The 1,036,200-nt window shown below is 42.5% G+C and overlaps 6 protein-coding genes across 8 annotated transcripts; 3 read left to right on the plus strand and 3 right to left on the minus strand.

The window, feature by feature from the left end:
* Window positions 1-14,719: 14,719 nt before the first annotated feature.
* On the minus strand, window positions 14,720-43,039 carry SPDL1 (spindle apparatus coiled-coil protein 1). Of its 2 annotated transcripts, none has more exons than XM_056856931.1 (11): window positions 38,160-38,331; window positions 35,411-35,587; window positions 34,736-34,930; window positions 34,060-34,209; window positions 32,709-32,807; window positions 31,526-31,636; window positions 30,791-30,931; window positions 29,139-29,248; window positions 27,242-27,429; window positions 18,964-19,276; window positions 14,720-14,873 (listed from the first exon to the last, which is right to left on the minus strand). In XM_056856931.1, the coding sequence occupies exons 1-11, from the start codon at window positions 38,319-38,321 to the stop codon at window positions 14,720-14,722; spliced, it is 1,800 nt and encodes a 599-aa protein (XP_056712909.1). In that variant the 5' UTR covers window positions 38,322-38,331. The 2 variants fall into 2 exon arrangements, with proteins under 2 accessions (XP_056712909.1, XP_056712901.1); XM_056856923.1 differs by lacking the exon at window positions 14,720-14,873 and adding an exon at window positions 42,799-43,039 and having other exon boundaries at window positions 18,751-19,276; window positions 38,160-38,345.
* A 103,862-nt stretch (window positions 43,040-146,901) lies between these two features.
* On the plus strand, window positions 146,902-737,020 carry SLIT3 (slit guidance ligand 3). Its single transcript, XM_056847932.1, has 36 exons — window positions 146,902-147,086; window positions 177,190-177,261; window positions 177,690-177,761; window positions 201,977-202,048; window positions 428,617-428,688; window positions 475,635-475,706; window positions 504,182-504,253; window positions 516,101-516,264; window positions 525,071-525,212; window positions 540,766-540,837; window positions 543,104-543,175; window positions 551,588-551,659; window positions 561,763-561,906; window positions 565,321-565,484; window positions 578,170-578,320; window positions 579,368-579,442; window positions 586,798-586,941; window positions 588,661-588,804; window positions 592,827-592,990; window positions 594,700-594,832; window positions 610,392-610,460; window positions 611,437-611,508; window positions 611,675-611,746; window positions 617,716-617,787; window positions 625,185-625,348; window positions 639,513-639,637; window positions 647,841-647,938; window positions 664,606-664,745; window positions 676,793-676,886; window positions 686,402-686,539; window positions 710,105-710,345; window positions 713,350-713,480; window positions 732,159-732,313; window positions 734,133-734,418; window positions 734,772-734,980; window positions 736,203-737,020. The coding sequence occupies exons 1-36, from the start codon at window positions 146,902-146,904 to the stop codon at window positions 736,439-736,441; spliced, it is 4,563 nt and encodes a 1,520-aa protein (XP_056703910.1). The 3' UTR covers window positions 736,442-737,020.
* Window positions 737,021-754,820: 17,800 nt separating this feature from the next.
* Window positions 754,821-768,847, plus strand: PANK3 (pantothenate kinase 3). Of its 2 annotated transcripts, XM_056862413.1 has the most exons (7): window positions 754,821-754,867; window positions 759,375-759,727; window positions 761,312-761,565; window positions 762,510-762,686; window positions 765,441-765,564; window positions 767,155-767,280; window positions 768,637-768,847. In XM_056862413.1, exons 1-7 carry the CDS (start codon window positions 754,840-754,842, stop codon window positions 768,685-768,687), a joined length of 1,113 nt encoding a protein of 370 aa, XP_056718391.1. In that variant the 5' UTR covers window positions 754,821-754,839; the 3' UTR covers window positions 768,688-768,847. The 2 variants fall into 2 exon arrangements, with proteins under 2 accessions (XP_056718391.1, XP_056718398.1); XM_056862420.1 differs by lacking the exons at window positions 754,821-754,867; window positions 759,375-759,727 and having other exon boundaries at window positions 761,465-761,565; window positions 762,515-762,686.
* A 40,951-nt stretch (window positions 768,848-809,798) lies between these two features.
* LOC130488749 (rho GTPase-activating protein 7-like) lies at window positions 809,799-901,459 on the plus strand. Its single transcript, XM_056862391.1, has 14 exons — window positions 809,799-810,010; window positions 876,487-876,558; window positions 880,090-880,171; window positions 881,845-881,908; window positions 883,980-885,358; window positions 886,340-886,510; window positions 888,264-888,423; window positions 889,303-889,501; window positions 889,976-890,192; window positions 894,127-894,241; window positions 898,045-898,254; window positions 899,769-899,986; window positions 900,490-900,663; window positions 901,340-901,459. The coding sequence occupies exons 1-14, from the start codon at window positions 809,896-809,898 to the stop codon at window positions 901,431-901,433; spliced, it is 3,270 nt and encodes a 1,089-aa protein (XP_056718369.1). The 5' UTR covers window positions 809,799-809,895; the 3' UTR covers window positions 901,434-901,459.
* Window positions 901,460-910,010: 8,551 nt separating this feature from the next.
* On the minus strand, window positions 910,011-933,627 carry RARS1 (arginyl-tRNA synthetase 1). The gene is made up of 15 exons (XM_056862402.1): window positions 933,565-933,627; window positions 931,239-931,373; window positions 928,780-928,974; window positions 925,311-925,422; window positions 923,430-923,530; window positions 922,355-922,476; window positions 921,223-921,343; window positions 919,959-920,088; window positions 919,548-919,652; window positions 917,242-917,420; window positions 916,746-916,855; window positions 915,469-915,574; window positions 911,216-911,388; window positions 910,510-910,757; window positions 910,011-910,147 (listed from the first exon to the last, which is right to left on the minus strand). Exons 1-15 carry the CDS (start codon window positions 933,607-933,609, stop codon window positions 910,038-910,040), a joined length of 1,992 nt encoding a protein of 663 aa, XP_056718380.1. The 5' UTR covers window positions 933,610-933,627; the 3' UTR covers window positions 910,011-910,037.
* Window positions 933,628-939,154: 5,527 nt separating this feature from the next.
* Window positions 939,155-1,033,434, minus strand: WWC1 (WW and C2 domain containing 1). Its single transcript, XM_056862432.1, has 23 exons — window positions 1,033,316-1,033,434; window positions 984,142-984,251; window positions 979,998-980,201; window positions 978,968-979,044; window positions 977,738-977,817; window positions 976,912-977,041; window positions 976,465-976,611; window positions 975,598-975,671; window positions 970,875-971,117; window positions 967,453-967,542; window positions 964,561-965,096; window positions 960,991-961,099; window positions 959,934-960,014; window positions 956,949-957,035; window positions 953,937-954,129; window positions 953,066-953,218; window positions 952,702-952,802; window positions 950,267-950,417; window positions 947,996-948,160; window positions 942,219-942,311; window positions 941,237-941,467; window positions 939,847-939,968; window positions 939,155-939,363 (listed from the first exon to the last, which is right to left on the minus strand). The coding sequence occupies exons 1-23, from the start codon at window positions 1,033,432-1,033,434 to the stop codon at window positions 939,297-939,299; spliced, it is 3,363 nt and encodes a 1,120-aa protein (XP_056718410.1). The 3' UTR covers window positions 939,155-939,296.
* Window positions 1,033,435-1,036,200: the final 2,766 nt, after the last annotated feature.

Here is a 1,036,200-nt window from a genome sequence, read left to right on the forward strand (position 1 = left end):
TTGACCATAAAAATGTACAAAAAATATTGCATCAATATGAATCACGCTTTATATATCTTTTCAAAACTTTAACGCCCCACGGTCTAAATACGGATATGGACTTATCCTGTTTTCTTTTTAAAAGCTTTCACAATATCTTTCAACCGTTTTCTGAAAATTCTGGTATGACAATCTTTGCTGGGGGATATGGAAAGTCTACAATAAAATATTAATACTAAGTTTTTAATAATAAAAAACTTTTTAAAAAAATACTGAGTAAAAAAGATGCTTAAAAATCTGTATACATATAAGGAACATCGCCCCTTTAAGACAACACGGACACAACCAGAAGCAGCTGTCCCATGTGTGGGATATTTAGTAAGGGAAGCCCAATGTATTATTTCACAATACAGAATCTTCTTCCTTGGAAACGTTCTTTACTCAAGGCGACTGCGAAATATCTCTGAGACATGCAAGTTCTGTTTTTAATTTTTGCTATTATAGGAGTTTTAACATTGATTGTATTAAATAATTGTTGTATAAATTGCTGAATTAATTGTAAGAAATATTATACACATGCAATTTATTATTATTTCAGGCTGATGAAGCCTCAGTTGGTGAAACGCAATTTAATACCTGGGATTTGCGTCCCTATATGCGGTCCTGAACAATCTTTTCCTGTGGGTCCCACTAGACGCCTGACGTTACCCTTTTAAGGGATCCATGTTGACTTCGATACTACGAGTGGAATTGAAGATATTACCGTGCTTCTGAAGGCTTGTTTAGTCTGCACACGGCTTATTATCGTTTGTACCTACCACTTTCATTAGCGTGTTGTGGGACAATATAGTTAAATTTGTCCACTGTATATAGTTGTATATATTTTGTTCAGCACCTTTGTGTGTCTGTCCACATATTGCATGTTATTAGATAGTTAGTTAGGTAGTTCCTTAGCTATTGTCATTATTGTAAATACACTTGTGTTTGCTTAAGACACCGTATGTGCTGTTGATTTGGTTGAACCTCCAGATACTACCTGGAGATCTCCTGCTATTACAGCTGATCTCCAGCCAATATAGATCAGTTCCCCTGGAGAAAATGGCCACTTTGGCCATTGGACTCTATGGCACTGAAGTCCCCCCCACAAACCCCACCCTCCTCAGGCTCCACCCCAAAAACCTCCTGCCCATGGCAAAGAGGGACCTGGCAAACCTAGAGAAATTCTATAATCCTCATTAGTTTAAATCTTACTAAACAGTGATCCATCAATGACAAATGAACTATGTTGAGCTTGTCTACTATCAGATCACAAAATCCTGCTCAGAACAGAATACTAAATGCAGAGTGTGCCTTCTGTATGTAGCCTGTTAAGTGCATGGTTAAGAATTATGCTCTCTATTCTTCTTCCAATTATCTTAATTGCCTTGGTAGCAGAGGCAGGCTTACCTTAGAGTTCCCTGTCTATATTGAGTGCTTAATTCAGGCTGGGGCATTTTAACCAGCCTACACTGCAAAAAGCACCCCAATTACATCATAGCTTTAAAAAATAGCCAATGAAAGGTGCAAGTTTGTAATGCGTTAATATGAAATTGGACCAATTTCTATCATATACATACAGAAACCGAACAATTATATAGAAATAATTTCTAGGGTCTGTGAATGAGCCCTACTGTTAATTGTCACAGACTCCCAATACCTTATCTATGCTCTTTTTCCTTCAGCTAAAAAAGGCTAGAGATGCAAATTTATAGAAAACAAACCTACAAATTAGCACCTCCTTACCTATATGTCTGCAGCAACATAAAATAAATATTCTAAAGTGTTGGGGCTATTTAGAACCTAGTATCTAGGACATGTAATTCTTTTATCCTCTTCTTCACTTTAATTGCCATACAATCTGAAATATTCACATTCAAAAACAGAACGGATGTATTATTATTATTATTTATTAGACTTATAACCCAGCCAGCCAGCCAGCTCAGAGCAGGTAACATCATTTTAAAAATACAACAATATACAATATAAATATACAATAAAATCCATAATAAAACCATCAATAAAATTCTAAAAACCTAACATGATGGTGCACAAGCCTAAAACTTTTGTTATAAAAAAGAATATGTAGAATATCCAGTGGCACAGATTTGGTAGAACTGCAAATTTCAACATATTTTAATAAGTTAGTTTTACCACTACAGATACAAGGGAGGATTACACTTTGTGGTCACTTCAATGGGGGCCTTAAAGCTATTTCCTACTGATTTTGGCATTAAAATAAACCAACTGTCAGGAATCAGACATAGGAACGTACATGCAGAGTTAGTCCTGCAATCTGTTACTCATTGTATATGGGTTAAAAAAAGAGTTATCAAAGTTCAAAATACAATTGGCATCAACAGAATGACAATAATTTCTTTGCTCACTGGGAGGTACCTTAAAAAAAGAACAAAATTCTAGCATGTTGACATCAGACTAACTGACAAAGGAAGTGGTTTTGTAGGCTTGATGTTTCTAACTGAGTAAGTGGAAATTTATTTTAGATGTTCCCAGATAATTTGAAATGATAGACACCGTTAAAATATATTTTGCAGATGATCAATTGTAGAAGCTTAAGAGAAAATCCCTATAAAAACTGTGCTAGTTAACTGGTTTCAGTTGGATAGCTGTGCTAGTTTCTTCTAACAAAAGTAATGAAAAGTATATTACAGGACTTCCCAAGACTGAGAAATTCAACCTACGCTTTTGTGGATGAGAGAATCTTCTTCATCAGCACCAAATGTTATCCTGGGTTGGCAAGTCTATAGACATTGTAATATAGAAATGGGACAGCTAGATATCTTCTTGATCCATCTGATAATGTACACTTTAGTCCACAAAAACATGTATCACAGTTTGATATTCTTTAAGATGCCATAAGACTCTTGGTTAAGTGACAAAGGTATGAAGCAAAGACTATTTTATACATTATGCTCAAAGGCTCCTCTCCAGACAGGTAGACCTTAACCTGCTAAATACAGAACATTTCCAAATGTAAACCCTCAACACTAGGATTGCCAATAGGGCTGCCAACCTCCAAGTAGTGGCTGGAGATCTCTCGCTATTACCACTGATCTCCAGGCAATAGAAATCAGATCACCTGGAGAAAATGGTCATTTGAAAGGTGTCCTCTATGGCATTATACCCCAGTGAAGTCCCTCCCCTCCCCAAACCCCACCCTCCTCAGGCTCCACCCCCCAAAATCGCCAGGTATTGCCCAACCCAGAGCTAGCAACCCCAGTTGCCAACCTCCAGGTTGTGGCTGGAGATCTCCCGCTATTACAACTGATCTCCAGACCATGCAGATAAGTTCACCTGGAGAAAATGGCTGCTTTGGAAGATTGACTCTATGACATTATACCCCATTTAAGTCCCTCCCCTCCTTAAACTCCACTCTCTTCTGGCTCCACCCCCAAAATCTCCAGGTATTTCCCAACCCAGAGTTGGCAACCCTACTCATGTCAACATCAAATTAACAGGTTTTTATGCAAGGTAAGTTTTATGCAAGGAAACCATTTGCGTGTCTATGTATAACATTAAACTATAAACAGCCATGCTTCCTAGAAGTATCCATGAAAACAGTGGTGCAATAAAAAAAAAGTCTGAGTTCTAGCATACAGCCAGTGCTTGGACTTGCTATGCTCACTGTGAACGTTGGGGGAGAGGGTCTGGCTATGTTCTTTCCCTGGGTCCAGAAGCTAGCTTATACGTTGATGTCAAGACTCTAACTGATTTACATTGTAACTATGGAAGAGCAGTGATAAGAAAGGCCTGTGTGAGTCCTGTTACGCCCAAATTACAGCCAATGCACAACTTTCCACTGCTCCAAATTCTTTTATCGAATGGCACTTTACATTCTAAAACTCATCTCAGAAATAAATATGATCGAATACTATTTCAATCTATTCTACGACAGCAAGATCAAAACTAAGTGTTAAATACCTGAAGGAAACTTTATTTGTTAAGGTTAAGATTTCAGCTCCCCTCTATCACAACTAATTATTTCAGCTGCAGTTAGGGTTGCCAACCTCCAGGTAGTAGCTGGAGATCTCCTGCTGTTACAACTGATCTCCAGCCGATAGAGATCAATTCACCTGGAGAAAAAGGCCGCTTTGGCAATTGGACTCCATGGCATTGGAATCCGTCCCCTCCCCAAACCCCGGCCTCCTCAGGCTCTGCCCCCAAAATCTCCCACCACTGTCAAAGAGGGACCTGGCAACCCTAGCTGCTGTTCATTTATTCAGCTGAAATAGCAGTGAAAAATCTGGTAAGGAGCACTGCCAATTTCTTCCCTTCACACTGATATGTCTTGTCCCCATTTTTATTATTTCTCTCTCTATGGGGATGGAGACAAGTATCACATGGACCAGGCTTCACGCAACTGGGCGCTCACGAATTTGGCCTGCTGCACACTTTAGGTGGCATCCTTGTCGAATTTAAGAACTATAGCTCTTGTGATCCATGTTTGCCTTATTGTACTTTAACATTCCCAAAAGTAGAGATGCTCACAGGAATAACAGAATGATCCAAGTTGCAGGGTCTTAATTTTGTTTCAAGTTCATTTTGGTAGAATGAGCTTATTATTCAAACAAAAACTTCTGAACTACTTTGTGAATTAAAAGTAAAGAATATATATTATAAGGTTATCCCAAGTCAGTATAAGCCTTTCAAACCAAACCCGGCAGTCTGGTTTAAAACTCATGAAATCTCAGTAGCTGTTGGGCAATAACAAAATAAAACCATCTTGTCATAAGCTTCTAATTTTGTTGTTTGAAAACCATAAAAGTGAAATCAGTGCAGCTTGCCAGTGCTGGGCAATAATCAAGGCAGCACATCAGTCATGTAACAGGAATGAAATGTTTTACATTTAAAAATATTTTACCAAATAACCCAAAATATTGGCCAGAAAACTTTCACAGGATGCTTCAATTATGCCCAAACAAGGGACTGTGTTTCTTTGGTTACTTCACTGGCATGGGATCTGCAGCTGCACCACGGTCTCATGGCACTGGGGTAACACGAGAGGCTCTGCACCACAGGAAAAGATACCACTGAACTATGGCTCATTTCCATACTATAAACTCTTGGGAAACTGGATTAATACTGGAATGGGGAAAGAGCCACAGTGTGGGACCTTCTTACATGGTACCAAGCTTCCTGTTTGGCAGGGGAAGCCGCAGTGTGGAATGCTAACATGGGCCCATGCCCAGCAGAGTAATCTGAGTACTAGGCTTCACATGCTTTTCAGGCAGAGGTTTTTTTACTTGTTCTCAAGCAGAAGTCAATATCCCCGTTCATTACTTTTGCAAAAGTAACCATTAAGTCTACTGGTAGACCTGAAATATTTTGTAATGTTACCATTTAAAGGAAAATACAGGAAAGAAAAGGGTTTTGCTTAACAGTATTCTTCCTAGATATCACATCATTAGATGCATCATTTCATACAACTTATAACCTATCAAAATGTGTACATTGCCTGCCTGCCATTATCTCAATTTACACAGGTTTCAAACGGAGGTAAATGATAGCATTTATGTTTAGTCGTTTAGAGATGGAATTTTCTCTTGGAAGGCTCCCCACCTCTCTGCATCATGCATCCATGCTGACATTTTGGAGTAAAAAAATTGATTGTGTTAGCACAAAAATTACCCCTGCAATCTCAGCCAAGGAGGACTCACTACAACAGGCAGATTAAACAGGTTTAGTGGTCACAAAATTACAATTAGATACACGTATTCCATGTCCAAGCACCAAGGCCTACGGAGTGGGTTTCTGAAAATTAAGGTGCTGCATTTCTTGCAGCAAATCGAGCAGGCGAGACTTCAAGTTGCATGATTCCATTGCCTCACACAAACAAGTTTTCAAAGTGCCAGTTTAGTTACCCCATCACAAAGACTTTCCATGGTTCGAATTTGAAAGTTAGCATCAAGCTAATGATGACGCTTATTTCTCGTCAGGCTTCTGGGTTACTTTTGTGCAACTCAGCTAATAGGTCATGGAGGCAAGCTACAGCATCCAAACCTGCTTTGAAATACATGGATTCAGAACAGGCCTAACAAAACAATGCAAAACGGCTAGCCCGTTTATCCACAGACCTATCAATACATTTCTCTTCAGGCGTTTCATTAATTTGACCCAGGAACTGGAAGAGTCCAAAGAGGAGACTGTAGGATACGTACCCACTCCGATTTTCTTATCAGTTTTCTGCCAAGGCGTCATTGCCAACAAGTTCTGCAGGCTGTGGAAGCTGTGGTTAAGAAGAACCGTGGATTGGGATTGCAGGAAGAATCGATAAAAATCCTAGTTGTGTTCAGAGATGGAGACTGAAGAGTCATAGCAGGTCCGGCTGTTCTTGCACTATCTTTGCTTTCACACAAGCCCTCAGCTTCCTTCCTCTTTCTCTACACCCTCCCTTCAAGAAGACTCTTCTGCTAGATGAAAGTAATACTTACATGTGGAGGAGGGGCAACAGAAAATGTGTGCCTGACTCACAGGAACAGCGACAGTAAAATAAAAACAGAATAGGTGTGCAGTGGGAGTCTCCCCGCATGCTCTACAGTGAGTAAATTGCCCAGCTCAGGTACCACGGACCATGAGGGAAATAGGAGGAAGAGCAAAGGCAGCAGCAAAAAGTTTGCACACAATCAGAGAGAGGCAAAACCTCAAACTGGAGTTAAAAACAAACAAATCCTTTATAAAGTATAACATGTGTTACATTTATACCCCATCTCAGAACTTAATTTGTGTGCATGTAAAGTGCCATCAAGTCATCAAGGCAACTCATTAGGGCTTTCAAGGCAAGAGACTAACAGATAGGGTTGCCAGGTCCCTCTTTGCCACTGGTGGGAGGTTTTAGGGGTGGAGCCAGAGGAGGGCGGGGTTTGGGGAGGGGAGGGACTTCAATGCCATAGAGTCCAATTGCCAAAGGTGAACTGATCTCTATCGGCTGGAGATCAGTTGTAACAGCAGGAGATCTCCAGCTAGTACCTAAGAAGAACCAGTACTAAGCCAATATATACTCAATAGAATTCAATGAACAACAATTTGTGTATTTCAACAATTATACAATACAAACATTGTAACAGTAATGTGAATGTGCAAACAAAAGTTTTAACAACACCATAAGCAAAGACCACACAAAACAACAACTCAAAACAACAGCAGTCCACAAGGGAGGACGGAGAAGTCCACTACCAAGGGGCTTGTAAGCCTCAAACAATGAACAGTCTCAGTTGGACCACAAATTGCAAATCCAGGTATCAAATGTTTGAAATATGCAAGAACGTGGCACAAAGTGCCCAGCGAAGCTCAGAGCAGAGCCCGGAAACGCCTTCCAAATGTATAGCGTTTTCACCAATATACATTGGCTTCTTCAGCCTAAAATAAAAAAATTATAAAGTGTGCGATAGTCTCATGGTATCAAAAATTAATTTACAACTTGTCAAATGATAAGATTAGGTTTTTAAACTCAACATGGTCTCATAGCCACTGGAAAAGTGTATAAAGGTAAGTTCACACATTGTCAGTTACAACAGTGATTGTAACCCATTAAAATCAAATTAACAAGTTGACAGTAGTAATACAGCCCACAGGATATAGATTATACATTACCAGCATTAAATCTCTTTGGCAGTCACAGTGGTACCAGCAAAATTCATGTAGCTCAGTCTTTAACGTTTGCCACTGTTTCCAGATAAGGGCAAGTAATGAATTAATTAGACAGACCATGTGTTAAAGGAATGTTGCTAGAGTATGTTGTGACATACCTGGAGATTTGAGGTGTGGAGCTTAAAGAAGGCGGGGTTTGGGGAGGAGAGGGACTTCAATGCCATAGAGTCCCTTTTCCAAACTGGCAATTTTCTCCAAGTGAACTGTCACCTGAAGATCAGTTGTAATAACAGATCTCCAGCCACCACCTGGAGGTTGGCAACCCTACTAACAGAGGTGGTTTGCCATTGCCTTCCTCTGTATAGCAACCCTGGTATTCCTTGGTAGTCTCCCATCCAAGTACTAACAGGGCTGACCATGGTTAGCTTTTGAGATCTGACGAGATCAGGCCAGGGTCAATACTTGATTTACCTGGTGTTCATCAGGAAAAACATATTTAAAAATAACTCAAATATTACACTAATGGCCTTCCTGCTGTATGGCTATTACCTACCTGGTGCCACTCCTTCTCTCAAAAATGGCTTTTCTGGAAGGGCAGAGGCGGCTGCAAAAGGGAAAAGGAGAAGAACCCCAGTTCATAAGTAGACCTCTGCTTGAAGTTTGTTGAAATCCTCATACCCCAGGGACCATCCATTCCCATGTGGGCATTCGTATAAGGCCGACAGGGCTTTTCATCCTGTTCTACCTTTTTAGTGTGGTGAAGTCATTAGGATATGGAATGAGATTTTCCTGCAGTGACACTTCATTGAGCTCCATGCCAGATTTATTCATGCTCATCACTGCAGCACACACAGTTCGCCTTCCCTGCTATAATCCCTACCCCACACTAGCAGTATTATCTTAATTCAGTAAGTGTCACCTGTCAGACCCAGAGGGCTGAGCCTTGCCCAGAGTTTCCTCCATGAATGAGAGAGATGCTGCCCCAGGCCATTCGCTTCCCTCCCAACTGGGGGAATCTCTGAGGAGCATGCCGTCTTTTCTGAGCGCTGCACAGCAAAGACAGTGTTGCACTAGTCCATGAAGGTGGCTGAGCTGGAGGAAAGTCATGTTCAAGCAGGGGGCCAAGCATTACTGCTGCCCGGTATCCAGCAGCCATGCTGACGTGCCACACCTACCCAGAGAGCAGCAGAAGATAAAGATCCTGACGCAGGGTGGTGAGCAGGATCCCGGCTGCTGGCCCTGGCCCCTCTTAGCTGTTGCGGAGGCAAGCATCAGGCTGCAGTACCTGGACTTCAAGCAGCAGTGGCCACTTACCTTCTGTGCACAGTACTTGGGACTTTGGCTGCTGTGACATGCAGCCCAACTCCACTCTTCTGGACCACTACTACAGCATCCCCAAGCACCTCAACCAGGCCACCTATGCCAGTCACCTGGAAGACCACTTGCGTCAGGGGAGCTGGGGTTTGGCTGGTACCTCATCCACATCTCCAAGCTTTAGAGATGGTTCTAATAAATTATCTAAGTCTTCACCCGACAAGCCTCCATGGCACAATCAGTCAGCCATGCTGGGGAATTTGGATGTCAAAGCTTTAGAACCTAGCCTCATTTTCCTGTTGCTGAGGTAATGTTGCACTGTCTTTTTTTCTTCTTCTTCCTCGTAACCCAAAAGTGTGGGGAAAGGAAAACTCTGTACCTCACCCCCCCTGTGCACCAATAGCACCTCATATCTGTGCAGTTTACCGTTTGTGCAATTTGCCCATCCTTTCCGTAACAGTTTTTCATTAGGAACATGTCCAGGTTCGGAAAAGCAGATGGTTCTGTTCTGTATATTCAGTGCCACAGTCAACCTGCTAGGACAAAATAGGTGTGCCAGTACCATGGGAATGCTAGAGATGTCCTAGTTTTCCTGTCATGCATTCTTTTTGCAGGAGCTGCCTGGTTATGTAAGTGGAAGGTAACTGTCCTGCGCATGTGCACCCTTTGTGGCCTAGCTGTTCTTATTTTGAATTAAAAAACAAAACAATAAAAGCTGCACAATCCAATGTAAAATATAAGGTGTAATGTACATAGTCACCAATAAACTTCCCATATTATGTTTGTACAAGTGGGGAGCCCATGAAACTTACAGGGGGGGGGAATCATATATCTCCTTTGAGTCCAGCCACAGTGGCTCCCAGAGTCTGCCACAGCCAGGCCTGGAGCAGCTCCCTGAGTCCATCATGGCCAAGCCCAGAACAGCTCCCTGAGCCCACTATGGCCAACTCTGCAGAATCAAGGTAAGTGCATTGTCTACGCATGCGCAGACAACACTCTGTACCCCTCAGTATATAGTTTTCAGATATTTCTGGAAACCCGGGGAGTCCCCCAAGTTTGCAGAAGAATCTGTTCTTAGTCAGTGTGGCCCTGCTCTGTGGATTTAGATATCTGCAGATTGGCCCTGACTTTACTCTTAGATGTCTAGATGTTTGTATATATGATCTGCAAATTGTTTCAACAAAAATACTGGGAACGTTTGATAAACATCTGGCAACCCTAATATGTAAGCCTTTCCATATGGCTTAGTTTGCAGAAGAACTTGTGGAAGAGATGTGGGGACTGAGATTTGTACTACTGTAAATAGGATGTATGACTCTATGTATGATGAACAGGGGTGCCCAGATCCATACAACTCTACTTGTTGTTTTCTTGTATGTGGGTTCCTCCAGCAAGTGTTGCTACTGGAGAGTGGGAGGGTCAAAAAGGAATTTGTGATATGGTTTATATCTGTTCAGAATAAAAGCCTCAATGATTCGGCATGCCAAAGGCTTTCTGTTGCACTAGGTTTTTTGTCCCCTGGTCTATATCACATGCTAGGAAACAGGTGGGGGGAGGTCCTTTTGATTTGTTTAAGGAGAGTGTTAAAGATTACACTTGAATATTGCTTACTTCATAAGGGCAGAAATGACCTTTCAGCTGAACAGTGCATTAGAAATGCTGAATGAGGAAGATGGACTTTGTTTTTTTGTCAAAAAATTCCAGCTTCCCCTTTGAAAGTGCAGCTAGTGCTTATAAAGCCAGCACACAGGAAAAAGGTCTCTAAGAAACACTAACAGAAATAATTAGCTACTGTAGAAGCCTGGGGATTTGAAAATGAATGTCTTCAGTCCCCATCTACGGTAGCTTGCAGTTGCCAAGAAACAAAGTTGGGAATTTGCAAAAAAGATCAGATAAAAGTTTAAAATATATATAAATAAGGCTCAAGAGCTGAGTGAAAAAGTTTGCAATTTTACTGTTAGAAGAGGATTTATGTGTTTGAGAACAACTTGAATTTTCATGGAATTAAATAGCTGAGTGCAATATTGACTATTTAACAAACACTATATGCTTAAAATGAAGACCTTTGAAAGATTTTTGTTTGCATGCAAGAAATTGATAGCTGTGGAGTAAATAGGATTGCCAGGTCCATCTTTGCCACCAGTGGGAGGTTTTGGGGGCGGAGTCTGAGGAGGGTGGGGTTTGGGGAGGGGAGGGACTTCAATGTCATAGGGTCCAATTGCCAAAGTGACCATTTTCTCCAGGTAAACTGATCTCTATCAGCTGGAGATCAGTTGTAATACCAGGAGATCTCCAGCTAGTACCTGGAAGTTGGCAACTCTAGGAATAAAATATATTTCAGAGCTGAAGAAATTCAGCACACCCATCTACTTTGCAACCTGCAGTTTCTGATCAGAGATGAAATTATTTGTGAGATTAAGGACTAGATATGCTATTTTATGAAAGGCTTAACCTTGGTCACATTCACTATTTTTGCTGCCTGTTGATCTGAACAGCGTAGGCCAAAGAGCTGAAAAGTGTAGCGCATACTCTACGCAGAAGAAATGTAGTCAACGAAAATATATTAACAGTGCAGAGTCACTCCTAAATCCATTGAAAGCAATTGCACTGTATGACTATTTGCCTACAGAGGTGAATGTAGTAAACGTGGAACGCAGCATGTAGTATGCTACATATTAAAAACATTTGTCATTATTGTAAAAGTAACCAAAATGAAGAAGAGTTGGTTTTTACACCCTGCGTGGGGCTGAGAGAGTTCAGAGAGAACTGTGACTAGCCCAAGGTCACCCAGCAGGCTTCATGTGTAGGAGTGGGGAAACAAACCCGGTTCTCCAGATTAGAGTCCGCCACTCTTAACCACTGCGCCACGCTGGCTCTTGTGATGCAAATAATCTAAACTGAGTTGAATGCAGTTGATCAGAGACAATGTGGAGAAATGGCAGAATCAAACAGAATTTATAAGATTAGATAATACTACTGCCATTGCATGGAATAACTGTTCTACTTAGCCATGATGCCTGGGTTAATATTTTGATAATATATAAGGCTATAACCCTTTAAATTTTAACCAAAATAGTTACCATCTAACAAATGGTTAGTTAGGAATCAGTTAAGGGAAAGTCATCAGAATTGTATTATATGAAGTTCTGAAGGAAATTATGCCAATTCTTAGGGCCTTGGTGCCTGAGAGAACCTTAAATCTGGTCAAACAACTTTTTGTAACGGGGAAGACAAGATACTCACTTCTGGCTTGCCTGGTCCAAATTACCTAGTACCTCTAGTTTTTCACCCCTGCTGCTGTAGTTCCATTTATGTTCCATGTTAAGCTCAAGACAAAGCAGATCATAGGAAGTAGGTACATTTGTCACTGTGGTGAGAAATATGCAACTGTGCCAGCTGCAAATGTGCAATTTTAAACCCGTCGAGAGAGAAGTCATCTGAAAGGAATTTTCCAGCTTAGATTTCATGGTTCCCTGACCCTCTGCAGGTGTTAGCCGCCACCACACTGGACTACTCCTCAAGGAAATCGCCTAAGGCCTGTTAGTTAGCTCACAAGATTCATCTGTAAATCTGGGGGGGGGGGGACTCACACTCACCCCAGAAAGTGCCAAGGATACTGCCCAATGATTGGTTGACGAGGTCAGCAATTTTCTGTAAGTGTAGCTAGAGAAGAATCCTTCTCCCTTTACCCTTTCCCTCCTATGCCTCCTTGCTCCCAAGAAGATATTTGTATTATGCTCTGCAAACTCTTGGTCTTAAAAACCACCTGCACTGTGTTAGGACTCCAGCAAGACAGCTATCCAGCTTTGTTATTTTTTGTGCTTTTCACTGCCACTGAACCATATGCCTTGTTTTTAATATCTTTTCTTAAAGGTCTTCAATAAAGCCTTCTTTTGCTTTATGGTGTGCGTTACTTAGGAAGTCACTGGGACCAAATCCAAGTAAACTTGGTCCCATTACTGCACCAAGGCAGGGTCAGCCTTGACACTCCCCTCCCCGACAAGTAAAAGAGAGAATTTCAGATGAACAGCCAGAGAAGATGGTATGGCCAATTTGCCAATGCATTTTTATGCTTCCTTAGGTTTTGGCCACTGCCACTAATAGAAGACAGTTCCATTCTGTTCCTTTCCATTCAGCTTAGTATGCAGATTTTGTGGAAGAAATGTGGGGAGTGGTCCTTTTAGAAAACTCCCTTTGATTTGTGGTCACTGCCTCCTGTGCAGGGTAAGGCAAAATCTACTCCACCCCCCCCCCCCACTGCTCCTTAGAGGACTCTTTGCAGTGCTGTGGGGACTGCGTGTAAAGCACCGCGAAGTCATAGCTGACTTATGGAGTCTCCAACAGGGGGCTGTCAAGGCAAGTGAAAAGCAGAGGTGGTTTGCCATTGCCTTCCTCTGCAGAGCCTTCCTTGGTGGTCTCCCTTCCCAGCACCACTACAAAATTGCTGCCCCAGGAGGCAGAGCCAACCACACGCATACACACAAGAGGGTGGGAGGATATGGAATATAAACACAAAGAAAATGACGATGAACAATGGTGTTGAAGGATGAAACACAGAAAATGACCAAGGGGAGGATAATACAAACTCACATAGAAGGCTGCCATGCCCCTTTATTCATATGAAGGCAGAAGGCAGTCAGTCGCAGGATGTGGAATGCTATAGTACAGCCCAATCTCATCAGATCTCAGAAGCTACCCAGAGTCTGCACTTGGATGGGAGACCACCAAGGAAGACTTTGCAGAGGAAGGCAATGCAAGCCACCTCTGCGTCATCTCTTGCCGTGAAAACCCGTTGCTGGGGTCGCTGTCAGTCAGCTGCGACTTGACTGCACCTCACACACACAGTCAGTTACTGGTCCTGCCTTCACAATAGCCCCACGTACTTTCATGAAGCACATGACAGGCACCTGAGGAAGTGTAGGGCATTGTGTTGGGGAACCCTGATCTAGGGTTTATTAATTGTGATCTGTACAAACGATTATTCTCCCCCCCCCCCCGCCACACACACATTGACACAGCTGTTACTGCTCCCCCACTCCCAGTGTCTTGTGCCTCTTATTCTGAGGGGAATGGGGGTACAAAAGAGTTGGGCAGAACACTTGCCTCATTGCGATTGGTGGGATTTAAAATGTTTTGTTTGGGTGGAATCCTGTTGTAGTATCTCAGAAACATTTGGTTAACTTCCAGAATGTTCTACATTTTAACCTTCAATTTAAAATAAAAAAGGTTTTATTAAATAAAGCAAGTGAAAAACTGAGCACAATAATTTGAAAGGTTTATTTAAATTTGAACATCTGACAAAGTGTTGGACACATTAGTATACAGAGAGGCATCAACACATATGAAGACACCTTTGGTTGGGCTGCCAGATCTAGATATTATCCCCCCAATAATTAATCTATTAATGTAAGTGTACAGCCCCATTAGAGAGTATTTCACAGATATGTGACATTATGATAAATACATCTTTTTAATGATTTCTGAAACCATTCTAATATCTATGTTAATCAAATCACTGGCATGTTTATCTTCTTACAGATACATATTTGGGGAATGCTATACAATCTAAACAGCATGTTTCAACTGAAACAAGCCGTTTTTTTAGGAATTTTAGTTTTCTGCAGTTCTATCCTGCTGAAAATACCATTACAGATTGCTTAATACCTGTAGGACAGTCTATACAGGCAGAGGATTTAAATGCAAGGCACCGAAGAACCAAGCCAAATTTTCTATTCCAATGCTTTGCCCTACAATCAAAACAGTAACTCCCTGAGGAATACAATTACTGTTGAGCGCACTGAGTTTCAGGAGGTTCTTTGGAAGACATATGTATCACCGGGTATGTTTTCTTTTGGCTTTTCTTCTCCTGTTTACTTGTATCTTCAGCTGCACCAGCATAGTTTTCTTCTGACTTTATCCCAGGTTCAGATGTCAACCTACAGGCAAAGCAACCACTCTAACTTCACTTTTAAATTAAATACTGTCACCTTTGATACTTTGTCTGCTACTCAAAACAAATTATTCATTGCCATAAAGTCACATTTCCACTTAAAAAAACTAATTGCAATCAATTATAAAGTTGAGTATTTACGTATCTCAAGCCATGCCCAAAATGCGGAAAAGCAGACACACATACTCCAAAGAAATTAAACTGCTTTATGTATAAGGTACAAAGGCTGAATGTTTATGCTTTCCACTAGATGTGCAAACTCCTTGATGCAAGTAACTTACCGGAACTTTGAAGATTTGACCAATACACCTGCACTACTATTTCTTGGCAGGTAAGAATCTAGGCTAACGGACAAGAAACATCTTGTAAAGTGAAAAGAAGTGTGACTCATTGATGGCGTCTGTTGATACGCTACAAATTGACTAACAAATGTGGACAGACAAGCGAGTAATTCGTGGCCTAGTAACTTCTGTGGATTATTTACATGTTAGATAAAACGTGTGGAAGTATAAGGAAGTCTGGCCATAGGCTCCAACTTAGATTCCTAAGTGTGAATTTTGTGCTCCAAGTTCCAACTACATATGGGACAAACTAAAGGCTAGAATGCAGTGACAGAATAAAGGAATTCGGTTCTTTTTCTACTAAAGTCACTGCAGCAGGGCAGGCCTCACTGCGCTTGAAAGAACAAGGACTGAAGTGCTACCAAGATCCTTTGGTTCCAGTGTGCCTTGTTATATAAGCGGTGTGACTAAATTGTATTGCCCACCCACTATATAGCCAATGTATTGTTCTCAGGCTCACCACATGTGAACATCCAGCAATATAGGGCCTTCTTCCACACAGTATGATCCCACGCTACAATACGAACATGATCACTGCAGGGTTTTCCCCACCCAACGTTGTTGAAGCAGGTTGCCAAATGGTGAAAAGAGATCTACACAACTGGTCCAATCCACACAGCAAAATTACAGTATTAATTCATATTCCCCTTGTAGCATGAAATCACACACCATGGGGAAGCACTCACAATGTATAATATTTTTATTTAAGAATCTACACTGAATAGAGACATGTCATGGAAAATGTGTAACTAATTTTGTTCATAATTAATAAACTATACTACACATAGTATGCTATTGAAAAGGAGAACGTTCTAAGTTTTAACTCAATCTACTAATCTTGCCATATCTCACATAGAAAGGTCTTTACTAGCATGTGTTACCTGAGATCATTTAAAACTACATGCAAATTGTGTGCCATACCACTGAGTCATGGGCCTGTTAGCGCAGCTCGCACACCTAGTTACATTTTATACCTACCTAGAACAGTTACGCTACTATGTACAGTCCCAATATTTAGTAGGAAATATGGCCCAAAAATGCCATAGCCAAGTGTGTGGCAAGTTGCATTCCTACTGTGCTTCCAACATGTCTTTCTTTTCCCCTAATTCTTTCTTCTGTCACTTGGGACCTGGTCCTGTTTCATACGTACTTCAAGTATGTCATGTGCATTTCCAGGTGTGAACTGTACTTGTAGTTTACCATTTCTGCATGCCTACATGTGTTCCTGGCCCTTTGCTTCCAGAGCAGCATGAAGTGTGTTGGCTGCTAGGAAAGGTAGGGATTGGATTAATGTCTGGTTATATCACAAAATCATAATGAAAGCTAAAGGAAAAGCTGTACTGTTGTGTTACGCCATTCCTGGGGGGGGGGGGGAGAGACTTCTATGATGAAAGATTCCTGGCTCCCCTAACACAACCTATTACATTTCTTCTGGCCAGCTCACACAATGCTCTCCCATTCAGCCCAGCAAAGCTTTTAAGGAAGAAAAGGTGGACAGACACAGACTCTGAGGTATGAGGCATTACAGGAATTTAATTGTAATAGCTGATGCATTTAACACTACATTAAGACAATCCATACTAATATTTAATTGGCAAAATCGGTTAGTGCTATTCAAGTCACTTGCCTTACCACTCTTTAGAAGCACCATTTTAAAACTTAATCTAGGTTCTTGCAGGTCCAATTTCTTCTCCCAAAATTCCAGAATTCTTAAGCACTATTATTGAACCTTCATGTGCAAACGTATTATCTTGCCTCCCTGCAAAATTCTTACTCCACAATGCAAAACCAAGAAAACCAAGCTTAAGAGTGTGTAAAAGATGTTATGGTACATAAGACCTAGTTAAATGCAAATTCCAATGATATACAGGAGTAAATGCAGAAGCATACCAAGTCCTCCTAAAAAGCAACTAGTGGAATGGCTACGTGTAGGGCTTCTCTGTTAATTTTACATGCAGATTTGCCACATGCTTGCAAAAGGAATCACCCTGAACTCAGCAAACAGCATCAACTTGACCATCAGCCCCCCCTCATTCTTTCCAAAACTACCATATCAAGCTTAGACATCCTTCTCCTTTCACCCCCCACTCTACTGCACTCTTCTCTGAACTGAGGTTCCTCCAATTTCATAAGTCTCCTTCATATTCAAATGAAACAGCTGACTCCTCCAACCATTCCACCCACTCACCTTGCACCTACCTGCTTCAACTCTCTGAGCAGCTCCAGGGCTTTACCTAGAGCAGTTTACGATTCCAATTGCATACCGGTTGTGCAGTTTAGGAAGCACAGCTAGATTAAACACTATGTTTACATTTCAATGATTTTCCCTATAACCTTCAGGGGTAAAAACTTCAATCTTGCCAATACTGAGGAATAGGGTCTTTAAAAAATATAAACTGCCCAGGACAATCAGGACTCCAGTCACCCAATTTAAATGGATGCTTTCTTGTCTCTGAATGTGTAGCGGTTGTTACAACTACCCAACTTACCACTGAACACTAACATCAGGATTATACTTTTCACTGTACATCCGATAGCTATGTCTCTGTTAATTCTAGCACTGTTCTGAGAGTACTGATGAAAGCTTTCACCTAACCAAGGAAAACCCTTTCAAAGTAGTGCAGCCTGAAAAAACTTAACTATTCCATAATATGCCCCATGTCTAATGCACAAGATGGAAAAGGAAAGCCCAAAAGGTAGGCTTTTCACTGACTTAGTGAAACAGTTAATCCACTGAGAACCTGCACACCAAATTTTCCACCTTGTCATCCTATAAAAATCAACTTCCATTTCTAGTTCCCATCAGCCACGCATTTTCTCTGCAAAGCCATTTTTGTCACTACATACTCTTCCCATTGTCAAAAGCTAGTAATATCAAGACTAGTTAAAAGGAAGCAACATGTCTACAAAAACATGCACTGACTTATGAAAGAATTATGTCCACAATGTTATCTACACTGCCATACTATCCGCTGCTGGTAGGGGGGGGAATACAACATTGAAGAAGTCTGAGCAGTTTGCCTTTGCACTATCAATGAAAGCTACTTAATGCATCTGACCAGGTCAAAGCTGCTTCTCCAGCAGCTTTGGTAGACAAACCTCTACTGATGGAAGAATGGTCATCTTCAGAAGCTATTATAAAAATAGTTATTTAAAAATGCTTCAGTTCTCAAGTAAAAAAAGGAGTTAATATGCTAAACACTAAATATTTTAACAGCTGTTAAGAAAATCTCAGCCACCATGTTCCCCCTCTAGTTCAACATTAGAGTTGTCACTATGTGCCACATGCACTTCCTATTCTAATCTAAGTGCACATTAACTATGGAAGCTCAAGTGGCTTTTTTTGCAATTCTATAAAAAACTAGCAGTAATTTGATATACGCCAGTCATGCTGTACCTTGCAATGTACACCAGTTTAAAAACTGAGCAGAAAGATCTGAATACATACAATGGCTAATACAGATGGTAAATACAGCTTGAAGCACTAGTTCATTACTACAGCCATTTAAACAGCGAAAACTGTCCATGATTTAAGAGTCCTTCTCATTCAGTTATTTTTTAATCTTTTTAGAGGATTTTGAAAATGTCAGAGAGGGCAGCTGGAACTGAGGGATTGCACTGCATGCAACACTGAGAAAGTAAATGAAGAAGTGGATAGCGTAGTTCATGCAGCAAAAGAAAAGAGATGCAGGTCTGTGCCAATTGCCTTGTGCATGCATATTAGAAGACACTGACCTGGTAACGGGGAAAGGTGAAGTATTACTCCCATCTTTCTTTCTTATATTTTTTCTGTCAGATTCTTCCTCCTTGATTTTAGCTCTCTTCTTTTCAGGCTGATCAGTTTTCTGACACATTGCTGAAGGTAGAACCATGTTCATTGGTGCAGCTTGAAGAGAGGTTTTCACAGAGGCTTCATTTATTTTTATCTCTTCATAGGTTTGAGACAGCGAATAAGCAGTTTCATGCGCAGAGGTCCTCGTGGTACTTAAATGATCAGAAGCCATGTTCCCTGGAGCCTTTTTAAAACTGATGGGATTTTTCATTAACTCTAGTGCTGCATAAGAAGAGGGGGAAAGAACACAATAATTCTTAAGGTTAAATAAGTATGGTTGCTTAACTAATTAGCCTTGACTGCATTAATTCAGATCTCTTAAGGAAGACTTTTTGTATGACACTGTGGGAAACCATTGTGAAACTGAAGCCCAGAATGACCTGCCAGAGCCCTTACACAACTCTGTTCCTAGAAGGAAGGCCTCACAGTGAACCTTTTCTTAATTTACCCAGGGCAACTGCAAGTTTTCAGGATGTTTCAAAATTCCCAGGTCAGTAAAGCATTTCCCGTGTTTACGTATACATGGCCAAGCATGATCAGAAAAGCAGCAGCAGAAGAAGAGCTGGGCTTTATACCCTGCTTTTTCTCTACCTTTAAGGAGTCTCAACGTGGCTTACATTCGCCTTCCCTTCCCCTCCTCACAACAGACACCTTGTGAGGTAGGTGGGGCTGAGAGTTCAGAGAGAACTGTGACTAGCCCAAGGTCACCCAGCAGGCTTTATGTGTAGGAGTGGGGAAACAATCCCAGTTCACCAGATTAGTCCGCCACTTAGGTAGAGGAGTGGGGAATCAAACCCAGTTCTTCTGATTAGAGTCCGCCGCTCTTAACCACTACACCATGCTCGCTCTCTTCCTGTTATGCTTTCCATACACTACCATGAAGTGTCCCTATCAGTGATTTTGCTCTATGCTTCCAAAAGAAAAGGTATGTTTAAAACAATTCTCTACACAGCACCCGCTGCTGGATTTGGACTATGGAGCAATGACCAGCTGTATTCTTCTTTATGTCAACTTGGATTACCATTGGCAAATCATGAAAGCATGGAATAGGAACAAAACATATTCTATATACAGTAACTAGTTACATTCCTGTTAGCTACATAATCAGCTATTGTACATGATTCCTTTGAAGGCTCTTACTCAAACATATGCGCTGAATTGCTATGCTGATGTTTGCTCCATTCATACCACAGTTGTTTTATAAACAGTCCTCTTTGTGTAAAACTGATTTATGTAAAAAAGATCCAAAGGACTTGAAAAAGAGGCTCGGAACAGTATTTTGAGTATTCATTAAGGTGAAAACAGAGTTGAACTTACCTGTAACTGCTGTTCGTCAAGATGTCTTCTGTGCAGGCACACATTGGGACTGCGCTTGCGCAGGCCAACCTCGGAAAGGATTCTTATAGCTTCTTAAAATCGATAGGGGGCGCCGAGACGCCATTGCGCATGCGTCCGCCTTCCCGCCCTATGATGTGGCGTAACGGCGCCCCCTCTCCCAGTTCAGTTCTTTGCCCACTCGAAGAGGCTACTATAATCAAAAAACAATTAATAAGTTCAATAGATGAGAGCTCTCCGAGGGGCAGGAGGGTGGGATGTGTGCCTGCACAGAAGACATCTTGACGAACAGCAGTTACAGGTAAGTGCAACTCTGTTTTCGTCTGCGGTCTTCTGTGCAGTCCCACATTGGGAGATTATATAGCAAGCCACTCACCTGGAGGCGGGGAAGAGCTCTCAGCCAAATAACGACTGTAATACTGCTTTCCCCACAGCTGCATCTTGTCGTGCATCTACATCGATTGCATAATGCTTAGCAAAAGTCTCCGATGAGGACCAGGTAGCGGCTCGACAGATGTCCTTGATGGGGACCCTCTTGCGAAAAGCAGCTGAGGATGACTGGGCCCTAGTGGAATGCGCCCTTAAGGATTTGGGACACTTCTTACCAGCCCTTAAGTAACAGTGGCGTATTGTCTGCACTATCCACCTAGACAAGGATTGGGAAGAAGCAGCCTCTCCTTTCTTCGGACCAGCAAAACATACAAACAAGGAATCTGACTTGCGAATCTGTCTTGTACGATTCAAATAATACAATAAAGCCCGTTTAACATCTAAGGAATGAAGAGTTTTTTCTGGTACAGATTGTGGATCTGGGAAAAAAACAGGTAAACATAAATCTTGCCCCAAGTGGAAGTCCGACACCACCTTGGGCGTAAATTCAAGACTGGTGCGTAACACTACTTTAGAAGGGAAAAATTGAACAAAAGGAGGGCGACACTTTAGCGCTGCAATCTCACTAACCCTCCGTGTAGATGTGATAGCTACTAAGAAACACACCTTGTAAGACAACCATGACAGGGGAACCTTTCCCAAGGGCTCAAAAGGTGGAAGCATCAACTGAACTAAAACTAAGGACAGTGACCATTGTGAAATAGGGTCATGCCTGACTGGGAACATATTTGCTAGACCTTTCAAAAATAATTTAGAGGTAGGATGAGAAAAAAGAGAATATCCATCCACTCCTACATGAAAAGCAGACAGAGCTGCTAGATGAGTTTTAACCGACGAAAAACTCAAGCCCCCTGTCTTAAGGGACAATAAATAATCTAATACCATCGGCAGAGGACATGACGACGGGAAACATTTCGAGGACCTAATCCATTTAGAGAAACGTTCCCATTTAAAAGCATATGAAACTCTCGTAGATGGCTTCCTTGAATTTAAAACTACTTCCAAAACTTGATCAGACAACTTCATTGAGGGGGGTTCAGCAACCAGGCTGTCAGCTGAAGAGTGCCCGGGTCTGGATGACGTATCCTGCCCACTGACAGTAGGTCTGATGCTGTCTGCAGGCGCCTGAAATTGCCCTGGGCAAGATTCTTCAATTCTGTAAACCAAATCTGTCTGGCCCAATATGGGGTTATTAAAATACAATGAGCTTTGTAAACCTGAATCCGAGCCAGTGTCTTGGTAATTAATGGGGTAGGTGGGAAGGCATAAAACAGGGCTCCCACCCAGGGTTTCTGGAAAGCATCCCCCAGGGACCATGGGTCGTGACCCGCTCGGGAACAAAAAAGAGGTGCCTTTTTGTTTTGGGACGTGGCAAACAGATCTATCTCGGGGAACCCCCACTCCTGAAAAATGGGTAGAATGTAATCCCATTTGAGAGACCATTCGTGATGGTAGGAAAACATTCTGCTCAGGGAATCTGCTTCGATGTTCTGTATTCCTTGAATATGGATGGCTTGAAGAGACACGTTGTGTAGGATTGCCCATTTCCAAATGCTTTCTGCTTCCTTGCACAGAGTGAGGGAGACTGTACCCCCTTGTCTGTTTAGGTAAAACATTGCGGTGGTGTTGTCTGTCTGGATGAGCACCGCTCTGTTGTACAGGATTTCTGCAAAAGAGATAAGAGCATAACGAATAGCTCATAGCTCTAAAACGTTAATATGAAGGGAAAATTCTCGAGGAGACCATAATCCCTGGACCGTTAATCCTTGACAATGTGCACCCCACCCAATTAAAGAAGCATCTGATGTGAGAACCACCTTAGGCATAAACACCCCAAAAGAAACACCAGAAACCAAGTTATGCATTTGGGACCACCATTGCAAGGTACGTAGTACAGGTCTAGGGACTGAAAACCTGGTTTGTTGAGACTGGGTCAGAGGGCTGAATTTCCTGACAAACCAATTTTGGAGGGGCCTCATGTGTAGTCTGGCGGTTTTAATAACTGCTGTAGTTGATGCCATCAGTCCCAAAAGTGTCTGAATACGCAAGGCCGACTGATGCCTCATATTTAAAAAGGAACGTACTACACCCAATAATTTGTGGGCTCTATCAGCGGGCAAGGTTGCTTTACCTAGAATAGAGTCTAGAGAAGTGCCAATGAATTTAGCTGTTTGAGACGGGACAAGGGCTGATTTCTTAAAATTAACCATAAGGCCCAAAGAATTCAGGCAGTCCAGGATGAGTTCCCTCTGAGAGATCAGCTGGTCTATGGAAGGAGCTGTCACTAACCAATCATCCAAATAAGGAAAAATCACACAACCCTTGGTACGGAGGTGAGCTACCACCACGGCCATACATTTGGTGAAGACACGAGGAGCTGTGGATAACCCAAAAGGTAACACTGCATATTGGAACACCTTGCCCCCTACTACAAAACGTAGGTACTTTCGATGTTCTTCTTTAATTGAAATGTGGAAATAAGCATCCTTCAAATCAATAACAATATACCACCAACCAATTTTTAATAACTGTAAAACATTGCAAATAGTTAACATGTTGAACTTTTTATACTGTAAACATTTATTAAAACCTTTCAAATCAAGAATGGGGCGCAAACCGCCATCTTTTTTGTCAACTACAAACAAACGAGAATAAAAACCTTCAAAGGAAGTTACAACAGGTTGCACTGCACATTTAAGCACTAACTCTTCTAGGGCAGTTTGTAAGGCTGGAGACAATGTTGGACCACTGTCAAATGGGGGGTGATCTAGACTAGGTAGAAATTGAAATTCTAACGAATACCCGTGTAAAACAAGTTGCAACACCCAAGCATCAGAGGTTATGTTCACCCAGGCCGAGAAAAAGGAAGACAAACGATCACCAAATATGCAGGGACAACTGTCCCTAATCTGGAACAGTCAGAAAGATGGTTTGGGACCTTGTCCTCTCGGGGATTGAGACCTCGGGGCAGTGGGCCTGGACCTAGGAAATCTCCGTCTGTTCTGGTGCTGGAAAGATTGGAACACTCGTTGTTGTCCATAAGAATTGGGTGGTGGAGGAGGCGGTCTCTGGAACCTTGGTTGGTAGGTAGTATTTCTATAGCCATAGCGTGGTCTGTGAAAACTGCCAGGAACTTGAACAGATACCCCCATGTACCTGGCATCTTGTTTCTAGTTTTTAAGCTGGCTGAGGGTGTCATTGGTGGTCGCAGCGAAGAGGCCCTTGCCATCAAAGGGTAGATCTTCAATGGTACTTCTGACGTCTTGGGATAAAGCCGTAGATCGGAGCCAGGCAAATCTGCGTAGGGAGACTGAGGCGGCCATGCCTCTAGCAGCTGACTCTGAGGCATGTCTGCCAGCGTTCATTTGATGTCTAGCCAATTGAGTCCCTTCAGATATTACCAACTTGGCTAGCGACCTTTGTTCATCTGGCAGGTCCTGCAGGTAAACAGACATCTTCTCCCAGAGGAAAAGATGATAGGCTGACATGATAGCTTGGTAGTTTCCAATACGAAAGCCAAGTGCGTCTGCAGAATAAGTTTTCCTGCTAAGTACATCTATACGCTTACTGTCCTTGTCAGATGGTGAGGAATGGCTGCCTAGACGTTTGTTTTGTGATTCAGCCACAATCACTGAAGAAGGGACTGGATGTGAAAATAAAAACTCACATCCTGTAGGAAGAACTTTATACATGCTATCTACTTTCCTGGAGGTTGATGGAGTAGAGGAAGGGTTTTCCCAAACTTTCTTAGCTACGTCCATAAAATCCTCTAACACTGGGAAGGCAGTGGAAGTAGAGGCTTGAGGAAAAAGAGGAGACAATATTTTCTCCTTTGGTTTAGGTGCTAGGGATTTAGCGTCCAAACCTAAGGCTTTGGCTGCTCTGGTCATTTGTTCTGAAAAGCTGGTAATTTCTTCACCCGAGGGACCCGGGAGGTGATCTCCAGAGGCTAGATCTGGACTGGCTTCAGAGGGATCCTCTAATCCCAGCTCAGAACGAACTGACTGAGAGTCTTGGTCTAATTCAGAAGCACCCAAAGATAAGTGGTGATCCAATAGGGGTAGTCCCTCTTGTGAAAGTACTGGTTGAGACTGTTCAGTAGGCCAAGATGGAGGCTGTTGAGTCAGGTGGGGTTGGGGACCCCAGGGTGGATAAGGATACCCTTGCCAAGGGGCTGTTTGAATTGGCCCATACCACTGAGGGGGCCACCACTGAGGCATTACAGGGGGTATGGACTGCTTCTGAGACCCCACTAGATTCGATGCTGGAATCTGATGTTCGCTGGGAACAGACTGCAGGGAGCCATGTATCTCTTTCAAAAACAAATCAGGTAAGTCATTGTCCGAATCCGAAGATTCCTTTTCAAAATGAGGGGAGGGAGTGCGGAGGGGAGGGGGAGTACGATCGTCCTCCCTAACACTCGGATCCCCAGGCGCTTTGGAACCAGTGACTCTCGGTTCCTTAGATTTCTTATTTAAGTGCTTGGTTTTGGCACGCGCCTTCTTAGGGGGCGGTTCAGTAGTACCCTTAGTTTTCTCACTCGGAACCGGCGAACGAGGGCGGGATTTTGAGGCGGACGCTAGCGTCGGTTCCGACCGCACGGATCCGATCGATTCCGATTGCGTCATTTGGTCTCGCTCGGCCGATGACTTCGAGGCCGGCATTTGAGAACCCGACAAGATCTTCTCATAGAGCCAAGCTTTTAAACGGGAAGCTCTATCGGCCCGTGCCTTTGGGGTAAATTGCAGGCAAATTTTACAGGCAGTTACATTATGGGATTCACCCAAGCAGAGCACGCAAAGCGAATGCTCATCCGTTTTAGACATTTTTGTGTCGCATTGCAAGCATTTTTTAAATAAAGCCGCTTGCGCCATGACTCCTCTCCTTTTCTCAATGTTCTCTCTCTTTTTTTTTTTTTTTTTTTTTTACAGATAATTCTAACCGTGAGCTGCGAAGCGAAGGACGTCCTTTCTTTCCGGCGGCAAAGAACGAACTGGGAGAGGGGGCGCCGTTACGCCACGTCATAGGGCGGGAAGGCGGACGCATGCGCAATGGCGTCTCGGCGCCCCCTATCGAAGCTATAAGAATCCTTTCCGAGGTTGGCCTGCGCAAGCGCAGTCCCAATGTGGGACTGCACAGAAGACCGCAGACGAACAAAAAAAATTCCTGACAGCAAATACATCTCATATTACTGAACCATGATAGAGCAGTTGTAGTTGAGACCTTATACAAACCCATCTGAGCTAACTTTATATAGATTATGGGTTCATGCAGGCTACTTCTCATGGTTGCTACAACTTTTTTTCACAGATACAATATTGTTTACTGATCCTTTTTAAGCAACTATGTTCCCATTCACTGTACGCATCCTTTAAGTTTCTGAACTTTATTTCCCTGCAAATCATACAAAACACAAAGAGGAACATCACCCAAGGATGCGATAAAAACCATTGTCCCTGATCTCCTCTAGAGATAATGGTTATCTCCTCCAGAATTTCTAAAGAACTAGTAAGGAAGGAAAAGTGAATTGGTTAAAAATTTGATTACAAATTTATTAAAAATGTATACCGTAAGATGCCTTGACCTCTGTAAGGAAGAAAGACGTTTGCCTTAGCAAACAACGAAGCAGGAAACAATGTTATTACCAATAGTTCAAGTGAATCTAAAGCAGAAAAGAACATGTCCCACAAAACCCCAGTAACAGAAGAGTAGGCATAGGTACTTGCATGGAAAAGTGAATGATCCACATCTCATCTCTTAAGCTTTAACAATGCATAACAGAGCAGACACCAATTATTTCTGAAACAAATAAATCAGAACTCTCACCATTTCCAAGCCCATTTCTACATTTTGGACACCACTGCATTTCTTCTGCTATCATTAGGCACGTGACAGTCAGTGAACGTTCCAAGTCCTGCCGTCCCCTTCCCATAGCTGGTCTGGTGGCAGCTGCAGCAAGGGACGACCTCTCTGCAGGGCCACCATTGTTCTCCAGTAAAAAGAAACTGAAATGGCTTTGGCGGTAAGGAATAAAGCCAGCAGCATAAGCTCATTATAAACAGATTCTAAATTTTGGGGAAGTTTGAACTGAGCATGTGGGAGAAGGAGAGTTGTCACTGTGAGCCACCCATTTAAAACTCCATCATCGCTTGTGACACTCATTTTTAGCAATCAGGCCCATATTGTAGTATAATCCATACTTCGCTCTTATTAGTTTCAATGTCTGTTTTAATGAAGGGAGATACCTAGCAGTTAAAATGCTGCTCTGATTATTCTATAAAAAGTTCTCTTATTGATTCAGTGCTCTGAATTGTGAAAGTAATTTCAATTATTGTTGGTATAAGGAATGTCCCGGGATTGTTCTTCTACATACTCATGTGGTTTCTTCCAACTCAAGGCACTCTTGAACATTTACAATGATGAATTCTATTCCAGTTGGGGAATTTAAACATTTACCTCCAGGTTCATACTTGATTCTCAATTCATCCAGGAGTACTCGCAAATTTATACTGTCACTTTGACAAGCCTCAAGCTCTCTTTCAGTTGCAAAAAGCTTCCGCTCCATCTCCAAAACCCGCTGACTTTCAAACAAAGCTTTCATCCGCTGTAAAGACAATTCACTTTTCAAACTTTCTATCTCCTTACTGCCAAATAAAAAAGAAAAGAAAGCGTGAATGAGTGAGTACTGGATAACTTAGAATCACTTCAGAACTCAGTACCTTTATCGCCCAAAACAGTGCTCGGCAAACCGCGGCTCGTGAGCCGGATGTGGCTCTTAGGACCCTTGAGTGCAGCTCTCGAGGAGGAGGAGGAGGCGCGCTGCGGCTCCTCCCTGCAGGTGGAGGTGGCGAGCGGCCGGCGAGCAGGCGGGCGGCTGTCGCCTCACCTTTTCCCGCCCTGGCTCGCGGCCCTCCGCCAGGGGGCGGAGGTGCGGGGTCGCGGCCTGGGCAGGCCGGGCCAGCTGGCCGGAGGAAGGACTGAGGAAGCACGCCCCCTGGAGCTGGAGGGTGAGGAGCCGCGGGGAGTTGGCTGCGGCTGAGGTAGGCAAAGGCAAAACCCTCCGCAGCTCCACATGAGGAACAACTGCCCTTTTCCCGTCGCCTGGTCAAGTTCACTTTTTGTCCCCCCCACCCCGCCCCCTAACAGAGTCTGGTCATCTTCAAGCTAAACGAACCCTTCCCAAGGAAGGAGCTTTCCCGATCTGCTGGAACGGTTTCGGTGCCACATGTCAACAGCATCGAAACCCCTTTGTTCGCTATGTGACCCTCCTATTAATTGTAGTCTCCCCCTCCTTTATGCCGCCTTCTCTTTTTGGAGCGCTTTTGCACAGCGCTGCCCTGTCTGCACCTCGCTTTGGTGAGTCGGCCGTTCCCCAGCTGGGATCTGCAGCGGCTCAGCCTTTTCCCTGCCCCCGCCATCTTGCGCCGCCTCCCTCCGTCTGCCTCCCGGTGTTTCGGGTCCCCTGGAGATCTTTCCCAAAGTGTACACAACAACCATGCACGCGGGAGGCTTCCTCTTGGTGACATGACAGTGCGCAATTGGCCGGGCTTCGGCTTGCGCTTCTCAGCCGCCCTCTGCCGGCCAGTCCTCAGAGAATGGATGGACTCTATAAAGGAATCCACGGCCCTCAGTTTGCAAGATCTGAGCAAGGCTGTTAAGGACAGGACACTTTGGAGGACATTGATTCATAGGGTCGCCATGAGTCGGAACGACTTGACGGCATTTCACACACGCACACACACACACACACTCACAGATGCACATTTCCCCCCATCCAAACTCTCAAAACTCTGCAGGGGGGCTTAATTTTGAGTTTGGAGGACGCGCATGGGGGAAGAGGTACATCTACGGAACGGCAAAGTTTAATTTTAAGAAATTTGGCTCTCAAAAGAAATCTCAATCGTTGTACTGTCGATATTTGGCTCTGTTGACTAATGAGATTGCCGACCACTGGCCTAAAAGATGCTCAAGTGTTATTTGGGACTGAACTCACTGTTCAACTTTAGTGCTAGTGAATAAATCTTCTCTCTCTCAATTACCCTACCAGTAAATGTTAAGGTAGGATAAATAAAAGCTAGAATCTAAAACAGGATTAGACTTCAACCATGAAATAACCCTTGACAATAGAAGAACGGCCAGGTTTGAACAGTATGATATTAGACTAGGGGATGCTAAATTCACTTTTCCATCACCTGGATAAAAATGATACTTTATTAATCTGGTGTGGGGGAAGGGGTTAAAGAAACCTCAAAATCAGTCTTAAAAATAAAACCCTAAATTGCACATAAGCTACAGAGGGGGGGGGGGGGGAATTACCTTGGCCATGCTCTTTAACACCACAGTTAACACTTACTCAGAGTTCTCAAGCTTCATCTGCAGTAAATCTCTGTAATAGCCATCTCCAAATTTTGTGCACTCAGAAGCGTTATAAAGCATCAGTTCTTTTGTGTTTTCAGATACCTGCTGGAGAACAGTAATAAAAACTGAACGCCACTGTTTGCATTTGACATTTTTAGTGTTCCAAGGTTCAACATTAATGACCAGTAAAAATGAGGAGACAGATAGTAAACAGTACATAAAAAATGCTCCTCATTCAAATTCATTAAATACTGTCATTATGTTCTTCATGGTAAAAAACAAAAAACATGGGAGGAAAGTTGCTTCATTCATAGTTACCACAGCCTTGAAGGGGGGAAATGGCTTATATTTTAATATCTGCCTAGAGATACAGAAATATAGACCGGTGTTTGACCTCTGGACATAGCTAGAGAGGAATCCCAGTCCCTTGAGCGCTTCAGTACATGGTACTGAATCGGGGTGAGAGGAGAGACACTCTTCTCTGATGTGGGGTGGTAACTCCAAATGACTTCCAACAATACATGATGGTGTTGCAATCTTTCCTTGACTACTGAAAGGGTCCTTTGGAATGTGCCTTTGCATAATCTTCAGAAGGAGCTCAGGATGAAGCAGTGCGATCAGACGTTCACTTGTCAACACTAAGAGAGGTATCAAAAGGTGGTCCATTCCACCCTCAAATACACACTGGTGTACCCATCTCACCTGCCTGGGACAGAACTTAGGTTTTTCTTTGTTTTCCCCAGGCCATGGTGACTTCACCATCTTTTTCTGCTGCTTAGGAACTGAGGAATCAAGGACTCCCTTGAAGGGTATCAACAAAACTGGTGGGTTTGATGTTGAGGGACTGGGCAGTGTTGAAATGGGTCAGACACCCCTTTTGATGTCAAAAGAGTCTGTTTACAAAGAAGGTAGCACAATGGTTTTCTCTGTTCCTCTACGCTCAGCAGGTGCATTTTAAACAATGTTCACAGATCTCAGCATTGTCCAAACATTGGCCTTGCCCAAACATGAGACAGTGATTGTGCCCATCTATGAAAGGGAGTTTCCTGCCACACTCCCAGTAGTTCTTAAAGGATGTGGTTTTGGCTATGAAATGAAGGCAAAAAGATGGAGAAGGGCTGGGAAGCTTCAAGGAGAACTTCTCAGTGCTGGTAGGAGACATTAAATGGTGAAATAAATGTCTTTGAAACAACTCTGAAGAGATAAACTGATCAATTCCAAAACAGCACCTCTGATGCTGTGGACAAAAAGAAAGCAGGCACCAAACTGATCAATTCCAAAACAGCACCTCTGATGCTGTGGACAAAAAGAAAGCAAGCACCAGACACACAGCTCCTCCTCCTGGAGAACGTATAGTCAGCATCTGGTGGGGAAGGGATTTTTGTGCTTAGTTTGTGGCTCTAACTGAGTAGTAATCTTGTTTTCTAGACAGAGCTGCCCATCTGTGAGGAGTAAGGAAGTGTGCACAGAAGTGGTCTAACTCTTTGTGTAGAAATTCACTTAAGCTTGATGTCAACTCAAGAGCTTTCAGACTAGTTATAAGCCCTGGAACATATTATTTTTTCCCAAAAGGAACAGTACAATACTACATATTTCTATGCGAAATTAAACTGGACACAAACAAACTTTTATTGTCAAAGCACATACTTTAGATTTCTCCAGCTGCTGCACTTTCATGATAAGTTCTTCTATTTCACCATTCTTTTGTTGAAGCATGTTCTGCAAACGTTCCACCTGGTCATGCTCTCCCTGTGGACCCTTCATCCGAAGCAGTGTAGCCATCTGTAGCTACAAGTCAAATCAGATTTTGGATCAGCCCATACAAAGATCATTATAATCTACATTCATACAACTCAAGTATTTGAAATTATACAGGATAACCAGGATCTAGAGAACCTCCACTCCTAAGTATCATAGTAAAGACCTGCTTTGCCTGCTAGTAACCAGTTTATACAAAACCTTTATTTGCATTACTCAAAACATCCATACTAGCCTGAAATATTAATTACAATCAAGTTACTTAAATGCCACTGGAAATTCGAGATTCCACAGACATATGCATGCTGAAGAAAGGGTAAAAAGTCTATGAAGCCTATAGTCTATGAAGTAGTTCATAGAATTAGTATATAAATATTTCAGTACACCATACAGAATGTTTAAGCACATTTTCTGGCTCAGAAATGTTAATTCGTTTAATTACAGACAAAACCCCTAGAAGCTAGCCTAACTGCCTGGATTGATATTTCTGCCTGGATTGAGAATTGTATGCTATTCACATACAAGAAATATAAATGCTGTGTCAATAGGGCTAAAATAAACATGCTCAATTCCTATCCTGTGCCCATTTGTCTTCTGCCTAAAGAAATTCTGGATTAATCATACCTTCATTCTTTGCAGATGTTCTCTAATGAAAGTATGCTGTTTTTGTAGTAACTGATATTTTACTTTTGCACTGATCAGCTGACGCTCAATTTCCGCTCTCCTGTCCTCCACCTTTAATATAAGAAGTAACATGGGGAAAATGGTTGCACATATCATTGACACCTTTCTGCGTTAACTTGACATCTGCAGTCAGGGTGCAAGACAGACAATTAACCTTTCCAGCCAGCTTATATATAGTTACCCTTTGCCCTTGTATTAACCAGTGTTCCATTCACATTAAGCGTGGCAAGGTATTTATAAGTTATTATTATTAATAGCTGCTTTCCTGAGTAGTACCAAAGCTACCAGCGGCTAAACAACCTGGTCTTTCATTTTTTTAAGTGCATTTGTATTTGTTTACCCATGCCCAGTTAGTGATTTTATAGGGTTTTCTCCTAGAGTTGTCAAAAAATTTCCACTTTTACCATAGGATTTTTTTTTGTACAGTCAAAGATGGAAGAAACACAGGAAAAAGAAGTTAGAGCAATTCATCCAAGATGAACATGGGCCCACCCTTCAGACAAAACACCATTCTTTCCTCTCTGCGTGTTACATTTAAGTATGCTTTAAGCAAACGCTTGAAGGTGCTTGCAGATGGCACTTCCTGAAACATCAAGACAGGGAGTTGCATCTGGAGCTACCTCAAAGAAGAGCTACATCCTTGCCTTGCAGTTTTGGTGGTAGGCTAGTTAGCTTTACCACTGCTTTGCTACCCGTACTTATCCTCTTAATCTATTGTGACTAGAATCTGTTTTCTGGAGGACGTGCACTGTTTCTTCAAGACATGCAGGAGCTTGACACACCAACTCGGTAGCCACATTACGCCAAAGCACGTCCATGTGCAACCACCTTAAGAGGCTCCAAGCTTCCACAATATACCAGCAATCCCCAAAGCATTTCAACAACAGTAGAATGTTGCTTTGAACAAATATTTTAACTGACATTGTGCCAAGAGGTAAGACGCGGTATAAATATTTTAATAAATAAAACAATAACAATACTTGCATGAACCTTGGAAACTAAAGCTCAGAACACTTCAGTTCTGAAGCAACCAAATGTAAAGAGTCTTCACAACTGGAAATACCATTACTACACAGTGGGTTTGGTACAAATCTTTCCTGTCAACCTCAATAAAAACCAGTACCTCCGCAAACAAAGAACTGCCTTTACTGGAAGGATCCAAGGCCTGTTGCAGTGCATGATCTAATTGAACCTGAAGATCTTTATTCACCTCACGAGCTTTCTAAATGTGAGAGGGGAAAACAACATTACATAAAGTTACATCTTCACATGTAAATACATTAGTATCTTAACACTTCATAATCCATATGGCTTTTCTTTTCTTCATTCTACCATACTGTTTGTCAGTCACAAATGCAACCTATCCACCATCACCATCTTACGTGGAAAAAACACAGGACCGCCCTGTTTTCATTCAGTGAAGTATAAGGTAAACTGCAATTCAAGGACAGAGTCCAAGACAATAGGCAAAGGACTCTAGTCCTTATCCATGTATACTAAGAAGCAATAGATAGGCCTCCTTTTGGTTGTCTGAATTTGTGTCCACAATGGTGATCACCAATGATAACCCCTACTCTAAAGTGCAGGACAACTTTCAGAAATCCAGATGTAGAGATTCTAAAAGAAAAAAAGATATGTTGCAGTCTCAATAGGTGCCACCTGGTGACCTGCATGTGGTCCTGAAAACCTTCAAATTGGCCCAGATTAGGTTGTTCATCTTGTACCCCATTTAACAGTAGTTAGCCAATGTAACTGTTCAGGAGTTCAAAAGAGCAGCACAGGCTTGCAAACACCCATTCCAGAGCAACCAATTATTCCTGGCCCCAATAATATATAACAAGTGCGCAAACTTGCGCTGTTGCTAAGGCACATGTTCAAGAAGCCTGACTGACTGTATTGGGGAGGTTAGAGTGGGATAAAGCCGGTATTCTGTAGCCTGAGTTAGACTATATCTGCTGCAACAGATCTCTTTCCTAATAGTTCTCAGGCTACACAGGCTTCTGGAGAGGACATCTGCTGGGCAACTGGCTACATGAAGTCAATTAGCAGAAGGATTCACTTCTGTTACAAACCTACGTAGCTTACTAACAACACAGAGTACATGGGTTTATGGAATGGGGAATACCAACTGTTGGATTCCACTGCAACTTGCTTCCAAAAACTACTGCTCATATGCTACCAAGTGGGTTCTGAAGAAGTATTCAATCAAGTATTAAGGCATTTTAAATTCCAGCATTGCATCCAAGTCAAAATATTCCAGTTTGTGCCAGAGAATGCTGCAACATTAACAATGTAATTCTATGTTGTTACTCCAGTATAAATCCATTAAAATGCATTGGATTTAACTGTGCATAGGACTGCACTGAAAGTCAGATACATGCATAAAATAATAAAGTTCTATTACTTTTAAGACAAAAGTGGATGGCATTATATTCATCTGTCACACCTTGCAGCAAGCAAACAATATACATCACCTCTAATGCATTACAGTAAGAAACAAGATCTTTTTCTTTTTCTTCTTTCTCTTCTTCAAGACGTGAGACACGATTATTGAGATTGCTGTTTACAAGTTCTAGTTGCTCTTTGCTATTCTGCAGATCATGTAACCTGTCCTCAAGTTCTCCCTGTTGCAAAATTATGAACCGAGTTAGTACTTCTGCACACCAAGAAGTTATATCCTCAGACATACTAGTGTCCCCAAATCATCTATACTCCACTTTTCATACAAGACTGGCTCCCAAGCTAACGTCACTATAAAACTACACGGTAAGAACACACTGGTGCATGGCAGTTGTTGATACTGTCCAGGTTCCATGCAACTACATGGAGATTCCAGTTACATGGGATACAGGAGCTGGCTAATGGCTGCAGTGCCAGTTCACAGAATCAGCCCTTTAATTCTTCCGTAGTCAGAACTCACCAAACCAGACACACACACAGTGACTGAAGCCCAAAATAGAGTTAGGACTGGCATTTAGGCTGCATTGCTTTCAATGGTACTCAAGGACATCAACTACTAAACTGCAGTGTGACCCAGTTTTTGCAGTAGAGTTGGTTTCCCTAGGTATACTTACCCTACAAGCATGCAAGCATTCCAAACAGACTAATTCTTTTTATTAACTACTTTATCCACACTAATTTTCTGCATACCTTTGAGTTTTCAAGAGCTATTAGCTCAAGTTGTAGACTGAGAACTTCTGAAGACATGGTCTCATGAACACGCTCTGACATTACACGCAGTTCTTCTGATTTCGAAGCAATGACCTCCTTAAGATGGTCTACTTTGTGCTTCAGCTGCTTCTCACTAAGCAGACTTTCATCTAGCTCGGATTTCAGTTTTTCCACCTTAGAAACAGCACATTTATTATCCAGAGAATGTAGTAACTTGTATTTTGATCCCCTGAAACATGTCTCTCTGCAATTTACAACTAATGTTCCATCTAGCTTCAACACCCCATTAGTACATGCTGACAGAAGACAAACCAAACCCTCCTCCCGCCCTCATTTCCCAACTCAACCACTTATGAATTACAGCTGATTTTTAAGAATGTAGAAAACAGCTGCATGTGCCATTTGAAGAAAATATATTGTTTAGTATCCAAAACAACCAAGAAAAACTCCAATTATGCTGTCATTCTACTCCACGCTGTCTAATCAAGCTTAATAACTAACTATGTTATCACTTAGCTAGAAGAAGCTATTCTAACTCAAAAAGCTTTGTCAAATGAATTGTCTAGAACTTTTTAAAAGAATATCTAGCAAGTAATTATACGTTGCAGACATCAGTCACAGACAATGCATACCACACATTGGTATACCCCAGACCTTATTCTTAAGTTCATTTATTTCTTGTCCATGCAGCCTTTCCAGTTGTTCACGAAGTGTATCTAGCTGTTTATTCTGTAGCTGCTTCAGAGTATCATATTCAGCATTTAGACTTCCCAGCATTCTATTCTTTAGTTCTACTTCTCTCTGGAGAGTATATTTTTCTTGTTCAGACTTCTGAAAAAGAAATTTCATACTATTAAGCAGACCACAATCCATGGTGCAGTGCGACTAGATCCACATGCACACTGATACTTTCAACTTTCTCTCAATAGTGTGCACACACAAAGCAAGCATATGACATTCTTTTAAAATTCACTAGTCTTCAAATATTATTTGCAGTGAAGACCAGAGGTTTTAAGAAGGAGTCCCACTAAACATACATGAAAGAGGCCAACATTGACAGTTCAGGAGAATAGAAAAGGATTTACACTCACTGGAGTCTTCTGGGATAACTTCTTACAACGACTGTCCTCAAAGACTTGTCAAATGATATTCTGTCTGGTACATGGGAAAGTTCCCTGTCCCAATTGTGTACATAAGAGTACTATGTCATTGGGTCAAGGATCCAAAGAGGACTGCATGTGCAATCAATCTTTTATGGATTTAGATAATGAGAAACTTTGAAGGAGTTATGAACGGTATCCACAAGGTACAGTAAATTAATCACGCATAAATATATTACAGAACTATAAAAACTTCTGCCCATAGGCAGGAGTAGAGAAACAATCTTTAGACCAAAGGTACACAAAGGATGAGTATGCCTTCCAGAATGGAGCAACAAGAGCTAGGAAAAGCAAACTTGACCTTCAGCATGGCCCGTGAGCATTTAGCCTTGAGTGGGAACTACAACCCACTCATTTGGATCAGATGCCACAAGCATTCAGGATATCCGCAAGCACTCAAGGCTACCTAACACTGTTATACAAGTATACATAAAATGCCCCAAACAAATGAGTTCATAGGTACTTGCACTATGGGTTCAGGACACACGCCTACCAACCCCCCCCCCCAATGCACACTGAACAATGTGTGAAGCAGCCATAAGATCATTAAGAACTTCACCATATGGTTGATGACTGGGAAAAGGAAAGCCACACTGACTAGGAGAAATGTGAATCAAGACAGAGAAGCCATGTGGGGTAAAATCTAGGATGACTGATGATATGCAGGGGACCATGAACACTCAGTATAGTCTTTTTCCAAGTTCAGATGTGCATGAACAACTGTAGAAAGTCTCATTATGGCAAACACTACGACTAATTCTCAAGGCAATTTTCACAGCTATCCAACATGTCAGCATATTAGAAAATTCAGGCTTAACTATGCAAAACATCATGATCAATATGTCAGTTACCAAAGTGGGTGACATACGTGGCCAATTCTAAAAGCAATAAAGCAAGGCCACCTGCAGACAAGTAATGTCTTCCTCCAACCAGCAATTTAACAAAATCTCAACATTACTGCCAGTCTACTACACAAACCACTATCATGTAATAACTCCTTTTAGTTTTTTAGAGGCAGACATGAAGATTTGGGGAAGGGAGAAGACACACATTATAAGGATTCAAACAACTTCAAAGGTAATGGAGCAGGAACTAGGATTGTAGTAATTCCCCTGTGACCCCCTCAAGAATTTGATCTGGAAGAGGAAAGAGCCCCTAATAATTTATGTGTGTGTTAAGTGCCGTCAAGTTGCTTCCGACTCATGGCAACCCTATGAATCAGTGTCCTCCAAAATGTCCAATCTTTGACAGCCTTGCTCAGATCTTGCAAATTGAGGGTGGTGGCTTCCTTTGAGTCAATCCATCTCTTGTTGAGTCTTCCTCTTTTCCTGCTGCCCTCAACGTTTCCTAGCATGGCTATATTTTCTAATGACTCTTGCCTTCTCATAATGTGACCAAAATATGTTAGCCTCAGTTTAGTAATTTTAGCTTCTAAGGTCAGTTCAGGCCTGATTTGATCTATAACCCACTGATTTGTTTTTTTGGCAGTCTACGGTATCTGTAACACTCTCCTCCAACACATTTCAAAGGAATCTACTTTCTTCCTATCAGCTTTCTTCAATGTCCAGCTTTCACACACATACATAGTAACAGGGAATACGATGGCATGAATTAACTTAATCTTGGTGACCAGTGACACATCCTTACACTTCAGAATCTTTCCTAGCTCCTTCATGGCTGCCCTTCCCTTGTCGTATCCTACAATAAGAAGTGCGGGAAACTAGTATTGGGAGATGTATGACGATTTCTTTTCACTCAAACTCTCACGCATAGGACAGAGAGAAAGAGGTAAAAATATTCATTGCTTTCATTCTACAGAGCAAGTTGAAAGCTAGATCAGCAGCTTCCTGTTCACCTTGTCCCAAACCTCTACCTTGGCAATCGTGCTACAGTGGTCAAACACTGAGGATTACAATGAGGCATATAGAAAGCGCAGAACTGAAAGTTCAGCAGTATCATACTACACTGGGGGGAGGAAGAGGAATATCCTAATTATTTTTCCCACCCCCTACTTCATTGAGGCTCATCAAGGGCCACTAACTTTTAAACACTGCTTTATAACAGAACGCCATAAAATTGTTAACAGTTTAGGCCAAAGGGCCATCCTGCACATTAGATGTTTTATGTAATACATTTATTAAATGTAACAATTACAGCTATGCTATTCTTGCTTCCACATCACTAAATAGGCTGGAATCTGTCTAGCTCAAAGCATATTTCTACAAATGGTTTTTAAAGTTTACCTCTGTTAAGGTGACAATTTCATTTTGCAATTCGTCTAGCCGATTCTGCAACACATTCTGCCCCTCCATCAGTTCTAAACCATATTGTGCTGCCTTTCTTCTTTCCTCTTCAGCCTCTTTCAGCTGGCTACGGAGACGCGATATTATCTCCTCGGTCTCCATTCCTTTTAACCCTTACAATCACGTCTGTAAATGAGAAGAAAACAAAGTCTGCTGCATTCTCAACTTTTACTGATAAAAGTTTTGTCTACGTTCATCACAAAAATAAACTACAGAGGGTACATGCACCTCATTTTTTCCCCTCGCAGATTTTAAAAACTGAACAAAATGTCAACCACTGAAGGCTGGTTCCATCTTCAGAACAGAACCAATTCATGAATACTTCTGCAAGTGGCTCCTCTTGGTTTCCCTAGCAAAGACAAACTAACATTTGGGGACGTACTTATGTACAGAGAAGAGAGGATTTAAATTAAAGCAATCTGAAGCCATGAAAAAGGGGAGACTTTTTTTAAAGTCAGGTTGCTATTGACATACGGGATGGTCTTACACAATAGTGCATACTAGATTAATCTAACCACTAAATTACAATATTATGCAACATAATGCTAAATGTTTATGTAGAAGTAAATTTTACAGAGCTCAGTGACTCCTACTACCTAGTTATGCTTTGGACAGTAGTCTTTCAACTATAAGCCACAGCAGTTTCAGCTAATATACAAACGAAGCAAGTAGCCATAATAAAAAATAAAATTTATACACAGACTTGCAGCATTTATTGTGTATAGCCAAAGGCTGTTATAACCTATCAAAGACCATAAATCATAAATATCATTAGAATAACCAGAACTAAAAATGCTTATATTAAAATCATTTCACCCTCAGATACAACTTTCACCCTATTTTCTTGGCTGCCAAGGCAAACCATTACACTCTGAATGAAATGAGTGAGTCAGAATCGGGGGGAAGAAAAATCAGCTGATTTGCTTCTGCAAAAGACCCACAGGTACTTGTGTGGGCGTCTCATTTTCCATTCCTCTACTATTTCTTCTTTCCCATTCCTGAAACTTCCCATAACTTCACCCCTTTTCCTGCTTCCTTCTCTTTCCCCCACCCACTAGTCAACCAACCTTTATCTGCACCCGTCTTCAGCTTTCCCTCCTTCCCTCCCACTGGTACCCTCTACCTGGGAAAACTACAGTTCAGTTATGTGGGGCTGGTCAGGCTACACCCAGCTTCATGGTGTGGGACTGCAAGGACTTGCAGGGCCACCTTACTTTCCCCATTCCCCCTACACTATTTCTTCTTTTTCTCCTCTAGGCAGCTCCTCTGTATCTTCAACTTTCCCTGTTTGATTCCATCTCTCCTTTCCACCCAATAACCAACCTACCTTTTATCTGCCCCCCATCACCAGTTGTATTTATTTACTTCATTTATACCCCACCTTCCTCCACAATGTGGACCCAAAGCAGCTTACATCATTCTCCTCTCCTCCATTTTATCCTCACAACAACCCTTTAAATCAGAGTGAGAATGTATAACCAGCCCCAGGTCATCCTGTGAACTTCCACAGCATAGTGGTGATTAGGTCTTCCAGATCCTAGTCTAAAATTTTAACTACTGTACCACTCTGGCTTTTGTGGGGTGGCTACTGTTGAACAGTAGCAAGTAGCTGGGCCTGGATGAGTTAAGTAAGTCGCCCAGTGGTTGTTGGTGGGCTTGGTCCCAATAAGTCCTCCCTCAAAGGCCAAAACAGCCCTAGAAAGGCCCTGCCCCATGCCTGCCTTTTACTGACAGAAACCACGGTTTGAAGGCTGGCAATACTGTTGTGGTTGCCTAGTAATAGCTACTGAGAGCATTTATTTCCAAAAAACCCATTTCTGCTTCTTTAATGGGGGGGGGGGGTTAACCCTGAATGATTTTTTTTCATTAGATTCCAGATTTTTCTGCAAACCTGGGATGGTTTTCAGGTTTTTCGGAAGGCCTGTCTTGTCTATTCATGGCTCCAGTCTCTAGAGTTAAGAATCCACCGATTTGGCCATGTTGAGAATTAGATATATTGATAGGATAAAAAAATTGAAGTGCTCAAAACTGAATTCTTATGCCTGTAGAATAAATAAAAAAGTTAAAACATCCATTAAAGCCCAGTTTTAATTATTCCTGGGTGCTTGGACAGCTACAGCCAGATTATAGTGGCCAACTAAGTAGCCACTCATTGACTTCCTACATAAGGAAGTGCTGAAGATGAGTCACAAGCTTTGTCTGGATCTCTGCATAAGGCCAGAAAAACAGGGCGAATCTCTGAGTGGCAAGACCAATAATTTAACACTTTCTGGGAGACACTGAATGAAAGATTAGCACAATTAATTTCCCATGAAAGGACAAAGTATATAACAAACTTGCAAACAACTATATATTTCCAGTATTGACAGAAAAAAGATAACTAGCATTTTTTGTCAACAGTACTATTAATCCTTCCCCATGATTAGCTAATGTTTAAGAAATATGAATAATTCTGTCATTTCACAAATTACAGCAATCATAGATCTCTTAAAATCCACATTCAAGAATTTAGACTTGTTCTTTAGAATGTTTATGAGAATTTTCACAATGGTGAGAATTTCCATATTCTTGACTGAAGAGAGACATTGACCGTATGATAACAAAAATGTAAGGATCTCTGCTGCTTTCAGATCATACAATTTCAGATCATATGAAACCCATACCGTATATACCCGTGTATAAGCCGACCCGCGTATAAGCCGAGGTGCCTAATTTCTCCCCAAAAATGGGGAAAAATTAGGCACCCGCGTATAAGCCGAGGGTCGGCTTATAACCCCTCCCCCCCAGCAGGCTTATCTGGTGTGCAGGCAGGAGGCGGCGCCCCCCCCCCGCGGCCCAGGAGGCCCTCCCAGGCCGGTGCCGGCCGGGGGGAACCGCGCGTGCCCGGCGGCGATGGCGGCGTGGCCCTACAGCAGCCGCAGAAGGCCCTCCCAGGCCGGTCCTGGCCGGGGGGGAACCGCGCCCGCCCGGCGGGGGCGGCGGCGCGGCCCTCCAGTGGCCGCAGGAGGCCCTCCCAGGCCGGTGCTGGCCGGGGGGAGCCGGGCGCGCCCCAGTGGCGATGGCGCCGCATCCCTGCAGCAGCCGCAAGAGGCCCTCCCAGGCCGGTCCTGGCCGGGGGGAACCGCGTGCGCCCGGCGGGGGTGGCAGCGCGGCCTGGGAGGGCCGCTGCAGGGCTGCGCCGCCACCCCCGCGGGGTGCGCGCGGTTCCCCCCGGCCAGGACCGGCTTGGGAGGGCCTCCTGCGGCCGCTGCAGGGATGCGGTGCCATCGCCACTGGGCGCGCCCGGCTCCTCCTGGCCGACACCGGCCTGGGAGGGCCTCCTGCGGCCGCTGGAGGGCTGCGCCACCGCCGGGCGCGCACGGCTCCCCCCAGCCAGGAGTACCAGTGCCGGCCGGGAGGAGCCGGGCGCGCCCAGCGGCAATGGCGGCGCAGCCCTGCAGTGGCCGCAGGAGGCCCCCCCAGGGCGCTCCTGGCCGGGGGGAGCCGCGCAGGCCCGGGGGCAATGGCGGCGGCGGTAAGTTCCCCCTCCCTCCTCCTCCTCCCTCCCCTCCCCTACCGTATTGACCCGCGTATAAGCCGAGGCCGGCTTTTTCAGCCCTTTTTTTGGGCTGAAAAACTCGGCTTATACGCGAGTATATACGGTAGTTTTGCCCTGCAAAATAGGTTAGACAAAACTTAGTCTACAGAGCTCAGGAAATTTCAACTATAGCATACACACATCTCTGAACAAATAGGGTTGGGATCTAGTGAACTGCACAACAACTCAGACAGCCAACCATTATACTGAGCTGTCAAAAAATATGACTAAGGGCATCCACAAGAATCTCATCTCCTACTTACCCACTGGAACCAAATGCAAAGCTTTCTAAGAATCTTCACAGAACTATTCCATACATGACAATGCATTAATTGCCAGCAAGTGATAATACAGAAATGGTTCAAAAGTTTTAAATTTATTCTATAGAGTGAAATCTATAGAGTCTGAATTGTGAATTCTATAGAGTCTGAAACTTGGAATATACGAACACTAACAATGAATGCTCACATTCTTTAGTAATGAAGAAATCAGCTGACATGTTAGTTACAGACAGAAGTGAATGTAAGCACCTTTATCCTCTTTCATTTGATTAGACAAGATAGATTTACAGTGCAAACCTAAGCAGAGTTACACTCAGGTCCACTGAAGTCAATGGTCTTAGAATGGAGTAACACTGATTATAATTCAACTGTTAGTACTACAATTTACATCTGAACCTATTGGCAATGTCCATTCATTTCAAAATATAAACAGAATACATTGAATAGTACATTTCACTTTTTTTTTGAATCCTGAAGTTGTACTAAAGAAGAGTGATTAGCATTCAAAATGAAGAATTTTACAGCATTGTTTTAACAACTCAGTATAGCCAACGTAACTGCAGGCCTGAGCTGGAAAAAATGTTGAAAGTGGAGATAAAAAGATTCTGTTGTAGACATCCACTATCATTAACAACTATTTTACAGAATAAATGCCAGAAAGCTATAAAAATCCAATCCTAAATTTTGTTGCAGAGAAAAAAAATAATTACTAGCAACTCACCTTCAAGGCCATGCCATCTTATATTTTTCCACCAACTTCAAAATTCACGTTGCTATTTAACTAATAAGCCATCTGCTTGTTTCTGCTGTGAATCCTTCAGCTTGTTCTATCACCCTTACTGCTGCCTCCCAGAATAGGTAAAAATCACATGGCAGGACAATTGAAATGCAAATCCTTTTCAAATCTCTTTAAAGCAGCTGTTCACTATTTCCATGGCTGCCAAGCCTGCAAGGCTGTCAAAGAACAGTAGCTCTCTGTAACCAAGGCCAACATCATTCTAGTCTCTCTTTCACTTCAAACATACCAAGATACAGTAATAATTAAGCAAGTTCTCCATCACTTACTCAGCTCTAATGAATTCTAGGGCCCTGTACGTTAACTCCTTGATCATTTTGTGCCCTAACTACTCTTAAATAAAGTTTGGTGGTGAAAAATTGTAAAGGGACACCTTTATCCTAAATCCTAAAGGATTTTTAGTCCAGCAGATGATAACCTATGCTGGAGATCTGTCGAAGACCACCTTAACCTATTTTCACCTCTAGAAAACCTACTATATTGATTAGCTATGAGGTATGAAGTACCCCATATAAAGGGATTGAAAATGACTCCCATTTGTTGGCTGAAATGAATCACAGTTCTGACACAAAAGATGTGTGTATTAACTGCTGCAAAATTGCTTCCAACTTATGGTGACCCTATGAATTACTGATCTCCAAAATGTCCTATCAACAGCTTTGGCTCAGGTCTTGCAAACTGAGAGTCGTGACATACTTGGTTGAGTCAATCCATCTCAGAGTCTTTCTGTTTTCCTGCCGCCTTCAACTTTTCCTAGCATTTGTGTCTTTTCCAGTGAGTCTTTTCTCATAATGTGATCAAAGTACCCTAGCCTCAGTTTGATCATCTTAGCTTCTACAGAGAGAGTTCAGGCTTGATTTGAAACTTGGAGAGATCCAAGATTTGTGATTCATTTGTGATGTTCCCTTTTGCTTGCAAGTCAGAACCAGGATACTCAGGTTCCTGCTCTTAGGTTCACACAACACAACTCTTAGGTTCACACAACACAAACAAGTGTGTGCACAACAGCATCCATTTATTAGGGAGAAGATACAGGGGTGGGAACAATTGGTTTCAGGACAAGGGAGCTCATGCGGTCTACAATTTTAACTAACAAACAAAACTAATGTACAGGTATTCCACCCCATGAGACTATACCCACATACGCAGGGAGGAAATAAATTGTTCCGTTGTAATGCATACAATAAATACACCACATGTTTTAGTGATAATTGGGTTATGTTACAATACAGATGTAAATAAGCATCAGTGCATTTGTCTGGAAACCACAGCCTAATAGACCACTGCTGCCATCATTCCTCTTAATTTGGCAGGAGTGGAACACAATGGCAACTCCAGAGAAGTTGGGCCTATGCTAGCTGGGCAAAGTGCAGAACTTTTCTTGTTCCATAATAAAATGTACATTGCAGACAAGGAGGTCCCTTGGTCTCTGGCTGTTAAGGTGGTCCAAGGGACTAGGTAGTCAAGCAATACCCTGATTCACACTTTAACCTTTTGTTTTGTTTGACCCTTGCCCCCAAACCTCTACTCCTCTCCTGAAACAAACCCTCGCCTCGCTTTCTGCTCTGCCTCCCGTCAACTGTCTACTGGATCTTGTTCCCTGCCACGCAGATGGGGTGGGGTTGTCTCAAGTGGGGTGGGGGTGGGGCCTGCCCATCCGCACCCAAGATGGTGCAGCAGCGACTGCATGCCGGGCTGCCACCCTGTGGCAACTGTGAAGGAGGTGGAGGGATTGGGGTGCGTTCCCTATTATCGTGGGGTGGGGGAAGGAGGGGAGGGGGAGTGTCCCAGGAGGAAGGGAGGGGCCGTAGCTCAGTGGCAAAGCATCTATTTGGCATGCAGAAGGTCCCAGGTTCAATCCCTAGCATCTCCAGTTAAAGGGACTGGGCAGGGGTGATGTGAAAGACCCCTGCCTGAGACCCTGGAGAGCCACTGCCAGTCTGAGTAGACAATACGGACTTCGATGGACCAAGGGTCTGGTTCAGTATAAGGCTGCTTCACCTGGCAATGCTGTGGCAAGGGTCGGTTTGCGACACTACTTGTCACCAGTATCTCAGTATGATTAGTCTGACCACCCCAAGCTCTTCTAAGCTGAACAAGGAATGATGTGATTCATGGGGAATGCCTCTTTGGGCCAAGGATGGGGAACCACATGCATGGAAGCTTTCACTTCTCCAGCAGGTTTACCAGAAAGACTGGGTGGGGGGGGGGACAATTTCTTCCTGACAATACTTGTTTTCAGGAGTTATAATCCAGCACTCAGGAACAACTGCAGACCTCCCTATCTCTCGGCTGAGGAGAAGCTGAGGGAAAAGGAAGTTAGACAGGTAGCTAGAAATTGAGGCATAAAGACACACGAGTAGGGACTTCATCAGGAATCAGTATTTTATAAGTCATTCCTGGCTCTATCAATCCTGCAGTGCTTCCAGAAAGGCAAAGGGTTAGAGAACTGAGATTATCTTTCTGTATGTGCAAGAAACAAGCCTTATCACCAGCAATTAAATAATCTTGTATAGCAGGACTGAGCAAAAGTCCTGCCCAATACCTTGGAAAGTCACTGCCAGTAGACACTATAGTATTATTCTTTGTTTCCAAAATCTGGTTCCAGCCCTTATAGACTCTTTCTATACACTATATCCAATGTATCTAGCAATGAAATCATGTGAGTTACTACTGTTTTGAGCAAAGTAGAACAAGCCTCTGATAGCATTCATTCAATAAAATTAAACACAATACAAATCTATTAAGAGTAGCAGGAGAACCACAAGACAAAGATTAAGACTTCTTACCTTGATGAAAGGATATCAGAAGTGTAAATTGCACTTGTAGCCTATGGGGGGAAAATAGAGCTTTTATTAAATAATGATATTCTTAGACATTCTTCTGTTCCTAGCAAAAACACTGGCAGCAGCACAAAAACAAGTAACCCCCTCTTCCTCAACAAAGGCAGATATATATTCCTTCTCAACCACTGTGGTTAGAAACCCGGGTTCAAATCCCCTCTATGCCAAGAAAACTCAGTGGGTGACCTTGGGCCAATCATTCACTCTCAGCCTAAACAGCCCCACAAAGTTGTTTGTTAGGCTAAAATGGAGAAGATAACAATGTTTTAAGCTGCTTTGGGTCCCTCTTAGTGAGAAAAGCAAGATATAAATATCTAAATAAAATAATTAAATAAACCAACTGTAGCAGAAAAGAAGCTTAAGTTTATAAGGCCATCAGCTTCAGCACCTGTTCAGAGAGCAAGCATCTCTGGAATCATAGCTCAGAATTAGAGGAGCTGCTTTATATGTAGAGAATCCCAGGTTCAATCCCCACCACTTCAGTTTTAAAAATCAGAAGCAGGATGGATTAGATTTAAATCATGATTTAAAAGACAATTTAAATTACTTGGCAGTATGTCTAGATTTAAATAATTGTTTTCTATTTAAGGACTTGTGGAGAATTCTGTTCAAATGGTTTCACTTTCACTGCTTGCTCCTCCCTCCTCATACTTAGCTCCTTGTGCAGATCTATTCCATTCCAAACAAACTTCTGTTTATTGAACTTCTTGAAACTTAGCACTTAAATAGGTAAGGTGTTGATTCTGTGTAAATAGATTTGCAAAGGAACAAAGGGATTAAGGTCTTTTTCTCAACTCTATATGTTTATTTTTGCTGTGAACAGTCCTGTCTCTGCAGACACAAACTCAGTTTTGAGAACCGTAAAACCAAGCATATAGCGTGGCTCATTGGTAGAGCATCTGCAGGTCCCAGGTTCAATCCTCGGCATCGCCACTTAAAGGGACTAGGCAAGTAGGTGATGTGAAAAACCCCTGCCTGAGACCCTGGAGAGCCGCTGCCAGTCTGAGTAGACTATACTGACTTTGATGGACCAAGGGTCTGATTCAGTAGAAGGCAGCTTCATGTGTTCACGTGTAGACAGAAAAATTGCCCAAAATAATCTTACAGAAACCTCTGGAAGAGCATGACATTGTGACTGGGTGACTGGAATTCATTTACCAAAAAATTAAAACATTGCATGAATATATAGCCTCATGCTACATAATTAAAAATTAATCCTTATTTCATTATAGTCCTTATTTTGAACTATAATGTATCTTAAATAGAAAACTATATTTACATAGATTTTTCCTCAAAAAGCATTTTTAAGAAAATCCAATTTAATTAAAAATCCAATTAAAAAATAAAAGCATAACTGATTTTTATCTACCCTAATCAAAAGTAAGTGATGTGAAAAACCTTTTCCTAGGACCCTGGAGAGTTGTTGCCAGTCATATTAGACAATATTAACTTTGATACACCAATGGTCTCACACAATATATACAAGACAGCAATGTGTGCTAAAATGCAAACATGTACTGTCTGGGTCAAAAAGGGCAAGAGTACTGTCTGGAAATGTCTGGCATGTTAATAAACATCAATGATACTGAAAACTGTGGTACCATTTTTTCTGGCAGGGGGACAGAACAAGTCTTCAAGTAGGCTGTGGAAAATAGTATTGAATCAGCAGAGATTCATTAGGGAGCATAGGGATGAATACGAAACAAGTAGGGTTGACATAATGGTCAACTGAGAAATGAAATGTCAGTTAACTACCTATTCTATGACACAGCAAAATACTCCCAGATACCACTTTTAAGATTAAAAAAAAAAGCTACAGCAACCAGGGACAAACCTAGCAGCATAGCCTCTTGCTGAGACCACTTTTCTGTCTAATGCTGCAAGCGATCTCTAGAGAAGTCATACGTTGTCATGTGTTGAATGGGTGCAAAGACCCTTCCCCCTTTTAAGAATTACAGGTCCTTTCCTTCCCCTTTTACACCAAGACAGCCCTGACCTGGATGGCCCAGGCTGGAATAGAATCATAAAGTTGGAAGGGACCATACAGGCCATCTAGTCAGACCCCCTGCTTAATGCAGGATCAGTCCCGACAAGTGTTTTTCCAGCCTCTGCTTAAAGACTGCCAGTGAGCCTGATCAGGCTAGCCTGATCTTGTCAGACTTGGAAACTGGACAGGGTTGGCCCTAGTTAGTACTTGGAGGGCACACCACCGAGGAAGCCCAGGGTCGCTACACAGGAGCAAGCGATGGCAAAGCACCTCATTGCCTTGAAAACTGTACAGGGTCGTCATACTTCGGCTGTGACTTGGCAGCACTTTCCTCCACCATAAACCAAGAAATGAAACAACTCCCTACTGCTCAGTAGTGAAGGGGCAGGGGCGTCAGATAGAGTTGCCAACCTCCAGGTACTAGCTGGAGATCTCCTGCTATTACTTTTTTATATATTTTTTATTTTTATAACATTAAACAAAACAAACAAATACAATAATAATAATAATAATAAAAAGTAAGAAATAAAAAGAAAATACAAAAGAGTATCAATCATATGCTCTTATTAATACATTCATAGTTACAAAATTGTAAAATTCAAAAAACAAAAAATACCCTTTTGACCCACCACCCACCTTAAAAAGTGACCCATCACCAGACTTCCGAAGAAGGGTCTTAACAGTTTTAAAAAATTTCCATTAACAATATAATAAAAAAGTAATAAAACTTGTTTCTATAACTCACTAACTAAAATAGTAAAATCCATTTTTGCCCGTTTAATGATCTCCTGCTATTGCAACCGCTCTCCAGCCGATAAAGATCAGTTCACCTGGACATGATGGCATTGAGGTCCCTCCCCTCTCCAAATCCCTCCCTCCTCAAGCTCCGCCCCCAAAACCTCCCGCTGGTTGCGAAGAGGGACCTGGCAACCCTCGCGTCATCAGAACAAGCCTCAACACAGAGCAGGCCAGTCACGTGACCGACAACGATCCTAAGATGGTCTCAGAAGCAAGCACCTTTTTATCAAACGGCGCTTCCTCCCGGGAAAAGGCTCCCAAGATTGCAGCCTTCGCACCCAAGAGGGGGGGGGGAAGAGAAAGCTTCAAAAATGCACGCCAGGCAAAAAGGAAGTTAAAAGGATAACGCAATCGGCGCTTAACAGCCACTCACGTCTCCCTCGCGGCGCCTCCCGCCCGACCGGCGCGCTGACCGTTTAAATTTCGCCCTCAACCCCGCGCGACGCGTTCTAAACATCGCGAGACCTAACTCTTCCCGACGGGGAATCTGCGCTCAGCTCCTGGCGGGCGGCTTTGGGCTTCGCGTGACGCGTGTTCCGTAACGGCTGCCGGCGACGCCGTTCTCTGTTCCCGCCGCGCGGGTTCCTTTTCCCGCTGCAAAGGCCTGAAAGGAAAGGGGCCCACCGCGCCTCAAGAGGACTGTAGTGCGCGGAAGGTTATGCGGCAGCACAACGTCTCACAGGGCATTCCTAAGATAATTCTGAGTGGGTCGCCGTGTTTGTCTGTCTGCAGTAGTAGATAAGAGCAAGAGTCCAGTAGCACCTTAAAGACGAACAACAATATTTTCTGGGAGGGTGTGAGCTTTCGTGAGCCATAGCTCACTTCTTCAGATACCATACTCCTACCCTACCAGAAAATATTGTTAGTCTTGAAGGTGCTACTGGACTCTGGCCCTTTTCTACTACTGCATTCCTAAGGAGAGTTATGAAATGGGCTTAGACCGGAGTAACGCTTCTTAGGGATGCACTGTTAGCTTCGCAGGGGCCACGAGATTCTTGCTTCTGTTGGAAAGAGATAATTGGCGTCGGGCGGCCAGGGGAGCCCCTTTGCCCTTCGTGCAGGCGGCCGCCCTGGGAGATGCCCGCATTGCACACGAAGGGGCTAAAAGTAAAACGCCCGCGCCTGCATTTCCTGCCAAAAAACAATGTGCCTTGTGTGGAAAGTGAGCGGCTGTGAAGTGCGAGCGCGTGGCTATTGGGGGTTTGCAGGCACGAGTACAGCACTGAAGGGCCGGCAGCGTTCCAATCGACGGACCCAGCCTCCAGTCTCCGAGCGCCGCCGTTGCTCCGCGTGGATGTGATTGGTGCGCCGAGAGGGGACTAGAGCGGCGCCGTTTTCAAACGGCTTGCTTTATAACGCTTATTGTGTTTATCATGTCATGAGACGACAAGAGTCACTGGAAAAGACAGTCATGCTAGGGAAAGGGCAGCAGGAAAAGAGGAAGACCCAACAAGAGATGGATGGACTCGATAAAGGAAGCCACAGCCTTCAGTTTGCAAGATCTGAGCAAGGCTGTCCAAGATAGGACATTTTGGAGGACTTTCATTCATAGGGCCGCCATGAGTCGGAGGCACTTAACACACACACACACACACACATTGTGTTTAAACTAAAAACACTTGCCTAGTTCTTTTTTGTTTTGATTGTCGAGCTTTAAGCAACAGTATAGGTTAGCAGTCGCTTTCCCCTTTTACTTGAGACCAAACGATGAACCAGTTTCTACCTTGCCTTCGGTTTTGTTGTTGATGATGATGATGATGAAGTGGGGAGGGGCTGTGGCTCAGCGTGTAGAGCATCTGCTTGGCATGCAGAAGGCCCCAGGTTCAATCCCTGGCATCTCCAGTTAAAGCACTGGTTCCCAACCGGGGGTCCGTGGACCCAGGTCCACGAGAACTAAATTAAGGTCCGCGAAACAAAGTTATAAACCCATAATAAATTAATATTTTCAATTAAAAGTTCTCTATTATAAAAATATATATTCAAATATTATTCTAAGTTTAATGTTTAACAGTTATGATTAAAGTTTATTTTCAAATTCTCTGAATTTTTATTTTGAACCTTGGGGTCCCTGCACCGAACAAAAAAGTCCTAGTGGTCCCTGGTCAAAAAAAGGTTGGGAACCACTGAGTTAAAGGGACTAGTCAAGTAGGTGATGTGAAAGACCTCTCTCTGCCTGAGTCCCTAGAGAGCTGCTGCCAGTCTGGGTAGACAATACTGACTTGGATGGACCAAGGGTCTGATTTAGTAGAAGGCAGTTTCATGTACTTACTATCTCTTCCCCCTTTCTTCTGAGTACCGATTTATTTTTTGTTCTTTAAAAACCTATTTACTTCATCCTTATAAAAATGACTGCTCTTGATTGTAACAAAATATAATGGTTTACTAGAAGGATAAGCGATCCTGTGTCAACCAAGACCAGGTATTGGCTAGGAATAGCCAGTATGTTAATATCGCACCAATAGTAATGTATTTGCAGGCTCAATTCTGATAGCTTGTTCACACCTGTAAATCCTTTCAGATTCAGTCAAAGTCTTTAGAACAATCCTAAGCAGGTCTCCTTGGAAGTGTTCCACTTTATTCCATAGGGCCTACTCATAGGAAAGTATTAGGACTGCAGCCCATCTTCCTGTATAAGTCCACGCAGCAACTTTGCTAAGCCTAGCAGCTGTCCCTAAGGGTGTCCTCAAACAAATTAGAAGTTTGTGTTTTGTTTTTTTAACAGAAGTGGATCTGGGTTCCCAGCACTCAACCCAAGTTCCGTGCAACTGCACTGCAACTGTGTGGATAACTGCTTTCAAAAAATAAACCAAAACATATTTGGGCTTGGAATACACGCACATCATTTTCTCAGCTGAAAGAGTGGGGATGGGGGGAGCTTTTTCCCTGATTTTGCTGCGCCACATGCAGCAAAAATAGGGAAATAAGCCCCAGGCACTGTTTTGGCGAGGAGGGGGCAACTCTCTCCCCCCCCAATCATGGTTTGAGCCCAAACAGGTTCTGCTTTATTTTTAATAGCCATTCCTCACAACTGTTGTGTATAGGGTTGCCAGCCTCCAGGTACTAGCTGGATATCTCCTGCTATTACAACTGATCTCCAGCCGACAGAGATCAGTTCACCTGGAGAAAATGGCCGCTTTGGCAGTTGGACTCTATGGCATTGAAGTCCCTCCCCAAACCCCGCCCTCCTCGGGCTCCGCCCCAAAAACCTCCCACCGGTTGCAAAGTGGGACCTGGCAACCCTAGTTGTGTGGCTGCAGAAAATCCAGAAAAACTCTCATAAAAAGCAAACATCTAGTTTGGACCTCAGACATCATATATTGAAGTGCTTTTTCTGTCATTGCTCCCACTGCCTGAAGAATCTTAGAGATTTGGGGAAGACTTGCTCTATCTATATTTGCCCTGAGGATTGGAATTTGTTCTGTATAGAACTGGTTGGCTTATTTTCTCCCTTTTTTACTATGTTGTGGTTATTGTGTATGTTATTGATGTTAACATACAACTTATGTATGTTATTGAATCTGAAAAACTAAATGGCCTGGGGCTAGGGTATCTGAAGGAATATGTTCTTGTATATATGTGAACACATGAAGTCAGAAGATAATGCCAATTACCAGTTTTGCACAATAACCATTATTAGTGGCAACTGAGGTTCTTGGGGACCTTTTGAGGGTGGAAAGGAGCTCAACCCCCTCCCAAGGCTTCACCCACAAAATCTCCAGGAATTTCCCAACCCAGAGTTGGCAACCCTAGCTTTGATCCAAAGACCACCACCCCAACCCTGCTTGCGTAGAAGAAGCTTGATTTAATATGGAGGTATTTCTACCCCCCCCCCCCAATCTGCAGCTCAGTTTTCAGGAGCATGCAGGTAGCTGCAATATGGGGAGTGTGGAAACATGGCAGCACTCACTCAAAACCAGAACTGAATTTGGATCAAAAGCCTTGTTTCTGATCCATGTTTAAACTGCCAGAAGATATACAATTCTAATGTTGGAATAAATTTGATATTTGACTCTAACCCTTCTTTTACCAGTGATTACTGAATAGTAAATACTGGTCTCCAATGTCCCATGGCAATTGTACAGTTTAAAATAGGAGCTGATATTTAATTCTATATAGCTTACATAAATTGACAGTGAGATATTTACAGGAAGAGGTAAGTGCTGAATTTTGTAAAATAACAGTGTAATTCTTGGCAATGTTGGTTAAACTAACAAGAAATGTATGGAAGAATTCCAGCAGACCTTCTTCTCACTAAGTGGTATTTTCTGAGCTCCTTTTTCCTGTCAAATGCATTTAAACACCAGCAATTTGTCACCTTATCTAGACCTTTTAGTATTTATGTAGTCGCAGTATGTGATCTGTTAATTAACTAAGCTATAGGATTGAAAAGGCTGGGCACTCCTTGTTTACCCATATGCGCTATTTCAGATTTTTTTTTTTAATCCAGTCTGTTTAGAGGTATTGTTGCACCACCAGTAAATGCATAACAATGAATTCCTGCTATACTGGGTAAAACAGACATCAAGCTTGTATGAAATTAAACATTGCGTTTTTTGGGGGGGGTTTGCCATCAAGTCGCAGCTGACTTATGGCAACCCCATAGGGTTTTCAAGGCAAGAGACGTTCAGAGGTAATTTGTCATTGCCTGCCTCTGAATAGCGATCCTGGAATTCCTTGGTGGTCTCCCATCCAAATATTCACCAGTGCTGACCTGCTTAGCTTTCGAGATCTGATGAGATCAGGCTAGCCTGGGCTTTCCAGGTTTGTTTTGGAAAAAAGAGAGGTGTTCCATTTTATTCAGTGGCCAGCAAAAGACAGGAAGCTGCGATCTTCTCATAATCAAATCAGAATTTAATTATGGGGGCCGAAAGTCATTCGGAGGAGGCGTGATCCCTACACCAGCATCTGTGCCACTTGCACCGTGCAAACTGGTATGGATGCCAACATAGGGACACTTATGTTGGCCCCCCTGGACTGGGGCAGCAGTACGCCCCTTGGACGCCAATGCAAGTCCCTGCACCAGTGTTCCAGGGGGCAGAGCTGCCATTAGGCAGCTTCCTAACCCCTTTCAGCCCGGGGAATACCTCCTAACTCAATGGCATTGCTGCATCACCTTTTTTGTTGACGCAGTATTGCTGTTTGCAATAGGGACTTTCCCTCATTTTCAATTTATTTTTGATTTTTACACCTTTTCTTGCCCCACAGCTGCCGCAAAACCTCTGTGGAGGTGATGCTGTGGCCACGCTATCCCCAGCCGCTCTGGCTTTCAGGACTGGGCTGATAATATAGCATTTTAACAGCATTTAAAAAGAAATACAACTATCTTAACAAGGCCAATTTTTACAGAATGGAGCTTATGGTTTAAGAATATGCTTCTACATGAGTCCTTAAATCTGATTCTAGTACTCATCCTTATCCCTTCAATCAAAAGTTAGATAAACTACGTACATGCATAGACAGCCAAAATTTCCTATGTTTAAATCACTTATGCCAAGAAATTTTCAAAATAATTTGAATTTTACCAATGGAACTGAAATGTTGTTTGCTTCCATTTTATTTAATTAGACATTTGATGGTAATTTATTATTCAATCTTTCTTAATATATACTTTTTTCCCCAAAAAGGACTTGGGTTTTCAGTGAGCACTGCTTATTACAGAGCATACATTTCAATGCTTAATGCATACTCTTATGTCTTCATGTTACTTTTCTCCACACAGTTTTAGGCACTAACCAATATCAAGTTGTCTGGAAGCATCTGCTGAACTCTACCTAGAGTAGTAATAGTGCAGGCCAGATGTAGATCCCAAAGCATTTTATCTGTCCCTAAAGGCTCTACCAATAGGGTTCCTAACTGCCTGGTTAGGGCAGGCAATCTGCTGCCCATTGCTTCCCTTGCCCACCGATTCTCAGCTGGTCAATGGGCAGAAGCAGGTGGGGGATGGGAGAAGGACAATGACATCTACACAATGACATCACATCTGGTTTGTTCAGGGCGGCCCCAACCGAGGTGCCGGAGAAAGAAGCAGCCCTGGACAACCACCCCAAGGTGGGGAGTAATGGGGGCAAAACAGGCTGACAAGCCAGGAAGCTCATTTGCTTCAGGCAAGCCTCCGCCCTGCCCCATCCTCCCACCTCATTGCCAAACAGCTGATCGAGAAAAACAGCTGATCAGCGGCAAGGCTCTGGGATGAGCTGGGAGGGCAGCTGCAGGGGGAAAACAAGGTGACTCATGGCAGTAGCCACTCTGGAAGCCTTAGGAGCCAGCCCAGCCCTGGATTCTCCTCCTGGGGAGACCCAAGCTGGGCGCTTACCTGCCACCAAAGGAAGATGCCTGGAGGGAGCTCCACTTGCTGCTCAGGCAGCAGGGCCCACTCCAGCCCTCCATGTGGCTCCCAATGCCAGCAGTTTATGTGGAAGCGTAATCCCAGAGCCTTGCAGCTGATCAGTTGTTTTTCCCGACCAGCTGTTTGGCAGCTGTCAGGCTGCTATCTCGGTTTCAGTATTGTTTCTGTGTTGGTACTGTACTGTCTAGCCTCAAGGCCGACCACACATACCAAGGCCTGGGAACACTGCTCCTGAGAAAGTTGACTCTGTCTGTGTATGCTAATGTTGTATAATCTCCCGCCATTTACTGCCTTATATTTTCGTTCGGCTAGTGAGACTCTCATAGCTGCCATAGTTCCCTGTATGCACTGTATTGCCTTTTTGACCAGTAAAAGCCATCTGATTGGATTCTATACGACTCTGTGGTGATTTCTGGTTCGAAGGGTCAGGAGCTTATATTATGGCAGCTATCCATCTCCTTCTTTATTGTACTACTAGTCAGGCTGGAGCCCAGGAGGGTTCGCCTGCCGCTTGGATGGGAGCTGAGAAGCTCTCCGAGTGACCTATTATCCTGGATTCCTCTCGGAAGGATCCCACCCTGTTACAGGACATAGTCGCTGAACTCTTCAGGACTACCCTAGAGGTTTGCCGCTTGAGGGGACTGGTACAGGAACAGTGGCAATCTCTTAAAGGGACTCTCTGGATGTTGACGTCGGAGGATACTGATACTCGTTTAGATCTTCAAGACTTGGATCAATTACTGGACGATGCCCGGTTGGCAACTGAGGATTTACAAATACTAACTGGACTTTTGGATAATCTTATTTCTCGAGAAACTCTTTCCTCTAGTTCTACCATGGCGGGAGCCCCGCCGGAGGGTTTTTCCCTGATCCCGGATGCAGCCAGTTGTCAGGCTGAGGCCAAGCGAGTCGCTATTAGCACCGCTCTTCTCCTTGTGGAATGTACAAAGGACACCCCGGTAGCCACCTTGGCTCAAGTTTTGACCTCGACTTTTGGAGCCGAGGCACCTGCACTGGCGGTTCGAGTACAACCTCTGCTGGGCGGGGAACCCGACCCCATACTCTCACTCCTGGAGACGGAACTTTTGCCGCGCATTACGGCGGAGGCTGCCCTAAGACTTGAGAATGCCAAAGTTCTTGCGGATCAGAAAGCCGCCGAAGCGGCTAAGGTCGCAAGAGAGAGAGAAGCTGCTGAAGCAGCCAGGGCGGCTGCAGCAAGAGCTAGGGATCGGGCGAACATGGACACGCGCCCCAAGGACAATGTACAAGGGCTATCAGGTCTGTCTTTTTCCCCGGCGTTTGTCCCGTCGCGTGCGACCCAACGCGCACGCCGTTTGGCTGACCGACGTCGAGACTCAGGAGAGTCTGAAGACGAGGATCTATATGGGGATAGCTCTCAATGGGCCACAAGCTTCCGGACCAGTAAACCTCATCTTACTGGTGGCCCAAGTGAGGAGGTTCACCTCTTACGAGCCCAGAATCGGGAGCTCTCCGACCGTGTTGATCAACTCCAGGAACTAATGGAACGTATGCTTCAGGAGAACAGGCAATTACAACAAACCCTGATAGCCCAGAGACAGCCCGTTCCGATACCGGGTCAGGGGGTACCCATACAGCCACCCCAACCACCCGCTAATGTGCCTGCTCCACCCTTGCCTCCTGGAGCTCCTGTTGTTCCTCCGCCCAGACCACCCGTGCAACCGGGCCAACCTGCGCCCGGCCCTTGGAAGCAACTCAAATTGAGGACTACATACGACGGATCTCTCGAGACTTTGCCTTGTTTCTTGCATCAAGTGGACAGTTATATGCGAGAACAAGGACAACTTTTCCCCACGGAAGATAGCCGGGTGCGTTATGTAGCTTCCCTTCTGACAGGTAAAGCGGCTGACTGGATGGTCCTCCAGTTTGACACCCGCTCTCGTGCTATTCGTTCCCTCAACAACTTCATGACTGCCCTGAGGAGGAGGTTTGAGGACCCCTTCCTGGGGGAAAGAGCCAAAACGGAACTCTTACAATTAAAACAAGGCTCTGCTACAGTTCGAGAATTTGCCGATGAATTTCAACGACTGGCAAGTAAAATTGTAGGTTGGCCCGAGACCACCCTGATCCATCATTTCAGGGAAGCCTTGCATCCTGACGTTCTGAACTGGTCTTACATGCGGGGCGATCCCGATACCCTCGAAGACTGGATCCTATTGGCCGAGGAAGTGGAAAGCCGCCGACGCTTTATTTCTCTCGTCCGTCAAAAGCACAAGGAAAAAGGCACCCAAAAGCCTCAACCCAAGGCACCACTGCTCGTCCCACGAAATCCTCCACGCCCGCCCCAGGAACGTGAAGCCCGATTTCAGAGGGGTGCCTGTCTTACTTGCGGAGAAATGGGCCACTTTGCAGCCGTTTGCCCGCACCGTCATGAATTATTTCGTCCCAGCACGACAACCCGCGCCAGAGGTCGTCCACCACGCAGAGGCACCGCGGCTACCCGCAGCGCAGCTCCGGGAAGACCCACACCCTCTGCACTCCATGCCGGGGACCCAGCCTCCCTGCCTTCTACCAACGACCCCGCCGGGTCTCGGATTACAAGTGCCCCATTGGGGGACAACTTTCCCTCTTCGGATGAGGAAAATCCTTGGAATTCTCCAGCCTTAAACCTGGAATCTCCCCTCGACTTGTCAAAAAACGGCTCCGGTCTGTGGTGAATGGAGCGTCTCCACAGACCTCTCAGGATCCTCCTATCAAACCGAATGCTCCTACCAAAATCAAAGAAGTGGACTCCACCGTCTACGTGGATGCAGTATTACAACACCTTAACGGTGGCCCACAACTACCTGTCAAAGCACTAATTGATTCCGGTTGCTGTCGCACTCTCATAAGCGAAGCCACTTTTGCTGCACTCAGAGCCGACTCTGAGGCTTTACCCGCCCCTGTCCAATTTGCCCAAATGGACGGAAGCCATTTCCAGGGGGGTCCAGTTGATCACCGCACCATAGGGGTGGCAATGGGAATTGGCTCCCATTGGGAGCAAATAGACTTCACTATAGCCCCTATCCGTTTTGAAGTGGTCTTGGGTATTAACTGGATTAAGGGACACAGTCCCAGCATTAACTGGGAAACAAACACTATCTCCTTCGCCAGTCCTATGTGCGATCAGCACCGGCAGAACTTTGCGCTGTTATACCCACCCGTCCCAGCATTGGCCTCCGATGTCCCAACGCTTCCAGTCCTACCTAACGTCTATCGAGACTTCGTGGATGTCTTCGACCTTAAAGAATGTGACACCTTACCCCCCCACCGAGCCTCGGACTGTACAATTGAGGTAGTCAAGGACTGCACATTAACCAAAAGCAAAATTTACCCTATGAGCGCTTCCGAGCGCACTGTTCTCCGGGACTTCCTTGACAAAAACCTCGCCAGAGGGTTCATTCGCCCATCGAATGCCCCGAACTCGGCCCCCGCATTTTTTGTCCGAAAAAAGGAGGGCGACCTTCGTTTATGCATTGACTTCCGAAAACTCAATGCGGTTACCCAAACCAACGCCTATCCTATCCCATTAATTTCTGATATTTTGGGACAGTTACAGGAGGGCCGGATATTCTCCAAACTAGACTTGGTGGAAGCCTACTACCGAGTCCGCATCCGCGAAGGAGATGAGCACCTCACTGCCTTCTCTAGCTGTTTCGGTATGTATGAATTCCTCGTGATGCCGTTCGGATTAAAAGGGGCCCCGGGGGTCTTCATGCAACTCATCAACGAAATCCTTCATGACTTGCTATATCGCGGGGTGGTGGTTTATTTAGACGACATTCTTATTTATTCAAAAACCATGGAAGAGCATGTCACTTTAGTCCAAGAAGTTCTGCAACGCCTGCGCAACCACCAACTCTTTGCCAAACTGGCTAAATGCGAATTTCATCAAAGCCAGCTCACATTCTTAGGATACATAATCTCCCACCAAGGTCTTCGCATGGACCCTGTCAAAGTCCAAGCCGTTCTCGATTGGACTCCCCCCACCAACCGCAAGCAAGTGCAACAGTTTTTGGGGTTTGCAAACTTTTATCGAGGATTCATTCCTAACTTCGCCCAAGTGGCCCTACCTATTACTGATTTACTAAAAACCAAAGGGAAAGCAAACACGGCTACCTTACCTTCCGCAAAAATCCTGTGGACTGATCAATGCCAAGCTGCGTTTGTAGCTCTCAAACGCCTCTTCACATCCGAACCCGTATTACGGCACCCGGACCCAAACCAAATGTTTGTTGTGCAAGTCGATGCCTCCGATGTAGCTATGGGAGGGGCCCTTCTTCAAAAAGGTCCGGATGGCCTTCTTCACCCCTGCGCTTACTTTTCGAGGAAATTTGCGCACGCACAATTGAACTGGCCCATTTGGGAAAAAGAGGCAGCGGCCGTTCACCATGCCCTAACTCTCTGGAGGCAATTCTTAGAGGGGTCCAATATCCCCTTCGAGGTTTGGACCGATCACAAGAATCTAGCTGCCCTCACAGGGTCCCATAAACTATCAGCGAAACAACAACGTTGGGCTGAATTCTTCGCTCAGTTTCGTTTCGTCCTAAAGCATGTTCCTGGGAAGCAAAACGTTCTCGCAGATGCCCTCTCCCGGTTGCCACAATACCCGGTAAAACTCGAGAGACCGACTGACTCTCTGTTCACCCCTACGCAAAGGGGAGCCCTTCCTGTACTGGCCGTGCAAACTCGATCTCAGCGACAGCATCCCAGATCCAGTTCTCCAGCACCTCCAACCCGAGCGGCTACCCAACCGCCCTCGCAACAGCAACGAACCGACGATCCCGATCCTCCAACCCCACCGGCTGCCCTACCGCCTACGACCTGCGCACCACCGCACGTAAGCTCTACCCCCATAACTACTCCTAAAACTACTATAGCCGGGGGGGGGGTCCCGCCAGGATTCCCATCTCCGAATCCTTTTTAAATACCCTTCGGGACCACTGCCTTTCTGAACGCTCCACTCACACCCTACCCCCTGGGGTAATGGAACAGGGGGGCTCATGGTACAAAGACTCTAAATTGTACGTACCCAAGGCACTTCGAAAGGACGTTTTACACTTAGCTCATGGAGTAAAAACAGCTGGACACTTTGGATTCCTAAAAACTCTCCACTTATTGCGCCGACAATTTTGGTGGGGGGGAATGCGTTCCGATGTTGACTCTTTTATTCGCAGCTGCCCTGTTTGCGCCACAATGAAACGCTCACAAGGCAAACCCCCGGGGCTACTGCAACCTCTAGAAACACCCAACAGACCATGGGAAGTAATTGCTATGGACTTTATGACTGATCTCCCTCTCAGCGGGGGAAAAACTGTATTATGGGTTATTACCGACTTGTTTTCTAAGCAAATCCATTTGATTCCATGCGCAGGAATTCCCTCTGCTCAAAAAATGGCCCGCCTCTTCGTGACACATATCTTCAAATTACATTCGTTTCCGCGCAAAATAATCTGTGACCGCGGCAGTGGCTTTGTTTCCAAGTTTTGGAAAGCATTTCTCAAGTTGGTGGGGGTGGAACAGGGATTGTCTACTGCATACCATCCCCAAACCGATGGTCAAACTGAACGTGTAAATGCTGTCCTTGAATGTTATTTACGCTGTTATGTTAACTACCACCAAGATAACTGGGTAGAAATGTTGCCTTTTGCAGAATATGCCTACAATAATGCTGTACATCAATCTACAGGTTTTAGCCCATTCTATGCAGTGTATGGGCAAGAGTTTGGTCCTGTTACTCCCACAAGCACTGTGGAGGGGGAGGGAGATCCTGACATTGCTTCCTGGGCACACACCCTCCGTACCACTTGGCCTTGGCTCATTAACAATCTCGACCGAGCCAAGCGCAAATACAAAGCACAAGCTGATAAACATCGTTCCCCCGGGGGCGAACTGCGAGTGGGTAAATTGGTCTATCTTTCCACCAAAAACCTACGTTCCACCCGTCCGTGCCTTAAACTCAATGCTAAATTCATTGGCCCATTCCCGATCACACGGGTCATAAATCCTGTCACGGTGGAATTAGCTCTCCCGAAAACCCTGAGGCGTGTGCATCCCGTTTTCCACATTAGCCTCCTGAAGCCCCATACGGCCTCTCCACGATGGCATCCCGATCCGCCCCCCGAACAGCCCATTATGGTGGGGGGGGAAGAGCACTTCGAAGTCTCCAAAATCCTTGACTCCCGTGTTCACCATGGAAACCTACAGTATTTGGTCCGGTGGAAGCACTTCCCCCCTGCCTACGACGAATGGGTTCGTGCACGAGATGTCTCCGCCCCCAAACTAATCGATGCCTTTCACACTGCCTACCCGGACAGACCATCCCCCTTACCGACTGGGAGGGGGCCTTAAGGGGAGCAGGATGTCAGGCTGCTATCTCGGTTTCAGTATTGTTTCTGTGTTGGTACTGTACTGTCTAGCCTCAAGGCCGACCACACATACCAAGGCCTGGGAACACTGCTCCTGAGAAAGTTGACTCTGTCTGTGTATGCTAATGTTGTATAATCTCCCGCCATTTACTGCCTTATATTTTCGTTCGGCTAGTGAGACTCTCATAGCTGCCATAGTTCCCTGTATGCATTGTATTGCCTTTTTGACCAGTAAAAGCCATCTGATTGGATTCTATACGACTCTGTGGTGATTTCTGGTTCGAAGGGTCAGGAGCTTATAGCAGCGAGGCAGAAGGACAGGGCAACTCGCCTGAAGCCAATGGGCTTCCTGGCTTGTCAGCCTGTTTTGCCGCTGTTGCTTACCACTTTGGGGTGGTCATCCGGGGCTGCTTCTTTCTCCGGCACCCCAGTTGGGGCCGCCCTGAACAAACCGGATGTGACATCATTAGGTAGATTAGGCCATTGCAGCCCCAACCCCACCTCCCTGAACCTCCCGCCAGTTGCAAGGAGGGACCTGGCAACCCTATCTACCAAAGATGTAATAAATTTCCCATATAAATAGGGAAATGTTGTAAGCTATTTAAAAAAACAAACACCTTTGATATATTTTAATGTTACATTTTGGAGGACATTGGTCTAAAACACATGGTCACTTAGCCCAGTTCCACCCAGGATCAAATGAACCCGCATTACCTGGAATGAGCAGGGACTAAACTGTGTGCAAATGGATCCATGTAAACAGAAAATGTGGGTTCCTGCTGAGTAAGCCCCCCCCCCAGCTCCTGGTGATTGGTCCTTTCGAATTGACTAATGGAGGCTCCCCCCCACCCGCTTGTAATTTTAAAAGCATTTTAAGAACTAAAAAACAAAAAACGGAGCTACCTGAAAGGGGGGGGGGGGAATCCAAGCCTCGTTTTAAAAAAGACTTTCTTTTTCTCAGAAAAAGCTCCGAAGTAGCAGCAGGCAGGAAACAGTTGAATCCCTGCAGCTTCAAACGCTGCTTCACGATTGGCTGTGAGTGATGCCAGTCATCTGTGTTTCCTCTATTTATGTTTCTGTTTCTCCCAGAAGAGGAATGGGAAAATGCGGGTTCATTTCGCTTCGATACAGGGCTGAAAGAAGAGTAAATAAGGTACCGTCCGTTTGTGAAGATTTGATCCTGGGTGAAACTGGGAGGGAACTGGGCTGGAACGGGGCTGGAACTGGGGTAAGTGACCATGCGTTTTAGACCATTGATGCATAGGGTCGCCATGAGTCGGAAGCGACTTGATGGCACTTACACACACATACACACACACACACGCACACACACAATGTTACATCTCTGGGTTTTTCTACATACAAGCCCAGCTGTGACTGAACTTCAATGTTCTGTAACTATATTAGCTCCTACATAAAAGGGTTGTCCTTCTTAAACCCATTCTGGCTCCCGTGGCACAGCAAAGAGAAAATACCTGAAAGCATTATGGCTGCTGAAACACAGGCACTGTAAGTAGCCAATACCAAAACAACTGCCAGAACTACAGCCAACCCTACCAGAAACACAGAAAGCAAAAACACAGGAGCCGAAACCATCCTTCTCTTTGTGGCTGTCCTGTTGTGCTGTTTTTGTGATCGGAAGAGAGGGGTGACCGGAGACAGGGCTGTCCCCAGACCTACGCTGCAGCCCCACACAGAGAAATGATCTGAGTTGTTGAACTGCTCTTGCCAGACTCACCTCACTGGGAGCCGCCATGCTGGAAGTGGTGCTACCGGTGACACAGGACCCAGCACTGCTGATGCCCTCGTCTTCGGAGCTGCCACAGGGGGCAGGAACAGGGAAGGAACCAAGTCGAGACTCCATGTCCCGAATCGACTGACCCAGGCAGGAGTTGGCTACAGCAACAGAGCATCGCTGGCTGGTGATATCAGCTGGTGACCGACAGGAGCCAGCTCTAAAATAGAGGGAAGAATCTTCTAGGGCTGGTTTAGGCTGCCCCAAGGTAGCCAGTCCTGGTGGGTAGGAGGGGAGCCACAGGGAGTAGATATGACCTGGCCATGCCAGATTATGGCTTGCAGGGAGAGGGCATAAAAGAGGGAGGGGGCCATGAGGGTGATAAGGTGGCTCCACCTAGGAGGATGGCGATTGGTTCAAGCAGAGACAAAAGGGGATGGTGGCATAACTTGGTGGTAGGGTATAAAAGAAAGGGTCCAAGACTGGGCCGAGGAGGAAGGGAGGAGACACTGAACCTGGCAAAAGGGATGAGTGCTCCTAGGATGCTGGGGAGAGATTGGAGGTGCTATAACCCTTGACCTCCCTTCCCATTTCTGAGGCCAGTGTAGACCTTTACTAGCAGGTGTGATGGAGGAGGGCGAAAAAACTCCACAAGCTGAGGAGGGCACCCACGGGGGTTAGGTACTTTATTGTACGCATGATTATAAAGACACCACAACTGTCAAATGCTCTCATCCAAAGATAACCAGATGTGGAAGTTCTGTTCCTAGAACTTGAGTGACAATGTAACTGTAATGCCGTAGTGCATAGCGTGGTGTTTTTGACAACTCTGTTCCTTTAATCTGGGCCATATAGACTGCCCTACTCTACTCCAGGACTTTGTGTGGCCAGGAACAGGGAGAATGGAACATGCCGCTGCAGTTCTACACAGAGAAATGACCTGAGTTGTTACACTGTGCTCCTGTTTAAAACAATGCTATCTCCTTATTCTGATGCCTAGCATTAAGGACACATCAAAATCTAATACTGAGTCCATATCCTATCTGTGTCTTCCATTCCCTGTATACAAGTCCTAGTATAAACACCCATCTGAGTAGAGTTAATATGCTATAAAGCGTTTGACATTGTTTGACATGGCCTGCTTATCCCTGTAAGTCTATAATATAACTTTGTGTTGCAAAGAATGTTACTAGGACCATTAGCTCTCTTTCCCAGCTAGAATCCAGTTTCCAAGGTTCTTATGATGATGTCCTCTTCTTTCTAATGCATATATTCACAAATCATTCCCACCTTTGTGTACTGACTGTCAGGAGAAAGGCATGGTATACAAACGTCCAAACTGAATAAATAGTGGTTGAAAAATATTCCTAGTGTTTTTCTCAAATGCCTAAAATGCACGGTACAGTAGAATAAAGGACAACAATTCAATCAGTCTAAATAAATGGATGCCTAAGGAAAAGGGGAAAGGGATAAGATTAGACAATGAAGCTAGAGAGACATTGAATCAAACTACTTCAGTTAATAAGAAAGGGTATATGAAAATAGATATGTAGTGTGAAGGACCATACTATATAAATGCTGAGGGGACACTGAGCTTTTTAATTTACATTAACTTAAGTTGAATATAATCACCATTTAGACTGGCATACAATTATGTTCATTGTTTCCCCCCCAAAAAAATAATTCTGACATGTGTACAGCAGAATAACAACTAATAATTTATCAAAAATCATGACAAGCAGTGCTTTTTTATTTCACACCAGTTCCTTTCCCCGCCCAAAGCTCTATCTAGGAAACAGGTTCTTGGCTAAATGATGACCGCCTAGTAGTCTGAACATTACTTTTTATATTATCAGCTTGAAGCTGTTTCCTGTAAACAAAAACTTAATGTAAAAGTTTTTTTTAAAAAGGGATTGAGAATATAATAACCTCAGACTTATGAAGACTCAGTCCATAAAGAAACAAATAAACTAAACCAGGTTAGATCACATATCTGGATAATCCAGTCTGAGTCTGTTGAGTCTATTCAAGAAAAGGGTAAACACAGATTTTGTAGGATAATGATCAGAAAATGCTACTTATAGCTACTTAGTAGCGACTGAGGAATACTGGTTAGAATGTAGGACTATGGGTGAAAACGCACGGGCGCTTGAGCCTCCTTTCTTCCCTGTTCCAGCCAGGATTCAGCCAGGATCGAACGCACGTGCGTTCGATCCTGGCTGAATCCTGGCTGGAACAGGGAAGAAAGGAGGCTCAAGCGCCCGTGCGTTTTCGCCCTATGACTACAGAGAACCAAATCACCGCTCGGCCATAGAACTGGACCAGTCCCTCTATCTCTTCCTGGCCTTCACAAAAGTTGCTGTGAGGGCCAAATGTCCATTGCCTTAAACTCCTTGAAGGGTGGGATTAAAACCTAATAAAACAAAACGTAGTATAGCAGAAAGGCTTTTAAAGCCAATAGACGTGAACAGCGAGAAATAGAGTTCAAAGATGACTTTTGTGGCTGGCAATCAGCAAAGTACACTGAGCAAAATGTTCAAAGAGCGGAGAACTGAGGGAAGAGTGCTCCCTCCCCCTCAGTCACGGGATAGCTGTTGCTATCTGAGAGGAGGGGGAGCGCTCTTGGTGGAGCCAACAATTCTAGAAGCTTGTAATATCTCTGTGGCGGCCCTGCGCATGCGCAGTCCCATGAGTGCCTGCTAGGGTTGCCAGGTCCCTCTTCGTCATCGGCGGGAGGCTTTTAGGGCGGAGCCTGAGAAGGGCGGGGTTTGGGGAGGGGAAGGACTTCAATGCCATAGAGCCCAATGGCCAAAGTGGCCCTTTTCTCCAGGGGAACTGATCTCTATCGGCTGGAGATCAGTTGTAATAGCAGGAGAGCTCCAGCTACCACCTGGAGGTTGGCAACCCTAGTGCCTGCACAGAAGGCCGCTCGGTGAGCAATGCAACTTTGTTTTTATGTTTGCTTCAGCATTATTTGTTTCCTGTTTCAACAGCACTGTCCTTTTATACCATTGTATTCCTGCGTCAAAATTTGTCTTTACCAAGCCAGACTGTAAAAGCAGTTTTGTCCAGTCAATTGTTAACCTCTCTTCTCTGTAATGAATATTCTCCTTTGCTTCCCTGAATACTAGAAAGTTCAGGGTCAGTTTCATTTGAAGGAGTCAAGACTGAATTGTTTCGGTGTCTTAAAAAAAACTTTCATTTTTCAAAGGTTGAGGTTATAAAGGACAGAAAGCCACACCAACAAAAAGATTCAGTAGGTAGGGTTGCCAGGTCCCTCTTCGCCACTGGCGGGAGGTTTTTGGGGGTGGAGCGTGAGGAGGGCGGGGTTTGGGGAAGGGAGGGATTGCAATGCCATAGAGTCAATTGCCAAAGCAGCCATTTTCTCCCGATGAATTGATCTCTATCAGCTGGAGATCAGTTGTAATAGCAGATCTCCAGCTAGTATCTGGAGGTTGGCAACCCTATCAGTAGGCTTCAGGGACACCAATAGGTGTGCAAACATTTTGCCCCAGGTACTCAGAAATATTCAGTTTCTCCATGCTCACAATTCTAAGTTTGATTTTAAGGTTCACAGTTACATATATCTGGCCAGCCTAACAGTTAATCAGCTTGAATTAGTCCTGCATCAGTTTATCCTGCCCTGAATAACTATAATGAATAGGGACTTCATCAGGAACCAGCATTTTATAAGTCATCCATTCCTCCTTCAGTGCTTTCAGAAAGGCAAAGGGCTATAGCTCTGAGATGCCCTTTCGGTATTTGCAAGAAACCAGCCTTATCATCAGCAATTAAAGAATCTTGTGTAGCAAGGCTGAGCGAGACCCCTGCTCAATACCTTGGAAAGTCACTGCCAGCAGACACTATAGGGTATTCTCATTTTCCAAAATCTGCTTCCAATCCTTAGAGACTCTCTATATACTATATGCAACAGTGGAAGAAGCAGAAATATATTTAGCCTGGTCATTACAAAAATACAGGTCATTGGAAACCTGTATGTACCTGTTGAAATTTCAATATTAGTATTTTAAAAAATAGAAGTGTTCTAAAGTTTGATGTGGATAAAACAGTTAAATGGATATACTGTATTGCACAAGATAAGCACACTTAAATTATGCCTCTTTGCCTCTTGGAAATGTTGAAGCAGCTGCATAAAATGTAGTTATATTACATATTTCTAAAATTCCTTACAGTAGTTTATGGATATTTTAAATATATGTGGATCACTCAGTAGGTAGAATGAAGTTGAAATCACTCCTTTCTCAATGTGTAATTGGCTGCTTTCACTAAGGCTGCAATACTAAAGGGGGGGCAAAGCTCCTTGGGAGCTGGCGTGACCCCATGCTGACATAAGTGCCCATTTATCCTGGGATAATGGGCACTTATGCCGTCCCGGGGGCAAACACACTGGGAGGGAATTCCCGGAAGGGAAAGCCCATGCTGTCATGGGGGGGGGGCATTCCTGGGGGGCGGAGCTGCCTTTGGACAGCTTCCTAACCCCTTAGGACCCAGGAACGCCCCCTTGAGCTGTGGGAGCCATTCTGCACAGTAACTTGCTATCCTTCCTGACCATTTTCCTGACACATAATACACTCAAGTGCTACTCAGCAATACAAACATTGTGCACCCATCCTGCATACCAGTGACCATCTGGAGAAGAAGAAAATTTAACCTTACGTGATCATGATTGATAAATGGGTGCAAATGCATAAATACAACTGACAGTGTATTTTCCAAGTTGCTTCCTGGTTATAAGATGTATTTTTATGAATACCATCACTGGCCTCTATTATTTTAACCTGATAAATTTGAATATTCATTACCTCATGCGAGGCTTTCCGCCATCCTGTAAATATGGTTAGGGCGATCTCAGATTGATACACAGCCTTGAATGCTACAAAACCATGTAAATGTTATGTTACTAGCACCATCTTGTGGCCATTGGCCTAAAATATCTGTATGAAATCAATCTCTCTCTCTCTCTATATATATATATGTGTGTGTGTGTGTGTGTGTGTGTGTGTGTGTGTGTGTATAAAAACACTGAGGCAGAGTTCGTTAAAATGCCATTTTAAATACAGTATATTTACAGGACCGCTATATCTTCAAAAGTGGTTTCTTGCCTCTCACTGATCTAGACTCTACATCCACAGTTAGGCTCCATGATTTCCCCCCTATTATCTGGATCTTGTCACCATTAGGCTTCCATAGTACAGGAAGGAAAGCAGTTAGAGATGACACCTCCTACAGGTGCCATGTGTTAAAGTGGTGAAGGAAGCCTTTGTGGTCTCCATACATAGATTCAAGTTCTCCCTCTTCATCCCTTCATTCTCCTTGCAATTGGTGCAAGAGGTGAAGAGGGGTAAGAGTGTATCTGTTTGCCTGAGGTTGTGTGGTTTCTGAGCTGATTGGGATGTGTCTCTGTGAAAATCTAGCATTTGGTGAGCGCAGTAGAGCACATAGTTCTGCTGGGAGGGGCTTCTGCTTTAGTGAGGTGAATCAGCTGCCTGCTATTGTCTGACTCCTGGGGGAGAAGCCACAGCTCTCAGATGTAAAGCAGAGCTCATTAGAGGGCTGACTCTTTAAGAGGCACTCAGGATGCCTGTGGGGCTTGTGACCGGTGCTTCGAACAGGGTTTCCAACAGGGGAGTTGAGCTTGGGAGGCCAGTGAGGGGGAGCAGGAGAGAATCCCTCTTATCTGAGTTTCCTGAGAAAGGATAATCAACTCCACATCATGACAGGGTTGTGTGTTGCTGTATCCTTCAGTTCAGGTGAGCACCCTGTTTCGCTCTAAAATACCTTTAAATGACTAAGTCAGATATAAAGGTAGAAAGCCAGCAGGGGACTGTAGATTATCCAGTATTTTCAGGGAGTACCGCATGTATGATTGTCTACCCACTGGGTGGAAATCATGGGTGCGTGCTCAATGCATGGAGCTCTTGGCTCTCAGGGAGCCGGTTTGTTCTCTTGAGGTTAGGATTGCTGATCTAGAGAAGCTAAGGCAGAGAGAAGTTTGGGGCAAGACCTGCAGGGACTTACCAGAACAGCCCCATTCCTGTGCTAACAGCTTTTCTGCTGTTGTGGAGAGTGAGAATCTTGAGGTTGGAAGGCGCCAGTCTGAGGAGGAGGCATGTGATCCCTTAGACTCGAGGGACCTCTTCCATGGGTATCAGACCAATATCCTCTTGTACCAAGGATACCTCTCTGGGATTGGGGGGAGATGGACTTTTGGTAGTGTATGATTCGATTATTAGGAGTGTAGAAAGAGGGGTCTGTGACAGGCATTTTGGCCACACGGTGACTTTCCTGCTTGGAGTGAAGTTTGTGGACATCATGCGCTGTCTAGATAAGCTGATAGATAGTGCTGGGGAGGAGTCAGCAGTCGTAGTGCCCGTTGGCACCTGTGACATTGGGAAATGTAATTGTGTGGTCCTAGTGGAAACAAATTAGGTTACTAGGCAGAAAGTTGAAGTCCAGGACCTCAAAGGTAGCATTCTTAGAATTGCTACCAGTTCCACACGCAGGGCCAGGTAGACAGGCACAGGAGTCAATGCATGGATGAGAAAGTGGTGCCGGTTTACATTTGTTAGGCACTGGGGAACTTTTTGGGACAAGCCAAACCTGTACAAAAGAGATTACCTTCATTTGAACCAAAAGGGAACTAGGCTATTGGCAATTAATATCAAAAAGGTGGCAGAGCATTTTTTAAACCAATACTGACAGGAGCTGGGGAGCCACTGGCTTGGGACAAATCAGTCCAAAGATACAACTGTGTAAACACTCAGGGTAATATTGATAGGGGCATAATAGAAGTTGGGAGTGAGGGTAGGATGGCGAAGGGGGGCCATATGTGGTGACAAAAGGGGTGAGGGAGGCGAGGGTTGCTGGCAAGGGGAACCAGTTATAGGTATCTATATGCCAATGCTAGAAGTCTCTGAGCCAAGATGGGGGAGCTGGAAGTGCTTGGTGGTAAATGACAAATTAGATATATTGTGTATCTCAGAAACATGGTGGAATGGGGAAAATCTATGAGATACAGTCATTCCTGGGTAAAGGCTATATAGGCAGGGTAGGGAAGGATGGGTTAAGGGAGGTGTTGTGTGTTACATCTAAGAGGGAACAGTATCAAATAAGCCAGAAATCGTTAGGGGAATGAACTCCCCAACAGAAATGATATGGGTGGAAATACTGGACGGACCCTAAGGGTTACTTAAAAGCCAACCTGATTAAACCGTTGAGGCTGATCTTGAGATGGAGAAGGAAATCAGGGAGGTGACTAAAGCAGATAATGCTATGATACTGAGAGACATCAACTACCATCACATTGACTGGGTAAACATGTGCTTGAGTCCTGCTGTAGAAATGAGATTCCTAGACATCTTAAATGACTGTGCAGTGGAACAGTTGGTCACAGAACCAACAAGAGGGGTCATGATCTTAGACTTGGTTCTGAGTGAGGCTCAAGACCTGATGAGAGATGTAGAAATTGTTGCACCAATTGTAAACAGTGACCACAATGCTGTTAAGTTCAGCACAGAAAAGATATCGCTACTGTGGTGCACTCCCTAGTAATATCTACATTAGAAACTCAATGTGCTCTTGAAGACAGCCCATTTGGTGCAAAACGCAGGGACCATATCGTCCTAGTCTTGTTCTACCTACAGTGGCTTCCAATTTGCTTCAGGGATCAATTCAAGCTGCTGGTATTGACCTTATTACTATTATCATGCCAATAAAAATGACTGAAATTGAACTGGTATTGACCTTTAAAGCCCTGTATAGCCTGGGACCTTAAGGGCCGCCTTCTCCCATATGAACCTACCATATGAACCTACCCACTTGCTCCATCATCCTTGGAAGCACTTTGCCCCGGCCATCTGAGGCTAGATGCATAGCGACCTGAGAAAGGGCCTTCTCCATCATGGTGCCAAAACCTTGGAACTTCCTCCCCAGGGAGACTCATTGGTCCCCCTCTATCAGTGCCTTTTGCTATCAAATGAAGACTTGTTTCGTCTGGCATACTCCCAATAACAGATTTTGGGCCTCCTTCTGGTGGTGTTTATGTGTTCTTAATTGAATTTTCTATTTTAAATTGTATTTTAATTGTTTGAATGTTTATATTTTCACTGCCTTGTGGACCCTGATTGGGTGGAAAGGCATCATAAAATGTTTTCAATGATTAATAAATAAATACTAATTTGCAGAAATCCCCCCTCCACACTGAGAAACCATCCAAGGAAACTGGATAAATGTGCCTGTGGCTGCTTTACCTGGTCCCCTGATATTAAAGCATCTTTCAACTAACAAAACTTGAAGTGGTAATATTTATTCATGCATGACTTAATTACAGCATTTATATACCATGTTTCTGTCAAGGTGCATAAGGCAGTTAGCAGTTTAAACAATACAGCAGTATGTAGTAAAAACTGCTATTTGTTGCTTAGGCCATTTGCATGAGATTCCTGGCATGAGTTCTTTCTCTCTTTCTCTCTTGCCTGTTCCTCAGGGCACTCACGTTCTTTAGTAGGTCCAAGTAAAGTGGAGGAAGGGCGACTCTCTCAGGCTGTCAGTGGTCTCTCCAGGAGCTGATAGCATAAGCTCCCTGGCCTGGGCTCCTCTTCCTCAGGGCATACACTCTTTAATAACTCTCAGCCCTTTCTTCAATATTTTAACTTGGCACTTGTGAGGAAAGGAATTAGGCTCTAGCTGTACACGAGTCTCTATAGTGAGGATTTTATCCATTATCAAGTGTCTTGACACTGTATGTTCAAACTGGTAAATATCTTACGCATGCTATTTTCATTTTTTGCTTGCAGAAATTTGATTTTTAACTTATTACATATGTATCCTGCCCTTCCTCTAAGGCTCTCAGGACGGCATTCATGGGATTATTCATTTTTTACCTCATAGCAATCCTGTGAGGTTGGTTGAGCAGTTCATCGGCTCAATGAAAAACAGCCTGACCAATACATATTGATGTAGAATTGTCTCATTATATTCAAGGTGCTTTCCTCTTAGGTACATATGAATACGATTATTGCAAAACATTTATACATGTTGTTATCATTAGAGTAATTATTATAGCATGTGTTCCTCTATTTTGATTTCCTTAAAATAAGTTTCAAAATAATGGACCCAGCCCAGCCTACGTTAAACACTTTTAAGTCCCCTGTTTTCAAAGGGAGAGATCTAAGGACAGGCATAATATTCTTATTAATATGGGGCTTAAAAGTGTTTTGTTTGGACTGGACTGGACCCAAAGCTATCCAGATGTAAGGCATAAGGCAATCTGGAAAACAAAAGTGAAAAGGAGGGACGCTGTCAGTTTGATTCCAGGATGTTTGCCAGAAGCAAAATACCTCTGAAAAGAACTTAATAAATTATTTTACCAAAGTATTAGATAAAGACATGATCTGTTCTTACTTCCATGCAACTACCATTCTTTTGATTTCACTGGAAATGATGCATATCATAAAGAACAACACTTACAAGTTTTTTTTAAGTGGATTAAATTAATAGTATTATTAAACAAGTCTAAGTTTATACATGATTTACAGTGTTCCGTCTTGTTTCATATGATTGCTTCCTTTCCCTCATATAAAATACATTTTTAAAAAGAGGATATAAATAGAGAGCAGATGGTGTACATGAAAGGTAAAATTAAATATATTCTGGTTACTATGATCCAATGCAATGTCTAACCAACATGAAGAGTGGAACTAGCTGCAAAAGTCAAACAAGATATCTAAAGTTTCATGACGAAGAAGAAATATATTGGTACTGACATTGTTGGTATTATTTCGAAAGCATCAGCAAAATGCTTCTCACTAAACCTCCACACATAAAATAAGACTATAGCTGTCCTCAAAAAGAGACATTCTATTTTTAATAATGTGTGCATAGACAAAGAGGGAAACAGGAAGAAGAAATGGCATAAGTTTAAACATTCAAAAGTTAGTTCTTGTAGGTTATCCGGGCTGTGTAACCGTGGTCTTGGAATTTTCTTTCCTGACGTTTCGCCAGCAACTGTGGCAGGCATCTTCAGAGTAGTAACACTGAAGGACAGTGTCTCTCAGTGTCAAGGGTGTAGGAAGAGTAATATATAGTCAGAAAGGGTTGGGTTTGAGCTGAGTATTGTCCTGCAAAAGTATTGTCCTGTAAGTATCAAGATAATGTGCTAATGAGGGTATGGTATGTTAATATGGAACCATTGTATCCTGAAGTGATCTGTTAATGTGTGTAATCCAAAGCTAATCTGTATGGCTATTGTTGAATGTTGTCTTTGTCTGGAGGTTTTTCAGGGCAGGAAGCCAAGCCTTATTCATTCTTAAACTCTCCTCTTTTCTGTTAAAGTTGTGCTGATGTTTATGAATTTCAATGGCTTCTCTGTGCAATCTGACAAAATAGTTGGTAGAATTGTCCAGTCTTTCAGTGTCTTGGAATAAGACCCTGTGTCCTGTTTGTGTCAGTCCATGTTCAGCCACTGCTGATTTCTCAGGTTGGCCAAGTCTGCAGTATCTTTCATGTTCTTTTATCCTTGTTTGTATGCTGCGTTTTGTGGTCCCGATGTAAACTTCTCCACAGCTGCAAGGTATACGATATACTCCTGCAGAGGTGAGGGGGTCTCTTTTGTCTTTTGCTGATCGTAGCATTTGTTGTATTTTACGATCAGCAAAAGACAAAAGAAAGAAAATTCCAAGACCACGGTTACACAGCCCGGATAACCTACAAGAACCAATGAACTCTGACCGTGAAAGCCTTCGACAATATTCAAAAGTTAGTTGGTATGCTTTTGATTAAAATATAAATTATGCTTTTCCTGTAGGAATTATCCTGGGGGACAGGAAAAGGAACCCACCTATGCAAAACAAAGGTTTCAAAGCCATTACGGTACCTTTATTACTCAGCTCCCTTTGGGTACTTACTTGTATCCGCAAATCAGCCAACTACTAATGTGCCTGCCATTTGGGAAAGGCCTCAATAGACAGGCCTCTGGTACTATTCTATTCTGTGTAGCAACAAAAGAACAGAGGTTGGAGTTTAGCACCCTTTGGGATGCTGGAAATCAACCATGAATGCCACTTTCCGGAAATAGAATGGACCTCTGAGATATAAATACCTTTTACACATACATAAGAACATAAGAAGAGCCCCGCTGGATCAGACCAGTGGTCTATCTAGTCCAGCATTCTTTGGCCATCCGGGGCACAGAGGCTGAAGCCTTCCCCTGATGTTGACTCCTGGCAATAGGATTCAGAGGTTTACTGCTTCTGAACATCGCGGTTCCCTTTAGTCATCATGGCTAGCCACTCATAAACCTATCCTCCACGAATCTGTCTAATCCTCTTTTAAAGCTTTCTATGCCCGTGGCCATCACTGCATCCTGTGGTAGCAAATTCCACATTTTAATCACTCGCTATGTAAACAAGTATTTCCTTTTGACCATTGAATTTACTTCCATCAGTTTTATTGGATGTTCTAGTATTGGGAAATGGAGAAAAAGCTCTTTATCAACTTTCTCCACCTCTTGCATAATTTTATAAATCTGTATCTTTTTGAGATACAATGACCAGAACTGCACACAGTATTCTAAATGAGGCCCCACCATAGATCTATACAGGGGCATTATAATATTGGATGTTTTATATTTAATTCATTTCCTAATAATCACAGCACAGAGCTTGCCTTTTTTCACTGCAGCAGATCACTGGGTTGACACTTTCATTGAGCTATCTACTATGATCCCAAGATCTTTTTCTCTATCAATTTCAACAAGTTCAGACTCCATTAACGTATACTTGCAGTTGGGGTGTTTTTGTTTGTTTTGGTTCCAATGTGCATCACTTTACACTTACCAGCATTGAACTTTTTCTGCCACATTGTTGCCCACTCACCTAGTTTGTGGAGATCCTCCTGGAGTTCTTCACAGTCTTCCTTGGTTTTAACCATCCTGAATAATTTTGTGTCATCTGCAAACTTGGCCACTACACAACTCACCCCTAGTAACAAATCATTTATGAACAAATTAAATAGTACATCCCCCAATACTGATCCTTGGGGGACCCTACTACTTACTTCCCTCCATTGTGAGAACTGTCCATTTTTTCCTACTCTTTGCTTCCCGTTATTTAACCAATTTTTAATTCATAAGAGAACCTGTCCTCTTACCCTATGACTGCTAAATTTACTCAGGAGTCTTTGGTGAGATACCTTGTCAAAACCTTTTGAAATTCCAAGTGTATAATGTCTACTGGATCAACGTTTCTATATGCTTGTTCACTTTCTCAAAGAAATGCCCAGGTCCAGGAGCACCCCCAAGCTACAAAACTGCTCCTTCAAGGGGTGTGCAACCCAACCTATGATAGGGGACAACCCATTTCCCTTCCCCCCACCAGTAGTACATCTGTTTTGTCTAGTTTCAGTTTCAGTTTTTTAGCCCTCGTCAATTCCAAAACTGCCTCCAGGCGCCTGTTCTCAGTTTCGACAGCCTCCCTAGGATCTGCTGGTAACATGAGATAGAACTGAGTGTCAGCTACAAATTGGTGGCAGTTCAGCCCAAATCTCTTGATGACCTCTCCCAGCAGCTGAATACATGTTGAAAAGCAAGCATGGGGGACAAGATGGAACCTTGGGGAAACCCAAAGGGCGAAACAGCAGTTCCCCCAGCCTTGAGGTAGGACCAGAAACACCACAGAACTGTGCCTCCCAGTCCTAAATGGCTATCCAGAGGAATACCATGATAGAAAGTATCCAAAGTCACTGAGAGGTCCAGGAGAATTAACAAGGTCACACTCCACTGTCCATCTCCTGGCACATGTTGTCCACCAGGGCGACCAAGGCCATTTCAGTCCCATAACCAGGCCTGAAACCAGACTAGAATGAATCTAAACAATCTGCTTTATTCAGGAATCTCTGAAATTGTCCAGCATTAGATGGCTTTGAGGTTGACCAAGTCAAGGAGTTTGTTTACCTTGGCATTCTGTTTTCCCATAACCTAAATTGGAATGCCCATCAAAAAGCAGTGTCCAACAAAATTAAACCTGGGGTTGGTGCTATTGTCAATTTTTTTCACACCAAAGGTGGCAAATATATTCCAGGGGCTATTCAGGTTTTTAACCTGAAAATTACCCGTATTATCCTCTTTGGTGTTGCCATCTGGATTACAGTCATCAATGAATCTATAGATCGTCCACTGCTTCAGTTCTTACGAAAACTCCTAAATGCCCCTCGATGTGTTGCTGGCGTTACTCTTCGTTCCGAGTTTGGCCAAATGTCACTTGAAGCTAGGGCATGATTGGTCGCCTTTAAACTACACCTTAAACTGTGCTTTAGCACTGAGGGGTTCCTAGCTTCTCTGAAGCATGACCCTTTTAAATCCTCATGGCAAAAAATCTTAGATGAGAAACTGGCGTTGTTGGGCTTCTCGCAGGATATGTTATCAGATCTTGGGAAAACTGAAGCTTTTGCCAAAATTAAAAAGCGCATTAAAGAGCTCGATTATAACAGCACTACTTTTCGTGCTCGTCGTGTCTGTTCATCCCAGTTCTTCGGAATACCCCCTCCACGTGGTCTGCCTGCCTATACATATTATCTAACAACTCCTCGTCTCTGTAGAGCTTTCTGCTTGGCTAGACTGAATGCTAACCCTTCTATGGTAATGCAGGGCAGAATTCTGAATATACCATACTCAGACAGGATCTGCCCTTGCTCTTCTGGCTCTATTGACTCATTAGCCCATGCCCTTTTGGAATGCCGCTTTTACGAGTAGCTTCGATCGCACTATATTTCCCCCCTTTTAATATACAAATCCAATGCCTCTGTGACTGACATAATGCCTTTTTTACTAAGTGATAGGGGCCCCAAGGCTACATTGTCAGTGGCAAGATTTGTTTCAGTCCTTATATCCCTCCAACACTAGATATATGCTGCTCAAGATCAATTGATCAAGGAGCTTCTAAGGGATAAAAGGAAAGGAAATTGTCCAGCCACCACTTGTTCAATTGATCACAAGTGGTATATTTGAGACTGAATGGTAGTTATTCAACTCTCCTGGGTCCAGAGTAGGGGTTTTTTTGTTTTTGTTTTTAGGAGTGGATGCACCACTGCCCACTTCAAGGCAGGAGCAACCACTCCGTCTCTCAAGGAGGCATTTACTGTCTCCTGGATCCAGTCCGCCACCCCACTCCCCACCCGGCCAAATTTACACAGATGTGTTGCCACACTCAACATTTAGGGAGGACTGCAGAACAATTCAATACATTCGTGCCACAGGAAGTTAGATACTTTCCACCTAGATATAATTAACATTTGTCAGAAAAGGGCAGGGTAAAAATCAAATAAATAAATTAGAGACCAAAGCAGAGTTTGTCGGGCACACCAAGACAGCAACATTTATTATGATGATTTAAAATTGGGATTGTTCACTCACAGAAGGTGAAGAACACATTACTTCGAAGAGGTTGTATACGTGCATCCGGTCATGAGAGGCCAATAAATGCATATTTGAAAAATTATACCATTTTCAAGCCATTACAGGACTTTCAGCAATGGTTGAGTAGAAGCATATGAAGCACTATACTACATGTAACTAGCTAGGGGTTGCCATGGTTTTCTTTCTCATAGGATTCTGTAGGCCCTTGATTCACCACTCCACCTGGCCTCTAAGGACAGAACACAGTCTGGATTGATTTTATGCCAGCCAACGCATTAGGTTTGGAATAATAATTGACATGAGGGAAATTCAACAAGTACATCAAAATATTCAGATCACAAGACTGTTTTGTCTGTCTTTGCAATACTTTTGTTTAGTCTTTATTGAGTTAGTGAAGTGAATTCTCCATTTTTTTAAAAGTATAAAGCATAAAAAAGAACAACTGTTCAATGTTGTTCGTGGCAGACTCTTCAAAGTCCTCCTGATTTCTAAGCATGACCTTGTTTTGGCCAGCAATCAGTTTAAATTGCAGTTTAGAAAAGGGGGGAAAAACCATCTAAAGGAACCATGTTCAATATGCCATTTGCAAAATGGGGGGGGGGAGATGGATGCATTCTATTTTACAATATTTTAATTATATTTTTAATTAAAGATATTCTATCACCTTTTATCCAATCCCTCCTTGAAGGAACTTAGAATACCATACAAGGTTCTCTTTTCCTCCAGTCATCCTCACATCCAGAGCCAGTGTGGTGTAGTGGTTAGGAATGGTGGACTCTAATCTGGAGAAAAAGATGATTGTAAACTGGTTTGATACTTCCTTAAGCAGTAGAGAAAGTTGGCATATAAAAACCAACTCTTCTTCTTCTGAATAGTTAGTTTTTGCCAAAAAATACATTGAAAATACTTAATATGGCCAAACGCCATCTTCAACATTAGTTTCTGGAACACAGGGGAAAGTACTGGTTAGAAGCAGTGGATTATAATCTGGATAACAGGGTTTGATTTCCCATTCCTCCACATGAGCATAATCTGGTGAACTGGGTTTGTTTCCCCACTCCTCAACACGAAGCCTGCTGGGTGACCTTGGGCTAGTCACAGTTCTCTCTGAACTCTCTCAGGCCCACCCCTACCTCACAAGGTCTATTGTGTGGAGAGGAAGGGAAGGCATAAGAACATAAGAAAAGCCCTGCTGGGTCAGACCAAGGCCCATCAAGTCCAGCAGTCTGCTCACACAGTGGCAATTGTAATCTGGTTTGATACTCCTTAAAGGTAAAGAAAATTGGGGTATAAAAACCAACCCTCCTTCTTCACAACTGTAAAATAGGGTATAGCAAGAGAGCATGTGACTAGCTCAGGGTCATCTAATGAGGCTTGCAATTAAATAGAAATTTGAACATGGCTCTCAAGAGATGGATCGACTATAAAGGAAGCCACGGCCCTCGATTTGCAAGATCTGAGCAAGGCTGTTAAGGATAGGACACTTTGGAGGACATTGATTCATAGGGTCGCCATGAGTCGGAAACAACTTGACGGCACTTAACACACACACTCCCTACTCCTAGTCCAATGATCTAACCACTACTGGTTATCACACCACACCAAGAGGTATCATTATCCTTTACTCCTGTTGTCTGAATTCATTGAGGTCTTATTTTGTTTACAAGCAAATATAATGGGCAGCATGGAATGTTTAAAGGGCAATCTTCTTGGAGGGAATTGTCTGTTTCTTGCCATTTTCAAAGTATTTTGAGACCAGGCCTTCAGATCTGGGCATGATGGTTTGCATTCTATAATATCTGCTAACAAATTGGAGCTTAGGAAACAGAATTTTCCTGCCCCCTCCCAATGAGGCCCCTCCTTTGAATCTTTGTTTCTGAGGTTAGGGAACCCCCATGAATGTCATCGGGGCAAACTGGTGCGTCTGCAGTGAGAGGCAGGTATAGGAAAAACAGAAGTGTTTTTCTGTTGTCAGAAACAGGTGATACAAATCAATACTGATGGATATTAATGTGCTATCCTAAGCAGGTCAATTCAGGATCCTATTTAGTTCTATTCAAAAGGGCTTACTCCCAGGAAGGTATCCTTAAGATCCTATTTAGTTCTATTCAAAAGGGCTTACTCCCAGGAAGGTATCCTTAAGATTTCACAGTCAGTCAGTTTTCTAGGTGATTCGAATGTAGTGCCTAGAAATAAAAGGGACTGTCTTAAGCTTGGGACTCTGGCAGCGAGGCCTAACACCTTAGTGTGTCACAAGGGTAGTGAGTGACCTGACAATCCAATAAGGTCTCAGCTGCTCTTCTATAACAGCTGCCAACACATTGCTCAATAGGGAATAAGTTGCTGTAGAATTCCCCGCCCCCAGGATGTGGTGATGGCTGCCAACTTGGAAGGCTTTAAGAGAGGACTGAACATGTTCATGGAAGATAGGGCTATCCATGGCTATTATTCAAAATGAATACTAGTCACGATGCATACCTATTCTCTCCAGTATCAGAGGAGCATGCCTATTATATTAGGTGCTGTGGGACACAGGCAGGATGCTGCTGCAGTCGTCTTCTTTGTGGGCTTCCTAGAGGCCCCTGGTTGGTCACTGTGTGAACAGACTGCTGGACTTGATGGGCCTTGATCTGATCCAGCATGGTTTTTCTTATGTTCTTATGCTATAGACCAGCTAGAAGCCCTGCTAAAGCCTGCTGAGCTACCAGATTGTTCCTTTTACAAAGCAATTCCATAGTTAGATTATTTACAACACACAGTTGCAGAAGACAATGATGGAAAAGAACGAAATAATCTCCCCTGGAGAGGGAATGCCACAATTTTGGTGCCACGGCCGAGAAGGCCCTGTCCCAAGTTGCCACTCATCTACCTTCAGATGGCAGGAGCACCCAAAGCAGGACCTCCAAAGATGACTATAGTGGCCAGGAAGGTTCATACGAGACTGGGCAGTCTGCTCTCACAGCAGGGGTACCTTTTCATGTCTCCATGTGAAAGCTGCACAAGTGCTTAAGTGCTAAGTTGCATGAGACAACCACGTGATAGGTGGGGCTCAATACATAGTGGCAATGGTTATTTCATTCTAAGCTGGTGTACTCAGGATAAAGAGGAAGTGGTATCAATGGCCAGAAGTAGCGTTCTGCCCTCGTAATTATTATCAGCAATTGAGGTAGGCCTTGGCAGCCATCAGCCACAAGAGAGCATCATAGTTATTCACATCTTTCCCAGATCATCATCCTTTTTTACTTGGGTATCTTTTCTGTATATCATTCTTTGATCAAAAGCACAGGATCTTGGAAGACATCCACACAAGTTATTGGAACAGGATGCTGCAGCACATTCTTGTCACTGTGGGTTGCTTCATTGTTCTTTTGAGCCAAAAGCCTGCTCCAATTTTTTCACACTTTTATGCAATACTATGTGAAGCCCTGCCAACGCAACTTGTATTCTCCTCTTCTGTGAGCCAGGATTCCTGATTGCTCTCATCCCCTGATGTTAAGCAGGCTTGCGCATGCACAGTCTAATGGAGTGGACTTCACACAGCACTTTCATCTTTGAACGCTAATTTATTTCGACAGCTCTGTCACCTAGTAAATATGGAATTTGTTTCCACTTTCACATGGTGGTTCTGTCACAGACGAGTTACGGGTAAGTATTTAACACGAGCGACCATAACTGAGTTCTGTATGTGGTTTAGGATAAAAGTGGATGAGTGCAGTACCAATTTTCTTTTTTCTGTTAAATATGAACAACCTATGCTTAAACGTTGCCACATCACTTAGACTTCCCTTTAGTATCCCCCCTCCCGCCATCTTGGCACTGTAGATTCCTAATATCAGTGTTTAGCATATGTTTTCTATTTAGTTCTATATCAAAGGAGTTTCTGGTGCAAAGGCTAAGGTATCTGCTCTATATTCAGTAACCTGTCTTGCATTTATGGGCAGAAAAGGATTTGCCCAGCTCAGTACCTGCATAAGCTCTTGAAGATCATTTCTACTCGTTTAAGGAAATCGTTGTAGTTATGCTTTGGGGCTTTCCACTTTGTACTATGTTAGAACCAGAGCACTCTCAATATCCCTGCTCATATCAGGAGCTTTGGTCAAAGCCATTCGTGGGCAGATTGTGCACCAGGGGGGAAAAATCAGATCCTTATTTCAGGGAGGGCATAATTATTGGTAATCTAGGTTATTTGGGTCCAAACTACTGGTTTGGTATCTGGATTTGTTTTTGTTTTTTCAGGATTCTGATATTACAAGTGGGATTCTGCAAGGAAATTAGCTTCCTCCTGCTGTAGCTTCCTCCCCTCTCTCCCTTCTCACTTTGTCTCTCTTTCACTCTCACTCATTTTCCCTTCCTCAATACCTGTCTTTCTCTTGTTATGTGTCCCCTACCTCCTGCTGTCACTCTTTCTCTCTCTTTCTTTCTGCATCCTCAGTGGCTCCTGAAACACACACACACATTCTCTCATCCCCCAGTGCCCATCAACACACACACACTCCATTGTTAATTTCTCTGTCTTTGTCCCTCTGGTCTCACACACATACACGCATACTCTGTCTTTAATTTTCTTTCTCCATCCCTCTCTCTCATAGGGGCATTCTTCACGGTAGATTTTGCTTCTGTTTTGCCACGGACTAAAGAAAAACACGATTTAAATGTTTTTTTCATGGCCGCGATTTATCCCCATCAATTATCTGTAGTTTTGGTTTTTCATGGGAACAAAGCACGCTGTATTTGACAACGGTTTGGTCTGTCCCTTTTGCAGGAGCCCTCCCCTTCCAACAGGCTCATTGTTTATTCCTGCCCCCAGCTCCGCCCCAACTCCTCCCAGCAGAATACCTTGTGCGGTTCACCAGCCCCAGCGCAAAAAACAAGCACGTCCCTCTGGTCTCCTCCATTTTTCTTCCACCCTCGCTCTGTTCTGCTTTGGGAACAGTCAGATTCCAAATTGGGGGGGGGGGGAGGCAGCGCTTTCCTCAAAGCTTCCCTCTATTTTCTATAGGTGTGGAACCCATTGCCCTTTAATGATAGACAGGATTGGGGGGGCAGGGAATCCATGTGCCCATAGAAGTGTTTAGCTGAAAGTGGGAAAGGGGGGTGGGGGGAGAGGAAAGAAGGCCCCTGGATTGCGCGCTGGCCATGATCCAGCCACAGTGCATCGAGAGAGAGGAGGGAGATAAGAGAAGGCTGGCTGCCCCTCTTCAGAAAAGTGATGGGAGGGAGTTTTGACTTGGGTTTTCCGCTCTCAGGATGCACATTTTCCCCATCCGATTACTCAAAAATCCCCCCTCCCCTTTGGGGCAGAAGGGCCAACAGCTCCATCTCTTGAAGATCCCCCCCCCCCACTGCCCTAGACTGAGCTGCCACCACCACCACCCCCAGCGCGCGAGGAGCACATGGCGTGTCCCCGCCAGTCTCCCCCTGGAGCTGTCCGTCCAACGTCCCCCTGGGCTTGGAGGTGTGGGTCCAGCTCCAAGACCCATCCTGGGCGAGGGGCGGGGAAGGCGTGCGGGGACGGAGGGAGACAAGTGCCAGGATTCTAGGCAGGCAGGCAGGCAGCCAAAGGGGCGGTATTTGCAGGAGCCCTCCCCTTCCAACAGGCTCATTGTTTATTCCTGCCCCCAGCTCCGCCCCAACTCCTCCCAGCAGAATACCTTGTGCGGTTCACCAGCCCCAGCGCAAAAAACAAGCACGTCCCTCTGGTCTCCTCCATTTTTCTTCCACCCTCGCTCTGTTCTGCTTTGGGAACAGTCAGATTCCAAATTGGGGGGGGGGGAGGCAGCGCTTTCCTCAAAGCTTCCCTCTATTTTCTATAGGTGTGGAACCCATTGCCCTTTAATGATAGACAGGATTGGGGGGGCAGGGAATCCATGTGCCCATAGAAGTGTTTAGCTGAAAGTGGGAAAGGGGGGTGGGGGGAGAGGAAAGAAGGCCCCTGGATTGCGCGCTGGACATGATCCAGCCACATTGCATCGTGAAAGACAGGAGGGCTCCTAGCTTGCGTGCCAGCCCCGATCCAGCCAGTGTGCATGGCGAGGGGGGGAGAGGAAAGAAGGCCCCTGGATTGCGCCCTGGCCATGATCCGGCTACATTGCATCGTGAAAGACAGGAGGGCTCCTAGCTTGCGTGCCAGCCCCGATCCAGCCAGTGTGCATGGCGAGGGGGGGGAGAGGAAAGAAGGCCCCTGGATTGCGCGCTGGCCATGATCTGGCCACATTGCATCGTGAAAGACAGGAGGGCTCCTAGCTTGCGTGCCAGCCCCGATCCAGCCAGTGTGCATGGCGAGGGGGGGAGAGGAAAGAAGGCCCCTGGATTACGCGCTGGCCATGATCCGGCCACATTGCATCATGAGAGACAGGAGGGCTCCTAGCTTGTGTGCCAGCCCCGATCCAGCCAGTGTGCATGGCGAGGGGGGGAGAGGAAAGAAGGCCCCTGGATTGCGCGCTGGCCATTATCCAGCCACAGTGCATCGAGAGAGAGGAGGGAGATAAGAGAAGGCTGGCTGCCCCTCTTCAGAAAAGTGATGGGAGGGAGTTTTGACTTGGGTTTTCCGCTCTCAGGATGCACATTTTCCCCATCCGATTACTCAAAAATCCCCCCTCCCCTTTGGGGCAGAAGGGCCAACAGCCCCATCTCTTGAAGATCCCCCCCCACTGCCCTAGACTGAGCTGCCACCACCACCACCCCCAGCGCGCGAGGAGCACATGGCGTGTCCCCGCCAGTCTCCCCCTGGAGCTGTCCGTCCAACGTCCCCCTGGGCTTGGAGGTGTGGGTCCAGCTCCAAGACCCATCCTGGGCGAGGGGCGGGGAAGGCGTGCGGGGACGGAGGGAGACAAGTGCCAGGATTCTAGGCAGGCAGGCAGGCAGCCAAAGGGGCGGTATTCTTGTCCGAGCGCAAAACTCCCCCAGCCAATCACCGTTCTTGGGGTAGGAGAAAGGAGACGTCCCGGGGAGCGAAGCAAACATTTTTTCATGGGCATCCGCGCAAGAAAACACATGTCCACAAGAAAGATCATTTCAAAAGTGGTTTGGATTGCCTCTCTTTTAACCCGGCTTATTTTGCTAAGGGGGGGAAACCACGGATCTGCAGTGAATAACCAAAATTTGACTCCAATGCAAATCAGCATCGAAACAGCAGCAAATCTCCGTGAAGAATACCCCATACACATACACAGCCACTACTCCAACTCCTCCTCCAACTTCTGCCTCTGCTGTGAGAAGGGTGATGAGGCCTGCTGATAGCTGCATTCTGTGTGCATGTGCAGACAGCCTTATTGTGTTTTTTGGCAAGTTTACCCCCCCTCTTTCATTTTTGTTTGAAGTTCTCATATTTTTTCTGCAAATTGGGAGGGTCCCCCAAGTTTGTTGAAAAATTCTATGCAAGACCCAATCTGTAGTTTTAAGTATCCGTAGACTGCCCCTCATCAGTATATATGGATTTGGGTCCATTACTTCCTATAGGAAATATTTCCAGTAAGCTGCAATGTCTGTTTTTAAAGCAAATGATATGAAGGTCACAGTACAGCTGGTGCTGCCTGTCCACTTAAGAACCCCAAGTTCCCCCAGACATCCTCCATTGTTTCCTATGAGGGAGGGATTCCATGCTTTCTCCAGGACAAAGAATAGCCAAAGACACAAGAACAAGCAAAGCAACCAGTGATCAAAAGCTTCCAAATGCAAACAGAACTAATAAGCCCAACAGAATCAATGCAGAAGCAGGGAATCTCAGCAGAACCACGGGCCAATGTGGCAAGCTTAACACAACCAAGAAGTGAGCTATGGCTCAGGAAAACTCATACCCTGCCAGAAATTTTGTTAGTCTTTAAGGTGCTACTGCATTCTTGCTTTTTTCTACAACCAATGTCAAAATAGAGAATCCAAGCCAATCACAAACCAGAGAATCCAGTCAAATTGACTTAACTAAGGAACACTTTCATAAGCACAACAAATGTAAAAACTAAGTATCCCAAGCATTCAAAATCCTATTTAGTTCTATTCAAAAGGGCTTACTCCCAGTTTAGGCAAGGAACACTGTTGCAAGACCAACAAAACCAATTTCAAGCCACAGAATCCAAGCCAATACCAAGGCCGGGGAGAGCGGGGTAGTAAATTGAAATAATAAATAAATAAGACCTGGCAAGAAGACGATGATAACAGGCACACTGTAAAATGGAAGAAGTACTGTCCTGGGAGCCTTAAAATGCTGGTCCCTGATATTCCTGGATACTCCCAAATATTTCCAGAATTTTTGTGAACCATGTTCCAGTATCCCAAAGAATCCCAAATATCATCTGAATCTCAAATACCATCTGATATAGCTAATTCAGGTAAATGCAAGAGTAGATTCATGAGAGGGCAAGGCACAAAAAGAATCCTGGGGCACTAAAAATAACAACACCCTTTCTTACTTGATTCATACCTGCTAGCCTATTAAAAAAGCTCTCTCAACCTATACAGACCAACAGCCCATTCCTGAAGGAGAGTAGTTAGATGGTGTCCGGAGGTGGTGCAGCTGAGCTGCCTGCAGAGCAGCTTGCTGCCAGTGCAGCAAGCAGAAAAAAGAAAAAGTACTTCTCTGAAAAAACAAACTGTGGAACTCCCCATAGAGTACCATGGGGTCGCACCATAATTTTGCAGGCATAACTGAACGCCCGCAAAATGGTGTGTTCCTGGCCCAAAATGGCTTAGAAAGCTGCCTAAAGGCAGCTCCTCCCTGAAAATGCCCCGGGAATGCCCTCCTGGATGCCTCCTGGATATATGCTGGAAAAACACCGCTGGGAGGCAGTGCCAGAGCCTAAGCCCTACGCTGCTGCTGGCATCCAGGGGGGCTGGCATAAGTTGCCCTACGCCAGCATCCATGCCAGTTTTCACAGCACAAGGGCACTCCAGCTCCTATGCTGCTCCACACACCCCTTCAGGAATGGGCTGCAGGAGTCCTTACATGTACCATGGCAGGCCCATTCCTCTGAATGGAAAACCTCCCACAGTTATGGCACCCAACAGCTTGCTCTTCACTTGGATCCTGTGTTGAGCTTCGCTCCCTTGTCAATGTGAATCTGATCCTGCATTTGCGTGAATAGATAGCATATTTGTGCCTTTTTGTTGCAGACACACAGTCTTTTCACTAAAGCTGGGGGGGATTTGTTGGAATGTCTGTTGGATAGCTTTAGCTGTATGTATTTATAGAGAGTGCAAGCTGCCCTGGGAAAGAGAGAGAGTGAGAAAGAAAGAGAGGAAGAAAGGAAGGTTGTTCTGCATAGCAAGACAATCTCTCCATATATGTCAATGCAAGCTTTTCATTATTTTTAGAAGACCAATTTTTAAAAATGTTACAGAGTTGATTTACATGATGTAGTTTTATGTGAGAATGAAGATTAGAAACAAACATAGAGCTGGAAGGGATCATCTAGTCCAACCCCCTACACAGTGCAGGAAATTCACTTCCCTCCCACTCCCCACAGTGACCCCTGCTCTATGCCCAGAGGAAGGAAGAAACCTCCAGAATCCCTAGCCAATCTGGCCTGGAGGAAAATTCCTTCTTGACCCCAAAGTGGTAATCAGCATTACCCTGGGCTTATAAAAAAGGGCAACGAGAGCCAAGCACTGACTCATCCCTTCCTGCCCTCCCTCTCATGATCTGCCTAAATTTACAGAATCAGCATTGCAGTCAGATGGCCATCTAGCCTCTGCTTAAAAACCTCCAAAGAAGGAGAGCCCACCACCTCACGAGGGAGCCTGTTCCACTGGGGAACCGCTCCAACTGTTAGGAAGTTCTTTGTAATGTTTAGCTGAAAACTTTTTTGATTTAATTTCAGCATACTGGTTCTGGTCCGACCTTCTGGGGCAACAGAAAACAACTCAGCTCCATGACATTCCTTGAAATACTTGAATTTGAAAGCATTAATTTAAGAGCATGTAAAATATGGGGGAGTTCTATCAGATATCAGCATAACTACAACATTTCTGTTAGTTTCAGGGCTGGCTGAGATGTTATCATAGAGCCACTTTCTGTCCTCATAAAAAGTCATATCCACATGTGTAAAATAATCACCAACCCAACTGAAACTTTACCATCTTGGCACTGATTTGCACTGCTAATATATATCTACAAACAAATGGAGCAAACTAGGCAGTTCACATGGTTACAGTGAACCAAACAGTAAACACAATGACATTGTAGCCATCTTTGTGGTCACAGCTACTGGGAAAAGTGTAGCTTTTATCATGGGAATGGCCTCCAGCTCTTTGATATATGGCCCCATTTCACACTGATCTTCCTAGAATAATGTACTCAAGCGATTGTGCGGAGGGACTGGTCACTGCACTAGGAACAAACCCGCAGAAGCTCCAAAGCTGTATTCAAACGATGTACCACAGCTGACCGTGAGCCCCACTGCACTAGTAGGGCAACCATGTCTTATAAGTCTCATAGTGCTATTATATGCAGAGTTACTCCAGACTAAGCTCATGGATATCAGTGGGCTTTGACTGAAGTAACTCTGCATAGGATTGCACTGTTAATGCTCCACCCTGCTTCTCAATTCAAACTGCATCCCAGTGTGCTGTGATTTTTGCCCACATCTTCTCTGTAGAATTCAGGTGCAGTTGCTAGTGGCCTATCCACCTCTCCTCCCAAGCATGATGATGATGAAGATGATGATGAAGAAGTTGGTTTTTATATGCTGGCTTTCTCTGCCACTTAAGGAAGAATCAAACCGGCTTATAATCACCTTCCCTTCCCCTCCCCACAATAGACGCCCTGTGAGGTAGGTGGGGCTGAGAGAGTTCTGAGAGAACTGTGACAAGCCCAAGGTCACTCAGCTCATGTGTAGGAGTGGGAAACCAACCCGGTTCACCAGAATACAGTCCGCCGCTCATGTGGAGGAGAGGGGAATCAAACCCTGTTCTCCAGATTAGAATCCACCACTCCTAACCACTATATCACACTGGCAGGTTTGTGTACAGCCTGCCCTCCAGAGGAAACATGAGGCTGGATCATGCATTGTATTTGTTGTATTCATACTCCTGAAAATACTTCAGTTGCTCATGGAAAGCCAAGTTTAACTGATGAAATGTTAGTAACGTACATAGCACAATGGAAGTCAAGGATGTTCTGATTAATGACTGGATGCGTCTATTGTTGGGAATTCAACTGTTTTGTTTTCTGTTGTACCACTCAGATTTCTCCTTGATCCATGAATTGTTATAATTTCTAAGTAAAGCATAATTAAAAGGAATGTAGACCTCCATGTTGTATAATTGAAAAATATGTTTATAGAATAAATCAATAACAGTCTGCTTTGCAAAAGCAGCTTTGAACTGTCTAATTGGATTAGCGGCAGATGGTGGCTTTTCCAATTGTCTTGGCTCAGAGCAGCTGATTGCTTAAATGCACCCCCCCCAAAAAAAAAAACTACTTTTATTTAAAATGAATATTACTTAATCTGGGAATCTCTTTTCTCATCTGCCTGTGGTGCATTGTGTAATTTGAGTATTTCATAACTGTGTTTCACTTGCTTAAAAACAGCGATGTGTTGACAGACCCTTTTTCCCCTTCGGTACAATGTGTTCCCTTGCAACAGTATTCCTGTTTAAAAGCTTGTTTCTTCCATGGGAATTTTAACTCGCTCTTCGTATTGTCCTGCTGTACTTTGTTCAGACGTTTCCATTTCTATTTTGCTCGGTTCGGATCTATGAATTACAGAGCTGTGCTGTGATATTAAAACAGCCATATTTTAATTTTAGAATTTCAGAAACTAACACCTGTTTGGTGATACGTGTATACAAAATCACATCCCCTATTTTTGTGTATGTGTGTGTAAAATCCTTGAACTGTGTCAGTGTTGCAATGTGCTCTTGTCAGGTACAAAATTGCACCTGTGCCCCCTTGACCTCATACCTCAGGGCTGATCAGACTAGCGCATGCTGGTTCCTCTCCAGCAGTGAACAGACAAGGATCCTTTAAATGAAATAAAGCTTTATTGAAGTCACTTATGCACCCTAAACTAATCTCATTCATACTTCACACTCATCTCCACACTCTGCTGGTCTGGATCTTCTCCTTTGTAGGGATGGCGACATCATGGTGCCTCTGATCTCCTTTGCTCTTTCTTCACCTCCTTCCTGCCCTTCCCCCTTGCTCTTCAGAAAATAAACCCTCCCCCCTTTAACATTCTTGGTGTGTCAGGTCTTCCCGGCTTAGGGTTGGCAACCTCCAAGTACTAGCTGGAGATCTCCTGCTGTTACAACTGATCTCCAGTCGATAGGAATCAGTTCACCTGGAGAAAATGGCTGCTTTGCTAATTGGACTCTATGGCATCCAACTCCCTCCCCTCCCCAAACCCCGCCCTCCTCAGGCTCTGCCCCAAAAACCTCCCGCCGGTGGCGAAGAGGGATCTGGCAACCCTATCCCGGCTCCTCTCTTCCTTCTACCCTCTTGGTCTCCTTACAGCCACACACTTGTTGAAGCAGAGCTAGCACTGGAAATGCTAGCACTGGAAACGCCAACCATGCCTCCTTCTCCACCCCCTGGATGGGGAAGCCCAGAGACAGTGTGTGAGGACCCCACCCCCTCCTCTCACCGAGACCTCTCAGACAGTAAGCCCTCCTATTCTTTTAGACTTAGTTGTTTTAATAGGCACCCGTCTCTAGCCTAAGTGCCAGGGGATGTGAAATTTGGGGAGTCTCAATAAGGCACATGGGATTAGCCATGGCATTGGAAAGTCCCAGGTACGAAGGAAGAGTGTTGCTGCAAGGAAAGCAGAATAAGTGCAATCTCCCCTAGCTCAGTGGCATGTCATTTCCCAAGTTTCAACAACTGGAGACATCACCCAATATCCTGCCGTACCCCAGAGGTGTCTGCCCAGCCCAAGGATGTTGCTCTTTCATTAAACAACTCCCAGTTCATCTTTTTCCTTTCTTTTCCTTTTAATTAATGACAGTCAAGTTATTAATTTGCCCTGTTTCGGGAGTTGTCTTGTCTCAGCCAGACTTTTGTGTTCGTGCAAATCTGGCTCACTTCAACCTAATTAAAGTATGCTAATCGTGTTGCCTCAGCCAGGCTCTTTGTACCCAGGCAGATATGGCTCACAATAGCCTACTCAAGGTATTGCCCCCAATTTTTGCAACAGACGTTTGATAGCAGTTAACTTCAAATCAGCCCGTGAGATTTCAACTTGCTATCTTGACCCAATCCAAAGTCGGAATGGTCAAACCCCCACCTATCCTGGGGATCTTCTGTAAATAAAAGAAGGGCCCCATGCTCCAGCAAATGGTTCTTCATGTTTCTGGTCCAGATCTCTGCCGGTCAGAACTCTAGTTTCCTTCTGAGAACCCCTGCTGCACTCTACAGGCTTTTCCCTGGACTTCACCAGACCTCAAGCCCTGGATTTAAGGTCTCTTCCCTAAAACTTCCCAATTTCCTCCCTTCTTCCTTTTATAAGTGTGTTCTCTTGTTGGTGTGTGTGTGTGTGTGTGTGTGATTACTTTTTTTTAGTAAAGTATTTTTTATAGGCCATTACAAAACTTCCTTACATAAATACAGAAAACTTAAAATGATATATATATATAAAAAGAATGTGTGATTACTTATGGAATCAGTTCTCAGGTGCTTAGTGTAGGTTCTGTACATTTTTTAAAAAAATTGTATACCGTAAAGTTATTACTCCCTCCCTCTCTTTCGTAATAGTTTCATTTTTGGGTAGCCGTACCGAGATCCACCCTGGTATACAGAGGCTACTAAGTCTCATGTTATTCCTTTCCAGAACCCTTTTAAAACCAATTTCCCCTTCTCTGGGTCCAGTTTGTGTAATAGGTGCACTGCGCAGGGAATGCAGAAATGGGAGGAACCTCCTCTCAGTCCTTCCTGGCTCCTCTCTTCCTCCTGTTATTATTTATGGACATTATTTAATCACTGCAATAAATAAATACAGTGTGATGAAATACTAAAATTATGCAGAAAAAGAAGGATTGGATGAGTATTCTTACTAGTGATATCACACAAGCACTAGCCAATACAGCCTATGACAGAAATGCAAAAAGGGTTCACATTTCAGTTCAGTAGAGCTAGTTGTGCTTCTATGGACTTTGTTTTTCAGCTTTCAGAAGGAATCCCTTGAACTTCTACAAAAGCCTGAAAAAACAGGTATAAATGCAAAAGGAGTGCTACAGAGAACAAAGAAAAGTGTGCCATCCACCACTAAACTTCCACTGCTTTAAAAACAACAACCATTATTTGTGCTACTGTTCAGATCTTATCTCTGCACTGTTTTCAGTCTGCTGGATTATGCTGTCATATAAATGCCTTATTTCAGTGCCCTGCTCTTGATATCCAGCGATCGATCGATCGATAGATAGATAGATAGTTTATTTGCGGCCCTTGGCCAGATAAAACAAGATACATGGACTAAAATGGTCTTACCGACAAAAATTTACAGTCCGAGTCTTAAGCCATTTAAAAAAATAAAAATAATAACATAAATAATATCCAAGTTACATCTGCCATTTGGACTAAGAGACTACTCATTGCAGCCGTACAAAATTTTGCTACCTGAGAGGTGACTGAGGGATTATCTCCTTGTAGGATATCCAGCTGTATTTTCATCCTGAATTGCATTTACTCAACACTTGCAGTCTTGGCTCATCTCTAGTTCAAGTGCAGTCTCTGACAGTTTGTAGGTGTTTTGGCTGGTAGATCTGGTAAAACAAAATATCCCTAATGAATAGACCTATTAAAGCACGTCAGGCTTGGATCTTTCGAAGATGGCCAGGTGGCAGGCCTAGCCCAGCTCTTGTTCCCTGTTTTTTACGGGCATTGCTTCAGATAACAGTTTGGCATAAGTACTCAACCACCTGGCTTTAAATCATGCCATGTTTGCCTTTTCTGAATTGGATGCTTTCCAGTTCACCATTGTGTGTATTTCCTACCCTAATACAAGTATGGACAATTAGCATTTCATTGCATTTTGTTTCTGTCATTTGTATTGTGAATTATCATGCTGATCCATGCTCAGATATGCTACCTTAATCGCGAAGATGGACATGTTTTCCACACTTCTCATTAACATTGCTCCATCTCTGTGTAGTATTATATCAGTAATTATCATTTCAAAAGGAACTGTCAAGAGTTTGGCATGGTTTGAATGACTATACTTTGCTCTTGCAGTCTGTCTATCTAGGTTTTAATGCACAGTCTCCCTGTGACAGAGAGCATCCAGATTGTTTAGTTTTGGTGAAATTCTTAACGTCTTCCTTGCAAGGAACATGAGCCAAACAATGGGCTTGATTCAACCAATGTTCCTACTAGTGAACAAAGGGGTCCCCTTTGGCCACCTAAGAAGTCTATGCTGCAGATCAAGGGACCTACACGGATAAAAGCAATGTGAATTGGGCAAGATCACCTGAACACAAAGCCACTTGGCTAGATTAAGATTGTGCATATCGATATACCGAACCAAAAATAAACCCAAAATTAGCTGTTTCGGCAATATTTGGGTTTCAGCTAGACCGAATACCAAAACCTGGGCATTTGCTCAAAGCCAAATAGATGAACCAAATAGATGGTTCGGATATTCGCCTTTGTTCAGATGCACAGCTCTGTGCTTTCTCCCATTTTTCTGTCTTTAACTGGCTTTGTTAGGACCCCAACACCTTTTGAGGTACAGATAATGTAATCGGAGCCAACTTGGTCTGACCAACCATCACCTTTCAGTGGTTTAATCTGGATCGAGCATAAGGGTTATTTAAAAGACAGGCTCGCCCAGTCCCATCCCAGCTTAAAAGAACCAGCTTTGACAGCTGCTCACACCACCAGGTTTCCAAAGGAGTCTGTGGATGAGCAGACTCCTCCAGAACAGCCCCCATGGTCGAGACTTTGCCCCCCATAAAAACCTGCTATCACCCCCCATGAAAACCTGCTTTCAAAAAGTTCACCCCAAGTAGCGCCTTCATTTCCCCGCACCGTGACCATCTCTTGAGATCAGATTTTTATTACTATAATAAAGGACCGATCACAGGATGTCGTTTGCCACCAAAATAAATGTTTTCCGTGCCATATTTTTTCTGCATTTAAGCCTTTCCCCTCAGTTTGGAAGCTAATTTGCATGGACATCATGCTATACGCCTCAGATACGAAGGGAGCCCCAGACTTTGAGGTGTCAGCCTGCCAATCGGCTCTTTCCACCAGTCCTCGGCAACACTGAACTTCTGAACCTGAAACCCGATGGACAGCTTGGCTCACAAATACCTGGAGGATGGGGACGACCCCTTTGCTGGCCCATAAAATTGGACCCCTTGTCCCAAAGTTCACCAAACTTCGGTGACCGTCTAAGGAGAGTCTCTTGCAGCCATGCTGCAAATTTGGTGACTCTATCTCAAAAAATGCCCCCACAGGAGCTGCGAAAAAAATTCCATGGAGTATAATGGCCCCATTTTTTTCAGTAAACCCGGAAATAAGCTGAATACCCATATTTACTGGTATGGGTATTCGGCTTATTCCGGGTTTACCGAAAAAATCAGGCCCAATAAATCTAAACCCGAAATTTAGTGATTTTTTGTTTTTATTTTTGCAGGCTAAATTCTACCCTGCATCTTAGCAGTGGGTCTACTGGGACACCTTGATTTCTGACCTTCAGTTTGTTAGCTTGGGGCTTATGAATAAAATATTATTAATTGTACTATTAGCATTAACATGATAATTTATGTGGTAAATCACTTTGAAAACTGAAAAATACTATGTTCTTCCTTGTTTGGCATTTATCATTGCCCATGAGATAAGTAAGACATTCAAAATGGGGCCCCATTGCTGCAATCTTATGCACTCTTACTTCGTAGAAAGTCCAATTTGGTCCACTGGAACCAAGTAACTATGCTGTGGATCAGACTGTAATAAGAATTGTAATTAGAACTGAAAAGATGAAGAACAACATGTACCTTGTTTATACCTGTTTCCTTAACAACTGAGATACTTACTGCTGCTCAAGTAATTTGTCTGTCAAGAAAGAGAGTTAATCTTGCAAACCTGCATTATTTCAGCTGGAATATGCACTATTTTTTAAATGTATATTTCCATTATTCTCCCCATTTGTTTTGTACTTTACAAGATTAAAACATTTCAGCATCTCATCTTTCCTGTTTTTCGTCATTTTTTTCCATACACACATTTTGCAATAGGAAAGGGCACAACTTCAAAGAGAAATGCTTACTTGCAGGCCATAACAGTATCAATCTATGTATGATTGAGCTAGTACAGAAATAGCTATAATGGCTTGTTCTCAGCTCAAGAGCAGGAAGTGGTTTGCCAGTTGCTGAAGCAAAATGTTAAGAGACTTTTTATTTAAAAACCCCTTTTCAACCTCCTATAAACAAAGTGGTTTGTTTATTTTTTAGTAAGGTTGTCTGGTCTTTTACTTTGCTAAGTGTAGCTGTACATGCCAGCGTGAGTTGCCTATTTTTGCCCACAGATCTCAAGAGAAACTCCCAGATTTCATGACCTTGAACTGTATCACAGTTTAAACCATTTCCATCTGCCTAAATTCTACTAGATAGAAACCTTTAAACATATTTTTTTAATCAAGACAGATGTACTCTACCTACCATGATAACTTCAGCAATGGTCCTCTGGAAGTTGGCAATCGTTTAACCAATTGTTTACAATAGTGGGGAGAATCAAGGCCCCAGTGGTGAGTCCGTATGGATGAGCAAGCTGGTTTATCTGAAACACACTTCATACTGTGGCCAAAATTGCTCATGCATTTTTAAGCCTTTTACAATCACTCAGAAATCTTTCCTCACAGCTAATGGCTATTACCACTCTCCTCAAGATGGAGAGTTTTATACTTCCTGCTACCATTGTCACATAGGGTTGCCATATCTAGGTCGGGAAATTCCTGGAGGCTTGGGTGTGGAGCCTGGAGGGGAAGGGTTTGGTGAGGGAAGGGGGCTCAGTGGAGTACAATACCATAGAATCCATCCTCTAAAGAAGCCATTTTATCCAGGGGAACTGATCTCTGTAGTCTGGAATCATAGAATCACAGAGTTGGAATGGACCACCAGAGTCATCTAGTCCAACCCCCTGCACAATGCAGGAAATTCACAACTACCTCCCCCCACCCCCAGTGACTCATACTCCATGCCCAGAAGATGGCCAAGATGTCCTCCTTCTCATGATCTGCCTAAGGTAATAGAATCAGCATTGCTGACAGATGGCGATCTAGCCTCTGCTTAAAAACCTCCAGGGAAGGAGAGCTTACCACCCTCTGAAGAAGCCTGTTCCACTGAGGAACCACTCCAACTTTTAGAAAATTCTTTTAAATGTCTAGACAGAAACTCTTTTGATTTAATTTCAACCCGATGGTTCTGGTCCGACCTTCTGGGGCAACAGAAAACAACTCGGCACCACCCTCTATATGACAGGCCTTCAAGTACTTGAAGATGATTATCATATCACCTCTCGGTCTTCTCCTCTTCACGTTAAACGTACCCAGCTCCTTCAACCTTTCCTCATAGGACTTGGTCTCCTGACCCCTCACCATCTTTGTTGCCCTCCTCTGGACATGTTCCAGCTTGTCTACATCCTTCTTATATTGCTCTGCCCAACTTAATTTCAACTGGATATCAGTTGTAATTCCAGGAGAACTCCAGGCTCCAACTGGCAGTTCGCAACCCTATTCCCACATGATGCCATGCTGCATCTGTTTACAAAGAAATGCTTCCATACTGGGAGGACAGGTTCAAGTGTAAGAAAACTCTAAATGTATACAACTTTATAGAAAAAAAATGTGAATGGGAAAATTAAAATATGCCAGGGGACATCCTCGGATAGCACAGCCTTGTTATCTGCCACTATTCCTCCTCCTGGCTTACTCAACAGTCCTTTGTCCAGGTTTCAGGCTGCCTGAGAAACTTGGACTGAGCAGGCTAAGGTTCAAGTCCCTGATCTCTCATATACCAAAACAACTGGAAGTCTAGCTAATAAAGCTGTGGCCAGTTGATTCACCCAAATGTGTTATGTTTCCTCCCCTATTTTTTGTCCACTAGTGCTGAGAGCACAAATCCTGCATCATTCTGAACATGCAAAAACTTTGGTTAGTTACAAATTGCATATACAGCTCTGTGTGACAGGTTTATAAAATTATCCATGGGGTAAGGAAAGTGTATAGAGAGAAATGTTTGTTCCTTTCTCATAATACTATAATTTGGGGGCACCCAATGAAGTTTACGGGCAATAAATTCAGGACAGACAAAAGGAAGTACTTTGATCAACAAGTAATTCAATTGTGGGATTCACTGCTGCTACAGTATATAGTGATGGCCACAAGCATAGATATCTTTAATAAGGTATTAGATTCATATGATCAATAGCTACTAACCCTAGCAACTTTTACTTTCAGAGATAGGAAACTTCTGAATACCAGTACCAGGTGGCAACATCATAGGAAGGCCTTGGCATCTGTGCCCTGTTTGTTGGCCCTTCGGGGCAACCGGCTGGCCACTGTGTGAAATATTATGCTGAACTAGATGGATGGTCAACATTTTCATTGAGCTATCACTAGAACCCCAAGATCATTTTCAATCTTGGACGCAGCCAGTTCAGACCCAATCAGCATATAAAAAGGTGAGGATTTTTTAGTTCCGATGTGCATCACCTTACAATCAGCCATTCAGTTACATTTGCTACATTGTTGCCCACTCACCCAATCCAGAAGAGACCCTCACCCAATCCAGAGAGACCCTCTTTTAGCTCTTAACAATCCATCCAGAGTAACTTGGTATAATCTACAAACTTGGCCACTGCACTGCACACCCTCAATTCTAGATCATTTAGATACCAGTTTTCCCATGATGAATCCTTGTGGGACCCCGCTGATTAGCTCCATCACTTTTGAGAACTATCCATTAATTCCTACTCTCTGCTTCCTGTTATTTAACCAGTCCTTAATCTGTAAATGGATTCATCCAGCTGCTTTAATGTCAGCACACACTCTTTAAAAAAAAAGATGGACAGTAAACTTAAGTTTTAAAGAATAAGCACATAGATGTTGATGGCTAATGATGACAGAAAAACATTGGTGCCCTTACAAAGTCATGGAAGGGATGACTGGCTATTTTGAGTATTTCAAGAAAACATACGCTCATGACTAGGAAAGGAACCAACCAGGCATACTGCAAAGAAATATTTTGTATTTGTTCTTGGGAATTTTCTTAAGAATGAACTACATTGGTATCTGAAGAAGTGAGCTGCGACTCATGAAGCTCATGACCTGCCAGCAATGTTGTTAGTCTTTCAGGTGCTCCTGGACTCTTGCTCTTTTCTAGAACTACATTTTGTTTGGGTCTAATGCTTGAGAGCAGTGGTTCTTATACTTCTAAATCTCCTTGTAAACCTACACAACCTTTTGGGACCCACAGTTGGCTGCTGCTGTAATTAATGCAGAAGGCAAGGGACATAGATTATGCTCCCTGTGCCATAGGTGACTGGGAAAAAAGCAAGCCCTAAGCAACTTGGCAGCACTGCAGGTTTGGGCTTGGCTTGGACATGGCCACTGGCAGTGCAATGGGCATAATTGCTTCTGCACCACTGCTGGCAAGAAGGAAGCCAAGCCTCTGGGAATGAAAGCTGCCTACGGGTGGAGGAAGAAAGGAGTAGGGAGGGGCACAGTTATGTCCTCTCTGCTCTTTTCCTCCAGAGCTGGAAGGATAAGGAGCCAAAAATGGATCATAAACCCAGCCCAGTTTGAGAACCACTGCATATAAACCACTGTTCTTGCTCAGCTCAAACCATCACGAAAATGTGGCCATTTCTCTGCCTTGTTGTCAGTGTTTCATAAATGTTACAAAATTGTGCCTCTCTTTTGTTCTGACACACACACACACACACACACACACACACACACACACACACACACACACACAGTCATCAACCTAGAAAACTCATTGGTTTATAGGGTTGCAACCTCCAGGTAGTGGCTGGCGATCTACTGCTATTACAGCTGATCTCCAGGCAACAGAGATCAGTTCACCTGAAGAAAATGGCTGCTTTGGGAGGTAGTCTCTATTTCATTATACCCCATTGAAGTCCCTCCCCTCCCCAAACCCTCTCTCCTTAGGCTCTACCCCCCCCACACAAAGTCTCCAGGTATTTCCCAACCCAGAGCTGGCAACCCTATTGGTGTATCACTTAGCTCCAGCATCTTCTGTCCCACTCCTATAATCATCATGCTTTGGCCTTAGAAGTCCAGAAACACTTCTTCCTGACCCCAAGACATTTTCTCCATCCTGAGGTAACAGAGTCCGCTCACATACCCACCCATCCTTTTCAGTCCGAACCCAAGTGCTAGCTGACAGTTTATACCATCAACAATAAGACGTGAAGAATTCTTAACATCCACTAACCATTCAGAATTTCATCATATCAGTTTCATAAACATGTTGCTGATGATGTCTTCTTTCCCCCCCACAACTGTAGTTTGCATCTGTACCCAGCTGACATTACCTCCATTGCTACAATTTTATGTGAATAGACATTGCCAGTTTTTCTGGTACATTATATGCTCTGCTGTATTACAGTGTACTAGTATGTAAGTTATATGAGATGTTCTCAGTTGTGGTCATGCAGTTCCTGTATTTTAAGGCTGGTATTAATATATATTGAAACCACACTGTTACATACCATGACTCTTATTTCGTGTTCTATGCTGCAACCACTCACATTATGCAAACCCCCTACCATGCAATTTGGAATACATCTTTTATAACCAGGTCTCTCTATTGCATTTCCAGAGACTGTTACCAGGTGAAGCTTATGCTGAAAATTTTTAACTGACTATAAAACTTGTGTGGTGCTCTCTGCACTAGCCAAGGCACATCTTAGGGTCATTAAAAGCATACCATGTGAATATTTTAACTCTTTAAAACCAAGACATAAAGCACTATCGAAAACAACTGCAATTGCTGGCAGATAATTGCTGCTGCTGGCAGATTTAATTTGCCATCTGATACATTTTGTAAATCCCAATGGGAAAAAAATATTGATTCATACTTTGGTTCGCTGATGTCTCTGAAATGAAGTCTACAAGTATTCACACTTGTTTCAAATGTGACACACAGGACACATGAAGCTTTCATAAATTGAATCAAACCATTGGTCCGTCAAGGTTAATATTGTCTATTCAGATTCTCCAGGGTTTCAGGAGGAGGTCTTTCATAGTATCTATTACCTGATCCTTTAACTGGAGATGCCAGGGATTGAACCTGGGACCTTCTGCATGCCAAGCAAATGCTCCACCACTGAGCCATGCTTCTCCCTCTTGTGTTCTGTAAGACACACACGTGTATCTCCATTTTATCTTACAGGGGATAACTATTTTAATTTGTGGCAGAAAAAAAATAGCAATGCTTTGGTGCCTTAATCCTTAAGACACCCCCCGCACACACACACCCAGTTTGTGTTTTATCTTAGTTGCAGCAAAGGAAGTATTTATCAATGCAGGAAGGGTCATCACTACAAAGTTTAGTTTATTAGATTTATATCCCGCCCTCCCCTGGCAGAGCCAGGCTCAGGGAGGCTTCACAACATAATAAATATACAACACGGTTAGCATTAAAATGTTAAAACATAATTTAAAATCCTAGTCTTATTTCTGATGATTTATAGATGGCATCCTGTAGGCTGAACTGATCCTAATAAGTAGATAGGTCCAAGAAGATAATAAGGTTACCGACAGCAGCCAAGAAGTCACAGGTCAATGGGTAAAAAGCAGGGCCATAACTAGGGGGGCAAGTAGCTTTGCCAGGCCCCTCTTTGCCACCGGTGGGAGGTTTTTGGGGTGGAGCCTGAGGAGGGTGGGGTTTGGGGAGGGGAGGGACTTCAATGCCATAGAGTCCAATTGCCAAAGCGGTCATTTTCTCCAGCAGAACTGATCTCTGTCAGCTGGAGATCAGTGGTAATAGCAGGAGATCTCCAGCTACTACCTAGAGGTTAGCAATCAAAAATCAACACCTCTGCACCATTACCTAAAGTTAGAAAATTAGTATAGAAACAGGCTGATAACAATGTGTAATGACAACAGTATATTGTATGTAACAATGTGCTGACAAGCCAATTGTATATGTATAACAAAGTATTTCTCAGTCCTGGTAAAGTAACAATCAATCCGAGGTCGATGTCTTCAAGTGAAGAAGGGTAGAAAGGGATACGATCGTTTCAATTCTTCCTCAGTCCCGTTTATATATTGATGTCAAAATGTACTCATTTCAATATAAGCTTCTGTAGCTTCAAAATGTTTCTTTAGACTTTTAAGCATCACCCTTTTAGGGACAAAATAGCAACCATGTGTATTTTTTAGCTTATCTATATCTATTCCAACGTCAGGATATCCATTGAAAAAAGGTTGCACAGACAAATTTACAGTTTCCATGTTCCCAAATGGGATACTGTAAATTTGTCTGTGCAACCTTTTTTCAATGGATATCCTGACGTTGGAATAGATATAGATAAGCTAAAAAATACACATTGTTGCTATTTTGTCCCTAAAAGGGTGATGCTTAAAAGTCTAAAGAAACATTTTGAAGCTACAGAAGCTTATATTGAAATGAGTACATTTTGACATCAATATATAAATGGGACTGAGGAAGAATTGAAACGATCGTATCCCTTTCTAACCTTCTTCACTTGAAGACATCGACCTCGGATTGATTGTTACTGTACCAGGACTGAGAAATATTTTGTTATACATATACAATTGGCTTGTCAGCACGTTGTTTTATACCCAGGACTGAGAAACACTTTGTTGTATATATGCAATTGGCTTGGTAGCACGTTGTTACATTCAATATACTGTTGTCATTACACATTGTTATCAGCCTGTTTCTGTACTACCTAGAGGTTGGCAACCCTAGGGGCAAGGGGGCCAGCTACCACCTCTGTGGCATGCAGATGTTCAGGACCCTCTGTTCTGGGTAGGAGAGGCAATTCTGCCACCCTCTCTGCATGCCACAGAGGTGGCTGCTACCCCCTCCCCCCCCCCCCAGCTACGGCCCTGGAAAAGGAAAAAAACCAGGGGCAGGAAGGAGCCAAGGTAAGAAAGGAAGGGAAAGGAAAGGGAGGGAGGGAGGAAAGGAAAGAAAGAAGGGAAAGGAAGGAAGGAAAACGGGAGGCCAGCTGATATACATGACCATTGCTGTCCTCAACCATGTGCATGGAGGAACATCTGTGTCTTACAAGCTCTATGGAATTGGACTAAGTCCCACAGGACATGGGTCTCACTAGACAGAGAATTCTACCAGGCTAGGGCCAGGGCAGAAAAGGCCTTGGCCCTGGTTGAGGACAGCTGGATAGTTGTGAGGCCAGGGATCACCAAGAAGTTGCTCTCTGAGGGGTATACTGGGAGAGGCGGTCCCTTAGATATGGTGGTCCCAGACCATTTAGGGCTTGAAGGTAAGTGTTAAAGCCTTGACCTTGATCTGGTGCTTGATCTGGAGCCAGTGCAGCTGGCGGAGCACAGGTTGTATGTGGGCTCTCAGTGGGGTTCCTGTAAGGACCTGTGCTGCCACATTCTGGGAAATTAATATTCAGTCCTAATCCACAATGAGCTATGATCACATCTGTTTCATTCCATTTGATAGAGACTCATGTGGTGATGGAAAGTGCCATCAAGTCACAGCCGATTTACGGCGACCCCGTCGTGTTTTCAAGGCATGAGATGGTTGGAGGTGGTTTGCCATTGCCTGCCTCTGCGTGGACTGAGGAAGTTCTGAGAGAACTGTGACTGGCCCAAGGTCACCCAGCTGGCTTCATGTGAAGGAGTGGGGAATCGAACCCGGTTTTCCAGATTAGAGTCCGCCGCTCTTAACCATGACACCACACTGGCTCTTTACAGAGACTCCTATTGTAAAAGATCCAGGTATGAGTCTCTGTAGAGAGCCAGTGTGGTGTCGTGGTTAAGTACAAATGAGGAGAGGTAAACCTGCTATAAATCCTATTGTAAAAGATCCAGGTATAATTTATAGCAGGTCTACCCCTCCTCATTTGTACTTTTGGTTATAAAGGTGACTACAAAATGATTGTATTACTCTGTGTACTTGATGAAGTGAGGTCAACTTATGAAAGCTTATGCTTTACTTAGTCTTTAAGATGCCACAAGACTCTTGCTTCTTTTTACTGGAAAATTGGGCAATTCATCATTCAAGTACAACCCTAATTTCCCTCCTCCTCTCCCCCTTTGTTTGGCACCACGCCAACATCTTCACAAGTAGATGCTATGGATTTTTTTTGGCACTAACACCAAAAAGGTCATGCCCATTGTTTCTGCGCCAGCTCTGCTGTTGGGCTGACCACAAGACAACCAACCGACAGGGTTAGAATCCGACTGGCTTAGATAGTGGGAACTTTTGACTTGAAAAGAGCCTGCAACATGGATGTGGGATGCTGAACAGAGCTGGTTTCATAGTTCAAGGCTTATTACCCCACTGCCAATGAACCAATCTACGAATGATGCAAAGTGCTTTTGTTCCTGGTTGTGACTGGCCCACTAAAAACTTTTAGCTTTATTTCTGTGCTGATCCTGAGTAAACATCCTCCCACAGATCAAAACACCGAGAGGATGCCAATCCTTTGTACGACAGTTGCATTGAATTAGCCAGTCCCTAATTATGGTTGAACAGAATTAGCCTTCTCATAAGGGCTATGTGGATGGGGGGCAGGGGAAGCCTCTCATCCAGCCTGCCATGGCCTACCACAACTTCGGTTGTTTAGCTGAACCACTAGTTCACTTGCCAGTGGCCAAGGAACCACAACGGGAGTCATCGTTAGTTCTCAGGCTAATCAGACCCAGACATTTTTGAATCAAGGAAAGCTGAACAGGAGGCCCAAAAAGAATGGCATTTGCACAATGGCTAGAAATTAAGCTTCTATTTACATAAGGTTCATAATAGGTACTTTATTTGTTTCCCTCTCCACCTTTGAGAGAAATGTGCTCATTCAGTTGCGATTATACAGATTTGCTCCACTGGAAACGTCCTTTAATTCCAAATTGGCATTCAATCCCTGCTTTTCTTTCCATTTCTTATCCCCGCTGAACCAAATGGAAGGTGCCAGAGATCTTGCACTGGATGCTCTAGTCCAGGGGTGTCAAACTCAGTTGTTATTAGGGTTGCCAACCTCCAGGTACTAGCTGGAGATCTCCTGCTATTACAACTGATCTCCAGCCGATAGAGATCAGTTCACCTGGAGAAAATGGCCGCTTTGACCATTGGACTCTATGGCATTGAAGGCCCTTTCCTCCCCAAACCCCGTCCTCCTCAGGCTCCGCCCCCAAACCTCCCGCTGGTGGCAAAGAGGGACCAGGTAATCCTAATTGTTACGAGGGCCGGATATGGCATAAATGTCACTTGGTCAGGCCGGGCCATGCCTCTCCAGCCCAAATCGAGAGTCGGGAGGGTGGCTGCCTCGGCTACTTATGGGCGGGATAAGAGCTCTCAAGGAGATGGATTTGCCCCCCCCCCCCGGGCCTTATGTTTGATACCTGTGCTCTAGTCGCAGGGTCTGGGAACTGTATTCCCTATGGCTCTTTGACAGTTTACAAACAAAGATAACGGTTGGATTGGGTTTGCCTGCCCTGCAGTACCCTTACCACGGATGGCACAGGGTCATATTGCGGCTTCCAATGCAGTGGATATGTCCGCATGAGGTGATTGCTCCAGCTTGGTTTCTTAAACACCAGTTTTCCCCTGTGCAGCATCATGTGCCTGTTGTTGCTGTGCCAGTTTCAGGCCAGTTTTTCTCCGTGTTTTCTCAAACCACCTTTGTGCCGATATTTCCAAGAAAAACACATCCAGATTGTTTTCAGTGGAGACTGGGCAGTTTGCTTTGTTCCCTAATTTCCTGCTCCATATAGCAACATCCCTTTTACTGGCCATCCCCTTGTCTCCTGAGCAGTCTCCATTCTTCCTTCATTTTTAAAAAAGGCATTAGTGTTTACATGTGCTTCCTAAACCACGATGATAGTCAGCGTGGTGTAGTGATTAAGAGTGGTGGTTTGGAGCGGTGGACTCTAATCTGGAGAACCGAGTTTGATTACCCACTCCTCCACATGAGCTGTGGAGGCTAATCTGGTACATTTCAGATGTGCAGCACCCTGAACTGGGGTGCAGTATGCAGACAGACCATGTTTAATTCACCTCTGTTTAGCCTGGCCTATCAAGAATGATATGACCCCATGTGCTGTTATTAGTCCTGAAAAGGGGGGAAAATGCGTATCCTTATCTTTTTGAGACAATATCCACCAATGCAATCCTGACATGATGCGGTACAAGTCGACAAAAAGATTTACTACCTGATTTTGTACAAATTGTCCCATGTAGCCAAATCTTCCACATGTTTACTCTGAGGTAAATCCTACTGAATGAAATGGCACTTAAGTGAAAGTCAGGTTGTAACCTTGAACTACAATCCTAAATAGAGTTACACCCTTCTAATTTCATTGATGTCAATGGACTTAGAAGAGTGTCACTGTGCTTAGGTTAACACTGTTAGATTGATATCCCAGTTCCCAACAGTGAGAAATTGGAAATGTTTAATCATATCAGTGAAACAACTCTTGCAATGACATACTATCATATTTTATACAACACATCACCTGATTTAGCTTTAGTAGTAATTCAAATAGACCAAACTTTTTTTTTAAGTTCAACATAAGGGTAGTGGTAGTGATGTGGTAGGCTGAATGTTGTTACTCAGAAGTTTTATGCTTATGACGTACATGAGCTTCATCCAACGAATGGAAGACCCTTGACACATACCAGGTCTTTGACAGAGTCCATTTAGAGAGTTTGGCATTGTTCCCAAGCAAACAGCCTTATGAGCACGGAAGGGCTTGTGTTGCAGGCGCACAAAGTGAGAGCATTCAATCTGAGAAACCTCTTAGATCAGATTCCAAGAGAGGAACTGCCAACAGTGCTTATGGAGAGGGGACAGAAAATTCATACTGTTTGCTTTCAGTTGGTCAAACTTCAACTGAGATAAGTACAATATTCTCTATTCACATGGCACGGCTAATCTATCAGGTATAGCTCGGCAAAAACTGGAAGTAAAACATGTAGGCCAAGGAAGTAGCTCTGTGACGGGAAGCCAAAAACAATCACTGAGATAGTCAGAATCAATGCATAAATATGGATATGGCTTATTGTTCAGCTGGCTAAGCCTACTCGCTCTCTAGCTTGTCTTCCCTGGTTTGCAATATACCATGATCTCTGTCTCTTACTTCAGCACTTCAATTTTGGATTGCTTCATAGATTACAAGAACCCATCCCTTACTCTTTGGCCAACTGCTGGATCCTGCTTAGATACTGAGAACCTACCAGTACTCAATTCAAATTAAGGAGTCTATAATGTTTCATCCCTTTATTGTAACCCCTGGTATGTAACATCTGTAATGGCATCTCTCTATAATGCTCTGAAATGACCTGTATTATTCTGCCTCCTGGACTTCTTTAGCATTCCCTAATGGTTTTTGCTGCTCTTGCCTTAGACTGCTTAGTTTAACCCCAAAGGATGGCTTAGTTGTATCTGGTAGAATGAAAGAATGGTCAGCGTGTGAGGCAAATGAGGATCTTTTACTTGAAATAAAATGGCTGTTTTTACTTAAACAGAAATATAATTTATTAAGAAGTATACAAGCTTAATGATAATTCACAGTGGGTAGCCGTGTTAGTCTGTCTGCAGTAGTAGAAAAGAGCAAGACTCCAGTAGCACCTTAAAGACTAACAAAAATATTTTCTGGTAGGGTATGAGCTTCTGAAGAAGTGAGCTGTGGCTCGCGAAAGCTCCTACCCTACCAGAAAATATTTTTGTTAGTCTTTAAGGTGCTACTGGACTCTTGCCCTTTTCTACTACAAGCTTAATGGTTTCAGTGTGGTTCAATAGTGTAATGGTTTCATTAAGGCTACTAGCTTCCCACTTGCAAGATAGGTGCTGGTCTTCTTTTTTTAAAGTTCCCTAAATGGACTGTAACAGACAGAATAGGTCCCGCCTCTCCCTAACAGAGAGCCCAATGAGAGCTGATGGAGTGTTGGGGAGAGACAGTTGGAAAACAGTAGTTGGGAGAGCAGTTGGGAGTTGGCAGCTAGGGAGTTGAGAGGGAAAGGGATATGTCTGATTAAATAAAACTGTGCAGAAGAGTTGCTTAGAGCTGGCTGAAAAGAGTCAATTAGTAACAAAGGATCCCCATTGAGGGAATAGGGGAACAGTGCATAGAAGAGTGTGGATTTGAACCTGATCAGGAGCCAACTGGCCATTAAACCTTGCTGGCCATCAGGACAATTCCTGGAGGGCATCGGACCTGAAGGGCAGTTGGCAGGCTAAAGAGGTCATCAGTCATGGCAGCCAGCAGAAGCTTCTACAAAGAAATAGAGTGCAAGGAGAGAAAAAGAGGCCAGCAAGGGCTGGAGAGATAGGGTTGCCAACATCCAGGTACTAGCTATTACAACTGATCTCCAGCTGATAGAGATCAGTTCCCCTGGAGAAAATGGCTGCTTTGGCAATTTGACTCCATGGCATTGAAGCCCCTCCCCAAACCCTGCCCTCAGGCTCCGCCCAAAAAAAACCCTCCCACTGGTGGTGAAGGGGGACCTGAAAACCCTAATGATAACAGGTGTCTCTTTGCTCATCCTTCCCTTTCCCCCTCCCTTTCCTCTAATCTCATAAAAATGAGGAATATGATTTAATGTCATTACATCTGAGAAAAAGAGCTCTGACTCATGAAAGGAAAGAGTCTACATAGCATAGATTCAATAGCTGAAAGCCTCCTAGTTCAAACAAAACTACATTTCCCATTCCCAGCAGCCCCAGGAACAGACCTGCTAGTTCCAGGCAGGTGATTTGAGTCTGATAGGCATTTGTGCAGTAGTGAATGGATGAGATGTCTCATATGTTGAATGAATTGCTTGGGCCTGCTGTAAGTAAATAGACAAGACTTAAGAGATGGGGTGGGGAGCGTCCTCAGACAAACACAAACTTAGCTGTCAAGGTGCTAATATCATAGGTAAGAGACCAATACAGCCCAGGGTAGAACTACTAATAGATATTCCACCTAGTGGGATCTCTAATTAGAAATTGATTACCGGTATACATCCTATACACATGCCTGGGCTGATATAAAGTTATCTATCTATATATGGTCATACATTTATTTAATACTATTTATTAAATAATGCATTATGAGTTTTTATTTGACCACCGATGAAGGCCTGTAGGCCAAAATGCATATGTTCTCTGTGGTTTAGGTCTATCAACCTTATGACTTGCCATTGTGCCTTGTTTTATAATTTATAATGTTTTTAACTGAGATATAAGCACCTTAAAATAAAAATATTTTTCTATTATATAATTTTACCTTTCCCACCCAACCTTGGGTACCCAGCTTATGGTTCTTTAGGCTGGATTTCTTTCCCCCCTTTTTCTTGTTCAGTAGGGTTGCCAGGTCCCTCTTCACCACCAGCGGGAGGTTTTTTGGGTGGAGCCTGAGGAGGGTGAGGTTTGGGGAGGGACTTCAATGCCATAGAGTCCAATTGCCAAAGTGGCCATTTTCTCCAGGTGAACTGATCTCTATCGGCTGGAGATCAGTTTTAATAGCAGGAGATCTCCAGCTAGTACCTAGAGGTTGGCAACCCTATTGTTCAGTGATACGGCAAAGGAAACTCAGGTACATTTTCTACTGCTATGGCCTCCGTCTCTGTTGACTTCCTTGTTACATACCCCAAACTGGTAATAATTCCAGAGAACTAGTTACCGGTATGTTGGTGTGTTGCAGCAAAGATAAATAGGGAACATGGTATTTTAAAGACGAACAAGTTTTATTCTAGCAAAAGCTTTCGGGATCTAGACAGAACTCATTTTGTTCCAAAAACTCCGGTCTTGATACTTGATTAGGGTATAATTAAAGGAACCTTCATTTGAAGTCATAATTCTGATAATTGGGGCATAGACCTTGCAGAGAGTCACCCAATACATTGGGGACTAATTTCTCTACTGGGCAGCTATTTTGTAAATTCATTCATCTTTTTAAGGCTTCCTCCTAGGGCCAGAATGTATTGATTTGCAGCATAATTGTCCCTCAAAAAGAATGCTCTTGTGTTTCAGCGTCAAAGCTACACTCATGTTTTCCCTATACAAACTCAGAACAGTGTTTATGTATCTTGTCGTTCATCAATGTATACCTATATTTCTTTGAGTACTTTTATGATTTCAATGTGCAAGGGTGAAAAGGTGGAAAAAATGGTTGCTGTATTTTGGGTGTACAAGCACATCCACTTTTAAATTGTTGGAAAATGTGTGGAAAGTATCTGCGGGTGCCTACATAGCATAATTTTATTACTATTTTCAGAAGTTATTAAAATAGCTTCATACTTGGACCTTGATAAGGATTAAACCACACATAATGCTGGAGTTCTGAACTAACTACTCACAACCCAACATAAATACAAATCCAGGAACTACTGCTGCAGGGCAGAACCATTTCATCCATCTGTGACATTTAATAAAAGACCGAAAGGTTGCCATAATTACACACATACATTAAAAACAGACTCTACTGTGAAGGTTCTGAGTTGGAAACCTTATGCAGATTTGATGCTGTTAAGTTTAGGTTCAACAGAGTGGCTAGCTTGCTGGAGAAAGCAGTTGACCTTCTTTACACTTTCGATTACATTTACTCTTTTAGCTGGTTCTTGTTGTAATGTGTGCTTGGTAATGTAACATCTTACACCTATGTCTCAGAAAGCTTGGCCTTCTAGCTTCACTTTGTAATATCCACCCCTGTATTAAATATACTAAGTATAAAACAGACTTTGGGGTGGGGAGACTCAGCTTCACATCCACACTTTGCACTAGCCCACCAGGTGATTTGGACTAGTCGCCATTTGTAAGTCTAACATTCCTCTCAGGATTGTTGTGAGAATAAAATAAAGGCAAAGAGAACCATGTATGACAGGGGTCCCCAACGTGGTGACTGGAATACTGGGAGTTGAAGCCAAAATACGCATTTTATCGATTTACAAGTGGCAATCAGGTAACTTAGGAGCCCCGTGGCGCAGAGTGTTAAGCTGCAGTACTGCAGTCAAAAGCTCTGCTCACGACCTGAGTAGCCGGCTCAAGGTTGACTCAGCCTTCCAACTTTCCTAGGTCGGTAAAATGAGTACCCAGCTTGCTGGGGGTAAAGGGAAGATGACTGGGGAAGGCACTGGCAAACCACCCCGCAAACAAAGTCTGCCTTGGAAAGTTTAAGAATGAATAAGGCTTGGCTTCCTGTCCTGAAAACCTCCAGACTAACAAAGACTACAGCCCACAATAACCATGCAGATTAGCCTTAGATTCCACAGGATACAATGGTTCCACATTAACATACCACACCCTCATTAGCACATTATCTTGATACTTACAGGACAATGATTTGTACATTACCTTTAATACTTTGCAGGACAATGACTCAGCTCAAACCCAACCCCCCTTCTGACTATATATTACTCTTCCTACACACTTGACACTGAGAGACACTGTCCTTCAGTGTTACTCCTCTGAAGATGCCTGCCACAGCTGCGGGCGAAATGTCAGGAAAGAAAATACCAAGACCACAGTTACACAGCCCGGATAACCTACAAGAACCAACAGCACAAATACTTTGACTGCAATCCAGGGAGTGCAGCATAAAATCAGAACAAAGTGTTAGAAACAGAAAATAATGAGGAATCAATCTTGCCTTACTTGTATTGAATTATATCCTATTCTAAATAGGGCAACTCCCTTGGGAAACGTTTCACCATAAGACACCCATTCAAGGGTGTAACTGCTCAGTTTTTGATTGTTGTGAAAATCCTCAAGAAACCACACATGAATCAATGTGTAAAAATCCATCAAGGCATGTCAACACCTCAGCGAGGATTTAACCAACACAGCTCAAAAAAATTCCCTGTCTGTAAGTACAGGAACTATTTTCATACCCTCTAATTGGTACGCCACTTCCCCTTCGCACAGCCACCTAGCAAGCCTCAGCTTTTTTGGCACAAGTCAGTTTGACATATGATATTTTACTCATTTTAAAAGATGTCTGGAATCCTTTCAAGGAATATCCTGGGCTCCTTTCAGAGCCACATTTCTTGCTCGAAGCAGCTGGTTTCTGACCTCTCTTGTGCTGTTTAACTATATAGCATTCGATTTTGTTGTGTCATTGCCATATCATACCTAGAGAAGGCCATCTAGTGGATCAGAGTGTGAAACAAATTTGTATCCCTTTGTTAGGGATCTTCCTAAGCCCTGTGAGCTGAGTTGCTGAATGATTGCCAGAATTACACAATATATAGCTGGTCAATGTGTTCTTGTAGGTAGAGGAAGTGTTCAAAATTTAATCATTTGGTGTATCACTAAAAGTGAGAGTATGCATTTTTTTAAAAAAAAATTTGGATCCACACCACAGTAATGCTAAGACTAGACTACTGTAATGTGCTGTAGATTGGCCTCCCCTCAAAATCAGCTCTGAAACTCCAACTACTCCAGAATGCCACGGCTCAGCTATTAACCAGAACTAGATGGAGCATGAATATTACCCCAATTCTGCAGATGTTCCATTGTCTGCCCATCTGTTACCAGACTCATCTTAAGGTATTGGCTTTCACATACAATGGCCTTGGCCCCTCTTATTTGTGATCTGCCTATCCCCCTATATTCTGCCACGACAACCTAGCTCAAGTCATCAGGTGCTTCTGCAGGTGCCAACCTACATATGGGCAAAACCAGCAACTGCCCGTAAACGTGCTTTCTTCATTGTGGCTCCTGCCACGTGGAACAGTTTGCCTGAGAAGGTCAGGAAACTCCCACTCTCCTGGCTTTCTGCAAACTATGCAAAACTAAACCATTCAAAAGGGCTTTTCTGCGCAGGAAATAGGCTGGCACTGTACACAGTCATTTTACAAACTTACTTGGATAAATGAGTAGGGACTATGGTCTTCGCTGCTGTGTATAGCTTATTGTAAGCAAGATCCTATTTATGTAATTTCTGTACGACTGAATGTGTCATGTGAATACTTATTCTATGCTTCAGTTCTTTCTGGTGGTTCCAGACTTCTGCAGTCCTAATGCATTGGTTATTGAATGTCCCATTTTGTCGACTGTACTGACTTCCTATGTGTCCCTTGAGTCCCTGTGAGAAAGGTGGATTGTAAATAACATAAAAAATAAGCAACTTCCTTCTCATTTTGCCTGATACTGCTTCTGAAACTGACAATGCCATTTAGCTATGGTATCAGATAGCTGTGGACAGAGGAAATCCTCCATGTATTTGTCTCATTCTTTTTAAAAAACCTTCAAACTTAGGAGCCAGCACATCTTATGACAGTGAATTCCATAAGCAAAATATGTGTTGTGTGGGAAAGAGTACTTCCTCTAATTTGTCCAAAGGCTGATAATAATAAGTTTTGTGGGGTGAGTCTCAGTTCTGGTATGATAGAGAATATTTCTCTCCACATCACTGATAATCTTATGAAGCCCTGTCACATCCTGCCCTACTTATCCCCCTCCCCTCAAAATTCTGAGCACAAATGTGTTTGCCTTTCTTCATAGGGAAGGTACTTTATCTCCTACTCCAATATTCTTAGGGTTGCCGGGTCCCTCTTCGCCACTGGAGGGAGGTTTTGGGGGTGGAGCCTGAGGAGGGTGGGGTTTGGGGAGGGACTTCAATGCCATAGAGTCCAATAGCCTAAGCAGCCATTTTCTCCAGGTGAACTGATCTCTATCGGCTGGAGATCAGTTGTAATAGCAGAAGATCTCCAGCTAGTACCTGGTAGTTGGCAACCCTAAATATTCTTGCATGTATTGGTTATGCTCGTTTGACTGAGGAAACAAGATGGCTCTGTGAAATGCATGGAAGCAACATGGCAGCAAGGCATTCAGCTACAACAAACAAAAAGGAAATTGAACAACAGGTGAGATAGGTCTCTCAAAAGAAAGTAGGCAATATGTTTATAAACGGACGTGGTGCTCATTGCTAACCACAACATCAGTTTATATGCATTTAAAACATTATTTCATCAAATGATGTACTATTTGTATTAATTATGTTTCTTTAAAATGTCTCCATCCTGCCTGAACAGCAAGCCAAATGCTACAAAATTGCAACGTAACCATGAGAAGTGCTTAGACTCATGAAACATGAACCCTGGAAGGATACGGTCACTTAATATTATGTCTCTATTTCTCACTCAGCTCTCATTTATTAAGTATCACAGAGATATTACTTCTAAAACAAACTTTGTTAGTGTCGTTCGTGTCACCAGTTCAAATATCATCCCTTCCACAAACTCTTCATTTGTCCTGAGAGAGTCTCTTTCAGACTTCTGTCTGCAGTCTGTGGATAATAATACTGGCCATCTTTACTGGACTGCTGTGAGGATTACAGCTAGTGAACATGTGTGAACTACTCTGAACAATAAAAACAAAATACATACTAAATATTATTAATCCTGCCTTGCAGTTATGTGCTTTAATATGCAATGTCTAATGCATCAGTACTGTAGGGGAGGGTCTATGGATCTGTAGCGGAGTACATGGTCAGCATGCACAAGTCCCAGCTTCCATCTCTAGCATACATTTTAAAAGAATTCTGTAATAGGATATGTGAAAGACCTCTACCTGCCCCTCCATACTAAATACATCCTAGCACCAGCAGCCTATCTCCACTATTTAGAGATAAATAATTATAGAAGGGCCTTTACCCTGGCCAGATGTGCAGCCTTACCATCTGCTTTGCTTGAGGGAAAATATAAGAAGACACCCTGGGAAGAGAGATTCTGCCCCTGCAAATCAGGGGACTTAGAAACTGTTGAGCATGCCCTCCTGAACTGCAATTTCTATACATTACCCCATTCGAAGTTTACTGAGCCCCTCTTATCGAGATTGAGACCTGACAGGGCAGGTGAAAGGTTTGAGATGCTCCTACAAGGGGGTAATCCTTCAACCACTCTTCAGGTAGCAAAATTTTGTTTAGCAGCAATGAAAATTCGTCGCCTTAGAACAGTGCAATTGACAGATGTGTCCCAGCTGTAATTCCTTTTTAAATGTTTTTAAAATGTTTTAAGACCCGGACTGTAATTCTTTGATTGTAAGAATCTATTAGTCCATGCTTTCTGTTTTATCATGTTTTGACTGGCTAAGTGCCGCAAATAAATTATCTAATTATCTAATCTGACCTCTACCTGAGATCCTGTAGAACTGCTGCAAGTCAGACTACACAATACCAAACTTGACAGATCAGTGATCTGAACTCAGAATGAGGCAACTTTGTGTATACACAAGAACAGAATGTATCCTGACTACATATGCAGAGGATGTAGATGTTACAGTGAATGAAGGGGAATGGCAGCAACCAAGGAAATTCAGGTAAAGTATAAATGGGACCTCATTTTGCTCACTCAGCAAGCTATTCTGATGTTCAATGAGACATAAACTTGCATCTACATACAAGTATCACATAAGAACATAAGAAAAGCCATGCTGGATCAGACCAAGGTCCATCAAGTCCAGCAGTCTGTTCACACGGTGGCCATTCCCAACCAGGTGCCTCTAGGAAGTCCACAGACAAGACAACTGCTGTAGCATTGACCTGCTTGTGTTCCACAGCACCTAATATAATAGGCATGCTCCTCTGATCCTGGAGAGAATATACTTTTCTTTGTATTCATACTATCAATGTTTTTTTTACATTATGTGACACTTCGCAGTAATGCAGATTTATCTGTGGACACTGGTGTTGTAGAGTCCACCATTCCCCATGGCTACGTGCCAAACAAATCCAATTTGTGAGACTTGATGAGTGGGGCAGTCAAATGCATTTAGAACTCACTGACAAGACTCTATTGCAAGGTGATTCCATTCCATGGTATGTGTGTTGTGGAGGGGGCAGAGAAAACAATTTTGTGCCTGACTTAAAATACACAGCTGAAAAAACATGCCAACTACATTAATATTCCATGTCCTTCAACAACTGTTGTTTGCACATTTGTACTCTGAAGTGTTGGCATGTAAGCAACTTGCTTGGCATATGAAAGTGATTAAAAGAGCAACTGGCATCCCCTGTGCAAGTTCATCATCCGATGACTGTAAAATAAGTGATGACTTGCACTTGAGAAACAACCACCACAGGTCAAACGCTTCCATCGCATCTCATCACATTCTGAGCATAATGCACTTTCAGTGGAAACACTTCAGATCTACAACTGCAAGTGGAGAACAACTGAGTGATGAATGAGCAAGAGTTAAACAGTCCTTAACTAGGATTCAACGTAGTTGGACTGTACCCATTTCAAATGTTTACTTACCCCCATCATTACTATATAAAGACAATAATAGGGTTACTGGACTTGGATATATCTCTGGTACATGGGGAAATAATATACAAAGTGAAAAAGGGAATAATGTCAAAAGACAACATGGTCAAACTAACTTCAGATTTCCTCTGACAGGAAAGTAAGATTAATGCAGGAAACTGTTAGAGCCCCCCCCCACAGGTTACTGGGAATGGGGGGGGGGGCAGGACGGCTGGCCTTCTGAATTTAAATGCAGATGTCAAATCCTTGAACAGACTGCTTTGCGTAAATATTAGAGATACCCTTGAGAAAACCATTGCATTAAACCGAACCACTGGAGAAAACCTCTCTGACTAAATGACATTGATTTCTGGCTTTTCTGACTGAAAAGTATGCGGCGTCACAAGGCATAAGGAGCAAAACTTATAAAGTTTAGACAACTGGCCAGCCAAAAGAACACATCTGTTTCCCTTGCAAATGCAATGGTACAAACGATGGCTTTGCACCATTGCAACAAAAGACAAATATGATTGGAAAGGCAGACCTACACAATAGCACTTCATTCTCCAAACGTCTGGCACACAGGTCCAAAGGAATTTTAAGAGGAAAGGAATCTTAGAAAGCAGTTCTGTGAGACTGGCGTTGCCTGCTTTCTTCTGTACCCTCCAAACTACCATTCTGCAGTCATTTTATGACACAGAAGAGGCATACCGTGTCTATGGCTACTGTTCCTCTTGTGCTGGGGCTGAGTTCCTTCCAATACAAGAACATCAGTTCTGTTCTAGCACTAGAGTTGGGACAATTAAGCTAAATCTGATGTGCTCAGGCAGGGGGAGGGCCAGACCTGGGTTCTTAAAGACCTAAGAAGGACAACCGTACATGCTCATGAGCTCTTTGTAATTAAATTATTTCCTTACCGAAATGAAATGAATAGGATGCCTTTAAAAATAACCATATTCAAGCCTAGTCAAGAATATTCTTGTTAATTTGTATCTATAGTAGTATTAATGTGCATGTTCCTTCCTAACAAAAGCAAAAGGATCCCTACTCCGTGTTTAACACTAGAGAATGTTGGGTAAAATGTGGAAGAGATGGGTGGGGAAAGGCAAGGGTATGAATGTGAGCAACTGTAGTGATATGTATGTAGACTTCGGTTTCAGCTGTGGGAGAATCTAGGAATTTGTTTACTTCATTCATTTATACCTTACTTTTCTCCCCAATGGAGACCCAAAGCACCTTACATCAGTCTCCTTTCCTCCATTTTATCCTCACAATAACCCTGTGAGGTAGGTTAGGCGGCTGGAAGTATGCAAGCTGCCATCTTCTCCAGGGCAGCTGATCTCTGTAACCTGGAGATTAGTTGTAATTCTAGGAGAACTTCAGTCCCTAGCTAGAGAATGGCAACCCTAATTGTATGACTGGCCCACGGTCAGCCAGAAAGCTTAATGTAGATTGGGGTTTCGATTCTGGGTCTCCCAAATCCTAGTCCAGTACTTTAACCATAACATTAGGCTGTCACGGAATAAGGAAGGAGTTTGTGGAAAAGGTGTGTTCTGTGCTTGTGATGCTCGTAAAAACTACAACGGGAACTCAGCAACAATCCATGTGCTTGACACTGGCTGATATAATTTATGTACAATGGAGACCACCCACATTTTTACAATCTGTTTTAACGGTAGATTGAATTTAAGTTTCATCCCCACAAGGTAAGCATCATGAACCAAGCTTCATATAGCTTTTATTCTAGACATTATTTGACTCTGACTCTTGCATGAAAAAATGGTTGGCTCAGAAGCACAAGACATTCATCTGTTTCTTTTTAGCCATTGTTTTAAAGTGCCTTAAATATTCATAGGAAATTGGTTCTTTTGCTTTATATCCTTATTTGTCCTTCAGTGGAAGTCATTAATATTGTTATTTTGTATGTGTGAACGTGAGCTTGAATGAAAATGTGATTTCTCTTTCACGTCCTATAAGAACATTTTGGCCCTCAAAGCAAGCTGTCACTTGACATTAGACTAACTTAAAGCTCATGTCAAGCAACTGATGTGGCATCTGGGATAACAGCCAGCAGTAAAATCTCTAGTTTGCTTCCACCCCTGAGTGTCTTGAAGGGCTGGACAAATAAATTTGTAATCCCTGTGTACTGAAGAAATACCTTGCAAGTGAAGTAATCCCATTTTGTTTGAAGAAGGCTGCTCCTGAAATCAGTACAGCTTAACTGGCCCAATTGAGCAGGTAAAGCTTCGAGAAATTTTGAAGACTTTCTGCCTTTTCCTGGAAATAGTGGGTTTTAAGGGGAAATTAAAATATACGCACTAGCTGCTTGGGAATGAAATCTAAGGCTACATAATACTTTAGGAGTGATAACATGATATCGCTGTGAAATACTTCACATATGAGGCATGGGGGATTTGCACATCCTCTTTTCATGCTTCCAGAGTATTGTGCAAACGGGGAACTTGTGCATCCCTGTACCTGTAAATCCCTGTACCTCATCCACCCAACAGGGCATCTTGGCCATCTTCTGGGCATGGAGTAGGGGTCACTGGGGGTGGGTGGGTGTTAGGTAGTTGTGAATTTCCTGCATTGTGCAGGGGGTTGGACTAGATGAGCCTGGTGGTATCTTCCAACTCTATGATTCTATGAACAAATAGACTGTGGGGTCCAAAAGGTTTTTTTTTTTTTTTAAGGGAATATGGGCTTGCAGCATTGAAAATCATTAGGTGACATCACTAGCCAGATATCTTGCCCTATACTTAGGACTGTAGCATGAGATGTAAACATAGAAAATACCTGATAATCTGTCTATAGTTAGGGAAAGATGTAAGAGGGCTGCTACTGCAATGTCAAGCAGGGTTACCCCCTCTAAGCATGAATTCAATGGGCTTAGAAGGGTGTAACTCTGGTTACGATGATACAGCACATCTACGTTCAATTTGCATCCATTCCATGAGAGCTTTTCTGGAACACTTCCATCTCTTTGCTTTATGTCCATATTGTCAGGATAGCTTCATAGGCTGCTACCGTTGGGTTGGTGAGTAATGTCCCATTTTTAATGTCAAAGCAAATGATGACAATGTAGATGTCTAAAAAGGGTATAGAGCACATTCCACACAAGGGTTAAAAGAGTAAAGGCACATTCTCTTTAAGATAGCAGAAACCATTGCACTTGTGTTCTGCAGCAAGTCCGGAGTTGCTGATTGTAGGGAGAGAGCCCTAAACCTATGCATTAGGAAGAATTTTCTAGACATTAGGAAGAATTTTCTAACAGTTAGAGTGGTTCCTCAGTGGAACAGTCTTCCTTGGGAGGTGGTGAGCTCTCCTTCCCTGGAGATTTTTAAGCAGAGGTTAGATGGCCATCTGTCAGCAATGCTGATTCTATGACCTTAGGCAGTTCATGAGAGGGAGGGCATCTTGGTCATCTTCTGGGCATGGAGTAGGGGTCACTGGGGGTGTAGGGGGGAGGAAGTTGTGAAATTCCTGCATTGTGCAGGGGGTTGGACTAGATTACCCTGGTGGTCCCTTCAGTTTCTATGATTCTATGTACTTATTCATGCATAGGACATTTATACATCTTCAGAAGTAAAGCTCGCCTTTGAGATCCTGCCTCCGATACCACATGTATTCATTCTGCTGGAATGGCCGTGTGTAAAGCGCTGCAGAAACGGGGTGGACTGCAGGTGGGTGAGCAGGATAGCAAGTTTTATTTCTCCCTACCTTCACTCTGTAGGAATACGATATAGTTCTAAAATAGAAATTGAATGACATTTGGGCAAAAAGACAAGATGCAGTTTTTCTCCTTTCATTTGGGTTGTTGTGTACAATGATTGCCTTACTAAAGTTTCTTTGGAGCTTTGTTATTTTAACACACACACCCTTTCACACTAGCTCTGTTCACATATTACAGTGAATGCATGTACATCCTGCCTGTACATGCATGCTTCCTTTTGTAAAAAAACAGCCAATGCTCATTCACTTTATGAATGAAAATAAGCACCAGTACCTGGATAATGTGGGGTTTGTATCACATATTAAGCTGTACATGTGTTAAATATCACATGAGAATTATTCAACACACATACAAAGTACAATCAAATGTATGCTGTACATGGATTGTACATGCATTCACTGTAACTTGTAAACAGGGCTACTATGATATGGGGAGAAGGTAGAGACAGGGCTGCTGAGAGCCACCATGGCCCCCCCAGACAGATTCCACCTGTCCCCCTATGACCCTGATCCAAACCATGTGTCTAATTTTTAAATTTAATACTTGTATACACATATGTGTACCAATATAGGGCATACTTCTTATATCTGATGAAGTGGGCTGTAGTTCACAAAAATGTCATATCACAATAAATCTTTAGTAAGTAAATTAGTAAGAAATCTGTTTAAATTTACCCTTGTGCCTTTACCTACCACAAAAACAGGGGCAAACGGGGCTATGTAGTGGTGCTGTGTGAGAAGTACTGGGATCATTGGGATTGACTTCTAAAAAGATTATGTCATGTGTCACATAACATGAAGCTTAATGTCTACAGTAGCAAAGTAGCATTTATTTACAAAGGGATATTAGATGTCCCACTAATTCAACAACCTACTGCCTGAACAGCGTTTAAAATGTAATTACATGTAATTAAGGAGGGGGAGAGAAGGAGTTCTAATTTCTGTTCCATATGTGTGACCACTAAAACAGACTAACATTCCAATACCGTGCATGTACAGAGGAGGAGAAATATTAACTCCCTCCACCACTTCAGTTCATAATATTAACAAGGGTTAAGGCTGCTATACTATTTTAAGTAAGTTGTCAATTGCCCTGACCTGACTATTCAGTTATTCAGTGCTATGAACAGCCTACTTTGAGAAGGGGGAAGTTGCTTTATGACTGACACAAGGACCAGCCAGTCAGCACTATGAAAATCCGGCTTTCCCTCATAAAGGGCGAAAACGCATGGTCACTTTATCCTCCTTTAATCCCTGTTTCAGCTAGGATTCAGCCTGGATCGAATGCATGCGTTTCGCCTAACATGCGTTCGATCCTGGCTAAAACAGGGATTAAAGGAGGATAAAGCGACCATGCGTTTTCAACCAAAGAAAACAAAATCAAAAGACTCTTCCTTGTCTAGGATAAAAGGCTGTACGTAGATTGTAAATGTGGTGACTGCAGTAGAGCTTCTGTAGCACATCTATTTAACCTGCTTATTGCATTTAACGACTTTTAACAGAAGTTGCAGATGGGAGTATGGTTACTCTGTCTAGAACAGACCGACTTGAGTGATACCACTTCAGAAGAATATATAGAATATACATTCCAGATACCTGCTGGAAATGTGGGAAAAAATCTTAGAATGAAAAGACAACCTGAGAGCACAATAATGTAATCAAGTTCATACCATGTACGTATGGCCTGAAGAATGTCTTCTGATATCCAGACGTTATTGCTTAAACATTCTCAAGTTTATTCTCAATAAAATAGTCCATGAAGCACAACACTTTGATGGACTTACTCAGGCTGGGCTAGTACAAGCGTTCAGTAAGCTACAAGGTGCATATAAACACAATTCAGAAGGTTCACATTATAAAAGGATGAAACGATTAAATTTTTAAAAATTAAGTTAAAAGTTAAAATATCAATATATCTATCATAAGAATTAGATCAGGATCCTCAGAAACCAATCAGTCAAGGGGGTTTCAGGACTTGCTCATGTTTTAGTGTCCATGAGATAAATTTTGCTACTATTTCTGTATTCCTCTTGTCCAACTGTAAAGGAGATTTAACAGATCCTAATCTGCAAAGCGGGCAGGCAAGGTGGCCATAAGCAAAGCTAACATATTAGCTCTTTGCTGAACATACATCTTGTGGTGGCGGGGGAAGAAAATGTGTAATGGATTCTACAACCTGAGCTCCATAGGGACAAAACCTTCGCTCTTGGGGGATTCCCTGAATCTATCAGTTAGCTCTGATAAAGGGAGCACTTTAAAATGGGCTAAGGAAAATAGTGTATGATAAGCAGGGAACCGGAGATAAAATAACTGTTTATCGTAAGAAAATGGAAACGAAAGCACAAACCCCAGATAACTAGGTGAGCAGACTCACTTAACATCCACTACAAGCATTTGTCACTCCAGCTCCTAAAGCCTTTCTATCAGTATTGCACAGGCTTTCTTTAACCCCGGCACCAATCAATAATCAATCAAGTTTTATTTCGATACAATAAAAATCAAAGTTAGGCTAAAATAATAAAAGTAATAACCATCCTGGTTATTAATGTATATCTCCTTTCTGTTGGCACTAAACATCTGATCCAGGAAATATGGACCGCACTCGAACAGTATCTGGATCTGCTCCTTACATCCTACTCAAATGCATCAGTGACAGTTGCAGGAGACCTTAATGCCAGACCTGCCCCTTCAGATGAATCACTACCTAAATCTAATGCCTCAAGCAAAAGACCCTCAAAATACCCTTCCTCCTAGAATCTCAAAGGCTTCCAAGTCTAACCGGAAGGGCCACCACCTACTCCAGCTCACATTCAGACTCAACCCCGGCACCAATCAATTAGTCATTGAGAAACACAGTGTAACCCAGCAGAACCCTGGCTACATAGATCTCTATTGAAGAGATGGAGGGGGGATTCAAATCAATAAATGACAGCACCCTTGTGGCTAGGTAAACAAATGTGAAATTGCTTCAAACGAGGGGGAAAGGTTAACAAATAGTTATCATAAAAACAACATTACAACAAGAAGTAAAAATAAATCATAATGGCCATGACCATAGCACAATTGAAGGGGACAGGATTTTCAGTGGCCTTCAGGAAGAGCACTCAGAACAATGGCATATAGCAAACAGTGTGTCCAGTAAATACACAGAAAAGAGAAAGTCCAAAATGTTAACTTGAAGTGCAGGGCTTCTTCTTCCCCATCTGCTCTCTGTGTCTCTTTTTACCGCTGCTCTAGATATTTCTCTCGCTTGGGCCTGCAAAGAAATTTGCAGTTCCCTCAGTCAAACTCTGGGCCTTCACTCTCCTGCTGCAGGCCAGACTGACTCAGGGTGGTGGTGGTGGAGCTCTTGCAGTTGGTAATCTGTGAGCAACCTTATGCCCATGCTCAGTTAGCTCCTGCTCCCTAGGCCCTAAGGTCCAAACTTTCCAATAGAAATAAAATGCAAATATGAAAAGGACACAGGTTACAACAGATCAGCAATTTTCTTCTTTATCCTTTGGCTCCAAGAGCTGGAATAGGAGTCAGATTGGAGCCAGCACACCATAGTTGGAAGGGAGTTGGATAAGATAAGAGACAACCTAAACTTAATTCTGTGGTTGAAGTTTGGTTCTTACCTGCCTCGGGTCACAAAGTCGATGAGGCTACACACCTAGGGGCTGAAGAAAGAGGAGGCAGAAAGGCGGCTGGGATGCATATAACAGAAGGTTTCAAGCTTGAATCCATATTGGGGCTTCATGTACTGTAATAGCTGAGCCATAACTTTTATTTTAAACATTTGTAAGGGCAAAGGAATATAATGCCCACCATGGGGAAAAAGAACCTCCAAATAGCTTCAAGAACAGTAGCAAGCAGACAGGCCTAGTTGAGTCGTGCAAGTTGGGAGGTATCAAGTCACCCAGGCCTAGGGTTGCCAATCTCCAGATAGGACCTGGAGATCTCCCAGAATTACAGCTGAACTCCAGACGATCTGTCCCCCTGGAGAAAATGGCTATTTAGGAGGGTGGACTCTTGGACTCTATAGCATTATATTCAGCCCTTCTCTGACTACAGCACAAAATCTTCAGCAATTTGCCAACCTGGAGGTGGCAACCCTACAGGCCTGGCCCCAAGGTACCCTCCCTTAAAGCAATATATCTATCCTCCCTTAAAGGCCAAATGGAAACAGCTCTGCCCCTCCCCCTTGCTTTTACTGACACAAACAAGCCTGGAGACTGTAGTTGCCTAGCAACAGCCACTGATGCTTAAATGTACAGGTGCTCATTTTATCATTTTTGAGTTTTTTAAAAAACCCAAATTTATTTATTTTTAGATTTTACATTTTTTTTCTGCAAACCTGGGCCCCTTTCAGGTTTGTAGAAGTTCTGCTTTGCCAGTTCACAGTTCCAGTCCCCAGATTTAAGTAGTCAAAGATTTGGCGGACTTCACTATTAGTATATAGATGGTGATGATTAGCTGCTTTGCATTTTAATCATGTGGCAAAGTATAAAATGAAAAAAAAGGAAAGAATAAAGGAATAATGTCCCACACATTTTGTACTTATTATAGTATGGCAATGAGATTCATGTCTCGCAGCAGCATAGATATACAATAGGAGCTAGAGCAGTGTGCTGGTCAAAAGAATGAGTGAGGATATCACTTCTGCCACCTTCTTTCTCGGTGGCTTTTGAAAACCACTCGTTTTCCATCTACAACATGGGTGTAATAATACCAGCCTACATAACAATGCTGTTGAAAAGATTGTAATGTGTCTGAAATGCTTTGAGCATTGAAAATGCTCTATAAATGTTAAATATTACTATAAGTAGTAAGCACATGCATCTGTAACAATAGGAATGAACCCATCCTACCCTCCAAACAAATCTAATAGCAGCAATGCACCATGCACCATGCAGTTCTGAAAAACTGAAGTCCAGCGGCTATTCATGGAATTCAGCATAGCACAGAGTAGGACCACAAGCCAAAGAAAATATTTTCTCAGACTTTTGGACCCCATCATAATGTTGCAAATAATACCATGGACTCGGAAGTGCATTAAATGGGATCTCTAACTATTTGTTTTCCAGGCGTGAAAGTGACACTATCCAGCATTCATGAGAGCCAAATGTGGTTCCACTCAAACCAAGGTAAGTTTCTTTTGCCTCGAGTCAAGTCATTGTTTTTCATTTGAAGAATTTAATGTTCGGGTCCTTGAAATGCTGCTACAGCTGAATGAGCTTTATGTGAGCTAACTATTGCTTGCTATCAAATATTGGACATATATACATAGGGGTCATGATGTTGGCTATACTGAATGCAAACATTAGCAGATTACAAATTATCATGGTGGGTGATGTGAACGTAGTGTTTCCCCCCCTCTTCAGCAGAATAAAAGCAAAAGCCTTTTTTCAAACATTCTGAGGGAGAATAATGAATGCAGACATGTGAGAGAAGGATGGTGGTAAAAAGGTCAGCCCCATGCCAATGCACAGTCATTGGAACTCCAGTATAGTTAAATTGTGGAACTCCCTGCCCCAGGATGTGGTGATGGCTGCCAACTTGGAAGGCTTTAAGAGGGAGTAGACATGTCCATGGAGGAGAGGGCTATTCATGGCTACTAGTAAAAATGAATACTAGACATGATGCATACCTATTCTCTCCAGGATCAGAGGAGCATGCCAAATATATTAGGTGCTTTGGAACACAGGCAGGGTAATGCTGCTGCAGTTGTCTTGTTTGTGGGCTTCCTAGAGGCACCTGGTTGGCCACTGTGTGAACAGACTGCTGGACTTGATGGACCTTGGTCAGATGCAGCAGGGCCTTTCTTACGTTCTTATGTTCAGTACAGAGCCTATGCACCAAGAAGAGCACACACATTGGGCTCTCTGTACGCAGCTGGGGACCCTGGAAAAGCAGGATTCCCGGTGGCATGGAGAAAGCCATATGTAATTACATCTGTGTGTACTTAAGCTTTTTGTAGGTGTTCCGACGAACTTTGATAGGTGATGGATGGAGTTTGCTACTGTGATCCTATTTCCCTTACCACACGTGTTCATTTTTTTTGCCCCGATCAAATAGCTAGAAAGACCTACCACTGACATAAAATGCTGATTGAACTACAAAGTGAGAGTGCAACTCTGTCACACTTTCAGTGTATATGTATATAATTAATTGTTTTCTGAAGCCATTCCGAGACGCTGAATTTTCTAAACTTATAACTAAGACTCCTAACTAATGTATAGCAAATAAAGCACGACTTTCCTTGTTACATTTGTTCCTATCTTTGTCTCAACACAGAGTTTTAATCTAAGAAAACTAATCCCATCTGGTAGAAAACCACAGCTATCCCTGAGGGTTAAAAAGTATGCAATCAGACATGACAAGCATTGCAAGGAACATGAGGTTCAATAGAGGTTATCAGGGAAAGGAGGAAAGGTACTTATTAAAAGTCGAATTGCCATACATAATTGTATGAAAGATTCAATCACTATCTTGACAACCAATCTTGAAAAAGCAAGGGTCATTTCAAAAGAATCTGTCAAGGGAAAAGTATGAGAAGTGTGTGTCCAAAGTATATCCAGTCAATCTTCTTGTTGAGACACTGAATGTCTTTCCTCCATATGAGGAAAACATTACATCACCCCAAAATCTCAGGGTAATAAAGTGTAGTGTTCCTTCCAGCCCCTAAGAATCAATCCAAGCATTTTTCTGTTCTCCCACCGTGGCACACTGCCTAGGCATCAGAAGTTTTAATGTCTCTCTAAAAAGGGAAGCAGCTCCTTTTAGGGTGGCTTTTGACTTTATATTTTGTACTCAGGTCCAGAAACCCAAATACAAAGTGCACTGCATTGCTACTAGCAGTTGTAGTTTTACTAGGAGTTAAACTATTCATATTAGTTATAATATTTACAAACTACAGAAGTAAACCCAGAGACAACTTGTGCCCTCAAAGCATATAGTAGTCTACAAAATAAATATTGGAACAAGTGAGAAACCCGCAAGACTCACGGGAGGGATCACATTTTTTTTCACCCCTTCCCCTTTCCCTTTACAAGACCACTCATTCTCTGGGTCATCCGCTTGCTTGTCAGTCCTCCTGCTGGTAGTGCCACCACCTCCCCTCCTCCTTCCAAAATGTCTCCTACACAAGCCCTCTATCTAGCCACAACCAGTGCTAATCTTGCATCGGGATGGGTGTCCCATTGTCCAAGGTGGCAGCTGGTTCCCCTGGCCTTCCTGAACATATTGGCAATTTGGGGTGTGTGTGGCAGGAGTAGGGAACCAAAGGCTGCATGGCATGTCAGTGCTGCTTCTGGCTCTAACTTTCTGACAAAGGCAGGAGGGACAGCAGCAGAATGGACCGAAGGGTGACAGACCCATGGCAGAAACTCTGGTAGAGATGTCAGGTTTCTTTCCTCCCATTAAAACATATATTGCTACAGCTCAGCACTTCCTTAATCTGGCTGCCACCTTCTTTTCCTATAGCTTTCTTTTCACCTCCCTTCCATTGCAACATGGTGGCTGAGATTTTGTGATGGAACATTGAAAAATCTCTATTTTCTTAATTTTATGGATTTAAAATCTCCATTGCCTTAAAAAAAAAGCTTTCAGAGTTTTTTGCAAACTGAAGGCTATCCTTGGACTGTAGAAAAATCTCTGTTGTCCTTTTTGTGTGTGTCTATATGTGGTTCCAGTCTCCAGATTTTGTTACGGGGAATGCTGGGGTCTCCAACTTTTAATGGGGGAATTAGTCAGTTTGGAGACAAATTTAGAACACTAACGAGAGGCTTTAGCGGGGTCTATTACTGTGTATACACAAGGATGAGCAAGCCTTAGGGGGGACAAACCCAGAGAGAGATTGAAGTCAAATCAGGATGCACTTTATTTAGGGGAAGGAAAGGGGTACAAAACCAACAGAATGCAGTGAAATACAATACACACACACACACACAAGAATCCTATAGGGATAGCACAAAAAGAACTCAATAGCTACCTATCCGATGAAGGTCTTCAGCGATAGAGGCTGCTTATGAGGAGGAAGGGCTGCTTCACGAACCAGTGCATTACAGCCAGGAGGCCATGAAGAGAATCACGGGGCATTCTGATGGATCCAAAGCCAGAAGCAACTGACATGTGCCAGGCAGCCAGTATTTATGGCTGAATCCTGCCCTGGGGCTGTCTGTCTCACAGGGCAAGTGAACAGTGGGGCACAAAGGTAATAATGCTTCAGGATTGGAGAAAGATTGAGTGGTGAAAGGGTGGGGGCCAGGGTGATCGGAATATGAGGGGATTATTGATGACTGTCAATCACTCAGCGATTGTGTTATTGACAGCTGGCAGGAACTGGGAGCAGAGAGGGGAAGGAGAAGATGGGATTAGCCTGTCCTGAGAAGGAATGTAAGGTGTGGAAGGGAAAAACGCTATTGTTCTGAGTCTGAAGTCATCAGGCAGATCTTGATATGCTGGCTGTGTCTTTGGCTATGCAATGGTGTCCAGGAAGACAGCTGTTCCAGGGGCGAGTCGCTAGCAGGGAGGTTCAGGAGCAGATTTTGGAGTTCTCTGTTCTGCTCCTGCATTCAGATCCCAGATGGAGTTCAGGTCCACTTCCTTTCTCTGGGTCCAGGTGCTGTGTGCCGTTCTCAAGTCTTTGCTGGCTCAGTACAGCGATGTCCGGTGGGGTGTCTGGGGCGCTCCTGTGCTTTGGAGTGTAGTGTATGTCTCGCTATGCCTCCCCTGCCATTTAGCAACAGTCCCAATGTACAGACATGCGACTCCAAGGGTGTCCATATTACAGGGGGTACAAAAGGGTATCGTTACAATTTAAGCATTTGCAGCTGGGGCCATGTTGAAAATTAGATACAATGACATGATATATCGTAGACAAATGCATAGGAAAATAAAATCTGAGAGAAGGCCAAACTAAAGAAAGCAGATCCAAAAGAGTGTGGGGGAAAAGGAAGATGCACCAATTATCTATTGCTGGTCTGTGAAAATCAGAATACAGGCATGAAATAAGTCAGATGAAGACACAAGAGAAAAACTACACTGGTTAGCTGAGTTCAGCTCAATTACACATGCCTTAAAAGCATTCATACATTCAAGACATTTCTTGAGGAAGATACGGGAAAGGTAACAATTCAATAATAGTAGTAGTTTCATTGTGGTGGCCACAGTCAGTCTTTGGTATTTTAGCATGTAAAGTATTCAGTTTGTGTATTTAGTGTGAAACATGTTATGGCCAACATATTGAAACTGCTTGAAATCATGGAGGGTGAAATTTTGGATTTGGCTGTCAGTAGGCCAAGTAAGGAGGGCAGCAGGGTGGCACAACGAAACAGGTGTTCAAAGTGCATAACCCATGCTGCTGTACCACACTGGGAAGAACTCATTAGTGGGCAAATTAGAGGATTAATGAGTGGGCCAAGTCATTGCGATGATGGGCCTTGCTATTTAGCTACATGCCATCAGCAGATGAAGCATCACTAGGTGACCTCGTGGTTTGATACTTCTCCTTATCTTAGCTGAAGACTAAAGGCCAGCATCTAGTTTGCAGTCACACCTTTGCAAGTATCTCAGCTATAGGTGACAGACCCTGTTCCTGCCATTCGAGCAAGAGATGACCACTGGGATTGTTTCTTGCACATACTCAGGCTGCTTTGTTATTATTACCTTTCCCCCCTACAGGCACAGAATGCTTTGCTTTCACTGCTGTGTAACCACAATCAGCCCACACACATCTGGGATTTTAGAGAAGAGCCTCCAGGTCACAAAGCACAATTTGAAGGCCAGCCTGGGCCCTGGCACCTCTTAATTTAGAAATTAAGTACCGCTTATGCTTATCACATCCTGCTGCTTAAACCTCAGACCTTACAGATACTTCACTGCCTTCACCTATGTAAATATCCAGAGTGTGAGGAAAGCAAACTTAACTTGCAAACCAGATGAACCCAGGTACATTACCTTTATCCTTAAATACACAAGTAGACGCTGACTTAGCTTACATTTAAACAGGAAGATGTGATTAGTCTTTAATATTTTAAGTGTTTGTTTAACTTTAGTTTCCCACTTCATTACCTCGGCTGTAAAGCTACTGAAATGCAATTATCTGAACAGGCAAGGACAGGAAAAAAATCTTAAACATGCTAATTACTGGTCAAGATTTGGAATGAAGACAATCAGTTATTATTGAGTAATTCAGTAGAGCCCAGTTTTTAATGGGACTTGCTTCAAAAAATTAACTCTTTGTTTCACCTGAAAGAAATGAAATATATGAATGCACCAAAGAGGAGTTTTAAAAACAGCCAAATTTAGAGGCAAGGAAGAATACACATCTTGGCACAAGCCCTCAGGCAGCAATCGAACATGTGGTACAATGTGACTCATGACCATCTTGCATTAAGGATATCAAATATGGCTCGCTGCCTTGGTGTGACAAATAAAAATGCTATTTCATAAGGTCTGTCAGTGGACAACTATCTTGAACTGTTTTAAAAAGCATTTAACCAATTCTTAATATGGATGAGGGCACGACCCCTTCGGAATGACATCCAAATTGATTCTCTCTTCAGGTCTGAAGCCAGACTTTCTTGCAAGGCAATGGGAATATACAGGTGGGTTCCAAAGGAAGCCCAGTGTTTCAATGATCATATAATAAAAATTTACCCATACAAACTGTGGCAAGTCTTTGCCACATCCAGGACCCCCCCCTTTTTTTTCAAATATGACAGGTCTGTTCATAGGTTTTCATGGCCAGAAGAAATGTGGCAAAATGAATAGGGTTAGTATATTTTGTAAGCCGTTTTGGACATGTTCTCTGGAGAGGTAGCATAATTTTAAAAACAATTAATAATGATGTCTACCCAATTAAGTTTACAATTGGGTTGAGATAAATCTCTACTATTTAGAAAGACTCGTTCTGGTATTTTAATTTTCATGGGACATGCCCCCTTCAGATTACCGTAGGTTTCGTTTACAGTTCTTTTCTAAAAACTGGATTTGGTTTCAGTAACTTAAAAGTATTCCTTTTGGCTGTTCAGTTGGGGGAGGGGGAGCTTGTTTGTTTGTGTCATTGATTTTAATGGGAAATGCATTTTAACTGCATCCGCTCCCTCACTCGCAGTGCATCCAACTGGAATGCATTTCTCAGGGATCGTACCTCTCAAGGATGCTACCTGCCAAATTTAATACAAATAGGAGGAAATCTCCCTGGTAGTTAGAATGGGTATGATTTCTGGTATCTGTCTGCAATGTGGCAAGTAGGATCTTGGTGCAGATCATGTACAAGGAATTATTTGACAACCCAAGAAAGAAGGTAGCGTGGCACAGTGGGTAAAAATAACATAAATAAATAAGTGGTGGACCTGGCAGAGTGGTGCAGGAGGGGAATCCCATCCTTTTTGCTCCTTACCGCCTTCTTTTGCTTTTCTTGCCTATTCTTTCCCTTTTTTGTTTCCCCTGCCCAATCCCCATCCCTGCCTTTACCTCTTGAGCCCTGTCACTGTCCCCGCTGCCTTTCCCACAAGCAGATTAGCCACCCGTTGCCTCTTTCACCGGCTCGCATCCTCACCAAGTCATCCATTATCTGGGCTGCCCATCCTCTTGCTCACCATCCAGGCTGCCTGCATCCCTGCACTGCCTCTGCCTGCCTGGCTTATACAGTAGTAGCTCCTCTTCCCTTCAACCGCCTCTCCTTCCCTCCTTTACCCCCTACTGACCTGAAGATTCAGCTGCCTGCTCCATGTCTTCAAATCAGGGGCTCCAAATAAAGTTTTTTTACAGGCTTCCCCCCTTTTTTGTATTTTTCTGCAAATCTGGGGGTTCCCCTAATCGTGTAGAAAGCTCTTCCTTCTTTGTACATTGCAGTCTCAAGATTTAATGACCCATGTCTGAGGCTACGTTGAGAATCAGATATAACAAGTGGGAAATCCACAAAGACTTGCGGGATCTCTTCATTTCCCCCTGTATTCCCTTCCACACACTATTTCCTCTTTCGGCAGCTCCCAAAACCATCTTCCCCTTCCCTGCTTCCTTCCCTGCTTCCCCCCTCACCAGCCAACCTTTATTTTTATCTCCCATCCCACTCTTCAACTTTATTATTTATTTACTTCATTGATACCCCACCTTTCCCCCCAATGGAGACCCAAAGCGGCTGACATCATTCTCTCCCACATTTCATGCTCACAACAACCCTGTTAGGTAAATGAAGCTGAGAGTGGGCGACTGGCTCAAGGCCACACAGCAAGTTTCCATGGCAGAGTGGGGATCTGAACCTGGGTCTCCCAAATCCTAGTCTGATGTTCTAACCACTGCACTGCACTGGCTCTCAAGTTGTGTGGCCTCACGTTTTTCTGACAGCCACTACTGCAGCTGGGTGAGTTGTGCAAATTGTATGGTAACAAGTTGCCCCGTGGCTGCTGCAGGGCTGGGCCACTGGGTCCTCCCTCCAGGACAGGAGGGAGCAGGGATGGACCGGGAGGCCAAAATAGACCTGGAAAGAGCCCTGGCCTTTCTCCATGCCTTTTGTTGACAGAAACCAAGGCATTCTTGCCCAGCAGCTCCCACAATGGACACTGAGATCTCAAAGGGCATTCATTTCTTCAAGGTAAAGAGGCTACTACTTTTATAATGGGGGGGGGCGTTAACCAGGTTTTTTTTACATATATTTCAGATTTTTCTGAAAACCTGGAGCTATTCTCACATTTGTAGGGAGATCTGTCTTGTCTGTTCATGGATACAGACTCAGATTTAAATATCCACAGACGGGGCCACATCAAGAATCAGGTATCTTGACATGAAGGGACTCATGAGGTTCATGGGGGAGGGGGTAGCAAGAGAGTATCCATCTTGAAAGAATTTTCCAGCCTGAACTAGTTTCTGCCTCTCGCAGGTGCAGAGCGCACTCCCCCATAGCAGTCTCTCGCAAGGACATGTTCCCAGGCAGACTTGATTGGAACATGCGATTCAGCTGAGAATTTCACTTGGGAAGGGGGCAGTTCGCTCATTCCCTGGAGGATTCCATTAAAGCAGCCCTATGATAGGTTAAGGGGGGGGGTCAGCAGATTAGGGCCAGCTTTTTCCCATAAGAGTAGCTAGCAACAAGAATAGGGTTTCTCCCCGTTTTCCCCTTCCCTCTACCTGCTGCCAGAAATACACTTGTAGTAAGCTTTGGAAACTTTACACCTCAAGAACCAACAGCTCTGTGTCATTCAGTAAGCAGTCAGCAAGGCAGCTTTGTTATTTTCTATGCATCCTGTCATCACTGAACTGGATGCCTTGTTTTAATAGCTTTTTCTAAATGTTCTCTAATAAAGCTCTCTTTTTAGTTCTTTACTGTGTGAGTTTATTGGTGCCAAACCCAGGTGAGCTTGGTTACGTTATCGCCCCATTGCAGGCCTGTTGTGATGGGGGGAAATCCCATCCATCCTCCCTTTTGCTCACTCACCCTCAGCTCTTTGGAACCAAACACCACCATCAGGTTGGGCTCTCACTCCTCCCCACAAGCAAAGTCAAGGGGAGGGGAATTCCCACTTGCTCCCTCACCCTTCCCCCATTCTACTTGCCTGCCACCCTGCCTGCCTACTCATCAGACCTCCTCAGCCCAGCTATGCCCACCCTCCCCCCGACACTCAACCCCCTCTACACACCCATCTAGCCTTTGTTCACTGGGCCCCGTCTCTGCTGCTCTGCCTCACCTCCTTTCCTGCCACTGCTCTGCCTGTGCGCCTGGTCATCTCTCTCCCCTGCCCCCATCTTCCTCCCCCCCCTGCCCTCTCGGCAGAGGCTCCTGATCCTTTTCTCCCATATGCTAACCTACAATGGCATGCCCACCTGGCTGAAGCAATGGGGGGGGAGGGCAGCATCCCTAGCAGCTCCTGGTCCTCCCTGTCCACAGTGGTGGGGCTGCTGTTGGCAGTGGGTGACCACGTGTACACACTGGGGTGATTTGTTCTCTCCTCCCATCTCATGGTGAGTGTACTTTGTTTGCACATGTGTTCCTGTTTGGGGGTGTGTGTGAACCCTCTTCCTTCACTGCTTTTGAAATTAGATTTATCTACAAGCCTGGGGGTCTCCTAGTTTTTGAAGAAATATCTATTTTCCGTCAACATGGCCCTGTTCCACAGATTTAAGTATCTGCAGATGGGACCATGTTGACTATCAGATAAATAGATAAGGCACCAAGTTTAGCAGGAACACAGAGCCATCTCAGTACCGGACATTCAAAGAACAGGTGAGAACACAGCTTACCGAGGCAGCCTTTTTTGCCGCACTCTTAGAGTTCACAAGTTATGAACTTGCCCCTACATATGTTTGATATAGCTTAGGAATGGGATCAGAGGGCTGGACCGTCTCTTCCCTACACACATTGTGACAGTCCCATGACATCAGTGCATGAGTTTGTCTTTTTTCTTTCCACAGAAGTATTTTGTGTAGATCAGTGATTTTGTTACTTTGTATTACTGAATGCAGTTGTTGGGGCTGCAATTCAAGGGAGGGAAAAACAAAAAGAGGGGCTTTTTAACCTTTTCTTCCTGTGTCATTTTCTTGACAAAAATCAAACTGCTCTTAACCCTGTTCAGGAAAATTTCCTTTAAAATTCCCGGTACAGCCTACTTCTCTTCCTCTGTACCTAGAGTGGTAGTTTATCAATTATCTCAAACTACCACCACCCCATACCAGATCTGAAGATTTCCAGCTGAAATGCATTTCCCAGTGTAAGTTTTTGCTGTATTTTATTCTTGGCTCATGGGAGCTTCCTGACCAAAATGAAGAAAGGTAGGAGAAAGTTTCCCTATTAAAATTAAAAGCAAAACACATTTCCAGCTATAACTTTTTGGTTTCCTAACTAATTGGGCTGAAATTCTTAGGGATGCTACCCACAGCCCAAGCAATCTGCTCTTCCAGATTTCAGATGCCAAATAGTATCTATTTAGAAGCAATAAAAATTGGGGCTTTGCAAGGCATCAGGGGCAGGTATTTTACAACCCCAAAAGGCAGGAAAGTGGCATGGTAGAGGCACAAAGGCTTGCATCTGGGAGCTCAACTGCTCACTATTATTGTGCAATGTGAATAAGCACAGCAATACACACTCACACGTACACAATGAATATTATATTCGGAAGACTATACCGGAACTGACTTTAAAGGGAGGGAATGGGGAGGAACATCGACAATATGATGTGCTGAATAATGAACTGTGAATAGTGACATATGAGTGGGAGACTGAAAGGGCTTGCAGGCACTTTTCATTTTTCTCTCCCCCACTATTTCCTTTTTCCTTTCCCTGAAAGCCCCCAAAGCCTCTCCCCCTTTCCTGCTTCCTTCTCTGCTCCTGATCCACCAGTAAACCTATTTTTATCTTTCCCCATCTTTAGCTTTCCCTCCCCCAGGCAGCCTCTCTCTGGGGGGGGGGGGGAAGGCTCAGTTGCAAAGTGCTGGCTGTCAGGCTGGGCTAGGGTTGCCAACCTCCAGGTACCAGCTGGAGATCTTTTGCTATTACAACTGATCTGCAGCCAATAGAGATCAGTTCATCTGGAGAAAATGGCCACTTTGGCCATTGGACTGTATGGCATTGAAGTCCCTCCCCTCCCCAAATCCCACCCTCCCCAGGCTCCACCCCAAAAAACTCCCACCAGTGGTGAAGAGGGACCTGGCAACCCTAGGCTGGGCCCAGTTCCGTGTTGCCGGCCACTGGGCCCAGTTCTGTGGTGGGGAACCTGCAGGGGCTTAAGAGGGAACCTCATTTCCCCCTGCATATACCCCTCCTTGCACTATTACCTCTTTCCCTCCTCCTGGTAGCAGCTCCAATTACCTCACTTTTCCCTGCTTCCTTCTCTCCTTCCCACCCACCAACCAATCTACCTTTTCATTGCCCTCATCTTTTGTTTATTTTATTGACGTTAGTCCTACTTTCTCACTTGGACTCAAGGCGGATTTCACAGAGGGAGTCAACTGCCACATCACACATTAAATGATACAGAAATTACATAGTAGAATCCTAGATCAGTTCCTAATGATGTATCCAAGTCACGTTGTGAATAATTTAGAACAGTGCAACCCCCAGAAGGTCAGACCAGAACCAACGGGTTGAAATTAAATGAAACGAGTTTCCGTCTAGACATTAGGAAGAATTTTCTAACAGTTAGAGCAGTTCCTCAGTGGAACAGGCTTCCTCAGGAGGTAGTAAGTGTTCCTTCCCTGGAGGATTTTAAGCAGAGGCTAGATGGCCATCTGTCAGCAATGCTGATTCTATGACCCTAGGCAGTTCATGAGAGGGAGGGCATCTTGGCCATCTTCTGGGCATGGAGTAGGGGTCACTGGGTGTGTGTGGGGGAAGTAGTTGTGAAACTCCTGCATTGTGCAGGGGGTTGGACTAGATGACCCTGGCGGTCCCTTCCAACTCTGTGAGTCTATGATTCTAACTCTATTGCCTGTGTAGAAAATCCCTGTCAAATAATTCAGTTTTGCATAGTTTGTGGAAAGCCAGGAGAGTGGGAGCCTTCCTGACCTTTTCAGGCAGGCCATTCCATAAAGTGGGGACCACAACGGAGAAGGCACTTTTATGGACAGTTGTTGATTTTGCATATATGCAGGTTGACTCCTGCAAAAGACCCTGCTCCAATGAGCGAAGCTGTGGTGGCGGCATGTAGGGGGAGAGGCGGTCTCACAGGTGTGAGGGTCCAATACCTTAAATTGAGGCTAATAACTGAAGGGCAGCCAGTGATGTGCCTGCAAGATGGGACTAATGTGTGTGCTTCATCTAGCTCCCGAGCTGTGGTATTGTGCACCAACTGGAATTTCTGAATTGGTTTTGAGGGGAGACCAATGTACGGTGTATTACAGTAGTCTAGTCTCAATGTTACTGTGGCATGGATCCAGGTGGCCCGATCAGCTGTATCTTCACCTATATTATTTTATTTAATTCCTGTATACCCTACCTTTCTCCATAATGAGGGCCCAAGTCAGCTTACATCATTCTCCTCCCCTCTATTTTATCCTCACAACAATCCTGTGAGGTCAGCTAGGCTGAGAATGTGTAACTGCCCAAGGTCACCTAGTGAGCTTCCATGGCAGAGTGGAGATTCAAACCTGGCTCTCCCAGATCCTAGTCTGAAACTTTAACCACTACACCACATTGGCTTTCTGGGGCGTGGGTGTGTGCTGTTGAACAGTAGTAAGCAGCCAGTCATGGGTGAGTCATGCAAGTCGGGTGGTAGCAAGTGGTCTGGTGCTTGCTGCTGGGCCTGGACTCAATGAGTCCTCTCTCAAAAGCCAAAACAGCCCTGGCAAAGGCCCTTCCACCTCTCCCTGCCCTTTATTGACAGAAACAAGGCAATACTGTTGAGGTTGCTAGCAACAGCCAATGAGGACATTCATATCTTAAAGCTACAGGCACTGCTTTCTAGGCAGTGTGGTTTGCCCTGTGTGGGCTGCATGTGCACATATTCAGTGCACAGGCTAACCTCCAATGGGCAAATACTGCCCCTAGGGCCATTTTGGGATGGGGAAATGGCATAGGAAAAAAGGCTGAAGAATCTCTTCCCTTTAGCAGCAATCCCAAGGCAAACCTGTCCAAGGGGCTTCAGAATTGAGCCGCTATCTTGCTGCAAGTCACATGGTCCTACTGAGGAAGAATTAGCCTTGTTTCTGCAAAGGGAAGTCCTGCCTCACCAACCATTTGAAGACCTGTGAGAGGATTAGCAAGCATGTGGATAAGGGTGACCCAGTAGACATTATCTACTTGGACTTCCCTTTAAAAAAAAAAAAAAATCTCAAAAAGGACTCCTGAATTAACAGGCCACACCCCCTTGTTACAAACTGGTTAAACAATAAGGAGGACAATTATTGAATGTCCATGAACCTACTCCAAAAGAGGCAGGAGTGATTAGGTTTTTCTCCCTCCTCTGGATTTATTTGGTGATTGAGGAACTTGGGGAACTCGCAACGGACTTTGTCATTGACTATTGTGACTTGTATTAAGTGATATACTTTTTGACTTGTGACTTGTACATGCGAATCTACATTGTTATATGCAAAGAAGGGAAACTTCAATTACTTGTGCGGGTATCTCATTTTCCCCTTCCTATTTCCTTTTCCTTAAAGTTCCCATAGCCTCTCCCTTTTCCCTGCTTCCTACTCTCCTTCCCACCCTTTCAGCCTGTCCCCCGTTCTTCAGCTTTCCCTCCCCCTGACATCCTCTCTCTGAGAAAACTTTGGCTGAGTTGTGCAGTGCCAGCCACAGGGCCAGGCCAGTTATATGATGCCAGCCAGGCCTAGTTGCATTGGAGGGAAATCTGCAACGGCTTATTTTCCCCTGAATCCCCTCCCTGCACTATTTCCTTTTTCCCCTCTTCCTGGCAGCCTCTGTATCCTCTACTTTCCCTGGTGAAAGATGGCAAGTTGTCCAAACATAGCCTCTAAACTACTATTCCTTACCAGATTTTGATAATTTTCGCACCCACACTGGCAGTGAAATTCAGGAAGAGAAGATAGATTTGAAGACAAAATATTAGAAGTCTCCTGACATGAGGCGAGGCATGCAATTTATGTAATATAAAAAGCATCAGCAGGGACAAAGTATGCTTGGTCATGATCTTATAATGTTGATTAGGTTGCCACATGAGGCTGCACTTGTGTTTAAACTACCAAAGATAAACTTTGTTTCCATTCCATTAATTCACACATTCACTTAGCGTTGCACTTTAACTGACATATCTAATTATTACAAGCAAAACAGGTACTGGAATGCATTCATTGTATGCAAGATTTAAGCAACATTTAGGCCAAAATAGTTTTGTGCACCATATTTTCAATTATTTTGGCCAATAGAAACGTCCATGGTGAATGTGCTAACTCTGGATTACGCATTCAGGGTACCAATACCAGATGGAAGTGAGTGGGAAGAGATTGAACAACATCTCTAAAAAATATGGTCTACTGTTTTTTACTCCAGGGTAGGTTATCATGCAAACAACAAAAACAAGATGCTTCCCTCTTGTGGGTAGAGGATCAGCTGAAATTAAGCCACATAAATAGGGATGGAGTTATTTCCAGACAACCACACTTACCATGCAATCTTAAGTAGAGTTACATCCTTCTAAATTCTAGAAGTCAGTGGACTTAGGCGGGTGTAACTCTGTTTAGGATTGCACTTTTAGATAACGTCTAAATCTGTAAACCAGCCTAATGGCTTTAAAAGGTTAAAAAATACGAATCTGATCTTTAGTGGTCATTTCCATCATGAATAAATATGTTGTGGTAAATTCTTTTGTATAGCTGGAAACTATGAAATGAAGCAGTGCCTTAAATTGGAATCTAACCTGAGTAGTAATGCACTAGACATGTACACTTAAAAAGCTTGTGCATGCCTCTGGTCAATTTGTTCTGTGTAAGCAATTGTAATCAGCCAGCGCTGGAGGATTTACCTCCTTGGATTGAGAAATCCAATACAGACTTCCACACTTCAAAGAGAATTCACTTTTTTTTTAGGCATAAAAAACTTCAAAGGATTATATGCTTATTTTAATATGCAAACCTGAGACCAAAAAGAGATTAGCGTACTTAATGATAGTATGCAGGAGCTGGGCTTTTATGACAGCTATTGAAGAACTGAACCTGCTTTTATAACAACACACTGAAATTGCTGTCAGTACACTGAAGCCTGTGAATGTCTCAACATATGGTTTAAGATATGATGGAGATCTAGGAAGAACAAGAAGCACAAGTTTCCTTCTTCCTCCCTGCCCAAAATCTCTGTCATGTCAGAAGCCACTCCTAAGGTGACACTCCTTTTTATTGTTTTAGGATGTGAAATACTAAAAACAACGCTGCTAGCCTTTGGGTGTGGGTTAGACTCATAGATCGTTACCAAGAAAGGCAGTACCTGTACAAGAGGGTAGACAATTTCTTGAGCAAGGTGAAAATGCAGTGAGTTGTTGAGCACAAAATACAAGTGTGCCCCCATTAAGAGTAAAGGGGACATGTGAAGAATTAATCAAACATGGGACTCATTTAAAAAACTAGAAATGACAGCCAAATCACATTCATTGCCTATATTAAAACCCCTATTACCCTTGCCTTCCTTTTACCACCCATGCAACCATTGTCTAACTTCAGATTATTTTTATTTTTATTTATGTCATTTATAGTCCGCCTTTCTCACTTGGCCTCAAGGTTGATTACACAGAGTGAGCCAATGCAATCGACAAGGTTTATATTAATATAATATTCATATATTTATATTAAGTAAACACTATAATAGGATTAGGATTGTAGAATTAAATGAGGAATCTAAAAAAACAGTACTGAAGCAAAGGTCCTAACATGACGCATTAAATGATACAAAAATTACATAGTGGGATCTTAGTTTCAGCAAGCTAAACACAGTAGTATAAACCACAGTCTCTTAATTTATCTTTGTGAATCTTTTAGTACAATGCAACTATATTGCCTGCATAGAATAGCTCTCTTGAATAAGCCTGCGGGGCCCAGTCTCACCTGGGACCTGTTTGGTGGTCCTGTACTGGGCGAGGAAAGGGGTGATGTCTGCTGGCCCGGCTGGGCTCGGTGGCGTGGCTGAACAAACGCCCAGGGAGGCCTCATTTGTCCTGTTTCCAGCTCCTGGGCCAAACAGGCTCACCCTGACCTGGCCGTGGGTGGGTCCGACTAGCAGACCTTACCGGAAGGGGTTTTCCCCCTGGCTCCGCCCTGCCAGAATATGAGCTCCTACCGCACTGCCGAGGCCTCATTTGGCCTTGTGGTTTTTCCCAACCCTCCCATCCCATCCCTTCTTGCAGACCATTACATCGGGTTACATAGGGTTACATATGCACTTTATGGCTTGTATTTGCTTTCTCTCTTGTCTCAACTGCATTGGGCGGTATCAACATGGGGACGGATCCATTTTGGGGGGAGAGTGGCCCGTGTACCTTGCCAAACACTGGCCAACTTTGTTAAGTTCCACCCCCATACCTACCAGCTTCTGTTTGCATTGGAATAGGGCATTCTTCCAACATCCTGCTCCAGGTAAAGATTTCTCCCAGCTGCTACCTCCCCAGCACCCCACAGTTAACATTCTAGCATCCACAGAGAAGCCATACAACAGTCCAGGGCATAAGCATGGTGTGCTGAGGTTACAGATGTTCAACAGGTATTGTTCTATGTCAGACACGGCTCCTGGCTTCCAGGTAAGTAAGTGGTGTTGCTCGCTCTCTCTCCACTGGGGGGGGGATTTTTCCACTTGTTGCATCTAGTATCTGGGCCCCAGCTCTGCACCCCAGATGAACAGCCACAGGCCAAGAGCCCTGGTGTTCCTGCTCTTCAGCTTAAGCCTCTGGTGCAAGCTAGTTTTTAAATGTTGAGTCCAGGCCTACCTGTAAGAGGAAGCAAAGGGGGTGGGGTAAACAACATCAGATGGCCAGATCAAAGAAGCAAAAGCATCCCAGCTGTTGGCCCTTCTGCCTCTGAGTTAATCAGGACTTTGTGAAAATCCTTTGTAAAATCCTTGGAAAGGGATATGTTTTCGCTTATGTTACTTTGTAAAGTACCGCATGCATCTGAATGACTATATAAATAACACTAACAGGAAATTATTTATTCTCTTTTGCTGATACAAAATGCTGAAAGGTATTAGTACATAGATTCCAGGAGAAGGAAAGCTTTAGCAAGTGCAGCTTCTTCCCCACAGTAGCCTCTTGTAGGCAACCAATAACAACTAGGGGTGAGCCCAAAGGTTTAGAGATGAACTTCTGGGGCTTGAAATAGAAACCTAGGTCACGTGTATGAAACTTTGAATGACAATCCTTCTTGCTGATCACTCCCCCCCCTTTTTGCTTCCTTTTTGCTATCCCTCACCCCTATGTTAAAGGAAAATATGGCCTAACTCTATTTTTGCTTCAGAGGCACGCCCTTTTAACAACCGTGAAATGTCCCGAAGCAAAATGTTCAATTGAGTCCCGCTTTTCTTCTCACTGCAGCCTGTGCTAATAACGTTTAGTTGCAATAAACAAATATTCACACAACCTTTTTTAAAAAAATCTAGTTTTTAAGACCAGAATTTAATATAGCAGCACAATGTCATGATTTTATATCTTGCACATTGAAGGAAAAAATTGATTGACTTGCCAAACACAGAGCTCCCTCTGTTTTTGGAGTCGTCTTTTTATGGGGCATGGCTGTGGTTCCATTTCAGACTGTCTGCTTTGCAAACAGAAGGTCCCAGGTTCAATCCATTTAAAAGGATATGGTACTAGGCCATGTGAAACACCTTGGTCCAAGATCCTGGAGAGCTAGTGGCAGTATGATCAGACAATACTGACCTTGACAAACCAGTAGTCTGACTTGGTATAAGGCACGTTCATGTGTTTCATCAAAATATCATGTTTCATCAAGAGATATAAATATCAAATCCAAAGTTAAAGAACATATTGACTCATAATGAGCAACTATAGTCAGGCTATAGCAAATGTTATGTCTTTTTCCTACTTTTCTTGGAGCAGGTTCAGAAGGTCATAAAAAAATGATATTTCTGGCCAAACGTGTAATTCTAGGGGGAGAATAGACAACGATTAGTCTTGTCTGCAACGAGTTATCCATAACATATTTTGGCCGGTATTGATGTTGACATCAATTGTTCTGACACTGTCATGTAGCCAAATCTCTTTGGCTATGTGGCATCATTTTGATGCTGAACCAAAGTGGGGCAATACTTTCTGCACTCATTATGGCATGTTTCAGTGTAAAATATAGCTCAAAAGAGTACGGTTAGGTGGATCGGTGAGACAAGCATTTTGGCTCTTTTCAGATTCCATCCCCCAAGGGGTTCCTGTAGTCAAAGGCTTCAAAGGGGGGGGGGCAGAATTAAGGCAGATTCTGGTTCAGCTTTATTGACAACACAGAATCTGAAGATACCTAATCTTGCCATCATAGTGTGTAACTGACTCAACCATAGAGTTTTCTTAATTTGGAATGCAGCTGGCAATACGTTTCATGGATTTTCTTCTTGCTTCTATTCACAGGGAACTTTGCCCTGTCAGACATTTGTTCTGCCTCCAACTCTCCGTCTAAAAGTCCATCCTGTGCATAAGGATCCTACATGCCTATATTATATTTATCAGGAACACCTTCCAGTGTGAGAGTCAGCGTGGTGTAGTGGTTAAGAGCGGTGGTTTGGAGCCGTGGACTCTGATCCGGAGAACCGAGTTTGATTTCTCACTCTGCCACATGAGCAGTGGAGGCTCATCTGGTGAACTGGATTCTTCCTTAAGTGGTAGAGAAAGGCGGCATATAAAAACCAACTCTTCTTCCATTTTCACCTATTCTGCAAGTTATCCTTTCTTCTAGACTCAGCTGACCTGGCCACTGATCCATGCTTCTGTTACCTACAGACTGGATTACTGTACCATGCTGTATATGGGGCTGCCTTTGAAGACAAATTTAAAAGTTCCAACTACGGCAAAACACAGCTGCCTGAGTTATGACTGAAGTCAGTCATGACATATTACGGCAGCTTTTAAACAGCTGCCCTGGATTCAAGGTGCAAGTTCATATCTTTAAAGCCCTTCCTGACCTAGGGCCAACATCTGCAGGACTGCCTCTTGCGGGATGAACTTCTTGCTCTTGCTTTATGAACTTCAGTACCAACTATTCTCTGTGCCTCAGTTCCTACTTGGGTTATGCTCAGTATGAATGGCACATGTTTGTTCTTACATGCCTTTTGTGTTTGTTTTTTTTAATCATTGCACCTATTTTGAGGAATGGGCTCCCAGAAGCGTGCACAAGGCACTAAAAAGTCTGCCATGCAGGGTTGTTCTAATGGGCCTTTCCTCACAGATTTTACAGGCAATCAGTAGGTAATAATACAGTCCCTGGCTGATTCTGTGCTGCTATTTCACTGCAAGCCTAAGCAGAGTTACACCATTTCCTGCCCACTGACCTCAATTGAGTTAGAAGGGAGCAACTGCTTAGTACTGAACTATCATGGCTACTAATATAAGTGGATTCTAGACATGATGCATACCTATTCTCTCCAGGATCAGAGGAGCATGCCTATTATATTAGGTGCTTTGGAACACAAGCAGGGTAATGCTGCTGCAGTTGTCTTGTTTGTGGGCTTCCTAGAGGCACCTGGTTGGCCACTGTGTGAACAGACTGCTGGATTTGATGGAACTTTGGTCTGATCCAGCATGGCCTTTCTTATGTTCTTATGAGTATTTCTTACTTTTGTTTCTACTGCTTTTCCTATATAGTAGTTTCCCAGATTTTACTGTATCTGGTTTTAATTTGATTATGAGTTTAAGCTGCCTTGGGCTGACATGGAAAGGTGGGATAAGAATCTTTAAAAGTAAATAGCATTTATGAACTGACACGTACATGCACTAGTTAATATGAAGTTCAAGACACATAGCACACTTTTTGACATTTTAACTAACTTGTTGGAGCAGGAACAAGTTATTTTTTGGGAGGGAGGGAGAGTTGGGAAGCCCTATGCTGGCCTTGGGCACATGAGCTTTTGCCCGGCTGAATTCCAAAGGTGTCCCCAGCCACACGAGGCTAAAAACATAAAGTCATGACAGCCGGAAAAGCAACTACCTCCTGGAAAAGTTAGGACTGGTTGAACATGTAAAGCATTGCTACCACCAGAGGGTAGCACAAGAGTAGGAAAAAAGGAATAAAAAGTGATTTCCTTACAAGTTCTGAAATTTGAGAATTCTGTATAAAAGCCTAACATGTTGGGTGGCTTTCCCCAGTGCAGCTAACTATAAATGTGCGTCTGGAGAATCTTAGCAGTGTGAGAAAGTGGAACATGGGAAAATAAGCATCCAGTCAGAGGGAACATGTGGGGAAGGCTTTGCCTGTCCTCAGTATAGGTGGGTTTTTTATATATGTCTTGAATGCTGTGTGCTACAGCCAGCATCCACCTCTTTCTTGCTTTTGGACTTAGGCCAGGGATTCTGGTCTAAGAATGGTAAGTGGGTTTTGATGGAACAAAGAAAGAGGACATACTAAAGACACTAATGAAGAATGGACTGAAATGACTGTTCCTAGGCTCAACCGGTGTTCAGACAGATGCAATGAAAGACATCTTTTAAAAAGTCATACAATTAACTTGCGCTTGACAAATGATCGACTTTAATGATCTGGATGTGTTATTTCATAAAATCAATTATTTTTCTTTAATACGGCAAGCACACAAATGGACTCCGGAAGAATAGCTGAAATACCATTTATAATTATTTTTCTGTTCTTTGTAAATCCAATAGCTGTAGTCTTTGCTTTCTGACTTTCTGACCTTCAAACAAGTCACTACCAACATGGGGATTGCATGAACACAAAAGTCACTGGGTTTTTTTTAAAGTCAGCTGCCTTTTGACACTTAGAAATAGCCACAAACTTTTTTTTCCAGAAATGCCAAAGCATTTAGAATTTTCAGTTGTCAAAGAACATGAATATAACTTATGTCTTTACACAATTTATATGCTGCTTCTCCAGAGGCCTGTTTGAATTGGTTCATAACTAAACAATACCACAAAACTAAACAAGCCATTAAACTTGAGGAGAAAAGGAATGGACACAATAGTAAACAAAACTTGTAACATGGGCTCACACATTCAGAACAGGGTCCCGGGTTCCTCCTACAATCCCCAGGTCTGAGGTAGCCAATAAGTTATATAATTTATGAAAGCAATGTATAATAATATTTTGTCCGTGAAAAGAATGGGTTAATTTATAAGTCATGAAGGGGTGTCCTCATTCCATGGAAGACCTATTATGCAAAAATAATGACTGAGGTGATGAGGTAGTTAGTGCTTGGTGTTTATTCAAAACATCCTCACGCATACTATCTTCTTGTAAATTCTACCTACTTGGAAAAAACTAGATTTTAGCCAATGAAAAGTTGAATTTTTCAATGGGAGGAAGAGGACCAGAAAAAGACTTTGCTCTCTAGGTGGTGTTATTTAGTTTGGCAACTGGTCAGCCTCCAATACTGTTCCAATAAGGACTACCATGGTTTTCTTTGCTCTCAACAGCCGAGTGTTCTGTTTGGTATTAGAGAAACAACTGATAAACTTGTGTGTGTGTTTAAGCGCCATCAAGTCACTTCCGAATCATGGTGACCCCATGAATCAATGTCCTCCAAACCATTCTATTGTTAACAGCCTTGCTCTGGTCTTAAAAATTGAGCGCTGTGGCTTCTGACTGGTTTTTATATTCCCATGGGAGGCTGCCATTGTTTTCACCTTCTGCATCCCATAATGCCATGGGCGTCAGATGTCAATTCTGCCCTGTAGCCCAATGCCTCCTAAGTCTGCCAGAATCTCCAAACAGACAAAAAGGCCTCGAGATCATGGCTTGAAATGTCCCCCAACCTTTCCACACTTGCCTTTTAAATAAACATCGAACCCAACGAAGATTTCTGGAGTACTGAAAAGTGTTTTGTGGCATGTTGGTTATCTTAAGAAATGATATCACATAGATTTTATGCTTGGTATCCTCTTGTAAGGAAGTCACTATTATTATCCCTGTTTTACAGAATAAGGACTGAGGCTGATAGTTTATAATTTACCTAAATCCTTTAACAACTTTATCCCCATGTCGAGTTAGGCCTAATTCAGACATACCATTTAAAAGTGCTTTTCAGACTTTCTCCTGCTGTTGTTGAGCACATGCGAACAACAGAAAGGCAATTCTATGTGCCTGCATGCTTCTGACATATGAAAAAGGATGGCCGTTCTAAGTGTACGACTGCCAGATTTCTGAATCAATAGATGGTATGCAGGAAGATCAGTTTACATTGCATTTCAACCTTCCTGCGCTTTACAATGTACGCATTATTTCACTCTTAGAGGTACCTAAATCCAAACGAAATCTGTTAGGTGCACCTACCTCTGCTCAGAATTGGGCTGCCTGGTGGCAGTCTTATCCATAGTTCCTTTACAGTGGGAAATAATTCCAAGTAAACATGTGATGAGACCAGGCTGCATGTCCATTTATCTCTCGGTTGAGATTTGTAAACGTAACGTCTGGCTCATAGCTTTTCATTACTATTCCCCAAGAATGCTCCAAACATACTGCATATGCTTAGAGGCATTCTTCTGCAGAAACTGGCATCCAGTTATAGGGCAGCCAGCTCTAGGTTGGGAAATCCCTGGCAATCTGGGGGTGAAATCTGGGGTGGAGAAAGGCCTCGGCTGGGTATAATACGTTAGAGTCTGCCCTCCACAAGATATTTTCTCCAAGGGAACTGATCTTGATCTGGAGATCAAGTGTAATTCTGGGAGTTTCGTGTGATTTGTAATCCAACTATTGAGTATTAAATTAATCAATACTCTTGGCTGTTGAAGGCTGGCTACTTCAACCTGGCTGGAAAACGTGTGATGCCCTTCCGATAAGGACCTAGTCTGTTTAATGGCAAACCCCCAGAGAGTAGGAGTTGCACTGGCAAGAGGCAGACACTGTTTTTCAGACGAAACTGTATAGCCAAACCGCCACATCTCAGATCCTAGGGCTCGAATTTAGAGTATTTTTGTCGAAGAGGTAGAGGAAATACCTCTTACCTCCACAGAGATGACAGAGGTAGGGGACACCTGCTTAGGGTTGCCAAGCTCCAGGTAATAGCTGGAGATCTCCTGCTATTACAACCGATCTCCAGCCAATAGAGATCCGCTCACCTGGAGAAAATGGCAATCGGACTCTATGGCATTGAAGTTCCTCCCCCCCCCAACCCCCCCCCTCTCAGGCTCAAGTCTGCCAGGTTGTGTTTGGAGGGGCCAGTAGCGGAGAGGCACTCTGCTCATGCTCCAAAGCCCTCTCTTTCCCCATCCCATCCCCCGAGCTAGGACCGCGCCTCGGATCCCACTGGGCTCCTGCCCTGGCGCGCGCCGCCGGCCCTTTCGGCGCTCCCGAAACTTTCGCCCGACCGTCCCCTCGCCAAAGTTCCCCGAAGTTGGATGACGTCGGCCGCGCGGCGGCCAATGGGAAGCGGAGGTGCTATTTTGGGGTGGGGTGGGGGGCGGCGGCTCCGGGGTCCGCCCGCTTCGGCTTGCCTAGTCCATGGAGAGGCGGCCGGCTGCGAGCGCCCCGGGATCCTCCTGCCCAGCGCCTTGGCTCCCGGGACTTGGGTGCCGCCGCCGCCGCCTCCCCCTTGGGGCTATGCCGGGTCGCCCGGGAAGCTCTTGACGGGCCGAGTGGGCTCCTGGGCTGCTCCTGCCCCCCTTTCCTCCCGTCCGCTTACCTGGGCTGAGCGCAGCGGAGCCGAGAAGGGCAGGTGGGGGAGGAGGAGGCGGAGGCGGGGATCGGGCCGCTTTCCCCCCCGCGCCCAGACCCGTCCGGGGAGCCGAGGGCCATGCCCGCCTCCGCATCGCGCTCCGTCCGGCTGTGCTGAGGACGCTGCCGCCCCTGCGACTTGGGCTTCTCCCCGCACTGGTGTCCGGAGGCGAGGCGAGGCGAGGCGAGGATGCGGGCGGGGGGCTGGGACCCGCGGCGCCTGTGCTTGGTGCTGGGGCTCTGGAGCGCCGCCACCCTCTGGCTGCCGGCCCGAGGCTGCCCGGGCAAGTGTACCTGCTCCGGACCCAACGTGGACTGCCACGGGCTGGGCTTCAGGACGGCGCCGCGGGGCATCCCCCGGAACGCCGAGCGACTGTGAGTACCGGGCGGGGAGGAGGAGGAGGCGGCGGCAGAGGCGGCCTGGGAGGAGGAAGAGGGGCTCCCCTTGCAGCCGGCGGGGGCAGCGACGGGGTCCTGGCTGGCCAGGCTGCAGCAGGCTGCAGGGCGGCGAAGTCCAACCCCGGGCCCTGGGGACGGGTCACCCCGGGGAGAGACCACACCGCCCTGGGGTCGGGAGCGCGGCGAGCAGAGTCCGCGGGGCCGGCCACGCCGGCCTGGCCGTTGTGGGCAGCGAGGGGAGCGACAGACACCCTCCCTCTCCCCCCCTCCCTCCCCGGTGCAACAAATATGCTCGGCATTTGGACTCCGCGGGGTTCGCTCTTGCCTCTCTCGGCCCTCCGCGCCGGCTTGGTCCCCTTGGCATCGGCGGGCTGCCTCCCGGCGAGGCTCTTGGCTGCCAGGGATGGAGCCCAGGGGCGGACTGGCCCGCTGGGTCGGCTGGCCCGGGGGCGAGTGGGCCCCCTTAAACGTTGGACGACATGGCAAAAAATGTTAATGGCCCTTTAGTAGCTGGAAAATATAACAGAAGTTTCAATACTGTTGTTGTGTGCAACTCAAATTGTAATTGTACCTTTCCCCCCCCATTTGTGTATTTTTTTTTAAATTTTTTATTTCTTATAAAATTAGCCTTATAGTTGTGAGTGGGGCCCCTTTGTCTCGTGGCAACCCATATTTTTAGACCCAGTCTGCCACTGATAGAGCCTGCACATTTTGGGGGCCTCTCCGGGATAACAGTAAGCACGGCAGAGTCTCCCAGTTTTGGGCAGCCTGCGTGGCTAATCCGGAACTGTTTGGACAAGGGCTTCTTCTGCTGTCTTCCTCCCCATGAGCTCACTAGGCAACCAGATTGAGACATGTGAGTGTTTTTTTTTTTTGGGGGGGGTATGCCAAGCAGCTCCCAGGCAGATTTGGGGAAGCTATAGGGCCAATAGCTATGGGGCCAGTCACACTACTTGCTTCGGAACTGAAGCGTAAAGGGGTACGTCAAGTAAGTAATGCTTTCCCTGCGTCTTGCTGAAGATGTTCCGAAAGAATTTTTCTCATCCTTTTGTGTCCAATATGTCACTGAGTGAGCTGCTGAAGGTAGCCGTGTAGCCTAGTATTATGTGGGAGTTTCTGCAAACACGACAGTCTTGTGGCCGCGTTTAATACGCACAGATTTATTTGGGATCAGCTTGGACTCGAACCCACTGCATCAGGTGTGTGATACTTAGATGGAACACTTTTACACGGGGCATGTGTTTGGGTTCAGAGTGGAAAATGGCCACATTGGACTCAAAAGCTCATGAAATTCTGGGAGCGGCAGTGGGGATATTCGAAATAGAAATCAGCTGTCCATGCTGGTCCGTTGTAACAAAATTCGCAAGGTCAATAAAGTACTCGGTTTGTTCGGCTTTTCAACAAAATCTTTATTAGGACCACCAGCGTGTTATAGTGGTTAAGAGCGGCAGACTGTAATCTGGAGAACCGAGTTTGATTCCCCACTCCTCCACATGAAGCCTTCTGGGTGACCTTGGGCCAGTCACAGGTCTCTCAGAACTCTCTCAGCCCACCCAGAGGCAGGCAATGGCAAACCCCCTCTGAATGTTTCATGCCTTGAAAACCCTACGGGGTCACCATAAGTCAGCTGTGACTAGACGGTACTTTCTACCACCACTGCCATGTTTGTATGCTGCGCTGTGAATAGCAATTGGGCCTAAGAGTTATTTTGTTGATCCCATGGATGACATTCCTGGAAGAACTTTCCATTGGGAATCATCTGGATTTACTTCCATGTGCATAGGCTGAGGATTGTGGTCTAAGTTAACACAATAGGTTCACCCAGCAGGAACAGGCATTTTGAGCCATGCAACTCAAAACACACAGCACGCTCCATTACACTGCCAGAGATGTGCGGAGCTGAACACTTGAACCCCCGCCCCTTCCCTACAGTTTGGCTGTTTGGAGCCAGCAGTAACAGAACTGAAGTGTACATCAAGTAGGTTTTATTTACATGGCAGTGGCTGAGATTTTAAAAGCTTAACCTTGATTTATAAATATTGTGTGTGTGTATGTGGGTGCGGGGAGTAGACTAGCAGACATAACAAAGCTTCACTCACCTTGTGTTTGAGTTTCTCCAATAATTATCCTTCTGCTCTGGAAAGAAAAAAATGGAATTCGTGTTAGAGGTATTCCTTCGAATGCAGAAGCTTTGGGGTAGTAAATGCTAAGCTTAAAAGCAAAAGGAAGATGTGGTAGGTTTGTAAGGCTCTTAAAAATATAGTTCATATGGAAAATTGTTGCCCCCACACTAGTAGTGCTGGTATGATAATAACAACTGGGCAGCTTACTAGCCTGAACCTGCATAGATCTGCACAACTTAGATAATAGATTAAGACCATCTAAAGAAAAATTAACTGTTTGACATTCTGGCCTGTACCCTTATCTGGACATCCAATATCTGGACTGATTCGAAAACCAGATGGCATACAGGCATTAATCACAGCCCCTTAGCAGTGGCATTGATGGTCCAATGTACACAAAATTATTAAAATTACATTCAGGCTACATGTAGAAAGTGTATGTAAAACAAATGAATTTTGTATTTAGACTTGGGTCCCATCCCCAAGATATCTCATTCTGTATGTGTAAAAATTCCAAAATATTCCAAAATACAGAAAGATCTGAAATACGGACCACCAAGCAGTCCGGATAAGGGATACTCAACCTGTACTAGTAGTATGCCCAGATGAAGACATGCTGGCCATTTTCACATAGATTCTCCGCCCCAAGCTCAGTGCTGTTGGAAAGTGGGTTTTTCTTTCCTGCTTCCCCTCAGCATTGTGGTGCATTTGTGTACCTCCTGGAGTTTCCCCAGCTTTTCTCCAATCTTTCTCAAATCTTCTTTCTTTTGAAGTTTTGGGAAAGATTGTAGTAAAGCCTTGATAGCTGCTGTGTGTTTGGGAAAACCTGGATGCTCCTGCCCATCTGGCAGCTCTTTCCCTTCACCATGCCCCTACGGTGGCCATTTCTTCCCCATGTTACCAGGGGGCTTTTATTTACAAAATGGCAATAAATTGTTGCTATAGTAATGTAATAACAATATGTATAACAAATTCTCTGAATTTCCAGCTTTCGTTTAAAAAAATAAATAAATATCTAGCCCTTTACATTGCAGAGATATAAGGGGAAAGGCATATATGTGCAACTGAAGGGGCATTATAACATTTTATCACTACAACACTCTATTTCCAATTTTTAAAAAAAATTAAGGGGAAAAACCTTTGGCCCAGGGGAGAGGAGGGTGGCTGCTGCTGAGGAATTGAGGCAGGGAAACCTCAGGGTTGCTGCACTGCTGCTGTGCTGTATACTGCATAGTAACTACTGCTGAGGCCCTAATCTACATCAAGTTTAAGAGACCTCACGGCATTACCAAAAATTGTGTATTACTCTAACAGTACTTAAAAAATATAGAGCCCCCTCATAATCTGAGGCCCTAAACTTTTGTTTACTTAGCTTGTATATAAATCTGTCTCTGAGTAGGATGGGCTTCTTACCAGCCATTGGCTTTCCCACCTCACACTCATTCTGGTACCATCTGCAAAGTCCACTGTGACACTAATAGCTCCTGCCAAAAACCTTTATTCTGCAAGAATGGGAAGGAAACATCTTGTAGGGGATGCTTAGTAAACAGCTCTTCAGAAGGCTGAGAAGCACTTTGAGGGTTTGCAGTGCTGGGCAGTTCCCAACTGTTTTCTCCCCATGACAATGCTGCTTGCCGCAATTGGGCACAGATTGGCTCAAAGTAATAACATCCTTCCCAGGCCCTTCCTGCTTCACGGTCCCCCTCTCCCCCGTCTGCCAACTAGACCAGCTGTCTGATTATATATTGGTGTCTTGGAGAAAGTTCTGCATGCCCAGTGGCAGGACAAGCTTCGCCCTGCATTTATGCCCCCTAATGGTGACATGTCTGGAACAGCGGCAATTTGGCCAGCGCTTTAGCCAAACTAGATGCACTTGTGGAATAATGTAGAGAAACAAAGGAGACTATACAGTGAGTGTACTTCTTTAAAGACCATGTGCATCCGATTGTGTTACAGACACAGTAAACTCAACTGGCTTGCAGTGTTTATCTTGATAGGCATGATGGTCCTATATTCCATAACACACGTAATTTGCTGGCCAGCGTGGTGTAGGGGTTAAGAGCGGTGGACTCTAATCTGGTGAACCGGGTTGGTTTCCCCACTCCTACACGTGAAGCCAGCTGGGTGACATTGGGCTAGTCACAGCTCTCTCCAAACTGTCTCAGCCCCACCTACCTCAAAAGGTGCTTGTTGTGAGGAGAGGAAGGGAAGGCTATTGCAAGCTGGTTTGAGACTCCTTAAAAGGTAGAGAAAGTTGGCATGTACAAACCAATTCTCCTCCTCCTTCTTCTTCCGGATTGTAGTCCTATGTGGAGTTAGGATGCTTTGAATTCCTGTTCAATCCAATGCATCACCTAATCAGTTTTCATTCAGCATTTAGTGGGCTAAAGAAACCAGCCGAACAGCCACCAGTGATACTTCCTTACTTCTCAGTAAACATGTTTAGGCTTGGGTTGTAAAAAGCTGACATTTCTACCCCACAAAAAAATCTCCTCTTCTCTGGGCCACTTGGCCCACCCACAGAAAGGACAATTCAATTTGCCACTGTGAGGCACGAGAAGATAGATCAGCATATTCTGCGCAAACTCCTACACTGTCCAAGAAAGTAGAGTGTGTTCACTAACAAAATGGGCATGACTTTTATTGCACTAACTTAATATGAGCCAGCTTGTTCCTTCTTCTGTTAATACATATAAATGTGTGTTTTAGAAATCACATTTAAATACCACGAGTATCACTATAATTCTGTTTTCCATAGCTAAAGCAGGAATTTGGGACCTGACCTGGCTAGCCCCAGGCTAGCCTGATCTCGTCAGATCTTGGAAGCTAAGCAGGGTCAGCCCAGGCTAGTATTTTGAAGGGAGACCTCCACGGAATACCAGGGTTGTGACGCGGAGGCAGGCAATGGCAAACCACCTCTGAATGTCTCTTGCCTTGAAACCCCTACAGTGTTACCATACGTCAGCTGTGACTTGATGGGGGGGGGGAAGCAGGAATTATAAATATATTTCAGATTTAGACTTGTCTGTGTATAACTACATGATACATATTATTACATCCAGACTCTTAAACCTACAATTTGGCTTGTTTCTTATCATAAAAGAAATCCGTTCTTGCTCAGAATTAAAGCTGGATTTGTCTGGAATCCTGTGCATGCTTATTTGGGAGCGAGTCTCCTTGAATTCAGTGAGATTTAACTTTGAGGTAAACATGTAGTAGAGTCAGGCTGTTAGCCTCTTTACTGTATATGGCTGTAGGGTTGATGCTCTTGGACCAGAGCATTTGTGTGGGCTCAGAACGAACTTTGATAGCTCCAAAACAAATTTCCAAACATTGTTTAGAAATAGGACAAAGCTTAGGCCCACGTGGTGTAGTGGTTAAGAGCTATGGTTTGGAGCGGTGGACTCTGATCTGGAGAACCGGGTTTGATTCCCCACTCCTCATGTGGCGGATGCTAATCTGGTGGACTGGATTTGTTTCCCCACTCCTCCACATGAAGCCAGCTGGGTGACCTAGGGCAAGTCACAGCTTTATTAGAGCTCTCTCAGCCCCACCTACCTCACAGGGTGTCTGTTGTGGGGAGGGGAAGGGAAGGTGATTGTAAGCCGGTTTGAGTCTCCCTTAAGTGGCAGAGAAAGTTGGCGTATAAAAACCAACACTACTTCTTCATGACTATTTATGGACATTGCGCAGCCTCTTGGAGAGATTTCATACTTAAATTACTGAGATGGTTTTGAAAGGTGAAATGAATGTTTTAAAAGAGTTTTCAATTCACATCCTGAAATCTTGTTGTGTAAACGTGTTTTTCAGCTTTAGCGTTTCCATTTTGGTCTGTTGGAATTGTGCTCAATGTCTGTTTCTCCCTCACTTCCATGTAAAAAAGGAAGTTTGTAAGCAAATGGTAGAACTGAGATTTGGGGGTGTCAGCTAACAGCTTATTTAAACATGATTGAAATTTAATTTTGTGAAATTAGACAGATTTGATGGCATGTTTTAAGTCACAGGCATGCTTGCCAAGGGGTAAGTCCCACAGCACTCAGAGAGAGGGACTGATCAGAAGGTTGTGCTGAGATTGCTATTGACTGATGAAGAACTGCCTGCTATGTCTGCTGTTTCCCTGTCTTGACTTTCAAATCAAGAACAGCAAAAAATAAGCTGCTTGCATTGCCATAGTAGCTGCAGCATTATATTAAGAAACAACATTTGTTAGTGGCAGTTAAATCTTATAAAGGATCTTGCCAAAATTGAATTATGTTCTAATTGGATAGGACACACTTATTTGCCTATGGAGAGTTCAGCAGGTTTTTTATTTTATACAGACTGAAATTATTTCATGATTGAGCTTCTAGTCCCAGTGTTTGTGGAATTAGAGTTATTAACCAAGCCCAGTGCTGCAACATAGCTGAAGTGGTTTTGCCTGGTCCAGTATAGTTAAGAAAATGAGCTATGATCTGGGAGATCTCAGCTGTGCCACAGGCGGCATTAGGAAAGTCTCTCTCTCAGCCTCGGTTGCCAATGTGCAATAGGGGATAATAACACTGGCTGATTTTACAGGGATGTTGTTAGGATATGAACCTTTGAACACCGAAAGCACTATATAAATGCTCAGTGTTACTCTTATATCTGTGCTCATCTGTAGTTGATAGGAGGGCTGTCTTCTTAGTCTGCAAAAGGGAACAACGATAATTTGCATCCCAAAATTGGTATGAAGTCAAACGAGCTAAAGATTGCAAAGCAGTATTAACGTTAAAAGTGCTAGATAAATGATGATCAAGCGAAAAAGTTTTTTTTAAAGTTTATAAGGTGGGGGAAAGTTTCTTTATTGGGATATGGACACCAGATGCATTCTTTCAAAACACCCCATGTGGTGGGAGAAGAAGCTGCCATAGCTTCTCTTATCTGTTCCCTCCCAGTCTTTTCATTGCTCTTAATCTGAGTACAACACATCTGGAGTCCTGCTTGCCACAGCACATGTAGGCCTGAGACGGGCAAGAGAACCAAGGAGAGAATGAAGGGTAGAACTCTAGCGGCCTCATCTCCAACTGCATTTGGATTTAAATGTATCCACCCACTGGGAAGCAAGGGGGCATTTCATGTTGGGGACCACACTATTATGCAGTGGGTATGATGGCCCACCTTGTTGGTAGGCATAGGTTTCCAGAAACACCAAAAATAGTCTATTCCGTCGCCATAGAACTACAAACAAACAAATATCCCCTCCACAAATCCAAAATCTAAAATGAATGCTGTCTTTGGAGTAAACTTCATGTGGTTCTCTTTGAAAGAAAGCTGCTGGTGATTATTGTGAAATATAGTAATTGGCAATGAGTGAGGATTTCTGCATTTTACATTACATGGCCTACTTTCAGGCTCGCCTCTAAATGTCTGTTGTAATTCTTACCAAGCTCTGGTGATGTTAGCAATGTTGCACGTAAGCCTAAACAAACAATGTAGAAATTCCTCAGTGATGCATCTTTCTAGCATTAGGACGACTAAATACAGAGGGCATAAACGGTGGTTAAAACAAAAAAAAAATACTTATGATTCACTTAGTAAACACACAGAGGGCCTACCCTCTGCATTACAAACCCCCCTGCAGAAATTGTCCTTCTCATCTTGAACAGGAAAGTCAGTTGAAAAAGAATCCAGATTTCAAGTCTCTATTTTTTACGATTCCCCCCCCCCCCCCGCTCCAGGATGTTCTCAAATACCTTTCACATGACAGGTTCTGTAGTTGCAAAACTAGAGCATGTATGGTCTTCATTTTCTTAGCTGGATTAAGATGTACTACTATTCATTAAATGCTTCCTGTTCACAGAGTGTGGTGACTTTAAAAGCATCCTTAGCAGTGGAGAACAGCTTAGTCTAACAGTCTATTAAAATAAGGTAAACAGGTAGTACTGCTAATGAATAATGAAAGGAGCTGTTAAGAGCTTCCAGGGGTGTAGTTACTCTTAAGGAGGCACTAATTATTGTGGGTTGCGCTGACTGGCTTATAAAGGCTTGCATAAATTTAATGCCAATGCAATGCATCTGTCTTTGATTCTCTCGCTGAAATGTTGAAGGGTCACTTTGTATTCTGGCACAATACGGGCATGCTACTTCTAGCCCAGCTGTGGGTTTCCGGGTAAAATTGAAACATGCAGTCTCTTTAAAATAATGTTTACTGGTTTTCCCTTGCTGCTGAAAGCAGAATAGCTCTCTACCGAACAATTCCCAGGGCATTTTTGGCAAGTGACCGGCAAGTGATTTAATAACTCTTACGCTATGAAGGAGCACCCTTTCCTTTAACTGCTTGCTTGAATTCGGACAGGTGAATCCGCATGGGAACTCACTGACCCAAGAGAGAGGGAGCCCCAGATAGCAAGTCTCAGCAGGTCTACTCCGAGTCCTGCTCAAGACTGTTCAATGGGGCTTACTCCCAGGACAGGGTTCTGTCCTGGCATTGTTAAACTACCTGAAATTAGGAGAGGGGCTGTGGGTCAGTGGCAAAACATCTCTTTGCCATTCAGAATGCCCCAGGTTCAGTGCCCAGCATTTCCAGTTAAAAGAATCTGGCAGAAGATTATGTGAAAGACCCCTACCTGAGACCCTGGAGAGCTGCTGCCGGTCTGAGTAGGCAGTACTGGCTGTGAGGGGCTGTGGCTCAGTGGTAGAGCATCTTCCTGGCATGCAGAAGGTCCCAGGTTCAATCCCCCCCATCTCCAGTTCAAGTGAAAGACCTCTGCCTGAAACCCTAGAGAGCTGTTGCTGGTCTGAGTAGACAATACTGACTTTGATGGGTCTATTTCAGTATAAGGCAGCTTCATGTGTGTTCATGTGATAGAAAACATTTTGGGGGCTTTGAACTGATATGCCATCTCTGGGACCTCACACAAAGAGCACGGAATGAAGTTGTGGGTGCCTGCACTGTTGGGAATGGCTACACATTTGCTGTAACATCCCTTTCTTCAAAACTGTGGAAGGATATCAAAACTTTGGCTTTAAATGTTGCATGAGTAGTCCCCCCCTTATTCTAGCCTCTTGCCTCATCTCTGTTTCTTGCCGTTGTGATTTCTGCCAGCTATTGTTCCATATGAGCTATTCCATGAAAATAAGTGGGGACCCGCCAAACAAATTGTGGGAGCAGCTATCCAGAGTAGTGTAGTGGTTAAGAGTGGTGGTTTGGAGCAGTGGATTCTGATCTGGAGAACCGGGTTTGATTCCCCACTCCTCCGCATGAGCAGCAGACGCTAATCTGGTGTACGTGGTGTACCGGGTTGGTTTCCCCACTCCAACACATGAAGCCAGCTGGTAGACCTTGGGCTAGTCAGAGCTCTCTCAGCCCCACCTACCTCACAGGGTGTCCATTGTGGGGAAGGGAAGGGAAGGTGATTGTAACCTGGTTTGATTCTCCCTTAAGTGGTAGAGAAAGTTGGCATATAAAAACCAAGTCTTCTTCATCATCATCCCATTCCCCCCACCTTTGCTTCCTCCTCTCCCCCCTTCTCTCAGTCTCACTCTTTCTCCCTCCTGCCATCCCTTTTCTTACTCTCTCTTCTGCTCCATGCCTGTCACTTTCTCTCTCTTTCTGCCCCCTATCACCCTCCCGGTCTCCCACCTGCCTCCTCTCCCCCTCCCACAGCACTAGCAGTGGTGGTGGCACTCCTAGTCACCCAGCTGCTTCCCCTCCCCCACTCCCCAAGCAGCAATGGTGACAGCGGCTCTCCTTGAATTACAGTGGATCTCCCAACTACAGAGATCAGTCCCCCTTAGGGTTGCCAGCTCCAGGGTGGGAAATTCATGGAGGTTCGGAGGGGGAGCCTTGGGGGGGGGGGCAAAGGTTTGGGGAGGGAAGCGACCTCAGCAGGATATAATGGCATGCAGCACACCTTCTGAAGCAGCAATTTTCTCCAGGGGAACTGATCTCTGTCATCTGCAGATCAGTTGTAATTCTGGGTGTCCAGCCCTCACCTAGAGGTTGGCAGTGCCAGTTCCCCAAGAGGAAATTGATGTTTTGGAGGGTGGAGTCGATGGCATTATACCCTTCTGAGGTCTCTCCACTCCTCAAACCTCACCCTCCCCAGGCTCCACTCCTCAGATCTCCAGGAATTTCCCAACCTGGAGTTGGCAACACTATATCATTTGCACCCATGAGCCAACCTACCTTTATCTGCTGCTCTGTCTTAAGTTTTCCATCTCCTCCCTCCCTGCAGCCTCTACCTTGGAAAACAGTCTTTCTCCACAGCTTACATTAGTCCCCTCTCCTCCTTTTTTATCCACACAACAACCCTGTGAGGTTGGAAATATGTGACTGCTCCAAAATCACCCAGTGAGCTTGCACAGCAAGATGGGGATTTGATCCTACCTGTCTTCCTGAAGCTCTAACCATTACACCTCACTGCCTATCATAGGGTGGGTGCTGTTGAACAGTAGCAAGCAGCCAGGCCTAGTTGAGTCAGGCAAATCAGGTGGTATCAAGTTGCTGCCAGGCCTAAGGTTGCCAGCCTCCAGGTGGGACCTGGAGATCTCCCAGAATTACAACTGAACACCAGTCAACAGAGAGGGGTCCCCCTGGAGAAAATGACTACTTTGGAAGATGGACTCTATGGCATTATACCCTGCTGAGGCCTCTTCCCTCCCCTCCTCAAACCCTGCCCTCCTCAAATTTCACCACTAAATCAATTTCCCAACTTGGAGCTGGCCAAAATAGGCCTGGAAAGGGCCCTCCCCCTGCCTTTTACTGACAGAACCAAACCTGGAATCTGTGGTTGCCTAGGACTAACTGCTGAGGGAATCTGTTGCTTAAAGCTATAGGCGCTCCATTTATCATTCTCTCTGTCTCTCTGTCTCTCTGTCTCTCTGTCTCTCTGTCTCTCTGTCTCTCTGTCTCTCTGTCTCTGTCTCTCTGTCTCTCTGTCTCTGTCTCTCTGTCTCTGTCTCTGTGTGTGTCTCTCTCTCTCTCTGTCTCTGTCTCTGTCTCTGTCTCTCTCTCTCTCTCTCTCTCTCACACACACACACACACACACAGGCCTATTAACCTATTCCAACAATGGCATGGAAGCTCATGTTGTCATATACCTCTGTCAATTGTGTGTGAATAGTGGGAGCATGTGTGCAGTCTAATCAGGTAGATCTTTCTGATTTGATGGTCCATTGTAGGTCCTTATTGGGTGGGAAAGGTGTATGTGATTGACCCTGCCTGTGTAATTCTGGTACTCCCATACACGTTGCTGTGTAAGACTATGTTACGGACAAGCAGCTATTACTGGGATGTGTGTATGCGAGAGCGGGGGAAGAGAGAGAGCATGATTTCATTTGTCCTCCTCCTGACACTAGTACTGGAGAGCCAGCGTGGTGTAGTGGTTAAGAGCTGTGGTTTGGAGTGGTGAACTGTAATCTGGAGAACTGGGTTTGATTCCCCACTCCTCCTCCACATGAGTGGCAGACGCTAATCTGGTGAACCAGGTTGGTTTCCTCACTCCTTCACATGAAGCCAGCTGGGTGACTTTGGGCCAGTCACAGCTCTCTTGGAGCTCTCTCAGTCCCACCTACCTCACAGTATGTCTGTTGTGGGGAGGGGAAGGGAAGGTGATTGTAAGCCACTTTGATTCTTCCTTAAGTGTTAGAGAAAGTTGGCATATAAAAAACAACTCCTCTGCCTCCTCCTTCATCTTCTATGAAATGATGGCAGGACTGTGCCAAACTACCTAGAGGTCATTTTTTCATTCACCATAGACAACCAAGGTTGCTAAAACTGTTACCGGTGGCCTCAAAGGAATCAGACGTATAGCTGACCCATTTAGCTTGCCTGTATTGATACATTGGCAAGGCATAACGTGAGCTAAGATCTAAGACTTCTAGTGATTTTAAAGTTCAGTGCAGTATATGGTCAATTTTTGTTTTTTTTACAAAGGAAGGCAAGGATTACAGAACATTCTGGTAATATTTCTCTCTGGTATTATTTCTGCATTCCTTTAACTGCAGTAATTCAGATGTAAAAGGTTTTTTTTTAACTTTCTGTTGCTCTCAAGTGAATGTCCTCATATCCTTTGTAGTCTGTGTTTGTAACATTTGCTTTTGAAGTTCACTGGGCCCGGAATGTACGTTGACTTTAGCCAGCAGAACCTTTCTGCGTTGCCTCTTTTGTATATTACAAAACAGTAGAAAGGATTTAACACCACTAAAAACAAGGAGAAAGTACAGGTTCTGAGCATGTAACTTCTGAACAGTTGGGCTCAGTCATGCTGACCATGGAGCTTTTATGAGGTTTGGAGTTTTATGTTACATAAATGCTTAAATGCATTCTTGGATGGAGTGAATGAAGTTCTCCTGGCTCTTTGGGAACATTTTGCGTTACAGCCTGCTTTCCTATTATTGCAGGGGGCTGCTGGTTAAGCTTCAGTGTCTCCAAACAATTTGCTACACCAGATCTTGGTGGTTATTTGCTTGCAGTTTTGTTTTTTTGGCTAAACAACACAATCAACTTGTACTTGAAATCACAATTGTATCAATGAAACTAAGTTTGGGTGAAGGCAAAGGTCCCCTGTGCAAGCACTGGGTCATTCCTGACCCATGGGGTGACTTCACATCCCGACGTTTACTAGGCAGACTTTGTTTGCGGGGTGGTTTGCCAGTGCCTTCCCCAGTCATCTTCCCTTTACCCCCAGCAAGAAGGATGGCAGGCTGAGTCAACCTTGAGCCGGCTACCTGAAACCGACTTCCGTCGGGATTGAACTCAGGTCTTGAGCAGAGCTTTTGACTGCAGTACTGCAGCTTACCACTGCCGAAGTTTGGGAAGGGGTATTGAAATGAGAGAGATGATTTGTTGAACAGGCAAATGCTGTGAAATGGGCAAAGGGTAAGGCGCACAAATCTGCTTTCTTGGGTTGAGTGTGGAAATGGGCCTGGGGCCTGTGGATGTAGGCCACTGGTTTCCATATCGAGACCCTCAAGAGTTACACCTCTGAGGTGCATCCCCATAGTCATGGTATAGTCATGTCAAGCAAGGAAGCAAAGAAGTGATGCGTGGAAATGGAATGACCTCAGCAAAAAATTGTGCTAACTTATAAGAATAACTTATGTTCTGCTGTTTCAACCTTGTAGAGGTGTGGAACAGGTCACCAATGAAGGTGCCACAAGAAGGTCTTGGTAAGAGTGATTCCAAAGCGTGTTACATATTAAGGCCATTATTGGGCCTGTTTTAGTTAGGAGGCAGCAGGTATGAGAGGAGGAGGAAAGGAAGCTGAGAAAGAGCCTGTTAGATTGACAGCGCAAAAATTTGTGTGCCCACGGCCATGTGATGGTTGCTGGATGCAAAGGTAAAGAATTGGCCTCTTTCTGTTTCCTTCACAGTTCTTTGTAGGTCCCTCTGCTATCAGTACCAGCTACCAGTAGTTGTCCATTCCCTTCTCCCTAGACTATGCCAGTATGCTAACATACAAATGTGCCTTTGAACTTTCTGGGCTGCCATGAGAAAGAGCTAGAGCAGGAGTGTCAAACATAAGGCCTGGGGCCGGATGCGGCCCCATGAGAATTCTTAACCAGCCCGCTAGCCAGCCGAGGCAGCCACTAGGGTTGCCAGGTCCTCCTTTGCCACTGGCGGGAGGTTTGGGGGGCAGGGTTTGGGGAGGGGAGGGACTTCAATGCCATAGAGTCCAGTTGCCAAAGTGGCCATTTTCTCCAGGGGAACTGATCTCTATCGGCTGGAGATCAGTTGTAATAGCGGAAGATCTCCAGCTACTACCGGTACCTGGAGGTTGGCAACCCTAGCAGTCCCCCGCCCCCATCCTGAGGTGTCAATTATCATACTGTTGAATAAAAGAAAATACTGTAAGAGTGTTATTGTTTTAAGCAAGTTTGTATTTTCAGTTAAAAAATAAAGTAATAAAAAATATCATTAATTGGCTTTGCCTGTGTCTTCTATGAAGCTTGCATCTCTGGTACCTGGCATTAAATTTTATGGTACACATGGCCCGACCTGACCAAGTGACATTTTATGTCGTATTCAGCCCTTGTAACAGATGAGTTGGGCACTTCTGCGCTAGAGTGGGTTTAAGTCCCTTTTCTTGATGCATATTTATTACATAAAATGTAAAGATGTGATCTAATATGTGATATAGCTAGGTCCATTGTTTATTCTGAGCACGTTCACCGTTTTGAATGAAAAAATTGAAAATGCCAAAACCAGACCCAGGATCATAATGGAGATGCTGCTCATGCGCTTCCTTAACTTTTTCCCAATAGGCAAATTACTGAAATGTTGTCAGGACATTCTCAAAAGGGCGAGCCAGCTGATAAGCCAACAGGTAAACAGATTCCCTTGGCAAGTGTCATTGTGAAATGGGAGGCTTATCCACAATGTAGAGACAATGGCATGTGCTACTACTAGCGAGATTAAAAATTAAGTATCTCCACAGGCTGAGACGCATATAAAATGCTTCCTGGTCTGGTTAGGCTGTTGATGACGGCTTCTGATCTCCTAACAGCTTCTCAATTGAAGTTGATAAAACACATGCATTCTTCATAACTGGTATAATTCAGAAAAATACCTATCTCATACGAAAGTAAGGGAATTCCTGGTTTGCATTACAGCAGTAAAAGCCCGAATCCAGTCATTCGGTGACTTGGTAACAGTTTTAAAGCATGGCAAATACATTACCTAATCATATGGATGTAATTAGCTCAGTAGATATTACATCCTAATGTAGATATTACACTCTCTGCCACAGTATTTCAGATGTGTGAGATTTTGTAGGGGCATTTCCCTCCCTAGCAAATTCAACTTTCTTTACGTGGTACATTATTCTAGTAGTTCAAGACTCTGGCTCACAGTCAAGAGCTAACCTTGATACAGGCCCAGTACTGGTTGCCAGAACTGGGATTCATCTGCTGTTGGTTTTCAGAATATAGTAGTTGGTATGGGTTAGCAGCTATAAACTGGTGAGGATAATATTGGGGGTACAGCAGTCCACATGAGACAAAGAAGGGCAGGAATCAAAGGCAAGAAAAGTAGGGTCAAGCAGGTGTTGGCTGATAAAAGGAAATCTGCTCTGACTTGCCTGTCCTATTTCCTCACTGAGGTATCCAGGCCTGAGACTGTCTGATTGCGAAGAGAACATTTATAGGAGCACCAGCCAATCAGAAAGCATCAGAGCCAGGAAAATCCCATAAGGAACAGGGAAAGATGAGGAAGTTATATATATGTAAACTTAAGAAAACACACCCTGAATTTCTATTTTACAGCTTCACAGTTTAGTCCTCTATAAAATAGCTAGACTGTCATCGTAGAAAGTTGTCCTTTCCCACCCTTGATTATATGATTTTCCATTTTATTTACAGTTCGTAACCGAAGTTATATTACTTTCAAGGCAGAAGCACATAGACATGAAAGACTTATGGTTGCCAATCTCCAGGTGGGGCCTGGAGTTCTGAGGGTAGATTCTGTGGTATATCTGTGGTATAAGGTGAAATCCTTTTCCAAGCTCTACCGATACCACTAGGATTGCCAACTCTGAGTTGGGAAATTCCTGGAGATTTGGGGGTGGAGCATAGAGAGGGTGGGATTTGGGGAGGGACCTCAGCGGGGTATAATGCTACAGAGCACACACTCCAAATAGGGTTGCTGACCTCCAGGTACTAGCTGGAGATCTCCTGCTATTACAGCTGATCTCCAGCCGATAGAGATCAGTTCACCTGGAGAAAATGGCCGCTTTGGCAATTGGACTCTATGGCATTGAAGTCCCTCCTCTCCCCAAACCCTGTCCTCTTCAGGCTTCACCCCAAAATCCTCCCGCTGGTGGCGAAGAGGGACCTGGCAACCTTAACTCCAAATGAGCCATCTTCTTCAGCAGGACTGATTTATGTAGTCTGGAGGGTGACAACCTTAGATATCACCCTTGAATTGCCAGGAATTTCCAGAGTTGATAACCCTAGAGGGACTGAGCATCTAGTTTGTGGGGACTGGGTGCTGATTTTCCCCTTCCCTTGTAGTTTTGCTGGTTACGAGCAGGAGTTGCAAGGGGTAAGACTGGAGAGGAGCATGATCCTTTCTCTTTGTACTGACTTGGCCGGAAGATGGACACCTCTTCCCTTGTTATTGAGACTGATCACTTCCAGGGGCTTGATCACACATGCTCGTTCATTCAAAAGACAGCTTGTCAATCTGTCCTAACCTTTCAGTGCATGCTATTTCTATGTTATTTTTCACTGCAAATGAGAAGGACCAAAAATAAGTAAGACCGGAGTCGATACGTTTCCCACATCCTGTCTCATGAAGAACATAGATGAATGATGGGGGGGAAAACAAAAACGAGAAACCTGCTGGAAGAGGTTTCTTCAGTTGCATAACAGGACCAGTTACATTGGACCCATTTATATGGCAACAAATTTAGTTTTAAGCAGAATTAGATTCGCTTTCTGGTTGTTGGTTAGCATAGAGGAAAAATGATTGGTTTAAAGAGAAATCTGGTCAGGGCTGTAAACTGAAGCATTTGTTGACACAATTAATGCCAAGGGTTACTTCCTCTGTGGCTGTGGTATAGCCTACCACGTGGGAAAAGAACTAAGACAGGGTAGTTAATTGTGGGTTTTCTTTTTCACTTCAGCAACTCAAACCCTTGAAATCTTTCCTCCACGTATGAAAATCCGCCACAGTTTTCTACTGCATCATCAAAGTGGTTGTAACATCCTGATCTCTGGTAGCGTGAATAGCCAAGTTGGCAGACCGGTCCCAGATCTTGTTTCTTGATCCTCTCTTTTTGCCATGTAAAGATTATATAATTCCTTTTCACAATCGGGTTTGTTTTGTTTTTTTATTTGACAAGCTGCCTCTGTAAGCAAGCTAATAGCTTCGTCCTGACAGTACAGGTCTAGCCCTTGGGTATCCATTGAAGAACTTAAAGCTGATGATTTTATCTTTGCCCAAATGGGACAATCAATTAGAATGTTGGAAATTTAATGCCATGCCGCTGGTAGTTTTAGATTGTCATTCATATACAAGTAAGCTACCGTAACACTTCTGTTCTAACATGGACATATTACGCTAATGTTTCTAGTCTAAGGATTAATTTGGCACTTTTGAAAATCATAGTCAGATGCCATAGATGTCCAGATGCATTTCTAGAGAACACTGGACATTCCTTTACTACAGATGGTCAAGAGGAAGGGTGTTCACTACTTGCTAAAGAGATCCTTGATAAAGGGATTTGGAATTTTTATACTGAGTATAGGATTTCCAGATTGCAATCTGGAGATCCCCCCCCCTTTGTATTTAAGCTTCCTGCAGAACTGGGGGTATGAGTTAGCTGTGGCTTCTTCCAAGTATTTTTCTCTCGTCTGCTGTTTTCTCATCAGCTGAGCAGCCTCAGTGGAGCCCTGTTTTCAGTAGGAGGCAGGCAAAGGGGGTATTACTATCCTGTATCCCAGCTCTGCTACTCTTGACCTGGATGGCCCAGGCTAGCCCAATCTTGTCAGATCTCAGAAGCTAAGCAGAGTCGGCCCTGGATAGTATTTGGATGGGAGGCCACCAGGGAAGTCCAGGACTGCTACACAGAGGCAGGCAATGGCAAACCACCTAGGAATGTCTCTTGCTTTGAAAACCATAGGGCTAGGGTCCCCAACATGGTGCCTGTGAGCGCCATAGTGCCCACTGACACCTTTTCTGGTGCCCACCAACTGTTTCTAGAAAGTGAATTGGGACCAGGTGGGGCTAATGCCCAATGTGGCTTCTGACGAGGCACTAGACATTTGATTCGTAGAAAGTGGATGGGACCAGGTGGGGCTAATGCCCAGTGTTGCTTCTGATGAGGCACTGGACTTTTGATTCTCTGGGCAGATTAAAAAAATGTTTGTTCAGCAGCAGCTGCCAACACAGCTCAAGGACCTTCATAGTATGAGCGAAAGTAAGCTATGGCTGCCACTTAGGGTTGCCAGCCTCCAGGTACTAGCTGGAGATCTCCTGCTATTACAACTGATCTCTAGCCGATAGAGATTAATTCACCTGGAGAAAATGGCCACTTTGGCAGTTGGATTCTATGGCATTGAAGTCCCTCCCCTCCCCAAACCCCGCCCTCTTCAGGCTTTACCCCAAAAACCTGCTGGTGGTGAGGAGGGCCCTGGCAATCCTACCTCTGCTCGCTAGCTGGCTCTGCCTCCTGTGACAGCCAGTTTGTGGCTGCGTCTACCATGCTGTGTCAGAAAGGTGCCTGCAGGCTCAAACAGGTTGGGGACCCCTGCTGTACAGGGTTGTCATACGTTGGCTGCAACTAAGACACCACTTTCCACCACCACCACCATCCCAACTCTGCAGAAAATGTAAAGGTATGGGGGTGAATCTCTGGATTGCATCTTGGCTATCCTAGCTGACCGAACCTTCAAATATGTTTGTTGATTTGCTGGACAACAATGCCAAAAATAATACAGGTTTTTGAGTTCAGAAACTTGCTTTATTTGATTGAAAACAACAGGACCCCAGATTGGCGGCTGGTGTTGATGCCACTGGTTCCACGGCACACATCTCATGTAAACTTCCTTTCAAAACTAGGCATTTTGCCATCCCCGTGGAGGTCTTTGAAATCAACTGGTGTCCGCTGCCAGGGTTCTGACTGCCTCAAGCTCCCAGATGGAACTATCAGCTTTCTAGAAACTTGAGTTTAAAAGCAAAATAAAGCTCGAGACACTCTCCCAGGGCAACATATAAAACATTGCTGCAGTTGGTAGTGTGGTGTTGGTGTTCTTCAGGATTTTGTATCCCAAACCATTGACTCACCTCGGAATAAAATATAATGCACTTAAAAAAAAAAGTTCAGTCTTGAATGACAGGAGATAGGGCCACCATGGAAGTTTCAGGAAATAGCTATCAAGTGATTAGAAAGGTTGGAACAAAAGAGATGCTGTTACCCATTGCCAAGCCCTCAGAAAGAATGGTTGAAAGCAGAACGCTTAATATGGCTTAATGGCACAAATATGTTGAAACACCAACATAATAAAATAAGTACAAGTGGGGATTAAAAAAAAACCAAATGGGAAAATATTAACATGAGAATGCATCTGGATGGATGGGTGGGAGCTGAAAAGTGTCCTCATGTTCTCCTGGCAAACACAATGACAGCTCTGGTTCTTATTAGGGCAATTTAGAAGTCAACAAACTGCTGACCTTAATTAAGAAACTTTTCCTAATCTACAATCCTCTTTCTTCAGCAGTTCCCTTGCTAAATCTTCTTAGGAGATTGGAAAATCAGTGTCTGGAATGCTCAGACCGTCGGGAAGCTGGGAGTTGTTTTTTTTCACTGTCACCTTAGTAATGACTAGTAGTAACAGTGAAAGTACTGAATGATAAAGGAGACTTTAAAAATAGAAACTGGTGTTGATCATACAACTGTCTGCAATGATAGAAGTAAAAGTATTTACTTCTATTTTTTGTTTGCTGTTTTTCCAGGCGAAACATGTTCGATTGCCACACATCAACTTGGCAAATTACCCTATATTATGCAGGCTGAAAGCATAGGAACCCTATGACATGGCAAAGGCAGCAGCTTGGTTCCTGAAAGGCAAGGGTCTTGAAATTAAAAAGGGAGCTTTATGCAGGGCAGAACCCGCTTTTTATCATGAATGGGGGAAATGATCCAGCCAAGGAAAAGGTGCAGGAATTCTTCCTGAGCAGAAGTCTTGTTAACATAGTCAAATTGATTGTCAGACACAGGATATTGCAGGATGTTGGACAGTATGCCAAGGATTAAAATTATAAGATTTCTAAGAGTAGACCCATAGTCTGATATTGTGGTTCTACAAACAAAATTCTGGCTCATGATAAAGAGCAGTAGTAATGCGTAGCTCGCTTGAGTGCAGTGTTTTGCAGCCCATCAGATAAACTCGATTTTATTTTGTTTGGTAAATATCTTCAGGCTGATATTTTTGATAATGTTTTGGTGCTGTTCTCTTTGAAAGAGAAATGTTGCAGAGTTTCTCTAATGGTAGCTGAGAAGATAAAACGCTTAAACTAGTTGGGCAGAAGGCTGCTGAGCAAGCGCGTGGACTGCTTTCTGCTGAAAATAATTGGATCGGGTTCAGTGTCATAAAAAAGCAGTTTATGGCAGGGTTGTGTAGCTCAGAACTGAAGCTGTTAGAAAAGGAGAATACACAAGCCACTGTTATGTAATTGTAGATAGAGTGTTGGAACTAGTAGACACGGGCAGAAATGTGAATTTTCTGGAAATGCTGATGCCATGTGGGGAGGGGAGTTTTGTTTTTCAGTTTTCTCTTCAGGATAACACAGAAAAACCGGAACAAATGCAGTATTTTCTTATCAACCCGGACCTTATTCTGCTACTCTAATAACATAAATTATATATTCATAACTTTATCAGCATTCTGAGCATTTCTCAGCATAAAATTGCATTATTTTGGCATGTTCATGTAACTTAAATGTGTAGATGTCTTAGAGCGCATTCCTGAGCCTGAAGGGTGAAAGCCCTTAGGAGGCTAGGAAGGCGCTGCGCTGGCATTCGGGAGCCCCCGCCGGCATCTGAGCCACTTACACCAGCGTTAGTGGCCCAAATGCCGGTGGGAAAGCCCGGATGCTGGTTGCCGGGCGCTGCCATGGCAGCGCCACCCTGGGATGCCAAGAGGGCCTTCCACCGGCGTCCCACCAGCGTCAAAGCCAGTGCCGGCTTCCCAGGAGGCGTTCCCGGGCCTTCAACGCCGAGCTGGGGGAGGAGCCGCCTTTAGACGGCCTCCAAAGCCCTTTTGGGCCCAGAACGCCCCTTTTTATTTTTGAGAGATACACCAACCTTTTAGGTGACGTATCTCCTGTGCAACCCTATGAAGGGTTGAACAGATTTTTTACACAATTCCAAAGTGGCCGTTTTCTCCCGGGGAACTGATCTCTGTCGCCTGGAGATCAGTTGTAATACCGGGAGATCTCCAGCTACTACCTGTAGGCTGGCAACCCTATATGCACCACACAGACCAGGGTAGGTAAATAGGGATGGGTAGCTCTCTCCCAACATTTTCACTAACTCTTATCAGCCCTTCCCACCCCTGTTTTTGTGTTTATATGTGTTTATGTGTTTTGTAGAATACATAGTATAATAGTATAAGTTGGCCTGATATTGGCCCTGGCATCTGGAGACCATGGTGTCCCAAGTATTCACCTGGCCAGTGAGAAAGGCTCTCTGTCTTGTAGAAACCATGCAATTTGTCATTCATCTGAAAATCAGAGCAAGAGCTTTTTAAAAAGCTTTTTAAAAAAGGAGAAACAAATTATGCCATAAGAATTGAAATAGGATAAAACTGGCAATTTTGAAATGTGTCTTGTTAAAACAATAGGAGGTAATGAGTGGGATAAAACCTTTTGAATTGTTCAGTAACAGATAAAGAATGACAAATGAAATGTGCTTTTTTTTGGTAGTATTAAATTCCCCACATTATCCCACTCCTTGAGCCTCCATTAACTGGTGTTGAAATGTGTGTGTGTGTGTGTGTGTGTAAAGTGCCTTCAAGTCACAGCCGACTTACGGCGACCCCTTTTGGGGTTTTCATGGCAAGAGACTAACAGAGGTGGTTTGCCAGTGCCTTCCTTTGCACAGCAACCCTGGACTTCCTTGGTGGTCTCCCATCCAAATACTAACCACGGCTGACCCTGTTTAGCTTCTGAGATCTGACGAGATCAGGCTAGCCTGGGCCATCCAGGTCAGGGCAGTGTTGAAATAGGAAACTTAATAGTGCCATCCTAACAACACTGTCTTGGGAGTAAGCTCTACTGAGCAGGTTTCAGTAGGATTTTGCGTAGGACTACTCTGTTACAATGAAATCCTGAGCAGAGTTAATCCCATCCAAGCCCATGGTTTCAGCGTGTTTAGACTGAGGGTTGCCAAGTTTGGCTTGGGGAATTCCAGGAGGTTTATGGGCAGTGCCCCGGTGGGGGGGAGTGGAATTTGGGAAAGGAAGGGAGCTCGGTGGAATTTGGCATCTGAAGCTGCCATTTCCTCAGGGGAACTGATCTCTGTAGTTTGGAGATTAGTTGTAATTCCAGGAGAACTCCAGACCCAACTTTGAAGGTGGTATAGGGTTGCCAACCTCTAGGTACTAGCTGGAGATCTCCTGCTATTCCAACTGATCTCCAGCCAATAGAGATCAGTTCCCCTGGAGAAAATGGCCGCTTTGGCAATTGGACTCTATGGCATTGAAGTCCCTCTCTTCCCCAAACACCGTCCTCCTCAGGCTCTGCCCCAAAAACCTCCCGCCGGTGGTGAAGAGAGACCTGGCAACCCTAAGGTGGCAACTTGCTTAGCCTGAAGCAGCTCTGCATAGGATTGTAGTGCAGCAATATTCCAGTGACTGGCAGACGTTAATGTAATGAGTCTTGCAGAGAGAGAGAGAGAGAGTGGTTAAGCAATTCGAATTTGTTTTTGTATCAGGACTGGCCTGTATGCTTGTAACATTCCTTTTTGTAGAAAGTTATAATGATTTTTTTTAAATCCTCCTACGTTTTAACAAAATATGCTTCATATTAAATGGCTATGGGTGCTTATGGGCAAAGCTTTCTACAAAGTAACAGCTTAGCTCTGAACTAACTTGATTGGTGTTTATATAAAGTAGGCATTCCCTGCCATTGTAGTCTGTGTTTATAGTTCTATGTGAAATCATTGCATTCCATTATTGTTTTCTCTCGCCACCCCCATCCACAATTGCGTGTATACCTATGTTCAAGAACTTCTCCTTGGCCTGGCTGCACAATGTTCCATGTGAAAATAAAACCCCATTGAAAGTAGCCAACTTTTTTTGTTTGCAAAAAATATATATATTTTAAAAAACCCACAAAATTATAGTTGTGGCCCAGTGCTGTAAGTTCAGTTTTCTAGCTGCCATTGGGGAACACCCTGAAATAGTTTGAACCTCCCTGAAGAAATAAAAAAATGTCTGTGCTAATTGTAATGTAAACTATAGGTGTTATAAATCTTGCGAGATCAGACAGCGAGAGAAGGTTACTGGTGGTGGAATTAATTTAGCCAAAATGAAAATGGGGGGGGGGGTTGTGTGCTTTCTAGAGATGTGCTAGCGATTTCATTTTCAGGAAAGGAACATCTTTCTCTGACAAAGAATGCCAGCTTTTTGCAAAGCTGCCATACATCCCAGGAACAGCCTTGCAACCTCCTGCTTCTTTCTACAGTAAAAATGTATACTAATTGCCAAAGGACAGCAATAGCTCTCACTCTTCAGTACTTCAGAAGTTCACTCTTCAGAACATGTTGCTACATGTACTGTAACTTGGGGTTGTCTTCCCCCCCCTCTCACCTTGGTATCTGGGGGCAAAAAAATAGCAGGGCAGGTGGTCTGGAAACCCTGTCAAGAGAGCGAAGTGTGCCATTAATTGTGCCATTGTATGCAGAGTCACGCCAGTCTAAGTTAGGGTTGCCAGGTCCCTCTTCACTGCCAGTGGGAGGTTTTAGGGGTCGAGCCTGAGGAGGGCGGGGTTTGGGGAGGGGAGGGACTTTAATGCCATAGAATCCAATTGCCAAAGCAGCCATTTTCTCCAGATGCTGATCTCTATCGGCTGGAGAGCAGCTGTAATAGCAGGAGATCTCCAGCTAATACCTCGAGGTTGGCAACCCTAGTCTAAGTCCATTGATTTCATTAGGATTAGACTTGAGTGACTCTGCATAGGATTGCCTTGTAAAATACTAAACAAAAGTAAATCGGAGTGTATGATCAAAGACAAGCACTGAAGCCTCTTGTGGTAGCTTGAGTCAACAGCTAATAGCGATATTTTGGAACAGGCAGAAAACCCAAGAGTGTGCATGTAAAACTGCTGTGTTTATCCTATCAGCTCAACGCTTCAATGCATTGTCAACATTGTATTCCAGATCTAATTACTGTGGTAAAACGTATCGTGCTCTGAGAAAAGGATCTCTGGTTATTGCTGGGCTTATTTCAGTTTTGGAAAATGCTGATTATCAGGGTTTCCATTCTTTGGATGTGTGTTTGGGTAGTAAGGGCACTGTATAAAGGAATTTGTGTGAAGCAAACATTTAGTAGCACCCAAAGTAAAACTGATCAGGACTAAATTAAACTAGAAGGGAACACACAAAATTCAAAAACGGTGAAGTAGTAGTTTAGTACTAGTGTTGTTTGGGCTTACTTAATATAGAAAAGGGGTATAATAGAGGAGAATTATCAGAAAGAGCTAACATAGATAGTAAATGTTGCATGACCCATTTCATTTAATGGATTTTGGGGCCATGGGTCACCCAGTTTTTGAAACCGTGTGATCCTTCTTAGTTGATAGGTGCTGGGTGCAAAATCCTAATTTCTGTTTTAATTAGCCATCTGAGGATGGTTTTGTTGGCTATAGCTCATGTTACTATAGATAGGGCAACAGTAACCCCATATATGTAAAAAATGATTAGTGAGCCATTATGTACAGTACAGTTTGAGGAAAAATTACGAGATGCTTTGGTCCAAGTGACTGAGGATGGAAACAGATGTCTTCATACTTCTCATCATATACACACCATCATATACATATACTTTGTGCTTCTTGAAAATAAATTTTGCTTTAGGTTCCATGTGAACCATGGGTTGGATCTAGCCAGCTTTTTTTACTTAATCTTCACCTAATTTCCCCATCTTTTGTCCATGCTGGTCCCATGACCCCCAGCGTAGCTTTCTAGATGGCCAGTGGGGACCCCATCCCCCCTTTTTCACCAGTGGGAAAGCTGGTTAGATCCAGTCTCAAGTCCTCAGCATTAGCTATTCAAGTTGTGCACTGTTATGACCAAGTACTTACTCATACAATACTGAGTTGGCATTGGAAGGTTGCCTGCCAGGTAAATCAAAGTTATCTGATGGAGCTGTGGTAATGGTCACATTCTACAACTGCAGAATATCTCTTCTTAATCACTTAGCTTTAAAATAAACAAACTACAACTTTTTCATATCCTTGAAAAGATAACAGACAGACTAGCTTAGTACCACCTGTGGGTTATTTTCGTGAGCAGTTGCGAGGGACAGTTTTATCACTATGGGATTCAATCAGGCAATGTTTATGCTTAAATGTGTATCTCTTGTTTTCTTAGCCTGACACACGTTTAATTCAATATATTCATCATTAGGACTTTGGCCTTGGGAAAGAAATTTCCCTTCTACTACTAAACACACATTATGATAAGTAACATCACCAACTCACACTTCATCACTGTTGGTTTTTTTTTTTTTATTCTACACTAGCTGCAGTGTTTGTAGTTCTTCTCATTGTTACTGTGTATTGTTTCTAATACTTTAAAAACTCTTTTGCTATCAAATACAATTCTTGTATTTGTGTTAACATCTTGGTATCATCCTTGGCCTTGCATCTTTACATGATTTTTGCAGGTGTTTGGGGGGCAACTGTGTTTGCTTTTAGTTTCTTCCCATATGTTTCTCACAAATGTAACCATGAGAGGGAAACAACGAGATGTGTACACTTGGTCTATGCTGTCTGATGTTATTGCTTAACATTTGACAGTGCTGTGCTCTTCAGTGTTACCACTGTCGCAGATCATCTCTGTCAATAGGTTTAGATCGCAAGAGCTCTGTGTAGGATTGTAGTCTAATATTGCAATTGTAAACAGAATTAAAATCTTTTAAATTTATTTATGTCAGTTGGCTTAGAAGGACATAACTCTGCCTAGGCTTGCACCCGACTCCTGTACAAATGTGCAAGACATTGTAAAATGCTTGTCACACTGTGATATTTATGGGGTAGTAGAAAAGAGCTAGAGTCCAGTAGCACTTTAAAAACTAACAAAAGTTTCTGGCGTTCATGAGTAACAGCTCACTTCTTCAGATACAGCTAAAATGTAAGTCCATCTGTCCTTAAGTAGAGGAGAGTGAATTCAGACACCCAATGGCAATAGCAGGTAAATGACAATAGCAGGCGAGATGGATTAGGTGTGATATGCAGAGGGGTAGTAGGCTTAGAGAAATCAGCATTGGTAATGAGACAGGAATCTTAGGTCTCTATTCAGTCCAGGAGAATGCATTGTTTTGAGCTTAATTATTAGTTGAAATTCAGCAGTCTCTCTAATCTCCCTTTGCAATCCCTTTGTAAGAGAACTGCTACTCTTCATTTGGCAACTGAAGGTCCTGGGTGTCTGAATTCACTCTTCTCTACTCAAGGACAGATGGACTCGTGTTCTAGCTCTCTCTGAAGAAGTGAACTGTGACTCACGAAAGCTCCTACCCTGCCAGAAATTGTGGTAGCCTTTAAGGCGCTACCGGACTCTTGCTGTTTTCTACTGCTACAGACAGACTAACATGATCTATTTATGGGGTGTTAACTGCCAAACCTAGGTGTGGGACCCATATTTCTTTGTTTACTCATTTATTTAGAAAATCAGTATGCTGCCTTGAGGCAGCTCACAACTAAATAGAAACAGTAGAACAATGCTTAGAATGTTAGCTTTTCCTCTAGAAAGGAATCTTTCCTTCTGAAGTTTCTGTCGGATGTATTCTTTACTGAGCGATGCTCGTTTTTCAGAACTGCCCGTTTGCCATGCTGCCTACATCAGTGAGCCGATTGCTGCAGCTTTCCTTTGCTCTTATTGCACAGCTCGCTCGGTGCTTCTCAAGCTGCCTTTGCGTCTGCTACTTGCAAACAAGAAAATCAAACTTTACACTAAAATGGAGAATGGTTTTTTAAAAAAATACACCTCTAAAGGGAGTATTCGTATTTCACAGAAAATAAAATATGATTGCTCGGTAACACTGTGTGTAATAGCATATATTACCATTTCGTGGAAAATAGGCTGGCTTCATGCTGTGCGGTCCTGTGGCCATGTTTTACTCTCTGCAGATGTGACAATACAGGGTGTTTCCAACAAAAGGCAGCCCTGTATGGGCAGTTAGGGCTGCAATTCTAATTTTAACACCCCCCAAGGTATACCAAATGAGAAAGGTCACATTAGTGATTCTGTTCTACGGCAGATTCACCTTTAAAATCTGTGAGGCGATGAGGTCCATGTTGTTGAGAGGACTGTAGCCAGCGGAGGGCAGTGCTGAGCATTTCTCTAGGCCTTTGGTTACAAAGTTTTTTCTGAGAAGGCCCAGATAGGGGGTTGTCAAGTGATGGAGACCCAAGCTGTTTATACGTGAGCCCATTTATGTCATCGTGAGGAAAGTGCCAGAGTGACCAGTTAGACCTTGTGACTGACATATCGCAATCAAAGAATATGGACCGTTTCTGCCACTGAAGCGAAGTGGGCCCGGCCTGGATAGGAGACAGTCTAGGAGCCATATGTAAGCTGCTCTGAGTTCCTTAGGAACAAAGTGGCTGCATGTGTAAAATAAATGTGTAATCAAAACATCTGTGTCTGTACTTGTATTTCTGGTGGCCGTTCTTTTCCCCTTTTGGGTCTTTCAAAGGACCTTCTTCCTGCACTAGAACCGCAGGTAGTAAATCAAGTGTAGACGGTCAATATTCTGCAACAGCAGTGTTATTTGATTAGGGAGGGCTATTTTTTTTAATCTGGAAAGGGTGACTAAATGTGTAGAGGCTTAGGGGATCCGGGGGCCTGAGTTGGGAGATATTGTGAATCGAACCGAGAGGGAAAGAAGAAGAGTTTTTTTTTTTAATATGCCAATTTTATCTACCTTTTTAGGAGAATCAAACCAGTTTACAATCTCCTTCCCCTCCCCTCCCCACAACAGACACCTTGTGAGGTAGGTGAGGCTGAGAGAGCTCTTAGAGAGCTGTGACTTGCCCAAGGTCACCCAGCTGGCTTCATGTGTCGGAGTGGGGAAACCAATCCGGTTCACCAGATTAGAGTCTGCCGCTTATGTGGAGGAGTGGGGAATCAAACCTGGTTCTCCAGATTAGAGTCCACTGCTCGTAACCACTACACTATCTTGAGGGTTGAGTCTACTGGAGATAATAGTTTATTTAAGGAGGCCAAAAACAGCAAGCTACAATGGTTAACTGGCAGCTATAAGGAGAATTTGTGATGGTTTTTTCAGTTGCACCCCTTTTTCTGTGTTTCATACAAGTGAGAGTATTTGTGTGGAATGAAATAGGTTATGATCTGGAAAACCTAGGACATTGGAGAGAGCATTGTTCTTTCACCTCAGACCATGTTTCTCAACAGTCTGGGACAGGGATGCCAGCCTCCAGGTGGGACCTGGGGACCCCCCCCCCCCCGGAATTACAGCTTATCTCCAGACTACAGTGATCAGTTCCCCTGGAGAAAATGGATGCTTTGGAGGGTGGAGTATTTGGCATTGTACCCCACCTAGGCCCCTAGCCTCCACAGGCTCTACCTGGATCTCGCAACCTTACCCTTCCATCCCCTGCTGGTGGTGAGGGGGGATCTGGCAACCTTAGCAGGGGTTAGGGTTGCCAGCTCCGGGCTGGGAAATACCTGGATATTTTTTTTTTAGGGGGAAGCCTGAGGAGGGTGGGGTTTGGGGAGGGACTTCAGTGCCATAGACTCCAATTGCCAAAGCGGCCATTTTCTCCAGGTGAACTGATCTCTATTGGCTGGAGATCAGTTGTAATAGCAGGAGATCTCCAGCTAGTACCTGGAGGTTGGCAACTCTAGCTGGGATAAGGTGGGGGAAACTCTGTGTACTCTACAGGATTATCTAGTTTAGCATGAAGATGTTGCGGTTCCAGGTAGCTTCCTGTTGTACTATCGTACACTGTGTTGGGCCAGACCTGGTGAGGCCCCCTATTATTACCGCCACCTGTGCTTAGACTATGCTGGAAATTTTCAAGAATTATATAAAAGGGTTTTCTGAGGGAAGACTTGGGAATGCAGGAAGATTATGGCCTATGGAGTCAGGAAGCTGTTTTGGTGGACTGACAGGGCAGAATTTCTGGGGGAAAGAGATGTAACAAGTGACAAAGGTAAAACCATAGGGCAATACCTAGAGTTAATTGACATAACTTCTGGGTTTTCTCTGGAAGTGATGTCACAGCACAGATGACACTGAGGGTTTTTTGTTTTGTTATGTTTTTTTCCTGGCACTGCCATGTGGTAGGGTGGAAGGCAACAATGGATGCCAGTGGGAGACCTTCCATCACAATGCGAGGCTTGGAAGCCTATCTCCTCACCCTGATATATACCTTCTTCCCATGGATATCTTAGTAAGGAGGCATAGAATCATGGAGTTGGAGGGGACCACCAGGGTCATCTAATCCAACCCCCTGCACAATGCAGGAAATTCACAACTACCTTTCCCCCCACCCCCAGTGACCCCTACTCCATGCCCAGAAAATGGCCAATATGACCTCCCTCTCATCATCTGCTTAAGGTCATAGAATCAGCATTGCTGACAGATGGCCATCTAACCTCTTCTTAAAAACCTCCAGGGAAGGAGAGCTTACCACCTCCCAAGGAAGCCTGTTCCACTGAGGAACCGCCTCTAACTGTTAGAACATTCTTCCTAATGTCTAGATGGAAACTGCTTGATTTTTCTTCGGCTCCTTAAGGCTCTTCTCTGTAGAATGCAAAGAACTGGAGCTAGTTTTGTGTGACTATAACATTCTGTTTTGGCCCAGTTCTGTAACAGTTGTCCCCTTCCTCCTCCACTTGTGTCATTTCCTAAGGTTTGTACAGATAATGACCTTAATTTAAAATACCAACAGCAGAATAATCCATTTATAATTGTTAAGGGAAAGATTGACAGAGCTGGCTGTGTTATTGCAAAAAAGGAAAGTGCAGGGTAGCTCTAGTTGTGGTACCGCCTCCAGCATGCTAGTGTCATTAATCAGGATCCATTTAGTCTTGTCTGATTGACACACCAATTGTTATAAAAAATGTTAAACAGTTTTGCTGGTAGGAATAAATTTAGCCCTGGCTTAAGTTCCTCTATGGATCCTCTACAAAAAAAGGGCAATATTCTGTTTTGTACAGAAAAGTGATGTTCTTAAATTATCTCTTGAAAAGCTGAGAAGCCTGGCAAGTGCTATCTCAAACATTAATTTGCTTTTTCCTTTGCAGAGACTTAGACAGAAACAACATTACAAGGATTACAAAGGTGGATTTTGCTGGGCTTAAGAATCTTCGTGTTTTGTGAGTATAATTTGCCCTGTACCATTATTCCTGTTCTGTTGGTTTCCAATAACTGCCATTAGCAAAGCATTTTACTGTGTCCCGTATGCTTCCAGCAGATGTCAAGCTATGTGGCATGTATACCTATTGTATCTTTACTTGAAAGGTATATTTTTCAAATTGGCGTGATACTATTTGATCATATCTTCTAGAATCTGTCTCCCCAAACAACTGTACGATGCCCCCTGCCACTTCCTTCAAGTCCTTCCTCAATACTCAGCTTTTCTGTGAAGGTGTTTGTACAGTCCCTTAGGCCAAATACAATGTACCACTAACATGCTTTTCAGCCCTTCTCCTGCAGTTGGTTGGTAGGTATGAACACAAGAAGCTGCCTTATACTGAATCTGAGCATTGCTGCACATATATTATACCAATTGTCTTTTTCATAGGCATTTGGAAGAAAATCAAGTTAGCGTGATAGAACGTGGAGCATTTCAAGATCTAAAGCAACTTGAACGGCTGTAAGTATTCTCTTGGGATAAACCAGTTTCCCTAGTTTTTTGTTTTTTTTTTAATGAAGCTATCTCGAAGTGATTGTGAGGAGGGGGTATGGTGAAATGGCAGGATGGCAGTTATATTTGGCAGCTGGCTGTGTCTTGGGAAAGCTTTTGAAAAGTGGGCTTCAGCTGGAGGTCATGTGAATTCAAGTACTGACCCAGCACAGTTTTGTGATTTCTGTTTTATGTTAAAAAAAAGCCTCTTGGATCCATAACTTATTCCCAAGCTATGATTTCTTTTTATTTATGGTTTTGAAACCTCCTCAGAAGCAGGGAGGCTCAGATCTCTTTGGGAACTTTGGAGAGCCCTCATGTTACAAGAACTAGCACATGGTAAACAAAGATGTACCGGTACTTTGGTTTTCCTGTCTGACCCCAGCAACTTTTTCACCATGAAGTGTGAGAAAGTTTTTATTAGTTATTAATTTCTCCCTAGCTTCTTAACTGTGTCATGAAAACAGGATGCAAGGCCCCTTTGCAGAATAAAGATCAGCAGAAGGTCTAGATGATGAAACCAAGGAATCGGGCAAGGTAGATGACTACAGGTTGCAAACTGAAAGATTAATTGTGGCTGGAAGCCTTCATATATGAGAAGCAATTGCTGTTCAAGCTCTTCAGCCATGATCATTGCCTTGCCTTCTAGGTATCTTACCTTCCAGATATATTTTTCTGCTTTATTCCTATATCCTCTAGCTAGTTACTAATGGTGCATTCCTAAGGAGAGTTACTCCAGTCTAAGCCCATTCATTTCAGTGGGCTTAGACTGGAGTAACTCTCCTTAGGAATGCACTGTAACTATCATTGCTTCCTCCCCACCTCCATCCCACTGGGATTTGTCCTTATTCTATTTGAGCTCTATCTAATGTTCTGTCAACCTGTATTTTCTTGCAAGGGCAGATTTTTGTTTGTTCGTTTTAACTTGTGGCTTAGAATGCAGCCATCGTTAAGGTGTTATCCCTCTAACTTCTTTCTTTCCTTTCTATATTGTTTTGCCACAGTGATTTGCTTCGGACCAACACCCTGCGTTTTATTTGTCATAAATCTCAAGTCATGGCTCCTGAGTTAGAATAATAAAACAGGAGCCGTATGTCACGTTAAAGGCTAACAAAATGTATTCCATTATAAGATTTCATGAAGCATCATGTTGTGTTATCAAATACATTGAAGTGTACATCTATCAGGTTCATACTTTTCTATTCACAACTGAAGGGCAGCCGGGGGAAGGGAGTTACGCTGTAAAGGAAGACTGGTTAAAACCAGATCCAATAAAAAAGAGTAACTAATTCACTCAGAGCGGTTGAATTTGACTGCCAACTGTTGCAAAGGAAGAATCCAACATGAAATCAATGAATAGGTACTTTGCATATTTCACCCATTACAATTTTCAGTTAGTTCATCCATATCTCTGTATCTTCCTGTTTTTATCAGCTTATTTTGCATTAAATTTTATGTTAACCATACTTTTTCTGACTGTCAACAGATGGTAAAGGCCCTCACCGACGCTGAGGGAACTGAACGGTCTTTTATTGGATCTTGTTTTAAACTAGCATCTCTTTGTAGCATGTCCCCCATCTGCCTTACCTTTCTGGTTGTGAACGGAAAGACATCGATGCAAATACACTGGAATGCATCTGATGACCAGAAACCTTGTGCTGTGTAACGAATGACCAATGATATTGTTCCTCGCATCTGTCTTTAATACCAGGAAAATAGCTATGTAAACCGGGCTCTGATTATGTTTTTAATCAGATTAGTTGTGCATTATGTTTTGCATCTTGATATGGTGACAAGGAAGGCTTTCCTGGGTCAACTTATTTACCTGCCTTTTTAAGTCTCTTGACAAAGCCTCCCCCCCTTGTGCTGTGCTAATCTGCTGGTTCTCACATAGATCTTCTTCTTCCTTAGCACTTCATTCAAACAGCAATTAGCATCTTTGGCAGCTGTGAAGTTCAGTCACCAAATGTCCTACCATGGCTCATGGAAAAGGGAGCCAGTCACTTGTATGCTGCCCTGTTAATTGGACTAGCTTTTGATGATCGCTAGTAACCATTGAACAAGTTTCAGAGGTGATGAGTGATGAAAAAGGAATCAGGATTCAGTGTAGCATCTGGCTGATAGTACTAGTTGGCCTGCAAGGGGCTTGCTTGGCTTGCTGACCACAAACCACAGTTGCCCAAGGCTGGACAACTAGGAAAGAGGCTGTGGCTCAGTGGTAGAGCCTCTGCTTGGCATGCAGAAGGTCCCGGGTTCAACCCCCGGCATCTCCAGTTAAAGGGACTAGGCAAGTAGGTGATGCGAAAGACCTCTGCCCAAGATCCTGGAGAGACTCTGCCGGTCTGAGTAGACAGCACTGACTTTGATGGACCGAGGGTCTGATCCAGTATAAGGCGGCTTCATGTGGACTGGTTGTATGTGCAGGAGCTCGAAGCAAAAATTCTCCATCACTTCAAGTATTTCCAAGTTGTGGAAAGTGTGACATAATCTGTCCTAGGTTGAATTGCAATTCGTTTGACTAATACATGCTGCAATGAATTGAATTCTAAACACTAGGCCAAATTTTAAAAACTGGATTTTATTCATACAATTTCCTTTTTACTCTTGTTGAAAATGTTTAATTACGCTTGGATTTTGATCTCTTATATTAGCAGAAAAAATATTATTAGCCTGTGCTAATAAAGCAGCTGTTATGACAGCTAGATTTTCTCTGGCCAAATAGTCATTAATAATGCAATAAAATACCATTGGAAATAATACTTGCTTCATTTGTGGTTATTCCAAAGGCATAAAGCCTTAATGCCAAATGAATGTTGTTTAAATGGTATTTCACTTGCCAGGACATCAAAGTAGAGCTAAAACTACAGACTAAAAATATGGACATTTTCCTTTGAAATTTATTGCATGCTATGATTCTTGCGTGTAAATTCTTAACATATGAAAAGGTCTATAGATTGTGTTCAGGCCAAAAACACACTTGTTGACAGCTTTCAAGTGACTTTGCTTTGAAGATTTACACTTCCTAAAAAACTGTAACTTAGATTGAGCGTTTGGATGCACATACGTTCCTCAACCATAATGTATTGATTTGGTTTAACAGACAGCAAGGTACTTGGGTAGTTGAATTACTAAGTGCAAATAAAATGTGGCCTTGGAAAGGGTTCCACCACAGGAGACTTGCTGTTCAGCCTGTGGTGGTATTGGCCGCTCTAAAATGAGTTGACATATTTAGTTGAAACAAAGATGACCCCCTAAAAAGAGAGAGAGAGAGAGAGAGAAGGCTATGCATAAAACCAGATGACTTTGAATTTAACATGACACCCCCCTCAAAAAGAGGCAAGCCAGCCGACCAGAGGTGTCTTCTTCTGGCCAACCTCTATCTTCCTGACCAACCTCTATCTGCAAGCTTTGGAGGGCTTTGTTGTCACGGCAACCGTAGCCTCTGTGATTGTCTCTTTGCCTCTCTACCAGCCCGGTCGATCCAGATCCAGAAAATATAAAGAAAGAGAGACAACTCAGTTGCATAGGCGGTTTCCAGACCCTTCCATAGCTGATGGAGAGGCTGGCCTTTCTTCCCCTCCACACTTTCTGGCCAAGCATACAGACAGCTCAGTTGCATAGGCTGTTTCCAGACCCTTCCATAGCTGATGGAAAGGCTGGCCTTTCTTCCCCTCCACACTTTCTGGCCAAGCAAAAGTGTGCCCCATAACTCACAGCGCTTTCACACATACCAAATAATGCACTTTCAATCCACTTTCAGTGTACTTTCACAATTGTTTACAAGTGGATTTTGCTCTTTCACACAGTAAAATCCAGATCCAAAGTGCGTTGAAAGTGGATTGAAAGTGCATTATTTGGCATGTGTGAAAGCATCCTCAGTCACATGGGTGGCTTCCAGGCTTCTCTCCAGCTGATGGTGAGCCTAGCCTTTCCTCTCCTCCACTTCTTCTGGCAGAGCAAAAGTTCCAACATGTACAATTCTCCAGTGTATTATTTAATTTATTTATGTCCAGCTTTTGTCCCCCATGGGGACCCAAAGCAGCTTACAGTGTTGTTCTCCATTTTCCTGAGAACAACCTTGTGAGGTTGGTCAGGCAGGGAGAGTGTGTGTGGGGATCATCCAGCAAGTTTCCATGGCAGAGTGGGGATTCGAATCGGGGTCTCTCAGATCCTAGTCTGGCACTTTAATCATTACACCACACTGGCATAAATTGATCTTATTAGACATCTGATTTACAAGCTTCAGGTCAATGCTGTTGGTTGTCTTGAACAGTTTTTAGCAGTGAGGAAGTACGTACTGCTCGGTATGGGGGGACTCTACTAGAGATGGACAGTGCCTTTATTATGTGTTTCTCTTCTCCTGTAAAAAAGGAGGGAATAGTGAAACAAGGAAGGAGATAGATTTGGTCTACATCAAAGTATATTTTCCTTGTTCAGAAGGAATGTATAAAATTCTTTTCAAATAGTTTCCCATTTAGTCACTAACAAGATTGATGAATTGGAGTAAATAAATGTTAGTTCAGCTGTTTCATGTTAATTTCCATTTAGGTCATGTTGGGTTTCTGCTTGAAAATAACCACCCTTCTAAGGTTTAAGTGTCCTAATGGACAATGTTGACCAAGAGTAACTGCAGTTGGAGGAACTGTAGTATAGTGACCTTAAATTTTTTTGGATCATATTGGATGGACTAAGTACTAATTATTCTATCTCTTCTTCCTCTGTGGGAGTTCTTTTGAAATACCACATAAATTTTCTTTAAATTACATATCTGATGCCAAGTTGGAAGGTATAGTCGTGCACCTCAATTGAACTAGCATGTTTTGCTTTTTAATTTATGTTCTAAACTTGTTTAATGACTTATTTTGTGGTTAACAACATTTGGTTATAAAAAATATAACTTTCTGTTCCCAGGAACATAAATGTTGCCTAAACGACAGAGGAACAAAAGGAGAAACCAAGATGGGGATCCATTGCTTAGCTTTAGAAGATTTGAGGCTGTTACTAATGAGGCTTCCCAGCCAATATCAACAACTGCAGCCTTTAACTTAGATCGGTGGTTTATTAGTATGAAAGTTAGTCTGTATGCATGATAGAGAATCCAAGCTACTCAGCACTATGGAACTTGTAACTCTTTACCATTTTTTGTAACTCTGTGATTTCTGAATTGAAACACACTCTTTGGACAGAACTATTGGTATGCTGATATGATTGACAGAACAGCAATACTAGCTCTATTCATATCATAGCATGTCTGTCCTCAGTAAGCAATAACTAACTGCAAACTACTTTGCAATGTGGAACCTTTTTGATCTTTCTCTTCATTGATGAGAGTGGACTTTGCTGCTTCCTAAACACTTAAAAAGTTGGCGCCTCTTATGCAAAGGAAGCCATTAGTGGCTCTGTCAACAGGTCTTCACAGGAGGAAGCCAAACTCAGGAAAAGGGCAGCTTGGAAGACTACAAAGCTCATATTCTGAGAAATTATTTTGGTCTGCATGGGTGCATCTGAACAGGCCTGAAAAACACAGAAGCTTATTTTAACTAATAGAATAATAAGCCATCCTGATTTCATCAAAAACATTTGCATAGTAGGTCACTGACCCATAAGAACTCCAGGAACAACAAGCAAGGGTCATGTTTAAATAGACCAGAGGGTTTAAAGCTACAATTCCAGAGCTTCTAAAGCAAGGATTAGAACAGTGGATGGAGAAATAGTGCTTTGGAGGAAACACAGAAGTAACTTTGTTGAAACAATACATTTAATATGGTACTGTATATTTAAACTGGTATTAGTTCTGTGACATGGATAATATAAATATTTGTACTCCAGGAGATTTATGCACTGGTGCATACACAATCCAGTTTGTTTGCTGCCACTTCTGGCTTGGGGGTCAGATAACATGGAGGAGGCAGAAGCATGATATACTAGGCAGTCAGTGAACTTATACAAATGAAGTGATGTTCCAGTGGTGCATAATTGGAGTATTCTAATTTCCTGAGGGTTGAGAAGGACATGGTTGAAATGAACGTTATGAGCTTGGCATCTGATCGAGAGGTTTTCCTAAGCTTAATGGGCATGAACATCAAAGAGGTGGTCCTTTACATTAGCATGAAAGAACGGCAGAAACTCATCCGAATGTAATACCAATAATATATTAGCTTTGGGCTACATTATAATTCTGACCCATCCAGTCTTACTTACCAAATGCTTACAGATTTTAAATTTTCTAATTGGCTATTTTATATTGAGAGAAAAAATTAGATCGGTTGGTCTATCTCTCGATTCTCATGCTCTTGGCCACAGATGCATTCCAAATGATAAAACATAGACTTCTGGAGACTGAACACCAAAATCTTAATAGTGCTGCAAATAAAACTTGCTCCCCCACTTAGCCTGGGGATCTCTTTGGAAGGAGGTCAACTAGCCCAATATTTCTTTGCTCTGCAAGCCCTGCAGCAACACACAGAGCCTTTTCCCTCTCGGGAGTCAGTGTCTTGCCATCTGCAATTCTGTATAGGAGAATTCAAAATCTACCTTATTCTGTTTGGACCTGCTGCTGTGGGAGAAGATGTATTGAGACTGTCTCACACATGGTATTTTACTGTCTGTGCTATGCAGAAACTCAATCCAAATTTTTAACTTCCATATTGGCAAACAAGGGAGGACTCTGATTCTGCTATGGTGTCCTTTCTCCTGAATAATAGTTCTTCCAGTATACTGGTGAAAGTGGCCAATTTCTTGCAGAGTGTTATAAAAGTGTGTTTTTGTAAAACTCAGAGATGAGGGCTGTTCTATAACTAGGGTTGCCAGGTCCTTCTTCACCACTGGCGGGAGGTTTTTGGGGCAGAGCCTCAGGAGGGCAGGGTTTGTAGAGGGGAGGGACTTCAATGCCACAGAGTCCAATTGCTAAAGCGGCCATTTTCTCCAGGTTAACTGATCTCTATCGGTTGGAGATCAGTTGTAATAGCAGGAGATCTCCAGCTAATAGCTGGAGGTTGGTAACCCTATCTATAACTAATAGTTTGACTTATGCAATATTTTTATTGCTTCAGCAGCCAGTGATGCAGAATAGGACCTAGAAAGTGTGGATACTATGGCAATGTAAAACTCCATTAGACAGTCTGAATAGATAGCAAGAAGCTGTTCTGTGGTAGCCATTTTTGATAATAGTCATCCATTTACTGCAACATCTAATTTGCCTTTATAGTGGTTATATCATCCAGGATACAAGTTAAAGACCCTCCACTTGGAGACATGCTTACCCACACAACTGAACTGCTTAGCTCACTATCTTAGGCTCTTGAAAATATCAGAAAGCATGTATTTTAAAAAGTTAGTAAGTTGATGCTTACCAATGAGTTTTTTGATATTCTAACTTTTCTCCCACATCATATCATAAAAGTCCCTTAGCTGTAGAAATAGATGGTTTAACTATCTGATAGTGCCAATATATACAAACTGTGGTTATGTGAATTGGCCTGAAGCATCTGTTAAAGAGAGTTTAATATAAATTTCCAGTGCATTATATTCCCCAGGCACATTTCCTGCTCTGTTCGCATGGCAGGGCCACTCCTTCAAGTGGTGATAATAATAATCACCACCTGTCATGGTTGGCTTCCATATTTCATGTTGGAACAGAAACAATACTGGGAGGGGTTCTATACAATACTTCAATTTCTCAAGAAATCTTCACTCAAGAATTGGTTTCCTGATGAGGTAAAGGCTAATGTTGGCTGAACATTTTTCATTTCATTTTATTTTTCCCACTGTGTAGCACACACATGAATAATAAATCAATTGTTTGTCTATAGGTAACAACAGTTTAACCTTGAAATACAATTTTTAAAGATAGTCGCTGCATTTAGACATCAGAGACAATTCCGATTTGTATGTAAAGCAAATGAGTCACTAACCTCTTTGGGTTCATATGCTCAAACTCCCCCCCCCCCACATGCTGCACACAGGGTGGACACTGAAAAGTTGTACAACCCAGTTTGCGGTGATATCCAAACGGTGCAAAATGACAAACTCTGGTTTGCTTCTTGTTTATAAACCAGGTTACTAAACCATTTCAATCTACTGGACATTACAATCAACTGTTGTAATGATGTCTTCTGTCTATGTACTGCACAGAAGGAAAGGAAGAAGAGAGAACATGGAGAGACTGTGAGGATTTTAAGAGCTTGTTCTTATAGGCAAATGAATGTTTGTTTGTGATGTCTCAATTCAATGGCTGGCTTCAGTTTTGTACCTCTGAAGCTGTGTGGAAGAACACCTGGATCCTTAAAGTGTGAATTATTGTTGTGGCTAATCTCTTTCATTGACTCCATCCGTAGTCAACAGCACTGCATTATATATTGGGTACCTAGTTGAGAGAAAATAATAGACCTGACCATTAGAAACTGCACTGAAGCAACTAAAACAACTCAATATTAAGAAGCTGTAGAATGACAGCGCTTATTGCCCCAAGTAGAGGCTTCATTTCTCCCCACTGAGACCATCTCTTGAAATCAGATTTTTGATGACTATAATAAAGGATTGTTCACAGGATGCCATTCACCACCAAAATAAATGTTTTATGTGCCTTATTTTTCTTGCATTTAAGCCATTCCTCAGTCTGGAAGCTAATTTGCATGGACATCATGCTCTGTGCCCCAGATATGAAGGGAGTCCCAGACTTGGAGGTGCCAGCCTGCCAATCAGCTCTTTTCGCCAGTCCTCAGCAATGCTGAACTTCTGAACCTGAAAACCGATGGACAGCTCAGCTCACAAATTCCTGGAGGATGTGGGGGGGGGTGACCCCTTGTGGGCCCATAAAATTGGACCCCCTGTCCCAAAGTTCACCAAACTTTGGTGACCGCCTAAGGAGAGTCCCTTGCAGCCACACTGCAAATTTGGTGACTCTACCTCCACAAATGCCCCCATAGGAACTTTGAAAAAATCCCCATAGACTACAATGGACCTGAATATTTTGGTAAACCCAGAAATAAAGCTGAAATAGCCCTTTACCAGTATGGGTATTTGGCTTATTCCAGGTTTACAAAAAAAAAATTGGCCTCAATAAACCGAAACCTGAAATTTACCAAAAAAGGTAGGGGGAATGGGATGATGAAGAAGAAGAGTTGGTTTTTATATGCTGACTTTCTCTACCACTTAAGGGAGACTCAAACCGGCTTACAATCACCTCCCCTTCTCCCCCCCCCCCACAACAGACACCCTGTGCGGTAGGTGAGACTGAGAGAGTGTGACTTGCCCAAGGTCACCCAGCTGGCTTCGTGTGTAGGAATGGGGAAACAAATCCAGTTCACCAGATTAGCCTCCGCCGCTCATGTGGAGGAGTGGGGAATCAAACCCGGTTCTCCAGATCAGACTCCATTGCTCCAAACCACCACTCTTAACCACTACACCACGCTGGCTCTACAAGCCAGTTATAGCATGATGCAACCCATGTCATTTTCTCTTTAATATATTATTAATATATTATTTCTGTTAAAAGGTTTTAGCATTTAAAGCCTAGGGAGCAAATGGTCACAGAGCATGGACAGTTAGTAGAGTTGCTCCTGTATTGCCCACTGCAAGAGCACCTCCCCTCAAACAGTCTGGCCTGCAGTAGGAGAGAGAAGGCCTAGAGCTTGACTGAGGGAACTGCTAATTTCTTTGCAGGCATGTGATGGACCTAACCAGGGAGAAATTGCATACTAGATTTTCCCTTTTAGGATATATTATAAAGCAAGGGTTTGTCAAGCTGGGAGTTAGCCTGACCTACAGCACTGAGGGGGAGGGGGCCCAAAGCGGGGGATACCCCATCCCCAGCAAGGGCCTGGCAACCCTAATAGTAATTATGATTCAGTTATACCTGTGGTTGTAAAGTTATTGGGTTTATGATAAACATTTGTTACATTGAAAAACTGCAATCCCTTGAATATTTTCTTTTTGAAGCCATTGGTTACAATTATATATTCCTGTTTTCATACCTAAAAATACAAAAGGGTATAGGCATACCATTGTGCTGTTGTCTTAATGATGAGCAAATGCCTTAAATTAGCTCATTGTTCTTTCATCGACTACTCTAATTCCCACCTAACGAATTTTGGTTAGGTTCTACTTTTTTTTGTTCATTCTCGTCCGCGTTCCAGACACTAAGAATTGTCTTAACAATGATGAGCAAATGCCTTAAATTAGCTTATTGTTCACACACAGACAACTCTAATTCCCACCTTACCCCATTTTGGCTAGCTTGTACTTTGATTTGTTAATTCTTCTCCAAGTTCCAGACGCTAAGAATTGCCACAACTGCTCCCAGATTCGGATGAAAACTAGAACTGGGTGTTACTCAGTAGCCTGAGGCTAGGATTGGATGCTATAAAAGTTCGCCCAAGTACAATCTTGGTAGCAGTATGCAACATTACTAGGTAGTTTGTGGCTTGTATGGAATTGCTGCCTACTCAGTTGGAAGAAGTATTAAGCCTTTGGTTTGACTAAGCCTGGTATAAATACCGAGAAGCTGGCCTTCTGCCTTTTATCTCTTCCTCTGAGCAGTGTATTCCACTTGCTATACTTCAGGTTCCTGATTCTCAACCTCAGGGACCCTGAGTCAGAGAAAGATCTTCTAGGACTAGATCCAGCCCATAGAGGAGGTCTTTGTATTTTCTAATTTTTTTGGCCTGGGGGGGTGGGGCAATGATTTAATCAGTTGGCAATGAAACTTTGATTTGCGTGCAATAAAACGGAATGCTCAATACTGAACACTTTGTTTTCCCTTGGTAGAAGTAAAGTTCAGGGCTTTTTTCTTCATTAGTCATACACAAATCTGGGTTTTTGTTTAGTTTAAGAAGACTGGAATTTTTTTTTAAGGAATTGTTAACAACCCTGCTAATAAAACACCTGGAAGATATAAAATAATCATTGAACATAATTAACAGGCTGGTCACTTTATTATTGTTCTAAGTGAACATCTGTCTTGCAGTTGGAGATACAAATGGAATTTTGATATAGTTCTGAAAGTCTATTTTGCTTGAATTTATTCAAACATATTTTTAAATTAAAGGAAGAGGTCTAAATGTGGGTGAAGAGAGACATAGGAAAACTATAATATGGATTTCATTTTAGAAGAAAATAAATAGAACCTTTAAAAGAGGGATAATTTTTTTTTAAAAAAGAGGAGTTAATTGGTTACCTGATCAGTACAAACATATTCTGCATTCCTTTGTATCTTTTGTTACAGATTTCCAATACAAAGTGCTAAAAGTGATATTTAGATTATTCATGTCCATTGAACTACATGTGTGTTAAATGTGTTCTTAATATTGTGCCGTATGTGCTCGTATAACATCTGATATATGAAGTGCGTATAGTACGTTTGAATTATTGCTCAGGCTTCACCCCAAAAACCTCCCCTCCAGTGGCAAAGAGGGACCTGGCAACCCTAAGGATGTGGCTTGGAGGAAGATAGGTACTGAATTTTTAGCTATGAGACTTTGGAGGGGATGGAAGCAGGAGGACAAAATTCCCAGGGTTTGGATCAGTCTGAAGGACTACAGTAGAATACCTAATCTCCATGTGGGGCCTGGAGTTCTCCCAGAATTACAGCTGACCTCCAGACTACAGAGATCAGTTCCCCTGGAGGAAACTACTATTTTAGAGGGTGGACTCACAGCCCTCTGATCTCTTTCGCTTCCCCAAACTCTTCCCTGCTCAGGTACCACCCCCAAATATTCAGGAACTTCTGGTAAGCCTAGGTCACTAATGGGAGCCATGCAAGCTGCTTCTATTTTTGCCACAACTGGTTAATATGCTGCCCCCATGGTCCTCATTTTCTCCCTTCTTCTGTTGCCCTGTTCATAGGTTACAGTGAACGCATGTACAATCCATGTACAACATACACTTGGTTGATCTTTGTACATGAGTAGTTCTCATGTCACATACAGCTGAATGTATGATTTAAATCTCACATGTATCCAGGTTCTGGCCTCTAGTTTCATTTGTAACATGAATATAGGTTGGCTCTTTCTTACACACAGATGGACCCACACGCAGGATGTGCATGGGTTCTCTGTAACATGTGAATAAGACTTGTGTGGTAATAAAATCTCGCTAACAAACATAAAGCCCTCTCTAGCAGCCGAGTTGCTGCAACACCTTGCAGCTGTTACCCCACTACTAGATGATCCTGGTGGTCCCTACCAACTCTATGATTCTATGATACTTTGGTACTTGCAGCCTTGGTGTTGCTGTCTTAAACTGGAGGTTCCACAGCTAGTTTTGCCTGCTCCACTTCCACAAAAGCTCCACACTATCAGTGGTGGAGGGAGGGCAGACGCAGAGCTGAGCAGCCATTGTGGCTGATCCCTTTTCCAAAATGCCTTATACGGGTACGAAGAGCCAGCCAACCAGTTGCTGCTGTGCTCTGTGTACTGTTTTGGGTGTGAAAAGGATGGGGCAGGGAGAGCCAAGCTTTGCTGGGCCTAACCAGCCTCTCCATGTTTCAGTGTTATCTGCTCCAGGCACCACCCAGCAGTACATGTCTTGGAATCCTGCTATTGAGAGGCTGTTAAGCAAGTCACTAAATTATCTAAATGCCTTTTTACTATTGCACAGATCAAGTACAAGTGGATAATTCACAGTGGGTAGCCGTGTTAGTCTGTCTGCAGTAGTAGAAAAGAGCAAGAGTCCAGTAGCACCTTAAAGACTAACAAAAATATTTTCTGGCAGGGTATGAGCTTTCTGAAGAAGTGAGCTGTGGCTCACGAAAGCTCATACCCTGCTAGAAAATATTTTTGTTAGTCTTTAAGGTGCTACTGGACTCTTGCTCTTTTCTACAAGTACAAGTGGTTAGCGTTACTGCGTGTGATCTGTGCATGTGTAAATTCCACATATGTTCTTGATGAATGAGTTTGCTCCAGAACTGGAACCAGTGTCACAAAAAGAGCCAAGCTTAGACAAGAAAACCTCTCATCCTCTGCTCCATAAACCTATGTTAGGCAAGTGCTGCAGGCATAGGTTCTAACACCTGTCCAGAGAACCTTGTTCCAAATCTGGACTCAGACCACCACAGGTCTCTGTGACAAACTGATGGGATTTCTGGACAGGATAGACAGCTTTAAAGAGGATTAGGCAGATTTGTGGAGGATAGGTCTGTCAGTGGCTTCTAGCCACCGTGATTAAAGGAAACCTCTAAGCTCAGAGGCAATCAGCCTCTGAATAATAGTGCCAGAAGGCAACATCAGGCCTCTGTGCCCTGTTGTTGGACTTCCAGAGGAACTGGTTGGCCACTTTGTGAGACAGGATGCTGGACTAGATGGACCACTGGTCTGATCCAGCTGGGCTCTTCTTAGGTTCTTATGATAGGTATTTCCATTCCTATGTACCAAATTATTTAATCTGTCTCCTACCGGTTACATTTTACCCGCCTGGGTAATATTGGTCCCATGAAGAAAGCATGCTAGTCCTTATAAATAAACCAAATCATGAGGTAGTTGGAAATGTTTCCGTTTATTGCAAATATGTACATATCTCTATGTATACAGGTACCACAGCCTGTTGCAAATTGTGTAAACCAGAAATAAGTAAAATCTGATCTTTACAAACCTGTTTCTTCTCAAATATTTCTTAGGTGGTAAACAATTATTAGCCTATTCATATTCCCAAAATGTGATTTGTTTTCATATGATTTTTAGGTGATGGAGTCCCAGAGGGAATCTTTGTCTGGTGGGCCTGTGGTTGCTCCTGACATCCCTGGTTAGGTCTTCCACAAAACTCTTTGGTTGAAACTTGCTATGAAAATGTCAGTGCTGAGCAGATTAATAGGCTACTTCATGAGCTGGACTGATTCATTGTAAATCTAATACAAAGAAGCCAAAACAGTAATTTTTAGAACTGTAGTACGGGTTGGTCTCAGGTAGTCCAAGAGGTTATGATGAAAAGAACAGGGCAAAATAGTGAAGAATATCAACTTAGAACTTATCTTGTTCTACATTTTGATGCAGCTATACTAGGTAGGAAAAATCAAATGCATAATTATAGGATGGGGGCGACTTGTCTTAGCAGTAGTGTATGCAGTGGACTTGCCAGCCCAGATCAAGATGGGGGAGGATGGCTGCCTCGCAGGCCAGATGAGCCCTCAAGGGGCCGGATCCAGCCCCCTGCCCTTATGTTTAACACCCATGCCTTAGACAATGTTTGTTCAGATTGTTTTCCAGTTCTTTAATCCTAGTCCTACTGCATTGTTTAATTCCAGGGGTGGAGAACCTTTTTTCCGCCAAGGGCCATTTGGATATTTATAACATCATTCACTGGCCATACAAAATTATCAACTTAAAAATTAGCCGACCAAGCCCCAAGCAGGCAGCTGCCCCAGATTACCCCCCTAGTGCGGGCAAGCAGGCAGGCATCCAACTGGTGGTGTTCTCGCCCACCTGGTGGTACAGGATGGTCTGTTGCACCAGCCGGGCGTAGCCATCCAGCCGCACGCCAAAGTTTCTCCTGCTCCACATGGTCGGGGCCGGATTCTACAGCTGCCTCCTGCTACCTCCATTGGCAGGGGTGAAATGAGGACACACTGGCTAATAACCCGCCCCCGCGCATTCTGGCCCTGCCCCCTTTAACCCCTCCATTGTCGCCACTTCTGCCCCCAGCCCTCTTGTAGAACAGAGGGAATACGTTTCTCCATGGCCCGGGTGGGAAAGAGTTAACACAGTTTCTTGGGCAGGCCTAGCAGCTCCATAGCTAACAACTCTTCTGCAAGGGGGAAAAATGTTCCTTTTCTTGGCAAAACAAACTCACATCCACCTTGAATAGAGGGGGCAGATTGCCAGTCTTAGATCCTAGAGATCTGTCAGGACCCACGAAGGGCCAGAACAAATGATTTTGCAGGCCTTAAACTGCCCCCGGGCCTGACGTTCCCCACCCCTGGTTTATTGGATGTCTTTTGCTGTTTGTTTGATTTTTTTTTAAATTGTAATCTACTTTAGCAAGAAAGGTGGGCTATAAATGAAGTAAATAAGTAAATACTGGTAGTTGCCTGTGCATAGCAGAGAACATTTGTGTGCCTAGCAATATCTTCCCTTAACAATTTTGCTTGAGCATATTAGTAACATCAATGTTTCAGAAATGAAATTGATAGGTGAATAAGTAACATTGTGTATGATGACACAAAAGCCTAAAGAAACACTAGTCACTTGTGCTTATCCTCTTACCACTTCTCTGAACATGTGAACCAGCTTTTAGTATGCCACTCAAACTTGGTGGTGGAAAGAGCTCTCAAGTCACAGCCAGCTTGTGGTGACCTCATAGGGCTTTCAAGGCAAGAGATGAACACAGGTAGGTTGCCATTGCCTGCCTCTGCATAGCAACCCTGGATTTCTTGGTGGTCTCCCATCCAACTACTACCCAGGGCTGACTATTATTAGCTTTAGATATCGGACAAGAGTGGGCTTGCCTGAGCCATCCAGGTTAGGGACACTGAAACTAATATCTTCAAAAATAATTGATTAGAATTTTGTGTTTAATTTGTGCTATTTTTCTTTAGAAGTCTGTGGTGCTGTGGTGCTGTGTGTTTATCTGGGTAGATGGGGTATCATCGGCAGTAGGGTAACGGTGCCAGTAGGGTAACAGGGTGCCAAAGACAAATGGAACTCTTGGCCTATGTAGTACCATAGTCTGGGGAATAGAGGGTACCTCAGTTTACACCATCAAGTCACTTTAACTATAAACATGAAAAAAGATGCTAAGGAAAGATACTATTCTTTAGTTTGTGGTATTTTTCTATCCATGAAAAGTTCTGCATTCAGTAGCTAAATGCATCTGACCTGGATGTCAAGGATATATAGGTTTCTAGTATGAAAAGCAAGTAGAAAATTGAGTATATTCTGTATATGTGACAATGTTCAATGTAATGTATGAAGCATTCATTGTTTTCACACTTTAATGGATCCTTGTTGGTAAAGTGTATACAGAAGCCGGGGCTCCTTTGCCTCAGGCTGGTAGTCTCTGCTGATTTGTTCCCAAGCACCGTAAACTTTCTTATTAGTTTGATGAACCCAGACATAGTTATATGCTGACACAGCTTCCTGGTGGAGAAGGTTGTACCCTGACTACTAGACATCTTGAGATGCGGGAGATATACTTGCACTTATCCCATTCTTGCCAAACTTCAGTCATTAAGGAGGAATCAGTCCTGTAATTTAATTTATTGAGAATGATTCATAGTGCAAATTGGGTGTAAATGAACTTAAACATTCCTGGGGCAATAAAAATGAATAATTTCAAAACCCAGATTGTCTAGTGCTAGACACAAAAAGAAGACATGTATGTTCCCATCCTACGATCTTGGTGCTGGTGCGGTACCCGTGCTGCTAGTTAGTATCCTATTAGCCCAGCTGAGAGTATGTATGGGGAAAAATTCCTTCCCTGGAAGAAGCACTGGGGTGTGACCAGACAGTTGTTGCACTGCTAATGTAAAGCATCTGCACTGTGCGACAGTTTTGTTCATCCAGCAAGGATGTGTAATGAGTGTCAACTGCCTTGCTTCTTGTGCCACAAGAGCAGTAACATTCTTATGCAAAACAGATCCATTTCAAGACCTCAATGGCAAATAAACTGAAATCACTTTCAGAGGCAACTGCCGGTGGCATTAACTATAACAATAAAACATTAAAATGTAAACAGGGACCAAGGAGATGCTTGTTCTACATTCACTGTCATTATGAAAGTAGACAACACATGGAACATAAAAGCTAGGTTTAACAAGCTCTGAATGCAGTTTCAGTTTCCTATGTGTGCATAGTATCTTGTAGATTTGAAGATATTCCTGCAAATGACACTTTTAGGATCACTAGTATGGGCCAAATATCCATTAAACCCTAACTAGATGTGAAATGCACAGAAAACAAAGAGAGGGAGTAGAAAACAGAGGGTAGCAGGAAAAGAGGAAGACCCAACAAGAGATGGATTGACTCAATAAAGGAAGCCACAGCCTTCAGTTTGCAAGATCTGAGCAAGGCTGTCAAAGATAGGACATTTTGGAGGACTTTCATTCATAGAGTCGCCATGAGTCGGAAGCGACTTGTCGGCACTTAACACACACACACAGATGTGAAATGGTAAAGCTCCCTCATATTCCTGGCATAACTGGCCCTGAAATTGGGAGCCAGTCATTCCTCCATATTTCTGGGTATCTCTGTGAGCCAAGGCTTTATAGCACCTAGAGTATCAGGTCACACTTCCTCTGAACATCCAGGGCTTGCTGGTAAAAATGATCTACCTGGAAAATGTATTTTGAAGGATTTGTTTATTTTAAATGTGACTAATATTGTTCATGATTAATATGCTATATTATGTATGATGATAATACACTATTGAAGAGTTCAGTGTTTTCTATGTAATAAAGCTTAACCTATCCAAATATTGTGGCTGTGACAAATAATCCACTTCTTATTACATTTTTTAAAAATTCAAATTCTATTTTTTCCTACTTCTCAGATGGCAAAAACTAAAACACCTATGCAAAGGCAGCACGCAAGGAAACATCTTGAATCTCTTTCTCTCTAGTATTTGGTATATTAGTAGAAAACTAATGCATTTATAAATTCTATAAATATGCCAAACAGTGCAATTTTATATGCAAAGTTATCAGTAAAGCAGTAAAATGTGGTTAGATTTGATAAAAAAGTATTGCATATGTTTGAGTTGTTCCCAGAATTTCCCAAGGGCTCCCCCACATTTTAACTCTCCCCCCTCCCCCCCCAAATAAAATCCCCTGCCTTTCCTCTCACGACGTCAACATTTCTGGACATTTTACACCTCTAGTTCTACTCCCTCTCTTTGTTTTCTGTGCATTTCAACAAACATTTTAGGGAGTTTTCAACACAAGGAAGCGTTCATCTCGAGCAGGTCTTCTAAAGAGGCAGAATAGAAATTCTCTGAACAAATAACATTCCATAAAGGTGGAATCCCCCCTTCTTCAGGATGATGTGGTATATTCAATGCTTCCTTAAGACAGGTGATGTTCACCCCAGCCTTGAAAAAAGGTGATGGTACATCCACTGCTAAAGAAATCTATTATGGACTTAAGAGATTTGATTAACTATTCTGTCTCAAATGTACTATTCTTGAACAAAGCAATTCAACTAATGGTGTTGGACAATCTTCCTGGATGAATCTGATTGTTTGGATCCTTTCCAATATTGTTTAAGGCCTGAACTGGCCTTTGTTGCACTGGTGGATAACGTGTACTGGGAGAAAGAGGAAGTCTGACCCTGTTGATTCTCCTGGAGTATTCAGCAGCTTTAGATAATCATCAATCATGGTATTCTTCTGAACCACATTTTGGGGTTGGGAATTGGCACTGGGAGGCACCATTTTGTGATGGTCTCAGTCTGACTTGGAAGGTAGGTTTCAGAAGGCCATCCTGGGAAACTGGTGCTCAGCCCTATGGCCTATAGAGTCCTGCAAAAGTTCCATCTTGTCCTCCATGTTTTTTGACATTGATGTGAAACTGCTTGGTGAGGTTATCTAGTAATTTGGGCTGGGTTGTCCCCAATATGTGGTCAATTCTCAGCCCCTTCTTGCACTTCCAGAAGATCCTGTAGAAACCATGTTTGGGAATGTGGAAGCAGTTGTGGTATGGATGAGGGCTAATAAGTTGAAGCTTAATACTGACAACACAGCGGTGCTGTTGGTAAGCAGAAGGACTGACCCTGATATTGAGATGTCTCCTGTTCTGGATGAAGTTCCACTACCCCTACAGAAGCAGGTTCACAGTTTGGGGGTTTGGTTAGACCAGAGTCTCTTGTTGGATATGTAGGTGGCGGCAGTGGCCAGGAGTGCCTTTTACCAGCTTTGGCTGGTGAGCCAGCTGTGGCCTTCCTTGGGCAAAAAAGCCTAGCAGTGCATTAGTAACATCTAGATTTTATTACTTCAATGCTGTTTAGTAGGGCTGCCATTGAAGTGTCTGGAAATTACAGTTTATACAGAATGCTTTGTCAAGAGTGCTGGCTTCCAATTTGCTTCTGGGCCTAATTCAAGGTGCTGGTATTGACTTTCAAAGCGCTGTATGTCTTGGGACCTGCATAGCTTAAGGACTGTTTATCCTATATCCGTGTTGGCGAACCTATGGCATGCGTAGCCCTCTCTGTGAGCACGCTCGGGTAAGTGGCTCACTGCGGTTGTGTGAGAGGGCCAGGCACACGGCAACAGTGTCCGCCCCCTCCCGAGCCTCGCGTCCTTCAAAGGCCTCCCTGGTCTGCGTCTGGGCCCCTCCCTCTCTCAGCTGAGCTGCGGCCACGGCTCAGCTCTTCCTGGGCGCGTGCTCGCCTCTCGGCTCTGCCCCGCTCTTCCAGGGTGGTGGCTGAGCAGAGGACGAGTCCTGGAGAGATTTGTAGCCTGCTTGGATGAAATTAGGCTGTTTATGAATGAAAAAGGGCAAGAATATCCGCAGCTCACTGATATGGCCTGGCTTACCAACCTCATGTTTTTTACAGATTTTACACAACACTTCAATGCACTGAACAAACAACTACAAGGTGTAGGGAAAACAGCAGAAAGAATGTTTTGTGATATCAAAACATTTGAGAGAAAACTGCAGCTGAAATATTTTCCAAATCTAAAAATGCATTTAGAAAATTCTACAACATTTGCAAACAATCCTACAAGCCATCAGGAAATCTACAAGGAATTTTCTAGCATTGTAGCAGCTGCAAAGATGAATTTTAGTAACAGATTTTTACAGTTCCGTAAGAGGGAGACAACCCTGTGTTTTCTTACTTCTCCAGATAAAGCCAAATTTGAAGAACTTGATCTTTCCTGCCTACACTGGTTAGATTTAGAAAATCTGGAAATGGAGCTAATAGAATTTCAAGAAATCTCTATCTGGAAAAATAAATTCCATGACCTGCGTGAAACACTTGAGAAGATAGAAGGGATACCAAAGGACAGCACAGTTAGTTCTGAAAATGAAATCCTTAAAGTGTGGAATTCTCTGCCAAATAATTTTAAGTCAATGAAAGCACTTGGGATTGCTTTCCTTACTTTGTTTGGATCATCTTATGCTTGTGAGCAGCTGTTTTCAGCTTTGAATTATATCATATCTGACACCAGAAACAGGCTAACAGATGATCTGAGTGCTGCATGTGTTGCTCTCAAACTTACAAAGTATGAGCCAATGTCCTCAAAGATGTCACAAAAATGGTGAATTACATCATGGCTCGTGCTCTGAATTGTCGACAGTTTCAAGCACTTCTTGAGGAGGTTCAGGCTGAGCAGAGGACGAGTCCTGGAGAGATGCATGCCAAATACAAACTTTTACCTTTCAATAAAAAGTTGTTTGTATCATTGAAAGCTCTATTATTGTGTTTTTCTTTTAACGCAAAATATGTGAATGTATGAGTTGTTTTTTCTAAACTAAAACCTCAGTATTCAGGTTAAATTGCCGCATTGGCACTTGGCGATAAATAAGTGGGTTTGGGGTTGCAGTTTGGGCACTCGGCCTCTAAAAGGTTCGCCATCACTGTCCTATATGAACCTAGCAGACCATTATGAACATATTCAGGGACCCTGCTTTGGGTGTCCACCTCATCTCAGGCTCGATGGGTGTCACTGAGATAAGGCCTTCTCAATCGTGGCACTTCTCTATCATGGTCTTTTCTCAGCGGGTGTTCTTTTCTCATTTGGTGTTCCCTTTCTGACCCTCCTTGTAACACACGCACACGTTTCTTAAAGTCATTTTTTTTATTGTTTGCCACATTGAAGGCCCTAATTGTTTGCCGCATTGCCACAATGAAGGCCTTGATTCAGTGAAAAGGCTGGATAAAAATGTTTATAATTTACAATGTTCTGAGGTCTTTTCTGTCAGTATTCTCATGGGGAGAGGAATCTCCTCCTCCCTGGACTTCAGTGGAGCAGCTCCCTTCATGAACTGCCTTCAGACTGGCTGTAGTCAGGCTGCTGGGGCTTAGCTTGCTCCACAGCTATTCTGCCTTCCCTGGTCTACAGCTTCCTCTGCTCTCAGGCACCTTCCACCTCCTGGGGGAATTCTTTGCTGTGAGTATCTAGATTTCAGCTCTGTCCTTGTTTTCTGAAATCCCTCAGAGCTCTTCCTCTGTCTCCTCTTGGCTGACTAAGCTCATTCTACACATACATTGAAGGGGGATTGAAAAATCTAACTTTTGCTTGGATCTTCTCAAAGATTGCTGAAGGAGCCAATAGGATTGCTATGTTGTCCCTGCTGTCTGATTGGTTCTTCTCTAACCAGGCTAAGGGACCAACACGACAGCTGTATTTTCCCTCCTTCTTCTCGAATTGGTTAGTTTTACAAACTCTGAATTTGCGCGATTGTTCAGCTTTCTACAACACATAAAAGACCTTAAGTTCATTCTAACACATATACGTTCCTATTTACAATTATATATACAAATACATATATGGGTTTTTTTAAAAAAAATTCTTCACACACTTCTTTACAGAATGATCTTGTCTGGGCATCAGAATGGCTGACAGAACAGAAAGGAATGTGGAAAAGTCATTCTGTGAATGGATTGTAGGAGACACACTCATGTTTCATTTCACACATAAAATAACTAGCAATTGTGCCCATTAACTGAATTTCACACACTTACTGTTTTATATACACATATACACAAAATGCAGCTGTATACAATAAACAGGCCTTTAACTAATCATGTGACTTGAGCAAACTTCATAAACAAAGACTGTTACGCTCAAATTTACCCAATAATAAGTCTTAGCACACTTCTGAAGAAAGCAGTGTTGGCACAGCTGCTAAATTCTACATCTCTGTTGAAATGCATAGAGAGGGATTTGAGGCTGAAGTACCAAAGTATTCTTGTGTTTTTGTTTAGTTTTAAAGATGCTAGTGCCCACTCTAGTCCATCCTTTCTCTGTCACACTCTTATGCCAAAGTTTACTTACTGGGATTTAATTTAACTTCCCTTGTGTTGAATTGTGTAGAGGCTGCAGCTGTGGCATGGTATCTTACTTGAAGGATCCCATCCTGTACATGGAATAAGCACTCAAATCCTTTCTGACTGAAAGAGAAAGTGATGGGGCGATGGTTGTTGTAGAATTCTGGACTTCCTTAAGGCCTTGTGTAAAGAGAGAATGAATGTGGCTTTCAGGCATTGAATGCCACATGATAATTACTCAACACGCATATAAAGAAAAATAAAATGTAAAATGTACATGGATTATCCATGCTTTCACTATAAACTGGGAGCAGGCTTACTGTCTGTCTTCCTAGCCTTTTGTCTACTTTCCCCCCACTCACCATTTTGTGTTTCTGTCCTAGCTGTTGCTGCTGGGGTTGCCTAGGCCAAGGCTTCTTTTTCCCTTTGAGAATGAGTGAAATGGAAGACAAGGTTTTGTTATTTAAAACATCTCTATGGTGCCTTTCTACCCAAATAGGGTCCCCAAGTAGGGTTGCCAACCTCCAGGTACTAGCTGGAGATCTCCTGCTATTACAACTGATCTCCAGGGAAATCCATGATGAGATGGTACCTGTAGATTTTCTTTCCTGGAAGAAACAGCAGCTCCAAGGATGGTGCTTTGCCCTGGGAATCAGCAATGGCAGGAGGACTGATTCAAGACTCCTGGTAAACTCCTTTTATTTAAAAAGAAGTATCAGTCAGGGAGATCTCTCTTCATCTCATTTTATTTCATCTTTCCATTCTCCAGGATTTTATTGTTTTGCAGGGGTTCTCTCAGAACTTTCTCAGCCCCATCTACCTCACAGGGTGCCTGTTTTGGGGAGAGGAAGGGAAGGCAATTTAAGCCACTTTGAGACTCCTTAAAGGGTGGGGTTGCCAGGTCCCTCTTCGCCACCAGCGGGAGGTTTTTGGGGCGGAGCCTGAGGAGGGCGGGGTTTGGGGAGAGGAGGGACTTCAATGCCATAGAGTCCAATTGCCAAAGCGGCCATTTTTCTCCAGGGGAACTGCTCTCTATTGGCTGGAGATCAGTTGTAATAGCAGAACTGAGGAAGAATTGGGCTTTGTGCTCCGAAACGATCGTTTTCTCCTTCAATAGCCTGCTGTGCTGCAAAGAAAGAAATACACCTTAAAAGGACATTTTTAAGTGAACTTTGCTTCAATACTTACTTGTTAAAGGAATTAATTGTGAACTTACCTGTTGAAATATCCTGTAAATAAGAAAAAATACACTTGTTTGTTGGCAATATATGGTGTTGGTGGTTACATTACCACATACTGTAAAGGTTTAGCCAGAATATATTTGGCATCATTTATGGCTGGATTCCTGTACTGAATTTCTCATCTTTTGGTAATTGTACAGAGGTGTCTGATTTTTCCTTCATTACCTGGAGGTTGGCAACCCTATTAAAGGTTTTTTTTTTTTTTTGCTTTTGTTTCCTGACGTGGGCCTTTTATGCACCGGTTGTTTCCATGGCGATCACCCCCACCAAGGTAGAGAAAAGTGGGGTATTAAAACAAACTCTTCTTCTTCTAGCCTCCTTTTGTTGTATTGGTGGTACTCCTCTGTGGTGTTGTTGACGTGCCTGAAGGGGCCTACTGGGTCGTCAGGCATCTGATTTCTTATTAAAGAAAATGGTTTGAACATAACATTGATGCTTGAGTCGATGCCATTTGTCTGAAACCACTTTTCAGAGTTTTATGATCATTCTGTTTTGATAACCAATGTATGTCAGTCCCTCTTTAGCAATGCATCTTTTTACGTTTATTTGCATCATAATGAGACGAATACATGTTAAAAGTAATACCTCTTCTTAGCATACCTGGCCACTATAATTTAAGGGACTGAAGTGTTTCTTGATTGCATAAGATTGGCTTGGGGATCATCCTCTCATCCATTTGGGCCCTTTAAAATTTGAATTGGATTCAAAAGTACATAACTTTCCTGAAAGAACAAAAAAACTGAAGATGTAAACTTTCTCTCTCGGTCTGTGTGTGTGTGTGAGAGAGAGAGAGGGAGAGAAGCAATGAAAAGCAACACATCATTAGTCCTTGTGTGTAATGTAGTATTTTTTTTTAAAAAAAAAATAGATTCTATGATTCTTGCAGCCCTTTTTGTTAAAAAAAATGTAATGTATGTAAAAAAAGCCTTACGGGTACTGCATGTTCCAATCTGTTGAACCACCCATATTTGGCTTCAAAGAAAGTTTTACGAAGAATCTTTGTTAACTTTGACTTTTCTTTATTTAGGCGTCTGAACAGAAATAAACTTCAAGTTCTTCCAGAGCTCCTTTTCCAGAATACACTGAAGCTAACCAGACTGTAAGTATAGTTTTTATTTTTGGCGTAGCATATGTGCTTTGTTTGGTTCTGAAGCCAGTAATTTCGGCTGTGAGGTTTGGGTATGATGCTTTCCTCAAGTGGAGTTTGAGATGTGTCTTGGTTTATTGTACTAGCTCTGTGCTGAGCAACAAATCTGAGAAATGTTTTTCTTGTCATCTTACCAGTGTGTGTAGGTTTATTGAGAAACTGAAGGAATAGAGAAGGAAGAGCTTGCAACTCGGTGTGATTCATACAGGAGGAACTTGAATTGGTGTCTGTTAAGGCACTGACTAGGCTATAGTTGAACTGTGATGGCTGCTTTGAACAAAATCATAGTTCAAATAATAAGTTTCTTTTGTCTCTTGATGTCTGAAGGAAAGTTAGGATGTTTGCCATTTCCTCATGGATCTTTTAGTAACTACTTGGACTTAAAGTAAGCTCGGTTGTGCCACTGAACAGACAATGCCTTCATATCCATAAAATATATAGTTAGGATGACTGTGGATTATGTTTGTATGAAGGCAAACTACTTTGCAATCCTATGCAGCGCTGCTCCAGTCTAAGCCTACTGAAATGAATGAATTTAAACCCTTTACAACTTTAGCATACTAAAAGAATTCACTCATATTGCATAGATCTTACAAATGTTTTTCCCCAATTTTTTTTAAATGTCAGTTTATATAAATAGCTACATAGGACACATTGCCAGTTTTTAATCTTAGTGTTCTTTTGCAGTCAGACAGAACATGAGACGCTGTAAGAAATTACACTGAAAATGTTTTTGATAACCTGGAAGCCAAGGTTATATTAGTGGATGCCAGGACCCCCCTTTCTTTTTCCTGCTGAGTTCCCAATCAATAGCAAATATGTTTAAGGGTGAGAAGTATTCTAAGACTGCTGAACTTTTTGTACAAGTAGGTAACTTCATATTTGCAAACAATGCACAATTAGTTTTGTAAACTAATAGTTTTGCTGCACAAGAGTGACAAGTCAAAATGTGGTCCTGTCTCTTCTGAAAAAAAGTTTTGTGAATTCAGCAGAAGTCCGATCATCATGGATGTGCCATAATCTGTCCTTTCAGTGGCTCTTTAATTAAGGTATTCAGCTTTCCACATGAAGCTGAATGCAAACATGGTGTTGTGCTCTTGATAAAGTGTCAAGAAAACATACAGAACCACGCAGGAGGCGGGTTGCATCCTTTGACTGTGTAAATAAAACAATCCAAAGAAACGCTGCTCAGAGTTTTGATAACTGGACAGCTCCCAGAAAGTCAAAGTTAAAAGGAAAGACACAATCAAACTGCAGTACCCTTCAATTACAGAATATGCCTGCAACTTGTATAATTATTTACATGCTCCCTTTGTGACATCTGTTTGACATTACTGGTAGGGAATATACAGGAGAATCAACCTTGGGATGGAATGTGAAGCATTCAGTTAAATGAGTTTGATGCATACATTATTTTAGCCTTGCCTGCCAGGAGGAGGAGTCTTAAGTTCATGTGTTTCATGTTTACCTTTTCTTCTGGGGTCATTTCATTGAGGTTTTATGATGCATTACTTATAGAACAGTATCCCCCACCCCCACAATATAAAAGGGAAAAGCAAAATGGGTCATGGGGGAATGACAAAGCAAACAGAGAGAAGGGGATGGAGGCTTTCCTGTCATATCCAGAGCATTCTTGCAATCTCTTCCCAAGGATGCTATTTAAACGCAGGCCTCCAGGAAGCATGACCAGATTTTTTTTCTGGAAATCCATCTGTGGAGATCACAGACTTATTCTCTTGATTCTAAAAAAAGCCTGAATTTAGGTAGTTGTAGCCAAATCAGTTTCATTCACACCATTGTCAGAAAGTGCTTTTAAAAATAAGCATTCAAATTATCAGATCATTGTACATGTAAGGAAGAAATTACTCGGCTAGTCAGGATGCGCTGGTAACCCGGGTGATCAAAGCAAAGTCAATATATTAAAGTTTCCATTTAGCTAATGAATAACACACTTAATGTATATATTCAGAGAACTATGACTTACATTTTAGCCCACAAGCCCTGCAGATACTCCTAGACTGCCATACAGCTGTAATGAGCTGTCTTCGCTTCCCAGGCGCACCCCAACGTGAGCGTGCAAGCTTGTTTTTGCATTTCGGGGGAGGGGGCAGAGAGGCTGGCGATCAGCAGTGTTCTAGATTTCCACTTCATTGGAAGTGGCAGCGTCCAGGGTGTCAGCCAGTGCGGCCTGCATCTGATTACGGTACATGCTGGCAGGATCTCTGCATGGGTTTATCATGCACTGGCACTGGGTTCAGCTCCAGCGGCAGCAGGGCATTTAGAGGGTTTCAGTTGAGGGCCTCTTATGAGGCATCCCGAAAGTTGGTAGAATTGCACCAGACCAATGGTAGAAAAAACAATATACCCGCATGTTAAACAAAGGAACAAGGAAAACAACAACTTGATAGCTGATTTAACAACTTGGCTTTATTTGCCACTATATATTCTCACACAAGCACCACATAAGCAACTCAATAAGCAGCAGTGGAGTTCGTACAACTTGTAAAAGCTATATGCTCTCAAGAGCAGTTGCACTTCAATTACAGAAAAGGGAATGTAAAACAGGTTATAGTCTGTAGCAGTCTGTTGCTTGACGTGTGGAAGTTTCTGTTCTTGGGATGACTTGAGGAATCAGCGCTGAGAGATATGCAGACGGCAGCGTTGAGACAGCTTGGAGAACCCAAACTGCGCAGCTAGCTTAGTGCATCTGTTTCACACACCCACATGGGGTTAATGCTTCATCAGTTCGTCTCCAACCATAATCTGAACATTATAATTAAACAGGGGCGCTGCTAGCATGCCCTCGGAGAAGCATGTAATGATGCCAATGACGGTGTCAACATCATGCTCCACGTCGGTTTCAAGCAAGTTATATAATGCCTCGATTCCAAACTGCAAGGGGCGAGTTTTGATTCCAAATTGCAAGGGGTGAATTCGGTTTTCAAGACTCCTTGGAGTTGGCTTATCCATTTTTAAAGCCACACATTTTAGTGACCATTAAAGGTGTGCACAAAAAAAAGAGGTAGATTTGGAGTTGGGTTTCCTTGAAAACTTGAACTGGATTCTTTAATATCAGATTTAAAGCTAGTTGTATTGAGAAATCAATGCAATAGTTGTTTCCAGTGCTTGCGGGGGGAGGGGGAGGGGTGTTTGTAGGTATAGCTCCCTGCCAGTTGGGGTGAAGTTCTCACAGATGGTAGCACTACCCTCAGGGGATCTCCTCTTCACAAATTTTTATCAGATAGGAGAAAGCACTTCTAATCAACAGGCAGTTAAAATTCTCACTCGCAGAGTGAGCATGGGTAAGGATGAACTGGCATGTGACTGAGTTTTCTCCTTCTTTCCCAGGATCCTCAAGTCAAAGCTGGTGGTATAAGTATGGGGAACAGTGGTGGAAGGAGGTAGACCCATACATTGCTGTGCCCGAGTAATTTCAGAATTTATTTGCCAAGAAAGGTTTATTCCTTGCTAAACCTTGCAGAGAAAATATGCTTCAAGAAGTGAAGCTCAGCAAGTAGCGTTGCCTGGATGTTTTCCTCAGTGGGACAAATATCAGCTCAGTGGAGCTGTTCCTGGGGGAAAAATAGCATGGGAGGAAGTATTAACCCCACCCTCATTTCACAATCCCGATCTTAATCAGGAGCCCATACACCAATGAACAAAATTTTTAAAAAAGAAACATTTTGGAACTTTCATTGTAGAACTCACAGCATTATGTGGGTTACCACACTTTGTATTCCCAGCAATGTATTGAGTTTGAAAATGTTATAAAAAATACTGTTCGCACTTTCTATGTATTCCCACCGATGTATTAAGAGTTTGAAAACGTTATAAAAAATACTGTTCACACTTTGTTTGGCCCCTTTAGCTGTGAAGATGTCTTCCAACCATTTATTAGCTGTGGTATCCAAAAACCCTTTTAAAGCAATGTTTTTTTATAACATTTTCAAACTCTTAATACATCGCTGGGAATACAAAGTGCGGTAACCCCCTATGTCTTGTCTGGCTCTAAACTTTGATTAGTGTCTGGAACTTGAAGAAAAAGCAGACAAAAATGTTTAATTTTTGTGTGTGTAGTTTGTTTAACTGTTCGATGAAAGGTTCTCTTTCACAAAGCATGCACAGTTTGACATAAAAATGAAAACTTACAAAAATATGGATCAGTTCTAGATCATATCTTATTCAGGACCTCAGTAAAAGGTCTGAAACAGCTCATTGTGTCTCTGCCTAAGCCCACCTTCATCTGAATTCTTATATTCTAATAGAGAAGTCAGCCAAAACTTTGGATACTTAAATCCGATGACTGGAGCTGTGAATGGGCATGACAGATATTTCTACAAACCTGAAAAGGGCCCCAGGTTTGCAGAAAAATCTGGAATCTTAAAAAAAAAAATACTTTGTATGGTTAAAAAAAACAGAACATGATAAACAGAGTGCATGTAGCTTTAAGCATTGTATTCCCTTGGTGGCTGTTGCTAGGCAACCACACTGTTCCTAGGCTTGGTTCTGTCAGTAAAACAAGAGGGAGGGGCAGAGCCCTTTCCAGGCCTGTTTTGGCTTTTGAGGGAGGGCACCTTGGGGCTAGGCCTAACTATGGCTGCAAGAGGTGAATTCTTGGAGATTTTGTGGTAGAGTCTGAGGAGGGCAGGGTTTGGGGAAGGAAGAGGCCTCAGCTGAACATAATGCCAAAGAGTCCACCCTCCAAAGCAGCCATTTTTTCCAGGGGGACAGAACTCTGTCATCTGGAGTTCATTTGTAATTCCAGGGGGGGTCGCCAGGTAGCACCTGGATGTTGGCAATCCTATCCCTGCAACCTCTGGGTGACTTGATACCACCCCACTTAGATGACTCAAGTATGCCTGTCTGTTTGCTACTGTTCAACAACAGCCACCCTATGAGAGCCAGTGTAAGATCTAGGAGACCCAAGTTCAAATCACCACCTTGCTGAGGAAGCTTATTAGGTGTTTTTGGTCCAGTCACATACTTTCAGCCTAATCTACTTCATGGGGTTGTTGTGTGGATAAAAAGGAGGATCGGAGACTAAATGTAAGCTGCTTTGGTCCCCACTATGGAGAAAGACTGTAAGTTTCTAAGGTAGACGCTGCGGGGAGATGGAAAACCTAAGACAGAGGGGCAGAAAAAGTTAGGTTGGCTGTTGGATGGGAAGGAGATAGGGTTGCCAACTGCATATTGGGAAATTCCAGGAGATTTGAGGGGTGGAGCCAGGAATTGGTGGAGTTTGAGGAAGAAGGGGGGACTGCAGAAGACTATAATGCCATAGAGTTCACCCTCCAAAGCAGCTATTTCCTCCATGGCGACTAGGCTTGCCAATCTCCAAGTGAGGGCTGGAGATCACTTGGAATTACAACTGATCTCCAGATGACAGAGCTCAGTTTCCCTGGAAATAATGGCTGCTTTGGAGAGTGGAGTCTATGGCATTATACCATTTCTTCCCCAGACCTCACCCTCCCAAGTCTGTACGTCTAAATCTGCAGGAATTTCCCAACCTGGAGCTGGCAATCCTAAGGGGAACTGATCTCTGTAGTTGGGAGATCTGTTGGGATTCTGGGAGAGCCATTGCCATGGCTCCTTCTGTTGGGGGGGAGGAAGCAAGTGGGAGACCAGGAGGGTGATGGGAAGCGGAAAGAGAGAGTGATGGGGTGGGGGCAGAAAGAGACTGAAAGTGACAGGCATGGAGGTGAGAGAGTAAGAAAAGGGGTGGTGGCAGAGAGTGAGAGACTGAGAGAAGTAGAGGGAGAGGGGAGGATGCAAAGGGGAGGGGAGGATAGAATAGCTGCTGCCACAAGTTTCTTGAGGGTCCCCACTTGTATAGCTGAAAGTAATACTGGTTTACCCTGAAGATTTGTCATAAAGATTACTAAAATACATATGAAGTGAGTTCTTGGCGGTGCAATCCTAAAACGCCTTTTCTGGGACTAAGCTCCACTGAATAGAGAAGGATTCTGAGTAGACCTGTTTAGGATTGCAATCTTAAAACCATAAAAATAGTTATCTACATTTTTAATTAAAACAGCAAAAGGGAGAAAAACTCAAAATTCAGTAAGTAATAAAAAAGGGACATACAGACCTATCTATAGAGTAGAAACAAAAATATAACGGGTGGCAGATCTGCACATAAGTTTCTGTAAATGATTTCCAAATATCTAAAACTTAAGTCCGTATGCAATTGTTGTCTAGATGCCATGCATTCAAATATTGATAAAGCGGTAAGATCCTTAGAGCATTGGTTTATAGGAGGTGGGCATCTATCTCTCTAGTGTTGCAGTACAAATCTTTTAGTTGTAGTAAGGGCATGCAGAATCCGTTTTGTTGACCATCAGTTTGCCTTCGAGAGACCAGCATAGGGTTTAAAAGTACATAAGCGTCTTCAAAAATCAATGAACATTCTAATACAGAATTGATATGAGTAAATAACTTCCTCCCAGAAATGAGTAAATAACTTCCTCCCAGAAAAAGTTATGTAAAAGTACATAAGCGTCTTCAAAAATCAATGAACATTCTAATGCAGAATTGATATGAGTAATTAACTTCCTCCCAGAAAAAGCTCAAATTGTATATTTTAGAAAATGAATTGGTTTTTATAACCCACTTTCCTCTACTGTAAGATGTCTCAAAGTGGGTTACAATCTGCTTCCCTTCCCTGCCCGCAACAGGCACCTTGTGAAGAAAGTGGGCCTGTGAGAGTTCTGAGAGAACTGTGACTAGCCCAAGGTCACCCAGCAGGCTTCATGTGGAGGAGCGGGGAATCAAACTCAGTTCTCCAGATTAGAGTCCGCTGCTCTTAACCACTACACCACGCTGGCACTCCATTTAAGGGATGCATCCTGTGAGTTATAACACCGACAATTAGACACTTTACTCAGTACTTTACTGAAGAGTCACTGCGGTGTCATGTATCCTAAGCATAACTTTTTGCCGAATAAGTTGTGGTGTGTGTAACATAACAGTACTCTTGAACGATTTGAAAAACTGTAAATGGTTGTGAACATATGAAATTAGGGTATTTCTCATCTCAGAGCCCAAATAGTTTAAGGCTTTCTAGATCAATACCTATCCCCTTGAAACAAGACTTGAAGTTAATGGGTTCAAATGCAAACAAGGAGCTCTGTGGGAGAAAACTAGTCCTGTGTGACCAGCGACATGTGAGAATATAAATTAAAGGTCTTCTCTAGTATTAGAGCAGGAGCTACTAGCTCACTAGTTATTAAGGACTGCCAGGGCAAAAGGAACGTGGCCATAGTAAGCAGGGGTTGCTATGGTGTTGGTTCAAAAAGGAATTGTGGCTTTACTGTGTACAGATCCCAGCAGGTCTGTTCAGAACATGGTAAATAATTACAAGGAACACCAGGTCTCCTAGGGGCACTTTCAGGTTGGAAAGGATGTTCGCTAGGTCAGAGGTGAAGACTACAGACTGCGGAGAGGCTCTCGGACCATTTATCAAGCCAGAGCTATTTTTATTGCTTGCACCGAGCTCTGACTCTAAACGGCATAATTTGAACGGAATCATGTCTGGAGAAGTGTCTTTGGTTGCAAATCCTATGGCACCTTTCTGTTCAGTCTTTTCCAGAGCAAGGCAAAAAAGGGCTCTGCTTATTTTCTTGAAGTATGAAAGGAACGTTAACAAATGATCTGCACTGAGTAGGATACAAATGAGGGGATGTCAGAAAGTGAGTAATTGAGGTTCCATCCTGGATTTCCAGTCTCCCCTGTGTGAAGTTAGCTACTCAAAACTAATATGTGCAGATGTTTCCCCTTTGCTTCTAATATGGCAAAAGGGTAAGAGAAGCAGCGGCGAGTGTGAACGCAGAATCGTATGTTTCAGAGATGTTAGTAGGTTTCTTTCCCTGATGATTAGGGCATGCTATGATGATTCTGGCAAAGCTTTTTATGGTTTAAGAAATGTTTTCATAATACTCCTTGAGAGATTAATTGTAATACACTTAAGAGATAAAACATGATTTTCTCTTTTTGCCTTCCAAGAAGGTTGCCAGATTAGTGGGTAAAAATTTCTTTTGAAGGACATGGGGTTAGGTAAAACTAGATTGTATCGTTTTTGAGAGTCAGCGAGGTTAAATCTAGCTTTAAATCTCAATTCAGGGCCATTTTATACATTACTCACCAGCAAATTCAGGTTTGCCAGTCAGTAGAAAGTCACAGCTAATCCTGGCTGTCTGAAAAGTGGACACTATGAGACTTATATTTTCAAATATCTTTTTTGTCACATTCATACTTCACAGTTGTAGACGTACTTAAAACAAATCTTAGGTGAAATTTTTAAAAGTCGTGTGTGATGGTTCTCACATAAATTGGTGTTCTGGTAGCCAAGTCAGATTTCTGTTTGCTGCTGACTCTGCCATTCCCCCGAAATCTGTGACATCACAACTATGGAGGAGCTTGAGTGCCTGAGTGGCCCAATACAACTATAGGAACAACTCACTCGGTTCCTAGCTGAAGGGGGCCAGAGTCTCATTCCGGGATGCTGTACCTCCAGAGGAGTATCACAACTCTTGCAAGAATAAATAGATGATTGTGTGTTGAGTGCCGTCTGTAGATCCCTGACTATGTTGCTCCTTGGGTAGCCTTGACAATACCTGTAAATCAGTCTTATTTATTTCACAGCTGCTGAAGGGAAATAATATCATATACATTGTCACAAGTTTCTTCAAAAAATATCAGAAAAGATACAAACTTAATAACTAATTAATGAATGAGGGATCCGTGATCCATGTTTTGCACTTAAGAGCAATGTGATAGCTCAGATTTTGTTGTTTCCAGGTTTTACACATATTTGGGGAGCTTCACTAAAGTAGGAGCCCCATGGCACAGAGTGGTAAGCTCCAGTACTGCAGTCAAAGCTCTGTTCATGACCGGAGTTCGATCCTGACGGAAGTTGGTTTCAGGTAGCTGGCTCAAGGTTGACTCAGCCTTCCATCCTTCCAAGGTCGGTAAAATGAGTACTAAGGCTGTTGATTAAAAAAAATTTTTTGGTAAAATTTGGGTTTCTGGTTTATTGGCCATTCCCCCCCCCCCGGGAAACCCCGAATACTGAATTTCCTATACCGGTAAAGGTAGGAATTCGGGTTTAAATTTGGGTTTCCTGAAAAATTCAGCCATTTAAACCGTATGGGGGCTTTTTGTGGCTTTCCATGGCTCCTGGGGGGTATTTTTGCAGGTAGAGGTCCCAAATTTTCAGGGTAACTAGAAGGGACTCTCCTTGCAAGAACCCCCAAGTTTGGTAAAGATTGGGTCAGGGGGTCCAGAGTTATAGGGTCTGGAAGGGGTTGCCATATCCTCATCTATTGAAATGCATTGGCAAAGTGCCTGTGTTCAGATGCTTTAGTGTGATTTTTGCAATGTATCTCAATGGAGAAGCCAGGCTTTAAACGGTGGGAAAGTTCGCCCCATGCCTCCATAGAGATACAATGTATCCAGATCAACTTAAAAAGAACAGTAAGCATCAACAAGTATGACTCTTAGAAATGTTGATCAGCTTTAGATTTTGAAAAGTTTTACACATTTTGATCAATCGATAGTTTCTGCATTCAAACATTACATAGTTCCAAGTAATAATAAAAGTTGTTTTTTATATGCTGATTTTCTCTACCTTTCAGGTAGAATCAAACCAGCTTACAGTTCCCTTCCTCTCCCCACAACAGACACCTTGGTGCTGAGAGAGTTCTGAGAGAACTGTGACTAGCCCAAGGTCATCCAGCTGGCTTCATGTGGAGGAGTGGGGAATCAAACCCAATTTTCCAGATTAAACTCTACCATTCTTAACCACTATATCACGCTGGCTCTTTTAAGTATTTTAATAATGTGGGAAACGGAGTGAGGGAGAGAATGAAGGGGCTGTTTAGACAAAAAACTGTAGTGGAAAACAGGATATATGTTATGTGACGTCTCAGTGCTACATCTGTATTTGTTAAACCTCACTAATTTATGCAAGGAGAGAACACAATTAATTGTGCTAGGGAAACACCCTAGTTTGCATCAGTAGTGTTTTTGTCCTAAATGTAATGATTCTAAAGCAGTTTCATATGTTAATTTTCTTTCTCAAAGAGAACCTACAGTGAGAATTACCTACAATAATGGACACATTTTAAAATATAGACAGAAATGAATTTCTGCCTACTGACCTTTGGCATGCTGCATAACTTCGTTTTTGTGATAAGCAGTTGGACAAAACGATTTGCCGAATGCCCCTGTTGTCCAAAGCAAAGCAAAAAAGTGGGGGTGGTGCGAAGTGTTTTAACTTTGATTAAAAGTGGTGGTTTGCTGTTTTAACTTTGATTAACGGCCCATCCCTGAGAATTGGGCCGAAAGTCTTCTGGAGGCGGCGTGACCTCGCCGCCAGCGTAAGTGCATGTACTTGCACGATTACACACATTTACGCTGGCAGCAAGGCCTGTCCCGCTGGCGGCCGAGCGCTGCGGGACTGTGCCTCACCCCTCCATCGGTGTGGCCTCTCTGTGGCACTGGCCACAGCATGGAGAGGTCGCACCAATGCAGGGGAGTGTTCTGGCTGCCGGCGGCGAAAACGGCATTGCTGTGCCTGCTTTTGAGTAGGCGCAGCCTTGCTGTTTTCAATGGGGCGACAGGCCCCATTAAAAAAAAAAAAGCCGGAAGACGGCTTTTTTTTTGTTTTCCATCGTACGCGAAAAGGCTTAGGAAGAAGCACCTCTTCCCCGCCGTCTCCGCACGCCGTATTTTCAGGAACGGGCTGTAAGATTCTGGATGTGCAGTGAAACTATAGTTTATCCTATGAAGCTAACTAGAGGAGGCGAACAGAGAGGCATCTGCCGGAGCGGCTGCATACCTTGCAAACCAAGAGGGTGAACGGTTAAGGAAATGGCTTTAGCCATGTTTACAGATACACTATTTCACTGTGGTTAAAGCAAAACATTGTTTCAAACCCACTTAAAATCATTATATAACATTTGTGACAGCTTAACTATGGCTGGGGGGAAAACTACGTTATGTCTGTAGGGCTTTAGTTTTTTTATAGACATTTTATATTGACAGCCATTCAAATCGCTAGTGCATGGGAATGGACAAGTGGCTGTTACTGTTTTCAAAATGTTTACCAAACTGCCAGTACCTGGAATCTTCTGCTAAAATCAACCAGTACCAGCACAGGAATCCAGTGCTTCTATTTCAAATGGCTTAGACTCCATGAACATTGTTAATTCCGCATATAAGCAGATGTTCCTAGGGGAGGTATATACTCATCTTCGATTTTCACATGTCCTGTTACACGTGTGAACATTTAATGACCTAAGAAGCGAACAGTCGATGATCTGCCAACTACTCTAAGTCTGTCTGCCTTGTCTGCAACTTGTGATTAACTGTGTTAAGGATCAGTTTGGTAGTGTGGAAAGCAGACATTGTGTTTTCTATCCCCAATCTATTTTGCCTGATACAAATGAGGTCTGGAATCCTAAAGGGGACAAAAATAGTATGGTCATCACTTCTGCTTTTACTGGGACATTGGATAATGGAGTAGGTCAGTTTGACCAAACTCGTAAATGTAGCTAATAACAGCTGGGGTTTATTACGGATGACTGCTTCTTTGTCCTGTTTTATATGCTGCCCCTCCTTTGTGGATAGTTTTAAGTGAGACACATGTCAGTATGAATATGGCCCCACTTTCCAGTTTGAGCTACCCACACGAAATAAAGCTGAAAGGTATGGAAGCTACATCCCTTTTGCTGCCTCTCACTCTATGCCCTTGGAACCACTGGCTTATGTTTTGGCCTTGGGTTGAAAAACTGCGATGCTGTGCAGTGACCCACGGAATAGTAATACAGGATCTGTGACTAAAGTGGCAAGGAGCCACTATAAGCTTGGAAGGAACACTGAGACCTGCATACATACCAGAAATAAAGTGCATGACGAGGAATAATACAGATATCTGGACTGAGGAATTAGCAAATCTCCAGTAGTCAAACCAAGCATTTAACATCAATACCCATTAACCTGTGAGATACCTATTATCCTCCACTAAAGTAGTGGTTATCTCTAGAGTTCCCAAATGGTGGGAGGGTTGGGGGGTGCAGTGTCACTGGAGAAAGTTTTTTTTTTTAAGGCTGCCTCGTGTACTTGCTGGAAGTTCTTACCAGAAGTGACAAGAGGTAGTTTTAGGGATTGCTGGAGCTTCCGGCGATTCCTAGAGTTACCCTTTGTCACTAGGGCTGTTGAAAAAAAAATTCAGCAAAATTCGGCCCGTTTTTTATTCAGGAAATGCCGAAGTCATTTAGGGATTCATGGGATTTGGCTTGAAATTCGGCGTTCCTGAATAAATTCGGCCGAATAATGCCATTTAAAGCACATTCACTGCTTTCAGCGGCTCCTGGGGGGGGGCATTTTTAAAGGTAAAGGTGCCAAACTTTCAGGGTAGCTTGGAGGGACCCTACTTGCAAGAACCCCCAGGTTTGGTGCAGATTGGGCCAGGGGGTCCCGAGTTATGGGGTCTGGAAGGGGTCCCCCATCCTCCCATTGGAATGAATAGGAGTTGGCAAACCTTAATGTGCATCTAAAGAGCAGCAAATCCAAGGCAAAACCTCCCATTGTTTCTGGGGCAGCCAGAGAGAGACTCATCGACCCACACTGACCTCCAAGTGAAGGTGGCAACCAGTGAAAATAGCAACAATCACACTCGCAAAGAGGAGATCAAGCTGTCCCCCCATTAGGACAGGTCACCTCCCCTTTGGCTCCCCCCCACACACAGTAGAAGCCAGTCCATGGCTTCTAAGAGCCGATGTAACTACGCCAAAAGTGCATCCCGCTCAAAGCGTAAGTAAACAGCGTAACTAGCATGGGTAACGTATCTTTTCATTTCAACACAGCCAAAGTGCATCTTATAATGCTACTAGCGTAAGGGCGACCTGCGCAAATTGTGTATCTTCAGGATTGATAGATTTCATGCTGCTGGATTCAAATCTTCCACAGCAACAATCACACTCTACAAGAGGAGATCAGCCCCCCCCCAAGGACAGGTAACCCCCCCAAATCACACTTGCAAAGAGGAGATCAAGCCCCCCCCAGCAGAACAGCCCTCCCCCCAATGAGAAGATGCAAATTCCAAACGAAGGAGAAGAACGGGCCAGCGAGAGAGAGACTCACTCACTGACATGGGATGTACTAAAATGAATGACAGGCTAGCCCATTAGAAACAACAGGAGTGGCTGCACCGCCCATTGGAAACAATAGGAGCCAGCCAGAGAGAGACTCACTGACCCACAGTTAACTCCACACGAAGTTGGCAACTGGTGAAAACAGCAGAAAGCACAGTCCCACACAGAGGCAATCAAGCCCAACCCCCAGCAGAACAGGTAAATCCACCCCCCTTTGGTTTCCCCTCTCTCACACACACACAGAATCTGCTGTTTTAATCTAATGCTTCCGTTTTTAAAGAAGACATTGTTTGCGTGTTGACCCCCCCGCATCCACTTTGAAAATAAATATTGGACCTGAGCTGGCATTGAAATTCAAAATGTGTTCTATGTTTAATGTAACAACTGCATTACAGACAAACATTCATGCAGAAAGACAAGTGGTCAGCCTTCCTTTGCATGGAATTTGTATACCTGGGGTGTTTTTTTTTGGGGGGGGGGTTGCTATCAAGTCGCAGCCAACTTAAGATGACCCTGAACAGTTTTCAAGGCAAGAGATGTTCAGAGGTGGTTTTTTATTGCCTGCTTCTTTGTAGAATACCTTGGTATTCCTTGGAGGTCTCCCACCAAAATACTGACCAGGGCCAACCCTGCTCAGCTTCTGAGATTTGACATGATCGGGCAATCCTGGGCTATCCAGGTCAGGACATACCAGTTATCGGTCAATTAACAGAGTTGAGTTTTGAAAACACTATCGTAGAAGTGAGTTACTGTCCAATGACATTGTTTCAAACAAGATGACTGTGCAAGATGTTGGGTTTTATGTTGGTATAAAAATGTTATACTCACATAACAAGCACCAAGAGACATGCCACATTTAAACACCAATGACTGCTTTGTCCCTCAATAAATCCATCTTTTTTAAAAAAGATTTCTAATTGCTCTGTCCCTCATTCCTTTGTATTTCCATGGAAACTTCTGATGACAGTATTAGTACATGCTGTGGTTTTGTGATTGGCTTAACTGATGGGAAAATTTTGTATGAAGCAGCACAAAATGCTTGCCAGTAGGTTATGATTGAATTAAAGTCTTGTTAACAAGCTAAATGGGTAAATATGGTGGTTTCTCATTAAACAATTACACTGCAAAAATCCATGAAAGACATTCCTGTTTTTGAAAAAATGACAGACTGCTAAATAAACGTAGCTGTGAAAAGTGTAGCTATTTTAAAATCTAGATGAATTGGCAAGCTAATGTACTTACCTAAGACTTGTTACAGTAAAGTTATAGGTATATGTGTGACTTCTCAGTATATCAGTATATGTGTGACTGGCACATTTAAGAGTTTAATTTGTGTTTCTTAATAGTGTGTGAATATATTGCTGCATAAAACTCCATAAAAAGAATAAATTATTTTCTAAAATAAAGTGGCATTCTGTCATGTGATCTAAGTGCTGCTTAACCAGAACAGACAGCATTTCTTCCTGAGATGCTGATCTGGTAATCCAAGTTTGACTAATCCAAATAAATAAAGGGTTGATTTTTAAAACTCTTGTGAATTGGCTTCTCTGCCATGGTTTAAACTGAACTGTGAATTACCTTGGTTAGTTTTATTTATTTATTTACAAAATTTATGTCCCGCCATTCTGCTCTCACAAGGGACACCAAGGCGGCTAACAAATTCAAACATACACAATAAAACGACATTTTAAAATCATTTTAAACCAACCCCCCACAAACAACACATATGATTAAAACAATTTAAAATGGAGCTCAAATATATACAAAGACATAAAAACAACAATTAGAACCAAACAAAACAATCTTCCCTCGCTGGAAGAAGACAGCAACACGACGGGGCAGTTGAATCTCCCTGGGGAGAGAGTTCCATAGGACCATAAAGGGGATGGTTCTGTGGCTAGACCACCTTTCCTAGTACAAGTTTGTGTACCAGTTCTTAAGCTGTTCTGCAAATGTTAACTCCGCTCCATCCACCACCAGTGGATTCAAACTTTCCTGAGGAGCAGTGCCCCCAACCAACATTACTTCTGTCTTGACTGGATTCAGCTTCACCATGTTCTGTCTTTGTACTTAACTGTGGACTCAAAAACATTGGTTCACAGCCAGGATAGATTCATCTGGAGGCTTAGGTGGTGATATTGATGACACCAACCACAAAGCTTTGGGGCAGTCTCCTTCAGTAGCCTGATGTAAATATTCAAGAGTGTGGGTGACACCCTGAGGCACCCTGGAAGACAGGGCCCATCCTATTGATTCTGCTTTCCCAGTGGAAACTCTTTGTGTCTTAGACAAAAAAGATCCAAACTGCTGAAGAGCTGTTGCTGTAATATCAACTCTGTAGTCCAGCTGTTGAGCAAGGACAGAATGGTCAGCTGTATCAAACGCCAGTGAAAGATCTAACTTAAATTAAGCATGCCATATGAAATCAAACTAACAGGTCCCTCTAACGGCAGCTTAAGACTTTGACGGGAAACCCTACGGGCATTTCCAGCAGCAAATCCATAAATTTGTTCCTGACGGCCAGCCCCTACCAACATTTGGGCCATCACATTCTGCTGAAAATTCTGGTTCTTTTTAAGGGCAGCCAAAGTTAGAGTGTGTTACAATAGTCCAATTGTGAGGCTATAAAAGCATGAGCTAGTGAGGTTTGGTTAGCTCGGTCTAGGAAAGGAGAAAGCTAGCAAACCAGATACAGCTAGTAGAAGGCAGCCCACCAACCTGCTGTTCAAATAACAAGGCTGTGACCACCATACACATCTTCAGACTTCAGTATTGCTTCAGTTTAACATTGCCATGTCTGGTCTTATTCTTTCCTACTTGGGTGAGAAGTAGCTGGGGTTTTTTTGGGGGGGGGGTTTCTCAGGTTTTGAAATAACCATAATTTCAGATAGAGAGTTCCCTTGACAGTACAGGGCAGCAATGGAAAGGAAGAAAGAGCTGCATCCTTCCCCTTAATGTCTCTTACAAGGTCGGAGCGCTGCAAAAGGTGTGTCAAGTGGAAAGGTGCCATGATTGACAATCTGGGAATACAGCAAATAGCTTCAGTGTGGCTGGGTAACTGAAACAGACAAGGTAAGCAGCAGGAGAATTTCAGCTATGTCGTGGGAAATGGCCTTGGCTAGCTCTCTGATTAGCAGCAGAGTGCAAATCTCTTGGGTCACCGCCAAGGTTCAGGAGAGCAACGCACTGCTGGGATGTCAAATTGCTGCCATATTTCATTCAGAGGGAAAAAAAGGGCAGACTGTTTGATTAGACTTATTGATGTTAGGGGCATGCCATCATTATATAGCCCTTTTTAAAATATTTGCAGGGATTACTCAACAATTGTGAGCAAATAAGCCTCTTTCCATTCGAGAAACCAGGAACGTTGCCTTTTTCTTAATTTAAACGTTGCTACATGGGTACTGCTTTGGGATCTTATAAAAATGGGAAGGAGGTTGTGTGAGAGCCAGGGTGTTCTTGGTACAGAACTGTGAGATCCCTTTTAAAAGAACAGCCATTAACATATGCATATAATATAAATGACTTTGGTGAGAATAAATGAGATTACACATCTATTTGCAAGAAAAACAGATTATTAAACTAAAATAGTTACGGTTATGATAACACTTTCCATACAAGAATTCAAAATGGCCATTTTGCTATGTTACCAAGGGGCAACAGAGCCAACTGAGTGTGAAGGTGACGCTTTCTGGTCAGTTGGGCATAATGTAGTGATGTCACAATATGTTTTATAGACAATCAGATCTGGGTATGTGATGGCAGCACCTGAGGATGAATGAATTCAATTTAGATTGAGAGCAATCGCCATCAAAAATAGCCAAGTGAGAGTGTGCTTCATTTTGAAAACATTCACAAAAATGAGTTCTTTAAGGTATATTGATTTGTTATGAGCCTGGTGGCGCAGAGTGGTAAGCTGCAGTACTGCAGTCCAAAATCTCCTCACGACCTGAGTTCAATCCCGACGGAAGTTGGTTTTAGGTAGGTGGCTCAAGGTTGACTCAGCCTTCCATCCTTCCGAGGTCAGTAAAATGAGTACCCAGCTTGCTGGGGGTAAAGGGAAGATGACTGGGGAAGGCCCTGGCAAACCACCCCGTAAACAAAAGTCTGCCTTGGAAACGTCGGGATGTGATGTCACCCCATGGGTCAGGAATGACCCGGTGCTTGCATAGGGACCTTTACCTTTTATATTGATTTGTAATGCATGATTCAAAATAATTGCAAAATGAGAACTAGTTCACCTCTGAATGATGGGCACTTCTCTGCTAGTTGTACCTCTTGCTCTTCTCCACGATCTTCTATAACATCGCCGTAGTTTTTTTTCTTCCCCTTGATGTCATCAAGCATCATCTTTAAGGACAGCATCTTCAGCTGTTTTGTTCCTTGACAGCCAATTTTTATTTCAAACATCAGAATCTTCAGGGAAGTAGTTCCATGCTGCTTTGTCACTCCATCAAGACACTCTGTGTAAAGAACTCACACTGAGACATTGTCAGTATACTGTAGTTCTGGTAAAAATATGTTTGCTTAGCTTCTGTTGTCACTATGGCTGTTGCTTGCCTGACAGGTTTTTTCTTTCTTTCTAAACGTGCTAGCGGGCAAAGGAACAAGTAGTTTATGTGGACCCCATTTAAATACAGAACAGATTGGACAATAAATACAAACTTAAGATGATCAATGGCTAGCTGCCCAATGCAAGCGCTATAGCACAGTAAAGTATCGTATGCCTTACCCCTTGTCTCCAGCTGTACCCCACATGTAAAACAGTGTTTTATAGCCCCTGACTTTCCACTTCTATGAAGGAAAAACCATTTATGCTACAAGTGTACATCTCATGTACATTCATTATAGATGACTGTGTACATGCAATACATGTGTGTTTTCCTATATGGAAGTGATATCTTTACATATCATCATATGTAAAGTGGCCTGTAGCTAGCACAATGGACTATACGAATGCAGTGCCAGAACTACTATGTGCTTGTCATTGGTGGTGGTGGTGAGGATCTGTTTCCATTTGAATCTGTTTCCCCCCGCATTTCATCTCCTTTTGCCATAATGGTAGTTACTTTGTTTTGTGCACTGCAATCTGTCTTCTCAGAAGGAGAACTTACTGTTGTTGCATACTTGTTAATGCCATCTTTGCAATGTAATGCTGAGCTCATTCTAAATATTACATGCTTAATCTTCTAATGTGTCGGTTTAAAGACAGGAAGAGATGGTTGCAAACGCATGGCCGGCTAAATATCTGTTTCTATTAAAAAAAACATTTGGGGATTTTATAAAATGCAAGAATTTTGCTTTTCATTGTTGATCTTGAGTTGTATCCTACATAAATTTAGGTACTGGAAGTGGGGAACAAATGTACACATAATACATGCTCCTAACAGGAACATTACAAGGAATTTATCGAAGTAAACATGATATAGTGGGAACTAGTCAGTGGGAACTGATTTTATGGTTCCAATGGCGACTCGGGGCTTATCTTCATATTCTTATGTCATAAAGTTACATGCCATCCATGTAGAACTGCTTTTCTCTAGGGCTCCAATGCAGAGAATTAAGTTGTGGTACTTAAGTAACAACTCACTTTCCCCAGTGATTTCAGTGGGATTTAAGCACAGCTAACCCTGGATCTAGATGTTTATGGGAGAATGACAGTACAATCCTAAACAGACATACCCTTCTAAGTCCATTAACGTCAGTGGGTTTAGAAGGTGTAACTCTGTTTAGGATTGCAATGCAAGAAAGATATCACAAGGCACAAAGATTGGCTTTTCTCAGCTGCCACTGCTGAGATGTCTGTTGTATGAACCAGTACAGCTCAAATTCCTTTAATATTTTTGAATTTGCAAATTAACTTGTAATTCCATTTTGAATTCCAAAGTAGACGGCTAACAAAAGTTATACCCTTCTAAGACCATCCTAAGCAGAGTTACACTGCTTAGTCAATGCTTTTGGAAGAATGTAACTCTGTTTATGATTTCACTGTTAACTCTTTAACACTGGTCTGATGAGACAACAGAATAAACAGCATTAAATGACAAATCAAATCTTGCAGCTAATGATATTTTACTGATAGCCTGCAGTTAATGAGAGTGGATTTGGATTACATGATATTTTTTTCAGGAAATACACCCAAAGTGACACGCACAATTTCATGCGGTTAATCTAAAAAGTGTATTTTGTGGTAAAAGGTCAAATGAGGTTAATCTTTACTTAAATAAGATTAAGTCTTTACAGCATTAAGAGTCACATTCTCAACAAAACTATGGAGATGAGCTGTCCGAGTATGGGACTTCTTTTCTTTTGAACAATCAGTTAACTGGCTGAGCTTATCAGGAATTTATTCTCATCATTGAGGAAGTAAAAAAAACCTGTTCCGGGGGATGAACAGGTCTACTCTTTAAACTTTAAGTAATACACTCTGTTTTCTTCCTACAAAATTAGGCTTTTCTGCACCTAAAACTAAACTAAGAAATGATATCACAGGGGATGGTAAATGGGAAACAAATGGCAAACGAATTACTAGAGATTTTAGTCTGCCAGGGACTGACAGTGGAGGCAGATGAGGGTAAAACCAGCTATCGAAGAGTGAACAAGTAAATGGCCAAGTGACAAAGCATAGCATCTTCCATATTGTGTCAGCTACCTAACTCAGCAGGAAATAGGATGGTAGATTTCCACCTTGTTCTATAAAGGTGCTGACTTTGAGCTGGATCCTCATCTAAACATCATCAGTTAGATGCAGGCCTAGATCCAGTCCTGCATTCCACTGTTGATGCCTAGTTCCAGCCAATTTTAGAACAAGATTTTAAACCTCTTCAAGCAACAAATAGTATTGCTGTCAGGGGAGGCTGAAAGAAAAAATCTCAAATGGAGCCAAAGGGGTAGAGTGATTGGATGGTCCTACTAGTGCCTGGGAGACCCCGAGTTGAATCCCCAGTCTGCACCTGGAAGCTTGCTGTGTGACCTTGGGCCAGTCACTCTCTCTCTCTCTCTCTCTCTCTGCATAACCTACCTCAGAAGGTTGTTGTGAGCATAAAATGATGGAGGAGAGAACATTATTTTAAGCCCCTGGGTGTCTCCATTGGGAAGAAAAGTAGGGTATACTTAGCTACATAAATAAATGTTTGCCCTCCTGCTCCCTTAACACCCTCAGCACTCAGTCTGCTAGAAGACAGTGGTTACAATTGAATTGGTATATCCAAGGTATATGCTTACCTTCAAATTAATTTTGGAGAGGAGAAGAATTGTATTAAAGCAATACACTGAATTTGTAAGTTGGCTCACGGTCAAACATTACAAGACATTTGGAATGAAAGCAGAAAAAAGATTGCGCCTAATGAATGTGTAAAGGGTTAATGTGTGAAAAACTGGTTGTCCGTGACAATACTGAAATCAGAGAATGAACGCTCTATACAAGTTACAGCGGCACTTATGGGGACTACTTTTCTGTGGGCCGTCTTATGACAGCAGCAAAGTTTAAATGCCCACAGCCAGAGTTGACTGCATCCATCTATCCCAGAAAACTGGTCACAGAGTAAGCAGCTTTTCTGTGGTTATTCTTACATTGCTGCTCGAATGGGGTGTTGGCTCCATGGGAAGGACCCACATAATCAGTCCCGCTTTCAAACGTTATAGCTGAACTATGGAATAGTAGCTCCCACTGCATTGTTGTTAAGGAGAAACGGAGACTACAGCTTGTATCTTGAAATACAGCACAGCAAACGAGTGTTTTTGTTCACAATGCCGGGAACATACAAAGGAGGGAGGAAAATACTACTTCTTAAGCACTGAGAACAAGGCTGCTACATGTTGAAGTCTGAACAGCTTGTGGGTTGATTTGGGGTAGATATTATTTGGTGTTGATGTAATCCTTCATCTGAATGGTAATTTTGCTGTACAAATTATTTTGACATTTAAATGCTGCACTAAGATTGCATACTTTTCCTTCTCTAATGACAGCATGGAAAGTAGCTTTTTTTCTTGGTTATTCATCTGCTTTCTCTTTTGACAACTTGCCCCGCAATTAATACATGCTTCTGTGACTATTTTTTCCCCAGATTTGCCTTTGGAGGTACAAAAAGAAAGCAACACAAACAATTGATGTGTCCCTTTTTTCTTACGACTTTCCCCTCATTCTTTTGATACAGCCTGTTCTGCTTCTGACATGGCTTCAATCAATTTTGATCTGCATGTGTGTGTGTGTGTGTGTGTGTGTGTGTGTGTGTGTTGTGGACTTCTCCATAGCAACTCATTTTCTATTGACACACTAATGCGAGCTGCTTTTGCAGTGTATCAGAAGCCATTAAAACCTTCGAAAGGAGTAAAGCATGGTGCCTAAGAGATTTCACTTCAGGCATCACTTTACACAGTAATTTGCATACGCCCAACCCACAAATAAAACTGATAAAGTGGGTGACATGATTTTTGAAATTCCAATGGAAAATTATAATTGTGCATACTAAGTTGCATTGTGATATTTTGCAAAGCTGAGAGCCAGTGTGGTATTACTGGTTAAGAGTATTGGACTACTATCTGGGAGACCCAGGTTCAAATCCCCACTCATGCTATGGAAACTCGCTGGAAGACCTTGGGCCAGTCATACTCTCTTAGCCTAACCTACCTCACAGGTTTGTTATGAGGATAAAATGGTGGAGAGGAGAATGATGTAAGCTGCTTTGGGTGACCATTGGGGAAAAAGGTGGGGTCTCAGTTGTGTGTGTGTGTGTTAAGTGCCATCAAGTCACTTCCAACTCATGGCGACCCTATGAATCAATGTCCTCCAAAATGCCCTATCTTTGATAGCCTTGATCAGGCCTTGCAGATTGAGGGCTGTGGCTTCCTTTATTGAGTCAATCCATATCTTGTTGGGTCTTCCTCTTTTCCTGCTGCCCTCAACTTTTCCTAGCATGACTGTCTTTTCTAGTGATTCTTGCCTTTTCATAATGTGACCAAAATACGATAACCTCAGTTTAGTAAGTTTAGTTAGTTTAGTCAGGGTATCAGTTAATTAAATATATAAGGGAGATATTTTTCATCTTTCCTGCCTCCTTGATAACAGATGCACTACTTATAATGGTATTCATAATTTTACATAGAATTGTGTTGCTGGGAACACCATTGTGTTGTTGTGTACACCAGATTCCATTTTAATATCTCATCTTCAGGGAAGATATCAAATTGTAATTAATTTTGCATGTTTCATCTCCCAGTTCAAAATCGGTAGATTGCTTTAAAAAAAAGTTTTAAAAACCATACAATATGTCAAGAATCATTATAAGCTTTCAGAGGACCTCAGAATTCATTAGAATATGGTTTGAAAACCAGTCATCTACCCACTGGGCAAACTGGCAATGTTTGTTAGATGAATATGGGAATACCTGAATTCAGGCATGAGTTTCTCTTTAATGTTTTCTTTTGAACTGGTAGTTAGAGAGATGTGAGTAGGGGACAGGTAGGATAGATTCACACAGTGACACTGAAATGTTGGCTAACTCTATGTCACCCCCCCCCCACCCAAGAGCTACACCTTTCGGCATCCTCAAAGATCTTCAGTGGCTTCAGAGAATTCATCACTGTTGATATCAGATTGGAGACTCAATCAAGGCATGTATCCTCCCAGGTCCTTTCAAGTGGAAGTATTGGCAGCTTGAGAGCTCTGGGGGCACATTAATCAAGCCTCTTTTGTGTAGTTAAGAGCTGTGGACTGTAATCTGGAGAACAGTGTTTGATTCCCCACTCCTCCACATGAAGCCTGCTGGGTGACCTTGGGCCAGCCACAGTTCTCTCAGAACTCTCCCAGCTACTTCACAAGGTGCATGTTATGGGGAAAGGAAGGGATTGTGATTGTAAGCCACTTTGAGACTAAGTGGGGTGCAAAAACCAGCTCATCTTCTTCTCACACTTGTAGCTATAAGTAATAACCTGAAATTCCTTCTCTGTTTACTTTGTGCATTTTCTGCTCCATTCTTGGACAACACAATCACCTATTCTTTAAATAATGCCTAAATAATACAGCTGAACACTAGGATTGTGCAAAGTAAAATGGCTTTGATTGCCACAAATAAATTGCTACTGTATTGTTGCATGGAGTTGCTAGTTTTCCTGTATTGTACTGTAATGTACCCCCATTTTGCTTCTCCCTTTTCTATTTTGTAGCTTGGTTAGGTCAATAAGGTTACTTTCTGGTTAAGTTGTCTTACTATTTCCTCTTTCCTTCCCTGGAAGATATATTGTGCTAGACTGGGAACTGTGTGTATGCTAGATTCAAATGATCCTAACCCTGGAAACTGTGTTCCAGTTCTTCATGTGCAGAGGATGTTATTCACCTGCCTAGCCTGAAATGTTGTCTGATTTGGGAACAACTGTTTTCCCCCCACGCACATATTGCTTTGATCAGTAATTTTTTTTACTGCATTAACTGTGAAGACTTTCAGAAGTTTTGCTGAATGCTGAAATTTTTTGTGTTTTTCAAATTCTATACAATTTTTCCTTCACTGGCTGTGGGATCTCTCTGTAGTTGATAAAGGAACTTCATTTGTCAATAAATGATTCCTTTTTAAATTTTGGGTTTTGAAACTGTACTACAGGAGAAATAAGCCCTCTTGTGGTGTTATGTTGAAGAATCAAGATTAGAAATTTTTTAAAGTTCCAATTAAATGACTGTATAATAGAATTTCTCACCTTTTACATTTGCGTAGTTTTGCTGTTATTTTTGAAGGCATCAGTTGTCATCCAAGTTTATGAATCCAAAAGATAAGGCCGTTGATAGATATGCAAACTTCAGCGGATTTATACAGTAGACCCTTGCCATTCATACATTCGTGACTTGTGATTTCACTTGAGTAGTTAATATTCCAAAATATTTTCATTCAGAAAATGCATGACTCATCTGAGATTTCTGCCATAGAGCCAAGCAGCCCATTACTAAAATGGACCACAGATATCACACCCATTCTGCAGTCACACCATGGGTAACCAATCAGTTGCTGGTTCAGTTCAAAGTATTGATCATCACCTACATCTTGGAACCACCATCTGGAGGACTGCCTCTCCCACTGTGCTCTTCCATAACAGCTTTGTTCATCATCAGAGCAAAGCCCTCTAAGGGTGCCACCCTGCAAATGGGCAAGATCAGCACTGCCCAAACCACCTGCATACTCTTTTGTGGCACACACCTTCTGGAATGGCCTGCCTGAGAAGGTTAATAAGGCTCCCACACTTCTATCATTTCATTGAATGTGCAAAACAAATGTTCAAGAACATATTTTTTATAAAGGGATTAGAATTTCAACTTAATGGAACAGTGTAGGAGGGCACTTTTTATAAGGAAGTAGGATTGTAGTCTATTGCAATGTTTATTGCGTGTATCTTCTTGCTTTTACTGCATGGATTTCTCCCCTTATAATCCACTTTCTACATTGTTGATAGTATGTCAAGCCTTAGACAGTTTTCTGTTCGCATTATTTTCTAATTATGTAATTCTAGCCCTATTGCAGGTCTCATGCTGTCTGATTGCATTTTAAAAAACCTTTTGTAATTTGCCTTGAGTCTCAGTGAGAAAGGCAGTTTATAAATGAATTAAGTAAATGAATGTCTGCTTCATGTACCTGGATGTGGTACAATTTCTAGGGTACAAGTAATACCAGCACAGAAACTCAGGAGGCTGAAAAGCCCATAAAGAGGAGAGCCAAAACAGAGCAAGGGATGAGACAAAAATGTATAATCTGGGCAGAAAAAGACGGTCTTGCTTTTCTGCCTTATTATTTTATTTATTTATTATACATAATATCCCGGCCTCATTCCCGGCAAGCTGGGGATCATGGTTGGTTCTGTACTGAAGTCAGGTAAGACCTCAAGAGTCATACTTGGGGAGGGGGGCAGCAATCCCTGGCAAATCCCCTTCCTTTGTCCTTACATCTGCCATTGTTGCCATTGATTCTGCTGCCCGTACCCCCCAAAACTTGAGTCGATAATGCTCCTTCATTTGTTGTTCTCCAGACATCTTTAAACTCAGCATGGCTGTAAGACTTACTGTCGAAGACTTATCTGCTCCCGCTCATTCGTGGGGACAGTGTGTGTGTGTGTGTGTGTGTGAGAGAGAGAGAGAGAGAGACACACACAGAGAGAGAGAGAGAGGTGTCAGTGGCAGTGGATGCAGGCAATGAAGACAAGGGAAACGGCTGACACAGCGACCTCAGACACCCTGTTCCTTGTTGAACCACCACTGCTTACAGATAATCACTTAAGTGTACACTTCAATGCCGAGATCGAACAAAATTACAAGCTTGGTATGGCCAAGAAGGCATAGCTTCCTTTGGGGACTTCTGTAGCACTCTTCTTTTTTCGTGGTTATTTTTCTCCGGGGTCCTTAGATTAGGCTGAAAGTACAGGCCCCGAAGAAGGAAGGGACCATGTGTATAGTAACAGTGATTTTTTTTAAAAAAAAAGGTTAAAATGATCAAATTGGTTTCAGCTTCACCATCATATCAATACTAATTTATACATGCATAGTTAATAGACAAGACGAACACTTAGTTAATAGACAAGATGAAGGGGAGATTTACTCAGGAAATTCTTTGTATTAAAAAATATTTGCCTTCATATATGATATTGCACTCGCTTTTTCTTGTCCTATAATTAATTGCACAAAATTATATTAATTTACATTTGTGATAATTATTTGTGTAAGGATAATGTTTCCTTATAATGAACTTGTAAGGATGGTCTGGAACTGTCGTCCTTGCGGGACCACCTCTCCTGATACTCCCCTTGAGGAGCTCTTCGCTCAGCTGGAGAAAATCTACTGGTGATCCTGGCCCGAAAAGCATCCAGCTGTCCTCGACCAGGGCCTTCTTGGCTCTGGCCCCGGCCTGATGGAACGCTCTACCCAATAAGTTTCAGGCCCTGCAGGACTTGAAGCAATTCCTCACGGCCTGTAAAACGGAGCTGTTTTGCTAGGCATATGATTGAGGACCCCGACCGTTTCCATCTGGCTCGCCTCCCCTCCTCTTCCTCCTGCCCCACCTCTGTTGCTCTTCCAGCTATTGTTCTGTTTGTTGTACTGTTTACTATCTGTCAGTAGGCTATTATTGCTGCTATGATCGAAGGCGTCTGGATTTTATTATTGTTAATAATTGTATTGTACACTAAGGTTGTTTTTAAATTGTTTTAAATGGTTTTAAATTGTTTTAAACTGCTCTGAGCATGACCTGGTCAGGAAGAGTGGCCTAAAAATCCAGTAAAATAAATAAATAAACTTGCACAGATACTGTATGTATTCCTGAAATATGTGACAAATATACACTTCCAAGTGCGGATATGAATGAATAGATTATATTTGCCTTCAGCTAAACTCTGTGGGTTTTAGTAAATCACCAAATTCTTTAAAAAATAAAATAAGCCAAAGGCCACTGAATTACAGGACTGTTAACAAATTTCGAATGTTATCTGCTTTGTCTCTACTCAGAGAGTTCCTGTTACTGATGACTCCAAATAAAAACCTTCCGTTCTGTAACAAAAGGATTAGTGTGGGCTTACATGACCACCGTTCTTTGATGCTGCCTTTTGAGATGGTATTATAATTACATTTTCTGGAGTCGCTGTCTTTGGTTCCCGCAGATATTTCATAGTGGGGAAAAACTGATGTAAGAAAACCTGAAAATGCAGAAAATTGACCCCCGTTTCGTACATGTTGTGGCAAATGTTGCTGCAATCAGAATGTATACTTTTTGGGGGGAACTAATAAGTTTGCAGGTAAGGAATGGAAATTATAAATGGATAATGAATGTCTAATCAAAAATGATTAATCCTGTATACCACTTGAGTGGCTCTGAATACCCAGCCAGACAGCAAAAGTGCAATTAGTGGCTGGGGGAGGGGGGAGGATGGTATGAAAGGATCTCTATAGGAAGCTTGAACGCTGGCATGCTGCCTCCGAAGTTGCTCATCAAAGAATTGTGGGGTTTTCTCTCTTTTTTTTCCACTCCATGTGCATATATGTTAAGAATATAGTAATTAAGATGGCGACACCAGTGTTTATTCTCCTGAAGCAGCCACAGCAACAAATCTAAAAACTGAAGTGAAGCTTCCAAGACAAGCTAACATTATTTATAATGATATGTCAAAGTTCTTCAAAATGCTGCTTTCTTAAATATAATGTGCAACATGGAGGGAGAGGTTAGTCAAGGAAAAGCTGAAATATTAGTGTTCTGAATTCTTGCTCAATTTTGTTATCAGGTTTCCAAAAAAGAGGTACAAAAAAGAGAAAGATTTTTGTTGCTTTGAGGTCTAGAGTGGGTTATTAAACAATACTGTAGGGAAAGTCTTCACTAATCAGTAACCTTAAGCAAGACTGGTTGGAGGTCTTATGTTTTCAGCTTGCATAGAGCCTGTTTAAGATTAACGTTACTAAGACTGCACTACACATTTACTTGGGAATATTAGGGTTGCCAGCACTGGCTTGGGACATTTATGCAGATTTGGGGGTAGAGCATGGACATGGTGGGGTTGGGGAGGGCAGGGACCTCAGTAGGGTATAATCTCATATAATCAACTCTGCAAAGCAGCCATTTTCTTCAGCGGAACCGACTTCTATAGTCTGGAGATCAATTGTAATTTTGGGAGATCTCCCAGCCCCACCTAAAGATTTGCGACTCTAGGAATAAGCCTCATTGAATAAATTGGGATTTACTGCTGAGTAAATGTAAAAAGGATTGCACCATGCCTAAAATACCACACCACATAGATGTCCAGTGAATGAAGCTTTTATTGTGGGAGGGGGGTATTTTATTTATTTATCAAATTATATCCCGCCTTTCTGCCCTTACAAGGTTCACCAAGGCAGCTATCAATTTAAACATACATGATTAAATACATTGAGCAACCATTAAAATAACCCCCTCCCAAATATTCCTCATGAAAACAACTTTTAAAAGAGTTGAAAGCAGAGGTAAAATACATATAAAACAATTGAAATACATACATACATACAAATCATAAAACATTGGTTAGGAAGAAGGGATAATTGAGGGAATGCCGAACAAAACAAAAAGGTCTTCACCTGCTGGCGGAAAATGACATTTCTGAGCACTATCCAGTGAAGCAAATTGATGTGCCTATTTCACAAATGGGAAACTGATGTGAGAGTACTGCTTAAGTAAAGTGGACTTGGACTAATTCAGAGATTCTTCCCAGGGAGCTTGCAGTGTCCTGTCAGGTGTTCTAGAAATCTTGGGGGGGCATTCAGAAATTTTGGCGGCAAATGAAGGATGTTAGGGATTCTTGCAGTTCCTTCTTTGCCCCACCAGTAGTGACTTCTGACAGCAAGTTGAAGAGAGTTATGTTTAGTAAACCTTGCCCTGAGGACAAAATCCCAGATTTCTCACAAGGTTGTTAATAATGTAGCACACAGCAAATAGGAATGAAACCCAACGTTAAGAAGCTGGCTGATGGCTATCAAGCCCAAGGTCTCATTGAAAGTATGCCTGAGATCTGTGTATTGTTTCTGTTTCTAAATATAGCTATATAAATAAAATTGCCTTGTCTGGAGTGCTGTTTTATGTCTCGGTTTTTTTTAATGAGTCTGGGTGGATATTGGCTGATAATGTTGTTGGCTTGGTGGGTGGCAGTGGATTGAATATTAAGAACTACTAGACTAGGGTGTGTCAAGTGTCCTTACCTACAAGGAGGCATTCTAACCTTGCCTAAGGAAGGTCACAGAAATGGAGCAGTGACCATGATTTGGAGAGATAAGGAGAGGGAAAGAAAATGATAGAGGGGTAGTTTGACAAAGACAGAAGGAGAGGGGGAAAAGCACACAAGACCATCATCATCATTATTATTTATTAGATTTAATCGGTTTGTAAAGTGGGAGACTTGTGTGAATCACCAAAGCAACCAAACCAAGTTATCCATTTCCCAAATGTGCAGAAAAATATAACTGTGAAAACTAAAATTAAAAGGATCAAATTGCCAGATGATGCTTAAGTATGTTCCGGGAAGCACAATATGCCAAGAGCTGTTAAGAATTCAAGGAGGGAAGGGGGAAATAGACCTCCTCAAACTCCTGAGGGCAAATGGAATCCTGAGACATTTGGCTGTGTCTATGATAGGGGTCATTTTCAAATTTGTTGTCTTTGTGATTCCTTGTGGGTTCCATGTGTGTCCTTCTAACAGAAAACCCCATGGTTGAGGTCCTATTACAAAGGCAGTGAACAGGATCTAGGGTTGCCAGCCTCCAGGTGGGGCCTGGAGATCGCCCAGAATTCTAATGGATCTCAAGACTACAGGGGCCAGTTCCCCTACAGGAAATGGCTGCTTTGGAGGGTGGTCTCTATGGAATTATATGCTGCTGAGGTCTTTCCCTTCCCCAAACCCCGCCCTCCCAAGGCTCCCCCCCCCAAATCTCCTGAGCTCCTAAGAGATTTTGCCATCATGCAGAAAGAGTTTTCTTAATAATTTTTTGTGATTGCTTGCAAGCATCCAGCTTGTTCCTGGTAAAATCGTAGCCAAGTACCCACATGGATTTCCTGATGATGATTTCCGGAAGTTTTTCATATGTACAAAATGTATTTTAAAAAAATAAAAACATGCAATGCATTCTCAACATGTGAATTTTCATGTAGAAATCTGAACCTTAAATGTTGGCATTTGATGTTTGATTATGAAGTTTATATACAATGGATCTTTCTTTCTTTCTTTCTTTCTTTCTTTCTTTCTTTCTTTCTTTCTTTCTTTCTTTCTTTCTTTCTTTCTTTCTTCCTTCCTTCCTTCCTTCCTTCCTTCCTTCCTTCCTTCCTTCCTTCCTTCCTTCCTTCCTTCCTTCCTTCCTTCCTTCCTTCCTTCTCCTTCCTTCCTTCCTTCCTTCCTTCCTTCCCTGCATTGAGTAGAGACATTGATATTACCTGATTTTTAAAAATGATTTTGGAAAAAAAATACTGTCAAAAATAAGGGTTTTTTCCCCAAGACAAGAGAAGTATACCCCAAGACAAGAGAAGAACTTAAAAACTGTTTCGGTAGGTTTTTCTCTCTTTAGCTTCCCGTTAAGGAACAGATAGACAGATAAATAAGACTCATATGTTTAAGTAATATTAATTTTTCATTTCTGACTTTGCTCAATTGTTCTCTTTCTTGATGCCGCTCAAGCACCAGTCCAAATTACCCCAATTTTCCAGGCTTCAGTTGGCTTGTGGAATGTGCACAAGTCAGATGGCAAATCTTCCCAAAGCGACTTTTCTGTATGTAATTTCAATGGCAACTTTTAAGGGACTCCTCAGAATGTGTTAGTGAGTATCAGATTAGAATGAAAAGAAAGGGGTGGGATGGTCAAATCACTTACAATTGATTAAAATGAAAATAACAGAGATGTTAGTGTCTTTCTAAAATGCTGACTCTTCCAGACGAAAAGATCTAGTTTATTTAACACATTCAAATCTCTCAAGATCCTGGCTTGACCCTCAGCAGTTAGTGGAAATGTGAAATAGCAATGCTCAGTGTCTTTTAGAAACTGGTTTGCAGCTTTAATTTCTCCACTTGATTGATTGGTATGGGAAGAATGCACCTGGTAAAAATTCCCTGCCTGGAAACCCAGAGGAAGTCACGTTGTCAATTTGCTTCTTGCCAAGAGGAGGTAGGTAACAGACAGCTTAATCGTCATATGAGTGTTGATTTTGAATAGCAGCCCTAGGTATTTTTCCCCCTCTTAGAAGGGGATACCGCGTCATTGAAGCCAGATGTATGTATAATGGTGCGTTTCAAAAGGTATGCCAGGGATCAGATTGATAACCATTGCCTTGCTTCTGTTTTGTGCTGAGGATCCAAGGCACCTTGATTCTTCTCTATCTTGTATGAATAGACAAGTTTGTTTCCATGGTTTCTGGAAAAGGCTCCACTCACTGCAGAATCAGGGAGCCTTATCAATAAACTGTGTTCCATTGTTAAGACGTAAGTAGAACATGAAATTTCCAGTCACACAGCTCTTCTCAAGAAAAACTATTCTGCAAGGTAACTATCATGATAGACCATTTTTCCCCATGGTTTTTGAGCTTGGAAAAAGCAGGGATTCTATTCTAACCTAGGGTGTGAAGTTTCTTCATACAATGTGGTACACATAGTCTACGCTCTGATAATGTAATTGTACCATTTAAGAGTGTATGCTTATAGGCAAAGCTTTACAGATAGAAAGTGGGAAACCTCCCAAAAATATTCTTTCAGGCTTGTAGAGCCTTGTTTTAATTTCAGTGGTTGCAGTAATCACAGTTGAAGCAACAACCACAAAGGCAGCCTAAGTTCAGAATGTGAGATGATGACTTGAGCCTTCTGTTTTTGCAGTTTTAAGAATGTAATACAATCTGAGCACAAAATTAGACTTCTGACAAAAAAAAAGAACAGAAAAGAAATAGGCTTTGTTATGAAGTATTCTGTCAAACATAATCCTTCATATTCATAGAACAGAATCTGATTGTTCGAAAATGAAATATCTTAAAACACAAAATATGGTTTTGGTCCAGAATTTGAAAAAGCGATGAAGGCCAAAACAATGATCACATTCAGAAACTGGTGGAAACGCAGCATCCGCCATGTATCAGACCAGTGACATATAGTCTTAGGGCAGGTTTAGTTAGTCAGTGCATATATTGACTTACTTGCCATAAGTATTTTATTTTATTTACTTCATTTATATCTGAGTTGATTATTTAACCTCAAAGCAGTTGCATAAGCCAACTGAACACTTAAGGGAGTATGGCCCAGTCCTGCGATACCGTATCTCCTTCTCCCTTAAAATTCTCCTTAATGAGTAAACTCACGTCTTTTTTTTCCTTACTACTGGTGGCAGCTCTGGAAAAATTGCAATTTCTTTCCCTTTGTACTTCAGGGGATCTCGTCTTTGTTTTGTCAATATTTCCTCTTTTGTTTTTTATCCGCTAATTTTATTAAAATTTCTCTTGGAATGTTTTATGTGCTGCATAAACCTAACTGACATGGTAAATTTCTCTTATATCTATAGAATTATCTTCTATCTCCATGTAATTTAGCAAGAGATGAGTCATATCTTCCTCTAGGCTGTCCTTCTCCAAATCTTCTGGAATTCCTTGAAAACGAAGATTGCATTCCCTCGGTTGCATCTCATTTAGAGCCAGCCTGGTTTCTGTTTCTGCTTTCCATGATTGTTGAACTGAAAGTGTTTTCTCGAACACTTTATCTTTAATCTTTTTTATTTCTTTTGTATTTTCTAGTATTTCTTTAGTATTTTTGTCTAATTTTTGTTTTATATCCGAGAAACCCGTATTTAATTCTTGTTTGACTATTTTCATCTCTGACTGAACGTTCTGCATATCCACCCTAACTGATGTACATTCTTTTGTTAATATTTCTCATTCTCTGTTCACTTTATCCATTTTTTATTCATTTGATCCACATTAACATTTAGTATTTCTTCAGTTCCTGATGACTGTGATGTTTAATGCCACCAGTTGGTTTGCGAGTTTCTCTAATGTTTTCTCTATATTGCTTTTCATCTCTCTATTGACTATTGCTCAACCACAATAAGGACTTGAAAAACTAATGGAAGTTATACAACACTATGGTGGCCTGGCTGGATATAAACTCAACAAAGCAAAGACAAACATTTTCTTAGAAAATATGTCCAAGGAAGAAGAAACTGATATTGTTAAGAAGACGGGCTGTACAATAACCATGGAACCAAAAATTTTTTTGGGGATTTTTATCCCAAAAAAGAGTATGGACATATATAAATATAATTACGGAACAGTGTGGGCCAAAATAAAAAAGGATCTACAAAAATGGGCTAAATTAAAGATCTCAAGGCTGGGCAAGATTGCAATTATAAAAATGAATGTTCTTCCATGACTAAATTTTTTTGATTTCAAATGATCCCCATCAAAATCAGTGACAAAATGACTAGCAGCTGGCAGCAGAAAATCAACAAGTTTGTATGGGGGGGGGGAAGACCACGGATTAAATTCAAAATCATGAAAGATGAAAAAAGAAGAGGGGGACTATCATTGCCAAACTTAAAAATTCATCATCAGGCAGCAACTTTAGTATGGTTAATGGATTGGATAGTGCATCCAAATGATAAAAATTTGAAGGTAGAATTAGCTGAACTTCAGTGCGGTTCTCATTACATACTTTGGGGGAGGGGTACTTGAAGCAGATCTACTCACCCGGTGGGTGAAAATATGATAAAGACGTGGCAGAAACTCAAATCAAGATTAAGTTCTACTCCCTCATTAATGATGGCTCTTTTTAATGCTTACGGAACCAAGGCGGAAAAATCCAAGTTTGGAAAAATTAAGTATTGTGATTTAATAAATGAGCACGGAAAACCCAAAACTCTTCAAGTTATGCAGGAAATATATCCCAAGCTATCCTGGCTCACATTTTTTCAGTTAACATCAAGACTAAAAAAAGATTGTATAATACAAGGAAAAATAAAGGAAGAAACAGACTAAAAAATTGATAAGCAAACCAAGAGAACATCTTCTAGGCAAAATTTACAAGCTGCTAGTGAAGTACGATACAGAACTAGAACAGGTTAAGGTATGTCAAATTAAGTGGATGGATAATTTTAATGAAAATTTATCTATAGAGGAATGGGAACACCTCTTTCAGAAAGGCCTTAAATTTACCCTTTCTCAAGATATTCAGGAAAACTGGCATAAAATGTTCCACAGATGGTACATAACACCTAGTGACATTCAAAATATGAATAAATTATCATCAGGGCTATGTTGGAAATGTCAGCAATCTAGAGGCACCTTTTACCACTGCTGGTGGTCATGTGAAAAGGTTCAAAAATTTTGGAAAAAATTCATAAAAACATCGAAAATATTTTGGAGTAACACATAGACTATGATTCAAAACTATTTCTTTTAAATAAAGTCCTGGATACTGTGAATAAGGATCAACAAGATATGATAAAGTACCTGATAACCACAGCAAGGATGACATTGGCAGCTATTTGGAGAACAAAAAAACATACCAGATATCCAAATATGGATTGGAAAATCTTTGGAATATATAATGGTGGCCCAACTAACAGAATACTTGAAGGATAAAACAAAAGAATATCACAAAGAGAAATGGAAACCTTTTTATAAGTTTATTAACAGAAGTTGAATTACAAGACAGGCCGAGTTACATATATATAATTACAAATACAAAGCAAATAGAATAACCTGGAATATTGTATTACTGCATTAAATACATATAGATTCAGTCACAAACAAATAATTATTCTATTTTAGGAATAACATAAGTTTAATTAAGATTAAAAAGTAATATTTCATAACCGATAGAGGGGGTAGAAAGGTATCAGAATGATATTGTTATACATAGTTTTCTTCTTATTATTTCCCTTTCTTTTTCCTTTCTGTATCCTTAGATATGAAACATAATAAAAAATAAAAGCAGTTGCATAAGCAGTTCCTTCCCACTGTAATCATGTGCTGATTTCAATCATCTTGTTATGAAAGTCAATAATATACGTATCTCAATGACACGTGCAATGAGCATGCAGAGCAATGGCTGAGAGCCATTCACCAGCATGGCCAGAGGAAGCTACTTCTTGTAGAGGTTCTAGATGATCCCATTCATTTTCACTTCTTTGGAAACCCATTATGAAGAGAAATGCTGTCTGTAACTTTATTGTAACCAGGCCTGCTAGAACTATTGCTGGTGGTTCCTTATTTGCTTATAGCTTGTGGGCTTTATTCTTTCCCTGTTATGCCAAATGTGTGTGTGAACGGACACTGTCTACATAGTGACCTCTGAATGCAGATTCAGACAGGACTTCAGGATGCCCCCTGTCTTCTACTATTCTTCAAAATGGCACATTTCATAAGGGTGCTTTCATAAAGGGAATTTAATTTTAGTCTATTGCACTGTTTATTATATATATTATCTTGGTTTCTGCTACCTTGTCTTCTACTTTTGTAATTCACTGTTCTGCACTCTTTTTAGTCTGCATTGTCTTCTAATTTTGTAATCCTATTCTGTTTTGTTCGTTGGATGTCTTACTTGTGCTGTCTGATTGCATTGTTGTTATATTTTGTAATCCACCTTGAGTCTCAACAAGAAAGGTAGGCTATAAATGAAGCAAGCAAGTAAATAAATGTTAATATATTATTAACCAGAACATCAGGTGATGAACATCAGGTGATGATGCATGTATAAAAGAGCTCCCAGAAATCATATGTCACTTCATAGTATTTCAGATACAATACTGTCCAATGGAAGAAGTGTACATCCTCAGCTGTAAGTCATCAGGTTCTGACTTAATTGCCATTATCCAAATTGGTCCCACTGTCAGGCCTGTCAAGTGTTACAAGTTGCCTTCATATTTAGAACCCTACATGTATTCTGGGGCAGTTATCTGGGACTGTTTCTACCTGTTATATACATGGATCCCTTTCTAGAGCAATGCTTTTAGAAAGAGACACAGAGAGATACTTAAATAAGAAAACCTTTATTTCCTAACAAGATTCGGTGCTAGAAAATTGAATTGCAAGGGAAAGCAAAAGCATAAAACAATGTTGAGATACAGTAATGCAATGCTGCCCTTGGTTGTTGCCTAATGGGGAGTTCCTTTTTTTTGCTGTCAAGTCACATCTGATTTATGGCAACCCCTGGTGGGGTTTTCAAGGCAAGAGACAAGTTTGGAGGAGGTTTGCCATTGGCTGCCTCCATGTCACGACCCTGGTATTCCTTGGCTGTCTCCCATCCAGATACTTAACAGGGTCAAGGCTGAGAGTGTGTGACTGGCCCGAGGTCACCCAGCAAATTTCCATGACAGAGGGGGGATTCGAACCTGGGTTTCCCAGATCCTAGTCTGACACTTTAACCATTATACCATGCTGGCTCTCTAATGAGGAGGTCTAAGAGGAAATAAAAGGAGAAAATAAAACCGAGTGTTGCAGGTCCTGAACAGAAGAGAACAATTCACTGGGGTCTGGGAGACAAGAAGAAGCTGGCCTGAGATTGAAATTCCTGGGGCAGTGTTAAAACCCAAAGCTAAAACCATGTATGAAGCTGGGCTTCCAGTTGGAGAGTGAAAGTCTGGGACCAGAAAGAGAAGAGTCAATTATACAATCAAAATGAATGAAACAAACTGCAAATAAACAGTTATTGTAGAGGAGGAACTGAAGTATTTTTTCACACAACACATAGTTAAATTGTGGAACTCCCTGCCCCAGGATGTGGTGATGGCTGCCAGCTTGGAGGGCTTTAAGAGGGGAGTGGACGTGTTCATGATTACCATTTTCTTTTAATATCGTGAATATTGTTACATTCTGGGAGGTCATGTCAAGGAAAATTTTTTTTTTAAATAAAGATAGCGACTGTACTCCCAAATCAATAATCAAACTCTCCCTGAACTAAAAGGAAATTAAAACAATTATTTTTAAGCCTCTCACCCTCAGAGGCAGCAAGAGGGAAGGAGAGAGTATGAGAGAGAAAGTCTGCCTTAGTCTCTACCTGGCCTGGGGTGTGTTGGCTCTTTCAGTATTAAAGGGCAATTATTTCCTGTGGGTGGCAGACCTGGATTCCAGAGGTCACCCTTGGTAAATAATGGTCCTTTAAAATTTAAAGTCCCATCCCCAGGCAGCAGGAGTGGAGAGGGAGGGGGAGAGAGAAAGCCCCTGGCCAGGTTCACAGAGCATAAAATGTAAAGGGCCACTGTATCAGGTGCCCCCACCCCAAGGCAGGATGAGTGGAGAAGAAAGAAGCTTGCCCCAGCCCCCAGCTGGTCCACTGCCCAACAGCCCTTTATAATGGCTACTGTGTCAATAGGTGGTAGACCTGGCTGCAGCCTGGAACCCAGATGTGCCCACAGGAAATAATGACATGTTACAGTTTAAAGGGCCAGTGTGCCACAGACCAGCTGAAAAGTACTTCCTCCTCTTGAACTGCTCCTGCCTCCTCAATACAATTTCTCATTCTGATATTATCAGCAGAAATGTCAGAAATGGGAATAGTTGGGTGGATAGGGATGCCAACCTCCAGGTACTAACTGGAGATCTCCTGCTATTACAACTGACCTCCAGCCAATAGAGATAAGTTCACCTGGAGAAAATGGCTGCTTGGGCAATTAGACTCTATGGCATTGAAGTCCTTCCCCAAACCCCGCCCTCCTCAGGCTCCACCCCAAAAATCTCCCACCAGTGGCAAAGAGGGACTTGGCAACCCTATTGGAAGGAGACCTTTCACAGTATCAGATATTGCTGATCCAATCCAATATTTTCAATATCGGATATCAGGTAAGCAACCTATAGCTGCACACCTCTAATCTATTCCTGTCCATCAATGCTATGACTTCATATCTAATTGTATTATTAAACTGGATAAGCAAAAAAAATGCTATCAACTACTTAGCAGAGTTTTTCAGTCACTTTATTTCAGGAAGTTTATTTTAACTGATTTCTCAGTAAAAGTATTTAACTTGCACACTTTGTTTTATGAGAAAGTACCATATCAGCACAATGTTCTAGATAGTAGGCTTTTAGTGGAGGCTGGTTTTATTTAATGGTGTATACTGATTTGACAAAATAGCCTCTCAAATCCTTTCGCCGCCAAATTATACTACTTGTTCCTTAGCAGTTCGTTATGTTACTAGCATCACACGCTCCTAGACTTTAAAAAAATGCAAAAATTCATAGTCATCAGTTCTGAACTCATAATATGTTTTGACCTCTTCGTCTAGGCATATTTGTTGGAAACAGCTGTATGTAGTAAACTTTCTTCAGAAAGACTGATATTTCTGCCTTCTCCATAAAAGAGAATCTTGATGGATAAGCCTCAATGAAAACTGGCGTTTGCTACTTGTTTCTGTTACATTTTAAAAGTACAGAGTGCTTTACAGTTTTATTGTTTTTGTTCTTGGGAAGCTGAGGCTGTGAGAACATAATCCAGTAAATTCACGGTTTATCTGACTGATCCCAGGCTCCTTGCACTGACTCCAGTTCTACCCAGTCTCGGAGTTAAGTCACATTGTTTATTTCTGCACCAGCAGTTTTCATGGGATATATTCTAGGAAAAGTTGATAAAGTCCCTAATGGAGTTACTTTTAGTTGTGTTCCATTTGTGGCTGAAGGAACGTTAACTTCTCTTTAAATAAGAAGAAGTAACTTCTCTGCGCTGTTCCATCCAGTGTCTAAGCAAATATTACATGGAGCACTGTCCTCTGTTAATAGGAGTCAATTTGCTAACAGTGCCGGGAGTGGCTTGGTTTCAAACTACACACTAGTGGAGCTTAGTCACAAATACTTCTCCAGTTCTCTGAAGCTTTGAACTTCACATATTTAAAGAGTGAGAGGAGAACTTTCCGATAGGAGGAAGAGGCAGAAAGAAGAATAGCTACGCTGTCTTGAGGGAGACATGATAGAGGTATATAAAATTATGCATGGTTTGGAGAGAGTGGACAGGGAGAAGTTTTTCTCCCTCTCCCATAATACTAGAACGCGGGGTCATCTGCTAAAGCTGGAGGGCGAGAGATTCAAAACAGATAAAAGGAAGTATTTTTTCACACAATGCATAGTTAAATTGTGGGACTCCCTGCCCCAAAATGTGGTGATGGCTGCCAACTTGGAAGCCTTTAAGAGGGGAGTGGACATGTTCATGGAGGAAAGGGGTATTCATGACTACTAGTTAAAATGGATACTGGTCATGATGCATACCTATTATCTCCAGGATCAGAGGAGCATGCCTATTATCTTAGGTGCTGTGGAACACAGGCAGGATGGTGCTGCTGCAGTCGTTTTGTTTGGGGGCTTCCTAGAGGCACCTGGTTGGTCACTGTGTGAACAGACTGCTGGACTTGATGGGCCTTGGTCTGATCCAGCAGGGATTTTCTTATATTCTTATTTTTTTCTGAGAAGAAGCTCCATGGTGCACATGAGCTCTTAATCTTATCTCATTCTTATGTTGGTATCAAGGTTACACATCCTATAGAATTTTTGCATCTAGGATCAGGAAAGCAAACGGATGGATTTGGAACCCTTCCTAGGGGTTCAGTTGGTGGGTCCAATCCTTCCTCCAGAAAAGTTTTCTGGTGAGAAAAGTTGGGAATACCTTTGAACTATGTAGTGAGAAAACTGAACAATTTATGCATGAGCCAGGAATATAATCCAGGAATATTGTTAGGCTCTTATTTTCTTGACTATTTGCATTGGGTAGCAGCAACAGTGCCACACAGGAGTGGCCTAGCAGTGTTGCAGTAGTATTGTCACCAGGGGAATGAGGAGGGATTCACATGCATGACCTTTGCATATACAGTGCCTCAAATCTCAAAGTTAGGGGTTTGTTTTTGCGTGAATGCAAACAAAGAACAATATCTCAGGTGGAATCTTGGGAGAGGACAGAGGGTGATGATAACTGATTTTAACCTTTATGGAATGTATCAAATACAGAAGAGAAAAAAAGCACGGAAACTTGAAAAAGATTATAAAGGCAATGCAATGTACTTGATTTGGGGGAATATGGTATACTAAAAATAACTAGATAAATGCAAAATCTCAGAAAATTTGAGGACTAAGCTCTCAGTAGGCAAAGAAAATAATTCCTAGTGGGAGCTGTTCCTTTTAAACCTAGAAGTTTCCTTCTATGTCTAATCCCAGAGTTGGAAACCCTCCCTTGTGTATGTTCAAGAGTGCAGTGCTACCAGAGAAAGAGAGAGGTAGGGGGAAGGTGGCTGAGATTGGGAGGAGGGGTAGGGCATATGGGTTTTCTTTGAGCTTGGAAAGGGCTGGAGCAAAGAGCAGGGAAGTTGTGGAGAGCAAGGACGCAGAAGTTGCTTCAGTGTCTGAACATGCAGTACAAATGTAGTTTTAGAGTTCCCAAGTGAAAAGGGAACAAGAATTTCAGGACAAGAATTTCCTTATTGCAGTAAAGGGATGGTGGAAAAGGCCTGTCTCATTTCCTGAAGTAGTGGACAGACAGTCTGGAATGATTTGCTGGCCAAGGGATTCTTCATTTATACACTTTTTACCTGGACATTTACTATCGGAGTCCAACGCCACTGGCAGCAAATTAATTTGGCTCCATCTTGCTATTGAGTCAAAGTGTGTGGATTCTTTTAGTTGTTAGAGAATTTTGGATCCATGCTGTGAATGGAGAATTATTAGGATCTGCACTCCCATTGGAAAAATTATTGGAGCAACGATTAGGAACCAAACTGTCCCTGGAAGGTAGTGAATCTCACCTGACTTTCTTAAACCATCTAATTTATTTCCTCGAAAGGCATAGTGTTAAGACACCTCTGAGCATTCCAAAGAATAATTGTGGCAAACTTTATTCCATTTGTTCTGGGATTTATTATTATGAATCGATGGTTTCTGAATCAATGGCTTTATTCTGGACACAAAGCCATTGATTCATAAGTTATTTATCTTAAGGCTGAAGCAGTAGGTTTGCTGGAACAGTGAAAAAAAATGCTTGTTTGTAGATTTACACAAAAACCTAAAAGCAAACTCCCAGCCCTATTGAGTCAAATCATCCTGAATCATGATTTAAAGTTAAAATTTGCAATGAATGGTGGATGGGTGGGCATGATCATCTTTCTATTCTTTACTTCCCCTCTCAGGCATGCAGAAGGTCCCAGGTTCAATCCCTGGCATCTCCAGTTAAAGGGACTAGGCAAGTAGGTGATATGAAAGACCTCTGCCTGAGACCCTGGAGTGCTGCTGCCGGTTTGAGTAGACAATACTGACTTTGATAGACCAAGGGTCTGATTCAGTATAAGGCAGCTTCATGTGTTCATGGTGAAGATGGAGGGAAGTTTCCTCTTATTCTTGTCACCATTCCTCAGATCAACAGCATCCTTTGCAGTGGTGGTAAGGATCAAGGGGAGACTCCTGTCATCACCACTACTCCATTCTGGGCAGGGCCCCAAGTGGTGGCTGGACCCAAGTGGTGATTTACACTAGCTATGGGAACATACTAGGATCAAGCATGTGATAGTTGTTGTACAGTCCTATACGTTAAGTCCCAGTGAGTTCAATGGAATTTACTTCCAAGTACATACTTCAGCATTTGAAGAAGTGGACTGTAGTCCATGAAAGCTTTTGTTGGAATAATGATGTGTTAGTCTTTAAGGTGCTGGCTAGACTCCTATTTTTGCTACAGCAGACTAACATACCCTCTGGAATTACTATGATGTATGGATAGGATTACAGCCTTAATCACATTTAGTTTTCCCCATTTTTAATATAATGCCATCTATACACTAGTATATCAGATCTCAGAAGCTAAGCAGGGTAGGCTCTGATTAGTACTGGGATGGGACCATCTTCAAGTACTTGGGCTGTCATATAGAGGATGGTGCCGAGTTGTTTTCTGTTGCCCCAGAAGGTTGGACCAGAACCAACGGGTTGAAATTAAATCAAAAGAGTTTCCATTTAAACATTAGGAAGAAATTTCTAACAGAGCGGTTCCTTAGTGGAATAGGCTTCCGAGGGAGGTAGTAAGTGTTCCTTCCCTGGAGGTTTTTAAGTAGAGGCTAAATGACCATCTGTCAGCAATGCTGATTCTATGACCTTAGGCAGTTCATGAGAGAGAGGGCATCTTGGCCTCTTCTGGGCCTGGAGTAGGGGTTACTGGGGTGTGTGTGAGGGAGGTAGTTGTGAATTTCCTGCATTGTGCAGGAAGTTGGACTACATAAACTTAGTAGTCCCTTCCAACTCTATGATTCTATGGGAGATCACCAAGGGGTAGCCATAAGTTGTTTGCAACTTGACGGCACTTGAAAACTTTCTTTCTTTCTTTCTTTCTTTCTTTCTTTCTTTCTTTCTTTCTTTCTTTCTTTCTTTCTTTCTTTCTTTCTTTCTTTCTTTCTTTCTTTCTTTCTTTCTTTCTTTCTTTCTTTCTTTCTTTCAAAATCTTTCCTCAGCTACTTTCCCACATTATGTGCTTCAAATTGTGTACAGGCTTTATGAATGCTTGTAGTGTAACCTGTGGTAAATGTGTCGATTAAAATACACAAAAAAAATCATTTTAAATTTACAAGTCTGCTTTCTGTTACAAAGGTGCATGTTTGGCAAGACTCCACAAGCTGATTGATTAACTTCACAGCCAGTATTGGCAGTTCAGTGGAATCTTTTTACAAGGCATGGTGAATGAAGCATTTTATGCTCTGGGTGATGACGCCATGAAAGTCCTAACCTTTTGAAATAATCATTTGTAACACTACAAACCGACATAATATTAACTGGAAGTACTTAACCTAGAAGAAGAAATAATTTCTTTAAAGTATGTTGGCTATAAGGTAAGAGACTTAAAAACTTTGGGTATGGGGTGCTTAAACAGTTCTTTTTTTAGTTTCAGAGGATAGCTGTGTTGGTCTACAGTAGAATGGCTACATTCCAATCCAGTAGCACCTTATTGGGCCAGCGTCGTGTAATGGTTAAGAGTGGAGGACTCTAATCTGGAGAACCAAGTTTGATCCCCCACTCCTCCTCATGAATTCTACTGAGTGACCTTGGGCCAGTCACAGTTCTCTCAGAACTCTCTCAGTCCCACCTACCTCACAAGGTGTCTATTGTAGGGAGGGGAAGTGAAGACGATTGTAAGCCACTTTGAGACTCCTTAATGTTAGAGAAATGCGGGATATAAAAAACAACTCTACTTCGAAATCATAGGGAGTTTTGACTCTTGAAAGCTCATAACCCCCCCCCCCCCATATCTTTTTGGTCTCTAAGGTGCTACTGGACTGGAATCTAGTATTTCTTTGTTATCTCACCCCAGGTGGTTAGGAAGCCAACCAAGCCCTCTTATGATGAGAAGCCATGTAAACATCTTGAGTTGTAAGCTGTAATTGCTTGTTCCCTGTGTTGTTCAGTCAACAAGCTTGGGAAAAGGAGAAGGCTATTTCTGGCAATTCCAGGCTATAATTTCTAGGGTTAACTGCTGCTATAAGCTCTTTCTTGCTTTGATGCATAACTAGATATTTCCCTAAAATATAGCTTGAGGTTTAAAATACTGGCACACAGTATCATTCTCATGGCTGAACTTCCAAAATGTTACTATCCTTGCATCTGGTGGTACAAATAACTTGTGTCAGTATACTACTGTTGGTTAGTAAAAAGTAATGAATGAATTTTGAATGTTATTCCTGAATTAGTTTTACTAAGTGATGCTAGAATACGACTCAGGATTGCTAAACTGTTATCTACTCTTTTAATTAAAGAAATAGAGACCTGTGTAATTTTGCTGAAAAGTTTTAATTTTCACATATGTAGCATTCAGACTGTTTAGGACATTTCCACATCATTTGCTCTCAGTTTGATGCTGTTGGGAGGTGGGTTGTTTTACTCCCCCCCCCTTCAGCATTATGGAGCGATTGTGCACCTCCTGGAGTTTGGGTAAGACCTGCAAAACCTGGATAGCTGTTGTATGTCTCCTGCCCCTGTCTCCACAGTCAAGGCTGGTTCCAGGTTTTCATGGGCCCTGGACAACAGAGTATAACCAGGCTCCTTTTCTCCTCTTTAAGCAGAGCCAGCACTAACGCAGAGGCTAACTCAAATTTGCCATTGAGCTCCCCCCCCCACACAGCATCCTCTCCCAGCTCAACTCATTCCTTCTCCTATTTCTTGGCTCCATAACCCACCTGAGAGAGATCTGTGACCTTGACCTGCGACCTTAAAGAACTGCTGCCAGTCTGAGTAGACAGTACTGACCTTGATGGACCAAGGGCCTAATTCAGTATAAAGCAGCTTCATGTGACCTGCTTTGGGAGCTGACTCGTAGTATGAGAGGCAACCTTGTTGAGCCTGTGGACAGTTTTGGGATTTTAAGAACGTTGAGTGGGCACCGCCACCACTGCACAAAGACTGTCATGGAAACAGGAGCCAATCACAAAAACTTGGAAGGTTCCTGTTATGAATAGCACTGTTTCCAAATCACTGCCCCCTGTAGAAACAAAGGTAAATGCCTCCTGCGATTTTCAAGGAATCACCCCCTGCAATGATGAGGTAGAAGAAAGCTTGGGAGGGCAGGCAAATAGCCGAAAAAATAAATAAACAAATAAAGCCTGCTTCTACTGAATAATAAAGATACTAATTTGAGATTATATAGAAAGATTACTGAGAGAGCTGGACTTTTTCAGGATTATTTATTGTGTTCATGATGGAAATGGTATGTTGACATTATATAATTTCTTTTCAGTGTTGACATAATTTAATATTTGTTGGTAAGTATAACAGCTTTTTGAGAGCCAGCGTAGTGTAGTGGTTAGGAGCAGTGGACTCTAATCTGGAGAGTTGGGTTTGATTCCCGACTCCTTCTCATGAGCGGTGGAGTCTGATCTGGTGAACCAGGTTTGTTTCCTTACTCCTACACATGAAGCCATCTGGTAACCTTGGGCTAACCACAGTTCTCTCTGAACTCTCTCAGCCCCACCTACCTCACAAGGTGTCTGTTGAGGGGAGAGGAAGGCAAGGCAATTGTAAGCCGGTTTGAGACTCCTTAAAGGCAGAGAAAATGGGGGTATACAAACCAACTCTTCTTCTTCTCTATGGTTGCATACTGCTGAAAGTGTCATTGTTTCCCATTTAGGGACTGTTACAGTGGCATATACCATGGAGTATCTGAGCTCTAGCTTGAGCAAGTATTTTGTTTCACTCATCAAAGAAAACTAGCATGGTGGCACTTTTTACTTGTGAGAGCAATTTAACAGTTAACAGTTGATACTGTTTGCTATTCTCAAATAAAGGCTAGGTGGGTTTCCTATTTGAAAGGTTCATCAGACACCTGTAGATGTAATGTACTTGACATAGCAAGAGCTGAAAAAAGTCCTGAGGGTGCCCTTGACATAATTATGTAGAAGGAGATGACAACAGATTACATTATTTAGTCATCTATACGTTATCATTCTACAGTTGTGAGTTTCAAGACTTTGTTTTAAAATATTGCAAAGTGAGAATTAGTTGTGATCTTGACCAACCCTTACAGGTGCACATTTGCCAAGATAGTTTAACTGCAAAGGTGGTAGGGGGTTGGCATATACAGGGAAGGGCCCATGGCCAGAAACTGACTGTATCCATTTTCTCCAGTAAATACTCGTTTCCTCAAGGCTGGAGTTCTCTAGCCAGGCTTTCAGAGCCAAACCAAGGGGGATGGGGGAACCTTAAAACTCTGCCTTCTTGTAAATGATTCTCTCCTGTGACTGCCCCTCAGCTCCTACAATAGTGTTAAAAGGGAAGCCCAATGCTGGAAAAACCATGATCCCTCATAACATTTCATTCTTGCCCCTTTGAGATCTCTCTGCATAGAGCCAGTGATAGTTTCCAAGGTTTTCCTTGTTTCTGTGTCTTTCCTTCTAGTTGATCCTGATCCTGGTATTACTTTGGCTGTGGCTAAATTTCTGTCAGGAGTGACTTCTATGCCAGGATGGAAATGTGTGTGTGTGTTAAGTCACTTCTGACTTATGGCGACCCTATGAATTAATGACCTCCAAAATGTACCATTGTTAACAGTGTTGCTCAGGCCTTGAAAACTGAGGGGCATGGCTTTCTTGATTGAGTTAATCCATCCCATTTTGGGTCTTCCTCTTTTCCTGCTGCCTTCAACTTTTTCCTGAAAGGATGATTATAGCAAAAAAGAACAGCACAGTGGCCAAAGAATAGAATATCAATGACAATGCAAAAATCATACATATATACACCAACATGTATTGTATAAGCACAACCCTACACCAGCTGTGCCAATATGTAAGTCCTGAGAAATGAAACACGCTAGCAAGCATGTCAAAGGACAAACAGTAGAAGGTAATGTACATATCTTCAACCAATGATGGATAAGCAAACTTTGATAGTGCGAAGAAATAAAGGAACAATGTCCAAGGAAGGACATAAAGGAACGAATGTCCAATAATAGATGCAAAAGGGTAAGTCCGGCTTCTCAATCCCTTTCGAGCCGCAAGCTTTCTTCATTAGTTGCTTTAAGAGGTGAAATCAACACACATAGTGTCTACATGTTCTGATGGTGAGGTAAATTCTCATATAGGATATTTAGCACTTAATGCCACAAACTATTTTAACAGAGGTACTTCTAGTAACCATTCTGCCAGTCACTGACTCGAGTGTATACCATTTTCCCCAACAGTAGCCTATTGTTCAGAATACAGGTTGTGCATCAAAACAATCAAATGTTGTGACATAGCCATTTCTTCTAAAAACAATTCTAGCTTTTCATGATCCACGAGGTTAAAATATTTGCTGTAATCTATTAAACACAAACTGGTTTTCTTTGGAAATTCCCTCATGTGGTCCGGTAACCAATGTAAATTTGCAATATGATCTCTAGTGCCTCTTCCTTTTTTGGATTCAGCTTGAACATCTGGCTTCACAGAATCATATGATTCTATGATTTCTAGGGTAAAAATCTTTGTTGTAAGATTTTTGAGTATCACGTTATTCATGTGAGAAATTAACGCAATAGTCTGATAGTTGCTGCAGTCTTCGTTGCGCCTTTTTTCTGAGTTGAAATGTAGATAGAGCATTTCCTATCTGTGGGCCATTGTTTTCCATATTTGTTGGCATATTCTTGTTCAGATTTTGAGGGACTCCATTTCTGTGACTTGAAATAGCTCTATTGATATCCCTTCTACTCCTGATGATTTGTTTCTCCCAATTGCGTTGAGTGTGGCATTCACTTTATAAAATTTCAGGTTCTTCAAAAAGATTTTTCTTTCACCATAGAGGATGGTATTTGTAAGCATGGTTCTATCCAAGACTTCTAAATAAAGAATAGCATTTAGTTTTGTCTTTAATCAATAAACTTTCTGGGTATTAGAACAGATACACCTTTTGTAGTATTAATATTAGTACACTAGTATTGCTTGTAGAGTAAGATGTTTGTATATGTGTTAATGCAAGTAAAAGAGAAGAAGAAGAAGAGTTGGTTTTGGTTTTTATATGCCGACTTTCTCTACCACTTAAGGGAGACTCAAACCAGCTTACAATCACCTTCCCTTCCCCTCCTCTCCCCTGTGAGGTAGGTGGGGCTGAGAGAGTGTGACTTGTCCAAGGTTACCCAGCTGGCTTCGTGTGTAAGAATGGGGAAACAAATCCAGTTCACCAGATTAGTTCCGCCGGTCATATGGAGGAGTGGGGAATCAAACCCAGTTCTCCAGATCAGACTACTACTCCAAACCACTGCTCTTAACCACTCCATAAACAATTTGTATTTGCTATATTAATATACATTTTACCTTCCTGTTGTGCTGTAAGTACCTAGATACCACAAACCATTTCATTGTCACACTCCTGTATCCTCACAGGTGGTGGATGAAGGGAGGAATTTTATGAGCTCTTTCTGCCCTTCCATTCTACCCCACAGCGTGGCCTCCACCCACTGTTTGTTCTTTCCAATGGCGTTAATGCAGCATGGCCAATGACTTTTAAAAAGATTGTTAGTGGGTCTTCACTGTTTGGGCTTGTCACCAAAGGCATAATTTAATGGTCGCTAATGTATATTATCCAGATTACCTGTCTGAAATATGCACGGAGCTGACGTGTGGCCATTTATCATACATAAGAGTTAAGTACTAATCCAGATCAGGAACAAATCCAAAAGTCTATCTGGCTGTCCAGCTTCTCTCCAAGCTGCTGTGGAATGAAGAAAGAATTTTGGAGGGGGTGAGGGGTTGCAAACTATTAAATCATTTACTTAGAACTGAAAACTGTGTGCTTTAGTTCACTGTAAAAACATTAGAGGTGCCAAAGGAATTTATGACAGCTGGATTAGATAAGTGGGGTTGACACAAAGTAAAATTTATCTATTGCTGTAGTGTCTGTGAAGCAGTCGGCAAAGTTTCCATAGCTGAAAAAAAAGATATTTCTTCAATAATGTTTATGTGTATTCACATTTGGTTTACTAAGCCTTAAAGCTACGTGACTAGCAGGTGCAGGTTAAGCCAGAATGTTTCAACAGACACATTCTTCAATATTGTGCACTGCAAAGGGAAAGTCTCATGAGCAAGTGTTAAGTGATTTGCATAGTATTTGATGTGTTTACTTTGCATTTTATTTACTTAACTGAAAGTGTTTATATTCTGCAACTTCCACATGTTCAGGACAACTCAACCAAATTCCTATAAAAGACATGACGGCAATAACAGTTGACCACAAACAACATAAACCATAAAAATCAGTGCTGATAAGGGCGGCAGACAAAGCCGATGTCTAGGAAAACAAACCTGGAAAAAGCCCTCCGATAGTTTTACAGGCCTTTCCAAACATAGTTTCAGGAGGGTAGCTGTGTTGGTCTGCAGTGGAAGAGCTAGATTCGAGTCCAGTTTCATCTTAGAGACTAACAAGATTTTTGGAGTAGAAGCTTTCAAGAATCAAAGCACCTTTGCAAAAGCCTCTGAAGGAGGATATCTCCACCCTTTTTACACAAGGCTGTTCCAGAGGAAGAGAGTGGGCAGTGAATAGGGTTGCCAGCTCCACATTGGAAAATACCTGGAGATTTTTGGGGCAGAGCCTGAGGATGGCAGGGTTTGAGGAGGGGAGGGACTTCAATGCCTTGAAGTCCAATTGCCAAAGCGACCATCTTCTCCAGGTGAACTGACCTCTATCTGATGGATATCAGTTGTAATAGCAGGAGATTTCCAGCTAGTACCTGGAGGTTGGCAACTCTAGCAGTGAAAAGGAATATGCTCTCACAGCAGATGTGCAGACTTCTTTGGGGGAGGCACAGGTAGTGCTGCTGAGTTGACCTAAGGTGACACAAAGGTTCTTATTAGGAGAGGTGGTCCTCTCCTAATAAGAAAGGAAGGGCTATAAATGTAGTCATCATGTTAGGAATTAGAAGGCCTGTCTGTCACCTGCAGCCATCTGAGGTTAACCTGACCAGTTGTTTATTACTAGCACCATATACTGAAACGTCTGCTTCTGTAACTTGTACTTCTCCTGGCTAAGATAGAATCAGGAGGAGGAGTTGGTTTTATATGCCAACTTTCTCTACCACTTAAGGGAGACTCAGACTGGCTTACAATCACCTTCCCTTCCCCTCCCCACAACAGAAACCCTGTGAGGTAGGTGGGGCTGAGAGAGCTCTAAGGCCAAAGTCACCCAGCTGACTTCATGTGTAGGAGTGGGAAACCAACCCGGTTCACCAGATTAGCGTCCGCCACTCATGTGGAGGAATGGGGAATCGACCCCAGTTCTCCAGATTAGAGTCCACTGCTCCTAACCACCAATCTTAATCTCTACACCATGCTGGCTCTCCATAAGATAGGCTTAAAAAGAAAATTGGTTTTAACCGTCAAGAAGTACCTTGAGTTCGTAGGACATACTTTGGTAGTAGCTGGCTGACCGGTCAGCCCATGGTGGAGAACTTTACTAAGAAATGTATTTATTATTGATGTATTTAGAATGTGGCTATGCTGCCTCTTCAGGGAGCAGGTTCAGGGAACAGACAGTTTACAACATAAAACGTAATAAAAACATGACACAATAAAAATTGTAAACATTTTTTAAAAAGCCAACCGGAGACTCATAAATCAGTTCTCAGACTAAAAGCAGGCTTTAAAAATTATGTCAAAAGATAACCCTTTAATTAAAATCTGCTTGCTCCTCTCTGCATTCGTTATCAACACAGAGAAGTATTTGTTCCCTCCTTGCAGTCTGAGGCAGCCGCCATTAATTCCTCACAGCAGGAATTAGGGACTGGGAAGTGTGATCATCCCTAGACTCAGTGCTTGCCCAAGGAGCAAAGTAAATATGCCTCTTCTTCCTTTTAAATAAAAATGGGATTCATATTAAATTTCGTTGGCCGTGTGGAAATGCCTTGAAGGCGGCATATGGCACATTGGCGGTAGATCATGGATCTTCGTAAAGCCTACAGATTTGACGAACTGTTCTTTGGAAGCAAAAAAATATCAGCTTTTTTTGCTCTCTTCCCTTCCAATATACAGAATGTATTTTATATAAACAAAGCCTGGAAAGCAAATAACATACCATCAGATGTTTAAAAGAAAGTCAAATTGGATTAATAAGACTAGAAAAAGGGAGAACATCCTTTCAGAGGGAGTTTCATCATTATGGCAAATATATTATCGTTGGCACAGTTCAGATGTCTGCAAACTCTCTTCCCTCCATCCTTTTCATTGTTGCACTTGAATCCTCCTTTCCTTAAACCAGTGGTTCCCAAACGTTTTGGGCTACCACCCTCCTTGGTTCCACAAACTCAACCCCAGCACCCCCTACCCTATCCTATAAAAAGCATTATTCAAAATAGGGGTTTGCATGACTCACTAAAGAAGATAACAATAAAATTTCAAAACAGTAATTGCACATCTATTCAAAATCAAATTACCGTATATACCCGTGTATAAGCCGACCCGCGTATAAGCCGAGGTGCCTAATTTCTCCCCAAAAATGGGGAAAAATTAGGCACCCGCATATAAGCCGAGGGTCGGCTTATAACCCCTCCCCCCCAGCAGGCTTACCTGGTGCGCAGGCAGGCGGCGGGGCCCCCCTCCGCGGCCCAGGAGGCCCCACAGGCCACTCATAGGCCGCTCCAGGCCTGGCAAAGGCGGCGGCGGGGTGCCCCCCCCACGGCCCAGGAGGCCCTCCAGGGCGCTCCTGGCCGGGGGGAGCCACGCGCGCCAGGCAGGGGCGGCGGCGCAGCCCTGCAACGGCCACAGGAGGCCCTCCCAGGCCGGGGGGAACCGCGCGCGCCTGGCGGAGGCACGGCCCTGCAGCAACCGCAGGAGGCCCTCCCAGGCCAGGGGGAACTGTGCGTGCCCAGCGGGGGCGGCGGCGCGGCCTTGCAGCGGCCGCAGGAGGCCCTCCCAGGCCGGTGCTGGCCAGAAGGAGCCGGGCGCGCCCGGCGGCGATGGCAGCGTGGCCCTGCAGCGGCTGCAGGAGCCCCCCCAGGGCACTCCTGGCCGGGGGGAACCGCGTGGGCCCGGCGGCAGTAAGTTCCCCCCTCCCTCCTCCTCCCTCCCCTACCCTACCGTATTGACCCGCGTATAAGCCGAGGCCGGCTTTTTCAGCCCTTTTTTTGGGCTGAAAAACTCGGCTTATACGCGAGTATATACGGTAAAACATTTTAGATGAAATTTATTCAACAAAACTGATGAACTTGATCCAGTGGTACCAGCTCTTGAAAGTCCGGGAAAAAAATTCTGATTGTTTCCACCAAATTTGCCAGCATGATGCCACAGCTTGATCTATTGTAAATTAGTGAACAACACCGTTGAAGGGGCCCACCTCTAGCGCCCCCTGCTGCCCTCTTGCCTCTTAGTTCCCACCTAGGTAATCCCACCTCCTGCCAGGAGGTGGTACTGCCCACTTTGGGAATCACTGCCTTAAACCATAGTTTGCTTTGGTGCCTGAATCAGGCAAAATAAAGCTAGTGCTTGCCTCATGGTTTTTAATGGATTTTAGAATCATGATGTAGACATAGTCCTTCCTAGTGCTGAACGTAGTTTGCCTGATTTGGATGTATGGTCATACCAGGGAAAAGCATTAGCGGTAGCACATGGGAGGGAGAAGAGTGTTAGCGAGTTTGCAGTGTATATCCCACGTTCCAAATCACATCTCAACCAGGCCACTGGAGGTGTCACAAGAAAATGTATGAATGTAGCAGGACTTTGATCTTGTTGGAATGGCAACTTAAACATACTTTGTGACCTGTGTGTGACATTTGTTTGCAAATGGAAGCATAAACTTGAGCAAGGTGTGTGGAAAAGTATGCCAAGTAATTGATGTTCTCACTTTTGGTGGGGTATGGAGAAGGTAAGATACCGCAGGAGAAGCTCCTGCTGTTTCTTACCTTAGCCAAACCTCAATACTAATGAGATAAGCCCCCCCCCCCAGTCATTTGAGACATGCGGGAGATTTAAGGGAAAGACTCCAGCATTGTGCTGGAGACTATAAGTAGCAGCAGCAGAAAGCTCAGTGCCTCTCTCCCAAGCCATCTGGCAAGCATAGAGGATGCTGGAAGACAGACAGGGGTCTTATCTCAATTGTGCTGAAGTTTGATTGAGATATGGGAAAAAACACACGAGAGGCAACTGCTGTGTCTTGCTTACTCTGAATCACAGCACAATTGGGAACTTACAGGGAAGTTATGCGTACTGCTGAGGCATCCTTTCGGGAACTAGAGGCATTTCTCCCCACAAGCTGGCCAGTGTGATTTGTTGACACCCAAGTATTGATATTTTTCTGCCACTCAGTTCAAGTGATAAGCTTAAAGGTAGATTAATTAGATAGGAAGAAATATATAGCTTAGACTAGTGGAATATCCAAATCATGCTGAGTGGTGGCTGTCAAGCTTAAAAAAAGAGACAACCTCCAAGGTATCTGAAGAAGTGAGCTGTGGCTCACGAAAGCTCCTACCCTGCCAGAAAATATTTTTGTTAGTCTTTAAGGTGCTAATGGACTCTTGCTCTTTTCTACTTCCAAGGATAGCATAATTGTTTAACTTTTTAGTATACAAGAATCAAGTGGCTGTTGAAAGGAAACCTGGGATATAAAAGGTACAGAAAAGCCAGCAACATCCTTGATTTCTAATATCTCCCAAACAGTGAGCTAGTAGATTTCTGACTACATAAAGTTTTCCTTTCACGTGGTTTTACTTTTTGGCAAGGTACTGTGCTGATGGAAGTTATGAAATTAGTATCTTTCAAGTACCAATTTAGTAACCAGAGAAGCCACAATACCCATTTGTTTCCGGCATGCACAAATGCAGGTCTGGTCTTGCTGAGTCTTAATTGACTTACGCTCAAAGGTGATATAGTCAAAGTCATAAATAAACTTCACACGTATACATTTTACAGTTCCAGGATGGCTTTTGTGAACCATTGTCAGGTATCTTTGAATGGTTGCTTTGTAAATAAAAGGTTTGTGGTGCTGTAGTTTTTACTTATTGAGAAAACAGTGGTCGGTGAAGAAATGTGTCATCAGAATTGAAACTTAATATAATCTAATAAAACATGCAATTGGAAAGTCTGACTGGCTGTTTCACACCACTGTTGACCTGGTACCTTCAAGCACTGTTCTCTTATCGGTGGGTCAAGTATTTTCAGGACATAAATGTATGTTCTATGCAACACAAAAACTTTGGATAGAAAATCTTCTATATTGTAATACGAACGTTCACTGTATTTGCGCAATACATTACTATTTCTGACATTAGCCAATTGTGTCCTCTGGCTTGGTATGATGAATTATTATTGTTTTTTGCTAAGGAGTAGATTGGAATGGTGGAGAAAAGGGGATAGGAATGTAATAGGGTCCACCCATAGGCATTGGTTGTGACGTCTGAGTCACTGGATTGTTAGCCTCCCTTTTCCCCTGTAACTGGATAAGGAAAGCAATCTGTTTCTCTTCAAAGCTGTACCGTCGATCTAGACAGATGCCCAGATGTTTTCCATGCAGATGATGTAGACCAGGTGTGCTTTACACATGAGTCACATCCTCATTGACCCATAATAAAGTCAGTCCATAGAGCAATCATTAGCCTATGCAGACTGCAAAGCTCCCTGCCCCAGCATCTTCTGTTATTATTTATATTATTTATGTTAGTTTTATTATTTATGTACCACTATTATACTGATATTATATGCCAGTATTCGTGGCACATTGCAGAATACAAAGAGCTTGGGGGGGGAGCAGGGAGGAGATGGAGAGATGGTAAAGAAGAATGCATGTGGGCATGAGTAGGTGTTAGGATTCCTACAACCTATATAAGAACATAAGAAAGGCCCTGCTGGATCAGACCAAGGTCCATCAAGTCCAGCAGTCTGTTCACACAGTGGCCAACCAGGTGCCTCTAGGAAGCCACAAACAAGACGACTGCAGCAGCACCATCCTGCCTGTGTTCCACAGCACCTAATATAATAGGCACGCTCCTCTGATACTAGAGAGAATAGGTATGCAGCATGACTATTATCCATTCTAACTAATAGCTATGAATACCCCTTTCCTCTATGACTATGTCCACTCCCCTCTTAAAGCCCCCCCCTCTCAGGATATCTATCTATCATCTATCATCTATCATCTGTCATCTATCATCTATCTATATCTCCTTTGAGTGAATAGATAGTCACAAGGAGTCCACTTACATATATAAGCAGCTATGCGTCTGGCTGGCAGTACTTCTTAATAAAGTGCAAATCTGGCACCCCAGTGTGCATATTGTGCAAATTATTATGCATCTTGTGCAAATTATTAGTTATTCAAATTGAGATTACTAATTGCTTCAATGCCTACCAGTTGCTATATGCCTGCTCTTGGCAATTTTCATGCAACTTGAGGATCTGTCTTTTTACCTGATAGCTTGACAGACATATTCTCATTCTTTGTTCTCTGACACAGCAGAGGTTGTTGGACAGAGATGTAGCAAGTGAGGCTTTCTGCATTGGCCAGAACAATGCACCTTTTGCTTCCTGCAACTAAAATGCAATCCTGCGTACAGAGATTCTATTCTAAACTTGTTGACTAGAGTAAGTCACCATAGGATTGCACTGCTAGAGACATTTAAAAAAATGAAAGCTGGGCATCTGAGGCAGCTAATGACCAAAACTGGCACCAAACAACATGTCCATAACACCAGAAACTTGAGCCATATGGTAACCTCACACTTCCAAGGATAAATCAGTTTTTAAAAAATGAGAACATTTAGTTATGAGGTTTCATATGCAGTTTGTCTCTGGTATTTCTTGACTGTGCTTTGGTTTGCTGACATTTAATTTAAGGGCTTAGCAGTTGAGGAAATACATAAGTTTAAGTTTGTTGGTCTACTTGATGGTTGGTTAACATTGAAGTTTGCTTTTGTTGCTTTCTTTCTGTGTTTTAACTGTGCCTGTATGCGTGCAACAAGAGAGCACCAGAGATGAATCATGGTGGATGGAGATGTTATGCACAAGGAACACAGAAAGGAAATTGATGTACTGATGTTAGTAGGATACGGAAGTGCTTTTCATTGGGAGTTGTCCTCTCTTGCTTGTATTCATATTAAGTATTTAGGACATTGTTACTCACATGAGAGCCAGCATGGTGTAGTGGTTAAGAGCGCGGACTCTAATCTGGAGAACCGGGTTTGATTCCCCACTTCTCCACATGAGTGGCAGACTCTAATTTGGTGAACCGAGTCGGTTTCCCCACTCTTACACATGAAGACAGCTGGGTGATCTTGGAAAGTCACAGCTCTCCTAGAGCTCTCTCAGCCTCACCTACCTCACAGGGTGTCTGTTGTGGGAGAGGAAGGGAAGGAGATTGTAAACTGGTTTGATTTTCCTTAAAAAATGGTATTGAAAATCGGTATATAAAAACCAACTCCTCTTCTTAAAACCCTTCATGACCTGGGGCCCACATACTGCATGACAGCTTCGTTCCTGCCAGCAGAGCCTGTTGACAGTACCCATCTTGTCTAAAGCATGAGCTGCCATGTTCCGGGCTTGGGCATTTTCACTGGTTGTCCCATGCCTGAAGAACAACCTCCTGGAAGAGGTTAGGGGGCTCCTACCCTCCTGAGTTTTTGTCAAGGCTGTACATCGCTTTTGTGGCACCTTAAGCTTGAGCAAAGGGAGAAGAGCTGCTGGTGAGGCAACAAAGTGTTTCTAGAATCACATTAATGTGAACACATGAAGCTGCCTTATACTGAATCAGACCATCTCAGTATTGTCTACTCAGTAAAAAAGTGTTTTTACCTGACATCAAGAAGAAATTCCCCCTTAGCATGCGTGGTGGCAATCTTGTGGATTTCTTGGCTTCCATAGCAGGTAGGAGTCAGGAATCAAGGTTGCAAGAGGTCGTGAAACAAAGCAGCTGAGCAGAGTAGAGTCAGAGTAGCTGGGAAACTCTGCTCTCACTGCTCCTTGTGCATAGTGGTCTGCAGTCAGAAGAGCAAGAGGGAAATCTACTAGCAATGGGCAGCCCATTCCTACGATGGCGGCCGGGAGTGGTGCTGCCACACCACCTCCCCAGAGGTTTCCTGACTGCTGAAAATAAATGTAACTTCTGTAAAAAAAATTAAAAAAATAGGAAAATGCCCCCATAGACCAAAAAAGATGCTGACGTTGCGCCGCTTTGGGAAGGGGCGTTCCCAGGGCGAAAGGGGTCAGGAAGTTGCCGAAAGGCTAGTTCCGCCCCCAAGAAAGCCTCCCAGGACACTGGCACCACTGGACCGCTTCCAGGGGGCAGCGCCTGCACCTGAGGTCCGAGCTGCTGTGTGGCATCCTGGCACCTGAATGGATGCCACCCATGACAGCGCAAGTGCCCCTTATCATGGGTTAAATGGGCACTTACACCAGCATTGGGTCATGCCAGTTTCTAAGGCGCTTTGCCTCCCCTGTTTCAGGATGTAAGCCTTAAAGTCCAACTAGTTTTCCATATCTGATGAAGGGAGCAGTGACTCTCGAAAGCTTATGCCCTGGAAATCTTTTTAAAATTATTTTGCTTAATAAAAAACACACAACATACTAACATACCCATACATACAGTATATCAAATCTTCCAAAGGGTGCCGTTTTCTAACAGCCTTAATAACAGCTGAGCAATAACATGACATTCTTCAAAGACTGTGTTATGAAAAGTTTGTTTGCTTAAAATCATCCTTAACTAATACATATAGAGGCAATCTTGTCAGCCTTTAAGGTGCTACTGGACTCGAATCTTGCTCATTTGTGCATGATACAGACTGTGTTTGCTTTGTCTCTGCCTTTCCTTGTCCTGCTCCCAGCTTGAAAGCAACTGCTTCTGACAGTGGTGTAGCTGAGTTGGTTTATTCAACATTATTGTTTTGACAAGCCACACTTTAATCTCCCCAGTTCTTTGGTTGTGAAAACCTATAATCTGAACTGTACAGGGTGCTCTGTTAGGGTCGCTTGGGTGTAGAGAATCTTGCTTCAGTGAACAAATTAGTTTCTTCCAGTATCATGGATCTATGACTAGTTTCCACTTGCTTGATGGGAAACTTATTTTGGAAACCACAAAAAGCTGTTCTCTGTTGCTCAAAGATTTTATCATAAGTGTAAATAATATCAGCTGCAATATTAAGCAAGACCTACTTCAGCGTTTAGTCACCGAGGGAACTGATTTGACCTTTTAATCCAAACAAAGCAAATTGATGGTATTATTGAAATAGTCACAATTAACATATTGAGTGTATTAGAAGGTAGCAAATTACAGTGCTTGCAGCTAATACTAGATAGAGATCAGCCTATCTTACATTAACATCATTTTATTTAATTCCCTTTAAAGAATGTGATTTAGCAATTTAACGGTAAGTATAGATGATAAAAAGTCAATTTTAGAGAAGCATGCCAATTAAATTGAGACATGAAGCAGTAGTTTTTAAAAATCTACTTATTTGTCCGGAGGGTCTCTTTCCTCATTGTGATGATGGATGAGTATATTGCTGTTATCAGTCTGAATACTTTGGTTTTTATGGCTTTTCATAGGAGAAGTGTTGTATCTTAGATCAACAGACAAAACTGCACATAGTACAGATGCAATCTAGCAAGAGAACAGTGGGAACATGCCATCTTTTATAAAGGTTACACACATAACTCCTCAAGTGTAGGTATGGCCTCATTACACAGGGTTGATGCCGTGTAAAATTCCTACTAGTTCTACAGCTCTCGTGCAAGCAAAAACCCAAGAGAAAGACTGCAGTAGCTACTTGCACTGACAGACTTGCTTTAACTCTACATGTGTTTCGGCTTTTATATGCCGACTTTCTCTGCCACTTAAGGGAGACTCAAACCAGCTTACAATCACCTTCCCTTCCCCTCCCCACAACAGACACCTTGTGAGGTAGGTGGGGCTGAGAGAGTGTGACTTGCCCAGGGTCACCCAGCTGGCTTCGTGTGTAGGATCAGGGACACAAATCCAGTTCGCCAGATTAGCTTCTGCCGCTCCTGTGGAGGAATGGGGAATCAAACCCGGTTCTCCAGATCAGACTCCACCGCTCCAAACCACCGCTCTTAACCACGACACCAAATGAGTGCTATAATACTCAGGGAGGAAAGTGTTACGTGTTGCACAAGATCTTGAACAAGCAGAACTGTGCTAAGCCCATCTATGTTTCCTCCTGCGCATCACTGGATCCGAGCCACAGTCTTCCAAATTCCAGTCTATTCCAGTCTATTCATATATATCCTGCACAGTTGGCTTTTGAGATTTCCTTTTATGCAGTAATGGGTTACTGTCATAAATGAACTCTTGCACTTGATTGACTCTGAAGTACTGTTTTAAGTTTCTTAAAGTCCCCATGTTGGCCACTCGTCTGGCCTGTTGGTGTTGGCCCCAGTAAGTGTGCTTTTGATGACAGGAAAAGTTATTCAGATTGTAATATTTTGATAATTATGGAAGATGTATTTGCGGTATAAGAGCAGCTGGAATATTTTGAATGGAAAACTGGACAAACAATATTTTGGGGAAGTTTAATACCTGTGCCTGGTCGCATGTCATGTTCGCCGGTGGAGAGCCGGGAGCTGATTTCAACAAACTGTTCATCATCTAATTCGTTTCTCTTTGGAAGGCTGTTTCACAATATTCCTTCCTAAAAGTGAAGTACAGCAGACTTGGCTTTTTGTACATGCACATTTTCACACAGCCCGATTGCATTCTAGTTCCTTCCCCTTTTTTTCTGCACCACTGCTTTGGTTGGGAGGCAGTTAATTGTTGAGAGGCAGTGTGGTGTAATGATTAGAGTGTCACCAGGCTCGAATCCCAACTCTGCCATGGCAGTTTGCTAGGCGATCTTTGGCCAGTCACACACCCTTGGCTTAACCTACCTCACAGGGTTGTTGGGAAGATAAAATAGAGGAGAGGGGAAGAAAGCTTAATCCACTTTGAGTTCCCACGGGAAGAAAAGTGGGATGTAAATGAAGCAAATAAAAATGCTAGACAGTTAATTTAGTCATAAATCATGCAAATCATTCCTAATTCTTTTAAAATTAAAGAATCCTACAGTTTAGTGTTCATCTAAGAGCGATGCTAATGGCTGCCATTCTGCTCAGATCAGCAGTGTTTTCATGCATGTAGAGTTCTGGAAAAAAACCGTGCAAACCTGTTGGGCGGATATTCACGTTGTTTGGTGTCAATCCGAGAAGGCTGGGCAATCAGTTTATGTCTGATCTTCATAGTCAATTTTACCGAAACTGCTCTTTGATTGGGGAAATTAGCATGAGCAGCGGCACTAATGTATTTATATAGCGGAATCACCCAATGTATACCAGGGGTTGTTTTCAGTGAATCACAGAATAACGACAGACCAAGGATTTCCAGATTAAAAGTGTTTATATATTCATTCATTCAGTGTTGCAAATACATACATACAAGAAACTAAGAATAAAAAGGAGGTAGGACTAGAGACGTTTCTCAAGTGAGAGGATGTCGTTGATTGGGTAATACTTTACCGATATAGAAGTGGAGATGTCCAAAATCCGTGGCTTATAGGTACAAAATAAAATATAGCGGGGGATGGGAGAGGGATGTACTGGAATCTTGAGCCAGCCAAGTCACCGGAGGGTGTGTGTGTGGAGCTCCGCAAAAGTCAACACACACGGGAAAAGGAGGGAGAGGTAGGACAGAACCAAACTGCCTTGTCGGGGAGGGCAAAATATACCCTTCTCTGGGGGTGGGGTGGGGGTTGAGATTCCCCAGATGGCTCCTATCTAAAACAATAGGGATCAAAGACTTTGGCTACAGAGATTGGGCAGAGTGTCAATTTGTAAACTAAGTTGGCACCAATGATTTGCTCATCCCCGGGATGGCTTGGCTCGATCTTCTCATGTTCACAATGCCTCAGGAGAGTGTGAATCTCTACACTCCAGGGATGCGGCAGAGGAGTTCTTCCTAGCTGTTAATGCAGATTGCGGCGGATGTTTTTCTCACAGGATACTGGGGGGGTTGGCAGGAGAGGGTGACGTGATGCTCTTGCTTCGGTGTTATGACTTCCCTTGGATCAGGAGACAATCAGGATCATGGCTTCCCTTTGGCTGGTTCTGCAGGGGTGACCCGGTCTCTTGTCCTGGACAGCCTGGTAATGCAGCAGAGCGCTAGCCCAGTGCGGCGGGCTATTAACGCTTAGACAGTACAGTGAGTCTCTCAGGTAGTTGCCAAGACCAGGGCGGGAGGTAAGGCAGCGCATGTGGCAACATCAAACAAGGTATAAGCTCAGATGTCAGACCCATTGAACACAACATTTACAGCATCCCTCTATAATACTTGAAAGGCAAAAGCAACCTGGGTTGCTTACAACTGACATAGTGATAAAAGGGTCAGTAGTATTCTTTTTGGTGCCTCAAAGGCCAAATAAGGGCATTGGTTAAGGTCCACAATGAATGCTGTTTCTTCATAGTAGAAGGATGTGTCTTTTTATGTCTTATGTAAGGCCTGGAGTAACGAACATCTGTCATGCCCTGAAGGTAGAAATGCAGTAGTCTGTCCTTCACATGCACTGTCTTAGAAAGAGATGCTGTGGTTTTCTGCATAACATTCTAGTTATATCACGGAAGCCATAGCTAACAGATGGGGAGTGGGCTCGCCTATCTGGATCGGAAAGGGTAATTATCTGTGGTATGCTTCAGGAATGCCAGTTCTGCCAATAAAGACTGGAAGCCGTAAGACTGGCTTTGTGTTTTCCAATAGAGTGTGATCTATTAGACCAACCCTGACAGTGTTTGGCCTTCCCTGCTGTGCACAGATTGACTCCATATAGATGGCTAATTAAACTTTTAAGTCAGTAAACAGATATGAGAAGCCTCCTCTTTGAAGACAAGAAGATCACAAGAACAATATCCTGTTGATTGGGTTTACCTCAGTTAAAACTCAGTATGGCAGCTCCATAGCTATGAATTCTGTTAATTTTAAACACTCTTCCAATATTTGCAGCAGATGACTTTTTTGGGTGTGATGAGTCAATAACGTGAATATGTTCTTGTTTCCTGTTATTTTATTATCTGTTAACTTTCTTTAATAAATGATGCAGTTTGCTTGATAGCATAACACTTACTTTCATATATTAGCTGAACTCTAGTTTATGCTGCTGAATGTGGAGCAGCTGAATCTAATTCTTTGCATGCTGTCAAACCTGCCACATTTAAAATAATTATTTATGTTTAAAAGGAGTTATAACAGCAATGTGCTTTTTTATTTTTGCACTTCATTTATCCTAAAATAACATGAAGGAATTTCAGGATTTATTTTTTTATTGTGGCAGATAGTGGATTTTCCTTTGACATAAAGAGCATATAATTTTTCATGGGAAGCTGCAGCAGGAGTAGATAAGTGCCTAGATTGGGAACAGCATTAAACTAGGGCTATCCTCATAAATATGAATACTTGAAAGTACATTCAAATCAGAAGTTCAGTTGGTTAATTTTTTTTATTAAATCTGCATAAATCTGTATATAGAAAAATGCTCCTAACGGAAAATAACGTATTCTGGTTTGGATCCAAAGGGTCCATTCCATTCTGGTGAGAGGCTCCATTGTGAAAGGAAACTTTGGTTCCAATTCTTTGTCTTTGGATGAACATTATGTCTTAACAGCAGGCGTCCTCTTAGAAGAGGCATTTCCCATTCTCATTCACACCAAAAGGAATGTCTCTTCTAAAATGGCGCCTGCCGTCTGCAATCTGTACAACTGCCTATGTTTTTTTAAAGCCCACCCATTTAATTGGGGGCACATTTTTCTGTCAATTAAAGTGTCTCTGATTAATTGACTTAAGTTTTGCAGTCTTATTCCCGAGGTAATACATTTAGAGCTGGAGTTTACAATTGCGCACAAGATACTTGGAGGCAGCCAGGGTTTTTACAAGCATAGGGCACGATCCAAAGAACTACAGAGCTTGTTCCATGCATCCAAGTGTGTCTTGCAGTTCAACAACATCAGCTCTGCCAAGCTGCCGGGCAAGCTGCTTGTGACACTGAGGGCAGTTTCAGAAACAATTTCTGTTACGGCATTTGTGATTAGCAGTTCAGAGGAAATTTTTCAAAACGTGCATAAGCCTAAACAGCGGGGGTTACCGCACTTTGTATTCCCAGCGATGTAAAGAGTTTGAAAATGTTGTAAAAAACATCGCTTTAAAAGGGTTTTTGGATACCATGGCTTATAAATGGTTGGAAGACATCTTCACAGCTAAAGGGGCCAAACAAAGTGCGAACAGTATTTTTTATAACGTTTTCAAACTCTTAATACATCGGTGGGAATACAAGTGCGGTAACCCCCAGCATTTTGCATCCTGGCCTTAGTATTTAACAGACATATACCGGTAATTGTCTCAAATATATGTTTGATAGAAGACTTACGTCCGCCAATATTTGGCAGAGGAAATTAAGGAGGTGTATGCTATACTATATAAATATAATATGAAGGTGTGCGACCAAAGCTTCTTTTGTTACGTCTGGTGGCACACCTTACTAGAAACATTTTGACATGCTGGTTGCAAAATAAGTATCTCTTGACTACCTAAAAGCATGCCGTTTTAAGAAAAAAAGAGGTTTACTAATTTATATACATTTATTTTCCATAACCAGGCAGATATACCAAAGTAGCTGGGGCTGTACACTTTCACTATCTTACAACAGCCCATTAGAACATTAACATATTTCAGATTTAAAGTGGACATGACCAGAACTGTGGAATGGGTTAGTTGCCAAAAGAGCCCTGCACCAACCAAATAACTGCAACTGCAGGCAAGAGATGGTCTTAGATAAATGGTCAAAAAATATGTGCTGAGAACTTAGATAAAAATATTCTTAAATAGGCATCATAGGTAGGCATAAAAAGGTAAAGGTAGTCCCCTGTACGAGCACTAGGTCATTACTGACCCATAGGGTGACGTCGCTTCCAGATGTTTACTGGGCAGACTATATTTCCGGGTGGTTTGCAATTGCCTTCCCCAGTCATCTACACTTTATCCCCAGCAAGCTGGGTACTCATTTTACCGACCTCGGAAGGATGGACGGCTGAGTCAACCTTGAGCCTTCTACCTGAAACTGACTTTTGTCAAGATCGAACTCAGGTCATGAACAGAGCAGATGAGGTAGGCACATCAACCTTAATTTACAACAGGCACGGATATCCTCATGAAAGCATTTCTTCACAAGTCAGTGTTTTCTTGGGACAGTCTTTTCAGTTGTAGTGTCGAGTCTTTCCCTGTCTCATAGCATGTTATCATGCAGACTGGGTTCCTGGACTGTTTTACCAGTCAACAGAAACGTCCCCCTGGACAACCAGATCTATTTTTGACAAATAGTTGTAGTTGGGAGCAAAAAGGCAATGCTCGGGTTAGAAAATTGCATTTGTGTGAGTGACACTTGGATGACCTTCGCTTATTTGATTGTAGCCTGGACATTCTTTGTGGTTTCATTGTGGCCTAATGGCTGCTGTTGCTCCGTGACAAGTAACAGCTCGGGACCAGGCTTGAGATTATTCTTCCAAGCAACTGGACAGGTTTGTGTGTGTATGTGTGTGTGTAGGTGGAGTGGGGGGTTGGTTTCTTCCAGCTACTCAATACAATACAATACAATACAATACCTTTATTGGCATCTTCGGGAGCTTCCTTTAGTCTTGGCCCCATGAGCTACTCAAATATTGTTTTTCTTACTGGTAACCAGCTAAAGGCAAACATGAAGTCCACCGGCATGAGAAGACTTAGTCTGTCTGGGTCAACATCTGTAAAATATAGTGAAAGCTATATTTCTGTTTGATTATACAGGATGTAGTTAGCATCTGCATCAGTCTGAATTCATGTGTATTAGGGTGTGTTTATCTTCAGGATTCATTGTGGTTTTGTTAGTTTGGAAAGCCTGTAGAAAAGAGAACAAATACTACTGGAATTGCTATCTTTAAGACTTCCTCCAAATTAATTTTTTTTTACCTAAAGTAAATTATTATTTTTTTACCTAAAGGAAGATGTTAGATGTTAATTATACATTACTTAATCCATTAACAGTAATATGGTTATAATAAATACAATCATGGTATCTGTCTTCAGTGCTTTACCCATCACTGTTTGGGAAATGCGAACAGCTTCTGTAGTTTTTATAGCTTTCTTTTCATAGAAGGAAGTGTGTGTGTTTATGCATGAGAATACATGCCTGTGTGTCTGTCTTGGTATTCCTTCATAATCAGAAGAAATGAGATTAGCAGAAATAAGATTTAAATATCTGTGATCCAGCTCCAAAAGTAGGATTCAGCTTTGGGGCAAGTGTCTGGGACAATTTTTTTTCTCCTGTAAGCAATTAATACTATTAATAGTGCATCGGAGTATATGCATGATTTCTGCAATAAAATTTTCACTTCACAGCCATGCTGCAATCTGTATTTTCTGTTGGATCCAAGAATAAACTAGATCCCCAAATTCTTTAACTGCTTTTTTACCCCCAGAAGGCCGCACGGGTGTTTGACAGTTCAGACTAGATAGCTGATAACCAGGCAGTATCTATACTTCAGACTGATTGCCAAATAGATTTTGAACGGGCACAGATCAAAGTCGTTCACTCAAGTGAGCTAATCAGGAAATGAAATAAAAAGACGTGAAACTCCTAAAGTCAAGGTATGTTATAATGAAAAAGTTTTTTTGTGATTAAGGTGATGAAGCGGTTCACAGAGACCTAGTGAAAGAAGCTAGACTTTGGGGGTGCCGTTAACAGTGAGGCTGAGAGAGCGGATTTCGGAAATTGTTCATGTCACATACTAATCTGAAAGCCGTTATCTGGCGAAGGCAGTGACATGAGCAGTGGGGACTTCCTCACTGGCACGTGAGTGTATGTTCCATATGGCTAAAACCTTAATTTGCGATGCATCTAATGCATCTAGCTCTGAAATCATCAATGCGGGGAAAGATGGTTACAACATGGAAATAGTGCTGATTGCTAGAGCTCAAGTAGAAGATCCCACTTGGTATTTGTATACAATGTGCTGTTAAATACAGCTGGCATTTTTCCAAGCATAGATCTGCTCCTGGTTGCCGTTGGACTCCCCACCCCCTCCCCCTGGTTCAATGACTACTAATGTGTGTGAAGGGGAAACTCCCACTCCCTTGCATTCCATAAGAAGTGTGACTTGGCTTTTTGTCTGCTGGAATGTTGGCTGCTATTAGGAGGTAGACTTAATGTTGAAGGCATGGGGCAAGAGCAATTAACTATGCCCTATTTTTTTACTAGTGATCTGGAATAAATTTCAGGGTGTATTAAATACCTGTTAATGCTCTTGACACTGTCGTTAATGAATGAGGACAAAGCATCTTAATAGGAAGACAAAGACGAACATGTTCACGCAGGTATTTGTGAATTTAGGCATTGTTCATGGAATCTTGGCATGGAATATAAGAACTTGCCTTGCACGGAATGACAGGTTCTTTTTGAGCACTGATAGAGGTGTTTACTATGCCGTTGCTCAATCAGAACTTGCACTGTGGCTGTTTCCGTGGTCAGCAGAGGACTATGACCAGTCTGAGGAAGAATCGTGAGGAGAAATCATGCAACCTGGTTCTGAGTCCTTAAATCTTTCTTTGTTAAGCATTGCAGTTCTACCTTAATGCTGGTAGAATTTTTTTATTTTTTATTTTTTACTGACGGCCCATGCTTGCGTATGAACTCAGTGGCAGGGTGACAACATGCAGAAGGTGGTACTTGATACGGAACACTTCACTGCAGTAAAAACGTGAGATTTAAACTTGCTTGTTTCACCAAACACTCCAGGAAAAGTCAGCTAAAATGTAAACAGTATTTCATTTTAAAGTAATGGATAGAAGGACATGAAGACAAAATGCCTTTTCAGCCACTATTGTGTTGTCACTTGGATAGCAAACTGATGGCTAGTGGAAACATTAGTAAATGGCTTCATGCTGAATGGCCATACACACGGAGCAGGTAGCATCTGATGCAGCGTATCCACAGAAATAGCCACCATGTCCTGGCAGCAATTCAGGGGGGTGCTGTAACTGAAAAAATGAACTGCCTGGCACTATATGAAATTGCTGGTGTGTGTGTGTGTGTGTGTGTATACTGTAATCTTATACAGTATACATGTTGTCTTAGCATGTGCCAGGTTAGGCTCTCTAAGGGGCTGGGTTCCTGAGGCTAATGAGGATGCCATGGATAGAACAATACCAAAGATCTGAATTGGCTCAAATGCAAAAGATGGAACTGAAGAACAATAAGATCAATGACTCATTCAAACATACCTTTGCCTTTTATGGTATATTTTAATCAGTTGTGCCCATTAAAAGCTCCTGGAGGCATTTATTGTTACCTTGTGTCTTTCTGGATATACAGTATTCTTCAAACAAACTGTAGGGGTTCATGTCAGATCAGTGGATATAATAATCCTACACACTGACACGTGACAAAATAAAAGAAGTATCTCCATTAAGGCAACAAATCTTACAGCATTTGGGGAAAGGAATTACACTAGATCTGTTGTGTAGAAACAGAGTTAAGAACTCGTTAGCTAAAAGAATCTGTAAAGCAAAAAGGTAGTGGTTAAAACAAGTTGAGGGCTTTTTTTTTAAAATGGGAAGAGTCAAGAGTTTATACAGTGACATTTTCTGAAGCCCTATAAAGCCTAATAGAGACACACTGTACAAGGACTAAGTGAAACAAAGTCCCAAACACAAGCAGTGTAGCAAATGCTAAAATTAAATGCCATTTGTGCTTCCATTTGGGAAGGTTCTTCCTTTACGAATCCCTCCATGGAGCCCCATCTTGGCATGCAGTCCTGGCTAGCTTACAACTATAAAGTGCTGAAGAGAAGTGAGCAGAGGGTGGGAAAGAAGGCGGAAATATGTAGCACTGGAAATTTTCAAAGAACAGCTTTGAAGAAGGATCATAATAGTTCTGATGCTGTGTGGGCTTGAGGAATTTCAATAATGGTTCAGAATTTACAGTATACACCCCATGCAAGACCAGCTCTTGGAGCTGATAAATCTGCCATATGCCTGCAATTCTTTATTTTTTTTTGCCCAGATCAGGGTCACTAATGCATAAGATCAATGCTGCAAAACATAGCTTATTGTTAGAAATACAGTTAAACTTCTCTGTGGCTTTCACGGAACAAATGGTGCTTATGTGTTAACTTTGCTGTGATTTGTATAAGCAGGAGGGTAGACTATGCCTGAAGAAATATGCCTCAGAAATTATAGAAAATGTAACTGTGAATATTAAAACAAAGAATGGATTGAACTTTTTCTTCACATGACGTGCTATGGGGGAGCTGTTGCATGAAAGATAAATGTTTGGCACAAATAATTGATACCCAGTTTATCATAACCTAAGAAAAATGTGTTAATTTCCTCAAGCTAAAAATATTTATATGTTGACAATTTAAATACTTGGAAAGCAGAGAATTAGAAAACTGAAGTTTCTAATGAAGCTTTTAACTGTGTCATACAACCTTACAGTATTTTATGGGATTTGCAAACAGCCGACTAGGTTATTTTGCCAGTACAGTGTAGTGGAGGGCAGCCCATCCCTAAAGGGGGTGTAGATCCATGGCTGTTGGGAGTGGCAGAGCTGCGTTGCCTCCTCTGAGGCTTCCATGGAGAAAAAAAAAGGTTTTAAAAATTAAAAAGGGAGAAATGGGGAGAATTCTCCATTGAAAACAGTGAGGTTGCACCACCCAAAAAGGTGGCGCAGTCCTGCTGCCACTCAAGAGGGCATTCCCGGGGCGAAAATGGTTAGGAAACTGCCCAAAGGCATCTCCACCCCAGGAATACCTCGGGAATGCCCCCCTCCCATGCCCGCACAGCCGTTCTCTTACAGGATTTTGTTCCCAAACTGGCTGTGTTGGCAGCGGGGGACGGTGTAGCTCCATCGCTCCCAGATGCTGGCATCTTTGCCCCCACGCTGGCACGTCTGCCATTTTATCCTGTCACGCTGGCTGCTATGGAGATTCCCCCCCCTCCGGATTGCAGCCTAAGAGTGGAAGACCCAGGTTCAAATTCCACTTGTGCCATGGAAGTTTGCTGGGTAACCTTGGGCCAGTCACATTCTTTCAGCCTAACCTACTTCACAGGGTGGTTATGAGGATAAAATGGAGGAGAGGAGAATGATGTAAGTCTCTTGGGTCCCCATTAGGGTTGCCAACCTCCAGGTACTAGCTGGAGATCTCCTGCTATTACAACTGATCTCCAACCTATAGACAGCCGTTCACTTGGAGAAAATGGCTGCTTTGGCAATTGGACTCTTATGGTATTGACGTCCCCCCCTCCCCAAACCCTGCCCTTCTCAGGTTCTGCCCAAAAAACCTCCCACCAGTGGCAAAGAGGGACCTGTCAACCCTAGTCCTCACTGGGGAGAAAGGCAGGGTATAAATGAATTAATAAATAAAATGTATTATTCCAAATGCAATTATTGAATGCTGTTACTAGAACAAAATGCCTTCTGACCTCTGTTCTGATAAGTGCCAATGGCCTTCCTTCCTTTCTCTGTTGAATTTCTTCTGTAAGTGGCCACTTACCTTTACTGAAGTGGCTTGGCATGTTCTACATCTCTGAAATATAACTGATGTTTGCAGATTAACTGAACTAATGTCCTGCTTTCTGGCAAACAGAAGAACAGCTCTGTGTGAGTAAAGTGCCGTCAAGCCGCAGCCGACTTCTGGCGACCCCAGGAAAGGGCTTTCAAGGCAAGTAATGAAGCAGAGGTGGTTTACCACCGCCTTCCTCTGCAGAGCCTTCCTTGGTGGTCTCCCTTCCAAGTACTGACCTTGCTTAGCTTTTGAGATCTGACGAGATCGGGCTAAACCAGGATATCTTCCCTCCTGAACAACTGCTACTCAAAAATAATATAAAAGGGGATGATCAGAAAATGAAATGCTGGTTGCCCTTGTTCTGGAAGGCAAGACATCAGAATTTAGTAGTCTGTCATTCCAAAACTAAAAAGCCCTGTTTGCAGAGACCGACTTTGTCTGCCTTTCTAGCATTGCATCATTTGGTCGTAATAGGAATAATTGACAGTGCTTTCCTGAAGATGACAAAGGGAACATAAGAAATGGATGTGCAGCTGTTTGGAACTCTTCATGTGATTTTTTTTTTTTACGTAGTTATGGAAAATTGCAGTAAAGTATTTTATGTGCCCTTTCAATCAAACATCCCAAATCCCATTGCTGTTTCTTCTTAGCTGGGCTCCTCTGAAAATGGACCCAGCTTTTTTGACATTTCTCTTACCAAGAAGCAAACCATGCAGGCCTAGTGGAGGGCAAAGGCTGCGGCTAATCATCATGCCAGGAAAGTCAGAGGAGGCCTAGTGTCTGCACACTGCAGCAAGCAGAACATTTGCATCTTGGCCAGCGACGTCTGTACCTGCATATAGATTGTGAACAGTTGCGATATATCATGCTGTCATCCCAAACTGTCAACAAGGAAACTACAGTCAGATTTACCGTGATAAAAGTTCAATGCTTTTAACTTCAATAATTTTAACCCTTCATATGGAGACCAGATTTATCTGTAAATAATTTATGTGTGACTGCATCTACGGAAATGTGCTTGCCTTTCCCCGTTTGCATAAAGGTAATTGAGCATTATCTGCCCCTCGAATGTTGACCGTTGTGTTTCCACCAGTCATTTACTGAACACTATTGTTAAGAGGTTATATTAAGAGAAATGTGATGGCACCTTTTCCTTAACTGATCAAAATGGGACAATATTCTGCAACATGGTAGATGAACATTTAGAGAGGCACTGAAAGGCATGAGAAGGGAACAGATAAATTTGCATTTGGTATTTGCATTTGGGTCACATGGTAGCTGGAGAGCCAGTGGTATTCTAGGTATGGTAGAACTGTTTTTTTTATTTTTTATTGATTGAAGTACTTATACCCCACCATTCCTCTTGACTCAAGAAATTCTAGAACTATTTTATAAAAATGGTTTAAGTAGCGAAAGTCAAACTTTACTAGGCTGTGAACTTTTGCAAGTGCTGTGAGATGGTGACTATTTTGCTTTGGAGACAGAAGAGGAAAAGAATTGCTATAATATTCATTAGTGGACAAAAAAGCCATTTTGTATCATTGCTTTTCATAGTACTGTTACAGCTCATTCCTGAAATGCACCGGCGTCCCAACCCAAAGGCCTTAGGAGGCCGACGAAGGCCTCTGCCGGCGCAGGGGCCTACACCGCCAGCACCTGGAAGGCGCACGCCAGCATGAGTGGCCCCAGCGCCAGCATGCAGGCCCGGCTGCTGGTCCCCAGCAGCAGCTGCGGCAGCGCTGGGCCCGGACGCCGCCGCAGCCTCCCGCTGGCCTCTGGCCTCCAGTGTTCCAGTGCCGGCCAGGGGGCGGGGCCAACTTTAGTCGGCCTCCTGAGCCGAAATGGATCAGGAACGCCCCCTTTTTTGGGCGAGATTTCCTGTGCAACCCTATGAGGGTTGCTCTTTTTTTTTGTGTCGGGTAGTTTGCCTCCTAAGCCCGGCGCAGGCATTCCTTTCAGGAATGGGCTGTTAGGATTTGAGTCCACACCAGCAACCTGAAGGATGTCATACTGGGATTGAACCTTCATGCTACTACAGAAGCAGATCAGAGTGTGAACTACAGGATAGCTAGCCAGAACTGTAGAAATCTATTTGATGTCAAGAGGCAGAGTGACAATGGGCTAAAACTTGGGGTTGGATCCATGCTGGGATTGAACCTGCTACTACAAGAGCTGATCAGAGTGTGAACTACATGGTAGCCAGCCAGAAATGTATTTGATGTCAAGAGGCAGAATGACAATGGTCTGAGACATGGGGTTGGATTCATGAATCTGTTCCATTGATGGCTGATCTTTACTCTGGCAAAAGATCTCTTCTCCTGATGCAGGAGAAAGGGTGTCTTGCATCAGGGGAAAGTGAAAGAAGTTAAATTGAAAGAAGTTAACAGGTTTTGTGGAATAAATCCATGTGATCCAACTAGATTGCTAGAAAAACTTCCAGATTATCCTTGATCTCTGGCTCAAACAATTTAGGGACTTTGATAATATTGTTTTTTCTGGCACTTGTTAAAAACTGTCCCCATTTTATGGACTACCCTGCCTTACTCTTAGTTTGCTTTTGCCTTACTGCTCCCAAGTCCCTGATCTCTGATTGACCTGAACTCCGTCACTGTCTAAATACTGTGCTTCATCTGTTCAGCATAGTGCTCTTTTTCTCTTACACCCATTGTGTATTCCTGCACTTTGCTGCAGAAATATGTTGGCTAATTCTAAATATAGCGCAGATCAGATAGGAGTAATGCCCAAGTAACTGCTAAATTATAAAATGCATGCTTTTCAGAAAAGAATTTAGATTAGACAGGATTTGTATGAGACATCTGAATGTTTTTGAAGTGATCAAACAAGCTCCTCAAGCAAACCAGAAAGCAGATTTCGTATTTCAAAGGAAAGCCTAGCATGACTTAGATGCTAACAGATGAGTTCTGTTTAACATACACAGAGCTCATCCCAGTCATAATGCTAGTTGCAGTTCCTGAACTATCCCACATGCTCTGCATGATGTAATTCCCTGTTATTTAATTCATTTAAGTAATTACATGTTTTCCTGAAAATATGGTGATATGCTTGTTAAAAAAATCCCATATGTAAAAAGGCCATCAAGTTTAATTCAATTGGAAGAACGCAGCACATAATCACAGGAGAGCCTCTTAAAAAAACAAAACAGAAAATAGAGCAGTCTACAGTGCAGTCTTATGCAGAGTTTCTCCAGTTTGAATGGGTTTAAACTGGAGTAACTCTCCTTAGGACTTCAGTGCTAGTTTTGTTTCTCTGCAGACACTGGTACATCCTGGGAAGCACAGAAGAAACGTGGGGGCCTAAGGATTATTTAAGGCTTCTTATAAGTCATTTGCATTCATAAGAATAGAGAATAGCACTGAAGGCCTGAATTGCTCCTCATCCCAAAGGAGGAGGTCAATAATGTGAGTCAGATAGGGTTGCCAGGTCCCTCTTCACCACCAGTGTGAGGATTTTGGGGGTGGAACCTGAGGAAGGCAGGATTTGGGGAGGGGAGGAACTTCAATTCCATGGAGTCCAATTGCCAAAGCTGCCATTTTCTCCAGGTAAACTGATCTCTATCGCCTGGAGATCAGCTGTAATAGCAGGAGATCTCCAGCTAGTATCTGGAGGTTGGCAACTCAAAGTCAGTTGTAACGGGCACAGTTTGCAATGTGTTCCAAGCATCAGATAGTTCTTTGAACAAAATAATGACGCGCATGCCTATTTTGTGAAGTAAACGTACTTTAGTATCTTATGGAGTGGTTGCATCCTTTCATAAATTTGAGGGTACTTTCCTTCCATATCTCTTTCTGGGCTAGTAAATATAAGTTGATTGCTTTGGACATTTTTAGAATATTGTGAAGATAAATGTATTCAGATTTTGGTATTATGGTGGGTACAGACAATAATATGCTGGCATCATATGTGCAAAGGAGGCAACATTTATTTCCTGCTCGCACTGGATTTACTGTGCAGTGCAGCCTTGTTCCTCTAGTGGACACAACAGAAATACAGCAGCATCACGCTCCTGAGGAGGAAAAATAACTCTGTGTTCAAAGAGGATAGATATACCTACCCACAAAGCATACTTGTAGACAGATATCTCTCCCTTGTAAGCAAGATGGCTGCAAACAATGGATTAGCCCACAATAGAGTAAGTGGATGCTTCTTTCCCCAAAGTAGAGCCTGTCTGACAGCCCAAGGCTAGCCGGCAGTGGAAGACTGGCCCACTAATTCCAGGAAGAGTAGAGTATCTCTTTTATGGGAGGAGTCACTCTCCAGATCCACAGTGGACTCCCCTTCTTGTAGCCTGGTCTCCTAGGTGCACAGTGGACATAGTCCACCAAAGAAGAGCTGAGTGCCTGGCCAGCAATAAGCGTTTGGGTAGCTGTAGTAGAATATAGTACTATTATTTTCTCAGTAGCTAACAGATGGGATGTAAAGTCTGTGCAGATTTTTAAAATGAAAAAAATTAAACTGCTATTTTTACTATGTGTTATTAATTGGGTTTAAAATAAAATTCCCACATCCATATTTCATCCGTGATCTAAACAGCATTTCAGCATTAATATTTGTTTTAAGTCCGAACAGCATTAATTTTGGGTTGAGTAAGTAAGATACGTTGGTTATGACATTTTAATACAGGAGGTTTCCTAGATTCTTGTACTGTATACAAGGAAACGTAAGTCCAACTAACAGCTTAACTTCAACATCCTTCTTAGCAGAACCTACTTGAGAAAGAGACTTCCTAAAAAAAAAAAAAAAAAAAAAAAAGCTATTGTAGAATATGTTGTCGTTGCAATTACATTTGTAACTGGAGAGGCACTGTGGGGAAGTGGTAGAGCCTTTGCTTTGCATGTAAAAGGTCCCAGGTTCAATCCCTGGCATTTCCAGTTAAAAGGGCCAGGCAGTAGGTGATATGAGAGACTTCTGCCTGAGACCCTGGAGAGCTGTTGCTAGTCTGAGTAAACAATATTGACCTTGATGGACCAAGGGACTGATTCAGGATAAGGTGGCTTTGTGTGAACATATTTGTTGAATGATAAAATGGTAGGGATTGTAGGGATTGAAGAGCCCCATGGTGCAGAGTGGTAAACTGCAGTATTGCAGTCCAAACTCTGCACACGACCTGAGTTCAATCCCAACGGAAGTTGGTTTCAGGTAGCCGGCTCAAGGTTGACTTAGCCTTCCATCCTTCCGAGGTCGGTAAAATGAGTACCCAGTTTGCTGGGGGTAAAGGGAAGATGACTGGGGAAGGCACTGGCAAACCACCCCGTAAACATAGTCTGCCTAGTAAACGTTGGGATGTGACATCACCCCATGGGTCAGGAATGACCTGATGCATGCACAGAGGACCTTTACCTTTTTTTCCTTTTTAGGGATTGTAACAGGGATATCAAAACTGGGATAGTACCTGAAGTACCAATCCTAAACCCCAACAAATGTTTGACAAATTTTCTCTGAGATTATTTAAGTCCAAGGAAGAATAAATTCAGCTGATCTGCGTTCTAAAACATAACGTGCTCATGTTAAAATCAATTTCTGAGTAAAAATCATGTCTAAGCAAAGCTGCAACTATGAGAAAGCTATTTTATTTACTGAAGCACATGGAACAAGAAATCTCAAGCTTCAGTTTTTCACAGTTCACAGAAACAGATTTTCCAGTACCCAGTCAAGGATATATTTTCCAACATGCCCGGAATTTCTTTTACATCATCATTTGCTGTAAGTCAATAGGAATTAGTGTGTTGCAAATTAAGTATGCGACTTTAGGCCAAATATGCTTTTTAAAATAAGATTTTTAAAATTTAAGATTATTCTTGGCACTCAGTATATCTGCTTGCCTAGTTACTGCTATTTTCTGTAGAAGCACTCTTTTTTCCTGTATATTCAGTTCATTTTAGTTTTAAAAAACTTGATTCAAAATCTTCATACTATGGTTGCCAGCTCTGGGTTGGGAAAGACCTGGGGATTTTGGGGGTGGAACCTGGGGAGGGAGGGGTCAGTCACGTTAGTCACAATGAATAATGAAGGCATAATAACAATAAAACCCTATACAAAACCAACTGACAAGGGGGCTTTACTACATTAAGACTCACATCACCCCCTTCATTTAAAAAACAACTTACCTTATGGTCAATTGTTAAGATTAAAACGAAATGCAACACATCCTAAAGATTATGAGGAAGCGTCACTTTCATTGCGATCGTCCTTAAGAGCAAGAGGATATGCTCCCCACATAATTAACGCAGCTAAAAGGAGAGTCGACACAAGGGAACACCGTGATTTATTTAATACACAGAAGAATCAGGAAGCCAGGCTAACTACTGCTTTAGAATTTAAGAACCTATCTAGCAGAATAAAAAAAAAAATCATTAACATTGGCACATTGTGCAAGAAATTCCAGGATGTTCTATTCCTTCTTTAATTGGGTATAAATGGACTGTCTCCTTAAGAGATCTGTTAGTGCACATGGCTACCAGAGAAGCCCAACCCACCATGGGGATCAGAGGCCATTTCCGATGCGGCACATGCACGATGTGTAAATATGCTTTACCGGTTAAAAGTTTTACTTGTCAGAAAACAGGCTTTCATTTCGAATTAAAATCCTTCACAAATTGCAACTCCATTAATGTTATTTATGTCCTGATTTGCCCTTGTAATTCCATCTATATTGGAAAAACCACTCGACCACTCAAAGTTAGGATTGGGGAACACCGTTCCCAAATAAGGAATAATGTAACAGAAGCTCCAGTGGTTGATCACTTTAAAATTAAAAAGCATTCAGATGAAGATATTAGATTTTTTGCAATCTGGAAGTTGAAAACAAGAAAATATGAAAAAGTAAATGTAGATAAAATTCTGTCAGCAGGAGGCGTGCTTCATCCACCTGTTTAACTCCTTATCTCCAAATGGACTCAATGCCACAAATGACTTACCCTGCTTCTTATAAGACAAGTACTAACAGAATCAATCCATAAACAATTGGTTTCTAAAAATGAAGAATGTTCTTTAAATTTGGACTGCTTAGCTATTTAATTAGAACAAGGGTGGATTTTCTTTACGCAGAAATGCCAAGATGATAGAAATCGGGTTTCATTGAGGATACCATTGAAAGAGAAAGGATCCTTAAAATAAGGTATAAGAAATTAAATTAAAACAAAGCTATGTTTATTTTGGTTCTTGTAGGTTATCCGGACTGTGTAACTGGTCTTACACAGCCCGGATAACCTACAAGAACCAATGAACTCTGACCGTGAAAGCCTTCAACAATATTATGTTTATTTGGTTATATTGATGATTTAGTTTACTAGTAATATGATATATGATTTACAGAAAAACCGGCAACATATTTTTCAAGAGTTATAAAATTCAGCTCACGTTCTAAATATTTTCTATCTCTGTGCATTTGGGTGGCTGAAGAAAACATTAAAACAGGATTTCTTCACCGGGAGCCTGTCCTGCCCAACGGAATTTCTCAAAAGAGATTTTAACAGAACTGTTATATTGAATATTGAGCTGTGACTTAAATTGTATTGCATGTAAAATTAAGTGGCTGACTTGTATAAACAGAAAGAAATTTTGCAAGAAATGGTTCTAAATATATGAAGAAATATACTTTAATTTTCTTTTGTAAATACATAGAAGATTTATACCTTGTCTAAATATGTGTGTTTTTGTACTTTATAATTGAATTGCCAAAAGCTGTTTTTCTTTGGATAACTTTTTCTGCAGCTTATTGTTTGTTTTGTTGATAATAACCCACCTGGAGGTTGGCACATTATTGAAGGTTTTTGTTTAGTTCTCAATGCTTTCTTTTGGAACAGCGTTTCTAGCTGTAACTGTTTTGGCTTTCCATCCAACTGACATGACATTCCTAGGGACTGTTTTTTATGGCTGTTCTTATTCTCCCCATCTTATCACCACTAGCTGTTCATTTTCCAAAGTTACTTTAATATATTTGCAGCCTCAGCAGAACATTGTTAACACTTGATGCCACGTTTAGCTTATAGAGGCAATAAGACAGCTTTTAGAGCTCATATACCAGCAAATGTTTAGGATCAGAGTATTAAAAAGTGTACTTGAGGATTGCACACATATATTCGTAATTACTTTTGTATATCTTGATTGAAATCCTCGCTGGGTAACTGTTGTCAACCCAGGGTTGCAAGGTCCCTCTTCCCCAGCGGCGGGAGGTTTTTGGGGCGAAGCATGAGGAGGGCTGGGTTTGGGGAGGGGAGGGACTTCAATGCCATAGAGTTCAATTGCCACAGCGGCCATTTTCTCCAGGTGAACTGATCTCTATCAGCTGGAGATTAGTTGTAATAGTAGGAGATCTCCAGCTAGTACCTGGAGGTTGGCAACCCTATGTCAACCATAAGTTAAAATTTGCAATGTTTACAACTCGGTAAAGTGCTGCGTCAGATGACCAAATGTAATCAAAAGCAAGTGCAGCGGCCTTCCTCTTTTGAAAACATTAATAGTTACTATAAGGATTAGAGTAATTCACAAGCTGTTACTAGATAAGTTGAAACTCTTTTAAGGTAGAACTGCTTAGAATCCATACCAGGTGTATTTTGGTAAATACCTTGGAACGCTGTCATGATACTACTTATAGTATGACAAGAAGGATTTAAGTGCTTACAGCTTAACCTATTAGTTTTAATTTCCAAGGCTCATGGGTAGTCTTTGGGAAATGAACATTTGATGAAAGCTCTTGCAAAGATCCAAACACTCATGATTGCCCTACAATTAGTCAATGAGAGCTGGTTAAAAATGTGGAATGTGTCAAGCAACTTGCTGCAGAAGATTGATGAGAGAGCTCTGTAAACAGTGGAGCCTTCCTGCTTTTCCCACTCCATAGGAAGTACCATTTTTTAATATTCTAGAAAAGCAGGCTCTGAAAATTCTATAAACATCGGGAGGGGAAAAATAGAACTCCAAAGTTTGCAGTGACCAACTTTGGAGTGTGAAAATATTATTGTCTACTTGATAATAGGATAATTTTGTCATAAGTATATTTTTCTCTTTATGTGGTCTGTATTTATTTATTTACTTAATTTATAGTCTACCATTCTTGCTGAGAACCTAAGTGGATCTTGCAAGAAGAAAACAAGGCAAGAAGAACAATATAAATCCTACAACCGACAGTGAATAAAACTAGGTTATAAATTTAATAGGCTACTGTCTGAGAATTATGCAACCCAATCCTGTGTATGTTTACTCCGAACTAATTCCTGCTAAATGAAATTGGTCTTACTCCCAGTTAAGGGTAGCAGTCTCCAGGTGGGGCCTAGATATCTCCTGTAATTACAGCTCATCTCCAGACTACAGAGTTCAGCTCCCCTGGAAAAAATGCTTTAGAAGGTGAAGTCTATGGCATTGTACTTCACTGCGGTCCCTGACCTGCCCAGGCTCCATCCCCAAATCTCCAGGAGTTTCCCAACCAGGAGCTGGCAAACCAGGAGCTGGCAAACTCCACCCACCCCCCGCAACCCTAGATCATGTGCATAGGATTGCATCCTTAGCTATTACTATTTAATTGACTAACAAAGCAAACCTTTTGGTTTAACCACTGGCATTCAATTTGTACATCCGTTTGGTTGCAATGCAATTTTGCTACTGAACTTTAAAATGTTGGAATGAAACTTGGAACGCATGTGCATGACAGAATCCTTTGTACCAGGCTCAAATACCAGCTAGCCTTCCACACCTGTTTTCAAAAGGGAGTAGATAATGCAAATTACAGTGCATTGTGATGTCTGCCTTGAAGCACTGACATATAAGATCGAAAGCTACTTTACGTGATCAGGATAATTCTGAACATTTCAACTCCCAACTTGGCCCTTCACTCAGACACCTGTTGTCTAGAGATCTGGGAGTAAGTGAGGCCATCCAACCAGTACTTTACCAGTAGGATTATTTTAAACAAGGAAATAAATACATGTAATTCTAAGTTATTTTTCCAGTAGAACAGAGCTTGGGAATGTGGTGATATTTGTCACCAGCTGAAGTGCCATCTGTAAGATTAATTGTGCTAGTCCTAAACTCTAAGCAATTTTCAGCCAGTCCAAAAGCACACATTTTTAACTCTTAAGCTCATTCTGGCCTAGGTTTATTAGTGGAAAGCTACTTGAGTGTTTTGGTAACTTGATAAAGGCCCTCTCTTTTCCTTACTCATATCCAAACTGAAATTTCTGTGGTGTTTGAAGATCTTTCCAATATGCTTGTGCTTTGGCCCCTTGAGCACTGTGTGATATTTATTTCTGGAGTCAATTTTATTTTAACAGCCTGTTGAATGTTTGAATGTGGTACTTACAGACATCCTGTCACCCTGTAAGGTTGGGGTGCACAACATTCGTCACATACAGCCCGACAGAGCCACATTGTGCAGCCAGTGCCTGGACCCCCCCACACACACACACACCTGAAACCCCATCACACTTCTTGCAAGGAGTTTCCTGATGGGGTGGGGATAGACCAAAATGTCAGTGCTCAGCTGAGAGTTGGCATTCTGGTCCTTCCCTCGTTCCCCTCCAAAATGTGTTGCTGTGTGCCTGCTGGGACCCAGCAAAATGTTTCTGTTGGGGGGGGTTGGGGGGTATCAAAATGTCGAGAGGAAGCATTCTGACCCCTTGGCTAACGTCTCACTGGAATGTGGCAAGAACTTTTTCTTGTAGGGGGGGTGCACAATGCCACCCCTCAGTAGCGCACTTGTGTCTTTGCCCCACAAGAAGTTTCTCATTGTATTTCAGACACGTGCACTTGCAGCTCCCTGGGTGCAACAGAAGTGCTTGCAAATGTAAGAAATATCTCTGTTGGTGCCCAGGTTGTTTGCAAATGCAGTGGAGAATTTGAGGGGGGGGGGGAGTTCAGCACCCACAGAAAGCTAAGAAGTGGTGTTCTAAGCCCCCCTCCCCAAAATTACATCTCAGTCTAGATGCTTTCTATCTATGCTACGGTGGTTTAGTGGAATGCACTCTCAGGTGTACATTCCAATGGGGATGGGAATATGCTTTTTGATATGTATCCAAATATACATTCCATCAAAGCTGTGGGAGACACCACCTGCATCTGATGTTGCTGGTTCCTAGCCAGCAAGTGATAAAGACATGCAACCCTATTTCCACAGGCAGATCTTTTTACCTGGATAAGAGCACCTGGGTCCATGGCTCTAGGGACAGCGGCAGTAGCTGTACTGCAGCCGAGAAACACTGTGATCCAGCCAAGAGAGTATTGTAGTTAGAAGCCTGCCTGTTTGCAGAGACCAATTCCTTCCCCCCACCATGGTCTTTTGCACCACGATGAACATTCTGTTTAGGAGGATATTATAATGGGGATTAATTTGCTCAGCAGTTATACTTCCTTAGGCCAAGTGCCTCCCCCAATCTTTTCAACTGTGAAAGGATAGTCTTTTACACATTTTTGGGGTCAAGTAGGGTTGCCCCTCTTTGGACAACCTCCCCCTTTAGCTCCCATGCTGAACAGAAACAAAGAACAGTCTGCTTGTTTTCTCGAAGACCAAGTGCTTGTGCCTTTGTGCAGCTGTCCACTGCTGAAGTTCAAAAGAAACGTGATGGCCCCATATGTGTCTAGCATTCAGCTTCCATAGTTTTGCATTGATTTTGAGGGAGCCAGAAGTCTGGTATAAGAACCCCAAGGTGTGTGTGTGTGTGTGTTAAGTGCCGTCAAGTCGCTTCCGACTCATGGTGACCCTATGAATCAATGCCCTCCAAAATGTCATAAGAACATAAGAAAGGCCCTGCTGGATCAGACCAAGGCCCATCTAGTCCAGCAGTCTGTTCACACAGTGGCCAACCAGGTGCCTCCAGGAAGCCACAAACAAGACGAGTGCAGCAGCACCATCCTACCTGTGTTCCACTGCACCCAAAATAATAGGCATGCTCCTCTGATACTAGAGAGAATAGGTATGCAGCATGACCAGTATCCATTCTAACTAATAGCCATGAATACCCCTCTCCTCCATGAATATGTCCCCTCCCCTTAAAGGCCTCCAAGCTGGCAGCCATCACCACATCCTGGGGCAGGGAGTTCCACAATTTAACTATGTGTTGTGTGAAAAATACTTCCTTTTATCTGTTTTGAATCTCTCGCCCTCCAGCTTTAGCAGATGATCCCGTGTTCTAGTATTATGGGAGAGGGAGAAAAACGTCTCCCTGTCCACTCTCCAAACCATGCATAATTTTATAGACCTCTATCATGTCTCCCTTTAGCCACCTTCTTTCCAAGCTAAACAGCCCTAAGCGCCCTAACTGCTCCCCATAGGACAGTTGCTCTAGCCCCTAATCATTTTGGTTGCTCTTTTCTGCACCTTCTCAAGCTCTGTAATATCCTTTTTTAGGTGTGGTGACCAGACCTGTACACAGTATTCCAAGTGTGGTCTCACCATAGATTTGTACAAGGGCAGTATGATATCAGCAGTTTTATTCTCTATTCCTTGTCTAATTATGGCAAGCATGGAATTTGCCTTTTTTACAGCAGCCTTTTTTACTGGGTTGACATCTTCATTGAGCTATCCACCACCACCCCAAGATCCCTTTCTTGGTCTGTCGCTGCCAGCACAGATCCCATCAGTGTATATGTGAAGCTGGGATTTTTTGCCCCAATATTCTACACTTGCTCACATTGAATCTCATTTGCCATTTTAATGCCCATTCTTCCAGTACGCAGAGATCCTTCTGGAGCTCTTCACAGTCTGATTTTGTTTTAACCACCCTAAATAATTTGGTGTCATCTGCAAACTTGGCTACTTCACTGTTTAACCCCAACTCCAGGTCATTGTTGAACAGGTTGAAAAGCACCAGTCCCAACACAGATCCCTGAGGCACCCCACTGCTCACATCCCGCCATTGTGAGAACTGACCATTGATTCCTATCTTTGACAGCCTTGCTCAGGTCTTGCAAATTGAGGGCTGTGGCTTCCTTTATTGAGTCAATCCATCTCTTTTTGGGTATTCCTCTTTTCCTGCTGCCCTCAGCTTTTTCTAGCATGACTGTCTTTTCTAGTGACTCTTGTCTTCTCATAATGTGACCAAAATACGATAGCCTCAGTTTAGTCATTTTAGCTTCTAGAGTCAGTTCAGGCTTGATTTGATCTATAACCCACTGATTTGTTTTTTTGGCAGTCCATGGTATCTGTAACACTCTCCTCCAACACCACATTTCAAAGTAGTCTACTTTCTTCCTGTCAGCTTTCTTCATTGTCCAGCTTTCACACCCATACATAGTAATAGGGAATACAATGGCATGAATTAACCAAATCAAGGTATTCCTGCCTATTTCAGAGGTCTCTTCCCACTCATCATGAACCCACTTCTACCCCTTTTCTGGGTCCATTTTGGCATTAATTACATTGACACACGAGTATCATATATACTCGCGTATAAGCCGAGTTTTTCAGCCCAAAAAAAGGGCTGAAAAAGCCGGCCTCGGCTTATACGCGGGTCAATACGGTAGAGGGGGGAGGGAGGGGGGAGGGAGGAGGGAGGGGGGAACTTACCGCCGCCATTTTTTCTCTGCCGGGAGCGGCCTCTAAAGGCCCTCTGCGGCCACGGGGAGGGCGCTCCGCCGCCCCCGCCGGCTTCTCCCGGCCGGGAGAGGCCTTCAGAGGCCCCCTGCGGCCGCGGGGAGGGCGCTCCGCCCCCCCGCCGGCTTCTCCCAGCCGGGAGAGGCCTCTAAATGCCCTCTGCGGCCGCAGGGAGGGCACTCCGCCGCCCCCACCGGCTTCTCCCGGCCGGGAGAGGCCTTCAGAGGCCCCCTGCGGCCGCGGGGAGGCTGCTCCGCCGCCCCCGCCGGGCCGCACCACTTCCCGCCGCCAGGAGCGGCCTGGGGGGGCCTCCTGCAGCTGCAGGAAGGCCACCCCCGCCGGATCCGCCGCTTTTGCCATCAGGAGCCCAGAAGGTAAGTCTGCGCGGGGGGGGAGGGGTTATAAGCCGACCCTCGGCTTATACGCGGGTGCCTAATTTTTCCCCATTTTTGGGGAGAAATTAGGCACCTCGGCTTATAAGCGGGTCGGCTTATACATGGGTATATACGGTAACTGTGCCAGTGAAGGAATGATTGCCTGTTGTTAAGTATGAACAACCCATGCAAATTTTGGTTGCTGTTCAGAGTAGATTTTGCTTGGGATGAGAGAGCTGAAACTTCTGCTTATTCATAAACCAGGACAAAGGGAAGTGTGAATAGGTCTAGTTGGTAAAGCATGTAAGAGTATTCATAATTTCAGTTGTAAGATAACTATCAGGTGTGGGAGGATAGTTGTATCAGATGGTGCAAAGGAATTTTCCCTGTAATACAATTGGTAAAATCCCAATCCCACCAAACCGAGAGGACATTCTTACCAAGCTGATGGTGGGTGAAAATCCAGTGGAATTTTGTAAGGCATTCCTTTGGTTTTACTGCTTATGGGCTATACTGGAAAAGCCATGTGATTGTTTTGTAAGGAAAATTGGATGTTACTTTTACCTTTCCTTTGATTATTTTGAGCCTAGATGTTTTTATCTTCATAAAACTACAAGCCTTCGCTCACCAGTCCCCACTCAACAAATATTCTACCATCTCCAAACAGTTGTGGAAGCTAGTGGCACTTGTTGCAAATACTATAATTTACCAAGCACTCAATCCTTAACGTCAGCAGTCAAAAATGAGTAAAAACCAAACTTATGAAAGCCAGGATATCAAGGCAAATAGCAAAGTGTTTCAAGTATGGATTTGTCCCTGGAAGAAGATTAAGTACTAAAATCAGTTCAAAAAGATGCCAATATTTAACAGAAGTGCTTGGGAAATGCCTAGAAATTCACTGTGTGTGGTATATACTTGGAAGGTGAGAACCCTGTAGTGGCTTGATGGAGGCATTCAATGTGATGGGGGGGACAAACGGACGGACCCAAAACAAATATCTTAGTTGCTCATGTCTGTTCTTGAAACAAGCAGTGTTCATGTATTAAGGCCTGAAAGTGTGCTCTGTTTCTTAATAGCGACTACTTACGCCTAAAATACATTTCAGTATTCTTTCATTGCCACCATGAACTTCCCTACTTGCATTTCAACGTACAGTATAAATTCTAATATGAAGGATGACTTGTGAGTGTGGAATGTATGGGAGGATTTAAATATGTTGGAGGATTTAAATTGCGCATTCATACTGTGAATTCTATTGCACTTGGGACTGGCTGTGAGAACTGAAAAATGGAAATGTTTGACCTCAGTCTACTATTGCACAAACTGTTGTGTGCATAGTTGCATATGGTACTCGGATGTGTGTGTAGGTGCAAGGTGAGTTTGTTGTAATTGGTTTGAATTAGAATTCATGTCGGAGAGGAATATATGGACTTGCCATACCTGGTTCATGTTTCACAATGTCCAGAGTAGACCATGGTAATAAACTCATAATGGTGCTGCGATATAAGACTCATCTAGGAAACTTGTATGACTCCTTCCCTTGAGAACCAATACCCTCTTAGTGGCTTTTCCTGCCACTACAAGATACTTGAATCAGTGAAGTTATGATTCAGAAGCAGAATTTTATGGATGACATTTGCCAAAGATTCACTGCCATACATGTGTACCACAGATTTGCTACCTGCATTAGGGATTCCCACAGTTTGGCTATTGATGATGCCAATGGATCACCAAGAGCACACTTATATAGCATTCCAGCATCTGCATTAGTATCTTATATCTTATAGTGTTCCAACACACTATTCAGGGTGCTGTAAACTTGTAAAGAGCTTGGATGCTATACATAATCTCTTCTGCTATGTTCTTTCTTGGAATGCCTTCCATCTGAAGATCCAACCCAATCCAAGCTTGAGTGTTTTCTGGACGTGCTATAAGATGTTCTTAGACATTTTTTATCTGGAGCATATTTTATGGCTTCAGATGAAGAAGAGATTCCATTCGTAGCATTTTCTGTACTTGATGTGTGTTTAATTGTCTCTTATGGTAGAATTGGGAAGCAGTCGTGTAACTAGCAGAAGTTATGCTTAGTATTAAAAATCATAGTGGCTATCACCAGTGGAAAAATCCTGAAAGAACTGCGTAGATCCTTTCTATTTGTCAGTTGTCACTGATATACTCTAAATTATACTTACCTTAGTTACACAATCTACTCTGACATTTCTCATGCTATGGGAGAAGGAGTCCAAACTAACAGCCAGTGGGGCGATGGATTTACCAGAACAGCTAGGTAAATCTAAGGGATCCTGGAAATCAGAATAAGGTAAACGGGCGACAGGCAAAAGGAATGGAAAAGGATGACAAATGGTGTACATCATACTCTTCCAGGCTGTAGTAGCTATGGTGTGTGTGTGTGTGTGTGTTAAGTGCTGTCAAGTCGCTTCAGACTCATGGCGACCCTATGAATCAACGTCCTCCAAAATGTCTTATCTTTGACAGCCTTGCTCAGATCTTGCAAACTGAGGTCTGTGGCTTCCTTTATTGAGTCCATTCATCTCCTGTTGGGTCTTCCTCTTTTCCTGCTGCCCTCAACTTTTCTTATCATGATTGTCTTCTCCAGTGACTCTTGTCTTCTCATAATGTGACCAAAATACGATAGCCTCAGTTTAGTCATTTTAGCTTCTAGGGTCAGTTCAGGCTTGATTTGATCTATAACCCACTGGTTTATTTATTTTTTGGCAGTCCACGGTATCTGTAACACTTTCCTCCAACACCATATTTCAAAAGAATCTACTTTCTGTGGCATGGTAGGCTTTAGTATAAAAGAACTGCTGATACTAATTCAAAATCCTCAGGGAGCTCCTAGTGTGTTAGTGTTTATGTATCAGCAGAAAGGAATGGGGTCCAACTTAGTTAATGTAATCAACTAGTAAGTACAATCTAGACCTGAGAAATGATAGCATTAATTGTTGTGTTGATTCCTAAACACTTCTCTTTTAGGATCTTGGCTCTTCAAGCCTGTTAACCTGGTGTTGCAGCCATTTGGAGATTTTGTCTCCCATAATGAACAGTGACTGCCTTAGGCATATCCTAAGCAAGGAGATCTCCGTGCCTTCCCTTAAAGAACAGAAGGTAGCAATTGATCGGACAAAGCACAGAAAGGTTGTTAGGTTGTTATCTCAGCAGTGTGATTTGTGAATGACACTTAATAAGGAGAGCTGGCACTGCGGGAGAAATCTCAGCGTGATGCAACAGAATCTCATTGAACACTGATCTTCCCCTTACTTGATCATTGTTAAGATGCTGATTAGGCTGGTGTGCTGAGTCCACAATGTTTTGTGACTGTTCCCTGACTTCCTCTCACAAACACCTCTCTTGTATATGAGACTTCTTGCTCTGTCACTCTGTCATAAGCAACTGCGTAGACAATTGTCCGGCTGTACCTTCGTCGTCGTGATATTTACAGGCAGCCAGAAAATTGAATGTTTTTTGGTCCTGATGAGCTCATACTGTAGGCTTAAAGGGGGAAGCAATGAGCAGTTTTAATGCTCATTTAATTGGCTTTGGTGAATTAAGGGGGGTAGCCTGAAAATGTCTGCAGCTTTCATATAAATCTGCTGAACACCTCTTGACCCCTGTGTAATAATAAATAAAATGCATTGTGGCTGTCTGAGACAGATCAGCTACAGTGGAAGATATGAAGACATTTCACTAGAACATCTGGCATTCATTGCTTTTCCTCAGGGAGGAAAGGAGGAATCAAAAGCCTTTTGGCCAGAATTTCATTTACTGCTTTTCATATTGCCATATGGGTTTTTTAAAAAAGTGTACTGTCCTAAGATGGAATTGTTTGAAGTTGGAGAAAGATGTTGCTTTTTTTCCATAAATTGAGTATAATTTACATATTTAAAAGGAGAAAAGAAATTCCTCCCCAGCAAAATGTTCTATTATAAGGGGCGAGACATGTGCTATAGGAGATACATCACTCAGCCTTTTTGTCTTGGCCTGTGGATGTGTATGGAAGCTGCAGTACATTAAGATTAAAGGTATGCTGTTTGGGTGTGTGCATGTGTGTGCATTAGTCAACCTCCTTCCTTTCATGACAGATCCCCCCTCATCTTTGGAATCATGTTTGTGATTTTTGAGGGCAAAGTATCCCCCAAATCCAAAATCTCCTAGATTTATGTCCACCAACACTGAAATTGCCACAAACATTTGTACAAATCTCTTAAGGAATTACAATCTTCAAGGAGGCAATCCTCCAAAGTAAAACATCTTGAGGTTTGGATTCCCCCCCGCATTGGTGACCACATGCAAACTGAACATTGCCCAGTGGGGAAAAAATCAAGTACATAATTGTAAAGCTATGTTTAATAAGAAAAAACTACTTGTAGCTAACAGATAGTACTGAACTTGAGGCTTCTCTGTGAATGCCAATTTAGGTCACTTAACTGTGGTCATAGAATGTGAAGGTAGTATCAGGCTATAAATGTAGACTGGTCCCAATCCCCACAAATGTTCCCTGTTAGAAATGCCAATGCCCCTGCCCCTTCCAAAGGTTTTATAATTTTTTAAAAAGATACAGCTAAATAGTAAACATAGTGTGGCCAACGCCTGCCTGGCCATGAGCTCGGTTTAGTCTGGAAGTAAGTGGATTAAAGAAAGCATGGATGGGTTTGTGTATCATAGGACTCAAGTAGGGTGACCAACTCCCTTGGTCTATAAAGACTTCTGTAACCTTGTAAGTTGCTCTGGCCATGGAGCTGTCTCAATCTCTGCATACCCTTGAGAGGGACCACTGGAAGAACTATTTGAGCTGCTTGTGATGGTGCAGGAGCTGTGCTGGAACAAGAGAGTTGGCAACCCCAGGCACTGGAGGACATAATGAACAGACGGGATAGAAGAGGACAGATAGGGAAACAGGGATCTGTGGACTAAGAAAAGCTTAGGACCTGGGAGATAAGGTGAAATGAAAACTGGAACAACAAAGTCGGAAGTAGATTAGTATGAATGATGGTGAGCCCTCCCCTGTGATATTGGCTGAAGTTCTATGATGTCACAAAATGAGGGGCTGCAGCTCAGTGATAGAACATCTTCTTGGCATGCAGAAGATCCTAGATTCAATCCTTGCAGCTCCAGTTTAAAAAAGCATCAGGTAATAGGTGATGGAGCTCCGTGGCGCAGAGTGTTAAGCTGCAGTACTGCAGTCAAAAGCTCTGCTCACGACCTGAGTTCGATCCCGACGGAAGTCGGTTTCAGGTAGCCGGCTCAAGGTTGACTTCCATCCTTCCGAGGTTGGTGAAATGAGTACCCAGCTTGCTGGGGGTAAAGGGAAGATGACTGGGGAAGGCACTGGCAAACCACCCTGCAAACAAAGTCTGCCTAGGAAACGTTGGGATGTGACGTCACCCCATGGGTTAGGAATGACCCGGTGCTTGCACAGGGGACCTTTACTTTTAATAGGTGATGAGAAGGACTTCTGCTAGAGACCCTGGAGAGCTGCTGCCAATCTGAGTAGACAATACTGACCTTGATGGACCAATGGTCTGAGCCAAGAAAAGGCAGCTTCATCATCATCATCTGTGTTGTCAGAAGAACTTGAGCTTTGCAAAAAAATAAATAAAAGAAAGATGTACTGTTTGTATAGTTGGCAGAAAGTGTGTAGACAGGAGTGGGTGCCTAAATTTCAGATATGTTCTCTGCTTCCTCAGAGGCATTTGCATCTGGTGACTGAATATTTAGGGGAAATGGAACATAAACAACTGATCTGCACATGTGTGTTCTTCTACTATAGAAGAGGAGATGAAAGCAGAAATAAACAGAAGTAGATATAGTATACAAAAGTTTGTAAGTGAAAAGCTTATTTAAATACACTTTATAGTTTACAATCCTCATGAGCAAAACAGAATGTGGTTGCTAATGAGAGCCAGCATGGCAGAGTGGTTAAGAGCAGCAGACTCTAATCTGGCAAACTGGGTTTGTTTCCCCACTCCTCCACATGAAGCCTCCACATGACCTTGGGCTACTCACAGTTCTCTCCGAACTCTCTCAGCTTCAACTACCTCACAAGGTGTCTGTTGTGGGGAGGGGAAGGGAAGGCGATTGTAAGCCGCCTTGAGACTCCTTAAAGGTAGAAAAAAGCAGGGTATAACAACCAACTCTGCTTCTTCTTTTAAAACTTCTAACAAAAAGTTGATATTTTATTCATATTTATTTTGCATATTAGAATTTTAATCACATATTGCTGCTAACACATGCAAAAAAAGTGTTAATGTTAGTTTGTTTTCATTATTGGTGGATAAAATGTATTGCTTGGTTATCCTTATGCTACTTCAGTGTGTTTCAACTCCATTGAATAGGAGTGTCATTCACGTTTGAAGCTAATCAGTCAAAAGGTATCCTGTTGTGAATTCATTTCCTCTGTAAAGCCTGTCTACTTATTTTAACTAGCTGATTGATTAAAACAGATATGGGTATAACTTGTACTTTAAGGTAAGAGAATCACATTACTCAGTACTTTTATAATAGATCTTTAGACCAATTTGAGTCTAAGCCATGTAGGGTGACTTGATTTCTGGCAATTAAAATCTCTGGCTGACAGAATTAATATTCTAAGATGTTCGGAAGGAACTGTTGTGAATGGAGAGCAGTATTGTCAATGGCGTACTTCCGTGTCAAACATCTGAGCAGGCTTCTTTCTTACTTGTTAAATACTGGCCTGTATAACTGAGACACAGAAGATTTCTGTCAAAACTGCATTTGGAGCAACTGCATAGATGTTTTCTATAAGAGTGCCACTAGGAAAACATTCTTTCATGATGGTCACAGCTAAGCTTCTCAAGAACTGAGAGGTAAGTACTGAAGTACATTTTATATGCAATGCATTTTCTCCATATTATTGCAAAAGTTTTTTTGATACGTTAAGGACTCTATTGAAACCTTTTTTGTGGGAATAGGTTTCTTTTGATACTGTTGAATGGTTGAGACAGTACATTGTTTTCTTTCAGCACCCAATTTACAATGTGATGGCAACTGACGTGACAGGGCTGACGTGCCATTGGCACCCTTGTTGGGAATGGGCTGACTTGGAAAGCAAAATAAGGGATGGAAGCTGGATAGAGAACTAGGCCTATTTCACTTTATTTTGCTTTTGGATAGCCCTGCATCTCTTATCGGCCCCCTCATCTATTGGTTATATGCATTCATTTGTGTTAACACATTTCATTGTACGCGCTATGTGTACATGCTGTGTGTGTGTTGCCCCAATACAATTATGAAATTTCTTCTAATTCTTGGTATATGTGCTGCTGAAGAGAGGATGACATTTCTTGTAATTCTTAGAAAGCAGCCTGTATTCAAAGAGTTTTGTGTACATTGTTTCTCTTATTCATACGACAACCAAATGAGGTACCTTAGTATTATGCCTTCTAAATTGCAGAGGGAGCGTTCCGAGGCTTAAATATAGTGATTTTTCTATTGCCACATGGAGACTTCATGACAGCAGTGATAGTCGAATGGGACATTTCCTTGTTTTCATCCCAGCTGCTTAGTCATACAGCAAAATAGTCCTCTGTATTTAGATACAGGTCTTCTGTTATCTAATTGGGACTGAAATTGAGCCAAAATGGTTGGGACAATAGAAATGAAGTGGGGACAGATCAAATGACTAGGGAGAGCCATTTTTCTAAGCAGATGTATTTGTAAAGAGCCAAGGACTACCAATTTCAATTTCAAATTCCTTTATTGGCATAGTACAATCTGCAGTATATAAAAGGATAAAAGTTAGAGTAAAATAAAGTTAATATAAATCATTCCTTAATGTTGTGATTCTACCTTCGACTAGATTCCCATTGGCTGACTACTATCGTCAGAAATTTTGCTACGTTTTCGGTTATCTCAGGATCCTTATCAGCTAAGAGTTTGTAAAGTATTTTCGTATTATTTGAGGAGAAGTTCAAAACTAAAGGTTTTATGAGGTTTCCTCTTGGGGAATCATAAAGATGGCAGTCCAAAAGAATATGAGACAGGGAGTCAGGACATCCTACCAACGGTACATAACATGTAAAACAGGCAACAGCTATTCAACCATGCATTAGGCTGAGTGTTATCTTTTGAAGGGCAAACACTGACTACCTTGTCGCTGTGGAATATGGAATCCTTGTTAGCACTTTGGGCATATGAGTGTTACATACTCCACAGAAAAGCATCATCTGGGGAGAATAAGTAAGGGATTATTAGTGTTGCAGTAATTCTTTTTACGAAGACCCACAGCTCATGTGGACTGCTAGTTCTTGAAGTACCCACTCTCAGCTAATAAATGAGTAGACTTTGTAACAAGACTGATGCCAAAGAGACTGGTGTACTTTTTATCCACACTTGTTCCTTAGACCTGCTATCCATTCTTTTATATCTATACTGTTTTATATTAAAAACCACAAAAAGGATGCAATGCTTTGGATCTACTTTATTATTCTCTAGGAGGATAATCCTCTTAATGGATTTTCCCCATTTTCTGGTGGGAAAAGTCTGGCGAGAAAGGTAACTGGATAGTTTTGTTGCCTTCTTAGATCCTAGCTTGACTTACAGTGCATTCCTAAGGAGAGTTACTCCAGTCTAAGCCAGTTGAAATGAATGGGCTTAGACTGGAGTAACTCTCCTTAGGAATGCACTGTTAGTCTCCCCAAAATGGACATCTGTAACACTCATACCAATGATAGGGGGTAACTGCCAGTTGCCTATTAGCGTTGTATTGCTTGGAGGAGTAGGTCACAATACAGATTGTCTTGGTTTCTCTTAGTTTAGATTGATATTTTTGGTGATATTTCTAGCTGAATTTTCCAGACACAGGAGATGGGATAGTTTGAATCATCTTTTATGTATGAGCAAAGTTTAATGTCATAACCTGGTGTGTTTGGCTGTAGCCAGTCTTAAGTAGTAATGCAGATACTGTGTTGTAGCTTCATTCCCTCCCACATCTTTTCTAATACAGTTGGCTCTTCAGTTATGAACTGAAACACTCGGAAACATACCAGGCTAAATTCTGGGAATCGCAGGATTTTGTGGTGTTAATAGCAGATAAAACATCTGTTTCAGTTTTTGTTTAATTGGCTTTGGTTTTTCATATTGCTTTTTGCCGAAATAAATTAATTCTCTATTTTCAGTACATAGAGGTAAGTTTACAATAATATATCTGTAATATAATGATTGTTGTCTAAATTGTTAGCCTGAGTTCAGGGATTCATATCTCAATAATGTTACTTTTAAAAGGAGATTTGAGATATAGGCTCACTTCAGACAAGACATTAAACATGGCTTTTACTAATGATATTTAGAACACACACCATTTTTTGAGCTTCCAAGTGTTGAATAGCCGAACCATAGTTTATTGTAGCTTCTTTGTGTTCATTTCTTTTCTTCTCAGCACTTTCCCCCAAGTTCACTTCTGTCTGCATTGGGCAACAACTTCTGGAAGTATGGTTAACCAATTCAGATATCAGTGATTAGCATAAATGATGGTTTACAGATCCACACAGCTTCTGATTTCTGGTTTAGTATGATGCCTGGATTTATTGTTTGTTTATTTACAATGTTCGTATCCCACTTTTCTGCATAATCAGGAGGGCCACCATGATGGCAGCTTGTATTGACAAGCGGTGGTTTGTAGTTGGTTGGTAAACCACTATTCAGCTTTGTTAACAGTGAGTTGACATATTGTTTGAACTCGGCCATTGATTTATTGATTCAGAAAAGAACAACAGGAACATTCATGTTCCTCTGGAATAACCAAATGTTGTATTCTGATGTGAAAGATGGACCATTTATCAGCTTCCCTTCCCTCTGGATATTATACTTTCTGAAAGGTTTTATAGCTGGGGATGTATTCAAAAGGGCACACTGGGTGCATGATAGTCACAAACAACTGGCATTGCTTCAGCACATTAAAAAATTGAAACTAGGAATCCCAAATGTTGCATGGAGGAAAGCTGTTCAGAGTCACTTTAGTGTTTATGTGTAGTTTGAAAGGCTATTTTTGTTAGCTAAAAGTTAAAATTGATACAAAAATGTAAAGAGGAAATACTTTACTGCTCTTGCATTTTGCTCTTACATTTCTGAGACGTGATGATGGGAAAAGAAGCAATGCAGATGTGCCTTACAGTCTTTTGCTCCTTATCCTTTACAACCATTTCTTAGGACTTTTTCATTTTATGTTTCAGTCTCTCTGCACTATAATTCATAAAAGGTTCAAAAGTTTTCTGTGGGGACTGTTTCTTGTTAGCAACATTCAATACTTATTGAAGATTAGCTATAAAGATCCCGTTATACTTTTGAAGTTGTGCTAGGGACATTAGGATTGCTGATGGTTGTATCTGGAATCCTTAGGAATAGTACCATACAGAGGACTTGAGAAGGCAAATGGGATAGGTGAAGTCCTTTCCCGATTTTGAAATATCATTTGGACTTCCTGTTTCTGTAAAATTGAGTAGACATTGGGAGCAATCCTAAACAGGCCTACTCAGAAATTAGCCCCTGTTCTTTTGGTTGCAGCTAGTGCATTTCTGGAGGTTTGAAACCATTCTAATCCAATTATGACAGTTAGACAATTAAAGCCAAACATCAAGGACAGCCAAGGCTCTTTAGGCACCCGTTATTGAAGGGGTGGGTGAGGATAGCTTTAGGAAAAGAAGGCATTGGCCAAGTAGGATTGCCAGCTCTGGGTTGGGAAATACCTAGAGATTTTGGGGGTGAAGCCTGAGGAGAGGGTGGGGTTTGGAGAGGGGAGGGATTTCAGTGCCATAGAGTCCAATTGCCAAAGTGGCCATTTTCTCCAGGGGAACTGATCTCTATCAACTGGAGATCAGTTCTAATAGCGGGAGATCGCCAGCTAGTACCTGGAGGTCGGCACCCCTATGGCCAAGGGAAGAGACTGTAGAGTACTAGTGGTGTTTGTTTTAGGGGACCCAGGTTCAAATCCCCACTTGGCTTGCTGAGTGACCTTGGGCTGAGTGACAATGTCCTTCAGTGTTACTCCTCTGAAGATGCCTGCCACAGCTGCTGGCGAAACGTCAGGAAAGAAAATACCAAGACCACGGTTACACAGCCCGGATAACCTACAAGAACCAATGAACTCAGACCGTGAAAGCCTTCAACAATATTTTAATTTCCATAAATCATATTTCATTAAAAAATCAGTCTTGAGGCTCTCCATTTAGTTTTTTATGGCAGTGTTTTGACTGATGCTGCTTTTTTTTTTGCAGGTGTATTATTATACCAGCCTCTGAGCGCATGATGCATACCTATTCTCTTCAGGATCAGTTGAGCATGCCTATTATATTAAGTGCTTTGGAACACAGGCAGGACAATGCTGCTGCAGTTGTCTTGTTTGTGGGCTTCCTAGAGGCACCGTCGGCCACTGTGTGAACAGACTGCTAGACTTGATGGACCTTGGTCTGATCCAGCATGGCTTTTCTTATGTTCTTATGTTCTTAAAGGATATGTCCCTCTTTTCCTGCACTGTAGCCCAAAGGCTGCCAACTTTGTAATCCTTGCTCTAGCAGTGTGCCTCTAGCTTAATATCAGTGGTACGCCAGTATTGCTCTGCTTGAACAAACCCACTATCTTTTATTTATGCCCTGCTGGTGAAACGGAATTTTATTTATTTATGTATTTATTTCTTTTTATATACTGCCCTCACTCCCTGGAAGCAGCCGGGCTCAGGACGGCTTACAACATATTAACTACAATAGTACAATAAAATCTCATACAATCAGCAATAAAACTAGGGTTGCCAGGTCCCTCTTCGCCACCGGCGGGAGATTTTTGGGGCGGAGCCTGAAAAGGGCGGGGTTTGGGAAGGGGAGGGATTTCAGTGTCATAGAGTCCAATGGCCAAAGTGGCCATTTTTCTCCAGGTGATCTGATCTCTATCGGCTGGAGATCAGTTGAATTAGCAGGAGATCTCCTGCTACTACCTGGCAGTTGGCAACCCTAAATAAAACATATCAATAAGTCAATAATTCCAATCCCTTAAAGCTGCCATAAAATTGTAAATTTGACAGATGGTGCTTGTTTTGAAGTACAAGGGCCACTGCAAGACCTGTGGACAGTCAATGCCCCCCACACCTCGATTAATAGAATCAAAGAGTGGGGTGGGGAGCCGGGAGGCCAGCAATTATGGAAAATCGAGGCAGTCCTCAACCATAGGCCTGGTGGAACAACTCCATTTTGCAGGTCCTCCTGTGGAAAGCGTTAAGGTTCCACAGGGCCCTGGTCTCATCCGAAAGGGAGTTCCACCACTCCTGGAGCCAGGACAGAGAAAGTCCTGGCTCTGGTCAAGGACAGCCTAGCACTATTTGGGCCTCTCTTTAGTGATCCTATCTTTCTGTAGCAGGTATAACTCAAGGATGGGATTGTACTGTAAAATGCATATCAAGAGTATTTTGACCTGTGATTATATCCTTTTAGTGGCTGTATCTGTTTTCAGGTGAGACAGCCATCAGTGGAGTCTTACTGTGGATGGGATTACTACACCAAGAAAAGATGAAAGATTACTTGCAGAATTAACAGAACCTGTTTGGAGTAATGCAGTTATACCACTATTTTAGTTAAGTTTCTGATAATATTTGTTTTCCTCCAAAGCAGTTGCTGTTGTGAAAAGGCTTACTACTTTGTTATGTTTGGGTTTAATGGCAAAAAGCAGCCTGAATAGCCCAGCTTAGTACTTGGATGAGTTAGTACTTGGATGGGAGATCACCAAAGAAAACTGTGGTTGCTATGCAGAGGAAGGCAATGGCAAACCACTTGTGTTTGTCCCTTGCCTGGAATGCCCAATGGACGAGGTCACTAGGAGTCAGTTGCAACTCTATGGCACATTCTTCTTTTTCTTTAAGAGAAAAAGCTGGGGGGGGGGGGAAATAGAACTTAGTAAGGATATTTTAAAGAAATAGCCTGTATCCTAGACTTCACAGTTGCCCTTCTCTGTAGCTTTTCATGGTAGGTTTTAAAAATTTGTATAATGCTAAGAAAGCAAGTGATAATAAACATGGCCTTTGAACATTTTCTTCCCATTGTTAATGATGTGATGACATTGTGAGTAATCTATGTAGCCCGTCTGACCCGTCTGACCAGAGTCCTGATTCATGTACTGAAACTTTGAAAATTAACGGGTAACTTGGAAATGAAGTATTGGCTCCTTAGTACCATGAGCTGAAGGAAGCTCACGGCCTCCCCTCACCAAACACCCTGAAAATCTGTAATAGTAGGGAGAATCAGCAAAAATGGTCCCCTCCACTGCCAATGAAAGTGCAGTTATGGTAGCATAAGTGCTGTCACACCAGCAGAATAGCATCTTTGGCTCCAACCCAGTTGGTTCATTCCTTATAACACAGAAAAGTTTCCAAGCATTAAAAATGTAACTTTTAAAAAGAAATGCACCATACATCAGAATATTTTGAATTTCTTATTTTACTTGGAAATGTTTTAATACTTAATAATAATAACAAATTATACTGAGAGTAGTGACAAAAGTTGAAAAGCAGTACTTCCAACAAGCTGCTTTGCGAACTATTTATTGTGTCTCCTGTCTGTGTTCTAGAGCTTTTGATTTGTGTTTCGTTCATTGATGTAGCTGGTATGAGACAGCATAGAGTCTGAGAAATATTTTTCAAAAGATTTAACGCAGCTGTTCCTGCAGTAGAGAGAAACTGTGGGTCAGAAGACAGCAGAATATTGCCTTCCCTAGGGTACAGGAATGGGCAATTTATCCCACACATTAAAGTTTGTGACATAAATATATTATCAGGTGGAAGAACGCAGATTAAATGTGTTCTTAATTGTGTGGAATGTGCATACCATTAACGACACAGCTGTCAACCTTGCTGGAAGAAAAGCACATATGTACTGCACAGGCTCAGAAATTGTTATCCTTCAATGAAAACAACTTGAGTGAAGTCTAGAAAGCAATCTTGATCAGAGGACTTGGGAATCGTGAGGGCTGATCTATACAAATGAATTTGATTTGATTGGCACTTTGCTTTCATTGCTTCATCTTTTTCTGTCACACTTTCCAGGTATACACTGTACATGAACAGTCACACGCTGCTGCTTCTTTCCTGAGGTATCTCCTCCAGTGCATAGAGAACGGGACACTCAGACACAATAATATATGTAGTGTTTGAAGGATCAAAGTTGTACACAGGAGAGTGTGAGTGTGTTCTTACAAAAAACTGGAGCAGGGAAAAGCATCCTATTTGGCAATTCTGGACACTTTTTTCTCAAAATGAACAAAGGCGTTCAGAGTACGCACAATACTGATCTAGGCAGCAAGAGGCAATGCTGATATAAATTGGCTTCATTTGCTTTCACTGTAGCCAAATCTGCTGAGTTATATAGTGTCATGATATTATCACAATCAATAGATGATCCCCAAACGGCCAAGAAAGGAAACCTGACTGAGGGATAATGCCACAGCCTTATCAGGAAACTGTGACTATAAACAGGCATTGCAAAAGTTAGCGTAGGTTCTTAGGTTCAAGGTTATTGCATATAGCCAAAGGCTGTTACAAAAATTAGGCTAAAAACTCTATAAGTTCATATGACAACCTTTGATACATTTTAGTACCAAATTCCATTTACATTTTACTACCAAATTAAAACTCGAGGAAGAAAGGGGGGAAGGCTTCTCTAGATTACTGAAATTTATGAAAGTCTTGAACATAAGACATTCAAAGTTATCTAAAACTTAACTAATAAAACCCACAACCACTCATAACTTGAAATCATAGCCTTTAGCGCTTGACTGAATAGAGCTCACTTTTGTGACTAGAGAATCTCACATCTTACCATGTCAACCACTTATAGATGGGATATGCAGTTCAGTTCTGATCCCTTATAATAGTTTGGGTCAGCCTAGCCTGAATTTTCTTTGCCACTAGAGCAAAGAGGGCGACTTTATGTGACACGGCCGGCTCCATGTCTGAGAGGAGAATACAAAAGTTAGCAATTACAGAGATATTGGGGATGGGGCGTGATTTCATACTCCCTGAAAACTGACAAATAATTTAAGCAGCCCTACTTTAAATTAACAGTCCTATTAAGAATTATGTGAGGTGCAGCAATATTATATTGCAGATAAAATCTGAGGATTATTTATTTACTTCATTTATATCCCATATTTCTCCTCATTGGGGACCTAAAGCCATTTACATTGTTCTCTTCTACTTCATTTTATCCTCACAACAGTCCAGTGACGTAGGTTAGGCTGAAATTATATGACTGGGCTACGGTCACCCAGGAAGCTTCCATGACAGAGTAGATATTGGAACCTGGCCCTTGCAGAACCTGGCTGAACACTCAAATATTCTACATTGGATCTAGTTAGGAGTAGATATTATTTTCTTCTGACTTTTCCTGACTGGGTGGGCAATTGTGTGCATTGATGAAGAATGCTCACAAACAATTCTGTCCTTTCCTAGGAGTACAAAATGCTTTCATAATCCCCCCCACTGACTCCAACAATCCCTCACTGAATCTCATCCCTATTTAGTTTTTGATGCAGATGTAGCTGCAGTGGTGGCAGGGAAAGGATGGAGATTTCGTCCCTTTTTCCCATCCTTGCCCCTTGACCTGTCAAGCAGTATTCTGCTTGGGATGCTGCTGTGTCAGCATTCCAAGTAGCAGGGAGAAGGAGCAGAAAGGTCTGTTCTTACAGCAGCCAGGTAACAAGGAGAATGCTATTTAACTATGCAAATTTGTCTTATTTGATGGTCTATGACTGCAAATAAATTATTGATTGAAGGAGAATGGGTGGCAGGGGGAGCCATAGTAGAACTAATAGGGGAATGATTCAAAATACAAATGTATTCTACAAGCATATTAACATTTATATTTGGAATGAAGTGGTTACAACTTTAGATAGCTGCAAGATACTGACTCGCATAAGACCACCAAGTAAATTCGTGGCAAAAGCCTGCATCAAGCTAGTTCTGTGAATTTAAGAAGCCCTTGCTTTTATTAAAGCCACATAAGCAGTTTCTTATGTCCCAGCTTGGTAGCTGCAGCTGGCTAGAAAACCAAACAATGTTCTTAATGAGAATACAATTTTATGAAAGCTTCCAGCAGTTTAGTAATGTTATGACTTGCATTTTAAAAATCCTAATATGAAAATAAAGCAAGGAAGTTAAGAGCGGTTGAGCATACAAAGTAAGTTTCTCAGTTAAGGATTTCCCTGGAATAGGAAATGATCTGTTTCTTCATTAAGAAATTACTGATTGCGGTCAGCTGTTGTAATAGCTCTTCAGACATTTTAAATCCACCACCTTCATGTAAAGCTCAACATTTCAATAATGGACCTCTGGTGGGATGATGTGGCCGTAATTGAGATGCTGTACCAGCTGGATTCCAGATGAAGAATGCCTTTGAAAACTTAATCGCAATCACGTTGTACATTAAATACTTATCTGTCTGGGATGCTGAAGAGTGCAGGAAATAAAGTTGTCAAGAAAAGCGGGAGTTTACACAGCACGGGAAATGCACACCTAGTACAGTCTTAGAGTGTGGTTATTCAAATGAGATCAAAGATCCATGCAACATCCTGCTTATTTTAACTTGTATTTCCTATAGTACTTTCTAAGCATTCTAAGATGGTTTATTATGTTAATGGATAGGAAGGTGTTGAGGAAGACTTCCGCATTGCTACTGGTGATATAAGACAACAGTATAGGAAATACTTTTAAAAAAACAGTGACATCTGTGTTTATTATTCCTTCAACATTTGATATAATTTCTAGATGAAAGTCAGCAGCAGAAAGAGTTTGGTCTACCTAAGCAGACCTGTCAAGCAGTATTATTTTGCAATTTATTTGACATAATGTATGTGTTGACTGGGGTGGCACTCCTCTTAGCATGGTGGAAAAGCAGGTTCCCCCCCCCCCCCACACACACACACTGATAATGTGGTCCATTAGCTGAAGTCTCCCTGTGAACTACCAGTCATGTCAAGTTCGGTCAGTCAGGGTCTCTCCACCCCACCCCAGTTTTTTGAGGAAGAGAAGGTACATGAACTCAGACTGTAATTGACATACAATTTGGCTCTATCCCTCCTGACAGAGGTGGGCGGGAGGGATGGGGGTTTGCTGGCAGTTAGCGTGGTGTGGGAGTTGGTAGGCATTTCCGAACCAATGTGTACAGGCTTACAACATGGTGGGGCAGGCAAAGGCTTATTTAAAAAAACAGCACTCTACCCTCTGCCCCACTAGAATTAATGACTGGGTTTTAACCTTTAGCCTTCTTGTTACATGTTTAACAATTTAATTTTAAAAGACCATGAAATCTCTTGGATTTCTTACCACCTCTTATTTTAAATTTGTATACTCTACATTGGTTTTATACTGATGTCCTTTCCAGACATTACAATTGTGTGTACTACGATCCCACCAACTGCATGTAATAGGAGTGCATAATCCTTTTGATACATGTGGTCACCATGTAGTGTTAGCAGGGGTAATGTGTGTAGAGCATCATGAATGTGATGCTGAACAATCCAGTGGTGCATATCAAAGCTTGTATGTGCATGGTAAATATATGTTCCTGTTCACACATGTGCTCCTGTTCACACAATTTGGTGACCACACTTAACAGGAGGACCATGGGTAGCACATGCCCCTGTTATGCACTATTGGTTGGTTCCCCATATGTGTGAGCTTATCATGTAAAAAGAATTTAGCAACATTTGAAAGTTACTCATCCTTCCTAAAATATTGCCTTTATAATATTATCATTTTGTTTGCAGAATGGGAACAGATGTTCCTTGAAAGTGTACTTAGAAACATCACTATAATATTGGGCAAACTGCACAGCGGAAAGGGTTGAATGGCTTCTTTAGTGGCGTAATTTGGTAGCTGAATGTGCCATGTTTAGAATGAGGATTGTGTGTCAGTTGAGCGATGCCATCTAGCCTTTTGGTTAAAAACCCTTGTAAGTACTATGTTGCAACTTTTCTTACCTGTGTAAAGCAAACTTGGCATGTGCATGCATCATATTAAAAATTCCGTATCTGGGCACCACATATACACATTCATCTGTTAAGCACATTTTAAAGTTATTTCTAAGTTATATCTGTTTACATGTTTAACTTTAACATACTAGGCTTGCAAGCCTCTAGGTGGGGCCTGGACATTTTCTGGAATTATAACCGATCTCCAGACTACAAAGATCAGTTCTCCTAGAGAAAATGGCTGCTTTCGAGAGTGGACTGTATGGCATTATATCCTGCTGAGGTCCCCCCACTGACCAAATCCCACCCAGGCTGTACCCCTAAATCTCCAGGAAGTTCCAAACCCAGAGTTGGCATTGGCAACCCTATAACACACCTCCAAAAAGGGGGCACAAACAGTTACAATAAGAAAATGGCTAAACTTCACTGTGTTTCATGTTTGTCTAAAGCATGTACTTTTCATTTGTTGTGGAATCAAACAATGGAGAAAGAAATAAGCCTGTATTTCTAATTGTTGCAGTAGATTCTAAGAAAAGGATTCCAGAGGATCTGCAATTAGCTCCGCTGGCAATACTGTGAAGTTCAGCCAGAACACCTTTATCCTATAGATTTTTGTGTCACAAAAACGCCTTTTCAGGTATTGCATGATTACATCCATGTGTACTGGGAAACTCCCAACTGCGCATAGATCCTTCTGATACGCGTGGTCACCATGTTGTCTGAATGGCGGCAACTTGCAAATTTTGTATGCAAATACATCTTTGGTATGTGCAAACCGATCACTGGATTTTTCAAGGTTCTGGTTCATGCATACTGAAGATACTCATGAAAAATACACATGTTCCCCTGTTCAGGCAACATGGTGGCTGCAGACTGGGGGCATCATGGGTAGCGCCTGCTTCCTGTGTGCTTCCTGGGCTTCCAGTACATGTGGCTGTACTGTCTGAAAAGGGCTAAAGCAAAGGATGGACCATTACTGTGCTTACCACCCAACAGAACATTTTAAAAATATCTTAAACACACACATAAAAAAGACCAAACAACATTGGCAATTTTTAAATCATGTTAGCAGCTTTATCATTTGTGATGTTGGGTAAAATGTAGCTCTTGTCAGAGTACAGGGGAAACTAAGCTAAACCATTTATATGCAGTGACATGTAATAAAAGGGTAATTATTTTGATTGTTGTAAATCGGCTTTTCCTTTCTAAACACATGACTAGTAATGTCTCTGTTTTCCGAACTACAAATGTTTTATTGGAAAAGTGTAACTTTACATTGGATAAATGCATAGAATTCAAAGATGACCCAATTATTTTTCTGTCTTTGGAATGTCTTGCTTGCTTCTGAATCATTTTAATTGTGTATGTGTATGTGTACAGAAAAACTTATAATGTAAATTCACAGTGGGTAGCCGTGTTAGTCTGTCTGCAGTAGTAGAAAAGAGCAAGAGTCCAGTAGCACCTTAAAGACTAACAAAAATATTTTCTGGCAGGGTATGAGCTTTCATGAGCCACAGTCATATTAAGTAAGATCAAACTATAGGGATTCTGTAGCGCTAGATGCTGTCAGAAGCCCCATCATATACCTACACAGTGGTAGGTAAGCAGTTTTCTGTGATACAGTTCAAAACCATATGAAGCAACCACATGGGTATGGTGAATTATGTCACTGTTTCCAAACTTGGTGCCTGGGAGGAAGGCTAATGATCACCTTAACACCTGAACAAAACCTTTATGGTTTGCCCTGCTCAACTTGTTGCTTCAGTAACACAGACTCCTGAGCATGGTAAGAGAAATGATACCGAAAAATGGTTATCACCCCACTCTGTGTATGTGTGTGTGAGTGAGTGCATGGGCAGCAATCCCAAGATGTTATGAATCTTATCAGTACATAGCAAACTAGAGGAAATAAGAAGTACAAGAAACTCTTAATTTATTAATGTATTAATTTAATTTTGTTTTTACGAACATTGTACCCCACCTTTCTATCCCCATAAGATCTACCAAGGTAGCTGAAAAATTTAAAAGATACATAATAAAATCACATCTTAATACCATTAAAACGTGTAAAAACACATCATTAAAACATTTAAAATCAGAGCTAAAATTCATACAATAACATAAAAGCAACAATCAGAACATTGGGCAGGAAGGAGGAATAAATGAGAGAATACAAAACAAAACAAAAAAGTCTTCACCCACTGCTGGAAAATGAAGGGGACAGATGGGTCTCCCTGGGTGAAAGTGCTAGAGTTTTGGTGCCATGACCTAGAAGGGCGTCTCTCAGGTTGTCACCTGCCTAATCTCTGAAGGCGGGGGCACCCCAAGCAAGGCCTTAGAAAATCACTGCAGTGGTTGGGTAGGTTCTTAAAAGAGTAGGCAGTCCCTGGGTTTTTTTGGGGGGGGGGGCTAAAATTCAATTATCCTTAACTCTATGACCTTTGTCCAGGTAACACATGGGTCTGGAGACAGAGGGAACATACTGCGTTTCCGTGCATACCACCACCATCAACCCTGAGGGACTGAGAAATGTGGCCTGGGCACATAGGCGAATCTCCCATTCTAAACTGGAGCCAATGATGCCTCCCTTGGCACTAGAGAGAGTTGCATGCTACAATGCAGCTACATCAGAGTGACAGAAGCCTTATGGGACCATTCAGGGGTGGTACAGCTGTGAAACACACGGCAGCCTTCCCTGGCCTCTCAGCCCCAATTGGGTGAAAGTGTGTGTGTGTGTTAAGTGCCGTCAAGTCGCTTCGACTCATGGCGACCCTATGAATGAAAGTCCTCCAAAATGTCCTATCTTTGACAGCCTTGCTCAGATCTTGCAAATTGAAGGCTGTGGCTTCCTTTATTGAGTCAATCCATCTCTTGTTGGGTCTTCCTCTTTTCCTGCTGCCCTCAACTTTTCCTAGCATGACTGTCTTTTCCAGTGAATCTTGTTGTCTCATGACGTGACCAAAATACGATAGCCTCAGTAGGAGAAGGAAAACAGGCATAGTCTTTGGGCCATGCCAGAGGTAAACCAGGGTTGTGCCAGACTTAGATGGGCTATTTGCATGCCTGCAGTCCCAGGCAGAGGAGGATCAACTGCGGGATGCTCTCAGCTGGAGCAGTTGCTCAGAGTGAAGAGCATGCCAGAGCAGTTCATTTAGCACCAGTGAAGGTTAGGGTTGACATGAACCCTCCCTCCCATTCTGAGGCCAGTTGGAAACAGCAGAGTTGAGCCTAGTCAGCCTCATGGCCAAGAGGGTGGTGGGACATTCATGCCTGCTCCAACCAGGTGAGATGCATGCCACCACTGTGGTGGGGGCCTCGACTCCAACCCCTCACAACATGAATGCATTTTGTGGTGCTCTTCATATAGAACTCCCCACCCCAACAAAGACACTATCAGGAGGTAAGGTGCCTGCCACTTTCCACCCCTAGTATACAGCCCCTTCATTTCCTCATACTTGCTGAATTTTTTTTTCTCAGTTACTGTATGATATTTATAGCAGCTCCGTCAATTCCGGGCAGAAGGATAGGAGCTGGTGAGATTTCAAGCCTTGGTCCTTTGCTTCCTTTAGCTCAAGTGGTGTGTGCTGCACGCTCTGCCACTTTCTACCATCCCCTTGTCTCAGGCCCTCTTGCCCTTATTCCTCCTCCTCCTCCCCCCCCCCCCAAGGCAGGCTTCCGACGTAACAGCAGTCAGGTTGGTTTCCCGGAGTTAAGGATAACAGAACAAGCAGGAAAAGTTGCCATGGAGAATTGTGGCATCTCCTTCTTTTAGAAGATTTAGAAGGAGAGGCTGGGTAAACATCTGCCAGGAGTTGTTTAAATGTTGTAAATTTCTATAGGCGTTTGGTGGCCTTGGAGATGCTTGGCAGTGCTGCGGTTCACTTCTAAGACGCCTTGAACGGAATTTGTGTTATGAACTCCCATGTTTTATCAGCGAAGCATCCTAATTTAAATGACAATATTATTCTGAGCACCATGCATACGAAGTCTTGCTTGGAAGGCGTATGCTTCTGGAAACATATCAAAAGATAGCACACCACTGAAAAGAGATGCTGTTGTTCATTCTCATTTTTCAGACTGGAGGACTATTCCCTTGCCCTCCATTGCTCTGCCTTCCACAATTGCTTTTTTTAAAGAATCAGCATAGTAAAGAGTATGAGATAATGTCCATGAAGTTTATTATACTTTTAAATTCTATCATATGAAACCTATTTAAGCAACCATTGTACTTGTGTCCACTGTCATCAAATGCTCGAAGAGCGGTGCCTGTGTTTTGATACTGGGGCAGAAAAAATGCCTATAGCCGCAGTCATATGAATACTTGGGAGGAAGTCCCTGTGAAATTTATGGGATTTACTTCTGAGTCCTGACCTGGATGGCCCAGGCTAGCCTGATCTCGTCAGATCTCAGAAGCTAAACAGGGTCAGCCCTGGTTAGTATTTGGATGGGAGACCACCAAGGAATACCAGGGTTGCTGTGCAGAGGAGGGCACTGGCAAACCACCTCTGTTAGTCTCTTGCCATGAAAACCCCAAAAGGTGTCGCCATAAGTCGGCTGCGACTTGACAGCACTTACACACACACAAAAATGCCTACATTAACTGCTCAACCCTGCCTTCCCCATGCATCTCCCTCCAACCCTCCCAGAATCTAAAATGGGTTTTTTTCCCGCACACAAACCTCTTCTAAGCTAGGAGGGTGACTCAACTCTTTCAAACCTTGATGGGCACTTGGCCAGAGACATTTCCCATCACTTTGGGACCTTTGAAAAAATATGAACAGTCATTAAGACACACTGCTTTTATCATATGGGATAGCATGGCCCAGAGTAATCAGAATCTGTCCTGCAAGTACAATGGTTGCTTAAATCGGTTTAATCAATCTGAACCTAAAACACTAACTGCCATCTAGCTCTGGCATCCTGGCTACTTATACAAGCTGTCTGTTTCCTAGAAAAAAAATATGAACAGGTTAATAAGTCATAAAAATAGAAGGTGATTGATCACTAAGTATTCAAGCATTACTAAGGCATTTCCCTATCACCGTAAAGGTAAATGTGCTTTGATCTGACTTAGAGGCATTCCTTTTTGCAATTTTAATTCAACCTTTCCTTATTAGCAATGGATGAATGTCCCACCCTCAGGCACATTCTTGGTCTGCTGAAGATAATTGCTCTAGCTTCTTCCTTAAATCTTTCTGGCTATGCACAACCTAAGTTAAAATTCTTTAAACCTTGATTTCTTAGGCCAGTGTTCATACCTAGCAAAAGCCATAAGAGTGAATTTTTTACATGCTCAAGAGACACAGGACACACAAAAAAATGTTGGTACCCCTGCAATCCATAAAGGTATATGCTGGTTGACTGGCATTTAACCTCATTATATACCTTCCCAACTTTTCAATTGCATTGTGATACTGCAGACACATTCAAGCAATCAAGTGACATTTTTCTCTCTGTCCCAAAAAGCTCACCCAACAGGGTACAAATACAAGTTTACAGAATCACTTGCTGCTATTTCTCCAACTCTTTGCTAAACAAATGAGCAAACTTCTTAATATCAAATGCCACCCCCAAAATGCAGGTTTCTTCATGAACTGCTTCTCTTCTATGTAGTGTTTGTTTTATTTACGAATGTATAAGTAGAACATCCTTCTTAAATTGTGGTGCCCAAAACTGAACACAATACTCTAGGTGAGGTCTAACCAGAGCAGAGTAAAGCAATACCATCACTTCACGTGATCTGGACACTCTACTTTTGTTGATACAGTCCAAGATGCATTTGCCTTTTTAGCTACTGCATCACACTGCTGACTCATGTTCAGTGTTCGGTCTACTAAGACCCCAAGATCCTTTTCGCACACACTACTGCTAAGACAAGTCGCCCCCATCCTATAATTATGCATTTGATTTTTCCTGCCTAAATACAGAATTTCACATTTCTCTTTGTTGAAGTGCATTTTATTAGTTTTAGTCCAATTCTCCATCCTGTCAGGATCATCCTGTATCCTTGCTCTGTCTTCTACCATATTCTACCATAGTCACTGCTCTCCAAGTGGATGAGGAACCCTTAACAAGCTCTCTTTGGGTGCGATCTGTCAACCAGTTACAGACCCACCTAACAGTAATAGGATCTAAACCACATTTTCCCAATTTGTCAACAAGAATATTATGTGGAACCTTATCAGAAGCCTTACTGAAATCAAGATAAACTGTGTCTGCAGCATTCCCCTGCATCAGAGCTTTGACTCTCGGAAGCTGATACCCCCAAAATCTTGCTGGTCTAAGGTGCTAACGAACTCAAATCTAGCTGGTCTACTGCAGACCAACAGGGCTACCTTCTGAAGCTGCCTTCAAATTGCCACTCTTCTTCACCTAACTCACCTCATAAATTGCCTGTAAGGATAAGATGGGGGAGGGGGACTATTTACAACACTAAGCTGCCAGAAGGAAGGGCGGGTTAAATATATTGTGTGGATGTTGCAGTCAAAGGAACCACTTGTGCTTCTAGAGAGGTGCTGTTGCCAGGTCATATAAAATTAAACAGACCAGGCATATTCACAGGGAGAGAGAGGCTATTGGCTGTGGCTAATAGCTGTGTTATGCTTGGGAATATCACCAAATCCAGATAAAGTATGTTTTTGGCTATCACTTGCTGAGGGAAAACAGCATGTCATGTCCTCGTGTTCTGCTCAAAGGTATCTTGAAGGCATCTGGATGGCCACAAGTTGATTGAGTTGATGGATCATTGTTCTGATCTGGCAGCTCTTATGTCTTGTAATATTTGTTTAAATTATCTGGAAGCTCTTATAATTAGGATCTGTATCCTTTTAAAGCTTTAAATGTAGCTAAAATGTTTTTCTAATCCCCTGCATAGCTGTAAGATAGTTAGGGTTGCCAACCTCCAGGTACTAGCTGGAGATTTCCTGCTATTACCACTGATCTCTAGCCGATAGAGATCAGTTCACCTGGAGAAAATGGCCACTGACAATTGGACTCTATGGCACTGAAGTCTCTCCCCTCCCCAAACCCCACACTCCTGAGGCTCCACCCCAAAATTCTCCAGGTATTTCCCAACCCGGAGCTGGCAACCCTAAAGATAGTAAGGGCAGGGCGGTCTATGGCACTGAAGTCTCTCCCCTCCCCAAACCCCACACTCCTGAGGCTCCACCCCAAAATTCTCCAGGTATTTCCCAACCCGGAGCTGGCAACCCTAAAGATAGTAAGGGCAGGGCGGTCAATGAAGGGGCATAGCAGAAATAAATAATTCTGAGTCCATATTTAAAAAACTGTAGGCTTGAATAGATCACATAGCTTCTCTCGATTCATTGAACTGTAACTCCACTTATGTCCAAGATAAGCCATATCTCAGGATGAGGATAAATTGAGATACAGCATGGGTGGAGGAGTTCTAGGAACGTTTAGCAAAAAGTGAGGAAAAGGCAGCTGTTTGTTTATCTTTGCTCACTTTTCAGCCAAGTTTTTCAGCTCCTGGCTCTTCAGGACTTGAATTGCTTTTGAATTCCCAATGTTTATCTACACACCAGGCACTCAACCACACTGGCTGCCCTGCCAAAAAGACTTCAGCATTTTTGCGAATGGACCACCCTGCCGGTGGGTGAGGTGTGTAATTCAGTCTCAAAGAAAAGATGCTGTGCAGAGGCTGCTTATTATGCTGAAGTGTGTGTGGTTTTCTGGGAGGCAGGCATTACTTGGCAGTCCACAAAAAAATAAGCTGCTTTGGACTGGGAAAGGCCAGGATGACTTAAATCCATGGTAAAAGGTCTGCAGTTCATCTCTGCCCTTAAGTGTTTGTGTTAAGAGTGATGTGGCACCAGGAGGTCTTGCCTGCCTCCAAAGTTTATCTTCTAGGGTTCGATACCTCTAAGCATTGTAATGACTGCTAGGAATGATTGTCATTTCTTATTTATAAAGAGAAAGTAAAAGGTAGGAGCATTTCATACTTACAGCATGTAATATCCCACCAGCAACAAAGGTCCCTCCAAAATTCTAAGAAAGCTGCAACAGCATTATTTTTCATTGAATCTTGTTCCTGCATTCTGAAGTAATAGCCCCAGGAAGGCTGTACCTCATGCTTTGTCAATGAATGTGTAAATCAGAATTTCCTCCTTCACAGCTCCTGAGTTTATGGCTATATAGATTAAAGTGCATTCTCCCTGGGATTGCATGGCCTACTCCAGGGGTGTCAAACATACGGCCCACAGGCCGGATCCGGCCCCCGGAGGGCTTTTATCCAGCCCCCAGAGCTGAGGCAGCAAGTCTCCCTTTCCCCTCTCCCCTGGCCTTTCCCGGGGCCTGTGCATGGCCGGGGAGGGAATGGGGAAGTCTTAAGCCCATTTGCACCGGGCCGCAGGGCCGCATGCTCGGCTGTGTATGGTGGGGGGACCTTCGGCCCAGTCGTTCTGGGCCACGGGGCTCCTTGAGCGATTTGGTGTGGGAGGGGGAGTTTTGGCCTGGTCATGCAGGCGAGTGGAGGAAGCGCCCAGGGGGGCGCTGGCCAGCTCTGGGCGCTGAGGCAGGCCCTGGCGGTGCCCCACTGCTGCTGCACCTCAGTGCCTCCAGGAGGCACCCGGCAGAGCCGGAGTGTGCCGGGCGAGCCACCGCTTCTGGGCGCCCGAAGCCTGGCGGGAGATGAAGAGGTGGGAAAACATGCAAGGTAAGCGGCAGGGCAGGCTCCCCGCAGTCCCCTTCCTGCCTCCCTCCCTGCCCCCCTCCCCGCCCACAACTTTCACACTCCCAGGCCAGGCCATTTCCAAAGCCCTGGCGGTTTTGCTTTGCCTTCGGTGCTGGAAGCGGCGATCCCCAGTCAAACGACAGGGGTTTCCTTCCCTGCTCACCTGCTGCCACGGCTGCATGGGAGGTGGGGCGCTGGGCCAATCCTGTGCAGGCTTACATGGGAGTAAGTCCCATTGAAAGTGCTTGGAAACATGCCTGTGTCTAGGCAGGGTGCACACTGAAGGGCTGAAGGACTTCTCCGTCGGAGAGCCCACCTGGGGGGGTGATTTAGAAGATGGTAGGCAAATAGGTGATGTGAAAGACCTCTGGTGAGCCGCTGCCATTCTGAGTAGACAATACTGACTTTGATGGACCAAGGATCTGATTCACTATATGGCAGCTTCATGTGTTCAGGATCCCCCCTCCCGCTCTCTGCCTTGTTCCCCCCCGCTCTCTCAGCCTCTGGGCTTTCCTGGGCCAGAACAGCCTGGGAGCCCAGTAACATCCTTCCCCCTGCCTCGCTCTCCGCCTCATTCCCTCGCCCTCTTTCTGGGCTTCCCCGGGCCAGAACAGCCTGGTTGCCCAGCAGGATGCTTTCCCTTCTTTCTGGGCTTCCTGGGCCACTCCGGCCCTCGAGTCCAGTTAGCTGCCTTTCCCTTTCTCTCTCTCTCTCTCTGGCTCTCCCTCCCCCCTCTCCCTCTCTCTCTCTCTCCCTCTCTCCCTCTCTCCCTCTCTCTCTCTTTCTCTCTCTCTCTCTCCCTCTCCCTCACTCTCTCTCCCTCTCCCTTCATCTCCTGTTTCACTCTTTCTGTCTATTTCTCCCTTTTTATTTCTCTTTCTTCCTGGCCATTTATTCATGGTCAATTTTGATGCTCACTCAAAGCTCTTTTTTAAAATACAACTTTAAAAATGCCTATTCACGGTCCCAATGCAAAAGGAGAAATTCCACCCCCGCCACTCGCCTGCTCCTTTGTTCCTGTTTGCATAGTCATTAGCATGTGCATAGCTAACACGCTACTATTGTTTTGCATGGTTCCTTGAGGAGGATTCTTCGCGGCAAACGCCAAAGATTGCGTTAAGTGGGTCTGTGCCGGATTCGCAGTTGCTTCCGAAATGATGGTTAAGCATGTAAAATTCAAAAAAATATGCAGAACGAGCTGCTAATTACCATGAATAAATGGCCCCTGTCTTTCTGGAATGGGAGAGGGCTGCTGGCTCACCAGTTAAGTCTGGCAGTCCTCCTCTAGTCCAAATCTGGGCTGGTGAGTTTGCTGCAGGCTTGCTAGCCAAGGGAGCAACGCCACCCCCCCTCCAGTCCAGATCTGGGATGGTGAATTTGTTGCGGGCTCGTCAGCCAAGGCAGCCTTCCCCCCAGTCCAGATTTGGGTTGGTGAGCCCACTGCAGACTTGCCAGCCAAGCCAGCCAGCCACCCCCCTGGTTTAATTTTTCTTAAAAACTTAATTCCAGCTACTAGATACAAATTTTACAGAAGACACATGCAAAGTCAATTAATATTATTTTTTTTATTTAAAATACAACCATACTTAAAACAATAAAACTGTTAAGTAAAAGGAAATACTGTAAGAATGTTATTGTTGTAAGCTTGTTTGTTTTTTAAGTTAAAAAAATATCATTAATTGACTTTGCCCGTACCTTCTATAAAGTTTGTATCTCCTGTATCTGGCATTACATTTTATGGCATTTATTTATTTATTTACACATCGCCCTGCACAACCAAGTGACATTTATGTCATATCCGGCCCTCCTAACAAATGAGTTCGAGACCCCTGGCCTACTCAATAGGTTTTTGCAAGAAGCTAAGTCAAAATGAGCCAATTTGTGTAGCATTACCTAGTGGGCAGAGAACATATAATTAGCCCACTCTTTCAGGTGCCTTTGTCTTCGCAAGCTGTGGAGATTGGACAAATGTTGGCTTATCTAAAAAATCTAAATGTATGTATGTATGTATGTATGTATGTATGTATGTATGTATGTATGTATGTTTTTATTTATTTTGATTGATATCCCACCCTATATCCTGGCCAAGTGACTGGTTTATACAAGGCCCAGCTTCAAACGTTTTTTGGTTTCAGTCAGGATCCAGTAACACTGAGGTTCCAACCAACCTTCCTGCACATTAGGACCCTTCTAGCTGTATATTATCATCTACTTTGTACACACCGCCTGTCACTACTACCGATTGGATGGTTTACTGAGGTGCTTGGATCGGCCCCGCCGGGGTCAGCCACGGCCCTGGCGGAGCACTGAGAAGATGATCGAACTTGACTACTCATCACAAAATACTCAGGAAGACTATTGTTCCTATTACTTGCATGGCAGAATACTGATCATTGTATGTTTTGATTAGGCATGCTAGTAAAAAGCAGATTCAGATTCTGCACACTTGGGGACGAGAGCAGCACAATAGGCAGGTGATGGTATGGAATCCATTGCGGTGCTTCAGTTAAGTACTTGGAGTTACGGACTGGTATGTTGAGCTTTGAAGTCATTCTTAATTGTTTATGAGGATAAACTTTTAGATTCAGTATTATTATGTGTTGTTGGGACATATTTGAGATGTTTAAGGCTCTAGTAATATGCATACGTGTTTGGAAGTTAGTCCTATTTCAGTGGATAGGATTTACTCCTTATGAAGTCAGGATTGTGTGTGTAAAGTGCCGTCAAGTCGCAGCCGACTTATGGTGACCCCTTTTGGGGTTTTCATGACAAGAGACTAACAGAGGTGGTTTGCCAATGCCTTCCTCAAAGTCAGGATTAGGTGTGTGCAATTGAAAAATGATCATTTTAATTCTGTATCGTAATTTGAGAAAAGGCAGGACTATTCTCGTTAAATATCAGGAGTGTTTTTAATTGTATAGGAAAGTTGTTTTGAGAAAAATTCTGTTTTCATTAATGGTGGACTGAACGTCTGCCCATTATATATTGAGTGGCTGTTTTTACTAGGATTGCCAGGCCCCTCTTTGCCACCGGCGGGAGGTTTTTGGGGCAGAGCCTGAGGAGAGTGGGGTTTGGGGAGAAGAGGGACTTAAATGCCATAGAATCCAATTGGCAACCCTAGTTTTTACACTAAATGGTACTACAATTTCAGCAAACCTAGTCCTCACCCTTACTGAAGATTCCTCAGTTTGCAAGTGACCTGGACAAAGCGGTCAGATTTTATAGCTTCCTGAAGGCATCCCAGCCAGGTGTCTTCCCATTGTATCCCATGGGGGAAAATGGTGGCTATCCAGAGCAGCTATTTTTTTTAACTAAATACCATCCCCAAAAATGAAACAGTAAATTAATAATGGTAATAACAGTTAATATCAGTTAAAACAGTATATTAATAACAATAACGCAACTCCCCCTTCCCCTACACCAGGGGTGGAGAACGTCAGCCCCGGGGGCCATTGAAGGCCTGTAAAATCATTTGGTCTGGCCCGTTGTGGGTCCTGGCAGATCTCTAGCTCAGAAGGATCTAAGACTGGTGATCTGTCCTCTCCCACGGACAAGAATAGCCTCTATTCAAGGCAGATGTGTTTGTTTTGCCAGAAAGGAACCTTTTTTCCCCTTGCAGAAAAGTCATTAGCTATGGAGCTGCTAGGACCGCCCAAGAAACTGTGTTAACCCTTTCCCACCCAGGCTGTGGAGAAACATATTCCCTCTGTACTACAAGAGGGCTGGGGGCGGAAGTGGCAACAATAGAGGGGTTAAAGGGGGCAGGGGCAGAATGCGTGTGTGTGTGGGGGGGTTCTTAGCCAGTGTGTCTTCATTTCACCCCTTCATGCAGAAGCCAGCTGTAGAAGCCAGCTGTGCAATCCGGCCCCAACCATGCGGAGCAGGAGCAACTCCTGTGTGTGGCTGGACGGCTACACCTGGTTGGTGCAACAGACCATCCTGTGCCACCAGGTGGGCGAGTGCGCCACTGGTTGGATGCCTGCCTGCTTGCCCACGCATGGGGGGGGGGTCATCTGGGGCAGCTGCCTGCTTGGGGCTTGGTCAGCTAATTTTTAAGTTGATAATTTTGTATGGCCCGCGAATGATGTTATAAATGTTCAAATGGCCCTTGGTGGAAAAAAGATTCCCCACCCCTGCCCTACACCCTAGAAAACACAAGTGTGTTCCCTTTGTAACTACCCCCTGAGAAAAAGGAAAAACTAGCTACGAGTAATGATCAAAACGAATCAAACCAGTCTGTAGTCCAGGTGAGGGTGTAAGCGTAGAGGAGTCCAAGTTCCAGACCCAGATCTGCGTACTTACTCCAAGCAAGATCCAGACAAAGCCTCCAAAGTAATCTAAGGCTTTTTTACAGCCAGCAGCTCATGAGGAGCAGTGGGAAAGAAACTGCAGCGCAGGATAGTTTGATTGGCCAAGGGCAGCTCTTCTAATCCCTGCCTGGGATCAGGCTGGTTAGGAGGCCTGCCTCTCTTTTTCCCTCCCTCCTGTTTTGCCAGGAGCAAAAGCAAACTGCAGGCAGAGAACAGATTTTCAGATGACAACTATCGTAGTTAGGAAGCTACTGGGAAGCCTTTGGCTGGGTCGGATATTGCCAACCTGATATGATAATGGAAAACCTGGGCATTTTATTGAGTTATTAATATCCTACACCCTTTTAGTTAGGTTTAAGGTTTGTTGTTATTCACACTTAGTTAATTGTATGTTTAATGGAAACCAATGAAATAGGAGATTGGGAATAGCAGCCCTCGCCTTACTGCAGCTGACTATGAGTACTTCCCATTTCTATTAACTAAAAGTAAACAGTATAAGCTACAATGCGTGCACGGTAAGTATTTAATTGTCAAAGGCTCAAGACTTAGGAGAAAAACCAATAAGAACTTCTTACCTGGGAATATCTCATTGCATTATAATTAAACAGAGGCATAGCTATGTAATGCCAAACCAATAAATTCAGAGATCACTGTACTGTGGGTCTTGCTCTGCCTTTCTGTGTCCCAGACAAACTGTGGTGTTGGTTCAGAAGACAGCTTGAGCAAATCCAGGCATGAAAAAGGGGCTGGGTAAAGATATTCTCTCCCCCGCCCCCAGCTTTTTGTGATAGTTAAGAGGGGGGGAGGCAAAACAAATAGTAGCTATAACAACTAATGTACTTGATTTGCCTAATTAGCAAACTGTGTGCATAACAAGCAAATTATTTGGGCTCACTGAATATGGCAACCCAACTTCTCTTTTCCCACCAGACCCAGATTTCTCCTATATCTCCAATGTATATGCACATTCACCTATCCTGACTTCCATCTTTACTGCTTTACTGTTTCCCTTCACAAAGCAGTTCTTCCTTTTCAGTAGCCCCACTGTGTATGATGCTATTACCAAGAACCCTCTTCCTAGATGTGGACTGTCTGATCCGACTCCATCTTGAGTACATTCACCTTGGGAGCCATTTTAGAAGCTAGCAATGAAAACATAGGGTTGCCAGCTCCAGATTGGGAAATACCTGAAGTTTTTTGGGGTGGAGCCTGAGAAAGGAGGGGTTTCGAGAGATGAGGGACTTCAATGCCATAGAGTACAACTGCCAAAGCAGCCATTTTCTCCAGGTGAACTGATCACTGTCATCTCGAGATCAGTTGTAATAGCAGGAGATCTCCAGCCACCACATGGAGGTTGGCAACCATATGAGAACATGGCTCTCCTTAGGCTATTCTAATAAGTGGCCAAAATCTTGGTTGGGAAACTGATTCACTGATGGGATATCTGCATGCCTACCCATCACCATGAAAGTTCACAAAGCTGGGCACCCAGTCTATCAATGCAATTTTGCCAGTAAATGCAAGCGCTCCTGCATGCGAAAGATAATTACTATCAAACAGCCAGATGGGCTTGATTACCTTTTAGTGAATTTGCCTTAATGTCTTCACCCTGCCATCCCTCTTGTCTAACCAGGATATTCCCCTGCCTGGATGCAACCACTTTTTTTCCTCTTCTGGGAAGTCCCCCCCCCCCACTCAGTCAGATCAGGAAATCCATAGAGGCTCATCCTGGACTCACCCTGTAGCCCTGGACTTTACAATTATTTCTTTGATAGTCTATTGTGCTGGCTCCTATAATTGTCACTGCTCTGCCAGCCAAAGTTTGGTGGTCACCTCATTCCCTCTGTTTGCTCAAAAGATGCCAACTCTGTTTTTTGGGGGGCGGGGGGGAGGGACTCTGAGATATTTCCTAGCCACTTAGAAATGACCCTCTGGTGCCTTTCCCTTTTCAGAGGTTCCAAATCTTTTTGAGTCATGGAGCACTTTTCAGGAGAGAAATTCGTCACGGAGCACTAATTTCCACCTAGCACCTATATACTAAACCGAATGACAGTAGTATTTTTCTTTCCAGTCTCTTCACGGAGCACTAGGAGATGTTTTGTGGAGCACCAAGTGCTCCATGGAGCACAGTTTGGGAACCTCTGCTCTAGATTATTGAAACAGACAATGTACGCTACCCAGCTCAGGAGAGTCCTTCTCTCCCACTGGACTAAGTCATTTCATTCCTTGTATCTTAAAAACTCTTCTTTCACCTTTCTCTCACACTCCTCCTGCCATTCCCTGGCATAGAATTCTCACTGAACCAGTGGCTTGGTTGTTTTTCACTTTCTCTTTCTCACCTCACATTTAACTCTTAATACACATGTCCTTCTTAACACAACCATTTTACTGTTCTGATGCTTAAGTACCTTTAAGTTCCTGTATCCTTATATTTCCCTATAAAGCAGGGGTGGGGAACCTCCGGCCCGCGGGCCGGATCAATCATTTTGTCCGGCCCCCAGCCCGCCTGCCATGGCCGGGAGCTCCACGGCCCACCTGCCGAGGCCGGGGAGCTCCACGGAGCTAGCTGTCGCTAGCCAGGCCCTCATCTCAGCACTTCGGGCTTCACTGGGAAGCCGGAGCGTGTGCACACAAAGCTGAAGGTTGATTGGGTGATTGTGGGGGTGTTTCCTCCAAGTCTCCCTGCTTCCTGTTCCTTGCGAGAGAGAGAAAACATGTGCCTGGCCAGCTCTCTCGGCAGCCCAACTTTGTTTCCTTGGCCCCCTCCCCTTCGCCCGTGCTTTTTCCAGGCGAGTGAGTGGCTTACCTCGAGTTCTTGCTGCAGTGAAGCCCCTGCCTCCATTTCCCCCCCCCCCGCTGCCTGTGCACTTGCCCCACCACGGCCTCGAGTTCTTGGGGCAGCAGAGCCCCCTGCCTCCATCCCTCCCACCGCCTGCGTGCTTGCCGTGCCACTTGCTGAGGGTACCTGCCCAGCCCTCCCTCTGCTTGAGCCCCTGGCCCGCGCGCTTGCTGTGCCGCTGCCGAAGGGTCCCCCGCCAGCCCTCCCCGTTCTCCATTCCCCCGGCCTGCACGCTTGCTGCGCAGCCCTTCCCGTGCTTGTGTGTGTGTGCGGAGATCCCCGGGCTGCTGGTGAGTGCTTGTGTGTGTGGGGGGGGAGAAGCCTCCCACCCTCTCTTTCCTTCCTTCCTTTTTTTCTTTCTTTCCTTCCTTCCTTCTTACTTTCCTCCCTTCCCTCCTTCCTTCCTTCATTCCTTCTTCCCTTCTTTCTTTCTTCCCTTCCTTCCCTTCTTTTCTTTCCTTCCTTCCCTCCCCTCCCCCTTCCTTCCTTCCTTCCTTCCTTCCTTCCTTCCTTCCTCCCCTCCCCTCTTTCTTTCTTTCTTTCTTTCTTTTTTTCTTTCTTTCTTTCTTTCTTTCTTTCTTTCTTTCTTTCTTTCTTTCTTTCTTTCTTTCTTTCTTTCTTTCTTTCTTTCTTTCTTTCTTTCTTTCTTTCTTTCTTTCTTTCTTTCTTTCTTTCTTTCTTTCTTGCAAACCTCCAGGTGGTGGCTGGAGATCTTGCAACCCTAGCCTCTTTCTCCCCCTCCCCCACACCGGGAGATCTATGCCTGGTATGGCCCTGAACGATGTTATAAATGTGAAAATGGCCCTCGGCAGAAAAAAGGTTCCCCACCCCTGCTATAAAGTTTGTTTTGGAAAAGATTTGGTTTCATGGTTACTGGTAGCCTATTAGAGGCACTTTGAGCTTGCTTGCACACTATCCAGGTAAAGATTCCCAAACCACAAGTTCTATCAAGGTAAAGATTCCCAAACCACGTGTCAGTTTTCCAAGCTAGACAGGCTGCAGAAGTGGGGTTTCTCCTGGCACTAGGCATACCAGGTGCCCGCCAATGGTGGGCAAACTCCTGGTAATTCTTTCCAGTGATCACCATCACTCATCTGGTCAGTGGACCGAAAAAGGCTGACAAAATGGGGATAGTGGCAGCGGCTGTGTCATGACATCACTTCTGGTGCGACCTGGAAGTGCCGACATTGCACAAGGGCAACGGTGTGCTCACCCAGAAACTCTAGTTTCCATAGAGTTTCTGGGCAAGTGCTAGAGCAATGCCGCCACTTCCAGGTCACACTGGAAGTGACATCATCGTGTGGCAACAAAGATCGCTGCCATCCCCACAGTAAGTACCTGCCTCCCCTCCATCTCCTGCTGGCAACCCAGGCTGACACTGAGCTTAAATTCCCTCAAATTGGTTGCAGTTCTGGGTGAACATCACTAACCCAAGTTAGAGAGTCCACACATGAAAGGGAGCTCATGGAGTAACAATGCCCTCTACCTATTCCTGACTTTTCATTTGCTGCCTCTGCATTGTGGGATAGATTGTCAGAAAGCATCAACATTATTGGCCTTTTGGAAGGTCTGTAAGACTGCCCTTTAACAGTGTTGTTGTTGGTTTTTAAATAGGGGCCCTTGAAGCCAACTTGTATTGTTTTTGCTATCAGGTGGTTTTACACACACACAAACACACACACTCTTGCTTTTTTAAAAATTGTGCTGTGTGGACTATGGTTATTTTTGTAAGATGCCTTTGATTATATAGGAAAGGGAAGCAAGAAAAAGAGGATAGAAAGGAGGATAGAAATAGAGCCAGTGTGTCGTAGTGGTTAGGAGTGGCGGACTTTAATCTGGAGAACCAGTTTGATTCCCTTCTTCTCCACATAAAGCCTGCTGGGTGACCTTAGGCTAGTCACAGTTTTCTCAGAACTCTCTCAGCCCCACCTGCCTCACAAGGTGCCTGTTTTGGGGAGGGGGAAGGGAAGGTGAATGTAAGCCGCTTTGAGGCTCCTTATGGTAGCGAAAAACGGGGTATAAAAACCAACTCTTCTTCTAAATACATAAATACCAATCAATACAGTTACTGTTGTAAACCACCCAATTTGAATGTATATCACTGTTTAGGAACTAGATTGATAACAGTGCCAAATTTTAGTCTATTAAATGCTGTCAAATACCTTGCTTATCTTATAGGGTCAAATGTGTCTGCATGCTTGATCGTATAAACATTTACTTGGAAGCAGCTGTATATAGAAAATCTGGCTCTCCTAGCATACTTCAACTGAGTAAGCTTTTAAAGTTGTTCTCTTTTCCATAATAAGGCTTTTAATAAAGTACTGAAGGACTTGAATTTTATCTGTTTTTATCCGTTTAATATCTGATAAGCTTTCCGTTTAAGAGCTGCATATATAATCAATTTTTTTAAATAAAATGATGAGCAAGGAGCTTGCTTCACCCTTTCTTTACATTGCATGGATGATGAAGTGCCTCTGCAAATGGTGTGCTTCTCCTCTCAAGGTTCCCCTCGAGCCAGCATGGTGTAGTGATTAAGAGTGGTGGTTTGGAGCAGTGGACTCTGAGCTGGTGAACCAGGTTGGTTTCCCCACTCCTACACATGAAGCATGCTGGGTGACCTTGGGCTAATCACACACGATCAGCCCCACCTACCTCACAGGGTGTCTGTTGTGGGGAGGGGTGATTGTAAGCCGGTTTGATTCTTCCTTAAGTGGTAGAGAAAGTCGGCATATAAAAACCAACTCTTCTTCTTTTTCCTTTGTACAAGTGCAAATAAAAATCAAATAAATTAACGTTTTAATACTGGTCTTACCAGGAGGATGGTCTTGCAAGTAGACTTGGTATGGTGTATTTGGTTTGGTGCCGTATCTATTCTGTTAAGATAAGAATAGCTTTTAAGAGCAAATCTTTAAAGTAACATCAATCAGCAAAAGTAATTTCTATATCTTGGCCAAGAAATAAGAAAACTTTAAAAGCTTTTTAATTTTCTTAGAGGAATTATAATATTTTACTGGTCTCTTCTGATAAATTACCTATTTGCATTGAAGATAGTTCATGGTTTTTAAAGATTTCCTGCAGTAGAGTGTTATTGGCTGGAGGGGAGGAAACAAATGTTTTCTTTCAAAATTAGCCAAACAAATTATCCAAGAATTTTTATTTAGTTATTTTCAGAAGTGAACATCAGGCAAGCAATTAAATACAGTGATGAACCACTAATTATCTCTCTCAATATTATTGTACCATCTTTTATAACTGGCTACCATTATACCGTAATTAGAGTTGATTTGTCTTTGTTATCAGCCTCTGGGACTTGACCTTAGCGCTGGAAACAAGGGACTTATCTTTAAATTGCTATTGCATTTAAGTCACTAAGAAAGCAAAACTCTGCTTTGGTTATCATTGCTGGTAAAACTCCCCCCCCCCATTTTCTGGACAAGTGTTTTGCAGATGTGTTTTGCCAGTATTAGGCAGAAGGGCAGTTAAGTAGTTAGCATCACTGTAAATTATTGCTGCCTTTCTGTGTAAATAAATAAATGCAAAATTTGCATTTTATTAAGTTATAGTTAGTCACATAGAAGAAGGGCTGATTCATTCTCTACTTTTCCTTTGGCTTATCTTGCTTAGCCCATTGCCTACTCTCCATTGTTCCCTCAACTTGCCTTTGGGCTCTTTATTGCATTCAATAGCTTTTTGGGACCTCTTTCTTGTTCCCTTCTCTGACATCTTAATCTAAGCCAAGTTAATAACTTTCCTATCTGTGACAGAGAATGGACTGCATGTTGTTTATGTTTCTCAACTGAACATTCTGGGTCATCAAGGAGCTCGACCAGTCAACATCAGACATCTCCCTGGTGACGTTGCCCAATTGCCCCTATTCTTCAGGATTCACTCCAAGGCCTCCATCTGTCTAATTTGGGAAGCCTAACTATGTATTTTGCCCTGACCTGGATGGCCCTAGGCTAGCCTGATCTTGTCAGATCTCAGAAGCTAAGCAGGGTACTATTTGGATGGGAGACCTCCATAGAATACCAAGGGTGTGATGTGGAGGCTGTCAATTGCAAACCATCTCTGAACGTCTCTTGCCTTGACAACCATACCGGGTTGCCATAAATCAGCTTTGACTTGACAGCAAAAAAAAATCCCTATGTGTTTTAAGATGTAGGTGAGAAATTTCACACCATGTACAGGCACAAGATAGTACAACTTATTTTTTTGGCCTTTTTAACTATGAGTCCCAGAACCAGCGTGGTGTAGTGGTTAAGAGCGGTGGTTTGGAGTGGTGGAGCCTGATCTGGAGAACTGGGTTTGATTCCCCACTCCTCCACATGAGCAGCAGACACTAATCTGGTGAACTGGATTTGTTTCCCTACTCCTACACATGAAGCCAGCTGGGTGACCTTGGGCTAGTCACGCTCTCTCAGCCTCACCTACCTCAAAGGTAATTCACAGTGGGTAGCCGTGTTAGTCTGTTTGCAGTAGTCAAAAAGGGCAAGAGTCCAGTGGCACCTTAAAGACTAACAAAAATATTTTCTGGTAGGGTATGAGCTTTCGTGAGCCACAGCTCACTTTTTCAGATACTTCAGGTATCTGAAGAAGTGAGCTGTGGCTCACGAAAGCTCATACCCTACCAGAAAATATTTTTGTTAGTCTTTAAGGTGCTACTGGACTCTTGCCCTTTTTGACTACCTCAAAGGGTATCTGTTGTGGGTAGGGGAAGGGAAGGTGATTGTAAGCCGGTTTGATTCTTCCTTAAGTGGTAGAGAAAGTCGGCATATAAAAACCAACTCTTCTTCTTCTTTCTAACTACATTGACCAGAATTTGTTTCAAGTCTGTTGCCACTCAGTAAAGTCCTGAGGCATGGTTTGACTGCAAGTATTCAGGTTTTTATTGGCAAGTGCTAGTTGCCTGGAGATCTTTAAGTTAGTTAAAAAGGTTTTCCCAAACTCAACGCATCATTACAGGTAAGGGTGGGACCCAAATGAGTGCAGTTAAATTGACTGTAGGCTTTTAATTAGGTTGACCTTTAGATCAGTAAATCACAAGATTGACTTTCAAGACATTGCTGTCTTAGCTTGGTATATTCCACAAACAGCTTCTTCCAAATGGTGTTACAGGGCTCGTAAATGCCTAGCAGGAAGTAATTTTAACATTTGGCTTTTCGTTCCAGATTTTGAAAGCCAAGCCACTTCTTGTTTTGTTCACATCAGTCATTTTCTTTTTGTCCTTTACACTTTAAAAAGTTATTTCACTAGTATGAAAAAGCAATAGTCACTATCTAAAATATGACATTCAGATCAAATACACAATTTTCGTACCTACAGTGTTACATCTGCAGATAAATATTTAGAGGGATAGGTAATAAACACAGGAGGGTACTGACATAACGCAGTTATGTGGTGTATCAGGACTAACTGGGAGCGTGAACAGCAAGGTTGCCTGCTTTCATCTTTTCTCTCTAATAGTGCTTTTAAAAACAGCTGGATGTACAGACATTAGGAGATCATGTCTGTCTCCACGCTATAAAAACCTTCTCTGAAAACTGAAGAGTTCTTAGTGGCAAAAGTGTAGGCTTTGCTTTCTTTCTGGTCAGTGGTAAGCATGGGGTTGTTAACCAGTAGATATTGCGCAACTGTGCATTTTTTACATGGCTGGTTTAAATTAAATTATAGAATCATAGTTGGAAGGGACCACCAGGGTCATCTAGTCCAACCCCCTGCACAATGCAGGAAATTCACCAGTACCTCCCCCCACACCCTCAGTGACCCCTACTCCATGCCCAGAAGATGGCCAAGATGTCCTCCCTCTCATCAACTGCTTAAGGTCATAGAATCAGTTAACATTAGTTAAACTTCTGAGTCAACTGAGAGTGGACACAACACATTAAGGAATCCCCTTTCTGAATTCCTGGGAAAATACTGTAGATGCAGAAAGATTTTGATTTTGGTGTCATTTAGGAGCACAATTAACAAGATCTCTGTCTCTTTCTATCTCTCTTTCTATCTATTTGTTATTGTGAGTAACAATACTGCAATTGCTGTACCACTTAATATAGATGAAATTAAAGTTCTTCACATTGACTGTACAGTTAGATGTTAATTGCTGCTGTTGACTACTATCTAGCAGTGGACTTCTAGAGCCTGGCTTAGTATCTACTTTACACAAAGTTTGTCTGAAGGTTCAAAAAGAAACACAAGTAGCCGTGTAACTTTCAAACTGCCATCCCAGATAAAATTGCAAATAGACTTTGACACTAAAATGACTTGTGGGAATGGTTTGAAATTGCAGTCCTTTCTGGTTTGAAGTTGATTACCTGAGGTCAGCAGCATGACTGTGTAAAAAAAAATGTGTCGAAACTCCACCTGATATTTGTTTAGCTCTCTTGCTCCCCGTCTTTGAGTTCCAGCACATTCCTGGAGTGAATGCTTACAGAAGTCCCCTCATGTTTACATTCTCATTTTGACTAGAAATTGCAGAAATGAGCCTCTGCGGTGTCCAAAGCGAGCCATTCCCCCCCTAGTCTCAGGTGAGCAACTTCAAGTGTAATGAGACATGAAACATTTTGCTGTGTTTTTACAATGAGCGTCTCTTGATCAGACCACATGAAATAGGTTGAACACGGTATCTTGTTTTCTTTAAAGAGGAAGGGAATTCTCGGCTTCCTGCTGAAATAAGGGATGGTGTGTTTGTTTCCCTGCCATTGACTATGAAAACATTGTTTCTGTGACTCCTGAAAAAGAGTTGCCAGTAGCTAATGGCACAGATCAGACTTCAGTGCTGGAAATAAGGGGAACCGGTGGCTGAAGATTTTGTGAGGTCTTGTCCCGATACAAGTGTGAGTGTGTGGAGCCAGGTATGGCAAGGTGTTAAAATGAGGTTATGACTATGGAGAGAGAAAAGAGGAGGCTGACTGAGGAGGGCAGAGTTTTAATAACCAGAATGGAAGGTGTTCAGAGGATAGCTGGGTGAATGGCTGTACAATCCTACACAGAGTGACACACCCATTATCATCGATGGAGTAGTTGTTGATCGCTGATAATGGGTCCACGCAAGATGAATTGTGTGCAGAATGGATAAAACAATTTGTGATTAGATTTCCAGCCTGTCTTTCCATTTCTATGTGCAAGGTGCGATGGGGCAGTGTTGTTAATATGTTTTTTCTCTGTGTAAAACAAATAGCTTCACTCAGAGTTTCAAAATAGAAAATAAAACATTTCAAATACATTTTATTTAACATTTTCCCCTGAACAGAGATAGAAAAACTGATGGATAGAAAAATACAGTTTACAGTTGGGAGTTTATGTTTGTAGAAGAGGAGGACCCACAAGGAGTCGCTGGGAAGCAGAAATCCCGTTTCCTGGCACTTGCTTCCTTGCCTCTTCTTCTGACTCTGTTTCTCCCCTTCCGATCCCACCCAAAGGTCTCGCCCCTCCCCCACCTGTTGTTTATTTCCCCCTCCCCAACCAATTTTTAACTTATTTGTGTTGTGTCTTGTGTTTTATATTCAGCACACGATCTTGGCCAGGTCTTCGTTCTGTTTGTTTTTTGCTACTTACATTGAGCGGTATCCACTTCCACTAGGTTCCCCCCCCCCAACGTTTGATATTTCCATACAAACCTGAAGGTTTCTCCAGGTTTGTAGAAAGGTTCTCTACCCTTCGGGGGCCTTTTCTGTAGATTTTGATCCAAGTGGTGGGGCCACCCTTTGCTATTGCATATATGCTGTCTCTAAACTAAGTGTTCTGTTTTTGAAGAATTTATTTATTTGAGCATTGTTCCCACCAATTCATCTGTGTTTCCCAAAACTTGTCAAAGTTCCTGAGTTTGTTCCCCTTATAATGGTCTGTTTTTCAAAATGGGACAATCTGGAACTTTTGTGCTGTTGTCTCAGGTGGGTTTCTAGAGTTTCTCTTGACCCTGATGTCCCTGCTTTTGTGTTTGCTGTTCGAAAGCACCAGGGAGAAATGACAAGGTTGCTGAAGGCTTTGTACTTTTTTTTTCTCAGTAAAGACTTGGTGGTTGGAAAGGAATTCCCATCTAGAAGCTAATTAGGGACAGATAAGTTTATTTGGTCTCACCATCTTTGGGGAATATATTAAGACTACTGAGGTTTCAGTGCTTCTAGAACAATTTACAGCTAAAGTTATTTGGCTTGTCATGGTACTCCCCAGGGTTTAGTGAAACACAACAGAAACCTACTTGTTTCTCCATTCAAATGGTGAACTCTGAAATTTTACTTCAAAAATGCATCTTTTAGATATTTAAGGCTCATGATTTATCCTTTGTTATCTTTTGCAAAGAAATCTATAACTGTGTGAAAAGGCCTTTTATTTGTGTGATCTCCATGATTAGAAGTCACAAATTCTTTAGTACATGTAACAGAAATGTTTTAACAGTTTTGCTTTTCTTCCAGTTTTCAGCATATTGGATCTGACCTGTCCATAATGTGTGCCAGATCCCAGATTTAACTATACTTCACTTACTTCTTTTTTAAAATGCTTTCTCCTCCCAGAATAAAATAGTTATAAATAACAAATAGTTATATGAAACTGTGAATTTGCTTTTTATAGTACATATAGTTATAAGGGAAAACATGGTATAACTTAAAGAATCATAGCCATGGGGGTGGGGGAGGAACTTCCACCAAAATTGATTATCAGATATATTCTCACTATTAATATTCTCCTAATTTTAAAGTTTTTTATTAAATATGACACGCAACCACTAAGTATTAATGCTAATTCATGTAAAACAAAGAGCATCAAAATGTACTAGCCTTTTTATAGTTGGGACACAGCTAAATACTTGTATACAACTTGGGGTTTTCTTCTTTGTTTGTAAGAATTTATTAGCCCATGTTTTCTGTTTTATCTTGTTTTATCTGGCTAAGGGCCGTAATAAATTATCTATCTATCTATCTATCTATCTATCTATCTATCTATCTATCTATCTATCTATCTATCTATCTATCTATCTATCTATCTATCTATCTATCTATCTTGTGGTTTTCTTCTCTTTGACCATGCCACATCACAAAGATTGCCTTTGCATGCACCAGGAGGGTGTGGGGGAGTGAAGCACTGCTGGTCCAACTTCTCTCTGGACACATGAAGCTAATAGCCTTTTTCTCTGGATTGTAGCCATCCCTCAGAAGAGAAAACACTTGAAAAAACTATATGCCTGTGAAACTGCGTTCACTGAAGTCAACAATAAGCTATAACTTCAGCAGTGCCTGTATGCCGGGTTTGAACACTGTTTTTTACAGGTTTATAACTGAATACCATTGGCCACTGAAAAACATTTTGCCTCAAGTTCTAGGAAGGATCCTATAAATCTTAATGAACACAGTCAGTACTTTTAACAGAAAGAAGTACAGAAAAAATAGTCATATTTGTGGTATGTATTTGGTTTAATGTTTCTGTCATCAACATTCCTGTACCGTGCCTTTCAAAATTAGTCTAATCTGGTTTGTTGAGTATGTTATCCTGGATAAATAAAACAAAGTGAAACAAATTAATTATCAGCTAATCAGTTGCATTTAATTAACATTTTTGTCTTTCTAAACATTATGGTAATTTAGGAAATTTAGCATTGCTTAGCATTCTTAGAGCTACTTTATTTGCTTTCCTACTGAGATCCTCGCACAAAGGGTGAAAAAAGGAATACTAAGAAAGATGGTACAAATGCTGTTTTTCCCCTTGGATGCATAAACATGGGAACTTGCACCAGTAGCAGGATATTTTTGTTTTAAATTGTGCAGAATTGTTATATCCTTCTACTGTAAAGTAGCCCTTAGCTTCAGTAACTTGATTCAGGTCATCAGGAGCCTTACATACGGAGGGATCTAGAGGAAGAGAAGTTGGTATTTTTGACTGGAACACTTATAGTACCATCCTCAGCAAAATTACACCCTTTTGTCCATTGATTTCAGTGGACTTGGAAGGTTGTAATTCTGCTTGGGACGTAAGGTTGCCAACCTCCACGTACTAGCTGGAGATCTCCTGCTATTACAATTGACCTCCAGCCAATACAGACCAGTTCACTTGGAGAAAATGGCCACTTTGGCAATTGGACTCTATGGCATTGAAGTTCCTCCCCTCCCCAAACCCCACTCTCCTCAGGCTCTGCCCCAAAAACCTCCCGCCAGTTGCAAAGAGGGACCTGGCAACCCTATTGGGACGACACAATCTATCATTAAAATATTAGAATGCTTTTGGTATGATCAATTTAGATGTTCAGAGTAAAAGTGAAAAATGAAATATTTAGCATATAAAGCTATTAGAAACCTAGAGGAGATATTTAGAGGTATACATTTAAATGTATATTTAGAGGTAAAATTATTTAAATGTATAAATGAAACTTGTGAGGTTGTTGAGTTTTATTAGAAACAAAGACAATTGAAAAGTGTGTGTAGAACGGGTAGACACAAAAATGTTCTTCATGTACTGACTACAACAATTGTGTAGTAGTCCTACCAATTGTATTAATGGATTATTCTATGGACTAATGTCCATGTTGATGAAGACATCAGATGGTAAACTTTGGCTTATGGTTTCCAGAAGTTGAAACAACTGCCACTGAAAGATAATTAGGGTATGTTAGTCTACCCATATGCCTTTTGAAGAGGAAGACTCACATGTGAGCTTTTTATCACAAGAGGAGGTAATGAATCAGTGGGATCTGCTTTAAATAGAGTAACGTGACAGAGGTCACACAGCGAATAACCATAGATGCAAGGAGTACCACAGTCACTTGATGTCAGTAAATAAATATCCCTAATGATTCATTTGTTATTCTAGACCAGGGGTGGGGAACCTTTTTCCTGCCAAGGGCCATTTGCACATTTATAACATCATTTGGGGGGCCATACCAGGTGTAGATACCAGGTATCTGGCTAGGGGCCATACCAGGTCCCCCACCTGGAGGTTGGCAACCCCAGGGGAGGCCACGCAGAGAAGGCCTGGAGGGTGCCCCTGGTCCTACCCCCCCAGGTGGGAGGGCAGCCAGCAGTTGGCTTGAGCATACGAGGCGCCAGGGGGGTGCAGCCCGTGGTCGATCAGCAAGGGAGGAAGGAAGGAAAACAGAGAAAGAGGAAAAGGGAGAGAGGGAGAAAGAAATGGAAAGAGGGGAGAAAGAAAAGGACGGAGGGAGACAGAAAGAAAGAGATAGAAAGAGAGGGAGAGAGAAAAGCCTTCCCCCACACACACACACCCGACGGCCCCACGCGACCTGGCCCCAGGCTCCATGCCCTCCCCCCGCAGAGTACACAAAAGGCCCCCCAAAGCCCGATTGGCTCTTGCGTGCATGCTCTGCCGCCGGTGCGGGCCTCTTTTCCCTCCCTCCCTCTCGCTGCTCAACAGCTGACAGGCAGCAAGAGGGGCTTACAGTGTGCCCCGGCATTCCTGCACACTGCGGCTATAGGGGGCAGCCTTGGGGGAAGCGTCCCTCCCCCTCCTCTCGCCGACCAACAGCCGTCAGTTGGCGAGAGGAGGTCCAAAGGGTGCCGCAGTGCCCCTGCAAGCTGTGGCCCCAGGAACACCCTCAGGGAGGGCCGCCCTGTGCTGCGCCTCTGCGGCGGGACCCCAGAGCTCCCAAGGGCTACAAAAAATTTCCTCGGGAGCCGCATACGCCCCCCGGGCCTGAGGTTCCCCATCCCTGTTCTAGACCTTGCATGAAGTTAGAATTCCAGACATTTTCCCATGCTGCCAATGGGTGCCAACAGAGATTAATCTAATGTAACAGGATAGCTATAGTTGACATAGAGAAAATGAGACATGAATATGGGAATGGGGTCTTGTCAGTGGTCAGGAAAGTGAATAGTGGGTAGACTATGCTGATCTACTACATTTTATTTATGAGCAAATTAGTTTCAGGGTCCCTGCACTGTGTTAAGGAAGGGAGGTACCCCAGAACAGACATGCACCGCACTACTAAAAACTCCCTCCTGGACTGTGTCCTCTTTTTAAGCTGTTCTGCTTTGGGGTTTTGTGTTTATCAATGAAAATGAAAACATTGTTTCATTTATGGAATGTGAACCAGCGTCAGTATTTATTCTTGTTATATCTGGCAAGAGTTCTTCAAAGTTCTCTCTTGCTGCTGCCTGATTTTCCATGTCCATAGTTTACTTTGATTGATTTTTTTGAAAGCACAGTAAGGCCTGAGACCAGGGGAAGTAATTCATTTCCTCAGGATGACAGTGTGAGACAAGAAATGTACAGTGAGTTGTCACTCCTTGTTCCTTTGTCTTGTTTTGCCATCTAATCTATCTTTTTTTATTCTGATAAAAAGTTAGCAAATTAATTAGCACGTACCTCTTCATGCAGTATACCATTGTACAGTGTACCATTGTACATGGTCACAGCTGAATCAGTAAAATTCAGTTTAACTTCAAAATACAATGCAGAATTGAGTTACAAAGATGCTTAGACCTGATCTATGGACGGTTCGTTCTGGTCATTTAGAAAATAACAAGTAAAGAACCCTCAAAGCATTGTGGGGGTATCTAATTTTCCCCACTATTTCCCCTTTCCCTTTCTTGAAAGCTTCCGTAGCCTCTCCTCTTTTTCTGCTTGCTTCTCTTCTTTCCACCTACCAGCCAACCTACCTTTATCTTCTCCCTGTCTTCAGTTTTCCCTTCTTGCCTCCCTCTGGAGCCTGTCCATGGGAAAACTATGACTGAGAAGCATGCTGCCAATTGCCTGGCTGGACCGAGCCCAATTGTGTAGTGCCAGCCAGCATGGGCCCAGTTGCATGATGCCAACTAGGCTGGTTCCAGTTGCACAGTGGGAAACATGCAACGACTTGTGGGGGGTACCTAACTTCCCCTGTATAACCTCCCACAATCTATTTTCTCTTTCCCTCCTCTTGCCAGCCCTATATCCCCAGCTTTTCCTGATTCTTTCTCCCTGTCTGATCCACCAACCAACCAACCTACCTTTTATTTGCCCCCTATCTTCAGCTATATTTTTGTTTATTTATTTAATTTATACCCCACCTTTCTCTACGTTGGGGCTCAAAAATAGCTTACATCATTCTCATCTCCATTTTATCCTCACAACAATCCTGTAATGTAGGTTAGACTGAGAGTGTGTGACTAGTCCAAAGTCACCCAGTGAGCTTCCTAATCTAAAAAACTATAACCACTACACCACTCTGGCATTTGTAGTATGGCTGCTGTTAAACAGTAGCAAGTAGCCAATCCTGCATTAGTCATGCAAGTTGCATGACTAATTAGTGGTCCTGGTGGTTGCTGCCATGCGTGGCCCTGATAAGCCCTCCCCAACAAGCCAAAAAAGCCATAGAAAGAGCCTGCCCCCTTCCCCTGCCTTATATTGATAGAAACTGGGAACTGAAGGCTGGCAATACAGTTGCAGTTTCCTTGCAACAGCCACTGAAGGCATTTGTTTCTTAAAGCTACAGGTGCCGCTTCTATCACCAATGTATATGATGATGATGATGATATCAGAAAATCAAGGGCTTTTCTCAGGTTTGTAAAGAGATCTGTCTTGGCTGTCCATGGCCCCAATCTCTGGATATAGGCACCCACAAATGGAGCCATGTTGAGAATTAGCTATATTGATACTATACACTATTATAACAGAAGTGTGTCAAGATCATCAGTCACAGTCACATGAGCCTTCTGGGAGCTGGCATGGCATCTTGCAATTTGAGCCACTGCATGAAAACTGCAGGCCTAATGAGGGACAAGTAGCTTTACCAGTTGTTAGCCTTACTCCCTTCTCATCAACTGTTGTGATTGGTCACTGGCCTTTTGTATCTCCATATGCATTTTCTTTTTCACTGTTAACAGACTGCACAATAAAGCATGTACCATGTACAATTTCTAACTACTAGCCTTGCCCATTCTCATTCCTGCATTATGCTCTGGCCATGTATGCTTTTTCAGTTCCAGTGAAAAATGAGCGCCTGTATGCAAATGGGTATTTAGGCGTTACTTGATTATAACTTTTGGCATATCATCAAACCAGCCGCTAAATAATAAACTACTGACAGAGTAACAGCCTTATCTTTACCAGACAGCAGATAGATTAAATGATAGTCATGAGAACATACAGGAAAGTGTGAAATCAATGGAGTAATAAGGGAAGATCTTATAGAAGAATATAAATCACAACTCAATAAAAAATGAGTGTTTCTATCTTTGCCTGGCCACATACGCATACTCTCTGTTCGACTGAACTATCTAAGAATCTGCCAAACTAAGGTTGTGCATGTTGATATACCCGAGCCTAAAATAAACTTGAAATTAGCTGTTTCAGCAATATTCGGGTTTCAGGTCAACCAAATACGAAAACCTGGGAATCTGTCCGAAGCTGAATAGGCAATTCCCGAAAAGCCGAATATCTATACGGCTTTTTCGGCTTTTGGCTATTCGCCTTTGCTCAGATGCACAGCTCTGTGCTTTCTCTCATTTTTCTATCTTTGACTGGTTTTGAGGTAGGGGGTGGTGTAATCAGAGCCAACTTGGTCTGACCAAACTATCCATCACCATTCAGTAGGTTGATCTGGATCAGGATAGTCTGGAGGCAGAAGGGTAATGTAAGAGACGGGGCTCACCCAGTCCCATCCGGAGGGGTATACCCTCCAACTAAAAAATGCCAGCTTCTACAGCTGCTTACCAGGCTTCTGAAGAAGACTCCTCACCTACGTGAGCAATCTCCTTCACGAGAGCTGCCCTGGTCATTACTTCAGCTGGGTTTCTGTGAGTGAAAGGGTGGGGGAGGAAAAATAGTCCTTTACAGGGCTGTTTTGGCCTTTGAGGGAGGACTCATTGGGCCAGGCCTGACTAGGGTTGCCAGCTCTAGGTTGGGAAATTCCTGAAGATTTTTTTTGGGGGGGGGAGTTTGGGGAAAGGAGGGTTTGGGCAAGGCAGAGAGCTCAATGCATAGAGCCCACTCTCCAGTCATTTTCTCCAGGGGGGGGAGATCTCTGTTGTCAGGAGATCAGTTGTAATTCCAGGAGATCTCCAGGTTCTACCTGAAGGTTGGCAACAGTAGGTTTGGCAGCAACCACTGAGTGACTTGATACCACCTGATTTGCATGACTCAGCTAGGCCCAGCTGCTTGCTACTATTCAACAGTAGCCACCCTATGAAAACCAGAGTGGTGTGGCAATTAGAGCTTCAGAGTAGGGTCTGAGAGACCCAAGTTCCAATTCCCACCTTGCTATGGAGACTCATAGGGTGGCTTTGGACCAGTTACATACTTTCAGCCTAACCTACCTCACAGGGTTGTTGTGAGGATAAAAAGAAGAAGAGAATAATGCAGGCTGCTTTGGTCCCCACTGTGGAAAAGCTGGAAAAGCTACCTATGGTTGTTTTTGTTGAAAAGGTGGGGGACTATTACATATGTAATGTCTGTAAAATGCCAGCTTCTGATTGGTTTCTGTGGAGAGGCCTTCCTCCAGTGCATGGTAAGTTGTTTTTAAGTAAGTGTAATGTGGTTATAGATCTTAATATGAATGTCAGCAAAACACAGATACCAAAATGATCTAGAGCAACTGCCCTATGAGGAGTGGTTAAAACATTTTGGGCTGTTTAGCTTAGAAAGAAGGTGATTAAGGGGAGACATGATAGAGGTGTATAAAATTATGCATGGTATGGAGAGAGTGGACAGGGAGAAGCGTTTCTCCTTCTCTTATAATACTAGAATGTGGGGTCATCTGAAGCTGGAGGGTGAGTGTTTCAAACAGATAAAAGGAAGTATTTCTTAGCACAACACATAGATTGTGGAACTCCCTGCCCCAAGATGTGGTGATGGCTGCCAACTTGGAAGGCTTTAAGAGGGGAGTGGACATGTTCATGGAGGATAGGGTTATCCATGGCTACTAGTCAAAATGAATATTAGTCATGATGTATACCTATTCTCTATAGTATCAAAGGAGCATCCTTATTATATTAGGAACACAGGCAGGATGCTACTGCAGTTGTCTTGTTTGTGGACTTCCTAGAGACACCTGGTTGGCCACTGTGTGAACAGACTGCTGGACTTGATGCGCCTTGGTCTGATCCAGCATGGCTTTTCTTATGCTCTTATGTTCATCTGCTAGGACAGTGGGCTGTTTGTTCATTACAACAAAACTGCTTTGCATTATAAATATATTAATATATATCTTGAAGGGGGGAAATCCTCTTGAGTACCATTAAGGTGCATAGGACTGTACTGCCTAAACTGTCCATCTGCATTATTTTCAGTTATCCCTGGTTGCCTGTTCAGAAGTGTTTGTGGTAAGTGGACGTGTGCCAATGTGTTAAATAAAACTGAGTGAGCACACACATCACTAAGACTCCATTAAAGTCATCTTCTCTTAACTGTTGCTAAGAGAGCACCCGCTGAAGGCCCTTGTTACAGAAGAGGAATGTAAATTTCAGTAGCAGAGTTTTCAGAATTTGTGTCTGCTTGGGCAGAGTAATTGATTAATAATGGGCTTTAAAAATGAAATAGCAGTGGTTCTCTTTAGCGAACATAGAATCATAGAATCATATAGTATGGGGATTCATTTCACAGCAGCAGGACCCCAATTTTTTTAAAAAATATATGTTTAGCTTGTCTTGACCTGGATAGCCCAGGCTAGCCTGATGTTGTCAGATCTTGGAAGCTAAGCAGAGTCGGCCATGGTTAGTATTTGGATGAGAGACTACCAAGGAACACCAGGGTTGTGATGCAGAGCCAGGCAGTGGCAAACCATCTCTGAATGTCTCTTGCTTTGAAAATCTTATGGGGTTGCCATAAGTCAGCTGTGCCTTGATTAGCAAAAAAGAAAAAAAAATAGCTTATTTCAGGTTTATTCTCCATTATGAAATATACTTCTAAGGTGAATAAATAATTTAAGGAGTGGTATTTTGGGGTTATGGGAGTCTTCCTAACTAGTGTACATATTTATGGGGTAGAAAAGAGCAAGAGTCCAGTAGCACCTTAAAGACTAACAAAATTTCTGGCAGGGTATGAGCTTTCATGAGCCACAGCTCACTTCTTCAGATACAGCTGGAATGTGATTCCATCTATCCTTAAGTAGAGAAGAGTGACTATGACACACAATGGCAATGTAAATGTTAAAAGCAAGTAAATGACATTAGCAGGCGTGATTGGATTAGGTGTGATATGCAGTGGGGTATTAGGTGTGGAGAAACTAGCATTGGTAATGAGACAGGAATTTCAGATCTCTATTCAGTCCTGGAGAATGCATATAGTCTTGAGCTTCATTATCAGTTGTAATTCAGCAGTCTCTCTAATCTCCCTTTGAAATCCCTTTGTAAGAGAACTGCTACTCTTAAATCAGCAACTGAATGTCCTGGAAGATTAAAAGGTTATTTATGGGGTGTAGCCCAGGATTAATATCATATTGCTATGTTGGAAAAGGTTGTGGCACTAATATGAAAGGTCCCTGTCATAGTATAAATTTGATCTGTTTCAAACAGTGGGTCAGATCCTACAGATGAACCACTCTGCTAACATCAGCTCTTTGCTGTGGCACAAAGAGCTTTCCTCTGATGCAAGAGGCTCCTATTTATATTAAAGATTGTTTCTGGGGGCAGAAGGAAAAGGAATATTACTTAGCTTCTTTTGCTGTATGAAGCTCAAGCAGGACAGCCAGCGTGGTGTAGTGATTAAAGTGTCCAGCAAGGATCTGGGAAACCCAGTTTCTAATCCCCACTCTGCCATTGAAACTTGCTGCGAAACATGGCCCAGTCACACACTCTCAGCCTCGACCCTGGCAAGTATTTGGACAGGAGACATCCAAGGAAAACCAGGGGCGTGACACGGAGGCAGGCAAAGGCAAACCACATCTGAAGGCCTCTTACCTTGAAAACCCTACAGATCCGCCAAAAGTCAGCTGTGACTTGATAGCAAAAAAAAAAAAAAAAAGAAGATCAAGCAATCATCACTTAGATGTGGTGGACTCCTCATTATGAATTAAATGTGTATTGTCATTTTTTCATATATTTAAAAAAAACACCCAGAAACTTTTATATTGTTCACTTGTTTTGGGGGGTTATCCCCTGTTACTTGTTCCTTAGGTCAGAGGTTCCAAACTGTGCTCTGTAGAGCACCTGGTGCTCCGCAAAACATCTCCTAGTGCTCCACGAAGAGATTGGAAAGAAAAATACTAATGTCATTCAGTTAAGTATATAGGTGCTAGGTAAAAATTAGTGCTCCATGACAAATTTCTCTCCTGAAAAGTGCTCCGTGATTCAAAACGTTTGGGAACCTCTGCCTTAGTGTATGTGATCATTCATTTCCCTACTTTTAAATTGCTTTACTATTTTATGGACTTTATTGCATATTATATTGTGTTTCAGACAGCTAGTAGATCTCCCTCCACTGTCAGTCTTCTAGCAGTGGCTGGATGAACACTCGTCAGAGATACTTAGGCTGATCCTGCATTGAGAAGGGGGTGGACTAGATGGCCTGTATGACCCCTTCCAACTCTATGATTCTATGATCTTGCTATGTTCCACTGCAAAATAGTAGTGAGGCACTCTATAAATTAAATGTTTGTTATATTAAAAATAGCATCTCATGGTAATATTTGTGTGGAAGTAGACAATGTTGTTGAGGAATAAATGTACCATTGAGGCTATTTATTCTGTGTATTTTTGTTAGTTTGTTTCCTTCATTTTGTTTGGAGTACTGTTGGTAACTGGATGTCAATACTAACACAAAGGCCGTATTTGTGAAAATACATTATTTAAGAGGTGATCCCATGCATCTGAAGTGCACCCCATCAATTTAAGAAAGCTAAATGTAGGATGCCTAGGGTCGAGCAGGACTCGTAAGAAAAGGCATAAAGATTCCCCTAAATAAATAAATGTCTCCATCTCTTTTTACAAGCCAATGTACTAAATAACGTAGGGAATGTTTGACGGAAGACTGTTGATTGCTTCCTTTTAGCTTCCCCATCTGTCTTGGCTTTATCACTTTTGTTAAAAGGCTTGCTCTCATTAGTGAAAGCATTAGTGTCAGTACTAATGTTAATATAGGTTGAACTTGTAAAAACAAGCGTCTTGTGCTGTTGGTTAAAATTGGGACTTGTAATATGGAGCCACCTGCTGGATGATTCTTAGCCGTCGCTGTGATTTTATGTTTGCCAAGAAATGTCTGTTACACTTTATGCTGCAAATGAGAAATGTAGAAGATTTAAAAATAAATAGGATAATGAAAGAAGATTTGTTACTTGTTAACCCTGAACCTGCCCTGGATGGTCCAGGCTAGCCTGATCTCAGAAGCTAAGCAGGGTTAGCTATGGTTAGTACTTGGATGGGAGAGTATCAAGGGTTGCTCTACAGAGGCAGGCAGTGGCAAACCACCTCCAAGTGCCTCTTGCCTTGAAAACTCTATGGGGTTGTCATAAGTCAGCTGTGTCTTGACAGCACTTTTCACCGCCCAACACTGAATCCATGTGTCCCGCATTCTTGTTCCTTACCAGAAGTTCCTTAATGTTGCATATGAAAAGGCACCCAATGTGTCAAACCTACCTTTTGTGGTGTTAAAATTAATTTTGAATGGAGTGTGCGAGTATGATACATTCTGCCCATTAAAAGTAACAATAAATCTCCCCCCCTTTTTTTTCTTTGCATGCCATAGGTCCTCTCAGGTTCCACTCTGTTAAAGGATCTCAAGTAGCAGTGCTGGACTGGACCTACAGGGAAAGAACTAGTCAGGGTACATATAGAAGTGTCCAAGATAGAATGATGTTCTGCCTCTGTATACCGCAGCTTGGTCATGGGGCATTCAGAGTTAATAATAATCAGCAGTCACGTTGCCAAACATTGATTTTACTGGATTGGAATAGGATTTGAAAGAGAAAAAAGACAGTTGATAAAGGATAACCAGGTGCTACTGTGAATTCTGCGCCCTGCTCCCCAGGTGTGAGGGATTTCTTATTTCCTTTGATAACGTGGGCAGCTCTGCAGAGATGACTTTTTAATGCAGAGAGCTTTAATGGCCACTTCAGTGAATTGGAAAGCCTGCCAAGCAGGAGCTATGTGTGTGTATGTGAGTGCTATCAAAACTGCAGACTGTACATTGGCTTGGATAATAGATTTGTCATATCCTTGACTTTATAATCTGGAAACATGCTTAATGTTTTGGCACTCGTTCTTCATTTTGAATTTCTTTTATTTATTTTTTAAAAAATCATCTTAATTGCAAATTACACTAGCAATCTGCACAGCCCGAAAACAAGTCATAGTGCCTTATTAGGTCTTTCTTACAGCTTTACTCCTGAGCTGTTTGAAACCTCTGCAAAACAAGACTGCATGTAACATACAAAAGAAAACTGGGAACCTAATTAAACTATTCTGTAAAACCATGCCTTGTTTCCGCTACAGGTTTTTAAATGGAATATTTCCTAATGAGCTCACTGAAGGAAATACTCTGGAAACAATCTTTATGGGAAGCCGGGCTCGTTTTCTCTGAGGTCATGTGGTAACATTACTTATGGAAACTATTTAAAACTTGAATTATGTTGCAGTTTATCTCAAACATTCTAGTTTTTAGGTCAGAATATTATTAGTACTGGGCTCCTCAGTTTATTTCGGAAAATAACACCAGCTTGATTTAGCCATATTTTGAGTAATCCCAGCCCATAAAATGGCCAGAGGATACTTATACTAGAAGACAAGTGAGGATTATCAGCTCAACATCTAACATTGCAGTATTAAATATTCCATATTACAAAAGCATTCCTCAATGTTTTGGGAAAAGGTTAATTTAATAAACCTGAAATTATGTATCATGATTTTAGACTGGTATGCATAATCCATTAATTGTTTGTCTTTTTTATTTTGTGTATGTGTGTGTCTTTGTGTTTGTCATAAAAGATTGTTGAAAAAGAAGGGTTCACATGTCAAAAAGAGACTGCCAAATAACTTAAAATAATTAAAACCACTGGTTCACTTTGTAAAATAATGAAAACTCTTTTAACATGGAAAAGTAGCAGCATTCATTTTGCAGTTTAAATGTTTTAAAAAATGGAAGACTGGGGTCATTTGTGATAGTTTGAATACAGAGTAAGCAAGACTGATTCAAAATGTAGAACTGAGTACTGAAAGAAGGGTTGCCAGATCCGGGCTGGAAAATACCTGGAGATTTTGGGGGTGGAATCTGAGGAGGGCGGGGTTTGGAGAGGGGATGAACTTCAGTGTCAGAGTTCAATTGCCAAAGCGGCCATTTTCTCCAGGGGAACTGATTTCTATTGCCTGGACATCAGTTGTAATAGTGGGGGATCTCCAGCCACCACCTGGAGGTTGGCAACTCTTACTGAAAAGGCAACCCAGTTAACAATTCAGCATCCATCTCAACTCACCAGTTGAATCAGGACAAATCTTGAATGTGATGTCCTAAGGTTGGTTTGACAACTCATTTGTTCCTAAAGCAAATATATCTTCCTATGTCTGTAGGACGCGAACCTATGAGGAAAGCCTTATGAAAGAATGGGAACTGAAATGATATAATTAACACCACATAATGGCTTTATTTATTCCCTAGCACACTTTGGTTCTGAAGCACATCTTCTAGTAACCAAAAATTACAGAAGCCCATATATTATTATTTGGAATTTTTCTTTTACTTGTAGAATTGTGTTGAACACTTCAGCTGCTCTGTTTGGACTGACAAAGTCCAAGTCTCTGCTAAGTGCTGATCTTTTAGAAATAACAAAAATGAATATCATTGTAGCAAGAAGTTTCCCCAGATCTTTCATTTTGCTTTTTTTATATTTAAATATTTTAATATGTAATGCAATGAAAATCAAGTACATTATTTCAAATTATAACTACACAGATTGTTTGAAACGTCCCAATCCTGTTTCCTGTTTTCATTTAGTAGCGTCTCATAGCAACGAGTAATTATACTATTACTCAAGAGGCTACTTAGTTAAAAATGAATTGTTTTATTTAAATAAGCATTCCATAGAATATACGTTACATTTTGCAAAACCTAAAGATCTACCTTCATAGGCCTTGACAAGAATATAAGCAAATCTGTGCAAAAACCATTAAAAAACCAGCTTCAGAAAAATACCCCCTTACTGTTCTTTCTTTGACATTTATCATTCCTGAAACCTTGAGGTCAGGCACTGGGTTGCTATTATGTAGCATCTGCATGAGCACTTACATTATTTTTGGTAGATTTCCCCATAGCAGTTTGTGGAACCCTCAGACTGGTTCTTAGAAGAAACAATGGGAGCTTTTACATGAGGACTGTTTTTTTTTCACAATTACATTTCAAGAAAGCAAATAACCAAGCTAACATCTTTTTAAAATCAAGAGAATGTTGAAAGTTTGAAAGCTTGAAATGTTTCATAGGAGAAGGTGCTCAAGGTAACAATCTTTTTAACGCCTCCAAACTGTGTGTAGATGGAACACTCCTCTTAATTCCAGCCTCATGTACTCCTCCTTGGTATAGATGTTACACCCAAACCATGGTTTGGCTATATGAGAATGAGCCTAGGGGAGCCATCGCCTTGCATGCTCCATCCTTCTCCTGTTCCTTCTCCTAGCCCCCAGGCATCAAAATAATATTGATTACTTGAAAGTTGATAAGTCAAGGTTTACCATTACATCCAAAACATTAAATTTACGACTTAGGCTTGCCTATCTAACTAGGACTGAAAAGTTTATCCTGCAACTTTCCCTCATACTCCTAAATGTTACATTTCTTACTTTTAGTTGTTGCTCTAAAGGAGGAGTCCATAACATTCCATTTCATGAGAAAGTAGTTTAGCAGAATTAGGAAAAGATAAAAAAAGAATTATATACAATACTTTCAAAATTTCTTCTTTTTGTTTGTTTATTTTTTTTCCTTGCCACCCAGAATATATTGTATTAAACTCACTAATACATTAAAAACTGCCTGTTAAAAATAATATTGGATGTTTTCAACATTTCTTGTCCTGTCTTCTTATCTTCATTTTTTCTCTTCTTATTACACTAACTGAGTTATGACCCAAATTAGATTGTGATAAACATAATAACACAGTGAGACATATCTATATTTGTAAAGTTGCAAGTGGATATTTACAATATGATTTAAGATATGACAGTATATATATTACTGTATATTACTATAAGCTCTAATATCATTTTAAGATAAACATAATGAAATCAATAATATTGATAGAACAGCTTCATCTTTATCCCATTTATAGCCTGCGCTAGAGTCACTGAGGAACCTGTGTCAGCATACCCCCAAACCAACTCGTCTCTCAACCGTACCGGTTCTACATAATCACCCCAGGCTTCCCCAGGTTCCATGGTGGTGAAGAGGCACTCACGGTTAGCCACAGCCACTCACTCCTCTTTCACTTTAGGGGTTGCTGGTGCTTTTGGAGTGGGTTTGGAGGTCTCTGCTTGTAACTGGGGATTTGCAGCCCTTAAGTGGCCTGTACATCCGCAGTTAAAGCACTTCCTGACCTGGAGCAAGTTCCAATTAGCTGATTCAGAAGCCCCTTCCCTTTGGGGTTGAGAGTCCACCTTCCCAGCCCTCTGGACCCTTTCCCTTCCCTTCCTTGCTGGGAAGTCCTCCAGTCCAGCCCCTCCCCATTCAGCACTAGCTGATACGCAAGTTCTGAGGCTTCAGCAGCATTCTTGGGCCTTTTGTGCTTTACCAGACATTTCAGCTCCTTGGGAAGTTTGGAATAAAATTGGTTTAGCACCATTAACTGGAATAAAGATACAGATTTCCTTCGTTCACATACTTAGGAGTATTAGGATATTAGTCCCCTGCTTTTGCTTCTTCCACCCACGTTTAACCTAATCTTTATGTCCATTTCCCTTGTCCATTGACAAAGCCAGACACCTGTTTGGTGGATTTCATGAGTGGCTACCATAAACCTGCACATTACTGTGGTTTGGACTGAATGAATACATTTGTATGCAGCCTTGGTCTTTTTTTATGTATATATAAGGAATGAATGCATTCATTTAAGATCAGAAGACAGAATAATAGTGTGAGGAAGATTGTAATGTTGATTAAAACCTCTAATTCTATGTGGTTTGTTGATTTTATCAATTGTCACAAATTGCTGACTTACCAAATAATGACAAAAATTACTGGAGGTTACATAATGTGGTCACTAGTCTCTCTATTTTTTTGGGGGGAATTGCTTTAAAATATTCATAACACGATGTAATTTCTGGCTTCCCAATTATTATAACTCCATACAAATCTCTGTTTCAGTCATCCCTTGCCGTACTGGCAATTTGTTTGTAATTTTACACTCAGCATAATATTAAACTTTTGACTTCATCCATTGATAGTTTCTGCTTTTTAACAGCCTCTTTTTCCATAGTTAATTACATATCAGAATAACTAACTATGTAAAGTTGAAGTGTTTACTGTTCTCCAAAGTACTTGCAAGTCAGCTTTTTGTTAAAACATAATGACTTTATTTCTCAAAGAAAAAGAACAAAAGGGCAGATGCAGATTTCCCATGCTTTCTGTTTTTGTGCCTGGCGGAAAACAGTAACTGACAAATTTGTGGTTTAATCAGGTCCAGTAGCAATATTTCTACCAATTTCTGTTAGACTAAATTGGTGTCCTAATATTTATGATCTGAAAAAGTCTCTATTTAGAACTGTGTTTTGGCCATACCACACTCAATATGGCAGAAGTAATTATTTGCAACTGATTGACTGCTGGGAGGTTGCAAATTCAGTGTTCTAGTATCAGCTAACAAAATCACTTCTAATACTATGTCCCCAAGATATGCTGAACAACCTGTGAATGAAGGAAATCTGTATCTGACTCCCAAATGCATAGGAAAGTGTGTGAGTTCTTAAAATCTGGATGGGAGAGATATGATGCTGCTTAGAGTACTATGATATTTAGGGTTGCCTGCTCCGGGTTGGGAAATATCTGGAGATTTTGGGGATGGAGCCTGAGGAGGGCGGGGTTTGGGGAGGGGAGGGATTTCAGCAGGGTATAATGCCCTAGTGTCCACCTTACAAAGCAGCCATTTTCTCCAGGTGAACTGATCTCTCTCACCTGGAGATCAGTTGTAATAGCAGGAGATCTCCAGCTACCACATGGAAGTTGGCAACCCTAATGAAATTTGAGTTTCTCCTGTTAGAAGTTAACAGAAGAAAACTATCCACTTGTATACCTGTGTTCCTTTATTGGTATCTGGGAAGAGTAGCAACTACTGTGCGTCTCCTAAGTATCCACTCTGTTTTTCTATTTTGGTTAGTGCTTTTGTGAACCTTTGACAGTAGGACTGTTTTTAAAGTTCTTTCTTCTTCAAGATTTCAAGGTCTGATAAAATATATCTATTTTAATCTGATTATATAAGTGTGATTCATTGTAAAGGGTATGGTTTGTACCCTTCAATCAGCATAGAAGGGTATATGTAAATATGTTTAGGATTGCATTGCAAAATCTGTTTGTGCCTTTAAAGGCTTGAAATTTCCTGTTTTCAGTTCCTGATGTACTTCTGCAGTTTGCTCAGTTCAGTACAAGTGTAAAACTGATCAAAGAATTCCTTGAATACAGCAGTTTCATGTAAACTCAAACAGCATTAAAATCTGCTACCAAACAGGAATACATTTCTTAGTAAAAATGCAGCAGTTCGTTGCTCTATGATCTGTAAAGGGTTCTATTCTGTTGTCGTCTTCCTATCCCCATTCTCCAACAGCTGGTATCCATTTCCCACAACTGATAAGATAGCAAACATACTCCTCATACATTTTATTTTGCAAATCAGATTTATTTGCTTCCTTGAGGTTTGCATGTAGCTGATTTGATTTCCTTTTCTAACAAATCCTTAGATAACTTTGTCAGATATGCACACATTAATTCCTTGCGGATTGTATGTAGTTGTCCAGTTGTCTCTGCCAGGATACGAATGTAGCATGGAGCTCTCTTTGTAGAATCCCCAGCTTAATTGGCTCTTCATAAATAATGATTTTCTCCATAAAGTCTAATTTTTTAGCTGGATCCAAGCCATGTAATTGGTACAGAATGCTGCATTTCCAGCAATACAGAGACAGAGTAGTTAAGAATATCTTTTATTGCACAGAGTTTGGTAGATATGAGCTCGTTCGGCTTTTTTCTGTTCCACTGACATTCAACACAACCTAAAGGTTTATATTTATACACAAAGATACATGTTTTAATGACATGGGGAAGGAGCGAATTGCAGTTAAATTTGTGTTTCAAAACACAATAGATGATGGTTAGTTGACAAAATGCATTAATCCATATGTTTTGCATTTCATATAGAGAAATAGATATGTTAGAAGTGTAAATGTTTTATCACTGGTACTTCATATCTATGTCATCTGGATCATTCTCATGTTGGAGTTATTCCAGAACAGTAGCTATGCTATTGTATTTCATGAAGTAATAGTAGCAATTGTTAATAGCTATGAACATGTACATTCTTAGGAAACTTTCCAATAATCCAAGAAGATAGATCATTATTTTTTATTCCAATGGGGAAAGGTGAACTGAGGAGGAGACAAGTGACTGACCTGAGGCAACCTAATGAATTTGAGATTGAAGTAAGCCTTGAACTGGAGACTTCTTGGCTGAGTCTCCACAATCTGTGGTACATATGGTCCCAGAACCTGAGTTACTGTAGTGCTTTTGAGATCACAGATTATCCAAACATGCTGCAGTTAGCCTCTAATGCACAACAGTGTTGTCTTCACTAGGAGTATGTATGTTCCAGAGTGCAGCAGATTGGAAATGGCCAGGTACACTCATATGGCATCCATGAAGTTGAGTTGTCGTGGATAATGATGGCCATCTGGAATGGAAAATGTGAAGCACCAGACTGTGATATGATGCTGAAAAAAGTAGGCAGATTGAGACGAGTTAAGGAACAGACGAAATGGCTAGAAAAGGCATGGGGTTAAGGATTTGGTCTGAGTAAGGGCAGTCAAGCTGGTGTGCGGAAAGGGCCTGTGACTCAGGAAAAGAGCCCAAGTATTTCGGTCTCATCTTCTTACAAAAACTCTCGGGGAGCACTTGTTGGAAAAGGCAAAAACTGCTGCCAGTTTCAGTAGTCAGTATTGTTCTCTATGGAGCAAGGTCTAAGTAGGTGTAAGGCATCTCCATATGTATTCTTACCTCTGTTGTCCAGTTTTGTGAATTTCCCTTTAATTTTTCAAAATCTGATAAGAGTCATATAGCCCGAAATGCTCTTTCCTTTCTTTTGCTTAGCTGCTATTACCAACCTACCAAATTCAGAATGGGCATCTAAAGTATGACGTTCTCCAATAAAATATGATGGGGGAAAACTATACAGGAATTATGATGCGGCTTTATTTTTAATAGGGTGTTTGTAAGACCTTGTGGCACAGAGCGGTAAGCTGCAGTACTGCAGTCCAAGCTCTGCTCATGACCTGAGTTCGATCCCGACGGAAGTCGGTTTCAGGTAGCCAGCTCAAGGTAGACTCAGCTTTCCATCCTTCCAAGGTCGGTAAAATGAGTACCCAGCTTACTGGGGGTAAAGGGAAGATGACTGGGGAAGGCACTGACAAACCACCCCGTAAACAAAGTATGCCTTGTAAATGTCGGCATGTGGCGTCACCCCATGGGTCAGGAATGACCCGGTGCTTGCACAGGGGACCTTTACCTTTAAGACCTTGTGAAGGCTATTACATTAATATGGGACTTAATTATGAAAATTAAGGTGGAAATGAGGTGGACCCATGTTTTTATTTCAGTTTGAGCATATCCCTAGTTTGAAAGTGCATGGTTTCTTGCAGTTGTAACTCGGACAAAACAGCAATGGCAAACATGGAAATGTATCGATTCTGTTTTGAAAAATCCCCAAAAGTTAAGCACTTCATGAAGAGTCACTGAGAAGAAACCTGATCTTGTTCAGGAGACCACACAGAGCTCCCATAAAAAGAAACTGTCCAGCCCAGCCCTTCTGAACCTGTGAGTTATGTCCTATAAAAGGTCCCATGGAAGCTCAATTGTAGGGAAATTGGAGGTTTCTATTTAAACCTTCAGTTACAAACACTTGCATTAGAAGAGTTCCAGCTGAAGAAACAAGCAGCATACCCTTGAGTATTGTTACCCTTCGTTTAATATTCACAGCGTGCTCCCTAGGTAAAAAGCAAGCCAATTACAATTTTGAGAGTATCAGATTAAAAAGTACAAAGTGACTTCAACGGGGAAAATCCTGTGAAGGAAGTGCAGAGGTTAAGCACAAAATAAAAGAAGACCAGAGGCAAAACAAAGCTTTAAATGTAATGTAACAAGAAAAAAAGTTGTTTTATGAACTGCCACCTCAACCCTCCCCCCACGCACACTTTAAATTGGTGCTAAATGCTGTTTGTAATTGTTTCTATGGGTTCTTTTATGTTGTGTTCTTGCAGGCTCAGGTGAAGGTGGTCCTCATTCTATGAATTCTTCATTTTCATGGGTAGTGTAGTCAAATGAATGATTTGGCCTGTAATGGGCTATAAACATTTTGCTTTTCATTTTGTGCACCATTCGGCATCATGCAGCAACATATTGGTTATTTCTTGATATCCGTGACCAGTGAACTCCATGCCATTGTAAAGAGTTCTATTCATTGCACAGGGGCATGTTTGACTCAATTAGTTCCTTATGATAGTGACTTTGATACTACTGTGGGTTGTAGGGCTAGCCAGACAATGTCTACTAAGCCTGAATATATAAAAACCAACTACTACTCCTCTCTTCCTCCTCCTCCTCCTCCTCCTTCAGAACTGATAAAATCAGGCTCTACCCTGCTGCCTTCCCTCTGCCCCTCCAAATAGGAATCAGTAAAGGGAAGTATTAGAGGTCATTAGGCAGCCTCCATGTGATTTCCCCCCTGCCTCATTTCCCTTCTTTTCTCCACACAAGAAGTTGAATGTCAGTATGCAGCAAACTCGGCCCTATCTGAAGAGTCAGTGGGCCTCAGTGACGCTTTGGCTGGGGGAGAGGAGCACCCAAGAAACTAACACTAATCCCCAGCTGATACAGACTATGGCCATTGGATGGTTAACTTCTCTACAATTACAGTTCTAAGGGGGGGGATCCCTTACTTTCCATGTTTTGCCAATTTAATGACTCCTTTAATGTAGCTCAATTAATAGTGTTTGTCAATCTAATCCAACACAGCTGTTTCCAAACATAAGAGGCTAGTAATACTTCTATCATCACGAGAGTCTTACTATATCCTTACTCTTTCTTTCTACCCATCTCAGGAAGTTCAGTACATATTGTCTTCATTAGTGGCTTGATTACAGCTGTGGCCCTTCAACTCCCACCACTGCCGCCCCTCCCCCTCCCCCTCCCCGCCATTTTCAGTCTGGTTCATCCTCTATTGCTGTTCCAGTAATGCTTGGCCCAGAAGGCAGTGCAACGTACAGGGTAGATTTAAAGATCATAGAAAAGTCTTGGACAGGGCTGTAGGGGAGGCCGTTAAAAGATTAGATGGTAAATTTACTTAACAGAAAATAGTCTACTGGGACCAAACTTCATATCCTGTTGTGGGATAATATATTTCCTTCTGTGCTCTGGAATGAATCTGTCATCTGAAGTCTAATAATGAGAGGCAGAGGATTTAAATCTTTGACCCTCCTCTATATAATTTAATAAAGATAAATTTCTCCTTATCTTGTTTAGGACCTGATATTGGATTGCTTGCTTGTACTATCCTGAGAAATTCAGTGCAGGGTTTTGTCATTTAAACACAGTGTGATAGAAACACTGTTAGGCATAATGTTTTCTTTTTTCTGTATATTGAAAAAGAATGTCATGAATGCAAGGCTTTGGTTTAAGGGTTCTTTTTAAGGGAATAGTTTCCAAAATACTTAGCTAAAGCGAAATCTGAAATGCATCAGCCTTGCAGTCAAACCCTAATGTATCCTTTGTATCCCTTCGAGTGCTGAGATCTGTGCAGGTTGGATTATAAAATTAGAATGTTAAACTTGGTGTTTCATTTGGAGTGGCACATGAGATTCAGGCCACAGCACTGTGACCATTCACAGCTACACCAAAGGGGCCAGAATTGGTCCTTGTGTGTGTGTGTTAAGTGCCATCAAGTCGCTTCCAACTCATGGCGACCCTATGAATGAAAGTCCTCCAAAATGTCCTATCTTTGACAGCCTTGCTCAGATCTTGCAAATTGAAGGCTGTGGCTTCCTTTATTGAGTCAATCCATCTCTTGTTGGGTCTTCCTCTTTTCCTGCTGGCCTCAACCTTTCCTAGCATGACTGTCTTTTCCAGTGGCTCTTGTCGTCTCATGACGTGACTAAAATACGATAGCCTCAGTTTAGTCATTTTAGCTTCTAGGGTCAGTTCAGGCTTGATTTGATCTATAACCCACTGATTTGTTTTTTTGGCAGTCCACGGAATCCGTAACACTCTCCTCCAACACCACATTTCAAAGGAATCTATTTTCTTCCTATCAGCTTTCTTCACTGTCCAGCTTTCACACCCATACATAGTAATAGGGAATATGATGGCATGAATTAATCTAGTCTTGGTGGCCAGTGACACATCCTTACACTTCAAAATCTTTTCTAGCTCCTTCATGGCTGCCCTTCCCAGTCTCAATCTCCTTCTGATTTCTTGGCTGCAGTCTCCCTTTTGGTTGATGGTGGAGCCAAGGAATAGAAAGTGTTGAACAATTTCAATTTCCTCATTGTCAACCTTAAAGTTGTGTAATTCTCCTGTACTTTTGTTTTCTTGATGTTCAGCTGTAGTCCTGCTTTGGCACTTTCTCTTCATCTGCGTGGCTTCTATGCAGTCCCACATTGGGACTGCGCAGGCGCAGGCCAGCCACGGATAAGATTTGTCAGCTTCTAGCAAAATCTAGAGAGAGTGCTTCCCCTCCCCTTGGGGCATGCAATCTTCAGCGGTCACATGACCCAAGGGGGAGGGAGCACTCTTCCCTCCAGTTCTCTTTCTGCCGCCACGGAGAGAGAACGTGTTAGCTTCGTCTCTAGACATGGAGTCCAAGAAAGCTCCACTTTTCAAAAAATGTACCTCTTGTGGTACTAAGATGGCGAAGACTGATCCTCACCTTGAATGTCTCCTTCGTTTGGGAGAAGGCCACATTCCTGCAACTTGCAAAAGTTGCTCCAAACTCACCAACAAGGCCCTGAGGGTTCAGTCGACTCACCTGCTCTCTCACCTCTACAAAGAGTCTCTGCGTCCGCAGGGTCAATCTTCTGAGCCTGGTACTTCGACCGGTAAGCCACAGCCCGAAGCGGGACCCCCAACAAAAAAATCCAAGAGGGGTGGCCCTTCTAAGAAGCCCTCGTCGGTCATTGTTCGTCCGGCAAAGTTTACAGCTCTGGATTCCCAAGATGGCCACGGCTGCAGCTCTTCGCGCCATGCTTTCCACTCCAGATCACCTCGGCGCTGATCGGCTTCACGTTCACCGAAGTCTCTTCGACGCCGATCACCCTCGATGTCTCCTCGACGCCGATCTCAGGCCAAGTCGTCTCATCCCTCAGCGTTGCTTGCCTCTGATGTAGCTGCGCAGCAGCCCATTGCTATCGAGGATTCACCTCCTCATTCCCTGGCTACCCCCTCAGTTCCATGTCCGAGCAGGGCCCAGGAAGACTCTGCTGAGTTCAAACAGCACCTCCTTCATCTGTACAAAGATGTGCCTCTGGTGCTTACAAGGTCCCCACAGCCTGACGATAAGGGGCTTCAGTCAGAATCTGCAGAGCTCCAGGAAGGTGCCGTTCAGCCACCCACTCCTGTGAGCACCCAATGAGACTCTCAACGGTCAGTCGAAAAGACCCAAGTAGAATCGCTGAAAGGTTTGTCCCATCTTGAACCTGGTCAACGGCCTCGGCGTTGATCAACTTTTCGATGCCATTCTCGAAGTCCGGCTTCGTCCAGATCCAGTCGGCGTCGGTCTACTTCACGCTGTCGCCGCCCTACCTGTCGGAGCCGATCCTCTTCTCGACGTTGTTCCGCCCGTCGGAGTCAATCCGCCTCCCGCAGACACCGGTCATCCTCTCGTCGGAGCCGATCTACTCGTCGCAGCCGTTCTTCTCGTCGGAGCCAATCCCGTCGTCGGAGCCGATCCTTACGTCGGAGCCGTTCGTCTCGTCGGAGCCGATGCTATTGTCGAAGCCGATCCGTTCATCATCGGCGTCGATCTACTTCTTGCCGCTCCCAATCTCGCCGGTCTTCATCCAAACAGTTAATCACCGGACATAGCCGTTCACTGTCATTCGGAGGCACCATTCCTCCTCTAGGAGCTGGTCTCCCTCCCGTCGGCGCCGGGATGTTTCTCGACGCCGATACCCGACTCCCTCAGTTTACTCAGGTTCTTTGGTCGACCGTCGTCATCACCGTCGCTCCCGTTCACGTTCGCCTTCCAGAGGCTCTCGTCGGCGTCGACACACGCCATCTCGCCATCCTGATGACCGATCCAAAGATTCCGTCCGTCCAAGGCAAGCGCCGCTTCGCAAGCCTCCTCTATCCAGGTCTCCTTCCATGTCAAGGGACACTGATCATTCCGAGTATGACACCTCCTTCTCTCCTGGTTCGGATGACAAATCCCGCACTTAAGTTCCCTCACCCGAGGACACTGTCAGGGACTCTAAACCGGTTTCTCCTACAGGAGATGTTCGCTTATACGTGGAACAACTAATCCGCATGGCGAAGGCTCTTAAAATTGATTTTAAACCAGAAGATTCCTGTCCGATACATGATATTATGGATATCCTCCATAGCCCTGATGTAGGCCCTGTGGCCCTCCCCATGATAAAAAGCATTCTCGAAGTGGTCCATACCAACTGGGCTAAGCCTGCCTCAGTCCCCTCGTCCACCAAAAGAGTAGAGAATCTCTGTAAGATTCGCAGGGAAGGTGGAGAGTTCCTTTATCAGCACCCCCCACCTAATTCCATCATAGTGGAGGCCTTGCCTGGTAAATATAGGTCAGGAGCACATTCCTCTCTGCAGGATAGAGAGGGTCGTAAACTGGATACCCTTGCTAGAAAAATGTACACTTCTAGTGCGGTAGGCCTCTGCATTTCCACCTTTCTTGCTGTCATGGCCAGATATCAATACTCCCTTTGGGATCGCGTATCCCCTCAAATTTTCGTCCTTCCTGATGACCAGCGTCCTTCGGCGGTAGCCATTCAGTCAGAAGGCATGTCTTTAGCAAGACAGCAGCTCACGGCGGCACGCCACGTAGCGGATTCGTCCAGTAACGCCATTGTGTCCGCCATAGTTATTCGCAGACATGCTTGGCTACGTCAATCTGCGCTCCCCTATGATACTAGATCACGTATCGAGGACCTTCTGTTTGAAGGGACGTCCTTATTCAGCGACCAAACGGATACCTTCCTGGATCGCTTGAAAAAGAATAAAACAAATGCAAAGTCCCTAGGGATTACCCCTCAGGCGCCCGACTTTAAGCAGCGTTACTTTGGCCGGCAAGCCAACCAGCCTTCCTGCCCATACCGTTTTCAGGGTTCTTTTACACAACCATCATTTCGCCCATCCTTTCCTCGCACTCAAAACGAAAGGAAGTTCCAAAACAAACCTAGGGTCCGCAAAGGCCCCAGAGGGTCTCCGGCCCGTTTTAACAAGCCAAAACAGGCATGACTAGATGCGTCCGTTTGTTATCTTGATTGCCTGTCTGCTTTCTTCCATGCTTGGTTTTCAATTACCAACGATGTCTGGGTTCTGAAAATAATAAATGTCGGTTACTTCATAGAGTTTGATATGTTACCTCCATATAGATGGTTGGGCCACTCTCCAACACCATCTATAATTGGTTCCTCCGGGCATTTAGGCTCAATGTAGATCCCCAGCACAAATGCCTATCTATCCCCAGATACGTCATTTCCTCCCTACAATGGTGGGCACATGATGTCAATATCCTCTCAGGCGTTCCCTTTCATTGTCCTTCCCCTGAGAGGCACCTGTTCACAGATGCTTCCTTTTCTGGATGGGGGGCTCATTGTGGTAACCTTACGTCATGGTGTACTTGGTCGCACCTAGAATCCCGGTTGCACATAGGGCTGTTGATTCGGTTCGGCCCGAACTGAAAATCAACCGAATTTCCCCTGATTCGGTGGTTTTTAGTTCGGGAGGAACCAAACTCAAAACTGGCGGGCAACCGGGGGGGCCGAATTCAGCGAGTTTGGGAGTTCGTGAATAAATCCGGCAAATTCGGGGCCGTCAGTAAGCAGCATAACCGTCAGTAAGCAGCATTCTCCTCCCCCGGCCAATCGGTGGCCAAGCTGGGTCTTCTTCTGGCCAATCAGTCAGGATTGAGTACTGGAGGAATCAGCTGATGTGTGGCCTGGCCAGGGAGAGAGAGAGAGAGAGCGAAATCCTTGTGTGTGTGGGGGGGGTGCTTGTGCACATTTGCTCCTTTCTGTGGCTGCAGGGGGGCGTATTTTTTGGGGTACAGACACAAAACTTTCAGTGGAGCTTCAGATGAAGCTTCTTAAGATACCCCCCAAGTTTTGTAAACATTGGGTCAGGGGGTCCCGAGATATGGGCTCCCCCCTTTTCTTTCCATGGCTGCAGGGGGCGCGGTTTTGGGGGTACAGACCCCAAACTTCCAGTGGAGCTTCAGATGAAGCTTCTTAAGATACCCCCCAAGTTTTGTAAACATTGGGTCAGGGGGTCTCGAGATATGGGCTCTCCCCCTTTTCCCTCCCCCCTTTTTCCATTTATGTGGCTGCAGGGGGCGCTTTTTTGGGGATATAGCCCCCAAACCTTTAGCATAGCTTCAGACAATTATTCTTAAGATACCACCCAAGTTTTGTAAAGATGGGTTCAGTGGGGGCAGAAATATCGCCTCCCCCCTTTTATTTTTCCGTGGCTGCAGGGGGCGCATTTTTGGGGGTGCAGATCCCAAACTTTGAGCGGAGTTTCAGACCAGTGTTCTTAAGAGACCACCCAAGTTTTGTGAACATTGGGTCAGGGGGTCCCAAGATATGGGCTTTCCCCTTTCCCCTTTCCCCTATTGGGATGAATGGATCAGCCGATCCTGTGTGCATCTTCTCCAGAGCAAAACGTCCCGTGCCTAATTGGAATCATCTTGGATTACAAGTCCTCCCCTCCTGATGGAACAGAAGACAGCCACAGTAAGACCCCTTTGGGGGCTTTAATCTATAATTTTTCTCCTGTGTATGTGTGCGTGTGTGTGTGGGGGGGGAAGCAGAGTCTGTGTGTGTGGGGGGAGGGAGCAGTTTCTGTGGGTGGGGGGGAAGCCAAAGGGGGCTTTTGTCGGTTCTGCCTGGGGTGTGTGTTCCCCCTCGAGTCTCTCGCTGTCTGGTTTGAGGGGGGAGGTTTCAGTTGTGTGTCTTCTGGTTTTCCCTGTTTCAAAGGTGTTGTTTTACAAGGTTGTGTTGCTTTGCAAACTGTTGTCGGGGCTGGGAGCTTTGTGCGTGGGCGGCAAGCTCTGCTGAGAGATGCACATTAAGGGTGGGGGGGACCCCTTTCAGGGCCCATATCTCAGCCCCCCCTGACCCAATCTTTACAAAACTTGGGGAGTCTTTCAATAAACGTCCTTTGAAGCTCTGCTGAAAGTTTGGAACCTCTAACCCCCAAAATGCCCCCCCAGAGCCGCGGAAAGGTGCGATTGTGTTTTTAATGGCTTTATTCGGCCGAATTTTTTTTCCGAACTTTGAATTCCCACCGAATTGAACGGATCCGAAGTGGGGGAGTTCAGACTTCGGCATATCCTGAATCTAAATGGGCTGAATTCGGCCGAATTCGAATATACCGAATTTTTTAAAATTCAACAGCCCTAGTTGCACATAAATTTATTAGAATTTCGTGCCATCCGCCTCGCTCTGTCTTCATTCACAGGGCACCTGGACGGACATCACATTCAGATCGCTACAGACAGCTCTAATGCCCAGTATTATATAAACAAGCAGGGCGGCACAGCATCCGTTTCGCTCTCCAAAGAGGCCAGCGACATTTGGGAATGGGCCATAACTCACCACGCTACTCTCGTAGCGATTCACATTGCAGGCAAGAGCAACACATTAGCAGATGCTCTGAGTCGCCTTCCCAATCAAACGCACGAGCTCACTTTAAGCAACGACTGTCTCCACCAAATATTCCGACAGTGGGGTTTCCCGCAAATAGACCTCTTTGCCACCCACCTCAACTCCATGTGTCACAGGTTTTATTCGAGGGCGGGAGCCAGCCCGGGCTCACTGGGGGATGCCTTTCAAGCAATTTGGAACGGGGCTCTCTTTTATCTCTTTCCCCCATTCCCTCTACTTCACAAGGTCCTGGCAAAATTGAACCACGACAAGACAGATGCCATCATTGTCACTCTGTTTTGGCCCAGGAGGTCGTGGTTTGCAGTGCTCATGTCACTTGCGCAAGGGAACTACATCCTTCTTCCGAAGGATCCCTCCTGACCTACAACTCGCTGCCTGGAGGGTGCGGCCCCAGGGCAGTGGTCTGACAGGGTAGCTAAGGTTTTACTACACTCCTTGAAGTCCTCCACACGGCGATCCTATGGGGCTAAATGGAGACATTTTTTCTAATTGGGCTAAGGTCAAAGATGTTTCGCCAATTACTTGCCCACTATCTTCTGTGTTTGATTATCTGTTAACCCTCAAAGATGAAGGTTTAATTCATCCATAAGTTTATTTAGTTGCTATTTCAGCTTTTCATCTGGATATCGATTCCTTTTCAGTTTTTTCTCATCCCCTTTCCAAAAAGTTTTTGAGAGGTCTCACTAATTTATATCCTCCCGTCACTCCTCCCGTTCCTCAGTGGAGTCTCTCCTTAGTCCTCTCACAGCTCATGAGACCTCCGTTTGAGTCGTTAGCCACCTGTGAACTGGCTCTACTTTCATTTAAGGTGGCCTTTTTGGTCGCAATCACCGCGGCAAGGAGGGTAAGCGACCTATCGGCGCTCTCACATTCTCCTCCTTATACCAAGTTCCACTCGGATAGGGTGGTACTGAAGCCAAAGATAGCCTTTTTACCTAAGGTCGTATCGGCCTTACACCTTACACAAGACATTGTCCTCCCTGTTTTTTCCCCTCACCCACCATCAGACGCTGATAGAGTGCTACACTCCCTCGATGCCCGAAGAGCCCTTTTTTATATACATTAAGAGGTCTCAGAACTTTCGTAAGGACGATAACCTTTTTGTTTTCTTCGGGGGACACCGTAAAGATCGTCATGCTTCTCCTCAAACCCTCTCGAGATGGATCACGTCAACCATTAAAGTGGCCTATGATCTTGCTCACCAAGAATGCCCTCCTATGATCAGAGCGCATTCTACCAGAGCGTACGCGGCTTCCATCACCTTTTCTTCCAAGATCGATCTCCGGGACATCTGTAAGGCTGCCACCTGGTCCACGCCCTCCACGTTTATGAAACACTATGGTATGGATGTGGACTCAGCAAGAGATGCAGCTGTGGGACGTGCCGTACTGCAGTCTTTATTTTGGTGACTGACCCACACCCAGCGTCCTGGTAAGCGAGCTTGCTACTCTCCCAATGTGGGACTGCATAGAAGCCACGCAGATGAAAAACAGAGTTTCACTTACCTGTAACTGTTGTTCATCTGGTGGATCTTCTATGCAGGCACACATCCCTCCCTCCTTCCCTGCTGTGGGACCTTTCCGCTAGACCAGTGGTTGGTTCCGTAGCGGCAGATTGGAGAACTGGAAGGAAGAGTGCTCCCTCCTCCTTGGGTCATGTGACAGGTGGGCGGGAAGATTGCATGCCCCAAGGGGAGGGGGAGCACTCTCTCTAGATTTTGCTAGAAGCTGATAAATCTTATCCGTGGCTGGCCTGCTCCTGCGCAGTCCCAATGTGTGCCTGCATAGAAGATCCACCAGATGAACAACAGTTACAGGTAAGTGAAACTCTGTTTTTTTTACTTTCAGCAGTAGTTGTTTCAAATCTTCACTATTTTCTGCCAATAATGTAGTTTCATCAGCATATCTCAAATTATTAATATTCCTCCCTCCAATTTTCACTCCACCTTCATCTAAATCTAATCCAGCTTTCCTAATTATATGTTCTGCATATAGATTGAAGAGAAAGGGAGATAAAATACATCTTTGTCTGACACCTTTGCCAATTGGAAACCATTCCATTTCTCCATATTCTTTTCTAACTCTGGTCTCTTGTCCAGAGTACAGGTTGTGCATCAAAACGATCAGATGTAGTGGCACACCCATTTTCTTTAAAACCAGCCATAGCATTTCATGATCCACCCAGTCAAAAGCTTTGCTGTAATCTATGAAACACAAGCTGATTTTCTTCTGAAATTCTCTCGTATGCTCCAGTAACCAGCGTATATTTGCAATATGATCTCTAGTGCCTCTTCCTTTTCTGAAACCAGCTTGAACATCAGGCATTTCTCGTTCCATATATGGTAACAGCCGTTGCTGTAAGATTTTGAGCATCACTTTACTTGCATGAGAAATTAATGTGATGGTCCGATAGTTGTTGCAATCTTTGATGTCTCCTTTCTTGGGAATTGGAATGTAAATGGATCATTTCCAGTCTGTGGGCCATTGTTTTGTTTTCCAGTTCTCTCTGAACTCTCTCAGCCCCACCTGCCTCACAAGGTGTCTGTTGTGGGGAGAGGAAGGGAAGGGGATTGTAAACTGGTTTGATTCTCCTTTAAAAGGTAGAGAAAGTCGGCATGTAAAAACCAACTCCTCTTCTTCTTATGGTCTTAAAGCATCTATTTTATTTTACCTTTGTACTGGTGGTGACACTAGGTGTATATGGCTGATCCCAAAGCCCTGGAGACCCTATACCAGATCTGTGAGTTAATAGGGAGAGCTAACTTCATAGCTATAAATAGCTATATAACTACCTGAGAAGACACTGTTGTGTTACCTTTATTAGAATACATTTCCAATTATTAGAAATGTACAAACCTAGATTATGTGCTAGTCTGTTTCCAAGGGATCAGCCTTGTCAATCTTAGGACAGTAACTGGGAGGAAAAAACAAACAAACAAAAAACCCTCTTAATTAAAATCACACTTTTCTTTTGAGATAAAGTGCTTGCAAGTTATTCCACTCAGAACTTTGTTTAGTCACCAAAACCTATTTGTGCTTGTTTTTAATGTTTTCATGTATGGGTGTTACTGTTTTCTTATAATGTTCAGTTTGGTCCACACAATGTGTTGATATGCACAGTAAGTCCACACATTAAGAGACTTGCCAGTTTATGGTAAATTGTGAAGAGCTGTGCTGGTCTATGACTGTTTTTAATATTGATTGATTGATTGACTTGCCAGTTTTATTACTGCTTCTCAATAGGAAGTATACACAGACAGCAAACTGAACTGTCGTGATAGTATAGGGTTGCTGGTATCGTACTTCCATACTTCTTTGAGACCTCTCTGGATAGGAAGAATATAAAGTTGACAGAGGTTTTAAAGTGGTATTACTGCTTTAACAGCATTGATCCCTCAGGCTATCCAGTAACTTTTGGAGGGGGAGCACTTGCTGATCAAACAGAACTCCAATGGCTTGGCTTGACAGAGTCTTAGAAATTGCTTCACACGCTTTCCCCAAGGGTGCTTGAAGTGATTGTAGCCCAGAGGTGCTGGGAATAACAGAGGTGGTTTAACATTTAAGCTCTATGTCCCGGATTTTAATGAATCACCAGGACTGGAAGAACTGGGTAATTCTTCAATCTATATAGATTAGATGAGAAAAGGGAAAGAATGAGTGGTGTGCTATTGAATGTGTGCTACAAAAAAAATTGAGAAAAGAATGGAGCATAAACTTTGGTCCTAAAATCACTATGTCTAGTACTTAAGTAAGTGGCCTCCATGTGAATTAGTAAAGCTGCACTGTGGGTCCACCCACAGACTAGGTGGAGTTTTTTCCTCTTCAGGGGATTTCCCAGGCATGCAGGAAAAAAATGTACTTGTAAATGAAGAAGAAAACACCCCCCCAAAAAAACAGACTTACGAGAGTACATATGGTCCAGAGAGCAAATGAGAATCCACTAAATGAAAGGTAGGAAGAGAAATTATCCTCCTCAAGACCCCAAGAGCTAATAAAATCATGGAAATGGTTGGGGGATAGAGTAGGATTTCCAAATTATTCTCCCTCTCACGATCCATTCCCCCCCAGCATATTTAATATGGAATCCTGAACACTTTGACTTGGATCCAATAAAGCTTTTCCACGGATAGAAGCATTTTTGTCCATAAAGCACAACTTTTCAGTCTCCCACTGCACCCCAAAATATCTTCCTGAAATGCCGCTACATTGGGGCAGCCACCTTGAAATAGCATTTTTGGTGGCATTTTGGGGGTGCCAGTGGGAAGGGAGAGATGTTGTTCTCCACAGATGGAAATCATTCCCTTGATGGCAATACTCTGTTGGAAGCAGCCCATAGTACTAACGGGTTGGATTCTCCAGCAGATGGTGGCAGATCTTTCTCTTTTTTCCCTTCCCCTAGGAGTTCCCTGTGATCCTCAAAAAGTGATGCCAAATGTGAAATCCCTGTGGGCAGAAATCTAGCAACATGGGCAGCTACACTGAGGAGACAAAAATGGCAGTTTTCAAGATTCTTTTGGTAGGAAAGTGAGACTTACCAGAGTTGACTACAGTTGCCATCTCTATCTGCTTACTTGATAAGTGGTATCACAAATAAATTCTTGTCATTATGAGTTATTTAAAAGTTTATTTAGAAGCATGCTGCGTGGAACAGTTTAGATGTATTTATGTGTTTTTTTTTTTTTTTGCCTACCTCACTTCTAGGGAAGAATAAAGTCCAAGTTGAGAAAAAGTATCCCTTCAGGGCAGTTGTACCATTAGGGGCTTACACTGACGAGGTAGGATGTGCCCCTTTCTACCCGTAATGTATGAGGCAGGCAGCACACAATTTGTCTATCTACTATAAAACTGTATGAAGGGAAATGGAGTTTTCCACAGCTCCTTGCAGTGTTTGTGTGTGTGTGTGTTTTAATAGTGCACTAATATGCTAATGATGTAAAAGGTTCCACAATTAAACATTCATTATAGTATTTATGCACAAAATATCCAATCACATACAGTATATCAACATCATGTAATACAGTTTAGCAAACAGTGCAGCCGCACCACATACCCTCACAATTGAGGAAAATAACACACGACAACGCCCTGAATATTGAAGGAAACAAGCACTGGGAAGAACGTGCTCAATTAAAAGTCCTCTGTGATTTCAGTCCCGTTCTTAAAGGCGAAATAACGATGGTTCTGTGCTTTAACTGTAACCCAAATTCCAAAAAGATAGAGATGAACTGTAATGTGACTCCCCGTTAGAAATAAACTTCCTACCGGGAGGTTTTTCTTTCTTCTGTTCAAAATGCGGCGGCGTGGATCCTACTTGCCGCTTGAAATGAAGAACTTGACAGCACTGACCGGCTGGAGTAGCTGGTCAAATGGAGCGCGGCTCCTTACTGAAAAGGATGCACTTGGCTTCGTGGACCAGCTGGAATCACTGGTCAAAGTGGGACGCAGCCCTACTGGAACGACAAGATCCCAGTTTTATCTTGTTTCGATACTTCCTCAGATAGTATTATACATTTTATCTACAAAAATAAAAAGGTTGGATAATATATGATTCCTCAAAATTGTTATCAAAATTGCCAATTATTTTTCTGTGGAATAAATTCATTTTACACTTACCCAACCACATGGAATGTGACTCATATGTCCATTAACCAAAAGTCCCCAGAATACCGCTGCAATATAGATAATTTTTCAGATACAGGCATATTCAATGTAAACTGTTTCACAACTGGATATAAGGTAAGTATTCTGCAAAAACTTACTAATTTTCTGTAGCATTATCCCAAAATGGAACATCCTTATTACCATGACAGGGAATTTAATTAATAATCAGGTGCTATTTCACTCACAATTGATTATATCCTCCTTAATAATGGTTTAGAGGAGTCTTGGTAGATGAGGGAACTGCGTGCATGGTCCTGTGGTTGTTTCTGTGGCATTCCCTGAAAGGAAAAACAAATTGGCACTTGGTTGCAGTCACCATTCAGATCATCATCAGGAAGCAATTACCCGTAATGCCATTTTTGACATGATTAAATAATGAAAGTAGTCTGGACAGTCTTTTAAAAAAACACACCATGATTTTTATAATTCATGTAATACTTCCAGCCAAGGTGTCCCTGACACAATTGCATTCTCTAAATATGGGAAATTGCCATGTTGGCATGGAGAAACTTACCTGTTGAGACTTCTTATGGGTTTCCTATCACCTGGATGCTGCTTTGAAAATATGTAGAAGCAAAAAGTGAAATAAAGAAGGGCAGCCCATTCCTGGAGGGAGGGTGATTAGGCGGCACCCAGAGGCGGTGGCGCTGTGCGGCCTCTAAGGTGGATTCCAGCCCCCCACTGAAGCAAAAATCCTGTCCTTACCTGCAAGCCCCATGGAACTGCAACGTAGCATTCCACTGGGCTAAGCTACCATTTTTGGCGACATACACTCGAGTAAGGGCAGAGGGGGGGTTTCCCAGCCTGAAAGGGCTTAGGAAGTGGCGTAGAGGTGGGTCTGCCCCCGGGAACACCCCCCCAGACGGCGACACAGGGAAGTGTGTCGTTGGAACGATGCCAGGAGGCTGCACCGGTGCCTGAGCCCCGCACTGCAGTGCTGCTCCTCTGGGGCCGGCATAAGTCACCCTATGTTGGAGTAGGGGTCACGCTGGTTCCTGTGCAACTCCACTCCCTTCCCTTCAGGATGCATATATGAAACTTTCAGGTACTTATCTAATATTTGGTAGAGAAGCATCTTTGGAATGTATGTGACAACAGAGTAGTAAAACTGAGCTGTCAGTATTTTAGGAAGGGTACATTTGGCAATAAAGTATTTATTATCCTTTTATTAGAAGATAGGGATAAGTTATGGTAGTATTATATTGATAGCATAAAAGATTCACAATAATTTACTGTTTTTTTTAAAATCTAGGACTGGCTGTCATGTTGCTTTCTTAATAAGGATCCTCATGTATTCAAGCCTTTCTGTGCTTATCCACCTTTTTGCTCTGTGCTCCCTCTTGAGGCTGTCAGTCATTGGTGTGGGCCCAGCCATCCCCCATCCGCTTCCTCCAACCGAAGAACCTAGTTACGTTGGAGGAAGCCTTCTCAGGCTAGTGAAAGGCTTCAACAGAGTATGGGTAGGATCCACCCTGTTGCTTGCAAGGAGAGATCCCTGGTGCTGCTGCCACATTCCTTTAACGACAGCAGAAATAACCGCAACAGCATGCGTGGCTTTCTGTTTTTGACAGCAGGTCATTTCCCTCAGCAGCCTTCTCAGAGGAAAGCAGATGCAACTAGAAATAATTAAGCTTAGGTGCCAAACAGTGCATGATAGATGTACTAGTGCCAAAGACCCAAATGGCATCTATTGCTCTTCTTGCTTTCTTGGAGGGATAACGTCATGCACGCCAACATGCATTGCCATCACATGTCTGTTCCCACAAATAGCTTGTTCTTTTTGATGCTCCTTTCCTACTATAAGGAACCACCGTGACCCAAACCTTGACCCGCCAACTCCATGTTCCCCAATATAATTAAATTATGAAAGCATATTTTTGTCTGGCCAATTTGAAAGTCAGCCCCATCAGGTTTCGTCTGTGCACTCAGCTGTGGCGAAGTCCCAGAAGATGAACAGACCCTGTTTCTACAGTGGTTCCTCAGTGAAGTATCCAATGCGGTTGATGTACCACTATATAATACGCTTAGGGAATCCTCCCTGCACTAGATACCGCCATTATTGGCATATTAGTAACTGCCAGAGCTGGAATAATTATGTAAACATTGGTTAATATTTTACGGGGTCAGGTTTGTTTTTCCTAAAGATTTATTAACTTTAATTCGTACTGGGCCCTTAATTTAGCAGGGTGGGTGGTAGAAAATATCATTTTACACTTGAATGACAGTATACTTGGATGCCTGGACCTTAGTTTCTGCCAGTCTCCATAGATACCAAAGACAATACATTAGAATGTCTGCACTGAAAGAAATATTGTAGGAAAATATCTGGATATTTGTGCATTTGACTCAGAGAAAAAATGGCCATGAGGGATACTTCATAGCGGATGCTCTGAATGATACATAAATCAGATATGTATTTTGCCTAATGCTGGGAGAGAGGCTTATGAAGGATCATTGTTCAGGTAAGAAACATTCCTGTTATGTTAGAGAAATCACTGCTTGAGCAATGTGTTTGTCTTTTGACACAACATATACAGTAAACCCTGAACCATTTCCCCCCCTTTGGTATGCATAATATGGCAGACTGTACTGCATGCCTGCCATTGGAAAGGACAAGCCATGCTTCTGTATATTCATTAACATCACTGTATTCTTGCTTACTCTTTGACAATGATCTCTGATTTGTTTGGGCAACAAAGAGATTAATCATAGGCTGAACTGTTCTGTTTAATAGGCGACTGCTTTGTTTTTTTGCCGGGGGGGGGGGAGATCTAAGAAAACACCATCAGAGTTCGAGTCTTGCAGATTCAAAAACGGGTGGCATTTGTGTTTACAGTAAAGCCCAAACAGTAAATGACTGGATAGTTCTTTGGTGCCATGAGCATTTACTATTTTCTTCACGTACTTGGTAATAGATCCGTGAAATGCCCCCCCTCCCGAGGCTCACTTATCACCTAATTTACTTTCTTTTAGGCACTAGGTTAAAACACCAGGCTTTTAATTAGGTTTTTTTTAAAAAAAAAATCTTATCAGCTTTTTAATAGTCTGCTGCTTGATGGACAGTTTTATGCTGCTTACATCTAATAGCTTGCTTCTTAATAACTTGTTTTTAAAGTGGTTTTTGATTGTCAGCCGCCTCAAGTGGCCTCCGAAGAGGCAGCATAGAAATGTTCTAAATAAATAAAACCTTAATGATTAAAAATACTAGAAAATACCTTTTTCCGTACAAGGAACATTTGTTGAGGAACCAAATATGTTACCTGGCTCTTTCTGGTGAAGATGGCTGATTTCAGAATGCCAAAACAATATACATTAACAATGACTGGTATGCTGCAAAGATGGGCAGGTCACTAGGGTTGCCAGGTCCCTCGTCGCCATTGGCGGGAGGTTTTGGGGGTAGAGCCTGAGGAGAGTGGGCCTTCGGGAGGGACGGGACTTCAGCACCATAGAGTCCAATTGCCAAAGCAGCCATTTTCTCCAGGTGAACTGATCTCTGTCGCCTTCTCAATTGACAGTCCTTCTCAATAGACTCTGTTTTATTCTATTGATTGAGGATGTTTCTTGACTACTTTTCCATCCAAAGGTAGGCAAAAGAGCACACAATAAGAACATAAGAAAGGCCATGCTGGATCAGACCAAGGTCCATCAAGTCCAGCAGTCTGCCCGCACAGTGGCCAACCAGGTGCCTCTACAAAGCCCACAAACAAGACAACTGCAGCAGCACCATCCTGCCTGTGTTCCACATCAGCTAATATAATAGGCATGCTCCTCTGATCCTGGATGCATCATCTGATGCATCATGACTAGTATCCATTTTTACTAGTAGCCATGAATAGCCCTCTTCTGCAGGAACATGTCCACTTTCCTCTTAAAGCCTTCCAAGGCTTTAATAGGTCCAAACACAAACAATTTTATTATAAAATTGATGTAAAATTAACATTAAATTGTCTTTAAAAGAACGGGGTGGTGGTGGAATAAACCATGTGCCATCTACAATTTCAGCCCAACTCAAGTTTTCCCAGAAAATACTTCAGCCCAGTCATGGGATGGTGCCCACCTCATCTCCAGGGAGAGGGAATCCCACAGAAGGGACAACTGCAGCAGCTCCCCCCACCCCCACCCTGGCTCCCAGCCAGCCTAACATCAATTTGAGCTGGCTCCTGCATGAAAAACCTATGCATAGAGTTTAGGGGCTGGGGAGTGATACAGGTGAAGGTGGTCCTTCAGATATTTCAGACTGAGCCATAGGCTAACTCTGTTTAAACCTTTTCCTATGGTACTAGGTGATGTCAAGGGAAAGGCTTTACCAGTGAGGTAGATTTTTGCATAGTTTTGAGGGGGGAAGCTTTTACAAACTTGGTCCTTGTGAAACATGCCCATTTTGATCAAAAGAATAGAAATCCTACTGCACTCTGTTGAAACAAACGTGGCATTGATCCCGGGGGTTTCCTGTCCTCCACGAACATAATTTGGGTGGACAATTTTGGGCTGCCATAGTGTGGGGGGAGGCAGGAAAATTGTGCAGTATCAGCAGACACATTTAAAAACAAACAAGCAATTGCTGTTTGGTGAGGAAATGTGATTTTCCCTGCAACAGGAACACTAACAGTTTGAATTCTGTTCAACAGCTCAGCGATAACAACTGTTTATTGGACAATATAAAGATTGCCTAAAAGAATCATACCTTTGTGGGCTACTTATTTGTGGTCTACTTATTTTGACATTGATTGTGATGTAGCTAACTACTTCCAGCCACTTACACAGTGTGAAAAACAAGTTCCAAAGCAATGATGCAATTCGGTATCCAACTGCCAGAATAAATAGGGCACTCTAAAGAAGTTCTCGCTACGCACTGGGCTTGTAGACTTTGTTCAAAGTGGAGCCAAGAGTGAATGGGGGTTATTTGTGTCAGAGCCACACTCTAGGTTGAATGAACTACCTGTGGATTGTGAAAGTGTGAATAGACCACAAGTGCAATCCACAAGAGTGCTCTGAGTGCAGACAGTCAGGTGCAGGAAAATCCTAGGCGAGAGACAGATTCCATGTTGCTCACAGGCTCTGCTGGTGCCGCTCGGATCCTGGCCAGAAGCCTTTGGAAACAGGGCAGTCACAAAACCTCCAGTTGAGTCCAGTTGGTTTCACTTAAATAGAAAATTAAGTGGCAGATATATGACCGCTATTGATTTTTAAAGACCAACATTAAATGAGATTTAAGAGTACTACCTGATGTCTCCAATGTAAATCCCAGCAAGGATGGAAAATTTAAACAAAGTTAGTTTCCAACGTCCGTTTAAGCAAAACTCCCCTCTGTCTGCAACGTGATATGTCTGCTGCAGGAGAACTCGACTTTCAGCGATCTCATAACATGGGAAACCTAAATCTAAGGGTCTTTAACTGCACCTTGTTTAGCGCTCGTCCAGTGTGACCATAAACATAATTCAAAGGATGGTGTTAAGACTACATGGATGCAGCCAAATGTGTCTTCGGTTATTTGATGAATGAGATGTATTTGAAACTTCGGACATTGAAAATGGGCAAGCGAAAAAGGGAAATGGTTTTCTACACTGCTCCTTGTAAGGATTCTGAAGCATACCTGGCACTCTTTCCAGCCCTTAAGTGTTTGGCTGAACTGAAATGTGGCTGAACAGAGACCAGACCCCAGAATCTACATTTCTTTTGTGTACGAGCCTTCTTGTTTATCGTCTGTCTGGCTTGTTTGTTTCCATTAGTCATTTGGGAAGGCAAAAAAAAATAAAATTAAAAATTGTATTTAGTGTTGCCAGAATGGATACTTGGTTTGAATACCATCAAACTTATGCAGTACTAAGATCAATTATGTTGTCATGCAGTGACTTATGATGCCGTTATCTATAGTGACAGTGCTGTTTTGCACATGATAACGGTGTGGTAAGCGCAATTTCACACATAGGTTCCATTACTGCACTTAATAGGTGCATGCCTATAATAAGATCTTCCTCACAGCATGTTTCCATAGCTCAGCAGAGGCTTTTGCCTGGACAGTTGTAGTCTGATTGGTATGGAAATAGCAGGACAAATTTATGATCCTGCTTTTTGAGAAACAAGATTGTAAACCAAAATGAGTATGTGACAATTTCCATATCTTGTTTGGGAATTTTAGTGACATTTTGCACGTCATGAAATGTGCACCAGCCATATTGTTAAAGGATTTCCTATTGTTATTCGTCATGTCGATTGTCATTAAATGTTAACAAAATCAGTGTGTTTATAAATTGCCTCATGCATGCTGGTTAATTTTCTGGTCTATAAAATTTGTAAAAGTTGATGAAAACAGCCAAGCAAACAGTATGAAATATAGATATTAATGGCAAACTCCTGGCCCAACCTATTAGAGAAAAGTAGGTTGGAACAGATGGAGAAAATTAAGAGGGGTAAAATGTTCTTAGACTCTTGAACTAATTATCCCTCTTTAGAAGTACAACTTCTACAGATGTGTCATATCATTAAACTTCGGTATTATTTATTCAGCACATTTCTAACCTGATTGATGACTTGTGTGTGCTAAGGTTAGGTACTTGTTAGATCTTTGGAAAAACAAGCAAACCTTGACACCCTGTCCTATTCATTATGGACCAGTTTATTTGCCTGCAATGCAAAAAGTAATATTTCCTAACACTGGCATGATTTTGTGGTTTTAATATTCTCCGTGGCTAGTGAGCCCATAGGCTCCCACTCACAGCCATTGCCAGTGCCACCCTTATATCTTGCCCATCCTTGCCTTCCCTCAGAATTTGGGTTTTACCCCCTTTTGCAGACCTAACAGTACAATCCTTTGAAGAAAGCCTGTTGTCGAAACCCAATGAAATCAATGGGCTTGGACTACAGGAACTCTGCATAGGATTGTACTAGGGTTGCCAGGACCCTCTTCATCACCGGTGGGAGGTTTTTGGGGCAGAGCCTGAGGAGGGTGGCGTTTGGGGAGGGACTTCAATGCCATAGAGTCCAAATGCCAAAGCCGCCATTCTCTCCAGGTGAACTGATCTATATCGGCTGAAGATCAGTTGTAATAGCAGGAGATCTCCAGCTAGTACCTGTAGGTTGGCAACCCTATGCACATCCCACTCATCACCATAGCAAGGATATATCTTTAATATTAGAATAAGCTTTATTCTGTGTTGTACACTGAACCTAAGAAGCCTTTGAGTTCTATTTCTTTATTCCAATTCTGTGATGTACAGTTTGTTAGTAAAGTTTAATTTCATTGCCCTGGTTCTCACTGATAAGTTAACGATGATATAGTAAAACTAGTACAATGATAGAAAAATATTGTTTTCATTTCATTAGGGAGAAGTATCATCATCGCTTGTGGTTCCCACCTACGCACACCATTCTTTTATGATTCAATAGTGACAAATCTGTGAATAGGAGTCAGTTATTTCTCAGAGCAACCCTTCAGCTACTAACTACCCTGTTCAACTGGGTAGTATTCAGAGAAGCGTGAGCAGAGTTTCGCATTGGGATTGTCTCATTTAATCTCCTCTTTCCTGCAGCAGTCACTTGAGATTCCTAAAAAGCCATGCCTGAGGGTCATGGAATTATCTGGAACAGGGAAGGCTATTTCATGGGAACCTGCAGCTGGAGGGGGAAAGCTGTAGAAAAATTGAGATCTCTAATAGCATAACTAGCAGTACCTTCTGGTTGCAGAAGGACATTTCAGAAATAGCCATTTTTTGGAAAAATAAAAATAATGATCAAACCTAACACATTCTCATTCGTTATATGGAGAGCCAATGTGGTGTAGTGTTTAAGAGTGGTGGACTCTAATAAGGAGAACTGGGTTTGGTTCCCCATTCTGTCACATGAGCAGCAAGCTCCAATCTGGTAAACCAGGTTTGTTCCCCCAGTCCTCCACATGAAGCCTACTGGGTGATCTTGGGCTAGTCACAGCTCTCTAAAAACTCTCACTGTCTCACCTACCACACAAGGTGTCTGTTGTGGGGAGATGAAGGGAAGGCAATTGTGAGCCTTCTTGAGACGCTTTAAAGGTAGAGAAAAGTGGGGTATAAAAACCAACTCTTCTTCTATTTCTCTGTATTATTTCCTTTTGGACTCTTGAATTTCAGTTGCAGCACATGTATTGTTCTTTTGGAATGTCTGCATTGCAAAAAAAAATGCCAACCTAAACTTCTTCTCAAACTCTATTAGTCAAATAACTTGAATTTCACCTGTGTCATATTTGTGAAGAATGCAATATATGAATCTGACAGAAATTATAAAGATAAAAATCAAGGGCACACCTGTTGTGGCATCCAAGTGTTTCATATTCAGAGCACATGTTCCCAGTGTTAATCGGGTACCAACAGGATTAAACTCATCCATCTGGCTGACAACACTTGGCTTTTATGTTCTTTTTTCCATACCTGAAAGGTAATAAAAACCTGTGATCCTATCTCATAATCAATACAGCATATATCCAGGCACCTTTTTGCTTATGATGTTCCAATATGTCTCTGATAAGAACACATCCTTTGTTTCCCTTATGAAGGCTACTGAATTTTTCACAGATGTGCCTGCGTCCTTTTGAAAGTGAACTTGGGTCAAAGAAAAAAAGGCTGTTCAAACTGAAGGACACGATTAAGATAGTTACATACTGGCAGGATGCAAATTAGAGAAAACCAGTGGGTGACTCTTAGCCCAGCATTTCCTCTTTCCTTCCCTGAAAGCTCCCATAGCCTCTCACATGAACATAAGAAGAACTGTGCTGGATCAGACCAAAGTCCAGCATTCTGTTCACACAGTGTTGTGACCCCCTCTGACCGGCCCAGTGACCCTGACTCGGAGTCCAAGGAGGATCAGAGGGACCCGGGAGGCCTCAGCACTGCCGAGGAGCCTGCTGACAATGTTCTAGTAGTGCCAGAAGCCACCCTTCTGGAGCCTGCAAAGGAGATCTCTCCACCAGCCCCAGTTGTTCAGGACACTAACCCAAGCCCCCAGAGGCCACTCCTACTCTGCAGGAATGCGGGTGGCAAAAGGCCTGGGCCAATGTGGCTCAAAGGAAGAGAAATTCTAGATGGGCTGCAGGCAACCCCATCCCAAAGTCAGGCGGTGAGAGTGATTCCTCTTCGCAGGATCCTGGCCAAAGCACCCCACAACACCAGCCAGCAGAGCAGTTGAGCCTGAATACCTGCCAGCATATTTAGGCTAAGACTTGGAAAGGCTGCCTTGCTGGATCAATCAGTCCACTAGGTGCAAGCCCTGTGTTCCAGTCTCAGGACATTGCCTCTTGCTTCAACTCTTTAGCTCCAGTTCCTTGCCTCCAACTCCAATCTATGTTCTCAGAACACTACTCTAGATGAGACCTGACCAGGCCTGCCTGCAGAGCGCAGGACACACAGTGGCCAACCAGCTGCCTCTAGAAAGCCCATGAGCAAGATGACTGCAACAGCATCCTCCCTCCCATGCTTCCAAGCAACGGATATAAAGAGGCATACTACCCACCTACCAACCAACCTACTTTTACCTGTTTTCCCCCACTTTCCCTTCTCATCTCTGGCCAAGTTGAGTGGTGTCAGCTGAGCCTATCCCAGTTGTACTGTGTGAACCCACAAAGACTTGCAGAGGGCACCTCACTTTCCCTTGTATCCCTCCTGATGTGGTAAACAAGGGTTCGTGGGGGGAGAGAGAGACCCGAGATCATTATTTCAAGAAAACAGTTTATTTGCAGCTGCTGACTCAGAGGCCCTAATGGGCAGAAATCTTTGAGCCCCGATTGTACTGAGGGAGAGATATTTATCCAAATTCAAGATATGACAACATTCAGGGTAGGCTGATAGCACTCCAGACATCGAGGCGGCGGTAGAGTAACAGTTTCACCCAGTTCTTGTTATGGTTTACTGTAACCCTCCATGACTCTTGCCCCAATTCCTTAGCACACAGACATACATACACAGAGATATCCTGCCCAGCAACAAGCTATTCCCTTGCTGTCCTAATACATTTCAATACATTTACAGAAAGGAAAAGAGATTATTACCAATTGCTAAATCAGTGGATCTTCCATAGTCAGGGGAAGTCTACCTTGCTGTCTCACTCCCCACACTGTTTTTTGTTTCCCTTCTCCTGGCAGCCCCATATCCTCATTTCTCACTGCTTCTTTCTCTCCTATCCACCCACCAACTGTTTATCTGCCCCCCAAGCCATATTCTGTATTTATTTCCTTCATTTATACCCCACTTTTGTCTACAATGACCGAAAGCAGCTTACATCATGCTCCTCTCCTCCATTTTATCCTCACAACAACCCTGCAAGATAGGTTAGGCTTAGTGTGTGCACCTGGCCAAAAGTCACCCAGTGAGCTTCCATGGCAGAATGGAGATTAGAACCTGGTTCTTCCAGATCTCAGTCTGAAACTAACCACCACAATCATTAGCTATCATGGGATGGCTGCTGATGAATGGTAGCAGCCGGGCCTAGGTGAGTTGTGGAAGCCATGTGATAGCAAGTTGCCAGGTGGTTGCTGCTGGTCCTGTCCCTCAAAGGACAAAGCAGCCCTGGAAAGGCCCCCCTCCCCATCCACATCCCTGTTACTGACTGAAGCCATTGATTGAATGTTGTGCTTTCCTAGCAACTGCAACTGAGGGCATCTGTTTCTTAAAGATATAGGTGCTCCTTTTATTATTCTGGGGTGTTTTAACCCTCCCCCTTTTTTTTAAGATTTCAGATATTTCTGTAAACAGTGGAGCTTTTCTTGGGTTTGTAAAAAGATCTGTCTTGTCTTTCCATGGCCCCAATCTCCAGATTTAAATATCCGCAGATGGGCCTATGTTGAGAATTTGATGTATTGATACTATCTTTTACTGGACCGTCTTCCATTGGTGCTGGAATAGGTAAACTCTTAAGGAAGTTGCTAGATCTTCTAGAAATCTCCAGTTCCCTATCTGTATTAGGTGGAGTGGAAGATTTTACATATGAACTTCCATATCTCCCTCCCATAGACCATCGCTCGAAACAGCTTACTTTTGTGGAAACTGGCTCTTCTTATTTTGTTTCCCTTCACTCATTTCTCAGGGCCTTTCTGATAATATATTTCTAGAATGCAGAGGCTGCTATAGGTCTGCAGGTAACACGTCTTTCAAAATAATAGCTGAAGAAACTATGTTCTGGCTCTGATCTATCATATTCAGTGTTCAGTGTTTCAGATGATATGTATTTCTCACAGAGTTACATCTGATCATTATGAAAGACCAACAGCAAGTACTCCTAAAATCCACTGCTTTTAAAAATGTAATGTCGTAGAGATCCAGTGTATTTCTTTTGAAATTTCTGTGCATCTTCTCATGTCCTAAAATCATGCTCCTGTTATGGCTTTGTCTTTCGCACTGAGTAGCTGAATAAGATCTACATAGGGTGGGATTGGGAATAAATGATTGAATGCAGACACAGGATGCTTTGCTTCTTCTGAATACCATAATCCCAATATGTTGTGTATCTTATCTAGGTGATGCAGTAGTGTTTGTTTACATTAGTGCATACACATACATTGAAGTCTCCTCTAGTTGTATGTGGGGATTCTATATTTCTCCTTTTCCTCTTTTCCAGAGGGTACAAAACCCCATTTTATTTCAGTAACAAAAGGTTCCTATTTGCAACCCCCCAAAAAAACCAACAAAAAAACTCTGCCTTGGTGAATGCCTCGTAGAAGGTTGATAGCTTTGCTTTACAATGTCTTCTAAATTTCTTTCCTCGTGTCTCCATGTAAACGTCCCATTAAAAATAAACTATATTCATGTTGGTTTGTGCCCAGAATTCTTCCTAATATTAAATTACCTATTTCTTTTATTTTCTGCCTCAGAACCTCAGCTTAGCAGTTACTGCAAAGCTGTTAGATTCCTTGTTGTCAAATTCAGTAATAATATTTTCCCTATTCTAGTGCATGGTCCGCCTGGGTGACTGAAAATACTTCAGTACAGGAATAAAAAGGTAAAGGTTCCCTGTGCAAGCACTGGGTCATTCCTGACCAATGGGGTGACATCACATCCCGACGTTTCCAAGGCAGACTTTGTTTGCGGGGTGGTTGGCCAGTGCCTTCCCCAGTAATCTTCCCTTTACCCCCAGCAAGCTGGGTACTCATTTCACCGACCTCGGAAGGATGGAAGGCTGAGTCAACCTTGAGCCGGCTACCTGAAACCAACTTCCGTTGGGATCGAACTCAGGTCGGGAGCAGAGCTTTTGACTGCAGTACTGCAGCTTAACACTCTGCGCCACAGGAATACACCAACCTTATTGCTTGAGATTAAGAAGTTCATTGGGTTGGATCTAGCCAGCCATCAGTGGAAGGTACAGGTGATGGTTCTAGATCTTTCCCATTTAGCCCTTCCCACAACATTCCTGGGAAAGCTTGTCTGCAGGGTTGTGACCCATGTGGATTGAGAGACTGGTAGAAAGGTAAGCAGGGAATGATATTGCCCCTTTCCCCCTCCCTGGATTGAAAGACTGACAGAAGAGCAAGGAGGAGGGTGCAATTTCCCCTTCTCACTGCATCTACCTGATCCATGTGGCTGTTAGTCCACATGGGTTCCATAACCCTGGGAATAAATTACCTCAGGCTTGGGAAGGATTTCCTAGGGGGAGCAGAATATGGAAAAGACCCACTTTGCAGTGGATCCTACCCATTGTCCTTCACTGCCTGTATTGTACATGTCAAAATTTAAAGGCTTTCTCCACCCTAGTGACCCTGGCACCAACTTAAGTGACTCTTCTCTGAGCAGTGTAGAAGGGTACAGGCAAAGACAACGAATGTTTGTTAAGTCCAAAGTAAGTTTTAGTGTCATGACAGAACTACTAGCAGTGGCACAGAAAGAAATGCACCAGAAATGTTTTGTTTTGTCCTAATTGTCCATTATGGCAAATACTGGCAATACAGCTCTTTTTTAAATCTCTGCAGCTCATAGGAGAGAGCAGGGATTGCCAGCTTGGGGGCTGGGTTTTGGCTTGCTTTGGGACCATACTCCATGATATCACTGATTCCCCCTTCCCCAAGACACACACACAGGTTGGAGAGGTTCAGCCCAAGGCCAAAGGACTATCCAGCCACTGCTTCCTGGGGAAAGAGTGTGTTCCATCAAGGGCTGAGTAGAAACAGGTGCATATCCCTCATCTCTCCTATACCTGTGGCACAGTGGGATCTTCTGCCCAGGAAAAACACTGGGTCTTGCCCTGCCAGAGACCTCTTACGATCAAGGGCCAGTTACCTTGTGGGTAATCGAGGGATTCTTTTTCTGTGCCTGGGTGTTCTAAATTGTAATTTGTATACTTCATTGCATTGTCACGTTGTGAGGAAAAAACAGGGTAAGCATGTTTTAATAAATGAGAAGAGATTCCAAAGAGGCTTCAGGGATCATACAGTAGTCTCATGGGTATCCTTTCATTTAACATTGACAGGATGCTGGCCAACAAAGAGACAAAGCTGATAATTAAATTTAATCGTTTAAATAGTATTTCGCTGTTCCTAATATTTCACAATTGTCGCCTTGTCCTCAGAGCAATGCTATAAGATAGGTTCCTATTGTTTTCAGATACAAAGTGAAGAACAAGGATTCAATGAATATAAAATTGAGCAAAGATTTGAAGCCACATTTTCCTGGTATAAGTTACCATGGGGTATATTTCGGTCAGTATGAAACATGTGTACTTGTTGACTTCAAATATTTTTTATCCCATCTCCATGTATATGATCCTCGGAGTGACATGCAAAATCTATCAAAATATTGGCAATTTGAAACACACACATACGCATATTGATGTTTCAGTGACCTCTGCTCAGTCTTGTGGGCTTCCTGCCATTTATTTATGGGCAGCCCATTCCTGAAGGGGGCACAGTTAAGCAGCGGCCAGGAGCAATGCAGCCATGCTGCCTCCACAGAGGCTTCCCAGCCACTGCAAAGAAAATACAAACTGATTCCAAAGACTGGACAGATGGTGGGTTCAGTTTGCAAGAGGCTCAAGGGGCTAGAATTTGGATTTGCCATTTGAAGTTCTCCATTCTGAACTTGGTGGCATCTAGGGTTGCCAGGTCCCTCTTCGCTACCGGAGGGAGGGTTTTTGGGGCAGAGCCTGAGGAGGGCGGGGTTTGGGGAGGGACTTCAATGCCATAGAGTCCAATTGCCAAAGTGGCCATTTTCTCCAGGGGAACTGATCTCTATTGGTTAGAGATCAGTTGTAATAGCAGGAGATCTCCAGCTAGTAACTGGAAGTTGGCAACCATAATACACACACACACACACACACACACATTGCTGCTCTGACTCTTTCCTTTTTCAGCATGTAGTGCCCCCCCCCCGAAATAGATTGCCAAGCTTACACTCAGCAGCCCAATGTTGTTAATCTGTGTGGGGATGAAGTGTCTCAGGGAGTAATATGGAGTACAACTTGCTTCTATCTTTGACATATCCTGGTTTCATCATGGGATTTAAACAAGACTTAGAGACAATAGACTTTGAGTGGGAATTGTCCAGTGGCTGGAGGCTGATAGTGGGGGATCAGGTTCCAGGTATTGTTGGACTCTACCGAACCTGGAAGACCTCCTGCTAGGGATGAAAAAAACGGCTTCAGCAGTGGTCAGAGCCAACTAAACTCTTAGCGTCTGCATTCCATTTCTTACTTTCCCCTGTAAATCCAGTGAGGCAGTAAAAGGGCTGGAAAGAGTGAAGGACTCGGCTGGGTGAAAGTAAATAAACTGAAAGATGGAAATGCTGTGGATAGGGAGTTAAGTTGTGCTGGAAACAGACATTTCACCAGGTCTAGATGGGGTTATACTGCCCTTGAAAGATTAGATTTATGGTTTGGGGAGCTTCTAGAGTCCATATTGTTCTTGGACAAAAAGGTGCCTGAAGTCACCTGGATTGCTTTTTACCAGATAAGACTAGTTCACCTGCCACAGCTGTTATGGAGAAAGCTGACCTTGCCACAGTTACACACTTCTTAATAGCATCCGCCTTGAATTACTCTAAATACACTTGTTATGAGACTCATCTAGAAAACTCTTCAGAAAGTTCAGTTGGCACAAAATATGGCTGCAATTATCCTTTCTGGATGCACTGGAATTATCATATAAATTGAATACTATGTCAGATTGAGTTCCAGATTGTTTCAAGACTCAGTTCCAGGTGCTGTTTTTGACCAGGAAAGCCCTGAATGGCACAGTCCCCAAAGTATCTAAAGGATCGTTTCCACCTGTATCAGTATTCCCAGATTTTGAAACCCATCCATGTTGTCTTTCAGATTTTGAAATTCCTAAAGGAAGTAGATTTAGCTGAGGTTAGGTTGGTTGAGGCTCAAGGGAGGGCGTTTTCAACTTGCGTTCCCCAGGTTGTAGCATTCCCTCTTCTAAAAGGTGAGGTTGACATCATCCTTAAAAGCCTGCCAGACTTTTTCTTTTTTAAATCCTAGGAGGCTTTCAAATTGAGAAAGGATGTCTGTTCTTATTTATAGATGTCAAATTGTCTATTTTTTACGTCAGTTTTGTAAGAAGTAGTATTTATGCTTAATGTATTGGCGAGCTGATTTGATGGTCTTTTGATTGAATGATGGTTTATAAACAAATATATCTGTTGAAATGAAGATCTGTATGTGCAGCAGAGTTAATGAATGTTATTGTTTTGAAATGGAACTGTCATATGAAGAATAAGTAGAGATTCAGTTTTGAAGTAATTATAGAAGCTCATAGTATTTTTACAGACACAAATACATTCATATTTATCATTACAGAACTCCTGATGAACTAGATTAAGGGCAGTGATTAGATATGGGCGGTGATCACCTGTCTTTACAGAATGAAGTTGTGATTTTAGGATTTTGGATTTATAACAGGGATTCACAGGCCAGTATGTAATCATTATCTCCCAAAGAACTGAAAAGGCCAGGTAATTTTTTATGTCACATCAACTGATAAAGATTATAAAGTGTTCTTTTAAAACTGCACCAGACCAACTGTTGCATGTGGTTTTACTTAGTATCTTTCTGCAGAAAAATGAGCCTAAAGGGCATAGCCAATCATTTTTTTTAGGAGGCCAAGTCTCCCCTTGTCATGTAAGGCATTCCTTTTTGTTCCCAAGGAGGGAACCAAGTTGTCAGGATGAATATTGGGTTCTCACCATACCGATGGCTTGCCAAGTGCCATGGGATGAGTCTGGGATTGACAGAAGAATAAATTATTGTGCTCTGTTAACTCACTTTCCTCAAAAAGAAGAAGAAAGCTAACAATCTTCTCACAGTTTTCTAAGAGGTGACTCATCTTGTTAACCGATGTGGCAAAATTCCTTGTCCGAAAAGGTAAATGCCACTACAGGGGAGGTTTAAATCATGACATGACAACATCTGGATAGGTGTGCACATCCATTTATACATGAACTTGGTTTCCAAGAGGCATCTGAATTATAGGATGCGATGTCAAAGTTGAAAATGAGATCAGATGAACCGTTCAGAGTGCCAAAGTACAAGGAAGGGAAGATGGATGGCCTCTCAACATTGTACATCACACAGAAGGGCTCGGAAATGTTTGCATGTTACACAGAGGAGGCTGTACTTCAGCTCAGTCCAAATAATTTTTTGCTTCCCGTGATGGAGCAGTAGAACCAGCAACTTCAGTCGTTGCGTCTGTTATGTTGGTTTTTGTGCCAGTTTTTTCAGTGTTCATGCAACGTATGAGTGGTTCCCTGGAATAGGATTGCCGTTATAGTGCAGTCTTTTGTCTTCATTTCTGCCCCTGTAAAGTAAGTGTTACCTTGAAAAAAATCTTCCATGGAATTTGTTTAATGACCTTAGGAGGAAAATAAATCTGAAGTTAATGGGTGCTCATATTCATGGTTTTCTTAATCTAGGTTTGAAATCTCTCTTTTGTTCCTTTACTAAAATTATCGAGATTCAGTAAAGTTTCATGCACCCTGGGTGAGGAATGTAGAAAACTGTTACCATATGTTGAACACTTTAAGATGCTCGTGATATCATCCTATATGAACATGTACAAAATGGATTCCAGATACTGCATTATGCGGCTTTGTCCAGTGTTGGCTATGGAACAGTATTTGTGTTCACATGCTGGATACATTGAAGTTATTTGAAATCTTAGACTGAAAATACACGAGCCATCGGGGCAGCAGGGTTCTGGGCAGCCTTTATGGTAATAGAATTTTGTTGTGTTGGGTGGTAGATCCGCTTTTTAAAACTAGAAGGATTGTAGCATTACAGTCATCTCTCATTAGAGAAGTCCATTCTTCTAAAATTAAGTCTACAAGGACTTCCACAATTCCATGCAAAGACACGAAGTGCAGAAAAGGCAAGGTATATCACCACACAATAGTTCAAAAACATATATTTTTGCCTCCTAGGGGGAAAAAATGGAACATGCATTATGGATTTGTTTAACATTTGTTATGTGTTTAACTCGAAAATTTATATATGATACTGTGAGTGTTGGGTTCACAGTAAGCCCCCCCCCCTCATTTCCCCCAGGTTGCTTATTTGGTCCCACTGAACTCTGTGGCAGGCATTGGGAAGCAAACCAGCCCTTATTTGCATACTGCCTCCCTGATTTCTGTTTCTTTTACACGCTAAGGGCTGATTCATACATTACAAAGTATACGGGTTCTCCAATGGGCCAAATGGTGTCCCCCTAGGACAGCGGTTCTCAACCTGTGGGTCGCGACCCATTTGGTTCTCAACCTGTGGGTCGCGACCCCTCCCACCCCCCCTTCTCAGGCTCCCCAGATGAGGAAAGGGAGGAAGCCGCCTCAGTCAGCAACTCGCTCTCTCACGCTTTCCCCCTCCCGCCCCACCAGGCCTGAAACCCACCTCGCCATTGGCCACGCCGCGTCACGTGAGGCCAACGTTCCTTTCCCCCCCTTCCCTCCCTCGTCCCCTCCCCCGCAGTTGGCAGGAGCTGCGGTGGCTTCTTCCTCACGCAGCATGGGGGATGGGAGGCTGCTCTGCGCTGGGGACGCCGGGGATGAGTTTTGCCCCCTGAGGCGGCTCAGACGGGCAAATTAGAGCCCTCCGGCGTTTCCTCCCCCTCCCCAGAGTCTCTTGTCTGAGGGGGAGCTGTTGCGGGCTCTGTGAGAGAGGCTTAGGTCGGGCTCAGCTTTTGAGCTTGGTTTCTGCCTTCTCTTCCCTGCGGCGGTTTCTGCATTGAAAACTGCCTTTGGGGGTGGGGGGCGATGGCAGCATTCACAAAAAAGGACATTGCAACCCCTCAGGACATTCTGTTCAAAGTCTCAGTACTTCAGGAAGGAAGAGCAAAATATGGCTCAGTGGAGAGCATCTGCTTGGCATGCAGAAGGTCCCAGGTTCAATCCCCGGCATATTCAGTTAAAGCAGTGGTTCCCAAACCTTTTGCATCATGGAGCACTTTTCAGGAGAGAAATTAGTCATTAATTTTCACCTAGCAATGACAGTAGCATTTTTCTTTCCAGTTTCTTCATGGAGCACTAGGAGATGTTTCGCAGAGCACCAAGTGCTCCATGGAGCACAGTTAGGAAACAGCTGAGTTAAAGGATCAGAATTTTGGTGATGTGAAAGGCCTTGACCTAAGACCCTGGAGAGCCGCTTCCAGTCTGAGTGGACAATACTGAGGATCTGATTCAGTAGAAGGCAGCTTTGTGCATTTGCAAAACCTCCAAGGAGATAGATCGGGATGGGTCTTAGTCTGTCTGTAGCAGTAGAAAAGAGCAAGAATCTAGCACCTTAAAGACTAACAACATTTCTGGCAGGGTATATGGGCTTTCGTGAGTCACAGCTCATCTTCTTCACGGCTCACTCCTTCCAAGGGCAGGGAGATTTTGATTGTGAACGAATTGGGGTTGAGTGTTTCTTTCCTACTGGTGTATTTTGTTTTTATTTACTGTATTGGCTTCTCCAATGATCCCAGGTGGGGCATATGGTTCCCCTGAATTGCTGAATGTTCATGAGCACAATTAGCTGCCTTACGCAAACCTAACGTAACATCTAAAATGTCTCCCTATGTGATGAAAATACATCCTGCATATCAGATATTTACATTACGATTCATAACAGTAGCAAAATTACAGGTATTAAGTAGCAACGAAAATAATTTTATGGTTGGGGTTCACCACAACATGAGGAACTGTATTAAAGGGTTGCGGCATTAGGAAGGTTGAGAACCACTGCCCTAGGACCACCAAAGCCTAGTAAAATAGCACAGTGAGAGAAATAGCGGAAACCACTTATCCACACCCACCGTAGTCCCAATCCAAATCAGAATTCCATCAGTGTGGAAACTGAGAAGAACCTGCAACTCATTCCTGACTGTTACACTGGGATGGAGACCCCAACTCCAACCTGTGCAATGTATGAATCAGCTAAAGTCATATGGAATTGGACATGAACACATGAAACTGCCTTATACTGAATCAGATCCTTGGTTCATCAAAGTCAGTATTGCCTACTCAGACCAGCAGCAGCTCTCCAGGGTCTCAAGGCTGAGGTCTTTCACATCACCTACTTGCCTAGTCCCTTTAACTGGAGATGCCGGGGATTGAACCTGGGACCTTCTGCATGCCAAGCAGATGCTTTACCACTGAGCCACAGCCCTCCCCAATGTTAGGAACATTGTTATATCTGTAGTCTCCCTTATCTCCATCGAACCTGCAGCAATGCTTACATTATATAACAACCCTATGAGGCAGATTAGACTGAAAGAAGCTAACTTCCTCATGGCCTTCCATTGAGCTTCACAGGTAAACGAATTTGAATAGAACCAAACCCAATAGTGCTTCATATTGGATCTTAACTATAATCCATCCACTCTTCTTTGCCTTCCTTATTTGGTACACAATAATACATATATGACGCACCCCCCCTTTCAACCACTTCAATATCCCACTCACTCAGCCCAGCCATATATGCTTTGGGAAAAGCGTTGGCCTGAGTATATTTGTGAGGAGATTATTTTCCTTCTCCTCCAGTCCCACACCAGTATTTACCTCAGAGAGAAATAGGACACAAGAGGCTTTTTAACTTAAACAGACAAAACAGGGAAGTTTATTGAACAGAACTCACAGAGATTGAGTTTCAAGGAAAAGGCAGAAATTGGAGGGAAAACTCAGTCAGGTTTATCTACATAAGATTACTTCAGAGAGATATCTTAGATGCTTTCTTCACTCAAGTTCCTTCCGTTCTTAGTTTCACGCTTACTCAGATTCAGACTCTCGGACTCTGTCCCCAGCCTAGCTCACAGGAGCGAAGGAAGTCTGAGTTCTTTTCCCTCCTCAGAGAACTCACAGAAGTTTTGGGAAATATCCAAAATCCCTCTTCCAGTTCTCTCTGACTACCCCACCTCAGTGGCTGTAATCCTCTGCACCTCCCTGCTACCGGAATAGCTCTACCTCAGAGACTAGTTCCCCTTTGTGACCTGAGAATGGGCCCTCTCTAACCCAATTCTCACTCCCACAGGTTGTGTGTGTTTCAATAGCTTCGGCTTTAAGAGAACCCCTCAGGTTCACAGAGTACAGTCTGGCTTCCGCTCAGTCTCGCTACCAAGCTTCCAATCTATCACAGCCTTCTCTGGCTGGTCCCAATCTTAGGACTCCTTTCACAGCCTTCTCCCAGGCTGGGTCCCAAGCTTCGAATGCTTTCTGTCTCTCAGAGCTCAGAGTGTCAGCTGTCTGGTCTGTCAGCTCTTGGTCTGTCAGCTCTTGCTGCAGATTAACCCCTTATCCATCACAACATACATGGTGTTTTTATAGATATGGTACTGTTGCAAGAGGAGCCCCATGGCGCAGAGTGTTAAACTGCAGTACTGCAGTCCAAGCTCTGCTCACAACCTGAGTTCGATCCCGATGGAAGTTGGTTTCAGGTAGCTGGCTCAAGATTGACTCAGCCTTCCATCCTTCTGAGGTGGGTAAAATGAGTACCCAGCTTGCTAGGGATAAAGTGAAAATAACTGGGGAAGGCACTGGCAAACCACCCCATAAACAAATGTCTGCCTAGTAAATGTCGGGATGTGGTTTCACCCCATGGGTCAGCCCAGTACTTGCACAGGGGACCTTTACCTTTACTGTTGCAAACTAAAACAAACGTTCTGTAGTTGTAAATTTCACATTCCCATTTTTTTTTTGCTCAAGATCTATATTGCAATGCTACTTTTATTTACAAAGCAGAATGAGCTGCTTCAAGGTGTTGCCTAATGATTATCCTCACAGAATACAGTTGTGCCATCTGTTAACACATACACCCATTCTTTCCTATTTGATTTGTTAGCTATTTTGGCAGCACTTTTACTACGATGAGAAACAATGTAGACAGCCAGTGATAATGTTATACAAATAAACTGGTCTAGTTAAAGGCTAGCCTTCAAGGCAGACATCAATAGAAAACATCTGGATATCCCCGCTTTTTCATTTCAAAGACTTGTAAGCGTCCCTTACTGTTAGCAGTGAGAAAAAGTTCATACGTGTGCTTGTGTCTATAAAATGTATTGCCTGATTTTACATGCACAACTCCTATCTTGTTTTTTTTAATTGAATGTCCTAAAGGATTTAGCTTATTAAAATGCAATATTTGGTTATGAGGCTCCAATCCTTAATGTATTTGAAGAATTTGCACTGCATCAATCATTTAAAAGAAAAAAAAAAGCCTCAATTTTTCTGTGCTTTCCATCATCCAGATGGACTGGGATCACACCTATCCCAAAGTATACACTGAATTGAGTGGAAGTAATCTGCTCTTTGATTTGATGGCCGGTTCACACAATCTCAGATTTTAAAATACTGTCCATATAGTGGAATAGTAGGTCCAACTTCAGGCCTACCCTCTGCATATGTGCTATAATCTGCTGAACTCATTTGCTAGTATATAGGTGTTAAGTTACTATATGCTAACATCTTGGGGTATTGCATGTGTTATTTAGTTGAGCTATAGCATTATAGTTTTATGATTGGATTTGCTTGTCATGTTTCACCCAGCGCTTTGCTAGATTAGATCAGATTTTATGATAATCCTACATTACTTATTTTTCAACTGATGAAAGTGGTATTTGTTGACTCTGAATGGCTTGATTACTTTTTTGTCTGTATTTTGGTTTGAACTGGTCTCTCTTTATAACATCTCCCCTCCCTGCCTTAATTTGCAGCTTTTAGGTGGTTCCTTCACATGGGTAGTGGGAAGCTCCAAGAATAAACCTCCCTTGATCTGGCTCAAAGGGGAAACTGCGAAGCATTTGTAGGCAGACTGCCCCTCTGGACCCTCTCCTTGAAGCCACTATGGGGAGGGAGACAGAGTGAAGTTCTGCCTTCAAATGGCAGAGCTAAACTCTGCTTTTCTTCCCCCTCTCCCTTCAGAGAGCCAGTGTGGTGTAGTGATAAAGAGCGGTGGATTCTAATCTGGAGAAACAGGTTTGAATCCCCACTTCTCCACATGAGCTGTGGACTTTAATCTGGTGAATAGGGTTGCCAACCTCCAGGTAATAGCAGAAGATCTACTGCTATTACAACTCATCTCCAGCTGATAGAGATCAGTTCACCTGGAGAAAATGACCGCTTTGGCAATTGGACTCTATGGCATTGAAGTCCCTCCCCTCCCCAAACCCCACCCTCCTCAGGCTCTGCCCCAAAAACCTCCCACCAATGGCGAAGAGGGACCTGGCAACCCTACTGGTGAACCAGGTTGGTTTCCCCACTCCTTCACATGAAGCCATCTGGATGACCTTGGGCTGGTCACAGTTCTCTTTGAACTCTCTCAGCCTCCATTATCTCACAGGGTGCCTGTTGTGGGGAGAGGAAGGGAAGGAGATTGTAAGCTGGTTTGATTCTCCTTAAAAGGTAGAGAAAAATGATATATAAAAACCAACTGTTCTTCTTCCTTTAAAAAGTCTTCTTCCTTTAAAAAGGGTTTTTCCCTCCCACCTGAGCTGTGGTATAACATCACAGAGGAAGGAAAAGTAGGGGGAAGGGAACAGGCTTCCTTGGGAGGTGGTGGGCATTCCTTCTTTGTAAGTTTTTAAGCAGAGTCTAGATAGCCAGCAGTGCTGATTCTGTGAATTTAGGCTTATCATGAGCGGGAGGACAGGAAGGGTTGAGTCAGTGTTTGGCTCTCGTGGCCTTTTCTTATATGCCCAAGGTAATGCTAATTGCCATTTTGGGTTCAGGAAGCAACTTTCCTCCAGGTCAGATTGGCCAGGGATCCTGGAGGATTTTTTGGGCCATCTTCTGGGCATGGAGTAGGGGTCACTGGGGGTGTGTGGGGGGTAGTTGTGGATTTCCTGCACTGTGCATGGGGTTGGACTAGATTACCCTGGTGGTTCCTTCCAACTCTGTGATTCTATGATCTAGGGTTGGCAGTGGCAGCAGCACTGAGTATGGGAGTTTGTGTGGATGCCACCTGCCCTGCTTGTTGCTTTTGCCTAGGCCCATTTCCATGCCTCTGTATGGGACCAGCCTTAGTACAAATGCACCTGCCTAGCAGATGAACACTCCATGCGTCTAATTAAGTGAGCTCTGATGCATGAAACTTATGCTGGGATGAATTTTGTTAGTCCCCAGGGTGACACCAAGTTCCTGTTTTATGAGGAATGTGTGCCATTGCTTTTATGAGACTGGTGCTATTTTAAAGCTTGTTTCTGTTGCTCCTCCTTCTGCCATCTGGAGTACAATTGTAATTCTGGGAGAACTCCAAGCTGCACCTGGATTTCTTGTGATTTATACGCAAAGAGATATCACAGAAGAACCCAGTATCGTCACCTCACAAGGAAACTGTAGAGCTTCCCTGGAATATTCACGGTTTTTGGGAAGTGGAACTGTAAAATTGGATGTCTTGTGCTCTGGAGACAGGTCTTAATGTGTTGTTCTCCCCTCACCCCGCCCAGGATTGCCAACCTCCAGGTACTAACTGGCGATCTCCTGCTATTACAACTGATCTCCAGCCAATAGAGATCAGTTCACCTGGAGAAAATGGCCGCTTTGGCAATTGGATTCTATGACACTGAAGTCCTTCCCCTCCCCAAACCCCGCCCTCCTCAGGCTCTGCCCCAACCCCCCCCCCCACCTGCCAGTGGCGAAGAGGAACCTGGCAACCCTACCCCCCTCTTGAGCAGCTAATAGTGCTGGACTTCTCACAGAATGTCCCTTGTAACTGAGGCAGGCTGCTCTGTGCCCATACTGCCTTTGCACAGTACCCTTTACTGGCTGACTTCTGCATGATAAAATGTCACCACCAAAGCACATTGGTTTGCTCCTAGACAGGCTGCTAGAGACCCAGGTACAGCATGAAGCAGGCTGATGGCTCTACTTGCCTCTGTTCCTCTTAATTGCTCGGAGGTGGGGGCCGAGAGAGTGTTAGGTCTGGCTTGGGAAGTTCCTGGAGATTTGTGGGTGGAGTCTGGGGAGGGTGGGATATGGGAGAGGAGGGAGCTCTGCGGGGGTTTGATTCCATAGCTGAAGCGGCCATTTCCTCCAGGGGAACTGAGCTCTGCCTCCTGGAAGAACAGTTGTACTTCTGGGAGAACTCCAGGCTGCACCTGGAGGATGGCAACCCTAGGTAGAGGTTTGGTGCCATCTGAGCAACAAACGGATGACATAAAATGGTAAAATTCATGCAGCATGTTCCTATTCCCTTCCTGAACAAAAAATGGACTAGTCTCCAAAAAAAAACAACCTTAAGATTGCAAGGTATCATGAAGAACTAATAGAGTTGCCAGGTCCCTCTTTGCCACCAGTGGGAGGTTTTTGGGGCAGAGCCTGAGGAGGGCAGCTTTTGGGGAGGGGAGGGACTTCAGTGTCATAGAGTCCAATTCCCAAAGCTGCCATTTTTTCCAGGTGAACTGATCTCTATCGGCTGGAGATCAGTTGTAATAGCAGGAGATCTCCTGCCACTACCTGGAGGCGTTTGCTTATTTTCAACCACATGGAGGTTGGCAGCCCTAAGAATTAACTTAGTTGTAACAAACTGTTTCTCTTTCATCTTAATTTTATATGAATTTCAGTCATTTGCTTCCCTAGGCACACTAAACAATATGCTTTCAGAAGAGTGCTGTGTGCATTAAAGGAAGGCGAGGAACTATTTTATTTACTAGGAAAGTGTGTTGATACATTAAGGCCCTTAAAATATACAGATGAACGCAATTAACAAGGCTAGCTTGAGGTTTGTAGCAGAAGACAGATTGCGTTTGATCTTGAGTCTAGTGAGGACAGTAAAAATGCAGAATCAGCATTGTTCGGAGTTGGATGGGGTGGGGGGGAGAAGTACAGCACGCTGGCCTTTAGCTCTTTAGTGAAAGGTTACCAAAGTGTGAGACACTTAAATTGGGAGTATTTAGGGGAAGAGGAAGCTCCCTGGGCCTTTCAGAGATGCTTGAGCGGCTCGCAAGGGGAGTCTGCTGAAAGGAATAATAAGGCAAGTTAAGAGAAATGGTACCAGATGTGGCTGTAATGCCAACAATCAGCTGCAAATGTAAACATGCCTAAATATTCAGTAATAAAGTTGTTACAGCTGTAATGCTCGAAAATATGAGATGTTTCATTTAGCTAAAGATCAGTCAAAACCTGGTACGCATGTAAATCTGCGTCTTTTCCCCTTTTGCATTTAATACTTCGGGTAGATTAAATAATTTACCTGTATTGAACCCCATAAAGTTGGAACGAAAAGACAAACTGAAGCATTCCTTATCATAATTTTTTCACATGTGGTGAACTTGCCCATGCTCATCAGAATATTAGATCATGCCAGCAAATAATCATATTTTCAATGATACTAAAATTTATGCTTCTCTGTTATGTCAGAATTGCCCAGTATAACTTCTGGATCTGCTGTGTTGCTTAAAATGGTATAATCCCTAATTAACACTTGACAGGCCAGTTCTTCCCAGGACCAATCTCCCTCTAAGCATTTTAATGAAGTAAAGAATTAAAATGAAACTTTGGAAGGGTTGTTAGTTGTGTTTCTACCTTACGGGAACTCAGTGCAGCTTACAACATAAATAGCAATCAAACACGATAAAATGCATAAAACCCATTAATTTAAAACCAATTTTAAAAAACTGCCAGTAGGAAAAATCACTGACATTAATAGGGTTGCCAGCTCTGGGTTGGGAAATATCTGTAGATTTTGGGGGTGGATCCTGAGGAGGGTGGGGTTTGGAGAGGGGACAGACTTCAATGCCATAGAGTCCAATGGGCAAAACGGCCATTTTCTCCAGGGGAACTGATCTCTGTCGCCTGGAGATCAGTTGTAATAGCAGGAGATCTCCAGCTACCACCTGCATGTTGACAACCCTAGACGTTAATCGAATGCTGTCATGAATAAAACCAGCTTCAGCTGTCTCCTAAAGGTTGAGAGTGAGGTGCCAGGCATATTTCCCTGGAAAGATTGTTCTGTGATTGTAATTCTCATTTACCCACAAGGCAAGCTTATTTGGTTGATAGAACTGTCAAGTCCCTGTGATCACAGAACCCAGGCAGGACCTTATGGGAGAAGATGGTCCTTCAGATACCTGGGTCCCAATCCATGTTGGTCTTTAAAGGTAAAAAAAACAACACCTTGAATTGGGCTCGGAAGCAGACCAGAATCCAGTGTAATTGCTGTTATATTGGGATCACATGATCCTGATAACTGGCCCCAGCCAGTTGTCTAGTTGAATGGTCTTCAAGGGTAACCCCGAATAAAGTGCATCACAATAGTCCAGTCTAGATGTAACTAAGGCATGGATCACTGTGGCTAGACCAAACTGACCCAAGAAAGGATGCAATTGATGTACCAGCGGGAGCTAGGCAGATGCACTCTTAGTCACAGCAGCCACCTGCTGCGGTGACTTCTTTGTCAAGAAGTACTCCTAAACTGTGAACCCAACTTTTCAAGGGGATTATAACCCCATCCAAGACAGGAAACATCTCAAGTCCCCAATCTGCCTTTCTGATAACCCAGCCAGTACACCTCTATCTTGTTATTTAAAAAATGCATCCAGAAAATTCTAACGGAGACCTAATTAGGGACTGAAAGAGACAGTTGTAAGGAAGGAGGATGGATGCAAGAGGATTCAGTTCAAGGGAAGGAGAAAAGATGGAGACACATGAAATTGTATCAAGTCAGACCGTTGGTATATCAAGCTCAACACTGAATATGCTGACTGAAGACCTTTTCTAGGTTCTCCAGCTGAGGTTTTCCAATGCCTATCCTGGAGACCCTACAACTGACTTCTGAAAGTCAGTATGAGCTGTTCCACTGAGGCTAATCACTTCTTAGCTATGCAGATCGCTTTCCTCAATCTGTTCCCTGGCTTATGAATTTTATAGTTTGATTCAGCTCTCGTATCATTGGACTGCCTTACAGAGATTCTTAGTTAGAAATCTGAGGAGGGGGTTAGCTTGCCCTACTGTTGCTATGATTTTTCTCACTTAAGGTTGAAAAAGTAATGTGCGCAGAACATGCAAGTTGATGTAGTCCCTGCCCAGAGGTTTTTTGATCCAGATGCTGAGATTTTGTGCTTACAATAAGCAAGGGAGAAAAATACACAAATTATACAGTACAGGAGGAAAAAGAAGCAATTAAACATGATAGGGGAAACTTATTATTGCAGGGTGGGAGGAAGGAGAGAGAAAGGTAGAGCGTGTTTGGCAAATGAACACATTGTTAAATCAAATGGAGAAAGTCACCTTTTTCATATTCTGTGTTCTCGCAAGAGTTATAACTTCCTAAATAAACATTTCTACCAAGTTTGCTATGCAAGAGAGGAGCTCTTTATGAGGTGAGGAGAGTTGGAAGGTTGTATCCCCACAAGTGCAGCGGAAATATCACTTGAAATGGTGGCAGCAAGCCCACGGCAGACTTGAGGAAACAAGGTTAATTATATATATATATATATATATATATATATATATATATATATATATATATATATATATATATATATATATATATATATATATATATATATATATATATAATGTACTATAAGTCACTGGACATTATTAATTAATAATTGATGTATTGTTATTATTAATGTCCAATTATTAATGTTGTGTGCATATTCAGAAATCTCGTAAAGGAGACACCCGATCTTAGAAAATGATAGATTGGTCCTTCTCAGTGCAACTTCAGACTTAATGGAGATATGGGTTGAAAACGAGATCCCAGTATCCCTTTTCCAACTTCCTTTTGAATGCCGGGAGAGTTGGCACATTTCCTTTTCAGGGAAGATGCAAAGGTTTCATTTAAAACACGAGGGAGTAGTATAGCAACAGGCTTTCTGTTCTTTTGCATACACATTTACTCTGACTGCATGAAATGCAATATTATTGTGATCGATTTTAGTACGGAAATGTCACCGCCAGTAATATATATTGTCACAAGAAAATTAGCAACCAGTTTGTTACCATGAGAAACAAACAATTTTTTCCACTGACACTTTAATTATGTTCAGTACTTCTTGGTATTGGATTTTAAATAAAAGTTTGCAGACTTGCTTCATTGTCAAGTTTAAAAGGACTTTAGAATTGGCTGGGAGAAGGAAGAAGGATATACAGGTTGAGTATCCTTTATCCGGAAATCCAAAAACCAAAATGTTCCCAAAACCAAAAGTCTTTCAGCCGACATGATGCCACACAGGCATTATTCACAGGTATTACTTGCAGTGCTTCGCTTTGCTCTCTGCCTCAGGCAGCCCCGTAAGTTTATTGGTTGTTGTTTACCACCCCTAACATATCTCAATGTGTATATGCAAATATTCCAAAATCCAAAATAATCAGAAATCTGAAACACTTTTGGTCCTAAGCATTTTAGATAAGGGATACTCAACCTGTAGTTTCTTTTCAATCATCAGTGTTAAAATTTCTAATGTACATTGCTCTAGAGTTGTTAGGCACTATTGTTCCTTATAGCAGAGATTTTGGACTGAGGGATAGCAACATTTTTCTCCTCTTGACCCACCAAATACAAATGGTTAGACGCCAAAATCCGCATCCCAGCGCAATCCCAATCATAGTAGCTTCGCGTTTGAGAGGAATGTGTGCAATAAAAGTAGTGGTTAGAAGCGTTCACTGCCATTGTGGTGTGGATTGATTTGCCCCAGTCCAGATTCAAATAAAACTCAAGACCAAATTGGATGGGAGGTGGGGGGGGGGGACAGGCAGCCAATGGGGGAGCTGCAGGCAAAAGCTATTTATTTGCTACATCACCCTCAAATTCAGTTTTTGCTGCCTGGCTGCCAAGGAGCCTTGAGTCTAATTTGGGGTACTGGGGAAAGTGCCATTGAAAGAATAGGAAGTAAACAAACCTTTCTTGCACTGAGTTTGTAGTCTTGAATAATGTCATGCCTGTGTTTGAGTCCATCCTGATTGGAGCTAAATCCCCAGAAGACAGAATCTTACCCAGCTGAATCCTGCCATGCTGCTAGCAATGGGAAACAGTTTCACTGTGATGCCGTTAGCTTGCTTGTATGGAAGTATGAAGGCCAAAGAAAAAGAGATACACAGTGTTCATTAGGTATATCACAAAAGTCACACTTTTATGAGAGTTTGCAGAGATTTTTGTTCTTGCCCCCCCCATCAGTAAAGACCACAAAAATTAGTTTGTATAGGTGAATATACATGAAAGTACTATATATACAGTACAGTAGTAGAATATAACATCTTTTAATGAAATCGTTCACCTGTGATCACACTCCTCTTCCCCTGGATGTCACTGTTGCTCCACATAAATGAAGGGGAAATACCATTCATCTGGCTACATTATGGATCTCTGGTGTGAATGCCCACTTTTCTTTTGCCCATCTATAGTATGTCCAACATTTAATTATATAAACCTTTACAATAAATCTTTAGAAAGTTTATGATTGCACTTGTCCGCAAACACCTGTCATGACAGGACATTTTTACAATACATGCCATTCTATGAGCATCCAGAAGAAGTTTCATATACACCATCAGATGTATTTTGATTTAGTTCATAGTCTTGCAACTCTCCTGCCTGGAGCTAAACCTTGATATGGAACAAAATGACAAGGGAGATATACTTAAAGATTTAAGCATAAATCCTCTCTTGTACTCCCCTGCCAGTATTGCCTGACTTGAATCAAGAACAGAATTTCAAGAATGGCTAAAATGTAGGACCCAAACCAGAATGAAATCCATGTAATTACCTTTATTAGGACTAACCAGCTCACCAGGACTAATTTGAGGACAGCCATTGGGAGTTCTGTGACCTACGGTACAGAAGAACAAGATGTGTAATTGCCAGCGATCACTTCTTTTCACCCAAGAGGCTACAAACAGGTTGTGTAATCTTTAGGGGGCTGGAGAACAGCGACTGCTTATGTGATGTCGCCTTGTTGCTGCCATTTTGAGTGCTTGGAGACATCTGTTAACATCCTGGAGAACCCGTGCATTGTGCAGACTTTGACTGGATTAGTGACATGTTGCGTAAAAAGCTTGTTTTAGTATAATGCAAGGCTGTAGGCACATAGCTGTAAAGGGACCCTACTGGTATAATGAAATAATTACAAAATCTAAGGCTGTTATCCAATTACTTTGACATTTAGCTGTTCTTTGCTGCTAATGGGATTAAGTTCATTATAAAGAGATTAAATGTAGACTAGGAGCTGAGTATAACAAAGCAAGCTTTAAGGATGCAATCTGGTAAAGCCTATAGGACTTTGGCCATTGTGACATGATGGAGATAAGGTAAAGTGGTCGGATTTGGTTTTTAAACCCCTACAGAACTACTCTGCTTTCATACATAATCCTGGCTTCATTCATTCCTTTCAGAAATATTCAAGTACTGTGGTTTAGGTCACAGTAAAATGTTTTGACTACTAAGTCAACTACAGAATCAGCTACAGAAGTACGTAGCTATGTTCAGCTTTGATTACTGCAATATGGGGGGAGGGGGAATTGGTTTGAACATACCAGCGATATCTGTTTGCACACAAAAAAAGGATTTGTATGTGATATTGTATATGACTTGCTAAACTTCTTAAAAACTTATCATTTCTCTCTCCCTGGGATTTTATTAAGAGCCTTGTACAATCATTTCAGTACCTTATTTTGTAAAGGGTGTTTGGTATTCATTTGGATAGGCAATCTACTGATCTCAGTTGATTAAGTTTCCACCTTTTTATTTGTCTTTAGCAACTTGACAGCAGCCTTCCCAGCATAGAAATAGACAAATATTCAAATTCAAATATTTGAATTGCTTATGATATAAACTTTATTATAATAGTTAGTATCTTTTAACTAGTGATCAATTAATGGCTTTCAATTCTTTTATATTATATTACACTAAATGAGTATCTCAGAAATGGAATATGTTATTGATAAAGGTTAGAGGTTATCAATCAAAGTCTAAAGTTGGTGACGGGGATAAAATGTATTATGATATGGTGGCTTGGGCACAGAAAGGTGGATATTTTTGTTTTCCACCTTATATCCTTTCCACCTTTTTCTGTATCCTTTTATATATAAAAAAATAGATGAATATTGGAAAAAATCTTCCTATTGCCTCTCATAGTAGTTATAAAGGCACAGGAATTTTCTTGAAAAACAAGATCGCAACCCCTACAGCTGGCTTATGTGATCAGTTAATTATTTCTGTCACTACATTGTAATTATACATATTGTTTCTGCTGCACTTCAGATTTTGTCATATAGATTAGTTTTCTGATCTGGGAGTGTATAGCAGTTTTCCCATTAGCTCAGACACTCAGGGCTGTGTTTGAGCTGATTCTCACCAGGGTTCAGCCTTGGTAGATATGAAACAATTATATAAAGGGCATTGGTGGAGAGCCTTTCCTTCATCACTGAGTAACCACAATTAGCCTTGACAGAGCATAAATTAGGGGTAACGGATTCCAGGTCAGAGCACATGACTTGTAGGCAGGCTTAAGCACCAGCACGGGTTATTTTACCAAAGAAACACTGCTAACACCGGCTGAGTTCAAAGGCCGATTGTGCACTTAATGAGAACATAAGACTGACTGCCATCAACAGTACTATCTGGGCAAACGTTTCAGTTTCCTTCTTCTTTATTGCACATTTTTCTACAGTGGTTTAAACAATTCATTAGTTTATCCCTACATTTTGTGCTGAAAGAAAGCTGGGAATGCCAATAGTACCTTCAGCAGGGAAGGGAGGGCAGTTGTGGTGACATCACTGCACTTACTGTCCCTTTGACGATACCTTCCTATCCACCCACCTATGTCCAGTTATTGATTTTTTTTCATTAGGATGGTTTGATGAAACTCAGGCCAATGGCAAAACCTATTTTTAATTAGGCGTCTTCGTCTTCTTCGTTGTCTTCTTTGTCTTCTTCATCCTTGTCTTCATCATCGTCTTCTTTATCTTTTTCGTCTTCTTCTTCAACTTCTTCTTCTTCTTCTTGCATTCATTAACCCAGGCTCAAGTTCAGTAGTGGGTACTAGCCCTGACCAGTATCTAGGGTTGCCAACCTCCAGGTGGTGGTTGGAGATTTCCTGCTATTACAACTGTTCTCCAGCGGATAGAGATCCGTTAACCTGGAAAAATTGGCCGCTTTGGCAATTGGACTCTATGGCATTGAAGTCCCTCCCTTCCCCAAGCCCCACCTTTCTCAGGCTCCGCCCCAAAAACCTCCCACCAGTGGCAGAGAGACCTGGCAACCCTACCAATCTATCATTTTATTTTAAAAAATTAGTTCACAAAATCCCTAATGAAATCTAATTCAGGGGATCACTTCCTTTGTAGTTTTCTCCTGTCTAGTCACACACAATATCCAGTGGGTGTCTTTAAAATGGCAAAAGAAACTGTAGTTACAAAAGCAATAAACCTGCTATTTGAGAAGCATTCTAGTAACAAAATATTTGAGTGTTCATAAAATATAAGTTGCGCGTACCTGAGTCTCTCTGTGTGTATGTAGAACATACTTGCTATAAATGATAAGTGCATACACCTTTCTTTCATGTGGGTAGCCATGTTGGTCTGCATTAGAATAGATTAAAGTCCAGTAGCACCTTAAAGACCAACAAAATTTCCAGAGCACAGGCTCCCAAAGGAAGCTTAGCCTCTCTAAAGCTTCTACTCTGGAAATCTTGTTGGTCTTTAAGGTGCTACTGGACTGAAACCTTGCACATTTAAAAAAAAAGTAAAAAACATGCAGGAAGGCTCTTTCCTAAAGATTTGATTCCCATTAAAGATTTTATTGTTAAATATCAGATTTTATTATTAATGTGGCTTTTATTAGCTCATTTAAAGGCATAGTCTTTCTGAATTTTTATTTGCTTGCTTACAGCATATTTTTATATACTGTAATAAAAAATTTGAGCTCCTTCCTTAAGTTTCTGTACCGTTGCTTTTTGATTTCATCGTTTGGGTAAGAGTGTGAGAACCTAAAACAAATGATTCAGATGGGTCCTGCAGCAGAACTGGATTGGTTGCTAGATAGGCTATGTGACTGTCTTTTGCCATCGAGTCACAACCGACTTACGGCGACCCTGTAGGGTTTTCAAGGCAAGAGGCGTTCAGAGGTGGTTTGCCATTGCCTGCCTCTGCGCAGCAACCCTGGTATTCCTTGGTGGTCTCCCATCTAAATACTAACCAGGGCTGACCCTTAGTTTCCGAAAACTGACAAGATCAGGATATCCTGGGCTATCCAGGTCATGGCAAGACATGTCTAGAAGGTTGTTTTGTGTTTGGTTTTCCATTGGTGGTGTCTTATTTTCTTGTACTGTAGAATTGTTTCCAGCTGCACACTGGTATCCATTGCAATGGTTGCATTGATTTTCATAACATCGCTTCTGCCTTATGCTGTGCTATGGCCTTGCCATTTACCAAATGCTGAATCATAACCGCCTTGTTTTGACTATTGTAGGTCACAGCATGTATGAGATTATTTTTGTTTGATCTTCATCAAATAATTACATAAATAAACAGGAGGTGCTACTTAAATAATCATTTTAAAATATAATTTGAGCTGAAAAATTGTCTTAACTAATTTAGGATTAGAGTAGGTTAAACGGCTGTGTGTTCATTTTTTTTTAATTAAAGCAAATCTAAAAGTACAAATTGACTGCCTCTTATTTCTAACCAACATTTCTTGAAGTGGCTGGTTTCAACTGAAAGTGTCAAAATGATGTTAAGATTATTTTTCTTCTTTTCTTTTCTAAAAAAAGGATCTTTTCAGTTTTGTGTGTGTGTAAAGTGCCGACAAGTCGCAGCCGACTTATGGCAACCCCTTTTGGGGTTTTCATGGCAAGAGACTAACAGAGGTAGTTTGCCAGTGCCTTCCTCTGCACAGCAACCCTGGTATTCCTTGGTGGTCTCCCATCCAAATACTAACCAGGGCTGACCCTACTTAGCTTCTGAGATCTGACGAGATCAGGCTAGCCTGGGCCATCCTGGTCAGGGCTTAAGAGAGCATAAAAATGGTTAGCATATAAAACAGAATGGCTCTGTATTATCATGTGACTAATTTAGATCCATACTACTTTGGTGTGCTATTACTTCTTTCATAGATGGAAATGTTGATTTTTGTTTACTTCATTTATGCCTTACCTTTCTCTCCAGTGGGGAGACGGTGGCATACATCATTCTCCATTTTTCTATTCTCTAGCTTTAGAAATATAATTGCGTCGTTGGTTGCATTTAGTACTTTTAATGCCCTCAGGTGTAAAACGTTTTACGGGGTAAGTCAGACTGAAAAGTAGGATGACTAACAGTGCAGTCCACTGAAGTTAATGGGCTTAGAAGGGTGTAAACATGTTTAGGATTGTACTATACGGGTTGGAGCCTAGGTTTTGTTCTTTTTGTGCAATGCAGCATTTTTATTTGTGTATCATTTTCAAGGATTCCTTTATTTCATTGCATGCCCCCCATACTGTTTCCAAAAATCCACCAACTTTCAGGAACAGGCTTTCAAGGAGCACAGCATGTGGTGGTGGAAAGGAGTAAGTAGGAAAGTTGTGATTGTGGAGTATAGGTTCCAATCCCTAGTGATTTAATAGAGCTCCACATGGTGGGGAAGCATTCAAGTTGAATAATTTGCAATGCAGATACAATGGATAAAAGTCTTCTTATGTCAAGGAACGGCAACTGGTAAGAACTTCAGCGCAGCTGTTTGTTGGGTAATAGTTGGGTAATTGTTTATGTGTACACTGTTATGATCTATATATTTTAACAATTTATAAAGTGTTTTCCAGCGAACATCTTTCTCAAACAATTCATTTGTCGTCCACTTTCTCTTGTGCCTAAAACCATTTCCCCTCTCTTCCAACATTTCCCTTCCCTCCTCCATATATACCATCACTTAATTTCATGACTAAAGAAGCTGGATCAAAGAGGAGGGGGACAACTCAATGGTGCCTTATATGGCTTCCTCCTATGCTGCCTTCCACAGTGTGCATGTTCCTTCCTGGGCCTGCCTATGCCCCCTGGCTCCCTTCTGTTGGCTGCCAGCAAACCCTGCCATCTTGCCCTCACCTTTTGCAAGGGAGGGAACTGAGCCGCATTCTCCCTTCTTCTAATGCTTCCCTCCCCTCCCTATATGCTGGGGTGGATGCAGCTATCCACCAAGTAGTCTTCCTACAGCCTAAGCAGCCTTCCTTAAGTGGAAGAGCCATTTAATTTGGGGAAAGGCTCTTTAATTTGAGGAAGACTTCAAATTTGAACCAAAAGAAAAGATGTGGTATAAATATTTTAATACGTAAACTTTGCTCAGTGGAATAATAGAATATGGGTAGGATCTATGCCACTACCAATTCTCTGAGTGGAGAAGTAAAAAGTAAATAGATGCAATAGAAGGAAAAATAAATAGATAAAAGGAAAAATAAAAAAGAAGACAGCAACTATAAAAAAATTAATGTGAGTCTTTAGATTCAACTCATGCACTCTACATATTATCACTTTAATTTTTCATTCTTCCTTGTTCGTATCATTGTGATACAAGAGGCTCAAAAAGTGTGACAAGTGTTAAAAGCCTCACTCAACATCTTAGCATTAATTATCAAAGAAGATAATTACAGAAGGAAAATATTTTTAAAGCTTGGGCAGCCCATTCCTGAAAGGAGGGCAAAGCTCCTTTGGAACCAGCATGTCCCAGCGCTGGCTTAGGTGCCACCTTATCATGGAATAAGGTAGCACCTATGCCGGTGATGGGCAGGAAGAAAGCCCACGGCAGCATGGGGTGGGCATTTGCCGGGTGTTCACAGGGGTGGAGCTGCCTTTATGCAGCTTCCACAGCCCTTTCACCCCGGGAATGCCCCCTTGAGCGGTGGTGGGTGGGAGTGTGCCACTGTTTTCAATGGGGCATTTCCCCTGATTTTCTTTATTTAAAAAAAGACTTTTTTGTCTCTGTGACGGCTAGAAAGCCTCTGAGCCTGCTCCTGGCTGCTGTGGATCTCCACCCCCTTCAGGATTTTGCTCTGAATGTAATAGAAGTTTTAGTTGCTCTCTTGGTAATTTTGTTCCAACCTAACACTCCACCTCGAGAAAAACAAAAATGGTGGGAACATAAAGCAGCAATAGAAAACAAACACACATAAGACTTAACCACCGGGTAGTTGATTAACCAGGACAGACTTGGGCTGGCACAGGAAAGGAGACAAAGAAGGAGCTATGAAAGTGTCCCTCAGGAAAAGGCCTTATTTCCAGTAGACACATCATTTCTGAAGGCTGGGGTACATGGAGAAGGGCCTCCAGTTAAGATTTCAGAGGATGTGTAAGTTACTATGATACAAGGCTCATTGTGGTGCATCCCTTTTATCAACCTGGCTAGTGTACTCTGGAACATATGCAGTTTCTTTAGACTGTCAGGACAGAGAATATTCTCCAAAAATGTATGGACTGCTTTTCATGTTTGTTGGTTGATTCATGGCTGATTTTGAGTGATTGTGTGAAATTGCCCTGATCTTTCCCTGTAACGGCATAGCTGAAAGCAGGTCATGATTTAGTAATTTAGCAAACACCTAGCATTAGTTTGTCAGACTCACACAGAGGTCTTTTCTTCTGTGACATCAATACATTTCCAGCTTAGTTCTCTTGATAAGGGTGGATGTACAATTTTGTAATAATCCTAACAAGAAAGAGATGATATACCACATGTCATCTCTTTATCCTTGCCCCACAGGTGGAAAAGCAGCTTGGGGATAATTTGAGCACAAAATCCACTAGAGGAACAAGTTTTAAGTTGCCACTTCCTACGTACCTGGTTAAAATTAAAGCTTTCTGGTGGTTCTTCTGGCTTAGAAAGTGTTGGGGGAAAGATGCTGTGTCATTTGGGCCTTGGGAGTTGAGATCTTTGGTCTTTTTTCTGCATGTCTTAGTAGGACATAGGCTTGCTAAGGACAGCTTTCTGGGCCTTGATAAAGCTAAGCAGCTCAGCTCATACAAAACCCCAGTGGCTATTATGTAGGAAATTTAAGTTAAGGTGAAGCCGATGTGAACAGGTTAAACCCTGAGCACAGAGTCCAGCATTGGAGGTGAGCCCTCCCTCTAAGGAGGGTTAGCAATTTAATTTGTATACTTCGCAGGTTACAGTGTCAGCTTTCCAAACTCATAACCACATAACTATCACAAAATACTTTTGGTGAAGCGAATGATCAAGAGGAAATGAAACATGCACAGTAATCATAACCAAGGAAATTCCCCCTCCTAATAATTTGAATTCTCAAGTTCTGTTGCATTTTCCTATGAAAGTCAACAAAGTCCTTGCACTGGTGTAGTTCAGATGGCAGCTGCGCTATGTGAAACTTTCATTCTCCAATTGCAGTTTGATAGGAGGAAGAAGGTGAGACCGTAAAAGTATTAAGTATGTATTTATAAGTCTCGATACTTAGGCCTCTGACAAAGGTCTGTTGAGAGGATGGAAACAAGAATTAGCCCTGATGATTTTACATCAGTGCAGATATGGTCAAGAAAGGACTTGCAATTGGTTTTAGGAAAGATGGTGTTAAATATTTCGAGGCATTGAAATCTACGGACATATATCACAGCCCCACCTGTTTCCAAATGGAACAAGACCTGTATGTACAGCATATCGTGTACTGGACAATATTTATACATAGAGTTGCCAGGTACCTCTTTGCCACCAGTGGGAGGTTTTTGGGGCAGAGCCTGAGGAAGGCGGGATTTGGGGAGGGGAGGGACTTCAATGCCATAGAGTCCAATTGCCAAAGCGGCCATTTTCTCCAGGGGAACTGATCTCTGTTGGCTGGAGATCAATTGTAATAGCGGGAGATCTCCAGAGGTTGGCAACCCTATTTATACAGTAGGGGCAGGATTGCTGCCTCTCAGGATCCAGTGCCTGGCCTCATACCCCATCTTTGCAGATGCAATCTGATGTGGTTACTAACTTATGTACGCATGAACGCATGCATGATCTGAAGCACTGCTTTTCATGGCAATCGTGGTGATGAATGCAACGTTGCACATATCATGCACAGGGAGAACCAATGTAGTGTACTGGTTAAGAGCTGTGGACTCTAATCTGGAGAACCAGTTTGGTTTCCCCACTCCTCCACATGAAGCCGCTAGGTGACCTTGGGCTGGTCACAATTCACTCAGAACTCTCTCAGCCCCACCTACCTCACTAGGTGTCTGTTGTGGGGGGGGAGAAGGGGAGGTGATTGTAAGCCGCTTTGAGACTCCTTACAATAGAGAAAAAACCAAGCTGCTTCTTCATAGGTGATGTGCCCATATTATGGTGAGAGCATGTAAGTGGGTGTCAGTGGCAGCACAGGGCCAATGTGCTGCATCTTTCTCCCCCTATACATTTAGTATACTCATATCTCATATGCCAGAGGTTCCAAACTGTGTTCCATGGAACACTTGGTGCTCTGTGAATCATCTCCTAGTGCTCCATGAAGAGATTGGAAAGAAAAATACTACTGTCATTCGGTTTAGTATAAAGGTGCTAGGCGAAAAATAGTACTCCGTGATTAATTTCTCTCCCGAAAATTGCTCCATGACTCAAAAAGTTTGGGAGCCTCTGTCATATGCCATATATTCCTAGCAAAAGAAGATCAGAGTGCTAGGTAATGGCATAAGGAGAATGTTGGCTTCAACAGTGGTTTGCTCTCCTAGCTGGCTACTGGTATTAGTGATTCCCCTCCAACTTGCCTCATAAGTAGCTCATTTTTTACAAGCGTTGTTAGAGAAATGGTCAATTTATTTATTTATTTATTATTTTGAGAGGTTTTGAAGAGAATTCAGAATGCTGGTACAAATAGAAAAGTTTCCCCACAATTTCTCCTTGCTTTCTCCCTCCCCTTCCCAAACAAACGTAGCCTTGCAAAGGAAGACCAAACTACTGGTGGAGAGCATTGACTATCAATGGCAGAAAAGTTGTGGACCTTTTCCTTAAGACCTAGATGTTTCTAAAATGCCCCTGCGATGCACAGTAATGGTAGTTTCCAGTCCCTCTCCAATTCCTATTCAGTGAACTTAAAGGCCTTAGTGACTGTAGTTCTGGTGTATCAAATTATACAGAACATTCCTGAGTACAGTTAGACGCATCCAGGCCTAAAGGATAAATCCTCCACCATAACTTGTTGCTTATGATGCTTGTCTTCTTACAGAGTTTGCTGTTCTGTTAGCTGCCTTAAATTTACAAAGATAAAAAGGGGTATAAATATTTTTATTAATTAATAAACTAGCATTCCTTCCTGCTGCTGGTTCCCTTCCTTCAGAGTTTGCTTGGGAAAAGGGGAAACTATGGGGATAGCTGGTTGGTGACAGGCCTGATACAAACTGATCCCAAAGACTGGAGGCTCAAGGGGCTAGAATTTGGATTTGCCATTTGAAGTCCTCCATTCTGAACTTGGGGTGTCTCTGAAAAAAATATAGGCCCTGGTTAATCGAATTAATTGTGCATGCGTAGCATGCCATTCTGAGGAGACAGCTCTGCTGATTTGTCTAGTGATTAACCTTGACAGAAATAATTCAGTATAATCAAATACAAATATATTGTTATGAAAATTTAGCATTTATTTAGTAATTATGTACATAACATCCAGAACAGGGTGGCAGCTTAATTCTAAGTCTATATTCTAAGTAAATTCTAGTGCTAATTTTCCCTATTGTATGCATAAAGCAAAGCAGAAAGCCATGGGGGGGGGAACAGTTGAAGTTTTGTAGTCTTTAGCTCAGTATAAATGGTGTGGAAAGACCATTCAAAGTACTTGAGGGATGATGATGATGACGAAGAAGAATTGGTTTTTATACCCCACTTATTCTGTACCTTTAAGGAGTCTCAAAGTGGCTTACAATCGCTTTCCCTTCCCCCACAACAGGAAACTTGTGAGGTAGGTGCTGCTGAGAGAGTTCAGAGAGAACGGTGACTAGCCCAAGGTCACCCAGCAGGCTTCATGTGGAGGAGTGGGGAATCAAACCCAGTTCTCCAGATTAGAGTCCCCCGCTCTTAACCACTATGCCACGCTGGTTCTTATCTCTGTTCAGCAATATAGAAAATCCACATTCAGAAAAATGAAGTGGTTTTATCAAACGCCTAGAGGGCTGGGAGAAAGCAGATAGGCTATAGTCCCTATCAGTGTATTCTGTCTCCTGAGGCAGACAGATAATTTAGATTTAGACGGTTAGCTGCTGATAGTTTTGTGTCGCTTGTTGTGGGGTTTGCTGGACCACTGCCATTGCTCATGATTGTTGGCCCTTTAAACTAAATTAAATATAAATAAGTAATATTGAGAATAATTTATGAGTGAGAGACACACACACAGTTTATGTGCATTGCAGTGTGAATACCAAATAAAACTCCCAGCGTCATTAATACTCCAAGAATCCTATAGTTGCTTTTTAAGCACCAGCTGATCTGCTTCTAAAAACTGAGCTGCATACATTGCAATGGTTCTTTGCTGAAAAATTCCATATGTAATGCCAGATGTCACTCATTTAACCTCTGGTGTGTTTTTCTTATCGTTTCCCCCCCCCCTCGATAAGGGTAAGTGATAGGCATTTTATGATCTAGTCAAAATGCTTGAATGAATCCTCGCCTAGAAAGACCTGAATGTTACCTCAGTGCTCCCAGAAGATTGCTTGGTACTATGAGGGTGGAAACCATTTGCTATTTACTTAATGAAAAAGTTTCCTCCATAAATCACCTATTCAATTGGCACCCACTGAGAAACAGCATGAGCCTTGAGCACTGCCAATCCTCTAATAGACTTGTATATCCTGATTGGCTTACTATACTCTTTACTGGCGGCCTCTTAATTATGAAGTGGTCTCTAAACAGTAGATATATGGCTCCTACTAAATAAGAAAAGCCCAGAGCATGCTTTCGTCTTGTAGCATATAAACATACAGCAACTGTCAATACTATGTACTTTGGGAAAAATAATGTGAGCTGTGGATATGCTCTTGTCCTTACCGTCTAATAAGATTGATTAATATCTTGCACACATCTCCAAGGCTGAAAGTTGTTCAAAGAGATTTGGAGTTGATAGCCAGTGCTGTCAATATGCACCATGACTTCAACCACAAAAAAACAGGGGACCTTCATGAATGCCAGAACATCAAATCACAAAAAATAGCCAAAAAAAGAGTTTTTCAAATGAATCAACAATTTTGATAAATAATCAACAATTTAGAAAAATAATCTATGAATAACAATACAGAAAACAGTACAAAGAGCCAATGATCTATATAGTCAACAGTTGTATGGAGATTCTAGAAAAACCCAAATATTCTAGAAAAACAACTGACATATTTACTCATTGAGCTTCAAGAATATTGAATGGATCAGGTTGCATCTGAAAACTTATTATTCGCCTACTATTATTGACATATAATCTGTATTTGTTTTAGTGTTTTTTCTACTTGAACTAGAATTCATTTTACTAGAATGTCTGGATTTTAGAGGATTTATCTGTTCAGGAATATCTTCCAGGCCTCAATATTTTTGCAACAGCTAAGGTTATCCCACAATGTGGATTTTAACTTTAGCAATAAATAGTATGGAAACAACATTTATTTTTGTAAGCGAACCCCTTGTTTGATTCCCCACAGCAGATGCAAAGTTTCCCATTGTAACTTCCTGACCCAGGCCAATAAAGTGTATTCCAGTTCTTTATTTCATCATACACATTTTGAAGAGCTTGTTTTCTATGTAGAAAATAATCTGTAATGGTGAATAGGATGCTTGTTTGTTTTTCACATGTATTTTTAATACTCTTTTGAGGGATGCCCTGACTTGGATAGCCCAGGGTAGCCCAATCTCATCAGATATTGGAAGCTAAGCAGGGCCGGCCCTGGTTAGTATTTGGATGGGAGACTACCAAGCAAGTCCATGGTGGCGAGACAGAGGCAGGCAATGACAAACCACCTCTGAATGTTTCTTGCCTTGAAAATGCTATGGGGTCACTATAAGCCAGCTGTGACTTGATGGGGGGAAAGGAATGAGGGATGACTTTCTGCAATTTATCAAACTGTGTCCCAGAATAATAATAATAAGAAGAAGAGTTGGTTTTTATATCCTGACTTTCTCTACTACTTAAGGAAGAATCAATCCAGCTTACAATCACTTTCCCTTCCCCTCCCCACAACAGACATCCTGTGAGGTAGGTGGGGCTGAGAGAGTTCTAAGAGAGCTGTGACTAGCCCAAGGTCACCCAGCAGGCTTCATGTGTAGTAGTGGGGAAACCAACCCGGTTCAACAGATTAGAGTCCGCCGCTCATGTGGAGGAGTGGGGAAACCAACCCAGTTCAGCAGATTAGCATCCCCCACTCATGTGGAGGAGTGGGGAATCAAACCCAGTTCTCCAGATTAGAGTCCACCGCTCCAAACGACCGTACTTAACCACTATACCACACTGGCTATTTGCACATTGTTTTCCACCAATTTAGGAAGGAAGGAAGGAAGGAAGGAAGGAAGGAAGGAAGGAAGGAAGGAAGATGATAGATAGATAGATAGATAGATAGATAGATAGATAGATAGATAGATAGATAGATAGATAGATAGATAGATAGATAAGAGTTCTGTGAGTAACAAGCTGCTGCCATCTGGCCACTATGCTGAAATGGATGGCTCTCCACACTAGGCTTGGGTCCTCAGAGCTAACTGAGGACCCATTTTGCTGCAGCATCATTACACAGAGGTAGTTTATGTATTCATTAAGAGGTTTAGCCTAAAGCTGTTTCCTCAAGGTAGCTGCTTTAAGATTAAATGCAAGGTTAGGGATAAAATTAGCTGTATTTGAAGGTGTCTTCAGTTCAGACCATTGGCCCAGTATTGTTGTCTCTGGCTGGCAGTGGCAATCCAGGGTATCAGCCTAAAATAAGTGCTAACTGGGGAGGCAGGAACTGAACATGGAGCCTTTGGTGTTTTTTTAAAAAATTGCTCAACCATGGTACTCTTGTCCTCTGTCATGTGCTGTATTTCTCTTGGTTGAAAGCGTTTATTCTGTATTTTTTGGTTCATAAATGTGAACTGTTATTTTAAAATTTTTACTGCACAAATAGGGCCTTATTGCTACCTGCTGACTGCCAATGTCCAAAGCTTCTTGCGTGGGCACATAAACAAAAGCTGTCAAGATGATTTACGTAGCACTTCGCTTTTGCTAGAATATTTAATTTTTCAACTCTTTAATCATCCTTGCTACTAAAAGCATAGTTAACTCAAATAAAATATCAAGTTGCAGAGCACAACAGACGGGACCACTTCAGTAATTATACTTTGTATTTACTTACCTCACTTCCCTTGGGGGAATTTTGGATGCCTCTAAGTATGTTAATTTAACCTTACTAATTGCTATAATTATACAGAACAACCCATCATTTTGAAGCAGTTAGGTTGCTACCCAAATATTGTGCCAGACTGAGAGCCAGGAAATGAAAAATGAAACCATCTAAGAGTGAAATACCCTATTTTCATTTATCCACTGCAATTCAGGTGAACTGTTGTCTTGTATACTAGGCTGTTAAGTTTGCTGTGTTTTTTGTAGCTGGGACAAACTGTTTCTGTTGATGACTGTAAATGAACAGATAGGATTGCCAAGTGCCAGGTGGTGGCGGGTAAACACCTGCCAATCCATCTGGCTGCCCGCCGACCAGCTGAGGGTCGGCGGGCAATGCATGCACATGTGCCTGCCCGCAGAGGTACGTCACTTCCTGTTGTAAACCAGAAGTGACATAATCACTTTGGCACGACTGCGTGCACATGATCCCACCTCACCTCCATCCTAAAAATCTCCAGCCGAAGGACAGGAGGGACCTAGTAAGCCTAAGAACGGAGTGTACACGTGTGTCTCCCTTTGCCTTGAGTGGTGTTATTCCAAGGTGGCCAGTGTGGGTTCAAAACAGGGCTGGAAGGTGATTTTTTCCACCAAGTTGGGCCTTGCTAGAGGCACTTAGTTGGCCACTGTGTGAACAGACTGCTGGACTTGATGGGGCTTGGTCTGATCCAGCATGGCTTTTCTTATGTACTTATGTTCTTATATCTTATGGCAACCCCATATAGTTTTCAAGGCAAGAGGCAAATGGAGATGGTTTGCCATTGCCTGCCTCTGTGTAGCAACCCTGGACTTCCTTGGTGATCGCCCATCCAAGTACCAACCAGATCCGACCCTGCTTAGCTTCTGAGATCTAAAGAGATTGAGCTAGCCCAGGCCACGCAGGTCAGGGCTTGGTCAACGGAGCTGGAAAGAAATAGGGAGAGATAGTGGCCACTTATTTATTTAAACATTTATATGAGTTGGTCTCCTCAACACTTCCTTGGTGATCACCCATCCAAGTACTAACCAGATCCGACCCTGCTTCGCTTCTGAGATCTAAAGAGATTGAGCTAGCCCAGGCCACGCAGGTCAGGGCTTGGTTAACGGAGCTGGAAAGAAATAGGGAGAGATAGTGGCCGTTTATTTATTTAAACATTTATATGAGTTGGTCTCCTCAAGACAAAGCTTGGGCTTTGGAATTCCTGTGCTTTTTAATGTTAAAGGCAAAGGTCCCCTGTGCAAGCACCAGGTCATTCCTGACCCATGGGGTGACGTCACATCCCGATGTTTACTAGGCAGACTTTGTTTATGGGGTGGTTTGCCAGTGTCTTCCCCAGTCATCTTCCCTTTACCCCCAGCAAGCTGGGTCCTCATTTTACCCACTTCGGAAGGATGGAAGGCTAAGTCAACCTTGAGCCGGCTACCTGAAACCAACTTCCGTCGGGATCGAACTCAGGTCATGAGCAGAGCTTCGACTGCAGTACTGCAGCTTACCACTCTGCGCCACGGGGCTCTTTTTTAATGTTAGTTAATTTAATGGCGTTTTAATGTTAGCCACCTCAATTACAGAAGTGGATCAAATAAATGAGTTAGACTTTGGAGTTCTAGGTTTTGCCATTTCTACACTGCTTTCCTCTGGGATCCTTCTTCTGCAGAAGGAGGCATCTTGGTCAGTAGACAGATGAGAAGACAGGCACTTCCCCTTGTGTTGGGCCACCCTGGCAGGATCCAATATGGCGCAGAGAAAGCTCATTTGCAGCCCTCCTTGGTCCCCAAGGGCAATGGTGCAGGAAATGATGATAGATGCAACTCATACTTTAGTTGCTTGGGCAATGGTCCAGCCCTGGCTCCATGTTTTAGCAATGTAAATGATCCTTTAGCAATGTTGTAACCCTAGTTTTAATTCTTCATACAATGCATAGTTAAATTTTGGAACTCCCTGCCCCAGGATGTGGTGATGGCTGCCAACTTGGAAGACTTTAAGAAGGGAGTGGACATGTTCATGGAGGACTATTCATGGCTACTAGTAAAAATGGTTACTAGTCATGATGCATACCTATTCTCTCCAGGATCAGAGGAGCATGCCTATTATATTAGGTGCTGTGGAACACAGGCAGGATGCTGCTGCAGTTGTCTTGTTTGTGGGCTTCCTAGAGGCATCTCGTTGGCCACTGTGTGAACAGACTGCTGGACTTGATGGGCCTTGTTCTGATCCAGCATGGCTTTTCTTATGTTCTTATGTAGCACATGGGTAATATCTGTATTGGTTTACTGGAAAGCAGAAAATTGCTGCTAATTTAAGTAGGCTGTTATCTTAGGGACCACATTGCTCTGATTTTTTTTCAAATTATGTAGGTTTTGGCACTTCATTTCCTTCAATAAAATATGTGGCTTCATTTCAACCCCTTAGCTTGTCACGGCAAAGAAATGTTTCTGATGTGCTACGTGTCAATGACAATTGTTTAACAATTAAACTTGGTCTGTGTCAGACAAAGCTTTCTAGGTTGCTGCTGCGCGAGATACCTGAAGCTAGCCGTTAAGCAGCAGCTCTCCCCGCAGTAGGTCTGAAAGGGAAGAGTGCTCTGAGCCTCTGACGGTGGAGGTGTGGTTTAATTGTTTGACAGCTCTCTGCGTGTTTGTAAAGTTTCAGCGGGGGGTCGCACAGCTTGCCGTCCCTTCTCACTGATCTTTCGGAATTGCAAAAAAAGCTTCCCTGGGAAAGATGAAAGAAGAAGCTTGTTTGGAGCAGGGCTGTGCGGCCAAAGGAAATTGTCAAACACGAGATCTGCAGCTGCACCTACAGCAGCCAAGCTCTTACACTGACACGATGACAGCTCCTTAGGGTTGCTTTTTGGCAAGCGCACAGAGGGGGGTCAGAGGCATGTATATAGGTGGACAGCATGGAGCACAGTCAGCAGTTTATGTTCATGCGCTTGTTCATGCAGGGTGGTAAACAGGTTTGTGGACATCCTTCTCTTGCTGCATTTGGCACAGACAGACTGGAAACCTTAGAATTCCCCCACCCCGATCCTTTGTAGATGTTTTCATTGTGAGCCGTGTACTTTGAAACCAAATTGGCATAAGGATAACATCCTTCCCCCTTCCAAAAAACCTTACAAGGGTTCAAAAGCTGTCTTGCTGTGCTTAAGAGGGAGAACGTTTCTGCCCATTTGCCAGTCCCCAAAATACTATCATACAGAAGCAACATAGGGAGAACATTTTCTTCTGTAGCATTGCTCTTTTAATGAAAAATAATTCACAGAAGGGTGGATCTCTGCGTACCCAGTGAGCCAGTGTAGTGTAGTGATTATAGAGTGTCAGACTAGGATCTGGGAGACTCAGATTCAAATCCCTGCTCTGCTATGGAAGCTTGGTGGGGAATCTTGGGCCAGTTATGCACTCTCAGCCAAACCTCCCTGACAGGGGTTGTTGTGAAGGTAAAGCGGAGGAGATAATAATGATGTTAGCCACTTTAGGTTGCCATTGGGGAGAAAGATGGGGTATCAATGAAGCAAATGATTAAATAAAATACATAAAATGGAAAGATATTCAAAGCCAAATTGCGATTAAGATGTGTTTGGCAGAACCTAGCCATATTTCTTAGATGGTGGTAGAAGAGGGACAGAATTAATTTTTGTTCATACAAAATTCAGGATCAACATACACCATACATTTAAACTTTCTCCTCCATCTGTCTGTTCAAACCCACATACGCAGGCCATGAGATGTATCCTTTAATCATTTCTACTTTGGCAAAAAAGAACTAACTTGGGTAACTCAGCACTGCAGCAGGCAACTGAACACCTAGGTAGCCATTCGGAAAGCTGGAAACCCAACATTTGAGTGCAACCATAGAACAGCATTTGAGACTAGTATTTTCTGGCTGGGTTCTTCTGTAGCCATAGTTTGATCTGAGCTAGAAGCTATGCTTATTCTTTTTCATGTAGTATATGTACAGTGCAACAGTGCAGAGAGCAACCCAGAGCTTCATCAGCCTCATCAACCCAGAGAGCTGAGAAAATGCTTATGTACAATGAGAGTGGAAGAGTCCCTGTCACACATTTTATTACATTGTGAATTTTATTTGGAACTTAGATCACAGTTCTCTCCAAATTCTCTCAGCCCCACCTACTTCACAAGATGTCTGTTGTGGGGAAGTGATTGTAAGCCGGTTTGAGACTCCTTAACGTAGAGGAAATCTTCTTCTTCTTCTCCTTCTCCTCCTTCTCCTCCTTTTCTTCTTGTTTCTAGGTACTTTCTCTTGGTACAATTGGCTTTTGAAGGTGTGCTCCTAACAGAAGCTTAGCTTGCCCATGAGACAGAGAATGCAATGCATCTCTGTGAACAGAGGTCACTGCCCAGTGCTGGATGATTGCCTTTGACAGCTGAAAAGAAGAGGCTGAGCCATGCTTAGCGAAACAAGATGCTTTTTCTCCTAGTCTTCCCAACCATATCTTCAGGGCATGTAGTCCCACAGGGAAGAGAAGTGCGAATACCAAGGGGCTACAATTTAGTCCATCTAATTGTTAGTGTATTTAGAAAGGGAAGTTGGCAGAGTTCATTCTGAATTTCTGCTATATGGTCATACCCATAGGGAAAGATGCCATTGGTGCCAAATGGCCTCTGGCAGTTGTTTCCCATGGTAAACTGCTCACACAGGGGGCATGCTGGCATGCCTGGCCACTGTGCTGCCTCCGTCAAGTTTTGGTAGGTAGTGCAGAAGTAGCTGAGTCAAGGTTGAAAGACCACATTAGTTTAAAAAAAATACTCTTGGAGTGGGATAGGAATGAGTCATGCTTATTTCTTTGTCTGATGACAATTGGGAGTAAATCAATCTCACTGATTTTTTTTTATTTCAGTGCTCAAATGTGTTATTTTTAGAAAATGAAAATCTCTACTAGTCTCCCTAGAAACCTATATAAAAAATTGGACAGTGAGCGATTAATATTTTATTTAAAGTGGACATTTATGACTGGCCATTGACCTTGAGATTCCATTAGAGATAATGAAGGGCAGAATTTGAGTTTTCTTACACAGTGTGCAGCAAATGATGCATGCCTCCAGATCATAGAACATTTCCTGTTCCACACTGTGCAAGGACGGCACATAACAGCCATTGCATTAGTTGCTTCAGCAGAATGAGATGAAGCAGCAGTTTTAGAGCACAACATTAGTTTCTTTTGGGGAGTGTTAAAACCAATGTTGTTATTTGTAGCAGTTTAAGCAGATGTCAGTAGTTACTAAAACCTCTAAACTTGTAAAATGGTAGACCAGTTCCCCTGGTAAGAAATCATATGAGCAGCGGTGAGAAATATATTTCTCAGTGTAGGAGAAAGTTGTGATAGAGTATGTGAGAGGTAATTTGGATTTAAAGGATTCTGTTGACTCCCAAAGCATTTAAGCTTCTGCAAGCTCTTTATCAAAGAACAAGGAATATCTTGTCATTACTTCTTAAGGTGATGAGTCTGACACCGTGTAGTATAAAATGTGGAGACTGCAAAAGGCTCAATTAAAGGCCATAAAATGATATCCCTGTAAATGGCTTGAAACCACCACAACTTTACAGATCTTGAAACTCTGGCTACATGGAAAGGTTCTGGCAACCATCAAGTTTGTATGGAAATATAAGGACTCCACTGAATTGTTGGCTCCTTTGGAGAAATCCCTGCTCTTATGCAGAGCTCTCCAAGGTCCTGGTTACCTTACCCTGACTAGATGCTGGGACATGTTGAGAGACCTAACTGCTTGCTCTTACCTGCCTGAATCCTGCAATTGCTGGTGGTCATCTTGGGCTTCAGCTGTGAAGATGCAGGAGGTGAGGGCCTTGTGCTTTATGTTTCTGTACTTATACTCTATGCCCAACGTAGAATTTTTCCATGTGCTTAGGTACTACAGTATCAAATAGCGTTCAACATACTGAACAGTCAAACTATAAAGGGATTGTGTCTTTTGTTCTATGAGAGCAATGAAACTATTCATTAGACTTTTAGCTAAAAAGCTGGACTCAAATATAATGAAACCAAATAAGTCTTAGGGCACAAGACAATTGTTTCCCCTTTTTATATAGATAAGCAATACCAAACAACTAACTTTTTAAAGTACACGAAAATACCATCATACCACATGACAAACTGGTTGATTTATGGACAGGCGTACTCTTTTTATTATTTAAAAAACAAGGTTTATTATTTAAGCCTTCAAGTCCCAGATGCTTCTCCAAAAATCGAAGTGGCCTTTTATCTAGGGATGTTTCCATGTTATCACCCCTGCCGACAGCTTTGGGGCTTCCTTTTGATTATGCATGCCTTTCCCAGCCACCTCGCTCTCCCTGCACATTTTGCCTGCATTTTCCAGATTCTGGCTAAAACGGCATCCAGAAAACAAGGGCAAAATGCGTGGGGAGAGTGAGATGACAACTGACAGTCGGAAAAGGGTCTTGGCTTCCTTTATAGAGTCAATCCATCTCTTGTTGGGCCTTCCTCTTTCCCTGCTGCCCTCAATTTTTCCTAGCATGATTGTCTTTTCCAGTGACACGTTTCTGTTTTAGGTCATGAAAACAGGACGGGGGGACACTTAAGCCCCTTTTCTATGTATGCCATGATTCTGATTCAGATTGGGCCCCCCACAATCCTGGAAATTAAATTCCAAGCGGAGAACTTCCAGAATACATCTGTCAGAAATGCATGGGAGGGACCTGTAGACTTTGCAACACATCAATCAGCCTAACTCTGAAAACTTTATAACATCGCTTCATCTGTGAGCTGGAAAGGCCTTCCTTTTGTCGGCACTCACTTTCTGTTTCTTTCCCTTTTGTAATGTAGAGATCAATAGCATTGCTTCTGTCCTTGCCCAGCTTGTAGGGGAGGGAAGAGAAAATAACTCTTTCTCTTCTCCCTTTTGCAATTTCACTGTGTAGCTATTTTGCTGAGGGAGTGGGGTCACAAGCTGACTCACAGCTGATTAAGGGAACAGATAGCTGCAGACTTCTGCAGCTGTCCCAAGTTGCTCAGTGCAATCTGAACATATCCCTGATCTGCTCACAGTGTGATTGTGAGTATCAAATAAGCTAAGCTTGAGTACCAAACAGGCTTGCTAAAGAACGTGTGACATCTCTAATGAGCTCTACACACATCCCATCACCATGAGTGATGTCTTAACCATTCCACACTTACACCAATCAGATGATTTTGTTTCCAGTTCTGCAGGCATTATATCATTTCCATGCCAAGATTTGGGGCTTGGACTTCTCAGAGGAAGGCTAGCGGGGCAAAATTCTAGGGTCCCTGATCATCTTGGTTGTCCAGGGAGCTGGAAAGGGTAATGCTTCTGTGCAGCTATAAGTTCAGTCGTTTCTTTATAAAGGGGAATGGTCAATCTTTAGCCTGCTGTGCCTGCTATAGTTATTGTGAGGATAGAATGAAGGGAATCGCTACAAGCTTCACCAAAGAAAGCTGGGATATTAAATGTGAGGAATGTAACCGGGGGGAAATCTATGGGGAACATAGCCATAATCCGTTACAACCTCATTCATGCTGATAGCAACTCTTATGTTTTCATATAATTTTTGTCATGGGTCTGAATGGAATGGGGAATACCAAAGAAAATTATTGGGGCATACGTTGGCTCTTGCCAGAATTGAAGCTTGCATCAATGTATCGACAAAGACTGTTTCCTGCACATATGCATTTTCAAGTCTTCACTGTGAAAGTTTAGTTCCTGTACAGAAGCAAAGACCTACCTTTCGGTTGTGGAAAAATTCAGGGGAGGAAAAACACCCGAAGCCAACCTTTCTAAATTTAGTGAGAAAAATCTAGTATACATTTCAGCAAAGGCTAATGTTTGCTGCGGAATTTTAAAGTACTCTCTGCTGTCCTTTGCTGATTGAGCAGGCTCGTGTTGGTAGAACGGCAGCATTCAATTTTCTTTAGACTACCTTGAAGAGCAGCAGAATACGATGCACACAACTTGGTGCCCAGCAAAAAGAGATTTAAAATACAAGATTTGTATTTCAAGTCTGAAAAATCCATACAGTGTACATATAATTCAATAATCCTGCGCTAACCCTATAGAGAAACGGCATATGCAATTTCCCTTTGCCAGAGTGTTACAAGTGAACTCAATCAAGGAAGGAAATGAAAACCAGACCACTTCAGCCGGGGGGGGGGGCTGTGTGGAATCAAGTTGTAATGTTTGAGTACAATACCACAGAGATTTTTTTCCCTTATTCTATACTAAAACAAGACATTGAAAGGACATGTGTGAATGCTCTTATTCTTCACTACCATCCTGAGTCATAACCTTGATTTACCTATGCAACATCGGTAGATTTTATGTTATCCAGCATTTTATTAACATGCTGAGCATGAAATGATGGAAATAAAATGCTTGGGAAATGCTGGGTTACTTTATTTTTGACCATATACAAAGACTTTCACACCTGTCATCCAGAAGATGGTCATAATTTTCTTTTAACTAGTCCTGAGAGCACAGTTGGCTTTGTCAGGATTCGGCAGTATAAACAGTATATGAAGCTTCAAGAATAGGGGGAGGGTGCAAGCCTGCAAAACTAGCAGTCATGATTAGCAAATCATGTTTAAACTTTTAATTCAAATTTGACTTATAAGTTTAGTATGCTAATAAAATAAATGTCATCTACACTCTAAGGACTGGATATACACCTTCTTTTTGTTTGCTCAGTGCCCTTTTCCAGTGCAGAAGTGCTCCTCTGCTGCAGAGTACATTCTTCTGGCATTAGGCACTTCCGCTCATGCAAAATTAATGTCTTTCAAAGAGATGAAAAGTGCCTAGCACTAGAGGAACATGGACCTCAATAGGGGATCATTTCTGCGATGGACTTGGAGGGGCACAAACATAGAATTTGAGTATCAAATTTTAAATTAATCGGTGTCATAAAAAAACCCCAAGAGGTAACCATAACATTTCACCACTATCATTCTAACAGATTAAAGTTCTTGGATGGACATGGTTACTGCCAACGTGTGCACACACACACACAAATCATTAACAAAAATATGTAACGTTATTTGTAATTAATAGTGGTATTCATAAATAAAGTTACTTCAGCTTGTATAAAAAGTGTGAAATGGTTTCCATGTAACTCTATGGGCTTTACTGTGGCATCTTGTAAAGTTTGCAGTTACACTTTTGGAAGATTCAGCCTTTTGGATCGTAACTTTGAAGCATAAATGGCGTTGTAATTTCAGAACTCATAGCAAATTGGGATGTGGAAGTCCATTGCTTAAATATTTTTAAGAGAAGACAAGCTGTTTTTTCTTGTGAGGTAGAAGATTTTTTTTTTTTTTTTGGTAAAAACAATAAGTAATAAAAGCTTGATGTGAAACTGGTGGTTTAAGGGAACAAACAATTTTCAGTAAGTATATCCCCTTTCAAGTGGAACTCTGTCTACTATATCAAGGACACAAACAAGAATTAGACTTAACAGATTTCCTTAAGTTAAAATGGTGTTCCCTTTGGGGATGGTCAATAAGATGTCCTTGCAGGGAAATAATATTTATCTTTCAATGAAATGCCTCCTCAATCCACACTTACTGCAACTTGATTGAAACAGGCAATTTTTGTGAGTAGAGGTTAAAGGTAAAGGTAAAGGTAAAAGTCCCTTGTGCAAGCACCAGGTCATTCCTGACCCATGGGGTGATGTCACATCCAGACGTTTCCTAGGCAGACTTTGTTTATGGGGTGGTTTGCAAGTGCCTTCCCCAGTCATCTTCCCTTTACCCCCAGCAAGCTGGGTACTCATTTTACCGACCTCGGAAGGATGGAAGGCTGAGTCAACCTTGAGCCGGCTACCTGAAACCAACTTCCGTTGGGATCAAACTCAGGTTGTGAGCAGAGCTTGGACTGCAGTACTGCAGCTTACCACTCTGTGCCACGGGGCTCTGTGAGTAGAGGTTATATACTAAGAAATATTTCAATGATAGTTTCATATTGCAGCAATATGGAGATAACAAGAAGGAAAATGACAGTTTTTATATGTAAAGCAGTTGTATGTAGATTTGAGACAGGCTTCTCATTAACTTATTTATGGTTCTAACTCTAATGATTCTGAGAGAGCAGTGTTGTACTTTAGGTGTCATTAACATATAGAATATTATGCATTAACATGAGCATAATATTGATATACTTTTTTGGAAGATGATGGTCAGGTGTTTGGAACTCCCCCCCCCCCCCCAGGGAGATTCTTCTGCCTTCCTCTATATTTGTCTTGCCCCAGCGGGAGAAGACTTTGTTTGTTTGTTTGTTATACCCCCAATAACTATTGGCCTTCCTCCCTGGTTTTGGTGTTGTGTGTTTATATGTTTTTGTTGAATAATTTTATATATATATATATATTAAGTGCTGTTTTAAGGTTGAAATGTTTTGATGTTCGCCACCGTGGGGACACTATTTGGGTGGAAAGGTGTTTTAATAAATAAATAATAGTGTTCTGCAAGGTATCTGATGATCTTTGAAAATATTTGATACCTACTTTAGACACTTGGGCTTTGATTATGCTGCACATGTCTGCTGACATGATGTGAAATTCTTCTGTCAGTGGAATGTGACTTCTTCCCCATCCTGATGCAGTCCATAATGCCCCGTAAATGCTCCTGGGCCCAGGCAACACCTAGGAACAGCACGAGGGGGCAGTTGGAGGTCTGCAGCAGGAGGAGGAATATGCAAAAATTACTCCCCCTTCTGTGAGTGGAAATCCTCTGCAGGATCCATCCTTAGATCATAAATTACATGATTTTGAAAAATATAAGGTAATGGATAATTTTTTTAAAGCTTTGAATTTTATTCACTGTAGAATCTTGAAGACAGAAAACATATAACTGAATTAATTCCTTGAGTCCAGTCCCCTACTAATTATGAGGAATCAATGTTTATTGACCAGCTAGCTGGTCAAAAAAATTTCTCCTTAAATCAGTGAGATTAAACAAATTCTTGAAAGTTTTAGAGCTATTTGATCTGCTCTATGTACAGCAACTAAAACAGGAATTCTGAGTGCAGTCTACAGGAAGCAGATTTGTAGGAAGATGGTGAACTACTTTTTGTGTTCATCAAAGAACCTATTAGCTTCACTTTTGTGTAATTTGTATATAAAACCATCGAGGCATCCAGAGTATTATTTTGATCTATTCCTAATGATAAGATCCTCCCAGTGTTAATGCAGATCATATAAGCCCTTCTGTCAGTTATTCAAACAGGAGGAAGAAATCTGCGTAAAGCATTTGGAATAATTTGCAAAAGGGACCATTTAATAGCTAATTATATATTGAAGCAAAAGATGTCATGTTCAGTGAGGGATCTATCTACAGCCACCTGAATAGTTAAGCAAGTTTCAAGTATCTAGTTTCAAATGTTGTCTTGGAAAGAAACGCCTAACTGCCCTTAAAATAATGTCCTCCAAACATAACACCAATGCATTATTTTGTTTTTATTAATAAATCTTCATTGTTAGACTGAATTGTTTTATCATATTTATACTCTGCTCATTGAGTGACTGAGTAGTCACATGTGCCTGGCCACATTTTATTATTCTGTTTTATTAGAATCTTTGCTGTTAGATTCAAATGTTTTGATCTTTTTTTATCCTACTATGTAATGCACTTGCTGATTGATAATAGTTCTTATATTTGTAATCTGCCTTGGGTCTCAGGAATAAAAGTGCACTATAAATGATGGTGGTGGTGGTGATGATGATGATGATGATGGAAGGCATAACTTAAAATCTGTGCTCTTAAGGAAAATAGACAAAGTTTACATCATGGACTCTTATACCGGCTTATTAGCCAGTACTCCCACTTCTCTAAATGGTATGTGTATATTTAAAAAGATCACATCCAGCAAACATACAAGTTTCCTGGAAGGGTGGCATAAAAATGTTCTAAATAAATATCGAAAAGATTTAACATTTCACCCATTTCAGAAAGTTTCACTTCGTTTCATACATACCATCAATGGATGTCTTTGTATCTGTAGTCAATGGGAAGCTGAAGATACCATACGTTATATTGTACATGGTACTCCCAAAGCCAGATTTTTGAAATACTGTATATTATTAATAGTCATTCTAAATTCCTGTGGACTATGTACAACTTGGTGAATTTTAAATTGGGCATCATTAAAGTTTTCTATTTTCTGTAGCAGAGAAAATAGGCAAGGACCAAATAGTCTTATAGCGATCTGAGACAACCACTGGTTTTAAATAAATAAAAATGACTGACAGTTACCTATGCTCTTCAGTGTTATGATCATAAGTCTAGAAGATCATTTTCTTGAATGCCAGTATGAATGGAAATGCACCCAGTCCACAAACCTAATACATAACTAGATTTACAGTGTAGTCCTAAATATAGTTATTCATGAACAAGTGCCTAATTTCAATCAGATTTACACAATCTTGTAACCTTTGGTCCCAAGCATATTTTATGGAAGCAACACAGCAAAGAACAAGCTGTCAAATTAGGACATACAAATGCCACATTAGTGAATAAAATAACCAACTTTTTGTGTTTCTTTATTCTCTCTTTGTGTAACGGTATATGTAGATATGGGTCTTTATTAAATGAATACTGAATTTATATTTTCGGGGGGAAATTATATAGAAACTATTGGCATGTCTCCATTCTAAATATTTTTAATACAATTATTCACCTCCTATTCCACTTTGTCCAAGATAATTGCTAGCACACAGTAAAGACACACAGGTAACAAGAAAATACACAATGAAGTATTATCTAAATATACTGGAGAATTTATAAGTTTTGTGTGTGTGTGGATTAACAGAAGCATACACCACATTTAAAGAATAATACTTACTTTTATGATCTTGCCCTGAGAGTAAACCATCTCTCTTTCATTCTGGATCACAGCTCAAAATGAAGATGAAAGAGTTTCTCATATCTGTTGAAACTGTGGTTTGCCTTATATGAACTTAAAACATTTAATTAAGCAAAATCTGAGGAGGAAAAACTGTGCAAATAGCATTTGCTCTGTAACCCATTTCTTGAAGCCTCTGAACAGAAAAGACCTATGATCTATGATCGTTCTGCCCCATATTTTAGTTATATAGTTATAGTTTAGCTATAAACAATTATGCTACCAAAATAAACTGCTACTGTAATAGGAGGCAGGTCTTTTGGTTTTTTGTTTTTTTTGTAGGCTTAATGTGTTCAGATTGCCTCCTCTGCTGAAAAATAAATTCATCCCGAACAATTCCTTTGCCCCACGATATTGCAACTATCCGTTCATCAATGAACTAATATGGCTAACTAATTTCCTCTGAGAAATACGTCTTTCACTGTCAAGGAGGAGCGCTTTCTAGTGTTCTGTTAGAGAAATTAACTTAGCGGTCCGACAAAAGGAGAGAAAAATGAAATGGTAGGATTAGGAGTGGGGGTTTTGGTGTTTTTTTTTTTGTTTTTTTTACAATGGACAGCTTATTTCAAGTCAACAATAATGGTAGTAAACAAATAACCGTGATTTCTTTTGCTAGCATGAAGTTGTGTTTAACAACTGCTCCCAATACCGTTGCTATTGGATGGGTTATAAGAACATCATAACTTTGAGGGTCAAGAAAAACATTTTATAAATGTAGCAATGAAAAGAGCCATCAACATATTTGTTGTAGTTGCTGCTGGCTGGTACCAGAGTGACCGAATTGCCATCTAGGCCAGCGTGGATGCTCAGGCACTGCCTAAGAGAGAGAAAAATTTGCCCTTATCCTCTCCTATTTCCTTGTGCTTTGATCGGGTCAGGCTTGGAGAAGTGATTTCTCCTTGGTTGTGTTGATTGGCAATGTAGAGGGGGCCGCAGAGCAACTCACGAAGCTGCTGCAACTGTTTCTCATTGTATTTCTTCGTGAATATCCTGCTCCCTACATGAGCAAACGGCTAGTGAGTGTGTGCATGCTTGGGACAAGAGTGGGTGTTCATACCAGCTGAATTAAAAACAATACAGACACTTAGTTTTTCTCCTCCCCTCTTCAAATGCTTCCAGGCAGCTTTATAAAGTGAAAATAAAATCCCAATAGGAAGAAAACACAATATTTCCGTTGTCTTTCAACACCAAAAGAATGTGGACACAAGACAGCTAATATGCAGAAGCCATTTACTATTTAACTTCTCTGATCGCTTCACCAGATGATACACGCTATGTTATATTACATAACCTCTGGTATGAATTGAGCATTATGAAAAAAAATCTGTTATAGAAACCTATGATATTTGGATAGTTATCAAATGAGACATGGTGCATAAACCAATTCTTAATGTGCATTATTTTCATATTGAATTAATTAATTGAACTCTCATTAATTGTAAACACCTGCAGTAACTATTTTTTCCTTTTTATTGGAAACTAATCTTCCAATAAATATTAGATATCAATTATCTCCTTCCCATACCCCTGATTCTACAGCTACTAGGTTCAAATTCTAGAATGTTAGAAGACTGAGATGAAAAATAAAGGGAATCTTCCCCCCACCCACCCCATTTTTACATGCCTTTTCAAGGTTATTTTGAAATTTGGCCACTGATGTTCTGAATGATATTGTGCATGAGAGGTTTCTTCAGGAAATTGGTACTCACAAGAGATACTGGATTGTGGGAGCAGGGGAAAGCATATAGTCATACAGGTCAAAGGGTACTTTATAACAATGGTGTTACAGGAACAGATGATAAAGATGAACTGGAAGAGGAAATTACATTTTTAAAAAGCAAAGTTATTACAAGGTTCATTAATTTTCAAAAATCACATGAATGGAGAGAAAAATGAGTCTAGAAGAATTACTGGCTTTAGTTCAGAATGTCAATTTCTGCTTTTTAATCCCAGTTCTTACGATTTATTTGACATTTTGAAAAGCAGCCAAAAAAGCTATTATAAGTATAAAACACACTCATTGGTATAAATCTCATTAAGTTAAGCAATTTAATTAAGGTATTGACATGTTTAATTGAAACGTGCAAGGAGAGACCATTTTCATATCTAATTTCCATATGCTTTCTGCTTTGAAAGGGAAAAAAGCCCTGTAAAAATGTTATAGATTCAGCTAAGCCCTGTCGTCCCAAAGGAGCACTTGCTCCCATTTACCTTGATTTAGAGCCAACCACTTTCCTAAGTGGAGGTCCATTAAATGGATCTGATGTATGCCTGACTCAAACATGCGTCAGCTTCTCTTATGATCAATAGAGGAATATATATATATTAATAAAGCACCAACTTAATTAAATAAAATAGTCTTCTGGGTAAACTTAAGATACTTGGAGATGGGCAGAGAATCAATATATTCTGCCATTTGAACATTAGCTATGTGCTTGGAAATTTTATTCTTGCATTTTGAAGATGAGTGCATTTTTAAGTGCAGATTTGCAAAAGTCCACTACATTATGTATGGGAGCTTACTTATTCAGTGACATCCTTGTTCTGTTCTATATCTTTAACACCTTTCTTAACTATTTATTCTAGCACGTTATTCTAGATGCCTGGTATCCAAAAGATTTAAAATAAATATTGCATTGGGGAAAACCGTATGATGGTGGTCTTCCACGAATTCATACAAACCTTGTAAGAACTTCAAAACACAGTTACCTGAGAATGATGCAAATATGCTGTTCCTATATAATGTATAAAGTCAGTTAAAAAATAACGTAAAGTTCCAGTTTATTGATGTTTCAGATGTCGTTTTATTTGAATATGCTAACTTTTAATAATAAAAAGATTTGAAAACCCATACACACAAGCATACTCCACCATGAAATTTAATACCTTTCTTGCAAGAGTGTTTGTTATTATTTTGCAGTTGATATGTAACTCTATGTGTGTGATGAAGAAATGAGAGCTGCGTATAACAGGCTAGCATTCTCGGCATGCTAAAACCAGCTGGGGGAAAAACATATAGCAAGTCTTCCTTGTTGAATAATTACTTTAGCATTTCATCCTGGAATTGTTGAATTGTGCATTTAGTTTGGCTATTTTACTTCCAGTTTAACTACCAGGTCATTAATAGTGTATTATTAAAGGTTTGTTTTCTTTGAATAGGGAATCCGAATTTCTTTTTCCTGCTTATTTTTTCCAACAGTTTTGTGCAATTCATTAGTAGTTTGTGCGTGACTGTTTTCTTATTTTCTAATTACTCTGAAGTAGGACTGCCAACCTCCAGGTTAGGTAGGGTTGCCAACTGCCAGGTAGTAGCAGGAGATTTCCTGTTAATTCAACTGATCTCCAGCCGACAGAGATCAGATCACCTGGAGAAAAATGGCTGCTTTGGCAATCGAACTCTATGGCATTGAAGTCCCTCCCCTCCTCAAACCCTGCCCTCTTCAGGCTCCGCCCCCCAAATCTCCTGCTGGTCACAAAGAGGGACCTGGCAACGCTGTGATGGTTAGGCCTGGTACTAGCTGTCCTTTCCTAACCTATTGGTGGCCAGGGACACGGTGGCCCAGGCACCACCATGGCACCTCCGGACACCCATCCCTAGGTATAGTATCTTCCAGAGTCAGAGTAACAACTATGATTATGGTTTATCGATTCAGACATCATCCCAAACACCACAGACATAGTTTGCAAACTTCACTATTGAGTTTCTTGGGGCTACCCTACCTATTTTACAGGTGTGACTCTATGCCTGCAAATTGTGTGTTCCTGAAGGCGAAAGTGCTTTGGAAGCTGCCTAAAATCAGCTCTGCCCCCAGGAACACCCCCAAATGCCCCCTGGATGCCAGTGCAGCCACTTACACTGGGAGAACGCTGCTGGGGAGGCAGCACCAGCACAGGAGGTTCACACTGCTGCACGCCCCAACCCCGGATGCAGAATAAAGTTGCCCTGTCCGGTGTCCGTGCCACTTTGCACGGTGCAAGTGGCACAGACACCAGCGCTGGGGTCACGCTGGCCCCTGTACAGCTCCACCTCCCCCCTTCAGGATTGCATGGTTATTGCTTAAGTCTTCCTTTGAAATTCACCTTACACATTCAGTCTGAGGAAAAAACAGAACAGATAATGGTCACCGTCTGCTGCAACAGTTCAGAGCAAAGTTGCGAATGTGGGTTCATCTGCTTTGATCTGTTGAGAGTTTTTCTATGATGAAGTGCTGCTGAATGTATGCAGATATATTGGCAATTGGTTTTACATAAAAGGCTTTACTAAAGTGAACCACCCACATTAAGCCGTTGATGGAAATATCTTTGCATGATTAGCTCTTCAAGGCCTTTGAATATTGGCAATGAACCACTTTCTACTTCAGACTTCAAGGATTCATACATGTGCTTACATTAAATCAACACATGCTAGCCAACAAGAATAATTTTTTTCCCATTCTTTTAAATGGAAAATAGACTTGCGACAGATAAATGCCAGAGGTATTATTTCTTCTCTTCCAGAGGTGATAACACAGTTAATTGCCTTGGGACCACTTCAAGTCCCTCATGTGGTTCCTTGTAGTGTGCAAACAAAAAAAGGAACATATGAACTTTCCTATGAGCCTATTAAGCATGTGGTCTCCTTCTCTCCCCTCCCTGCCTGCCATCAATTTCTGGTTTATACTTAAGTTAATTATATGAGCCTGACATTGTCAATCTGCAATCCAATAACATGTTTGATGGCGACTCAGAAGAATGTCGAGTTAATTTTTGGAAGTGCTATTATGTAAATAAATATTCTTGCAGAGTGCTGAGCCAAGACATTTGCTGATTAATCAGAGTTCTGTCCTTGTCTTCTCTGGAAATAAAACCTTGAAATGTCAGAAACTTTAATGCTTTTAAATAGTAAGAACACACCCACACTTTTCCCCCCACAGTGGAACACCATTAAGTGGCAGGTCTGGCACTAACCACATTGTAAAATCTTTGTGGCATGCAGTAGGGCCAAATATCCCTCAAGACTTGCTTTCACATACTCAATAAGGTATTTCATATATTTTTTTTTCCTTTTGGTATATAGTCTCTGTTTCTTCATCATTGTTGCAGACACTGTTAAATAGACTATAACTAATGATGTATTTCCAGGTCTTGCTTCCCCAAACTTAAAAAAAAAATGTGCCTGGGAGGAAAGATGTTAAAAGCAGTTGACAGTGTATGTAGAGGGTCTTAAGATCCTAATTAAGACATTTCATTAAGTTTTAATCAGTGCTGTTTATTATGGTTGAAAACAGGGCACTGTGACACAAGGTGTCAGAAATAATCCCCGTGTTCTGTTCTAGCAGTTGCTTGGCATGGTTACTATCATAACTTTATGTAGTGACTTTGTGCTAAAGCTCATAGAAATCAAATCAGTGTACAGAAAGATGGTAGCATTTGGTGAACATGGTAGAATTGAACATGAGTGGGGGGGAATAATTTTTCTTGCTTTTAATATGTTTGAAACCCATATAAGGCAGATTGTTGAAGACATACAATTACACTGAAATAAAATAATTTGATTTCATCCTTTGTTCATCCTGGCAATGTATTCAAATTTTGAACATTTTTTTTTCTTCAACTACACTGTCCAAAATGGATTCAGAGGCAGAGTCTGATCTATTGAATGAAAGTGTTCTTTAATGTATTGGTTTAATGCTGTACAGATTATTACAGAGGATAGGTGCTGGATAATTTTGTTGTTTGGCCTGTATGTTGTGTGAGAGAGTTGGTGGGCAAATTGTGAGATATTGTATCATCTGTCCCTGATGGGAATAGTTTATGGAAAGATCAAGCACATTTGTGTTTTAGAATTACTGGATCGTAGGTGTGACCCATTATTAGTATCTGAGTTCTCTGTTCTTCTTAAGACTTTTTAAGTGCCAGATGTTGACCCCCAAATATACATTTAAAAATGTATCCTTGATCTCTGACAAGTGCAATGTCATTTTAAAAAGTTATTTGTAGACTCAAGTTGCTTCCAACAGTCCCTGGTTACAGTAAGTTTGCTATCCTTGCACCAAAACCACAACCAAATCCCTCCCGTTAATTATATTAAGACTGTACCCTATGGAAAAACCTCAACTGATCTTCATTAAATTAAGCCTGGTATGTTGAAAATGAGATGGGGGATTTATCTTTTGTTGTGATCACCAAAGGTTGTATTTATTTGCAACAAAGTAAACAAATATAAATAAAATCTATAATCAATGACTTTTTAGTGATCTGGAGGATATTATTGTTCAGGCGCCCTGTATACCAAGGTATTATTGTATAAATAATTCTTAAAGCTACTCTTTCACAATTCTGTGCATGCCTAAAAAGAATTTCTGTGAGGCCACTAGTCAAATGTACAAAACCAGTATATAGTCAAGTGAATGTGTGGATTGGTTTGGTGTTTCTAGGAAGGATAATTTGCATTAACCATAAAACAGTATCATGATACATTTATTATGCCCAGTTGAAAACTACAATCTTTCAAATTTCGCAGAACTCTTTGTTAGGTATGCATGATGTTAATCAAGGAAAAGAGAGGGATAGGAGAAGAAAAAGGTGCATTGCTTCTAGAAGATATGGTGGGTGTTTTACATTGTGCCCCGAGGGAAGACCACAATTTATCCCAAACCATACTGGTATAAGAAATGAATGGTCACCCTCTCTTTGCAAATAGGAATGCCAGCCATTATTCAAATCTTTCTTGAGCATTAATTTTTGTAATATATGAGCAGTGAAGACAAGTCAATGTTGATGTGATAATTGTGTTTTCTCATTGTATTCAACTGATTCATTTCTGTAACGAAACAGGTGATTTATCCTGAAACTTTACATTTAAGAGAGCTTACATTTCTCCACAGAATACTTTGTCCTTTATTTTTAAAAGGGGAATTTAGTTGCTGGTGCAGGTTGAGCATCCCTTATCCAGATTGCTTGGGACCAGCAGTGGTCCGTATTTTGGAATATTTTGGAATTTTTGCATATACATAATGAGATATCATGTCTAAACACGAAATTCATTTATGTTTTATATATACTTCATATACACAGCCTGAATGTAAATATTTTTTAATAATTTTGTGTACATTGAAACATCAACAGCACTGCTGAGGGCCTGTGAAAGATGTCTGCATGCCGGCTCAAAAAGTCTGCATGCCGGCTCTCATCAGTCTGGATATCAGATGTCCAGATAAGGGATACTCAACTTGTATATGATATTTAGGATATGTGTATCAAGAGTTGTTTTCAACTTGAGATACTCGAACAAACAGATAGTTGCTATGGATGGGTATTCTTTTCCTAACAGCCTTGACAGAAAGTCAGTTTCAGGAAATTGTTAGCTCCTGTTTTTTATATTTTACTGTTAGTAATCAATTTAGCTCCTGATGCACCCACAATTTGAAAAATCGTTGCTTCTCTACCAGACCAAGTGGGTTAAAATATTAGAGCTCTCACGACCGAAATGCTAGAGCAAGTATTTTAAAAATGAGGGAAGGAAAGCATTTGTGAATAACCTTGATGCAGTTGGTTATGATGTCATCATATAGTTGAGGAAACTCACAGAAGCAATGTACGTGTCTGCTTTGAAAGATAACTCATAAGTGTTGTTAAGCACGGTGCAGAGGCAGTTCCAAGAGGAATTTATATTTCCATCTCATGTTACCCAACACACAAAGAGGTGCCTGTAGAAAATGTGTGATAACATGGCTTTTACAGTTGTATACAGAATTATACAACAGCCCCTTGACTAAAATACTCTGATATTTTTAAAGCATGAAATTTTGGTCTTTTTTGTATGCATGTGATGTGCATGCACAAATCTGTGTACCGGTCCTTGTTTCATTCTATCAAAGTTACAGCCAGGCAAGAGACTATGGGAAGCAGTCCTTTAGCATAATGGTTTGACTTGATTTAAAATATATATATTTTTGTACTCCCTTCTTTTTTGGCAGTATTTTTTTGGATTGTTATCGAAGTGATCCATGATTCATTTTTACTAATTGAAAGCACTATTAATTGCTACTTATAATATATTCTTTTCAGGAACTTTTAAGTAAGCCTCAACATTTCTTTGTCTGAAAAGCAACTTGCTAGAAAAGTCAGAAAACAAACATGAGCATGGCTAATTAAAACTTAAATTATTTCTAGTGTTTATGGTATTGGATCGATCTGCCAGTATCTGACTTACAGATACTTATCTGACTTATATATTATAAGCCCATTCCTGAGCTGTCAGTGTCTGGGGATTGTGTGGATGAGGTGCCACTGCCGCATCTCCTAACCCATTTCCTGGCAGCTGAATACTTTAAAAAAGCCTTTTGGAGGCTTTATTAAAGTTTAAATGGGGCAAAATGCTAAATAGCAGTCGCAGCCGCTCCATTCTCGGTGCCGATGTCTGGGGCCGAATGGGGACAGGGAGCTGCCTACAGGGAGCCGCCCTCCCCAGCATGCTGCCATGCCCCTGGAATGCCAGCGTGGGCCTTTACACTGGAGGGATGCTGGTGGAAGGCCCAGCTGGCTTCCCAGGGCGGTGTTGACTCCGGGAGACTGGTGTCGACTCTGGGCTTCCTCGACAGCGTTGGGGCCACTCACAGCAGCGTAAGTAGCCCAGGCATTGGCACGGGGGCCCCAATGCCAGCACAGCCCCTTCTTGGCCTGCTGAGGACTTTCGTCCTCAGAAGTCAGGAATGGGGTGATACTCTTGAAGAATCTTTAATTTGAATTAATAATATCAAGCAATCTATGCATTTCAAAGCCTACACAACTGGGCAGTGAATTGGGCAGCTACCTAAATGCACTTTGCCATAGAAGTTCTACAGTGCTTCGTCAATACCTTTAAAGCTGTCAGTTTGTCATACCATGCAAAGTATTTATGAAATCAATAGACAATCCTGAAGATTTGTAGAGGCTGTATGGTTAACTGGCAAAGTACATCAATAGAATATAAAATTAATGCAATTTACAAGATTTTTTTAAAAACAAAAAGAGATTAATTTCCTGCAATCCCCCTGTTTACTTAGCTGCAAAAAAGGTAGATTGCAGGGATAAAAGAGACAGCAGTAATATCTCAGTATGCTATAATATGGGAAAGATAGCTTTAAATTATTAGTTTCTATTGTATTCTGTTTGAGGCAATATAAATGGAATATATTTCCAAGGACATACTCTGGTTTTCTAGATGTGTTGTATTCAGGTATGGATGTTTACCTGATTCAAGTCCGTTTCTCTTCATTGCTTATTTTGTGGTTCTTAACTCTTGATTTTTCTAACCATTTTTACTCTTCATGTAAACCAATCTGTGGCTATTCCATATTTCGATGCTGACTCGGTGTCTCTGAAAGCTTTTCCCCCTGTTCTTTCCCTCAGAATCAGAACAAAGGCCCATCACGAAGCATTATTTATTTAATAGTTTAATGTAAACCAACAAAATCACCAGAGGATGAGGAGGATCAAGTTATCTTACTAGACACTGTTTGATAAATAGGAGAAATCAAGAGCAGGAATGTGTTTGAAAACATGCCTTTTGGAAAACAACATGGGCATTTGTGTGACTGCCTCTGAGAGAACAGTTAAAGCTACCGAGAGGAATTGGTGTAGACTAGATGACTAGTATAAATTTAATTAATTTGACAAGGACATTTAGGGTGGGGATTGAATGGACCATCATCCTGATGGAAAACAGAAGAAAAGCCCTTGGTGACACAGTTTGACCTGGGATGTCAGTGTGGGCTTTCTGTGTGGGGCTCTCAGTCAGAGACACAGTGCCTGTTATTCAATAAAATCAATTTGACGGACGTCTCCAATACAATACAGAACTTATTTAAATAGGGAACAGTTTCGTGGGGTGCATTGTGATGGATGCTCCTTAGTTGAAAAATCTGTCTTTAAGGTGGGCAACGTGTAAATCTCTCAAAGAACCAAAGATTTCTAACTTTGGAGAAAGTACTGTTAATATCGGTCTGCTGTCAAATGATTTTGTAGAAACGACAGTTTTCCTATGCCAGCTGATTAATACTCATGAAACATTTATGTGTTGGTCTGTTGTAGCAAAATTACACAGGAGTCCAGTAGCACCATAAAAACTGTGTTATTTTGCTATGTATTTGAATAATTATTTCCTTTATCTGCAGTATCTGAATATATTTGTCAACAAGCACTAGATGAATTGGTAGAATTTAAAAATGCTTAATTACATTTTTAGATGGAAAGAGTTGCACTATCTTAGTGGCTCAATTGCCTTTGAATAGTATTGCTAGGTCCCAGCTTCCCAAACCCTGAAGCTCGTGTGGCAGGGCCTGGTGATATTATAGGACAGGAACTAGTTGTGTCATGGGACATGACCCACTGATGTCTCATTGAACATCAGTACTAAGTTCACCACACCACTAAGAATCATATATCATGGAAATTAACTATGTGTTAAACATAACCTATATTGTTAGTGCTAGATTATTTCTTCCTATCTTCAATTTGTGTATGCAATAGTTATCACAGACAGGCCTACATAGAAGTCTTGAATGAAGCAGTCAAGTGTATGGCCCTAGTGGGTTGGACTAGATGGCCTAGAATTCATAGAATCAGAGAGTTGGAAGGGGCCGTACAGGCCATCTAGTCCAACCCACTGCTCAGTGCAGGTTCAGCCTAAAGCATCCCTGACAAGTGTTTGTCCAGCTGCTGCTTGAAGACTCCCAGTGAGGGGGAGCTCACCACCTCCCCAGCTAATTCCACTGCTGAACAAACCAACCAGACATCGTATCTGAAATCACCAGATACAGTTTTCTTGAAACATGCCTGGAAGAATAAGAATTTTTTAAAAATCAGCTTGCTGGAAATGACAAGCAGTGAGGACAGGCGCATCTTCTTATATCTGTTTCTACAACAGTACAACAACAGAAAATGTCCTATGCCTAGTGTATGCCAGCTTTGATTGCACAAGAGGTGGTACAGGTTGAGTATCCCTTATCCGGAATGCTTGGGACCAGAAGTGTTCTATATTTCCTATCCGTATTTTAGAATATTTTGGAATTTTTACATATACATAATGAGATATTTTGGGGATGGGACCCAAGTCTACACACAACATTCATTTATGTTTTATATATGCTTTATATACACTTTATACACATAGCCTGGATGTAATTTTTAAACAATATTTTAAATAATTTTGTGTACATTGAGCCATCAGAAAGCAAACTATCTCACCAGAATACATTTATCAGTTGTTAAACAAGAGTAACAACAAACAAACTATTAACGGCAGGCTTTCAGTCTCTACCTATGTTGCTGTGTACACTGTATTTTATTTTTTTAGATCAGAAGAAGCATCAGTTGGGGGATGAGGAAGTGGGTCCTCTAGGGATGAGGAGGCATTATGGCATTTTTAAATGTTTCCTCCAGAGCCATCTGCCTCATTAACAACGTTTTTTGTCTTAGAAGTCTCTCTTTGATTTTATAAACTGGCATGATTTCTTGTTCTGTCATGAATTCACGCTGCTCTAGTCCTTCAGCAAGCCCATCACACATTTTTGCCATGTCGTCTATAGGCACTTGAGGGCCTGTGAGTAGTGCCTGCGTGTTGGCTCAAAACGTCTGGATTTCAGATCATTCCAGTTTTTGGATGTCCGGTTACAGGATACTCAACCTGTACCTAGATTAAATTTAAATGCATGTTTAACATACATTTATGTATGTTTAACATACATTAATAAAATTAATGCTATATTTAATCTATACATTCCTCACCTGTGATGAGTCTTAAGAGCCGAACACATTTTGTACAAAGAACTGAACTGTTAAAATCTGCCAAAATAAATAAAAAAACTGTAAATGTGTTTTCTGTCAAGTGTACTTAATGTGCAGTTGCTAACATTTCTGTGTGCCAATTGATGTTTTATTCCATTTATTCTTAATGACTGTGTATTTTTTTTGTTCTTTTTTAGGGATTTAAGTGAAAATCAGATTCAAGGTATCCCAAGGAAGGCTTTTCGTGGAATTACTGATGTGAAAAATCTGTAAGTGGCATCTATGCTAGATCTTGGTGTAAAATTAAATTTCTTATATGCTACTGTTTAGCTGTGTTTGAGAGCCAGATGTTTGCTATATTTTTGAGTACACAGAAATAGTTTGCATGCCTAGTGATTGATGGTCAGCTTTGAATTATACTTACACGCTGTTTCAACATCCAAGCATTTTTCTCGGAGATTCCATTTTCCTTCATCAGGAATATTGAGTGCAGCATGTCCAATCTTTAGCCGAATAAGGGAGACTGTTATTCATAAATTGGAAACAAATTATTATATAGTAAATTATTATATTTGTACCATAGTAGAGGCTATCATTTGGATCTTATGCATGAAGCATTTTGGACTGTTATTGGTTTTCTGATTACAGAGTGGAAAGTCGCATGATTTGATGTCAGGCAGAAATCTCAGCTGTTCATAATGTACGTGCCAGGTACACATGGGTTACAAACAGCCCATCCCTGGGGGTGGGGTGGGGTGTGAACTGCGGCAGCCAGGATGGCCTCCTCTTAAGGTGATTCAGCCCCCAGCCGCAGGAATGGGCTGACATTCTGTTCCAAGAATCGTAAGTTGCCCTTTCTACTCAACTAGTAGAAATAATTAGTATTTTCATAATAGTTACGTTTTCAAAGCAATTCACAAACATTGTCTCGGTAATCCTTAGAGCATCTACGTACACTAGGCAAACATTATCCTTCCCATATTACAGCTAAAGGCATGTCACTGTGCATTCTTCCCCCACCCTGAGAAGTCACTGTGTTATTCTGTTGCAGATAAATGACAAACATACTGTTGTATACACTTTTGAAAGTCAGTGCCGGAGTCTACTCATTGGTACCTGACAAAAATAGTCTCTGGATCATGAAAGGTTATGTAGCAATACAATTTTTCATATTTAAGGTTTTTCCACCTTCACGTTGTTATTCCTTTTGCAAAAGCAGTATCTTAAAAGAGGTCCCTTCAACACTTAGTTGAATAGCATTATGTATATTAACATGATGTTAATCTCTTGTTATTTGGATTAATTCAATTTCTTTCACAAGACTTCGTAACAATAGGGATAAATCTTTAGTAACCAGTAAATTTTGTTTTTAGCATATAAATGAATGTACTTTAATTAAGATAAGTTTAGAAACCAGAATTTTCAAGCTGGGGGAAAAAAGCTAAGGAACCTGTTAAAATAACAGCCACCATTCCTTTGGTCTTTAAAAGGTATTTCTACATTTTGACTTTAGTGTCAAAATCTTTGTTGTGCATCTTTGAAGTAGATAGCTAAAATAATATTTTAGAAGACGCTTACAGTACACCCTTTTAAGTCCATTGAAGTCAAGATTGGAGTTATGTATAAAGACCAAATGTTTCTATACAAAGGACAATACAATAACACATGATTGACTGTTTCAGCCACGTCCTATTAGCAGCAACAAACACATTGAGAGTAAGGGATATGTGTATATCTCCCTTCTAAAAGAGCTGCAGGTGATGCATTAAAGTGAGCCAAAGTGAAGGCTCTTTGGTATTTACTGAATTCTAAAACCTAGAGATAGTCTGCCAGAGCAAAGTTTCTACCATGATTCCCTATTACTGGCTATGACTGCTTGAAGAGCTGTATCCCATATTAACTGTTTAATTAAGACTGCACCTGTGCTGTATCTACTTGACAAGATTTATCCCAGATTCGCTGTTTCTTTGGCTTCCATAAATCGAAGAAGGCGTAGGGGCCGGGGGATCTGCAATTAGTTATTTGAAAGTACACGGAGAGCAAAATGCAAGGAACTCACCATTTCTTTTTTCTCCTTTGTGATAGCTGAAGATGAACTACATAGTACCCCTTCCGTGAAATATGCCAGCAGTGTCTGTATTTAGAACTTTCATATTTCACCATAGCAGCAGAGGCACTCCTAATTCCCCTGCATTTGGTAATCGGCAGAGGTTCTGCCAATACCTTGTGGGCATATAAAACACTGATTACAGCTTTTAAAGGGGTCCTCTGCTCTGCCTTACATTTCTTCTTGTATGTTTTTAAATCTGAAGGACTGCCTACAGTCTAAGATCTTGTAATGTTGATGTTCTCCTCGTGGGAAGGTTGGTGGGCATGCAGGAGAGGGCCATTTCAGCTGCAGCCCCCAGGCTCTGCAATGTACTATTCCTCAGAAGTCCTGTCAGTCTGTTATTGTTCATCTTCGAAAAACTAGAAAAGACTTATCTCTTTTTTGGAAGACCTTTGAAGGGGGCTGAATCCCCATAGGTTGATACCGGAAGGTTTGGTTACATGGCTTTTAATGATTTCTTGTTTTATAGCTGCTCAGTTGTTATATTTGGTGAGGGTATTTTTTCTGTTGTAAATTTCAAGCGAGTTTTTAGTAGTCATGTTTTTACTGCTGCTTTTGTGCGGATCTCATATGGGTTTTTGTTGTTGCCATTACATTGTTTCTTTATACTGTCTTAACTTAAGTGTTTAAGTGGTTTTAGATATTGTAAGCTACCCTGAGTGTTTCGTAAAGAGAGGAAATAAAAGTACAACGCATAACATAATAAAAAATAACCTGATGGGTTAGATTACTGTGATTTCTTATTTAGAGGTACCGTATATACCCATGTATAAGCCGACCCGCGTATAAGCCGAGGTGCCTAATTTCTCCCCCAAAATGGGGAAAAATTAGGCATCCGCGTATAAGCCGAGGGTCGGCTTATAACCACTCCCCCCACCGCAGGCTTACCTTACAGGGCTCTCCAGCGGCGAGGGTCCGGTGGCGGCGCGGCCCGAGAGGGGGTGGGGCAGCCTTCCTGCAGTTGCAGGAGGCTGCCCCAGCCCGCTCCCGGCGGCAGGAAGCGGCGGCGCAGCCCGGGGGAAGCTGGTGCAGCCTTCCTGCAATTGCAGGAGGCTGCCCCAGGCCGCTCCCGGCGGGGAGAAGCGGTGGCGCGGGGGGGGGGGCGGTGCAGCCTTCCTGCAATTGCAGGAGGCTGCCCCAGCCCTCTCCTGGCGGGGAGAAATGGCGGCGCGGCCCGGGGGGCGGGGCAGCCTTCCTGCGATTGCAGGAGGCTGCCTCAGCCCGCTCCCGGGGGGAAAGAAGCTGCGGCGCGGCCCGGGGGGGTGGGGCAGCCTTCCTGCAATTGCAGGAGGCTGCCCCAGGCCGCTCCCGGCAGCAGGAAGTGACGGCGCAGCCCGGGGGGGGGGCCGGGGCAGCCTTCCTGCAGTTGCAGGAGGCTGCCCCAGGCCGCTCCCAGCGGCAGGAAGCGGCACGGCACGGCGGCGGCGGTAAGTTTCCCCCCTTCCTCCCTCCTCTTTCCTCCCTCCCCCCATATTGACCCGCGTATAAGCCGAGGCCGGCTTTTTCAGCCCATTTTTTGGGCTGAAAAACTCGGCTTATACGCGAGTATATATGGTATTTGAATTTAGAGGGGGGAAACCCTCTGCTGATCATTGTGGCTTCCAAAGAAATTCAGTAGCTGGAACATACTGTAAAAATTATGCTACCGACTTAGCATTTCTTATAAGGAAAAAATTACTTCCAGCATCAGTTAATGTAATGGATAGATTAATCTCAGTTGTCACCATCTGTTCAACACCTTATTATAAATGCAAAATGCACCTATTTCACAATTACATCATTAAAAACGTATGATTGATGGAAGTACATGTACCTTATGCAGTTGGGACAGGATGAGTTTTCCTTTACCGCCTAAAGCAATTTTCAGAATGCAGTTTTTCTGCTGTGTATTCATTTTCCTTTAGAATTGTTATATCCATACACCTTTCAGAATCTTAAAATTGAAAACAAATATGTAAGTTATTTTCCTATGTACATTTTTCCTAAGGATGCTTCCTGGTGCATAATTTTAACGTTTGAGACGTGCTAAATCAGCACGCCTGACGCTTGACACTAGAGACTGCTCTGATCCTGGCTTTGATTGCTGTACATTCAGACATACAAGCAGGATCAGCCTGGGTGCTACAGTTCATGATTTGGACTATACTGTTTTTTTCCTGTTTAAGCAGACCTGATATTGTATTGAAATTTCTGATTACTCCTGTTTAATACTACTGTTGTGAGGGAAGTCTGCCATTTAGAAGCAGTGAAGGCCTTTCTTAATCTTTGACTCAACTTGTTGTGCTTTGCTGGAGTAATATGGAAACGTGAGTTGCTATCTCAGTGAACACTATATAATTCATGTAACTCACTTTTGAAAACCTTCATCCTCCAACATTAATACTAGAGTGCAACTGAGCAGAGTTTCCTCAAAACTATTGTTCTCTCGGTTGACTGGGTGCTCTAGATAGCCAACTCCAAGTCCCCCGTGTCAAAATAAGGCTGTAAAGCTACAAAAGTTGCATGAACAGTGGCAAAAGTAGGTGAACATTAAGGCAAGTACAGAAGCAGATATAGACAGGGCAGGCAGGCAAAAACAAGGCAGAACTGTGGTCCATAGGATTGCCATCTCCAGGTTGAGAAATTTAGAGACATTTAAGGATGGATCCTGGAGAGGGCAGAGCTTGAGGAGGAGAGGGACCTCAGTGGGGTATAAAGCCATAGAGTCTACCCTTCAGAGGAGCCATTTTCTCCCAGGAAACTGATCTTTGTAGTTTGGAGATCAGTTGTAATTCTGATGGACATCTAGGCCCCACCTGGAGGTTGGCAATCCTAGCCGGTGCGCATGAGTAGAATTAGGAGGACACTGTAGAGGAGTTCATTGAGGCCAAGATCAGCTGTGCTTTGCAGCATTTCTGTGGCTAAGAGGAGAGCTCTGACCATTACAATGACCTTGGTTCAAGTCCAGGCACTGCTATGCCAATCTAAGAGGGATTTGGCATCCTATGCAGACAAGCTTTGTGATGAAGATCTGCCCCTAAGACTGAGCCCAAAGTCTGTTCCCTGCAACTAGGCCTCAGATTTGGCTGCAACGAGTATGCCATTTGACCTGTCTGGAGCAAGAAATACCTGGGAAGATGGTGTCTTGTCCATACTTGACAAGATACTTGACAAGATGGTGTCTTGTCCATTGTCCATTTCATGTTGGAGAGATGGATAAATAGTTCCTAGTAGCTTTCTGTTTGGGAGTTGAATCTGTCACCTTTGTTTAATTACAGTGACTGGGATGGGGAAATTTTTTAGAAGTTTTTGCCACTGTTGAGATGGCTGAGCTGAAGAACAGACTATGACATGTGGGGCTCGCAAGACTGTGGAGAGAATCCCATCTCCCCCCTGTCACCAGGCCTGGCAGGGCTCCAGGCCTCACCAGCTGCCTCTGATCCTGGTGGCGGTGTCTGGGAGCCCCTCTGAGCATGAAGAAGCTCTTGGAGTCCACTGCCACCACAGCCAGCCCAGATTGGCCCCTGGACTTTGCTGCAGCCATGGCTGGGGTCAGAGTGGCTCCTGGAGTCCACTGCCACTGCTGCCAAGCACGGAGTGCCTCTTGGAGTCCTCTGCCAGCGCAGCCAGGCCCAGAGCTGCTCCTGGAGTATACTGCTGCTGCATGCACAAACAGTGCTCTTTTATTTGGGGGGAGATTAAAACCCTCCAGTGTATTTTTTAAAAAGTTTTCAGATTTTTTTGCAAATATAGGTAGTCCTCCAAGTTTTCAGAAGAATCTGTTTTTAGTTAGTCTGTTTTTAGTTAATGTGGCCCCAGTTTGTGGATTTAGATACTCACTGATTGGACCACCCTTAGAATATAAGATACCAGTACCATCTACAAATAATGGCTAGAGTCTATTGGAACTCTTTCCTGCAATTTATGACATGCGACTGAGCAGAGTCGATAAAATCTATAGAAATAGGTTTAAAAGAGTACATTGAAATGTTCAGTAGAGGAAATATTTGCATTCCTTTTCTGTCTCTGGCTGTAGGCTTTGCTAGTCAGGAGGGATCTTTCAACAACAAATCACTTAAAAGCAAACTTGTGACCCCTGAAAAATGAATTTCCACTATTGCAGTGTTGGCCTTCCTCCTTCTCCCAGCAAAATTCCAAAATTCCAGCAAAATGTCAGTTGGGTAAGAGATGAAATAGGTCTTCTCTTTACTTGAAAAATATTAGAAGAAAGTTTAAAATGCATCGTTCTGAGCTTTACTTTGAAGCTTATGCATTGCATGAATGAATGTTAATAGTTAGGGTATTTCAGATCGTTTGATCATTATGAAATGTAACATTCTAAACCAGTGGTTCCCAAACATTTTGGGCCACCGTCCCCTTGGTTCCACATACTCAACCCCAATGCCCCCAACCCTATCCAACACAGTTGAAGGGGCCTACCTCTAGTGCCCTCTGCTGCCCTCTTGCCTCTTAGTGCTTCCCTAGGTAATCCCACCGCTCCTCAGGGAGTGGTACTGCCCACTTTGGGAGCCACTGTTCTAAACCACAGCAACACTCTCAATTTAAGAGTATAATTTAAAGTTTAACTGTTGTCATCCTACATAGGAAACTGCATATATAATGTATTTATTTAAAGAATGTATAAGCCCGCCTTTCTCCCAACAGTTAGGACACTAGGCACAATTATGTTCAGTAGATTCATTCCCAGCATACAGGGAACTCTGAGATGATGCCCATTTTTTCCATATGACACACATAGGACTGAGCTGAAAGCCCCAGTATTTATGAGAAGCTGATCGCTTGGGCAATGAGAGACGGAGAAGATGCTGTGATGCTGTGAGCTATTGCGCAAGTGCTTTTGTCAGTGATCCTCACTCACTTAAATAAGATTAAGAATTTGTAAATTTTGGTGCTGGAGTTGAATATTTGTAATGGAAGGGTGCCCGAAAAGTGTCACACTAGCTGTAAGGGCCAGTTTACATGAGTAAGTATGATTCACAAGAATAAATGTTGCATGACTGTGTTTAATTTTTTCTTTCAGTCACTCCTGTAATGGGCAGCAAATGAAGCCAAAGGTTGAATGGTAGGGCTGCATAAATACACAGGGCTAAATTTGACCCATAGAGGAATTGATTGCCGTTGATATAAAACAAAATCTCCTTGACAGACGGTTGATTCAAAAGCATAATGAAATTAATTTGGGCTATGTGGTATGCGTAGAGCCCTTTCAATGTGTAAGTTTATTAAAATGGATGGCAGCATGAGACAAAAATCAACATTCTCAATTTTTACTTCCTTTGAATCAAAAATGTACACTTAGAGGTTATCCTTGACTAATTTATGCTGACTTCATGCCAACTTTGAATATATTTGTTGAAGATTTCCTGCAGCATACATTTGCAGCTGTCAAGGAGGCTTTTATCCGGGGTGGGGGGAATTGGGCTGGTTTTAATTACAATTTTAAATAGCTCTATAACCATTGTGAACTTTGGATTTACATCATTTTTATGATAGCCTCATACTTCCTGGATTATTGATTTTGCCATTTGTTTCATTACATTTAAGAGAAGACTTTTTTTACTGAGTTGCTCTGTCCTCTGGGGACTGAAGGGGGGTCAACATGTAGTGTCTTGGCCAAAACAGCACAGCACATATACTTTCACCAGGAACTGAACCAATCATAGAGGGCTGTAAATACTGTTTTGCAGAAATGTTGCAGAATATGCCAGTGGGAATGCTAGGGTTTGGGGGCAGCATTTGTCTCTGATGTGCACCTCTGTGGACAAAGACACATAAGGACTAGACACTTCCAAATGTAGCTAGGGATAACATGTTTGAATTCCCTTCCATGTAAAAAAAAAAAAAACTCCCTGCCAATAAAAAGTAAAATGTCAGGAAGATCACTTGCTACACTAGCTTTCTAAAAGTAGGGAAATTCCTTAGTATAGTTAGCTTTGTTTTCAACAGTACATTAACTATAAACTTTACTGTGAGAGAATGTTGAATGACAAGCGAGAGACCTGCAACGACTTTATGGGTGTATCCTCTTCCCCATACTATTTCCTGTTTCCTTCCTGTGGCAGCCACCATTGCAGCTCCTCCTTTCCTGTTTTCTGCTCTCCTTCCCACCCACCCAACAACTTATCTTTATCTGCCCCCTCCCCATTTTCAGCTCTCCCTCCTGGCAGCTTCCCCCTAGTATGGTACAGTAGCAAGCGACTTAGTAGGCCTTTCCAGGCTCTTGTGAGTCTTCCTCCATTATGGGATGTGTCACAGAAGTGAGCAGGGCCCTTTCAATTGATGTTTTTCCTCCCAGTCCACCTGTCCACACTCCAGCTTTGATATACAGATTTACAGAAACCAATCATTGGAAGGCCCTACTATGTTGTTGTAGTTGCCTAGTGATGCTCAAAATGGCCAACAAGATCTCAGAACATAGTCTTATGAGAGCTCAATAGACATTCATTTCTTAAAGCTACAGAGGTTGATTGCATTATTTTTGGCAGTTTTAATCACCCTTTTTTAAGACTTCAGGGCTGTTGTATTTGGAAACCTGGGGCTTTCCTGAAATTTGTAGACCAATTCAAATCTTTATAAAGCAGTTCACATGTTTTAATGTTTTAAGGTTCACAGCCTTGGGGTTCCTGATTGGGTGAAAAGGGTTGCCAACCTCCAGGTACTAGCTGGAGATCTCCGGCTATTACAACTGATCTCCAGCTGATAGAGGTCAGTCACCTGGAGAAAATGGCCGCTTTGGAAATTGGACTTTATGGCATTGAAGTCCCTCCCCTCCCCAAACCCCTCCCTCCTCGGGCTCCACCCCAAAAACCTCCTGCTGGTGGCAAAGAGGGACCTGGCAACCTTAATTAAACAGTTTTAAATAAAATAAATGAAAATCCCCCTATTTGTCCCTGTCTCTATTGTGAAAATTTTTTATTGACACTCTATAGCTGGTTCACAATTAGATATATGATATATTCCTGATGTCAGTTAGTTGGGTACTGTATGCAGACGTTTTCTGTATAGAGAAGGTTGTGTAAATGCCTGAAAAATCTTTTGCAGTAAAATTGCTTGCATGAAGTTTTAGAATATCAAGTGCTTTAAGTATATGTAAAATTCTTTGCTTGCATGAAGTTTTAGAATATCAAGTACCTTAAGTATATGTAAAAATTCTTTGTTCTGTTATAAAAATATGTTTTGGTTCTTTGAATATTTTAATCTATTTTTGCCCCAAGCTGTTGATTTTTAAAAATTGTTCTGTAGATTTCTATTACTAGATAGGTAGCATCTGAAGTCCACACATATAAATGGTTCTCTATCACCACACCTTTTACATGTTAATGATTTTTTCTGGATGCTTGATAATCTTACTTTATAGGTACTCATCCAGAAGCAACAAATGAGAGAGCAGTCCTAAGCAGGTCTATTCAGAATCCTACTCAGGTCTGTTCAACAAGTCTTACTCCCAGGAAAGTATTGGATTGTACTCCAAGTAATTTATCTCATTCCTCCCACAAAGCACATATTTGTCCCTCTCCTTTTTTCACTCTTAAGTATAATAGTCTTTCCAGGTACATACTTGTACAGGAAAAGGTTATGGGTTAATCAAGTAACACATTGACTATATATGGAGACATGTACTGGAAATGTTTGTGCAATTGTTTGCATAAAGTGTGTTCAGAAGTGATTATGTAAAGAAAACAGAAGCAAGGTTAATGTTCATGTGAAGCAGCCCATATGGTTGAGATTTGAGTGGAGCTTTTCTTTTCCTTATTCATAAGTCCTATCTGAGGAGACAGTCTCAGAAGACAATGTTGTGGGATTCTGACCCATCGCGGTTGACCTGTGGGATGCCACAGGGTTCCATCTTATCTCCCATACTATTTAATATCCACTGGGAGAGGTCATTAGGAGGTATGGGCTGTTTGTTATGTCACCAATATGCAGATGACTCCCAGCTCTACCTTTCTTTTCTAATTCTAATTCCAAGCAACCGGTGCTTGGAGTAATGGGCTGGGTGAGGGTGAACAAGCGGACACTTAATCCTGATGAGACAGACGTTCTCTGGGTTAGTAGAAAGGTAGACCAGGGACCCCTGTCTTGGAAGGGGGTTATACACCCTTTGAAAAGCCCGGTTCGCAGGTTGGGAGTGCTGCTTGACAAAGAAGTCACCTTAGATAATCAGGTGGCTGCTGTGGCTCAGAGTGCGTTTGCCCATCTCTGGCTGGTGCGTCAACTGCATCTTTTCCTGGGTCAGTCTAGCCCAGGGGTTGGGAATCATTTTTCTGCCAAGGGCCATTTCGATATTTATAACATCATTCGTGGGCCATTCAAAATTATCAACTTAAAAATTAGCCTGCTGTATTTGATCAAACGACTCGCTTTTGAGCTCTGCCATCCCCAGCTGGGCCCAAGAGATTCAGGCAGGGCAGCCATCACAAGTCAAGCAACAAGCTGCTCGGGGCTTATAGGCAAACGCCCCGATCCGGCACTTTCCCTCCCTACGCATCTTTTGCAGGACATAGAGGGGGAAAAACCAGAAGGGAGAGGGGGTACCAACCAAGCCCCAAGCAGGCAGGTGCCCAGATGACCCCCCCCCGGCACGGGTAAGGAGGCAGGCATCCAACCGGTGGCGCACTTGCCCACCTGCTGGCACAGGATGGTCTGTTAACACCAGCCGGGTGTAGCCGTCCAGCTGCATGCCAGAGTTGCTCCTGCTCCGCATGGACGGGGTCGGATTATACAGCCGGCTCCTGCTACCTCAACCTGCAGGGATGAAATGAGGACACACTGGCTAAGAACTCGCCCCCGCGCATTCTGGCGCTGCCCCCTTTAACCCCTCCATTGTCTCCACTTCTGCCCCCAGCCCTCTTGTAGTACAGAGGGAATATGTTTCTCCATGGCCTGGTTGGGAAAGGGTTAACACAGTTTCTTGGGCGGTCCTAGCAGCTCCATAGCTAATGACTCTTCTGCAAGGGGGGAAAAGGTTCAGTTTCTCAGCAAAACAAATTCACATCCACCTTGAATAGAGGCTATTCCTGTCCGCGGGAGGGGGAGGATTGCCAGTCTTAGATCCTTCTGAGCTAGAGAACTGCCAGGACCCACAAAAAGCCAGACCAAATCATTTTGTGGGCCTTATACGGCCTGACATTCCCCACCCCTGGTCCAGCCACAGTGATCCATGACGTTGTTCCATCTAGACTGGACTATTGCAATGCACTTTACTTGGGGCTACCCTTGAACAGTGTTTGGAAGCTGAAGCTAATGTAGAATGCTGCGCCTAGACCAGGGGTGGGGAACCTTTTCCTGCCAAGGGCCATTTGCACATTTATAACATCATTCAGGGGCCATACCAGGTGTAGCTCTCCCGGTGGTGGGGGAGAGGCTAGGGTTGCCAGGTCTCCGGTCACCACCTGGAGGTTGGCAGCCCCAGGGGAGACCATGCAGAGAAGGCCTGGAGGGCACCCCCGCTCCCCCAGTCCTCCCCCCTCCCAGGCGAGAGGGCAGCCAGCCCGCGGTCAATCAGCAAGGGAGGAAGGGAGGAAGGAAGGAAAACATCAAAAGAGGAAAAGGGAGAGAGGGAGAAAGAAATGGAAAGAGAGAGAGAAAGAAAAGGATGGAGGGAGACAGACAAAGAAAGAGACAATTCACAGTGGGTAGCCGTGTTAGTCTGTCTGCAGTAGTAGAAAAGAGCAAGAGTCCAGTAGCACCTTTGTTAGTCTTTAAGGTGCTACTGGACTCTTGCTCTTTTTCCTGCAAGCCGCGGCCCCAGGAACGCCCTCGGGGAGGGCCGCCCTGCACCGCACCTCCGCAGCAGGGCCCTGGAGCTCCCGAGGGCCACAAGAAATGTCCTCAGGGGCTGCATACGGCCCCCGGGCCTGAGGTTCCCCATCCCTGGCCTAGACTGTTTGTTGGAGCCGGCTATTGGGAGCATATGTCCCCATTACTACAGCAATTACACTGGCTACCAATCTGCTTCAAGGTGTTGTTTGATTTATAAAGCCATACATGCCATGAGACCAGGATATCTGAAGGACCATCTGCTCCCATACGTTCCTACCAAGGAAATAAGATTGCAAGAAGATGTCCTCCTGACTGTCCCACCAATTAAAGATGCTCTTTTGGTGAGAGAAGGCCTTTTTGGTGGTAGCCCCACAATTATGAAACAATCCTCCCAGGAAGGTGTGCTAGCCCCCTCATTGTCGATCTTCAGGAGGCAGTTGAAGACAGTCTTATTTATGGCTGTATTTGATTGATTTAGCTTTTTATTAGTGACTTTTATGGGTTTAAACTGTGACTTTTATGGGTTTGATAATTGTTTTTATAATGTTTTATTTATATTGTAAGCCACCTTGAATTCTGCAAGGGAATTGCCTTTCCCAAATAACATGAAGCTTACCCAGAAGGTAAGCTTGTCAGGGGAAATGTATTGGTATATTAAAAACATTAGTTTTAAAATATATATTACTTTAAACTGTTCAAGTTATATGTTAAGAGAAAGAATTAAAAATATATTTTAATGATCATCTGATTAATGCGTCTATATTGGCAGCAAGAAAAAGTCTACAGAATAAACTTTTTTGTATATTAGCTTAAAAAGGGTGGCTTAAAATATGAGGGTTTTTTTCTAATAGTAAAAAGCTGGTTCTTATGGAATACAGGTTATCTGTCACTATCATATGAATTGTAAGTTTAAAGCTGGCTTAGCCATGTATCTTACTGAAAATGAAGCTTCTTTCTCAATTTCTATTGCTCTTTCGTGTGTAAAATCATTTCAAATTTAGAGCGAGCTAGCTTGCTGTATATTTTATCACCCTCTTACAGGGCAGAATAAACTGCGCATTAGCCTCCCAATTAAAATAAAATCCTTCGTGCAAAAGGCTTCTGTGCATTGTTCTTCTGCACAGGGTTATGCACATTAGAGTTGGTGAAGTTGAGGCAACAGAAAAAATAATAATGAGTGATATCTATTCTTCTGCAACCTTGCTAAAACAACTGCAGTGTTTCAGCAACAACCCAATCCTAACTGTCTGTATTGGGGAGTAAGTCTTATTGATTTCTAAGGACTGCGGCAGTTTGACAGGGTATGGTGTCTTTTTTGTAACTCCGTGATTTATGCCTTCATTGAAAGCAAAAACACTTGGGGTGGTTTTTCAATTTATTTCTGCATTTTAGCAGCATCACTGCAGACTTCAGGCAGCATCGTTTCTCCTGCCCACAAGCACAGCTGCACACATGAGAAGGATTTGGAATATTGTTCACTGGCTCTCTGTTCCTCCCTCCTCTTTCTTGGCTGGCCCTTGGCGCACTTAATGCATTGCACCAAACTTTACTCTCCGATTGAGGTGTTGGAAAGGATCATGCCCTTTCTTAATGTTCTTTCTGTAAGGCTTCAAGAGTTCTTTAGCACTAACTGCTAAAAGTGACTCTTGTGGGTTGGAGTGGGGGAGCTTGAATGAACTGTATTGGTACCTGCCAAGCTGCTGCAAAGGTTTCTCTTCTACACTGCTTTGGCAACACCTTTAGAACTGTCAGTTAGTTTGCCATTGTAATGTAGGCGGTCTGAATCAGGCAAGCAGAGTGGTTATAACTACATGTATTTTTGATGTACACCATAAAGCCTCAGCCAGGTGTCCATCTCAGAACCGCCTAAAAACAGGAACACCCACCCCAACTTAGACATGCCAAGTGATACTCCCCAACAATTACTACTAGGTGGCAACAACTGAACATACACTATACCCCTCCCCCTTTAACTTGCAACTAAACATAATGCTTCCTTCCATTATCCATTATTCGAAGAGATAAGAACAAATAAAATAAATTACAGAAGATCCTGTTCACTATATTAACAAAAACTTTCAGAAATATATCTGTTTAACCCAAACTCCAAGTCCAATCTTGCTCTGTGTTTGGGAATTTTCTTGGAACGATAAAGCAGAATTGTTGTTCCTATACTTTCAACAGGTCTTTTTGGTGTTTCAGGTTCAGAAAAGTCTCAGTGAGGTGTTCCTCTGCATTTGTAGGAATCAGGGGTGCAGTTGTTGATACTGTTTCCATCCCCTTCGCTGTTTCTGTGATGGACAGCTGCATTCCAAGGAGTTGTCCCTGTCATAGAACCCCCATGATTGACAGGGAGTTCGAATTGAATTCTGAGAGTGGCAGTTAGAACTCTGAGGGTTAAGAACTGACCTTTGACATTGAGAGATGTTAAGAGACAGAGCTTGGAAACAGATGTGCAAGCTGTAAGCTGTCTAGTGGAGGATCTTCTCCTCAGGAGTAAAAAGGAACACATTTTGGGGGTTTTGGATCAGGACAGGATCCATAACCAGTTATATAAGGAAAATAGCTCTAAAGTTTGTAGAGTGATTCCTAAGAGTTTAATGGGAGATAGCTGTGGTGAAATGAGTGATCCCAAGCCAGTTTAAGAGAGAAACTGAGGAAGTGTGCTAATGTTCCTCCAACTGAAAAAGCACTGTGTAAAATAAGTTTGTTTCGGATACAAGCCAGTGACTGCCAAGAGAAATCACTCTCAGTAGAAAATAAAAGTTGAAATACTTGTATATGAACTACCTTGTTACATTTATATATCATTTGAACATAAGAATCTTAAGTTCCTCAATTCTGTTACAAACTACTTTGCTGTTTTGAAGCTTTGTTAACCTGACTTTTAAATCCCACAAAAAGAGACAAATAAACTATTTTAAGTAGTATTTCAAAAAGCCTCTCAAATGTCACACATTTCTGACCATTTTAGTATTCAAAATAGTCCCTTCCATCATAGTGTCAATTGGGCATTACTGTGGTCCCTCACTGACTGGCACCTCTACCTCTAACTGTGGCACCTCTGTAGGGAGGTCTTAAGCATAGTACAGCCACAGTGATTGTAATGTCACTGAATATGCCTTCCTTCTGGTAATGCTACTATTGAGGAGATTGGTCCTGTTTTTGCTTTGATGCGACCTAACAGCCAGTGAGGACCATTGCCAAAGTTTAGAGCATAAATCATGTTGCCCATGTCTTATGTCTTAGATACTGCTTTTGAGTCATAACAGGATTTCTGTACTGCCTTGTGCTGCCATACTTCAGCAGCTTCATCTGGTTGTAAAGAATCCAGATGAGATTGTAACTTTCAGCCCATCAGTAGTTTGACTGGTGATTGTCATGTTGTAGACTGTGGTATGATCTGGTGCTGAAAATGGAATCGAGCCAATTTGGTCTCTAAGCTGCCACTTTCTCTCTTTCAAAAATTGCACTACCCTCTTCCTCTTGGCTAAACCATTGGAAGCAGGGTGGTATGGTGCAATTTTATCTTTTTTTAAAAAAATTATTATGAATATATAGGATACAAAAAGGAAAAAAGGGAAGGGGGCAGGGGCAATCCATCTGCAATAGGCGCATAATCTTATCTGTCTAATAAATTCAAAAAATGTTTAAAGAATCATACTACAATGAGTAAACTTTTACTACAAAGGACATTCACTACAATAGACATGTATTGTTGTTCAGATACGCTTTCATATGATTAATTCTATAAACTAATTTTTTCGTGTGTGTTAGTTTTCTTATACTATGTTATGTTTATCTATGGATTTGTTGATATATAAGTATAAAATGGCTGCTATTTTTCATTAAACTGCTCCACGGATTCGTTGTCGGTTAAGTTCGTTATAAAGGTCATTTTGGCCATATTTGCGTTTTCCAGCATCTTATCTTTCCATTCTTCTGTGTCGGGTAAGAACGTTTGTTTCCAAGTTCTGGCCAACACGACTCTCACAGCCGTTGTAGTGTATTTGAACAAATCTTTGAATTTTGTAGATAGATCAACAGGTGTTATACTTAATAGAAAGTATTTTGGATCCAGTTTTATTTTTTGCTTGAGCATGTTTTGCATTTCCTGTTGGATCTTCTTCCAGTACATTTGCAACTTTGGGCAGGTCCACCAGACATGAAAGTATGAACCATCCGTCTCATGACATTTCCCACAAGCCCCTTTTTCCCCCTTCGAACGAGCCATCTTACATATATTGGGCATCATGTATCTGTAGAACGTCTTATACCGGTTTTCTTTTACTTCTTGGCTTACGGTATATTTCAGTTTGTGGGTGCAAAGCTTTCCCTATGTTTCCATCGTAACCATCTCACCAAAGTTTTGCTTCCATTTAATCATGTTTACCTTGACTTGTTCTGTTTCCGAATCATATTTCAATAGCAGTCTATAGATTTTTCCTAATAGATGGTCGTCACTCTTAGTTACTGTTGTTTCAAATTCCGTTAGCTGTCAGAACGTCCCGGACTCCAAACAGTCTCTTTTTATGTTAGCTTTCAGTTGAAAATATGTCAACCAATTCATATTTCTGAACTTTTTCTTGAAGTACTGATAAGCTTTTAATCTCTCCTGCGGAGTCTACCATATCATGGTATGTTAAAAGTGATTCATCTCTCAGTGGAATATTCTCGTGATATGCTTCAGTCGGTGACATTAAGGATGGTGGGGAGGGGCTGATTCTTTTTTTATATCTGTTCCAAAGATTGCCGGCTTAATGTCACAGTCTTTAAAGTTTTTGCTTGGTTGCATCGGGCTCTTAGGATTCCATAAAACTCTATGAAAGCCTTGCGAAAGATCTGCTCTTTCTAAAGCAATGTTTCTATTCTTGGGATGTTGGATCCAATCTACAATCCACGTCAGGCAGGCGGCATGGTAATATAATTTGAAGTTTGGTAATGCTAAACCGCCTCTTTTCTTATTGCCTTGTAATACTTTGATTCTAACTCTTGGCTTTTTCCCATCCCAAACAAAACAATTTATTTATCTCTGCCAGCCATCTATTGTTTTATTGGGTATATTTATTGGTAAGAATTGGAATAGGAAGTTTAGCCTTGGAAGTACATTAATCTTTATTGTAGATATTCTTCCTAGCCAGGAACTGTTCATCTTGGTCCATTGATTTAGATCTTTTTCTATCTCTCCCCAAACTCTTGCATAATTCATTTTGAAAAGTGTCTTGTTTTGAGACGATATATTAATGCCTAAGTACTTGAGTGAATCTTTTGCTGTTTGGCATCCTGAAATTTCTCTGATGTATATTTCATCCTTTTCTGAGATATTGAATGTCATTATCTTTGTCTTTGCTTTGTTTAGTTTATCGCCTGAATACTTAGCAAATTCCATAATATGGTGTTGAACAAATGGGAGAGTGTCCTTTGGGTTTTGACAAATTAATACAACATCATCTGCATAACTTTTAATCTTGTGTTCTTCTTTCCCAAAATTTAGTCCCCTAATATTTGGATCAGTTCTGATGTAGTTCGCTAAGGCCTCCATTGATAAATCAAATAACAGTGGTGAAAGGGGGCAACCTTGTCTTGTGCCTTTTGTAATATCAAATTCTGGAGACAGGCAACCATTGACTAAGAGTTGGGCCTTCTGGGTTAAATATATTGTGTTATAAATTTTGAGAAAGGTGCCTCCGCAGCCCATTTGCTCTAGTGTCTTTGAGATGGAACCCCTGGAGACGTTATCAAATGCCTTCTCTGCATCAAGAAAAATCATGGCCGCGTTCAACTATTTTGATTTAATATCTTGATGTATAATTAATAGGGTGCTCTGATCCATCCAGCAGTTGGTGAGCTAGCACTGCTCCTACTCCATATGGGGAGGCATCCCAAGACAAAATAGGTTATTTGTGACTATCACAATGAGTTTTGAGAGTAGATGACTTCAACAATCATTTTGCTTCTGCAAAAGCTGTTACCTGCTCTTGACTCCATTGGAATTTGGCTCCTTTCTCCAAAAGCTTTCCCCAAAAGCTTGTGGGAACAATAATGATGCCAAACCGGGTAACAACTTACCATAATAATTTAGCAGACCCTGGAAAGACTTCAGTTCTGATATTGACAGTGGTGATGATGCCTCTGTAATAGCATGTACTTTCTCCTCCACAGGATGTAGATCTTCTGCATCGATCCTATGTCCCAAGTACACTATTTCAGGGCCTGAAAAACATACTTCTTCTTGAAGTGCATGCCTGCCAATTAAAGTCTGGTCAAAAGGTAGTCTAGGTTTTCCAAGTGTTCTGCCTCAGTTTCTCCTATGATCAGGATGTCATCAAGATATACACATACATGTGGCATGCCCTGAAGCAGGTTGTCTATTGCTCTTAGAAAAATCCCAGGAGCCATTGACACCCCAAAAGGAACAATCCGTTATAAGTATTTATTGTCAAATAAGGTTTGAAACTATCCTCTCGGGGAATTTGGGGGTATGTGTCACTTAAAGTCATTTTTTGTGCATGTCCCCCTGCTTCCCCAGCTAGAATAGCCTACAGGTCCACTATTTTGGGAATGGGGTAGGTATCGCACTTGGCTACACAGTTCACTTTAACTTTATAGTCTCTACATATCCTGATGCTGCTGTCTGACTTTTGCATGGAGACAATGGGAGCAGCCCAGTTAGAAAACTGTACAGGTTCAGTAATTCCTTAAGCATGTAACCAATCCAGTTCTTGATTCACTCTGTAATGCATAGCATAGGGACCTGAGAGTGGCTTAAAAAATGGGGTTTGACATTTGGGTCAATGCTAATCTTAGTAGTGGATCCACATAGTTTTCATCTCTGGTTTCCTAAGCAATTGCCTTTGGCATTGATCTTGGGTTACTTTTTTGTCTACATGTATGGATTGGTTCTGATAGACTTTTCAGTTTTTGTTAATGCTGTGGAACAGTACTTGTTTTAAGAGAGTGACTTTTTATTTGTTTAATTTGTTTAATGTCGTGGAACTGTTCTTGTTTTAAGGGTTTTGGGAGAGTGACTTTTTATTTGTTTAGTTTTTTAAATTATGACTGCTATTTTTAAACAGCACCAACTGCTACTGCTGTAGGCCACTACGAGTCCCACTTTAGTAGAACATAGAGTCAAAATATTTGAAATAAATAAATAAACTCCCCCCTCTAAACTGATTCAAAAAGTCACTTGCAGAAGTGTTACAGTAGTCTTTCACTGTACCACTTCCAGCTCTGGTGCTGGCACTTATTTAAAAGCATTCTTTAGAAGTTCTAAAAACTTTTTATCTCACATAAAAAGACTGGAAATCCCTGGGCTGCTATGCTTTGAAGTAGCCCAAAGGACATGCTTTCAAACAAGTGAGGCCCGTGCCTCTTGCAAGGGTGCCTGTAGCGCTAAATCTTCTAATCAGCCATCACATACATTATAATAAGATAAGTTTTACCCAGTTCTCGTAGCATGTGGTGGCGCTTGAAGTCTTGTTTTATCTTTGTGTTTTCTTAGTGAAACTGTAGTGGATATTTATTTCCTCAATAGTTTAACAAATGAAAATTCATGGCAAATGAAGTCGGCAGGATTAAAGTCCTGGATTAGGAATGGGGAGACCTAGGTTCAAATCTGTATTCAGCCATGAAGCCTACTGAGTAGCCTCAGCCTAACCTACCTCATAGGTTTGTTGTAAGGATAATACAGAGTAAGGGAGAAACACATGCAATGCTGTGAGCTACTTGGAGGAAGGGTGGGATAAAAATGATAGACAGGCAGACCCCAAATAATACATAATAAACCAAAACTACAAAGTCCTGTCGCACCAGATACTAAAATTTAAAGTAATTACAGTTACTTTCTTCTGTTCATTCATACACTGCATTCTGCAAGCTATTTATTAAAAAATTGATCTGTTAATTTCAGACCAGGCAGGCAGATGTTCAGAAAACTTGGGCTGTTGGGCTATAATTATGTGCAAATTAAAATATTCTGCCTAATCTGTGTCCAGAACAGAATACCCAGGGGCCAGTATTTCTTTACATTAGAAATTAAGCTGGCACCTTGTATAGCACTTGCTGTTTTCCGTCCAATGATTCATACTGGGTTAATTATAATAGTTTAACCATAATATTTTAAAGAGAAAAAATATGTTATAATGACAAAAAGGACATATGGATGACCACATTAAACTGGCATAGAACTGATAATGCTTTCTAGTAGACTTTTAAAAGAATTTTTCCCTAACACTACTTCTGAATGCCTGCTCCATTGGGAACCCTTTAACAGAAACATTTGCGCATTTAATGGAACCCTGACAGGAGCTTGTTATTAGCAGAATATTAGAATACATTTCCTAATGGTAAGAGCAGTTTGAATGTAGAACCAATTATTATTTATTGATTTATTTACATTATTTATAATCCACCTTTCTCACTGAGACTCAAGGCAGATTATGCAGTGCAAATCAATACAATCACTAGATGGACATCTGATAAGTAATGTAATAGGATTAGGTTTTCATAAATCTGAAACCAAGCAGAAATCTGAGACAAAGCTGAAACAAAGCATAAATAATAACACACACACACACACACACACACACACACACACACGCACAATATATGCAATTACATATACTGTTATTTTATATATGCAGGTGGACCAATGTATCAAAGTTGTAACAACCTTTTGGAATCTATGAGCAAGAATAGCAGTTAATATTTTAGCATCCACATTCATCAAAACAATAGGCTGAAAATTTGCACACAGGCAGCACAATCCTAAGGGAGGGTCGCATGGCCAGGGATGGTGCAGCCACAGTGAAACTGTTCTTTGCAGTTCCATGGGGTGTGCCACCATTTTTGCTGGCCTAAGTTTACACTAGCAAAAGGGGACATTCCCGGGGTAAAAGGGCACAGGGAGCCGACTAAAGTCACCCCCACCCCTGGGAATGCCCCCTTTGGTGGTGGTGCGAACCCCTGCACCAGAGGTACGCTGGTGGCACAGCTTTATTTATTTCACTAGAGGCAGTAAGTATTATATTCTTATCTTTGATCAAAGAAATATTCTTTTGCTGTCTTAAACAATATGCTAAAATTTTACCTGGTCTCTCACTACTTTCCCAATATGACTTGCACAAACAAGTTAGAGCATATTCACACTCTGGAGAGAAGGACATCTTGAGTGTTGGGTGATTCCCCATTCTTAGGGAAGCGGGATCTGATTTCCTCTTCCTGTCCCTTGGGTGGGAATCGCCTGCTCAGTTTCCCTCCTGCCTCGCTAGGAAGAAGCAGCAGCAGCAGTAGCTCTACAGTGGCTAACATTAGAAACTAGGGAAATACTTAATTATTCATCCTATTCCTTCTGACCTTTCTCTACCTATCTAGCTCTTATCTGTAGCTACCTAATCCTATTTGTCTTGACTTGGTCTGTCCCCTTTCTTCTCCTTCCTCAACTCCTTTGCATCTGAGGGAAAAACAAGATGCCGTCCCGGGAGAACTCTGGAGCCGATGGGTTCCTTTCAGGGGATGAAGACCATGTGGCTCTGTGTGCCAGCTCAGTGAGCTTGGCAATTTACCCTCTGGCAGCTGTTGTCATGGCCCCACAGAGGAGGAGAGAGAGAGAGGGAGGCAGTTGCCTCAAAAAGAAAGTGGCCCGACATGGCGAGCAAAAAGAGCATGAAAAAGATGCGCACTGGAGAGGCAACCTCAGCAGCGGTCCAGTTGCCCCCTATACATACTTATGAGACACCCCACACCATTTAATTCCTCAAAGGGGTGACACAGTCAACTTTTCCAGTGATCCACGGATTCCCCTCCTGATGTCTTCATGTAGTTCTATCTGCACTTACCAGGCCTCCCTTCGAGCCTCTTCAGGAAGTTCCACTAAAATATCTTCACATGAAGACACTCTTTCTGACCTCTGTGACTTCAGCTTGCAGGGTTTTGATGTTGGGAGCAGTCTCAACCAAGAAGGGCTTCTGTGTCTTTCATAAGAACAAAGTCACTCTCCATTTGGACCAGACGTTTATACCAAAGGTTAATTCCATTTTCCACAGACAACTGTAGTTTCATTTTCCTTCATTTTGCCCACAACCTCACCACACCAGAGAGAAAGAATGGTGCAACTTAGACCTGAGATGTGTTACCTATCTACCTCAAATGTACAGAAGATATTAGATGATAGACTCATTATTCATTTCTCTAACCACCCCCAACAAGGGCAAGAAACTGTTTCAGGCGGCAATGAAATATGCCACCCATAAATGTACTGAAGAAGCATACACATCCAGCAACGTTCCTGTACCAAGTAGCATCACCACTCATTCGGTGCAAAGCACAGCCATGTCTGCAGCATTTGACAAGCAAGCATCTGTCAAGGAGATTTGCAGGGTAGCAACATGCTCTTCCATATCCACATTCGTCAGGCACTATCGCTTGAAAGCTTACTCGTCGGCTGATGTGGCCTTTGACTGAAGAGCGCCTCAACATGTCATCAAAGAAGACTAGTCCCACCCTGAAGAAGTCATAGCTCTTAGAGATCCCAACGCTCAAGATGCCCTCCTCCTCAGAGTGAGAATGGAATCTTGATTACTTATCATGAAGTAATTAGGGCATCTGAGGTAAGCAAGGCATCTTGCCCACCCTGGGCGACGACTGGAATAATTTTGTCTAAGGAGGACCACAACCGTTGTGATAACGATAATAATAACTATAATAGAATCAGAACTATTCACTACCAAAATAGTAAAGCAACTATTTGAATAATCATTTGCTGGACCTGAAAAGAAACACACTTCTGTATCAATATAGCAACACCTTTAGATCGATTAGATGTATCAGTAACATATACTGTGCCAACAAGTAATTCTTATCCTTTACCATAATATGAGTTTCTTGTAAAAATGCACATCCGCTTTAAGTTGTTTCAACGTAGAAATAACCTTTTAAAATGTATTACAATCCCTCAGGCGCTTAACATTCCATGATATCACATTGAACATAACACTTTAAAATAATATACCTGATCCACAATGCCCAATTCCCTGGCTACAGAAACGTTACAAAGTATCATATAGAGAACCTTACTATGTATAAAGTATTTAGTATAAAAATAATAAAAAATAGATATGTAGTAAAATTACTAAGATGAACAAAAAAGGCGAAATATCTCTATAAATTAACTACCACTTATGCAAAAAACTATTCCCATCCATAAACAAAAATAAATAAAAATAAATAAAAAGAAACACAAAATAAACAAAAGTTTTTTCCCAAGTAAGATGCCAGAGTTCTATACAGCACTGTCCATTCCCATCCTTAATTATATAGTTATAGATGGACCAATTCCAATAATGACAGATTAAAATAGATTAAACAGGGGAGTCACAGAAATGCTTGTTTAAAGACTGAAAAGTAAATAAAAATAGTCAGAAGGAGAAATATGGCGAGATGCCCAGACTGTTATCAATAAGCTGGCAGTAGGCCCAGACAGTTAAAACATAATACTGAGGACACACAGAAGGGAAAAAATAGCTCTACTCTAAGCTGATTAATATAGAAGTGGACACTCTATTGTTCTTCAAATGATCACAACTAGCAGTTTTCTTCAAAAGACTGCAATAGGCTATTCATTTCTCTGCAATACAGTCTTAAGCATTTGGAACAGTGGAGCGTAGATCTTGCATACCAGTAAGAAACGGTTCTGAAGCTGCTGTGATCTGAAACTTTTAAATCTGGACTTGATAGTGCATGCAGAAAATGGCAGGATGTTTAATGTAATATTGCAGATTCATATTTCTTGCACATCTTCGTGCTTTTGTAAATTGGTGTCATCTTTGGTGTCCTCTCTCTCTCTCTCTCTCTCTCTCTCTCTCTCTCTCTCTCTCTCTCTCTCTCTCTCTCTCTCTCTCTCTCTCTCTCTCTCTCTCTCTCAGAGAAGGGGAAGAAGAAGAGGCCTCCAAGGGCTGTAGTGATTAAAGAAGCTGCTTTTGAGGCACAAAGCACCACTACTCAAAATGAAAGTAAAAACTGGGTGCTGCAACACCATTGAGCCACTGCATAACAAATTCCTTTCCTTTAAAATGCATTAAACAATTAACACTGACCTATCTCCTATTCTGTTCATTAAATGAAAAGGACCTCATTTGGCCGTAAGATGGGGTGGGGGAGATCGTCATGGTAGTAGAAAACCAAACAGTTGGCATCCGTGTGGATCTCACCTACATTGGAATTTTTCAAGTGCCTGTCTCCATGTACCATGTCTAGTTACATTTTTAAGGATGAGTGTAAAGTCTGAATACCGTATATACCCATGTATAAGCCGACCCGCGTATAAGCAGAGGTGCCTAATTTCTCCCCCAAAATGGGGAAAAATTAGGCACCCGCGTATAAGCCGAGGGTCGGCTTATAACCCCTCCCCCCCCGCAGGCTTACCTGACCGGGCTCCTGGCGGCGGGAAGTGGCGGATCCGGCGGGGGCGGCTTTCCTGCAGCTGCAGGAGGCCCCTCCAGGCCGCTCCTGGCGGCGGGAAGTGGTGCGGGCCCGGCGGCGGCGGCGGAGCGGCCTCCCTGCGGCTGCAGGGGGCCTCTGGAGGCCGCTCCCGGCCAGGAAAAGGCGGCGGCCGTAAGTTCCCCCCTCCCTCCTCCCTCCCCTACCGTATTGACCCATGTATAAGCCGAGTTCGGCTTTTTCAGCCCTTTTTTTGGGCTGAAAAACTCGGCTTATACGCGAGTATATACTGTATATTGAATTTGGCAATTCAATCATGATTCCTTGGTCTGCTCATTAGATCAAACATTAATCTGATAAGTAGTCATCCTAAGATTTTTTTACCTTTTTTTTTTAACCAATTGCTCACATATACTGGGAAGGGAGGTCTATGTGCCATCAGAACACATTTGTGTGATCTTGTAATTTACAGTGCATCCCTAAGAAGATTTACACCCTTCTGAGTCCACTGAATTCAATGGGCTTAGAAAGGTGTTACTCTCTTTAAGACTGCACTGCTAGTGAAATCTTGGAGCTCATTCTCTAAAGTCCTCAGATTGTGAGATTAAACCATTCCTATGGAATTTAGAATAAATTTTCTAAATGCATTAAGAGCTCCTTGGAGCTCAAAATTTTGCTCCACAGAATTCTTATAGCATTTAGAGCAAGTTTTGTAAGTGGTATAAGAGTGCAGCTGTGGCTAGCTTTCTGTTAGCTTAGTACTCTAGTGCAATTGCCCTATATAACTGACTGCTGAGGCTTGGAGCTGCATGAGCAAGATGCTGGTCATCCAGCCTCAAACCAAATGGATCTGTGCAGAAGAAGCTGTAGGGGAGAGACTGGGGTTAGGAAATCCTCACTTCATGCCAGCCTAGGGTTGCCAGGTCTCTCTTCACTACTAGCGGGAGGTTTTGGGGGTGGAGCCTGAGGAGGGTGGGGTTTGGGGAGGGGAGGGACTTCAATGCCATAGAGTCCAATTGCCAAAGCGGCATTTTTCTCCAGGTGAACTGATCTCTATCGGCTGGAGATCAGTTGTAATAGCAGGAGATCTCCTGCTAGTACCTGGAGGTTGGCAACCCTATGCCAGGCAGTCCCTGGTTTAATTGTACCTTTCATTCCAGGATTCCATAAGATTTGGGGAGCTTGTCTCTCTTCATAGCTTAATTCTGGAGCAGGGTGGGTATGGATGCAATTAATTTGTATTGGAGGAAGCACTTTTCCCCTCTGATGGTAACACCCTTGCATTAATCCTCCGCTCCAGAACTTGTTGGTTTCACAGAGCCTCTTGGCATCTTGTTCTTGGAGGAGAGAGAGAGAATAAGGGTCTTCGTTTCAGCTTATGACAACCACTTCTAAACTCCCTCTCCAGGATATTGTAAACTGTTAGTAGTTTCCTTTCTCCCCTCTGTTTAATCCCCCTCCCCTTATTTGTCCAACTGCTATTAGTTCTGTGGCTTCTGCAGCATGATGAGTATGTTCATCAGGATATTTACAAACTAGTATTGTTTCTGCATACCTGAAGAATCCCCCAAGAATGGAGAAAATCCTTTCTTTTTCATGGGTGGTCTTATTTTATTGCGACCCTGTTAGGCACAGAACTCACAAGTTCACTATTAAAAGGAGGGGTGATGCTGCTGCTGATTATCCTACTCTACAGTAGAATGAATGTGTAAAATGTGTTATAGGGTTTCATAAGCAAAACAACAGGATCCTCGTCACGGTGAGCTTACTTTGAGAATGGGGAAGCCAACAGGAGAGGGGGAGCAGACAGGAGTGAGAAAAGGCATCACTGGGTGAATTACATGCAGGGTTTGCTGTTCAAGTACACTTTGGCAGCTTATTGGGAAGGGCCTTAAGAAATACCTACTTTCCCCCTGGCATTTTCTTCTCTTTTTTCACTGGGCAGTGGAGAACAACAGATGGTTATCAGTCAAGAGTAACTAGGGAAACCATAAAACCTTCACCAATTGCTATGGAAATAGTCATTTATGCGTTTGGTGTGCAGTGTTCATTACTTCAGCAATTGGGCACTGTAAAACGATATTGTAAAAATCCTGAAATTGAAAAGTGGGGAGGAGGAGGAAGAGAGAGGAGGCTTCAGTTTTTAAAACAGTCATTACATTTTGGATCTCCATTTTTCATAGCACTTATCCCCAAAATAATTCAAAGCTGAATGTTCACACTCAAAGTAAAATAAGGCTAGTTGTATATGCATTCTTGAAAAGCTCAGAAGAGCTACTGAGACCAGATAGGTAACTAATTAACCCATATAAATATGCTAATACTGTGGCCTGTTTTAACTATTATTGTTGCAGGACTCATGAAAAGAGAAAAATACCCCTCAGATATGTCATTTGATTGTTAGGTTATTGGTAAATGTTTAGTTTCAAATGCAGTAGTTACAGTTTATCAGAGAGATTGCAGAGTTATTTATTTATTACCTTATATTCTAGACTTCCTCTAAGGAGGCAAGGATTTCTGTTATCTTCACAGCACCCTTGTGAGGTAGATTAGACAGAGTGATAATAAAATTCATAGCATACCAGAGATTTTATTCTGAGTTTTCAAGCACCAAACCGAATATTCCAGCTACTGGTTTATACTGCTTCTCAGTGTATATTACAGCCGGTTTCATAATTATGTAAGCCCCACCATGCTAACCATTCTGTAGGGTGTGCTGTTTAACTTATTCAAACAACATTTCATAGGATTCCTGTTATCTGGGATTCTCCCATATTATCATTCAAACCATCCGGCTGGGATGGGGATTTTGAATACCAAATTGTGCTCCTGATGAGATTATCAGGCATGTGATAGAGTTACTGAGCTACAAAATTTTGCCAGCTTTCGGATTTTATTTATTTTGGAAAACAAAATTTTGGAAAACTTTGTGAAACAAATTACAAATTAATGATTGGGGAGTTTGTCTATCAGTAACACAAATCCCTCTATGAGATGCTCAGTCAAGCCAAGAGTTTAGACAGAGACTTTTGCATGACATCCATTGAAATACAAGAACCAGGTATTTGCCCCAGTACCCCAAATGAAGACACGAGACCAAGGTATGAGTTTAACTAGTTTATTTAAAACATCTGATCTATGTCATCAATTAACTCTGCTAATATGTTTAATTGAAGGCGGGCTGTGCTAGGCAGCCTGCCAAGGCTACCTTTTTCTGGCAAATCTACCCTGGCTCTAAATTTGGTGAGCGGGTGCTACCGGCTTTGTTTTTCCTGGCATGCACATAATGTGCATGCCGGCCCCAGCCCCTTTACCTGATGTGCCATATAGGGCTGTTGAAAAAAAATTCAGTAAAATTCAGATTCGGCAAAATTTGGCCCATTTTTATTTGAGAAATGCCGGTCCGAACTCCCCCAATTCAGATCCATGGAATTCGGCACGAGATTCAGAGTTTGCGAATAAATTCGGCTGTTAAAAGCCATTAGAAACACATTTGCGGCTTTCCACGGCTCCAGGGGGAGCATTTTGGGAGGTTGAGGTCCCAAACTTTCAGGGTAGCTTGGAGGGACCCTACTTGCAAGAACCCCCAAGTTTTGTGAAGATTGGGTCAGTGGGTCCCGAGTTATGGGGTCCGGAAGGGGGGCCCCATGATCAGCCCATTCTGGAATGAATAGACCTTTTGGAGTTTGCAAAGCCTTGCAATGCAAAGCAACACACGGACGACCATGGAAAGGAACAGAGGCATGCTAGCAATGCATATGCTATTCGTAAAAAATGCCAAATATGGTAAGTGCTGCTGATTAGGACCCCCACCCTGCCCCCGAGCTCCCTGGCAGAGAGACAGACAACCCTTCACTCCAGGCACAGTTGTCAACCACCTACAAACAACCCAAGGAGGAGGCGGGGTGGTTGGCGAACAGAGGGAGAGACTCATACGTGCGCACCGCCGCACGGACTCAACTCCAGGCGAGGGTGGCCAGGCCACGGGCAGAAAAAAAGCAGAACGTAAACTCCCACAGAAGTGAACGGGCACAAACACACGGCAGAACAGGCAACCCCCCTTTTGCTTCCCCCACCCACCCACAGAAACTGCTCCCCCCCACACATACAGAATCTGCTCTTCCCCCATACACACATACAGAATCTGCTTCCCCCCCATACACACACACACAGGAGAAAAGGTATAGAGAAAACCCCCAAAAATCAAACTGCTATATTTCACTTTAATCCAGATATCTAATTTTGACAGTTTGGGTACACAGAAAACATAATCCCTGTGTTTAAACTGATGCTTTTTTATTTCTGTTACGTATTTATTGTTTGAAAAAAAATTAAGAGGCAATTTGTGGTTCATAAGTATTGGTTGAAGTTGGAATATATAAAATATTCATTCTAACATTTTAAATTAGAGTTTAACAATGTTCATCTAAAGCAGGGGTGGGGAACCTTTTTCATGCCAAGGGCCATTTGCATATTTATAAAATCATTTAGGGGCCATCCGGCCGTAAATCTCCAGGGGGGGCACTAGGGTTGCCAGGTATTCTTTGTCAACACTGGGAGGTTTTGGGGTGGAGCCTGAGGAGGGCAGGGTTTGGGGAGGGACTTCAATGCCATAGAGCCCAATGGCCCAAGGGGCCATTTCCCCCAGGGGAACTGATCTCTATTGGCTGGAGATCACTTGTAAATGCAGGAGATCTCCAGCCAGTACCTGGAGGTTGGCAACCTTAGGAGAGGTAGGGAAGGAAGGAAAAAAAGGGAGGGAGGAAGGGAAGGAAGGAAGGAAGGAAGGGAAGAGAGGGAAAGAGAGAAAGAAAAGTAGGGAAAGAAAAAAAGGACGGAGACAAAGAAAGAAAGAGACAGAAAAAGATGGGAGAAAGAGGGAGACAAAGAAAAGGAGAGAGTGACAGAAAAAGAGGAAGAGAGAAAACCCTTCCCCCACAGACACTCACCTGGCCTCGCACCCGAATGGAAGGAAGCCTTCCCGCTTCCCCTCCCCCCCTCCGCCCTCAGCTTGCAATGGAGAAGTCGGGGTGCACAGAACAGCCCGCAGTGAACAGGGTGCTGGGAGACCCCCCCCCCGCGGAGGCTCGGTGTCCTGCCCCATTGACAGCTTTTCCCTCCCAGCCGAGCCCAACGCCTGATGCATCCAGAACTTGAAGAGCAGCTCTTCTGTGGGGGGGGGGGAGAAGAATGTCAGACCCTCTCAGAGAGAGGAATTAGAACTGTAACCCCCTCTCCCCAGGGATTCCCAGCGGAGGCTGCCGAGCAACAGGAAGGGGCCCTTTGCAAAGGCAGCTGAAGGGTGCGCCACGCGGCCCTCGCTAGGCATCAGCCACCGGTTCAGGCTGCCTGGAGGCGGAGACAGGAGCGGCGGGTTACCCCGATGGCGCTGAGCCATGCTCCCTGGCCAGCGGTGCCCCGCAGGGATGGCACTTCGGGCAAGCTGGCTGTGCTCCAGCAACAGCAGCGCCCGGAGCCACATCCTGCCTGCCTGTCCGGAGGGACTCGATGGCGGGGCGAAGGTCGCAGGCTCTGCCTGGCCAGGGGGAAGGGAGCAGCGTGGCACGGCAGATCACAGGAGTGGGTGCGCTGGGGCAGAGCCGGCCACTCCCATGGAGTTCCTGGCCGGGCTCTCGGCGCACCTGCGAGCTGGGCTGGGCCCCGCTGCCTCCCATGTGCCCGGGGCAAGCAGGAGGAGGAGGTGGATCCCCCGCCCGGCCAGGCCTTGCCGCCGCCTCCCCCACACCCACCCCCTTCAGATGGGCTAAACAGGGGCCCACTGAGCTGGCAGGGCGGGCAGCGCGCAGGCCGGCAAGGCCCCGGCGGCACCAATCTCAGCCGCCCCCTCAGCGCTGGCTGCAGAGGGGTCGAGCAGGGAGAGGGCTGTATAGGGGCCTACTGAGCCAGCTGCGGGGCAAGCGCGGCGGCCGGCGAGGCCCAGCGGCACGAGTCTTGGCCATCCCAGCAGCATTAGTCCGCGGCACAGGGGTGCGGCCTGGGGATTGCCCTGCCACACAGGCAAGCTGGGAGGGAGAGGGAGGTTCAGGGCTGGCATGCACTCCTGCCTCCCAGCAAAGCCTGAGAGGAGGCCCTGGCTAGCAGCAGCTAGCTCCGTGGACCTCCCGGCCTTTGCAGGCAGGCCGTGGAACTCCCAGCCTTGGCAGGCGGTCTGGGGGGCGTTTAAAATGAGCTTGCGGGCTGCTTCCGGCCCATGGGCCGGAGGTTCCTGATCTAAAGATATCCTGACCAACTGCAACATTATCGTAATAGAATGTATGAGAAAGTGTTTGATGGAAATACTTAGCCAAATTCTTTGTCTTTTTAAAATAGATTTATTAGTGCCCCATGTTTCATGGTATTACTCCGGTTTATGGAGCTGCAGCTTCCTACTTGTCTTATTTGGAGTCACCGGACATTCGCAGAGCTTTCATGCTCGCCAGACTTAACATTCTTCCCTCAGCTATCCTACAAGGAAGATACAAAAGAATCCCTTTTATTGATAGGTATTGTCCATGTAAGACTGGGGATCCTGAACACTTAACTCACGTGCTGTTGTACTGCCAGCTTTACATGAGGACGAGGAATACTTATATTAAACCCCTACTGCCTAGTGAACAGAGTCTTTCAGATCAGCAGTTGGTGATGTACCTTTTATCTGATAGAAACCCTACCGTTACCCAACAAGTAGCTAGCTTTCTCCTGTCTGCACAAAGGATTCGCGAGCAGTTTGTACGTACTTCTAAGTAATGTCCTTTTAATGTAATCTGCTTTAACCGATTTTGTAATTCTGTTTATGGTATACTGATGTAAATGCCTAATAAAGGTAATGATGATGATGATGATGATTTATTAGTGGTTTACCTAAATACAGTAATTTTCTCACTGGGGGAGGGAGGCAATGATTAGATTTTGTGTTTTCAACATGTGCAGATTACAGCCCAATCCTGAGGGGGGTACTTGCGCTGGGGCCATGGATGGCGCAGCAACAGTGCAGCTGAGCCGCTTCCTAAGAAGTTTGCTGTGCCATGGCTAGCTACACAAATTAGGCATTTTAAACAAAATAATAGTTAGCGAGGTGGACCCGAGCCACTAATGGAAGCTTTCCAGGCCCCAACGATGGGGAGGTGGGTCCCCTTAGCTCAGACAGCACTGAGCCCGAGAGAGAGAGGCTGGTAGCTGGGAATGGGCACCCCACTGGCCTAGGCAACTGTCCCCCCAGGTTGACACCTGGTGCACTCTTTCTGTTCTAGGTGACTGCCCTCCTTGATTGGTGAACGCCTCTCATTCTGTATCACAGCCCCTCCCTGCCTTTGAATGCTTGGGCTTCCCCAACGCATGACCCCACCCTCCTGAGCTTTGGGCACCTTGTGGCCCTTCGGAAGGTGTCCTGTAGTACTGAGAATGAGGTAGGGTAGCCAACCTCCAGGCAGTGACTGGTGATCTCCTGGGATTGCAATTGATCTTCAGGTGACAGTACTGCAGTACTGAGAATGAGGTAGGGTAGCCAACCTCCAGGCAGTGACTGGTGATCTCCTGGGATTACAATTGATCTTCAGGTGACAGGGATCAGTTCCCCTGGAGACCCAGGCTCCCTCAGAAGGTCAACTCAATGGCACAATTCCCCATTAAAGCCTCTCCCTTAACCCCACCCTTCTCAGCCTCCACCCCCACTATCTCCTGGTATTCCCTGGCCCGGAGCTGGCCACCATCAGGTGAGGACTGGGGAGCCAAGGGAATGGCCATGCCACCTCGGAACTATCAACCGAGGGGGGAAGAACCCCACAGACATCTCACAGTGCCTTATGTTGGCAGTGGTCTTTGAGAACCCTGTCCCCAACTAAGCCTCCCTCCCACCCACCCTGACAAATATGCACATACATCGTTGTAAAAGCCAATAAAACTTTATTGGGGCGGAACAGGCATGGGGGCATCCAACCACGATATCCACCTCTGGGTCTGCTGGGAACTCACATTCCACCCACACCTCCTGCAGCTTTCCACATAGGCTGCTCTTCAACAGGAGATGCCTTCTGACAGGGCAAGATCCATTGTGAATGGAGGCTGATTCACCGGGTAAGGTTATGGGTGGGGCAAAAGGTTGTCAGTCGCAGGCACGGCTTCACCTATTGAATGGCTTCCTGAAGCAGTCTGTTGAGAAAACAAACAGCATGCATGGCCACAGAAGGATGCCACAGGCATCCTGATGGGCACATGACAGATCCTCCGAGATGTTCCACTGGTCCAGTCGGGGGTCTTTTGGGGAAGGGTCTGTGGCACTGGCTCCACCGGTCCCTCCCCCTCTGGCTTCACCAATTCAACTCCTCCCCAACTCCTGTCTGATGTTGCTGCAAACACCATTGCTCGTTGACGTCCTTTCCGCTGCTGGCGTAAGTGCCCCCTTGCCGATGTAAGTGCCCCCTTATCATGGCACAAAGCAGCATGGACGCTGGCGCAGGGTCACACTGGCTCCTAAGGCTTCTCGGGCCCCTCCTTCAGGATTGTGCGGCTACTGAAGCATTCTTCTAATTTATAAAGTACTGTGTAAAAGTGTCACCAAATACTCTTATTATTAAACTCTAGTACAAAATGTAACATAAAATATATTTAACATGCATAAAAGCAAAAGATACCGTATTTTTCGCTCTATAAGACGCCCTTTTTTCTCCTCAAAAGTGAGGGGAAATGTCAGTGCGTCTTATAGAGCGAATGCAGCGGCAGCGGGGCGCGGGGCCGGGCCGCCCCGGGAGCCAGCTGGGATGCAGCCAGCCAGCTGGGGGCAGGCGCAGAGCAGTTTAACCTCCCCCGCGCTTCCCGTCCCGAAGCTCAGCTGTTGGGCGGGCGCAGGGGGGGTACGGAGGGTAAACCGCTCTGGGCTGCCTGCCCTGGCAGCGCAGAGCAGTTTAAAGACCCACCGCCCCCCTTCCCGGGAGTCCCGAGAAGGGGGGCGGTGGTGGTTTAAACTGCTCTGCTTGTCAAGTGCATTTTGCTAGGGAGAGAGGGCTGTTGCTTCCCGTCCCGGTGCAAGAGGGAAAAGTCGCCGCTGGCACCCAATAAAATGCACGGGAGGGGGGGCACGTGGGGGAGGAGGAGAGGGCACCCCGGGCATCTTCCTCATCCCCTCGTGCCAAGTAGCAGCAAAAGGCACAACCGGCGGCGCTCGGGATGGGGGGTGATAAGGAGCGGCTCGTGGCGCTGACGCAAGAGCGAGATCTCCGCCGCTGCTAAGGAAGTCACCCGAGCACCTTAACTCTGGCAGCAGCTGGCGGCTTCCGTGCAACTGGGAGGGGAAACTCTACGAAAGAGACCCGCGCCGTTATTTGCAAATGCTGCTGTCCTGTTCGGGTTTTTATAGGCTTTGCTTGATGCTTCTGACAGGGCCAGCACCTCCCCCCCTTGCTGCCCCTCGCTAGGTAGGATTTGCCCAGGCCCCGAGGGAGCCTCGGAAAACTGCTCCCATGTGGCCCCGGTGGCTCGAAAGCCAGAGATCGGGTGGTGGGAGGGGCGCTCTTCTTTTTGCTCTGGCAAACTCCCCCCAAGTCCCAGGAAGTTTTGCACGCGAGCAAAGGTGCGGGCGGGAGAGAAACCAACCCTTCCGAGGAGATCGCCACCTCCCCCCCTCTCGCTCCCCAGAGCTCGTGGAAAAGAGCGGCGCCACTAGCCCGCCCTAGCCTCTTCCATCGCAGCATGTCTGGAAGGAAGCAGGCGGCGGCGCGCGCCTCCTCCCCTCCCCTGACATCTGCGGCCACCCTAGCGTTGCTCTGCCCCCCCACCGCTGCCTCCTCCTCCCCCCCTCCCGCAGAGGGAAGGAGCCGGAGGGGGGGGCTTTTTCGAGCCACTTTTCCTGGTGGGTGAAGAAACGTGGGGGGGGGGGTCAGTTGAGGAAAGGTTGGCGGAGCTGGGTAAAACAACTCAGCACCCTCCTCCATGTGACAGCCCTTCAAGGACTTGAAGATGGTCATCACACACCCCTCTCAGTCTTCTCCTCTTCAGGCTAAGCCTGAAATTGTTTTCTGTTGCCCCAGAAAGTCGGGCCAGAACCAACGGCTTGAAATTAAATCCAAACAGTTTCTTGTCTAGACATTAGGAAGAATCTTCTAACAGTTAGAGTGGTTCCTCGGGGGAAAAGGCTTCCTCGGGAGGTGGTGAGCTCTCCTTCCCTGGAGGTTTACAAGCAGAGGCTAGATGGCCAACTGTCAGTGTGAGGATCCGCCCCATGGGCCCCGCCTCTTATCCCCCACGGCCTGGCCTGTTTGACTCTGGGGGCACTTCCCTGGCCTCAGGTTGGGAGTCGGATGAGGACTTCTCTCTCTCTCCTTTCCACCCACGGCCAGTCCCTGCTCCACTGAGCCCGAAGCTCCACAGCAGACTGTCTCTTCCTCCTTGGCCTCCGCGCTCCTCCCGGGTCATACAGGCCAGGCCCCTCCCCGCTTCTCCCCTCCTGCCCTGCTGAGGCTCTACCAATCCTCCTCTGCCCGCATCTGCGTCCCGCCCTCGCTCTCAGCGGGGCCGCAGCTCCGGCTCCCCTGTTCGGCAGCTCCTGCCCCGCCTCCCCCACTCGCGCCCGCCCGTCTCCCCGGCCCTTCCCCACCCAGCGAGGCTGCAGCTGGGCAGGGGGCCCAGACTCTGGGGTCCTCACGTCGCTGGGCTGCGTTGCTGCGCTGCCTGGCTTCACCCCTCCCAGCCTGGACGTTAGTCCCTCTGGGGCCTTCACAGGCGGCAGAACAGCCGGCTCCGCCCCCCGACCAGGGACGGCCGGCCTTCCCGCCTGGTAAGTGCACCGCCTGGTAGTCCCGCCGCCGGGGCTTGCCCGGGTGCGGGACAGTCAGCAATGCTGATTCGATGACTGTAGGCAGAACATGAGAGGGATGGCATCTTGGCCAGATTCTGGGCATGGAGTAGGGGTCACTGGGGGGTGTGGGGGTAGATTGTTGTGAATTTCCTGCATTGTGCAGGGGGTTGGACTAGATGACCCTGGTGGTCCCTTCCAACTCCATGATTCTATGATTTTAAGACTGATTTAGAGCTATGATCCAGAATTATTTATTATTGGTCTTGTATCCTGCTCTTTAAGCTAGCTGAAGGCGGGCTCAGAGTGGCTAACAATCATGAAATATAATTCAAACACATTTAAAAACAGCATATATAAATATATATATGGGAGTAGCATATATATATGGGAGTAGCCTTTTATGCAGCCACCCCAACCTGGAGGTTTTTAAGAAGAGGTTAGATGGCCATCTGTCAGCAACGCTGATTCTGTAACCTTAGGCAGATGATGAGAGGGAGGGCATCTTGGCCACCTTCTGGGCTCTGGGTGTGTGGGGGAGAGGTAGTTGTGAATTTCCTGCATTGTGCAGGAGGTTGGACTAGATGACCCTGGTGGTCCCTTCCAACTCTATGCTGTTGGTCCCTTCCAACAGCTGAGCCTCAGGACCGGGAAGTGCTGGGTGTGTGTGCGGACGGTAAACCGCTCTGCTCTGCCTGCCCAGGCAGCACAGAGCAGTTTAAACTACCACCGCCCCCCTTCCTGGGAGTCCTGGGAGTCCCGGGAAGGGGGGCGGTGGGGAAAGAGAAGGAAAAAGGAGGAAAAAGAAGAAAAATATATATTTTTAAAGACCCAGTGGGTCTTTAAAAATATATATATATATATATTCTTCTTTTTCCTCCTCTAAAAACTAGGTGCGTCTTATGGTCAGGTGCGTCTTATAGAGCGAAAAATACGGTACTTTCTCAGTATCACATAAAGCAGAGTTACACCCTTCTAATTCCATTGAAGTCATTGGGCTTAGAAGGATGTAACTCTGCTTAGATACACTGCTAGATAGCATAGTATCTGTTACATTTTGTTAATGTCCTTAATGCCACTGTTCAGTGTTAAAAGCATTCAAATGTGTTGATTAACTTACATCCCAAGCCTATGTTTTACTTAGAAGGGAGTCACATGCAAAAAAAAAGGGATTCAAACATCAGCAGCCTGAAAGATTTTTATTTCAAAAAACACAAAGAAAGCCCCAAATATCAAGATGTTCTTGGAAGGAAGTCACAGTTTGATGAAGTTTACTCTCACATCAGTGTGCACAGGTTTGCTGCTTATCTGCACCTTTCCAGTTTAGCAGTAGTTATTTAGTAAAATTAAAATGTATATGATTTATTTGAAGGAAATTTGCAATATTTGAAAATATTGTCGAAGGCTTTCACTGTCAGAGTTCATTGGTTCTCTTAGGTTATCCGGGCTGTGTAAGCGTTAGGGCTGTTGAATTAAAAAAAATTCGGTATAGTTCAGATTCGGCTGAATTCAGCCCGTTTAGATTCGGGATATGCCGAAGTCCGAACTCCCCCGCCTCGGGTCCGTGCAATTCGGCGGGAATTCAAAGTTCAGGAAAAAAGTTCGGCCAAATAAAGCCATTAAAAACACAACTGCGCCTTTCCGCGGCTCGGGGGGGCATTTTTGGGGGTAGAGGTCCCAAACTTTCAGAGGAGCTTCAAAGGACCCTTCTTGCCAGACCCCCCAAGTTTTGTAAAGTTTGGGTCAGGGGGGGCTGAGATATGGGCCCCAAAAGGGGTCCCCCCACCCTTAATGTGCATCTCTGGGCAGAGCTTGCCGCCCACGCACAAAGCTCCCAGCCCCGACAAACAGCTGATGAGAGCAAGGGCGGGGCAGGTGCTAAGAACTTTGCAAAGCAATACAACTGCAAAGCAACACCTTTGCAAACATGCAAAGGGCGAGGCAGGTGTGAAGAATTTTGCAAAACAATACAACTGCAAAGCAACACAAGCACGCAATGCAACAGTGCAAAGCAACACAATACAACTGCAAAGCAACACAAGCACGCAATGCAACAGTGCAAAGCAACACAAGCACCTTTGCAACAGTGCAAAGCAACACCTGACACCTGGGAGTTTGCAAACCATGGAAAGGGACAGAGGCAGCTAGCTATGCATAATGAGCAGGAGGGGGTGGAATTTCTCCTTTTGCATTGGACTTGGGACCAGGCAGATGCATTCTTTAAGTCACCATTTGAAAACCAGTTTTGAGCAAGCATCAAAATAACCTAACTGATCTTATGAATGAGGGAAAACCTGAAGACATAAAAATGAAGCCCCCCCCCCCTCAAACCAGGGAGAGAGAGACTGGAGGGGGAACACACACCCCAAGCAGAACCGGCAAAAGCCCCCTTTGGCTTCCCCCCCCCACAGAAACTGCTCCCTCCCCACACACACACAGACTCTGCTTTCCCCCACACACAGAGAGAGAAAAGAAAAATTACAGATTAAAGCCCCCAAAGGGGTCTTACTGTGGCTGTCTTCTGTTCCATCAGGAGGGGCTGGGAGGCTGGGTAATCCAATATGATTCCATTTGTATCCAATATGAGATCCATATGTACGCATCTCTCGAGGGTGATCCATTCATCCCAATAGGGAAAAGGGGAACGCCCATATCTCGGGGGGCCCTGACCCAATGTTTACAAAACTTGGGTGGCCTCTTATGAAGCCTTGTCTGAAGCTCCGCTGAAAGTTTGGGATCGGCACACCCAAAAATGCGCCCCCTGCAGCCACAGAAAGAGAAAAGGGGGGGAGCCGATATTTCTGCCCCCACTGAATCCATCTTTACAAAACTTGGGTGGTCTCTTAAGAAGGATTGTCTGAAGCTATGATAAAAGTTTGGGGGCTGCACCCCCAAAAAAGCGCCCCCTGCAGCCACGGAAATGGAAAAGGGGGGAGAGGAAAAAGGGGTGGAGCCCATATCTCGGGACCCCCTGACCCAATGTTTACAAAACTTGGGGGGTCTCTTAAGAAGCCTTGTCTGATGCTCCGCTGAAAGTTTGGGGTCGGCACACCCAAAAATGCGCCCCCTGCAGCCATGGAAAGAAAAAGGGGGGAGCCCATATCTCGGGACCCCCTGACCCAATGTTTACAAAACTTGGGTGGTCTCTTAAGAAGGCTTGTCTGAATATCCCCTGGAAGTTTGGGGTTTGTACCCCAAAAAATGCACCCCCTGCAGCCACGGAAAGGAGCGAATGTGCACAAGCATCCCCGCACACACACACGAAGATTTCCCTCTCTCTCTCTCTCTCACCGGCCGGGCCGCACATCAGCTGATTCCTCCAGTACTCAATCCTGACTGATTGGCTAGAAGAAGACCCAGCTTGGCCACCGATTGGCCGGGGGAGGAGAATGCTGCTTACTGAAGGTTATGCTGCTTACTGACGGCCGAATTTGCCGGATTTATTCGTGAACTCCCGAACTCGCTGAATTCGGCCCCCCCGTTTGCCCGCCATTTTTTAGTTCAGTTCGTCCCGAACTAAAAACCACTGAATCAAGGGAAATTCGGCTGATTTTCAGTTTGGGCCGAATCGAATCAACAGCCCTAGTGACCACGGACTTGGTATTTTCTTTCCTGACGTTTCGCCAGCAGCTGTGGCCGGCATCTTCAGAGGAGTAACTCCTCAGTTACTCCTCTGAAGATGCCGGCCACAGCTGCTGGCGAAACGTCAGGAAAGGAAATACCAAGACCACGGTTACACAGCCCGGATAACCTACGAGAACCATTGCAATATTTGATTTTCCTAGATGCTGGAATTTTCGGTGTTTATTTCTGTGGAATCTGGGTCCAGTATATAATGCCTAGTTGTATTTTGCTGCATGTCTCCTTGGAGAAGGCATAGAAAATAAAGATTACATGTATATCCATGGGCTAGACACTCTAGTGTGGGCAATATGCTAGCCCGACCCATGCTGGGGAGCGCACCTTATCTTGCAGCCCACTTGGTAAACTGGAACTGCCTCTAATGCTTGTGGTTTGTGTATCATCTGAGTTGAAGTTCCCATATATATGCTTTACAGCCCATTCTTGGGGCGAAGCTCTATAGGAGCCGGCGTGACCCTGTGCTGACATAAATGCCCGTTTAACCTGGGATAATTGTATATTTTATATTTTATGCTGGCCTTTGGCTGTAATAAAATAAATAAAAAATAACCTGGGATTATTGGCACTTATGCCATCCCAGGTGGCACATACCCTGGCCCTGGAACACCACGCTGCTGCACGGAGCTCAGCCACAAGCGCAGCCTCCTGCTAGCGTTCCCCTGGTGTATTTCCCCATGCCAACTGTCTGGGAGGCTTTCTTGGGGCAGAGCTGCCATTAGACAGCTTTTTAACCCCTTTTGGGCTGGGAATGCCCCCTTTGCCCGTCCTGCGAGTTACGCCACCTAAAAAGGAACTCTATGGAGCAGTTCCCCGGGGCTCACAAGTAAGGGCAGCATTCTGGCTTCAGCAGAGAGGTTGGATACTGCTGGATCCTCCGGCTGCTGCCTATCCACCACTCCCCTCAGGAATGGGCTGCCCATGTAGCCGACTTTGACAATACACCAAAGCACAGACAGCAGTGATGGTCAGACTGGCAATCTAGATAGGCATAAAGGCAAGTTACTCCCTCCTTCTACTCTCACAATTTGTATAAATCCCATTGTTGTAACAGATGTCATTTACCTTCTCACATACTGTGGTATATGCTCCTCTGTCAACCCCAAATTCTAATGTCATGATTCATATTTGAAACGCTTTTTGCTTGAGTAGCTCTCTCTTTCTGTGTTAAGTGCCATCAAAAACTTGACTTATGGCGACCCTATGAATCAGTGTCCTCCAAAACGTCCTTATCTTTAACAGCCTTGCTCAGGTCTTGCAAATTGAGGGCTGTGGCTTCCTTTATAGAGTCAATCCATCTCTTGTTGGGCCTTCCTCTTTTCCTGCTGCCTTCAACTTTTCCTAGCATGAGCGTCTTTTCCAGTGACTCTTGTCTTCTCATAATGTGATCAAAGTACAATAGTCTCAGTTTAGTCATTATAGCTTCTAGGGTAAGTTCCGGCTTGGTTTGATCTATAACCCACTGATTTGTTGTTGCTGGGGTTTTTTTGGTGGTCTTAGTGAAATTATTTTTTTGAGACCTGTCATTTCCAGCTCAAAACTGACTAGCTATAGAAGACTTAGAAATATGATAAAAACCAAAGTAATTTGTTAATGTGTGTGTGTATATATATATAAATTTCATATACCTCGTAAAAAGTCATCCAGTGTTTTCCTAGTGTGTCTTTTCCCTATTTCTTTCTGTTGTTGTTGATTTTAAGCCTGTCATAATAACTATTTATTATACAGTACTTTTTTATTCTGTACCATTCCTCCATTGTAAAAGTATAATATTAAATTTATTAATCTAAGGCTATAGTCCTTAGGCATTTGTTTAGAAATCATTCTATTGAAATCAATGAAATTTACTTCCAAATAAGTGTGCTCAAGACCAGGCTGAAAGTGATCCCTGGGTCTGGTAGATAACTAACTTTCAAGCTGTCATTATGATCAGCTGCATTAAGACTCGCCAAAACAAAGAGACAATCGAGAATGTAATCATAAGGTTACTGAATCAAAATATTCCAGTTATTCAGTCAAAAGATGAATTTAGTTGTTGAGAAAGAAATGGGCACGGCGGCATAGCGCATGGATTCCAAAATGCAGACTGTTAACAACAGCCACTGTGATATAAATGTTAAATACTGCAAGAAACAATTCTTTGTTAAACAAACTAATGCAGTTAGGCAACTGATACCAAATCTGTCAGATACGTGAATATGAAAAAGTTGCAATTCTACTTCCGCCATCAGGAATTGATAACTATTTGCTTATCCCTAATATTTGTACTTACTATGTTAAACAATTTTATTATTTCATCTGTAGATCTTAATTTCAGCATTAAAGAAATGAAATAATGCACATTCCTTGATTGTATATGAGAAACTGGATTATCCCAAATTAGCCAACTATACATCTCTTTTTGAATTTTGAGACTAGGGTGTAGATTTCCACTGCCTAACCTCTGCTCTGCTGCCCCTCCCCTCATGATATTTTAAAACTATTCTACTGACTGTATGACATGCAGAAATGCACCCAAATTCAGTTTTAGTCGAAGCTGCATTTGTCCAATCTGCTCCTTTCGTGCAACTTTCTGAAGAAGAAATGGCAACAGTATAGTTATGATTTCTTTTAGCACATGAGAATTTCATATTGCTAGATATGCTGATGCAGTTTGCAAATAATGGACTCGGAAAAAATGATTGTTTCACAGTTGCTTAAGAAATGCCTGCCAGCCTACACTACAATTCCCAAGTGACATTATGAGAATATTCATTTTGCAAAACATGGGCAGCCCAATCCTAAGGGGAGTAGTTGCCGGGTGCCCGGGGATGGTGCAGCTATGCTGCCTTCTCAGGGGCTGGATGGCCCGGCACAGCAAGCTGAAAATGTAAAATCCCCCAACTGCTCTATGCAGTTCCACAGGGCTGCGCCTCCATCTTGCAGGCGTAAGTTCACGCTAGCAAAAGAGGACATTCCCGGGGCGAAAGGGCTCAGGAAGCTGACTAAAGCCAGCCCTAGCCCCGGGAACTTCCCCTTTGGCACTGGTGCAAGCCCCTGTATGGGAGAAATGCTGCCTCCACAGCTCCGCAGGCACCCTTGCTTCTCACTGCTGCATGGCTGCACTGCTCCTTGACTCCGGCGTAAATGCCCATGTAGCCGGTGCAAGTGGCATTTATGCTGGTCACACCGCCTCCTAAGGGCTTTCAGCCCCCCCATTAGGATTGCACTGTGAGCTGATTTTTAGAACTTACTAGAGAAAAATTTGGTTTTGGTGGGGTTTTTTTTGTTATAGGCAAATATCTATATTAGTATTTTTTACAATTATTGGACCAATTACAATTCATAGAGAGTTTGCCCATCATTCAGTGTTACCTATTTTCTTATTTGTTTCTTTGTTTACCTTAAATTGATGCATCCTTACTTCACAGTAAGCCAGTACAGGAAAAAAATGTATCCTTTCTATTCTTCTAATTATACAAGCTACATTTCTTTCTACTACCTTACAAAAACTGTAGGATCGTATTTGTGATGCTGAAGAACAAAAAGGGACCATTATTTAATTTTAAAAGGAGAACCCTGTGTCAGATTTTTCACCAAAAGTCATGGCATTATTACCTCAAAGGTGTTTTTTTTTTTTAAATCATATGTTTGGGTAACTTTGATGTACAGTAATTAGTTAGAACGCATGTTTGGGATTAGCATCATGTTATTCTAAAAATAATTGTGAACAGTGATAAAATCATTATTTTCCAAATGCCATTTTGAAAATGTTGCATTTCCATTAGTAGCTTATTCCAAGATAATGGCTGTTTTGAGTATTATACTGCAGCGTAAATATCCAACCAATTTGTAACTCCTACTGATTGACACCATATGAAAAATGTGCCTGCTCTCCTTCTGCTATGGTTGTTTAACTGTCCCTTGCACCTCAGACTATGACAGCTGCTCCATTGTGAATTATTTAATGTATTTTATGCCACCTTTCAGCACTATGATGGCTTGCAATAAAACACAACAATTATACATTAAATAAAAAGATGAACAACGGCAGTATCAGCGAGTCAGTGAATAAAACCCCCTCAACTAAAACACCAAACATAAAACACAAGCAAAATATTTACCTGCTGTCCAAACCCTCTCCTAGTTCTCCTAGTGTCTAAAACTCAATAAGGATTTGATGAACAGATGTAGGGAAAGAATTCTACAAACAGGGTATCACAGCAGTAAAGACCCTGAGTGAAGTAGACACACTTCTCAGGTACACATGGGTGAGGGCAGTCCCACAGCTATAGGGTGATTCCCAGCCCTCTCCATTCCTTTGGCTACCCCGATGCACTTTCCATTCCTTTTGCTACCCCAATAAACTAAGGCAATTGTGCATGTTTTTTAAATATATATATTTTATTAAAATTTTCCGGGGCACAGAAAGGAAAAATAGGAAGGGGGGGGGAGAATGTAGAATAAAAAGACTTCACTTCTAGCACGGCTGCAACCCTCCTCGTTTCTTCATTTAGAGCCCTGACTCTTTTCTACTGATGCTACCGCTTATATTCAATTATTTTCCACTTCTCATTCATTTTCATTAAGTATTAGAGATCCCACTATTAAACCTTTTAATTTCTGATTCTGTTTCTACTATTTCAGAGCATACTATTATACCATTTAGTTATCCATACATATTACATGTTAACGTATCTAGATCGATAACATCACTTACTTGTTCTTCACTAAACTATGATAGTCACCTTAATTGAATCTAGTTCCCAGAAGACGAAATTTCAAGTTTACATACCTGGGCGGGGACACCCAGAGCAATGCTGATTCTATAATCTTAGGCAGATCATGAGAGGGAGGGCACCTTGGCCATCTTCTGGGCATGAAGTATGGGTCACTGGGGGTGTGGGGGCGGGCGGGAGGTAGTTTAGAATTTCCTGCATTATGCAGGGGGTTGGACTTGATGACCCTGGTGGTCCCTTCCAACTTTATGATTTTAAACTTCTAGTGAGGACTCTAATAGCTGGGCAGGGTCATGTAAGAGCACATGGAATATGGTCCCAGAATATTTAGGATTTTAAAGGTAAGAACTAGCACTTTGAATTGAACTTGGGGGGAGGGGGACCTAGTAGGCAGTGAAGGCACTGTACCTAGCAACTGGTCTAATTGGTGGGCATGCTCTTTAGTATGACTATACATACTGTTTCAGGTTAGAACTAAAAAAGGCCACTTTGAGTTTAGATGCTCTTTTTAATATGGACGACGGCGTATATAAACTATAGCTCTGTTATACTGTGTGCCAGTAGACCACTCATATAAAGGGCATATGTTCAACTCTTCTAAAATTGGTTTTAGTCTTAGTAATTTCAAGCATGTCAATAAAATGTACAGGGTTTTCTTTTTTATGTTACTGTATTAACCTAGAAAGGTCTTGCAGCATATTCTTTACAATTTATTAGTATAGTTATAGCATGTTTCATAGGAAAATGGGAGAATAGAAGCATTCTTATATTAGAATATGTAAAATATAAGAATAAGATATAAGAATATATAAAATATAAGAAAAAATATAAGAATTACATAAAATATAATAATATTTTAGACCACTTGTTTGACTTATTAAGCTCTCTATTTCCCCTAATTATCCTCGAATTTGATGGAACTGAATAGGGAGAGTGTATGTTAAAAGATCGGAAAGTTCAGGATGCCTCCAATGTGAATATGCTTTTAGGTGCTGGAATTTAACTGAAACAACAGGCAAACTACTCTTTACAGATTTTTTAGATGTGAGCTTTGATGCTAGTAATGGCATGTATAGTTCCACAGTATAAATGGCCTCATCTCATTATAGGAGGAAGTAATAATGGTGTGATTTTTGCTCTAACGTATCTAGCAAATAAACTGCTAGATTCTGATGATTTTGTTTTACCATAATTTCCTTTACAACAGTACATGAATTGTGCTACTTGTTATTCCTAGTAGCATCTTGTGCTACTTGTGAATTGTGCTACTTACTGTTTCCTGTAGCATCTTCATACATTAAGCCACGCTTCATAAATTAAATGGCATTTTACCATTATTAGGTCTGAAAATTCTATTCCTCATAAAATCTAAGCGTTTTGCTTCATCAGAGCTATCCCAAATAATCCCTAGCAATGTCTTTCTTTTTTCCAGGTATAGCTGCAAGAATATAAAAAGGGCCCTGTTGGAACAGATTAAGGGTTAATGTAGCCCAATATTGTGTTTTCACTTGGTGGCAAGCCAGATGCCTCTGGGAACCTTATAAGCCAGGCATGATGCCAATGGTCTCCCCTACTGTTTGTGCCGCATTTGGTATTCAGAGATATACTGACCTCGAGGTATTGTAGGCTGTATTCAGATGCCACAGTCAAAAGGAAGTTCATCCATGATGGGTATCAAACTATATATATAGTCTTAACTCCCCCCATTTTGGTTTCGGAATCCTTCAACCAAATGCCAATTTGTGACATTTGAACGTGGAACTTGGCCCTGGACAGACTGGAGTTTCTCTTTTCCCCACGAATTAGGACTGTAAGCCACTGTGTAATAATCGTTTAATGTTATTAATTTTTAAAAAAACTTTTGTGAACTGTTTGCTAACAGGGAGGGGCTGTGGCTCAGTGGTCAAGCATCTGCTTGACATGCAGAAGGTCCCAGGTTCAATCCTCAGCATCTCCAGTTCAAGGGACTAGGCATGTAGATGATGTGAAACACCTTTGCTTGAGACTGTGGAGAGCTGCTGCTGCTCTGTTTAGACAATACTGACTTTGATGGTCCAAGGGTCTGATTCAGTATAAGGCAGCTTCATGTGTTCATGGCTTTAGAAGCCCGTGCAGGGTAGGCGACTGTAGAATAAATTAATACATCATTTAGAATGCAGAGAAGAGCCTGCAACAGTATGAAATGTGTGGTGGGGGTGATATGGGGTGTGAATAAGTTTGTTTTATAAATACCCAAGAGCATTCCTATTTTCATTTGTGGAAGTAATTATGTGCTGGGTTGCACTAGTCTTTTTTTTCATGGGGAGGAACTGGATTTTGCAAACTCAACATGCTTTACTATTTTGCTAACTGGTCGGTTATAAAGGTCTGACGCCTACTATGAAATTCAAAGCTGCTTTGCAGGACGTTCCTGAGAGAACTACACCCGTCTAAGCTTGTTGATTTCAATGGACGTAAAAGGGTGTAACTCTGCTTCAGATTACATGTCAGTAACCAACTCTGGGTGTATTAGACTGTGTAATTTCTCATTTACATTACATTATGAACAAATATTGGATTTTGCGTGCGTAGACTGTTAGGAAAATCCCACATGAAATTAGTTAATTTTCCTAAGATCAATTTTTCACACATCTTTCTTAACGTTCTATGATTTTAACAAGTTATAGAGTTCACCCTTGAGACCAAAATTTTCTCAAAGCTATCAAAAGGACTCAGATATAAATACTGATTAAATGCCAAAGTAAGTAACTATGTAATAATGTAGCTAAGTAATAATGTCTGTACGTGTAGTGGCTAATATCCAGAAACATGAACGCATACAGTTGCGGTTGGGCAAAATGGCGGCACAACCATTGTGTTTGATAATTATTTGAGGTGGAAAATGCTGTCCAGGGTTGGCTAATTGGTGGTGTGCCTGAGTTGGTAATTGTGGAAACACCTGGTCAGATCCTGCAAATAAGCCATTTTCTTGTTTTCATCCTATGATGTGGGCATGCCTGCCTTTGTCTAAGCACATTGTGATGTTTCCAAGGATTCACCCTGAGTGTGGATATTTTAACATTAAATTTCTTGATTAGATCAGGCTCTGGCTTTCTTTCTTGCACTGATTCTGTGTTCAGTCAGAAGTGTTTCAATACACAGGCCTACCAGATGGGACCAGTACAATGCAGAAAGCATTGAACTACCACAGACATTTGGTGCTTGGAATAATAAAAAGACTATAAAATTAGATTAGTTGAGTCTAATTTGGAATTGGTATATTCCCTATGCACCCTTGACGCTCTTGGGCAGATAAAGCCCAAGATTTAGTACTGTCAGGACAGAGGACTACAACTTCCAGTAAAAGGGAAAAAACAGCATTCTGGGAGGTCACAGAGGGCAGCCCGGTGACCTCCAATGATTTACAGGCCTTTAGCTTAATGAAATTGTTTCAGTGACATGACGGTAAAAGCTCATAATGGATTGGATGCCCTAATGTAATGAAATTATTCCCTTCTGCCTTAGAGGGGGGTGGGGGGAAAGCACAATTAATATTTACTGAGACCTGACAGGCTTCAGTGTGCTGTAGTATGCAGCTCTTTCAGACAGTCAGTGAGAAGAGACAGAGCAGCGTGGCAGGCTACAAGCAAGCTTCTTCCTGGTGACAAGCAAAGACTGCAAGGGGGTGGAGGGACACCTTGGTGACAGGGGAGCTTAGAACATGGTGCTTCCAGGCAGCGTGGTTACCAGGCAAGCCTTCATACTTTTCCTTCCTTCCTGCAGGCAACTGGACAACAATCAGATCAGCTGCATTGAAGATGGAGCCTTTCGAGCCCTGCGTGACTTGGAGATTCTGTGAGTTGACTTTCTGGTTTCTTTTGTGCATCTGTGTTTGTTTGTGTGTCTGCATTTGTGTGTGTGTGTGTGTGTGTGTGTGTGTGTGTGTGTTACTCTCTCCCTGTGTGTGCTGCAGTGCTGTTTTTCCCCCCTCCCCCTTTTTGTTTGTTTTTTAGTTACAGTGTATAACCAGCCAGGAGAAATTTTCACACTTGATGACTAGCCATTGCTGTTAATTAACCATGATAGGGGGCTTTGGTTCTTGTGGTCCTAAGTAACACAGAAAAAAATTCACATTGGGTTTTTGTATTGAACAGATGGGATATAATAGGCTTCAAAGCTCATATACTGCTCAGTATACATACAGATAGTGATATAGAGCAGAGTAGGGCTAACAGGTTTGAGTGGTGTAATATTGGGAAGCAGTTTACTATTGACCTAGACAGCCAGGACAATTGCTAAACATACAGAAAGGGCTTTAGCTTGATATTTCAGCACAATGGCTAAGAGACAGTCCCATTATGAAGACTGCTATTATAGCAGATCTTAGCATTATTACAATGTGAACTTCACACCTTTCATTTTAAAGCTGCAGTTTAAGAGACAGGGATGTAATACTCACACCATTTATTCTGGAGTAGACCAAAATGGCAAGGCTCTGAATTATAAATAAGGTCCACATTATCAAAACTTTATTCTACATTATAATTATGAGGATCCCTATAAAATAGTATAACTTGTGCTAAAAATTAGATGCTTTGTGTAGAGAGGCTGGTTTCAGCGGTATAAACAAATACATTTTTATGCTTGCTCTTAAAAGGTTCTTATCCATTCAAAATAATGTTCTAGATATTTTCAGTATTAAAATCTCTTAATTTTATTTACTTAATTATCAGTTTTCTAAAAATTTGAAAAAACTTCAATGTTTTGGATATTTTCTTCTCCTTTTAAAATTCCCACTTCATATCTGAAGTCAATGCTTTCCCAAAGATATGTAACTTATTAGGCACATCAAAAACTCTAAAAAGTTTAAGGTTGCCCATGGTAAAGGCCTAGTCAAACCTAAAGCCCACAATGAAGTTTCTGTTCAGATAGAGGCCAATAAAGTAAAATTCTACATACTTTATTTACAAGTTAGTCAAGTATCTCAACATGGAGCCTTGTGGTCTTACACAGGAATTAATGTCTTCAAGAAGTGTTCATGGTGTAATTGTGCGCTTCCTTGTACCCAAGGCCTTTTCTGTTTCCTTTCTTAATTTTATCAGTGTATATGAAGTGGTTTGCTTGACTATTATTTGGATATATATTTAAGCATGTTATTCTTGACATCTGGTTCAAGTGCTAGCGCACTCAAAATATATTGCTATTTACTGAAAATAATAAACGTATCGTTTTGAGTTGTGATTACAAATTGGAGAGTAAAGCTACTGATCAGTAACTTTAAAAAAATGGCATTTGAAGAATAATACAGTATTGATTTAGTTGACATTTTAGCCAACAAATAACACATTCTGTATTTTAAATTTTTTGTTTGAGCTGCGGACATGAACGTTCTTTTTCTGATTACATCTAGTTCGAAGATTTTGCTGGTGGCTACCAGAAGTAGTATTTTCCTTTTTACAAAATATGTTGAATGGTGAAATAAATTGCATTTCCTGTGACATCTTGAAGTTTTTACATTATCCAGCAAGTTTTCCTTTAAATACTCCTAACTTGCATGGGCCTTGAAAACTTGTCATGGACATACTACGTTCTTTGTTTCTGATAAAGGTAAAAACTTCATTTTTAAGTTTGTGACATAAATATTAATACTGTTTTCAGAGTTTTTCTTCACTACTTCTGCAGTGTTATAATGTATTATAACTTAGATTTTCCTCAAGTGCTTTTAGAACACTGGATGAAACCATACAGAGTGGTTTTAACTGCACATGGGATCCCACTGGTCATCTTGAAAGGCCAAAATTTAAAAAATAATTAAACTTGAAAATGAGTGTTGACAAAAGAACTTGAAGGCACACAAACTGCAAATGCTTCTGAACATTGTTCCTACTCCATTTTATATAATCATGCTTTCACTTCTAGTTATACAAAGAAAGGTTGTCTTTCAGTATTAATCTATAGCACAGTAAGGTGAACAAATACCAGTCTTCCATTGGAAGAATTCAAAATGACATCAGACATAAGTCTGAATTAAAATTGTTCACAGAAAATGTATAATGGTGAAGTTCTTCATCTGAATTATGAACTCATTTGGTGAGTACTGATAGCGATCTGTAGACAAAGACTATAATGTTTTTACCATAACAGATTTGGTAGCTATCCGCTCAATGCGCTCTTCTTTATTAAGCCTTTACATCTCACTTTCCCCCCCCCACCCAAAAAAGGGGGGATCAGCAGGGGCAAGGACCTCTGCAGCAGTTTCTCTAATCATAAAATTGCAATCACATTGTGGGAATTGCTCTAATTATAGAAGTATTTGAGTGAGTCACGTAACACATTTGCATAAGGACTTCTATTTACATTTGGCGCATTTCGGTATCGTTCTGCAATTTGAAACTGTGTGCTTTAAATGAATTCTTGGTATTTATAATTACTTTGCTTTATTCAAAATAGAGATACATAAGAATATGAAGAAGAGGTTACCCCAATTTAAGACTTTAATTATTTACTCACTTGTTCAGTAGACAAAATAAATTGGCATAGAGTTTAAATTTAATCCCATAATTTAAATAATTCCTTCATAGTTAGGAAGCACACATTTTAATAGATGTGATAGGATTTGTATAAAGAGTTCACACGATTTTCCACAAATATGTTGTTTGTTGCTATCAGCCATTCTTAGGCCAGAAATAAAAAGATGTACTGAAATTAATTGGCTTAGTTGTAGCTTGGGGAACAAGTGTCTCAGACTTATTTGTGTTATTGACTGAATATCACTGTGGCAAAAGAGTTAAGTTTAGAGTTGTTGTTTGATTTTAGTGTTTTATGGCATATACTAATGGCCTGTGCTATTTCCATGATGTCCATTTTTCATTAAAGGTCACTATCAATTCGCAGGTGAGATTTTCTCTAGTAGAAAAACACTGTAGTGTTACAAGCAGTGAAAAGAAAACCTATAAATAATATGTTGGTTGACTAACATGTCCTGTTACTTTGATAAGAGTTGTTCTTTGCTGGGAAGAGTAGTTGAAAAATAAAAACAAACATAGAAATATTGTCAAAGGCTTTCACGGTCAGAGTTCATTGGTTCTTGTAGGTTATCCGGGCTGTGTGACCGTGGTCTTGGTATTTTCTTTCCTGACGTTTTGCCAGCAGCTGTGGCAGGCATCTTCAGAGGAGTAACACTCTGTCCTTCAGTGTTACTCCTCTGAAGATGCCTGTCACAGCTGCTGGCGAAACGTCAGGAAAGAAAATACCAAGACCACGGTCACACAGCCCGGATAACCTACAAGAACCAAAAGTAGAAATGCTATAAATTGTTGTGATCCAGCATTATTGCTGTAGATCACCTTAAAAGTGGTAAATTTGTGTTTGTGTGTAAAGTGCCATCAAGACACAGCCAACTTATGGCGACCCCAGCAAGGGGCTTTCAAGGCAAGTGAGAAGCAGAGGTGGTTCGCCATCAGCTTCCTCTGTAATCATCCTTGGAGGTCTCCCTTCCAAGTACTGACCCTGCTTAGCTTCCAAAATCTGATGAGATATGGCTATACCATGCCACCTTCCCTAGCAAAAGTGGTAAATACTTCCAATTAAAGTCTTTCAACTGTTTCCAGAGAGGCCTGTGCAGGTACATGAAATGCTTCCAGGAAGCAGCCCCTTATGCGTTGTACCATGCTACTCCGGAGGACCTCCAACCTTCATGGTCTCTCTTAGAATTTTATTTAGTCTTTCTTAGAATTTTGAATTCCTAGCTCCTGTATTGATTTGTTTGTTTGTTTGTTGGATTTTTAGGCTGCTTTTAGGTCAGTCTTTTATTTATGAACATAGCAAATCAATGGATAATCAGTTATCATAAAGGAGAATTTGGTGGTATTCTGTATGCAGACATCGGCTGAATCAAGACATTTGGAATAAAATAGAGAATTGGTCATGTTTGTTTATTATAATTCTTCAAGCTCAGGATATTTCCTCAGTAAGGCTTGCTTAAAACATTTCCTGTGGGAAGTAAGGAATAGCTGACTTTTTAAAATCCTTCAATTTCTTAGAATAAAGGAAATGCCCATTTTTGATGTACGATACAATCAGTAGGGTGAACTTTGCTTGTTCTATATTAGTTTCTTCATATACATAGTGGAAAGTTTCGATGCACAGATGGGGTTGAAGATGTGGGGAGGAAGATGTATAAAACCAGGCTGCAGCTTTGAATGTGCAAACTGGCCAATGCTTTCAAATGAGATTAGGAAATGAAATGGGTAAGGGTTTGAAATGATCGCGTAACTCTAACAAATGAAAACAGGAGTTTTCTGGCACCCTGAAAGCTAACAAGTTTATATTCTGTCAAAAGCTTTGGTTGTCTAGAGCCCATTATATCAGAAGTTTGCTCCTTTTTAAGAAATTCCATTTCACATTTTGAAATCTTGGCAACTGCAAAAAAAGAAAAAAGGAACTATATAAAGCACAGCAATCCGTAAAGCACCTTGAGGTGGTTCTTAGGTCATATGATAATAAAAAGATTACGTTTATTTTTCAAATGAAAAACATTTCCTCAGTTTTAAGACGAGTCATTGGACAGCACTGGGGTTAAACACTTTCATCTATTGACCTGCTGCTTTGTTGATATATATTTATACCTAATTAGATGTGGTGTTTAAAATCATGACATAATTCATGTTGCTCCTTAATGAAAACCTATAAATGGCAAAATGATATAATTTGTTGCTTTGTTTTGCTACATGTTACAATTAGTTTAGGCAATTAGAATTAAATATGAATTGTGCGAATTGCATTCATAACTGTCACCATGTACACAGAATATTTAATTAAGAACTCTTCTCGGTAAGTTGTCTTGCAACTTTCCCTCTAATCATTCTGAGTAAATAATACAGAATTTTTTATAGTCAGTTTAAATTTAAAAAGAACTCTGGGACAAAATCACAGTGATAAGAGGGTAAATTTATATTTACACTCATAATTAATTTTCAAAGTTCTGTGTATATTTTACTATAGAAGATTGAGGGTAGAGAAAGTTATGACCCTGTGAATGGTAAAAATATAAAACCTAAAATGGATACAGATATGGTTAGTCAGCTACCTTACTGATCTTTTTAAAAAACTGAAAACCAGATACAGTAGGATGAATGTGGAAAACTAGAGCTTTTTTAAAAAAGTTTTGAATGTGTTACTTCCTCTGTCAGCAGAGCAAGAATCCATACCTGTCTTTGACAGGTTATTGCAGGCCAATGTGTCGAGAGATTCTAGGGAGATGGCTAGTTCTTCCTTTCTTTGCCTCACTAGCTATCTGAAGGGACTCCTGCAGAAAGCAGCATCAGAACATCCACTAATTTCCCTTATCAGTGCCTGTCTCATTGTAGATCACTGTAGTAAAGGAGCAGTGTGCTGGAAAAACCTAGCCTTAGCAGTTTCAATTTCCTTTTTTATATCAGATTAGACATATGAGAAGCCACAGTGAAGTCATTTAAACCTGTGCTATTCAGGACCTCATTTCAGAAGAAACAAGCCATCTAATGTGCTCTGAATAAACATTGAATCGTAATGTGAGGAACTGTCCACCTCATCACGCCTGTCCCCACGCAGGAAGCCAACAAACACTGCCCTAGAGCTAGAAAGGAATGGAATTTAATAGTGTTCAGGAAGATACATTTTTCTCATGGCATATGGAGATACTTGAGACAATCTCCTTTCTGTTACATATGCTAGAAATATGAGAGCAAAAAACAACAGTGGCCAGATGGCATCAAGGTGACAGGTTTTATATCATCTGCTAGCAGACAGAGAATAAGACATCAGAGACTAGATGTTGTAGGCTGAATTTATTTCTTTTACCAAGTCCTTATGGCTATAAAAGTAGATGCTTCAGGGAAGGGTTGTAAGATATCTGCATGAGTACCATGATCAGTACTTTGTTAATGCTGTAATATGCTGTGGATCCTTCCAAATTATACTGATGAGCATTTTTTGTAAATTTGATAAGCAAGTATCAAAGAAATACTGGTACACACACATATTAAGTGAATACTTTTAGCAGGGTTGACCCACCATCACAGAACTCCACCTTCTGGGTTACAAGCCATTGTCTTTGTTTTCCCCTCTGTATTCTCAAAGAACACATTACTTTGTTGTTGAATTTAAGGGCAATTGTACTATCTTTCTGTGGTGCATATTTACTGTCCTACTCCACCACTTTTAAAAAACGTTGTCCCATTCTTAAAATTTTATTGTTTTGAATTTACTGTGTGTCTGTATGTAAAGTGGCCCAAACACCAGTTGCTACAGGTGCAATGTAAGTGAAATTGTTAATTATATTAGCAGTATTACATGAGGTTCATGATGTGCAAGTCTGTGGGGTGTATTTTCTCCTTTCCTTATTCTACCATCATAAATTATGTGAAAACAGTGGCACTACTACATTGCGACACAACGGTTCGATTTTTGTGAGCTGCATCCTTTGTAGTAGTTGGGTTAGTATCTTGAAATGCTGTGATTTTCAGATATGTCATTCAGCTGTGACCTGCCCATACTACACATTGTACAAGTGACAATCTGAAGTTAATACAAAGCAGTTGAAGTAACAATAGACTGAGCGAGAAAATGAACCTATCTATAGTTACAAGAATTTTAATATCAGACATTTGTTTTTAAAATATCCTAAACATACAGAACCTAAGACATTTAGGTATATGAGGCAGAATTAATACATTTTAGGGTAATAAGAGTAGAGTGTTTTTTAAAAGGACATTTTGCTGGCCAAAATCAGCTGCCTACAGAATCTTCCTCCTCCTTGCTATTGGTAGCTCCTGCCCTGATTTCTTGCCTTAACAGTGCAGAATGCTTTTGAGTTCAGATTATTTCCATGAAGATATTTTCAGAGGGCAGCCATGCTGGTACGCAGCAGAACAGCTAGATTCGAGCCTAGTAGCACCTTAGAGCAGGGGTGTCAAATTTAAGACCCACAGGCCAGATCTGGCTTCCTTGAGAGCTCTTATCCGGCTCACAAGCCAGCCAAGACAGCCACCCTCCTACTCTCAATCTGGGCTGGCGAGGCATGGCCCAGCCTTACCAAGTGACATCTAAGTCATATCCGGCCCTCGTAACAATTGAGTTTGACACCCCTGCCTTAGAGACCAGCAAGATTGTTGGGGTATAAACTTTCAAGAGTCAAAGATGCCTTCGTCAGATATTCCATCTCATATTTGATGAAGGCAGCTTTGACTCTCAAGAGCTTATGCCCCCAAAATCTTGTTGGTCTCTAAGGTGCTACTGGACTCGAATATAGATTTCCATGTTTCCTTCTAGCCCTGCATTTTACTATTTGTAGACAGCAGCTTTATAAAAGAGTTCACCTCTCTATGACCACCACCAGGAAAAGTAACAATGTCATTTTCATGTTAGGCATAACACCTCATAGCTTTCAAGTTAAATGATCATGAGCTGATCATTTGGCTTCTGGCTGGAGTGTGCTTCAGTAAGACTCCATACTCCGTCATGAGAAAAGCTCAACCTTTACAACTAATGGAGAAAGCAAGACTTTCCCCATACTTGAAATTGGATTGTAGCTATTTTGGTCTGAAATAACTAAAATTCAAGTGGCAATCACCATTTTGAAAGGTGGTGTATTGTGGGCACTTTGTGGAAATAACTGCTGATGTCAAGATACTTCTGTATCTTAATCATAGTCTGGTCATCCTGATTACTTTGTTTCGTAGAATGCTTATCCTCTACTTGTTACTCTGTTCATTTGAAAAACTTCCTAAAATTATTTTATGTCTATTTAGTCAAGTGAATACAATTGCTGAACATAGGCTACAGTACAAATGGATCCATCTGCTTATAACATGCACACTTTTTTTTTACAGTTCCCCTGTTAGAACCTGCCCCAACCATACTATTCCTTCATCTCCCTCAGATGCAAAAAGTTGGTTGGGGATTTGGCTGGAAAGCTGTTTAAAGGAAAATTGCCGCCAGTGTATGTATTGGCCTCCAGGCTTCCCTTTAAAATTATTTCATGCCAAAACTAATGACGACTTTTTGAAATGGAAGAGCAGGGATACAGAGTCAGAGCTTCTCTGCAAATGTTTTGCATCTGTATGCATAGAAGTGGGTTTCCAATGAAGTAAAGTTTGTGGGTGAAATGTACTTAAAAGTACTTGTAGTAAATTACTTTTGTGCATATTACTTTTTGAACAGTGTCCTTAGTTGATTCTTCTACATGTACATTTATGTACACTATTTCCACTTCATATCCCTGTTACAAAATCAAGTACTATAGATGTTCAGCAGTAGCTGAGTTCCTCTCAGAACCCACTAATAATTAACATACAATTTACTTGTTCTAGAAGTATTAACGTTTTTACAGATTGATTATATACTATTTGGTGCCATAGGGGAAAAATCATTCTGGACCATAATTTTAGTTGTATAAAGTATATACTAATAAGTATATATCTTAATCAAGTGTAGCCATCCTCAGTGCTTTTTTGCTTTCTCCGACAATGGGCACATGTGATAGCTAAATAAATGTAGTATATGGCTTAGATGCAATGTATAGATAAGTCAACGTATAAATAAGGCTGTTGTAGAAGACCTCTACTTTTATGGCAGAGGTTATACTGGCAGTACTGGAAGTATCTATGCATTCTAGTTTTCTGGGATCTGCATGGTATCACCCACCAGAGCAGTCTCTCATATTTTATGGTTAAGTACGTGGGTTAATCAGTTTCAGATTTGGCCATGCAGTAGTCCATGAAGTGCCGCAATGCGGACTCTATGACACCATCTTTGAAGACCACTCAGCTTCTCCCAAACCAAAATGAGGTTGCCTGCCTGCTGGGCGGGGTTAGTAGATGGGAGCTTATTTTATCTCTTCGCCTACTGCAGAGCCTGCCTATTTGCTGCTGGGTGTAATTCAGGTGGGTCTGTGTTATCTTAGAGCCATCTCTTGCCACATCTTCTCCAATGGCATTTGAAACTCAGGTGAGACACTTATCTCATAAGTTTAAATTTGAACTTGTGGGACATGTTCCCCTTAGTTAAATGGTATCCTTTGTGCATGTGTGCAAATACTAAAATCAGAGAAAGAATTATCACAAAATTAATGACAAAAATATTTCTTTCTATGCTTGTGTAGTATTAGTAGATAAGGAACAATAGTTCCTGATTGACTTTAATTTATTAATGCTTTTTCTGCATCTTTTGTTGGTTTGTGGACATAACACAAGAGGATCACAGTGAGTATTCAGCAATTATATTCAAGATTTTCAGCTTTTTAGTGGTATTCATTTAGTGTATTCATTATACAGCGCTAAATATGTAGAACCAATATTTTTATAGAAGAACTTGAGGAAACCTCTATCAGAGGGCAATCGGATAGAGGTTTGATGTCACCATTCACAAAGCTAGATAAGTACATTGTAAGTGTGTCTTCCAGGACTTGATTCCAAGCTATTGATGTTGCTTGTTTTCCCAGTGAAAAGTGCCACATTTCCTTTTATGTTGATATGGTCGTTGCAATGAACTAAACTGGGGAACAGAAACTAAAATTTTGGAAATGAAGTGCATTTTGGAGCTTAAATCGATTTAATTTTTTTTGTGTGTGGATATATTGCAAGACATAATTTCTGGAGGCACGGGAAAGCCCCCCAAAGACCAGATTCAGGTTACATTCAGTTGGCATGTTGCTACCAATGACCTTGATGATCTCAAAACGTTTTGTGGTGCTTTCACCTGGTGGCATGGGGCAGTTTCCATATTCGCAGAAAAAGAATATTTGTTAAAATAACTTACTTTCATTGTTGAAACTTTTTCACTTTTTATGCCATTGTGAACAGCTATGATGTAATGTGAAAAGTTTAAGACCAAAGGCAACATTTACTTTATGTCTATGATATAAATGTTGATGTCAGCATTCACAAAGCTAGATAAGTACATTGTAAGTGTGTCTTCCAGGACTTGATTCTAAGCTATTGATGTTGTTTGTTTTCCCAGTAAAAAGTGCCACATCTCCTTTTATGTTGATATGGTCGTTGAATAAATATGTCTTATTTGAGCCATATTCTTGCCTCTGTAAATCATAGGATAATTTTCAAATGTTAAGCCTTGTTTTATGTTCACTGTTCCTTCCTTGTTGGCTGAACAAATTATTAAATTAACTAACACTTTTGTGAAGTAAATGGTACATCTAAAATTCCTGATCCTAAAGATGGAGAGAACTTATTTCCACTTTTCCAACTGACAAAGTAAAATCTTGACCGATCTTGCCATCATTTATTCGTAAATCTCTTGACTGAAGTTGGATGGGTAGTCAGAACTGGGAGAAACGAGGTATAGCAGGTATTAGTTTGACTCTGCCTTGTTAGAAGAATGATGTAGAACTTCATGGTTTGCTCTTAAACACCCCTAGTGGTCGTAGAGTAAGTACAGAGACAACGCCAGGAGTAGCTTATGTGCCGCAATGCGACATTTGGCTGAAGGGCAGCAGCTGGATCAGTGCCAGCACTGAAGGAAGATGGATACTTTTTCTGATATGGTCATAATAAGCCTTCAAACCACTCTTGCCATATAAAAAAGCAACCAGTTTCTTTATGTAGCTTTCCCATAGCAGTTCACAGAATTAGACTGCTAATTATGTAGAGGCGAATCCAGTGAGTTTAATTGACTGATGTGTATTTTCCCCCTGTTTCTCTTATCTATCACCTAGCAGTTTAAAACAGAATCTAAATATAAAACTCAGTGTTTAGGTACCTTGACACAATATAATGAAGGCTAAATTTTGAAATATATTTTTCATCCTTATGACTGAATTCTTAATCTTAAGTAAAGCAAGTTGTTTTGTTAGCATTCTGTGGCAAGGATAGTCTAATTAACATTCCAGAAAATAGTTTTTCTTAACTGAAATAAATGTAAAAACTGTGAGCTTGGGTTAGGAGCCATGCCATTATAATATTTTACCACCAGTTCTAAATATATATCTAGAAGTATTCAAAGATGCACAAAGTTCATCATACTTGCAGGTTATAAATTGCTAGATTTTAAAGATGATTACTGTAAAATGTAAGAGTCGAGAGTAATCGCTACTTGATGCCTACAAAGTAACATATTTTCATGGGGGTAGCATAATTGATGTTGGTGTATTCAGGTAAACTGAATGAAAGTTAAATGTTGAGGAACCATTGAAACTGCATTGGTAACCAGATTTAAAGGCTTGCCATATATATTTCATCACATGCACATTTAAATGAATGTAACCTTTCCCCATTAATTTAACTGTTTAAATGAACTGGGAGTTCATCTGTTTCTTCACATCACTGAGAGAAAGGTGTGTGGAATACTTGCCAACTCTAGAGATAGAATTTTGGTCTTTAGTCTTTAAAAACCACCTTGTACAGTCCGCACAAGTCCATGCAATTAAAAAAAAAAAACCCTTGAAAAGTGCATCAGCACTTTGGGCCTATTGAAAAGGATGCCGCAAAGCGGTTGGATCCAAAGCACTACCAGCAGACTGAAGCTGGCGGAGGAGGACTTCCCTGCCTTCCACTCCTGTTGCAGCCCTCTGCAGCCCCTGGAACACTATTCGGGGATGTGGGTCAAAGGAGCCAGGAACAGCATGGGAGGCAAAGTGAGGATCTGCAGTGGGAAGGGGAATGAGCAAAAACCACCCTCTCCACTCTCCCTTCAGAAGTGCTTTTCCACTGGCATAACCACCATTACGCTGGCAGAACAACACCTTTGGCTCTAACTCCTTAAAGCTAATACATATTTAACTTTTTTATTGATTTTTGGGTTGAGTTGTGGGAATAAAATATTCTTTTATTTTTTTCAGTAAAGCATTCCTGTTCATGAAAACTCATAGCCTTGTATAGTAGCGTTTGAGATTATGATGTAGTCTGTGGGTCTCACAGCATATTATGTTACTGTACAGTCTTCGGATTGCACTGTAAATTGCTTAAAGTGTGCTGGAATAATTAATGGGTATACACATACATGCATACACCTTTCTGTTTTCTCAAAACAAGGACACTGAATGGCTCAAGCTTTCAAAATTTATTGCTGGTAACTAGTAAGTAAGCCAACAAGCAAAAAGCTCATTAATATTATTTTTCTTTCTTATGAAAATATTTCAATTGCTTTGTGGTTCCTGCAGATCAAGTGATTAAATCCTTAAACCTACAGCAATTATCAAATATATGTAGAGTTATGCAAAATACAAAATCTAACATGAAATGTGTGGATAATAATTGGCAAGAATTGCATGTTCATTCTTGGCAGTGGCATTTAAAGAAAGAGCAGTCAAGCTCATCAAGGAAAGCTTCAGAGCAGAGGTACCTGTTATGGGACAGATATTCCAGAAGTCACTGTGAAACCATAGGTACTGGAAGGGGCCATGAACGGTAATTTATAGGTATATAAACTATGTACTGCAACTCTTGAATGGCTGTTTTTCACTTTAAGCTTTTGTTGTTTTTGTTTGCATGTCAGAATTATTTTTCATTTTCAAGTGACAGTCCCAACCAACTTTGACTATACGAATCTAGAAATTTCAGACTTATCACAGGATTTTTCCAGTTCCTGAATGATTCTGTGCTGCTATGCTGTTTACTGCTATAATTTATTGTATGTATATTTTTGCTGCTCCAAATCACTTGAGCAATTGATATTGGAAGGATGGCATTTTAAAAATTGGCCACTGTTTTTGGAGATTTAAGAATTGAATTAGATACACACCATGCACACTGAAACTAGCTTTTCAGAAATCATGAGGGAATAAAGGTGAACTTTTTCCAACTGTGCAATTCACCATGGTTTGCAAGATGGGAAATTTCAAATACCTGACAAGTAGTAGGGAGACTTTTACTGCAGTCGTTCTTCCCCAAATTCCTAATGGTTAGTAGATATGGAATACAGAGACTTCTCATTACATGTCAGGATGTTACAAATGAACAGTTCGCCAAGTTATTATAGATACATTCTGTACTAAATTGCTATACAGTAAAAAAAATCAGTGTATAATCCAATGACACCTTGATATATATGCAATCTTATATAAAATCCTATATAGGAATGATCCAGAGTGAGAAGAATAGTAAGTACGAAGATAATTTTATCATTTTAAATGAAGAAAGCATGAATTTATTTTTAGGGTGGAGCCGTATGAAAGAAAATCTGTAATATTCTAGAGATATAGTTATCTACGCTTTAATTCTCGTGGTAGTATTTAAGTGGTTTCCTACTTGAATATGGCTAGTATCAAATAATTCATTCGGTATTAGTCTTGTATAAAGAAATTTGAAGAATAATTATTTTCACATTAATCCCACACTTTTTCATGGATTGAAGATATTTACCAATGAAGCCATTAAATGGCAGGTCTAAGGTACTTGAGATATACTGTATTCCACCAATCACTTGGCAAAATAAATATGTACTGATACATATTTTGTCCTCCTGCTCACCCAATTGTGCAGAAGTGTTATGCAGATTAATAGCCCATTCCTGGAAAGTCGGTGTGCGGAGTCGGCGGGGAAGCTTTCATGGCTTTCTTTGTTTTCAACGGGGCCAAAAGCCCCATTGAAAACAGCGAGGCTGCGCCTGCTAAATAGCAGGCGCAGCACCACCATTCCCACCACTGGCGTAACTGGCTGGACCGGGATAGGAGGCCGCCTAACCGGCGGCTCCTCCCCCCAGCCCACCCCCGGAATGCCTTCCTGTGCCAGCGCAGCCTCTCTATGCTGTTGCCGGCACCACGGAGAGGCCGCGCTGGCGGAGGGGCGAGGCGCAGTCCTGCAGTGCTCTCCCGCCGGCAGGACTGGCCTCGCCGCCAGCGTAAGTACGTGTAATCGCACGATTACACACACTTACGCTGGCGGCGAGGTCACGCTGCCTCCTAAGGACTTTCGGCCCATTTTTCAGGAATGGGCTGTAACTTTCTTAAATTCGGTCCTTAAAAGGAAACAGAGTTTATATGTGGCTGACAGAAAAAGAAAATAAACTAACAGTAACTTGAAAAGATGTCTCATGTTCCCGAGATGTTATTTTTTTATATCTCTAAAACTGCTTGCATGAGTCAGTGCACAAAAGCAAGGATGGTGAAAAGATTTCACCCTTCCACACTCCCTATTCTATTTGCCCTGTACAAATTGAGGTAACAAAATTGGTTAGGAAATATTTCTTGGATGTTCTTAATGTAGTTCCATTGCACTTGAAAGATCAAAAATTTTGTAACACCAAGAAGCAATAGCAATTTGAGGTGCAAGTTAAGGAAATGTCAGCTTTGAAATTTTTTGACTGAAGGAAGCATGTCTGTTTACACTTCCAAAAAAATCTCTTTCTCCACTTAAAGCTATAGAGATCTGCCAGAAACACACATACACACACAGCCCCATTGGCTGAATACCTGTATAAGCTAAAGAATGTATGGAAAGTATTGATCTTACTATGGTGCAATCATTATTGGATTAATTTAGCTCATCTAGATGTGTGGAGCAAATTCACCATTTAGCACGTTATTTTGGTCACCAATAGTCACTGGTGGTAAATTATTGAGGATACCAGTCATGACTAGTGAAAATGTGTTCCTAATATTCTTGCACTGATTGGTGCTCCAGTCCTAGATAGCATATTGCTTACAACTGAGAAGTAACTCACTTTCTATTAAATATGTTTTCTTCTGGGCCAAACTCAAAAGACTTTTGAGATTTATCTTTTATTGTGCTATCAATATCAACAGAACATTGGCAATATCTATTATATTCATAAGCCTTTATTCCCTGATAAGTCTAAAGGTGGAGTATCCCTTGGCTTATATAATTCTAAATGGTAAATAACACCTTTTATCGCTTTGGAAACATTTGGGAGATAAAGGAACTGGAGGAAAACAGCTTTATCTCGTTTTTTTATCCTGCCGTTTCTTAAAGAAGCTTGGAACAGCGGACACAGTTCTCACCTCTCCATTTTATTCTCACAGTGATCTGTGAGGTAGTTTAAGCTGACAGAGAATGTGACTGGCTAAAGGTTCATGGGAGAGTAAGGACTTGAACCTTGATCTCCTCAGCCCTAATCCCAACTCTCTTGATGAAATCCTAAACAGAGTTATGCTTTTCTAAATCCTTTGATGTCAATGCACTTAGAAGGGTGTAACTGTTTATAGGATTGCCCCGTCAAGCGTGGCAACCAGCATGGGTGTTCGGGGAAGGGACATAGTTGGGGGGCGATGTTGCAAGCATGATGACATCGCTCCCAGCAAAAACACAGATGTGACGGCAGTAACTCTAGGAATGGCTAGAAACTTTATGACATAACCATTACGGTTTCCAGTGATCCCTATAGCTGCCTCTGTCACTTCAAGTTTTCCCTGAAAGTGATGTGATCTTGCTCATGATGCTAGGGGCTTGGCATGCCTGTCTGTTTAGGATTGCACTGTCTAACCCCGCTGGCTCTCAAAATGCAAGCAGGTTAAAAACAAAATAGAATGTTTTCATTTTCACATGTTTTTACATGACGCCTGGAGATGGTTTAGCACTCACATTATTTTAAAATACCACTAAGAGGCTGTCAAATTGATATAGCAGACTGAGGAAAATATTAAGACAAAAATCCCAGTTATTGCTACTGTCACTGCTTATCTGAGCTGTCAGATTAAAATTAAACTACTATAAATCAGGGATTGAGACCTCTTGTGACATTATTGTGCTTTTATAACAGTTCAGGTTTAAGGAATAATAATTGAAACAGCAGCTTCTTGAGTAATATATTCTTAGATTGACAGCTTTCCTTGTACACTTTCTGAAATTTTCTCATTTTTCTATTACAGAATTTTTCTTAATTCTGTATTTATATTGCCCCTCTCCCTCCAAAAAACCTATCTTTGATTGTATATAGGTGCATGTGTTATTTTTTTCCATATCTGTTTCTCTCTGTAACATTTTCTCATGTCTCTGTTAAAGGTGGTTGAGGTGCATGTATTTGTATGAGTGTGAAAGTGAAACAGAACAGATGTGTGAGGGCAGCTGTTACCCTGGAGGGGGGCCTGAATACCCATAGGAGCCGGCATAGTCCCGTGCTGGCATAAGTGCCACTTTGTGCCATGATAAGGGGCACCTATGCCGGTGCTGGGGCACTTGTGCTGGCCCCAGAGAATGAAACGGCAGCACAGCGCTAGGAGAATGGCACAGCCTCTCCACCGGCATTGTTCTGGTGGAGCTCCCCCCACAGGCCTCCTGGGAGGCATTCCTGGGGGCAGAGCTGCCTTTAGGCAGCTTTCTAACCCCTTCTGGCTCCAGAATGCCCTTTAACACTGCAGTGGAACTACGCCGGCAAAATACCTGGGGTAATCTCGCTAATCTCAATGGGTGAGTTTTCCAATTCTATTTTCAAAATGGTTTTCTAATTCTTATTTTCCAACTGGGAAGCCTTTATGCAGGTGGTGTGGCTGCACTACTCCTGGCCGCCATGTTTCTCTCCCCCCCCCTTAGGAATAAGCTCCCTGACAAAGGGGATTAACGCATGGGCAGAATGTTCTTGGTTCGCTCCTCCCTTATCTCACAATATTTTATTCTGAGACAGGATAGTCAAACGCATGATGCTAGTCCATCCCACTATAAGTCAGAATCAAGTAGCTGCTGGAGGCTCCCTGTGCGTTTGAGCCACCCATATAATTTGGGATAGTAGTGGAGTGACCGCCGTGTCATTGCCCAAGGATTGGCTGAGGGGTTTTCCAATCAAAGGCCGATTCTCCCCCTTTTTTTTCTTGGGACACCAGTGTTCCGGTATACCATCGTGACGGTGTGAAGCACCCCCCCACACACAGGGCTGGTCGGGGGGGCGTCTGTCTGGCCTGGAGAGGGTCAGGGCTTGAGGCACCTCTTCAGACTCAGACCAGTCTGAGGGAAAGTCTGAGCTTTCCTCTCCCTCGGAGGCTACCCAGGTGGCTCTATGCTCAGCCAGCCTGGGTCACAGCCTGCTTCCTCCCTGGCTACTTTTCAGGCCAGAGAAGCTCCGCCCCTTCCACCCTCTGCCCTCCCCCGGGAAGTCCATAAAAGGAGCTGTCCTTCCCCGTCACATCACTTCCCTTCGTAGCCAGCAGCGCGGCTCGCACCTGCCCCGCCTTTGCTCACCCGCAGCTCAGCTGTTTGTCGGGGCTGGGAGCTTGAACAAAAGGAGGTTAGTAGTGGGCTAGTCGTGTGATTACACGCACGCCGGTGTTCCGGTAATGTAGTGAAATAAAAAAAAGTAGCGGTTTAGCACCGAAAAGATCGCTAGAAACCAGAGATTGCTTAACCCGTTTTGTTGTTGTTGTTGTTTTTGCTTAAATCGCGCCTAAGGTGGGTCCGATGCGCTGCCCTCGGACGGTTATGCGTTTAGACCACAGGAATTCGCTACTTTTAAGGCACAAAGGCAAGACAAATTGGTCATGCGTTAAACCCCAAAAAGAAAATAGAACCCCAGGTGCATAAACCAACATTGTGAATAATACCTACTTTATTGTTGCTATGCAGTTCTCCAACATATTTCACATTTTATTCTCTTCTATGATTAATTATTTAGTATTCGTGTTGTAATATGTAGACTGAAATGAAAGAGACAGAGACAACAGGGTGATTTGGATATCTTAATGTAGAGGTTCTCATACTCCAACAATCTGAAGATCCCTGCTTGTATTAAAACATTATTTTTATCCCCCAAACCCATCTCTGTCTCTGTCTCTCTTTTTCTCCCCTTGTTTAGTTTTGCACTGTAAATAAGTATGTATGTTGAATTCCTATCCCAACGCTAAACAGTTAACCATTTAACTATACAATGTGTGTACCATATATTCATTTAAAAATATTTCTGAAGAAAAAAGTCAGTGTGAAATACAGTGCTCAGAACTATTCAGCCAGATGCATGACCCAAGAGGTCTTTTATTTTCTTGAATTTATAGTAACCTTTTCATTCCTCATTGCACAATGTGTTTGTAACTTTGTGGGGATCTCTAAAGTCTAGTGCAGATCAGCACAAGGTCAAAAGTAGTGATGGGCAAACTTCCTTCAACTTGAGTTAGAATTGATTTGGTATTTACAAGATTCTTGGAGGTCTCAGAAAAATCTTGCCTCACAGCACATTGTGAGGCCGTCTGTGTTTCGTACTGCCATATTGTAATCAACTGCTCCTCAAACACATCTTTGCCCATGTCCTGGGTGTGAGTCAGAGCAGAGACAGGCTATGCAAAAGCCCACCAGGTATGATTTGAAAGCTCCAGGAAGTGTACAGTCCTTGAATAATTTGTTCACAGGACATCCCTCAGGGACACTCCAAAACCCTGGGGAAAGAGCTAATGGTGCAATCCTAGAGCTTGTCTGACAAAGCTCAGAGAAACTCCCCAACCCAGATAAGCTACAGGTTAAGTAGAGACCTTCCCAGTTCTGACGTGGTGGAACGAACTTTAGCTGGGTAACATGAGCTGTGTCCAGCAAGGAAAGCTGAGCTATAAGCTGAAGAAACCCCAGAAAACACAGGCAATGTGCTGTGTTCAAGATTATGAGTGCAGTTCACAGGAGTAAGGATGGCCAGCCACAGAAATTCATCGCTTGAGTCCAATGGGGAAGAAAACAACTTGTTCCACAAAAACTAAGAGCCAACTGATTTCTTTTGCCCTTGTTTTCTGGTTACTTCTCCCTTGCTGGAGAATGGTTGATCTTAAAGGGATAAATTCCTAGCTTGCAGGATAGTACTCCCCTGGCTTGCTGTCTTAGCACTAGCACCTTTCTAGGAGCTCTTTTGGGGTCTCTTGTCTCACCTCGTGAGCAAGGACCAGGGACCCAGGGTACTGGAGGTGCTAGACCGTCAGCAGGATCAGGTACAGTAAATATAATCTCCTGGAGTGCAGGGTTGATCCTTTGTAGCTCAAGAGTCCTTCTACTGTAGTAACAGAGTCAGGGCCCAGGACCACTACAACATGCATTGTCGCTCCTTCATTCGACAATGCAGTTTAAGATGGGGATCATGACAAGTGTCTGTTTTAGTGTTTTAGTGATGGGTATTGTTTTACTATGGGTGCCTTGAGCCGATCTAAAGAGGCAGCATACAAATTTTAAAATAAAGAAATAATGAGACTGTCTTGTAAGCCCTCCTAGTTCATGTGGATGTAGATAAAGCTGTACTTGAGCTATGATTAGCGTCAAGTCTTTGCCCGCCAAAGACAGACAAAAGCAGGAAAAAAATCAATTTTGTGTATTTCACTTCACTATTTGATTAAAGACTTTCTTTCATTGAATGTACTTTGCGCAGAAGCCTACAAAACAACTTGGGAAGGCTGAATGCTGTTTTGTAAACACCTATGAAGAATCTTGTTTTTCTGAGCCAGTGGAGAACTTGTCTGGGAAATAATGCTTGATTCATCCAAGCATTAGCAGCTGGACAACTTTATATTCCTAACCAAATTAATTACAAACTTTGGAAGTTTCACTTGTCAGAAGAGATGGGACTAATCATAGGGGGAAAAATTATGAAATTCCAACTCACCATCTAACCCTAAAGTATAGCTACAGGGTCAGCTGATCTGTTACCAGTATTCCTTAATTTATAGCTATTTGCAATGATGGCTTCAGAAAATAGGTGTATGAGTTTGGGTTCTTATTCATTAAAATACTTTTTGCTGACTCTCTCAGTCAGTGATTCCCCAGGAAGCTTACAACTGGAGACAATAAATCCCACGAAATACAATAAAAAGCAATTCAAAATAATCTTCCCGTGCACTAAAATGTACTAAAAATAAGCAGCCACATTGGTGATAATCTAATCATCTAAAAACAAGAAACATAAAATTCAGTTTTAAAACAGCGGTAAATCATTAAAAACTAAGAGCGCAATCCTGAAGGGGGGGCCTGAATCGACATAGGAGCTGGTGTGACCCCGTGCCAGCATAAGTGCCCATTTATCCTGGATTAAGGGGCACTTATGCCAGCAATGGGGGGCATTCACGCTGGCTACCAGATGCCATGCTGCTGTGTGGGGCTCCACCACCGGCACTGCCTCCTGGCAGCGTTCCAGCGGCACAAGTCCCCAGGCCAGCATCCTGGGAGGTGTTCCTGGCTTGCTGTCTTAGCACTCCAGCACCTTGGGGCATTCCAGGGGCAGAGCTGCCTTTAGACAGCATCCTAACCCCATTCACCCCAAGAACACCCCCTTGAGTTGTAGCATTGCTACACCACTTTTTTGTGTGGCATAGCCTCGGTGTTTTTTATGGGGGCATTTTCCCCATTTTACATTTTAAATTGTTGTTATTTTACTTTTGGCGTCTGAGAAGCCTCTGTGGAGGCGTCATGGCTCTGCCGCTCCCAGCTGCTGTACATCCACCCCCCCTTTCAGGAATGGGCTGCCCTTTTTCTAGTCGCATTAATGTATCATTGATGTTAAGTTGAACCAATGTTTGCCACCGTATGCAGGCAGTGTCACATAGCAATATTGTACTCAACACATCTAGCAATGCTTGATGAAGTTCAGTAATTCACTACCACCAGGTACGGTAATAGCTACTTTTAGATGGATGTACCAAAGCGTTATCCAGATTTATAAAGGATAGGTCTATTGAGCTGCTAACCATGATAGCTAACTAGATCTTCCAGGTTCTCATGGAGTATATCTCTGAACACCATATGCTATGGACCAAAAACAGTGAAAGCTGTCACCTTCATGCCCTTCTTGTGAGATTCCACATATGTTTTAACTGCCTATTGTTGGAAACTGATAGCTAGACTAGGTCCCCCTTTGTCTGAGCATTCAAAGATCTGCTTATGTTCTAATGCACCAGCCAAACCTTAACACCCCACATACATGCTGAAAATATTTTTATTTACAAATTAATTGAACCCAAGATTCCTGCTTACCTCCTCCCCACAAAAATTAACCTTCCAAATATATCCATCAAAATTTACTTCCTTTTCAATTAATTGATGAGTCAAATGTTAATTTCTCTCACAGAACCCTTTCCCAAACAAACAAAAGTACCAGTTCCCATTTTCCCCCGTCACTCAGTTTTTGGGGTTTGTGCATAAGGCTGTGAACGAGCTCCAAGGTAGAAGGAAGAAAAATCTATAGCAATGGTGAGCCCCAAGCACTTGCCCTAATGCTGAAAAAGATCTGTCCAATTCACTTTTGATTGGCATTACCCACTTTTTCCACAAAAGAGGTAGGTTGCCAACCTCTAGGTACTAGCTGGAGATCTCCCGCTATTACAACTGACCTCCAGCCAATAGAGATCAATTCACCTGGAGAAAATGGCCACTTTGGCAAATGGATTCTATGGCATTGAAGTCCCTCCCATCCCCAAACCCCACGCTCCTCAGGCTCCGCCCCAAAAATCTCCAGGTATTTTCCAATCCAGAGCTGGCAAACCTAACTTTAAGAGATAATAACAAGCAGCTGCTTTCTAGTCAGCAGCCACCCTGTTGGATGAGCCACCTTTTCTCTGTCCTTTCTCCTCTTCTAAGAAAAATACTAGAGAGCCCCATGGTGCAGAATGGTAAGCTGCAGTTCTGCAGTCAAAAGCTCTGCTCATGACCTGAGTTGAATCCCGACGGAAGTTGGTTTCAGGTAGCCAGCTCAAGGTTTACTCAGCCTTCTATCCTTCCGAGGTCAGTTAATGAGTACCCAGCTTGCTGGGGGTAAAGGGAAGATGACTGGGGAAGGCAATGGCAAACCACCCTGTTAAAAATATTGTTGAAGGCTTTCATTGTCAGAGTTCATTGGTTCTTGTAGGTTATCCGGGCTGTGTGACCGTGGTCTTGGTATTTTCTTTCCTGACGTTTCGCCAGCAGCTGTGGCAGGCATTGAGTGTTACTCCTCTGAAGATGCCTGTCACAGCTGCTGGCGAAACGTCAGGAAAGAAAATACCAAGACCACGGTCACACAGCCCGGATAACCTACAAGAACCACCCTGTTAAACATAGTATGCCTAGTAAACGTCGGGATGTGACGTCACCCCATGGGTCAGTAATGACCTGGTGCTTGCACCTTTACTTTTAAGAAGAACAGTGCAGGCGCCTGTTTAGTGCTCCAGCCTACCACCACAATTGAAATCAATGCACACTTATTGTGGAGGGTTGGAAAGGTTGGCTCTTGTTGATGGCTCAGAATTAAGCACAGAATCAAGAGTCACAAATATATTTATTTTAGAGAATTCAACTGTGTTGTTAAAATACCTTGAGACATTTCTGAAATAAATTTTGCAATATTCAAACTGCGTAGGGTTGAAAAAAGGAAAAAAAATGCTGCTTCCCCCATAATTCAGTTAACACTTGGCAGTAAATGACTAAAGCCATGCAAAGCATGTACGACAGGGTTTAGCACCAGTCACTGGAACACTGCAGACTTACACAACACATCATTTGTAAACAATTTTTGCAGACACACAAATGGTATTGTTGCATTAGGTCAATTTCACGGCATTGTGGGTACCACACACATGACTCTTGACAGAAAAGTATATTGTGATGAAGCAGTGCTCTAATTGAAGGAGGCAGAAGGAAATGTTACACTTGTTAGTACTACGACCATTGTTGCTGTTACTAATCAGCCATCCTCAAATGTCTGTGTCTTGTTTCTAGAATTACATAGCACAGAGATATACACAGGACATTTCTGCTCTGGATTAATTGCAGCTTGAAGTAAAGATATAGGGCTAGTTCTAAAGAGAGAAAGAAGTTAAAAAGTAATATAGGTTCTTCAAAAACTATAGGACATTACCTGCTACAAAATAAGGCTTGCCATTGGCTTGAATTGACCTGATTTCCTTAAAACTCAAAATCCTGATAAAAGTAAAGTGGGTTAAGCTTAAATATTTCTTATTCTTCTCCTCTTACTGTTCTTTTGACTCAAAGCTCTTGAACAGATTGAGATCCAACCCTCTTACAGGCAATCACTGCAGCTAAATATTTAGCAACTGCTAAAGTAGTTTTCGGGATGTGGAATGGTATAGTTTAGCTCGATCTCATCAGTTCTTGGAAGCTAAGCTGGGTCAATACTTGGATGGGAGATCACAAAGAAAGACTTTGTAGAGGAAGGCAATGGCAAACCACCTCTGCTTGATCACTTGCCTTAAAAACCCTGTGAGGTTGCCATAAGCCGGCTGCGACTTGACAGCCCTTTACACACACCGGTGGAAGACATTGGAAGCAGAAACAAGGCAAGCTCAGACAATGAGCTTATCATCAATTGTAACTTTTTTGAGAAATGTAAGAACTCCTCCCAAGCAAATGGGGTCGTTGCAGTAGGGATGACAATAATTTTACTACCTAATTAATCATACACACACACACACACAAATTGCTAGACAGAGAAGGCAAAAGTGCCTGGACTGTGTAGTTTCTTTAGACTACATAGCCCCCAGGCTTGTGTATTTCTTTACTGATGAGAATTGTGCTAATGGCTGTAGCAGAGCCAAATGCCATACAAAAGCAGCCTGGTGCTTATTATCCAGAGGTTTGAACGGCTAACAGCACCCGGGGTAATTATGCTGCATGCTCATTAGTGCTGAACAAGCACTAATCAAAAATTTAATCTACCATATCATTTGTCAATTTGATTAGTTGTTTGTGGTAATCGGCTTCAGAAATCAACTGTAACAGAAAATCAAGGTCTATGTTGTATTTGCCGACGAAAGTCTCTCTTCAACTCTGACCCTGCTCTTGTGAAGGGGTTATAAAATACACATTCATTCAAAACCAGTGTAACAAGGAAACATCATACATGTTTTATTGATGCATAGCTATGTCCCTTGAGAAAAGAGACTTTTGCCGTGCATCTTTTCTTCATAATATAAAAAAGCAAGCCTGCTTCTGTCATTGGTGTGGCATAGTGAAAATATTTAACCACTATTAATGGACTTTTGTATAATAGAGTGATGCCCCCCCCCCAATTTATTGTGAACATATTTCACTCACTAGAAATTACTCATCTATTAATACTGTCACCTATCACCTTGCTTAATGTAGGCGTTTAAAATAACAACGTTACCTTCAGATCACAATTTTTATTGATGCCATTGCTGTAAAATTTAATTCCAAGCCATTATTTTTCTCTCAGACTAATTCCAGTGCTGGTAAAAATGTTGTAAACTGTTTTTTATTGGAATGACATAAGGCGCTCTCAGTTGCATTACTCACGTATGTTTGTAATTGCCTGTGTTACTTAATCGAAGTAATAGCGATGGGATGGAACTGGGTGCTCCTTGTAACTACTTGCAGTAGAGAACGGAGATGCCCTGCCTGTTTGTTCCCAACAGTTCTCAGTGATGGTTAGGGTTGCCAGGTGGATGGTTTCAGTGGGCAATTGCCCGCCAATCCACCCACCTGCTCTGGAGCGGCAATCATGTGTGCACGCAATGATGTCATTTCCAGCTTTACTCCCGGAAGCACCACATCACTGTGACTGCTTTAGCACTCAAACCCCCAGGTTAGAGTGTTAAAGTGGCTGCGGCGATGCAGCACTTCCGGAGGTAAACCTAGAAGTGGCGTCAGCATGTGCGCACGGCTGCCCCAGCCCCACCCCCCTAATACCAGTGTGGTGTAGTGGTTAAGAGTAGTGGTTTGGAGCGGTGGACTCTGACCAGGAGAACCGGGTTTGATTCCCCACTCCTCCACATGAGCGGCGGAGGCTAATCTGGTGAATTGGATTTGTTTCCCTACTCCTACACACAAAGCCAGCTGGGTGACCTTGGGCAAGTTACATTTCTATTAAGAGCTCTCTCAGCCCCACCTACCTCACAGGGTGTCTGTTGTGGGGAGGGGAAGGGAAGGCGATCGTAAGCTGGTTAGAGTCTCCCTTAAGTGGTAGAGAAAGTTGGCATATAAAAACCTTCTTCTTCTTCTAATACCTTCTGATTGAGAGGGGAGACCTGACAACCTTACTGATGGTTGGGAGTCAGGCCTGATCTATGAATGCACTAGTATGAGTTGGAAGAACCCTGAGATGTTACGATGGACTGTACCACTTTAGGCTGCTGGTGGTGGATGCTGTTTTAAGAGCTATCCCACATGAAAAATTCCCACATGAAAAACAGCGCATCTGGGAGGAAGGTAGTTGTGCAGCATGCTCCTTGCTGTGCCAGAAAATATATATACATTGTGTGTTTTGATACTCCACCTATAGTTTGAATTGGCAGATTCCAGTCTGCTACTTCCCTTCCATTTCATTCTGCTGCAAGTGTAGATCAAGTTTCAGTCTCATTTTTTTCCAGTGGCTTTCATGATGTGTATTTAGGATTGGGGACGTATAGTGGGTGGAATATTGGACTCAGGACCTGGTTTCAAACCCCTCTCTGCCATGAAGCTCAATGGATGACCTTGGGACGACGTCTGTCAGCCTACCCTACCTTACAGTTAGGGCTGTTGAATTAAAAAAAATTCAGTATAGTTCGGATTCGGCTGAATTCGGCCCGTTTAGATTCGGGATATGCCGAAGTCCGAACTCCCCCACTTCGGGTCTGTGCAATTCGGCGGGAAATCAAAGTTCGGGGGGGAAATTCGGCCGAATAAAGCCATTAAAAACACAACCGCGCCTTTCCACGGCTCTGGGGGGGCATTTTTGGGGGTAGAGGTCCCAAACTTTCAGAGGAGCTTCAAAGGACCCTTCTTGCCAGACCCCCCAAGTTTTGTAAAGATTGGGTCAGGGGGGGCTGAGATATGGGCCCCGAAAGGGGTCCCCCCACCCTTAATGTGCATCTCTGGGCAGAGCTTGCCGCCCACGCACAAAGCTCCCAGCCCCGACAAACAGCTGATGAGAGCAAGGGCGGGGCAGGTGCTAAGAACTTTGCAAAGCAACACAACTGCAAAGCAGCACCTTTGCAAACATGCAAAGGGCGGGGCAGGTGTGAAGAATTTTGCAAAACAATACAACTGCAAAGCAACACAAGCATGCAATGCAACACCTTTGCAACAGTGCAAAGCAACACCTGACACCTGGGAGTTTGCAAACCATGGAAAGGGACAGAGGCAGCTAGCTATGCATAATGAGCAGGAGGGGGTGGAATTTCTCCTTTTGCATTGGACTTGGGACCAGGCAGATGCTTTCTTTAAGTCACCATTTGAAAACCAGTTTTGAGCAAGCATCAAAATAACCTAACTGATCTTATGAATGAGGGAAAACCTGAAGACATAAAAATGAAGCCCCCCCTCAAACCAGGAAGAGAGTGACTGGAGGGGGAACACACACCCCAGGCAGAACCGGCAAAAGCCCCCTTTGGCTTCCCCCACCCACCCACAGAAACTGCTCCCTCCCCACACACACACAGACTCTGCTTTCCCCCCCACACACACACACAGAAAAGAAAAATTACAGATTAAAGCCCCCAAAGGGGTCTTACTGTGGCTGTCTTCTGTTCCATCAGGAGGGGCTGGGGGGCTGGGTAATCCAATATGATTCCATTTGTATCCAATATGAGATCCATATGTATGCATCTCTCGAGGGTGATCCATTCATCCCAATAGGGAAAAGGGGAAAGCCCATATCTCGGGGGCTCCTGACCCAATGTTTACAAAACTTGGGTGGTCTCTTAAGAAGCCTTGTCTGAAGCTCCGCTGAAAGTTTGGGGTTGGCACACCCAAAAATGCGCCCCCTGCAGCCACAGAAAGAGAAAAGGGGGGGAGCCGATATTTCTGCCCCCACTGAACCCATCTTTACAAAACTTGGGTGGTCTCTTAAGAAGGATTGTCTGAAGCTGTGATAAAAGTTTGGGGGCTGCACCCCCAAAAAGCGCCCCCTGCAGCCACGGAAATGGAAAAGGAGGGAGAGGAAAAAGGGGTGGAGCCCATATCTCAGGACCCCCTGACCCAATGTTTACAAAACTTGGGGGGGGGGTCTCTTAAGAAGCCTTGTCTGATGCTCTGCTGAAAGTTTGGGGTCGGCACACCCAAAAATGCGCCCTCTGCAGCCATGGAAAGAAAAAGGGGGGAGCCCATATCTCGGGACCCCCTGACCCAATGTTTACAAAACTTGGGTGGTCTCTTAAGAAGGCTTGTCTGAATATCCCCTGGAAGTTTGGGGTTTGTACCCCAAAAAATGCGCCCCCTGCAGCCACGGAAAGGAGCGAATGTGCACAAGCACCCCCCCACACACACACAAGGATTTCCCTCTCTCTCTCTCTCTCTCCCCGGCCGGGCCGCACATCAGCTGATTCCTCCAGTACTCAATCCTGACTGATTGGCTAGAAGAAGACCCAGCTTGGCCACCGATTGGCCGGGGGAGGAGAATGCTGCTTACTGAAGGTTATGCTGCTTACTGACGGCCGAATTTGCCGGATTTATTCGTGAACTCCCGAACTCGCTGAATTCGCCCCCCCCTTTTCCTGCCATTTTTTAGTTCGGTTCATCCCGAACTAAAAACCACCGAATCAAGGGAAATTCGGCTGATTTTCAGTTCGGGCCGAACCGAATCAACAGCCCTACTTACAGTGTTATTGGGAGGATAAAATGGAGAGGGGTGGATAGAGCTCCTGAGAAGAATAGTGGAATAAACATAATGTGACAGATTACAGCTTTAGGCTTTCAAAACTAGCGGTTGTATATTGAAGATAAAAGTCAACATAAAGGCAATATTTTGATCAACCTGCTGACAGAGAGGGAGAGATAACCATTATCCATTTATGCATGTATGCATTTATGTGCATGGAATTTCATTAGGGCAGAGGTAAGTGACAATTGGTTGAATTTGTTTGGTGCACTATGCACAATTAGGGTTGCCAGCCTCCAGGTGGTGGCTGGAGATCTTTCACTATTACAACTGATCTCCAGGCAACAGAGATCAGTTCACTTGGAGAAAATGGCCGCTTTGGAAGGTGGACTCTATGGCATTATACTCAATTGAAGTCCCTCCCCTCCCAAAACCCTGCCCTTTTCACACTTCACCACAAAATCTCCAGGTATTTCCCAACCCAGAGCTGGCAACCTTATGCATACTCTATATTGAGTTATGTCTCACAACTGTACATTTTAACAGTATTCATAGAAATTTCTGTAAAGGAAACAAATAACTTATCTGTATAAAAATCTTATATATATCCATACTTCCAAATACTTAGTTTGAAAGACACCAGCCAGGAGTCTTAAATTTTAGTCTAGATTCATTTTTGTATAAATAGGAAATGATTTGTTTGTTCACCTTACTATTCTGAGCTAGTAGTTTTATTTCGGTGTTCAGTGTATTGATATTTATAATATCCATGCCTTTAAAACTACATTCTGATTCTTTCTGTGGTGCATTTAGTCACAATTGCAGTATGATTCTGTAAATATCACTGTCAAGTAATTGAAATCTCAATCTGTGCTTCTCTTTCTGCTTTTTTTAAATAGTACTCTCAACAACAACAACATTACTCGCATCCCTCTGACCAGCTTCAACCATATGCCAAAGATCAGGACCTTGTAAGTACTCCCTTCTTAAACTCTCAACAGCTTGAATCAAAAGTTAATGTGTTCTAGTATTTTAACTCTTTGCTATCTACCGAGTTTAGATAATTTTAATAAGGAACTATAGTCTTGTTTCTCCTTGACTTGATTATGTGGTATGGGAAAAGCCTCAGTTAGAAGTGGGGATGAAGAGCATCAGGGCCTGCCATGATGCATGTAGCTAGGGCCGGATTTCACTCAGCATGTCTAGTTGCAAGAGGAGTGTAGCTCCATGCAGAATTAATTATCTTATGGCTAGGGTTGTCAGCTCCGGATTGGGAAAAACCTGGAGATTTGGGAGGTGGAGCCTAAGGAGGGGAGGGACTTCAATGGAGACTAATGCCATAGAATACACCTTCCAAAGCGGCCATTTTCTCCAGGGGAACTGATCTCGGTCACCTGGAGATCAGTTGTAATAGTGGGGGATCTCCAGCCACCACCTGGAGGCTGGCGACCCTATTTAGGGCTAACTCACATGTCACAAAGGGCACATGCCTGAGGCGTGTCCTCCAGGAGGACTTGGGATCCAATGTGTGCTTAGAGTACCGTGTTTGGTTAAGACCACGGCATGCAAGAGAAGGGGCTTAAGCCTCCACCCAGTGCCACTTTCCTAATCTCAAACAACCCAGGGGAGCCACTGTTTGCCCTGTCAAGGAAAAGTATGTGTACCAATGGGCCACTCGTGAGTTTCCTCAAAAATGCAAATAGCAGCTACCTGGGGGAAATTATCTAGAACAAAGAATTAACCTCACTGTACACCACAGTCCCAATCTTAATCAGGTCCCTGTATACCTGGGTATTCAGTTTTTTGCACAGACTGTTGACAGTCTACGTACTTGACATGTAGATTTCGTAACATGTGATTCATGTATGCAGTCCACTTAGGGTTGCCACTCCAGCTTGGGAAATTCCCAGAGATTTTTGGTGGTGCCTGGGGAGGGCAAAGTTTAGAGAGGAGAAAGGAGCTCAGCAAGGATGTAATGCCATGGCGTCTGCCTTCTGAAATTTCAATTTTCTTCATGGGAATTTATCTCTGTAGTCCAGAGATTAGTTGTAGTTCTTGGAGAACTTCAGGCCCCACCTGGAAGTTGGTAACCGTATAAATAACACACAGTTCTTGGTAGCCAGATCCACCTGGGGTTTAGACTTTTGTTTGGAAGAAGCAGAAATGGGACCTTGAGACTGAGAGGAAGCTTGCCTAATCCAGGAATTAGTTTAATAATGCTTGTAATAATAGTAGTTTAATAATACTTGTGTAGTTTAATAATACTTGTAATAATAGAAGCACTATGCTATTTCCATATTGTGAGGGATCAGTGGGCTGATGCTGAGAGCCATTTGGCTAAAGTCACCTAGAGGACTGAAAAATGAACAAGAATTTGAAACAGGGACTTCATGACCCGCAGGTCCTACTCAATACTAGAAGATTGGGGTATTGGTGAAACACTTCAGCCTTGTTCTGAGTCTGTGGGAATGAACAAAAGTAACCCTGGGTAAAGTTGTGATGGACTCCTGCCACAGAGGTATCATGTATTTGGGGCACTATCCTTCTCCCTTCCCCCCCCCCCCAGCTACAAGTTTGGTGGATGTGCTAAAATGCAAAAGATGGCATGGCAATGTTCAAAAAATACATCTAACAAGTAACACATACAGAATTAGTTATAAATCAACATAAGAGCCCTGCTGGATCAGATAAACATTCCATCTAGTTCCCTTTAGTCACTATGGCTAGCTGCCATTTATGGACCTATCTCCTATGAATCTGTCTAACCCATGCTCATGGCCTTGTGAATTCCACAATTTAATTACCCTATTGAATAAAGAAATACTTCCATTTTCTGTCCTGAATCTTTTGTCTATCAATTTCCTCCAGTGCCCCCGAGTTCTAGTATTATGAGGGGGGGAAGCTCTATATACCCACTTCCCCTGCGTGGTGTAGTGGTTAGAATTGGTGATTTGGAGCGGTGGACTCTAATCTGGAGAACCAGGTTTGATTCCCCACTCCTCCACATGAGCGGTGGACTCTAATCTGGTGAACCGGGTTGGTTTCTCCACTCCTACACATGAAGCCAACTGGGTGACTTTGGGCTAGTCACAGTTCTCTGAACTCTCAGCCCCACCTACCTCACAAGGTGTCTGTTGTGAGGAGGGGAAGGGAAGGTGATTGTAAGCCAGTTTGATTCTTCCTTAAGTGGTAGAGAAAGTTGGCATATAAAAACCAACTCTTCTTCTTCCTACTCCAAGCATAATTTTATAAACTGCTATGATGGCTCCCCTTGGCCTTATTTTTTCTAAACTGACAATCCCCAGACTTTTAGCCTTTTCCCACAGGAAAGGTGCTCCATCCCCTTAAACATTATGGTTATGCTTTTATTTTTATTTTTATTTCATTTATACTCTGTTTTTCTCCCTGATAGCTGACATCATTCTGTTCTCCATTTTATCCTTACAACAACTAAGGTTGCCAGCTCTGGGTTGGAAAATACTTGGAGATTTTGGAGGTGGAGCCTGGGGAGGGCAGGATTTGGGGTGAGGTGGGATTTTAGTGGGGTATAATGCCATAGAGTCCACCCTCCAAAGCAGCTGTTTTCTCCAGGGGCACTGATCTTGGTCCTCTTGAGATCTTCAAATACCACCTGGAGACTGGCAACCCTAACAACAACCCTGTCAAGCAGGTTATGCTGAAAATGTGTGAGTGGCCCAAGGTCACCCAGCAAGCTTCCATAGCAGAGTAAAGATTTGAACCTGGTGTTTCCCAGATCCTACACCACACTGTACTTTTTGCACAATATAAATTGTAATTGATAAGTGCATAACTAATCAAACTTTATGTCTTGAAAGTAGAATCAGCTACTTTTACACCTTAGCAACAAAAATATTAATTTGTCTTCTCTCATCTCTTTCTGTGTTTGCTGGGAGGACAAGCGGCCAGGCAGAGAGTCTAATAGATTATTCCACAATCAGTTGTGGCGTCAGTTGGGTTCTTACTGGGCATCAACTGCTTCGGTCTGCAGGTTAAACCTTGGAACAAGCTTCCCCCCTCCAGCTTTCAAACTAACGTATATACTCGCGTATAAGCCGCGCCCCCGCCACTTTTCCCGGCCGGGAGCGGCCATGGGGGGGCTCCTGCAGCTGCAGGAAGGCCGCCCCCGCTGGATCCGCCTCTTCCCGCCGCCAGGTGCCCAGAAGGTAAGCCTGCGGGGGGGGGGGGGTTATAAACCGACCCTCGGCTTATACACGGGTGCCTAATTTTTCCCCAGTTTGGGGGAGAAATTAGGCACCTCGGCTTATACGCGGGTCGGCTTATACACGGGTATATACGGTAATTTAGAAATCCCTCTGAAATGAAATAACTTCACTGGCCAATAGCAGGGGGGAAGGGGACACATTTCCGACTGGACCAGAATTTACCTCACCAACCACAAATAAAACTTACTATGTTTTGGAAAAGAACTGAGTTGACAAAACTGCCACTGGTGCCAAACACAAGTAAGAGAGGTGACCTGAATAACCAGGTCGCTTGTTGCTATCCCCTCGGGCAGGCTTTTGGGGAAAGAGAGGTTCCGCGGGAGGGAAGGGGAGCATGCCTCACTCACCCTTCCCATGCCGGCTCTTTTCCGGCTTCCCATGGCCTCCTGCGGCTATGCCCGGACTGCAGAGCAGGGTGGGTGCCAGGGAGTGACGTCATGGCGAGGTCCCTGCTCTCCCCGCCCCTTACTGTTCCTATTTCTTGGTGCTCCGCCCGGTCACATGCCTGTTCGTCCCTTCACATAGAAGGGACACCCACCCTTCCCTTCTATGCTTCAATTTATTTCATCACAGCTTGGGCAGCTTTGTCATCGGGACTGATCCAAATTGGTAAGAGGTACCTTTCCTCCCCTTTTTTGAGGACCCCCATAAGGGGTCTTGGGATGGAGTACATCATCGTTGCCCAGCTCGGGGGTGGGTTTTGGGTACTCCACTCCCAGGTGGCATTGGCTTCACACAGAGATTTGTGTCCTGGTGGGGTCATCTAAGCGCTACTCCGGTTGCTGTCCTAACATCGGTTTGGGACTGTTTTATCGATGCTTTCGAAACATCGGATAACAGAGTGGTTATTCCATCCCTGGATCCGTCCCTATGCTCCATCATGCTCCATCTGTTGTAATTAATAAAAGCTGTGGCCATTTGTTTTCCCAAAGAAATATGCGTCTGTGTGTTCATTGGTTTACCTTTACCCGGGAAGCTGTTTGCCCATGGGATCGCAACTGAGGGCTGCACATCCCTCAGTTTTCAGCCTGGGCCTGCTTCTTAGAACAGTAACTGAGCTGGGAGCTGCGATAAGGTTTATCTTTTTGAAGAGGCCTGATAGTGTGGCAGAATTAACTGCCATGTTTTGTGAACTCTGCCTAGAGTTGCCTGGCATGGCCTAGGACGGAACATGGTTGGTGGCATCAATGACGGTGTGATGTCTCTTTCAAAAATGACATCACACCTCACCAGTAATCACTGGAAACTCTGTGGTAAAACCATAGAGTTTGCAACGATTCCTAGGGAGGACTGATGTCACATCTGGGTTTTTCCCAGAAATGAAGTCATGCCTTCAGCTCAATGGCAAATTTTCTGTTTATTTTTCTACTGCCACAGCGGGAGGCCTGGCAACCCTGCCTTTCTCCCTTATCAATAGGTAGCATTCTGTTTACATGTTTTGGTGGTGTTTTGAAAATGAAATTGCCAAAAGAGACGCAAAGGTTTCATGAAAAGGCAGTGCAGAAATAGCCAGGATTCTGTAAAAAGGAAGTAAAGCCCTCAAATAAATATGTAGCCCTCAGCCCCCTGAAAGACTTTAAAAGGGCCTGATTATAAATATAGACAAATGTCCTGGTTTTGCTGCCTGCCTTGAACTGGAGGAAGAACAGCCGTCAAGTACCTGGCAGGCTACTATTAATTGCTTGTGGACTATTTTCCCGTAGTTTGCTGGCCTGATCTGCTTAATATATAACTGTAATATACAGGCAAACTGACTTTTATTTGTTCATCCTGACAAGCCAGATAACTACCTGGATTACCATGGGTTTATAGCTGTATATTTTCCCTCCTTTAAAGAATAGTGATTACATTACTTAATTAATTGAAGGAAATTTATATTTTGGTAGGAATTGCTTAGTATTTTTCTTCTAATACCCTGGAGTTGTCTGTTGCTTATATCAAATCGATCAGTCTCTGTGATAACCTGACCACAATGTCGGCTGCCATTTTCTCTTTAGTTTAATTTCAAAGATGGCTTTGTATGTAGCTCCCTGGAGACCTATATTGACTAATTCCCCTTTGCTGTAATTAAAGGAGAAAAGGGGGAAGGAAGTCATAAATGGGATTTAAAGGAAAGCTTTTATATTGAATTTTGAGAGTTACATTTTACAAAACTTAAACGCTAACCCCAAAGGATTTTCTGAAAATTTAATTTAGGCTGTAACCAAAGGGGCACCTTTAAAAAGTAGAATTTGTATTCAACCCCCTTTGAGTGCTATAAATAGACTCCCATCAATTTTAAGTAGCATGTTTTAGTCCATGTGTACTGCTAAAGTAGTTTCCAGTTGTCTTGTAAGCAGTCTTGACTCCAAGGGGGGGGGGAGAAAGGACTGAGCCCTAATATAAAAATCTTAGCTCTTTCATTTTATGTTTCATCAGGTTTATAACGGACTTCAGTGCCATGAGATGAATAAATGTAAAATGAGCATGAATAATTATAAATTATATTAACAGTTCTTCCCTTAAATGAGGGTTTCGTTGCCAATAAAACGGAGTATTGAAACGGTTCTTTTGTTCTTTGATAGCCTCCACATCCAGGGGCAGTATACCTCTGAATACTAGCAGCTTAAGAAAAAAAGACAATGAACAGTACAATCCTTTCTGCAGAGATTAAATGCACCTGATCTGCATTGTAGAGAGAGCCGTGAGATTAAGTAATCATATTCAAAACATTTAAATGCTATTTTTATCAGAAATTGTGTTTTCACGCATGTGAAAATGTATGCATATTTAATCAATTTAAATTGTGATAATTAATCAATACATTAATGGCAACAACCATTATGTACATAAGTATTATAAAAATAATTTTTGTTGCCTAAAGATACTAGAAATATGCTTGTAGATATCTGTTAACATTTTATCGTCCCAGCTTTTTGTTTAGTTTTGTTTTGTCAAAGTGGATAATGGTCCTCTTGCCATCAGGATCACACTTGAGTGTACCATTTTGTGCATCCACAAAAGATTGTTAATGTAAATGGACTTATAAAAACGCCCTGAGTACCAACATGAAATACAACTATCACATCCCCATATGATTAAGAAGCATATTATTTAGAAAGTGTTACCATTTTGTTCTGCTAGTTGAAACTGGCTAATAGTAATAAAGAACAATTATTTCTGAAACATTTTGATGACCAAAGGAAGCTTTCTGCTGTTTTGAGTTTCTAATTTCAATTACAGTTCCTACTTGTCTCATCTGACTGATGTGATGACCAACACAGGTGAAGAAAACCAAAGCAAAATGTGTACATATATAATTTGGTTCAAATTGCATTAACGGAATATAGCAATGAATGACTCACTTGTTTCTTTCCAGACTTCTTGTCATGACAGAAGCAGTCTCAATGCTTCTTAGTTCAGTGCTGTTTTCAAACCCTACATTTCGGGGTGTTCATATCACATAATTATTCCATTTTCATGTGTCCTCCTATGGAGGATAAGGCCTGAAAAACCATTTTATTAATCCGTCCTTTAATCTGTCCTATAACCCATTCAAACATAAGCAAATTGTCCCTCTGATTTTAATGGGAATGATTAGCACATGCTTAAGTTCCTATCACAAAGTAGGGGAGCCGAGAGAGTGCTTTGTCTTGACGGGATCGTGTGTGCCCCCAAAGTCTTTTGGCCACATCTTATATTACTGTAGTGCAAAATCCATTCCCATATGCAGCCTGCCTTTCATACCTCTAGCAGACTGTCAGTTGCAAACTTTGCATATGTTTTTTTAAAAAACACCACCACCATGGCATTAGGTAGATCAGAGTGTGAGACACAGTTTAATGTATACTTAGTCTTTGAAGAAAATAAATGGTGCAATACTGATGTAACTCTTATTAATATTTTTGGAATTAATAATCTATTAGTGTTTGCTTTTTTTCATGGTCCCCTTCTCGGTTGTGGTTCTCCTTTACGATTCTATTTGGCCTTGATTAGAATGGAAAATAATTAGCGGCCGTTGATCTGCTTCTCTTTTGATGAGGCAGCTGTATTCATGCAAAATATTGCTTGGCATTAATTTCCTTCATTTTTGTATTGTTGACTCTCATGCACTCATGAATGAGCAAATGGCCACAGATATCTATGTTGCTGTCTAGAAGAGAGATAGCCAAAAAGGACCTGCAACAATTCAAGTATCTTCTTGTAGTCAAGCTCCCCTACTGTACTCATTCATTTTTTACCAATAACTTCTACATGGTTAAAACTTGACAGCTTGTTTTCAGTGGGCTTGTCTGAAGGGAAGGTTCTTAAATGCATACTATGTACTGCAGAATTTCAGCACAAATAGTATATTTATAGGTCAAATCCTAGAGCTTAGCTTGAGTGCTGGGGAGAGAGAGGAGCAGTGATGAAATTTTGAAGCAAACATGGAAGGCCCTTTTGCGCAGGATTTAAATGATATTTTTTTTCATAAAGGCACCATTTAAATACTGCACAAAGTCAAAAAAGTGAGCCACTATGTAATTGCACAAGGAATATGGTTGTTTCCCCAGTAAAATCAAAGCAATAGAGAATGCTAGCTTGTTAGAAAAGAGTCTCAAATTTTTGTTTAGATGTTGACACAACATAATAATTTGGATAAAATTTGGCCTCTGGTTTGTTTTGTCTCCATATGCAATGAGAGTATACTTAGTGTCATCCTAAACAGAATTACATGCTTCTAAGATTTCAATAGATTTAGGAGTAAAATTGTTTTGGATTACACTGTATAATAGATTTTTTGCATGCGGCCAAACCATTATGATCTTAAGTTAAATTCAATACAAGGAATAATGAGAAAACAACAGTAAAAACAGATTACATGAAAATGAATAAGGAGCAAAAAGATAGCCTGGCCTGAAACCACAAATCAGGCTGTAACAAATTAAGCCTTAAGCATGAATTTTAATACAGCCACCACAAACAATGCAGCCATGTGAGTGACATGGGGGTCTACAGCAGCTAGAAGAAAAATGATTTTCTCTGCTGCTGGACTGGTTAAAACTGGTTCAGTTAATTTAGATCTAGGCTTCCAACAGAGAGGGCAAGACAGAACTAGTGAGGAAGGGCCTACATTTCTTGGGCTCCACCGTGCCACTGGCGTTGGGCAACAGGTTGTTGAGTGTAATGACCCATTAACATGGCTGATGGAAAAGTTAGGAAGAAGTGGATGGCTGTGAAAGCTATTCTAAGTTTATGAAAGGTGATGTATATAAGAAGCTGATTAATCAGTAAATTCAGTCGTTGGGTTCTGTTTCCTCCCTTAGACTATCGTATCTGGTAAATTTTAAATTGGGAGGAATTTTAATTGGGAGGAAAATCAAAGCTTCTTAAACAGTGGGTCGTGACCCCACATTGGGTCACATAACTGAATGTGGGGGTAGAGAAAAAATTGATTTATTATCAATAAGTGTTTGCTTTGTATACCTATTTTATATACCTATATACTCGGAATCTCGTAAAAATGTCTTGGGTGTAAAGGGGTTGTGATTGGAAAAAGTTTAAGAAGCCCTGTTATAAATGGTGCCATAGATCTAGTTCTTACTGTATTTTATATTGTATTGATTGAGTTTTATATTTATAGGATTTTAATTACTTATGTAAAGCTGCTTGCTGTAAGCTGGCCTGAGCCCCGCTTGGGTAGGGAAAGGGCAGGGTAGAAGTTGAATAAAATAAATAAAACAATAATTTAAGTATCATTAACATTTTTTGAAGTGGGGACAAAGCCCTTTAAACCAATATTCCACAATATTGATGTAATTTGAAATAGCTAATCTGTGAAATCATTTTGACACTATTCCAATGTGCTACTTTTGATGAAATTGTAAAGTAAGTTATTTCAGAGTCAAAGAAGCTATGCCTTTCTTCCATTAACTTCCTGGAGGGACCTATCTTATTATTTTGTTAGATGCAAATGTGCTTATTAACAGCCAGACAATTAAGCAACTGATAGTATTTAATTTGTTCTTGACTAATTCAATACTTTGAAAATATCACTGTTCCACATAAATGACATTACCCGATGGACTACTCTCTTCTCTTGCACTACTAAAACAAAACATCATACAGTCTTTGATAAATAGATATGACTGTTTTTTATAGTTTGCCCTGCAGGTCAGGATATTTAAGCTTTACTGGACAAAGCAACTAAATGAATTGTGGAAATTTCCCATCAAAATGCCTTGCCAGACATACAAATCTAGGGAGTGTCGCTTCAGGCGCCACTACTGAGCTCAATTGTGACAATCTAACGTGAGGATCTCTCATACTGTTAATTTATTTCAGAGATGGACTAGACCATGTTTTACAGCACTTTGTATTTGTCAATGTAATATGTTAGTCTGTTAGAAGTGAATGCTTTGTCCAACCATATCCTACAGAAATGACAGTGTTGTCATTTGGGCTTTGCTGTAATGTCAGCCTGTCATGACTCATAGAGAAGGGATGAAATATTTGACAGTTAATTTGTTCTTTCTGGCTATTTCATTTTTCAAATATAAAAATTTACAGAGAAATTTACACAAAAAATCTTAAGTTGGAAGTGAGGCTGATATATCAGACCACCCACAAATAAGCTAATACTTTCTACAGACTTGGATCCTCTTTGGGTCCCAGTTAGGGAGAAAAGCAGGATAAAAATAAAACATAAAAATAACGTATGTAAAAGGAAATGACTTTGCAAAGTAACTGAAAGAAAATAAATTTAAAATGGTGTGATAAGGACGGAACATGCTCCAGGAATATAAAACACTGAGAGCAGTGGGGGAAAAGTTAAAGAAAAGAAAGGGGGAAGGAGAAATTCGTGTGCTCAAGCCAGACTAGTGTAATTAGGGCTGTGCACATCAATAAACCCGAACTGAAAATAAACCCAAAATTTGCCATTTTGGCAATATTTGGGTTTTGGTTGAATACCAAAACATGGGAATCTGCCTGAAGCCAAAAAGGCAATTCCAGAAAAGCCAAATAGATATCCATCCTTTCAGGTTTTGGCTATTTGCATTTCCTCAGATGCACGGCTCTGTGCTTTCTCCCATTTGTCTATCTTTCGCTGGTTTTGTTAGGGCCCCATAGTTGGAGCCGTTTTGAGGAAGGGGTTGTGTAATCGAAGCCAACTTGGTCAGACCAAACTATCCATCCCCCTTCAGAGGATTAATCGGTATGACAAAAGGGTCATTTTAAAGGATGGGGCTCACCCAGGCCCATCCGGAGGGATATACCCTCCAACTAAAAGCACCAGCTTCAGCAACTGCTGATCCGGCTTCTGAAGAAGACTTTTCACTTGTGTAGATGAGCAATCTCCTTCAGAAGAGTCATGACTTCTGCTGGCTCCGATATCACCCCCCCTCCCATGAAAACCTGCTCTCAAACTGAAGGTCGCCCCGAGTAGTAGCTTTGTTTCCTCACACTGTGACCATCTCTTGAATTCAGTTTTTTGATTACTATAATAAAGGACTGTTCACAGGATGTCATTTGCCACCAAAATAAATGTTTTCTGTGCCTTGTTTTTCTTACATTTAAGCTGTTTTCCTCGGTGTGGAATCTAATTTGCATGGACATCCTGCTATTCACCACAGATCCAAACGGAGCCCCCAGACTTTGAGGCACCAGCCTGCCAATCGACTCTTTCCACCAGTCCTTGGCAATGCTTACCTTCTGAACCTGAAAACCGATTGACAGCTCACAAATGCCAGGAGGATGGGGATGACCCCTTTGCAGGCCCATAAAATTGGACTTCCTGTCCCAAACTTCACCAATGTCTGTCTAAGGAGAGCCCCTTGCAGCTATGCTGCAAATTTGGTGACTCTACCTCCACAAATTCCCCCACAGGAGCTTCAAAAAAATCCCCATAGACCATAATGGACCCGAATTTTTTGGGAAACCCGGAAATAAAACCAAAATACCCATATACTGGTATGGGTATTCTGCTTGTTTTGGGTTTACTGGAAAAAAAAATCAGGCCCAATAAACCCAATCCCAAAATTTGCTGATTTTTTTTTTGTATGCCCCTAAGTGTAATGGTTACAGCAATATGCCCCTAAGTGTAATGGTTACAGCAATGGGAGTCTGAGATTAAAACTTCCTCTCACCATGAAACTCACTGGGTGATAATTTGTCTTAGCCAATCCTCAGAGTTTCCAAAAGGGTTGTTTTGAGGATAAAATGGAGGAAAAGGAGAGAACCATGAAGGAAAGGTGGGGTAACAATGTATTCAGTAATAAATCCCTGGAAGCTTATAAAAGGGAGGATTTGGAAGAGGTTTCCAAATTGTTCCCTGTCACCATAATTCTTTGTGAATTCCAAGATTGTTTTTATAATGTTGAATCTCTTGCCAAATGACCACATCTGTATTTACATCTGTGTTTACCATGAAGTCTAGTTGTAGTTCAGTACGCAAACTGAACTACTATATGACAATCACTGCCCTGCAATACGTCCATCCAAATTAATATAGATTGTAGGATGGTTCATTTGATTAATGATGAATTAGATTGTTTCATTAGGTTCTTATTTGGAAAGATCGCAGCTCTGATATGAGTTTCTTTCTGTACATTGCAGACGGCTTCATTCCAATTACTTATACTGTGACTGCCATCTGGCTTGGCTTTCTGATTGGCTGCGTCAGAGGCGATCAGTTGGACAGTTCACATTCTGCATGGCACCTGTTCACCTGAGGGGATTTAATGTTGCTGATGTTCAGAAAAAAGACTACGTCTGCACAGGTAATATTGTAGGTTTTTTGTTTTATGTTCTGTCATTTTATACTGATGTTCACATTAAAAACTGGATAAACTGTTCTAATGTTGGTCCTATTTAAATGTCACTCCTTGCCAGTTCCAATTCAATCATGACCCAGCCAAACAGTGTAATAATAATTTAAATTACTATGATTTTTCAGAGTCTTTTCTGAACTGCTGGGCTGTGTTAACGATTCTGTACTTAAATTGTCTTTTTTCAATTGGAGTCTCGGATCATATTAATGTGAAAGAGTAATTAACAAATAATATGATGCCATTTCTAAGGGGAAAACCTTCTAAGCTCTATATCTGACTAGCATACAAATGGAGTGAATTAGCAAGTGCATGTGAAATACTGGTGTTTAATTTAACGCACGGTGAGCTCTGGTGGGTGTATATTCTGATTAAGTCAAGGAGGAAATTTGCATTGTTTTCCCAGCTAGTATATGAAATTTGGAGAGATGTATTTGCCTTTAAAATGACCCAACTTAGTTTTTCTTGTTATTTACTTGTAATGCCTGTAGGAGAAATTGCATAAACATAGTTGTCTGAAAGAAATACCTTCTTCGACTGGTATGTAGGTATTTTCAGTCTACCGTAACTGATTTCTATGATAGTTATTGTTAGCTCTGGATAAGTTAGTTCCTCTACAACAGAACAGAATGTTTAATACTCATGCAGCATCTAGTACACTTGATATGTATTGATTTGGTAACATTCCTTTAGGGTAAAGCATATGGTTTCTTCAAGGCTACCCATGGGACGTGTGCAAGCTATGCTTGGATGCATATGCAAGTCTGTCCCCTCATGTTGAAGTATCTTTCAGTCCATGAAGAATCTGTGCAGTGCTTCCCACTTGTACACTTACAGTGCAATGAAATGAATGACAGGCCAGAGTGACTCTGCATGGGACTGCACAGAACTCACATTTGTACCCTTCAGCTGGTTGAGATGACCTGCTTCCTGCTGAGAACTTCTGAATCAAGCTGGCAGAGCACTTCTGTTATCAGTGTTCTTGACGTTCTTATAGAATTCTTGTACTGTTTATTAATTATTTTATTACTAAAGATCTCAATTGCCTTGCAGACAAACTTAGGCACCCAAGGCCATTTAACATAGTATTAGTATACTTGGACAGTTTGGGAGCCAGCGTGGTGTAGTGGTTAAGAATGGTGGTTTGGAGCAGTGGATTCTGATCTGGAGAACCGGGTTTGATTCCCCGCTCCTCCATATGAGCTGCGGAAGCTAATCTGGTGAACCAGATTTGTTCCCCACTTCTACGCATGAAGCCAGCTGGGTGACCTTGGGCTAGTCACAGCTCTCTCAGCCCTACCTACCTCACAGGGTCTCTGTTATGGGGAGGGGAAGGGAAGGTGATTGCAAGCCAGTTTGCTTCTTCCTTAAGTGGTAGAGCACATTGGCATATAAAAACCAATTCTTCTTCTTCTTCTTCTTCCAGCAGAGTGGTGCCCACATTAAGAAAGAAAGTTGAGCGTTTTCTCTTCTAGAGGAAGACGGGGAAGCCAGACAAATACCTAGTTGTATGGTATCAAAATATTCAATACATATATTTAGGAGGAAGAACACTCTCTCACATGTCAGCCCATTCAGTTCTATAGCTTTCTCTGAACTTAAAGTCATGAAAGACAAGTCAGAATGCTTAATGTATTTCAGTGAATGCCAGAGAGAACATACAAAGATTTCTAATGTAGTGTCATGATCCATTTTGGCGCAACTGAGATAGATTACAAGGAGGCTGGCCCTGAGTTGAAAGAGAAGTCAAGAAGGCTAAGGCCTGTATACATGGGAGGAGGTGTTCTAGAGACAAGGCCTGTGATAACAGTTACAGTCAGAGAAAATCTTTATATCTCGTTATTTCTGATTGATTAATATATTGTTATTACTAATTAGCCGGGGATCCCTCAACATTAACCCAACATTAAACTTTTTGAGCCTTACTTGAATAGGATGTTCAAGAATATGTCTAAATTTACACTGTTGTGTTATTAGAAAAGGCCACCATTCTATTCTGATATTTATCTTTGTAGCCTGTTTCATAGGTTCAATGAGTTATATTATTTCTCAAAAATGAGGTTTTACAATTGGGATCACTGTCATTTTTGCCTGAATAGTGCATGAAGGTGCCCTATAGATGAAAATACTTTAATTTTGTACTAAATAACATTTTCTGTCAGGGTGGTTGTGTAGTCACAGCAGCATTATGCTCTGAAATGGCTCCAACTATATATTGATGATTTATGTAGATCATTATTAGGATTGCCAGCTCCGGGTTGGGAAATACCTGGAGATTTTTGGGGTGGAGCCTGAGGAGGGAGGGTTTGGGGAGGGACTTCAATGCCACAGAGTCCAATTGCCAAAGCAGCCATTTTCTCCAGGGGAACTGTTTTCTATCACCCGGAGATCTGTCGTAATAGCGGGAGATCTCCAGCCACCACCTGGACATTGGAAACTCTAATAATTATGGTTTTAATTTGCTAGAGAGAACGATAATATTTTTGACCATATTGTCAGCAGTGCCCCTAAGAAAGAAAGGAAAATCATGCTGAAGATTCCCTAGAACCAGTTCATATAGAAAACTGATGGACAGATATTACAGAAGCATGTCTGGGAAGAAGCAAACTTCATTTTAGTAGTTCCTTGGTGCAGTTATACCTCTGGAGTTATTGTTTTCATTTTAGCTATGCAAAATATGTGTCTGCCTACCATATCAGAGGGTAAGCAATAGGTACAGTATAGTGATATATCAAAAATGTAACATGTTAAGCAAGCCTTTAACATAAATTGAATTCTGATACTAGAACTACAGATTAAATAATGGAATCTTATTTTCCAGGTTGGCAGCACAGCTTCACATGGTGTCAGGGCCGGGCCATTTGTAAGGGAGAAATAGTGAGAAGGGGGAAGGGCTCAGCCCACTTCTAACCTGTATAGGGTTGCCAGCTCTGGGTTAGGAAATACCTGGAGATTTTGAGGGGTGGAGCCTGAGGAGTGCGGGGCTTGGATAGGGGAGGGACTTCAATGCCATAGAGTCCAATTGCCAAAGTGGCCATTTTCTCCAGGGGAACTGATCTCTGTCACCTGGAGATGAGTTGTAATAGCGGGAGATCTCCAGCCACCACACGGAGGTTGGCAGGCCTATTTTTTAAATAAACCTGTTCTCTTATTAAAATTAGCCCTGTCTACAGCATTAGTAAATTAGTGTACCAATACTGTACATCAGGTTAAGTTTGCAGCCCTTCTTACTTTAGAAATTATTTATACCTCATCATTGGAAAACCTGTTGAAAAGTGAAGAGATGGCAACCCAGACTTTAGTAATTTCTGTTTGTGATCCACTGGGATGAAGTAATTCCTTTGTGTGTGTGTGTGCCTTTTCCTTCATGACAGAGGGATTAACAGCAAGAGTTATCCTGACAGATTTCTTGTTTATAATGTCAGAGATCAGGAGGTTTTTAAATTGTTTTTTCTCTCTAAAGTTTTACCTCCTGTAGTGGTGAAAGCTTAGCAGAACAGAGGCAATATCAATCTCCTAGTTTTCTTTCAGTGGCCTTAACAATTTGTGGAAAGTTTTTGCCCTTTCTGTAGAGTAGTTAGTGTGAGTGTAATAACACAAAGACTTCTTGTCTGGTGAATGACAAAAAAAAAGCTAGAATAATACCCTACACTTCTACAATTGTATTACTTACAAAATGCAAAGGTATACTTTTTTGCTGGCACACAAATTTCTTTATATTGCATTATATCTGATATAATGTTTTTAGTAAAAAAAAAAAAAAAAAAAACTCCCACCCCACCCCGGTGACCAGGGGGGACCTGGCAACTCTAAGAAAGTGTGCTTGACTAGATAGACTTTTGGGCTCACACAGCAATGCAGCTCTTGTCCTCGTTTTCATATAGTTTATTGTTTAATCACATGAAGCCAAATTGCAAAAAAGAAAAAGTAATTACTGGATTTAAACATAATGGCTGTAATTGAGAGTTGGAAGAGCATTCGATCCCCACATACACCAGTGCTGGTATTGTTTCTTTCTTAGCCTTTAGCTGAATCCGAATGCTTTTTTAACTCCCTCAGTTTTAAAAGCAGTTTCGGAATTCCACATTGCTACTGCTGCCGTAGAAACTCTGGTGTGCATATTTCTTTTATTTATTTATTTTTTCAAATTTGTAGCCCACCCTCATCCCCAGAAAGCCAGGCTCAGGGCAGGTAGCAACCACTAAAATACATAAAATCATCAGTATCATTAAAACATCAAAAACCTTGAAAACATCAGTAAAATCTCATAACACAGTCATAAATAGGTGCCCATAAATTTACCCAGGTTTCATCGTGTAGTAAATTATTAGCAGGTCAACCCCTCACAGATGTCAAGAATGGGGAGGAGAGATGGGGAGGCCAGTAATGTTGGATTCTCTCGTGGCTGTCCTCAATTATAGGCCTGGCAGAATAGCTCTGTTTTACAGGCCCTGCAGAACTCCTTAAGATCCCGCAGGGACCAGAGGTCACCTTGTTGAGGACAGCTGCACATTCTTCGGGCCGGGGACCACCAGCAAAATGCTATGAGTAAGGCTCTTTGGGGGGCATACCAGGAGAGGCGATCCCGTAGGTATGATGGTCCCAGACCGTGTAAGGCTTTAAAGGTCAAAACCAGCACCTTGAACCTGATCCGATGCTCCAGCTGGAGCCAGGTACAGTTGTCTTAGCACTGGTGTTATATATGTGACATTGCTTGCAAGCAAGGGTACCATGAAACTGATTCACAACCAATCTTGTTAAAAAATTCAAACTGCCATGAACACAAGAAACATTTGTGTTGTTCCATTATACCATTTTTAAAAAATTATGGGAATGTGGACAAAGGGTGCAAGATGGAACAGTACAAACATTATCCCCAAACTTTGCTGACAGAATGCACAGTGCTGCTGTAACACTTTTTTTTGGGGGGGGGGAACATCTCGATGCAATGATGCAGCTGCCCCCTGAATTATGCATCCAGAAGTATGATTGCAGGCCGCCAAAATTCTGGAAGCTGAGTAAAACATTCCCGACAGCTCTTATTTAGCCTAACTATTGCTAATTAAATTTGTTTGAGACTGAATTAAACATCTTACCTATCATCACATAAGCTTGGGAAAAGTGGGTCATAAAGACCTTGTGGGTCATGTGAATAAAAGCACATAAGAATTTGAACCCTGTTACAAGGAAGACACTATGGTCTCTAGTTAGGATTGCCAGGTCCCTGTTTGCAACCGGCGGGAGGTTTTGGGGTGGAGCCTGAGGAGGGTGGGGTTTGGGAAGGGGAGGCACTTCAATGCCATAGAGTCCAATTGCCAAATTTTCTCCAGGGGAACTGATCTCTATAGGCTGGAGATCAGTTGTAATAGCATGAGATCTCCGGCTACTACCTGGAGGTTGGGAACCCTATATCTAGTGTACCTTGTAAGAGATGCAGTTTTATTTTCTAATTGTTTTCAGTCAATCTGTTAACATTAATAAAGGTATTGAGAGTGGCTAGGTGGAAAATAATACCCCAAATACAGCAAATTATGTTGGACACACAGAAGGCCTTGTGTATGTTTCCAATTGGATTTTGGACTTTTTTTTTCGTGAAACAGCCAGATGCCAATGTTTTATGTTAAACTGCTTTTCAAACTGCATTGCAGTTCAAAAATAGTTTCCCACCAATTTTTGTGGGTTGCTGTTAGAGAAACAAAAGTCCAAAGCACCACTGAGTGCACATGTTTTGGCCTTCAGAGATAGGTTTCACATGTTAAAGAGATAATATATAAGAAACTGATCAGAACACTAGCTTCTAATAATGTCTGTGCTAACTGTGCTAACTAAACTCATGGCAGACTCAAATAGTTAGCCTTTGTGTATGTCCGTTTGTTTTCTGACACATCTTTCATATTTAAAGATCAAAAGAAGAGTGACCATTTTCACAAAGCTTAATGGTAACTCAAGTGCACAGGCATCAATTCTCAGTGGAATCGCTGACATTTCTGAAACAGAAGGCAAAAGTTTCCAATAATTCTCTTTTCTTTTTGTCAAGGGACAACCCCCCCCCCCCCAAATGATGTATAGGGCCAGCCAGTAGCAGTTTCAATTTTTGCACCTTTTGGGAGTTGGAACTGTATTTCAAATAATGACATTTATAGCCATATCTATCTGAAAATCTTTTCTGATTCTGAAGGTTTTGATTTGAATTGTTCTTGTACTGTCTTTTTACTACTCTAAAGTGATAGTGCTACATCAGTTTTTAGCTTTTCTATTATTTATGTTTTGGGCAGTGCTGATATATCTGCAGTGTAGGAACATTCTTTGCTTTAGAAGCATACGTCCTCAGTCTTTGGGCAAATCTAGGCATTGCACAAGAAGTCTTATGTTGGATTTCCAGACAATTTCTTTTTCAATAAACTGTGGTTGTGAGAAGACAGGCTCCCAGCCATGGGCTGGAGGGGCCATTTGTGTTTGGGTGGAAGGAGAGGAGCAAGGATGATTTAGGGCAATTGGGCCCAGCTGTCAAGTAGCGTTCTGTGGGCCCAGCTGTCAAGTAGCTTCCTGTGGCCTGCCCCAGAGATTAGCCCATCACAGAATGGGTGGCCTGCCTCAGAGATTAGCCTATCACATAATGGGTGGGGCACACAGACCTGTGGGCTGCAGGCCTGTCTCTGGTTTGCAGCTCAGATTGAAAGGAACAGACTGAAGAGGTGCTTGGCATTCAGCAACTCCCTCTCTGGCAAAGACCCACCCTGCCATCTCATGCTTGTAGGGTTTATTCTGTGTGGCTACTCATCCCTTGCTATGACTGTGGTGGGTAGATGTCAACAGGGCCGGGAAGGAAGTCAAGGGTGCAAAACAATATTATTCTCTGGGAGAAGAAGCTGTAGTCCTTATTTAGGCCTTTGTGAATAAATTTCTATTTTGCCATTTTGTGTTCCATACATCCACCTGAATACAGCTGCCTGGTGGCTAGTGGAATGACCAGAAAAGGCAAAATGTTCACCCAAAAGATTTGCAGTAATTTTTGCTTACATCAGATTTATGCCTGTTTAATCTTTTCCTCAAACACAAGTCTGTCTGCCCAAAGCAGATTGCCAGTGGGTATTTTCTTCAACATATGGCAATCACAACATTGGTTTATCACATGTGTCAACATACCAAATGTGGTGGCTAGTGACATTAGGCCCTTTGCTGATGTAGATTAAGGGGCATAATTGGCGCTTTGTTTCATTGTGACTTGATGTGATTCCACCATGTTATCCTTATTGATTGTTGCAAGCTGCTTTAAATTAGGGGATTGTCTGCATGCCACCATTGGTTTACTGCCACTCTGAGAGTAGCATCATTCTCCAGAGCAGGATTTAGGCCTGGAATAATGGCCTGCAACATCTTCAGTTGAGAGCTGTAGGTGTCTTGTTGTTCCTTTTAGGCTGCTTGTGCAATAGTAGTTGTTTCCCTAGGATTGTGTGATTTGCATCTAAACGTTTAATTTAACTGCTCTTTACTTGGCAAAGATGTAATCTAACTATCAGTCTACATGAAGGTACAAATGCAGGGGTTATTGGATATGCCTTACAGATCTCAGAAGCTAAGCAGGGTCAGCCCTGGTTAGTATTTGGATGGGAGACCACCAAGGAATACCAGGGCTTCTGTGCAGAGGAAGGCACTGGCAAACCACCTCTGTTCGTCTCTTGCCATGAAAACCCCAAAAAGGGGTCGCCATAAGTCGGCTGTGACTTGACGGCACTATACACACACACAATAAGAGCAATAAGAATAATTCTACAGCATATTTCTTTGGTTTCCACTATCTCCTACTTACAAATAGAGTTTCCAGATTTTCCCACGCAGGCCATTTGTTGAAAAAGAAATCTGAAAAATGTAGCTTAATTACTGACATTCTTTCTTCCAACTTGGATTTTTGCTATGAATGTTTTAAACTGCATCAATTTAGCCTTTTTTCTTCTGTTCAAGCAATATATGTGCCTGTAATGTACCGCGTACATGGGATGGTGGGTCTTGTATTTCCTCAGGTTGTATATTGAATTCGATTTGTGGGGTTGCTTTTATAATAATAAGTAACCATGGAACACAACCACAGAAACTTTTTACTTCATGGATATGCTTCCTTGTAAAAACTGACTGTATGGACAGCTCTTTGGTACTGACATGTGTACCTTCATTACTTGATAACTGAGGCATTAAGTAATGGCTTCTGTAAAATGACCAGATACTACAGACCTCACGCAATGCTTCTTTTCGATGGAAGCTGTGTACATGTTCAGTTATGGTTACTGGCTGATGAACATACATGTGTGAATTGATAGTGTGATGTGTAACATATTTTGAGGCAAAAACAATTTGACCCTTTATGGATATTTGTAAATGTGCAATTTACTACATTTGGACCAAGGTGAGTTTGTATTTAATAAAAGTCCAGGGGGATTGATTATCATTTGTTATTTCTAAAGTTCCAGCAAGATATATATATATATATATATATATATATATATATATATATATATATATATATATATATATATATCTCACACACACACACACACACACACACACAAAATGCACATTTTTGATGGATTTTTGTCACAAAACTGAGTAAATTGAATGGTATGAAAAGAGACTTTCATTATTATTAATAATATAAGAAGTATATGATCTGGCAACCAAGTTTTCTTTTATAGTAATGCCCATAACACGTATTTAGATGGTGATATTGATTGTTTTACTGACATTGAGTTTTTTGCCTTCTCAGGTTCACACACAGAACCTCCTTCCTGCAATGCCAATGCTATCAGTTGCCCATCTACTTGTACTTGCAGCAACAATATTGTGGACTGTCGAGGAAAGGGCTTAACTGAAATTCCAGCAAACCTTCCAGAGAATATTGTGGAAATGTAAGTATTATCTTAACATTCTGTGCTGTGAACAGCTGTACTTCAGCCAAAGATTGCAACCTTGTGTACAATATCATTCTTGAATTTTGATCAATTTGTCAGAGAATGCCGATTTGCCAATGACTTGTTGCAATTTTTTCCCCCTTCATTAGATAAGTGTCTTTTATACACAGTATCTGCCTTTTCAATATAACTTGTATACTTAGGAAGAAGAAAAAGAAGCCTTAGCAAACTTTTGATCCAAACCAAGCTAGTGACAAGTAGCAAGAGAATAAGATCACATTGTTATACTGGTTTAGACATGCTACTGTTACAGTGATATTACCAAAATAATTATAAACTTCTCATACATGGAAATTGAAAGCATTTGTGGAATTTTTTCTTTGCTGAATTTTTGCAGCAGTACATTTTGCAGCCCCGTGGCGCAGAGTGGTAAAGCTGCAGTACTGCAGTCGAAGCTCTGCTCACGACCTGAGTTTGATCCCAACGGAAGTTGGTTTCAGGTAGCCGGCTCAAGGTTGACTCAGCCTTCCATCCTTCCGAGGTCGGTAAAATGAGTACCCAGCTTGCTGGGGGTAAAGGGAAGATGACTGGGAAAGGCACTGGCAAACCACCCCATAAACAAAGTCTGCCTAGGAAACGTCGGGATGTGACATCACCCCATGGGTCAGGAATGACCCGGTGCTTGCACAGGGGACCTTTACGTTTTTACATTTTGCAGCAGTACATTTAAAATGACAGCTCCCGCTCTTCTTCTTTTTTTTTAAGAAGAGTTGGCTTTTTTACCCTACTTTTCTCTACCATAAGGAGTCTCAAAGCGGCTTACAATCGCCTTCCCTTCCCCCTCTCAACAGGCACCTTGTGAGGTAGGTGGGGCTGAGAAAGTTCTGGGAGAACTGTGTCTAGCCCAAGGTCACCCAGCAGGCTTCATGTGGACGAGTGGGGAAACCAACCCAGTTCACCAGATTAGAGTCCGCCACTCTTAACCACTCTACCATGCTGGCTCTCCAGCGTGTTATATTTAATCCCATAAACGTTTAAAATTCTTGTACCATTATTACTCAGACTGCATTGCATTAAAAAAGTCTCCCAAGTCTTTGACTGAGTGAAAAATTAGTGCTAGAGGAGAATGTAGAATAATTATTTGTTCATCAGACCTTTGATATCTTCCGTAATGGAAAAGACCATACTGTCACCAAAAATTGCACTTGCTGTCCAAGGGCTATTGGGCTGAGGACTGAGATAAAGTAAGCTACTACTCAACTTTTCTAAACATATAACAATTTTATTAACAAAGAACAAGATTTTATTGCAAAAAAAATTTTATTGGTAAAACATGGCCACAACTAAAATTAATGGCAACAGTGTTATTGATGCATTGGCGAAGTATGGGTAGGCTGGATGGCGGCATCAGATGGCCCGCTGCGAACTGATGTGGGCCTGAACTCCCAGCGGTCGCGCTGGGAGTAGCAGAGTATGACGGTATGTGGGATATGCCGGGGCTTGCGCCACCTGGTGGTTCCCCGTCACTCAGGTAGAGGCCAAACTTGCCGCCCCCTATGTGGCAACTCAACACCCTTGGCCTCCCCCAGAACCCCTTATTGGGGTCCCCCAGTTGGAGGAAGGGGCCGCAGGCCGCTTCCCCCCATCAAAACCCATCCAGCCCCATGTGTAAATCGCCTTAGTTGTGACAAATATAGCATAACATCCACACCTATAGCCCTTAGGGAGGGAGTGTGGGCCAAAGCCGGAAACAGACTGAGGCACCAGGCGGGGGCCGCCGGGACTTTGCAGAGCAGTGGGGGAGGGGGCCGATCAAAGCCTCTGCCCTGCTCAGCAACAACCTCCAGGCTCCGCCCAATTGGCCGGGAGTAATTGGCTCCCTAGACCAATCAGGCGAGACCCCAGGGGCCGAGGCCGGGAGAGCGAGATTGCTCAGCCGCTCTCATCCCCCACCCCAGACACCAAAACTGGCTCTGGGTAAGTCCGGAACCGTTTGCTTTCCATGACAGTTTAAAAAAACGGATAATTTTGTCAGTAGCTATAATACTATGTAATGTTCTGCAGATAAGTTGGAATAATGCCTGAACCACAGTTACTGTGTCACTTCTCAAATAATTGTAATACCTGTGTTGAATACAGTAAGCTTTTGCCTTTTAAAATATCTGAATCCATATCATGATTCATAGCTATGGTTTTAGAGCTTTCTGCTTGTTAGGTCTAGTTTTCTTCTGTTACTGAAATCTGCTTTTTCTTTTTCTTTTGTGCAGGATTTAGTGTGAAATGGTACCAGTGAGTGTGAAGTAAAACTCCCATTACTTTGGGCGCTTTCCCACATGCTAAATAATGCACTTTCAATCCACTTTCAATGCACTTTGCAGCTAGATTTTACTGTGTGAAAAGGCAAAATCCAGTTGCAAACAATCCTTAAAGTGCATTGAAAATGGATTGGAAGTGCGTTATTCAGCATGTGTGGAAGCGCCCATAGGCTTGTTCCTTAGTGAGCAGTAAGCGTTGGGACTTGTGTCGCTCTTGTAGCCAGCTTACCGTTGCAGAAGACTGGGGCTGTGAATTGAGTTTTGTTATGATGCAAATATTATTGGGTTTGAGCCACACTGTAATACAAGTTCTGGTTGTATCTTATCCGTTATTTAGGTACTTTAATATGTAATTTCCAGGAATAGAGCCCAAGATGTTTTGCTTCTATTTATATCTAGTTTTTTGAAGTAATTCATTACCCTGACTCTTTAAGATTCCAAAATGCCAACAGATTTCAGAATCAAGTTTAAGAACAGTTCTTTTTTTCCACGGGTTGTGTTGATTATGGGAGATCAACAATGTATATTATAAAACATCATGCTTAGAAATAATCTTGTTTGTGGCTTCCTAGAGGCACCTGGTTGGCCACTGTGTGAACAGACTGCTGGACTTGATGGGCCTTGGTCTGATCCAGTAGGGCCTTTCTTATGTTCTTAAATGAAAATATTACATTGTATAATATCTATAATAAAAAACCAGGGTTGTTTTTAAAAGGGGGGAGCTAAATGATTATAATATGATTAGAAATCTGCTATCTTTAGAAATCCTGCCATGTCCTTAGATTGTTGAAAATATTTATATCCTGCTTTTCCTAAGTGTTTACAGTAGTTTTCAGTGTATTGAAACATTATTGCAAATTCATTAAAATAAAATATCATTAACTAAATTGAAACCACAGCAATTAAAAATCACAGCAGATAGAACTTAAGACCAGTAACATCTATAAGGCCAATATATTTACCATGTGGCAAAGCTGGCTGAAGATGCCCAGCAGTTTGGAAACATTTCCTGAAACCATTGTAAATCTGACAGCTGAAAGGAATATACAGTTTCAGTACTGTATTTGCATAATGGTTTATATACTTCAGTCTTCTTGGTTGTATAGAAAATGTAACTTAATAGGCTTTTAGTATACAGACCAATCTTTAAATCACTTTAATATCAATATATTCTTCCCATTCTCCTAGACCTACGGGTGAACTTATTATTACAGAGAGAATCTACACAATTTAGAGCCTAAAGTGAGCTCTAACAGAAATGTTTTATTGCTCACTGTTCACTGAAATAATATCCTGGAACAGTTTTATTTTAATGGTGTATTAATTAAGAATCTCTGAAGTATCAGTCTTACTGCAGCTAAAAGGTGAAAGAATCTTGTTTCATTCATGCTACAAAAAGCACCATTCTTCCAGACTTCAGGTAAAAGGGCTTCTGGCAGTAATTTTGGTAGACACTAAAAATGGTGTCCTTCTGAATTCAGAACAAACCCACATTTGTTCACGACATAAAATTTCTATTCTTTTCCTCTTCAAAATTATTAGCTACAGATAGAGTGAATAATAAAGTTCCCAAATGTTTTATATACACTGTGTAGCCCCACCCAGTATTAAGATCTTTCCAGGTAATTTCATCACCATTCCTAGATTTGGAAAGACATTGAAACAGTATGTAAATAACTATAAATTAATATAACATAATGTATTATCAAAGGATTTTTTGCCCAAATCTTGTAAACAAATTAAACGTTATATCATTGCCAATTTTAAAGACTTCATAGGTTACAGTTGATGCCATTACAGGTATTATCCCTGCTGTTATATCGAGATCTGCCAAAGGCAGCAAAAACTGTGGGTCTCCCAAATAGAAATAATGAGATAAAATCAGTTGTGTAGTCTATGTCATTATGTATTTGTTGTGCGGTCCCAAAGTTGAACTTTAAACTGTGATGCTCTTTTTTCTGAACTTAGCGGGGAACTAGGAGCTGTCACAGCTGCGCCTACTATTTGTAGCTTAAGGGGTGAGAGACACCATCATGTTATTTTTATTATTTTTTCTGTTAACTTGGTAATAATACTGTGGTAGCTGAGAAGCGAGGATGCTATCATTCTCCCACAGGCAACTGCTATCTGCCCCAGGCAAATTGCTAATTGTCTTTCTGATTTTCCGTGTCGTCTGAGAGATAGAAGGAAGCAAGAAGTGTTGCTTTATCATAGCTGTTTATCTTGATGTTTGGAGGCTCCCTCACTACATAGCTGTTTCTTAATTGGCATGCACCCAGTGAACTAAACTGGGTAGTAGACAGGAAATCATGGCTGTTCTCTTGGTGTGAATGTAATGTGGTTTTTCCCAGCATACATATTCACCTGTTGACTTCTTCATAGTTTTTGCAATTTTCAGAAAATTCTAATGTCTGTTGTGGGGAGGGGGAGGGAAGGTGATTGTAAGCCAGTTGATTCTTCCTTAAGTGGGAGAGAAAGTCGGCATTTAAAAACCAACTCTTCTCCTTCTCCCCCTTATGCTCCCATCCAAGAACCAACCCTGCTTAGCTTCCAAGATCAGTCTATACCATGCCTCCTTCTCCCTCCCTGTGACACCTGAAAGACTAACAAATTTATTGTGCCTCTTTCTCTAATTTCACGAGCCAGATCCCACTTTGCTAGATGCATGAAGGGCAGAGATGTAACACATCCTTCATGCAGGTATTGTGTTACACATTGAAGGACCAGGCTTATATGTCAAATTCTTGTATTCCAAGATTTCTGAGATTAAGATATACTATGTTGAAGAGTGAGCTAAATCTACTGTGCAAGCCACTCCATCATCCAGGCCAGTTTAACAACCAAGCAGCTGAAGAATCTACTTGGGGTGCGACAGTCAAATAATACTCCCCTTGTTGCTAGCCAGCAGTGGCATGGGAACAGGCACAGCTTGTACCCATTGTTGCTTCCCAGACCCATGCTTCTTGGGCTTGTGTTGCTCTACCACCTTGGTCCAAGGGCAACTTCAGATCTGCTTCAAGCAATGCTGGGACTTCACTTACTCCTGGCTGCTGGTGACATACTTGGAGGGAATGAGCGTGGCTTATTATGCCCATTGTCAACTCCCAGACATGCCCCAGCACCAGATGGCTCAGAGGCAAGCTCCAGCAGTTTTGTGTGTGTGTGTTAAGTGCCAACAAGTTGCTTCCAATTTATGGCAACCGTATGAATTAATTACCTCAGCTCAGGTCTTGCAAACGGAGGGCCGTGGCTTCCGTTATAGAGTCAATCCATCTTATATTGGGTCTTCCTCTTTTCCTGCTGCTTTCAAATTTTCGTAGCATTTTCCAGTGAGTCTTGTCTTTTTTGAGAGCCAGCATGGTGTAGTGTTTAAGAGCAGCAGACTCTAATCTGGAGAAATGGGTTTGATTCCCCACTCCTCCACATGAGCGGTGGATTCCAATCTAGTGAACTGGGTTGGTTTCTCTACTCCTCCACATGAAGCCTGCTGGGTGACCTTGGGCTAGTCTCTCAGAACTCTCAGCTCTACCTACCTCACAAGCTGTCTGTTGGGGGGAGGGGAAGGCAAGGCAATTGTAAGCCACTTTGAGATTCCTTAAAGGTAGAGAAAAAGCAGGATATAAAAACCAACTCTTCTTCTTCTTCCTCCCCCCCCCCCCAAATATGATAGCTCCAGTTTGGTCATTTTATCTTCTAAGGAGAGTTCAGGCATGATTCGATCTAGAACCCACTTATTTGTCTCTTTGTTATCCATAAAACTGTCTTCCAACACCACATTTCAGATGGGTGCCAAACTGCCTTGATACAGCCCACAGTCTCATCTTGAGTTTTGTTTCTTATGTAGATACAAAGCTTCCTTAGAATATTGGTCACTAGTAGAGCCAGTGTGGTGTTGTGGGCAGAGTATCAGACTAAGATCTGGGAGATGCAGGCTGAAATCCTGACTCTGCCATAAAGCTGGTTACTGTAGACCAGTCTCTTTTAGCCTCGCCCACCTTGGAGGGTTGTTGTGAGGACAAATTAAGGGAGATGCACATTTACCATTATGAGCTCCTTGAAGCAAACCTGAGATCAAAATGTCACTTAGGGAGATCTAGTACTAGTTCTTACTGGGAGTTCCCAAAATTGCTGGAAGGAAGACACTGTGGTCTTAAATGGCCTAAGGCCATTTATGCATGGGAGGTTTTGCCTTGGATTTGAAGCTCTCTAGAGGTATATTTTCCCCATCCAAATTCGCAAAACTCTGCATGGGGTGGGGGGCTTATTTTTGAATTTTGAGAGTTTTGAGAGTTTTGAGAGTGGCAAATCCAAGGCAAAACCTCCCATGCATAAATGGCCTTAGAGAGAAGGTTTGTTTGTTATTTTGCACCTTGCTGTTTGGCATTTGAACTTTAGCCTGTAAAACTCTACTACTTAGGTATAATCAGTGTTATTTCTGATCATACTTTGTAGACTAAATGGGTTTTTATATATGACAATATGATAGTAATTAAATTAAATTTCAGCTGACTATAAATCATATCAGATATGACCACTTGTAGCTGGTTCCCTCTTTTACTGTATAGGTGCATATTTGTAGGGGCAACTAATGAACAGTGATGGTAATATTTAATCTTGTAATGTTTCCTTGTCAAAATTGTTCATGTCAATTTACCCACAGAAGCTACAGCTGTGATGTCAGTTTGTAAGGGATTATCTCATATAATTAGATGGGTACATGGTACATTAAAGATTTAGGTGTTCATCATTAGCACAGAGTAGAATAAAGAGAAAGGAAACCAAGATCTGTGTCGATAATATTTTCCCTCTATTGTTAGAGAGATTATTTAACAGGACTGTTCAGAATGAGCAGAGGAAAACATTTTTGCATGAAAGGGTATGAAAAGTTACCACCCTCCATCCGTACTTACTATGTTCTTAGCCTTTTCTCAACAAAGTGTGGCCATAACCTGTTGTTTTCATGGGCTCTTTTTGTCCTATTTGTCCGATAAAGTATCCTCAGCCAACTGAGGGTTGCATTGTGATCCACAACACCACATCCATTACAATGGCGATAATGTCACAAAGCCAATTCAGGGTTGCTCTATTTGCAGGTTTCAAAATTGCTGGAAGAGAGATGGGATAATTTTTTGAGCTGTGAAAACCAACATGAAACAAGCTGCCTTTTGATTTAGCACTAACATTCAGTCAACAGATACTTATGCAAAATTATGAAACCATAGCTCTTAGTTTAACATTATCATCATTGTTATTCCTTAAGTCAGGGGTGGGGAACCTTTTTTTTGCCAAGGGCCATTTGGATATCTTGGACATCATATATATATTAGCAGTGCAGTCAGCGGGGCTTACTCATTGGAAAGTGTCAGTAGGTTTGTCCTGCAGATGTCTAGGATCTTAACCTATTGGCAGCCTACCCATTTTGGCCCAGAGAAACTATGAACTACACTTTTTTTTTTATTGATAAATTTTACATGCTGCCTGGAACTTGACTTGGATGGCCCAGCCTGATCTCATCAGATCTCAAAAGCTAAGCAAGGTCAGCCCTAGTTAGTACTTGGATAGGAGACCACCAAGGAATACCAGAGTCGTTATGCAGAGAAAGGCAATGGCAACTCACCTCTGTTCATTTCTTGCCCGAGCCAGCAATGCCGTGGATTGAATTTAGAAGGGTCCAGATTGGGGAGGGGCACAGAGTACACAGAGAGAGATGCTGCACATTTGGTAGTCCATCCTGTACCTGGGACCTTCGTCATGCCAAGCAGATGCTCTGCCACTGAGCCACAGCCCCTGCCAAGCAGATGCTCTACCCCTGAACCACAGCCCCTGCCAAGCAGATGCTCTACCCCTGAGCCACAGCCCCTCTCAAGCAGATGCTCTAACTCTGATCCTCAGCCCCTCTCAAGCAGATGCTCTACCCCTGAGCCACAGCCCCTCTCAAGCAGATGCTCTACTCCAGAGCCACAGCCCCTCTCAAGCAGATGCTCTAACTCTGATCCTCAGCCCCTCTCAAGCAGATGCTCTAACTCTGATCCTCAGCCCCTCAAGCAGATGCTCTACCCCTGAACCACAGCCCCTGCCAAGCAGATGCTCTACCCCTGAACCACAGCCCCTGCCAAGCAGATGCTCTATCCCTGATCCTCAGCCCCTCTCAAGCAGATGCTCTAACTCTGATCCTCAGCCCCTCTCAAGCAGATGCTCTAACTCTGATCCACACCCCCTCTCAAGTATATGCTCTGCCACTGAGCCACAAACTCTAAAAAGCACTGACCCCCAGTTCAGGCGCACCAGCCGGGGAGGGGCTGTGCAGGGGGCTCTCGGCGGCTGCGCGGGAAGCATGCGCACCAGCCAGCTGGGGGTTCAAGCGGGGAGGGGTTGTGCAGGGGGCTCTTGGCTGCCACGCGGGGAGCGTGCACCAGCCGGGCGTTCAAGTGGGGAGGGTCCGTGCATTGGGCTTTTGGTGGCTGCGTGGGAAGCGTGTGCCAGCTGGGGGTTCAAGTGGGCTGTGCAGGGGGCCCTTTGCGGCCACGCGGGAAGCGTGCGTGCCAGCCAGACAGGGGTTGGAGCGGGTAGGGGCAGTGTAGGGGGCCCTTGGCAGTCGCGTGGGAAGCGTGCGCGCCAGCCAGCTGGGGATTGAAGCCGGGAGGGGCCGTGCAGGGGGCTCTTGGCCGCCACGCGGGAAGCATGCGCGCCAGCCAGCCGTGGTTCAAGTGGGGAGGGGGCGTGCAGGGGGATCTCGGTCGCCGTGCGGGAACCGTGTGCACCAGCCAGCTGGGGGTTGAAGCAGGGAGGGGCTGTGCAGGGGGCCCTTGGCGGCCGTGCACGCCTGCTGGGGGTTGAAGCAGGGAGGGGCTGGGCAGGGGACCCTCTGCAGGCGGGCCGCGGGCCGGATAAAATGATCCCCACCCATGCCTTAAGTATTGATTACTAGTTATTGCATTTTAATTTATTATTAATATTTATTACATTTATATCCCACCCTTCCCCCTAGACATTTAGCACAGTATTTTATCCTCACTACATATTTGGCTGAAAGAAAATGAGTTTTCCCAAACTTCATGGGCACTGTGGTATTTGAGGCTGGATCCCCATATCCCTAGATATTGTGCTATTTCTGTGCTGTCATAGGTCATTTATGCAAGGGAGTTTTACCTGAGGTTTGTTGCTGGCTAGACCCACACTTTCCAGTTGGGAATCTCTGCACCAAGCTCTTTCCAAGCTCAAATCAAATCCTGCCCTTTTAAATACTGCTTTGTAATTGGCTTACTTCGCAGTGCTCAGTGTGAGAGAAGATTTCCCACCCCAAAACCCAATTGCCGGCAAAAAAAGGCATTTTAAGAACCAAAAACAAAAAATGGAGCAATCTGAAACAAAGAGGGTTGGGGAGAGAAATCCAAGTCTCGGTTTTAAAAAACCTTTCTTTTGCTCAGAAAGAGCCCCGAGGAAGTGTTTGAATCTCCGCCTCTTTACACATTGCTTTGTGATTGGCTGTGAGAGAATACAATCTTCCTGTGGCCCATGTTTTGCCTTCTGCACGGAGATTTCAGCCAGGCTGAGCTCAGGGCAGATGGAAGAGTCAGGTTAACAGAGGAATAGGAAGACCTGGACATTGCGAGGGTTGGCAGCAAGGTCATTTCTAATGGATGGAAAACATGTGCAGAACTCCAAGGAACAACCGAGTCAGACAGGGGGCGAACATGAGTTCAAGTACCCATGCATAAATGACCATAATCATTCACCTTCCAGATTAGTTTCTGAGATGACACTACAATTAGGAGGTGAATGACTATGCCTGTACAAAGTATAATGAAATTCCACAATGTTTGGATCCTCAGGGCCTAATTTTTCCATATCCAAACTCAGCACTGCATTCTATTGTCCTTCGTCTTCTTGTTGTGGACTACTGTATTGTTTGTTAAATATATTTTGGTTTACTTAATGAATCTTTTGAATACCTCCACAGATCTTGCTGCACCAAACTCTGTTCTTTAACATGTTACGATTAATTTTTTTCAGTACACTATCCTCAGCATCATCTTCTTACTTTCAGTAGCGTGATGAGGTGGTAACATCCAGATATCTCAGTGCCACAGATATTATTAACCTGTAAAAGTGGTTACTTGGGAGATATAAGCTACTGTGCATACAGTTAAGATAAATAGCCGATGAATCTCTTGCAGCTAAATTTAACCAGAAAAGTTAAATGTTTATTAAAACCCTGTGCTAGTGTATCTGAGCTTGGCGTGCAAATTTATAGCTATAAGACAAGAATGAAAAAGCACCTTGTACAGTTTAAAAGACCTGAAGAAATTGTTAGGAGATGCAAAATGGCAATCTGGTTGAGAAACCAAGGCAACATACAGTGAAGTGCTTTCGCTTGTATACCCTCCCTAGTCATAATGATAATTGTCTCTTTCTTTAAAATGACTGCCCAGCTTCCAGTTCTTATTAATCATTACGATTGTGTGTAGAAATACGTTCTTCTCATTGTAGAATATATTTGCCACTCTCAGGCTCAATGGGCATGCAAACTCTAATCACTGTAAATTGCATGTGAGTTGTTTTTTAGTGGGAGTTATTATTGTACTTGACAGCTATTTGTGTAGATTTTCCCCTTTCTTATGTTCTAGGAATATCTGGTTCACTGGTATATTTTAAGTATAGATTTATTAATATTAGATGTAGTCTGAAGACTCACTTTGAGTCGGATGCAGAAAGTTTTGTTATTGGATAGAGGTTAGTAGATAGCAATGAGAATAGGTGGCCATCTTAAATTGAATGCATCCAGTAGTACTGTTATTAGACATCTGCTACCTCAGCCCCATTGTACCTTTCTTTCTTTGAACTCATCCCAAATTTGTCCATGATTGCTGTTGTGGGGTTTTTTTGGCTTTGATTTTGGGATGTTTGTGTTGTTTTATTTTATACTGCTAATTTTTTTTACTAAGTAATCCTAAAGATACCTGTATGAAGAAGTGGGGATAGAAAATGTTTGAATAAATAACTGTATCTAGAACGATACCTCTGTGTATGGCACAGACCAGGCAGGGGACACCCATCCACTAAGTGGCCAAGGCAGTCACCTAGGGCGCCAGAGATGAAGGGGTGGATGTGGGAACAGAAATCTCTGAAAGGCTTTAAAAATCCTTGTGAAGGTCAGGAGAGCCTAGCAAACAAATGCCCCAACAGCACAGGTGCTGTACTGAAAAGGGGGAAATCTGAAAAATTGCCTCCTTCTGCCTTCTCTGCTGCTGCAAGCTGCTAACAGAAGAGAGAGAAGGAAACAATTTCACGATTGCCCCTTACTGCTACTGCACCCTAATCTGTGGTACATGTAGCTCATGAAGCTTTCCTGACCCTCTGCAGGGATTTTCAGAGGGAAAAGCAGGCAGCTGGGGAAAGGGGAAGACTGGGAAAGATCCACTTCACCAAATCCTTCCATGAACCTTTCCCTCTATTTTCAGCTCAGTATGCTGAACTCAGTTCCCTTGCTGAGGTTTACATTATCCAGATGCTGTGCGATGATTGGCTGCTCCATCACACAAATTCTTCTCCTCCAAAGGGTCAGGGAAGAAGATGGATTCTGTGATTTGTCCAGAGAAATAGTGCAGTGCTACTGCAGCATGGAAGATGGGCCTAATCCTGGCATTGTGGACAGGATCAAATATATTATACCCCTTCCTCTTACACCACGTCCATTTATCTATCCAATTTCTTCCACTGTGTTTGTGGGAATCTTCTCATGGAATGACTGTGCCAATCCTGAGACTGCCCAACCTTAACGCTTTACTGTAACCCCACTTCTGGTGCCTGTGCTGCTCTTCAGCAAAAGGGAACTTGGGACCTGTACTGTCCTACTCAGCCAGCCTCACTTGGGGATAAGAGCCTGCATTTTAGGCTTCAGTATTATAAAGGGGTGCTAATAGTGTTACACTCTGTTTATACTTAGAAAGGTTTAACTTTGGTTAGGATGGTACTGTAAATCACAGAATGTGTTCAGGATATGTACTATAGTTCATCATAAAAAAATCTGAAGTTAAATCTTTTTTTTTAAGTCAAAGCTGTTTTAAGTTTAATTTAACCATGTATGAAATATCAAGAAAATTATATGAATGCTTATTAAGATTTATGAAACAAGTATTAATTTGATATGCAAAGAAATATGTACTTTATGTGACAAAATAGCATGCAACAATTTTATAGTAACCAGTATGTTTACCCAATGTATTATAAATATAGAATTGTTTCATCATGAAATATTTAGGCTGTGATATAAGTAGAAGAGAACCAAAGTGGTGTAGTGCTTAAGGTGTCAGACTAGGACCTGGGAAACCCAGGTTCAAATCCCCACTTGCACCTTGGAAGCTTTCTGGGTGACCTTGGGCCAGTCAAACACTCTCAACCCTGACCCTGCCTAGTATTTGGATGGGAGACCTCCAAGGAATACCAGGGTCATGACGCGAAGGCAAGCACTGGCAAACCATCTCTTAACATCTCTTGCCCTGAAAACCCTAAGAGGTTGCCATAAGTCGGCTATGACTTGACAAAAAAAAATGAAGGAAAAGGTTTATTGTTCTTATACCCTCAAGGTGCCAGTAAGCTGAACAACTTTACAACTGTATGACTGTTAATTGATTTTCTGTCTTCCATTAATCAATTAACAAAATGTAAAATTAAAGACAGAATTACAATGTATATGAAATCATAATAGCTTGTCAAGTAGTCATTTATGGTTTGATGAATATAACAGCATGGCTCAAACTCACTTCTTGTCTCTCTAATTTTTCGTTCCATCACAAGCATGCTTCATGATTAGGTTTTTAATTAATGCATAAACTTTAAAATCTGTAATCCTCTTCTGGTACCAAATGTTATTCGTCACCAAATACTTTGGTACTCTGCACACAAAACCAGTGTGGTATAGTGGTTATACTGTTGGACTAGGATCTGGAAGACATAGGTTCAAATCCCCACTCTGTTATGGAGGTTTGTTGGATGACTTTGGACCAGTCACTCTCAGCCTAACCTACCTCACAGGTTTTTTTTGGGGGGTGGGGGGGTGGGATGTTTATTTAAAACATTTTATGCCACCTTTCCACCCAATTAAGGCCTCCATTCAGTGAACATGAAATCGTGAAAACATTTGAACATTAAAACAGCATTAAAATAATATATAAAATAATTCAATAAAAACACATAAACATGCAGCCTCACCTACCTTACAAGGTGCCTGTTGTGGTGAGAGGAAGCGAAGGTGATTGTAAGCCGCTTTGAGACTCTTTAAGGTAGAGAAACACAGGGTATAAAAAACCAACTCTTGTTCTTCTTCAAAACCAGGGCCCATAACAGTTATGGGGGAAGTACGCCAAACAAAAAACAAATCTCCCTGGGGAGGGAGTTCCACATTTTTGGTGCCATGACTGAGAAAGCTTTTTCATGGGTTGCCACTCACCTAGCCTGAAGCAGGGCTTCTGAAGACGAATGAAGTAAAGGGGTAGGTTCATAGGGGAGAAAGAGATCCTTAAGGTATGTTGGCCCCAAGCTGTATTGAGCTTTAAAGGTCAGTACCAGTGCCTTGAAGCAAATTGGGAAGCGAATTGGGAGCCAGTGTAGATGGAACAAGACTAGAGTGATATGGCCCCTACCACCTACTCCAGTCAACAGTTGTGAGGATAAAATGGAGACATAATGATATAAGACACTTCAGGCCCCCATTGGAGAGGAAGGCTGGATATAAATGAAGTAAACAAATATACTAAGATCTGGGAGACCTATGTTCAAATCCCCACTCTGCCATGGGTGACCTTGGGCCAGTCATGCACTTTCAGCCTAACCTACCTCACAAAATTGATGTAAGGATTAAAAGGATAAGAGGACAGCCTCTTTGAATCTCCACTGGGAAGAAAGGTGGGATATGAATGAAGAAAATGAATGAATGAATGACCCATAGTAGCACAGTCTTGTTCAGAAACTTGTAGTCTTTGCCTGGGCTGTGGTCTTCCTCATGGGTGCCTAGTGCATTGGGGATGTCGGACACACAGAGCGTATCACAGAGCAGAACCGTAATAGAGCATCATTCTTCTATTTGTGGACTCTGTTAATTTGATGCTAAACAATGATCTGTGCAGAGAATTCCTTTGAACAAATGGAAAGAGGTAGTCGCAACCTAAAGTGCTACGGCTCGTTACCCCCAATATTGGGATGTGGCTTTGGAAAATCTGTAGTAGCTACTCTTTTTAATGTACATACTTCATGTTTTCACACCATATTTGTGAATTGTATGTGTGCCAACTGCAATGGTGACAAAATGTGCTGTACCTTGTGATTGATTAGGACAGGATTCCAGGAGTCTGTTCTTTACTAGAAGATCATTTGTCACCTTTAAGTGCATCTCCCCCTCCCTGTTATCAGTTGTTGTGCTAAGTGTCTTTATAAAAAGCAAAAAACAAAGCCAGAGCAGATAGGGACTTGCTTCTAATGCCACATGATGTTCAAAAAAATATCTTTGACTCCCATCAAGCTGTTCCACAGTCTTTCCAGGCTTTGCTGTTTTATTAGAGAGAGTGAAGGAAATTGCTCTTGTCCTTTGACCTGAACAGTTGTTGAAGCCTTAAAAAATAAAACTCCCAAAGGGCAAAGAAGCTGTTTCCTAGCAGAATGAAACAAATCACAGAATTGCAGGGCTGGAAAGTTCCTCCAAGGACATCCCTTCAGAATCCTGATGTACAGCTTACTTACACCTAACCCCTTCCGGGTAGTTTATAAAAGGCTGTTGAATACATTAAGGAACATTCTTGTTTGTGGTAAAATCCTAGAACCATCTTGGGCTCCTCTGTCATATTTTGTTTTGTTGCGCACATTCTAGCAACATTCTAGCGACCTTTTATTGATAGGGAGAACAGAGAATCTAATTTTTTTTATTATTCTTACAGCCATAGGCCAGTATAAAACACTCAATATAGTACGAGAATCTAATGTGAACTGTGCACTTCTGTTCATCCAGAGGTAGTTCCCTCCCCTCATATTTTAGCCTGCAGGTGATTTTTTGAAAATTTGCTTAGGATTCTGTGGGGATTTTAAAATGACTTTGTAACAATATTTTTATTTGTGTGTGTGTGTGTGTTGCTTTAAGAGGGCTTTTACTTAAACTTGGTCCCTGATAAATTTTAACATAAGTAATAAAGATTATCCCTGTTTCTTTCCAAACTTGAAATTAACATTTCTCATTCTTTTTATAGCCGCTTGGAACAGAACTCTATCAGAAACATCCCCCCTGGGGCTTTCTCTCAGTATAAGAAACTTAAAAGAATGTAAGTACGTTAAGTGTTCTAATATATCAGATAATATTTCCTAACTTTTTGTAGGATTTAGAGCAATGTGTTTAACAGTGCATGAACATTATGCCATTAATAACATCTAGAGTGTCTTTTATCTTATGAAGTGACTGTACTCAGTAGTTTTCCTTAGCATGGTTTCTTAGAGGAAAGGCCTACTGTATTTGTTCCTTCTTAATGATAACTTAATTTTAAACAACTGGCTTATAGCAAGGGAGAGTGCTTGCATAAGAGTAATTTTCCAAATGTGGTAATGGGATGTTTATTATCAATGACAGAAAATAGTTTTAATTTCTAAGTCAATATAGTGGGTCTTTTTAATGTGAGCGTCATTATTGGTCTGGGAAATGCTCAGCAACTTCAATATAATTACTCTGCATTTTTGTGAATGGTAACAGAAAGCAAAACACGGCTGTGCTTACATTCAGAAAAGTTGAATAACTTCATTAGGAGGCCTGCTAATGTTCATTTAGTTTGAAAGCAATACGTAGTTGCTGGAAATGTAAAAGATTCCAGAAGTCACAGTGCTAAATGTGTGTGTGTGTGTGTGTGTGTGTGTGTGTGTGTGTGTGTGTGTGTGTGTGTGTGTGTGTGTGTAAAATGGAGGACATAGTCAAAAGAAGCTTCTTTCAGTATTCTGGAGTATCACATCATTTAAGATGAAAAAAAGACCTATGGAGTCTGGCTCAAAGGCCTTCAGTTCTCCTATCCCTATTTGAAACTTCCAATCTGGTTAAATCTTGTAATGTTTTAATTTAGAGAATCACTGTTGAGGAATAAGATTGCTTAGGATAGCTCAGTTCATCTTATTGATGAGCATACACAGCATCCAAGAATATCTGCTATTGTTAACAGAAGCCTGTTGGGAGTTATTATCTTCCAAGTTAACCCACTGAGCCTTTAAAGAGATAGAATGAACCCAGCAAGACAAATAATGTTACTTGTGTCTTGCATTTTCACCACAGCAAAATGTTATTGTAAAGCAATTACATACCAATAGCGATAGCAATTATTGAGATCAGTTTTTCTTACCTTAAAAACAGGAAAAAGCACTTTAATTTATAGAAACGAAAGTATAAAATACTAAGAATATGGTAAGTCTGATTTTAAGGATGCTCAGAGCCTTTGTCAATCGCATGTGATGCTTTGCCACAGAACTATTGTAACAGTGTAAAAACTACAGAATAATCCAGGCTGAGTATCCCTTATCCAAAATGCTTAAGACCAGAAGTGTTTCAAATTTTGTATTTTTTTGGATTTTGGAATATTTGCATATGAGATATCTTGGTGATGGAACCCAAATTTAAACATGAAATTAATTTATATTTTATATACAACCTATACACGTAGCCTGAAGTAATTTTATACAGTATCTTTAATAATTTTCTGCATGTGGGGCATTGTGGGGAACTTGCCATTGGTGCAACCAGTCTGCACACGTGCCATTTTATTACCCTTTGTGGGAGCTCAAAAAGGTTTTGGATTTTGGATCATTTGGGATATTGGATTTCTAGATAAGGAATGTTCAGCCTGCATTAATTTTATGTCAAGAACCTTGGTTGTTAATGTCAGTGTCTAATCATAGGTAGTAAAGATTTCTTGTTTGGTAAAGAGATTTCAAAGGTTTTCCTTCCAAAAATTCTTCCTTTTAAAACTTTCAAGTATGTGGGGAATCAAGTCCAAAACAGAACAAAAAGAATGCTTTTACATTGGATAATGTTGAAACCCCAATTTACAGAGGGAAGTGTTCTAATTAGATCCCAGAATTTAGCTTTGTTATATATATATAACAGAGTCCTTTTCTTTGCTTGTGATTTTTTTGCTCCATTCATATACGTCTGTCTGTCACATGATAAAGTCAGAAGAGATAAGGAACATATGATATTACAGGTCCAAGTGAGGAGAAACTTATAAAAATTCAGATAAGGGAGAAGATGGCTTAATTTAGAGATGGGGAAAACCAATTATATCATTCTTTTGCCTAAATATTATCTCTTTATTTTACACATCCTGGCCCAGTGTGAAAGGACATTGCCCCCCCCCCAATGACTGTTGGTGACTGTGCTACAATATTTGCTATCTTTTCATTGAAAAAGCGTCTTGTGTTCACAGGATTAAAAACTTTAAGCAAGGCTAGACTGTTACTGTTATCTACAGATAATTCATTTAAAAATGCTTAGGGCTTAGTAGTAAATTGTGTTTTCATCAGTACCTTGCTTTCTTCCATTGTATGTCTTTACAGTGATATCAGCAAGAATCAAATATCGGATATTGCATCAGATGCTTTTCAGGGCCTGAAATCTCTCACCTCGCTGTAAGTAGAGGGTAACCTTGAATGGGAGATTTGGAGAGAATCCAAAAAATAATAGATCGAATGTTGGGTTTGTGATGCTTTCCTTTTCTCTGTGTATTGGTCACCTTGAGTAAGGACCCTAATCTTTCTAAAATTGGAAATGGATTAGACAGACTTGAAGATGACACTGTTTATGTAACTCTAGATTCTTTATTGATGAGCACCGTATGAAAGTTAGTTATTCAGCCCTTGAAAACCTGAGCACAGAGTTTTTCTTTCATTGAATGCTGTACTGATATTCACTGCAGAAAACATAACTGTTTGTTGAGAATATCTTGCCAAATGAAGGCTAAGGTCCCATGTATTTTTTAAATTTAATCTGTATATTATGTGCTTAGATCAGGGGTTCCAAATACCTTTGAAATACTGGCACGGGGTGGTGGGCACAACCACAAAATGGCTGCTACGGGTGGTTGAGCCAGCAACAAAATTGCTGTCATAGGAAGTAGAGCCACATACACACACACAAAGCCCAAGTGCAGGGAAGAAGAGAGGTAATTTAAAAAAATACACTGGGAAAGAGGAGTGTGAAAGAGAATAAAACCAGCATGTATGGTGGCAGTCGCACAGCTAATCAGATCAAAAGTCCTGCTGGGCAAGAGCCCCACTTGGCCCCACTCATTTCCTAAGAACAGTTAGCAGGTGCCAGGAAAGGTGTTGGTGAGCACCATCGCACTCACAGGTGCCTAGTTGAGGAACTCTGTCTTAGTTCCCTGGAACCCTGGTCACTAAATGCCTAGTATATTGCTTTTTCTAATAAGATTTTATTGCCCTCAAGTCACAGCTGACTTTTGGTGACCCCATAGGGTTTTCAAGGCAAGAGACGTTAAGAGGTGGGTTGCCATTGCCTGTCTCATGCTCTTGGTATTCCATGGATGTTTCCCGTCCAAATACTTGCCAGGGTTAAGGCTGAGAGTGTGTGACTGGCCCAAGGTCACCCAGCAAGTTTCCATGGCAGACTGGGGATTTGAATCTGGGTTTCCAAGTCCTACTCCAACACCTTCACTAGGGTTTGTCGATTGGGTTTGTCCCAAACCGAAAAACAGCCGAATTTCCCCCGATTCGACGGTTTTCAGTTCGAATGGAACCGAATTCAAAAAAAGGCGGGAAAACGATGAGCCGAATTCGGTGAGTTCGGGGCGATCGCTGAATAAATTCGGCAAATTTGGGGCTCCGAATCAGCAGCATAACCGTCAGTTAGTAAGCAACTAGCAGCATTCTCCCGCGGCCAATGGTGGCCAAGCCGGGTCTTCTGGCCAATCAGTCGCGATTGAGTGTGTGAGCCCAGCTGCTGCGCGGCCCGGGGAGAGAAAGAGAGAGTGTCTGTTTGTGTGTGAGAGAGATCTTCGTGGAGAGGGTGCGTGTGCACATTCGTGCCTTTCCGCAGCTCTGGAAGGCATGTTTGGAGGTAGAGGTCCCAAACTTTCAGTGTAGCTTGAGGGGACCCTTGCAAGAACCCCCAAGTTTTGAGAAGATTCGGTCAGGGGGTCTTGAGTTATGGGGCTCGGAAGGGGTCCCCCCATCTGCCCATTGCAATAAAACCATTACAAACACATTCGTGGCATTCCGCGGCTCCAGGGGGGGCATTTTTGGAGGTAGAGGTCCCAAACTTTCAGTGTAGCTTGAGGGGACCCTTCTTGCAAGAACCCCCAAGTTTTGTGAAGATTCGGTCAGGGGGTCTCGAGTTATGGGGCTCTGAAGGGGTCCCCCCATCTGCCCATTGCAATAAAACCATTACAAACACATTCGTGGCATTCTGCGGCTCCAGGGGGGGGCATTTTTGGAGGTAGAGGTCCCACACTTTCAGTGTAGCTTGAGGGGACCCTTCTTGCAAGAACCCCCAGGTTTTGTGAAGATAGGGTCAGGGGGTCCCGAATTATGGGGCCGGAAGGGGTCCCCCCACCCATCTGCCCATTGGAATACAGCCTTTAAAAACACATTCGCGTTGGGCCGTACCATTACCCCGGCCCGGGGGTCTGGTTGCCTTGGCAGTTGGGCCGTACCATTACCCCGGCCCGGGGGTCTGACTAAAAGGCAATTAATCCCGAGTTATGGGGTCCCCCCATCCACCCATTGGAATGAATGGGAGCAGGCAATCCTTAATGTGCATCTAGAGAGCGGCAAATCCAAGGCAAAACCTCCCGTGCATAAATGGCCAGAGAAGTATGTGTGTGTGAGTCTGCTAGAATCGTATTGGATTACTCCTGAGTCCTGACTCTCAGTCCCTGCTCCTGATGGAAGCGAAGAATACATCCACAGTAAGACCCATTTGAGGGCTTTTCTCTATAATTCTCTATAATTTTTTTTCCTGTGTGTGTGTATGTGGGGGAGGGGAGAGTCTGTGTGTGTGAGTATGTGTGAGGGGGAAAGCCAAAGGGGGGTGGGTTTACCTGTTCTGCTGGGGGGTGGGCTTGATTGCCTCTGTGTGGAACTGTGCTTTCTACTGTTTTCACCGGTTGCCAACTTCGTGTGGAGTTAACTGTGGGTCAGTGAGTCTCTCTCTGGATGGTTCCTATTGTTTTCATTGGGCTGTGCAGCCGCTCCTGTTGTTTCGAATGGGCTATCCTGTCATTTGTTTTAGTACATCCCCTGTAATGTATTTCAGTGGAGTCAATGCAAGTCAACCGACATTCCCCTCTCCCATTATCTTCAATGGGCTGGGCAGCCTCTCCCACTGCTTCCAATGGGCTGACTTGTCATTCGTTTTAGGACATCCCTTTTAATGGCTTTATTCCAATGGGCAGATGGGGGGACCCCTTTCGGGCCCCATAACACGTCGGCCCCTGACCCAATCTTCACAAAACTTGGGGGTTCTTGCAAGAAGGGTCCCCTCAAGCTACACTGAAACTGTGGGACATCTACCTCCAAAAATGCCCCCCCGGAGCCCCGGAAAGTCGCAAATGTGTTTGTAATGGCTTTATTGCAATGGGCAGATGGGAGACCCCTTCCGGGCCCCATATCTTGGGGACCCCTGACCCAATCTTCACAAAACCTGGGGTTTCTTGCAAGAAGGGTCCCCTAAAGCTACACTGAAAGTGTGGGACCTCTACCTCAAATAATGCCCCCCGTAGCCGTGGAAAGCCGCAAATGTGTTTGTAATGGCTTTATTGCAATGGGCAGATTGGAGGGGACCCCTTCCAGGCCCCATATCTCGGGGGGGCCTGACCCAATCTTCACAAAAATTGGGGGTTCTTGCAAGAAGAGTCCCCTCAAGCTACACGGAAAGGTTGGGACCTCTACCTCCAAAAATGTCCCCACCCGGAGCCGTGGAAAGCCGTGAATGTGTTTTTAATGGCTTTATTCCAATGGGCAGATGGGGGGACCCCCTTCTGGACCCCATAACTCGGGGGGCCCTGACCCAATCTTAACCAAACCTGAGTGTTCTTGCAAGAAGGGTCCCCTCAAGCTACACTGAAAGTTTGGGACCTCTACCTCCGAACATGCCCCCCCCCCCGGAGCTGCGGAAAGGCATGAATGTGTTTTTAATGACTTTATTCGGCCAAATTTTTCCCGAACTCCGAACTTAGTGCCGAATTCCACAGATCCGAATCGGGGGAGTTTGGACTTTGGCATTTCCTGAATCAAAACTAGCAGAATTTTGCCGAATCTGAATTTTACCGAATTTTTTTTTCAACAGCCCTAACCTTACCCACTATACCATGGTTAAATATTTAATAATCCAGTAAAATTGCACATCTTGGTGGGGAGAGGGAATTCATGTTGAAAGATGTAAGAAACATGCAGTTTTATTTCAACAGCTTATAAACAGCCAGACTTTTAATTCTTTGAAACAGAGGCTTTGAGAAGCCAGTAACTTGAAAAAAGATCAAGGGGTGGTATCTAAAGTGATAATTAATGGAGTTCTCAGAACTAACATAAATATAGTATCAACATGATTTTGGAGTTAGGTCCAGAAGCATGTTCATTCATCATTATTTTAAAAAGGTAAAGGTCCCCTGTGCCAGCACCGGGTCATTCCTGACTTCCAGTTCCGCCGCCGATCACCGCGGCAGCGTAAGTCTCGCGCCCCGACTAAAGCGGCGTGGGAGGCTGAGTCAACCTTGAGCCGGCTACCTGAAACCAACTTCCGTTGGGATCGAACTCAGGTTGTGAGCAGAGCTTTGACTGCAGTACTGCAGCTTACCACTCTGCGCCACGGGGCATCCTTATTTACAGGTCACCTATTGAAGACCAGTTCCCAGTTCTTTCTGCATGTCCTCTTGCCATCAAATAAGCTGCAAGGCCTATGGACTGCCCACATAATGTGTATAACTGAGAATGCCACACATGCATCTGAGTGATTTTCTTTCATTTGCATTCTAATATTTTGCCTTTGGTGAACAGAAATTACTCATTTTAACCTTTGCTGTGTTTAAAACACAATTTTGAAATCCAGCTAAGGCGTATGCTCATGTGCCAACGTAAGTAAAAAGCACTTCACAGCATCCTGTGATACTAGGCTGTAGTGCAGTGTTACAACCAGCAAATAGCATATGTATACCTCTTGGAACTTACTTTAAAAAAAATCCCAAGTATGCCAAACAATGTATTCCAAACTACATATGCCAAAGAACTTTCTACTATTTTTTTTATAAATGTATGCGTTAAATTGACTGTTGAGAAGCATCCAACTTTTTTTAACACATTACATTTTCCCCAAATTTTTGGGAGGGTAACTCTATTCCAGTTCATGCTGTACCTTTCTAAGGTACAAAAACTGTTCTCAGATCTTTGTTCCAGTGACTTACAATGCATTCCTATGCAAACTGATTTAAACAGGGTTAGACTGGAGCAACTCTGTATTGGAGTTACTGCTGCCTATGTTTCACAGCACCTAATATAATAGGCATGTTCCTCTGTTACTAGACAGAATAAGTATGCATCATGACTAGTATTCATTTTGACTGATAGCCATGGATAGCCCTATCATCCATGAACATGTCCACTCCCCTCTTAAAGCCTTCCAAGTTGGCAGCCATCACCACATCCTGGGGCAGGAAGTTCCAAAATTTAACCATGTGTTGTATGAATAAATGCTTCCTTTTTTCTGTTTTGAATCTCTCACCCTCCAGCTTCAGCAGACATGTAGTTCTCAGCTTGCTGGTGTTGGGGTAGTCATAAATGTGTTAAATGCTAGGCATGAACGCATACTAAAGCTTTAAAAAAATGTACTGAATTAGGCTGCTTCTTTGTGAAGCCCATTCTCACTTCATTTTGTTTATCTTTGAGCAAGGGAAGGGTCATTTGCTTTTTTCATGGCAGCTGAAGGGTGTTGGGAGCCAGAATGACTCTATATTCTATAACTTCTCCTTTAGCTCCTCTGTGGGCCTAACTAAACTAAAATTAAATTTCATTTAATTCAGTGGGGCCACTAGCTTGAATATCGGAATGAGTAATCATTGAGTAAGAAATTAGCATCTGCTTCTTATTATGTATTATATTTATAGCTCACCCTATTCTGTGGGCTCAAGATAGACTATAGCAGTATCACCAAAGAGAGATATATTACTGGCCTCAAGGGACTCATAATCTTCTTGTACACAGTACCTGATATATAAGACTTCTGGTTGCCAGTAGGCTTTCCACACATTTAACTTGGCTGTGCTGGAGCTTAGAAGACCTTTTCCAGACTGTCTGGAGACATTTCATGCGATGTGTCAAGGCAGTCACCTTTTGCTCAGTGTTGAGAGAATTTATTTCAGGTCCGAAATTCTTTTCCCTTCAGACGCAGGCTCGCAACCCATTTTTAAAGGTTAGATTAGCTTAGATAACCAAGCTTAGTATTTGGCAATGCCATTGCCATTTACATCATCGCATAATAAGGGTGTGTTATCATTGGAGGGAGGTATGTTGTCAGAGGTGGGGGAGGAATGCTGTTGAATTAATATGTTAGTAAGACCATGGCTGTAATTAAAAAAAATTACTTTTAATAATTTGAGTTGTTATGCTGGAAATACCTTTTGTTAGTCGGGGTTTCTGATATCCAGAACAGCTATTACTCAACGTTCCTGAAGCTTTTAGATTTGCAGGGCTGTTAAGCATTTGCTTAATTTTTCTTGCGTATCTTGCATTCCAAATCCTTTTGAAGGCTGAATTGCTGCTTTTAGATTATGTTATTCTTAAGAAGAAGTGGAATCTTAACTATTTCCAAATAATGGAATAGGTTGCTCGAAAGCACTGGCGTAGCAAAATATTATCAGACACTGGATTCGGAAAGGCTTGCCATCATATCCAGTGGTTGTCAATCACCTACCATGCACTTTTTAATCCTTTCCCCCTAAACCCAGTGCACCAATAACACAGGTTCTAGGACAGCAGAATCACCATACTAAGAATCAGCTGAGTTGACCAAGGGAGTGTACTGTCTTTTTATGGAGAGCCAGCGTGGTGTAGTGGTTAAGAGCGTTGGTTTGGAGTGGTGGACTTATGGAGAGCCAGCGTGGTGTAGTGGATAAGAGTGGTGGTTTGGAGTGGTGGACTCTGATCTGGAGAACCGGGTTTGTTTCCCCACTCCACATGAGCGGTGGAGGCTTATCTGGTGAACTGGATTTGTTTCCCCACTCCTACACATGAAGCCAGCTGGGGGACCTTGGGCTAGTAACACTCTTTCAGTCCCATCTACCTCCCGGGGTGTTTGTTGTGGAGAGGGGAAGGGGAGGTGATTGGAAGCCAGTTTGATTCTTCCTTAAGTGGTAAAGTCGGCATATAAAAACCAACCTCTTCTTGTTATTGCCTTCTTTTTGTTTTCTCGAGCCCAGTTGAGTTCTGAAAAAGAACATCCCTGTCTTTTTGTGGGTATTATCCTGCAGGAAGGTGGCCAGTTGTTTAGTGGTAGCACTTGCACCGCCAAATGAAAAGGAGCAGTTTTGACAGTAATGAGTGTGTGAAGTGCCGTCAAGTCGCAGCCGACTTATGGCGACCCCTTTGTGGGGTTTTCATGGCAAGAGACTAACAGAGGTGGTTTGCCAGTGCCTTCCTCTGCACAGCAACCCTGGCATTCCTTGGTGGTCGGCCATCCAAATACTAACCAGGGCAGACCCTGCTTAGCTTCTGAGATCTGATGAGATCAGCTAGCCTGGGCCATCCAGGTCAGGAATTATTAAATCAACTGCATGGATCCTTGATTCTGAACAAGACTCTGCAGGTCCCTGTGGCTTTCCCACCTCTTCATTTCCTAACACATGTCTTCTCTCCAGCAATACTGCCATTTGCTTTTCAATGCTGAATATTATTCATTTCCTTTTTACCAGCCTTTGTTTCCATTGGGGACCCAAACAGGCTTTAATCATTGTCCTTGGCTCTATGTTATCCTCACAACCATTCCATGAGGCAGGTTAGGCTGAGTGTGTGTGACTGGCCCAAGGTCATCCACCAAGTTTCCATGGCATAGTGGGAATTCAATCCTGGATCTCCCAGATCCTAGTCTGACATTCTACCACACTGGCTCTAAGTGGCTAACAGTAATAGTGCCATCCTAAGAACACTTTCCTGAAAGTAAGCCTAATTGAATAGACCTGAATCGTAGTCTGAGTAAAGATGCTTAGGACAACATTGTACGCATCTAAGAAGCTGAAATAGGAGGCTGTAGTCATATCTCTCTAACAGTGAGAATATGAAAAGAAATTTACTCCAATTCTGATTTATGTTATGATAGGTTGCATGTGTATTTTCAGTTTTGCTCTTTATGTAATAACAAGCAATTGATGCACTTCCTATGTTCAGTTTTATAGTGCAGCACCACATTTAATTATTTGTTTATATTTTTTAGTACCTAGTAGGGTTGTCAGGTCCCTCTGCTCCACCGGTGGGAGCTTTGCGGGGGCGTGGCTGGGGTGCGCAATGTGTATGCGTGCACAACCCACTTGACACTGCAATGTCACTTCGGTTTTACCTGGAAGCAACACAGATAGTCTAGCAATCTCTGCTGAAAATCTGTGGTTTCCATAGAGTTTCGGCGGAGATTGCTAGAGTGTCTGCCTCACTTTCAGGTAAACCTGAAAGTGATGTCAGTGCTCTGCGTGGGTTGCGTGCACATTGCTCACCTCCCACTCCACCTGGCCCTCTTTTGCCTGCTGACCATCTGAGGGTTGGCAGGCAGCCCGGTGCATTGGCAGGCTTCTGCCCACCCCCACCGGACAATTGGCAAGCCTCGTATCTGTGTTGGAGGGGAAATAACAAAATGTTAACAATCTATTACCCTATTTCTATGAAGCTTTTCAATGCTAAATGTTGGTGGAGACCAAAGTTGAAATAATAGAAACCTTTAAGTTATCTACCTTTTGATGGGAGGTGTTCAAACTTAATGGAAGGGGTTGAAGCATCATAAATAGAAGGTATTTTCATACCATGTATTTGTCTCTTCCTGTTTTTCAGAGTGCTCTATGGAAATAAAATTACAGAGATTCCCAAGGGCCTTTTTGATGGGCTTGTGTCTCTGCAGTTGTTGTGAGTATTATTCTTCCTGTTGAGAGCAACCATAAATAAAATAAATTGTTGTGCATTTTGAATGAATGCTAATTTCATCAATGCTGGCCAGTTGCTTTGTGCACAGAAAACTCGTTAATATTTTTAGTCAACACAGGCATGTGAATCCAGAATAATATCAAATTTCATGATGGTGGCAACAATAGTCTTGAGAATTCATGCTTCAATCTGGGGCACAAGGCTTGCTGACATGCACTATGTTTAGATGATGGTAGGTGGATTATATAGTGAAGGGGTTTTACTGTTGAAGGGTGCTACTTATATTTGATGAAGAGCCTACATCTGTGATATGGGATGGAATGAACCTCTAGAAATCACAAGATATCCTGAAATTCCTATAAATGTTATATGAAAATTATATACAGGTTGAGTATCCCTTATCCGAAATGCTTGGAACCAGAATTGTTTTAAATTTCGGATTTTTTTATTTTTTGGATTTTTGAATATTTGCATATACATAATGAGATATATTGGGGATGGGACTCAAGTCTAAACACGAAATTCATTTATGTTTTATATACACCTTATATACATAGCCTGAAGGTAATTTTATACAATATATGTGAGGCATTGTGGGGAATCTGCCACTGGCGCGACTGGCCTGCACAAGTGCCATTGTATTACCCTTTGTGGGCACTCAAAAAGTTTTGGATTTTGGATCATTTTGGATATCGGATTTTCAGATAATGGCTACTCAACCTATAATTATGAAACTAATATGACAGAAAAGTAGACCATATATATGTAGCTGCAACTTTTAAAGTAACTGTATTGCAAAGACTGCTTGAATAGATACATTTAAAATGCTATTGTTCCCAGTAAGAAGCACTCTGGTATGAACTGTTTTGGAATAGGGTTGATACATTGCTGTATATTTACTCTTGTGGGGATATTTCCTTCCATTTGTAAAATATGCATTCTTCAAATGTTTAGTTAATATCTGGAATTTCTTTCCTAATCTGGAGTTCTTACACGTCATCTTTAATACTGTTTTATTTTGTAGCATATGTGATGGTGTAAAATAAAAATGGGGAAAGCTTTCTGCCCACCAAAAGAACCGTAAAAACTCTGTAAACAACAGTCTCCAAAAACATTGAAAAGACTTTACACTTGCAATGGGAATCAAGACGTTTGATTATGTTAAAATATATTGTTGGGTTACATATAACTGCTACATTTAAATAATGTGGATTTGGCTTTGAAGCTGTTACTACAAATTCATGTTGATGTTTTTCCCCCTGGGTAACTGAACCGTCTTGCTTTGGTTTGCAACCTACTGTTGAACTGTTGGAAAATTGCTTTCTGATACAATCAGATTTAGCATTTAGTTGGCAATATATTTAGATTTCTTCCTATTAGTCTTTTTGGAGACAAAATATTGAGACTGGTCTAAAGAGACCTTCCCGGTATCCAACATACCACTCTGTGTAGTGATGGTGATGCTGAGGGTGACAGCTCTCCCTATGAAGTCTGAAACTGACAATTGCTTTCTTTAAAATAAAATTAAAAAAAACTTTTGTCATACTACATCTTTGAAAAGGACTATTGAACTTTTGGATGGAACATCAACATTTTTGTATGGCATTATTCATTCAACAAGTTTCTGCATAATATAATTTGTTCAATAAACACGAGAGTTTAAAAAAAATAACAGCTCATTCCTGAGAGCTGCAGCAGCTGGGTATGGCATGGCCATGGCGGTGTTGCAGCGCTTCCAATGAGGTTTCCCAGCCACTGCAAGGCTAAAAAAGGGAATTTTTAAAATAACAATATGAAAATGGGGGGAAGCCCCACAGAAAACAGCAATGCTGTGCCAACAAAAAGATGGCGCAGCACCGCTGTTGCTGTATTTTGTTGTTGTATTTTAAAATGATGTTACCCACCCTGAGCCAGCTTGCTGGGGAGGGCGGGTTATAAGTCTAATAAAATAAATAAATAAAATAAAGGGGGCATTCCTGGGCTTAAAGGGGTTAGGAAGCTGCCTAACCTCCGGCACACCTCCACCCTCCGGCACACCACGGGAATGCCTCCTGGGACGCTGGCACGAAAACACGTGCTGGCAGGATGCTGGTGGGAGGCCGAGCCAGTGTCCAAGGGCCGCTCTGCTGCGGCAGTCCAGGGGGGCCTGCACAAGTAGCACTACACCGACGTCCGTGCCAGTTTGCATGACGCAAGTGGCATGGACACCAGCATAAGGGTCATGGCACCTCCTAAGACTATTCAGATCCCAAGCCCAGGAATGGGCTGTTAGTGTATTTGTAAGAGGGAAGATGTTTCCCATCATAAACAGTTTCCAAACATTTTGCTTTGCATACCTATAATCAGTGACTGACTTAATGTTTTGTTTTGTTTTTTAAAAAAGCTCCTATACTAATAAGATTCCTTGAATATCTACTCGTACTTTCTTCAGTGGTGCTATATAGTAAAACTGAAGCTATTGGAAATATGTACTGAAACCAGCACTGTTTTACTTATTCAGTAATACCTTGAATGGGATGTGAAGTTTAAGTTAATTTAATTGCTGATGTTACCAAGTATTCATGCTGATAAAATCCCAAAATGATTGTGAAAATCTTCAAAAGGATCACTGCAAGCTGGGTGAGTGGGCAATACAATGGCAGATGAGACGCAGTGTGGATAAGTTCAGAGTGATATTAATTGTGACAAAGCATCCTTATATACTCTCTAATTAATTTGAATGATCTATCTGTAACTACAGAGGAATGAAATGTTGAAGTCATAGAGTTCAATGAAAAGATTTAGTTCAACGCACTGCAGTTAGCTGTGAAAACATTGAATTTTATGTTAGGAATTATTAAAAAAGGAATCGAAAATAAAACTGAAAGGATCATGATATCACTGTATAATTATAGGAGCTTAATCATTGTGGAAAAAATGAACATTGAGAAATTATATTCATTCTTTCTTAAAATACTAGAATTCTGGATCACCCAAAGAAATTTATTGGCTAAAGAATGCATAAATACAGAACAATTTTTAAAACAGACACACTTTTAAAAGCCAATATTCAGTTATGTTAACATATATGAAAGCAATCATTTATCTGAGAAAAAGCAAGGTGACTGTATTCTCTCTGGTGTGCTTATTTATTTAAAACATTAATTAGCCTTTCTCCTTTGCGAAACTCAAGACAGCTTACAATATAAATAAAATGTTATAAAAACACAATAAAAACAACAATTATGAAACCTATAAAAGTTATAATTTAAAAACTTCAATTGGGATTTCCAAAAATAAAAGCTAAATCAATCAAAATGCAGTCTTAAATACAACTGTCTTCAAGTTCCTCCTGAAGTTCGACAATGAGAGGGCCAGGTGCACTTCCCTGGGGAGGATGTTCCCTAATTTTGGGGCTGTCACCAAAAATGCCCTCTCTTGTGTACCCACCAAATTAGCATCTTTAATTGGCAGGACAGTCAGGAGAGCATCTCCTCATTATTTTAATTCCTGGGAGGAATGTATGAGAGAAAACGGCACCCCACAGGTCAACAGCAATGGGGCAGAGTAAGAATCCCCCAATACTGCCTTGTGAGACCAAACTCCCAGATAGGTCTCAAACCACCATAATACGGTACCCCTTAGTCCCAGTGCTGAGAGGCAGCTCAATAGGATGCTATGTTCATTAGTATTGAAGGCTGCAAAGAGATCCAGAAGAACTAGCATGGTCACAACCTTGTCTAGTTCTCGATAGAGGTCATCAACCAAGGTGACCAAAGCACTCTCTGTTCCAAATCCTGGCCTGAAGCCAGATTGAAATGGGTCCAGAAAATCAGTCTCTTCCAAGAACCCCTGGAGCTGAGAGGCAACAACCCACTCAGGCATCTTGTCCAAGAATGGAAGACTGGAGACTGTCTGTATTTGTAGCAACCTAGGGAGTTAAGTGTTTATGTATCAAGGGAAAATTGTATTAAGGAATGGATAACGAGGAAGGCTTTCTTTGTCTGATCTTAGAGAAAAAGTGATGTTCCAGTTGTCTGATGGCTGACAAACAGGTTTGGGGCAGAAATAACAAGGGAAGAACTATGAGGTGGGGAATTGCTTAGTGGTCAAATAGTCTCTCGAAATGAGTTAACACCATGCTATATCTCTATAAACCATTAATGTGACAGCCACTGCCAAAAATGTTTTTGTATGTCCAACTCCAGTACTAACAATGTAGTCCTGAGCAGGGTTTTACCCTTTTAAGTCAAAGTCAGTAGGCTTAGATAGGAGTAGCTGGCTAGGACTGCACTGTAAATTTCACCTCTGTCCATAATGAGCAGCAGCTATCTTACATGAGTGTAAGTGGCGGGGGCTATTTGATAACTATCAATGGTATATAAATAACGCTGTCCTGTATGCCACAGTCGTTACAATGTTACAGGCATTCTTATGTTTATAAAAACCATGCTTCTGATGCTCATGAATGGAGGGAACAGTGGAGGCCTTGACTGGAAGACATTTCTCAGTGGATGTGTTGTGCAATTTTTGGTTAAAAGGAAAAACAGAATATGTTTAAATTGTCATCAGTATAATCACACAGGAATTAAATTACCATAATGTGTTTCGAATTGGATATTGCTTTTTTGCCTTTTGAAAAATTATAACCACTGCCAATTTTCTGAACTCCAACATCAATTAGAATAAGTTACAATTGATATCATAAACCTAAATTAGAACTATACCCTCTTAACACCTGCATTGCCTTTTGTTTGGGTTTAACTCTACCATGTTAGGGTTTTTCAACTTTATATATTTTGAATATTTATATATTGACTCTCCATATCAGTTGCACAAGATAGTTCACCATACAAAAAGGGAGCAGTCCAAGAAACAGCCAGGAATAACATGAAATAAAATTTAAAACAATTAAAATAACAGAAACAGCAGTAGCAGCTTAAAGCAAAGAACACACATAAAACCAAACAAGATAGAAAAGAATCACAAGGAGGAAAAGCAATAAGCCATATTAACTAAAAGCCAGCTGAAATAAAGAGGTTTTGTCCTGGCACTGAAAGATGTTAAACGATGGAACTAGGTACAGGGAAAGGAGGAGGAGTATGCTAGAATTGGAGGGGGGGGGCACTGAAATGGCCCTAAATGTTTGACCACTTGTTTCACTTCTGAATGCAGGGAAACACAAAAAAAGGTCTGGGTTGCTGAACACAGTGCCCAGCAAGACTTTACCAGAGCATTCCACCATGATGCTCTTCTTTCTTTGGAAAACTAACACCTTAATGGTCTGTAGCTCTGCCTGACTGTTATTTTCAAATGTGTAATGGTTCCTGAGGCTCCACCCCCAAATCTCTAGGAGTTTACCAACCTTGGGCTGGCAACCCTATCCCCCCGCCCTCTGCTCGTGGCTAGGGGGACCTGGTAATCCTACTTATAGAATTTGACAAAAATAAAAATGAGGAAAACAAGTAAAGCACACAACAGTGGCCTTTCTGCTTCTACCTTTGATCCAGGGTTTTTAAAAATGAAGCTTTGCCAACTATCTATCTGTGAAATTTAAGAAGATTGGAAGCAGTGCATAGTTGACATGAGGATTAAATGAGGAATTGAATACGGTTTACCCCTCAGTGTCCATGTCCGCATTTATCTGAAATAGAATAGTAGGAGAATCCAAATCATGAGCGTAGCTAAGCGTTTATTTTCAGACATAATTGGAAAATGCTGGCGAATATTATGAAATATCACCCACTTTTAATATTAAATGTTTATTTATTTTGGCTGTAAGCATATCTCTTTCATAGACCTTCATTACTCATATAGAGACTTGGAATGAAGATGTTGACTTAAGCATAGCTATTGTTTCTCAAACCAGCTGTATATCAAATTCATGTTGACGCTAATTTACATTCTGCTACTGTACATTTTCCCATATAGCTTTGTTCATTTGTATTGTTTGATATCTGTCCCCTCTTTAGTCACGTAACATATGTCACATTAATTGTATGAGAATTAATGTTAGTGTGATATAAAGTCAGACAGGAGAAAACTCTGTTCTTTCCCAGAGTGTGTCTCAGGTTATTAGGGTACTTACAATGATTTCTGGTCTGTTTAATAACGACAACAACAAACTTGTATCGAGACTGCTAGGCTGCACTTTCCAACTTAGAATAATCTAGTTTTTCTCTGATGGTTGGCTTGCATGTCTTGTTTCATTAGAAAATGAAAATGCTGATGAAGGCAAACATTACCGCAACAGCTCTGTTTCTCTCCTTCAGGCCAATTATTGAAAATGTTCTGTTCAGGGAGCTTAGAATATGACTTAAATTTGAAACACTTGAAAATTGTACTCATGTTAATAAAACAGTCGAGATAATGTCTTAATTGTTCATACAGGTCGATGATTAGCCTGTGTATTTATTTGCAACTTCAGTAGACATCTTGAAAAGAACTAAAGTTATGTTACTTTGGTAAATTATGTTTGCAGTCCTAAGAACACTTTCCTACAGTATGCACCATTATATAAAATGGAATTTACTTCTGAGTAGATCTGCTTTGGATAGTTACCTATGATATATTTTATCTTTCATCAGATGTTGCTGTAGTGTTGTAATACAATTGTGTTGTAATACACTATACAGCAGTGGTTCCCAAACTTATCGCGCCACCTCCCCCTTGGTTCCAGAAACTCAACCCCAGTGCCCCCTACCCTAGCCAAAAACACAGTTGAAGGGGCCCACCTCTAGCACACCCCTGCTGCCCCCTTGCCTCTTAGTGCCCCCAGGTAATCCCAATGCCCCCCCAGGGGGTGATACTGCCCACCTTGGGAACCAGTGCTATAAAGCATGTCCTAGGGTTTATTCTCAGTTGGTTTGGAGCACTAGCCAGGCTTGTTTATAAGTATTCAAGCTTGTTTATTGCCAACACATACTGAGAAGAATGCATGCCTCCCTCACACACCTGCACAGGAAAATCGGTAATGTTTAGGTAGCTTGTCTGTCTTAAACTCAAAAAGAACAACATAGTTCCTTGGAACAAGGGAGAGAAAAAGTAAACAGCAATCCACCAACGACCACTGTCCAATTTTTGGTAGACCCCTATGTCCCTGCTACTTGCTGAATGCTGAACTAGGTGGAGGTAGTCTAATACACCAAAGCACTTGTCAAACAAGAATCAATACTCAGAATCACTTAACAATGCTAATTTAATCCTCTATTTTGGCGTTTTCTTGAAATATTTTATCAGTCTTTACACTGAGTGAAATTCGCTACCAGAGAATGTAGTGACAGCCCCAAGCATGGACAGCTTTAAAAGGGGATCAGACAGACTCATGGAGGACAGGTCTATCAGTGACTATTAGCCATGGTGACTAAAGGGAACCTCCACATTCAAAGGCAGCAAACCTCTACATTACCAGTGCCAGGAGGCAACTGGGGAAGGCCATGGCCTCTATTCTCTGTTCCATAATAACCGGTTGGCTGCAGTGTGAGATGGGATGCTGGACTGGATGGGTTCTTCTTATGTTCTTATGTGTAATCAGAACTGAGGATTCCTATAAATGTGTGTATAAAGTGCAGTCAAGTCGCAGCTGCCTTTTGGCAACCTCAGCAAGGGGCTTTCAAGGCAAGTGCAAAGTAGAGGTGGTTTGCCATTGCCTTCCTATGCAGAGTCTTCCTTGGTGGTTTCCCATCCAAGTACCGACCCTTCTTAGCTATCAAAATCTGACAAGATTGGGCTATACCATGCCACCTTCCCTATAAATAGGTCCCCTAAATATAGTTTCAATTTGTCCCCTTAATTTCTCACCACCCCCTAATTTTTATACTAGTTCTTCATTTCCCTCTAAATCTTGCACTTTTTTCTTGTTTCTTTCAACAACTGCTTCTTGCACTCTATTAACTTCAAAAACGTCAACCTTCTTCCCTAGATTATCAATTATCATCTTCAAATCCTTCACTTCTTGCAATTGTTTAGAATCTCTTCTTTTTTTTCATTTACTTGTAATCTTTTCTCAAATAAATAAATCTTATTTTCAATATCAGTTCTAGATTCTTCCAGTTTCTACAGAATATGGTTTTCAGATATTTTGAACGCACTCACAATAATAACCTGTGTACATTCTGCAGGCATTCTTGGGGAGTCTACTGTCTCTCCTTCTAGGAAGGAGTGTACTTAGCTCCTTTTTAGACTCTAGAAGAATGACTTCTAATTACACCTCACTGTAATAAATGCTAAATTCTTTAAACATCTATTAACAGGTAATAGATTCATAAAGGGCAGAATACAAATGCAGGCACTAACTAATAAATAGTTACAAATATATTCTTAATTACATTAATTAATATGAATAGTTAAAAAGAGTAATATATAATAAACCTGCTGGTAGAAACTTGTTCACTAGGAACAAATCAATCAGTCTTAAAAGGTGTTGCCAGTAGATTCATTTTGATGTTACAGTGCTCGGGGTTTTTTCCTTTGAAGTTAATTGGCCAAGACATATAAATTACAGAAGTACAAGTGCCTCAGTGTTGGTCAGGAAGGTCCAGGATAGAAATATCTTGAGGAGGACAAATCATAATCAGTCTAACTATTATTCGAGCAGGCTTAGAGCTCCGCACTGCGGCATGGGGTGCCCTCCACGCTGGCGTAAGTTCCCATTATCCCGGGATAACCAGGCACTTAATGCTGCCACAGGGTCACGTTGGCTCCTAAGCCAACTCAGTTCATTCCTCCAGAAATGCACAGTTAAAAGCATTAAATTCTTAATCCTTTGCTAAAGTCCTCAGAAGAAGTGGGAAGAATAAGTAGATAATAAAGTTCTTATCCAGATGACTCATTACATACGCCACTTAATGAAACCAATATCCTTGAGAGTCACAGTTCGTCCCAAGATGCCCCAGCAACCATGCAGCAAGCCTGACAGGAGCCAGGCCGGCCTCAGTCTTTGCCAGAGGGCAAATGCTCTTCTGCTGTTGCCAGTGGTGCATACCTGTGGCAGGCCACAGGCTGCCAACACCCCAAATAGGCAGCACCTGGAAGTGTGTTACGCCACCAAACTCTGAGTAGAAACTGACTGTGTCTCTCTTTTTCCCTCTTTGGGAGGAACTGAAGCATCATTCTGCATGGGCAAAACAGGAGCCTGGTGTCTCGGCTCCTGCCGCAGAGCAAGCTGACCTGCTTCTTCCCCTGCAGCCAAAAGTGTAAAGAGATCCTGAGCTCATATCAGTGGACTATGGGAATTATATTTTTGTAAAAAATAAAATAAAGGCCAACCACAAGATTAGGCTGTGCAAGCCTACCTTGGTACATAGTTTGAGTACTGTGGCTTTCATGGAAGAGAATGGCAGGAAACTGTTTTCATTTTAAAGGGGGGGGAATCAAGTAGCCTTCTGTGAAACAACTAGACAAAACCACAAAGTGCAGCAATATCCAGCAGTAGGTGGCCTCATATTACTGACCTCAGAATAGAATATGGAAAGCCCATGTTCAAACATGTACTCTGCCATGGAAGCTCACTAAGGTTGCCAACCTCCAGGTGGTGGCTGGAGATTGCCTGCTATTACAATTGATCTCCAGGCGACAGAGATCAGTTCACCTGGAGAAAATGGCCGCTTTGGCAATTGGACTCTGTGGCATTGAAGTCCCTCCCCTCGCCAAGCCCCGCCCTCAGGCTCCACCCCCAAAATCTCCATGTATTTCCCAACTCAGAGCTGGCAACCCTAAAGCTCACTGGGTGACTTTGGCATCTACCTCACGGAGTTGTTGTCAGGATAAAATAGAGGAGGGCAGAATAATGAGTATAACCCTGTGGAGAATAACCCTATCGTATCCACATTGAATCTTACCATATTTTGGAAGAATGTTACGCTTTGTGGGCACTAGTTTAAAGAACCCTGTTGGTATTCAAAACTTAGAAAAATATGTTGGGGCAGGAGTGGGCTTGGGAGTCCATGGTGCCTTTACACACCTATGACAATTATATATGTTTGTGTTTGAATAGGGTTTGGTAGGCTAAAGATGTTAAGAACTGGCCCTTGCTTCTTCAGTGTTTTGTCGGAAGCTAAGCTTTGAAAATGTGAATATTTTAAGTCTTCTCTCTCTTTTTTTTACAGACTGCTGAATGCCAACAAGATCAACTGCCTAAGAGTAAACACATTTCAAGATCTTCATAATCTCAATTTGCTATCTCTGTATGACAATAAACTACAGACCATCAGCAAAGGACTTTTTGTGCCTCTCCAGTCAATTCAAACCCTGTGAGTATCCACAGATTGTGCATCATTCCCTAATGCACGCTCCCTATATCTTGCAGGAAGGGAACAATATTTTGGTTTTCTTCCTATAGTTGGCAGCCCATTCTTAAGGGGGGGCGTGCAATGGCGGCCGTGGACGGCGCTGCTGCACTGTCCCTGTGAGGCTTCTTGGCAAGAATAAAGAAATCCATTTAAAAATCGTAAAATTGGTCCATTGACTTTAGCAAGCTATTTGCTGATGTAGCTCCGCTGTAGCTTTAAGGGTCATTCCTGGGCCGATGGGTTAGGAAGCTGCCTAAAAGCAGCTCTGCCTCCAGGAATGCCCCAGAAATGCCCCCCAGGGCACCAATGCTGAGAGATATGCCAGGAAAACGGTGGCAGGGAGGTTGCACTGTCATCTCAGTGCTGCGTTGCCACGTCACTCCCTGGTGCCGGTGTATATGCCCCACGCTGGCGTCCATGCCACCTTATCACGGTGCAAGGTGGCACAGACACCGGCGCAGGGTCACACATGCTCCTATGGAGCTTCAGCTCCCCCCTTAGGATTGCAGCCATAATCCTTGGTAATTTATCTACCCGAGCGCCAGACACCAAATGCACATGTTAATGGGAAAAATCCATATAAAGTAGTTCTAGTCCTGGTATTTCCATGTACTTGCCTGTTGCAGTCGCTGTTGCTCCTTCTAGCCCTACTTATTGGCGTGTCTTGGTACAGAATAGCATTAGGACATGGTAAGGAATATCATTAGGGCTGGTTGTTATTGGTGCATCACTGCTGCTGTTAAATCTCATTCCATTTCAGGCAGCTGCCCGGGAGTTTATATTATTGCGCATGTATAGTACACTAAAAATAATGGCAAATCAAGTCCTGCAGCAAATTGCTAGTCTGTGCAGACGCTTAGGCTAGGATCTGAAGATGGAATATTTCATTTAGGTAAAAATCACTGCACTGCTTCCTGATTTGCTGCATTTCTTCTGCTAAACTTAGCTGCCATTGTATGCATTTAAATAATACCTTCCAAGATCAGGAAGCAACGCTCCAGCTGACTATGTGCTTTTCTCTGGCATGTGCATATCTGTTCTTTGGATCCTAGCCTAAACTACATTCCCTAAGAAACATGTGTTTTGTGGCTTTGCATGATTTAAAATATTTGGTATCAGTTCCTACCAAAAGCTGCATATCTCATGGATAATAAAATTTCCAATTACATTCTCACTCTCACAGAGTAAATGTTATATATCATTGTACCTTTTGGGTCATTTAGGCCAGAACAAAATATTATTTTTCAAAATATCAATTCGATACATTTTTGTTTTCTTTGTGTCTTACAGTCGGAGATGGTATCAGGTTATAAGAGAAGAGTCAAAATGGTTTTATTTTTATTAGAAATGTTGCACATACTATTTTTGACATTTTCTTGGATTGCTTTTCATCACAAGGCTATGAGAATTTTTTTAAAAATAATAATAAGCCAGGCTGCTTGGCTCCGTTAGAAATGTTTTGGTTAAAAAAATGATTGGGAGGCTTTTCTTGCCAGTGCTTGGTGAGGTCAGAACTTCATGCTGATCTTGTTCCCCAACTCCTTACCAACTTGGAAACCTCTTGTTTCACTGTGCCATATGTGAACAAAGCCATTCAGACAGGCCCCTTTTTAAGAACATGACTGATTGCATGGAGCAGCCATAATATACAGCCTTAAAACATTGGCTGCTACGTGTACTGAATCATTTTGGGTACTTTAGACCGACATATTAACCCACGTGGTTTGTCTGCACTTCATATATATCCCTGGAATGGAAACAAACCCTGTGATGCAAACTGATCCCTGTGGCGAGGTGTCCCCATCGACAGCTTTCTGTTGGATAAATGATAATAGCAGATGCATTGTATGAAAAGATGCTGTGGTCCTTTCCTTAGTTTTGCTTTTGTCACTATTTTAATTATAAGCCTATGTTTATAACAGTGATGTATTAAAATTAGGTATTAACATGCACCCTTTTTTACTCAAAAGAATGATGACCCTGAATGTAAGCTGACCGCCAACATGTTATACACTCAGACAATTTATTATTGGACATAACTGTAACTTGTATACAAATATAAGCTGACCCCCTCTTCTTCTTCTTCTTCTTCTTCTTCTTCTTCTTCTTCTTCTTCTTCTTCTTCTTCTTCTTCTTCTTCTTCTTCTTCTTCTTCTTCTTCTTGGCACATGCATGGAAAACCTACTTTTGCATTTGAGAATACTGTATTAGAAATTAAGCGCAAGCTAATTGCAGTGATAACTACAAAATGAAGAGTAATTAGGCTAGTCATATATGATTAGCTCAGATGAATATAATCAATAACTGCGAGCAAGGCTGTACCTATGGGCACCTTATTATAGGACTTATTAACACATTTTTGCTATTGCTCTGATAGGAAAAAGATCAAACTAAAGGGAGGTGCTGTTTGTTCATCCACCTCATTACAAGAAATAGAAAAACAAGCTCCGGATACAGTACAGGATATTTTTCTACAGATTAAGCATAAATAAGCCTTCTCATGGATATTTCAGGGACTTTTCAAACCAACGTATGAGTTACAACTGATATTTGGGATGTTACTTATACTTTACATGCACATACCTTTAGATGTATTGGATTATTGATTTCATTATCAGTGCTGTTTGAAAAGTATTTAAGATACTATTATCTTTAAGTGGTATGCTCAGATTTTTTAATTTCACTCTTAAGAGGAGACCTCTGACTCATCGGTAGGGTTGCCAGCTCTGGGTTGGGAAATACCTGGAGATTTTATGGGTGGAGCCTGAAGAGCGCGTAGTCTGGGAAGGGAGGGACTTCAATGGAATATAATGCTATAGAGTCCACCTTCCAAAGTGACCATTTTCTCCAGGAAAACTCTCTGTCACCTGGAGATGAGTTGTAATAGTGGGAGATCTCCAGCCACCACCTGGGGGTTGGCACCCCTACTCATCTGTGGCTTTGCCCACTGGTCTGATGGATACTGGTTTACAAATCCACGTTTAAATCTCTAGAAAGCTTTAGCTTTGCAATAACAATTTTTTTAAACTTAGCATTTTTTAAAAAAATAAAGGGGTGAATTCAGCTGCGTTGTCCTGTGCCAGGCTCCCAGATGACAAGGGTGGCTTTTGTAGACAGAAAGTCTGTGCCCTTTAAAGCACACTTTGCTATATCAATTTTTGTTTCCTCCTCGAAAGGGCTCTCTGCAAACGTAATGAGCTTAAAAAAAAAAAAGAATTTATCCCATTCAAGCGCAGCTCCATGTGGCTTCCGCCAGGCTTGGTACGTTGGAAGCTGATTCGATTACGCTACTCTTCAGATTTGTGTTTGTAAAAAACAATGATGGAGTACAGTGTCACAGGTCACTTCTGGTTAAACATCCCATCCCTCTTGCAGGCATTTAGCTCAGAATCCATTTGTGTGCGACTGCCATTTGAAGTGGCTGGCTGATTACCTGCAGGATAATCCAATAGAAACCAGCGGCGCTCGATGCAGCAGTCCACGTCGCCTTGCCAACAAACGAATCAGCCAGATCAAGAGCAAGAAGTTCCGTTGCTCAGGTAATTCATTTATCCAGGCTGTACTGCACTTTCAGTTCTGAAATAAGCAGGTCCGGAGAGCCTGCTAATCAAATCTGCAGGACAGTGTTTGCTATAATGGATATTATGGAGCATCTTTTTTTAAAAAAAATTAAATTTTGGAAATTGGATTAGTCCTCCAGAAAACCTATTTACCTTATGCATTAAAAAAGAAAAGGAGACAAACCTTTAGCCTGCCTTGTGCTTTCTTTAACTTAAAAGATAGTAAGTAATTTTAAAAGAATGCAGCGCTGTGCTGTCTGTAAACTAGATAACGTATAATTGAACCCATGTGCCAAATGTCCGATTCTTTTAGAAATGAAAGAATTCAGCTGTGTTCTCAGCAAATGTAGATGTGCTTTTTTAACATGAAATCTCTTGCGAACGAAAGTTGAAAATACTTTGGGAACTTCTTTTTTAGCCATTTTGAGATATTTCCAGAGACAACAGTACAATATCACTCTGCAAGAAATAGTCATGAAAGATATAAACCATGATTAAAATCAACATGTAATATTTGGTAATATGTGTGTAGCTGATCTGAAATATTACAGATCTACACCCCTTTCACTCATTGATCATTATTTTAGCATGTGTTTCATTTTCCAGGCATCAGCAAAGGGACATGGCCTCATGAAGTCAAAAGTCACAGTCTATTTGTTCATGTATGGGTTATACTTGTAGTAGTGATACAATAGTAATGCAGTCCTAAATAGTTACATCCCGCTAAGCCCACTGACTTCAGTTGACTTACAAAGATGTAACTCTGCTTAGTTTGCATTGTTTCTTACTTATAGTATTCAAACTTGAAGTATGAACAGTTTTTTCTGTGCCATGAGATTATTAGCTGGATTTGTACACAGTAAAATTGCGGTTGCCCTAACCTGGATGGCCCAGACTACCCTGATCTGCTCAGATCTCGGAAGCTAAGCAGGGCTGACCCTGGTTAGTATTTGGATGGGAGACCACCAAGGAAGTCCAGGGTCACTACTCAGAGGCAGGCAATGGCAAACCACCTCTGAATGTCTCTTGCCTTGAATACCCCATAAGGGGTTGCCATTAAGTTGGCTGCAACTTGACAGCACTTTCCATCACCATCATCAAATGGAATATCTTGCATAATTTAAAATGAGTATTGTTGCTCCCTTTTCCCTGAAAAGGGACCATGATAAATTTTGTTTCACATCGTGAAGTACAAATGGCAGGAGGCGCTGCTTTAGCTGGAAGAAAAATGACGTGTACCCTAGGAAGAAAACCTTTTCTTCGCAGTGAGCAATGATGTCTCATAAACTGACCTTTACCAATATAATAAAGGTAGTTGTTATCTAAGACATTCTTATATCGCAGGTGTTAATTATGTAAATAACTTAGAATTGAATGTTTGGAGGTCACCCAGTTAGGGTCCCAGTGTAAAATTTACATGATGTCTTGAACAGTAGACTTATTTGAAGGGTACACTTGGTCCAAAGCAATTGACCAGTGATGCCTGATTTTAAAGACTCGATTTTAAAGTATAGAAAAAATTGTGGTCCAAGGAATCAATACTTGAGTTTATATCACTTCAAGTGGCACCATTACCTATGAACACATCAGCAGGAAGACATTACCTTATAAGCTCAACAGTCATATTGCACTTGTTTCTTATATTGTTTTGTACTGTTCACTAGTAGTAGCACAATGAATAAATTGCAGCATGAATTCCACAACGGTGAAAGGTGCAGTCATCAGGTTTGGCTGTCAGGGGTGCGCAGTGTGTACACAGACTCATACAGGGAGACACAGCTGTGGAAAAAAACTACTTTATTCTGATCAATCAAAAGTGTTGTGGATGCTAGAGTTATGTCCAAGCAGTTTATAACTTGGCATCTGTTTGTGCAATCATAACCACAGCTTGTTTATGACAATGGATGGTGTCAGGAATTAAAGTATATTGGGACTGTGCAACATTTTGAAAAAGTTGAATGTTATTATAGCTGTTTTTTTTAAAAAAAATATGCACACTCACGATTTTGCCTTTCAATATTATTCTACTTGGAATTTGAAGAGATAAAGCATGCATTATTAGAATTGGAAAACAGGAATTCTATTAAATGTGAAATGTTCCATTCTCTTATTTCTTTAATATACCATTTCAATATATTTGGTTGGTATAATGTTTTGACATGCACTGCAACAGGTGTCAGTCATTGGTGTGTTTTTTTAATTGTGTGCTATGTACTGAAGAAACATCGGACAAATATACCATTGCACAAGCAATTATCTACTTTTACTTACCCTAATATACCCTACTTTTACTTACCCTATCTACTTTTACTTACCTCTGGTGATAGTAAACACTATGACCATTGTATTGTGGTATGTTAATTGTATTGTGGATTATTGTGTGTGTGTGTGTGTGTGTGTATATAATGTTACTTTCTGTGTTAACATTTTGTAGTCTATGTCAGTTTAGACAATGTTCTGAGGATCAACACATTTGTTTTCCAATGGTATGACAAGCCATGGAAGAATACTTCTACTATGTTTCATTACCAATCTGTAATTACTGTTACTGTGTTTGGAGAAATTTTATCGAAAGGATTTTGTCTTAATTATAATATTAGCATCTGATGGTGAGGCAAACTAAAATACAGTTTGCATGTTGAGGGCTCAGGGACCTGGAAGAAAAGCCCTTTGTTGTTGTTAAATTTCTTAATTTCCATCAGAAACTTCGCTCAGGAATGATACCCTGACAGCAAAATGTTTCACTTATGCATAGCAGCAGTGCATTATTTCAAACAACAATTGCATGTGTCAGGTTTAATTATTTGAAGGACTTCTATGTCCCTAACTTTTAGTTTACTGTACATAGAGGCAGTAATGATAAGAACATAAGAAAGGCCCTGCTGGATCAGACCAAGGCCCATCAAATCCAGCAGTCTGTTCACACAGTGGCCAACCAGGTGCCTCTAGGAAGCCACAAACAAGACAATCTTATACTGCGTATTTTTTTCATTTGGAAATTTGAATAAATGCCATTTTAGGCATTAGGCAGGGGTACACTTGGTTTTGCCAACAAAAGTACGTACTCAACAGGGAAGTTCATCTAATAATAGCACCCTGATGACTGTATGATGAACAAGTTTGCAAACACATATTGGTAGCATTCACACAGAAGTAGCACTTCGTTTTTTCCCCAAAACAATGTATTTTCAAAAGACTGTATTTGTATTCAGGAGGTCAGAGAAAATAGGTGAGAAGATTAAATGGTTACATTTTTAATACTTCGCTCATTGTAAAGGCAATATGGTAGGCTTTGCTTGTCTTGAAGTAAAAATAATCAGAATTATACTATAAAGAAAGAAACTTTCATGCTGCCTGTTAGGAAATAAGACTTCCCTGTGTGTATCTGCAGATTAATAGGGTTCATAGAATGGATTTAAATCCTCTGTGCCACGACCAATCCAGAACCCAATTGGATAAGGATATTCTGTCAGCTGCCAGCGCCACTATGTGTTCAAGATGAATGAGCCTGCACTCTTCAGTGCTCTTAGAAAAAAGAAGAGGATGCTGCCATTTTCAGCAACAGCAATAAAAAGACATGATAGTCTTTTCCGTCAGCAGCACCTGCCTGATAGCAGCCAAGCGTCCAAAGAGACTCGCCAGTTCCATTTCACCAGAGACTCTTCTCCTCGGCAGGCTCTTCTGCTTGGCATCTTTTGATTAAGATAACTGCTGTACAGCTTTGTTTTCTAAGGGGAAATCAAAAAGAGTCCAGCAGCAGATTGTACTTGCTCAATGATAGTCCAGCGTCGCTTTAGAATTGGCAGGGCTCCTTGATTAGTGTGCAGCTCTACTGTGTACACTGCCAATGGCATGAAAAATATTGCTCCGCTCAGAGAAATGTCTCTCTATTTTCTCTTGTTACTTTTCTCCCCTCTCTCCTCCCTCTCTCTCTCCCTCTCTCTCTCTCTCTCTCTCTCTCTCTCTCTGTCACCTTTGACTAGCAATTGATTGATCTGTCCATGTTCTGTGGTTTCCTTGCTAATGAAAGAATGTTTAAAGGAAACAGAATGTCACTGGAGTTTCCCTCTCTCTTACCAAAACAATAAGCATGTTTCTCATTTCTAACTCTGCTTACCAAATGTATTTCCCCAGTATCTGCGGCATTAGATTCCTAGTCTGTTCAACTGATTTTATTAGCTGTTAGAATGCCAAAGAGATGTCAAACACACCAGTAACATAACTAACAATAAAGGTAGGACAATGAGCCATCTGCCAACAGAAATATATCTGTGTCAGACGCTGCCTCTCAGTAATTCAATTGAAGATAGGTGCACTGGTACAAATATGGAAGACAGAGACATAACCGCCTGCATAGTTAAGTGACACTTCTGTGTAACCTCTATCATCACAGCAGAATTCTCTGTGTTAGAGCATGTTATACTCCATTTATCAAAGAGAGATGTTGTTAGCATTTATAGAAGAAAGTAGGCCTTGACTGTGCTTCATATCTGTACTTGAGTTCTCAGCAGTAATTTTAATTTAGATGGTGAATGCTTTCAAATATCACTGGCCACAGATCCAGGAGGGTGTCAAATGCATAGGCTGATTGGTGTTTCCTTTTGGATTTTCCCCTTTGGTAAATGTGTTGGTTGGTATTGGGCAGGTGAAAAATTTCCTCATTCCTTGCTGCCTAATTTAAGACCTCATCATAACTGAAAAGCACTTTATATAATGGTAGCCAGTATTAAGAGCAGTGGTTTTGTTTTTCTTCTGCACCCATTTCAAATGGGCAAAATAGCAGTGCCCACCTGAACATAATTTATGGTGTGTGCCACACACACACACACCATAAATTATGGCAGCTATGTGGACTCCTTACAATATGAAAACATTGTTCAGCAGACACCAAATATGAATGGTCCTAAAATGTGATAGGAGTTTTGTAAGTTTTTATTGACCTTAACAATGGTGAGTATTACAGAAGTGGAACAAATTCTTACTCTGTGAGTAGCATTCACAAGAGAATTATTTTTCCTTAAACAAAAAATAGAGATACGGAGCAGTGAAAGTTTACTAGGTGGAACTCACACCTGAAATAGAGCAGGCTGAAAATGTTTTCATTTTGAAATTGTTAAATTCCTAATTTCTACCAATCTTTTGGAAATGGCTCAGAGAAGTACGCTATCACCAGCTGCCTCCTATTTCTCTGGCACTGGGCGAGAGGTTTTGAAAGTCCTACAGTGACAATGTGGGAAGAACAGATTGTTGAGGAACAGTATGGACTTGTAACCAGCGTTTAGTAAAATTTCAGCCATCATGCAGTTCAAACATTCTAGTTGACATTCTACAAAAGAGCAATGGTAACATATTAAATATCTTGGAATAGATTATTTCCTATATTATTTCTAAACAATAAGTTGTATAAAAAAGCAAACAGGCACTGCTAAATACTGATTGTTAACATAACAATAAAATCTGAGAAGTTGGTTGCTTCAATACTGATTTCCAAGTTGGCATGATATGGCAAATGGCGACAGTATGCTAACAGTCTAACCATACAATTCTACGCAGAGTTACTCCAGAGTTTCTTGATTTCAGTGGTCTCAGACTGGAATAATTATGCATAGGATTTCACTGTTTGTAGCTAGTTAGTGATGGTATGGATGAAGTTCACAATTTCTTCAAAAGTTATACCTTCAAAAGTTTCTGGTTATTCTCATTCACTAACAGTCTGTGCTACAAGGTGTTTTTTGCTTTTGTTATAATAAGTATTGACTTCTTGAACTCCAGCTCCTTTATGCATGGGTGAAGTGGACAGCTCACAATGAAATCTCCAGCTTATGCTTCTCCATGCTGCTTCCTCTCAACGCTCCTCTCTCTTTGGCGGCTGCCTAACACTGACTCTGGCTGTTGATGGGGTTTTCCTTTGTGCTTGATCTAACCATGTGGTAGAACAATACAAATTGAACATGGTTCTGTCAAGCACCATGGAAGGCTCCATGCTTTACTGCAGCATGGCATGTTGGGATACTTCTGCTGTTTTCAGAAGCATCAAAAGGTGAGAGATTTCCTCGTTCTGACAGGGAAGATGAAAAAAAGAAGCCACGGGTGAAGAGAATTGTAATCATTTTCACAAAATTAAAAGGCTGGTTATAGACCTCACAATGGGATCCTCCACATAGAGATAAAAGCATTCAGGAAGGGCTTTGAAAATGGCTTGCATGTGGAATAGCAGTAATTCATTTATTAACTCTTCTTACAATACACCAATTGGACATCTAAGTTCATGTATTTAGATTATTTCCCAGCTGGACTCATGATTCTTTAGACAGTAAATTGAAAAAAGATCACATCCACTTAACTTTATTTATTTACTTCATTTATACCCCACCTGTCTTACCAGGGGGTACCCACATTGGCATACATTGTTCTGTCCTGCATTTTATCCTCATAATAACCGGGTGTGATAGATTAGGCTGAGTGTGTGTGACTGGCCCAAGGTCACCCAGCAAGCTTCTATGGCGCAAGTGGGGATTCAAGCCTGGTCTCCCAGATCCTGGTCCAAACATGATTTTAGGTATCTGTACTTCATGGTCTGCACTTTTGTAATATTATGGGGCAATATTGCTTGTGTTAGACATGGTGAAGATATCTTCATGTTGATCTAATCATTATTCAATCATAGAATGGTTCTGTGTGAGGAAAGAAGCAACAGTAATTGTATAGAACTAGCAAGCGACCCGTGAGACTCATGGGGAATCCTATACTCCCCCCCCCTCTGCTGCTTGCAGCCCCTGTTCTCTGGTGGCAGCTCCCAAACTTCCCCCACTTACTTGCCTGCAGGCCTTGTGTAGAGATGGTGGCTCCCCTTCCTTCTCCCCATCCTCCACCACCCGTCTGCTCATCTGCAATGCCTGTTCTCTAGCAGCAGCTCTTGTTCCTCCCCTGCCTTCTTCCCCCTGCTCACTTGAAGCACCTGTTCTCCTCCAGTGGTAGTGGGGGAAGCGGTGGCAGCTCTTACTTCTCTTCGGCCACTCGTTTCCCTCAAAATGGCAGCCAAGATGTTGCAATGTAGCACTGTGAGACCTCAGTGTTTTCAACCAAATATTTTAATTTTTTATATTTGCAATTTTTGTGTAAACATGTGAGATGGGATTTACCTCTTTGTCATAAAAAAGGTTCAGTTGCATATTTCCGTACATTAATCCTCTGTTAAAGGGACAGGTCATTTTTTTCCATTCCAGTCGACAATTCTAGGGACAAGGCAAATAGTGATAAGCAAGCTGATTTTCAGAGAAGCTTGTGTCCTATTGTTATCTTCTTCTCATTGAGGAAGCCCTTTTAAGCACTGAAGGAATCTCTGGGTTCTTTAGAGCATATTTTAAAAAACCACTGGTTTTCAGTTATAATGAGATTTTTCCCCACTCCCTTGATTCTCCAAATTTCTGGTTTGTTGTGAAAGTGTAGTAAAAAAATTCCTCACCATTTGGCAGGATAATCATATTCAGACAAACCATTTCACCAAAAATCTCCACATGATGTTTGATTTAAAAAAAAAATCCCTTGCCAATTGACAGAATGAAACAGGTAACCAACATCAGGGTGAGAAACTTCACCCCAGACTTGTTTAATCAGCTGCATTGAACAACTGCACTCCCAAGAGGTTACATGTACACTGTGGTAAGTTAGCACTTGGTAAATGGTCACCTGTATTTTCCAATACTATCAGATAAATCTTGAAATAAGGTATTTTCTCTATCATAGTCCTTCACTGAGAGCCATTCTCCTTGGTGCCTCATGTGTTGGATAGATGTATCTGAAAAGTGGGTTGAGAAGCTGGTTTTCTTTTAGATTGCTGTTGTCTTCTCAAGATATCCAAAATGTTTCAGGGCTATGAGACCAGGAAGAATGAGATTACGGCTTTACTTGGATAGAAAACCCATAATATAAATCTTGATTAAAATAGAATTTAAACTATATACATGCACATAAAGTAGGACAAATAAGGTAAATAAAGTAACAGAATAAAGTAACTAAGCAGTTCAGCAAAAGAGAGCATTAGCAACCTATGTTTATGTTAGCTTTTAATTTTGAAGTTGTAAAATGTACTTCCATGGTTGCACTGAAATACCAAAATAATGTAATTTACTCCTCTTTAAGGCTTCCAAACACTGGTTTTTATAATAGAGGAAGTAGTGCTCGCGCATAATCTTTAATGTTGTTCTTTTTGAATTGCACCATATCCACTTAAAGCCCCATGGGAGCATACTGATAAAGTAATGCATGTAGAGATGGATGGACACGTATAATGGGTACTGTAACCAGATGGCCAGCTTTCACATTAGTTTTCCTAAAGGGAATAACATGATAGAGCTGCCACCTGTCCAAGTGATCTCAAGGTTCAAGTTAAATAGTAAATTTCCTTTGTTAGCAGCTGATTGCAGGCTGATGGGTAGCTCAGAGTACTTGATGACACTGTGTGGTATTCATCACTTTACACTACATGGTCATTTACATTATTCACACTTGTACATTCAATATTTCTAGAAAATAACAATTCTTTGCTGCTTCTTGTTTCTACTGTTATTATTTCACCTGTATCATGACTGATGATGAAGATGTGATGTCTTAGCTAGATAAATATCACTTTGAAGAACTCAGATTACAAAATCGTACCGGAACTGCCCAGAATTTAGTGTTTGCACCCTTCCTGGAATACTTGAAGTGCCACTTTACTTTCATTGTAAAGGTTCATATTTTATATACTTCTTCCATAGTAGCCATGACCTCCTAAGTATATAACATGTGGATACTAACCAAACTATGAAATAAAGGTTGATCCCAATTAATATGTCAGTTTCTGGTGGAAGATAGTTATACCATGTTTGGTGTTATGCACTTTGTCCAAACAAAGATGGGAAGAATTGTGTACCAATTTTTAACCGAACGAATTCTTGAAAGTATGGTGATACGGTACTGCAGAACTAGGAGTTAGGAAAACCTTAGTTTTGTCCAGTGGCTTGGGGGTATTGGTGACAAATGAGGCTTTAGTCCTTTGAACTGTCACAATTTTGGGGTGGGAGAAACTCTATTCAGTTTCAAATGAAGTTTACCCCATATCTTGAGGGACTTGACAAACACAAGTCCATAACTCTCTCGTGCAGGAATTATTCATACGGCATTTTGGTTCCAGGCCTATATATTGTAGCTGTGACATTCATTTAATGAATAAGTATTGCAGGCTTCCACCTTAATTGGAATTGATGTTCCTAAGCTCGCTCAGCCTTCTCTAGTGAGTTCACCCTGCCAGTGGTAAGCCCTCCCCTTTCTCAGAAAGGAGGATTTTTTAATGGGAAGGCGGTGATGGCAAGATAATAGGAAACACAGGGGAAAGAACATTTCCCCTCTATTGAGCTTTTCCTGAACTTTCTGAGAGAAACCTGGTGAATGTTCTAAGAATTTTCCGGCAAAGCTGAAAAGCATAAATGCATTTTGTGGCAAGGGATATGTGTGCCTTGCCAGTCATTGCTTTTAGAGGAAATTATGACAGAGATCCAAAGATCCTTACCCCCGCTCAAGTGCAAGCTTTCTTAGCTCTACTCCAAGCTTTAAAATGTCTTCTTCTGACAACTCCACATGTTATATTCTAATCCAGAGGGTCCCCTGAATTTCAAAAGCAACTTTTCAGGTAACAAAGTGTTGTGCTAGGAAGGGCAGGGGCTCAAGTCCTCATGCTTGTGGAGAGGTTCCTTGAGAAACTCTGAATCCTGCCCCATATGTATATCAACATCTAGGTGGACCATGTTTTACAGCCCATTCCTGACCTGCGCCGGTGGCCTTGTCGAAAGTCCTTAGAAGGTCGACGAAAAACTCCGCCGGTGCAGGGGCCCAAACCGCCAGCACCCAGAAGGCACAAGCCGGCATGAGTGGCTGCAGCGCTGGCGTGCAGGCCCGGTCGCTGGTCCCCGGCCACCGCCACAGCAGTGCTGGGCCCGGCTGCCACCGTAGCCTCCCGGCGGCCTCCAGCCGCCAGCACAGGCCATGGTGGCTAGCTGGTAGGCGTTCCGGCGCCCCGGGAGGTGTTCCCGGGGCATTCCGGCACCAGCCGTTTCAGCTCGGGAACGCCCCCTTTTTTTAGCAGAGATATGCTAGCTTTTTTCTGCGCTGAGTGGAGGTTTCAGTGGTGCCGAAACCTCCTTAGGAGGCAACGCCACTGGGTTGCCTCCCAAGCCCGGCGCAGGAATTCCTTTCAGAAATGCGCTGTTAGTTTACAAAAGACACAATTGGTTTTCATCATTTTGCTGGTTGCATTAACCATGAAAGGTCTTATAATAAATAATGTCATTTTTATTCTGAATATTATTTCTTTAAAATAGTAAGTCATACAGACTAGTTTTATTATATTCATGTATTGTGTATCTATTTATTTTTATACCCAGCTTCCCAGCAATCCCCTCAAAACATTTTGGGGGTGGGAAATGTCATAGAAACACATTAAAATTATAACAAAACCCCTCCAAACTTACTTTTCAAAGTCAGAATTACAACAGATAGTCCACAGTTTTCTAGAAGACAGAGGACATTTCCATGCAGACTATCTGCCCCAAGTTTAATGCTGTTGGGAATTGCTGTTTTTTTCCTGCTTCCCCACAGCACCATAGTGCGTTTATGTACCCCTTGGGGTATCCCGGGCTTTAGTACAACCTTTCTCAAACCTGATTTGCTCCAAAGTTTTTGGAAAGTTTGTAGTAAAGCCTGTATGGCTGCTGTGTGAGAGGGGAAATTCCAATTCCCTCCTAACCCTATCCCTGTGGCAGCCACTTCTTTCCACTGCCACTTGGGGGCTTTTTAGGGTTTTTTTAAATGGCATTTGAATACTATAACTGTATGTATAAAAGGTTCTCTGAATTCTCAGCTTTCATTTTTAAAAAGTGTCTAGCCCTTACATCTAGAAAGGCATATATTCCCCATAGAAAGGGGCTAGCGTAGGGTTGCCAACCTCCAGGCAGTAGCTGGAAATCTCCCGCTGTTACAACTGATCTCCAGCTAACAGAGTTCAATTCACCTGGAGAAAATGACCACTTTTGCAATTGTACTCTATGGCATTGAAATCCCTCCCCTCCCCAAACCCTGCCCTCCTCAGGCTCCGCTCCTGCCAGTGGTGAAGAGGGACCTGGCAACCCTAGGCTGGAGACTTTTTTAAATGAAAGCTGGGAATTCAGAGAACTACTATACCTATTGTTACAAGGGCTTATTGATATAATGACTAGAGTTGCCAACCTCCAGGTACTAGATGGAGATCTCCTGCTATTACAACTGATCTCCAGGTGAAAGAGATTAGTTCCCCTGGACAAAATGGCCACTTTGGCAATTGGACACTCTGGCATTGAAGTCCCTCCCCCAAACCCCACCCTCCTCAGGCTCCGCCCCAAAAATCTCCAGGTATTTCTCAATCCAGAGCTGGCAACCCTAATAATGACTGTAGCCCAAGTAAACAACAGTGGTGTTATTGAAATGGCCGTATAACCATCCATATCAGTGAGTAGTGCTGTTGGACAATGGAGGCTGAGTTGGTTCTATATTATTTCTAGTTCTATATTATTTCTAGTTTTGTGTTCTGGGAGAGTTGACTAACTGTTGCAACTGTTTTAAGATCTGTGCTGAAGACCGCTTGGAAATCTTTTGTTTCTTTAAACGTGTTACATTATCTGAATTGCAAATGGTGAATTCGAGTCTGTACACAAATATCAATTTGGGGTCCACTTGCAGATAATTTTACATTGTACCCCCTGCTATTCTTTGCCTCCCCAAAATTCATTTTCTGAGAAGTTAATATTTCTCAGATAAAAGATCTTGGCATTGATGAATAAATGTTGCGGGTTCATAAAGTTCAGGAAAAGTGAAAATATTTACTTTTGTTAGGATGGTTAAACATAACATGTGATTTCAGGGACATGTTCCCTTAATGAAGTATGAAGTGAGTAGGCAAATGCTGCATGATTGGATCTGCACTGGCAGCTCTTTGATTACATAGCCTCTAATATTTTGGTGGTGATAAACTCAGAGATCATGTTTAAACCTTAAATTAAGACTTTCTTTAAAGCTGGAAAGATTGGTTTGTTGAGCTTAACTGGAAAGGCATTTCATTCAAACAAGCCAAAGGGGACCTGTCAGTTGCAGTACAATGGCATACTGAAATGCAGTTCTCACTAAATATAATCTGTACCTATCATGATTAAAGTGGAAAAGATTGGAACTCAGGTTACTTTCCACTGCAGTTTCTCATGTCCTTTGTTAAAATATTTATTCTCACAAAGCAGACTAGCTCATTTTAATCATATACAGCATGTTGATTAAACTGATGTATGACCTTATATTTCAGGCATGATTTGTCTAACACACCATTTTCCATGTGGTGGTTATTGACACTAAGAAAAAAATATTTCTAAAGGGTGAAGAGGCACTGAAGTGATCTTTTAAGAGATGAGACAGGACTCTGGGCTCTAGAACTATATTGGAGTGAACTGGGCAAAGCATTTTATACCATAAAGTAGTATTCAGTTACATTTGGATCACTTCCGAAGAGATTTTCTAAGATAGTAGAAACACTTGCTTTTCCATCTCTTATTTGTTATGGTTATTTTATAAGGTTATTTTACCAGGAAACATTTCAACTTTGCAGGTTCGGAGGACTACAGGAGTAAGTTCAGTGGGGAGTGCTTCATGGATCTTGTCTGCCCTGAAAGGTGCCGCTGTGAAGGAACAATTGTTGATTGTTCCAACCAAAAACTCACCCGACTTCCCAGTCATCTCCCAGAATATACCACAGATCTGTAAGTGTTCCACTTTGAACAGCAAGAATTAATAGAATGCTTAACAAGTAAAATAGTTGTGTTAATTCCAGTTTTGTTGGCCAAGTTTGGAAATTTCAGAAAAATCAAAAGGCCAGTAGGGCCAATGCATTTGGCTTGTGCATTTGTTTACTAATTAAAATAAAACGAAACCGAAAAGTTAATGCTGATGTTAAAACCAGCGCTAGTAGGAAAACTAGCAAAACTTGATAATTTTTATTTTCCTTTGTTATTCTGAAAACCCTAGCTGTCATTCCTTCCTCTATGGACTCCTGTATAACAATTTTAAGTAACAAAATTTAATATTCACTCTAAATATACATATTACAGAGTCATACTACAAAGTCAAAACCTGCAAAGTTAAAAACTGTAAAACATTTCCAAAACAGTGTGACAAAGTCATTTTGTTGCAGAAACCAAACATTTTAAAAAAAAGGAACGAAACACATTCCATTATTCTGTATTTTTGTGTAGATAATTGTGTCTGATACATATAATTATTATTGGAATTGTGTTCAAACACTAGTTCCTAGTTTCTTTGAAATGAAAGGCTCAAGTTAAATGTGTAATTGTTGTTTACATTATAATTAAACAATTTGTGTGTCACATTCAGCACTTCGTGTTTAGACTGAAATGCTAAATGAAAAGAAAAAATGTCATAGCTCCATTTCATATGAAACTGCTGGTGCATGCGTCATTGTTCTTCTGTTGTAGTGGTATGATGGCCTCCTAAAGGAGTGTCTTAAGATAATTACAGCTGCAATACCAGTCTTAGAAGTGTATCAAGACTATTTAGGTGGAGTGGTTTCCTCCCCCCCCCCAAAAAAATAGAAAATATACTGGTTTGTTTCTTAATGTCACAAAGTTTATGTATGGAGTATTGCAGCTTGTATCTGTAATTCAGATTAAGGCTGGCAGATAAATGATCAAAATTATCATTCTGTTTTGTTCTTGTTAATTTGTGTGACAAATTTGCATGCCACACTGGCCCGTCTAAGGCTATGACATGTTTTTATTGTTTTTCATAAGGCGTTTACATGACAATGACATTTCTGTTCTTGAAGCTACTGGAATATTCAAGAAGCTCCCCAGTTTACGGAAGATGTAAGTTCTGTTTCTTTTTAATTTTTAAGACAGATAGTGTGGCTCAACAGAAATTAACTGATTAAGGCAACAGTCCTATGTGCACTTGTTTGGGAGTAAGTTAATCAATTTACTTCCTAGAGAACATGCACATGATTTTTTTCATCGACCGTGGTATCCTTCTGGCGCCTTTTGGGATTGGGACTAGGAGGTACTGATTTCTGGTGGTTCTAGTCCTACCTCAAAGGTAGGTTTCAGAGTGTGATGCTGGGTGACAGTTGCTCTGCCTCTTGGCCTCTGGCCTGCTGGGACCCACAAGGTTCCATCTTGTCTCCCATGCTTTTCAACATCTATATAAAGTCACTGGGAGAGGTGATCCCGAGATTTGGGCTGAGTTGCTACCAATATGCAGATGACACTCAGCTCTATTTTGTGCTTCCAGCAGATCCCAGGGAGTCTGTGGGAACTGTGAACAGGTGCCTGGAGAGAGTTTTGGAATGGATGAGGTCTAACAAAATGAAACTTAGTCCCAACAAAACAGAAGTGCTACTGGTGGGGGGAAGGTCTAACCCAAGAACTGGGATATTTCCTGTTCTGGATGGAGTTGCACTCCTAAAGGAGCAGATTCATAGCTGGGGGTGCTCCTGGATCCGGGCCTCTTGTTGGATAAATATGTGTCACGCTAAGGAGGCACCAGGCTAGGGTGCCTTTTACCAGCTTCAGTTGGTGAGCTATCTGCAGCCTTTCTGGGAGTTGGGGTGACATCTTTTAACTGCAGCGCATGCCCTGGTAATATGTGGTACATGCCCTGGTAACATGTAGATTAGATTACTGCCATGTGTTCTACGTGGGGCTACCTTTGAAGACTGTCTACAGTTGGTACAAAATGCTGTGGCCAAAATGTTGACTGGAGCGGGCCATAGGGACCATATCAATCCATTCTTGTTCCATCTATTGTGGTTTCTAGTTTGTTTTCGGGCCCAATTCAAGGTGGCTGGTGCCAGCCTACCTGAAGGTACCGCTTTTTCCCATACGAACCTACTCGTCTATGCCAGTCCAGAGGCACTGCTTTGGGTGCCTTGCCATCTGAGGCTAGATGGATGGCAACTTAAGAAACAGCCTCCTCAGTTGTGGCACCAGAACTTCGGAACTCTCTGTACCTTTTGGTGTTATGTCTGTTTATATGTTTTAATTGAATTGTTGCATATATACTTTATTTTAAGTGTTTTCAACGTTGAAATGTTTGATGTTCGCCACCCATATGGGTGGAAAGATGGCATAGAAATGTTTTGAATGAATGAATGAATGAATGAATGAATGAATGAATGAATGAATGAGTTAAATACGGTTTTTATTTTACTTACCTCATTTATAACCTGACACTCTTGGTGAGATTCAAGGTGGATTATAAAATTTTAAAAACAATTTGATAAAACAGCAAGGCCCGCTAATAAACAATGCAGTAGGACTCAAATGCTAAGAACACAGAAAACTAACTCTTGTCTGAGCTGGTTGATGAGCATTCTAAGTTTTATTCTTATCTTAAATGAGTTCATAATGTGTTCAAATAGTTTTGGCACTTGCAAAGTCTTGGGGGTTAGGAAGAAAGATTACCTGGTCCCACTGTGCAGCCGGCCCAATTAGGATTGGGTGCTCGCGGCATTTTTAAATGGTTGAGTTCAGTTCTAAATTGGTGCCGGCATCCCTGGGTCAGACCCATAGAGGCCATAATGTCTTGCTTTGCCCTGAGGCATCTAAGTTATTGAGAAGCTATTAAGTTTCACTACCTGAGCTCACAGTTTCTGCAACAAGGTCTTTAGTTAGCTGTAGCCAACAAACGTTTCTGCTAAGTTGACCTTCATTCTGCTGTAGCAGTTGGCCTCTGCAGACTTCTCCCATGAAGCTCTCCCCCCTCATCTCACCTCTCATCTCACCCTTATGAGAGCTTGGCCTCCCTCAGGTACAAGTGCCTGATCTTGTATCACAGCATTACCCATGTTACCTTCAGGGCACTCTTCCATCTTAGTGTCACAAACCTCCTTCTCTCTGCCTGTCACAAACCTCCTTCTCTCTGCCCCCCATACATCTAGCCCTCCTTGAAATGAAGGTGTCTTCCTTCCAACTTGCACATACTGTGTTTTTAACAGTGGTGAAAACTAGCTTAATATCCTGGCTTCGGCTTCCAGTTTCATGGACCCTAGCTGACAATAATTAGTATAGTGGCCTGCATTCACATAATCACATAATTATAATTAGTTTAATTCTACCAGAGTTTTGTATTACATCTGAACCAACCAACTGTAGGGAACCACCATGTTTCTGTTAAAAATTTTATGTCTTATGAAGCAATAAATTCTCTATGTCCACTCTTGGCAGGAGATAAGAATTTAAGAGGTACTGTTCAGCTGTCTATATTCCGGCAGCAAGATATAATGGTGTTCTGCAGTTCATCATCAAAACTGACTCATTCACATTTATCATCGATGCCTTGAAGCAAAGAAAGCTCCCAAATATTTTTTATTAGCCTGGATTTCTTTTTTAGCTTCCTATACCTGTGTGTGTATTTGTTCTAATGCAGAGAAGATATTCTGTGTTCCACACTGTGATATTAAAACAAGAAGACGTGGATTGGAAAGCACTTCCTTGTTTACAATATTCTTTCCTGAGAATCATGAATCAGGCTTGTTTGTGCCACCTCTCCTCATGTGGAATTTTGAAGCTTATTCCGTTTAGTAAAATAAAGGCTAAAGCAGTTGAGCGTGCCAGGAACACAAATTTGTAGTATACCATTGTATGAATTTTGCCAAAAGCTTCTAAATTGTTGGCCTTATCTTTTCTATCCCCAAGTACACAAAGGCAGACTCTTTCCCAGTGGTGTGTAATTCCAACATGTAAGGATCTCCAAAGGCACAATTCTACATGATGATGAAAATCTGTGAACAGTTCTCTGGACACCTTTAATGTTCTTTAAAAGCAGCCAGGAGGGGGGACAATTTGGATATGAGCCGTGGTGCTAGGATGGGTGGGAGGCTTCATCTGCAGCATTTCCCAATTTAGGGTTGCCAGCCTCCAGGTAGTAGCTGGAGATCTCCCTCTATTACAACTGATCTCCAGCTGATAGAGATCAGTTCACTTGGAGAAAATGGCCACTTTGGCAATTGGACTCTATGGCATTAAAGTCCCTCCCCTCCCCAAACTTTTCTCAGGCTCCGCCCCAAAAACCTCCCATTGGTGACAAAGAGAGACCTGGCAACCCTATCCCAATTGGAGCTCCTCTCCCCAGCTGCTATTAGCCCCAGTATAGAGAAATAGAGAATTTGCCCCTAACAAGCTAGCAGCAGATCAGTAATGCCATTTTGTCTTTAGGAAATGCCATTGGGGGGTGAGTGGCCCCAATCCAAATAGTCCCTCTTTCCTTGCAATTGTTTTTGAGAAAATTAAAGCCATCTTGTGACTGGCCTTGGGTTTTCAGTATCTGTTTTAGTCATGTGAGTAAAGTGTCACTTTTTGATGTTAACTAGTGCTGTCAGTGGACAAGACATTTTGTAAGGTCACTAAGCAAAAGGAACAGGTATTCAATTTAGATGCACAGTATTTTTCGCTCTATAAGACGCACCTGACCATAAGATGCACCTAGTTTTTAGAGGAGGTAAACAAAAAATATATATATTCTGAATCAAATGGTGTACTGCCCCTGGAAGCCCGGTGGGGGGGGGTGTCTTTAAACTCCTCCACGCTGCCATCCCAGGCAGCGCGGAGCACTTTCAAGATCCCCCTGCCGACTTCTAGGGACTCCCTGAAAGCCCAGCGGGGGGGGGGGGCTTTAAACTCCTCTGTGCTGCCATCCAAGGCAGCGCAGAGCACTTTCAAGACGCCCCCCCACCATGCTTCTAGGGCTCCCTGGAAGCTCGGCAGGGGGTGGGTCTTTAAACTCCTCCATCCCAGGCAGCGCAGAGCACTTTCAAGACCCCCCCCCCCGCCCGGCTTCTAGGGACTCCCTGGAAGCCTGGCAGGGGGTCTTTAAACTCCACGCTGCCATCCCAGGCAGTGCAGAGCACTTTCAAGACCCCCCCCCGCCCGGCATCTAGGGACTCCCTGGAAACCGGGCGGGGGGGTATTTAAACTGCTCTGCTCTGCCTGCCTAGGCAGCACAGAGCAGTTTAACCTCCCCCTCCCCCGCGCTTCCTGGTCCCGAGGCTCAGCTGTTGGGCGGGGACATGCCCAACAGCTGAGCCTCGGGACCAGGAAGCATGGGGGGAGGTTAAACTGCTCTGCGCTGCCTGCCCAGGCAACGCAGAGCAGTTTAAAGACCCACCGCCCCCTTCCCGGGACTCCCGGGAAGGGGGGCTGTGGAGGTTTAAACTGCTCCGCGCTACCTGCCCAGGCAGCGCAGAGCAGTTTAACCTCCCCCCATGCTTCCTGCTGCCCAGGCAGCACGGAGCAGTTTAAAGACCGCCCCGCCCAGTTTCCTGTGTGTAAAGTGCCTTCAAGTCGCATCCGACTTATGGCGACCCCTTTTGGGATTTTCATGGCAAGAGACTAACAGAGGTGGTTTGCCAGTGCCTTCATCTGCACAGCAACCCTGGTATTCCTTGGTGGTCTCCCATCCAAATACTAACCAGGACTGACCCTGCTTAGCTTCTGAGATCTGATGAGATCGGGCTAGCCTGGGCCATCCAGGTCAGGGTGCAGTAAATCATATAAGTGCTCAAATATTGACATCCAAATTTCATGCTGACATTAGGAATATACAAGAAATGCACAAGCGAGTACTTCAAGGAGGAGGGAGTCTTTGGCTCTGGTTCACCACACCTGATATTCACAATCTTCTTACTCTGGAGACATCTTTAGAATTTTTTTTAAAACTCACTAATGTCAAGAGAATGATGATGACTCTTCTGGGAAAAAGCAATATCAGTAGCTCTAGGAATCACTGGAAACCACTGCAATTCCACAGAGCTACCACTGTCAATTCTGGATTTTCACGCTTGTGCCACTAACCCCCACCATTTCCCCATCCCCAAACCTCCCTAGATAGCAGTACGAAAAGAGAATACAGAGCAGAATAGCGCCTGATGTTCAAATACCGGAGCCGTCACTGTTAAGGAAAAAGTGCAAATTTCATTTAGATGGACTTACGTTGCAGAATAGTTTCTTTACACTGAAAATTCAGGGTAGATGGTTCTGTATGCAGTTTTTGGCAAGTGATATGGCCAGTGTAAAGCCCCAGGTATGGTTTCAAGCTTTGCCGCAATAAATGTAGCACTAAGTGAGAAACTTCAGCTTCACCAACTCCCCCCATTTTCTCTGCCCACAGTTGCAAAAGAGGCAAATCAATGCCTATTCAATAAGATACCTTAGAAAACATTATTGGTATGCAATAATAGTATATATAGGCAGCTTTCACCAGAAGCCTTTGTCTGTTCTGTCAATAAGTCATGTGTTTAAGTGGTCCCAAAGGATTCATTGACACGATTGATTTCAGGGTCAGCTGTGCCTGCTTCTAAGAAGTCCCTTGGTACAAATTTACATGATAGCTCATCATGAATACTGAAAAGCTATTAGATGGCTGGCTTTAATGAATGTGACCTGCAAGCATTTAGGAGGGGGAATGTATCTGAATATAATACTAACATGCTTAGGTGTGTGGATGTTGAAAGTATTTTGTGAGCTTCAGGCAAAAAGATTTCCTGTGTCTCTTTTACTGTACATTGTTGGCAGAGCTTAACGTTATAAGGCCAATTCACGTTTCGCACATTATCATATTATCTAGTATGCAGTACGTGTGTTTGTGCGAAACGTCTGAAATATATAGCAAGTTTGGATTAGTAAATCTTTTTTACATGAATTTGAAATGATGTGTCAATCTTTTGACGGAAAAGGATAGCATTAATCCTTCCTGTTTACATTGATGGTGACAGAATGAGCGAAATATTTTTAGGATAAAACTTGGGAATAAAATTCCTTCTTTTACGTCTACAAACTGGGTGCAGTATTCATGTCACTTCTGGAGCTAGAAACTAGTGCCTTCGTAGACATAGGCAGGGATGCAGCTTCCTTCATAGCTACTACGTTAAAAAGAAGATCTGACCATATCTGATTATGGAAGCACAACAAAGAAGTGGTTCAGTGTTGTATTATACATTGGGAGTTGCAAAAAGATGTATGCCACATCACACAGAGCAACTTCAGATGCTCCCATGGGCTACTGTGTGCCCAGTGAGATCTTTATTTTTTCATGAAGAAGTACACCACGTACTATTTTGTTACTCTTCTGGATTTTAAATTATGTTTGCCATGGACTGTGCCAGAGCAGACTACTGACTTAGAAGCATATTTAAGACCACCTTGGGTGCAGGAAAGGAATCATGATACTTTCATGCTCCTGTTTAAAGGTTCATGAAACCGTGGTTTGTTGGGGAGCCGAAGTTCCCAAGAACACCGGGGTCCCGTTCAGCTCGGGACCACGGTGTGGGGAGGTGCCATTTTCATGAGCCAAAACAGCTAAGGCAAGGGGTTGTTTGCCCCACTGTGGACCTCAGTGTGCCCTGCACTGGAGCAGCAGCATTGAATGGAGCAGCAACATGGGACTGCAGTGTAAAAAAACAGTTCAGCTTAGTTTACTGAAGCAATTTTGGCTTTAATATAACAGAAGAAGAAGAAGAAGAGTTCATTTTTATATGCTGACTTTCTCTACCACTTAAAGTAGAATCAAACCAGCTTACAATCACCTTCCCTTCCCCTCCCCACAACAGACACCCTGTGAGGTAGGTGGGGCTGAGAGAGTGTGACTAGCCCAAGGTCACCCAGCTGGCTTCATGGGTAGGAGTGGGGAAACAAATCCAGTTCACCATATTAGCCTCCGCCGCTCATGTGGAAGAGTGGGTTATCAAACCTGTTTCTCCAGATCAGAGTCCAGGGCTCCAAACCACCACTCTTAACCACCACACCACGCTGACTGAAAGGAAGTTCATAATAAAAATTTACCACCTAATCAAAAAACTAATACTTAGGAGGAGACAAACTTGCTTTTGTGCCACCACTATGTTACCAACTGCAAAAATTATGCTGGTGATGGCTTGAACTTTTAGGGTAGATTTGCTGGTGGAAATATCATGGTCCAGAGTGCCGGTGCTGTAATTTTATGTCATTCCCATAAGAAATGTGTGAAATGTTGGAAGGTATGAGGACAGTTGACCATGGGGCAACTTTGGCAGCGAGAATCCCTCAGGACGATTCTTTTAATCTGCCCAGGGACTGTTGTTTGCCCTTTCACTGCCCAGTGTAAACATGCCTGTGTTTATGTTCTAAAAAAGTATGTAGTCTTCTGGAATAATGTTGCCTGTCCAGTCAAATGTATTTTGTTTTCTTTTCAGAAACCTGAGTAACAACAAGATCAAAGAGATTCGAGAAGGCACTTTCGATGGGGCAGCAGGGGTGCAGGAACTGATGTTGACGGGGAATCAGCTGGAATCGGTGAATGGGCGAATGTTTAGAGGCCTCACAGGACTTAAGACTCTGTAAGTATGAAGCCTACTTGCCTTTCAAAGTACTGGGAGGAGGGGGAGTGTTGTTGCTTGTGTGTCTGTTCATTGCTTGATCCCAGATGTATTGAGTGAGCACTGCTGGTTTTGACAGCAAGCTGTTTGGGAGCAAGGCAGGAGTGTTACACAATGCCTATGCAAAGATTTCTGCTAAGTCGGTGCTTTTATAATTTAGCAGTTTCTCTGTGATCTTTGCTTAGATAAGATCAATTTCTCTAACGGTATCGAATACTTGTTAACGCTGCATACGCAAAGAGTTCTTTTACAAACCTAAGGGGTTCCTTAAGCTCTGGATCAAGTATACAATTCCACAGCAGCAAAAAAATGGCCAGCCTGTTTTAAGGACCCATTACAAATTAAGTCTGGTGGGTTTCAGTCTAGTGAACTGGATTTGTTTCCCCACTCCTACGGCATATAAAAACCAACTCTTCTTCTTCTTCTTCTTCTTCAATGTGATCACTTATTGTACAATAAATATGTTGGGTAACAACTCATATGTTGTGCTGGATGCAAATGTTTTCCTACAAACTAGTTTCTGTTGCATTGTAGTCACATTTTTCTAGCATTCAGAGTGCTTGGAAATTCTTGATGCTGGAAAAATTAGATTTTTCCCTTAGCTGGAGCATCCACTGCTGTTATGTGTGCTGTACAGAATACAGTTGCACTGGTGCATAGACCTCTACTGGACATTACCTGTGACATCACTGATCAGAAACAATTTCATACATGCTCATGGCCACTCAATTTTGTGTTATTTAAAGAAAATGTTTTATAAAAAAATACCTTCCAGGACCTGTGGATGCAATGTCATCAAGTTTGGTCCTCAGTTTTCTATCAATGGGGATAGGGACTTTCCACCTCAAGGGAGAAGGATTTAATGGGCTTCCCTCTCTTTTGAAGGATGGGAGCTCAAAGTTCCTTCCCCCTGCAGCTTTGATATCACCCCAGGGCGCTAGCAAGAAAACAAACTGATTGGTTTGTGGGATCAGTTTAGAGTAGCTCAGACTCTAAATTGGCTAAGGAACACCAGGGAAATACATTCCTAATGCAGTCGTCATAGTTTTTTCCTGTATAAAAATGACCTGGTTTTCACTCCATTTCACGATGAAAAGAATTTTACCATAGCGATAGGAAGATGGTAACAGCCAATGGTGGTTGTTAGCTGAATACCAAAGTTCAGGTTTTGTGTGACACTCGTTTTTGTTTGTTTGTTTGTTTGTTTTTCAATTTCTATGAGGAGCTCTGAGAGTTTTTCAGTCTTCTTTCCACCTGTTCAGCAGATCTCTAGCTAGAAGTTATTAACAAATAAGGAAGTTTCCTGATGTATCTAGTGCAACGTCCCTTCAAATCAAGGGGTGAGGTTAATTAGGGCTTAGGTCAGGCCCTATAGAACAAACAGTGTTACAAGAGCTGATCATGTAAAGTCAGTAAAAGCCTCCATTGAGCATATTTGCTTGCCACATGCACTTTGAAAAGGGGCTGCCCACTTTGTGGCATGTGCCATTGAGGGAGTGGGGGAAGGCTTTGGGGTCCATGAACCTTTTAAAATCAAAATAGTAGTTCTAGTTTTACTAAGGATTGTGAACCACTGAGTTAGCCTGTTGATCGCCTCTCATACATTCCCTTATCTCATGTCTCCTTCCCCATTTCCTCTTTCAGTTAATAAACTCTCATTTTAGTTTTGAATTCTTTCAGGATGCTCAGGAGCAATGTGATCAGTTGTGTCAACAATGATACGTTCACAGGATTGAGCTCAGTAAGATTACTTTCTCTGTATGACAATCGCATCAGTACTATCACACCTGGAGCCTTCAATACACTTGTTTCTTTATCTACAATGTAAGTTTTCATCACATTAAGTGTTGAATTTGGTTTCTAATAACTTCTTAAATGTAATTGTATGAGATTGGTATGATAATTTTTTTTAAAAACTGTTATGTAATTTTTCAAAGTCACTTTATGGAATCAGTAAGCAAGCTATACAATACCACTTCAAGTGAGGTCCATATTATTATTATATTACAGATAAAAGGTTGAGGCCAAGACAGCCTGACTAAGGCCTTCTGAGCACTACATGCTAATGTAAGAGTTGAATGAGGGACTTCCTGGTTTTCAGCTTAAGCACTTAAGCGCTACAGTGCTATAGAATCATAGAACCATAGAGTTGGAAAGGACCACCAGGTCATCTAGTCCAACCCCCTGCACAATAAAGGAAATTCACAACTCCCTTCCCCCCCACATCCCCAGTGACCCTTCCTCCATGCCCAGAAGAGGGCAAAAAAAAAAGCCCTCCAGGATCCCTGGCCAATCTGGACTGGAGGAAAAATTGCTTCCTGACCCCAAAGTGGCGATCGGAACTGGGCATGCAGGAAAGGACCACAAGAGCCAAACACTAATGCAAACATTGATGCAAACTGTAGATGTTAATGAACTAATACACTTGATATCATAAGCTCTCACAATTAGTTTAGAAGATTAATGCTTGTGTAAAGTCAATTGAATGATGTCCTCATTTCAGCACTGGGGCATGATTCTGGTCTCATCATCCTGCCAACGGAACAGCAGCCATCACCTCTTCTGATGTTGTGGTGTCCACTTTAGACGTACCATGAATTTGGCAATTTAGCAGGTGCTTGTATGCTGGTGTCAAAAGCTCTGCACCTAATATCAGGTGCTGCGATAATGTAGCCATGGAATTGCGCCCTTGATATTGTATCCAAACCATTTTATGAGATCATGATTTCCCCACTCCCTTCTAGCCTGATTGTATAACTGTTCCTTTAAAGACATCATTTCAGTGTACTTTCACGACTCAGATTCTCCATCGTTCTTTACTTTAATGGCCATTTAGCGTTGTTCACGTTTCTTTTCCATGGTTTGGGCTCTGCTCATTGTAATTCTCAGTGTGCCATCATCATTAACAATACCTGAATGATTGTGGTCCTAACAATAGTATTTGCAGTAGCAGGAAAACAAAATGTTTACTTCACACATTTGATTAAGTCCCTTTTTTTCTGGTTGTAAGATTAAATAGAAAGTACTTCAACCACTCCAAACGTTTAAGTATCCCTGTTGTTTGACTTTTCCAAAGCCCTATACAATTGTGGTAATGTATACTTGCTATGCCACTTGTATACAAGAGTCAGGACATTCTGTTCAAAATGTCAACTTGGACTTTACTTGGTATTTGAATAAGAACTAACTTGTTTCTTTCCAAATTCATGGAGTTTTGTCCAAGATTCCACTGAGTGTTGCTTTAGTTTAGAGTTGAAATCCACTTTTGATTTCAATAATTAACTTGTATTTTTTTTCTTATTGGAAACATGAAAAAATGAAATATTAATCGACCGTTTTTCAGAAAGCCTTACTGCCCTACTTCCATGTGAATAGTGCTATGTCCCTTATTAAGAGAGAAAAATTATGATTACCCAACTGAATAACATTTCCCCTATCAAACATTTCCCCTATGTTTGTGAGCTAGAAATCCTTTCTCTGATAGACAGAGTCAAGGCCTGTCTTTTAATAATGCTGCTCTTTAACTAGCCGATGCTTTCTGTATCATTGCCCCCATGGTTCTGGCAACAGGCACATCCTTATATTGGTGTAGAAACAGCTTCGGCTTGACATTTAAGTATATCTGATCTCCAGTGTGCTAATAAACAGTATCGGACTTGTTTACTGAAGCACAGTAAGGCATGATAACTGCTTTGCAAAGGTACGATCCACTATGATACCAAATGCTGCAGACATTAAAGTCATATTTATATTCAGCTTCCAAAATCATGTCAAGCTCTAGTACTTTAATTGATTTATTACTCACTGGTCTGAACAGAACTCAGCTGAAAGAAACATTTCAGGTTCAGTTAGCAGGGGATCACAGTGTAAAAGAATGCTTTACACATGCGAAAATTACCAGGCAAGTTTTAGGAATTGCCTTGGGTTCTTTTTAAGTGTTATCTAAGTGTATTTTTATCCCACCTTTCCTCCCAAGAGCTCAAGGTGGTGTGCATTTTATCTTCCCCATTTTAAGTTCACAACAGCCCTGTGAGGCAGAGGAAGCTGTGAGTGACTTGCCTGAGGTCACCCAATTAGTTTCATGGCAAAGGGGGAAGTTGAACCTGGGTTCCAAGTTAGTCTGACATGCTAACCACTACGCCACTCAGGCAATATAGAACACTTTTTACATAAACAAGCTGCTGGCTATACTACTACCCTGTAGTATAAAAGTCTTTGCAGCCTATTCATGTAAGAAAAGGTTCAGCCTGTTGAAAATGGTTACTTGTCTCCTTGGAAGGATGAGCAGAGATTTAAAATCCGGGTAGCTGTTTCATTCTTATTTTTTGGCTCATAGCTTCTGAGCCTGCCAAATATATTGCCCCTTGTGATGTACTCAAGATTGGTATCTTCCCATTACCATTAGATTCTCAGGATCTTAGTATGGCTGAATGCTGATCCCTCCTTCCCACTAGTGGCAATAAAAGTGTCACTGAAGTTTTATGCATTAATGTATTGCGTATTGCAGGGCTTGAACTCTGGTAGTGGAGTTACACCTGTGAGGCTTTTTTAAATGTCTGTTACTTGCTGCTCTTAACCTTACTTGATGGCACATTTCCGTTAAGCTTTTGATATATGATGTGCATAGCCAATTTTTCTTTAGAAAAAAATAAAAAAACCTGTGCTAGCCAAAAAGGATTTGGATGACTTTTATATGCCATCAGTCAGTACATTTCTTACCATGATTTGTTAGCTTGGATTCTTGTTAGTTTATAACAGCTGGGCAGGGACTGTATGTGGCATTATTCATTGGTTCATATATTAAGTGGATGTTGTGTTACTTATGATATTAATGCACAGTGTCCAAGAGACTGAGGGAGCAATCCTGAGCTGGGCTGCTCAGAAGTACGTACCACTTTATTCAGTGGGGCTTACTCCCAGAAAAATGTTGCTAAGATTGCAGGCTGAATCAGGAAGTTCAGATCTCATTGGTGTCATGAAGACATAACCCTAAATCGTTTGGGACCCGCATACCTGAAGGAGCACCTACTTCCTTATGAACCTGCTCAACTACTATGTCAGTTTTGGATGCCCTGCTTCGGGTGCCCTTACCTTCTGAGATTAGATAAGAGAGGGCCACCCAAAATCTAGAACTCTTTCCCTAGTGATATTCGTCTGTCCCCTTCTGTTGCTGTTTCCCACCAGCCAGTGAATTTTTTTTTTGTTTCTTTTGTAATTCCCTCATTGATCCCTTCTTCCTGACTGATGTTTTAATTTTTTTTTAAGTTTGGTATTTATTTTATCTCTACTTTTAAGTTTTTTGTGTGTGTATGTTTTTTGTGGGGTGGGTTGGTTTCAAATTATTTTAAAATGTGATTTTATTATGTATGTTTTAATGGTTAGCCACCTTGTTGGCTCTTGTGAGAAAAAAAGACAGGATAGAAATTTAGTACCATTGGCAAGCCATGCTTTCAGATCCTCATCTATGGTTGGGGAATAACAATAACTACCTTACAGGGTTGTGGTAAGGTTAACAACAAAATATTTTATGTGAGGCCATTTGAGTAGTCTAAAGTGCTGTATAAATGCTAAATTATTATATGGTAACTAGCAATATGGTGGATCATTTTACAGGTAGGTGGGCTATATTCTTGAAAGCTGTGATTTCCCCACCTCCAGTAGTAAGAACATGGAACAAATACAGGCTGACCCATTCAGGTCTCCAGTGTTTGGGTGGGAAAATGCAGCTATTGGACCTCCTTTGAAAATACAGTTACCAGAAGTTAATTGTACAAATTTATTTTTAAAATTCTATCCCTTTGTTTCTGTAATAATTGACAATGCATTTGACTTAATTTCCCTTCTAGTAATTTGCTGTCTAATCCATTTAACTGTAACTGCCACTTGGCATGGTTGGGGAAATGGCTAAGGAAGAGAAGGATTGTCAGTGGAAATCCACGTTGCCAGAAACCGTTTTTCTTGAAGGAGATTCCAATTCAGGATGTGGCTACCCAAGACTTCACGTGTGATGGTAAGAAAGTTGGTGAAATGGGTAGAGAATTTTCAGTAAAATCATTGCAACTTGTTGTAACTAAATTGGTCTGAAACATATGAGCCAAATGGGAAGTGTCACTGGCCCCAGGCATCCAGAAATTTGTTTTAGCTTTAAAACTATCCTTGGTATCCAAATTAACAAAATCTCCAAATTAACAAATAAGCATCTTCCTTCCTTTCTCGTTAGCTGGAGTTTTGGGCTGTAACTTCCTTGTTCTTGCATCTTCCTGTGATATTTCTTGAACTCTAATAGGGCAGTGGAAGGGACAGCTGACCAAATATGACACTACTGGGAATATTCTCTTATTTTTCATTGCTGTTTATATCTAGGCAGTAAAACTGAGCATATAAAAACTAACTGAATAATGTGCTGGCACAACTAGATTTTGAGTTACTAATCTATAACTGAAACAACCACCTTTCATTACAGTGGTCAGTAGAGCGTTATTGAGATGGTGAAACATTTATGTTTGTATTGGTCCCATTTATAGCATACTCTATTTCAGTTGTTCTAGACATATGTTTGGACATCACAGTTTGCTTTTTTTCTAATGCTTTATGAAATCCATGTATTAATGGCATTAACTTCAAAAACTTAATTTTCTAACAACCCTTTTGCTCTCAAGTTGTGAGGTTGTATCTGTTTTACAAAAATCAGCACCAGTGTTAAAATAATCAGATATTTTTATGCGTGTGCACATAGCTCTTGTTGATGCACAGCTCATCTCGTTCCCTTATTCTCATGAGGCTTATTAAAAATGACAATCCGTATAATTAAAAAATTAAGGAGTGTGTCATATTAATATTTAAAAATCTGCTGTTTAACCAATAAATATTCACCATGCTGGGGAACAAAGGATACTTTCAAGCTTTTTCCCCCCAATCAAAATAATAAAGAGAAAGGGTAGGTGCCTCGGGGCTGATTCACTCATGGGTATTCATCACTAGATAACTGCAACATCAAGTGATAACTTGCACATGTAGCTGATGTTGTTTCATATGACCACACATGTCTTTTTAATGGTCACTCATTCAGCTGCTGGTCTTCAAGGGTACAGTAATCGAGTGTGAATAAATGAAGTGATCATGCATGTGTGAACCTGGGCTCAGATAAAGAATGAGGACTGCCACAGGCCATCACTCCAACCGCCTTGATAACTTAACACGTAAATTATCCTGTCCAGAGCCTGTCCAGCATCGGAAATTTCTATGGAAGCAGATTTCACAGTTCTCAGGCAAAGCTAAACTGCACTTAATGTTTTTACTGTTGTTGAACAGAAGCATACATTTCTGCCTTTTAGTTCCATTTGGTCTTCCTAATTTTTTTTTTTGCATGCCATGAAGTACATATAAATCTGTTCCTACTGTGCAATCACTACACACACACACACCACAAAGTATTTGTCTGGTGTTTATAGTTGGCTACACTCAGTCATTATTGGCATGGGAATAGTGGAAGTGATAGGGCAAGCTTGCATTTCTCCTGGTTTGACATAAAACAATGTATGTGTTGAAGAAGGACTTAAAGAACTGATCTAATTTTGTAAATCACTAATGGTGACGGTAAAATGGTTTGGGGTTCACTATTTCCTTTTGAAGGTAGCTGCTATATCAGGACTGAACTTTCTCGGGCTCAGCCCACCACTGTTTAAACTGATTAATCTTTTCCTCTCTACCCCTCCACAGGTAATGTTGAGAGCAGCTGTCACTTGTCCCCCCGTTGTCCGGACCAGTGTACCTGTGTGGATTCGGTGGTTCGCTGCAGTAACAAGGGGCTGCGATTCCTGCCTAAAGGTGTCCCTAAAGATGTGACTGAACTGTAAGCCATCTCTTATAGAACTCCATGTAAATTGATTAGAACAGTCAAGTACGATGCACCTTCTCTAAAGAATTACCTGGAAGGAAGTCTGGATTCTCTGGCTGCCCTTGATATGTCTGCAAAGGCTAATGTGTATGCAGAGGGACAGCACAACCACAGCATCCTCAAAGTTCAAAAACAGATTGAGGAGTGATCTTAGAGGAGGATGCTGTTTGAATTGTGCATGTCTCTTCTCTTCCCTGCTTGTCTTTGCCTTTCACAGTAGTGGATACAGCCTTTTTGTTATACCTCCGTAAGATAGAAAGACTGCTCGAATGGCATCATTCTGACAGCCAAGCAGCCCTTTAGTACTTTTTGTTCATTCTGAATAGAGCGAAACGAATTAATAAGTCAATATTGAATATTCTGTAGAGCTTTTTCAGCAGGATGAGAACATGTTCACAATGGGCTAGCTGAATAAGCTATTAAACGTGTGTTCCCAACATAATCATCTGTGGGATAATTATTCCCACTGGTTGACATTTTTAAATAGGAAAGAAAAGCAGTGGAAACCAACATTGGATTCTTTTCTCTGAAGCTCACAAAATGACTAAAATAACAGAGATAATTGGGCTAAATTGTGAAGTGGATTTGCATGAGGTGAGAGTAGCTTTTCTCATGTGCTGTGAATTTAGAATATGTGGTTTTCCATGGAAAAACACTGTAATATTAGGAAGGCTGAATGACATAAGAAGTTGGCAATGGAACTGTAAAGATTTTTCACTTCAGGTTTGTCTGTGTAAATGTGGCTTGGATTACACGGTGCTCTGATTTGTGACACGTTGTTGACTTTCATAGTAAGCAAGATTAATTGTGGATCACAGTACAACTAGCACTGAAATGGTGCATGTATCTAATATTTCTTCTTACCTATAGCCTGTGTAAGATACTGTATGTGTTGGCCTCTGCTGTATTCGTACATCGTGATTGATTGCCTTGGTTAGAATTCCAGTTTGTGGGGAAGGAACAAACTCCTATTTGTCCAAGTGCCTGCATTCAGACTAGCTGGAGTTTGATTGAAGACTGCCATCTTCAGTCACAATGCACTGTGCAAGCGGGGGAGGAAGAGAATGCACATCATGCTTGTTAACTAGGTTTGTGCCCGGCTCTGTGTTTGCAGCCTACGTCAGAGGCAATGAAATGACTGTCAGTAAGGTATTTTATTTTATTTTTGTTAAAGTAAGGGATAAGAACCTAAGAAAAGCCATGTTAGATCAGACCAAGGCCCATCAAATTCAGCAGTCTGATCACACAGTGGCCAACCAGGTGCCTCTAGGAAACCCACAAACAAGACGATTGCAGCAGCACCATCCTACCTGTGTTCCACAGCACCTAATACAATAGCCATGCTCCTCTGATACTGGAGAGAATAGGTATGCATCATGACTAATATTCATTTTGACTAGTAGACGTGGATAACCCTAGAATCATAGAATTATAGAGTTGGAAGGGACCACCAGGGTCATCTGGTCCAACCCCCTGCACAATGCAGGAAATTCACAACTACCTCCCCCACACACGCCCAGTGACCAGAAGATGGCCAAGATGCCTTCCCTCTCATCATCTGCCTAAGGTCACAGAATCAGCATTGCTGACAAATGGCCATCTAACCTCTTCTTAAAAACCTCCAGGGAAGGAGAGCTTACCACCTCCCGAGGAAGCCTGTTTCACTGAGGAACTGCTCTAACTGTTAGATAATTCTTCCTAACGTCAAGACGGAAACTGTTTTGATTTAATTTCAACCCGTTGGTTCTGGTCCGACCTCCTGGGGCAACAAAAAACAACTCGGCACCATCCTCTCTATGACAGCCTTTCAAGTACTTGAAGATGGTTATCATAGCCCCTCTCAGTCTTCTCCTCTTCAGGCTAAACATACCCAGCTCCTTCAACCTTTCCTCATAGGACTTGGTCTCCAGACCCCTCACCATCCTTGTTGCCCTCCTCTGGACACGTTCCAGCTTGTCTACATCTTTCTTAAATTGTGGTGCCCAAAACTGAACACAGTACTCTAGGTGAGGTCTAACCAGAGCAGAATAAAGCAATACCATCACTTCATGTGATCTGGACACTATACTTCTGTTGATGCAGCCCAAGACCGCATTTGCCTTTTTAGCTACCGCATCACACTGCTGACTCACATTCAGTGTTTGGTCTACTAAGACCCCAAGATCCTTTTCATACACACTACTGCTCAGTCAAGTCTCCCCCATCCTATAATTATGCATTTGATTTTTCCTACCTAAATGCAGAACTTTACATTTGTCTTTGTTGAAGTGCATTTTATTAGTTCTAGCCCAATTCTCCAGCCTGTCAAGATCATCCTGTATCTTGGCTCTGTCTTCTACTGAATTTGCTACCCCTCCCAATTTAGTATCATCTGCAAATTTAATAAGCATCCCCTCTATTCCTTCATCCAAATCATTTATAAATGATTTGTCCTCCATTTGCCCTCTAATGATTTGTCCTCCTGTCCTCCATTAATGTGTCCACTCCCCTGTTAAAGCCTTCCAAGTTGGCAGCCATCACCACATCCTGGCCCAAGGTCACCCAGTCAGTTTCCAGGGCAGAATGGGGATTCGAGGTCTAGTGTGGAACTCTAACCACTACACTACACTTGCTTTCATGGGGTGGCTGCTGTTGAACATTAGCAAACTGCCAGACCTAGATGAGTTATGCAAGTCATGTGGTCTCAAGTCATCCCAATAAGTTCTCCCTCAAAGGCCAAAACAGTCCTAAAAGTGCCCTGTCCCCTCCCCCTGCCTTTTACTGACAGAAACCAAGCATATTGTGGTTGCCTAGCAGTGGACACAGAGGGCATTCTTTTTTAAAGCTACCGGCGCTCCATTTATCATTTTGGAGTTTAGGTTAGGCTGAAAGTATGTGACTGGTCCAAAATCACCCAGTGAGCTTCCACAACAAGAAGGGAATTCAAACATGGATCTCCCAGACCCTATTCTGACGGTTTAACTGCCACACCACTCTGGCTTTCATAGAGTAGCTGTTGTTGAGCAGTAGCAAGCAGCCAGACCTAGTTGAGTCATGCAAGTTGGGTGGTATCAAGTCACCCAGAGGCTGCTGTCAGCCCTAGGTTTGCCAACCCCTGGGTGAACCTGGAGATCTCCCAGAATTACAATTGAACTCCAGATGACAGAGACCTCTCTTCCTGGAGAAAATGACAACTTTGGAGGGTGGACTCTATGGCTTAATATTTGGCTGAGGCCTTTTTCCTCCCCAAACGTTGCCCTCCTCAGAATCTACCACAAAATCTCCAGGAATTTCCCAACCTGGAGCTGGCAATCCTAGCCAGGCCTGGCTGCAATGAGTTCTCCCTCAGAGGACAAAACCACCCTGGAAAAGGGCCCTAATTCCCCCCCCCCCACACACACACACACACCTTTTACTGAGGAGATCCAGGCCTAGAATGCTTTGGTTGCCTAGCAACGGCCACTGAGGGGGTTTCTGCTTCTTAAAACGACAGGTTTTCCTTTTATCATTTGGGGGTTTTATCCTCTTAATACTTTTTTTTTAAGATTTCACATTTTTCTTCAACCCTGGGGAACTTTTCAGATTTGTAGAAAGTCTTGCCCCGTTCACAGCTCCAGTCACCGGATCTTCAGATTTGGCCAACCTCGCTATTAGTATATAGATGATGAGATCTTTTGTTCCTATATAACTGACATTTAGATAACATTTATTCTGGGTTCTGTATTACAAACCTTTTCTTTATTTCAACACAGCAGCTGTTTGTTGGCAAAAAAACAAATCACCCTTGGCTGATAGATGTGATTTTTTTTTAATCATACCATCGGCACTATTGGATAGCCTGCAGTTAACATCACAGCTGATGGCCTGTGCCCTTGCAGGCATGTAGTACTGCTACCAAGTAAGCCTCCTCTTTGGTGAGTTCTGGAAACTGTTAAGGAACCCATTATTATAAATCGTTAAAGGAGCAGAGCATCAGGATGCTAGGCTTCCTAAGAGACAGCAAAAGGAAAACACACATTTATAATACCATAGAGGCAGATGGGATCTGTTTGTTTGTTTTTAAAACTGCTGCACCAGACAATCTTACTCGGGAATACTGTTAAGTTTGGAAAATTCATTGGTACATCATGCGTTTGTTTTCACAGAACACAGTAAACTCACAGGAGGCATATCCCTGTTTTTAAGATATCAAAAGGCCACTTTTTTTGTTTTCAGTAAAAAGATGCATGAACTTAAAAATGCTTCTCCATGCATTTCTCTTCAAAATAATGGACTGCATTTGGGATATTTCTTAAAACGTAGGCGTGACTCCCAAGGTACGCCTTTTGAAAGTAATTCTGGAAAGAGGTCTTGCAGGCAGCTTTACCGGCACCTGTCACGAAAGGGGGAAATGGCTGACCATGTCCATGAGTCATTCTGCAAATGGTATTTAGAATTACAGTCACCATCTGCTTTCTCAAACAGCGATCTGGGTCCAACATTCTCGCCGTGCTCCCCTCTTTAAATTTTAGTGCAGGAACCATAGATGTGTGCTTAGTGTGCTTTTGCCGCTATCTGAGGCAAGGTTGTAGGGGTTTTCACAGGCATCCCATGAGTCTTTCTGACTGGCCTGATCTGGCGCTCTGACATCCTTCTAATAATGAAGGGGAGGATTTATTTAGTAGCACTTTAATGAATGCTGTGGAGTCTTACATTTATAAGCTTCCATTTGCCAAGGGGAAATTGCATCCGCTGTGTGACAAACATGTTCAGCTGAAATGCTTTTTATTAAAATGTAATCATGCGTGTTTATACATTTTATTTTAATAAAAAAAAACCTACCATACATCTAACAAAACCTAGTAAATTAGAGCTGTATATAAAGTTCCAAAATATCCATACTGTAGGAAATCTTGTGCTGCAACAGGTCCTAAATAACATTACACTGAAATGGATACACCGGCAGATGGAAAATCTCATTCCACAGCAGGTAGGGTTTCACTATAACCAAGTGCTGAAGTAATATTTAAATAGTTCTTCCCCCCCCCCATGGTAGTGAACTTAAAATGAATATGTATGCCTCAAGGCAATGTAGAAGACATGCTGTATTTTTCTTCCTAAATTCACATGCAGAAACTTTGTATCCAGTAGCTCATGGGGTGGTGCAGAGAATATCCCAGTCTCCTCCACTGTGCACTGCTGGAGGAGAAGGAGATGGTGGGCCCCTTACCAACAGATGACAGGAGATGGTGACAGAGCTGCTGGGGATACCTCTGTAGCAGCATGAAGACACACCATTTCTGAGTGTCTAGTAGAAGCTGGCATGAGGGTTCAACTCACCACCATGGGTGTAGGGTTCAATTCACCACACAGAAACTGTGTAGTTGTATGGTGCTGTAGCTGTTGCCCTGACAGCTTTGTTCTGTCACTGACTGGTAAGGGTGCCACCTGCTTCTTCTCCTTCAGCAGTGCGTAGTGGTAGAGGCTGGGATACTTTTTTTGCCTCACCCTTTAAGCTTTGCTGTCCATGAACGGGATTTTATGAGTAATCAAATCTTACTCATGTCTCCAAGAGGGGGGAGGAAAGGTGGCTAGTTTAGCTTTGAAGTTAGGGATTCCAAGGTTTAAACTGGAGTTTCATGGACTGAGGTTGTGACCCAGGCACAGAAGGGAACACAGATGTACAATATTGGGTCTTACAGCTGAAAGACAGTGTAAAGACTATGGATTTCCAGGCATGAGATCCTGGCCTTCTGACCTTACCTAGTCAACAGAACAGTACCTTCTGTGTTGTATTTCAGGTTCCAGCTTCTTCAATCCTAGCTACTGATCTCAAGGACTTTGTTGGAGTATATACTTTTTAAGCTATGGCTTGACTCTGCCATTAACTCTTACTACTTCAGCTCAGCTCTCTCTGCTTTGTTTCTGTTTTCCCCTCCCCCTTTTGAATGTATACGCCTTCTTGATTTGGTAAACAGCATCCACATTTATCACTGTCCCCATAATCTACACACTGAGGAAGTCTCAAGTGTAGGTATGAAGTGTGTCTGGTTCATTGGCTGCAACAAGCTAGAAAAACTTCCAACAACTCTTAATGCACTCCTCTGGATTCAAGAAAAGGGGAAGCAATAAAGAACATAATACAGGTATTTTTTCCACCTCCACCCCAACTGTTAAATGGTCTGGGTTATTCTAAATTCCCACAAAAAGATGGGAGCAGGCTCATTACAAGAAGTTTTAGAATTTCTTCAGGAAACAGCAGATAATCAAGGGAGCAGCTTTCATGTTGTGCAGGATGACGTATAGTGATTATTTTTTCAGTATTTAAACATTGTCTTGATCCAAGGGAAATTTTATGTGGGGGCATACTTCATAATGCAGTATCACAGCCAGACACAATGCATAATAATCTATAAATCTGTTATATCTTGAAAATGGACTGATATTTGTATGAAACATAAGGGTTAGGGAGCCAATTCCCTTCAAACTTGTTTTTCTTGATGTTCTTCCAGTATAGAGCAGCCAAATGCACTGTGTTTGTAAAATCCAAAAAAATGATATTTTTAATTCCTCACAGGAAAGCAAAGCACTGTTCATGCAGCTGACTATGCCAGGATGACATTTCTAATCCCTGGGTAGTGTACTAATCTGCATTATTTTGCTGAATAGTAACAAGGATTTTATCAGCACATATAGCGGTATGCATCCAAAGTAGTAGAAAGGCTAGGAGCATGAAATGACTCACTTTAGCGAAAACACAACCTGTAATCAAACAAAATTCAGGCAAAAGTATATTAATCGGAAATGGCAGAAACATGTACCAATGTTTTCTGAACATATTGACTGTTCGAGTTTTAGCTAAGATTATCTTTTGGAGAATAATCTGCACTTGGATTCTCTATAATCTGCACTTGGATTCTCTGAAGAATCAAATATCATACCATTTTATACCCACTCATACTACACTTTAGAGAATCCAACTTTTGGAAGGAAAACGTCATGTTCTTACTGTGTGCAAATGTATGTTTGTGAATGCAGCAAAGAGACCGAGATAGAGAATGCGTGAATAGTGGATGCACAGACCCACATGTTTTGTTGCAGTATGACTCACTCAGTAGAGACCCTAGATAGTTATTAACTTAAAATATATTTGTAACACTTTCCTGTGATATATATAGAGTTATGGTCTCCAGCTGTGTAACCCAACAAAATGCTTCACAAATGCCTGAAGAGAAAGTCAATCCATTAACTCTCATGCATCTTAGCATATAATGACAACTTTTAAAGAGTCTGATAATTTCTAGGGGTATACATATCAATACACTGAATTTTTTAAAAAATTGTTTTTTACCGGCAAAAAAAATGGTGGCAATAAATGGGAGCTGAAAAAGCGGGCCCGAATAATGTATTTGGTATTATTTGGGCCACTTTGGCCCCGCTGCCATTTCCCCTTCCCTCCCTCTCCCCTTCCCTCCCCCTTGCTTACCTGCTGGCTACTTCAAATCCTCACCGCCCACCTTCTCCCGAGTCTGGAGAAGGGGGGCGGCATGGATCTGAGCCACATCCACACCACTGGATAGGAAGCTGTGTGGATAGGAATGCAGGGGTGTTCCTATCCCTGCTACCTCCAGAAGCGTGCTGGAATCAGGGATCGGAATGCCTCTGCCTTCCTATCCATGCTGCTTGCCAGGTTGGAGAAGGTTGGCTAGGCAGATCTGAAAGAAAACCACGCTGCCCCACTTCTCCAGACTCCAGAGAAGCAGGACAGCATGAATTTCTTTCAGATCCCGCCTACCTTCTCTGTCTCTGGAGAAGTCTGGCGGGATGGATCTGAAAGAAATCCACACTGCCTGGAGAATTGGGGTGGTGTGGATTTCTTTCTGATCCACGCTACCCGCTTTCTCTGGAGTCTGAAGAAGGGGGCAGCACAGATTTTTCAGATCTGCCCTGCTGGCCTTCTCTGGACCTCGGAGGAGGGGGGCAGTGTGGATCTAAAAGATCCCAGTTTTCAGTATTTTCTGGGTTTGGGTTTATTAACCTGAAAATTTTCAGAAAATCCGGGTATTCCGGATTGTTCAAAAAATTCCAGGTTTTATAAACCTAAACTCAAAAAATACCAAAAATAAATAAAAAAATAAAAAATGGTGCACACCCCTAATAATTACATTGGCTGTTTTGCTTAACTGGCTGCCCCATGAAGATATACCTTCTGCTCAGTGCCTTCTCAACAACCAACAGATGTGCTATACAGAAGGAATGCAGTGCCAGCCGCTCCCAATTGCTGTTCTTTAATGTAAGAGGCATCGCAATAGTTCAGAAAAAAAGAGCAGTAGCAGTTTTTTGCAGTAATTAACATTCAGCAACTGCCTCTTTCTTCAAATATTTATTGCATCTAGCTAGTTAGATCAGGCACATTCTAATAAGAAAATTGAAATGTTTATGCAATTGCTAGAAAATTGAGTGCTATCTGACACTGTTGCTACATTGTTTCACTGCTGCTATCACAGAGATAATTGTGAAGTAGAATAAGTGAGATAAATCTATTTGTGGATTGAAAAGCCCGTGTGCCCTGGTTAATATTTTTTACGTACATGCTACCTGTTAAATTCGTGTTTAATGATGAAAGGAGCCAAACAGTTTAGCAGAAAACATTCAGAGCAATCCTAAGGGGGGAGGGTAGTTGAGGCATGCCTGGGGATAGCGCAGCCACACCGCCTCCTGAGAGGCTTGCTGGCCCAGTGCAGCAAGCCAAATATGGAATTTCCCATAAGCCCCATGATTTTTTTGCTAGCAAAAATGGGCATTCTTGGTGCAAAAGGGCTTAGGGAGCCGACTAAAGCCAGCCCCTTTCCTGGGAATGCCTCCTTGGTGCTGGTGCAAGCCACTGCACCAGAGGAGTGCTGCCACCAAGGCTGCGCCGGTGCCGGTGCCTCACGCTGCTGCGCCACTCCCTGGGGCCGACGTAAGTAGCCTAGCATTTGCTTCATTGCCCATGTGGACGGCGCAAGTGGCTCTCACACTGGCGCAGGGATCACGCCATCTCCAAAGGCCTTTTGGGCTCCTCCTCCAGAATTGCACAATTAATCTCACATGACCTTATGCTGGCTTCCATTAACAAGACTCTTCACAGCTCACTTAGAGTGCTGTAGATTAAAATCATCTTCATTTTAGTATTTGAATTCTGACAATGGGTGAATTTCTTTTAATGGTAGCTGCATTAAACTGCATTTCAAATCTACAACAGCAGTAGGGAATGATCAATGGTATCAAATGATGCATCAAGTAATGAGAGTCTCACAGCTTTCAGGAAAATGTCTTTAATGATAAACAGTGACAATGAAAAGTTGACATGTGAATCCATGCTTTCTGAACGTGATAATTTTAAAGTAGAAAATTAATTGAAATTTATTCTTCGTTTTGATCCAAAGTACTTAAATTGCATTGTTATGAATCCAAACCCATACTTGCATTCCAAATTTGAAAATGCTGGTCTTAGTTACGGGTTACAACTTCTCGTCTCAGCATGTTCAATAATTGGAGATACACTGCAGATGTATGTACACTTGGTGCGCTGCACATCCAATGTGTTACAGTGTTTAAAGTGAGACTAGAACCCGGGGAAATCAAATCCTTGCTCGGCCACGAAGCTCACTGGGTGGCCTTGGCCAGACATATTCTCTGAGCCTAACCTACAGGTGTCAGAAACAGAGTCAGGTGTCCACAATCAAGCCAAGTATACCATAGCTGGATAGTCAGAAGCTTGCAGAGACTTCGTAAGGCCTAAAGTCAGAAATCCACAATGCAGATCAAACAGAATGAAGTCAAGAACCATAATCAATAGAACTAACACAGCTTTCAGTGTTGGAGGAGAGCTGTGGCTCAGTGACAGAGCATCTTCTTTGCATGCAAAAGGTCCCAGGTTGAATCGCTGGCATCTCCATTGAAAAGGCTCAGGTGGTTAGTGATGTGAAAGACCTCCATTTGAGACACTGGAGAACTGATAATAGTCATAGCAGACAATACATTCCTAGGATTGGTCTTACTCATTATAAGGCCGTGTCATGTGTACAGGTGTGACGGTGCATTGGTGCAGAGGAGACTGGGCCAGTAGCTCTTTCTGAAACCAGGCAGTTCACATAGTACACAGAGCAAGGCTCTGAAGCTATTGACCCCAGGGCCCTGGATCCCAGGTCCCACAGCACCATCGGCTAAAATGGGGCAGGAGGGACCCTGAAACCCACACTGCTCTCCTTGGGGGAAGGGCAAAATAAAAAATAATACCTATCTGGGAATTGCAACTGGTTACAAATGGCAGCTGTGCTATGGCACGGGTGGGGAGAGTTGGATACAGGAATCATATCACTGTTGTGCTGGAAGTTCTGCTTAAGATCTTCCTCCCAAGTCTTGCGCTCTCTGTGTCCCCATCCTGCAGAGGGTAAGGCAGATTTAGTCCTGACATTTGGGAACACATTTCCTCTTGCATACTTTTCTCTGTTTTAAGCCCCAGGCCAAAACAGTTGCTGCTCAGATGTCTAACCGAAGGGTTATTGCTCTCTTTTTTTTTTACTTGTTGTTTTTATGGCCTGCTTCTAGCCTGAAAGCTCTTTTATGGATGCTGTTGAATGCTCCTTGTGTCTGCCAATAAGTGCTAAATGCTTTAAAAGAACCACATGAAAGTATTGATCTACTTTTGTGGTATAAAGGTGGTTACCTTGAGTAAGATAAAAGACAGCCCAACAGAGACAACACCAGCTCTGATTATTGCCTGCCATAAGTATCATCTCATTAGACAGCCAGTATGGGAGGGGGGGTCAGTTTTTGTCAATCTCTTCCACAAATGGAAATGCTATTCTGGCAGAGAAACTGTGTGGTTCAGTTGGCCTTTGTCTCCAAATGAAAATTCACAAATAACTTTGACCTAATCCTACCTGGAGTTGAATCTTTCCCTCACCTACTTTAAATGTAAAGCTGGCTTTGGGAAATTCTTCACGTTGAAAGTTCATCTCTCTGAGCAAAGGCCAGCAACATTTTTTTTGAATAATTACCTTTAGGTTCAGGCATCTCTAAAGCCTTCCCAGTTTGTCTTTTCTCAGTGTTTTCACTTTAAACGTTAACCAGGCAAGAAGAAGAGAGGGGAATTCAAATGATCTGATTATCGTATTTGATCCTGGAATGTGGCATTAATTTTTCTCTCAATGGCAATTTAAAATCTGTAAGGCAGTGATACTCACTCAGTGGCTCGGGAGCCACAGGTGGCCCTTTGACATGCCACATATGGCTCTTCTGAGCACTGTTCTCTAATATGGCATCTGCCCAGTGTTTCAGGAAAGCAGTCCAGCTCCTTGCCTAGTCAGGCTTGTGCTTGACAGGTGGTTTCCACCGTGAAGCAGCCATGCAGGCCTAATTCCAAGAATGAGAGAAAGTGTGGCTCGTTTAATTGATGGCAACTGTGAATGCAGCTCTCTGCCGGCTGCAGAGTGGGTTCCGCTGCTGTGACAAGAAAAGAAACCCACATATTTTTCAGATTCCTAAAGAGGTTCAGAAGTTATTTTAAAAATAATAATAAAAAATTAACTTCCCAGTTTTATAGAAGAAATCCAAAATTAGCTAGTAACCTATTTATATTTGGTTCTGCAGAAAGTCCTTCTGTCAAAGTATATAACTGTACAAACAAGGGACCGTGAGGAACTTGCAGGGAGGCGGAATCCTATTCCTTTGCTTCCTTTTCTCTCCCACTACCCCTTCTGTCCCTCATGCTCTCTTTCTCTCCCCCCACCCCTTCTCTGTCACTCTTCCCACCTCAGTTTTATTCCAGCCTTCACTGCCATTCCAACCCCGCTCACCAGGCTGCTCCCATAGGCTGCTCTTGGGGTGGGGGTGGGGTGGGAAGCAGTGATTCCCAGGAGCATCGCTTTCCGCAGCAAGGGGAAAGATGGGGGTTCAGCGATAGCTGGATGACCTAGCAGAGACCATCTGTCCACACAAACACTAAGACAGAGCAAAAATGTACCAGTACACGCCACTGCTCAGCCTCCTTGATGGGCAAGAGGTGGCCAGCAAGAATCCCCACTCCTTAAGTGGCTGCTCTCTTGAGCAGCTCCTAGGAGGTGAAGAGAATGTGTCATGTCAACCCAGGTGGAGTGGAGGAAAGGGAAAGAGTGTTTGCAGTTGGTTTGTGGAAAGACTGGTGGCAATTAAAGCACCGGGACTGAGATCAAGTTGCTTCTCTGCACCAGGCAGTCCTGTGCATTCCCTTCCCCCCATGCCTCCCCCATGGGGAGTAGGGTTGCCATGTCCCTCTTTGCCACCAGCGGGAGGTTTTTGGGGCAGAATCTGAGGAGAGTGGGGTTTGGGGAGGGGAGGGACTTCAATGCCATAGAGACCAATTGCCAAACTGGCCATTTTCTCCAGGGGAACTGATCTCTGTCAGCTAGAGATCAGTTGTAATAGCAGGAGATCTCCAGCTACTACCTGGAGGTTGTGAACCCTAATGGGGAGACAGCTTGCGGAGTGGGATAAAAAGCTGCTTGGGGGTACAGCTCTCCCTTCCCAGGTGCACCAGGAGGAGCTGCTGCAGCAGCATGATGGGCCACAGTGCCTCCACGTCATGACCCTGGTATTCCTTGGAGGTCTCCCATCCAATATACTAGGCAGGGTCAGGGCTGAGAGTGTGTGATTGGCCCAAGGTCACCCAGCAAGCTTCCATGGCGCCAGTGGGGATTTGAACCTGGATTTCCCTAGTCTGACCCCTTAACCACTACATCATGCTGGCTCTCAGTAGACTAATCTAGTGAAGGAGAAAAAACCCTTTTTTAAAAAAAAAATGGTGCCAAAGCAGTAGCAGCTTGGAGGAAGAGTGGCTGTGAACAAGCATAAAAACAAACTGAAAAAGAATAAGGTGCTTTTTACGTGTCTCAACAGCATGCTTTTTGGACACAGAAAATCTAGACCAGCTCTACTGTAGTCATGTGTAGATTTTAACGGTCCTACGTGTGCCTTTGAGGCAGATTTTTCAGTAATGCATTTTGTAAAATTAAAATACAGTCTCAGTAATTTCTGACTTTGCCTGTATATCTTAAATAATGCTGCCTCAGTTATATCAGACATTGCATATTCATTTTGCATTTTTACTAAGCAGTTAAAGTAAATGGTTGTATGGATTAGCACAGCTAGACTGAGTCAGCTTCTGATGTGTTATTGAAATATTGCCTGCATGGGCAATTTGCAGTCAAAGGGCAGAAATAATTCTAATGAGGTCAATTAGCATTTGAAGTTCTTTTTAGTAGATTTAATTAAGCACAACCTTATACCAAGGACATCTGTGATTTCTTTCCTCAACTCTTTGTTAATGCGATCTATAGAAGAGTTAAATGATTTCTTTCAAGTTTGTGCAAAAGAATCCTCTCGTTTTCACTGTCTGCTCTTTCAATTACAAAACCAACAAAACGCCACAGCCATGTTTTCATGGCACTCCATTGATTTACAAGGGACGCAAAAGGGCATTCAAGCAACCATTCCATCAGTCAGATAACTAGTAGTCACATTTCCCCAAATCGTGTTTAATACAAGTTCAAGTCGTTGATTTTTCCAACAGGATATTTAGAACTGTTATAGGGGTGTTTTGCTCTGTGTACGAGAACAGCTTTAGTAGCATATTTAGCTTAGTTTCAAATTAAGGTATGCCACTAGAAACAAAGAAAAAGTGGGGGAGGAGTAGGAGCAGCCACCACTGCCCTCCTGATGCCATGGAGGGGCAGCAATGCAGATGGGCAAGAAAGGAGCTGCCACCCACTTCACTGTCGTGTGAACTGTGAAGGGGGTGGCGATGGAGGCAAGCAGGAGATATACAGGCTGCGTGAGCTTTGGAGGGGGTGACAATGAAGGTGAATGGGAAAGAAGGGCTGCCCCACTGCCACCACGTGAGCAATGTGAGCGGTGGAGGTGAAAAGAGTGCCCTCCCGCTGCACGAGCCATGGAGGCAGAAATGATAAAGACTCGCAACTAAAATAAGGGAATATCATTAATCCTCTGTGTTGTGGTTCCTCACTGAGAGGGGAGAGAGAATACGTGAGGAGATAATGAAAATGGCAGACAGGTGCATTTGCCACCCAAAAGAGGGGATTATAGAGGGTTGCAATGATAGTTTCTGTACTCAACATTTCAGTCAATCATTGCTCTGTCAGGAAGTCCTTTATTGGACCCTATATAAGCTTGTACCTGCCTTTTTCTTTCCATGTCAGATACTATCTCATCGGGAGACTTGCATTGGTGGGTTCCATGTGACTTGCTTTGCATTGCTATTAGGGGTGTGCAGCTCCCCCCCCCTTGCCGTATTTTTCGGGTTTGGGTTTAATAAACCCAGAAATTTAGATAAGTTAGATAAGTGCTGCTTGCCCAGGGTTCAGGTGGACACTGCTTGCTGCCTCTGCAGGAGCTGGCAAATAGCACTGATCCGAACCCCCTGGTGCTTAGATGAGCCAGCATGGAAACTTGCTGGGGGCAGGGGGTCTGAGAGCTGAGATGCAATTCAGCACGTAGATCCCTGTCCCCAGCAGCTTCCACGATTGGAAACTGCTGGGGGGCAGGGGTCTGAAGGCTGTGCGGCCGTTCAGCACTTAGGTCCCCGCCCCCAGCAGCTTCCGTGATCAGAAACTGCTGGGGGGCAAGGGATGTGTAGGCTGTGCTCAGTTAAGTGCTCAGATTCCCCCACCCCCAGCAGCTTCCGTGATTGGAGGCTGCAGGGGGTGGCGGTGGGCTCTAGCAGGGGAAAATGGCACCAGAGGGGGGGGGGAATGGCGGCAGAGCCAAAGCGGCTCAAGATCCGCTTTTTCGGCTTATTTATCTGCCACCATTTTTTTACCAGTAAAAAAAATCCTGGAAAATACTGAAAAGGTTTTTTCGCTGGGGGAGGGGGGTCTGTTTGTCTTTAGCCAAATGCACACCCCTAATTGCTATTGCTTTACCATTGCTAAACTAGGTGAGTATATATGTGACTTAATGCCTGCATTCTTAGGATGCCAAATGCCTAAATGTGCCCATTCTGCAAGTGAGGTTTAACTGCCTATGAAATTAAATTAGCACTCTTTCTCTTATCTGTCTGGAAGGAGTTATTCAGTAAAAGATGCAACCTGAGAGATTTTTATCTGAATTGGATGGGGAAATACAAAGAGCCAGACATATATTTTGCTTTATTCACTAATAAAATGGAGCAACTTTCTCTTATGTGCTTGAAATTGGGCAAACTATATTCCATGGCTGCAGGGTACAATCCATGAGAATGTCATCCCAGCTGGAGTTAGAGCTGGAAAAATGTTTACGATTGAAAGCAATGGAAACAAAGAATACCGTAAAGAATCCAAGCAGACATAATAACAAACAGAAGGAAAACCAATAACATTGATAAAGAATGAAGCAAACTGAATATGAATATGTTTTGGTGTGGCCCCTATACCAGGTGCTGCTCATTCATTAAAAAAAAATTCCAAATTGTTTAACATCCTAATTTTTCTATATTTGCAGAAGTGACAATAAATTATAATCAAAAAATTATTTTCAGATATCTGGAAGGAAATCATTTGTCTGCTGTGCCAAAGGACCTGTCCATGTTCAGACATTTGACACTTATGTGAGTATCTCAGCATTTGGTACCCTCCCCAATGAAAGTATTTCTTCCATTCTGTATTGTAGGGACATAATGTATGTTCCTGTAGAGTGACACTTGTGGCTGACAGACTCACACATGTATTGCTAGAGGCATCTTACAAATACAGCTTGCATGGTAGGCTCTGTTTCCTCTGGAAATAGAAAACATAAGCCCAATAATGCTTTTAGAACAGGGATCAACCTTAATATTGTTTGAGCCTGATGATAATCCTGTTTCTGTTAGGACCACATGGAAAGGCAAGTTGTCCCAAGACCTCCCTGCTGGCGTCAGTTGGGAAGGTGGTTTGAGTACCTGTGTTATTTAGCTTGTTTTTTAAAAAGTGTATTCCATTGTGTGCTAACCTAATCCTGCCTTTCACAATAAGAAAAAAGGCCACCTTCCCCATTTAATGCATCTCTAACATTAAAGGCATTTTCTAACAGTTAGAGCGGTTCCTCAGTGGAACAGGATTCCTCGGGAGGTGGTAAGCACTCCTTCCCTGGAGGTTTTTAAGCAGAGGCTAGATGGCCATCTGTCAGCAATGGTGATTCTATGACCTTAGGCAGATCATGAGAGGGAGGGCATCTTGGCCATTTTGAGGGCATGGAGTAGGGGTCACTGGGTGTGTGTGGGGGAGGGAGTTGTAAATTTCCTCCATTGTGCAGGGGTTGGACTAGATGACCCTGGTGTTCTATTCAAACTTTATGATTCTATGATCTCACCAGGCACTAATTTTTGGTGTGTTATTTGAAATTTTGAATACTTTTACTAATAAAAAGGTATTACCGTATCAGTACTTGCTTTGATTTGTTGGGAGCATTCCAACTATGGCATCAGTGAACTGGCCATTGTTGTTTGCTTTGAAAACCTTGCTTATTGGTTCTGATCTAACTTTGAGAAAAGACTTGTTTTCAGCGCAGATGGTGTCAATGACCTTTATGTCTGTGTCTTCCTTCAGTGACTTGAGCAACAACAGTATCAGCATGTTGACCAATTACACCTTCAGTAATATGACACATCTCTCAACACTGTAAGTATTCAGTAGTTCTGGCATCAGCTCTAATTGCTGTTCAGTGTGAAGTCAACTACGTTAAGCAGTGACTACTTAATGTTTCTGAGTTAATGAATTCCGCTCTGCTTGTGCTTCATGGAAAGAGTGGCAAAGACACAGAACCTGTCTTCTCTGGTTCTTTTAGGATCCTGAGCTACAACAAGCTACGGTGTATCCCAGTCCATGCTTTCAATGGGCTCAAGTCTCTCAGAGTGCTGTAAGTATCACTATGTCTGGATTACGGTTTACGAGGCCATAGGCGACAGCTTGATTTTTAAGGAGCAGATGGCTTTCACTTGACTCACAACATCACACGAATTTCCTGACAATTAGCTCCAATGTACTTGTACTGAGATGTAAAATAGCCTGTAACCACTGATGCAGGTGAATGTTGGGCTTGTGTGTGCAGACTGTGAGATCCTTTTGAGCTTTAAAAAGGACTGTTAATTTTAAAGATGCTGAAGAAGTCTGAAGTGGGCCGTTCAGAAGAAGACCTGTGTCATATGCTTCTGCTTCCTCTTGTAGCAGAATAACATTGGGACAATAAAATAGTATGTATTCTTTTCCAGAGTAGTGCAGAGGCTGGTAACGAGAATGGTCAGCAGGACTACTGCAACAGAAGAGAGATCCAACAGGAAAGATCCTTCATCTTTACTGACTTTTCTTTGGGCCTGCCTTGGGAAGCAAAAAGAGAAGCTCTAGCAAATAGATGGGTGGCGTATCGTGCGTGTGTGCAGCATTTTCCCTTCATTTCTGCAGCTAGTGTCATCACGGTCAGATGATCTATGGAAGCATGAAGTGCCAGAAGCATGTGGGCTACGCCACCCACATGTTTCCTGCAACCTTCCGTCTTCCTCCTTGCACAATAGGCAGTGTGCCATCTAGGGCAACGAATAGGCATTGTGGGAGACATGTGGAAAAGGGGTGAACGGCAGCCAGCTGGAGGCTGTGGTTGTTTTTGTTTGCTTGTTTGTTTAAAAATATTTATAGCCTGCCTTTTTCCTCAGACTCAGGCAGCTTATATAAGCAACAGCCAATTGCATTTGTAAAATAAAGCAGTATAGAAGCATTGCCACGTAGAACATACATTGAAACCGAATCGCAGCAGAAATGGCCCCGAATATAACTTACCCTCCACAGGGAATACTGTTGCATGCCTTCTGAAAAGCAGGAAGCCAAGGGTACTTGCCAGGCCAGTTTTGATAGGCTTTTCCATAATACTGGCCCTACTATAGGAAAATTCCCTTGTTCTACACGTCACAGAATGGACTGGCCTAAGGGAAGGCTCAGTCTGAAGAGCTCAGTTGGCGCGTGGGTATGTCAAGAGACACCAGTAACTAGGTAAAGGCCTTTAAAGGTGATAACCAGCCCTTTGAATTAGGCATTGAAGTAAATAGGTAACCAGTGCACCTTTTGAAGCAGCCACATTTTGTTCTAATTGTAAATTCTGAGTCATCTTCAAAGACAATCAACTTGTAGAGTGCATTATAGTAGTCTAATCTTCCAATCAGATTCCAGTCCAGTAGCACCTTAGAGTCTAACAAAGGTTTTTCGGGAGGTCTCTTGTTGGTGTCTAAGGTGCTACTGGACTGGAATCTATTCTGCTGCAGCCCAACATGGCTGCCCTCTGAAATAATCTTCCAGCAGCATGGATCAGCATAACTAGATCAACAGAATCTGAAAAGCCAATTTATGAAAGGAAGGCAGCAAGGCTTCATCTTTCCTTCATCAACAAGGCTGCCTCCAGGAGCATTCCCAAGCACTTTTCTTGGTCTGTAAAGGAAAGCTTGAACCAATCTAAAGTTGGTAAATCAATCCTAGCCAACATTGCCATCTTTGCAACCAGCAGTGTCTCTATGTTGTCTCGAATGAAGGCCCATCTAGTCATAATGGTCATCCGTGGGTTCACTCTAGGGACATGCCACCATTTAAAAAAGTGAGTTCCTGGCCAGAAACTCCTTTGAACTGAACCATGGGAATCTGATTCTGATGGAATCCACCATGGAGTGAGGGGAGAAGGGGATCCTTCCTTCCTTCTGCTTTGTTTTTCCTGCCCTAAACAGCACCAGGGGCGTTATTTGTGAAAGGAAACAGGAAAAGGGAAGAGGCTATGGGGGCTTTCAGGGAAGAGAAAGAAGAAATAGCGAGGAAGGGAAAGTGAGATGCCCCCCACAAGTCCTTATGGAGCCCTGTTTTTTGATATATCTAGTTACCAACATGACAAAATCTATGTATACTTAAATTCAGAGATTAGAGTCATGTACAGAGAACATATATCTTTTTACAAAGCTGAGGGGGAAAATGCATTGGACATTTATAACCCCCACAATAATAGAAGCAGTGCCTGTAGCTTTAAAAAATGAATGCCCTCTGCAGTGGCCATTGTGGGGGTTGCTTGACAACCACAACAGTATTGCCAGCTTTCAACCCTTGGTTTCTGTCAGTAAACAGTGGGGGACATAGACTTCACTGGGCCTTTGAGGGAGGACTCATTGCAGCCAGGCTCACCAGCAATACTGGCAAGCCCAACTACTTACTGTTATTCAACAGCAACCACCAACTTGAAATCCACCTTGCAACTGGACCCAGCCTTGCTGCTAGCACTGTACAACTGGGGCACAGATTTCCTAGGTAGAGGCTGCTGGGGAAGGGAAGGGAAGCTGAAGATGGCGGGGGCAGGTAAAGTTAGGTTGGCTGGTGGGTGGGTGGGAAGGAGAGAAGGAAGCAGGAAAAGGAGAGAGGCTATGGGGGCAACCAGAGAAGGGAAAGAGGAAATAATGGCAGAAGGGGGGGAAGAGATGCCTCCCACAAGTGCTAGAGTGTCCCCTGCTTGTATCAAACTTTGCTTCACACTTTTTGATGTAGTATTTTTATATTTGCTTTACATGTTTTACCACAAGAAAACCCCTTGAAATGCTGACCATTTCACACTTGGTACATGTTATTAGCGACTGCTAACGAAACAGAACAAGAATAGTATTTTTGCAAACTAGCTAAGGAAACTGAACTCATGACATATCAACCAACCGGAATTTGCCTAAGAGCGTACTCTCATCCGAGAAATGCATACAATCCCAGCTCTCAGATTGGTATATCTATATGACATGAGGTACACTTAAAAATGTAATATGTGAAGAGGCCCAAATAGCAATGCAGAATCTGATCTTATGAACATGGCACACATTATTGCGCCTATAATTAAGTTTAATGTCCAGGGATGCTTTCAAATTAATAAGATAATTTTCCTCTTTAATATTAATAGAGCAAATTTCCTTGCAAACAAAACAATTAGGAAAGGAGTGGCTCATGCATGAAAAAGACCCTGTTACCTGCACGTCAAACTTAGTCAGACAAGAAGCAATGTATCTTTTTCTAAAAAGAAACCTGAAAATGTGGAAAACCTTTTGCTGATTATTCCTTTCGGAGATTCTCTTGGGAACGCTGATAATAAATAAATGACACTAACAGATTGCACGCTGTCGCTTGGAAGCACTTTTTCTCCCCAGGAGAATTGATTTTTAATAACAACGTGGATGACATGTGGCGAGGGTTGTAGCTGACACCAGAGTTTTGTAGACCATAATAAATCAAATCAATCTGGAGGCTTCCAAATTCACAGAACTCAGAAAGAGAGACACTCAATTCATGCTTCAGCTCATTTTTGCACAGGAGTGAAAGTGTTCCCGTGTTATCTCTCCTACTCCAAGATATGACTAAGCAGGGCTTTCTGAGGAAGGAAGCAGTTAGCCTTACATTCTTGCCCTGGCCCACACAAACGAGGGAAATTTTGACTTGCTGGCTTTAGCCCTTGCACAGTTGCAAATAAAAAGTACCTTCTTGTTAACCAAAGAACAGAGGTAGTGAATTCTCTCTTAGTTATACACTGCAAATTACATCCTACTCGTAACACTTTCCACCATATGCTTCTACACAGAAGTGATTATCAAAAGATTGATGGTTCAGCGCGGAATTGATATCCATGTAGGAAATCATTGTGTTGGAAGTAGCTATCAATGGCACAACAGATCCCCACACTGCATCATGGGCCACATCCTATTGTGCATAATATGCTGATGACATCCATAATTCTTTATCTAAGCCTCCAGAAGCAGCTGGAGTAGTTCTGAGCCAGTGTCTTGAGGCCATGGTGAAGTGGTTAAAGGTGAACAAGCTGAAATTGAGAGCCCATCCAGCCCCAGGAACATGCAGCCATTTTTTAAAAAGTTAGTTCCCAGCTGGGAACTCCTTTAAATTGCACCGCAGGAACCTGATTCTGGCTGGGATCACTGTGGCATGGGAGTAGGAGAGGATCTTGCCTCCCTCCCATGCTAGTTTTCCTCACAACTCTGCCATGGAAGCTCACTGGGTAACCTTAGGCCAGGTACACATTCTCAGCCTAACCTACCTCACAGGGTTGTTGTGAGGATAAAAGAGAATAGAAGAAGATAATGTAAGCTGCTTTGGGTCCCCATTGTGGAGAAAAGCAGAATATAAATGGAGAGAGAATGATATAGCTATATACGGTTGGTGGATGGGAAGGAGAGAAGTCAGCAGGGGAAGGGGAGGATATGGGGATTGCCAGGGAAAGACAAAGGAAATAGTGTGAGGAGTGTGAAACAGAGGAAATAAGGTCCCTCTGCTAGTCTTTGCAGGGTCCCCACCATGCAACTGGGCTTGGTGAGCAACACCACTGACCTGGGCTGAGCCCCATGGCACCACAAAACTGGTCCATAGTTTTCCTTGGTAGAGGTTGCCAGGGGGAGAGAAGGAAGGAAAGCTGAAGAGAGGGGGTGGATAAGGGTAGGCTGGCTGGATTATGGGAAGGAGAGGAGAAACCACTAAAAGGGGAGAGGCTAAGGGGGTTTTTCTGGGAAGGATAAGAGGAAATAGTGGGGGGAGGGGAAAATGAGATGCTCCCCACAAGTCTTTTTAGACCACCTGTTTGTCAATATAGTTCTTAACATAGCCCCATCTGTGGATACTTAAATCCAGAGACTGGAAAAATGAACAGACAGAACATCTTTCAACAACCCGGAGAAAAGCCCCAGAAAAAAAGTGCAGGGGGGAAATAACAACAACAACAGCAACACATTGGGGATTAACTTGCCCCAAATAATTGAAACAGAGACTGTTCTTTAAGAAATGGATGCCTTCAGAGATCTCAGTGGCCATTGTGGAGGTTGCTATGTAACCACAACAATATTGCCTGCCTTCAAACCTTGGTTTCTGTCAGTAAAAGGATGGGGGATGGCTCTTTCCAGGGCTATTTTAGCCTCCCAGTGCATCCCTGCTCCCATCCCTCCTCCCTGGAGGGAGTACTTATTGATGCCAGGTCAGCAGCAACCACCAGCAACTTGCTACCATAGAATTTGCATGATACACCTAGATACAGGTGTGACTACTGGTCAAATTGATGCCATATAGCTCACTTGGGCAGAACAACAGCCTGTGCACAATTTGCACAACTTGGCTAGGCCCAACATTGGCTACCACACAACTCACTTAATCGACATGCTACAGCATGACTTTTCAACTTAGCTAGACTTTTCCCAGGGAGAGGCTGGGGGTGGAGGACTGAGAGCCAGTGTGAAATAGTGTTCAAATCCCCACTCTGCCATAGAAACTTGCTGGTTGGCCCTGGGCTGGTCACGCTTTCTCTTTCTCTCAACCTTGTCTACCTCACATGGTTGTTGTGAGGCTAAAATGGAGGAGAGGAGAATGATGCAAGCTTGTTTGGGTCCCTATTGGGGAGAAAGGTGGGGTATAAATGAAGTAAATGTATCATAAATATAGCTAAAGATTGGGGGGGGCAGATAAAAATGGTTGGTGAATGGGAAGGGGAGAAGGAAGCTGCAAAAGGAAAGAGGGTATAAGAAGCCCCAGAAGGAGAGAAAGAGGAAATAGTATGGAGAAGGGGATACAGGGGAAATGAAGTGACCCCTGCAAGTCCTCGCAGGTTCCCTGTTTGTTAGCAGCTATTTTCCTTTCTGTCATCACTATAAAGAGGAAACAATGAACACATATCCCCAAACTATTTTAATTTTAAATGATGAAGCTGCTAAAATGGACTGTTTCCTAAATTATGTTTACAGTGGGTCCTGGAGAGTGGTTTTTAACAGCTGCGTGTTTTAATGTTGCTTTTGGTAGTGCCATATTCTAATGTTGTGTTATTTCCTCTTCTCTTAGGACTCTTCATGGCAATGATATCTCCAGTGTCCCCGAAGGGTCCTTTAATGATCTTGTGTCACTTTCCCATCTGTAAGTATATTGTTCCCTTCAATAGACTAGTGACACTTTACAATTCATTGTGCTGAACAGAATTTATACAGCTATTTGCGGCTCCGTTTATAGGTGCAAGCTGCACCTTCAGTACAAATTTAAAGAAAGGGCTGCATGGACGATCTTTTGAAACATCAATCAATGCCTGGAGCCAAATTAAATGTGACAAAGATGATAAACTTGAACAGAAATTTCCAAACTTTTGTATCAGATTTAAATGCCAAAGTATCAATAATCCAGCTGGATGTTTGTTTTCAATAAATCATGAAAAAGACCAGCTGGATTTGTGATGATGCCTGGTTGCATGAATGGATGTGCAAGTAATTAGTTGTATTGGCTTGTCTGCAGGGTGGATTGTTAAATTTATAGACTACTGTCTCCCAACAGCAGTTTCCAAATGTTACCCTCATGATAGGGCTTGCTTGATATAAATTCCACCTTTTGAGAGAGGAGAATGTTTGATGATAAAGTTTGTAGCACAGAATAGTGAACCAGAGAGTCAGGAGCAGTACAGGGAAAGGTTATTGCTAAGTGTAATTCCCTTTCTTTTTTGTTTTGTTTTCATTACTGAATCCGTTTATTTCATTCCTCCTTCCTTCCCCTGTGGCTTACTGTGCTGGGTGGACCTGGAGTTGGGATTAGAACTGTCACCGGCCAGGCCAAATCCAGCCAGGCAGGGAGTTAACAGGACAAGATGAGTGAGTGGGAAGCAAATCTTTTCCTCCTGCTTCCCCTCAGTGTTTCTGATGTGTCAGAAGTGCGGCACTGTGGGAAATGTAGTTCCCATTATTAACGAAAGGCACCTTAGAAGTACATTTTTCATGGTGCATCAAAGTGCCACTCTCAGAAAAACGAAAGAGAAGAGCAACGAGGTACGAAGGAAAGCAGTGGGAGAGAGATGCTCTTCCTGCGTGCTCTTGCTGACCCCCTGTCTGCTTGGCCCTAGTTAGAGTTTCCAGGTTCCTCTTCGCCACCGGTTTTTGGAGGTGGAGCCTGAGGAGAGTGGGGTTTGGGGAGGGACTTCAATGCCATAGAGTCCAATTGCCAAAGCAGCCATTTTCTCCAGGTGAACTGATCTCTATCAGCTGGAGATCAGTTGTAATAGCAGGAGATTGGCAACCCTGTTACTAGTCCTGATATATAGGGGGGCAATGGTGAACAATGGTCAAATCTTCACCCAGCCGTTAAGGTTACTGTTTGACCTCAGGCTTGTCACTGTCTGTCCGCCCAGCCTTTGCTAAATAGAATGCTAAACATACCATGTATATATCAGGGTGTGATAGGCTGTTGATAGGACAAAAAATCTGTAGTAGGCACCAACCAGCAACTTTTGATTTCAAAGGAATCATTGTACCCAGCTTTTAGCCATATCAGAAAGAAATTACAAAGAGAATTCTTGATTCCAGTCTTGTTGAATATGAAGATTGTGTGATATTTAGAATATACAGGTTGAGTATCCCTTACCTGAAAATCTGATGTCCAAAGAGGTGGAAAAATCCGAAACTTCTGGTGAGGTAGAGACACCTTTGCTTGCTGATGTTTCAATGTACACAAACTTTGTTTTGTGCACAAAATTATTTAAAACATTGAACAAAATATTGTATATAATTACCTTCAGGCTATGCATATAAGGTATATATAAAACATAAATGAATTTCCTGTTTAAACAGGTCCCATCCCCAAGCTATCTCATTATGTATATGGAAATATTTCAAAATCTGAAATAATCCGAAACACTTCTGGTCCCAAGTATTTTGGATAAGGGATACTCAACTTGTATTTTAATTGCAGAGACGTTTGAACCATTGAACCATTGAAATAAGTGTGAAACTAGTCATGACCAGTTAGTAGGGTTTCCATCCTCCAGGTACTAGCTGGAGAGTTCCTGCTATTACAACCTGGAGAAAATGGCCGCTTTGGCAATCCCTCCCCTCCCCAAACCCTGCCCTCCTCAGGTTCCACCCCGAAAACCTCCTGCTGGTGGCGAAGAGAGACCTGGCAACCCTACCAGTTAGGTAGCATCTGCCTTTTCTTTAGGGCTGTTTAATGAATGATAGGAGAACAATGGTGCTGAGACATAGGGAGTTGGGTTTGTTTGGTTTGGAGAAGAGAAGGTTGAGGGGAGACATGATAGCCATGTTTAAATAGTTGATGAGGGAACTAGCTTGTTCTCTGTTGCTCCAGAGACTAGGATACGGAGTAATGGATTTAAACCAATAGAAAAGCGATTCCACCTAAACATTAGGAAGAACTTTCTGACGGTGAGGGCTGTTCAATGGTGGAATGTGCTGCCTCGGAGGGTGGTGGAGTCCCCGTCTTTGGAGGTCTTTAGGCAGAGGCTAGATGGCCATCTGTCGGGAGTGCTTTGATTGTGGGATCCTGCATTGCAGGGCGAGGGTTGGGGTCACTGGGGATGTGGTGGGGGGAGGTAGTTGTTAATTTCCTGCATTGTGCAGGGGGCTGGACTAGATGACCCTGGTGGTCCCTTCCAATTGTATGATTCTACTGTTGCTTACCATTCACATAACAGTAGAAGAGAGTACACATATTAAATAAAAGGGCATGGGCAAGCACCATTCTGAGAGTCCACCACAGCACAGGCACCAGTGGTCAGTACCCTATGGCAATGCCACAGGGAAAAAAGAACAAGTATCCCTCTGCCAGGCCCAGGGAGTACACCAGAGTCCCCAACAACCCAAGCAACACCCACCGACCAGGAAGTGACATCAATCAATCAATCAGTCAGTCAGTCAGTCGACCTTTATTGGCATATACTCAGAAACATGAAGTGACATCTTGCTGACATCTGTGTAAGTGGGCAGAAAATTAAAGGGCTGCACCAGTCAGTTAGAGGAAGGCACTGGCAAACCACCTCTGTTAGTCTCTTGCCATGAAAACCCCATAAGTCGGCTGCGACTTGAAGGCACTTTACACACACACACCAGTCAGTTACTAGGAGATTTTAAAAAAATAAGGCCAAGGCTGATGGTGCAAAAAAAAGATCTTGAAGCCTGTTGGCGAAATGCCCAGGGAATACTGGGAATTTTAACTGAGTAATACCATGTATTTATACTGCAATTTGCTCCATCAGCCTTGTCCTTCTTTTTTTTATCTCTGTTTATGTAAGTGGCTCACATGGGGGCAGTTGACTGCCACCTCCCAGTGCAGCCATGACTCCCTGACATTGTGCCCTTCTTCCCACTGGCATAGCACCAGATGACAGGAAAGACTCACCAACATTGCAACCCTTACAGTGGGTCATGGCATGTACAGCAGGAGTCCTGGCATCAGTGTACTCCAGGGCACCCCACAGAAGCATGTTTGCATTCCAGCCCATCAGCTGAGTTCCATTTTGCCAGGCATCGGGCAGCAGGATAGGAATGCACAACGGCACCTCCAGCAATGGCTTCTCCATCCACTGTAAGAACGCCCATGTGTCAAACGGAAAGCATGGGTCCGAGCCCTGAGGGAGAGGGATGGCAGCCAAAAGGCTTATTGCCTGACAATGAGGTGACAGGAGCAAAACACAAGTCAGAGGCCAGGCCTCTGCCACAGCCAGGACCAGCATCCTATTCACTAAACGAAGCAGGCACATACAAAGCAGGAACAGCAAAGGGCATTAGGCGCCCTGCTGCAGGCCTGTTTGTTCCCTTAGCACTTTTGGTTCTGGGCTCAATGTTGCACTGTAAGATGAAGTTTCAAAGCTAGTTGGCATATTAAAACAAGTCATCAGGGCCCAGTGTTACTCACCTAAGAGGTCTGGAAGAACTCCAATGAATAAGTTTTCTGAGCAGGCTAATGTGCTTATGATGTCACAGAAAAACTCTTAACAGTTCCAAAATTTCTGGCCGAAACAAATTATTATCAGGTCCACTCGATCACTACCAGCCACTAATGATTTCCTCCAGGGATCTGTTACATAGAATAGAAGGAAAGCTTGTCCAGTGAGGAGCTGAAACAAATAATCTTTGGAGTAGAATTTTTTATGCAGTATTCAAGAGCTTTCTGTAACCTCAACTCTTAATTAGCTTCTCGACCTTCATTCAACCTCCACTCCAGATAATGAATATAAAACTAGAATGCCTCATTCTGGAATAATATATTCTGGGTCAGTTAATTGGCTTGGCTTTGAGTGGCAATAACACCTTTTATTTTCAGAGTAAATTGTCATACAAGGACTCAGGTCACATAAACATGTCATGCACCATTTGTGCAGGCTTCTTTTTTTTAGAAATTAAACTAAGTACAGGTGTTGTTCTTTTTTCTGATGGTGATCGACTTGAGTAATCATTATTTTCTTTATAGACCAACAGAAGCACTGGAATTTCAGGTCAGAGAGTTGTGCTACCCAAAATGAAAAGCATTCACAATATAGATGTACTTATTGTTTGCTTTGATTTGAAAGTTATCTTTTCTCAAAAGATCAGATCAACTAACAGTATATTAAAATCATATAATTTATTACTGTTTTTGAAGCCACCATCCTCCTAATATATTATGGTGTGTGTAAATACCAACTGATATAAAATATAAAATAACTTACACAGTTTTCTGATAATGATTGTACTTTGACCCATGCAGAATAAGATTAAGCATAGCCACCAAGTCTCTCTGTGCTGTCTTGAACTCCTAACTGGAAAGGCAGAAAGTAGATTAGCTGTCAGGTATCTCCAGAATAATTTTTTGTAGCAGGGGGTGAACTACCACATACATAAATATCCTAGCCTTTCTAAAAAAAAATTAATTACCCTGAAGTAAGGGCATTTTGCTGTTGTTGTGTTTTCTGTGAAATGTAGGGTTACCAACCTCCATGTGGGGCCTAGAGTTCTCCCAGAATTACAACAAATCTCTGGACCACAGAGATCAGTTTCCCTGCAGAAAATGGCAGCTTCAGAGGGAAAGCTCTATGATATACCATAGATTGTAGGTGAAATCCCTGCCCAAATTCCCCCTCTACACACACTGTCCCAAATCTCCAGGAATTTTCCAGACCGCAGTTGGCATCCCTAACCATTTATGGCATCTTGTACATAAAGTAGCTGGATGTCACTGGATACCAGCATTAGCTCTGAATCTAACACCATAGCACAACATAGACTATACCAGGACTTTCCGTCATGTTTTAGCATTTTTCTTTTCCTTTTTTTTTGAGGGGGGAGGGGGGGACATCAAGCCTGAAGAAAAGTTCTGGAGAACTTGAAAACTTGCAAACTGTTATGTGTCATGGTTGTTCCTAATAAAAGGATTCTGTTCTGGGTTTTTGGATTAATTAATCGGGCCAGTAGAAGGTTCAGATGCTCCTGATTGGTTTTTGCTAATTAGGATTGGCATGGGTTCAACTCATAGATGGCTTCATGTGTCCAAATGTAGCTGTAATGGATTCAAATGAATTTATCTCCAGTTATGTGAAATCTAGGGCATTGTGGGAAATGTAGTTCTTCAAATGATCATCACCTTACTTCCAGGGTTTTCTGTTCGGAGAAGAAATTAATTCCCTTCCCCTCCTGCTGTCTTTCATATAATGAACGTGTTCCTTGCAAAACTGGGGCAAACTCAAGGCCTAACTATGTGATAATACTTTCCCCCGATGTCCCCCGGTTGGGTTTATCAGTTTAGTCTGGTAGTTCCATGCTCCCGAGGACCCTATAGCACATAGGGAGAGGGTGCAATTGACCTTCTTCTCTGAGATGTTTCCCCCAACCTCAAATGGCACTGAGGAATCTTCTTTGCCCTAGTGAAGAAGTTTAGCATGTAGCTGTGAGGCAAGTAATGACTCCCTGGCATTATGTCAGGTCTGGAAAATAGTGAAGGGGAGCTTTAAGCTCCCTCTCCACATGTACTGCAGTCAAGATCCAAATCAGGCCCATGCAATAATGGGAAGCATATTAACTCCTATACCATAACTGTTGACCTTACCCAGAAATTGGTATCCGCATGAAGGAATGCTCTGAGGAAAAATGGACTATATGAGCTGGGTGGGGAAAGTAGATAATTTCTAAAGAAGAGAAAGCAGGCAGAAGGTATGTTATGGCAGACCAAATAGAATGATGGCAAGAAATGTTGTAGCAAGGAGTAAAATTTGCTAATAGTGGTATGGATCCAACCATCCTTTTTCCAGCATTTCAAAGGCTTCTTCCAACTTAAGAGGCTTTGCCTCTGGAGATAGTTGTTGGAGATGTGGGGTCTTCTTCTTAACAATCTAGAAGTTTTGGTATGTGGGTCTTGCTTTTACAATTTGAAAATGCTATCCTTTTTTTACTCCGAAGTGAATTCCACTGATTTCAGTGGGAGTTACTCACAACTAAGGATGCTTAGGAGCAAGGTATTTTGTGATGCCAGCTACAGCTTCAGTGGTAAATCAATAAACTTTACATTCTATGGCTCCTTCAAATGGTAAAATATATTTAATTAATACAGCTACAGCTTTGTGTGTGTGTGTAAATATTTAAAAGTGTGTGTTTTGGATCTGTAGGAATTTCTAATATAAATTGGGTACACTGGCCCCTTTAAGGAAATATTGCTGTTGCATTTATTTAATTTTGATGGATGAACCCCTGCCAGTAATTCAACTCATGAACTCTCAGCATGAGTTTGTCTAGGGCAGAGTTGTTTCATCAGTCACGTCTGTAGAATTATATCAACAACATTAGCAGAATTTCATCTGTCAGTATTTCATCTGCATTTTTTTCAAAACATTTTTTGAGCATGAACTCTATTTTCAGAAATTATTTGTGTTATCGCTAATGAAAAAAGTCAACATCCAAAATTAATTTTTGTTCATTTTTTCTGTGTAAATAATTTCCGTTCTCTCTAGAAGCTGAGCCCAGCCTCATTTTTTTTGTGTCCAAGAACATAGCCAAGCACTCCTGCAGAGTGAAAACTTTGTCAAAACCAGTCTAAGATGATTGGGAATTACTGCCTTTAACCTTTAACCTTTCAACCATCGTCTTACACATGATATTTGAGTCGCAAAGAATTTCTGCAGTAATCAGTTCTAAGTTAAACTGAAATTGGTGATGGTGTTAGAAAAATATTCCAATAGCATTACAATACTCGCAGAGATCAACCTTTGGGTAGGAGCCATAGTGATTGTCCTTTGAAGTTACACCGTACTACATACTATGAATTTGCTCTTGAATTTTTGGCTTCCAAATTAACCAATGCAAGGTCGTTCATGACTGATGAAGATTCATACATTGAAACAGGAACTTAGCCGGCATTCTGTCTGTTGTGTGCTCTTCTCCAGCTTGTTAACCTTTCTGTAGAATTGCCGTATTGAAGCTGTATATGATAACTGTACTCAAATTGTTATTTGTTTCATTAGGCTTTTAAATTCTTCCTGAACAACTTTGTGGGGTTTGTTTTTACCTTTTTAGGGCGCTTGGTACCAACCCCTTGCATTGTGACTGCAGCCTGCGCTGGCTTTCAGAATGGGTAAAGGCAGGCTACAAAGAGCCAGGGATTGCACGGTGCAGCAGTCCAGATGATATGGCAGACAGGCTGTTGCTCACAACACCGACTCACCGTTTCCAGTGCAAAGGTAGGCGTCATCTATTAGCACACAAGTGTATCCACTATTGTATACAACATTGCTGCTGGTGAGCTCACTCCATATCATTTGACCCAAACCATCATGGGTGTTGCTGTAGTGGTGATTTTCTCCCATACCAAGTCTGTGGGAGAACTCTGTGAAGGTGGAATGAAGATAGTTCTGCCACATATCAGTCTTTGGTGTAACTGTATCTTTTCTGTCTATAGAATGGACTTCTCTGTCACAAGTTTGGAAACCATAAGACACGGTATATAGTTTCAGTCACCTTGGTACTCATCCATTTCTTATATGAATGGCTTTGTGTGAGTGTAGTTCTATTTAATGTAAATAGGATAGTATTCAAAAAATCAGATTTTCTATACAAATATTTTAGCTAAGTCTGTCAAATGCAAAAAGTAATCTAAGTTTTATATGAACTGCTTAATCAAGCTGCCCTGTCTCTTTTATCCAGTTGTGTGGGCCGATGTTGCCTTCTGTTTATTTGTCCTGAGAAAAAGTGCTTGCTCATAAGAACATTAGAAAAGCCATGCTGGATCAGACCAAGGCCCATCAAGTCCAGCAGTCTGTTCACACAATGGCCAATCAGGTGCCTCTAGGAAGCCCACAAACAAGACGACTGCAGCAGCAGTCCTGTCTGTCCTGTTCTGTGTTCCAAAGCACCTAATCTAATAGGCATGCTCCTCTGCCAAAGAGGGGAAAGTCATTTTTAGATGGTGTTTCTTCACTTTTTATAGTATTTGTCATTGAAGTATCCTTCCATTTGTATTTTGCATAAAGAATAGCTCCTTTCATTTGTGAACACTGGCCTTGGGTTACAAGTTTACACCTGTGTCGTTAAGTATTTATGGTGTTTACAAACATTCTCTAGAGGTTCAGGAAGGGGAAGTCCTGACTCTCAGGAAGAATATCCTCTTTGTGACAGGCAGAGTCATTGATCCAAACCCAAGGGGAATGACTTTCTGGAGTTCACCAGACCCCTTTTCTGTGGTGCAGGCAACAAGGTCATTACTATTGGGGCTTCTGAAGATGCCAATATTTTTTGCTCTGTGGGGTGTTTTCTTTCATCCTCCCATTACTTTAGGAGTGGTGGTTGCAGCATCACCACATGAGGGCCACATGCCTACTTCAGAACCCTCAGCAATCTGTTCAGCTGTGGAGCTTACCTTCATGACCAAAAGGCTGTGAGAGAACATGGACCAGGCAGGAAACCAGTCAGAGCATCTGTTTAGAGCTCAGGGTGAACCGGTTAGCACTCTTAGCCTTTCAGGAGTAGTTAGAAAGAAAGGGCATCATCATTCACAGGGACATTATCTCAGCAAAGCCTACATAAATTCCCACTCTGTGCATCACACTGATGGTTTTTTTGCAGGCATAGAACATTATCTCAGAAACTTCTACAACTTCAAAATAGGTATGAAAATCTCCTCCCCTGGTGTGGAAGCACGGCACACATGGTTTGGGGAAAGAGTTGCCCCTCTCCCACTCAGTTCCTTTTTGTCCACCATAGGGTAAACACCAACTTTCTTCACCATTTACTGGTGTCTTTAGGTGATCAATGTGGACATGCTGACCAGCAGATAGCTAAAGCAGTTGATGTTTACATTTCTTCCAATCAAGATGATTTCTAGAGTGTTACAGGAGATAGTGGTCATGAAAATAGTCCTGTATTGACAACAGTTGACCTGGTTTCTGGACTTCCTCAAATGGTCAGTTTGAGACCTGTAAAGCATTCCTCATCAACAGACTATTATCCTGCAAACTCAGATCCTTCAGCTCACTGCTTGGAGGTTGAGGAGCAACAGGGATTTAGGGTCAAGGATGTAGCCATTCTAAGAATGTGAGATGCATTCTTCTAGCATCTCACGGGACATCTACTAATAGGATCTGTAATTCTACTTGGAAGGTTTTCTCTGGGTGGTGCACAGGCAAATACACCCCATCAGATTCCAGTGGCCACTTTTCTAGAATTTCTGTAGGAGAGAATCAGCAAAGATCTCAGTACTAGTAGACTGAAACATTAAGCCATTCTTTTGTCAAATGTTTTAAGCCAGGATAGAGGCAAGCTGTTGACCCAGGACAAACATGTCTGGATATTTCTTTTTTTATATATATATATAAATTTTATTGGGTTTTATGATAGAAATTTTCCATTGCATTAAACAACATCTATAACAATATCGAATTTCAATTCTAACCTAAAGTTGTTATAATTCCATATCATATAATAAAAAAGAGAAAAGAAAAAAGAAAAAAAGAAATGGAAAATTTTTTGACTTCCCCATCACCTCTATCTGCCTCTTAATAAAAAGTTCCTCCCGTCATAGGTAATCTAATCTTGATAAAATATCAATACCATATATAAAAACCCATAATCTGTTAGTAAATATAATTATGCTTATTCAATATAAAAAAAAATCAAAAATAATCCTCTGGATCAGATTAGAAAATATTCTTCCATTCTTCCCAATTTTAACTCATATTCACAATAATGCATCCACGCCCCCCATTCCCCCAAAAACCGAACGTCATTTTCTTCATTTAGAATAGCTGTGAGTTTTGCCATTTCTACCACTTCAAACATTTTAACAATCCAGTCTTTTTTCTCTGGAGTTTCTAGCCCTTTCCATTTCGCTGCATAAAGCAGTCTCGCAGCTGTTGTGGCATATATCAGAAAAGTTCTTTGTGTTGCTAAGTCGTCTGGAATCATACTCAATAACATCATTTCTGGTGTTTTGGATATATTCTTTTGTAGTATTAATCTCAGTTCGTTATAAATCATGTCCCAGAAGTCTTTGGCTTTGTCACAGGTCCACCACATGTGATAAAAGGAACCAATTTCTTTGTTACATTTCCAACAAGTAGGGGACATCGTTTTATAAATCTTTGCAATTTTCTTGGGTGTTAGATACCATCTATACATCATTTTATAGATGTTTTCTCGCACTGACTGTGCTTTTATTCCTTTTAAATCTTTAGACCATAATCTTTCCCATTTATTTAAAACAATATCATGTCCCACATTTTGAGCCCAATCGATCATAGTTGGTTTAATCGTGTCCTGCTCACAGTATATTGTTAAAAGGAGATTATACATTTTAGAAATCAGCTTTGTATTATTGTCTAGTAGAATCCTTTGAAAAGGAGATTTTTCTTTAGAGAAACCTTTTTTTGCATCTTGTACAAAAACTGATTTGATTTGGTAGTATTGAAGCCATTGTAAATCATCCTTGAGCAGTTGAAAGTCTTTTAGTGAGCATTTCTTTCCTTCCCAATTAGTTAGATCTTGATAAGTAATAAATTTGTCTGGTCTAAGTGGGCGCAAAGTTAGCATTTCTTGGGGCGATATCCACATCGGTGTTTCTGGTTCCAAAATGTGTTTATATCTCATCCAAATACGAAGTAGAGAGGACCTGATTATATGATTACGGAATGTTGCTTGTAATTTAATTTTATCATACCACAAATAACCATGCCATCCACTTAAGTTATTATAACCTTCCAAGTCTAGCAAATGTACATTTGACAAATTCATCCAGTCTTTTAGCCATACTAAAGCTACCGCTTCAGCATAGAGTTGAAAGTTAGGCAGTGCTAAACCTCCTCTAGTTTTTAAATCCACCAAGTATTTATAAGCAGTCCTTGGTTTTTTTCCTTGCCAGATGAAGTTTGAAATGTCTTTCCTCCAAGTTTCAAAATATTTTGTTTGTGATATTATTGGTAAATTTTGGAATAAGAAGAGCATCCTCGGTAAGACATTCATTTGGATCGTTGAGATACGTCCCATTAATGACAATTTTTTGTTTGACCATATAATCATATCAGTTTTAATCTTACCCCATAACTTGAGGTAATTGTTGGTTAACAGATCTTTATTCTTTGCAGTGATCCAAATTCCCAGGTATTTAACTTTGTTAGCTTTCTCCCAGCCAGTATATGATATAAATTCCTGTTGTTGTATTTCCGATAAATTTTTAAATATTATCTTTGTTTTTTCTTGATTCACTTTAAAGCCAGATACTTTTCCAAAATCATCCAAAGTCTCCTGAAGTATATTCATTGACTGTGTTGGGTTTTCCAAAATTAGCAGTAGGTCATCCGCGAATGCTCTCAACTTAAATTCATGTTTTTTAATTCTTAGCCCGCGGATGTCCTCCATACTTCTTAGTTTCACACATAGCGGTTCCAACACCAACAAAAATAAAAGTGGAGACAAGGGACATCCCTGTCTAGTCCCTTTCGTGATTTGGCAGTTATCTGACATTGATTCATTAACCAAAATTTTAGCTTGTTGGGAGGTATAAATAGCCGATATACCTTTCTGAAAACGATCTCCAAAATTCAATTTATCCAAAATCCGTTTCAAAAAGTTCCAAGAGACCATATCAAAGGCTTTTTCTGCATCCAAAAATACAAAAGCCGCAGTTTGTTGAATATTATGGTCATAATATTCCAGTGAATCTAGTAAAATTCTTACATTGTCTTTTATTTGCCTTCCTGGTATAAAACCTGCTTGGTCCTCATGTATAAGATCCTTAATAAATTGCTTTATCCTACATGCCAAAACCGAAGCAAAAATTTTGTAATCCACATTTAAGAGCGATATAGGTCTGTAATTAGATGTTTTTTCTGGATCTCTTCCTTCTTTGGGTATCAGTGATATAAATGCGTGTGACCAAGTCTCCGGGGATGTTCCCTCGTCCAAAATTGCATTGTAAAGTGAACCAAAAAATCCAACTAAATTGTCACTAAAAGTTCTATAAAATAGTGCAGTAATTCCATCTGGTCCAGGTGTTTTATCCGTTTTTTGTCTCAATATTGCTTCTTGTATTTCTTCCCTTGTTACTGGAGCTTCAATACATTCTCTCTGGGTCATTGACAAAGCTTTCATCTGTATTGAGTTTAGAAATTTGTCTATTTTCTGTTTTGGAGTATTTTCTTTCTGATATAACTTAGAGTAAAATGAAACAAATTCTTTCTGAATTTCTGAAGTTGAATAAACTGGTCCTTTAGCAGTTTGGATTTTTGTTATAATCTTCTTTTGAAATGAGTCCTTCAGTTGTGTTGCTAAAAATTTTCCTGGTTTATTTGCATATTCAAAATACTTTTGTTTAGCAAGTTTCAGATTTTTATTCATTTCCTCCATTATTACCAAATTTAATTGGTGTTTAGATGCAGAAATCTGTATTTGAATTTCTCTTCTCTCCTCTTCCTGTGTTACCATTACCAATTTCTGCTCCAAATTTTGTAAATTCCAAAGTATGTTGTTTGTAAATTGCAATTGAGTCTTCTTCCAGGCCGAGTGTTTCTGTATCATAAAACCTCTCAGAACAGCTTTGAATGCGTCCCAAACTGTATTTAAAGAAGTTTCCCCATTAAGGTTGATTTCAAAAAAGTCTTTCATTAAAACCTGTAATTCCTTTTGTATCTTGTTGTCTTTTAAAAGTTTATCATTCATTCGCCATCTAAATGCTTGTTTATTGTTCCAATCAAAGGTAACAGGATTGTGATCAGAAAAAGTTCTAGGTAAAATATGAATTTTACGTAGTTGCGTGAAAATTGATTTACTGGCCCATATCATATCGATTCTGGAGTGTGAATCGTGTCTTGCTGAATAAAAGGTGTATTCTTTAGCTGTTGTATTCATTGTTCTCCAAATGTCTTGTAATTCTAATTCTGAAGCCATGGCAAAGAAAGTTTTAGGCAAGCATCCATCATTGATATCTTTTGCTTTTGATTTTTTGTCCAGAGATGGGAGAACAATTCCATTGAAGTCGCCCATCAATAAAATTTGGTCTTGTGCGTACTGGGTTATCAGGTCATGTAATTTTTCATAGAAGGATTTTTTCCCTTCATTGGGTGCATAGATTCCAACCACTATTGTCCTTTGTCCCAATATTTTAGTTCTGATAATTACAATTCTTCCTTCATTGTCTTTATATACTAGTTCTGGACAGAGACTGGGGTGGGCATAGATTACCACTCCCTTTGTTTTAGTTTTAGCAGAAGCAATAAATGCTTGTCCAAGCATCTGTTTCTCCAAGTATTTTTTATGCTTTGAAGCTATATGGGTTTCTTGTAGGCAAATTAGGGAGTATTTATATTTCTGTAGATATTTGAAGATTCTGGCCCTTTTAGTTTTCTCATTCAGTCCATTTACATTCCAAGAAATTGCTTTTGCCATAATGTAGTATTTTTTAGCAAAATAAAAAGTCTATAATTTAGTACCACCTTCTGCACCCTGTACCTCTTCTTCTTCCTCTTCTTCTTCCTCCTTCTCTCCAGGTAGTTCTTTAAGGTCCATTTTATATTTTCTCAAAAATTTCCCCACATCTGCTTGGGATAGAATTGTCGTTTTCACTTCCTTATAGGTGAAAGCCAAACCTTGTGGCATAATCCAACGATATTTGATGCCATTAGCTTTCAGTATAGACACAAAGTCTTTGTAGTTATTCCTCTGTGAAAGTAGATGCCTTGGAATATCCCTCAGTAGTATGAGAGAGGAGTCTCCTGCTGACACTGGATTTTCATAATGAATCTTCATAATCTTGTCTTTAACTCTGGTGTCTTAGAACACTATCATCAAATCTCTTGGCTTAGATCTTCTCATTCTAGCAGGTAGTGGTATCCTGTATATTCTATTAATGGCTTGTTTTAATTCTTGTTCATCTATCTGAAATAAGTAGGCCAAATTTGGTATTGCAGATTCTTTATTATCTCCCATCATATCTGGAAAATTGCGTATACGAAGGTTGGTCTCTTTCACTCTCATCTCCATCATTGCCATTTGATTTTTTGCCGCCATCTGATCCGCTTGTATTGTTTCAATCTGTTTTTCTTGGCTTGTTAATTTTTTCTTTGTGTCCTTGTGCTCATCCATCACTTTCTTAATTGATACATCCATCGCTTGCATATCTGTCTTCATAACAATCATTTGAGTTTTTACTTCTTTCAAGTCTCCAGTGACCACATCCAACTTCTGATTAATAGCTTGGGATGCTTGACCAAGATTTGTCATCATAGAAGTCAACTGTGCCATCTGTGCAGACATCTGTTCAAACTGTTTATTTGTTGCCTCAGTTTGTTTAGTTAGCATATCCTGTAACTTTTTTTCCATGGTCGAGGTTTGTAAAGAGTCCCTTAGTTTAGTATAGGCAGGGCTATGTAGTGAGCCAGAGCGGGGTCGAGACATTTACATTCAAAAAAAGCTGGTAAAATACATGTCCACCGACAGGGCCTTTAAGGTGCTGGTTAAAAGATGATAGTTCAAAGATCAGCCTAGTAATTTTTTCGGGTTGAAAAGAGTCGAAATTGGCTTTAAAATTGCATTTTAAAGTTTTAAAATACCAGTGAGTTTTTTCGGTCGCTCTAGATCGGATTAATCAGGAAGTAAACAGGAAGTTACTAGTGCTGCAGACCTTCTATCGCCTCTTCTCGATGGTTATTCCTTTAGGAATGATTTGAAAGTAACTCGAGTGCGACGGATATTCAGTCCCGCGGCTACTTCCTGTTGTTTTAGTTCCAATGATAGAGAGGGTGTTATAGAGAGTCTTCCGTTCCAGGCACTCCCTTACTGCAAACGTGGCAGGAATTCGCCGGAAAATCAGGAAGAGAAATCACCCTCCCCTTCCTTCGGACCTCTCATTGGTGATAATTCTTGTCAGTCTAAAAGGTATCCTTCCGACTCTTTGTTATGGTTTAGGCTGATCGATCCGATAAGGCTCCTGTCGCTAATCCCGATGACTAACTCAAATCAAACTTTTTCAGTTCGGATTATGGAGGGGTGGGGGTCCCAGAAATATTCTTATCAGCCTCCCGTCTGTTCAAATTTCTAGTAAGTAGACGAAGAGTTCTTTTGTACTCACTTGGGTGTCAAGAGGTGAGGTTCTTTTCTTTATGTAGTCCTTATGTTGGTATTAAGGCGGTGGAGGGTAGAGCTTGCTGCCAAAGTTGCGTTTTGGCGATGTCCTTCCCTAGTGCCCTCGCAGGACCGGCGTCTAGGACTCCGAGGGGCTTAAAAAAGCCCCCTCAGAGTACCTAGGAGGTCAAACCGCGTTTGCGGGCTGCAGGGAGTTCCTGCTTTCCAACCCACTTGCAAGGGTCGGATTGGGGTATCTATGTACCCCAAAAATAACGCAAACTTGGATTTCTCCCAGGACAACCTGGGGAAATGGAGTGCTCTCTCCAACGGCACCACCGGAAGTCCATGTCTGGATATTTCTAAAGGAGAGTTCACTTATTAATCCTCCAGCTGTGCCCAAATTACCCTCATAGGATCTCAGCATAGTCTTATTGGATTTCACTTATCTGCTTTTGAGCAGTTAGCCACTTGCTTCCATAAGGAATTGTCTCTTAAGACAGCTTTCCTTGGGCTGAAATACATGATACAACAAAAACAGCAAAGAGAGACACCTGAAAACCCTCCCCCCCTCCCTTGTAGCACTCCTGAGCCAAATGGAGCAGTGGAAAACTTTGAAAGTAAGTTTCACCAATCATGCATGTGACTACAAGTCGGGTTGTCAAGACACAGGTATCATGTATTTTGGCCCCTTGTTTGCATCCTTTCAGTGCATGTATTTTTCATAATAGTAGGGTTGCATTCCCAAGATGAAATCTATTTTCATAGATCACAGGAGTTGATTATGCCATCCTTTTGCCCTAATCTGTTTTACCAGAGAGAGAAACAGTGGCATTCATTACACAGGCACTTAGTAGAAACTAATGTAGGTTGGAAAACAAGACAATGACCCCAAGGTTGGAAACGGTCAATTTAGGTTCCAGTTCCGAAAAAAGGAGACATCAAAGACTGCAGCAACTATCAGACTATCACATTAATTTATTACGCAAGAAAAGTGATGCTCAAAATCTTACAACAAAGACTATTATCATACATGGAACGAAAAATGCCAGTTGTTCAAGCTGGATTCAGAAAAGGAAGAGGCACTAGAGATCTTATTGCAAATTTGCAGTGGTTACTGGAACTTACAAGAAAATTTCAGAAGAAAATTAGCTTGTGTTTCATAGATTACAGCAAAGTATTTGTGTGAATCATTAAAACCTATGGTTCGTTTTAAAAGAGATGGGTGTGCCACAGCATCTGATTGTTTTGGCAGAAAATAGCGAAGTCTTGAAACGATTGCTGATGAAGGTTAAAACAGAAAGTGCTAAAGCAGGATTACAGCTGAACATGAAGAAGCTGAAAGTAATGACCTCAGGGGAATTACACAACTTTAAGGTTGAGAATGAAGAAATTTTCTATTCCTTGGCTCCATCATCAGCCAATAAATCAGAAGGAGGTTGAGATTGGCAAGGGCAGCCATGAAGGAGCTAGAAAAGATTCTTAAGTGTAGGGATGTGTCACTGGTGACCAAGATCAAGGTAATTCATACGATAGTATTCCCTATTACTATGTATGGGTGTGAAAGTTGGACAATGAAGAAAGGTAACAGGATTATATTGATTCCTTTGAAATGTGATGTTGGAGGAGTTTTACGGATGCCATGTACCGCTAAAAAGACATATCAGTGGGTTCTAGATCAAATCAAGCCTGCACTTTCTTTCCCTAAAAGTTAAAATGACTAAACTGAGGCTATTGTACTTTGGTCACATTATAATAATACAAGACTCACTGGAAAAGACAATAATGCTAGGAAAAGTTGAAGGCCCAGGCAAAGAGGAAGACCCAACATGAGATGGATTGACTCTATAAAGGAAGCCACAGGCCTCAGTCTGTAAGACCTGAGCAAGGCTGTTAACAATAGGATACCGTATTTTTCACTCCATAGGACGCACCTGACCATAACACGCACCTAGTTTTTAGAGGAGGAAAACAAGAAAAAATCTTGTCTTATGGAGTGAATGCCGGCTGGGCGCGTGCGTGTCGGGACTGCGCGAGCTGGCATTCCCCACCCCAATGGCCAGCTGGGAGGCGGGCGGGGCTGCACAGAGCCCGCTGGGCGCGTCGGGACGGCGGGAGCCGGCGCACGCGCCCAGCCAGCTCTGTGCGCCCCACTTGCCTCCCAGCTGGCTGGCGGCCCTAACCGGCACCCGGGGCGGCCCGGCTCTGCACCCCGCTGCCGCTGCGCTGGGCGGCTGGGAGGACCTCCCGCAGCCCAGCTGGCTGGCGGCTTTAAAGCCGGCTCCCGGGGCGCCCAGCTCTGTGCCCCGCTGCCGCTGTGCTGGGCGGCTGGAAGGGACCTCCCCGCAGCCCAGCTGGCTGGCGGCTTTAAAGCCGGCTCCCGGGGCGGCCTGGCTCTGTGCCCTGCTGCCGCTGCGCTGGGCGGCTGGGAGGGACCTCCCGCAGCCCGGCTGGCTGGCGGCTTTAAAGCCGGCTCCCGGGGCGCCCTGCTCTGCGCCCTACTGCCGCTGCGCTGGGCGGCTGCGCAGCCCAGCTGGCTGGCGGATTTAAAGCCGGCTCCCGGGGTGGCCCGGCTCCACGCCCCGCTGCTGCTGCGCTGGAGCCCGGCCGCACATCTTGCTGCAATGCCAGAGCCGGGCCGCCCCGAGAGCCCCCTTTAAAGCTGTCAGCCAGCTGGGCTGCGGAAGGCCCCTCCCACCCCCCAGCTGGCTGTCGGCTTTAAAGCCGGCTCCCGGGGCGTCCGGCTCCGCGCCCTGCTGCTGCTGCACTGGAGCGCGGCCGCACATCTTGCTGCAATGCCAGAGCCGGGCCGCTCCTGGAGCCGGCTTTAAAGCCGCCGGCCAGCTGGGCGGCGGGAGGCCCCTCCTGCCCCCCAGCTGGCTGGCGGCATCCTAGCCGGCTCTCGGGGCCCTGCGCCCTGCTGCCGCTGCGCTGGGCGGCTGGGAGGGACCTCATACCGGTACATTCGCTCCATAATACGCACAGACATTTCCCCTCACTTTTGAGGAGGAAAAAAGTGTGTGTTATGGAGCGAAAAATACGGTATTTTGGAGGACATTCATTCATAGGGTCCCCATAAGTTGGAAGCGACTTGACAGCACTTAACACATCCACACAATATAGGTAGGACAAGGAAGTTCTGTAAATCTGAGTCTTTCTTCATATAATTTAAAAAAAAATTCAATGGGAGCTTGAGTCTCTCGTTCTAAAGTATATTAGTTTAGGAACTGAATCGTAGAGCATATATGTCCAAAGACAAGGTTGCACCTGATGGCATAACAATTAACTCTTATGGGGCAGCTACCTCTACTGTCCAGTGAGACTGCCCATTGGTAGAAACAGTGTGTAAAGTGGAAACTGGGAAGTCAAGCACATATGTTTGCCAAATGACATAAAACAGATGTGTACACCTCAACTTTGGGCTGGAGGATTTTGCTGAATATCCTTCCTTAATATCCTAAACCCACCCCTTTTGGATGTACTTTTTTTTTTTTGCATCCTCACAGTTAAGACCGCCCAACCACTGAACATCTAGAGAATTCACTTGACATGAATTTTCATTGGCAAAGGTTCTGAGCTGGGATAGTCTACCCACCTAAGGTTGCATTTAGTTTGTATTTACAAGACATTTCTGACTGAAAGCCGGGAATTTCAGCCTTGGGAGAACCAGCATGGAACGGCCAGCCTAGGCAGTTCAAGTCCAGTGGGATGTGCACCTCAAGCTTTCTTTGTTACTCTTGTGGTGTGCACCTCAAGTTTTCTTTGTTACTCTTGTTCTTGAGTATGGTTTTATCTCATTTATATATGCCTTTTGGAGTTCGTTATTTTGAAGGCAGTTAGAAGTGTGATTATTTTTTCAGTCCCAGGCTTGGCCTGGAGGATTCTGAGAAGCCACTCCCTTGGTGTTTTGGGTCAATGATTCTACCTGTCACTGGGAGACTCTTCCTGAGAATCAACACTATCCCACCCTAGAATGGAGATTCATAGAAAGTGCTTCCCCTCCCACTTTTTTTCCTTCTCTGAATTTTATGAAATTTATGAACGAGGCCCTCTTCTTGAATGTGGGGAAAATGTGTGGTATCTGTGTGGGATTGTGTGTGTTTTTCAGTGTCTGATATGATTTTTTTAAAAAAAAAAAAACCTACTGAGTTCTTTAACCTTTGAATGCCTATGGTGTTTTCCACACGGCTAGTGTAGTTTCCTTGTTGCTGCTGCGGCTGCTGATATACCACGGTGGTGACAAGGCTTCCACACAGCAGGTTTCCCTGATAGTTTTTCTTTTTAAAAAAAAATCATGATTTAATAGCATTATACCTGCATACTACCATTACAATATAACATTCATCAGGTTCTGTAAGTTCCCAGCTTTTTTTTAAAGTCCTTGCCCATTTAATCGTGACATTCCTTTTCCCATGTATCTCTAAAAAACAAGGCTAAAGCCTTACATTTTTTAAAAAAAGGAAAACCTCAGAGCAAAGCAAGTTTGAGAAAGACTGGAGGAAAGCTAGGGAAACCTTGGGAGCTGTGGGGAAGCAAAAACAAAATACACTTCCCCACAGCCTCAAACTTGGGGCAGATAACCCGTGCAGAAACCCCCTACATGTAGGCTTTCTCAAAACCGACTCCTCGCTTGCACGTAGACACAATAGGACTGTAATTGCACCAGTGAACAACCTTCTGCCTTTCAGACAGTATGCTCAGATAAAACATATGTTTTTCCAAATAATTCTTTATGAATGAGGCCCTCTTTATGTGTGGGGTCTGTATGAGTGTGTGGATGCATGTGTTTGTTTTAATGTTTGTATGTCTTTAATTACTATTTACATTTTCAACCTTTTTTACTGCCTAAGGGAGTTAACGGAAAAATGTTGCATGTTGTAAAGGAATAGCTTACCATCTGCAAATAGGAAACACTACGCTCAGAACAGTGTATTGGAAAATAAATTTGCATAAATGTCTAACAATAACAAGCTATGTTATACTCAGACATAGGGTTACTTCTGGTCTTTCTCTCTTGTCACCCCAGATCTCTGCCTGTCACTTATGCTGTATTGTCACTGCCCTGCAAGAAGCACAGGGGCCCCTTCCCTTCTCTCTTTCCCCTGCAGAGGAAAACTTACAGTCAACAGGACTCTGTATGGAGTTCAGTTTTTATGGCTCACATTGCTAAAATCTGCTTTCACTTCAAAAAGGATGTGGACAGAATCGAGCGGGTGCAGAGTAGAGCAACAAGGATGATTAGGGGCCTGGAGACCAAGCCCTGCAAGGAAAGGCTGAGGGAGTTGGGAATGTTTAGTCTGGAGAAGAGGAGGTTGAGGGGGGGGACATGATTGCTCTTTTCAAGTATCTGGAGGGCTGTCACTTAGAGGAGCACAAGGAGCTGTTCCTTTTGGCAGCAGAGGATAGGACTCGCAATAATGGGTTTAATTTGCGGGAGGAAAGGTACAGGCTGGATATTAGGGGAAACATTTTTACAGTAAGAGTTGTTTAACAGTGGAATCAGCTACCTAGGGAGGTGGTGAGCTCCCCCTCACTGACAGTCTTTTAAGCAGAGGCTGGACAAGCCCTTGTCAGGGATTCTCTAGGCTGATCCTGCATTAAGCTGGGGGTTGGTCTAGATGGTCTTTATGAACCCTTCCAATTCTATGATTCTATGCTATTTATTTGTTATGTTAAACTTCCAGCTGACTCAAAAGAATAGACCTCTTCTTGTCTCATTCTGCTGTACACAATTGCATGCTTTCCTAATGGGATCAATTAAAGTTTGTACTAAAATCTGCCTGTCAGACCAACGGCCCTCTGTCTTCCTTGCTGCAAACAATTACCACAGTGAAAATTAGGGATGAAGAAACATTACTGACTATGCGACTCAAAAGAAAAAAGTGTCTCATACTGCTAGTTCACATGATGATTTTATTTGTAATGTGCAAGCTTCTCTTTATTCTAATCATTGCTGCTTACACATGACAGTAGCTTGACAGATTACGGATGTTTCTGGTCACTTCTATTTAATCATTGCAATCATTCTTGAGTAACATGGTAGAATGAATCTCTTCTAAAAGGATCCGTCTTTGTAGTTTAGCAAGCTTCGCCTAGAAAGGGATTTGTGTTACAGTGCTGTCCTTAATTCATTTTTGGTACAAATCACTAAATACCTACATCCAACATAATTCAACAGAAGTTCGTCAAATTTCCAATGGCAACATGTGCTCTCATAGCAGCAATGAATACAGATTACAGGAAAATATCTTAAGCTGCAGCAAAATGTTTTTCAGCTATACTCATTTTCCTTTTCAGGGGCCGTTGATATCAATATCATGTCCAAGTGTAACCCTTGCCTATCCAATCCATGTAAAAACAATGGGACTTGCAATAATGATCTAGTGGATTTTTACAGATGTACTTGCCCGTTTGGCTACAAGGTATGAGAACAGCTGGACTGTACTACTAAATTCAATGTTATTGCCTGTTGACTGCTTAAATATGTCACTGTTCCACAAAGCTGATAATGAATAGTGAGAGACATGCATTTACAACAGCTGAGATCCTGGGGTAAGTGCAGACACATGTGAAGGAAGAAAGAACACTTCTTGGGCTCCCAGTTGTGTGCTACAGTGCCTAACTAGAGAAGTTGATATCCAGATGTAAACAATATTAATACACTTCTTAAAAAGCAAATCTTTTTTTCTCTTTCTTATTCTGTCTTGAGTTTTGGATATATGAATCATTTCAACTTGCAAACCTAAAAGCGTGGTTACATATGCATGTACGTAGTGATGACTGACACTAGGTACAAGACTGACAGATGCAATGGAGCCAGGCATAAAGAGGAAGGAGAACACAATAGCCTAAAGCATGGCAGAAATTGAATAAGCTCCCCACCCTCCCCCAGCCCAAATCTATATTTTTGCTACAGGCTGTTGAACAAAAGTGATATTTGACAAGTTTAAATGTGTAATTCCAATGTGCAAGAGAATCCCTTTCTTGTTACCGAGCTGATCCCCGCCAGAATGTCATGCTAATTCGGTAACAATACCTTACTTCCCTCTCACCAGCCGGCACCAAACATATCTGTCCATCTGGAAGCTATTTCCTTTGCCTAGATAAATTGTCCTAAGTCTGCCCTCTCAGTATGTGTTTTTCCTTATTTGATCTAGACCTGTAGAAAAAAAAAATTGGGGGGGGGAGTGCATTGCTACAGCAGTGAGGTGGGGGACCCTAATCCGAGTATGAACTTCAGCAAAAAGAGCTGAAGGAGTTTAATTGATTAGTCAGCAACGCAATTTAAAAAAATATTTTCCTTTTCTGGTTCCTAATCCTAGAAGCAGCAGGCCCTCGGCCACATAGGTTGCCATAAGTGAAATGTGTCACAGCTGTAACCGAAGTTGGAATCTTAAATTACTCAAGAGCTGAACTTGCAGTTTTCTTGCAACCCAAATCCATTTGGAAATTAGGACATAATTGATAGAGATGAAGTTGAAGTGTTAAATTGATTCAGTATAATCCATGGGGAAGAGTCTAATAATCCAAATTGTAGCTAAATCATAAAGAGTTTCTGTGGTTCCTGCTTGAGAACATCTACTGCTCCTGGGTCAACACTTTAGTACCGTACCATATATTCAAGAGACATTTCCCAAAATATAGGTACATTATAGCACCCCAAAAACCCAGTCAATACTGATTACATGGCTGCTGACAATAGATAGCCTCCTGACTATAGACCACCCCCTACCACGTAAACAACTGGAAAGCTAAAACAGGTCCAACTTAAACTCAATACAGATCGGATATGGTAAACTCAACCAATCCACTGAAAAATCCATTATGAACCCATATTTGTTGACTTAATGCACAAGGTCTTTTTGAGGTTGGACAAATGAAATATTGTAACATATAGTTGTTTTATATTGAGTAAGACCAAAGGTCCATCTAGTCCATTCTGGTCTCTTTTGACTGGTAGAAGTTCTACTTCCCCAGCCCTACTATTTCAAATTCTTTATGCTGGAGATGCCAGCACACGCACTATATGTGCCTTTTTACTCAAATAGGGTCCTTTCCCATGCATTTATAAAATACCATATAGATGAGCTGATAACATGCCAGCAAGGTACTGGCATCCATAGTCGGTATCCAGCGTGGTGTAGTGGTTAAGAGCGGTGCCTTGGAGCAGTGCACTCTGATCTGGAGAACCGGGTTTGATTCCCCACTCCTACACATGAGCAGCGGAAGCTAATCTGGTGAACTGGATTTTTTTCCCCATTCCTACACATGAAGCCAGCTGGGTGATTTTGGGCAAGTTATAGCTCTGTTAGAGCTCTCTCAGCCCCACCTACCTCACAGGGTATCTGTTGTGGGGAGGGGAAGGGAAGGTGATTGTAAGCCAGTTTGAGCCTCCCTTAAGTGGTAGAGAAAGTCGGCATATAAAAATCACCTCTTCTTCTTCTTTAGCCATTCTTCAGAGGGGGGAGGCAAGGCTCTGACTGCATAGCAAACACACCAGAGTATATAGCAACCCCACCAACATCCACCAATCACACAGTAGCATGGCACCGATGACCCACACACAACTCAACCAATCCTTGCCTGTCAGTGCAGCCACAGCCCCCTGATGTAACACAGCCATTGCCTATGCACAGAGTGCCAGAAATGAGGAAGAAAAAGAGCAGTTGGTCCCTTAACTCCCAAGAACATCCGTGGCACAAGCAGCAGGAGTTCTAGAGTTAACCTACTCTCGCAAGCTCCACAGATGTGGGTTGAAGTCCACAGCCGTGGCCAAGTGCCTTTTAGCCAGGGAAAGCTGTGACTGGCTGCAGACTTAGCCAGTATCCTAAGCTGCACTGGTGTGCGGGGGGGGGAGGTGTGTTTTCCCCCCTTCATGGGTCGCTATGGGATGACCTCAAGCTACACCAGGGTTTCACGACTGATGAGAAGGGCATGTCTGGGACTGGAGAGGCTTAGGAAGCCAATGAGGTCCTGCTCCGCCCATAGCTCAGCCCTGATGCCAGTCATGTCTATGTGCATAGAGATTACTGTGATGCTGCACTGGTGCAACTTGCTGCCAGTGTATCTTCAAGATACCCCAGCACAGCATCTAGTCACCATTCGAAGCCCTATCAAGCTGGGCCTTAGGATGGAGCTCTAAAAGAAGACCGTAAAATAAATGATTGATTGGTTGATTGAAAAGAAGTCGAAGAGTTGGTTTTTATATGCCGACTTTCTCTACCACTTAAGGGAGACTCAAACTGGCTTACGATCACCTTCCCTCCCCCTCCCCACATCAGACACCCTGGGAGGTAGGTGGAGCTGAGAGAGCTCTAACAGAGCTGTAGCTTGCCCAAGGTCACCCAGCTGGCTTCGTGTGGAGGGGTGGGGAAACAAATCCGGTTCTCCAGATCAGACTCCACTGCTCCAAACCACCGCTCTTAACCACTACAGGTGTAGACATGAAGAAAAAAATAGCTATTGGATGTTTCACCATTCAGGTGCATATAAAGCCTTAAATTCAAAGAGCCCTTAGGCATATGCAAATTCTTGTGTATTTGCACCGAATGTTCCCCTATTTACGCTTCCACTTCTCATATGGAATCCATTGCCAAATGAAGCAAGAGTTTCAGCAGTGGCTTGGCTTGGCAGATGGCGTGACAGGGGAACTGTTCTTTAAAGAATGCTTTAGACCCAAGCCCGTGCTTATTCCCCACACATGAAGAGCTTCCTTGGGCCCTTTTGTGTCATTGCCAAATATTTATGAGCTTTGAATAGTATAATAAAAGCCATTTGTGTTTCAGAATTGAAAGGGGGATTTATAGGAAGATGGGATGATATTGTGGTCAAGTCAAGAAATCAGATGCATTTAATTGGTGTTAGCATACAATGCAAAATAGTGCCATTAAAAATAGTAAGAGTAGAACACTGAGTGTGCTACTGCTTGCTCAGGATTAACAATGGGGGCATTTGTTAATGCAGACATTTGTTCACATGTGTTTGACTTCTATGACCCTTTAAGTTTTCCTTACTTTGTAGCCAGTGGCTGGCGCCCTCCCTTTCCTTGCGCCCGGGGCATGTGCCCCCGCCAGACACCCCCCCCCCAAGATCTGGCCCTGCTTTGGGGTACCTTTGATTCCATATAAAAATAGATATTTTTATGATTTATTTGTATACCTGCCACTGAAAAAAATGCAATTATGTTTTCATGTTACACATATACATAATTTTCTCTTGTCTACATATATTTCACTTATACTTACAGCATAACCCATTTACAGCCCAACTATAGGTTCAGTGGGGGGTCTATTTCCAAATTATGGGCATCATGGGATTGCTTTTTTTAAAACCCTCTTCGACCCAGGGTTGGTTCACAATGGGGCCAAAAAATCTTAGATGCCTTTCATCTGTTCTCCCCTAAATTAAATCACATTTGCAGAATAAATCTGTACACTGTAACCTCGTTCAGCAGTATCTTAAACATGAAAAACAGCCTATTAGCTGGGTAGCTTAGGATAAAAAACAGTACATCAAGAGCTACACTATGAGAAATATAGATCAATTAGAATTTGAAAATATAAAGCAATAAACACATAGCCCAGTAGCAAACCTAATTACTGGAATGGTTACTATAAAGTTATTTGCATTGTGGCTTTGTTAATTCTCCTAGCAGTACAATTGAGCCACAAGGAAAGGCAGGATATAAATATTTAAACAAATTAATTGATCTTAAGCAGACTTGCACCCTTCTAAGTTTGTTGAGGTCAAGTCTTTTTTCCCCCAGTTGCTTAAATAATTTGGTCTTGAAAGGTATGTTCAAATTTTCAAAAAAAATTAAGATGGAGCACAGTGCTGGCCTTATTATTCAGAATCCCAATAGGAAACAACTGCCCTGTTGTTAGAGGGAAAACATGCAAACGTTTCACTCTTAACCAAAAAATATATACATTACTCTTCAATAATAAGTGCTAAACTTGTTCCTGTAGGTCATCATAGCCATAGTTATGCACAGTGAGAGAAATGTAATCATGGAGAAACTGGAAACTGCAACTCTCTTTTAGACACAAGTACAGTAAATAATTTATTGGTTAATGGTATAAATATTACATTCCCAAATCTAATTGGTCAATTCTGTATCACTGCTGTTAGTGCACATCCTAATATATTGTCCAACGAGGTCTAATAGGTAAAATGGTTGACTTCCAAACTTAAGCTTGTGTGCTTTTGGACTGTGGGTCAGACTCTTACTTCAGTGTGATCAATTTTCACCAAACAAAGCAGGATTAGTCTCATAGAGTGAGCCACTTGTGGAAGATAGTTCTCGTTTCCTAGAAAAACACTGGACTGAAATGCAATTATCGATTTTTGCTTCTGGTACTTCTACTAATCTGCTCTTAAATTTCCCCTTCAGTAAATGTAAAGGACCTTTCTCTGCAGCCAGATTCAAAGGCTTGAATTCCATGGTACATTTCTGATGACAGAAGGATTTCCATCAGCTGAGCAGACAGTCCTTATCTCTCCCCTTCCACTGTAGTCCCAAAAGCCCCAATGCTGCTTCAGGGTGACATCCCCCCTCCCAGGAATAGTATGAGGAGCAAATCAGAAGTCTGCAGTGGGAGGAGGGAATATGCCCCCACTCCAGCCACAGAAATCCTCTTTGTGCCCCAAAGAGCAAAGAATAAGAAGGAAAATGCTATTTGTATCCATAAAATTGAAAACAAAATTCTCTGCTCTCTGTATTCAACATACTATACACATTTCCCTTAATATCTCAAAACATTGTTAGAATCTAGACACAGAAAAACATGCATTTGTATGTGTTCCCTGTAATACACTTCTTTATGCCTTGTCCAAGTGATTTATTGCAAGGGGCTGCAGTTAAATATGTAGTCAATTCGGAGCCCATCAGCCCTGTTAAGCATTAATACAAGTAAACAGGAATGTTACAGTACAGTACAGTCCTCTGGAGACCTCATTTTCAGCTGTGGATGTATGTTGTTATTAAATGGCAAATATCGAGACCATTCTTAAGGTTCAGAATCCAGGGAGTAGCTTATACCAGACATATGGTAACCCAACTACTAGCATCACTTTCGGTTCCTTTCCTGTCTCCTAATAGAGGACCCTAGAAATAGTAGCTAGAGGATTGACCTTTATACAACGAGGATGAATGGCCACTAAAGAACAAGGGCCTGAAGAACCCTTTTATAAGATTTTTTAAATTAATTTTTGCCTTGTTAGAAGGTGCAGGAAATATCTTAGTTGTTATATGACTCTATATATTCTTTATCCGAGAAATATTTCTGCTGGCTAACATTTCAGTAACCTTTAAACTGCTCATCATGTCTCCTTCACTATTAATGTGATACTGTCTAGAGAAGGAATAGAAAGGATTTTCTGTCCTGTATAAATTGAATGCAAAACACAGTACAATTAAATACAATATACAGTACAGTTAAATAGCAGGTGCCTTTTATTTTTCTTATATGACTGGCCAACATTTATCTTGGATTCAGATGACTTCAAATGATGGGAAACAGAAGCAGTGAAAACTATTCATATAACCAGAGTGCCATTGTTTCATTGCTTCTTATGTTCTCATTTATCATTAACCTAAATTTCTGAAGAAAATAATTGGCAATTGCTTGTTAAATGTACAAAAACTTGCAGACTTTCTGATCAGATATGATGTTCAGTGGTGACCAGATGCCACCAGGAATCTCACAAGTAGGAGATGATGGTAGCATCTGTCACCAGCTTCTGGAAATCAGAAGTTTACTGCCATAGAAATTCCATTTTCAGCTAGTATCTGCTGCTGTACGTAATGTCCATGAATTTTACAGCCACCTAAATTAGCTGTGAAGAACACATCTCATGGAACTGAATGGTATAAGGCAGTTATTTTTACACTATGGGTCGGGATCCAAAAGTGACTTTTGACTCTCTCGTAGGTGGATCACAAGGTCAGGAAGGAGGAGAGGGGAACAGGGTGAACTGGAAGATGAGGCTATGGGATGCTCAGTGGCAAATTTGGGTTTTCCTCTGCATAATATGAAAAATGGCCAAGAAATACTGCATGTAACTCTATATATTTATAAATGCTAAGAGTGAAAAAAAAATTATAAACTTGTTCATTGTTAGCTATTGTGAGATTATTACAGTTCATCTTAGGAGAGAGAGAGAGAGTAGCATGGAATTACCTTACAAGGAGATTCCAATATTTAGAATTAGGTACCAACAAGTACAGAAGATGTTGTAGTGAGTCTGAGTCCCTCTTCAAAAACTCTGCAAAGCATGCCCATAAGGTAATCACTTGCCATTTAAGAAGCGCTTCCTTTTGTCTGTCCTAAACACTAGCAAATTAATAAATTTCTATCATTTCACCTATTAAATTAAAAAGCCCAATATACAGAAATGTACCAACTCCCTCATCATTTTTGTTGCCCTTTACAATGAGATGACCACTGTATTGCAAATATGGCTACTGATCATCATAGTGTTATTTAAAAGCATTATAATACTCACTAGTTTGCCTAACCATTCAAAACCTTTTTTTTTATTGTCACAGCATACAGAGGTGACATTTTTCAGTGCATGTTTCACTGTGATCCTAAGGTCTTTTTTCTGGTTAATTAGTGCAAAATAAATCCCATTAGCTTTATATGACATTTAATTTTGTATGTGTATAAAGGAGTCAAGAACAGACTTACAACAGAAGCATATCTGCCTTTAATTTGTTTATATTCTAAATAAAGTGCATTATTTAAAACTGTTTTATGGCAGAGGAAGCATAGAAAATAGTATCAGTTAAGATATATTGGACTCATTTCTTTAATCTTTCATTTTTTAAAAATAGGAAGTATCTGAAGAGGCAGACAACAGAAGCTTTAGCCAATGCTGATATGTAATACCAAAGATGCATTGTGATTGCAATCCTTTCCCATCTTTTTGTCCCATATAAATGGTTTTAAAATGGTAATCAACATTACAATATGGTGTACTATTTTTATTTATTTTATATTTATTTATTCATTTAATATCTATTGATATTAAGAACATAAGAAAAGCCATGCTGGATCAGACCAAGGCCCATCAAGTCCAGCTGTCTGTTCACACAGTGGCCAACCAGGTGCCTCTGGGAAGCCCCCAAACAAGATAACTGCAGCAGCATTATCCTACCTGTGTTCCAAAGCACCTAATATAATAGGCATGCTCCTCTGATCCTGGAGAGAATAGGTATGCATCATGACTAGTATACATTTTTACTAGTAGCCATGAACACCCCTCTCCTCCATGAACATGTCCATTACCCTCTTAAAGCCTTCCAAGATGGCAGCTATCATCACATCCTGGGGCAGAGATTCCACAATTTAAATATATTGAATGTCCTTTTGACTTTTAGGTGTGAGCATTAATTGACAGAAGCAATTTACTAAATTACTTGGGTGATATAAATCTTAAGGTCTTTGTACACAGGCTAAACTAGGGCTGCGATCTTAAGAATGGTTTCATTGGAGTTAGCCTATTGAATAAAATGGGGCTTGCTTCTGATTAGACCTGCTGAGGAACGCTCCCTACAACATATATGTTTGTATGAGAGAGACAGAAGAAGAGTAACCAATTTTCATTAACTTTTCTTACTAGGGTCGAGACTGTAGCACACCCATTAATGCCTGCATTCAGAATCCATGCCAGAATGGAGGGACATGTCATCTCACAGATACAAATCAAGAAGGATTCAGGTAAATGAAAGCAAATTGCATTAAAAGCAAGATAATTGTTGAAACTTATACCTATCATGCAAAAATGTCCTGTAACTGAAAATCCCTCTGCCAGATATTAAATTAGAGCACATTTCATGACCTGGCTTGGGGCTGTCACAACTGGAGCCATCATGGGTGGCAGTTGGAGCCTCTTCCTTGGTTGTGCTGCATCAGTGAAGACAGGGGTTTGTTCCTGGCTGACATCACTGCTTCTAGGTCAGTGTTGGCTGATGACATTATCGGTCTCCCTCTCCAGCTGCTGGCAGCCTCATTGAGGAGCACTGGGATTGGGTCTTGCCCGCTGCTGCTGTAGGCTCCTTCTTCTGTGGTGGCTTCTTGTTGGCCCGCATGTTGGGTCCTGCTTGGTGCTCCTTCTTCTCTGGCTTCTATGGACCCAGGAAGCGGCGTTGCTGGCTCTGGCAGAAGCTGGACTGTGTCTGGGCAAAGCGCGAGCGTTTGGGCTGAACTCCAGAGTCCAGGTCAAGCACTGTCACCGGACAGTGAGCAACAGTTTTTTATAGCTGAGAGGGGAAAGATCTGGAAAAGCGCATGAAAGGAAGCAACCAAGGAATGTGTTGTGGGTTCAGGCTTTGCATTGGGTTGCACTGCTAGTTAGGGTTTCTCTAGTGATAGACATCTTGGCAGCAACAGTTGTACATCTGAATAAGAGAGACCTTTTCTTCTGTTTTATTTTCATTGCTTAGTGTGCGCTATAATTTGAAGTCTGTAAAATGAATTAAATAACCTATGACGACATATTTTCATTCAGTCCTTGGGCTGAATAACTCCGCACCATTGAATTACCAAGAAACTGAATAAATTCCAAAGTATACTTAAGGCTATTTTGAGGTGTATGAAACAAAGTGTCATCAATTCATGTTCACAGAACTTTTGTCATAGCCACTAACTCCGATGGCTCTAAAAAGGAATTACACAAATCCATGGAGCCATGATCAAATGGATCTTCCATATTCAGGGGTCAGACTTCTAAATACCAGTACTGGGGACAGCACCAGGGAGAGGCCTTGGCCTCTGTGCTGTTCTGATAAGCCTTCCAAGGGCATAGGATTGCTTGGTCCGCCCTGGCCACCAGTGGGGAATGGGGGGTAGGGTTGCCAGATCCAGGGTGGGAAACTCCTGGAGATTTGGGAATGCAACCTGGGGAGGACAGGGGCCTGAGTGCGTACAATGCTATAAAGTCCATCCGTCAAAGCATCCATTTTCTGCAAGGAAACTGATCTCTGTGATCTGGAGATGAGCTGTAATTCCAGGGGATCCCTGAATCCTACCCGGAGGCTGGCATCCCTACAAGGGCATCTGGTTGACCAATGTGCTGAATAGGATGTCGGACTAGATGGAACATGGGTCTGGTCAAGCACCGCTGCAGTTGTCTTTTTGTGTTAACTACTAAGGAAGGCATTGGTTGTACTACCAATGATGTTTCCAGTAGTTTGAGAGAGAAATAAGGAAAGGGCTAGAGAAAGGTAGGTGTGTGGCTGGGGGTAGGGTAGGGTTGCCAGTTCCGGGTTGGTAAATACCTGGAGATTTTGGGGGTGGAGCCTGAGGAGGGCGGGGTTTGGAGAGGGGAGGGACTTCAGTGCCATAGAGTCCAATGGCCAAAGTGTCTATTTTCTTCAGGTGAACTGATCTCTTATCAGCTGGAGATCAGTTGTAATAGCGGGAGACCTCCAGCTACCACCTGGAGGTTGGCAACCCTAGGGTGGGGGGAGGCACATGAACAGCAAAGTAGGAGAAAATTAACAATATGTTTTTGCCTTTGGGTAAAAAAGGAGCTGGAGGGGGGTTGCCATTTTGAGCAGAAAAGTGACCACAGGAGGAAGGATTACAGAACTGAGTCATCCCCTCCTGTGCAACCTGCAGTTCTGCTCAAAGCAACATGTTCCCATAGCTTCTTCTCTATCAGAAGGCGGGGGAAGTTGGGAGACCTTGACAGAAATCTTCTATGTAATATCTAGTGGAGTCCTGAGAGTAAACAGGGGGGAAATGTTATACTCACATACTAGATATTTGTTATAGTCGACATGCAGGTCCTGCTGGCATCCAGAGGAACTTGTGTTCCATTATAACTGCATCAAGATGAAGCGTATTATCTCGTGTGAGATGCTTTATATCGGAAAACGTTATAAGGAGAAGGCCCTGTGGAGTTTTCTGTTGTGTGGCCTGTGAAAGAAATTATATCTTTTATACATTTCCCTCCCCCGCCCCTTAGAGAAACATATTAATACAAAAGCTCAGCTGCCAAACCTGTCAAATCTTTGCTCTTGTAAAAGGAAACTTAAGCCAAAGTGTTCCTCCATATGAAATGCTGAGTGACTTAACTCCGGGGCTCTCGCAGTCACAGGCAAGAAAAATTATCTTTTAAGTAATGGTAAGGCGGTGACATAAGCCAGGAAATTCACCCTGTGATGACTGAAACTCCATCCTCACACCCGTCCTTCCCCTGCGGTGCCTAGGTAGCGAAAGGGGCCCAAGCAGCAGGTGATTCTGCTTCTCATATTGACTGTTGTAACACACTGCCACAACTGTGTCAGCAAGGGGCATGGGATCGGACAGCATTTGTAATCACAGTTTCTTCAGAGCTCTTGATTGTTAACAGTTTAGTGTAAGGTTGCTTTTCTGTTTAAGGCCTTTGGCTTTCCTGTTTTGGTAATGGGGGAAAAGGTCGCCTAACCTTTCGTGATTTGTGATACAACAAGTAGGGCTAGGTATTAAGAATTATACTTTAAGGGACGGTACTTGTGGTCCAACTGGCAAACAGCTCCAGGAAAAGGGGGACGGAAGGGAAACATCAAATAAACACACATACACTGTACTGTTGGGAAATAAATGGCCACAGCTTTTATTGATCACAACAGAATGGAGCATTGGCGGAAAACCATGGGGGCGGATCCAAGATATCGGATCACCACCCTGTCATCCGATATATCAAAAGCATCGATAAATGACCCAACCGCCTGTTGGGACAGCACCGGAGTAGCGCTTAGGTGACCCCAAAAACTGTTCCTCTCTCTTTGCTGTCCCGCAAGTAAACAGGATGACTGCCGGGCCGCACGCCTTTAAATAGGCGCGGGGAGGGGCGTGGGAGGCAGGCAGCCGCCCTGACGTCACTCCCCGCACCGCCACCCAAGCAGCCTGGAAAACCGCGGGGTGGGCGGGCCTCGCAAGACGAGCGGCAAGCAGCAACCCTGCTTGTCTTGGACACACCTCCCTCTCCCCTGTAGCTGGGCCCGGGTAAGTCCACAAGGGCGCGACCTGCTTAATCAGGTCGTGCTTATTCTAATATTGTTTTGATTCCACTGCATTGTTAGGGTTGCCAACCTCCAGGTGGTGGAAAGAAAAAAGACACCCCTGTGCATGTACCGGGAAGGTTTGGAAATCAGCACAGGAGCGAATGAATATTACGAAGTGCAAACATTTATATAAATAGCTACAACATATAACATAAAGTCACAACTATTCACTTACTGAAACGAACAACCTTAACACACTATCCTACTATATACAATATATATTTTACAACAATCTGGCGGGAACAAACCAGACAACAAATTCAGTGTAAAGGTATAGTTTTTGAGTCTTTTTCAATCATCAAAGAGAAGATCTTGAATCCTCTTCAAGCTTTAAAATTGTGTTTTTGACGTTTCTGACGTTATCAAAAGCGATGTCACCATGAGATGATGCCAAAAATAAAGATAGAGATCAGTTCACCTGGAGAAAATAACCTCTTTGGCCATTGGACTCTATGGCATTGAAGTCCCTCCCCTCCCCAAACCCCACTTATTTAGTCTCTGCTCCCAAAAAACCCTGCCGGTGGTGAAGAGGGACCTGGCAACCCTATGCATTGTCAGTATTTTATTTTTTTAAGCGATTATAGTTTTAGAATTTATTTTTACATTGCAGTAATTCAGCCCACCCTTAAATCTTGAGATCCAGATGGGTGAGATGGAAAAATGAGATAGATTACAAGCAGATTTCCAGCTCAAATCTGGTTGCGCTCTTTTGTATCAAAGATTGCCAAAAGAGAAATAATGGTGGCAAAAATAGCAATTACAAATACCAAGGAACAGCAGTGTGTAAAACCATGGAACCACAAATGCAAAAACACACCATTGCACGAATACAAATTTATATATAAAATTATACATATACCGTATATACTCGCGTATAAGCCGCGTTTTTCAGCCCAAAAAAAGGGCTGAAAAAGCCGGCCTCGGCTTATACGTGGGTCAATACGGTAGAGGGGGAGGGAGGAGGGAATTTACTGCTGCCGCCAGGCCTGCGCCGCTTCCTGCCGCTGGGAGCGGCCTTGGGCAGCCTCCTGCAGCCGCAGGAAGGCTGCCACGGCCCCCACCGGGCCGCGCCGCCGCTGCCCCAGCCCCCGCTGGGCTGCACTGCCACTTCCTGCCGCTGGGAGCGGCCTTGGGCAGCCTCCTGCAGCAGCAGGGAGGCTGCCACGGCCCCCACCAGACCGCGCCGCCGCCGCTGCCGGACCCTCGTGCTTGCTGCCGGGAGCCCTCAGGTAAACCTGCGGGTGGGGGGGAGGGGTTATAAGCCGACCCTCGGCTTATACGCGGGTGCCTAATTTTTCCCCATTTTGGGGGAGAAATTAGGCACCTCGGCTTATACGCGGGTCGGCTTATACACGGGTATATACGGTAACCATCTTTTTTATAAGAATTGTTTAAAATATGCACATGAACAAGACATTTAGACCAAAATTATATATACCATCTTTTTATATGAGAATTTAAAAATATGTACAAGAACAAGGTTTTTACAAACTGCTGTAGAAATGTAGAAATATATCAAGCATATAACAAGAATGCAGTAAATGACTGTTTCCAGGCAGATCTCTTCTTCAGATGTGTTACTCAAAAGGCATCATGAAGACTTGTCAAGTTAGTTCAATAATAGATCTGAAATTATCCTGAAACTTCCATCCTATTAAGTCCAACCACTACGTTGCTCATCTGCTCCAGGAGGGAGTCATTTTTTAGCTTGTAGGAGCTGATGAATGCTTTCTAGATCTGAAGTTAATAAAATTGAAGTATAATGCTCTGATTTAGGTGTCAAATCCATTAAGGAACTGACATGATTTAGAAGTCTTCATGACGTCTTAAAAATCTGATTGAACCATCTGAAAAAGAGACTCTGCCTCGAAAGAGGAAGATTACCAACTCCTGTTATATGTTTGATATACTTGTATCTATACATATTTACATAAATGTTTACATAAATAGATAAAAACCCTTGTGTTGTTCTTGTCCATTAAAAATTCTCACGTAAAAACATAGATAGATAGATAGATAGATAGATAGATAGATAGATAGATAGATAGATAGATAGATAGATAGATAGATAGATAGATAGATAACTATAACTGTATTAGCACCCATCTCTCTCCTTATTAGTAGTCACTGTCTCTGCTGAGAGTAGTTGGCAAAGGAATGCCTAGTTCTTTCCAGACCTTGATCATTGCTGAAATCTTATTGAGCATAATCAAGTTAAAGTTAAGCACTTTTAAAAGTCCTGCTGATTTCACTGGGAAAGGTTTGAGCATATGTTTAACTAATCCATTGAAATAGAGTCGAAAGTACTTAAGTTTGTTGGGTACATGCCCATTGTGATGAAACATATATAGGCCCTATGCTAATTGTAAATGTTATTTCTGTAACTGGAGCATATCAGTCTGCAGTACTTTTCCTTTTCCTTCCAATAATACAAATCTTACTTAAGAACATTTTTTTAAACCATCGACTGATAGATTTTGCAGTGTTAATGTTCCATAGTTGATGGATGAGTTCAGTGTTTATGGACTATTGAGTCTGTCCAGTTGATATGCAGGTGTGTATAGCTTTTTTTTTTTTTTAGCCAGAAGGCCCTGAAACATTTGCTTGTGGGGGTGGGGAATCTATTTCGAACATAACAGCTGATTTGTAAACTACAGTACATCTGGCCAGTTCATCTCATCCAAATACTAAATCATTTGATTATAGCATGCATATATAATTTACTAGTTTCAATTCAGCCAGGCATTTCAAATTCTATTAAAAGAAGTACCTATTAAAAAGTGTAGCATTTAAGTTCTATGCTATATATTTGTGATCCTAGGGTGATATATGTTTTTAGAGGAAATGCAAAAAGTGCTCTTAAAAGCTTACATTTAGGCCTAATTTATATGGGCTGTAGGAACATGGCAACTGCTTAAATACAACCAGAATTCTAAACCTCACCTACATGCTAATGTAGAATCCTGGTTTGCAGGGAGTAATAGGGTTGCCAGGTGCCTCTTTGACACCGGCAGGAGGTTTTTGGGATGGAGCCTGAGGAGGGTGGGGTTTGGGGAGGAGAGGGACTTCAATGCCATAGAGTCCAATTGGCATTTTCTCCAGGGGAACTGATATCTAACAGCTGGAGATCAGTTGTAATAACAGATCTCCATCTAGTACCTGGAGGTTGGCAACCTTATGGAGCAAACAGATGCCAGTGTATCTGCATCTGCATTCAGACATCATAGCCAGAGATCACATGGGAGCTACTTATATGGGGTACTGAGTGGGGCTACTTCCTTCATGATTTGGCTAATTGCAATCACACTAACAGTCCTGAAAAGGGGGGAAAAAGCCACTGTAAATTTGGCAGTTAGGCCTCATTGTGAAATAAGTGTCTGTAGGCAAAATATTGATGGTCCAGAGCTTTGTGTTCATAATCCTTTTTTGTTACACTCTTTTATTCAAGATATAGCTTTAAATATATCCACCCACCCACCTAGTGTAAATTCCATGTTAAAATGCTTTCCAAACTCCTTTGACAGTTCCAGAGTGTGCAGATTTGCAGAATAATGATGGTAAGTGAAAATCTGCCACCAAGTATCAATAATAAATCCCCACCACCACCAAAATCCATGAATTCGGCTTCTAAAGCTTTGTAAAATATGTAATTTTCAGGGAAGGAGTGGGAGGAATCTCTCTTCCTATGAGTACAATCCTGAAGAGGAGCCGAATCAGCATAGGAGCCAGCGTGATTCCATGCCAACATAAGTGCCAATTTATCCCAGGATAAGGGGCACTTACGCTGACACGGGAGGCATTCACACCGGCACCAGTAAGTCACACAGCTGTGTGGTGCTCTGCCACAGGTGCAGTCACGCTGGGAGCAAAATCCCAGAAGTGGGAGCCCACGCTGGCCTTGGGGGGGGGGAAGGGTTAGGATGCTACCTAAAGGCAGCTCTGCCCCCTGGAATGCCCCATTAATTTGAAGCATTGCTATGTCATTTTTGGTGGCGTAGGCTTGCTGTTTTCTATGGGGGCATTTTCCCCATTTTACATTTTAAATGATTTTATTTTCTCCGTTTTGTTTTCTGGCCACAAATTCTGTTTAACCTCATTACTTCATGCCTTCATGAAAATTAAACTTCTGTTATCTCTTCAGTTTGCCAGAATCACCAGCATAATGTACTGGAGTCTCTGACTAATGACTAGCTATTGCATTACCTAAGACCAGCACTCTCATTGTGCAACTGACTGTCAGAGGAAAGATGTTTTTCACAGTCTCTTGTTTTACAGGGTGCCCCTTGCAATCAATCCTCTGAACATATGCATAAAAATTAAGAAATCTTGGTATCCAACATGCATTCTAAGATCATAGATAATAATTGAATGTTATATAGGTTAGTAGACATGACATGTATGGCTTAATGTAGCCCATGTTTTCAGCTTCAGCCTACTGCTAGGGCCCTTGCATAGTGGTTCATGTTAATTGTTTGTATCACCTGTTCTTGTCAGACTATGGCTCACCGAAACAGAATAAAACCCACCAAAACTGTCTCTTTGGTTTTCTTTTCTTTTAAATTGAAAGAGTGAATCTGTTCTCCTAAACTGAGAGCTTGTGTGCCAAGCTGCAGCCTAGAGCACATTTTTATGGCTGAGTTATAAACCCCTGTAAAATGGGGTTCTGTAATGGAAATGGGAGACATGATGAATGGGTCACTTTATTTAATTAGCGTTCTTCTATCCTCCCCCTCCCCGATCCTTCTTGGCTGCAGAAGATGCTGTGGCAGCTCTTCTGCTCTCCTCTTATCTGCCTCTTATGATCCTGTGTATCTCCACAGGGTCAGGAAGAGGACATTTTTTATTGGTACTAATGAGGGAAAAGACAGGCAAAGAAAATATTTCACTCTGATTTAGTGTGCTTTAAGTAGCATTGATTCAAGCAGTTTGTTTTCTGCCGTCCTTTCGAAAGATATACCGCCATCCCTTCCAACTCGTCTGACCTGTGAGTGGTCATAGAAGGATGAGGAATGTCAAGGCTCTTCTGAGCTAGCAGTCCAAATAGTTCTTATGAGTTTTTTTTATTATTCTTATTCTTATTTTAATGCCACCATTAGCAGCTTTCCGTTCTGGCACACGTTCACAAGTATTCAAGTTTGTATTGTCACACTACACTGCTTTGTGCCTCCTCGTTGTAAGCCCTTTAAAATAAAGTTGAGGGAACTTGTTCATTTTGCCAAGGAGGATAGAAGCATCGTCCCTCCCCACTGATTAATGCAAAGGTATCAAAACATTTTTACTCAGCAAATGTCTCTTCTTCGTTGTATCATTTGCTCCAGCATTTACTCACATATTTTAAGTCTGTAGGTGGTTTCTTTTCTTTTTTAAGCAAGTGTCGGAGGAGGCTTTTGGTGTAGGTCAAAAAGTCCTGTACATCCCCCACACACACACACACACTTCCATAGTATTCTCCTCATATCAATTATTTTATTTGTTCAATTATTTGTGCATGTGCACACATATGCACACTTTGCACACAGCTAGTCCTCCCCCTAGAAAGGGGCTGATGTTTTCACAAAGGAAAAGCAGGGATTGGGACAGGAGAGTATTAGGCTGAATTTAAACAAACATGGTCAAAGGCCGCCGCATATTGGGATAAATTGGCAAAAACGGATTTTAAAGGTATAGTCAATGAATTATAGACTAATATGTTTTTTAATTAATTAATGAATAATAACAGATTTTTATATACCGTCATAACACCGCTCCGGAAGTCCAATGGTGGAGGGCACATAGGTGGGTGGTAGTGGTTTGGGCACTACAGATTTCTTTTTTTAAAAAATAATGTCCTTCCTTCCTTTTATCCCTTAGAAGCTCCTTGATCAATTGATCTTGAGCAGCATATATCTAGTGTTGGAGGGATATAAGGACTGAAACAAATCTTGCCACTGACAATGTAGCCTTGGGGTCCCTGTTGCTTAGTAAAAAAGGCATTATGTCAGTCACAGAGGCATTGGATTTGTATATTAAAAGGGGGGAAATATAGTGCGATCGAAGTTCCTCGTAAAAGCGGCATTCCAAAAGGGCATGGGCTAATGAGTCAATAGAGCCAGAAGAGCAAGGGCAGATCCTGTCTGAGTATGGTATATTCAGAATTCTGCCCTGCATTACCATAGAAGGGTTAGCATTCAATCTAGCCAAGCAAAAAGCTCTACAGAGACGAGGAGTTGTCAGATAATATGTATAGGCAGGCAGACCACGTGGAGGGGGTATTCCGAAGAACTGGGATAAACAGACACGACGAGCACGAAAAGTAGTGCTGTTATAATCGAGCTCTTTAATGCGCTTTTTAATTTTGGCAAAAGCTTCAGTTTTCCCAAGATCTGATAACATATCCTGCGAGAAGCCCAACAACGCCAGTTTCTCATCTAAGATTTTTTGCCATGAGGATTTGAAAGGGTCATGCTTCAGAGAAGCTAGGAACCCCTCAGTGCTAAAGCACAGTTTAAGGTGTAGTTTAAAGGCGGCCAACCACGCCCTAGCTTCAAGTGGCATTTGGCCAAACTCGGAACGAAGAGTAACGCCAGCAACACATCAAGGGGCATTTAGGAGTTTTCATAAGAACTGAAGCAGTGAACAATCTATAGATTCATTGATGACTGTAATCCAGATGGCAACACCAAAGAGGATAATTGGGATAATTTTCAGGTTAAAAACCTGAATAGCCCCTGGAATATATTTGCCACCTTTGGTGTGAAAAAAATTGACAATAGCACCAACCCCAGGTTTAATTTTGTTGGACACTGCTTTTTGATGGGCATTCCAATTTAGGTTACGGGAAAACAGAATGCCAAGGTAAACAAACTCCTTGACTTGGTCAACCTCAAAGCCATCTAATACCCAGCGAAAAAGAGGCATTTTTCTCCTCTTAGTGAAGATCATAATCTTAGATTTATGATGGTTTATTTTAAGACCTTCCCTAGAGCAGTACTCAGAAAAGGTTTGCAAAGATCTTTTCAAACCAATTCTTGTGCGGGACAGGGGAACTGCATCGTCAGCATAGAGTAGAATCGGGGTGGGATGGCTTGCAAGCTTTGGGGGGTGGCAAAACTCTGAGAAATTGGTTGCCATATCATTCAGGTATAGGTTAAACAAGAGAGGAGCAAAGAGGCAACCTTGTCTAACTCCCGTGACCAGTTCAAAAGGCTCGGTTAGTTCTCCTTGGTTACCACAGCGAACCTGAGCTGTGAAGTCAGTATGAAATTGCTGAATAAGCCATAGTAACCTCCTATCCATAGTAAAATGTGATAGTTTCAACCATAGCCTTTCCCTCGGGATGGTATCAAAAGCTCCCTTAAGATCCATAAAACCCACATAAAGGGTGCCATTTCGGGGGGAGAAATATTTCTCGGCTAGATGGGAGAGCACTAAACAGTGGTCCGTGACCCACCAACCCCTTCTAAAGCCAATCTGTTCCCAGCCAAGGATGTCATTACTCTCAACCCAGTCCAACAGCCTCTTTAATAAGTAGGAGGAATACAATTTGCCTAAGCAAGACAAAAGGCTGATTGGACGATAACAGCTTAGGTCAGAGCGCTGACCTTTTTTAAAGATTGGGACGATAATAGTATGTCTCCAAGATTTTGGAATAGCTCTTGAGGCATTAATTTGTGTGAAAACAGGAGCAAGAATGTTTGCCCACCATTCGCTGTTAACTTTAAAAAGTTCGTAGGGAATTAGATCAGGATCTGGGGTTTTGCCTGAGCGTAGGCGATCAATGAGCGGTTTAATTTCCTTAGGAGACACATCTGGCCAGGAATTCAGCAAAATAGAAGGTGCTACAGGTATAAGACCCTGGTTTTCCACAGAGTAGGAGAAGAGGCTCTTGAAGTAAGCTACCCAGACCGAAGACGGGATACATGCGGGGACTCTGGCATAGCCATTATTTAAAGAATTCACAGTCTGCCAGAAGGTTGAATTATCATTGTTGTTTATAGCTGTAATCAAGCTCCTCCAATTTTTATATAGGGCCTCTTTTTTCCTCCAGTTTACCAAGTCCTTGTAGTTCTTTTTAATAGTTAACAATTCCTTCAATACTGAAATAGTATTGTTCCTTCTGAATTCTCTATGTTTCCTGGTTATTGCTCGTTTGAGTAGTCTACACTGGTGGTTAAACCAAGAATTTCGTTTGTATAAAGCGTGCAAGCTTGAGGGGATTTCTTTAGTAAATAAAGGTTTAAATAAATCAATTAATCTGAAAAAAAAACATTTAAGACAGTAGCTGCAGACTCTTGCTCAAGGAGGGCAGCTTTCAACGAAGTCACCTCCAAAAGCTGCATTTTGCCACGCACCAAGGAATCAAGCTCAGGGCTCCAGTAAACACGAGCTAGGGCTTTTTGGGATTGGTGCAATATTTGATGGTAGGACGGCATTAAGTGTGGAACACATAATTGGTTGATTGAAAGAGAGATAGGGAGATGGTCACTGCCCATGTAATCGCAGACTTCCATATTACTGATTAGAGGTAAGTGATCTAATGAAACCAGAAAATAATTGATAACACTGGCACCATTTTGGCTAAAAAAAGTGAAATCTCCATTAGGGTCGATCTGCGATCGCCCATTTACTATTATTAGGTTCCTCTGAATTACGAATTGTGCCAGACTTAAGCCGGAAGAATTGATTACCGAGTCCCTGGAAGTTCTAGTATACCATAGGGAACTCAGGAAAGATTCATCAAAATTCCCTATAAGATTTTGGAAGAGAGTATTATCATCCGGCCCTATTCGTGTGTTAAAATCACCAGGCATAAGAACTGGAGTAGTTGGGTGGTTGTTTTTGATGTCATCAAATAGTTCTCCCAGACGGGCCCAGTTTCGTGCAGTATTACTTGATCTAGCAGGAGGAATATAAACAAAAAATAAAATAAGTGAAGAAAAAGTCAGATTTACTCTAACTGCTAGCACCAACTCTTCAGCCAAAAGAAGGTCAATTGAGCTTATGCTTAAAGAAGTGGAGATAAAGCTTGCTAGTCCTGCACGAAGGTGGCCCACAGAGCCTTTGATTGCTTTTTGGGTAAAAGAGGTAAAGCCTGGGAGAAAGATCTCCTTTGTGGCCCAAGTTTCCTGAACAAGGATGATATCAAACGTCAAAAGAAATAACTGTATATCAGAATCAGTAAGTTTAGCTGACCATCCAGCAACATTCCAGCTAAGAAATTTGCAGCAAGATGAGAGTCAGTCCTTATCAGGGAGATCTGTAGGAGACATCTCCCTAAGCAAGTTAGAATCTGCTGTAGGAGGACACACTATTATGGTTGGTTCCAGAGGAACCGGGGCATTGCCTTGAAATAGGTCAGACTCTTGGGCTGGCTGGTTTACTAAGTCAAGAGTCATATCAACCGTGTGTTTGGAATTTGGTTGGTGCTCAGTTCTAGTAGAAAGGGAAGGTACCCTTGGTTTAAAAGGGGGTAAATGGGCCTGTGCTGACTTAATCTGGGTAAGGTTATCTTTAAGGTTCCCTAGCCTCATTATTATATTGTTTGGTTCCTTTGTCGGGAGACTGCGAAAAGAACTAATTAGTTTTGCATCCTCCCATTTCGAGTATATCATCGACCGGGTTACATGGCTGGAGCAGAGAGCATCTAGAATCTGGTGGTAGGCTTGATTTACGGTACATTAATTTTAGATTTGAATCAACTGGGGAGGCATTCTTTAAACTACCGTATATACTAGCGTATAAGCCGAGTTTTTCAGCCCAAAAAAAGGGCTGAAAAAGCCGGCCTCGGCTTATACGCGGGTCAATACGGTAGGGGAGGGGGGAGGGAGGGAGAGAAGAGGGAGGAGGGAGGGGGGAACTTACCGCCGCCGCCATCGCTGCCTCCGCCGCTATTGCTGCCGTGCCCGCGTGGCTTCCCCCGGCCAGGAGCGCCCTGGAAGGGCCTCCAGAGGCCTCCAGAGGCCCCGTCGCCGCCCCTGCCGGGCGCAGCGAGGCTGCTGCCGGCCGGCGCCGGCCTGGAAGGGCCTCCAGAGGCCTCTGGAGGCCCTGTCGCCGCCCCTGCCGGGCACAGCAAGGAACCTGCCGGCCGGCGCCAGCCTGCGCACCTGGATTGAGGTAAGCCTGCGGGGGGGGAGGGGTTATAAGCCGACCCTCGGCTTATACGCGGGTGCCTAATTTTTCCCCATTTTGGGGGAGAAATTAGGCACCTCGGCTTATACGCGGGTCGGCTTATACACTGGTATATACGGTAGTTGGAGACAGATCTATTAAAGGCTTATCAACCTTGTGAGACTCAGCCTGGTTTTGGGGAGCAAATTTAGTTGATTTTTTAAAGAGGGGCTTGGGAGGGATCCTAGATAAGAGCAGAGGTGCTATTGTTGTTGTGCGAAAGGATTCTTTGGGGAAAATGCCGAATGTCATTAGTCGGTCCTGATTTTCAAGGATCAGCGCTGGGATACGGGGGGAATAAAAAGTAAGGGACAGACGATGTTTACCTAATAATCCTGGGAGTCTATCAAAGTATTTCAAGTCAATATCACTTGGGTGGCAGTGCAATAAGAATGCTAAATGCTCTTTAATTCGCCATTTCCCATGCCAGCTTATAACACGCCCCTGGTAAGAACGTATGCTTAAAGAGATCCTGAAGCTATCAGGGATAAGGGTAGGGTGATTAAAATAGCGGGACCTTTGTACTCCATGCCTTCGAAAAAGTGGGGTTCTGTGCATAGGTGCAGGAAGATTGTTTTCCTGATGGGAACCTTTTGGTGCAAGATCAGGGGAGTTTAAGCGTGAGAATTGTATTTCCAAAATATCCAATTTGTCATAGATCTTCTGGAGGGTTTTGGAAATAAAAAATGTCTGCGAGGCTAACAGACTTAAGGTGTCATACTGGTCAGTATTTCCGTTCTCCTCCTCTATGCAAGCTTGGGGGTTGCCAACATTTGAGGATATTTTAGGGGTAAAGGCCAAGCTTGGGCTAAATGGTGTACTCTCCTGAGCATCAGGGGCAATGGGGTTAGAAGACAACTCAGTAGGCAAGTCCTGAAGCACGTTAAACCTATTAGTGGTGTTAATAGGTATAAAAAAATCATCCATCTTGCTTTGCTTACTAAAAGGGAGGTTTTCAGTATCAGAATCAGAGGGGAAATCTCTTTTTCGACTCATTTTAGAGGACATGAGGGGTGCCAATATTACTAATAAAATTAATGATGAGATCTATACTACTAAAGAAAAAACAAATAAGTAAAGTTAAAATAGGATAAATATATATATATATATATATATATATATATATAAAAGGACTCAAGTTTCAAAATTTACAGCGATAGAACAGTAAGACCAAGGCCCAAAATAAAATGTAGAAATATAAGAATATATAGAGCACAATAAAACAATAGAACCAAAGCTCAAGAGTACAAATAGATAAATGAATAAATAAATGGGCTATAGTTTAATTGTATGCCTGTTGTGGATATAAATATAAGATACAGAGATATATAAAACTATTTAAATTTCTAAGAAGAGGTAAAAGGGATAGAAATAGAAAAAGCAAGGGAAATTAGAAGTTACTAGAGATAACTAGTTATAGCTGGTTTAAAACAAGGGTATGGCTATTTGAAAACAAAGCTATTTAAATGGCTAGAATAATATTAAGAAGTTAAAAGCTTTAGATGTAGGGATAAGGATACTGATAGAAATAACAGGATTAATTAAGAATTACTGGAAATAGCTAAATATAGCTGATTTAAAATAAGGGTGTGGCTGCTTAAAACAAGACAAAATAAAATAAAATTAAAAAGAGCCTTATTTAAAATAGCACTTATTTAAAAGTAGGAGCCTACAAAGGCTTAAGTGTAAGGGGTAAATAAGCAAAGATAATAAGGGGCAAAAAAAGTGGGGGGAGAGACAGCTAAAATAAGAGGAATGCAAAGCCAATAAAATCCTACTTTCTCAGAATAGTTTAATCAATATTGGCAAGAACCCTTTCCCCTCTCCTTTCGTCCCCCTGAGGAGATGTGGGGTAAAGAGTGAGTTTCTATGATAGAGTTCTAATTCAGGGTTTCCCCCTCGCTTATATCCAACCCCACCCCACGGATTTTGTGAGCGTCACACAGCTCTTTGCCTCAGCGTCTGGCAGAGGCATGAAAAAAAATTCAGAAGGACAAATCAAATCCCCAAAAATGCAGGCAGCCAGGCACCAAATAAACGCCAGAACAGGCAAAGTGAAAGCTAGACAGGAGCAGAGGAACTGAAACAAATCTGCAGAGTCGCAGGCTGTTCTCAGCTCGCCCCCCCCCCCACCCCACTGGCTACATAGGCATCGCCTAGTGCCTCGGTAATGAGCTCAACAACAACAAACTTGTCGAGCCTGCAGGGGTGAGGGAGAGAAAAAGCAGAAGATTTATAGTGCCCAAATAGGCACTCAAGCAATAAAACAATAAAATAATAGTCTAAGCAAAGGCTTAGGGCTAAAAAGAAAGTAAAAAATATGCTCCACGGAGCGGAGCTCAGTCACAATGCTGCTCTCAGTTTCAACCGGAACCGGAACTCTCTTAAATAATGTATTAGCAATGGATGTAATAGTGCTCTGTATATGTATTTGTGTATTTTATGTTCTTTTTTTGTACAATTTTATTATTGTTTAATTTTTTTTCTTTTTTTCTCTTTTCTTTTTATGTTTAATTATAAAAAGCAATAAAAATTAAAACAATAAAAAAAGGAGAGTATTAGGACCTGTAACACAGTATCAAGTGCTATTCGCATTATCAGAATCCAAACCACCTTCTGGAGATTTAATGAAAACATTATTAGAGGGAAGATGGTGTGGTAGAAGTGGTTTGAACACATATTTGTTGATTTATCAGGCATTTGTTTTTAGTTCAGAAGACAGTAGGGATGCCAGCGTCCAGGTGGGACCTGGGCATCTCCCGGAATTACAGCTCATCTCCTGACTACAGAGATCAGTTCCCCTGGAGAAAATGGATGCTTTGGAGGGTGGATTCTATGACATTGTACCCCACTGAAGTCCCTGTATTCCCCAGGCTCCAGGAAGTTCCCCAACCTGGAGCTGGCAACCTTACCCCTTCCCCAATCCCTCTGGCAGCCTTGGGGACCTGGCAACCCTCGAAGACAGGCTTTCAAAGCATTTCTACAAGGTGTTTTTGTTGTGCATCAAAGCTAAAAGCAATGTGAATGTCCTGGTTCAAATGACATTTGATCTCCACACAGGTCAACAGTTGTATATATTCGGTGTGTAGTTCCAAATTCCGAATTGTATATATTCGGTGTGTAGTGCCAATTCGTTTCAGTTTGAAATGCAAATTCATCTTCCTCTCTTTTTTAATCCTTTGTTGAAAGCTGTTCCTGCCCTATCGGGTTTGAAGGGGAGAAATGTGAAATTAATCCAGATGATTGTGAAGATAACGATTGTGAGAACAACTCGACTTGTGTAGATGGGACCAACAACTATGCCTGCCTTTGTCTCCCCAACTATACAGGTAAGCAAAAACCACTGCTTACAGCATATCTGGGGGTGTTTTTAGGCATACCAACCAACAACTTGAAAAGCTACATGGAGTCAGAGAAAGCCCAACTTGTGGTTTTTCAAAATGGTGAGAAAACCACATTGTCACTGGAACACAATCTTAATGGATGAACAGAGTCAGACCTGTCCTTTTCAGACAAAGAAGCAGTGTACTTGCAGTCCTCTCATACAACAAACACATTTTGTAGTGCTGGAGCTCTCCATTTTCTCCCTGTTGATCTGCTGCTGTTGTTGTTTTCCTTTCCCTTTCCTGTTATGTGGGGAGCTTGATTATGGTACAGAACTAGGGAGAAGAACGTGAATGAAAATTTGAAGAGAGATGAAAAAGTTGGAATGGCTTTTTGAATGGATGGGAATGGGCTCTGTTGTAGCTTATAGTATGCTGCAAGGGACTGTGATTTTTTAAAAAAGAAGAGAGGTGGTGGGTTCAAGCATAAGGGGAAACCTAGGGTTGCCAACCTCCAGGTACTAGCTGGAGATCTCCTGCTGTTACAGCTGATCTCCAGCCAATAGAGATCAGTTCCCCTGGAGAAAATGGCCACTTTGGCAAGTGTACTTTATGGCATTGAAGTCCCTCCCCTCTCCAAATCCCACCCTCCTTAGGCTCCACCCCAAAAACCTCTCGCCGGTGGCGAAGATGGACCTAACAACCCTAGGGAAGCCATATCCCTAATCTAGAATAGTCTCAACTACCTTGTTCCTGTTGTATGTATGGAGATAGGCAGTAGTTGATGATGGAAAGGCGTTCTACAGATGAGCATTGCATGCTCCCTTTTCATTTATTTATTTTCAATTTGTTAGTTTTATACCAAGTCCTCACTCCCCAGCCAAAGCTGGGCTCAAGGCGGCTCACAACTCACATTCCAACAATAAAATCATTTAAATACAATAAAATCATAACGTATGATCTTGGAACATCAGAAGAAATAAAATAGGCGATGGCGCTCATAAACATAGAAACCCCCCCTCGAAAAAACAAGGGTAGTACTGATAAACTACATTCCAGAAGTTGGAGCTAGCTTAAACAGGGGTCCAGTTTTTTTTTAATCACCATCACAGGCCTAACTATAGATGTTCTTTGGGGCATTCTGTAGAGATCACTTGTGCGTGGGATGGGGAGCAAGAAAACGCTGAGACTAGGGTTGCCAATCTACAAGTAGCACCAGGCGATCTCCTGCTATTACAGTTGATCTCCAGATGACCAAGATCAGTTCCCCTGGAGAAAATGGCTGCTTTGGAGGGTAGACTCTATGGCATTATATCCTGCTGAGGTCCCTCCCCTCCCCAAACCCTACCAGAGCCGGCAACCCTAACTGAGACCTTATGAACTGGTTTCTCCTTGCTGTTCATTTCTGTATTAAAACTACAATTAAAATAAAATGTTAGGTTGGTTAGACTACCACCCAAGGCAGAGTTCAACATGCTTAGGCTCACTGGTATCAGTGGGCTCCAGTATGTTTAATTCTGTGTCTTACTGTAGCCCTATATATAGCAATACACTCCCTCTTAGGATATAGAAGCATTGTGTGAGTCAGTTATTTCAGCAAGCAGCTATATAATTATATGTTTTATATATTTACATTTATGTACTCCACTGCATTTTCTAACTTCAGGTAACTTTACACCCTTTTTTAAGTTGACTGACAATCTTTTTAAAGTCATAATTAAAACACACTAAAATACACAGCTAAACGTATACCTTTTTCAAAATCTTATCAGCTTAGCTCTCACATTTGACCTGAGAAATAGTACATTTTAAGAGTCTTGCTCCAATTCAAACAGTGCCTCAGAAGCAAATTTTGAAGGCCTATTTTCCATATTATCCAGCCTAAGCTTTAGATCTTTCCTTCTTCCTCATCCCCTAACTTTCCAGGATTTTATGGGTTGAAAGTATATTGGGCCAAGGATCTAAGAATACAATCTCCCAAGACAGAGGATATTTGCTACATTCTGAGGTATCAAAACATAATAGCCTACCCTCACTATACAGTGGTAAGGGGGGGGGGAGCTACATTCTTTTAAACCTTGAAAATGTGAACTGGTCTTGTTACTCTCTGAGCTTCAGACACTTATTGAAAGGCTCCTTGTAAGCTGGAGTGTATTACATATCATGGGATTTAATAAGTATCGGGTTTGAGCAACTTGGTAAGTAAATCTGAAATTTCCCAAACTCTTAAAATATTATTTGGGGCCCATTTGGGATGTGTGTGTAAATGGTTGACTGGGAAAACCCTTAAACCTGAATGAAAACTAATTGTTTTTTTTAACCATCTTTCTGCCAGAAACTTTACAAGACCTGAATTCAGCAGAATTCAGCTATTTCAGCTATTAGTACTTGCTGTATTAAATCTTAAGTTTTCTATTAATTTTTAATCTGTGCTTTTGCTTTCCATATATTTAGTGGGCTGGAATGACACAGGGAAAGAAACCTGCCTTCCTACAGCAAGGGGTTTTCCAGCAACAAGTTTAAGGTGTAATGGAGTCATGTCCATTTCAGGCTTCTACAAATTATGTTGAACACCCTAAGTGGGATTTCAGTAACTTTTAGTGAGTTGTTTCTGATCTCAAAATAGATCAAATCTAAAACTCCTGGCACAAAAAGTCAAGTTGTCAGGAAGCTTTACAATCATGTTCCACTTAAGTACAAAGCTCACTTGTAAAGCTTTTTGGAATTGGTTTACATGTTATAAGGTTTGTCTTAATTATCTCAAACACGTGGCTCGCAAATGATTAGTATTTAGGTGTGACTCACAAATCATTACTTTGTATTCCAAGAAAATCTCTTTTAATGACCCAGGAATAATATAATTGTATTACTGCTTTGTGCCCAGATAAGAGCTACTCCTCTCACTAACCTTCAAAAATACCAGGGCTGAACCTGACAAGTCCTCTTGGCAGCTAACCCTGCAGAAATCAAGTTCCCATAAGACCCCACAGTTTCTGGGCTGTCAGGTACCCAGGACTTAGGCAATACACCAAGACCATGGGTTGGGTTGCCAACTTCCAGGTAATAGCTGGAGATCTCCCGCTATTGCAACTGATCTCCAGTCGATAGAAATCAGATCACCTGGAGAAAATGGCCGCTTTGGCAAGTGGACTTTTTGTCATTGAAGTCCCTCCCCAAACCCCACCCTCCTTAGGCTCCACCCCAAAAATCTCCCACCAGTAGTGAAGAGGGTCCTGGCAACCATAACCATGGGACCAGAAAACCAATGGACTCATGAATGGGAGCTAAGCATGGGGGCCACAAAAGCGCCTGTCAGAGAAACCCACCCTTCTCCAGGGATCCCACAGGCACCACCAGAGCCCCTGGAGAGAAGGAGACAACCTGGATAGAGGCTCAGCTCCTGCAGCAGGGTGCCTGTTTGACTTCTCAGGACCTCTCCTCTGCCCCCAAAGCTTGTGACGATCAAGATCTTTCATGAGGCTTTGTTTTGCATGATGCTGGACTCAGTCTGTATATATGTACAGGATTCTGGCCCTGGGGACAGCTGTACATGAAGCGGGTCGTGCTGTTGAAGTGATAGGCTCTTAGAAAGGACCACTTCCTGAGAAGTGATATGTTATCTTATTTAGCCAGTCACTCACTAAGCAGGACTCAACGACTTTACCTACTTTTAAAAAGCAAGTCTTTTTATTGAAATACTAACAGTAAAAATGTGTAAATGCAAGTTACAAAGTCTTTACACTCTGTTACAATGTATGCAGCGACAATGTATTCTGTTACAATGTATGCAGTAAAAGCAAACAAGTATTACATACCATTCAGTTTTAAAATCCAACTTCAAATTATAACAGTCAAATAAGTCTGATTTAATATAAAGTATCTAATTCACATTCTAGAATAATAAGTCAAAACCATACATACCGGCAGCCTCTTCTTGAGACACTCTGATTGAGGTCTGAAAATCTAGTCTTACTGTACCGGTATTTATACTGTTTCAAACTCCTTGAAAAGGAGGAAGAAAGATCCTGCACTCCTGTTATCAGGAGGGTTCTGTGACTGTAGCAGGAATGTGCTAAGTTGCTCCACTTATTGTGCTAAATTGCTTCACTTAGTGTGGTAAATTGCTCCCCTCATAAGACCATATTTGGACATCCTCTGTGTCTATTTTACTAAACTATAAACTATCATTTGTGAGCTTCATAATCACTCTGTATATTCAATTTTAACATCATTCTCATGTCCAGCATAAGACACATTCATTACATTCATCTGTGAATCAGTAGTATAATATCTACACGTTTAAATCATAAAACACAATTATATGCTTACATTGCATTAGTTAGCATTTGCTAGCCTTGTGGTTTGTAGGGTAGAGAACATGTAATGTCCTTGCTAGGGTGAAAAGACATATAATGGCATTGAAAGGGCAGAAAAACATATAATGTAATTGAAGAAGGGTAGAAAAACAGTTTATGGCATTGAACAGGCAAGAAGACTGTTCATAGCCGTTAAGATATGAAGAGGCTTTCGTGCTCCTCCATTAAAAAAGGTGGTGGAGCTCTTCTCAATGCTGGTAGAGCTCTTCTCAAGGTTTACCTTGAAAGGGTAAATGAGCTCTTTACTGAAAGTGTAAAGAAGCACTTCTCCTGCCATCTGTCAGTGTAATTTCAGAAACATAAGCTCAATGAAACCAGAGGCTTTAGTTCCTTCTTTTTAAAAGTAACTACCGTATATACTCGGGTATAAGCCGACCCGAGTATAAGCCGAGGTGCCTAATTTCACCCCAAAAATGGGGGGAAATTAGGCACCCACGTATAAGCCGAGGGGGAAATGCACCCCCTCCCCCCCCCCGCAGGTTTACCTGACCGGGCTACAGGAGTGCAGGCAGGCGGTGGCGGCGGCCCCCTCCCTGCTTGCAGGAGGCCCCGCAGGGTCAGCTGGCAAGCGGGAGAACCGGCCCAGGTGAGGTGGGGGGTGGGGGAGGTGGGGGGGAAGAAACCGCCGCCGCCCAGCAGAAGGCGGGGTGGGGTGGGGGTGAAGAAACCACCACCGCCGTGCAGAAGGCGCGGTCGCGCAAAAGGCGCAATCAGGTAGGGTGGGGGAAGAAACCGCCGCCACCACGCAGAAGGTGCGATTGGGTGGGGTGGGGGGAGAAGGCGGGACAGCCCGCCCATCAGCTAGCCAGCGGGAGCGCACTGGGAGAGGGCCCGGCAGGCGAATTACCGTATTGACCCGAGTATAAGCCGGGGTGAGTTTTTTAAGCCAAAAATCATGGCTAAAAAACTCGGCTTATACTCGAGTATATACCTTCAATTATATAACTGTGTAGCTGTTTGTATGTGTAGCTTTTAGTTTTATAGTGAATAATTCTGCACATGTACAACAAAATACTATGGTTTATGTGCTGTAATATGCCAGAGACTGTGACATACACCCTCACTTTAATGAATGACCTCAGTCCTGCCTGGGTGATTGTGGGATTAACAGCTCCATTTGAGTTTGCTATTGCCTACCTTGATTCCTGCCTACTTGGACTCCTGATTGGTTTGACTCAGGCCTGCCTGTGCTCAAAGAGTCCTGACCTGCTTGAAGGTCAATCTGGACAAAAAGAGCTGTGAATTCATCTACATGTTCTGAGGTTGAAATTTTGCAAAGGGCAATAGGCAGTATTATTGTAGGGACATCTTGAAGCTTTTATTAAAGTGTGTAAAGGTTGGGTAATTTATCTTTGAAAAGATACATCTCAGAGAAATTCTGCTCAAATATGGGGACCATACTGTATCAAAGCTGCCGATAAGGATAATTTTGTACATATTCAAGATAGAGGGCATTTTTTTTCCTCCAACAACTGGCCTGCAACTGGATAGAAATAGGTCAAATACTGGTTCTACTTTATTTAACACACTAGAGTTGTATAATTTAATGACCAGTAATACCTTAACTGATGCCAGGCAGGATGAAGGACTTGTATTCCAGTTCTTAAGGAACTGAGTAATTATCACAAGGATCAAACATGACTGGTCTCTTGCGTCCAAATATTTAAGAATGGACTGGCTGTTTATAGGTTTCTGCTTGAATATATAGTAGTTAATAGACAGATGATAAAAATGACTGTAAAATCTCATTGGCATTCAGCCTTGCCAGCCTTTTATCCCGGGTTCCTAAATATAGAACAAATAAAAATGCCAAGAAGTGACTTTGACATTAAACATTATTTTGCTACTTAAACTTGTAATCAATATAAAATGATCTTTTTTCCCCCTTTCCTTTTTTTTTTGTTTTTGTTTGCTTTCTTTGTGACCCTGTTTGATAACTTAAATAACTTGGAAAACTCATATGCCTAACTTACATTTTAAAGGTCCCTATTTTCCGGTACAGGTATTTGGAAAATTACCGCCACTATTTTGGGAAGACGTTGAGATGCCCTTTAGATTTTTTGTTACGACACACGTATACCGAATTTAGATTTCAGCCCGCTCCTCAGTTAATTCCTGTAGAAGTCAACTCTGGTTGTAGAGAGTTACATCTTGATACATGTGCACCTACCTAGAGCACAAAATGCCATTTCTTAAGGAATTATCTATTTGTGACTACTTTCCCCAGAAGGTGTCCCACATCTTCACAAGTGGCCACATAAAAAATAGTATGCTGGCCTAATTAATTAACAGCTCTGTATCTTGCTTCAGTAAAGTTATCCTGACAGACATTACAAAGATGTCTTAATTTTGTTTCTCAGTACATTCTAGAAAATTTGCTGGAAAAGATACAACTAGCCCTCACTTTTCCTTATGATACATCTAGATTTTTTTTAGACAAATACATGGAGGATAGCTCTACCAATGGCTGTTATTACATGACACATAAGTAAAACATATGTTCAAAGCCAATATGAATATCAGCTTCTGGGAGTATTCTCAGCCTAATCTACCTCATAGGGTTATTGTGAGGATAAAATGGAGGCGAGGAGAACAATGTATGCTGCTTTGGGAATTGGGGGAAAGGCAGGGTATGAATGAAGTGAATAAATACAATACAATACAATACAATACAAATGCAGTATGGGAAGACTGTTGCCTACGTGTCCTGTGGTGGACTTCCCAGAAGTATCCATATTAATGTGTCTTGGAAGAACGATTCTGACAGTCTTAACTTTTCCTGCTGCATTGTTAAAGGTGAAGGTGTGATCTCTGCATTGCAAACTAACAACCCTAAGTATCGCCAGATACTGCTTTCAAAGATTCTAGTAAAAAATGTTTACAACTGTACATATTTATGTTAATTCACATTCAGGTAGTGGCAAATGTTAGCCAGTTTTATAGTGCTACATTTGTCCTGGTTTCTCTGACCCAAACATTCTGTTTGATTATTTTTTGGTCTTATAAAGTTTCTTTCCTAGCCTTGGGGTTCTGCAGAAGTTGCTCTTGCATAAAGCAGAACATATTTTCCATGCCTTCTTTACTCGTTCTGATTAATATTAGCAATAAATGTAAAGAATTTTCTAATTAACACTGCAGACAGTAAAAGTATAGAACACGTGATATTCAGCTGTACCTAAACCAGTGGGCTGTTAAGATCAAAGCAAGATTTGCACTGATTCTACACTCAGGTTTTTTTTTTCCATTTCAACAACTCTAACCATGCACCATTTTTTCCCTTCTGACATCGTCCTACTATTTAAATTCTGAACAGCCCATTTTTTTCTGCTAAAAACTCCTCTTTAAAAAAATGGGGGGGGCCTGATCTTTCCTGGAATGACATTTTTTATGTGTCCAGAAGGGAAAGTATGCCTTTTGTTTGAATGAAGAAAACACCCTCTCAGCATTTTCACAGTGAACTGCCTTGGTGTCCTTGCTGATACTAACAAAACTTTTATATATATATATATATATATATATATATATATATATATATATATATATATATATATATATATATATATATATATATATATATATATATATATATATATATATATATATATATATATAAAATTCGGGGGGAGGGTTAGAGTAACAAGTTTACACTGTTACTGCATTACAGCAGTGAAAGTGGCAAGTGTTTTTCTGGGCTCTCTCAATTCACATTTGGAAAGTACCTAAAGTACTCTCTCCCCTTTCTCCAAGCAGTAGGGGGTGAATTAATTTTTAAAAAATAAATGACCACAAGGGGACACCAAGAATAAGGTTGCCAATTTCCAGGTACTAGCTGGTGATCTCCTACTATTACACCTGATCCCCAGCCAACAGAGATCAGTTCACTTGGAGAAAATAGCCACTTTGGCCATTGGACTCTATGGCATTGAAGTTCCTCCCCTCCCCAAACCCTGCCCTCCTCAGGCTCCGCCCCCAAAATCTCCAGGTATTTCCCAAACCTGAGCTGGCAAACCTAACCAGAACCTTCCAGCAATTAGCATTATCAAAAGACTCAAGTGTTGTGCTATTTTGGAGCAGTGCTGTGCAAATACGCAGGGTTTGTTTTTGGGGGGGGGTTAGTATTCTTGAGCAGGAATACGTGTGCACATGTTTTTTTAAAGCAGGTAGAAAATCATGATGGCAGTGTGACAACAATGGGTGAGGGATGCAATATGCATTTGATGTGAAAGGTAAACCAGTACGAATTGAACAACAATTGACTTGCAGTGTGACCACCATGGGAAAAACCCTTGTGTGGAATCAGTTATGAATTTTTTTAAAAATGAGATTTGATTACCCAATGAACATCTCTTCCATTTATCAAGGAACAATATTGCTTCAGATTGTAGAGATTAGAATACCGAATGTGACTTGAAATGAATAGTATATATTTTGATGTGGTAATTCAAGTGTCATAAACTGGCAAAATAATTAAATGAAGCCAACGGGGGATTGTTTTGGTGCTCTCTGTTGTGTTTATTGCTTTGGTTTTGAAGTCATAGGAGATAATGGTGAGTCAGTGTGTTGCCAGTTATTCTTCAGGGATTGCAGGCCTACAGACATAATTTGTTGTAATCCTTAGTATTTACAAGAACCGGGAAAATAATGTAGACTTCGTTGCTGGATATATATTGTCAGCTCTGAAAATGTGATGTTTCTACCAGTTTTTAAAAAATATATTTACATGATAATTCCTGTAAGGAAATAAAATTCAGTGTATGTACGTGAGCATAAGGGTGAAGCCAGATGTGAGAGCAGCAGACCTGAATTGGGTTGTTGAATCCTCATAAAATGGGCAGGAAAGGTGACTTGAGGTTTAATAATGGCAGGTGGAAGGAAGTACGGTAGTCTTCCTTGCTCACACTAACTTTCTCAATCCTCTCTTGCTAGCTGTTTATCTCCTGGTAAGCCTCCAAAAGGCTTTCCTACCAAGATTAAAAAAAAAAAAAACAGCTGGGGAAAAGCAATGGGGGGAGCAGGCAGGGAAAGTGTTCAGTGTATCTCCCTGCATGCTACAATGCACTTGGAATCCTTTCACCACTTTATAGAGTTGGTGACTACCAGATACTGACATACAAGTGTGATTCAAAAGTCATAAGCTAACTGTGCAGCTTTATGTGGAGGTTCTCCTTTTTATCAATGAGAAGATAAAGTTCCCCTGTCTACTTGCAGAGCTGCATCTGATATATTCAGTGTTGGAAGTCCCAGTAGCATGTGGGATTCTCAATTTCAGCACCAGTAAAGGTAAAGGTCCCCTGTGCAAGCACAGGCGGACTGTGTTTACGGGGTGGTTTGCCAGTGCCTTCCCCAGTCGTCTTCCCTTTACCCCCAGCAAGCTGGGTCCTCATTTTACTGACCTCGGAAGGATTCAACCCCAGTATGTACCACTTATTCTGTCAACAACATCTCTTTGAAAGATACTTGCATCATTTAGAACATGGTAAATTATTCACATAGAATTACAATTCATGATGCAGTAATAAATGGAAAGATACACAATATAACATTGGCTAACTGGGAGGATGTTAGCTCACCTCAAAGTAGAATCCATTATGCTTACTATGTAAATTACACCGTGAAGTTTTTGTTGGATAAGGTATGCCACTAAAAGGTATGCCATTTTGGGAGTGGAGTAAGGAATGGATATTGGTAAATTTTGATTTCAGAAAAAGCAAAAGTCATTAGTGAAGCCTGAAATTAGTTGGGGTTCTTATTCCATAGTACCAATCTTTTTTTTTATCAGGGTAATGCTGTCTGTTCCCATTAGTGATGCTCTGAAGAAAGATCGGAGTCCTCAATCGCAAAACATTTTTGTATGTATGCAGTATTATCACATCATGTCTGCATACTAGTATAAATCCACATTTTGTTCATTTATTCAGAAGATATAAATAAGTATTATTATTATACTCTGACACTGCAGTGTACAAAAGATAATAGGTATCATCCCAACTAGCCCTGACCTGGATAGCCCCAGGCTAGCCTGATCTCAGAAGCTAAGTAGGGTCGGCCCTGGTTAGTATTTGGATGAACAACCTCCAAGGCAGGCAATGGCAGGCAATGGCAAAGTACCTCCTAAGATCTCTTGCCTTGAAAAACCCTACAGGGCCGCCATAAGTCAGCTGGGACTTGACGGCACACGCACAGACATCTTTCCAACTGAGCCATGGGTTTTAAAAAATTAAATTCTTGGTTTTTGCATTCTTTGCAGAACTGAATGGGTGTCAGCTGGATTTATAACTCTTCCAGTTCTCATAGTAATTAGTCCCTCTTTCCTAACAAAATCCCACGTCGATACATGATAAGCCTAGCACATTGGGAAGTCTTCAGGGAACCACCAGCAAACTATGAATACAGTAAGAGTGTTTGAGAACTGTAATGAGAACAAACTGTACACACTAGTATACTTATTTGGACATTTCTCAGAACCTGACTTGAGTTAACACCCCCATATACACACACATGTGTGTGTACATACCAAGCAAGGTAAGTGCCATAAATTATTTTTAGTAGGAGAGTTCTGTGTGGTTCTGACTTCATATAATTCCTTTGGTCATCATTTACAGTTGATATAGCCTAGTGTTATACAGTTCATATGGCAAAAGCATTGGTAGTATTGCAGGACATTACCTTTTGATTTTGTTGCCAGCAATCCCTAAACAAATTTTTTTTTTCATTTGGACTACTTGGAAGATTGTGAAACTGACTCTGATATGATGGCATTCTTTATGGCTTAATTTTTGCTGTTGTAAGTTTGTTGTGGCTATATAGAAACTGCTATGTGTACAAAATGTCTGGTGGTCTGTCCATACACAGTTTAACTTTACAGAAAAAAAAACTTCATGGGAGACTTTGGGATCGAGTTTGGTTTGAGGGTTTAATAACCTGGATATTAATTACAAGAAACAGTTTCCAGTTCCATCATGGGCAGTATCTCAAGTTCTGAGGTACTGAAGTGTAACCAAATAATATGACTCAGAAGGCTCCTAGTTTGAACACCCTGGATCTGTTCGTTATTAGGTTAGAATCGCAAGACCAGAGCTTGAGTTGTGGAGGTAATAACTTAAAACAGCTGAACTATTCCTTGCACTCCAGGCCCAGTTTTTCTAAGACAGCATATCCTGTGTATCTAGAACATACTCTGCTCTTCTAATGAATGTTGTATAATTCTTTGCCCTTCTTACTCTGTTTTGCTTTACTAAAATGTCTGTTTTTACAATTATGAATACAGTAATCATATTATAGGAAAATAAAGCATCTGGCACTAAATGAAAATCCACTACCTTTATTTACCCTGATAAATATATCACCAGCTCTCTCTGCTGGGGGCTTCATGTGGTGAATGAAAAGTTATACTTAAGCAAGGATGTGAATTAGACTCCTGTGTAGTTTACAGTATTCTCTGTTCTGCTGAAAAATTTGTAATGATACACTGATATGGTTTGTTGGAACAAAATAACTATTCCAAAAGGTTGACTGAGTTTGGTTTTAGCCAAGTGCTTCCTCCTAGTTTGAACTCTACAAACCTAGTCCCTGAATCTCATGCTGAAGATGGTTCAGGAAAATGAACAAACTTCTCACAGCAAATATGTATCTTACATTCTTATGTTCTTATGTTTGTTTGTTTGTCTGCTATTTTAGGAGAGCTGTGTGATGAAGTGATCAATCAGTGTGTTCCTGAACTAAACCCTTGCAAACATGACTCCAAATGTATCTCTGTTGATAAAGGATACAGGTAAGCATGTTCATGTGTTCACCCATGTTCAGCCATAGATTCTACTGGTGTTAAAAAAGTAAAGGTACCGGCAAGCACTGGGTCATTACTGACCCATGGGGTAATGTCACATTGCGCCGTTTACAAGGCAGACTATGTTTACGGGGTGGTTTTCCATTGCCTTCCCCAGTTGGCTACACTTTACCCTTAGCAAGCTGGGTACTCATTTTACCAACCTCGGAAGGATGGAAGGCTGAGTCAACCTTGAGCTGGCTACATGAAACTGACTTCCAGCGGGATTGAACTCAGATCATGAGCAGAGCTTTTGACTGCAGTACTGCAGCTTACCACTCTGTGCCACTGGGCTCCTTAACTACTGGTGTTACATAATGTATTAGTCTCAACTAGTAATATGCATGTTTATTATAACTGTTTAGAGAAAGGCGTATAACACTTCAAAGTCCCACTTTTCATTCCAGTTCATTCTATCCTGATGCTCTGGTTCCATCCACTGCCAGATGTCAACACTGCTGGCGCTCTTTTTTCACATCCAAACATACAGAGGAGCTTTAACATGTTTGGGGTCCACTTTCATACATTTGAACTGACAAATATGTGCATGCATTGGCCTCTGCCCAGTCCAGACAATGTTTGTGTTCTAGACAGGAAGCAGTCCAAAAATACATAATGTAAAAGAATGATGTTACTTTAAAAGTAAGAATCAAAGGTACAAGTAAAAATTAAGCAATCAGTTTTGTTAACTTGTCTGGGGTTTATGTCAGCTGTTAACTGCACAGCATGTTTTTCTCTGTGTGGACAAAACCGTCAGGCTCACATGCAGAAATGTTTCTCCTTCTTGCCTTTCACACAGCAAGATAATTAGAGTCTGCCAGTTTTGCCACAAACCAGTTTGCCATAGGGCTGCCCCACCCCATGGCCCCATTGCGCACTACCACTTTGAATGGCAGTGGGAGATTTTTTTTAAAATGCAGTGGTGGAACTAGCAATTGCTGGAACTAGCAATTGCTGGAAGCTCTGTGGTATGATCATAGAGTTTCCAGCAATTCTTAGAGCAACCTTTTGTCAATTCCAAAATTCCAAACTCTATGAGTTTTCAGCTATTCCTAAATCTACTTTTTGTCACTTATGGGTTTTTATATGGGAAATGATGTAGTGCCACACACAAGGTTGCAGCCCCCCATGACCCTACCCACAACCCTCCTGCCAGTTACCAGGCACCCTAGTTTGCCATTGTGTCAGAACTAGCAAACTACTGTTTGTGCTTTCACTGCAAGCCAGTGTTTTGCGATCTGGTTTTCACAGAAGACATAGAATATTGTTTGCTGGTTCATACATAACAGCAAACTGGAGTGCTGTAAAAGTGGACATAGCTAATTATCTTGTTGCATGCAAAGTCCGGATGAAGCAGAGTTTGCATTAAGTGAGCCTGAAGGTCTTTCAACACTCATTCATATAGCAAAAAAGCATAGTTTGTCATTGGATCCAAACCTTGCCAGTTTCTCAGTCAAGCAAGACAGGGAGGTCATAGAATCATAGAGTTGGAAGGGGCTATGCGAGCCATCTAGTCCAACACCCTGCTCAATGCAGGATCAGCCTAGAGCATCCCTAACAAGTGTTCATCCAGCTGCTGCTTGAAGGCTGCCGAAGAGAGGGAGCTCACCACCTCCCTGGGTAGCTGATTCCACTGCTAAATTACTCTCACTGTAAAAACATTTTTTCGTAATGTCCAGCCGGTACCTTTCTGCCCATAATTTATACCCACTATTGTGTGTCCTATCCTCTGCTGCCAACAGGAACAGCTCCCTGCCCTCCTCTAAGTGACAGCCTTTTAAATACTTAGAAAGCAAACAGAGGCCAGACTGACTGTCCTGTAGTTTCCTGGGTTATCGCTTCTCCCTTTCTTTGAAGATTAAGACAACATTCACCCTCCTCCAGTCTTGTGGCATATCTCCCATCCTCCAAGAGGTCTTGAAGATGATGGACAAGGGCTCTGCAAACTCTCTAGAAATTTCTTTGAGCACTGTTGGGTGCATGCCATCTCGCCTGGGGGATTTGTACACATCCAATGCAGCCATGTGCCTCTCAACAACCTTTCTGTCCATGTCAACCAGCAGCCAGGACGCCATGGCTTGCCAACTCCCATCTCTAGATGATCCCAATCTCTTCTTCAGGTAAAAAAAATGGAGGCAAAATAGGGATTAAGCCTTTCTGCTTTTTCTCTGTCCTAAGTCAGAGTTTCTCAGTTTTCATCCAATAATAAGTCTATTGCCTCTTTTACCTTGCATTTGCTCCTCACATGTCTGAAGAAGCTTTTCTTGTTGTAGCTAGCCTCCCTGGCCAGCCTCAGCTCACTGTGAGCTTTGGCCTCTCTGATGGCTGACCTACATTGCCTCGCAACCCTCAAATACTCTTCTTTAGAGTTATGTCCTCGCCTACATTTCTTGAACATTTCCTTTTTCTTTCTTATGTCATCATGGAGTTTTCTGTTTATAGTAGGGCTTCCTCAACCCCTATCATGTTTCTGTCTTGTTGGAATAGTGATAGCTTGAGCTGACAAGAGCTCTTCTATTAGAAGAGCCCACCCTTCACTTGCTCCTTTCCCTTCCAGAATTCTTGCCCATGAGTTCATTAAAGCCTGCCCTACTAAAATCTAACATGTATGGCTATGAACTTCCATGGTCCTCCACCAGGAGATAAAGGGTGAGGATCTGTTTTAGCTCTAGTAGAAGAAACAGCAAGATAAAGAAAAAATCAGCAACTGGCACAACAAGATGTATTGACAGGAGTAAGTCTTCCATGAAATTGGAGATGGAAGCCAATGGCAAGCCAGAGACTATAACTGGAGAGAGATGTGTGAAGTCATAGAAGATACAGGTATCAAATGTTCCAGTAACTCCCCATAAAAGGAAACAATGTGCAATTGACACCCACTTGCATATTTTTACCATAATCAAAACAAGATCCGGAGTGTAGCCCCTGGAACCAAGCGTTGGGATTCTGCTCCAGCACTTACAGGTAGCATGAAGTCACAACCTCTGTTCAAAGAGAAGAAAGATGGCAAGTGAAATTCTACCATCTCAGTTAAACCAGACTGCTCTGACCACGGTTTAGCAGCCCTGCAAATCATCCTGTCACTATCTCCAGAGCAATTTGTTACTGATGTAATTGGGAGGGAATTTAAGGAGGAATATTCAAGCACAGAGGTGACATAACAAATGCAGTAACACAAGAAGAACATCCAGCAACTGAGGAGGGATAACAACTAACTTTTGGAAGTATTTGGCAGCATGGAAGTGTTTTGTGATCACCACCTGCAGCAGGTGACTGTTGCTACTTTGGCATTCTGTGTGTGTGTGTGTGTGTGTGTGTGTGTGTGTAAAGTGCCTTCAAGTCGCAGCCGACTTATGGCAACCCCTTTTGGGGTTTTCATGGCAAGAGACTAACAGAGGTGGTTTGCCAGGGCCTTCCTCTGCACAGCAACCCTGGTATTCCTTGGTGGTCTTCCATCCAAATACTAACCAGGGCTGACCCTGCTTAGCTTCTGAGATCTGACGAGATCAGGCTAGCCTGGGCCATCCAGGTCAGGGCTGGCATTCTGTACCTGTAATTATTTATAGGTGGCAAATTTTTGTGAGCAACTGAACCACCCCAGTCAAACCATCAATGCAGTTATCTTAATATTCCTCTAAAGGAAGCAAACAAGTCCTGCTAGCACAGTTATAAACTAGCTGTATTACTCTGGAGCATGGAATTATTACCCGACAGACCAACGCACTGATTTAATGCAGCCCTTCCAAGAAAAGTGGTGGTTCTATCATTACGGCAATAACCAATACAGGTCATAAAAGTGATCCACGGCAGCTTTGAATAAGGACCTGCACGTCGTTCATTATTGCATCACTTTATATTAGGACAACAGGGATCAATAAAGCAACAGGATTAAATGCTGCTATTTCCTCCCGCAGCATCATATGATGGATATTGCTTGCTTGTCAGTGTGCCTGAAGTATTGCTGGACTCCTTTGCTACGTCTTCGCAAAACTTTGAGAAAGAATGGTCCCTGGCCTTAGTAAGACCTGATCTCCACTATTGCATTTCCCCCTGCATTTATTTGCTTCTCTACTGCATTTATTTGCTTATAAAGGTATAATTTCATCTAATCAGAAGTGTAGCTATGAATGGCAATAAGACCCGACTCTTACTTCATGCGTTGAGGTAATTGTTCTGGACTTCAAATTCAGGAATGCATGCTTTGTGGGAGAATAATGAAGTGAGTGTATGCGGAGTCAGGTCTGTAAGCTAAGTTTTTAAAACAATCTAGTCATGGATGGAGATTATAAGAGTGGTGATTGATGGCAGATGATTTGTCAACATATCGTGAAATGTTTAGACCCCCTCCCCTCCAATAAATGATTGAGGCCATAGGTCCACCCTGTGCTCTCTGATGCCATTTAAGAAGCATTTGCCATTCTTTAAAACTTTCCATGGGGCCCCAATCCAGATCAGGCACACAGCATGGCATCCCCAAGAGTTCTTCTCAATCCCCACCCCACCTGCATTTTCAGGAGCAGAAACAGCCCCCTATGGCCAAAATAGATAAAAGCTGGACAGACCATCCATAGGCAAAGAGTGAGGAAGGATAAGGGCTGATGAGGCAGGACTGGTTTGTTTGGATATCTGGGGAACGTAGCAGTGGGTTTTAGAATTCTGCAAAGTAGTTCTAGGCTGCATCATCATAACACTCAGACGACAGGGTTGAGGAATCCCTCAACTTATATCGTTGTTCTTGCAGCCAGGGAGTTACCTGATTCAGCAGATTTATCTTTCCGTTCTCCAGATGTGACTGTGGTTGGCCTGAAATACCTATAATTCCCTCATCTAGTCATCTGTATTCAAGCTGCAGGAAGTAAGGGATTGATGCCTGTTCCCCAGGGCCCTTCAAGGTCTGAAATCAAAAACACCTGACAGTAGATCTGCTGGTCATTTTTGTACCATTTGTGGATTTTTGTCCGTAGGCCTGTGTGGATGCTGCTTGGCTGCTGGGATTCTACTCAAACTGAGATTGGGAATAGACCTTGAGTTTTTATGCTGCTTTCCCTTGTTCCTTCAGAAGGTGCTAAGCAAATGGGAGATTAGTTCATTATTGCCCACCAGCAGTGAAGGAAATAGCAGAGGGGACTGTTTTGTGGCCAGGCATTCTCTGAACTAGTTCTGTTTCCCCTTCTGATCGATCTTTAAATTTCAAGAAGGAGATGATTGCAGTTTGTAGTAATGATCATTACTTTGTAATAGTAACAATGTTCCGTCTCACCACTATGCTGAAGTATTTTGATGTTGGACACTTTATATTCCATGGCTTTCGTTACATAGTCTGATACTAAAGTGGACAAAATGCATATTATTTCAAAATGCACATTATTTCAAAATGCACATTATACTTAAACAACATCTGAATATATAACGAGCCTGATTCTGAAACATAGTGAAGCATAACTCTCTTTAGCCTACAGAACTGAAACTGCCCAACATTGGCCAAGATAGTGTTTCATGGGTCCTGATACCTCATTTTAAAAATTGTACTAAAGACTTTTAACAGTAAAAGCTTTTAAGTAATTATACGGAACAAGTGGGGACCCAATGGGAACTTATAGGAGTGGCCATCCCATTTCCCACCTTTTTCCCCCACCCATTCCCTCAGCCTCTCTCTCCATCCCCCCCATGTCACTCCTTCTCTCTTTCTCTCTCTCTTTCTCCCCTCCATGCCTACTGGCACTCCTTCTCCTCTCTCTCTCCCTCCATCATTTATTGGATTCTGCCTGCTGGCAGCACTGCCACTCTCCTTTACATGGCTGCAGTAGAGGGGATAAGGCAACTACTGTGGTGGTGGGGAGAGATCCTGAGGCTGGGGACAGTTCCTCTTCTGGCAGCATTGCAGACAGTGGTTCTTCCTTCTCTGCATGCTGCATCGCTGCCTTCAAAACTGATGAGTCGTGACAGCAGTAGCGGGGCTGGCAGCATCAGGGGTTCCTCCTTGTCCCCACCCACAGTACTGAGGAGAGCCAGAGATGGTGGGGCTGGTGGCGGCGCCAGTTTTTTCATGGGGGATTCACCCCCTGCCATTTTTGTGTAAGTGTTTTAGATTGTTCTGAGAAGCTGGTCGAGCCCCCAAGTTTGCAGAAAAATCTCCCTTCTCTCCACCTGGTCCCGATCCATGGATTTAAGTATGCACACATGGAGCTGGGTTCCAAATTCGATATATTGATTATTGCATTTAACAAAAATAAAAATATAGAGGGGGGAAACAAACTAAAAACACACATTCACAACATACTATGAGGAAATGTTCAAAGCATTAGATGGGACGTGAGCATTGCTTCAATAAACTGATCCCAAATGAAATGTACGTCATGTCTGAAAAGCATTAAATTATCCTGACATCTTAGTCACACAATCACAAAACACGAAGAGATCCAGAAAGTAGTAATCCAGGTACAATGGAAAATTAGGGGCCCTTTAACACCTAGATATGACTGCCAGACCCATACTACATAAGATGAGTATTATGTGTATTATTTATTTATTTACAATGCTTATATCCTACCTTTTTGCCCGGCTGCCCATAATAGCCAGCCCTGTGGTCTTTTCCATGTGATTTCATGTGAGCCACACTTCCTGTGGCCACTGAGCACACCCACATAACAGGGTGACATTAAGTGCTTGTCTCTACCTTATCTTTTGTCTTGATCATATTCCTTCTTTCTGTGACCAGTCTTTGTTGCTGAAGGAGGAGCAGACTGGAAGTTTAAAAGTTAGCATTAGACTTCAATAAGCATGTTGACATCTAGAGTTCAGAGGTACAAGGAAGTACAGTCTCCAGAATACTTAACATATGCTAACCCAAGGAAGTCATAGATGTTTTTTCTTTTGTTCTGGTTTGGATGATACGCGTATTATTTTCCAGCTGTAGAGTAAGGTCCATCTGGGAGGTTTGAAATGTGGTTTATAGGCTCAAACACATTCAACCCTGTCCAAAACATAGTGTATAAGATTTTGAGAGGCTGCCCAGTTTTCCACAGAGATCTGTTCCCCCTGGTCTGAGACCTTGACTGCCAAGTTTCAGCCTAGAGCACATTTTTTATGGTTGAGTAATAACCCTCTGAAAATAGGGTTTATAATGGAAATGCTGACACAACTTTAACACAACCAACTTAACAGCTGTAATAAAAAAAAGTATAATAGCCCATATTCGCTGGTAGTTGGGCGCCTGAAAAACATTGTCGTTCTAGGAATGCGTTGCCATGTAAAGGCAGGGAGGTAATGTTACCCCATAACTGGCTGTCATATTTTGATCAGGGAAACCAATTATGTTATTGTTTCTTTTCCAATATAATAGTTAAAAGGGAGTCATATTAAGAAAAGGAAACAAAAGAAGTTATTATCTGTACAGTATGTGTGGAGCATGAGTGAAGGAGATTAATTTTCATCCACATCTTCTCATTGTCTGAGCTACCTGTCTTAAATGGTGATGGACTGTTTAAAATTCCATTCTTTCAAGAGATAGCTGAGTAGCGAGAATTCTTCCAGTACGCTACTACAGCTGCCAGAATCCTGTACACTTCATATTGGCAGAATACCAAGATCCCAACAAAGACTGAATGGATACTCAAGTTATTCAAATTCGCCACAATGTCAAAATTAACCTATTTGATAAACAAGCAGCCATTAGATGAGTTTTGGAGTAAATGGCAACCTCTTTACCATAATTATGCATGATGTCTGAAACTAGTTAATTGTATTTAATAGTGCAATTTGATTTAATTAGAAATTAAAAACTAAAAGAACATATATCACCAATGTAAATACTTGTGTAGGATTATGTAATAATTATAAGATGATATACTACTCAATTGGGTGCACAATGGATTAATTTGTCTTTGAGATATGTAAAATTCTTATTGACTGACCTTGGATATTGAAATATAATCACTTCCCCTTTTCCTTTCCCCAACTCCTCTTTTCTTTCTGTACCCTAAAAATCTATTAACAAAAAATACTGATTAAAGTTAAAAAAGAGAGAGAGAGATAGCTGAGTAGTGCCATGTTTCCGTACTCAGCCAGCCCACTTAGCAAGATCTTCCAAAATGCCTTCCGCATTTTGCAGAGCTAAGTAGCATTATTCCATGATCTACCCTGGGGAGTCATCTGGAATGGGAAACTTCTGAGGCATGTTACCAGTATTTTGTAAAAAATATTTGAAGTGCTTTGATTTGACAGACTTGCATAAACTACTTGAGAAGCCTATCCAAGTTTGTACCTACCATAGTTTTACCTGGTCTTTCTTTGTGTACTTGGAAAATAAATTATGTGAATACAATGGATTTAATCCTAGCAGTGTGGTGTAGTGGCTGGCCGATCAGACAAAAACATGGAAGACCCAGGTTCAAATTTCTACTCTGACATGAAACTTGATGGGTTACCCTGTGCCAGTCACTGTCAGCCTAGCCGTCCTCACAGGGTTGTTATGAAGATAAAGTGGAAGTAGGGGAGAATGATGTACACTCCCCAGAGTTCTTGGGAGCAAGAGCAGGATAAAAATGTACCAAATAAATAAATACCACTTCAGTCAGTTAAGGGTAGTTAAGGGCCATAGCTAAGGGAGCCAGTGTGGTGTAGTGGTTAAGAGCGGTGGTTTGGAGCGGTGGACTCTGATCTGGAGAACCGGGTTTGATTCCCTACTTCTCCACATGAGCGACGAAGGCTAATCAGGTGAACTGGATTTGTTTCCCCACTCCTACACACATCACTACCCCATATCCTACAGGACTGGAATACCTTACACATGTATGTAATCCTAGTGGCTACCCCCCTTTCAAGATGTCTATCCAGCTTCTGCTGGATGACCTTGGGCAAGTTACAGTTCTATTAAGAGCTCTCTCAGCCCCACCTACCTCACAGGGTGTCTGTTGTGGGAAAGGGAAGGGAAGGTGATTGTAAGCCGGTTTGAGTCTCCCTTAAGTGGTAGAGAAAGTCGGCAAATAAAAACCAACTCTTCTTCTTCTTCTAAGTGGTAGAGCATCTGCTTGGCATGCAGAAGATCCCAGGATCAATCCACGGCATCTCCAGTTAAAGGGACTAGGCAAGTAGATGATGTGAAAGACCTCTGCCTGAGACCCTGGAGAGCCGCTTCCAGTTTGAGTAGACAATACTGACTTTGATGGATCAAGGGTCTGATTCAGTATAAGGCAGCTTCATGTGTAGAATGTCCCATTGGTGCATGGTTCATCCTGCCATTGGTAAGGTGCACTTTGTGGCATCAAAATCCATCACCTTTGCTGACCAGAGTGGTCGGATACATGTCATCAGATGTACGAGATGTGTTGCATCTTTTTTGCTTTGAGTTGTGTATCCCTTGCATCTTCACAACTTGAACCATTTTATTTTGTCTAACTGATCACTGCTGGAGTTCTTAAGCACGTGTTTTATTCCCCCCGAACTCTCTGATTATCTTGTTTCAGATGTGAGTGCTTACCTGGCTATAGTGGCAAACATTGTGAAACTGATGATGATGACTGTGTGGGACACAAATGTCGACATGGCGCATTGTGTGTGGATGCTGTCAATGGATATACCTGTATTTGCCCTCAAGGGTTCAGGTAAGCAAAGTGTCATGGGTCTTCAGGTCCACGGAACTGTGTTTCATAGTTCACCACCTCTGTTGACAAGAGTAGTTTTAGTTAACTGTCTAAAAACAAGGCCATTTTAAATGTGCACATTGTTGCTTTCAGTTATATTTGACCTTTATTTGGGTACAAAAAGGCAAAGAACTGCAAATGTGAAGAAATATGAAGAAATATAATTACCAGCAAGAGCTGCAGTTTATACTTTGCAGAAGAGGAAACCTAAATCATACTGCTGTTAAGACATTTGTTGCATATATTATTTGCTTATTTATTCTAAGATAAGAGGGCTTATAGAAAGAGGATTTACCGTGCAATCCTGAAGGGGGGGCAGAACTGTGCCACTTGCGCCATGCGAAGTGGCATGGACACCGGCACAGGGTGACTTATGCCAGTCCCTGGGATTGGCACAGCGGTGCAGGGCTCGGGTACAGGTGCAGCCTCCCCAGCAGCGTTGTCCCAGCATAAGAGGCTGCGCCGGCTTCCAGGGGGGTGTTGCCGTTCCCAGGGGCAGAGCTGACATTAGTCCCCGAACCCTTTTTGGCCTGGGAACACCCCTTTACGCTGCAGCGAAGCTATGCCAGCAAAATAGCTGGTGTAGCCCTGTGAAACTCTACGAGCAAGTTTCACGGGGGTTAACTCAACAGCACTTTTAATTTTGTTTTTCTGGCTGGGAAGCCTCTCAGGAGGCGGGGCAGCGGCCCCATTCCTGGCTGTAGCCTAACTACCCCAACCCCTTCACGAATGGGCTGCCCATGTAACCAAAAGCCCTGAAGCACAAGTGCAGTTTCTGGAATGAATAACACTGCGCTTCTTAAATAAAATTGGCAGTGCCATAGTAAAGACATGGAGTCCATAACCTGGTGATTTTTTTTTATTTTTAGTGCCATAGGATACTCAGTAGAGTTTTATTCTTACTAAGACAAAGAATCAATGGCATAATTTCCTTTCTCAGAAAAAAATCCATTATATTAATTTGTTTTTATTCATCTCTTCAGGATTATTATATTGGTTGTAGGGTGGTACATTAACTTTAAGGGGTTTATAGACGTAAAGATTAGCCAGGACACAATCTTTTAACATATTCAGAAAATGCTGCTTTAGGTTCAGAAACATTATGAAATATTAAGTGTGAAATATTAAGTGCCTTGCATCCCAGAAACATTTGGGGTGCATATGGACATATCCTTCAAAGCTTCTATGTTTTGTGGTGTATGTGTTTATGCGCTTCCACAATCTGGCATTCATCTAAGTTTGCTCCTCAAATAATGCAAATACTTGATCAACTCTAATGCTGATTTTCAATTCCTTTTTGTGTCTCGCTCCCAAATACTTCACAGAGGTTGGTCCCCTTTTTTCCTAGTGTTCTGCACTTGTATTTCTTAATAAACTTTGGAGTTTAATTTGTTTGATTTTAATTGGAATCAGTTATTATAAACTTTAAAAATTGCTTGAAGAGTTTGGAAATGGGAGGAGGGGAGGTGGTCCACGATTGTCACAAAGACCAGCCAATCAGCACTGGGCGTAGCCTCTTCAAAGTAAATCCAGCCACTGGCCATTAAGGCAGGAGCATTTCTTGGCCTTGGGTGCAGGGGGGAGGGAGCAAGAGGTCGTTGGGCAGTTATGCCCCATGTCTGCTCTTATCTGGGACTTCTATTTGGTCTGTGCCAGGCATTGAAAGAGGGATAATCAGAGTCGGTTCATCAAAAGATCAGCAAATCAGCACTTACAGTGAGGGAAAAAAGTATTTGATCCCCTGCTAAATTTGCCCGTTTGCCCTCTGACGAAGAAATGACCAGTCCACAATTTTAATGGTAGGTTTATTGTAGCTGTGAGAGACAGAATAACAACAGGAAACCCCCAGAAACCCAGAAGACAAAAGTGAGAGATTGATGTGCATTATAATGAGTGAAATAAGTATTTGATCTCTTATCAACCAGCCAGATTAGGGTTAGGGTTAGGGTTCTGCTGTCGACAGAAGCAATCAATCCATCAGATTCCAATCTAGCCACCATGACCAAGACTAAAGAGCTGTCCAAGGATGTCAGGGACAAGATTGTAGACCTGCACAAGGCTGGACTGGGCTACAAGACTATTGCCAAGCAGTTTGGTGAGAAGGTGACAACCCTAACCCTAACTGTCAACCTCTCTCGGTCTGGGGCTCCATGCAAGATCTCATCTCGTGGAGTTGCAGTGATCATGAGAATGGTGATGAAGCAGCCCAGAACTACACGTGGGGACCTTGTCAGTGATCTCAGGGCAGCTGGGACCATAGTCACCATTAAAACAGTTGGTAACACACTACGCCATGAAGGACTGAGATCTTGCAGAGCCCGCAAGGTCCCCTTGCTCAAGACAGCACATGTTCAGGCCCGTCTGCAGTTTGCCAATGCACATCTGAATGACCCAGAGGAGAACTGGGTGAAAGTGTTGTGGTCAGATGAGACCAAAATCGAGCTCTTTGGCATCAACTCAACTCGCCGTGTTTGGAGGAGGAAGAATGCTGCCTACGACCCCAAGAACACCATCCCCACAGTCAAACATGGAGGGGGACATATTATGCTTTGGGGGTGTTTTTTCTGCTAAGGGGACAGGACACCTTCAACGCATCGAAGGGACGATGGACGGGACCATGTATCGTCAAATCTTGGGTGAGCACCTCCTTCCCTCAGCCAGGGCATTGAAAATGGGTCGAGAATGGGTATTCCAGCATGACAATGACCCAAAGGCCAAGGCAACAAAGGAGTGGCTCAAGAAGAAGCACATTAAGGTCCTGGAGTGGCCTAGCCAGTCTCCAGACCTTAATCCCATCGAAAATCTGTGGAGGGAGCTGAAGGTTCGAGTAGCTACACATCAGCCTCGAAATCTTACTGACTTGGAGAGGATCTGCAAGGAGGAGTGGGACAAAATACCTCCTGAGATGTGTGCAAACCTGGTGGCCACCTACAAGAAACGTCTGACCTCTGTAATTGCCAACAAGGGTTTGGCCACCAAGTACTAAGTCATCTTTTGCAAAGGGATCAAATACTTATTTCACTCATTATAATGCACATCAATCTCTGACTTTTGTCTTCTGGGTTTCTGGGGTTTTTCCTGTTGTTATTCTGTCTCTCACAACTAGGGCTGTTGAAAATTTTTTTTTGGTAAAGTTCGGCTTCGGCAAAATTCGGCTCTTTTTAATTTGGGACGTGCCAAAGTCTGAACTCCCCCGCTTCGGATTCGTGAAATTCAGCGCAAGATCCGGAGTTTGGGGGAAAATTCGGCTGGGGTTTTGAAGTGCTGGGCGCCGCCTGCCCAGGCAGGGCCCCCAATTTCAAACCGAGAGTTGGGAAGGGGGCGGGGGTCTTTAAAGAGCCCCCCCCCAAGGGCCTTCACAGGGCTTCCCTGAAGGCGCTCGGGCTCTTTAAACAGATCTGCATCTTCAGGGAAGCCCCGTGAAGGCGCGCTTTTAAACAGAAGGCGTGCGGGGAGGGGAACAGATTTGCGCCACCCAGCTGGAAGGCGCAGATCCATTTAAAGCGCCCCCCACACGCCTTCAGGGAAGCCCCGTGAAGGCGCGCGGGGGGCTCTTTAAACAGATCTGCGCCTTCCAGCTGGAAGGCACAGATCTGTTTAAAGCGCTCCCCGCCCGGCTTCAGGAAAGCCCCGTGAAGGCGCGCGGGGGGGGGGAACAGATCTGCTCCTCCCAGCTGGAAGGTGCAGATCTGTTTAAAGCGCCCCCGCCTGGCTTCAGGGAAGCCCCGTGAAGGCACGCGGGGGAAAAAACAGATCTGCGCCTCCCAGCTGGAAGGCGCATATCTGTTTAAAACACCTTGTTGGAAGGCAAGAGTCCCTGGAGCCTAAGTGGGGAGTTTAAAGACCCCCCACCCGGTTTCCCGGGAGTCCCGGGAAAGTGGGCGGTGGGTCTTTAAAGGTGGGAAAAGGCAAGTTTGGGAACGCTGAACCTGCCGAATTTTCCCCCCACCTTTTTTTCTGTTCATTTCCATCCGAACTGAAAGCCCCCGAATTACGGAAAATTCGACAGCCCTACTCACAGCTACAATACACCTATCATTAAAATTATGGACTGGTCATTTCTTCGTCAGAGGGCAAACGGGCAAATTCAGCAGAGGATCAAATACTTTTTTCCCTCACTGTACATAAGAACATAAGAAAAGCCATGCTGGATCATACCAAGGCCCATTAAGTCCAGCAGTCTGTTCACACAGTGGCCAACCAGGTGCCTCTAGGAAGCCCACAAACAAGACAACTGCGGCATCATTGTCCTGCCTGTGTTCCATAGCACTTAATATAATAGGCATACTCCTCTGATCCTGGGGAGAATAGGTATGCATCATGACTAGTATCCATTTTTACTAGCAACCATGATTAGCCCTATCCTCCATGAACATGTCCACTCCCCTCTTAAAGCCTTCCAAGTTGGCAGCCATCATCACATTCTGGGGCAGGGAGTTCCACATTTTAACTATGGGCTGTGTGAAAAAATACTTCCTTTTATCTGTTTTGAATCTCTCACCCTCCCGCTTCAGCAGATGACCCCGCGTTCTATTATGAGAGAGAGAGAAAAGCTTCTCCCTGTCCACTCCCTCCACACCATGCATAATTTTATATGCATGTCTCCCCTTAACCTTGTGCATAACCCCTTCAAAGAAAAATTGTGTTTCCCTTTGCTCAAACTAGGAAGAGTGTGCGTCTTTCCACAAACATGCTGACCACACTTTTACAGCAAGCTCGCCACTCAAATTATGTATGCTAACTTTCAGGGCAGCAAATGTGCCTTCAGACCATTTTCATCATAGTTTGTTTTCTGTTGTGTTAGTCTTCAATCTTAAAACACATCAAAAGTCCATAAGGAATGCAAAGCTAAGGCAAGCGTAGAAATGGACTGCCAGAAATCAGGTTAATCAGCTCAGCATTCCTACCCACTACCCTGCTCCTCATCCCTAAAGTCTTGAGATTCTGATCGCCACGTTTCTGTTTTGCTTTTGCTATACAAGATCTCCATGGCCCCTGCCTGACAATTTTAAGTCTCTGATTCTGACAGCTGCCAATAGACCTGTCTTCTGAAAATCTCACTGTATGTCAAAGATAAGAGCACTTCACCAAATGGATTCCCTAATCATTGCCTGGGGGTTAGCTGTTGCTTCCTTCCAGACAAATATTTTCTGTATTTGAAACGAAACACACAGCAAGATAGCAACAGAACCTGTAAAAAACTGGCTCTGATAAAACAGAAATGTGGGAGCATTTGTGAGCCTTTTTTCTGGGCATTGAAGCCACCAGCAATTTTCTGACCTCCCAGTTTCATTGTTTCCCTTCTTTTGTTCTGACCATGTACTTCTGTTGCAATACTTCGCTTTTAGCATCTTGAAGAACAAGTATTGATTCTTACAGTGATATAAGGTCATGGTCTCAAAAGCTCAGTGCTTAACAAAAGATAAGATAAGCAGCTGAATTTCTTTGTCTAGCCTGTCTCTTCAGTTCCCTTTTTAGATCTTCTCTTGACTTAATGCTGATTGCACAGAAAAGAGCTAATGGATACATATGTCTACGTTCTTGAATTAGCTATGTTCCTAAAAGCGTCTGTTTGTTGATGGCATGTTACTGGAAATACGGTAGGAAAATCGTGAAGATTAAAAAAAACCCTTTTGGCCGAATGGTGCAGCGTGTATCGCTTCCGGTTACTGCAGTGCATGCTGACAGGATCACAGGATCCATGCTAACAGGATCCTGGGATCTGTGAAGGCCACTTGTGTGTCATACCCTTGCCCAAGCTGGGTGCTTAAAGCATGTAACAATCACATCAGTGAGTCCCTAGTGTCCATTAAAAATCAATCACTGACCCATGGCATCTTTCCTTGTGCCTCAAAACAAACAGTCACATCCGTCCATTACTTTAAAAAAATACCTAGACAGAAACGATGTGGCCAGTTATTGCCCAGTCTCTAATTTGTGTGGTGTAGTGGTTAAGAGAGGTGGATTCTAATCTGGAGAACCTGTTTTATTCCCCACTCCTCCACAGGAGTGGCAGACTCTAATCTGGTGAACCGGGTTGGTTTCCCCACTCCTACGCATGAGACCAGCTGGGTGACCTGGGACTAGTCACAGTTCTCTCTGAACTCTCTCAGCCTCACCTACTTCACAAGGTATCTGTTGTGGGGAGAGGAAGGGAAGGTGATTGTAAGCCTGTTTGATTCTCCTTCAACCCCGCGAACGAATAAAATCAGCAACTGCCCTTTCATGGACAGGCTCTGTGGTGGCTCCCACATTACGGTCTGCCTGTGATGGCCCACAGAAGCCCAGTCTTGTCAGATCTCAGAAGCTAAACAAGGTTAGCCCTGGTTAGACCTTAGAACTTGGATGGGAGACCATCAAGGACATCCAATTACATCTTGCCTCCTTGTCCCTGTTCTTCCTTTCCATCTCTACTAAAGCATCCTGTCCCTACCAAACTGAACAAAAAGCCCCCTTGAAAAAAAAATTCAGTATGGCAATGCAACTAACCTGTGTAAACTTACATATATAAAGGCGTTTCATGGTTTTACAGAGAGGCCTAGATTCAGGTACCTGCACAGATATGAATCGTATTGGATGGCCTTTAACAAATCCTTGTGTATCAGGTCGGCCTATCTCTCAGACTGATTGTTAGAATAAAATGGGATAACCCCATTTGTGTCATCCTGGACTCTTTGGGGAAAGGGTGGGATAGCTATAATAAATATATGAAGAGAATAAGTTTCAGAGTTGGGCAGAAGATCCTTGCATTCCGTTTATTGTAAGGAAGGCTTTTTCCATGGTACTCTTTTTACCCTTTAGGCTGTGCAGTTTCAACTGAAGATTAAAATTCAGTGAACAGAATCCTCCTAGTTATTATTCTTCACATGGATTTGGCCTTCTGTGTTTTCTTGGCAGGCTGCTCGATTGGGGATTGGGAATCTTTTTTTTTTTTTTTAAAGATAGCAATTGCAAACATTGTGAGCACCACAGAGTTGAGTTCTATGATGTGTGCGCATGTAAAATCAATTTCAATTCATTTACAAGAGGGTGCAGTGGCACATGCCTTGGGCATTAACTGTGCAGCGATTTCAAAGGCCAAGCGCCAGTAAAAGAAGGCTTGCTTGGAGTCACCCATGGAAATGGAAATAAGAACAGTTGAACTAGACTGCAGTGAATAAGAAGAATGTTCGCTGAAGTCTGTGAAAGTGCAGGATGATGTTCTAATGAGCATACCTGGAGCTGCTTTATACTGAATGAGGCCCTTGGTCCATCCAAATCAGTACTGTTTACATAGACTGGCAGCAGCTCCCAGGGTCTCAGGTCAGGTCTTCCATGTCATCCACCACCTATTTCCTTTTACTGGAGATGCCAGCGATTAGACCGGGGACCTTCTGCATGCCAAGCAGATGTGCTAGCACTAAGGCATGGCCCCTCCCCAAAGTTGTTTTGTCTGATGTGCTGAATGGCCAGTATACATGACAAAAGTCCCATTTCCATCCATGTAAGAAAAGTAGGAGACTTGCATGTAATTCACTAACACTGCCTTGAGTTCCTTGTAGGAAGGGTAGGATAAAGGTGCAGCATGATATGTAGACAAGAAGCCATCACACACGAACACACGAAGCTGCCTCATACTGAATCAGACCCTTGGTCCATCGAAGCCAGTACTGTCTACTCTGACCGGCAGTGGCTCGCCAGGGTCTCAGCTAGAGGTCTTTCACATCACCTACTTGCCTAGTCCCTTTTAACTGGAGATGCCGGGGATTGAACCTGGGACCTTCTGCATGCCAAGCAGATGCTCTGCCACTGAGTCACAGCCCCTTCCCTGTAGGGCTGGTTGCACATGGCTTACTGGCATACAAAAAGCAAACCTTGTTAAGTATTTTGGAGTGACTGTAAAAAGAAGACTGGGGAGAATGCTAGCGAATTAGAATGATTTTTTAATCTGCGTATTGACATTTAAAGAGGAACTCTTTGGCCCTTTGCTTTCATCAGCACCACTCTTTCTTACTCCGAACTATCATTGCTAAGGAGGGGGAGGCTGATCTTTACATTGTCCATGCTTTTCCAATTTTCTGCCATGACAATAAACAGCATCAGTAAAGCAGCAGACACGGATGGATCAATTTTACATCTGCCAGTTCCTTAAAGCTTAAAGCTGTAGTGTTTTAAACCACTACCCTTTGTGATTGTCTCGATTTTTCTTTAAGCTAGAATTCTGCAGGTGTAATTGTGAGAGCTTTTATGAGTGGAAAGGAAAGATGGACCTTTTAAAAGCAAATGCATTCAGCAAAATCCTTTTTTCAGCTGTATTTAAATAAAGGCCAGCTCTTACTCCTCAGAGGAGCAACTGGGCACTCAGTTGTCACTTTGTGACAGATTGCAATTGCTGTGAAATTCACTGCTAAACTCATTCCCCTAGAGCCATAGCTTTCATTTTTCCCATAGTTCTGGTTTACTTGTATCGTCGTTTAGTTTATTCATATACTGCCTCTCAATTAAAGTCCCCAAGGCTGTCTACAACACAACAGAATATCTGTTACACATGACAAAACTCCTGTACCCATCCATGTAATGAATGAAACATAAATATTGAAACATGCATATTGATCACTAACACTGCCCTAAGCTCCTGAAAGGAAAGGTGAGGTAAATCATCCCACATACATGCATTTTGATGCCTATATATACTTTGTATATTCTGAAGGAAGCTGTACCTTACAAGTACATCGGCTGTTCCCCACCTTCTGGAATGACCTGCCTGAGGAGTTCAAAAGGGCTCCCAAGCGTCAGTCATTCTGCAAACTATGTAAAATGGAGTTGTTGAGGAGGGCTTTTCTATAAAGGTAAAAGGCCTGTACTATAACAGAACAGTTCAGGAAGGTACTGTACAAAGCGAAAGGGATTGCAGACTGTACCACTGTGTACAGGACATGTTATGGGTTTGCTGCATGTATTATCCTGTTGACACTGCATTGTTTTCTATTTAAATAATACATTTTTTCTGCATTGTATTGGAACTCTTGTTTTATGTCTAATAAGCTATCTGTATTCAGACTTCTGTGATCCGAGTACATTGCTTATTATACCTTTTGATGTTTATCAGCCCTCCCCATACTTATCTCACCTGTGTGATCCTTCTCAACGTAGAGCCATTTCTCTGGCCAGATTTAATGTTTTCCATCTGCGCTACTTGAAGGCAGATTTCAGAAAATTCCTCTGTCTGACAGGCTTTGTCCTTGCGGCAACAATTGTATTGAAACGGTTGCTCATGTCCTATTTTGTTGCAGTTTCTACACAGAATCTGGTAACAAACTTTTAAGCCCCCTATTGGTTAACAGACTGAAAGTCTCAGATTCTTTTAACATTTCCTATTTATTGAACAACCATTCGCCCCATATATTGGAGACGGTGGCAGAGTTTTTAAAGTTTGTTTTAAAAGCCCGCCAAATGGTTAATTAGATGGCAGTATCAACAAATAGCGCTATTTGATGTAACTTTCTTTTAACCGTTCCACAAAGGGCACTTTTTAAGATCTCCATTCCTTTTGTACCCTTTTTGTATTATGTTTTTATGCCATTAAGGAATGATGATGATGACATTGCTTATTAGATGTCCCATCGTATTGATCAGATCAGCTTACACTGTGAAATTCTATTTGAATCTTATTGAGAAAGGCAAACTATAATTATAGTAAATAAAATACAGTAAAAATCAATGAAAGTGAGTTTCCCTGTAGGGCCACTCTTCCCGTCACACCATTTCTTATGGATATAATTCAAAGGTTATCTAGAAATGGTAGACTTATCTAGAAGGCTTTTAGGGCATTCCCAAGTGGAGGGGCAACAGGCCAAAAAGTCCTCTGGTGGATTCCTGCAAGCCAAACTGCTGCTAAGTCTGGTTCTCAGAGGAAGGTTCCCAAGGCATATGTCAAGTCTTGGGGTGATTAATAAAATTGGAAGATGTCCTTCGGGTATTTTGCGGCCTAAACCTATTAGGGCTTTGAAGGTCAAAATCAGCACAATGTATTGAGCATGGAAAATGAGTGGAGGTCAATGTAGATGGTATATCAGTGGCTTAATGTAATCACTCCTGCGGGAACAGTAATGACAGGGAGATTTGTTTTTCATGTTATAACATGCATATGACATGTTGAATTGGCAGCTTGCAACCTTAGGAATCCATCTCTAGAATTCTGTGATTATTTCACTTGATCTTTTAAACCATGGCACTTAGAATATTTGCATTATGTCCAGAGAATGGTTTTATTATCTGTTGGCCATAGAGTTTTGATTCCAAACCATCTGAAAGGAGACTATCTAGCTAACTGTCTGTGGTACTTGTTCAAAATAATGGCTTCTACAACTTCCTTTAACAATGACTCCTGCGAAATTAAACCTCTAGAGCTCTAAGAAGGGATGGGAAAACATATGGACAAGTTTTTAATTAAAAAACCTCTTTTATACTACTCAGTGAATATTATAGTTTGCAACAACCACATGTTGGGGGTACTTGTGGCAGGTGCTGTTGCCACACATCATGTCTGCATCCAGGAATGTGGTACACTTTATTGGGTAGACCAGTGCTAATTGTCTGTCACATTTTGGACCAGATAAAGTTTTTATACCTTCCTTAAAAGCAGCCCCACATAGAGTACATTACAGTAATCATGTCTGGATTTTACCAGGAGATGTGTGACTACGGCCAGGTCCTCTTTCTCCAGAAAGGTCACAGAGGGCAAACATGCCTCAGCTGGTAAAAGGCATTCCAGTCAACTTCTAACATTTGACCATCTACAAACAATGTAGCATCTAGAAGCAACCCTGAGCAGCTCACCCTAAATTTCAGGGGAACCCCATTTGTTACTGGGAGAAACCCCATTCCTGGGTCAGCTTCAGTCCCCATGCATAGCATTTCCACCTTGTTTAGATGAATCATCATCCATCCCTTCACTGCCTCCAAATATCAGTTTAATACTTCTACTTCCTCTCTAAATTTTGATAGATAGAGCTGTGTGTGACTCCTGTAGCAGGGGCATATTTTCACATCCACAAATGAAAGCATCTTCTGGTGCCAAACATAAAGGAAAGCTGGTGCTGGGGTTGGGTGGGGGGCAACATGAACAAAATGAAGGCAGATTCATAACATTAACATCACATACTGTATATACTCGGGTATAAGCCGACCCGAGTATAAGCCGACCCCCCAAATTTGAGGCCAGAAAAGGGAATTTCTTATTGACCCGCGTATAAGCCGAGGGTCAATAAGAAATTCCCTTTACCGGCAATGCTGCGCTCTAAAATGGCAGCCGCCATTTTAGAGCGCAGGGCCCCTGCCCCAGGTCGCCCTCCCGCCGGCCTCCCAGGCCCTCCCGCCCCACCCCACCCCACCCCAACCCCAGTGCCATCCAAGGGGGGGAGGGGGAAGAGCCCCTGAACCCCCTACTTACCGGGAGACGCGGCGAATCGGCGGCGTGGCCTTCCTGGGCCGGCAGGAGGCCTTTCCAGGCCCCTGCCGGCCGGAGGAAGGCGCTTGGGCGCGTGGGTGGCGGCGGCGCAGCCGGCAGGGGCCTCCTGCCGGCCCAGGAAGGTCCCTGCCGGCAGAAGAAAGGCTCCTGGGCGCCTGGGCGGCAGCGGAGCAGCCAGCAGGAACCTCCTGCCGGCCCCTCCAGGCCCCTGCCGGCAGGAGAAAGGCTCCCGGGCGAGGCTGCGAGCGGTAAGTTCCTCCCTCCCTCCTCCTCCCTCCTCCCTCCTCCCCCCTCCCCTCTCCTACCGTATTGACCCATGTATAAGCCGAGTTCGGCTTTTTCAGCCCTTTTTTTGGGCTGAAAAACTCGGCTTATACACGAGTATATACGGTATCGTAATTCTCAATACCCAGAAGAGGCGAGTCCTATAAATCTGAACGAGCATTGGGGCATCACTGCAGTTGTCTCTCTTAATTAGTTATGGTTGAGGAAGGAAACGAATGAATGATGAAACTGTGTCTGTTGCCCCTTCTGACCTGGGAAATTCTTGTTGTGAATCTATCACAGTTGCCTCACCCAGGTGGGCTTGCCACAATAGTGTTTCAGCATTCCCTTCAGCATTGCAGAGGAAAACCAGGAAGACCATATTCATATAGGCTAGTAGCAAGAGAGGGAGGGGAGGTGGGTTTTGCAAAGTTATACACATGGCTGTCATTACTTCTCACTTGTCACAGTTCAGTAAATCTGGCTCCATCCTCTGTACAGCGGTAGCAAACTCAGGTTATATCATTCTTTATTGACAGCTACTGTGTAGGTGTCTCTGACATAGCTTATTGGTCTGTGCGCTTCTCAAATAAATTATATATATATATATATATATATATATATATATATATATATATATATATATATATATATATGTATGTTTGTTTGTTTACCCTTATATGAACTCTCTTTACAATTCATGAACCCCTGGTAAGCAGAGTCTGACTTGTTAAACCTTCCCTTCAGCAATCCACCTGTTTTTTCTCATAGATGTCACTGTAGAGGGGAAACGTATATTACAACCGCTAAGCTTCGTATAATGCATGTTGTTTTTATTTCTTTGTTGGGTAGCTATTTCAAAGTTCCCCCGCTGTGATATTTTCCAACAAGGAATCTCAGCAGCAATCATTTAAGTAAACAGGGATCGTACAAAACTGCAGGACCCAAACTTGCACATCCTCCAGCACTTCTTAGAAGACAGGAGTAAATGACATATTCTTCTTGTTAGATGTGGTGTTGTTGTTGTTTTTTAAAAATATCTCTGACAGGTATTTGTGGGTTATGAAACACTTGACATTGGGAGCTGAACAGCTGTGTCGGAGACACTAGCCTGTAAATGGGGATGAGGTTGCAGTTTAACAACACCATCGTGTTGGTATGATGTCCTTGGAACTCTGTAGAAATCTGAAGGCTATTAGCATATTATACACTGAAGTTTTTTGAGCTACTGTGTGAACTTTTACATTATCTCTTAAAGGTAACATGAAGTTTTATTCTGCTAAAGCATAGTATCCTCCCTGCCCCAGGATGTGGTAATGGCTGCCAGCTTGGAGGGCTTTAAGAGGGGAGTGGACATGGAGGAGAGGGGTATTCATGGCTATTAGTTAGAATGGATACTAGTCATGCTGCATACCTATTCTCTCTAGTAGGAGCATGCCTATTATTTTGGGTGCGGTGGAACACAGGCAGGATGGTGCTGCTGCAGTCGTCTTGTTAGTGGCTTTGTAAAGGCACCTGGTTGGCCACTTTGTGAACAGACTGCTGGACTTGATGGGCCTTGGTCTGATCCAGCAGGGCCTTTCTTATGTTCTTATCCATCTGTAAAATGTGCCAAATTAATTCATTTGAAGCCTGTTCTCCCAGGAGGCACTATTTACTATCAGTCTTGAAGACGATTTGGACCCAGCTAGGACTATGAAGAGTAGATAAAAGGACCAGTGTTTTGAATCATTGGAAGAAGTAACATCTGGATTATCAAATGACTACTGATCAGGAATAAACTTTTCTTCTTTCCTAAATCCAATAATTATCTCTAAAAGAGTTTTGAACCAGCCTGCTAAAAAGAATCAGTATGATAGGGAAGAATATGATATACACACAAACAGTCAAGTAATTGTCTTTTGAACTCTGGGATAGCCAGTTGTGTGAATTTTTAAATACAGAGGACTTTTAATTATTAAGGAGTTGTGATTATTTGCACACAGTCTATTTTAGGTGTTAAAGTTATGTTGGACTCCTTCATGGCATGACATTTTGACTGGTTCTATAAAATGAGCTTTTACAAAACCATCTCTTTCCACTGTATTAGTGAACGGGCAGCCCATTCCTGAAGGGGGGGCAGATCTGTGGCAGCTGGGAGCAGCGCAGCCACGCTGCCTACACAGAGCCTTCCCAGCCACCAAAGCCCAAAGGTAGCTCTGCCTCCAGGAATGCCCCCACACGCCATTGCAGGCTTTCCCTCCCAGGAATTCCCTGCTGGCGAGGCTGTGTTGACGGCGGGGGCTGGTGCAGCTCCCCAGCGCCGGCGTTTTTGCCCCTGGGACAGCGTAAGTGCCCGTTATCCCAGGATAAATGGGTACTTACACTAGTTTGGGGTCCTAAGGAGCTTCCTCCCCTTTCAGGATTGCAGCCTTAATCTAGATCTGTACTGGATTTGTACAGAAACCTGTACTGCAGGCTGCTTCTCAGGAAACCACTGGTTTATTTTTAAAGATTTTCTTGTTATGGTTTATCATTATCATTTCAAGTTTCTCATTTCATTTAAGAATTAAGGGAAACAACAGTAAGGAACAGCATTATCCAAAATATATTTGAATTGTTGCAGGATTAATCCTTTTGTAAGGGGTATTCTTGTTGATATTGCAAGGCTGTCAGATCAGTTTGACAGGCTGCAGGTAGATCAGATGGATCTGTGATGATGCAACAAGCCTGGAAACTCCCTGGAGAGCTAGAAGGAGCTGGTCAGATCAGGTTATGACCAGTAGGCTGATGCAATGTATGAGCAAGTCAGAATGACAAATCATCTTCTGTGATTGGTGCTTGAGACTGTAATGTGTATATAATGGAGTGAAACTGAAGCTTGTGGTGGGATGCTATGAGTGGAAAGGAGTGTAAGGAGTTCTTGTATTATATCTATGCACTGTAAAATAAACCAACACTTTTCTAAGTAGCAATGAGTTTTCTGGTGGTGTTTTCCTGGACTGACTGCATAATCCGCTGCAATCCACGTCAATTCTTACTGTATAGAACAAAGTGATGATGGGTAGTCTTTATAAGATCTGATTTCAGGATACGATGGTGTAAGATCCCAGCAAGCATCAAGGGCATGGTTAAATTAAGCCTGAAACTAGTTTTAATTGAATTCATTAGTTATGCTAGGTATTTGAGAAACCTATTTTCCTGGAGAAGTTATACCCCCAAAGCCAATTCATTTAAATGTGTTTTAGGATGCATCAGTGTGGCACAGTGTTTGACTGTTGCTGCTCACTTCTCAAGTTCTTACCTCTCTTTGCTCCAGTAACATTCCTGACATAGGGGGTGGAGGAGGTCCAGCACTCAGAGTACTTGTTGTGGAGACCTGGGTTCAGATCTCCACTTCGCCATGATATTCACTGAGTGACCGTGGCCCATCCTGTTGGCTTAATCTACCTGAGTCCTAAAATGGACTCAGGAACCTGTATGCTGTCCTGAATTCCTTGGGGGAAGAATGGGATAATGAATGAATGAATGAATGAATGAATGAATGAATGAATGAATGAATGAATGAATGAACCTGAGTGATGCACTGGACTGTCTGCTATCTAGGGGGAAATTTATTCCTTGAGCTCATTTGTTAAAGCATCGGCCACCACTGATTCTCACTGATATCAAAGAAATGGGCAGAAACATGCTCCACATAGTAGTTGGTTTTCAATAAGAAGAGAACAGTCCCTTCACAGGCATCCTTCCTGCAGACATATGGAGTGCATTTGTGCAGTACTGACAGGCTATTGAGGTGTGGTTTGGTAATACATCTAGAAAAGTGTTGAAATGCACTTTATTCACAAGGAGATTATGGATGATTACAAGATGAGGCAAAATGTATGATTGGAAAAATGCAATGGTAATGCATTTTGTCTTCACACTGTTTTTGCTTTGCACTGGAAGAATGGTAGGTCAGTCCACAGGAGCATTAAGACGCACTAAAAATTTTATAGTCAGCCAGAGAATTCGCTCTAACCTGTCTCTAGCACATCCAGATCTACACTTCTTTGCCTGTCACTATACACAGGATCAAAGGATTACTTTCATAAGTAATGGTAGAATTAAAATATATGGTGCTTCTTATGTGATTATTTATGTTAAAATGTACATGATGAAACGATCATGTCTTCGACAATTCTTACTTTTGTGAGTGAATCCAAATTCCCTGTGATTTTCAACATAAGCAATGGGTTCTTAAAGGGAACGTTATCTCAAATTCCCATACTAGAATGACAGCCAAAACAATCATAAAGCAGCATTTAAAAAGCAAATTAAGACCAAAATCCATCAACTCATGTAAGACATCAGAGCAATAAAAATGAACAGAACAAAAGAGCAGAATAAACTAATGAGAACTAAAATATAAATTAAGTCACACATAAACAGAACAAGTGGACAGAACACTCTTGAGGGGAATCTCATCCTCCCCCCCCCAACTCACCCAACAGGCAGCCCACCAGTCGGCAGCACCACTGCCCGTCCCCTTTTCATTCCCCTAGGGTCCTAAGGACCATATCACTCCAGCCTTGTTCCATCTACCCTGGCTCCTGATTTGCTTCTGGGACAAATTCAAGGTGCTGGGATTCACCTTTAAAGCCCTATACAGCTTGGGACCAGCATACCTTAAGGACTGCCTAATACCATATGAATTTACCCTGACCACTCTGATCATTCTTGGAGCCCTGCTTCAGATGCCCCCACCATCTGAGGACAAACAATGGTCAACCTGAATAAGGGCCTTCTTAGTCATGGTGCCAAAAGTTTGGAACACCTTCCCCAGGTAGATTTATCTGTCTCCCTCTAGCGTTATCTTCCACCAGCAGGTAAAGACATTTTTTTTTTGCATTCCCTTACTAACTTTTATTAGCTCATTCCCCTTTTTGTGTTTATGTGTGTTTTCTTTAATTGTTTTAAATGTTGTTGTTAGTATTTTAATGTTTGACATGTTTTAATGTTTGCCACCTTGGGGACCCTGAGTTGGGTTGAAAGGCAGTATAGAAAGGTTTTGAATAAATAAAATACATGACCTTGATCTGCCCATTTAAGTATACACAGATGGGGCCATGTTGAGAATTAGGTAAATTGAGACAACAAAGTAAAACATATAATGAACAACAAAACAACTACCGTATTTTTCGCTCCATAAGATGCACCTGACCATAAAACGCACCTAGTTTTTAGAGGAGGAAAACAAGAAAAAATATATTCTGAATCAAATGGTGTACTGCCCCTGGAAGCCCGGCGGGGGGTCTTTAAGCTCCTCCACGCTGCCATCCCAGGCAGCGCAGAGCACTTTCAAGGCCCCCCCCCCCGCCCGGCTTCTAGGGACTCCCTGAAAGCCCGGTGGGGGGGTATTTAAGCTCCTCCACGCTGCCATCCCAGGCAGCACAGAGCACTTTCAAGACCCCCCGCCCGACTTCCAGGGAGCCCCTGGAACCCCGGCGGGGTTTTTTTAAACTGCTCTGTGCTTCCTGGGATGGCAGCGTGGAGAACTTTCAAGACCCCCCCCCCCCGCCCGGCTTCCAGGGACTCCCGGGAAGGGGGGCGGTGGGGGTTTAAACTGCTCTGCACTGCCTGGGCAGGCAGTGCAGAGCAGTTTAACCTCCGCACCCCCCCCCAGCGCTTCCCGGTCCCCAGGCTCAACTGTTGGGCGGGTCCCCGGCCAACAGCTGAGCATCGAAACCAGGAAGCGCGGCGGGAGGTTAAACTGCGCTGCCTGCCCAGGCAGCGCAGAGCAGTTTAACCTCTGCACCCCCCCCCCCCAGCGCTTCCCGGTCCCGAGGCTGCACTGGTTGGCTGGGAGGGGCCTCCCGCCCCCCAGCTGGCTGGCGGCGTCTCAGCCGGCTCCCGGGGCGCATGGGCTCTGCACCGGGCTCCCGCTGCGCTGGGTGGCTGGGAGGGGCCTCTCGCCCCCCAGCTGGTTGGCGGCTTCCTAGCTGGCTCCCGGGGCCTGCCTCGGCACTGGGCTGCCACTGCCGTGGGTCGACTATGGCTCCCAGGGCCTCTCGCAGCTTTGCCCTTCTCCCCGGGGGCCGGATTCACACACATTCACTCCATAAGACGCACAGACATTTCCCCTCACTTTTGAGGAGGAAAAAAGAGCATCTTATGGAGCGAAAAATACGGCACTTAACAAAAAGGCAAGCCAAACAAATATGTCTTTACCTGAGACCAGAAATTCATTTGTTCCAGTGCCAAGCATGCAGTTATTCTTCATCTGGGTTGTCCAAACCGAAAAGGCCCTTAATCTTGTCACAGTTTACCCCGTTTTCATCACCAGCAGCAGATGAACCAGGGCAGGCAGGAACACTGGATGAATAACAGCATTTCCCTCATTGATCCCTGTTTCCAGCCTAGGAAAGCTGCCCACAATCTGCCCTAGGAAAGTAAATGGAAAGTTGCTCAGAAAGTCTAACACGGGCACATTTGATTTCAGAAGGCAGGGCCAGATCTTGTGGGGGCCTGGCAGGACAAGCACCCTGAGCACAAGGGGGGGCATCAGCATGGGCATGGAGAAGAGGCACGTCACCACCACTGCGCCACGGCATGTGTGCAATTGCCTGCCCGCAGTCCGGCTGATCCGTGTAACCCAGCATGTAGCTGCCCGCCCTTCCACATCACCCATGCCACACCTACAGCAGCTGCGCATGAGGCTGGGGGCGGGTGAGCATGTGGCAGCATCACGGCAACCACCCCTGGGGCCACCAGCGCCTGGCTTTAGTGCACGAGGTACACTCCCTCCCTCCTCCCTGCCCCGGACGTTCCTTCCTCCAGCTGTGTGCCTGTCAAAAGGGGAGGAGGAAGCAGATTAGTCAAAAGGAAGTTAAATGAAAGAACAAAAAGTATAACTTTAGAATGTCTGGAAGTTAATGAAATCTTCAATCATTAAAGCTTAGCTCTAAAACAGGTATTTATTTATGCATTTGCTGTATTTATAGTCTGCCATTCTCACTGACCCCTGACCTGGATGGCCCAGGCTAGCCTGATCTCGTCAGATCTCAGAAGCTGAGCAGGGTCAGCCCTGGTTAGTATTTGGATGGGAGACCACCAAGGAATACCAGGGTTGCTGTGCAGAGGAAGGCACTGGCAAACCACCTCTGTTAGTCTCTTGCCATGAAACCCCCCCCCAAAAAAAAGGGGTCGCCATAAGTCGGCTGCGACTTGATGGCACTTTACACACACATACATTCTCAATGACACTCAAAGTAGATTGCACAGTGAAAGTAAATGCAGTAAATAGGATTGAGACATCTAATTAACAATGTGCTAGGACTAGGATTACAGAAATTTGAAAGAGCATAAAGCATTAGACATGATACGTTACACAATGAAGAAAAGGGTATTATGTAACCATAAAATAATGGAGGGAGATAGCAAACAGATAATACATAATACAAGCAGTGCTTTGGTTCCCTATCCCATTCCCTTTATAAAAGCACCTTCTTGAACCATTTCATTATAATATAGCCCGCCTATCTTTATAATATAAATGTCCTACCACCTACTGTTCAACAAGGTGGGCACAACAACAGGCTACATGTGTACAGGCAGTTGTTGATCTTGAATCCGCAGATCTCCATTAGTGTGAAAGAAGTAAATTCTATGCAGTGCTGCAGTTTGGACCAAGGCCCAGTAGGAAGGGAAGAGGGTATTTTACCTTCAAGCTAATCTGAACTAGGCGTACTGCACTGTTGGTAACAGCTTTAAAGGGATTAAGATTCTGCTCTCTCCTGTTGACTTGCTTTAATATAGATATTCACGTTCTATTCAAGGGCTGATCTGCTAGGAATTCTTATTGACTGATTGACGGATGTGATTTATATCTGTTGACCTCTGATGTTATGGAACAGTGCAGAAGTAGATTAGATGGTCTTCACATAGACTTTCAGTACCTACAATTATGCATTTCTTAAACATCATACATTTGCTTGTGGCTGCTAGTTTTTGTTCCAGATCCGAAGAGACTTCACTACAAACAAACAAACCAAAGAGAACAAAAAAAATCTTAACTGGCACATCGAATGTCTTTGGAAACAGAGTGTATGATACAGCAAAGCTTGCTTTTACATCTTTTATGCACTGTGGAGTGGCTTTCAGTGCATTACTTATTCACAAACTGCAGTGGCTCCAGATGATCAGAGTACCATTGTGCTGAGCTCGTTATGCTAATGCAAAAGGGTTGGTTGGTTTTGGAAAGTTGCAATAATGAGGAACTTGGGGGCAAACAGCAGGTACGTTGATGGGTTTCTCTGCAAGCAAGCAGACAAACCAACCAACCTCCCTCTTGGCTTAGCCACATTGCCTGCTTAATATCCCAGCCCCGCTGCATTCGAAAATTGGGTGAGCACAGCTGGTACAGTGGGCATGCAGTTTCAGTTTAGTGTTTACAGTTGGAACAATCAAGTAGTCTCTCGTTGAAAGGTCACAGTAGTTATTCACACGTCTCTCCCCCACTCCCCACTGCGTATTTATTCTTCAGTAAAGTATCATTGCCCTGTCCTAGCGAAAGCAAATAACCTGGAAAACATTCCGATAAATCAGAACAGTGAGAAGTAATACAGGAAAACAAAACAATGCCAATGTTACTCAAAAACCTGGTCTCAAGCTGCTGCTTCTTTTGCCATCAAGTCACAGCTGACTTACAGTGACCCCATAGAGCAGGGGTGTTAAACATAAGGCCTGAGGGCAAGATCCGGCCCCTTGAGAGCTCTTATCCGGCCTATGTACCAGTCGAGGCAGCCACTCCCCCCCTCTCAATCTGGGCTGGCAAGGCATGGCCCAGCCCAACCAAGTGACATGTATGTCATATCCAGCCCTTGTAACAATTGAGTTCGACACCCCTGCCGTAGGATTTTCAAGGCAAGAGACATTGAGAGGTGGATTGCCATTGCTTCCCTTGGCGTCATGACTCTGGTATTCCTTGGAGATCTCCCATCCAAATACCAGCCAGGGACAACCCTGCTTAGCTTCCATGATCTAACGATCTCAGGCTAGCCTGGGCTATGCAGGTCAGGGTGTCCCAAGCTACTTCCTGATTATTCCATATCATTCAGACCAAAGGCTATGTCAGGTCTAACATTTCTCAGTCATGAGTCTCACTTTCAGGTTCACAGGCAGTTAACATTTGTCTCAGCTGGCTTATGTTGACCCTAGCAAGGGGCTTTCAAGGCAAGTGATTAAGCAGAGGTGGTCTTCCTCTATTTCATCAATTTAACACCCTTATTTTCATTAAGGACTATCCCCCTTCCTCATTACACATTTCTGAAGGCTCTATGCTGTCCCCTGCATTAATTTACTCTGCAAGAACTGCCTGTCGCGCACTGCCTTCCACTGTGAGGGTTTTCTTCATTGGGTTAAAGATATATTAGAAAAATGTAATTGTCCTACAATATCTTTAACCTAAAGAACAAAACTTTCTCATAGTTCAGAACAGAACTCAGCAGCTGCAGTGGAGGAATGGACAGGCTATGCATGATATTTTAGTGCTCACATACACGCATTTCCTTTTCAGATCTTAACACAGTTTCCTGCACCAAGCACTTCTTTTTTTCCATGCTAAAATGTCAATGGCTTCCTTCTCCCTCCCTGATACCCCCTCACCCAGTTTGGCTTAGTTTGAAGACCTGTTGTTTCCTTCTCAGGAGATAGAGTGCTAGACAAATTTTAACACCTCTATGTGGCACCTGCTGTGATTGAAAGATTAGTAGTTGATTAGCCCATTTGTCATTGTGTAGAAATGGCTGGGTGGGGGGAGACCTTTCAATTGACAGTCTTCCATGACTCAGCAACACAACAGAAACCCCTTAAAAAAACAGATTTTGAAAAAAAAAATACCCTAATTAAATCTACCTGAAGTGTGATGCAGCAACTTTGTTGAAACTAAGCATGTCTGGGTCTGGTAATGCCTGTATTGGAGATCTCTGGGGAACTGCCTGTGTTCACCTCCTTAAGTTCCATGATGGAAGAAAGGTGCGACATAAATGAAATTACATACAAACTTGAATACCTGAATGTTTAGTAATCAAATATGTCTGTCACATATGTTGAAGCTCTATTCATGCAGCCTGAAATTTACTTGGTTGAGCCGTTTTCCTGAATGTGGACAGGTGGGGATGATTACATTGTAATGTTTCTTGCTCAAACAGTTATTCTCATGAGCACATATGCTGTGTGCATTATCCCATTAAACTTTTCCCTGAGATGGTTCTTTATAGTAGGAATGTCACAACCTTCGTTACAAATGAGTTTGCCAGGTAAACTTGCCATAATCGATAGTGGCGATTCTGGTGAGCCAATCTCAGGATTACTTCATTAATGTGGGGAACCTCCTGAACTCCTTGTGAACTTGCTGCTAGCAAACAGCATTTGTTGTGGCGCCAGCTAAATTCACTTGAATGGATTCTATTAAAGTGCTGCAAAGCTGCAAATGAGATGAGGATCAGATCGCAAAAACCAAGAAAATGGATCAGCACAGTTCCTGAAAGTAGAATGAGCTATAATCTTCTTTCTTAGGAGTAATCCTCATTTAATAAAGTTGGACTTACTTCTGAGTAGATCAGCCCCAAAGTTAACTTAGCCCCATAGGTTCTGTTCTCAAGTAATCATTCATAGAATTGCAATATGGAGCTTTTATTAAAGGTAAAGGTCCCCTGTGCAAGCACTGAGTCATTCCTGACCCATGGGGTGACGTTACATCCCAATATTTACTAGGCAGACTTTGTTTATGGGGTGGTTTGCCAGTGCCTTCCCCAGTCATCTTCCCTTTACCCCCAGCAAGCTGGGTACTCATTTTACCGACCTCGGAAGGATGGAAGGCTGAGTAAACCTTGAGCCGGATACCTGAAACCAACGTCTGTTGGGATCGGACTCAGGTCGTGAGCAGAGCTTGGACTGCAGTACTGCAGCTTACCATTCTGCGCCACGGGGCTCCTTGGAGCTTTTATTACCAAAGTTTATTAGTATTAATGTGTAGAAAAGAAATTAAGTACAAAAATGAGAAAGGGAGAAGGCTAACTGGATGGTATGAAAGTTGGAACTAGGTCCCCTTCCTCTAACCAAGGAAGATGGGATTGTGGCTGTTTCCAGAGCTGTTGTGGTCTTCCGTCCACCCCCTAAGCCAGTCTGTTCAGATGAAAGTCTCCAGCCTCATTCTACTTGAACAGACCATATTAAACCCATTAATTCCTTCTTGTGGATCCATTCCTAGTTTTGTGAGAAACCCCAGAGCTCCTTGTAAAATTGGTTGGACACAGGAAAACCATGCCAACCAGAAATGTCAGAAATCATTAATGGGACTGTGGAAGGTAGGGACCTATTTCAAAACTAATTCATTTTGAAAGATATTTTTTGTGATGGATTTAAATATGGTTGCAGAGACAAATTATGCCTGTGCAGTAGTGCCATGGGGCTACAGTGAACTCTGGTGAATGGTTTACCGATTACTAGTTGATCCAGTCAATGATATATCGGTGGCATATTCGCAAGGCACTCCAAACCCACAGGTATTCGGGCATCTCTAATGTAGATTAATATGCTCCTCAAGACTATTTTAGGAAAGGTTATGTGACAATCATTCCAGTGTAATTTTCGTTATGTACATGCTCGTGGGAGCACTTCCTAATCAATGTGAGAGTTGAAAATAGTAGTTGAAAACACAACTGTCCCAGTATTTTTCACCTCAGTGCCCTCCAGAACGGCAAATCACAATCAGATTTGAAACTCATATCTGTACATTCCTTCATAATGCCGCCATATGCAGAATAACGTTTTCCTTTTTCTTGTTTTTAAAGTGGACTATTCTGTGAAAATCCTCCACCGATGGTTCTGCTCCAGACCAGTCCCTGTGACCACTATGAGTGCCAAAATGGAGCCCAGTGCATTGTAGTACAGCAGGAACCAGTCTGTCGTTGCCTGGCTGGCTTTGCTGGCCAGAAGTGTGAGAAACTCATCACTGTCAATTTCGTTGGGAAGGACTCCTATGTTGAATTGCCACCAGCTAAAATGCGCCCTCAACCAAACATCTCCCTCCAGGTAAAGCACGCAAACAAGAATTTATTCATTTAAAGTGGTTCTACAGGAGACATCTTTTAGGGTTCTTTTTAATCCCAATAATGTGTATTTATTGACACGTTTAATATTCTTCCATCAACCATTTTATATGGTAGATATAAGAGAATTTCTCTCAGCGACTGGTGCTGTCCATGTATGGTTGGGGTACCTGAACACTTAATCATGTAAGTTTTACTTGACGCCAATGTTTATATCAGACCTTTGTTGTCGAGTGCACAGAGTTTCTCAGACCAGCAGTTGGTGGTGTATCTTTTATCATACAGAAATTTTTTTATTACTCAACAAGTCGCCAGATACTTGCTAGCTGCCAAACTGCTTGTACGCTCTCCTAGATAATGTTACTAACAATGTTATTGTAATACTTCTATAGACTGTTCGGTTTTTGTAATCTTGTTTCATAACTATGGTGTGATAAATACCTAATAAAGGTGATGATGATGACAAATATAATTGCAAAGAGCTTAGGGAAAAGGCTAGTGCTCTCACTACTCAGCACCAGAAGGCCTACAGACCCTCCTCTCGGCCATAATGAAAAGGAGCGCATGAACGTTCTAAGAGCTGCCTGCTACACACCTCCCTTCAAAAGTTCCTGATGCAGATTCAGCTTAGGATCCCACAAAATTTCTCCCTGGACATTATATTTTTGAAGCACGAAACACAAGAAAGCTTCCCCCCACCCCATTTTTGGCATTTCTCAATAATATGTGAAGCCGTTTTCATACTCTCTGGTTTCTGCCTGCATACAGAAGCAAACTATTTCATGTGATCCGTGAACTTCGACACATTCAGTTGCAAAGGCCAAATGCGGAGCTTGATTTCAAAAGCAGGTTCATGACAAAAGTATATTTTGGATGATAAAATGAAAGCCAGACTTGTTTACTACATGGATGTCACACAGATGGTGTTCTCAAAGCTTATTTTGCAGTTAAAATATTGCTTCTCCATCTGGTAGTTAATTGCCACTAAAATAAAAAAAAATTGTAACTAAGCATCTCTTAAAACAGGATTAAGGAGTCCCTCCTAATAAAAAAAGCTCATAAACAAATGAAAGTTATTCTTGATTTGACAGCCTAGGAAGTTAATTTGAAATTAAAAATAATGTTTGACTATTCCGCCTTTGCATATTGCAGTTTATCTCACACTTGAAGAATCACTCTGAGGTTGTGTTTACGGTAGCAGTAATTTGAGCCATTACTTGATCTTGCTTGCAACTTCAATATTTGTATTTTGGGGTCCTTCTTTAAAAAGTTCTCTAACTAGATGAAGGATGGGGTGCTGGAAGCTGCAGGGACAGTGGCTATAATGGTGCTGAGTATAACTGATTACCATTGGATAGACTGTGCCATTCCAACAACATAGGGTTGCCAGCCTCCAGGTACTAGCGGGAAATCTCCTGCTATTACAACTGATCTCCAGCTGATAGAGATCAATTCACCTGGAGAAAATGGCCGCTTTGGCAATTGGACTCTATGGCCCAAAACGCACGGGCACTTACTCCTGTTTCTTCCCAGTGTCCTCCCCGTTCCAGCCAGGATCAGTTCAAACCGGGCGGGGGGACAATCTGTGCGCAGAACCTCTCTTGATCCGTGGCGAGTCAGCGTGCTGATCTGCCCGTCAAAACAGAAAACGCCGAAGACACACACTTCCTGGCCATTCAGCAAAGCACGCTCCCGGTGGTGATTGGCCGACTCACTGACTCACTGACCAATGACAGCCCTGCGCTCCCACTTTTCAAAAAATTTGGAAACAAAAGGGGGTGAGGTTGCGCAGGGAGGGATTTGGAGGCGTGTGGGATGTCGTGGCGCCAGAAGACTCGGCTCCTGTTAATCTGAGGCGAGCCAGGGTTAACGGTTGGGGTCTTCATTCGCAAAGCCAGGTTCATTTTGGGTCGAGACAACGCTCAGCCAGCAGCATCTGAGGTGTCGTTTGTTTGCGAGAATTTGGCCTTGGTTGGAACTGGAAATAAAATGGGAGGAGACTGGGCGGAGACAGGAGTAAGTGCCCATGCGTTTTCAGCCATTGGCATTGAAGTCCCTCCCCTCCCCAAAGCCCACCCTCCTCAGGCTCTGCCCCAAAAACCTCCCGTCAGTGGTGAAGAGGGACCTGGCAACCCTACGACGACAGCAGTGAAGAGGCCTATTGCTGTCGAGCAGACCTTAGTGGTGAACGGATGTTCTTCCTAACTTTCTCATAAGAAAATGCTAACTTACTGTGACTTGCTAACTAAGCATGTTACACATCACATCTCTCTTTATTTGTTCTCTGGCAGGCACATTATTCTAAAAACATGTTATGTTCGATTTTTAATTGTTTCTAAGCCACTTCAAGCTGTCAGAGAAGTGGGGACAAACTGAGTTATGCTATTTGATGAGCCTTATTATCCATTTAGATTGGAATTTTAAGGGTTATAAAACAAGTAAACGAGCTTGGATATGTTCCGTCCTTGGCTACAATCCAGTCGTTTTACAGTCGAATCCTTAGCAGAGTTCTTTAAAGTCCATTGAAGTCAATGGGTCAAGAAAAGCATAATTCTGTTCAGGATTGTATTAATGGAGGTTCAGAGCTCCTTGTGTGTGAAAACATTCCACTCGCCTTCTGACTCAAGGAATATTTGACTCTTGGTGTAGACTTAACCCAGTTATAGTACAGAAACTGGGTGCCTTCTGTTTAAGTGTCAATGAGCATTTGTGCTTTTTAAAAAAAGACTTGCATAGAATGAACATAGTAGCTGTAATTTGTCCACAGAGATGCCCATGGAGTTTCTGTAGATACCACATCAAACATGACACATTGTTCATTATCTGCTTACCCACTGACTTCACTGATAATGGAAAAAATGCTTCAATGTCAGTTTTTTGTAACATTACGTACAATAACAATTTTTCTAAGTGTGCAGAAATATATTCTGTATATACTTCTCTTTTGTACGTATCACCGTTAACCATTTCCACTTGTTTGTTAACAGGTAGCAACAGATAAAGATAATGGCATTTTATTATACAAAGGAGACAACGATCCTCTGGCTTTAGAGTTGTATCAAGGTCATGTGAGGCTTATCTACGACACACTGACTTCTTCACCCACAACTATATACAGGTAGGTCCTCTCATTCAAATATTTTGGGCTGCATTCACCCAAAGGATTAAGCAGCAAATCTTTGAATAGAAAGTAAAATCACATGTCTCTGGTACAACTTGTTTCCTCCCCCTTTGTTGCATAGAATTTGTGTGTGTTTAAAGTGTCAGACTAGGATCTGGGAAACCCAGGTTCGAATCCCCACTCTGCCATGGAAGCCTGCCGTGTGACCTTGGGCCAGTCACACACTCTCGGTCCTGACCCTGACAAGTATTTGGATGGGAGACCTCCAAGGATTACCAGGGTCGTGACTTGGAGGCAGGTAATGGCAAACCATTTCCGAACTTGTTTCTTGCCTTGGAAACCTCACCAGGGGACGCCATAAGTCAGATGTGACTTGGCAGCAAAATAAAAATGTAAAATGTATTTTTCTAATAGCCTGAACAAGTTCTATCTTGATAAATTAATAATATGGCCCAAGAAAACAAATATAGAGGGATCAGTTGTTCAGCTATATAAAATCTGTGTTGCCTTGTGCTATTACCTGGTATTAATTTGCACTAATTCAAAAAACAGCTTATTTTTTAATTTACACACATTTCCAATTTTCCTTATTAGGGTATGCAAATGTATGGGAAGGGAGGAAAAGACAGGGGTGCCAAGATGTTCTTGTTAATTATTTTGTATTTTATTTTCTAAAGATCCCCACTTCACTATTCTGCAGACTTCCTGTTCTGAGTTTTTCTTCTATCCCAGTTCTGCATTTTGATCCGAACCCTGTTGCTAGTTAAAATGAATGAGTGGATCACCCTTGATCTCATTTGAACAAATGTTGATCCAAATGTCTTTTTAATAGTGGAGAAAATGTTGAAGGCAGATTCATGATCCATCTAGTTAAATCCCTCAGTGCAAAGCAGAACAATTTAGCCTTTGGGCAGAGAGGAAACTGATAACTAATAGATAAAACCCCAGCATTCACCACAGATAAACCTCAGACCACTTTGCCGCAAGCAGAAAACAGTGCGGAAAGGTGCTTTTAGAGTAAATAGTGCTAGATGTCTTGTATAGAAGAAGAGCTGGTTTTTATACTCCAATTTTCTCTACCTTAAGGAGTCTCAAACCAGCTTACAATAACCTTCCCTTCCCCACAACAGGCACCTTGTGAGATAGGGCTGAGAGAGTTCGGAGAGAACTATGACTAGCCCAAGGTCACTCAGCAGGTTTCATGTGTAGGAGTGGGGAAACCAGTTCACCAGATTAGCCTCCGCCGCTCATGTGGAGGAGCAGGGAATCAAACCCGGTTCTCCAGATTAGTCCACTGCTCCTAACCCCTACACCATGCTGGCTCCACATCACATCCACAATGGAAAAATAAAAAACTGTCATTAGCCGCTCTGGCCTGGAGAGAAAAATACTTTTCTGACCACAAATACAGTGATCAAATTCTTAAAGCATCTTCTAACTTCACACATCAATTGTGTTGGCCACAGGCACACCCTTTCCCCCCCCCCACAACAAATGTGTGAAGAGGCTAAATAATAGATGCATGTCCTTAAACATGCCTATAACATGCATTGGGAAGCTAAAGCCCTAACAGCGCTCTTAAATTTGTGGCACAAGTGCTCAAGAACTCATGTCTCGTGTTCATATTTTATTCATTTGTTGCGGGAAACACTGGTGTACTCTGGTGGCTCTCTAATACGTGCAAAACCCATCTACTGAGACAGACACACACATATACCCACCAAAAACCATATTAGCTGCAGCTTCTTAGTACCCAACGTCCTGTCTGAATTGCGGTGATTTCTGATGCGTCAGAGGGACCCAGGCTGATATCTCCTCTTTATGATGGGTACCATGGCCTTGCGCAGTAAACTTAAAAGGGACTGTTTTTATGTACAGAGAAACAGGAAGCTGCTTGAAGAATCTGTGTTCTTCCTGTGAGCGTTTTTAATGCTCAGGAAACAAAGCGGGATGGGTAATTATCTCAGTCTGGAGCTGCCGTCTGTTCCTTTTAGGGGGCTGCGCTGTTCGCTGAAGAGAAGCAAGCTCAGTAGGCTGCTTTCTATGCTGGTGGTGTATTGACTAATTAGGCAGTGCATTGACTCCAGCGAGCTCTGTACTGGAACAGAAAGGGCAATCATTAGGTCTGAGCTAGCCTGTCTTTCTATTGAAAAGATTTTGGGGAGGGGGGGTGGTTACTTTCACTAGTGATTATAGCCCGGTGGGATCGGCATGAAAACAGACTCTTTTTATTCTGCAGCTAATCCTAATTGATTCCATGTTACAGCAAAGCCAAGTAGTTACAGCAGTTTTATGCCACTAATTAGAACGTAGGGGAAGGCTCATTAGTTGCAGACAACACGCGAGGTGACAGATCAGAGCTGGTGCCTGCTCCCTATTGTTGATGGCAGAATGCTACAGTGACAAGGGGGCTATTTCTAACAGCGCAGAGTTTTTATGGATCCTCTCCTTCCTGGCAAAGTTACCCGTGGCGCGAAGCGTCAGTGTCCTCATTATTCCGGTGCCCTTCATATTGATCAAGGAGGAGGTCTCCATTTGGAATGACGCCTCATTACCATAAGATTAATGGCCTGCTCGGCAGACCGTGTTGTGCACCGTGTGATCTGTTGAGATGGTGAAAGCTGCAGCTTAATGTGATGCCCTTTCTGAAATGTCACTCTAATCTTTTATTAGTTTAAGGAGAACAGCAGAAATGGGGATTAGCATCAGGCCTGATAGGGTAAGATTGGGCTCAGGGAGAAAAACTACAGCTAAAGAATGTCAAAAGTTGGGAGGGGTTGGAGCTTCTCTGTAGATTTGGTTTTCCTTGCTTTAATGGACGGATTTCAATGTGGGGGAAATCAATTCCTTTTTATTCCCATGGCTGTTTCCGCTTGGGTGTTTTTGCTCTGATTTGGTTTTGTTAACTCGGTGCTGTTTTGGGGGATGTTCACATGGTGTTATCCTGGTAATGTGTGCATTTTTACAGTTCACACCAACCCTGGTACCATTTTCCTTACATCAGCTCCTGTTGCCACCATTTCCCTCCCCCACACTGAAGAAGTTTTTTTCAGGCTTTTTTTAAAAATGGGAATTGCTAGATCACTGTAGTGTTAAGAACATTAAAAAAGCCATGCTGGGTCAGACCAAGGCCCATTAAGTCCAGCAGTTTGTTCACACAGTGGCCAACCAGGTGCCCCTAGGAAGCTCACAAACAAGACAACTGCAGCAGCACCATCCTGCCTGTGTTTCACAGCACCTGTTATAACAGGCATGCTCCTCTGATCCTGGGGAGAATAGGTATGCATCATGACTAGTATCCATTTTTACTAGTAGCCATGAATATCCCTTGCCTCCATGAACATGTCCACTCCTCTCTTAAAGTCTTCCAAGTTGGCAGCCATCACCACATCCTGGGACAGGGAGTTACACAATTTTACTATGCATTGTGTGAAGAAATACTTCCTTTTATCTGTTTTGAATCACTCACCCTCCAGCTTCAGCAGATGACCCCATGTTCTAGTATTATAAGAGAAGAAAAGCTTCTCCCTGTCCACTCTCTCCATATATGAATAATTTTATCGACCTCTATTATGTCTCCCCTTAACCTAATATAACTGGGTGTCTTTGATTTAACCAAGCACAATTTTTATTGGAAAATTTTATGCCCCGCACTCTCCACCAAGGTGCCAAAAGCAGCTTACAGAAGCAAAATCCAAAACCATAAAACACACCAACAATCTAGCATATACCTCAGATAAAACCAGGGAATAAATTGACAAACTCAGATAAAAATCAGATAGAGTGGGAACTAATGAAAGTCTTGGGAGAATTAAAAAACAGTGTTGCCTGATAACTGGAGGATTGTAAATTCGGTGCTAGGTGAGCCTCAGTATGGAGGGAATTCCAAGTGTGGTGTTGCAATAAAAATAGCCCTGTCCCAGATATGTACCTGCCGTAGACCATGGAGACACATAGAGCAGAGTCCCTGATGACAATCTTGATTGGTGGATGGATTTGTACTGGTAGTGTGTGGCGAGTCACTGTAGTTAGTGGTTAATGTCTGACTAGGACTTGGTTCCAATCTCTACTCAGCCATGAAGCACGTTCGGTGACCTTGGCCTGTTGACTCTCTCTCTCAGCTTAAATTGCCACATGGGAGAAGGGAGAACCATTGCGCTCAGCCTCTTGGAGCAAGGACAAGTTTAAAAATGGGATAGATTCATAGAATGGTGTAAAATTAGAAGGATTCCTTAGGGCATGATTTATCAGGTTGTTTTGTGGTGCTTAGAACTTGTTTGTGGCTCTTGGCATTTAATTTTGGTTCAGAAGCAACATAGAATTTAAGAAAAGACTTGAGAGTCTTTTGGAATTCACTTCAGAATTCTTTTGGGATTCATTTCTCTTTTGCAGTATTATGCTTTGGAATAGAAAGGTCAAAGTTTGCATTAATATTTTAATGAGCACGGTGTAATGTCAGGTAGAAGTCAGCAAATATCCTTTATCAGAGATTACATAACATATATTACCATTTATCATAAACTTTGAAGAAGGCTCAGGAAAACACATCAGTGAAACAGGACTGTTTTATCAAGGAAATACTGCTTATGAATATGGAATGGTTGATGGAAACTCTAGAAGATGCAGATATTTTATTTGCAGATACAACTACGTTTGCAAACACCTCTGCCTGTGCTGACATTTTCCGTCTGTGTGTCCTTCATTGTTTCATTTTAAAATCAGAGTTACATTTTTATGTTTGGCAGACTAGTTTTTTCTGTTTAGCATTATGTATATTGATTTTCTTTTGCATAAGAATTTAAGTTAGGGTAACAATTATGATTCTGTCTGACATTTGCAGTACATAATTTTTTTATTGATTTCTTTTCTGAGCTTGATTGCTTTCTGCTATAATGTTATTGCAATGCTAAACATTTTTTTCATCTTTTATCCGTTGTAAATTTAAAGTAATGTAAGTCAGCCAATGAATGGCTCAGTTTACCATTGTCCTTGAGAGCTTGTTTATGCTCAGTATTCAAAAGCTTTAGCTTTAGTTTGTAATGTGAAAATCCTGTGTTCTGTAGTGCTTACAATCAGAACAGAATGGTGTACCGTAAAGAAACTCCAGAAGCAGCCATTTATCTGCTCATTCATTCCCAAGTAATTGATTTTCATACTGTACACCCAAGAGAAATACGTGTAACAGTCTTTTTCCTAGTAGGCTTCCTATGTCTTTTACTGAAAGCAGAAATTCAGCAGATGTGTCTTTTGCACTCATGGAAAACTACTGGATTTGTACCTAGGGTTGCCAGGTCCCTCCTTGCCAGCGGTGGGAGGTTTTTGGGGCAGAGCTTGAGGAGGGCAGGATTTGGGGAGGGGAGGGGCTTCAATGCCATAGAGTCCAGTGGCCAAAGTGGGCATTTTCTCCAGATGAATTGAACTCTATTGGCTAGAAATCAGTTGTAATAGCAGATCTCCAGCTAGTACCTGGAGGCTGGCAACCTTATTTGTACCTGTCATGCAACTAATTACAATGCCAACAATAAGTAGCCAAAGTGGGCATTTTCTCCAGATGAATTGAACTCTATCTGCTACAAATCAGTTGTAATAGCAGATCTCCAGCTAGTACCTGGAGGTTGGCAACCCTATTTGTACCTGTCATGCAACTAATTACAATGCCAACAATAAGAAGACGACTAGCGTGAAATGATTGTAGAGAAGCTTCTGAAGAAGTATACTGTGATTCCTTGCAACTATACAGGTTACCTATAATTATAGGAGAGAAAGATAAAAATGCAGCATGAGCAAAGCAACAATAGATTCATTGGATATAGCAGCTAACCCTAATTTTTTAAAAAACATACAAGTAGTGCTTACTTCCAGAAAAATATATATTTAATCTATGAGAAAAACTCCTACAAGACAGGGTTATGTGGACAGAGTCAAAGCATGAGTACTCTGGGCCAAGTACAAACTTACATTCCCCTCCCCCGTACCATGTCTTCATGAATTATAAACAAAAAATATCTATTTTATTTCTGAAATGATATAAACCTACCTTAAACTCTGGGTTTACAACTGTGATGGACAGGAGGCTGTCTTGCCCCTGAAGGGAAAATCAGCCACTCAAATAGGAGTGCTGCTCCAGCATCCACTCGCCTTCGAGAAGGGGGATGAGATGTCGGAGGGAACACAGGAGCAGAGGGGAGCTGAGTTCTGCCTCACAGAGAGAGCAGTGGCAGCTCAGGTCTGGCTCAGGCAAAAGAGCAGGCAGAGTGAAGGGTAGCTCTGCCTGGTAGTGTTGCCTAGTGGTTTAGCTGTATCTCTGGGAGAGAAGAGAGTGCTCGATTGTTAGGCCTGTCTCTGGTGATGAGCAGACCTTGTCCCATTTAGTCTGACCCTGGGAAAAGGGCAGGCTGGTGCGGGTGGAATCCTGTGTGTAAGAGAGGGTCCAAACCTAGTGGCTAGTCAATAAAAGTCCGTTTGTGGCCAAAAAAGCACGGTAGAAAAGTCTAACTACTCTCTGAAGTCATAACCAGTTTAAATTTTTGTGCCTCGGCCAGGTTTTCTTCCTTCATCCCTTAAAAGCTCCTTGATCTATTGATCTTGAGCAGCATAGTTTTAAATCTAACGTTTCAGGGATATAAGGACTGAGATAAATAAATCTTCTTAGTGATCTCAGTAATCTCATCGTGCACCACAAAATTTACTTCACAGCAGTGAACCCAAAGCATATACGCTCGCTACCTGCAGAACTCTTGGAAACTGAGGGGAAGGTTTATAGTTCAAAACGAACCTAGATCCCAATTAGGAGGCTGGGTGCATTCCCTCAGAAGGGAAAAAAGGAGAGGTTTGTCACAGTAACTCGGGCCATTCAGTTCTAACTTTCCCCCTGGAAACCTAGTAAAGTGAACCATTCTCCTCTCACCCATCACAGGGTAGTTGTTAAAGTCACAGCTAGGGGTTGCCAAATGCCAAGTCCATCTTCGCCACCGGCAGGAGGTTTTTGGGGCGGAGCCTGAGGAGGGCAGGGTTTGGGGAGGGGAGGGACTTCAATGCCATTGAGTCCAATTGCCAAAGCGGCCATTTTCTCCAGGTGAACTGATCTCTATCAGCTGGAGATTAGTTGTAATAGCGGGAGATCTCCAGCTATTACCTGGAGGTTATCACCTGGAGGTTGGAAAAACTACATTACCGGCATCTTCTGTGTGGTTGCAGAAACCCAAGTTTGGCCCAGGGAACCTGGACCCAACTCTTAAAAAAGCAAACATCTAGTTTAGCATTGAGACACTGTGATACTTACCTTTATTTCGCCACAGTGCTACACTTTTGCTAAGTACCTGGAGGTTGGCAACTCTAGTTGCCATGAATAATCTTAAGGTTGTTTAAGAAACCACAACATGGCATCCAATAGATTTGGACTGCCTACGCAGCAGTATTTTCTCGTAGTTGGCAGGAAAAGAGTTCTGTATGCTAATGATCTTTCCTTCCTATAGCTGGCAATGGGAGCCCTGTGTTGATCATGGCAACCTGTAGCAAGAATCATCATCAATCTGTAATTGACTTTCAGCGTATGGAAAATCATGCCCTTTGGCTACATTCTCTATGTTCTGGACATGACAATGGATGATCCCTGGATGTATATCTCATGATTTCTTTTAGGTTAAAAAGCAGCTTTGGGGTGGAATTAGAATTAGGACTGCAACATGACAGAGAGAGGTGGTGAACTTTCCCCCCTTGTACAGTTGTGTGTGTGTGTGTAAAGTGCCGTCAAGTCACAGACGACTTATGGTGACCCCTTTTGGGGTTTTCATGGCAAGAGACTAACAGAGGTGGTTTGCCAGTGCCTTCCTCTGCACAGCAACCCTGGTATTCCTTGGTGGTCTCCCATCCCAATACTAACCAGGGCTGACCCTGCTTAGCTTCTGAGATCTGACAAGATCAGGCTAGCCTGGGCCATCAAGGTCAGGGCCCTTGTTCAGTTATCCTGCAGTAAATCCCCCTAGAGTTGTCATTTGCCCTATGGGAGGTATAACTCTGAAATGTATGTTGCCCTCTACGTAAATAATTGTGCAAGGCCTTTTCTTTACCTGGCTTCCTTTTTCAGTATTGGTAATGTTGAAGCCTTGAATACATATTGCCACCCAACTAATAAAGTGGAAGCAGTTTCATTTCCTGGCTGACTATCTGATTTCTAAAGAGACAGCAGGATAATTTTTTCTTACTGTTCAGCTTCCAGTTTCACCAAAACAGCTTCATTTTCTGCCTGCCATTCAAGCCAGGAACATTTTTAATTGCCTCCAGCTCTAGATACTGTCAGCAGAGTAACTGCAAGTGAATAAAACAGGGGCATATCTTTTCAGAACAAGAACATAAAAAACCCCTTTATAAATCACTTCTACACCAAAGATAACCTTTTGCATATGATTACATATTGCTTCTGTTTCGATCTGAATTGTGCTTAAATATAACCTAGCACTTAACTTATTTCAGTCCTCAATATAAAAAGAGGAAAAATATAGGAAAAATCTCTTTTTAAAATTTTGTAAGCATTTTAGTTCATGTCTTATTTGGAAACAAAAGAATCTTACTGCCTATTGTAGGTCACATTACTTGTGATGTTTTCCAAAGGTTTCTTTGTTTTGACCCAAGGATCTACAAGGAATTGCAATCTGTATTAAAATTGAGGGTGGGAGCAATTATCTTTTTCCCTGTTGGCCTTAAAAAAACAACTTTTGAGTACCTCTGTCTTTCCTCACAGGGCAAAAAGTTGCTCAGAGAAGGCAATTTTGATAAGAAAAATCATCCATGGGAAAAGAGATAAGCACCATCTTCCCCTCTCTTGATTTCAGATTGCTACAGTGACTTTATGTTTTAAAAACACACACACAAAGAGAAAACATTTATACAACTGATATTCATGCGGTCTTTGACTGTGTGGTGGACTACTAATTATAAAAACTAGTTCTAAAAAGTTAAATGGGGAAAGAACTTGGATTCAAGCCAAACCAGACAGATGCTGGGTGACCTATGATGAGGTCTTTCTATCTTATCTGATGAAATGATTTTCCTTGACTAACAAAAGCTTATACCGTGGGGGAAAATTTGATCTCTAACATGCCACTGGACTCAGATTTTATTGTACTACTGCAGACTAACATAACTACTCACCTGAAGGGATCTTTCCAGTATTTTAAAGACAAGTTTAATTTAAAAGTAAATTGCAGCCTTGAGAACCCCCAATTCAGATCAAGGGCATTGTGCAGGAGGAGAATCATCCTTCAGGGTTCAGATAATCAAAACTGACTCATATGCATGCACACACCTTGAAGCTGCACATACCTTTTCCCTTTCAAGTGGTAATAATAACCCCCAAGGTGTCAGTTTGATAGCAAAACCATGTGAGGTGGAAAATTTTTTTTTAAAAAAACCCACACACACACAATGGTTCTGATCCAAATCAGATATTCCCAAGGCTGCCATTCGTCTTTTAATAATGTCAGGAAGAGTCAGTCATGGATCATCCAACATCACTTTTGATTTGGTCTTTAGTAAGAGTCCTAGTAAACTAGTCAGGAAATTGTTGATAGGTGCAGAAGAAAACAGACTGGTTAGCAATTTGGGTTGCTGTGGGAGCAAGAACAAGTTTAATCTCTGTGGATAATTAGGGTTGCCAACCTCCAGGTGGTGGCTGGAGATCCTCCGCTACTAGAACTGATCTGCAGGTGACAGAGATCAATTTCCCTGGAGGAAATAGTCACTTTGGCGATTAGACTTTATGGCATTGAAGTCCCTCTCCTCTCCAGACCCTGCCCTCCTCAGGCTCCACCCCCAAAATATCCAGGAATTTCCCAACCCGGAGCTGTCAACCCTTGTGGATAATCCATTGGGCAACACCATGCTCCATGCTTGTTGGGAGACAAGTATGAGAATTCAAGAGACAGCAGTGAAGGATTACAAATAAGTTAAATGTCTAGGTGGAGGAAGATAGAAAAGCTATGAATGAGTTGAGTATAAAATTGGTTTAGAATCTGTGTAGCAACTAATCCAACAAACTCAGTGCTAAATGTAAATATATTCCATAGGAGGAAGCAGTGTAAATGAAGGATCTAAGGTGCAGAAGGTCAAAATATCCAATATTATAAATTGTTACTATTTGTTTTTATTGTTTGCTGCCTTGGGCACCTTGTTTAAAAAAAAAAAACAAATAAACTTGTAGTAGAAAAGAGCCACAGTCCAGTAGCACTTTAAGGACTAAAAAAATTTCTGGCAGGATATGAGCTTTCGTGAGCCACAGCTCACTTCTTCACATACAGCTAGAATGTGATCCCATCTATCCTTAAGTAGAGATTAGTGACTAGAGAGGAACCACACTAGGGCTTAAACAGGTACTGAGAACCAAATACACTTGAAAATCAGGAACAAAATTTGTTGAAAAGGAATAAAACCAAGGGAACTAACTGCACCCTTCCACACACATGGAGAAGTGTGGGAAAGAGCAGCAAAAATCCAATATGTAGAAATGGCTTGGTAATGTGTGATGGGGCTAGACAGGATCTCTGCAACTCACCAAACACAGGCACTCTTGCAGCAGGCCAAAAGTATACTTAGGGGGCGAGATTCTTTCCCCTTTATAGGGCAAAAAGAGAGGTGGTAGCTTGGGAACTCAGAGGGCAGAGGTGAGGGCCAGGTATAACCAGGAGGAGGCAGTTCATGTATACAAGTAAGGTGAAATTTGGGGCAGTTCTAGAATGGTCAATAGTGAGAACACATGAACACATGATGAAGACATGCAGCTGCCTTATAGTGAAGCAGACCCTTGGTCCATCAAAGTCAGTATTGTCTACTCAGACTAGCAGCGGCTCTCCAGGGTCGCAGGCTGCGCTGAGGTCTTTTTCATCATCTACTTGCCTAGTCCCTTTAACTGGAGATGCTGGGGATTGAACCTGGCACCTTCTGCATACCAAGCAGATGCTCTATCACTGAACCACAGTACCTCCCCAAAGAGGAAATGACAGGAAACAGAACTGAAGTGGCTGACTGAAATATGGACATGGAAAAGCAACAGTCTGTGGTGGTAAAAGGCCTACTGGTGAGATGTAGGGTCCTTGATTAACTTTCTGAATCCCATTTCTGGATGAAGCCCTTCACTCCTAGGATCTTTGCAGAGGTCTGCCTGTTCACACTCAGTGAGCATGATGGAATCAGGTGTGGGCCTGCTTTCTGCTTTTTGCTCTGTGCTGACCAGAGTCTTGTTTACTTGCCTTTCACTAAAAAAAATGGGAGGAAAACAAGTGCTAACAAAACTCTAAATGTGAAACATATCGAACAGCTTTCAGTTCACAGTTTCTGTTCCTGGTACTAGTCTTTAGTTCCATTCTAAAAAATTTCAAACTATTTTAAGGAAACCAGACTATAAGGGGTTGGGAGAAATATGGAAAAAACCTTAAGTGATATGTCATTTCCCCATTGTCTGGGTCTGGACATTCCTGGATTTCTGTTCACTGAAATGTCAGTAAATTACCATTTTTCTTCTGATCACAGTCTCATCAATACCATTCCACTTGGATGACTGGATTACAATTCCCAAAATGTGATCGAGCATAGTAATATTCTCTAGTCCTGTTTGTAAACATGGCTGATAGCAGCTACTTTCCTGGCATTGTAATTTTTAAAAAAAATTGTATTCAGATGAAATAATGGCTGTTTATTTTTCCCTTGGAGACATTTAATCAAATGCAACTGAATATCTTGCAACATGTTTATATTTCATTGGGATTTTTAAGTATATATTGTGAATTCCATAAGAATGGCTTTTTAAAAAGGCAGATTCCACTTTATTGTAGAACATTTTAATAGTTTTACTGGACCTTAGCCCAAGTGCAAAATTGAGAGCTGTTTCTGATTGGTTGGCAGAGCATTGTTAACACAAGCTTTGGCTTTATGAATCCAAACACAAAGTTGATTCTGATCCAACTCCCATTTAAAACCTTCTTCTTTCTCTCGCTCACACGCACACAGGCACACACATCTTGCTATTTCTTATTTAATCTCTTATCAAAATAATTCTTAAAAGTGTGCTAGATAACGTTTGCAGTCGTTGATCATTTACAGATGTTAAGACATTGTGACATTTTCCTTTTGTCAGTTATACGGATCAGCTTCATTCTTCATTCCTAGAAAGCTTTAATATTGGTTGGTAGTTCATCCTGCCCTACCTTCATTTTTTTCTGCCAAGATGTTTACATTCTGATTTGAGATGATTGTGGAGTACAAAGAGTAATATGTCAGCAATGCTGTTTTTTTCCAAGGCCTGAACATTGTCTTTCTATGATGCTCTACTGCCACCTAGAAACGAACCGTTAGACTGCATCGTCATGTCATGCTCAAGGGCTGTGTGGTTGCCTTTGCCTACTTGTACAGACTCAGCAGAAGTTTACACCTTTGTGTACTTAAGCTTCACTAGCATGATAACCTTTTCACATTCGCTACATGGTGGCAATGTCACATCAGTGGCTGAGTTAATAAAATTATGTATTTGTGCCTACTAGTAGTGTGCACAGTGGATGAGGGAAAAAAGCTATGTAATGTGATAAATCCTCAGCACCGAAAAGAGTTTTTTTCATCTCTGACACTGTTTTGCAGTTATCGGTTTGAAGACCACCTGATGGCCACTTGAGCCCCATCTTACCAAAACCTTGCCATCATGGGGAATGCCCTTTTCCTCCTCGCAGGGCACAGCCAGACTGCATGGCTGGCCTGACCATGATGCACTGATCAGTGCCTGTGGCTTCGTTCCCTTCATCATTTGCCAAGCCACTGTCTCCAGCTGTCTCAGACAATTAGCGCTGCAGCAAACTGAGCTCTCAAAGAAGATATGTTCATATAAGCACATATCTTTATGAAAGAAACCCTTTCATTGTCTTGGGGGGGGGAGGGATAACTAATCACTGATTAGCAAATATTTGCTATTTCTCAGGCTCTCGTTAGAACATTAGTAATGTGTTCTCTAATTGTACGTTCACATTCCAGCTTTAAAGTTGTTGGGGCACAATCCAGTCCAAGTTAAGCATGTCTATGTTCTGTTGGTCACATCAGCATAGATTTAAGCATGTGTTTAATTTGCCCATTTAAGTTAATGGGACAGGGCTGTTCAGCATTGTGTCCTCAGTGTCTTCTGTTCTTGTAAACATTTTGTTACAATATTTCTACCTGGATTTTTTAAAAAGTCATGTGGACTAGGAGCAAGGACTGATTAATACCATACAATAGCTCAGTAGAGGTAGCCATAGACACACACACTTGCAAACTGCTTTTGAATCATCACCTCTCTGTTTCAGAAGCAGTTTGCCATAAAGCACTCAATGTCTGCTGTTTGAAAAGAACAAGACTAACTCCTCCATGGGCTCATGGAACAAGCTCTATCATTCTTTGGCTCCAGGCCATAATTATAAAGGTATATTTGCACTAGCATTTTGCTGCTTGTCTACCACTTGAAGTACCCTTGTTACAGTAGGCCTCATACATCACTGGCACCAATTGAGTGCTGCTCTGTGATGTTGCCTTCGTATTATCAGAAGTCACGACAGGAATCCCAGTCAGTAAAAGGTCCTTGCGAATAGGTTTATACTCCATTTTTACCGGTATTTATCGGGTTTGGGTTCATCAAACTCAGAAATTTTTGAAAAATTGGGAACACCTGGATTTTTCAAAAAATTTCAGATTAATAAACCCAAACCAAAAAAATACCAGAACCGAAAATGGGTTCAAATTCACTGCGTGGATTTCTCTTAGATCCGCACTGCCAGCCTTCTCTGTAGTCTGTGGAAGCTGATTAGGGTGGGCTTCATTAAGATCCATGCTGCCTGTCTTGGGATCTATGAAGTCCACCCCTCCTGGCTTGCCCGGAGTCCTGGGAAGCCAGGCAGGGTGGAGCGGACTGCCTTGGCAGCATGGATCTTAACAAAGCCCACCCAGCCTGGCTTTCCCAGAGTTCAGGGAAACTGGGCAGGGTGGGCTTCAATCAGAGTAAGGGGGGGAGGAAGAGCGGAGGAAGGAGGGGGAAAGTGTGGCAGTGCAAATTGGTCTGAATAATGCCAAAAATATTCTGCATTATTTCGGATCTGCTTTTTCGGCTCCCTTTATTGCTGCCTTTTTTCATCTCGGTAAAAAACAACAACACCCAAATAATACTGAAAAAGCATTTTCCAGTTTTTTGGGTTTTTTTTTTACTTTGTAATATCGATACGCACACCCCTAATACTCCATAATAGCCATTTTTGTTGTCTTGGAAGAAATAGTTGATAGGATCCCTTTTAAAGATAGCGTACTAACTTATTCAGTGCAAAGGAAGATGTGATGTGCATTGTTTATTTCAGAATAGTGAGCAGTAGAATGAGAACCAGCAGTTTAATCCTTTAAATAACAAATAAATGAAATAGTAAACTGTCAGTGCATTCCTGAGCAGAATGCCTGCGCCGCCAAAACCTCCTAGTGGCAGCAAAAATCCGTACAACCCTCATAGGGTTGCACGGGAGATACACCACTTAAGAGGTGATGTATCTTGCCAAAAAATAAAAGGGGCGTTCCCTGCCTGAAAGGGCTGTGGAGGCCGCCTAACGGTGGCTCCTCCCCCAGCCCAGCCCCAGGATGCCCCAGGATGCCAGGAGGCCCCGGGAATGCCTCCCGGGATGCTGGCGCGGCCTTTGATAGCGTTCATATGTCACCGGAAGGGCTTTCACCCTTAGATCTTAGGAATGTGCTGTGTGTGAACTTTCATACATTTATACATCTATTCCCATGTTTTCAAAATCTAAGCACCATTTCTGTAGTATGCACACTTATAGTCAGATCTGTTTGATTTTGTAGCTCCTATTCTGTGATTCTATATGATCATTAGAATTTCTAGTTTCAATGTTTATTTTGAATGACCTAGTACAGCTAGGTACAAAGTTCTGAAAAACAAGGCTAGCCCTGGATGCGGGCTTACTATCTAATTAATGACAGGACACATTTAAAAAGAGCAGGAAAGAAAAAGGACATGCTAGTAACAAAAGAATCTGCAGTCTTGTCAGAATTATGTTACTGAAATTGAAAATAGGTCTCCTGTGTAACATACTAACAAAACAATATTAAATGAAAAATTGTTTCTATGTAATCATTGCAAAATGTCATTGTTTTAAGACAGATCTAACCGTTTGAGGAACTTGAAAACGCTGAAGACTAGTCCTGTTCCCTTGCATGTTACAGCAGAACATATGAGCCTTCATAATCCTCTTAATCAGGATATTTAAACCTTAATCTAGCAAAGCCATATGCTGTAGATGACTTGGTGATTTATGCCTGTGCGCTCCTGCTTGAAGTAAAAGCCAGCGCTGCCAAACATTATACTATTATCTTCTGACAAATGGCTGCAGATTGGACATCTCTAGATAAGAGAAGCAGATTGTTCCTGCTACATACATTGATTCTACCTCAAAGTTCAGAAATCATGTTTTCCCTCTCTAGACGAGAGCAATGAGAGGGCAGCTGCCAGCGCAGGAACAGGGACAGCTGTTTATGTGCCACCTCCTTAGAAGGGTCAATTCACACAAATGGCATGTCCTTGGAAGTCCTACCAGTCCAAGAGCCTGGCACCACTGCACGCGCCTGAAATGGTGGAGCTGGGTAATTAATTAATGAACTGATTCTGCAATCCAGTGGGGTACAGCCTCGGGGAATTGGTGGGTCGTCTCATTTCCCTTTAATGTGTTAGAATCATGAAAATTTCTGCTGGATTCTTTTTTTTTTTTTTTTTTTAATGAAGAATGAAGCCCAATACTTTGTGTGAGCTTGGATCTCCTCTTGCCTGACATGCCCTGAGTACAGAGAGCATCGCAGTGGGAGACAGCAGAAGTTGCTTTAACTTTCCTATCAGAGCTACCAACCATATCCTGCATAAGGCCTCTGTTTTTTCTGAAAAGAAACAAGAAAGGGGGGAGGGAACCTCTGAATGGCAAGAACAAAGTACCAGAGGTCTGAAAAACAGTTATAGAAATATCCGAACACCAAGCTGTATATATGTAATTCAGAAATTGTGAAATGTAACAGAAAATACAAAAAATATATATATTATTATAATTACAAAAATACAATGTTATATCATAGTGTATCCACAAGCCAAAATGGCAACAAATAGAAACATTATCAAAAGATTTACAAGCCAAATATAACAAATGACAATTTTAGTGCAGATATCGTGTACAATTTCAGTGTATATGAATCTTCATGAATGATCTTGCACTGGTTAATTTGGAAGCCAGAAAATTGAGAACAAACTCATAATATGTAGTGGGCCTGTAACTTCAAAAGACAATCACTATATGGCTCCTACCCAAAGGTTGATCTGTGTGATGAAGATTCATCCGTTGAAACAGGAATTTAGCTGGCATCCCGTCTTTTGCTGTGTGCTCTTCTCCAGCTTGCAAACTGTTTTACAGAATTGCCACATTGAAACTACGTGGTATCTGTATTGAAATTAGTTGTTATATTTGGCTGGTAAATCTTTTGATAATGTTTCTATTTGTTGCCATTTTGACTTGTGGATACATTATGATATAACCTTGTATTTTTGTAATTATAATTTTGGGGGGTATTTTCTCTTACATTTCACAATTTCTGAAATAAATAAATATACACACAAACACACACACACACATACCTTTTGGTGTTCAGATGTTTCTATAATCATTTTTCAGACCTCTGGTACTTTGTTCTCTGTTCTTTCTGGTCAGCTGTACAATTAGTGCCATGCTACCCTTCCTTAGTAGGTCATGAAAATAGCTCAACCTAATCGGGATCCTAATTTTCTCCACCCACCACATCCACCCAATTCCAGTGGAGTTAAGTCCACCCTTGACCTCAATATTAGGAGGTGTGGTTATCTTGATATAATCCTGGATGAGAGGGCTGACCTGGTATGTATCACTGAGACTTGGCTGGGGAGGGAGAGGTATTAGACTTTTCCAGCTATGTCTCCTGGGGTACTCCGTGATATGTCAGCATAAAATCTGGTATGCAGGGAGGTGGTGTCACTGTAGTCTGTAAGGACTGTATTCCCCTAGCATGGTGCTTCATCCAGGACACTTCCAGTTTTGAGGCTGGACACAGGAGATTTGAGTAACTATAAACCAATCTCTAATTTTCCATTCTTGAGCAAGGTGATTGAATGGGTGGTGGCTGGACACATAAGAAAGGCCATGCTGGATTAGACCCAGGCCCATCAAGTCCAGCAGTCTGTTCGGGTGTCTCTAGGAAGCCCACAAACAAGACAACTGCAGCAGCATTATCCAGCAGCATGTGTTCCAAATCATCTAATATAATAGCAGTTCATCTGATCCAGGAGAGAATAGGTATGCATCATGAGTAGTATCCATTTTTACAAGTACTAGTCATGACACCTTCAGGCTTTCCTGGATGAAGTGGATTATTTAGATCCTTGCCACTCTAGCTTTAGGCCTGGTTATGGGAATGAAACAGCCTTGGTTGTCCTGGGAGATTACCTGCTCTGGAAGATGGACAGAGGGAGTATAATTCTGTTAATTCTCCTGGGCCTCTCAGCAGTTTTTGATACTATCAATCATGACGTCTTTCTGGATTGCCTTTCTGGTCTGGGATTGGGAGGCGCCATTTTGCAGAGGTTCTGCTCCTATCTGGAATATAGGTTTCAGAAGGTGGTAGTGAGTGACTGCTGCTCAGCCCCTTGGCATGTGGCCTACAGGGTCCTGCAAGCCTCCATGTAGAAACCCTGAACTGTAGAAACCCTGAACTGGTGCCTGGAAGCAGTTTTGGAGCTCATGTGGGAAAATAAACTGAAAATTAATCCCAACACATTGGAAGCATTACTGGTGCATAGAAGGTCTGACCCAGGATTTAAGGTGTCACCCATTCTGGATGGGGATGCAGTCTCCTTGAAGGAACAGGTCCACAGTCTGCTCTTCAACCCAGGCCTACTGCTGGATAAGCAGGTGACAGGTGTGGCCAGGAGTGCCTTTAACCAGCTTTGTCTGGTTAGCCAGCTGCATCCTTTCCTCGCTAGAAAATATCTGGCCAGTGTGTTGCATGCCCTTGTTACATCTAGATTAGGTCCTGCTTTGGATGAGATTTCTGAGATTAGGTGGGTGGCAATTCAGGAAAAGGTCTTCTCACCAAAACTTTGGAACTTTCTCCCCAGAGAGACACATCTGTCCCACATCTGCCAACAAAATATTTTTGTTACATTTGGCATTCCCTCAGTGATCCCTCCTTCCTGCCCAATGTTTTAATTGTTGTTTTTATGTTTGTGACTGTATCTTAGCTCATTTTATAATTGTTTTAATGATGTTTTCAGTTGTTCTTAATGGTTTTTAAGATGTGGTTTTATTATGTGTCTTTTTAATGTGTTAGCCCGCCTTGGTGGCCCTTATGAGAGTAGAAAGGTGAGGTATAAATTTTGTAAAATAATTTTTTTTAAATGTAAAATGTACACACATGTCAGATTGTGTTGTCAAAAATCAGCCACAGTGGTCTAAATGAGGTGTCTCTTATATAGAATTCAACTAACAGCCGGAAGTGCTATATTTGAATGTGAATTTGGGTTACTGTAGTAAAAGGATTCTCGAATACAGTAACTAAATTTATTCTCTCTTAATCTTCTTCTCTTTTTGTTTTATGTGCTAGTGTGGAAACAGTAAATGATGGGCAGTTTCACAGTGTGGAGCTGGTAATGTTGAACCAGACTTTGAACTTGGTTGTAGATAAAGGTGCTCCCAAGAGCCTTGGCAAACTGCAGAAGCAGCCCGTGGTTGGTCACGACACACCTTTGTACATTGGAGGTAAGTTGAGCTACCCACAGAACTATAGTTGAGCTTCAGCTACCCATCACTACTGTGGGTATCTACTGCATCCAAAATAAATGTCTTTGAGATACTAACTTCTGTGGACTTTAAAAAGGAAACTACTTAGATGTGCATACCATTATTTCCCACCTTTTAAGGACATGTCAACATTATGAATTTATTTTGATAATTATTACTCATAAGCATCTGATAAGAATTGCTTATAGTTCATATAAACAATGGTCATCTATATCTCACTTACGGTGAGATTATCAATGCCAGCGTGGTGTAGTGGTTAAGAACGGTGGTTTGGAACGGTGGAGTCTGACCTAGAGAACCGGGTTTGATTCCCCACTCCTCCGCATGAGGCTAATCTGGTGAACTAGAGGCTAATCTGGCGGAGGCTAATCTGGTGAACTGGATTTGTTTCCCAACTCCTACACATGAAGCCATCTGGGTGACCTTGGGCAAGTCACACTCTCTCAGCCCCACCCACCTCACTGGGTGTCTGTTGTGGGGTGGGGAAGGGAAGGTGATTGTAAGCCGGATTGAGTCTCCCTTAAGTGGTAGAGAAAGTTGGTATATTAAAACCAACTCTTCTTCTAAATACAAAATAAGTGATTAATAAAAACCCAGTTAAAATTCTCTCTAAAACTATGGCCAAAATTTTAATAATTTAGGATTTAAAATTATTGACTACCCACCTTTTCCGAGAGAATTTTGATCGCTACAGAACAGAATTTAGCTACCTGTAACAATCTATTAAGATCTCCTTCGCACATGAGATATTTCAATTTTTCCATCTCTGAGCTAAAATCTATTGTATTAATGAATGGGAAAATCAATTTCTGGCGGATTTCCTAATAAAAAATGCATCTAAATAAAACATGACCTACATTCTCTATTTCTCCGAACTTACAAGGACATCCCCACTCCGGTTTTTATACTCCCTAAATTTTCCATCTATAATTGCTGACAGCAACGCTGAGCCTCTTGCCAGGGTTAGGGCTCTTCTTTGCTTATTTGACTCTATTTTTCCAAGGTACTTTCATGGCATACTAAAATAACAACGCTGTCCTAACTATGGATGAGTATTTGCTTGCCTTCCACTATCCAAGACGGTCTTGGTAGAATGGTATGGTTCCACGATTCTACCATCATGTGATAGCAGCAAACACATGCAGTAGTACGCACTGCACTAATAGCAAATGTAGCAACCAGAAAATAGGCCTAGAAGGAAAACAGGTTTGTCTTGATACAGAATAACTTTTTTACTGTGACTGATAAACACAGTAGGTGAAAGGCAAACGGTTCAAGGGCCAACCAGTTCATGCAGGATTTCTGCCTGTACACCTTTTTGTATTGTTTGAGGCTCAAGACAAGCTACAATCAATCCTAAATATATGTCCTGTGAAGCAGTTCAAGCTGAAAGACGGAGCCTTCCTAAGGGGAATCAGTTAATTCTATGGAACCCAGCTCTCATGCTATTTATTATGTGATTCGCTGGGATCTTACTTTGGCTTTGTTTTTAAATTATACACATTGTCATTTTGGTGTGCTTGGAAATTCAGTCTAGGCACATGCATTGCAGTATTCTGTGTATGTCATGATTTGTATGTGATCAGCTGTGTAATGAAATACAAAACTTAATGTAATGGCATGGGAAGGAGAAGTAAAGTAACCCCCAACATACTGTGAACCGCTACCTCATGTTTGCCTAATTTTTCTTGCACCATACCATTATGTTACCTTGAGTTCTTGGAAAGCCAGGAAGCTCCTGCACTGCTTCTGAAGCGCTTCTGTCCTTTCTTGGCAGGTATCCCTACATCCACAGGCCTGTCTTCATTGCGGCAGGGTACAGAGAGGACACCGAGTGGCTTTCATGGTTGCATACATGATGTCCGCATTAATAATGAGCTGCAGGATTTCAAGGATCTGCCACATCAGTCAGTAGGGGTCCTTCCTGGCTGCAAATCTTGTAACATCTGTAAGCACGGCATCTGCCGCTCTATTGAGAAAACAAGTGTTGTGTGCGAGTGCCACCCAGGCTGGACAGGCTCCCTTTGTGACCACGAAGTTAAAGATCCCTGCCTCAATAACAAGTAAGTCTCACTCAGTTTGACTGGGGAACAAGGCAAAGGAGAGAGAAGGCTTTTTAAGTGAATGAACATGCTGATGAAATGAGGGATATCTATGAATGCCAACCAAGGCTTATTCTTGTTGAGGTGAGATGAATATTAGGTTGCACCTCATATGTATACTCAGTTTACAAAAAAAGTGATTGATAATAAATGTTGTTGGGGGGAGAGGCTCTGTTGTGACCTTACCATGAAATTCAATAATATTTTTCAGAAATCGAGATATCATTGAGTGCCAATGAAATCTAAAAAAAAAAAATCTGTCTTTGGGAATGTTGATGTTTCTGCACTAATTAGCTATCTCTCTTTTTTCAAAGGTGCCTCCATGGTAAATGCACAGCCACCAATTCTGCTTACACATGTAAGTGCATAGAAGGTTTCACAGGCATGTACTGCGACCGGAAGAATGATTCCTCCAACCCCTGCAGACTTCTGAAATGCAGCCATGGGCAGTGTAAAATCTCGGCACATGGGGAGCCCTACTGTGAGTGTGATCCAAATTACAGTGGCGAGCGCTGTGATCGAGGTTGGTATAGTTGCAAAGTGTATGTATGGGGGGGGTGTTTTCCTGTGACCTTTTGGAGTGGTGGAGTCTGGTCTGGAGGACAGCATGTGACTAATTTAGTTTTTTTATTTATTGGCAGTCCTAATCAAGATTTTAAATTGTGGTGTTTTGTGCATTTTTATTATTGTTGTTTTAGTTACATTGTAAGCTGCCTTGAGTTCCGCAAGGTAGAAAGGTGGCTAATAAATGTTTTTAATATAAATAAATACATAGGATTAAAATCACTATGGCCCATTAGCATCCTACTGTGGCAAAAGGCATAGTTGAGACATATAGTTGAAGGCAGTAAATAAATATTTGCAACCAGAAGATTCTTTTCTTCTAATTTTGGATTGGATTAATCATTTTTAATATGACTTTGTAGTCAATGTTTTAACAGCAAATCTTATTAACATGAAAGAAACACATTTTCTTGCTAGGAGATGTAGTCTAAGATAATTATGCAGAGCTGAGTTGCTCAGCGAAGTCTCTTTCTCAGTGTGCCTCAGCTTGCTAGACATTCTAATTCTAATAATTCTAATAATTCCTTGTGACCAAGAAAGGAACAGGAAGGCTCCCCAGCAACTTTATACCTACAGAGAGCAGCATAGACCTCCTACAGTCCTTCTGTCCCAACTAACTTCTTTGATCAGTCTCAGAAGTGCAAATACACACACATTGCTCAGTGTGTGGTTAATTCCTTTAAAATAAACAAGTAGTCTTCCCAAAACATGGGCTGATCTATGGCTACTGGGTAGATGTAGTTACCATAGTGCCTAAGGCTTAACAGCCCACTCCTGACTTTCAAGGATGAAAGTCCTCAGGAGGCCAGGAAGGGGCTGTGCCAGCGTTGGGGGGCCCGCACCAGTGCCTGGACTACTTATGCCGCCGTGAGTGGCCCTAAGGCCAGCAGGGAGGCCCAGACGCTGGTCTCCCGGTGCTGCCACGGCAGTGCCAACCAAGGACGCCAGCTGGGCCTTCCGCCAGCGCTTCACCAACGCAAATACCCACGCCGGTGTCCCAGGGGACATCCCAGCGTCCCAGGGGGTGTTCCCGAGGCATGCCGGGGGGGGCGGAGCTGTGTAGGCAGCTTCCTTTCCCTGTTTGGCCCGAAACACCAGCGTTGAGAAAGGCTGTTCTTGATGTTTGGGACTGTGCCAAGTGAACGATCTGCTTTCTCATAATCTCGTCTTTTCCTCAACAGAGAACCAGTGCCAAGGAGAGATTGTTCGCGAATTGATTCGGAAGCAGCAAAATTCCATCTCGTGTGTCTCTACTGTCAAGGTACAGCGCATGGAATGTCATGGCAGCTGTGGGAGTGATCAGTGCTGCGTTCCCATCCGGAGCAAAAGGCGGAAATATCTCTTCCAGTGTCTGGATGGCTCCTCCTTCACAGAAGAGCTGGAGAGGCACGTGGAATGTGGCTGTGGAAAGTGTTTATAAACAGCTGGTCGGCCTCTTTGCCCCTTGTATCGACTCAGATGTGCTATCGAAAGTGGGACCTATTTACTTTTAAGTGAAGAAGAGAATATTAAGTATATTGTAAAATACGCAAAAAATAGAAGTTATTTTTATTATGAAAAGTGACTATTTTCATCTTTTATTATATAAAGTATCTGACTGTTTTGGGTATATGTATCATACAGTGAGTTATTTTTACTATGGAATTTTTTTTTTACAGTTGTAAAAAAGAAATTTGGAAAAATTATTCCAAATCTAAACACAGGGATTAAAAAAAAAAAACAGAGTATAGTTGATAAGCTTTGCACGATAACCAGATGTGAAGGTAATTCAAAAGGATTTGCCACCAAAATAGTAGAATATGTCTTTTAAAATTCTGGATAGATGCACATAAGAGATCTACAGCTCTCAGAAATTTTCCCTGTCTGAGTGTGCTCAGTTAATCTCTCTTTCAGTTGATGATGACATAATTGCTAGTTGTGTTTGTCAGTGTTGTGGGTCAGCTTGACACTATTGCTGAAAAAGCACATCATGACACTGCAGTAGCTTGGGCCTTATGCACATATTTTGTGATGCACATGTGATTGCAGTGGTGGTAATACCTCCTTCCTTGTATGTATCATTGATTCTCACACTGTTGTCATAATCATCAGTTGTATTGGCTCTGCGGCACAGACACTCTTGCCAAAAATGAATATGAGAAATGTTTTGTTTATGATTTTTTTTAACATTAACAGATGGAAAGTAAGTGCTGTGTAATACTGACAAATAACACAGGGACCAATCCACAGAACCAGCATGTCCTTTTCCACCGATGCATGTTGCTCCATGTGTAGAATTCATCCTAATTCTCTTCCCCTTCTACCTTCTATTATCCCATGTGCTCTGGCAGCCCCTCAGCTGTTGGATGGGTGTGTGGGACTCTTATCCAGCATGATGTAGTAGTTAAGAGCGGTTGTTTGGAGCTGTGGAGTCTGATCTGGAGAACCGGGTTTATTCCCCACTCCTCCACATGAGTGGCGGAGGCTAATCTGGTGAACTGGGTTGGTTTCCCCACTCCTACACATGAAGCCAGCTGGAGGACTTTGGGCTAGTCACAGTTCTCTCAGTCCCACCTACCACACAGGGTGTCTGTTGTGGGGAGGGGAAGGGAAGGTGATTGTAAGCCGGTTTGAGTCTCCCTTAAGTGGTAGAGAAAGTTGGCATATTAAAACCAACTCTTCTTCTTCTTCTTTTCCTCCTCTCATGTGCAGAGTAACAGAACACAGGTCTCCATGTGGAGGATAGACTGAATCATCCCTGTAGTAATCAACCAATGTGGTATAACGATTAGAGTACTGGACACTTTGCAAAGCAGTTATGCCAAGGATGCACTGAACCACTGCCTTACTAGAGTATGACAATCAATTTTAAAATTGCCACAGTCCCCTTTAAATAAGTCTATTGCTCCTCTCAGCAGGCCCCAGCATGCGGTGAACTGGAAATTAAAAAGTAATGCAGACAGGAAGTCTCCATATGATAAGCATGGTCCACATGCTAAGCTACTCAGTGTGTTATAGCTGCCACTTGGAACAGCCCAAATGCAGAGGCTGTTTATTACAGTTTCCACATAGGGTGGGACCTAACGGGTAGACCTTTCTTCAGATGGGAGCTTGGGGAGTAAGGAATTCAATTGAGCATTACTCATAGGAATTTTGTATTGGTTGACCACCATAAATGCCTTTGATGTTCTGTACATCCACAAAATCGGTCTAGCTTGCTTTCTGAAATTCATTTTCTCTTTCCATTCTTACATGTGGGTGACAGCGGCAGCCTATAAGAGCCATTAGTTAGAGAATTTAGAATTTTCAAGTGTCTAAGAAAGAACAAATTCTTTGAATCCAGTCTGATCCTGGGGGGCTGGTAAAATCCTATGGGCTTGCAATAGGTCCTTCCCAGCAGAAAACATGCATACTCTTCCAGAGAATGTTTGCTTTTTCGAAGCAAGCGTCTAGGAATAACACAGCCTCTCTAAAAAGAGGCTTAAGCCATGTCATGAGCATTTTGCCTCTTTTTCAGATTTCAGGAGCCTGAAAAAGCTTAAAAGTCTTTATTCTAATTACAGCCTTCTGAAAGCCAAAATAGGTTGTTCAGATTTCCTTATGGGTTCTCAGGATAATTTCAGGCAGGAGGGAAATGACTGATACAATAGTCGCCTTTCAGCACAAATAGTAGTACGTGGAGCCTGCAATCAGTGTAACATAAAACAATCACTGGTTACTTTGCCAAAAAACTGATTGAAATAATAGTTCAGGAGCCAGTGCGGAGGGGAGGGGGACTTGCTATGGAGAGTTTGTATTATTTTGAGCATAATATGTGATGCTAGAAGCAGCTGGAATTTATAATGTAGAAATGCGCCACAATCTGCACAGACCAAAAGTTTGCAAAAGCAGATGCAACACCCCTCTCTTGTGTAAACATGACTTTGGCACAAACATCTGTCTCCTAATGATTTCTTTCCTTTTGATTACCCAAGAAGCTGTTGGCCTCTGTTGCAGAGAATGGAAAGAGATCCATAATAGGCAGATCATAAGAGTTGAAATGCTACTAAAATATCAGTTCCTTGATTTTGCGAGGTGGCTGTTTCTGCATGCTGTATGCTGCTAAGGAAAAAACAAGAAAACCGTATTAAGAAAGGAGATAACAGCCTCACTTTGGCCATTGGGTCTTTTAATACAACAACTTACTAGACGGGGGGAAAGCAAACACCAGCATTCTGTAAAATAATTCCAAGCACATTGCCGAACTGAACGGCTGAATACTAACTAGCCATAGTAGAGGAAGGCTAGCCCAGTTCTATTGCTACATACTTGGGACTATGCTGTGATCTAGAAGAAAAGCCACTTTATTGTGTATGTTTTGCTGTGTGTCAGCTGATGTGATATGGAATCTGGTTCTTCTGTTTTGTTTTCTTAAAGTGCCAAAAGGTCTATGAAGTTAGTTTGAAAAAGTGTTAATTAGATCTCTCTAATCTTCTTAAAAGACAGTGCATTTCAGCTACTGTAAATGGAATGCAGTAGTTTACTTCTAAAAGTTAATATAAAGAAAGATTGCTAACCCTATAAAAAAAACTGTACATTGGTAATGTCGACTGATATAAATTCTGTGTATTTTACTAGATTGTCCTATTGTGATGTAATAAATTTAAGTAAATTGTTGGGGTATAAATGAGTGTGCCTTTCCTGCGTTGCTATGAAAATTATTTTTCTCCCTCATGGGCATGTTTCCATCTGTACGTTCACCTGCGCTTGCTCCAGCTGACAGCACAATCTAGCTACAGATGCTAGCTTTTTAGGCTAAGACCACACCGTGAATGCATAGCATGTAGAGGTATTTAATGTCCCCAGAGACTGATCACAGTATCAACTAACTTGAGACCCTCAGGCAGACAATTTCCGATCCCGTGCAGGTGACTTATTATTCACTCAAAACAATGTGTGCTGTATAAATTGGGGGGGAAGAGAACAAAACTTCTATTACAAAGATATCTGCAGCACAACTTAAAGCTCCTCCTATCAGAGACACTACTGTCAACCTCATATAAGACTGGGGGAGCAATCTAAGCAAGCCTACTCAGAAGTAAGTTCCATTTAGTTAACAGGGCTTGCTTCCAGAAAGGTATTCTTAGGATTGCAACCTGAGTCAACCTTGGACATTTGCATCAAGGAAAATGGAGCCTTCATACTCCGTCACTATCAAAATAGCTGTGTTTCATTTTGTGTTTTGAGTTATTTGCTTTCTGCAAATGAAGGAGCTAAAACTTTGTTTTATATCTGAAAGAGCTGGTTCCAAACATCTATGAGGAGAAGGTACCGGACCAGTCACTGCTATCATGCACACCATATGCATTTCCTGTTTACCTGCTCTTAAACAGTTAAGAGAGAAGGAGATACATAATATGGTCTCACCGTGCACTGAAATACTGGGTTTTGTACTTGATGCTTCTTTTCGTAATCGATTTGTTATTTCGTGATACGACTTGTTATGACAGGGAAGGCAGGATGCCCTGGATAATATAGAAACCAGTTTTGCAACCCCAGCAGCCTCAGAGAAGACAAGACACCCATTCATATGGGAACCAGGCCATAAGATCCTCTTGTTACATCCAGGAGGGAAAGTAACCCCATTTATGATGACTGATGAGAGGGACTGTTTGCTATACTGCCAGGAAGAGGGAAGATCCTGACCTGGGGTCCTAAAAACCAGTGACGCACATTGTGATCTCACTGGTGAGATGTCTGCTTGGTGGGAATGGAGAGACTCAGCGCCCATTACAGTATACATCAAATTGAACCCCCATCCCCAGTTAAAAGATGCAGCACACTCTGTGTAAGCTGCCAGAGCCCAGTATCCTGGAACTGACAGCTATCTTGCGCTCATTTCTCTGGGAGAAATGGCAAGGTAAATCAAAGAACAGTAACTTTGTTATCGCTTTGCTTTTTGGTTCATTTTTTGGTTTCTGAAACACCTGCGGCCTTGTTCTGATATGTATTCCATTGCCTATATGCTCATAGTTGATAGGAGTACTTTCTAGTTAAATAAAGACCTCCCCCCCCCTTTTAAAGATCTCAGACTGTGTAAGCAACTCACTCGTGAGCCTGATTATTCATCCACACAGATATCAAACACCAGACAGAGGGTTAACTGGCAGGGAGGGGGGGGAATAGCAATCCCACACTTGTAGGCACATGCACACCCCACTTTTGGTATCAGACCATTGGAAGGGAGAGGAAGGGGTGCAATGACTAGGGTTGCCAGGTCCTACCTGACCCCGGCAGGAGCTTGCTTCACACGGGATTCCTCACTAGTGATCCACATATGTGCATGAGTGTCCATGTGCAGGGCACGATTCTGTCACTTCCGGGTTTATTCCCTCCACTCTATGGAAACCATAGAGTTTTGGGGGGGGAGGGCTAGAGTATCACCGACATTTCTGGGATAAACCTGGAAGTGTTGGAATCGCGCCACGTGCGCACTGTGTGCGCAGATTGCCACTCCCTTCAGTTGGCCTACCTACACCTGTTGGCCAGCTGAGTATACATCGGGATGTGACGTCACCCCATGAGTCAGGAATGACCCGGAACTTGCACAGGGGACCTTTACATTTAAGAGATCCTTATAAAAAATTCTGTTTTGAAAACCAACCATTAGATTTTGCTACCCAGGGAATGGGAAGAAAGCATTTTTGTCTTAGGGCAGGATAATCATTCAAGTTGTTGTTGTGACTCTTGTCAAGTCTTTAGTAGGATCCTGGAACAATAGACTTTGACAAACTATTGGCAAAGTTGCTCCCAGGTACCCTCTCCCAAACTCTCAGAGGTCTTCTGCACCTTAATTCTCTTTGGTTTCGGATTTAAAAAAGGTAAGTGATGGAGGTAGAAAATTCATATCAAGCCTGTCGGAGCATGCTGTAAAGTTCATTTGAAAACCTATGAGATGGTAGTTATAGCAATGAAGGAAGTATATCTTTCTGCTACCATTGTGTTGGCTGAATCTCATCCAGCTCAATTATCTAGAGTCATTTGGACTTTGATGACTCCTGAAATGGAATCACAGACAAATAGGAATTCAGATTTTAACTGTGGTATTTTTGTACAGTTCTTTGCCAATATGTCGTGGTGCAGGCGAGGAGCGAGGGCTGTAAGCGAAGTCTGGGGAACAGTTCAAGGTCATTCACATTGAAGGCAGAGTCCGAGATATCAATACAGGCAAGGGAAGTCCAAGGTGTTAGTCAGAGCCAGTCCAAGAAGTCAGGATACCAGGAATCCAAAGGATAGCAGGGAAACAAGGCCGGTACACCAGGATGTTGGTGACAAGTTGCTTGCACAACAGCCAAGCCTAACTGATGGCTTAAATCCCTTCCCCTGCTGCTGTAGCAGAGCCAGCTGATGCTGATGAGGCTGAGTTCACAGGTGGTGCTTCAGCCCTGCTCTTCCTCATCACTGCTACTGGGGAGGTTCCTGTGTAAAGCCTTCAGCCTAGCACTCTGCCATCTCTGCTGCATTGCCAGATGAACCTGTTTTCTTTTCTGCTCCAGTGGCCTTGGCGAGGCCTCTGGAGACACTGCATGTTGCAAGGTGTCAGGTCCAACTGGAGTCCTTGAGCTGGCAGGCTGCAGGCATGGTGAGTCATCTCCTGACTTTGGCTGATCCTCTATTCTGGCCTCTACTTCCTCTTCGTCAGAGATCTCTGCAGGCTGACTCTCTGCAGGCTGACTCATGACACAATAAAATTTCTCAGAGCCAATCACACCTATGTTTGCATGGATTGTTTCAGTCTTAGCTTTCTGAGCAATGGTGACAGAATTCTCGGGTACTGTGTGAGCAACTACTTGAACAGGTATGAAATATATCTGGATCTGACCTTTACCAATTTCAGGCTGGCTTTGGGGCATAGACTGCTTTGATGGTGAACATTTTTGATGTTAACCCCAATTCAAAAATGCTCATGTATGACCGAACCCTCTATATTCCTCTTGAACTTTTCTTAGTTCTTTAATCCCTTCACTCTTTTCCCAGCCTATATTGCTATTGGTACTGAAGCTAGGTGGGGGGGGGATTATCCAGTTAAGCCCAATATAATGCATGCATGGGGCAGATATATGACTATATAATGGTAGCTGCTGCCATCACATCTAGCTTGGTCCTTAGAGCGTATAATGCTCTCCAATGACCCAACCAAGTCCTTTACTAGCAGTTCCTCAGTGAAACAGGCTTCCTCAAGAGGTGGTAAGTGCTCCTTCCCTGGAGGTTTTTAAGAAGAGGTTAGATGGTCATCTGAAAGCAATGCTGATTCTGTGACCTTAGGCAGATGATGAGAGGGAGGGCACTTTGGCCATCTTCTGGTCACTAGGGGTGTGGGGGTGGGAGGGAGTTGTGAATTTCCTGCATTGTGCAGGGGGTTGGACTTGATGACCCTGGTGGTCCCTTCCAACTCTATGATTCTATGATTCTAAACAAAATGTTCTGGAATATGATCCAGTGATTCAAAGTTGAGTGAATATATACCAGACGGTGGCCTTGAGCGTGATCAGCACAAACAGCTGTTCAGGAATTCTGGGGAAAGTCCATCTGTATCTCCAGTTGGAATAAAAGCACAACCCAAGTTAAAACCTAACAACTTTATATCTCATTATGACAACAACACTTATGCAAATCTAAAAGCTGGTCTGGTGTCTTTAAGATCTGATCACGGAACACTTTAGAAATTGTTCTGCGCTGACAAAAGATGCAATTCTGTTGATTTCAATGTCTATCCTCCCTTCACACCAACTGCAAAGCTGTCTCTTAGCTTTCCAGAACAGAACTGGAGGGAAATATTTGCTCTGTCTTTATGTTTTGATTATCACATGTCCTTTATGTTAGATGCTTATCTTACAATAATGTTCAAATGCTTATACATAAGGAGTAGTTTTGTCTCTGGGGAAAAATGCTTTTCAAGTCAAAATAGCTCCATCACTTTCTATGCAGTCAGCATTCCTAGCACTGAAAATAAATTATGCTAAGGCAATCCAGACACAGATGAAGTCACTGCTGAAACAGTGCTAGTTTTAAATAATATTGGGAGAAATCCGGAAATCCTTGTGGGGAATAAATTTTAGAAGTTACATTTTCAAAAATATTTGAAGTTATGCTGTAAGAATTTCCATCGCTAATTAAAGCCATTGAAATTCCAAACCTTTGTATCGATTGGACAAGCTGGGAGGGATATAATCTGTTTAAGCCTTCTAGTGCATATGGTGTGGTTGTATTATTATTTCTATCATCTAAGAAAAAGAATAAATATCCTGAGTGAGCTTACAAACCATTTGAGTTTCAGTATAAACTTATGTGTGACTTAGGTCGTTTATGCATGGGAGTTTTACCTGAGGTTTGTTGCTTGCTGGACCCACACTTTCCTGTTGAGAATCTATGCACCAGCAGTTTCCAAGCTCAAATCAAGTCCCCGCCCCTTTAAATGCTGCTTTGTAATTGGCTTACATTGTAGTGTTTACTGTGAGAGAAAATACCTCCCCCAACCCAATTGCCACATAAAACATTTTAAGAACAAATAACAAAAGAAGGAGCAATCTGAAAGGAAGGGGGGGGGAGAAATCCAAGCCTCGTTTTTAAAAAGCCTTTCTTCTGCTCAGAAAGAGCTCTGAGGAAGCAGGAAGTATTTGAATCCCTGCCTCTTTACATGCTGCTTTGTAATTGGCTGTGAGAGAAACCAAGCTTGTGTGTCTCACACATGCTTTATGCATGGAGATTTCACCCCAGCTGAGATGGAAGGAGCTGGAAGACTCGGGATTTGTGAGGGCTGGCAGCGAGGTCATCTCTAATGGACAGAAAGCTCATGCATAACTCCAAGGAACAACCAAGACAGACCAGGGGCAAACGTGAGTGAAGGTACCCATGCATAAACGACCTTGGACACAGTGGTAATACTGTAGCCATTCTTGAAATATGTGTTTCTCCAAAAGCTTATAACACTTGAGGTTCCAGTTAGCATTTTCTCATTTCTCATGCTACTGAAAAAGGCAAATAAAACAACCACTACCTGTATTTAAACCTACAAGTTTAAACTAAAGTTGACCAGATTCCTAGCAAACACATGCTTTCCCTACAAGGGTCCCTTATTCTTTTGTTCTTTGGCCCATCTTGGATGCTGTTGGGGATTGGGGGTTTATCCCCCCCCCCCACTTCCCCAAAGCACTTTGGTGCTTCCCTGCCACACACTGATTTTCCTCATCTTTTCTGTTATTTTTCCCAAACCTGCTTTGCTGCAATGTTTTGAGAAAGATCTCAGCAAAGTTGGGCTGTGGGTGTGAAGTGGGATGGAGAAGTCTGGATTTTCCTGCTGTGACCCACATGGCAGCCATTTGCCCTTTTTCAGTCCCTGCAGAATTCATCCCCTGCCCGCCCCATGTGCCACCAGAGTAGCTTTTTTTGTTGTTGTTGCAGGGTTTAATATATACTATAAGTGGGAACCCACAAGGACTTGCAGGGGCCATCTCATTTCCCCCTCAACCAGTTTTCATCTTTCATTTCCCTGAAAGCCCAATATCGTCTCCCTTTTTCCTGCCTCCTTCTCTCCTTTCCACCCACCCAAACAACCTACCTTTATCTGCTCCCCTATCTTCAGTTTTCTGTCCTTCCCTAACCCTGGCAGCCTCTGCCCAGGAAAACTATGGTCCAGTTGCACAGTGCCAGTTGCCCAGCCAAGCCCAGTTGCACATTGGGCAACCTGCAAGGACTTGCAAGGGGTAACTTCATTCCCCCCTGTTTCCTCTTGCTCACTTCCTTGTCATCATCCTTCTCTACACTTCCCCCCACCAACCTACCTTTTATCTCCCCCCGCATCTTCAGCTATATTTATTATTTATTTACTTCATTTATACCCTACCTTTCTCCATCTTTCTCCAAAGCAGCTACATCATTCTCCTCAGAAGAAAACCCGTGAGCACTGGTGGAGTTGGAATGAAAAACCAATGAACAGGGGCTCCACCCCCAGCCTACCATGGCCCCATCCCCCCCAAAGGAAGGGAGAAGAGAGGAAAAGGCAGTCTGCTTGCCCCTGTCCCATCCTTCCAAAGGGCAGGAGGAAGAAAGAGGCACCTGCCTAACCAGTTGGCTGGGTACCACTTCCCTTGCCTTGCACGGGGCTTGGGGGGGGGGCGCTGGGTGCGCCTTTCCACACCTCAGGCAGTGTGCTGCTTTCCTGGTTTCACTCAGGGCTAAGCTGGGGCAGGCCGGGGGCCTCCTCCCCATCCTGCCCCAGGAAGGGTGGGGCAGGGTCCACCTTACCTCCTCTGTCTTGTCTTGCCATGGGTGGGGCAGGGAAGTTCTCCCTCATCTCACCTTGCTGCATGCAGGGGCCATCTCCCCCATCTTGCCTAATTGAGAGCAAGCAGGGACTGCCTTCCCTGCTCGCATTGGGTGGGGCAGCCTGGGTGCCAACTTCACTGCTTTGCCTCAGGCCAAGTGGGCTGGGAGCCACCTTCCCCATCTTGCTTGGGTAGGGTGGGCCGGGCAGTGCCTCTCCCACCTTGCCTCAGATGGGGTGGACCAGGCACCACCTCCCCATTCGTGCTTTGGGCAAGGAAGGCTAGGCGTTGCCTTTCTTCCTTAAAATGGGTGGGGCGAGCTGGGTAACACCTCCCCTGCCTTGCCTTAGGCAGGCCAGGCCAGGCTTAGCCCTTCTGTCACTGGGCTGGCCCAATCCAGGTCGGGCAAAGGCAATCAGTCCACAGGGAGGTGAATTAATGGCCGCGAGGTAAATTAGATTTAGAATGTATATTTGGTCCAAGGTCAGCCAAAGAGTTTCCAGGGCAGAATGGGGATTTGAGGTCCTAGTCTGAAATTCTAATCACTACACCACACTGGCTTTTGTGGGGTGGCTGCTGTTGAACATCAGCAAGCAGTCATGCAAGTTGTGTGGTATCAAGTTGCCCAGTGGGTCCTGCCAGGCCTGATCCTAATAAGCCTTCCTTCAAACAACGCTGGAAAGGGCCCTGTTCCCTCCCCCTGCCTTTTAGTGATGGAAACCAAGCCTGTTGTGATTTCCACTGAGGGCATCGTTTTCTTAAAACTACAGGTGTTTGCTTTATCATTTTGGGTTTGTTTTTTTAAAACCAATGTTTTGTTTTTATATTTCAGATTTTTCCACAAACCTGGGGCATTTTTTTCAGGTTTGTAGAAAGATCTGTCTTGTCTATTCATGGGTCCAGTCTCTGGCTTTAAGCATCCTCAGATTTGGCTGACTTGGCTATTAGAATGCACAAGCGGGATCCGCAGCCAAATGTTGCAGATTGTGTTGGGAGCCTCCTTTTCTCCTCCCACATCTCCAGCACTGTCTCCTGGGTCTTGCCAGTTAGAAGCTGATGAGAAAGTGGTACCCAGGATAAGGTGGAGGCTATGGAGGTGGGCAGGTGGGCAAGGAGTCTCCTTCTCACCCACCTGCCACCTGAGCCACCCTCCCTATACTTTCCCCTCGGCTTCTAATGCCGAAACTGCGGAGAGGAACACTGGAGGTATGGGGGTGAGAAGGATTCTTCTCACCCAACCCTCTATCTCCAGAGCTGCTGCTCCTCTCCCGACTCCCAGTGCAGCAGCAGTGCGTTTGGGTGTTCAACCTCCCACCCACCATTTTATTGGAGGTTTAATTTTTCTTTTTTTTTTCTTTTTTGCAAACCTGTGGGGTCCACGTTTGGAGAAAAATCTCTGTCAAGATGGGCCCACCCTGAAGTTCCATTGCTGCTGTGCCACATTGGCAGCCACAGCTACACCAAGACTTCAATGGGAAACCACTGCTTTGTGGGAGCAGTCCATGTCATGGGACTGCGTGGCAGAACAAAACCTTGGCTGATTTGAAAGCTAAACCTCAACAGCTCCACCTCTGAGATATGCTTAGCTAATATGATCTTACCTTCCCTGAGACTGAGACACCACTGCAACCTTCTTATCCACATCTCCTTGTCTAACTAGCCCTCCTCTTCTTCATTTTCCCATGTTAACTTTTTTATAATCCCCAGTTTCAGCCTGATCCAATATCTGGCTGCTTTTGTCTGCACTTCTTCCCATTTTATTGCATATTCTAGAAGGCCATATTTCAGTGGTAAATTGAAGAGTATGTTCATGGACTCTTGGTTTCAGATCCGGGGCCCTGCCACTACTTACTCCAACAACTGGCTTGTTTTGATGTCTGTGCGACTGAAGCTCCTGCCTTTGACTTTTGACCCAGCACCAATCCACGTTTCCTTGTTGAATTTTCCTGAAAACCTGAGAAAACCAAATTTGCATGAAAATTTGTTTCTCATCAGTGTGGCCCTGATCCATAGATTTAAGTATCCGAAGATGGATGGGGGTACACATTACTATTAGATATATAGATGACGATTCTGGGAGAATTCCAGGCCCCACTGGGAAGTAGGCAAACCTGAGAGGCCATGGGGAGATCTCTATCACAACATGTCTGCAAGTGGGAAAGCAGTACTGGAAGGATGGAGTACATGGAGTAAGGGTCACTGAGGGTGTGGGGGGAGAGGGAGTTGTGAATTTCCTGCATTGTGCAAGGGGTTGGACTAGATGACTCTCGTGGTCCCTTCCAACTCTGTGATTCTATGGATAACCATTTGGCTCTGGATGGTACAGGAGCTGGGCTGCAACTGGTAAGTTGGCAGCCACATGGCAGAGTGACGGGACCCACACCAGTCACTGCAGCCAGTCCACATCATGCCGGAAACATCATCATCCTAGGTCTCTTCCATGTTGAACCACTGCTTGAACAGATGCCACAGTGGCATGAGCAATGATATATGATGTCATACCAACAACACTGTGCCTGTGACTGGTAGAGTCATGCCTGAGGGGCCCTGGCGGTGTCTTTGGTTCCTCCCCATTTGCTTTTTCGTTTTGGAGTTACAGCTAAGTGCCCTCTGTATGCATCTTCCACCACCATGGTGCAACTCTGCATGCTTTAAGTGTGCATGGCAGTGGCCTACATGAGAAACCCTTGTGCTGTGCACCATATCATTTGAGTGACGGGTGTTCTGCCTGCAGTTTCTATTGTGCCGGAGGGGCTGCGATTGGGGGCAGGCAGAACGTGCCTAGCTTCTGGGGAGGGATGCGATTGGATAAAGCCATAGTCAGTATCCTGAGCTTTGCCAGGGCCTAGAAGCTGCACCAAGGCTGTGTATGTGTGTGTTTGGGGGGGGGGGAGGTGTTCTTGGGCTTTACCTATGGGTTAAGCCACTTTCTTCTCTGGAATAACTTTACATTGATTTTGGGATGTCTTTCCAGGCCTAAGCAGCTTAGGGAACCCACTAAGTCCAAACACACACCAGGGCACACACCTTTCTGCACCAGTGTGGTTGGTATGGCAGTGTACCTTCAGTGGACAGCTACAGTAGACAACCGCTGCAACTTCAGGATACGCTGGTGTGATGTTTAGCTGGCTCCCTAAGCAATTTCAACTCAGGACTGAGCTGTTTGTTTCAAACCACTATAGGTGCAGCATATTGTCTCCAAGCATTCCAATGTGTGGTCATACTGTACTATCCTGTATCTCTCTGTTCATATCTCTGTGGTTATAAAATGTACAGATAAAGTAGGTAAGGCAGCATATCTGGCAGTCTGGTCTCTGCCCACTCCTTGAACTCCTGGTGCTCAACAATCCAAAGTTCTCAAAAACTGTCTTCTCTTATTTCTCTTCACCCCCCCCCTTTCCTTTTGTTTATTTCATATGTGAATTTCAGGGTGCTGTGTACAAGGGGCAAAAATTGCCACGCACCATAACTAACACACCAGGGTCCAAAATGCTTTCTCATTACTTCAATAGCAACAATATTAATAATGATTATCACTTAGCCATGTAAGGTATCTTACTCACTGAGCAAGGACTGAAAAAATGCCCATGCAGGACTGAGGATCTGATTCGAACTGGCCTGGGCTGGGTTCAAAATATCACTCAACAACTGGGTGACATTGACCTGGCAGCCTAATCTGTCCTGTCGGTTGTGGTCTGGGCAGAGGAGAGAACTAAGCATGCCATCCTGAACTTCTCAGAGCAAGGGCAGGATAAGGACTGAAATACAGTGGACAAAATATACACGATGCTCAACTGTGTGGTTTTTACCCTGCCCCCCACCAGCAAGGCTACAATGAACAGCAGAAGACCAGGATGGGAAAAGTGTTTTCTGAACTAAGGCTTTTCTACTGAAAATCACTCCCCCATACATAACTGAGTTTCCATTCAAAGGAATTCAGTCTTAATTTCAGTTTATACCACACCACAGTGATTTAACATGGCGATGACTACTGGTATAGAACCACTGAGGGATGTAAAACAGTTGACTTTTGTGTGGCACTGTTAATCACCCCTTGTAATTGTAGAGGGCTTTAAGTATTTGTTTGTTTGTTTATTAGGTTTCTACCCCACCCTTCCCGGCACTGCCAGGCTCAGGGCAGTTTACAACAGAATAAAAACATATGCTGTAAATACACAATAATAAAATATATAACCTTTAAAATTAAGCCCAATTTATAAGAGATGGTGCCCTAATTTACATACACGCGCCTATAAACATATCCTCACCAAGGAGGTTGGCCAGAATGGTAGTCAGCAGGGCCAATAACCTCCAACGGGCCCAATGGGCCAAGGCCAGGAAAGCCATAGCAACAGAGATGGAGAAGGGAAAAAAAGGAAAGGGCAAAAAGGGTAGGATGAAGGAATAAGGGGGAAGGAAGGGCAGGGCGGTGGCATGGAAGCCAGCTGATCTACAACCATCACTGTCCTCAACCATAAGCCTGGTGGAACATCTCCGTCTAGGCTAACTAGGCTAAGTCCTGCAGGGCACAGGTCTCATTCGACAGAATGTTCCACCAGACTGGGGCCACAGCCAAAAAAGCCCTGGCCCTGATCGAGGACAGCCGGATAGTTTTAGGGCCAGGGACTACCAACAAGTTCTTTTCAGTTGAGTGCAACTCTCTCTGGGAGGGGGGTGTATTGGGAGAGGCAGTCTTGCGGATACGCTGGTCCCAGACCATTTAGGGCTTTAAAGGTCAATACCAGAATCTTGAACCTGATCCGGTGTTCAATCTGGAGGAAGTGCAGCTGATGAAACACAGGTTGTATAAGTGCTCTTACAGGGGTCCCCGTAAGGACCCATGCCACTGCATTCTGGACCAGTTGAAGTTTCTGGAGTAGCCTCAAGGGTAGCCCTGTGTAGAGTTAATTGCAGTAGTGCAATCTAGAGGTGACCGTTGCATGGATCACTGTGGCTAGGTCAGAACAGGACAGATAGGGAATCAGCTTGTGAGCCCGGTAGAGATGGAAAAATGTGGACTGTGCCGTGTTTATGACCTAGACCTCCAACGAAAGGGAGGAGTCCAGTGTCACCTGCAAACCCTTGATGGAGGAAGCTGGAACCAGCTGTACCCCGCCAAGGGAGGGGAGCTGAATTTCCCCATCCGCGCCCTCACAACCAAACCACAAGACCTCTGTCTTGGAAGGGTTCAATTTCAGGCAGCTCTTTTTCAACCAGCCAGCCACAGCCTTCAGACATCTAGCCAGCAGTTCTGGGACAGTATCCGGCTGGTCTTCCATCAACAGATACAGTTAGGTCTATTTCTTTAATATATTATTGAAACTAAGAATAAAATTGGAAAAAAACTGTGCATATAGTTGTGCATTACTACTAATCAATAGTATATTAGTCCATTCACAATTAATATATTAGTCCATTCACAATTAACACACATTGATATATAGTTGTTACGGCTGGAAGCAGATTCCAGTTTTCTTCCTGGTTATGCTTGGAGTGTTATAAAATTGGTTTAACTATTTACTGTGCCAGGATAGGAAGAAATAAATGAATATGTGCTCCACAAGTAATGATGGCTGTACATTCTCATTTCTGAAATGTTGTTGTATGTGTTAGATGTGGGACAATTCATGAAAAGGCCTGTGGCCACTTCTACACCTCCATGATAACACAGTTGGCCAGACGACCGGACTAGGCAAAGTGTCCCCGGAGGCAAGGCTCTTTGAAGACCCTCAGATTTAGAATTCACCCCCCTGCAAGAAGATAGGGTTTGTATGGAAGTACTGAGTCCTTCTCCCCTGGTAAGATCACCAGATCTGGAGAAACCCTCAAGAGTTCAGATTGACCTACTGTCAGCATCTGAAAATATCCTCTAATACCAACAAAGATTGCAGTTCTAGTGAGTCAGAACATTAATGTTGTTCTATTTGGGGAAACTTTGCAATCATTTTTTTAAAGTTTCAACTGTGTCACTTTGAAACTGAAAACAAAACAATTGATAACTGGGTTGTTAATTTGTAGTATATTTAAAAATTATTATTTTACAGATTAATAATTTGAATATATATTTCATTATTTTATATTACAATACCTAAAGGTTTGTTTTCATTTAGGAAAGTCTTGTGAACCTTGATCCACTTTTAGGTCCTGACCCACAAGGCTGAGAACCAGTGCCTTAAATGCTTCCCAAGTGTTATACCACGGATGATAAAAACCTTTTCCTTAGATACGGATAAATACACAATGTACGCCTACTACAGATGCAAACCTCAGAAGCACAGGCAATTTCCCCTCAGTACACAAAATAGAAATTCCTGTCATCATTCGACATTTCTGAGAAAGAGGAGGAAGTTCGGTTTTAAAAGTACAGCATTTGAGAGTTCTGATGTCAACTTCCTCAAAGACGTATGGCTTCATTACAGCGTTTCCAGAACCAAGATGAAGAAATCAACTTTAACATTCATTTTCCCGTTCCAGCATAAATACAATGTAATATCACCATCTCTTTGTAATGACTGTTCAGTGCCCTCATGGGTAGTTACATCAGAGTCTTAACTCTGCTTAGGATGGCTAAGAAAATGGAGGGGGGAGTGAGACGGAATAGGCAAGGGTCTCATTCAGTGAAAAAGAGACACATACCTCCTTCGCCCAAAATTTTCAGAAGGCTGAAATTCTGCCCCCTTTCTCATCAGCTCCAGACCCTTTGCACAGACGTGCTTCCCTCGTGCCACTAGGGATTATTTCTAGCAGCAGAGGGCAGATCTGCCTATGGGTATTCCCCATGGTGGGAAATAGTCTTGAGGGGAAGTTGGCACATGTTGAAAGGCCATCACTGCATCCTGAAAGCAAAGCTGGCTTCCCCACCCTTCCCTGGAGATGGAATTCTTGTGGGAGGGGGGGATCCTCTTCTTTTTATTCCAGCTGAAAGAAAACTCTTCCACAAATGCTGCCAAATCATCAGGTTTTCTTGGGGCACGAATATGGCCAAAATGAAAAGGCATGGTTTGGTAGTTCTGCGTTACGATTTCGTACAATTATTTACAGTGCATTCCTAAAGAGAATTCACAGTGGGTCGCCGTGTTAGTCTGTCTGCAGTAGTAGAAAAGAGCAAGAGTCCAGTAGCACCTTAAAGACTAACAAAAATATTTTCTGGCAGGGTAGGAGCTTTCGTGAGCCACAGCTCACTTCTTCAGATACAGCTAGAATGTGAATCCATCTGTTTTTAAGTAGAGGAGAGTGAATTCAGACAAGCATTAGTATGTCAATGTTAACAGTGTGTCCATGTGAATCGCAGGCGTGATGGGATGAGGTGTGGTCTGCAGAAGAGTCTGTGATGTCCAGGGGAGAGATGGGTGTGGAGAAATCAGCATTGGTAATGAGCCATGAATGCAAGGTCTTTATTCAGCCCAGCTAAATGCACTGACTTTAGTTAAATGCATTGAAACGAATGGGCTTACACTGGAGTAACTCTCCTTAGGAATGCACTGTTAGAGTCGAAAGAGGACCGCACGATGCTTTCCTCTTATTTTATTTGGTTTTAGGGGGGTTTCGTCCTGAACAAAGGCATCAAGCTATAGATACACCCCTTTCCCCGATAGACGGTGCGGGACCACCATCTACTCACACCCCCACACCCCCATAGAGCGCGAGCGCCTTCCTCGTCATAGGGAGGCGGCGGAAGTGGGAGGGGTCGCGGCTTGCCATTGGCTGGCTGGCTGTGAGGCGAGTGGCGTGGTCCGGGCGGCGGAATTCCGTCGCCGCTTGGCATTCTGGGAAGCCTCTCTGGAAGGGGTGGGGGAGGTTTTTTTCGGAGCGCGTACTGCGTTTCCCGACGTGCTCTGCGGACAAAGAACAGTCGGGGAAGCGACTTGGATCTCGCGGTGCGCTCTGGGAAATGTAGGAAAGCTGCGCGCGGCGGCGCTCCGCCGTCGCCTCCTCCGCCTCAGTCTCGCCTTCCTTCCCGCTTGACTGTGCGCGGGGGCCGTGGCGGAGGGCGGCGCTGCGGCATCCGGAGCCGGGCCGTCGCCGACGACCTGGGTGCTCTGGGGACCGGGGAGCTGCCGAGCTCCACCCCTCCCCCCCCCCCACACACACACACGCACACCCGGTGCCGGCCGCCATTTTGAAAAGGAGCTAGAAAAGGAGAAGGAAGGGAGCGGCGGCCGTGTGTGTGTGTGGCTGGCCCGGCGGGCAACCCTCCCCGCCCGCTCTCCCCCACCCGGCGACCTCGACGTCAGTTGCCCTGGGGAGTCGCGTCGGTGTTGGCCATCCATCCTCCGGCGGGTACGTTGTCTCCCCCCCCCCCCCCGCCCTCGACGCCGGCCGGCCGGCCTCCCCCGTCGCCTCAGCCGGGCCTTGGCTGGGCCGGCTTTTCCTCCTCCCCCCCCCCTTCCCTCTCGTCCCTCAGCACCTGCCATCAGCCTCCGTGGACAGGGAATTGCAGCAAATTGCGCCGCCGCCGCCGCCGCTCCTGACCTTGCAGAGCTCGGCCCGGAGCTCGGACCCCAGTGCCTCCCGTCGTGAGTGCCATTTCGGAGACATGAAGATCAAAGATGCCAAGAAACCATGTAAGACAGTTTGTTTGTTTGTTTGTGCACATGAAGCTGCTGTTGCAGTAAAACAGGGAGACCCAAGGTCGTTATCAAGAAAACGGTTTATTGGCAGCTGCTGGCTCGGAGGCCCTCATGGGCAGAGATCTCTGAGTCCCGATTATACTGGGGAAGAGAGATGGATCCCAATTCAAGTTGTGACGACGCATCCACAAGTTATGCAGATCTGATTGTATTGCAGACAGAAAGGCGACTCAGGACAGTTGCCGTTTCGTCCAGTTTCTCCTTGATCGTTCACTGTGACACTCCATGGCTCTTCGCCCAGTGCACAGAGCAGGCTTGGAGCGAGGCAGAAATTCCTTCCCTGGCAGGCTGGAAGCCAATGATTACCGGGAGATCTCTGGGGTACTGTCACACTGCCTTTTACTGAACCAGACCCTCAGTCCATCAAAGTCAGTATTGTCTACTCTGACCGGCAGTGGCTCTCCAGGGTCTCAGGCAGGGGTCTTTCCCATCACCTACCTGCCTAGTCCCTTTAACTGGAGACGCTGGTGATTGAACCAGGGACTGAGCCAGTGCCCCTCCCCTAGCAGCTCTCCAGGGTCTCAGGCAGAGAAAGGTCTTTCCCATCACCTACTTGACTAGCCCTTTAACTGGAGATGCCAGGGATTGAACCATCAACCTTCGGCATGCCAAGCAGATGCTCTGCCACTGAGCCACAGGCACACATCAGGCCTCCTGTCCCTTTCGTTCTGATTGGAGCCCGTTGTCCCCTCTCCTGCCCTAAGGGTAACTTCAGCTCTTCGATTTAAGAAAAAGTGTGGCTTGTTGGCGGTGTTAAATAGGGGAAGACCGGTTTGCAGTTTGTATCCGTTGGCTTGGATTAGTGGTTGACCGACTTATGATGAGGGAGAGAGTTTGGGTCAAATCTAGCACACTGCTGGCTTTCTCCTACTATGTTGTTGATAAATTTCTGGCTGCGATGAGTATTAAGATGTAATTCTGCAGGACTTAATACATTATGTGCTTTCTACACAGTAAGCACGTTGTTAAGTAAAATAAACATGAAAACTCTGAATTTTCACATTCAGTGATCACAGTTATTGATGTTTCACTATAAGCAGAGGCTGGACCAACACTTGTCAGGATGCTCTATGCCACGGGTGGGAAACCTTTTTCCTGCCAAGGGCCATTTGCACATTTATAACATCATTTGGGGGCCATACCAGGTGTAGATCTTCGAGTGGGGGGGGGGAGAGGCTAGGGTTGCCTGGTCTCCGGCCACCACCTGGAGGTTGGCAACCCCAGGGGAGGCCACGCAGAGAAAGCCTGGAGGGCTCCCCCGGTCCTCCCCTCCCAGGCGGGAGGGCAGCCAGTGGTGGGCTTGAGAAAACGAGGCGCCAGTCGATCGGCAAGGGAGGAAAGGAAGGAAGGAAAACAGAGAAAGAGGAAAAGGGAGAGAGGGAGAAAAAAGAAAAGGGGGAGAAAGGAAAGAACAGAGGGAGACAGACAAAGAAAGAGAGGGAGAGAGAAAAGACTTCCCCCACACACACACACACACACACACCTGCCGGCCCCACGCAACCGGGCCCCAGGCTCCAGCCCCCCCCAGAGTCCACAAAAGGCCCCCCGAAGCCCAATCAGCTCCTGCGCGCATGCTCTGCCGCCGGGAGCCGCAGGCCTCTTTCCCACCTCTCCCTCTCCCTGCTCAACAGCCAACAGGCAGCGAGAGGGGCTTACAGTGTGCCCCAGCATTCCTGCATGCTGCGGCAATAGGGGGAAGCCTTGGGGGAAGGGTCCCTCCCCCTCCTCTCACCGACCAACAGCAGTCGGCAAGAGGAGGTCCAAAGGGCGCCGCAGTGCCCCTGCAAGCCACGGCTCCAGGAACACCCTCGGGGAGGGCCGTCCTGCGCCGTGCCTCCGCGGCAGGGCCCCGGAGCTCCCGAGGGCCACAAAAAATGTCCTCGGGAGCCGCATACGGCCCCCGGGCCTGAGGTTCCCCATCCCTGCTCTATGCTGATCCTGCATTGAGCAGGGGGTTGGATTAGATGGCCTATATGGCCCTTCTAACTATGAATCTATGCTCTGTAGTAAAAGTGTGCTAGTATAATGTAGTTCTGTGCATCTCATTGTGCAGCTGCACTGTGAAGTGAGGTCTATGTTATCCGCACACAGTACTGATGAATTCCTATCATTTCAAGTGCCTCATAGTAATCTGTTAGTTGACTGAGTTTTCATATTGGTTTAAGATTTGTTTTGAACTGTATGATTATGATAGTTGGAAATATTCTTTTTTGGCAACGCAAATGATTTTGTGAGAAACTTTCATATATTTTTGCACAGTCACACAGTTTTTATAATGTTCCTAGTGTTTTCAAAGTAAAAGTTGAGGTCAAGTTGCTGGTTTTTTGTTACTGATATATCTGACGTTTTTATTGCCTAATCCTTAGCAAATCAGCCTAATCCTTAGCAAGAAAATTTCCTCGGTGTCTGGAGTTTAAAATTAACAATTTATTAAGACGGCAAAGAGATCTTAGATTACTTTATGTAGCCTTAAGACGTTAGTACTTGTGGAAAGCCTTCTACAAGTTCTGTGTTTAAATGTTTTTTTCCCTTGCTAGAAATACTGATAATAGTTCAGAGTTAAAAGGGGGTGGGGAAAGCCTGCTCAGAAATTGGAAAGTGCATAGGCTTCAATGGGAAGTGGATGATTTCCCAGTTAATCACTTATTTCTGTTCTTCTCTGTTCCCTCACCCCTTTCCTACAAGCTCAGGGACCACCAACTTGTAATATGGTCCTAGGAAAGAACAGGTACTTTGTGGGACTTGACGCAAAGAGGGGTGGTTTGTTTGTTTTTTTGGGTTTTTTGTTTTGATAAATCCTTCTTTTCAGACTTCCTTTGAACAGCACAGAAATAGTTGGCAAACAGAATGGAGTCCTGTTTAGTCAGAACTTTAATGGTGTGTGTTGAATAAAGCAATAATAATTATCTTATTGGTTGATTAGAACTACAAGAAAAAATGTTTACAGGAATAAATTATAGCACATTAACCTTGACGCTTTCAAGCACACTTGACCAAGCAATCTAATTTCTAGTGGCCTTGACTCTGATACAAAACTTGGTGGTGCTTATGTATCAACTATGCCACCGTGACAGAAGAGTACCTTAAATAACCAGTATTCCAAATGTACAATGAAAAAGTATATACTTTTTGATTACCAGTGTACAAATTTTGTACAAAGGTACAGAACCCCAGCGGTAATACATAATATTGTGAACAGTGCAAAATTACAAAGAAGTTCAAATTCTGGATTGTCTTCCATGCAGCATGTTCCTGAGGGCCAAGTTGCACTTATAAGAAATACAGTCTCAGCAAGTCAGACAGTACTTCGAGCACCACTTTTATGATGCACTACTGTGAACTGCCCCCAGATAGCCTGTGCACACTGGCAGGCATGTTCATGTTTAAGGCTAAACTGCTATTGTGCTGGCAGAAGCTAGACAAGTTTGAAGTTCACATAGACAAGTTTTATTGCTCAAAGAGATATACACATGCAACTTTGACTTATGTTTCAAGTACATTCTAGTTGCAAGAAATACAACAAACGCCTAACAAGATTCTACTCAATTTTCAAAGTGACAAGTAACATGATCAGGCTACATGGTAAAGGGAAATGTATTAATTATCTGAAGTTTTCAAATCCAATTACCGTGACCTTATTTTATCTTGAGAAGAATTTCTGGCATTTACGCTTGAGATTAAAGAGAAAACCAGAGTGGGAGATTACCGTGTTTCAACAAGGGGCTTCTGTTTTTGTTTTAGACATTCCTTTCTTATGCAATGGGGTGAAAAAAATCAGCTGGAATCCAGATTTTCTGGCTTTCACTTAATAATTTACCAGAGTTTAACCAACAGATGTGCTTCTGTTAGAAGTTTTTCTATGTGTTTGTAAGGCCTTTGTTGTGGCAGCAGTCCTTAAAAAGACATTCTCAACTCATGGAAACTTCTGATGTGAGGATTAGTGTATTGACTCTTGGTGGACGGTTGAGTGTAGTAGACCTGAGAGATAGGCTGTCCTTAAATATTTGTTTATTTTTCTAGAAAAGCAGGTTAGTCATGCTCCATGATTTTCAAATGCTTCATCAAACAAACACAACTTAACCAAGTATGTCAGCTGTATGAAAATAGTGTACTTCAGAACCTCTGAGAATTCTTCCTTACTGGGTGATATAATTCACGTTGGTAGAAATACATAATTTATTATTGGATTACCTTGGATATTGTGTCCAGTGTTTGTACTAGAAAATCTGTTATTGCTGTTGATTTATTGATGATGCCTGCCAGCAAATGGAATATACTCAGGAGTGGGCTGTTGTGGATAGTTTGTGAGTGCCATAATCATGCTAAGCGGTCTTGATTAATCATCTGATAACGTTGAAGAGATCATTGAAGTGTTGGCAGATGAGACTGATTCAATATTCACACACACATACTGTCTAACAGTGAGTTTATTTCTCTGCAGCTTTTCCATGGTTTGGTATGGACATTGGGGGAACCCTGGTGAAGCTGGCTTATTTTGAACCTATTGATATTACTGCAGAAGAAGAGCAGGAAGAAGTTGAAAGCCTGAAGAGTATTCGTAGATACTTGACATCAAATGTAGCATATGGGTCCACTGGCATTCGGGATGTCCACCTTGAACTCAAGGACTTGATACTCTTCGGGCGAAAAGGAAATTTGCACTTTATCAGATTCCCAACCCATGATTTGCCTACGTTCATTCAAATGGGAAGAAATAAAAATTTCTCAACACTGCATACAGTGCTGTGTGCCACTGGTGGTGGTGCCTATAAATTTGAAGAAGATTTTCGCACAGTAGGTAGTTCATTCTCAGTTGCATCTTCTATAAGTGTTGTTAAAGTATAGTTTTGTCTGTGGAAATAAAGTAACACAACTGTCAAATTATTGTGCCTTTCCCCAGGTGGAGTTTGGAGGAGTCAAAAAACCTCTGAACTTGCATACGTTGCCCCCTTCTGAAAGTGCTTTTCAGCAGAGCAGGCACTTTGTTAGGAAGCAGATTGTTTCCAAAACCCTGTCACATAGGACGATAATAAATATGTCTGGATGTTATCTTTAAGATCTCTGTTTTATATGTGGTGTTCTCTCTCATCGCCCCTCTGTAAAGGTAGTATGACTTTCTTTCCCATGCAGCCTTTCACAGTGGGTATAGGCAGTCTGCTGAAGCCTCCAGATCTAGATCTACAAGGGTTCTAGAAGTACAGATCTACAAAGGTTCTAGAAGTAGGTACTAAGAACATGTGGCCAGCAAAACGGTGAGGGAGCTGTAGCCGCCAGGTCTCGTTCAGGGTTAATCCAGCCCACTAGTCCAGCTAGTATGAGGGCTTCAGCAAGCTAGGAAGTGGTCCATCTTCCATTTCCCATGGGTGCTCACCCACACATCCAGGCAGGTTTGCAACAATAAGCTTTATTCAAGGGTTCAGCTTACACAAACATCACCCTCAGTGTAGTTCCAGTACTCGCTTGACTCAGCCACCTAGGCTCCCTCGCTTGCGCCACGCCAACACTGTTGCCACACTGATCGCCTTGCACTCCATGCATCTTCCGCTGCCCAGCTCCTCAAAGTGGCCATATTTAAATCCTCCCCTAGAGCTGGTCTTGCACCTGGGTAGCCTGGAAGGGGCCCAGGCCCACACTGCCCCCAGCGGCCTCTCCAGCCTAGGTGTATGCCCTTTCCCAGCTTCATGGCTCCAGCTCCCAATATCCACCCTCTACCCAACCAGCAGCCTTCCAGCCATACTTGAGCTACAGGCTTACTGCCTCCAGCTGGGCTCTTGCATAGGTTCCTTAAAGACGCCTTGCCTTCCCATGCTTCCTAGGTGCCACAGGGGCATTCATTCTTTCTCATTTAGGGGACCATGTGTGGATTGTATGATTGCTTTGTTTGCTTTGTAATATGCCCTAATGTCTCAGCAGTGATGAGACTGTTCATTCTACATGCATGGAAGACTTAACTGGAGAGAAGCTACTTGTCATATTACAAATTTTAAAATCATGAAAGATAATTAGATAATGGTAAATAGCACAGGAGTGCTTTTTAAGCTTCTTTGTTAATCATCTAAGCAACATTGCTTTGTATTGGCTTGATATTTCATTATTTAGAATGCACCAATATGAATATCATAAAGACTCACGAATAGTCTTGTTTAGCTGCTAAAAAGTCTTTTGTGGTCCATTTAAAACTTTCATATGCAAATTTACTTTTAAAATGCCATCTGATAGTACTTTTGTTCCAGGAAAAAAACATTAAAAATACAAATCAACATCACATCAGTAGGAGAATTTGTTTCCCTTACGTGTAGCGCATGCTAAATTTTTTCAGTATTTGTTAAACTTAATTCCTGAAGATGTTGCTTTCACATGTCCTTTGTATCTTAACAGATTGGAAATCTCCAGCTGCACAAACTAGATGAACTTGACTGTCTTGTTAAAGGCTTGTTGTATATAGATTCTGTCAGTTTTAATGGCCAGGCAGAGTGCTACTACTTTGAAAATGCTTCAGAACCTGAAAGGTGCCAAAAGATGCCTTTTAACCTGGATGATCCATACCCTTTGCTGGTTGTAAACATTGGTTCAGGAGTCAGTATTTTAGCTGTCCATTCCAAAGACAACTATAAGAGAGTAACTGGAACAAGGTAATGATTTTTAATGCATGCAAAGTTAAAATGTTTCATAAAATTATGATCTGGAATGTCAAATAATATTCAGTGTGAATGTATCTTATGTACATGTTTAAGAGCATGGTGGACAGTTTTGTTTTTGTAGTTTGTGTTTCTTGATAATGGATTTTGTAAAAGCATTTTAAAAATGATTGTTACATATTTCTTATGTTTTCTGGTGACCTTTCAAAATCTATATACAACCTCCTAGGTAGAAGTGGGGAAGTTATAAAGGAATGGAGATTGTTTCTGGGATAGGAACAGATTTGTTGTGATTTATTGAGGCTCCATTATTGCTGGTGATTGCTGCTGGGATTACAGCTCTGATAGCCAAGTCACAGTCCTGGCTTGCAGGGCAAGCTCAAGCCATTTTTGATAGTGTTGATATAATAGCAAACAGTGATTTGTGAAACACTTGTATCCAAGGGGAAGAAGGAACATATGAGCCCAAGGATCCTTTCTGGTCATTTCATGTAGTACAAAACCATGGTTTGGCATTTTCAAAGACCCTTGAACACTGCATGACATTCCCCAAGTTACTTTACCATGTTTCTTCATAATTTATCCTTCTGCAAGAACTTGATTCCTCAAATAACTCTCAAAGAAACATTTGGGGACATACATGAATGTTGCATTCCTTGCTTAGTTGTTATGCTTTTTGCCTCTGTAAAATATATCCTGTTAGGCCTTTCATGTTTTCTGAACTATGGCTGTGGTTAAATGTCATATTAAGTATGGGTTCACAAGACACCTTTCTTGTAAAGTTCATCATTCTCAGAGTTGTGAATTGAGATGGCTTAAAACTGAGATCATCATTTGTTCAGTCACAAGACAGCCTTGTAACTAGAATATATAAAAATTGTTAGTTTTAGAACTATTATTTTTAAGTTCAATTATAATATTTCTTTTTTTCATACCAGTCTAGGTGGAGGGACCTTTCTTGGTCTGTGCAGCTTACTGACTGGATGTGAAAGTTTTGAAGAAGCTCTAGAAATGGCATCCAAGGGGGACAGCACACATGCTGATAAACTAGTCCGTGACATTTATGGGGGAGATTATGAACGATTTGGTTTGCCAGGGTGGGCTGTGGCCTCTAGGTAGGTAAATGAACACTAATACTAAAATATATGTTAATTGAGAATACTGAATTAGGATTCCTGTGAAAAATTAGCATACTTAATTATTTACAGGTATCTAAGAAAAAGTATAGTATTCAGGTTTCTGATGTATCATTTATAAAGCATTTTTCGGCAACATAGAAGCACTGAATTTGTGTCCTTGTTTTAGATTATACACAAGTCATATATTAAGCATGAGAGTACAAACCCATCTAGCATTTTAATTTTTTTAGAATAATATATACGGCACATACTGTGTGAAGCAATGTCCAGCAATAACAAAATGGCAGCTGTGTAAAATCAGACTAATAAATAATAGATAACAAAATACAAAGTACTTTCTCAATTCAAGAACAGTCAAATAAGGTAGTCAAAAAGGGCACGAGTCCAGTAGCACCTTAAAGACTAACAAAAATATTTTCTGGTAGGGTATGAGCTTTCGTGAGCCACAGATCACTTCTTCAGATACAGCTAGAATGTGAATCCATCGGTCTTTAAGTAGAGGAACAGTATGTAAATGTCAATAGCAGGCTTGATTGGATTAGGTGTGATATGCAGAAGAGTTTGTGATGTCCAGGGGAGAGATGGGTGTGGAGAAATCAGCATTGGTAATGGGCCATGAATGCAAGGTCTTTATTCAGCCCAGGTAAATGCATTGACTTTAGTTTGAATATCAACTGTAATTCAGCAGTTTCTCTGTCAAATAAGGTGTGTGTGTGTGTGTATTTTAATTGCTGTAATCTGGTTCTTCTTACAAAGAGTACAGGGTGGCTTACATGTCACCTCATCCACCATTTTATTTTCACAACAGCCTTGAGATGTTAAGCTGAGAGATGGCACATGGCCAAGATCATTCAATGAGTTAAATAGCAGAGTGGGGATTTGAACCTGGATGTCCCTTGTTTGCTATAACTATACCCAACAGAGCCCAAAAACAAGCATTATATAACTTTTAAGGCATACATCCAAGTCAGGTGGATATTAAGAGTCCAAAGGGCCATGTGGTGAAAGCTTTATACAGCTTTCTGAAGCATGTCTCTTCACACCTCTTCTGGAACAAGAGGTTGCAATCACCAAAACAGTCATAGGTTTTGTAATAGGGAGGTGATGTCCAGATTCAAACAGGCAGGCCAACAAGAGTTCTTTCATGTTCATGAAAGTTTACATATCTCTTAGCTTCTCCAGGTCAGCAGCCTTACAAGAAGGAAACACTCTGGTTTCCTAAGAGCCAGGAGATCGTTGTACCAGACATATACCCATAATACTGGCCCAACAGATGAGGATGTTACTCAGCTTGTTTTTAAATTCATAGCTAGTTCTGGCTTGAAAACTTTCTAATTTAAAAGCTAATGCTTTTATTCAAACCTATGAAGTTTATCATAAAACAGCTGTAGCAAGGAGAAGCAGCATTAGTGCCATGACTTTTTTGCCCTCTTTAACTCGCCTATCTCTCTCACTTCTTCCTTTGCTGCTGAGATTGTCTTACAAACTATGTCTTACAAACTACATCTCTATACAGAGAGAGATCAGGTTTCCAATTTCCTATTCTAGCCAGCTACCGTAGACTGCAGTTCATTACAAGTTCATTTTACTAATCTAGTACTTTCCTGGGCAAAGGCTTTGAGGCAAAACACTAACATCATCCTATCTGTTTATTGGTCACTTTCTCCCATGTCTTCTAGGTTTTCCTTAAATTTTAATCTGGCTGCTTGGACAAATCAGTAGACAAGTCCGCCAGTGAGTCAGCCAATGGCACAACCAATATCACTTATGAAATATCTGAACTGTGAGATTAAAGGCTAGTAACTAATAAACATTTAAAATAGTGTTTTAAGTTCCCAGTCATGTGCTGCAGGTGATCCTTGGATATTTCCCCTTTGCCATCAAGGCTGTGAGTATATGGAAGATCGCAGTCTGTATGCATATTCTCCTGTCTTAGCACTCCATGATACTGTGCTGAATTGTTACAAAGTACATAGTTGCTAAGCTAGGAGATGTTTTCCCTTTAGACAATTAGGATAGATCAGTGCTTGGTGATACATAAACCTGTGGTAAATAAGTAATGTTAAGCTGAAAGTGAACCTGATCATGCCAGAGTAGGGCATGAACAATCAAAAGAGGCTATTGGTCTAGGCATAGGATTTACTTTGTATCAGCACCTGTTTAAATGGATACATTGGAACCTGATGTGTAACATGGCAACATTTTGGGAGATTACCTGTTATCTTCACAATGTACAGTGGTAACAGAAGGGGTTATCTAATTTGAATACTTTGTGTTCACTTTTATTATATATCAGGCCTATGATTACTTCTATTACACACTGTGAGCGTTTTTCCTGCTGGGCCTTATATAAAAACTACCATCCCTAGGCTATCAAACTACTGCACTATCCAGTTCAATTGTGCTATCCAGTACAATTGGTCTTGGCCTCAGACCCCAAGGCTGCTAATGCAACTAGCACTGCATCTTTAAAGGCTATCTGAATGACTGGAATAATTTCTAAGGTGAAAGATCCAAAATAGATAACAAGGACATTGATACACTTACCGGCTTTGTGCTGCTCTGTTTCCTAATTCAGCTGTCTGGTTGAATGGGGTGAAGAAGAAAGACAATTCAGAGAGCTGTTCAGAATAGCCAGGCAACTTGGTCACAAATGTTCCTGCTTCTTGGTAATAGAAATTTGTGTCCCAAATTCAAAATTGTATCCTGTTGTACAATCTTATTTTTTAGCTTTGGGAACATGATCTACAAGGAAAAACGGGAATCTGTTAGTAAAGAAGATCTGGCTAGAGCTACGCTGGTTACTATCACGAATAACATTGGATCTATAGCACGAATGTGTGCAGTAAATGAGGTAACTTCAGATGAGGGGGAGGGTGGAGCAGTGACATTACAGTGCTTTTGAGGTTCATTGTGGGATAAAACATGCAATTTCTTAAGTCTTTTCTTAATGTTATCATTTGGATCAAGCAGATGTGTGTTCTTTCTCTCACACTGGGTTAACTGTTCAGAGTCTTTCCTTATCCCTCCCTTTCCTTTAAAAGGCTTTACATGGTATATGGGAGAGTTACATTGATAACATTAGTAATATCTAGGTTTTTTTGCGAACACACCAATGACTCTGCTGCTTTTTGGAGCTTCGGTTTCAAGCAAGTACTGAAACCAGGTTATGCAGAAGCAAAACGTGGAAGCTGGTAGATGAGTCTATATGTCAGGACAGTTAAAAAAAAAACACCTTCATCTGGAATACTTCTCACTGTCTTTGGCTTCTTTACAGTGCTGCCTTGTTGCATATGGATCAAGCAGCATTGTACAGGGCTATGAAGACACTGAGCACATCTTCACAGTGTGTGTAGTGCTTTATTTTAGCTACGCTAGTTTAATCATAGTTTATAATATTCCTCCTATGGTTGACAAAGAGATCTCTAAGATGAATGAAGGGATGGATATAAATGTATTTGCTTGATCAGCCGCTGTTTTATGCCTGATGCTATGTGGCCAGAAACTTGCTTGCAGTGCAGGACATTTTGCCTTCCCCTCCTACTTTGATCTTCACAGTTATCTTGATAAACAAGCATGTATGTTTTTTCAATAATATTGGTTTAACTGTTCCCTGGGTAGCTGAGTTCTTGCCAGTGAGCACTGGCATTTGGTACAGAGGTGGGGGTAGCGTAGTGATCACGTAGTAGAATTGAGTTGGAGTCATAAGGGTGAGAAATGGGAAGGCATGAAAATGAGTAGCTACTGAGATCTTACTCTTCGATGGAGGTAAGGCTAATGCTGAGTGAAAGAAATATGAAATCTGGGTTTGATCAGACCCAAAGGGATCTCTATGCCCCCCTCCACAGTCTCCTGTGCTATTCTGAATAGCTGTCTTGAGAGTATCTTTACGAATAGAGTGGGATGGGGCGCAGGGGGTTGCAACCAAAAGGGAAATTTAGTGGAAAGAGCCCCAAAGGCAAATAGGGTAGGATCCTCAAATGAGCAAAAACTCCAAAAAAAAACACAAAAAAAAACAAATACAATAACCTTTAATGGCATAGAAGCAAAAACTCATTTGGGAAAAGCTTGTGTGGATTTCACCCTTTCAGGCTGGAGTCCTCTCATGCCACTTCCACCATGGCTTCCATCTATCCCCAGGAGCAGTTTTTTTATGGGATGTAAGAGGCTGCGTTGGAAAGGGGATGACAGCAACGATCCCATCCACAAATACTCTCATTTTTTGGATTGGTTTGGTCCAACCTATTTTCTTTAAGTTGTACTTAATTCTGCAGTACTTTTAATTTTAAACACATGACCTATTTCAGCTGTTTTCACATTGTCACTGGTTCTCGTAAGTCTTCTAGTGCATGCCAGTGCTTTACATGATGTTTAAACACAGAGATAAATTGTTAAATTAATATTAGATAAACTTGTGCTAATCTGTTGCCTTGCATCCCTTTAGAAAATAAACCGTGTAGTCTTTGTTGGGAACTTTTTGCGTGTGAATACCTTATCTATGAAGCTTCTGGCTTATGCCCTGGATTATTGGTCCAAAGGCCAGTTGAAGGCTCTGTTCCTCGAACATGAGGTATGTATGACCACAGGTGTTGAGTATAGTTAGACCATATTTGTCTTCCAATAAAGACATCAACATTTTAAAATCCTCTTGGCAGTTTACTTTTTATTTACTTCTGTTTCGGAGGAAGAATATTTACGTAGAGGGTTTATTTCTACTTGAGTCTCTGGAATACTTGAGACTTGAGTCTCTGAAAGAAAAACCTAAATTTGTGCATTCAGTTTAGATGAACAGATTTGAAGAAGCCAGATGTTCATAATTGTATTCCTGAAAGGGAATACTTGTTTCTGCATGAGACACTAGCTCTATCTAATTTGTTGCTGAACTTTTAGCCTTCTAACAGGCACAAGTCAGCCACTATTGAATTTAATGGAAAAATTGAACATGCGTTTAAATCTCTTCCCATGACAAAATCAAAGGTGCTTAACTTTAGCTGTTTTACAACAACACAATTCTGATTAGAGCAATAATGGAAACAAGTTTAATGGTATGCTGAACTGAAGGAATGAATGGAGTAGATCAGTGTGTATGCTGTAGCCCTATACTTTGTGTTTTTTTTTTCAGAGAATGAAGTTCTGAGTTAGTTACACTTTGCAAGTATTCTGTAACAGTCATCAGTTAATTTAGCGATTCTGACTTTGAAAATCCAAGGCTTAATGAAAATCCAAGATTCAATCATTCTTTTCTAGAGTGAGTTTGAATCACTGGAATTTAGAAAGTCCTTACCAATTTAACAGTTGCCTAGATCTACTAATTGCTGTGATAATGGCCAACAGTCATTTGTGCGATCTTTAAAGCATGTTTATCACAAGCAAAATCATGACTCCTGTGCAGTTTCTGTGCTTGCTGCTAAAATGCTGTAGTACAGAAGGGATCAGTATTGCTCAGTGCAGCGCGGAGCAGCACTAAAAATTGAACACACAGTTCTGTTTGTCTCCCATTTAGTTTTAGCTACAGACTGTTTGGGTTAGCAAGCAAATCTGTTGTGTTGTGCACAGCCTCCCCAATGCATAACCTAGTATATACACAACTGTGTCCCTGCTTCCAATCTTAGGGTGGGAAGGAATCTGAGATAGCCCCGTATGGAACAGTTACTTTCCCCCATATGGGAAGTAACCATGGTAAGGAAAGAAAATGGTGTATACCAACAGATCACTGGATAGGTGATGAACCTCTGAATAGATGTCAGAGCTGGTTTGGGATATAGCTTTTTACTGATACCCCATGTCAAATTTTGATACAGGCTCAGTAAAAAGGTGAGAAAGTTGCCATGTACTGTTTCAAGCTATGTCATTATTTCTGTGTATTTTTGGGGGAGGGAATATACTTGATATGATGGCTGAGCTTAAAATTTTCTTTCATATACAGGGATACTTTGGAGCAGTTGGGGCCCTCCTTGGATTGCCAAATTTCAGCTGAAGCTCATAAGCGCCGCAGTACTGAGTTAGTTCCTACCTTTATGTCTCTATTACAACACTATTTTTGTATCTACTGGAACCAAAGGGGGAAAGGGGCCACAGTCCTGCTATACATGTCTTTAACTGTGATACTGTGTTGTTGAGACAGTCCTTAAAATCTAGATATTTCTTTAAGAAATACTTAAAGGTGGTGTTGTATGGCATCCTGATACTAATCGTTCAGTATGCAGCCTGGCATCAGAGCCAGAACGGAAAGATTAGCTGTTCATCTCCTGTGACACTAATCCAATATTTTTTGGGGGGAAACTCCCCTTAAGGCTATTCACATCTAGTTGTAAGTCCCATTATGTCACTGTGCTGAATGTTCATTTAAGTGTGTTTTTTCCCCATTGATTCCAAAAACCAATCATAAACCACATCCGAGTGCCATCTACTGAAAATTAAGATCTTTAACGTAGAGGACTTTTCAGTGCAAAGAACACAAAATATATTGAATTTCTCAATTCAGACTTCTAGTATTACCGTTTCCAGAGAATAAAAAATACCAACATCAGTGACGACTTTGTACAATTGACTTAATGTGCATTAAGTAACCAAATATATATATTTTAACACCTAGACTACGTAGGCAGGTTTTATAAAACTCTAACAGTTTCCTTGTTTATGTAATGGTTACATTATATTGCCGGTGTGAAAGATTCTTCTGCATAGATTTTTGGTGACGCCTTCAAAGCTTTTAAGTGGTTTTGGAAAGAGAGAATTCATAAGTTTCCTGTCTCCATAACAGTGTATCAGCAGAAGTGGCTGGGAGTCGCTCAGTGTTACAGATGCTGGATAGACCGATTTGCTAAGGATGCTTGTTGTGCAATGTCTCAATCTTATTTAAACACCACTCAAGTTAATCATCTAGAACCTGTGTCTACCCACAATGTGAAATGGGTGCAAGTTTATGGCCTAAACAATATGTTGCCTCCAAGGATTGTACTGCAGATTCAAAAGGACCAGCGTTCAGTGTATGTTGATACTGCAACAGTGCGGCCTTGGAATAATCTCCACATACTGGGGCTGCGCCTGTATTTTGACCGTCTGTTTCAGACTTGATTGTAAAAGTTTACAATAGTGGCGTTACAGTAGATTGCTGCATCCAACTGTACCAGAAAGACCTCAGAAAAAGATCATCTCAGAAATAAAACTTTCTATGCACAGAGATGTATGTATAATTGTATTCTGAAGTGATATGCAGTTATCCAATCCATAAATAGAGGGTTTTTAAAATAGGGGAATCTACCACTCAGATCAGAGCTCAAGCTAGTGCTTGGTTTACTTGATTGAGTTGATACTATTTTGGCACACTGATATTTTGTACAACAATATATAGATGTTGCAGATATCTCCAGGTTATCTGGTGGCACCTGTTTTTCTGGTGGCACCTATTTTAGTCCCATACTGCTGCTTTCCAGCAGTGCTTAGAAGTAGTGTTTAGCTCAGAATAGCATTGCTGTTGCTTGCAGTGGGTTCCTAAAAGCAGTTTTCTATCAATAGGGATCAAAAGAGTGATCTTCGTAGCGCAGTGCAAAAGTTTTCTTGTGTTTTATTGGTCCACATCGAGGAGACACAATATGGGCTGGGCAGAGTTCCTAGTGTTATCAGCTCTTGTTTGTTTTTTCCAAAAAGTGGAAATGGCTTCTTTTCATATATTGTTAAATGGATGTAACCTTGTTTGCCTTTAAAACATGTTGTAGCGTCACGTCTTAAAATACAGCAAAAAGACTTCCACTGTCAGTTGTAAGTAATTGTTTTTTGGTACAAATCCTAGGCAGTAGGAGAAAGTCTAAAAGTGGCTCTGCCCTATGTAGATCGCCATTAGGAACTGAAAGTGACTACCAGTGTGATCCTTTGCGGAGTTACTATAAGTTTACTGATTTTAATGGGTTTAGAGTGGAGTAACTCAGCACCAGATTGCGTTATAAAGGTACAACTGCACAAGTCAGCTGCTTCAATCCTTAGGCAAGTTTTTTAAAGAACTCTGCTATGAAATCAAGATTAAGCCTGCGCTGCATGCTGCTACAATTATTTTAAGTACCAAAATTACAAATTTGGAATACCGTATATATTCAAGTATAAGCCAAGTTTTTTTGGCCATGATTTTTGGCTTAAAAAACTCACCTCGGCTTATACTCGGGTCAATACGGTAATTCGCCTGCCAGACCCTCTCCCAGCGCACTCCCGCCGGCCAGCTGATGGGCGGGCTGTCCCGCCTTCTCCCCCCCACCCGATCACGCCTTCTGCTGGGCGGCGGAGGTTTCTTCCCCCCACACCTCCCCCACCTCACCCGGGCCGGTCCTCCCATTTGCCAGCTGACCCTGCGGGGCCTCCTGCGCGCAGGGAGGGGGCCGCCGCCACCGCCTGCCTGCGCGCCTGGAGCCCGGTCAGGTAAGCCTGCGGGGGAGAGGGAGTTCATTTCCCCCTCAGCTTATACGTGGGTGCCTAATTTTCCCCCATTTTTGGGGTGAAATTAGGCACCTCGGCTTATACTCGGGTCGGCTTATACCCGAGTATATACAGTAAGCCCCATAAATAAATAGGCATCTTTCATGCTGCACAAATCTTTAAGAATACCTTGTACCCTACATCTTGATTGGAAGTAACAGGAGTTTCCAGCATTGGACTTCGTGCTGTAGAAACCTTCTAAAGCCAGATGTGGGTCACATTGCCAGTGGTTTTTTTAGAAATGCCAATGGAAAGGACTACTTGGACTTCCTTGTAGTTTCAGTGCAGAGCACCTCTTCTGCAGATCCATGCATATTTAAGACTTCTGCCAACTTCTGGCATGGGGCCTACCTGGCAAGAATTGGGATATTTTGACTTCTCTTTTAGGAAAGAAAATCTTAATGTGGTGGCCCTTGTATCCAGCAGTCACGAGTGCCTCCCCTAATTTCAAATAATAATTGTTTTACTGGTATGATAAGAGTGTTTTTGACTTCAGTAGTCTTAAATATTATCAGAAGCCCTCTCCTTAAGTGGCATACCTAGATTACATAAATATTAACATAATTAGGCCATCAGTTAATGAAGGGTTTTTGTTCTTTTCTTGGCCCTTTTCCTCCCTGTAATTTTGTCCTCCCACCGGGCAGTTTCTTCTCTGAAATGTCAGTTAATTTTCATGGTTAGTTTTTGGGCCTTACAAATGTTTTCAGTATGCATTCCAGCAAGGTGCGTTGGAGCAAATACTTCTTCTCCTAACTTTTCTTGGTTTCCTGCTAATTGAATGATGAGATTAATGGACTATGCTCTGATTTTCTTCAGCAGCTTTCCCCCACATCGCATGCCGTATTGCCACATGCCTAATTAATTTTAAAGGGACAATTCCATAAATGTGAGTAGTGCAATAATCAGGCTGCCTTTCTTGTTTGTCATGGCCCTGTTAACATGCTACGCTGTCTCTTGTGCCATTGAGGCTCCTAGCATTACATAGCTCTGCTGAGTCATGTTTCAATATTTGTGTTCAAGTGGCTTAACATTTTTCTATTGCTGCTTAAATATTTAGCACAGGAGTAAACCTTTATTCCCTTCATCTACCTATTTACAAATTCTGTACTTTTCACTGTATAAGAAATTCAGGCAGTCCTGTACTTCCAACGTGAATATCCAGTAAAGTTACAGACTGTCAGTTAACTTTACTGACTGCATATGTAAATTCAGCCTACAGAGATCACCCTCTGTTGCTTAAATCTTTCAGGATATTCCTCAGGACTGCATCACACAATGCAGTTAAAAGCCTACACCATGGAAGGATCCACCAGGTTATTTGCAACTCCATGCAGTGTGTTTCCATGATGTGGCTTGGGAGAAGGGGAGATTGAATATTCTCCTTTCCCCCTTACATACAGGTGCATACTAAATTTTTAATGTATTCCTTTAAAGCAGTCCTTTAAATTCTTTCAAGTACTTGTACCAAGAGCAAATTTCTGTTTCCGTAACTAAAATTTCTGTAACTAAAAAAATTAAGCTTTTAAATATTCATACCTTGTTGCTTTGTAAATACTGCAGTGTTCAATAAACCCTGACTAATTGTCAGTTAGGCAAACTGAAGCTTTTATGAGGCAATGGTTTTGGTGCGGGTGAAATGAGAGGATGTTTTAAGGATGGGTGGAATAATCCCTGAACCACCATCTTTTTGTGTTTAACCAGCTGCATTGTGCCATTTTTTTTTAAGCACCCTTTTTGCTACTATTCTAATATGCTACAAAAGCCCCATTATGTTACTGGGGCTTAACTGTAGCACTAGAAGAATATTGAGGACCAGATTTCTAGTGACCAAAACATCTGTGGTAGAGAGCAAGGTTTAAATGTCCTGCCTCAACTTCTGTATGACTTTGTAGCTCCATGTTAAATGTCAGAAAATGCAGTCCTTACGTCTGAGTTTGGGGGACAAAAATGTCTTAATTCAGAGGTGATTTCTGCTAAAAAAAAAAAAAAAATTCAAATGGATTAACATCCCAGAACATGTTGTAATGCTACAGAGGTTCCCTATTCCAAAGCCTGTTACAATATTAACCATCAGCTATACTAGAAAGAAATGGAACTCGGCTGGCAAGCCTTCTCTTAGGCCCACTTCTCAACACTCAAAACACGTTCATGTGATCTGTGCAGGCGAGCAGTCAAAAGGAACGTGTCTGCAGAATTTGTAAAGCAGTCAAAACAATCTGACATGTATTCACCTGATGAGGTTTCCAACAATTTGCCAAATCTGTGTCTAGCACAAATGCTGTTTAACAGTATAGCACTCAAAGGTGCATATCGTTCATCACTATCACTACATCTTTTGTATGTCAGGAATGATAACCTGAAAAAGAGTTTGTAAATGAGACACTGTGATTAGTTCATAACAGATTGTGGAAAATAGTATGCTGAGAACAACAGTGGCTTTATGGTTTCGTGCCACAAGAAGATTACTGTAGCAGAGTAATGTAGTAATTCATTGTCCCGCTCCCTGCAATGGTTAAAGTAGGCTTGACATGGCAGGACCACCTGCTCTTTGAACGGTGACTGCTTTTGGTCAGATAAGGCAGTAGGCCTACTCAGCATGTTGGCATTATTGCTTAGTGACCAAGTAGACTGAGAACAGTTTGCTTTACAATCATAGTTTAAAGTTTGATCGTTCTTAACAGATAAACACTTTATCAGATTGTAACTATGTCTCACAGACTTAAACTGTTATACTTGGAAAACAGTTTGTCATGACATTGGCTTTCCATAAAACAGACTGACGAATGCATATGTTATAGGGCAGATTTCCTTTCTTCAGAATTTTAGAAAGAACTGTTCTTGGGTTGTGCTGATCATAGTGGCTGTGTGTTTTCATTCACATAACTTGGTCAACATAATCCTGTATAGATTACAGCCATCACTGTACTTGTTTGTATTCAGAATACAAGTTTACAAATCTCTGAGGTATTGTCAGTAAACTTGTCCATGAGTCTGACATGTTGGGTGATAATTCTTCTGGAATGGAAACAAATCTAATGTTTTATTTCAGCATTAAGTTAATGCAGCTTTCTACAGTTTATTAGCTTGAAGTTCAATCATCACAAAGGGATTTTTAAAAAATAGGGTTTTGTAGATGAGAAGCTTCAATTTACTGTATGCTTTGATAATTCATATTGATAGAAAATAGGGGAAACATCATTCACTCCCCCCTTGTTGGCATTTTAATTGCATGTATTTTTTAAAATTTATAAAAGACCAATAATTGTATTTACAGTACTTTTGACTTTATGGCAAGTTCAGATTCTGCAAATCTGGTGTATGTAGAACTTACCATAACTGACATTTCAGATATAAGTTGCCTTACTCTGCTGCAGTTCATATTGTCTCTGTTCTGTATTCTGACAATGAACTTAGTGTAAAAATGTATAATGTGTTGCAAATTTAATTCATAGTTGCTAAATTATTTAACACATTTTGTAAATTGTTTAATTTATTTTCATCATTGATGCTTTCCTGTCATCTTCATCCAGCCAAAATGATGGAATCCTATACTGTAAACATTACCACCAGAATTGTATAAAAATGTTCTTTACTGCTTGCATGAGTAAATGTGAACTTTAATTTCCTGTATGATGAGTCTGCTTTTTTGTTACTTTCCTAGTTTTATTACTGTTCTGTATGAATGAACAGAACTTTTACTTTTCTAAATAAATAATTACCAATGGTTCCCATACTTTTTTGTTCCATGTACCATCACAAGCTGTCTTAATAAAGGGGTAAGAAACATGTATTGTCTCCTTTTTCTTTAATGAAATGTCAATTTTTCATGACAAAATTCAGCAATTTTTCTGTATTGTTAAGTGAAAATTGCATAGCCTCTTCCTACAGATTGCTTAAAGTATTGTCTTCATTGTGCTGCTCCAGTGGCTTCAGGATTTTAATGTTAGGTCTGCTATTTTGATTCAGATTCACTGACACATAGCTGGTTCATCTTAGGGTTGCCATGAATTTCACAGTGAACCTGTTTGGCAGCCAAATATACCTGTGTGCTGATGAAGGATATGTATTAAACAACTTGAACAGCTGCTGAAAATGTTTTCAGCTGCCTGCAATGAGCTGACTCACAGCTCAGCAGGGCATCAGCTGAGAGTTGGGTTGTGATTCACACATTAGAAACAATGCTTTTGATCTCCCCATTGTGAAACCTTGTTTCTCTCCTTTTCTCTGAAACCCATACTGACAGCTTGGGTTGGGGAGAAGGGAAAGGCTTTCTGATCACCCTATGCCTTCCCACTAAATTTGCTGCATCTCAGCAGGTCTGTGATAGGAGATCAGAAGAACCTGACTTCTGGCTGAGAGCAGGCTCCCAATCTTTCCTCCTGCCAAAAGTACTTTGTGGGATGCAGAACTAAATGTTCACATGAGGAGATCAGAGGCCATCATCAGCTGGGCGAGAACTTCTGATGACTGCAAGTGGCCTGTTCTGTGAACATCCTGTAGATTAATTGGCTGCCTGATTAGCTCACTTCTTGCTTGCCAGTGGTAATCAGGCAGGTGTTCAGACATTCATAGTTTTGTGTCCTTTGTGCAGCCCTGTGATGGGGATCATGCAGGCCAGTCACAGAAAGTTCTCAAGTTTACTTGAGTGCAAGACCTCCTCCTCCCTCCCCTCTAACAGTAAGCGCTTTCCAATCACATGACTGGGGAAGAAAGGTTCTCAGTTCTGTCTTTGCTGCTGTTATTAAGTATGATAATTTCTCAAGGATCCTTTTGGTAGAGAGTGCTTTTCAAGGAATACATGAAATGTACGGTTAAGATGGCAGTCTGATACTTCTGTCTCTGTAGTTTGGGCAAGGTCTACTTTTGCCACAGGCCCTGTGTTTACACCAAATAAGGAAAAGGTAGAGCTTCTCATTTTTTTAATGTTGGCTTATGGACACACTTTTGTTCCTATGATGCACGTACGTTAAAATCAGATACTATGCTTAATGTGAGGACCAAGTAAAAGAAAGTGCCTAGATTAAGAGAAGGAAGTCCGAGTTTGTATAATAGTGAATTTGCAAAAAGCTTCAAGAACAATGTTTTGAATGATTTAAGCAAGTGAGAAATCACAGTGGCAGGTATTTATTTCATACCTCATATTCTCCCCAATGGACACAAGCGGCTTACATCGTTCTCTCCATTTCTGCCCTCTCCATTTCTATCCTCACAACAACCCTTTGAAGTAGGTTAGGTTGAGAGTGTACGACTGGCTCCAGGGACAACCAGCAAGCTTCCATGCAAAAATGGGTAGGAAGTGAAAAAAGGGTGAGGTTAAGGGAGTGGAGTCCTTTGATTGAGGATGGTAGGGATGAGGCCAGAATTTAGAGAGAGTTTTCAGGATGGGGAGACTACTAGATCTAGGAAGGACCAAGGAGTTAGGATATGGGTTTAAGGAATGGCATTACATGCTCAGCAGGTTGACAAATGATGTGCATGAACAGATTGCCATAGTCAAGCAATTAGAAGAGTAGACGAGAGTGTTTGCCAGAGAAGTGGAGTTGGAAGGAGTTGTTTTGCAATGTTGTAAAGAAATAAAATGATTACAGGAAGTAAAAGTCAAAGATAAAGGCAAGGGTTCATCCTACAGTCTAGATTGCCCATGGGTATGTAGAGTTCACAACAAGTGGAAGAGATAGGCGGTTCAGTGCTGAACACAGGACGGTTTGAGATAGGCAGCTGGAGATGTGGGTCTGTATGGCGAGTAGAGAGGTGAATGTGAGCACCATGTAGGTGGTACTGTGAGATTTGATATCACCCAGACTAGAGAAATAGTGGAAGAGAGCAAAGGATAGATTCCCTGGCCTTCTAATGAAGATGAACAGCTTCACTGTAGAAATATTGAACAGTTTACAAAGAGAACCAGATGAGGTTGGTGTCTTGGAAGAAGGAAAGGTTGATCAATTGTATCAAAGGCAACAGAAGTCAAGGAAGATGGAAACAATAGGGTCATTTTGATGTAGTGTTATCATTAGTGATTTTGGTGGAGGTTTCCATGGGGTACAGGTGATGGGAAGTTGGAGAAGGAAGTTGAGACAATGGGGGTAGGCAGTATGATGTAGGAATCAGGAGGCGAAAGGTACATTGGTGGTCTTTGGAGAGGGAGGATGTCCCAAGAGATGACTGGGTGTGAAAATGGCAGGGAAAATAGCAAAGGGGTTTTGTGAAGGTAAAGGAAATAAAGATACTGGGAAAGAGCAGATTATGATCCAAGTACTGTAGTCCTAAAACGAGATTGAGTCCTGATTTCATACTTTAATCCATAAGTAGTAAAAAGCTGCCTACAACAACATGGGATAAATCACTGTATCCATTTCATAATATTCTGCTTAGTTATGATATGTAGGCTGCGTTTCTCTTGCAGTGAAATTTGTTGGGATTCCTACCAGTGTGGAAGCTGTATCACTTGAACCACTACGATCAAAACAGCACTATCCTTTGTGTAGCATGACAGAGGTAGGCAGACAGCTGCTGTTTGTAAAAAAGAAAAGAAAAATGTTTATTACCCCTCTGTTCTAGGCTGTCTTGAAATTAGTGTTATGGAGCAGGTTATGTCATAGTGAACCATGTGTGTAATATTGCCTTGAACTCTGGGAATATGTGAACTCACAAGCCAGCAGAGGGAGTAAAGCGATCACTGGTTTCAAACAGTTAGGAGATAATCTTAAATCTTCCAACATTTCCACTTCCAACAGCATATCTTGAGTAAGCGCTACTCATCTGGGAGCTGAGGGAGGCTTGCAGCAAATGCTGATAACCTGTGTCACCAGTAACTATCCGTTTGAATTGGGCTAAGGTCAAATACTCGCTAGTGTAACGGGATATTTAGGTAACCACTTGCAGAATGGATTATGTCCACTCTGATTAATGAAAGCGAGACAGCAGAAGCAGAGTGTCGTAGTGGAATGATCAGTTGCTCAGAAGACGCATAACATTCTCAACCAGTATGTTTGTAAAAGTGTTGCCTAATTTTCTGGATCACATGACTACATGAGCCACTTTGAATCATGAGTACAGGTGGGGAGATTATAGATATAACACAAATAAATAGCAATTTACAGTTATCATTAAAGTATCTGGAATTAGGACTTTATTTTTCAATGCAAATAATTCTGTAATGATAAATCTGGTACAGTAGAATTTCAGTAGCAGAAACCGTTATTGTAATTTCATATGAACACATGAAGCTGCCTTATACTGAACCAGACCCTTGGTCCATCACAGTCAGTATTGTCTACTCAGACCAGCAGCAGCTCTCCAGGGTCTCAGGTACAGGTCTTTCATATCACCTACTTGCCTAGTCCCTTTACCTGGAGATGCCAGGGATTGAATTTGGGACCTTCTGCATGCCAGGCAGATGCTCTGCCACTGAATGTTCTCTTCAACACACTTCCTGGTTGCTGCCTTCTATCCCAACTCCTATGAGTTTTCTTATCGCACATTAGGTAGTATATTCTTTATGGGTATGCCTTTTTAGGGACAGAAGCAAACATTTACAGCAACGGTTAGAGGCATATTCAGGGGTGTGTTTTAATTTGTAAAAATAAAACCATGCATGTTGAAAGCATTGCTGTGATTACTTTTTAAAGCCTCATGCCAGTTAGGAATAATAGTGAAGACTGGCCACATTTGTGTTGACATTTTGGAAGAGGAAAGGCTAAATCTCCTGCTTTCCTTCCATTTAAAGTCCCCCCGCCCCGTCCCCTTGTATCTCATTCACAAGAACTGGTTGGGCAACAGAAATTTGGATTTTGTATTTAGAAAACAAGCACTAATCACTAGATTCAGTGGCCAGTTCAAACAACATCACATTGCCAAAGAAGTGAGGAGCATTAAGCAAAAGACACTGTATGTAATATTAACTTTAATGTTTGATAACAGAGAGATGGCTAACTGCATTTGGCTTCATCCTTTGCCTCAGCAGCTATCTGCATATCACTCCCTTCCCTCAAGGCTCCTGCTCATATATTTCTGCAGCAAAGATGTATCTTTAAGCCCACTCATTGTTTTCCCCCTCTCACTGAAAACCTTACTGGAAATTCTAGAAAGGAATTTCAGATCAGCTATGTTATGTCCTCACTCCCATTCACACTAGTGCATTCATGGAAAAAGCCAATGAAAAGTTTATTTTACTCCTAACAATCTGGTGGCACTTTCCCTTACGTTCCACATTTGGATAGGCAAAGGCTCCTCAGAAAGCACAGGTTCGGACTTCACAGTTTAAGACTGATTTGTGTTGCACAGGACCACAGATTAAGAGCCTTGAAGTATTTGAAGAAGAGTTGGTTTTTAGACCCCACTTTACCTTTAAGGATTCTCAAAGCGGCTTACAATCACCTTCCCTTCCCCTCCCCACAACAGATACCTTGTGAGGCAGGTGGGGTTGAGAGAATTCAGAGGGAACTGTGGCTGGCCCAAACTCTCCCAGCAGGCTTCTTGTGGAGGAGTGGGGAATCAAACACGGTTCTTTAGATTAGAGTCCGCCGCTCTTAACCACTACACTCTGGCATGAGAGTTCTGTAGTACTTACAAGGTGGGAGTTGATGCTTGCAGTTTTAAGTCATCTCTTAAACAGGAAATGTAGACTTAAGGAAGAATGTGTGTATCCACACAGAGAAAGGCTGTGTTTGTGCACAGCTACATCCATGAGGTGACAAAAGCATAATTGATGATTCAGAAAAATTGGGTTTCTAAACAGGTTCCCCCTAGGGACCACATGTCTTTTCATCTGGGCAAGTTCTGCTCCCTAAACTACAGCAGATAGCTCACCCCTTTTTTTCTTTTGGAAACAGAGAGAAATTAGTGCCACCAAGAATGGCAGCTGAAGATCAAAGGGTCTTGAAACTAGCCCACAGAAAATACGTTTCTTTTCTCAGTTCATTTTGGAGATGTGCCAAAGATGATGAGAACTGAACCTATTAAATGGCTTATTCCAGCAGTCCAGATATGTGCTGCCCCCATCACAGTATTGTTATGGGGAATAGCCTGTAACTATGGCAACATGTTAGATTTCACTTTCGTTGGAACTGTTATCTTGTTCTAGGAGTGTTGGCTGTGAAAATGGGTATATCATCAAGATTTCAGCATCATCAGTTTATTCTGAAGAAGTCAAACTTCCTGAACTCGAGAGGTTTCCCCATGAAAATAAGAATATTGTTAAACGTCCTAACCAACCTTAGAAAAGACTAATTAGTTATTTATAGGACACCTTCCAGCATATTATTCCATTGTAAACTCCTTTAAATCTGTTTTGCTTTTCTTCAACAGCCCAGTGAACTGTTAAACAGATTGTATGGATCCCTTTACTGATTCATTTAGTCCAAAGGTCCATCTAGTCCACCATCCTGTTTCCACATTGGTGAACCGGATGTTTCTTTGAAGTCCACAAGCAGGATAAGACTTGTAGCCCGCTTCTGTTGCTACTTTCCACAGCCTCTGAACATGGATTCTCCTCTTAGTTGTTGTGAATAATCATTTTTGCTTTGTCGAGTCCTCCATGAATTTGTCTAATCTCTTGTAAAAGGGATCTAAGATTATGGCTTCTAGTTTAGCATTGGGATCTTGTGGCAGTAAATTCCATAAATTAATTATTAATAAATTAATGCTGGGTATGCTTTCTTTTCGTCTGCCAGTCAATTTCATTGGAGATCCTAAGTTCTTTTTCTATTAACTTGTTATGGGAAAGGGACAAAAAGTTTTTTTCTGACCACTTTCTCCATAAAAAGGTAAAGGTCCCCCGTGCAAGCACCGGGTCATTCCTGAGCCATGGGGTGACGTCACATCCCGACGTTTACCCGGCAGACTTTATTTACGAGGTGGTTTGCCAGTGCCTTCCCCAGTCATCTTCCCTTTACCCCCAGCAAGCTTTTTACCGACCTCAGAAGGATGGAAGGCTGAGTCAACCTTGAGCCGCCTACCTAAAACTGACTCCCGTTGGGATCGAACTCAGGTTGTGAGCAGAGCTTAGACTGCAGTACTGCCACTCTGTGCCACGGAGCTCTTCTACTTTCTCCATACCATGTGTCATTTTAGAAACATTTATCATGCCTCCCCATACTTAAGCCATATATGGTTTTCTTTGGAAGAAAATCAGGGTACAATGAACATTCAGTTATATACCTGTAGTAGTTGGCGTTCACCTGCTGAAATTACCTGAATGTAATGATTAAACCCACAGGAATCCTATCCTATATTGATTTAAATGGAATCTAACATTCTTTCTTTGAATAGCTCCTATAGTATGATATATGCTATTGTAAGATAAGTAACTAAAAACAGAAGTATTATCTATGAAACTGGATACTTTCTCCCCATCTGCTACCTTCAGAATGAATGGCACCTTTCAAATTTATTTATCCATTCCTATAACCCCATCAATGCCCATGGCACTTTTGTAAAACAAATGTTTACCAATTGCAGCAAGTCAGGCAAAATATAAACAAATATAGGTGTGACCGCCTTGGATTCTGACATAAAGAAACACTGTGGAGCCCTGTTGCCTCTCTAAGAATGCCATTATTGCAAACAAGGCTTCCATGACTGAATTCCTTTTCATCATGAAAATGCACATATTGAAAGTAGAAAAAAACATCGCTGAAACACCCAGCCATACACAGCTATTGCACCACTTAGACAACAGGTACTTCAGTCTGCGTTTTTCATTTACTGAATTTCTACGTCTGGTCGTAGAAAAGTTTAAACCTGCCTGGAGCAAAATGGAGCTCTGCTGTTTTGAGAGGTCATCAGGAGAAGAGCAGAGGAAATTGACAGTACCCTTAAGAGTGAAGTTGTATCCACATTTACCTAGAAGTGAGCTCTCCTGAAGTAAACAATGGTAAATACAATGCCGAGCAAAAGGCAAGTAGCTGAGCAATAGGGTGGTTGGTCTACATGCTGGGAAGGACTCCGTGTTTCTGTTTTCATTTTGTGTCTAGAATATAGTGTGACACTTGGTATGCACTAGTTCTCAGATTATGCTGAGATTAGTTAATGCTGAGTATTGGTGGTGTGATTTGGTCATAAAGAGGCTGCTGTAGGGACAGGTGAACCTCGTTAAAAGACCAGGTGCCAGATGTTTCAGTGGAGTTACTAAGGAGGGGAGAGAGACTGTGAGGAAATGGCTTGTTAGATGTTACCTTTTGAGGGAGCACAGAGGTAAGTTTTTTCCCTGCTAGGTATTAAAACAGTAGTTTGATTTCTAACAGGAGATAAAGGGAAAGCTTGCTTTCTTCGATGTGCATTCTTCCTTGACGTAACAGCTCCTGCAACTTCTGTCTGTGAAAGAGAAACCATGGGGTTGGAGGGAGATTATGGAACCACATGCAATGTATTCTTCCTCCCTAATGCTTGTTTATGTAGTGGGGTGGGGTAGTAATGTTTTCATTCCTTATCCTAGATGTGGAGTATCTGGTCTTTAACCAAACAAAAATCCCAAGCTACTGATGCATATGCTGTGTTTTTTAAAAAAAAAATTGTATTCCCTGCAAGTTATTGTTGGGTTATAGTGATAAGCAGAAAGGAGAGGAATCTTTTCTGTACTGATGATGTTCTTATAGTTGACTTGCTTTGTTACTGCTCTGAAAGGTTAGACACTGAGAGTCCTCAGCCGCTTGTTCCTATATGTGTATGAAGACATGTGTTTAGTAAAATATGTGAGGCAAGGAATAAAATGCAGTCATGCTGGGAAAACACACAGCTCTGGTGATGTTTAATTGTAGAAAACTGCTGAGGTCACAATTACTTTCAGAGAAGAGGTAAACACGGAACTCCATTAAAAAAAATAGAAAGTTGGGCCTTACGAGAATGATCTTTCTTTTTTGTTGGTTTCTATTTTTCTTGTTACCTAACAGCTTTCCCTGTGTTTCATGGATAAACCCTGGTCCTTACATGCTCACACAACTTACTTTTTTATGCCAGTCACACACACCTTGCTTGTTCTTGAGTTAAGATCTGGCAAATATCCATGTGCATCACTGACTTGTGACTGAATCAATGTGAGACTGGAAGTAACATGGAGCACCTCAAACAATCATACGTAGAAACCTTTGGCTCAGAAATAATTTGCAGTTGTTTGCATTAAGGCATAAGCTTTCTCTTTTTTCGCTCCTGATCTTCCTTGATCTTCTTGATTGTGTTTATACTGGTGTTATGTTGAGTCAATTCATATAGAACTTACAAGTATTAAAACAGTGAAGATGGAGAGCAGAGCAAGCAAAGACTAAAGAGTTGTGGTGGACGTAAGGCTAGCTGATCATTTGTTTCTCTGTGTAAACACATCTAATCACTATCAAGTATTTAAAAAAACCCCAAAAAAACTAGTGAGACTGGGTGGTGGGAATTTTTTCCAATTCAATAATTTTTAGTGCTAAGCATTTCCTGATGATAAAACAACAGGGGCCAATCTTATTCCCAGTGGGTGGGGTGTTGTGATCCTGGGATGTGGGAGGCAGGAAGGAGGGAGTTAAATGAAAACCATATGTTGTCTGGCTTTGCCTCTGAGGTTTGTGGAGTGTCATGCTATCGAGATGCAGACACTAGCTTCAGCTATTGGTCAGTGAGCTATCCTGGGAATCGGTATGGAATGTGCAGATGAACACAGGGCAACATGTGCCTTCGTGGGTATAGGCACAGAATTTTTTAATGGCAATTCTACTGATTCTTCCATCCCCACAGATAACTGACAAGATGGGCAACAATCCATAGGAATTTCTTTTAAGAATCTGTTACCTGGCTATTATGGATGTTAGTGTGGCTCCATTAGTTTAGAAAAGGGAAGAATAGCATTTATTTTTATCTCTTCTGACTATGTATGTGAGTATTCTAAATTAATGCTTCTTTTCGTTTTCCTTTTTTTTTTTCTTTGTGTCCCCTAGCACCCACCAAAGCAGCTTACATAAAACTGTTTTTAGTACTGGCCATCACTTGCTCTTGCAACTGTAAGCTGATAGAATTCAGGTCTTCTAGTGTTCTGGACTATATATATCATTTTAGGACCACCCATGGTGCCTTCATATAATTCCTATTCCGTGTATGTGACCCTGATAAGGGCAGAAAGGCGGTGCATACATTTTGTCAATAAATAAAATTGTGTGTACAGGTATAGAAAATTCATCCTTCTCACAGGATTCCTTTTTTGTTTCATAGTCGTGAGAAAAATTCTTGTTGATAATAAAAAAAAACCCACTACTTTCAAGATTTTGTTATCAAGACCAAGAATTCTTGGACTGATTGATAACAGGAAACGTGCTGAAAATGAATTGAACAATACATTCCTGTTTCATGCTTGAAACAAGCTGTATCAGGAAGGCTTTCTGTGTAAACACATGCTGTTTGGTTCAGGAAGACAAGATAATAGTGCTATGTTACATCCCCCGCCCCCAAACTGAAATGGCTGTCTGACAGGTTTTCTGACTAAATTCTACCATGCAGTTAACACTTTGTGACATGTGGCAGTTGATAGATCCCATTTAATCTGGGATAGATCTACCCAGCATGCACACCGAAAAGGCACAATATTGAAACAGTTAATTACCGTTAAAACTTTCCACTTGACTTTTACCTTTTAAAGATAATTTCCTTTGGAACAAATGTATTTGCTGAGATGTTTCTTCCTATTGCTATTTAATTTGAGGTTTGTTTATATCTTGAAATGTGACATTTTATTTCACAGCTGTGGCTGTGTTGGACGAGCTATTGGCAAACCAGTGTGAGTTAAAGCAGTCCTAAAATTTGTGCTGTGCATGCAGAGGATTTATTATCCTAATGGAAACTGTGAAATAAATGGTGTGGCTTAAAGCTCTATAAAGAGTTTCCTTGACTGAAAATATTGAGTGGTCATGTTGGCTGCATGATCACAGGGTGTTTCTCATTTCTGAAACATCCATAGTCTGATCTACCTGAGGTATGTTTGCAAACGTTTCGGTCAGAAAAACCAAAAGGGATTGTCCATCAATATAGTACTTACCAATAGGCCTAGACTTCAGACTTTAATATATATGAAGGGATGCTATTAACAAGTAGACATGTAAAATACGAACAAGCCTTTAATGATACATCAGTCAATGAATTTTCTCAACAGTTGCTGATAATGCTTGACCTTCCCTTAGCCAATCTGATTCCTAGCTAAACACACGTGTGGGAAAGGAAGCAATATTGTATGTGCATGAGAGTATCTCACTAGCTTTCCCTCCAAGCTGTTTGTTTTCTGTTTAAAACTGTGAGTACAGCCTCAGATGACAAACTGATATATTTTGGTAGGCGACTTAAGGAATGGCAAAATAACATTGCATTTCCTTTGAGGATTCAAAGCCAAACCACACAGATTGCAGCTTAACCTCTGGGTTTCATATCACTATACTGAATAAACAGTTGGGCAGCCCTAGTTCTACCATTGCAGTCCACGCCAAAAAGGATCATCCTCTTTGCTACCAGATTCCAGTACTTACACTTGGTTAGGAGACAAACTTTCACACCTATCATAATGTAATTTTCCCTCATGGGGAGTGATGTGAAACGGAGTCAGTACTAAGCTCATGTGAGGATTGTGTCACCTTTGCAGTATGTGAGAATTTCCAGAAATGTATTTTAAAGTAATAAAATACTTATTAAAAACAGATATTAAATGCATAATCATGAAATGCCAAATGCATGCATTCCTACAGAATGTAGAGCGGTTGGATCTAAATTTCTGCTGACAAGGGAGGGAGAAGAGGGCAATTTTTGCTGATTTCTCTCTACCACTATAGATCTCCAACTCTCCCGTTATGCTGTGCTTGGGATTTCCTATGCTCCATGAGCAGCATGGGGGGGGGGGCTGCCGGGCGGGGGAGGCAGGAAAGTCCTTCTCTGCTTTATGGAAATCCCTTTGATCAGTGAAGAATTTATGAGATCCAGCCCATTGTACCTTTTAAGAATTAAGAGTACCACTAGATTAAATGGTACTCTTGTAAATGTGAAAAGCAATGTTAGCTAATGAAGACTACAAAGTGGAAAACCATCTAACAATACTGTGGTGGTTCAGTAATTTTGGAGGATGTGACAGATTTGGGCTTTCATTTTATCTGCTGTAACAATACATGTGAGAGCCAGTGTGGTGTAGGGGTTAAAGTGTCAGATTAGGACCCGGGAAACCCAGGCTTGAATCCCCACTCATGCCATGGAAGCTTGCTGGGTGACCTTGGGCCAGTCACACATTCTCAGCCCTGAGCCTGGCTGGATGGGAGACCTCCAAGGAATACCAGGGTCATGACGCAGAGAGAGGCAATGGCAAACCACCTCCAAACGCCTCTTGCCTTGAAAACCCTATGGGGTTGCCATAAATCAGCTGTGACTTGACAGCAAAACAAAAAAAAAAAAAAGATGCAACTGGATATTTCAAGCAGAAATACATTTTAAGTGTAGGAATACCCAGCTAATGACTCGTAACTCCTTGGGGGCCTTTGAACAAAACTCCTGAGGTCTTCTGCATTCTATATTCCTGCTACTATTTCTCTTGAATCTGTTTTCTTTCAGTCCTGTCTGGAGGTAATTCCATTCCTTCTATGGAAGGATCACCCCTTGCTTGTATTTATAAGCACACATTTACTGCCAAGTTAACACATGGTGACAACTGTTTACCTGAACTCTAGGGAAGAATACTTCTCTACTTCCACAAACTTTTTAACACACTTACTTTGCTCCAAGTCTGAGGTAACTTTAGTCCTGAGTCACATACCAAAATTCACTGCAAATGTAAAGTTACCTGGGCTTCTACATATCTAAAAACAAATTCTGTGATTTGTTCCTTAATTGCTGCTTCAGGAAAAAGCCTTGTGCAATATGATGGACAGAAAAAACAAAGTATTTCTTCACACAAAGTTACATTGCGGAACTCCCTGCCCCAGGATGTGGTGATGGCTGTACGAGGGGGGTGGACATGTTCATGGAGGAGAGGGCTATTAATGGCTATCAGTCAAAATAAATACTAATCTTGATGCATACCTATTCTCTATTCTCTACAGTATCAGAGGAGCAGGCCCATTATATTAGGTGCTGTGGAACACAGGCAGGATGCTGCTGCAGTCGTCTTGTTTGTGGGCTTCCTAGGGTTGCCAACCTCCAGGTACTAGCTGGAGATCTGCTATTACATCTCCAGAGATCCATTCACCTGGAGCAAATGGCTGCTTTGGCAACTGGACTCTATGGCATTGAAGTCCCACTGGTACCAAAAAGGGACCTGGCAACCCTATAGAGGCACCTGGTTGGCCACTGTGTGAACAGACTGCTGGACTTGATGGACTTTGGTCTGAGCCAGCATGGCTTTTCTTATGTCCTTATATTCTAGTGTATCTTGCTGCAGCAAGCTGCTGAGTGGAGCTGGCTGAAATACAACCTGAAGATCCCTTGTAGTGTCATATAGGATGCCGTAGCACAACTCTTGGTGCATGTGTGGCCATGGGCAGTCTGCCAGGGATTGCACGCTGGCATCCTCTGTGACAATGGGAGGAAACGGGGGTGCACCTATAAGACCACATACTGTTTCAATGATTTCCCTGAAGCCGCTGCTGCTTCAAACAATTGCTTAGACGTCTAGATGAAACTGAGGGAAAAGAAAAGAGCTGCCAGCTTTCATCCTGTCTTAGCATCCCTGCAGGGCAAAACTCAGTGGGATGGAAATCTGTGCCAGCTGCCTTCCTTGTCCTGAACTACAAATTGTGACTCTATCTTCTTTTTTAACCAGCGATCACTTTGACCATCCCCTTGCTGCCTGAGTGCCCAGCTAACTGAAAAAGTATGGCTGTGCTTGCTGATATGACTGGTGGATAAGGTTGCCAGCTCCAAGTTGGGAAATACCTGGAGATTTTTGGGGCAGAGCCTGAGGAGGGTGGGGTTTGGGGAGGGGAGGGACTTCAATGCCCCATAGAATCTAATTGCCAAAGTAGCCATATTCTCCAGGAGGACTGATCTCTGTCGCCTGGAGGTTAGTTTTAATAGCGGGAGATCTCCAGCCACCACCTGGAGGTTGGCAACCCTATGGGTGGAGTGTCATAATTAACTTGGCAAGTATGGACTAGTGCTGGGATGGGCTGAGCATTTTTAAGACCTTGTTCCTATTGCATCCTTGCAGTATGGACAGCCTGGATCTTATGCATCGTTGTAAATAGTTTGCAGCAATTCAAAATCCTTACCGGGGACAGGAAGGATTGGAGCAATTATGCATTTTGGTCCGTGCGTGCACTGAGGGAGTGTACAGTGGATAGCTGGCAATATATTGGCGGGTGGACCCCCGGGCCCTGGATTCCATCCCTGTTGTGGGAACGCAGAGTCCACGGTGACTTTTGCATTTCTTCTGTGCAGGCCCAGCTTCAGCCCTGCGGAAAGAAATCTTTCGGTCCCTCGATTTATCGCGGGCAGTAAACTGCAGCAAAGCCAAGGCTTTATCGTACTGCCAAGATGAACTCGGCCCTTAGAAGAGCAGCTTGTTTTGTGTGCCAGCACTTAGCCTCCTAAGGGCCCTGACCTTGTAAGCAGGAACAGAATGCAGCTTCCAGGGGGGGGGGCGGGTCATGAGAAGCAGCCGTGAACGTGAGGAGACTATAAACAAAGGGCCAGATGCAAGCTCCCCAGATTGACGGGGTGGGGAGGGGGCGAGCGGGGATGCTTTTCCTGGGGGAGTGCTGTGCAGCTCTCTAAAGCGGGACTTTATTTTATTTCGACAGGCTCTTCCACCCAGCCCTGTTTGGCCTGCCAAAAAGGTGCGACTGACAGTGTTTGAGTAGCACTGACCGAAGTCGGCCCCGTTGAATCCGTGTCGCTAAACATCAGCTCAGCCAATTTGCTGCTTGTGTATTTTAGTTGAAGGTTTCCTTCCTGCTCTGTCTCAAACGTTTGGGGCAGGACACAAAGTCCTGTGGTCTTGTCAGGCAAGTTAACACTAGCGACTTGAGCCTGTTCACATGTTACAAGGGGGGGGGGGAGAGGAAGAAGAGGCCATTGGAGAGCCAAGCTAGATGTTTGCTTTTTTGAAAAGTCGGGTCTGGGTTCCCTGCAGTCACACAGCAATGGCAGGGAATGATAGTTAAAAAAATAAAGCAGAGCCCATTTGGAGTTGCAATACTACTACATGGGGAGGAAAGGTTCCTTCCTCTCCACACACACCCATTTTCCACACCGTCTTCTGCATTTACTGTAGGGCTGCCAAGTTCCCTCTTTGCCACGGCGGGAGATTTTTAGGGCGGAGCCTGAGGAGGGCAGGGTTTGGGGAGGGACTGCAATGCCATAGAGTCCAATCGCCAAAGCAGCCATTTTCTCCAGGGGAACAGACCTCTGTTGGCTGGAGATCAGTTGTAATAGCAGGAGATCTCCAGCTAGTACCTGGAGGTTGGCAATCCTACCTCCCTCACAGGTTTGTTGTGAGGATAAAATAGAGGTGAGGAGAATGATATAAACTGCTTTGGGTCCCCATTGTGGAGAAAGGTGGGGTATAAATGAAATAAATAAATCATAAATATAGTTGAAGATAGGGGCCAAATAAAGAGTGGGTGGGTGCGAAGGAGAAAAGCAAGCTTGGAAAGGCAAGGATATGGGTTGCAGGAGGATGAAAAAAGGAAATAAGTGTGGGAAGGGTGATACAGGGGAAAGTGAGGTGCCCCTCTGCAAGCCTATGCTGCTTCTCTACCACACAACTTGGTGATGGTTTTCCCGTGGAGAGGCTGCCTGGGGAAGGGAAGGAAAGCTGAAGACGGGGGAAAGTATAGTTAGTTGGCTGGTGGGTATGAAGTAGGGTAACCTGCTCCAGGTTGGGAAATACCTGGAGATTTTGGGGGTGGAGTCTGAGGAGGGTGGGGATTGGAGAGGGGAGGGACTTTAGTGCCATAGAGTCCAATTGCCAAAGCAGCCATTTTCTCCAGGGGAGCTGATCGGCTGGAGATCAGTTACAGGAGATCTCCAGCTAGTACCTGGAGGTTGGCAGCCCAACATTACCTGCATCTTCTGTGTGGTTGCAAAAACCCAAGTTTGGACCAGGGAGCCTGGACCCAACTCTTAAAAAAAGCAAACATCTAGTTTAGCCTTGAGACACTTGTGAGTCTTAAAGCACCCTTTAAGTCCCAGGCTGTTCCAGCTTCCTTCTTCCCACTCCATTGCATCCCTTGAAGTAGCTCTTGTACATGCTGTCTTTATTTGTTATTTCTCCCATGTTATTTCTTCCAGTGAGCTTCACTGCCTGCAGAGCCAAGAATCATGAGTCAAGGCAAGAACCTTTTGGGTTAAATAAGGGTCCTAGCTTTAAAAGATCTGCAGTGGTTGTCAGTATGAGCTGCCCTTGAGCTGAGCTGCAGGAAATACTCTCTTTGCGACAGTCCCAACTCCTAGGCCCAGGCCCAGGTGCAAGAATTTCTGTTTGCTTCTCACCTATATATCTCAAGTAGGGTTGTCATTTGCCTTGAGAAAAATATCCTGTCCCTTTAATAGAAACTCATTGGGATGTTATTTACCAGGTGATGCTACTTATTCTCGATGCCAAGAAAAGCTTCACCTGCCCATTTCTACAAATTGAGCTACAAATTCCACAAGAAGGGGCATTCAATTTCCCCCCCAGGCCTGTTGGCAACCCAAATCTCAAGATGTGCCAAGGATAGTCTAACTGAGCCAATATATATCCACAAGGCTGTTAATTGTAGATTGGTGAAGTAACCAAGAATCAAAGGGATTATCCTTCTTAATCAAGTAGCCCTCCGGTTGTTCTACGGAAGCCCTTTTTAACCCTCTAAGTGATCCCTCATGGTGCTCACCCGACTTCATTATCTTATTCATACTTACCCTAGATGATGTGATACTTTATCAGGTAGCCTTATTAAACTAACCTCATGCTCCAAATGAGCACCAGGCCCACAAAGATAATCTCAGAAGAGAAAACTTCTAAAAATGGGGACAGAAGGAACTTGAGAAGGAGATTAGAGGATCAAATCTCTTCAGGATGCTTGGAAGCTATTTGAATGTATAATAAGTGAAACTCAGCATGTATGCCATAGATGAAGAAAAGCATCATCAAAACACCAGTGTGGTTAATCAGCAAATCTGGGGGGTACATAAAAAGAAGAAAATTTCCCCTTTTTTAAACAAAAGGGAAGTCTTGCCCAAATGAAGAAACCAGAACACAGCTCTCGCAAAAAAAATGTTGGCTGATGTTAAGGGAAGTGAAACCACAACTTGAGGAACATATAGGACGTAATAAGCAAATAAATCTGTATTGCTTATTAAATATGATGGAAGCAGGAAGCCACCCATAGAGGCAGTTAAGCCACTGGATGACAAAGGAGTAAAAGGATTGCTAAAGGAAGACAGGAATCTCGGAATCCATTTTTACTGTGGGAAATGTACGCAGTCGGCCATGCCACAGCAACTGATTTTAGGAAAGATGTTGGAAGAGCCAAGTAAAATAGCAGTCAAATACTAGAACTAATGGAACATTAAAAACTAATAAGTTACTGAGTCTGAGAGGTGCTTGAGGGTCTTAAGGAATTTAAATGTGAAATTATTGAGTTACTAACAGTAACATACAACATGGTACACCACTAAAATACTAGAGTGCGGAAAGTACTAAATACAATACTGATTTTTAAAACGAGATCCAGAGGGGATACAGAAAACTAGATTCCAGTTTACATGACCTATGTTTCAAGTAACCTGGTAGAAACAGTTCTTAAAGTAGAGTTATTAAGGAAGTAGAAGAACATGTTTTCACTTTTTGCAAGGAGAAATCCTGCCAAATCTACCTTTTGGAGATATTTGAGTGTTATCAAGAATGTAGATAAGGTTGACCAGGTTGATATGTACTTGGATTTCCAAAAGGTTTTTTTTATCAAAGGCTCTTGAATACACTTAAGAGTCATGGGATAAGGTCCTCTCATGGATTAGTAACTAAGCAACAAGTACATGTATCTGTATTAATACAATCATAGACCAGCACAAATCACAGCAAAATCTAAGCAATAAATAAATGGACAGTTACGGCAGCAGAGTGAAGTACTCAGTGGGATCTTCCAGGGACTTCTGTTTGGACTTTACATGTTCATAACTACCCACCACAATTCTGTATCATTTAAGTGCCACATTTGCAACTGATACCAAATTATTCAAGGTAGTGAAAACCAAGAACAATTATAAGGAGGTTCAAGAGGATCTCTCCAAAGTGGGAGAGTAGGAAACACAGTGGCAAATATGGAAGTATAAAGTGATGCATACAGACTGAAGCAAAACATCCTGACTTTACATCTATAGTGATGGGAGTCTGAACCAGCAGTAATTGGTCATAAATAAGATTTTGGATTATTTCCTTAACTCAATGAAAAGGTGTGGCAGCTGTGAAAAATGCAAATTCTGTGTTGGGTATTATTAGAAAAGGAATTGGAAACTGGAAAAGTAATTGGGGAAAAATGACCAGTGTAGTAGTGCCCTTGTATAGATTTAAGCCAGGGATCGCCAACCTTTTTGAGCCTGTGGGCACCTTTGGAATTTTGACACAGGGTGGTGGGTGCAGCCACAAAATGGCTGCCACAGGAAATGGATAGGGTAGCCAGGTTGCTTGGATTGGTGGGCAATTGCTCGCCAATCCATCGCCCGGCTCAGGAATGGGGATCATGTGCACGCATGGCCGCACCAACGGGATCTCGTCGCTTCCAGTTTACACCCGGAAGTGCAGCATCACAACGGGCCTTTTACCACTCACCCAGGGTATAAATGGTAAAAGGGCTGTTGTGATGCGGCGCTTGTGGATGTAGACCGGAAATGATGTGATCGTGTCGGCGCAGCCACGCACGCAAGATTCCTGCTCCAGCTCCACTCCGAAAACCTCCCACCAGAGGAGAGGGGAGGACCTGGCAACCCTAGAGGGTGAGCAAGCCACAAAATGGCTGCCATAGCTTACTTTCAGTCATACAGTGAAGATCCTTCTGCTGTGGTGGCAGATATAGCCAAAACAAGTTTTCAAAAATCTCCTTAGCCAGTCAAATCTCCAATGGCCAGAGAAAAGGTGTTGGCAGGCACCATGGTGCCCACAGGCACCACATTGGGGAGCCATGATCTATGCTGAGGGTTTATTTATGTTTTAGTGTGTCTAAAATCATGGATCATACTACCATGGTACTCCAGTGTGGCTAGAACATGATTATGCCAAGACAGAAGTAGAGCTTCTTTTAGTTTAGTATATGCACAGTCTTCAATGTTTTCACCCAATTTTATTTTGTCAAGCAATTTCAGAGATTGAACCCTTCCCCCACCCAGCAAACACATGGGCAGCTGGAATTTGCAAACTCCAAAGGGGTAAAACAGAGTCAATGTTGTTTATCAACTCTGAAACATATGCACTGATATGAGGGTTCTGACCACTTCCTTGCAGTACCATATGTGATGCATTAAACAATACGCTAACCTTTCACAATTTTACTACTTAAGCAAAGATTATTTACACCACAGCCAAGCTTGATTTCACATCTTGTTTATAGCAGACTTGCAGCATAATCGGTATCTTCAAACATTGTCCAAAGACAGGAACTGGAGCCCTAGGAGCTTTTTATGGGTGAGAAGATGGGGTATCCATTTAAGCAATATTTTACATCAGGCAACTGCCCTAGTTTTGAAGGTGTGGGGTGGAATGGTTATGGACCTTAGTGACAGCAAGAGGAGGACATATTTTTAAATGAAGATGGTGTGTATATAGTCCAAATATCAATATATCTAATTCTCAGTGTGGCCCCATCTGTGCATACTTAAATCTGGATATTGTGGTCATAAACAGGCTAGTCAGACCTTTCTACAAACCTGAGAAAAGTCTGAGGCTTGCAGAAAAACCTGAAATCTGAAGAAAAAAAAATACACTGAGGTGTTAAATCCCCCCAAAATAATTGAAGCAGGCTTGTAAAACCTATTCCTTAAAGCAATAATGCATTTGTTTTGTCCTGCAGTGATTTCTCTTGCATGTTATATCCATGATAGAATTTTGTTATAAAGTAGCATAATGTCAGCCAAATTATTTGAGATTTTAATACATGATTGCATCCTTTACAGCAGTAGTTCCCAACCTTTTTTTGACCAGGGACCACTAGGACTTTTTTGTTCGGTGCAGGGACCCCAAGGTTCAAAATAAAAATTCAGGGAATTTGAAAATAAACTTTAATCATAACTGTTAGTTAAACATTAAACTTAGAATTATATTTGAATATATATATAATAATAGAGAACTTTTAATTGAAAATATTAATTTATTATGGGTTTATAACTTTGTTTCGCGGACCTTAATTTAGTTCTCACGGACCCCTGGTGGTCCATGGACCCCTGGTTGGGAACCAGTGCTTTACAGACTGCACCAGGTATCATGACCAATTGATATTGCGATTGAGCATGAATTAGGGTTGCCAACCTCCAGGTACTGGCTGGAGATCTCCTGCTATTCCAGCTGATCTCCAGCCGATAGAGATCAGTTCACCTGGAGAAAATGGCTGCTTTGGCAACTGGTCTCTATGGCATTGAAGTCCCTCCTCTCCCCAAACCCTGCCCTCTTCAGGCTCCACCCAAAAAAATTCCCGCTGGTGGCAATGAGGGACCTGGTGACCCTAGCACGAACACAGCTTGTTGTGGTCTCCTCACACCTTCCCTCTCCCTGCTACAGTTGCCAACTCCAGCTTGTGAAATTCCTGGAGATTTGGGGCTTGGCGTGGTATTTGGGGAGGGACTTCAGCAGGGTATAATCCCATAGATTCCACTCTCCAAACTAGCCATTTTCTCCATCGGAACTGTCTTGTGTAGTCTGGAGATCAGTTGTAATTTCAGGAGATCACCAGGCCCCACTTGAAGGCTGGCAACCCTAGGCCTAGGGTTGCCAATTGCCAGGTAGTAGCTGGAGATCTCCTGCTAATTCAACTGATCTCCAGCTGATAAAGATCAGATCACCTGGAGGAAAATGGCCGCTTTGGTAATTGAACTCTATGGCATTGAAGTCCCTCCCCAAACCCCTCCCTCTTCAGGCTCCGCCCCCAAAATCTCCCGCCGGTTGAGAAGAGGGACCTGGCAATGCTACCTAGGCCTGATGTCACAAACCCCAAATCTGTCTACACATGACTGCTCCACTCTTATGCAAGGCCTACAGTAGTAAATGGCATGGTGGCCACTTAGCCTTTTGGAAATAAGTATAGCAATCCATTTTTCTCTCTTACATTATAGCTACCCCAAAGTGAATTGCAGTTGTGCACCCCTGAGTCTGGAGATTGCCCTTTTGCCTTCTCATATGTGAAAATGAGGAAATAAGCAGGCTTTCCACTATCTTGAAGGAATTTAGTACAGAGAGGCCCATCAGGGGAAGATGTCTCTTGGCACAATAAGGGGAAGCAGTGATAAAAATCCCTTTTCTAAAATACACTTGCAAACAAATGCCAGAAAATACTTTTTTTTTAAAAAACTTCCAGAGAAATTGATGAGGGCAGTTCCTGCTAAAACTATATACTAAAGTGGTCTAGGAAAAAGAGGCTTAATGAACTTAAGCTAATTACTAAACTAATGTATTATAATTTATAGTAGATGTAATATGAGGCAACTGTGGTGTGAAATCTTCGTAACATTATTAATGGAGAAGAGGAAATGTAGTTGCTGCTGCCAGAATGCTTTTTTTGCCCTCTTCCTGCCTGAATACGGTTGCCAGCCTCCAGGTGGTAGCTGGAGATCCAGCTAATAGAGAGCAGTTCACCTGGAGAAAATGGCCGCTTTGGCAATTGGACTCTATGGCATTGAAGTCCTTCCCTTCCCCAAACCCTGCCCTCTTCAGGCTCCGCCCAAAAATCTCCAAGTATTTCCCAACCCAGAGCTGGCAACCCTTTCCCTGTAACCTCCACTATTGTTATAGCCCTTAAAATAAAATTCTAGTTTGGGGGTAAGAGAAAATGTTTCAAGCAAATGTCTGAGAAACCATTACAATATTACTCTGTAAGACGCCTGAAAGAAGTCTGTCTTAAATTGGGCCAACTCTTTATGTAGTTTAAAATCAAATAGTGTGTGGACTTTTACCTGTTTCCCAGGTGCTTCCTCCCCCCTGCACACTTTGATATCAAACCTGAAAGTAAATGTCCCTGGTGGGATGCCGGGTCACTTGGGTGCTTTCAAACATGCTGAATAATGCCCCCTCAGTCCACTTTCAATGTACTTTCATGATCCTTTGCAAGTAGGTTTTGCCACACTTCACACAGTAAAATCCTGTGGAAAGTGCATTGAAAGTGTGTTATTCAGCATGTGTGAAAGTGCCCTGTGTCCTTGGTATTCAGGGTATCCAGAAAAACACAAAGAAATAACATAAATATCAAAGTAATATTTTTACCTGTTAATAAAGAGGTAGCACTTATTTCCCTGAGCATGAATGGGTGCCACCAGTGGAAAAGCCCTGCTCTGCACTAATTAATAATTTCACGCCAAAGAAAAAAAGTACCTGTAGCAAGGCAGCATCTGGAGGACGGGAGAGGGGACTTGTTGGAAGAGGTACTCCCTTGGGTATGGAAGGCCTAAGCCAATTGAAACCATATGTGCCTTTCCCTACTGTACTTTAGTTCATATCGAAAACCTGGCCTCTGTGTGTGTGAGAGAGTTTTGCTGTCTGGTTTACTGAGCATTCCTGTACTTTGGTCACATCATGAGAAGTCAAGGCTCAGTAGAAAAGACAATAATGCTAGGAAAAGCAGAAGGCAGCAGGAAAAGAGGAAGACCCGACATGAGATGGATTGACTCAATAAAGGTAAACACAGCCATCAATTTGCAAGACCTGAGCAAGGCTTTAATGACAGGATGTTTTGGAAGGCATAAACTCGTAGGGTTACCACAATTTAAAAAAGATGTAAACAAGCTGGAACGTGTCCAGAGGAGAGCAACAAATATGGTGAGGGGTCTGGAGACCAAGTCCTATGAGGAAAGGTTGAAGGAGCTGGATATGTTTAGCCTGAAGAGGAGAAGACTGGGAGGGGATATGATAGCCATCTTGAAATACTTATAGGGCTGTCATATAGAGGATGGTGCCGAATTGTTTTCTGTTGCTCCAGAAGGTCGGACCAGAACCAACGGGTTGAAATTAAATCAAAAGGGTTTCCGTCTAGACATTAGAAATAATTTTATAATTTTCTAAGTGTTACTCCTCTGAAGATGCCTGCCACAGCTGCTGGCGAAAAGTCAGGAAAGAAAATACCAAGACCACGGTTACACAGCCCTGATAACCTACAAGAACCAGTTTTCTAACCGTCAGTGGAACAGGCTTCCTCGGGAGGTGGTAAGCTCTCCTTCCCTGGAGGTTTTTAAGAAGAGGTTAGATGGCCATCTGACAGCAATGTTGATTCTGTGACCTTAGGCAGATGATGAGAGGGAGGGCACCTTGACCATCTTCTGGTCACTAGTGGTGTGGGGGGGAGGGTAGTTGTAAATTTCCTGCATTGTGCAGCGGGTTGGACTAGACCCTGGTGGTCCCTTCCAACTCTGATTCTAAGTCAGAAGTGTCTTGATGGCACATAATATGCACATAAGACTGTTCCTCTGTCTTTAGGATCATCAGTCAAATGACTTACACACTCTGTGCATTCTCTGTAAAAATGGTCATGCAACTTGCTGGGTTCTGAGTTGGGATGTGGCTGAAGTATGGCTAACAACAACAACAAAAATGTCTTTATTGGCATGTGTTTGCAATAAGTACAAAGACTATAGAGCATAACTAAATATGGCTAGAGGGAGACAGCCCATGAAACAGTGGATCATGTCCTTTCAGAATCCACTGTAGATTGGTATGTGATCATTTTAATAGTGAGTTTCCTAAAATCAGCTGAGATTAAGAAATTATATGGCCCACTACGGTTGTCATTGCAGTGTCCATTCCCCACATCCGGTCTTTTCTTAGCTGGAGCCATCTTTCTGCCTACACAGTCCTTCACAAACAAAACAGAGTAGATATGCCCTTGAAAAGACTCATCGTGCTGTATAAAGCAACATCTCATCCTAACTGCTGAACAGTGGCCAGAACATTTATCCAAGTCCAAATGGTCTTCACTGACTTTTACAAAGCAGAAATCTCTCTCACGCGCGTGCTTTCTCTCTCTCGGTTGTTTTGCTGCTCTCGACGAAGAATACTTCCTCTTCCATAAAAACCACATCTGAAGTCACACAGACCCACCTCCTGTTAATTTTTGCTGAAGACTTTTATGGTCTTGCCTTATGACAGGGCCTACAGTGGTTCAGTGGAGACAAAAGATTCTGATTTATTTTATGAACCTCATTTATAGTCCTCCTTTTTCACTTGGACTCAAGCTGGGTCCATCACACCAAGCCAGTTCCTTCCTCTGTTCTCTGATTTCTCTAATCCACAGTTTACCATGACATCTAAATTGAGAAGCCAATGGTTAGAGGAAACCTGAGTCTTGTCAAATCTCAGAAGCTAAGCGGGGTTAGTACTTGGATGGGAGACCACCAAGAAAGTCCAGAGTTGCTATGCAGAGGCAGGCAGCGGCAAACCATCTCTGTTTGTCTCTTGCTTTGAAACTCTACTGGGCCACTATAAATTGGCTGTGGCTTAACAGCACTGTCCACCTCCTGTGTTAGTAGATGGGGTAGTTTAGTGTTTTAATGACATTCAGCTATTTTCTGAATCATGAGGTTTTGCTGTGGTAGTGTGAGTAAATGCAGAAGCAAAGAAGAAGAGTTGGTTTTCATATGCCAATTTTCTCTACCATTTAAGGAAGAATCAAACTAGCTTACAATCACCTTCCCTTCCCCTCCCCACAACAGACACCCTGTGAGGTAGGTGGGGCTGAGAGAGCTCTAAGATAACTGAGACTAGCCCAAGGTCACCCAGCTGGCTTCATGTGGAGGAGTGGGGAAACCAACCTGGTTCACCAGATTAGAGGAGGAGTGAGGAATCAAACCCGGTTCTCCAGATTAGAGTTCACCACTCCTAACCACCTGTCTTAACCATTGCACCATGCTGTCTCTCAAGAATAAAAACTGGAAGAATAAGAAGACAAGAATAAGAACTTGAATCTGAATATTAGTTTGACCACATTAATAGAAACTAGTGTTTCAAGCTTTGAAAGTATTGTGAGCTATTCTACAACAAGGCCTGTATTGCTTGGAATCTCGAAATGTTCTTTATCATTTATGCAAGCTTCCTTTCTCCCCAAATATTTGTATATATAAACTAATGAAGACTTATATATTTGCTATAAAGAGTCTTAAAGCACCATCCTCGTGACGAGTCTTTCCAGCAAATAACCCCAAAACAGCAATGCTGCAAAACCTGGATGTCAAAGAAAGCCAAAGAGCTGAAAAATTGCTTACCTGCCATCCATTTTTAGCAGAGGTGAAATCCAGATGCAAGTATTGAATTCCTTCAAATAGGAATAGTAAATGAATCTTGGAGATATTTACATGATTTTGAAATGTTGTTATTGATGGAGAAGTGAAACCAACTTTGACACCAGGGTATGTTGCATTTTCAGTCATAGATTATATATTTCAGGTGGTCCCGGTGTGGTGCCTGTGCACCCGCTGATACCTTCTCTGGCACCCACCAAGTGTTTTTAGGAAGTGGATGGGGTCAGGTAGGGCTTTTGCCCAGAAAGGCTTCTGCTTGACTATTGGATTTGTAAAATGTTGCTTTGGCAGCAGCTGCCACCATGGCACAAAGATCTGCACTGTTACTGAAGTTAAGCTGTGGCAATAATTTTGTTGCTGGCTCTGCCTTCTGTGGCAGACATTTTGAGGCAGGCTCAAAAAGGTTGGGGACCTCTGATATATTTAATGTGCACAGAGATGCTAAATGTACCTGAGTCTTAAATGTTCATTACAATTTAGCCAGTTACTGGGCTTCACCAATACATAGAGAAGTTGCTGACAAAATTTCCATAAAATATCCATTCAATATATTCTTCTTATTAGCTTTGGGACTGACCAGAATTGCAACATGTTCATGTATTCTACATATTGTCTGGCACAACTACTATAAGTATTTAACCAAAGGTTGATTCAAGTGCTTAGTAAATTTTCCATTAATGTCAACTTCAGATACAGTGTGAAAGATCAATTGATACCGTCCTATTTCCAAAATTATGCTTCTGAAGTTGAGCAGCATTTTAAGAAAGAAAATTGTCAACTGCTAGACTTCATAAGAGCTTGCTCAAAAACACAGGGACAAATGAATCATCAGTGGCAGGCTTTTTAGCATCTTTGACCTTGACCTAAGGCAGTAGGACTCTGCTCTTTCCCAACTTGACAGGCAGCAGGTTCTGGTTAAGAACGGAGTCACAGCCCTTACTAGCTGCTGCTTATTCTGGCAGGAATGGACAGAGGTTAGTTTCCTTGCCAAATCTTGAGGTACTGCAGACTTCAGAATACCATGGAGTCTTATATTAAACAAATGAAAGATGGATTGCTACTAATAAGTAAACAGGTAGATTCTGCTTTCTACTATATTTCTTATTGTATCAACTTGCTGTATAGATTAGAGGCTTTGGCCATAGGTTTGTGGGGAAAGACAATGCTTGCACTGACAGATTCATGTCACATATCTCTTTCTGGCCTGTGGAAGCTACACATGACTTTCGTAATGCAATGCCAATGAGTTTAAGAGGAAGAAACCAGAAAGGAGAGGCAATTGGCAATGAAAAAAATAGGGTTTATTTTAAGGCTCCTCTTTCTATCACAAGCAACATTAACTTCAACCATGTGTAGTTCACAGCTGTTGTAGTTTTAAAAGGAATCATTGGCTGTTTAATAACCAATTATAGCAACTTTGTAATTTTTGAGGGGTCATCCCTCAAGTGATACAAAACGCTGAAACAATAAAAGGCCTGTTCAGTTTGACTGGACTGGGTGTAAAACTGGACAGTCATTGTACTCTTTGGGGGTTTCACTTCCTCTTAAGACACTTCCTGGACAAATTAGTATCCTTTAAAATGCCATGAAGAGAGCCAGCATGATGTAGTTGTTAAGGTATTAGACTAGGACCTGGGAAACCCAGGTTTAAATCCCCTATTGCACCATGGAAGCATGCTGGGTGACCTTGGGCCAGTCACACACTGACCCTGGATAGTATTTGGATGGGAGACCTCTTAGGAATGCCAGGGCCATGATGCAGAGGCAGGCAATGGCAAAACACCTCAGAATGTCTCTTGCCTTGAAAACCCTATGGGGTCGCCATAAGTCAGCTGTGACTTGATGGCCAAAAAATAATAATAATGAAAGTGGCCCAATATAGCTACCCTGGCAGGGATCCGAAGGGTTGCTTATACTCATGCAAGGCTCCCACTAATCCAGGGAGGCATTCTTTTAATTACTAATGCTAACCCACGTTCCATATCACAAGCTGACATCTGTTTCTAAATTAGTTGGCCTGACCTTGTGACAACGTGCACTACTTTTTGAGGAGAAACTGGGCTGCAATCCTGCATTTGTTTGCTAAGAAGCATATCCTATTAAACTTGCTGGGAATAACTTTTGAGTAAACATATTTAGGATTGAGCTGCACAGTCCTCTTGGGCCCATGGAATTATCTTCATGGTGCTCGTGATCTTCACCATTATTCTCCAGTTGTTTCTGGGTTGTTGTTTTACATTGATAAGAAAACTTTTCTAGAATTCTTTTTCTTTCTTGCTTGCTCTTAGGATTCCTTCCCGTTCTTTCTGTTCTGTTGATGCTTGGCTTCTCTTCTTCCTTTGTATCTCTCTTCTGTTATAGCATTTGCTTCATCTGTGTCTTCAAAAAGCCTCCCTCCAAAAAACATTCTCTCCTTAATCTCATATATACAGCCTATTTTTAGATTGTAAACTTGTGGCCAGGGGCCATCTCTTCTTGTACATAGGCAGCCTGGAGTTGTGGTGGAGGAGAAGTGTATCAGTGGAGAAGGGGTTTATAAAATGCTTCTTCCAAAAGAAAAGGGCTGAGTAAAATGCTGCTCTGAAAACTGGCTGCCTACCCAGTTGAACTGGAAATATGTAGAATAATGAAATATAGATTTATTTCCATTTGAAGGGATAACAATATGAGACACAGAGAGCAAAGGAAAGGAGAATCTATTGTTATTTTTCTGGAACTGTTCTGGTCTATGTACAGCATATCACTGCTATGCAAGCTTTATAAATATTTAGTATTCACTTGGCACTGGGAAAAATTATTCAGTGCTTTTTTTTTTTTTTTTTAAGAAAAATCACCTAAGGTGATCACATCACAGGGACACCTACGGTAATATGAATATTTGGTAAACACCTTGCAGGTAACCAGTGGTGGGAGTTTGTACTGCTGCACTGTATATGGTATTTCAGTAACTGATTTATATCTTGATTTTCTTGGAATGCATTGGCCCAAGTTTTCTCCTGGACACATCACCCTGTTGTCAAAACTTTCTCCCTTTTTTATGATGGAAACTCATGCAAGAGCTTATGTTGACAAAAAAAGGTTAATACTTGAGACTAGTAATATCAGAAATTTCTTAAATAATTATCTGGTAATGTGCAATTGCAGATATCAGTATTTGGAACCAAATCTTAAGTTTATGAGTATACAAATATTGAAAATGAGAACAAAATCGTCATTCAAGAACGGCAGAGAACTGATTCTCTCTCACTGGCTTTTAACAAACAATCTCTGTAACTCCTAGCTGATAAAAGTACATGAATTATCATCTGAAACCATAGAAATTTGGTTCATCTGAACCAATTACATTATGTAATATCTCCCAGTTGGTTAGAAGTCCTTTTAAAATATCATAGAGGGCTGGCTTATCATCTCATCTTCAAATAACATTGACCTTGTGTTATGTATTCTATATAGAACAAGGATACGCTAGAGGAAAGTAAAGGAAGAGGCTACACTAGAGGAATTCTCAGTTCGACAGAAGCAATATACCTATTTAAATTGTGTGGATTGTTAACCCAATGTCTTAAGGAATTATGGATAACAATAGATAGCAACTTGTTTGCTAGGAATTCCACAGAGAATCATTCTACTGAAAATCCTACTAGGGATGCCAGCAGCCTGAAGAAAAGGCCTTGTCCCTTTAATGTGTGTGTGTATGAAGTGCCCTCAAGGCGTAGCCGACTTATGGCAACCCCTTTTGGGGTTTTCATGGCAAGAGACTAACGGAGGTGGTTTGCCAGTGCCTTCCTCTGTACAGCAACCCTGGACTTCCTTGGTGGCCTCCCATCCAAATACTAACCAGGGCTGACCCTCCTTAGCTTCTGAGATCTGACGAGATCAGGCTGTCCCTTTAATAGAGGTTGAATATGTGGAAATGGGAAATTGAGGCCTTTTATGGCCTTGATGTAAATAATACCACCTGGTCAATAACTTCCCATTAAGCCTCTAGTGAAATGACAGGACTTTTTTTCTCTCCAGGCAGTCTTGAGGCATTTTTATCACATTCAGATCCTGAGGTAATTCTTAGAGGTTTTGCTTTTGAGTGAGGCTCATGGCAAATATTCTTAACTGCTCTCTGGGGTCTCACATACAGCTCTACCAGATTCTTATAAAACTCTAATGAAGAATTGGCATTTGTTATCTTTGCTTAACTCTCTGTTCACAAACAGCTGCACAAACTCTAGTCATGCTTCAACACATCTGTCAGACCCCTGAAAATCTGTGGCTGAATTTTTAAAAGTACTGCTATGGAAACCAGATTCTATAATATTTCCTTATTATTAAAAAGATTCCCCCTTAGGCTTTAGATGTTCTAAGCACTACAAATGGACTCTATGTGGTATATTGTTCTAGATCGCAATGTACTATATATTGCTGGGATTATTCAGCTTTTGTAATTTTTTTCCAGGCTGAAAAACTACTGCTTTTGGGTGTCCAGTTACATCATAGTTTTGAATATGATATTAAGAACATTGCCCTTCTGTTCACTTGATGTGAGAACTATATGTGAAGATGATGTCTTCTTTCTTTGTGCCTTCATGTGGTTCAGAGTGACGTCTTTCTATTTCTAGGCCTGCAAGTTACCATAGTCGTGGGTAGGGTCACCAACCTCCAGGTATTAGCTGGTGATCTCCTGCTATTACAACTGGTCTCCAGCCGATAGAGATCAGTTCACCTGGAGAAAATGGCCTCTTTGGCAATTGGACTCTATGGGATTGAAATCCCTCCCTTCCCCAAACCCTGTCCTTCTCAGACACCACCCCCAAAATCTCCAGGTATTTCCCAACCCAGAGCTGACAACCCTAGTTGTGGGCAACTTGAGTGCCTGAAGTTGGTAGAAGTGCCTTAAGCAATGCATTTTAGTGGAAGTTGCATTGCTTAAGGCCCTTCTATTCATACACTCTTCAATTATCCCAGCATTTGTAGAGCCCATTATGAGTAAAGGCTACTGGTGTGCACTAAACTTGTAAGCAGTCTCAAAGCTATCCTGGTAGTTTGTACCTATTTGACTAACACTACATTTTCATATTGCTTGGTAAATGGTTGTTTAGGGTTAGACTCAGATGACATTTTGTGTTAACGGAAGAGGTGGGCTAATTTCCACCAAGTGTCCAAGCAGCACATGGCTATCACTGCAGCTGAAGCACTAAACTGATAATCACCAGCTTAGAGACTGGGTTTATAAGGTTGATGCTTTGATAGACGGTTCAGTAATCTTAAAATCAAAAGCAGTGCCAGGGGTGGGGAACCTTTTTTCTGCCAAGGGCCATTTCGATATTTAGAACATCATTCGCAGGCCATACAAAATTATCAGCTTAAAAATTAGCCTGCTATATTTGGTCAAACATTTAGCCAAAAGGCACAACCGGAGACCGCTCCAAGTGTCTGCCACGTAGAGTGACTTGCTTTTGAGCTCTGCCATCCCCAGCTGGGCCCAAGAGATTCAGGCAGGGCAGCAAACACAAGATGGAGTGAGTGCCAAGCCGCTCGGGGCTTGTAGGCGAAGGAGCCCGGTCCAGTAACGTGCCGATATGGCACTTTCCCGCCCTACGCGTCTTTTGCAGGACTTAGAGGATAAAATTAAATTTCTGCTGTCTGACATAGATGCTTACGTAACATATGGGGTTTCTTTGTTTGCCCCAGCAGCAAAGAAAATAAGATCTAAAATTATTAAGGAGTTATGAATTAAGTTTAAAACAGTGAGTTAGTACATTTTGGTATCTGTTATAATATTTTAATCGCTGATTTGTTTTATTTATATTGCTGTATTACTATGTTTTGGGGAAGGCACTGGCAAACCACCCCGCAAACAAAGTCTGCCTTGGAAACGTCGGGATGTGACGTCACCCCATTGGTCAGGAATGACCCGGTGCTTGCACAGGGGACCTTTACCTTACCTATTACTATGTTTTAGCTAATCGTATGTATGTACTACTATTTGCTGTGTTACTATGTTTTAGCTATTTGTGACGGCCAGCGGCCATATACAATAAATTTACTGGTACATTTCTGGTACACTAAACCCTTTAACAAGTCTGAGCTAGGAAGTATTGCCATCTTGTTTTCTCATTAGTGCTAAGCATAGAAGGAATGCTTCCATTGTCTTTGAGCTGCTCTTGTACTTTTTATATTAATGTCTGACAATTGTGATTGACCTGCATTTTGAATGAAAGTTTTGGCCCATTGGGGGGGTTTTACGCTCATATCACAAAGTAATTAAAGGAAGGACAGCTTTATAGACACTTTCACAGGAGACAATTGATAGGTAAGTCAGGTACTGCATTAGCTAAATGAACTAACAATGGCTTTCATCTTCATGTAACTGCTTGGCAAGTTTTCACAGGCATTTCGCTGGCCATTGTTGGAATTTAGCAGTGCTGGATTTGGTAGGTCTTAATCCGATCCAGCAAGACAATTTAATTTTATAGCTCCAATTGGTAATATATATGGGGTGTGAGGATGATGCTGAGAAGGAGGAACTGCAGTGCTTTCCTTGAAGTGGTGAAGAGTTCTTCCAAGTTACAGCATCTTTTGTGATGGTCTGTGCAGAAATGCATGAACGAATTGGGTGTTAACGGGAGTAGAGCAGGAAGCATTTGGACAATACCAGCTCTAGCCAGTTGGGTGTCAGACTAGGACCTAAGAAACCTCAGTTCAAATCCCCACTCTGCCATGGAAGCTTGCTGGATGATCTTGTCTAACCTACCTCACAGGGTTGTTTGGAGGATAAAACGGAGGAGAGGAGAATGATGTAAGCCAGTTTGGGTCCCCATTGGGGAGAAAGGCAGGATATAAATAAAGTAAATAGATAAATAGATATCTATTCTGGCCACACAAGGCTTTTAGCACAGAAAACGGAGAAACTGCTTCTACAAATTCTATTAGCTGTTACCTCTACTTTTGCCTCTCTCCTTATGGATGGCTAGGAATTCCAGAGAACAGTTCAAGAAAGTGATACTCATAATTCCTATGCAAGCATGTCGTGCCACTAGGATTTTAATCTGTGATACTTTCCTAATGTAAAGGAATACTCTGTGTTGTCGTCTGTTGGCAAACTGAACCAACCTTGATGTTTGAATTTGTATAATATGGAGAGCTAAAAAGTGAGATGCAAATAGAAAAGAATGTCCTAGATATCTCCTAGGAAGTTATCCCCCCTCCCTGGTGTAATGGCCCTCTCTGGAAACTGGGACATCTATTACGTGATGCGCTCAGATGAGACCTAGGCATAAATATAGCATATAAACGGATCCTGCATGTGGCAAGTTCTAGTAGGCTGCATCCACACATCATTAGATATTGTGCTATTGTTGCACAGTCATGATCATTCATAACTGGATTGTCCTGTGTGGACTAGCCAAGCCAGTTTCAAATAATCGCTACCGTACCACAATAGTGCAATTTTCAGTGCTGTGTGGAGCATAGGGTAGCACAGTCTCTGCAACACCCAGATAAAAAGTAGGGCTGTTGAATTAAAATTTTTTTGGTATAGTTCGGATTCGGTTGAATTCAGCCCGTTTAGATTCAGCATATGCTGAAGTCCGAACTCCCCCACTTCGGGTCCGTGCAATTCGGCAGGAATTCAAAGTTCGGCGGGGGGGGGGGGAAATTCGGCAGAATAAAGCATTTAAAAACACAACCACGCCTTTCCGCGGCTCTGGGGGGGCATTTTTGGGGGTAGAGGTCCCAAACTTTCAGCAGAGCTTCAAAGGACGTTTCTTGAAAGACCCCCCAAGTTTTGTAAAGATTGGGTCAGGGGGGGCTGAGATATGGGCCCCGAAAGGGGTCCCCCCACCCTTAATGTGCATCTCTGAGCAGAGCTTGCCGCCCACGCACAAAGCTCCCAGCCTCGACAATCAGCTGAGAAGTTTTTTATGAATGAGGGAAAACCTGAAGACACACAACCGAAACCCCCCCTCAAACCATGGAGAGAGAGACTCAAGGGGGAACACACACCCCAGGCAGAACCGGCAAAAGCCCCCTTTGGCTTCCCCCCCACCCCCAGAAACTGCTCCCTCCCCCCACACACACAGACTCTGCTTCCCCCCACACACACACACACAGGAGAAAAATTATAGATTAAAGCCCCCAAAGGGGTCTTACTGTGGCTGTCTACTGTTCCATCAGGAGGAGCTGGGGAAGACTGGGTAATCCAAGACGATTCCATTGAGGCACGGGACGTTTTGCTCTGGAGGAGATGCATACAGGATCCCATTCATCCCAATAGGGGAAAGGGGAAAGCCCATATCTCGGGACCCCCTGACCCAATGTTTACAAAACTTGGGTGGTCTCTTAAGAAGGCTTGCCTGAAGCGCCGCTCAAAGTTTGGGATCTGCACCCCCAAAAATGCGCCCCCTGCAGCCACGGAAAGAGAAAAGGGGGAGCCGATATTTCTGCCCCCACTGAACCCATCTTTACAAAGCTTGGGTGGCATCTTAAGAAGGATTGTCTGAAGCTATGCAGAAAGTTTGGGGGCTGTATCCCCAAAAAAGCGCCCCCTGCAGCCACGGAAATGGAAAGGGGGGGAGGAAAAAGGGGTGGAGCCCATATCTCGAGACCCCCTGACTCAATGTTTACAAAACTTGGGGGTTATCTTAAGAAGGCTCATCTGAAGCTCCACTGAAAGTTTGGGGTCTGTACCCCCAAAAATGCGCCCCCTGCAGCCATGGAAAGAAAAAGGGGGGAGGCCATATCTCGGGACCCCCTGACACAATGTTTACAAAACTTGGGTGGTCTCTTAAGAAAGCTTGTCTGAATCTCTGCTGAAAGTTTTGTGTCTGTACCCCAAAAAATACGCTCCCTGCAGCCACAGAAAGGAGCGAATGTGCACAAGCACCCACACACACACAGAGGAAGATTTCCCCCCCCCCTCTCTCTCTCCCCGGCCAGCCGCACATCAGCTGATTCCTCCAGTACTCAATCCTGACTGATTGGCCAGAAGAAGACCCAGCTTGGCCACCGATTGGTCGGGGGAGGAGACTGCTGCTTACTGAGGGCCGAATTTGCCGGATTTATTCGTGAACTCCCGAACTCGCTGAATTCGGCCCCCCCCGGTTGCCCGCCATTTTTGAGTTCGGTTCGTCCCGAACTAAAAACCACCGAATCAGGGGAAATTCGGCTGTTTTTCAGTTCGGGCCGAACCGAATCAACAGCCCTAATAAAAAGATCTTTCTACTCTCAGAAATACAATAATATTTTCAAACTTACCACTGAAGGAGATGTCAAAGCACTATTTAGCAAAGGACCTACTTAGTCACGCCTGAGTACTTGTTCTTGCATTCCAGTTGTCATTTGCAATATGGCTGCCAAAGTTCAGCAGCTTCTCTTTAAGTTATCATGAAATAACAAATATTACCTATCTGGAGTTGAAAAGAAAAAGGACATTCCATCCATCCTATGCACTCAATTTGGGGAATCTATATAGAGTAAAAGTCAAATTATGAAGAAGATGCTTTCAAAGCTAGGATGGAGCCAAGTGGACAACCTAGTGAGCCCTCAAGATAAAACTAACGCTGGGTTTTAGCAATGATAGGCTGGCATCTATGCCCACACATATTAGGATTAAATAATGGTAAGGTTGCCAGCTCCGGGTTGGGAATTACCTGGAGATTTTGGGGGTGGAGCCTGAGGAGGGCGGGGTTTGGAGAGGGGAGGGACTTCAGTGCCATAGAGTCCAATGGCCAAAGCAGCCATTTTCACCAGGTGAACTGATCTCTGTCACCTGGAGATCAGTTGTAATAGCAGAAGATCTCCAGCCACCACCTGGAGGTTGGCAACCCTCAACAATGGAGACCTAGAACATGAGAAAGCTGTGTTTACTCATGCTGTTAAACTGGATATGCTTGGAAGTGGTACGGAGAACTGCGTGACATGCTGTTGTGTAGTTGCCGAATTCTTTTATTTTTAGCACAGCACAGCAATGAACGTGTTTATAAAATGTGGCAGCTGAGATGCAGAACTGGTCTCTGCTGTAAGTCAGGGGGGACTCCCTTGGACTGCTATTTCCTCTTCAGCCTGACCCCAGATTGTTTGGAAGGAGTTTCTCACTCTTCCTCCTCCCGACTCTTCCCCCCTCCTCTTTCCATCCCAGGCTCTGAGGGGTGTTAACAAATTGCATGCAGACTTTCTTATTCAGCAACTATTTTTCCCTCTCCAGACTGGCCTCAAAGAAGAAAGCTGAGAGACCTGAATTGTCAAGGATGGTACGTTTTTGCTGTGGATTCGCTCAGACCTCTGGATTGTAATGGGCTAGCTGTGTCTCCGTGGATTGTACAGAACGATGGCACATCCGGAGAAGTTGCGCTTGCGGAGGTCTTTCAGTGAACATGTCAGGGTCTCCACCAACAAAGCGTGGGATGTGTTCTGGAAGAGCGCACGAGAAAAGCGCTTATCAGGTCAGTTATTTTCACTTGTAATCCGGTCAATGCAAAGGGAGCACAGCTTCGTTTCGCAGTGTGAATGCAGCCACTCGAATGCACGTTCAGAGGGAAGTACCTTAGGGAGGGAAGACACTTCCTGATATAAGTTGGTACTAGCGTAATAAGTATGTATGGTTTTGTAGCTTTTGTGGTTTCTCTGAGGTGTTGATGTCTGCATGATACTGGACTAAATACTGAGGAACAATTGCCACACACTTGTTCCCCAGCAGTTTGCAAAGTAGCAAACGCTTCTTGACGTGGTCACTGCTTTCATAACCTCTGACGCAAAGAACCAGTTTCCAGACACAGTGACAAGCAGATTTAGCACTTAATGTGTCAGACAAATATGTTATAAGCTAGATGTGGAGTCCTAAATAAAAAGTTAGGTTGCAAAATGTCCAACATGCCCTTCAGTTTGCGCACTCAACTATTAAACATTTGTTTCCACAAAGAGTTGTTATGAAAGCCTCAGAACAATCTAAAACACCTGGACGGAAATTTTTGTTTGTTTGTAAGTGCGGTTTTGGTTGTTTCTGTGACAAGCAGTTGATGTAAACCTGGTGACTCTTAAATCAGCATGTGATCGTGCACAAATACGTTGATATTCTGACACTCTGTGGGGAAATCTGGTAACATCTAGTTAACCCTTGAGAAACGTATTCTAACTAAAATCTTCAAAGAACATGGGTGTGTGTTATAGGATGATTTCCCCCCTGAAAGGGTTGGCTTTGCAGCTTGTTCTGCAGCAGTTTAACAGAACATCGTATTTAAGAGCTGAAGAGCAGAGTATTCTTCCACACAGAAAAGTGTGCTTGTGTATTTATGTATTTATGTATGTATTTTTTTGATTTTTATCCCACCCTTTCCCTCTGCAAAACGAAGCTCAGGGCAGCTAACAACAGTTAAAATATACAATTAAAATGACTACTCTCTATAAATATGGATTAACATTTAAAATCCTACCATATATAAAAAAACAGTGTTTCCCCAACAATATCAATAATGGGGACAGCAATCAGCAAAGAGAAAAGAAAGGAAGGGAGGAGGGGGGGAAAGAAGGGGAGGGGACAGGAGAAGTACGGTTGCCAGCCTCCAGATAGTAGCTGGAGATCTCCTGCGATTACAGCTGATCTCCAGCTGATAGAGATCAGTTCACCTGGAGAAAATGGCCGCTTTGGCAATTGGACTCCATGGCACTCCCCTCCCCAAACCTCGTTCTCCTCAGGCTCCACTCCGAAAACCTCCCACCGGTGGCAAAGAGGGACCTGGCAAACTTAAGGAGGAGGGAGGCCTAAGCTTTAATTCTGTGAGATATAATGACTGTTAGTTAATGGGTTGGGTCCAACCATCCTCCTCCAACAGAAGAGCCACTTAAGGTGAAGGAAGTCTCCTTATGCTCGTACTTTGCTTGGTAAAGTTGTATTATAGGGGTAGGATTAGGGTTGCCAGCTTTGGGTTGGGAAATACCTGGAGATGTGGGGGTGGAGCCTGGGGAAGACAGGGTTTGGGGAGGGGAGGGACCTCAGCAAGGTGCAATGCCATTGAGTCTACCTTCAGCCATTTTTTTCCAGGGGAACAGCAGGAGATCTCCAGCCACCACCTGGAGGTTGGCAATGCTAGGTAGGATCCAACCTGTTGAAGGAAAAGAGAAGGTTTGCCAGCCTACCTAGTAGGGCCTAAGAGTAGGGCCTACTTAACTTGATAGACAGTATTACACGGATAACCTATCCATGCCCTGTAGAGCTGTTAGGGCAGGTCTGACAAATCTGTTGAAGGTCCTACAGACACAGAGCAAGTGATATCTCAACTATTAAATAATGTGTGTGGTAGTGGCCAAGCCAGTTAAGAGGCCCAGCTTGGGGTAGTGGAAGTGTTAGCCCAGGGCCTGAGAAAGCCAAGTTCAAATCCCCACTGTGCCCAGAAGCTCACTGGGTGACCTTGGTCCAGTCACTCTGGACCTTACCTAACCTACTTCACAGAGCTGTGAGGGTAAAGTAGAGATGGAGAGAGAGACCAATATATGCCACCCTGAGTTCCTTGGAGAAAGAGCAGGATAAAAATGTACAAAATAAATAAAATAATGATATTTATGTGACAAGGCACCTTTAAAACAGTTTGCTTTAAAGTCTGTAAATAATTCGGGGTTCTGGAAGAGGCGTAGAAGTGAGCAGAGAGCCCTTAACTGAGGTAAAATATAACACGGATAATGAGATAATCCCATTTGTATTTCAAAAGTTAGAGCAGAAATAATAGCATCAGGGGAAGGAATGTAGGGATCTCCTTGCATGTAGGAAGTGATATATAATCCAGAGTATAGCAGTCTTCATGGACCTCAGAAAATCTTGTACATTTTGAAGGAGCTTCAAGAACTTGTGGCTACTGGAGCTGTGTGGAACTGCTGCCTGCATTAACTGCAGGATATTCCTCTAGACTGCCCTCTTTTCCTGACTCTTCTCCATCTCTTTTCCCCCACATTTTACTCATTAATGTATTAATTTAAATTCTATTTGCATCCCATTCCAGTTGAAAAGTTTAGAATAAACTGCACAGATGTTTAAATAGAAGGGAGGGATTTGTACCCCAAAGAGAAGGGTGTGGGTAGCATACAAACCTCCAGCAAACAGGTTTTCTGTGGCCAATGCCTGGGGCCAGGTTCTCCTTCCTATTGCCTTGTCCAGCCAATGGGCAGGATCTGCTGTGATAGTTGAGCAATGAGGTTTTTTTTAATGAAAGGAAGGGAGAAGCAGGCTCCCACCAGCTGTCGGTCATCTTGCCAATGGATGATATTCTTTCCTTGGTTCCAGTTTCAATCTGCAACAACAACAAAAAACCTTTATCTTCTATTTCGCAACAGGAAAGCATGCAAACTAAGCAAACCAGGCATCTTGCATTACAAATGGAGAATTTTGTTTGTCTTGTTGCAGAAGATGAACCCCCACCACTTCATCCTTTCCACAATTGCACATTCCATTCTGGAAGACTGTTGAAGGGCTAAGATGTCTTTCATGCAGCGTCTCGGAATCCCCATCACCAACTTTTAAGAACATAAGAACATAAGAAAGGCCCTACTGGATCAGACCAAGGCCCATCAAGTCCAGCAGTCTGTTCACACAGTGGCCAACTTGGTTTCCTGCTAAGTTCAAAGTTAACAGTGCTGAAGAACTAGGAATTCATGTTTCTACTAAAGACTATCCTACAGTCTGATTTTTTAATGTTTTTAATACAGTGGGTATTGTTTAATGTGTTGGCTCCACATTTAATGTGAACTTTCTTACACACATATTTTTACTCCTGAAATATATATTTCAGTAGACACGTTTCTAGAAAAACCTTGGGGAATTCCATTCGGTATGGAATATTAGGAACTCAGATTATTCTGCCCCCATACAGGAGGTTAAAGTATGGGAAGTGTGTGTGGTGGAATAGGTAGGGTCGCCAGGTCCCTCTTCACCACTGGCAGGAGGTTTTTGGGGCAGAGCCTGAGGAGGGCGGAGTTTGGGGAGGGGAGGGACTTCAATGCCATAGAGTTCAGTGGCCAAAGCGGCCATTTTCTCCAGGTGATCTGATCTCTATTGGCTGGAGATCAGTTGCAACAGCGGGAAATCTCCAGCTACCACCTGGAGGTTGACCTTGGGCTAGTTACACTCTCTCAGCCCCACCCCCCTCACATGGTGTCGGTTGTGGGGAGGGGAAGGGAAGAGGATTGTAAGCCAGTTTGATTCTTCCTTAAGTGGTAGAGAAAGTCGGAACAGAAAAACCAACTCTTCTTCTTTTTCTTTCTTATCTTTACCTACGCCCTAACTTTGAGCTGGTGCTTCCTTTCCTGCATCCCTTCAATCCTGTGGCTACATCAGTGAGATCTGCATAACACCATCTGGGCTGTGTTCTTGTGTGGGAGAAGGGTTGTTCTGTAGACTGTAAAAAAAATGGGGCTCACAAATTGGCTGTTGATGCCATAACTGATGCTTATGGGCATTAAATGGCAAATGGGATTCAATGTGAGCAAGTGTAAAGTGATACATATCGGGGCAAAAAATCCCATCTTCACATATACACTGATGGGATCTGTGCTGGCAGCGACAGACCTGGAAAGAGATCTTGGGGTGGTAGTAGATCGCTCGATGAAGATGTCAATCCATTGTGTGGCTGCTGTGAAAAAGGCAAATTCCATGCTGGCCATAATTAGACGAGGAATAGAGGAAAAAACCCTGCTGCTATCATACTGCCCTTGTACAAATCTATAGTAAGACCACACTTGGAATACTGTGTACAGTTCTAGTCACCACACCTAAAAAAGAATATTGCAGAGCTTGGGAAGGTGCAGAAAAGAGCAACCAAAATGATCAGGGGGCTAGAGCAACTGCCCTATGAGGAGTGGTTAAAATGCACAGGGCTGTTTAGCTTGGAAAGAAGGTGGTTAAGGGAAGACATGATAAAGGTCTATATAATTATTTGTGGTATGGAGAGAGTGGACAGGGAGAAGCTTTTGGTTAGTACAATAGTTCAGGACTGGGAAGGTGGATAGATTCACTAGTACAGAAACCTGGACACTTATTGCATCTTTAAAAAAATCCTCGCTCAACATGTGACTACAGTGCTTTGGTTCAGTCCTATTTGCTGTTCATAATTCTATAGGATGCATTCTTCTGAAAGGAAAAAAATGTTTAAATCTTGCTCATTGAAAGAGATCTTGGAGAATGTCTGTTGCTCAATTTTTCTTGCTCCCAAACCCAGATGGGTTCCCACATGTAAGATTATGTGGATTATTCTGATACTTTCCATTGTGGTCTTGAGACTTGCGTTATTGTTTATCCTGTCCACATAAAGAGGTAAACGCTGTCTTGCCTTTCTCTTCCTTTCCCTACTGAAATTACAACTGTATGGTAAACCCACAAATCCTGTGGAGAAACAAATACTTGTGGGAGGAGGCTGTATTCAGACAAATATATATACTTTTGAAATGGTGCTGGAAGCATTATGCAAAACACCATGTAGTACTGTTTATTACATGTGTAACTGGAGACTGTTTAACAATGCCGCTTTTTGCCTAGCATTTATAGAATAACATCAACCTTCTAACAAATTGTTCTCTACATAGTATGTTGCTCTTTAAGTGTACAGTAGTTTAAAGATCCATCCCTTGCAATTAGGGTTGCCAACCTCCAGGTGGTCACTGGAGATCTCCCACTATTACAACTGATCTTCAGGTGACAGAGATCAGTTCCCTTGGAGAAAATGGCTGTTTTGGCAATTGGACTCTATGGCATTGAAGTCCCTCCCCTCTCCAAACCCCGCCCTCCTCAGGCTCCACCCCCAAAATCTCCAGGTATTTCCCAGTCTGGAAATGGCAACCCTACTTGCAATTGTCATCAATATGTAAAGTTGCCACTGTTGACCAAAAACTCTTGCTTTGCATTTTTTTCGCTTTTGGTTTTTGGCAGTCTAAAGAGGATTCTCTCTGTGTTATCTCTTCCCCTCCCATTTCCCCCAAAAAAGAGAAACATACACTCACATTTTAAACAAAACAAAAAACACCCCCTTTCTATAAAAGCCAATAACCAACATCCTCGTCCTGAACCCGAGAGCATTTTTCTTGTAGAAGCCCTTATGCAATGATCTCATTATTCATATCATAATCTGTTGATATAAGGAATTTAGCTGAACATGGAATGTAGTAAAATGCAAAGCAACCAGGTCCACAGAGGTCTCCTTTGACCTAATTGCTCCTCTTTGAACTCCAAATCTAAGTTGGCATGGAGTTTTTGGCTACAGCCCATGATATCTACCTCTGCTACATTGCCAAAAACTGCAATTAATCTTACATGAAATAACCATTTGTCTCCAGTTGGTGGGAGATGTTAAACTTTGTTGGAGTTAAAATGAAGCGTTTTTTTAAAATGTAAGGTAAATAAAGGCTTTAACGGCAATGACAGTAATAAATGGCCAAGTTACTTGAACTGGTTTTATAAATATTTTTCTTTAGGGGCCTTCATGGTCTGTTCATAGAATGATCCAGTCCTGTAGCACAATCGTTTTATGTAAATCTGTCTTCTGGAAAGTGAAAGAGGTACATGAAATTATAACATGGTTTTACATTTTCAGAATATGATGAGTTCCTGTAAGCAGACCCCTTCCTGATTAGGTAATATAAGGGAAGGGAGTTATTTGGTGTGTGGTTGTGGCTCAATGGTAGGGCATGAGTATTGCAGACAGCAGGTCCTAGGTTTGATCCCTGTCAGCTCCAGTTAAAGGATGTTGGGGGTGACATTTCTTTCCCTAAGATACCAGAAAACTGCTGCCAGCCAGAGTCCTAAATTAATTGCATTAATGGTACAAGCCATTTCCAATGTTTTTAAAATAAGTTTTATTTTCAGAGAATACAGGGATGAACAAAAAAAAAGAGGGATAGTGGGTAAATAGGAGATTACAATGCTGCTTCAAAATCTTATATCTCCTGTTCAATTATATTGAAAATATATAAATACACTGGGTGTGAATATTAGCCATTTCCAATGTTTTTGTATTTCAAAGGAAAGGCATAACTGTTGTCAGAGCTCCCTTGGACATTACCTTTCACTACATCAAAGCTTTTCTTGAATTGTCTTGATCACACCTGGGGTGTTCAGCTAATTTTTTATCCCACCTTTTGTCACATTATTAGGCAGTGAGAGGGTGTCTAGCCCAATGTTACCCAGTGATCTTTGTAGCTGAGGGAAGATCTGAACCCAGATTTTCCATACCCATGGGTGTGAAGGTTGGACAATGAAGAAAGCTGAACCCAGATTTTCCATACCCATGGGTGTGAAGGTTGGACAATGAAGAAAGCTGAACCCAGATTTTCCATACCCATGGGTGTGAAGGTTGGACAATGAAGAAAGCTGACGGGAAGAAAGTAGATGAATTTGAAATGTAATGTTGGAGGAGAGTTTTATGGATACTAAGGACCACCAAATAGACAAATAAGTGGGTTCTAGATCAAATCAAGCCTGAACTCTCTCTAGAAACTAAAATGACTAAACTGAGACTATCATACTTTGGTGAGAAGACAAGAGTTGTTTCAAAAGAGGAAGACACAACATGAAATAGATTGACTTAGCACAAGTAGCCACTGTCCTCAGTTTGCAATACCTGAGCAAGGCTGCTAATGATAGGACGTTTTGAGGGTCATAGGGTCGCCATTATGGCTGCACACTTTTTTCGGTATTTTTTGAAAAATCCAAAAAGCTGAATATAATGGATTCAACTTTTCCAAAAATTCAAAACATTTTTCAGTTTGGCTTTAGCTGAATGCACACCTTTAGTGGCCGTAAGTCAGAAGCAACTTGATGGCTCTTAACATACACAAAGTTCTACACTGTAACCACTGGGTTGTTTTTTCTATTGTCTGGGTCTTGTTTGCATCAGTATTCTGCAATTTTATTGCAGAACACCTTGTTCTGGAAAATTGGGTCTTCTGGATGTGGTATATATTTCTGCCAATTAAATGTAACATTTCATGTGTCGTTGTCCCACATGGGGTCTGGCTCTAAAAAACTAATCAATTTTTGTGTGTGTGAGATTAATCAGCTGAGAAAGCTGTGTTGTGTGCCAACAGCAAGGACACTACTATGCTCTACAGTTGTGATAATTAAAAGCATGTGATCATTGATATATTTGGTGGGACTACTTGATTGGCCCACATTCTCTTTGTGCCACAGTTCTGCCAGCCAAGATGTAACTTGATGAATGCTTGCATGTGATTAACTGATTGACAATAGATACATCTGTGGCTAAGCATTGTTATTTGTAGAGTGAAGTATATATTGTGCTTTAAGCCTCTACAACATCTTAGGAGCTGACTCCATTTTCCTAGTTGATGTTGGCAGCAGCAACATGACCAGTATCTCACTTTGCCAGTTCTCAAGCTTTGACTCTATGACTCAGGATTTTGGCCTCATTCAGGTCAACATCTCAGAACCATTAACTTGTTAAAATACCTGATGGCTCATTCTATGGCTCATTCTAAGGCTTCACTGCATGGCTCCTGGTAACTGTTTCACATGTTCCTGTTGGCAACAAAGGATAGGACTCGCAATAATGGTTTTAAATTGCAGGTAGAAAGGTATTGGCTGGATATTAGGATTTATTTATTTTTACAGTAAGAGTTGTTCAACAATGGAATCAGCTACCTAGGGAGGTGGTGAGCTCGCCCTCACTGGCAGTCTTTAAGCAGAGGCTGGACAAACACTTATCAGAGATGCTCTAGGGTGATCCTGCATTGGGGGTTGGACTAGATGGCCTGTACGGCCCCTTCCAACTCTCTGATTCTATAATTTTATGTAAAATGAAATTAGGGGACAACCTGACTCTAACAGCTCAACCCCATGTTAATATATATGTGTTAATAATTATATGTATGTTGAATAGTCCATCTCTTAAAAGTCATATGATTTTTTTTGCTGATTTCCCCCCCTCCCACAGAGCAACTCTGATTTGCCCCAGGTTTAGGGATCTGGAGATCTCCCAGAATTACCACTGATTTCCAGATGACAGAGGCCAGTTCCTCTGGAGAAAATGGCTGCTTTGGAGGGTGGACTCTGTGCCATTATACCATGCTGAAATCTCTCCCCTCCCTAAGGTCGCCAGGTCCCTCTTTGCCACCGGCGGGAGGTTTTTGAGTGGAGCCTGAGGAGGGCGGGGTTCGGGAGGGGAGGGACTTCAATGCCATAGAGTCCAATTGCCAAAGCAGCCATTTTCTCCAGGTGAAGTGATCTCTATCGGCTGGAGATCAGCTGTATTAGTAGGAGATCTCCATCTACCACCCCATGGTCTCCAGGCTCTGCCCCCTAATCTCCAGAAATTTCTCAACCTGGAGGTAGCAACTATTCCAGCTATTCCTGGGGGTTCCTTGTCTCCAGGACGAGCATTTCAGGGGGTGTTTTGGGCTGCTGCAGGCAGGGAGAATTGTTAAATATTTTAAAAGAGGGATACTGTTCTTGTCTCTTTGGAATTCTATTTCACATTATTGCATTTATTTTTATAACATATATGAATGTCATTTTGAAATGGACCCCCGCTATTTTATCAAATAAAGCACTGTGACTCTTGTGTATGATGCTTTATTATGCTTCTGCACAACAGTTGGTCTTCAGAGACTTCTGAACCTTTTCTGTATGTAGTGTTTTAGAAACAGATTAGATTTCTGGTTCTGATGAAATGTTACCTTTGGTCATCTGAGAAGTGGAAATTAGAAATTGTTTTCCTTCAGGGGTTGAAGAATGCTTTACTTCCCATAACCAATGCGACGGGGAAGGCATATTGAAGCATATTTCTCAAACCAAGCATAATTTTTTTAAACTTACAAACAGAACAAAGTACAGTAAAGTGTAATTACCCTTCAAAGTGAATGAGCCACAATCAGCTTACATCTCTCTGTGCAACTTGTTCCCTTTCAATATTTATTTTCTTTTGAGAATTTTTTTTTTTATCAGTAGCCCTCTTTATGGAACACTGAACTTTGATAGCATCTTACATGTGAATAAGTCTTACCTGTAATGGTAATCTGTTCAGATGGGGTTGCCAGCTCCGGGTTGGGAAATACATGGAGATTTTGGGGATGGAGCCCGAGGAGGGTGGAATTTGGCGAGGGGAGGGACTTCAACGTCATAGAGCCCAATTGCCAAAGTGCCCATTTTCTCCAGGGGAACTGATCTCTTTCGGTTGGAGATCAGTTGTTATAGCGGGAGATCTCCAGCCACCACCTGGAGGTTAGTTAGGGGAAAAAAGAAGAACCTCGTGCTAAACCCGAAACTGGCAAAAAAAGCATAGCACTGTGGCTAAAAGACTCATTAAATAACTTATACTTATAATATATCAAGGCTGCAGCATGCAGCTTTTACATTTTCAAAACCAGTGGACTCTTTGGTTTGAAATTATATAGATGTTTGCTTATATATTGCCTGATTGTTTGATTGTGTATTTCTTTTTCAAAATGCCATTTAAAATGTTGTAGAGGATGAAAGTAGTATGTTCTTTAATGAGTCTTTCAGCCACAGTGTCACCTGGAGGTTGGCAACCCTAGGTTCAGACCATGATGACGATTAGCATCTCTTTCCTTGCCTCTCTTGGCCATGTTGAGATAGCAGACGATAATATGGTGGCTAGGTGGGAAAGGGATAAGTCATTTTGCTAGTGTACTATAATGGATTTTTCAATAATAATATAGTCTTTATATTAATATAGCCTTTATCTAACATCCCATTCTGTCACATGTGTAGATTTGGCCATAGTTTCTCCTCTACTGTGTGAGTGTAAAGTGCTGTCAAGTTGCAGCTGACCTATGGCATCCCAGCATGGTTTTCAAGGCAAGAGACAAACAGAGGTGGTTTGCCATTGCCTTTCTCTGCATGGTGACCCTGGTATTCCTTGGAGGTCTCCCATGCAAATACTACTCATGAGTGACCCTTAGCTTTTGAGATCTGACAAGATCAAACCTGGGCCATCCAGGTCAAGGCTGCTTCTCTACGACTGGCTCTAAAGTGAAAACTTAGAAATCTCTTATCCACTAGTTCGGTTTGAAATATTTATACTCCTCTTTTTATACTCTAGTTTCTTTTTCTGACCCAACCTCCTCCAGCATTTCCTGTAGTCAAAAGCAATTATATTTCCTATCTGTTTATTTACATTGTTTATAGTCTGCCTTTCTCACTGAGACTCAAGACACAGTGTAAGTCAAGACACTGTCAACAGGATGGGACATCCAATAAGCAATGAAATAGGAACTGGATTGCGGAAATCTGAAACAGAGCTGAAACAAAGCATCAGCATTAACATGACATGTTAAATGATGCAGAAATTACATAGTAGGATCATACTTACAGCAACAGACCATTCTTATGTAGAATTCAGTGCATTAATGATGTATTTGTCTATTCTTTAAAAAATCATGCTTTCTTCCTGATTGGTTATCTGCCAAATTTTGGTTATCTTTGCCTAATTTTGTCCCACCGCATGGGAGTGTGTTTTTTGACTATGACCTATCAAGGAATGGCACCAGAGAATTCAGACATTTTAGTCTTTGCCTGTTGTTCTTTCTGAATTGTCTGAAGTGCCATTCTAACTTGCTTCATTTTGACCAACAAGGATATTTCTCATTTGTGGGGTGTGGGATGTGTGTCTTTTTTAAAAGATGAAAATGAAAAGCAAGGCCCAGTTCAGGGTGTTATATTACAATTGCTAAGTAGATTTTGCTTTGCATCTGATATTAAACTAAGGTTGCCAACCTCCAGGTGGTACCTGGAGACTTACAACTGATTTCCCTTGGAGAAACTGCTGCTTTAGAGCGTGGACTTTATGGCATTATATCACACTGAGGTCCCTCCTGTCCTCAAACCCTGCTCTCCCCAGTCCCCACCCCCTCACATCTCCAGGAATTTCCCCCACACATCTTCAGAAATCTGGAGTTGTCAACCCTATTGTAAATCGAGTTATCTTCTGACTGTTTGGGGAACACTTGATCCATGAGTGAGGAAGTTCCCTTATGATAGGTGAAGATTCCTACAGATGTATACTGAAGAGGTCAAGTATTTTGTGGACATTCTGGAAGAAAGGTAGCTGGAGAAAGGTAGCTGTCAGCTGAAGGAATGAAGCAGGTTCTAAAGAGGTTCTCCCACAGAATCTTTTTCATAGACATTCTTACTCACAGGGGGCAGCCTTAGTGATTCTGGCCCTGAACAAAACAGTCGATTGCCCCCTGGCTGCCCCTGTGACTCCAGACCCCCCCTATACCACTTGATACTGAAGCTGCACAGGGCATCAGTGTTAGGCGCTTGGGACCCCCCCCCCCACTCCAAGGAAGAAGGGAGAAGCTGCAAGCCTGCCCAACCAGTCACACACGGCCTGACTATCCAGGGTGCCCTCCTCCCATTGCTGGCTCATCTGCCCTGGATGCTCTCCTTTCCACATTGGCTTGTCTGTCCTGGGTGCCCTCCTTCCCCTCGTAGGGTGTTGCTTGGGCAAGCTGTCTCCTCCCCCAGAAGGGACTGGTTTGAAGTATTCACTGCAATGCTGCTGACTTGTCTTGTGATACCACATTTTGATTTGGTACCTAAAATTTAATAGCAACTCCTGAGCTGTTAACCCAGCTGTTCAGAGTGAGTGCAACTCCATCCAGAATGGGCTGATTCTTCATTGATTAGATTGTGCCATTTTTGACCAAGAGCACCCCAGTTTTATTTAGACTGAGCTTCAGTTTTTTTGGGTTTTTTGGTCCTAATCCAGATTTTTATGACTTCAGACACCCAAATGGTTTGTAGATTCAGATGTCATGTTGGCTGTCAAAGTAAAAATGGCCCTAGTGTTAGGTGCTGTTAACAAGTGGAGGAGTAGGGTTGCCAGGTCCCTCTTCACCACCAGCGGGAGGTTTTTGGGACGGAGCCTGAGGAGGGCAGGGGTTGGGGAGGGGAGGGACTTCAATGCCATAGAGTCCAATTGCCAAAGCTGCCATTTTGTCCAGGTGAACTGATCTCTATCAGCTGGAGATCAGTTGTAACAGCAGGAGATCTCCAGCCACCACCTGGAGGTTGGCCACCCTGTGGGGAGAGGGAGCAGTCTGATGGCTCAGAATGATCAAATAAGGAGAGACAAAAAGCACTGAAGATCATACGTACAGAACTACAGTCAGAGGCATAGTAATTCTCTAAAAACAGCTGCTAAATGTAGTCTCTAATATTGACTAACATGCTATAGCAGCAACCTCTGACAAAAATAAATAGTGCTGTGGTTCCTTAAAGTCTGTTTCATTGTGCCATAATCTTTTGTGAATTAGAGCTTTTAGTCACACGTGTAGTTATTGTCTGGTAGAGGTGTGTGCCGGTGTGTTAGTGAGTGAGTGAGAGAGAGAGAAATGCAAGCATATTTGGGTTAATACATATCACAGAAAAATAAGTGCAATAATTCATCACTGCAATGCAGGTGCATTACACATCTATGCAGAGCAAAAATGCATAAAAAGATAAGAACAGGGTCCCATTCACAACAGACCTCAGGTGAAAATTTGAAAGTTTCTATACACTCTCCAGTAGGGGGCAGCAAAGCAGCAGGAGCTGCAGGAAAAGCAGTGAAGCTTCCTTAAATGTAACTTGTAAGTAAACAGTGGAGGAACCAAACAGCACTAACTTTTATGGTTTTGCCTTATGAGTAGAATCTTCACACAGAACTGAAAAGCTGTATCCCCCTCCCCACAAAAACAAAATCCCTGCTCTCATCTTAGAGCGAACACAAATGCATTTTGCATTTACATTAGGGTTGCCAACCTCCAGGTACTAGCTGGAGATCTCCTGCTATTACAACTGCTCTCCAGCCGACAGTTCAGTTCCCCTGGAGAAAACAACCACTTTGGCAATTGGAGTCTATGGCATTGAAGTTCCTCCCCGAACCCCACCATCCTCAGGATCCGCCCCCAAAACCTCCCACCAATAGCGAAGAGGGACCTGACAACCCTAATTTACATGCATACATCTGTTTGTAAGAGCCAATATGCATTCATGTTGCAATATTAATCACAGATGAGTATCTTGCTAAAAGTTGGGTTTGTAAGACACATTCAGCTGTGCATGCATTCAATGTTAACATGTATTCAATGTAACTTGAGAATGTATGTCTTTTTTAAAAAAATGTACACAGATTGTACATATACTCACTGTAAGCAGAAGCTGTTACAGTAAATTCATGTGCATGCATATGTCTGTTTGTAAGAAAGAGCCAACAAATGGATAAATGCAGGATTTGTAATACATGTTCAGCTATACATGCATTCAATAGAACGTGAGACTTAACACATGTATAAAGAAAATCAAGGGTATACGGTACACAGATTGTACGGTACATGTGTTCACTGTAGCTTGTCAACAGGGCTATTATGTCAACATGTTTATTTTATTGACACTAGACTTTTTGTGTATCTGCTTGCATTTATGCTTATCTATGTCTAAAACCCTTAACTCAAAAGTAGCTTGTTGAAGCCCTATCAAGGTCCAGAGGGCTGCTATGGAAGTCACTAGACCTTTATTTGACGGAAATTTGACAGCCGTTTTGCTTATTGGTTTTAAAATGTATGTGGGGTGTAAAGGTAGTCCCCCAGTGCAAGCACCGGGTCATTCCTGACCCATGGGGTGACGTCAGTGGAAGAAGAAAATAATTTAGGCTCCGTAAAAGTTAATAACTGTGAATTAAGTTATTCCTTTGGCCATTGTGATCATCTTGATTTTGCATTTTTGGAATGGACATGCTACTGGAGGCATTGCCTGTCTTGGCCTCAAACCATTTCTATAAGTTGGAACTTCTGTGGCTTTCAAGAATGGGTTATGTTCCCCAAGTGGAATCCCTTTTCATTATGACATTCAATTCATTTTATTTACATAGTAAGCTGCACACTAGTGTGGTAGGTTTAATTCTTATGTGTGAAATTGTGCAGAATGATGCCTTTTTGGTTTTCAGGTGAATTGACAAGCATGGTCAACCTGCTCGAATTGACTTCAAGTATTTCAGTCAGAATATTTTCATAGGCCCTAGACTAATACAGCATGACAATATATTCTATTACGTAGATGAAGACAACCTTCTTCTTAGTCTAACAATGCAATCCTCTGCCAAATTACAACCTTCTAAATCCAGACATTAGTAAGTTTAGGAAGGTGTGATCCTACTAAGGGATGTACTTGTTACAGTTACTTATTGAAATCAAAGGCCTTAGACTGGAGTAACTTTGCATATGATTGCACTGTGAGTCAACAAATAATTAAAAGCCTGACTCACTTTAAATAATGGTAGTCATGTTTTTATATGCTTTCAGCATGAAAATATGAATGAATGCATGCATTTTATGATACTCTTAAGGGTAGTTGGTACAATGGAGGAGAAAGTGGAGGAGTATAGCTTTATGTTTTATTACTGCAAACAAATTACTTTCCCAGAGCACTTAAGGCTGTGGTTTTCCTCTGAGAAAAAAGTTCAGCTGTGTTTCCATGGCCTGGATCAAAATAATAAAAATAACTTTCTAGCTGAAATCTATTTATAAAGGGGAAAATACCCACTGGGAAAGTGGCTAACGCCTTTTCTACTGTATACTCCATGTTGTGTGGGAGTAAATGCCTTGGCTTGGTTAGCCTTTTAAAATTTGGAATCTGACTTTTTTTTCTTTTACTGATCAGAAATTTTTTTATACTTTAATGATTGATTATTTTGACCAATCCTGGTTTATCCTGCACTGGCTCCATACTGAATTCCAAATCTAATTCAAGATTTAGTACTAACATTTAAATCTCTTAACGGTTGGGATCATTGTATCTGTGGGACTGCCTCTCCAAATATAGCCCCCAGAGATCTTTACTATCTGCCGGGAATAACCTGCTAGTGATCCCTGGCCCCAAGAATGTCCCTGGCTGTCCTCGATCAGGGCCAGGACCCCAGCTTGGTGGAACTCTCTGTCTAACGAGACCTGTGCCCTGCGGGATTTGGCTCAATTCTGCAGGGCATGTAAGACAGAGAGGTTGCCAGGTCCCTCTTCACCATCGGCAGGAAGTTTTTGGGGTGGAGCCTGAGGAGGGTGGGGTTTGAGAGGGGGGGACTTCAACACCATAGAGTCCAATTGCCAAAGCAGCCATTTTTTCCAGGGGAACTGATCTCTGTCGCCTGGAAGTCAGTTGTAATAGCAGGAGATCTCCTTCTACTACCTGGAGGTTGGCAACCCCGTGTGGTACTCAGCATAATTTTAATGATTGTAAAAGTGTTGTGTATTATGTTATTGTCGTATATGTTGTATAAATGCCTATTTATGTATTTTATGATGTTCGCCACCCTCAGCCCTTCGTAGTAGTAGTAGTAGTAGTAGTAGTAGTATGAGTAGTAATAGTAGTATTCCATTTGGAGTTGTCGGCCTTGGGTCTTTTGCACTGAAAGGGGATTGAAAGTGCATTATTCAGCATGTGTGAAAGCATCCTAAATTCTAAAAGGGTAGACAAGATAATGGTCCACCTACTAGTTTACTGACGTAATAATCTTCAAATGTATATGGCATCAAATGCCAGAAAAATTATCTCATCCCTTTTCAGTGTCTTTCCAGTGTCTTTGGAGCCAGCGTGGTATAGAGGTTAAGAGCAGCGGACTCTAATCTGGAGAACCAGGTTTGATTTCCTGCTCTACCACATGAGTAGCAGTACCTACTCTAATCTGGTGAATCGGGTTTGTTTCCCCACACCTACACATGAAGCCAGCTGGGTGACCTTAAGCTAGTCACAGTTCTTTCCGAACTCTCTCAGCCCCACCTACCTCACAAGGTGTCTGTTGTGAGGAGAGGAAGGGAAGGTGATCGTAAGCCGGCTTGAGTCTCCTTTAAACAGGTGCAGAAAAAGCTCTTCTAAAGAAAGCTTCAGCCGTAAAAGGAATAACTTAATTTCTTCATTTGGAAAAGGAGGAAATCCAGGCATGGATTGTGATTATTACATCAAGGAGCATGCACAAAGGAGGGTAACTTGGAAAAAATCTCAAGACATTTTAGTAGCTATGTTGATTGATGTTTTATGGGCCAATGAACATTTCAACACAAGCTGTAGTTAATAAGGGAGGCATGCGGAGAACAAACTGTGCAAAACTCAGATGGTTTCCAAACACTACTACAGCGAATCTATATTATAAAAAGGTATAATGTGTGAAGTATCTACTTTTTGGCATCCTGTGGGTTTACTGCAGAAGCTGGCATCTAAATAGAGATCAGCTGCCAGGTGGGAGAGCACAGAATGTTCAGGGAGGACGTCAAGTTTTTTCTTGTTTGAAATCTCCAAACAATATTGGAAAATCCATGGAAACAGAACTAAAATAACTTTTTGCATTGGAAAACAGGAAGCTTTGGTCTAAATAAATATTACCAAAAAGTAGTACACCTAGTAGGAAAAAAACAATTTCAAGAATAAATACTGCCCTGTTACAAATGGATTTGCTATCTAATGTTTAGGGTTGCCAGCTCTGGGTTGAACACATTAAGCTGCCTTCTACTGACTCAGACCCTTGGTCCATCAAAGTCAGTGTTGTCTGCTTAGACCGGCAGCGGCTCTCCAGGGTCTCAGGCAGAGGTCTTTCACATCACCTACTTGCCTAGTCCCTTTCACTGGAGATGCCGGGGACTGAACCTGGGGCCTTCTGCATGCCAAGCAGATGCTCTATCACTGAGCCACGGCCCCTCCAGGAAATACCTGGAGATTTTGGGGGTGGAATCTGAGGAGGGTGGGGTTTAAAGAGGGGAGGGACTTCAATGAGCTGGCTTGCTGGGGAGGGAGGGCTATAAATTCAAAAATAAATAAATAAAATAAATGCCATGGAGTCCAATTGCCAAAGCAGCCATTTTCTCCAGGGGAATTGACTTATATCGCCTGGAGATCAGTTGTATTAGCAGGAGACCCTGGTGGTCCCTTCCAACACTATGATTCTATTATTCTATCTCTAGCCACCACCTGGAGATTGGCAACTTTACTAATTTTGGAAATCTCTTGGCTAAATTTTATATGAAAATACCTCTTTCTTTATTTAAAAAAGGGCTTTCACCATGACCTGTGGTGTTTTTTCTCAGATAAACCAAACATCATTATACCTTGTCTTGGTCTTTCAACATGATCCTTGACCCTTTTGTAAGGAAATTATCTTTTGAGAACCAGATAAGCACTGAGAACTCTTTTGGAATAATATGACCTTCCTTATAAACTTGAATAGATCATGTAAGCTTTAGAGCAACCAAAAAGAAGAGTGACCTGGGTAATACCTCTTTATTATACTATTCAAAATGCTGAGTGCAGATTACATAGAACTGTTCAGCAAATGTATGTAGTTGTGTGCATATTACGCTCAGAAAACAACAGTATGTTCCAAAATGACTCAAAATGATTGAATTCTCAATTTCAGTTCTCATCATGATACTGATTACTTCCCATGAGCCCATTCACTTCTTTATTTCCACACCTGGTGGTGGCAGCAGCAAGATCCTGCTATAACCCTCCATTGGCTTTTTGTCCTTTCTGGCACCTAAAAGTTTGCAGTGGTCGCATAGGGTTGCCAGCTCTGGATTGGGAAATCCGTGGAGATTTCTGGGGCGGAGCCTGAGGAGGGCGGGAGGGATTCAATGCCATAGAGTCCAATTGCCAAAGCGGCCATTTTCTCCAGGTGAACTGATCTCTATCAGCTGGAGATCAGTTGTAATAGCAAGAGATCTCCAGCTGCCTGGAGGTTCACAACCTTATGGTCGCATCTTGTGTGCAATGAGCTCAGAGCACAAGTTCATAGTTTGAATGTTGCCATTGTGGCATGCAAGATACTGAGGGAGGGGAAAAGAGATGCACAGAGGTTCAGATTAAAATTTGTGCTGGAAAAGAGCTTCATGGAGAAATGGTGCTTGATTCATAATACAGTTAATATTAGGAGCAGGACAAGTTCTTACTCCAAGCCAAGTACACGTTTTGGCAACATTGCTAGATGTGAGTGTACAAAGCAAGCATAAAATGTATTATTTTTCTAGACCAGAAGTTAAACTTAGGAGTTGAGTCTTGTTTACAGCTATAGGGCTGAACGGTGATTTGATGACTAACTGGTTGGTATCTCTGGAGGGAACAGATTGTGTAATCCAGAGATGAGATAACAAACTATAGTCTGCAAATTCTAAAAGAAAATTATGTGGCCACAAAAAAACCCAAAACCACAAACTAGGTACTCCCCCCTCCTTTTATCTTTTACTACTGGAGCAGCAGGAGCTTTTTGAGCAAGCAACATATACAGTATCCCAGAGTACTTTAGGAAGGGAGATCACATAACTTCAAGACATTGGAAATGTTGAGCTTTCTTTTTAAAGGAAATCTGTTGAGTTGCTAATAAAGTGTTTCTAAACATGACATGTCTGGAGTTTGAGCAAACATCAGGCAAGTTTGTTTCGACCGCATACTATAGTAGGATTTTATTTCCATCCTTGGAAGAAATCCCAAATCAGTAATATTACAGAGAACCTTCTTTAATCCAAGTAACTATTATGTGAGCATGTTACAGCATAGCACAAAAATGGCTATTTTTTTGTGAGGATGTTGTCATCACAAAATAACTGATTATAACTGCTTACAAAACTGACAGATGTTCATGGTCCTCTAGAATCTGAGGGATAATTTTGTTCCACACAATCAGAGTCCGAGTTCTCAGGGCTAAACTAGACACGAAATCAAAGATCTGTGATCAAGATCTCACTTTAAAAAATAATCTGCAGTGAAACCTGAGTTTGGGCCACGGCTTTTGCAGAAGCGGGAACTTTCCTTGTATGTTGTCCAAGATGAGTCGTCTTAAAAATTATTTGCCCCACCTGGGAAACCTACATGTGCCTGTATGTTTTTACCTATGGGGCAAATAGCAGCTTGGGATTTAGGTTGCTTGTAAACAGAGGGCGAAAACGCATGGTCGCTTTAGCCTCCTTTATTCCCTGTTTCAACCAGGCCCGTTGACGCACTAGCAACTTACCTCGCAAATTACACGCATCCAGTCCACAAGAATCCAGACTGCTTTTAAATTCCTGTTCCCACCGCGCCTCCTTTCCCCACTGCACTTGAAAATCCCCAGACCGGCAAGCTTCCAGGCAGGCCCAGTCAGCGCTCTAAGCAAGGACGTCGATTGGTTCAGCTTTAGTAAGGGAGGCAGGGGGAGTGCAGGGGTTGGCTGGCAGCAGGATTGAGGACGCATTGCATGTTCCCACTTTAAGGCACCGAGTGTGGAGGACGCTTTATTTTTTTAACTCGCCTTATCAGCGGATCCTCTTACCGCGGGGAAACTGCGCTCTGGAGACGTCCTGGGAATCCTTCGGGTGAGTTGCAGTGGGAACATGCAAGGAAAGCCCGCGGAAGCCGGCGCCGCAAATGGTAAGTGCGGACACGGCCCTGGATTCAGCCAGGATCGAATGCACTTTCGGTGAAAACGCATGTGTTCGATCCTGGCTGAATCCTGGCCGAAACAGGGAATAAAGGAGGCTAAAGAGCATGTGTTTTCGCCCTGATATGAACAAAACATGAGGTAAAATACAATCAGTGTGTCTCACTTTTCACTTTCATTGCATTGCAACTGATTTATTTCTTGTCCTTCACCCATTTTCATGAGATCTTTATTTTTTTGGAGCCCTTTGCAATCAATTTGAGTTTTCAGTATTATGAATAATTTAGTGTCTTCTGTTTCCAAGACACAGGGGACTTGACACATGCACCTGTTGGCTCCAAGGCAATGGACCCAAAGTTCGTGTATACACATGCACAATTTAAGCTAGATGGTTTAACTCATGGCTGGCCTAGAATGTATTTATTTTATTTATTTTATTCCATTTATACCTGTCCTCCCCCAGCCAGGCCAGGCTCAGGGCAGCTTCCAACAACAATATATACAATATATATATATCAAGATTAAAACATTTAATTTAAAACCATATTCCAGTTTAATTTAATAAGATGGTGTCCTTCCACATGTCATAAAATAGAAGGAAACTGCTCAGAGGTAGGATAGTCTATGATGAATCTGGAGACCAATGGTGACCTGAACTCCCAGGTTCCCCAGATGGTAGAGACATCGCAGCCCTCAACTGTATGCCTGGTGGACCATTTCTGTTTTACATGACCTACAGAACTGGGCTGAGTCCCACAGGGCACGGGTCTCACTAGCAGAGCGTTCCACCAGGCTGGGGCCAGAGCTGAAAAGGCCCTGGCCCTGGTTGAGGACAGCCTCCGTATTAAGATGTGTGTTTCCAAAAGAGAGAGGATGGGGCTGATGTGGTGAAATGTGGGTAGGTAAAAGGGGAGTTTGGAGTCTAACTGAGATGGACTTGGAGGAAGGAGGCTGCCGGAGTGGCGGAGGCTAATCTGGTGAACTGGATTTGTTTCCCCACTCCTACACATGAAGCCAGCTGGGTGACCTTGGGCTAGTCGCACTCTCTCAGCCCCACCTACCTCACAAGGTGTCTGTTGTGGAGAGGGGGAGGGAAGGTGATTGTAAGCCGGTTTGATTCTTCCTTAAGTAGTAGAGAAAGTCGGCATATAAAAACCAACTTTCTTCTTCAGTGACAGATGTGGGAAGCAAGACTTAGGTAAGTGGGGCTAGAGAAGGAAGGACGAGACAAGCACAGAGAGGTTAAAGAAGGGAAGAAAAAAGATTCATATGTTCCCTGATCCTGTAGAGCGAGCATAAGTCTTAGGGTGGGGAGGGAATGAACCAGGTGGAGCAGAGCATCTCATGTCATGTTGGTAGAAAGGTAGCCTGGTAGCCTGTTCAAAGTAGTTCCTTACCTACTATAAATTCATGCCTTTTTTGACAGCGGTAGGAAGGTGAAGCTCAGGATGCTACATGAGCAGAGCCAATGGAGCTGGTGATGAGGTTACCTTTGAATAATGGCTTAATTAGGTTACTGTAAGGTATTGTAAAGGAGCCCAAGGTGCAGAGTGGTAAGCTGCAGTACTGCAATCCAAGCTCTGCTTACAACCTGAGTTCTATCCCGACAGAGGATGGTTTCAGGTAGCCGGCTCAAGGTTGACTCAGCCTTCCATCCTTCCGAGGTGGGTAAAACGAGTACCCAGCTTGCTGGGGGTAAAGGGAAGATGACTGGGGAAGGCACTGGCAAACCACCCCGTAAACAAAGTCTGCCTAGGAAACGTCAGGATGTGACGTCACCCCATGGGTCAGAAATGACCTGGTGCTTGAACAAGGGACTACCTTGAGTGGAGGGGAACGCAAGGTCATTGACCTGCAAACACCAGTCACTCATTTTGATCTGCCTATGAGTGGATCACAGAGAGTGTCACAACCAAAGCCTAGACTGGTGTGTGTGTGTGTGACAGTTTTTCTATATGAAACTGGCTGTCTCATCCAGGGATGCAGTCGATTGCATTGAATTTGTGACTGGTCATGATTTGCTGGGTTGATCCAAGATGGAGTCTCTTTGTACATCTTACTGCAATGGAACACTGGGATGTGTGGAGGAGCATTGCGTATCTATATTTTTCTTACTGTGAAAGTGATCTGTCTATTCTTATGATTTGTACTTTGATTTGTACAGTTATGAATCAGTACACTGGATAAGAAAAATTGTTGAAAACCTGAAAGACTAAAGAAGGGCCTTGATCACCCTTACTTATATACTAGTATCTTTAAGGTTGAAAAGATGAGATGAATCTTTGCAGAAGTCATGCTGATTCTTCTTCTGTGCAGCTTTTTCGAACCACTCTAACTTTGGTAAACTTGTCCACGTATTTACCCAGACTGCCAGGTCGGTAGCCAGCATGGTGCAGTGGTTAAGAGCAGTGGTTTGGAGCGATGGAGTCTGATCTGGAGAACTGAGTTTGATTCCCCACTCCTCCACATGAGTGGCGGAGGCTAATCTAGTGAACTGGATTTCCCCCCCACACACACACTTCTACACATGAAGCCAGCTGGGTGACCTTGGGCTAGTCACACTCTCTCAGCCCCACCTACCTCACAGGGTGTCTGTTGTAGGGAAGGGAAGGTGGTTGTAAGCCAGTTTGATTCTTCCTTAAGTAGTAGAGAAAGTTGGCATATAAAAACCAACTCTTCTTCTTAGGCATCTCCTCACCGCCTCCTGATCCTCTTTAAAAAAAATTGATGCCACCTTAGCTATAATTCTTTCTTTTTTTCTTTTTCTTTTCTTTTTTTTTGTAAGTTAGCTGATTTTAGTGATGACCCAGTAGGTAAAATATAAGACAACAAATTTTGTGTTTGAATTCTTGGGTGACTTCTGTTTGACTTTGACATATTGCTCTTTTGTTACACATGGAAGCAAATTTAGAATGTAGAAATTCTAGCAAATTAAGTATACCATTAGGCGCATATGTGGTTCGGGGGACTAACAATGCTAACAATGAATATTTTCTAAATATTCTTTGGAATAAGTAAATAGCCACCCATAGCTTACCTCTCCACTGAAAAAAGTTGGAAGCCTTCCACCATCTTAAGTGGCTCTTACTCCAACAGAAGAGCCACTTTAGTTGGAGAACTTACTTCAAGCTAAGGTAGGCTGTATGCCAGCATTTCAGAGGGATATTTTAATTTTTAAAAACTCTAGCACTCTGTTTGCACCAATGAAACAGAACATGATTGTGGCTTTATCTTTAAAAATCTACAATGTTAAAAGAGAGGAATAGCTTGACTACAGCCAGCCTTTCATGATGAGTGATGATTTTTATAACAGCTTATATTTAATAAAGGTATGTAAAATTCACATTTTTTATTGAAGTCCCTTAGCATTTCCTACTGATGTGTTCTTATCTAGTTTGGTTCAGTGCCCTGAAATTGAATTATTCAGTTCAGCATTCATCAATATTTCATGTTGCAGAGGAGCACACCAAAATATGGGAGTATATCATGATAGGAATGATTTATATTCTATTGGCTGAGAACAGGAGAATGCCAAAAGTGTTTGAAAGAAGAATGGCTTCTTTTGAGAGACTGGCAGCAGCTCAAGATAGAACATTATTTATTTATGGCACTGATTTGAAATTGGTCTGTGTAGGAAGAGGTTGAATTCATCTTCTAAAATTATTTGGGCCAGTTGATTTACAACTAGCATTGTTTGTAATGGTGGTTGGCTCAGTCTCCATCTTTGCAGCCAACATCTTTTAAGTTTAAGGCTTTAAAATGCTGAGATAGTATTTTGGTATTGTTGTTTTTAATGGCTTGAAATGAGACATGGGCTGTCACACACAGTGCACTTTAACGATAATTTTCTGTTTCACACAGGAAAATCCAGTTGCCAACAATTGCTAAAGGTTATTAAAAGTAGGGTTGCCAGGTCCCCCCTCTCTTCCGGCAGGAGGTTTTTTGGGGCGGGGCTGGAGTGACAATCCCGAGCACACAGCTACATGTGACCAGTTATGTAACTTCTGGGTTTACCCCAGAAGCATCCTATCACATTGCGCCACTTCTGGGGGTAAACCTGGAAGTGATGTAAATGCATCGTGCATGGCCATGCGTGCATCTGCGATCCCCGCTCCAAGCCGGCTGATAGATTGGCGGGCAATTGCCCACCAATCCAAGTAACTTGGCAACCCTAATTGAAAATGCATTGTTAAAAAGGGGGACGGGGAGTGCTGGCACTCATTTCTAATTTCCACCAATTCCTCCCTCAGGTCTTGGGAGACCCCTTCCCCCAAGGTACTGGTATGCAGTACCGATAAGTACAACCATAACAAAGACCCAAACATATGTCAAAGCAGCCATGAAGTCTGATTATTTGACTAGATTCCAGTGGGTCTTGAGTATGTAGGCATAAATTCAGATGATAGTTTCTAAAGTATTCCTATGCTTCACCACCTTGCTTGAGATGACTTATATTCTGTTGAAAAGAGAGTACCTGGAAAATGCAATTTCTATGATAGGCTTCCGTGCAGAGCAAAATCACTAGCTAATGCTCACTTCTGCCAACAAGGATCAGTGGCCTTGGAAAATAAGCTCAGAACATGTGTGTAGTATATCATTGCTCTTAACTGGTATCTTGAGTTGCTCACAGGCTCTTGAAGAATGAAAGTGGTCATTCACACTGAGAATTAGACCAAGGAAGCTTTCACACATGCTAAATAATGCACTTTCAATCCACTTTCAATGCGCTTTAACGATCGTTTGCAAGTGGATTTTGCCATTTCACACAGTAAAATCCAGCTGCAAAGTGCATACAACTGTGGCACCTCAAAAATGAATCAGTTTATTGTAGCATGAACTTTTGTATTGAAGAGCTGCCTTCACTAGAGATGAGTGCCTGAGCTAGTCTACTAAGGTGTAGGTTCTGTAAGCTTCAGACTTCTCTGTTTCATCCGGCACACCAGAAATAACAGTTGTTGGCCCTCCTTTTAGTGTTGTTTGTGTGTCTTTAATTGAATTTTATAACTTTAACCGTATTTTTAATTGTTAAAATGTTTAAATGTTTCTTATGTTCGCCACCTTCTGGACCCTGATTGGCTGGAAATACGGCATTAAAATGTTTTAAATAAATAAATATCCATATAAACAAGAGTATTAACATATCGTAGAACAAAATCAACACTAAGCATTTAGCCATAATCAAAATTTAAAAACAAGGTGCTTTTTTTAAAAAGTCGTTGATATTTCCAGTTTACAAAAACTAACTTTTCAAGTAGGTCTAACTATCAGAGTTTCATTAATAATAGCTACATTGGTCATTTTCGAATGAATTTATCACCGTCTGAATAACCCTTTCCTGCACTGTAAATTTCTCCCCCAGCTCTTCACAGGGAGACAAATAGCCTAACTGAAGGAGCCATCACCTCTCAGCCAATATCAGAAAGGAGCACTTGCTGGCTCAGCTCAAATTCCTAACAGGCAGTGTCGGCAATCTCTTCCCCCCACCCCCACAATCCCACTAACCTGAGCTCCCCAAACCACTACATTTCGGGAGGATCCCATTTGTAGAAGGGTACTTTCCAGGGGGATCAAACACTATTATTTTCTCTTTTTTTTCTAATATGTTTCTGATTTTTGAAGATATTAAATTTATCACAACACTGGAAAAATGACATTAGCACAAGAGTGCAGTAAACAAGAAGGTGGAGGGGGATCTCAACTGAACATTCAATCCCGGGTGACTTCCAGTGGAATCCTAACACCCTTCTGTGTCCACTGAAGTCAGTGGATTTAGAAGGGTATAACAATTTAAGATTGCTCTGTCAGAATCCTAATAGCCTGATTGAAGCTAGTCATGGATGCCTCTTCCTACTGTGTGTAGACTATCCTATGAGGTACAATGTGTGTGTGTGTGTGTGTGTGTGTGTATATATATATATATATGTATGTATCCATCTGTCACACACTGCATGAGACTTGCTTATGTGCCCCACCATATGTAGACTCAAAATGCAGAAATAAATGTAAAGCAGCTTTACACAGTCAGAATATGAAGACCATTCTTAAAAGGCCATTATACGCAGTTTGAGTGTAACAACATAATAGCCGTTTATTCAAGGGTATTCCAAAATGCAGTGGCAATGTTTACTTACAAAATCCCTAGTGTGTTCCAACCTTCGTTATTCTTATGAGAACTAGTGTTGCCATCCCCCAGGTGGTGGCTAGAGATCTCCTGGGTTTTCAACTGATCTCCAGGTGGCAGAGATCAGTTCACTTGGAGAAAATGGCTGCTTCGGAAGGTAGACTGAATGGTATTATACCCCTTTGAAGTCCCTCCCCTCCCTTCCCAAAACCCTGCCCCCCTCAGTCTCCACCCCCAAAATCTCCAGGTATTTTCCAGCCTCCAGCTGGCAACCCTAACCCACCCAGAGGAAGGACGATGGTTCAAGTATATCCCAGATGCGATTGGGTTGATTAGAAGGTATGCTGGGAAAGGAAAGAGTAGGAAGTGGACCCACATGAGGAGAGAGATGGTAAGGAGGACACAGGGTGACAGGAAGATAAGCAAGCATAACAGTGGTATGGAGGCATGAAAGGTTGACGCTATGGAGTGATGGAGAATTGAAAGAAAGGGCATGGTGGCAATACAGGGAAGTGAAAGTAAAATGGGATGTTAGGACATGCTCTGCCTGTCCTCAAACATAGGTTCAAAATATAATTAATTAAAAGACAAAGCCAATTAGGAACAGACAATTAGCTATAGAAGTACTGGAGAAAACATAAAAGCTTATCTTCTTGGGATAAGCATTCCTAGATTGGCATTCCACGGAGCCAGCTGTTCTTGGGACCTAGATTGGCATTCCATGGAGCCAGCTGTTCTGTATGTCTACTGTTCTGCTGTTTTGGTTTAGAATTCCAAGCATGTCCATAGGATGTGAGTCACTCTTTCGGTCTTGTACGGGACAAATTCTTAGCTATAAATGAATCAGAGATGGAAAGGCTGGGAAGTATTGATACAACCGTATGCATTCTGTCACCTAATTTTATCTGTACAGTCTCAGGACTTCTCCACTTGTTACTACTCGCACCTGGGAACATAGTCAGAAAATGTGAACATGATGGGTGAATAGTAGGCACATGCACAAATTGTGGGTTTTACTAAGAAAACATTTGCTCACAAGTGGGGACCTATTATGGGCGTGTACCTCCAGCACCACCTACATTCGAGGAGAAATGAATGCCACAGCATGTTGCTTTGTAAATCAATGTCGCAAACATCTTTGATTCATGGTAGTTCAATTTAGAGTGCTTCTCTACTTTGTTTAAATGACAAATGCAGGCAGTATCCAGAACATCCAAATGAGTATGTTCTTTGGGAAGCTTAGACTCTGTGTTCTAGGATTTAAAATATTTGTGGTTGCCATCTTCTAGCACTTTGTCTGGCTGGTCTTTGGCAAAGGATTCTTATTTCCCCAGAAGCCACACCTCACTTCCATGGTCATTCACTGCTGTGCTGCCGTCATAGAATCTAAATAAAGCTGGATTCTTCTATGCAAGCAAAACCCTGTAACTTCCTGAGTTTTGTGAATGTTTACACAATTTCTTTCAAACAATTTTCTTTAAAAGTCTTCTCAGCAATGTGTTTGAGCAAACTTTTGCCTATCAGTGGTCGAGGAAACCCAAGTCCAAACCCATATGGTACAAAGGCAATTTACCAAATGATAGTTTTTCCACGTTACGGCTAATTATTGTCAAAATACCATGAGAACTTGTGCATATGGACAAGTTCAGGGAGGCATCCTGGATATCAGACCAGAGGAAATTTTTCATTTATCCCATTCCCCTAGGTTTCATATTTGCCAGGGAATTGTGTTAGATGGCCAGATGTGACATCTGTAAACCGATCCCCCCCACCCAAAAAAAATCTGGGATGTGCTTTGATAATCTCAATATAATTGTGTATAGTTAAAGAAGAAGAGTTGGTTTGTATATGCTGACTTTCTCTACCACTTAAGGAAGAATCAAACTGGCTTTACAATCACCTTCCCGCCTCGCAACAGACACCCTGTGAGGTAGGTGAGGCTGAGAGGGTTGTGACTAGCCCAAGGTCACCCAGCTGGCTTCATGTGTAGGGGTGGGGAAACAAATCCAGTTCATCAGATAAGTCTCCACTGCTCATGTGGAGCAGTGGGGAATCAAACCCAGTTCTCCAGATCAGAGTCCACCGCTCCAAACCACTGCTCTTAACTACTACACCATGCTGGCTCCTTAAACTGATATCTCACAGAGATAATGATCTTTTTAAAAAATCTCCAACACATAGGGGTGGACCATAGCTGGCTTGTCTGACAAGGAATCCCTGTGCCATGTAGAAGATGGGGGGGGGGTATAATCTCATGTGCTTACTTTGCACAGAGCACTCGCTTGGCCCGTTGGCCAATGCAGAGAATGTTAATAACAGCCAGCATTGGTCCCTGAAGAAGGCGTTAATTGCTGAAACAGAAAGATCACCGGGCTTCTGTTGAGAACAACTGCACTACTGAATTGCTACTCTCAAGAAGCATATCTGTGGAAGAAAGGGAGGTTGGCACCCCCTTTCATGGACTTACCTATAATACTGTTATTTGTTTGTAACAAGGCATAGTCCTCTCTTTGGTGTTACTTTTAAGGCAATAATTAACAACACATGTTTTTGCCTACATACTATCAGTGGTGGATATGTTATTAAATACCACTACTTTATAATCATTGTGTCTAGCTTGTGAAGTGCTGTTTCTAGTTTGCTGAGTATCCTACAGCACGCTAACCTTTGTTTACCACAAACCTCCAGTTGGTGGCTGGAGAACTGCTACTACAACTTATCTCCAGGCAACAGAAATCAGTTCCCCTGGAGAACATAGCAACCTTGGCAATTGGACTCTATGGCATTGAAGTCCCTCCCCTCTCCAAACCCTGCCCTCATCAGGCTCCATCCCCAAAATCTCCAGGTATTTCCCAACCCAGAGCTGGCAACCCTAGTTGTCACCCCTATGTGACCTTGAGAGAACACCCTGGAATGCATGTGATGCAGAGTCTTTCAGCAAACCTTGTTCCCTGTGGGTGGTGATTTCATCGAATCCCTCTTAAACCTCCAATGAAGACCAGGGCTTCCCTGGATGCTTTTTTTTTTTTTAAAGAAACTATTGTCCTAAGGTGATACTTTTAAAAAACCAACTGAGGGTAGTCATTGAAATGGATGTTCAGGGAAGGGCTGTGATACTGACCATCTGATTCAGGAATGGTATTCTAAGTTAAATGTTTCCAGTGCACCAGAGGTTGTAAATTAGTGAGAAAGAGGGGAGGATGAGACAGGGTGTGTGTATGTGCTTACGCTTGTGTAAATAAAAGTTTTGATTTTTTTTCCAATGTAAAATGCCTTGTTACATTCCCCATCTGTTGTAATGTGTTGGTTACAATCCTACCCAGTGTAACTAATACAAATATTCAAAATAGAAGTTACTAAATTGATCTCAATAGCTACATCTAATATAGCAACACTTTGTTTCCAGACAGTGCTTTTTCACTGAAGTCACAGACAGTGAAATCGTTCCTGATTCCTTCAGAAATAGTAATTGCTTGTGCGGTATGCTAAGCATGCTTTAAAAAGACGTGTGTAATATAATAAATCCATTCTTGTTTCCATTCCTTGAAACTAACAGGAAAACAAGCACTTAAATCAACTGAACGCATTAGTATTAATGTCTCCAGAAAAGCTGCAAATAAAATCAGAGTGGTTTAAATATATTCTGACGTCTGATAAATGCTTGCTTTCTGATAGCCTCCTTCCAGTAAAATATTATCAATTTTGCTATTTATGGTAAAATGTTCCACACAGAGGTATTTTTTCCTCACACTGATATTGTTAGCAGGCAGCGCAAGGGAAGCAGTATCCTCTTCCCTGACCTTAGATATTACCTTGAGGTATTTTTAATGGCAAAGCAGTAAGAATACTTTATATTTCCATAGTAGTCATCACCTCATTCAGAATAATAGTGGGAAAGTTATACAGATTACATAAGCACACGATAGACATCTGTTGCTAAGAATGTGAGCCAAGAATTAGTTGGATGTGAAATTCTTTATGTAGAATTATTATTTTAGTTGCCACTCAGAACACCAAAGTGGTTAGCTTATATGGGTTTTTTTTGGTCTCCCTGTGAATCTAACAATATGTCCTTTTGAACATGTAGTTTTTCTGTCATGAAAACAAAGAGGTGGACTAACAAAAGCTGTTCCTGGGTACATATTTGCTGTAATAGGGGTGTTTACAAATAATTTCAGAACTAGAGTCTGCTCTTTTACCGGTATTTTTTAAAAAATGAATTGATTTCTTTAATATCAGAATTAAGTCCAGTAATACTTGTAAATCTAATAGTTGTTTCCATTTGGTTCCAATAGAAAATGCATTTCCAGAAGTAAATTACCACCATCGCCACCACACGATAGGGATAAAGTTCTCAGGGTTTGTACCTTTCACCCAAGAGACCTCTTGGCCTCACTGCAGACAGGTATGAGAAAATATTCCCCCTTCAGAAATAATAATTTTTTTCCCTGTAGAGAGGGCACAGGTAGACCTGAAAACACAGGTAGATCTGAGTTAAGTTACTTTTCTTCTTTCCCAGAATGCTCAAGAAACAGATTGGAGTGGGCTATTTTTAAACAAAAATGGATCACATGGGAGAACAAAATGAAACCCTGAAGTCCTCATACCTTACTGCACACTGGTGCTTTCAGCATTTTTTTCTTCAGGTATAGACGAAACGCAGTCAGGATGGGAGCAAAATGCCGAATGCACCAAACTAGGACACAGGATGGGGGCAGAATTTAGCTCCCCAGGCCCATGAACTCCATCTTTCTTTAAAAAGAGGGTCCTACCTCTGTTTTCCTTACACAAAATGGGGAAGTGCCTTTCGTCCTTTCCCCAGTAATGCTAAATAGCAGCTGGGGGTATCATTTTATTGGAAGGGGGAGTACAACTGCAAAACTGAAAGCTTTTTCATTAAGCCAAGGTTGAATATTTGATACTATCTGAAATTATCAAGATTGATTCTTGTCATTAATGTCTCATGCAGAGAGAGAAATTGGATCCTTTATCACAGATCCCCTCTCGTCTCATTTGACATCCTGCCTTTTGCCTGCCAGAAGGGGAGACTACAGACAACAACTTTGTCTTTCACACTTGCAGATTCACTTCCATGCCTGTCTATTGCACATGGGTGGGAATTAGTGTGACTAATCTCTACCTGTGCCCTTCCTCAGTCTGCAAAGTATGTAAACTTCCCATCTGGGACTATGAGGGGCAAGCTGAGCCTCTGCTTCAATCTCCCTTCCCCTTTGGCCACGTAGTCCTGCTTGTCTGCTCAGCAGGTATAAGCAAATCCTTTGCTCATATTTAGTAGGCAGTTGTAGCCACAAAGAACAAATCTCTTCTCTCAAACTGAATCCATGCTTGTAAAATATTGGCAAACCTACCCTGCATCACTGACAATTCAATGGTTGGCAGAAAGTGAAGTTAATAAACAGTGTACCTGCCTATATAGTTTAAGTTTAAGAAATTTGGCTCTCAAAAGAAATCTCAATCGTTGTATTGTTGATATTTGGCTCTTTTGACTAATGAGTTTGCCGACCCCTGGACTAGGGAAAAGTCTCTGTCTGACCTAGTCATGGAGAAGGGAATGTGGAGAAGGGGATGATAGAAGTCACCAAAACTAGGAGAGGCTAAAAAAGGGTACCAGTAATCTGCCACCAAACATAAGAACATAAAAAGGCCATGCTGGATCAGACCAAGGTCCATCAAGTCCAGCAGTCTGTTCACTTAGTGGCCAACCAGAGTTCTGTTTCCTTGGATTGGGGGCGGGGTAGCAGTGACAAGCTAAGAATAAGGAAACAGAGACAAAAATTAACTCATTATTTGCCTTGGCATTATCCTTGATGATTAGTTTCAGGGCATGTGCAGAGTATAGAAAAGACCCAGGAGCTACTTTTCTCAGTTAAAAAGGAAGGAAATTTATTCAGGGGTTAAAAAGAGAAGAAAATGAATGGGAATTGGAATAGGTATTTCTACTTAAGGGACAAGGTAATTGTTATACAAATTTTGGTCAAAAACAAATACACAAGAAGGCTTAAATGGTCATCTAACTCTTAATTTGGATTATCTAGAATTTCCCTTTGGGAATTTTTGATGGGATGGCCCTGCTGGATAATTTCTACATCATCATATCCTCTTTCTGCCATAGAAACTGAAGCCAGATAGTGAGGTTCCAAAATAACCATCCAATCAAAAGGTCACTATCAACCTGGCTAGATTTTGGAGTTTTTAGGATGGAGTTTGGTTGGATCTTTTGATTAGTTGAGTTCCAACTGAACATCCCTATTTAAAAATTCCGAAGAAGCCCCATCATTGTATTTTACTGAATGAAGGGATGTCAACTATGCACTTATTCCTCTTGGTCGCTGTGAATTAACTGTCCACCTCTGTATAGCCAAGGGTACTGTGGACTGTGTTAAACTGTTAATTCTCTTGAGAGTGTTAATATTTGTGCTAGTCCTTGGAATCTGGCATGGAGAGAGTGTGTGGCTAGATCTGGTTGAGGGAACCCAGAGTCTATTTGATGGCCTATCTCTACTGCATCACTAAACTGTATTACGGCATTTTCAGAGACAGATGGGCACTAAGGGGATATCTAAATAGTCCTGTCAAAGTTAACAGTGCCAGCATTTGTGCAAACTCTTGCTAATATTGGTTGGAATATGGTGTGGGCGTGTCACTTGCTAGTGAAATGACATTCGTTATCCAATAAGAGACCATAATGCTTGTGAGATGACATGCTAGACAAAACTCCAAAGCTAATGTTTCTGCCTATTGGGGGGTGGGGAGTGATCTCATTTTCCCTGCAATGCCTTAGAGTGCGTGCTGGGCAAATGAGGTTCCTGAAGCAGAGAGGAATGACATTACACATAATTGCTCACTTTTCCCTTTTTAAAGAGGTAACATGAGCACGCCACTTGCAGGCATGATCAGAGGAGGGTGAGGGGGCGTCTCCTTAGTTTCTAATGTATTACAATGTTTTAAAACACTTCCATACATGATATAGCTGAATGGGAAGCAAAGCTCTGTCATTCATTGGCAATGAACTCATTTGTAGTAACCAGCTACACTTCATATTTGATTTCATTTGATGTGTGAGCAAGATAGGAAAATGACAGGAAAAAAATTACGTTTTCCCAGAAGGAAAATAGTGTAATTTTGAATGCTAAGAAAACATAATCATAATCCAAAGAGCGGCTTTGAAGAAAAGGGCTTGGATCTTGTACAACAAGTGATTAACTACAACATATTTATTACATTAAAAAGAACCCTGTGTTCTGGAAAAAAGCTTGCGTGGATCTTCTTCCTTTTATTTGCCAATATGTGCTGAAATATTTTAAGCTCCTGCCCTCATTCTTATAAATCTTGTAACCTGCAGAGTGTGGAAACAATTTTGATAGGAGCTCTTAATTACTTAAATTGCTGTACATAATTGAAATATTAACCTTGGCCCAGATGGCCCGATCTTGTCAGATCTCTTATTTATTATTTTTATATATTTTTTTCAATTTTTATCCCACCCTTTCCTGACCAGGATCGGGCTCAAGGCAGCTACCATCAACAAATACAGACATTTATATTAAGTAAAGTATTAAAACATTCTTAAAAATAAGACCATTAAAACTTTGACTTAATAAGTGGTGCCAAGAAAGACATCCCTTCCCATCATGTGGGTGAGTAGTAGGAGGCAGAGGAAACAACAGGGGCTACAGGTCAGGCCAACTGATGATCAACTGTCACTGTCCTCAGCCTTAGGCCTGGCGGAAAATCTCAGCCTTGCAGGCCCTACAGAAATGAGTCAAGTCCTGCAGAGAGTTCCACCAGGCCAAGGCCAGGGCTAAAAATGCCCTGGCCAAGAACAGCCAGACATATTTTGGGCCAGGGATCACCGGAAAGTTGGTTCTGGTCAAGCACAGTGCTCTTTTGGGGGTATAAGGGGAGAGACTGGCCCATAGGTACAATGGTCCCAGACCATTTAGGACAGGGGTGTCAAACATAAGGCTGGGTGCAGCCCCTTGAGAGCTCTTATCCGGCCCACGAGCCAACCAAGGCAGCCACCACCCCCTCCCAAGGTGTCAATGATCAAAGACTATTACATGAAAGAAAATACGGTAAGAGTGTTATTTTTTTTTAGAATGTTTGTATTTTAAGTAAAACTAACACCGTTAATTGGCTTTGCCTGTGTCTTCTATCAAGTTTGTATCTCATGTACCTATTGTTAAATTTTATGGTATACCTGGCCCGGCCCGACCTAGTGACATTTATGTCATATCCGGCCCTTGTAACAAATGAGTTCGACACCCCTGGTTTAGGGCTTTAAGGGTCAATACCAAACCTCGAACCTGATCTGGAATTCAATCTGGAGTCAGTGCAGCTGGTGGAGCACTGGTTGTATATGTGCTTTCCACGTGGTCCCTGTAAGGACCTGCACGCTGCATTCTGGACCAGTTGCAATTTCTGGAGGAGTCTCAAGGGTAGCCGTGCATAGTGAGTTACAGTAGTCTAGTCTGAAGGTGACTGTTGCATGGATCACTGTGGCTAGGTCAGGGTGGGTACAGATAGGGCATCAGTTGCCTGGCCTGGCGAAGATGGTAAAATGCCTTCCTGGCAGTCCCTGTGACCTGGGCCTCCAAAGAAAGGGAGGAATCCAGGACCACACCCAAACACCTGGCAGAGTCTATTGGTGTAAGTTGAACCCTGTTCAGTCGGGAGGTGAAGACTGACTGGGCCTCCCAGACCCAGCCACAGGACCTCCATCTTTGATTGATTCAATTTCAGCCAACTCTGCTTCTACCACTTCACCACAGCTTTCAGACACCTGGCCAGAGTATCTGGAATGGTGCCCAGCCAGCTGTCCATCATCGGATATAGCTGGGTATCATCCACATATTGGTGACACCCCAGCCCTCAACTCCAAACTAGTTGGGAGAGGGGGCGCATTTAAATATCAAAGAGCATTGGGGAGAGGATTGGGGACTCCACACACCACGTGGTATATCAAGACCCTCTCCCCAAGCGCTACCCTCTGTCCCCAATCCTCTCAATATAAGCAGGGTAGGCCCTGGTTAACATTTGGATGGGAGACCACCAAGGAAGTTCAGAGTTGCTATGCAGAGGTAGGTAATGGCAAACCGCCTCTGAACATCTCTTGCCTTGAATTGAAAACCCTATAGGATTGCCATAAATTGGCTGCAACTTGACAGCACTTTCCACCACCAAATTAAAATATTACAAAACACACCAGGGGGATTTCTGTAGCCATCCTTTTGAGGCAACCATCAGTCTTCGGGGTTTACAGCTTCCCTTCAGATTATTTGGAAATCATCTATCACTTTAACAAATACATTGGCCATCACTTTTGTAAGGCTGATCAGGGTCCTTCCAGCACAGTAGTTCTCTGACTGAAGAATGAAGGCTTGAGTATATTTCACATTCTTTGTGGAATTTGGCAGTGATAAATGCAACGCTCTAAATTGCTATCTTGTGCCATCTGGGCACAGCCAGAGTATTGCGGCTGTTTTTCACAGCTGTGATTCCTGAGAAAATGTATTGGGATGAGTGTAGCTTTATATAAAGTAGCGCTCATGAAGTGTTGGATCCAGGGGGGGAAATTCCAATAATAGAAAAGGTGAGGTAATTTCCACCATTTTGAGTCTCATGTTGTTTTGGAAGGTCCTCAGGAACAACATGGTGGGGAGATAAGAGGGCTAGACTTGCTGTACCCCCCACTGGAGGCATGGGATCCTCTTCCCCCAGCTAGCTGGTGGGAGGAAATATGGTGGCAAACAAGGGGGGATGCCAGCATCATCTTGATGTGCTGTCGTCACTTCCCATGCACCTGGAAGTGATATCATTGTGTTGCCAGCAATGTTATTATGTTGCTGGTGACCCCCCCCCCCACTGTTAAGTCCCCTCACTGGTTGCCAGGTCCTGTCTGGTAAACCCTACAGTGTGCTGCTGTGTGTGTGTGTAGGGATGGAGAGCAGGAACACTGTGTTCTCCTGATAGAAGTGCTTTTTTGTGTCTGCTGAAGTGTGCTTTGACTCACAAAAGCTCATACCCTGGAAAATGTTGTTGGTCTTTAAGGTGCTACTTGACTTGACTTTTGTTCTAGAAGTGCTTTGTATGAGTAGAAAACTTAGTCTAGATTAGGATCTCTCTCCAAGGAGACTGGCATGGACAGGACTTATCTTAATAGCATGTGGCATAGTAAAAATCATAGAGTTTCATGTTAATCCTAGAGAACCCTGAAGTGTGCTTCCAGTTACTTATCTTGAAGTGACATTGGATGATCACTGTTGGATGATCACTGTTTCACCCCCGCCCCATTTCTCCCCCATTGCCCAACTGAGTGCTGGCAGAGGATGCAAGAATGCCAGTGGGGGTCCCCCTACTGGTGGTGGGCAAATGGCAGTAGTAGAAATCTGTTGTTAGAAAACCTGTGCTTATAGAGTTTTAGGTAGTTACTTTTTAAAGCCACTTTGGGCACATTCTTTGGACAGGCAGCATAAATATTTGCTAAATAAATTTAGAAAATTATATGCTACCTCTCCAGAGATCTGTTTGAGGCATCCCACAATGTAAAAGCAATGCCATAAAATAATACAAACAACAAGATAAGAATTGTCAATATTAAAATAATCCAGAGGAATTAAATCATAAAACATTCAGTAGTCCAGAAGGGTATTCATAAAACATTCCTTAGGCTAGAAGCAGACCATAGAAACAGTGAGCAAATGATGGGATCCCAGCAATTAAAAGACTAGGTAAAAAAAAATGTTTCGGCTTACGTTCTCATGCCTTGAAGCTTAAATGACAATAAGGAAGAAACTGTGTACACCTCAAGAGGGAGAGCATTACAAAGGTGAGGTGCCCTTTTCTAGTTCTACCCATCTCTGCAGGCGACAGGAGGAGAGGATTACTCACAAAGGAATGAACCAGTAGGCACAGAGATGTCCTTTTTCGTTGGGATAATTTGTTCGTGGAAATGCCAGAAAAGTTGGCTTTTAAATGAATACAGCAGTCAAAGTACAAATATGCACAAACTCCCCGCCTAAAAGCAAAGGCTTGGTTGTGTCAGGCTGAATGAGTGAAATGAAAAGAGAAGGAAGCGGTGAAAGTGAAGACAATAATAATTTACTGGTCTTTCCCAGGATTGTAATCCTCTCAGGTGTAAATTACTGTAAATGAAAGGGCTGTGACCCAGTAGGCGCCCACATATTTTGCATGCAGAAGGCTCTAGATTTATTACCAAAAAATCTGTGGCTCCTTCCACACAGGAGTTTTTCCCAAATGGAAAGCAGCTTATCCCCACATTTGAATGGAGGCCACACATGCCTCTAAGCATGACTCGTGGGCCTCTTGGGGGTTTCACCTTTGATCTGGATGAAAGGGGGAACAGTGGGGTGGCCGTGGGCAGAACATCACGTGGACATTCCACCTCCAGCCAACACAGGCAGGATGCGGGGCTAAGCTCGACATTTCCACTCACTCTTTTTGACCCCTTTTTGACTTTGTTTCTTTTCCCAGGGGAGCCACACGGTTGTATTCTATTTAAAACATTTTTAATGCTGTTATTCTACCCAATGAGGGTCCCCAAGTGGTTAGGAAAGGGAGGGGGTTACCAGGCCATGGGGGGGTCCAGTGCAATTGTTGGTGATTATGTGCCAATGCAATGGAAGAAAGATGGGAGAGGCAGGGGCAGCAACAGTGGCCAATGGAACAGGAGCAGGACGTGTGGATGCCATTACTGTTCCTACCTGCTTCCATGTCACTTGTTGCTGCTGTCACAGAAGGGGCACATCTTCATACCCATATGTGGAAGCAGCCCTCTGCTGCCAGTCAGAATAGACAATAGATGACTATATGGATTAATCATAGGTACCCAAACTAGCTTATTCCCCCTTTCTCCATTTTATAGCAAAATTGTGGAATTCCCTTCCCCAGGATGTGGGGATGGCTGCCAACCTGGAAGGCTTTAAGAGGGGAGTGGACATTTTCATGGCTAGTAGTAAAAATGGATACCAGTCATGGTGCATACCTATTCTCTCCAGGATCAGAGGAACATGCCAAATATATTAGGTGCTTTGGAACACAGGCAGGATAATGCTTCTGCAGTCATCTTGCTTGTGGGCTTCCTAGAGGCACCTGGTTGGCCACTGTGTGTGAACAGACTGATGGACTTGATGGACCTTGGTCTGATCCAGCATGGCCTTTCTTATGTTGCTATATTATCATCACCACCATTTATTTATTACGGTCAAAGACCAGCTTACACAAAAAGATTGTATTATCCTCACAACAACCACTCTGCCCGTGAACGCACTAGCAACTTACCTCGCAATTTCAACGTGTCCAGAACACAAGAATCCAACTCGACTTTAAATTTCTGTTCCCACCGCGCTACCTTTCTTCGCTGCATGTGATAAGCCGGGATCAACGGGCTCCCACACATGCCCAGTCGGTGCTGGAAGCAAGAGGACGGCAATTGGTCCAGCATCCCTTAGGGAGGTGGGAGGAGTGGGGTGGTTGGCTGGCAGCAGGAAGTGGATTCAACACTGGTTGCATGTTCCCACTGTAAGGCTCCCGGTGAGGAAGACGCTTCATTTTTTTACTTCGCCGTATAAGCAGATCCTCTTACCGCGGAGAAATTGCGCTCTGATGACGCTTCGGAGATCCTTCGAACAGAGTAAGTGGGAACATGCAAGGAAAGCCTGCAGAAGTTGGCCCCGCAAACGCCCAGTGCAGACATGGCCTCTGTTATGTAGGTTAGGCTGAGAGAGGATGGTTCACCCATAGTCAACCAGCAAGCTTCTATAGCAGAGTGGGGATTTGAAGATGGGTTCTCTCAGATCACCCAATACTCTAACCACTATACGACACTGCTGTTTATATGAGGTAGCTTAGGTTTTCTGCTGGAGGGAGCTGCCATGAGTCTGATGTTTGTGTATGCTCTCTTTTGCGTCTTTACGTCCACTTGGTGTAGACAACTGTTGTTCAGTTAGTCTTGGGGAAACAATGATCACAGTACCTTTTTACTAGTCTGTGGTGTAAAACTGTTGCCACAGAACAGAACGGCCAAGGGTTACCTGTTGAAAACCTGAGTGTGTTTGCCAAAGTCAAGTATTACTCAGAGAAGTCATGTGCGTACATATTTTTCCAAACCACTCATCACCAGTTGTATTTCACAACAGCAGATCTGTCGGCTGTATGCAAAGAATGGGAAAGATAAGATGCTTGAAAAATGTGTTGGCAAGCCAGGGCAAATTACAAAATACGAGCCTCACATAGACCAGCCTGCCTAAAGATGCAACTTTTTTTCTTTTGTTTGTTTAAATCCAAAGAGACAGAGAATAAAATAAAACGGAATCCTCCCTGCTATCCTATTATGGCGTTTACAGTTTGTCCAATAGAAATGAATCAATAGTTTGGAAGCAAAGTTTTCACTCTTCTGGCACTGTATGGATTCCTGTACATTAACTCAGTTTGTCAAAGAAGTGATTATTTAGCTGGTTCACTGAAAGTAATTGCTTTCTTTAGAGCTGCTGTCTGTTCCAGCAGGACTATATATGCTTTTTCTTTCCTGCTTGCTTTCTGTTCTTGGGGCAGGGTAGCTGATTTTGTTCCTAATCAGAAAGGTGTTGTTTCTAGTCATTAAGTCTATTTAAAACTTTTTTTTTGAACTTTGGTAGACCTTCCTAATCAAAACCAACGCTTAGACGCTAGCCAGCAATGTGAGTTCACTCTAGATCTGGAAAAACAAAGAAAAATAAATACAGGGCACTTAGTGTTCTTATGTAATATCCGTGAGTTTTTGGCAACGACCAGGTGGGAAGCAGCATGGAACTTATTAATATGGCTTGAAAACTGGGTGGATTTCCTTTTCTCTGTTAACCTTTTATAACAGCAGTGAAAGCTGAAGGTCTAAGAGCACAGAGCAGTATTAAGCGGTTAACTCTCCGGAGCGTTTCTCTCTCTTGCTGAGGTCTTCAAAGGAGTTTCTTTTGGCTAGGAGTCACTGTCGTCTTTCTGGTATGGACTGTAGGAAATAACAGGCTTATTTAAGAAGAGAAATGAATGATGGCAGATACCTCCCATTCACTCTTTCTGCCACTCGGCTCCCACCGTATGGGTCACATGAAGCTGCCTTATACTGAATCAGCCTCTTGGTCCATCAAAGTCAGTATTGTCTACTCAGACTGGCAGCAGCTCTCCAGGGTCTCAGGCAGAGAAAGGTCTTTCACATCACCTACTTGCCAGTCCCTTTAACTGGAGATGCTGGGGATTGAACCAGGGACTTTCTGCATGCCAAGCAGATGCTCTACAAACTGAGCCACAGCCCCTCCCCTGAAGATGGAGCCCATGAACAAGATATTATCTGTGCTTTCATTTCCATGCCTGTAAGCAATACAATACCTTCCTCACATGTCTCAGGGCTCCCACTTATCAACACAATTCAGGCTACAACTGTGCCACAATTAGCAGATAGAAAAAACATTGTAGGTAAAACAGCTGGTTCAAGAAAGTTAGCCTAGTTCCAGGTTACATGATACAATATTTTATTGATTGATTTTATTTACTTAAAATATTTCTTCACCATTTCTCAATAGGACCCTCATGTCTAAAACTTGAGAAGTCTCCAAGAGAACCATTAAGAGAGATGGAGTACAGTACAGGAAATGCCAAGTATCTTGTGGCCATTTGGAGGGATACAAATGCCCATCTCACGTCACACAGTGGGGACACCTACAGCAAGGCATCTAATGGCTTAATGTCTGGTTCATATAGGAGAAGGCGGTCCTTTTGGTACTCTTGTCAAGCAATTGACAGTGCCATTCTAAGCAAACTTATACCTTTTGAAGTCCTAAGAGTGTCAAAGACTTTTTCTATAAAATGCTGATTTACAAAATCTGAAAGCATAGGCTGGAGTTTGAGGGAGATCAACCCAGATCACCTTCTCTTTGTCTACCAGATGCTGGGGGCAAAAAGGGGGATGCTGCTGCCTTCATGCCTTGGTTGTAAGCTTCCCAGCAGCATTTTGTTATCTGGCTATTTTTAAAAACAGAGTGTAGGATTAGATGGAGTCAAGTGACTTGGCTAAAGCTACAAACTGAATACAAGGGCGAAGTGGGGATGTCTGTCTGTTGGGTATATCTTTAGCCTGCTCTTCTTCCACAGAATTATGGTAGTATACATGTTTCTCCCTGCTCTATATTATGAAAACTCAAACACAATGGCCTTTTATGTTTGGCTGTTCCCCTTGTGGTCACCCCTCCGATGACTTCAGGTCTTTGTTTTGATTATGCATGCCATTTCCGACCGTCAGAGGTCACCCTGCTTTCCCCTTGCGTTTCCCTGTGTTTTATCTCAAATTTGAGATAAATTTATCTCAAATTTGAGATAAAACAGGTCTCTGAAAAACACCTTGCCTGCTACTTGTGGGCCAAAGGTAAGTAAAGTCATGCTCTCCCACTGAAATCCATGGTACTTAGAAGTGCATAGCTTTTATTGGATCATGTCTGCTGTGACAAATATGATGATGATGGCCGAGGGCACCTAGTGGTTCTCCTTACCCCAAGAGTGGATTTGATCAACTTAATAACCTTTATGAGGGCCTTTATGGAAGGGAACTTCTTTGTTTCAAGTTTGGAATCTTGCTATCAAAGCATGGTAGAAGTTCCCCAGAGAAATGCATGCCATGGGATGTGCATGCTCAGTTTGGATCATATAAAACCAGTTGAGGACTGGCCCTACTGATATCCTTCTCTGCCTGCTTTTCTCCAGTTTTGGCATTTTTAATTCCTGAAGCTCTGCTTCTTCTATACATCTGCATTTTAGTGGGAATTTAGAAGCTGGTGTGACAATCATGTTTGCAGTCCCATTTAACAGTGCTAACGTATGCATTCGCCTTAAGCTATCACTTCACCTGGATATGTGATTTGTCCAGAGCATTTAGAACAGAACTATGACAATGTATGCCTCCATCACCAGAAGTGAGATGGGTGGCTATCTGAGACAGGGGGAAATAAAAAAAGACATAAACAAAAGCAAAATGTAGCCAGCAGAAACAAGAAGAGGAAATGGAGAAAAGATATCATAACCTAAAAATTTCCCTGGCAGAACTTTGAAAAAAATCACCACCCACCCATCACCTTTAGTAGGTGACAGGGTGCATATACAGACTGTATGCCCCAAAGCACAGGATGAATCAGTGTTGCTAATTGTTGTCCTACTTCCCCAGGGGTTTTCTTTTCCCCATATCTTAGGATGTGTGTGTTTTTAATATGTTCTCTTGTCTCTGGGAATTGTGTGGGAAGATAACTTGCTGAGCAGACAGCAGTTACAGTTTGAAGTTTTAGGGATTCCAGTTGGTCAAACCCTATAGCATTTACCTCTACAATAATGGAAAACACAAGATAATTCTCTGTGCTGTGGCAGGAAGAAACGAGCAACTATTTCTTTATGCATCACGTGCTTGTCTCTAATTGTTCTAGTATTTGGATGTGACAAGGGTGGAGATCCATACTTCATAGCTGAGGTTCGAAAATTTAGAAATCTATCAAAAAGAAATATTTAGTGGTTCTTGTAGGTTATCCGGGCTGTGTAACCGTGGTCTTGGTATTTTCTTTCCTGACGTTTCGCCAGCAGCTGTGGCCGGCATCTTCAGAGGAGTAACACTGCAGGACAGTGTCTCTCAGTGTCAAGTGTGTAGAAAGAGTAATATATAGTCAGAAGGGGGTTGGGTTTGAGCTGAGTCATTGTCCTGCAAAGTATGAAAGGTAATGTGCAAATCATTGTCCTGTAAGAATCAAGATAATGTGCTAATGAGGGTGTGGTATGTTAATGTGGAACCATTGTATCCTGAAGTGATCTGTTAACTTGGGGAATCCAAGGCTAATCCACATGGCTATTGTGGACTGTAGTCTTTGTTAAATATTTAGAACTGGGATAACAAAGGATAGCTAGCAATATATTTTAGCTGTAAAAGCTGTGGGGGACAGAAAAGGGATTGGGACCACAGTATGGAGGTAGTAGGAATACTACTTCCCTTCCTGTCCTATTTTCCTAACCAGAAAATCTCTTTGAGATACTTTAAGCCCTTTTTTTTGGGGGGGGGTGGGTTCCTGGCAGGGAAATGACATTGGGGAAGTAGAGCTATCTTTTCTTCCCCAGTGCTATGGCCTGATCCATATTTGCCTCTTCCCCTTGTGGTTGTGCTTTGTGCCTAAACTTGCACATCTGGGAAAATCCTTTAGCTCTTCAACTCTCTTAGGACAAGCTATGTGGAAGTTCAGAATAACTTTCCTATGTGCAGAAGAGAAATGGACAAAATGTGCTTTTAATGTCCCAAGACGATAAATTAACTGAATATGCTCTCCTTCTATTGCTATTTCTTTTGCGGAGTTGAAAGAATCTTGTCCCTCCCTTCTTTTGTATTCTTCAGTAAATACATCCTTGCATTGTTAACTGCATCACGTGCTCTCTAGCTATTAGGCTGAAGCATTTGCACGTATTGGACTCTCCCTGGTGTTTGTTTAGAGTAGTATTCCTGTCTGCCAGCACATCCTAACCGTTTCATTCAATGGAAGAGAGACAGGATATAATGAATGTGTGTTATACAATAGGGCCCTGCCTGGGGCCAGCTTTTGTATTAACTACTAAAACAAAGGGCTATTTCATATACAGTGCAAAGGTGGTGACAATTCTAGGATTTCACAACATCAGACAAGAAGTTTATGCTGTTTAAACAGTGTATTCCATCCAAAACAAATATAGCTCTTTCTTGGAGATGTGGATAACAAGGTGAGTAAGCTACACCAGAATGTATTGGAAGATCCATTCAACCATTGCCGTTAAGTACATTCCAGCTTATGAAACTTGTATACGCTCCAGCCACACTTCTCTCATAGTACAATATTCATACAAGTTACTAACTTGCTACTAGTATAGAGCACAGACCACATATTATCACAGGGTGACGGGAGGATGTCGTTGCAGTTCAGGGACAGTAATTCTGCTATTTTTTTTCTTTGTGTATTTACAATACTTGTATCCCAATTTACAATACTTGTATCATTCTGCCAGATCAGGATCATTTAGGCAGCTAGCAATAAGACCAGGAGTAATAAAAATACATCATAAAACCAGATAAGATCACAGTTACAATACATATATAAAACTGAAAAGGGAAAATTAAAATGTAATGCAGGATGGAGCAATCATTGAGGGAACACTAGGCAAAACAAATAAGTCTTCAATCATTGGTGAAGGGAACAGATTAATATCCCTGGGGAGGGAGTTCCATAGTTTTGGTGCCCACAACCAAGAAGGCCCTCTCTTGGGCTGCCACTCATCTAGCTTCTGAAAGTGCGGGCACCCATCATCATAAATATATAATCTGTTCGTGATTGTAACCTTGGTACCTGTTGACTGGTTTTGATGGTTTTTAGCTGTTTCGTTTTTTATTTCATTTTTATTTCGTTACTGTCCTCTGGACTTTACTGTATTTTTATCTGAAGAAGTGAGCTGTGACTCACAAAAACTCATAACCCTGCCAGAAAGATTGTTAGTCTTTAAGGTGCCACTGGACTCTTGCTCTTCTCTACTGTATTTTCATGTTTGTGATTACTTACCATAAGTCACCCCAGAAACCAGTTTTCTAGTTGAGGGACAGGATATAAACATTTAAAATAAATAGCTTAGATGACTTACAAAGGGAAATAGACAAATTCATAAAGCATAGAGCTATACCTCTGAACAATAGCTGCTTACATGTGCCACTTCCAGACTCCACTGAAAGCAATCATCCCTGGAATTTTAGCACTCTTCACAGTTGCTTTATTTGCTTCTCTGGTTGGGCTGGCAAATATATGGAAGGTTTTGGTAGTGTAGATGCAGTTCCTGCAACGTCATATGTCTTGGAATGAATCCCGGTGACAGGGTAGATCAGTGGTTCCCAAACTTTTCGGGCCACCGCCCCCTTGGTTCCAAAAACTCACCCCAGTGCCCCCTACCCTTTCCTATAAAAAGCATTATTAAAAATAGGGGTTTGTATGACTCACTAAAAATATAATAACAATAAAATTTCAAAACAGTAACAATTAATTGCACATCTATTCAAAATCAAATTAAAACTTTTTAGTTGAAATTTATTCAACAAAACTGATGAACTTGATCCAGTGGTACCAGCTCTTCAAAGTCTGGAAAAAAATTCTGATAGTTTCCACCAATTTGCCAGCATGGTGCCATAGCTTGATCTATTGTAAATTATGAACAACACAGTTGAAGGGGCCCACCTCTAGTGCCCCCTGCTGCCCCCTTGTCTCTTAGTGCCCCCCTAGGACTAGGTAATCCCACCGCCCCCCCCAGGGGGTGGTACTGCCCACTTTGGGAACCACTGGGCTAGATGGATAGAAGGAGATGGCTCAGCACCATCTGAGATACCAGGAAGCTCCAATTTCTCAAAATTGACAAAAGTTGGCTTTATGCTGGAGTTGTTGTTGGTGGTCCATGACCACAAGAATATCAGTAACAAATGAATGACATAGATCTCTACTGACAAGTTATTCTGAAAAAGTTTCCCAACCTTGACTTTTGATGGGTGGCTATGTGTGTGTGTTGTGTGTGTGTGTGTGTGTGTTGCCATCAAGTCGCTTCCGACTCATGGCGACCCTATGAATCAATGTCCTTCAAAAAGTCCTATCTTTAACAGCCTTGCTCAGGTCTTGTAAATTGAGGGCTTTGGCTTCCTTTATAGATGGGTGGCTAGGCATTATAATAAAGCCTCAGTAATAAGGTCACGTTTAAGGAAACATGCCCTTGGGAATGACCAGTGTGTTGCACCTCTCTTGTGTTGTGCACCTGTTTCTCTTGCATGTGTTCATACACACAAGCTCTTGAAAACATAATTTCTTTTCCATTGCATAAAACAATACACTATATAGCATGCATAAAATTTGATAGGGTCACTGGGAGGCAGATTAAACTGTTTAATTGACGAATATTAGAAAATTATGCTCTAATATCTAATATTTTCTGTATTGCCTTATGCCTCCTGCTGTTACTGAAATGTCTTTGGAACTTCCTGGTCAGTGCTGTCTTTAAAATGTAATTGGCGAGTATAAATTACTGGTTGGTTGGTTTGTTCTTGTGTGTGTGTGTAAAGTGCCGCAGCCGACTTATGGCGACCCCTTATGGGGTTTTCAAGGCAAGAGACTAACAGAGGTGGTTTGCCAGTGCCTTCCTCTGCACAGCAACCCTGGACTTCCTTGGTGGTCTCCCATCCAAATACTAACCAGGGCTGACCCTGCTTAGCTTCTGAGATCTGACGAGATCAGGCTAGCCTGGGCCATCCAGGTCAGGGCTGGTTTGTTCTTACCTCTACTTAAATGTCCCCCCAAAATTGCGAAGATCTTAAAAGGTGTGGTGGGGCTGCACAGTAATTCAAAGTATCTCCTAGTGTTGCATGGTGGTGAAGTTATCAAAGCCTAGATCAGGCTCTCCCTAAGATGGTATGTTTGAGAAGGTGCTGAGAATGCCCCTTAGGCACTAACGTAGGTGGAGAGATACTATTTTGCCTGGTTTTTGCATAATTTCTTTCTGCCGAAATACATAGAGGCAGAATAGCGAGTGTTTTCTAACCAGCCCACAGCATGACACACTTGCCGCGTTGGGGGATGATGGAGCAGCATAAAATAGATGCAAAATATGTGTTTTGAAACGGAAGCTCCTTTAATAAATAAAGTCTGTAACATCATTTTAGGTAAGGTGCATTGAAGACAGTGCTTCTCTCATAGTATCACTATAAAACACTTGTCTTAAAATATATTAACATATTATTTAAAGATTAGTTGTGGGTTAGGTCACTGAAATGAAAATGTGCTATGTGAGTGCGGGTAGAGCTCAAACGCTTCTTTCATACTTCTATAGGAGGGAGAAACAGGATTTCTGATGGTAACATGTTTACCTAGGAAATGTTCCAGTGACATCAGTCTTAAAATATGTGAGGAAGGGGGATGGCTCCTAATGACTCCATGTATTGGAAGAGTGCCACTCTTGGATAGCTAGGGTAGTTTAGATGTATTTGCATTCTTCCTCTTTTGGAATGAAGAAACAGCCATTCCTTACATTAAAAGGATAAATCAGTATCTCCAGGAAAGTGCTGATGACTAGTTCTGTAGGACAACTGACTCCTTTCAAATCTTTATTTACTTCAAAATTTGTACCCCTCCTACTATGTCTCTGCTCTGACCTGGATGGGCCAGGCTAGCCTGATCTTGTCAGATCTCAGAAGCTAAGCAGGGTCAGCCCTGGTTAGTATTTGGATGGGAGACCACCAAGGAAGTCCAGGGTTGCTGTGCAGAGGAAGGCACTGGCAAACCACCTCTGTTAGTGTCTTGCCATGAAAACCCCAAAAAGGGGTCGCCATAAGTCGGCTGCGACTTGACGGCACTTTACACACACACACTATGTCTCTATGGAGCCCTCAGAGTGGCTAGGATAAATTATGCAACGTTTTAAAAGTATGAATTTAAAATATGCTAACACCACACAAAACTACAAATGAACAGCAAAATGACATATTAAAAAATCTGCCTGGTGGATTCTAGAAAACTATACACTGTGTCATTAGTCATCCACCTGCCCTCCATTCCCAAAAGGCCTGCTGAAATGAAATGGTTTCTACCACCCTTTTGAAAATAAAAAGGTGTGCTGGTGCCGCGGCTGTACTAGCACCCATGCATGCTCTGCTGCGCCACTCCCTGCCGCTGGAGTAAGTGCTATGATGCCGGCATAAGTGCCCCTTACACTGGCAAAAGTGGCATTTACGCCGGTGCCAGGGTCATGCTGCCTCCTCACCACTTTTGCCCCCCCACCTTTGGATTGTACTGTAAATAACCAGATTTATTTCTTCAGCTTAACAACACAGCCATGAGGCAGGAAGGGACATAATAGAATAATGTAAAGCATATAATTTGGTATTCTTTTTAATTTGTAAAGAAGATGCATTTTTCTATGACATAAACTCATTATCCCAGATTTACAGAACTGCATGTGTATTTCTCTAGTACTGTATAAACAGAATTATGACCTAGGCTAAAATTGAACCCAGATTTGTCAGGAAAGCATTTGAGGAGAATTTTCTCCCAAGTAACTGTGATTTTCAAAAATATAGCTTCATTAATGATATGGAATGATTATACAAATTGTAAATTGCTAGCAGTGTAATCTTCAACAGAGTTACTCTGGTCTAAATCCATTAATTTCTGTGGGTTTAGACTGAAGTAATTCTGCAGAGGATTACACTGTGATAAGAGAACATGAATTCCCTTGTCTTCTTGTGTGTATAAGAGCACAGTAATTAGCTACTCAACTGAAATCAATTAGTTTTATTGCATTAGCTCAAAGCCACAGCAAAACAACAACAAAAAACAAACAAAACAAGGCAATCACAATATCAAATAAAATCCATAAACTATGAAAATTAAACTACACGATAAATGTTTACAACATAACCTGGATAGCTAAAAGAAGCAGAATTAACAATGACTTACTACTCTTATAATAATGAGTGATCCAGCGTAAAACTAGTGAAGTATTCGTCGATCAAACTTGCATCAGAGGGTTTTGACTGTAGCTTTATAACCAGGGCCACGAACTTTGCTGATTGTAGTGTTACTCATTTATCTCTATCTGCAAGTCGCATAATCAGTTTGTTCTGGTCCTACATCCCTGAGCATCATGATACAATGTTCCCAAGATCTCTTTTGTGATCTACTGCGAACCTTGGGCACCAAAGAATCACATCAGCCAGATCCTCAATGTACCCATGGTCATGAGAGCAGACTCACTCGTTATTCACTGAAACTCAGGCTGTATGTGAATTATATTTTGTTTTAAGTTTTGCTTTAATCTGAGGAGATAAGGTGATTTAAGCCATTTTCACATTCACACAAGCCTACCAAGCTAGTTGGTATTCGTAATATCACTAGTGAAATGCCCTTGAAGGGCCTTTTGCTAAACTGTATGGTTGACCAAATATCAGAATTTGATTATCCCTGGCTCCAAACTCACTGTTCTTTATGTACAGAACTTTTCTTTCTGGACCTGCATATAAGTAAAGTATCCACTGGAGATATCCTTACCTCTCTTAAGGTAATGTTTGAGCAAGGTAGTACTAGGAAAGCACTTGATACCAGCTTCACCCAACCAGCTTCTCCCAACACCATGTAATCTAATCAATCTCTAATCTAATCTCTAATCTAATCTCTGCAGTACACCCTGCAAAAGATACAGATAAGAACCCATAAACCCATGTCCCAAAGCATCTTTTCTCTGCTCCTCCCTTGGTTTTTGTTGATCTCATCCAGTTTGAAGGGCTCTGGAGAGCTCAAAAGTTTTCACACTATTACATGATATTTTGATTGGTCCAATTTAAAATTATTAAATGGACTTTCAGTTTAGATTTTTCTTTGAATCAACTACCTGAAATGTTGTTGTTGTTTTACACTGGGGGGAAAGCAATCTGTTTAATTCTCACCATTTTTGTATCTGGAAACTACACCTTCACTATGTTAGCTTTTCTAATTGCATCTACCGCCATCAAATCCCTATCCTAACCCAAAGTGTTACGAATACTTGAAACTGAATATGCAATTCTGCATTCATATTTTCTTATGCAGATGTGAAGCTGGACTTTGGCTTGTGCTGTGTACTTGGAGTGCCAGAAACAATGTTCTCTTAGGACATCATCAGACACTAAGTTCAACTAATGTAATCAGGAAATTATGTGAGAATATGCATATTTCTTTTTAATGTTAATTTTGGGGGGGGGATTTGTTATTAATGTGGTTAAACCAGAGGCAGATATGGGAATAATTACATGTGTTCTATTTTGTATACACGTTTTGCTTTGTTTGGTGGTGCTTCAGACAAACAGAGGTGTAAAATAATGCTTATATGTGGAATAAGCAATGCTTATTCTAATCTTAAAGAGAGATGATATAATAACATCCTTTTAAAACACACATAATATCTTTGACTAGCTGCAGAACTTTCCAGCTGGTTTAAATGTACAGAAGGATGTCTGTATATTCTTAAGGCAAGTCATTGATAGCAGAAGTGATGTTTCTCAACAGAGCTCAGGTCATTGGGAGGTTAATTGTACTGGGCAAAGGAGAGTTCTTTGTGGCAATTAGGTGTAAATAGAATCACTTGGAGAACTGCCAGCAGTGAATGTATTCCAACCATGAATGGTACGCTTAAAGTAATTACCCTCTTAATTCATGTACTGGTCATGGAATTTTGGTCAACGAGGAAACTTCCACTCATTTGTGTCACTAAGTGCCATGCTCAACTTCATTAAATCAATTTGATTTAAGATGCAGACCAGATCAGATAAAATTAGCTTTTGTGTTAGATATCCTGAAACAAGTGATTTCATTGTAACATCCTCCTAGTTTTAAAAAAAAACACTACAGGGGAAGATTGCATGCGAAGGAAGAGTAATGCCATGCCATTCCATAATAAATATTGTACCCAGATGCTCTAAATACAATAAGAAACCTGAATCACTAGGGTTGTCAACTTCCAGGTACAAACGTACAACACCGCAGCTCTCAACTATATACTATATTATTATTAGCTTAATATAAGAACACCGTCAATAATACTGTTTCAAACATTAATAATTGTATTGTTATATATTTTGTATACTGTATTAATTCAAAACAAGAATTAGCACTACTTACTCCAATAACTACACTTTTATAAACACAAAATCCACAGCATACAGACAATGCAGCTCTCAAACTCCACAAAGTCCAAATAAAATTATAAACCTCCAGGTACAAGCTGGAGATCTCCTGCTATTACAACTGATCTCCAGCCAATAAAGATCAGTTCTCCAGGAGAAAACGGCTGTTTTGGCAATTGGACTCTATGGGAATGAAGTCCCTCCCTTCCCCAAACCCTCCCCTCCTCAGGCTCCGCCCCAAAAACCTTCCGCGGGTGGCAAAGAGGGATCTGGCGACCCTATGAATCACTTTCAGGACTACCATTTCATTAGAGGGAAAAAGGAAGTTCTGTCAAGGGGCGGGAAAGATTCTCAGCAAAGTTTAAGGACCTCTCCTAGGGTATGCTGAAGATCACCCCCTCCCCCAACACAACAACAAAAATGCCAAGTTCATTTTAAGAGCAACTTCGGTGGTTACTCTTATATTCCTGATGATAATGACAGCAATGCTGTACCCTGTGGAATGCTTTATTAATATTTTATTTATTTACTTTTATTTTATGTTATAGTCCGCCTTTCTCACTGAGACTCAAGGTGGATTACATCATTGAACTGAGTACTCTTTTAAATAGATCTTGTTTTCAGCTGTATTCTGTATGTTATACTAGCCCTGGAAAAATAAGCCTTCTCTTCTCTTCTCTTCTCTTCTCTTCTCTTCTCTTCTCTTCTCTTCTCTTCTCTTCTCTTCTCTTCTCTTCTCTTCTCTTCTCTTCGTACTATCTGCTCCACCCTCCTCTCTGCCTGCTTTTAGCTGTGTGTGTGATTAATATATGTTGGTTTGGATTCAAAGCCGTGAACATGGATAGTAGCTGGTGGAGAACGACTTCCTCCCCTACCCCTGCATTCTTTGTAGTCCTCAAATTCTGTTCCTGGGGGAGGTCAAGAAAACTTCAGGAAGGGGGCATTAAAATGGGGGATATTCACTGTGAGGGGAGAAATTGAATTTTTAAAAAATCACCTTCCCCTCCTCCAGTAACAGAACTTCTGTTCCGCCAGCATAACCCCCATTAAACTGAAGGAATTATACCTTTGGATCAAACCTATTGTGTGGTTTTATCTCATTAAAAATTGAAAATAGTAACACATTAAAATCGGATTTCTTTCAAAAGAAACGCAAATATATCTGAAGTCAGAACCATGTCTGAATGTTGGAACTGTGTCAGGGGAGGTGTGTGCATGTGTTTCATATCCTAAATAGTGTTGTTTTTCATCTTGCTGCTTATTTGATGCTTATCTCACTTGTGGGTGGAAACATATTTTGGAATCTTGGTGCTTTAAACATGATTCCACTTGTGCTTCAATCAACCAAAGATTTTTACAAGTTAATTTTTTCACAAATAATTATTCCAGTGGAGTTGCTCAACAAACATTCATTTAAGTACAACACAAATGCATTTTCTGACTGATGACTTGATCTTAGGAAGCTCCGAGAGAGAGAGGGGGGGGGGCAGGCAGGCAGGCAGGCGGGCCTTGGCAATAAAAAGGATCTCTTGTCACTTGATTTCCCAATTTAAATTCCGTTTATATGTGCTGGTGATAGAATGAATGAATGCGTATTTTTCAAATTCACAGTGCTGTGGGGAGGGGCTGTGGCTCAGTGGAGGAGCATCTATTTGGCACACAGAAGGTCCCTGGTTAAATCCCCGGCATCTCCAGTTAATGGATCTGTTAGTACGTGATATGAAAGATCTCTGCCTGAAACCCTGGACAGTGGCTGCCAGTTTGAGTAGACCATGCTGCTATTGATGGACCAAGGGTCTGATTCAGTATAAAGCAATTCATGCCTAGGAGAGAAAGGAAAGGTGTGATGAGGGCTACTGTAAAAATACTCCTGCTTCAGCCAGCCAGCCTGCCTGCCTGCCTCAGGTGTGTGTAGGGGGGGGGGAATCCCACCCAAACTGCATGAGGTTGGCTAGCTCTCTCCCCCTTCCTCCTTTGGGAAAGCTCAAGCCCAGTCAAGCTTCACTTGAACAGCTGGCTTCAAAGTATGGCTTGATCACTCACTTGCTCCCCCTCCCTTCTTTGGGGAGGTGGGGTAGGGTTGCCAAGTCCCTCTTCGCCACTGGCGGGAGATTTTTGGGTGGAGTTTGGGGCCCTCTCTAAAATTTTACACATGAAGCTGCTTTATACTGAGTCAGACCACAGACTGCTTTAGCCTTGAACTGTGTTTGACTGGCAGCAACTCTTGAAGGTCTCAGGCAGAGATCTTTCTTACTCTTGATAATAGGATTGATAACAGGCCTAGAAAATACATGTCCTGTCCCTTTAATCAAAGTTATTTACCTCTATGCCATGAAAAGCCTCAACTGTACATTTCAACCCATTAAACTTCTATTAAAAAAACAGGAAATTTCTTTCTCAGGCCTGGTGGCAACCCTTTTGCAACCTAGAAACAGTTTATTCTGAATTATAGTTGGATGTTTTATACTTTAGATATACCTTAAAATACACACACACACACACACCTTTAGATACCTTAGATACCTTAGATATACCTTTAGCTATACCTTATAATAAAGATGACATTTCTCAAAAATTAGAAAAAAAATAAAAAATAGACCAGGGTTGCCAGGTCCCTCTTTGCCACCAGGGGGACATTTTTGGGGAGCGGTTTGGGGAGGGGTTTGGGGAGGGGCGGGACTTAAATGCCATAGAGCCCAATTGCTAAAGTGGACATTTTCTCCAGGGGAACTGATCTCTATCAGTTGGAGATCAGTTGTAATAGTGGGAGATCTCCTGCTAGTACCTGGAGGTTGCTAAGAACCAGTACTAAGCCAATATATACTCAATAGAATTCAATGAACAACAATTTGTGTATTTCAACAATTATACAACAATACAAACATTATAACAGTAATGTGAATGTGCAAACAAAAGTTTTTTCAACAACAGAAACAAAAACCACACAAAACATTAACACAAAACAACAGCAGTCCACAAGGGAGGACAGAGAAGTCCACTGGCAAGGGGCTTGTAAGCCTCAAACAATGAACAGTCTCAATTGGACCACAAATTGCAAATCCATGTACCAAGAGACTACAAATATTGTCTTTCTCTTTCTTTCTTTCTTTCTTTCTTTTTCTTTCTTTCTTTCTTTCTTTCTTTCTTTCTTTCTTTCTTTCTTTCTTTCTTTCTTTCTTTCTTTCTTTCTTTCTTTCTTTCTTTCTCTCTCTCTCTCTCTCTCTCTCTCTCTCTCTCTCTCTCTCTCTCTCTCTCTCTCTCTCTTCTCTTCTCTTCTCCTGGGTCCACGGTGGAGAGAACAGCAAAGTAATAAGTAGGTTAACTAAGGAAATGTTAGGAAATGAGTTATGGAAAGTGTGGTGTAGCAGCAGTATTGGACTAGGACTAAGACTAAGGAGTTTTGTATTAAAATTAATTTAAGGGCTTTTATATTTTAAGTTGTTGTAATATTGTCTAGATTGTCAAGGCCTATGGCCATGCACAATAAACATGACTGACTGACTGTATTAAAATCTCATTTGGCCACAAAATTTACTGAGCGACTTTGGCCCAGCCACTATCTCTCAACGACTAGCCTCCTGCCAGGGTTGTGGTGAGAAAATGGAGGAAGGGAGAGCCATGTTATATCATCCTGAGTTCTTTAGAGGAAGGGCAGCATCAAAATGTTAGGGTGCTAGATATTGATCCCATACATTGTAGGAAGGGGGGATGGTACAGCAGTGATCGCTGGCAGCCGGGGTGGGTGGGTAATTTAGAAAAATTCTTGTCTGGAGACCCCAAGAGGAAAGACTTCACGTTACTTTAGGGGTTGACCTCAAACGTAGGTGTAAATACAACACACATTTCTGATAATATGGATACACCTCAGGGAGCCAGACTTTGCCGTGGCTCTCTCTTAAGTACACACACGGCAGCAACATTGGGGATGCCGCTCCATCTTGCATGAAATGGCATTAATGGGCCAGGACTTCTGCTGCACCATTTGGTGACATGCTACTCGAATGTTTTGTAGGGGAGGAACGCTGGGCTATAACTCCTGCATTGCCTGCTGCTCAGGGGTCAATCTTTAAAATATTGTTACCCCAAAGCAACTGCTTGGAATCAAACTAGTTGGGAGTGTCCTTAAGAGAAAGTGTCGTCTTGTTTGTGGGCTTCCTAGAGGCCACTGTGTGAACAGACTGCTGGAATTGATGGGCCTTGGTCTGATCCAGCATGGCTTTTCTTATGTTCTTAAAGGGGTGGAGAGCCGTACGGATTCCAGTGGTTATACAAACCAGAGGGGCCTGCTGGAATCGGGAACGTCAGTTCTTAAACATGAAAAAATAAGGGGATTTGTTTCCAAAACGGTGTTTGGTTTACAGGAAATGAAACTGTTTGTTCTCTCCCCTCAACCCCGTGCTAATATTTCAACGGCATGGCACGAAAGGCAGGTAATATTCCAAATAATCTGCCTGGCGTCCATCGGTTATGTCTGCAAGAGGGGCAGCGCAGTCTGATCAGGACGGGGCCAATCATTTCTGTGCCCTGTGTGTGTGTGTGTGTGTGTGTGTGTATGTAAAGTGCCGTCAAGTCGCAGCCGATTTATGGCGACCCCTTTTGGGGTTTTCATGGCAGGAAACTAACAGAGGTGATTTGCCAGTGCCTTCCTCTGCACAGCAACCCTGGTATTCCTTGGTGGTCTCCCATCCAAATACCAACCAGGGCTGACCCTGCTTAGCTTCTGAGATCTGACGAGATCAGGCTAGCCTGGGCCATCCAGGTCAGGGCTTCTGCGCCCTAGGCAAGGCTAACTACTTGCACACACACACACACACCCAACTGCTAACCAGTTTTCAAAAACAGATGCAGAAAAATAAAAGCACAAAACTTTTGATAAGACACTATAATTAATTCTGTTCCGTAGCATTGTTGTGGTACCTCTCTTAAAATAAAAAATATATAAATTGTCAGTTGCATTTCCCCCCCAACAAACTAATCTGCTGTAAACTGTGCCCCCTCTGGCCAGCTCTGCGCCCCTCTGAGGTCTGCGCCCTAGGCGACCGCCCAGTTCGCCTGATGGTAGCGCCGGCCCTGGCTCCAACCTTCCCAATGCCATTGCGCGGCGTGGCTATTTTGCAGGGCCTGCCCATTCCCCCCCTCCCCCCGGACAGGGCACGTCATCCGGCGCCTGGAAACCTAAGGCTTCCCCCTTCGCAGTCGACTCAGACAGGGCAGCCGGGGTGGGCGGAGCGAAGAGAACCCGGCGCTTCGGAGTCCGGGAGGGAGGGCGCGCGCGAGGGAGGGAGCGCGTGCGTCCGTCCGTCCTCTTCGCCTGGCGCGAGAGCTGGGTGGGCAGAGGCTCTGCGGCCGGCGGCGCTCCCAGGGCTGGGCGAGAGTGCTGGGCGCCACGCGCTCCGACCGCGGCCGGCGCTTGCGCCGCTGCAAAAGCAGGATTTTATCCCCGACTGCAAGGCTGGTGAGCAGCCGAGTTTCTCATCCCGGGGCAGTGGGGGAAAGGCCGGCTGGAGCGTGAAGCAGCCCCCCCCCCCGGAGTCGCCACGCCTAACGGAGCAGCGAGGCAAGATGATCCTCACACGTGAGTGCCGTGGCTGGGGTTGAGCTCGAGGCGTCAGTGACCGGGCAGGGGACACCCTTGGGTGGAACAGTATCTGAAGAAGGGAGCTGTGGCTCACGAAAACTCCTACCCTGCCAGAAAATATTCTTGCTAGTCTTGAAGGTGCTCCTGGACTCTTGCCCTTTTCTACTACTGCAGGCAGACTAACACGGCGACCCACTGTGAAGCAATTCGTGTGTGTGTGTGTGTGTGTGTGTGTGTGTGTGTGTGGAGAAGGGATGCTACCAAGTGGTAGGAGGGTCGAGGCCACTGCCTGCGATCCTGTGCCTCTTGATTGGAACCGAGGAGGTGTGGGAAGAGGGAAGAGGGCCCCGTTTGTGGATCTCGACGATGATCGCCCGGGAGTGACTCTATGGTCGGGGACGGGGGTCATAGCCTCGTGCGCTGATGGCTGTGCATTTGGGTTGCATAGCCATCATTTGCGTTTCAGTTGGTGTGGTCACGGTTGTGAACTCCTTTCCCCCGAAAAAGGGCTGTAGGTGGGACTTGTTCAGTCAGATTTGAAGAATGTGATGAATCCTAAGTAACAGTATTCTCTGAATGGGAGCCGATGAAGAAACCCTCTTGTAGATGCAGAGTCCAATAAATATTTTACATTCCATTCAACGGGTTGACTTATTTGTGAACGGGACATTTTGACAGTTGACCTTTCTTCTAGTCTTTCCCGAAGGCAAGCTTTTGACTATATGGGCACGTACAGTTGTTTTTTTTAAAGTCTGGCATTATCCTGCTTTTTAAACAGTTTTGACTCAACTGGAGAATTTAGGTCAGAAGCACAGCCTTGTAAGGAGTCCAGCTTAACCTTGCAGAGAGTTTTATGTTTTGCAATCCAGACAGTTGAGAAAAGTCAATGGAAATTACGTAACGTTATACCTGCAGTTTTTCTCTTTTACTCTTCTAATCTAGAGAAATAACCGCTGCACAAAAAATGAACGGAAGTTTCATGGCTAACTAGTTCTGGTTTTTGCGAACTTTGTCAAATGTGTGTAATGCATCTTCACCAGGCAGATACACGCTTTTATCAAACAACGTCTTTACCCAGCTTTTCTGCTTCAAAGTGGGTCCAACAGAATGAGGGTTTGAAGAGAAAAAGTTGTGAACGGCAAGGTCAGAATTCTGTGAAATGTAGTTACGTAAAATTCAAAGTAATAAAGAAAAGTAGAGAGACAGCAGTAAGTAGCAGTAGTTGGTGATAACACCATTTCCCCTAGTTTTATATCTCAAGTTCTTGCTAAGTCCTGAAGAGAAGATATCAACTCATTGATGAATTCTAAGTCACCTGTTTCTTGCTTGAGTGTTCCATTTTTTTGGAGAATAGTTGATTTTAGATCAGCACCTGAGTCTTGGAAGAGGAGACTGAAAAGTTCCTCAACTAGTTTCTGAAGATGGCAATTTTTAATGTCAGATTTGTGTCCCCTCTCCACTTTGTTGTATAGGGACTGACCGCTTTGTCCTATGTAGAAAGCAGAAGAGCATATAAAACAGCATGTATCACATTGGAAGATGAGCTCAAGAGGGTATATCTAATGTTACTGAGTCTTGCAACAGTATTTCCTGAATGTATATGGGGACAGATTTGGCATCTTGATTAGATATAGGGTCTGGTCTCTTGTTTGTGTGTCTGCTAGGTGGTCCACTGTTATGGCTAAGAAGCCATTTTAGGTTATGGGATTGCATGCAGGCAAGAACAGCCCTGTAGTGATGCTGTATATAAGTGTCCAAGAAACTGTATGAATGTGACTGATTGTGGTAAAGAACAGATAACAGATGTATGTGAAAGACTGATAGGTTAGATCTGCAACATGACCTTGTGTTGGCCTTTGCATCAACTGCCCAGCTGTAGCCAGTGCCAACAATGAACCATACAGCAGAAGGCTGCATAAAGCATCTGTCAGTGCAGTTGCTGATGAGACACTCTGGTCCTATAGGAAATGTGCATTCCTTCATTTGGCATCTGGTTGCTGCAGCTGCCAAACAGATCCCATGCATGTTGTCTCTGGTTCAGGAGCAGATGGGGGGCATTTGGGGAAGAACAATAGGGTTAAGATGCCAAGAACGGGAGGAGTCGGAGGCAGAAGCTTGGACTTTACTTCTGGGACGGCTTGCCTTTCTGTATTTAAATCCAGCAAACACTGGTGTTTAAATTTTTTTTTTTTGCTCCCATAGTAAAATTAATATATGGGGGGGGGGACTTTTGGTTATTAGCACAGAGATACTGGGAGTGGAGGTATCAAAATATGTTTCTGTGCAGCAGATAAAACTGATGTCCTGGCTTAATAACAATGATATATGGTTCTAGCACCAAGTTATGAACTTTATTTAACTTCAATGAATCAGATGCAAGTAAAATCATGTCCCTATCCCAAACACAGATGTTATCCATGTAATATTTGGTGTGTATTTGTGTGGTTCCTTTCAGTGATATTTGGTAGCTCTAAATAACTCACTTCTGGAGATAACTAGCAATTATTTGCTTAGTGCCTTGGAACAGTTTCTTTTGCCTGCCCCCTCTGCTTGACAGGTGCAAACTTCTTAGCTGAATTAAGGGAATTTTCTGTTATAGCTCCTGTTCTCTGGAATGGGTTTCCTGAGGAGGTTTAAACAGGGTGTTCTCATTAGATTTTTAAATGCAGTGCAAGACAGTTCATGTTCAGAGGGCATCTGTGTTCCAAGTATCGGGATTATTTTAGAGCTGTGTGGATTTGTTCATTCTTCAATTCCATGGTTTCGGTACGAGACAGAAAGAATTTCCATCAATGGAGTGAACGTTCCTCAATCCCAAAATGCTGAGCTTCAGCCTGCAGTGGGAGGAAGGCTTGGTGAAAATAATTCATCCTTTTTATTCATGGAAATTCTGTGCAAGATCTAATCAAAGAAGTGGTGGGATAGCTTTTTGAAATAAATAATAAAGTTTAAAATCAATACAATCAGAAATGCTACTCCCAGCTATTTTTTTTAGTGTTTTTCTGATGGTATTCATAATAACACGTACGAATGAGTGCTTGATTGAAATTAGTGGGATGGAATAGGTGTCAATACCATCCTTTATTGCATGTAATCACAGTTTGTTTTGTTTTTGGATGCAAATGTCACTGAAAGCGAGCACAGATTTTGTATCTTCCTTGATGCTGAAAAGAACTGAAAGAACATTCCTGTTTTCTTAGTACGGGTTGATCTGACCTGGTAGCATCATTCTCAAATATTTATCCTTTATGATCTTTGTTCACCATTCTCGAAAAGCAAAGGCAAAATTAGCCAAGTTTTATGATGCTTCTCAGAACTAGAAGTGACTGTTTTGTAAGGGAGAACAATTCATTTTGAAATTCTTGCTGGTTTTTAATCTTTGATGGAGTAATGAGGTCAGCAGGAAGTGGAAACTTTTTCAACTATTCAGATGTTTAGAAAGCCAGGAAATGTGTTTTTGCATGCAAGGAGAAGGGGGGTCATATTGGAGCTGGCTTTGGAATCCCACACCATATGCCAGTAATCCGTAAAACATAAGGAGCTGTCATCTAGATTTGTAAAGCTAATCTTGTTGAACCCAAATCAAGGGGAAAATAAGAAAAGAACATGACATTGAAGTAGATTTTGTAAGGTTAAAGACTGAACATCCAGTGGCACCTTAAAGACTAACAGCATTTATTTCAATACGAACTTTCATGAGTCAGAGCTCACTTCTTCAGATATGTGGAAAGGAAAGCCAGTCTGACAATGGACTATCCAAGAATCTTCCTTTTTTTGTCTTCTGTAAAATAAGCTTCAAAGTCAAAGAACTAGGGATGGGTAGTGTAGTTTCCAGGTTTGCAGATGACACAAAGTTATTCAGGATGATGAAAGGCAAGGCTGACAGTGAAGAGCTCCAGGAGATTCTCCTTTGAGGCTCAGGCGTCTTGAGCTGTGGGTTATTTTCCTTGCTCCATCCGGGGAGGCAGGACCAAAATTTTAATTTAGTTTCCTGTCTCCGCTTGGCGGGAAAATAGCCTGCAGAGACTCAGTTACAGTCTTGGCTAGCTTAATAAGACAGGATTGAGGAACCTTTTGAAAAAACATACATAAACACCAACACGCTGAGCACAGAACACAGGGATCAGAGTAAATTGGTAGTATCCCGAAGGAACTCACAACTATGTAACTTTGAACATGTGTAATGTAACTTTGAACCTGCGTAAACGGTCCCCTGCTCATTGATGGAAGGTTCGACTGTGATTTTATATGTAGGGTGGGTAAGACGCCTTTCGCCTCAGAAGAGAAGGAGCTCTCACGGTAAGTAATCAAGGCTCCGTTCTCCTCTGAGGCTCAGGCATCTTGAGCTGTGGGACCTACAAGAGCTCCCATGTGGGTGGGTTATGAACCTTCTTCCACCACCTGTTTTAACACCCTGCAACCTTGGGGCTACAGTGGATAGCTCAATGAAAATGTCAACCCAGTATGTTGCATCAGTGAAAAAGCCAAGCTCTGTGCTGGGGTTTATTGGGAAAGGGATTGAAAATATAACCGCCAATATTATAATGCCCTGTATAGATTTATGGAGTGGCTTCATTTGGAGCTTTATGTGTGGTTCTGGTCACTGTATCAAAAAGGACATTGCAAAACTGGAAAAAATACAGAAGGCAACCAAGATGAATAAGGGGTTGGAGTACCGTATATACTCGTGTATAAGCCGAGTTTTTCAGCCCAAAAAAAGGGCTGAAAAAGCCGGCCTCGGTAGAAGGGGGAAGGAGGGAGGAGGGAGGGGGGAACTTACCTCTGCTGCCGAGCCACCCCCATTTTCTCCCGCCGGGAGGGGCCCTGGGCAGCCTCTCTGCAGCCGCAGAGACTGCCTTGGCCCCCCCCGGCCCCCGCCGCCATTTTCCCCGGCCGGGAGGGGCCCTGGGCAGCGTCTCTGCAGCCGCAGAGAGGCTGCCTTGGCCCCCCCCTCCGGCCCCCGCCGCCATTTTCCCCGGCCGGGAGGGGCCCTGGGCAGCCTCTCTGCAGCCGCAGGGAAGCTGCCCTGCCCCCCCGGCCCCCGCCGCCATTTTCTCCCGCCGGGAGGGGCCCTGGGCAGCCTCTCTGCAGTCGCAGAGAGGCTTCCCCGGCCCTCCCGGCCGCCGCCGCATTTTCCCCGCCGGGAGGGGCCATGGGAGGCCCCTGCCCGTCGCGCCGCTACCGCCCACGCGCCTGGGCGCCTTCCTCCGGCCGGCAGCGGCCTGGAGGGGCCTCCTGCCAGCCCAGGAAGGACGCGCCACCGCCGCTTCGCCGCCTCTCTAGGTAAGGAGTGGGTTCAGGGTCTTTTCCCCCTCCCCCTTGGATGGGACTGGGGTCGGGGTGGGTCGGGAGGGCCTGGGAGGCGGCGGGAGGGCGACCTGGGGCAGGGGCCCTGCGCTCTAAAATGGCGGCCGCCATTTTAGAGCGCAGCATTGCCGGTAAAGGGAATTTCTTATTGCCCCTCGGCTTATACGCGGGTCAATAAGAAATTCCCTTTTCTGGCCTCTAATTTGGGGGGTCGGCTTATACCCGAGTATATACGGTACCTTTCTTGTGTGGAGAGGCTGAAGAATCTTTAGCTTTTTAGTTTGAGACAACTAAGGGGTGTGTGTGGGCATGACAGAGGTTTGTAAAATTATGCATGGGGCACAGAGAGTGAACAGAGAGAACTTTTTGTCCTTTCCCCCCAATACTCGAACTCATCAGCATCTGATGGAATTGATGAGCAGTAGATTCAGGATGAACAAAAAGAAATACAACAACAGGTGATTAAAATGTGGAATTCACTGTCATAGGGGATGTAGTGATGGTCACAGGCATAGATGGCTTTAAAAAGAGATTAGACAGATTCATGTAAAATAGGTTTGATAATCATGGTGACTAAAAGGAAGCCTACATATTCAGGGGCAGTGAACCTCTGAATACCAGTCCTGGGAGGCAGCAACAGGGGAACGCCTCAGCCTCTATTCTCTGTTGTTGGCCCTCCAGAGAAACTGGTTGGCCATTGTGTGAGACAGGAGGGACCCCTGGTCTGATCCAGCAGGGTTCTTCTCATGTTCTGAACACTTAGCACATAATGAAAGTATGGACATATGCTAGTAATTACCAGGTAACTGCCACAAACTCTCTTTTCCTCCCAGTTTTCTTCCGTGGCAAAAGCATTCCACCAAGTTGGATCTAAAGGCCTTTTTCCTAACAACTGCAGCCCATTGTTAAAATGCAGATTTATTGAGCTAGGAACCCACTTTGCAATTTCATGAATACCAGCATTGAGGCTTGGCTACGAGACTAGATTTTAGCATTGGAGCAATGCTGCATTTTGGGGTGTTGAAATGCATGCTGTGGGTGTTTGCCACCAGAAAGGTTTAAAGCAATAAAACATAAGGAAGGTTGAGCGGAATTGTTTTCATATTCTGGTAACATCATATTATCACTAGAAAAATGTATATAGTTATTGAGCCATCTTTTCCCAGCCTTAGATTGGTATAGTTTAATTTCAGGATAGAGAAATAAAGAAATATTTCAGAAACACTGAAATAATTAACCACTGAGGTCCTTGCAAACGTTAATTGCCAGATTGTGGTTCAAAATGTAGTCTATTGTGCTCCAAAGCCAGTTAAATGACTAGGGATATGTTTTACCCTATATCTAAAACTGTTAACTTCAACTTAAAATTTTCATAAACCTAGACTTGAGATTTGAATTGGTGATAACATCTTTGGTTATTTTGGATGGTGAGATTTATTGTAGTTAAAATGAAAATATTGTCAAAATTTATATTATAATCCCACTTTTGGTTGATGTTAGAGAGGTCAAATTCATATGGGCAGGTGAAGTAGTGTTAAATACCTACTTTACAGAACTGGTGTTAGAATGTGTGCTTGCATTTCCAGATGTAAATTTTCAAATATTTCGGTGAGTTCTGAGTATACCAAAAAAAGGGGGAATAAAAATCCAAACCAAAATTGAATTAAGTTCCTTGAAGGTTAAGCAGAAACAATTTAAAAATGAATTAAACAACATAAATCAATGTATTGTGCAGTGAACTTTTAATACAAATGAAAAACATAAGCTTTGAATTTAGCCTTTAGACCAGGGGTGTCAAACTCAATCGTTATTGCGCCAGATATGACATAAATGGCACTTGGTCAGGCAAGGTCATGCCTTGCCAGCCCAGATCGAGAGTGAGAGGGGTGGCTTTCTCGGCTGGCTCACGGGCCGGATGAGGCCTGTGGGCCTTATGTTTGACACCCCTGCTCTAGACTGAAACCACTGTAATCCTCAGTGTGCATTATATAGTACAATGAATATCCACAAGTTGATGACTTACAAGTAAGACCACAATTACAATAAACAAGACCGAACACATTTCAGCCCTAGTGGCATTCTTCGGGCATACACACCAAGAACAGTTGTTGATATAATAAGCCAAAACAAATGTTGATTGATTCACATTTTATTCTGTGTGGCCAAATGATGACACTATTAGGATCATGGATCTTGTCCCATGATTTCCATGCTCACACATATAATTTACACTCATGCATTTTTATCTAATTTTAGCAGTTAATTTCTTTGTGGTATGTATGTATACACCAACCAGCAATCTGACAAATACCCCTGTATATCTATGTATTAGTGACCACCAAAGAAGGCCCATGGATAGGGTTGCCAACCTCCAGCTGGAGATCTCCCACTTTTACAACTGATCTCCAGATGAAAAAGATCAGTTCACCTGGAGAAAATGGCTGCCTTGGAAGGTGGACTCTATGGCATTATACCCCATTGAAGTCCCTCCCCTCCCCAAACCCTGCCATAGGCTTCACCCCCAAAATTTGCAGGTATTTCCCAACCCAGAGCTGGCAACTCTACCCATGGAGCTGAAACATATCTGGTTTTATTTACTGTGACTGTGGTCTTACTTGTATGTCACCAACTTGTGGATATTCATTTGTATTGTATAATGTACATTGAGGACTACTTGGGCCAGTGGTTTCAGTCTAGAGGCTAAATTCAAAGCCTATGTTTTTTATTTGTGTTTTAAGTGCACTGCACAATACATTGATTTATTTTGTTTAATTCATTTTTTACAATGTTTCTGCTCAACCTTCATGGTACTTAACAGGTGTTTTTCTAAGGCAAGGTTTTTATCAAATGGAATAAAAGACTTCAGTAACTCTGGGACAACTATTAAGTAGTTTATTTAGAAGAACGTCTTACAGCCCATTTTTGAGCTGGGAGGGCGAAAGTCCTCAGGAGGTGCACAAGGGCCTGTGCTGGTGTCTGGACCACTTGCACTGCCCCCCATGCCATTTGCACCACTGAGAGTGGCACGGACGCCGGAGTTGGGGCGCTCAAGCTGGCCTCCTTGCACTGCTGCGGCAGTGCAACCCGGGGTCACTGGCTCAGCCTCCCGCTGGTGTCCTGATGGTGCATTTCCGTACTCCGTTGTCCCAGGGGGCATTCCCGGGGTGTTCCGGGGGCAGAGCCACCTTTAGGTGGCATCCATACCACCTTCAGGCAGGAAATGCCCATTTGCCCTTACCTGGAGTTACATAGTCTTTTTAGGTGGCATAGCCCCATGGGATGCTATGGAGCTGTTACACAGAGCTCGCAGGTAATGGCAAAGTGCCGGCTTCAGTGTGTGTGTGTGTGGGGATCCTCCTTTGGAGGCAGCATGGCTATGCTGTCTCCAGCCACCGGCTCAGCCCTCCCCCTCAAGAATGGGCTGTAATGTTGTACTATTTTTTTCATTAGGTTTAAGTAATGTCAAGAGCCTGTTGTACATGTGAGCCAGAACTACTGGTCAAGATATATCTAATGGAGCAGGGGGTGGATATAGATCTATTGATGGGCTTAAAGTATAAGAGTTCTTGGACAGCTAACTGGGATTCAGTTTAATTTGATGTAACTACATATATTCTTAACTTTTAAAGGATTGATTACAAGGTGAAACACTGGGCATTGTTGCAAAATATGTTGATTGTTGTTTGCTGCCAAAATATTTTAGGGTCCATGCTGGAAGAAAATTAATTTCCCTTCATTAATGGAATGGTAGTTAAAACTATTGGATTTTAGAAATAGATATTTTGAATGGTAAGGTATAAAAATGAACATTAGTAATATTGGAGACAAATGAAAACATTTTGCTGCCTTTTGGAGGGGATCTAATAATGTAGGTATATCTATAGAAATACAAGTCTTTCTCATATGTTTTCTTTTACATTTAATACAATATAATTATTTTTTAAGGAAGACTTGCTGTTCAGCTCCTATAAGGTTAAAAACATGAATTATACAGTCTGAATTTCTTCTTCAGAAAGGACACAGTAGATTTCAGTGCTGGCTCGCTTTGCAGGCTGCTGGCCGGGGCTGTTCTGACCAAAAGTATATTAAATATGTTTACATTTTTAAGGCATCTGGTGAATGTTCTGTGGAAGTTATGCTTTCTTTCTTTTTTCCTGTGGGAATGTTATAATGTTGACCATTGGGTTTTTATTAATTGACACAAAATGGGTAACATCTGTTTAACTGAACTAAATGTCATGCATTATAGATAATAGACTTAAAAATAGGTGTGGAATCATGAAGAATCAGTGCTTCTTGAAAGTACTATTATAGATAAACTCCCAATGCTCTAGAGAGTGATGAACTGAGCATTTTAGAGCAACAAGTATTTCTTTGCCAAGCAGTGATATTAGCTTTGTTCTCACCACGTCTCTTTCAGATAGTTTGCCTAAAAATGATTTCTGTGTGTTTTGAGACTACTTATTCTGATATAAAAAAGGTGTTCCAGAGTTGAAAAGCTTAGAAATTTATAGTATAGGTGAGGCTATCATATTGTCATTGCCACCAATATGGAGGCAAGTCCATGCCAAATGCAGATGTCTATGGTAGGATACTTACAGTGTTTGAAAAGAAACGTTATATTATAACATTTTTTAAAAAATCAATTAATAATGTCCCTTTCCCTGGAGACAGATAATCAGAAGATGTATTTGGAGCTATTTAAGATGACTTAGTGTTGTTTTCTTTTCTTGCTGAGTATCGAAGATCAAGCTTAAGGGATGTATATTTTTTTTCTTTTTCAGAAATTGAGGCCAAGGAAGCCTGTGAGTGGCTGAAGGCTGCTGGTTTCCCTCAGTATGCTCAAATGTTTGAAGGTACTGTTATGCCGATGGCATTCTTAATAAATAAAAATAATTGAGAAGTGCTATGACTGGTAGTGGTAAGAATGAGGCTCAACGGGGCTTAAGCATAACTACTTTATTGCCTCAGAATACAACCAACGTCAAAATTAGGAAACTCCATCCTCTTCAGCCACTCCCCCAAACTACTGGGTCTGAAGATGTCTGAACAATTCCACCTAAAAGGCACAATACCCTCATGACGTGTGTGTTGTGTGTTAAGTGCCATCAAGTCACTTCTGACTTATGGCAACCGTATGAATTAATTACCTCCAAAATGTCCTTAACTGCCTTACTCAGGCCTTGCAAACTGGCCTCCTTATTGAATCAATCCATCTCATGTTGGGTCTTTTCCTGTTGCCTTCAAGGTTTCCTAGCATTATTGTTTTTTCCCCGAAGGTTTGTCTTCTCATAATGTGACCAAAGTACAATAACCGTAGTTTAGTCATTTTAGCTTATAGGGAGAGTTCAGGCTTGATTTGATCTAGAACCACTTATTTATCTTTTTGGTGGTCCATAGTATCTGTAAAACTCTCCTCCAGCACCACATTTCAAAATAATCAATTTTCTTCCTGTCACCTTTCTTCACTGTCCAACTTTCTCACCCGTACATAGTATTCCTCATTACTATAGTATGAATTATCTTGATCTTGGTCACCAGCAACACATCCTTTGGCTTAAGAATTGTTTCTAGCTCCAACATGGCTGCCCTTCCGAATCTCATTCTCTTCCTGATATCTTGGTTTTAAAAAGAAGAGTTGGTTTTTAAATCCCAACTTTCTCTACCAGCCATTTAGTTGATCATGGAGCCAAGGAATAGACAATCTTTAAAAAAATTAATTTCTTCATTGTCAACCTTAAAGTAATGCAATTCCCCAGTAATCATTATTTTTGTCTTCTTGATATTCAGCTGTAATCAAGCTTTGGCACTTTCTGCTTTAACCTTCCTCAGTAGTCGTTTCAAGTCTTCACCATTTTATGCCAGTGACGTACGTAACATAAAGTATTCATAAATAAGTTCTGTAACAAATACAATGAAGAAATCTTTGTGGAATGTGACACATAAGTATCTGTCCAATGCAAGTCAACCCATTTGTCTGTCACAGGCATTGGCGCATAGACACAAATGAGCAGCATAGAGTCCCACTGAAATGATGTTAGAAACAAAGGAAAAGAAGGAGGCTGAAAACAGCTATATGCCATTTTGTTTTTTCACTGATACCATAACAGAAAAATTAGATGGTAACCCCTTTACTCTGGCACTTAGAGAAAATGCTGCCCATTCTTTGTGTGGTCTTTTATGACATGACGATGTAATAGTCTTGAAGAAGCCCCATACTGTAATACTATAATAGCTGGAAGACTATTGTGGGCCAGGTTAAAACAGGCCAATATGAGTCAGAAACATAGATCGTCCTATTCCACTGAAAATAGTTTGAAGCCTTTTTCCAGCCTGAGGATCCTTTCTTCAACTTCAGGGGCTCTTCCTACAATGGAAGAGACATTTAAATTGCAGGAAGGCTGTGGGTGCGGCTCCTTCAGGCTACAAGAACTTCAGGCTGGAGAGATGCCACTGTGTGGAGATGGCGTTTTGTAAACTGAATCATCCTGTATGATAAACAATTCATGGTTAGGGATCTTGCAAACTGTTGCAGGTCTCAGCTTGCATTTGGCTTCTTCACTGAATTTGAGTTTAAACAGCGATTAGGCTTGTCTTACCATATCCAACTCTACCCATCTCCTTCTGCCAAGCAGGTGAGTGCAATGGCACCTGGCTTTTGGGCACAAGGAACTTGAGAAGTTCTTGCATATTGGAGCCACTGCTTAAATATAGTACAGAGTAGAAGAAACCTGGTTTTCTTAAGTAGGGAAGAGGAAGCACTGGACTTTGGGTCCCCATTCCCTATAAGTGTTGTGTGCGTGTGTGTGTGTCTGTCTGTCTTCCAGGTGCCAGAGAGAGTCCCAGATTTCTAGAGTGCCCACAGAGGCTAGATAAGACATAGACCCTGCCCTCAGGCTTACAGCCCAAGCACCGTAACAAACGAAGGAAGAAGAGTGGAGGGAAAGGCAGAGATTCAGGACCAACTAAACAGTGAACAGTGAGGAGTTACCAGGCTTTTCAGTATATTGCATGGAGGGAGAGAAGTCAGTGTTAATGGCATCATTGGAGGGACTACTGAAGTTGCGAAATGGAGGTGGTAATCTTGTACTTTAAGGAGAGACAAGAGCAAGGAGTGTAGAAGGCCATGACTGGAGTGAAGGGCGGGAAGAGAATGACGAAATTTAAGTTGAAGTTGTTTATACAGAAGGAGAGAGCCAATTGGGAAAGCCCCCAATGGGGGCGGAAAGCGGCTTACATTGTTCTCTGCTAGGGTGTGTGTGTGTGTGTGTGTGTGTGTGTGTGTGTGTGTGTGTGTGTGTGTGTGTGTGTGTGAGAGAGAGAGAGACTGGCCCAAGGTCACTCAGCGAGCTTCTGTGGCAGAGTGGGCATTCGAACCTGGGTCTCCCAGATCCTAGTCGAGATGCCTGACCACTGCACCACACCGCATAGTAACAGGACCTTAGCGTCAGGCTAAACAGCTTACCTGAGCTAGAGAATTAAAGAATGAGGAAAGAAGCAGGAAGGTTGAATGAGCTGAAAAATTTGCAAGCGTACCCAGTACTTGAGAAAGAGTTGCAAACTGCTGTACCTTATCCTACCATTAGCGTGTACATGTTAATTTTTGCCATATGAGAGGCAGGAAAGTAATACCTGAAGGTATAAAAGCTTCTGCAGTAGACATTGTACTATTTGGACAGGGACACTCTAATGCAGTCACAATAGGTAGGACTACAAGCATGACTGGATATTAAGTAGAAAACAGTGCACTCTTTAATACTGCATTGTTAAAAACATTATAGCATATTAATTTTGCCACAATTGTCCCAATTATTTATGTTTAAACCAAAATATACTTGCCAATGTGTATGTCTACAGTTTACATCACTATCTAATGCTGTAGATTGCTTTATATGCTTTAGGAAACATTTCACTCATTCTAAAATAAAAATAGGGTTTAATAGGGCTTCTTCCTCTCCCCCACCCCCAGATTAAAAGTCATGATGGGGGGGGAAACCCCTTCCCCTTGAAATTTTCTATTTTGTGGGTGGGTGGGCTTCACATCTCTCGTCGTGTCTTGCATTTTCTTTTATCAGACGGGGCAATGGAGATAAAGTTGAGCTTTTAACCAGCAGTCTGTTTTATTGATAGAGGCCCTGATTTGAAAACATTTTCATTAACACATCCTAATAACTTCAATTGGCAAACACTTATCCATAAATCTCTTGTTGTTTTATTTGCAAATATTTAGCCTACTTGAGGCTGGCATTTGTTGACCCACCTAAAACTCTGCTTGGGGATGTTTTAACTAGCTTTAGGGATTTGAAAATTTAAACTCAGTTTCATTTTTGAAAATAAATCTTTGAATTTACCTCTTGCTGTTCTGAACTTTTTTTTTTTTTGGGCAGATATGCAATTCCCTATTGATATCAAAACTGTGAAGAAAGATCATGAATTTTTAGATCAAGATGCGATAGACTCCCTGTACAGGTAATTTTGGTTCTGAATTTTCGTTGAATCCAGTGGAAGATCGATGCTTTTGTTGACCTCAAGGATCCAAACTGAAATGTTGAATCCAGTAATAGGTTTCTAGGGCTGGCAACCTGAGGCTTTAATTAAGAAAAAAAGTCAGTAGAACTGTGGCTAAGTATGGTCCTGCTTCTTTCCCTGCTTAGCTGTCTAAAGGAGCAAGTTTCATAAATGTTGTTGTAGTATGTCACTGTAACTAAAACTGTTCACATACATTTTATAGTAAAAGTCTTCAGCGGGGTGTAGTGGTTAAGGACGGTGTTTTGGAGCGGTGGACTCTGATCTGGAGAACTGGGTTTGATTCCCCACTCCTCCACATGAGCGGCGGACGCAAATCTGGTGAACTGGATTTGTTTCCCCTCTCCTACACATTAAGCCAGGTGGGTGACCTTGGGCTAGTTACACTCAGCCTCACCTACCTCAGGCAATCTGTTAAATCCACCAAGAACATCATCCTTGAGTCAGGCCTGTCTGTCGTTCAGATACACTGTGACATCTTTCGGTTTATGATGGACCATTGAGAAGGGTGTGATTTGGATTTTAAGTTGGAAGGAGATGGGGTGTGTGGGCCCATGCTTATGTTGTATTAACTTTTCTTTAAATCCTGGCTAAGTAACCAGTGTTTTTAAACAGCTTTTAAACACGTGGTTGCCAATCCTGAGCCTTCAAGAATGAAGCAGGCAACACATCTAATATTGGGCAATGGACCAGTTTTTTATTGTTTTCCCCCTAAACCGGTACCTTCATAGACATTCTTATTTTTGTATCATGCCTCCTAGAGGTTTGCTTGACCAGCTGAACTTTCCAGGGTGTCAAACATTTAGGCTGCCTAATTTAGGGACAAGAAACAACAAGTAATAGAAGCACCATTTGTAAAATTAGAGATTGACGTTCTTCTGGAGACTGTTTTGGTAAGATGCTGCAGGCACAAAAGAGACCTTGACATCTTGCCAGAGCAGCTGTACTTCTGTAGGTACGCTCTGTATTTTAATAAGAAAAATATAGCTTTCCCAGATGTTATGTAATGCCCGCTACTCGCACCCACCCCATAGGAGTGCCACTGTAATTGCTTAATTGCAAACAAATTACACAACAATATTGTTCCTTCAGAGATCACTTGAAGACAATATGTATCCCATGCTACGTAAGCATTCTTTCCTTTATCAGTAGCTGCCGAAGGTAAAAAGGAAAGTGAGTCTGTGAGAGTTGGGTGTGAACTGGCAAAATTCATATTTGTTAGTCAGTTGTTTCAGAGTTTTTTGCAACACTGTTCTAAATCAGTTGCTGTACAGAAATGGAAAGATAGTGGAGTGTTAGTAAAGGCCTGGACATCAGCAATTAAGGAAAAATCCGCCGACTTTCCTTGGAAATGATACTGTTCAAAACTACTTGATATGTTGGCTGCCCCTTATCCATGCAGGAGACTTCTTCAGACTGTTATATTGGCACCTTTCAATAATGTGACTCTAATGTGGAATAAATAAATTATGTTTTGTGTTGTCCACATTATCGTTCCTTTTTATATTCTTCAAAACACACATTGTGACATAACAATTTTTTTTGTATACATTATAATTTGTGAATGCCCTCAGCAGTACGGCCTAAACCTGTGAATTTGTCTGTGTCTCTTCTAGGCGGTTAAATACATTGAATAAATGTGCAACAATGAAAGTGGAAATAAATCGGCAAAGGAAGCGGGTATGTCTCCAAATTAAATTTATTTTTCTCCTCTTAAAAAAAATCAAGCTTTATGACATCAAAAGGCATTGGCACATGAGACTATGCACCATCAAGAATCCATTGCCTTTGTTTGAGTAGTCCGTGTAACAGTATCTAATGTTTCTGTGACTCCATCTGGCTGTTCTGAACACGTACAGCCCTCTTGGATGCCTTTGGTAGGTCCCCTGCCACCACCTGGGGGAAAATTCCAGATTGCCCCAGTCGGTCAGTACTTCATCCCTAGAATGTGAGGTTGCACCCATGTGTGCAGAAAGAGCAGAATCTCCCTGACTCTACCCTTCTTGGGACTACATAGTGCAGTGTACTTAAAGCTGCTGGGTGTGGAAAAGATAATCCAGCAAGTATCTCAAAGTCAAAGTACACATTGTACAGGGTTATTTCTGTGTACACAAGAACAGATGCTAAAGAAAAATCTAAAAGGGGGAAATTTCAGAGTACTTGGGGGGGGAGTAAAACTTATTTTCTTGCAAACTAAACACAGTATTGACCAAGTCACCATGCCTGGTCATATTGATCAGCCTTCCCCACAGTTGATGTCTGGGCTTGGAAAAAGGAGGCAAAAGCTGGTTTCTTTGGGACCCATATTTCTTGGAGTTCTCAGGGCAGAGGTTCCCTTTTTGGACCAATCAGAAAGTGGAGTGTCCATTCAAAGCTTCTGCCAAGGGAGCCTTTGACCAAAAACCTTTTCCCTTAAGATCCTAGGGTGTTTATGCATGGCCTCTAAATGGTGTGGGGTGCAAAGAGAAAGGGAGAAGTGTCAGTCTAAGAAAATGATTCATTAATTCCCCGCTGGTTGACAGGCAATCCTGATGGATGACAAAGGTGTGACATCTCTATGCTCATTCTCTCTTTCTCCCCTGCCACCCAGCTTTGGATGCTGTGCCCAGCTCTGTGCTTGATTTCAAACTCAAAAGCAGGACATTCCTATGTCTTTCATAAAATATAAGGATCCACCCATAACAGCCAGTAAAGACGAGGTTATTGTGAATGGATGATTATTTGAGAGTTCTGTTACGCATGTGTCTTTGCAAATGCTTCAAGCATTTTTGAACCTTTTCTCATTAGTACTCTGAGCAATTGAGTGGAGCTGGGGATTGAGCAATCTGCTTTATGTGTATTATCTGCATACCATGTTGACCCAGTACTAATGGTATGTCAGACAAAATGAGGGGGCAGAATCCTGAGGTGTACAATGGTCCCTGGTTCAGACTTCATGTGAAGAATCACATTTAAAAACTACCTGCAAGCAGAAAACAGCACAGTGGGGAATAGGTTAAGCTAGAGCAGCCCCCCCCCCAGCCCAGTTTGCCAACTTTCTACAAGGGATATTTTGTTTACCTAAGGGAGCATTAAAAAATAGCATCCCTTGCTCGCTGAAGTTATGCTTAAGATTTGACCACCTTGTTCTTCTGTATGCCTTCAGACTTGATTCTTACTCTGCTATTGCAAATCTGCTTCTGGGTAACATGGAAAGCCCAGTTTCTGGAGGATTGATGGAGAGCAGCTGTAGCATGGGCTCTTTTTGCATGGTCCAACGCTGCTTGCATTACGCTGTGGGGAAAAACATGCAGCCCCTTTGCCACTGAAATAATATAAGAACCAACCTTGAGTGTAGTTCTGGAGTGTCCATTTTGATTTTATTGAACAGGCTTGAACTAAAATGAAGCCGACTTAAAAGTTATTGACATATAGTTTGCAGTAGTTTAAAGAACTACTTTTAACTGGACCAGTGTAATTGTTGATCACAAGCCAGAAAGTAATTGATTTATCTAAATGTCCTTCTTGGTGTCTTATCAATCAATTTATTAGGTAAATCTTGTTACAATCTGTTGTACTTGCTTACAATAGTTGGGCTTCAAAGAGAGTATTTGTGCGTACACACAAAGCGCTTTCTAGCACTGACCTTTCACATCTCCATGGAATTCTACTCCTGTGGGTGTGGGTTTTCAAGACCATGGGGTGGGGGAGAATAAACGACTGTAATTGATTTATCATTCATACTCACATTTTAAACATCTTTTCTTTTAAGAGCGATGAATCTGAAGAGGATGAACCTTGCGCACTAAGTAACAAATGGACTTACGAAAAGTGTACTCAGAGATGGTCTCGCCTTGATAGTTTAGAAGGTTTTGGAGCTTCAGTTGCTGACAGTTTGAGGCTTAAGAGCATTGGCAGTGGGGACATAGCTTTTTCTGACCATGGGGAGAGAAACGATGAGTGTTCAGTTCACAGCACTAGCAGTGGCGATAGCGATTTAATCAGCTTTCCAAAGACTTTTGAGGAGGTGGAGACTAGCAGGAGTTCGTCCACGGGTTCCTCAAACAAATTGACATCCCCTGATTCTACCTTCAGCTGCTCTTCATCTCCTGGTGAAACCTTGAATATGATCCGTGAGGACAAGCTTTTGGATAAACCGTCCAACAAAAAGGGAAGGAGCTTCCTAAAGAAGATGGAGAAGCTGCGCATACGCAGCAGCAGTCTAAAGAGAGAACCCAGCTCAAAGGCCAAGCCCGTTATCAGTGAGCCTGTTCTCTTAGAGGGATTAACTGAAGAAAAGCTGAGAAACCTCAACTGTGTGAATATCAGTGATATGTCCAGCAGCCAGGGTGTTCCGTCCTCTTCTTACTCACCGCAGACCTGCAGTAGCAGCAGCCAGTCTGAAAACAGCAGCACAGTGAGCACCCCAAGTCCCGTTATCAAGGCCAGGAGGCACAGTAACAGAGGAGGGGCCTACGCAGAGGGCTTTGATGCCAGCAAGCTTTCCGTGTGGAATGATCTCTCCGAGCATAACTTGAAAAATGAGATACATTTGCATGAAAACAAAGTATTTCAAGTACCACAAGGCCATAAGCCTGGGACATTCCCCAAAGCACTGACTTACAGCCTTTTATCTCCCCTGGACAACACTGCTGTTAACTGGAGAACTGGGAGTTTTCACGGGTGCCGGAGAAATAGGGTTCACTTGGGTTCTCAAGACTCTGAAACACCGCCTGGCTCGCTTTCCTTGATAGACAACAGACTGAGCATATATGACAACGTGCCTGGCATTCCTGCCCATATTAACAAAATGGATGCACCAGAGACGGGAGATGACGACGTTTTTACAGAACTAGACAATGTTATGGAACATGTTAACGGGCTCAGGAAGTTGGTCAGTCAATGGTCAGAGAAATTCTCTGACGATGGGGACTCAGACTCTGCCACTCATTCCAACCAATCCACCTCTCCGTGCCCATCGTCCCCTAAGGAGATCCGTCTGGAGATTAAAAAGCATCCTGAGGACAAATTGGCAGAACTGCCTGTCATTGATGGAGAAGATGACTGCAAGAGTACCAGTGAGCATTGCCTTGCAGAACTGGCATATGTAACGGAGTCAGGGATTAGACTGACACCAGCATGTTCCGACAGGTCAGCTGCATCTCTCTTGAGGTTTACCAAGAATCAAGAAATGGTATCTCAGAGCTGCTGTAGCAGGAGGGGAGGGGGCTGTGGCTCAGTGGTAGAGCATCTTCTTGGCATGCAGAAGGTCCCCGGTTTAATCCCCCCCAGCATCTCCAGTTAAAGGGAGCAGGCAAGTAGGTGATGTGAAAGGCCTCAGCCTGACCCTGTAGAGCTGTTGCCGGGCTGAGTAGACAATACTGATTTTGATGGACCAAGGGTCTGATTCAGTATAAGGCAGGTTCATGTCCTCACAGTGGTAAGGAGCCAAGAATTTAGGTCAGCTGTGCATCCTTAGTGACATTGCCTAAGGACAAACAGTAACTGTCTGCTGCTTGACCTCCGTCCAAATTTACAGTGTGTGGATTATGACAGTGTTTTACCTTTATAGGACTATTGTAATAATTAATAATATATAGCGAGAGTGATTTTGGCAGTTAACATGTCTAGTATTTTCTGTGTGTTGGCAGGATAAAAATCCAAACACATTTGAACATTTGGTACAGCCTGGTTTATGAAGTGACATGTGTGTTTGACTTTATACTGAGAGCTGAGATGAACAGCATGTGACTGGTGTTAGAAAGAACAGACAATTGGTGACCAGTTTCTAGAAGTACCAGACAGTTGTATCTTCCTATGAAATGTTTTCATTTGTCTAGTATTTGGATCAGAAAGTTAGGACTTGTTTTGTAAAGTTTTACATCTATTTTTTGGCTCAATTGGTCTGACTCAAATCAGTGCAGTGAAAACTTCCTTCATTTAACTGGTGGTGTTGGGAATAATTTAACTGTGAACGGAGCACCTTGAGATTTTGATGCCTGGTTTCCAAAGTAGTATACTGATTTAGGGGTTAGTGTCAAATCAGAAGCAGTTATCTATGAGTTCTCTAGTTTTCAAAGAGAGATGTATTTGGAGCATTACCACCAAGCATATTCAAACTTCTTTTTCCAGACCTGTGGGAAGATACTGGTCTACTGAGGAAGGCATGAATTTGGAAAATCTTTCTGTACACATTGACAGCCAGTCAGCAGCCCACCTAAACCGAATACAGAAACTTGCTTTGTTAAAACTGACTTCTTTAATGGACAGATACACTCCTTCCAGCAAGCAAGGATGGAACTGGTAAGTTAAAATGAAAAGCAAGGATTTTTCTCCAGATAATCTTTTTCTGAAGTGAAGCAATCAGCCAGCGAAGATCTTGTATTGGAAATTAGATATTATTTGTAATCTGAACTCACTACAGGCTTCCTCCCAAGCCATAATCTGATCCTAGGGTATCTGTGGAGCTTCAGTTGCAGAATTCCCTCAAACGTGCCAGTTCATAAGTTTATTTACTTGGGCAGGGTCTTGAATCTGAGGTCAAGTGGCTAAGGGTAAAAAAACTAAAGCTTAGTCTAGAGAAGACAAAGCTGATGCTGGTTGAAATTACCGCAAGCCACCTTGAACAACGAGGAGAGGTGGGAAATGTCTTTTAATAAGTAAACTGCAGAGTGTGTGGATGGTGTTACTCTGCCAGACTTAGATAGTTAAACATTCTTTAGCAGATCAAGTTAAGAACTCTTGGATGTGCTCTTGGACTCAGACTTATTAATGGATAAACAGGTCAGTGATGTTGCTCAGGGTACCTTCTGTCAATTACATTGTGCTCGTAAACTGTCCTCCAGTTTAAACTCTGCTGACCAAGCCTTGCTGATCGAGCCTCCAGTTTAGACTCTGCTGACCATTACCTCCAGACTGGACTATTTGTAATATGCTTTGTGCAGGACTGCTTTTGAAGATAACCCACAAGCCTCCATTGGCACAAAATTTGGCAGCAAGATTCCTCTCTGGGGTCAGTTGCTCAGAACATACAACTCAAATGCGCCAGTTATCTGTTTGCTTCTGGGTTCAATTCAGATGTTGCTTATAACCCCTTATTGACCTGTCCTTGCTCTTCTGGCTCTATTGATTCATTAGCTCATGCCCTCTTGGAATGCCACTTTTATGAGGAACTTTGATCACGTTATATCTCTCCCCTTTTAACATATAAATCTAATGCCTCTGTGTCTGATATAATTCCTTTTTTTATTAAGCGACAGGGATCCCAAGGCTACATTGTCAGTGGCAATATTTATTACAGTCCTTATATCCCTCAAACATTAGATTTATGCTGCTCAAGATCAATGGATCAAGGAGCTTCTAAGGGGGAAAGGAAAGGAAAGAATATAACCCCTTATTAGCTTTTCATGCCCCAGGCCCTCACTATCAAACATCACCTCCCAGTATACTCCCATGTGCCAGTTACATTCTGCAGCCATTCTCCATATGGTGTTTTCTGTTAGGATTGCCTGTATGGCAACAGTTAGGTCACAGGCATTTTCTGTTGTTGGTCCATTCCTCTGGAATAGCCTACCAGAGGGTGCAGAGGAAAGTGGGTTCATTTAGAAAGGAAAATAGTTTTATTTCAGAGGGCATTTGGTGGAGGATAATTTGTTTTCAAAGATTTGGCTTGTTCTGTGTTGTTTTTATCTTGCTATGATAGTCTTGTGTGCTTGGAAATTGTTGTTTCACTGAGTCAAGGGAGATAAGGTGGGATATAGATGTTTTAAATGAATGAATGAGCGAATTGCAATCTAGTTAAATTGACTGTCTTGCAAAAATGAGATTTGCAACAGCTTTAGCAGTGTTTCAGCAGGGGGTTGAATCTGATGCTTGAAACCTCATGCTGATTGTGTAGATTCACAAGCATCTAGAGATTGAAATTTTTTAAACTGAAGTTGTGAGGTGTTTCAGATTTATTTATATGATACTGAAAAGTGATTATTTGAAAAGGAAGAGAGATGGTTTCTTTAAAAGGTCTCTTATACCAACAAAATGAATTACATTGTATTTTCAGGACTGTTCCGAAGTTCATTAGAAAAATAAAAGCCCCTGATTATAAGGACAAAAATGTATTTGGAGTACCACTGTTGTTAAATGTCCAGAGAACAGGTCATCCACTTCCAAGGAGCATAGTCCAAGCCATGGACTACTTAAGAGACAATTTTCTTGACCAGGTATTGTATGGAAAGCAGCTTAGCTCGTGGGTTGCGTGGGTTGTTCTTTTCACAGGCTGTACCTGAAAATAGGATGGGAGATGTAACCCACATCTCTGCCCTCTTCCTGGCACTGTCCTTTCCCATTCCTTCCTGAGAATGTTAGTGTGTTACATAGGAATCATGTTCTGTGATGTCCCTCTCTTTGGCCATTGTTGTGTCCCCCTCACACCTATTTACCATAGATACTTCACCAATTTCTTCCGCTAATTTGTTTTTAGTGATGTGAGGACAGCAAAGGCCATGCCAATTCACATTGAACTCTCAAGGTTTTACCCCCTCTGTATTGGAGTAATTTCATAAGCTGGTTTTTACGCAAACCAGTTATCAGTACCCCCCATCAGTAATACCTGAGCCGCTTCATTGTTTCAGAAAAATCTGAACCCGCTGTCCAAGTGTGCCCACCCAAGGCATGGGTGTGGGGAGCTGTACAAAGATTACTACAAAGGGTAAAAGGGGACACTTCTCATTGCTCAGTGTCTGCATTCTCAAGTGATAAGTTGCCTCAATAAAGCAGTCATCACAGCCCAATCACCACAGACCAAACTTTCCTAACCCGTCACATCACCTCATACCCAGTATTTTTCAGTAGAAGTCGCTCACATATCCCATCTGTATGCTCTGAAGGAGGGGAGAGGATAGCAGAAGGTGTGTGCTTGAGTCACCACTGAGTGCCTGATACAGTGGACATCATGATGAAAAAACTGTGTGATCCATTCTTCTGTAGTTTATTAACATAGCGCATGAAAGCTTCATTTTGTCAGAGTAGTATATCAGATTTGGGCCAGTGGAATTTTTTCCATCGATTGGATCTTTACCTTTCTATTTTCACTTCCATAGGTTGGCCTTTTCAGAAAGTCTGGTGTTAAATCTAGAATCCTCTCCTTACGGGAAATGAATGAAAATGACCCTCACAATGTAACTTATGAGGGACAGTCAGCATTTGATGTGGCAGATATGGTGAAACAGTATTTCCGAGATCTTCCAGAACCTATATTCACCAGCAAGCTTTGTGAATCCTTCCTTCACATCTACCAATGTACGTAGTGGCAACCCTAATCCTAACTTGTTTTAAACAATGATGGTACAAATCATTGGTTGTCTTACCACACATCATTCCACTTTGGTATGATTTAAAAAAATGTATGAATGTATTTAAAGCACAGATTAAGAAACGAAAGACTAAGTATAGGTAGAGTGATGATTCTTTCTAATTACTTGAAATGTGTTTTGATGCTTTTAATAACTTTGGACAGAACTTTTGTTGATCATTTTTACGGTGACTTTAGGAGAGCTAAGCGATTGCTTATGTGCGCTCGTAGGTTTTCTTGATTTGTGTCCCTATCATAGGGATAATTGCATTGAAACTTGATTTGTGTCCCTATCATAAGGATAATTGCATTGGTGTCCTACTGAAATAATAAATGTAAATTCATAGATAAGAAGATTATATTTACTCTTCATAGCATTTTCTTCATAGCAGTATCATGTCTATCTGTCTTTCTCTCTCTAGACTTGCCAAAAGATCAGCAATTTTGTGCTGTCCAGGCTGCTTCTATTCTGCTTCCAGATGAAAATCGTGAAGCTTTGAAAATTCTACTCTTCTTTCTCAGGGATGTCGTAGCTTTTGTCGAGGAAAATCAAATGACACCAGCCAATCTTGCTGTCTGCCTTGCCCCATCCTTGTTTCACCTTAATACCCTGAGAAGAGAAAGTTCTTCATCGTCTAGGTATTTTTTGTTTAAACAAGACATCCGTGGAATTGTGCCGATATGCAAGAAGAAAAAATATACTGTGCTTTTAACTTTAAGTTGTTAGTTGACTTTAGTAGAAAGTGAATACGATGTTGTGTTGGTGCTTATTTACAGTGAGGTCCCTCCTTCCATGCTGCATGGCCAGTTACCTTGTCAGTTTTTGGCTATGTCTAAGTGCAGATCACAGGCCTATGAAACTTAGAATGTAGTTACTTTTCTGCGCCAGATACACATTCTGATGATGTGATAGTGCTTCTTTACCTGCTTGTCTTAAGGCTAAACCAGAGCTTAACTCTGTGCCAAAACATACAGTAAATATTGTCGAAGGCTTTCACGGTCAGAGTTCATTGGTTCTCGTAGGTTATCCGGGCTGTGTAACCGTGGTCTTGGTATTTTCTTTCCTGACGTTTCGCCAGCAGCTGTGGCAGGCATTGAGTGTTACTCTTCTGAAGATGCTCACGTCAACCCTATGAGGTAGGGTTACCTCATTACCTTTGATACTTTTTGCAGGACAATGATTCAGCTCAAACCCAACCCCTTTCTGACTATATATTACTCTTCCTACACACTTGACACTGAGAGACACTGTCCTTCAGTGTTACTCCTCTGAAGATGCCGGCCACAGCTGCTGGCGAAACGTAAGGAAAGAAAATACCAAGACCACGGTTACACAGCCCGGATAACCTACGAGAACCAATACAGTAAATAGTTGGAGGAGAAAATGTCTTATCCTATGGTCAGAGTAGCAGTTTAGTGCGATCTTGATTTTAGATCATTATGTTAATCTTTAGGTCTTCATACTACAGATGTTTTTAGGCAACAACATTTGATAGCTGTTCTGTATTATTGTTGTTAAGATTAGAGCATAGTGTTGTTGCTGACTTGTTCCCTCTAAATGTTAACTTCTCACAACTGGATTTGCATTCCTTGAGGCATTTCCAAGCATTGCCTTTCCTTTGGAGATAAAGGATATAGAGAACATGAGAAATGGGAATGGATTTTTTTTAGAGATACAGACTAAAGTTGGCACACCATTTCCAAGTATTAATTGGCAGGCGTGTCTAGATAAAAAGCTGGGCCTTTTCTGGGTGCCAACCTTCTAAGGACCCTTTTGTTTCCTCAGCGTTGAGGAAATGCACGGTGGGGCTGTTTTTCATGATGTTTTTGGTATATACTGCCACAGCTGTTGCTTCGTGTGTCCATATCCTAGAATAGCTGGCACTAGAGTGGGGCCGCATTGTTAACTGCTTCCATGAGATCTTGAAGTTTCTATGATACCAGAGAATGTGGTAAGAAACCCTGTGTTTGAGCTGTAGGGAGTCATTTGAAAACTGCTTCTTTGAGACATTGCCCTAGTTGCCACCAGTAAATTTATATAAACAAACAGAATTGATCTGTTTTATCTTGCTGGCTTTCAAATAGCTCAGGGTGGTGTACATGGGGTTCCCTCCTTTGAGATAAGTTAGCCCTTGAGACTCTTACTAGCCAAGGATCACTGTATGGCTGAGTGGGGATTTCAAGGTCTGCCCAGTGAAAATTTAGCATTCCACCCCCTATACCACAGTAGCTCGCAGAAAATGGTGGCCAACATGCCTTAAACTTGAGAGTGTTCTGAAGCCTGGTAACAGGAAATTTTCTGAGATCTTTATCCCCGACAGCCTCTGGACATTCAGGGAAGGGAGACTTTATGTCCTCTATAGTAAAGTGAACAATATACCCTGCACCCTACAGTAAAGTGAACAATACACCCTGCATCAGGGAGTTTGTGTACCACATCACTTTGGAGTAATATCTGTAATTTAGGAGATGCATTGGGAAGTGGAATAAAAATCTCAAACAGTTGTTGGCTGCAGGTAGTTGTTTTAGAAATGTATGTGTGCCAAAGATATGAGGGTGTGGTCATAGAAATGGGAAAATATGGGTGTTAGGAAGGGTAAATGCTTTTTTTTTTTTTTTTTGCTTGTCTGTGGCAGACTAATGATGTTTAGGGAGCAAATGCTATTTCTTAAAAGAGAAGCTTTGGTGCAAATTGACATCTGATAGCTAAATCTTTGATAGGGGTGAAGAGAGGTAAAATGTGAGGAATGTGTTTTTAAAACACATTCAGGCTATAAAACAAGTCCAGCAATGCTCAGCATTCCCCAGGGATAGATGAATCAACAACTGAGCTGATGACAGCACTGTCAGTCATAGAGAGTGAGTGAAACGTTGTCAGAGCCAAGAATGTATTGGAAGAATTGATTGTTTCGGTTGCAAAGAATAGTGTTTGGAAAGAGCAACCCGGTTGGAGTCAGGGCTATAAATTCAGATTTTAAAAAAAGAACCAGTATACAGTTAGTTTAAAAAAGCTTGCTCTATTGTTTTAACTGTAAGGTTGCTTTGAACCTTAAGGATTAGATAAGAGGCTGCTAATATTTCATTTTCCGCATTGGGACTTCAAAGGGACCTAATCTAACAGTTTGGGCTTCAAGGATTAAAGTCAAGTACCTTTATCTAGCAATCTGTGTTTAAAAATGGTCCGAAAGAATGTTCCAAGATAAAGTTGTTAGAGATGAATGCCAGGCTCTTTGCAATCATATGCTTGGCACGATGCCACAAATAAGCTTAAAATATGAATTAGCGACACTTCAGGAGGGGGCATTGAAAGTGTTTGAGTAATATTATTGGTTTTTTCCCTCTTGCTTTCTGGGCTAGCTTTTAAACAAACACTTCTGATGATAAGCAAATCAGTGAGAGTTGTTTGTTCATTCAACCGAAATGCAAATGACTGTGTCAGATTTTATTGCATTAGGATTTGACTCAATAAGTAGTCATAGATGGAATTCATAAGATTGGACTGAAAGCGTTTACATGCAATGTGAACCACAATGCTTTTTGTGACCAGACATTCAGAGTATGGACCAGGCACTTACCTGTGCAGAGTGTTATGTTTCCCAGGGACTTGTTGAAATGATTTTTACCTGTGTGCCAGTTCCTTCAAAAGGCACTTTTTAGGTGTAAGCAAGCTGTAACTTTTGCCCTGATCTGGATAGCCCCATGCTAGCCGGATCTGGTCAGATTTAGAAGCTAAGCAGGGTAGGCCTTGCTAGTACTTGGATGGGTGACCTCCAAGGAACACAAAGGACTTGGCATGGAGGCAGGCAATGGCAAACCACCTCTGAACGTCTCTTGCCTTGAATACCCTACAGGGTTGCCATGAGTCAGCTGTGACTTGATGGCTAGTATGGCATACACGAACATGCAAACTGTAACTTATAGACAAGCTGCACTGGTATGACACGTGTGAACTGACCATCACTCTGGTAAAATCATTTTCAATTAAATGATATGCTGTGTTGAAACCTTACACGGGTAGTATGGGCCATTTCAGGAGGCAAGTTGTATTGCATTCTTTATTACTTTTTTTTGTTTTTTTTGCCCACTTCTCAATGAAGTGGTTAGAGTTCCAAACTGCAGGTCAGGGTTGGGTTGTGTGACTGCATATAATAAATTAGATGTCAAGGCCAAAAGCTAACGGTTGGATCGGGCAGAGTATTTCCATTAACAGAAGGAGCAGATGTTTTCAGAGTTCCATTGTCTCTCTGCAGCCCTCTGACTCCTCCTTCATGCTGTTCTTGGAGTGTCTCCTGTCCCCCAGAACAAGCATTTTGGAGGGCATTTGGGTTTGCAGCGGGAGAAGGGAGGCACACAAGTTGCCCTCTGCTGATGGAAAGCCTTCTGTCCAAGGAAATGTTTTGTGGGATCCAAGCCTATGAAATAGACCTTTTCTCTGACGTCTGGTTTTGTTTGTGGAAGGAATTTTTTTGAATGGGGAAGCATCAATGCTATGATCTCCCCTCTGCAGTCTGCAAGACACATCCAAGCCTTTGACATTACTTGAACATTCTGTCCTTTGCAATCTCTTCCTTAGATCCAGCCAGAGAAAATATAGCACTGGGAGACCTGACCAGAGAGATCTGAGTGAGAATTTAGCTGCAACGCAAGGCCTGGCCCACATGATAATGGAGTGCCGCAGACTCTTTCAGGTAGGTTAATGTGTTCTGTAGGAGCCACTGCCCCACCCCATTTGTAGCATTTATCATTCCTGCTGATAGCTGCCAAGTATAAATCCTATATCAACCCATAAAACACTATTAGCTACAGCTGATTCTTGTTACTGATTATTGTACACTTCCTGTAGCCAATACAATTTTTACTCACGTACAACATTTTAGTTGGGTAAGAATCAAAGGTGAACTGGATTCAGGCACAGGGGAGGGATGCTGGATTCTCTCTTATCTCCCTCTGGTCCAATGGATGTTGGAGGTAGGGAGGATCTCATTTGAAGCAGGGTATATAAGTAAAGGGGTGCCATGCTTCTTCTTGCTCTCCCTCTAACAGTCTTATTTGTGGCAGTCAATAAATGGATGGAGGAAGATATTTGGTTAGAGCTGGATCTTAATCCAGGCATGGTGGAGAGGAGCTCGGCTACTTCCTGCCCTTCTACTGAGGTCCTATTGCTAAGCTTTGGCTGGAGTGGGGTTCTCTAAGCTGGAGTTGGGCCCAGGCACAATAGTGCAGTGGCAGACCTACATTTTTGGGACCCTTAAGCTTGAACTGTTTGGGTGGCCCTTCACAACCAGCAACGAGGTCTGGGTAACCGCTGTTATCTTCTTCAGTGAGGTTGTTCTATGGCAGATGTATTGGTTCATTCTCTAATAGAGAGATAGAAGGTCATCAGAGGGGGCTCGTTAGGATAAAGAGGTGAAAATCTGATTTTTGGTGTTAAAATGCACAAGTGAGATGAATGCAGCCTGAATTGAGAATTCAGATGTCTTTTTATGGTTCTGGTTGGCTCTAGCCTAAGGGCTGAGCTATAAAACTATTAAGCCGTGCACCAATGAAGGATTCGAGGATCCAGTTGCTAAAATGTAGGCTATAAATAGATTCTGGCGAGCTCAGCGAGCCCATATAACTGGGGGTTCGAGTGCTGCCAGCCCCCCCCAATTTTTTTAAAATTTGACCAATTACAGGGACATTTTGAGGCTATATGAAATGGGTTATTAAAGCATATTCTAAAGTCAGTATCAAGTACTTCAACCCATTGGCTGATATTCTTTCACTAAAATTGCCTTACTTTAATAAAAAACACTTTAAAAAATTAATCGATTTTGTTGAAAAATTCACTCATTAAAAAAAAGTTGCTTCAGAGCCCCTCCGGGATTAGGCACCCTGAAACTTAAGCTTTATTAGTTTCATAGTAGATCCACCACTGTGATAGTGTATAGCCCCCTCGATGGTGGTTGGGAGATGGAGCTTTGAGCCCTGTTAGTGGAGACCTAGGCATGTGCAGAAGCCATCAAGGACTTTTGCATCCAGACAAAGAAGTGGCTTACTAGACAACGATAGTCCTGTTATTCTTTATATAGTACGGGAACATCTGTAGCCCATGCAGATCGTTTAACCTGTAGTATGATAGCAGTGTGTTTTTTATTCTCCTCACCTGCTTGGTGTAAGGTGATGCTTTTTAATTGCTTGGCTTTGCATATCCTCCAGGTTTGTTTGGTTTTTTCCCTGCACAAAACTGTCATGGTTGATACCTTCTTGACTAAATTCCAAGTGACTCATCCTCTCTTGTTTGAGGATACAGCATCAGTGATAAACTGAACACAAAAGGAGTTGCACTTTCCAGGATGATTGAACACTTCCTTATGACATGAGGGAAGTGCAAGCTTTCCACCCTACATATGTACGAGTAGACTGTGGATGTAGTTATGCCAATTCAGTCTGATTTGCAGACTTGCTGACATTTCTTCTTCCTCTGATATGTTGATTTGTGTGGAAGTTTGACCTGCTAGTGTGCTGGTTACAATGAGGAATGTTTGGCATTTGGGCCTTCTGACCCCTCCCCTTGGCAGCATTTGAACATATATCAGCTGATGCCAGGATACTTTTCCATCTGGCACTGAAACAGCTTGTGGAAAAGTCCAGCCTCCTGGGGGAGGCCGAGATGGGCTCTTGTGTATGAGGCAGAATGGTGGCTTTTAATCAAGGGGTCATGTTCCAGTAATTCCTTCCTCCTCCCTTGGATCTGGCTTTCACTCTTCTCACTCTGCATAGCTATAGAATAATGTGGTAAAGGGATAAAAAGAATAAGAGAGGGAGTGGGAGGGGAGAGAGAAGGCTGCAAAGAACTTGTTTAGGAGGGGAAATGGCTTCCGGTACTTCTGCGGAATGCAGGGCTGGATGTAGTTTTGGAAGGAATGAGGACAGATAGTTCAGTCTTTATGCCTTTGGTGTAGAAGGATGCTTTGTCAATGGTAGAAACAAGCTTGAAGAAAGACCATGATTGGCACAGTATGTGCCCCCAGTTCCAGTATTTTAAAGTTAGTGTCCTGGATTTTCAAGCCACTCTAATCCTGCCACCCTATTAAGAGTTTGCACATGTACCTCTGTTGGTGTGGCTGTTTCCCTGCAGCCCAGGTACATCTATATATCTTACTCTCAGTGTGGCCAAATGTGGAGGGGCTGTGGCTCAGTGGAAGAGCATCTTCTTGGCATGCAGAAGGTCCCAGGTTTAATTCCCGGCATCTCCAGTTAAAGGGATTTGGCAGGTAGGTGATGTGAAAGACCTCTGTTTGAAACCCTGGAGAGCCGCTGCTGGTCTGAGTAGACAATACTGACTTTGATGCACCAAGGGTCTGATTCAGTATAAGGCAGCTTCATGTGTTCATGTGTAGGTACTTAAGTTCAGAGATTGGAGCCATTTACACACAAGAGAAATTTCTCTATGGACCTGAAGAAAACCCCAGGTTTGCAGAAAAATATGAAATAAGAAATAGTGGGTGAGGGGGAAAGAAGCTTCCTGCATGCCCTTGTGGGTCCCTCACTTGTTGCATATGCTTCTATACATTTCATTGTGGTGGTGGGATGCACGTGTAGGAAATGTATTGTTCTGCACTTTTTATTCCAGTTCTTCTGCTATAGCCCTCAACATTAAAACAGCGATCACAATCTTCGGTATGGTCTGCAGCTATTGGAGTTCTCAAGAGAAATGCCCCAAAGAATGGTCTATTCAAACGCTGAAGTTAGCAGTTCTGGAATTTTCTTGGATGTAGGAGTGCCACAAATCCATGTGTAAACAGCTTTGAGCTCCTTAAGAACATAAGAAAGGCCCTACTGGATCAGACCAAGGCCCATCAAGTCCAGCAGTCTGTTCACACAGTGACCAACCCGGTGCCTCTAGGAAGCCACAAACAAGATGACTGCAGCAGCACCATCCTGCCTGTGTTCCACAGCACCTAATATAATAGGCATGCTCCTCTGATACTAGAGAGAATAGGCATGCAGCATGACTAGTATCCATTTTAACTAATAGCCATGAATACCCCTTTCCTCCATGAATATGTCCACTCCCCTCTTAAAGCCTTCCAAGTTGGCAGCCATCACCACATCCCGGGGCAGGGAGTTCCACAATTTAACTATGCGTTGTGTGAAAAAATACTTCCTTTTATCTGTTTTGAATCTCACCCTCCAGCTTCAACAGATGACCCCGCGTTCTAGTATTATGGGAGAGGGAGAAAACAGTCTCCCTGTCCACTCTCTCCAAACCATGCATAATTTTATAGACCTCTATCATGTCTCCCCTTAGACGCCTTCTTTCCAAGCAAACAGCCCTAAGTTCCTTGGAGGAACTGTGGCATAAGTGTAGTAAATAAAAATGCATGTGTACTGAATACCCATTTTGGGTGAGCTGTACATCCCAGAAACTGGTTCCTGTAGGGTCCATGCATGTGTTAAGATTGCGATCTAGTACATCTTGTCACTGAGCAACCTGCACTTTTTACAGGTACCTGACTACTGCTTTGATGAGGGTGATGAAGATTTCCACAATCTGAACATCTCAACTGAAACAAATCAAACCATCCTACCAAACCATTCTAGCACAGTGATCTCCCTGGAACGCTCTATGCAGGATTTGCTCCGAGACGCCAAGGAGAAATTCAAGAACTGGGTTGCTTGTTCCATCATAGAAGGTGTAGAGTCTGGTTATAAAAAGGTAACCTTGGCATGAGGAGATAGATAAAGCTGACATTAGATGGTAAAAAAAATGGAAGCGGTTAGAGTATCAGAATAGAATCCGGGAAACCCAGGTCTGAATCCCTCACTCTGCTATGAAAGCTTGCTAGGTGACTTTGGTCTATTCACATACTTTCAGCTGAAACTACCTCACAGGCTTGTTGTAAGCATAAAATGGAGGGGAGATCAATGCTAGCTGCTTTGGGTCCTCATGGGGGAGAAGGGCGGGGTGTAACTGAAGTAAATAAAATAAAATGTTCCATGAAATTGACCTGACAATTGCCTGGTAGTATCTTTCCCCTGAAAAGTATGCAGTCTTGTGAGAAATGACCTATTTGTTGGTTAAAAGACAATATTAGGATGGCACTTTTACTGTTACTAATTAGAACCCATTAGGATGGTGTGATATGACATTCCTTAATGAGAGAAGGGACAATGTAGAGCCCCAAATAAGTGATTCCTTCCTACAGTCCTTACTGGAGCAGCATGGATTCCAGCTATATGTAACTGCACAGCTAGAGCATACATCTGTGAATCAGTAGCTTTAACCCAGTGCAGATGACCTCAGAGCGCTCTGGCCCCCATCTTTGTGTGATTGCTGAGTTGTCTGCATGGTGTGAACACATGGAAGAAGTGCCTGCACATATGTCCCCTCCCCACGATCAGCAATTCTGTTTTCCAAACATTGCTGAGAGCCAGTGTGGAGTAGTGGTTAAGAGCGGTGGTTTGGAACGGTGGACTCTGGAGAACCGGGTTGGTTTCCCCACTCCTCCACATGAAGCCAACTGGGTGACCTTGGGCTAGTCACAGGTCTCTTAGAGCTCTTTCAGCCCCACCTACCTCACAGGATGTCTGTTGTGGGGAAGGGAAGGTGATTGTAAGCTGGTTTGATTCTTTGTTAAGGGAGCCAGCGTGGTGTAGTGGGTAAGAGCAGTGGTTTGGAGTGGTGGAGTCTGATCTGGAGAACCGGGTTTGATTCCCCTCTCCTCCACATGAACTGCGGAGGCTAATCTGATGAACTGGATTTGTTTCCCCACTCCTACACACGAAGTCAGCTGGGTGACCTTGGGCAAGTCACATTCTCTCAGCTTCACCTACCTCACAGGGTGTCTGCTGTGGGGAGCGGAAAGGAAGGTGATTGTAAGCCAGTTTGAGTCTCCCTTAAGTGGTAGAGAAAGTTGGCATATAAAAACCTCCCCCTCTTCCTCCTCCTCCTTCCTCCTCCTCTTCTTTGTAGAGAAAGTCGGCATATAAAAACCAACTCTTCTTCTGATCATGGGAAGGGGGAGTGTGCATGGGCAGTTCCAGTGTATGTTCACACCATGCAAACAACTGTGAGTGCAAGGTGGTGGGGTAGCATGTTTGTGCCACATTCTCTATCCCTACATGATGAGTCAGCGCACAGAAGGGTTGTCCGCACATGGCAGCTGTGAACTTGAGAGACAGCTCGGCAGCATTCTGCATCAGTGCCTAACAATTCATCTGTCTTCTAAGGTGGAAGATAACTGTTATCTCCGTCTATGGAAAGCTTCTGTCGAAATTGATGCCACCCCTAAAGCAGTTCTAAATCGTGTACTGAGGGAGCAGCGCCTGTGGGATCCAAGTCTTCAGCAGTCAGAGATCCTAGAGGTTTTGGATGATGATACAGACATCTACCACTACACAACAGAGAGCATGCCTCCACTTCCTCTACGAGACCACGTGATCCTAAGGTAGAGTTCTCCCTTTCACTATTTGTTGCTGTGATTATTGTGTAGAATGGGGACAGAGTTAACAAGAATCATTAATTCTCCCCTCTCCCGCCGAAAAAAACACACATCCTAAACAATCTCTTCTCTTGAACTGCATGCTTGTCCCCATCCTACTGTTAGTTTCTCTGTGTGTGGCAACAGTGCATCCCCAAGCAGACTGAGCTTTCTAATGGAATACAGCCCATAATGGAGCCAAATTTTAGTTTGGATGCAAATCGAGATAATAACATGGCACAGTGTTCCTTGGACACTGAGTACATTTCGTAAATGATAACTACTAAAGACAATGTTCTCCCATGGAGAAAGTGTGGCTTCTGTGACTGGGTAACTTGACAGATTTACTTTATTGTGTAGAAATTTCCTGGTATCAACCTATTGTACTGAATAGGTCGTAGGATGTTTATTCAGCTAATGTGATTAGCTGAATAACAGCGTATGTGATTTTGGTCTGTATTAATTTTCAGGACTTGGCGGACTGATCCTCAAAGTGGGACTTGTGTGTTAGCAGCTACCTCAACAGACAGTGAAGGTGCTAAAGTGAACGGTATCCTAGCGACGGTCTTCCTGTGTCAGTACCTTATAGAAACAGTTGGCTCCCATAAATCCAAAGTGACTCACGTCTGCCGAATAGATAAAAGGTACCTGTTTTCCATTTTCATTTGACCCACAGAATATTTAGATTTGATAACATTCCAAACTGAAGGTTTCAGGGAAAAGGGGCTCTCCTTCAAAAAAAAAAGGTCTGATACTCAAATATGAACGCCAGCTACTTGAACAGCCACTTGCAAATTATTTCACCTTACATTGTGACTATTTCTTCTATTTGTTGCTATTCTATTTCTGCATAAATAGAAAATATGATTGGGGGAGCCATGTATTAAGTGTATTCCAGACCACGGCCATATTTGGTTTAGTAAAATTATTCCAAGGGATAGTCCTGTAAAGCAGCATATAAAAATGTTTTATCCCCCCTCCCCCACAAAGGTTTGGAACTTGTTAACATTCCAAATGAACACAAAATACTAAAGAGTTCTGCATGCCCAACTAAATTATAGGCCTGTTTTCAGAGTTAGTAAATCTCTGCTTGTAGCTTTTTGCAGACACTAGTATTTTATCATTAAGACAGTAAAACAATAAGAACATAAGATAAGCCCTGCTGGATCAGACCGAGGCCCATCAAGTCCAGCAGTCTGCTCACACAGTGGACAAACAGGTGCCATGAGAGAAATGAGAGAAAATGAGAGAAAATGAGAGAAAAATGAGAGAGAAAAGCTGTGGCGATTACCTGAGATGCTGTTTTATTTTTTTTTACAGGGGCCGGACACTTGAGTGGTACAGCAGGGCTTTTGGTCACATTTGTTCTGCAGAACTGATGAGGATTAAAGAATCCTTCAAAACTTCACAGTGACTTTCTGGTTTGGGAAGAGAAGGCAATGAGTGCTGGCCAAAACTTCCATCCCCCGAATCTGAGTTAAAGTTGTGTAGCTTGTGCCATTTTGACCAGCTAAGAGTGCTACATATAAATGGAATGTTACTAGCATTTTATAAAGAGGGGTTTTTTCTTCCATCAAAGCATGTTCTTGAACTGGTGGACACTATGCACCCTTTTTAGATAGTTTTATATAAAAAATTTTATAAGGTGAAAAGATTACCTATCAAAGTTAAATTATTTTAAAAACCAGCTTGATGTATTCTAAATATATTTTAATTTGTAAAATGTGGGATGTATTTTCCAGATGTTACAGTAACTTTGTCGCTACGAGGCGATGCAAACAATCCAGCCGATTAGCTGGTTTTCTGACTTTAGTATTACGTGTTAGCAATTAACGACACTTGGACAGGCAGCCCTGCTGAATCTGTATAAAGGTGAACGAGGTGTGCCTTTTACTGTCAAAAAGCTCTACGCAAAAACTTAGAACTGTACGTAGGAATGTTTGATTTATTTTGTAAGCACAATCCTGCCTCAACCTAATGGCAAAATGGGCACTTTAGTTCTTAAAGGTGAGTATTGATTTTCCTTTGCTGGCTTGGAAGTTCTTAGTAGTGCTTAACAATCAGGTTTTGAAACTGAACTGATTGGTACAGCAGCGGTAGCTGCCATCCTAACCGAAGGCAGCACTGTGTCGACATGCTGACACATTCATGTGCCATTTGATTGTTGATGAGATTGCTTTAATTTCATAATCAGTGTAACACAATAATGGCAGCTCATTCTATTTGTTTTTAATAATTTGTAATATTAGGCAATAAATACTAAAATGCTTTTATTGGTTTAAGATGTATGCACCACTACTGCACTACTCCTTAGTCTGCTAAACCCAGCTCTGCCCTGCGGAGTTGTACCCACAAAAAATGAAAATTTCATTTAAGTGTCATTGGCTTCAATACGACAGGCTTGCTGGGTACTCTTTGAGGCAAGAACTAATTTAGGTAGTTTCCCTATATGTGGTCTCAGAGCATTCTGCTGACCAGACGATGCAGGTTAAAAAACCCAATTGAGGGGTCTTTATATACTGACAGAGATAGGCATGTGAATGGGTTTTCTGTTGAGCGAACTCAGGTAGCGTACACACCGTACATACAGGGCAAATAAACAATGGCTGTTAAGCATGTAACCGATATAATGCCAAAGGTGTCGCTATTATACCTTCCCAGTCATTAATTTCAATATTATTTGAACAACTTGTTGAACTCATTCTTGAACTTTTCATATGTGTGCTATTTCTGCTTTGCAAAAAAAATAGAGGAAAATCTAAAGTTAAATGACAAACGTCACTTCATTTGAAGTATTAGAAAGGGAAGCTTAAATGTTACAAATCTAAGCTCTGGCTGTGTAGGAAAAAAGACCACCACCACACAAATAGGAATAAGCGGCTCTCCCATTTTTAAAAATAGGCATGTTTTTGTTCTTAAAAGTCTGTACCATCCACTTGTATTTACAAAAACTATCTTATGGTCATGTAAATAAAAATGGTTAAAAATGAGCTCAGACAACACACCTAATAAAGGTGAAGCATTCAAATGACTGCCTTATGTTTGGTTGCATAGGCATATTACTGTCTCCTCTTGTTCTGCAAAATTCAAGTTCGAGCTCTCCTGAAAATAGAGACTATGTAGCCAGAGGGAGAGAAGATCTTCCCCGGAGGGCATCCTTCTGTTGATAGTACATGATCTAAATTTAATGACCGAGAGCTGCACACCCCCATATCAATTCCATTTGGTTAGAACGAACCTTGGATTACTTACTGCGAGGTAAGGAGGGCATCTTGCAACATTGCGTAATTTCCTCTGGTTGCTCAGGGAGGCAGGATCAAATTTCAACTTCCTGTCTCCTGAGCTGGAATCACCTCTTCCTCAGTTTGAAGACTTCCCAAGCTATACAGTGAGACAGGAAGGAACCGGAAGGCATGCCTAACTAGGCAAAAAAGCAAATAGGTGCCAATGGTTAAACAAAAACAGAAGAACAATAGAAGGACTGCAGCCGATCACTAATTGACCCAGGTTGTCCTCCCTGTAAACATTCTAAAACCTTGATTCAAGATTGTTCCATGACCTAAATGTCAATCTGTGATCGTTAGGTGCAGGGCAAGCTTTGCAACCATATTGTCATTTTACTGACTTATTTGTTGATCTTATTCATTTTTGGGCAGACAAGATGCCCTCCTTACCTCAGAGCAGAAGGAACCTTCATGGTAAGTAATCCAAGGTTCGCTCTCACTCTGAGGAGCAGGGCATCTTGCAAAATTGGGATCTCCAAGAGCTATGTCCCATTGTCGGGTGGGTACTAGTTCCATCATTTGTAGTGGAGCTCATCATGCTAAGGTTACATATGCTGAACCAAAGGAAGTAGTCGGTATTGTCTAAGGCAGATATGAGAGACCACATTGTAGCATACTTAACTCCTCTGTCAAGCCTGGCTATTGAATGGTGAAGGAAAAATGTGCAGTAGGTGTAGAGTGCACAGTAATGCCTGTGTGATACTTTGTCCAATATTATGACTGATGGACTCTTGAGACTTTCCCTTTCATTCTGGAAAGTCCGAAAAGAGATCAAAACATCGGACCTACTCATGGGTTGGTTGCAACTGATATAAGTGCGACTAAAAACCTGCAGATTGAGCGTGTGCCCTTCTGCTTGATATGCTGTGGCTGGGAAGAGAATAAGGAAGATGGATTAGTTATTCCTTATAAACAGAGCAGTTTCCCTTTAAGGATGAAGGTAGGAACTAGACATGGCACTACCTTGTCTTTAAGAAATAAACACACACATAGAACCTTCCTGAACAATAGGGTTCTCGGTTCTGGTACCCCTTGGGTTGACACAACTGGTGTCAGAACAAGAACTTAACAGGAGCCACCTAAATGAAGCTTCCTTCAAGTTTGTTAGCCGAAATGCTCCTTTATATGGGGAAATTAGCTGAGCAATCGGTAACTATGTATTTTTATAGCGGTATCGCACTCAACTATACCAGAATCCGTTTAATGAGACGTTTGAATAAAGACAGAGACTAGGAGTTCCAAATTAAACAATGTTTATGTCTTCAAGCATTCAAATGGTGCAACACAATCATACAGAGACTAGTAAATTAAAGAGAGGAGTACAGAGACATTTGCCAATGTGGCAGGATATCGTTGATCAAATATTTACCGTATCTAGACGAGGTGTTGTCCAATCTCACGTAGGCTACAAACAGATTGAAAAGGAGGACCGAGATGGGGGCAGGGGTTCCCGTAGACTTGACCAGCAAGGCGGGAGGGAGCGTGGTAAGGCTGCGCAAACCAAACCAACAGAGTAACGGCAAAGGTGCCAGGAAAGACCTACGGTGTTTTGAATGGGCTTGGGGCACCCCAGTTATACTGTTTTTCTGGGGGCGGGTAGAGGGATTTCACCCCTCCTTGGTTCCCAGGTGACAAAAGGTGACAAAAGGATTAATCTGTGTCTGCCAGGGTGGTGTGGTGAGAATTTAGAAATCTATTCTGTCCAATGGCTTTCGCAACCCGTGATGGTCTGGAATCTCTCTGCTGATGTGATTTACATTCAGGAACAATGGGAGCGATCTATGCAAACGTCCAGGGATCGCTGCAGCTGGACTGGGGGGATGACTCATCTTGATATCAGGATCGCTGCTAACGACCCATTGAGCAACGAAGGAAGTTGGGAGGGGGAGCAGTTTACATTGAGTACGTGGCTGTCAGCTCTCCGCGAAATGGCTGCTGCTGGAACAGAGGTTTACAGGAACATGGCTCCTCTCAGGTTCACTGGAGACTGCCCTTTGCATCTGGTTCCTAGCGGCTGGTTGCCCGGGCTGGCGAGAGCAGCTGTGTCAGCTTTCAAATGAACTGCGCCGCAACCGCCCAGTAGCGTTTGGGGCAGGCGCGCGGCTGGAAAGTAGTAGTGCGCTTGCATAATCGGGTTGCCAGGTCCAGTCCTGGAGATTTAGGCAGGCCCGTATGCTATCAAGTTACTCCCCCCTCTCACTCTTTTTAAAATATTATTATTATTTAAAGAAATCCTGGAAACATGAGACATCCCCAAGGAGAGAACACGAGACTCAAAGGTGGACAGACTTGAGATTTTGGCCACTATGTCCTGCTATACCAGGAGTTAACACAGCAGTGGTTGTCACTTGACTGCACAGGTGAAGAACTGGGTACCTGTGAGCACTTGGCCTAACAAGAACCACAAACCACAACAGGAGACGAAATTGTCCAAAGAAGCTGGTTTTACTGGTCATATAGGTTAGCAGAGCACAGAGAAACTAAGACAGCAATGGAGCAAATTGGCCTGCACTGGATAATATAAAAGCATTGAAAAAAAGCATTCACAGCACAGTACAGCTTCATAGATTACAGATTACAAACAGCACAAAGGCGCCGTGGTTCACATGGGTTACTGTCGGCTTCAAAGAGTCCAAGAATGCGAAACAAACCTTGAAGGCTAGATGGTGGGAAAACGAAACTAACTGAAACACAGACCTGACAGTACCTTGGCATATTCCTTCCTGCAAGGACACAGGTAACTGCCAGACCTAATAACCTAGGGTTCAATATGCTTAGGCATAAGCTAGGGGACACACATTCTTTGAGAGAGAAAGTATCCTTTAAAGGTTGGCCCTCAAGGGTTAGAGGCACTTGCCATGACCGGAGTAGCTCCCCCAAGTCACTGCCAGTTCCTTTTGATAACCAGGTGGTTGGTAGCAGTCAGTCTGGATCTGGGGACTGACAGCAGACCATGTGTAATAACCCTGGCATACTAGGAGCCTCCACAGTTCCTACATGGACCGATTTACCTCAGATGGAAACCTCTCTAAAAAATAAATCTTAGTCCACATAAGCACATGAATACGACTATTGCTTGTTCCTGTCACAACCTTCTCAGGCTCATGGAATACTCTATAGAGGAGAAAAGCCAAACATTAGCCCTTAGATCAAGGAGAAAAAGGGAGGGATCCACCCCTTCTGTTCCACCCATGTGAGATGATGGGAAGGAAGTAGACCTGGTGTCTGCATGTTTTTTGATCCTCTGGCAAAAAAAGAGGTCTATGCCCTCCTAGCTTGTTTATGTGGACTGATCAGAAAGTATCCTATTCTGACGAGGACAGAATATCAACAAGGGCACAAATCTCTGCTTAGCTTCTAAATTGTGAGGAGCTCGAGCTAGTCTGGACCACCTGGATCGGTTAGCCTGCCCTGGACAGGAAGGAGGCACCTCTGTAGTGTTCCAGGGATGGCCCTGAGTTCCAGTATGTTCAGACACCTATGGCAGAGTACAAACCGTGAGCTGATTGACCTGGGTGGGGTCAGCCTGGTGACCAAGAGATTTGAATTAAAGAGTAACGAGTGTGCTGACCCCTGGTCAGGTTGCTGGAATGACCCACCAGGCTCTGTTAAACAGGCATGATAATTGTGATCGCTTGACCCTCTTGTCAGAGCTGTCTAATGATAGGTTCTGAGAGATTGTTGTAGTGGTCCGATGTGTAATCGATGCCTAATGAACCAAACCCATGTATGAAATCAAAAGTCCTAAGCCATTTACCCAAGATTCTCTAGGCTCTGGGTGAGCTAGATTGGGGCTTGCGCCTCTGGGTTACGATAGACATGCCTGGGAAAAATCCTTGATACTAAGGAAGCCAAAGGCAGGGCCCAAAACAGAAGGTCTGTAGTGATCAACCCACCAGGTCTCCCTGTGGAAGTATTTTTGCACTATGGACGTGTTGGTGCAGTTGGGGTCTGGTACATTATGCAATCCCCTTTATCTTAACAACAGAGGGGGGAAGGGTAAAAAGGCTATGCCTAATGTGCATTCAACAGCACACTGTTTTGATCATATAGAAATAAACTGAAGGTAGCCTCCAATGTTTGAATGTCTGTCAGGGTCAAATGAAGTGGTCCTGGTGGAGAATGGAGCTCTGGGAACTGACCAGTTTTGATCATTGAGGCCAGGAAGTGAAGGAAGCCATGATCTAGGGACTGGTTTGATCTTTCCCTTATCTCTGGTGACCTGATATCGCTACTTCCATGTATGGTAAGCACCGACAGTCCTATCCGAGCAACTATGTTGGCAGAGGGCTGTCCTTAGTGAAGACCCCCCCAAGAGTGGGACCCTAGCCGTTTGACCACCATTTATCCCCATTCCAAAAATTTCCATGGTAGGAAGAGATGAGTGTGTGTGGGAACCCTTGCTCTCCCTGCAAACGTGCCTGGGCATGGCCTTATTCTTGTCCCTAGTTCTACTGATATTAGTCAATTTTGTCTCCAAATGATCCAGCCCCCTTCATGGGGTTGGACTTAACCACGATTTTGTGTGCAGATAGGCTTATCATGCCTTGAACCGCAGTGCCTGCCTTTTTCCTTGATAGGGGAAGGCGGCTGCCAAGGGGAAAGAAATGAGGTCAGAGATACAGCCAGGAAGGAGACCCTTGTGAGACCACAGCTTGCCCCAGGGACTTGGCAGTCCTGAGTTAAACTGATAACCTGTGGTGCAGGCTAATCAGCTCTAGTGATGATGGCTAAGGACAATGTAGCGTGAATGTCAACGACTGGTGCCTGTGTACCTTCTCAGGAGCTAAGCGTGCTCTTCTAACCAAGGAAACTTGGTTGAACCCCAGGCATCTGCTGGGGAGTATCCCTAGGGGGGTGCCTCCCCAAAGTCACCTATGGCATAGCCATGACACAGGGCACCAAGGTATAAGGCCCTTTGGTAATGTTAGTTGTGATCTTGTCAGGGGTTTTTGATTTTTCCAGCCTTGTCCAGTGACTCAGACATGGTGAGAGTGGAACTAAGTTTGACTGAGGCTATGCGTATGTGAAAACATTTAGAGCCCTAGGCTGAGACGCCTTGCTCTGGTTCTCCCGAGTTTGGGGTGTTTTGACCAGACCTGCACCTTAAGCACCTTGCCCAGCAGGGAATAGTACTTCTCTTCATAGAGAAATTGGTTATTACGCCTCAATTTGTTGGTTGGTCCCTTTGAAAGGAACTTTCCTAACCCCCCTTACCTCATCATGAGGGGTGGGAGAGGGAAGGGAGCACACTGTGCCATGCGGCTGGCGTGGGTGTCCAAAGGGATAAACATCCTAGCCGCCTTACTGAACCCTTATCCACGGGTCTGGCCTTGATAAGCATGAGGTCCCGTTGTTATGCTTTCCTGATTAGAAGGTCCTTGCAGGGGGAGCTTGGAAGAGAACCCTGCAATCCCCAACTGAACATGGAGGGGAGTGGGCAGTTGAGAACTGCAACCCCTTCTCTAGGGCATTTATATAGACTCCATAATTGGCATGCAAGGCTGGGTGCCCCCCCACCCCCAATGGTTGCTGCTGGAGAGGGACAGTGGTACATTACCGTTCAATGAAAAACTCAGCTGGAGCCATCTGCTTCAAAAAGCTGCCCTCTGGAGAGCCAGGTGAACTTTCGAGGTCGCATAGGACCGAGCGTGAAAGCTTGTGCAACTCATGAGGCAATTTTAGGGCTGTGAAGCGAGTAACTTCCAATGCACTTAAACCTGTTCTAGTGTTAATTTTATGGAGGTGATCATAATTTTTTTTTATGTTTATATAGATGCTATTGTTTGTATAACTAATGCCAATAAAGGCTTTGTATTTGTATTCATACATCGAGCTGTTAGCCAGGGGGCGCTTTACTTGGTGGGTCTTTACCAGTTGCCATGTCTGCGCTCTTTCCTGTGGTCGCAGTCAGCTCACCCCCACTTTCTTCCTCCATTTTGCCATAAGAATGGCTGTGGGCGGTTTCGTTGCTGCTGGCCCTGGCTCTCCTCCATTTTGCTATAAACACAGCTGTGGGAGGTTTTTGTTGCTCCTGGCAGATGGAAGGGTTTGAGAAGTAGCCAGAGGCTGCAGCCCCTTTCCACCTTTTTAATGAGTCAAGCCAACTCTCTTTCTTTCAGTGGCTCCAGCTCCCCTTTCCTTGCTCTGCACCATAAGGCCATAAGGAGGGCTTGTCTTGGGGCTGTGGCATAGCCACGAGTAAACCCTGGTCCAAATCTTCTGGAGAAATGTATCAGTCGAATAGCATGTCCACCATCTTGTTTTGGCGGGAAATAGTTTCTGTCAGATAAGGATCCAACAAGAAAAAAATAGATCAAAGGAGAAATTTAGCAAGCTGGAGGAGAAAAAAGGTATATCTGAGAGGTAGAGGACTATAGGAATAGAAGTAGAAAGAAATAAAGGGTAAGTTTCATAAGAGAAGGCCTAAGACAGCAGAGAGCTGCACAGAAGCTGCTCTCCCTTTGCAAGGCAGGAAATGAACTCAGGGACAGGAAGTTGAAATTTGATCGTGCCTCCCTGAGCAACCATTGGAAATCACCCAATGTTGCAAGATGCCCTCCTCCTCAGAGCGAGAACATGTTGTTTTATAATTTCTCTAAATGGTTCCATTGCAGCTGACAGTGAAACTAATAGAACTTGCATTGTTTTTATTTTCCAAATACTGAGCCATGATGGTCACAACTGATGTAAGCAAGTCTAAAAAACCCCACTATTTTAAAAGGGCAGTGCAGTTACATCTTCTGGACAGGCTTGATCCCCAAGATGTCAAAACCTTTAGCCATAACTGCAGCTGTGGCCTCACACAACAGCATTCGGCACATGTTCACATTCACTATTTTACCTACGAGAGAGAGAGACAAGGGACCAGTAATCAATTAAGGTAAAGTCATCAATTAAGCAAGACTGCATACCCAGCTTTCTGCCACATGCACTACCTTGGAAGAGTAATCTCCCCCCAAAAGAGTGTTTTTTTGGTGAGTGCAGCTGAACTCAACTCTGCTACACCATCTCCTCTTAACACACCATTCAGGATAAGGGATCTGAGCATCCTGCAACCTTTCACTCTGTACGTTTGCAGGCTACAACAAACAGCTTGATAGCATTTGAACTATAATGTAAACCCAAACAGTATCCTATTTCCACGGACCCTCACTGCCCTCCACCCATTTCTCATCTCATGCCTTTCTGCAAACAGTAACTCACCAGTTTGTCTGTCCTTTTCCACACAATAGCAGTTGTCATAGAATTCAGTAAATGTTGTGGCTAGCTCATACAGGTAATCACAGAGGGTGTGCAGTAAGAGGTCATCCAAGATCTTTTGCAAAATCTCAGGGAACCTCAAAATGCATTTGCCTAGCTTCCATTCTTTCTCGTGGTCCAGTATTATTTCTGTTGTTCTAGCCACCTTTTGCAATGTCCCTTCAACGATATTGGCGAGCCGTGCTATAGACCTACCAAAGAAGCAAGCCTGGAGTTACACTTCTTATAGGTACCCAATGTCTTACATATATATTTAACATACAGCAAGGAGGTAAGAAGCAATGTGTTTTGTTTTGTTTTTTTGCTGTCAAGTCACAGCTGACTTATGGCAACCCTGTAGCAAAGAGATGTTCAGAGGTGGTTTGCTATTGCCTGCCTCTGTGTGGGCTGAGAGAATTCTGAGAGAACTCAGATGTGGTATAGCTCAAGACAAAAAAAAAGTTTTTATACCTATATGCAAAAGCAAGGATGTAAGACAATTCCAACTTTTAGAACTATTTGGACCACAAATGCCTGAAACAGCCCTTAAGTTTCAGAAACAAACATTCTTCTAATAGGCACAAATGCAAGCAGACATAAATAAGCTTTGTAACTCTAATTTAATAAAACCACTTGTAATATCACCGCTGTATTTCAGCACGATGCCTACCTAATTCGAGTGAAGGCATAAAGCAAATAAGCAGCTGTATTTCCCCGATCATCCAGCATCTTATCAAAAGAGAAGATATAATCGTTGATCCTATTATGGGAGAGATCAGCATACTTAATGCAGCCAAAGGCAACTGACGTCTGAGCTGCCTTCAGTTCTTCTGGGCTGAGAACCTATGAGAGAGAAGAATGCACATTATAGTGCAACAATGCGCCATAAAAAAAGCATCAATGTCAGAAAATCTTGTAAGAGGTACCCTTCTGCAAGTATAAATACACACACAAGGGTTCGGGGCCATTTTAAAGACTGGTTTATTGCAGCATAAGCTTTTTGTTGGGTAAAGATCACTTCATCAGGTGGCTGCGATACCGTATATACCCGTGTATAAGCCGACCCGCGTATAAGCCGAGGTGCCTAATTTCTCCCCAAAAATGGGGAAAACATTAGGAACCCGCATATAAGCCGAGGGTCGGCTTATAACCCCTCCCCCCCCGCAGGCTTACCTTTTCCAGGTGTGCAGGCAGGCGGCGGCGCCCCCCCCCCAGGAGGCCCCACAGGCCGCTCCTAGGCTGCTCAAGGCCCGGCGAAGGCTGCGGCGGCGGGCGCTCCTGGCCAAGGGGAGCCGGGTGCGCCCGGCGGCGGCGGAGGCACGGCCTTCCCTCGGCCACAGGAGGCCCTTCCAGGGCGCTCCTGGCCAGGGGGAGCCGGGTGCGCCTGGTGGCGGCGGAGGCACAGCCTTCCCGCGGCCATAGGAGGCCCCTCCAGGGCGCTCCTGGCCGGGGGGAGCTGGGTGCGCCCGGCGGCGGCGGAGGCGCGGCCTTCCCTTGGCCACAGGAGGCCCTTTCAGGGCGCTCCTGGCCGGGGGGAGCCGGGTGCGCCCGGCGGCAGCGGAAGCGCGGCCTTCCCTCGGCTACAGGAGGCCCTTCCAGGGCCCTCCTGGCCGGGGGGAGCCGGGTGCGCCCGGCGGCGGTAGAGGCGCGGCCTTCCCGTGGCCACAGGAGGCCCCTCCAGGGCGCTCCTGGCCGGGGGGAGCTGGGCGCGCCCGGCGGCGATGGCGGCGGCGGTGGTAAGTTCCCCCCTCCCTCCTCTACCGTACTGACCTGCGTATAAGCCGAGGCCGGCTTTTTCAGCCCTTTTTTTGGGCTGAAAAACTCGACTTATACGCGAGTATATACGGTATGTCTACATACCTACAGAAAAGAAAGATAAGTCATCTATGACATTTCTAAGTATCACCTATAGGCAAGAGAAGCAGCATTATATTCACAATGGCAGCAACAAAGGGAAACATTACCTTAGACAGTGAGATAAGGATGCTATTCTTGCATTGAATTATCAGACTGTACCTTTTGTCTTCTACTGCCTTTTGAATATACTGCTTACATTTTTTTCCTGTTAAGCCAATGTATATATGATCTGGAAACAGGATTCACTTTGTGTAGCAGATGAAGTGGACTGACCCACAAAAGCTTATGCCACAAGTCTTTTTCTTTTTTGCAGTAACTCAGGTCTCTACAATCCCTGAAGTTTCAGGGCACTTAGAGCTCCAACGGCCCTCGGTCCATGAACTCTGTTACAGAGTTTAAAAGGAGGGAAAGGGGCGTCAGCTCTTAAAAGGAACACTCTGCAAAACATCTAGTGCAAGGCTAGTTTGTCGCTAGGATACAAGTTCTGCAAACAACTCAATCACTGCTACCTCTCCTTTGCCTTTGTTGGGGACTTTCGCTGTCTCCTGCCACAAGTGGGGAGAAAGCTGAAGGCAGGCAGGTAGCGGAGCTTGATGGGGGTGGAAAAGGGTAAGTGGTTTTTCCCTCAAGGGTGGGAGGGGGGAATCAGAAACCTGTCCTGGAGAGGAAGCAACAAGTCTTTCAATCTTGAAGCTGACTTTCTGAGGTACTGGAATCACTCAGGACACACATAACAGATTGTGAGTAGTTTTATATGCAGGCTTGGTTTACTAATTATATACACAGGATTATGATCCACATTTACTGAATCACTGAAATGGGGGCTCCTGTTGGAAATCTCCGTGCTTGAGCTGAAGAGAGAATAACTCGTCAGGATGTTTTCCCCATGCTAATTACACAGAAGTTTAATGGTAGCAGTTGGTCAGCCTTAAAATATTAACTTCAACAAGACACTTGAGGCTCCAAAAGCTTATGTGGTAATGTATGTCTTTTAGGTGCTGTAAGGTACTTATTTTTATTGATACAAACTTAACATGGCTATCCCACTGGAACCCATTAGTTCAGGCCCAGTTTGTGTACATTCAGATGAATCAAATGGTGGGTTTTTATTACACGGAACAGTCAATGTGCATGCTACTTTAGAGAGCACAAGATGACATATCCCTGCCCCACAGAGTTTATAATCGAAAATATAAGACAAGGAAGATGACAAAGAGAAGAGAAAGTGGAAGTGGGGAAGAATGTTTGTCCATTCCATGGGATTAGTTCCACACATACATAAAACATTTTGCTCCCCCTCTGAAAGACGATGATGAAGACGCAATACTGATGTTCTAACCTCTTACAGTAGGGCCTGACCTGCAGAAGGTTGCCAACTAGTGTGGAGAAAAATTTCCTGGCTCTTTAATAGAGGCTTAATGTGTAGAGATGAGATTGTTGAAGTTTTTTGTGGCAAGGAGGGAACTGTTACCTGATAAATAGGAGTTCATTAGCCCTCTGCTAAAGAGGCAGGACATTTTTCCCCAGCCAGTTTGCAACCCCAGTCATAACACGGAGGCAACATTAAACTTGCTTAATATGACAGGAAATAACTATTTGGTACAGCTGCGCCTCTCCTCCTTAATTTTGGGGCTGGCTCCTAGGTCCAACGAAAATTTGTCAAGGCCTGCCGTAACTGATAAGCAACAAGGTACAGCAATTGCTGTGAAGACGATCTCAGGGGAAGACTGGATTTCTCTAAGACATTTGAAGGGCTCTTTTGCTGTACCTCATCTGTCTAGAAGGATAAATTACCACCCCAACCACTCATACCCCTGGTGTCACTATAAAATGCCCATTTTGCAATAAGGGAAGCAAGCCCTTAGTGGCTTGGCTCCAAAGAAACCTTAACATGAGCACAGGGCACGGTGCTTTCACATTTTTGTCTCTACCACTGTGGTGATTCCCATACCAATATAATTAACCTGTGCTCCATGTCACAGGCATAGATGTAAATTATGGATCACATAGAACAAGTTGCCTCCTGAGCAGAAGTAATATCTGCTCCTACAGTAGCATGAGACTAACCATGGATACAATGCCAACGTTACTATCTTAGGGTAAAGTGTAAAGAAGTCCTCAGGGCACTGCGAACCAACTTAATTAAGTGGACAGCCAATCAGCTTTCAAACAGCAAAAGCAGCCAACAGCAACCCTACCACACATTCTTCTGTATTCTACTGCCATCTCCTGGAATGCTAGTAAAATTACTTTGCTGGATTGATTCAGTCTGCAAATCCAATCAGAAGTGCTTTCATGCCTCACCAGATTATATTCTTAGAACAGGTGTTGAGCGGGGTGTCATTTTGACTTTGAACTTGAGGCACAAGAAATCTAAGACACTCTTCAGTTTGCCTCCCAGAGAGGCAAAAATACTGTGGTTTAATTAAATGATGCTTATTGTGATTGGCCTGCCTTCAAGACAATCCACTAACAGTGGTTAGTTAGGATCTGAAGTTGGTTTATTAACCACAGCCTTAATTAATCAATCCTTAATTGTGATTTTGCATGATGCACAAATGCAGATATCTTGGCCTAATTCTGATTTGTTCCCTGATATTGCCCTCCCAGGCTACAGGAGAAGGAAACAAAACTAGCATTTGTCAAGGGAAACCTATATAAAGCGAACCAACCGAGTGCCAAGCCTAACTGCTCTTGCAAACATTCTTTTTATTTATTTGTTTAGTTGTTTTTCTGTCAAGTCACAGCTGACTTATGGCAGCCTCGTAGGGTTTTCAAGGCAAGAGACGTTCAGAGATGGTTTGCCATTGCCTGCCTCTGTGTAACGCCCCTGGTACTCCTTGGAGGTCTCCCATCCAAATACTTGCCAGGATCGAGGCTGAGAGTGTGTGAATGGCCCAAGGTCATCCAGCAAGTTTCCATGGCTGAGTGGGGATTCGAACCTGGATTTCCCAGCTCCTAGTCCAACACTTTAACCACTACACCCTCCCTTAGAAGAACCATATAACAGGAGAAAAGCTTGCTTTTTGAATCTTAGCATCAGGAGAAAGGGAAATTCATTACTACCTTGTCTCTTTCCTTTTCCTTCAGTTTGTCCATTGACCGCTTCAGTCCCTCTTCAAGAAGATCAATCAGCCGCACTGTATCCCCGGAACGAGTTTTAAACTTTTTCCTGGTAGCAGGAGTTGAAAATGGTGATTTTCTTAGGTTCATACCCCATTTTGAAATACAAAACTATCTATATCAATAATATCACTGGTCTACTTCCACCATAAATATCCACAGAGATTGTTGAATACATCTTGCTTGAAAGAAAACTACTGGCAAGAGAAGCAAAAGGCATGCTGAGTCCTAAGAACATCAGAAGCAAGTCTATTTCAGTGTAGGCTTCCAGCTTTTGAACTGCATAAATCCAAGTGGGGTTGCACTGACTTGTATAACACATTTCCACAGAAATATTATCTAATTAACTTAGGGACACCAAGCATTCAGAGAAGGACAGAAGCGAAAGAGAGGAAATACCATCACAGCAGCAATGAAGGAGTAAGGGAAGTCAATGGTAAATGGGAATGGAGGAGGCAGAAATCATCCCAGATCAAAACTGGTACTGATTCCTGCGCCTACTAAACCTATGATTTCTTCTTAATATAAGCACTGATTCTTGCATCTTTAAAAGTGGAGTGGACAGAATTCATGATTCCCCCCATCCAGTTGCAGTCCCCGGTAATAATCAAGGTTTCCCCCCCTCCCTGCACAATCCAAGATCTTCTTTCCAGGAGAAAGAGAGAAAACCTCATGGCTGCAGCAAAACTTCTGTTTGCAGTGAAAGCACAATAGCAAAGTTTAAGCACGTATGATACAGAAGCACAGATTGTGTTAGGGGATTCCAGTGTAGGTAGGAGGAAGAGAAACAACAAAAGGACAACGTACAATGAAGTTCCCAGTGGGGTTGTGGTGGCTATTCTGTATATCGATCTTTAATTGTCTGATCACATCCCAATGGATTACTTTGGATTTTGGAAACTTATTTGCTTTGGCAGAGATTTTGTTTATCTATCTACAAGCAGGTGCAAACTAGGAATAAACAAATTACAAAATGCCAGTCTAAAGATCAAAAACTCTTTGGAATAGGCTTATATAATAAGGAACTGCAGTAAGAAAGGGAAAACTGGAGATCTGTGGTACACCTTCACTTGGATTCTCAGTTCTTGAATGTTCAGACCTAAAACTGACCCATGCATAAAGGGCACTAGACAATCCCTTAACAACAGGATAAGACATTGAGCCATCAGCCACAAGAATTCAGCCTACTGTATGCTGAAAAAAGTTATCTGCAAGCTTACTTGTCTTCTCCCAGCACTACACCAAAGCCAGCGTGAGTTACTCTGGTCACCTTGGGGTCATACCAGCCGATCATCTGTGATGCTGCAAATACTGTCTGTAAGTGCACAGCCTGCAAGGCAAAGTGATATCAATACAGCTGATTAATTATGCCTCTCAAATATGCTCCTAGTCAAGCAGTAGCACTGGTAAGAGGAACAACACTTTCTTCTGTAGTAGGTCTGGTTTACTTGCTTTGCTGTCTTATTAAGCAGTTCATTACAATGGGGAGGCATCTCTAACATGTACCTCTTACCTTGGCTGTAAGCTGAAAAACGTGACTTAATCTATAGGAGGTTTAAGATGAGAGTAAGATTTTTTTTAACTGCTCCTTTCTTTAGAACATAAGGTTAAGCTACCAGGAGGGGAAGAAGACACCAAACGGTGTGATTTTAAAATTGAATTCATACCCTAAAGCTCAAACACATAGAAATACAAAATAACAGGTAAAACACTCACCTGCCCACTGTCTACCACATAAATAATGATATCAGCTTTTTCTTCAAACACCCTCTGCTTCAAAGCTGCTAGATCCGAGGTGTCATATGTAAAACCGCCATCAGATTTCATAATTGTCAAAGGGATCGGACACCCTGGGACAAATACAATCTTCCGCCCATCATCAACTTGTACAAACCCTAGGCACAGAAAGTGACTTATTGGTACAAACTAGAGACACATAAATGAGGCCAAGACTTAGAATCACAGAGTTGGAAGGGACTTTCAGGGTCATCTAGTCCAACCTCCTGCACAATGCAGGAAATTCACAACTACCTCCTCCCCCACACCCCCAATGACCCCTGCTCCATGCCAAGAAGATGCCAAAAAAAACCCCTCCAAGATCCCTGGCCAAACTGGTTTGGAGGAAAATTGCTTCCTGGCCTCAACGTGGTGATCAGCATTTCCTTGAGCATGTAAGAAAGACCCATGAGAGTCAAGCATTGACTCAACCCTTCCTGCCCTCCCTCTCATGATCTGCCTAAGTTCACAGAATCAGCATTGCTGTCAGATGGCCATTTAGTCTCTCTTAAAAACCTCCAAAGAAAGAGTCTTTACTACCTCCTGAGGAAGCCTGTTCCACTGAGGAACCACTCTGTTAGAAAATTCTTTCTAATGTCTAGACGGAAACTCTTTTGATTTAATTTCAACCCATTGGTTCTGGTGAGACCTTCTGGGGCAACAGAAAACAACTCGGCACCCTCCTCTATATGACAGCCCTTCAAGTACTTGAAGATGGTTATCATATCACCTCTCAGTCGTCTCCTCTCCAGGCTAAACATACCCAGCTTCTTCAACCTTTCCTCATAGGACTTGGGTTTCTAGACCCCTCACCATCTTTGTTGCCCTCCTCTGGACATGTTCCAGCTTGTCTATATCCTTCTTAAATTGTGTGCCCAAAACTGAACACAGTACTCTAGGTGAGGTCTAACTAGAGCAGAGTAAAGTGATACCGTCACTTTGCATGATCTGGATGCTATACTTCTGTTGAAACTTATAAAGCACTGAAAAGCAAATGGCATCTGCAAACTCATCAATATTATTCCAAAATACCACAAGAGCAGCCACAATGGGTCAGTCTCGCTCTGTTCGGCCACATTACATTCTGTTCACATTATGGTTTGCTTGTGAAATCAGCTCACAGAAGTACACTCAAATCCTGGTCTGACCTAACAAATGCTGGTATCCTCACCTTTAACCTGGCTAGGCATCACTGTGCCCAGGGAGCATATGAGGTTGGCAACAGGCGGTCTGCATTTGTACATAATGTGAAACTACAGTCAAAACTGATAGGAGTTAATAAAATCAACTTCAAACCAGTTTCAGATCCTGGTTTGTGAAACTCTACTTAACCATGGTTATTAGAGTGGCCCACATCTAGATGACCACACTAATCAAAGTTTCATGTGATGTCTGAACCAAGCCAGCAGCTCAGAAGTATGCATTCCCAGATACACTTATGCCATGTAAGGCAAATAATGGAAAAGGAGCCATTAGTGGACGAGAATTGTTGTATCACCCTTGTGCTGAAAGATCTGAATTGGCTGTCTGCCTGTTTCTAGGAACTGTTCAAAATGCCAGTTCTTAATTAACCACTTCCTACCATACTGTCCATTCTGCAAGTTAAGAACTTTTCCCCAACACCTGACCTCTGAGGCCCTGCCTCCAGAGGTGAGGGGTGGCAACTACAGACAGGGAGGACTTTTCCAGAAGGGGCACCTTTTTTTGGCATACCCTCTGCATAGGGTATGAAGCAGTACTGCAGTCCAAGCTCTCCTAACAACCAGAGTTCGATCTCGACAGAAGTCAGTTTCAGGTACCCAGCTCAAGGTTGACTCAGCCTTCCATCCTTCCGAGGTCGGTAAAATGAGTACTCAGCTTGCTGGGGGTAAAGTGTAGACGACAGGGAAGGCAATGGCAAACCATCCCGTAAATGTTGTAATGTGACATCACCCCATGGGTCAGTAACGACCCAGTGCTTACACAGGGGACTACCTTTACCGTTTACTGTGTAGGTACTTGCCTGGAACTTATCTTACATCCCTACTGGCATCAGGGCCAAAATTTCTTTTTACCCACTTACAAATTTCTTTTTACAAATTTACAAATCCTATCCTTTTATTAAACTAGAAAGCAGGGGAACGGAGAAAAACTGATAAATATTTCTGTATTAAATGGAGAGGTTCTGCAGCTTTTATAAATACTTTATATTGATTCTGGGGGAAGACACGCACACCTCAGCAACTGCTTGCTAACAGATACGTTACCTCGTTCCTCAAATTCTTTTACAACACCAGGCATCCTATCTTGGTAGTAAGATTCACCCCTCTCTATTAAGGTGATGTCCAAGCAGTCATAGATTTTTTGAAACTCTGTTAGAAAGAGTGAAAAACACACAGAGTGAAATCACAGAATTTAGGATGCCGGCATTTACTTTACAAACGGACCAATAAATGTACAGCTAGAAAAATAACCTCGCAAATACCAGCATTGTTCACGGTTAAAGACAGGTGTTGATAAAGGCCTTGGATGTTGTCAAACACACTAACTTCCACCATCCTGAACATAAATTTTTTTGGGGTGGTGGTGGTGACATTTTACACCCAAAATACAATACTGGCACATTGTTTCATAGTTTTTCCAAAGAGAGAGAGAAACAGAATGAATTCCAAAGTCACCTTTCCGAGACACATCACAAATCAGTTTCCAAGCTTTAAGGAAGTCTGGGTTTTTACTCTGTAATAAGACCACACACTGGTATGCCCGCTTCTTAAACTCCTCCTCTGTGTCAAATCTCCTCTTGGATTCCTACATTAAAAACAATGCAGACACTATAAAACGCTTTATGGTATACTGAAAGAAACCCATGTGCAGGCAAGAGTGTCAATGACCAGAGCAGGTGGCACCCCTTAGGTCTCATGTTACTCATTAATATCCTATGGGGACCACAGACAGGTCACTACATTATCATCTGCAAACAGCTACTGTCTGAACTTCTAAGCCTCTTAGGAGATATAAAACATTGCATCTTCTTCAAACGAAGCATTTTTTAAATTGAGATCTTTAACCTAAGACTCAGCACTTGTGACCCCTTTTTCGCCTGAGAAATTTTTACACGACCCCAGGTATATAAAATAGGTATACAAATCAAGCATTTACTGATAATAAATCATAAAGAAATTTATTTTAAAACGATTCTTTGGTATACATATAATTTTACCATTTACTGTTGCCAAATTTTTCGCCACCCCCACATTCAGTTACCCCATATGGGGTCACGACCCACCGTTTAAGAAGCTTTGCTATAGAGGACTCGTTTGACATTCTGAAGGGCACTGTGAGAACATTACTGTAGATTACACAGGCTGATGCATGAGCTGAAGCTGTGGGCCTGCAAGGGGGGCGGGAGAATGGAATCCTGCCCTCCAATTCCTCCAAAGAGATCAATGGTATCACACACAAATTACTGGGGTTGTGTTTGTGTGCACGCACACACACGTGTGCATGCAGCCCAGATTTGTGGATTGGCCTTGGAGAAACATACATACAGCATCTATCTGCATGTATATTTCAAGGACAGTGATCATACCTATCCGTAAAGGAAAGGTATTTGGGCTCACTTCATTTATGAAATCTCTACACAAAAAGAACTTTCAAGAGGAAATGTGCAGGAAAACTAGGTTTTCAACACATGTGGGCTTCTTGCACATTTCAACACACAAGTGCATTTTCTATAAATGTTTGTAACACTCCCCTACACCTAGGGCAACCATGTCTCTCTATTCACTGGTACACCCTCTCCTTTCTTTACCATAAGTCTTTGCAAACAGTAAACTCTTGAGGCTGAATTCATGTAGTTTCAGTCTTCTATGCAGTGAACATCCTCTAGCACATAAGAGGAGGAGCAGCAGAAGCAGCAATGTATTTAAACCCAAAAAATACCTTATAAAAAGCTTGGAGATCTCCAATGGGAGGAGAGACAGTCAGATAATCTGGGAATTTATCTTGCAAGTGAGCAATTAGCATTCCAAATTGGGTGCCCCAATCTCCCAAATGGTTTAATCTGGACAGTAAAGAGCACAAAACAAGTGAAAACTGCAAACAAAACTGAACCAAGAAACAATACATTGTGAACAGAGCTGGTGGATAAGTTCCATGCTTTATTGCTGTGGTGATCTATTTGGGCTCTTCAAACAGACCACCACAAAATGCTGCATGCAAAGATATGCAAAGAGGTGACAGTAATGAAGATTCATGTTGCCTAAGACAATGTGAGAGGTTTATTGTGAACTGGGCATATGAGCTTTTGCAGATTTTGACACAGAATTTGTAGCAGAAGCATTGGTAAAAGCAAGTGCGTAAAATGGGATATAAGTAGGGTTCCCAATTGCACGCCAACTCACTGGGTTGCCTGCTGTTTCTCAACTGGCTGGCAGGTGGAAGTAGGCCAAATGAGGAGGTGGCAGCAATTCATGCATGAGGCACAATTCCAAGACTTCTGGGTTTATCCCAGAAGGGCCGGCTCTAGCCCTCCCCCCCAAACCACAGAGTTTTTGGAGGGAACTGCTATGTGATACCGGCACTTCCTCAGGCGATGCGAGCACTTCCAGGGTAAACCCGGAAGTGATGGAATCGTGCTCACGTGCATGGATCACTAGCGAGGAGTCCCATGCGAAGCAAGTTCCTGCCGGAGGCCAAGTAGAAACTGACAACCCTAGATATAAGAGAAACTACAGAGTATGTGGGAAAATCACTTCTGTGACACCTAATTGTGATGTAATGTTTGGGTGTTGGACTGAAGCTGACGGAGTATAATGGTTGTCGCATCTGACTCAGATTGGGGAGATCAAATCCCTGCTCAACCATGACGCTTATCAGGAGACCAGTGTAATCTACCTCACAGGGACATAAAGGGGGACAGTTTTTGGGAAGAAAGGTGGGGGGGGGGAGGCAGAAAACAATGCAATACATGTTATTATGGAGTATGCATTTTACGCTATGCTACACAGAAACCATGGTTTATGTCCAGACAGCATTTTAGGAATTTGCACAATTCTACCTTTATTTCACTTACCTTAGAACGTCATACCCCACAAACTCAAAGAGGCGGCACATGCTTTCACCGATTATAGTTGACCGCAGATGACCAACGTGCATCTCTTTTGCAATGTTGGGGGAGGAGAAGTCAATCACAACCTTCACACAAAACAAGAATTTAAAAACGCGGTCATTCTAAACACATTTTTTTCCGCTGGAAACTGTGCACAACTACCAGTTGTGATGCACATTTATTAGACATTGTAGAGAATGTGCATGTGCTATCACCATTAACCAGTGACTGGGTACACAGTCCACTCATCATACATAACCCTTCATCTGATGTTGGAGGGTGGAGATTTCACACATTGGCTGCTGAATTTGTACAGTTCCCTAGCAAAAAAGTAATATTAAATACTTCGTGTTGTCAAGTTGTGCACATTCCTCACATTGTTTGGAGATCATGCACAATTAACGGCAACATGCAAAATCCCTTTCATGCTGTTTACATTCCACACAGAGGCCAGTGTTTATGAACATTTCGCAATGCATCTCACGTCAACTGTAATGTATAAAGTTTTGGGGCCTTACTGACTCCCTCAAAAGGATTATCACAGGTGTCAGACTGTTTCCCCTGAGCATACTGAAATTTGATAGACCCAGTCAAGGACCTTGAACTTGGAGTGTGTGGGAGGTAAGATAATGTGAAATATCCCTTTTTACATCTAACAGCTGAAATTCCAGATACAGTCACCATTTACTGAAAAGACTGAACAGTAACAAAAACAGTGAATGCCAACTGTGCACTCTTCACTTATGACCCCTTTTAAAATAATTCCAAGTAGATTATTCTTAGGCAGCATCTTTAAGTGGCCAGTGTGGTGAAAATATTGAATAATAGCTTATATCCTATTATAATATGTGCTGCCCAGTCCAATTTATGTTTATTACAGCCATATTCTTCAACCCACTTCCCAGTGAGTACTGGGAAGTGCTTAAAAAATAACACCTATTTTTTGAATCAAAGTAAAATAATTTCCTGTAACCTGCCCACTGACTAATTTTAGAAGCAAGCCTTGCTTATTAAACTTCATCAAGATCAACCATCGTACCTTCTTCCTTTCACCAATAGCAGGGAGCTGAACTCCATTCATCAGCATGTTGCTCAACTGTCTGGAAACGAAACTCTTTTTCAGATGTACATTGATGAAACCTTCACAGGGAGAAGGAAAAAGTAAGAATGGTTGCTGGGACTCTGTAAATCTATATAACATTTAACTATTAAGGCTAGTCCCTATTTACTTTGGTGTAGAACAGTTTCGACCTAAAATAAAATATTGCACGACTTCCTGCAACAATTAGCAAAGCACTTACAATAATAACGAGAAGTCATAAATTAAGCACATAAATAATAAAAAGATGTGTGTCATTAACATTAAGAAAACAGCAGACAATAATGAATTACCATATTTTTTTTGTCTATAAGACGCCCCCATGTATAAGATGCCCCCTATTTTTTTAACCCAAAATTAAGAAAAAACAGGGGTCATCTTATACATGGGGGCGTCTTATAGGGCGAAAAAGTCCTGTCACCCTGGCCAGCATCTGGCTTTCAAACCGGGCGGCGCCTACTCAACCCGACAGCTGATGGACGGGATGGCGGCGACCGGTTTGAATGCCGGACGTCAGCTGGCCACCTCTTTCCCCGTTCTGCCCATCAGCTGTTGGGCAGGGAAACAGAGCGAGCAGAAGAGTCCTGTCGCCCTGGCAGGCCAGTGTCGGGGGTTCAAACCGGTCGCCACCCAGGTGGGCAGCAACCAGTTTGAACACCAGACACCGGCTGGCCAGGGCTACAGGACTCTTTTCCTGCTCGCTCTCTTTCCCTGCCCAACAGCTGACGGGCGGAGAAAGAGACCGAGCGGGGAAAGAGGCGGCAACAGACGGCTTCCGTGTATAAGACGACCCCCTTATTTTGGGGCTAAATTTTACAGAAAAAAGGGTTGTCTTATAAACGGAAAAATACGGTACTTAAGTATATGGTGACAGCGGCAATAGCGGAGTATGCAAGAAAGTGGAAAGCAGAAGACTACCCAGATGTAACTGAATGGACAAATAAAGTAGCAGAATACACAACTATGGCTAAGTTAATGTCCTTAGTGAATAATAGATCGACCTCAGATTTTTATAAAAAATGGAAAGTATTTCTTGAATATATAGTTGTTAACTGATAAAAATAACAGAACGTAAAAATTTAAGTAAGAAATATGCTACTGAATATGCAATTATAATATTCAAAGAAAGTACAACGGAATAGAAGTTAAAGAGGAAGTTCCATCATAATGTAAGAACCTGATGTGTATGTCTGTATGTTTGTATATCTGTAAGTTTTGTAATATTTGTTTGAAAAATAAAAGAAGAAAATACCAGACAAATTCAATGGTACAATCAACAGCCCTGGCCAGCAGCAAGTTTTCCTGGAAAGAAGACTTTGAGAACTGAATGTTTTGCCAGCAAGTTCAGTTGCCACTGATCACACTGCTGCTGCATCTTTTGTATCCATTGTGTAGTGGGGAGGGACAAGATGGGGCTCTCGGGTGGGATGGGGGCGTTTGGCTAACCTCAGCAGCTGACCTCTAAAAAGCAGGGGGGGATTAATTTTATTTCTAACACTGCAATCATCCAAGTTGAACACATGGGAGAAAATACTTCCTACACATGGATATTTGCAGGGCTGCAACATTTAGATGAAAAAGATGACACAATTAACTGGTCAACAGATTTTTAAAAAGTTTTAATACAAGTTCTCAGGGGGAAAAGTTGTGTATGGCAAGCACAGGGGTGTTTGTGTGAGACAGCAAAAGAATAGGGATCACCTCTTGAAAATATTTCATCTCAAATTCTAATTCCCAATAGTCTATGGAGTCCTTCTGTCATGTGATGCAATGCTCCTATCAGATTTAGATGTCCCAGAAAAGCAGCTACAGAATAATTACCAGGACCGGCGATTTCAACCTTCTCAATGCATTCATTGTTAGGAATGTTTCTGGCAATCTTATCAGCAATTTCTCTTGGGCTTACTTTTTGCTCCTTGGTCTTGAGCAGTATCTGAAAAACATAATGAAAGGGCTCAATTCAGTTCCTCACTGAAGAGAAAGAAAATACATTTGGCCAATATTCCACAGACTCATTGTCCAGGTGTGGAGAATAGCACATTTCCATTCCACAGGAATCCTGTTATTCCTTTTTTTTTTTTTAATAAAAAGTTGGCAGAAGCACTCATTAACTGTAGAAATACCCTGACTGCTCAACTACTACTGAAGTACATTTGACAATATTTATTCCTTCTTCCAAGCTCTGGAAGTTAATGCAGTGACAAGCAGCACATTCCACTTCTCGCATACTAATGCCCCAGCAATTCGAATGTTTCCTTTAAATATGCATCAAAAGAGGTTTCCAATTTATTACAGAAAACATCTGTATTCCCCCCAAAAAAGAAAGAAACCACCATTCTACATCACCAGGCTCAGTTCCAGAGGCAGGCAACAGTCAGAGAGTCTCCTGCCACCCCCATCTAATTATTCCACACTTCCCATTGTGTGTTAAGCTCCTTTTTAAACAAGTAACCTTCCCACAGCAAAACCCCATCTTCAATGTATCGCTGAACTTGAGAACATAACCTCTGAAATACTACTGGAGTGTATGTGCCAGGTGACAGCCTCTTCATAAGACCCACCAATGTGGAGAGCCATCGCCACTGTGATTGGCAGGGTTGTCAACCTCCAGGTGGTAGCTGGAGATCACCCACTATTACAACTGATCTCCAGGCCACAGAGATCAGTTCACCTGGAGAAAATGGCCGTGTTGGAAGGTGGACTCTATGGCATTATACCCCACTGAAGTCCCTCCCCTCCCCAAACCCCACCCTACTTGGGCTCCACCCCCAAAATCTCCAACCCAGAACTGGCAGCCCTAGTGATTTGTCTTTGTATGTGCTCATTAGCATATTGAGCCTGACCTCCCCCAGCTGGAGGAACCGGATGGTTATGTATGAGCTTCAAAGATACACTGGATGTTTCCTCGGTCTTAACCTAAGCTCTTCCTTTTGGTTCCCTCCGTTGCTGCTGCCACCACTACCCATTCAGACATATACCTAATGCTCTCCAGCTTGCCTTCTAAGTTTTTCATCTAGTTAGAACAGTGGCCTCTCGTGTATGTATCTGCGGATCCTCAGAACTCGAGGACCTCCCCCATTACGTGCTGAACTGCTCTATGTACCATGAACCCAGGTCTAAATTTCTTGGGTCTTTTTTATCCAAGATTAGCTGTTTTAATGATCAGGAGAAGCTCTCTTTTCTGCTGTCCGATACTGACTCTGCTGTCACTTACAATATGTCTCTTTTTGCCCTAGCAGCCAGGAAAATTCGAGCCAGCATTGGTTAAACCGGACAACATTTGTATTTGATTTAAATTTATTTTTTTACTTGATTTTAACTGTTTTCTTGTTGAATCTGATTTGATTGTGTCTACTTGATTGTAACGGCCTTTGGCTATAAGCAATAAATCTGTACTGTACTAGTTAGAACAGTGGAAAAAATGTCGAATTATACATTTAAAAGTGTCATTTGTTATGTTTTCTATTGTAAAGGAAACAGACTGGGTAAAATCCAGAATGCCTGAGGAAGCAACAAACATTTTCTTTGCTTTTACTTGCCGGTGTGAAAAATACTTGCTTGTTTTGTTCTCACAGCACACACAAAAAAAGATTCACAATAACATTGGAAGATAAAGGGAAAGGAGGCATCTGAAATCTCTTCCTTTTCATAGGAAAAGGTATTACTTAACATAAATTACAGAATGTTTTCATTCAGAATCTAAGGAGTGTGTGTGTGTGTGGGGGATAACTCTTTATACTAAGATTCATTACAATGAAAGCAATTATCAGCCAAACACACATTGCACAAACTAACAGAAGGACTAATGTATTTTGGGACACCAACCTTGGCAAGGAGAGGACAAAAAGCATCAGGAGGTGGGAAAGGGGACACGAGCCAGCTTATGCGCTAAATCAGGAGGAAGAGCCCGACGATACAGAGGCAACACAAACAATACAGACGTTGAGAAACTTGTCACAGGACAGGACTCGTAACAGCAACTTAATTGGGGTAAAGAGGCGGTCAAAATAGATTCTGGAAAACTGCTAGCTTGTGTTGGGCTGGCTGCCACCCAACCGCATATGCTAATGAGCTCTGTGAGGCGGAGGACGCACATTTGTGGGGCAGCTTCTGTGAGAGAAGTTCACGGAGAGAGATGCCGGCTGGCACGTACCAGCACTGTTTAGACCTCTGCCAGGCCAATTTCCCTAACAAGACTGTAGTCTTCCTAAGAGATGGGACAAAATGTTTGCCTTACGCGGGGAATATCCACTGGTTTAAGGCCAGTGGATATTCCCAGGACATATATATATATATAAAAAGGGAAATAAAATGTTAGCTATTTTGTTGTTGATTGCTCATCTTAGAATCAATTTTGAAACATTCATTTTTTTGTTCATTCTAATTCTAAAACCAGAGAGGAAGAGTGATCGTATTATGTATGTATTGTGCATGGGGAAACTATTATGTATTATTACGTATGTATTGTGCATGGGGAGGGGCTGTGGCTCAGTTTGTAGAGCATCTTCTTGGCATGCAGAAGGTCCCAGGTTTAATCTCCGGCATCTCCAGCTAAAGGAACCAGGCAAGTAGGTGATGTAAAAGACCTCTACCTGAGACCCTGGAGAGCCACTGCCAGTCTGAGTAGACAATACTGACTTTGATGGACCAAGGGGCTGATTCATGGAGCTAAGGCAGCTCCATGTGTGTTCATGATTACTCTCCATAATTCTACCTACATGAAGATACCTGCTTATCTCCACAATTTAGAAGCTACTTCTGGAATTCCACAGCAGATAGCCTACCATGCTTTTATCCCACCCCTCCTCTCAAGGCCTCAGGATTGCATAACTGATACTTCCTCTCCTCATCTAACCTTCATGACAGCCCCTGAGATAGGGCAGACCAAGAGCCTGACTGGTTCAAGTTCACCCAGTGAGCTTCACGACAGTGTGAGGATTTCGAACATCACTCCCTCAGGCCCAATCCGACACCAGCTACTATCGGCTCTCCGCGAAGACATCACTGCACACCCTTTCCCAGGTCAAAATGTTTTGGTTTTCCACCATTGACTGGGTCAATATAAATGTGGCATTGTATGACACATATAAGCAAAAGGGAAGGGCTCCTTACTGTGAGCTAGGAGAGAAAAACTACTATCTGATCTACAGGATGGATAGTTTCCCTACTTAGGCCCACATATTACATACGTATGGCCAGAAATGAGCTGCACATTTTCTCATCTGAGTACCTCTGTGCTCTCTGGGACAGAACATTACAGTGGCATGAAGATTCTCACACTCTTAATTACCTGCGTTATACTCATAGCACTGTTACATTGGTAATCACCAAACTTAGGCTGCTGACTCGGGGTCACCAACAGTGGAGGGTTTTCTAGCTCTGGATACGCAGATTTAATAGCCATTCCAAAGATGTCTTGAAGGCGGTTGTTGATATTAATCATGCCTTTTGAGGGCTTTCCTTTATTCCTTTCCTCTTGAATGCTCTAAAATGAAACACAAAATACAATTACCAGAAAAGCTGTCTAGAACAGATACCACCAACCTAAATCCAGGGCCGTAGCTAGGGGGTGTGCGAGGAGGGCAGCTGCCGCCCCTGAGGCATGCAGAGGGTGGCAGAACTGCCTCTCCTACAGGAGCAGGCTGGGTAGGAGGAGTTCTGCTGCCCTCTCTGCATGCCACAGGGGTGGCAGCTGCCTTTCTGGCCCTCCCCAAGTTACGGCCCTGCCTAAATCCCACAATAACAATCTCAATATAATATCACTATGACTATCCTGTGTTTTTAGAATATTTTTAGCTTAAAAATAAGTCCCCATATATTTTATTTTCTGAGACTTAATTTGAATTCTACAATATCATAATGTTTTTTTGGCTTTCAGGGAGAGTCAAGCTTGTCATTCTTTGCAGCAACGAAATGTGCTTTATTCTGTTCCTCAGGGGTTGGGAGGAGGTAACGTTCCTTCGGATACCTCTTGCTGGACATATTCAGGAATACTGTGGCAGATTAAGTACCTCTTTATTGAGTTATCTCACCATCATCCAAATAAAAAACCTAAAGCAAAGTCCTAAGGAGAGTTAGTCACCCAGATGAAGTGCAGTCCCAGTTGTTCTGGGACTTGTCCTGAGAAAAATGTCTGTTACAGAGACACCCTAATTCAACCAAAGCACGAAAAAAAGAGCAGTGAAAACATACGATCAAATAGATTATGCAGAACTCTTATCTCAATTTGAACTTCTTAATAGTTTTAGACACGGCACATTTATTTAACACTTTACTTAAACCTGTCAAACAGAACAATACCATGCAGTTTTCCACACAAGACCACCATATCTGGAGGAATTTCAGTATGAAAGGAAAAGGATTCACTTGTCTACCTACAAAGGCTTACACCCTTATCAAGGACAAATACCAATATTTACAACTCAGTGGTCATGATATATATTGATATGTATTCACAGCCCAACATAAAATATCACTGGGGAGAGGGTGTGTGTTAAGTGCCGTCAAGTTGCTTCTGACTCATGGCGACCCTATGAATCAATGTCCTCCAAAACTTCCTATCTTTAACAGCCTTGCTCAGGTCTTGCAAATTGAGGGCTGTGGCTTCCTTTATTGAGTCAATCCATCTCTTGTTGGGTCTTCCTCTTTTCCTGGGGAGAGGGTACACCTCACTAGAAATTTGTTTCAACAAGTGCATTTTGAGTTTTATAATAACTTTACATACATGCTAATTTTGGGAATGGCAACATGTTTTTTTTTAACTCTTCAAAAATTCAGCAGCCTAAAACATCACGTAAGCATGAGAGCAGCACAACTAAATATTCTGGTTGAATTTATCTGGTATGTGAATCAACATTGCCAAAGCCATTACCGGATTTACTTGCATATAATGGCAACAAAAATTCCTGAACATTTAGAAATTTCCTGAGTATTATGTGTTTGCTAATTTTCACATACACCACTCTACATGCTTTAAAATGAGCCCTTAAGGAGTACACCTAATTCTATTGTAAGTAGAATAGGGACACTTTATATGGGAAATGGAACCTTGAACAAAATTTTCAGAGGGGTATAGCCTTGTCATCAGTGACAGGTATTTTTAAAGCAATAGTTTGAGATAGATTTCAACATGTATAATGACTGACAAATTTTAAAGAAATGAATGATATTGATGCAACCATCCTCTGCCACATTGTGTTCCTTTGACATGAAATGACACATGTTGAAAACTGTCAGTCCAATTCTAACTTGCTGCAACAACCAAATACAGTCATCTGGATAAATTGTTTCAGACAAACTGGGACTGTATACCATCACTGAATCCTGCTGTAGACAGGGTTGGCAACAGTCTGAAGACAAAATGCCCTGCCCTTTTAATAGAGGCATGACATGTGGAAATGGGCCACCTAAGCATTTTTGCAGCATGAATGTAAAGAACATCAGCTGGTAAATCACATACCACTACGAAGACTCTATTAAAAGAGCAAGATTTTCCCCCCTTCAAGTTGTTGGCAACCCTATTTGTAGTAAGAAACAAACTCCAATTTGCTCAGGTGAGAAGACAAAACAGGCCAGAGTTTGAGTGAAAACTTTCAAAACCAGCAAGTCTTCAATGGTGTTCCTTGTGCAGGATAGAGGGTGTGCACAAGCAGAAAAAAGGTATGTTCATGCGTGGGACTTTTGAAGGTCAATCAGTCAGCATCAACTGTTGTTTTCATGCACAGCATACATTTCGAGAAGGAAACTTACCATTTGTAGAATGTTTAAACGATATTTAAGTTTTGCATTCTCTTCCTGCAATCCCTCCAAGTTTGGAGAAACTCCCAAACACTCAAAGTTTTTCAAACGATCAATTTCTGCTGTTAAAAACTTTATTTCCTTTTCCTAGAAAGGCAAATTAAATTAGTATGTATGACTCTGCTCACTGATGAAGATTACATCAGATTGTTTTACCCGTAGCCCAATTCTAGTATTTATTACCCATCATTAAATATGTGGTAATACTGTTATAACCAGAAAACCTAGTGACAAATTTTCAAACCAGCCTCTACAAAAAGTTTAATACTAGATACACACAGTTCATTTTCATTAATCACAGTGTAACATTGAGTGCCCGAGTGAAGTACTGGTTAAACTGTTGGACTAGGCTCTGGTTTGAATCCTAACTCTGCCACAGAAGCTTGCTGGGTGACCTTGGGGCAGTCACACACTATCAGCCTAGCCTACCTCACAGGGTTGTTGCGAAGACAAAAGAGAACAGAACAATGTAATCTGTTTTAGGTTCCCAAAGGGCAGAGGCATAGACTATGAATAAAGTAATCAAACAAATACCCTTGCAACACTTGTGTGGATTCATACAGCTGACTGCAATAACCTAATGACATAATTTTAATTTCTATCACATGGGGATTTACTCTACAAAGTGCAAGCAGAACTCATCAAGGAAGGAAAGATCAACTGGTTTGCAGAACCTGATTTTATGCACTGTAAATACATATCTAAGCAGGGTCAGCCCTGGTTGGTATTTGGATGGGAGACCACCAAGGAATACCAGGGTTGCTATGCAGAGGAAGGCACTGGCAAACCACCTCTGTTAGTCTCTTGCCATGAAAACCCCAAAAGGGGTCGCCATAAGTCGGCTGCAACTTGAAGGCACTTTACACACACACACACACACACAAATACATATCTATGGTTTGGATTCTGAAGCCTCAGGGAAATGTCTGATAGTGAACATTCATTGTTCCTGCAGCTTTAAACATGACTTTTAACAAGATCGCTAGGCTTGCCAACCTGGAGATTTCCCACTATTACAGCTGATCTCCCCTGGAGAAAATGGCTGCTGTGGAGGGTGGACTCGACGGCATTATCCGCTGCTGAGATCCTTTACCCCCCCCCCAAACCCCACCCTCCGCAAGCTCTACCCCCAAATCTCCAGGTATTGCCCAGCCCAGAGCTGGCAACCCTAAAGATCACTGATCATAGTATGGAGGAAATAAAATGCCTTACAGTCTTATAAAACTGTGGTCTAGGGACAAAAGTCGCCTAATTTGCTGAGCAGTTTAGTTACTTCACAGTGGGTCGCCGTGTTAGTCTGTCTGCAGTAGTAGAAAAGGGCCAGAGTCCAGTCGCACCTTAAAGACTAACAAAAATATTTTCTAGTGGGGTAGGAGCTTGACGCGGAAGCCAAGCGGATTGGCAGTCTGTCCAGGATACCCATCAGAAAGTCCACGGCCACATAGAAAAAGTGTAGTTTATTTGTACTGTGCAGAAATATATACAGATGCTCCTTTCACACTCTCCGCTCATAACATCCCGCATAGAACTGCGGTTTCACTTCAATATATACACCTGGTGGTTGCAGCCACCAATCACAGTAGACACCCAATTACCCTGGCATTGCTACTGCATTACATCAGCCACCTGGCTCTAGCTGGATCAGGCCAGCTTTCTCTAGCTCCCCAGGGACTTCCCAGGCTGATTACATCATCCTTAGATCTCACTGATCTATCCTGCCCCTGTCAAACGAATCTGACAGACTTGTAATCTTGACAGAGCTTTCGTGAGCCACAATATATACATGTATCTGAAGAAGTGAGCTGTGGCTCCCGAAAGCTCCTACCCTACCAGAAAATATTTTTGTTAGTCTTTAAGGTGCTACTGGACTCTGGCCCTTTTTGACTACTGCAAACAGACTAACACGGCTACCCACTGTGCACAATATTTTTGTTCGTCTTTAAGGTGCCACTGGGCTCTGGCCCTTTTCTGCTACAGTTTAGTTAGAGCATTCTGCCGTGTAGGGAAAGCCGAGAAAGGACGGAAGGGGAAATAGTCTGGATAGCAAAGTCTGCTTGTCAGCATATTATTTAATGCTGGGCCTGTCCTCAAATCCAGTCTTTATATAAATTACACGGGCGGAGGCGGCGGGGGGGGGGGTTGGGTGGAGGTTTTTCCACTTTCAGGAGAGCACGGCTGAGAGGAAAACGAGAGCGGGGGGTTGTTTGCAGCGGCCGTCCAAGATGCGCGACGCCCGAGCCGCCCTCTCGTGACACACGAAGCCGCCCCCGTCTCTGACCTGCCGGCGGAGCCGCTCCGCGCACTGAGCCACCTGCGCCTCCATTCTCACGGGTCAGGAAACAAGGCGGAAGCGGAAGTACATCCGGATGGGCTGCCGACAAGCGCGGGTGAAGGAGGCGAGCGGGGGGGGAGGGAGGAGGGGGGGAGGGAGGAGGGGGAAAATCTCTATGGCAGATCGCCGCGAAAGAGCAGCCCCGCGCGGAGACCCTCCTGCGCCCCCTGCCGGTTGGCGCTCACGCTGCCTTCTTCCTGCAGCCGCGTCCCGGGCAGTGGCGCTAGGCTGCGAGTTAATTCGCAGTGGGTCGCCGTGTGAGTCTGTCTGCAGCAGTAGCAAAGGGCCAGAGTCCAGGAGCACCTTCAAGAGTCACAAAAATATTTTCTGGTAGAAATATTTCTACCAGAAAATATTTTTGTGAGTCTTGAAGGTGCTCCTGGACTCTGGCCCTTTGCTACTGCTGCGAGTTAAGTTAGACTCTGGGACTGGGTTTTTGGTGTGGAAACGTGCAGCGCGGACGAAAACGCAGATCTCGTTTTCTTTCCGTTGTTTTTTTTATTAATGGTGGAAAAGACACGTGCTCAATGCGTCGGTCCTTCCTTCGGAACAACAACCCCCCCTCCTCCAAAAAAACAAAAAGGAGAGTCTCCAATAGTGCGCCCACCCCACCCCACCCCCAACTTCTGCAGAAATCCCAAAGGAAAATTTTTTTTGTAAAAAAGAAAACTCTATCTGAAGGCCCAGAGACACGCAGCAAGAGCGGGGGGGGGGGACTTTAAAAACTAAACTACTGGGCGGGAGAGCAGCAATGCTATCCGCGGGACGTGGACAAATAGCCCAGAATCAGAACCCCCTTGTCACACTGCATGCACCTGAACGGCCTCTTATGAAAAAGCTCCTTCAGAACAAGCCATTGCATACCAACTCCTTGCCGGGGATGGAGCCTTTGGTCTTTCCTTTGAAGCGTGTCGACCGCTTCCTGCACCCCACTAACACTCCTCTTTCCCAGCTTCCTTTTGAAGTCCTAGGACGTTGAAGAAATCGCAGTTGGAATCCATAAACACAGCAGACCAATATAAGAATCGTTATGGATAGATCTTGGCCTTCCCAGCTTGCTCTGCTAATAAGTGCTGCAGTTCAGCTCTTTAAGAGCAGATCTGCTTCTAGGTGCTTCCGCTCTGATTAATTGACTTTTGTTGTTTCCATAAAGTTACCTGTTGTGTTTTTTTGAAACTTGGCTTCTGCAATACTTACCCTACACTTAATGAGTTAGTATTAGGTTTGCCAGCTCCAGGATGGGAATTACCTGGAGGTTTTGGGAGCTGAGCCTGAAGAGGGCAGGGTTTGGGGAGGGACTTCAATGCCATAGAGTCCAATTGCCAAAGCGGCCATTTTCCCTATCGGCTGGAGATCAGTTGTAATAGCAGGAGATCTCCAGCTAGTACCTGGAGGTTGGCAACCCTATCCCCCAATAGCAGCAGCAAGCAGCATAGGAGCGGGCAGGAACCACCTGCACCATTTTAATGGGAAAACAGAAGTGGAGAGGTCGCCTCCACGGTAAATTCTCAGGAGTCCTTAATTCGAACTAAGATCTAACACCCACCTTGATTTCCAACACGGATTTTAGCCTTCTAATAAAAAAAAGAAATTCCTTTGAGAATGTGCACATTCCTTTTGTGAGTGACCGCAGCTCAGACCATCCAGTTTTTTTGGAATGAAAAAAGGACATGGACATCCTAGCATTTACTGAATACATGGAAAGGTTTTGGGAACAGTACTTCATTTCTACCACTGGTTAACAGCAGCAGAGAATAAAACCAAAATCCCTCCCCCCCCCCAATGTATATTTCTGACTTGAAACATCATTCAGTTATAATACTTCTGCTTGCTTTTAAGAAACCTCAGGAAAAGTAGGCAATATTTTAGTAGACACAAAAAGAAAGGACCGAGAGTATTCAATGCTGAAATATAAATGATAATTGATCAACCAGTAATTTAATGTTAACTACATTTGCAGCCCATTCCCGAGCCTGGGGTGGCTGGGGACAACATGGCTGAGGCACTGTCCCAGCGCCTCCAAAGCCGTTCCCTGGTTGCCAAAAGGCTTTAAAAAGCTTTTCAGATGCTTTTAAAAAATTTAAATAGGGCATTTTGCCCCACTGAGAACAGCGAGGCTGCACCCCCGGCACTCCCCCCCCCGGGACACCAGCGGGGGGCTTTGCGCTGGTGAGATGCCAGTGGAAGGCCCAGCCAGCGTCCCTGGGCTGTGCTGCCACGGCAGCAGCGGGAGACCGGTGTCCAGGTACCCCCACCGGCATCCATGCCAACCTGGTACAACCAATACTTGGTAATTAATGTCCCTTATACAATAAAACATGGTTGCACTTACCTGTCACTTGCTCATCGAGTAGTCACCTGTGCAGTCATACATGGTTACTGCACACACACAGGCCTGCCACGGACAGATTTTAAAAGCTCAAAAATTTATGAGGGCACTCTGTCCCTCTCCCCCATGCTGTTTTCCCGCCTTTTGCAGTGTGATATGAAGGGGGTGGAGCGCCCTTCCCTCAATTCCTCTCTGCCGTTGCTGGAATGGGATAGGGTTGCTAAAATTAGATAAGAGCTGACAGTGGGGCAGGAGAGAGGGATGTGTGAATACACACACGACCACTAGATGGATAATGGTTACAGGTAAGTGCAACCATTTGCATTGCCATGGTACCTGTGCAGTCCCACAGGAGATTACCAAATTGACTTCAGTCCTAGGAAGGTGGGTGTGAACTCTCAGTTGAACAGAGGTTGCAGGACCGCTTTCCTACTGTCATGTTTTTGTGGCATCTATGCCCATGGAGTAATGCCTCGTGAAGGTGCAAGATGATGACCACGTTGCAGCCTTGCAGATGGAACTGATGGAGAGTCCACGGTGAAAAGCAACTGAGACGAATTGGGCTCAAGTGAGAATTGCAGCTGCAGCGGACAGTCAACTTGTGTCAGCTTGTAACCCAGTTTGATACAAGTTACTATCCCTCTGGATATGGATTGTGATGACAGTGTCTTGCCCAGATTATGGCCTATGAATGATACGAAAAGGTTGTCGTCCTTTCTAAATTGTCTGTCTATATAGAAGAAGAATGCTGTATGTATGTCTGAGGCATACAGGGCCTGCTCTTTCATCCTGTGGTTGTGGATGATGTCCTGATTTAGATGGAACCTGGAAGTCAGTTTAGGATAAAAATGTAGGCAAGTTTAGAGGACTACTCTATTGTCAAAGAACTGAAATGCAGGGCTGTGCCTTAATGCCTGGAGCACACTGGTTCTTCTGGCTGATGTGATGGCTATCAGAAACACAGTTTTCGTGGTTAAGGGACAGAGGGAGCATGTGGCTATGGGTTCAAATGGCTTGCCCATTAGTTTAGAGAGCACAAGGGACAGGCTCCATTGGGGAACCGGTGGCTGAACTGGGGGAAATTGATTCAGTAATTCCTTAAGGAATAATTTGGATTCCCTATGTGCAAAGAAGGATCTCCCTTCTATGTGTATATGGAAACATGATAGCATCAGCTGTGTGATCTTGCCTCATCTAGTAGTGGATCTTTGGAATAAGTAGAAGGTGGAGGAATATGTACAGCAGATCCCCCATCTACCTGATCTGGAAGGCATCTCCCAGAGAGTTTGGGTAGGAAGAGCTAACAGGCTGTTGTATATGGCTTTGAGTTCTAATTCTTTGATGCAGACCATGCCCCACTGATTGATATTTGTCCGATGTGGGCACCCCAGTCTGGGATTTCTGGTGGAAGGATTTTATTAGAGTGCCATCAAATCAAGTACTTCGAGCAATTAAAGTTATGTATTGTTATTAGTTGTCCTTTTGCAAAAATGAGAACACAATCCTGAAGGCTTTTTAAAAAAAGTAGCAGCCTTCTCATCCCAGGGCTGTGTACCATTTTAATTCTCTCTGCAGAATCTATCCCTCCTCCCTCTACTTGAAAACATCTTTAAATGTCCACTGAGATCTACATCTCAACTGTAAGCTCTAGCAACAACAAAAAAGACACAGAATCAAGGTAAGTAAATTTCTATAGCAATTTTAATCCTGACAAAATTTAAAATAGATATAAATTCAATCATTGAGTGCTTGTCTAATAAAGTGTTTTATACATGAAAAAGGAATATATACATCTCAAGAGACTTCCAGTTTTAAATTACTTGTCAGCTTTATTCATGAAAGTGCTTCCTGGTTTGTAGACCTTTTAAGGCCATTGTATTTCTGCCCCATTGTTCTCTAGCTATTATTAGCAAAGTTCTCGTATTGGCAATAGATAGGCAAATGTGAGTGTGAGGGACACAACATGATAGTAACAGTTAGAGAACACCAGAAAGTAACAAATTTGCTAGTTTTAATCTGATTTGATCATGAACTGTCCATGACAAACAGATTTTAAAATATTGTTCTCAGTGAGAAATGCTAGATACAGTCTTGATTAATTCATGTGTTACTTTCTCTCTGCTGTGATGGAGAGGGGTGCATGCTGAAATTTCATACCAGGTTGGTCCCTTGGTCTAGAATGTACTACCTGAATGGGCTTGTGTGTAGAAATATGGATGGAATGTGAATGCACAAACAAGAAAACACTTTTGTGTGCAGAAATGAAAGATACTTCACAAGATGGATTTTTTAAAAACAAATGCTAACAACAATGTAGAAAACTATGGCATACAGACAAAGTTACAGCAATCTTAGACAAGGTTTTGTAACATCTTGTTCAGTAGGAGTTTACAAAAGGGATAAAAATAAACCTTTGAATTACACAGTGAGAGAAGAAACCTAAGAGTTTTTTTTTTAAGCATAAGGGTTTTATGAAAAAATGGGTTGTAAAAAGCTTTATTTTTAACAGCTCCTTAAATGGTTGCTGTTCTTGTAGGCCGAGAGAAAACAAATCATAATGTAATCCTAAAACATCTTGAAAATGTAAAAAATAAACTGAAGTATGTTTTAAAAAAGGAATTGATGCCACTGGTTAGCTGATCAGAACATGTACTTGTTAAGCAAAAAAGGAGCCATTTAGAAAGGCTAAAATATACGTTCCCAGCAGCTCTCTTCCTGTAGTGAAGGGTTCATTGGGCTTTTGGAACTTCAGGGATCAAACATAAAAGGAGCTGAAAGAATCTCCAAATTAAAGTGCACAAAGCAGTGTGAACTCCACACCCATTTTTATGACCTAGAAGGCAATGGAAGTGTTTCACAGCTCATTGAGTAGTCAAGCTCTTTCAAAACAATTTTTGTCATGGCTTTTTGCATCCTCTTTTTGTGTGTGTACAAAAATATGTAAGCTCGCAAAAGCTAGTTACAAGAGTTGGGTTATGCTATTTAGAATTGATGTTCCTCCAGATGCAATTTCTTGGTGGTAAAGTTTCCCTAAAAAAAATAGAGCTGTACAAAACATCTAAATGGAATCTTATTTAAACATTTTGAGCTGTTATCTGTTCATATTTAAAAATCCTTTCCCAAAAATACATTGCTAAATATACAAACTATATAATAATGTCATTTTAATGCTGTTTTTTCTGCCGTGCTAAGAATCTTAGCTTTTGAAAGTGAAGAATCTCAGCAGAGAGCTGACAAAGCCAACAATGTACAAAGGACCTGGTACCTTTATAATACCACATAAATAAACTTCAGCAAAACCAAATGATACTTTTCAAAGTGGCTGGAGAAAGGAATACTTAAAAAGAGATTAAACATCATCCGCAGAAAGAGCTGGAATGTTTATCCTTGGTCGTGTGAAAAATGCCATTTTTTCTCTGAAAAACAAGACCAACATCAATTGTTAATGATGGTAAGAATGCTGAGGCTTGGAAACGAGACAGAAAGCAAAAGAACACTGAATTGTGCCACAGTGCAAGACTTGTTAACCCCTTTGGAGTGAGCCAAAAGATTTTACTACAATAAATCATGCTGAACTCTTACAAAAAAGCCATTTTTGTATATCCCACACTGTTTTCGGATTGATAAGAATTCAACAGAGTATTAGAAGGTAGCTCAATCATTAAACAAAGGGATCTGACAGGTGAGACACAGCATTGTGCTACTGCTAGATAAGAGTATCACAGAAGATGTTCTTAGAAAATGCTGCTCGATGTTGTCACTCATTATCAGAGGGCAACCATGATACCAGCATGACTGGTTAATTTCTACAGCTCAATGGTTTTATGCTGCCAGTAAGTGAAGCTACCTCAAAAGGGGGAAGCCATGTATTTAAATAAAGCTGTAACTCATTTTCCTACCTAAATGACTGCACCTCCAGGGGCTCCTTCCGACTCTGCCCACGTAGTCTATGTACATCTTTAGCAGCTGCTCTCATCATTTTATCAGCTTTCAGCTCACACTTCCGTTCATCTTTTTCAGCCTAAGTGAATGAGAAATGAAGCTGTTAGTTAAAACAGGAGCACAATAGGTTCCTCTCTAATCTAACATCCTCCTTGTAGACAAAGCACTTAGCATCAATGTCCAGCATATGGCATTCTTGTGAGACTGATTTACTTGAAGCCATAAACCACAGAAGCTATAAAACGACTGAGAATTTATAAAGGATTTCTTGTCAGTATAGTTCACACCACTGTGCCAGGGGAGGGGGGAGCAGGGAGGAAAACGTCAAGATAGACAATGAGACCTGGTGCTTGCTATCTTGTGAGATTAATGCTCCATAACTCTGTATCAGTCACAACAGAGTCAGACAAGCCAGAGGTAAGGAGGGGCTATTTGTATAAATTAAAAGAGATGGAATAAAGCAAGTCATCACATATTCTTGTTTTGGGGCTACTGATAGTACAAATAATAAAATACAACAACATTTGCATCTGATATTTTTAAATATATATTTTTCATGCAAGGTATGACCTGTGCTTTACAGATGCAATCTGGAAACTAATCAAGCAAACAGTCAAATACTGGTTAAATGTAATGAGGGGAATGCATTTAAACATTAGCATTGGGATTTTGACTTGAAAGCATACTAGGCAGTATCCTATGACTCCGTGTGTGGAAGAGGTGTGTGGATCTGTATCTATATAAGCACACACACTTTCCCCACCATGCAGATAACTCCTATCTATGGTTCTGAGACTTACAGTTGGCATTTAAAAAGTTATTTTGAAACTCTGGCTATTAACCAATCCCTTCAGATTACGCTTATTGTGAAAAACCTCTACAATTCTTGCTTTATGTTCAAAGAAATAGCAAACCATTAAATTATATTATATATATTATATACAGGCTGGAAATTCTTCTGAAAACTATGGATGGCTGCACTTAAACTGATTATAATGTCTTCAGATATTACCTTCCCAAATGAAGTTATAAGTACACATTCATCTTCTATATGCTTGTGGAGACAGGGACATTCAAACACAGATCAAGATGATCTTTCACCATGTGGGACATTACTTTTTATCCAGGTAATGGTGGCTGAAAAGTGTGGGTCATGGGGAGGGAGGGGACAATTCCCACTAGGAACAAAGAACCTACAATAAATCGTGTTGCATATGACACTACTGAAAATGATTCATAGGAGCTAAGGTGGTTCACTATAAGCAAAAGGAACTGGAAAAAAGAAGAACTGGAATTGTTTTGAGAATCTGATCATGAAAATCACTGTGCAGTTACAAGAATACTTGCCCGTTTCTCCCCTAGCCTCAGCAGGATTTGAAATCGCTCATCCTCCTTTACAAACTCAGGTAGCTCCTTTCCCCCCTGATTTTGAGCTTGTTCTAACTGGTCCTTCAGCTGCTTCAAAACAGAGATTTCTTGTACCAGTTGATTGTGCCAGGTCTTTGAAGCCTGCAAATCCAATTCCAGGTCTAGAGAGGTACGGATTAGGCGCTCACCTCCAATGTTTTGAATGGAAGACTACAAGGGGAGGGGGGGAAGAGATATGCATAGATGTGTTGAATAAAATATTCCTTCACATGTGTTAAGTTCTTAGTTCTACCTCATCACAAGAATTTTATTTATCAGCATATCTGGTGGTATGGTTGTTACCAAGCAGAACATAATATCCTAACAAATAATCCTTTAAAATATTTTTTAAAAACGTATATTTTCACAAAAATGTAGCTTAAATGAATTAAGGTTAAATGAATGAAAGTTAAAATGTCAAGTATTATTAACAGCTTCCAGTGTTCTTCAGGACTACATGCCATACGATTTACAATGTGATATGTCATTGACACATTAATGAAAATCACAGGGCTGTAGCTCAGTGGTAGAGCATCTGCTTGGCATGTAGAAGGTCCCACGTTCAATCACTGGCGTCTTTAGTTAAAGGATCTGACAGTAGATGAAGTGAAAGACTTTTCTCTGCCTGAGACCCTGGAGAGGCACTGCCAGTCAGAGTAGACAATACTGACCTTGAAGGACCAAGGGTCTGATTCAGTATAAGGTAGCTTTGTGTGTTCATGGAAAACAAAAACCTTCATGGACAGCAAGCAATTTTAAGAGCTCTTGCTGAAAATATGCAACATGCGTACTAAAATATTTGACCAGGAACTATATTTCTTACTAATGTGTTTTTAAAATGTGGTTAGCTTCTGCAAAATATATAGAATCTACCATAATTTAATGGACACCAACTAAGAAAGAATGTGTCAAACGTTTTTACCCTTTTCATCCTGACACTTCGCCTCTCCACAGCATTTCGGATGAAAGGTGATTTCTTAGACAGAGTTGAACTATCACTATCACTGCGATTCAGCTGAAAAAGAAATGAATAGCATGGCATTAAGAGAGCTTTATTACTGAGACTGAAGGGTTCCACAACTATCTGTAGAAGGAGGAGCTACAATGATAAAGGCCAGATGAGAAAGCAAGAAAACAGCAACGTAACATCTTCATAAAAGCATTCTGACTGCCATCACTCAAATCCCTTTCTAAAACAGATCACTGACCTTATCCCTGTACTGGTGCAGAATTAAAAAGACTGGCAAGCCCATCCCTTAAAATTTGCACCAGCAAATAACTGCTCAGGGAAGTTTATATTAACTGCTGCCCTAGCTGAACCCAATACATCAGATTATGTTGGTGCTACAATGTAGTTAAGATAGCTAAGCATGCTTGTGCACACAGGTCTGACATCCACATTCCATCATTCATGATCCTGTCTGTAATACTGAAAGAACAAAAATCCAACACATAATGTTTAACTCCTATAGCTGTTTCTGATCATCAACATCACTGGGACAGAACAATGACAGGTTTCTATTCCTAGGGTCACTGAAAGATTCTTCAGGTCCAAGTCTGAGGCCTATTTTGGGACCTCAGGATGTAAAGCACTGCCTTCAAGTTCTTTGCTGTTGGGATATTCCTGGTGATTGTGTCTCAGATATCCAAGACCCAAAGAATTATAGTAACAAAGAAAGAAGAGTTGGTTTTTATATGCCGATTTTCTCTACCTTTTAAGGAGAATCAAACCGGCTTACAATCGCCTTCCCTTCCTCTCTCCACAACAGACACCTTGTGAGGTAGGTAGGGTTGAGAGAGTTCAGAGAGAACTAGCCCAAGGTGTCTAGCCCAAGGTGGCTTCATGTGTAGGAGTAGGGAAACCAACCCAGACCAGATTAGAGTCCACCACTCATGTCGAGGAGTGGGGAATCAAACCCAGTTCTCCAGATTAGAGTCCACCGCTCCTAAGCATGATACCATGCATTTTCATGTTTTCCATAAACTTTTGCTTATCAGACAAATCTAATCTATTAATAAAAAAACAACCCTCTCTTTAAACACAAACCCAGTACATTCTAGCCAGGATAGATAATTGTAGCAAGAGCTAGAAAACCTTTCAGATAATCTACTATTCACTGCAGTGAGCATCCATCCATCTTGCCATGCCTGAATGCCCCTGTTATGTGTTATTTGCTCCATGGCCTGATGTCCCAAAGCCTGTCTTCAAAAAAAGATGATGTAATTTAGAGGTCTAGCCTATTGTGCAAAGTTCAACTTGCAGCTAAACCAAGGGAAAATGGACAGCTGATGAACCTGACAGCTTCTGAATTTGGAAGGTATAATGGTATCAGACTGTGTTACCAACAGACAGCCTTGATATTCAGAAGGAACAGCTTATTTCTCAGCAGAGACAGGCCATTCTTCCTTTAAGGCCCTTCCTGATAAGAGTTTTCCCTGTTTGCAAGCATGGACTGAAGTTAAAGGGAGAAGTTATTTATAGTCTCTCCTGATCCTGTCCCCTGGAACTAATTAATTATGAATACACATTTAATCAAAGAGATGGCCCCGAGGAAGCATAACTTCCATGCACTGGATGCATTCATGCTTGACATCATAAATTGCAACTGAAAGCAAAATAATTTACTTTCAAATTTCCATTATGACCTCTAGTACTTAGCTCTTCTAAAGACAGTTACATACATACACATACACGGCTTGTTCCCTTGTGAATACACTTTATTCATCATTAAGCTGCATTAACAGTGGTAGAGGCCATCCACACATTTTGTCATTAGCCTTATAGGCATACATATGTTAGGTTTCCAAGCAGCGGTGCAGCAGCAGTGTGGATGTACAACAAAATCTGCATTGTACTCAACATTGTGGGTATGAGTAAGTGTGGTCTTAAAATATCTGCCAAAGGTAGTCCTTATTCTGCTTTGCAGACTTAGAGAACAACAGAGGAAGCAAAGTATAGAAATAAGATTATGGTGGTTTGTAGATCACACAATAAGAAGCCTTCCTAAGAAATTCTGTAATAATTGAGTTAAGCATTGTGTTTCCCCTTCTCTGGATCAATGCACACTTCAAAATGAAAACATTCACTTCAAGAATTGCGCCGCAAGCAACATATGTAGTCTGATGTGCACTTGTTTCACACAGAAATGTCTCCTCAAGTCAACAGACAATGACCACAGCCTAACCCACTATGGGCTCTAAGACAGGGGTGTCAAGCGTAAGGCCTGAGGGCCGGATCCGGCCCCTTGAGAACTCTTATCCAGCTCATGAGCCAGATGAAGGAGCCACACACCCCACTCTCAATCTGGGCTGGCATGACCCGGCCCAACCAAGTGGCATTTTATGTCATATCCAGCCCTCGTAACAATTGAGTCCGACACCCATGATCTAAAGTAATATTGCAAACAAATTTCCATGTGAGCAAACTCAGAACATGCTATAAAACAAGGATTTTCCTACAGACACAAGCACTCTCTGATTCATAGGACGGAATGGGGGAGAGCCAGTGGCTCAGTGGTAGAGCATCTGCTTGGCATGCAGAAGGTCCCAAGTTCAATCCCCGGCATCTCCAGTGAAAGGGACTAGTCAAGTAGGTGATGTGAAAGACCTCTGCCTAAGTCCCTGGGGAGCAGCTTCTGGTCTGAGTAGACAGTACTGACTTTGATGGACCTTGATGGTCTGATTCAGTATAAGGCAGCTTCATGTGTTCAACAGTATAAGCCTTCTGTGTTTAGACTTTGTAGATGTATACTACATGCACAGAGCTGCTAGATGATGGTGTAAATTTATGTTGGTTAGTAAATTTATGTTGGCCTAAGGCTCTTTGAAGGACGACAGGCAATGGTATACATGCAAATGTTATTCATCTTGGGAGAACGCCTGCTACCTAGGTATACATAGGGAATGTTATCATGTAGTTATTTGAGGTACACAGCAATGAAGAATTTAACAGAAATAGTTGCATATATTACGTTAACTAGCAGTGTGTTCCACACTGAAGTCCAGTAAATGCCTCACTAAACAAGGTTCATGATTTGCCTATGCACTAGCTTTCTTGCTTGAATGCACTGGTAAAACATCAAAAGAAATATGAGTAAAATGCACTGCTGTAAACTACAGACCAGAGAGATGGACAAACAAACACATGTTTTATAAGAGATTTCTCAAGCCATCCTGCAGAAACCACCAATGCTCTTAAATTACATTAAAAAACACATTAGGGCAGGGGTGTTGAACTCATTTGTTACTAGGGCAGGATATGACATAAACGTCACTTGGTCAGGTTGGGCTATGTGTACCATCATAAAATGTAAGGCCAGGTACCAGAGATACAAACTCCACAGAAGACACAGGCAAAGCCGATTAATGATGTTATTTTTTCCTTAAAATATAAACATGCTTAAAACAAGAACACCCTTACAGTATTTTATTTATTTAACAGTCTTTGATAATTGACACCTCTTGCTCTGAACTACTGCATCAAAATCTGGAGTCAAATTTTGAGTATGCTGTTCAGGTGTCTCTGCAAGCTGAGAATGTACTTTTGTTAGCATTCATTACAGAGAAGAGCTGTTCACACACAAATGTTGTCCCAAACACAGACAAAATTTTAGCAGCAAAAGCCTTAGGTTAGGGGGTAATTTGGACCCCCAAATTGGTAAAATTTGCTAATGCTAACTTCAGAACATTTATCCTTGAGCTCAGCATCACACTGCAGATCACTTTTTTCCATCTGGAGCTCCTTTGGAACCTCCTGGACATCCACAGAAAATGGATTACAGAAATTCCAAAATCTCTGTGTAGGTTTCTGAAGCCAGAAAACCTTTCTTAGAATTCATTTCTGAGTTCAGAATTCCGCCCCCCGCCCCAGTACTTCTCTGTGGATCACTAGACAAAGATTTCATGGTGGGAAAGTGTGCCAAGTTGAAGCTTCAACTCAAAGGCACAAATGCTGTGATAAAACTGTCACAACTTTGTTTTGACCCTGCATCTTTGCGTTGAGACAGTCCAGGTGTTCTGTAACATCCACCATAAAAGCAAGATCTTGAAGTCATTCATTATCTTGTAATTCAGGGACTGCTTTCCCTTTTCTGTCCATGAACTCCTGTATTTTACTTCGTAGTTCATAGGAGCATTTTAGTACAGCTCCACAACTTAACCATCCCACTTCAGTATGGTATGGTACCCCATGTTGAATCATCCTTTCCTCCAGAAGACTGTTAAATTGCCTGTGGTGAGATCTCTGGCTCAAATAAAATTAACCACACTCAACACATTATCCATCTTTTGCTGCACAGTTTCTTGGTGCAAAATGCAATGAAAATTGAAAAAGTGTAGCTATGCAGCCAAAATCAGTCTCCTCACTTAGGGTTTTGTCAAGGTAAACACTATGACTTCCTCAGACTTCCTAAAGGCAAAAGAGGCATAGAGCAAGTCATAACTGGGAAAACAGACTCTGCATTCCAGCCAGTATGGAAAGCTGAGCTGCTGTCCAACATTCAGCCCGATAAAACTGTTCTGGAATACATAAGAGCTTGCACCCCATTTTATGGTACTTTGCTTCTCCTTAATGAAACATGTTAAGTTACTGGGATGAGGTAAGGTTGTCATTGTTGTTTTCGCCCACTATTGCCACGCAACACAACCCCGGAAGCTGGATAGGCACAAGAGCAGGAAGTGACCGAGGCAGGCCTGGAGCAGCGCAGTGCGCACACACACACCTTTCCCCTCCCCCCTTCCACTCAGAGTGTGGATACAGGTGCCACCTGCTGTATTCACGCCCGGGAACAGAAATTTGGCTGGCACAATTTGAAGCTTCTGAGGGGCAGACACATGCAAGTCACTCTTGGGCAGACTGCCACACACTGGCAGAGCTGAGTGGATAGGAGCCAATGGAAAAGCTTGCGGGCCGGATAAGAGCTCTCAAGGGGCCAGATCAGACCCGTGGGCTGTATGTTTGACACACAAGAGCTTTAAGAAGGGACATACAAGTACATGTACATCATTCTCTTCCCTCCCCCAACACATACTTTTCCTTTCAAATGTTTCTCATGCAAAATCCTCAAAAAAGTTTTCTGAATCCAGAAAAGTTTAAACAGCAGTTGCCAGGGAAATAGGGCCTGCTGTTTGGGGGAAGGCTGTTGCCTTGGTATTTGTTTGATCACCATGGGAGACAGGATTCTGGACTAAATGGACCTCTGGTTTAACCCAGCAAGCTCTTGGGGTCTTCTGCCTCCCTTGCTGTGCATTTTCACAGTTGTGGAGTCAGTTTATTTTCTTTCGCACTTGCCTTCAATGATGAAGATTTTAAAGGGAGGATGCCGTCCTCATCGATGGTGTTATGGGTGGTGTCACAGCACCCTCTTTTTGAAAAGTAGCATTAAAATAGTGATGTTGCTTTGGAGAGGGCATGCCTTCTCTTCCTCAAGAAGTTATGTTTTTCTATATGCTTAATAATCTATTTTATGCCCCCAAAATGTGTGTACTATAACACCAGTGATATTCTAATATTTTCTCCAGCTGGAAATAAAATTAATCTATTTTCTTAGCTCCTACTGATGAAAAGTCAACACATCCATGTGTAAGTCAATGGAAACAATGAGTACATGATATTTTGCAAGAATAGTGTATTTTAAAGTAAGCTACCTATTAGCACTACACTGAGTTTAGTGCCAAGACCAACACACATATTTTCCTTACCCGACACACATACTGGCTCTGTGGTCCTGGAGAAAAGGTTTTGGAACGTATTATTGTACTGCCTCTAACAAAAGGAGTCCGTGGTGGGTTTGATGGTCTTTTATCTTTTGGACGCACCACAATGGAAGATTGCGTGAAACCCTCTGTGTTGGTCTCTTTATCCACCTTGGGGGGGGGGGGGAAAGAGAGAGAAGAGATGCTTCAGGTGTAACTTGTTCAACCAAAGTACCACCAGTCTAAAAGTGCAGCAATTCAAAGGGCAAATTGAAAATGTTATAGTAAAAAATTTTCTCCCTCTCCCATAACACTAGAACATGGGGTCATCTGCTAAAGCTGGCGGGCGAGAGATTCGAAACAGATAAAAGGTAGTATTTTTTCACACAACGCATAGTTAAATTGTGGAACTCCCTGCCCCAGGATGTGGTGATGGCTGCCAGCCTGGAGGGCTTTAAGAGGGGAATGGACATATTCATGGAGGAGAGGGGTATTCATGGCTATTAGAGTGGATAGCAGTCATGCTGCATACCTATTCTCTCTAGTATCAGAGGAGCATGCCTATTATCTTGGGTGCTGTGGAACACAGGCAGGATGGTGCTGCTGCAGTCGTCTTGTTTGTGGCTTCCTAGAGGCGCCTGGTTGGCCACTGTGTGAACAGACTGCTGGATTTGATGGGCCTTGGTCTGATCCAGCAGGGCCTTTCTTATGTTCTTAAAATTCAATGCTATGCATCAGACCCATGAATACTCAACCAGCTTAAAACCTAAAAGTGATTTCTGCATCTTTTTTGCAGTTGTTATAGTCCACATCAAAATCACAGAGCACCACCATGGCACTTTCAAAACATTTATTGCTTCCATTAAATTTTAAATGAGAAAATGCTTCTTAAAAAGTACTGTAAAAACGGAACAAAAACACAGGAGGCACAAACGACTATAATCACACAACATACTAAATTATGTGCGATTAAGCCTTAGCTTATTAACGTCAAGGATTTAAGAATGCTTAAATCTATGTTAGATTGAGGCCTTTAAAATGTAATCAGTACTTAATTAATAGGGATTCTGTTGTAGTCTGGCTGCTGAACATGGTCTCTGCTATGCTTAATAAACACTACTGTAACTAGTTTATAAACACAATGCTTCCCTTTAGAAAAAAATCCAAATCAATATTATGGATTACTAATCAGATCAATAAGGGCTGAATAATTATGAACATTGTATAAGATAGAACACTGCAACTTGTTTTAGACCTTATATACCAAGACCAGAATTCAGCAACTGCAAATGGAATAGTTAAAACAAAACTGGAACTGACTTTATAATTAGAAGCTGACAAAGGTGGGGGGGGAGAATAATGGGGGAAGACAGAATCCAGGGGCCCTCCTTGTGATCTATTAATTAATTTCGTTTGTACCCTGTTTTTCTCCCCAATGGGCACCCGAATCAGCTTACATCATTCTCCTCCCATTTTATCCTCACAACAACCCTGTGAGATAGGTTAAATTGAGAGTCAGCAACTGGCTCAAGGCTACCCAGCAAGATTCCATGGTACGAATGGGGATTCAAACCCAGATCTCCCAGATACTAGTCCCACACTCTCAACCGCTCCAACCACACTGGCTCTCTATTAATAGAGGCCTGCTGCACGGAACTTCCAGAATTTGCATGAAAAACAGATAACTGTGCTTGGAAGCATGAGCATACCTTAGTTTGCCTATGCAAACACTTGTTTGTGCTGATGGGAGCTGTATAGATACACTGCTTTCTCTGACAGTGATATATTTGAGACTGTTCATAATGGACAGACTTTGTTAGCATAATTCACCAAGCACAAAACTACATGGCCCGTGTTATAGCAACAAATCTCATCCAGTTCAAGTTCTAACAACTTACACTGTGGTAAGTTGATCACTGTGTGGAAGCTCTGGCTGATGCAAAGGTAAGTTAGTATTACCTTGTGGTACAAGCTCTTGGCAATTATGTTTGTAGGATACAAGGGGGGGATATCTGTGATAATAGTGCGTGCTTCCAGCTTTCTCAAATCTTCTCTCTTATATTTCAAAATGTGGGAGATCATGCCAGGTAGCATCCTAGAATTTCCTCATATGAGGAAGGCCTAGCAAAGAGAATTAAATCACAAGCGGGCAGAAAACAAGGAGCACGGTAGAGGTGAAACAAGGGCACTGCAGCAACAGCAGAGTGCTGAAGTCAGCTTGTCCTTCCAGCTATCACCTGCTTGTAAAGGACACCGCTTCCTTTGTGTGCTCTTTACCTTGAGAGTTGCTAACTCTGCCTGTGAGAAGGCTGGCGGAGTCTCTTCCACTTCCCATACTAGCTTATCACCGTAAAATTCTTCCTCCTCTTCTTCCACTTCGTTTTCACTATTGCCATCTTGCTCTTGTTCAGCATCTTCCTCATCTTGCCTGCAACACCACAAAATTGCTCCATAAACATGCAGGAAACATTTGACAGACCAGCCTAGAGAACTTTAGTAATGCTAATGGTATTTCTGAAGCAATGGCATTGTATCAGTTCTCTACGGTGCTAGAAGATATATCACTAAGTTACATGATGGACTAAAATAAGCAAGGCAGTGGTTGGAGAGAAGCAACAGTAGTGTTCATTTATAAATGTCTTTCATTACATTCCAGTTCAATCTATTCATTCCATCTGGAGATTCTAAACACATAACACCCCCGCCCCCAGCAAGAATCTTGTTTCATATGGTGTTAACACAAATGTTATGTACAGGGTAACAGAAGACTACTATGTGTAAGTGGAATGGGAGCCTCCATGAGGTATTAGCTGAGTTGCCTCCAAATAATAACCAACAGCATTTTTAGAATACTCGGTCATTCTCCCCCCCCATCCCCCTCCTTCTCCATACGTATATGGATACGTATATCTATATATGATCAAAGTATGAGTCAGACAAAAATTTGGAAAGAGCTTCTGAAGAGGACACATTGGGGAGACACCTACATATTTTGGAATGACTGCAAGCACTCAGGATTTACCTTTAAGTAACAAAAGCTCCACTTCAACATTTTACAGAACCTAAGTCGCTTTACAACTTGGTAAATTACAGATAGGGATGCTCGAACACCTGCTAGCGTGGCTTACTTCCCATTCACCAGCAGCAATCTGGCAGCCAATTAAGCAATGACCTGTTTGGCTGTTTGTGTGTATTCATAGTAATAAGCTAATTATAGGGATCATCTGGGAGTTGCTTTCTGATCTGCCAGGGAAATTCTGCTCCGTACCCAGTGAATATTTTTAGGTGTGGGAGATCAGGAGTAGACTTCCAGTTAATTAGCTGGAAGTTGGGTTCTTCTGGCTTCCCATTCTGGAAACTTTGCTGCCTCCAAACTTGCTGAAATGCAGCAGATTTGGGGAGAAGCCCAGCTCTCTTCTGCACCCCAAGCTTTCAGCATGGAATGCAGAGAAAAGGAGAGAAACAAGTACCGTTTATATACTCGTGTATAAGCCGACCCGCGTATAAGCCGAGGTGCCTAATTTCACCCCAAAAATGGGAAAAAATTAGGCACCCACGTATAAGCCGAGGGTCGGCTTATACAACCCCCGGGTTGCCCTCCTGCCCGGCCTCCCTGGCCCTCCAGACCCAATCCCAAGGGGGGGAGTGGGAAGAGCCCCTGAACCCCCAACTTACCGGGAGAGGCGGCAATCAGCTGGCGGCGGTGCCCCCCCCCCCCGGCACGCAGGAGGCCCTGCAGGCCACTCCTGGCCCGGGGAAGCGCGCTGGAGGAGGCGGCCCCTCCCCGGCGAGCAGGAGGCTGTGCAGGCCGCTCCTGGCCCGGGGAAGGCGCGCTGGAGGCGGCGGCAAGTTCCCCCCCTCCCTCTACCTACCGTATTGACCCGCGTATAAGCCGAGTTGGGATTTTTCAACCCTTTTTTTTTGCTGAAAAACTCGGCTTATACGCGAGTATATACGGTACTTTATCCTCTCCCTTTGGCAATGCAAAAATAAAAAGCACCACTTCTGTCCATGCCCATCTTGGATGGGAGGAATAGCTCCCCCTTGCAGCTATAGTGTGCTGCTATTTTGCTCAGGGGGCTGGGTGGATAGGAACCTGATTCCTAGCTGATTCCCTGTATCATCTGCAAGTCGGCTTCTGACAAACAGGCAGCTGCAACATTGTTTGGAAAATGTTCGAGTTGCTTGTTGTGATCTGAAGACATCTTTAATCTGTTCATTATCTGTTTGTGAGTGTTGAACAAAGATACGATCATCTGCTGAACAAACTCACTAAGAAATTCGCAGCAACCCAGTTGCAGAGCATCTACTCATTTTAGAAAGCAGCAATTGCTTGGACTAGGCTTAGTTTTGACATACATGTAACTGGATATGATGTAAATATAAATGTCAATATATCATTTCCAGACATTAAAAGTATGCTATATTATTCAGCTTCCAACATGCATTTGAGAAGGTTGGTTTGATCCTGTAGTCCTAATTTTTAACCTTGCTACAAAGAGATACCCCCAGCTTACCAGTTTGGTGGTGGCATGATCAAAATAGTCACAGAAAAAGCACAATAGTTTCCTATAGTAACTCAGGAGTTAGTAATTGGGGGGGAAAGAACTAATGACACATGGTTTTGACTTGATAATCCTTGCAATCTTAAACACACAGCCATAAACCCACAGCACAACAGTGTTGTAATATGTATGGGTCAGAACACATACCAATTTTCACCAGTAGGTAAAGTGCTTCTGCTTTCTTCTAACTCTCTCTCTACTGCTGCTAGTTCAACAGCAGTCTGTTCCAGCAGCACAGATACAGAATCCTGCAGGGAATTAGTAAGGACATTAAGAAGCAGTAACAGCCACTGAATTTCACTGAAGGTCATCATTACTGACATTGTACCTAGCTAGCAAAATACAATTATCTTATAGCTGAACTAAAAAGAAGCTCCACATTTTCTTGTAATAATTATATGCCTGGCATGCAAGTCTGAGGCTTTATTCCCTATCAAAAGCACATTGTTTCCAGAACTATGTCAAGCACTATTAAATGATTGTAAAAACATCTTTAATCATTAGTCCTTACCATTTTCTCAGCAGAGGAAAGTTTAGAACAGGCATCCTCTTGCTTATTTTTATTGCTTTGCCTCGACAGATATTTATAGCTAAGGAGGTTGTACCAGCGAGTTGACCTCTCTCCCAATCTGCAAGTCTCAGCAAGGCTAATTTGTGCACCACCCTGTAGAAACAAAGTAAAACGGAAATGGGTATCACCACAGTAGTCAAATGACCATGGAATCAAATAGCGGGGGGGGGGGGGTTTGAGTGGTTAAAGTTGGAATTTTACTTCTTTGAACAATACTTTCCTTGAATTCATCACATTATATTTATTGCTATTTCCATGATCACAGAGTACCTTTTCGAGACAAGTGTGCCAATCATAGCAGTGGCTCAGAAAGTTGCTCTGTGATTGTGAAAACAGAAACACACAGAGATACTGGTTGACACAAACAGTGCATTTTCTTGAGTACCGCCTTGCTACAACACTAGCAATCCTTTATGCTCCCTGAGATGTTAATGTGGGAGCTCACACGTCAACTGGTTCTTATAAATCTTTAAGAAATTAATTTGTATTCTTTGAGTTGTCATAATCGCAAGGTATATAGATATACACTGAATACGGTGTCATCAACGATAACACCACAAATACGGGGTGTGTGTATGTGCAGGGATCTAGTCACAACTAATTAGTGTGCAAACTCATAAGACAAGTGCTCAGAGTCTAATTAGTAATATCAGTGTAGTAGAAGTAATATCTTGTAACTGAAGTCTGCCAGTGTAATTGTTACTGTCTACATGGAGAAGATATATTGTCAAAAGTTAGAGCTACAGCTCTATGTAATATCAGCCAAATATTTAGATTTAACACTATAGATACAGCAGAAGTGACCACTAACCAAGCACTCCTCAAGATGGCCGTTATCCACAGCACAGACATCAACCCTCAAAGTCTTCTGTCGTAAAGCAGAGTAGGAGATTGCAACACAAAACAATTCATTGAATACAAGATTGTCTGATGCCTCCATCAATCTGGAGCGAAACAAACAGCTTGTGCTTTCAGAACAAGGAAGAATAGCCACCCGAACACTCCTGTTGAAAAAAGATAAATTAAATCAGCATGACTTGCTTTACAGACTTACTGAGTATGGAGATTAGTGCAGCTCAGCACAAGAGTCCTTGCATGTTCATCACCATAGCGTAGATAACAGATGACTAATACAAAACATAATAACTGAAACAGATCAACATGTTCCTGCATCCTCAACAGCTTACTGAGTTGTGCGGGGTTAATAATATCATCTATTAATTTCACTGGAGAGTCTGTGGAAGCTTTTTTTTTGTCATACAGAAATAGTAAGCTAATACCTCCAAAAACGGCTAATAGTGCATCATTTAACATGAAGTTGAAGGAATCAGACTTGTCTAAGAACTGCAACAAAGAACTATAGTACACCAACAAATATGGTAAACAAAACAATAGCCCAGAGACTTGAAGTGCTCAATCTACATTACAGTTCCCCCCAAAAAAAGACACCAGAGACTGCAGCAACTATCAGACGATCACATTAATTTCTCATGCAAGTAAATCGATGCTCAAAATCTTAAAGACTGTTACCATATATGGAACAAGAAATGTCAGATGTTTGAAACTGGATTCAGAAAAGGAAGAGGCACTAGTGATCTTACTGCAAATTTACAGTGGTTATTGGAGCATAGAAGAAAATTTCAGAAGAAAATTTGTGTTTCACAGATTACAGTAAAGCTTTTCACTGTGTGGACCATGAAAAGCTATGGTTGATTTTAAAAGAAGTGGGTGTGTCACAACATTTGATTGTTTTGATGTGCAACTTATATTCTGTACAACAGGCTACTGTTAGGACAGAATATGGAGAAACAGAATGGTTTCAATTGGCAAATGTGTCAGACAAGGATGTATGTATTTTATCTCCTTGTTGGTTCAATCTAGATGCAGACCATATCAAAAGGAAAACTAGATTAGATTTAGATGAAAGCAGAGTGAAAATTGATGGGAGGAATATCAACAATTTGAGATATATAGCTGACATTACACATTTCACTGAACACCTGAAATGACTACTGATGAAAGTTAAAGTAGAAAGTGCTAAAGCAGGATTACAACTGAACATCAAGAAGACAAAAGTAATGGCTACTGAGGAATTACACAACTTTTAGGCTGATGATGAAGAAACTGAAATAGTTCAAAATGTTATATTTCTTGGTGCAATCATCAACCAAAAAGTAGACTGCAACCAAGAAATCCGAAGGAGATTGAGATTGGAAACGGCAGCCATGAAGGAGCTAGAAAAGATTCTTAAGTGTAAGGATGTGTCACTAGCGACCAAGATAATTCATACTGTAGTATTCCCTTTTACTATGTATGGGAGTGAAAGTTAGAGAATGAAGAAAGCTGCCAGGAAGTAAGTTGATTCATTTGAAATGTGGTGGTGGAGGAGAGTTTTACAGATACTGTGAACCACCAAAAAGACAAATAAGTGGATCCTAGATCAGATCAATCCTGATCTCTCCCTAGAAGCTAAAGTGACTAAACTGAGGATATCGTACTTTGGTCACATGATGAGAAGACAAGAGTCAGTGAAAAAGACAATAACGATAGGAAATGTTGAAGACCCAACATGAGATGGCTTGACTCTATAAAGGAAGCCACGGCCCTCAGGTTGCAATATCTGAGCAAAGCTGTTAAAAAAGGACATTTTGGAGGTCATTAATTCAGAGTATCCATAAGTTGGAAGCAACTTGATGGCACTTAACACATGAACTGTAAGCACTCAAATGTTTTTGAAATACTATACTTCTTTCCTGTTTTACAAAAGAGAGAAATTCAAAGTGAGGGTCAGCCAAACACAGATAAAACAGCTTCATGTACTAGAAAGAAATTCGATCCCTAAATCTATTTTCATTACCAGTCTCAAGCAAAAATCATTTACACTGGATATCAGAGAATTCATGCATTAGTTAATTCATCTACTTTATCACTTTTGTTGATGCTTATTCCATAGACAGAACATCTTTACTGTAACATCTATTCTTGACCTGTAATTATTAAAATACTGTTTAAAAACTAGAGGTGTGCCTTCGGCTAATGCCAAACGGAAAAAAAACCCAAAATTCCTTTTCAGTATTTTTTGGCGAGTTTTTTAACCAGTGGAAAAAATGGCAGCAATAAAGGGAGCTGAAAAAGAGGATCCTGAATAATGCTGATTTTTGTCGGTGTTATTCGGGCCACTTTGGCCCGGTTGCCATTTTTTCTCCCCTTGCCTCCTTCCTCCCCACTTATTCACCTGAGTCAGATCCACCCTGCATGCAGGCTTGAATCTAAACGCCCCTGCATTCCAATCCCTGCTGCCTACAGGGACCCCAGCATTTAGGTCATGTCCTCTGATTTCAGGGGTGGCAGGGGAGGCCAATCTAAGCACTGAGCTGGAGTCTAGCACTTAGATCGCATTCCCTGCCACCCCTGATCTTGGAGGCCACAGGGGACCCTGCGGTTTTTTTGGGGGGGGGGGTTCGAGTTTATTAAATGTTTTATATTCTGCTTTTTTGGATTTTCAGAAATTTTTGGGTTTAATAAACTCAAATCCAAAATATTCTGGGGGGAAATGGTACACAGCCCTATTAAAAACCCTTTTGTGATCTACTATTTCATGCTAGTTAATCTACTTCTCAAAGCATTTCTTCACAAGCACTTCAGAATATATCTATTTGTATAGGTAGCTGTAAAACTCAAAAACAGATTGCTGATGAGAATTAAAAATAGGGGCATGCTGCATTGCCAAACTGAATTATATAAAACGGAGAAGTAGGTAGATTTTTCAAGAGCATCACAGGAGTCTTGGAGACATTTCTAGTGTGTCATTCCACTTACTTACACTTTCTGGTCTTGCTGTGGCAGGAGAGCAGATACATTATTCAGATGGGCAACTAATATTGCAAACTGTTTGGTTTTTTCATCATACCTGAATTGGAAAACCAACAGAATAAGATTGTAAGCAGTAATAAAACAAATGTCAATCAGTTTTTCAAGCACTGAAACATTTTCAGATTTGCACATTTGTACTAAGGCAGGGGTGTCAAACAGGCCTGTGGGCTGGATTTGGCCCCTTGAGAGCTCTTATCTGGCACACGAGCCAGCCAACTCCCGATCTGGGCTGGCAAGCCCACTATGGCCTCACCAGCCATCCCCTCCAGTCCCAATCTGGGCTGGCATACCCGCTGTGGGCTTGCCAGCTGAGGCAGCCACCACCCCTACTCTCGATCTGGGCTGGCGAGGCATGGCCCAGCCTGACCAAGTGACATTTATGTCATATCCAGCCCTCGTAACAAATGAGTCCGACACCCTGGTACTTGCATACTTGCATACTTACCCAGGAGTAAGAGCAACTGAACATAGTGCACTTCCAACACATATGTGGGATTGATACACATGGTTACAATGTCATGCACAAGCTTTACAAAGTGAGCCTCACTAAATTAATTAGATTTGATGCTACCAGCTTTAGCTATTGTTATTTCTGCAATAGTGCCCTATTTCCCTCCTTTCTTCAGTCCCTGTCCCCTGTGGCTTTTGTTCATGAATGTTACAGAACTCCTGGTATAGCCTTTTCAGTGGGCAAAAGGATTCTTCCTCCCCACTGGTAGAAAGCTGGTAGAATCCAACCCACTGGAATTTAACTGAAATAAATATCAGGATTAGGGAAGGGAAAAATTGTAGACTTCATGCTGAGAAAAAATGGACCAAAGGGGATTATTTTATTCTGGAGTCCATGAACATTGGATTGGGGGAGGTTTTCATTTATATGTTATACCTTCCTAGGTAAAAATTTACACTTCCCTTCTGAACACAGCTCCTATCTTCACCAAACTACTAACTAGCTAATCAAAATATGCAAACAATTTTGCACTGCTGAAGTAATAAGGTGAACAAACATAGGCACTGAGGTCTTATCACCATATTAGCTATTATTAGCTATTAATATCACACATACTGAAACCCATATGGATTTAGGGGCCTTACTGTCTTCAGTTCAACTGAAGGAAGTTATATGAATGTTGAACACTGTATCAGGCCAGGGCCGGATCTAAATTTTTTTAAGGGGGCAAAAGCACAAAATGACTCCCCCATATATTATATACATAATTATATACATACTGTCTTCTCAGACTGGCAGCAGCTCTCCAGGGTTTCAGACAAAGGTCTTTGCCTGATCCTTTAATTGGAGATGCCAGGGATTGACCTGGGACTTTTTGCAAGCCAAGCAAATGATATATTACTGAGCCACAGCCCCTCCCCTATCACTGACCTCCCACCCCCATTTAGACCTTGGCCATACCCTAACACCGCTGCTATGAGAGGAGCCTGCTCTGTTCAGAAATCTTCCTTCTGCAGCAATATAATCAAGGACAGAAGCCTAGACGCACAGGTGGAACTCTGTCTTGACTCTGGTGCAGAAACTAGGGTGTTTGAGAGCCAGATGTTAGTACAGAGTAGGCTTGTGCATATCGGTAAACCCAAGCCAAAAATCAAGCCGAAAATCACCATTGCGAACTTCGCATTGTATCTTTGCGAACTTTGCAACCCCTTCCAGACCCAATAAAATCAGACCCCCTTTACCCAATCTTCACCAAATTTCTGGGGTTGTGCAAAGAGAGTCCCTTTAAGCTATTCTGTGAATTTGGAGACTTGTCAGTAATGGCCACCCATCTGCTTCCTTAGAGCTTAGAACATCATTTTCCCTTCCACTATTCTCTCACAACAGCCCCGCTGTGAAGTAGGCCAGGCTGAGCCTTTTTGATGGGCCCAAGGTCACTCAATGAATTTCCAGCGAGGTGCCATGGGGGGTCCCGCAACTACTGCAGAGCAACTGCTGGAAGGAGCTTCCTGCAGTTGACCTCAAGGTGATTCCCTGCCAAACCTGTCTTTGGCCAAACTGACATCTTTGAAACTGACAGGAATTGGCAGCCAAGGGCAATGTCCATTAAAGGATGTCACGTAATTGCCTTTCCAGACTAGGGACTGACTGACCAATTAACCTTTGCCAGGAGCCTGCTTTCCTTTAAGAGCTTCCCTCCATGCTTTCCACCCTACCTGTTGACATGAGGACTCAGAGAACATAGGAGGCCCTTTGCCTAATGAATATCACCCAACCATTCCACAGCTCTATGAACTTCACTAAAATGTTTCACTGCAAGCTCAGCAGGGGAGGAGAAGCATGGACAGCGAGGAAAAGAGTAGGAGAGGCGCAGAGAACAGTCAAGAAAGGGGGTGGGGAAGAAGAGGCATGAAGAGCAATTAAAGGAAAATGACCAAAGCAGGGGGGCGGGGAGGAGAGGTGTGAAGAGCGATTGAGGCGGTGGTCAGAGGTCAGGGAGGAGGAGAGGCACAGAGAGTGATGGAGACAGAGGTCGGGGAGGAGAGGTGCGGAAAACAATCGAGGGAGAGCGATCAAGGCAGGGGGTGTGGGGGGAGGAGAGGCACAGAGAGCTATCAAGGCAGGGGGTGCGAGGGGGGAGGAGGAGATGTGTGAAGAGCGATCAAGGGAGAGGAAGAGCGATCAAGGCAGGGGATGCGGGGAGGAGGAGAGGCACGAAGAGCAATTGAGGCAGAGGTTGGGGGGAGGAGAAGAGGCGGGCAGCCAGCCGGGGGACGCAAGCTAAGCAAGGAGAGTCGTCCAGCACACCCTTTCCCTCTCTGGCAGGGACGCGGCACATGGAGACACTGTCAGCAGGAACAGAAGTCTGCTGCCCCCTTTTGTGTGCTGCTCGGGGCAGGTGCCCCCCTTCGCCCCATATATCTGGCATTGTATCAGCCTTAATTAGGATACCAGCGTAAAAAACAGAGAAACCACCAAGCTTACTTCATTGCAATTTGAACTTTAGCAGTGCCAGCTATTTCTGCATCTTCGTTGTCAAACAGAACAGCTTCTGACACACAGGGCCTATAAAGAAAAAGGATATTGAAATTGGTATCCTGTCAATAAGACAGTGAAAAAGCAGTGAAAAAGGGGTTTCTTCCATCACTAAAACCAATCTGTGAGGGGAAGTTCTAACATTAGAAAACATTTTTAAGACTGGATATACAACACCACATTACTACAACAAAATGTCAGAGCTGCTAAGTCAAGACACTCTTTATTACGGTTACAAGTTCAAGTTCAATTTTATTATTAGGTCTATGACCGCAGTCTTCGACCAAGAAAGGAGGGAGGGATAGGGAAAATCACGGTTACTTAAAAACAAAAACAAAATGAAAGTGTGTTCAGTCACAGTTCATTTTCTCAAAAAGAAAGAAAGAGTGTTCAGTCAATCTTTCATTCTTTTTGCAACACACATACAAAAATATTGCCTTAACAGGCCCTTCAATATTATGCATACAAATGACTCTTCCAAGAGAACTGGGTTTGGAGTATGGAATCTCCTTTACTGTAGCATGGTTGAAAGGAAACTCATGTTCAGTTTTCTGCAAGATCTTCCACTGTGGATATTTAGCTCTTCCCAGGATGAGTAGGATAGAGACCAGGAAAAGCATGTGAGCCCTAGGCCCAATACTGATTTCTCCACTCCCAGTACAATGCTGGGAAGAGGGGCGTGCATGGGGGGGGGGAATCCCCAAGAGGCTGTGTATGATGACTGGCCTCACTGAGTTAATCTGGGCTTATGTACACATGTTTAGCTGGGTTTGCAAGTAGCCAAGTATTGCTCTGCAGCGATTAAAATCCGCTCGGAGAAGGGTATTAGTGATTTTTAAATGATATGTGCCTATGTGAACAAGATGATTTTTAATTGATTTAATTTCATCTGTATTTTGTATATAGAGTTTTTTTATTATGTAATCGGTTTTACTGACAAGGTTTGCAGCTTATCTGGCTATTGCCGTAGTAATAAAATCATCAAGTTTAGCTGGGTTAAGACTACCTTTGCACAGATGCTTCATACACTCCACTATCTCCAGCAACAGATTCGTCTGACACTGCAGCTGATACGCATGCTACTTTTAGTGCAGCCCCTTCAACTGTATTTATACCTGCGAAAGCACAAGGAAGAAAATCAAAACTTAAGTTGCTGCATTATCATGCTCAAGACTGAATTACCCCGACCTTCCTTTGAATGTTATTACATAATACAGTGATGGCGAACCTTTTAGAGACCGAGTGCCCAAACTGCAACCGAAAACCCACTTATTTATCGCCGAGTGCCAATGCGGCAATTTAACCTGAACACCACCCCCAGAAAGGACCCAGAGGGAGAGGCTAGGGTTGCCAAGTTCCTCTTCGCCATGAGTGGGAGGTTTTTGGGGTGGCGCCTGAGGAGGACGGGGTTTGGGGAAGGACTTCAGTGCCATAGAGTCCTATTGCCAAAGTGGCAATTTTTTCCAGGGGAACTGATCTCTATTGGTTGGAGATCACCCGGGGCGGGGCAGAGCCAGAAAGGCCAGCGGCTTGGAGGAACCGCGCGTGCCGGCAGAGAGGGCTACACGTGCCGGAAGTGGCACGCGTGCCATAGGTTCGCCAACACGGACATAATACATTTTATTTAGCCCATAGTTAATTGTTTAAAACAGCATCAACAAAAACTCTTGTTGTAATTAAGTGGTGATATGACAAAAACATGATGTGTGCTGGTCTCCAGCACTATAAGCATCCCTATTGTTGATGTCAATATAACCTGAAGGAATTCAGGTTATAGCTGAGAGGTAGAGCATATACTTTTCAATTCAGTCCTTGACTTTTCTAGTTTAAAAAATAGATCTCAGCTAGAAGAGATCTGAAAAACTGCTTGAGACTTTTGAAGGATGCTGTCAGTCAGGATAGATAATGTAGAATGAGACAGAATAATCTGACCCAGAATGAAACATCTCCCTTCACAGTTTAATATATCTTCCAGGAAGGTTTCAAAATCAGGAGCCAAGGACTGTATACAACAAGCCCAGAAAAATAATAATCAGAAAACAGATTTGATTTAACTAGGCCTGCACAACTTGTGACCCACTGAGAGCTGAATGGTCCCAAATGCCCCAGCTATGTAAGAAAACAACACATGCAAACCATCCCTAAATCAAGTCCTGACTTCTGACTATTGTGACATCAAGGGCTAAAAAGGCAGTGACATTTTCTCTACCTGTAAGCCTCTCATTATAGTAAAAAGACCCCCTTTTCTAAGACCACAGCATTTGGAACCTCTAGAAGTACCATATTTTAGTTGTGAAAGGAAGCAGCCTTTCGTACCTTTTTGAGAAAAGCCAATATAAGTGTCCATACTCTACCTCTCTTTTATTAAAGGACCGCTTCATGGTTTTGGACTGTGGATCATGGTTTTTGATTGCATGAACAAATGTATTCAGTTGCATTCCACTGTTCAGTTATTTAAATAGTACACAGGATTTTTACAAGGCTTTTTTTTTTTAAAGAGGTAGCAGGCAAAAAAGGTTTGGGGACATGCTTTTTAATTCTACTTACAAGAGCATGTGAGAACACATGATCCCAGGAGGCCACAATGTAACTCAATCAGGCAGCTTTTCCACTATGATCTGTGTGAGTAGAGCCCAGGGAATGGACGCTTTCCTCATTACTGCCCTAAAATAAACTACCTGTGGTGATTATTTTGTCTGCTGACTGAACAACAACCCTAAATCACTTAATCTGCTTAGTGCCTTAGCTTTCACGTTAACCGCCTCAGCCATTCTCAAACAGCCAAGGAAGGTTAAGACTAATTACCACCAAGATCTAATGGGAACAATAACCACTCCATACTCTAGTACAAATGTGGCCGCTGCTCAAAGAGAAGGAAAGCTCAGACTGCACTAATTTTTTTGCAGACAAATAATTTCAACGCCTTTTCCATGTTGTAACTAATTACAGCTACCTTTCATCAGATTCTTATATTAATACGAATAAGTTGTCTTCTTAACATACCAGAGTCTTAGAGATATTAACTAAAATTCTACGGTGCCCTTTCACAGGAGAGCCACCATATATGGGTAGGAGGATTAATATAATCTGTGAAATTGTATTACTTGAAAAAAATGCCTACACAGAGCAAATTTCACCGTTACTGGTCTGTCAGCAAGACACAAATAAGCTGACTTGCTAAAAGCAACGTGGCTCCTTTTGTTTTTCACTCTTTCAGACAATCTAGGCAGAAATTCCCCACAAAGTGACTTTTAAAAAACTGAATCCACTCAGACACATTTTCTACTGGTCAAATGCTGGAAGATAGAATGTGGAGAATAAGAAGGTGAAGTGTTATTTGGAAATGTATATGTGCTTTTGGTTTTAAAAAAGTGCTTATATGATGTTAACTCTTCAGTGGCTTTATTTAATGGATTCATAAGAGCATGCACTGTTTTGAAAATCAACGTAGCATTTTTCTACTGCAGTTCTATCAACACTAACGCAGAATGTTAAAGTTTTTTCTGTTTTATCTAACACATTTTTCTTCTGCCTTTCCTCAAAGCAGCTCAGGACAGTGTAGATAATACTCCCTTCTCTATTTTACCCTGTGAAAATACGTTAAGATGAAAGAATATGACTGGTTCAAGGTCAGAGAGCTTCATGGCAGAGAGGTGATTTGAATCCAGGCTTCCAAGATTCTAGATACTCATACCATATGGCCACTGGTTAGCATTTCTCCTCATCTATGGTACAGTTACTCAGAACTGTAAAATTTGGGGTGTATTATGTTATTTTGGCTTTAGCTTATAATGTTTGTAAGCCACCTTGAGACAAGAGGGAAGGTGGGCTATAAGTATTTTAATTAATCAATAATTTTAAAGAAGTAATCTCTTCATAAAAGCTAACTACCTAATCCTCTATTTACAGCAAGTCAAGTACACATTCAGAATTTTTTTTATCTATGTAAAGTAGCACTCTTTGGTCTAGTTCCTATCAGTCCCACAGAATGATCATGGGATGGAAATGATTTCTTTTAAGTAAAAAGGAACCCTTAAAGGTTGAGCCCCATGTGCAGCAATTACATAATAGCACAGAATATACATCTCGCAAAGCACAGCAGTGGAGAAATGAATGTAACGTGCAGTCCACACAACAAATTATAGCAAAGCAAGCTCCACCTTAAAAATCATCGTCTCTTCATACAACTAAAGTGTTGTTGTGGAACAGCTAATATTTTTGAAATTATCATTCATGCTTGAAAATTACACTGTAAAGTCTTTATGATGCAGCAAGAAGCAATTATGACGGATGCAAATGTGTTACCATTTGGCATTTATGTTTTTATGTTTGACCCGACCATAGATTTTAGCCATAGAACTATTTATCTGCTGAATGGGTAAGAGTTTAGAAATGGATACCAAAGACTACAACCAAAGGTACATTAGGGATAAACATTAGTAAAAATTGTTTACACATTTTTCTGTTTAAGTTCTTCTATAGAACATGTTACTTTGTCAAATACCACTGATACATACGTCCTTAAAAAAAATATTCTTTAAAACAGTATGGAAGAGCACAAGGACTGTTACGCTACCTTGGTCCAGATGTTTTCCCCCAGTCCTAGACTCTTCTAGTCTGTACTTCCTGCCATTTCCAGTGGTTAGACTAAGTTCACAGAGACCATTGTTTATTTCTGTATCTTCAAAGTCCATATGGCTCATGAAGACATCTCCTGCGAAGAATGGGTCTGTCACAAGTGGAGAACAAGGAGGAGAAGGAGAAGAAAGCGATGACCTTGGAGACAGAGATGTCAATGATTTGGGTGTCCCAGTCAAGGACCTCAGAGCTTGCAAACGGCTAGTTGCATCAGTTTTTTGTGATTTCACCACCTCATTTTCATGGATAGTGGTGATGCAGCCTGAAGGGCGAAATCCAGCAGCTCTCTCCAAGAGCAAGAGGTCCATTTTATTCTGGTAGTCAGAGTCCACCTGTCCAAGCTGTTCATAGTACAGATCAGTAAAACTGGCTGAAGTGGAAGAATCCTGACTTGAGGCAAAAAGAGAGCCCCTGCTGGATGCAAGAGAGCCAGGGCTGCTGCCTGAGGACAGGGAAAGCATGCTCGAGGAGAGGCTGTAGAGAAAAGAAGCATATTAGAGATGAAAGGTCCAACTGTAATTCTGAATCAAAACAAAAGAAGGCATGAAGTAGTTTTGCACAAAAGCGATCTCGACTGTAGGAAAAACACAAATTTCATCTCTCGGTATGTTAAACCAAACGTGAAATAATTATGAGGTGAGAGGGATACATATGGAACTGTAGTTCACACAAAGAAAACAATATGCTGTTTTCATCAAACCCTACTAGTGTCTAGTCTAGAGATATGCCATGGAGGTGTAGTTTGGAAAGCGTCCGTTTGGATATGCCCGGCACACAGTTCCTGCTTGGAGCAGACATGTTGGAACTACCTCTTGATGGCTGAGCTCTGAATTGTCCCGCTGATTTTCCTGCCTATGCATTCATGCTTTGACTGCCAAAGCTGATTCCTGTTCTGATTATTACCTTTTTATTCCACCCTCCTTCAAAAGGTTCTCATGACGGAATACGAGAGCTTTCCCTGTTTTATCCTCACAAAGACCCAAAAGACAGCAGCTGCATTTAGGCAAATGCAGGTTTGCCTACCAGATGTCTGTAACAGACCTCAGTTTTCCTGTGAATCCCAGCTAATCTGTTGCTTATTTATTTATTTATTTATGTTATTTATAGTCCGTCTTTCTCAGTGGGACTCAAGGCAGATTACACAGAGTCAATACAATCAACAATATGGGACATTCAATAAACAATGAAATATGATTTGGGTTGTCGACCCAACCAGAAGTCTAAAAAACAGAACTGAAGCAAAGCATAAGTGTTAACATGACACATTAAATGATGCACAATTAGACAAAATCAGACAAGTTGCTAAATTTTGCCTTGGGATAAGTAAGACTTGGGAAACGATAGTAAAGCCATTGCAAAGCTTTAGACTTTTATTCTTCTGTTGTTTTGAACTTTTGTTAAATCTTGTTATAACGTTTGTTATACTGGTCAAAGACCGCAATACAATTTTATGAAATTACACAACAGGAGCCAACCCATAGCAAACTATACACAGTAGTACAGACCACAGTCCCCAATAATTTATCCAAGTCACTTTGTGAAGCCTTTTATAACAGTGCTACTCTAATTGCCTCTGTAGAAAAACCCTCTTGAATAATTCAGTTTAGAATAGTTTGTGGAAAGCCAGGAGAGTGTACGGGCAGTTGTTGACTTTGCCCACTTGCAGGTTGACACCTGCAGAAGGCCTTGCTCAGATGAACAAAGCTGTCGTGGCAGAAGGGGCCTCCCTTCCTTCCTCCAACCAGAATCCCCGGATGTTATCTCAGTTCCTTTACTTTGCCAGACTTCTGGCAAAGTCTCCCACTGTGTATTCAGCCTGCTTACTATAGGTTGGCTGCAATAAATGGAAGGGGAACAAAAGATGGGAAGAAGCATAGGGCAATCCAAGCCTTATCATCCATTCTCTTGGCTAAGGACAGTCAGTCCCCCTCCCCCTATTTAGCTGCTTCATTGAATTCCTGCATTTATTCTCTCTGGAACAAGATCAACCTTCTGCAGCTCCACTCCCTTTCTCTCTTGTCAGTCAACAGTCACCCTCTCTTCCACTTCCTCATCTCTGTCTAGCCACTTCAATTCAACCCCTAAGCTATACTCTGAATATACTCTGAATATATCTTCTATAGCCCTCCTTTTCTCTCTTGAGGCTTTGCTGCCCTTTAAAATTTCCTCTTAACAGAGGCTGAAATCTCAAGCATATTCCCTGCCTAGTGAGTTATCACTAGGAGAGGGATGGAGAGAAGGAGTGAAGGGTTCTTTAAACATGACTGTCTTATACTATGCTTAGAACTGAGTGGGAGCCTTCCTCACTCCCTCTGGAAAGCTATTCCAGAAAAACTGGACTGCTCCTGAGAAGGAGAACACCCAAGTGGTGGCTTAAGAATTACATTTTAAGGAGAGCTCCAAGAGGAGGGACTCAGAAGGACTGAGCTGGCACACAGGTGAATTGTACCTGCTGCATGCAGGTAACCAGTGAAGCCATTTCAAGATGCATGTGATACATTTCCATCACCAGGCTCTCATCAATAGGTGAACTGTCAAATCATGTACCAACTGAAGCTTCCAAACCACACTAGTTCTCTAGAAGTTATTATGTTATGTACGGTATAGGCTATGTCATACAACACATCCAATTCTCCCATTATACCACCAAGTACTATCCAGGAATGAAGTGCTCGAATAGCAACTTTGCTAACTAAACCTTTTGCTCTGGATTCAACTATTAGCAATTGGCAACAGGACCTTTTTCAATTTGCAAGAAAAGCAAATTTAAGGTTAAAGTTCACTCAGAATATTTGTTGAAAGCACATGAGATAAACCGATGAAAACTTACTTTTTCAACTGGATGTGCAGCATTGCCACTAACCGTGTTGTTTCTTCTAGTTCTCTAACTAATTGGTTCCTCTTACTATTTAATTTCAACCTGCAAGAGATTAAAAAAGAGAGCAGTTTAAAATACTGCTCAATGCTGAGAGAAATTAGGAGGCAATGGTTGGGTATGCAATGCCTGAAGATGTAGAAGAACATGGTAAACTCAAAACTTCCGTATGTAGCAAATAATACAGCCCATGGTTTTGCAGTGTTATTTTTAAAAAGCTTTCCCTAGTCAATCAAAACAGAACATTTTACTGCAATAATTTAGACACACACAAAGATATTATGTCAACTGGATCAACACAGGAATGAGGATCTTACCCAGAGGCATCTCCTATGTAAAATAGCTTTTTAATTTTTGAAAACCATAGCTCTTCTGCACTTCGCAGAGCACCAATCAAATTTTAGGAGCCCAGGTTAAATTCTGCAAGTTGGTGGTGGTAGTCATCTTTAAGATACTTTGGAAAGGAAGGGTGTCTACTATTATGCATCTGGCCTTCTCTATGCAGTTTGCCTTTGCAAAAAGTACGCAAAATACCCAGGGACAAATAGATCGGTTATGTAAGGAAGATCAGTATTTCCTGGCAAAGATGCAGAGGAATATTTAAGGTGTTCAAAAAGAATTCTCTCTCACTCCCTTATGCTGTTATGCCAATAGAAAGGAGAGAAAATATATTTAAAAGAAGATACCGTACTTTATTTCTTTGGTAACAGAAAATAATGATATTTCTTCAGATAAAATGAAATGTGATTAGAGAATAAATGGTAGATCTTCCCACATCCAAACACACACACAAAAAAACATTCCTGTATTACTATACTATGCAGATTTTTATTCTGAGGTGTAAATATTAGAATTTTACATTTAATGTGAAACATTTTCTGGGTTTTTTTTTGGGGGGGGGGTTGTTTTGCACTGTGAAAGCACAGCCACGGCAGGTTCAAGGATGTCCAGGTATGGAAAAAAACATTTCTGCATCAAATGTATACCCCAGAGTCTTGTCATTTGCAGTGGATTCTGGGACACACTCAGTTCTTCTTCTTAATATTATTTAAGAAGTTTATACCCCTGCCTTTCTGCCTTCATCAGGGTCACCAGGTTCTTGCATGGAATGGTCTATGGCCTCAGAATTATAAGCTCTTGACATGAAAAAAGGGTTTGCTTCAGAACTTCTTAACATTACAGAGGATTTTGGGTTGTGCCTTCAGCGAATAGGGAGCCTACCATATTATCAGCAATGCAAAAGCCTGAATTTATACGTCACTTCACTCAAGATCTGAGGAGTGGATAATTTTTTTTAACAAAACAGTTGTTTATATTGTAGGTACAGCCTTTCTAGTTCAAAAAATGCAGAAACAGGGAGACTTACTAGGCTGTTTTCTATAACTTCTAGACCATGCAAGGAGAGAATATTGAATTCTCTAAGTGCAGGACTTCTAGAACTCATTTTCAAAATACTAGTCTAAAAACACGAAATAACACCAATGTAGTTGCTTAGCTGAAAGGTTTTATTTTTAGGCCAGTTCGAACATACCCGCTTTCCCATCCTTGCTATTTCTTTTTTTTCTGTCCACAGAAGCAAACATCTCAAAATCAGTTCAAGGTGCCCATGGGCTTTCCTTTCATGAGGTTGTTTATGTGAAGTATGAATAAATTCTGTACTGGTTTTATAAATTATTTTATCTAGCATCCTGGCCATCTTCTGGGCATGGAATAGAGGTCACTAAGGGTGTGGGGGGGAGATAGTTGTGAATTTCCTGCATTGTTCAGGGGGTTGGACTAGATGACCCTGGTGGTTCCTTCCAACTTTATGATTCTACAGGTACGTGCATTATTTACTGAGCTTCCCAGCAGTGCCACTGTACGTTCTTAACCAATATCTTGAAGATTGTGTTTTTCCCTTCAGGCAGTTCTGTGAATGTTGTATATTGTAATTTCATATGTGTTTTAATTGTGTTGCTTGGCCTGCAGTCAAGTCTGTAAATCACATTGGCCTAAATACAAAAGTATGGGTATAAATATTTGAAATACTACAAATTTTCAGAATTTTTTTCTTATCTAAACAAAGGATATGAGCAGCTGGAATGCAGTGAGAGATGAACTAATATCACATGCAACCTGTGGGTTCTGGAATTTCTCAGATGTTTGAAGTTTTCCACATCCCACAGATATGCTTTTAGATCATTTGTGTGGGATGGCTGTTAATTTTTGCACAGGAAGAAGTCTATAAAATCACACAGAAAAAAATGAAGGAAAGCAAGTTCAATTCATTTGTAAGGAGAAGAACAATTGTCAGTAACAGCATTGTAGGCTCTCAGCAATATCTTCCCACACAGATGAACTGCAGGATAGCAATTACACAGAGCCTTTCCACCCTGTTACCGCTTGATCTTCTCAGGGACATAGCCCTACAGATGAAAAAGTGATTCAGCCTCAACATCCAGGCATCACTCTCTTTAACAGCCAACAGGACTATATGAGAGGGAGATGAGTAGTTTTCATCCACTATATCCTCAGTGGTCTAATTATCAAGCTGCATTCTTCCATAACTTCTGTTCCTATGGGGATAACATTTAACAATGCATTTTAATATAAATTTAGCTATAACACTAATGCTGTCTCCTTACAGTTGTCAGGCATTGCTTCTGACGAAATATTAAAGTTAGGCAGTGTAAGAAAGTGACAAAATAACTTCTCCATGGCAACCATGGAGTACCTTGATAGTCAAGGTCCAAGCAAGGGGGAAACAAATACACTTCACAGCAGCCCTGCTGTATCTACAAGCCCACAATTGTGACAAGGTTTATAACATTTGAGCCGCTCTGAGCCCAGCTTGCTGGGAATGAGGTCAGGATATAAATCCAATAAATACATAAATCAAATAAATAAATAAACATTTGAGAAAAACATACACAGTTTTCTCACACTCAGCTCAGGAGACGAACGTATGAGATAGGTCTGGGGAAATTGACCCATCTCACAAATTCGTAACATGCCCAAAGAAACACAGAATCTGAACACAGTAACTTCATGGAGCTGCTCTCCAAGAAAGCAAAGGAAAAAAAAAAAAAAAAATATATATATATATATATATATGTGTGTATATATATATATATATATATATATATGTATATGTGTATATATATATATATATATATATATATATATATATATATATATATATATATATATATATATATATATATATATATATATATATATATTCATTATTTCCGAAGAATGTAAAGTGATCCCCATGACATCTTCTAAAATATTCTTCCCTTTAATTTTTTTTTTAAACTGAGAAAAGTTCGACACATCAGTAACGTTGTCTTCAGTTAGCTAAAAGGAAATCAAGACATTAAATGGTCCCCAACTACCTTTCGGTTAAAGCTTTGCTCTGTGTGTCTCTTGCAGTCCGAAGATCTTCCTCTAGACGCTTTCTTTCCATTTCCAGTCTTTCCACTTCACCTTGTGACCATTTTCTAGGGTTTATGAATCTCATTTCCTTTAGAAGTTCCTCCTTCTCATTGATCAGCATTAATCTATCCCGTTCAGAATCTAGCACACCGGGCCACGCCTCACTATCCAGTTTAGCCAACTGTATCTTTAAGTTTGCTATCCTGTAAGCAGAAGAACAATTCAATTAGAATATAGCATATTGTGTTTCAGTAGCCTCAGTCTATTTCCTGTTAGGTATAAATGCATGTAATTAACGAATACTGCTAGTTCTTATTTATAAATCATGTTGCTCAACAGAGCAGATGGAAAAATAACTCCTCCAAAAGGCCAAATAGATTACGCCTCAATATCCACTGCTACAGTGTTGGCCAATCTGGACCAATCTGGAACAAAAGTCTTACAAATCAGCTTTCACCAGTCCTATCAACTGTGTCTTAATCTAGTGATAAAAGATGGCATCTCAAAGCTTCAGCTGGTGCTTTACTCAGAAGCCATAATTCAGGACTTTTTTTTTTTTGACTGATTATAGTAACTGACTATTGAACTAGTTTCCATAGCAGGGAAGATAACAGCTTAATTAATTTTACTTTCACAATTAATAGAAATCCATCCAAGCAGCACTGCAGCCTTCTTTGCAGTTATGTTAATGTTCAGCTGTCTGATTAAGCCCAACATTGTGCCCCAGTGATGAATTCGCACGGTGTTAGTTCATAATCCATAAATTCCTCTGTGAATTTGTAAAGAGTGTCCTCTAAGAGGATTGTTCAGCTGTAATTTGATAGCCTCCGTCATATAAGCATGGATAGACTAGAGGGGGAATTTTTCAATATCCTGCCATTTTCCCACCTTCAAAGTAATATAGAACTCTATGCATTCAACACTTCACCAAATATCATTCTCTTCCTTATACTGTATAAATAAAATCTTGAAAATAAATTCAGAAAGTCAAACATGATTTTTGTCCCTAGCTGTGAATTTTGCAGACTGTTTAGAACAACTTTACCTGTTTGGTATTCATCGTTTGAAAAGTTAACTTGCACCACTGAGACACTGTAATGCCCAAATTCATACTACCAGAAAGCTTGTGACTTGAGTTTTTTATTGTTCCATTTCCTTGAGTTCCTATCTAGAGGGACAGTATTTAGTCCACTCATTAAAGTGACATACTGAATTCTTAAATCTTATAGCACCCTGCATGTACAAGTTTTTTTCCAAGCCCTGTTGTGTTAATCCTTGCTATTTTAAATCAGCTTGCCCTTCTCATGAATACTGCTTCTATTTCACAGATGAAGATCTGAGGCTGAGATATAGTAACTTTGAAGAACTTGTACTCTGGTTAATGAAATATGGAATCTGACAACAGTAGGAAGCAAATGACGATACAGCATAAACATTTAAACAGGATGGATAAGACTGTTGTTTTTTTAACTACCTCCAATCAGGGCTGGCCCAAGAGTTTCTGGTGCCCTAGGCCAAAGCTTCTTAAACTGTGGGTCACAACCCCACATGGAGCCGCGTAACTGAATGTGGGGGTCATAAAAAAATTGGCAACAGTAAAAGAATTGTTTTAAAATAAATTTCTTTATAATTTATTATCAGTAAATGTTTGATTTGTATACCTATTTTATATACCCAGGGTTGCATAAAAATTTATCGGATAAAAAGGGGTCGTGAGTGGAAAAGGTTTAAGAAGCCTTGCCCTAGGCAAACTACGAAATCCCCCCACCCCATTCAATATAGAGGAAAAACAAGAAAAATTATCTTTATTTCTTAACAATCAAAATGAACACTGTAAAATTAGATAAAAATTAGACACTTTAAAACTTCTATCTAATTTGCCCCTTTAAGGTGCCCCTCAAATCCTGGAGACCTCCTGTTTCTCCTCAGGCCAGTCCTGTGTTCGATGCAGATAAAAACCAAGTTGCATGCATAAACACACACCACAAACATGTCAGTATGCACATATCCAGTGTCCTAATCTAGGTTCATCCTATGCTAAGTCAACAGACCAATTATTTTAATTTGTAACTAATGCAGACAGTATTCAATCTATGAAGCAAGAGTACATTTCTGTGAAAACAGAGGGGAAATAAAAAATGAATTTCTTTTAAAGCTGCTTGCTCTAGGAAGGTGCTTAATCATTTATTTCCCACGTTCAAATAGGGATGCCAGCCTCCAGGTGGGACCTGGGGATCCCATGGTATTATAGCACTCCAGAGATCAGTTCCCCTGGAGAAAATGGATTCTTTGAAGGGTGGACTCTATGGTCTTGTATCCCACTGATGTCCCTGGACCTCCCCAGGCTCTGTCCCCATATCTCTAGTAGTTTCCTAACATGGATCTGGAAACCCTACCCCATATCCCCTGCTGGTGGCCGGGGGACGACGACCTGTCAACCTTAAATTCAAATGTTGTAACTATACCAGTTATAGAAATCTCGAACAGTTAGTATTGTATGGTACCAACATGCTTGACTACCCTTGCCAAAGTTATTCTATCAATTTCAACTATACCATAACATAAATCTAATACTATGTAATCTTGGTGGCTATGTATGATAATAATCGCTATTGGTTGGGCACAGGAAAAAGATGAGACAGAGGGCTGGTGCTGATCAGGAACAGGTCCTGGAGGGCATCAGAAATGTGGTATAAGGTGTTGCCAGCCACACCTTAAATTCTTACTTTGGATTTTGAAATTATTACCAAAATACAACCTAAGCAAATAAGGTACCATAATTTAGGCCATAAAATGTTCAAAAATGGTTCAAAAATGGTTCGTTTCTTTTTAAGTTCATTGTCAGGGTATTGTTAAATAGGCGAACACTGTTACACTATAGCAATAAAAATATATGTACAGACCACAAGAACAGTACAAGAAAGAATAAAAAAGTTTTGTTCTACTTCAGAAAGCAAACTGTCTTGGGGCCTTTGCAGTCCTGAGGTACTATACAAGTGTTGCTTAGAACTGGAAAAGCTCATGGAAGAGTGCACAATTTGTATGTAAAGCAGAATCCCGTCGAGTTCTTGCCAGCCCCTCTGCCCTCCTGCTAGTAGCAGCTGAGCAAGAGCTACTCAGTGAGTGAACTGAGAAAGCAATGTTGACCCAACATCGGTCGAAATAGAGCAGGCAGGAGGGAAGCTGAGAGCTCCTACGGGCTGACTTCAGAGCTCTCAGCTCCACTCCTGTCTCAGACAAGCCTCCCCTACGACTAGCTGCCGGCACTCTGTGGTCCGTCTTATGCATATTTACTTTGAAATAAGCTCCACTGTGCTCAGTGAGGTTTACTCCTGTGTCAGTATGTGTCTGTGTAGGATTGCAGCCTTTGTATCTCAGCAGCCTGTCTTGCCGAAGGTCTGATCAAGTAACACACTCCCAGGTGCTTCAGAGCTGCTAAGACGGGCAAGTGGTCAGAAATTACATTGTTGTTCCTCCAAACTACCTTGCAGAAGTTTGTGAGCTGCCCCATTTGCAATACGGTCATAAAAGAACAAACTTCACTGCAAGTGTGCTGTGAGCATCACTTTAAGGAACTTTTAAATTTTTTTTGTGACATTCATGAACACATGAAGCTGCCTTATACTGAATCAGACCCTTGGTCCATCAAAGTCAGTATTATCTACTCAGACCGGCGGCAGCTCTCCAGGATCTCAGGCAGAGAAAGGTCTTTCACATCACCTACTTGCCCAATCCCTTTAACTAGAGATCCCGGGGATTGAACCTGGGACCTTATGCATGCCAAGCAGATGCTCTACCACTGAGCCACAGCCCCTCTTTCCTTAACTACAGTGATTGGGTTAGACAGCAACAATCATTTCTATGAATTCCATGGGACTGATGGAGTTTCTGCTGGTTTCCCCATCCTGTGGCAGTCCTCTGACCCCCCCCCCCTTTGCTCTTTCTTGGAATCTGGAGCAGCATTTGGGGAGACATTTTGGACTGCAATAGGAGAGGAAGGTAGCAAAGTCAGTTCCGCTGACAGAAATCCTTCCATCAGCAGAGATTTTCAGCAGGATCCAAACCAACCTTTGGTCTAAGATTAAAATATAGCAAAAAGTGCACAAATTATTGCACTGCTTTTCTTTTTGAGAAATGTATGGGCTGCCATACAATTTCCATTTCCGTGTTGGATGCAAACAATTTTCCAGTAAAGGAAGATACTTCCATAGTGGAACAGAACTTTCCTGCTCCCTCTCATGGATCTCCATAAAATGCTGCTCCTGGGAGACAGAGGACCCTCAGGAATGGCATAAGGGGCAAATTGGGGATCCGCAGAAGGGATCCCCATCCATTAATGGAAAATTTAGTCTGGATCCAACTTTCCTTTCCAAAATGGGTCCATCAAATTGAAAAATTTGCCCACCCTTAGTTTACAGGATGATCACTATATCTCATAATTATCATTCTGACCTCCACACTGGCTTACAGTTCATTGTATGTTGCAGCATCAACACTTTTTGAAAATAAAAGCCTTCCAATAAAACATTTTCAAAAGCATAAATTAGAAATTTGCCTGGAGACTGACAAACCAATCCCAATATTCTAGACGCTGAATTTATTGAATAAATTTGCTGTCACAAGAAATAAAAGGCTAGACTGTGAATTTTAATTGCCAATAACAATAAAGAAAGCTTGACTTACCTGCGCTTTGCCTCTTCATATTGGAGTCGCAGTCTCACCTTCTCAGCCAACTGATTATTACTGCTCACGATAAACTAAAGAAACAAAATATGAAGTGTCAAAAATTTTCCTCTTTGTAAACATAGGCACATTAACACAAATGCCATGAGATGTATGTCAGATGCAAAGTTCAACATTAGTGCTGAAAAATAAAATAAACAAATCCGGATCATTTTACATCATTAACTGTATAGGTGAGGGACACAGAAATATAAGATCCCTTGCTGATCAGATGCAAACGCACTAGGTTGCTACAGACCATCCAGTAACTAGGGGTGCACATATTGATATGCCAAATGGACCTCCCCCCACAAAAAAATAAACTTTTCGGTGTTTTCGGGGTGGTGGTGTTGTATCGAAAAAATGGCAGCAATTAAAGGGAGCAGAAAAGAGGATCCCCGCACAATTATCTGGGGCTGCTTTAGCCCAGCTGCCATTTTTAACCCCTCCCTCCCCCCTCCCTCATTTACCTGCTTCTCATTTACCCCTCCCTCATTTACCTGCTGCCAACTTTGGAGCGAGCGGGACGCAAAACTGAAGGCTGTGTTCGCTCCCAGCTGAGAGGGAGCACAGCCTTCAGTTCTACCCCAGCCTTCATCTCTGTGCCCCATATTTTTTGGGTTTGGGTTTATTAACCCAAAATTTTTCAGGGAACGCTGAATTAAGTATTCAGCTTTTTCCAGATTTTTTGAAAATTTCCATGTCTATTAAACCTGAATCGGAAAAATATCGGAAAAAATGATACATGCCCCTACCAGTAACAGTTCTAATGGGATGCAAGACCTGCAGCAACACTCAGCATTAGGTAACGTTTTAGATTTTACATACATTTCCAGAAACATCTGTTTGGGATCCAACATCCAGATACTGCCCAGGTGATGAGAGACTGGAGCCTTCCAAAGATGTGTTGCTGGCCCACAAGTCGAAGTGTGATCCTCTGTCCATTACAAAATTGTCTTTCAACCTGGCAAGGCACTGGAACAACAGGAGACAAGTCATAGTTATTATGGCTGCCTCACTTCCCTAATGGCCACTAGTTCATCTTGTTTTTAAAGAAAAGATTTAAGACGGTGGGATCTATACTTGAAAAATTAATCCCTTAGTTGTGGGAAAAGACACGCAAACAGTCTGTTTATATACATTTCTGCTTGACTGTATTTTTGTCCCCTTTAAACAAAGAACTCCACCTAACTTTTGTAACAGTTTAACACAAGCATTTTTATAGTTACAGAGTTACTGTAATAGTAGCTGAAGTCTGTCACATCAATTCCATACCTCCATGAGGTCTTGCTTTTCTTTCTCCCCTGAACTGATGGCTTTCTTGATAGTTTTCATTTCAGTTAAGATAGCTTGCGCCTCATCAAGTTTATATCCACCTCGAGTGTCAGACATTTTCATATCAATTCTTCAGTGTGATTTATAAAACAGAAGAGAAACAATTATTAACAAGAAGACTCTTCAAATTAGCACCATGCGTGTATTTTGATTCAGCAATCTGTTAGCATAAAGCACTGATGGATGCAGCTCTTTTCCTCCCCCCAGTAAGTCCTTTCTGAGTTGCAGGACTCGCGAGGAATAACAGCTGAGTAGGTTGGAATACCATGGACTGCCAAAAAAACAAATCAGTGGGTTATAGATCAAATTAAGCCTGAACTGACCCTAGAAGCTAAAATGACTAAACTGAAGCTATCATATTTTGGTCACATTATGAGAAGGCAAGAGTCACTAGAAAAGACACTCATGTTAGGAAAAGTTGAGGGCAGCAGGAAAAGAGGAAGACCCAACAAGAGATGGATTGACTCAATAAAGAAGCCACAGCCCTCAATTTGCAAGACCTGAGCAAGGCTGTCAAAGATAGGACATTTTGGAGGACATTGATTCATAGGGTCGCCATGAGTCGGAAGAGACTTGACGGCACTTAACACACACACAGGTTGGAATACTACACTGAAGAAGGGGAAGGAAGCAAAATCAACTTGTCCTCTTTTCTGTCCAATGATAGATTTTTAATTTTGTTCTATTTGAGTAAAGTAGCTACTTGTAAAATATGCTTCAGAGAATCCCAGACATGCAGGTCAAGACCTAGTGATCATTAACTTACTTCTTCAGTGTTTGGTAACCAAGTTCCTTGTACTGGAGTTCCTGTCTCATGTGAGCTACTTCTCTCTTAAGTTTATTAACCTGTAGAAAATAGGGAACAGCAAAACTGTTCTAACCAAAACTTACCACTAGTACACTCAGTACTGTATAATCCTGTCAAAAGACATGCTTAAACATTTTTAGATTCTATTTTTTTAAGTTCAATTTATTAAAGATTACTTTGATGATATACTATGACAACATTAGCCATCCTTTGCAAGAAAAATGGTAATTAAATATACTAAATGCATATGGATTTCTGACCTTTTTAATATTTAGAAATGACAAATGAGAAATGCAACCGATTGCTATTCTGTAGCTCAGAACCATCCCCCAGTGTAGAGGTGATTTATTTAGCAGCACATGTGCACCTTAAAACTGTGAAGTTTTAATAATTGCTAACATACTTTTTAAATGTTTAGTTGACTAATGCGCAATGCAATCTCTCAGTGACCGAAGTAGATACAGGCGCCAGCCAAAGAACAAAGTATTTAACAGAATGGCTTTATCAGCTAGGGAACATAGAAACATCTAAAATATCTGTTGAGGATGAGCAGATTCTGTGACAAACTATGCCTTTGTATAAAATTAAGAAAACAACTTCCATGATATATATTACCATGTGGCATTGATACAATTTTTTCAACACTTCCAGATGTTTTGTCATTATTTTTCATATACTGTTTATAATATATTTATACAATTAATGATTTGCTTTTCTTAAAGTAGCAAGTCTTTCTATTGGACAATCTCTAAAAATCAAGCATTTGCACTCGCAGACTGGGAAATTATCATGAATTGTAAACACATGCCCTTGTTGCTTCTCACTCTTATCTTTAGTCATATATGTTTAGCATATGCTTGCTCCTTAACAGCTACACAGTGACCTCGGGACATATTAATTGCTGGCCTCTGCAGATATAGATCTTTGATGGTTTAATATAATTAATATAACAAATCTTGAGACATAATTATGATTTTGATTATACCATAGAGGGCATTTTGACAAATAATGGAAGTATTAAGTCATCTCTATAACACATCCTTACTTAGGGATTTTTTTATTCTACAAAAATGAATAACATCTTAGAACGGCATTGGTCCATACAGATTTGTCACACCTCTGTAAATTGTAAGCATTGGATTCTGAGACAATTCAAATAACTCAAAAACTCAGTTATAAAAATCTTACCCTAGATTTTGTGGTGGCAATTTCAGCTTTAAGAATCTCTGGATCATACTTTGAACCAGATGAGGAACTGGAGACTACTATAAAGAGGTGAGAAAAATCTTTAAAGCACACCATAGTGGGGAACAGTACACAAAACAATGCACCACATTTTCCTTCTAAACACAGAAGCTCACTATAAACACAATGTTTTAGGTAACAAACCTAATGAAAAGTATCATCATCTGTAAAGCTTTCAATTGTCAGCTTGTTTTAAGAAATAAAGCCTTAATGGAGTCTATTAATAATAGTTATTTGCAGTGTTCTTTGTGTTAAAAAAGTGAAAATACTACTATATAAGGATGCACTAATTTCCATGAGCTCTCTCATCAGGACCTTGAAGATCCCACCAGCCCCCCAGTGATGGTACTCAGTACTGGTGAGTAAAAAAAGGTTAAGGTAAAGGTCCCCTGTGCAAGCACCGGGTCATTCCTGATCCATGGGGTGACGTCACATCCCGACGTTTCCAAGGCAGACTTTGTTAGCGGGGTGGTTTGCCAGTGCCTTCCCCAGTCGTCTTCCCTTTACCCCCAGCAAGCTGGGTACTCATTTGACTGACCTCGGAAGGATGGAAGGCTGAGTCAACCTTGAGCCGGCTACCTGAAACCGACTTCTGTTGGGATCGAACTCAGGTCGTGAGCAGAGCTTTTGACTGCAGTACTGCAGCTTAACACTCTGTGCCACCATAAAAAAGCCCTGATTATTTGCTACTGTGAATTATTGTCAATGTTTGTTATCACCACACATCTGTACAGTATGGCCATGATCCAATGTCATTTTGTACATCTTCTACAACAGAACTCATGCTTGCCTCTTGGTACTAGGAGCTGGTACAGAGGAAATTGAGAAGGACGCCTCAATTACACATGCCGTTTTTTTGCTCATACGTAAGTGATTTGTCTAGTCTGTGGCCCTTATCTGCACGGCAAACATAAATAACACCTTGAAGTACCGCTAGAACAAAAGGATAAACAGAAAACCATCAAGTACTCACAGCTGGTCTGAGATCCCAGCTTGTGTTCCCAGACATCATGAAGTTGTTGGTATTCCTGCTGCGCCAGTTCAAGCCTCTGTTGCTTCACTTGGTAAATCTCCTTCTGAGCTGTCAGTGCCTCTTGTGCCAATACAAGGTAGTCCTTCAGCATATGCTCCTGCTCCCGTCTCCATTGTACTCGAGGATCCTCTATCTGGGTGGTTTCTTTAAACAAAACAAAAAAAGTAAAGATAAATTTTAAAAACCTAATTTGACAGCCACATGCCTAAAATCAATATTTCTAACATATCTCATTTTTCACTCTATGAATGTGGCATTTTGTGTCTGCCAAGGATATAAAACTACTAGATACAAAGCAGTGGTAAACAAAACAAAAACACCTCCTTAGAAACACAGATCTGTTCCTATCACTCCAAACTGAATTATACAATCAGGCTGCAGGGCAATTACAGAAATTGTTAACCTGGAGCTGTTAGTATGTGTGAAGAACGTTATTGCAGATATGCTTCTATTAACTCAAAGTTAATACTCTCATGGAACTGACAACAGCCTTGGATATCCCAACAGGAAAACCAGAAAGGCCAGGCAATTAGTGTATGTAATTATGTATGTAACCTATCTTCCATTTCATTACAGTTTATTGTTTATTATATAATATGCAAAAATTTGCTTTCGAGTATTGCATATGATGGATGTTACATCTTTCTGGGTCACCTATTCCCTTGCCTAAATGCAAGTATGCTAGTTATTCCCTAGTCACAGCCTACCATTTGAGGATTTATTAGACAAAACATAGCTAACACAGATATATAAGTATGCCTACTCATTTTAGGTAGCTACTTCCATTTTAGGTAGCTACTGGAGTCCAGAAGAAAGGGCAGGCAAACAAGAACTTTACATAACATGTGCCCCTTTCACACTGCCATTTTAAACCGATTGTCATCCATGGCTGCCCGATTCCTTGTAAAGCGACAAGGGGATGGAAGTTTCAGACAGCATATTTAAATCCATTTATGAGCCGTGTCTGAAGCCCTTGGCCCATTTCCAACCATGTCGCTTCCCCCTGCCCTTTTTTTGCAGTGTGTTCTGTTTCGGCTTTTTATTTTTATTTTAACGTTCTAACTTTTGTGCTACAGCACTAGACCAATACAGGAATTCAATGACGGCTGCAAGCTGTCATTCCACCCTGGGGGAAATGGTGAGGGGGGATTGGCACTTTCAGAAGCGCCACAGACATTTCAAACATTCAGAAGCACAAAGAAACCTGAAAATGGAAGAAAGGAATTCCACACACCCCTCCAAAGGCTCAGCCCCACTTTGCAAATAGGACACAAGTGCTTTGTTTGAAAAGGTAAATAAAATCTGTTAGTCGCCAGCAGCTAAAAGATTACAAAGGCTGTTTTGAACGAGGTCGTAGTCTCAGCTATAAGTAAAAGAACTGTCTTAGAGTCTTGGCTATTCCCACCTGAGATGTACACGGCTCCCTAGTTCCCTGGAACAAGAGTGCATGATATTGCAAATATAAATGGGAAGATACCAATATCTGAATTTCCATTTCATTCTGGTTTATAAGCAAGTGAGCATGTATGTGCCAGTGCAGAAGGGAAATATTTTCTTTGAAAAACAAGAACAAGAATTTCGGTTTTACAACCAGCTTTAAATGCTGCAGGGTGTCTAAACGAATCATGTTTGAGCTAGGATGCCTAGCTACCACATAATGAATAATACATACAAAAGGGACTGCAGGAAACCAAGGGAATCTAATCTCCATAATTTAGAAGTTCTTTAAACATTTAGTAAAACCTGTTGTGGTAAGGAAGCTGTTGAAACAAAGATTTTCTTCCAGGCCAAGTAATCTGGGATACAGAAGAATACCCTGCCACAGACCCAGACCAAAAGACTTAAATATATTGTGCCTTCCTGTAGCTATTGTGACAGTGGCTGCCAGCAGATACAGCATATGGTCAGAGAGCTTAGTAAATACAAAAGACAGAGAGAGAGGGCGTACTTCAAAAACATATCCCAAGCCCCTTCTCTCCCCACCTTTTACTTTAAAATCCAAGATGTTGTCTTTGATATAGTTTTTTAGGACCTTCTAGGACATCTCAACCCTATTTTTGTGAAGATGCAAGTGTAAATAATTCTGGCATCTGTATCTCTGTGTGTGATTTCGATCGCTAAAAGGCTTGCTATATACACACTTGGGAGAAAGAGTGGAACTGTAGAGAAAAACGCAACAATAAATTTCTTTGCTGCTTCTTCCAGTGGTTTGACATTATCTCTGCTGGTTTTACATAAAATTTCAACCAACAAGAGTATCAGTAATGGTAGCGGCAAATGTTATTACTTACCCAATAAGAGACATTCGGCAGGCAAATTGACAGATACCAGTGATGACAGACTGCACAAGTACCACACAAATACCAAGATCTGCTCTTTCCCATATCTAATAGATTTACAGTGCAATCCTAAAGAGAGTTGCTCCAGTCTAAGCCCATTCATTACAACAGGCTTAGACTGCAGTAACTTTCTTAAGGATTACTCTGTAAGTCTTATCACTTTCTAGCAATTAATTAATTAAACCCAATCCATCAGTTACAGTACTACTTAAGCTTCAACTAATAAACAAGCTATTATCCTCCATAAGACAGAAATTTATCCCAGCTGCTACTGAAAAATGGCCCATTGGGCCAGTCATAAGATATTATACATGCTTTTAATACAAATTGCCAACCAGTATTGGGTTTAAGTGAATTGTGAGATAATTTTGAATCAGGCAAATGTAGTGTCAGGGAGATTGCCAATAGATTATAAGTCTATCTTCTCTCTATATACTCAAATGAAGCCCAAGGAAAAGCAAGTACCACTTTTCATTAATAATGTAATCAGGATGTTGCTATTCCATGTTCAGTTTAATTATCTTTTGCCAAAATCATAAATCTCTGCTGATGGAAGCTCTAGTGGAATGAATGAGGCTTGTCTCCACAAAGCATCTGAATCAGGTTACCCGTTTATAAGAAACTGCATCTATTCTCTTGACTTTAAATTGGATTTCAATCTGTCCTTGAGCTTAGTTGAAATAATTATATTCAAAGTCATTTGACAATTATCGCTTCCTCATCCTTGTAACATGCCATAGCACCATAAAGAATGAAAAACAGCACTAACTTCATCTCAAAATCTGATGACAGCCAGCAACTAGTTCAAATATCTGTCTAATTCTAAGGGATTAATATTTATTATTTAATAATAAGAGGCATATAGCACTTTCAGGTGTTCAGAAATCTTTAAACCACCCTTAAAATAGGGCAGTGTTTCATCTGCATATTGAAGACAGGAACCTGAGATTGAAAGACAGCTGCTTGTCTAAGATCACCTACAAAAATCCATGACATGGGCATGATTTGAATGAGGAACTTTCCAATTTGAACTGGCTTTGAAAAGAAAATAAAGTTAGTAGGATGCAAGCTAGCAGAGTTCACCAAATGAAGTCTCTCAAAAGTCTCATCTTATTCTTATTAACCATAAAGTCTCAATAGTTTACCAGAAAGTAGAAAGCTGTCATGAACAACAACTTGAACATAATACTAAAGATAACAGTACGCACTAGGTCTGCAGCAAATGACTATGCTATTGCATGTCCCACAGGTTTTCAAGGAATCTTGTTTCATCAAATCAGACTGGATGTTTCAACCAATCAGATTGGATGTTGGCAGAAAATATGCTAATCCAACTTCTAGGCTGAAAAACCAAAAGGATTCATAGGACCTCTCAGCCAAAAGGTGTGCTAGGAATAAACATGCCGTCAACAATATATTACAGGAATTCTAGAGGGAAATGTAATCTACTTCCACTGCCATTCTAAAACAATATTTAATGTTTGATCCTACAACAGCAATCTATGTGCTTTAGCTAAGTAAGAACTAGGACAAAGAAGACACCTGGAAGTGGAAGACAAATATGTAAGACCTGTTCTGGAGCTGGCCACATATATACACCATGCATTTGTAAAAGACACCGAGACTGAACCCACAAGTACAACCCCAATTTTCAAGTGGAATATTTATACTTGGATCAGTGGAGATAAGGTATGTTGTATGGATTAAGTGTTTTCACACTCTGTACAAAATTATATCACACTTACTGGTGTTATGGTCGATATAATAAACTCCAACCTGAGGGTCATATGCTTCTTCCCATCCCAATGGTAACTCATCACTTATGCAGTCAGCAAAGGTTAGCGGCTTAGTGTACCTGAAAGGAAAAAATATGGATATTTTGAAACAGTTTTCAAACAAAGTTAATGGCAGTCCTTCCACTAAAAAATAGTTAAGGGGAAAATAGCTGGAATCTACATGGCGGAGCTTAATATTTAGCAATACTCCCACAAATATTCTCATTTTATCCATTTATTAAACACAGCAAGTTTATTCAATATAATTTCTAGATAAAATTCTCATTCCTGACCTGACAGCAAGTACTTATTCAATAAGACAACATGAAGGTCTCCTATCAACAAATTCTGCCCCCACAATGAACAAAAAAGTCTGTCTATGAGGACTTACTTCAAAAATACTTAGGCATATAGAAGCAAGTTATGTTTGATTTGCAACGTGTGAATTATTAAAACTGCACAAAAGAAATAAGAGGATGAGGAATATTTAATTACATCATGCGACAAAGTACTACACCCTGATTTATCACAATAAACTAGTTTATACTCTCCGCAATTCCTACACACTGCAAGTGCAAGCACTAGGTAATAATTTCTTTTTAAGTAGCCTCTCTTATAAACCATCCTTCCTCAGTCCTGCAAAGATGTTAATACATAAATAAATGTTTAAAAGAGTAGTTTACTGGTTTTTATAATGGTAAGAAAAAACTGTCCTGAAAACCCAGCAGAAATGCTAAATGAGTGTGGATGTAAATATCTGAAATAAATTAAAGATCTATGCAATTTTTAAAACTTCCCTTTTAAATACATTAAAGATCTGTACAATTTTTAAAACTTCCATTTTTAGCTTAGTTCTGCAATTAAACTGAGAACAAAAGGAGAGCAGAAGAAGATTTATGGCTAATGTATTAGTAGAAGCAATTCAGCCAAGCCTAAGTACTTTTACGTCCCATTGATTACAGTCAGGGATTTATGACTGCTGAAATTCAACTGGCTTGCTAACAATCAGCTTCAACAGCCCTAAACTCCTATCACAAATTCTGTCTATTCATAATGAGCCTGACCAGGATTACTCCAGTGTGCCCTTTCAGAGGTCTTCAGGACCAATTTTAAAACGACTCATGCCAATGAGTAAAACAGTGCTATCCAACAGAAAAAAACACACATTTTCACATTATGGATCAGAGCTACACACACAATACAATGAAAAGACCTTGTCAAGTCTAATGTGCGAAAAGTAATTAAAGTAATTAAACAAGAAAAAAATTAAACTGTGAGTTGAATCCAGTATAACATTTCTGTTTGAGCAAGAGCTCCACAGAAGCAGAAATGCAAGAAAAAGGATATCAGTAGTCAAACTTATTGTATTACCACTTGCATTTCTGCTTGTGCAAGACAATGTGAAAACAATGTCTTGCCACAGTAATAAATAGGGAATGAAGCGTTAGATGTGGCACAAAAATCTCACACAAATGGAACTTAAATAAATGAAAAGTACATTAAAAGTTGCACATTTAGAAGGCAATGCTTCAAATAGTAAAAAGCCTCTATCTTTAGGTCTAAACTAGACATTTGCTGTGAGTTTTGTATTCAGCACTTCTAGCAATTTTTTAAGGTGAATTTTCAATCATGTGAGGACCCCATTGGATAAAGACCACAGTACACACATTGTCCAAGCTTACATACAGGATTAGTTCAACAGGGCAAACAGCAGCTCCCCAGGGCCATCTCAGGCAGGGAGGGTGTGTGTGTGATAATCTATTTTGATATTGTGGTTAAATGTATGCAACACCTCTGTTTAAATGAATAAATCTTGACCAAGCATTAGTATTGGATTGTTGGCTGTTTGAAGTTGATCTCCTTTTGGGTGGGAGTACATTCAGTAATATAGCTGGAATTACCTCAATAAGAGGTAATTTTCTTTAATTCCTTGCATTACACTAATAGCACTTTGCTCAAGCTTAGTACGTGTACAGTAGAAAGCAAGAGAAACATTTACAATTGTGAATAATATGGAACACTGGATAAGACAAAGGAGAGCAAGGTGCAAGACTGAGAGTTTATTTAGCTCTTCTAAGTCCCAAATTGCTCAAGGTGGGAACTGAAAAACTTTCTATAGACGATCCCTTGATGAAGCATACTGCGAAATGCAAAGAGCTAAATAAACTCTCAACCTTGCACCTTGCTCTCCTTTGTCTTCTCCTGCCCACTGGATGGCCTTATTTTTCGCCTAATATGGAACACTGCTGCTAGCACAGCAGTGATATTTCTAGGAACAACCTGGACTGGAAGAAGTAATAATGCTGTTTCAAAATAATGAGTCGATGTGTTTTTGACTTCACAGGTGATGGCATAGCTCCAAGCTCCAAATTCAGATGATCACAGTTCACATCCCCATAATGATTATGTTCTCCGTCCTACTGCACAGCTCCAAGTTTCAGTCTAACCCAGCAAGTCTCCACCCCGCTTTCTTCCTGGCTTCCCAATCCTAACAGCTCCTTTATTCACTCAGGACAGCTCTTGGCTAATTATTTCTCTTTCTAGCAGGCCGCTTATATCCTGGCTAGATTCTCCCTTAACAATAAGTATCTACCAATCCACACCATCTTTATTTTGCAGGCTTTGCCAAGCAGGCATTGTCATAGAGACTATATAATTTACCTTCTTTTCTATTAGCCTTACAGTGTGCCTGAAAGATACTGAAGCACAAGGTTCCTTTCCAGGAAATGGGAGCTGTGCCATGAGGAGGCAACTAACCCACCCAGGACACCTTTTCTTATGTACTTGTTGTGAATTGGGAAGCCCAACAAAGTACTCTCAGTTATGGGGAGGGGCTGTGGCTCAGTGGTAGAGCATCTGCTTGGCATGCAGAAGGACCCAGGTTCAATCCCCAGCATCTCCAGTTAAAGGGACTAGGCAAGTAGGTGATGTGAAAGACCCCTGCCTGAGACCCTGGAGAGCCACTGCCGGTCTGAGTAGACAATACTGACTTTGATGGACCAAGGGTCTGATTCAGTATAAGGCCGCTTTATGTGTTCATGGTATATGTGCTGCTGAAGCGAGCATGTATTCTCAGTTAATCTTTAACATTTTGGTAGATGTATCATGTTAAACCCATTTAAGACAGACAAATAGATGTTGGAACGCTGGCTTAAAATGTCTCCAGAACGAGGAAGTTCTGCCCCATCAAGGCCAGCTTTACAGAATGTATTATAATAGTGTGGTCTTATTACAGGCAGGCACGACGACGATTGCTAAAAGCAACAATGATAGCCACTGGGTTTGAAACTGACAGAAAGGGTGTTACACTTTGACATGTCATTAACAGGGCAGCAATGAAACAAGCAGGTGGATCTGAAATCCATTATCTGACCAGATTTTTTATACCATGTAACATGTTACACATTTTCTTCCTTCACAAGTAATGGAACTGTGGAATTCACCGCCAGTGGACATAGTGGCATATTGGACAAGTATAGATAGAAGAGATCCATCTGTGGCTACTAGACATGGTGAGAAAAGGGAATCTCTTAATAAAGAGGCAGCAAACCTCATTTGCTGGACTGGAAGGACTGCTGACCAGTTCCAGCAGGTTCTACCTACATTCTTCTCTTCTCCATCAAAAGTTAATGTACCAGAACATTCATCCTGAGAAGTCACCTTCTCCACTATCTCATTCACATCCAGTAAATCCAGTCCACGGGCACAGTTCTTCACAAGATAGTATGAATATCTGCACACAATCAAGACTATGCAGATCAAGGAAAGGGAGAAAAAAAGACACATGGAAGCTGGTGACAGTGTTAGCAATATGGAGCTAAGGGCAACAAGACAACCAGTCATTTAGGAACAGAAGTCCCTTGGAAAGCAGCACAGCTCTGATTATTTGCTGTGTGTCTGTGAAATTCTATCTAGACTGTTTTAGTTGCATTTGTCTTTGTATACAGCAGGAGTGGGGAACTTTTCCCCCGCCAAGGGCAGTTTGGATATTTATAACATCATTCCCTGGCCACTTGAACCAGGATGGAACCAGACTGCTGGCACGTAATATAAAAAAGGTGGCAGAGCAGCTTTTAAACTGAACCTAGGGGGAAAGCCGACAGGAGCTGAGAAGCATCCGGTTCAGGCAAACTCAGTGCATACGGACATACAGATGCAAACACAAACTTGCACAAAGGAAATGCAAGCAGATAATTAGAGATGCAAAAAAAGATTTGGAAGGGCTTATTGCTAAACACATCAAAACAAACAATAAGAAATTCTTTAAGTATATTAGGAGTAGGAAACCAGCTAGGGAAGCGGTTGGACCATTGCATGACAATGGGTGTAAAGGAACTATAAGGGATGTTAAAGCGATTGCTGAAAAACTAAATGAATTCTTCTCATCTGTCTTCACTGTTGAAGATACAGGACAGATTCCTTCTTCGGACAAAGATTTGGGAGAGGGGAAAATGAGGAACTGAGGCAAATAGTAGTAACAAGGCAGGAAGTCCTAGAACGTCTAGACAAACCGCAAACTAACAAGTCACAGGGACCAGACGGTATTCATCCTAGAGTTCAAGAACTCAAATGGGAAATTGCTGAACTTCTAACAAAGATATGTAGTATGTCCCTTCGATCAGCCTCTGTACCAGAGGAATGGAGAATGGCCAATGTAACACCCATTTATAAAAAAGGTTCCAGGGGGGAACCAGGAAATTACAGGCCAGTTAGCTTAACTTCTGTTCCGGGTAAATTAGTGGAAAGCACTATTAAAGATAGAATTGTCAAGCATATAGAAGGGCAAGGTCTGCTGGGCAAAACCCAACATGGCTTCTGTAAGGGTAGGTCCTGTCTCACTAACCTATTAGAGTTTTTTTAAAGCGTCAATAAGCATGTGGACAGGAATGAGCCTGTGGATATTGTGTGTTTGGATTTCCAAAAAGCTTTTGACAAAGTCCCCCACCAAAGACTGCTAAGCAAACTTCATAGTCATGGGATAAGAGGACGTCCTCTTATGGATTGAGAGCTGGCTGAAAAATAGGAAGCAGAGAGTAGGAATCAATGGTCAGTTCTCTCAATGGCAGGATGTGAGCAGTGGGGTGCCTCAGGGATCTGTGTTGGGACCGGTGCTTTTCAACCTGTTCATCAATGACCTGGAGTAGGGGTTAAACAGTGAAGTAGCCAAGTTTGCAGATGACACCAAATTATTTAGGGTGGTTAAAACAAAATCGGACTGTGAAGAGTTCCAGAAGGATCTCTGCATACTGGAAGAATGGGCATTAAAATGGCAAATGAGAGTCAATGTGAGCAAGTGTAAAGTGATGCATATTGGGGCAAAAAATCCCAACTTCACATATACACTGATGGGATCTGTGCTGGCAGCGACAGACCAAGAAAGGGATCTTGGGGTGGTAGTAGATAGCTCATTGAAGATGTCAACCCAGTGTGCGGCTGCTGTAAAAAAGGAAAATTCCATGCTGGCCATAATTAGATGAGGAATAGAGAATAAAACTGCTGATATCATACTGCCCTTGTACAAATTTATGGTGAGATCACACTTGGAATACTGTGTACAGTTTTGGTCTCCACACCTAAAAAAGGATATTACAGAGCTTGAGAAGGTGCAGAAAAGAGCAACCAAAATGATTAAGGGACTAGAGCAACTGTCCTATGGGGAGCGGTGAGGACGCTTAGGGCTGTTTAGCTTGGAAAGAAGGCGGCTAAGGGGAGACATGATAGCGGTCTATAAAATTATGCATGGTTTGGAGAGAGTGGACAGGGAGAAGTTTTTCTCCCTCTCCCGTAATATTAGAACACGGGGTCATCTGCTAAAGCTGGAGAGCGAGAGATTCAAAACAGATAAAAGGAAATATTTTTTCACACAAAGCATAGTTAAATTGTGGAACTCCCTGCCCCAGAATGTGGTGATGGCTGGCAGCTTGGAGGGCTTTAAGAGGGGAGTGGACATGTTCATGGAGGAGAGTGGACATATTCATGGCTATTAGTTAGAATGGATACTTGTCGTGCTGCATACCTATTCTCTCTAGTATCAGAGGAGCATGCCTATTATATTGGGTGCTGTGGAACACAGGCAGGATGGTGCTGCTGCAGTCGTCTTGTTTGTGGCTTCCTAGAGGCACCTGGTTGGCCACTGTGTGAACAGACTGCTGGACTTGATGGGCCTTGGTCTGATCCAGCAGGGCCTTTCTTATGTAGTACAGCGGGAATACGTTTCTCCATGGCCCGGGTGGGAAAGGGTTAACAGTTTCTTGGGCGGTCCTAGCAGCTCCATAGCTAATGGCCGATTATGCACGCTCACTTTACCCTTCTTTATTCCCCGTTTCAGCCAGGATCAAAGCAACCTGGGTTGGGCAAAACTGTATGCATTGGCTTGAAAGATCAGGGAATTAACTGTGTGCAAATCGGAGGCGACAGAAAAGCAGTCTCCCAAGTTCAAATCAAGTCCCACCCCTTTAATTGCTGGTCTGTGATTGGCTCACCTCGTGAGAGAACATTTCCTTCCCCCCAGTCCCAACTGCCACATAAAAAAGCATTTTAAGAACAAAAAAAAATATATATGGAGCCATCTGAAAGAGGGGGGGGGGGCGAAATCCAAGCCTTATTTTTAAAAAGCCTTTCTCTCAGAAAGAGCTCCCAGGAAGCAATTGAATCCCTGCCTCTTCATGATTGGCTATGAGAGATGCCAATCTTCGCTGCTTCCCCTGTATGGCTATCAGCAAACAGAACAGAAGAGGGGTTTGGAAAGGGGGCGGGGAAAGCTCAATGCGAGGCAAGTGTATGCACGCTCTTTGGATCTGGTTTCAGCCAGGAAAGACCGTTGGACTCCGGCAAGAAAAGGAATGAGAAAAGCCGAGTTCGTTTAAGGTTGAAACGGGGTTGAGCCGAAAAGGAATGAGGTCACCTGAATTTTCAAAAACTTGATCCTGGCTGAAACAGGGAATGAAGGAGGCTAAATCGACCACGCATAAGTGACCAATGGCTCTTCTGCAAGGGGGGAAAAGGTTCCTTTTCTCAGCAACACAAATTCACATCTGCTTTGAATAGAGGTTATTTCTGTTCGCAGGAGGGGGCGAATTACCAGTCTTAGATCCTTCTGAGCTAGAGATCTGCCAGGACCCACGAAGGGCCAGACCAAATGAGTTTGCGGGCCTTAAACGGTCCCTGGGCCTGACATTGCCCACCCCTGGTATACAGCATACTGTTTTGCTGCATTGTTCTCCAGTTTTTTGATCCTACTTTACTGCATGTATTGTTCACTCCTCGGGTACATTCTCTAATTTTGCAATCCAGTTTTATTGCATTGTTTAGATGTTATTCTTTTTCTTACATTGTTTTCAGCTGTGTAAACCACCTTGAGCCTCAGACAGAAGATGCACCTCCTTTCACAAGGTATTGACCAGATCTCTCTATACTCATTTTAGCAGCCACTTCCCAAGTTCATTAGAAAGAAATCATAATGATAATCTATTCTTGCCAGTCTCCCTGCCTCCCCATGGTTACAGATTAAAAATGGGCAAAGATCATTCCACCAAAACTTTTTTTTTGTTTTAAATGTTACCTTTCCTTCACCTTGCCTTGAAGCTATTTTTTTCAATACAACATGGAGCAGAAAGATTCATTTATAAAAGTCAGTTTTAAAACACTGAAAGACTACCAGCTTAATTATTCATCTCATTCAAGCTTAAACAAGGGAATGACTTGGCCTTTCGCCACTGCCTAAGGTTAATTCACACAAATGCTTGCCATAAATCCGATTGCACAACTAGGCCCAGAATGGCACAGCCCTCTTCTACCTTCAGGCTTTGAGAATGAAATTTAATAGGCATTTTTAGAAGCTGGGACAATCTCCGAGAATGATCCTTAATAACGATGACTTATGGTTAGATTTTAAAATTCCTTTCGCAGGTGTGAAACACTGTACAGTGAAATTGTTAAGCAATCATAACTAAAAAGTTTTGGAACTCTTGTTTTGGTGAATTTGTTACTGCTACATTAGAAATTAACCAGACGTGCCCCTCAGAGAGCAAAATATGCACTTGATGTTTTGGGACTTGATTTAAAAGGCATCAAGAGTATACAATGCTAGTATATGCTAGTATGAGTAAATATTATGAGGCAAACAAGCTGAGAATACTGGTATCATACCTGGAGGAAGCCTCTGATAAGCCATGTGTAGGTATGAGAAAAATCTAGAATTAATTGAAAAAAATGTCTTTGGAGGGGAAAAAGAGATAAAATGGCTTGAGAATCCTTTTCTACATAAAAATATGGAATAAATGGAAAATAAATTAATTCCAGAAATATCCCCGCTGCTTCCAGTTACACGACATCCCAACTTTTCTTATGCAGACAAGCCAGAGAAATATGTTAAATGGAAAGAAAAGGGGATTTACAGATTGAGAGACTTTTATAAAAATGGAACTCCCCTTACTGTAGTACAATTAAAGGTTGCAAGGAGCGTCAATGAACTGGACTCTTTTTAATCAATTACAGTACCTAATTATGAATCCTACTGCAAGGCAAAGTATGACCAGAAAATGATGCAATTTGAACAGATCCTAATGGAACATATGAACAGCACAAAAGGATTAATTTCCAAAATACATTCTCATTTAATCGAAATAGATACAAGTATGTCAAATGGATTGAAAACAATATGAAAAGAGAAAATATCAGATTTCTGTGAAACATGTCATGGTTTTATTTTACACATGAATCAGAAAGGTACTTAGCATCTATCTAAGCCCTTCCTCAGATTATGGAAAAGGAAGTCCAAAATATATAAAGATTTTTTTTTAAAAAAAACCATTGCCATCAATGAATCCTTCTCTTATCCACAACTGTTTGTGACATGTTCTTTTTATCCAAATTGTTTGTGAAGCATCCCCAGGTTTAAAATAGAATATGTATGGTGATAAGCAACATTCTGGCAAATACTACCTGGGAGCAGTTTATGAAACTCTTTCGATTTGGTGAGCGATACACAGGAGCATAAAATAATATCACATGCCACCTGGTCAGGAGCCCATTGGTGAATCCAAGAAACTGAACATGTTCTCACAATAGTTCATTCTTTCTCTTCTATGTATAACTGCATTCACACAAAAAGTTTTCTTTTTATTTCTTTAGCAAAGACAGATAATTTATAAAAATTGTTTCAAAGAGCTAATTCACATGTTACAAAATAGCTCAGACGTGTTAACCTAGCCGCTCATACAAATTATTTACTCATGTGTGAAGTATAATCCCTTAGGAAGTTCCATATGGAAGTACAGTGGAGGCTTTTCTAAGCAGGGAATGCTGGAAACACAAAAACACCCTTTGTTGATAGCCCCACATATTGCATTCAAAGCTCTGTTTAACTGCTGGCAAAATATACTTCCATCCCAAAACTCTTGTCAAAACCAGAAGTCTTTCTTACTGTAGCAGACACCCTACCAAAGCCTAATGCTAATATCCAATAAACTTGTGATAAGGATTGCGTCACGTGCCAAAGAAGCAGAGGAAACACAATGAAGGTTTACCCACTTTTACACTCTTAATAGCCAAACTAGACAAGATGCGCCTATGAATTGTTCTTTCAATTATTTTGAAATGGTAAATAGCAGGTACTGGAATCTTGAAATCAAGCTGCAGTTGCAGCTGGAAGAGAGTAAATAAATCCTTCCACCTACACTCATTTATCTAATATCCACAGGCACCCTTGGAATTGCTATATGCCCTCGTTTGAAAAACATGGAGATTGCCGGTATGATTACCTGCCATCTATTTATCAATTTTTTAAACAACTGTGAAGCAATCCGTTTATGGTTCTCCCAATTTCTTGCCTAGCTTGGGCTTAACTTGTATTGCAAAGCTCAGCCCAGTCTTGGTTTCCTGCACCACACCTTTACAGCTCATTCCTAAGAGCTGCAGCAGCCGGGGACGGTGTGGCCATGGTAGTGCTGCAGCGCCTCCAATGAGGTTTACTGGCCACTACAAGGCTAAAAGGGGGCATTTAAAAAATAAAAATACAGAAAGGGGGGGGAGCCCCATTGAAAACAGTGATGCTGGGCCAACAAAAAGCTGGTGCAGCACCACTGTTGCTAAAGGGGGTGTTCCCAGGCTGAAAGAGGTTAGGAAGCTGCCTACCAGCAGCTCTGCTCCCCAGAATGCCCCGAGAATGCCTTCTGGGACACTGGCTAGAGGACTTGTGCTGGCAGGACACAGGCGGAAGGCCAAGTTGGCATCTGAGGGCTGCTCTACCGCAGCAGTCCTGGGGGGCCGGCGCAAGTGGTACTATGCTGGCCGTGCCAGTTTGCATGGTGTAAGTGGCATGGATGCTGGCGTAGGGGTCACAGAACCTCCTAAGCCCATTCGGCCCCCAAGATCAGGAATGGGCTGTTAATGTACATATGATGAAAATAAGACTGACCTGTATCTCATGGAGTAAACCAAGTATACCCTCTGTGCCTGTAATTAGCCCCAATACCCCAGTATAAACTATGTAACTGGTTTTCATTTGAGGTACATTTGGATGCTGTTTTTCCAGGTCAGCACATATAAGTCTTTATATAAGGAGCTGACAACTGGCCAAGATTAGCACAAAAACACAGGATGCCACTTAGATAAACACATCCATCTTTAATACATACGAGAAGCTTGGATAATGAAAGAAAATAGTTATTTACCCAAACAAATGGCTACAAATCCATCTCAGTATGTCTATATCACTCCTATTGTTGCAAAAACATCAAAATCTGCCAACATAATAAGAGCAGAAGGCTGGCAACTCTACTACCAATCAGATAAATTTCAAATTCCAGTGAATCTAACGATATCTTTATTCCTGAGTGTCATTTACATATACCACTATTTCTTACAGAGATGAGTGATAAAGCAGAGCTGCACATACGTGTAACTGCTGTTCATTGAAGTCTTTGGTGCAAACACACATGTGGGACTGCGTCTGTGCGCAGGCCTGCCACCAGAAACTTTTATTAGTCTCAGACCTCTAATTGGGGATGCCCCTCCCCTCGGCCGGCTTCCCACCGGATCCACCGCGTGTTCCTGGGCGGGGCATCCCCTCCCTCCTCAGTTCCTCACCCGCCGCCGACCTGTACAACCGGGGCCATAGCCCTCATAGCACCCTGGCACTTGCCATGCCCTGGCGGCAGCCGGTAAGAGTCACATCTCAGACAATTACTTATCGTTCGATAACACTCTCTTTTTTCTTTGTTTTTAGGTCGACAGCGGGGTCGGAGGGAGGGATGTGTGTCTGCACCGAAGACTTCAATGAACAGCAGTTACAGGTAAGTGCAACTCTGTTTTCATTTTCAGTCTTCGGTGCAGCCCCACATGTGGGATTATAGCAAGCTTACCATGAAGGAGGTGGGTGTTGATCTAGGAGAACAACGTCTGGAGGACCGTTCGCCCCACTGCAGCGTCACGTCTTGCCTGCAGATCCAGCGTGTAGTGCCTGATGAAGGTGTCCTCACTGGCCCATGTCGCTGCTTTACAGATCTCCTGGATGGGAACCTGCCTATGGAGAGCAGCTGAAGAGCCCTGGGCCCTGGTGGAATGAGCACGGACCCCCAGGGGACAAGTCTTTTTTGCCTCTTTATAGGACAATCTCACTGCAGAAACCACCCATCTGGCTATGGACTGGGGGGAAGCGGCCTGACACTTCTTGTGACCTTGGAAGCAAATAAAGAGAGCTTTTGATCTCCTAAAATGTTTGGTCCTGTCAATATAATACAGGGGTGCCCTCTTGACATCTAGGGTGTGAAGGGTTTTCTCGGCCGACGAAGTTGGTCTAGGGAAGAAAACCGGCAGGACTAAGTCCTGGTTCAAATGAAAACTGGAGATCACCTTAGGTTTGAACTTGAGGCTGGGGTGTAATACCACCCTCTCATTAAAAATTCTGAGAAAGGGATTATCAACTCTCAGTGCTGCCGATTCCCCAACCCTTCTGGTGGAGGTGACTGCTACCAGGACGGCTACCTTGGCTGACAGTAGAGACAGGTGAACGCTGGCTAAAGGTTCAAATGGGGGCAACATGAGCTTAGCTAGTACCAGTGATAAAGACCACTGAGGAACCAACCTGGGCGTTGGTGGAAATAGGTTAATAGTCCCTTTAAGAAACATTTGGAAAGGGGATGTGAAAAGGCTGTGTACCCTTCTATTTTATCGTGAAAAGCCGAGATGGCAGCTAGGTGTACCCTTACTGAGGCCACCGAGAGCCCCGTCTTAGTCAGTTCCAGTAAATAATCAAGTATCCGGGGAAGGGGGCACAGGAAAGGTGAGATCCCTTTAGACTTGGACCACCTGTCAAATCTCTGCCACTTTCTGTCATATGAGTAGTGTGTAGAGGGTTTCCTTGCTTGGAGAATAAACTCTTTTACTGGAGAGAGACCCTCTCCTGCCAGGGATCTATCTTCCACGCTGCCAGATGCAGCCTGTCCACGTCGTGATGATATAGGTGGCCCTACCTGAGAAGTCTCGGGTCCCTCGGGAATGGCCTGCACAATCCTCCCGCCAGTGTCATAAGTTCTGTGAACCATATCTGGCGAGGCCACAGTGGTGCTACCAGAATACATGCAGTGTTGTCCACTCTGATCTTTCCCAAGACCCTCTGCAGTAGGGGGAAGGGGGGAATGCATAGAACAGGGTGCCCAACCAAGTTAGCTGAAAGGCATCCCCCAGTGACCCCCGTTCGCTCCCAGCTAGAGAGCAGAACTGTTCTGCTTTTCTGTTCTCCCTGGTGGCAAATAGATCGACCTGTGGCACCCCCCACTCCTGAAAGATGGGGCGCAGGAAGACCTCCGGAAGTTCCCATTCGTGGTTCGTAGAGAACCGCCTGCTGAGGCAGTCGGCCCAAGTGTTGTGCACTCCCGCTATGTGTATGGCCTTCAGATGAAGGCCACTTGCCAGACCTTCTGTGCTTCCCAACATAACGGAATGGAGCCAGTGCCTCCGTTTGTTCACATAATACACCGTAGTGGTATTGTCTGATTGGAGGAGTGTTCGGGAACCTCGCAGGATATCTGAAAATGAGGTAAGTGCATAACGTACAGCCCTCAATTCCAGCATATTGATATGTAGGGAGGCTTCTTTGCCCTCCCATTGGCCCTGAATGGACATGCCCTTACAATGGCCGCCCCAACCCTCCAAGGACACATCTGTGGTAAGGGTGAGTTCAGGGCTCCAGTAACCGAAAGGTATCCCCTTGAGAAGGTTGGACTCCAAGAGTCACCAACGCAATTATCTCAGTACCCTCCTAGGAATGGATAGTCTATGGAACCGAGAGTGACGATTCAGATCAAACTTCCTCAGGAACCAATTCTGGAGCTCCCTCATTTGTAACCTAGCAAATGGGGTGACAGCTGTGGTGGAGGCCATAAGGCCTAGCACTCTCTGAATGGAGAGAACTGGTTGATGTCTACATCTCATGAAGTACTGTACTAAGCGCTTGATTGCTAACACTCTCTCCTCCGGGAGAAAAGCTCAGCCTCTATTGGAATCTAGCACTGCTCCAATGAATTGAGCTTGAGGGGATGGGACTAGCTTGGACTTCTTAAAGTTCACCATGAGACCAAGCTTGCTACATGTGGTTAGAACTAGGTCTAAGTGGGAGGAAAGTCTAGCAGGACTGTCAGCTGTAACCAGCCAGTCATCTAGGTATGGATAGATACAGCAGCCCCGTTTTCTAAGGAAAGACGTGACCACTGCCATGCATTTTGTGAAGACTCGTGGAGCTGTGGCAAGTCCAAAGGGGAGGACAGTGTACTAGAAGACCTCCTTCCCATAGCGAAACATAAGGAATTTTCGGTAGTCAGGGTGTATAGACACGTGAAAGTACGCATCTTTAAGGTCCAAAACAGCAAACCACGTATCTGGGGTAATTAGTTCCATCACAGAGGGCAAGGAGACCATGCGGAACTTTGAAATACGTAAACATTTATTAAGGAGTCTCAGATCAATAATTGGTCTGGATCCCCCATCCTTCTTCTCTACCATAAAAATGCGGGAGAAAAAACCAGAACAAGGTAACGAAACTTTTTGAACAGCGCCCTTTTGTAAGAGCTTCTCTAACTGGGGGGCAAAATCTGGGAAGGGGTTGTCCCGGGCCAAACTTGCCGAAAAACAATAGGGCTGGGCCTTCAACTCCAGGCGATAGCCCTCTAAAACAACTTTAAGGACCCAGGCATCTGAACAAATGGAAAGCCAAGCATCAGCAAAGTGGGCCAGCCTTTCCTTGAGGGGTTTGCCCCAATTGTCAGAATCGCTGTGCCTGTTGACGTTGATCCTTTTGATGTGGGCTAGTAGTAGTAGGCCTTTGCTTAAAGCCCTGCTTGCGCTGCCCCGGCTGGTTGTGTTGCTGGTGAAACTTTCCTTGGGGAGGATACGGTTGAAAGCGTTGGCATCGCTGGCCTCTGTAGGAAGACGACTAAAAGCTCTGCTGTTGGAATCTCTCTCTTTGGGTTTGGAAAGTAGGAGTGACACCGAGGGATATCGCTGTCTGTCCTTTTTAATGTTTGTTAGAAATTCCGTTGTGCCAGAAGCAAAGAGGGTACCACCTTCGAAGGGTAAGTCCACAATCTGTATTCTGGTGTCTAAAGGGAGAGCTGTGGTACGTAACCAGGACTGGCGCCTTAAGGTGATCGCTGTGGCCATTGACCTGGCTGCTGTCTCTGCTGCATGCTTACCTGCACTAATCTCCTGTTTTGATGGGCGAGTAGCCTCCCCTTGGATCAACTTCATTGCTGACTTAGACTCCTTGGGTAAAAATTCCAAGTGTGGTGTGGCCTTTTCCCATAGGAAGAGTTGGTATCCACCCATTATAGTCTGGTAGTTTGCAATATGGAAATTTAGGGCGGCAGATGTGTATGACTCCCTGGCCAAAGTGATTCATCCTCCTGCTCTCCTTATCTGAGGGGGAGGAGTGCTGCCCTTGTCTTTGTCTGGTCTGCATCTCCCCCGTGACTATACAGGAGGGGGGTGGGTGGACCATTAGGAATTCCGCAGAGTCCTGTTTGACCCTGTAGAGATTCTCTATCTTTTTTGTAGATGGGGTGACCGAAGCTGGTTTCTTCCACACTGACTTGGTGACCTCTGAGAGGCCCTCAAGGATGGGGAAGGCCTCAATGCCCAGTGAGTCTGGGTACAGACGACTCAATATTTTATCCTTAGGTTTGTTATCTGATGTAGTAATGTTAATGTCCAAGGCCTCGGCCATACGGATCATCTGCTCCGTCCTCAATCTCAGGTCTTCAGAAGGAGAGACGGCTTCCGACTAATTCGTCAGGGGACAGCTCTGAGACCCCTTCTGAGCTGTCAGCTGATGCTCTAGTCTCAGGGTCCTCGGGGTCAGATTCAGTCCTTGGGCTCCTCTGTGTGAGAGGGTAAAAGGTTGAAGGCTGTTGAGAAACACTGGGGGGGAAAGGTTTGCCCTGTAGATTAATCTGTCTGAATCTGCAGAATTCGATCCACTCTTGCAGCAGTGCTGGGGAGATGGATGGTTGATCAGGTGTCAAATAAGGCTGAATGGTCCTCTTCGGATCCGAAGGGTTCGGATCCGGGGGTAATGGTGGATCTTCCAATGGATCCAGCTCTACATCAGAGAAGCAATGGAATGGCGATCCCGAATGGAAGGACGGGGTCCTCGGTACCAGGGTCAGATCCGGCTGCAGGGTCATCGGATCCGAGGCTGCCGGTGCAGGCGTAGACGGCCGAGAGGGCGTACAGCTAGAACTGCCGGTCTTCTCTCTATGCTTAGACTTATGTTTATGTTTCTTCGCCCTGTGCGTCGGATCCGAGGAGGGTGATGGATCCGAGCGTCTCGGATCCGAGATGGATCCGGGGCTCTGGGAGGTCGGAGCCGAGTGCACAGAACGCGTGTCTCGCGGTGTGCCGGGATCAGCAGAGGGAGAGGGAGCCATCAGGGCTTTCTTCCATAACTCCGCGTTGAGGCGATTGGCGTGGGCATTGCGGGCGCGGGTGGAGAATTTTTGGCAGATTTTGCACATAGAGACATTATGTCCCTCACCCAGGCAGAGTAAACATAAGTCATGTTGGTCCGTGTGCGGTATTTTAGTTGCGCACCTAGGACACAGCTTAAAAGGCATCTTGGGGGCCATGCCAGCCCTTGGCACACGGCCGGGGGGATCAAGGCGAAGGCCAATCTCCAAACAACTTGCAGGATAGCTAAAGGGTTTGAGCGGAAAATCCAAGCGATATCTCACACAAAACGCACTCACAAAATCGAAAGTATCTCCGAAGAGTAAATAACGCTGAGGTCTAGAAAAAGCTCCGTACTCGGCGGCAGCAAAGAAGGAATTGAGGAGGGAGGGGATGCCCCACCCAGGAGCACGCGGTGGATCCGACGGGAAGCCGGCCGTGGCTGAGGGGAGGGGCATCCTCAATTAGAGGTCTGAGGCTAATAAAAGTTTCCGGTGGCAGGCCTTCGCGCAGGCGCAGTCCCACATGTGGGGCTGCACCGAAGACTGAAAATGAACTAACAAGTCAAACCAGAAGTCTTAATTATGACCACGTCACCCTTGCTTCCATCATAAGTCCAAAAATAAAAAATCTTGAATACACCAAAGCAGATTAGGAAACCCACAGGGCTGTAAAGAAATGAACCGCTTTCCGTGTGCACATGCTAAGATTTATTACAGATCTCCTGTTATAAAAATCTAACTGCCTACAATCATTACGTTAAAAAAACAAAACATTTCCCCACACCAACTTCAGCTGGAAAATAATTAAATATTTCCTTGTCCAAATGCTTGCTCTTTGATTACACCCGCTGATCACTAGCTTTCATTTGCTTGAAAAAACACACTAGGTTTCATGTTAGTTGACTGTTTACACTCACCAAACCATACCCAGACACCTATACTACTAGGACACAGTCAACAGAAATCAAGGACTGATAGTTTAGGCTGGGGAAAATTCAGTCAAAGCTGAATTCAGATAAGACAGAGAGCGGTCAGAAAGGTTTAACTCCTGGAAGAAACAATCTTCCTGGATTTTGATGGAATAAATCTTTCTCTGTCCGACTTTTTCAGGGGTGATGGTGGATGGTGCCCTCCTGATGGAAAATTAGATCACTAGGGTGACCAAGATCACTTCATAGGCACAGACACTGCCTCTATTTAGCTAATTTGTCTACGCTGATCCATGCCACAGTATCCTCAAGGATGAACTTCAGTAATGTGCTCCACATAAGGACACCCTTGAAGACAATCCAGAAACTTCCGTTGATGCAGAATACTGCTGCTCATCTACTACGAGGGATCTGGGTGGAGTGCACATTATCACATTTGCAAAATAAGACAGCATGACAGATCCATTAGGTTATACCAACCGGAAGTGAAAATGAACTACTGCCAAATGAAATAGCTATTTGGGAAAAAATAGTAGGTCCCTTTCAAAAAGAAGAGCCCCATGACTAACAGGCAACCAACACCTTAAATTCTGAATTTCTTCATTTAAAATTTTTATCTTGACAGTTTCTGAAGCCTACAATTTAAACTACGAGCAAAAATTAAGTACTGACTACACTTGGAAATCTAGAGAACAGAATACAAAGAGAAGACATGCTTTATCACTGTTGCTTTTCATATCCCCATCACACTGCCATGTCACAGCTGATACCTGAACACCTCTTTGTTCAGACTTGAATGATCAATGCTACTGAAATTTTCAGTTTATTTATTATCAGGGATGGTTTCCTACAGAGAGACTGGGTGTGTACTTATCCACCCAGCAGGGAATGGCCTTGGCTTTCTTCTCCTTTCCCACACCTAACCTACAACGAAAACTAGGACCTAGGCTAACAGGATCTAATCCACAATACAGGTTGTGTGTGTGATAGGGGGGGAGGGAGGGCGTAGGAACTCAAGCTTACCCCCACAGTCTAAAATAGAATCACCTGCACACCCAGGACATGTGAATCAGCCCGCCCCTAACAAAACCCCAAATCCTGTCCAAAGTGATGAAAAGATACTAAGGCTGGTAATTAAGAGGAATTAAAAGCATTTAAATTCAATAACACTTCCAAAACCAGCCCTGGTTTTATAGCGATTAAGTTTACATTTCTCTCAAATGCATACATCAAGGCAAATCACTTATGAAGGAGAAAAATGCCAGTCAGGAGGGAGCATAACATGTAACTAAATAATGCAAAAATGTCGTGCAAGATTTGCAATACAAAATCAAACACTGACTCATATGGCCACTGAGCTTTCCACTCCAAATGATATCTTCTGTGAAGAAATCCAATTGCTTTTTAAAGCATTACATAACAGAAGTAGTAGTTGAAATATATCTTCTTAGACACCCATCAAGTGAACACTACAAGTAAGAATTTTACCAAAACAATTACTCAAGGGAAAAAAATATACCGTATATACTCGCGTATAAGCCGAGTTTTTCAGCCCAAAAAAAGGGCGGAAAAAAGCCAACTCGGCTTATACGCGGGTCAATTCGGTAGGGGAGGGGAGGGGAGGGGAGGGGGAGGAGGGAAAACTTACCACTGCCGCCATCCTTCGCGGCTGGCCCGCTCGCCTTCCCGCGGCCTGGGAGCGGCCAGCGGGGCCTGCCTGGGAGCAGGCAGGCCTCGTGGCGGCCCCCCCGCCCCCCCCCCCCGCCGCCGGCCCGCGCCCCTTCCACGGCCTGGGAGCGGCCAGCAGGGCCTGCCTGGGAGCAGGCAGGCCTCGCCGCAGCCCCCCCCCCGCCCCCCCCCCCGCCGCCGGCCCACGCCCCTTCCCGCGGCCGGGGAGCAGCCAGCAGGGCCTGCCTGGGAGGCTGCTGGGCCCATGCTGCTTTCCACCGCCCGGAGCGGCTTGGGGCGGCCTCCTGCGGCTGCAGGAAAGCCGCCTCCACCGGGCCCGCGCCGCTTTTCGCCGCCAGGAGCCGGTCAGGTAAGCCTGCGGGGGGGGAGGAGTTATAAGCCGACCCTCGGCTTATATGCGGGTGCCTAATTTTTCCCCATTTTGGGGGAGAAATTAGGCACCTCGGCTTATACACGGGTCGGCTTATACACGGGTATATACGGTACCCAGGATTCTCATTGCTTACTTATTTGAACAACTTAAGGAAACTTAGCTTTCTTCTAATTATCATTGATATTAAGTTGGCTAGATTTTACAGGAGCCTCCACCATCTTTGCAGCAGTTGGCATGGCTTCCAGCGACAAGGCAGCTGCTGCTGGGTACCAGCCAGCCTCCCCCATTGAATCTGCAGGCAGGCGGGAGAGTCATTGCCATGCCCACCCTTGACAGGGCAAAGCAGCTGGCTGGTTGGGCAGGGGAGTAGCTGCCTCCGCTAGCGACATAGAGGCCAGGTGGACAGGGGGTTTACTGCTGCTGCTGAGGTGAGACCTGAGTAACCAGCATAATGATCCCATGAAACTTGGTATTTATGCTTATGACATAATTCTCCATTTAAAGTTCAAACACCTGCTCGACCCCTAAACCATTTTATAAGCGAGGTAAGAAGAAGAAGAAATACACTCAAAACATACAGAAAGAAGTCTCTTTCCTGAATACTGAGATACATCACAATGAAAATTGGTAGTTCACTTTCACATAGATGTCCATTCTAGTTCAAATTCTCAAGGAGCAAAGGAACTATATAAAATAAAGTGTAATGAGATGTCAAACACTACAGTCCTGAGTGGAGTTAAACTCTTCTAAACTCAACTGACTTCAATGGTCTTAGAACAGTGTAATGTTGCTTAGGATAGCACTGTAAAGAGAGGAATGACCCATTTTCCCTTCCTTCCTTTTCAGTTTTGTACCCTTCGTCTGGCTGTCTTTCAGAATTCTGCCATCTAGCTATTCACTCTTCTCCTTGTTTCAAGAAGTTTCTCCTTGTTTCAAGAAGTTATCAAATGCAAGCCAATGATGCCTCTTCCACAATACATCCTCCTCCATTGCCAATGGCATGCAAGACTCATAACAGAGTAAAAGAGGCCCTTCTGCACATACACTCTGGAGATAGTCAGCTTCTAGAATGTAATACTGAGGCAACCACTCCAAGTACAAATACCTATTACACGCCTATGCAAATGTATAACAAAATGTTTCCAGTGAGCTACACTTATGCTTCTTATCCCTAAGTCTTTTTTTAAAAAAAATACTGTGAGCTGTAGAAGGCAGATTAAAATATTCTTCCAATGAAAAATCTGATGATTCCCCCAACAGTTTCATAAACTTGTTAAAAACAGGCAATGGTGCCTAGGGAAGCACCAAAGACAAATTCTCATGGGGTACAGCAGCAGTTAGCCAAAAGTTCCCACTGGCAATGTTCAAACTTATAGGAGCAGAACTACTGCAAACATTTTTAAAAGCCTTCAAATGTCAACCATTTCAAGAATCTCAACAGGAATAGAAGTTATGGAGTAAGAATTTCATGTGTATGTTTGTATGTTTTGTAATATCCATTTGGAAAATAGAATTTTTTAAAAAAAGAATCTCTATAGGATTCTACATTTTATGGCAGGTGCGGGTTGAAGGTAATTTGTGGACCATTAGACTACCTAGTTGTAATGGTTATGTACCAACTCAGAAAGGTACACTGTTTACTCACCGAGAAGGTCCTTTCCGCTCTGAAGTAGAAGGGCATCTTGATCTTTGTGTGTTTCTCACCCATTGCTAGGGGTAGGCAGGACTAAACTAACAACTTCCTGTCTCCTGGCGAGGAACACCTCCCCTTCCAGTTATTCTACAGCAAGCTCAAGAGACAGGGAAAGGCACTTACAAACAAGGAGTACAAACAACAATAAACTGAACAATAAATTTAGAACCATTTTATATGTATTGCTACAATATTATTAGGCCGATCGAATCCGTAGGTCAGTTTGGTGTGCTTCAGTCCACCCTTGTAAGATGATGTTGCCATCTCCGGGTGGGCAAGATGCCCTTCTACTTCAGAGCGGAAAGGACCTTATCGGTGAGTAAACAATGTACCTTTCCCGCTCTGAAGGAAGGGCATCTTGATCTTTGGGATCTCCAAGAGCAATGAAATAACGGGTGGGTAGAAGCTGAGTGAGCTTCTTTATCCAGGCATTTGAAGCCCTCGCCATCAGTGCTATTGTGGTATTGGCCTGAATAGACAGTTCAGCTGCCTCATGCACCTTTCTGGAAAGAAATTCCATTCTTCTATCGAGCTGATCTTTAATAAAGCCCACTCCATCCTCTGCCAGGAAGTCAGAGGATTGAAGGGCAGAGATAGGAGCATCTACCACAGGCAATTCCAACATATCCATTGCATATGAGGCCATATCATATAGTTTCTTGGCATTGCCAGAGAACTGTTTATTATGTAGGGGTTTGTCCCATTCAGCTCTAATAACTTGCTCAAAGTATTCTGGTAAAGGGAATAGTCTTAATAGTCTGGGCCTCACATTGTGGGAAATATTCCTTGGAACCTTTACGCCTGGATTTAGGCTCAGATTCCTCAGGAGCTTCAGCTTCATCAGATAGGTCTAAAGCAAAAAATGCCTTGGCCAAAAGAGGCTGGAAATAATCAGAACAGAACAGCTGAGGCTGCTGTTCTTGAACAATGGGGAGTTCTTCATCTGAAATGAACTCTCCTTCCTCCTTATCGTCAGCCCCAGAATCCCTATCCACAGGGTAGGTTTCATTTCTCTGCTCTTGGATAATTGGCACTGCTTTCATAGCTGCCTTAGTGGGCCACTGCCTAGAGGGGGCGCTTTGGCTGTAGCCAGGCTCCTCCTGCATGGGTTCAGATATGTCTGAGGACCCAGGGGAAGATGTCCAACTGTATGAAAACCCTTGAGGAAGTGGCTGATGGAGTCTTTGAGGAGGGTAACCCTGCTGGAAGGGTAGGATAAGAGATTGGAGCCTCTGAAAATATCTTTCCATTATGTACCTGTTCAAACATGGGGTTCTTGGGGGATCCCCCTTCCTCAGAAGGGTGGGTTACTTTACCCTCTGTAGGTATCCTGGGCTCCACATCCAAAGGCACAGCAGAGGATCTGGTGGGGACCTTAGAGGTCGAAGAGGAACTCTGCTTAAGCTGGTGCTTGCGGCCTTTCCCCCCGCCATTAGACTTGTTTTTCTTCAGCGATTTTCCAGCCGAAGTAGATGGCGGCAACTTTCCGGTCTCCCTCTTCGATAGTCCACCAGGGCGGCTAACGGCGGGAGCCGATTTTAAGGCCAATTCTTGATCTGCATCAGAAAGGAGCTCGATGTCCTCCGATGCAGCTTCTCTGGCAGCCATTTTGTTTGCCACGTCTTTCCCGCGTCTTAGCTGTTTCTCCCGCGGCTCAGCTGATAGTCAGCAGAGCCAGGAGCTTAAATTTAAAAAACAAACGTACCCAAACGAGAGGGAGGGTAGGGAGGAAAAACAATTGGATACGGCAAGGTAAGGAAAAGAATCTATTCTAACCTAATTTCACCAGAGCTAGGCAGCAGCTATGGCTGCAACGCTCTCACCTCAGCGAAGGCAGCAGAAGAATTGGAAGGGGAGGTGTTCCTCGCCAGGAGACAGGAAGTTGTTAGTTTAGTCCTGCCTACCCCTAGCAATGGGCGAGAAACACCCAAAGATCAAGATGCCCTTCCTTCAGAGCAGGAAAAGTTTGGCTTTGAACTTTCCAGTGGCATGCTCTTACAAACCATGCTGAATTAGTGAACCTTGGTTTTATCCAGAAAGGTACTTATCACGTTCTTAAGCAAGAGCACACCCTCAGGATCACTTAACACAAACAAATTGCATATCAATTATTAGGATTATGAATAAGAACTCTTGATAGCTCAAATTAACGTAAATTGGGAAACCTAAATCAACCAACCCTTCAATAGTATAAAGGCCTCAAAAACCTAGAAATAAGATGTTAAGTAAATATTTACATATTTACCATTTACATTACAGCTACAGGGAAGTAGTTATACTAGAGCAGTAGGTTTTTTTCGTATCTTACCCATATGAAATAAGAGTATCTGGAACCGGAAGTCAAAAATGCTGTCAAGTAGAACAGTGAATTGCGTGAAAGACACGGCAACGTTTCTCTCTATAGTGTCAAGAAAAATTTAATTTTCATTCCCCCCTTTTTTTAAAGCGTGAAATGGTAGATGAATAGCCAATGGCTGTTAAATCTAGAGAAAGGAATAACAGTATCCAAGTTTTTGTTTTTTTTTGTTTTTTGGAAGCTTAATTTTAATGAACAATGGCTTACTACTTCTGAATATAAAATGAGTCACTAATAATGCAAGCTACTTTACGGTAATATAATAGCTGGTATGGAAAGGAGAGCAGTAAAAAAAACAACAGAAAAAGCCACCAATCCTTTCCCCCATAAATGGAAACTGTCCCTTTTTTCTTTGAACAAACATGAAGCTGCCTTTTACTGAATCAGTCCATTGGTCCACCAAGGTCACTATTTTCTACGTAAGACTGGCAGCAGCTCTTCAGGGTCCCAGGTAGAAGACTTTCACATCACTTATGAACTGATTGTTTTAACTGGAGATGCCAGAGTTTGAACCTGGGACCTTCTGCAGGCCAAGTAGATACTCTACAGCTCCTCCTCCATTGGATGCCTAGTGTCGTGATAGCACTGTACATGTAGGCCTGTTCCTATCCCCCCGTAGCTGGTGTGTGTACTGTGCTATGCTACCTTTTATCACCTTAATCTGTCAACCTACCCTGCTATAGGCAAACTGAAACAAGGAATCACTATTAAAACCATGCTAGATGGTACTTGCCCTGAACTGGATAGCCCAGGCTAGCCTGATCTCGTCAGAGCTCAGAAGCTAAGCAGGGTCAGCCCTGGTTAGTATTTGGATGGGAGACCACCAAAAAATACCAGGGTTGCTGTGCAGAGGAAGGCACTGGCAAACCACCTCTGTTAGTCTCTTGCCATGAAAACCCCATAAGGGGTCGCCATAAGTTGGCTGCGACTGGAAGGCACTTTACACACAGAGAGATGGTACTTAGAAAGCAGATGACATTTACTAAACACTTCCCAAACAATTCAATAGTTGTTGGAGTCTCTAGTATGCTGAACTGGCACTGCCCCTGATCTCTTTGTTTTGTTGATTAGAATATGCAAGCTTCTCAACGTGGGATCTACTTCCCCTCCCCCTCTATTCACATATCTCGTCAATTTCTGCAATACATTTAGCATGCCGCTGCCTGAAACCCCTTTTGCTAGGACAGAAGTGGTATAAGTAATACTAAAGAGCGTGTACAATGAACTATGTGTGCCCTCCCACTCAAGGGGTAAGATTACACATACAACACATACAACTTCCAGGTAATAGGTAAAGCCCTATTTATTCCCATGTTACAGAAGGGAAGAGAATCCACAAAGTTCAATTAGAGCTTTATGCCACGTTGACAACTGAGCCAAGGCCTCAATGCTTCAGAATGCGCTAGTTTCAAGTCATTTTATACAATATGCCAATTGTTTGATACTTCCACAAGTGGATATACCTGTTTTTCTAGCATTCTGATTTTGCCTTGATATTGCACTCTCCGGATTTCGCCATGCTATCAGATTACTGTACTTCAGCATATCAAGTGGTAACTTCTTGTAATTGCCTGCTCTGAGAAATCCCATTCCAAAACAGGATATTTCAAAGCACTGATCACAGGGGATTCTTATCCCAAGTCACCTACGCAAGTGCCTCTATCAAACAACATGCCACTCTAAAGAGAATCATTTTAAATAACTGCTTTCTCAAAAAAAAAAAGAGGAAAACTGTGTCCCATGACAATACAGCTGCTTTTACAGGAAGCATTCATACATTGCATTTATATTTTTGTCCCATGCAACATATGATTATAACCGACACCTAACTTGTGCTACATTGCCACTGGTTTTTCCCCCTTAAATAAAGAACCTGTTCAGCACTAACACCTTTTATCAGAACTCTCAGGTACTAGGAGGTCATGCTAGTTTCCCTCCTTCAGCTGAAGTGAAATCCCAAGAATGTAGCTATGAACTCTTGTTTACATTCCCACCCTCCATGTATCCTGGATACCAGATTAGCCTGTCACATTCCACTGAGCCAATACTACATAAACTAGTTCTTCTGGTGTACAACTACCTGATTTTCAAGCTTTTATAAAACAAGTCCCACTTGCCATACTTTTGAAGTTTCTGGAATAAATGAATTGCCAGTAAGAATTAACACAACATATCTGAAAACAGGCAGAGGAGATCTGATATTTTCATACTTTTTTTTGGGCTGTCAAATCACAACTGTCTTATGTCAACCCTGTAGGGTTTTCAAGGCATTTGGAGGTGACTTGCAGTTGGTAGTCTCCACAGCAAAGCTCTCAACATTACTGTTGCAGTATCACTGGCTGCACAACACAGTACATAAGCATGTGCATTACACAAATCCCAAACATAGGACAGATCATGCAACAATTGCTTGTGCCCAATACTAGCTTATACCACTTAACACTACAAGTGAGGTGGGTTGCACGATATACGGTGCTGTCCTAAACGTAGGGCTAAGAGTTTTCTCCAACATTCTGTGTACATAATTTTGTTTTAGGGAACACTCAACTCCCCCTCCCTAAGCAGTGTGAGGTGGTGAAATCCGAGAACAATTTTACTACACAAAAGAAACAAACCTGAGACTTGCTCCAAATCTCACAGTAAATGGAGACAATCTGAAAATCATAACCCGGGAGGGGAGGAGAGAGACAGCAAGCACGCTGGACATACAATAGTAGGAGGCTATCTTTCAATAATGTTATTTCCCTTTGCATAATCAGAACACCATCATCAGTGACACTGGTGCACAATGGACTGTTTCCTTTTCAGCACTGGCCGGCCACTTGCTATAGCCTGCCTGTCTTCACCCGACACTTCTACTGAACTGCCCACCACAGGTTTGACTCCCTCCCCCGGGAACCTAGCAGAACAAGGTGTCCCTGCATCGCCCAAGCCAGCTCCAGCCGTGCGGATGGCCGCAGCTATGGAAGAACCATGCCGTTCTCTCGGACTTGATCACGGCCAACTTCCTGCAGGACACTGTGCATTCAGGGCAGTAGGCTGTATCTTAGGGGGGAGGGGTGTTATGTATGTAAGGCTCCTGTTGAGCTTGAGGTCTACTCCAGACTCACCTGTGTGCTCCTATTGGACAAGGGTCTTAAGCCGCCCAATCACGGACCTGGTTCGCTCCTGAGCGCCCACTGGACAATGGACTACTACCCGCCAATTACGGACTTGGGGGGGCGTGGCTCTGGGTGGTTGGGTTGTGCATATAAGCAAGGGTGTTGTGCCCTCAGAGTCAGAGTTCCAGCAGAGTTTGGTTATTTCTACAGTTACAGTTGCGATCACTTCTTGGATGTAATAAAGCTGTTGTGTTGGAACTCCGTCTCCGGTCTTGTGCATCACCCATGCCGATATTACACTGTTCACTCTTTCCCCTGTTTGGGATCAGGTCATATTCTATATTCTGAATTGCCATGCCTGAAGCTGGAAGGAGGTAAACAGCAACACCCCTCTAGCAAGATATGCAACATAGGTGTAACAATTAGGTAGCTCTTTTGATACCAGACTATATCCTAGCACTAAACTGATTCCAAAACATATTATACCTGCCGTGTAAAAATTAAAATGCCATATTTGCTTTTGGATCTCAGGCTAAAATTATGAGCCTTTTGAAAGAAACCAAGATTACACTAGCAGTGGGCGCCATCCAATCTTGCTCCTGTTCAGGCAATTAATCAGAAGGCATATAATCCAATCTAAAGTCCTTGGAGATTCTCTCTAGCACAGAGGGAAGCCTCCTGTCACTATGGCAGCAGCAGCAAGCACCAGGCAGCTAAGAGCAGCATCCCCATCTGCCATTCACTTGCACATTTACCTAGCGACGTAAAGGCTGATAAGAAACACTTTTCTTTTGGGGGTTCTCCTCTTTTCCATCCGCACAGTATAAATGTCCTCATTTTAGAGGCCTTATTCTGCACCCTTGCAAAATAACACAAGCGCTATGGATCCATTTGTGAAATTTGTGCAATTTTCTTCCAGCTTAACATAGTGAGTGTGCTTTGATTCTAAAAGGACTGTAGTTGTATATAATCAAACAGTGTGGTGGATGCTATTCTAACATATCCTCCTACTTATGATTCAAATGCCAAAGTAATCACAGAAGCTGGGAATTTTGGAAAAATGAGGGCATCTGCATCTAGTTTTATAGATTCAAATTGAGCCACAAACCCTGCTTTCAACCAATCAAACAAATAATGCTTTAACAACCCCCTAGGAAGCAATTTGGTTCTTAACAGTGCTTATGAACTTTGTTTTAAACCTAACTATGATTTTTTTTAAAAAAATACACTACTTGTTAAAATACACTTTAAAGCATTATGTCTGTTTTATAAATATTTATGAGAGTGGTGAAAATATAAGGCACTAAACACCTATTTTATAAAGCCTAAAAAGTAAAGGGCATCAGAAAGCAATAATGTTAAGTTACCCTATTTACCTGAAAAGAAGACTAGGTTTTTCCTACAGGTATCATCAAGAAAAGACGAGGGAAATTTTAAATTTGCATACAATTTACAGCTATGTACAGTCATTAAAAACCTTTTATGTATAATCTTTTTAAAAGGGATTGCCTTACATTCAGTGTCATATTCTTTTTGAGTAAATGTGGTAACCATCCACTTATTTAGAAGTTGAGTATAAAGGTAAATAAAACAGATTATGAATGTAACATTTATGAACAAATCAAAATTTTGTATGATTTGTGTTAGTAGATAAAAAGTTTGTTTCACAACAGTATGTATACAAGAATTGCATTTCACTATATAGCACACACACACACACACGGCTGTAATCAACCATGAAAAAACCCAGCAGGGTTTTGTCTGTTCTTTGAATTAGGACATTGTAAACCAGATAAATACTTATAATTGATTTCTAAGCCTTGGTGCTGCTTGAACACAAGAAGTTTAAGCAAGAGGCTTAAATTTTAAGGGGCTTAACTCATCTTGCTTAACTCATACCAAGTGTAAAAGCTGTGATGTGTATTTTTTTAAAGCAAAATTTCTGTAAGAAAAGGTGCTGACAAACCATGCTAATCTATATGTTCACAAAAGCATGCTGTACAACCCTTTATCACCGACCCCTTCACAAGGCTCCCTCTCCATTTCTTAACTATAGCTTTGTCATGACACGAATACCAGTTGGGACCAAAACAGTCCTCCACCTTGGATTGCCCCATTCCAGTCCTGACTTAGCTCAATTTACTGTACCATTACAACGTTGTTCCAAACACTCTGTAAGAAGAACAGCACTGCAGGAACAGGACAAGGATCCACGTACAGTAGGCCAAGCTCTGTCTTCTACAGGGGCCAACTAGATGCTTCCAGGAAATCTACATGCTGGTCATCAAAGGAACAACTTTGCCCTACTGCTGCCTCTTAGCCACTGGATTTCAGAAGCACACTGCCTCAGAACATCCTCCATTAATACATCATTTACTTCAGTGATCCCTAACATACTACACCAATAATTACTATATCTCAACAATGGGTTTCCCAAATGACTTATGATCAATACAAGCAACGATATGAAATACGAGCAGTTCAATGAAAAATGGAAGTTATTTTATAAATATGCAGAAGTTTGAAACTAACAACAACAAAACAAAGTAGACAATAACAAATGTTAATGATATTTAGTTTAAACGTATACTTAGAAAATAAGCCTGATCGTTGAGATGAGAAAAGGGTATAGAAATGCAGGACAATGTAGTCTGTTCAACTTATCTTTGTATTTAATTTCTTTTATAACTGTATGTTGGACACTTCTTTTTCTTTTTTCCTGCCCCCTTTTCCCTTTTGTACCCTTCCTTCATATAATAATTTTTTTAATAAAAACAAATAAACACTGGGTTTCCTAGTGCCCATTTGCTTCTTAACAAAGCTTGTCTTCCTCAAAACAAACAGTAAATCTTGACTGTCTTCTACCTCACTGGAATAAGAGGTGCTTTAAGAAGAACCAGGGTATCTAACTTCTGTCACCCTACAAGGCTAGAGATGTTTGTTGTTGACCCTTACAACACACTTCCACAACGAAGTACGGTAATCCATTATCCACTGTATCCTCATGTATACATAGGTGAGTTGTCAGATGTTACAGTCTTAGAATTTTCAGCTCTTCATTCTGAAAAAGACTGTAGCCAACCATCTCTCTCCTGGAAGGCCCATTTAATGATCACGAAGTCTTTTGTTGTGAGAACAGCTGGAGCACTTTTAAAATTTTACAACACCAGTAGCGGGTTTTTGCCTGACCCCATTCTGAAATTGTTCCAGTACAAAGCCATTGCACAACACTGCCAAAGGTGCTGAAATCTGGGGTTGTAATGAAAGAATAGTCATGAATCTGGAAACCATCCAAAGTTTCTTTTTAAGGAGAATTCTGGCTCTACCCCAGAATATCCCAATGGCCCTGTTGTGGGCTAAACTTGGTCTCCCCTCAGTCAGGGCTTGTCTGTATGTCACTTTGATTAACTATTTGAGCAAAGATAGAATACTTCAGCCAGCTGCCTTACTTACACTGCTGGAGAGAGACACCACTTGGGGTTCAGGATACAATCAGATTCATCATAGCTATTTCTTACCAGCTAATTCACAGGGCGTCCCTCCAGAAGGCTCCAAACGTATAACTAGGTATTCAGTTTAGATGCTGCATTTGATAGGCATGTCATATCTAGCTCCAAATTTTCCCCATGGTTTGGATTTATTAAGATGGGCCATAGCAGAGCTCCTACCTTTTTAATATCACTTTCTATAAACCCAGAACTGCTTTCACTGCTACATGTTTTCAAACTATGCCAACAGCCATGTCAACTTGAAAACTCTTTTGCCCAGCACCTTAATCTCTGTTGAGCCTTAAGCCCAGTTTAATGATACCACCTCATTTGTGTCATACAAAATAGGAATTTCACAAGTAGTTTATCATGCAGCATGGTGTGGGGGAGGAGAGAACTGATACTACTGTTCAACATAATTTAAACTACACTCTATGTAGCATTTTCTACAGGTAACAGTTAGGTGGATGCACTATCACATTTAAATGAAAAATCTACATTCTTGCAATGAAGGGCTAATCAAAATTTCTGATTCAGTATATGCCACAGTCAGTAAGCCAGTCAACAAGCTAGCATCTTCCAAAGGGACTACAGGTCTAGAAGACAGAATTGAAGAACAAGAATTGGTTTTTATATGCCAACTTTCTCTACCATTTAAGGCAGAATTGCCAATCTGGAGACTGGAGAACAAACAGGACCATCAACACTGAATGCTATGTGATGTCTACAGTACATAAGGGTCAAAGAACAATAATATACCTGTTGCCAAAGAGCAACACAAACATTTTTTGCATTCCTTACAGTTACTTGTAGTTGTAAATAAGTAATATTTAACTATGCAGAATGTCACTTTGACCTCATTCCTAATGGTTTAGCCTATTCTTTTCAACAGAGTCCAGGGTCATTAAAGCATGGTAGTTTTCCTTGCTATCATCCCAGTTTTGTACTAGCCTAAGACTCCACTCCAACAATGTTAGATCCTCCTAAGCAACCATGAGAATAAATGGTTTCCTATAAAATATTAGTTGAAAGACCAAGCATTATTTGACCACCCATATTTCCACTCTCCCAAATTACTCTACGTATTTCTTCTCCTACATCAGTGCTAATTCTCAACACAATTTAAGAACCTGCTTCCCCAAATCTGAATGAAATAGACTGCTGTCATGTTGTATGCTTGCACAGGCTTCCACTACTCTCGCTGTGCACATAACCCAAAACCCAACAAAGAATTTTTTTAAAAGCTGTGACATAACATCAAACGATTAGAGCTGTTAGCTTTTAAATTGGTACTGAATTATCTTTGTATACTGTTGTTGTTTATTGTGTTATGTTTTAATGGATGTTAGCCACCCTGAGCCCGGCTTCGGCTGGGATAGATGGCAGGATATGTCTAACAATTAAAAAAATATTACACTAGTTAGTAGGTATTCTTCCATAATGTACTCTTCATTTATAAGATACTCTTGCCCCTAAGAATCAACAAATTGCAGAAGCCATCAAGAGATGCCAAATGGCTTTATTAAAAAGTTTATCTTACAGCCCTTATGAAATTGCAAAAGAAATGGGCCTTCCGAACTTCTTGAGCTTGAGTGGCTACAGTGAAAGCCTGTGAACGGTCAGCATCGGAAAAAAGGATTTGGAATAACCGCCAAGTGCTGCCATGCTGAACAAAGTTGCTGTATGGGCTCATATCAGGAGAAACAGTCCTTCAAGCATCACTGGTGGAAACAGAAACCAAGTCCAACTGAATAGAACTGATACCTGCCCACGCACATGGGAGAATGAGATGGCAGTAGCCCTGTGGCACAGAGTGGTAAGCTGCAGTATTGCAGTCCAAGCTCTGCTCACGACCTGAGTTCGATCCTGACGGAAGTGGGTTTCAGGTAGCCATCTCAAAGTTGACTCAGCCTTCCATCCTTCCCAGGTTGGTAAAATGAGTACCCAGCTTGCTGGGGGTAAAGGGAAGATGACTGGGGAAGACACTGGCAAAACATGACAAAATTTTTAAAAATGCAATCACACAGCATGACACATCCAGTGAACAATGGAACTGGACTTGAAATAGACAATTAGCAGATAATGCAAACCACAACTGCCTAGGCAAGGTATGGTGGAATCACAATGGCAGAAAAACTATGCAGTAAAAGCAAGATGATAGCTGGAATAATCATTGCAGCAGATTATAGTCCTGTTCCTGTCTACTGTGGCCCTACTGATCAGCCATTTAAGTGTCCTACCCTTGAGGCTTATGTTACCTGAGCAGCACATACAATGGAGTTTCAGGCACCTAAAATCCTCATAAAAATTGTTGTTCATTCTTTCAGTCCTTGCCTTGCTGCCTGATTCAAAGGTGCTGGCAGCTGCCAGATGCATGCTTTATCATGATCAAATAATTCAGCTGTCACTGCTCATCTTCAAGGTTTTCAAGATGGACACTGTGGTTCAGTAAGAGTAGTTCAGCAGTGGAATCGGCTGCCTAGGGAGGTGGTGGGCTCCTCCTCACTGGCAGTCTTTAAGCAGCAGCTGGACGAACACTTGTAAAGGATGCTTTAGGCTGATCCTGCATTAAGCAGAGGGTTGGACTAGATTGCCTGTATGGCCCCTTCCAACTCTATGATTATATGTTTTGTTGTCTTTCCACCTGGATTTCTAAAAAGTATTATTTGGGGTTTGCCTTCAAAGATGGTTCAAAAGCTACAGAATTATATGGGCTGCATTTTAGCTAGAACAGGCTACAAACCATCCAGCATACATTGTTCTTGTAACGATTCCAGGATCACTTCATGATTCTGCTTCTTACATTAAAGGCTGTACATGGCCTAGTATATCTTGCATACCTCAAGGAGCATCTTCTCCCACACGAGAGCCTGTGTGGTGTAGTGGTTAAGAGTGTCGGACTAGGATGAAGAAGAAGAAGAAGAGTTGGTTTTTATATCCTTCTTTTCTCTACCTTTAATGAGTCTCAAAGTGGCTTACAATCACCTTCCCTTCCCTCCCACCGCACAACAGACACCTTGTGAGGTAGGTGGAGCTGAGAGAGATCTGAGAGAACTGTGACTAGCCCAAGGTCACCCAGCAGGCGTCATGTGGAGGGGTGGGGAATTAAACTTGATTCTCCAGATTAGAGTCTACCACTTTTAACCACTACACCATGCTGGATCTGGGAGACACGAGTTCAAATCCTCAATCATGCCATGGAAGCTTGCTTGGTTACCTTGGGCCAATCATGCTTTCTCAGCCTAACCTACCTCACAGGGCTGTTGTGAGGATAAAATGGATGAGAGGAGAATTATGTAAGCCACTTTGGGTTCCCATTGGGGAGAAAGGTGGAGTATAAATGATATTTCTCCAGCAAACAGTGCAACTTACAGGTAGCTGCCCCCCCCCCCAACTGGGACAAAAAAGTTTGAAAATAGCAAGTTGAAAAGAAAAAAAGCCCAATTTGCTTATCTGTTTTAGACAATTTTAATGTCACCCCTGAGTCTGTCCAAGGTGGCTTACAAAATAAAGCATAAATCATTAAAGCTTGTTAATTAAAAACATAGATCAGAAAGAGAGAGAGAATGTAAGCAACAGGCAAGCATCAAGGAGAAGGGTCCATACTTTTAGATTGTAGCCCCTATGGTTGCAATCTGCTAACACACACACGCACAACACCTCAGGCAAAATGAACACAGAACTTGTAAGTCCATACTAACACAGGAAATGCTAAGCAAGTGTTGAGTCAGCCTGGATTTTTAATACAGCATATCAAAGTGACCAAATTTGTTACAAATTTCATTAAGCCTTTTCAGCTGCGGAAAACTTGGCTCCTGGATTACCCTTGTTTTACCATTATTTACCAGTCGACCATTATTTTATGCATATATTTAGTACAAAACACACTTTGTGAGAAACTGTTTCTAGACACTGATGAATTTTGTTCTCCATTTTTAAGAAGGGACTGAAACAGCCATAGAACAGACAACTAAAAAAACACAAAACACTGCAGGATGAAAAACAAAGCCCTGTTAAGCCATCTGGCCCCGTCCCTTAAACCCCTAAAATGAAATCAACAACAAACACTGCTGAGAGAAAAGATTTAAGTAGAGATGTTCAAGCATTTGCAAACTGGAAAATCATCATCACAGTACACACAGTTTACCATATTATTTCAATAACCTCCCTGAAACACACTATCTTCCTGCAGTGTCAAATGGCAGGCAATTCTCTTCTTTTCACTGTTTATAATTACAGCCTGCTAATTAGCCTGTAAACAAAGGCACTAAATATTAGAAATACAGAGTTGGATCCAGCAATCTGTCAGCATAACTGAAGGCTCTGAATATTTGTAGTGTAGGTTTATACAGCCACAAGGGCCAAATGCTTGCCTTATTTTATGCAGAATGAATGTTTTATGAAATGCCACAAACAGTAGTTTTCTTTGCTTTTAACAAAGAATGTCAGTACTCATATATAAAGGTTACACTTATTTCCACCTATTCCCCCCTCATCCCCACAAAAAAAAGGTGTCAGTGCTCAGTATTGGTAAGTATTGTATGACAGAGAGGTGTAAAATGCCTTGAAGTACACCCAGGGGTCCCACATCTTTGTTCAGGCCTGCAGTCCCCCACATGGCAAGGGCCACCTTCAGCAGGAGCTCAGGAAGAAAACCACTTTTCTCCTAGAGGGAATCAGCACAAAACAAAAGAGACCCTTTCCTTGGTACAAAGGAGTTCATCATCTGTTTGCCCATCACCTGGGCAGGCATGTCAAGTCAAAGAATCCTTTCCTGAAGTTTGCAGGAAGTTTCTCTTGAAGATTTCCTAGCACCTTAAGTCTTCCAAATCTCTGTTCCCTGCTGTCACCTTCTAGTTGAAGTTGTGACTTGACCATCTCATTGTATCTGGCCTTGCCTGCCATCTGCATTTCTAAAGACGGGTTGGGTAAAGCTAGAGAGCAATCAACTCCCCCCCCTTCCCTGTTCTGTGTTGAGAGAGAAAAACTTTTAAAAATGCAACAAGGAAGTTTTGTACAGTCCAAACCCTACCAGCATCCCAAATCACTGTGAATGAGAGCAACAGGATCAGTTTGGATGGTGGCCAGTCCAGAATACCCAGCAGGAATGGGAGAGAAAAGTTGGGGGGGGCGCCTGTGCTTACATATACACGCACCCAGACTCCCCTGCCTCCTGTGACATGTACTACCACAAAAGAAGCCCTGTCCAGAAAACAAGTGGGATTCTGTCAAGCATGAAGCATGAAAATGTGAAATTACATTCAAAAGTGGATTGAAGAACACATGCCACCAAGCAGAGGAAAATAATTACTCTGGAGTTACGGCCAGGACCTCCATATCATATTTCCCATGAGCCATATTGACAAGGATATGTACAGCCCATGTTTGATAGTCTAGGCCTACAAGGAGACTTGGTAGCTTGAGGCCTGAATGACCTATTCAAAATGACAGGGGAAAAAATATGTTAAAGCACATCAGCGTTCATTTCCCAAGAGTATAAAAATTAGATAAGGGATACTCAACCTGTAGTAGAATACAACTCTGCCAGCCAGAAGATGCTCTAACAACCTTTGCTGTAGCGAGGAAATATCACAGCCGTTACTAAATTTCCTTGAAATGCTTGGCAAAAATGCATGTACATGATACATGTAAAGACTGCCGCCAAAGAGGCTTTCCAGCCACTGAAGAGGAAAAAAACCTATTTTTAAAAATTAAAAAGTAGAAAAGGGGCAAATAAGCACCACTGACTTGAGCAGGGCTACACCACCCAAAAAAGGTTGTGCTGAGGGGCATTCCCAGACTTTAAGGGGTGAGGAAGCTGCCTAAAGGCAGCTCCACCCCTGAGAACGCCCCTCCCACACCGGTGAATGCGGCCTCTTCTGGGATTTAGTTCCCAGAGTGGCACTGCTGACGGGGGAGGTAGGCGCAGCTCCATGCCACCCAGGCGCCAGTGGAAATGCCCTCTGCGCCAGCATAAGTGTCTCTTATCACGGGATAAGTGGGCAGTTGCACCGGCATGGGGTCATGATGGCTTCTATGGAGCTTTGCCCCCCCCCCCGGGAATGTACCCTATGATACTTTTTCTACAAAGAGTATCTTGCATTAAAGATAATTGTGACGTACAGAACGAAAACATACTATTGTAATCAGTATAAATTTTTGAAGTAAGTACAATGTATTAAGTGGTTAAAGCAGCCATTCAACTGTAACATGAATTAAAATTAAAGAGGACTCCTATTCACACACATACAATCTAATAACATCTTGAAGTAAATATAGTAAGTCTAGAATACATTGGTTTACCCCATCCTGTCTTTCACTTACATGTCAAAGGCTGCATAGGTAATTTTTTTTCAAGTTATAGTTTATAACCGGAGTTACCTATGCTTCAGTGGAATACAATTAGGCTGGGAGATTCTCACTTTACTTTTAAAACATTTGAGCAAAAAAGTGCAGAGTGAGCACAAACAACAAACAGAACAGTGCTGATTTGCAAATGAAAACCCAGAGTGTAAAGAACAAAAATCTCAAAGATGTGGGGCATCTCTCCTCTGCTTTTGTTCCTTTTCTTGACTGCTCCCATTATTCTTTCTGGCAGAAGTGCAGCTTAGGCAGCTGCAGACTTTCCCTATCTGATGCCTGCTGTTGCCCTTTCTTGACTGGTAGCGAAGCAAAAACACCCAATTGCACTCATGTGAATCTTTCCCTGAAAGACACTTGCCTAAAATGGCTACTTAAACACCATTCTCCAGAGGATGGATTAAGTTACTGCTAAGTGCCAGTAGCAAATATACTTCACATCACTCGGTAAACTGAATGCGGTCGATTGTACACCGTTGAATTTAATTCTGCAATTCAGTTTACCTATGAAAGCAACTGAAGGTGGGGGAGGGAATCACACCGAAGTAGACTTTAGTTAGTTTAACTTCTCAGAGGACAGGAAAATATATTTGAAGATAAAATAAATGAAAGTCTCGGATTCTTCTGAAACCTTGCAATGCTGAAATGGACAACTGAAGTATGGCTATACCAGTCTGGTGAATTTCTAATCTATGCCTTTATACAAGCTAATTAGGGCTACAATTGTAAGGACACTTTCTTGGGAGTAAGCCATACTGAATGAAATGGAACAATTCTGCATAGACATGCTTAGGATTACTCCCGAGCAGCCAGCAAGCAAAAAACAAACTAAAAAGTATTTTTGGAGAAATGGAAAGGAGCCATTGTGCAGGTGTTAAGATACAGCTGCAAAATTTTGCACAGCTCCATGGAACTCTATGTGGCGTTCCACGGAGCTGTGCAACAATTTTGCAGCCATATCTCAGCGCCTGCATAATGGCTCCTTTCCAGCCTGAAAGGGATTAGGAAGCTGCCTAAAGGCAGCTCCTCCCCAGGGAATGTCCCGGGAACAGCACCCAGGACGCTGGCGCGAGAACTCACAACAAACATACACCACCAGGAAGGCAGTGTGGGTGCAGGAGGCTCGCCCTTCTATGCAGCGCCCAGTGGCCAGGATAAGTTGCCCTGCACCAGCATCTGTGCCAGTTTGAATGGTGCAAGTGGCATGGATACTGCCATAGGGGCCATGGCCGGTTCCTGGGCAGCTCCGCCTCCCCTTCAGGATTACATGGTAAGTGTGTAAAGTGCTTATAAAGTAAATGTAGAGGTGAAATAAAAGAGCAAGAATTCAGGGGCACCTTAAAGACTAACAAAATTTCTGGCATGGTATGAGCTGTGACTCATGAAAGCTCATACCCTGCCCAAAATTTTGTTAGTCTTTAAGGTGCTACTGGACACTTGCTCTTTTCTACTGCTACAGATATAACACAGCTACCCATCGACATGTAAAATAAGTATTACATGGAGGTGGAATGCAGGAATTTGGGGGCTTTTTGTCACCCTCACCAAAGGCATCTATATCTCTACAGCAGTAAATCTTCATCTATCTGGAACTGTTTTTGAGTAAACTGATCTTCAGAGTAACAACTTTAACACTTTGTAACTACCCAACACCTTAGAGGTTTACTCTGTACAACTGCCCAAACACGTATAAAGCAAGGCGATAACCTCACTTAGCACTGACAACTATATGTGAATAGATGCCCTCATGCATTCAAATTCTTATACCGCAGAGATGTGCAACCATAGGGAAGAAAACTTTAATGGAATCCTGAAAATCTAAGCTTCTTTTTAATATAACAGAAGTTACCATGAAACCTCCTTAGAAGACACATGCAAAATCAGACGCACCTTTTTGTGTGCTTCCAATTACTTCTCCCTTCTACTAGCTGACGATAACTTGGTGCGAAAATAACATGCTAAAGTAAATGAGAAAAGTACATCCAATCTACATTACAATTTTCCTTAGAACCCTATACTGGATTTTACTTGATTGAAGTGACTTAGAACCCTCTCGGATACATCTGATGTTTCAATAGAAGCCTATAATGTAGACAGGGAGCAAAGATGTGGTGTTGTAATGTATTTAAAGCATGCCTATGTCCACCTATAAATTTGACTGCGATTATCAATTAACAGATGGATGATCAGGCAGAGTTCCTGTAATATAGGTCCCACACTGGGCTCCCTTACTTCCAATAGGCTTCACCACCACTTCAAATCTATCAAATCTTCTCGGCACAATAAATATATATTGCTGCTATAGAAGCACAATAAAAACATATTGCTGCTATAGAAACAAATCACACAATCACTATAGCTAAAGCCAGACTGTTAAAATTAATCTTCAGCATCAGCATTACACAGTACATACTAGTAGTTAGGATGTCAGACTAGGATCAGGGAGGCCTGTATTTAAAATTTTAGTCAGCCATGAAATTCACTGGATTACCTCAGGCCACAATTACTCTCTCCCTCAACCCAACCTACCTCAAAGGAATACTGTGAGAATATGGAGGATGGGAAACCCATGTGTACCACCTGAACTCCTTGGAGCAAGGGTGGGATAAAAATGCAACTGATTTTTATTGAAAGCAGTTGGAATCTTTGCCACACCAGAGTTGTAGCATTAACAACAACATTAATAACATCATCAGAAAAAATATCTGGAGAATTCCCCTACAGCCTGAACAATAAAACAACATCGGCTAGAATATAGATGGGTATATTAAGAACATAAGAAAGGCTCTGCTGGATCAGACCAAGGCCCATCAAGTCCAGCAGTCTGTTCACACAGTGGCCAACCAGGTACCTCTAGGAAGCCACAAACAAGACGAGTGCAGCAGCACCATCCTGCCTGTGTTCTACCACACCCAATATAACAGGCATGCTCCTCTGATACTAGAGAGAATAGGTATGCAGCATGACTAGTATCCATTCTAACTAATAGCCATGAATACCCCTCTCCTCCATGAACATGTCCATTCCCCTCTTAAAGCCCTCCAAGCTGGCAGCCATCACCACATCCTGGGGCAGGGAGTTCTACAATTTAATGATGTGTTGTGTGAAAAAATACTTCCTTTTATCTGTTTTGAATCTCTCACCCTCCAGCTTCAGCAGATGACCACGCGTTCTAGTATTACGGGAGAGGGAGAAAAACTTCTCTGTCCACTCTCTCCAAACCATGCACAGTTTTATAGACCTCTATCATGTCTCCCCTTAGCCGCCTTCTTTCTAAGATAAACAGCCCTAAGTGTCTTAACTGCTCCCCATAGGACAGTTGCTCTAGTCCCTTAATCATTTTGGTTGCTCTTTTCTGCACCTTCTCAAGCTCTGTAATATCCTTTTTTAGGTGTGGAGACCAGAACTGTACACAGTATTCCAAGTGTGGTCTCACCACAGATTTGTACAAGGGCAGTATGATATCAGCAGTTTTATTCTCTATTCCTTGTCTAATTATGGCCAGCATGGAATTTGCCTTTTTTACAGCAGCCGCACACTGGGCTGACATCTTCATCGAGCTATCCACTACCACCCCAAGATCCCTTTCTTGGTCTGTCGCTGCCAGCACAGATCCCATCAGTGTATGTGTGAAGTTGGTTTTTTTTTGTCCTAATATGCATCACTTTACACTTACTCACACTGAATTTCATTTGCCATTTTAAAGCCCAGTCTTGCAGTATGTAGAGATCCTTTTGGAACTCTTCACAGTCCGATTTTGTTTTAACCACCCTAAATAATTTGGTGTCATCTGCAAACTTGGCTACTTCACTGTTTAACCCCAACTCCAGGTCATTGATGAACAGGTTGAAAAGCACCGGTCCCAACACAGATCCCTGAGGCACCCCACTGCTCACATCCTGCCACTGGGAGAACTGACCATTGATTCCTACTCTCTGCTTCCTATTTTTCAGCCAGCTCTCAATCCATAAGAGGACTTGTCCTCTTATCCCATGACTATGAAGTCTGCTTAGCAGTCTTTGGTGGGGGACTTTGTCAAAAGCTTTTTGGAAATCCAAATACACAATATCCACAGGCTCATTCCTGTCCACATGCTTATTGACGCTTTCAAAAAACTCTAATAGGTTAGTGAGACAGGACCTACCCTTACAGAAGCCACGTTGGGTTTTGCCCAGCAGACCTTGCCCTTCTATATGCTTGACAATTCTATCTTTAATAATACTTTCCAGTAATTTACCCGGAACAGAAGTTAAGCTAACTGGCCTGTAATTTCCTGGGTCCCCCCTGGAACCTTTTTTTATAAATGGTTGTTACATTGGCCATTCTCCATTCCTCTGGTACAGAGGCTGATCGAAGGGACATATTACATATCTTAGAAGTTCAGCAATTTCCCATTTGAGTTCTTGAACTCTAGGACGAATACCATCTGGTCAAAATGCAACTGGCAAAACATACAATTTAAGAGACAATTAAAATTAAATCTGCAGAATTTGATATGTGGATGCAATCAGGTTTCATTTAATTACATGACACTCAAAGAAGTCAAGAACCCAAAGGAGGTTAAGAACCACACACACATGATGCCCTGTCTGAGAGATGCCAGTTCTGAAACATTACAGAAAATTTATAAAAATATTCTATCACTTTGTGCTAGATTCTGTAAAACTGGTTTTCAAACATCCCATGTTTGAATATGTTGCCTATAGCCATCTTAACTAGTTTTCTACATTTCCTTTATTTCCAGAACATGAGTAGATAACAAGGATGCTTGTTTTCAGAATCTAAGAACAAAATATCTGCCTACACTGTACTTCAAAATAGCAGTTATTTTCCAAGCTACACTGATGTTATCACCTTGCTAGTCAAAACTGTTGGAATAGAAGCATTCCAGTTAAACTTCGGCCTTAAATTACTGAGCATATTTGCAACTAACTTTTCCGGTCTAGATATCCGGGAATAGCAGTGTAATCCTATGCAGAGTTACTCTAGTCTAAGACAACTGACTTCTGATGTTCTCTCAACTTCCTTTCCATTATACCTGATTAAGAGGTCTGCCAGCATGGTGTGTTGATTAAAATCGGTGGACTCTAATCTGGAGAACTGGGCTAGATTCCCCACTCTTCCACACGAAGCCTGCTGGGTGACCTTGGACCAGGGCCCTCAGAACTGTCTCAGCCCACATGTAGGCAGGCAATAGCAAACCACCTCCAAACGTCTCTCACCTTGAAAACTCTGGGGGATCGCCATAAGTCAGCTGTAACTTGAGAGCACTTTCCACCACCACCACATAACTTGTAAGAAGGATGGAATCTTCTCCAGCCTAAGGAGTCTTCCTCCAATTTAAGTGGTGTTTCCTTCAACAGACAAGCCACTTAAATTGGAGGAAGGTTTCAAACTTTGCTCAGTGAAATTGTAGGAAAGGGTAGGATCCACTCTAGTATGTGTCTGTTCCCAGCATCTCTAGCAAAAAGGGCTTAGAAAATCCTCTGTCTGAGACTCTGGGAAACTGCTGCTAGTTTGAATAGATACTGCTAGACTGCACAGACACAAGAACCATCATGTTGGATCAGGACAGTGGTCAATTAGGATATATTTAATGTTATGCTATTCTGTTCCAATATGCCTCACCTTACATTGACTCATACCGAACTCCGTTGATCTGACTCAATATAATGCAGGTTGATAAAGAACCCTCTCAGTGTTCTAGCTCATGGAAATGTCCTGCACTTCCTTCTGAAACCTTAGCACAGCTCCTACAAGACATATGGATTCCAAATTTTATTTCCTGAACTACACTCTCTTTTTAAAAAGTAGGCTTATGTTAAATATTTTGCCAGTTAACTTTCCTAGGTAGACTGAACAAACACCAGGTACAATGGGGAAAAATAAGTAGAAGCAGAAACCAGAAAATTTCCCTTTTAAGTTTCATAGAAAATTCGAACCATTTATATTGGAGCACAGAGCCCTGAGAAATCATATATAACAGAATGCTCATTCAAGGACTACACTGCAAAATGAAATATCGATAAGAATTCTAAAGTCATACCCCATAAAGAAAGGTTCATTGTATGCAGTCTTTCAGTTAAAATTATTCACTTTGGGGGAAAATCTTTAGTTAGGCTTGAGCTGTACAAGAATAGGAATCATTTTAAGTACAAAGCAAGATCAGCTTGACATATCAGTAGACAGGGCACAAAGTTTGCAACTTCTGGGATATATCCCATTAATGTGACAGTTAATGAAATTAGAGAAGTGTTTGAGTCCATACTCTTTTTTATGTATTGGATGTGCTTTCCATTATGATCCATTAAAACATTTCCTTACCCTGCAGTAAAGTTTTACATTTTTCCCAAAAAGGAAAAACAGGAAGCAAAAGGGGAAGGGAACGCAAATATCTTAATGGCTCATAACTGAATACATTCTCAATACCTGAAGTCAGTACTTCATGTCATCACTTACAATTCAATGTCATCCAAAATTTCAAACACACAGGTACTAAAGTTAATGCAGCCACTGGAATATGCATGTGTTCACAGAGATCTTAGGGTCTTCTTTGTACATACAAATGATTACCCTAAAAGGTAACAGACAATTTAAAATGAGACTAGGTAAGAGGGCTAAAGAAGGGACAGCAGAGAGGAAAAATAAGAGATGCACAGAGGAAAAAGTGATCTAACAAACCCACAAAGCAGGGGTGGCCCATCCATTAAGTGTACCTAGGTGATTGCCCAGGGTCCCAGAGCTGGAGGGGTGCCCAAAAAGGCTTGTGTCCAGCACCTGTCTGTGGGGCCAGAGCAGCCCTCTCAGATGGACACATCTGCGCTGCCTTTTCCCACTTGTGACTTTAAGGATTTCACTGGAGTGGGTGGAGCAGGGAATGTCCCAGGAAGGCGTGGAGGCTGGACCAAGGACTGCAACTCCCAGGAAGGTGGCTACCCCCAAAAGCCCCCGCCATAACCCTTGCCTCATCTCAGTCCCACCCAGGGCAGCAACTTCACCTCCTCTCACCTAGCTTGGACAGGCTGCTCAGCCCTGGGGCCAGAAGAGCAACAGGGAAACCTAGTAGACTAAAAAGGATAGACAGAGCATAGAAGTGAGTGTACCAGCCACTCCTGACAGAGAGGGGAAGGGTCCGTGGAGCGAGGAGGATGAGCTTTTTGTTTCAACAGCCATAGCTATCCCCTCTGGAATATGACTTCCTGTGTGCTTGAACCCTTGTTTGGTAGAATCCAGAGGTGGTATTTTTCATTTTAGCTTTGGTGCATACTGAAAACTTCAGCTAATTCCCTATATGTCAGCAGGGATAGCTTTTTTCTCCTTGATACCTATAAAATATACTAAATACTAAACGAAGTATAAAGGGGGGGGAGTTTTCTTTCTAACTCTATGGTTCTGCCCCCCAAAACATGAACATCTATGGGCCTGCACCATTAATTTTTCTGTGCTTCATTAACATACATCTGCAGTTCGAGCCATATTAAACTGAAGTCCAGTAGCACTGTGAAAACTAACAAAGTTTATTCCATCCCAATGCATGTTGGGAAGTACAGTACTCTGTGCCACAAGGGAGGCTGAGATCCTTTTGATGTCTTTATTGAGGGGAATAGGACTCTCATCCCCCAACATTTTAGTTCTCCCACTACACTACGGGTACATTCAGGGAGTGGTTCAAAAAGAAAACCGGCATTAAACAGAAAGCGGTTAAGTGCTACTGTTATCAAATACAATTAAACTGAAATATTTGGCTCTCAACTCAGCTAGCCTCTGGACAAGACAACTTACACAATGCAAGACCAGATCTAAAGAAAGTTTTTAAAATGACAACTGATACTTTCCTGAATCACATCAGTATAGAAAACAATGGTGCTGACAACATGACACCTACTTTTCATTGTGCACTTTATTTCACATTATTTGTAGTCTGCCTTTCTCACTGAGACTGTTTTACATAGGTTGCAAAATGCCAGGAACCTGGGAACCTTTCTGACCTCCTCAGGCAGGCCATTCTAAAGGATACATGAACACATGAAGCGGCCTTATACTGAATCAGACCCTGGGTCCATCAAAGTCAGTATTGTCTACTCAGACCGGCAGCAGCTCTCCAGGGTCTCAAGCAGAGGTCTTTCACTTCACCTACTTGCCTGGTCCCTTTAACTGGAGATACCGGGGATTGAACCTGGGACCTTCTGCATGCCAAGCAGATGCTCTACCACTGAGCCATGGCCCCTCCCCAATGGGGATGGGGGGACCACTACAGAGAAGTTGCATGTATGGGGAGTTGTTGATTTTGCTTACTTGCAAGGTGGCATCTGCAGAAGGTTCTGCTCAGACAACAAGCAAAACTGTCATGTTGGGACACAGGTGGAGAGGTGGTCTTGCAGATATGAAGGTGAGGCCATGAAAGGCTTTGGCCATCACGTGTAATACCTTGAACTCTGTAACTGATGCTTTGTAACTGATGGAGTAACTATAAAATGGGTGCGATATGCATGTTCCACCTAGCTCCCGATAATAATCAGGCTGCAGCATTCTGCACAAACTGAAGTTATTTTATACATGTATTGAAGTCTATATTTGAGGTGTTTTTTTTTTAGGTTTCAGCAAGTTTCTAATAAAGTCAAGTTTTCAACCTCCAAAGCCATTATAATGCAAGAGGCCCCAAACACTGAAAAAAAAGTTATCTACATCTGGGAGTGCCGGCTTGTATATATGGGGGTGGCAAGCCTATGTATTTGGAGGAGCAGCATTATTTTCCCAAGAGTATATTCTTATTTTTAGTCACAAAATACCTCACCAGAAGCAAAAAACAACCACTACCACCTTAGCCATGAATGAGAGCAGAGAACATGAAAGAAGATAACGTTATCTCTCCAACTTAAATGCTGCCAGTCTTCTCTGGAAAAATACAGCATGGCTGTATCTTATATTGCTGAAGTAGAAGTATTCCTTTAGAAACAAATGCCATATTTTTAAGACGAAGAAGAGTTGGTTTTTTTATATACCGGTTTTATCTACCTTTTAGGGAGAATCAAACTAGCTTACAATCTCCTTCCCTTCCTCTTTCCTCAACAGACACCTTGTGAGATAGGTGTGGCTGAGACAGTTTGGAGAGAAATGTGACTAGCCCAAGGTCACCCAGCTGGCTTCATGTGGAGGAGTGGGGAAACAAATCCGGTTCACCAGATTAGAGTCCACCACTTTTAACCACTACACCACACTGGCTACATCACATTGGTTAAGTGATCTAACAACAACAACAACAAAAAGATGACAAATGGCTGCTAATAGCACTGACTGATTGATGTGAAAATCTCCATCATTTCATTGGAAACCTTGAGGCAAAAAATGCACATAAGATTTCACAAAACATACTTCCTAAACCCAGGTCAAGCTTCTCCTGAATATTTGAGGCTGTATTAAATGCTACACTTTCCCACTTCTAATGTTTTAACTAGTGTTGTCAATACCATTCTACCATGCTAATTAAAAAACAACATCACAAAATCTCACTGTCTGCATAACACACAGCACTTCTATTGAAGTGCCTGAACACAGGTAAAAATGGAGCATCCATCCTAACAAGTATGATCTGGGGCAAATACGCATCATACATTTGGCGCAACGATCAACATGAAACAACAAATTACGTACATGTGTATGTTAATTGTTGTATTAACTCCAATTTCTCTCCCATTTAGTAACAAGATGCTTAAATATTAGCATAAGGAAACAAATTTGCCCACTTTCTAACCAGGAAAAGGCACTCCTTGTTAACTTTTCTGCACATCACAAATGATGTGCATCATTAACTTTTCTGCACATCACATAAAGCTGCTACAGGCTACTACCTAGTAAGAGAGCTTCTACTCATCCCCCAGCAATAACTGAATTTACTAAGTTCTTCAAGTTCCAGCATTCCAACTAGATACTAAATATCATAATATACTAAATAATGTACTGAATAATTTAATCAGAAAGTGATTAAAATGTGGAATTTGCCTATGGGCCCATATGGGCCTATGCTGGAAATGTGGAAAGGAAAGAGGAACATTTATGCATGCATGGTGGATATGTAAAAAAAAGTAAAAGTTTTTGGAAAAAAGTTATTATAGAAACTAATAATTTGATTAATATGAGAGTAAAAAGAAAACCTGCATTTTGTTTATTGGGAATCCCACAAGAAAAAATGGGTAGTAATGATAGGGTCATTTGTCAATATAGTTTTGCTGCTGCAAGAATTGTAATAGCTAAAGTTTGGAAGCAAGTGAATAAACCTTCAATTCGTGACTGGAGAGGGAAATTATGGATGTATATGAGGATGGCCAAATTAACAGGGTGTTAAGGCGCCGGCCAGACCCCCATTAGGCAGCCTCCTGAGCCCTCCCCCCCCCCCAAGATACACCACCTTCCCCCCCCCCCGAGATAAGCCACCCCTTTTTTTTGTGCCGGCTGCATTGCCTCCTAAGCCCGGCGCAGGCATTCCAGTCAGGAATGTGCTGGAAGAAGAGTTGGTTTTTATATGCTGACTTTATCTACCTTTTTAATGAGAATCAAACTGGCTTACGATCTCCTTCTCTTCCTTTCCCCACAACAGACACCTTGTGAGGTAGGTGAGGCTGAGAGAATTCGAAGAGAACTGTGACTAGCCCAAGGTCATCCAGCAGGCTTCATGCTCAGGAGTGTGGAAACCAACCTGGTTCACCAGATTAGAGTCTGCCGCTCCTAACCACTATGCTATGCTGGCTCTCTCTTATGTTTCCCCCACACACGCACACCCAGCATGGCTGCTCATTCTACCTTGGTATTCCTTGAAGGTTTCCCATCCAAATACTAAGCACCCTGCTTAGCTTCTGAGATCTGACGAGATCAGGCAGCCTGGGGCTATCCAGGTCACAATATTTACTCCCGTGCAAGTGTACAAGATCCCAGCTTGAAAATGCATCCACAGAACCATGCACTTCTGTGGCATCTTATATTGTTTGATAAATCCTGCAGCAAGCTAGCTGATAACTTCCATCTAGTAGTAGTAAATTTTCAGTAGAATGAGCAGCCATGCTGTGTGTGCGTGTGTGTGGGGGGAAACACTTGTTAGAAATGTTTTCAACAATCTTCTCAGAATCTAGGCAGGGAGGAACAGAACATTTTAAAACTTCTTACCCCTCCCAGCTCTAACAATGAAAGATGAAGCCATGAAGAAGCATTGTAATTCTCCCAAACCACCATGTAATGTCATAAAATGGCCAGTGAACTTCAGTTAAGTTCTCATTGTAGCAGTAGTGATGCGTTTCATAGATGGGATTTAAATATAGCTCTTTCTTTTTAAAAAATGCCTCAGTATGCAGCAGCGACTGAGGCGTCTGACAGGTTCTGTGCACCTGCTTCATCCTGCCTCTATCCTGAGACACACCTTTAGGCGAACAGGTGCAATTCTGTGTTCTGACAAGTCTGAAAATTGGAGGAGGGAGCTAGTCCTGACTAGCACCATTCCACTTAGCATTCAATTTACATAAGTATCTGGGAGCCCCATTCAAATATCAGGGATCACAGTACCAAGCATAGAAAGCCGTTGATAACTATAATCATCCAGCCACCGTCATCATAAGCAGGACAGCAAAGTGAGGCCCTGGGAATAGACAGGCTCTGAACCCCACGGCTCAGCTTTGGAACTTCTGGAAATAATAAAGATGAAAACAGCCCCCAAGCATAACCAGAGTGCATTTCCCTGTACACTAAATAACCACAGCCAGTTCCTATGTATCTAGGATTAGAAAACAGGGCTTGTAGACAAGCTAGAACACCTGCACTTCTTTCTTTTTTGAAAAGTTAAGCACTGGATCTCTCTGAACAGGCCTGGAGAGGAGTGTCAGGCTCCAGACTGTTACGGGAATAACAATCCGTCATATTTTTGCCCTGCCCTTCTTTCAAGTTGCTCAGGGCATCATAGATTTGCTCGCCCTCCTCTTTATCATCCCAATAACCCTGTAAGTTAGTCAATGGCATTTAGTTCAATCTAATGAAAGGTCACTCAACAAGTTACAGAACCCTGGTCTCCACAGTTCTGTTATTGCTTGCTAATCACCATTCAGTACATCCTGTTACAGTTAAAGGGGGGGGGGAATCCAACCTGCATTATGGACATGAGCGAAGCGCTTACCTGCATAAGCCTTCCATGCGTGCCCATCGTATTTACATGCACTTACCGTAAGTTAAAGCGCATTCACGAGCAGGTTTGGGATGCCAGTGGCACACCTGCCAAGCCACTAATTGCTAGTGTGCCACTGCTGGTCTGGCCCATGCTACAAAGCGAGCACATTTAAATGTGACGGAATGTGCATGAAAAGCACACCCAAACCTGAGCTTGTTATCATATCGGTTTTGGCCTTGACTTAGTGTCTTCCGTAGTTTTTAAAGTCAGGTGCAGGGGCCTAAGAATCCCTGGTTGCCCTGCCCCTTTGCCCCAGAGGCATGCAGACAAACTATAGTCACTACAATCGTGGCAGAAAGGTACCACCAGTTGGTAAAAAGCACGAACTCCCCAGAGACAAATGGATCACAATATACATTCAGAGGTGGGGTCCTGCCCCAAAGCAGGATATAGTTGCAAAGTTATTGGCGGATACTGATCCAAAGGTAAGCCTCGCTGTGGCAGCGTTTTTATCTATGGTTTTTAACGATACCTTCTTTTAACTGTTTAGCTATTATACGTTTGTAAGTTTGGTAATTTATGTATTCTGGGATGTCCTGAATTTGTTCCGCTCATGACCGGTCGGTCCACGAGCATGAAGAACGGAATAAAGGCAAGCACTACAGTTGTGAAGGAACAGCCGAAGCGGGCGGGGAGGGGGAGAAGTCTCCGCACACTTTTCAGGACGGGCTCGCCCTGGCCCTGAAAGAGGCCCTCGCTAGACCTTCGGCTCAAATGAAGACCAGTTGGGCGCCAGTCCCAAATTCCTGGGCAGCCTTTCAGGCTCTTATTCTCCGCCACGCACTCCCTCCGACCCCCTCCGCAGCCACCACCACGCGACCGGGAAACGTGAGGACGCGCACTCCCCCGGCCCCTGCAGTCCTCCCCCCCCCCAAGCCCCCCGCGCGCTCCCAGGCTTTGGGCTCAACTTCACGAGGCACCTGCCGCCCTGGGGAAGCAGGTGGGCGGGAGGGCGGACTCGTCGGCGGCCGCTGCTCGCCCGCCCCCCGCCTCCTTCCTCACTCACCTGTCCCGGGGGTCGACCCAGCTGGTGGTCTTGGTGGCGTGGTCGATGAAGTAGACTTTGCCGTCGTGGTCGCGGGCTTCCTCCCAGCCCTCGGGCAAAGGCAGCTCTTGCCGGGGCATCTTCCCCGGCGGCGTCGGGGGAGGGACGGGGCGAGCGGGCGCGGCGGCGGCGGCGGCCCCATGCAAAGCGCCCCGCAACCCCCCGCCCTGCCCAGCCCAGCAGCTGGCACGGCGGGCCGGGGCGAGGGGCCGCCGCGGGCAGCGTGGCGGGGGCGCGGCCGGCGGGGCGGGAGCCTCACATCCTCCGGCTGGAGGCTGCGGGGGAAGCGCGGCTAGGCGAGCCGGGGACGACCCGGAGTGCCCCCTCTCCCCTCTCCCCGCGCCGGTGCAAGGGGCCACCCGGCCTGGAGGTGCTACCAGCTGCAACTACCGCCTCCTCCTTCAGGGCTCCATCGCCTCTCCCTTCAACCCCGGGTCCCCGGAGCCTGGGGGTGCGGGGGGGGGGGAGCGGCGCTTCCCCGGACGGAGCCCACCGCAGCCTCGCCTTTCCTGCTTGCGCGCCGCCGCCCGCTCCACCGAGGGCAATGCGAAGCCTACCGCTGCTGCTACCGCCTCTTCTACTCCTCCTCCTCCTCCTCTACCCGGTCCTACTGTAATCCAGGTATTAGCGCGGCCCCGGCCAAACGGGTACAAAAAAAAAAAACTGACGGCGGCTGCTACTACTGTAAACACGGCCGAGTTGAAACTAAGCGCCTCCCCCTGCCCAGGGCGGGCAGCCGGAAAGGGATAATAAGGCTTGCCCCCCCCCCTTGGGCCATGGATGCGCGGCAGCTTTTGCCTTGGACCGGCCGCTCTCTGGATGCGCATTTCCCACATCCACATTCTGCAAACTCAAAAATAAACTATGACGTAGAGATTTGAGAGTCCAGATGGGGGGAAAGGCGCCCCTATAGAGTGGCCAATCCAAGGCAAAACCTTCCATGCATAATTCGCAGCGGGTCGCCGTGTTAGTCTGTCTGCGGTAGTCGAAAAGGGCCAGAGTCCAGGAGCACCTTCAAGACGAACAACAATATTTTCTGGTAGGGTGTGAGCTTTCGTGAGCCGCAGCTCGCTTCTTCAGAAAGTTCATACCCGACCAGAAAACATTTTTTGTTCGTCTTTAAGGTGCTACTGGACTCTGGCCCTTTTCTACTTCCATGCATCAATAGCCCTTGTCCCTGCCCGGGTCAGGTGTAGTTACAACGGCAAGGTCGGATTTCTCCACCCCGCCGTAGTTCACCGAGGTGCCGGCGCCGCGCGTGAAAAGTTTGAGGAGAGCCGTGCGGGGGGCCACGCCCCCTCCCATCTCTTTTTGGTGGGGACGCTCAGGCGGCGCTTGCCCCGGGGGGGGGGGAGTCTCCGCCTGAGCGGCTCTTTGTGATCCGGTTAGGGGACGGCGGAAGGATTACCCATCCGGGCAGTTTTTAAGCACCGGGCGAGCAGAGCCAACCCAGAAGCGGCGCAAGGTGGATTCCAGCTGGGTGGTTGAACGAGCGCCGCTGCTACCTGTGGGCAGGGGCCCAGTCGTTTCTGCGCCCTAGGCAAGGCTAATTACTTGTGCCCCCCCCCCCATTGCTAACTAATTTTGAAAAGAAAAAAAACCAGACGTCTTGCAGAAAAAAAGAAAAGCATCCAACGTTTTATAAGAGGTTATAATTAATTATGGTCCGTAGCACTATTGTGGTAAGGTAAAGGTCCCCTGTGCAAGCACCGGGTCATTGCTGACCCATGGGGTGACGTCACATCCTGACGTTTCCAAGGCGGACTTTGTTTGTGGGGTGGTTTGCCAGGGCCTTCCCCAGTCGTCTTCCCTTTACCCCCAGCAAGCTGGGTACTCATTTCAATTGTGGTACTTATCTTAAAATAAAAAAAATATAAATTGTCCGTTGCATTTTCCCCCAAGAAACTAATCTGTTTAAAAACTGTGCCCCCTCAGGCCAGCTCTGCGCCCCTCTGGGGTCTGCGCCCTAGGCGACCGCCTCGTTCGCCTAATGGCAGCGCCGGCCTGGCCTGTGGGGTCACGCCAATGAACCTCGTTGATGCCGAGTCCGACGATTGGTCCACGTCTGTCAGTACTGTTTCTGCATCTCAAAGCAGGGGCTCTAACTCCGGGCCGGGAAGGGAAAGAGAGAATATTTTGCAACGAGAAAGTACTTTCCCACGGACACTTTCCACTCTTCTTGCTAACTTAAAAAAAAAAAAATCGCCCTTTCTCCCAGGAGTTCATTTCCCCCCCCCACAACAACTTTGTTTGGGAGGTCAGACAGAGCATGACTGGAGCAAAGACGTCCAGGAAGTTTCGTGACTGAGAGGGAAGGCGTTAATGGTTAATGGTTGTAGGGTGGCCAGCTCCCTCTTCGCCACTGGCGAGGTTTTTGGGGGGCGGAGCCTGTGGAGGGTGGGGTCCGGGGAGGGACTTCAATGCCATAGAGTCCAATTGCCAAAGCGGCCATTTTTCTCCAGGGGAACTGATCTCTATCGGCGGGAGATCACTTGTAATAGCAGGAGATCTCCAGCTACTACCTGGAGGTTCTATAAGCAAGAAGTGCTTATAGTCAAATTGAGGAAAATTCCTATTCAGGAAAATTAATTATCAGCGCACTGCCACTAATGACACTATTTACATTAGAGTTACTACTTCAAATTTATATTGCATTTATAACGTTTCAACGTAAGACAAGCAGTTACAATAAATCAATTAACACTACAAGCACAACGGAACAAAAAATGGAGGCAGTAGAAGAAACCAAAGCTAGCCAGCTTTGGGAATTAGAAAGCCAGGTCTTCCATTCAAGAAAATTTCCACCCATATATCCACTGGTCTACAGTTGCTGGAAGACAATATGT

This window comes from Euleptes europaea, chromosome 1, assembly GCF_029931775.1.
Source record: "Euleptes europaea isolate rEulEur1 chromosome 1, rEulEur1.hap1, whole genome shotgun sequence".
NCBI lineage: Eukaryota > Metazoa > Chordata > Lepidosauria > Squamata > Sphaerodactylidae > Euleptes > Euleptes europaea.

Excerpts from the sequence above, each read along its gene's own strand:
- SPDL1 (XM_056856923.1), bottom strand. The coding sequence starts at position 38,321 with ATGGAGACCGAGGAGATAATATCGCGTCTCCGTAGCCAGCTGAAAGAG. Across the intron at positions 35,588-38,159 it reads AAATTGTCACCTTAACAGAG|AAGTCTGAACAAGAAAAATA; the intron begins GTAAACTTTAAA and ends TTTCTTTTTCAG. Across the intron at positions 29,249-30,790 it reads AGCAGCTGGAGAAATCTAAA|CAGGTATCTGAAAACACAAA; the intron begins GTATGTGCTTTG and ends ACTGTTCTCCAG.
- SLIT3 (XM_056847932.1), top strand. The coding sequence starts at position 146,902 with ATGCGGGCGGGGGGCTGGGACCCGCGGCGCCTGTGCTTGGTGCTGGGG. Across the intron at positions 639,638-647,840 it reads CTTGCCCGTTTGGCTACAAG|GGTCGAGACTGTAGCACACC; the intron begins GTATGAGAACAG and ends TTTTCTTACTAG. Across the intron at positions 686,540-710,104 it reads ATTTGCCCTCAAGGGTTCAG|TGGACTATTCTGTGAAAATC; the intron begins GTAAGCAAAGTG and ends TTGTTTTTAAAG.
- LOC130488749 (XM_056862391.1), top strand. The coding sequence starts at position 809,896 with ATGGCACATCCGGAGAAGTTGCGCTTGCGGAGGTCTTTCAGTGAACAT. Across the intron at positions 885,359-886,339 it reads ACACCAGCATGTTCCGACAG|ACCTGTGGGAAGATACTGGT; the intron begins GTCAGCTGCATC and ends TTCTTTTTCCAG. Across the intron at positions 888,424-889,302 it reads GAGACAATTTTCTTGACCAG|GTTGGCCTTTTCAGAAAGTC; the intron begins GTATTGTATGGA and ends TCACTTCCATAG.
- PANK3 (XM_056862413.1), top strand. The coding sequence starts at position 754,840 with ATGAAGATCAAAGATGCCAAGAAACCAT. Across the intron at positions 762,687-765,440 it reads GGGTGGGCTGTGGCCTCTAG|CTTTGGGAACATGATCTACA; the intron begins GTAGGTAAATGA and ends CTTATTTTTTAG. Across the intron at positions 765,565-767,154 it reads GAATGTGTGCAGTAAATGAG|AAAATAAACCGTGTAGTCTT; the intron begins GTAACTTCAGAT and ends GCATCCCTTTAG.
- RARS1 (XM_056862402.1), bottom strand. The coding sequence starts at position 933,609 with ATGGAGGCGCAGGTGGCTCAGTGCGCGGAGCGGCTCCGCCGGCAG. Across the intron at positions 928,975-931,238 it reads GTTTAAACATTCTACAAATG|AGCATTCAAGAGGAAAGGAA; the intron begins GTAAGTTTCCTT and ends GTTTCATTTTAG. Across the intron at positions 910,758-911,215 it reads TATGCCTTCACTCGAATTAG|GTCTATAGCACGGCTCGCCA; the intron begins GTAGGCATCGTG and ends CTTCTTTGGTAG.
- WWC1 (XM_056862432.1), bottom strand. The coding sequence starts at position 1,033,434 with ATGCCCCGGCAAGAGCTGCCTTTGCCCGAGGGCTGGGAGGAAGCCCGC. Across the intron at positions 960,015-960,990 it reads TATGAAGCATCTGTGCAAAG|GCCCTGTGTGTCAGAAGCTG; the intron begins GTAGTCTTAACC and ends TTTTCTTTATAG. Across the intron at positions 953,219-953,936 it reads GCCATCTTGAGGAGTGCTTG|GGTGGTGCACAAATTAGCCT; the intron begins GTTAGTGGTCAC and ends TTGTTTCTACAG.